The sequence below is a fragment of the Gopherus evgoodei genome, chromosome 5 (assembly GCF_007399415.2).
Source record: "Gopherus evgoodei ecotype Sinaloan lineage chromosome 5, rGopEvg1_v1.p, whole genome shotgun sequence".
Lineage (NCBI taxonomy): Eukaryota > Metazoa > Chordata > Testudines > Testudinidae > Gopherus > Gopherus evgoodei.
Window position 1 is genome coordinate 116,457,475 of NC_044326.1, and position 1,153,433 is coordinate 117,610,907.

Consider the following 1,153,433-nt stretch of genomic DNA (forward strand, 5'->3'; position numbering starts at 1 on the left):
TAAGAATGCAAAACAAATTCCTCATCTTTAATTACATATAAACTAAAGGATTGGCGACAAATCCACATATTCAGTGGAAAATAACCTTCTATTAGTGGGAGGGGGTAAGATCTGTGTTGCTCCTGGTTTTTAGCTGCGAACTGGCTATGTATGTTCAGATTTACCCAGGAACATAAATTGGTTGAATTTACAGTCCTTAAATTTTATTGTCTAGCCTCCTGCGCTTAATTTTGCAGCTTGATCAGTTCCTGGATGGAGTGAGGGTGGGGAACAGCTGATCAACAGCTCTAGCCATTCATGCACTAAAGCCCCACTTTCTCTTTGCTTCCAGACACTTGTGTAAGGGGGAGGAGGGTGGAATCTTTGTTTAAATTACACAGCCGAATTATGGCTGTGTCAGGAACACTCTTTTTAGTTATGACGAGATGTTGCAAGATTTATGCCTTACGTGAAAGAAAGCAAACGCAAGCCCTGGGGGTTACGCTTTTGTCACACTGGCACTGCTTTGGCTTCTCGTCGCTATTCTGATGCCAAGGAGAGCAATAAACCCCCATGAGAGTCATAGAACTGCCCGCTGAGCCCTGACGGTGCAGAGAAGCTTTTATGCCCAAAGACAATACACACAGGGATCATAAACTCGTTGTAAAGGGAAGATGACCTCTCTGGCAGGAGGAATTACGTTTTTATGGCAAGGTGCTGCTATGGAAACCAGCTCCTATTTTTCCCCACTTATTTGGAACGGGCAGGGTTCCATTTTACAGCCCACTCCCAGCACACATTGACTCTATTGGTGATAGGCTAATGGCCTGATTTCCTTCCTTCCTCCCCGCCCTTGGGAAATGCTCAGCACCCACCTGAAGTCAGTAGGGAGTGGGAGCGCTCAGCACCTGTAAACGTCCATTCTCGGGGGATAGACAAATAGTCCCCACTTTGTCCTCTTTGAAGTATTTGCAGGAAACGCTAAAATAGACTGGATAGTACTTGTGGTTTTGCCTCCTCTAGCCCAACAGGGGGAGCCTTTCTATGTTTTAATAAGCAAAAATGTTAACAAAAATCACCTAAGATCTTAGAGGGAAATGTTTGAAATCTGCCCCTGCCTTGTGCTATCAGTTATAGGTATCAGTACAGTATCTGCCTTCAGCCACGTGGTGTCTGTTTCAGTGGCGAGGTATTGTGCTTAACCTGCTTACACCCCACTAACTGTAAAAGGGGGCAGCTCAGGGTTATTTTAAAATTGTGCATTTCAGAAATTAGAGCCGTGGTAGCATGAAGGCCCGTGTTCCTCCCATAGGCAGAGGCTGCTTCAGCTGTAGCTACAAAGACATGAACTGCTGTCAGGCACATGCCCTACTGGGTGGGAGAGGGTCTCTTATTTGCAAGCAACAGAGGCTGACAGAGCAGAGTGGTGATCCTCCCTCCCGCCCCCTCTGTATTCGGGCAGAGCGGCTCACATTGGGTTTACAGACAGTAAATGATAAAAACAGACCTTTCCTTTCACGCACTGAACGGCTGGATGAGTGGGGAATGCAAGTGAAACCAGCAGGTCTCAATGAGGGACAGGAATTGTAATGTACACGAGTAGGATCCGTTCACATCCCCTTCTTCCCAAGTCTTCAATGCCATAGCTGTGGAGGAATTATTAGCTTTTCTAGTACACACTCTGCTCGCTTCCCTGAGACACATTATAGCTCAGTTTAATGGAACATTGTATCTCTCTCAACTCAGGAGATTCCTATTCATCCCCAGAAACCATAAAACGAGCTTTCCCCTACAGCCATGTAAAAGAAACCTCGAAGACTATGTGGGCTACATTGTACCCCCTGAGGTGAGGTTCAATGGGACTCATCTCGGCTAGAGTTCTTTATATTGTCTGAATCCAAAACACAGCTGCACCCACCACGTTCTTGCCTGGATTTGGGTGGAAACCATGGAGTTGACTGAGGCATAGAATCCTAGGACTGGAAGGGACCTCAAGAGGTCATCTAGTCCAGTCCCTTGCACTCATGGCAGGACTAAGTATTAGACCATCCCTGACAGATGTTTGTCTAACCTGCCCTTTAAAATCTGCAGTGATGGAGATTCCACAACCTCCCTCCTCAATTTATTCCAGTGCTTAACAACCCTGACAGTTGGGAAGTTCTTCCTAATGTCCAACCTAAATGGGCTGCAATCAAAGCCCATTGCTTCTTGTCCTATTCTCAGAGGTTAAGAACAATTTTTCTCCCCCTCCCCTTGTAATAACCTTTTTATGTTCTTGAAAACTGTTATCATGTCCCCTCTCTTAGCTTTTCCAGACTAAACAACCCCCTCTTTTTTTTCAATCTTCCCTCATAGCTCATGTTTGCTAGATCTTTAATCATTTTTGTTGCTCTTCATTGGACTTTCTCCAATTTGTCCCCATCCTTCCTGAAATGTGTCTTCGAGAACTGGACACAGCTGATGGTGGTTTCCACTCAAATCCATATGTATGTTCACCTTTGATCTGATCTGACTTATTGCCAGAGTGAACGTAGGTGAATCTGGAGCATTTTGAAGGTCCCTGAAAGACCCGCCTCAAGTTTCTGGTTCATAAGGACTCCCCCAAACCAGGCTTTGTAAAGTAATGATAGGTTGTGAAGGCTAGGACTATAACAGAGTTTAAAAGAGAACTGGATAAATTCATGGCGGTTAAGTCCATTAATGGCTATTAGACAGGATGGGTAAGGAATGGTGTCCCTAGCCTCTGTTTGTCAGAGGGTGGAGCTGGATGGCAGGAGAGAAATCACTTGATCATTACCTGTTCTGTTCACTCCCTCTGGGGCACCTGGCACTGGCCATTGTCGGTAGACAGGATACTGGGCTAGATGGACCTTTGGTCTGACCCAGTATGGCTGTTCTTATGTTATGTTAATGTTTTTCCATTCCCCTAAAACTCATAAATATTCCTCTCCATGGAAATCTTTAGTAAAAGACAAAAGATTTATATGATATGAAAAGAAACCAGAGTATAGCCCTACCACTAACCAGAGCGTGGCGTCTATTCCCACTACTCCTGTTAGGACAAGGTGCTCTCTCATCTAGCCCACGAACAAGGCCCTGGAGACTGGAAATAAACAGGGAGAAGAAATGTCCTGCTCCAAGTCCTGTGCTGCCTTGCTGAGAGCTGGAAGGAGTCCAGAAAAGAATAATGAAATGCTAATCACCTGGGCGCATTGCTCATCCCACCTGTGTGGTAGCCTTTAATAGGGAGAAAACTTTGCCTTTGGGGGGGATAGAAGCACGCGAGCCTTTTAAAAGTGCATGTGGGAGAGAGATTTGGTGGGACAATGGAGTCGGTGGGGCTTGGTTTGAAAAGAGAGAAAAGCACTATTCCCCTCTCTTTGCATTCCTAGAGTTTAGTTATTAAAGGGGATGGTTAAGAAGAAAAAGTGAAGCTGGTCTGACGCGCTGCCCCACACACTCAGTGGCCTGAGAGAGTGGGTCTTGTTTTGTGCCTCCAGGCCAATGGCAGATTTGGGGGGACCCAGCCTGAGATTGCTGGCCACATCAAAGCAGTGATTATGCAAATACACACTTTTTTTTAAAAAGAATTATTTATCCCACAATAACCCCCTGCCAGGATGGGAAACAATAGATCTGTCCGGATAGCAATTCTAGCCCAAGGCTGCCAGGGAGGGGTTGGGGGAGAGAACCCCGCAAGTTTTATTGGGCTAACCTAATTTCACTAATTCTCTTTTCACACATTTTTCTTTGGGGACTGCATTTTAAGGGCCTGGTTTCACACTCCCAGGATCTCGTGGCACTGGGCGAATTCATGGGCTGCACATTTTATTTAATTCATATGTCTATCCGTGCCAGTTCCTTGGTGGGGATTGGCGCTTTTGTAAAGAGTTCCAGGTGTTTGTCCCCAGAAGTCACCCAGTTCTCTAGGGTGGATGATGATGATGGGACCAATTGATTTTAATTAGTGACAGTGCTATAAATCTGGAGGTAACGCCACCGAGGTCAGGGGAGTTAGCAGGCTTTACTGAGTGCGAGCGGATCCCCTCCTGGGACGTTTAAAGAGGAGTGTGGGTAATTACTCAGCCTGTATCAGATCCCCCCTCTCTCTTGGTAATAGACTGGCTGCTGAGAGCTGTGCTGCTTAAGGCTGAAAGTGAACCAGAGCTATAGGCCCTACGACTACTTCTGGGCTTTGACCTATTGCCCAGCGGCTCCTCCGCCTATCTCAGGCCTGGTCTACACTACACTTTTAAACCGATTTTAGCAGCGTTAAACCGATTTAACGCTGCACCCATCCACACAACGAGGCCCTTTATATTGATATAAAGGCCTCTTTAAACCAGTTTCTGTACTCCTCCCTGACGAGAGGAGTAGCGCTGAAATCGGTATTACCATATCAGATTAGGGTTAGTGTGGCTGCAAATCGACGGTATTGGCCTCCAAGCAGTATCCCACAGTGCACCATTGTGACTGCTCTGGACAGCAATCCGAACTCGGATGCAGTGGCCAGGTAAACAGGAAAAGCCCCGCGAACTTTTGAATTTCATTTCCTGTTTGCCCAGCGTGGAGCTCTGATCAGCACTGGTGGCGATGCAGTCCCAAATCCAAAAAGAGCTCCAGCATCGGCCGTACGGGAGATACTGGATCTGATCACTGTATGGGGAGACAAATCTGTTCTATCAGAGCTCCATTACAGAAGATGAAATGAGAAAACATTTGAAAAAATCTCCAGGCCATGATACAGAGTCCACAGCACAGTGCTGTGTGACAAGCATAACGGAAAGCCAAAGAATCAAATGGACGCTCATGAAGGGGGGAAGGGTGTAGTGAGCAGGGCTGGCTTTAGGAAGTGCGGGGCCCAATTCGAACAGTTTCGACGGGCCCCTGGCAGGGATGGAAAAAAAAAAAAGTAACAAAACACATGGGTCTTGTACTCACCGGGCGGTGCTCCGAGTCTTCAGCGGCGCTTCAGCAGCGGATCCTTCACTTGCTCCAGGTCTTCGGCGGCACTGAAGGACCTGCTGCCGAAGTGCCACCGAAGACCCAGAGCAAGCGAAGGACCCACCTCCGAAATGCTGCTGAAGAGCCGGAGCGCCGCCAGGTGAGTAAAAACTAAAAAGGGGCCTCTAGCTAGGGAAGGAATTCACACTGGGCACGGGGCCCTCTTAGGCGCGGGGCCCGATTCAGGGGAATTAGTGGAATTGGCCTAAAGCCGGCCCTGGTACTGAGGACTCCAGCTATCCCACAGTCCCCGCAGTCTCCGAAAATCATTTGCATTCTTGGCTGAGCTCCCAGTGCCTGTAGCGTCAAACACATTGTCCGGGTGCTTCAGGGTATATCTCGTCAATTTACCCCCCTCCTTCCCCCCATGAAAGAAAAGGGGGAAAAAATCGTTTCTTGACTTTTTTCAATGTCACCCTATGTCTACTGCACACTGCTGGTAGATGCAGTGCTGTGGCAATGAATAGCAGCATCCTCTCCCCTCACCGGTGGCAGACAGTACAATATGACTGCTATCCATCATCATCATCAGCCCGTGAGTGCTCCTGGCGGACCTCAGGTGAGGTTGGCCAGGGGCGCCTGGGTAAAAATAGGAATGATTCCTGGTCATTCCTGGTAGATGGTACAGAACTGCTGGTAACCGTCCTCATCATAGCAACTGGGGGCTGAGTTCCATCAGCCTCCCCCCTTTCATGTATAAAGAAAAGATTCTATATTGCCTGGACTATCATAGCAGCTGGAGGCTGCCTCCCCTCATTTTATCTCAGTAACAAGTCAGTGTTTCTTATTCCTGCATTCTTTATTACTTCATCACACAAATGGGGGGACCCTGCAATGGTAGCCCAGGAGGATTGGGGGAGGAGGGAAGCAATGGGTGGGGTTGTTGCAGGAACACCCCCTAGAATGGCATGCAGCTCATCATTTCTGTGGGATCTGACATGGAGTGGCTGTGCTCTCTAGTACACTTGCCCCATATTCTAAGCAGGACTGACTCTATTTTTATATACAGCATAAAGGAGGAAATGACCCAGGGGGTCATTCCCATTTTTGTCTTTGCACCTCTGGCCAGCCTCAGCAAAGGTCAGCCAGGAGCACCCATGACAGCAGCAGACAGTACAGAATGACTGACAATCATCATCTCATCATCAATTTACAATGGCATAGTAGACAGTACAGAACAACTGGTAACCATCGCTGCTACCTTGCAATGGCAAATGAATGCTGCTGTGTAGCGCTGCAGTACCGCCTCTGTCAGCAGCATCCAATACACATACAGTGACAAAAGGCAAAACAGGCTCCATGGCTGCCATGCTATGGCATCTGCCAGGGCAATCCAGGGAAAAAGGGCACGAAATGATTGTCTGCCGTTGCTTTCACGGAGGAAGGAATGAGTGACGACATTTACCCAGAATCACCCCCAACACTGTTTTTGCACCATCATGCACTGGGATCTCAACCCAGAATTCCAATGGGTGGGGGAGACTGAAGGAACTATAGGATAGCTACGGGATAGCTACCCACAGTACAACGCTCCAAATATTGACGCTAGCCTCGGTACATGGACGCACACCACCGAATTATTGTGCTTTGTGTGGCCACCTGCACTCAACTTTATACAGTCTGTTTTACATAACCGGTTTATGTAAAATCGGAATAATCCTGTAGTGTAGGAGAAGTACCCCAGACGCTATATGCTGGCTGTCCCTAGCGACCTGGGCTGAGATCACCCAGGATGAATCGTTCCCATACAGCCCCGTGTAGATCCTGTTCCTTGGCTCGGCTCGGCGGCTCTGGGAGCAGACGCTTCACATGCAGAGGTGCCCCCGCTCTGCGGGACTCGTGTGCTCGGACAAGGGCTCAAGCTGCTGCTCTCCGCTCCCGCCCCCCTTCCAGGGCCGCTCAAAGTCGATAAAAGAAGAGCGAGCTCGGGTACCTGCCTCTGTCCACTTCTCCATCCTTCCCCTCCAGCTTTAGGTGGAGATCTGGGGGCTGGATTATTGCCGGTTTATGGGGCCCCAAGGCTTGTGTATCGTAAACCCTCTTCCTTATGAAAGGGGCCGCGTGATCTGCCCTCTCCACTTTGTTTCCTTTCGCGTCTAGAGAGTAATAACGAAGGACCGAAGCCGGGCACTACACGGCGGCAGTGAAGGGGGCAGAATCTGGGCCAAAGCCTCGCACTTAGTTTAGATCCCGCCCCCAGATTTCTGTCAGTTGCTTTCAGAGAAACAGACCCTTAACATGGCACGTCTTGGAAAAAATCCAGTCGACTTTCTAGTCATCTACGCACAACCAATTACTGCAAGCGCTCCCAAGTGAATAAAAAGCGCTGCCAGGGTGGCGATCAGCCTAAGACTCTGGCTTCATAAACTGATGCCACTGAGGATCTAGACATAGATTCTATTGTTGTTCCACCGCGAAGGAAAACAGCAATATAACGTCTCCCAAGACTGTACCTTTTTTTGTAAAGCAACTTCAGCAGTGAATAGAAACGAGGTCTATGCACGCAAAAAGACCAGAATGGCTATGCCATAATATTTATCACCTAGCTATATGTTCAGATGCGCATCTCTCAGGTCTACATTCTGGGTTCTCTCTCTCTCACACACACACGTGTACGTACTTACGTATCTGACTAAGAATAGCATCGGGGTGGCAGAACCTTCAGTTGTACAGCAAGCAAGGGGGTCGTGACGGCCTGCTGGGGACCTACTATTTCACACTATCCCTAGAATACTCTCCTTGTGGCTGAAATCCTGCTCAGTAGCACTGAAGACTATAGGTCCGTGTTGGTGTGTGTTTGAATAGTTTATTGTAGTGGGGACGGAATCATTTAATATTTAGCGATTTTAAACGGGTAGTTCCTTGCTGGGCCGTGTGCGCGCGTGTGCATTAAATAAGTGGACGTGATTAAATGAGGGATAAGTGATTGACGAGAACATACAGAACGATGGCGTTCTTAGAACAACGCAAGCAGCTGTTACTGTGTCTAAATGAAGAAAACTTCCTATGCGTGCCCAGCAGCAATTTCTAAAAAGCTGGAATAAATTGATTCTTTCCCCATTTTGTCCTTAAACTAAAACATATGAAGTGAACGAAAAAGTAGCTAATCTCTATCGATGTCACAGAACAGTCAGAAGTCATTCGATTATGCACACCTGATCACTTCAAAAAACAAACAGGATTTTGTTCTAAATTTTCTGTGTGTTTCCTGGGCTGAGATGATGTTGGTCTAGGATGCAGCCCGGAGAGAAGTTTTGTGTGTTGTGAGCGGGTTGCTAGCGCAGAGGCTTTGAGTAAATTAATAGCTGTGTGTAATGGGATCTATGGCTTCCTGATCATTGCCTGCGAGGCTCCGTTTGGTAAATTCGGTGTCCGTTGGAAACAATAGTTAGTGATGGTATAAAATCATAAACCTCTGAGGCACAGAGAAGGCATCGATTTCAAAGGAATACATTTACTCTTATGCCTTTCCATTTAAACCGAGGGAGTGATCGGATTAAACGGCTATTTCAACCAGTTTATTTCACTGGATTTGTACAGTTGAGAATCTGACACGTTACTCCCTTCTGTGTCAATCCACACGTAGAAAAACACTGCAAATAGCAGGGCAAAAATCTTCAGTGCACTTTCCCTGAATTTAAATTAACTGCAAGGTTTAGTAAAAGGGTTGTGTTCTCGCTTTCCTCAGCGTTGCATCATGAGTCAACTGACCAAACAGCCCCAACTTCACAGCAGCTATGGATTTCTACACAGTGCAGGCTAGTGGATTTATTTGTATGACCCAGAGCACGATAAAGCTGTGAAGATTTAACGTCATGAAGGTAAAGGCACTGTTTCTAGCTGTACCTTTCAAGTTCTCTTCAATCGTGAGTTAACAGTAACTTTGTAAAATCATGTAATTTCGACGGAAGTCTTAAACCAGTAGAATTAGTTCTAGAGTAAAATAACTTAATTTCACTGTTTTTATTTTGAAAATGTAAGTTATTTATTTAAAAGTAGCTTTTCGCTATTTATGGTCTGCTCTTCACATCTACACCTTGCCCTTCTTTCTAGGGAACTCTATACACGCTTCTTCTGGGTGTTGTCTCTAAGCACTGCAATCGCTTTGTCCTGTGTTATCTACATGGAAACAAGCAAATATACCTAGTCTTTGTATTAATAACACCTGATCCTATTCTACCTACTCTGAGCTCCTTTGCTGAATGGGCTTTTGGGGATGGGGGGGGTTAAGTCACTTAGCATCTCGTAGAAATGCCCCCTAAACTTTCTTCATTACAATAAATGACACTCGCCCCTTTTGCTGCCAGATGACACGTAAACATTCCAATCAGAAACGCTACACAAGTTATGAAAATTATATACTTTATTTATCTTAAGAACACTCCCTTTGCTCTTCAGCTGTAAATACATACTAGAATAAACTCTGTGAATATATACAAAAAATACATATCTTCCATGAAATCTTTCTTTTATAATAAATAGATGTGAACACGTGTGCGGCTGATCGCTGTAATGCTCCGTGTCTGTTTAGGTTTTCAGTCTGTTGATTTATTTTTAATCTCTTGAAAGAATGGGGGAGTGCCTCGTCCCCTAAAGGGTCGAGATAAATAATGCATGAGGTAATCCTCCCTCCTGATTTTCTCCCCCTTTTCCTCTACATTTTTTTCCTTTTGAGGGAGAGTTCAGCCTAAATTTCCACGCTTGCATTCACTCATTACAAAGCCTACAAATTATACAATGACTTCTAACCTGGGTCTCGAACAAAACAACTTTTCCCCCCTTATAAATCATAAGAGACAGATGGCAAAATAGGGGGAGGGAGCAGGAACGAGAAGGACGGGACAAAAAAGCATTGTGACAAAGCTGGGAAACTGAACAAAGTGCACATCAGAGAGGAAAAGTTTGGTTTGACAGGTGAAATTCCCACAGCCTTGAGGCAGCACTGGGAAGAAAGCAGATGCCAGGCATTGCAAATCTGTGGATAATATTGTTACTGGCCCTATAGTTCAGCTGCGCAACTACTTTTCCGTCATACATTAACATGTCAGTGAAGACTCCAAGGTGACCGGAGCACCTCACGCAGTGGCGCTTCCTTGGCAGATTCACAGGCCCCGCTGTCCCTCTGGGCGGCCGCCTTGTTTGCAGCCCTTTCCCTGCGCTCGGCCTCCTCGTGTGTCTCGGCCAGAGGTTCCTCTGCGGGGCGGGGGCTGTTCCTAACCCCAGCTTGGGTCAGATCCACTGTGACCTTCCCCCATCTCGCCTGGGAACTCCGCCAGCTCCCCAGCCCCCGCGCACCGTATTGCACCAGCGCTAAGCGAGCTGCCACCCCGCCAGCAGGGCCCGGGCTGGCCGCACCACCGGGGCGAGGGGGGCTGCTAGATAAAGTCCCTGGCCAGCGGGCGAGGCGGCGCGTAGCGGGGCTGGTCGGGCTGCCAGTAGTCCATGTCCGAGGCGGGGCTGGCAGGCGATAAAGTGCAGCTGTAGGAGGAGGAGGAGGCGGAGGACAGGGGGCTGTTGGTGCGGCTCCAGGAGGAGGCGGGCGAGGGGCTGCTGGCGGGCGCGCCGCCGGGGCTCAGCAGCACGGCCTCGGGGAAGAGGGCTCCCGGCAGGCCGGCGGCGCCGCAGTGGTCGGCCAGGCGCAGGGTCTCGGTCAGTGCCCAGATGTAGTTGTGCGCGAAGCGCAGCGTCTCGATCTTGGTGAGCTTGGCGTCCTCGGGGAAGGTGGGCAGCACCTCGCGCAGCGCGTCCAGCGCCGCGTTCAGGTTGTGCATGCGGTTCCGCTCCCGGTTGTTGGCCTTCAGCCGCCGGCTCTTCTTGATCCTCTGCACCGTCTCGGCTGTCTTGGTCCCCCGGGAGCCGGCCCGGGCCCGGCCGGAGCGCCGCTTGCACTCGTGTCGCCTCAGACTCAGCTGCAGCCGCGCCTGCTGCTCCTCCGCCGGGCGGGCAGGCGAGGGCGCCTGGAGTTCATCGTCCTCCTCTTCCTCTGAGCTGGAGGAGAGCGGGGTGAGCGAGGGGGAGCAGGGCGAGGCGGGGCGCAGCAGCAGCAGCTCTCCCTCCGCCTGCAGCTCCAGGCTCTCCGGCTTCACGAACATCCTGCAAAGAGAGCAGGAGAAGCCCCATCATCACGCCGTGTCCCGGCATCTCAGGGCTGCAGCCCGCCCGCCCCAGGACTGGGGCGCTCACCTGGCCTGGCAGCTCCGCGCCCCCCGGCTCCCTGCCCACCCTTGGCCGTGGAGCTGTCATGCGCCTATTGACACGCGCCGCAACCTGCCCCCCGCGCACACGTTGTCCCCGCGGTCTCTACGGCACTTCTCCTCCGCGCCCGCTCCGGCTCCAGCCCCGCCAGTAAACTCCGAGCAGCCAGCGCCGCCAAGGAAGGCAGGGATGCGTTCCCACCCCGGCTGCTCTCTGCTAGGAACCTGACATCTCCCCCTTTGAAACAGCTGGAGCGGGGCAGGCCCGCACGCAGGGAGAGAGAAGCGGCCGGATTTAGCAGCAAGGTATTTTGCTGTCAGCGACTGAGGATTTTTTTGAGCAAAGTTTGAAGCAGAGCCCCGGCGACTTACTTGGCTCCCCTTTACAATGTTTGTCTCTTTGCGGAGTGCTCTCTCCCTGCACTGGCCCTCACTGCAATCTTCAGAGACAGATTTCCGTGTGTCCCCCTCCCCCTTCTCCTGGAGAGGGTCCCACGGTTATAGGGGCGGGGGTCCAGCTGCCTTTATCAAAGAGGAGTTGAAGAAGGGCCGGTTGCCTGCTGCCTCTACCTGTGTTCTGTTGGTGGGATGTATGAGAGCGAGTCCTGGTGGGGCCAGCTGCTGGCACGCGCCCCGGCACTCCAGATAAAGTGAAGCTGCTTGAGGTTCAGTGGCTGTGTGTCTGGCACACGACTCTCCTTAAAACCCCTTATATACCCCCCAGAAAACAATCAAATCTACCCCTGGGGCCCCTTGAGCTTTCCCCTCCCCCTCCCAGGGTTTATTCTTTCTTTTCATTTCATTTATCATCACTCATCTCATTCTTTTTGTCCTCTCTCTCTTTTAAAGCCCCCTGCACCCTTTGCCTCCCTCCCCTGTCTTTCTTTTATCTGATCCCCATAAAGTGTGTGGTGCAACCCCGGCTGCTCTGCGGTGTGATTGGTGCCTCGCGCTCGGTTGGAGCGTGCCGCTAATTTATTAATGAATGGGGGTCGCGAGGCGCAGCTGGCCAATCAGGGAGTCCCGCTAGCCACGCGCACTGGAGCCTGCTCCTTTTCAGCAGCTCATTAGGCTGGAGGGCAGCGAAGGGGAGGGGGACTATAGTATCCAAAACTCAACCCCCCTCCAGCCCCCTCTCCCCGCAGACTCGGATGCACAGAGAGACGGACGTACCGGCCCGGGACACACAGACGCACCGCTAGAAAAGCTGAAGCCTGAGCTGATGTATCAGATTCCACTGAGAACAAGGGCAGCTCAGTGGCTGATACTCAATGACATTCTGTGCCGCAGTTTACACCCTACATCGACAACTGAAAGATACAATGGTGGGAAGTACGTCTGTCCGCATAGGTCTATCCAAATGATATTGTGGGCGTGGTGTAGTACTATCTTGAGCTGGGGGGGGGTGCGGAGTAGAACGACCTCTAATGTGTGGTACTGGATGGGGGTGGGGAGGAGGTGGTTTTTAGCTGTGCATGGTGGAGGTCATGAAGTAGGGTTATGTGTCCGTGTCTGAGGAGAGACTGCGCGCAAAGATGTGAAGAAGGAAGGTGTCCGTTGCTGGATAGGGGTTGCAAGCCTGGAGCAAGATTATCTACGCCTTTCTGGGGAGGGGCGTGTGTGTAAGGGTAGCAGGTGTGGAGCAGGGCAGTGGCTGTGTCAGAATAGAGGCGCGGGGCGTGGAAGCTCACGTGCAGTTATCTGGTACGTGGTGGGAGAACTCTTGTCTCCAAGGCATAACTCCCAGCTCTTCAGTGAATGAGCTGCATTCCGGCTCCTCATCCTGTGTGCTTGCCCAGTTTAGCTTGCTCAGTGCGTTTCGCTCGAGGTGTAGACCTGCCCCGAGGAAAGGAGCTGTCCAGAGTCCCCTCAGCTAGCCGGTTCCCCGTTTGCCTTCTTCCAATAGTTGCCTTCTGGCTTGCTTGCCTAAACAAATCCCACCCTCCTTTCCCTGTGCCTCGGAGGGCATTCGAATCCTGTAGCCAAAAAACACCGGTGAGAGGATGCGCGTGTGGTTGTTGGAAGAGGCAGGATTAAAGAGACTGTAGCCACGGGTTCAGGGGTACACTACGGGATCATTAGATAACGATCCTTCAACAGCAGAATTGCCAGGAGGACTGTAGGGGAGGATTCGCATCTGTAAATGTCCTGAAATGAAATTATGATGACACACTATAGCTCAGATGATAAATACAATTGAAAGTGATTTACCCAGGCTTGGAGAGGGGGAACTTTGAAAAGAATATACAGAATCCATTGCCAGAATAGCTACCATGTAAATGTTTTTTTTCTAAGGAAAGGAGACTAAAGCGTTCTTGCCATACAGAGGAGAAAAGTGCAGCTAATGTGGTCTGTTGAAATCGTTGGAAGGCCCATGTGCGGATTAGATATGTACCCCCTGTTCTGGAGGGATCTGAGCAAATGAAACCTTTCTTGGCAACCCATGACACACACGGGAAATAATAAATCCATGACAACTAGTTTGCACGAGATTCGTCTTTTTTTTTTTTTTTAATTTCTGTGCTAACGTATTTTCTCTGCGCCATGTCCATTCGTGTGATTTAAGGCTCTAAAATGCATAATAAAAATAAAATAAAAGGCGCGTTATGATTAGCATTGTTTGCGAACTCCGAAGAACTTTAGAATGAATATGAGAAAAAGCAAGGAAAGGCTTTTAAAAATTGTCTTAAACACGCTAAATTTAGAAATTAAGGCCAGTTTATGACGGGGAAGAGAGAGGAGAGATTAAGAAGGAATTTGCCTCATGTACATTTAGGCTGGATTTTGTGTTTGAAGACCAACCAAGAGAAATGAGGAACGAAAAGGGGGAACATTATTTGGGGAACAAAAAGTGCATTGGAGATGCCTAGTTTTTCTTACAACATACTGTAGTAAGATGTAAAAATACATATCTGAAGAAAATCTTAAATCTGCCTTTTTTGCCAGAGTTTCAACATGCTGAAAGAAATAAACAAATAAAGCAATACAACTGATTGAGAACAAGAGGGTTTTCTGCAGCTTGACAGAGATGTTTCAGATACACTCTTCATACCTGACAGATCAGATGACATATCTACTCTTGCCTTGTATTGCCCTCACCCTTGTAAAAGCAGGAAAATTCAGAGGAATGAACGGAAATGTAATTTTTGGCAACGTGTTGATTTTCTAATTTATAATGTGCCATTCGTTTAATCGAGTAACATGTTCACCAATTTCAAAACAATGTGAAATATAACACACTGACACAATTAAACAAAACAAAACAAACAAACAAACCCTGGTCAGTCCAGGACCAAAACTCAACCCCCCACCCTTTCTCCAGACCACCCTCTTAGGCAAAAGTCTTGAGTGAACACATAGGCCTTGCAACATGCCCTGGAGGTCAACAAATTTGGTCTCTGTTGGTCCAACACGGGAAATGAATTGTGCTAAAGACATATACAATCAAATGAAGCCCAGAGCATACTTTAGTGTGCAAAATCAATTTCTATGAATATTGTTGTAAATACGTTATTGCAACTTGGGAGGGAGGAAACCTCCCCCACATCTAAATACGCAAAGAGAAACCTACAACCTAGATGTTGATACCATTACACATATCACACACAGAGATACTGTACTTACTTAAAGCTCAATGCAGCTCAATTAACTTCATATTCAACAGATATAGTTCCAGATTCTACGTGATTTGGTCCTTCATAATGCGTGTGCCAGAATTTCTTTGTGAAGAATACTTGATCATTATTATTTTAGCTTTCATGTTTTAGTGCTGAAACCAAATCTGTGCGTTAATGTCACTTTGTAAAATGTTTTACATTTAAATTCAATTGAATATTACACGCATACAGTGTCATGTAAGAGTTGTATAGGTGAAAGACTTCCTATACAGTCCTTGTACATGCTCTCTTCAGATCAGTAAAATATTGACTGGTTTATTGCAAATCAGAAGTGTTACTAAACTTAGTGGACTGAATGGAAAGTGTCTGCGAATCTGGCATGTGATTTAAATGAAGATATTTGATATGGTTGCTCAGAAGTATGGAAAATCTACATGCTTTCTTAACCGTATGCAAGCGTAAAACAAAATGCAACTCCATGCAACAGCCCTTAATGTCCTCTCTACCTTATGAAAAAATCTTCAGTGTAGATTAGAGTCAGCTAGGCTATCAGTCGTTCCACATTTCTGGATCCACCCCTCCCCCCCATTTACAGAGATTTATTTAAATTTGTCACTGGTGTCAAAAGTGATAGACTGGACATGGACAGTCTTTGGGTTTTGTTAGAACAATTACAAATCAAAAGGCCCTTTTAAACTTTCCAAACTCAATCTTTCTCCATGGTGTCTAGTTGACAGAAAAAGATATTTAAGGGAGATGCTACAGTGAAAGAAAACTTCATAGCAAAACAATTCCAGTTGCTGTGATGTAAATGCGGGAACACAGATGTTTCAATGCTGCAATAAGAGTGACTGGAAAGTGCTTGACCGCATGTTTTCCAAACTAGTTGCGATTAACCCAGCCTCCTACTTGTTCAGCAACTTAGCCAGGTCGTGATGGTAAAAAACTATTTCAGTTCGGCCTCGAGTTCGAGCCCAACGTGACCCGAGACCAATGTACTAAGCTAGGCTTTCTCTCTTTCTTTTAACGTAGCTAAATTGAAGAGGCACTTGTGTGGTCTAAAAATTGGCCGAATGAAACGAAGCTGAACTGTTATGCAAAGAGTGTTGAATAGCACCAGGGGAGTGGAAAAGAAATGTCGCCTACTGTCCACTGCATGAACTGTCCCCAAAGGGTCAAACTGTTCAGCTTCAGCCCCTTTGCCAGGCTCAAGCCTACTTTGCAGGAACAAAAGCCCAAAGCAGGCAGTGATCAAGAAACAGGCGCACAATGATTTAAGCTCATCACACAGCCCAGAAATAAAGGGCACTGAGCTGGCGTGTGAGTGAGTGAGAGACCTTTAGAAAGGCTTTGTTCGCTGTAAGAAGCTTGAACTCGGAGGCGACCCAAAAGTCCTAAAAGTTTAGGGTAGGTGGTGCTGAGGGACCTTTGGCTCCAGCCCATCCACGCTTCGACCTCACAAGTTGCGAGCGAGCATGAAGAGCTGGCTGCTGCGCCAGGTGACCGGGGCCTGGCCCCTGAGCTGTGTGCTCACGGGAGGGAGAACGAGGGTGTGTGTGGATGTTGCTGTACTCTCGCTAAAGCCTAGGGCACGTGCTGCGGCTTGCAGGAAGGGGCTGGCCTGGCACCTAGCTGCGGTTCTCGGCCCCTCGCCGCCTGTGGTGGGGGGCAGTGGTGGGAGGCGAGGGCAGACACTCAGGGCCTGTTGGCATTGCGGGTGTTGAGAGAGTCAGCTCGGGGCACCCCGCGCCCTTCAGTATGTTACAGTGCCAGAGCATCCAAATACACCCCAACCCCCGCAAATCCCAAAGACTCACTTTCCCCCTTTCGTGTCTGTGGCAATGAAGCAGCGGGCCAGATTAATGCATCGGCTGGGTTTCACCCAGAGCCCTCCTTGCCCCTGTGGCTTCAAGGCGTCTTTTCCCTCTAGCACAGAGCCCCCCGGTGGGGCTGTGCCCCCGTTTTAGGCCGATTGTTCCCTTCTAGATTTGCATGGCAGGTGCAGGCCTGCGGAGTGATTTTTTTAGCCCCATGCGCCCCCCCGGACTCCCCCAAAGGGTGTCTGCGTGCCTGTGAAAAAGGCCACCGGTCCCCTCCTTGCCCATGAAGAAGAGAAGACGTCGGAGCCCGCGTGAACATGCTTCAGTTTTCTTATTATTTTCTATAGATCTGGGCAAAAGAACAGCCGATTGTGTGAAAAACCCGGTGCCTGCAAAAGGGACATTGGCCATCCAGGCGAAGGTGCGAGAGCGAGCGAGCACTAATCGCTGAACCAGGAGACAAATACGATTACCAGCTTCGAGCCTTGAGTCAGAAAGTCTCATAGACTTTAAGATGTTAATCCCCAACATAATCCTTCCTTTGGCGTGTAGGAATAGTGCAGCCACAAGAGTTGTTTTGTTATTTATATTGGCGTTTAATAAAACTCAGCCAGTGGTGAATGGGCTGCCCACTCTCCAATGGTAATTAATTCCCTATTTCAGTGACCCAATTGTGCTGGGATAGAGCAGTGGGACAGGCCCACTGCCCCAGCCTGCCTTTGTGCAGCTACACAGCTCTCGTGCTTCAACAGCTATGGAAACTCATTCTTTTGATGTCATTCAAGGAGTTTTCCTTGGGCATCTTCTAAACTTCAAGGACCCTTTTCTTTTTCAAACGCATGAAAAGCAGGGCTAGCTTGACCACCTCTGTAGAATTTAATGATTTGGTGAAAGAGCCTTTTGGGGGTTTGTGTAAGGAGAGAGAGAAAGAAAATTTGGCAGGGGGCTATCCAAACTTGAGCGCACCAACCTCATTCAGCTCCTAATATATACAGCTCTTAAAAGCCATCCTTCCTTATTACACATACTTCTGGGCGTCTCTTGCCCAAGCCATTTTTTTCAAAAAGGCTCTGCTGGGAAAAGTGTATTATTTTACACTCTTGCCACACATTCAAATAGGAGCATGTTGGCATTGTGCACTCTCAGCCCTGGGGGAAAAAAACAAAAAACACCTAAGACGGTATTTTCAGCCATTAAAAGGGAAAGCTAAGCTGGGTGGAATCGGTTGGGGTAGTGTTCTAACCAAGAATGTGCTATTTACTTTTATATGTTGGGCCGTAGGCAGAGTCGAGGAAAAAGTAAAAGGAATTAGATGGCTGCAGAAGGAAGGTGTGAAATAAACCTGTGAAGAACATGCAGTGGCGCTGCAAAGTAGTCCCAGCACAAGCAGCTCGTTCTATGTCTTTATACACACTTAAAAACACACCCACCTTCGCAAGTCACAGAAACAATTCTGAATTCAACTTAGAAAATACAGAGTGAACCATATGGCCAGGGTGGCTCGAGTTGGCTGCATTTTCCCCCAGACAAAGAAGGGATTGAGAGTTGAAGGAAAGGAGAAAAAAAACCAACTTTCCGGCTGATGAAGCTGTTGTCTGGAGGCAATGATCCCAAATCTCAAGGCTTTATTCCAGGCTCCGACTGAGACGTGATATGTCATATGATTAGCATCTTTCATATTTACAAGAGTAGTATAGGCTGCCAGTCTTTAGAGAGAGGCGAGCGAAAGAAGGGGCATATGCTGAAATGGATTTAGCATTTGAAAGAGTGAAAAGAGATTGGATAAATACACTTAAACGAGGATTTAGTTTTACTCCTGTTGAGTTCTAATGGATTGTTGATTGAGATTTTAGGGAGCTGTAACAGAGGTGTCAGCAGTAATTTAAAGGAGCTATTCAGACATCTACTGTTTCTTCTTCTTCCACACTTCACTTATTAATGTCTTCAATCACTACTTGGGCCAGAAACACATATCAAATATGATAGTGAGAAGTGCTCTGTCTCTCTCTAAAATTTAAGAACATGGATAGCTGCAAAGTTTAGGCTGTATAATGCAGTTCTGTTTCTTCACACAGAAAAAATAGCACTTCAGCTTCTGCTGGCAGAAGACTTGCATCAGATTTAAGTCATTACCTGCACTGATGTCGTGTGATTATTTAAATGTTCTTTTTTCACTACCTTTCTTCATTAAAGCTTTGATAGTTCAAAAGGATAGTTATTCAGATTGGTCTAGCGGAAAGAGAGTGCACTGGCACCACCTAGTGGACAATCTTTATTTTAATCACAAAATCATTTTTAGGTTCTGGAAGAACGTACAAGTAAAATGAACAACACATGCATATTATATAAAATCACATTGCAAAACCAAGCTCTCTACATTATATACAAGAAATACTAGTTACTGGTTTCAAGTTGTTTCAGAAACTAGGAAGGATGGCTTCAATATCTTAACTAAGCAAATTTTCCAAACTTCTAACACTTTCAAAACAAAACATTCTTGGACCTGGGGCATAGACATATTCTTTGACAAAATATATTTTCAATAAGTTACAAGAGGCTTCTCTGGTTGTTTTTTTGGTCATTTTATAAGAGGCTGTTCTGGTTAGTTTCCAGACTTCATGTCTAATGTACAGGTTTCCTCTTTTACATCCATCTCTGTCATGGATTACCATGCTATGAAGTTGTATTCATGTCATTCAGGTGGGCAGCAGCACTGAAGAGAGAGAATAAGTATTTGTGGGTGGCTAAAGACACATTCCTTTTAAATTCTCACCAGAGATTTTATTTTTAACGGGAGTCATGGAGTGTTTCATTTACTCATGAAGGAAAAAAAATAAAAAAAATCTTAAGTGTTTTATATCAATGGATTTGCAAGTAAGTCAAATAAGAACTCTTCTAAGATAGGCTCTGCTAAATGATGATGTAATTCTAAAGATCAATTAAATACTTTTCAAAGGTTATTTTTGAAAAGTAAAGGGGGGAAAAAAACATTTTTTTCCTTATTAAAGCTTAGCCAAAATGTAGAATTGGCTGAAAGAACCCATATTCTCAGAGAGTGAAAACATTTTAGTTTTTACTGTTTGAAATACTGGGTGTAAAATGTTTATCCACACACCAAAACCACATTAGGTTACGTTCTTGTATCCTCAGTCACAATGATTAACACTTCACTTCACAAGTGGCCCCACTGGAAACAAAGGTGAAATTTAATGTGAGTAAGGGTATCATAATCTGGCCCATAAAGAAGGTGAGATAATCAGGTTATGAAACAACCACTTATTAAATCATAGCGAAAATCCCTTTGAAGTCACTGGAAGCAAGAGTTGGCCCAAAGTAAAGAAGCACTCCATCCTATGTTGTTATTCATGATTGGCTGTCAGCACATGTAATAGATTCAGGTGGCGGTTATGGTTTGTTTCCTGGTATTTAGAGCCTGGAATGATGGCAGTAATATCTTAAATTTTCCAGCATGGCTACAGGAAAAATGCTTTTATCACACCAGCTCCTGATAGTCAAGGTCACATTTGGATGCATATAACTGTAGGTAATTAAAATAAGGGCAACAGGAGAGGAGAAGACACTGCATTAATGTATGGTCTGTGAATATACCATCTTAATTTTTAACTTAAAAAAGTCCGTTTTCAGCAAGTATTTAACATCTCAACTACAGAATTGGGTAAGGCTGGAAAGCACTTCTTGGATCTGCAGAACCTATTTTATACTACACCCATCACTGTTATTTGAGCACCCAGTCCAACCTGTGTGGGGCAAGTAGCATAAAACACATCATATGTGAGATAGATGGATGTTTTCTTTTTCTCCATTAACTATATAGCCATGAGGTATTGCTGGAGATATTGGGGCACAGCATATTTTCTCTCCACTAGGTACATTTTCCCCTCGGTTAGTTCTACACAATGGCTCAGGTCACCAATAACTTGAGTTCTATTTTCAGTGTGTATTTCATTTTGCCCTCTTGCTCTTAGCACTGTGATTACTTTGAGTGCTAGATGAAATTACCTGGAATGTATTTAAAACTAGGAAAACATACTTTAAAACTTCTATTAATTGCTATGACGACTATAAGAGAATATAATAATAATAATGACATAATTTGAATCGCTGCTTCACACTAAAAATCCTGTGTGCTGCCAAACCAGCCGGAGATTTTTCAGAGTGCATGGCTTCTTTCCTAGATACGAGTGGCAATAATTAAGCCTGGAGGTCTCTCTCTCTCACACTCACTCTCTCTTAGATCTGTGGTGGATAGGATAGGAGATTGACTGTAGTTTGCTGACCTGGCTATTTGAGCATTCCACAGCAATAACTCGTTCCCCGTGGAGGTAGTTATAGACTGTAATCAAGTCACCCCCTTAATCTTCTCTTGATAAGCTAAATATATGTCACTCCACAAGGTCTATGGTAAAAGAGCCTACGCTTCCACTGAGTCTGTAGAACAGCAACATGGTCCTCTATTAATGACTTTATTAGACACTACAATAACTCCTCACTTAACATTGTAGTTATATTCCTGGAAAAATGCGACTTTAAGAGAAACGAATGTTAAACGAATCCAATTTCCCCATAAGAATTAATGTACATGAGGGGATTAGGTTTCAGGGAAATTTTTTTCACCAGACAAAACACTATATTTTATACACATACAGTATAAGTTTTATACAAATGATATAATACTGGTACACAGTGATGATGATTGTGAAGCTTGGTTGAGGTGGAGGAGTCATAGTGTGGGATATTTCCCTTACTGCTAAATGATGAACTAGCAATTGGCTGAGCCCTCAGGGGTTAACTCTCTCACTCTGCAAGGCAGCAGGAATGAGGGAGATATGCGCATTTCCCCTTTAAGTATGCAGCTGCTGCAAGCTCCCTCCATCCTGAGCCCTGGTGTGTCCCCCTGCTCTATGGAAGATGGAGTAAGCGGGGTGCAGGAGCAGGGAGTAGGGGGACACCCTGACATTAGCCCCTCTCTTCCTTCCTTCCTTCCCCTCCCCCTCCACACAGCAAGCAGGAGTCTCGGGGAGAAGCGCCAAGGCAAAGGGCAGAAGTAGCACATGGCAGTGGGGGGCAGGACAGCTGCAATTTTTAGCCTGCTGGGCAGCTGCAGCACGGGGAACTTAGCTGATAAGGGGAGTTGATGGGGGGCTGCCAGTCCACCCTGGTTCCAAGCCCCCACCAGCTAGCTGCAACAGGCTGCTCTTCCTGCAAGCAGTAGACAAAACAGGCAGCTGCCAAATGACGTTGGAAGGGAGCATTACACAACCGAGCATGTTCCCTAATTGATCAGCAACATAACAACGAAACAACGTTAACTGGGATGACTTTAAGTGAGGAGTTACTGTATAAGGTGGAATTTCTACCTTCCACAGAGGCTTCCTCCATAGCCTTAATATTTCCCATAACTTTCTCTGAGCCAGGGCTTTGGAGCGGAGCCTGGAGCTGGAGCACGGGGCAGCTCCGGAGCAGTGGAGCTGCAGGCTCTTGCCTGGAGCTGTAGCAGAGCCGGAGCACAGCTCCAAAGCCCTGCTCTGAGACCTTTATAATTCTGCGATATGTTGTTTGAGATGGGATGGCCAGTACTGCACATAGTATTCCAGAGGAAGCAGCATCTCTACTTCACATAATGTCATTATATTTTCCATCTTATTCTTCATTCCATTCCTTATGCATCCTAACATCTTATTTGTTTTTTATTTTGAGTGCAGCTGCACATTGAGTAAAGGTCTTCATTGAGCTGTCCACAATTATGCTCATGTCCCTTTCCTGAGCTAATACACCACACAGGTTCTAAATTAACTGTATGAGTAATTCCAATTTCCTCTTCCAATGTGCATTACTTTTCAATTATCAACACTGAATTTCATCTGCCATTGTGTTGCCCATTCACCTACCTATAGTAGGTCACTATGTAGTTCTTCCTTGGACTTGACTAGCACATAACATTTTGTGTGGTCTGTAAATTTTGCTACCTCACTGCTTCAACTCTCCCTTTCTTGATTGTTGTTAAATACATTAAACAACACTGGACCTAGTACAGAATCTTGAAGCACCCTTGTATGAATCTTTTGCAATTATTAATAGATTTAGTAGTTTTTGTTTCCTGCCTCTATTTTTCTTTTAAAACTACTTAGTTTTTGAGTAGTCTCTAAAAATCTGAGAGATTGTCACAGGTCTTTTGAAAGTCTAAAGTAAGTGTCAATTTCTCTCTTCTGTCCACTACTCACTGACATATTCAAAGAATTCTAATAGATTACCAAGACAAATTTTTCTTTGCAGAAACTATGCTGCTTAAACCATATCTGATGTTCCAGGTGTTTTATTATTTTGTTTGTAATTATTGTTTCAACCAATTTGCAGGTATAGATATAAGGCTTACTACTGGCCTGTAATTCCCAGGATCACTCCCAGAGCATTTAAAAATTAGATCTATCATCTAAACCAGGGAGTTATGAGAGAGACACAATGCAAGTTACAGTGCTCTTAAGTTTAAGGACTTCAGTTATCAAGCAATTAGATGTAATTATTTTAGTGGTGCACATATGGAGTAAATACAGAGATATCCAGGCACTGGGATATAACAAAATTATGTGTTACAAGTGCCTATTTATTATATTATACTATCTATTTTAAAATATTCTTTGGCGTTACATAGGAAAGCATATAATTTCTATACCTTTTCCTGATGTGAAAGAGATTTTTTGATTTCTTTCTTTTGCTTATTCTTTTCTTCTTTCTCTTTCTCCAAGTAATATTTAAGAATGTTGTTCAGTTGTTGCTCATACTGGCTTACATGTTGCAATCCATTCTCTCTTCCTAAAGCAGTCATACAGGACAGTTACATCTTTATTTTGCAACATCCCATCATATAATCATATTGTCATGATGAAAATATCTAATTCCCAAAACACACCATAAGGAAATGTTTCTCTAACCTTGAAACCCCTGGATTTCTGCGAAGAGACTAACCATTATAAATCAATGAGGCTCTTCCTCTAATGTCAACAGGCAGTTAACTAATTTAGTGAGTAGAGCTTTGATATCCAACTCTTCTCTTGTAGCAGCTCCTACCTTTTTTCACCAGCTCAGAATGGCTGTAGCACCACCTAACATGCTAACTCATTGTTTCTCAAGGTGTGCAGTGTGCCCCACATATGGATGTACAAAAGCCTAGCTGAGGGTGTCAGTTGTACTTTAGAGTCTCAGTTTTCATTTTAAAAAGTCTCTGGCTGTTATGGTTCCAAGGAGAACTTTAAAGACATGATGATGGGAATACGGCCTGGTCTGTGGTGCTCAGGGGTATGAAAAATCCACATTGGAGTGCTGTAGCTATGCCCCTGGAGGACACACAATAAAGTCAATGGAAGAATGTTTCAGTTGACCTAGTTACCATCATCTAGGAGGTGGTATTCCTGCAGAGACAGCAAAAACCCTTTCCATTGCTGTAGACTGCATCTGCACTACAGAGGTTATGCTGGCATAGCTATCGAGTTGTAGTTATGCCACTATAGTTCCCATAGTGTAAACCTGGCCTATAACTGATTCAGTAATGTCTGCCTGAGTTTGCAGAGAGCCTGAAACAATAGCTTTGAGGTGTGAACTGCCTCCTTTATTTTATTGGGACTAATTCAGATGCCAATGATATTTCAGAGGTCAACTTAGAATCACAGAACTGGAAGGGACCTTGAGAAGTCATCTAGTCCAGTCCCCTGCACTCAAGGCAGGACAAACTATTATCTAGACCATCCCTGACAGGTGTTTGTCCAACCTGCTCTTAAAAATCCTCAATGATGGAGGTTCCACAATCTCCCTAGGAAATTTATTCCAGTGCCTAACCACTCTGACGGTTAGGAAGTTTTTCCTAACGTCCAGCCTAAACTGCCTTTGCTGCAGTTTAAGCCTACTGCTTCTGGTCCTATCCTCAGAGGTTAAGAACAATAATTTTTCTCCCTCCTCCTTGTAACAACTTTTTAGGTACTTGAAAACAGTTATGTCCCCTCTCAGTTCTCTCTTCTCCAGACTAAGCAAACCCAATTTTTTCAATCTTCCCTCATAGGTCATGTTTTCTAGATCTTTAATAATTTTTGTTGCTCTTCTCTGGACTTTCTCCAATTTGTCCACATCTTTCCTGAAATGTGGTGCCCAGAACTGGACACAATACTCTAGCTGAGGCCTAATCCGCGTGGAGTAGAGCGGAAGAATTACTTTTTGTGTCTTGCTTACAATACTCCTGCTAATACATTCCAGAATGATGTTTGCTTTTTTTGCAACCGCGTTACACTGTTGACTCATATTTAGTTTGTGCTCCACTATGACCCCCAGATCCCTTTCCACAGTACTCCTTCCTAGGCAGTCACTTCCCATTTTGTATATGTGCAACTGATTGTTTCTTCCTAAGTGGAGTACTTTGCATTTGTCCTTATTGAATTTCATACTATTTACTTCAGACCATTTCTCCAGTTTGTCCAGACCATTTTGAATTTTAATCCTATCCTCCAAAGCACTTGCAACCCCTCCCAGCTTGGTATTGTCCACAAACTTTATAAGTGTACTCCCTATGTCATTATCTAAATGATTGATGAAGATGTTGAACAGAACTGAACTCAGAATCGATCCCTGCAGGACCCCACTCGTTATGCCTCTCCAGCATGACTGTGAACCACTAATAACTACTCTTGGGTTAGAAAATCGTTCCCAGTTATGCACCCACCTTTATAGTAGCTCCACCTAGGTTGTACTTCCCTAGTTTGTTTATGAGAATGTCATGCGAGACAGTATCAAAAGCCTTTCTAAAGTCAAGATATACCACATCTACCACTTCTCCCTATCCACAAAGCTTGCTACCCTGTCAAAGAAAGCTGTCAGGTTGGTTTGATACAATTTGTTCTCGACAAATCCATGCTGACTGTTATTTATCACCTTATTATCTTCTAGGTGTTTGCAAATTGATTGTTTAATTATTTGCTCCATTATCTTTCCAGGTACAGAAGTTAAGATGACTGATCTGTAATTCCCTGGGTTGTCCTTATTTCCCTTTTTATAGATTGGAAAAGGGCAAATATAGTGCCTGTCTTCTGGATTGTCTCCTGTCTTCCATGACTTTTCAAAGATTATTGCTAATGGCTCAGCTATCTCCTCAGTCAGCTCCTTGAGTATTCTAGGATGCATTTCATCAGGTCCTGGTGATTTGAAGATATCTAACTTGTCTAAGTAATTTTTGACTTGTTCTTTCCCTATTTTAGACTCTGATCCTACCTCATTTTCACTGGCATTCACTACTTTAGACATCCAATCATCACCAACCTTCTGGGGGAAAAATGAAACAAAGAAGACATTAAGTACCTCTACCATTTCCACACTTTCTGTTATTGTCTTTCCCCCCTCATTGAGTAATGGGCCTACCCTGTCCTTGTTCGTCTTCTTGCTTCTAATGTATTCGTAGAATATTTTTTCATTTCCTTTTATGTCCTTGGCTAGTTTGATCTCGTCTTGTGCCTTGGCTTTTCTAATTTTGTCCCTTGTGTTGTTTGTTTATATTCATCCTTTGTAATTTGACCGAGTTTCCACTTTTTGTAGGACTCAATCTTTTGAGTTCTAGATCATTGAAGATCTCCTGGTTAAGTCAGGATGGTCTCTTGCCATACTTCCTATCTTTCCTATGCAGTGGGATAGTTTGCTCTTGTGCCCTTAATAAAGTCTCTTTGAAAAACTGCCAATGGGTCTTCATTTATCTTTAAATACTTCACAGCTCAAAACATGTAAGAAAGGAGGGGAAATATAATAAAGACCCACAACAGTGTTTCCCAAAGTGTATATATTGTAGGAAGGAGGGAACTGTGAAGGATTAGCCAATAGGATGTAGAAGATGTATTCATTAAGATATGTAGCCACTTAACAACAAAAGTGAGTTGCAGAGGGAAGGCGTGACCCAGGGAGCCCTTGATGCTAATTGGCAGAGGGCACACGGGGTGCCAAGGGCTTTATAAGAATCCCCTGAGTCCAATAGCTGCATAATTGTTCACCAAAGGGTGGCATGTGTGGTCTCCACTGGTCATCATAATCACTGTGAAATGTATGTACAGTTAATATTTAAGGTGTTGTGTGTCTACACAGAAAATTATGTTCTTAAAGTCTTGAAGTTAAGGCAGCTCACCAGGAGATGACAAACTTCAGAAATGTTCCATTCAGGTAGGATACCTATCTCCCTGGCTGGCCATTTGTGTACTGTCTGCCTCACACTGCATGCCTGTTTGGATACTGAGCCAGGTTCAAACTGAAAGACATCAAAATGTACAAGAAAGGAAATCTACAGGAATAAACAGGAGGGGGGTGTCCTGTTTATGAATATAGACAAAGAATTGGTCTGGTACATCTCGGAGGGCAAAGAGATACACTTGATCCTTCAGCTAGGTGGCAAACAAAGTGTTTGTGCCTGATGAAAAGAGAGTTACAGCCAGTCTGGTTGTGAAGTGCTGCAAGGATTTTGGGTGAGTAATACTCTTATATCTTGAGAGCATTTGTCAATTAAGTGTAGGTTCTAGAATGCATGTTACTATTTTATATGTAACCACTTTCCCCCCCAATACGTCTACTTGTTACTCTATGCCTTGTTAAATAAACAAACTAAATTTCACTGTAATGCTGGCAGGCAGCCGAAGACTATCCCTGACAAAGTGGGGGAATGCACTGCTGGCACAGAGCTGGAAAAGTCAGTTCTGCAGCATCTGCTCATCATCCCATGTTGCAGGGTGAGGTGAAACACACCGTATTCCACTTGCTCCTCAGATGGTGTTGAATGGTCCCAATTACACTGAAGGGCATCCATCCAGTCCAAAATTTGGAAGCAGTGGAACATCACTGAGCTGGCAAGAAATATTCTCACCAAGCAGTTGAGGGTTTCCCCAAAAACTATCCATTAGCTTCCAGAAACAAGGATCATTTAGGGAAGTGGAACCCTTAGCCACCAAGGTGGCTTTGTGACTCAGGTGAATATTCACTAGAATTCCAGATATTTTTGGGATAGCCACTAGATTACTTTAGGGATTGAAATTTTGGCATTTGACTTCTCCCAGAATTCCTTTGATTTATTCCATATATTCCCAGAGAGGGGAAACGCTCTCCAGATTTTTTCCTCTGGATGTAATCACTTCCTGGGTACCTGGTCCACTGTGTCTTTCATAGAGAGAGCCAGGCCAGAAAAAAATGCTTCATTCTACCAGAACTTCTGATTCCTCTGTGACTGTCTTACAGTCTCCATGTCCACAGGAGGGTGGGGCTCTTTCTTCATGACCCCCTTCCTCTCTACTCCAGTTCCTTGTGGGGGGGGTGGAGAGAGGTGCAGACTCTGGGGTAGGAAGCTCCCTTTTCATGACTAATTTCCTGACTGTAGATTTTGAAAAAAAGTTTAGAGGGAAGACGGGGAATATAACCAAAGAGGAAAGTTGCAAGTTCTAGCTCTAATTATGCTGCTTGTTGTGTTGGAGGGGAGAAGAGCTTTAGTTGCCAAAAGGAAAGATTTCAGTGAGTAAGGGGGAGAAGATGGACAAGAGGAAATCCCTGTATTGATAAGGGAGAGCTGAGACGAGGGACTGATGTCTGAAAGGTCAAATTCAAGAGATGGACAGGGCTGAGATTTGAACTGCAGGGTCTGTAAGGACTTCAGGCCCCTACCTATATTATACCTTGTGCTGGTTTCAGCTGTGCATCCATAGGCTATGAGGGTTGCCTGGTGCTGGGCTGTTTGGTGGACCTCACTACTTCACGATTTCACTTCCTGTTTTCACCTGACTTGACTGAGTGATCTGATTGTTATGGGGTAAAGAAGACCAATGAGAAGATGGGAACTGCCTCATTAGAGGAGCTAGTTCTTAATACTCTGTTGGGTACCTGATATCAGGAAAAGAAAGAGCAGCCTCATACTCGCACACTGATTACAGGCTGCTAAGCACAAGTAACCATTTGCAGATAAGCTGCAGACATTTAAATAAGATGCAATATAGTTTTATTACAGCCAGAAAAAAACTATTCCAAATAAGAGGTGGTTTTAAAATAAAAAATATTAATTTTTACCTTCACAGTGGTGAATTACGCATCCCCATAGTTTGTTCTTACTCAAACAGGCCAGATTTCCCACAATCAACAAATGCCTCTTTCCTCTTGTCAGAGCTACATTCATTCTCTTTTCTGAGTCTATGAACCCAACTTGTCTTGTTCTCACACATGACAAAACAATTATTTCCTTTTCTGCTCCTTGGAATGCATCTACAGTTGACACTTGGACAGCTTTAATCTCAAGACCATCCGAGTGGACAGCACTAAGTAAATTATAAATCTGTAGAGAAATGAAGATGGTGGAGAGTCATTGGTTTCTAAATATACCAGTTACAGTGTCACACTCACTCATGTCTCCAGTAAAAATACATTAAACAGACTAGCTACTCTATATTACAGGAGTACCTCCATCAAGTGTAAACACAAAATTTTGCACTGAGTCTATCCCTGACACAACATCCATACATCTAATGAGTGACAGCATTCCTTCCTGGCAACCAGAGAGCCCTGTGTAAGACTTTGTGAGGACATACTGACAGGTACATATGACATACAAATCCTCATTTGCTAAATAGAGAGCATCATGTTAGACACAGTTATTCCATTCCTGGCATACACATCAATTCACAATGGGCTTCCCATCCATTAATTAAAATTAGAGAGGTTCTGATGTATTATCAGTCAGTTTTCTATAACCCTGATTACACTGGAGAGAGGGAATGAACAAAACTTCTGAGACAGTGAATCTCAGCTGTACGAATTAACACAATCTTTCTGATTTGTCTATTAGCAAAGTTATGCAAATTGCTGTAAATGTGTTTAACAGCAAAGTAAATGCAAACTTTGGTCTATCTATGATCAAATGTTATTTAGCGATCCTTCTTCACTTTTGAGTCCACCAGGAAAAAATCCAGATTGCTCAGTTCAAAGAAAGACTGATTTGTTCTTTTGGAAGAAACAAAACTATATACACATTACCATTTTAAATAAAGAATAGAAACTTAAATTATGAAGAAAAATGCTTTATTGCCACTTCTTAAGGACAGCCATACAGGGTCAGTATCCTGTCCTCTGAGAGTGGCCAGTGCAAGCTGCTTTAGACGGAATGAACAGAACAGGGAAATTTCAGTTGTCAGTCCCAGCTTCTGGCAGGTGAAGATTTAGGAACACTCAGAGCATGCGGTTGGGTACCTGACCATCTTAGCTAATAGCCACTGATGGATCTATCCTCCATGAACTTTTCTAATTCTTTTTTGAACCCAGTTACACTTGTGGCCATCACAACATCCCCAGCAATAAAGTTCCACAGGCTGACTGTGCAAAGAAGTATTTTCCTTTTGTTTTAAACCTACTGTTTATTACTTTAATCAAGTGATCCCTAGCTGTAGTGTTATGTGAAGGGGTAAATAACACTTTCCTGTAACTTTCTCCACACCATTCATGATTTTATGGACCTCTATCACTTCCTCCCTTTGTCATCTCTCTTTTCTAAGTTGAACAGTCACAGTCTTTTTAATCTCTCTTCATAAGAAAGCTGTTCCATACCCTTAATCACTTTTGTTGCCCTTTTCTGTACTTCTTCCAATTTAATGTCTCTTTTTTTAATGAGACAAGGTGACCAGAACTGTACACTGTATTCAAGGTGTGGGCGTACAATGGATTTATATATTGGTATCATGATATTTTCTGTTTTATTACCTATCCTTTTCCTAATGGTTTCTAGCATTGTTAGCTTTTTTGACTGTTGCTATAAACTAAACAGATGTTTTCAGAGAATTATCCACAATGACTCCAAGATCTCTTTCTTGAGCTAATTTAGACCCCATCATTTTGTATGCGTAGTTGGATTATTTTTTCCATTGTAAATTACTTCACACTTATCAACATTAATTCCATCTGCCATTTTGTTGCCCAGTCACTCAGTGTTGTGAGATCCCTTTGTAACTCTTTGCAGTCTTTTTGATAGTTTTTAGTAGTTTTGTATTGTCTGCAAATTTTGCCACCTCACTGTTCATCACTTTTTCCAGCTCATTTATTAATATGTTGAATAGCACAGGTCCCAGTAGAGATTCTTGGGGGAACCCTTCTATTTACCTCCCTTTACTGTGAAAACTGACCATTTATTCTTCCCCTTTGTTTCCTATCTTTTAACCAGTTATTGATCTCTTACAGGACCTTCCCTCTTATCCCATGACTGCTTAGTTTGCTTAAGAGCCTTTGGTGAGGGGCCTTGACAAAGGTTTTCTGTATATTATATCAACTGGATCACCATTGTCCACATGCTTGTTGACATACTAAAATAATTCTAATAGACTAAGGCATAATTTCCCTTTTAGAAAAGCAGTGTTAACTTTTTCCCAACATACTGTGGTCACCTGTGTGTCTGATAATTCTGTTCTTTACTATAGTTTTAACCACATTTGCCTGGTACTGAAATTAGGTTTACCAGCCTGTCATGCTTACCAGCCTCTGAAGCCAGTTTTAAACATCACCATTATATTAGTCATTCTGCAATTTCATATTTGAGTTCCTTCAGAACTCTTGGGTGAATACCATCTGTTTCTGGTGATTTATTACTGTTGAATTTATCAATTTGTCCAAAACCACCTCCATTCACTCCTCAATCTGGGACAGTTCCTCAGATTTGTCACCTAAAAAGAATGGTTCTGGTGTGTGGATCTCCCCCACATCCTCTGCAGTGAAGACACATGCAAAGAATTTAGTTAGCGTCTCCACAAGTTTTCCTTGAGTGCTCCCTTAGCATCTTAATCATCTAGTGGCTCTCACTGACTGTTTAGCAGGTTTCCAATGTACTTTAGGACTAAATCAAAAATTGCCTCTTCCCTTGTGGCCTTCAGGACAAGCTGTTCTAAGATGCATTCATTTATGTTGTCTAGAAATTCTGTCTCTGCATCCATGCCTGAGATAACATACCCAGTCAATATGAGAATAGTTGAAAATCCTAATTATTCCTGAGTTTTCTGCCGTTGTAGCCTCTCTAATCTCCCTCAGCATTTCACCATCCTGGCCAGGTGCTATCTTCCTACTGTTATACTCTTATTGCTTAAACATGGAATTCCTATCCATAGAGAGTCTATGGTGTAGTTTGATTTGTTAAGGATTTTTATTATATTTGAATTAATGCTTTCTTTCACTTATAGTCAGGGCTGGCTCTACCATTTTTGCCACCCCAAGCACAATAAAAAAAAAAAAAGGCACTCGGACTGTGCCTCCCCAAGAATGGACATATTGCCTCCCCAGGCACGTGTTTCCTCCACTGGTGCCTGGAGCCAGCCCTGCTTATAGTGCAACTCCCTTACGTGCGAAACCTACTCTGTCATTCCTATATATTTTGTCCCATGCTATTATTGTGTGCCAATGATTCTCCTCATTCCACCAAGTTTCTGTGATGCCTATTATATTAACATTCTCATTTATTGCCAGGCACTCTAGGCCATCGATCTTAGTATTTAAACTTCTAGCATTTGTATATAAGCACTTGTACATTTTGCCAATATTCAGTAGCTTGCCTCCATGTATTACATTTAAATGGGACTCATTTATGGTTGACTGGTCATCACTTCTTGTGAAAAGTATAGTACATACCTTATACATCTGTGACTTGTATAGTGTAATCACCCCAATCATGGATCCCTCTATTCCACTTGCAGTCAGGGACTGGATAAGCTTGATTATAAAATAAACTTCTGCCATATTATAAAAGCTATTATCTCTTTCAATCTGGAGGTGGGAAAGAGATTTCAAATTATGGCCTGCTGAAAGACGATTTAAAACAAACATTTAGCATCCAATGATGATGCAAAAACTCTTAACAAGTAAAATCTCAAACCAAGTTATCTATTGACTGTTATAGAAGTTATTTAAAAACCTACCTGCTCTGTCCCATTAACATTAAAGAAACATAGTGTTGGAAGCCAATCCAACAGAGGACTTCTGTCCATCTCTGAAATGCCATCCAACAGATTTCCTTCATAGAACAGGTCATTGACTACAGCACTAATAGCAGGGTGACAGCGATACTGTGTTCTAAGAAAGACTGCATCGTGTCCCTATAGAAATGCAACACGAAAAAAGTGAAGAAAATGTAAATAGTTGCTAATCACTTTGCAATACATTGCTGGGAAATTGCTTAATAATTTATATAAATCAAGCAACTAAACAGAAAAGATTTATTTAGATCAGTGATCCCCAAACTTTTTTGTTGGTTTCCCCTCCACCTCCCCCGACACTTACTTATCTGGTCTGTGCCCCCACAGAAGCCAGAGCTGGGAGTCGGGGCCAGAGCTGAGGTCAGGGCAGAACTGTGATGGGGAGCCTGGGCCTGGAGTAGGACCACATCTGCGGTGGGAGCTGGGGGCAGAGGAGAGCTGGGTGGCGAATTAAGGGGTTCAATTTCTGATAAGCAATACTTATAGAAAAAAATATGGACAAAACAGCTTAAAAAAAATCACTCTCCTAAAATAATATTTATACTAAGATGCATTTAGATTAACTGCCTCAGAGAACAAAGGAGTGAAATCCTGGCACTACTAAATTCAGCGGGGCCTGGATTTCATCCCATATCTTTTTAAAAGATGTGTTTAGCAGCACATACCATCAAGCAAAGACGGTCAAAGAGAGTCTGCTCCAATCCATTATCATGAGAACCTTCAGACCCTTGAATAGTTGGTGGAAGCTGCTTAGGGTCTCCAACTAGAATCAGCTTTTCACACTCAAACCTGCAATCAGTATTCCAATGAAAATCCAAAACACAAATTCTAATTGTTGTAAGTGCTGTAATTAATTCATTTTACAATGTGGTTCTCGTTATAATTAGCAGTTTGCTCTGTACTGGGTTCTTCTTCTATTAACACCTTGTGACAGAATGAACTGTCTAATGTGGGGAGAAAAAAAGCAAAAAAACCCCACCCCAACCCCACAAGCAGGTGATGCCAATTAACCTCTTAGGGGTTGCTAAGAGTAGGAGGAGTTTGGGCCTATATAAGTCAGACCTAGCACCTTCCAAGGGAAGTGAGAAGGAGAGGCAACATCCAAGAAAACTGGGACACTGAAGGAGTGCCAAGGTGGCAAAACAGTGCCAGAAAGGGGAAGGAGAAGAAAACAAAATCTCAGTTCTCAGTTTAGGAAAAGTTGGGCCCAGGCTGGGGCTTGCCTCCCTAGGAAACCTTGGACCTGCCTGAGAGGTAAGATAATTTATAGGAAGTGGGGCTAAAGACTTTGGTTGTAGGTGATGGTAAACTCAGTAGTGATACACCCCTTTTAAAGGTACTCCAACATTCTCTTTAGTATCCTTTTTCTTCCCTCACCTCTTCTGTAATGGTGAGTTCATCCTGGCCCCCCAGGCAATGGGTTGGCAACATGTGGAATTTGGGGCTTAGCTGAAGGGCCAAGTAGTATTCATGATGAACTCCCTGGAGCTTTTAAGAATCCACCAATTCATATCCCTCCTTTGTCAACTGAATTAAATGTGTCCACTAATGCATACTAGTCCAGAATTTGTCTGTTTTCTTTATGAGAGTAAATTAATTATGTTCTTAAAATACTAAAGTGTGACTGTTATTTAAAGTTGTCACTATTTGCTAAAGGTCACAGCTAAACAGAAATGTAAACCATTGATTTGTACCTTGCAATGGGAAGGAGAGAAACAGGTTCTGTCATCTGACTGCACTCATCCAGCACAACCACAGGAAACTTAAGGTTATTCATGGAAGGGAATGGGCAGGCAGCACAGGTTGCTCCAACCACTCTCACCTTTGTGATGTGGGGTGTGGGGGAGGAAAGAGATTTAATAACCTACACAAATACATTGCTATCATGGAAGTGGTAGCATAAGTTACATAATTAAATTTCTATCTATCTAAGCATTTCTACTGCACTCATCACTGTGGTATACAGATACCAAAGACTGAATTTCAACTTCTACTCTAACATCTCCTGGTGCATGCACTTCTTCTTCAAAGCTGTGTTAACAGTTTTGCCCCCTCCCACACAAGTAAATGTCTTATTACATTTAAGGTTCCAGAGGACACCTCTTATCTTGTGATTCCTTTTCTTCAATACATTTAAAGTAGAACTCAGTCATAGAAGCTTCATTTACTAAAGTATATTGGAAAAAAAATTGTCAGGGTCTAGGGTATATCTCATTCTATACCAGTATAAGGCTTTGACAGCATCAGACATCAGAGGGGACTGCCAGTTTATATATGCTTGGCCTCTCAAGTAAAGATTTCTAAAATGTTTATTCTCTCTTCTTTCGATCACTGTTTAGTACCTGTTGCAGAATAGCTTTATTGGTTCCCAGCTTATGCTGTTCAATACTCTTCCTCACATATATTTTTTCTGCCGGAGTTAAATTTTTTTTCATCAAGGCAAGCAGTTCTTTTAATTGTTCATTTTCACTGCCAGAGCCAGCATGTAAGCTTTAAAAATATTGTGAAACGAGTTATGAATAATGAATATAACTACTTTTGGCACTCAAATACAGGAAGTATATAAAAATAGTCCTATTCACTACTTCAGTATGATTGATTTAGTTAATGTTTGTAATATCCATGTGACATAAGTAAGATTCTCTCCATTGTATAATGGAAGACACAAACGTAAGTCATGAGTGCCCAAAGCAACATACCAAGTCAGCTAGTCTGGATTAGAACTGAGGAGCTCATTTTTCATTCTTATGCAGGCATGTTTATAAATGATAACTGTGTGACACTCAGCTGGCGATTCTGAGTAACTGAACAGTTTTCCAAGCTCTTTTCAGTTCATGCTATACTTTAACCTAAATTGCACAGAAAATGCTATCTAGATCACTTCTGCTTAAATCATACCAACTTTTAAACAGATGTCTAAAACCTAAACCATTTTAGATTAATACCACCATATAAGACTGTCTGATTACAGACTATAAGCCATTACAACTATTACATTTTCTGTAAAATCAACTGCTCTGCAAGAGATTGAAAGACACATTAAAAATCATATTTCCATAGCTTTCACAGCCATCACCTTACACTACCACTTACTGCTATCAATTGTGTGATCTATTGAGTCCTCTGAGGATCTTAAGCATTTTACCTGTAAGGAAGAACTGGCTTGGCAATTTTTCTAACACTTCCAACTCTGATAAAGTCCTCAAATCCAAGATCTAGTAGACTTTGAAAAAAGATGCAAGACATTTATTGTAGAAATGAAACAAAATGCAAAACTTGCATGGAAAATGACCGCTCTTAAGAGTGGCAGATAATCAAAACACTGATTAACACACACTTTTTTACAGCAAATTTATTATGTGAAGTAATGCCATGAACTACAAAACATGCATTGTTCATTTATTTTGACGAGTAGATTAATTTTAATTATTTCTCACAGTGCTTGATATTTCTATAATAGTCCTCCCAAAAGCACTACTCACCTGCATCCTGTTACCTTCTCCTTATCCCTCCTTTCATCCCCATCACTTGCTCCCACAAGCTGCACCAAACCTTAATCTCTCCAATTTCCTTCCCATCTTGGCTCCTCTTGTTGATTTCTCAATCCTACTCTCATGCTCACTTCCTTCTAATACTCATCACTGCTGCTGGTGTCTCTCTTTAACCCTGTCCCCTTTTATTTCTACTTGTTCTTCTCTTGTCTTCACACCTACCACTTAACTTCATTCATTATATTCTCCCTCTTCCTCCCAACTCCTCTACTCCCCTTGCTCCACTTAGCAACAGCACTAACTTGGTAGATAAATTCTTAACATTCTGCTACCTATGTATGTTTGTCATCACAAAACTTGGCTATTTTCCTTTGTCCATATCTGCCCCCTCCTGCAGTGACTTTGCCTTCTCACACGCTTTATGTGCTAGATGCTGCTGCTCTCTTCTTTCTATACTTTCTAGCCCCACTCACTCACACTGTCGCTTCCTTTGAAGTGTGTTGTCTAACTTCCCCACCTTACTTTGTGTTGCAGTCAATCATTCTTCTAAGGTACTTTCTCCTTTGACTTTGGCTGGTTTTCCCTTTCCTCAGTCCTCTTGTCTTATTATTAGTGACTTTTATACTCGTACTGACTTCCCCCTTATCTGAAAGCCTCTTGCTGCTCCCACTGCTTGCTGATTTGGTCACTCATTTGACCTGGTGTTCACCATGAATTGTTTACACTCTAGCTTTTCCCATCTCCAAATCACCCCTCTCATCTTTCAGCATCACTCCCTCTGTCTCGAGATTCCCAACCCTTTAGCCACTCTGGGCCAATAATAAAGGCATAGTGCTTCCTGAAGCTCCCTGAGCACAGGGGAGCATCAGGTATGGTGGCTGTGCCACACCTGAAGAGACTGAAATGTGCTTCTCCTCGTGACTGACCAAGTCTGCTGGAGGTTAGTTTAAACTTAGCTTTGCACAGTTAACACTGCTGGACTTACGAAGTCCTTGAGCTCAGGTGAGCTGCTCTAGGTAGAGAATGGGAGGAGCAAGAGCCGTTACAAGAGAAGAGAAGGACATAATCTAGCCCAAAGGGTTTATACTGGAAAAAGTAACACAATTAAGTCTAATAGGGCAAACGTGCCACTATAATACACACATACAAACAAACATACATACATACACACATAAAAAGAAATGTCATTTGCTACTTATGTAGCAAAAAGTCTAGAATCCTTTTAATTCAATGTTACCTACCCAAGAAGTACCCTGTCAACAGCAACATTAGTGGAAGATGCAATCAGAAGTTTCCATGGAGTTGGTCTTGAGCCTTCAGCTGCTTCACTGCTTTCAAATAACTGTACCAGGAACAAGACCACAACAGACAGCAAATAGCTCTTTCCAGCTCCAAAAACACCTAGTATTTTGGAAGAAAATCAAAGGTTACAAATGAATTATTTCAAGGAAACATAATTTAATTTTTTTTAGTGAAATTAGTTCTTCAAATATTATGGCTTGATCTTTCTCTCAGTGCTTCCTGGGGAAGCAGACAGCTACATGAGCAACCAATAGGTGTGGGGAATCTCGTAGGCCAACATCTTGCATTAATTATCTGAAATGTTTAGAAAGAGAGAATGCTTGACAGTTGCTAAGGCAGGAATACTCTCAAAAGCAAATGCAAAGTCCACAAGGTGTGTATTATGCCCTGAAGGGACAGTAGGCAGATATTTAGAAAGGAGAAGAGAACTGGGACCTGAGTTACTCTACATATGGAATAAATTATAAACAGATGCATGTGTTGACAGCATAACACAAATTTAAAAAAATAGGCAGCTTGATCCAAAGTACTACTGATAACATTATTATAAATGTTGTTTATTTTAATAGGCCCCAAGACTAAGATATGTGCCTCCCAATACAGATTTAAAAATAAGATATCTGAACTAAGGAGTTTACAAACTATGTTTGGATACAATGCAGCAAGATGGCAAAAAGACAGTAGGGAAGAGTAGAAGATCAAGGACAAAGCTATTGGCAAGCAGATTCTGTGATTATTTAGCAGTGTACAGCACAATGGAGCAAAAAGCCCTTTTTATATTAGATAAATTGAGAGAATGAATAAGCAAAAGAAACGAAGCCTGACTCTGCTAACATGGAACCCAGAGTTCATGCACAGTCCTACGGAACTTAGTGGGATGCTGCCAGGGCACAGGCGACCGTGCTGCTGATCCTGAAGTGGAATCAAAGCCTTAATCAGCATGTTTTCTGTAGGCCTCATGGAAGAAGTGGATCTTCAAGAAAGATTTGCAAAAGGAGAGGGCAGTAGTTTTATGAACCAGCTAAGACATGCTATGTATAGGGGATTCCATTAACTTCCATTTGGTTTAGTTTGAAATTAACCAGCATTAAACTGGGCATGAAGATATCCTTCACTATAGGGTATTCCAAATGGAGTGGAACCTATGATAGCTGTACAATCTATGTCAGCATTTAAAGAATTTAGAGATGAATATTCCACTAACAATAGCATCACATCAACTTGTATTCTTATACAGATCAAGTCATCTAGCATCTCTTTGGCTGCTAGCGTGTACAGTAAAAGGACTCAAAGGATCAGTCAGTAAAAATAAGGGTTATTTTTTTATTTGCTTTTTACCATGTATGATTGTGATAGGGAAGGCCTGCTGTTTTTCCATTTGTACATCATTGTCATGTGATGCCATCATCTGAGCTATTTGAATCAGTGCTGAAGCTTGATCTGGGTTCAGCTGGAATGTCTGGATCATCTTTCTGGCCAATCCTAGTGTTACTTCTGGACTGAGAAGTCCACACATCATTGTGCTCTTGGTATTTAAAGCTGGCGGAATAAATTTTCTTTTGTTGACGACTCTGTTAGCATGTTCGGCTCTGAAAGGCCTAAGAAAAACACAAGAGTTGACAGATCAGTAAATTCAGACCATTTTCAACAAAATGCATCTATACATAACTTACAATCACATGATTTTAGGTGTGCATGCATACATGTAAAATTACTTTGATTCCCTCCCCTTAAAACAGCAAGTCAAAACTAAAGTACACTTTCAACAGATCTTCAAGTAAAAAAGAAGGAAATATTTTCACTTTCATTGTTGTATATTTAAATTATATCCCAAATTCATGCATTATTTTTCTTAACTTTCTTCTTTCTTGAAATATAGCAAATCTTTATATGGCTGCCAAATATTTTCCTATTCTGTTACAAATATTCTAAATATCAAACTGATTTTAAAAACCCACTGTCATTTTTTTTTTTTTAAATAAATCTTACCCTCACTGCTTATTTTGGCCAAAGATTTTCTGTTTGCTAAACATAATCTCACAAAGTTTTAAAAGTTACTGGTATGCTTATCAATTCAAGCCACCTCACGAGTCTTAGGGTTATGGCTGTTAGATTGGCTCTCTTCTTCCCCTTCCTCTTTTTTCCCACCAGGGAAAATAAATATATATTTTTTTAAATCCAATCTTCCTGTGATTTCTTAGTCCTGCATGTTTTTCTGACACTTCTCTTGAGTGAAGGATAGAGTTATCTGAAGTTTGAGGCATACAAGTTTGCATATCTATGCATTTGTACTGTACACATGGTTTATAAGTTTTATCAGTGGTCTATATTTCCATATGGTCAAACAAGTCATTATACATGTGAATGATAACTTTAATGAGATCATTGCAATTGTCTTATACACTGAACAAACTACCTTGTGACTACTCGGAACATTTTTTACCCTTGGCATGAATTTGTTCCTGTGTTACAAATGTAGGGAGGAAATACTGGAAGATTAATTAATGGAATATAAAGGCTGTTTCCATTAAATTAGAATGGTTACTGACTTTGACATTAAACTTGTATTATAAAGTTTCATAATCCAGTGATCATTAAGAAGTCTACTATTAATCTCCAAGTTATAAGGGGTGGGGGCCCAGGTGTATGTAAATCTAAACAAATACTTCAAATCCTTGAACGAAATTTAAGCAAGGAATTACTTGCATCATAAATTAATGAAAACTGAAGTGTGACATTAGGTGCAACTATACATGATTTATAGTGCCATATTTTCCAGCTTTTTTTCACACCTACTTTTTGTCCAGTAAACACAAATTAAAGCTTGTTTGTTCCTTTTGCATCTTTTCACTTATAAAACACACACGAGACAGTGTGCATGCACAGTGGTTACTTATACTTGCATTTTTAGTAGGTACTTCATTAGTGGTACAGTAGCTGGATTGAAGTACTCCAGCATATTTCTTAAAGTTGTGAGCTCAGTGCTAGCATTACAAACCAGCAAGGCATGAACAATCACTGGAAAGATTACAAAGGAGGTTACAAAGTGTAATCAGCCACAGAAAACAGTCTAATTCATTTCTAATGCTGCATAAATAACTTTCCCTGCTGAAATATAAGCCAAACTGAATACTTTACAATGTCTAACCTATGATTCTAGAGCAAAAGATCAATAAATTTCCTTTAAGCCCATTATTTTGAGGGATATCTAGCTCTGGCATGAAAATCCATCAAGGATGGAAACCTAGATTCAAAATTTCAGCATTTCCCCTAATATTTTAAGGAAACTATTTCATTGGCTATGGCGTTTAGGAGATGAATTTTTAAAAAGTTCATTATTCAACAATAGACCAGCTTCATTTCCATTTTGTAAAAATCTCTTATAGGTGGAGTTCTTTTTCATAGCATGAATTACAATGTGTAGACAGCAATCTTTGATCAGCTAAATAGCTCATTCCTTTTAGCATGTGGTGGCAGTGTTTGTGCAGAATAATTAAACTCAAGGTATGTCTATACCACAACTAGACATCTGCAGCTGGTCTGTGCCAGATGAGTCATGCTCATGGGGCTCAGACTAAGTGGCTGTCCAATTGCGGTGTAGATGTTTGGGCTCAGACTGGAACCCAGGCTTTAGGCCCCTGCTAGGTGGGAGGTTCCCGGCCAAGTCTGAATCTCTACACTGCAGTTAAACAGCCCCTTAGCTCAAGTCAACTGGCACGAGCCAGCTATGGTGTCTAACTGCAGTTTAGACATATCCTTAGTCTGCAGATTATTTTTAGTGCATAGTTTACTAGTATAGACTCTCACTCTGAGATATATTTTACAAACTACACAATAAAAAACTTTACCCAACGAAAACTACAATAAAAAGATGAGAAAATAAACAAAAGTTCACATTTAAGCATCTTCCAACAATAGCCCACACAAGTCCTGAAAGTTCTATTTTTCTGCAGTATGAATGTTGCAATTGAAGTCATAACACCTATTTTACCTTTAGTCTTTCTGCAGTCTTAAAAAATGATGGAAAAACATTTGTGCTTGGTTTCAGCTCAAAAGTATTTAAGAACTAGCAAATTCCATTACGCTTTTCTGAATTAACTAAATGGGGAGGAACTACATTTTATTATGGGGAAAATGTAAACGTTGTGGCATATGGATAATACAAAAATAGCTGCACCTTAAAATTTCAAGTTTATGTAGTTAGACCTCAATGAAGAAAATTTGTTTTTTAAATCTAGTGTCTTACAATAACATTATAAGCTATTTAAAAGTCTATTTAGAGATGTTTAGTTTAACATCTCCATTCAGGTTTTCAGCTTTGTAATTGATCAAAGTGGTATGAAATAGCGCTACTTCAATGCCACAGATGGTTTTTTTTTTTTCCCCCTTCATTTTAAAATCTAAAAGGAAAACGAATAAATGTGAAACCTGATATAAAACATTAAAATTGCAAAGCTAGACACACTAGTCATAGACTGGAAGAGTTAAGGGCCCAGTCTGGTGATTCTCACACAAGGCAAAACTCCCACTGAATTTTGGGCACCTGGCTAGGATAGAAATGTTAGCTTGGCCACATTGCACATATATACAGTGATAGTTCTTACTCATTTAATAGACTGAAGATTAATAACTTGGTATATAAAGCATGTGCAGTGTACCTGGGTTAACAAAGCTATTGAAAACATAACTCTTGAATTCCGTATTTGTGTACACTCTTAAAGTTGTATAAGAACAGTGTCAACAGGTGTAGGCTTCTGTCCTGCTCCATAAAGAACATACTGAATATTGACATATTTAAGAACCTGAAGAAAAGAGAACACTGAACCAACGGCTGCGTCAGCATTTCAACTCAAAAACCAATGTTAAATGTTTTCATTTTTGAAAATATATTAATTCTGATGGGGGCTTACAAAAAGGGCTCCCATAGAGTATTTTAATAACAAAAATATACCAGCTCATTGCTCAACCAGTAAGGAATTGTTTAAATGACTGACCTGATTGCACAGTTGGCTAATCAAAAAATAATTCATAATAAAGTTTGAGAAATAGTCATCCCATTCCTCATCCCATCTCAGATACTTCTTATAAGTATTGGTCTATTAATGCATTTAAAAATTCTTCGGGATAAAACTTACCATTTGAGCACCAATTTGAGGGATAATAGCCTTTCAGAGGCAATAATTCAACTTCATTGCTAGATGACGGTCCAAAGAAAGCACTACATGCAATGAAAGTGTCCAGGGATTCAAAGAATAGAGTCTTTGAAACAACCCAAAGGTCATCTGTCAAAACAATAGATCAATTTATTTCACTTAAGTTTCTGCTATTGCAGGCTTTAAAAAATACTCAACATTCATTATTTTGCAAATTAAGCCATTAATACTCTTTAAAATAAAGAGGGGAAAGGCTTAAAATTCAAAAGATTTGTTGGTACAGTCATTTGAAAGGAAGTAATCAGATAATTCACAAGCTTCTCAATATCTTCTTTACTTACCATGAACTACAGTAAGCACACAACAAATGTACTAAAGGTTTTTCCCTATGGTAACTAGTATCAACTGACTTCTGACTAATCTAAAGGGTTTTTTTAATGATTTTCACATTATTTGGATTTCAGACAACTTGTTAAAAGAAACAGTAATCACTGCCAACTGCTAAACCAGACTACAATTATACTTAGCAGCTATTTTGCTAAAGAACAGTAAAATACTAAACACAAAAATCCTCTTAACGCGAGATTCTGATATCTTGGGCTATGTCTACGCTGTGCACTTTACAATGGTGCAGCTGCACTGTTGTAAGGTGCACTGTGTAGCCACGCTTTATCTGAGGGAAAAAGTTTTCAACTTCCTTGACCTCGTGAAAAGTTCTTTAAGGACCACAGTGGTCAAGACCCTTGAGATAATATATATATGTCTACATTGAAAGGCAGTTCCTCTAGCAGAACACTAATCCCTAACATGGCAATGGATCACTAGGTCTGAACCAGTTCACAAAGAAGAGTGACACCTATTGAATAACCTACACTAATTTCTATGACCTGAGCTTTTCTTAAAGGCTCCCCATTCAAATACTGACTATTCCTGACTATGGTTTTCAAAGTTTTTGCTTTTGTAATCATGAACAAACTTAACAATACACTTAGCTACCTTTCTAAAATCTGAACTAAGCTTCATTGCTTGTCAAGGCTGATGGATTTGAGGTTTTTCTCTGCTGTGATAAATGCTCTAGAAGACCACTTTAGAGACAAAACAGGAACCTGTATTAGACCTGATACTGAGATACTCAGATTCACTTACCTTTGCTGTATACAGAGGAGTATTCCTTTCTGCTCAATTTAAGATATAACTTGCTTTTAGAATCCCCATCAAATTTGGCATTTGCAATCATCAATTTCTTTAGCTTACTACAATGTTTTCTTTGAACATCAAAGGCTCTTCTGTTTTTTAAAAAAAAAATATTACTTCAAGAGTCGGTATGTAATCTAAGTGAAAATCTGGCAGATTTCTGATTCACCACAAGAAACAAATCAGTCTTGTCAAATAACAGCAAAAATATTAAAATATATTAATGACTTTTGCAGTTTTTTCTCTCCTTTGAAGAGTTTATGAAACATTTATATCTATTAAGAGATACTACTTCGATATTTCTTACCTTTCCACCTACTTAACCAGGCAAGAAATGGGAATGTAACATTTTCCCCTTTGCTATTAGTTGCGTAGCTGAATATGAAAGCATTAACTTTGAGAACACTAACATTTAGTGTTAAATTTGTTTTCCTTTGCTATATGACTTCAGTAGCAAGGCACATATGACATATTAAGCCTAATTTTTCGAGCTGTTTGGAAAACTTTATAAACAATTTGCAATTTCTACAAAAACGAAAAATATTTTTCGCTTAAAATGGTTTGTTTCAAGACTATCCTTAATTTTCTATCCATTATCAAACCTATACAATTTTACCTATAGAGTAATTATGAACTTCTTGGGCAGCTGCCTCTACTGCTGCCCATAAATTTCAGCAGCAGCATGAAACTTTGACAATTGCCTGCAGGGTTTCAAATGGATTGCTGTGAAAGCACTAGTGTTGGTTGTCTGCTGACTCAGAAAACAACATGCAGTCATTTCAAACTTCCCAATGTTAACTGAAGGTAATCTCCAAAGCCAGGAGGACTAGATTTAGGTTGGTTTTTGTTTATTTTTAAAATTGACAGCTTGAGGTCTACATAAATTGATGGCTTAGACCCCCACAACTTGTTAGGGAACGTTTCACATTCACCATTGGCAAAAGCCCAGGTGAAGTTTCAAATGGTAATGACTTTTAGTTACTACCAAACTGGGCCACAATGAACCTGTTGTTCTGAAAATGAAAAGCTCAATATACCACAATTAGTCACCCAGTCAACACTGGGAATTCTTATCTGGTGAAGAGGCTGCAGCAATTTGCTGGCTAGTGAAATATCCCATTTTAATCACTTTAATGGAGAGAGCACTTGTAGAAGAGCTGTTTAATATAAAATGCAATAAACTGAGGTGGAATTTTACTTCCCCCATCATAATCCCACTGCTAGGGCCAAGATCTGGGATTCACGCAAATCACACCTTTATTGCCACACTTTGTTGTAAATTCATGTTCACATTCAGAAGTTTTTCTTTGCTACCTCTCTACTTCTACTCAAGCTCCCTTTTTTACGCATCCTTGAAGCAGCTCTTCTGGCTACAGCATCACACTGGGAGTTCTGTTCAACTGATTATTCACGACAGCCCCCAATGATGCAAGCTTAAATCCTGGAGAAACTGACTGGCAAAGATGCTTACCAAAGAACATTTCCAATTCGGCTTTACTGAGTGGATTTTGTTAAATCTGCCCAAACAGAATGTATTTATGGGAAAAGTTACACAAATGGTAACAAACAACAATCAGAAGGGGCTTAAATGATTTATCAAATTGCTGGTACCCAATAATGTTTTCACAAGCCTGATGAAGAACGCAAAGTCCTGAAATGCAACTGCTGTATTTCTTTCTCAGTCTGAACTTCTTAAAATTTCCCCACAGAATCATTATCTCTTTAGAAAAGATGGTGAACGTGGGCCAGATTCTCTGCTGGTATAATTCCACTGAGGTTAATGGAATTACAGCAGCAGAACATTTATACGTGGGTTTTTACAAATGTTAACTCTTATAGTGCCATGTGAAGTATATTTTGTATTCCACTATACCTCTCCAAAAGCTGGCAGTCCTCATAGATAGAAATCTTTTGACATCTGAGGTAAGCTCCAATACTTTTTATATCATGAAGCACTAGACTGTGTCTGGATTTTAGCTGTCCTGGGTTCACTTCTTCTATCCACTTGAAAAATTTACACTGGTCAGTTTTTGGGGCATCACAGGTATAAAAAAGGCGACCCTAGAATAAAGAAACCATCAACATTTTATTTTGAAAATGCAAATCAATCTGTAAATTTGCTGGCCCATATTGGATGCTATTCAAATAAGAGAACAAATCTGCTTTTTCAGCAAGCTCCATAAACCTGCTGGAAAACCAAGTAGCTTCCCAGACTCACTCATTTCTGTAATTCTTCACACAGCACACAGTCAACCTGTGGAACTCCTTGCCTGAAGGTTGTGAAAGCTAGGACTATAACAGGGTTTAAAAGAGAACTAGATAAATTCATAAATTAAGTCCATTAATGGCTATTAGCCAGGATGGGTAAGGAGTGGTGTTCCTACCTCTGTTTGTCAGAGGGGGAGATAGATGGCAGGAGAGAGATCACTTGATCATTACCTGTTAAGTTCACTCCCTCTGGGACACTTGGCACTGGTCACTGTCAGTAGACAGGATACTGGGCTGAATGGACCTTTGGTCTGATCCAGTATGGCCATTCTTATGTTATGTCATTGTGTACTAACTGCCTTTCATCACTATCCACAGAATTCAATTTGCTAAATATCAAATTTATAGATTTAGAAACTCAAGTCTCAAGTTAACTATATATAAATAATTGAAGTGTAAATAAAATGTTTATAGATGATGTATTAATAATCAAATTGACACTAACACTGATCTTCACAATATAATCATTTTAATTTGTTAATAGAATATAATCTAAGTACCATAAAAAAGAAACAAACAGCACCTTATTTTGACCTTCTTTTTTCACCATAACAAGCTTTGCTGGATGCTTGTGATTGCAGAGTGGAATACAGTTTTCCTTACTTTCTTCTTGCCCATCTTTCACTGACTTGCAAAACGATGTGTTCACTTTGGAAAGAGCCTTGTGTAGCCTTTGTGACAGCTCAAAAAGCAGTATGTTTAATTGCTCTTTATATTAAAAAAAAGAGAGGGGGGAATTAAGATACCTTCAAATAATACTTGTGTACATAATAGTTAAGTAAACAAATGCATCTGAATTTATTACTATCAACCTCAAATCTAGAAGGCCAATTTTTCAAAGATGTAAACCTGACCTCTAAATATGACACCACCTTCTGAGTGTGAAAAATTCAGAAATTTAGTTCCAACTACCTTATTTCCACAAGTCCCATTTAGGTGTGTAAACTGAAGGATTTGCATATTAAAATGATTGCACTTGAAAAAAGTTAGGCACAAATTTTGATGTGGGACTTAAGTGGTAATGTGGGCCTTGGGATACACAACAGCACAGAGGTGAATTTCGCCCTCAGTCTGTTTTTGAAAAATTGGATTAAAAATAGCAATCAGTTTGAACCCACTGTTGTCAGAGTAACTAAGATAGTCAAATCAGATAGAAGTTACTGTTCCCCAACATGAAAATGCAATACTTTGAGCAAAGCTACATATATCACCACATGGCACATGACATTTTTTAAATAAATGATTAAGGAGTGAATAGGCAGAGAAGCCTAATATTCTCAACCATAACAAAGTATATGTCAGAATTAAGGTGTGTGGGCAGGAGAGCCAGTTAGGTGTCAAAACAGATACAAATCTAATATTAACATAACATGGATACCACTTCTTCACTTTGTGAAACTTGAGAAATTAATAGGTTGTGATTTTTTTTATTTATTATAGTTTCCAACAGATGTCAGACATACCTGTCAAAGCAGCTGTAAAGATCTGTTTGTAATGAACATAAGATTGAAACACAGTAGGTATATACGTCTGCCTTTTAGGAAGATTAGTACATTTCACTTTATCCCCACTGGGAAAAGACAGCTCAGAGATAGCTATGTCCTGCAAAGTAACAAAAGAAGGCATTAAAAAGCCTTGCCAAACCCTGATCCCCCTTATTCTTTTTATAAAATAAGTAATCCCAAATGGGAGAAATTTTGATTCATAACTGATATGCAAAAGAAAAGCAGTCTGATTCACTTCAGTGGGACTACCCACATGTGTAAAAATAAGCACATGCAAGTTTTCAGTACTGAGGCTTTGGACAGCGCTTTATACAGTAGTACCATATTCACTTCCAAAGTGAAGTTCTAAACAAAGTGAAATTCACCCCGTACTGAGAGCCTGCACAAAGTCTATGCACAATCTAAGTGCTATTTTGAGAGCTTTAGTGGAAGTGAGGTATAGGCATGGTGCAGTTCTTAGCACACAGATGAATTCCCCACAATCCATGATTAGTACCATATCTGCACTGCAAAAAACTAGTTTCACTTCTACAGTTCAGAAGACTTGTCGGCATTTTATTGTGTATATATCTTTATTATCTGGGGGCTAACATATGGCCTGCCAGGTTTGTGCCTGGAAACGAATATTTTCACCAAATCTCAAAACTATTTTCTTGATTAGTAAACTGTAGAACTTTTGGTTTTGGTCCCCCTCCTCCCCAATTCAATCCACTTTTCACTTGTTTTGGACACTGCTTTGTGTTCTGAACTAAACATCTCTATTTGTATTTCTCAAGTCAAGAAGCTCTTAGTTTATTATACATACGGCTCCTAATTGGTTTGCTTTTAATGCTAAAATGGATGAGAACTTAGAAAATTAACTACTGCATTTTGAAATAACACTTTTCAAGCCTTAATATTCTATTTTGTGTGAGCAATCTATATGAATAACCATAACCCTCAAGCTATAAATACAAAATATTGACTTAAAGGAATACTGTTAACTTTAAATGACAAAAAAAAATTGATTTTTATCTTTCACATTTTCCTATTTTCCCCAATGTTCCTCCCTCCCTCTGCCACTGCTGTGTCAAAGGCAGGAAGAAAATGACTAACTATACAGGGGAACTATGAAACTTACTGTGCATTTGACAATATTATGTAGATAAAGTACATAGACATTGTTTTAAACAGATGGAATCTTACATTTATAGTGACCTTAGCTGTCACTTACTAAAGTTGTAGGTAAAATGTGACTTTTAAAGTTGATTGGCACTTAAGATTGCAAAAGCATGAAATCAGCCATTATAGTCTATCAAGTTAATTCTCCTCCCTCAAAACATTAACTTCTTTAACCAACAAACTAAAAATGGCTCTCTTATCTGAAGAAAACATGAATTTACATATAAATTTGAAGGGAAACAAAACCTAGAAAATTTGGAGGCAATTTTCATAAAGACCACGTGAAATGCAGCTATAAGTCTTCTCTGTGAAAAAGTTGTATGTTGAGGCACAGCTAAATATCATTTGCCTATAGAATTATCTGTTTCCACCTGATGTGTGTGTGTGTGTGTGTAGCAAATATGTTTTTCAATCAGAATAATCAAGTTTTGAAAGTGGCCTTGCAAATTCTGGACAAGACCATAACACCACAAATGGCTTCTTGTCATCTCCCTGGCATCGAAATTCAGAACGTACAAGTCTATATCTGGCAGTGGATGAGCCAGGAGTTAATCATTAAACAGTGAGCAGAATAAAAATGTTTGTACCATAAACTGTCTTTGTGCAGCAGCTAAAGATAGAGGAAATAGTTCAATATTTAGCTGTAGTATCTCAAAGGAGATCAGACAAATGCAGTTAGAAAAACATTTTACTGAGCATTCTATCAACAATGAATATATGACACCATTCAGCCTCGCAAATTTTTACATGCCAGGACTTTTTTTAAACATAAGTAACATGTCATTGATCTTTTCTTCCACAAAAATGTGGATAAGTAGGTGGGTTTGTGTGTGCGCACGCCTGGAATGGTGAATTTTCATGACTATATTTTGCAAGGATGTTTTTGACAACACCAGCTCCGGATAGTACAGCCAGACATGCATTGCCGGTGGTGCAAACATGTAGTAAGTGTACACAGTCTGCTTGAACAGTTACGCACCTGGGTGCCTCCTATTACACCACGGTGAGTCAGCTGACCTAACACCTTTTGTGCTTCTTCAGCAATAGGAATCTGGTTTAAGTGCAGAGAAATTATCTTCCCTTCTGAAACAGAATCTTGGCTGCTAAAATTTCTGCCGTGTTTACCAAGTATGCCTTTTATCATCTCCAGATGCACAGAGTCTGGAAGGCTTTTATTCATGTCATCACTCTGACTCTCCCTAGTGTCAGCATGTGGCATTCCAAAGACATTCTCAGCACAGAAGTAATCAGTCAATTTCACATCACCTCTGTTTTGAGTTATCACGTCACATTGAGCCATGTTTTGATATTTCAGCCACTTGCTTTGTCTGTTTTGTGAAGTCGCTTTAGAAAACACTGGCTGTATAAACTCCCTTTCTCTTTCTTCCAAGCACTCTACAGCCACAGAGGTTTCATACTTCCTGTCCTCAGGCGCAAAAGCACAGACAGGAAATTCTCCTGACTTGTCATAGAAGTTGACTGTCGGAGAGCCAAAGGATTGCTGGACTTCCTCACAGTCAATTACACCTGAATAATAAACTTCTGAGTCAGGAATCTCCTCAGTGGCAGGAACAGTGATAAGTGGCATTCTTGTTCTAAGTGTGGACGGGAGTCTTGAGAGGTTGCCGTCTCCTGAACAGGAGGACTCTTCTATTCCTATAAGGCAAACACGTCTTTAGCAACCTGCTGCACCAATCCTTCAGATAGTATATTAATTTTAAAGACACACAGAATAAGCGAAATATTCCAACTTCCTCATTCATCTTGATTTTTATCATGTTTGTCCTCCCAGGTAGCAAGTCCTTCATGCTGGTGTATCCTGAAGAGTACCAAACTAAATGCCAGCACTTAAATAGTCATTTCAAATGTGATATCATTTAAATTCCTATTTTCAAATAAAAATTTAGAGTTGCACTTAAGACCTATATTCTCTAAAAACTGTTTCAGTACTCTAGCAGTATAGCCTCTACTATTGCAGTTACTAACAAATATTTGGAACTAAGGGCTAGCTCAGCAGCATGCTTTCAAAAACATTATAGATTTCAGCTTTAACAGTTGCAAGAAATAAAACAATACCACAAAGTTACTATTGTCCCATGTAAAAAACAAAGTTCTGGAATTACAAGAATCCTTTTCCCAAATTCAATATCAGAAGAATAGCCCAGATGTTAATACAGTCACTAAAAGTAGGTTCGATGGAAGAAAATTTCAAAGCAGGCAAATAAAAAAAATACTGTACTAAGGGTGAAAGCTTGGCTTTGAGCTTTTTTAATGCCTTATTATAAAAGGCATTTGATTTGTTGCAAAGTTTCTTACTGGTGGAAATACTATTTCAGAAATAAACAGAGTACAACATGGCTATAATTAACTTATATTTTAGCTAATTGCTATTTACAACTTTACACAAACACATATGAGACCTGAAACAAATGAGAGTTGAAGGAGCTTGGCATTTGCCAGGAAGCACTCACAACATTTCAGGATCTAGACATCAGTGTACAGTAGCAGGTTTATGCAATGGAACTTATTCAGTGTCACAGAACTTCAAAGCTCTGCAGGCCAAAGTAGCATAACCTGTAACTATAAAGAATATTTTTCTCACTGAAAAAATATGCTGAATTATCTTTATCACTTGGTAAACATCTGGATGTCAGGAACTTCTGTTCTTGTATGTCTGTCCTATTTTCTTCACTCCTTGGAGTTGGGGACATAGAATCAGAATTCAAAGAAGGAACCTGCTGCACTGATAACACCTACATGCAAGGAAGCAATTTGAAAAGCTAAGTTAGGAAGAGAAACAAACGTGAGATAGTAAAAAACAATTAGTACTCAAAACATTGTTTACAACTACCTGAAACACTTCCTTCAAAGCTTTGAGGAGAGGCATCTAACAAAATATAATATGGATATCAGATACTACTGTTATGACCATTATAGGAAAATAGACCTAAAATAAACAGCGTATTCACACCTTGTCGGGCTCCCAGGAAGTCCACTGTGTCAGTCCCAAATTAAAATCTGAATGAGAAGATGTAAAATTCAACATCACTGCTGGGGGAAAAGGAAAGACAACATTCAGACAGAATAATCATTCTGGGGGTGAGTCATTATTACTTCACATTTACTTACGAGATGCACTGGGGACTGAGTCTTCAATAAAGTCACATTTCTTTTGAAAATTATCTTCTGTAATAAAGTTCCGATCATCTTCTCTAAGACTTCTTGAGCCTGGGGACTTCAGAAAAAACCAATTTTATAAAGCTGATAAAATATTATTCATCTTTCAAAATTTTCATTTTAAATGGGAAGACCTCATTTCCAATCAAAAACTTTCAATCAAACAAAATATTTTGCCCTAGCAATGTTGCAGGTCTGGAAATAAGACATATAAGTGGCTTTTCTCTAGTTTCTTCAGTACTGTAAGGGACACTGTTCTGGAGAAAAGGATGGCACAATATTCCAGGAATCTGAGACCAGATATCTAAATCAGGACAATATGATCCAGACAGATTTTTTTTCCTCTCCTTGATTCAGGACTCTGAAGTACATCATACTGTAACAGGACTGGGCAGTTACAGATGCCACTGTCAAGAACAGATCAGAATAGAACGTTACACTCCTGATGCCCCCAAATGCGTAAACTGTAAAAGGCCTTGTTTGCATTCCTCTGGGAGGATGGTATTCAATTTAATACCCCATGTACAAATGTGTGTGTTTCACTGAACAGAGACACTGATTAAAATTAGAAATTCAGTCTTATAAACTCTTACTCATATGAACAAGGCCTCCAGCAAAGATTTCTAGGATCATTACTCATTAATTATCACTCTTTAGCAAACTTTGTGAACACAAACTAACTTTTTTAGTTCTTAGTGATTTTTAGATATTTATGGTGGCTTTAATAGCTAATTCTCCTCCTAAATGTTATTTTCACATGATGTTTTCTTGGATTAGACTAAGGAAAGGCAACTAGAACAAACCTCATTTTACCTGTATTAAGCCAGTCACGACAGAACTGCTTGATAACTGGGGTGACAATAAACAATTGTCTGTTGTGAGGCTTTCGTGCTCAACCGTTTCTGGGTATTGATTCCATTCTAGCTGTGAGTAGGGTAGTCTCATCCCTAACTCACTAGTGGCTGATCCTTGTACCTGGTGCCCTTGAAATTCAGCAGGCTAGACAACATATTGTGAATATTAATGCAAAAACTGTTTAGCAACAATCTATAATCTGAAACAGATTATCTGTAAATATAAAGGAAAAAACACAATTGGTTTGCTCTTACAATACTGTATAGGGCAAGCATTAACTCATATCTCTGCAACTAAGCACAAACTATTTTCCACATATTTAATTCAACAGAAAATTGTGACACTCTTCTTCCATTTACTGAACTATGAATTTGCAATCCATAATAAACTGCATACAGAAAGATACATATTAAAATGCAAACAAATCGGGAGGCCTAAGATGAATGTTTAACTATTTTTGATTGGAACTTTACTCAGCATTCTGTTGAAAATGGTGAATCATTATCTTAAATTTTAAAGACATATGGCATTGTTAGCTCTTGAATTCCTTAGACTGTACCTTTGATTGGTGGTCAAAGGTTCCCTGGCCTGGTACTAGAGCTCGGAAAGCAGCAACAGATTTCTCTACTTCATTGTTCATGGAAGATTGCTGGATACAAAACACCAAGAGCAAATTGGTCAGATAGTGCGATTGGTTATTCTGTACAGTCACTTTTGCAGAGGAGGACCTATTTTGGCTTGAAGTCAAAACTTGCTTCATGGAAAAAGTCCTGAATTCAACAATTAACCCGTATATAGAGCTCAAGATTTTTCTGGCAGCTAATATGTCTATACACTGTATACCATGCCCACTGTTTGGAAGCAGAAAACTTGTGGCCCCACTGTTGGCTAACTGTAGTACACAACTGCTATGGGAAGAAACAGAAGAATGTGCTTAGAAAGATGCCTATTTCTGACAGTTGGAAGAATATGATAAATTTTAATTCTTGAGGGTTAAAGCAAAGGGCTAGTAACAGTACTAGAGAACATCAACATAATGCAGGCAGGCACTGAGCAAATGTCATCACACTGTCTAACATGAATCTCAATCCAAGCAAGCACTAGGGCTCTTAGTAAAGTATCCTAGAAAGCAGTAAGAGAAATCTTACATAGTGAAAGTTTAAAAAAAAAAACACACCCTGGGGAAATAGCAACAACAAAAAGATATCAGTGATAATACTGGGGGAGGATAAGATAGCAGCATACCATGGCAGTGGGAATAGGCAGTAAGTATTTTGGAATAGGAGATACTTAATCCCAGATTCTGCTCCACAAGAGATCCTTTAACCATTTTAAGAAGATATGGCACTTTTTTTCTTCAAACAGCAGTGGGACCACTGAGGGCAACCGTTACCCATCTTTTTGGGCTGGCCCTATTTCATCATGCAATAGTATCCCATTAAAGATTCTGGCTATGGAATTATTAGCAACAAAAAATCACTGAGACTGCTTTGCCCAGATGGGAATAGTCCATTGCAAGAGAATGGCTGATGGATAAGAATGTAGGAAATAGGGCAGTGTATGAAGAATCTTAAAGAAATACTTATCAGAATAATTGCAGCAAGCAATGTTATGACTGTCATTATTTTTAAAATTTAATAGCATTCTATAACATTTTGCTTTTGCAGCTTCCCCATTGTAATTTCCAAACACAGAAAATATTCACTTGTAGGCCCAATCCTGCACTCCTTACTGGGTAAAACTCCCATTAACTTCTTACTAAGGTGGACAGGAACTTTATCAGAGGAGTGTGGGTAACTATCATTTGTTTTACAGCACTCAGAAGGGTGCCAGGCACCTCCTAGTACAGATAGACAAAATAAATGTGCTGCTGTGCTTAACACCTTACAATCTAGTTTCATCTGTAAAAGCAGCAAAGAATCCTGTGGCACCTTATAGACTAACAGACGTTTTGGAGCATGAGCTTTCGTGGGTGAATACCCACTTCCTCAGATACAATCTAGTTTCAGGCAAGACAGAACAAGGCAGGCAACCGAACAGTAGAATGAGGAGGATTACATGAACAAGATCACATGGTTAGCCACCAAAGGCATGTGAGTAGAATGATGGAACAATTGTTCTTTAAGTAGTCCTTGTGTCTCATTCAACTCCAATTTTTGAGATATAAGATCTATGTGTGTATACACGTCATTTCAGAGCAGAAGCATTCAGTACATCATGTTAAAAGATCATAATATAAATGAAATGACTTTTTAAATATTGAAAGAATTTTGGAATTTGTGTGTAGAATATTTCATTGTTTGGGACTGAAACAAGAAGTGTGGCCCTACAGGGTCAAAGAACAAACTGGTAAATTAATAATATTCTCTCCCTTTTACCATCTCACCCTACAAAAAATTAAACTTTAACATTATTCTGCCATCACTGATTTATTTGGTTTGTTTAAGGCAATAATTATTCAAGAGAGGAATTTTTACTAATACTATCATAGCTCATTCAAACTAAGGCCCCAATCCTACACACAGACTCAAAACGTGTAGCGTTAAGTATGTGAGTATTCCAACTGACTTCAATATAAATATTTAAGTGCTTGATTTTAAACCCAAGCATTAGTATTCTCAGGTTTGAGCATAATATACTTACCAAGGAAAAAACACATTTATTTTTAAAGACAATCAACCTGTAAAGGTTTAAATGTTTCATCCACTGTAGATAAAATGTCATGCTGATTTCCTTGCAGAAGCAATGGCATATGTGCAAGTAAAAATGGTGATTATCTTTTGTGTTTATTTAATCTTTCTATATGAGATTTCAGTGGTTTTTCAGGTGTCTAATTTTCACTGCAGTTAAACTGAACAAAATATAGTTCAGTTTAAAAAAAATCAAATGATATTTTCACCTATTTTGTAGACTGTGTATACAGGAAAAAATTGAAGCAGTTTTTCCTAAAATACCTTAGATTAACTGTGATAGGAAGAGCAGAAGTTCTGACTATATTTACATGAAAACTTGAAGTTATTAGTTCCCCATTTAAAAATTAAACTCAGTAGGAACCTAAGAATCACCATACTGGATGGGATAAGTGATCTATCTAGTCCTGTGTCCTTCCCCCAGAAGTGGTCAGATGCTCCAGAAGCTGTTAAGAAACAGTTACAGAATAACCTACACAAAAGAGAAGTTTCTTTCTAATCCTAGGCATACTGTGGTCGGCTTATCCCTTGAAGATGTATCACCATTTATGGTATTGAATACAACTCTGAATATTTTATATAAATGTCCTGATAAGCTCTTAACCTCAATAATATAGTTCAAAATGCAAGATCAAGCACTTAAGGTCTAATTATGAGCATACAGTTTTATATCAGAAATTCTTATCAGTTGCAAGCAACAGAAAAGAGACTTGGGTCTGTAGGTTGATCCCAAGATGACTACAAGCCACCCATGCAGCTGTGAAAAATGCAAATGCAGTCTCAGGACGTATTGAGGCATTTCCAGCAGAAAGAGAGAAGTCTCAATGCCATTATACAAGACACTGTTAAGACCTCATTTGAAATACTGTGTATAATTCTGCTGATCCATATTCTAGAACAGTAGTTTTCAACTTTTTCATTTGTGGACCAATAAATTTCAAATGGAGATACGGACCCCTTTGGAAATCTTAGAGAGAGTCTGTGGAACCCCAGATGTCCACAGACCATAGGTTGAAAACCACTGTTCTAGAAAGATGAATTTAAACAAACAGGTGCAAACAACAGCTGCTAGGATGATCAGGAAAATGGAAGACATATGAGAGACTGGAAGAGTTTGGCTTATATAGTCTAGCAAAAAGAAGACTGAGAGGGAATACGATTACTCTTTATAAATACATCAAAGGAGTTGAAGAGCTATTTAAGCTAAAGAGTAATGTTGACAGAACAACAAATGGATATAAACTGGCCATGAACAAATTCAGGCTGGAAATTAGGTTTCTAACCATCAAATGTGTGAACTTCTGGAACATACACATAATAGGTATTGTATGGGCAAACAACTTCATTAGTTGTGAGAGAGAGATGGACAAACAGGGTTGCTTGTGATGGTACAAGACAGAGGTCACAATCCCTGGGGCTCATGTCCGGTTTGTCTTATGTTCCTTAAAGCTCATTTTTCATGGCTTCAGTCAGCTACCAGGTGTCGGTAAGGCTTTTTCCCTTCTGTGTACTCTGGGAGGTGTGGTGGTTTTTTTTGGTTTTTTTTGGTCTTCTTCCCTTGAAGCATCAAGGATTGCCACGACTGGAAATAGGACATTGGACAGGAAGGCTCAGGGATCTGAATTGACACCAAGCATTCTCTCTTTCTGATACTTGGGCTGGCTGGTTCTTCATATGCCCAGGGTCTAAGTGATTGCTATACATGGGTTCAGGAAGGAATCTTCCTCCAGGTCTGATTGGCAGTGACTGTGGGGCAGATTTCGCTTTCCTGTGCAGTGAGTGAGGGTGGGTCACTTGCTAGGATTATCTGGGTATATCTTTCAATCATTTCCTTGTCATTGTGAAGATCTTGGGCACAGCACAGGTGTATCTCAGTTCCTCATATTCTCAGCTAGTGACACATAAGTCTAGTCTTCTGTGCCTGTAATTCTATAGTCTAATTTTGGATGTTGGGTTTAGCATGTGGGTGGTGTTGGTAGCCTGATATACGGGTGGCAGGACTAGATGGTCTGGTGGTCCCTTATGGCCTTAAACCTTATGCATAATATATTCTGGCAATGAGAACCACAGGTTAACAATGTGTTGAATTAAAAGTATGTAGGTATATTACATTATTTGTTTATATTCCATCCTTCAGCTCAACCATTGTGGTGTCTCAAAGCATCAAGTGGATTTAAGGAGCAGCATGGAAGCTGATTTTATTTTGTACAGGAATATGTACATGAAATTAATTACCACCACTTCAGGAGGGCCAAAGTACAAATAAGAGGTCTGCATATCTTCTGAATAAGACACTTCAGCTAACTGTTGCCTAGCTACAAAAGAAGGAAAAACATAGTAAGTCTTAGTTACAATTTCAATTCAATCAGAAAAAATTTGAACACTTACAGTCTGCTCCTGCAACCCTTACTCATGTAAGTAGTTATCCCCTGAAGTCATTGGCACTACTCATGGAAATAAGATATTCAGGTTTGGGACACGTTTAAGAATGTTGCTACCAAGTACCAAAAACTGCATAAAGTATTTTATCACACATACTAATTGCACACATTTATGTCACTGTTGTATATAAAATAGTCAGACAGTACCACTCCAAAAGAGGCTGATACACTATTGATACACATTAAAATCCGCAAATTACTGCAAGAGGTCCTCTGGAGCTGTTACTATTTCATGGCAAGAGCACCAATTTTTTTTCAAAGCCAGTTCCTAGGCTATTCATTGGTCATATATAAGGGAAAAAAAAAAATCCAGAATAATACCCTATCCCTGAAGACATTGGCAACTGCTCATAGAAGTAAAATTAAGCCTATGTCTAAGTCTTTGAAGGATGAGGACCTTACTAATTAATATTTTTCTTCATTTAGTTTTGATATCAAAACAAGTGTATGAAAGTTTCACATAGGAAGAGTCAAAAAAAATTGATAGACAAAAGATCCTAACATCTTTGGAACTAATCCTGTGTCAAAACACTCAGCTTCCTTTAAAAAACAAAAAAACAAAAAACCCAATTCTTTTAAGGTAGAACTCTGCAAAAGGAATTTAAAAGGACATCTACATTAACTGAAAACTGCCAAACTAACATTTTCAAATATCTAAGGAGCTATTGCAAAAAAAGAAAAAGCTTAGAGCCTACTTAAACAATATTTAGCAATATCCTTTTTAAATAACTTAAAACAAATTTAAAATTAATCAAGGCCAACAATTACAGTTGTTGGCACTAGAGGCTTGATAGTTGCTAAAGTAGTTAGCATAAATTCTTTTTTTGGCTGGTTATACCCTATGTCTGTTGTTGTTTTTTTAATTATTTTTCAGATTGTTATACCACACTTTTCAAATTAGCATCTCTAATTCACCACTGAGTAATCATGTTATCAGGGCCCACTGCTAGAATGGGAAATCTGAAATAAAATTGCAATATACAACAGATATGTATTTTCCTACCTGGTTATACATTTTCCAGGAATTACATCTGTTCACGCAGTTGTAAGAGTTGCCTAGTTTCCTCAACTCCCACTAAGTTCAGAATTGATCCCCTTTACGTGTTTTCAATTACATATGCAGGGTCTGATTTTTATCATTTTAAATCTTTGTTTTATATACAAATGACAACAGCTTGAGGAAAACTCTTGTTTATTTTAAATCTCAAAATGGGAGGAAGCCATCTTCAAAAAAATCTTACTTCTAGAGGTTGTTCTCCCTTCACATGTTGTACTGTTCACTCTAAAAACATATTGGACAGTATTTAGCCCTAATTAGTTTAAATTGCAATGCACAAATAACTGCAGACAGAATTTGGCTCATTATCAGATTATTTTCAATTTTCTTTCAATGATTTTAACATTCTACTTTGATAAAAATTGTCAAATTTCAGTGCTTACGAATTAACATGTTGAGAAATCAAATCCTTACCACAGACTCAAATGTTAGAGGGGCCCGCTCCCAAATCCACTGAAGTCCGTGTAAAGACTTGAATGAGCTTTACATCAGGCCTAAGAGCCTATTTACTCTAGCCAATAACTGTGGTGTTAACTAATTATCAATAAAAAATGTTACTCTATTTGTCTTCTGCCGTTCTGAGTAACAAATCATCCATCTTCAATCCTTTTATATTCTAGCTGTTTCAGCATTCTCTGGCTTGGGGTGGGGGAGTCGACCTCCAACTTTCATGCAATAATGAAGCATAACATTCTACTTAGTTACTATTACTGTAATCATTTTTCCTACAGACTCTGTTAAATGAATTGTCACCACCAAACTAATTCATTTTATATTCCTTAAAGGGCCCAATCCTATATCCACTGGAGTCAATAGCAAAATCACATTGTCTTCAGTGATGCAGGACCAGATTCTACTTTTTTTTTTTTTACAGTTAATTTCAACTGTGAATTTTAATATTAGTGAAAGTTACAACTAGCAGTTCTGGAAACTGAAGCATTCTATTTAACTACAGAGCAGGTACAGTACAAGGTGATTGTGCAAGCTTCTCCCACAGTACGTTTCAACATGACCTAAAATGATGACTTCCACGGTTGAAAGGCAGTTCAGTCTCCATGCCCATTCAATCCTTGTCTCCTCTGAGACTAGATAAAAATAAGTTTTTGTTTTATTATCTATGCCACGATACTCATGGAGAGTATAAGATATCATCTGTAGAACATATATTTCAGTTTTCTAACTGGAAACACCTTTTTTCAATAGAATGAAATCTTTATGGGAAAATAAAGCAGCCAGGTCAAACACTAATATAAAAATCAAATATTTAAAAATTAGTCATAATCCAATGTCAAATGGAATTTGACCTAACCTTCCAATTCTTCAGCTGGTTCACTTTTCTCTTTAGTAGTCTCTCGTTGATAAAGCAAACCATTATTGTCCTCCATCATTTGTAAACTTTCTAATGCTGTCGTATGTTCAGTCAAAGATCTTAAAAGAGTAATGCCATTTGCCAACTGAGGAAGCCCTGATGAATTACCAATTTGAGCCAAGTGTTTCAAGCAATCAGTTCCCATTCGTTCACCTTCCCTGGCTTCATGGATGGAAGGCATGATGCTTGATCCATTTTCAGACTCAGTTTCACCTATTCCAGCTTCCTTTGAAGTTGAATACCTTTTTGTTAAAGGGTAAGTGGCAGTTCTGGAAACCGGAGTATGTTCTTTATCTAATGTATCAAATGCAGTACAATATTTACCAGTAATATACTGGCATAGGTCATCAGAATTGCAAGCCTTTAGTGATAAGGCCTGTAAAGGACTAATTGGTTTCATGTCATCATCACTAGCACCTAAGTAATTTTCTAAAGTACTATCCTGGGAATTTGTGCCTCCAAGATGTAGAACATCTTTTTCAGGATTTTTGTCCATGACAGAAGTCTGTAAAGTAGCAGGAACATATGAAATAATTTCAGTTTTCTCAAACTTGTTGTTCCTAGTATCACATTCATAGTTACTGACTCCACTGTGCACAAAATCATTAGAGCACTTTTTATTCACTATTAAGTCACTAACGGTACACACTGGAGATAAATCAAGGCCTTTCTTACTGCTAGTGGTTTCAGTATTTAATGTACTTGCATTCATCCCTTCTACAATGTTTTCAGCCCCTGACTGTCCCAGTTCAATCAAAGGAGTTAAAGCATCTTTCACACTCTTGTCACAACCTTCACAGGTTTCATCACCAAGTTTTAATGGCAGAGTCTCTCTGATCTCATTATCGTCTCTCTCTCCCAGCACTGTTGAATATTTGACAACTCCTTCCTTATTACTATGCAGCATTACTTCACAGTTCCTATGAACCCTCCTCTCACCATTTTGTGCCATAGCTCCCTTTGTCAAGCATGCTGAACCCTGTGAAAACATGTTACTTTCACATACTACTTTATCTTCTGTGTCACTAAAATCAAAAGCATCCAACAGATTGAAGTTAATCTCCATGAACTGTTCAGCTTGATCACTAACATCTTCACATACAGTTAATTCCTCATTTATAGCTCCAGAACCAGCCCACGTTATATGACCAGAAATCCTAGACTCATTAACTACACTTGCTGAATTTATTCTTGGCAGAGGTTCACTTTGTGACTGAGCAGAAGAAACTTTTGAATCTTTAAGACTCTCAGTTACTACATTTTCATTGGATTTGGGGAGATTTGTTTCAAAGGTAATGGACCCATTTGTGCTTCTAGAATAAACATCTTCTGAAGATGAGACAAATTGAATGTTACTCTCTTTATTTATGTTTGATTCAGATAATACACAAGTATTTGGCTGGTCTTTGCCTAAACTTTCATTAATAGTTGACAGTTGAGTTGCCCAGTCAGTTCTACTGGATGCAGATGCTTGAGAAACTGTTTTACAATCCCAGCTGTATTGCCTCTCATGATCTGTTAGTTCCATGCGACTGTAATTTAGCTCTTTTTCAACAGGCTGCACAAAGGCTGTCATGAACCATGAAGCCTTTGGGTTGTAAGGGTCTTGTAAATCCAAACCTAAATTACTTGTTTTGTCATGTTTCCTTACTGTAACTTCTTCATCACAAGATAGTTCAGCCGAATTTGGCAGCATATATACATCCCAATGATTATTAGTTATAGTTTTCTCAGTAGTATACTGGTGCTGTATATTCTTGGTGCTTTCTCTGTCAGAGTTATCCATATGTCCTGATAGAGTTTCACTCTTTCGTTTAAATAAAATGCTTGTGTTTTCTGATGGCTGACATCCAGAAAAACACTCTGTGATTTCAGAAGGTTTTTGCTCTTTGCACAGTTGTGTTGGCTTGGATTTCAGAAGTGCTATAATCTGTGCTTTGCTCCTGAGGTTCTGTGAGACTGCCACACCACTGATTGTCTGACAATTTGATTCCATCTGTCCAGAAATGGAGACACTTTGGTTTCTATTATGTATCATTTCTTTGGGAATGCCAATATAAGAAGTGGAAACCAGTGAGGAGACAGACATACCGTCTCTATCGCTACTTGTGCAAGCATCATTAGAGTGTGATGGTAAATTAGTTTCTGCATCCTTCTTGCAAGTAGTAGAAAATAAAGGAGAGGTGATATGCAACTGAGAAGGAAAGGAAGACTGAGACCACTTGGATGTAGGGGATATTATTGCTGCATCATCTTCCATTGGCATCATTTTCTTTTCAACTTGACGTGGCCCTTGGAAGCCCTAAGAGAGAAGTTTTTTATTTTAATCTTATTCATAAATCAGCTTTTGAAATTGGAACATAAACAGTAGAAAGCAACAAGGCATCTATTATGCTGCATGTTATCATCAAACAATTAAACACATTCATTGAACAACCCAAAATTATGGTTCTTTTGTATTGCACCCTTAACAGCAGCAATGCTGCTAAACGTAACAAAACCAGGGAAAAATAACTCTTGATAATATTAAGAGTTTGCCTTACAGTCCCCAAAAAGCACAAAGAAACGTATCGGTACATTTAATACTAAACTCTGGCATTAATCCACTCTGTTCTCATGCACTGCAACATATTGCATTATTGTGCAAACCATGTAATGTTTTGAGCCCCTCTAGAAAAAGGTGTTAAGAGAAAAATTGATAGACATTTAAGAATAATGGTATGAACAGAGACTGCTGAAATATACATGCATAAGAATTCACAGAATATGTATCAAAACAATAGACAGGCTTACATGGGCTGAGCAAGGTAGTTTTGTTCATCTGCGGGATTCATTACATATATTTTCTTTCCCATACACCTTACCTATTTTATTTGTACTACCCAAATACGTACTAATGCATCCATTGGAAGTTAAATAGTCTTCATTAATATTTTAATGTTAATGTCCTGTAACTAAACAAAATCTAATATGCTGGAAAGCTGGCTACGATGATGACATTTAGTGTGAATTTAACATGTCACAGATCTAAACAATATACTTATATTAATGTAAAAGCACCAAAGAGTCCTGTGGCACCCACGAAAGCTCATGCTCCAATATGTCTGTTAGTCTATAAAGGTGCCACATGACTCTTTGCTGCTTTTACAGATCCAGACTAACATGGTTACCCCTTTGATACTTATATTAATGTAGTTTGCTGCCGAGAATTATACTCATACATTTTATTATCATCTCCTTATCTACACACACCTCATTTGATTTCACTCCAATGGAGCTCCCCACTTACATCCCCAAAACACAGACTTATTCCTTGGATAAGCAGAAAACACTAAGGAAGACACTAAGCTGGATGCAGTTGCAGGGAATATACAACCAGGAGGAGAGAAACAACTCAGTAATTTGAAATATGTTTTCCCTGACACTAGTGCAAATTAAGAGATTCCATTAATGTTTTAAATTGTGTATGAATGTCAAATATACATAAGAAACAAAAACAGACAGTGTGTTTCCTTTTCAAGCCAACAGGTAGATGTGGCAGAGATAGACCAGTAGGCTTCAAACGATTTCTGTTCAATATAGGAGCTTCTGTTTTCTTTGGCAGCTCACTACGACAGTTTTCAGTAACCTTTGCTGCTTCAATTGTGATTAAATATCGATCACTTTCTAAGTCATCTCCAGGTTTCACCTAGACGAGACAAAGAACAAAAGGGGCTTTGTGTAATGGCCAGTGAAAAAAAGACCATTTATCCTAAATGTTGCAAAACGTATGCATACCAAAAGAATTTTTGTTTACAATATCGTCAGAAATGAAACTATAACGCACAACATTCACTCTATCCTAGACAACAGGAGCAGACTAGCTATGAAAACAAACATTAGCCCTTGGTTTCAAATTATTGTATAGGTTCTAATACAAAAACTCCAATTTGCTCAGATTATTGAATACTGCAATTTAAAAGAATTAAGCTTTTAAACATCTAGCTCCTTGGATCATAATTATTTATATAGGTCTATCAGTGTTTGGCTGTACAATAACTCAGTAGTACCAAACAAACAAGCAGCTCTCCACCTCAAGAGCTTGCAACATAAAAAGGTACTATACAGATCAAAATCAAACATGTAATGGTGAGAGTACATTGCAGTTGTAATGCTTTTTAGACTAGGTAGGTCTATGAATGGTGGGTTTTTTGTTTTTTTTTAAAGAAATGGTGTGAAAGAATTACATACTTTAGTAGGAGGATATTCCAAGAATAGTGGGTTGCACAACCCCATGCAGTGAAAACTTACTGTATATTAATATTCTTTATCCACCATTGGCACATTTGTCAGTTATCCACTGTACTCAAAATCTGCTATGTACTGCTTTACATATAGTGACATACAAACAACCTGTCCAGATGATTGTTTTCTAATGTAAAAATTTAACAGCTGCAAGAATCAGAACATTAGCAATCACAAGCTAGACAAAACTGTAGAGTATGGAATTGTGGATCATGTGAAGATAAAAGATGCTGCCTCAAATTACTTATCCAAACAAGGATGAAAGCTTTTAAATGATAATAAAAAGATACCTGAGATTTAACAAATACACTCTCCAAACATTGTCCTCTGTCATCAAATAAGGTTGCCTGTATTAAAATAGGATAATTTTAAACAACAATTGTGTTTCAAAAAGCAAATAGTGATACAAATAAAGCTGCAAGAGTAGTACCATATAAGAAACTCTAATACAGTCTGACACTGTATTAAACCTGAATTCTTCACCTTATTTCCTCCAATACTGGTCTTCAAAACTCCATCTTGCCATATTTTTGATTTCTTAGTCTTCTGATGAGTGTACAAGACCTTATTTTAAAAAATGTAAACAAATTATTTACAGTGATCATAGACACATATTTGAATTTTATGTACAATTTTAAATATAAGACTCACAGTAAACTCCTGACAAGCCATTGCTTAGGTGAAACAAAGCAATCCAAAGGCTTACTGCAGGTATTCAGAGCTTCACACTACCCAAAAGAGAGAAGGGCATATTTAGAATTCAACTCAGCTGCAATGCAAGTGTGTCAGACAAAAAAGATACACATCCAGTTCTTTCCCTATAAGGGAGTGGGAAGTAAGACATGGCAAAATCTTGGGGGGTGGTGCTAGTGAAGGAATTTTGGCATTCTAAAGACTCATACGGTGAAAATAAGCTAACAAAAATTATTAGCAAAAGTTGCATTTTTAGTACATATGAAGAAGAGGTCTAATTTTCAGAGGTGCTGAGCATCTTTAACTCCTATTTATTTTAATGGAAGCTCTGGCTGATTGATTTATCAGAGATGTGCCAATATCAATCAATATTTACACACTATGAAAATTAGGCTAATAATTTTCAAACAGAAAACATATCTATTACTAACAAATTAACAAAGATTTTTCAAGTCCCTAGTGATTTGGTGGGGCTTCATTTTTGGATACCTAATTTTAAACACAACAAAAGGGCCTGATCTTCTCAATGTGCTGAGTACATACTGCAAAATCAAGCCTCTTTTCAGGTGTCTCAAGTTGGGCACCTAAAATCACTAGTCACCTATGAAAATCTTGACCTAAGGCAGTCACCAGTAATCAAAGCTTTATATAAACATTACCTCATATTCAAACATTTTGACACACCAAGAGAGTAGAAAAGTAACTGTTAAACATCATAACTTGTATTTAAGTGTAAAGACTCGCACTTACATTGGGATCTTCATCATCATTAATTGCTGACACTTCAATTAAAACACAACCCCAGGAACACAGCTAACACTGGCAATTGCTCTAACTTCTTGAAATCGCTGGCTGGCTCTGTAGACAGCAACACAAGCGTATGGCAGGACATAAAACATGGGAAAGCTGTAGAGATTATAGAAAAAGATGACTAGACTATTAAAAATAGCTGAAGGGATAATGAAAATATTCAGTATATTTTAACATTTGGAGCAGTAGAGACAAGTTGAAAAATCTCATAGGATAGTTTTCTAGTTGGTCCGAAAAAGGTATTTTTGAAAAATCATAATATGCTGATTATGATGTTAGCAGATAAACAGATATTAAATTAGGATATATTTTCTTTCTACATAAATGTCTTTACAACTGAATAAAAAACATGTATTAGAAGATAAAATATATTCATGCTTTTTCTCATGACAATGTCTCCCAAGCTGTACTGCCTTTTTCATTATGAATTCCAGTTTTAAAGTGTCTTGTCTTTCAGCTTCTTAAATTCTACACACTCACCACAAGGTGTCTCAGAACCTTTACTATAACTTTATTCTTCTCAGTCTTGGTAGTTTAGAGAGGTGTATGGAAAATCCTGTTCCCAACTATGCAATTCTGTGGCCCGTCACCATTTGTGGAACAATACAATACCAGAAGAGAAGTCTGCACTTTCCCCTTACTTGAGCTAATAACAGTGCTAGATCAAGCTATTTACACAAAGATGGTTACTTAAGAGCAGAATGGGAATTTTCAGATAGTCTTCACCTCATCCCTAGTTACAAAATGGAAAAAGAATAAGAATGGAAATTATAGAATCTGTCAGTCAACAGGTGGACATCATGAATCAGCATTTATGTTGCACTCCCCATCAGCATGCGACCCAGGGGAAACTAATGATTAGAGCCTTGTACAGTTACAAAATGTATATCTGCATCGGATCTGCAAACATGATCTGTGGATATAAAGCAGATAACTGCAGATTTGCAAGGCTCTACTAATGATCCAACAACAGAATCAAATTCAGTGATGAATCCTGATCACATGTGCTAAGAAGATCAATGGATACAATATTTTAAGGTAGACTGAATAATAGGGCCACTAATACAGACTTCATGTTGCTTGGTTTATTGCTTCCTGAAAGAATATAACTACAGCTGTTGAAAGCCTTAATGACCTAGAATAAATAAGCAATTTTGACAATGCTTAATGTTAAAAATAATACCATACTGCATGTCTTTCATAGAAACTACCTCAAAATGTTTTCAAGTTACAAATTTAACAGCAGCAAAGGAAGAGAGAAATTAAAAGGAAGAAAAATAATCAACTTTTCTTTCTGATCCAGCACTAATTCCTAGAAAGTATTATGGCCCTGAAAGGATTTGTACCAGACAAACTGTACTCATATATTCATGGTAGGGCATGAAATATTATTTTGCTCTCACAACACTCCCTTCATATTAAAGGTGATTAACAGTCACTCTCTCAAACCATTTAGAAGGGAATTTTCAAAAGCATTCCATGTTAGCCGAACACTGCTCTTACTGAAGTCAATGGGACTTTTACCACTGATTTCAATGACAGCAGAGTTAAGCCAATACTGAGTGCTTTTAAAAATCCCAACGTGAAAGACTAATGGTTTTTACCCTTGAAAGTTGGGTTACTAGTGTAACTGAAGTTCTTAACATTTCAAAGTTAGATATTATTTATTTTTCTGTCTGAGAGCAAGACATTAGGCTCTATAATTTTTTAGTGGTTTCTTTGGTCTCGCAGAGCTTAAAAAAAAAAAAGTGAACCAGGACTGACTATAGCAAATCCTGGCTCTGGAGCAAACTGATGAAATGAACTAAGGGTGACCTGCCCTGGAAAAAAGTTGGGCTTCTGCTCTTTTCCTTTAGAGGCCCGACCGCTTCACAAACATCTACCACAGGCAGCCCCCGCTCTGGAGAGCATGCATGGAGGCCTATTTTAAAGTGCTTAAAAAAGCCCAAACCCATCAGCCATTCTTACGCTAGCTAGGCTGGAGGACGCTGGTGCCAGAAGGCCTAGACAGGAGGCGAGAGCAGAAATGCTGCCACGGAGAGGAGAGGGGGGTACTTCCCGACTGCCTGCGGCTCTGGCTGTCGTTACCAGACGTTTCGTGTCACTGACTGGCCGCTTCTGTGGAGGCGGACGAGCCCCCTCCCGAGCCCACAGGACGCTGCACTGCTGCTATTCCTGGAGCAATAAACAAGCAGCCCGAGGCGGCCTCCCCCGCCCCGGCCTTTCTCAACCTCCCCGGCCGAGCCTCTCGGGGCACCGTTAAAGCCGGGGGGGTGGGGCGGAGCTGACGGGTGATCGCTGTGCTGACCCCGGCGCGTCCGGGGGGGGGGGGTCAGACCGCAGGGAGCCGCCCGGAGCCGCCCCTCCCCCTCTCTTCCCGCACCTCTCGGGGGCTCGGCCTTTCTCCCACGTTTGAAGGTTTCCCGCGCCGCCAGCTGTCGATGACGTTAGTTTTCAGCGCGACAGCGTGGAAAGCCCCTGCCCCCGCCCCCGCCTGGCGGCGGCGGAAGAGCCGGTAGCGGGGAGGTGCGGTGCCTGTGGCACGGGCTGGGAGTGTCCTTCGCAGAGAGCTGACACTGGGACCTGGCGGAAGGGCAGGCGGGGGCCTTTCTCCCCGGGGCGGAGCGCCGCGCGCTGGTATCGATGCTGTGACTGCCGCTGCGCCGGGGAGGGGGAGGCGGGTGTGGGGTCTCTGGCCGCGGGTCTCTGCGTCACGGCTCCAGAAGCCCGTAGGAGTTGGCGGCGGCAGGTCAGAGCCCGGCTCTCCGGACGGGGTGGGGGGAAGAGCCATGTGAATTGTGGCAGTGTGTGCACCCTGCCGCCCCGCAGCCAGGGGGCGCTGCCAGATGCTTTCTCCGCGCGTGCGGAAAGGCGCTTCCGCGTGCCTCGCGCCATGGGGCAGAGGCGTTAGTGGCGCAGGGGGCGTTGGGCGCGTTGGGGGGGCTGGTGGGGGTGCAGCTCATCACTTCATCATCGCTCTTGTCAGTTAGGGCTTGAGGGGGTGACTCCGAAGTGCTGTTACTGCCCCCCGTGTAACTCCCGCCCAGCACTCCGGAGTGAGGCCGTTGACACGGGGAGGGGCAGTCCCTTTGGGGTCACTGCAGTGGTGTAGCTAGGGGGTTGCCTTCTGCCCTGCTGTGGTCAGCGTGGTCATCTCCGGTCATGTCTACTCTGCATTGTAAACCCGACTCACGCTTGTGCATTGGGTTGAGCGGCCACGCAGTATTGTAAACCTGGGCTCGCAGTTGTTGGAGCTGGGCTTGTCCAGTATGTGCTACACAGACCTTCTGACTTGGGTCTGTGGCTTGAGCTGCATCCACACTACAAAACGATAGGGCTTGGACCCAAGTCTCGCAGAGAATCAGGCTCTCTCCTCCCCCCCTCCCCCCCCCAGGAGCTGGGTCCTGAGTGCTTGCTGGTCAGTAGATAGACTTGTGAGTGGATGATAAGAGGTGTGGGTTCAAACCTGAGTCTGCGCTCAAGTTTCCAGTGCAGTTTAGAACATGCTCTAAATGACTGCAATCCAAATTCAGCTCTGCGGCCCCCAATTCAGTTTGTTAACCCTACCATAGTGCATTTATGCTTGCTCAACATTGTAACAAAGCTGCCAGTGCTTTTTATATGCAGCACCTTGCACATGTGAGAGTAGAATAGAATCTGGCATTGTAAGCATTAAACATGTGTCTCGGTACCACTGTGACTCCTGAACCTCTGACCCATTTCTGTTGGTTAAAAGGTGTTTTTTCTGACAAACCACAGTTGCTTTACAGTTGCTTACATCCTGTAATTCTTATAAATGCCTAACTTTCACTGAAGTCAACAAAAACTTGTCTGACTAAGTATAGCATTGTTTGGCCCATAGCTTTTACTGATAAGTTTTGTTGTTTTTTGTCCTTTCTGTGCTTTGACTCTTTGTGCATAATGTGCTGCTCCATTTAAAATCTTTTCTATTTAAATTACTTGAGCAGCTGGTGTGCATGCCAGTTGGAAATTGAGGAATAATTAGAAAATACTGTAGGCAATAGATGTTAACTGTGGAAACGCATTGATGCTGGTTTTAATATAGTTATGTAAAGTAGTTCTGACCATTTTTACTGTGCTAGAACAGGATATTGCTATAGCTACTTGGAGTAAGAAAATAGAAAAAAATGGAATGTACTTTGGTGAGTGTCCCATTCGTAAGACAATGACCGGGAGTGCAAGCATTTATGATTTTGGGGCATTTTCTGTGACTTCAGTATGGTTGAAACCTAAGAGGCTTTTTTGTACAATCCTTTGTTTTTAAAATACAAATCCAATGAATGTCAATTGTTTGACTTGATGCTGAGGCCAATTAACATAAACCTCAGTGGTGAATGACTTAAAGGGAATAATATGAGTTTCTTCTTCCACAAATAATGTTAGTTTTCCTCAGTTTTACAATACAGTGCCAGGTTGCGACTCAGCTAATTCAAAGCAGTTTCTTGTGCTGGCTACCAGAATCATGACTAGCAGTGAAAAAATGAGGACGTCCTCTGTTGTAGGGGTGTCAATTATTTTTTGTCAAGGTCTAAATTTCTTGGTCAAGATATAGTCAAGGTCCAGATTCCAGAGAAGATAATAATAAAAAATGATTATAATAAGTAAATAAATCTGTGATCCATTCAAAAGCAGCTGGTGGTTCGAATTTGGACATATTGACTACCCTTGCTCTGTGGGATCACTTCTCCTCGTACCAGAGCTGTGGCTCTCCGCCACCTCCCCACATGTACATCAGCCAGTGCAACTAAGCTGGCATGTTGAAGAAAGGTCTCTTTGCCAGGTAATAGAACATTCATCTTCATTTCTCATCCCCCTTCTCTTGAGCATCTTATTGTGACTCTTGAGACCTGGGACAGTGCATCTTCAAGCTAGCCTTGCTCAGGACTTCTGGCAAAGCCACAACTTGGGACCTGGTTAATGCTCCCAGCACAATATAGAATTTGCTTAAACTAAAATTTGGTTTTGTGCAGTGTCCTTAATACTTGAAGCTTCCTAAATAATTTACAGATTAGTTGGATACTGGTATTTAAGTGATGGTGTAGACAAGACAAGCACAGCTGCCATTATATGATGAGCAGTAGTTTTCAGAGACTTGGATATTAGGTGGGTTTTTTGTTGTTGTTTGTTTTTCAGAGAGGGGATGTTGTCTGGAATACATCTATAATGCCTGAATATTTTATTTAGAGAATTGGCTTGCAGTCTTTAACTTGTAGCTGGACAGTCATCAGAGGCATCCTCTATCTGAAAAAAGTACCTCTAATTAATAGTACAATTTTTCTTTTAGCCTCCTACCAAATACTGTATTGCATTGCTGACATTTGTCTTGCAGTGTGACTTGAACTCGCGTTGAACTTCTGGCTCAGTGGTCAGAGTATGACCTCACTTATCCTTTCGAACTAATTGACAGCTTATTGAACTTAATCATCTTGAATGGTCAGCTCACAGCAGGGAGATAAACTGGAATCTTGCTTAGGGGAGCCTGATTTACACAATAATCTGAAAACCATTTCCACTTTTATGCCATCTTGTTATATAGATGAGCTTCCTCTGTGATGTTTCTCCTACAAGCACCACTTCCTGGTATATTGTATTGCAATACCAGCCATTCGCCAAGCAATGGGAATACTTAAGTAGCTATCACACGTAAAATACTTCGACTTGTGATAGCTTCATTTTTAGGCACCTTCCCACTTTTGCCAAGCTGTGCCTGTTTTTATTTTATACATACAGAATAAAGTGGTCTGAAAGACTGGTCATTCTTAAGGTTGAAGAGTGACACTAGGGTAAAAATAAATTAGAGTTTAAATAACACATACTTCTATTGATGCACAAAATCAAGTTTGATATTTTCTCTCTAATTATATAAATCCATATAACTTGTTATCTTTGCTCAAGTTACATTCTGTTTTCTACAAGCTTAATTTTGTTAGTTGCCAAGAGCTCTCAATTTGCCAGTAAGGTCAGTGGGAATTGAGGATGCTCAGCACCTCATAAGATCAGACCCTAAATAACTAACAAAAAGAAAAACTTTATTTTTAAATACAGCACATCCAAATTATAATGTAGACTTGCAAAAAAACAGTATTTATCAATGAGCCGTAAAATGGGGTGCTCTAAATCTTTGACACAACATTAAAAATGTAATGAAAATGCATTGTACTGTACTCAGAAGATGTTGATTGAAAAAAAATGGTTCTCCACATCCTTTCCTGGTATAACTACTGACAGAGGTGTGTTTTAGCTTTTTGATAATCTGTCAAGGACTATTTTCTTAGGTGCATCCCATTGCCACCACAAGTCCATTTGTGCTGAATACTATCACCAAGTGTTAAAATGCATTTTGGTATTGCAGTTCTCTGCAAGAAAGCAGACTTCTTAAATTTGGGGTTGAGACCAGAAACTAATGCTGCCAGATCCTTAGCTGGTGATAACCAGCATAAGCTTCTGGAAAGGCAAGGTGGGTAAAGTAATAATCTCTTATTGAACCAACTTCTGTTGGTGAAAAAGACATGGGTTTTGTGCTTATGCAGCTCTTCTTCCTGCGACCAACATGGCTACAAACTGCACTGCAAACATAAAGCTCTTGGAAGTTATTGGATGGGAAGTGCTGTAGATGAGCAAAGCAATATTACCTACTATTGGTAGGAAAAACTTCTGTTTTTACAAAGTTATGTTTAATTTTCAGATGACAGAATGACTGGCATAGAGAATGAAACTGTAAGAGGCAAAGCTATGGAGGAGGAAAGCACCCAACAGAAAAAGGAACGAGAGAAAAAGAAAAGGTCAAGGGTTAAACAGGTGCTGTCAGATATAGCAAAACAAGTGGATTTCTGGTTTGGAGATGTCAACCTTCACAAAGACAAATTCCTCCGAGAACAAATAGAGAAGTCTAGAGATGGATGTAAGTTTGCTCTAAAATAATTGAGAAAGTGGTAAACAAATTTCTGTTTTGAGTTGTAATTTCATTTGCAGTGGTGACTTTCTAAATTATTGCATATATAAATTATGGAGGCATTCTGCATGTTTAGCTGCTGTGGAGGGGAAAAAAAGCCCATGCAAGCAACTGGAGCAATGACAGTCCACTCATAAGAGAGAGATGGGTACTGGGCTTATGAGGAATCTTATTTGAAAAAAGATGAAAGCATTATCTCGCTATTAATATTTGGTTTATAGTGTAGCTGGTGTGGACTCATGAGAGCTCTCACCTTTTTTGTTTTGCTTTTGGTTTTGTTCTAGCTTTTTTTTTTTTTTAATTTTGTGTTTTATATATGTTTGGATGGGTGAATGGTTGTTCCTTTGCATGGCAAGGAAGGCTAGTGACAGTTCTGTTCTCTGTCTTTTTTGATTTTTGTTTGTGTGGTTTGTTTGACTTTTACCTTGCAGAGGAAAAAACTACAGGCGTCACAAATTTTTACTTAGGTTTCTTAAAGAACCACAGAACACCTGTCATTTGAGATGGAAAAGGTTCTTTCAGCTGTATTGTGCTATGTGATGTGATTTTGTGATCTTAGTACAGGCTCAAAGGTCCTTCGATTTTTGATAAGGTATTGTGGATATCGTCCTATGTGGGACTGTATGGTAAATGAATGTACTAGAGTTACTTTATATCAAATGCTATGCAATCTAAAATGATGTTAAAGCCCTCTTCCAAATGGCTATATATTAACCTTTTTTCTGCATGTTAATCTTAAACTTGGTAAAAATTTTACCAGTATAAATATTGCAACAGTTTGTCAAGCTTTTAGCAACATAACTCATTACTACTCAATAGAGGGAGTGAAGGGATCTTTTGTAATAGGAGCATTGGGTTGAATCTGAACACTTTAAGTGAGTGCTTGGAGAAAAGTTACATCTTTAGTGAAAGATTTTTGCATCATAAAACCACAATAGAAAGGGTTTTTTCTTTGTTTATTTCCAAAGGGCTTGTCTACATCAGAAAGTTGCAGCGCTGGTGAGGGAGTTACAGCGCTGCAACTTTGAGAGTGTCCACATCTGCAGGGCATCACCAGCGCTGCAACTCCCTGTTTGCAGCGCTGGCCGTACTCCCGTTTTGTCTCGGGTGTAGAGGATCCAGCGCTGGTGATCCAGCGCTGGTAATCCAATGTAGACAGTTACCAGCGCTTTTCTTGACCTCCGTGGAAGGAGGAAGCCTCTGGTAATCAAGCTGGTTTCCTTTCCCGGTTTGCTCTCTCGGTCCCGGAGCCACCCAGCAAACCGCAGGGAAGGAGACCTGCTTGCTCGGGGTTCCGGGACCGAGAGAGCAAACCGGGAAAGGAGACTAGCTTCGCCGCGGTTTGCTCTCGCGTTCCCGGAGCCAGCCAGCAAACCGCAGGGAAGGAGACCTGCTTGCTCGGGGTTCCGGGACCGAGAGAGCAAACCGGGAAAGGAAACCAGCTTCGCCGCGGTTTGCTCTCTCGGTCCCGGAACCCCGAGCAAGCAGGTCTCCTTCCCTGCGGTTTGCTGGCTGGCTCCGGGACCGAGAGAGCAAACCGCGGCGTTCCCGGTTTGCTCTCTCGGTCCCGGAACCCCGAGCAAGCAGGTCTCCTTCCCTGCGGTTTGCTGGCTGGCTCCGGGACCGAGAGAGCAAACCGCGGCGTTCCCGGTTTGCTCTCTCGGTCCCGGAACCCCGAGCAAGCAGGTCTCCTTCCCTGCGGTTTGCTGGCTGGCTCCGGGACCGAGAGAGCAAACCGCGGCGTTCCCGGTTTGCTCTCTCGGTCCCGGAACCCCGAGCAAGCAGGTCTCTTTCCCTGCGGTTTGCTGGCTGGCTCCGGGACCGAGAGAGCAAACCGCGGCGTTCCCGGTTTGCTCTCTCGGTCCCGGAAACCCGAGCAAGCAGGTCTCCTTCCCTGCGGTTTGCTGGCTGGCTCCGGGACCGAGAGAGCAAACCGCGGGGAAGCTGGTTTCCTTTCCCGGTTTGCTCTCTCGTCCCGGAACCCCCCTTGAAGCCGCCCAACAGCGCTGCAGTGTGGCCACATCTAACACCACTTGCAGCGCTGGTTGCTGTAAGTGTGGCCACTCTGCAGCGCTGGCCCTATACAGCTGTACTAATACAGCTGTAACAACCAGCGCTGCAAAATTTTAGATGTAGACATGGCCAAAGAGAATAGTTACCAGTGGGAGTTGACAGAATAGATCAAAATTCCTTTGGAAAAAGGTTAATGGGGAAGAGAAATAAAATCTAAGATTAGGAAAGCCTAAATTACAGACAGTTAAAAATCCACTTTTATGTAAAATCTTGTCAATAATCAACATAGTTACAAACCAGAGGTATGCTCTTGCAGCCCTCTTACATGGAAATAGTCCCAGTGGCTTCTATGATGCTTTAGAACACATAGATAATACTGATATGCTGCTAATGTGAATGAGGTGTAAATATGTTTTCCTTTTTAACTTGCACTATTTTCACCACTTGCTTTTTTTCCCCCCAGATGTTGACATATCACTTCTTGTATCGTTCAACAAAATGAAAAAATTGACGACTGATGGGAAATTGATAGCCCGAGCAGTTAAAAGCTCATCTGTTGTAGAAGTGTGTATTTTTTTCATTCTTTTTTAGCTGCTGTTACTGTAGTTGGAGTGGCAGACAGTACGGTAGAAAATGCTGTCCTAATTTGTCTTTGTTGCTCTTAGCTGGATTTAGAGGGAACTAGAATCAGAAGACGTCAGCCACTGGGTGAGCAACCAAAAGATGTGGATAGTCGTACTGTATATGTGGTAAGATTGCATCCATTACATGTCTCATGTCTTGAAGGTTTATGGACTATTCTGTTGTTTATGAGGGTTAATTTAAAACTTATTCTTACTGAATTTTAGACTGTAAATTCCACAGCACCTGTTTTGTTTCTGTCTTGTAAAGTGCTGCACCATGAAAATGAGTGAAGGATTAGAAGGCATGCCTTATAAATAGAGAATCCAGCAGCTTAGTCTATTTATCTTAACAAAGAGAAAGTTAAGAGGTGACTTGATTACAGTTTACAAAAGGGGTTGGCACCCTGCGGCACGCATGCCAAAGGCAGCACCCTAGTTGATTTTTAGTGGGACTCTGCTGCCAGCTGGGGTCCTGGCCCCTGAATGGACGGAACCCCAGGCCAGCAGCGGGCTGAGGTGGGGCTGGCGGATGGGACCCCGGCTGGCAGGGGCCGGTGGACGGAACCCCAGACCGGCAGCAGGCTAAGAAGCTCAGCCCGCTGCCGGTCTGGGATTCCATTTGCCACACCCGCTGCCGGTCTGGGGTTCCATCCACCGGCCCGTGCCAGCCAGGATCCCAGCTGCTGGCCCCGCTCAGCCCTCTGCCAGTTTGGGGTTCTGTCCACCTGCTCCTGTAAATATAAAAAATGTATTACTGGCACTTGAAACCTTAAATTACAGTAAGAAAATGAAGACTTGGCATACCAGTTTTCAAAGCTTGCCAACCTCTGGTCTACAAGCATCTACATGAGGGAACAAATCTTTAATAACAGACTCTTCGATCTAATAGTGAAAGGTACAACATGATCCAATGGCTGGAAGTTGAAGCTAAACAAGTTCAGACTGGAAATAAGGCATACATTTTTTCATAGTGAGAGTAACTAACCCCTGGAACAATTACCAAGGGATGCATGGGTTCTCTGTTACTGATAATTTTAAAATCAAGTTTAGGGACATTCTATGGCCTGTGTTATACAGGAGGTCAGACTAGATGCTCACAATGGACCGTTCTGGCCTTGGAATTATGAATCTGTGAACCAGTTAGGATAATGAACAACAAATTATGAATACTAGCTGGCACTTGAGACAGGTTGTTAATGGAATTAGAAGCCTGGAGAACAATGCAACTTTGGAGTAATGATATACTTCATAACATGAGAATATTCTAATGTCACTTTTACTATTGCTTTTCTTTTGCTGTTAAATCAAGATGCAGCATATACAGTGAATGAGTGAACTCAAATTAACTAATCTTAGCAAGATAAGCAAGATCTGATTTAACACATGAGGGGTATTGGAGAAATTTTTGTGTATTTTCTTGCACTATTGCTTCCACAGTTTGTAACATGAGAGGAGCTGCACTGATACAGACAAGCACTTATATATATTCTCTTAGAGTAAACAAAGCCTTAGGATGATGATAAAAAATACCTGGTCAGAGAAGACGAGTTTGACAGATAATCTAGAACTATTTTATAGGTCATTTGTAGAGCCTACATTACAACACTAGTTATTAGTTTTAGAAGTACCAACATGTTTGTTGCAAATCTGGTTTGTCCTGTAGTATTGTTGGTCTTTTGATAGCAGAAAGCTCCTAAATTGATTGGTTTCAGTGTTTTATTTCTGGAAAACCCTTCCAGTATCTCTGCACTGTGTCTATATTAAGATTTTCCTGAAAATCTCTCTGGAATGCTGGTGCTGCAGCAATACAATAGTGCTAGCAATGGCAGTAAAAAGTGCAGCTGGCTGATGTAAGCTAGTGCTCCTGCTGAGGAGCTGTATTCTTAGAAGATTTTCAGAAGGAGCTCTGGGTAGCCAGTTCCAACTTCACTGGGGTGTTTATCTAGGAGTCCCCTGGACTTCAGAGAGCTTTTATGGCTCGTATCAAAGTATAGTAACTCCTCATATAATGTTGTAGTTATGCTCCTGAAAAATGCGACTTTAAGTGAAATGATGTTTAGCGAATCCAATTTCCCCATAAGAATTAATGTAAATGGGGGGGGGGGGTTAGCTTCCAGGGAAATTTTTTTCACCAGACAAAAGACATATATATATACTCTCTCTCAGACTCTATAAGTTTTAAACAAACAATTGAATACTTTACACAGCAATGATGATTGTGGAGCTTGGTCGAGATGGTGAAGTCAGAGGGTGAGATATTTCCAAGGGAATGCCTTACTGCTAAATAATGAACTAGCACTTGGCTGAGAACTCAAGGGTTAACATGTTGTTAATGTAGCTTCACACTCTACAAGGCAGCACAAATGGAGGGAGGGGAGACAATATGACAGACAGAAACAGAGAGACACACTGTGTGTAAGAGAGAGATGCGCATTGCCCCTTAAGAACGCTGATCCCACCCTAAGTACATTGCCTTTTTAAGTAGATCAGCAAGTTGAGAAAGCAGCTGCTGCCAGCATGTTCCTTCTGTCCTGAGCCCTGTCGTGTGTCGTCCTGTCTCCCCCACATCCCCCCACTCTATAGAGGTTGACACCCTGACGTTAGGCTCCCCACCACCACCACCTCCCCGCCGCACAGCAAGCAGGAGGCTCCTGGGAGAAGCTCCAAGGTGGAGGGCAGGAGCAGCACACAGCAGTGTTGGGGAGGGACAGCTGAACTGCCGACAACTGATAGCCTGCTGGCTGGCTGCCGCAGGGGGAACTTAGGGGAGTGGGGAGCTGACGGGGGATGCCAGTCCACCCCGGTTCCAAGCCCTCACCAGCTAGCTGCAACAGGCTGCTGTTTCTTAAAGCAGTGGACAAAGCAGGCGGCTGCCAAACAACGTTATAAGGGAGCATTACGCAACTTTAAACGAGCCTGTTCTCTAACTGATCAGCAGTGAAACAATGTTAACCGGGAAGACTTTAAGTGAGGAGTTCCTGTAGGTATGTAGCAGGAGCCATTTGGGGAAATGAGTTTTCATTGGGCTAGCATTTTTTTGATTTGTGTACCAAACTTTTTGTGATGGCATGTATTCAGTAACCACCACAGCTATACAGGTCAGTAAATAACTTGGGTTGCTCTGGTCGTTCTAGAGAATAAAGTATACAGCAGCTCCTTTCGTTTAACAACAAATAGTGATGTCTGGGCTTTTGTTAAGTGTGGTGTAATAGTGCTAATAGAATTCCCTAAAGCAGTTGTAAGCTCTACTTATTCCAAAGCTCTTCAAATATTTTGAAACTTTTCTGTCAATATCATTTGAAGTAAGGTGTTCCTATGTTAACGAGCTGTTTAGTTAGGCTTTGATTTGAAATTGTTGTAAAGAGAATCACTAGTGTATATTTTGTAGATCACCAAATTCCCAAAGCTCTTATATGGAGAGTAATTTGCAATATATATCTGATCCTTCTTACCACCTACAGATTTTTTAAAAAGAGACCAATGTGTTTTTTGTACAGTGATATAAATTTCACACCATAGTAAATCACTTCTTTTGATGTGCAACCATGGGGTGGTATAGTTGTATTAGGGTATGTCTACACTAGAGGTTCTCAACCTTTTTCTTTTTTGAGGCCTCCTCCCCCGCAACATACTATTAAAAAAACTCTACAGCCCACCTGTGCCACAACAGCTGGTCTTCTGCATATCCAGTAAATTAAAAGCCAGAGCCGGTGTTAAGGGATAGCAAACAGGGCAATTGCCCGGGGCCCCACAAAGCTAAGTTGCTTGGGCTTTGGTTTCAGCCTCTGGCTTTGACTTGTGGGGTTCGGGCTTCAGTTTTCTGTCCTGAGCCCTAGCGAGTCTAACGGTGGCCCTGGTCTCTGATTTATTTTGGTGACCCCCTCAAACTTGCAGCCCCTGGGGGCCCTGAACACTGATTGAGAACTGCTGGTCTACACAACAATTAAACATCTGCAACTGGCTTGAGCTTGCGTGGCTCAGGCTTCAGGGCTGTACAATTTGTGGTGTAGGTGTTTGAGCTCAGACTGGGCCCTGAGCCTGGGCTCCAGTCCAAGCCCAAACATCTGCACCACAGTTTTACAGTCCTGCAGCCCAACCTCTACAAGCCCAACTCAGCTGACCCTAGCCAGCTGCAGCTTTAAATATGCTTCTACTCCGATATAACGCTGTCCTCGGGTGCCAAAAAATCTTACCGCGTTATAGGTGAAACCACGTTATATTGAATTTCTTTTGATCTGCTGGAGCGCGCAGCGCCCTCCCCCCTAGAGCGCTGCTTTACCGTGTTATATCGGGGTAGAGGGGTACTGTGTAGGTATTCCCTAGGGCTATGTCTATACTGCAGTTAGACACCTCCGACTGGCCTGTGATTAGGGTTTTGGGCTAAAGAGATGTTTAATTGCAATGTAGAAATTGCAGAGTGGGAGAGTTCCAGAGCAGAGTCCTAGAGCCCAGGCTGATGCCTGAGCCCGAATGTCTACATTGCAGTTAAACAGCCCCTTAGCCCAAGCCAACTGACACAGGCCAGTTGAAGGTTTTTAATTGCAATGTAGACATACCCTTAGAGTCCGTGATAGGTTCGGCTTCCATCCTGGAGAGGGGAAGAGAGAGGTTTTTGTGCAGGATCAACACAAAGACCGCTTTTGTAGTCTCGGATGAATAGGAACACATCCTTCGCATATGTCAAAATTTGTGGCATAAAATTGCCAATTCATATGTGAATATTGCCCAGGTAACTGGCTGAAAACCCCACATTGGTCGTTACTACAGATGATCAGTTAGCATACTAGTGCTCATCATAAAGTTTAAAAATTAAAGAACTACCAGGTTTAATTTACCAGTTCTTTTCACTAGTGCTTGTTTGTTGTTGCATATGAACACCTATTTCTCTGAAGTGTGAGTTACCCAAAGTCAAAAAACCATTGTGTTGCGAATTGATGGTTTCAGACCAATGAGACTGCAGTGGCTCAAGGGTCCTCGTGCATGGATGTGATTGCAGAATTGAGGTTTTGGTATAGGAAATGAGAAAATAACATATATCAAATCTACGTTGTTGTTTGTACCAAGGGTACAAACTAAAGCAGTGGTGGGCAACCTGTATCCTGTCAGGGTAATCCACTGGTGGGCTGTGAGATAGTTCGTTTATATTGACCATCTGCAGGCACGGCCGCCTGCAGCTCCCACTGGCCAGGAATGGCGAACTGTGGCCACTGGGAGCTATAGGTGGCCTTGGCTGCGGATGGTCAATGTAAACTGTCTTGTGGCCTGCCAGCAGATTACCCTGGTGAGCCTCAGGTTGCCCACCACTGCTTTCAAGTGACATTTCCAGATGAATGCTAAAACCTGCTGTTACCCCTACTGATTAATTTACTACTATTTATCTACCTATTTCATTCTATAAGCATAGTTGTCTAGAAATATCAAAATATTTCCTAAATTTTTCTTAGATATTTCATTGAAAACTTTTAAATAGCTAGCAGTACTATGCTACATTGAGCCTCTGATACTATGGTAACTGACTATACAGGAATGTGTATATTATATTGCTAAAAGAGAAATAAAATGTTTCAATTTTTTTTAGGAGCTACTTCCCAAAAATGTCAACCACAGTTGGATTGAGCGGGTATTTGGGAAATGTGGTAATGTAGTTTATATCAGTATCCCACGTTATAAGTCCACTGGAGACCCAAAGGGATTTGCATTTGTTGAATTTGAAACAAGAGAGCAAGCAGACAAAGCTATTGAGGTAGGCCCAGCTTTAACACTTCTTTCCATGTCATAATTAAGGCTACGATTTAGTCATGGGTATTTTTAGTAAAAGTCATGGATAGGTCACGGGCAATAAACAGAAAGTCACAGCCAGCAACCTGTCCATGACTTTTACTAAAAATACCCGTAATTAAATCTTAAATGCTTGGGGAGAGGCGCTCCAGCAGACGCTGCTGATCTGGGGGAGGGTGCTCTGGTTGTTGCTGCTGATCTGGGGGCGTGGCCCCACTACTGTCACTGCTGCTGAGGGGGTGGCCAAGAGGGCCTGGATATCACCTTGATTTTTTGGGGGATTTTTTTTTTAAACGTGCAAATAGCTTCACAAACTGTAAAGTTTTCTAATTCAGTTAAATTAAGTGGAGCAAATAGGAGAAAAACACACTGATATTTTCTCCTGTAATTTCATTGGGCTATTTTTTTAGCTCCTTTTGAACCCAGAATAAAAATCTGTTTATGACAGCAGCAAAATGGGAATGAAATGGCCTTGCACAGCTCACTGGAAGAGGATCATGAAGGTATTAATAGTAATTTTTATCATAGCTTTGCGGTGTGGTCTTGAGGTTTTAGAAATTACTTTTATTTTTGTTGTGCTATGGAATGATAAAACTGTTGTACTGGCCTAAGGAGCTAGTAACACTAATGTCTTGAAGACTAATAAACTTTTAAGCAGTGCTCGTGGACCAATTATCAAAAAGAAAGTACCCCCTTTGTTGGATTCTTCAGAAACCACATCTTTCTGAATGGGTGTAGAGGCAGTATATATTTTTAGTAATTTATTTCTTTGGGGGGGGGGGGAAGGTATTCTGCTGCGAATAAATTTAATTTTTAAACAATATTTTGTTGATCTTAAATACTTTCTATTTTTTTAAATTTAAGTTTTTGAACAATCCGCCAGAAGAAGCACCAAGAAAACCTGGGATGTTCCCCAGAACAGTAAAAAATAAGCCTGTTCCTGCACTGAATACAAGTGACTGCAGTGTAGTGGGTAGGTATTAGTGGTGGGGGAGGGGGATATTTTGGGCATAATATTTTAATTCAGACATCTTAAACTCATTTTGCTTGTGTTTAATCTATTAATTTAAAACTTTATTGAAACGGAAATTTGTAACTTTTTTTTTGTTTTTTCTTGGCAAATATGGGTTTAGGAAGCAAAACTGGAATACAGAGATGACGTAGTGAATTTCTGCCTCTTTTCTGTCTCGAATAAGGATGAAAATTTCCTTTCTTGTTAACCAAGAAGCAACATTGTTTGCTTTCATACTAGCAGACTATGCTCTACTATTTATTATTCATTATTTAAACAATCACCATGAGTCCCAATCAGATTTGTCACACTTGCATAAAAACATTAAGCATTGAAGAGAAGGATATAAATTATAATAGCAAAATTACATTTAAAGATTAAGGCTGCTAAAACAAAAATGTTTTAGGTCTAGCAGGTCTTGGATGGCAACTGTCTGGCATTTTTCTTTCTGCTCAGCTTCTTAGCTGTATTTCTGTAGAACCAGAGAAATTTACCAGAATTTTACTGTCTGAATATCTCACTGAGGATCCTTCAGTCTTCATAACTCCAGTGCCTTTGGGCAGGGACTTCTAAATGTCAGTAGAATTTTTGCCCACAGAAACATGGGGAAAATTGCAAAGGGAAAGCCCTTCAGTATGCTTGAGCAGTGGTGCTGTAAGTGATCTGTAAATTAATTTTGATAGCATAATTCTTCAAGGAGCATGATTATAGTTTCAGTTGACTTGCACAGCTCATTCTTACCTTGTTTTTGATGAAGGAGCTCACTTTGTCTCATGTGGGGTCTTGAGGCTCCTTCCATTCACACAGTGAGTTTCCCCATCACATCCATCATTTTTCTGGTCAGTGACTGTCTACTCCTTTATTAACAACAAGGCTTTGTTCCTTAATCATTTTTAGCGATGATCGGTGTGAGTCAAAAGGTGAAGGTGCCGCTTCTACTTCAGCATCTGACTGTGCTTCTCAGTAGTGTTCCCAGCCCATGCCAGTCTGGAAGCAAATAACCAGTACTGGGTATCAGACCTAATTTTCCCACTTTACAATACAGATAATCTCCCTATTAAGTAATTTGGCAGGCATGAAGTTCTTGGTATATACAAATTGTGATAGATTCAGTGAGTTCATAAAAGCAATTCTGGCATTTTTCCAGTATCTACCAAATGTTGTGTCCTCCAATAAATCTCATAATTTAAATCGGCCGCCTTTCCTATTTACTTGTCCATTCTGACTCAATAAGGACCCTTTTCTTTCCTGCCCACCTCCAAAAGCAGCCAGTTCCAGGGAATGTTGTAATCACACACAAATCATGAGGAAGAACAGGACTTTACCCTGAACCCTTTCAGGCACACTTGATTCTCTCTAACTCAGTAGGAAGCATTCTAGGAAACCTCTTCTCAACCTTCACTTACAAGACCATGGCCCCACTCTATACTGGGAGATTCTAGCGAAACCCCCTCTATAGTTTTATCTTGTCTCCCTAAAATAACCAGTAAAGCCCTCTGGGACCATCTCTTGCCTCTTTCCAGTAATTGCAAAGAAGTCTTATGGGATGATCCCCATCTCAACTTTCCCAGGAGCTGAAAACTAAACTTAAGGCCCAAACTCTAATCCTTTCACTTGAGGGCATGTTGTGCTACCTCTATGCAGCTAGGCTCACTGATCTAGCATTTAATCAGGAATGCTAATTGATAATGTTTTAAATGTGTTGTTTTGCTTTATGCAGAAGAGAAGAAGAAGAAAAAGAAGAAAAAATCCAAAATGAAGAAAGAGAGCAGCTTACAGTCTGCTGCAGAAATGAAAGAATCAAACATGGACACTACTGGAGATCAAATAAGCAAGTCAAAGAGACACAGGACAACATCTGAGTGCTTGGAAATGGAAGTATCTGGAGTCCATAGGCAACCTTCTAAGAAAGAGAGAAAAAAATGGGATAGAACAGAAAGCCCAGAGTTAACTGAGGAAAGTAGGCTAGGGAAGAGAAAAAGAAGCAACTCTGGAGATGTAGAGACATTAGGTGCAAAAGTCAAGAAAACTGCTCAAAAAGATGATGTTCATTCTGTAAAAGAAGAAACAACAGAAGCTCAAAAGGATTCCAAAGGTAAAAATATTATTGAATTTTGTACCGTTTGTATTTTCTTTTAGCTGCATAGAAGCAAAATTAACTAAAGATGGATTTTCACCATCTTCCAGAGATAATGAAAGGTGAGTTTGCAGAAGAGGAAGAAGTGGGAGTGGGGGAAGAGATTTGGGAGCCAAAATAGAATTTCCTTCTCAGTGTTAGAAATCTTGTTGTTAGGGTGTAAGTTAAGGCAAATCAGTTCCTGAAAACCCACTTCCTTATAGAAAGATGGAATTTTGGGCGAGTTAGTACTTGGTGGCAGACAAGTGAAGGAGTAGGGGGCCCAGGAGTCAAGGCTAGAGAAGAGCAGGGTTTCATGAAAGGAGGAGGGAGTGAAGGAGCTGGGCGTGCACACTCCTGGCTTCGGGAGGGATGGTCTCAGGGGTTACTAGGCCTAGTACTTGGACTAGTGTGTACTGGGTAAATTTATGTGCTAAAGAGACTGATAATGGATTCAGACATTGGACATCAATTACTTTTTATCAAAAGGACTTTAGTCTTTTGAAGCATTCATTAGTATTTGGGCAATAGGTGGCAAATACATGAAGGTTCAGAGAATGAGTTGAGGAATATGTAGAGTTGGATGTCATTGCTCATAGAGATGCTGTTAAGGTTAAATCTAGTACTGAGACATTCCAGAGAGATGAACTTGATGGAGAATAGCAGAGACACTAGGTAAGATTTGACACTCTCATTAGAAATAAATATGGTTTACAGGGAAGGCTCAATCAGACCTGGTATGGGCAGCTGGAACACCACTGAAATTAGGTGTAGATTTAAAAATGCAAGACTATGGTGACAGGCCCCATATAAAAACCTAGATGAGTAGGATTAAAATAAGAAAAGGAATGTGCTGGAGACACTTTTTTTTTCTTTTTCTTTTCTACTGGAAATAAGAAAGATACAGCAACCCAAGATATCAAAGGCTATGTCAAAATTACATGTGAAGATAAGGATCCATGGTTAGAAGCTAAAAGTAAAATAGCAAATCACCTGGGAGTACAGCAATCTTAGTATGTGGAAAAGGTTGATATCCACAGATCCAAAAGTTTGTGTTGAGAAAACAACTTTTTTCAGAACAAAAATGATAAAATCTTAGAAATGTAGGGCTGGCAGGGACCTTTTGAGGTCATTGAGTCTGCATACTGAAGCAGCCAAGTCTATATAAAATGGGAGAGGGGAAAGGATTGTGGTTCGCAGGTGAGAACTAGTAAGCTGAAGGTTTCAGCAGAAGGAGAGTGATAAGATCACTTTTGATCAGGGTAGTCGATTTATTTTTTGTCAAGGTCCAAATTTCTTGGCCAATGTGTAGTCGAGGTCCAGACTCCAGAAAAAATAATGATAATAATTAAGTATTTTGGGGTCCATTCAACAGCATCTGGCAGTCCAGATTTGGCCTGGAGTCTGCCTATTGACTACCTCTGCTTTTGATTTTGACAGGGAACAATTTATGGGAAATAGAATAGTGCGGCAGTTCTCAAACTGTGGGTTGGAACCCCAAAGTGGGTTGCGACCTCATTTTAATGGGGTCACCAGGGCTGGCTTAGACTTGCTGTGGCCCAAGGCCAGAGCCAAAGCCAAAGCCTGAGGCCCACTGCCCCAGGATCAAAGCTGAAGCCCAAGCCCCCTACCTGGGGCAGAAGCCTGAGGGCTTCAGCACGGTGGTGCTCAAGTTAGAGTTAGGCTCAGATTTGTCTTTGGCCGCCCACCCTGTGGTGATGGGGATTGGGCTTTGGTTCAGGTTTCAGTCCCCTCCTCTTGGGGTTATGTGGTAATTTTTGTTAGAAGCAGCTCACGGTGCAATGGACTTTGAGAACCCCTGGAATATTGGCTCATGCTACTGATGAGGGGAGAAAAGTAGGGAGACAGCAACTATTGTTGGAAATCCATTCATGAGTTTCTCTTACTCACATAGCTGGAGATGGTTTTGATGTGAACTAGAAGGGGTGTGAAGAGGAGAAGAATACTGGATTATAGATGGCTTAAAGGAGAATTAGGAATCTAAGATGAAGAAAGCAATAGAGTACAATAGCTTTTCAGCTTTGTAAAGGATAAACCTTCAGTGCTCAGTGGAAAAAGGAGGGAAGGGTTCGGAATGAAACAAAGTAGAGAGTGAATAATAGTCTAAAACAGGCACCATTGCGTTCTGCATTGGTTTTTCATGTTGTTTGACAGTTTGTACTAGTCTGTACTTTTTTTAAATATACTGTGGAAAGAAAGTAGAAGAGACCTCCCTACATTTCACTGTGATATTAGCAGGAAAAATTCAAACTGAAAAAGATGATCATAAATGTTGTCACAGCAGTGCTGCTTATAGCAATGTAAATGAAGGAACATGCCATTTCAATTATGTGTTTATCACTTTAAATATGATCTGTCCAAGTCATGTCCAATTATCTTTCTTTTGGGGTTTTTCATTTAGAAGTTACTACAGAAGAGGAGAAAGACGGTGATAAGAAAGACACATCTCTTTCAAAATCAAAAAGAAAGCATAAGAAAAAGCACAAAGAAAGGCACAAGATGGGAGAGGAGGTCATTCCATTGAGAGTACTCTCAAAGTATGTTATGAAACCAACTAATATGTTTATAGCATTCAGAGTAGTGTTTTTTTTTGTGCTGATTGAATATACCATACCATTCAAAAAGAGAGCAATGGCATTAACCCGCTTGCACTGTAGGACAGTAATGGTTTTTTTCCCCATCTTATCAGTTAGCTGCTATAAATCTCTCAGTCAGCATTAGTTCAAATTAATGTCACTGCATTAATATATCAGATGGTTTTCTTTTTTGGGAACTTGTCAAAATTTGTCTTAAGACTGCTGTTTTAGGAGTAGTAATGGGGAAAATAGTTTCCACCATATGGTGGCATGTTAGCTATCCCTGCTGTCTTTGTTATTTTAAGTGCAAAAGTAAAATGTTAAGTTCACAGCATATGTTGATCACCAGTTGAACCTAATTGTGGGGAACTGAAGGAGCATTATGAAAGCTTCTAAAACCTAATTAAGAATCTCTCATTGACCACTCTATTGGATACTGAAATAAATGAAACTGGTCTGTACTTTGATGGCATTATAGAGTTTGCATAAGGCACAGGTCTTTTTCTTCATATAAATTCAGGACTAAATTACACCAGCATTACACCCTTCAGCTTGGTGGTGTTTGAATTTACAACAATGTAGGATTGGAATATGGACCATGTTTTTTTTTTCCTTTCTATTAAAGGAATTGAAGTGCCTGAGATAGGTTGAAAGCATTGTATTTGAATGCTTTCCTGTTCAGGACTGAACTTCAGATTTTCAAGTTGAAAAAGGGGAAATGTTTTTTGCACCTTTTTCCCAATTAATGAAAACTTAGCTTCAGTTATGATTTTACTATCCATGCAGACTGTGGTGTCAGTCATGGCACAAAATCTGCTGTTAAAACGTCTCTTTTCTCCTATGTAATCCCATGATGTGTGTAGGTAAAATATTTTAAGTGTTTGTTTGGAAACCATATTATTATTTTGTAACTAGCAATAAGTTGAGTCTTGTGTGGGAAGAAGTATTTATGGGATAAAAGTGTTAGTTCCCATTTTAAATGCTGCTTTTTAGCCAAGCTGTGTTGCCAGGTCCTTTGAATTTAATGGGATTCCTTCAAAAAGGATACTTTTAAAGAGTTGTGGATAACTATGTTGTACTTTCTTAGATCCTTCCAAGATCAAAATTTGAATTGTTCATGATTGTTGATTAGTATATTCTACAAGTGAACAGACCAAATTAATCCCCAGAAACAGAAGATAAGAATCTTTTACATCTGTTTAAACTGTATATATAGTAACCCAAATAAATTTAAGTGCTTTCATGTTTTGACATAATGGTATACGTGAATGTGCGTGCTTCTTTACACCAACATGCCGCTGTTAACTCTGACATTCACAAATAAAATATAAAAAATATAACTGTTCAATAAAATCACAGGTTTCTAAAGTGTTGCATATTTTATTAAATATTGCCAAACTGAAATTACATATTTATCTGAGAGCATCTAATATGTCCAGTATTACATTGCCATTTCCTGTAATATCTATTTGTATGTCTTACAGTCCATCACCATTGCTAAAGTGCAATTCCAGCTTTTACACAACAGAGTTGCATATTAGCAACAGTACTGGCCTGCAGTTAAGATATATAACAACAAAGTTTAAACATTTTACAAGAGATATTTACAGCAAACTTTAGATAACAAAACAGATTCAAATTAAAATAAACTGCCCTATTTATTTTATTTACATTCCTTCTAATACATCATTGGATTTAAACAACAGCTATCTGTTCCTCTGTGTTGTATGCTACCTAGAAAATACAAAAATCGGTATAAAGCCAAAAATATAGTACTATCGAATACAAACAACAAACTATCAAACACAAACAATATTCCAATTTGGGGCCCTCCAGATAATCACAGTGTACTTTTAACCAGTGTATTTAAAATAGCATTTTCTGCTGTGTAACTGATCTGTAAATGAGCAATTAGGATTCACCACAACTAAAACATGGAAGCACTTACTTTTTCAAGCATCCAGCAAGTACTTCCATGTTAAAGTAGAGGGGGTCCTTTAAAACAAAGACTAACTATGAAAAGAGAGAAACTAACCCTGGATATAGAGATGCATTAGTGCTGGAGAAAAACAGAGTATTGACTGCCCCCTGCCCCAGAGAATTTCATAATTATGTCATGATGCCAATCTAAGCCATGGATTCTGTCTCAATGCTACTTACCTCATATGGGCAGGATTTCTCCCTTAGAGTGTGTGTTTTAAATTACTATGGTAGGATATTTGCTACAGAATTGTAACTAGTCGTCTAGGTTTCCATATCAACTGTTTTCTGTGGAAATGGGAATTTTTTCATTGTAGATGTTCTGCAGTTGAAAAATCAGGTTTCACCATCACTAAAACATGGAAGCACTTACTTTATCAGGAGTAAAGCAAGTACTTCCACATTAAAGTAGTGGGGATCCTTTAAGCTGAGACTGCAAACGTCTGTTATGCCTCTTTTCTGTAAAATATAACTACATATAAGAATTTGTTAAAATATGTATAGCATGCACATTCAGAGTAATTTCTAATAGAGTAATATATATAATATAAAATGTAATCTTTAGGCATTTTTGTTGTGAAAAATCTGAAGTTTGAAGTACAACAATAATAGGAGTTGATATTTTAAAGGACAGACTCGCTAGCATTTGTTACTTTTTGCACATTTTAGTTTGCTTTCTGAGCGGTGATCAGTCTTATTTTCTAAAAGTGTCATAAATTCAAGACGTTAGGAGCCACCACCACTGAAACGTGGAAGCACTTACTTTTTCTAGGCAGCAGGTACCCCCCATGTTAAAACAAAGGGAGTCCTTTAAAAGTTGTCATAAATACCTCACTTGTCATAATCAATATTAATTAGAATAACATACTCACTTAAATAAGTTGACCAGCAAAATCATACTAATTTTTTAAAAAATAAATGTAATTTAGTTACCTGACCCATATACTGGTGTTGTCTGAACACCAACTATTCTAGAATAGAGATTTTACACAATAGGTAAACATGATTTTTATTTTTCCTCTTGTTGTGTTTATTTCCTTTTATGGGTCAACAAATCCTGACACAAGAGCAGAGGAGGCAAGGTTCCTGTTTTTCCATGTGGATATTCCAGGACTGAGATCAGGATTCACCTCTACTAAAACATGGAAGCACTTACTTTTTATAGTCACAGAAAGCACCTCCATGTTAAAGTAGAAGGGGTCCACATAAACCAGTACTTTGCAGTGTCTGCTATCCTTTTCCACCACTTCAGTACACCTGCTGCATGAAATACAACACAAGAATATTACATTTCTATTCATTACTGCATAGTAGAAATGCTTCAGAAGAACATTATAAACATTGAATTACTTGCCTGGCTCATTCCCCTTGGTGTTCTCTTCCTTTCCAGTCTAGTTAACAGGGAGTGCCTCCTCAGGTTCTTATTTATACCATACCTTACTACAGAGTGGTTGTTGCCTTTTTATCTCAAAGAATCATTACAAGGCTCTTTTGTTATTTTAATGTCTTTGCTCTGTGAGAACCTGTGATCCTGGGTGAGCTAGATGCTTTTTTGAAGTATACAGTTGTCAATGTTAACAGCTAAAACCATTACCACAAGATATCCTCCTCTTTAAAAATCCCCTATCAGCTTGTTTGATAGCACAGATTAGGGTAACAATGAGTCATTCTCACAGTGGCGCTATAGGCATTGTGTTTCTATGGAGCAAAGCTCTAGCTGTTTGCAGAAACATCTCCATGTTAAATATATGTAAATATATAAATTGCTTCCATGCAGTGTGGATTTTTTTTAAACTCTAATGCATTTGAATAGTAAAGAATGTTCTTATCTCTATAAGGTTTTTTTTTGTGAGTTTAACCAGTTGTTGGTTTTTAATCAGTGAATTTTCTAGAGAAAAATGACTAATTTGTAATGTAGTAAAACTAATCAGTCCTGAATTAACGTCCGCACTCTTGTAATTCCAGTTCCAAATAGTAATGTCTGATTTACCAAAGCATTCATAATACTTTCTGAAGAAGATGTAATACACTTGGCAATCTCTCTTAATTTGTTAGTAGTTTTGTTCTCCTGTTAGTATTTATTTAGGCCATTTAGTAGATAAAATGAAGTGGTAATTTAGTCAGATAACCATCAGACCCTAGACAGCTATATAAAAAGATGGGGAGGCCATTAAGCACAACAGGAGAGAGCCTCAGCTGGCGTATATTGCCATAGCTCCAATTTACGCCAACTGAGCATCTGCCCCCTGATGTCAGCTATGGTTTGTGTATTTTATTTGCAAGTCATTTTGACCATGTCACCCTATCCCCACTCTCATTTGCTATCAAGATGTTGACTGTCACCTCTAATCAGTCCATGATGCTACCCTCCCTTTGCCCATTTGTTAATTTTTCAAACAAGCACTCTTGTGCTTTTTCCATACTGTGCTTTGCACTTAGGCAGAACTCCCCACAAACGTCTTCAAAGCTACCTCATTATCCTCCTTCAAAACCCTCCTCAATACTTGTCTTTCTCATGATGCCTACAAAAATTTGATAACAGGCTCTTAGTGTACTGAGATCACTGCCTATCATGCTGACCAATATTGTCTTGTTCTACCTCATCTGTATCTATCTGTTGTCTCTTGTCTTATACTTTGATTACATTTTGGGGGGCAGGGACTGTCTTTTTGTTCTGTTTGTACAGCACCTAGCACAATGGGGTTCTGGTCCATGACTACAGCTCCCAGATTCTGCAGTAATACAAATAATAGTATCATAATTTTGTCTTTATGTTGGTAATGGCTTTTTTAAGTCTAATTATTTTTGCACAAGTATTGACATTTTTATTCCTAAATCTTTGTCTTATGTAGGAGTGAATGGATGGATCTGAAGCAGGAATATTTGGCCCTTCAAAAAGCCAGCATGGCTTCCTTAAAGAAAACAATGTCCCAAATCAAATCTGAGTGTCTGGAGAAGATGGAAACAGATAGTGGTGTACAAAAGCGTCCTCAAACAAAAAATGTTAAATGTGAAGGTTGTTCTGATGATCTTTATGTTGTATACTTTATGATTTTTTTTTAATGCAGTTGGTGTTTGTTAGAGTTTGATATTCTAATAGAACTGGAAAATAGATCTATATCAAAATAGTTCCAGTGTGTACTAACTTCTCTGAATGGAAAAGGCAGAGTGAAATAAAGCTTTTACAACACTTCATATTAAAGGAGCCATGTTATGTAAAATAAATTGTATTTATACAGATTATGGTTTATTGAATTATCTGAATTAATGAATAATCAAATTACTTAGAAAATAATCCAAGATTACAAAATGATCTTTGGTTTTGAGACGTTTAGTTTAATTTAATGATGATAATTCATAGTAAACCAACTACCAAGTATTGTGGTAGTTTCCATTCCGGGCCTGTCTACACAAACGATGCATCCGTGTTAGTCAGAACCATGTTTCAACTCAGTTCTTGCCTTACTCTGTTACTAGGTTGCACCGGATCCTCTGAACTTCTGTCCACAAACTTCTAGCTTAGGAGCGCTGAATCTTTTTCAGCACTCACCAAGATCATTCCAGAATTTGGGGTGCAAAGATCTTTTTACAACTAAGAGGGTGTTAATTTAAGTGTTCTTACCATACATTGTGTTTAAAACTGCAAAAGGACTTGTATAAGGCCTTTTGTTTAGGAGGGATTTCTAATTGATTAATTCATTATGCCATCTCCTGGTATTGTCACTTTGGTTTTATCTTTTGAAATACTAGTTTCTGCCATCAGTAGCCATATATATAAATTGTTCCCAACTAACAAGAAAATATTTATTCATTGCAGCAGTTTGGTATCTGTTTCATTCACTGTGTGAACGCCACCACAAGATTTATTGCATTGTTTGTGTGATTTTTGTGATTATCTCGTGTTTGTCAGGGTAATATGTGTGAAGCTTCATTATGCTCTTTTCCTCTTTAAATTAACAGCCACCAATGAAGATTCTGGCCCCCCTGAGAAAGCTAACACAATGGGACCACAGTTTGTGAGTGGAGTAATTTTGAAGATCATTAGCACCGAACCCCTACCAGGCAGGAAACACATCAAGGTAATGCCTTTGTAACCTCAGGGCAGCTGTTATCCTTTCCCCTTATACCATCCTGAAAATGATTCAATACCATTTAAACTAGTCATATTGAATTTTTATCTGGCAACTAGCTGTATACGTATTTCTGAATAGTACCGATTAATGGAAGATTTCATTAAAGCAGAACCAGGTTGAGAGAACCTATTTCAAAACCAACAGTAATAAAAGCTTTGAGCAGATGAAAAGAGTTCTTCCAGAGAAGTCAAGTTTACCATAAAAATAAGTTTTATAAAACAAATTTACTTTTTACTGGGGATGAGTCGTTTTCTCCCTCTATCACCAGCCCTGACTGCTCCACCCTTGCAAACATCAGTTGAATTCTGTATTGTTAAGAAAACAAAAAACTATTTGTTACTGATAAACTGTTTTTACTTCATATAAAGGCAAAATGGATGATATTTACTTAATGTAGACTAATCTCTCTCAAAATAATATTTTACTTAATAAGGTTTGTTCATCTAATAGGAACTTGAGGCCAATAAAGTGCTCTCTGAATGAGAGTCATAAAATATTTCCCTAAGTGACTTAGAATTATTCCCAAAATACCATTTATGTTACATGTGGTTATATGTAATTTGATAAATGAAATAACATGTAACTGTTACTTATTTTTGTGCTTGTCAAATTGATTTTTTGGCCTTAGTTTACACGAAACTTAATATAAATTTGCAGCGCTGTGAGGTGATAGAAGACCAACTTTTTTTTTTTATTTGCAACTTGCAGCTTCTTATGTATTTTTGGTTCAGATAAGAAAGACTAAATAGAGACATGAACTTGTGCCTGTTTGAGGAAACGCAGAAACTGATTTTCTATGGTCATTTTCATCACTTGCCCCTAATTTAAGTACGAAACATCCATTTCAGAAGCCCCGGACACAGTAATATGTGAAGTATTAGTGTATGCTGGTTCTTTTGCATAGATGGGACTCTGAATCTTTTATGACACTTAAATCAGAAGGTTTAATACTTGAATGCTTTTCAAACAGTAAACATTATATTGGCAATATTGGAATGAATACTCTGTAGATCATTTAAGGCAATGAGAGAACTATTTCAGACCTAGTCTTGTAAAGACTTATGCAGTTGCTTAAGTTTACAATCCTGTGAATAATACAATTGAAGTCAGGGTGGCTAATCATAAGTATGTAAACTTCAGCATGTGCGTAAATTTTTGGAAGATCAGGGCCATATCTCTCCTACTGAAAACAAATTGGTGATATGCTTGCAACTGAATCAGTCTTATCTATTTAGGTATTTATAAGCAGCTAGCTAAGAGCCAAGAGACATTAATGAGAGAATGTCTGACCTCCTCCCTTTCCCTCACTCATCACTTGTAATATCTAAGTGCTATTCAGCGTTTGTCTGCACTCACATGTTTTATTATGTCAGGGGTTTGTGTTACAACATGATGTAATATAGTCAAGGGGGTAACAAAGTTTTGATCTTATTTGTGGAGATGAAATCAAACTGTGTTAGACTCTGGTATTTTCATATATGTAAATCAAATTACAAGACTGATTTGCATCAGTCTTAAAAAATAAATGATCTGACCTTGACTAAGCATGAAAATTCTCAGGAGAAAAGAAAGGACTGTGATAATATGAATTATAATAGAAAATCACTCCCCATCTTAACTATGGAGTCACAACCATGACTAGAGAATAAACAGGGCAGACATAACATTTTACAAAATGTTACACAAAAATATTATGATGTTTTGGCCTACTGTAGGAAATTATGGAAATATTCTGTACCTGGTCTAGGTTTCATAGTACATTCTTGACAGGTATATGCAAAATACATTTGAAATATATGCAATAAGCCAGCAAAAGGTAACATTATTGCTTAAACATTTCAATTCTGATTACCAACATGTTATTTCATGCTACTGAGTGGAGGCACTTTTCAGAGATCAGTCAATAAGTAAATATTCCTGTAAAATTAATTTTGGTAGTCTGCATAATTTTCTGTGGAAATGTTATGTGGGAATACTAAACTTAGGAGTGAAAAGTTTTTGTTTGGACCACACATGGTCTTGTCAGCCTAGGTGCTGGGGGGGGGGGTTTCAGATTTAGCCTTGCAGCTGGAGGGTTAAAAGTAGTGCCTAATTCTTGCATAGAAACATTTTTTACTTGCAGTACCTGCTGTGAATGAAATTGACTAGGAATGCGTGATCCCAGTTAATTTCCCTCACAGCAAGTTTCACAGGTAAAGTATTTGATTGAAAGAGTGTGTGTGACTCTTCCTTCTTCAGCTGCTGGTGTCAGTTTTCAGGCAGAGATCATTTGGTATAGGAGAAAAGGAACTCCAGTATCCACTGTAGTGTGCCATGTACTGATTTCCTAACTTCTTCACTGTTCTTGAGGTTTTTCTTTTCATTCTCCACAGTCATAACCTTAAATAAAATATTTAGGCGTGGAAGTAAATATATTTTTGTTGGACTAACGTGAGATGAAAATACTATTGCATTACATAATTCTTCTGCTGCTGTCATCCCTCCTAATGACTGTAAAGGACATCAACAAGGGTTAGCTTTTGAGTGCATTCGTAATAGATACGGCCTGGGCTTGGGTTCTTGGGACACATGCAACTCTGAGGTAAATTATATCGTTCTCAATCTAGTAAACATTGACTATTCAGAGATTTTCTTCTGAAAACTCAATAAATATTAGCCAGAAATTATTTGACATAAGATTTGTTTATTAATGTAATAAAGTTCCACTTTCACTTCCTTGTAACTGACTTTAGAGAATATTTCCCAAGCCATTGCTCCTTTGTATGCACCTTGGATTTTCAAAGGACAGTATTTGAAAATACTGCAGTTTATTTTTGTTCTGGCTAACTTGTCTGAGTTCTCTTTTGTGCCACAGGATGCTCTGGCTATGATAGCTGATGTTGCTTATGTTGATGTGCTGGAAGGAGACACAGAGTGTCATGTTCGATTTAAAACTCCTGAAGATGCACAGATTGTAATGAAAGCACATAAAGAAATTCAGATTAAAAACAACTGGAAACTTGAGGTCCTAACTGGTAAGATGTTTATTAAAATATATGCATGAGAGACAGCTCCTAGGAGCTAAGAGCAGGACTGTTGCTGCATTTTAACTTTATTGCTGATATTCAGTTAAGATACTTTTCTGCATCATGTATAAATTATAGAATCACTATTTTGGTATTATATCATTTTCTTATCGCTATTCTCCTTTTTCTACAAAAAATAAAGCGTCAAAACCTCGAACATACAATGTCACTTTTTCTTTGTCAAAATGTGTTGGTGTTTTAAATTGGTTGCCTTAACCACACCACAATACTTTATTCTTACAAGAGTGGTCTTTTGACTTCAACTAGCAGATCACTTTTTGGTTTCAGTGACAATGGACAGTTGTCACTGCAGTGAATCATATTCCTATTCCACTCTTCAGGCTCGTAATTACAATGTAATGGTGAAAGGCAAGTGTGTCTCTCTAGAACATTTGGAATAATGAATTTTATGGAAAATTGTGACTAGACTAGCTGACTATACAGTAATAGCTAAAGTGATAAAACTGTCTTAGTTTGGATGCAGTTATACTGATATAAAGACATAATATACTTTACCTTAGATCCCTTTCTGGGTTTGTAGTGCTCGCCAAGTCATTGTTTAGGATTTTTTTTTTTAAATCAGCTTGTTGAAATGAAAATAAGTAACTTTTAACCATCAAAAAATTTCCCAGACTTGACCTCAAAACAAAGATGATTTTGGGGGAGCAAATTTCCTCTCTGCTTTTTTCCTCTGCCCCTTCCTCCCCCACATAAAAAATATTCTTTCAGATTAACACAAAGTCAGTGATTGAAGATTTATATGTATGCCTAATGTTGTATTTAAAACTACCTTTATTGAAATGAGCTTCCATTTTGAAATGAGGTTTTCCCCTTCTCATAATGAAAAGGGATTAACCTGTTCTTACACAGAAGTTCCTTCTTTGCTGAGAACTGAAGGTTTCATCCACAAATATTGTTCACATGGTTATACATATTAAAATAAGTAGAGCTGGCCATGACAGATAAAATGCTGCATTCTTTATACTGGATAACCTTGTTAATGCACTATCACTTCCTGTGTATGTCAAGGTGATCACGAACAGCGGTACTGGCAGAAAATTTTGGTGGACAGACAAGCTAAACTTAACCAACCTAGAGAAAAGAGGCGAGGCACAGAAAAGGTAAAATAAGTTTGAATAGTGGATTGTCCGGATTTATATTTATATTTTGTGGAACAGTGATTGAAATGTGATTTCTGTGATCAAAAGCATGGGTGAAAGGGAAATATCTGTATTTTTCCTCAACTTTGTGATCTTCCGCTCCACTTTCGTCTCTCATCTTATCCTGATGACTTGGCAGTAGATTTTACAGTCAAATGCTGCAGCAAAGTAGGGAGCACTTGGTTACTGCAGGGCCCAGTTGCTATATGTAGAAAATAAAAATGAATCATTTGCCCACCTAGACTCTGGTGTTCTGAAGCAGTCACTGCTAATGAGTTTTATGTTTGCATGTAGTTAAAGAATTCTGATTTCTGGTTCTAAGAGGTAAGACAGCTTTACATTTAATGGAATAAACCGATTGGTCTGAATAGTATTTTAAAGCTGCAAAACAATGCATTTCAGATGGAATTTAAAAGAATTTATGTGCTGTTCCATGATAAAGTTAAGGGGACTGATTATACTAGTGTTGCCAACTCCTCTGATTTTTATCACAAGTCTTTTCAATATTTGGTGTTTTTCTTAAACCTCTAGCTCATGGTGTCAGGCAATTACATGAGAATCTCGGCTTTTATTTAAAAGCAAGTAAGCTCACAGTGGAGAAAAGCTTGTAAACATGAACCCTTCAAGTCTCAAAAAAACAGATGGTAAAAATCAAAAATTTTATTTTTTTAAAGTATTATTATTATTATTATTATTAGGAGCATGACTCATGATTTTTAAGATTGAACCATTTGGATTGCATACACAGTGTTGGAGACCAGAGCATGAGGAACATTCCCTGCTACATCTCTTTTCTTGTATGTGCACAAACTTACACATTTACTGTCTGTGGATGAGATTCTGTGCTACACCAGAACTTGCAGCCCAAGAGGGTGTTGGGAGAGGGGGAAGGTGTTCAGAACCCTAACAATTCTAGACTGCTGAGGGCCAGAATGGTCCCAGTGGAACCTAGGATTTGCCCATAATCGCTATTCTTGCATAGCCTCCTAGTGTAGACACAGCCTCTGCTGACAGGAGGACTTCTATCAGCATAGTAATAGTACCATCTTCCTGAACGATATTAGCTATGCTTACAGAAGCCCTCTTCTGTTGTCGTAGCTGCGTCTATGTTGGCGGTTTGGCCAGCACAGCTATATAGCCCAGGGCTGTCTAAGGCCAGGTCTACTCTACAAACTTCTGCCGCCATACAGTATTGCCAACCCCAAATGCTGAAAAATTATGAGTCAGGCTCACCAAAAATAATGAGATTATGTAAAAATAATAGATTTGGTCTTTTTATTTCTCTTCTGCTTTTTGAGCCTTTAGGGTGCAGTGGGGTCACATTTTGAAACTTTCTCCACCACCAGGAGGGCTAGAAACTTACTTTTTCTTTAAGAATAAAGGCTGAAATCATCATCATATCCACTTGACTCCAGGAGCTGGGCTTTTAAGGAAAACAGTGATAATTCACTCCTTGTCAAGTATTGAGAATAGGCCTCTTCCACCTTAATTGAATTGGCTTGTTAGCACTATGACTCCCCCCTTAGTAAGGCAACTCCCATCTTTTCATGTGCTATAGATTCATAGAGTCTAGGGTCAGAAGGGACCAATGTGATCATCTAGTCCGACCCCCTGCACAAAGCAGGCCACAGAACCCTACCCATCCACTTCTATAACAAACCCCTAACCTATGCCTGAGTTATTGAAGTCTTCAAATTGTGGTTTGAAGACCTCAAGCTGCAGAGAATCCACCAGCAAGTGACCCATGCCCCACGCTGCAGGGGAAGGCGAAAAACCTCCAGGGCCTCGTCAATCTGCCCTGGAGGAAAATTCCCTCCTGACCCCAAATATGTCGATCAGTTAAACCCTAAGCATGTGGGCAAGACTCACTAGCCAGCACTCAGAAAAAAAATTTCTGCAGTAACTCAGATCCCATCCCATCCAACATTCCATCACCAACCACTGGGCATACTTATCTGGCGATAATCAAAGATCAATTGCCAAAATTTGGTTATTCTGCTTACTGTATTTTTCACTCCATGCACCTGATGAAGTGGGGTTTGGCCCACAAAAGCTTATGCACAAATAAACTTGTTAGTCTCTAAGGTGCCACAAGAACTCCTCATTCTGATTTTTTTAGTGATTATCATGAGAGTTGGCAACACTGTGATCTAGCAGAGGTGAGAAGAATTGTGATCCTCGAGTAACATAGCTGTGCTGACAGAAGCCCTTACTGTAGACACAGTTAGGCTGACCGGATAGCAAGTGTCAAAAATCAGGATAGGAGGTGGGGTAATAGGTGCCTATGTGAGAAAAAGGCCCCAAAATTGGGACTCTGTCTATAAAATCGGGACATCTGGTTACCCTAGGCACAGTTATACTGGCAAAATTGTAATATTGGTGGTATAGTTTATTTCGCTTGCGGAAGCCAGCATAAGTTGTACCGGCAAAAGTTGAATCCATAGTAGGAGTGCTTTGCTGCTATGGTATAATAGTATAATTATACCAGAGAAGCACTCCTAGTGTAAACCTGGGCTAAGTTGCTGCCCAGCATCTTAGTAGAACTGTGCGCCTAAAATTCTCCTCCCACCTTGTTGCACCCCTTAAGCCACTGTTTAAGGGATTCTTGGAAAACAGCATGTAGCTGTCATCTTCAGTTCCTGCCCTGGGGAATTTCTCCTTTGCCTAGATCTGGGGCTTTTAGAGTCCCTTTACACCATTCTGTCCCCTTTACCTTTTGTACAGGGGCTGGAGAAGGGGTGAGTCTCACCTTACATCTCTTATTGCCTTGATCACTATATATCCACTGCAAGTAAGGTCTTCTGTTTGAATTTTAAAATAACCCTTTTGTTTTCACTTGTTAAATTGGAAAATCATCTTGTTTTCTTGACCAGTCTTAGTTTCCCAGTTGCATATATAGATGAAAAGGAAAAAATCTTGTATGGCTGCATTGCTGCTTCCTTCTTCAGGTAAAAATGCTATTAGAAGCAGTATTTTTTGCAGATAATATTATAATTCATATAATTACTAAATGTTCTCTGAGCTCTCACATAGGTAAAGCCACCATACAGGGATATGTTGTTGCCATTTTTTATTAAATTATGGATTTTTTTTTTTAATTAAGGGTTTGATTTCCCCCCCAACCTCCCAAAGATCCTGAGCTTCCATTGACTTCAGCTGGGGTTGTGGAAACTCAGCACCCAAGTTTCTAGAGCTTCTTGTTGTGAAGATAGTACAGTATTTGCTGTGCAAATTGATGTAAGGTAGCCTGTAATGTGTAACTCAACTAGGCTTGCAAAAATAAACTCTCAGTTCTGCCTAACAATAGCAGCAGCAAAAGGTGCAGACTCTCACTCCTCCCCCTTTCCCATCACCTTTCAACCCAGAGAGGTGTTAGCTTCAAAGCCTAGTCAGGTCTATTTAAATGCTAACATTGGTAAGTAAGGCTTTTTGAGAGGAATGATTAACGGAAGTCAAATAACTTTTTAACTCTTTCACTCCTCTTTGATAGTCTGTGTTCCAACTGCAATTTTCAACAACTATCTGTTTTTTGCCCTGCTCATCAGCGTTCATTTATAACTGTCAAAACTTTGTTAAAGATCCTTCAGAATTAGTTGTTTTTTTCTTTAAAGTCACAATTTAGGAAAGCAAGAAAATTATTGTAATAAAAACTTTCATAATTAAGGCTGTACAGTTCATGAAGACATTACAGCTAAGAACCAATATTGGGAATGGGCAACAGGGGATGGATCACTCAATTACCTGCTCTGTTTGTTCCATCTGGGTGCCTGGCATTGGCTACTGCCGGAAAACAGGATACTGGGCTAGATGGACTTTTGATCTGACCCAGTATGGCTGTTAATATGTTCTTAGCATTAAAGTGATTTAAAATCCAATTTCTTTTGTAATTTACAAGTACAAAATTAGTCTTTTTGTTTGTAAAGTAATTTACAGATAAGTGTTGAACATGAATCTTGTACAAAAATACATGCACTTTATATAGTCTGAATAGGATCAGAATTCTAGTTAGAAACTCATCTATCATAATTTAAAAAGATCTTCCAATTATATGAATGAATACTGAAGGTTACGATATATTGAAAAGAGTATTTGTCAGACTTACCTGGTACTTGGCTCTTCTCTAAAGAATTAGGCATCAGTTTTGTTCACTCCAGCTTAGGCTCTGCCTACATTAAATAAATTTGCACCAGTGTAATGTTTGAGCACCAATGTAAAGTGGGGCTTACAAAGCACTACCATCAATTCAGAACAGGGCTGTGTGCTCATGTGGTTTCTAGTGCGGTGCAAGCACAATAGTGTGAGCACGCACAATTGGTTTAGTTTAACAATTTTATATTCATATAAGCAAGATAGGTGCAACTTTAATTATAGGTAAGGCTTTACAGTGGTGCCCAAAGTTAGCTATACCGGTGTAAACCCTGCTGTGTAACTGCATCAATGTAGTTAAAGTGGTGCAAGTTTCCCTAGTATAGGCTGGGCTTTATTCACAAGAACATCTGTCTTCCTACACACTTTCTACCTAGACTTGAAAGAAATTGAGGTACTTTTGTCTGTTCCTTGTTTCTTTGCATTTTCTCTGCTTCCTTTACTATATTTCCTCACATGACGTCTGGCTTGTGTTCTGGAGGATAGAGTCTATACTTCTGCTATTGCGGTACACAGGGCCTATCTACATGCAGACTTGCACAGGTTTAGTTAAATCAATGCATACCCCAGTATGGATACTAAATGGCATATATCAATTTTGACTCAATATCCTCCAGAACACAAGCAAGATGTCCACACACACATGACAAGACCACAGTTTTTTAAAGTTGATGATTTAAGATAATTGACAAGATTCTGTGTCTTTAAGTGAATCTCAGCAGAACTTGTCATCTGTTTTTGCCGATGTATTAAGGCCCTAAAGGTGTACAGTGTGTATATATGTAAGATTACTTTTTAAAAGTAAGTTTCTTGAAAGAAAAAAAAAAGGTTGCGTAGATGTGAGTCACCGTGGATCCCAGTGATGGCAGAAATTTCCTGAAATTCTCACTTTTGTTTAAAATTGACTTTTGTGGTGTCCCATTTAATTTCTTCAGATTGGAGACAAAAAAGCTGAATTGGCAAGTTGTTAACTAGTAGTGCAGTTTGCTTCCCACAAAGGGTGACATATGAACATTTTTGCATTTCGTATTACTTTGGACTGAGAGCTTTTCCCAGCTATTGTTCTTGATCTCCAAGGAATGAGGGGAGGTTTGCTGTTGCCATGTGAGTTTTATGTGGTGTGTGCTGTGATAAGAGAGAGGGGTTGAAAGTATGAGTGGAAATGGAAGAAAAGTTGCAGCTCACATGTTAGTTGTGGTTTGAAAAACTAAGGACCTCTCTTGGACTTGCCTAATATTTTGAGCCAGTGTTGAAGAAGAAAAAGGGTCCTCTGGTCAGTGACTGGAAAGTGGACGACAGAATTATTTTCGTAGTGGGAGAGTTCCCTGGGGCAAAACAATATCCATTTTTTAATCTTTTTTTCTTTTTTTAAGATTCCAAGTTGTCCCAATGTCTTTATGGTGAGTTCTGTGTGCTGCTGTGGAAGAGACTAGGGGCTTGTCTACATCAGAAAGTTGCAGCGCTGGTGAGGGAGTTACAGCGCTGCAACTTTGAAGGTGTACACATCTGCAGGGCATCACCAGCGCTGCAACTCCCTGTTTGCAGCGCTGGCCGTACTCCCGTTTTGTCTCGGGTGTAGAGGATCCAGCACTGGTGATCCAGCGCTGGTAATCCAATGTAAACACTTACCAGCGCTTTTCTTGACCTCCGTGGAAGGAGGAAGCCTCTGGTAATCAAGCTGGTCTCCTTCCCCAGCTTGCTCTCGCGTTCCCGGAACCCCGAGCAAGCAGGTCTCCTTCCCTGCGGTTTGCAGGGGGGTTCGGGAACGCGAGAGCAAACCGGGAAAGGAGACCAGCTTCGCCACGGTTTGCTCTCCCGTTCCCCGAGCAAGCAGGTCTCCTTCCCTGCGGTTTGCAGGGGGTTCGGGAACGCGAGAGCAAACCGCGGCGAAGCTGGTCTCCTTTCCCGGTTTGCTCTCTCGTTCCCAGAACCCCGAACAAGCAGGTCTCCTTCCCTGCGGTTTGCAGGGGGGTTCGGGAACGCGAGAGCAAACCGGGAAAGGAGACCAGCTTCGCCGCGGTTTGCTCTCCCGTTCCCCGAGCAAGCAGGTCTCCTTCCCTGCGGTTTGCAGGGGGTTCGGGAACGCGAGAGCAAACCGCGGCGAAGCTGGTCTCCTTTCCCGGTTTGCTCTCTCGTTCCCAGAACCCCGAACAAGCAGGTCTCCTTCCCTGCGGTTTGCAGGGGGGTTCGGGAACGCGAGAGCAAACCGCGGCGAAGCTGGTCTCCTTTCCCGGTTTGTTCTCTCGTTCCCCGAACCCTGAGCAAGCTGGTCTCCTTCCCTGCAGTTTGCAGAGGGGTTCGGGGAACGCGAGAGCAAACCGCGGCGAAGCTGGTCTCCTTTCCCGGTTTGCTCTCGCGTTCCCCGAACCCCCCCTTGAAGCCGCCCAACAGCGCTGCAGTGTGGCCACATCTAACACCACTTGCAGCGCTGGTTGCTGTAAGTGTGGCCACTTGCAGCGCTGGCCCTATACAGCCCTATACAGCTGCAAAATTTTAGATGTAGACATTAGGTGTTGATTTCCTGGCTAGGCTATCCAGGGCTGGGAGTGCAGAGGATATAGTATGCTTGATCTGTAGGAGAGCCACAGCCTCCCGTTCATTAGTCTGCACCAACTCTTGTGGCTCAGCTACAAATGAATGTAGAGTTCCAGCAATGGCTCTGTCTATCCTCCCTCTGCAAAGGTGGTAAAATAAGTTTGCCGTGACAGAGCCTCAAGGGCAGTAGAACAGGGTTAGGGGAAAGGTGCAATGCCCTCTGGTCAACAATGCAAATAGTTGTTAATGCCAGTAAAAATGGGACTCCTTCCCTTGGAATGTTCATTTTTATTATTATACTATATATAATGTAATATCCTTCTTAAAGCTATACATGCAGCCTTGGATTTTGAGATTTGTTTGATTCACAGTTTTTAAAAGCTATAAATGCTTATTTCTAAAATGTACAATCAAGTCAAATTGAAGGGTTGAGTGAAATTGTTAGTAATACCACAATTTAACATTTATAATTTCATACACCTTACAAATATTAACTAACCCTCAATACCCTGATAAGATGGGGACTATCTCAATTTTACAGATAAGGCAACTGAAACACAGAGAGGTCATCGATAGAACTGGCGTTTGAATTCAGGATTCCTAGGCCCAAGCTCATTCCTGTGGGCAATACTGTTTACGTTCAGATGAGTAGTCATTTGATTTGCAATACATAATGCATTGTTTTCCCAATCTATAGGATGGGCCTCCTTCTGGATTTCAGTCTTTTCTCTCTCCAGAAATTGACTCTAGAAGATGACATAGCATTTCTGAAACAATTATTTCTTTAAGGTTTGATCCTGCTATAGTTAAGTAAGAGCTTGAAGCCTCAAAGAACTAGTCTATTTAAAAAAGGTTGTGTTTGAGGTCTTTGGATTGTGTGTGTTTAACTATCAGTTCCTTTCCTCCCTCCCTCTCTTCCCCCACGTTGGATGGGACACTGGGATGGAATGTTAAAGACACATCTGTCCAGAGGTTAAGGAAAAACTTTGTGCTATTTGTGTACTTTGTGATGGTTCCTATATGCTACTGATCAAAATGATATCAGGAACCTCTTCATTTTTGGTATCAAGAGAACTATGCTCTGTACAGATTGGTTCAGTTGTTCAAAGTTTAGTTATCTTCTGTGAGACCTGCTAGCCTGAATATGACTTTGATATAAACCTGTAATCTGAATGCAGTTTTTCTTTCACTTCTACTTTAATTTTATGTTTTGTTTTTGTTTTTTTGTAGCTGATTGCCAAAGCTGAAAGAATGAGACTTGCAAAGACACAAGAGACAAGTAAACATATCCGCTTCTCTGAAGATGACTGACCTAAAATTGATTTTTTTCTATAAAAGAATATTTAAAATAGTCACTGGATGTTTTAATGAAACCATAAACTGTTCTTATGAAGAAGTCAAAAACCAGTCCATTTGCTTCAAAATTCTTCAGTGTGCAATTTTATTCTAAATTCCATTTTTAAATATGCTGAGTGTTTGCTGCTCCTGAGACTGTAGGTAAAGCTTTCTGGGGAAACGTATCAAACAAGGTCTTGCTTTGTTTTACATTTAGTTTTACTTCTAATGAATTTTTGTATATTGCAGTTTTATAAACTGAATTGCGGAAAAGAACAAATAAAATGTTTTAGAAATTGACAATATTAATTTGACTTTTATTTTAAAAAGATCAGCAAAGAGTAATGTGAATAATAAAGCTAATTTATGTTAAATAATTTGAGGTCTCTGCTTCCTCCATCAAACTGTGGAGGAAAAATGTAGAAAGATTGAAATTATAGTAAAAACTGGATAGATAATTTATCTAAAATCATATTTAAGCACTTTAGGGTTGTCAGAATATTGGAGTATCACAGAGGCTGTGCGCAGGCTGAAAAGAAACCTACTAAATATGCCAAAAATTAACTTAACACCTCATTCTGTATTATCTAATGTCACCTCCTTTTCTAGTATTTTCCCCATGCTTTTCTTTTATCTGCTTCCCTCTTCTCCATGACTGTGTAACACTGGCTATCAATAATGGCTGAATTGTGTGGCTTAATGTTGCATCATGAATTATCATCACTACATACAGTAGAAATATACTGATATCACCAGCACAGTGTGCGTGGCTAGTACAAACATCTACACTGCTCCTGTAATTTGTCAGCAACACATTCTATGGGCACAGAAAATCGATGCATTTCACTGACTTAGGTTATTTAAATAGATATGGGGCTGGCAACCTTTCAGAAGTGGTGTGCCGAGTCTTCATTTAGTCACTCTAATTTAAGGTTTTGCGTGCCAGTAATACATTTTAACATTTTTAGAAGATCTCTTTCTATAAGTCTATAATATATAACTAAACTATTGTTGTATGTAAAATAAATAAGGTTTTTAAAATGTTTAAGAAGCTTCATTTAAAATTAAATTAAAATGCAGAGCCCCCTCCCGACTGGTGGCCAGGACCTGGGCAGTGTGAGTGCCACTGAAAATTAGCTTGCGTGCTGCCTTTGGCACGCGTGCCATAAGTTGCCTACCCCTGAAATAGATTATGCTGATATTTTAGGAGTGTACCTCTATTTTTAAAACAAATTGTTCACCCTTCTGATTGCAACTAGCAGTGTTCACATTTTATAGATCAACGAGTTAGTGTCTTATTTGCTCTGCAATCAGACACAAACAATAAAGCACAAACAAAGGTGTGAACTTCTCTTTACATTAATGGAGAGATCAAAGACTAGGGCTGATCATTCATACATTTAACCATTATTCTGTCCAAAACTGAAACCCACAGTTCAGGCTGTAGAAATAAAATTATGCTATAAAATATTTCATACTGTCAACCTACAATGCAATGTGAAATATTTATGTGCACTAAATTGTATCTTAGCGCATAAATTGCACAATATATACACTTTAAGCTATAAATAGGAGTTATTTATGGAACTAGAATTCTCAAACAATAAATGTAAATGTTTTCTTATTTACCTTCCTCACAGGCTTGCAAAATTTGTTCCAAAGGAGATCTTTTAAGGAATTTACCAATCTGGGGTGGGATCAGACTGGTTCAGAGAGGAATGAAGCAGAGCAATAGAAATAAGGAAAGTTTTTCCTGAACATAGAATTCCACAATTTGCTTTCTCATTGTATGCTTGTTCCTTTGGCGTCCCCTACTGTGTGTACTTGCTCCAGGAACAGTGCTGGTCTGGTAGGCAACTGTTCATTGGCACAAGCTTCTGTCCTTTGCTCCCCCACACCATTCAGCTCAGCCACAAGAATGAGTACGTGCCTAAAAGCCAGCAGCGCATGTGACCACACCCCAAGCAGTATTTAGATGTAGCTGTCAATGGAATGAAGGAGAATAAGTGGGGAGAGGGAGCATAAATTAGGAGAACAAAATGGATTTAAAATAATGACAAAAAATATGCAGGAAAAAATACATAAGTGAAAAATTAAGACTAGAAAAAGAAAATGGACAGAAAGAAGAGAGCATGACTAGTGGTTTGAGGCTATTGCACAAGGGGATATAAGGAGATGTGCTAAGAGATGTGCTGTGTTTTAAATCCTCCTCAAACAAAATCAAATCAGCCTCTGAGTTTCACCAATATTCGGAAGTTCTCTTATTTGCAGCTTTTAGGCTATTAAAAATCCTAAGAAATATATAAAATGTTTAATTTTCTGCCTGGTAAAACATTTCATTATAAAGCAGGGATATTCTTTCCTTTCACTGAACCTTCCATGTTTTGCACAGGGCTGAGATAGCAATGGTCTGTAAAATAAATTATGTATCCATCTTTAGTGCCACGGATTGATTTATTTTACAAGTGGAACCTTCCCTACCCCTTCCTCTCCATGTTTACATTAACCTAAGCGCTTAAACAAGGAGTAGTGTTTTTCCATTTTCTTTATTTAAAGTCCTGCTTAGATATATCATATGCCCTTGTTGAGCTCCTGACCCAATTGAAATCAGTGTCAAAACTCCCATTGACATTGACTTCAGTTGGAGGTGGGGAGGGTGGTAGGATTCCATCACATACTCTTTCTGAAGAAATCAGGAATTTTGCCACTGACTACAAATGGACCAGGGCTCATAAGCACAGACCAAGTATGAGCCATCTGCTCTTCCATGGGAAGAATAGATGTAAGTTTGTCAGAATGGCTTACATATATTTTTAAGGTTAAATTTTATAATAGTTGCTCCGTTCTTGTGCCTTGCCACTGCAATAAGAGGATTCTGTCTGTTGGAGATGTACTTAGCAAGACTATCCCAAAACAGAGATGTAGCCCTCCTTTCACCTTTTTGTCTTTCCAATGGAGTGTACTGTCTAACTCCTACCTGGAATCTCTAATCAAGGTGGTTTTGGTTTTTTGGTGGAGAATATTACCATCTGGAACTTCCATGTTCTTGCACAATGCTTTTTATTATTTAGAATAATCTGTTCATGGCTCAGCCACAAATGGGGCAACTCTGAATTGTGGGGTCAGGTGTTTTCATTTGGAGTTTTTGGAGGTAAAAAACACTGCCAATCCATTTTTCAAAAATAATACAACTTGACTCAGAAAAAGAGATGTCACTGATGCCTCATGCTGCAAAGTAATCCTTGATCTTTGGTTATTTCACATATTTTGTTGAGTCACCCATCTCCTAGAGTATCTACTTTTTATAAGAACACAGTTATTCCATGTTGTGCCTGGAGCAAAGTCTTTAATTGAAGCAGCTCTTAGTTCATGACTTCAGTAGGCTTAGGAACTTGAAACGTGTTCAGTACCAGCAGCATGTTTTTAATGTGGTTACATTTTTTACCTCTCTCTCCTTTTGTGTGTCCTTTACAAGGCAGAAATAGGACAGTAAGTATGAGTTAACTGAGGCCAATGGGCATTATCAAAATATAAATGTTGTTAATCTCTTGGTTCTTTACTCAGAAAGAATTAAAGGATGGTAAAAATATGAGTTATCCAACTATGAAACAATTGGATAGTCAGTCTTGAATTAAGAACTTGGATCTTGGAGTCTCTGATGCCTTATGGAGGATTTCTTACAAGCCATCTTCTCTAGATACCAATCCCTTTCAGACAGTTCAGACTCAACAGACTTGAGCATGGAGGTGGGTTTTCCAGCTACACTACTTGTGCCTGGGGAGTATACTTTTTCAGAAGGCTTCCCTGTCTCCGGAGCTATTCAAGCCTCCCACGTCAGGACTCCTAGGCACTGTCTGGGGATGCTTTGGGGGCATAGTGGAAAAGGGCCTGCACACAAAGCAAGTCTTTGCTGAGTAGCCTTCTCCCTAACAAAGATGATTAATCATGTTTATTAAAGTAGTGCCTAGAGATCAACCAAGATTAGGGCCCTGTTGTGCTGAACTCCGCACAAACACAGAGCAATAGGCAGTCCCTGCCTCAAAGAGCTCACATTCTAAATAGACAAGATAGACAAAGTATAGGGAAAGGGATAGAACAGGCAGAGCAGAGCAATCACTGTGATGGCAAAAAATAGCATGTTCATTTTGCAATTTCTTTGTGGGATGGCAGAGGTATGTGGAGTTACGCTGAGGTTGAGACTGGAAGGGGGCATTAGAACAAACAGGTAATCAGCAGAGGGGAAAGTCCAGTCAAAACTGTAGAAAATACTATCCACGTCTGTTGGTCTCTGCATAAGCTGCTTCTGCAGCTGCACTGCTGGCCTCAGTCTCTGGTTGGGGCCTTTCAGCAGTTTCTTTCCTCTTTGGACACATGGCAGGGTGAGGGGAAGCACTGCATGCATCCTAGTGGCCCCTAGAGGTGTGGGGTGTACTCAAGCCTATCTGAGGCAGGAAATTTGGGATAGGAAGCACATCTTCTTTGTCAAATCTGCCATTACCGTTCAGATTTGAAAAACCCTATGAGCTGTATAAGTTTTTCAAAAATGCACTCCTGACTTATGCTAAGTAAACCTAATATTTGCTCTTGAGGATTAAGGTCAGGGCTCTGAAGGAAAGCATTCTCATCATATTTAATATTTCAGACACCTATTGATTTCTTCAAATTCCTCCTCTTACACTGATATTTTAATTCATTATCCTCTTGAATTCATGATGAAGTATGGTTTTCCAGAAGAATTGCATATTACACAAGTAAGCTACTCAGCTACAGCTTCTTGAGTTTGCCCAATATTGTTTCCAAAAACACAGCCCCAAAACATTAGTGGATCTCTCCTGTACTTCATAGCTGGTAACTGCCATTCGCTTATTCATGCCTGCTGTTCTTGAACAGACTGCATACGTATACATTCACAGTGAATGTTTCACAATCTGGTCCTTATCAGACAGAAACGTGTGCCAGTTTCCAGCCTCTATTTTAAGTGAGTTTAATAAATACTCATGTTTAACTTTTATGTAGTGGTTTAAAGAAACCATTGAACAGATCTTTCTCCTAAATAGAAATTCGTATCATACTGGCTTGTGTGTTGTTTTTAATTTGTAAGCAAAGAGCCTTGATGAGGCAGAGCTGAAGCAGTAGGACCTGCATGTTCTCTAGTAGGCAGCAGAACCTCTTCATGTGCACACTTCATGTCTTTTGTGGGATTTTCTGTCTCACTTTGTTCCTATTCTTAACGGTGTTCCTATTCTTCAATTTTTTCTACCTTACTAATGTTCATTTTATAGTTTGTTTTGATCTTGTTCTTTATTACTGTATGTACTTTCTGGAGCAATCATGGAGTCTTAAAATTCCACCTGTTCTGTATGGGATTTCCATTGAATAACACTGAGTTCCTGTAAAAAGACTTTATTGTGTGGAAAATGTGAACTTCGCAGTGAAAGAACACTCTAAATCATTAGTTGTTTCCTGAGTGTGGATTCAGCATCCCCAAAGACTATTTCACTGTCTTTATTATCTCCATTTAGTTCTTTTGCTTTTACTATCTTAATGTTGTTTTTCCCATGAATGCCAACTATTGTGCCACGGTGTTTTATCTTGCACAACTAACATCTGTGTTTGAGTTGTGGTTACAAATTGCATCAGTTACACTAATTTTTGAGAACACACTATGTAGCTGAAATTGGAATTTAAACTGGTTCTTGAAGGTTGCCAAATAAACTAATCACATTCTCACAGACAGGCTGTCTCCTAAAGCAAATTAAAATATTATCACTATGACTGAAGTCCAGGGGAGTTTGCCCACATAGGAACTGGAGGATTTAGGCCTATATTCTAATCAGTTATTTGTATTACACTAGTGTCCTGTGGCCCCAACCAGGATTGGAATCCATTGTGATGCATCCAGTGCGCAAACACAGTTAAATCTCTTCCCCAAAGAACTGACAATGAGTTTAATTTAACTTTCCTGTGAATGCCCCCCACACCCTCACTTCTCCATACAACACATCAATAACATTATTTTCTCTAATGTTACAAATGTTCCTAAAGTTCTATGAAGCATCTCCCTTGCTACAAACTGTGATGTCTAGCATAACAAAATCTGACCTTATTTAAACTGATCAAGATTTCATGGTGGGCTTATCAATTGATTTACTTGACAGCCCTCAGAAACTAATCAAAATTCCAATGTGTCAGGCCATACGTAATATCTTTAAACATTAATATAAATGATGCAATGTATTAATGATGGCCTAAAACTGTTGTTCTGTGTCTGTAGAGAAGTCAGGATTGGAGCCCAAGTCATTTGTTATATCTTTGGATTCAATTCCTTGCTCTGTTATAGCTAAGTGTTCAGTTGGTCCTACTTGTTCTCTGTCCTGCTATTTGTCATCTGGAGGTACTACCCAACTATGTTGGCCTCCGTCATTGCTGTAGCTGAATGTCTCACCAATGTTTATCCTCGCAGTACCCCTGTGAGTTAGGGAAATAGTAATATCCCATCTACAGATAGGAAATTGGGGCACAGAGCATTTCAGTGAACAGCTGTGGCAGTACCAGAAAGAGGACCAGATCTCCGAAGTCCCAGTCCCGTTCACCAATCACAAGACCATCCTTCCTCTGTATTAATACATATCCACATATAGAATGTAAAATTACAGCAGTTGAATAAAGACAGGGATTTTCTTTCGGCCATGCATAATCTGGTCATTCTCTGTGATAAAATGCAATAAATAATGAACCCATTAATCACATATAATCAAACTATCATCAGCACAAAACAGTTGGACTATGCCGCATTAAAAATGTATATTTAATTTTAATACTGTTCTACAGAACTTTGAATAATTTGGTAAATTATCTGAATTGTTACGAATACTTTGATATGTTCACAATTTGCCAATATAATGTAGCTAGAGGCGCAACATTTAAATATCTGCGAAACTGGTGATGTACGGTGGTAAAGCAACTAGCAAAAATGGTTAGTCAAATATCACAAACTTCTTTTCTCAGAGTTATATTTTAGTCACAGAAATCAGTTAAAAATCTCAAAATGTAACACAATATTTCCCAGTTTGAGGGCTCTTAACTCAGACCTATAGCTCTGGATTCAGAAGGCCAAACAGTTACTGACTTCCTCTTTTTCATGCAGCTGCTTCTATGGCCGCTTCCTGGCGCACCTGTGTGAGCCTGAGTTCCTTTTAATGCCTCATTTGCCTGATGCAGTGCAGGGATTCTACACCATACCACAGACCTGGAATCAGGAACCCCAGAGCTTTAATCTCAGCTCTAAGGAAAAAATGCCTCTTTGGGCAAGTCATTTAGGGCTTAATCTCGCTGCCACCCCTATTGACTTCAATAGGAGCAGGATCAAACCCTTAAGCTCTTGATTTCTCCATCTGTACAATAGGGATGATATTGCACAGGTTGTTGTGAGGATCAATCAGATGGTGTTTGCTTGGTTCATTTGGAAAAAGGATCACTAATCAAATAAGGGAGTTAAAAATCTGCAAGTAAAATCAGCACAGAAAGTGATTTTTTTAAAGGTCCTATTGATTGTATCTAAAGTTCTCTATAAGCAATAGATTATTGTACATGCCAGCAAAGCCATTTGATTTGTAACAATTGTCAACATATAAGAGTGCTGCTTTGTTACTTCTCGCTAAGATTGTTCTGGATTTGTATTACGTTCCTAACAATCCTATTACATCAAGATACTCGTTTTTTGGACATTTGGTTTTGGCATGTATTGGAGAATGTCTTAAATGCAAACACACACACAGTTCTTATTTCTATATCATAAATATACTGGCATATACTTTAGGAATGCATAGAGGACAAATTGGTGGGAGAACTTAAAATATTTCTCCCTGTGCTCTGTGAAATGAATCATGTCACTACATCCTTTGTGTTACATTCTGAGTAACAGAATGATGTACTCAGGAAAGCTCATGCTGAAATAAATTTGTTAGTGTCTAAGGTGCCGCAGGTACTCCTGTTCTTTTTGCGGATACAGACTAATACGGCTGCTACTCTGAAACATGTAAATTATGTGTATTATCATTCATTAACCAGGAAACTACAAACACACTAAAATATTTATTACTTTGGTTTTGCATAAAGTAGCAGTAACTAATCATGGCCAATTGCACAGCGCAAATTGTTGATGTAGTTCAGATACTGCTTGAACATATAATAAAAGTAATAATGTAAATCTTTTAAGTGAATCCTAATCCTCAAAGGGGCTCTGTTTAATGGAGCTGTAAGTGGAACAGAATTACAAAGTTGCAGATGTCTGAACTTCATCTCAGAATGCAGTGACTGCTGCTATAAGTAGGGCTACAGTACTGTACTGTAGATTGTGCAATGGTACATGGACGCTTCGAATTTAACAAGGCTCTGTTGCCAAAGTCCCTGTCTGTTCTTTGGGGGTGTTTGGGTACTCATAGATTTTTGTAAGTTTACAAGCAGAACCAACCCAACGTTCTTATTCATTCAGCTTCTGTCTACTGGAATAAATATTGATTTGAATACTTAGTATGCATATCTATTATCCAAACAACTAAGAAAATGAGAGAAAATGAAGGCAGCATAATATTAGAGAGCTTTGCTGTTACTAAGGTAACCGGTTCCTGGTATACACATGTTCAGTCACATCTACAGTTTTATTGCAGCTGTGGCTTTTTGAGAAGCAAAGTGTGAAGGAGGTGGGAGAAGGGTAAAGGAAAGAGGGAGAAAAACAACCCAAACACTTGAAAATGAATGACAATTCTGTGAGCACTAGAGCTTCACTTATCAATTAAATGGAATACTTGTTCGAGATTTGGGTCACAGTGCCCTGATGTGTGTGCTGGTCAGTTGTAGAGGGTTGCCAGAAATGCAATTGAATTGTTAGAGAAGATTTTTAAGTGGATAATTTTCTCATGCTCGGTGATACTGATTTTGTGCAAAGGAAGAGAGTTGGAATGATAGGGGGGTTACATTTGTTTGGCATCTGTTGAGTCCTTTCAGCTTGGGGTGATTTTATTCATGCCCATTTAACTTCCTTTATTTCTACCTACCCTTCTGCATAGATGGGCCAGATATTAGTGCTAGGGGTAGGAGGGGGGCGGGGTCTGTGGCTTGTTCATTGGGCCCTATTTCTGACACTTAAGCGTTGGTAGAGTTTTATGTACAGCATCTATTTGGTGATGGGCACATCATGTTTATTTATATGAGCCAGGATTTTCAAAAGTAACTGATAATTTCAGATGATCAGCTAGAGACATCTTAAAGGGATCTGATTTTCAGAGGGCAGCATTTTCTGAAAATCAAGTTCAGACACCTTTAAAGGGTCCCGAACACTCCAAATTGAGGCATCCCAAATCACTAGTCATTTTGGAAACACTGGCCATAAATACATCACTTGCATAAAGTTGTCTACAACCTTCCATTAATGATTTAGTTCTGTAGGGGCTTTCTGCACTTTCACATGCTGTAAGGTTTGGGAGTGGGGCAGAGGTGATTCAGAAAGAAGAAAGGTCATGGCCAGGAATCAACTGCTATATAGATCCACTCAGCATTGCAGAGGTGCAGAAACTTCTGCTAAAACCCTGAGGCTGTATAATGGCTGTGGAGCAGATAAAGGATCTCCAATAGATGTCTTTGGCCAGTAGATGGCAAAACCACTATATAATTCTCCTGAAAAGGTGACATGCAAAGTTAAATTTTGAGGTAGGTGCTGGTTTCTGTGTTTAATGCCCTACCTAACCAGGCTAGACAGGCCATTCTATACATAACTTAAAACAAAAACCATCTGTGAAAATCCACTGCCCGTCTAGTCATTTTAGAGACACTCCAAATACATTGTCAGGAATCCTAGATACAAGAAGGCTACAACTGCTGACTCATCTGGTGACTGTGATCTGCCAGAATGATGTATTCTGGGGCTTCTGTAGTGAATACAGGAGAACAAATTTTTGCAAAGAGAAAAAATACATTGTATAAACATTAATCAAAACTTATTTTTTGTGCTGAAAGCCCTCATGATCAGGAGAGAAACCTAGGCTTAACTCAGTACTGAATTCTTGACTGTAGTTGACCTTCATTCAGCTCTGAACACCCAAACACACAAGCAGCTGCAGTGTAGTGCATACTTGGTGTAGCTAGTGGACGTGTGCAAAGCTGCAACATGGTCAACACTAAGGGATGCTTTTCTATACAAACAGGACACTGGTTTCAGGAGTTTCACCTTATTGAAACATTAAATTGAGGGTCATCCTATCTGAAAGCATCAGGTCTACCATTTGGGGGGAAAAAGATGAAGGGCACTAGTAGTAACACATACAGTGATATATAGGATGTATATTTTGTACATTTTTCACTTTTATTCTCCTACTATGAGAGGGCAAAGCTATTACAAAAGCATGGAGTTCTCTGAATCCCTGCCTCTGCTGGGCGAGTGTATTGTTATTTCCCTCTTTCCATCAGTAGTATGTGTCTTTCCTCTATATAATACATAAGATCAACAAGGTGCCTACTCATTTGCCTGACTAGTTGCTATGATTTGCTGTTTGTTCACCTTGGCAGACATTCCTGTTTGTTTCTCTTTTCCTTTCCTGCTGCACTCTGACGTGTTTACAGTAAGAAGAGTGAGTGTGTAAAAACATCACTCTCTTACTAAGTATGTCTCAAGGATACAGAAGGAGCAGATATATCCGGTTACTTATCTGCTTGTCTTACAAAAGGAGTTAGTAACTCCAGCAGGATGTCTTGTAGGGGTTTGCCCTGAAATAAGACCTTACTGTTGTTGGAAGCACTGAGGTGGTACAGCTCTGGAAGAATAAACTTGATTGTAGTCCTCTTTATGTACCATCAAGAAAATGGAAGTTATGTTGCTACCCAGAATCATTTAATTTGCTTCTGAGGCTTTTTCATCAGACCCCCAATTGTATTTTTTCCAGGTTGACTGGTACAGCCCAAGTGTTCCAGTATTTCCCTAGTGGGAGAGTTTCTTTTGGGTGTCATCTCAAGTGGAATACGGCATATAGCAGGTGTTTTTATCTCAGTATAATTTAAGGTCTGATCCTATGAAGTGCTGAGGACTCTAAACTCCTTGCAGGGATGGACTCATAGGCCCAGTCCTGACAGGCAAAGGGGATGTGTATTTCAATCATGTTAACTGAGCTAGCATAACACAGCTGGAAATCTCTAATCAGATGCAGACTAACGCATTGAAAGCCATATTAGTTGCTGTGTTATAAGTTACGTCTACACTGCATACCACTGGTGTCAGTATGTAAGGTATGTGTAGCTACATATTGCAGTGAAAGGCTCTGGCAGAGGGAAAGCAGAGGGGAAAGGCTCTGGCAGCTCCTCCCTACTCAACTTTCCCTCCCTACCAGAGTCTTTACCTGCATCAAAGAAAGGCTCTAGCAGTAGAGAGCTGCCAGAGCCTTTTCCTGCTGCTGGAACCTTTCTCTGTGGTGAGGGACACTCTGGTAGAGGGGAGGTAATGGGACACTACATCACTACAGCTGGCCTTGTAAATGGGGAAGCACGGGTTAGGTGTGTGGAGAGCTGTGTAGGATACAGACCTTAAGTGTTCAGGTTGTTTTTACTTGCCTCAGCAGTGCCTCACTGTCTACACTGCTATTTATACCCAGGCTGGGGTGTGTGCAGTGTGTGTACTCTACACGCCACCATGAGGCATATGCACCTTTAATCTAGGCTAGAATATGGCTTCAGATGTGCTACCCTACATCTTGATGGGGCTTTTCATTCCCGTTAAACTAACTTGATTCATTTAGCAGAGTGGGTAAGGCTTAAATCCAATTAACTCCAATCTGTACAATATGTCAAATTATGAATATTACAAATCAGGATCGAATGTTCTTAAAATTATGACTGACAATGCAAAATGCATACTTTACTTTTGAAATTGTTTTTAAAAGCTTCCCTTTTAATCCCCAAATTCTCTATTGTTCGAGCAGTATGCCCTCTAATGAAACAGCAAATGGTATGTTTGATCATTTAGTCCCATTTATCCTCCAATATCTATACATCTAGCCAACACTTCTGAAATTTCTTCTCTTGTAGAGGGGTTTCACCTCTAGTTGGTAATGTCAGATACAGAAGAACTAAATCATCTCTAGGGCCTGGAACAGTAAACACTATATACAAACTAGTCAAATTTTACGGATTTTCCAATTGATTATTGAGTGCTTTGATCGTATAGGGGCCAGGGGCTTGTCATCACATGGAAGGCATGTAATTTATTGGCAAAGTGTGTTGTACATCCCCCTCTAGTGGCTGATCCATCTTACTACTACCAAGTAATGGAGTTCTTCCTTTAGCTCAAGCAGCAGAGGTCTGTGCTACAGCTCCCGGGTCTAAATTCTGCTGATGACTTGTGGGGGCTTTGTCACAGATGCAGGAAACATCCATGGTTGAATTTAAAGGGGAGACCTGCTGTTATAATGCAAGTGGCAATAGCAGATATGGAGAAATGGCAGTGGCCTATTGAAATGTATGAACATATAGAAAATAAAATACTTTCCTGCTAGCCCATATTTTCTTTTGCTTACTTTTCCCTTCCCTTCTTCAGTTCTGCTTTCCCCTTTTTACTTTCCTTGCTTTGGTTACTGTTTTCTTCCTTTCTGCTTCCTGATAGCTGTTTCCCCCTCCTTATCTTTCCTGTGTCCTCATCTCTTAGCACTTTTCTTCTACCCTTCCCTTCTAATCTACCACTTCTAGTTTTGATTAGTTCTTTTCCCCCCTGCATATGAAGGTTAGGGACAGGTTCCTTTCCCCCAAAAAACTCCTGCTGCCACTTCCTTGTGCTTGAAGTTCTAGGTCTTGATTCTTTACCCCATTACACCAATTTTACCTTGCTGTATAACTATAGTTTGGCTCTTGGTTCCTGATTCTGATTTTTAAAGTTATGTAGGCACCTAAACCTTCAGAGAGGCAATCCCACTATCATCATCATCCATCATCATGTCTAGGCACCAAACATCTTTATCCCCGAATCACCAGTGAGAGAGGATGTGACTGCTGTGGCAGGATGGAAATGGTGATTAATTTACATGCACAACTTTTAGTGGAGAAAAATATATTCAGCAATTTTACAGCTATGAAGTAGGTGTTTGTCACTTTTTTTTTTACTTGGGCCTGTGCTGCATTTGATAAGGGCCCAAAATCAGACATCATTATTCTGGTTTGGAGTCAAGCCTCAGAATGCGGCCCAAGTTCTTAACCAATATTTTGGTGGTTGAAGAGACACTTCCTCTATTTCATTTTCTTCTTAATTATGATATTCACCTTTTTAATCTGTGACACTTTAAGCTCAGAACACTTTGAGCTATTTATGACCTCAGCAATTTGTGTTCAAGGTTCCTATGTCAGAATGACTAATAATTCATACTTCCTGAAAAATGAATGCCGGATAGCTAACTAGTCCATAGTAGGCTTACTGAAAATATTCACTGGGGACTTGATGTCTGAACTTCACATACAACTTCCGGAAATATTTCCACATTAGCTGATGCTGGAAGCAGACAGATAAAAACACATTTAAATTATGATGATTTGGCCATCAAAAGAAAGGCAACGGTATTTTTGGGAAGTGGATTAACTGGTGTAGAAGCTGGTGGTAGATTTCTAGAACACTGTTAATGTTGAAAAAAAATATTTTGTTTTTCTCTCTTCCTATGTTCAAGCTCCATAGTATAGAAACCAGCATGGCAGCTGACAAATTGATGCCAAGCAATGAGAGCATAATACAAGCATCCTGCTATACTATAAAAGGCATCTTTTCTGGTGCCAATTATTCCCCTCTGCCAGCACTGGTTACACACAGCCCACTTTATGATAAAGCACATTTGTTCAGATATAACGGAGATGCAAGAACAAGTCTAACACTGATTCTGTCTAAGCAATTTTACTTCACTTATTCTGCTAATGAGAATCTTCCCAAGATAACAATTGTTTTTCCATCACTCATCTTTCACATTTGTTAAAGAAACACTGATAGATTCCAAGACTCACATACATTCAGTGCAGCATGCTGAAAAGTAGATGAAAATGCTCCAGTCTTATCAACCTAAGTATCTAGGTTTTTACCCCACACTCTCCACCATGGTATCTTCAGTCGTGGCTCTCTTGGGAAGATACAGACAGGGCCGGCACTTGCATTTAGGTGGCTTAGGCAATCGCCTAGGGCGCCATCATTATTAGGGGGCGGGCATTATTAGGCAGGCAGGACTGCAGAGCCGGGGGACCAGCGTGCGGGGCAGCAAAATGGCTGTGCACCTAGACCCTCGCGCCGGTTCTGGATACAGAAAAGAGTTCTTGAAACAGGCAGATCAGTGCCATGATCTCAAGAATTCCTTTAGAGATGCCTGCCCCTTTCAGTTGAGTCCCAGTTTCTCAGGAATGAATTCCCTAGACCGAAGCTTTCACTTGCCTCCTCAGTGTAAACTCCTCAGCGATCGGTGAGGATAGCCAGAATCCGAAGATGAAACTCCCAGATCTTTGCACTTTTTCTCCACTGGCACACTGCAGCCTCCTCTTTAATTGTCTGCTCAGACCAATACAATAGTTATTCCTCCTCCTTGCAGGAGATGAGGGATTTCAGCCCTTCATTATTCCCTATGCCCTCTTTGCTGGAAGGCTAATATTGTATAGCAAGTATTCTTGAAGTAGCTGGAAAGAAATACTGTGTACACAAAAAAAAATAGTACACTGCGTAAAGAGGGTCTGAAAGTGGGAGTAAATTCTGTTTATACATCCACTTTAAGTTTCTGTAGTGATGTAAAGGAGCCTTCGTATTACTGAGAATCAGGCTTTAGTCTTTAAGATCCCAGTTCAGCAAGGTACTTAAGCACATTACTAACTCCTTACGCACGTGAGGCATTCAACTGAAGCAAATGCTTAAAGTTAGGCACATACTTGAGTATCTTGCTGAATCAGAACCTTAATGTCCACGTATTGCATTTCACCACAAGATTCCAGGTGACGCTGATGATACAAGAGTGAATACCAAGAGGGACTCTACAGATTCTTTGACACTCTTCTGACGTCAAGGGTGAAACGGGAAGGACTGTTAGTGGTAACTGATGATTTCTGACCCGATGGTGCAGGAGGGATCTCCTCTCTCTAGGTACAATCTTAACTTGTGTGGTGAAAAATTATACCTGCTGTATAGAAGCCTCATGTTCCAGAGACTGTAAATTATAATAATCCCGATAGGAAGAGCGACATGACCACAGACACGTGGCTGGCCAATCCATAGTAAGGGGCAGGTCAAGGGCTGGTGTTGGAGAGTTGATTGGTGCAGAGATTTTATTCTGAAGAATCATTCTGATGGAATTTTGTATTTTTTTGTTGACTCAGAAAGACACACGAACCTTGAACATCTGGCCAGCACACTTGGGATTCTATTGTCTGACAAAACAATTTATTATACACCTGCTCTTAGTGTTTTGTTTCTTATATGTGAGTCTGTGTAGTAGAGGAGGGGGGATGTATACATGGATATGTGCATATATATATTTATATGAATACAAAAGTTCTTGTTGTTCCCCATTATAGATTGATAGGTTTGTATTTTGTACAGGCTATATCTTGTTTGTGTTAAACAATGTTTTATAATACAGTAGGTGTGTAAATATAAGATTTTGTTAGCACAATTATTTATTATTTTATCATAGCAGCATGTAGAGGTTACAACTGATTGGGGACTCCCATTGTGCTAGGCCCTGAACAAACATCATAGTCCTATCTGACCCAAAGTCCCTGCCTCGAAGAGCTGGGGTCTGGGTGAGAGCTGGGGATAGAACCCAGATATCCTGAGTCCAGGTGCACTTCTCTCCTTTTTTTGCATATTAAAAGATACTCTGGTAAATAACAGTGGTATCATTATGTTCTCTCCAGTAAAGCTATACCACTGATGAATTTAGCTCATCATGTAAAATTTAAAATGTTGCTCCAAATTAATAAATACACATACAATAAGAGTTATAAGAATAAAAATCTCAGTGATGGCCTTCAAAGCAGCTGTGTATTTTAAAAGTTAAATATGAATTTAGCAAAATAGATAAGCAAATATATATTTATATCAGACTGGAATTACTTGGTAAATTATTACCCTAATACATAGTCAGTCGCCTCAGAGATAAATATGCTTTTACTATGGCTTCAGAGCTATGATATTCTCTGCCGTGCAGTAAAATAATATATAGTTTCCCTTTAAAATTTATTTTTTGTACGGGACAAAACAATAGGCACAGTCCTGCTCCCATCTTTCTGTATATCTTCATTGGGTTCAACAGGATGAACCTCTACAACTGTCTAAATTAAAGGCTGCTTCTCCATTCCTAAATCACAGCCTTGCGGTGTTTTTGCAAGCTCAGCAATGATTTTTTAGATTCTGCAAGTAAAAGTCACCTTCAGCAAGAATTTTGTAAATGCATATGAATGCACAGGTGCCTGTCATTTGCATCTTTATTTGGTTTAAAATCCAGGATCCCCTACATATGACATTGCTATTTCTGGCTTTGCCAGCCTCTTTTTTCATTCTGAGGACAGAGCTACCAAATGAGTCAGATCTTGAGCATTTCCAATGATAGGGATGACCACCAGCAAACAGAGGAAATCCCTCCAGTCCTCACAGGTGTCTATCTCTGCTGAAGAATCAAGAGTAGAATGAGAGTCTGCAGCTGCAGAGCACACAACAATAATACTAGCTCTTTTGGTGTGTTTTTCCATTATAGCTCCCAAAACTCTTAACAAGGAGGTGTCAGTATCCTGACTTTACATATAGGGAAACTGAGGCAAGGAGTGAAGTGAATTATAGGCCAGTGACTCTGCCAACAATCCAGGTATCCTGAGTCCCAGTTCTGTACCCCATTCACTAGATCTCACTGCCTGCTAAAATCTCTATTGACTTTATTCTTTTAATGGGTTTTGGATCAGGTCTTTAGTGTTGATTCTGAGGCCAGCATCAATACTAACTGTTCAAAAGTACAACTCCTCTTACTCTGCAGCAATAGTGAGGCATGTGTAAATTTGCATAACTGTAAAGCTGTAGGTGAGAGCAACATTACTTTTTGAACAGTTAGCACTGAGCTATCAGCATGCAGCCCTGGCTACCCATCACAAGTTGTCAGCTTCAGAAGTCAGATAGACAAGGACATTCAGAGGTTCTGGGGGACCCAGAGCAAAATCTCCCTCCTCACAGTGAAACTTAAGTGTCAGGGAGGGAGGGGGATGGAGAGTGAGCACTCCCTGCAGTCACCCTACAGCGGCAGCTTCTGTTCCATGAGGCTGCGGCCAGTTTCCCACTCCAGGTGTTGCGACCTGGTGCATGGGGTTGCAGCACCGCTCAAGCCTGGCCCAGCGGATCCTTTGTCATGATGGGCAGCACTAGGCCAAATTCGAGTGAGTGGCATTGTGACCTGTTCATGGTAGTGCCACTCAGCGCCTCAGCAACTGGGCCAAACCAGAGTGGCATTGTGATCTTGTGCACCAGAACATACCACCATTCACTCAAATTTCATTGGCTTGAGGGCTTTCTCAAATGAGGGACCCAGAGCAAATTGACCCCTTTGCCACCCCGGAGGAGCCCCGTAGATATATAGATGATTGCTTTGTGTTAAGATTATAACACATTGTCTCTGACTCCTGAAATTGCCAATTTGTGTTAAGATTTCAAGCCACAGATGTGTGTGTATGGTGGTGCCATGTGTGTACGAGTCCTGTCTCCTCTGGAAAGTATCAGGGGATGTGCTGTAAAGTTTGCAGGTATTAGTGGGATCAGGAAAGGGAGGAAACTTGTTGGTTACTGCAAATTAGGAAAGGTTGAGGCAATTTAAATAAGATAAGAACCTACGTAATGCACCATCCAAAACTATGGTTGAACCCTGGTTCAAAACAGTTAATTTTGAAAACAGTTTTTTTGCATGATGTCTCTGCATATTCTGGCTTTAGCAATGATGCAAATTGGAAGTGACAAAATATTCCTGTTGTGGCATTTATAGCATGACCAGAAATTGGGAGTACTAGAAACCTCATGAGAAAAGCTGTTTTTGTAAACTACTTGAATCTATTTTGCAACCAAGAAGTGTTGGTAACTCAGTTCAGATAAGCATCCCAACATTTGGAAGCTTATCTGAAGGACATTTCCAAGCCTGTTGAGGTTCATGGATACTTATTTACTGCAAATGCCTACAGCCATCTAGCAGGATGGACAGAATGGACGGTGGAAGAGCTGGTCAGAAAGCACCCATCCCTGGGCAAACCTAGGGCTGCTTTAAGCCTCCCAACTTCATCTCCCTCTCAGGAACAGCCCAGATCAGCGGGAAAGAGTAGGAATCCAGCAGCACGCCTGCCCTGCCCCAGCAGCCTCACTCCTGACTTCTGATATCAACAGAGACTTCCTGCTGGAGCAACATATTAGTGCAGAAAAGGCCCATTTGCACCATAGAAGAAGAAAATGAAGGAAGAACCATGTCAGGTCAGGAGAAGGGGTTGTCAGGGAGGGTGGAAATTATGTGTAGGAGACAGTATGACTTGGGATGGGCATTTAGAAGGTTTAATGATAAAAACTAAACAATTGTTGAGAATGGTTATGATGGTGTTTTTTTTTTTTTTTAAAAAGCAAGAATAATGATCTTGAAATCTCTCTTTTTGTTTCTTGATTTATTTTTTTAAGGTGAAGATTTAATTCAAAACAATGTGAAAAAGTTTCCTAGCATCATACCCTCCCTCTCTGTACTCAGATACCGTGGTGATAGGTACCTGTAAAAGACTCTACTACCTAATATCTAGCTACATGTTCATGTTGTTGAGGTACCTACAGTTCTGTGTACTGTATCTCTTTGCTATATATTTGTCACAACGGGAACATGAATGCACTTTGTTACTATCACAGAGTGAGAGTGAAGTGACCTGGGGCTCAGTCCTGCAGAGTGCTGAGCAACTGCTGGAAGTGTTGAGCTCTCCAAACTCCCAACACAAGACAAGATTGTGGCCTTTGTGAATGACTGAATGTGCTGTAGCAGGTCATGCAGAAACTGAATAATATTCTTGGCCACAGAAGGCTGACTTATTTGTGTGACTACAGTCTCTTTGGAAATATCCCATGTCTGTTGAGGAAAAGGCAAAGAATAATTTTTCCAGGATGAAAGGGCATTCATTTTCAGTGGCTCACTTCTTCCCTCTAGATGCTCGGAGAGTAGCTTAGTAGAGGTCCCCAATCCAATGGAAAGTTTGGATGTGCTGCTCTGATTAAATACAAGACTACATTTCTAAAGCAACTAACACATAGTTATAGAAAGACCATACACATTAATAGCAAAATTAAAAGCATGCACAATAAAAATCTGGCAAAAGCAGATAGTTGCATCAGCTTTTAGTCTTTTAGCTACCTGCTTTTAAATAAAGGGCTAAAAGCTCTTCTGAGTGAGAACAAGTAAGACTCATTGCTAGGGAATTTTGCTTGTGCTAGTGTTCTCATACTTTCTGTGCAAACAACAAGCACTGAATTGCCATATGTAACTTGGGGTAGGGAATAAATAAAAGCAATGTTGTTCAGTTTATTTAAAAGAAAAACAAGTTTAGCCAATTTGAAGCATCATGTTAAAATTAAATTTAGAAGCATGAAGACAGCTAAAATTGCACACACATGGCTCCAATATATTTTGAGTGAAAATAACCAGGTTTGCTAGCTACAGTTTCCTAACTGAAAGAGATGTTGCATATCAGCTCCCAGCTGATGCAAACTGATTCTGTAGTCCACCTCTATAACCATTATAATCCTTCTCAGTGTTAGCTAAAAAGATAAGAGGCCAGATTCTGAGCTGTTGTAAACCGGTGTAGATCCAGAGAGCTATGCAAGATTACACCAGCCAAGGATCTGGCCCAACATGCATAATAAGAGAGAACAAATGAATTCCCTCTTCTGTCTCCTACTTCATTATCACCTTCAATAAACTCTCTTTTGATGATAATATAATATTTACAGAAGAAAGCATAGTCTTGCTCTACCCTATATGCTGGACCTATCTTCACACATCAGGGATAATGAAAGCAATCTTTTGCAGAATCAATATTTGTCAAGTCTGATTTTTACTTTGCATCCCATATCAAAGAGCAGCAAAGATTAGGGCTAAAATCTTGGTCCCCTTGAAGTCAGTGGGAGTTTGGCATGATTTCAGTCAGGCCAGGATTCTTCTTATGTGAATGGACTCAGTTAAAGTTATTTTCTTTCAGTATATTGCCCATTTCTCAGGTTAGCTGCACCGCTTGTGCCTTATCCTGTCTTACTGTGAGCTCTTTGTTCTTGAGCGATTTCCTTAGGGCCATTGCCTTGCCTGCAAAGAGTCTCTCCAGGCTGTACTCTCATGTAACACAATATACAGCAGGATTTTACAGTTTTGTCTTGTAAATCCATTATATTACATTGCTAAGTTGTGAAGCTGCAGTACAACAGTCAAGAGTTCCTGTGAACATCTTGTTATTTTTTCTAATAGGACCAAGATCCTCAGCTGGGATAAATTGCTATTGTTGCATTTAAGTTAATGGAGTTTTGTAGATTTACACCATCTGAGGATTTACTCCAGCCTTTAGCTCATTGACTTTGGCATATTAAACAACAGGTGTAATCATATCTAAGGGGATTTGTGATGGCAATGTAGCTTTGTTGTAAAGAGAATAGGAGAGATAACAAAAGTGATGTCTCATGTTGCATGAGGCAGGCCACCCTACTAATCCCATCTTTGTTTGACATCTTTAGTGAGATGAAACTAGAATACCTTAGTGAGCACAGTATCCTCCTCCTCCCATAAAAGCATGCAGAGAGGACATCTATCTCATTTTTCATGCTATAGTATTTATTCTTTGCTTATCAGGGTGTCTCTGAGCACTCAGAGCCTGCATTGCCATCAATAGGTGCTTGTTGAGGACAGGATTCTTGGTGATATGACTGTCCTGAGCTTCTGAACAAGGTCAAAAGGGTGAAGAAATCAGTGCAGCCCACTTTTGTACATGAGAAGCCCAGATAATAACTCTGCATGACAGAATCCTTGAGTGTTGAGGTCACATAGATTGTTTAAGAGGAACATGTAGATTAAGAGAAGGAACATTATTCTGATTATAAAAATCTGTTGTTTCATGCAAGAAGAGATGTGGAAGTAACTGGTAGTGATGTAGAGTTATTATGGCCTGATAATTTAAAATTTTCAGAGAGTAAACTAGCTATATGAATGTTATTGGCCACTTACCCAAAAAGAACTACTGGAGTGTGAAATCACTGCTCAAATAAAAAAGCAGGCAAAAGGGCAGAGTTGTATTAATGGGAGATTTTAACTCCTGGGCACAGAGAGAAGAGTACATTAAATGGAGGAAATAAGGCTGGAGGTATGTTAGTAGTGAGAGTATAGAAGTGCAATTTAATCCAAAATGTGCAACAACCAATGAGAAGTGGGACAATATTGGAGTTGGCATGAAAAGATAGACAAGATATAATTGAGGACAGAAAGGTAAGGGGGAAATGTGAGATCATTGCAAAGCTCCTTAGGTTTTATTAAAGCTTTCCTAATTAAAGGGAAATCTGAATTGTGTATTTTAGGGATGGAATAACCCCCTCCCCAAAGGTAGCCACGCAAGTGACTTGTAGATGGTGACAGATATTTTCAAAGCTGCTTAGGGGATTTGAATGCCCAATTAAAATTAATGGGAACTGGGTATCCAAATCTCTTAGGCTTCTCTGAAAATCTCAGCCATTGTCTACCCTATAGCTATTTTTTTCTTAAACTTTTTCTCTCTACCTAACATCCACAGCTGCTTTTTCCACAGGCTCTTGTAGATGGAATATGGGCCCAATAAATGTTAGAGTTCAGGCTCAAATGTCAAACCCATGATGTTCAAGTGGTCTTGAATAGAGGCAAAAAGAGTCCACCCATCCCTATGGATGGATAAGCAATGTTAAGTAGTATCTGCAGAGATCTAACATTAGCGAATATATCTGAACGGGAAATGCCAAATCATCAGCTGGTGAAAATGGACCAAGCTCCACTGAAGGCAATGCTCCGCTCCCATTCATACCAGTTGAGGATTTGACCTATAATATTTACCTCCATTTGTGATACCATTTTCAAGGCTACTGTTAAAATCACAAATTACATACAACCCTGCAATGTATGCATCTGACCAGTGCATGTTGCAACCTTCCAGTTGCAAGGCTTTCAAGTCCACTAAGGCCACTTTGTGCCATGTAAGCAGAGCAAAATGGCCTTATAATGGCTGGAGATAACCAATGCTGTACTTCTCCTGTGCAGGAGAACTCTGCTGGCAAAAGTGTGACACCACCCTCTGTGCTACCTACCTCACTGTCCCCATTGTAAGGGCACATTGAGGGCATTCTGTTGGGCATGGCATCTAGGTGACAGGGAAGAAGTGTGGTGAAGTGAAGCTCAGTTATGCCTGATCCTTCACTTATGTAAGATCCCTCAGGAACCTTATGGCGATGGCATAAATTAGTTGCTCTTGTGTATCTCTCAGTTGCGCTGAGGTTGGGCAGCTCTGAATCAGGGAACTGCAACCAGCCCAATGTGACACTCCACCCACATCCTTCCCCTTCCACTTCATTCATGTGGAGTATGAATGATTAGAAGATCAAACTCATGGCATTATCGGAATATCACAGAAAAAAAAATCTCGGTCTGACATTGAGAAGAAATCCAACCTTCCATTACACTTTGTATATTTCTACAATATCTGGCATTCCTTGACATCTTTCTTCAACACACTGGAATAATTTTTCCAAAACTAAGCAGATTAAGAGGATCTTCTACCTTCAAAATATTTTTTTGGGAAAAAAGTTCAAAATTAAAATTCTAAAACACAGTAGAGGATAAAACAGGAGGGGAATGAAAACGTGTCCTGAATATGATCAGTATCCTTGGAACACCAGATCATTAACTCTTGGAATCACCTTCCAATAACACCATTAAACGCTGGAGAAACAAAAGGGGAAATTACTCAGATGTTATCTCCCAAAACCGAGTTGCTGCTTTGAATAATTACTTTCTCCGAGATACCCCTCTCTCCCTCTCTAGCATTGCCTCTACCTTTCCACCTGAATTACCCCTCCCCTCCCCAGCCAATCTTCTGCCATGTATACTTGCTTCCCAGCCTAAGTCTCCTTCTGTCCCAAAATCCTATCCATAGTCTTAGAGTTCCTGAGCCTCTTAGTTCTTTGCCTGCTTGCAACAACCCTTAGACCCTTAAAGTCAGTGAGTGCTCCAACTGTAATTATCAGGAAGAAAACCATCTGATGTGCATTCCATACTTTGGTGAAGGGCACCATAAAAAACTCTGAGACGGAGAGGTGCTGCTCCATGAGGAATGGTGGTATATGGGTTCATCAGTTCTAGGGATGTTAATGGTGCTGGAGGCTGTGAGGGTGGCAATGGAAGATAAATACAGGTAAGTAGGATGAAAAGAGACATATTTGTGTGCATTTAAAATTTGCATCAGTGCAAGGTGGCAGCAGTTGCCCCACAGACTTCATGCCTTGTAATGAAGGGAAAGGTCTATCATGAGCTGTCTTTTTAGTGGTGATATGTGAATAGACTGTGGCATGGGGGCTGATTCAGATCTCCCACTGTTTTACATTAGTCAAACGGCATGGAATTCAATGGAGTTACTCCTAATTTACACCAGACTCAGACCATCTTTGTTTCCTTCTCTCACTTTTCACTTTACACCTTCTTTCGTGTCACTCCTACACTTAGAGCAGCTGCCTTCTTTCATGCCAAACAACCCTTAATCTTCTTTCAAATCCCCCCCTGAAAACCCAAGTCTTTAATGAAGCCTTCCAACTTTGATCACCATGCCAAGGCTAGCCATTCTTCCTCTTCCTTTTGAGTTATTAGCCTACATTTGTCTGGATTAGATTGCAGACTCCTCTGAGCAAGAATCTTCTTTTGTAGGTGTCTGTAAAATGTGATGTACCACTTGCGGTGTTCCATAAATAATAAATAACTCATCTCAGTCAACATACCAATGTGTTACATGGCTTTCCCTTCTTTGCTAAGAGACATTGCTCACAGGTCACCAGAGACTGTAGTCCCCTCTCATAGATTATAAGAGCAGTTTCCAGTCTGTGCTTTCACACATGCTGTTCTGAAATATAATGAAGAATATTTCAATCTTCTATTCAGTAATAATGTGTATTGAATTGTTTTTGAGTGAATTAAATGAAGATTATTACCAAGACCATACTCTGTCAGTTAAAAAGAATGCATATGAATGAGTGTAATTCATTCATTGATTGATGGAGTGAGTATTTCCAAGCATGTCACAAATCTACATTCCTGAGGGCTGGATCTCAGAGTTAGCTGAAAGATGTGTACAAGGACATGTAGTTCAGAGAGTTCCTTGCTCTACAGGCATTCCTGGACATTTTTCCTCACTAGCCACTTACAATATATTACACTGAGGAAATTTGCTTTGTTGTTAGTTTCAGGCACAAGAATGTGAAGAACAGGTGTGTGGGGTTAGAATGTTCCCATGTCAATAAATTTGTGACAGGAAAACTCCCAAAAAGTTGCTCAGGATTTTTCCCAAAATTTCTAAACCTGGGAAGACCTCAGCAGGTCCCATGGACTTCCTTCTCCATGCACTCACTTTCTGAATTGCCATCTTAGCCAATCCTTTACACACAACTGTATGCTTCCCTCTAAAAGTTCCTGATTCCCTAACCTGCTGTGTTTATCTACTTGTGGTACGGTTCAGCAGCCCATTTACACCTTTTGTGGATCTCATTCCCCCTCAAGGAGAGAACTGGGGCATGCTACCCTATCTGTAGTATAATGTTTTCCTAATTAGGGTGTGACTAGGTGTCCCCCAAATCTTCCCTGGTTTATCTTCTCCTACTTCCCCAACTTCAGTCAAGTCATCTCAACTGGATGTGGCCCATTGCCTGTGCATCTAGTAATCTCTTCACTGGGTCCATTAATAATTCACACAGTATGTAGTGAGGTAGAGGTGCTGGGAAATTCAGAGCCTGCAAGACCACTCCCATGAGAGCTGCTAACTTTGTTCCTGAATCAGACTTTTCTGAATCTGCACAAGCAAAAGACCTGACAGTTCTTCTCCAACTCTAATTTCCGCAATCTGTCCTAATATAGCATCCTGGAACAGCAAGAGTTGAGCGGAGACCTCTCAAAATTAGACACAGTGGCCATGCTGACATAAGGAATAAAGCTGAAATGCTAAAACATGTTAAAATTCTAGCGAAGACAAAGTTATTTTAACATGTTAGCTGGTAGAGATAATTTTAATGGTAGTTAATGCATATTAGTTAACACATTAAAAAGCATACTTTTTCCCACTGGTAAAAACATGGTCAGTATGTAGCACCAAAAATGCACAAGTCTGAGCTCATGCATAAGTCTACAGAGAGTATAACCTAACCCAACTAAAGAATAGTACTTAGGAAAAGACTTGAGAGACTGTATTACAGTTATGTGCATAATGTTTTTGACAGCAGTATAACAAAATAGTGTAGGGAAAAGATTTCTGGTAGTAGAAAGCTCTTTAATCTGGCAGACATAGGAATAACAAGATCCAATGGGTGGAAACTGGAGCTGGACAAATTCAGATTAAAAATAACACAGTTTTAAATATGTGAGGGTAATTAACCATTGAAACAACTTATCTAGGGATGTAATGGATCTCTGTTACTTGAGACCTTTAAATCAGGATTGATTCTCTTTCTAAAATTTATGTTCTAGCTGAAGCAGGAGTTATGTGCTTGATGCAGAAATCACTGAGTGAAATTCTATTCCATAACAATTCCTGTGTTATGCAAGAAGTCAGGCTAGATGATTATAATGATCCTCTCTGGCCTTAAAATCTATGATTCTGGGGGGCAGGGTATGTCTTTTATTTTATGTTTATACAGTGAGGGCTCCTGACAATACAAATAAATAATAGTGAAACCAGGTTCTAATATGCATACACATGTTCTATGATAAAGATATACCTAAAAGACTTGGATATACCATAAGGATAAAGGTCAAAACCACTGATGTTCAGCAAATGAGAAATATAGGCATTCCTGGGCAATCAGACTGTATGTGAATATAGTAAACACATGAAAATATGAACTTTTTTTGCATCTTAAAGGAAATAATTTTATTTAGAGCCTACTTGGAAAGTAAAATGTATCCTTTAGTATTTAAAAATAATACATTTAAAATAGAAAATAAAATCTCTTCCCTGTCATCTTTGGTTTCCTATTGATATCCAGCTTGAGATGAAGCTTCAGAAGTTACAAAGACTCAGTGAACACACAGCTGAAATAAAACATCTGGTATACAACCTGTGTATCAGAAGCTTTAGAGTCCTGTGGCCTCCAGAATTATTTTTTCTGAAGAAACTAGAGAAGGAAAATTGCAGAGAAAAATAAAGCTTGAAGATCACTCTCATTGATAGCAAGGCAGTTATATATATGGAGTGGAAAACATTTATATCCCAATTTACTCAACACTACAGTAATGGCTATTGATCTCCAGGAACAGGATAAGAGATATTTAAAATTATCTTGATTCAAGTGGTTCTGGGAATCTCCTTTTCTTTGCTGACCTAAGCACAGTCTGATACCACATCCCCAGTTGCCTGCCTTTCTTTCGCTCTCTCTCTCTCCCTGACTCTCTTTTTTATTTTACATTTGACTTTATTCTCTCTCCTTCGCTTCTTCTCCATCTCCACTTTGCCATGTCTTCCTCCTCCACTTCCTTTTCTATCTGTGTGATAGATATGGTACATAGACAAGGTACATGTAAAAACAGACAGAATTCATGGACTGTAGCATACAGTGCATTCTTGTGCCTACTTTAAGGACTGAGACATACAATAGCTTTGCAGTCTGACTGGCAGATAAATTCTACTTTCAAAGTAATAAAAGCATGAGTCACCTGTCTCTGGCTGAAATCTATTAGCCTCTAGAGCACTCAGAATTCTAATGTGGAATCTCTTTTGAAGGTTAAAAAATGGTCACCCATTAATGAGTGCTCTAGGAGGGACTGAAAAGACAAGCTTGCCAAGGATGATATGCATTCATTCTTTATTACTTTTACCAAATTAGTGAAATTCTGTTAATCCTTCAGTGAGGTAACATGTCAGAAGGTAAAGTTTTGGTCTATTATAAGGATACTCAGGGGTTTACAAACAAATATTATAAACACAAAAATATTTGTTTGCAAAGTCTTAAGTATCATTATTATATTTCATATTGTCTTGATCAATGTAAAGTTTTCAGGTGGCTGGCCTACTCCCTGCAATGCATACTGTAGCATCACACATTAAACGACAGTTCCTTAAAAGTCTTCTAGGCACAGAATTGTATAAATGTGTACCTGTGCAGGATTCCCCCGGTTGTTTTTAATTACAAACATGCTCTGGGTAGCCCTGGCCTTATCATTAATGCATTTGTACTGATTATGCTCATTTCCTAGCACAATTTCCCCACGGCTTAGAGACAGAAAGCACAGTAAGTGTATGCAAACATCTGCTACTCCACCCAAACACACTCTTCTTTCAGTCCAGTCACCAGAAACTTCACTAAGCAGATTTATGTAACTTTGCACTGAAGTACCAATACCGTGATGAAGCTCCCAGGGTTCAGTTGGCACCGTCAAGTAAAAGAAAGATCAACGTCGCTTTTATCTCTCCCAAGGCTCACACTCCCCCCCCCCCCAAAAAAAAAGCAGGGGAAGGCCCCATGCACTTTTCCCATTGCCCACCAGCAAGACACCTGCATCCTGCGCCTGTTGCCCAAGGGCTAAAAGGGAAGCAAGTCAGGTAGCAGCTCCTAACTGGCTGGGCTAATTCCTGATGCGGGGCTGGGTGCTGGTAATGGGGGTGTGTGTAAGGGGGCGGGGGGGAACTCCCACTTTACCTCCCTCCCACCCTCGCCTCCAGCCAGGAGTGGTGCATCGAGACGTTATTTCCAGGAGCTGTCCATGAGCTCATCAGCGGCCCAGCCTCCTCGCTCCTCTCCCTGAGCGCGGCTAGAATAATCCCAGCGCTAGCGCCGCTCCCCGCCCCCTCGCTAGCTCGCACACACGGGCTGGAGGAGACTGGAAGCAGAAGGGCTGGTGCGCGCCTGCAGCAGAAGCCGCCCCGCCGCGGAGCCCGGGCGGAGGCACAGCCGCACCGCCGCTGACTTCTACCGGCAAGGTCATGCACTGACCGGCTCCCAGCCCTTCCCACCCACCGCGGCAGTGCGCGCAGGGGGCCTGGCTGGCCGGGACGGCGCGGTGCTCTGCAGGGGCCGCCCCGGGCGGGAAAGGGAGAAGCGGGGCTCTGGGATGAGCAGAGCTCCCTCCTCCTGCCCTTGGCGCTGTCAGAGGAGAGGCCGGGCGGCGGCCGCAGGCAGACACCGGGCAGCGGGGCTGGGGAGAGCAAAGTGACAGCGAGAAAGAGCCCAGGAGCAGGAAGATGGCTTCCCCCACCTCCCCCGGGCCGGGAGGCGGGTCCTCTCCCCCCGCCGGCCAGGCACGCATTCGCCAGGTGGGTGCACCCTGGAGAGGGCACATAGCTTGGGCCTGACACACAGTGCCTCACGGCACCCACTGCATGGCACTGACACAAGGTGCCTCACAACGCACTGCATGGCGCTGACACAAAGTGCCTCACAGCACCCACTGCATGGCACTGACACACACCACCTCACAACGCACTGCCTTGCACTGACAGAGGGTGCTTCACAACGCATTGCATGGTACTGACACACACAGTGCCTCCCAGCACCCACTGCATGGCACTGACACACACCACCTCACAATGCACTGCATGGTGCTTGCACACACCATCTCACAACACACTGCGTGGTACTGACACACAGTGTCTCACAGCACTGCATGGCACTCACATATACTGCCTCACAATACGCTGCATGGTATTGGCACAACCACACATTGTGATAACATCCTGGCACACATTGACTTGATTCCGCACACTACACACATTACAAGGCACTGGCACACAACACAGTCTGCATGGAATGCATAACGCAGAGTAACGTACGCTCCTCATACACCACAAACACTTCACACTGACACCATGTGTCACACATAGCAGACACATGTCTGACACAGAGAGCACTGAAACAAATATGGCAGATTACACAAACACTATGTGTGTTGAAACATCACAGACACACACAAAGCCTGATTCATTCATCTCACACACAAAACACTGCACGTGAGAAACACCACAAAACCTGGAACAGCCAAATACCAGGCCACTGTACCACAGATAAACACCACTTGTCTCTCTCTGTCTGTCTCTCACACACACAGACACACTGTTTCTTATTGTGTTCTAGAGGAATGCGGGTTTCTATTTGTACTGTGCCATATAAGAGGGGCTGAAGCCATCTGGGTGTCTTAAGAGCTGTGTGGTGTATGCTTGTGATCTGCAGAAGCACTGATGACAGGAAAGGTGGCACAGAGGCAGTATGTCAATATGTGTAGGCGTGAGTGTGACCTTTCTTGCCTGTGTTATTATTATCATGCTCTGATGGGACACAGGGATGGCAATGGTGGCTCTGACACAGGAGGAAGCAGGCTGAGGACGGAGTTTGGAGTTTTCCTTAGTTACCGGCTCAGCTAGGATTGGGCTTCAGGAAATGAAGTGGGGATATGTGAGGAGAGGAGAGGGCAGGTTTTTTTCTCTGTTAGTGGTCAGAGTTGCAGTTGTTGGGAAGGGAGAAATTCAATGCCAACATGGAATAGTCAAGATAACATCTAGAAATGCTCTCAAGTGTTATGCTCACCTTCCATTTACATTGCTTTCCACATCAGGACCTCCAAGGGTTCATGGTCTGACTCATGTAAGTGGTAGTATTGTAAGGACTCTCTCATTTCTTTCCCCTTCATTCCACTTGTTTGGCAACACAGTGAAAAATTAAGGAGTTATTGCTCTATCTGTCTGTAACCTAATTAAGTTCTGGTGACAATGCTGTACTGGGTCTTTCTTTTGACTGCCGTCTTGCTGCCTCTGTCTCTTCCCGATAAGATATCTGTACTGTTGAAATCTAATAAATATGCTATCCAGTGACATGCTCTAAATTGTCTAAAATGAATTCAGTTGTAGAAAGCAAGACCCTATGTTGTGATGGTGCTCACTCTGCAATGTGGTACCGCCCTGTTAGAGAGAGCGCTGATGACAATATTCCTATATGTCTCTTTAAACAGAACTCACTGTTGCAATGATTGTGTATTTCTGATATTTACATGACAAGGATTTGGAAACCCGTTAATACTTCCTAAATAAATACCTAGAAGCAGGACCCTAGTTGCTATGGAATTACATTAGAATTATGACAAAAAACACATGGGCTTTTCCCATCACTGTGTATCAGTAATGTAGAACCCCTCCCAACGCAGTGAGCTAGATGATGTCATTTTATGAACATTGATGATGAGGGATCCAAAAACCGAAGTATCACTGAGTTTTAAACAAAGGCAGAAGGACTGAAAGGTAAAGCACCGAAAGAAAACAGTTAATTATTAATCTATTGACTTATCTCTCCTCTCTTCACATTCTAATATAAATATATAAACAAAACTATTTCAGAGTGTGCATGTGTATACATGCATGTATGTTAATTATAATACTCGTGTATATACAACCTTGTGTATGCACACACATTGAATTATATCAGGATGCCAAGAGATTAATATAAAGTTACATTAAAACAATGTCAATAACAGTAGCTATGTATTGACAAATATTTTAGGGTGTGTTACTATAGTGGCTGAGACGTGTTTATTGAAGCACGTGAATACAATTCTTAATATAATTCAGCAATTTCCAGGCTAATGTTCCATTTCCTGTTTTTTTGGTAACACTTGCACCTCTTTGCAAAAAAGAACTGTAAATTGTGGTGATTGGTGCATTAATGTACATTTTGAATTTTGAAATTGGTTTTTAGAGTTATTTGTCATTCTCCACCTGGCCTGGTCTTCATCCACTCAAGTAGAACAGAAATACTGCCAACTTCTGACTGCAGGAAATCGCAGTGATACTGTTCTGCAAGTGTTTTTGAACATACTAGAAATAGAATAGTTAATAATATGTGTGTCCTGCTAAGGTCTGAAATGTTTAGTTTTGCTTTTTATATTAGGATTTCAAAAGTAGCATGATTAAGATGGTAAAATTAGTACATTAAAAACTGTTCAAAAAAGGATTCTTGGTAAGTAATCAGATTAGTGTGCAGCATATGTATTCTTCTTTATATCGTCTGTTGACAAAGTAGCCATAGTGTTTATGGGGGAATATCAGGTTTTGGAGTTCAGATAACCCTTCAGAAGTTTGGATGATTATCTGAACTAGTCAAATCTATTATGTATTGAAAGGGCAGGCTGGAAATCTCGGGTAACAAGGCTTGTGTGTGAAATTTCAAGACACATTTGCTTCTGGCCCCAGCTGGAAATACCACAAGAACAGTCTTTTTTTCAAGTATTTTGGCACTTCCTGTTCCTTCCCAGCTGGAAACTGAACGTGAGGAAGAAAGTATCTGGGCTTTAATAGTTCAGTCTGAGTTTGATTCTAGAAGTGAGCAAAATGAATAAGGGACTTTCCTGAATTCATTTGACTTTCTCTACGCAGTGAAATCAGTAAAGACTTGAAGTATTAGGACAAAATGAAGTTACAGTAAAGAGACAGCAAAGACCTGACCTTGAAGAAATCAGGTCCCAGACCTAAACACTTGGAATCTTTAAGAAATCAGGCCATAGAGAAGCTTGTAGCTTTGTTTGCTTATAATTTATTCAGTATGGTTATTCAGTATCCTTGTAGTGAATGAGAGCTGCTATGGTGACTCACCTCAATAGAAATCTGACTTGATCTTCCTGCACGTTTCAAGCTTTTGGTGCATTTCTTAGATCTATGGTCAGCATCGAAGTCATGAATATTACTTCAATATTATGTTTCCAGTCATTTATTTTTAATAGCAAACAGTTGGGGGTTGCTGTTGCCCCAAGCCATGTAAGGAAGGGAAAAATAGAATCCATTCTAGAACCAGTGAGTTGTTCTCTACATGGTAATATTAAACACAGAGACAATATTGCATTCCATCCAAAAGATAAGTGAGATGTTACATACCGGGGAAGTGAGACAAATGCCATAGGCTTCACTGGGCTATTATGTGCGCTCAAGTGGCTAGTGGAGTATTCCATGTGTGTAGGAGGATCTTCTAGTAGAATGTAAATTCCAGTACTATAACCCCTTCCTGACCATTGTCAAAAGGGCATATCTACAGTGAAAGGAGTATCGTTGGGGCATCACTACACCCTGGCTGTCCTTGGTTACCAGAATGGCTCTTTGGTCAGAAGCAAGCAAAGGAAAAGGAAAGCAGTCTTCAGACTGTAGGAGAATTAACTACTAAGTAGTCAGATATATGTTTAATGGCATTGAAAATATTATTTTTCTGTGCATATCTTTATTTTACTATTTTAGAAGGAATTATTACCATGATTTACAATGTTACCTTGCAGTCAGTTTGTTAGCTGCCATAGTTACATGTATCTTCATTAGGGTTCTGCTGGATTAGTTTTACTTTCAAATCAAGTACTTTTTAGCATTCTGTATTAGTTTTTCATTACGGTATTTATTCTGCAATGAACATGAGACAGTGACACAACATTCTGATTAATATGTAGGGATGAATAATGAAAGAAGTGTTTGATGGCTACAAATACCTTCCATGCTTAATATGCATTTTGTCTACTGTATGTTTAGAATGATTTTTAATTACACTTAGAAAGGAACCACTTGGCAGTCATGTTTCTGATCCTTGGATATGAGTTTTCTATTTGTTATTTGGACGTTTACTATGCTGCAGTGAAATAGCATCCATGCAATGCAGTGGATGCCCTTCACAAACATTTAATAGTACATATACAGAAATATAAGCCCCAAGATGAAATCAAATAACCCAAATACAGCTAAAATTATTGACTCTCCTTATTCAACCACTACTAGAGTCCCACACAATCACAGCCCTCGCACAGCTCCTTATGAGGGAGGGAGAAGAGAGGCCTTGCAGCATGCCAATAAATACAGGATGTTACAAACCAAATGAGTACATTAACTAGAAGCCATTATGTTGATTACATTTTGATGTACTTATCACAATAACACTTATAGTTATTGGGCCACATCCTGAAACCACTCTACATGCAAACCTCCTACTGACTTGGGGCACTGAACTCTATGAGAGTCTTTCAGTTGGTATTAATGGGCTTTGGATCAGGCTCCTGAACTGGAGTTATATTTCTGAAATGCTTGCTGGATTGAGTGTATTATTTGCATTTGCTGGCTATGACCCTGATTCAGCAAGGCATGTGCTTTTTCCTTAAGCATGTGAGTCATGCCATATTGTTTAAAGGCCCTGCATGTTAATGTCTGTGGTATTTATATAAAGCTTAAGAAATTACTAAATGTTAAACAAAGCTCTTTCAAATGACACCGTTTCAGAATGCAGTGTTTTGGAACATACTGGGTGTTGTCACTTACACTTAGGGTTTTGCAAGCTGGTTTCAAAATTTTTTCTTCTGATTTTCAGTGCTTATTTTAGGGGCTATCTGCTCAGGAGAAAAAACCCTATAAAATCTATGTAAATATAAAATTTGTCATGCAGATTTTAATTGTATTTTCACACTTATCTTCAGCACACCGGACACTTGGTGAAAACAGCAATGTGAAAATAACACTGTAAGTACTTCATTATCAAGATGTTGAACACGTCCTGTGGTATATCCACATTTAGAAGGCCCCTTCTACAGATCTCCTACTAGCTTCACAGAGGATGGGTCAGCTACCTCCTTGTCCCAGATCCTATGGAAGCCTTCCCTGGCTCTGGACTCCACACAGGTGACAGAACAGGCACACTATCTGCATTGTCCCCAGTAGCAACCTGAGCCCCCACATTGTAAAACCACCCTTTTAAAGTCCTGATCTAGCTAAGTACTTGGCATGTGCATACCTTTAATCACAGAGTAGTCCCATGACTTCAGTGGGACTTATGTGCTTAAAGTTTGCTGGATCAGAGCCCAAGTGATGGGTTCTGAAACAGAAGTTGTTTACACAAGCAGGAAGTCAGAGGAATTATCCAGAAGTACTAAGGAGGGCCACAGGTCATATTAAGATTCAATTAAGGCTGGGAAGATTGAGGAGGAGAGTCCTCTGTGATTTTTGGATTAAAATTTTTTGAATGAAAAGAAAAAAATAGGAAACAGCTCTTCCTTACTATCTTCCAGGATCTGTTCATAATCCATAAGAAGTGTGGACTGCCTAGTACATTTGCAGGAAAAGACATATGATTTGAAGTCCAAAATGAATTTAAAGGAGAAAAGTGGAGTGCTCAGATTTGAGCTGTCTATAAGTTTAAAGAGAAACTAACTAGCAATACCAGAGCATGAAAATACAATCAGACATCCCTTTTGAATGGAAGTTGAACAGTGCCATTGAGAGACCGAAGAATAATCTTGGGTAAAATTGGTGGAACATCCTCATTCTCTTATCAGTGTTGCTGATTCTCTGGAGCACTGAAATTATAGCGAGTGACTTTTGCTGCATTCCAGAGGTGAAAGTGAAAACAAAACTGAAGCAAGAAGCAAAGGTGTCAGGATGTATTATATAGTGTGAGAAATTCAGCATGCAAGTGAGGGAGAGATGATATCATGATCAGCAATAGCAATGGAGTCAGTATTAGGAGGAAGTAGTTTTCCTATTCAATGAAAATGTTCAAGATTTCAAAGATTTTTCCATTCCATATCAGGGTTAACCTTTGAAAATATTTCATAAAAACAGAGAGAAAGAGACCTCCGAGTACTCATGTAGAATGTGGGAGGTCTAGATTCAAGTTGCTGCCCCAAATCAGGCAGACCAGGGGTTTGTACATCTCAGCTGAATGCCCTAACTTTTGGGGTGGGTTTCTGTCTCATTTTGACCAGAAATCCTATATTGGACATGAGAAACCTTCCTGACAAAAGTGTCTTCTAAACTGATCAGTTCCTATGAAAAGTTTTGGTTTTGACAAAAATAGGGTTTTGGTCAAAAAATTGCAATTAGCTCTTGTCAGTACACACACAGAGTAAACACACCACCTAGGAATGTGGGAATCAGTCATCAGTCAGAGAATCAGGTTAGCAGCAGTGACTGAGTACTCTGAAATCCTTCTGATCAGAAAACCTCTCTCCTTCTTTTTCAGTTGTCTTCATTTTGGTATCTGTAGGGTTTTTTAATATATATGTATTTTTAAATTTACTGCTCTTAGAGGGTGCCAGATGGATAGCCCTGGAGGATGGCATTCTCTCTCTACAGAACAAGTGCAGCCAGGCAGTAGCTGTGAAAGCTTCCTTACACTGCCATGCCACTTTGCTTCATCCCTGGAGGGGCTCAATTCTGAGAGTGAGGGAGTAGATGAGAGTTCATGGTAACTCTTCTGGGACAGCCAGCAAGGGTGCAAAAGAGTATTAGTGACTTTTGTGATGTGTTAACTGGCCTGAAATTACCAGACACATTTCCCATAGGGAACATACAGTAATCATATGGTAACAGTGCTTGTTCACTACTGAACTAGGCTGGATTTAAACCTGTGATCCAAAGGTGGAAAATTCTTTAGTCCATTAACAGTCTCCAAATACCCTCTTATCTACATTTTTATGGTGCAAGTATTTTACTGTATTAAGGAAAAGAACGGTCTCTATTTATTAGAAATTGGTGTAGGTGCAAAATTTGGATCCAGGTCTAGCTTCCCTCCCCTGTCCTCTCCACCCAAGTTTGAGAATGTTTGCTTGTTTTTTAGGGATCCAACTGGGCCCAGCTCAGCCTTTGCTCTAACTTTAGATACAGACGTGGAATTTTGGACTTGTTAAAATATATTAGAATTGTGCAGAGCCCTATTATGATGTACATGCAAGGGATCAAACTCAGCCCAGACTCTGTGCTGGCTACTACTGGCATAGACCTTTACTGCGGCCTGCTGTAGCCAAAGATCCACTGAGAGGAGGTTGTACTGATATAAAGTGGTCACAACCTCTTCTTTGCTCAAGGCTCTACAGGTTGCCAGTGTAGTTGCATAAGACATCCCAGGAAACGTTATTATGTGCAGAAGCAAATCATCCCCTAGCAGTCTGGGTGAGTGTTTGGCTCCAGTCACAGATTAAAGCAGCCTACTTCAGGTGAAACATCCTGGGGGAAGGTGGCGGTGGCTGCAGCAGTGGTAACACCTGTGGCCTCCCAGGGGTGAACCTTATCTGGTGCCTGGGGATCAGCTGGTGGAGGGAGTTGTAATTTGTGCCTACTTGTTCCAGTTTACATGAATTCTGACCAAGGGAGACAGAATTAAGGTGAAGGTTGTGTGGCTGTAATCTCCACTTTAATGATATGTTAACTGTTGTTGTTTGTATATGATAAAATACTATCCACAGACATACTTGAATATATTCATATTGAGAATAATACTGAAAAGTTGAAGATGATAAATAATCCAGTTGAATGAAGCCTCTTTCAAAAAGTCAGGGAAAGGTGCAAAGGCAATCACTAGAATATTTATATTAAGTGATATAATATGATTTACCATGTGATCTTTATAAATAAACCCTTTTAATGTTTTGTTTAATCATGAACAGAGATGGACCCAAACAAAGTTTCCAGTTCTGAATGCTTTATCAGCATCCAGAGTTTTGGTTCAATCTTATCATTAATTTTGACCTTTTAAAACTATTAAAAAAGTAAAAGTAGTGTCATATGAGCTTAAGCAGCACAACGTTAAACAAAGAGAACATCTTCAGAAATGAACAAAATATGTGTCTGTGATTTCAGTAAACCATATGTGACTTACTGGGAAAAATGCATGCTAATACAGAATCTCTAGTCAGCATTTTAAAATGATCATACGTAATAGGTAGTGAAACTTGTAGAATAGGTGTAAGGTATAATAGGAAAAGGTAATTATAGTTAATGCATAAATAAATTAGTGTAAATAACTACATTAACAATATTATTCAAGTTGCAAAGTTAAACACTGAAAAATTAGAAGATACAATGTTTAAGGTTGCCCATGCAATCTTAATTCTAACCCTTTGTGTCTCTTCCGTGCACTGAATGAGGCAGGACTCCTATGGGAAAATAGTATATGATCATGTAATTAATGACTATTCTCCTATACAGTAACACTTTAGAATGTTCATGTTCAGTGTTACTGTTTTGGAATGCTGCCAATATTTTTAAGGCAACGGTGATTTTCAAAAGTTTATGATTCAACCAGACCTAAACAGAATTTCATAGGACAAATAAAAGGCATGCCCCTAACCCAAGGGCTTTGTCTCTGCCAAGTTTCAAAGTCCTGCAGCAAATGAGATGTTAAAGCTTCTAGAGAAAAAGGTTGCAAAGATTCTTTACAATGGAAGGTGATAGGCAACCTAACTATGGAGGGCACTATCAGCTCCTCTTATATTGTATGTAAAAATACAGGGCATATTGTATAGACACTAATGTGTACACTATGTACTATCAGAAAACAATTTTTTCTTGGATGAAGGCCCAGATCTTCAAAGGGATTTAGGTGCCTAACCCCCATTGATTAAAAAAGAAAATGAGCATTATGATGTTGTGATATTAGTATTAGAATTTATATCACTTAAATTGGAAGTATTAATAATGAGTTGATATTGATAAATAAAAACTGTTTGTAAACAAACAAACTTCCTATTGAAGTTGCTTAGATCTCTTACTATATGTATATATAGTAGCCAGCGTAATGGGGCTATCAGTCACCTTGGGCTTACAGGCAATACTGTAGTACAAGTAATAATAAATAAAAGCCTGACTAGGAAGGTGGGAACATCCATTGCTAAGTTGCATTATAATTTTATCTGGAAAAAGCAAACTAAAATGCAATAGGATTGTAAATTACACTCCACACTAATACAACTACAGTGTTTTCTGGAGTGGCATTCACAATCCTAGTGATATCCTTTGAAGAAGATTAGCTATGTTAAGCCAGACTCTGGGATGGCGCTTTTTGAGTTAAATTGCAGCTGAGGTTTTCAGAGTCCCAGCTGGGAATGCCTGCCTGAGCTGAGCTTAATTAGGTGCAGAGTTTTAAAAAGAGTTTGGACTAGAGCACTTTGTGTGTAAAAGCCAGAATACAGAGCTCAAGAGAAAGAAGACTCATGGTTAGGACTGTTTAGAGCTGGTTTTGGTGTTTAACGCATAGGGAGGCAATGTAGCTAGAGATAGGGAGGGGAGAGAACTGAATGAGCGAGGAATCCTGTCAAAATAAACCTGAAATCCTAGAGAAATGATTTTTGCTCTAAGTTTTCTGTGAAATTTCTTTCTAGCTGAATAGTTCCCTGATCTTGCCACACTAATATAGTAGATACGACAAAACCAGATGAGAAGGGATGTTTGTAAAATAGGGTTAATATAGTTACTCACACAAACCCTCTGTAAAACAATAGGTGAAACATACCATGACAACAGCTTATAAATGGTGTCAGACTTAGGTGTGTCTCCCTCTAATGCTAACTGAAGACCAGTTTCTGTATTCTGCAGGACCCATAATCCTTCAGTTAGCTAATACCCTGATGCTATAACCATCTCTAGCTGAAGATGTAGTTATAAAAAAAAATGTGAAGCGCTTGAAGTGGAAAAGAGACCATTATTAATTGCATGGAGACATTGCTATTGCTAACAATACTGCTGTGACAATTGCTAAAAATAAGTGTGCACACAGTGATCACCTTCCTTATCCTTTGATACAAAAGCCCGAAGACAAATGCAAGTGAGGAGATCTGGATTTGGTGAGTTTTGATTCTGCTCATGATATTCCTTAGTCTTTATAATGTTCCTTGTCAGGAAAGTCAGAGACTTTGGGATAGACCTATTTTTCCATAGCATTGCATTAACTTCCAAAGAATTTATGTCTGTGCATTGAAAAGAGGCTATACTATGTTGATGGCTAGACTACAGGGCTATACCCTTCAAATGCTGTTGGAGGCAGCGGATGGGATTGTTAGGTGTAGGTTGTTTCTCTTCCTGGTTTGCATATGTTAGCAGGATGCTGCAATGATGGGTTTTAAATCCCATTGGACAACTTCTATAAAGATAAATCATTTCCCTTACAATAATATAAAATTTATGGAAACATTTATTTTGATAAACTTTGTAGGTGCTTGGTTTTCTGAAACATCATTTTGGGGTCTCAACTGATCTGATGGTATCCTGTTAAGTATGTGAGTGCACTGAGAAGGAGAATAAACCCCAGGGTTATTAAAGTAAGTAAACTGTGCTGATGATCTATTAAACTGGATGTTTTGTCTCCCAGTGGAAAATTTTTAAAAAACTTTTTAAAAATAGCAACTCATAAATGGACTTCAGAAGTTGCCCAGTAAACTGCCAACTTAGAGTGAGAATTGACTTAAACTGAGAAACAAAAAGGCTTTCACAAAATGTGGAACCCTTAGCTATATACAATGCTATGAAATAGACTCTTCCTTACATTGTTCTTGTTTTCAGCTATAGCTATAGCCTTTCCTTGCTCACGCAAATCTCCCCTTGTCCTAGGGTGACCAAATGTCCCGAATTTATAGGGACAGTCCCAATTTTGGGGGCTTTAGGCACCTGTTACCCGCCACCCCCCTGTCCCGATTTTTCACACTTGCCCCCTGGTCACCCTACCTTGTCTTTAGTGGGCATTTTGAGTGAGTAAGGAATGCAGGATTAAATCCTATGATTTTAAAATAGAAATTCTGTGTGATGTAGCAGCTGTCTGTATAATGCCCCTTATACACAGGCTTCAATAAACGATAAATATTTAAAGAAAAAGGAAGGGAAAAACCAGCAGCCTTCGTTCATTTTCCTACAGAATCCTGTAATCCCAGGAAAGGTGCAAGATACTTTCATAATCCATTGTTGACACCCGAAGAATCCTGAAACAAAGTAAATGAATATGTGGATTAAATCATATGAAAAAAACTTGTCTGAGAGCTCACCACTAGTTTAAGTAAATTTTGCCCTCTTTCAAAGTATTAGGAATAATATTGAAGGGCAATTAGAGATGAGACAAGAGAAGGATTAGTGTGAGAAAAAGAGCTACTAAAACAAATGTTGCAGATTAGCTGTTTGCAGAACTAAAAACTCATTGTTAAAGGAGGCTTCCCTTAAATTTAAAATGAAATATTTTCTCCATTTTGAATCATAGTTTTAAATGAGGCACCATCCAAATAAAATTAAGTATTGTGAATGAATGACCTGCTGTATCTGAAGGCTATGTCAACTGATAAGAAATATTGCTAGTTATCAACTGTATATGGAATATATAATGAGTGGTTGCTAAATCAGTGTGATAGCTATGCTATGCAATTACAAGTGGAAGTGTCAGAATTGGACTTCCTCTGCCAACCTCAAAATACAACTCTCAGATCTGAAGGGTTTGTCGAAGTCATCTGGGGAGTAATGTTTAAAAATGTGCTTCTAGTAAATTGTCTGATAATGCCGTGGAATAATATTTGTATCTATTTTTCCTTCATCTGTGACACACACTGCTGGTCCCAGTTATGTGCAACTGCTCTACATTTTTGGATGTAATTAATTCAAAGTCTTAGTCGAGTCATACATCATAGCTGTGATGCCAATATGAAGAAAAACCTGTCCGCTGATACTGTGTGGTAACAGAGCTTTAAAAAGTATCTTTCTCTGCATCCAGTTGTGCAGCTCATTTTTAAGTCTGTGTGGTTGGCAAGTATTTGAGATTATCTGTGGGACTTACTCTATGGGAGCAATTATCAAGAGTACAGTATATAATGGAGCAGTGACTTGAAACTTCCTATAGTAAAGGAATCTTTGTTTATGCAACAAAGATTCATTCATCAAAAATTCCTGCAAAACATTTTGGAAGAGTGTTTGCTTTGTTAATCCATTGGATCCAGTTTTGCTTCTGTGTCTGACGTGTGGCCTACAGCAGATTAGGCTGCTGACCTTCCTATACGTCAAGAGTTCTCAATCAGGGATTTGTGGCCCATGCAGTCTGTGGAAAGCTGGCTGGTCACATGGTGGTGTCTCCTCATTCCTGGCTGCTAAAAGCTATTATGATATCTTAAAAATGCCTTCCTTTCCTAACGTATTACTTGCCCATTCAGGAAATAGTTTTAGTCACAGGAGAGGCGCCTGGGTATGTGGAGGGTATAGCCAGAGTGAGCCTCTGGTCTCATGAGAGATCTGTACCCTCCTTTGCCCACCACTTTCTTCGTTTAAGGTTACAGGGTGCTTGCCTTGGGCATGCAGAAAGTCTGAGTCCAGAATCCTGTTGAAATAACTCAATTGTGTCATCATTCTTCATTGCCTTAATACTGTATCTTCTGTAGGAATCCATCGTTATCATCATCAGTACTGCCAACCCCAGAGATTTTAATAAAAGATTGAATCATGTGGATTTGTCTTTTCGCTCTGCCTTGTGATTATTTCTTTTTTTTAACTCTCCTTCCATCCAACAGAAATTTGCATGTAGAAGTGTGTTGCCAAACATATCGTGAGTAACACAATTTTGACCCCTGCTACTGGAATGTTTGCTAGAGGACCCTACTAAGGCTAGGTCTTACACTGGGGGCAGCGGAGGGCGGGTCGACCTAAGATACGCAACTTCAGATCCATGAATAGCGTAGCTGAAGTCGGCGTATCTTAGGTTGATTTACCTGGCTGTGAGGACAGGGGCGAGTCGACCACTGCCACTCCCCTGTCGACTCTGCTTCCGCCTCTCACCGCGGTGGAGTTCCGGAGTTGACGGCAGAGCGATCGGGGATCGATTTTATCGCGTCTACATTAGACACGATAAATTGATCCCCGATAGATCGATCACTCCCTGCCGATTTGGCCTCATTGAGCTGGGCACAAACACATAGTGAAGAGACAGTCCCTGCCCCAAATAACTTGCATTGTAGTGCAAAGCATGTCTGAGAGTTTGTAATGAGAACTAGAATTGTGGCTCGCCTAACTCTTCTCATGAAGGTACTACAAACATCCATTAGATGAGAACAACTTTCAATCTCTGCCAAACTAGGCTGGATTCAGACTGATGATCTAAGGGGTGGAGGGTCTCATTCTCTATAAAGTAATCAGACAGCTCTTTACATCTGTTTTTTCATTAATATATGTACTGTCTTATGTTAATTTATAGGAATCTGCCTGTAAGGATTTGGCTCTTCCTTTCCTGCAAATCTCACTTATGTCCTAAAAATTGTATAACTTTTTTGGACACTAAGTAGTCTGTTTCCCCCCTTAAATTAAGTAACATTATCTCAGTTAAATACAACTCCCTCTACCTCTCAAGAAAGCAACAAAGGCCTGATCCAACTCTGAATGATATCCATGGCAAAACTGCCCATATAGTGTAGGAGTAGGTTGAGCCCCTGAGTATGTATAATGTTTTTCAAGGACAAACTGTCAGCTTGGACCAAGAAATCCCTTTCAGCTAAATTCTGATCTCTCCATGTTGAGGATTAGTTCACAAAATGCATCTCATTGTTTGTTGTTTGATCTCATGACTAGGATACTTCTGAGCTACCCTTTTATATACTGAGTGTAGCTACATGAATCCTCTGAGGCTATTTTTGTTTACCTTCTTTGCTTCTTAACACTTTAAAACCTAGTTTTCCCTTCCCACTCTGGTATAGAAAGAGCGTAGAAAGCCTGCCAACACGTGGTAGTCTGTGACCCTCAACTGCTGCTCTGTTTGGGAAGGCATGCTTGGCTCTAGTAGCAAGGGAAGGCTGAGATTGTAATTCCCTGTGTGTGTGGGTTGCAGGGAGAGAAATGTTTTGTGTGTCATGAATAGGAAAGGTCTCATGTCAGTGCACGAAAGCTCTAGAAACTTTCTTCTATATCTTTGGGTATGGCTACACTTACAGCTGTACAGCGCTGGGAGTTACAGCTGTCTTCATACAGCTGCGTAGGGAAAGCGCTGCAGTGTGGCCACACTGACAGCTACCAGCGCTGCAGTGTGGCCACATTTGCAGTATTTGCAGCTCTGTGGGGAGTGGTGCATTGTGGGCAGCTATCCCAGCATTCAAGTGGCTGCAACGTGCTTTTCAAAAGAGGGGGGTGAGGGGGAACGTGGGGGAGAGAGAGAGAGTGGATTTTTGGATCTGTCAGCTCCCTGCCTTGCAAGTTCTAAGGACTGGAACATACACATCACCAACCTGCAATCAATTTAAAAGTTTTGAGCCCTTCTCCTACCCCTCTCTTATTCACTAAAAGCAGATTATGCACTCCCAAATAGCCTTCAGACCACATAAGCAGCTGCTCAACACGGACTCACCCCTCCCCCTCTGCCGTGTGACTTCTCTCTTCAGGCAAACAGCTGTGAACCTTCCAAAGCAATTCCCCTGCCTGCCTCCACTCGCTCGCTCCAGCAGACAGGAGCTGTGTTTGTTTTTCAGATAAGCAGCTCGAGGGAGCTCGGAGTTCAGCCATTCTTCCGGTTTGTTGTGAGCAGGCATTCTAGGATACCTCCTAATACCCTGGAGGCCAATAACAGCACTTTTGGTGGCCACACTTGATGAGCAGCGCTGCATCACCAGCGCTGCAATCGTTACACCCCAAGCAGACCAGGTGTACAGCCAGCACTGCAGCCAGGGAGTTGCAGCGCTGGATGTGCCTTGCAGGTGTGGACAGTTACTAAGTTGCAGCGCTGTAAACCCACCACCAGCGCTGCAACTCTCCAGTGTAGCCAAGCCCTTTGTGTATCTATCTTTGATTCAAGGTACTGTAACTCTCTCAGGGAACAGATGATCAGTGCACAGAAGCAAGAAGCCAGTCTGTTCACTTGGGATATCACACCAGACTATCGACTGCTTAGATATATGCCGGCCTTAACCGTTTTTTATTATTATTATTATTATTATATTTTTAATGTCAAGTTTTAGATCTAGATCTTCTCTTATTGTTTGGTCTCTGAATCACCATGGGTACTCTCTTGTCATTGTGGTGCTGCTCATTATCTGGAGCATCTCTGAAAACTTTTTTTAGTGGTGATAACATTGAAACTCTGTAAACTCTAACTTTTTCTTGGCTTATTCCTGGGATATTGTTTTGTGCTGGTGCACTTTCTTAATTAATCTGTTTGGTAGACTGGGATTTATTAGGCAGAAGTTCCTCATCAGTTTTAGAGTGTGGGGAAAATAAGCTTGTCTGATGTCAGAGGTAGGCTTAGGGAACGCAAGAGGTTAGGACCTACTGTGCTTGCATGGAAGAGCAAAACTCCCACTGATTCCCATGGAAGCAGGATTGGGCCCTTACTGAGGTCTTTTCCGCATTCTATCTTTGCAAGAAGCTAAGAGGCTTGAATCCAGCAAGGCAGAAATGGAGGGCCAAAGTTTGAAAAGAGAAAAAAAAAAAAAGCGCTCAGATTTAGGGCTTGTCTACATCACAAAGTTGCAGCGCTGGTGAGGGGGTTACAGCGCTGCAACTTAGGAGGTGTACACATCTGCAGGGCATCACCAGCGCTGCAACTCCCTGTTTGCAGCGCTGGCCGTACTCCCGTTTTGTCTCGGGTGTAGAGGATCCAGCGCTGGTGATCCAGCGCTGGTAATCAAGTGTAGACACTTACCAGCGCTTTTCTTGACCTCCGTGGAATAAGCAGGTATCCCAGCATACCTGAGGAAGCCTCTCCTTCAAGCAGGTCTCTTTCCCTGCGGTTTGCAGGGGGGTCCGGGGAACGCGAGAGCAAACAGCTGGGAAGCTGGTCTCCTTCCCCGGTTTGCTCTCGCGTTCCCCGAACCCCTAGTGCAAGCAGGTCTCCTTCCCTGCGGTTTGCTCTCGCGTTCCCCGAACCCCCGAGCAAGCAGGTCTCCTTCCCTGCGGTTTGCAGGGGGGTTCGGGAAACGCGAGAGCAAACCGCTGGGAAGCTGGTCTCCTTCCCCGGTTTGCTCTCGCGTTCCCCGAACCCCCGTGCAAGCAGGTCTCCTTCCCTGCGGTTTGCTCTCGCGTTCCCCGAACCCCCGAGCAAGCAGATCTCCTTCCCTGCGGTTTGCAGGGGGATTCGGGGAACGCGAGAGCAAACCGCTGGGAAGCTGGTCTCCTTCCCCGGTTTGCTCTCGCGTTCCCCGAACCCCCAGTGCAAGCAGGTCTCCTTCCCTGCGGTTTGCTCTCGCGTTCCCCGAACCTCCGTGCAAGCAGGTCTCCTTCCCTGCGGTTTGCAGGGGGTTCGGGGAACGCGAGAGCAAACCGCGGGGAAGCTGGTCTCCTTTCCCGGTTTGCTCTCGCGTTCCCCGAACCCCCCTTGAAGCCGCCCAACAGTGCTGCAGTGTGGCCACATCTAACACCACTTGCAGCGCTGGTTGCTGTAAGTGTGGCCACTCTGCAGCGCTGGCCCTATACAGCTGTACTAATACAGCTGTAACAACCAGCGCTGCAAAATTGTAGATGTAGACATACCCATAGTGGCCAGTCACATTTGTATATGTATCTGTAACAACTCCCTACTATGCATCATGTGAACCCAAGACCTTTAGCCCTGAAGCAGTAGATCTCTATCACTTGAGCTAAAGTAGCACCATTAGCAGACAGTAGTCGTAAGCTATCACCTATGTGGACTGGCAGTTAAAGTAGAACACAATGAACACTTTGCACATGTATGACATAGACATAAGCAAATCTTGACATTTGCGCATCCAGATAAAACCATCAAAGGGGCCTGATTGGTTGTGTTCGATGGGATTTCAAAGCATTCAGCGCAATGTAGAATCAACCTCTTTGGTTATATGTTTCCTCAACAAGGATCATAGCTTACTGTATACATTTATGGTGCTGTATAAATGATTTGAAAATATAGCCAAAATTTTGTTGGCCAGCTTGGAAATTTGGTGCAAGGGATTTAAAGAAATCAAGGGACAAAAAGTCTAAACTGCCATTGATTTATGTATAACGACACTTTTTTTGCATTACTCTCAGAAGCTAGATAACTGTCCAGCAGAAGGGTGGTAAATGAGCTAAAATCCTATTCCTAGAGTTGTTGTGTTTGCACTGATGTTAATGAAAACCAAGTGGTAAACAAGTGGTTTAGAGGAAATCAATGTTTATTTGTGGAAAAGGGCAAAAACAGCAAAGGGAAGAATGTTTGAGTTTCTAAGCAGACTTTAAAAACAAAAAGGAAAATTAAAAAACAACAACAACATTGCTGCATTTCTTTAACAATGGCAGTGGAATAGTCAGAGTGAATAGAGTAAATAGACCTCTCCTGCAAAACTCCCTTCGGCTCCAGTGGAAACAGGTTCATCCTCAATATATTCTGTTCAAACGAAGTGAACAAACATATTGGAATTTATTTTGTGTAAATTTACCTCACTGAAGTTTTTTGTCTGACAAGAAATGCTTCATTGAGAGGTTTTGAAAGACTTTAGAAGTTTAAATACAGGGATCACTGGAAATCAATAAATGTTCTATTTTTGTAATATGAAGTTGCATATTCAGCTTTTGCCAGTGGATAATGGCAACTTAGCCCAAGGCTAATGATGATGATTAGTTAAAAGTGTACTGGGAACTGTTTTAACTCATTTCCTGCTGGTCACATTGGGAGCTAAACTGAGTAGGAAGGAAATGGTTGGGGACTGACAGAGGGAACGCAGTGGAAGTTCTTGGAGTAGAGAAAGTAGCAGCAGGAGGAAGGGAGTGAGGCAGGAGAGGACACACTATAGAACAGAGAGGATAGGCGGAAGTGGAGGCCAGAGGTTGGAGGAGAGAAAGTTTGGGCCCCTAATCCTGTAGTGCAGGGGTCCCCAACACGGTGCCTGCGGTGTCATGGCACCCGCAGGAGCATCTAAGTGTGCCCACATAATGGCCGGTGGACAAGCATCCGCTGAAGTGCCACCGACAAGCTATGTCATCCAGAGGCGTTGCCGCTGAAATACCACTGATTTTTGGCAGTATTTCGGCAGCGACACCTCTGGATGATGCTGCTTGTTGGCGGCCTTTCGGTGACAACGCCTATTGACATTGCTGCTTGTTGGTGGATTTTCGGCGGATGCTCATCCACCACCATGGGCCTCTGTAGCTTGTCATCTGGTGCCCACCAGATGAAAAAGGTCGGGGACCACTGCTGTAGTGTTAAGGCAGAATAACTTGCCAAATGCAAGGTTTGTGTGACAGTCAAATGTGTTGATTTGTTGATATAAAAACATATGAGGTCACTGCTAAGGTTTTGTTCTCGAGTACCAAGTTTGCTGAAGCAGGGGTATGTATTACTTTTTGGAGTCTTACTGAGATGGAAGTGAAAATCTTGTGGAGTATTGAAGCATGTTATCAATAGCATTGCAAGCTAGAGTGAGTGGAGCAGCAAATGGGATTTTGCAAGGGAGCTCTCCAGGTAGAGAAGCAGTATGGCATCCTTGCCTGGGTTAGTTTATCTGTTGTGCTTGCTTGCCATGTGCCAGCTTGATTTAAGTTTATAGTGTGGTCATTTTGGGCGGCTGTGCGCTAAGTCACGTACCCTACTAGGCTATCCTTTGATCTCTAACTCATTTAGGATCCCATGGCAAGGGGATGCAGTTAATTCAGGGAGAACAGAGATTTGAAAAAAACAACAGTTTATAAGTGACCAGAGGAGCTAGCAAACAGGAGCAGCAAAGAGGGAAGTTTTGTGATGGAGTTTAGAGGGGGAGCATGAAAGACAAATACACCTAATAAACATTCTCTAAACTTAGGCTAATAACCACCTCCCCTGCAAACCTCCTGCCTCCCACACCCAAGAAACGAGTGAACAAACCAACCCCTGCAAGAGTAAAAATAATTAACGCAGAAGTCCAGCAGCACAGTGACAGTGGGGGCTATCCAGGCTGTTGCAGTCAATGCAACATGTATGATTACCTGCTTTGTGGGCAGGTGGTGTGTGTGCTCTCCATGCAAACAGCTCATGGCCCTCAGAAACTGAGCTCTTGAGATCAGAGTGGCTAAACTGGAGGCACCAAGGGAGACAGAGGTACATACAGGAGACCTTCTAGGACACAGCAGAGCAGTCCCGCACCCAGTCTGACAACCTCTGTGCTGTTGAGGAGGATGAAAGTCTCAAGGAAGGAGAACATTAAGCTGGAGCAGAGGGAAATGATCCCATAGTTGGGATCCTTCTTCCAGATAATTCCATAATATCCTCTCTCACGGAGGATACCTCTATGTAGGGATTGGATCCCTGTTGTTATGAAAAAACAACAAGGAATCCTTTTGGCATCTTAGAGACTACCAAATTTATTTGGGCATAAGCTTTTGTGGGCTAAAACCCACTTCATCAAATGCATGGAGTGAAAAATACAGTAAGCAGTATATATAGATAGTACATGCCCCAACTTGGTAAGGCAACTCCCATCTTTTTATATGCTGTTTTAGCTCACAAAATCTTACGGGTTTTAGCCCACAAAAGCTTATGCCTAAATAAATTTGGTAGTCTCTAAGGTAAGGTAAGGACTCCTTGTTGTTTTTGCTGATACAGACTAACACTACCACTAACGCTACCACTCTGAAACCTGTTGTTATGAAGAGAAAGATAATAGTAATGGGGAATTTGATCATTAGAAATGTAGATAGTTGGGTTTGCGATGACTGGGAGAACTGTGTGGAGAATTGTCTGCCAAGTGCAATGGTTGCAGATCTCACAAGACATCTACACTTATGTGTAGTGCTGGGGAGGAGCCAGTGGTTATAGTGCATATAGGTACCAATGGCTTAAGGCAGGAGTGGGGAACCTTTTTTCTATTAGTGGCAATTGAGCCACAGAAAAAATCAGTTGTGGACCCCATACACCCAGCCCCGTGGGAGGGGTGGTAGGGAGGGGCAGAGGCTTGGGGCTTCCCCTAGGTTCCAGGGTGGGACCAGAAATGAGGGGTTCAGGGTGTGGGAGGGGACTTGAGGGCAGGGGGTTGGGGTGTGGAAGGGGGGTGCGGGCTCCAGCTGGGGGTGCAGGCTCTGGGATGGGGCTGAGGGGTTTGGGGTGCAGGAGGGGCTCTGGGCTGGGGCCAGGGGTTTGGAGTGCAGGAGTGGGCTCAGGGCTATGGCAGGGCATTCGGGTGTGGGAGGCGGTTTGGGGTGCAGGCTCCAGGAGAGAATTTGGGTGCGGGAGGAGGCTCAGGGATGGGGCAGGGTGTTGGGATGTAGATGGGTTGCTGGCTCTGAGAGGAAGTTAGGGTGAGGGAGGGGATTCTGACCTGGGGCAGGGGGTTCAGGGTGTGGGCTCCAGCTTGGTGGCTCTTACCTCAAGTGGCTCCCGCTTGGTGGCACAGCAGGGCTAAGGCAAGGTCCCTGCCTGCCCTGGTTCTGCGCTGCTTTTGGAAGCGGCCAGCATGTCTGCCCCCTAGGCAGAGGGGAACTGGCCAATGGGAGCTGTGGAGCCGGCACTGGGAATGGGGGCAGTGCATGGAGTTTCCCTGATCGCCCCTGCTCCTAAGGGCACAGGGACATGCCGGTCACTTCCTGGAGCTGACCAGACTTTTAATCGCCTAGCGACCAGCGAGGTGAGTCGGCGCTTGTGTCTCCAGCCCAGTGTGTGTGTGGGGGCACTGAGGCTTGGGGCTTCTGGCTGCAGAGCGGAGCCTTGCCACAGGCTGGATGAAATGAAGCAGCGGGCCGAATCCTGCCCACAGGCTCTAAGTTTCCTACCCCTGACATTGGGAAAGGTAGGGAAGGAGGTCCTGGAGGTCAAATTTAGCCTGCTATGTAGGAGATTGTAGACCAGGATGTCCATTGTCTGAAATGCTTCCAATTCCATACACAGGGCCAGTTACACAGAACTGCAGGGTCTCAATGTGTGGATGGGATGATGGTATTCACAGGAGGGATTTAGGATTATTAGGAGCCGGGGAACCTTTTGGTAAAGGAGAAGCCTCTACAGGAAGGATGGGCTACACCTAAACCAAAATAGAACCGGATTTCTGACGTAAAATTCAAAAGGCTGTAGAGAAGTTTTTGAACTAAGGGTTAGGGGAAAGCCAATGGGTATGGAGGAGCATATGGTTCAGACAGACTCATGCTGTAGGGGAGGATTTATTAAAGGAAATACTCTATATCCTAATAAAGAGGGACAGGATAGAAGTTGATAAAGTACAGATAGGAACTTTAGTACTAAAGTACAGTCAGATGAAAGAGTCCCATTCAATTAGATCATTTGAAGGCAGACAACTAAATATTGACATGTTATTAGAGTTTGTATACAGATGCAAGAAGTATAAATACTAAGATGGATGAACTTGAGTGCCTGGTATTAAATGATGATTCTGATATAACAGGCATCACAGAAACTTGGTAGAATGATAATCAATGGGTGTGATAAAAGAAGAGGGGGTAGCTCCCTTTTATGGACACCCACCCAACCAGTTAACTGTAAAATCCCTCTTGGTAGCTGTTCTCTGCTTGCTTTACCAGTAAAGGGTTAGAAAACCTCTCTGAATAGGTACCCCCCCTCCCCCAAAAAAAGGGAGTGGGCACCTGACCAAAAGAGCCAATGGGAGGGCTAGAACTTCTTAAAATTGAGGGAAAAAACTTCCCTTTGTTGTCTGTTGTTCTCCCTGGGCTGCAGGGACATGGAATAGCAATGCTATAAGCAGGAATACTGTGTAAGGTTTGAACTAGATATGAAAAATTATCTTCCATACCTAGAAGGAATCATTGGGACAGGGAATGTTTAGGTAGACACAATCAAGTTTATTTCTTTATTTTGGCTTGTGGATCTCCTCTGTGCTAACCCCAAATGATTTTGTTTGCTTGTAATCTTTAAGCTGAACCCCCAAGAAAGGTATTTTGGATGCTTAATTTTTGGAATTGGTTTTAAAATCTAGCAAAGGGCTAAGTTCCAGATGTATTTTTTTCCTTTTTGTTTTTAATAAAATTTGTCTTTTTTAAGCACAAGATTGAATTGTTGGTGTCCTAAGAGGTTTGTGCATATGTTGTTTAACTAGTGGCAGCAGCTAATTTCCTTTGTTTTCTTTCTCCGCTCTTCCCTGGAGGGATGTGAAAGGGCTTGAGGGAGGAATTCCCAAGTGTTCTTCCTGGGTTCAAGGGGATTTTTGCATTTGGATGGTGGCAGTGTTTACCAAGCCAAGATCAGAGAAAAGCTGTAACCTTGGGAGTGTAATGCAAGCCTGGAGTGGCAAGTATTAATTTTTAAAATCCCTGTGGGCCCCCACCTTCTGCACTTGAAATGCCAGAGTGGGGCCTTGACAATGGGACATGGCAATACCAGGGTACAAAATATATAGGCATGACAGAGTAGGTCATACTGGTGGGGGCGTGGCACTATATGAAAGAAAGCATAGTCAAATATAGTAAAAATTTTAAATGAATCAAACAATGCCATAGAAACTCAGTGGATATTGTGTACTTGGGCTTTCAGAAAGCCTTTGACAAGGTCCCTCACCAAAGATTCTTAAGCAAAGTAGGCAATCATGGGATAAGAGGGAAGGTCCAGTCATGGATCAATAACTGGTTAAAAGATAAGAAACAAGGCAGGAATAAATGGTCAATTTTCACAGTGGAGAGAGGTAAATAGCGGGGTCCTCCAATGATCTGTACTGGGACCAGTGCTGTTCAACATATTCATAAATGATCTGGAGAAAAGTGTAAACAATGATGTTGGAAAGTTTGAAGATGATACAAAATTACTCAAGATAGTTAATTCCAAAGCTGACTCTGAAGAGTCGCAAAGGGATCTCTCAAAACTGGGTGACTGGGCAACAAAATGGCAGATGAAATTCAATGTTGATAAATGCAAAGTAATGCACGTTGGAAAACATAATCTCAACTATACATACAAGATTACTGGGTCTAAATTAGCTATTACCACTCAAGAAAGAGATCTTGGAGTCATTGTGGATAGTTCTCTGAAAATATCGGTTCAGTGTGCAGCAGCAGTCAAAAAAGATAACAATGTTAGGAACCACTAGGAAAGGGATAGAAAATAAACAGAAAAATCATAATGCCATTATATAAATCTATGATACGACCATACCTTGAATATTGCATGCAGTTCTGGTCACTCTCTATTTCAAAAAAGATATATTGGAATTGGAAAAAGTACAGAAATGGGCAACAAAAATGCTTCAGGGTATGGAACAGCTTCCAAATGAGGAGACATGAAAATGACTGGGACTGTTCATCTTATAAAAGAGATGACTAAGGGAGCATATGATAGAGGGCTCTAAAATCATGAATGGTGTGGAGACAGTGAATAAGGAAGTGTTGTTTACTCTTTCACATAACAGAAGAACCAGGTGTCACCCAATGAAATTAATAGTCAGCAGGTTTAAAACAAACATAAGGAAGTACTTCTTCACACAATGTAAGTCAACCTGTGGAACTTGTTACTGGGGATGTTGTGAAGGCCAAAAGTATAACTGGGTTAAAAAAAGAATTAGATAAATTTCTGGAGGATAGGTTCATCAGTGGCTATAAGCAAAAATAGTCAGGAACCCAACCCCATGCTCCATTCTCTGAATATCCCTAAACCTCTGACTGCGAGAAGGTGAGACTGGACGACAGGGGATGGATCACTGGATAAATTGCTCTGTTCTGTTCACTCTCTCTGAAACATCTCTCACCGGCCACTGTCAGAAGATAGGATACATTGGTTCTGACCGAGGCTGGCCATTCTTATGATCTTAACACAGAGGGGGGAAGAAATGTACTAGTCATTCCCCTTAGCTTCTTATTTCTGTGCTTTTCAGGCTAGGGTGCATGGAATGATTTCCTGCTGCAATCTTAACTGTCATTAACCACAAGGTTTTTTTTTGTAGTCGTCATCATAGGTATTTGAGACTTTGTTATTGTGCCCATTTCTGAAAAGTGTGTGCCAATATGGACTTTTGTCTCCTTGAGTCAACCACTAATACATAAGTGGCCAATCCTCAGCTGGTGGAAATTGTCATAGCTCCATTTAAGTCAATAAGTCATTCGGAAGTCATGGAGAGTTCACCCACCCATTCCTCCTACTGTGCCATTTACCCTAACTTGAAAAGAAACGGGCTCCTTCCCAGTGTTTGTCTGAGGCAGTTCTATACTCCAAAATTTTGATCAACATAACTGTGGTGATCAGAGGTATGAAAAAAACACATTCCTGACCAACTTAGCTAGGCTAATATAACCCCCTCTGTACATGCTGCAATGTCAACAGAAGAGGGTTTCCATTGACCTCGCTAACTTTCTTGGGGTAGTAGTGTTCCTGCACCAAAAGAAAAATGACCTCTCAGTGTAGGTTGCATCTACATTACTGGCATAGCTATGCCAGGATAGCCCTGTAAAGTCTCCAAAGCGTAGACGTACCCTGCAAATTGTAGTGGCTCTGTTGCCATTAAATAAGAATATCTTCTTACTCATCTGAAATCTGGCATGAAAACTCCCATTGACTTCAGTAGGGCTAGGATTTCACCTTGTGTCTCCAAGACAGATTTGCTTACTAAATTGCCCTAAACAAATTTTACTATTGCTGGCGCAGTCAATATAGCTATAGAACAACAGTTAGATTCTTAAGGCAGTAGGATTCTACTTTTGCCTCATGAACTCTTTTTGGTAAAAATTATCAGCTAGGTTCTAATAGCAGAATCATCACTGGTGATGGTTATTTAGAAATATGCAGACCCCAGGCTGAGTTTACATTGCAGCACTGACAGGTGGAAAAGTATTTGAGTTATATATGGTGCAAACATAGTAGTTGTTGAGAGAGTTAAAATGCTATCACAAAGCTCTATTCTGAATATAACAGCATTTCAAATGGAATTGCTAATGCAGTTTTTCTGTACTAGTAATTCATTCAACATGACCAGAAGAACTCATTAATTTATCTCAATATGAGGGTAGGGGAGAGATTCACTGCCTTACTCTGTGTATTCTCTCTTCCTGTCTACCCCGGGGAGAAATTACTATATGTATGCACACAAGTAACATTCTGGACGTGAGAATTTACTCTCTAGCTGAAGCCTTTTTACATTCTGTTAAACAGGGACATCTGTCATCTTCAACACGGTATTTTCATTTTTAAGTTGCAAGATGAACAATTCACACATGGTGTCTATTTCCTCTTAAACAAAAATTAGTAAAACCCCAAATCTAAAATGAAATTTACCTATTAAGGTATTCGTGATCAACGGAGTGATTAAAATAATCCCTATAGGCTTCTCTCTTTCTTTCTTTCTTTCTTTCTTTCTTTCTTATTTTGAGAAGAAGTGGATTGGTGACAAGTAATGACATATCTACCTGAAAGTGAAAGTTGAAGAATGTTTGGATAAAAATACATCTTAAGCTAAACACTTTCATATAATTCCAGACTGTAAAAGACTGGAATGTAGGGATTGGAGAAGATGCTCCAAAAAACCCCAAACAAACAAATCAAGCAAACTTATGTAAATTACTATGAAATTACAAAAGATAAAAGGGTAAGATGCAGAATACAGTCATCAGAGTGGCTAGTTCATTGAACAGTATTTTAGTGTTCACACTGTTTTGTAACAGGGATGATTAGAGTAAGAGTTGTGATTAGTCTTTTGAATGTCTGACCCCAAACTGTTGCCTTGTTTGAAATACCAAATGTAATCAATTGATAATTAAAACAATAATATAATCCATGCTTAAATAAAATTACAAAGGTAGACATGCATTCAGGGAATTATTTCCTCTTTAGAGAGGAAATTAAAATTTATGGTTTCGGACTTATGCGGAAAGATGAACATGTGTATGGCCTACAATACCATAGGGTAGTTTATTGTGGCAGAGACATTTTATACATTTTGTATAACTTTTTTTTTTTTCAGGTTCCAAAGATAGCCAGGGTATAATTAAGAACTGGAGAAGCTGTTATGCACTCAAGCCATGTTCTGTCATAACCACATGCACCACTCAAGGGTGCCCATTTTATGTGTAATTAAGATAATCAGTTTTATGCAATTTAAAAGTCATATTTAGAAGAGCATAAATATGCATATAGAAATCAGCAAGTGTAAAGAGAAATGCTTCTGTCTAAACATACAAGTACTGAAAAATAAGGTTTAGGTCCTTATGGGTGAAATTCTACCTTCAGATGTGTGCATATCTCATATTGAAGTCAATGAAAATCCCACACAAATGCATCTGAGAATACAGTGTGGCCCTTGGGTCATATCCATTAAGCAACTATTGAATTGTATTCTCCCATGACCAGAAATGAGCAATGATCAGATACCGTCATACTTATATACTTGTTATTAGAGCTGGGCAGTTTTTTTGACAAATAGCAGAAAAAAGTAGTTCTGGATTGACTGAAACTATTCACAAATTTGGGTCAAATTCAGAGAATACTTTTGACTGGGGGAAAACAAAGTCAAAATGTTATGTTTTAACATTTTCTAAATAAAACGTTTTGACTTTTCATTTCAAAATGAGTTCATTTAGAAATTAAGATTTATTTAAAAAAACAAAGGATAAACACGCAAAAACAAAACAAAAAAAATGAAAAAATGTTTCATTTGACATAGCCTATGGGGTGTGGGTTTTTATTTTTATTTTTCCAGTTTGTTTTTTGTTTTGGTGTGAAAAGCTAAAAAAATTCTGTGTTTAGTTGATCCCAAACAATTTTTTTTTCTCCATATTGTTTGATTTGACCACTGACCTGAAAAATCAGTCATACCCTCAGCTCTAGATATTATACCGGGGTCAGCAACCTTTCAGAAGTTGTGTGCCGAGTCTTCATTTATTCACTCTAATTTAAGGTTTTGTGTGCCAATAATACATTTTAACGTTTTAGAAGTCTCTTTCTATAAGTCTATAATATGTAACTAAACTATTGTATGTAAAGTAAATAAGGTTTTTAAAATGTTTAAAGCTTCATTTAAAATTAAATTAAAATGCAGAGCCCCCTGGACTGGTGGCCAGGACCTGGGATGTGTGGGTGCCACTGAAAATCAGCTTGTGTGCTGCCTTTGATATGCGTGCCATAGGTTGCCTGCCCCTGTGTTATACATATTTGAAATAAGGGGAAAGAACAGTTAAATTGTGGGGTGAGAAAAATAATAGTGGAAATTCAGTTTCAGTGATTTCAGAACTATTAGTGTAGGGACAAGGGAAAAGGGGCATCAGTTTCCTCCCTTTTGTGTGATCACATGGCCAGGTCTCCAAAGGTTTAGGAGAGGATGGCCAGATGGACGGGGTGTGACTTGCTTTGTTTTCACTATTCAGCTTTTAGCGACACAGCTGTGTTGCTACAGCCATGCCCACAAGTGCCAACTTTCTAATGTGCTGGAGAATGCTCGACCCTGGCTCTGCCCCAGGCCCCACCCCCACTCCACCCCTTCCTCCATGGCCCTGCCCCACCTGTTCCCACCCCTGCCTGGCCTCTTCCCTCCTCATTCTACCATTCTACCCCCTCCTGCAGTGTGCCGCACGCTCGCTTGTCTCTTCTCTCCCCAGCCTCCTGCATGCCATGAAACAGCTACCGCGGACAGGAGGCTTGGGGAGGGAGGTGCTGATCGGCAGGGTCTGCTGGTGGGCAGCAAAGACTATGGGGCAGGGGAGGGAGTAGATGAGGGGGCTGCCGGTGGATGCTCAGCACCCACCAAGGGGAGAAGTAGATGAGGGGGCTGCCGGTGGATGCTCACCACCCACCATTTTTTCCCCATAGCTGCCCCAGCCCTGGAGCACCCCTGGAGTTGGCGCCTATGGCCATGCCGCTAAAAGGTGCACAGTGTAGCCCGCTGTTTGTCGGCAGGAGAGGGCTTTTCTACCAACAAAAAACTTCCACCCCCGATGAGTGGCATTAGTGTTTGTCTGCAGGAGAATGCTCCTGTTGACAAAGTGCTGTTCGCACTACTTTTGTCTTTTGGGTGTGTGTGTGAGATTTTTTTTAACATCTCTGAATGACAAAAGTTTTGTCTTTCACTTGCCAGTGTAGACAAAACCTAAGAGACAGCTGTGGTATTATCCTGGGATATGTATGGGAATGTTCCTATGGGCGTTAGTGACAATGGGCTTGCTTCTGCCATCCCCTTCTCATATTAAATAGGTTTCAGAATAGTAGCCGTGTTAGTCTGTATCAGCAAAGAAAACTAGGAGTACTTGTAGCACCTTAGAGACTAACAAATTCAAATTCTGCAGTTTCTCATTGAAGACTATTTTTGACATTTCTTGGAGAAGTGCGACTTTTAGGTCTGTAATTCGGTGACCAGCGAGGTTGAAGTGTTCTTTGACTGGTTTTTGAATGTTATAATTTTTCACGTCTGATTTGTGTGTATTTATTCCTTTGCGTAGAGACTGTCTGGTTTGGCCAATGTACATGGCAGAGGGGCATTGCTAGTTGTTTAGTATAGGGTAAAAGCATGCAAAAGACAAGATTTCAGAAAGGGAAAACAGATTTCATGGTCTGTGATGCTTTTTTAATGCCTGTGAATTTGGTAGGGACCTACTTATGGGCATATTCTCGCCTATTGATGACCCTGTGCACCACATCTCCTCCCATAACACTAGTGACAGTGTCAGCAATTGCTTCCATGGCATGGTAATATTAGGAAAGTATTTGTGTTTAGCTGTCTTTAGAGCTTTGTTCTTTTTAAACAAAAGTTATTTACACAGTCTCCTTTTGATATTACCAGCCAACTCTCCAGTCCAACAAAGGTCCACTGACCAGGGCCGACTCCAGGCACCAGCTAAGGAAGCAGGTGCTTGGGACGGCCAATACAAAGGGGCGGCACTCCGTCTGGTATTGGAGCAGCATGTCCGGGTCTTCAGTGGGAATTTGGCAGCGGGTCCCTTAGTCGCTGTCTTCTTCTTTGAGCTGCCACTGAAGTGCCACTGAAGAGGAAGAGAGGGAGTGAAGAACCCGCCGCTGAAGAATCAAGCAGTGCAATTTGAGCTGCCGCCGATTGGGGTTTTTTTTTTTTTTTTTTTGCCGCTTCTGGCAGCAGAAAAGCTAGAGCCGGCCCTACCACTGACCATAGTCTTGAGAACCCTGGTGCCTTAGCTTAGTATAAGAGCTCTTTCTAGTGGTGGTGATGTTATTGTGTCTGTGTAAATTTAATGCTGCATATTAAAGTGACTGCAAATAGCTTCCTGGGTTCACCAACTCTTACTAGCCTGGCCACATACACACATACTCTGTCCCACAATGTGTGTAGGGACTTCTATTGAATTGGATGGAAAATAATATATATTGTCTCAGCTAATACTTTACTGCCCCCAAAACTACAGAAATTTGGCCAAAGGAGCAGTTTTTCTGATTTTGGTTCTTGTCAGCAAGCACAGAGGATGGTAGTGCCCTAGGAAATGATCAGATTAAAAAATACATTAAACATTTTTATACAGAGAAGGGATCTTTCGTCCCTGATGCATATTTGATTTCTAGCCTGACAATCAAAGATTCTGACTTGGAAACATTTCAGAGTGTGAGCAAAGAAAAACAGCATGATATTAAGAATGCTTTTCACCTTGTTAAAACACACTATTTAGTTTTATTTTTATATTCCTCCATCAATGTTTTTGGAATGAAGAGAAAAGAATTTCTCTACAATATGTTACTTACTGAGTTAAAAATAAATGTGATCTGATAAGATTTTTTGATAGCCTAGTTAGAATGGATTTAGGAGCAGAATGGTAAGGAATATAGATGCAGCTGATGGGGAAAAATCAGTATAATTTATTAAACATTTTTATTTGAAATGAACATTTATCATTTGATTTTATTTTTTGCATGATTTTGGCAGGGATTGATTAAAAGTTTTGTTGAGATAAGAAAATAAACACTTTCTATCACTGTTTCACTTTTTTCCTCTGGAAAAAGCAAGCCAGTGAGGGTGGAGAGAATACAAATGTGAAAGAAGTATCCCCCCTCCCCATTAAAATGAAATAAAATTGCTTACTGAAAAAAAAAATCAAAATGTTTCATTCCAAAATTTTTCACCTAAAGATAAAAATTTTCTACTGAAATTTTTGATAGACGTTTTCATTTTGATCAAAAAGGCATTTTCTGCTGCAGGAAAAAGTTGTAAGTACATTTTCAATCATCTCTAAATATAGATCCATTTCTGAAGTCCATCCTCAGGCCAAACTATCTTCTTTACTAAGGGCCAGTACCACACTTAGTACCACTTTTCTCCTCAAATAGTCCTCTTCAGCACAAGCAAGGACATCACAATCTGGTCCTGGCGTTTAGCCTGAGCAATGACTTCACAAATGGGCCTTATGCTGCAGAAAGAAAACAAATTCTTTCCCAAAATATGAATTAATCTTTGAATTTGGTTAACTTTTCTACTTACTCATAAATTATCAAGCAACTCTGCACTTCCAGGTTTCAGATGAGGTCAACATTTTATGTATTAAATTGCTCAGAAAGGTAATTTTTGTGGGATTTTTTTTATCTTGGGAAAACCACAGAGTACTAGAAATTTTCTTTGCCTCATCATCCCAGAGGAGTGCAGATACTCTTTGAATACATGTTTGAAGTTTTGTATGGTTATCTGAATCAAACCGATGAAACTTTTCGAGGTTCACAAATTACTTAAAACAAATATAAAAACTTCACCATTGTCCTCCCTTCCATTATAGCTTTTAAGATTATTAATTGAGGCGTTCGGTGTATTTTATCATTTACACTAAATTTTGCCTATTATGATCTATGATTTCCTAAATTACTCACTAGAACCGTATTGATTCCTCTTCGGACAATACATATTTAAATATTGAACATAATTTATATCACCACTCTGCTCCTTGTAATGATTGCCAGTGATAGCCTTGTGTGACCTCATAGTCCTTATTTTAGGAAAGAGTATTCTTAAATGCATACTGGCCAATAGGGGAAGGATCAAAGTGAGGTTGAAAAAAATATCGGTAAGAGCTTTTTGTAAATCTTCCCCTCCCCCCACTTGAATTATTTCAGATCAGAATGGCAATCAGGAACTCTGTACCAGTCCCTTTGCTGTCAGATAGTGAGGATTAACTTTTAAGTGCCTTTCTTTTAGGCCCTTGACTACCCTGGACAGCCCTTTTCCTAGCTATCTTCATTGTTTCCACAATAAAATAATAAACCAGAGGTGGTGTAATTAAAGTAATGTTGAGAAGCCATTCTAGCAAACAGTAAATGGGGACTTATATTGTTTAATTCTAAACATGTGGGCCTATTGAGAAAAAAATCTGTAGAAACAGTCAAGATCACACCTCAACTTCAGATTAAGTGGAAAGGCTTGTTGGCACCTGTGGAATGTATTAGAAGAGTCACTGCCAATTTTTAAGTTATTAAAAGGCTATATAAACTTGCACACTAATTAGCTGGAAAAAAATAAAATAAGTTTTGTTGATGACAGGAGAGACAGACTGGACAAAATAATTGTAATCCCCACTAGCAAAATTGGGTCTTGATTTGCCCTTAATGACTGGTGTATATGAGGATATCAGTCTACTTCCAGATCACAGCTAAAGGAGTTACATCTCTTTTACCTCAAGCAACAGAGGTTCGTGCTCTTTAGCACTGAAGATATTGGTTTGGAAAACCACAGATGACCTAAGTGAGGAGAGGAGGAGTGGGATAATGATGATAAATGGTTCTGGCATGATTCATATTCTTATGGTTCCTTTCCATTGTTTTGAGGGAAGAAGTGGAAGATTTTGTGAATAGGTAAATGGTGAGTCCTGACAAGACATGAGTGTAAAGTACAGAACCATCAAGAGCAAAGAAGAAAAAAAGAGATTTAAAGAGGAAACTGTTAAGTGCATTCTGATGTACTTTAAAATGGAGTGAATGTTTTCTGGATTTGAAATACTTATTGGTTGTTGGGTTTTCTTTTGGAAATCCACCATTCCCAGGAATAGGGGGGCAGAGTGTTGCTGTGCGAGGCTTTGAGCCTGGGAGATAGGTGTTCAGATTAAGATTAGCTCACTAGTGACGGAGCCAGGACTTTAGAGGGAGTTTTTCAAAAGCACTGAAGAGAGACAAATGCATAAATCCTACTGGAATGTCAGTAGAGCTTGTGCTCCTACATTTCTTAGGAGCTTTTGAATATCTTCCTCTTAAAACATATTAAAAGGAATCTGGTCCAAAGTGATGGGATCAGAACTAACAACGGCAGTGAATAGAACCTGCAGGTGCAGGCCATTAGCAGAGAGGGACCTGCCACTCTAGATCACAGATGAAGTTAGCTTTGCCTTAGTTAATCCTTAGTATTTTCCAACTGGAAAAATAATGCAAGATAAAATGGTGAGAGAACTATTTTCACTTTGAAGCTTCTTAAAGTGTACTACAAATGGTAGGGAATGCAAAAAGTAGAATCTATTTTTAAAGATACTGGTGGATATTGGTGGAGTAGTAGCTGTTTAAAAAAAAAAGCGAATAACAGTTTGCTTCTAGATTTGATATGAAGTGTCATCTGTCATGATTTTCTATCAGGCAGAAGGACTAACCTGTGAAATAAGGGATGCACAGTAATGCTCTGTTGTACCTGACAGCCACTATGCTCAGCTGCTCTCGATCCTCTGTGCCAAACAGAAGTTTGAACATACTACTGAGTGTCAAAATCAGCTCTGGTAAGTGAAGAAAGAGCAGCAGGTCTGTCAGCTGCTAACTGAAATGCAAGCTCCAGATAGGACATTTCTAATTAAGGATGCAACAATGGAAGCTTGGTTCTTTAAAGCTTTGAATACAGAAGAACATAGAAGGTTAATGGCTGATTGTTTTTCATCATTAAAAAAATCAGTTTTAAAAAGTCACTTCTCATAGACCCTGCTTGTCTACATTGTCAGAACATTGTTAAGGGCATGATGACAATCCATGCATGCAGCGTGAGACGGAACTCTTGGATTGTCATCCCAAGATTACCTCATTTGAATTATTGGCTGCCTCATGAGTCATTTGAACACTGCAGCAGAGGTCTGATCAAGTGCTTCTATCAGACGCATGAACATAGAGAAGAAGTCATATAATTCAGCTAGGTCAAACCTAGCAATGTATATACTTACATAAGGCAGTTTTTAATCTAAATTTCAGCCATGCAATGTACACATATACTAATTCATAATAGATTCTATGTTCCATGACATCGCCAAATCTTTTCATACACAAAGGAATGGTCTATTGTTAGATAAGCAGCTCTATTGCTTGAGGAACCCTCTGGCATATGGATAAGATTAGGTTTGTCCATGCAGTGAGGAAGTCCCTGAAGAGTATAGCTTTTCAGAAGGAAAAAGTACGTTCTGCTTCTGAGCTGCAGAATTTGTGCATCTGGCCTAAATGCTTTTAAATCTGATTTACTTACAATTAATACACACTTTTGTATTTAGTGCACTGATATGGGAGTCCATTTGAAACCATCTAAACATATTATAAGCAGACCACTCTGAAAATGATCCTGAGATATTAAAACAGTGTCACAGCTATTAGCTGGGTTGCTAACTTTCTAATCGCAGAAAATCGAACACTCTTTCCCCGAGGCCCCACCCCTTCTCCATCTCCCTCCCTCCGTTGATCACTCACTGGGCTGGGGCGGGGGGGGGTTTGGGTGTGGGAGGGATGAGGGGCTTGGGATGCAGGAGAAAATTCTGGGTTAGGGGCTGGAGCCAAGGGGTTCGAAGTCTGAGAGGGGGCTCTGGGCTGAGGCAGGGGGTTGGGGAATGGGGAAGAGTATGGGCTCTGGGTTGGGGCATGGGAGGGGGTATGGGCTCTGGGCTGGGGATGTGGGCTCTAGGGTGGGGCCAGAAATGAGGGGTTCAGGATGCAGGAGGGGACTCTAGACTGGGGCAGAGGGTTGGGCTGTGGGAGGGGGTGAAGGCTTTGGCTGGTGATGCAGGCTCGGGGGTGGGGCTGGGGCCAAGGGGTTTGGAGTTCAGGAGGGGGGTCAGGGCAAGGGCTTGGGGTGCAAGAGGGGGTGAGGGGTGCAGGCTCTGGACGGCGTTGACCTCAAGCAGCTTCTGGGAAGCAGCAGCATCTCTCTCTGGTGCCTAGTTTTTCTACAGGGAACCTGACTCTAAGAATTATCTGATCTAATCAGAAGACAGAAATATAGCATGTGACCTGTGGGGTCTAATAACCCCTCCCCCCAAACTTTAGACTTCCAGTCCAGAATATTGATGAAAAACTATTAATAAAAGACTACAGACCTAGAATTATTTGTGGAACTAATGATCAAATAGTAATTGTGATCACTGACAGACAATTTGTGAACAGAAAAAGAGGTGTAATTAATTGAAAAAATTGTTAATTAATTATACACCCACTTGTACCCCAGATAATGCACCCAATTGCCATAATCACACCCTAACTTTTTATTTCAGTTAGCACTTAATAAAATGGAATGAGACGCATTATATAGTAAGAGCTATTATGAACCTTTCAACAATAAATAAAGAACTCTCACTGGAGTGGTGGGAAAGGTTCCATATTATTGGGCCCTATCCCGCAGCCCTTATGGGTGTCTAACTGCACTGAGGTCAGCTGGAGTTTTACGTGCCTAAACGCTGCAGGATTGAGTGCAGTATAGTTTTGGACCTGCACTTAACTTTGTGTTTTTTCATTACTTTCATTTAAATAGGCCGTTTGTTACCCTTGCCTTCCACTCCTCCCCAAAGCGCTGAGCTCTGAAGAACTTTCATTCAGTAAATATTAACTGCTTTATCTCCGTGTTCATGCAGCAGACAACTAAGCAATGGATTTCAGTTAGACAGGAACACAGAGAGGGTGCCTCCAGATGTGAATCATGTTGTCATTCAAATTATGGAAGCAATTCTACTTTAAATGATTTGTTTGAGGTGAAACTAATTTTTTTTTAAATTTCCTCCTGTTTCTGATAACCCTTTAAGTGCTTAAAATGATAAGTGAGTTTCTCCCAGGTTACAGCCTCATGGGACATAATTGTCTGTGACAGGGCACCATCTTGCCTGTGGCAATTGAACTTTTTTGATCTGAGAAGTGTATGTAAATTAAATGAATTAAACAAAACCTCTGAACGTCTATGAGCACCCATCATGGGAGCCCAAACTGGAAGATTTGAGATTCAGAAGGGGTTAGCATGCCACAGTTCTGTGGAGGGAAGCACTGGCCATTTGCAAAGGAGCATTACTGGAGCCCAAATCTTTAGAGGGTAGGGAGATGGTTTTGGAATGCTTTCACTAGGCCTGACTTGTGCATTATGACGTAACTACTACATTTCGTCTTGCTTTCCGTACTCAATCTTGGCCCTGCATATTGCACCAGCAGCAGACCATCTGACTGTGATTGCTCAGCATCACACACAATTTTGGATGGATAGGTGTAATTGTTGGCCTTAGGGGGACCTAGGACTTCCAGCAGTACCGTGAACAGTATTGCTAACCCTGTGCATTCAAAAATCATTAGATTTTGAAAATACTGTTGTTGTAATTATTTGTCTTCTCTTTTCTGACTTTTATAGCTTCTTGTTTTCATGCTTTTCTCCTCAGTCTTGAGGGCTAGAAACTTGCTTTTTTAATGAAAGCTGAGATTCTCGGGTAATGTGATTCCAGCAGCTCAGGCTTTGAGACAAGCACTCATGATATTCATGATAAAATCACAGGAGCTGGCGACACTGAATAGCTCTCTCTGTTACAAGCCTGTAGCTGCGCAGCCAGCCAGCAGCAAGGTCAGTACAAAACTGATTGCTGTGGTCTAAAAGAACTGAGGTGGGGGTGGGGAGTGGAGGCAGGGGTAGGTGGTGGGGGTTGCAATTTGAACATGTCCAGGCCAAGCCTGTGGAATCATCATTACTGGTGATGAGGTGTGAATAGAAAAGAACCGAGACTCACTGAGCTCAGGATGAATTTGCAGGATTGGCATCTTTGTAAAACATCAGATTATCACTCAGTACAAAAATCACTGAAATAAAATAAACATGGAATCCCATGACACCATGTTTTCTGGAGTTACTTTTCAGTGTAGAACTGCACTTTAAGAACTGAGAAGTTCCACATTCATTGTTACTAGTCTATACTCTTGAGCACTCCGAGGTGTAGTGCACGGTGGGCCTTGCAAATCCTGGATGCAACCTGGGCAGCACATTACTGCAAAATCTAGGGGCCCTGTTCAGTGCAGCGTTCAGATCCATAGCACCCCTTAGTAAGTCTGCTACCTCCATATGGACAGGGCATGTGGGGATATGGGGACAGAATTGTTCGGATTAACTGCAAGCTTCTAGTGCTTTATTTAAATTATGTGACTGATCTGTTCTCCCACATTGCTTTTTCTTTTTCTTTTTCTTTTTTCTTTCTTGAAACACAAATTCTTCATATTAAATTTAAAAACTAGACATGACAAGCATATTTGCTGATGCAGAGACCACTTCCACAGTGCACAGACGTGTGCAGTGATCGTTCTGCTCAGCTGCTCTGTCCTCCACCCTAAGCTCATGCCCTGCCCCCATTGTGAACTGTACCTGGTGTGGAGGGCATCCATGCCAGCAAGAATTTCATCCCAGTGATTTGTTTGTGAGTGTTTATGTATGAATCATCCGCAGTCTCCACGCTTAGAGACACACTAAATAGATCAGTAAGAGCTGCGTGAGTGAGTTTGCTTTTCCAGTTCACTGTGTGTGCTCCCTCTTTATTTTAGTTCAGTCCCTTGAACAATCACAGTCCAGTAGTATGTGTAGTGGAAAGGGGAAAACCTAAGATTTATTGCGTAGCTCAAGTTTCTGTTTTCACAGAAAAGGAGCTTTCTTTTAATTGCATTCAGCATGTTCCCTTTCTCACAGGAACCATGCCAGAAGATGGCATTGCTGTGCACTACGCACCCATCTCCATTGCAACAAGTCTTTAAGAGCAAATGGAAAAACTGCAGTTTGATAGCCCATTAGTGTGAGTCAGGCTGACAGGAAATAAATGTCTTATCATCTTCCATCAAGGACAATCTCATTAAAGGATCCAGAACACACGATGTTCTGGAAAGCGATATTTGTTTTTTTATTAGTACACTAATAAGAAGCTCATATTACAAAATACAGTTTAGCTCTTAATAAGCTGAGCAGAGTGCTTTAAAAACTATAGGAAATGGAGAACAATCACAAGCTGCAGATGCTATAACCTTTCCCTCCATCTTTACTGCATGGCTTCAGTGTCTGCTGATTCCTGTCCCAGAAAACTCCCCCTCCCTCCCTCATCACCACTAGCTCGAGGAAAAGTAAAATTCTAGTTTTTATGAAGATCTTTATAGGCAGTGGCACTTGAAACCTTCAGAAAATATGGAGTTCTTAAAATCCAGAACTTCCCTCCAATGAGACGTGTGTAGGAGTGAAGATTCAGTGTAATCCTAAGAGATTTGAATCAACTTTTGGTAACTGGAGTTCTGGGAAAAAGCAGGACTGCAATGAACTGGTATAAAATGTCCTTTTTCTATTTCTTATCACTTTGTAGGGTAACAGAACATGATAGCTCAGGGCTGGGGGCTGGATCTCGCCCATCAGGGCTTTGGATCTGGCCCACATGATTGCCACCCCCATGGCACCGCAGGCCCTGTACCGCCGCTAGAAGCGGCTGGCACCACGTCCTGAAGCCCCTGGGGGAGGGGAGCAGAGAGCTCTGTGCGCTGTCCTTGCCTCCAGGCACCGCCCTCTGCAGCTCCTGTTGGCTGGGAACGGAGAACCACGGCCAATGGGAGCTTTGGGGGAAGGTACCCGCAGGGATGTGGTGCCGTCCACTTTCAGGAGCGGCGCGGGGCCAGGGCAGGCAGGCAGCCTGTTTTAGCCCTGCTGCATGTCACTGCCACCCTGGAGCTGCTCCAGGTAAGTGGCACCAGGCTGGAGCCTGCACCCTGAACCCCTCCAGCACCCTGCACCCCAACCCCCTACCCTGGGCCCCTTCCTGCACACTGCACCACATCCTGCCCTCCCTCTCACACCCAATCCCTTGCCCCAGCCCTACATTCATGACCCTGCATGCAGTTTCCCCATGGCCCTCGGGCCACAAAGTTTTCCCACCCATGATAGCTCCCACTTCCAAATTGCATCAGAACATCTTAGCAATAATTAAAACAGAAGAACAAATATTGACCCCAAATCAGTCAATCTCTTTAACTTTTGCTTGATTCAGTAAGGCAAAGAAACCATACACTGAATCAGTCTGTCCTGTATGGAGCTATGTACTTTGTAATCAGAATTTTATTGGTCTGCTGCTTTTCTGAAATTGATTAAAGCTACTTGCTATGTTTGGAGATCCTCATTGGATTCCTTAGAAGGCTTCTGGTTACTGTCTTGATTCTTGGAAAACTCTCGGCTAGAATGTTCTTGACTCATGCTGATGGCTGAACTCTATGGAGCACATTTCCTAATTATGTCCAAAATACAAAGTAGAGCTGCACAGAACTGCAATTTAAAAAAAAATACACAGTGCCGGAAATTAACAAATACCAGAGAACTTCATTCTGTCTGTGCTGAAAAGGTTACATTCTTTAATCAATTTTATAAATAGAGACATATGGCAACGATACTGTTCAGAAATACTGGATCACTTAGTGATCACTTAGTTATCACTTTAACCAGCAAAGACATTGCTTGGTAACTCTCTCTCTTTATAGTGGTCCAGACGCTTGTCCTGTGAGCCTTAACCTAGAATCCCATGTAGAAAGGAAGAGGTTCAACTTGGTTGCACCATTTCCTCCCTCCTCCCAAGACCTTGTGTATGGCGTTTGTATCTATTGGAGGGAAAAAAGGGTGCATGCTTGGTTTGGGGGAGTTGGTAGCCCTCTACTAGTTGGTCAGGATGGACTGGCACACACTGAATGAATGGACAGACATATCCTTCTCCTCCTAATCCCATGGAAGCTTCTTCCGGAACATAATGCAGTCTGGGAATCTATCATCTTTCATAAGGAGTCCCCTTCCATGGCTTGGAATACCCTTTAAGAGGGACCTTGGAGGCAGCTATGCGTAGGGGAAGTGGGAGAACATAGAATATCAGGGTTGGAAGGGACCTCAGGAGGTCATCTAGTCCAACCCCCTGCTCAAAGCAGGACCAATCCCCAGACAGATTTTTACTCCAGTTCCCTAAATGGCCCCCTCCAGGATTGAACTCCCAATCCTGGGTTTAGCAGGCCAACGCTTAAACCACTGAGAGAGGCATTTATTTCCCTTGGTAACACGCTCTAAGGGACAGAGGCATGAGGGCTATCAAAGGCACAGAGCCATTATGGAGGCACAGGGCCAAATTAATGTTTGGCGTCCTGCTGTGGCTCATTCTGCAGAATAGGAACAAATCTTCCCTTATGTAACAATATGAGAGTCACTCCACAAGGAACTCTGGTAGAGTTGTCCTCTCCTTGAGCTCCCTCGGCAGGTGTTATTGTGGGGAAAAAGCATTCTGGCCTGAGGTTTTGTTTGCTGCTTAGAAAAACAAATCTCTAGTTTGATGGCAAAATCCCCATAGTACTATTCTCATCTGAAGAAGCAGATTGTCTCTCTTCTGTCGATTTCCTAATATTGATTTTTCCCCTTTTTTTGCCTTTCACTCATTAAGAAATCTTTAAACAGACTTAACAATGAAAAACTATTCTAAGTTCAGCAAATACAAATATCCTTTTTGAAATCAGTTATGTTTGGATAAAATTCTGATTTTTCATCCCTGATGCTGACCTGAATCTTACTGTATGATTTTTTAAAATACATAGGACCCAACTCGTTGCTGCATTACTTTAGTTTCATACTTGTGTAGCTCCACTGATTTCAGTGAAACTACACACCCATAGACAAACTGGATTAATCTAATGATGAGTCTGCAACTACCTCTGAAACCCTAACCCTAACCTAATGATGAGTCTGCAACTCTCTCTGAAACAAGTCTGGAGGAACCACTCTAATAATACAAGCATAATGGCTTGCTTTCTCTTTGTAAGTAAAAAAAGAGAAAATAGTAGCTTGCTCAACACTTTCACATAAAATATGCTTTGCCAACCTGCAGATTCCTTGGGAACTGTTACAATATCACCACCTACACCTAACTCCAATGTGGTACTATTGCATTATAATATTGCCATTTTGAGCATGATCCAGCATTTCTTTGGCACTCGCTGAACTCAGTGGGAACTTTGGCTGTGCAAGGAAGTTGGATCAGGATCAACTTTGTTTTTACTCTACATAGCTAAAAGCATTATTGATTTCATTCACAATGAATGGAAAAAGTGATTTTTAGATGCATCAGAAAAAATGGGAGCAGGAATGGGGAGAAACCAAAAAAGAGGTTCCATTATAGACATTATCTAGGTTTCCTTACTTTAACTTTTCCTTCTTGTGCATGTTTTGCATAGCAAGATCCCAAATACTCATGCTTTCCCAGGCTTCATAAACAGTACTGGAGTCTATAATATATTCTGAAGTGGTTTTTAATCCATGATGGGGAATATCAGTCATGTTAAGTCATGTGCAAACCATGTTCACTTATCTGTCTACTCCCACAGGCCTTCAAGTTTTCATTCAAGAAGAGGTCTGTACAACAACTCTGCACAGCCAGGAGCCATAACTATTTATTTTTGTTGTTGTTTTTTATTTAATTGGGTTGATATTTAGAATGATCACTAGAGCTGTGTCAGAATGAAAACTCCCTATATCCAAATACCTCTTGACTAGCGATTGAAAGCATGAGCTGATGTGCAGTGTCACACTATAATCTCCTTATATCCTTTAATATATTTCTGCATACTAATTATTGTCCTTTTCCTTCTAATAATATGTTGTTATAGCCCATCTTCTGTCAGTTTCTCAATTTTCAGGGTAATACTTCCCCACTAAAACCTCCAAATTCAGTATGGTTATAACAATTAAGGGCCCAGTATGCACTGTGCAAGGACTATAGGATTGGGTCCTCTATGTAGAAATGCTTTTCTGGTCTTCATTCTAAATTTATACTTAAAGAAAACATTGAGGTCATTTCACTTTTAGATGCTGTTACAATGAAGAACACTATAATCATGACAGTATTACTACTCTAATGCTCATGCTGCACTGACATGTCTATTATTACGTAGAAGTGCTATTGGCATTTTCTCTGAACCACAACACAGCGCTGTTTTCCTAGGCATCTATAAAGAATATTGTCTATGCTTTGCTGACTTCAATTTTTTTATTTACAAGTTGTTATTCTTTAGCCAATATCCTACGGTGGTTTGCTTTGGATTCTGCTTTGATGTTCCCTTATTTCTGAGAAATGAGAGAGGAAAGAAGCTATCTGCACATATACTGTAATGGGTTGAATAGTGTAGTAGGTCTAACTGAGAAAGCCACTGATTTCAGTAGGTGTACCACATGTGGATTTAAGGTCCTGGCCTTAACACCTATAGAAATCAATGGAAAGACACGCTTACTTTGAATAAGGCCCCAAGACAGAACTTGCCCAGAATGTGGTCTCCAAATAATCCATCCAGACACTCAAATTAGTTTCTGCCTTTATTAAACTTGGTCCTCTAATCCTTTATAAGCTCAGTTCTCACTAAAGCTTATTGGAGGAATGCGAACTTGCAGCAAGGCATTACAAAATTTCCATTGCAAAGAGTTACCAACATTGAAAGAACTCCATTCAAAGCCTCTTTATAAGATTAACCTTCCTTGTAGACTGCAGATGACATCTGAACTTCCTATGCTAAAAAAGTGAGAGGAGGGTTTAAACTAGTTTATTCTTAAGTATCTACTATACTTGCTTTGTGATAATCTAGGCAAATTACAGTATGTATTTTCACAGTGCATATATATTTTAAAAATATATTAAACCACAGATTACAATTACATTTTAACATATATTTTATAAATAGTTCCAAAGGTACTTTCTAGTGGTATCAATGATTTTGTAGGGGAATCTCATCAGAAATGCTATCCAGATTTACTTCAGAATATCTACTTCAATAATATTTTGTAGTTTGGTCAGCCTGCAGTATTTGAATTTCACCATGCAAACCAGTGCCTACCTTAGAGGGCTGAATTTGTATTTCAAACAGTAGCAAGTCTTCACCTTGTACATATTTTTGCTGTTCATACGATGTTATTCATAATTTGTATTTTCTACTTGGAATTAATGCTATCCTAATCCGTCCACGCACATGCTAAAGCTTGGAGCAATAAGATCATCTGGAACATATTTCTCAAACATATTACTCAGCTCCTTCTGAAATCAATGGCAAAACTCCCATTGGCCTTTTAGATGGATGATTTTAAGGGTAACAGAACCAAGCTTTCCTCTTTAAAGTGTGTGGGTTTATTTGTTTTTGTCTTTTACATATTGCTCCATCCATAGTAATGAAATACCAGACACTCTCCTGCTTTTTCATTAGGGTTTACGCATTTAATTTAGGACAAAAAAAGTCAACAGAAAAAGAACTTTCAATTTACCTGAGGTGCCTTGGTTACTATGATATTCTTGTGTACGGTTTCCATGGCCACAGCCATCAAATGAATCTCTTTTAGTGTTTGCCAGACTGTGCTGTGTTGTGCACACATCCTGTCTTGTCCTACGGCAAGAGTGTCCGATCGCAGACGGACCCCAGCAAACATACCCATACTCTGAGACTATGCTGGGACGCCATTGAAATCTTAGAGCTTACTACTCTGTGTGTGGGAAAAATCCTGGATGTTATTGTTCAGTAAATCTCAAGTCAACTTTACATCTTGTACCTGAAAGAAATCAAATAGGCCCAAGGAGATCTGGCAAGGCAATGCGGTCAAAGAAGCATAATCTAGTCCAGGAGTAGGCAACCTATAGCACAGGTGCTGAAGGCGGCACACAAACTGGTTTTCAGTGGCACTCACATTGTCCAAGTCCTGGCCACCAGTCCAGGGGTTCTACATTTTAATTTAATTTTAAATGAAGCTTCTTAAACATTTTAAAAACCTTATTTACTTTACGTACAACAATAGTTTAGTTATATATATTATAGACTTATAGAAAGAGACCTTCTAAAGATGTTAAAATGTATTACTGGCACACAAAACCTTAAATGAGAGTGAATAAATGAAGACTCGGCACACCACTTCTGAAAGGTTGCTGACCCCTGATCTAGTCACATATTTTGTTTCATCAGCAATACTAGCTTTGACCCTTTGTTTATTTCCTTCTACCACTGTTGCTGTGGATTTTTCCATTCTGCTCCCTCCCTAGGCCATGTTGTCAAGCTGCCACTCTCTTTATTCAAGTCTCATTCAAAAAAGCCTATTCTCCTCCTATAGTGCCCACCAGAAACAAGTTTATATATAATGGACCTGATTCACCACTTCGTTATTCCAGTTTTACGCTATTTTATGCCAGTGCAACGCCACTTCTCAGCTGGCCACTTAGACTAGCAGTTTCCCTCGTGATTCTGAAGCAACTGCTTTCCTCCAGAGACTCCTTTTTGCAGCAAAAACATTCCCACTGTAATTTTGTTTCTGTTTTTCTTTAAGGATGGTGATGGTGGTGATTTTGGACTGGAAGTTGTTTGCATATGAAACTACATGTACATTCCTGAAATCATCACCTTGTGTCTACTTTACACTTCAATCAGGAAGGAGAAGCTCCAGGTGCTCCTGTACACATTGTGGTGGTGGTTATTTGTATGACACTGGCATCCAGAGTGCTAAGTGTTTGACAGTAAAAGGCGGTCCCAGTCCCAAGGAGCTTACATTTTACACAGAGAAGGCTGGCAAAGGGAAGGGGAGTAACATGCAAGTAGAGTGATGGTTGTCACATGTCATGAAAATCTATGCTCCCTGGGGAGGCTTCAGCCTCAAGAACTTCTTCCCTCAGTTCATGTGGCTGGGGGGAGTGGTAGTGTTTCATTTGGGAATTGCCACCTATTGGGTCCAGGTCCAGTGCTGTGAGGGCGAAGGGCTTCACACATTCCCTGCTACTGCTGTTGGTCCCCTGGTCTCCTGCTAGAATGGTAAATTCCTGTCCTTAAAGCAGTGGTTCTTAACCTGGGGTGCACGCACCCCCTGGGGGTGCGAGATGCCCTTTCTGGGGTTGAGAGACATGCCAGATTTTTTAAAAAGATAAATCACTGAAAACACAAATTAAGCACGGGCATATAAGTACAACTACTTTGTTTCATCCAACCTATGTATTTATTAACATTATACATTTTTTAATGATTAATATACAAACAAAAATATATCTAGGTTTAAAGAACTGACCTACTTTAATGATTTTTGATAAGGGATGCGAGAACATATATTGATTTTTGTTAAGGAATGTGAACATATTTTGAGAACCAAAGGGGTGCAGGCTGCAGTAAAGGGTAAGAACCACTGTATTAAAGGAACCAGAGAGTCATGCTGCTTATTCGCCTCCCAAGGGGGAGCAGCAGTCTCTGGAAGAATCTGTAGAAACTCATTCAGAGCACATTACCTACCAGCTGTGATGCTCAGGAATCTAAGTGCAACTGAGGAGAGCTAGTTCTTGTGGGCGGATTGCTTGGAGCATTCAGGAGGTAGGGTTGGATGTATCCCTGGAGTTTTCATCACATGATATAATCTTTAATTCCTGGAGACTCCAGGGCAATCCTGGAGGTTGGCAACTCTACTGGGAGGCTCTAATGTCATAGTGATCATGTGGTGCTGTGTGGGCTGCAGGCACTGGCTAGCAGCAAACACATGAATTACAGTAAGGAGGCTGTAATCGGAAAGTCTGTTCGAGCTAGAAGAGACATCAGTTTGCAGGAAAGCTTGGAGGCTCACTGACTTGTCCCCTGTGCAGGGAGGAGTCACAGCGCAGAGAGGGCGAGAGCCTGGTGTTGGTTGTGAGTGGCTGTATTGTATCGTTCTGCTACTTGAGATGCTGTAGGGGGTTGAGGCTCCTTAGCTGAATTCCTTCCGTGACTTGCAGCAGGGAAGTGCTGTTTGTTACCAGTGGATTTGCAAACTGCAGGAATTGATGCAGACAGATCCTCATCCTTATCACTGATCTTTGTAACATCCATGTACCACAGGCTCATGGCTGCTTTGCTCTGCACTTGCTGTTGTAGTTGGATGCAGAATTATGACTGCTGTTGATTTAGTTAAGATTTCCAAATTAGTCTTTGAGTAGACTTAATGATTCTCTTTCCTTTGGAGGTTTCCTTGCAAAAAAGCAGTTTTGTCTCTTGCAAGAAACAGTGATAGGATATTTGGATTTGTGTCTTAGAGGTTGTGGTGAAATGAATGGTAGTTTTCTTGTTGGGTGGAAGGGGGGTAAGAGTCTCTAAAATGTGTTACTGACAAAGAAAAATGTATGTGTATGTGTTGCGCAGACCCTTCCTCTGTCCAGAACCGTTGTAGGGTTGTCAGTAGAAACCCTAGAGTTTGTGTTATATTGTGTGAAAACTATTGAAATGCAGAGCTGCAGAGAAGGGTAGGAGGACTGTAACCAGTATTCTTCAAAGAGAACAGGAAATCTGCCTTCTGGGAAAAGATATCTAAAATGAAAGATTTCCCCTATTGTTTGGGGGCATCAGAAAGTAAATTCCCATTTTTATTTGAAGGCAATGGTTTGAAAGTGAGTTTTGCTCCAAGCTGCAACCACCTTTTTACTGAAGTACTTATAAAAGGATAATAAGAATGAGCTTTTGAGAAGGCACGCTGAGAGATTTATTAATAAAATCCTGCATGATTTCTAAAAGGTCCCCAACCCAAAGGATTATTTTCTACAGGTTATTAGGGAGTTTTATTTCTTCCTCCCCATATAAACAGGTATTTTGGGTTAGAAAGAAGCTCCTGTCCATAAGATTTTTTTCAAGCAGTGCAGAGCAATAGACTATTGTGAAGTGAGGTGACTCCACCCTGATTCTACTTTCTTATCAAGACAATGAAGAGCAGTTAGTAACTGACCTTTTTTAGTAGTTAGCTATTGAATTAAGGTAACCTTTTTGTTAGAAATTATTAGTCAGAGAATCACAGATGTTGAATTTCGTCTGAGTAAAGTATGAGTAAGGAGTATTGAATAGTGTCTTTGGGTGTTTACAAATCTAGGTTGTCTTTACCTTGCTTTGGCTCTGATTTCATGCTTTTCACAGGAAAAAGGAAATCACCAATATTACTTATTTATGTCCCCTAAAACAGTCTCAGTTGTGCTAAGGTATCTGACGTGTTTTTAGTTGCTTATTCTGTGAGGGAAAATATTTCAGAGGAAAAAAGCCCACCAAAGTACATATTAAACTCAAATTATTACAAGTAATTTTATTATGTAGCGGTGTTAGTCTGGATCTGTAAAGGCAGCAAAGAGTCCTGTGGCACCTTATAGACTAACAGATGTTTTGGAGCATGAGCTTTCGTGGGTGAATACCCACTTCGTCGGATGTTCAGGTGGCTTTTGTGTTGCATTTTTTTAATCACGTTCAGTCATGTTTACTTCTCTTTATCCCCATATTTTCTTAACCGTTCAGACAAGTGAACGGAATTGCAGTGTGTGGTAGTAAATGTAATGTGATTTCCAAAGATAACCTGGTATTAGTCTGCTCAGCAGTGGTAACAGAGGGCCTGATCAAAAGCCTATTAAGATAAATGGAAAGACTCCCTTTGACTTCAGTTGGCTTTGGATCAGGCTCCTAATGTCCATCTGTTATAATTGTTGAATCTGGACTTTGGCTCCTCAGCAGGATTCGGGAATTTGCTTTCAATTTCATTTCAACTAGAGATAAAAATCACATCTTCTTGTTTTTCATCTGTATTGTTGGTCGCTAAAATATTTCATGGGACGTGGTTTTGTAATAAATATTGCTTATGCTATTGCTGGATTATTTTATTAATCTGCAGCAATCAGCTTACCCTAACAAACTGTAGGTAATTATGCCGACTGTGTACAATCCTTGACCTGTCTTTTCAATCTAGGCATTAAGCTGCATTGATATAGTACAATAAATTATCACTTGTCAACAGTGCTTGAGTTTTCGAAGTATAATTTAAGAGCTGTTCTAGGATTACCAGACTTGTAGCTTTGAATAAATAAATAAAAGCCTCTTGCTCTAACTACTTCATGTCTCTCTCTCTCTCTCGATTTATTCAAATAAATATATTGCCATACTCGAGGTAAGCGCTGCCCAGAGCCTGCATCAGTGACCCCCTCCCACGCCCAGAACTCCTTCCCCAGCCCTGATTTCCCCCTCCCGCCCTCTGAACCCCTCGATCCCAGCCCAGAGTACCCTCCTGTACCCCAAACCCCTCATCCCCAGCCCTACCTCACCCTAGCATCTGGTGCAGTTGAAAGTGAGTCCCAAAACTTCCATTGGCCCTGATTCTGCTTTCTTCATCAGTTATCTCAGGAGTATCTCCACTGAAATCAATAGTCACACCAGTGTGAGCCCAGAAGTAGGTTAATCGATTTCTTTATCAGCAGGTCTGTACCCAGTTTCTTAAGTTTTCTGAATTTTTTTAAGGTCATTGATGTTGAGCATAATGACTCGTGGTTTTGAAAACAAATACATGATTTATAATATGCTGCTTTTGAAGCATAAATGTAAATTAATGCTCGCTTGGTTTTGTCTACAGTGGATAGCTTTTGTCACATACTGTATATTGCTGTGTACAATGTTTGGGTCTCTTTAACTGATACCATTTAGTCATAAAACACAAGCAGATATCTCATGTAGTAAACAAAGCAGCAGATTTAAGTTAGTGCTAATGTGTTCCCAGTCAGAGCCAAAAGCATTTCAGGGTTGTTGTAACACACTGGGCACACATTCCATCCATCTAAATGTCTGGAGGAAACTAAAGATATAGATTTCCCTGTTGTACAAATCAGCTCACATGAGAGCCAGATGCTACTGTTTCTGTCAATAAGTTAGCTGAGTGGAGTATGGGAGTGGAAGGATGATCCTGTGGTTAGAGTGGAAGCCTGGGACTCGGGAGTAGGACAGAGTGAATAATTGATATATATATTTTTTGTTTGCTGGCCATTTGTGTGTTTTTTGTGTTTTTTTTAAACTGGTTTGGGTTGAACTGAATGGAGGAGGAGGAAGTGGATGCCTTCCTTATAAGCTTATCTCGCCTGGGACGTGAGAGACCTGCATTCAATCCCCTTCCCCTGCCTGAGGAGCGGCCAGGAAGCTCTGCACACTATCCCGTCTGCAAGTGCCGCCTCCTCAGCTCCCATTGGTCGTGGTTCCTGGCCAATGGGAGCTGTGGAGCTGGCATTTGAGGTGGGGCAGTGCATGTAGCTTCCTGCCTGCTCCTATGCCTAGGAGCTGTAGTGGGGACATGCCAGTGCTTCTGCGAGCTGTGCAGGACCACAGCAGGCAGGGAGCCCTGCTGTGCAGTCGACTGGATTTCTAACAGTCAGCGGTGCTGCCAGAGTCCCTTTTCAACCAGGCGCTATGGTTGAAAACTGGACACCTGGCACCCTTAGGCAGATGGGGGAAACTGATCCCTGTAAGTGCCTATAGTGCCTTGCCTATGGGGGAGCATGGGGTTAAACTTGAGCTACTAACCTGAGTTCGTTGCCATGCCTTCACTACTATTTTAACCCAAAATTGCCAATGCAGATTAGCTAATCCAAGTTAAGAACACACCTTTTTGCAATGTAGACACACTCCGTGTCTCTCTAAAATGAGGATAATAGTACTTCCCAACCTCACGGGGTTTTGGTGAAGATAAATATATGAAAGACACTGCAGTTTTCAGAGATTATTTTAATGGGGACCAAATAGGTACTGTAATAGAATATGAAATTAATATTTCGAGGTTGGTTTTAGATATATTTTACTGGTAATATGTTATGTCCAATGTCTGTCAATAATTCTTAAATATTGATTTGGGCCAAAAGTATGGTCTTGAGCCTTCAGCAAATACTTACTTATTAATGTGAGCAGTCCCATTGTAATCCAGTATTGTTCAGGTGCATACATGTTTGCAGGATTGGCCCCTGAATGCCAGTGGTCCCCTTGAATGAGACTACTCAAGTGAGTTAGGGCCATTGGTACATAACAGTTTATCATGAACTAGAATAAATAATAATCTGGAATTTGGTGTCATGTTTAGGCTGCTAAGTACAATCAGTATTGAAGTTTATTACAATGTAAGAAATTGAAGTGATATCTGTCTGCTCAGAAGCTACATGTAAATACATGGCTCTGTTTTCCTAGCACTACCTTAATGAGGTAATCAATACTTGGTTAAAAATTTAACAAAAACTAAAATCTTTCTTGAAAACAGTACTTTGCATTTAAATAAAAGTAGACATGGATATGCTTATAATGCACAGCAATTAGACATAACTTTTAAAATGAATTCTTCAAGAAGGTTTTTTTTTTCCTTTTATTTTTAAAGACTTGGTTCTTGAAATATAGATTTCTGCATTAATGTGATACAGTAGTAACATCACCATGGTGCTAATGCTACAACTTTCAGGAAATCAAAGCAGAGCAGGTCTGTATTCTATCAGTGCTGCAACATCTGCTTTCAAATCTATAGCAATTCTTCATACAGCAACATCTCTAGGTTCCATTATGTGAGTAAAATATATTTATAATAAATCAACTATGTGTTGAACTTCATTGGGGAGAACATAGTTAAGTTTCTAGAAAGATGTTAGAAAACATACACATAAATATTGATATATATTTAAAATTACTTTGCACACCCCCATAAATTTACTTTTAATTGGATGTTGAATACTGTGAGTATTCATAATGTATGTTTGCAAAGTTATAGACTGTAAGCTGCAGTCTCTGTTACCCTGCATTTCATGTATTTATTTAGGCAAGAACCAAATGGGTATAAAGTGGTACCAAATCAGAATGATAGTCTTTTATTCTCACCCGGCACTCCTGACAATAACTACACGTGATGCAGAACAATGGCAAATCAGGCTCTCATTACATTCTATTTTTGCCTGTACTCTTAACTGTATTTTTTCAAAATGTTCAGGCAATTAGAAAAATATTATTTAGAAATTATGCAGCCAGATACCAGTTTCTTAAAGGGTATGCTGAATGTGATACGCTTTGTAAAAGACAAAATGGCCACTCGTTAGTTGTAAAACCTCTAGAAATAATTATGATGGTAATAAAAATGATATTTCCTATGAAGTCTCATATCCTTTATGTGCTTGCCCACCCACATAGGGATTTACAAAAACAAATAAACTATTCTATTGACAAGTCTGAAGCGAATCAAAGTAATTAGAAATTGAACAAGAAATTGAAGTTCCAAATCATCTGTTACTTAATATTCACAATAAAAATAACTTCTCAGACAGAGTTCAGAACCAGTACTCCATCGTCATCATCTGAAAGCTGCCTTTGACGCTCTCCTTGAAATCTTGCCCTCCGTTGTCTTCTGTGACTCTATCCTCTCTTAATTCTTTTGTTGCCTCTTTAATTGCTCCTTCAGTGTGTCCTTCTGAGGATCCTTCTCATTCCTGTTCCAGCTTTCTGTGGGGAATTTCACAGGGCTCTGTCCTTGGTCCTTTTGTCCCTCTACACCAAATCTCTAGGTAATCTTATCAGAAAACACAAACTCAACTGTCATGCTCTGTTGATGTGTTTTGTTCTGTTCAAACTAAAATTTTTGTCCTGTGTCTCTGACATAGATGTGCAGTCATCAACTCAAGCTCAGCATGACTAAAACAGAGCTTTTAATCCCCCCACCTACCCCAAGCCCTCTTCACTATCTCCTTCCTCCATCACTGTGGACAACACCGCCATTCTGCCTGTTACTTGGGGTGGTAATATGGATGTCATCTTTAACTTAGACCTCAGTCTAGGTTTTCACATCAAGGCTATGTCTAAATCTTGTCAATTTATTCTGCCTAACATCTGTAAAACACGGCCTTTCCTAGCTATTCCCACAGTTAAATCTCATGTCCAGGGTGTCATAATCTCAAATCTTGATTACTGTAACATTCTTCTCTCTGGCTCAGTGGTGGAGCCAAGATTTGCAATGGAGGAGGAGGCGGCCGCGATGGGTCATTGATAATGCCACCTGTAATTATACCTGTTGGCTTGCTGATTTCATGTTACCATGCCTGCTACACTCTCTTCCCAGGCACCGCAACCCTAATCCTGGCCCAGTGTGGAGGGGAGGCCCCAGCCAGGGTGAGGTGCAGGAGCCGGAGAGCGAGCCTGCACTCACCCAGCAGTAGTAACTCTTCTCCCACAATGATGGGCCCAGCACCCCACTCTGGATGTTGCGACCTGGCATATGCGGTTGTAGTGCCATTCAGGTTTGGCTTGGCTGCCCCTCCATCAGGATAGAGGAGTTGCTGGGCCAAATTTGAGTGAGTGGTGTTGCAATATGGTGCACAGGCGGTTTAGGGCCAGGTGACTCTGTGCACCCAGGTGCAACACCTGGATCTGGGAGCTGTGCACAGCCCTATGGAACAGGAGCTACCACTGCTGAGTGAGCACAAGGCAGGCTCATTCTCCATATCCGTGTGAACATTTGTGTCATGCACCTCCTTTTGTCAATTGCATACTATATTTGAAAAGGTGCTGTGCATGCACCTAAAGGCCACTGAGGGTGAGGAGATGATCGTCCTCCCATCTCCATTTGCCTATTAGCTTCACCCCTGCTCTGGCCTTGACAAATGCAATCTTATGCTGTTCATATCATTTCAGAATGATGCTGCAAAGATCATGTTTCTAGCCCGTCACTTTGACCATGTCATTCATCTTGTTTTTGCATCCCTCTACTGCCTCCCCCTTCTGTATTGCATCAGATAAAAGCTACTTGTTCTTCATGTTCAAGGCCTTCCACAGCCTATCCATACTCTGCCTATCATCTCTCATTAAATTTTCCAACAAGCACCTTCATCCTTTTTCCAATGCTGCCTGTCATTTGAGAGGAGCACCATGTAAATAGCTGCAAAATTAACACATTATCTTCCAAATCCTCCTTAAAACTCTCCTTTATATGATATCTACAAAAAACTTGACAACAATTAGGCCTTTGGTGTGCTGAGACCACTGCCTATCATGCTGACTAACGTTGTTTCCTTGTACTATCTGTCTTTTTTATACTTGGATTGTAAGCTCTTTGGAGCATGGATTGTCTTTTTGTTCTATGTTTTGTGCAGCACCTATCACAGTGGGGTCTTGGCCTGTAACTGGGGCTTCTCGGCACAACTTGAATACAAATAATAAATAATATCTCATCCAGCGTAGCCTTTTATCGCATATTTAACAACAATTAGCACAACTGGATGAATAGTATTAATGGAGTGTACATGGTTTATATTACACCCTCTTAAGATTATAGCTGATCAGTAGGCCTGAAAGCAATGAGAGCTTTGCCTGAGTCAGAACTGGGGATGGGAACAAAGGAGGCTGTTTTCTGAAGCCACAAAATATACACTGCTTCTACGAAAATGATTCTGTTGCGTTTGTATTCCCATTTTTGTAATGATGGTCAGAAATGCAACCAAGTGCTTGGTTACTCTGCAGAGATGTTTTCTCTCAGCTTGAGTTAATGTTAACACGTGCTGGGCATTTTGAATAGCAGGTGAAATGAATACCACTACTGTTTTGGGGGATTTTTTTTTGAGTGGCTGTCATATGCTATTGAAGTATGATTCAATTCAAATGAATGCAACAGTGTGCTAAAGGGGGGTATGTGGTATCTTTCCAGGCTTCTCCGGAACTGTGTTCTCTCTCTCCAATATATTGCACACTATGCAAGCGTAGAAAATCACTGGAAATATGAAGATTATTTTATCTTTTGGAATTAAGTTTGTTATGACTGTACAGAGCTATGTCAATTTTCTGCTTGGGTATTTGAGAAAATACTGGTAAATTTTGTGATGAGAAATTTGTAGCTTAACATTTTAAAATACTGATTGTACAGTATGTGAGTCTAGTTATTAAACCTGGCCATAGGACTTCAATGGAGCATCTGCCTTCACTTTTGCTGCTGCATTTTTTGTTCTCTCCTATTCCATCCTCTCACCCCACTGCCGATTTTCACTTGTAGCCTTGAAAGCAGAAATTGAAAATTCTTGTCTGCCTGTCTTCCTGTGTTTTTTCATAGTTCCTCCATCTGGAAGCACAGGCCAGAGATCTCAAGCATCTGTAGGGCTAGACAAAAATTAGACTTGAGTTTTCACAAATTTTTGAAAGAAATGGGACTTTTTTGTTCATTTTTTTTTCAGGAATCTTTTTGTGTTTTTGATGGAAAAAATAGAAAAGAAGTAGTGTTTTTATTTTAATTTAAAAATAAAAGGTGCAGAAAGGCAGTTGAATCTGCTTTTAGCAGTTGAAAGGGAAACTGGTGGTGTTTACTCATTAGATTAGATTTCAGAGACAAAAATATCCCAGTGGTTAGAGCTGTTATGTCCTGCATAATCTGTGATGCAAAAGGGGAAATGTTGCTGCCGGGGCAGAGGTAGAGCAGCTGTCTGATTAGTTTGAACGGCCAGATACAAGAGTCACTACAAGAACTCAGCTCAAAGCTATGCGGCTGAGGTGGGATTTGAAAGACCACTTCAACTGTCAGCCATAGTAATGCGATGCTGTGAACTGTGCTCTACCTAGCTCTGAAGTTTTGGGGGTTATTAGGATCAGGGCCGGCTTTAGGCCAATTCCCCTGAATTGGGCCCCGCGCCTAAGAGGGGCCCGCACCCAGTGAGAATCCTTTCCCTGGCTAGAGGCGCCTTTTAAATTTGTACTCACCTGGCAGCGCTTCGGGTCTCCAGCTGCACTTCGGTGGCGGGTCCTTCGCTTGCTCTGGGTCTTCTGCGGCACTTCGGTGGCGGGTCCTTCGGTGCCGCCAAAGACCTGGAGCGAATGAAGGACCCGCCGCCGAAGACTCAGAGCAACGCCCGGTGAATACAAGCCCCACGTGTTTTTCTACAGGTGTTGTTTGTTTGTTGTTGGTTTGGTTTTTTTTTAGTCATCCCTGCCAGGGCCCTGTCGAAACTGTTCGGATTGGGCCCCGCACTTCCTAAAGCCAGCCCTGATTAGGAAATGTGAGGTGCTGCTTGTAAGTTTGTGAATATCACACATGCCAAACACATTGGAGAATGGCGTAGGAAAGTGTCCTTCTGGGAAGGGAGAAATAAGGCAACCATCCCTAGAAACCGTCAGGAGAAGATTGCAGAGTACTTCCTTGAAACTTTCATTGAGATCCCTCAGGAGGATGCAAGGGATATCTCTATGTACAAACAGATTGCTCCATGTCTCCCTACCCTCTTCACTGCCTAGTCCTACATGTGGTTGAAAAGCAGACAACTCTACCTTTTTTCATATGAGCAAAACAATGACAAGTAGACACTATGTCCTGCTAAGTTGGGGTTGGGCCGTGCACCATCTTCACGTTTGAACACATTAAGGGAGAATGCCACACACACTTACCCAAGGTTTCTTCCCTTGGATCAGACTCATCCGTACTTGGCTGTTGTGACTGACTAGAGTGCGGTGGAGTCTCATACAGATCCTGGTTTGCAGCATAGCTGAACCTCTTCCCACCCCATTGTTGCATATCTCTCTTCCACCTTGATGTTCACAACAGGGGGCTCTCTTTCAGGCTTTGCTGAGCTATCCATGGTGGTCTGCGGAGTGCTGATGGAAACACCACCAAGTGTGGCATGCAGTTTGTTGTAAATGGTAGTTCTGCAGCTCAGCACCAGATTGACTGACTGTTCACCTCCCTGGCTTTGCGATATGCCTGCAGCAGGTCCTTCGCTGTCACACAGTACTGCTGCTGATCCCTGTCATACCACTTTGATTGCATCCCCTATGCAACCTTTCCATAGATGTCCACCTTTCTATGACTGGTTTGTAGCTGTGCCTACACAACCTCTTTTCCCCCACAGGCTCAGGAGATCGAATATCTCCTGTCTACTTCAGTCAGGAGCATGTCTAGTTCATTGAGTTGGAATGGTTGGTTGAGCGGTAGCAACTGTCCATTGTTGTGCAAGGTGTGCTCACCAAGCTGGGAAATCAGGAAACGCATTTCAAAAATATGTGGTGGTTTTAAAGGGAGGGATGATTTCCAGTCTCAATGACTCTTGGGCAGGCGAGTTCACAATTGTGACCAGAGCAGTCACTACTGGAGATTGTGGGACAGCTGCTGGAGGACTGTTAAGGTCGATGTAGGCCATGCAGGTTCTGCACTTGCACTGCATTGCCATAACGGGGCGCTTACATCGGTGGGAGACACATTTGAGTGTTTATACATGCACAAATAAGTTGATGCAAGGTAAGCCAGGCCATAGTCTCTCCACTAGATGTGTAGTCCAATCTTCAGTGGAGGTTGCAATACAGACTGGAGCCCCTGAATAGAAAATGGGGTTCACGCTTGGAAGTTTTCTACTCTTGACTGTACCTGTCTCCTTGGTGTAAGAAAATCTGCATGTGTTAATGTTTAGGACATACTGCAATGTCATCTCTTCTCTCTAGCTTTTCTGAGGCAGTGGTTTGATGGATATGGAGTGGTTAGAGGGTGACTCTGTGCCATTATGGTTTTATATTTTTTTGGTAAATATATTGCGTATGGATCAGGGTAGACTATTACGATGTATCATGATTTGTACTTTTTTGCATTGTACTTTTTAATGGTGTAAGATAGTTTAGAGCTTGGGATAGGTGCTGTAAAATATTAAAGAAATAAAATATTTTTTATGTATAGCTTTGGGAGTCGAGGCAGAGATGGAGGCCCTGATTCTGGTACCTTTACTGGCAACAAGGAGCACCTTACTCCACAAATTGTCCCATTTGCTTACATAGGGTGATTTGCTCAGTAAGGTACTGCCTGTTATATTGGGTACTGTGCTTTTGAGGGTTGAGCTTCCCAGACAGTCTGGGTGGACGTGCTGTGCAGCTGTTTCTGCTATGCACTGCTAGTTGGAAATGGATACTGAATAAAGCAGAGCTTTTGGAAGTACTTTAAACACTGAGTGATCATTGAACACCGCACTACCCAGCATGAGTAGGTGGGTAGTGCGGTGTTCTTTTGTGATTTACCAAAGACAACATGGGAGGCTTGTGAACAGGTGGGGCTAGAATAGTAATCTCCTGACTCCTTACTTTCTCCCTTAGCTGCAAGATCCTCTTTTGCCTGTGTTTTTAAAATCAATTGAAATATTTCCCTCCATAATGCCTGCATCATTTCCCCCTCGTTCCCCTGCCAGGGAAGCTAAGAGATTTAGAGTTGGTGATATATGTTTTAAATGGAGTGCTGCGCTCATTTTAAGGAGCTGGGGGATAGGAGACTTCAGTTTAGGTCCAGTTCTTCAAGGAACTGAGAATTTCTTGTGGCAATGGAAGCTAGGAAGGCAGAGCATATTGTAAGATCAGGCCCTGAATAAGGTGCTCTGTAAGGCCGCGAGCCTGAGCATCGACATCTCTGCACCCACAAGGAGCCCCAAAAAGGGCTCATTTGCAGGTTTGGAGCCCAAATTAATAGCATGCTTAAAGGTAAAAGCAGGGTTTCTCAAACGGGTCGCTGCTTGTGTAGGGAAAGCCCCTGGTGGGCCGGGCCAGTGTGTTTACCTGCCCCATCCGCAGGTCTGCTGCTCTCATAGACTCTAGGACTGGAAGGGACCTCGAGAGGTCATCGAGTCCAGTCCCCTGCCCTCATGGCAGGACCAAATACTGTCTAGACCATCCCTAATAGACATTTATCTAACCTACTCTTAAATATCTCCAGAGATGGAGATTCCACAACTTCCCTAAGCAATCTATTCCAGTGTTTAACTACCCTGACAGTTAGGAACTTTTTCCTAATGTCCAACCTAAATCTCCCTTGCTGCAGTTTAAGCCCATTGCTGCTTGTTCTATCATTGGAGGCTAAGGTGGACAAGTTTTCTCCCTCCTCCTGATGACACCCTTTTAGATACCTGAAAACTGCTATCATGTCCCCTCTCAGTCTTCTCTTTTCCAAACTAAACAAACCCAATTCCTTCAGCCTTCCTTCATAGGTCATATTCTCAAGACCTTTAATCATTCTTGTTGCTCTTCTCTGGACCCTCTCCAATTTCTCCACATCTTTCTTGAAATGCGGTGCCCAGAACTGGACACAATACTCCAGTTGAGGCCTAACCAGCGCAGAGTAAAGCAGAAGAATGACTTCTCGTGTCTTGTTTACAACACACCTGTTAATGCATCCCAGAATCACATTTGCTTTTTTTGCAACAGTATCACACTGTTGTCTCATATTAAGCTTGTGGTCTACTATGACCCATAGATCTCTTTCTGCCATACTCCTTCCTAGACAGTCTCTTCCCATTCTGTATGTGTGAAACTGATTGTTCCTTCCTAAGTGGAGCACTTTCCATTTATCTTTATTGAACTTCATCCTGTTTACCTCAGACCATTTCTCCAATTTGTCCAGATCATTTTGAATTTTGACCCTGTCCTCCAAAGCAGTTGCAATCCCTCCCAGTTTGGTATTGTCCGCAAACTTAACAAGCGTACTTTCTGTGCCAACATCTAAATCGTTGATGAAGATATTGAACAGAGCCGGTCCCAAAACAGACCCCTGCGGAACCCCACTTGTTATACCTTTCCAGCATGATTGGGAGCCATTAATAACTACTGTCTGAGTACGGTTATCCAGCCAGTTATGCACCCACCTTATAGTAGCACCATCTAAATTGTACTTTCCTAGTTTATCTATAAGAATATCATGCGAGACCATATCAAATGCCTTACTAAAGTCTAGGTATATCACATCCACCGCTTCTCCCTTATCCACAAGGCTCGTTATCCTATCAAAGAAAGCTATCAGATTAGTTTGACACGATTTGTTCTTTACAAATCCATGCTGGCTATTCCCTATCACCTTACCACCTTCCAAGTGTTTGCAGATGATTTCTTTAATTACCTGCTCCATTATCTTCCCTGGCACAGAAGTTAAACTAACTGGTCTGTAGTTTCCTGGGTTGTTTTTATTTCCCTTTTTATAGATGGGCACTATATTTGCCCCCTTCCAGTCTTCTGAAATCTCCCCCGTCTCCCATGATTTCCCAAAGATAATAGCTAGAGGCTCAGATACCTTCTCTATTAACTACTTGAGTATTCTAGGATGCATTTCATCAGGCCCTAGGACTTGCAGGCATCTGACTTTTCTAAGTGTTTTTTTACTTGCTCTTTTTTTATTTTATCTTCTAAACCTACCCTCTTCCCATAAGCATTCACTATATTAGACATTCCTTCAGACTTCTCAGTGAAGACCGAAACAAAGGGGCCACTGGGAGCTGCTGGAAGCGGCACAGGCCAAGGGACTTACTGACCGCCACTTCCAGCAGCTCCCACCTGTGGCCACTGGGAGCCGCAATTGGCCGGACCTGTGGACTGGGCAGGTAAACACAGTGGCCTGGCCCACCAGGGGCTTTCCCTACACAAGCGGTGATCCTTGTTTGAGAAACCTGGGTAAAAGGGACTTGGATATTATTGTGATGGATGCCAATATGAGAACCTACACAGAGAAAGAGTTTACATATAAAAGGCAGCATTTCCTTCACAACTGTTTCTTTGACCGATGTTTGTCTTGTGGTGGCATTTTAGAACAAGGTTTATTTTTTCAGTGTTTGTTGTTTTTAAACTTTTTTTAATTTTTTGAACATTCAGTTCAGTTTTCAGCCCATCATATTTATCTTAAAAGAAAATCATTGATATTTATGGGCATACCAACTTTCCAACTCTAGTCTTCCTGTAGCCTGGTTTTTTTAATAGCCAGATGCTCCCTCCCCCCTTTCTTTTTAACATTTTTAAAAAAACAGTAATGTGTGGGGTAGAATTTTTTTTTCCAGAGATGGGGGGATGGGAAAATCCTTTTCATGTAACATAAAAATAGCTTGAGAATTAACTGAAGTTTAAAAATAATGTCACTGTCTGACATACACTAGTCAATGGAAAATGGGGAGCTATCTGATAAAAGTATGGAGAGACACAATTGTGATAGCACTTTTTTTGTTTTATGTACTGTGGTTACCATTAAAAAGTCAACCACACACATTACATCTGTGATACTGTAGTTATTCCATGTACTTGCAATAGGAAATAACTGTTATCTCAGATATTTGGTGTGATAACTGAGGTATATTTTGACTTTTCACATAATAATGTGGCTAACATGACAAATACTGCAGTATTAATGTATACGCTGTGAGATACATGCATATGTGTAGTATAGTTTACTAGAAGGAAGATAAAGTTACACACACAGGTATGGATTTTCACACTACTTTGATAGAGCTCCATAAACTTGTTGCAGACTGATCTGCTCTTGTACCTTTTAGTTATGAGGTTCTCAGGTTACAAAAGCATAGATCCCTAAGCTTAGAGGAAAACACAAATGCATGTAGCCTCAACCCATTGAGGATGAGATTTCCAAAAGCACTCAGCATTGGCCTCTATGCCTATTAGAGTCAATAGTAAAACTCATGGGATCAGAATTAGGCCAGTGCTCAGCGCTTTTGAAAATCCCTGTGAGATTTTTCTCTCTTTTTCACGCCTCGGCATAAAAGAGAAAGTGCATTAGTGTCTTTATCTCCAGTAGACATTAATATTATTGTGAGAGTCCATTGTAATTATTTTCTTGAGATTAATTGAGAAATATAAAAGAACTGTCTGAGAAGAGACCTGAACAATCATTTGTGTTACTTTCTCTGAGTGAAGGCAGGATTTGATTATTTGTATAGTTTTCCTTGCCAGTACAGATTAGAGCTTTAGTTTCTGGAACATTAACAAAAGCAGCTGTACTCATAGAGTCCCAATTATTTTCAAGTTGTCAAAACATGTATAAGCTAAAATTGTGAACATGTTTTTGAGGGACACCAACAAAATCTCTCTTTCAAGTTTTAGAAAATAATCTATTTTGAAACTAAATGTGTACATACCATTAGATTTTGTGTGTAGTGCTAATGCTAGGGTGAGAAGGTGTATCTTAAATTTATTCTGCATATTGAATCCAAACATTTTTAAAGCATGAAATAAATGTTTCTCTTCTAGATAAAAATGGAAGTTCAAATATTTACTTAAGAAAGTGTGGAGTGTTCCCAGCCTTGCTTATAAATGAAGTCCCAATTCTTTTCTCACACCAGTTTGGTGAAACTATATGGACTTGAGTGGAGATACTCCTGACTTACATCACTAGAAATAAGATCAGAATTGGCCCATTGTGGTTAAAGATAAAATTTTGCCAACTCTTGCTCTTCCTCGGCTACTTTTCTGAGCTTGTTTTTTTTTTTTTTTTTTCATATTCTCTCTCCTGCCTTTGTTGCTCCACCAATAATGCCATCCTAGATCTCTTTGTCTGCTTCCTGCATTGCCGCCTTCTAGGTTTTCTTCCACATTGCCCCTTATGCTTGGGATACCCTTCCTGAGCTGGTCTCTACTCTTTGAAATTCTTTTTCTAAATCCATTTCTTCTGTGAAACCTACAAGAAATTAGCCAGTGCAGCCTCTTATGTATTTTATTCCACTAATACAGGCAAAATAAAAATTTCTCCATGCTGTGCAGTAGCACTCATCTTACTGATGTTACTTCTGCTCTTACTAACCCAACCGCTTTTCGACTGTCTCATGTCATGTTTAATGTTGGCTCGTAAGGTGTTTGGGGAGGGAACATGTCCTTTATTATGTTTAGAGATGTGCATTGTAAAATTATTGTGATGATTAATCATATATTTTTAGTGGTGGAATAAAGCATGAGGAAGAGGTTCAGCTTTCAGTCATCATTTTCTTTGTTTTTCTTCACAGCAGGTCAGATTCTGATACTAACAATGAGTAGTACCTTACTCCATGCTAAGCTGCATTGATGTCAGAGGCTTCTTGCCGGGTATTACACATCATGAGTAAAAGTATCCGGTCTCTCACTGTAATTCACATTTTTGTTTGCACAGAACAACAGAATAGGGATTTATCATGGACTTCTTCGCCCCATTGTCTCTTTGGAAAAAGCAATTTTTTTTTAAAGCACAAAGATTGATAATCATTGGGTTAAGAACCTTAGAGATTTTTATCTAATTGAAAAGGGAATCCTCGGAAGCTGGCATCTGAACAGCTGTTTAGAATGTATCAACTAGTGAATCTCCAGTATAAGTAATATTCCAAACTATAAACCCAGATGCCTGACCAGTTCAAATTATGTATTTTGGTATTGCATAATTTACTTCTATATACTAGTTATGCTCATTCTAGGGACCATTTCACACTGTACTTGCTAACTCCTCTAATTTTCTGCACTTTTATATTAAAATGACGCTGCTGCTTATCTATAGAACATGCAAAACCCTCTACACTACATTTTTTAAAGTTCCCTTTCAAATATCAACACAGAATTGTAACTTTTGGGCATAAAATTGCTACTGTTTTAGTGATATCATATTAGCTTATTTAAATAAGAAATGGGGCTGGAATATTACTCTAGAGGCATCTAAATAGCTTGATTAATATAACCTAGTGAATGATGTAAAAACACTGTGTAGAGCACTTTGATCCTTATAACTAGACAATTCTTAAATAAAACAATATGACCATGAAACCTACTGGGAATTTTGTATATTTATAGAGAGCAGTAAGTTTACTAAATGATGGTAAAAGATAAAGTTATTCCAGATCGCAACAAAGTCAATGGAAAGAGCTCTGTTAATTTAAGCGGTGATTAGCTCAAGTTCTCAGTCCTATATTGCTGATCCTTCGGGGTTTTCTGTTATGCTGTCATCATGCAACTCAGATCAAAGAACCACCTGGTATTGTACATTCAGAAGCACAGCACGTGTATGGGTCCTGGATGTATATAAAACATTTGGCTCTAGGCAGTTAAGATCTAACCCAGGAAGAAATACATCTGGTTTCCACATTGTGCAAGTCAGTTGTAAAAGTTAATTTTTAGGTGGCTTCCTGGATGTTCAGGCCAGATATATTTTTGGATAAATGGGTCTTTAAGCAGTTATGAAGCAGTTTTGCCATTTCTCCGAGGGCCTTATTCGCCCTTCATTTACACAGATGTAAATCAGGAGTAACTCCAGTGACATCCCTGAGCCTGCTCTAAGATATGTCTGGTGCCAAAATAGACCCCAGTTGGCCCCAGAATTATGGGTGTGTGCCATGCAAAGCTTCAGGGGACCTAAAAATTGGTGTTTGTGGTTCAGAGACTGAATTGTACAACTCTCCTTCAAAGAGCTATTGTTTTAAAAATCTCAGGTATTTAACTGTGTTCTGTACTGACTGAGTACACTTAAATTAGATTTCCTTGTGTGTAAAACGTATGCCAATTTTTTCAAATCTACTTGCTTATGTTAAGGACTTAAGCCCATGTTTAGGTACCTAAATAAGTGGTCTAACTTTCAGATGTATGGAACACACACCAGCTCCTCTAACTCTAGCCTGGATGTAGGTGTTTAACTTGGGCACTCAAGTTGGAAAATGTTGGCCATTTTTATATAACTTTATTAAAGTTTTAATGTATGTACGGTCCAATCCTGAAAGATGCTGAGTGCCAATTGAGGGGTTCTAAACAGCCCTCAATTCTCACTGACTTCAGTAGGAGCTGAGGGCACTCAGCACATTTCTAGAGGCTGCTTTTTGTGAGATCAGGCCCATAATTGGCAGAAATAAACAAATCAGAAATTCCTTGAGCAAAGTTGGAAAGAATGTCAAAACATCTCACGCAGTGCTGAACTCTCATTCATTAGTGCACTGCAGGCAGCCCTTCATACAGCAATGCTATAAATTGGCTGTTACGTGTGCCAAATAACCTACTATTCAGGCACATTCTCTGTGTTACACAATCTAGGCCCCTCCCATTTGGCCAATGATAAATAATTAACGAATCAGACCTTATATATATTGAAACATCAGAGTGATGAATATGAATGTCACTAATACAGCACTGCCACAGTGGTCACTGCTTCCCAAGATAGTGTCTCCCATCCTGTAAATATGATCTTCATTCTTTGTTCTTGGAGGTATACATTTACATTTAGCCATATTAAGATACATATTGTTTGCTTGTGCCCAGTTTACCAAGTGATGCTATGTTTTCTTCCAGCTCATTGATTAAAATGAGCATCAGCCACTTCCCTAGAGAAGTTGTTCCCATGGTTAATTGCCCTCTATTAAAATTTGAACCTTTATTTCTATTCCAAATTAGTCTAACTTTAGATACAAATGTAATTATTAACATTACAGTAGCACCCAAAATGTACTAGGTCTGTGGAAACACATTGGAAGACAGAGTCACTGCCCTGAATTGCTTTCAATCTAAAAAGGCAAAAAACTGACCAAGGGCTGGGGAAAGGGAAAATCGGGCAATGACTGGCATATACCTCGTTAGACACACAGTTTTTTGTTTGTCTGTATAAACTATCCTCAGTTGCTCCAGTACCTAACTTCTACTTACTATTTTCATGAAGTAATTTTTTATAGTCACTGTACATTGTTGACTTTAAAGATTCATAGAGACTAGTTTACTCTGGTCCCTGTTTTTCTGACTTTTGCATTTTTTAATGCAATATGACTAAGGCTGCGAATTTGTCACGGATTCCGTGACTTTCTGTGACTTCTGCAGCAGCTGGTGACCTGGCTCAGAGACAGCTCAGGCAGCCCCTGCGCCAGGCACATTGGCTGCTGCTGGGGCAGTCTCGGGCCACTGTTTCCCCTCCCCAGCCCCAAGCAGCAGCAGAATTTGGGTGTGGGAGGGGGCAGTAGATTGGGGCCTGGGAAGGGTGAGGCAGGCTCTGGGTGGCGCTTACCTGGGGGGCTCCCTGGAAGCAGCGACATCCCCCTCACTCAGCTGCTAGGTGGAGGTGTGGCCAGGCAGCTCTGTGTGCTGCCTGTGTCGAGGCCACCGCCTCTGCAGCTCTCATTGGCCAGGTAGGGAGCCAGATGGTCCTGCCAACCGCCCCCCACACCAGCAGGGGTCCCGGGCCCCGTGCTGTTGCCCGTGCCCTCCCAGCACCTGTGGGGTCCTGGAAATCCCTCTCCACCCCCTAACAAGTTTTAGTCACAGATATTTTTAGTAAAGTCATGGACAGGTCACGGGCTGTGAATTTTTTTGTTTACTGTCCTTGACTTTTACTAAAAACACTTGTGACTAAAACGTAGCCTTAAATATGAATATTCAGCCAAATCTTCAGCTGATGTAAATCAGTGTGACTTCAATGGATCTGTGCTGATTTTCACCAGGGGATGATATGCCCGTTGGTCTGTATATGAACTTTGAATTACTAATTCCGTTTGCACAGGTGAACTCATTTTCTTTCACTGAAATTAAACGTGTCCTAAAGAACTTTCCCTGTGAACTGACAGTATCCAGAAGGAGGAAAGGAAGGCATGGGAGAATGAAAGGCCCCACATTTTCAATTACCAGTCCAGGTAAAGGGATGAAAGCATCTTGTTTTTCAGTCTTTGTTTAAACTCTTTGACCTGTTATACCTCTCTTGGCACTTCTCACTAGCCCTTGATAGCTGTTCAGTGAAAAATATCATTGAAGAGCTCAGCCAGCACTGCTGGATTTCCAAGGAATTTGGAGCCCTAAAACATATCCCATAGTTTGGTCTCCATAGACAAGAGACCTCAGTGTTCTGCTGCAGCTTTATTGCTGCACATGATCATGCATTAGAAGATGATTATTCTAGAAGTTTAATTAGACTCAAAGAGCTCAATCTATTTAGCTTAACAAAAGAGAAGGTTAATTACCATCTATAAGTATGTACATGGGGAACAAATATTTAATTGTCTCTAGTCTAGCAGAGAAAGGTATAATGGGCTTATAAAGGTATAATTCTAATGGATGGAAGTTGAAGCTAGACACGTTCAGACTGGAAATAAAGGGTAAATTGTTAATGGTGAGAGTAATTAACCATTGGAACAATTTACCAAGGGTCATGGTGGATTTTCCATCACTGACCATTTTTTAATCAAGATTAGGTGTTTCTCTAAAAGATATACTCAAGGAGTTATTATGAGGAAGTTGTATGGCCTGTGTTATACAGGAAGTCAGAGTAGATGATCACAATGGTTCCTTCTGGCCTTGGAATCAATGAATTAGGTAATAGTTTTAATTTAACATTCTCAATTGCTCATCTTACCACTACTTAGAATGGTTTACACCTCTATTTTGCTGATGCTGGGGCAACGTCTGCAAATCATGGGATGGGATGGGATGGGATGGGATGGGAGAGAGTCAACAGAGGTACCTGACCTTCCCATCCTGAGCAGAAGGTGGAAGATTCTTATGCAGAGAGGACCCATTCTATGTGGATCATGGAACAAGGGGAATATTTCCTCCCAGGAATCTTAGTAAAAATTTGTTAAGAAAATTATGGTTTCCTATTACTTCAGCACTTCATGTTTTCAAAATTCAGACACTTACATTCTGCGCTGGAGCATTGCCTTGCCAATCACTAGCGCCCAGTATTTTTCTAACTTAAGAAAAGTGCAATTAACCCACCTAGCATCTAAATACTTCCCCATCCCTCCCCTCTCCTGATTCCTTCTCTTGAGTGCTCCCAGAGATATACTGTCTCTAGTCCTGCCAAGCTCCCAGCTTTTGTGCTACCAGATTCTTTCAGTTTGGCACTGACAACACCAGTGGCCCAGTCGGATTAAGCCTAATCCAATGCTATGCACCATAACAAATGCTTTTTGAGTCAGGTTAAATGGTGAAGCTTTGGCAAACAGGAAAATCAGTTGTCAGCTATCTTTGTTGTGGCACCAAACAGGTGTCATGTCAGGACAATCAGACAAAGAAGGCCATGAGGCATATAGCATATAAAACAGCGAGCTAACTTTAGATACATCCAGATCCATTAAGACTTGAGTGCATTTTTATGATGACTTGTTCAACAAACAGTGGCCAACATAAGAAGGGAGAGAATCTGTCATCTATTCATAATAGGGAGAATATGATCTCTTGGTCTATGGAGAAGCCTGTAAACTGCAAAATTACTCTGAAGAAGTATGATTTTATGGTAGTGTAAGATTTGCAACCAGATCTAATTTTTAGTGCCTTTGATTAAACACAGGTGTGACTTCTACTTAACAGGAAGGATACTTAAATTTCTTGAGAATAGCTGAAGTGGCTGAATTGATGAGCTTTGAGGAAAGACCCCCTCTGTTCCTCTCAGCAAGAAAGGCGGTGGCTCCGATGAGAGGGGGGGTGAAACAGGATCTTTGGGAGTCATAGCATTTCAGGTTACTGGGGGTGTTTTCAATGCACTCATTTACTTTAAGATCATGTGCTTTAACTGAGCATGTGCATCTCACCTGGCAATGCATAGGGTCCAGTCATGCAGTGTGTGTGTCTTCTTGCAATGTGCTAAGCACACTCAGCTCTCACTGAGGCCAGCACCTCATACAGTACTATCTCAAATTCCTAAAATCCTGTCCCAGCGTGCACTGGGATCACTGTTAAATTCAGCATCTTTAGAAACAAATTCTTATTTGGTTATTCTAAAAACTTGGGCCAGAATCTGGAAGAGGCCAGAATCTTTTACGCTGCCCTTCCCCTGAGAGAAGTGAGAAAGGAGGGGAGTTGGAGTAGGTTTGTTTTAGAGTTGGATTCCCAACCCCGTATTGGGTGTCAAAGTTTTTATTGTTTAGGCCTTAATCATAATCTGCAGATTCTCAGTCAGCTGTGTTATTTATTAAAAGCTGATCAGGAAAAGAGAACAAGAAGCAAATTTTAGTTGTTTTTTCCTTAGGTTAAAAAAAATGACAGGTGATTTTGTCCTTATATTCGACTAGTGCTTTTTTTCCTATCTTTTTGAAAAAGTAGAATATTGTGGGCCAGATTCAGTACTGTGCCAAGCTTATGCTCAACACAGAGAGGTGGCGATTAGGGAGCTGGTTATAGCTGGCCCTGGTGCAAGGTAGAACAGCTGAGAAGCCGGCAGTGGCCCCCAAGAGACCAACCAACTGCCGAGCATAGCAAGAGTGCAGCTTCTGCCCCTCCCCTGACGTGTCTTTGTAAAACAGATGGTCTAGTTGAATCACAAGTTGTTGGGCTTGATGCTGAAATCACTGGGTGAAATTCTATGGCCTGCCTTGTGCACAGAGTCAAACTGGATGATCATAATGGTCTGTGCTGGCCTTAAAGTCTGGGGGTGAAATCCTGGCCCTTTTGCAGTTAATGGGAATTTTGACATTGACTTCAGCAGGGCCAGGAATTCACCCTATGAATCTACAGAGCTGACCGAAGGATGACAATTTCATTTTGTGTCAACTTCGTAGGTTTCAAAATTGTTTTAATTATGCACTGGAATAAAACAAACTCTTTTTTGAACATTTTTGTAAAAACAGGATTATGTCAAAATATGTGTTTGCAGATCTAAATCTCAACTTTTTAATTCTGGAGGGAAGAGGAGATGTGTACCTCTGTCCATGTCCATTCGACTAGGGCACTAGTCTGGGATGTGAGACCCCCAGGCTCTAGTTGCTGCTCTGCCTGATACAGAACAGAATTTTTCATCCCAAATCATTTTGGTCTAGGCAGATGAGGGACTTGAGCCTGGGTCTACCACATCCCAGGTTTATGCCCTAACCAAATGGGCATGGACACGGGTGCACGTTTCCTCTGTCTTCTGGAAAGAAATGATGAGTGCCCTAACCACTAGGCTGTAAAGTGAGAGAAAGCTAGTGCGTGGTTTCTCAAATCTTCCTGATGAAAACTTTGTTGAAATAGTCTCCACTAAACAATATTCTGACCAGCTCTAGAACCCATGGCATGGCCCCTATACTGAGGATACAGGGAGAGTAGCATGAAGCTGGCTGCATTGGTTCTCGCCTACTGGGAACTCCTCCATGCCAGTGAAATCCCCAGCAGAGGAGTTCGGAACAGGTTTCATCCTCATTGTTGTACAGAAGCCTCACAAAGGACACAGAGGAGGGGACAGAAAATCTGTATATTTTGTGGGTCTGATTCTCTGTACCACAGTATACAAGTAACTCCCACAGCATCAAGCCCAACAACTGAAGTCAGTAGGAGTTACTTGTGTCCTTTCGAGGAGATGTGTGCCAGGTATGTGTGTTCTTTCTCTTTTCAAATATAACAAAAACAATGAAAATAAAATGTTGGATGCCAAACAAATGAGGTAATGCTTGAAAAGGGCAGTAATGGCTCTAGACAGCTGGATTTCTCTGCCTCATAAGAAACCTCCCCTGACAAATAAAAGCTTCTTTAGGCGTATCATATTGAACAAGTAAATGTGCAGAAGAAAGGTCACAGGTGGCTTGAGCCCTCCAATTGCATTTTCTAGAGCTGCCTTTGTGATTTTAATTTCATAATGTGTTAACGGCTGTCGGGTTCTACTCTGCTGGTCAGTGAATGGATGAGAAATTTAATGTGCCTCAGATAGGAAAGCACTGAAATGATCCTTAACATAGCACACCACAGTCACTGCATGCTTTTAATTACGAATGTCCTTTCCTAAGCTAGAAATGGCTGTGTGACTTTCCATTCTGCATCTCAGCTGTCAGGGAACTGCTGCAGCTACAAAGCTTTTGGGAATTATGTAATTGACATAATTTCCCCCCTTCTCTGCACCGCTAATATTTTGGAAGGCTATCTCAAAATATTTGCTGGCAGGGTTCTGTAGAGGGGGCCTGTCATAAACAGATAGCTAAGGGTTAATGTCTCTTTCACCTGAAAAAAAAAGTAACCTGAAGCACCTGACCAGAGGACCAATCAGGAAACAGGATTTTTTTCAACTCTGGGTGGAGGGAAGTTTGTGTCTGAGTTCTTTGTCTTCTGCCTGAATCTCTCTCAGCTAGAGAAGGATTTTTCTATTTCCTGCTTTTCTAATCTTCTGTTTCCCAGTTGTAAGTACAAAGAGATCAAATAGTGAGTTATATGGTTTTTTTTCTTTTGTATTTACATGTCTATAGTTGCTGGAGTGCTTTGAATTGTATTCTTTTTGAATAAGGCTGTTTATTCAATATTCTTTTAAGCAAATGACCCTGTATTTGTCACCTTAATACAGAAAGACCATTTTTATGTATTTTTTTCTTTCTTTTTATATAAAGCTTTCTTTTTAAGACCTGTTGGAGTTTTTCTTTAGTGGGGAACTTCAGGGAAATTGAGTCTGTACTCACCAGGGAATTGGTGGGAGGAAGAAGTCAGGGGGGAAATCTGGGTGTGTTAGATTTACTAGCCTGACTTTGCATTCCCTCTGGGTGAAGAGGGAAGTGCTTTTTGTTCCAGGACTGGAATTAGAGAGGGTGGACTCCCTCTGCTTAGATTCACGGAGGTTGCTTCTGTGTATCTCTCCAGGAGCACCTGGAGGGGTGGGGGAAGGGAAAAGGATTATTTCCCTTTATTGTGAGACTCAAGGGATTTGGGTCTTGGGGTCCCCAGGGAAGGTTTTTGTGGGGACCAGAGTGCCCCAAAACACTCTAATTTTTTGGGTGGTGGCAGCAGTACCAGGTCCAAGCTGGTAACTAAGCTTGGAGGTTTTCATGCTAACCCCCATATTTTGGACGCTAAGGTCCAAATCTGGGACTAGGTTATTGACAGGGCTGTATTTTCCAGACCGTGTTTATATTTGGATTCTTTTTTTCTTTTTCTTTGTTTTTAATTGGATCAAAAATTAAAAAATTGTGAGAGGAAGAGGAGGAGGAAAATGGTTTCATAAATAGGTAGCAAAACTTGTTAGAAGGAGGCCAAGCAGAAACTGTTGAGCTAGATTTTCCAAAGTGCTCAGCATCCACAGTGTTGAAAAATGCTCACCTCCAGTTTAGCTTTCTGAATGAAATGGTCAGATTTTCAAAACTATTCAACAGGTCCTACTGAGAACAGTGGGATGTGTTGCGTGCTGAGTGTAAGGGCATGTCTACACTTTGAACTGGGAGTGCGATTCTGGTCGAGCTAGTGTGCTAAAAGCAGAAGAGTAACTGTGTGAGCAGCAGGAGGGGCTAGCTGGGGATCATTTAGCTAGCTCAAACATCAACATCCCTTTCATAATGGAAGCTTGTACTGAGATGAGTATGCATAACTGCTATCACATGGTATTTGTGTCAAAACACAAGCAGCATTGAAAAGGCATATTCTCATAAGGCCACGGTCAGTGGATGACATCAGTACAGTATTTAGAGAAACCTTGATATCATTTGCCATAAGGTTATTTCCACCTAGTCTGTGGTTATCATTGAACAAACTTACATTTAGGTAAAATAATGATTCTAAGCAGAGGCAGAACTCTCACCTGGATTTTTCATATATTTAGTAAAAATTATGACTATCTTGACTGGTAACTTCACAGAGAGCTGTTTTGTAAAGAAGAATGCAGTGGGTTTCTCTTTTTATCAGAGAAGCAGAAATATTCTCTCTATTTCTACAGGGAATTAAATAGATTACTGCACCATCAATGCTCGGGTTTATTGCCTTTGAGACAGATATTATAGACTTTGGCACTTCAATGCTTTTGAGAACATTGATGTAATCACAGCAAATGAAAATATTGCATTATAACTTATAAACAATCAGATTGTACAAGGCTGTATCAGCTTGCCACTTGGAAATTCTGATTTAAAACTCAGAAAAATCAAGATTTCTTATTCACTGCTAACAAATTTAGAGTCTGATCCTGCATGGTACTGTGCACCCTTAACACATTGCAGAATTGACCCCTTAGGAAGGTTTTTTGCATATCTTTTTTTGGTGATGAGGGTGAGAGAAAGAGAAGAGACCCTGAGCCCAATCCTGCAAATTCTTACATGGTGAGTGCCAATGATTTCAAAGGCTTTACAGGATCAGGCCCTATGAGATATTAGTTTAAGCATTTATTACGGTCCTACTAAATAGCAGATCAAGAGTGATTTTTTGTGTTGTACTTCTGTAATGAAAGCCTTTCAGAAGACTTTTTGACTCCAAGAACATGTGTCAAAGTGAAAGAGTTCATGCTGTCAGTGCTTTAATATTGGACATATTGTGTAATGTACACTGTCTCTAATTGTATTAGACTTATGAGTCAAACTCTCACTGTGTTCCAAAAAACCTGTACAAAGGCAGCATTTGTTCTCCTTCTTTGTGACCCTTGCTGATTCAGTTTCAGCATACTGGCCTGGAACTGAATGAATCTGACAGAAAAAAGGAGCTAGCTTTAAAATAGTTTGAAGGGGAATATCCAGTGCCAGATGGCCTGCAAGACTTTAAGCAAAGAAATAGGTATAGAAAGGCTCTCCCTTTAATTTAGGATCCTAATTCCTTAAATACTTCAGTTGGGTACTGCATTATTGTGTTACAGCTACAATCTGCGATTTGTATTCAGTGGTTGTTGCTCCATGTGTGGTTAGTGCTGTATCAATATTTTATTCCATATATTTGAAATGGGCAGCAGGTGAGAATGCTGAGTGCAGTGGGCTTGTGGAGAGAGGTGAGCAAAACTATGATAGATAGAATCTCACTTGTCTTTAAAAAAAAATGTGAAGTCAAAGCAAAATGTTTTGATGGGCAATCTACCCTGTGTCTCATATATAAATATGGGAAATACTTGTTTCAGCACAGGCCCAAACTCAAGAGAGTCTCTCCAGGAGTCATCCAACCAATCCCAGAATCCTACATGTAACCAGAGGAGTGTGTTTCTTCTTAGAGGGTTATCATCCATGTTGGTGGCTACTGACCTAGCTCTCTTGTTTTAGACACTGATCTTGCTACAAATGTACCAACCCTTTGGAGTTCAGAGGAAGAACCTTTCAGGTTTTAAAGCAACCTGTCTGAGCAAGCCCCACTACTCCTATGCCCACTACAGGGATATACCCAAGATCAGTAGAAATAAAGAAGTTGTGTGCTTCCATTTACCCCCAGAGGGAGGCATATAAGTAGGCGTGGCAGAATTCTGTTGTTTTTTTTAAATAATTTTGCTCCTGTATAAGAATACCTGTCAACAATGTTTAGCAAAAAAGTACAGATCCGGACAAGTCACTGGCTTTGTCGCTTATCCGGATCTGGGCATCCAAGAGATACTCTTCCAAATGATTCACTTTGATTATCAAATCTTAGAGGGATAGCCCCCTGCTCTATAAGTTTAGGACTCTTTTCAGTGGGGTGTCTTCCTTCACTGAGTCTGTGGTATGAGTCACATAGTCACATGAAATACGGTCACACAGCAATTCAGCCAGGTTTGGAAGTAACTGAAGATGTCACCTATACCTGTACTGAAAACCTCGATCCATCTCAATCATATAGGATCTCAGTATGTAGACAATTTCTGGTGTTTCCAATATTTCCCCTCATCCAGTTTTACTGGGACTGGGTCTCCTGATTTAAATTTGGTTAAGCTTGAGGTTGCATTCTGACCGTGAATGAACGATACCCAAGACATCTTAGATATGGCATCTCTCAGCTAGGAGCGGCCCTAGCCATTTGGCCAGAAAACATTTTTGGTACCACATCCCTTCTTCCTTCTCACAGCTGCTGAGACAATCTTCCCCTGCTACCCAACCCACAACCACTCAATCTCCCACTGGCCTATAGAACAGGTCCTACGTGCTGTCAGCTTCCCAACCTTAAGCAGGGCCATTTAGCACCAAGATTTTATTCTACCTGTAAAATTGGTAGCATTCTGATCTGTTGACTTATAAGAAGCTGAGCTGGACTTACTGAGGTGACTTGCCTTATAGCTTGCAGGCTTACTTTTGGGTTGCTGTGTAGTACAGCAGAGGTGATAGTTGGGTCTTTTTGTTGTAGAATTATCTTAGCCATCTGCACTACTATCTTTGCCAGTGCATTCCCTTGTGGATGGTCAGGGCTTGAAATCTCACTTTATCCCAAAAGCTTGGAATTCAGAACTGGCAATCTGTGTCAGTGGCTGTTTCTTTTGGAATGCTGAAATGGGAAAAAATGCCTTTTAACTTTTCTGTGACCTTTTCTAAAACAGTTGGCTTGTTAGTTTAGTGAGAAACAGAATTTCGGACTCAAATTTGCTGATGGTCCATACAAATTTAGTATCCTTTTGATGCTGCTGTTGTAAATAGTTCACATGAGAAACACAAATACTTGAAACTGAGGTTATATAATATGTTCAAATAAGCTGGCCATATCACAGTGGTATCTAAAATTTGATAGGGTTTATGATAAAGAAATTAATCCCATGTTTTCCAGTGCTTTGTCACTTGTTTTATGTTAAAACATTTGGGGGCAGGGTCTATTCTTTGTATTGTACATGTGTGCACAGAGCCTCACACAATGGGTCCCTATTCTGATTTAGGGCCTTTTGGTGCAGCTGTAATATAAAATTAATTTTCTTTAGACCCTTATTTTGGGTGACTTTTCTTATTGTAGATCCAAGTCTTTGGAATTTAGCAGGTTAATCGCACAATGTATGTAGCTGTTAGTGTTGATGTGCCTTAGTTCCATTTCCGCTTCACTTTTTTCCCTTCATAGTGATCTGAAATTGGTTCAGAAAATATGAGCTTTATAAACAGTTAGTCAAATTTATTCCTGGTGGTTTGAGCATTGGCCTGCTAAACCGAGGGTTGTGAACCTTAAGGGGGTCACTTAGGGATCTGGGGCAAAATCAGTACTTGGTCCTGCTAGTGAAGGCAGGGGGCTGGACTCGATGACCTTTCAGGTCCCTTCCAGCTCTATGAGATAGATATATCTTCATATAATACAAAAAAACCCAACAACCCTCAGTTGGCTTAGTGTGCTTAGACCAGGTCTGAATGAGCCCATTATTATTCTATTAAAACAAATTGCTTTTCTCTTATACTTTAAAGAGACAGAGAATTCAAGTTCAAACTGCAAACTGTGACCAATTTAATTGTTGTAAACTTTTGGAAAGATGTCCCTTCTTTTTCCTTTTAACTTATTGTTCTTTGCTGGAAAAAAAGCTAGTATTTTATAGGCCTGTCCCACCGTTCAATATGAGTTGAAATGGAACATAAGCGAGAACACTCAAATATGTTATACTAGCTCCTTCAACTACCCTGCAATATGGTGATCAAGTACAGTTGAGTTAATATCCACTTCCTCAGAAGTGTGCAGGAAACTGCAGACCTTAGTGCTGTGCTGGCTGTGTTCCTACATGGCAGTACTTGCACAGGGTGGTGCACTCGACAGCTTTCCAGAATTTTGGCCTCCAATTCAAGCACTTCTTTCAGTGCTTTCCTCAACAAAGAAGAATTTAACATGCTTAAGTCCTATATAATCATGTGCTTGAATGTTTTCCTGTAAAAGGATGCTTTCCTCACCTGAGGCCTTTAAAACCATGTCATTGTCCTTGCTAATAGAAGATGTGACACTGACAATACCTGACATATGCATAAGGGTCTGAGGAGCAATAATGTAAAATGGGTCTGTCTGCCTTCTCTGCAGGTGTGCTGCTAGAAACAGTGCTTCAGGATGATTTTGGCTTTGTGCTGTATGAGAGGGAGAGGCCAGAGGAAATTGTCTCACTGAATGCAGCCCAAAGGGGGGTGAAGATTACATCTTTTGCAGCCCTAACCAGTTTGAATCATGTGCAAAGCCATGCATCTCAAATTGCCTAGACCCAATGTGGAAAGTTTTGGGTCTTTGTCACACAACATGAAGGACTCCAAAAATTCTACATGTAGGAAATGCTGTAGGATTCGTTCCATTAGTGTGAATCACCTTGTCTGCATCCTCAAGTTCATGATTCTTTGTTTCCCATGTACATAAATGTCTATGATAAAATGTGTAAACAGACCAAATTTGTATAGAACATTTTAACTTGAGACTAAAGTAGGTGGTATCACTCAAAATGAGGTATGGATGAGAGAGAGATGCATTCCTGCTGACAATGATTTCTGTTTGTGCACCATGAAAGGCAACTGTGTTGGTTTCAGCTTCATTAGAAGATGTTCGGGGTGAAGAATCCGCATACCGTTTGCCAAATGGCAAAAGACAAAATTCTTGAACTGAATTGTATTTTCTGAAGCCATGCTTTCTTGAAGATAGAAGGCCTTTGTACCAGTGCTTTTTGGTTTGAGGTGATCTCTAATTTTTCAAGCTTCCCAGAAGGTATTGAAAACAATGGAGGGGAAAACCAAATAGGTGCAGGTCATTGCATTGCTGTTCTCATCATCTCTGCACTGGGTAGGTATTTATTAAAGTTCGGGAAAGAAGTTGTGGAAGGAGTTTGCTCTGCGGGGCATCTGTGCCATACATTTTCATGTGGTAGACAGAAAGAAGTTTAGTTCTGCCTCTCTGCTAACCTTGAGGCACACACTCCTTGAAAAGCGGGGGAGGAGGGAGGAAGGAGAAGAAAATTAAAAAGTGGTTCCTTTCATCACCAGATAGTTGTTCTCAGACAGATGCCAGGAGAATATTGAATTGTCAGTCTGAAGACTGAGTACAAAGAAGTACACTTTAAATCCAGCTAAGTACATTGCACAGTTAAGATACAATAGCGTTATAAAATTTGAAACCGATCCAGGCACTGGAGAGGTCTGTGAACTGTATCTGGCAGTTGCAGTTCTCTTGGAGAAGACTAAACGTGCATGAGGACCAAAGGACTAAAGCTTTCTTTTTCAAAAGTGAATAATACAAGTTCCCCTGGCAGATCTGAGCTTATTCAGAGGCAGAACAGAGCAGCCCAACAGGAGATGGAAGCAACAGAATTTGTGCAATAGATGGTGTGATTTTTGGCAGAGATGTGAAATCCGGATTAACTTAAAATCAGATGAATGCAGGCAGTTTTACAATTCAACTTCTAAACTCTTCTCAGAGTGCAGTGAAGAACAATTGATTTCTGTATTTCTTACACCACATTGTGTTCAAATCCATTTCCAACTCTGCAGAAATCTTAGAAAAAGGCAAATCTGGAAAACACAAGGCATTGGTCCTGGAAACAACCCTTCTCTAAGATCATAAACTCATTAGCGTCGGGGCTGTATCTTCAATACATTCTATAACATGTCTATATCATTTTAGCCACTATAGGAACACACAATAATAGAAGTATTCACGTAGGCACACAGGTTCCAAGAGAAAAATGCTATGCATTGAATCATCAGCACCACTTTCTGCAAAATGCTGGGTTTTTCTTGGAGCTCTCCTCATCCACCTGACGTAGGAAGATGGAACATCACAAACTCAGAATGAAAGAAATGCAGGCCAAAAAACACCCTGCTAAACAGCTTCTTTGTTCAACACAAAAATGCACTTGAATTTCTTAGGGCTTGTCTACACTACAGAGTTGCAGCGCTGGTGAGGGGGTTACAGCGCTGCAACTTAGGATGTGTACACACCTGCACGGCACTACCAGCGCTGCAACTCCCTGTTTGCAGCGCTGGCCGTACACCCGGTCGAGCCTCGGGTGTAGAGGATCCAGCGCTGGATCACCAGCGCTGGTCATCAGGTGTAGACACTCACCAGCATTTTTGTTGACCTCCGTGGCATAAGCAGGTATCCCAGCATACCTGAAGAAGCCTCTCTGGTAATCAAGCAAACTCCAATGCCATGTGCTCACCTGACCCCTCCTTTAAATGCCCCGGGAAATTTAAAAATCCCCTTCCTGTTTGCTCAGCCAGGTGTGGAGTGCAATTAATCTAATAATCACTCAGCGACCATGCCTCCACGCACCAAACGAGCCCCAGCATGGACCAATGCAGAGCTGCAGGACCTCATTAGTGTTTGGGGAGAGGAGGCTGTGCAAACACAGCTGCGCTCCAGAAGGAGAAATTATGATATGTATGGGCAGATATCGCAGTCCTTGATGAGAAGGGGCCATGAACGGGATGCCTTGCAGTGCAGGGTAAAAATTAAAGAGCTGAGGAGTGCTTACTGCAAAGCCCGTGAGGGAAATCGCCACTCAGGAGCTGCCCCCACAACCTGCCAGTTTTACAAGGAGCTGGATGCCATACTTGGGTGTGACCCCACTGCCAATCCTAGGAGCACGATGGAGAGTTCAGAGCAGGGAGAAGTGGGGGATGTTGTAGAGGACGGAGACAGTGAGGCTACTGGCATGGAGGGAGACACCCCGGAGTCCCAGGACACATGCAGCCAGGAGCTCTTCTCAAGCCCGGAGGAGGCTAGCCAGTCGCAGCAGCTGGAAGCTGATGTTGAGGAGGAAGCTGAGGATCGTGCTTGTGGTAAGTAGATTTCAATGTTTTGGGAGAGGAGGATTTGGGTTATGGCTGCCTGCATGCATGCCTAAACGTGGAATAGCCCATTGATTTGCTCTATCACGTCTCTGTAGTCTGCCTCGGTAATCTCTTGAAATGTTGCTGCAAGAGCGTTTGCAATTTGCTTTCTCAAATTGATCGGGAGAGCCACCGTGGTCCCTGTCCTGGTCAGGCTAACTCGTCCGATCCACTGTGCAGCGAGGGGTGAGGGGACCATGGCTGCACACAGGCAAGCTGCATAGGGGCCAGGGCGGTATCCACATTCCTGTAGAAGACCCTCCCTCTCTTCCCAGGTAACACGCAGCAGTGATATATCTGGCAGTAGGAAACCCTGTTGAGAGTTTAGGGATAATTGAGTGCAGGGCGCCAGATTCGCGGTTCCCCAGCCCATGGCGCTCTGTTCCCCCCCCCCCCCTTCCCAGCACGTAGGCAGCCCCGCGGTGTGCTCCGGTGTTCCCCGACCCCTCCCTCCAAGCAGGCATCCAGCCCCGCGGTGTGCTCCGGTGTTCCCCGACCCCCCCTCCAAGCAGGCATCCAGCCCCGCGGTGTGCTCCGGTGTTCCCCGACCCCCCCTCCAAGCAGGCATCCTTCCCCGCGGTGTGCTCCCGTGCTTACCAACCCCCCTCCCAGCATGTAGGCAGCCACGCGGTGTGTTCTGGTGTTCCCCACCCCCCCTCCGAGCAGGCATCCAGCACCGCGTTCCCCCCCCCCCACACACACACCGTCAGGACGACGTGAACGCGGACCAAAGAAACCCCCCCCCCCCCGCAAGCAGCTAGCTCACCACCTTCCTGTTCACTACTGTCCCTTCTTCAGGACACCAGCTACCCCCTGTACCCATTGTTGATAAACCCCAGTGACCCAGTGGTCAGTTCCCCCTGCCAAGGGGAAATTGGGGCAAAACCACTCACCCCATTGCGCGCCATGACTTAGCTTGCCTGCCCTCTCTATGTTATGTGAGGTATGTGAGAAGGATGCTACCAAAAGTCTCAAAAGTCCTTCAAACTGTGATGATAAACAGTGATGCCTCTGTGTATTACATGGTTCTATCTCTGTTTTCTAGGGACCTTGACTACTGCAGCCGTATCACCGGCCTCACGTAGGTTGCAGAACTTGAGACGGAATCCTAGGAAATCAAAAGAGGAATTGATCAAGTCTGTTATGAGCCACTACAACAGAGAAAGTAGGAATACAGAGGAATGGAGAGAGAAGACGTATGAATGGAGAAGCAGTGTACAGGATTGGAGAAAGAGTTTACATGAATGGAGGCAAACAGAAAGCAGGAGAAAGGAATTGTCTGCCAAAAAAACCACAAAGCAGATGATAAGCCTCCTGTCTCGCCAAACTGAGTCTTTCGAGTCTCTTGTAGCCATGCAGACAAATATGTACCGTGGTAACCCACAGCCCTCCCAAAGCCCTCTTCCTTGTTCCCCAATATTTCCACAAAACAACTTTCTCCAGCAGCCAGTTCCATATTATCCTCAGCTGCCCCCAACACCTATAAGATCACCTACCAGCTCTGATAACTATAATTCTTACCCTGTTCACTCCACCCCCATTATTCTGCAGCATAGTAATGCTGAAGTGCAGCAGACAGTGAATATTGATCAAAATAGGACATATTAAAACCTGTAAATGTACAGTCCACCACCCCTACTCCCTTGCCTGTTGTGTACTGTATGTTGAATAAAGTTTTTTTTCTATTTCTTTCGCTACGTTTTATTGTTGCTGGAAGTGGTAAATATTACACAGCAAGGTAAAGCAAAGCACATCAAATGCATCAAACATTACTGTTGGCTCTCAGCATCAAATTGCTCCCTTAAAGCATCCCTAATCCTTGAAGCCCTTTCCTGGGCCTCCCTATTAGCCCTGCTCTCTGGCTGAGCAAACTCATCCTCCAGGCGTCGAACCTCGGAGGTCCATTCCTCACTGAATCTTTCACCCTTCCCTTCACTAATATTATGGAGGGTGCAGCACGCGGATATAACAGCGGTGATGCTGCTTTCCATCAAATCTAGCTTCCCATAAAGACAGCGCCAACGAGCTTTCAAATGGCCAAAAGCACACTCCACAGTCATTCTGCACCGGCTCAGCCTGTAGTTGAACCGGTCCTTGCTCCTGTCAAGCTTCCCTGTATATGGTTTCATGAGCCATGGCATTAAGGGGTAAGTGGGGTCTCCAAGGATCACAGTGGGCATTTCGACATCCCCTACCGTGATCTTGCGGTCTGGGAAAAAAAGTCCCGGCCCTCAGCCTCCTGGACAGGGCACTGTTCCGAAATATGCGTGCATCGTGCACCTTTCCAGGCCATCCTGAGTAAATGTCAGTGAAACGCCCACGGTGATCCACAAGCGCTTGCAGAACCACGGAGAAATACCCCTTGCGATTAACATACTCTGATGCCAGGTGGGGTGGTGACAGAATAGGAATATGCGTTCCCATCTATTGCCCCTCCACAGTTAGGAAACCCCATTTCTGCAAAGCCATCTACAATGTCCTGCACGTTCCCAAGAGTCACGGTTCTTCTTAGCAGGGTGCGATTAATGGCCCTGCACACTTGCATCAGCACCATTCCAACGGTAGACTTTCCCACTCCAAACTGGTTCGCCACCGATCTGAAGCAGTCTGGAGTTGCCAGCTTCCAGATTGCAATAGCCACCTGCTTCTCCACAGGCAGGGCAGCTCTAAATCTCGTGTCCCTGCGCCGCAGGGTAGGGGCGAGCTCAGCACAAAGTCCCATGAAAGTGGCTTTTCTCATCCGAAAGTTCTGCAGCCACTGCTTGTCATCCCAGGATTGCAGGACGATTTGATCCCACCACTGAGTGCTGGTTTCCCGAGCCCAAACGCGCCGGTCCACGGAGCTGAGCACGTCTGTTACTGCCACAAGCAATTTACTGTCTTCACAGTGAGGCGATTCAATATCATCGTCTGACTCCTCACTCTCACTGTCGCTCTCACTCTCATTTTGCAGCTGAAGGAATAGCTCCACTGCCAAGCGCGATGTGCTGGCAACATTCATCAATAAGGTCGTCAGCTGCTCAGGATCCATTTTTAAAAAAAAACGCAGAAAAAGCGCTGTACAATCACAATGCTGCCACACTGCTCCGAATGTGTACCAAAGCACCATGGGGCGTTGGAACAGGAACAGGAAGCGGAAAGACAATCACACTTCCTTCCCCTTCCCACAAGCCACAGCGACGAAATGGGACGAGGTGCTCTGTGGGATAGCCGCCCACAATGCACCACTCCTAACAGCGCTGCAGTGTGGCCACATTTAACACCACTTGCAGCGCTGGTTGCTGTAAGTGTGGCCACTCTGCAGCGCTGGCCCTATACAGCTGTACTAATACAGCTGTAACAACCAGCGCTGCAAAATTGTAGATGTAGACATACCCTAAGTATAGGCAAGAAATAGCAGACAGACTGTAAAAGAGCAGGTGAATGAGAGGGCCAGGATTATATCAACATGATTGTCTGTTTCAGTTATTATTTTGTTTGGGATGATGCTGTCTAAGATTGTTTTTGTTTGTGTGGTTTTTTGTTTCTTTTTTATATTTGGTGAGCATGTAGGGTGAGAGAGGTGAGATGTTGGGGAAAGTGGCGAGTCTATAAGAGGAAAAGAAAAGGAAAGGAAGAGGAGGAGAATGGAGGCAGAAGGAAGAGGAGAGGGAGTAGTGGATAAAGGGCATGGCTAAGAAGGAGGTAGGTAAGGTAAGCAGAGAAGTCATGTGGTAATTGGAATGGATGCTTTTATCCAAAATGTATAGACCAAAAATGTTCGTTGTCTTGGTTCTGAAGCTGCAGGTACTGGTTGATTGGAAGTCCATTATAGGCTGCTTTATAAGCCCTTCTGGTCTGGGTCCTGCTCTGTATGGATAGCCAGCCATTGGGGTCTGGGGCCGTACCACCACTACTCTTGAGTCTGATGTGGGAGTCAGAGAAGTGTTGAGAGATTTTCTACTCACCCTTGGTTATTCCTCATGGCACTTTTGGGTGACTAGCTGGTTTAGAGAGGCTTCCATGAGCAAGGGTTCTGGGGCATAGAGTTGTTCCCCATGGTGCTGCTCCTGCAGTCTGGCTGCATGCCTTAGAAGTAGTTGGCGATGCACTTGTTGCCTGTTGCTGTTATTGGCTGAGTGGTCTTTTCTCTCCAGTATCAGTGTTGGCGGGCCTAAAAACTCTGTGTTACTGAAAACACATCCTCAAGATGAGACCAAAAGGTCAGTCTTGCCAACTATCATGATTTTATCATGGCTCTTCTGATATTTGTTGCCTTTCTGAAAGCTCCAGCTCCTGGAGTCATGTGGTTATGTGAGACTCTCAGGTTTCAATTAAAATGAAAAGTAAGTTTCTAGCTGTTATGGTTACAGAAAAAAACTTGAAAATGTTAACCTTAAAGGCTCAAAATCCAGAAGGCAAATACAAAGAATCCAAAGCTTATTTTTTAAAAAAACTCATAATTTTTGCAGCATGAATTATAGATTTTTTTAGTGCTTGGGTTGAGGTCTTTGCAATATTCCAGTTTGGGAAATTAGTTACTTCCAACATATCATTTCATAGATTGCATTGCATAGGTTGTGATATTCTTCACTTTTTGATCTGAATGGTTTTGTACTGTTGCTAAGCACTTTTAAACAGTGTCTGTCAGTATTCCACCACAAAAGTGGTTACGCTTCAGTTTTGATATAATTCCTAAAAATAGTATATAAGGTGCTTTTGGCTCCATCTTTTCCTGATAATCTGTGAGAGTCTGGTGTACATACATGTATAGGGGATGGTAACGGAGTTGAGGAACAGGTTATTTTGTTTTATCATCTAAACAAAAAGGGTGTATAATTATGATTTGTGAAAAGTACATCTCAGTTGTTTTTGTCCCTGTGTAAATTTGGCCATAGCTGAATGTTGTCAAAATTATCAATAATGAATGTGAAGTTTGAGTGAGTACAGGTAATTCATCATTAAACAATACATTCTTTTAAGCACTAAACTAAATTTAACATAGATGTAGGAGTGTAGCAGCTATTTTAGATATTCTTTTGTTGGGTTGGGAAATAAAGGAGAAGGAACAACATAGCAGAGAGGGGAGAGAAAAAGATATTCACCTCTTTCTATGTTTTGTGCTAAATAATATAATGATCAGCAACAGAAAACATTTTCTCCTCCTAATTTCTCATCAGCAACCTATCAGCCACAAATTCTAGCCTACATTTAAATACTTAGCTCTCATTTAGCATGTTTTATCCAAAGAGCTCCAACCACCTCAGGGAAGTTAGATATTATTATCCCAGTTTTATAGATAATGAAACAGAGGAGGGAAGTGACTTCACCAATATCACACTGGAGGCTGGGTTCAGAGGATGGAACCAGTGGGTGAAACCCTGGCACTATTGAAGTCAATGACAAAACTTCCATGGACTTCCATAGGACTTGGATTTCACCTCAAGTCTCCTGATCCCTGGTTCAGTGTCCTGTCCACTGGCCCTTATTGACTCTAATAGATTTTTCTGAGGTATCTATTAAGAACTTGAACAGACACAGAGATAGTGTTTTGTAGTGTTCCTTTTATTAAGGAAGACTTATTGAAGGGGAAATCAGATTTGTGTTCATGTTAAATGTATTGATGGTGAAAGGCATATTTAAGGGTATTGGAAAATTCTGATTTTTTTTCCTTTTCTTTTCTAGGTAAGTAACTGAACAGGGACATGAAGAATTGACATTTCAAATGACCACCATGTTGCAAAAGGTACTTTGGTATTTCACTTTAGTCAAAAGGGCTGTGTCTGAAGAATTCAGTTGTATGCGTATTATGGTTAATTTTTTTTATTTTTTAAATACACCTTTATATCCGAATTCTTGTTATATTGGGTCACTTATATTGGGGTAATGTGGTAAAACGGCACTCCAGGGGGGTGGGGCTGCGCACTCTGGTGGATCAAAGCAAGTTTGATATAACGCGGTTTCACCTAGAACGCGGTAAGATTTTTTTGGCTCCCGAGGATAGCGTTATATCGAGGTAGAGGTGTGCTAATTTCTTTTGAGGAAATGAATTAGCACAGATCAAAAAGCCATTTTATGGTTTTCTTAGTTTAAATGCTATTCTTAAATTAATTTTAATAATTAAGGGAGCCTAGTCTTTTCTTAATGCATATATATAACTCATATTAATGGACCAAATTTTATCCTTTGTTAGTTCTTTCCAGACCTGTTGATTTCAGTACATTAGTAAACCCTGAGATCAGTGCACAAGTAAAATTTGACCCACTATTGAAAGCTGTGCGATTAACGCAATGGTGTATCACTAGAAGGAGTCAGGTGGTTTTAAGGAAGAGCAGACTGCATCGTTAATGAGAATCAGTTGTGGATGGGGAGCCCATTAGTGCACTCAGTTCCCCACCCCTACTTATGGACCTCTGTAAGCTTCAGTGTGCTTACCCTTTCTGACTCTAAACTGAGATCCAAACTGACTGTTATTGAGGCAGGAGGTCCTGCTTTCGGTTGTCACACTATGGAGAGGAGAATACACTTTTTTAGTATTTTTCTTTACTCTTTAGCCAGTATGTTGAAATGGGTTAATTTGTGGTAGGTTGAAAAGCTAATGGGAAAATGGGAGTGGTGGTATGAAAAGTGGACTGTTTTTTGTTTGACTTCTTTTCTGTCTTTTAAGATTTTCTTTTATTTGGAATGAGATCATGCTGTATTGCTTCTTTGCTGTTACTCATTTGAAAATCTGTCTTGGATGCTGATTGTAAAATTGATAGACATGTCATGTCTGACTCTCTGAGATGACATCACTGAGTAGTCTTGAAAAAGCCAAATGACTCCTTGTTCTCTAGACAGTTCTGTGCCAGCCAGATGGTTATTTAAGTGTGTAAGTGCTTACCAAGTGATAGAAGGAGGTATCTGGAGAGATGCTGTTAACAAAATGATGAGATTTATTCGTATAACTGCCCTCCACAGGTTTGGAAGCCTATTCTGCTATAGTTTGTTTGCAGCATTTGTCCTGCTGGTTATTTTTGAAATAATTCAAAGCAACTGACTACTTGCATAGAATGTTTGTTGTCAAAAGTGACAGTCTGTGGAATCCTTCAGACATGAGAGCCTGGATGCTGAGGAAACAACTGTCACTCAAAATAAATCAAGTTGTTATCCTTTAAGAATGCTAATGTTTGTTTAATTGGCAAACTTTTTAGGCATACAAATGCTGGCTGCAATTAACCTCTTTACTTAGCTGCACTTTTCCATTAAGCCCCATTTTTCTTCTGTTTTCCCCTATTGGGCCTTCATTGGGATGGTCATCTTATACAGACGTGGGACCCTGTGTGGCCTCTTCTGAAACTGATGTCATGGCTACCTGGAGTTGCTTTGAGGAGTAGTTCAGCTTGCATTTTACCACGGATTTTCCTTAGCTGGAAATTAATGGCCTTATTTTCCAAAGTGCTGAAGAACCCCTGTTGCTGATGATACCAGTGGATGATAGAGGTGCACAGCACCTCTGAAAACTAGGACATACAATTAGATTTCTACAACATGAGCTGAGAAAGGATTATTCAAATTTGTTCCACCCAGACTTGCTCTTTCTTAGTAACACCAAGAACCTTTAGAACAAATGTGTATATGTGCAAAAGTGGTAAGGGTGGCAATACGTATTTCCCAGTGAACAAATGCTCAGCTTCCCCTTCTCTATGTACTGGTGCTCAACTCCACTGTTGTATACTAAAGTATGAAAATGGAGTATGAATCAAAGGTGCAGGGTTTCCCCCCATTGATGACAAAGTATGCAGATAAGACTCATTTTTGTTCAATTATGCTCTGTATTGAAGTGTGTAATATTTTCTGATTAATGTATATTTCAGTAATGGTAGAAAACAAATCAGAGAAAGTAGAGATGACACACATAGCTGGACCTTTTAATGAAAGTAAACCTGTATTCAGACAAAGTAATTCCTTCTGCTATATACGGACACATAATTTCTTCTGGTTTGCGCATGGGGTAGGAATTCAGGATGTGGGTTAAAATGTTCAAAAGTGCCTAAATGATTTATAAGTGCATCCCCCTAAATAACACTGTACTGACTGGAGCATTGATTATATGTATGGGCATCAGATGATGTTAGAAGAAAGGAAATATAACAGTTCTGACAAAACGTGTGTACCCCTCCTCCAGCAAGAAGAGAAAGAAGTTAATAAACTCGCTTGTAGGGAAGGAAAGTATGTATCGTATCATCCTTCGGGGTATAAGATATCATTGCTAGAGGGTGAAGAGCTCACAACTGGGCCTGTAAAAGGAAGGGTTTTGGCCATGCAAGAGCTCTTTGGCCAAGATTTTCAGAAGGACCAGTGGTTCAGGGATCCTCAGTTTGAGAAACTTTAAGAAGAGTTGGGATGATATTTTGGCCCCATTGAAGTAAATGGCAAAACTTGATTGACTTCAGTGGAGGAGGATTTCACCCTTTATTTTAAATGGTGGGTTCTCAGTGTAACCTTTGGATGGGCTAGTGTTTCCTTTACTGCTCCTCTCCTAGTGCTTCAACACAACTCGTATAGAAAGGGACATGGAAACCCAGAATTCAGACATTGAGGATTTTCAGCAATGATTGCACAAGGTCAGCCTCCCCACAATCATGTAAAAAAAGAACAAGAGGGATTAACTTAAGTACCAACTTTATAAAATTTTATAATAAAAACCTAAATAATAGCTTAATTTCTACTAAATAACTAGGCTACTTCATAATCCACTTACATTCACTTCAAAGTGATATGTAAATATAAACAAAAGACAAATTAAATCTAAACAGATCAGTTCCCACAGAAACACAGTGAGAAGTAAGAGTTCCATTAACTTTTGAGTGAGTTCATTAGAGTCTCTGTTCTCAACTCTGTACAGTCTTCCGAGTCAAAAGGCATTGCAAGGATATCTTTCCTCCTCTTGCTTGCAGAAGTATCGAAATGGAACCCACACACAGACTTTCCCCTCCTCTGCTGGAGTGTGGAATCACTTAATTAGCTAGTCAGCTAACTTAATAACCAACCTATAGGTATTAACTGTATAAATGAATAATCCTGCTGCAAAATGCTTCAGGGTTAGAAGAAAACAGCCTCTTTCTGCTCCTATGGCTGAGCTTCTCCCGACCCATCACACAGGTTATGTGTGTCTTTGTAAAGCAGCTGCCCTGACTACTTTTCCTCAATTAATTCTTGTTAGTCTATAAGGAGCCTACTGAGCATGCCAAAAACTACCAAAAGCAGTTCCAGGAACTTTTGGGCATGGAACAGAGCAACAGACACAGCTCATTCCTCCTCTGTCCCTTCTCTATAGATCTCTTAAAGAGAGATCTCCCTGTTAGGTATATGAGTTACATCAGCACTTTCTGAAAATCAGACCTCTTTAAGATGTCTCAGGTGAGCATCCAAAATCCACTGCCCACTTTTGGAAATCTTGTCTCTTGCCTGACTCAGGGAGGAACGCACTCTGCATGAACTCAGACTTGGAGGGCTCTGCTTGTGGACAGTGGGACACTGGCAACATTGTTGTGAGTTGACCTTTTCAAACGGCTGAAATAAAATCCTATTTAAGACTAAAAATGATGATTTGCCTTTGAACCCTAAATTCAGTAGAACTCATGGTGGCCCAGTACAAAAGAAATGACTTTGGGAGGACCACAGTATAAAACCTCACATTACTGTGCTTGTCTTAAGTGTGTATTTGGGAATTATAACATCTGTGCAATGTCAATGATTATTATTTATTCTTTAGTTTTATAAACAGAAGAAAAATATTAGGACAACTGGTACAGCGTTTGCATGTTGAATATCCCTTGCAATTGATAAGTGTAAAATTAATAAAAGTTTATCCTGGATAAGGTTTGTGTCTCATGGGTTAAATTAGGATCTACTGCAGGGAAACAAATGTAATGATATATAAAAAATGAAATTATAGCGATTTGTTTCAGACAATGTAATCTATTACATCTGACATTATCAGAGCGCTGAAATCTAACTACAAGCTTCCTGTTGGAAATGTATCTTGTCCTGTCTCTCTGTGCTCCACAATGATGATCTGCAGTGTATTATCACTACCTCACTGCAGCTGTGTACATTCTACTGGAAACCAATGCAGACTGTCTGCTGATGAAGAAAACAAAATTCTTTTAATTTTTGTGAAACAAACTATCCAGAGTTTTATCGTTTTATCTTTAGAACTAGTGCTCAGTATACCTCTTGTTGTTCCAATGGGGAACTGTGTCATAGTATCATGCAACCTGGGATATTAATACTTGATATATTAAAAGCATTGTTTCCTTCCATAGCTGTTCTGTGACACTAAATTCTGTCCATCAAGCCATATACACTAGATTATAAAGGTTACATTTTAAACAACATACCAAGGATATATACTACATTCTGGTTGGGAAACCTCAAAGGACATCCTGTAGCTCAGTGGTTCTCAACCTGTGAGTTACAACCCACTGGGGAGTCGTGAACAGGTTTCAGGGCAGTCGAGATGCTCTTATCTTCCTTTCTTACACTTGAATTTAAAAAAAAAGTGTTTCTAGCCCATATAATTGCAGAGAGAACTCCAAAAATACGACCCGAGTATAAACTGATCTTGTGATGCCTGCTTAAAACAACAACACTAAGAGGTGTATCTTGCCCCATTTATCGTAGTCATCCTCCCATAGAGGTTGCAATTCTGCAGCCGTGGAATCTGGCAGCTTTTATTATGTCATAGACTGGAACATTTTAATTATTTGGCATTTTGCTGCAGTCAGCCAGCTAACATTTTCAGTTGACTCCTTGCCCTGCTGGGACCTGTCCGCAGATGCCTCTTGCTCTCCAGTTTCCCCCTCAAAGGGAAGTTAATTGGATTTTATAGTGCATTCTCCCTGCACTGTTTCAAGGAGCCAAGCAGCGAAGCCCTGATTCCCCTCCTCTTCTCCTCAGTGTTATCTGCTGCTTTGCTGCCTGACTTTCCTCTCTGGTGGACTCCAGCCAAAACACGTACGAAAACGTTTAACTTCTGCAGTATTTCAACATGGTGCATTAGGATTCTGAATACAGCCATTAGAGGAAGGGCCAGTTGAAGGCCAAGCATCCATCTTTACAAAGAAACTTACTGAATTCTTGAAGCAAAGTTCATAGTTTTTCAGAATTGTTTTATTAACTAGCCATGCTGTAAACATAAAAACACTCCCAAGTATCACAGTTGATGTCACTGCGAATAGTAAAAACTGCTAAACCTTTTAACTGGGGAACACTGATTGTGCCTTACACTTTAGGTATCATTGTACAGTAGTTATACTGGGCTCTGATGTAGCCAGTCAACTCAAAGCAACTGTTGCCTCCAATGATGCAGTTGCTTCATTTACCTAAAACGTTTACTGTTAATAGAAATTATCTTTAGCATATTCTTTGTGACATCTTTACAAGTTTAAATGGATGTTAAAGCTGTCTAGATGAAGAATTATATCTTGTTTATAATATGGGTAGCCAACTAGTAAACTGCTATCGTTACATCATAATTGAATAGAAATATTAGGAAATGCTGATAGTTAAGAAAAAATATATAATTTAAAAAATACTTAAAGGGATAGTAAATTTTACTAGAGTGACTAGTCGCTCTCTGCCAACACCATGGCTTATTCTCCAGATGCCAAGGATTCCAAAAAGAGGTACTTGTAGAGTCCAGAGAGAATGAGTTCTTCAAGGGACAGAGACTGTTCTGTTGCATGTCTGAGACTAACATCGTAAAAGAAGTAGTAGGTGTGCCAATGGGCAGAAACTCTGAAACAGTGCAGAAAGAAAATATACATTTCTATGTAACCCTGTGGTTTGCCTTTTGGCACTGACCTAATCCCTGAAGAGCACTGCACTGTAACTGGCTGACTTGACAGGTGTACTTAAAATCACATATCTGAGTAGTAACAATAGAACAAGGCAGGAGATTTACTGCATAAGAACACATTATAATTCCGTTAACTGTTTCAAATGAAAATTTACTGCTGTGAAGCTTCAAAGGCAAACTTTGGAAAATCTAGCTATTGTGTCTAGTTAAAACTAACTCTGTCCTTTCCTTCATTTCTCTCCCTTCCATTTACACTTCCACATTCGTTTAATGCCCGTAACCAATGAGACTGACAACACATAGCAATGAAGATAGTGACATGCTCTCTGATGTAAAGCAAGCATAATGCATGTTGAGATGTTTAATTTGGATTGTCTTTCTGGCATTTGCCTAAAGCTAAAAGGTATTTCTTTGTATACCAGTTGTATAGACTACACATCAGCATGGAACTCCTGTACAATCGGTTAATTCAGTCAGTGCACTATAATACATGTGTGAGATGGAGATCCTACTCACAATTCCTTTTTTCCACTGGGAGAAATGGTGTTAAAGGCAAGACAGATTATTGATAGCCTAGAAGATATGTTCTCTGGGTAATCTGATATTGGGAAGGATTGATGTATGTATATATTTTAATCGATGGCAGTAATGGAAAATTAGAGCAGAGCATCCAGACAATAGGATTAAAAGGCTAAGTGCTTATACTAGTTTCTAAAAGTCATTTAAAAGTTACAGCTGTGTTTTGTTTTGTGTGTTCAACTAACACATACATGCTGTAGAGTTTCAAAATCATGCACGTTTCATTTTTAAAAAGGATAAAGCACTCCTTACAGGCATGTGTGTGGTGGAGACAACTTGTGATTGTTTCCTGTTCAATTTGAAGGATTCTAAAGACTCAATTCTAATAAAGCAGCTCTGGTATAGTGGAGTTTGGTCCATGTGATGCCAGACAAAAAGGAAATGGGCCTGACAGATTCAGCTCCTGTGGAGCCAGCAGAGTGGCTCTGCATGCCAAGAGGACGACAGCTCTGGAACCTGTTGCACTTGAGTAAGCTTGAGCCAAGAGGAAAAATATCACTTATTTCCCATTCTGTTCCAGACATAGTCAATCCCCTAAGCAATTTCTTCTTTTGAAGAAAGAGAGAGGGGAGCAAGGAGTCTTAATGCATGTAGCTAGCCACCACGACTGGATTATTGTCTGGTGTGGGTAATGAGGACTGAGAGAGCCCTGCAGGATCTAGTTCAGAGACCCAGAACCAGACTGAATCCCTCAGTTTGATTCAGAGGGTTTAGAACTGACCCAGTCTCTGCAGACTCACTTGGAGTTCATGTTTGATGAATGATAATCTCCATGAAGAGCCCTCCACAAACTGCTGTGCCTACCAGTATCTATCCTAGGTTTTGATGTACTCACTTGTCAGGGTGCTGTACTTAACACTTTTCTCTCTCTATCCCAACAAGCTCTGGACATTCTCTCCCTCCTCCTCACCCAGCTGCTTAGCTTCAGGGGTGAGATTGATGGGAATGGTGAGGTAAGGAAGCTGGCAGGTTGACTAGGGATAGGAACGGGAAAACATCCTGGTTTCTCAACTGCATGAACAACCTTAATCTATTTGCCAAACAGTCTGGGTTGAACACTAATTCAGGCTGATGCAAAATATTTTTACAGTTTGCCTTGAATATATCACACTGCTCTGTAGGTAGTGTTCTGCAATAGATAAACTAGCTCTCGCACTAGTGACAAAGATTATAAGTGGAGGGCCTGTATGTTTCTGTTAGAAATGATTTAGTACAATCGGCAACTAAACTTCCTGAGTTGACAGAATGATCTCATGTCTGCACTTTTTATCTTTATCATTCTATAATTAGATTTTCCTCCTTCTTGAAGAGTGCAAATAGCACTTCTGTTTTTTTTCCCCATTTGTTTACATTAAAACTTAACATAACTTCAGTTGGTAGTTATGAGGGTTTTACTTTGATATCCCTGTCGTCATCTCTTGCTCTTTTCATTGTAAGGATTGGTGGCTCATAGTTCTGTTACTCGCCAGTTTCCATTTATTGTATTGCCATAGTTCCTTTTTCTGGGTAACTTGCATTGGATCTTAAGAAGAAGAAGATCACAAAGAGAAGTTTTTTAACATGACGAAATGACCACAAACTAGAATAACAAAATGAAGAAAGCATGTGTGTTTGTTTTTTTCTGGCCTAGAGATTTTTCTTGGGTAGGGAGTTGGTAGCTTATATTCACCAAAAATGTGATTACAAGTACTAGGTACATCATGGCATGAAGTTATCATCATATGCTAGCTGTTACAATCATTTTATTTAATTTTCCAATGGAGGGGTGTCCAAATCTGAATAGCATTTTATATTAATTGGCATTCTGCCTGGCAATTTCGGAAGACCGGAAGGTCTGACTGGGCATGGAGAATGAATTACCCTTTGAACCATAAAGATAGTCAGGGGTGAAACAGGATGGGGAAGTTTGCTCATGCTGGTCTTTATTTACTGGCTATATAAAGGACTTCATTCTGCAGGGCTCCAGCATGATCACTGTATTTGCATTACAAATTCTAAAGAAAAATTTAAAATAAATATATATTCACTTTAACTAAAATGAGCAAGTGGAAAAACCATAGGGTGGTATACTACCTTTGACCCCAAGCATCATTTTGACCCCAGAAAAAGAGATGTGCCCCTGACTCCATGAAGTCTATTAAGGACTTAACTATTGCTGTTGATTTATGTGGAAGGCTGCCAGAAACTGTGGTGATGGATAGCAGTAAAAAGCCCTAAGATAAATATACATACAAAGGGTCTGATTCTTTGAGGTGCTGGGGCCAGTGGAGCTTGAAGGCACCTTTCAGAAATGCTCATCACCTTGTCTGATTAGACCTACAATGCCCTTGATATGAGTGGGAGTTGTGTATTACTTGCCCAGTGAGTGGATATTTAGACCTTTTAAGATACTTCCATAGTTATGTCGAAATAGCTGTCAGCTTAGAGAATGAATGAGACAAAAACTGGGTGTGGTGATCATTCTGTTCAAAGCAATGGCTGTTGAAAGAACACATTGTGCATGGTTTTTCCAGACCGTTCTTCTTTGAGAAATTGTTTTCAGTAATAAGAATCAAAAGGGAGAAGAAGCCATTCATGATGGGCTGAAAGCTACCAAAATTTCTTCCTTTCTCCTGTATAAAGAGGTCTATAAATCTTAAGGAAAAAGCTGATACGGTCTTAAAACTGTCCATGGCTCTTTCCAGTTTCCAAGTGAAATTCCACATGTGAACTATTGGCTGCAATGAGCAACGTGCTGCCAAATTCTCTTTTTTTTTTTTCTCCTGCCTTAAACATACTGCCAGAAATGCTGGGTTTTGTTGTTGTCTTCTGCATTAACCTTATTGCCAAAACCCCTGTTTTTCTTTTATTGCAAGTATGGCAGTCCAAAGGGCATTATCATCATTTGTCTCAAGCATGAGGATGGGTAATTCTTACCAGCCGAACACATTTTATAAGGTATCTGTAAGGAATTCTGGAAATTTATGTTTGAGAGTGAACCATTTTCCTTAAGGCAATGTTTGCAATTTTTCTTTATTACATCAGCGGGGATGAAAAAACTGTTCTGACCCTCTCTTCAAATCCTCTTTTAAAGATGTTCTCCTTGTATTGATATTCCTCTTAATTACAGTCTTTCATCTTTTTCCACACTTGATTTCTGAAGCTTCCCACATATGGCTGCTCCAATAAAGGACCCTTCCCAAAGCAAAAGAGCATTTTTGTAATAGGCTTTATACTGACTTGGGAACTAATTAGGGACAGGAAAATAATGTTCTTTAAGCTACCTAGATAATAGTAGAAATTTGGTATTCTTTATTTCTTTAGGTTTAAGCACTAAAAAGTAGCCTGTCAGTCTCTCAACATCATCATAACCACCCATAGCATTAAAAAAAAATCTTACATGGATAACACACAAACTCACCCCACTTGGGGCATTGGGTGTGAATGCTCTTCCAGTTACCTGGAGGAGTGCAATGATCAGGCATGTGTGCATGGTTGCAGTGGGAAGCAGTATAAGGACATGGCAAGAAGACCAGGGGCATGAAACAATCATAATTGTTTACTAATCAACACAGACAGGCAGTAAATCAAAGCAAGAATGAAATCTTTTTCCACCACTCCCATTACCTTCAGGAGTTCTCCAGATCCCTGTCAAATAAATGGCTTTTCTAGCATGGCTAGAAGGTCATGATGTTTGAGCTATTTTGGATTAAGGGAGGGAACAGTTTCCAGAATTCCAGGAGTCCTAGCGTGGCCAATTTTCTAATTTGTAAAAACCAATCACTAAGCGCCAGAAGTTTGTCCGCCCCCTGCTCCACCTCTTCCCCCTAAGGCCCCACCCCTGCTCTGCCTTGTCCCTCAAGGTCCCACCCCCACTCCTCTTTTCCCCCCCCCAATCACTTGCTGCTCTCTCCACCTCCCTGCCCCACCAGCTGAGCACGGCTCTAGGTATGGAGTGGTGACTAGGGCAGGATGTTCGAGGAAGAGCTGCGGTGGGGGTGGGGGGACTGGGGCAGGACGGGGCAGCACAACAGGGACTGGGCAGAAAGGAGCCTGAGAAGGGGGCCCAGGCAGTGACCCCAGCCACCGGCCCCACTCATCAATTGCTATGCGCTTCAGGATCCCTTCTGCAGGCGCCAGCTACTGGTACCTCTTTCTGCTGGAACCAGGCAGTTCCTGAGTGCTCCTCCAGCTCCAGCAGCAGCTGCTCTTCCTGCCCTCCCAGCAACAGAACAGATGGTTACTCAGGTAATTGGACTTTTGGTATCAGGTCAGTAGCACCGACCGGAGACTATCAGGTCCCCGTTTCGACCAGCCTTTCCAGTCCAATACTGGACTCCTGGCAACACTATACAAGACTCTCACCAAAAATGCCCTTCTCTTTTATAATGAGAGGATTCATTTTTATCTCCTTTTCCTTTGTGCTATACTCATGGACAATAAGACTAGTAACAGCTGAAAATAATCATGATTAGTAAAGCCAGTGGAAAAAAAATTGAACATTTTCCTGTCAGAAAATGGGGTTTTGTCAAAATTGAAATTATCAGCAGGAAAAGATTTCAAGTTGACATTAATCTCTGCCTCTGCCTGAGCTGCCCCAGTGTCTCATGGGAGTTGCAGGTCTGGGTCCTTAGCACCGCCATTCTCCCTAGCTATATTACATCTCCCATAATGCATTGCAGTCTCTCTGTATCTATGCCAGTGGTTGGTAACCACTATTTTAACATATCAAGAGTCTAAGGATGGATTGGCTGCTCTGTCTGTGGTACAGGTGCAAATTCAAGATGGTCTAAAGCTGTGAAATTGGGATCTGGATTTCAGACACCACCAGAGAGTTTGGGATGTTCAGAATCAGCATGTTGTTTTATTTGAACTGCATCCTACTGGTGCTCATTACTCTTTAAGTGCTACGCATAAATGTGTATCTCTGTTTTGCCAATTCCTTTAAGTGCTTCACCAGTGTACTCTGTATCTCGAGAGATAGTGGTTTCACTGGCAGTATTTCAAGAACCAACGTGGAATCAATTTCAAGGGAGATTTGTGTTCTAGCTGGTAGGCTGAGCAGTTTATATTGGACATAAATGCTAATGGCGGAAAGCTTTTGACTGACCTATTTGTGGCTACACTAGTTCACTCTGGTCACCCTAATCTACCCAGTACAGTGATTGTATTTTTTTCCCCAAAAAATACCGGTTGTATTCAGTTATCTTGATATAAACCCTGGCTTCTCCAGGCTACTGCTTTGGGCAGCCACCAGGTGTGAAATCAAATGATTGTTAAATTCCCCAATATTATACCGAATTACTTTTCTCCTGTAGAAACTGAACATCAGTGAAAGCTGTAGAAAATTATCCTGTTTTCTTTTTAAATTAGGCATGCGGAGTTTTCATGAACTGCCACATAAAGGATCTGTGCTCTCCATTATAGGATCAACTCTGCAAATTCCCTGGCTTCTGTTGAATTTAGATAAAAACTTTTTACATTTTTTAAACATAGTCATTTAGATGGTATTGATTTAATTTTTGTCTTTTCTATTGGTTAATTCTATTGTGATTTAGTGTAAGGTTGTAAAACATGGCAATTTCATGTTTCCAAAGAAAATAGTGCAATTAAGAACAATTGTATAATATTTTTTGTAATCACAGCAATTTTTTTTTAACTTCCTGAGAGGCAAATGCTGTCATCTGTCCCCCAGTCCTTTACCCCCAATGCTTCCAGTGGTCAAGTAAATGGTCTTTGCACAGGGGAACTCACTTGAGATTGGAGGGGATATGGAGAAACCCTCTCCCCACCTCGAGCATCAAACTCATTGTCACATTGTAGTGGCTGTGCAGCTGCTATGGGGTTAGTACTGTAGCCCACAGCTGTAGTAAGTGGGGAATCTTTTCACGTGGGTGCGCATCGCTGCAGATATTCTAGTCAGTCCTCTCTCAGAAACACCCTGCACTACAATGGAGAGACAAGGATGCAGACTTCCTGTGTCACAAATGATGATTCAGCATTTCTTCTTAAGGAAGACTTTGCAAAGAATATTATGTAAATAAACTCATACAACATGCATGCATGGTTGTTTGAGGCCAATTTCCTTATGAAATTCCTAGTGTTCTTTTCCATGCCCAGAGTCATTTTGCCTAGCTAAAAGCTGGGCCTCCTCATCTTCATTTGTTTGCTTAGACCAGAATGTCACCGTAATTTGTCTGTGAACAAACTTCGCCATGAGAATGAATTATAATCTACTGATCAGACAATAATAACTTTATTCATTCAAAAGGTTGTAAAAGATGATAGTGGAGGAAGTTCTTGTTTTTTCCCTAATATACTATAATGAGCATATTTTCAGAAAAGATTTAGTAAAAAATAATCAAATGATGTCTAGTTAATTTAAAGGAGAATGAAGAATATGTTTGAAATTAACAAATTCCCATTCCAAATAAAGAATTAGACTTGGGTACAAACTGGCATGGCTTTCATAAAGGAAAGTTGTGACACTGCTATTGTAGTAGAATTCTCTGAGGGAGTCAACAAAACAAGGGAAAGAACAAAGATGGTTGATATTGTTAATGTGAACTTCAAAAAATCTTTGACAGTGTCAAAGTTAGACTCAGGACTCACAGTTTGTCAGACCACTCTGTTTTATTAGCACAGCGCTCTGCTAATAACATCTAGATAATGTGAGCACCATGCAAGACACAAACTATCTTATTTACACAGATAAAAGAGCGGGAATTAGACAAAGGGACAAAGAAAGCAAAACAGTAAAATTCAGCTGGGGCACAGCATGCATATCCTACTTCCTTACTAACTCTTATCAATCTAAGGCTAATACTTCACCAATTGCCCTTAAACGGTGCAATTGTTCTATGTTAATGTCTGTATTCCTGGCACCTGGATTGCAGCATTCCAACAATTTTGCTTAAAGGTACAGACAGCATTTCTTTAATCCTTTCTGTTTTCACAATATAATTCATTCTACTTTCACAACAGTCTTTCACAAGAGGCTGTTAAGGAAACTGTAATCCCTGTAAGCAAATGTTAAAATGTCTGTCATTGGTTAGGGCTGAGAGAGTTTAAAAAAATAAAAGGAATAAATGGTAATTTTTTTAAATGTAAGGATCCATTCCCAATCCAACCTAGAACTGGTGTTTAACTTAATGATTTGAATAAGGAGGTAAACAGTGAAGTAGTAACATTCACAGATAACAAAACTCTTCATGGTAGTGAATGCTGTGAGGAACCTCAGAAGACCTGTTGAGTATATCTGAGTACTATGGCAGAAGAAATGAATTGTATGTGAGTGCAAGGTGATGCATGTTAAAACGAAAGATTTGAGCTACTTACACACATTCATGGGTGTAATTTGGGTAACTGCATGCATCTGACGAAGTGGGTATTCACTCACGAAAGCGCATGCTCCAATACATCTGTTAGTCTATAAGATGCCACAGGACTCTTTGCTGCTTTTACAGATCCAGACTAACACGGCTACCCCTCTGATACTTGTTAAGGAAAAAAAGATGTCAATGTCACTGTGCACAGCTCAGTGAAAACATCTGCTCAATGTGCAATAGCAGCCAAAAAAGCAAACAGGATGTTAAGTTATATTAAGAATGAGACAGCTGATACTCAACATATTATAAAATTATATAAAATTTATATAAATCCTGAACATGAATAATGTGTTTTAATTCCAGACACCTGTTTTAAATAAAATAAATAATTAATAGAGATAGAAATGGTCCAAAACTGATTAGAGGCATAGAAAGGCTTCCTCAGGAGGAAAGATTAAAGGGGTTAACCATACAGTTTAGAGAGGAACATAAGGGAATGTGCTAGAGGTAAGTAAGGTAATGAATAGTGTAAAGAAGGTCAAGCAGGAGTTACTAGTTACCTCTGCTCATACTCATAGAACGGGTTTCTCCATCAGGATGGTCACAAACAGGTTTCAAAGTATTACAATCGCCTGTTCACATCTTTTCATTAAAAAAATAAATGCTTCTGGCCCTTATGATTGTGGTGGTAACTTCTAAAATGTGAACGAAGCATAAACCATTGCAGTGCTGCCTGCCTGAATCTGCAGACAGCCTGAAACAATAGCTGTAAAATAGGGGTTCTTAAACCGTGGGGTTGCCTCGTTCTCTACTGAGTATAGGCAAGCTGTTGTTTTTTTTTTTGAAGGCTAGTGCCTTGGCTAAATTTGCATAGGGAAGGCAAAAAATACATCCCTGCGACTAGGGTGGGTGACCTCCTGTGCCAAATTCCAAGTCTCTATTCCAAAGCATAGAGGTGCTAGAGCAGGGGTGGGCAAACGTTTTGGCCTGAGGGCCAAATCTGGGTATAGAAATTGTATAACTGGCCATGAATGCTCATGAAATTGGGGTTGGGGTGTGGGAGGAGGTGAGGGCTCTGGCTGAGGGTGCAGGCTCCTAGGTGGGTCCAGAAATGAGGAGTTCGGGGTGTGTGAGGGGGCTTTGAGGTACACAGGGGGGTCAGGGCTCCGGCTTGGGATGCGGACTCTGGGGTGGGTCTGGGGATGAGGAGTTTGGGGTGCAGGAGGGTGCTCCTGGCTGGGACCAAGGGGTTTGGAGAGCAGGAGGGGGTTTGGGATTGGGGCACAGGAGGAGGCTCAAGGGAGCATGCTCCGGGCGGCGTTTACCTAAAGCAGCTCCTAGAAGCAATGGCATGTTCCCTCTCTGGCTCCTACAGGAAGGCATGGCCAGGCGGCTCTGCTGCATGCTGCTCCCTCCGCAGGCACCGCCCCCACAGCTGCCATTGGCTGCGGTTCCTGGCCAATGGAAACTATGGGGGCAGTGCTTGGGGCAGGGGCAGCGTGCAGAGTGGAGCCTCCTGGATGCCCCTTTGTGCAGAAGCCGGACGGAGGCTATGCTGCTTCTTCCGGGAGCCTTGTGGAGCAGCCCCCGACCCTGCTCTCTGGCTGTAATGGGGCAAGTCCCAGACCTCACTTCCCAGCAGGAGCTCAAGGGCTGGATTAAAATGGTTGGCAGGCTGAATCCGGCCCAGAGGCCATACTTTGCCCTCCCATGTGCATTTAATTCTTAAGTAAATGGATATAAGAATATTATTTAACATGGGCAAAACAATGTCTTTTCCCGTAATCTTGTTCTTGGAAATTAAAATTCCCTTCCCCTCCCTCCTCACCACCCCCCCCCCCAAAAAAAAAAAATCAGCCTCAGGCAGACACCCAGCATGGAAAATTTGATGTGATGGGGTGTTGAAGCCACACACTGGCTACCCATGGTTTAACAGGCCCCTGAGCCCATTAGGCCCTGGCTGGTACTTAATTATTTTAGCCATAATTAGTGATGACACCCAGCTGTGAAGGAGCTGGGTCTTCATAAAGGAAGGGGCTTAGGGCAGTGGGGGAAAAAGGCCAGCAAGAGAGAAATCTACATTTCCTCTCTCTGTCTAAAGGCAGAGAGAAGCCTGGAGGCAGAACCACAGGGTTCTAAGTCAGGTGGGAGGCTGGAGGCAGTGAAGCCTGGGATCAGAGGCCGGTTGTCCTGAGTCAGGGGGAAGCTGGAAGCAGTGAAGCCCAAGAACTAGTGACAGTAGGGGCATTTGGACTGAAGTTTGAGGCGCTACAATGACTCTCTTGATGCTAAGGTAGTAGAGACTGGCGGGGAACAGGAAGGCTCCTGCAGGGCTAGGAAGCCTGTGCAGAGTAGGGGCACAAGAAACGAAGACACAGGATTGGATCAAGCTGCTGTGGCTGACTCTGAAAAAGGGCTGGAACTAAACTCGGGAGAAACCTGAGAAGGTGTTGCTCATTGCAAAAGGGAAGGGGCTGTGGAAAAGGCCAGATGAAAGGCAGATGGTGGGGAGGAGTCCAGGGAGCCAGCGGCAAGATGTCTGATGAAGCAGAACTTGGTTGCTTTTCCTACGGTCCCTGGACTGGAACCCAGTGTAGTAGGGAGAGCCTGGGCTCCTCTACCAGACACTGAGGAAGGTGGTAATTTGAGGTTTTTGAGAAGGGAATAAAAATGAATGAAGATCCTGAGAAAAGAATATGAGGACTACAGGGCCCAGAGTCAGGGTCAAAGATTTGTTTGAGAGGATGGTGGACTTGTTTGGAAGAGCTGCTGTCCTGCATGCAGCCACAAGTGGGTGCAGCAGCAGTGAGTTTACTTTTCTACTAGCATCTTATAATGTAAGTTTTTTAAGGTTGTCCAAACTTTGTGGTGTTACTTGCGCCACCTATAATGTGTGTGTGCGAGACCTTTAAAGGACATTGTGTTTATAGATTTATATCAGACTTCATGCATTCTAATGCTGATCAAGAGGCTCAACTAATTTCTGCTACAGAGATGTTTATATAACACAGTATGTGTTTTGCACAAAATGCAGAGCATATTACAAGGTTGCAGTGATCTCGTATGACATACCTATAGAAAATAAAATTATAAAAGTATCTTCCCAAAAATACATGAAAAATATTATGAACTTGTGGAAACTGCTAGCCTTATATGTAATTCCAGTCCATGATAACAGGAGAGGGGAAATTTGGAGGTAACCATCAAGGGAGTTTGCACAGCAGGTAAAACGTGGTGGTGTTTTGATCCTCAACTAGTGACACCTGAGAAATATTCCAGAGAGTTAGGGTATGTCTACATCTACAATTTTGCAGCGCTGGTTGTTACAGCTGTATTAGTACAGCTGTATAGGGCCAGCGCTGCAGAGTGGCCACACTTACAGCAACCAGCGCTGCAAGTGGTGTTAGATGTGGCCACACTGCAGCGCTGTTGGGCGGCTTCAAGGGGGGTTCGGGGAACGTGAGAGCAAACCGCGGAAGGAGACCAGCTTCGCCGCGGTTTGCTCTCGCGTTCCCCGAACCCCCCTGCAAACCGCAGGGAAGGAGACCTGCTTGCTCGGGGATTCGGGGAACGTGAGAGCAAACCGCAGGGAAGGAGACCTGCTTGCACGGGGGTTCGGGGAACACGAGAGCAAACCGGGGAAGGAGATCTGCTTGCTCGGGGGTTCGGGGAACGTGAGAGCAAACCGGGGAAGCAGACCTGCTTGATTACCAGAGGCTTCCTCAGGTATGCTGGGATACCTGCTTATTCCACGGAGGTCAAGAAAAGCGCTGGTAAGTGTCCACTTGATTACCAGCGCTGGATCCTCTACACCTGAGACAAAACAGGAGTACGGCCAGCGCTGCAAACAGGGAGTTGCAGCGCTGGTGATGCCCTGCAGATGTGTACACCTCCTAAGTTGCAGCGCTGTAACCCCCTCACCAGCGCTGCAACTTTGTGATGTAGACAAGCCCTTAGAGTTTTCTGTGGGATTTGTTATTTTAATATAGATAGCATTTCTTGTTGCCAAGAAACTGTAATGACAGGCAATGCCATTGTTTGTCTCCTTCCTTTTCTCTAAGATCACAGTTTTGTGTAAGAACTTACCACAAACAGTCTGCAAATAGCCTCAAACAACAGCTTTGAGAAAAGTATGAACTGCCTTGATTCCTCTCAATGAGGTGTGAATTCTGAATCCCACCTCTGACAAGTCAAATCTCCACATTAACTATTGCATTGATAATCACTTTAGCAGAAACATGAAGCCACTGTGCTTTACCCTTCATTGTTGGAATTAGCAGGAAGGGGCAGGTCGGGGGCTCTTGCCCCCCTCCTGAGTTTTGTACAGGTCTTTCTTGTGGCACACATCATAGCCCTGAGGCGGAACTCTGAACTGCAGCGCAATCTGAGTGTGGAATGTGAGTTCTGCTGCGGAGAGGTGCTGCTCCCAGCTTTTGCCTGTGGGAGAGGGAGTCAGTATTTTGTTTACAAACAGAGGCAGGTTGATCAAAATAAAACAGGGTTGGTAATTAAATTAAGGATCTGAAAGTCATTATATTAGCCTGTAAAATAGGAATCCCTCTGCGGAAAAATACAGCTAATCCCTCTTAGCCAAGGTTACATTCAGAAAAGAAGGAGATATGAGGGGGATAGGTGAAAAGAAGGGGCCAACACTAAGGGAAGGGATAACAGTGATATAGAGCCATTCCTACTCTACCTGTGGTATTTATGTGGCCCCCTCACCATAGTATCTGAGTGCCTCACAATGTCTAACCTATTTCTCCTCACAGCCCCTTGGTGAGGTAGAGCAGTGCTGTTATCCTCATTGTACAGATGGGGTACTGAGACACAGACTGACTAAAGGCCAGATTTTCAAAGGTATTTAGGCACGTAGTGGGATTTTCCAAAGCACCTAGCCATGTCCATTCCACTTTGAACTTTAGTGTCCAGAAAGTGGGGACCTGCATGTACTCCTCTAAACTTAATTCCTAGCTTAGATCTTATAGCGCTGCTACCAACCAGAGATTTCAGTGTCTGGTGCACTCCTTGTCCCCCCAAAACCTTCCCTGGGGAGACCAAGACCCAAACCCCTTGGGTCTTAAAACAAGGGGAAATAAACCATTCCTCTACCTTTCCCCTTCCAGACTTTCCCCTCCCTGGATTACCCTGAGAGATTACTGTGATTCAAACTCCTTGAATCTTAAAACAGAGAGAAATTCACCTTCCCCCCTTTTCTTTTCCCCCCACCAATCCCTGTTGAGTTCAGACCCACTCCCCTTGGGTCTCACACAAGAATAAAAAAAAAATCAGTCAGGTTCTTGAAAAGAAAAGCTTTTAATTAAAGAAAGAAAAAGTAAAAATTATTTCTGTAAAATCAAGATGGAAAAATGTTTACAGGGTATCAGCTTTCCATAGACCAGAGAGACTCCCTCCCTCCTAGCCCAAGTATAAGTTACAGCAAACAGAGGTAAAATATCCTTCCAACAAAATACACATTTGCAAATCAAGGAAACAAATATAAAGACTAATTTGCCTCCTATCTAGTACTTACTATTTAGAACATGATAGACTGTTTCAGAAAGATTGGAGAAACCTGGTTGCATGTTTGGCTCCTCTTAATCCCAAGAGAGAACAAAGAACAACCCAAAAAGCACAAAACAAAGACTTCCCTCCACCAAGATTTGAAAGTATCTTGCCCCCGATTGGTCCTCTGGTCAGGTGTCAGCCAGGTTCACTGAGCTTGTTAACCGTTTACACATAAAAGAGACATTAACCCTTCACTATCTGTTTATGACAGGCACGTAGTGGGATTTTCAAAAGCACCTAGAAGGTTAGATGTTTTGTAAACACCACTAGATGCTTGGTTGCATCTTTTGGTGCCTAAAAGTCTTTGAAACTCTGTCCCTAAGGCACTAGCCAGAGGTCATATATGAAATCCATGGGCAGAATAGAATCCAGGTCTTACAGGGTTCGGCTGATCCAGTGGATAGGGAGCTATCTTTCTGCTGTATGTTGGAGGAAAAAGAGGACTCTGATAAATGGGAGCAAAACCAAGAAGGTCAGTTCTGTGAGACTCTAGGAAGTGGTCCCAGGCGATTGGGAAGGATGTCATGGTTGAGAAGCATGAAAAACAGCACAGGAGGCAGAAAGGATGAATAAAGAGAACAAGTGTTAGATGAAAGAAGATCACTTAACCTCCAGCAGGTGGCAGGTTCTGCCCAGTGCTGGGCGGTAGTGCAATAGCTGCTGTGAAATTTTACATTTTAACTGAAAACCTTTTTGTTTTGTCATTTTTTCTTTTGAATTTGAGAATAGGAAGGAATGAGAAAGTGTCGTATGAGTATCAGATGTGTTTATTCCTCAAATTCTTAGGGTTTCAGCTATATTCAGGCCAATTCCAGAACAAAGAACAGAAATTGCATCCACAGTGTCCATAAAGTTGACTATTATTGTCATGATTTGTATTATTCTCTGGGCACATCTGTGTGCTCAGCACTCTTCAGAATATGCCAGAAAATATAGCCTCTGAGCCAAGGCATATACAATATGTAGCCCTGGGTAAGACTGCTCAGATATTTAAGTATGAAGTGTATAGTTATATAGCACATGTTAATATCTATGAGTGGAAGTGGTGATGGCAATAGAAGTTTTGCCGGATTAAGGACTGGAAGATTTGACCCTCCAAGTTTTTTTTGAGCTGCCCAGAGCTCCTGTGCCTGTTTTGGTTTCCTTTCCTGCTTGTAGTGGCCTTGATATACTTCAGAAGACTCATTTTTTCCCCTCAACTTTAAAATGTGTAATTTTCTTGGTATTTGGGTTTAAATATTCTCTTGTGAGAACTGTAACTCAGTCACTGTGTTCAAGAGCCTTCTGGAAAGTAACTAGCCTTTAAACAAAGGTGAAAGCAGTGTTGCCAACTCGTCATGATTTTGTGATGAGTCTCTTGATAATTATTGTTTTCCTTAAGGCCCAGCTCCAAGAATCAAGTCGAGATGTGATGATTTCAGCCTTCATTCTTAAAGAAAAAGTAACTTTCTAGCCCTTGTGGCTGTGAAGAAAGCTTCAAAATGTGACCTCAGTGCACCCCAAAGTCTCAAAAAGAACATCAAATCTACTATTTTTACATAAACTCATGATTTTAAGCCAGTCTTGTAATGTTTGGTGAGCCTGACTCATGATTTTGAACATTTGGGGTTGGCAATACTGTGAAAGTGACTTGAAAGTTTAATTCCTATTTAAAGTCAGTTTCTAGTCTATCATTTATAATATGGTAACACTCCTAGAGCCCCAAGCAGGTGCAGTATAAATTTACAGGGCCTTGCCCTAGTAGGATGTTTCCAAAAGCTAAATGATCTATTCCTTGATGAACTGTAAAAAGTAAGTATCCTAAATGATGGAAAGTAATCTAGATTTTTCTTCAGTTGTTTCAGTTGTTGTATTCAAGAGTCAGTGACAAAGAATATACATTAAAATTTTAAACCTAACCAGTGTCCCCTAAATGACTTGACAAAAGATGTCAGAACATGCTAGTATTAGAGCTGAGGGGGTCTAATATTTATTTGTCTTTCTTTATATAGGATTTGGATACAGTGCTCTTGTCAGCTAATTTCTAAGTTATCTGCAAAAAACCTAGAGTTTCCAGGATCCTGATTAGCCTCTGGAATCATGGTTAAAGTCCCTCCTCCCCCTTACCAAAATCTGAAATGGTGCCCCTGGGATTTAGTAATAGATTTTGTAGTGAAATGCAGCAGGTCAGGGTGTTGGAGAAGGTGGAATTCAAACCTCTCTTCCTACAAATTTAAAGTTATCTCCATCCTTGTGCAGAAGGGGAAAAGGAAGAGGAGATTCATTCTCTCTCTGGTATGAGAGTCTTCATTGCTTGGTAACCAAATTCGCCTACCATGCCTACCCTAACGCCAAAATCCCTAACAGTCCCCTATTCTACTGTCAAACCTCCAACTTCTCTTTTCTTTTCCACAGCAACTTCTACAATGCACACACTCACTTTCAATTTAAAATAGAATGTCTGGGCAGTATAAAATCTCTTACATTTGATACAAAAAGATCAAACTGAAGAATATTGTACTGATTTGGATGTGTGTTGGCGGGCACAGTGAAGAGTTATTGTCCTATATAGCATAGAAAACATGGACCATGACCCAGGATTGTAAGAAGTGACTAGTGATTTTGCACAATCCAATTTTTGGGTTCCCAGCTTGAATCACCATGAAGGGGTCTCATTTTCCAAGTCTTTATGCTCAGCACTTACTGAAAATCAGGCCTCTTCATGATGACTCAAGCTGGGCATCCAGAAAAACCTAAGCGTCCAAAATCTTGCACTTGCTTATAGTCTGTGTGGCTGGATCACTTCAATGTAGAGTTATGGCTGAATGAAATAAATTGATACTCATGAGAGATGGGAGATGTATGTGGAGTAATAACTTCCACCCATGACGTGAGTATGTTTATGTACATTCATTTTCTCTGCCTCTCTATGTGTATCTAAGTTGACTGACGTTTATAGTTAATGTTGCTCACTGAAGTGTGAAAAGGACAACACGGAATTAATTTCTATTAGAGGTCATTCTTTCACCTCAAGCATAGCTGCCAAGTTTCATGTAATATAATGTGTGACATTTCCAACTTGTACGAACAAGCTCCTGATTTCCTCCTCAGAGTCCCTTGAGCAGTGGAAACAGGTGTGCGTGTGAATGGACCAGTCAAGAGCTTGTCTCCTGCACCTCTTGTTGATGGAGAAAGTTTGGAAGAGAATGGCAGCTGTAAAGAGCCACGGTGTTTGGGGGAGTGGTAGGGGACAGGGATAGGATTGATCAAGAAACCTAGGACAGACCAAGGTTGGGTTTGTTGGAGGTGGGGTAGGAATCGATGGGGATAGTTTGGGAGGGGTTAGGAGAGCCTGGAGCAGCCTGGTTGTGGATTGCCCCATCCCATGAACATACAGCCAGGAAAGCAATGAGAGTGGAAGAAAAAAGTCAGCATAGCCGCCTGCAATTTCTGCACCATGTACTCCGGAGGGAATTCTGTGCCAAAAAATAAAAATTATGTGCACAGTATTTTAAAAGTCTGCAAAACTCTGCAAATGTTATTTGTCAATAAATATGGCTCCAGCATGGCAGTGGGGAGGACAGGCCACTGGCTGTGTTGAGGTGGGAGATGACCCTGAAGCCTCCATGTACTTTAGTACAGGGACTCGGCAGTGAGACTGCATCCAACCCTGACACAGTGCAAGGGCAGGGCTTGCCCCACAAACACCCTGGGGCTCTGCCCCTTTGCACAAGGCACACCAGGTGTGGGTGGGCAGGCTCAGACCAGCAGGATCCAAGTTTGGAGGTGCTTAGTGTCAGGGGATCTGGGTGTGGGGCACTATGGGTGCAGGCAGCTCAGTGGGAGATCTGGATGCACAGGGGCTCATTCGGGAGTTACGGGTGCAGGGGCAATGGGACTGTTCAGGGGATCCAGGTGACAGTGATTGAGGCTTAGGCACGGGGTCCGGGTGTGGGGAGACGGGGGGGGGGAGGTCTGAGTGCTGGGGGAGTGGGACTTAAAGGGGTGGGGGACCAGGTGCAGGTGGTTGCGGCTCAGTGGGGTGGGGGTCTGAATGTGAGGGGACTCATCTAGGGAGTTCAGATATAAGGGGCCCTGTGGATGGAAGGAATGAACTTCATGGGAATATCCATTGTCTTCCTGCTTGCATGAGAATTCAGCAGGGGTAATGATAGATGCAACATGGCTCTGAAACGTGTGATTATCAGGCAGATGCATGAAAACAAGTGAGGGTTGGAATGAATTCAAGTCTAGTCTTGGTTTATTTTTTTAAAATGTAGATCATATTTGACTCTCTTTAACTCTTCTCTTTTCTCCAGTTGTAAGAAAAAGTCCACATACTCCAAATAACTCAACTGACTAGGAAAAGTGAATTTTGTTACCATCAAGCAACTCACAATGCCTTTTATGCAAAGTGGATATGCTATTTCAGGTCACATGATCTGATTTCCGGTCCTATCTGAGATGTAAAGTAGCTAGCTTTTTAAGGGAGAAGACCTGACAGAGAGCAACATATCTGTGCCAACAGGGTTGCCACTAATAGTGAGGTTACTCTCTTTCAGTGGCTTTTAACAATTATTGTAAAAACAGTTTTCCTTTGATAGAGGATTGTTATTTCCAGTGGGGAAGATGGGTACAATGCTCCACAGAACATGTTTATAAATAGTATCAGCTGTATCAATTCTGTTTTCCAGAGAAGACTGACCAGTGTCACTAAAGATTTTACTATTATCTATGTCACCTGATAAGCAGGTCACTCAAAAATTTTACATCAGGTATTGAAAATAATACCTTGGCTTTGTTCTTAGATGATTTCCAGATCTTCATGATAACTATTTCCAGATCCGCAGTACAATGCTACATAAAATTAATCACATACCTGTTTAGTTACCATGTGAATGACATATGCTTGGAAAGATGCATGCTGTGGCTGATGTTTTGCTGAGGGACAAGTGCAGCATCATTCCATTGCCCAAATTGTTTTTTACTGTTTTAAATTCATAACTGCACAGCTGTTGCTCCAGTTTGTGCAATGACACTGTTTGATGACTATGTAGTAGTACAATGCAGAAGCAGTTTAAATATGCTAGTGTTATCTAAAAAGGTGATCTGAGGTCTTGGTAGTCCATCGCATCGATCTGTTGATGACAGATCTGTGCAGATCATATATTGTTGGTCTCATGGTGTGCCCTCTGATGACTGTACAAGCCAATTCTAGAGGTGCACATTTTGCTGCAGATGGTGCATGGGAAGTTCGCGGTCAGTGTATTGTGCGCTGCTGATGCTCTGTGATGTTGTTCGTGTGCCTCTTGTAGATGCCGACAGCGGTCTTCCTCAAAGGTGATGCAGGTATTTCTAACTGTTGCACGCCACTGTGTTCTGTCGTTGGCAGCATCCTCAAGGTCCCTAGGTTTGATACTGCTGTACTGCAGATTGGCTTTGATGGTGTCCTTGTAACGTTTCCGTGGACGACCTATGTGCTGGATGCCCTGGGAAAGCTCACCATAGAGAAGCTGGCGGGGGATTCTGTTGGCATCCGTGCAGCTGACATGACCAGTCCAACATAGCTGTGACTTCATGATCACCATTTCGATGCTTGTCATCTGGGCTCTCTTGAGGACCTCGAGATTGGGCACTTTGTCTTGCCAGTGGATCTTCATGATGTTGCGGAGGCAGCGCATGTGGAATGCTTCGAGCTGCTTGATGTGACACCTATACAGTGTCATGTTTCGCACCCGTACAAAAGAAATGAGAACAAAAGCTCTGTACACAAGCAGTTTTGTTGACATCCGGATGTTGTGGTGGTTTAAAACTTTGACACGCAGACAGCCAAGTGCCTGGCTTGCTTTGGATATTCGGGCGTTGATCTCATTATGCAGTGATCCATCACTGAATATGACACTACCCAGGTATTTAAAGTTCTCCACTACTTTAAGCTGAGTGCTGTCAATGGAGAAACTCAGGACAGAAGCATTTGATCCAGGTGCAGGTTGATGAAGAACTTTTGTCTTTCCGAGGCTGATAGTTATTCCGAAGAGTTGCGAGGCCTCAGCAAACTTGTTGACAATGTGCTGAAGATCATTTTCAGTGTGAGCCATGAGGGCACAGTCTTCGGCAAAGAGTGCTTCAAGAAGGAGTTTCTGCACTGTCTTAGTCTTTGCATTCAGGCGACAGAGGTCAAAAAGTGAACCATCGTGCCAGTATTTCAAGTATATACCTTGGTCCAGATCTTTCATTGCATGGTTAAGGACGCATGCAAAGAACAGGTTAAATAGGGCAGGAGTGAGAACACATCCTTGTTTCATGCCATTGGCGAAGTTGAAGAGGGCTGATGTGGCTCCATCAGACAATACTTTGCCTGTCATCTGTCATGAAAAAGGAGTATAATCTGGACAAATTTTCTTGGGCAGCCAAGTCGTGTTAGAATGGTCCAAAGGGCTTCCCTGTTGATGATATCAAACACCTTTGTCAGATCTATAAAGAAAGCATACAGGTGCATATTCTGTTCAATGCACTTCTCTTGTATTTGTCTGACAGCAAACACCATGTCGACTGTGCTCTGGCCAGGTCAGAAACCACATTGACTTTCAGGTAGATTTGCCTCGGAAATACCGGCTATTAGGCGGTTCAAGATGATGCGGGCGATGATCTTCCCACCAACGGAGAGGAGGGATATGCCTCTATAGTTTCCACGTTCTGCTTTTCTGCCTTTGTTCTTGAAAAGAGAGACAATAGTAGTGTTGCGGAGGTCCTGTGGTATGTTTTCATCCTCCCAGATGCTGATGATCATGCTGTGGAACGCTGCTAGTGCTGCTGGACCTGCTGCTTTGTATATCTCTGCTGGTATCCCATCTTTTCCAGGAGCTTTTCCTGAACTCATCTGGCTAACAGCTTTCTTAATCTCATCTATAGTGGGTGGAAAGTCAAGATCTGTCAGCAGGTTGTTGTGGAATTTCATTGAGGACGTTATTATTCACGGTTGATGGTCTATTGAGAAGGTCGCTAAACTGTTCTCGCCATCTTTCGTTGATGCCTTCTTTATCTTTAATCAGCGTTGTGTTTGATGAGAGCAATGGGGTGGTCCTTGGTTTAGAAGGTCCATAGGCAGTCTTAATAGCACTGAAGAACATCTTTGAGTTGTGAGTCTCAGTGTACTGCTCAATTCCTTTGGCTTTGCTCTCCCACCAGTTGTCTTGTATCTGATGAAGGTCTTTCTGTGTTTTGCTCTGAAGATACTTGAAATGGTCCCGTTTAGAGACTGAGGAGGGGTCATTCTGCCATTCGATAAAGGCTTTTCTCTTTACTTCCAGTGCTGAGCATATTTCTTCTTGGTTCTCACTAATCCTGATGTGTTCTTTTCTGTGGTCCAAGAGATGTTTTTGCTGTGTCAGTCACTATCTGCTTGAATTGGTCCCACTTTTTGGTTACAGAACCGATCAATTGTCCGTGGTATGTCACTTTGTCATCAAGACTCCTCTGGAAATTGTTGAGAACACTGAGCATCCTTCAGTTTGGCTATGTTGAAAGCAGGTCGCACATGCTTAGGGCGTTTGTGCCGAAAGGGAGCGATGTGAAGTTGAAGAGACATCCTGACTAAACTGTGATCTGTCCAGCACTCTGCGCCTCGCATTACTCTGGTGATCATTATGTCTCAGATGTCTCGCCTTCTGACAGTGGCATAATCTATCAGATACCACTGTTTGGACCTAGGGTGCATCCACGTCGTTTTGTATTTATCCGCTTGTCGGAACAGAGTGTTGGTAATGGTCAGGTCATTTTCAGAACAAAGGCTCAAAAGGAGTAGTCCATTGCTGTTCATTTTGCCTATACCATGTGGCCTGGTTACTCCTTTCCAATTCTCACTGTCAGCCCTGACTCAGGCATTGAAATCTCCAAGTAGGAGTAGTTTGTCTGTTACAGGTGTAGCCTTGACCAGTCTGTCGAGTTCTTCATAGAATTGTTCCTTTGAGTTGTCAGAGCATGTTAGAGTGGGTGCATATGCACTGATGATGGTGGTATGACGTTTGGCATTTGGTGGGAAGCGTAGTTTCAGCAATCTTTCATTGATACCCACTGGAAGGTCTGGGAGTTGATGCATCAATGAGGTTTTTATTGCCAGACCAACTCCATGTATTTTGTCCTCTGTCTCAGTCTTACCCTTTCAGAAGAAGGTGTAACCACTTCCTGGTTCGCTCAAGGAACCTTCCCCAGGCAATCTGGTTTCACTTAATGCTGCTATATTGATGTTGTAGTGGCTAGTTCTCGAGCAATGAGAGCTGTCCTTCTCTCAGGTCTTGCAACAGCTTCTCGATCCACGAGGGTACGAACATTCCATACACCAATGGTAAGTTTCCTCAAATTTTTCTTCTGGTTTTGGCCGCAGGTTGGGTTAAACTGCCAGCCGCGGCTTGCTGGCTAGCTGTTGTAGGGCAGGCAATTTTAAGGCCACCTTTTCTAGGCCCCTCCCTTACTAGGGTGAGCAGTGCTGTCCTAAAGAGGGCTGCTCAGACGCCTGGGATGCTGCCGGGCAACTCTGCTGCCCCAAGTACAGAGCTCGACGACCACCTATCCACAGGCCGCCTGCGTGCAGGATTGGGACTACGACTACCAGTGGTAACCTCCACCTGTCGCGTTGCCCCCCCCCCCGTCGCCACAGGACTTGGGTGGTATGATGATGATGTTTGATGATTTGCACAGGACCTGTGCGTGAAAGCTTTTTAAGTGGTAGAGCCGTTGCATGGGAGCAATCCCACTCTCTCGACCTTAGAAGCCAGACACCAATGGTACAAAAAATCATCACGACTGGTAACTTCTTTGGTTGTAGTGGATGGCCTCATCAAGCCCTTCGCTGTCCACAAAGCGTTGCAGAACCACCGCCTTGGCCATTGGATCTTAGTGATCTCTTTCGCCCAGTCCGCCGGAGCTGACATCGCATGCGGGTAGGCATATCCCTAATTCACTGAGGGTTTGAGTCCCATCAGTTACAGTCACCTGGTTTAGCCGGCCTATCGAAGCCGTTGCCCGGGGCGTGGCCGCTGCGCATGCTGCAGCTACTTGGAGCCACAAGTGAGAGCTGAGTGACAGATGGGGACCAAAGTGGATGGACCACCCTCGAAGGGGTACGACAAGTCCCCCCATCAGAGGTACTACCCCTCCCTGGGCACCCCATACACCCCTAAGGTACATGCTGGTTATAAACATGGATAAACAATAACAGACAAAAAATGATGGTCATACTGGAAGTGGACTTACATTTCACTCATAGCATATAACAAATAAAATAAACCGGTTGTACCAAACTTTTAGCCTGTCCTGGTCTCATGTATTCTGGTGTAAATCAGGAGAAATATCACTGAAGTCATTGGAGTTACAGTGGTACAAAACTGATATAAATGAATGGACAATTAGATCAACTAAGGGTGACTAAATCAAAGCTCAAAATAAGATAAGTGTGGTTTTTTTTGCTTAATACAAATATAATCTCGTGCAGCACAGTTCATGACTTCAGATACCATATTGAGGCATTGGGATACATTGGTATATAAATCCGTATGGATGACCTGTCTAATTCACACCTGATTCAGTAAGGGTTTGGTTACACTTGCGAGTTACAGCACAATAAAGGAGCCCCGGGTGCCCTAGCTCACTACCCATCCACACTGGCAAGGCATGTAGAGCGCTCTGACTCTGCGGCTACAGCATTGCTGGTACTCCACCTCGGCGAGTGGAATAATGTTTGCTGCGCCCGTGCTGGAGCGCCGCAGCGCCACTGTGGATGAGGTGTTGCATTACTGCGCTCTGATCAGCTTCCGGAAATGTCCCATAATCCCCTTAAGTCAAGTGACATGCATCTGACGAAGTGGGTATTCACCCACGAAAGCTTGTGCTCCAATACATCTATTAGTCTTTAAGGTACCACAGGACTTGTTACTTTTTACAGATCCAGACTAACACAGCTACCCCTGTGATACTTAAGTGGCCACTCTTGTCATTGTTTTGAATCACTGTAAGAATGCAGATATCCCGTTTGAAAGCTCAGTTTCTGATAGCCGGGAATGGTGTGTGTGTGTGAGAGAGAGAGAGAGGGGGGGGCCGAGGGGAATGGGGAGGGCTGCTGCTATCTGAACTTACAAGACAGCATGCTGACATGCTCTCAGCCCCTCCAAAACCCACTCTTTCTCCCAGCGCCGCCCAGAGGATTCAGGAGGCCTGGGGTCTTTGGTGGCAGGGGGCCCCCGCTTTGGTGGTATTTGGCGGCAGGGGGTCCTTCCGCTCCAGGACCCGCCACTGAAGTGCCTCGAAGACCCACAGTGGGGGCCTTCCGCTGCAAAATTGCTGCTGAATTGCCGCCGAAGACCTGTCACTTTGGTGGTGGGTCCTGTTTTGGCAGTAATTCGGTGGCGGGGGGACCCTGCCGTGGGTCTTCGGAGCACTTTGGCGGTGGGTCCCATAGTGGAAGGTCCCCCCGCCACCAAATTACTGCTGAAGACCCAGAGTGGAAGAAGCTCCGGGGATCCGGGCCCCGCAAGAGTTTTCCGGGGCCCCTGGAGCAAGTGAAGGACCCCGCTCCAGGGGCCCCAAAAAACTCTCGTGGAGGCCCTGCGGGGCCCGGGGCAAATTACCCCACTTGCCCCCCCCCCCGGGTGGCCCTGCTCTCTCCCCCCATATACACACAACACACTCCCTGTCGCATTCCACCCCACTCCCCATTTGAAAAGCATGTTGCAGTCATTTGCATGCTGGGATAGCTGCCCATAATGCACTGTTCCCAATGCCGCTGCAAGTGCTGCAAATGTGGCCACATCAGTGCGCAAGCAGCTGTCAGTGTGGACAGACTGCAGCACTTTCCCTACTGTGCTCTCCGAAGGCGGGATTAACTCACAGCGCTCTACATCTGCAAGTGTAGCCATGCCCTAAGATACTTAAGCATGTGCCAGTGCTACTTATAAGCTTAAAATTAGGAACATGCTTAAGTATCTTGCTGAATTAGGGCCTAGCAGTTAGATCTTGCTATAGAAAAAAGCTCTAAATCGAGCTTGTGGAAGGCACCCCAGAGAATAAAAGGTTGCTGAAATTAAAATGTTTGTCAGTGTACTAAGCAAGAGTCAGTATCCAGAAAACTTCTCTTGAACCACTATATTAGTTGTGTTTCTAATATAAAATATGAATTCTTCACTAAGATATTGTCAGTGTTGTCCTTTAAAAAAATAAATAAATAAAAACTATGCCCACAAAAATCTCCACTTACGAATCAAGAGCACAGCCCTAAGACAAAAGGACAGTCATCTGAACATAAGCAATGTAGAGAGAAGATTTGTGAACATCTGTTGAATTCCATATCTCACTGTACTCAGCTGTAAGTCATTTAATGTGCTTTAATGTCTTTGAGGAAAGCTGGCAGCACAGAGGGAAAGATCCCTTGATGTGCAGTAAGCGGATAAGTTTAAAAGCTAATGCGCCCTGTGCATCCCCACCTCCCTCATCCTTTTAAAGATGTTTTGGAACTCTTTCAGTCATCACCAGACAGCTCTCCTTTAGCTGAACAGTGTTTTAGAAACAAATCTGGTGCTCTTTCAGCCCTAAGTAGGATGTGAAACCAACGATTTTATTAACAAAATAATGCAATAAAATAGAACCTAATTTTATAATCAGTCTTTTATCCACTGGATTCTTTTTAACTCTGGTAAACAAAGGAAGTACAAAGACTCAGTACAGTATGCACAAAGGGTCACATTTTGCTTTCAGTTAAATAGCTTCAACGTTACTTGAAGTTAATGCGGTGGTACCTGTGTAATTGAAAGCAGAATATGGCACAGTCTGTATATGTTACTGGGAAAACTTTCTCTTCTGTACTTCTCTAGTACTCAGTTCATTTCTGCCTCATATCAACCATCTGTGTTAGACCTGCACAGTCTAGATGCACTCAGCCCCTTTTCCCAGCAACATGCATTTCCCCTCTCAAGTTGACTACCAGTATCATTAATGCTGTTGACCATGAATTAAGCTTTGACACATCTGCCAAGAAGGTTGGCTTCCACGGAGTATATAAATTAATGATTTTGTAAGTAATACCTTAAAATGAAAGGTTATTCTACAGTTTGTCTTAAACACTTGTCAGTAAGTCGTTTTGTTTGTTTGTCATTTCTATATTGTTGTTGTTATTACCACAAGCCTGGACCAAAGATTGTCTATTCTCAAACCTCTGGACAAAGGAAGAGCTCTTACTCATTGACTAAAGGTTATTTTTATTACTAAAATAATGTGATGTGTTATGACTTCCCTTTGCAAGTTTTTAAGTTAGTTCTTTGAGCTATTTAGCATGTAACAGTTTGGAAACTAAAGGATACATTTTAAATTTACAACTCCAGAAAACAGCTTCGCCAGCTGGATGGAAGAACAGAGTCTCTAATGGGCCTTTGTAAAAAAGGAAGGGGAATAATTGAATTTGCAAAGTGTAAGAAAACAGCAGAAACTCCCTTAATGACAGTGTCCTCTAGTCCTTCAATTTGAATTGATAGTCATATGGGGTAAAACTTCCAAAAGTGCCACAAAAGATGTTTTCACTGCAGAGTTAACTTAGGTGATTGGCACCCAGATTAGCATAGCCTGGGTATGAGCTGCTACATCTCAAAGCTATATCCGAATTGCTGGCCTTCCTGGTGCCGCACTCAGCTGTGTGTGTTGATAGGACTTCTGGGGGCATATCCCATAGTTCTTTGTGCTCCAGTAAGCTGAGACACTTTTTGATTCTTTCCCTGGGAATTTTGGGTGAACTCCCGTCCTCTAGTGTGCAGGGGGAATGGTGGGAAGGCACTGAAGGACTATCAGCACTTAAGTGGTTTAGCGTGTGTTCACACTGCAAAGGGAACGAGTTACCGGTCTGAGTGAAAGCCTGGACCCCCAGATGATCCAGATAACCTGGCTTGAAAGCACCACCAAACTCAGGTGAGAGGGCTAGTGCAGTAGCCAGTTAAGAGCCAGCGTTAACTCTGCTATGAAGACATACCTTCAGGGTATGTCTACACTGCAGTCAGACACCTGCAGCTGGCCTGACTCAGGGCTTGTCTACATCAGAAAGTTGCAGCGCTGGTGAGGGAATTAGGAGGTGTACACATCCGCAGGGCACCACCAGCGCTGCAACTCCCTGTTTGCAGCGCTGGCCGTACTCCCGTTTTGTCTCGGGTGTAGAGGATCCAGCGCTGGTGATCAAGTATAGACACTTACCAGCGCTTTTCTTGACCTCCGTGGAAAAAGCAGGTATCCCAGCATACCTGAGGAAGCCTCTGGTAATAAAACTGGTCTCCTTCCCCAGCTTGCTCTCGCTTTCCCCGAACCCCGAGCAAGCAGGTCTCCTTCCCTGAGGTTTGCTGGGTGGTTCGGGGAACGCGAGAGCAAACCGCGGCGAAGCTGGTCTCCTTTCCCGGTTTGCTATCGCGTTCCCCGAGCAAGCAGGTCTCCTTCCCTGAGGTTTGCTGGGTGGTTCGGGGAACGCGAGAGCAAACCGCGGCGAAGCTGGTCTCCTTCCCCAGCTTGCTCTCTTGTTCCCCGAACCCCCGAGCAAGCAGGTCTCCTTCCCTGCGGTTTGCAAGGTGGTTCGGGGAACGCGAGAGCAAACCGGGAAAGGAGACCAGCTTCGCCGCGGTTTGCTCTCGCGTTCCCCGAACCACCCTGCAAACCGCAGGGAAGGAGACCTGCTTGTTCGGGGAACGCGAGAGCAAACCGCGGCGAAGCTGGTCTCCTTTCCCGGTTTGCTCTCGCGTTCCCCGAACCCCCCTTGAAGCCGCCCAACAGCGCTGCAGTGTGGCCACATCTAACACCACTTGCAGCGCTGGTTGCTGTAAGTGTGGCCTCTCTGCAGCGCTGGCCCTATACAGCTGTACTAATACAGCTGTAACAACCAGCGCTGCAAAATTTTAGATGTAGACATGGCCTCAGGCTCACAGGCTTGGGCTAAGGGACTGTGTAATTGCAGTGTTGTTATTCGGGCTCAGAGACCCTCCCACCTTGCAGGGTCCTAGAGTCCAGGCTGCAGCCTGAGCCTGAACATCTACATTGCAGTTAAACAGACCATTAGCCGGAGCCCTGAGAGCTCTAGCCAGCAGGCAAAAGGCAGCCACAGGTTTTTAATTGCAGGATAGACATACCCTCTGTGACATAGGTACGTCAGTCCCATTTTCAAAGATGACCTTCCGCTTTACTCTGCACTGGTTAGGCCTCAACTGGAGTATTGTGTCCAGTTCTGGGCACCGCATTTCAAGAAAGATGTGGAGAAATTGGAGAGGGTCCAGAGAAGAGCAACAAGAATGATTAAAGGTCTTGAGAACATGACCTATGAAGGAAGGCTGAAGGAATTGGGTTTGTTTAGTTTGGAAAAGAGAAGACTGAGAGGGGACCTGATAGCAGTTTTCAGGTATCTAAAAGAGTGTCATCAGGAGGAGGGAGAAAACTTGTTCACCTTAGCCTCCAATGATAGAACAAGAAGCAATGGGCTTAAACTGCAGCAAGGGAGATTTAGGTTGGACATTAGGAAAAAGTTCCTAACTGTCAGGGTAGTTAAACACTGGAATAGATTGCCTAGGGAAGTTGTGGAATCTCCATCGCTGGAGATATTTAAGAGTAGGTTAGATAAATGTCTATCAGGGACGGTCTAGGCAGTATTTGGTCCTGCCATGAGGGCAGGGGACTGGACTCGATGACCTCTCGAGGTCCCTTCCAGTCCTAGAGTCTATGAGTCTATGACCTGGGGCTGTCAGTGAACCTCCCCCTGCAGATTGGATGTAATGGCTGCCTTCAAACGGGAAGAATAAGCATACACGGTATACATTGTGTCATAGAAATAAATTAAAATAGACTTAAAATCATACTTCTGTATGAAAAATTTGGATTTTTTTCTTTATATGACAGCACTTAGTGTATAATCCATTTCACTGCTTCCACGGTCTTGTCAGTCACTTTTACTCTAGCTAAGAAGAAACTTATAAATACCCAATAGGGAAGCAGAAAAATCCTTGATAAAGTTTTTTGGTGTTTTTGAAAGGAAGTTTCTATAAAAAATGGTGGTCCTACTATTTAGAGGTGCCCAATCAGAATGTAGATTTAAAAAAAAGTCGTGTCCCTTTAATATGATTCTGATCTTCAAAATGATTGGATCACCTGAATATATGCCTTTCAAGGCATCGCCTCAAGGGTGACCAAGGAACTTATGTAGATTCAAGAGCAACTCTTCTGTCTGTCAAAAGCCCATATCCTGGGATGAAGGCTGAACAGGAATTGATTATCCCCTGTCAATCTGCCTGTCATGGAAACAGATCTCTCGAACTCTGTCACTAATCCAGGCAACAAGCAAGGGCAAGGAATAGTTTCTGAATAGTCTCTCATCTGTGAACTAGTTGGTAAGCTGCAGCCATGATATACCACTGAGGTAAAGTTATTTAAAAACTAGTGTTAATTAGATCAGCAAGTGTTGGTTGTGGAAAGCACATCCCTCCAATCTGTGTAGCTGACCTTTAGGTGTAATATTAAAACACATCTTCTCTAGTGAACAGTTTCTCCTTACTTTTTAAATCTTGTCGTCATTGTTGTGTGTCTCCAGATAATGATAGAAAATTACTGACATTTGAAATGAGTCAGAGTATGCTTTGTTCTGAAAGTATCTGTTAATATTTTTTTCCTTCATAGCCCTTAGGGTTTTTAGATGGTTCTTCTGTTGTATGTAGTTTTTAGCTCATCAGGCCAATGGAAAAGAAATCTCTCTCTGTCTGGAAGGAATTTTAAGGTGAGTGATAACAGTGTGATCTTGAAATATCTTTCTCCAGCATTAATAAAGATATTGGTCTGAATGATTTTGTCATCTTTTTCTGATGCATGTTGTTCTGATTTATCTGAAGTCTGAAAAAAAATACAAAATATTCTATGGATTTGAAAGCATTAGATTTAAAGTAAAACATTTAAGAATGTGAAACTGAGAGAGCAGCACAAATTTAGTGGAAAATAATCCAATATACATGCTTTGGATTAAATCCACAAAACTGCAGATTTATAGCAGTTGAGGATTTGGCCTTTTAATTCCAGAATACATGTACACTAATGCAGTGAGAATCTGTAACATGTTTATGAAAGAAGCAGCTCGAGTTATTTGCAATCCGATACAAGTGACTGATTGAAGTCAGTGGGAGTTGCTGTGGTGGAAGAATAGGGCTCTGCACAAATGAGTTTTCATTTTCAGAAGTGCACAGCACCCATGATTTCAGCTGAAGTCAGTGGAAGCTGCAGGTGCTCAATTAGGGTTGCCACCTGTCCAGGTTTTCCTGGGATTGCCCCTTGTTTGAGGTAGCTTTCCTGGGAAATCTGTAAGAGTGCTCAGTATGCTCTGCCAGCTGTCCAGTTTTATAGGCTCAGGATCATCCCAGGTGTCCTCCCTCCTTTTTTTATGCTTGAAAGGAGCAACCCTGTGTTCAGTCCGTACCCGTGAAAATCAGGATCAGAATGCACATCAGATATCTAACATAACTGCACTTCTGACTGTGTTCCATTTAAGCTTATATATACATTTTGTTACATTAGTTTAAAAGTTTTGTTCTAAAGTGCAATTACTAATAGAAATATCTTACATAAAAAAGAACCATAAGCATATTACAAAAGAATATCTATTTGAAATGTTTAGATCTATTACTTTCTCTTCCCACAGTTGCTTTATGAGCATTTACCTGGATTTTATTTTTATATAAAAAGGTAATAATTGGAGATATACTAATTTCCTAGAACTGGAAGGGACCTCAAAAGGTCATCGAGTCCAGCCCCCTGCCTTCACTAACAGGACCAATTTTTGCCCCAGATTCCTAAGGGGCCCCCTCAAGGATTGAACTCACAACTCTAGGTTTAGCAGGCCAATGCTCAAACCACTGAACTATCCCTCCCCCCTGTATAGAATAATTGCATATTTAGTACATTCATTTGTTAATCAAATGATTTTTTTATAAATGCTAAATTTAATAACTGTAATCAGTCCATATGTTTGTGTTTGAAATGTAATATATACCATAGCTATACAAAGGAGAATCAGCATTCAGCATTCACAAATACACTTAATTGTAAGAGCTTTCTTGGTTGCTTTCTGGTATATATCATGGTCTGTTATTATTTAACCTCAGCTGTTAATGTGAGTCTGAGTACACGATAATTTTTTTTATTTTAAATCCATTTGAACTGGGGATTTTGTGGCTGGAAGAAAAACTTTAGACATCAAACAAACATTTAAAGAAATCCCTAGCAATCTGCAACCAGTTTGCTCTATATTAACAAGCACACAGTGCCACCCTGTGGACCATAAAGTAAAAGAAATCAGAGCTGGTGTAAATGATGGCTTTGAGGTTCACCACATTGATGTCTTGGCTACACTCATACTTTACAGCGCTGCAACTGGGGTGTGAAAAAACACCCCCCTGAGCGCTGCAAGATACAGCGCTGTAAAGCGTCAGTGTAATCAGGGCAGCAGCGCTGGAAGCCGCGCGCTACACCCGTAAGGGATGTGGTTTACATGCAGCGCTGGGAGAGCTCTCTCCCAGCGCTGCCGCTCTGACTACACTCACACTTCAAAGTGCTGCCACGGCAGCACTCCCGCAGTGCTGCCGGGGCAGCGCTTTGAAATTCCAAATGTAGCCATACCCTAAGGGATTTTTTGTTTATTTGCGGTTCTGTGTTATATTAATGGCAAATTATGCATTTCTGATGCTTATTTCAGCCCAGTAAGTTTATACAATGCTCCAGCTTTCAAAATGTTTTTGATTAACTTTTTAAATTGTATTTTCTAAATGTTAAAGTGAAATGCTAAAAAGTTGGTTAAAATCCTTTCTTTGCCTTGCAGATGTGACACCTCACACGGTGAAAACATTACAACTGAAAGAACCTTAAAAAACCCAATTTACTTTTATTCTGATTGTTTTACTGTTGTGCATTTTACCCCGCAGAAGACTTGAAGGTGGCTGGAAGAGCCAGGGCATAATAAGGGTTAATTAAAGAGGAAGCTCCGCTGGACAGGAACAGGAGGGGCCTGTATAATGGCCAGTAGCTGAGAGTAGAAGGGGGTGGCAGAGAGATTGCATTCACTCTGAGGTGGAGAGAAGATATGGAAGGTAGGAAGTAGCTGAGGGTTACAGCAGTAAGATTCAAGACTATGCAGACCTTCACTGCTTGTTGTAGGGTCCCTGGGCTGGAACCCAGTGTAGTGAGTGGGCCTGGCTGCCCCTACCCTACCATCCACTGGGCAGTAGTGCTGTTAAGGAGCAGTGAGAGGAAGGCATGTCTGGGATAATGGGTCCTGAGAGACTGATACCCTGGAATGGGAGTACTACAGTGAGCTGGCAGGAGGGCCAAACCATGAAGGGGAGCAGTCGAGTCCGAAGCGAGCAAGACCAGGAGAATGACAGAGTGAGCCACCACAGGAGGGACGTCAGCCTGGAAGAGCTAATCCCCAGAGAAACCAGGAGGCAAGTGCCTTCCTGTGGTGAGTAGAGTACCCTGTGGCACCATATCAGAACTGTAAACAGACCATCAGTTTGTTTTTTATTCATAGACAGTTCAGGCTCTTATTATATTGCCATAATACTGTGTTGTTTCAGTTTTCAGCTCTACAGGGGGATGTTTGAATAATTTAAAAAAACCCACCACCCCTGTGTTCTTTGACATTTAAAAACAGTTCATGAAAGCTTTTTGATTTATTTTGGGCCTAAACTAAGTCAACAGTGTCTCTTTAAGACGTGCTCTCTGGAGAAAGTTCAGTTCATACTAAAGAGCCAGGCTTTTCAAAACTGAGTGCCTAAGGCTGGGCTTTAAGGGTGAGATTTTCTAAAGTGCCTTATAGTTTGATGTCTACCTCCTTTTGACACTTAGCGGGAGTTAAGCACCTAATTCAATTAGGCACATTTGAAAATTCTACTCTATGAATTTTGACACAATTAAAAAAAATGGTCTGTTTCTCAGAAGTGTTGAGGACCTTTTGAAAATTAGGCCACTTATCAGGTCCTAATTATGGACTTAAAACTAACTTTAGATACTGTGATGGGGCAAGGCCAGATGGCTACATTAAAGTGCTGAAGAACAGGTATGTTAGCCTCAGGCTAAACAAATCCCTAGTACTGTGGTAACCAAATGGCAGTTGCTCCAGGTTAATCAAGGCACCTGGGGCCAATTAAGATCTTTCTAGAAGGCAGTGGAGTTAGCTACATTGATTAGAACACCTGCATCCAATCAAGGCAGGCTAATCAGGGCACCTGGGTTGAAAAAGGAGCTCACTCCAGTCAGGCAGGGAGGAGCCAGAGGAGAAGGAGTGTGTGTGAGGAGCTGGGAGCAAGAAGCACAAGGAGCTGAGACTGAGAGGCTGTGCTGCTGGAGGATTGAGGAAATTATCAGACAATCAAGCATTATCAGACACCAGGAGGAAGGTCCTGTGGTGAGGATAAAGAAGGTGTTTGGAGGAGGCTATGGGGAAGTAGCCCAGGGAGTTGTAGCTGTCATGCAGCTGTTACAGGAGGCACTATAGACGGCTGCAATCCACAGGGCCCTGGGCTGGAACCTGGAGTAGAGGGCAGGCCCGGGTTCCCCCCAAATCTCGCAACTCCTGATCAGACACAGGAGGAGTTGACCCAGACTGTGGTTTCCACCAGAGGGGAAGATCACTGGGGTGAGCAAATCCGCCAATAAGCGCAGGACCCACCAAGGTAGAGGAGGAACTTTGTCACAACTGGTGTCAGGGATGGGATTTTTGGTGTGCACAGCGCGGTGGAAGGAGGAAGGTGATTTAAAAAAAAAAAAGGGTAGAGGGTTTATTTTTTTGTCACCACAATGGATGACGTAGTACGGGCATTGATACAAGCCAAGGCGGCGCAGCAGGAGGCTACCCGTGTCCAGGCAGCTGCCCAACAGGAGGCAGTGCAGCTGCAACAAGAGACTAATTGCCTGCGGTTGGACCAGGCTTCTCAAGACCAAGCTATGTTGCTGGAACTGGTAAGCCAGGTAAAGACCCTTACAGAACTGAACTGCGGCCATGATGGGATGCAGATCATATGGGCCAGCCATTGGCTGCGGAAAATGGCGCGGGAGGATGATGTAGAGGCATACCTTCTGGCCTTTGAGAGGACAGCCCTATGGGAGGCCTGGCCTCGAGATCAGTGGTCTGGCATCCTTGCCCTATTCCTGTGTGGGGAGGCCCAGAAGGCCTACCATGATCTGCCTGAAGAGGCTGCAGCAGACTACTCCCAGCTGAAGGCAGAGATCCTGGCCAGATCTGGGGTAATGACCACAGTGCGGGCCCAGTGGTATCATGAGTGGAGGTACCAGGAAGACAAAACCCCGCGGTACCAATTGTATGACCTCATCCATCTCGTACGAAAGTGGTTGCAAACAGAGTCCTGGAGTCCGGAAGAGATACTAGAGGTTCTGGTCATCGACCAGTACATGAGGGCACTGCCACCAGATCTTCGCAAATGAGTAGGCCAGAACGATACGTTCCCCTATAACGAAATGATCATGCTGGTAGAAAGACACATGACAGCCAGGGAATTGACCCAACTACCCAAGGAAAGCCCCTTTCGTAGCAAACACCCAACCCCAACCTTGGAAGGTCGGACAGCCAAACCCCTGGGGAGTCCTAAGTGGAGGAAGAGGGGGGCAGAAAATCAGCAGAGACTCCAGAAGGAAGGGATTGGCCTGAGTGGGGGAAACCCTGGGACTAAACCCCCTAGCCCACATGATAGGAGAATTGATTAGAAACAATTATAGATGTTATGCATGTGGGGAGTGAGGACACATAGTAACACAGTGTCCCAGCAGCGAGAAGCCTATGCAATGCAACTTGGGGGATTGGGAGGTCCCATGCTCCCTTATCCACCTTGCAGGCATCGCATTAGCCCCGCATAACTACACCAGGCCGGTGAAGATAAATGGAGCAGAGACTACAGCACTTGTGGACTCGGGGAGTGCTATCACCTTTATATCGGGTAAGCTGGTAAAAAGTAGCTAGCTGCTGCAAGCCAAACGCGTAGCAGTGATGTGTGTGCATGGGGCCATGAGCCATTACCCCACCATCCCAGTGGAGACAGAGGTTCAGAGTAACCCAATAAGGTGACAGTGGGTGTAGTTCCTAAACTCCCATATCCTGTAGTTATTGGGAGGGACTATCCAGGGTTTGATAATTTACTCCCCCCGGAGAGGCTGGAGGGAGGTGGAGACCCTGTTGGCAGCGACTCATTACTGGGGGAATGTCAACCCCCAATGTTTTCTGAGTTTTCTCAGGATCTATTGTCAGCCCCCCAAAAGGCCCGGAAGACAAAAAAAGAAAGGAAGGTCACTAAGGCTTTGGGAACCTGGATTCTGACCCAGGGCCAGAAGACTATGCTAGTAGGCAGATGGACATGAGCAGCCATCAGAGAAACTACCAACATGGAAGGTGAGCCAGAGGCTGGCCCCAGCTGTGATGGCAACGAGCCGTTTGGAAGAAGCAGAAACCAGCCCCTGGGAGCTCAGGCAGGTTAGTCCTGGGAGAGAGACTTTCGGACGGGACCAGGCAGAGGACCCTAGATATGATAACATCAGGAAAGAGGTGGCTGAGATAGATGGGATGCCAGTGGAGGGGAAGGTCCGGGGACCAGGACTGTACTTTATAGCGAAGAAAGATCTCTTGTACCGTGTGGTACAAATGCAGGAGCAGGAGATACATCAACTTCTGGTGCCCCGAAAACATCAAAAAGCCATATTGAACCTGTTTGGAGGACACTTAGGGGTAGAGAAAACCCAGGCCAGGATCCTGTGGAAGTTCTTCTGGCCAGGAGTACGTGAAGATGGCGATACTGCACCTCTTGGCCAGAATGTCAGCTGCATAGCCCTCGCCCACACTTACGGGCCCCTTTGATACCTCTTCAAATAATAGAGGTACCATTTGAACTCATAGCCATGGATCTGATTGGGCCCCTAGAGAAGACAGTTCGGGGCCACCAACATGTGCTGGTTGTACTAGACTTTGCAACCCGATACCCAGAAGCCATCCCCCTACGCAACACAGCTTCCAAGACAATAGCTAAGGAGCTAGAACAGATCTTTTCCAGGGTTGAGCTACCCAAGGAGATAGTTACTGATCAAGGGACACCTTTCGTTTCCAAATTGATGAAAGATCTCTGATTATTGCTCCATGTATAACCCCTACAGACCTCTGTATACCACCCACAAACAGATGGTCTTGTAGAAAGGTTCAATAGGACCCTCAAGGCCATGATCAGAAAGTGGTGAGCCGGGATGGAAAAGACTGGGATACTCTATTGCCTTACCTCACCTCATGTTCACCATCTGAGAAGTTCCACAAGCCTCCACAGGTTTCTCTCCGTTCAAACTACTATATGGGCACCAGCCCCGAGGCATATTGGATATAGCTAGAGAAGCCTGGGAAGAGGAGCCAAATCCCGGAAGGAACATAGTCGAGGATGTAGTACAGATGAGGGATCGGGGAGCCTGAGTTACATCCATTGTACGGGAAGACTTGGAGAAAGCACAAGAGACCCAACGGACCCATTATAACCATCAATGGTCCTGGTGTCCACAGCAGAAAGCAAGCTGTTGGCCCAGTGGCAGGGACCCTATGAAGTGATTGAAGCCGTGGGAGAGGTAAACTATAAGGTGTGGCAGCCAGGCCGCAGGAAACCGGAGCAAATTTACCACATCAATCTTCTAAAACCTTCGCATGATCGAGAGGCATGCTTAGTCACCCAGGAGACCCTTCCCCAGGAGGATAACTTACATGAGCAAGTGAAGATATCACCTGACTTGACGCCAGTCCAAAAGATCGAGGCAGCCAACATGATTAATTGCAACTGAGATGTGTTTTCTACAAAACCAGGGCGGATGACTGAGACCTATCACCAGATCCGCACAATCCCCGGAACCAAGGTAACACTGAGACCCTACTGAATCCCAGCAGCCAAAAGAGAAGAAATCAAGGCCGAAGTAAAGAAAATGTTAGAATTAGGCATTATGGAAGAATCCTACAGTCAGTGGTGCAGTCCAATCGTTCTAGTGCCCAAACCTGATGGTACCACGAGATTCTGTAATGACTTTCGCCGACTGAATGGAATATCCCAATTTGATGCATACCCCATACCACGCATCGACGAACTGGTTGACCGACTGGGTAGTGCCCGATTCTTGACTATACTGGATCTGACAAAAGGGTATTGGCAGATTCCCCTGACCAAAGAAGCTAAAGAAAAGACAGCGTTCTCCACCCCGGACGGACTATTCCAGTACACTGTCCTCCCTTTTGGGTTACATGGGGCCCCAGCCACATTCCAGCACCTCATGGATAAGCTGCTGCACCCCCATACTAGTTGTGCAGCTGCATACCTAGATGATGTCATTATCCATACACCAGACTGGGGAACCCACTTGGAGAAAGTTGAGGCAGTACTACGCACATTAAGGCAGGCTGGCCTCACCGCTAATCCTGCTAAATGTGCCATAGGACTAGCAGAGGCTAGGTACCTGGGATATATTGTAGGAAGGGGTATAGTGAAGCCCCAAACTAATAAGCTAGAGGTGATTCAAAACTGGCCCCGGCCGACCCGAAAGAAGCAGGTCCATGCGTTCCTAGGCGTGGTAGGCTACTAACGGACCTTGTGAAGGCCCGAGGTCCAGACATGGTGAAGTGGACTGATGCAGCGGAGGGGGTATTTTTAGATCTTCGGACAGCTCTCTGTAGTGACCCCATACTCATAGCCCTGGACTTTACCAAGGAATTTATTTTACAGACAGATGCTTCTGAGGTGGGGTTGGGGGCGGTTCTGTCACAAATGATTGGAGAAGAAGAACACCCGATCCTCTATCTAAGCAGAAAGCTGCTCCCAAGAGAACAGAAGTATGCAGTAGTCGAGAGAGAATGCCTTGCTGTCAAATGGGCCATGGAGACACTGCGTTATTACCTGTTAGGCTGGCGATTTACTCTTGTGATGGACCATGCACCCCTCCAGTAGATGCAGAGAAATAAGGAAAAGAATGCAAGGATCACCAGGTGGTTCTTATCCCTCCAACCATTCCAATTCTGCATACGGCACAGGGCTGGGTGCCAGCACAGCAATGCTGATGGTCTTTCACGAGCACACTGCCTGGTGTCCCAAGTTGCCCAACCCTATGGTGTTGAGCAGACAGGAAGGATATGTGATGGGGCAAGCCCAGATGGCTACATTAAAGTACTGAGGAACAGATATGTTAGCCCCAGGCTAAATACATCCCTAGTACTGTGGTAACCAAATTGCAGTTGCTCCAGGTTAATCAAGGCACCTGGGGCCAATTAAGATCTTTCTAGAAGGCAGTGGAGATAGCTACTTTGATTAGAACACCTGCAGCCAATCAAGGCAGGCTAATCAGGGCACCTGGGTTGAAAAAGGAGCTCACTCCAGTCAGACAGGGAGGAGCCAGAGGAGAAGGAGTGTGTGTGAGGAGCTGGGAGCAAGAAGCACGAGGAGCTGGGAGCAAGAAGCACAAGGAGCTGAAACTGAGAGGGTGTGCTGCTGGAGGATTGAGGAAATTATCAGACAATCAAGCATTATCAGACACCAGGAGGAAGGTCCTGTGGTGAGGATAAAGAAGGTGTTTGGAGGAGGCCATGGGGAAGTAGCCCAGGGAGTTGTAGCTGTCATGCAGCTGTTACAGGAGGCGCTATAGACGGCTGCAATCCACAGGGCCCTGGGCTGGAACCTGGAGTAGAGGGCAGGCCCGGGTTCCCCTCAAACCTCGCAACTCCTGATCAGACACAGGAGGAGTTGACCCAGACTGTGGTTTCCACCAGAGGGGAAGATCACTGAGGTGAGCAAATCCGCCAATAAGCGCAGGACCCACCAAGGTAGAGGAGGAACTTTGTCACAATACCCATTACTGAATTTTTTTGGCGCATATGTTTATATATGGTGCATGCATGAGCTATCTTTGCATATATATTTAGACAACTTATGTGGTGGTGATATTCTTGTAATAAATTGAATTTCCCATGCAGCTTTGACCACCTCACCTGTATTCAGCCTACTAATCCACCTCAGCTGGGACTATTTTGAAAATGCCACACTTCTAAACACCTTTAAAGAGCTAACATTTAAAACAAACAAACAATTGTTTCACACAGATGTGGAATCCTTCTTCCCAAAACACCACTGGTCTGAGTTGCAGAAAGGACAATATATTTAGTCCTGAAATAACGATAGGTTATGAGATATAAGACTTTAAACCTATCAGGACTAGTCATAGTGGCTTTAACTATTAGAGAATTGAGAATTCATCCTTTCCGGTGGGTATAAAATACTTTCCCGAGCCTTGGTCAGAGGTACTGAATCACAATATTATTTTAATAAAAGAGTTATTTAAGATCATTTTTAGATATTTACAAACAGTGCACTTGGTACAATACATAAAAATAAAGACAGACTGTAAGGTAGGTAAACAAACAGAAGGTGAGACAAACCAAGAAATCTAGAAGCATGGAAAAATTAAAATTTTGTTTTCCAAACTATAGCAGACTCATTTCTTACAGGCATTGGAGAGGAAGTGAGCTTTTCAGAAGGGACTTGACTGAGAAGAGGTTGATCTTAGATCAAATATATTAATTACAATTCCCCTTTCCCCTGATTAGACCTCTGGAGTTGGATTTATGCTACTCAGGCAGTCTAACTTGACAAGTAAAGGGATACAGAAATTGTAATTGTTGTTTATTGGTAAACTCTTTAAAACGCCTTTACAATAGCTTTTCTGTAAAATACTGGCATACAGAGAACTAACATTCTCTAACATACAGAGAATTCAAAAAATGTCTGATTATCATTTGCATGGTGGATGACCTGCATACTTGACTTTTTCACTTGGCTGTCACGAGCAATGTGTCATACCAAATTCATCCCAATAAAACTGTTAGACCAAACTATATAGTATTTTGTTTGTACGGATCTGACATCTGCATTTTCATGCTTCCCTGCTTTTTTTGTGGTGATGACTAATATTTAATTTCCAACAGAATCTGGTACATATGTTGATTTGGTATTCCATGTGTTCATGACACATTTTAATATTACATTTTACCATAGAAATTGTAGTAATGGTACCAGTTGTTTGTGCAATGATTAAACTCGCAGTGTCAGCTGAAGAGAAAACAATGTCGATTTCTCCTGTGAGTTCTCTTTGAAAAATACACAGAGAAGTTGAAATATAAGGAAGATTCAGGGCACATTTTTTTTAAGACTGAGATTTAAGCGCTCTCTCCTATGCGGAGTGACCTTGGTGTGACTTCAGTTAGTTGAAAAGTCCCTGAATCAGTAAATTACAAATGCAACTAAATGCTCAGTATTTGTGTATCTCATCAAGAAGCATAGGGTTTATGTAACTACTCTACTTTAAACCTTTGAACATTTTTATAGGGAATAGCAGCAATTTCAATTCTGACTAGTTGAAGTGTATTGACTTGTCCTGAAGGTTTCCAGTTGGTGGTCCCTGGGAAAGCATGCCAATAAATATTTAGTATGCCAACATTCATAATTTATTTATTACCCACGACACTGCCTTGAATGCTTGCAGTTCCATTAGGAACTCAATATCTGTTGGAGGTAGAGTGTAACAGATACTGTAAACTACTTTGCAAGAGTACAGAGAAAAATCTTGCTTTTAAAAAGACTAGAATTTTATATTGCACAATGAAATTGTACTAGAAGAATTAAGGGGCATATTATACAACCCTGTAGTAAAAGTTGTGTGGGAATAGGAACAGAAAGAATCCTTGCAGTGTTCCTGACAAATGTGCTCATTGGTGGGACAGGTCTCAAGGGGACTATGGTGTAGGAAGGAGAGGGGCTTCTGAACTTCACATATCCAGAGATCTGCAAGAAAAGGGATCTCCTATCCCCTTGTGTGACAGTCTCCTCAGTTGCCTCAGAGTTGAAATAGAAACCTATAATTATTGGTATTATTTAATTGGCTTGCACATGTTTTTTTTGGGGGGGGGGGGCGGAAGTACTAGTGTAGTTAAAAAAAAAAAAAAAAAAAAAGCCATGATAACATCTATATTAAAAGTTTAGAAAAGAAGGGGCAAGAATAACTTGAGGGGGTAGAGAAAAGAGGATTTCTTTCTTGGCTGCTATAATATAGTAAGAAGTGTTCTGCATACTTAAAAAAGCCAGCCAGCTGCTGAGCTCAGATATATTAATGAGTTTCTACAGTAACTCAGAAGAAATGTAGTGTGAAGCACATGGGCTTTGTCCATGTCACCAAATATTTGCAGATAGTTTTCCACATAGTTCCTCATAATGATTGCCATGTTAAAGGATCATCAAGTTTTAAAATAAACTGTGGACAAAAGATGAAGGGCAGTGCCTCCTTACAATTAAAGAGTGATAACAGAATTTGGACTAAAGCAAACTTAATTGTTTGTATTAAAATATTCTTATTGAAAAGTTGGAGCCTGATTATATGCGGGGTTTAGTGCCCTCAACTCTCATTGAATTTGCATCCTTTCAAAGGGACTCTTCTCTCTCACAGTCAAGATCACATGGTGTTTTTTAGTTTAAATCTGACATCTGCTTTTTAAATTCTGTCTTCTGACAAATAACCTAGGAAAACAAAGGGAAATAATACAAAATCTGAGGCATAACTGAAGTATATGCTTGAGTTTCTATCTAGACAGAAGCTGGACTGAGCATTGACATCAATGGGACTCGCTCACTTTTTATCCCTTAAACTTGAGGTCAATTAAACTTTTTACATACTTAAGTGCTCTGTTGGATTAGGATCTCAATCACTTCTCTCTAATCCAGATTTTACACAAACTTGCACCAGTTTAACTAAAATATGAGTTTTTTAAATAGGCCTAGTTAAATTGGGGCAAACAGATTTAAATATGGTTTATATTAAATTATCTTAATTCTGTTATTAATGGACTTAAGATCAATTGACATAAGCCATTTTAAAACTACTTTAAAACCAGGACAAGGCTGAAGCATTTCAGCAGGGGTCTCACACTTCTGCTGTACATGTTCTATCTGTTTTGTGGATAAGTGTCCACACAAATCTTTACCTAAGTTTAGCTTCAATAGATTTTAAAGTGTGTGTAGACAAGGCCCCTAACCACTGTTCATGACAACAGTGGAAAACTAGGCTTCTAGAATAAACTCCATCCTGTAATTGGTGTGCATATGTTTGTACCAAATAATGCTGAAGAGACTGTACAGTAACTTCCTCTTGCTTTGATCAAACATTGCCTTTCATAGATTCTAATACCAGAAAGGACTACTTTGATACTCTAATCTGCCCTCCTGAATGACACAGGCCATAGAACTTCCCAAAATAATTATTATGTGAACTGGATTATACCTTTCAGAAAAATGTCCAATCTTCATTTAAAAATTGCCGTAAATCAGGTTTGTGCCCTTTAGGAGGGACAGTTTCTCTGAGAGAATTTCTTTCCATGGCAATACTCTGAATTTAAAAAAAAAAAATTGCAAAAGCAAAAGTAATGTTGGTAAGGAATAGATCAGGCCTTGTGTATCTATGCTCATGCATGGATGTTAATGTCTGCTTGGGGGATGCAGAGCTCTCCTCATGCTGCAATCCTTTGATTGCGCAAAGTCTGATGATTAATCCATCCAGGTATTTTATATTACCCCCTTGTCATGGGCCTCTCCTTATCCTCCCACCCCATTAACTCGTATGCAACTTCTACCCAGCCAGTCAGCACTCAGCATGAGATCCTATTTGTGACAGTTGGTGATAGTTCCTGCTGCTGTTAGCTGGGTTCCATCTTGTCCCCATCTGGCCGTGTTCTCCAGTGCTGCTTTTGTTTCCCCTAGCCCAGTGCCAGCCAACTTGTCTCTCTTACTTTTCAACTCCCAATCATCTACCTCTTCTGCCATTACCTGGCTTCCACCATCCACCTCCTGCTCCTTGTCTCCATTCCTATCCACCTCTTGTCTATTATCCACTTCCCTCATCCTATCTCCCAAAGGCCCTTCAAACCTCTTCTAGTGCTTCTTCTATCTACCTACCTCTCCCTTCCACTTTGGTTTTTCAATTCCCTTCACCTTCCTCCTATCTGAATCCCACCTTAGGAGCTCCACAGCCCAATCTCTGCCCTGTTCCCTTGAACATGCAAAAGGGAGTGAACAGGTTAATTCATTCATGTTTTCCTTAACTAGTAGGTACATAGACTGGAAGCAGCCAGACTGAAAGAGTACATATTATAAATAGTAAGTGTTGTGGTGAACTACTTGTCATAGGTGATGGTCTTGGGACTGAAATTTGAATAAATCGATATGCAAATTTATTCCTGGGAAAGGAATGCTGGGATTTACCTTAGACTGTTAAAATAATTAGTTATATAATGTTACCAAAGCTTCACTTTTGAAGCTGTTTAGGATTCCAGGAGGGTTTACAAGATGTTACACAGGAGAACCGGAAAATAGGTCAGCGTGCAAGACAGGCTGTTAAGTGAGGAAACTGGGCTCCTAAAAATACATGAGAGTTTTAGGTATTTGTGCATGTGTCTTATTTGGGTTCTGAGAGACTCGAGGCTTTTATAAAGAAACTCAGTGGCCTTTTGAGTTTACTTGAATTATTATTTGGCTTATAATGTGCAGTGAAACTGAGAGAAGTATTTTTATAAATATGCCCAGACAAAGAAATATATTACTCATCAAAATCTATTGCACTTTGTCCTTGTCAGTTTCATCTCCCATCCTTTCACATACAGCCTTGCATTTGCAACAGCCCAGAGACTTGAATTATTGCCCAATAAAAAGGGGAAAACCAGAGTCTGTCTTTTGCACCCTGCACAGTGTTATGCTTGGAATTCTGATACTTTTTTAAATCGCTCATTAATTAGGAAAAATGTTTATTATTATTAAGATGTGCAGCATTTCAAATGGACAGTGTCCATCAGAAGCCTGAGCTAACGCCAAATGAAGCCAATAGGAGTATTTGAATGCGAATTGGATCAGGTCCTTAGGTTGTTTGTTTACTGAGATGCCACCACCTGATGGTGCTGCAGTTCTAAAATGTAAATAACTTCACTCTTCTTGTGACCACTATGTTTGTTTATATGTATCTGTGTGTATGTATGTGTGTGTATGTATATATACGTGCTTATCTGTGAAGTTTGTAGGTCTTCATGTCTTCTCTTCCTTGGGGGAATCATCTGGTTAAGGGGGACTGTCTCTTTGTATGCACCCAGTGTTGTTGTTGTAGTTTAGGTCCCAAGATATTAGAAAGACCAGGTGGGTGAGGGTAATGTCTTTTATTGGACCAACTTCTGTTGATGAGAGAAACAAATTTTTGAGTTTACACAGGGCTCTTCTTTGGGTCTGGGAAATGTACTTGGAGTGTCACAGCTAAAAACAAGATGGAACAGATTGTTTAGCATAAATAGTTAACATGTATATCAAGGGACCATTCAAGGTGAAGTGGCCAATTAACACCTTTCCAGTCTCCACCTAGAGGGGAAAGGAGGAAACAAAGAAGCTAGGGGGATGTTAGTGGGTTATAGATAGTTGTAATAAGCTATAAATCCAGTATGTTTATTCAATCCATGATTTTTGGTGTCGAGCAAAGTTATGAATTTAAGCTCCCAGGCTTATCTTTTGGAGGTGTTTATGCAGGTTTCCTTTGACGATGAGCACTGAGAGGTCAGATGTAGTGTGATTGCTTTGTAAAAAGTGTTCATACACAGATGATAGGGTGTTTTTGTCTTTTATAATTTTTCTATCATTCAAGGATGGAGTGATTGTCTTGTTTCACTCAGACTGCACTGGATGAAGTACACCACATGTTGTGATAGTCATATATAGGTCCTATGGAGCTTGAAAGGTATGTGGTGGAGAGTGTTGATCATCATAGCAGTGGACAAGTGTCTACAGGTTTGACATCTGTTGTTATGGCAGGGTCTGGTGCTGTTTTGAATTGGTGTATCCAGGAGCTTACGTCTGATGATGAGCTTGGAGAGGTTGGGGAGTTGTTTGAAGGCTAGAAGAGGAGGTTCTGGAAAGATTTCTTTTAGGATATGGTCTTCATCAAGTATGGGTTCCAATTGTTTGATACCGTGTATGGATTCAAGTGGGGGGTGGTAGGTGACAACTAGGGGTGTGTGATCAAAGGGATGTTTATTTCCACATTGAAGCAGGTTCTCTTGGAGTATGTGGGTGGTCTGTTCCATGATACAGTTTATTTCTCTGGCAGAGTGTCCTCATTTGATGAAGGTGGTTTTAAGTGTGTTAACATGTATCTCCCAGACTTTCTCCTTGGAGCATATTCTGTGGTCACTGAGTGGCTGGCTGTAGATAACAGAGTGTTTGGTGTGTTTGGGGCGGTTACTGGATCTGTAACGGTTGATGTGGTGATCTATGGGTTTCTTGAATATAGTTGTTCAAGGGTTCCATTGTTGAAGCTGACAGTGATGTCCAGGAAGTTGGTGGGAGTGTTCTAGAGAGAGTTCAATAGATGGATGGTAGTTGTTGAAGTTATGGTGGAGATCTATTTAGGTCATTTGTCCAGAGAAGGAAAATATCATTGATGTGTATCAGATATATCGTTGATTTTGTGTGTCCAGCAATTCTTCCTCAGGGTGGCCCATGAACAGGTTGGCATATTGGGGTTCCATCCTGGTACCCCTGGCTGTTTATTATTGAATGTAAAATTGTTATGAGTGAGGATGAAACGGATGATTTTGGCAATGTCTTTGGGGCAGATATCTGAGTGTTGTCCATTGTCTTGTAGATATTTGAGGCAGAGAGTGCTGTCATTGTGAGAGATGCTGGTGTATAGGGAGGTGACATCCATGGTGGCAAGAATGACACATACAAAGAACACCTACTCAGAACACCAGATATGATTCTGGTACTGTGAAAGAGCCACAGTGCAATGGAATGGGTGAGAGAGAAGTGTTTCATCCAGAAGGGGTAGTAAAGAGTAACCAAAGCAATGCTAGAACAAGCAAGGTAAAAAGGCAGTCAAAATGTGAAGGAAAACAGTGTGATCTCTGCAGGGCTAGCAGGGAGCTTAGGCACTCTGAAAATAGCTGCAACCAGGAGGTGGAAGACTGTCAGGCTGAAAGCATAAGACACAACATAATGGCTCCTCTGAATAGCTGTTATTTGATGAGGAAGTGATTGAGGCAGCAACGTCTCAAAAGAGTCATAAAATTCAAGGCCAGAAGGGACCACTAGAGTGACTAGATCACCTAGTCTGACCTCCTGTATATCACAGGCCACCAGCACCACTAAACCGAAAAACAAAAGTGAGAGTAAAGTAAATGAGACCCTCAGAAGACTAGACTATTATGTGCCACAGTCAGCGAATAGAAGGGACTGAAGTTCATCAGAGCTTGATGCCCTCACCCCCCAGTGGTAGGAAAATGATTAGATGAGAGAGACCCAGATAATTCTAGCCAGTGACACACACTCATATGTTGCAGAGGAAGGCAAAAAGGCCCTCAGGTCACTGCCAATGTGACCTGGGGGAAAATTCCTTCCCAACCCCCTATATTGTGAGCAGTTAGACCATGAACATGTGAGCAAGAACAAGCCAGCCAAGCACTTGAGAGAGAAAATGCTTGGTGCCACCTCAGAGTCCTGTCCCACCCTGTTAACGTCCTCGGTGCTTCAGACCAGTAGACAGGTTCCTCTTCTTTCTATAGTAACTGTAAAGCTATTGCAGCAATGGCAAACAATAAGTGCCCTACCTCAGTATCAGAGTGCTGCCGAGTACCATGGGTGCAGGTAGGGAGTGATGTGCTCCCTCAAATGAAGTGGAATGTTCCTAGCTCCAGTCTTTGGCATTTGCTGTCACATTCTTCCAGTTATATTAGATTATTGAAGTTCTACAGTAGAGTAGAATAATGAACTAGGAGGAACCAGGGAGATGAAAAGAAGAATGGGATGTGGGACCAGCCCTACTAATGGTGGGAAAGAGAGAGCATGCAGTAACTGGAAGTAGGGCTACAGAAATTAAGTTAGCTCCAGAGTATTGTGCAAAGATGGGCTGTTTAGAAGCTAGGATGACATCCGTGTGGAGGATTTTAAATTTCTCCAAGCCACAATGGTTGAATTGTATTTGCCCCCTGTCCTGTACAGATCTGCCAGAGACCCAGAGGGGAAAAGCAATATTCTGCTCTACCAGATGTATATCCCTAGAGTGTACTGCTTTTGCACCGTTCCAGAACACTGTTCTTATAACACTAAATTACCAGCCAGACATACTTAAGTACAGTTCAAAGTTACACACTTTGTGTAGTATTCAGCATGAAGCTTTGTTAGTCAAAGAATCCTTTGACAGAAGGGGCTTATTTTGTGTATGTATTACTTTAAAGTCCCAGGGTCTTTAAAATTTCATTAGATTCACAGGGTATTTCTTTCCCTGAAGGGTGAATTCCCTTGAATAACATTGTGATTCATATAAAAATAAAAAAGATCCTTCCTTCCTTCCTGTGGGACAGGTGGGATTTTATGGTTCCAGAAATGCAGTAGTTAAGGAAGTGTGTGTGTGTGTGTGTGTGTGTGTGTATTGCCTCTTGAGCAGTTACAGTCTGAGCTCCTGCAAACAACCCCATTAGCATCCACCAAACCTTACCTGAGGGGAGCACTTCCAGGTCTGACAGAATAGCTCCATTTCCCTGCCTCCATACTCAAATCAGTATGAAACCATTAAATATGTAGGCTGCAGAACAGCCTGTCAAATGGTAACACGAAGAGCAGTGATTTACATTTTCTTCTTCCTTTTCTGATTTCCCCACTCTTCCTATTGCATCTTCTCAGCAAATAATCCTTTCTTGGGTGAGGAAGTTAACGAAACATCATTATTATACAAATAATACTTAAGCCCTCAAAAGGTTTTGAGATTATCTTCCATTGCTCACTCGTGAGAATTGTGAGTGCCTTAGTTATTTGTTTGGTGAGAAGGGATTACAGATGTTTTGTTTATATTAATTATGGAGGTATGTCATTAGTGTTTCTCATATGGGACTTCTTTTTTGAATGATATTAATTTCCTGCTAGAGAAATTAAACTTTTGGTGCTCTCTAGAGAGACATCTAATTGATTTTGTCTGCCTCCATAGTCCACTAGACAGTAGCCTCTTAATCTGCCTATCAGTGAATGTTTTTAAGTAAATATTACGTTGAGTCACTGTTCTTGGCATTTAAACCTCACAATTTAGTTCAACTTGAGTTTGTCGCAAACAGTAAAATGACATGGGGATCACAGAGAGAAATGTTGGTACATGCACCCCCTTTGGCAATATCTGAGGTCTCAGAGGACTAGCCAGGGATGTGGGTTTCATTCACAAAATGGATGATGGTATTTTTTTTCTATTCTAATTTTGAGGTAGCATCACCAAATATATTTCAGTTATTGATTGGCTGTCACTTCCTTGGTTTTTATATGTTATTCTGCCCTAGAACTTAACCTGTGACAGTTTAATGGAGGGATGACATTTAGTCACGGTTTGGCATTTTCCCACCTGTAGAAGTTAAACCATCATTTGTGAAGGTGCATTTCATTGTATCACAGAGTCTGTTAGAGGGTCAGTTTCATTTTCAGTAGAACTGACTGACTTTTGGTCAATGTAATTACATCAGGGTCGAACTGATCTCATCATGGGGTTGAAAGATATCACAAGCACTTTTACTGGGTGACTGGAACCCCAAAATGGCATTTTGCTTTTGGTTTTCACACTTTCAATCTTTTATCACCAAAGTAGAACTCTGTGCAAGAGTCCTTATTGATCCTCCTCTAGCAAAAAAGAGGAAGCATTTTTGTCATGACATGTACCTAATATTCCGATCATTGCTGTAAAAATACAAAGAGCATTGTCTGGCATTTAAATTATTTGGCACATCTCCTTTTCTTTATCTAAAACCCAAATAGTGTTGTGATCTAAAGGGCCCAATCTATCAGAAAATATCTGCAATGGACTGATGAAGGTGAGCTCTGGAGGAGTCCCAAACTATAACAACCCAGCACGTGATGGAATTGTGTTCCTCAGTTCCTGTATCTCACATGTACATAGTATGGACATATTCATCACCTGGGGCTACACGTGGTCCCAAGACAGAGAACAGTCCACAGCTTTGAATGTCATTAAAAAAAAAAAAGCCTTATTTAGTTAAAAATCAAAACAGAAACATGTGCAAGTCCCTCAGACTCCCAAGGAAGGCTGGGGAGTGGAACTCTCAAAGAAGGATATCCCTGTATTATTGAGGGCTATCTGTAATCATTCAAGGGAAACCCTTCCTCCTTATCACTAATTGATTTGTGTAGTGTGTGAATCTTCAGTCCAGTGGGGTTCTTTCTGTTCTCTGGTTGAATGGTACTAACAGACGGTGTGCCAAATTATAGTCTGGTTTCATTTGAAATGGCCAAAATAATGTTGGGAAATGGCCTCTGTAATGGAAACATGAGATTTTAACTGTAGTAACACTATCAGATACCTCAGTAAAAATAATTTATGTAAACAACTTGGGCTGGAGGAAGTGAAACCAAAATGTTCACAAAGGTGATACAGTACTGGAGCATTTTCCTATATTGTATACATGGGTCAGGGTATGTATTATTCTAATGAATTAAAGAGGGAAAATAAAGAACTCTGAGAATATACTTACTACTGGGAGAATTCTGCACTAAAAAATTTAAAGTTCTGTGCACAATATGTTAAAATTATGCACAATTCTGCTTATATTCTTTCTCAAGATATCACTATATAATCATTGTAGTTTCAATTATTTTGGTAATTTATTTCAAAATATCTGTCAGCAACTATGTCTGTAACAATACAGACAACAACAACACAAATTCCCCCAGGAGTTGAGAAACCCCTGTGAAAACCCAGGTCCTGTTTCTCTATATCCTCCCCCCACCCACAGCCCAGCCCTCCCCACTATCAGAGCCCAACCATGGGACACCCCCTCATCCCAGACTCTTGGACCCTCTTCCTCCTCCAGAGGCCAGGGAACCAGAGGGAGAAACAGTCTGATGCTGGGTGCGGGCTTGTATGGAGTTTCCTGCACGTCATCTCCTTCCTTCAGGGCATGCTGGGAACTGAAGCTACATGGAACCCTCCAGCTCCCCTCACCCCCACAGTGTCCTGTATTTTCGAATTGGGGAGCTGGGCTCTGCTGGGTCCAGTGGCTCCTAGTGGTGGCCAGGAGCTCTGCAGCTTAAATTCTGCAGGGAAAAAGGAAATTCTGCACAGAACATAAATTCTACACAAATTCTGCAATATGCAGTGGTACAGAATTCTTCCAGGAGCAACATGCTGTAGATCCGTGCTGTGGGCACGGTCTCTGTGAGCTTATAATGCAGAATTCACCAATGGCTATATGAAAACATTATTTTGGGGCACAGTAGCAGGGGTCTGATGGTCATAGCTAGCATTTAGGCAGATCTTCAGTAAATGAAGTACTAGTAGCTTATGCTGGCTCTTAGTGCATTTCCATAGCACTCAAAAGAGCACGACAGAAATGGAGAGGTAAATTTACAGCCGTTTCTCTTCTTACATAACCATTGGGTGTGAGATTGATTGATTTATTTTAAATTATTTCAGTGAGGTGAAGAATACTCATACAATAAAAGTTGTTAAATAAAATATAATTTAAATAATGACTTCAGGGCTAAATAACCGAGGATTGGTAATGTGATGTGCTTCTGTATTACTGGTTGGAACCTGTAAACTTCAGTAATAAATAAAACTACTTAATATCTCATGACTGTTTAATGGCTGAGTTTGCTGGTCTCTGGTCTCAGTTCAGTTCCTAATAGCCAGGTGTCTATATTATAAAAACTGACATCACAGCAAAATAGAGATTACTATTTTTTCTGTTATAAAGGAGTGTTCTGAGGCTTATGTTTAAGTGCTTGGAAATCATTTTTTTTTTAAAAACAAAGAGAATTTAAACTCTAAATACTATGTTAATGTCACGTAAGAGTTAAGAATTCAATCTCCCCAAAATGTAATTTATCCACATTGCACATATGTGTAAGGCTAGGGTTCTCACCATTCAGTTGTAACAGCAAAACAAAACAAAACAAACCTACACCAATGCACCCTACAGTATTATCAGATAAATGCTGGAAACTCACACTGGCTGTATCAGCAAATATGCCAAATTGCAGCCAAGTTCTAGCAGAGCCAGTGGATGCAGTGGAGATCAAATACAACTGATGAATAAACTCTTAAGAACAAAGAATTGTATGTAAGCACCATACAATTGTTACATTTTACATTTTGAAAAGTAATTCTGCCAATAGTTATTGGAAAGATGTGCAGCCAAAATTGTTCTCTAAGTGTTTTATCTAAAATTTGCATTACTTTATGGGAGTTGGTACAGAAGCATTAAACTGGCCTTTAAAGATGTATCTTGTTGATGTGACTTGATTCAAATATAAAAGAGAAGATGAGAGAGAGCAAACACATTCAATCCAGAGTCCGTTTAAAATAGGTTGATGGTCCCATTGAAAGTGTGTCCTGATTGCCAACACACATCCCAGACTGAGCCAAATGTGTGAAAAATGCCTGAGATTTATTACACAGATGTCAGTTGCATTTTTTATTTAATTCAGACCACAGAGATATTTTTTACAATAGATGAAATACCTGAGGCACAAGGGGATCTTTTTACTTTTGCAGACAAAATATATAGAGGTACACCAGCATGGGTAAGCTGGGAGTCAACTGCAGCGTTGCTACAAAAAAAATAAGACAACTATGCTAACAACGGGGAAGATGTAGCTTGCTGAACTGCTGGGGAGGCAAATGACATGGGGAAATTCCCTGAGGACCTAAATAATGCAAACCTGCATCCTGAAAAGGACTTTATATGCATGACCTGTCCCACTTGCTTCTTTGTGGTCCTTAAGTCTGCATTGAAACTATCTCAAGCTTTTAGTTTGATCTTATCACATGGTCTGAGTTAAAGTGCAAAATGCTTTGTGTGTCTATATATATTTCTGGTTTATGATGGTCCAATTCTTATCTGGAAAGCAAAGAGAGTATCAGAGGGAGTTGTGAGATTTGAGGTTGACTTCAGGAATCAGTCAGTGCACTTGGCTTACAAAGAGTGGAACATAAATATTAATTGTGCTGTCCCAAGATACTGGGTACTATATCATATGTGCTGCACAAATACTAGAATCAAATTATTCTTATCTTGCACCCACAAAGACATGGGCAAAGATTTCATTTCACTGGATCCCAATGAATACATGCCCTTTTTCCTCTTATCCCAGTGGGGATTCACAGTCACAGAGAGAAACATTTTGTATTTGGAAAATCAAAGTTAGTCAGTCTCCTGTTTTACTTTTCAGTTTATTATCTTCTGACTGTAGGAGTTATTAAGATCTGATAAAATGCACTATACTATTGCATTTTATTATTATGCATCACAAATAGAACCCCGGGTATGTCTTAAAACACTTTACGCAAGCATTTAATTTAGCTAGAACAAAATCTATTAACACAATATATTTCCTTCATTTGGGCCTGGATTTACCAACGTGCTTAAGCACTGATCTAACTTTGAGTACATGAAGAAGTCTACTGAAAGCAATGAAACTACTCATACTTAAACATGTTTATTTACTTTGCTGAATTTGGGCCTAGGTAAAGTCTCCTCCTGGCTTCAGCAGCTGGCCAACAACCTTGAACAATACTAGGTCCCAGTTTCAAACACAATAAAAACTAGTCAAACATAAAAGAAATGGGTGCTAAAGAGTCATAAGAGAGTTATTTTTTGGGTGTTAATGGGATAAGTAAATGGTTAACAGTGCTCACGTGAAGGGTATCAGACTGGCAGCACCAGAAACTGAAACCATCCATTTATCCACTGATCTTCGCAGCAAAGGTAGTCGCAGTGCCGGCTTCTCCAAACCATGTTTCCACTGTACCCCAACCTTTTCTTTATGCTGAGACTGACAGCTAAGGAACAAATTAGTGTTAATTAAATTAATGTTCCTAGTCACAACTCTGGCTCTTATTCCAGTAGACTGTGCCTACTTTGGAACCCACAAAACCAAGGTTGTGAAGGCATGATGTGGCTGCTGTTTTCTGTGATAGATCTAGTGTCAAAAAGCCATGAAGCACAGCAAGGTGCTAAATGCGAGGCAGAGAATAATCAGGCATTTGAAAAAGTTCAAGACTTTCCTATTCCATACTAAATAGATAAAAGTCCAATAGCAAGTAGGCTTATAATGGACATTAAGAAGTAGTGAATAAAAATAGCTAAGGCAAGCTATAACCAATACATTCAATGTATCTTTCTCAGTTTTGATGGGCAAAAGCCTTGGTTTCAAATGCATATTTTCCATCAACGTAACTTGCTTATGGTCTTATAGTTCAGAAGCCTCCAGCTTTAGGCTGCTTCTGCAATGTTCAAGAATATTTTTCAAAATACATTTAAAAACCCCATTGAATATTAAAATACTTTCTAGACAAGGATTTGCTTCCTCTCTAAATTCAGGTTCATAGTTATTCTGAACCCTGATTCTCATTCACTCCTATAATATTGCTAGACTGGATGAGCATTAAGAGCATATATTGAAAGCAGATATTTTTCCAGTGTGAGCTGGATATATATATTCTTGTTAAAGAGAGAGGGCTCTCTTAAGGCACGCCCTATGATGGGCTGTGTGGAGCCACCCTGCCCCAAGTGGAGCTCACTGGTGTATAGGGGAATGCACATGCTGCTACAACCCTGCAAGGAGTGCAGCATGCTTCCCTTTGCATGCCAAACCTGTTCCGTGTGGAAGGGTTGAGGGCTGCTGCTCTCTTTCCTACCTTATCTCTTTTTGGGCACTTGGAGCCTGAGGGGAGTGCAGAGGGAGCAGTTTCTTTACTCCCTATGTTGATTTGCCCTAACTGGGCCAGAATATTTGTATGCAACATCACTTGTCATTTATCACACACTGAATAAAAATACCCTTTGCTCTCCAAGAGCCTCATCTTCTCAAATTGCAAATGACCATTACCAGTATCAATTGCTGGACGAAACCCACAAAAATTGTCCCTAAATTTGCTGTTTATAATAGCCTGAGGTTCATCCTATCATGTAAAACATTTGGAGTTAAATCCTGGCCCCATTAAAGTCAATGGCAAAGTTCAGTGGGGTCAGGATTTCACCCCGGGATTGAAAGGTGTCTTCTGTTTCTAGCTGTTTCAGATAGAACTTACGTTTCTATTTAAAAACTTCACAATGTGAAGAACAGTATTTCCTTCCTCTTGCTGTTTACTATGTGCAACAATTATTTCTAGCATTCTTTCTTCTGCGGTACAGGAGTGCTAGTCACTTCTTCACCTCTGTGACACCCCCCCACTCCTTTTTGGGTCAGGACCCCTACAATTATAATACCATGACATTTCAGATTTAAAGAGCTGAAATCATTAAATTTACGATTTTTAAAATGCTGTGACTTTGAAATTGACCAAAATGGACTGTGAATTTGGCAGTGCCCTACTGATAGAGGCTATTGGCAGGCCAAGATGTAAACTGCCACTTCCTTGAAAATCCCTCCGTGGCCATCCCTAATACAGCAACAAACAGGAGCAGCTCAGTGGCACCCCAGCTCAAGCTTTTGTCTCTGCTCTCACCACACAGCTCTGCTGCAGCAGGTCAGTGGACACCTGCCCCTGGGCTGCATGTAGCTTTGGATGAGTGAGGAGGAAGAGGCACAGGGAAGAAAATAGCAGAAATCAGTAGATATGGAAAGAAAACACAAGAAGGGGGGAAAAAGCAGAAACAAAAGGAAGAGGAGAGAAAAAAGTAGATAAGGGACAGTTGTGCTTTGGCATCATGCAAGAGAATACAATGGGGTGGGAGCCTACACACCAGTGCATCACAGGATAGGCCTCCAGCAGAAATAAAACTGGGAGCCATTGGATTAGATTTATGACCAGGCTTGAGAGCAAAAAGAAAATATTTTAACTCCAAGATTCTCAAACTGTGGTCCGTGGACCACCAGTGGCCTGTGATCTCCATTCAGGTGGTCCGTAGATAGTTTCCTCTGGGTGGCCGCACACAGAATGACGGGCCATTCACCTAATTAGTGGAGCTGGGGAGAGATGGATCTCCTTCCCAGCCTCAGCTCTGAAGCTGCTGTGGCGGGGGAGAGAGGGAGAGGACTCCCCACCTCCTTCCCAGCCCCAGATTAGGGGCTGCTGTGGTGGGGGAGAGTGAACACCATCCATCGCACTAGACAGGTAAGACTACTGATATTAAAATATAAGTTGTGTGTTTTATTGTTAAGGCTTTTTTATATAGTGCTTTTATCCAAAGCACTTTACAATAGTTAGCTAACAGTACAAACAACATTTGGAACGATCATTAAGTGGTCCGCCAAGATCCTCAGTAATTTTCAAGTGGTCCATGGAAAAAAAAAAGTTTGAGAACCACTATTTTAACTTGTATCTTAGTATTACAGTTTTTAGATGCAATTTATAAACCTACATAAATTGAAGTATTTTTCTAAACTTTATCACTGTGATGCTTTAGTGGATTTTGGGCAAAGAGTCCCAACTTAAAGTGAATCATCATTACAGTGATAGATACTGTGCTGGCAATCTGATGTAAGCCTTGGAGAAATTTATACCAAACAGAATGAATAAAATGAGGTCCTTGGAAAACTGACCACAGCGAAATATAGCTGCTGTCAGCTGTTAGAGTGCAAATTTATTCTATTACAGCTATGAACAAGCCCTTTTCTTTGTCCTCTGTGTGAGCTCAGGTCAAGCAAATCACTCCATTTCGATAGATGTGATTCCCAACTTGACTGTCAAGATTGAAAATCAACCTCTATACTCTCCTGGGCAATTACAATCATTTGCGTTAAGAGGCTTTATTTGCAGTCATGTTTGCTGAAACCATGTGCTGCTTGGTGAATTCTCCAGTTTTTAAAAGCAGTATGGACAAACAGTCATCCGAGGTTTTTACCAGTGAAGCTTGTTTTTTTTACCCATTAAGAGTCAAACACTGCATGTAGTTAGCAATAAATTCTGGCCTCTGTTCTTAATCTGTGTTGTTTGATATTGTTGAGATTTAAAATATTTTTTCAGCAACATGGATGGGATTTTTTGGTACAATGTTTTAATCTGTAGGTGGATTTACATATTGCACTGCAGCTGTCTATAGCTAGCTACAGTAATGAGTCTGCAGTTAAGAGGAGCTGCAGAAGGCAGACAGCAGGAGAAGAAAGGAGTGGCATTATTTCATTATACTTGGGAGTGACAGAGACCAAATGCCTTATAACCCTCACTTTCCACTGATTTGAATGGATCAACTGATAATGCCCCTGAGGGGCTTGGTTAGCACCAGTTAGAACCTGGCATACAGTTGAACACAGTCCCAGTGCAGCACAATTCCAGCCTATTCCTTCTTTGCAATTTCAGCACAAACTGCCACTTTAACTGGATATACCATTTTTGTGCCTAATTGTATGGTTGACAGCATTTTTTCTTCTGCAAAGCTGAACCCAATTCCTTATTCACAATCTTAAGTGTCTGAAGAATACTTGATTCCTCATTCCACAAGCTGAATTTTTAATGATTCTGGGATTGTTTCTCACATTACAGCTTGTGTTTTGTAAGCCAAGAACATTCTTTTCTGGGAAGTCAGTTGGCTCCATATTCCTCTTAGCCCTTTACAGCTGCCAGCAATCAGATTATTGTAAGTGAGATTGTAGGTTTTACTGTCAGGTGGAATAATTTTTGCAAACAGGATGGGGTTAGCTTCAGTTGAAGTTAGTAGCAAAACACCCATTGACTCTATAGAAACAATACTGTGCTGTCATTTAGTTTTTCCTGCTTTGATTAATAAAAATCAAATATTTGTACTGTGTCCAAACTAAGATCTACAAATATGCATTCCTAACATTTTATATTTCCCACCTCTTGTACTTGGATGTCTTTTTGCATTCTTATGATCTAACTGTCCAGGGTTACTTAAAAATATTTTTTCCTTACTACTGGGCAACATTCAATTGTCATAACATTGACTTGAAACACTAAAATAAGCTAGTTACTTTGACTTATTGGTAGCTATATTTAGAAAGAATGCTTATTCCTAATGAGCTCAATCATGCACCAGTGTACATGCCTACACAAGGGAGTTAGCGCGTGTAAAGTACCTTCTAAGAGTTTGATCCTGTGGCCATTAAAAGTCAATAGTAAAGCTCCCATTTACTTTAATGGTGCAGGATCAACTCTTATTCCCCAGCACAGGCAACCTACATTGCAGATCGCAGTGTTCTGAGAACAGCAGCTGTCACTGGACCATTAGTTCCCTTCTTGTGTAGACAATGGGAACTGGGTGCAACTGAACTGGTGTGGAAGGAGCAGTAAACTAAGTGTTGACATAGCTTAATCTCTCCAGGGAACAGCTTCTTGCTATCCCTCACCCAAGGCAGATTGAAGAGGGCCAATCTTGGCCTTTGTATTTTTCCAAAGCTGATAATTTTATTTATCTATTTTCATATGAGGGTATCATTGCAAGTGGAAAAACACCTTAATGTCATCAAAGGACACTTAATCTTCCACTTCTGATTTTATTAAAATCAGAGCCTAGACAGACAACACTGTTAGATTTGAACAGTATTCCTCTGTGATTACATTTAATTTTGGCTGAAGGTACTTGATATTTTTTTTTTTTGCCAGTGTCAAGGTCTCCTTCCCACTTTGATCTTTAGCGTCCAGAAAGTGGGGACCTGCATGTACCCCTCTAAACTTAATTCCTAGCTTAGATCTGATAATGCTGCCAGCAACCAAAATATAGTGTTTGGTACACTTTCTGTCCCCCAAAAACCTTCCCTGGGGAAACCTGAGATATACACTGATCCAAACTCCTTGGATCTTAAAACAGAGAGGAACTAACCTTTTCCCTCCTTCTCGCCTCCTCCCAGACTTTCCCTGAGAGAAGCACTGATCCAAACTCCTTGGATCCTAAAACAGAGAGGAATTAACCTGTCCCTTCCCCTTCTCTTCCCCCACCACGCCCTGGTGAGTTCAGATCCAGTCCCCTTGGGTCTTACACAAGTACAAAATCAATCAGGTCCTTAAAAAGAAAAGCTTTTAATTACAGAAAGAAAAAGTAAAAATTATTTCTGTAAAATCAAGATGGAAAAATGTTTACAGGGTATCAGCTTTACATAGACCAGAGAGACTCCCTCCCTCCTAGCCTAAGTATAAGTTACAGCAAACAGAGGTAAAATATCCTTCCAGCAAAATACAAATTGGTAAATCAAGGAAACAAATATAAAGACTAATTTGCCTCCTATCTAGTACTTACTATTTAGAACATGATAGACTGTTTCAGAAAGATTGGAGAAACCTGGTTGCATGTTTGGCTCCTCTTAATCCTAAGAGAGAACAAAGAACAACCCAAAAAGCACAAAACAAAGACTTCCCTCCGCCAAGATTTGAAAGTATCTTGTCCTCCAATTGGTCCTCTGGTCAGGTGTCGGCCAGGTTCACTGAGCTTGTTAACCCTTTACACGTAAAAGAGACTAAACCCTTAACTATCTGTTTATGACAGCCAGTGCATTACAAAAATAGTTAATTTGTTAATAAATTAGTTAATTTGGAATCAAGATTTAAGATTCTGAAATGCTTCTGTTAAAAAAATATCGATGCCTTTGTAAAGTTTATTTTAGTTAAGTTTTTTATTAATCTTTTATGAACATATGTGAGAGACTTAATAGCCAGAAGCTCAAAAGGGGAAAGAGCTCTCTACTGCCACCACTGATGGAAGGTGCTGCCAGGGAGAGCTTCATCTGCCTAGTCTACAGTCCTACAGTTTCTCTAGTGACATTTGGAGGGTCACTGTAGTACTTAGTTGAATTTTGGGGATAGTAGACTCCTAGAAACTCTTGGATAGGTGAAAGAGCTCTCTCACCTTTATTTCCATATATATTCAGTTGCTGGATTTTCCCAAGTTTTATGACTATGTTCCCTTTCTCCTAATAAAGATTTCCTTGTCTGTATGCAGTCTTGGAGTGCTCGCAACTGGGAAAGTCTCTCTTGTAAGGGCACCCAGGGGCAGTGAGTTTAGTTTTCCCCAGGTTTCTGGGTGGGGGCTCAAGTCAATTTAGTTTAGTCAGTACCCTAGATATATTGAACCTAGCACTTTTTGCTGCCACTAACCACCTGGCAGAAGGGTTACATGTGTCACATAACTAGAATTGATAGCCACCTTAGTGTGCCATAAATATGTGTAGCACTTGACTTCACTACCTATCTAGTAAACAAATAATTTACTAATGTTTTGTGATATGGAAGGTCTAAACATACTTGACAAATATGTTATTTAGCCTCATTACAGTCTCTGTGAGCTAGGTGCATAATATCTCCAATCGACAGGAAACTGGATGTGGAGCAGTACCCTGTCCAATGAGGCAAAGAACTTGGGTCTCCTACCTTCTGGTTTTGTGCGCCTGCCACAAGGCCATCCACCACCCACTTAATTTTGTGACAATGGTAAAATGTTTAAATTCCACAAATAAATAGTACATGTCACTTGTAAAATGCAGGTATAGATGCTGGACCAGAATCTCATCCTGTTGACATGTGTACACCCAGAACTATTCCACTGAGATATTTAGTGAAGTTACCTCGGATTTATGTGGTATAACTGAGATCAGAACCTGGACCTCTGGGAACAAAATGAACAAAGAAGGGTCCCAATTCCAGATATCATTTTCAACTTGGATGAACAGCACCAGTAATAGCAGGGTACACTTCAGAGGATCCTCTGAAAGGAAGCATTAGACAAAATGCTGGGTTTCATTGGGCCCATTCATCATTTTCAGGATACACTTAGCTGCTTTGAGAGTTGTTTGAGGATGAAGGCTACACAGAAGTGGCTTGAAATTTTCAGATACTGTCAGCATAACCCATCCAAGTATATCAGTTTGCTTCTGTTGTATTCAATCTACACCAGGGGCTGGGAGAAAAAACAGATGCTTGTTTCTGTAGCATCTGGGCTAAAGTCACTGCTGGAGCTCTTGTTTAGACATTTGATAAATGGGCTATTCAGAAAGGGGGATATTTGATGAAGTCTTCATTGTCTAATTATCCTGCTTTTTCTGATATCTATAATATAAAGTTTATTCTTGATAGGAAAAAATACTGCTGTAAAAATGCTAAATGAACAGTCATGTAAAAAAATTACTGTTCAGAAAAGTCCAGCATATTCATGGTATTATAGAATATTTATTTTTGTTTAATAATTAAGAGCTTTATTCTTGTTTCTTTCAATACACTTCAAACAGTTCTGAGTGCAAGAGACATACTGTGGAAGGTGGTAACAGAAAGACATATTTGATGCTAATTTTAACCTCTAGCTATTGTCTCTCCTAGGATGAACTATGTAGCCAGAAAAGCTTGTGGGCAGTTAGGGAACAAGTGTTCTTCACCAAGAAAACTTGACTGGTTGGAATACATAAATCCATCATTCTAATATGGACATTTGTGTTTGGATCCACACTGTATGTTACTTCTCATAGAATCACAGAGTTAGAAGGGACTGCAAGGGTCATCTAATCTAATTCCCTGCCAAGATGAAGGATCTGTTGTGTCTAAGCCATCCAAGACAGATGGCTCTCCAGCCTCCTTTTGAAAGCCTCCAGTGAAGAAGCTTCTACATCCTCCCAAAGCAGTCTGTTCCTTTGTCCTACTGTTCTTACAGTTAGGAATTTTTTCCTGAGATTTAATCTAAATCTGCTATGCTGAAGTTTGAACCCCTTGCCTCTTGTTCTGCCCTCTTTGGCAAGAGAGAACAACTTTTCTCCACCTTTATGATGGCAGCTTTTCAAGTATCTGAAGATCACTATCATACCCCCCTTAATCTCCTCTTTTCCAAACTAAACATACCCAGTTCCTTCAGCCTTTGCTCATATGGCTTGAATTCCATCCCTTTGATCATCTTTGTCGCTTGCCTCTGGATCCTTTCCAGTTCCTCTACATCTTTTTGATGCATTGGTGACCAAAATTGGACACAGAACTCTAGCTGAGACCTAACAAGCGCTGAGTAGAGCGGTACTATAATTTCCCATGACTTGCACATTATGCCTCTGTTAATGCAAACTAAATTTGCATTTGCTTTTTTGCAACAGCACTTCTGACTCATGTTAGGTTGTGATCCACCACAACTCCCTGATTCTTCTCAGCAGTGCTGCTGAATAGTGCCTTACTCTGTGAGTAGTGCCATTGAAATAAGATATGACTTAGTGTGAGCAAGGGTGATAACTGAGCCTTTAATCTGCATAGTTTTACCAGGGATTATAAGCTCCGACTTACCAAGTTGCCGGGGGTTGCTTGACCCAGACTCTGCCTCAAGCCCCGCCCCCACTTCACTCCTTCCTCCAAGCCCCTACCCTGCCCTGCCTCCCCCAACTCCCTCCAGCCGCCCTTACCACTCAGCAGGCACCTGAAGATGAAGCTGCCTGGGGCACACAGGCTGAGGGGTTCACCCATCAGGCAGAGGGGGGGCACCTCCAGGGCTTGAGCTCTGCTCGCCCCTCCCAATCCCATCTTGGTGTCCAGCTGCATCTCTCTCCTGCTGGTGCCACACATTGCTGCCCTGGTCTCCAGCCCCAGCTTTAGCACTGCCCAGACCTGCCCCCATGAGGCACACTCCAGGTACGGGGCTGGAGACCAGGGCCAGCAGCATGCGGTGCCGTCAGGAGAGGGATGCGGGTGGGCAGATGGAAACAAAGCCAGGGTCAGGAGTCCCAGCCTGCGGATTTGGGGAGCTCTGACCCTGAATTGGGTGGGCCTGCTTGGATTCTAAGTGGGTGGGCTGTGGCCCACCAATAGCTGTGCCTCCCTGGGCCCCTGCCTCTTTCCACCCCGTCCTCCACTTCTCCTCCACCAGCACCATGTATCAGCTGATCACCGGCAGGCGGGAGGTGCTGAGGGGGGAGCAGGAGGCGCTGATCAGTGGGGCCACCGGTGGATGAGGAGGCGCTAGGGGGAGGGAGAGGCGCTGACCCATGGGGCTGCCAGTGGGTGCTGAGCACCCACTGTTTTTTTTCCCCCATGCGTACTTTGGGGCTAGAGCACCCACGACGTTGATACCTATGCCAGAGGTTCTCAACCTTATTCTTGCTGAAGCCCCCTTCAACATGCTATAAAAATGCCAGGGCCTGGTGGTGGTGGAGGGGGGTGGGAGGGGGGAAGACACGTGCAGGGCCCCAGGCCTGGGGAGGATGACACTTGGGCATAGGCATAGTTTTACTTCTGTTTGGGGAGGGCAAGGGCTGGTGGGGCTCGAGCCAGCTCTGCACAGTGGGATCCAGGGAGGGAGTGCCACCTCCACCCCCGACTCACTCAGGAGGCCACCCAGCCTTTCTGGGCAGTGGGGAGGACACAACCAAAAAATATAACTCAAAGTGGGGAATCAGTGTGCAGGCAGGGGATAGCTAGGGGCTGTGTTTGGGTGGGGAGGGGCTCCCAGTGAGGCTCAGAGCTTCAGCAGGATGTGTGTGTGGGGGGGGTGCTGGGGCTCCCGGCTTGAGTCCCCTGCTGGTCCTGACTTGGTGGGGGAGGTTTGCTGGCTTCAGCCCCACGTCGCTCCCGTCTTTGGGGGATGTGGGGGGCCCACCAGCTTCAGCCCCGCACCACTTCTGGCTTCAGCACTGGGGCTTGGGCACTGGGTTTCAGCCACAGGGCTCCAGAGCCCCCCTGAAAGTGCTTGAGACCACCAGGGGGCCGCAGAGCCCGGGTTGAGAACCATACAGTTTATACCATACAGTGACAAACAGATACTGAATTCAGTCAGAGGAACTATATATTCCAGGTGTTAATTGCTTTCTTTCTAATACTGAATTTCATTTGTTAAAGAGAATCTATGAGTTTTATTATTGATTCCATGGATACTGTTCCTACATTAAATTTACATTTTGGGGGAAACGGATAATTTAGAGAATTTCTGTTGAGCTAAACAATAGAGCCTTTTCCCACTAGGTTACCTTTACCAATATCCTGGTTAGTAATTATTAGAGCTGGGGCAACCATTTTCAATGAACAATTTACTGGATGAATTAGTTCTTCTTGATTTCAAATTGTCTGCAAATTAAACACACTTTTTTGCCATTTGTAATCCTTTTTTGCATACTAATTTCATTCTACAGACTGCTTATTCATTACTGGTTGCATGAAAATCACTTACTAAAAAAAAATAAATTAATTTACTACTACTACTACTTACTCTTAACCCACATCTGAGGTCAGTTCGTCATGCAAGCATCTTCATCTGAGGCAGCTCTGAGGTACACCAGTTTACCATCTTCTTTGATGCAATCCACCCACTGTTTCCTACCACCCTTAACTGATGCTGAAAGTTAATTTGATTTTGTTGCAAACTTTTATATAAACAAGCCAGGCATGAAAAACAAATAAAAAGGGGATGGAAACATAGCTGAAGCACAATTATATTTAGAAGTCACCAGAATGTTTGCGTGTCATTTTCCACACTGTGACCTGCTGTGACAGTGAGGGAAAGTTAATGTTATCAGATAGCTGTTCAGTGGCCTGCATAAAATGAGTCTGGTGGTCTTAGGTGAGTTTCCGAGGGGACAGGTACCCATCACCAAAATCATCACCCCAGTGTATGGTAATTGACAACCTTGTTACTTGCTGAGGAGAGGGCAAGTAATGAAACGGCATGGAAAATCTCATCAGTTTCACCTTAGATGTGGTTCCCTTCAGGACTAAGATGGGGCACAGTGGAGGTTCAGTATGGGAAAGCTTGTACTACTATACTTCCTGCTAAACCAGGTATGTGCTAGTGCAACAGTCTTTGGGGATATCAGTATGAAACTTTTCACGATCAGTTCAACTGGTGTGCACACACAAGAATTCTATTTTCAATATAGGGATCGTTCTTGCAGTATACTCTAGATGAAACTGCATTACAAAGACTTTTTAATGCTTGTGATTGGTGCTAGAAGACTCCTATGATTCCACTATTTATCTGCGGAATAGATAGCAGTGATACAAACAGCCCACAAGGTCTTGACTTGGCAGGATTACCACATAGGTCAGAGGGTAGTTCATTTTTTAGGTGATCTCCCTGCTAAGCCTGCCACAAGGGCACTAATTGTAATGACAGTTTTTATGATATGGTTACTCTGCTAGTAGTAATTGGACTGAGATCATCAACTCATCAGAGGGCAATGAGTGTCACTATGTTCATGGAGCAGCTTTGACCGAGTCACCTGGAAGTGGAAGGCTCTATATCTAATTACTAATTCACTGACGTATCCAGTCTCTCACAGGTTTTCTTTTTTTAATCACTGTTCTCATGTATGAGGTGTCAGCGAGTCAGGAATGACTAAAAGTATATTAGGAAGTGTATGACTTGTTATAGTCCCTGGATCTTGCTAGATTCGCATTTTGTGTTGTATTGATAGAGAACCAAAACTGTGAACTGAAAAGAGGCCAGGAGACCCATCTGCTAAAAAGAGAGTTGTCTGTTTCTAATTACAGTCTAGTGAGCAGAGCCTGGAGATAATGACACACGGTTCTTCTTATGAATATTTTCATGATCTTTGCCTGTCTCTGGAGACTCCTGCAGCACTCTGCTAAATTGGGTCATTTGTGTGTATCCAAAGGAGTGGACGCAAGATGGGGTATATGGTCCAGTATTACCTTAAAACTGTAATTATTTTAGAAGAAAAGGTACCTTGCTCCACCCAGGAGTAAAATAGATGCTAGAGCAAAAGACCTTCTGTATTTTGCTTTTTTTATACTTGTTTGTTTTTTTAATGTAGTATAGAGCAAATTGGACTGGAGATTGGGAGTTGTTTTTTTTTTTTTTTAAATAAAGGAGCTTTCTTGCTTAACGCTCATCTTATTAGTCCATTTAGTGCAGACACAGTCATTTTAAAATGTCTTATTAAAGTACAGTATTAAAACATTCTCGCTGAAATGGCCATTACTACATATTTCTCTCTGTCTATCCATATCTGATTCATCCAACTCAGTACTATCTACATCTCATGCTGTTTTAATTCTAGCTTCAGGCAAATTTGCAATTTGCAGGACACTTGCATTTGAGCAGTATAATGTAACTGTTCAATACTGATACGACAGAAAAAACAAGAAAGAGATTTGGAGTGCATTTATAAAGGTCTCTTCCAAACAAATATTCTGTAGGAATGTCTTTTGTCTTCAGAATGAAACAAATTCACTAGTTGTAATCTGACTAAATACAGTCCTAATTAAAAAAAATTCTAGCACTTTTATGCTTAATGACTTCTTAATTTTTTAGTAATTCCCACCACTCATAAATATTCTACTACAGGCGGAGCATCAACAAAGCTCCCTCGCAGGCTTTCACACAATGCCTGAGTTTTGCATGAACATACAACATTTCTTCTAATGATAAAAACAAAATAAAGTAGCTATGAAGCATTATCTTTTGAGTGAAGTAGCCAGTTACCTTGTCTTGTAACAGGATTAGTGAGTGGGTCAATTAAAGAGCCCTGGAAGCTAATTATTATTAACATCAATGCTTCCTCCTAGGATGCAGGTGCACTTGGTGCTGATCAGTCAGGGTATGGTTTTAGCTGATCCTGGTGTTACTTAAAAGGAGTCACAGCTGCAGTAAAGCAGTTTCCAATCTTCCTGTGTTAATGGATCAAATACTTAGATCATATGATGAGAATAGCTAATCTGCCATCCCAGTTCATGCTCTCGATTCTTGCTTTATTTCTGGCCACCTCCTGCTCATGTCTGCTCCTGCAAGAATACTCCCACAGCAGCAGTTTGGAGGATTTTTACTAGTTTCTTCTCCACCCAGATTCAAAGTGTTAAGATTTTCTTGTTGCACACAATGAGAGGGATACACTTTTTGTATTTTGCAGATGCCTTTATAATACTGATTAAAAGAAGGGAGTGATTAGGAATACCCATTGAAATCTGTCCTAATCTCTTTACCAGCTAAGTAGTGATTGATGGTTTAGTCTGTTTTCATTTTAGCTGTATTGGTCATATGATTATAATATTTTATTGTTCAACTTTTGGTCGTCTGTAAAATCTAATTCTGCAAGTTCCTGCTAATCTTATAATAAATGTTAGCCTTTGGAATTATAATTTAAAGTATAAACATAGTTTCTATATGAGTTTTATACCTTTCCAGACATTTTCCTTCTATTTTTATTTAATGGTAACTTAAGATTCAACAGACATTTGGAAAAGGAAAGGTCTGTGTATCAGAAAGGGAAGTTTTTTATTGTTTTAAAGTTATTTATAAATCATTTGCATCTTGAGGACAGACAAAAGAAGGGAAAGCAGAATACATGGAAATTCCATAGTTTTACTTAAAAGCATCATGATTGTATATAGTTAACACATTTCTAATTAACAAAATGAGTTATTTGACTGGTGAAAGTAAAATGAAGAGAACAGACAATAGCTTTGAGTAGTATAAACAGATTTCCCTAATGTATGGCCAGCATTTGGGATTCCCACATCCCAGGAGAGTACCTTGACGGCTCAGCAGTAGTTTCTCTCTTTCTTTCTAAAACTTGCCCAACAAAAGTTTTATCAAAATCATATAGACTTGATGAAACAGCATAGTTTGACAAAAATGTTCCGACCAGCTCTGTTGTATTATGATGTCCCTATTACTGAGGGTCTGATACTGCACAGCTTACTCACACTGAATAGTACTTAAGCAGATAGTCCCTTTGTCTTCAGTAAGTAACATGCAGCATATGTAAAGTTGCAGCATTGAGCTCCTAAGCCCTGATTCTACAGCTAGCTTTATCCAGATGGATCCCTGTTCCCATGCAGAGCCAGCAGCAGGATTGGGCCTATGTTAAGTGAATCTGTTTACCCTCCTTTAGTCTATCATCTGTTTTCTTCATTTTCCTCTCATCAGTCACATCCTATGCTAAGTCTAGAAGACTTTTTGAGGACAGTCATCTCCATTTTCCACAAATTAATTGCTGTTTTGAGTGCTTGTAAAATTGCTGATATAGCCACAGGTTAAGGAAGTTTGGGTACACCGGCCAAAGATGGTGATGCTGCTCCATACTTAATTCTGCTTTATGGAAAGCTTGCTGGAAAAGGAAATCTAGAATTCTGGGCATCAGAACCCTTTCTTTTGAGCACTATCTCTGATGCAGACATATTTCAGAAGTAGGAGTGTGCACCATGGTAACCAGTGCATCAGTCTCTCTATTATTTCACAGAAAACCATCTGAAACGTAGCAGTACTATTCAGTATACAGTAATGCCAATTACAGCAGTGGCGTACCTGACCTAGTGTGTCTAGAGTGTCTATTTATTCCAGTTTCTGAGTGCTAAAAATTATATTTTGCAGTTTTATAGGGATTTTATGTTCATAATAATTAGCATTAATGTAGCACCTCTCAAACACCTTAATGAAGAATCACATACCCTTCTCTGAGGTAGGTAAATGATATTACTCCCATTGTATTACTGCTTGGAAAACTGAGACAAAACAGCTTGCCTGATGCCACAGCCAGGAGTAAAATACAGAATTCCTGCATTACAGTCTTGTGTTTAAACCACTGGCCCATGCCTCTGTGTCCCACCAGATGACACCTCTCCCTGTAGCAAAGAACAATCATGCACTCCTGCCCTACTTTTTGAAAACCTGATTTTAGGGGGTTTTGAATGGCTCCTTAACCCTTCAGAAACATGCTTGTTCTGTATTGCAAGAAGTTAGCTGTTCTTTCCAGTTTTTTGTATTTTGTTAGTATTTTAAAAGTAAACTAACTTTCAGCCACAGAAAATCTACAAATGTTCAACTAAAGCACCATGTTTCCTAGACTGAAAGCTGATGGGGAGAAGGTGGTGTGGGTGCAAGTTCAATGACTTGGATATGACAGGTCTTTTCAGTGTCTGCCCCTCTCTCTCTCTCTCTCTCTCTCTCTCTCTCTCTCTTTTTAAGGTGGTAGTGGGGGCTAATTAGTTCTTTCTGGGTTAATGAGCAAGGTTCAACAGACTGTAAACATTCAATCGGTCTTTGTTACAGAGAACAGGTCTGATGTTTGTACACATCTTTTTGTTCAGATGAACTTCATGTCTCAATGCTCTGCTTAATCTGGCAACATTTTAAAAAATATGAATCAGGGAAAAAACTAGAATAATAATAATTAAACTCCACTAATTAAAAAAATTAAACCTTTTGAGTATCAATATGAAAAGACAGAAACCCTGAGTCTCTCCCTAGTCTGATAGGGTGGAGAATGGGGGGAATGTGCAGGGCTCTGCGAGCCACATTTTAACTGTAAAAGAGCCACAGCTTGGTCACCCCTGTACTAGTTAATGTACTGAAGTCTATTGTGAATAAGTAAAACTGAACTTTCAATGAGATTTCAATACACTATCTGGCTGCTGGGAAGCGGGTAGACAGCTTTTTTATTAACAAATGATAGAGGTAACTAATAGAAAATGCAGGGTAATGAGGTTCTACTGTATTGGGTTCTAAATAGGGCATTTTGAGGATAGGTTGCTAAGCCTGAGCTCCCATCAACAGCCATGAAAGAATGTGGCTCCGACCATGGGTTAAGTTAACTCCAGGGTCTGAAAAACTTAATAAGTGGATGTGGGGGTTGAGGAGGACGGGGGGTTAAGAATTTTACTGTATCAACTCATCACCCATGAGAAGGACCCCATTGTCAGAAAACCCATTGGCTCCATAAGTTTGTGAAGCTTGGCCAGTCTTCCTTTATTATTTTCTTAAGGGACTTCCACAGGCTGGTGAATTTTTGAAGGAATCAGCGACGCCATTTCTATAATCACGCAGCAAAGTGGAGTACATATCAATTACTTAAAAGAAAAACTGCAGCTGCAAATCTGAAGAAAAGAAATTCTATAGGCACATGTTTATGAAATAATGACCTAAGAGATATGAGAGACCCTGAAGATGGCACTGAGCTGGAAAAGCCTCTCAAATTTCCTCTCTTTAGTTTTGTACACATAAGTAAAGTTGTTTATGGAAATAGAAAGAATAAGCAATTGTCTGTATAGGAGAGGCTAAAAAAATGGACTTTATTGTTCCTATTTTAAAGCACATCACTTTAGCTTTTGAAGTGTTAAAAAAAACAACAGTACAACAGTCTTGCAGGTCTGTTAGGGAATCTCTCAATCTCGTGTAATGACAAAAATTCAGTCAAGGGAAAGAGGCCTGGCTTACTTCTGTGAGATTTTAATAGGACATTTCTTTCCACTGTGCATTTAGCCCTGCCATGAGGGAATTGGAAGAAATGCAATAATAGGTCAGAGGACTTTGGCATTTTGTTCTAATTGAGAAAAGTCACACAAGTCCAAATTCGACAGCCAAAGGAAAAAACTTTGAAAAAGTAACATGGTCTCTGTGGATGTACTAAACTTTGAGCACCCCAGAACATAGCATGCTGAGGGCTGAATGTTTTTGAAGTTAATGTATAACATAAGGATTTAGAAGGTGATAAAATATTAATATTTAAGGCAGGGAGAGTAAAACAGAACAAATTAGCATTCTACCTTTAACTTATTAGACAAATATTTTTTTAAAATATAACATGTGGATTTATACTGTTTTTTTAATCCCACAATATTTTAAAGCACCTCACATTGGCATTAGGGCCAGCTTTTCAAAGGTAGTTAGGCATCTATGGTCCCTAAATACATATGAAAATCTGGCCTTAATGAGTAGAGGAATGACTTTGTAGATTAATGCAGCAGCTCTTATGTGACTCAAAATGATGCACAGCCTTAGACATTGCTAACTGATTATATGAAACCACGATTATCCAAAAATGATAGAATTTAATAATTTTGAATTCAAATTGTATAATATAATTAAATATTGTTTAATGCATATTAATTAAAATATTGCTTGGTAGCCAATAAGCTTAAGGCTGTAAGTATTAAAATGCTTTGTCTTAAATCTCAAAGCTTGTCTCAATTAATTTTGAGATGGCATCTCAATACCCAGGAAGTTTTTGCATCTCAGCACGGGTCTCTTTTCTTTATAGGAAAACAGGTTCCTTTGTTATCCAGAAAGTCCCTTTTTTTCAATCTGGTATCTAAGGAGCCCATTTATACATTTTTGTCATCTTCCCAAATCAGTTTAGGTCAGCCTAATCCTTTATCCCAGCCCCCAACAGTTACAGACAATAACACAATCTTCCATGCATAGCCATTATTCTTAATGACTTTTCAGTAACATATTTGTGTCCCTACAGAGCACTCCCAGTGTGTCACTGGAGATGTATGTCTGCATACATTAGCTAGGAAAGTCTCTGTGAACAGCTTGCCCCAACCTACCAGTGAGAAATGTCCAAACAGAAATAACACAGATGTGCAGAATAATGCAACATGCTAACCTAGATATCCTGCACTGCATCACAGCCTCAAATAAATTAATTTGTCATGCAGTGAATGAGAAATTTAAGGCCAGATTGGCTTCTTGCACTGGTTGCTGAATAATGAATTCTTCTTAGAAAGTGAACATGTTATGATTTGTTCCTTAAAGCAAAAAGAAAAACAGCTGAGTTTTCCCCTTATTATCTTCCCAGAATCTGATGTAGTTATGAAGAGTTCATTGATTAGTACCATTGGTATATAACATCTTTCATTTACTCTACAAGGTTTCACTATACCTTTCAATGTAATCAGGATACACTGCTATTGTGAGCCATCGTAAAGGATCAGGGGATTTCTTGGAAAATTGTGAGAAATTGCAGATGGGTGTTAAAAGGTGAAATACAGTGGTTTCATGCCCTGTTACCAAGCTTCTAGTGAAGTTTCTAGTGTTCTGTTTATAGTCTCTGTCCAGGTCTGCACTAGAAAATGTCACCGGTATGGTAACAGTGATTAGGGGTGTGATTTTGTTTTGGGGTTTTGTTTTTTTACATTTATTTTCTCAGCAAAAGCCCTAGATGGAAGTTATGCTGGCAAAAAGGGCATCGGTCTGTTTTAGAGTGAACTTTGCTGGCATGTAAAAAATGCATTGGTTGTTTGGGCATCCAGATGGCAGTTCTTGGCCTGGGTCTGACTTGGAAAGAATCAGACCAGATTCAAAGTTTAATCTTCCTTCTGGCAGCTGCTCTTTCTATTGGGCCCAATGTAAAAGGGCAGACAAGGTGACACTGAGGTTTCTCTAATTTAGGGAAGTCATAGGTCAAGCTGTGCATAGGTCAAACAGCAGCAACAAGGTCTCAGCTATTTAGAATCTAGTGGCTGTGTCAGGACTCCAATTCCAGCAATTAAAAATGTGATACTTTACAGCACTGAAAATCTCCTGACTTTACTCTTAAACCCAATTGAAAATGCAGTAGAAGTTCCCAAGAAGCAAATGCAATTCTAGACAAACCCGGAGCAGAAGATAACACAGCCTTGGTGTAAATTACAGTGCCTTACATCACACAGCTGCAGCTGATACAGGTAGCCCAAGATGAATGTTTATCATAATAAGAAATCAGATTTAAGTATTCTGAACTACGGTTACAAAGGCAAATAACTGTGCAGCTAGAAATGTGCGGTTCTCAGCTTAATTAAAGTATTCACCCTTTATAGTGATTTGATCTCCTAATATTAACTTGTGTGCAGGCAAACCACTCCCACAGACGATGGTCATATTTCTTAACTCAGTCTTTCTTCAACTGGGCATGTGAATTCTGTGTGGAAGCACCAGAGAGAGTCTGTTTCTAGTAGAGATGGACTCAAATCAGGATTTCTGATCCAGACCACACTAAACTTTGGGGATATTCAGATCCAGAATGGATCCAGTCAGGGGTGGCTCTAGGTATTTTGACACCCCAAGCACGGCAGGCAGGCTGCCTTCGGCGGCTTGCCTGTGGGAGGTACCCGGTCCTGCGGATTCGGTGGCACGCCTGTGGGACTGGCAGAGTGCCCCCCATGGCTTGCCGCCCCAGCACGTGCTTGGCGTGCTGGTGCCTGGAGCCGCCCTTGGATCCAATCCACAAAAGGCTAATTTCTGCTTCTGTGTTTCAAAGCAGAAATTGGGCAGCCTCCTTGCCCTTGCAAAAGCACAGCTTGAACCAGTAGCAATGTGCGTGGGACTTGGACGGAGGAGCATAGATTGCAGGAGGGAAGAGTTTGGAGGCAGTACCAGGAAACTGGTCTGTGTGCACATTGCTGAAATGTTAGTTGCAATTGCAGCATCTCTGTAAATAGTTTTCTTAAAAAAGAGCCAGTTTAGTTTTAGAAGTATACCGTCCTGTCATGTTATCACACAGCATATGGTACATAGGGTTGTCAATTTTGGTTGGACATATTCCTGGAGGTTTCATCACACAACATCTTTAATTTCTGGAGACTCTAGGACAATTCTGGAGGACTGGCAACTGTATAAACAGAGCCCGCCTCTTCCGTGCCTCAATAACCATGATTTACATCTGAAAGAGGGCTCTATTCCTACTCACACTCTTTTAGGGCTACCAGCTTGTCTCTTCTCCTACTGCCCCTTTATGGTGGCTGGCACATCAGGCTGCTTGCAACTCTGAAGAGTCCAGAATGATGGTGGAAACCTGTGGACTCTCTTTCTAGAAGATAGAAAAGGTGAATGAAAACCTGGGGTAGTGGGGAAATGGGATGTAGAGAAGATGGAAATGACAGCCATTCTCAAGAGATTTCTACCATTTTGGTTCAAATGCCAGATCTGATTTCAGACCTTGACGGATTAAAAACTGGAACATGAAATTTGATTCTAGTCTTGTATCTGTTGAGATGAGTAGTCTTGCCTTTGTCCCTATCAGTTCACCTACCGCTTGCAAACATACCTACAGATATAGTGTGTTGCTGCACTCCCCTACCTCTCATCTGATCACTTGCAATCTGAGCTTGCCAGAGGTAACCAGAAGACAGCAGCCTGCAAGTGCAGGTGTGCCACCTCACTTGGGATCATATGGTAAGGCTGTAGAGCAGACTCATTTTTTCTCTCTCTTTAAGTGGTCTTGGTGCCATTAGATGGGACAGAAACCCACACCCAGAAGGTGCGTAGATTATATAAGCAGTCAAAAAAAAGATACCTGTGCATTAAGTTAGGGAAGACTCACGTCAACAGACATAGAAATGGGGGTAGTATCTGCCTCTTTTTGGGCAGTGAGGTCGTTGAACATTCAAAACACACACAGAATGTAAGCAAGCAAACAAGATGTCACTATTATGTGCAAACCGCATTGTTCTTTGTATATTTAGGGTCTTTTGCTTCCAACCTTGAAGATCTGATTTTGTAAACAGGGGACACTGCCCTTTCGAAGGGCTCAAGCAAAGAAATTGGCAATGATTTCAATAATATATTAAAGCTTGCAGTAATGATGATTAATACTGGATGATGTGTAATAGCTTCTGACGTTAAATGAGAAAATATATCCCGTTGTTGGGTTAATACTTGCTTATTGGGAGATGAAATATTGTCATTCTGCTTATTTATTTATCATCACTTTATTCTTTATTACTTGTCTTTGTTTTATTTATTCCTGTTTTTTGGATTTATCTGTGCTGTAAGCCAGAGCCTATTTTTCTTCTCTTCTCCATTTTTTATTTTATGATCCATGCAGGGGATCGCTCTCTGTGGTTAAGTCAATTAAATGAACACCACCAGCTCACTTTAATGTGCTTTGCATGTGAACTGCATTTCTATATTTGGATTAAATATTCTCTTACAGTTTTATTGGAATGGTTTTTTCTCATTAATTAATAAAAGAATAAATTATTTTTGTGATGGTCATTTTATTTTTTCACTTGGTAGAGTTTTGATTTTGGTGTTCTAAAACTTTAATAAGCAAAATGTCATGAGGAGAATTCTGGACCCCTTGAACTGTGGTGTGATTTGGGAAATGGCCTAGAGGTTTCGTTCCATCTTTCCAGTACAGAACTACATGCACCATTGGGAACAATCCTGCCAGCTGACTGAGAGACGGAGTAGATGAGCTAAATGGCATTCTCCATTTTTAATTACTCTGATTTTGTGGATTAATAAATTGTTTTCTTTCTGTGGACTTCATAAGACCATCTTCTCCTCAGTACTCTATTTCCTCCTTACTGCTTAGTTCACAAAATTCTTCATTCTGCGGACCACCACTAAGAGCTCTACAAACCACTGTAGGTACAAAGACCATAGTCTGAGAACCACTGCCCAAGGGCCTGGTCCTGAAATCAAATCCATATGGGGAAAGCCTTACACCTGCATAAAAGCATACCGGCTTCAGTAGGATTCTGTGGGTGCAGGGTCCACCTGGATGGATATAACTGCAGGATTAGTGCCTTGAATTTAACAGCAGCAGTTCTGTTAAAATTGATGGACCAGTGGGTTGATCTGGTATGGCAAAGCCTAAGCTTCTAATTGACTGTCAAGTTCTGGTATGTGTGAACACTGTCATGTCAGCTCACATGCAGCGAGTTCTTCTCTCCCGAAAGAAGCCAAGAGAAAGCTTGTACTGTACCCCATGAATGGTCCCATTGGTTTAAATGAGGTTACTTGAATTGTACAGTGCTCCTAATAATGGTGGTAGAATCTCTCACAGGGTATGACCCTACTCAGTTGAAATCAATAGGGATTTTGCTGTTGACTTCAGTGGGGCAGGATCATGGCCACTGAACAAGTGGTAGCAGTGGGATAGGAAATCAGTTTCTGACTACCAATTTTGTATGCTTTTAGATCCATGGAGCCGGTGGCAGATATAACGTAGAGCATGAAGGATGTTGTAAGTTACATAGGGAACCCATCCTAGAATGCAGCTGATGTAGGGACCAATTCTGTGTGCCTCTGGCCGTAGCGGAGCATCTTGGCATTAGAAAGTGTGAATGTACTTTAATACACCTTTAAAAGACTGGTATGGTTTAAACAATGTAAGTGATATTGGGAGTAACATGTTCTATAAAGAGTTTTACAGAATGATTTACAGTATTCTTGTCAGCGAATACTATAATTTGCTGGTATGTGAATTACAGCCTTGACCCATACAAATTAAAACTTAGCTTGTTTCTTACATATAGTACATGGAGATAAAGAATACTTTTAAATTTTAGTTTATCCAAGTTTTATGCACCAGTCTATGAATCCATTAATTTCTTAATTAGGACAACTACTGCTGGAGTTGAATTTCACTTTAGTAACACATAACAAAAGAACTTGGCCATCTACTTATGACATCTTAAATTCTTGAGGCCAAATGCTGTCATACAAGTGTAAATCAGAGTAACTCTGCTTACTTCAATGCAATTATGCCATATTTACTGGATTATGAGAGCAGAATTTGACCCTCACCCTGGTTACTAATTGTTTTCTGCAGCACCTTTTCTTACAGCCATTGACTGGCAAGAACACTCAGAAAGTGAAAAGAACCACCTTGATGTGAGTCTGTCAGTTTAGAAATATCAGAAAATACCCATTATTATGCAGCGCTAGACCTTGAAGGGAATGAAAGGTAGTTTAATCTACAGCAGAAATGTTTGACCCAAAGTCAAATCTCTTGAGAATCAAATTGTGTTGCCATTTAACCACATCTACTACAAGCCTTTTGGGTGTTCTGTGATATTTCAGTGGCTAAATATGGGAGTGAGGAAGCATGGATCACATTTAAAGAACAAAGGATGTCTTTGGAAAAGTATCAATGTTGTTTCTTTTTCATAGCTGTCCCCCTCGTAAGAAAGTCTTGATTGTTAATCTAGACAAAATGGGTTTGTTGATATGGAGCCAGACTGACACCCTGACTTGCACTAGTACTTACACCATAAATAGTCTCACTGTGGAGTAAGATAATTCTCAATGTAAGGATATTACAGCCTGTTCAGTGGATATGATTAGTGGACCAGATCCTCCATTCGTATAGCTCCACTTAGGTCATTGGAGCTATGGCAATGTACATCAGTCGAGGATCTGGCTCAATATCTCCACATAAGTCCAGTGAGGAAGTATTGGGATGCTCAAGGAGAACCCAATTCCACTGATCTAATCATCTCTCTCTCTCTCTCTCTCTCTCTCTCTCTCTCTCTCTCTCTCTCTCTCCCCTTGTGGGTTGGAGGAATCTGCTACTCTGATGCAGCAGTTCAATCCCTCAGACTATTTTGCTATTTTGCTCTTGCCTCTGTCTCTGTGTAATATTGCAGAGCAGTGGCAGTACAGCAGGATGTGCCTGCAGGGCATCAAGCTAAAGGAATCACAGATGTTAAAACAACATCAACATTAATTGACTTCAAGACTGATTTATTATTCTTGTATTTCCGTAGAACAGCAAGTGAGCATCGTATCACTGTTATATCCACAGTGTTCACATCCTTATCTATATAACTTGTTTAAAATATCAAATGAAAGGAAAATATATTTCAAATACTAACCAATAAATAACAAAAGCAAACAACATTCTAGCACAGTGGTTTTCAACATTCTCATTTGCAGACCCCTAAAAAATTTCAGATGAAGGTGCGGGTCCCTTTGGAAATCTTAGACATAGTTTGCAGGTCCACAGGTTGAAAACCACTGTTTTAACATAAAGAATCACCATGATATAACTTAAGGAATCCCATCATGAAGTTCTCATTACCATTGCATTTTAGGTTATTGCAGTCCTTTGGTAGAATAGTATCCCTGTATGACATTTATTGGTTCTCATATTAATTTTATTACAAAATATTTATATAGGACTGTACATTTACTTGGTGTATTACACATATTGCCTGCTCTGAAAATTTACAATCTGAAGAAGGCTAAAGGAAAGACCTAGGACCACAACTTGGGAAGGGAGGGGGAAAGGATTAGTAATACTGATAAGACAGGAGAAAAGATTGCTTAAGAGAGAATTTATGCTGGTTTATGTATTATTCTTAATAGTGGTGCCACAGATAACCCACAAAATAGAATCTGTTATTCTTATTGCATAACAAGATGTGGTGACTAAACTCTGTTCTCTTCAGTATTTTTTATAATAATCATTTTTCTTTTATAATCATTTTATTCCTCTATATTATTTTATTTTTTATATTATAATTTGGGGGGTTCTTTCTGTTAATTCTTTCCCACCTTATATACCATATCTTCCCCTTGCCTCCCTCTCTCCACACCTTTCCCCCCACCCATCGCAATCCTGACTTAATGTGGTGGCCCCAGACAATGCTTCAGACCTATCCTGCTACATCCTGTCTGCCCCTCTTTCTTTTCCACATAAGGATTCTGATCCTTCTTCCATGGACTTTAATGGCAGAATGCCTATCTGACTTAAATGGGAACAAGACAAAGAACCCAGAATGTGTCATTGGAGAATTGAGAGCGAAATGGCAGAGCAAGACATCTCTGCAGGGTGGCAGATCACATACCGCAGTGGTCTCTGCTGCTTAGGGACCTGATCCTGCAAACAGTTATGGATGCTAGCATATTTACTCATTGTGGAGTGTCATAGAGCTCAGTGGCATTCTGTACAAAAGTGAGTATACTTGCAGGTATAACTGTTTGCAGGCTGCAGAGGTACTGAGGCTTACACTATATTTAAGGACTTTGTTGTGTAGATTATCACAAATTAATGACAATTTGCTTCATGTTTATCAAGGAAGAGTTAAGTTAGAACAAGAGAACTAAATATACCTTGGTTTTTTTTCGGTGTGATAGGGCATATCCCAATTGGCTATTATAAAAATCCTTCCACGCATTTAAAAAAAAAAAAAGAAAAAAAGAAAAAAAGTATGAGGCATAGTAATTACTGCTAAATTGGGAGACTGAAAAATAAAAAGATAAAGTTAGATATCAAAAACCTGCTGGAACCTTCATCTTCTCATTTTGGCTCTTTGTTCCAAAATATGTCTATTCTGAGAATTAAAAAAAAAAGCTGAAGAATCCCAAAGGAAAATCAGTCTGCTCAGCTGCTATGGTTGCTGTGGGCACCATTTTACTCTAATTGTCTGTATCTATTTTGTATTCAACCAGAGAGAGGCCAGTAAATAATTTACATTTTTTCCCTAAAAGCTCTAATGTGTCTGTCAGAGGAAGGTTTCTGTCCTGTTTTAAAATATGATTCAAAGTGTATATGGTTATACTGAAATCCACATAAAATTGATGGCTACTATTTGACTTTAGTTTACCATTTTGTAATTAGGAAACCTGAATGCTTTTCTTTACACACAGCAGTAGTTAGATGGTGTCTATGAAGCAACATTTGCAAACTTCACCCCAAAGCTATATAAAAGTGTACCCATGCTGCACAGCTTTCACTCATTTTACTAGTCTTTACTTTTGTGAGTAAAGAGTTGCAGGCTCACTCCTCAGTATACTTTCCGAAGTTTAACAAACAGCAATTTTCATGTGCAATATCAAATTATGAATGCAGATTCTATATTCATTATTTGCATGTAACACTAATACATTTTAAAGGCAAGAATGGAAAATATGTTTGCATGCATGATTTTAGGGTCAAAGGCTGTTATGACTTACAATTTGTGAAACCAATTGAGTTCAATGAGATTGCATGGGCAGGATTTGGGTCCGGATATGGATCCCACTTGCACTGGTGTAATCTGTGAAGGAAGTGGAGTTACACTATATTTACACCAACCCGACGTAAGAATCTGCCCTTAGTTTTAGGCAAGTTTGATTTAGTTATCACGTTAATTGTCTGTAATTGAAATATTCATTTAATTCATAGATAGTCAAAGCTTTGAGGCCTGAAGAAACCATTATGATCAACCAGCCTGACCTTCTGCATAACTAGGGCCCTACCAAATTCATAGTCCATTTTCATGATCATAGGATTTAAAAAATCATAAATGTCATAATTTCAGCTATCTAAATCTGAAATTTCAGGGTGTTGAAATTTCAGGGTGGCGGGAGAGAGGTGGCTGCTGGAGAGTGGTGGCTGCTAGCCGGGATCCCAGCTCTGAAGGCAGAGCTGTCACCAGCACCAGCGCAGAAGTGAGGATAGCATGGTATGGTGTTGCATCAGCACAGAAGTAAGGGTGGCAATGCCATAATTTGCCATCCTTACTTCTGCGCTTATGTTGGCAGGGCGCTGCCTTCAGAGATGGGTCCTGGCCAACAGCCGCTGCTCTCTGGCTACCCAGCTCTGAAGGCAGCACAGAAGTAAGGGTGGCAATGCTGCAACCCCCCTAAAATAACCTTCTGACCCCCCTGCAACTCCTTTTTCGGTCAGGACCCCCAATTTGAGAAACACTGGTTTCCCCCAGTAAATCTGTATAGTACAAGGTAAAAGCACACAAAAGACCAGATTTCATGGGGGAAGATCAGATTTCACAGTCCATGATGCATTTTTCATGGTCCGTGAATTTGGTAGGGCCCTACGCATAACACAGGGCATGGTGAAATTCCCTAAGTGGTTTTCACATTGAGACCAATAATTATTTTTTAACTAGAGCATATGCTTTAGAAAAACATCCAATCCTGATTTAAAGACTTCAAGTGACAGAGAATTTACTACTTTCCTTGGTGCGTTGTTCCATTGGTTATTACTCGTATGGCTAAACATTGTTTCCAGTTTGAATTTTTTTTACCAATAATTCTATGGTCTGTTCACACACAGTCTATAATTAACATTGGATAGAGGGATCAGTGCTTGCTGAATTATAACTCAAAATTTAGCAAATAGCTTTCAAAAGGAAAGTGTTGTGAGTGGATGATCTGTGGTGTTGGTGTGGTGTACTTATTCATGTGAGTACTATTATATTTATGTGCATAAAGGTTCCTTTCAAAAAGCAGACCTTTATGACTTTACTCAGGCAATACTCCCTGGGAAGTCAGTGGAAGAACTGCCTGTGTAAAGGGTTAATCTTGCAAACCTCGCTCAGGGGAGTAGTTCTTTATCACCGGAGAAAGGGTTTCCAGGATTGGGCTTTATCCCTTTTAATTAAAATTTCATTTAATATTTTATACTTTTAAAATTTAAAATATTGAAACATTTGCAAGTTGCTTGTACTTTAAATGCCTGTTTAAAGTGTTTGGCATTAGGGTTGATTCACCAGTACATTACTTCAGTTTTATGGCTGTTAAATGGTAGTTAATGGCATTATAGTGGCATAAAATTGGAATCATGCAGTGGTGTGTCTGGCAGTTTGTCTTTAAATACTAACATATTAAATGCTAGACAATGATTTTTTACATGATCTATTCTTCAACTCCCTCCCTCCCCCCAATTTGGGTCAAAATGCTGTTCTAGAATTATTGTAGTCTTTCCATCCCATATTGTTACTCCTGTGGGCATTCTGTGTAAAAAAATTAAAAATGTTGTACCCAAAAAATATAAAAATTCTTTACGCTATTTCAAAATTCTGCAAAATTCTGCACGTTTTATTTGTCAAAAAATGTGGACACTCCAGCATGGCCTTGGGGAGCACAGGCCGCTGACTGCACAGAGGTGGGAGATCACTGTGCAACTCTGCCCGAGACACGAACTCAGCGGTGAGGCTGGACCCAACCGTGACACAGTGCAAGGACCGGGCCTGCCCCCAAAACACCTCAGAGCCCTGCCTCTGCGTGCCAGGTGCACCAAGAGTGGGCAGGCAGGCTCAGCAAGGCAGGATCCAAGTATGGACGGTATAGTGTTGGGAGTGGGGGGTCCAGGTGTGGGTTAGAGTCATAGAATCATAGACTTTAAGGTCAGAAGGGACCATTATGATCCTCTAACTTCCTGCACAATACAGGCCACAGAATCTCACCCACCTACTCCTGTAATAAACCCCTAATCTATGTCTGAGCTATTGAAGTCCTCAAATCATGGTTTAAAGACTTGAAGTTGCAGAGAATCCTCCAGCAATGACCTGTGCCCCACACTGCAGAGGAAGGCGAAAACCCCCCAGGGCCTCTGCCAATCTGCCCTGGAGGAAGATTCCTTCCTGACCCCAAATGTGGCGATCAGCTAACCCCTGAGCATGTGGGCAAGACTCACCAGCCAGACAGCCAGGAAAGAATTCTCTGCAGTAACTCAGATCCCCACCCCCTCTAACATCCCATCATAGGCCACTGTGCATATTTACAGCTAATAGTCAAAGATTACCAAATTAATTGCCAAAATTTGGCTATCCCATCATACCATCCCCTCCATAAACTTATCAAGCTTAGTCTCAAAGACAGATATGTCTTTTGCCCCCACTGCTCCCCTTAGATGGCTGTTTCAGAACTTCACTGCTCTGATGGTTAGAAAACTTCATCTAATTTCAAGTCTAAACTTCCTGATGGCCAGTTTATATCCATTTGTTCTTGTGTCCACATTGGTACTGAGCTTAAATAATTCCTCCTCTTCTCTGGTATTTATCCCTCTGATATATTTATAGAGAGCAATCATATCTCCCCTCAGCCTTCTTTTGGTTAGGCTAAACAAGCCAAACTCTTTGAGTCTCCTTTCATAAGACAGGTTTTCCATTCCTCGGATCATCCTAGTAGCCCTTCTCTGAACCTGTTACAGTTTGAATTCATCCTTCTTAAACATTGGAGACCAGAACTGCACACAGTATTCCAGATGAGGTCTCACCAGTGCCTTGTATAACGGTACTAACACCTTCTTATCTCTACTGGAAATACCTCGCCTGATGTATCCCAAGACTGCATAAGCTTTTTTAACGGCCATATCACATTGGCAGCTCATAGTCATCCTGTGATCAACCAATACTCCAAGGTTCTTTCTCCTCCTCTGTTATTTCCAACTGATGAGTCCCTAGTTTATAACAAAAATTCTTGTTATTAATCCCTAAATGCATGACCTTGCACATTTCACTATTAAATTTCATCCTATTACTATTACTCCAGTTTACAGGGTCATCCAGATCTTCCTGTATGATATCCGGGTCCTTCTCTGTATTCGCAATACCCTCCAGCTTTGTGTCATCCGCAGACTTTATTAGCATGCTCCAACTTTTTGTATCAAGGTCAGTAATAAAAAGATTGGTCCCAAAATCGATCCCTGAGGAACTCCACTAGTAACCTCCCTCCAGGCTGACAGTTCACCTGTCAGTATGACCCGTTGTTGTCTCCCCTTTAACCAGTTCCTTATCCACCTTTCAATTTTCATATTGATCCCCATCTTTTCCAATTTAACTAATAGTTCTTCATGTGGAATCATATCAAATGCCTTAATGAAATCGAGGTAAATTAGATCCACTGCATTTCCTTTGTCTAGAAAATCTGTTACCTTCTCAAATAAGGAGATCAGGTTAGTTTGGCACGATCTACCATTTGTAAAACCATGTTGTATTTTGTCCCAATTACCATTGACCTCAATGTCCTTAACTACTTTCTCCTTAAAAATTTTTTCTAAGACCTTGCATACTACAGGTGTCAAACTAACAGGTCTGTAGTTACCCTGGTCACTTTGTTTCCTTTTCTTAAAAATAGGAACTATGTTAGCAATTCTCCAATCATACAGTACAACTCTTGAGTTCACAGATTCATTAAAAATTCTTGCTAATTGGCTTGCAATTTCATATGCCAGTTCCTTTAATGTTCTTGGATGTAGATTATCTGAGCCCCCCAATTTAGTCCCATTAAACTGTTCGAGTTTGACTTCTACCTTGGATGTGGTAATATCTACCTCCATATCCTCATTCCCATTTGTCATCCTGCCATTATCCCTAAGCTCCTCATTAGCTTAATTAAAGATTGAGGCAATATATTTGTTTAGATATTGGGCCATGCCTAGATTATCCTTAACCTCTACTCCATCCTCAGTGTTCAGTGGTCCCACTTCCTTCTTTGTTTTCTTCTTATTTATATGGCTATAGAACCCTTTACTATTAGTTTTAATTCCGTTTGCAAGGTCCAACTCTACATGGCTTTTGGCCTTTCTCACTTTATCCTACATGTTCTGACCTCAATAAGGTAGATTTTCTTGCTGATCCTCCCATCTTCCACTCCTTGTAGGCTTTCTGCTTTTTCTTAATTACCTCTCTGAGATGGTTGCTCATCCTACCCCACAGTGATTTCACTCTTTGCCTGCTTCCTTGGGTACCTGAAACATACTACTGGAGAGGGTTGAATGACCGCTTGTGTGGTTTCCCTTTGCTTCCCCGTAAGAAAGTCATTTTTCTGTGGGGGGACACACATTCTGCGCATGCACAGTGGCACAGAATTTCCCCAGGAGTAAGATTTGTTTAAGCATAATTCCCCATTTAAATCAGTGAGGAGTTCTATTTAAAGTCGATTAGCATGATTTGTCCACTTGTTAGAAAGTATATCTAATTGTGATTTTAAAAAACTCTTCTCAGCACTTACTGTTAGTGGCAAACTACACTTCTGTGCAGCATGGCTCCCTTACATCTCTCCTTGTGAGTCATTTCTAGCAGGACGGAATGCACACTAATTAGCTGTTCATACTTTTCTCTCTATTTTTGGTATTTTGCCATCTGTTTCATGGGTTGTTTTTTTTTTTGCCACTTGTACAGTTGAAATTTGTCAAACATTCAAGTTAATTTCAGAAAAATGAAAAAAAAAAAGTAAGAATGCTAATTTTTTTCCAGATGGATTACTTTAAAATGTTGCTCAGAATAATAGGGGCAACCTGAATGTGAATATGGATTTATTTCCAAAAGCTCTGTTTTTAAACCAGGACAAATTTGGTTATCAATTTATTTTGTAATTTTTATTATTTTAACAGGTCCATTTTGTTTGCTCATTATTGATTTAGGGTCAGTTTCTTTTGCCTTTTACATAGGTTAAATGTTTTATCCTGGGGTATTGAAGTAGATGGGAGTTTGGCAATTGATTTTAATGATGTAGAACCTGGCCCTAAATTTGGAATTACTCCAGATTTACACTGGTGGAACTGAGAGCAGAATCTGAGCCATTGAGATAATTCATTGTAGTATAGTATATCTTTGTCCTGGTGTACAAATTATATAATTTGTACAGGTGTTTTCCTTTTAGCAGAATTTATTTTAAGTGGCCTCTAGTATTCAAATGTTTGCAGGTGTTCTAGCTTAGAGTCACTGCACACAGGCTACATATGAGCTGCAATGCTTGACACAGAGATAATTCTCCCCTCCCATGTTAATGATGTGTGGAATCAATCATTGGACTTTTTTGAGAAAGCACTTTATAGTTGCTTGTGTGCAGCTAGCAGTGGGAAATACACTATTGAGGTCCAAATTTGAGTTGCTTGAACTAAATCTCTTGGAACCTCATGTATGATATTTCTGTAGTTGTTTCTTCTGAAAATAAGGGCTCAGATTTAATTGACAAATATCACATTGACTTATAGGCCAGGTTCTGCCCTCCTTCAAAATGGTGTACCCTTGCTGTTGTTGGTGACATTGCATGTGTGTGATTGAGTCCAGACTTAATATAATTGTTAAAGTATAGACAATGTGCTCAGTACTATGCAAGACAAAAATACAGACAGTTTCTGCCTCAAAAAGTGTATTATGTAAGGGCACAGTTATCACATGACTGGGGGCCCACACAGAAAAAGTAAGAGAGGGCATAAGAAGTCCCTTTAAATGTCTGCATACTGGAGCCGCATCACCAGACTCTGCATGGGAGCGGGCGAGCAGCTGCTGCTAGGCTCTTTCTCCGCCTCTCATGCAGGTGCATGGAAGTGATAGGGCAGGAGTGAGAAATGGGAGGGGCCTTGGTATTGCCCACCCCAATATATTGGCCAGATCAGATGTCTCTCACTTGAACTAGATTTTTAAAGGTAGGGATATGTGTGTGTGTGTGTATGTATAGACAAGCACATCGAGAGAGAGAGAACTGGATACAGTAGGAAGCTCGCAGAAAGAATGACTGTGATTTTTTGTTAAGCTTATTATACATGAGACTGATACCTTCCCATTATAACACCCTGTTTCCAATTGCTTCCATGCCAGTTGTCGGCCTCAGGCTTACATCTTTTTGGCAAGTTTCAGCCAAAATGGTTCAGCTGTTTCTGAGAATAAGGCTAAGGAAAAATACATTGTTTTTCAATGTTAAAAATATTCTGGCAACCTTTCCTTTGAACAGGTCTATGGAGCGGGAAGTTGAAATGTGGCAGAGGATGGGCCTTTGTGTCAGGGATGTGCCTTTTGCTGTTTCTGTGAAAATCTTCACAATTTTGGACAAGTTACAAGCCTTTGACAAACTGCAGTTTGCACATGCTCAGAGACTTTTTAGGGTTTAACAGCGAAAATCCTTGAAGATTCTGTAGTCACTGAGCATGCTCCAGTGCTTCACAGCGCCTATGTGTGACCAAACTATGCATGCATCATCACCACATAGTGAGGAACGGTGTTCCACCCCCTCACATTCCTCCGTGTGACCAGACTCTGTACATCCTATCCCCACAGAGCAACTGAGCATCCCTCAGCCGAGAGATACAGGGCAAGGCTGCTTCGGCTCCCAGCTGCTCCAGGCTAGAGTGGAGCTGAGCACTGGAAGTGAGAACAGAGAGCTTGTCTCTCCTGTGCTCTCAAAGACTCATCTCTTGGTAGCCTGGCAGAGTGGAGGAGGAAGCCACCTGACTTAAATGAGTTTGAGACAAGAGCCAGTCTGGGGAGGGAAAGCAGTAGATTGGGACAAACAGCCTAGTGAGACAAGGACTTAAAGAGAGAAAGTGAAGCTGTGATTGGGAGTGGGAAGACAGGGACTGAAGGCTGGGGGTAGGTTGGAGGGGAGGCTGAGACTGCTTGGGCAAGGAAATTGTGACCAGGAGCTAGTAAAAGAAATGGAGCAGAAGTGGATTGGAAGCCAGCTGGCAATTGAGGGTTGACACTGAGACTGGATGAAGAGCTGGGGGTAGAGGGCAAGCAATGAGATTGGGAACCAGTGGGACAGAATGGAAACTGAGAGAGACATCTGATGAGGAACCAAGTTGTAGGGGAAGAACTAGGACTGCAAAAAGAGACTGAGATAAGAACCAGGAAGGGGGAGACTGGACCAATGAGTGGGGAGAGAAGACAGATTGGATTAGGAATCCTTTGAATGAGGCAGAGGTCTTGTGGAAAAGTAGTATGAGAAGTGTAGTTACAGACTGTATCATAATGCACATATAAAAGGAGGCTGAATTAAGGTTGTAAAGGCAATCTTAATCCAGGCATTTCTTAACTTTTGAGGTCTTGACTTTGCAACCTCAATAATAATCTTTTAATGCAGTATTTTATGTGTAATACTATTTTATATATGTCTGTATCTGGTGTAAGTAAATATATGTAAATTTAACATAAGTAGTTAGATGAGGTCATCAACATTGTTTTATCACTTTCATAGCTGTTACCTATTGGTTCATAAACTGATTCCTGCAATGAAAACATATTCCATTTTTATAGTAACAGGGTTTACTCAAGAAGGAAAATTATCTATGTTCAGTCAGAATTTTAATTACTTAGTACATAGGAAATCTGAAGAATAACTGATTTTACTTACTCAGAGACATAAATGACCTGAATAAATTAGATCAGAACTCTCATGATGACACTTCTGGCACACCAGCAGCATCAAAGAGATATCCGCTGTTAAAGCCTTCATTGATTGGCATGTCTTTGGTGCAAAATCTAAATGAGGGGCTTCATGTTCATAAACCTGATACTGCAACACATACAGAGTTGTCTTTGATTCTAGGTTTGAAATAATTTTTTTTTAAAATGACATGGTTGGAATTCCTACTGATTTGATTTATTTCTGATTTACATTAAAAATAATAACCTGAAGCACTAACATTCCTAGCGCCATGCCCTTTGTCAACCATATTTTTTAGTTTCTGTGTTGCTAAACAATGCACAAAAATGTGCAGTCAGACCACCTGCACCACAGGACTAGACTGTTTTTTCTTTTCTGTGGAAGGGATGTGATCGAGTGCTCATAGGCAGCTGCTGGAAAGAAATCTGTATCTGCTGTGATTTTCTCTTTATAGGCTGCAGAGAAAAATAATCTGTTATATTTAACCCATTTAAAAGAAATCACAAATTCTATCCAAATAAGCATAAATACAGCTAGATTTTTCATAGCATCATGCCTTGTATCCTCACAGTATCCACCTTTGTGATAGACACATGCATGCACCAAAATACCGAACTAGCTTGCACTCATTGAGTCATCAGTGTCAGTAGCTAAGTATCTAGGAGAATTTTACTTGAGATCTTGATGCCTGTAGTGCTTGATAGAGGCTAGCTAAGCAGAGATATTGGGCCTAATTCTCATTTCACTCACACTGAGTTTACATTGGTGTTTCTCTAGGGTCCTCACTGGAATGGCTCTTTATTTGTAAGGGTGTGAGCTCAGAATCAGATATATTGCCTTTCTTTGTGCGTCTCTCTCCTGTGTTACATTACTGTCAGGTCCTGACTCATTTCATCATGTTAGATCAGAGGGGTTTATTAGATGGGATGAGGGAACTTTTTGGAAGTTTTGTTTTGGAAAAACAACCAAGAACATATCTAAATCTTCCTTGCTGGGATACAGTCAGAATTGCTCCTTGGGCGCAGGGATTGTCTTTTAGTATGTTTTTGTGCAACACATACACATTGAGGCCTCTAGTAGTATAAATAACAATAATACCAGAATAGAAACATGCTTTTGTCGGAGTTGCATGGCTTCTGCTATTAGCAGGGCCAGTGCAAGGAAATTTTGTGCCCTAGGCGAAACTTCCACCTTGTGCCCCTCCCTCCCCCCTGCAGCCCTGCGGCAGCTCCCCGCACCCTCTCTCCGGCCTGAGGCTATCCCCCCCCCGCTCTAATTCTCCTACCCTCCCAGGCTTGCAGCATCAATCAGCTGTTTGGCACCGCAAGCCTGGGAGGTGGGAGAATTAGAGTGGGGTGGCGTGCTCAGGGAGGATGTGGAGCAGAAGTGAGCTGGGGTGGGGAGCTCTGTGGCAGCTCCCCACCCACCCCGGCCCAGGGAGCTGTGTGGCACCTCCCCACCCCAGCTCACCTCTGCTCCGCATCCTCCCCGAGCATGCCGCCCCCGCTCTAATTCTCCTCCCAGGCTTGCGGCGCCAAACAGCTGATTGTCGCGGCAAGCCTGGGGGGCGGGAGAAGTGGAGCGGCGACCGCGCACTCGTGGAGGAACTGCTGTAAAAAAAAAAAAAATTAAGGGCACTGCTTTATAGCGCCCCCAAATCTTGGCACCCTAGGCAACCGCCTAGTTTGCCTTAATGGTAGTACTAGTCCTGGCTATTAGAAATAATGGCATAAGAACCTCCTTACTGGTATTTCCTCCCAGTTCCATTCCTTTATTCCAGAGCTGTAAGGAATTAATATTTTGTTTATATATTGCAAACTCTTTGTGTACCTCACAAAAGTTTCTCTTTGAGGGCCTCATTTCACAACCATTACAGAGCAGCAATGTACTCACTTTGAGTTGTCCCTCTGATGTCACTGCAGATATAAATTTTTTCTGAGTGTTTTCTGTGAGTGCTAGTTAATGATTCCTTCTCTGGACAAGATCAGGCACAGGTTCAGTGGTACAGGTGGTCTGTCAGTGGTGCTAGTGGGACTACTTGCAGAATAAGGTGGTGTGAATGAGGGTGGCAGAATCTGACTCCGGGTTTTGCTTCTGAGCAGGAATTTTGAATATTTTCAACCAGTTCTTGTTTTATCTTAACTGGTTTGCCCACCCTTTCTTACAATTCTGGACCTTATTCTGCATGCTATCCCTTTCCCAAGCAAAATCCCAATTGAATTTAGTGAAACTTCACTCTTTATTCTACCTGAGTAAGGAGTGCTAAATCAACATAACACAGCAGACTATTGCTTTGGGGTTGGGCATCTAGGCCACTCTACTTGTAATGAGTAGCTCCTTATGCCACAAAGAGCCCCAGATATGACTAAGGGTGGCAGAATCTGGCCCCAAATAGGCACTTGGGATTAAAGTAAACAAGGGAGAGGTAACTGGAGTAAAGTAGATATTGTCAGCGATGCTTTTGTATTGTCAGTTACTGCAGTTTGCCTCATTTCCTGTTTATTTTTCACTTGTTCAGTGTGTCCTTGCCTTGTAAGCGTGTGTTAATGGTATTAGCATAGCTCATCACATTCTGATCATTCTTATCAAGATATCTATATTCTGGAAATCAGATGGTCTGGTTTAGATTTCTTGGAATAAATGCAGGAACTCTGGGGGTGGAGAGTTGTGGCTGGTTACTAAGAATATCTGATCGGATTGCATTACTATAGCAACAGTGTTGCCAAGGCTGAAAAGTTTCACTGCAATCACTAGGAATTCACTAACAGAAAGAGGTCCAGTAAAAGATATTACCGTACCTATCTTGTCTCTTTAAAGTAATGGTGGGCAACCTGTGGGCCGCATGCGGCCCATCAGGGTAAGCTGATTGCGGGCTGCGAGACATTTTGCTGACGTTGACCATCTGCAGGCATGGCCCCCCCCTCACAGCTCCCAGTGGCTGCGGTTCGCCATTTATGGCCAATGGGAGCTGCAGGAAGTGGCAGCCAGCCTGTCCATGCAGCCCACTGCTTCCCACAGCTCCCATTGTCCGGGAACCACAAACCATGGCCACTGGGAGCTGTGGGATGCTGTGCCTGCAGATGATCAATGTCAGCAAAATGTCTTGCCTGCGATTAGCTTACCCTGATGGTCTGCATGCGGCCCACAGAGTGCCCACCATTGCTTTAATGGGACACTGTCAGATTAAAAATCCTGTGATATACATAAAAATATTAAAAATTATACCTTAGATTTTTAAAATTGTTTCCAATTTAAAAATCAAATTTACTATCCTCTGTTTAACCTGTTTACTTTTTGCAATTTTTTTTTCACTTTTGATGTTGAAACTAGTCAAATTAACCTTTGTTTCCAGCCCATTTCACTTTCAGGTTCTCGTACATTAAATTCGGAAACATTTGGAATATAGGCACTGCAGGAGATCATTGAGTATTTTAAAAAACCTGTTTCTGTTTGAACGTTTAATGACTTTTTAAAAAATACCAAAATTTCAATTCATCCCAGGTTTTGTAAAATTTTTTCTAAGCAAACTTAAATTTTGGGGCAAATTGGACTGGACAATGTCAAACACCTTATTTCCTAAGGAATGACTGATTTCACAGGCTCTCATTTTCCATCTTGTCTCAAAGGTCAGTCACAGTTAATTCTACTAATATCCTAAAATTAAACTCTTATGTAATCAGTACAACTTTTGTCATCTTCTAAACAGTACAGCACCTTTTAATGCAATTGAGTTTAGTCTAATAACTGGCACTTTATTTTAAAAGTGTGTGAACACTGACTAATTCTCAGAGTGGGCTTAATTCTGGGGGCAAGGAAAAGTACTTTAAAGCAGTGGCTCTCAACCTTTCCAGACTACTGTACCCCTTTCAGGAGTCATAGATCAAGACAATACAACAACTAATGGAAAATTATTCACTTAGGTAAAGACTGTGCTGAAATTAGGGCCTTTTCCAGGTGACAGATAATCATTGTTATCCTAATGCTCTCTAAGGAATCTGAGCAGCAATGAGGATAAATTTGCTCCCTTGTTATAGTTGCTTGCCACTTTAAACACAAGGAGGAGCTGGTCTGTTTTGGTCAATTGGTATTGCTCTGATTTTACAGTGGTAAAAATTGAAACGATCCATAGTGGCAGTAGATCCAGTCTTCCTTAAACTGATCAGTGGTTCACAAAATGCCAGTGGTTGCTCAGCAAATACTGCCGCTTATCAAAGACCTTATTGATTCCAAGCTTCTCTATTGTACATTTAAAGATGTTACAGTGAATAACTATGAAACAAAATTCATGCATTACAGTTTGAGTTCATAAATTGTGTAGCAACCTGCTGAAAATGGGACATCCATCACCTGTTAAGGACTAGGGGCAAAATTGCAAATGCCTTAAGAGTGTATGGGTTTGTCTACACTTAAAACACTACAGCTGCATGGCTGTAGTGCTTCAGTGTAGACACTAGCTACGCTGACGGGAGGGGTTCTCCTACTGGCGTAGCTAATCCACCTCCCTGAGAAATAGTAGATTGGTTTAACTACACCACTGAGGACTGTGGATTTTTCAAACCCCTGAGTGACATAATTATGCTGACCTAATTTTCTAGTGTAGATCATGTAGAATGAGATTTTTAAAAAGTATTTAGGTGCCTAAAGATCCAGATAGATGCCAAATGGCATTTTCAAAAGTGCCTATGCATTTAATTCCCATTGAAATCAATACACAGGATGAAACCAATGGGAGATAGGCACCTAGGTGCTTTTGAAAATCCCGCTTGGTGCCTATCTGCGTCTTTCAATACCTAAATATCTTTAAAAATTTGTCCCCTATTCTTAGTATTGTTGAAAGTCAATGGAATTGTGGAAAGTCAATGGAATGTCTCCGAAGTCATTTTTGAAAATGCGACTGATACTACTAAGTCAGTTAGGCACTTTTGAAAATTTTACCATGGATCTAGAAATCTTGGCCCCACTAAAATCAGTTTTACCTTTGACTTTGGTGGAGCCAGAATTTCACTCCAGGAGTTCATCATCTGAAAAATAACCACTTATTGGTATAAGATTAGAGGGAAATCACAAGTATTTTACTTAATTTGGAACTCCATTATAAATATTACAGTACGATAATTGGTTGGTAGAACGCCTCATGTTTATCTTAGTCTATGTTGTTGGAAATAATTTATTAAAATGTAAATATTTAATGTAATTATTATAATATTAGACAAAATGACCCAAGAAAAACCTTATTCTCTCTTCTGTGGTGACTTACCCAGGGTTAATATATAAGTTGTACAAAAGATATGAGATTTATTTTATTTTAGATACTTAGGGCCAAATCCTCTGCTCTTATAACTCAGAGCATCTGCATTGCCCTTACATTTTAAGAAGGTGGTGTTTCTTACAAATTATTGAGAATTATTGTAACTTTTTATTTGAGTTGTGTTAATACACAAGTTGCAGAATATTACATTGGGTATATTGCACTTGTCCTTAACCTTTTTGAATAACTTTGAAATGAAAATGATTTTGCTTCCTTTTTTAAATGTCTCTCAGAAACAGAGTAATTCTAGTTCTCTGAGACTCAAATCGGATCCTACTGTAGCTAAGGGTGTCAATCCAAATTAGGTGAGGATTCAAGAGCTAAATTATTGTTTGCCCTATCTGAGTAATGACTACCAAAATCTGATATCAGGTGTAGATGTATCAAAGAGCTCCTTGCTAAAGCTGTGTGAATAACTGATATTTTCCATTCACTGACAGTTCGAAAAAATTGATTACATGAAAAATGTTTTGGGTTGAATGAATCATTTGACCCAAAACAAAATGTTTTGTTTCAATTTTGAACTTTTAAACATTGTTTAACATAAAATTGAAGGAAATTTCTAAAGGGAAAGTCATTTATAATACAAAATGTTAAAATGAAAGTTTTTGAGATTTTGAAAAAAATATTAACCCGGACAATTCAATGAAAAGGTATTAATTCATGAAATGTTTCTGTCAACCTGAACCTGCATTATTACCAAAAAAAAAAAAAAAGTTTTGGCTGAAAATTTTTGCCCAGCTGTGCTCAGACATTGTCTAGTTCTAGTCCTGGTCCTGTTGTTAGCTAGGAATACCAGAACTCCAGTTTTTATTGGTGTGTTAAGTCTGTAGGGGCCTTTGGGGGGTATACCAATGGGTCTTAATGCCTACAGATTTCCTAAAAATGGCAGTTTGTAGAAAGGAAAACTCACTGAAGGAAGTTTGACTTAAATTCTACTGAGTAAGTTTGCTGCGTCTTTTTATTTTATTTTTTAAAGTCAGTGCATCCTCGTACTGGGGGTAGCAAAGATATTTTTGTAATTATTATATATGTATGTATTGCTATTTTTAGGGTTTAACGGTAGGGCGATGACATAGTGTGTACTTTAATAAAATACAACAGTTTCAAGAGACTGATGTATAAATTTGTAATAAGATTTTAGGTGCCTCAAGCTTTCTCTGACTCTCATTAGGTACTTTTGGTGATAAGGACACATGCTGCTCTCCTCACTCAAGCAGGTGGTTCTGCTAGGCCAACCAGGATTTGGCTGTGTACAGATTCCATTTCTTAATATCAGTTTGCTAAAAAAAAAAAAAAGTGCTCATCTGAAGCAGTGAGTCCAACTACGACAGCCCATGAGCCAAACATATAATTTCAGAAAGGCTTAGAGGGGTCACTATCGATGCTTTGTGGCAAATTTTCTGTCCTGTTTTGCGTCACTGATGTCTTCTGTTGGAGGTTCCACCACCATAGTGGGAGTTCCCGAAGAGTGGAGAGTCACTGCAATTATGCAAATTGTTGTGTTGAATGTGAGGTGGGTAGTGGCCAGGAAGCTTTACACTTCAGCTGCCTCTAGCTGGCATATGGTCCTTTGGGAATCACTGGCTGCTTTTGCAAGTTAGAGCAGAGATCCTAGGTTCAGGCAAAGCCAGCTGAACTGCTATCCTGCTTCTGTCTCTTCCCCCTTTTCCCCTGCCAGGCTTCCACAGCCAGCAAACAATGGAGCAATCAGAGGTACTGTCTCCTCCCTCATCTGGATTATGCAGCAGGAGGCCAGAAGTTGAGCTGCAGAGCATTTGCAGCAGGGAAGAGACAGCATTTGTTCAGAGCACTTCTGGCTCTCAGCAGACTTTTGTGGATGGGGCAGCAAGAGAGATAGTGAGAAGTGGCTGGGGAGAGGGCGATGATCCCTATTGCTGTAGTGTGTCTGGTGAAGCCATGCTATGTTGACAGGAGAGCACTCTCTTTTTGGCATAATTACTGTACCTCAAAGAGAGGCGGAAGCTATGTCAGCGGCACAGTGTGGACATTGCTTTAAGTCAATGTAACTCATGTCGCTCGGGGGGGGGGGTAGTGGTAGTTAGACATAGCCTCAGGGATGATGTTTCAGTTCTTAATAAAATACAGATAGTCTTAATACATGTGCCTTATTCATTGGCCAAAAGTAGCCACAAGTTGGACACCACTGATTTATAGATTTATAGATTGTTGATTGTTTTCCTACTAAAATTTACTTTCTTGATCTTTGTTCATGATGGGCTGAAAGGTGCTGAGCACTCTGCCACCACTCCTGTAGAGAGCACTTAAATCTGGGTTAAATTATATAGGGACTTAACTTCAGTGGTATTACTCTGCTAAACAGATGCTTAATTGCTTTGCTGGGTTGGTATCTGAGTGCTCAGCATCTTCCAGAAATTAGGATTGAAACATTTTAGGAAAAAGCTTGATATATTGTTCTTTTGCTCTTGTTCCCATTTTTTTTTTTGGTGCAAGTATGTGTGTGTATTGCATAAGAAAGCAAGAAACATAGTTGTGAAGAGAGACAGGTTTGGGGCAGGCAGGCACTGTACAAAGCAAACTTCCCCTATCACCTCTGCCAATGCACTTCTATCCTGACTTGCAAAATCTTCCTCCTGTTCAAATGCTGGGCCTCTACTGAGCACAAACTTCATATTATGCTGTGATTCAGGGATATGAACAAACCTCCATTGTGGGAAAGAAAGCGACCACTAAATTTATTGCTACTTGTAAGGAAGAAGGATTTGAACCCATGCTTACATGGAGGACAGGTTAGTACACTAATCTCCTGAATCACAGTCCACCCTCAATTTTATAACTGGGCAAATGTACCGAATCATTAACTTTGTCAGCATCATTAGCCTGCATTAGTGACTGATAGAAAATAACAGTAGTAACACCTACACAATGTCAGACCCGACTTAGTCCTGAAATAAGAGGTTGAAACTTCTTGATGGTTTAATTTATGGAGTGAGCAGTGGTGGCAAGAATAAGCTATACAGCTTGGATGCACAGAGGACACGTTGAGCTTCTCAGAAATTAGAAATCCCAGGTAATTGGGTCAGCTTTTCAAATTTGTGTCTCTTGAATGGACAAGCAGATTGTGTTTCCTTGGATTTATGAGCGATTCTGAGATTTATACTGTGCTTACTGGTCTTGTCTCTGCTTTTTAGTTTGATTTTTAAAACATGTTTCCTGAAGTTTTTCTTATGATGCAGTTTTGCCCTAATATACAGAGGCACTATTAATGGGCTTTCCTTTGGAAGCTCTTTGGCACCAGTTTAAAAAAAAAAAAAGGGGGCGAGAGGAATAGAGAGAAGAGAGAAATACAGTCAGCTCATTTGGTGGAGGGTTGCCCAAGATCATGGTAACGTTCAAACTGAAAAAAGGGAAAAGGTTTTTATATTTTCATCAAATGACCCATTATGAGAACGTACCATAACTTCAGTTAATGAAGAGTTGAGTGCACATAAAATACTCCTAGGAATTCCTACTTCACAGCCATTTACCCAGGCTAACAGAGTGCTTGTTTTCTGTGAGGTCCTGAAATTGAAGGAGCAATGATGTAAACCCTTCAAAGACTAGAGAATGAAAGGAGATTTTTTCCATCTCCTAATGAAAAGAAGCTTTTGTAGTGAAGAGAGAATTCAGAATGTTTTAGTATCCAAGAACATATCATTCTTTCCACTTACTGTCATTGTCTTCATTACACCAGTACTCGGATTTCAATTTTTATCAATTTGCAGCAGTGGCTCAGTTCTCCTTCTGCATCTGCATGTATAATTGTCAATAATATTAATGGGTTGTGTGCATGGTCTCTGAGAAAAGATGCTCATATGGTCACTAAATACGTTGGAGTGAAATGTTTTTCTTGTCAGTGTTTTGGATGGTTGACTGTGGTAGTGGGATAGCCAGAATCAATTTAAGCTACTCAGAACAACTCCCGGCTTTTCACATGATGAGGACTCGTTGATCTTTAACTTGCGACATTTTAGTTTCAAACTATTTTTATTTTCTCTATACAACTGGACATTCTAGTTAGTTCTTTATGTAGAATAAAAATATCATTGGTAGGTTCTGTTAAGTTTCCTTTGATCGCTCGCTAATCACACTGTTAAACAATAATAGAATAGAATACCATTTATTTAAATATCTTTGGATGTTTTCAACATTTTCAAATATATTGATTTCATTTACAACACAATACAAAGTGTACAGTGATCACTTTATATTTATTTTGATTACAAATATTTGCACTGTAAAAACAAAAGAAATAATATTTTTCAATTCACCTGATACAAGTACTGTAGTGCAATCTTTTTATCATGGAAGTTGAAATTACAAATGTAGAATTATGTACAAAAAATAACTGCATTCAAAAATAAAACAATGTAAAACTTCAGTGCCTACAAGTCCACTCTGTCCTACTTCTTGTATAGCTGATCTCTCAAACAAGTTTGTCTACATTTGCAGGAGATAATTGTGCCTGCTTCTTGTTTACAATGTCACCTGAAAGTGAGAACAGATGTTCACACAGCACTGTTGTAGCCGTCATCACAAGATATTTGCATGCCAAATACACTAAAGATTCATATGTCCCTTTATGCTTCAACCACCATTCCAGAGGACATGCGTCCATGCTGATGAGGGTGCTGCTTGATAATGATCCAAAGCACTGCAGACCGACGCATGTTCACTTTCATCACCTGAGTCAGATGCCACCTGCAGAAGGTTGATTTTCTCGTTTTTTGGTTGTTTCCACATTGGAGTGTTGCTCTTTCTAAACTTCTGAAAGCATGCTCCACACCTTGTCCCTCTCAGATTTTGGAAGGCACTTCAGATTCTTAAACCTTGGTTCATGTGCTGTAGCTATCGTTAGAAATCTCACATTGGTACCTTATTTGCATTTTGTCAAATCTGCATGAAAGCGTTCCTAAAATGAACATCGTCATCCAAGAGTGCTATAACTTTAAATAAATGTCAGAATGATGGTAAAAACAGAGCAGGAGACATACCATTCTCCCTCAAGGAGTTCAGTCAAAAATGTATTTAATGCATTTTTTTAACCAGCATCATCGGCATGGAAGCATGTCCTCTGGAATGGTGGATGAAGCATGAAGGGGGCATACGAATGTTTACTGTATCTGGTACGTAAATACCTTGCAATACCAACTACAAAAGTGCCATGCAAACATCTGTTCTCACTTTCTGGTGACATTGTAAATAAAAAGCGGGCAGCTTGTCTCCTGTAAATGTAAACAAACTTGTTTGTCTTAGCAATTGGCTGAACAAGAAGTAGGACTAAGTGGATTTGTAGGCTATAAAGTTTTATATTGTTTTGTTTTTGAGTGCAGTTATGTAACAAAAAAAATCTACATTTGTAAATTGCACTTTCACAATAAAGAGATTACACGATGAGGTGAATTGATAAATACTATTTATTTTGTTTATATTTTTATTACAAATATTATCACTGTAAAAAGTTAGCACTATACACTTTGTATTCTGTGTTGTAATTGAAATCAATATATTTGAAAATGTAGAAAAAAACTCATATTTAATACATTTCAATTGGTATTCTATTGCTTAACAATGCGATTAAAACTGCAATTAATTGCAATTAATTTTTTAAAGCACATTTTTTTTGTTAATCGTGTGAGTTAACTGTGATTAATTGAATTGATTAAGAATTTATTGAAGAGGTTAAAAAACTGATTAAAAATGCAAACATTTAAAGTGCCTCAGGAGTAACAGAGATTGGGACCTCATTGTACTAGGCACTGTACCAGCACAGAATAATAGACAGTCCCTGCCCCAAAGAATTTACAGTCTAAATAGATGAGTCAGGGGAAAGGGATAGGACATATAAACAAAGTGATGGTTGGCAAACAACTTGTTAGTGCCACAGTATTTTTTAATTCTTTGTGTGGGATTTAGCTAGAAAGGGAGTAGTTAAATGGAAAGACAGAGGAAAGGAGGGGGAAGGGGGAATAGAACAGGGGATAAGAGAGAGGGGAAAGGATGGAGGGGAGCATATAGGGCAGCAAGAGTGAGGGTAAGGTGAAGAGACTGTGAAATGGAACATGGGGCGGGGCGGGGCGGGGCAGGGCGGGGTGGGGGCAAAGTTAGGGGATCCTGAAGCAAAAAGCCAATCAACACAAGAGAATGTCTAGACTGCATTCTGCACTTTTGACTGAGAACATCATCCATATCCACGGGTTCCTGCTGGTGATACTTCAGATGCTGACTAGAGAGTTTCTTTGGCTTGTTCATCCCTGGATTTTTTTCTTTCCACAGCCAACATGGCTCAAGGAAAGGGGGTGCCACACAGGTCCCAGTGTTGCTGGAGGGCAGGGATTCACTCATACATAGTGATAGATCTGGGTGGGGGGTGGGGGAGAGGCGTGGCCCCACCCTTCCCCCTAATACTGCTTGAGACTATCCATACTTTCAAAGGGTCACATCCTGAATCCACATCTCAGACTAATAAAACTCTTCAGGAGCAGAGTGAAGTAGCATACTACTAAACCCCCAGTCTGTTGCAGTTTGTCTCTCTTCCCATAAATGTCTATCTATCAGATCTGCATGGCCACTGCATCTGTGGGTACAGGGATCCTCATAAAAACCCCAGGTGCCTGGTTTGTGTCCCAAAGCTTTTAGCATAATAGAATCTGAAAAAGGCAAAGGATGGTGTTGTGGAGAAAGCACTGGACTGAACTCAGGAGATCTGGAATCATTTGCCAGTTCTGACACAGACTTCCTGTGTAAACTTGGGAAAGTCACTAAATCTCTGATCTTGGTTGCAAGCAGGGCCGGCTCCAGGCACCAGCTTAGCAAGCAGGTGCTTGGGGCGGCCACTCCGGAGGGGAGCGGCACATCCAGGTATTCGGTGGCAATTCGACGGAGGGTCCCTCGCTCCCGCTCGGAGCGCAGGATCTCCTGCTGAATTGCCGCAGATCATGATTGCGGCTTTTTTTTTTTTTTTTTTTGGCTGCTTGGGGCGGCAAAACCCCTGGAGCCAGCCCTGGTTGCCAGTGCCACCCTAATACAAATAAAAAATAAATAAATATCACCTCATGAGTTTAATATTCCAGCTTCTGAGGTATAAAAGGATAATTAAATGTGCAGGCAAAAGGGAGATGTGTGGTATGACAGTGTGTGAACTCTGCTGCAGACAGGAAGGGGTTAAAGAACAAGACATAGGCTCAGTTATCCCCCCCCCCACCTTACACCTGCACTGATGAGTGGACTTAATGAGAGGAAAGCCCTGCTGGTGGGGTCTGATGAGGAAGGAGAGCAGACAGGCTCTGAGTCAGGGCCAGGAGTTATCTGAAGACTGCAGCCTGCCCAAACCTGTTGGCAGTAGCAGGGGCCTGGACCAGATTGTTGGTTTGACTGGAACCCAGTAACCAGTTGCTGAGTGTTAAGGCAGGCCTTTGCAGCTGGAGGCAGGACTGCAAGGAGAGGGGTTTAAGATTTTTTGTTCAAAAATAATGTTGGATTTGAACGAAAGGACCCTATTACCCTGAAAAGAGTTGAACTCCCTGAAGCAACTTGGCAGGAGGATTAAGCTACAGCTAAAGTGGGCTGAAGACCAGGTGGGGAAACTGAGGCAGAGCTGCTGCATGGCTATGCCACTCCATGTGAGGAAGCGCTGATAGGTCATCTCTGTTACATTGTGAGAGTTAAAGTTTTTGCATCTTGCAATTATATTAGAGAAGGCACTGCAAAGTCTAGCCCCTGGGGCATTGTGTATATTTGGGAAACTTCCTGGAAGGACTTTGGACTTGATTTGCCACTCAGTTCCACTAGTACTCCACTGTGTTACTCCAGTTGTATGCTGAAAACAATGGAGTGAGACCGGCAAAAAAGCTGGAGTGCCATAGTAACAGGCTCCTACTTTGTTTTTCACTGTTTGTGCTCTTCGTTTCGTTCAGCCATTTTATTCAGCTTGCATAATACAAAACTGAGTAGTCACATAACACTTTCTGGATCTCAGACGTTATCATAATGCTGCAGAGTTTTCTGTTGCAGCATTGCTGGGAAATGTTTAAATAAAAAACAACAAACTGAATAATTGAATTAAAATTAATGAATGCATTTCTGCTAATAGAATTGTGTTAACAAAGATAGCTTTAAAATGCAAACGCTGCACTTTGGGCCTAAGCTTAACTTGATAAATCTCTTTCTAGTATTTCTTGTAAAACTGAATATGTATGTAGGATCTTAAAATAATGTTAATTAGTAGCTTTATACTTAATAAATCTGGCCCTCCTTCTCTTGTTTGGAATAAAGGCCCCATCTGATTACTATCAAGGATTCCAGAAGCATAGGCACCTGGAAAAGATATTTAACTATATTGAGATCTGATTCTGATCTCACATAAACCAGCAGTAACTCAACTGAAGTCAGTTCTGTAAAATGAGTGCAAGGTTAGAATTTCTTCTGTTGGAATTAAAAACACCAATTCTGCAGATGTTGAAACTGACATCCCATAGGAGGCAAAGCCAGAAAATAAACCCTCTCACAAATGAAAGGAATCATGTTTTTATTGGGCATAGCAACTGGTGGGTAAAGTTAGTACAGCTTTGAGGCAATGGGAGGCTGCCACATGATAGATCTTTTTGTCCATGCTGTGGTGTTTGTTTCATAGTTTGATGGGAAACTGTGCATTAAAGTACATTTTAGGCCCTTCAAATAAGGTGAATTTCTGAAATATTTATTAGCATTTGAGACTGTTCCAAGAAGAGGTACTGTTATGCTTTCTTATTATGAAAAGCTTATCAGAAAGGAAATGTAAAAAGTATGGCTGTTACTACCCATATTAATATGCCAGATAACTGTATACCTGACTATTTCTCCTCTTCCACTAGTTTCCAGTCAATATATTTGTTTATTGGTCTTGTTTGTTTTGCATCTAAAATTTTACGTTACATCATAGTGAAAACTTTTTGAAAACCAGGTTTAATACGATTAGCAGTAATCTCTCTTACTATTGTAGGACCTCAAAACCTCAAGTGAGATCCTGGCCCCATCCTACTAAGTGCTGTGTTACAGTTAGTGGGAGACCTGAAGAGTTTACCGTATAAATAGACAAGACAGAAGAGAAGAATTATCATCCTCATTTTACAGATGGGGAGCTGAGGCTCAGCAAGGTTAAGTATTTTCCCCAAGGAAGTAGGTGGCTAAACTGGGAATTGAACACAGGTTTTCTGAGTCCAATTTAGTACCTTAATCACAAAACAGACAGTTTTCTCTTAATTCATCCCTGCTGTTGCTCTAGTGAAGTCCATAGACTATTGTGTAGTACAGCAAATGAAGGAGTTTTGCCGTTCCACACCAATCCCTCTTTAACTAGCAGATGCTTTTGGTTCCACTTAGAGCAGGAGTGGGAAAACTACAGGCCGGGGGCCACATCTGGCCTGCCAGATGTTTTAATCCAGCCTCGAGCTCCTGCCGGAGGCTTGCCCCGCTCCGTGTGGTTTCCAGAAGCGGTGGCATGTCCCTCCTCCAGCTCCTCCGTGTAAGAGCAGCCAGGGCCAGCGCTTCCATTAGACGTCCCTAGGCGGTCGCCTAGGGCGCCAGGATTCAGGGGGCAACATTTTGTGCACTCCCCATGGGGCGCATGGGAGCTTCCGGTTCCGCTCCCGTCGCGCTGCCGAAGATGGCCCCCCCGCCGATGTGCCCCGGAAAATAGCGACAGGCAATTGAGCAGCTCAGTGACTGCCGCTGTTGCCTGTGGCATTTCGGCGGAGGGTCCTCCTTCGGCGGCGTGACGGGAGCGGAACCGGAAGCTCCCGTGCACCCCATGGGGAGTGCACAAAATGCCGCCTCCTGAATTCTGCCTAGGGTGCCAGAAACCCTGGCGCCGGTCCTGGGAGCAGCCAAGGGGCTCCTCAAACTACTCCTGCAGCTCCCATTGGCTGGAAACTGCTTCCAGGGGGAGCTGCAGGGGCAGCACCTGCAGATGGCGCAGCATGCAGAGCAGCCTGGCTGCACTGCCACATAGAAGCTGAAGGGGGGACATGCCACTGCTTCTGGGAGCTGCTTGAGATAAGCACCACCTGGAGCCTGCACCCCTGGGTCCCTCCTGCACCCCAACCCCCTGACCCAGCCAACATTCCCCCTTCTGACCTCCAAACCCCTTGGTCCCAGCCTGGAGCAACCTCCTGCACCCTCAATCCCTCATCCCCACCCCAGAGCCCGGATCATTAGATGCAGCCCCTGCAATTTTGTGAGTATTCATGGCCTGTCATACAATTTCCATACCCAGATGTGGCCCTCAGGCCAAAAAGTTTGCCCACCCCTGACTTGGCAGGGGAACTCTTTTGGCAAATTTCCTCATTGAATTTACACATAGCCCACATTTTAAGAGCCTTTTTTCACAAATAGTTCTCTCTCTGAGTGTCGAATACATTTTTTAATGCACTACCAGTATCATCCCCCAAATTAAGCAAAAATGTACCTAACTAGAGGGAAGAGGAGAAAACCACCACAAATAAAGAAAGGGTAATAAGTCTAAATAGAAGTTAGTTACAATCAGAGTCCAGATGGTGCTCAGTAAGATATTTCTGGTAGGGGAAATAAATTTGATTAAAGCTCTTTGAATTTTCTCCTTGGAATTGTTGACCAGTGTTGCAAGTGGGAGATTGCCTCTGAAGATTTCATATCGCTTCAGAATGTGTTCTGCTTTCCGTGAGAGTGTGTGTGTATGTTTGGTGTTCAGATGGGGAAAATGGCCTAGTAATAAAGGCACTAGATTGGAATCACAGACTTATGGCCAGTTTTTCAAAAGCATTAGTGGGAGTTACTGGGTGCTGAGCACTTAAAAAATCTTTATGCTTTCTGTTGCTCATCTTTAAGATGGAGGTAATACTTCCTTTGTATTGTCTATTTAGGGTGGGATATTCAAAACTGCTTAGCACTGGTTTAACTCTAGGTAGCCGTTCCACCTCAGGCTGCCCTATGAGCTTTAGCTCAGGACGCTAACCCAAGTTAAAAGGTAAGATGCCCTCTCTCCACTGCTGTTTTAACCAGGGATAGCTAATCTAAGTGAAGAGACAGCTTTGTTTTGCAATGTAGACAGCCCTTATATTATAAACTAGAGTTGGGGCAGGGACCATCTCTTACTATAAGTATGTGCAGGCTCTAGCACAGTGAGGGCCTGACTTCCACTGGGGAATATAAGCATAATGTAATACACCTAACTAATGTGAATAACAAGTGATGTAATTTAAAAGACCAAGCTTGACTCACCAAGGGAAGTTGGTCCATTAAAAGATATTATCTCACACACCTTGTGTCTCTAATATCCTGGGACCAACACAGCTGCAATGCCCATGGATATTTTAAAAAAATCCTGTAGAGATAAAAGCCTTGATTATGTTGGCAGTGTAATGAGAATCAGCAGACCATTTCATGGAGCTCTCTGAAGATTATACTGTTTTTAGTTGGCATGGAGTCTGATCTTCAAACGCTTGCACTTATGAGTAACTGCTTTCACAAGTGAAGTTACTTACCTGCACAAGTCTTTGAGAGAGGCTGGCCTCAGTTTATAGTTTTCTTATCAAAAAAATTCTCTGCAGAGGGATTCTGATTTAAGAATTTACCTATTTTAAAAGTAGGAACATAGACAAGTTCTAGTTCGTGTATATTTTAACAGTGAAATTGTATGCATTTAAAAATTACAAATACTAATCTTCTAACACTTACACAAATTCTGATGTTTCAAATTGGGGAAAAAGCAGTTTTGCAAACAAACCTATTGTAGCTGATCTTCCAGGAATAAAAAAAAACAAAAAACCTGATATATATTAAATGCTCAGTATTGTCGTTGAAAACTCTGACTTTATTTCCAGTATAGGAAGATTTCCTTATTAATAAATCTCTGTATGTCACAGAGCTGCTGTAAAACAAATACTAATCCTCTGTTGCATGTTGTTATTCATGGATGTAACTTTTCATCAGGCACATAGCAATTGTGGCATCTTTTAGTGATTCCCAAATGTAGCAGACCTTACATGTTCTCAGCTAAAATTGTGCTTGCTACTGATTTGAAAATGATTATCATATTTAAATCCTGTGGTTTTTTTTAAAAAAAAAAGTCATTTCTTATAGTTTCCTTTTCCATCACCCCATCCTATTGATTTCAGTGTGTTGTTTGGGCATATTTGAGGGTAGACTTGTGCTTCTGGTATTTAGATTTGTTTAGATTTCCTTCTTTTTTTTTTTTTTTTTCCTACTTAGCTTGCTCTCTGAGCATTAGTGGCTGATTCCTGACTGTGGTGAGCCTGGCACCAATATCCTTGACACACTTAACCTTGAGGGAAGAGTATCAGAAACTCAAGTGGTTGCATCAGAACCATACCTATATATAGTAGGGGCAGAGTGACTGTCTCATCAGATTGCCTTGCTGTGGCCCAATGCTTAGATTTCACAGCATTAACTCTAGTCTTCCCAGTTCCCCAAATGGGGCTTTTAGTAATGAAGTACTGCCAAGTTTCCACTGGAAGAAAACGAATCAGTTAACATTCCAAAATTACATAAAATCAGCATCTCTTTAGATGTAGGAGTTTTGATCTACAGAACATACTAGTGGTGGTGGATAGTAACAAATCATGTCACGGTGAGATTAAGAATTGTGGAGGGAGTAAAAGAAGCATTGTGGGTGCTGTTAATATTACTGCATCAGTTCAGCCCTATTTTTTGGATGCTTACTTTTCTAAAAATGAGATTTAAGCAGGTTATGGTGCTCAGATACTGGTTATGACGACTGTAAAAGTACCTAGATATATGGAGTATGATGACCTCATGGGCACGTGCTGGTTAGAATACTGCACCAGTATATTCCTATCTTTAAAAAAAGGAACAAGGAAGACCTAAGGAATTATAGACCAATAAGCCTAACTTAAATGCCTGGAAAGATACTGGAGCAAATTATTAAACAATAAGTTTGTAAGCACTTGAAGGATAATAGGGTTATAAGTATAGTCAGCATTGATTTGTCAAGAACAAATCATGGCAAGCCAACGTAATTTTCTTCTTTGATAGGATTACTGACTTAGTGGATGTGGGCGGGCGGGAGGAGCAGTAGATGTGATATACATTGATTTTAGTAAGGCTTTTGAGACAGTGCTTCTTGACATTCTCATAAGTAAACTAGGGAAATGTTGTCTAGATTAAATTACTATAAAGTGGGTGCACAGCTGGTTCAAAGACCATACTCAAAGAGTAGTTATCAGTGGTTTGTCATCAAACTGGGAGGGCGTATCTAGTGCGGTCTTGCGTGGTCAGTCCTGGGTCTTCTACTATTCAATATCTTCATTACTGACTTGGATAATGGGGTAGAGAGTATGCTTATAAAATTTGTAGATGACACCAACCTGGGGTAGGGGGTTGCAAGCACTTTGGAGGACATGTTTAAAATTCAAAATTACTTTGACAAATTGGAGAATTGGTGTGAATTCAACAGGATGAAATTCAATAAAGACAAGTGCAATGCATTTTACCGAGGAAGGAAAAATCAAATGCACAGCTACAAAATGGGGAATAACGCTAGTGGTAGTACTCCTGAAAAAGATCTAGGGGTTATAGTGGACCACAAACTGAATATGAGTTGTCAATGTGATGCAGCTGCAAAAAAGGCTAATTTGATTCTGGGGTGTTAACTGGAGCATTGTATGTAAGGCACTGGAGGTAATTTTCCTGCTTTACTCAATGACGGTGATGCCCCAGTTGGAATACTATGTCCAGTTCTGGGCACTACAATTTAGGAAGGATGTGGACAAATTGGAAAGAGTCCAGAGGAGAACAAGAAAATGATAAAACGTTTAGAAACCTGACCTATGAGGAAAGGTTGAAAAAACTAGGCATGTTTAGTCTTGAGAAAAGAAGACTAGGGGGGACCTGATAATAGTCTTTCACTATGTTAAGGGCTGTTATAAAGAGGATGATGATCAATTATTCTCCATATCCACTGTAGATAGGACAAAAAGTAATGGGCTTAATCTTCAACAAGGGAGATGTAGATTAGATATTCGGAAAAATTTGCCAACTATAAGGGTAGTCAAGTTCTGGAACAGGCTTCCAAGGGAGGTTATGGACTTCCCATCACTGAAGGTTTTAAAAAATAAGTTGGACAAACAGCTGTCAGGATGGTTTAGGTTTACTCGGTCCTCGCACAGCACAGCACAGCCACCTGGACTCAATGACTTCTTGAGGTCCTTTCCAGCCTCATGTTTCGATGATTTTATGTATTAGTTAAAAGACAGTGAGTGACACTTGCACTAATGAGCACCTCCATTAGATGAACCCGTGTCCTCTTTAACAAACACACACAAGTGCCTTTCATGACTTTTTTCAACATTCAGTTAAAAGGCCAGTTCATTGCTAAACAACCAACTTTGGCTAATCCCCATATGTGGTCATATAGCAGATGTATCCAGTCACATTGGTTGATACAGGTGAAACCTGTAACTTTGACACACCAGCAATTTTCTGTGATACTAGACAAACTCAAAATGGAACTCTGCATCCCAGTCCCCTCAGACACTAAATTCTGATCTGCATTCAAACTCTGTGCCCACCTCTTTTCTGATCGGGTTCATTCCATTATTGGAGATTTGCTGAAGGGCTGTCAATTAATGCCTGTGAAGTTCATTCAGATCCTTTTATGATGTAGCAGCAGGGTGGGAGGCTATGAATGTGCAAAGCCGTTCCAGTGAGAACATAAACTGTTGACAAATAGTTGTGAGAACTTCTCCATTTGAACCAGGGTAAAATATTCCTCCTTTGACCAGTACATACAGAGGATTGATGAAACATTCGGAAAATTGTATAGTTTCTCCCAGAAATGTTTATTTTGTCATAAGGAGGTATCACCTCACATGCTTTTACATGAACCAAATGGCAGAATGTTACCTGCTGAAACTGCTTCATTTGGCTTTGCAGAAACCAGAAAAAATTCTTTACTGAAAGATGTCAAACAGTTCATTGTTGGGGAGGGTGATTTTTTCATAGCTCTAACTGTTGTTAAACATTGAGATATATTTCAGTGTAGTCAGGATCAGGGTCTCATTGCACTGGGCATTGTGGAAACAAAGTGAATATGAATACACAGCCTCTGCCCTACTTTTAACAATCTAATTTTAACTTTAAAAAAATGTTTGGTTTTGTTTGGCTGTAACCCTGTGTACAGATGGCAGTGCTCTGTTTGATCCAAACATGCAGGTGAGTGAAAGATGGAAACCGAAATGGATTTAAACAGCTGCCCTCAAGTACTTAGTGCTCCTCCCTGTTGTTATCTGTCTCTCCCCTCTGACATACCAAGCATTTAATTGGTCCAGTGAGGGGTTACATGGCATCCATCATATAACCAGTAACTCAGGGCAGACCCTCCTCAGCCTAACGTGTAGGACTTAGTTCACTGCTCAATCCTCTCACTGTGCTGCTTGGTGCTCCCTCCTTGTGAAGAGGGGTAGAAGGTACCAATGAGAACCCCAGTCTGTGAAGACTTTGGGTCTCCCCTTTGTTTTACAGGCCAAATGTCCAACGAACTTATTCTGGGTCTCTCTTGCCTCTGGGAGCTGCCTTTTTTAGCCTTTCTCCACACTGGACACTGCATTCGTACAATCCTTCTAGCACTGCATACCTATTCTGACAATTTTTAACCTAAACTGGACCTCTACAATGCTGCAAGGAAGGTAAAAAACACTCTGCGCTCCTTTCAGTTTAACACAACAGGGAGAAAAAAAATCTTTCCTGGTCAAAAGCAGGCAATCACAGGGAATGCAGCTCAGTATAAGGCAGGGCAGACCGGGGTGTGTGAGAGAGCCAGTCAGCCTCCCTAGTCCTCCCCTCATTGGCCAATGGGAGGCAGAGAAGCCTTTTCTTGTATCCAAGATAGTACCCATTTGCACCTTAAGATACACCGAGGGGCTGGCATCCAGTAGTATGGGTTGGCACAAGCTCTCAGGAATTAGATCCCCCTACTGATCCAACCAAACTCTCTTCCCCACCCCACAGAGGTGTTGAGGGGCTTTCTAAAAGGTTTCATTCATTTCTCTGCATGCTTTAGGCTGATATACTCTAAACAGAATTTATTCGTGTAGCTGGTGTATTTGGACTATAATACTCACCATACAGCATATGAGAGGAGGCCCTATTTTAATCAGGGAGAATGTACGGTATGGCCATTTCCCCTGAACATTTGTTGCTGTTGCTAGAGTGATTCACCGTTTTTACACTCTGTGGGAGTGTTAATCTCTATGTTATATCAGAGGTGCTACTTCTTCAAAAGGTAATTAGAGAATATGTGACTGTGATATACTTTAAACCGGGAATAACTTCGGAAGAGGTGTTAGTTATAAATATTGATGGCTGGTTTGGTTTTTGAAACAGAGCTTTATATTGAGAAATGCATTCTACTGTTTATGCTTATTACTTAAAATTAGAAATCAATTATGTTACTGACAAATCCTATACATCCAACACAGAGTAGAAAGGTTAGAACCATTTATATGTTATAAATGGCAACGTTGTACAGCAGATAATGATACACCAACATACATCCTCTTTGGGCTTCCCTATCCATTGTCTTCATTTTGTCAAATCACATTTAATCACAGGCCTGAGTTTTCCCAATGATAATTTGCAAAGCTTTAAAAACTCTTATTGACTTAGTTGAACTATAGGCTGCTTGCAGACAGGTTTGGTCAGTAAAACACACTCAACTCAACAGAACACTGAAAGGCAGTTTCAAGGAGCCCTGCTAAAGTATTAGAAACTTGCTACAATACTGGGAATGAATGGCATCAGTGCCTAATTCTAGTGAGTTCTGATTTCTAAATTAAAAAAAAAAAAAGATGTGGGGGCAAATCAGTGTTTAGGTCAGATTTTTCCACTCTCTGCTTAAGTTTGATGTGCAGCATAGGTGAGCCCACCAGTAATACTGTACATGCTGAAGTGGGGCCTTCATGAGTTTAAACTTCAGCATGAGTTTAAGACCAGCCCTATTAAGCATGTGCTTAAATGCTTCACTGAATTGGAGGCTAGGGACTGAATCCTCAGCAGTACCATAGTAAAGACTGGACTCTTCTGAGGCGGAGGATGCAAAGCAACCATCTGTAGCTCCAGAGTCTGATCCCACTCCCCATCATAGTTTAGAGCAGCCTCAGGGACCATACAGTCTGTTAGCAAGTCCAGTGATCCACGGAGCGCCATGTGCTCTGGCTAAATCCACTTGCTGGAACAACCTCTTCCTGGAGTGGCACAAAGGGAGCTTAGCATGAACCAGGATTGGTCCTAAACTCACATTTGTGAGTATGATTAGGGACTTGCACATGAAAAGGCCTGTTTATGCACAGAAACTAATCTGTGTGGATGTCTACAATTTATGCACTGTATTTTGCTAATGTAGTTCTGTAATTGTGTACTGTAAAAGCAGTTCTCATCAAAATTAGAACGTGTTTCTTACTTGGCAACAGCCAAGGTGAAAACTGGCAACATTATTTATTTTTGTTTATTGTTTCAAATGTGTATTTTGATACAATTTTAAAGGACATGTTTTCTGAAATGATTGATATCCTGTGGCTGTACAGTCATATAAGGCTCACCCTGAAAGAGCATATTCAGCTTCCATTGAAACATGGAGGAGCTGTATGTCTGTCTAGAGATCAGAAATTGGCCCAGGGATTTGAGTATAAAAAGAATTTTTGAAAACAGAGCAATAACACATTAAAGGAGTGAAGATATTCATCCGTTCAGACATCTATAAACCTGAGCGGTGGAGAATGGGACTATCTAGGTGAGGAGAATAGGACTGGGACAAGGAGATAGGTGGGCAAGAGACAGCATAATGGACATGTTCTGGGGAAAAATCAGAGTTGTGTAGCTGTTTGTAGGACACTTGCTTCATTTGTTGCAGAAATTGGAAAGAGTGTAGTGAATGAGGCAGGAGATTGCAGGAAGACAAAGGATGGCCTTATTGATGAAGACAGTTGAATGCTACCCTGCAATCTGGATTCTATACCTGCCTCTACCACAGAGCTTCTGTGTGATGCTGGGCAAGTCACTTAAACCGAATTTTTCACAGGTGGTCACTAATTATATGTTCCTCTTTTTCTGGGTGTCTGACTTGAGATCGTGGCATTTGATTAGCAGAAGTGTTAAGCATTCATAGTTGCAACTGAAGTCAATGGGAATTGTGCTTGAATATATAGAGTGCTATGTAATGATACACTGAAAAATCAGATGCTAGTATTTCAAATTGGGCCCCCAGAATCAGTGGTTATTTGACCCTTAATCTCTTTGTCAAATGGAGGTAATACTATGCCCTCACCTCACAAGGGCATTGTGAAACTAAACTAATGTTTATGAAGCACTCGGTTACTGTAGTGGTGAGCACCAGAGAAAAGCCCATGAGGAAATAAATTCTCTCTTCAGAGCAAAGTTTTTTATAATATGCAATAAATAAGACATGGGACCACACACTGAAAGCTGAAGAGAAAACAAAGTATTGAATAGTGAGCACCCTCCATTTTGAGGCAATGGTTGGGTGGGAAAATAGTATGTGATCGTGTAGTGAAAGACTAATAATACATATGCACAAAGAGGCCAAATTAAAGTTGGACAAGTAACTTTCTAACTTTTGAGTGCTTAGCAATGCAGTCGTAATAGTGTTTTTAACATAGTTGCTTGTGTGTAATATCTTAGCTTTACAAAATAAACCAAACTGAAAAAACAGAAATTCCAATATGTGGCATTATATTGACACCCATGTGGGCCATCAGCAGGGTTGGAATATTTACGTCCTCCACGCAGATCTCTGCTGCTTGAGTGAATGGAGCAAGTGAGAGCAATAGTAGGCTGCCATCTCCTTTGTGGACCAGCACTAGAAGGGCATGGGACAGTTCACCAGTGGATTTCAGATAGTTGCTGACTGCAGAGGAATGGCGAGACTCTGGAATTGAGGGCTCCATTACAGGCTCTGGAGGGGAGTGACCTCTAGTGGGCATAGACTCTACTGCCCATTTCCCCCCAAGAATTCCTCTTCAACTTGCCTATCTCCTTCAACCTGTCCTTGTCTCAGTCCTCTCTCTTCCCTACCCAGGCTCCTTATCCCAGTTCTATTCTCTTCATCTAGTCAGATTCCATTGCTCGATCCATTCTCAGTCTCTCCTTGTCCAGCATGTCCTTGTCTCACCCCTCCAGACAGTGTCAGTCTCTCTGGACAGCCATTCCCAGCCCCCTCCCCCTTTCTGGCTCCTCCCCCTCAGTCCTTCCCTCCCCTCACTCATGTTTTGCATCCCCAGTGTCACCCAGTCCCAACCTCACCATCCTCCCTCCCAGACTCCTCTTCCAAATCCGTGTCCTTTGTCCTCTCTTAAATTTCCCAGTCTCTAGTCAAACTAGTCCCAGTTCTCCCCCAAAGCCCCAGCTTCTTGTCAGTTTTTCTCCTCCCCTCCATCACCCAGTTTGGAGTGGCTCACATGACTGCCAACTTTGGGGCAGACTGTCAAGATTCAGGGTAGACATCCCAAACTGGTGATATGTTCTATAATTAGATCTCCCCAACCCAGTAACGAGTGTGAACTCCTAAGCAGTATACCAGTCTTACCATGGAGTCACAGACAGTGCCCTTCATCATTCCAGTCTATCTTGCCACTCAGGTAAGCTGGGCTTAGTAATAATAGATGTTGCTATACCCTAAAGGTCACAACATATTCAGGTTAGTCTCAGTCTCAAATGACAAGTCCCAGGTCTATACGTACCTTAGATCTCAACTAAAGACAATGCTTTGTTGCCAATCCTGTATAGTAAACTATCTCAGGATTTATTACTAAGAAAATAAATGTGTTATTACAAGGTTAAAGCAGGCAAATATATATACATAAATGAGTTAGTCTGTGGTTTCAAGAGGTTACAGAACTGTAGTAATTTGTCAGCTTTGAATGTCTTTTAAGGCTACCCCGGGGATCTCTGCTTCTGTTTCATAGCTCAGGCCCTGAGAAAGTCCAAACAATGAAAGATGAAAAATTTTCTTGTCAGCTTGTCTTACAGTGGCCTGTTTAGTTTTGATAGGGCAAGAGATGATCCCTACTGACTGTTTTCATAATTTGAGCAAACATTTTTTTCAGTTACAAAGCAAAAACTATATCACATGCTATCAGGTAATATTTAAGATATTATAACTGAGATTAATGCATGCAGCAACTTAACAAGCATTTCATAAAGTCTAAGCACGTTGTTATAAATCCAGTACCTATCTTGACCACACCAGGTGAAACAGACTGGTTTTTAGCAATGAATTTGTCAGTGCTCAGCTGAAGCCTAAAGCCTTGGCAAGAACTGGCACCTGGTCTGCTAGTGTCACACCCTCTCTCCTCTTTCCCTTCCATTTTACTGGTTTTGACTCCCAGTCTCCCAGCTAGTCCCAGTTTTGCCTCAGCCCAGCTGCTCCCAATCCCAGATTTACTCTCCCCATCAGCCTCTAGTCCCACTTGCCACCGCTTCCCCAAGCTTCTTGTTCCAGTCTATTCCCCCATTCCCCTTGAGGTCCAGCTCTTGTCCCCTCTGTATTCAAACCATTCTGCCTCTTCCTTTAAGCTGCCTGGGCCTAACATGTGGGTCACGGAGTGCATGGGAGAGATAAACTCCCCGTTCTCTGTTCAGGTGATCAGGCCCAGACCTGGCATGGTCCACAGCAGTCCAGACCTGCATGGAAAGTCCTGTTTAGCGCCAGACTGGAGCAGTGTGGATGGAACTTTCTGGGAATTTAGCTGCTAAAATCGAAGACATCTTCTGAGCATTAGCCAATGGCAATTTTTTCAAAGGGAAGCAAAAGGCCAACTTTATAGCACATTTCAAATCCCTGCTCAAAAGCAGTGGGTGAGATAGAGGTTTTCAAAGAAAAAGTTTCCAGAATTTTTGAACACGGGAAAAACAACGTATTTTTCTTAGCCGTGTTCTTGGTCACAGCTGAACTGTTTCAGCGGAAACTTCCCCCCAAAATTAGCCTGAGACAAACACTTGGTATGAAAAATTTCATCCCAAATGGTTAAAGTTTGATAAAATTATAAGCAACTGAGAACAATCTGGCAATCAATAATACGGGGTGTTACCTGCCCTGCCTATAATATTTATATTTTCTTCTGATGGTCTTATTATAATTCATGGCAAGGAGACAGAGCTTAATATAAACATTGTTCATTATTTTGTTATGGTCCTTCCAAGAAATTATTATGATAATACACACTTTTCTCATAGTTAATGTAAATCAAATGAACTGAGATCCTGTGACATAAATGATCTTTTCTCCTCATTGTCTTTTGCACGAAAACTTCTAAATTCACTTCTGGTAATCTTTGCCTCCCCAGACAAACACAATCAGTTCTTCTTGTTCACCCTGAAATAAAACATAAACAAATTAACTAACTGAAAAACCGAAACCAAAAATCCAAAGCACTTGAGGGAATGCTAGTCAGAAAGTATCCACACCAGGTGTCTGGTAACCATAGCAATCGCCGGATGGCATGTGACCAACATGATGATTTTAAGGTGCTTGAGAGCCCATTCTTTTGCCTTTCTAAAAAGAGAGGACTGTAGGTTTGTCTGCTAAACAGTGGTGTCATGTGTGGTCATGTAAATTCAACTACAACAAGTTACAGAGTATAAGCAGGAATATTTTGGGGACCCCCACACAACACACACAGTGCAAATAAGGGGGCTCTCTTGAGCTGCCCGGGGCCCTAAGCAATTGCTTAGCTTACTTATGCCTAGCTCTGGCTCTCCTGAAAAAGTGTTTATGAATGGATGGATGCCTGATGCAAATGGTTGATTTGCAGCTCTCCCTGCACAGAAAATGGTGCATTCAATTGATAGGTTGTAATTTATTTGAAGTACAGAATATTACAAGTCATGAAAGAATTTCCTTTGCACTTTTATGCATTCCAACATGCTTATTGTTTTTGTCTCAGTTTTGACTGGCAGTTTAGTTGTGTGGGAATCTCTGTTATGTACATGTTTTGGGGAGTTCTGCAATATATTCACAAACAAATGTTCTTCTGAACAACTTGGCAGGCAGTGGGAATGCAGCTAGCTCTAAAGCAAGATCTGATCTGTGTAAAACAAACGAGTAATTAATATTATACTGCAAAGTGACTGGGGCCTTTGTAAAACAAACAAATCACATTTTAAAGTTAATTTCAGAATTACTTGAGCTGATCTAGTGAATCAGGTGACTTGGGTACTCTAAATTACACTCATTTCTAACACAGAAGGGACCCAGGTTCTACAGTATATGTCTGCATTATCTGAAAATGGATAAACTTTTATGAATGTTTTATTAAAATTATTTCAATTTATAGCTTTGTTGAATTGGGCATTCATTAAGTTATTTATACATGCTGAGAAGAATTCTACAGAAAATCATAGTCCTGGGTAGAAAATGTTTCTTTAGAAATGTTCCTTGCCATTTCTGTAGAGCAGTATGTATTGTATAATTAAAACCTACATGCATCAATCCTTAGCAATTCCAAAATAAAAGTAAAATGTGTTTTTTCGTGAAACAACTGAAAAGTCGGTGCCAGTGACAAACTCACAAGTGAAATTCTGGTACAGAAGTGGTTTTACTTTGTCTTAGTTAATGACCTCCACTCCTGCACCCCTCCCCCAATAGTGCAAGCATAATTGTAATGAAGATCAGTGTGAAGGAGGGAGTGTGGGCTGGTGGTAAGAACAGTGGTCTGGCAGAGAGGACTCCTGGGTTCTCGAAATGGACTGGGATAGAGGACTGCTGGATTTTGTTCCTAGCCCTTGCCAACGACTCACTGTTTGTCACTCATTGTTTCTCCAAGATGGAAACCAAACCTGTGGGTTTCTCCCAACTGTTGCTTATTAAATGCCTGTGTTTGCATAATAGCTTTGGAACAACTCTTTCTCCATGCAATTTTTGTTTTGTATAATTCACTCTATTTCTATTTGGCTAATGGATACAGAAAACAAGCATACTGTAAAGGGTTAACAACATACACAAAGAACAAAGGGCTAGATGTCTTTGTGTTGAGGTCCCCTGACAACAGCAGATACACAGCTGGGGAGATGAGTCACCCAAGTGAATTTGTCACTGAAGATGTTTCCTGGCTTTCTAGCACATTGATAAATGAAGTGTTTGACTCCTCTGCTGCATGATGCATCATCGTGTAATTTTTTTGTGTATCTGAAGGAAACAAAGGGTGAACTGGTTACATTTAAAAATGTACAGGGAAACAGGTTTATTCTGTGCTGCTGTCCATTGCTTTTGGTGCTGACACGAAGAAAGGAAAAAATGCAGAACTGACCAACATTATTTAACCTGGCTTACTTTAAAAATAGGTGCAATGTATATCTAGACAACTTTAATTGTATCTCTTTAGAGAGTGAGGATTGCTGTAAAATGGGGTATGATTTATTGTCCTGAGTTGGATGCACCAGAAGGTCATTCATATTGATATGGTATAAATCCAGAAGGAAAATTATTTCATACCAAACCTTTCCAAGTGCAAGTTTAGTTCTTAAATGGAATGCAATAGTGTTATTTTTATGGGAAAATTGTGTCTTAATCAAAGTGAAAACATTCTCCATCAAAGGAAGGAATCTTTCTACTGGGACATGCATTCCAAACTGATAGTGACATACACAGAAAAGGCCAAATTCTTGACTGTTGTAAAGGGGTACAATTCCATTAACTTGAGTGAAGCTGTGTCGATTTTCACTAGGTGAGGATCTGGGCCAAAACTAGATTTTTGTTGTACATTTGAAAGGCGCAAGAGTGATTGAGTGACTTATTATTTGTTGCCTCGCTTTCAATCACAAAGTTTAGGAGTGACTGGTGTATCTTAAACTATTTGTGTTTGATAAATTCCAACATCCCTGTCCTGATAACTTTAAAGACCTGATCCCACATCAACTGCCAGCACTCTGTCATTGGCTGCAGCATTGTGAGCATTAGGTTTTCTTTATCAGGGAAGAATTTATTGATGTGGAAACACCTCTAAAATTAAATATAACAAAATTAATCTCTAGTTACAGGTAATATGCAACAGTTGCTCTGTCTCTTATGTTGCTGAAGTGGTGTAAAGGAACTTTAAATGTGACAAAACCAGCCCCTCTAGGATAACCCAGCTTCTCTGGTTAGCATAGGATGGCAGTGGCTCTACATTAGCATCCTTTTTTTTCCCTCACCATAGAGGACATGTTGAAGGCATGGCTGAAACACTGCACTCCAGCTATTCTTTGCTGGTGTTATGGTCCACTACAATAAGGCGCAGTTTAGAGCAGTCCTTAGGTTGCTTTAAATTATGCTGATAGCTGGCCTCAGAATTTGCAAGTTCCAAAGGGGCCTGAATTTTCCCACTTGACCCATCCTTTTCTGTGCTAGGCATAGGAAAACAGCAACATGGGATCTGTCTTTTGTGTCTATATATGGTGATTGACATGTACCTTTTGATTGCTTTATAATACCTATTTAATTATGGTTGTTTTTAATGACTATTTTGCATACCTACTCCTGTATCTCTTCTTTACCTATAGTCTACTTTAGTTCTTTCTGTTTTCCGTCTCCTTTTTATTCTATCGTTTTTATTTTTGACTAAATTAATCCACTCCAGAGCCACTGACTTGATCTGCTTTTCTTCCTGTCTTTTTGTGGGTCTGCTATTGTTTTTTTCTGTGCTTCACTTATTGTGGAGAGAATGATTATTGCTTAGAGGACTCTTTCATAACCATGTAGAAGTCCTGATTTATTGGGTATTATGTATAGTTTAACTTCAGCATTCCTCTTGAGGGATAGAAATAATTTAAAATGCCATTTGTCCAGTACTGAAGATATAATTAAAAATAAATGTCTTACCGTTTCCCCTTCTCCCCTACCTCTGATTTTGGCTTGGTTTGATGATTTTAGTGATAAATCATAGTTTTGGTCTGGTCTCCTCTCCTCCCCTCTCTCCCCCACCCCCAGTGATTTACTCTGTTGTTCTTTCCTTATCATGGTCGGACAGATGCAGCCCTCAGGGTTCAGATCACGGTAACCAGTAGAAACCAGAAACCTCTCAAGGCAGACTCAAGAAAACCCCAGAGGATCATTCCATACAGGCCATTTAATAAGTGCAGAACAATTAATGAATATGATTAGTGATTCTTCCCAATATTAAATACAGACACTATTAACAAAATACGACTATCTGCCTTTTGAGAAAGAAAACATTTGCATTTATTCAAGTGGAACACACAAGTGCTTTAGTGATAGCAACCATTAAATGCATTTTTATACTTTAAATGAAAGGTTCGATTCTGGATTCAGTGAAAGATTGATCAGTGGTCTAATATGTTCAGTGTGTTAGGGATTACCTCCCCCACCCAGAAGTGGCATAAACATGGATGAAATAGACCAGTGTTGCAGAGGAAAGTCCTAACTTGAATATGAGATATCTTTCTAATGTTTCTCCATTTCGCTGTTTTTCTTTGTAATGGCTGAATGCCTGTCCTGTGGGATTTGTCCCTGCCTGCAGGTATATGGAATCTTGGGGAGCAATTACCACACAGGTGGGGTGCCAATTAATTTCTTTATTAAAGGAAAAAGGAAGTGCTGGGAATTTAACAATGAAATACGATGGGATGGGGTGTATAGGGTGTTTACAATAGACAATGATGGGGGGGTTCTTAATGAACAGTGTAGGGAGTTCTAACAGTGGGGTACAGTAAGTGGGGTTCAGCACAGTGGGGTACAGTACAGTCAATAAGCTTATCAAAAAGAAATGCAAAATAAAATGGTAGCTTCTATATAAAATGGTCAACAATCTTAGATAGAATGTATTAAGTGGTTGGTGGCCTTATACACAATGTAACACAATGGTATCAATGCAAATACAAAGTATATTAGAAAAGTGGAAGCAACCAATGGGGTGTTATAATTACAAGTAAAATGTGAATATAAGTGAATTTATGCAATGTAACGGTATAAAAGAAAAGTAATGACTTAATTTGTGAGGCTAGGATAGCATATAATCTGTCAAGGAACAGGAGGGGGGAGGGGAGTGAATGATTAGTGGCAACTGATGAGAGGAGAGTGTGGCTGGAAGCAGCGAGGGACTCTGAAGCCCTGCAAGGTAAGGACAACGGAGCAGTGTGATGGTGATCTTCGGTAGGGGAGGGGCAGCGGAGAAGGGTAAAGAAGGGTTAGAGAGAGATTAAGCAACAAGCGGACACCAAAAACAAAGGAAAAAAAACGGCAAAGGGTTTGCGAAGTTTCACAGGGGGAGAAGCAGCAAGGGGTTTGGGAGGTTTGGAGCGTGATGCAGACGCAGGGGTTCGGACAGCAAGGAGTTATAACAGGGAGACACGGAGAAGCACACAGAGGGGGAGATTGGAGCGGGGGAAAAGCGGACACGAATTCAAGCGGCAAAAACCTTGTCTATAGACACGGAGGAGCACACGGGGGGATTGGAGCGGGGGGAAAAACAGACATGGGAAAGTTCAGGGAGAGATCGGGACAGCGGGAAGACGAATTTGAAGCAGCAAAAAACCTTATCTATCTTAACCAACGACTAGGCAAAACAACAAATATCACAATTCTAAGCAAAGCTATAACAAGGAACTATACGGAGCAACAGAACAGTAAACTATAACAAGGCAGGTGAACTTACAAGCTCTACAATCTTAACAAGCTATGACTTATTAAACTAAAAAAACAAGACCTATGGTGCACCTTATGCTATGGGGAAGTCACAGAGGGCAGAGTGGTATGTGCCCAGGATACAGCTCCCAAGGAAGCCAAGGGATGGTGGCTCAGCTCCCAAGGAAGCCAAGGGATGGTGGCTGAAGCCAAGGGATATAACTGAAAGCGGGGAACCTCAAGGCAAAGCCCACAGGAGCAGAGCTTAGCAGTAGCACAAACTTATTTTTTAGCAGCAAAGCGGAGTTTAAGAGAGGTTTTAAGACAGAGACCAAGGTTTAGCTTGAGTCTGTGTGCTGGTGAAATAGAGCCAGCAGCTAAAGTAATAAAATAAAAGTATAGAAAGTTTTACAGAGGAATTCTTACCAGTCCCCAAGGCAGCGGCAAAGGCAGAAGCAGCAGCAACATCAGAAGAGGCAAGGAGGGCTCGGTACAGTCTCAGTAATCAGGATATCTCTCAGGTAGCAATTCGTTCTTCATGGGGGGGTTCAAAAAATGGGGGTACGCTCAAAAAATAAAACAAGAGCTGAGAAAGGACCCCCCTAGAACCCCTGGCTGATCAGACCAGGCAGCAATGCAGGAACCTTTCTGATGTTGGTTTCAAAAATGTCTGTTTTTAAAGGCAAACTCAGGCAGTTTCCCGCCAGTAATCCTGATAGGCTCCCTCTGTCACAGGGGAGGAGGCACAGGGAAAAACCAGGCAGGTGAGCATGGAAACATGTCTGGGCAGAGTCCTGTGCAATAGGTGACTCAAAAGCACATGAGGCCTATGACTCATGCCCAGGATCTTAAAAACATAATAGGTCTTGCAGCTCTGGACATTGCCTGCCCTACACCAAGCCCAGGTTCAACGAGGTGATAACAGGACTAACCCTTTGAACAGGGCAGTGGTCCCATTTAGCATGCAGCACAAGTGGCCATCCCTTTGAGAAGGGCAATGGCTCTTGTTAAACAACTTAAGGGGCCCTCCCTTTGAGAAGGGCAGTGGCCCTGGTAACCAACTTAACAGCCAGGGAAGGGCGGCCACAGGAGGAGAACAAAAACAAAATGGAGTATGGGGAAATAGGGGGATAGCTGTAACAGACAGGATTAAATTAAATGGGTGTGTTGCTGTTGACTTCAATGAGAGTGGATTTCATTTTACGGAGTGATTGATTATTTGTATTGTAGTAGTGCCCAATTATAGATGAGTAACCCACCATGCTTATGTGTAGTATAAACAAATAACAGGTAGAGAAAGAGAGTCCCTGGCTTTCCTAGGGATCAGGAAAGGCTAGGTGAAAAAGCTGTTGGTGTTGTAGTTTAAGCAATAAAACCAACAATATGGATGCAAATACATCTCTTTAATCTAATTTGCTTTGGAAAAGGGGAGCATCAATTAGTTGATTAATCCTTTGTCTGAATAACTGAGCTAATAAAAGCTCAGCAAATTATTGTGGGCCTTTATCAAACTACAAAACTCACTTCTTTTTCACATCCTCTGTATCAATGATTTTCATTGTAAAGGAAATCAACATTTATTTGATATTGAAAGATATAGTGGAAATCAAATTAAAGGCCAAATGGGAATGTCAGTTAACTAAATCGTTTGATCTTTCTTAACCTCATACATATGGGGTCCATCCTGTTCTTGCTCATGTAAAACTTGATGTCACTTCCTATGTTTTTTCCCATGGTTAGAGTAAGTGTGGGGAAGGCAACTTGATCCATTAAAGAAACAAAAGTACCATTGCTACCAGTTTGCCAATAGCTAAAATATATATTATTTGAAGTTCTTCTAGTTTGGAGATATATATAGCAGGTTCGTTATTCTTTTTGTTATTGCAAAAGAAAAGTGTAGGTGGGGGATGGGGAGTGGAAAAGCTTGAGGAAAACCAGAGGAAATAGTTTGGGATTGTTTCTGTCCCTGCCTGCAGGTATATGGGATCTTGGGGAGCAATTACCACACAGGTGGGGTGCCAATTAATTTCTTTAATAAAGGGAAAAGGAAGTGGTGGGAATTTAACAATGAAATGCAATGGGATGGGGTGTATAAGGTGTTTACAATAGACAGTGATGGGGGGGTTCTTCTTATTGAACAGTGTAGGGAGTTTTAACAGTGGGGTACAGTAAGTGGGGTTCAGCACAATGGGATACAGTACAGTCAATAAGCAACTTAAATTTATATAGGAACAACTCTAGATACAATGTGGAATGCAAAATGTACCCAAAAGAAAATGCAAAATAAAATGGTAGCTTCTGTATAAAAATGGTATACAAAGTATATTAGAAAAATGGAGGCAACTAATGGGGTGTTATAATCACAAGTAAAATGTGAGTCACAGTGCAATAATACAATATGGGTGATCAGTGAAATTATGCAATGTAGAAAATTACTGACTTAATTTGTGAGGCTGTGATAGCAAGAGTGTACCTAAAAGCTGGGTCAAGAAACAGGAGGGGGTAGGGGAGTGGGTGATTAGTGGTATCTGACGAGAGGAGAGTGCAGCTGCAAGCAGCAAGAGACTCTGAAGCCCAGAGCAGCAGTCTTCAGGAGCCTGTGGGCTGGAGGTACGGGAGACGAGAGCAGCTGGAGCACACTTAAGGGGAGTCTAGGAGCAGCAAGAGGGGAGGGCGCTGAACGTGTAAGCGATGGGAAGGCACGTGGAGAATGGGGGAGATGGCTGATGGAAGAAGCAGGTTGCAGCAGCGGAGAGCACTTCAGGGAAGTTGCGGAGCAGTGGGGTGAAGACAAATGGAGCAGTGTGATGGTGATCTTCGGTAGGGGAGGGGCAGCGGAGGAGTGGGGGCACGAACACAGGGGATACACGGAGAGGCAGCAGAGAAGTGTAAAGAAGGGCTAGAGGGACACCCAAAAAAAAAAGGAAAGAAGCGGCAAAGGGTTTGGGAACTTACACGGGGCGGGGGGCGGGTGGGAAGCAGCAAGGGCAAACTCAGGCAGTTTCCCACCAGTAATCCTGATAGGCTTCCTCTGTCACAGGGGAGGAGGCACAGGGAAAAACCAGGCAGGTGAGCATAGAGACATGCCTGGGCAGAGTCCTGTGCAATAGGTGACTCAAAAGCACATGAGGCCTATGACTCATGCCCAGGATCTTAAAAACACAATAGATCTTGCAGCTCTGGACATTGCCTGCCCTACACTGAGCCCAGGTTCAACGAGGTGATAACAGGACTAATCCTTTGAACAGGGCAGTGGTCCCACTTAGCACAGAGCACAAGTGGCCATCCCTTTGAGAAGGGCAATGGCTCTTGTCAACCAACTTAACAGCCAGGGAGGGGCGGCCACAGGAGGAGAACAAAAACAAAATGGAGTATGGGGACAGCTGTAAGAAACAAAATGGAATAGGGGGATAGCTGTAACACAGTTTCTACCTTGATCGCACTATGATCTCTGCTGTTTGTTGTAGAATCGGCTGTGGAATCTGATTTTTACCTGAGTTCTGTAGTAACTAACACTTGGGATATTATTTGTCTTATCTATTCTGATCCCCAAAGAAGTTCTTAATGTTTGCCCATAATGTCCAGGGCTGTGAGAGCTATTGTTTAGTGCATTAATGATTATCCTGTTTGCCTACACAGTTTCATTATAATATCGGTTCCTAAATTATGTCATACTTTAAAACACATTGAGGTACACTCTGAAGCAATTGAAAGGAAAAGCTGGTATAAAGTACATTCAGGAATCAGAAGAGTACAGTGGTGCTCCCTTCTTAGATCCCTGATTCAAAGACAACATGCCAGCTTTCTCCTGTGGGTGGCTGACCTAGTACTCTACTTAACAGACTGTCATGGATAAGGTTGTCAGCTGCATGCTAAAGATTATTAGTGTGGAAGAAAAGATTCTTTAGCAGGTGAGTAGAACAACACGTGAAAAGAACTTCCTGACAAATACTAACTCTCTCACCTTCAAGAACTATCAAAATGCTTTTCAGCCATTATTACTATTTTCATAAATTCTTCTCATGCATCACATTTGTCTATAATCTTAGGCAAGTCATCAGATGACTGGCTCCCAAATTTGGTTGGATTAAAATGGAAAAACAAGATATATCTGAGAAACCTGATTTCACAGTAAACAAGGGGGATGCACCGTCAGCTAATGGAAAGCATCCAGTTTGCTAGTAGATTCAGAAGAGACTAAAGTCATGCCTAGCAGTAGCCTTCCCTTTGTATCTTGGGCCAAATCCTCAACTGGTGTAAATCACTGCAGCTTCCTTGACGCCAATTGGACACTTTGTCTACTTATTCTTAACTACTTATTTTAAGTGCCTATGGAAACTGGTCACTGGCTGAATGATTTATCATTCTGCCACTGACGTGTTTCAGATGGGGCCCAGTAACTGGTTCTCAGTGGCCTTCTGTTCACTAAACACCTGACTGAGACCACTCATTTAAAAAGGTAACGGAACACTGATCAGATATCTATGACTTGATTCAGAGGTGAAAGTTTACATATTCTTGTGCCAGTCCCCTGAAATCATCCAGTCCCTTTTTTTACCTCCTATGACTCCATCAATGGTGAATATCATCTGTTGATAGGAAGTCTTTTGTTTAGTCCAGTTTGATAACAGAAGATTGAGAGGATAGACTTTTGTCTTGCCCTGTTTAATGGTAGTGGGTTTTTTCTTTGGGTGCTACTGTTGTCATCCATGCCTCAGCTGAATTAAGTTCCCTTCCTTACTGCATAGAAAGTAAAGTATACTTTTAGTTTTTACTCTCCCTGACCTTATTTTCCCAAACTAAGCATTTTTGCCTTCAAATCCCATGATAGAAAGGACTTCTAAATCAAAACTTGTTTTGTAGCAATAAGGTTTCCTTGGGCATACAGTTGGGTTAGTAAATTGCTCTGAAATGTGTGGCTAATATTTTCAAACCTGGGTGTCTGAATTTAGGTTCATAAAATCATACATAGACAACTAAATAGCAATGGCCTGATTTTCAAAGGTGCTGAACCATATGCAGCTCATGTTGACTTCACTTGGAGGTGGGGTTGCTTGGTGCCTCTGAAAATTAGGCCACTTCATATTTAGGCACCTCATTTTAGGCACCTAGCTATGAAAATTTGCCCACAATCACAGTTCTGAGAGTGTTGGTGAAGTGTACTATGCCTCTTAAAAGTAGAGATGAAATGGGACTTGCCATATATGGATGGGTTGATATGTTGGACAGCATTTGTGCTGTATCAGGACTACTGTTCTTGACAGCTCTTGAAAATTCTCCCTCAGCTCAAGTGGCAAAGCAAATGTTTTTGGGCATGAAGTTCCTAGGATTGTAAACAAAACAAGCAATTCAGTAAGAAAGCATTTCTCACAAACTAAGAGAGCATTTATCAGATTACAGGGATTGATTTAATTCTGCTGCAAGAGGATTCTTGAACACTTTCATGGGGACTAGCTGGCATGTTGTTAAGGAACTTTCAAAGAACTGCTCCATAATTTGCTTGATGTTGAACGTTTTTAGGGACTTCTGGATGAGTAATCCTTTGGCAGCTTTGTGAACAAAATTGAAACCAGGATTTATTCAGCCCCATTAAAGTCGTTTGAAGGGGTATGATTTTATACTGCTCTCTCTCCATGGAATACTATTTCCTTTAGTTTTTCATAGATAATTCTAGACTGCATAGGGACTACAGCTAGCTATAAGAAACCAACTAGCTAAATTCTCCATTGTCATAATTACTGGTTTGGGTCCATCTCATATTAAATATATTTAAAGACTAGTTACAAGGGGATATGCCTGGGAGAGTTTCCTTTCACTGTTCCATCTGAACACCTAAACTCTCATTCATGGGATCCTGGTGATCGTATGTCACCAACCACTGATCTCATAATTGCTTTGCGGTCAGACTTCCTCTTGGAAGCTGATGGGTGTTTATCATGTATGTGATTGAAGCATTCCACTGTTAGTGAGTTAACTACTCAAACCTTGTACCATATAATTTCAAGGGCCTCCTATGTTAAAAGACTGACAGCTTGTATAGCATTTTGCCAGCTAATGCATTGTGCTCTGGGAAGTGGACCCCATAAGATATAAACAGGGGACTAGCAAATCTCTTTCACCTGGGGCTTCTTCCAGCCATCTGTTATCTAGGAGTATATTAGACATGCTTGAAGAATCTGAGGAATAAGTGGGACATCCAGCATCCTTTCTCTTTGGCTTGAAGTTATCTGAGCCAAGTGAGGCAATATTAGTTCACATAAAATACATTCAGTGATAAACAGTAAGATGGTTGACACCCTATCTACTAAGTTTCATATTGTATTTCTGTGGTAAAAGGATATAAGAAATTTTAACATGTCACAGTCTGTGAACATTATTTTCCATGACTGCATGTAAGATCCTGTTGCCAAAAATGAATTCCCAGACATAGAGAAAACAGGCAAACAGCAGTTAAGGTTAATGAGGCTCTCATCCTTCAGCAAGTTTGGGCCCTTCTAGCATTGTTTGTCCCATTAATAGGTATTTGATATGCTTGTCACAATAAACTTTTTCAATTTATTCCTTTTGGAATATTGTCACAGTACCGTGATTTCCCATAAGAGTGATGCTGCACTGCTGCCATTATAAACTAACAGAACAGGGAAAACATCTGAGAAGAAATGCACACTGTCACTAGCAAAATACCTATGCTTAATTTATAACAATCCTACTTTGTTTGCAATCAGGTCTTCTAGCTTTTTAGGTTTTCAAAAGCTTATGTGAAGGTGGAGCTGTGAGAACTTTTGAAAGCCTACCTAATCAAAGTGAAAATCTCAGAAACCTGCTTCACACATACCCGATCTCAAAAGCTCTCACTGATGCCTGGCCACAATGCAGTGGCACTAGCCTTGTTTTTTCCCTAGTCTTTCTCTTTTATCTGGCTTAAACCTTCACCATAAATAACTCTTGGGACTTCCTGCCTGTTACCCTGGTTGTCACAGAGTTCTCTGGTAGCTGTGTTTTCCTCTTCCTTTTTCAGCTGGAAGATGACAGTAGATGTAGAATGTAGAGTGAAGTTTGGGATAGCAGCATCTGTATTCTCGGGGTCGGAGGCAAGCCTCAGAGTTGGAGAGAGGTCTTTCTAAGTCAAACTGCATCACTGCAATGTTTTTTTCAGTGATGCAGTGTGTGGTTTTTTTCCAATGTCAATATTTTTTATCTGTCTGGGATTTTCATAGTTTAAAAATCCATGTTTTTAAATTTATCCAGTTTTTGTGAGGTTTGCAAGAGAAAGTCATACAGTAACAAAACCAACACCAAGTATCTCATCTCAAGGCATATCAAGGGCACATCTTACCCTAAGGAGCAGTTTTGTAGTTGGGATATAGATGTAAACAGAAAGTTTTAAAAGTTTAGATCTACAGGGGAAAAGGCCCGAAAAGGAAAACAGCTGAGCTTTTAAGATAGAGCATTTAAAAATAACTCTAGCATACAAGGGTATTTTGCTTATGAGTTAAAAGTATGTCCATGTCTTTCTAGGTTTCACAAATGATTTCCATGAATGTCTGACACTAATAACAAATGACTACTCCATGATTTTCCCAAACATTTACCATAACAAATTACAGCTCTAATTATGGCATAACGGATGCTAAGTAATATCATGTCTGCCTCATTCGAGTCATCCCTCTCCTTACTTCAGCATGAAGATTCCTACTTCTACTAAGAGAAGTCACCTAAAAGTAGCTCTAAATAAAGAGTTGCAGACTGCTGTTACATATTGAACATATTGTTATGACGCAAATATTCATTGTGTTAGCAGCTGATTTAATTGTGAAACTGCACATTCATGCCTCATTGGTTCCTTTCCTCTTTTTCACCCCTCCTCCTCCTCCACGGAGTAAGCAGTTAAAGTGACTTCTTTCTTTTGTTTCCCTCACCCTAGCACTGTTAAGGAAGGAGGGAAAATTTCTCTGTTTTGTTGTTCAGTAGTAAGTGGAACAGTATTTTTATTAGCATATTCACTGGAAGAAATAAAGAACTTTCTTTGCTATTCCTACATGCATTTACTTCTGAATGTTTCTATCTAGTCCTTTCAAAACAAACAAGATGGGAGTGATTTCGTTTAGAACATGAACTATTTGCTCACACTGTGGAAACCACTTTAGTAGTATTTGGACTTAATCTCAACAATTCCACATGTAGTTTTCTTAGTCTATTGATGTTACAGCAGTGACTGCGCTAATGTGCATGGGATTCAGGACAAGGGTATGTGTGTTTCTACTGTGCCTAGTACAACATGGAACCTATCTTGACTGGGGCCTCTGTCTGCTACTGTAATTTAAGTAATAAATAAATCTTAATCCATGAATTAGAGAGGTGGGATAGAATACTGGTGTCTACGCAGGGCTCTTGTCCTAACACAGGCAGAAAACTGTTGTTGAAGTATTATGGCACCTGGAAATGGGGAATTTTGCCCACTTAAGAATTGGATCCAACAAAATGTATTCATAAATTTGATTTATATTCTTTGATTAGAATAAAACAAATCAAGAGTCTGTGACAGCAGGCGTATGGGGTAAGAGAAGGTCTAGCTTCTAACATTCATTTCTTCCTTCAGTGGAAAGAAAAGTTGATAGAGTGAAAGTATTAGTTAAATGTAACTTCCATCTTTGTGGGTTTCTTTTCAAGTGGAACCGAATAAGTGTAATCAGAATTTAATGTTCCAAAATTGGAATGCTCTCAGTAACCATGCCGCAAATCCAGAGTAACTCCATGGAGAATTAGATTTGGGTTTACACCAGTGCGCAACTGAAAGCAGAATTTTGCCAAATGCATCCTGCCTTTGCATAAAATGTAATGTACCCCCTTGGGTTTAGGAAGCACTGCAAAGTTGCTACAATGATCTTATATGCCTTGTATCAGCTCTGCGTTGTAGTGCAATCACATACAGAGATTGTTGTTCAGCCTTTTTCTCACATCTCATCAAAAAGGAGATTGTATCAAGCATCAACCAGTCACCATGCTGATCCTCGCACCCTGTGCTAGACCGTGGCATTCTCAGTTCAAGGCTTTTCATTGTAAAGCATCCAGATTCTGTTGGTAATTGGTTGAATCAGATTTAACAATGCAGTCAGATAAACAGTTGTGGCAGCTGCTGCCATGGCAACACCATCATGCTTACCCTCCCAGTGCGCCCTCTTCCCTCCCCCACCGACACACACACACACACAAACGCGCACATATACACCCCTCCTCCTCTCCAGCAAGTGACACGCTCACTAATGGTCTGTACAGTCAGGAGGGTTTAATGGCAGAGATCTTTGCTTTCAAAACTGTTCAAAATGATGAACGGAGAAGCAGCCCAGAAAAGCGATGGTGGGGAGAAGTACAATGGCAGTAATCAGAGGAGGAAAAGACCCAAGAAGGTAATGTGAACGGAGACAGCAAAAATTTTGTGTGAGGAAACAGAGCAATACTGTAGGAGTGGCTTGGAGACTAGGGATGCTGGAGCATCCAGCTTCTTTAGCTGAAGCGCAGAGATATGTCTATAACTCTTATTCCATAGATGAGGGAAAGGCAGGCAGCATTGACATTGTTTGTTTGTTTGTTTGTTGATAACATTGTAGTTTAATATAGAGCTCATAATGTGTCAGCTGGCTGAGATACTGTGGTGTGTACACAGTTAAGGTGTGCAATGTATGTGAAGCTTAGAAAGGGATTTTGTTGCTGCCAGTGGTGGATGGCTCCGTAGCTAACCTGGTGAGAGAGAAAATCCTAGAGTTTATGATCTGTCTTGAAAGGTGAACTAATAATGTTGTGTTAACCAATTTGGGCAGTGAAGTGAAAGGCTTTTTTGACAAGCAGTTGCCTTTTTTTGTTGCATTCGTAATGACTTCATTAGACAGCAAATGTCTTTCAGCTCTGGATTCAGTATGTCCCTTTTTGGATAGAGGCAATTAGTTGTGACAGAAGAAATTTTACACCTGGGCATGTCGTCTCTGACTTAACTTTTATTTTTTTTATTTTTTTGAATGACTGCAAATTTGCCTGCAAATGGATTTACCTACCTTTCATTTAATTTGCCAAGAAAGTTCTGTACCTCTTATGTTGGTTTAAGAAAATGGCTAAACAGAAGGTATAAAATAAATTTAAAAAATACAGTTCAGTATTTTGTATAGATCCCTGTAGCACTTCAGTGGTGAAAACCAATAAGGTAAAACTCTACAGCCACACCCAGTTTCCAAGACACTCTTTTTCTACACTCTGTCTCTAGTGAGACTGATTTATTTTTTACAGCTTCCAGTCCCCAACCGTTGAAACCCTGACTTGAAGTAATGTCCTGTTACAATTAAGACCATTGATTAAATAAACGAATTGCTCTTGATTATTTTTCTTTTCTCTTTCTTTTAATGGGAAAGAGTGTAGATGATCCTGCAAAATGTAAAATGGCAGGTAAGGCAAAGACTTATCTCAGCCACCCACCCATGTTTTATTTATTAAGGGCTAGACTCTGCCTCCCATTGAGTAACATCTTATCCTCCAAGTAGTCTGATTTAAATTGGACAACCCATCTGGTAAGATATTGCTCAAAGTGAGGCAGAATCTAGCCCTTAAAAACAGCTTGCACTGAATATTCACTAATATATTTTGCAATTGCCTTTTTGAAACTTGTATAGACTTTGTACTGTTATAACGTTGTGTTCTGGGGAAATAAACCACTGTATTTTTTTGAAATCTGGTCATATATGATGGGTATAACAGAGACTAATTAATGCAGGACTTTAGAAGAAGGAGTTTGAACTGGTAAAGGAAGTGTCCTTATAGATGATAAATATGATATGTACCTTTATATCTCACAAAGAAGCCTGTGTTTGAATAACTGCAAGTATGTGACATGATCCAGCCAAAGCAAGAAAATGGAGAGAAGGCTGAAACGTCCCCACCCCATTCCACTGTGCCTGGAATATTGTCTGAGTCTCCACACAGTGAGGAATTTTATATAGCATGTTGGGTTTTAGCTTTTTTGCCTCATCTTAACTCTAAATTTTAGGGCCAGATTTTCAAAGGACCTTTATCTATGCGTATGTGTATAAAGCTTCTATGGGTATGTACATGTAGAAACCAGGTAATCAAGTGCAATTATATTAGACATTATTATTAGAGGAACTGGGATCAGCCTTGCATTGGTGAAGAGCTGGGCTAGAAGATCTAATAATATAGTTAGGTCTTTTCCATCTCTAATTTTTATGAGTTACACATCTTTTAGGTTGTTTTTAAATCTAATTGTGTCAGACACTTCTTGTCCCTAGAATGCTAATATATTCCAGTTTGCTGCTAGCCAAATGAATGCATCAAAATGTGTGTATTTATTTAAAAAAAAATCCAGAGTCTCCCAAGGGCTAATATATTTACATCTTTCAGAAATATAGTAAGTGGTCACAAAGCTCTTTAAAATCTTTTAATAATTTTAAAAGAACAATTGAAGCTATTTCAGTTCAAGTACAACAAAATCTTTAAGCCTCATCTTCTTGGTAACTTTCCTTGTACATATTATAACAATGACTTGCGTGCATTAGACATTGAGGCTTCAAGCCTGCAAAGGGGCCTGCCTGCATCCTGGACGCTTCCTTCCATGTGAAGTCTACATGTGGCAGTATGGCTCAGCACATGAAGATTCCTTTGTAGACTCTGGGGATACATTGCTAGGACTCCGGAATCCAGTCAGATCCATGCAGGTGGATCTTCATGGCTGCCTGGAGTCTTGCTAAAGTCCCTGGGCCTCCTCATAAACTCAGGAATCCAACTGCATGGCTTAGTCTGCAGGATTAAGGCCTAAATTTCTAGGTGAATTAAAAAAAAATATTTTACACATTCAAAGTGACTAAATAGATTTTTGATTTTTTTTACTCTGCCTAGAAGAAAATATTAACGCTAAGAATTAGCTGAAGACAAAAGCTTATATCAGAGAAAGATGGGATGTATTAGAATGGTGGCATAGGGGCAGCATGAACTGTATAGCTGCTGTTCAGCACAGTGGGATGATTCTTAATGTAAAGCCAGCACTTTGGAGCAACATACGTGGAGCAGCACCTGTTGTCATTGGACATGCACACCTGGTGCCTGTTGCAGCACCCAACCTTTACGGTGCCATAGCGCTGATTAATTCCTGTAATTGCTCTAGTAGCTCCTGGGGTGTCATCCTGTGGCATTGTGAGCACTTTCTGGAAGGTACTGAGGGCTATGGTGAGCACTTTCTGGAGGTCTCAAACTCCCACTTGCTTCATTGGAGTATGCCTGGCATGGGCCATGAGTTGTAGAATGCTATGAAGTTAATTTCTTAATATAGTACATTATTGTCTTGGGAAATGAGTTTTTTTTTCTTTTTTCTTTTTTTAATTGTAACACTTCTCTGTTGGGAAAAGCCTGTGGTGGTCTTTGTGGCAAGTTAACTTGTTCCTGTTTCCAGTAATACAATCGCAGATGGCAAGAGGGTTTCTAAAACCCACAGATTTTTATTAAACTGGTGATCATAAAACATATAAAATGTGTCATTGATGGATGAAGAAATGGTCTGTCTCACTTTAGTAAAGACTCCCACTCTGAACAGTTGCATCACTTGTTCTTCAAGAGTGATTTAACTTTAGGGACTGCTTCTTGTAGTTGTCAGGCACAATGAAGACCCAATCTCAGCTGCAGCATCTAGGCTCCACTATAGCATAAATTAAAAAAAATATTAATTGTTGGTATGTGGGTTTTTTTAAAGTAGGTGTAGTGTAGGATAGGGAATTAATTACTTTGCAGATTGGCTTTATATTACTTAAAAGGACAAATCAATAGTGATGACACAAAGTCTGGCATTTGCATGGCAGATCTACATGCAAGGCTCTGGGAGTTCTGAGAGAATGGCTTTTGCAGTTTGTTACATCAAAAATTGGTTATTTGTTTATTTGAAGCTAGCCTGATGTGATCAGTGTGTTTGTTTTTCTAAACCTGAATCTTTCACCCTATTTTAATCTTAGCCAATAGTTTCGCATTTGCCCTTTTTCATATTAAATATCTCCTGCAGGTCTGTGCTTGCAAACATTCTAGACTAGTTTGCAGAGGTTGAATTATACTTACAGGCTGTTCAGTGTTAATGACTATAAATGTGCTGTTTAAACACTTACCTGTATTAGTTTTGTAAATTACTTTATTTATCCCTCTGCCAAATTCAGAGGAAAATTCTGTTGTGAGTGCCATCAGAAGTAAATTTTTAACCAGTGGGCAGTCTTTTTGTAAAATCAATATGGAGATTTCTAAAATAATAGTTCCCATCTGCTGCCATTTGTTTGTTCTAAGTTTGTAGCTTTTATTTTGCTTAGCTCTGCCCATCCAGCCTTCTTCAGTTAATTCTATCTCCCAATCTCTGCCATTGTTCTTGGAAATGGACAGGGTCAACACTACTCTTTGCACCCAGGGCCGGCTTTAGGCTGATTCAGCCAATTACCGGGAATCGGGCCCCGCGCCTTAGGTGCCTTTTAAATTTTTTTTACTTACACCCGCTGAGGTCTGCTCCGGGGTCTTCCATGGCCCCGCTCCCCTGACCAAAGCGCCGTCGGGAGCGCGGCTGCCCCACAGCCTCGCTCTCCTGGCTGGAGCCCCAGCCAGAGCGCGGCAAGCTGCCCCGCAGCCCCACTCTCCTGGCTGGAGCCGTGGCCGGAGCGCGGCAAGCTGCCCCGCAGCCCCGCTCTCCCGGCCCTTTAAATAGCCCCCAAAGCCTTGGGATAGCGGGGGGCTCCGAGGGCTGTTTAAAGGGCTGGGGCTTCAGCTGCCTCTGCCACCCCATCCTTTAAACAGCCGCCAGAGCCCCGCCACCCCCATGTATTCTCCTGGGCTCCCGCGGCTATTTAAAAGGTCCGGGGCGGGGTAGAAACAGGGGAGCCCTGGGCCTTTTAAATAACCCCCAGAGCCCTGGGATAGCGGGAGGCTTGGGGGCTATTTAAAGGGCCAGGGCTCCAGCTGCCTCTGCTGCACCCGCTGCCCTGCCCTGCCCTCACCAGCCCTGCCCCCCCTGCCCGCAACCAGCTCTGCACCCCGTGCCCACAGCCAGCCCCTGTCAAAACCTCTGTCCTGTCTCCAGCCAATCCCTGCCACACAGCCCTGTGGCCCTGCCCAAAGCCAGCCAGCCCCCCACCACAGCCCTGCCCGCACCAGCCCTGCACACCCTGCCCACACCCAGCCTCAACCCCCCTGCCCTGTCTCCAGTCAACCCCACTGCACTCCCCTGCCTGAAGCAGCCAGTTCCACACTCCTCTATCTCCAGCCCTCCCAACCCCTGCTGCATCCCCCTGCGCCCTGCCTGAAGCCAGCCCACCCCATACCCCCCTGTCTCCCCAGCCCCGCGCACCTTGCCCTGCCTGCAGCTAGCCCCTACCTCCAGTCAGCCCCTGCCCTGCCTCCAACCAGCCCCATGTCCACTGCTGCCTGCAGTGCCCCGGGCAGTAACCCTGCACACCTGCTTCAATGCGGGGGGCAGGGAGCAGCTGGGACCCACACATGTGCACACCCTCAAGGAGTGGCAGGGACCCACACATGTGAAATGGCGGTCATTAATAAGCAATCAACAGCATATATGATGCAATGTACATAATATATAATTGTATTATTTATATAGTTATGGAAAGTAAATAATACATGGAAGAAATTAAAGGCTTTTTTTTACACTTTTTTTTTTTTAGCCATCCCTGCCAGGGCCCCGCCGAAAATGTTCGAATTGGGCCCCGCAATTCCTAAAGCCGGCCCTGTTTGCACCAACAGATAGGCTCTTGCCTGGATAGTTTAATCCTACCCGCATCTCACCATCCTAGGAGAGAGTAACCTCTGCTAATCTCAATGGAATGCAGGATTTTACTGCAAATGTAAAAGTGCAGAAGAAGCTCGTGAAGAACAATTATGTTAAATAAATCATTTATTTTTCTCATCCACATTAGAGTGGCTAAAATCGCTTATACTAAAACCAAGCCAAATCTAGTAGCTCTAATTGTAAGACAACTCACCAGTCTAGTGTGTTCACGAACAATTCTGGTAATAAAAGTGCATTCTTGTACTCAGTGGGTCGATTTATCCTCTCATACCAGTTTCTCAGACCTGTACTTCCATTGGCTTCAATGGCTCCCACTTTTCATAGATGTAAGCAAAAGGAGAATTGAGTTCCGTGTTTACAGTGCTGTTACTAAGATTGGAATCTGGCTTCAGTCTTGTGTCCTCCGACAAGCTTTACAGTATATTAGATTCTTAGTATGAAATTAACTGCGTGGTCACAATTTCATTTCGGTCATATTTTTTTTCCAGGTTTAATTGCTGTTTTTAGCAGATAGAAACAAAATATGAGGAGTGTGTTATGTTTATCTCAGTAGGCACTAAGGACATTCACCCATTACAACAGTGAAATTGATGATCATAAAGGCCTCTATTAATTACTACATACTGTGGGTAGTTTAATAATGGAAATCAACAAAAATAGAAATTGTAGTCAAGTCTGGTACATTCCTGGCAGGTAGGTATGTACACGAAGGGGTTAAAAGTGAACTATATTTTAATTTTAATTTAGTATTTAATGTAGCATCTGAAAGCTATTATTAGCTTTTGATTTTCAGTCTAGGGATGTTATGCTTAGGACAGAGTAAAATTCTCCTGTCTGTTCCACAGAGCAGTTGAGCTCAACTGTGGTATCCTATTCTCACTGCTTGATCCAGTTGGAATTCTGTGCATGAAAGGAGAGCAGAATATTGGCTGAGATCATCTGCCATGTGGACCTGAGAGGAGAAAATAGTTTAAGTAAAATCAAACAGTGACAGAGTTCAATGAATGTTTACATAAGCTTAAGTGGTGGCTTGCATTCAATGATCTCCAAGTTCTTTACAGTCAATCCTCCAACACTCTGTTAACCTTGTTTTAAAGAAGGAGAAGCTGAGGCACATTTAGGTAAAAAGATTTTTCCACAGGTCATGTGTGAGGCTCTGGCAGAGCTGGTAATAAAACTGAGGAGCCCTGATCTCTAGTCTCTTGATTTCACTGCTAGATCACAAAGCTGATGAAGAGCTTATGGTAGGGAACACTTTCCCTTTTGTGACTTTATTAAGAACATCTTACATTACCTTACGTTAATTACAAACCCACTCCTCTACAGTTATTGCTAGAGATGAACTGAAAACAAAACCAAAATACTCCTGGGCTGTTTGATCAAGATTTGGACTTCGCACATCAGGCTCACCTCTAGTTATAGTACACCTCATTTTAGGTACCTATTGCAAATCTTTGTATAAAAATATAAATCCCTGTATACAGTGGGCTTGGTTCTCATTTATACCAAGGCCCATTAATACCACTGCAGCATTGTGAAGTGGCCTTAAAATAGATGTAAATGTGGCCAGCTAACATGAGTATAAAAAAATAGTGTAGCGAGTGAGACATGGCTTTCCTTGCTGCCTCTCTATTGCCGGAATCTTTCACTACCATGTGTAGCTACACACCACAATGACGTGTGGATGCAACATGCCTTTCACTGTGGCATGTAGCAATGTGGCTGGTGCCTGTACTCTTACCTGCCACCATAAGTGTAGACTTAGCCTTAGACAATCCACCCACCTAGATAGCCCCAAATACTTGTACCTATTTTGCTCCCCAGACAGCCCCCACTCAGCATCCAGTTACCTATACACCCTAGTCTCACCCTACCAACCTCTACATACTCTCCAGTACCCCCATCAAGCTGCCAAGTTTTGTGCAGCTCTGTGACCTGCCCCACCCCCCAATCGCTACTTGGGGAGGGTGTGCTGACCATAAGGTGAAGTTTGTGGCTATATGTAAACTTGCCAGTGCATGAATTGACATATGACATGTATAGTTAGGGTGACCAGACAGCAACTGTGAAAAAACGGGACGGGGGTGAGGGATAATAGGTGCCTATATAAGAAAAAGTCCCCAAAAACGGGACTGTCCCTTTAAAAATGGGACATCTGGTCACTATGTATAGTAGACAAATGTTTAAGGTAAAAATAAGGAACCCCGGACCTTACAGGGTGAGAGGAGCAGAGGGAAGCTTGGGACAAGGAGGAGTGAGAGCTATTACCTTCAGGTTAAACTGCTGCAATTAGATATTTTCCTGTCTTTGCAAACTAAAAATGTTTCTGGTCTTGGTGAACAGAGGTTGTTTAGATCTAGATTTGAAGTCATTGTGACTGCTTCTGAACTGTGTGTGTTGTTTCAAGTGCAATTGAAACGTCCTACTGTTTACTGCTTGAATGCATGTTATAGACCATAGGGCACTCTGTCACTGTTCACAAACATCAGAATGCTGCCAGAAACGACCTCCACACAATAGACCAATTTTTCAGGTATATACCAGCTCCTGAACTGCATGGACAACACTTAAGTTTATTGACATAGCCCACACTGTCACATACAAATCTTAGAGTTAGAAACGCAAATACCCAGTTCGCATGTCCATTTTCCCCTTTGCCCATACAACTTGAGAGTGTGAAAATGTAGTTCTGTTTATGTATTTATTAAAAAATATGGCATTGCCGACTTGTATTTTAAGCCAGTTGCCTGAACATTGTCCAGAAAATGATAGATGCCGCCTCATAAACTTCTGGAAATACAAAAACAGTCCTTCAGAACAACGATAAAGTAATTTGGTCAGGCTGATTTAAACCATAATGGATGCTTGTATGAATTCTCTCACCTTTTGTATTGCTGCATCCAGCTGGCTAGCCACTATACTTACATACAGGTAAGTAATCTGTGTTTGTTATATTTGCTCTGCAATTTAGCTGATGTGCACATGTGAGCATACACAAACATTTAAACATTCAGTCTCAGTGTGAAGTGCTCTCTAGAGAGAGGGTCTATGTTTGCAATTTAGGCTCTGGGGGAAACAGCTGAATAAATTGCCGTAATTGTGGTTTGAAATGATTTGTCTCGATTAAACACCATATAGGTTCTACCACATGGTAAGTTGCTCAAAGTATCCTTTGAGCAATGAATAGCATAAATAGTCTTGCATGACATATTCTTATATACGGTGCTGTAATTGTTGGATCTGAATAAACCTCCTGTGTGAATTTTGTACTGTATTGCTCTGAATCTACAGAATCATGTAAACTTGTGTTTTTTGTGTTAAATACAGTCTGTTCACTGTGATAACCTGAAAGATGTGGTGGAACAATGTTCAAAATATAGTTAACCCATATCAACACTGTACTTTACTGCCTCAAATCATTCTTAAATACATAAGTGTAAGAGAAGGCTAGAAAAATATAGTGAATTTATATTCTTTTCTACAGAAATGATTCTGGTCTTTTTGGTGATTGCCTATTATATTTAAAAAATTGCTCTCATGTCGTTAAGTTGTATTCAAAAGGATCTGTTATTCCCTTTACAGTTACGTGCTGCAAATACTACTAGCCTCTGTCAAAGGAAGAACAGACCCCAGAATATGGATTAAAGTATCATGAGTTTATAGCAGGGGTGGCCAAATTTACTGACGCTCTGAGTCACATACGATAATCTTCAGAATTTCGAGAGCTGCAAGACACAAACATCCTTTACACATGCATTTTTAAAAAATAATATCCTACTTATTGTATTACAGCTAATTACTGCTAGAGCTAGAGGCTTTGTGGGTCTCCATCCTGGTCGTAAGTCTTTGGAAATCTGGTTGATATGTTGTTGAGGCAGTACAGGGGAGCTTGGTCTGATGCTGATTTGTAAGGCCTGCATGATGTTTTGATTTTACAAACTTCATCATGGAGTATGGCAATTCACAGCAGTATATTGGGCCAAAAATTGAAATGAGTTGCACGCTAGTCTTTTTGAGTTGAGAATACTTCATTCCTGGCACTTGCTTCCAGAACTCGATTGAAGACTGTGATTTATGCAACGTCTTTAAAGCCTGGTCTTTGTGGAGTTCCAATAGTTCCATTTCTACAGCAGATGTTTCTGTAATGCTGGAGAATTCTTTTAGATCGTTTTGCATATTGCTTGCAACATCAGCACTGATCTGGGAGATCCCTCTCTCCCTAGTGTGGTGCAAAATTAGAATTTGCTGTATTAGTTGTTGAAATTTTGTGTTAGTTGGATCTAAAATTGCAACCACTTCTGAAATATTCTTCGTTACAAATTCTCCATCAGAATACGAACGTGTTGCATGAGTGATATTCCATGCCATAACAAAACTAGTTTCAGTCGTTGATAGGTTCCTTAATGAATGCCAAAAGTAGTGTCTGTTGACTGTTGAGGTGTAATTTTAATGTTGTTAGCTTGTTTTTCCTTAATTCTGATAGGAGAGTATTTAGCGGAAAAGTTGTCATTGTGATTCGTTTTGTAGTGACATTTCAAGTTGCTCGTTTTGTAGTGAGAGAGCAATGCATTGCAGATAAGGCACAGGGGTTTGCCATCTTTGCTAGTGAATGCAAAATCTTCCTCCCATTCTGGCTGAAAACTTTTTGGTTTTCTTCTTCATACTTGCACTTTTACAGTTTGAAGATATCATTGTTCTCCACAAAATTAACATAGGGTTAACACTTCAATCTAAAACTATTCAGCTGCGACTTATGAACAGTAAACACAGCTTGTAGTGTGCCGCAAATGCAAGGACATCATAGCACGAGAGGTCTGCACTGCACTACAATGTCACAATTTCCTGTTATACTAAGCATGTGCTGCTGAAGCTGGAGCCTAGGCACAACTTGCAGGGCTGAAGCCCCAGCACCAGGTTGCCTCCTCCTGTGGGGCTGAAGCCCCCAGCAGCTCCCCTCAGCCTGCAGGGCTGGAGCCATGAGCACTAGGTTGCTGTCTCCTGCAGGGCTGAAGCACCAGCTCACACCCATAGGGCAGAAGTCCTGAGCTTCGACTTGCCCTCCAATGGGGATGAAGCCCTGAGCCGTGGCCCCCCATCGAGGGTGAAGCCACAAGCGCCGGCAAAACCTGCTGCAGGGTGAAGCCCTGAGCCTTGCTGCCCCACCATGGGGCTGGAGCCGCAATTGCTCGCTCTTCCCTCCTCTCCCCCAGTGTCGTCCCTCCCCTTCCCACCCCTAGCAGAGTGAAGCCTCAAGCTCTGCGAGCCCTGGTTTGGCCACACCTGGTTTAGTATTATAGTACTTTATCATGGAAACTATTATTAAGATTGGACTGATTGCCCTGTTACTTATACTGATATGAATCAAAGGAGTTACGTTAATGTAAAAATAGTGTAAATGAGGAAAATCAAGTGCGCTCTCTCTGTGTAGGTATATATGTAGTTATAATATACTTCTATCTGCGTATCTGTCCATGTATTTTTTTTGTCTAGGCAACTATCTAACTAACCAACCAGCCAACCACAAAGGACTAAATCTTCAGCTGGGTAAATCATTGTAACTGCATTAGAGTCAGTGGGGACTTTGCCAATTTACACCAACAGGGGATCTGGTCCCATTTTGATACATACGTATATATTATAAAATATTAAAATTGAACATGTTAAAGATTGGGAATCGGAAACGCTGGAATGCATAGATCATCTCCAATCCAGATGTGATTCATACTCAGTAGCTTTGAAACACTGATGAAAGAGGCTTTATGAGCTGGCTTTTCCATCAGAGCTTTAACTGTTTTACTCAAATTGATGACACTCCAATGACTACAGCCTTCTCAAAATAAGCAAGAGAGTAAGCAAAGATTGGAAATACATTCTGTTCCTACTCTAAAGGTCACTGCTTTGTCAAAAAGCTTAATGCCCCAGTTACAGAAAACAGGCCTCCCATTCAGTTGATGGGAATATCTGCAACAGGTTACTGTATGGGAAATGTAACTTCCATTCATACAGTGTAGGACTGAATGGGGCTTGGCCTTTGCTTGGGTACAGGCCTTTGGGTACAGGCCTTTGCTTGGGGAGGGCTGGCACAATACTTCGCCTCTGGCCTTGGACTCCCTGTGCAAAGTGCTGGTACTATTATTATTTTGATATGTATTAATTGTTTCTGGTAGCTCCCACAATGCACTAGGCACTTCTATAGAGGTTTCAGTGCTAAGGAGCTCTCAGTACCAGTCCCTATGCTCCAGGGAAGATAGAGACTATTTCATGGAAGTGCCCCACAAGGTGAAAGCCCTTGCTGCAGAAAGAGCATGCTGCACCATCCTACTAGGGAGTACAGCAGATTCACTCCCTGGAGTTCTTGAGATGTAGCTCCTCCTGGAGCTCATTGCTGGGGGGAGTGGATGCTCTGTGTCAAACCAAACACAGCTCTGAGGAGAAATTATAAAGTTTGGATTGTAGTATTGTCAAGGGAAACCCCCTCCCACAAAACTACTGCTGAAAATGAAAACCTCTTCTGAATAATGTGGCTATATCCAAACGAACACCAGACAAGGCCAATTTAAAAAGTCATTAAAGGAAAGTAGTAAAAGTAATTAGTGAAAGCTGATCTTTTCTTGTAATTAAAGTGACTGAGATACACAATGTGTATAACAGTATAAACAAGTCAACATTCTTAAGAGTCAATGAAGCGTCATCTGTTTGGGTTTGATCCTATATAGCACAAGGTGAATGGACTATGCACGTAGGTAAGCATTCTAGGACTGGGAACTTTGCTTAGATTCTTCCATCCGTTCTTTTCTGGGGATTAATGAAATGATGCAATACATAAATAAAATTTTAAAAAAACTTTCTTTATAGGAGGAGGAAAACACGTGAAATGTTATGCTGATGTTTTTACAAAAAATTTTTTTTAACCTCCCAGACAAAATTTATGTACCATTTAATGAAGGAGCACGAGGAAATGAAACACTGCAGAGTGAGATAAATTTCTAGATAACATCTGGTTTCAGATCCAAGAGTTTTGAAATTAACTTCTGAATGAAAATGAAAGAGATCAGGTCCAGTGTTAGATTTTTTTGGTGTCCGGGAAGGGAAATTCTACTTCATATTATCCATCAGGAAGAACATATGAAGCGCATTTAATATTACAATAATTTGAAAATACATATGTAATTGTTTCTTTTTTTCTGTCTAAGAATATGATCTGTAACATTATTCATTTATTTATTTATACACACTACAGAAGTGCATAGTAATCCCAACTGAGACTGGAATTTCATTGTGCTGGATGCTGTACCAATGTCTAAAATACTCTTGAATAGCACTTTTCATCAGTAGATTTCAAAGCACTTTACAAAGGATGTCCATATCATTCTCCCCATTTTACAGACAGTGAAACTGAGGCACAGAGATTAAGTGACTTGTGCAAAGTCACTCAGCAGACTATTAGTAGAGCTGGGAATAGGTCTCAGTCTAGTCTTCTATCCATTAGGCAACACTGCCTCCCCATATAGTAAGAGACAGTCTGCCCCAAAAATTTAACACTCTAAATATGTAAGATGTAGGGTCTGAGAAAGGAAGGATTATTAATATTTATTACAGCAGAATACAATTCTGTTACTAAATGAAATATAGCTTACCCTCTTCCACCTTTACAGCTAAATGCATAGTAGGTCTCCCTCCTTGATGATCATCCTCACAGCGTTCATCTATGTTAGTCCCAGGGGCCTTGCAGATTCTTGAAAGATATTGTGTTCACAGCACTATCACTTTGTGCTGTTTCTCATATGTGTACACTTATAAAAGCAGAAAATGAAGGGACTGGATAGCTGAGACTGATCATTGGATATGGAGCTGTTTATCACCAGTTCAAATGTGGTTGAGGTTAATGGTGTTACTGCTTTGGCGAGTGGTAGCAGGTTTTGGGGTGCTGCACTGGGCTTGTTTCCCACTAGGACAGGAATTCATTACATAGATTCAGGGCATTTTTAGTGTCACTTATTTTCAAAATGTTCACAAATTCTGTTAACTTTGAACAGAAGTGGCCAGAAGTGCACACGGCAGTTCCACACACACAGATCCCAGGTAATGCACCACTGAGTCATTTCCATTGCCAAGAAACAGCTCCCTTGGCCTTTGTCCCTTTTGCTTTCAGTACCCTGCTTATTCTCTCTTGCCTGTGCTCTGTATTTTTCCCTTGGAAAACCTCTTAACCCAAAGTCACTAACCTTTGGCAATGTCATTCCCAGGGATAGTTGAGGTAGACTGGGGGCATTAGCCCAACCTTTCTGTGGCTGGTCTGCACAAGGAAACTATATCCAGTGTCCACTGGAGCGGAGTACTTAACCCACAAATTCCCCTTATGGCATGAGCCAAAAAGCATGGAAGCAAATGGAAGACACTTACTGACTTCAGTGGTTTTCGGATTCTATCTTTCATGGCTTTGGGATTCAGTCCAAGGAGAAGTTCAACCTGTGCAAATTGCATCTTTTCTTGTCTACTGTTAAGGTTTGCATGACTGCAGCTACGTTGATTGCTGAACTGGGGCTAAATATCAGTATAGATAAGGCTAAGGTCTCGGTTTGAGGTCTTTAGCTATCCATTTCTTGGGCCAGACCATCTGTTTAACCCTTCAACAGGCAATTTTCATATGGAAAACTTGTACTGGTAATTGATATATCAGGTATTTCATTAATGCCTTTTAACACAACAGTAATTACCACTTGATTGGCTATTCATGGTCGTTGGTGAATTGAGCTAATGTCAGTCCAGGGGCCATAAACCAACTGTCATCAAAACCACAGATACCTGCAGAAACATACCAGTACATATTATTGAAGCATGTCAGGTAACCTTTAGAATAGTATGATTGCAGCACTGAAGACACATCCCAGTCTGAAGGGTAGAGTTTACCTTGTGAAGTCTGGAGGCGCAACATACTGGTGAATTATTTATGCCAAAGAGCATTAAGAAAAGATCTTCTGGGAAGGGCTGATTTTTTTTCATTGATTTCTGTAGACTAATAAATTATTTCAGACAGCTCCCTTCACTTTTAGCTGCCTAGCTATCTTCAAAGATTTGTTTTGTATTTGATTTTATGCCATTGCCAAGACTTGGGGATCTGTTTCCCCTCTATGGTCCATGATAAAGCATGCCTGCAGGACTCTCTCGTGTGAGGGTGAAAGAGAACTTTCCTCTTTGAAGGCATTACTAATCTGTGTGACCTGGCAGCAACACAATTTTAAATTGCACATTGTGAATGTTGTTTGAACGTAAACAGTTAGAAGAAAGCTGGGGTTAGATATGGCCGAGTGTGTTGATCAACAGAGGAATCAGCTTACCAGAAATGGTTCTTTTATGGCCCAAGGCAATAATACATATAGGCCAATACTTATACCCCTAAGTATATGGCCTGGTTTTCAGGGGTGAGGTGCACCTCCTGACCTCCACTGAAGTCGGGAAGAGCTGTGACTGTGTAGCACCACTTACAATCAGGTAACTTAATTAGGTGTCTAAATGTGGATTTAGGTGTCTAATTTTATTCACCCACATTTGAAAATTATGACACTAGCGTAAACAGGACCTCAACCTGGGAGCAATTCAGCATTATTGAGCTACAGTAGCTGTTGTACCGTACAATAAAACTGAACCTAAATTACGCTGAATTTAGGTTGCATTTTGCACTGCTGAAAATCTTCATTAGAGATTTTTGGTAGTCTAGTCATGGAGATGAGCATAGTATAAAAACTTAGATTTGGTGTTTCAAGGACATTTGGAGGACATAATAACTGCAAGAAGTGTTTGAAAAGCTTCATTTGTCATAGCGATTCCCTTTCAAAAAGCAGATAGTGCGCTCCGTTTAGTGCATGAGTAATTACAAGCAATGTGTCTAGTTTTCTGATGCTTGTGCTAATAGAAAAGTAGTGTAGATCATAAAAATTACAGTGATCAGTTGCCAGGGACAGGGCATACTAATGTTGGATGAAGACAAACCTAAAAAATCTCATTGCAGCTTAGTGTGGAACAGGACTGTCAGGCTCCAGGAGTCATCTAGTCTTGTCGTCTTAAGTCAGAAGGCTGGCATCTGTAAAGTAGGGCCTGGACTCAGAGGAATGGTGGGGAAATATTCAAAAGCTCATTGATGGCAAAACTGGTTGGTTTTGGGGTGAGGGGTGCGAGGAGGGAGGCTGTGTGTGTGGGGGGGTGTTTGAAAAAAACAAATATTTTAATTCTTGTCCAATATATTTTGAAAAATGAATAACACTTTTAGGCAGATGACTCTGATAGCAATTTTTTGCAGGAAAATTTGGTGGCAAACTTCCTCTTGAAGTAAACTCACCACCACATTCACTGTCCTGACTTTTACCATGATTCAAAGGGAGGCTAAAAAGCCAAACTCCTACCCGCCTATTCTCCGCCTCATATTTAATTTACAAATAACAAAAAAATGCCCTTTGTCATTGATCCTGCTAATGTGCTTATTCTCTGAACATGAAAAATACCCCGATAGAATTGCTGAATATTATTTATTAGGGCTGTCAATTGCAGTTAACTCATGCAATTAACTAAAAAAAAAATCACGATTAATCGCGGTTTTAATTGCACTATTAAACAGTAATTGAAATTTATTAAATATTTTAGATATTTTTCTACATTTTTAAATATATTGATTTAAATTACAACACAGAATACAAAATGTACTGCACACTTTACATTATTTTTATTACAAATATTTGTGCTGTAAAAATGATAAATAGTATTTTTCAATTCACCTCATACAAGTACTGTAGTGCGATCTCTTTATCATGAAAATTCAACTTACAAATGTAGATTGTTACATAACTGAACTCAAAAACAACACACTGTAACATTTTAGAGCCTATAAGTCCACTTAGTCCTACTTCTTGTTCAGCCAATCGCTAAGAGAAACAAGTTTGTTTACTTTACAGTGTCACCTGAAAGTGACAACAGGCATTTGCATGGCACTTTTGTAGCCAACGTTGCGTGGTATTTACGTTCCCAGTATGCTAAACATTTTATGCCCCTTCATGCTTTGGCCGCCATTCCAGAGGACATGCCTGCATGCTGATGATGCTCGTTAAAAAAAAGTGATAAGTTCTTAGTGACTGAACTCCTTGGGCAAGAACTGTATGTCTCCTGCTCTGTTTCACCCACATTCTACCATATATTTCATGTTACAGCAGTCTCGAATGATGATCCAACACATGTTGTTCGTTTTAAGAACATTTTCACTATAGATTTGACAAAATGCAAAGAAGGTACCAATGTGAGATTTCTAAAGATAGCTACAGCACTGAAACCTAGGTTTAAGAATCTGAAGTGCCTTCCAAAATCGGAGAGGGATGAGGTGTGGAGCATGCTTTCAATAGTGTTAAAAGAGCAACACTCTGATACAGAAACTATAGAATCTGAACCACCAAAAAAGAAAATCAACCTTCTGCAGGGAGCATCTTACTCAGATGATGAAAATGAACATGCATCAGTCCTCAGTGCTTTGGATCGTTATCAAGCAGAACCCATCATCAGCATGGATGCATGTCCTCTGGAATGGTGGTTGAAGCATAAAGGTATGTATGAATGTTTAGTGCACCTGGCATGTAAAGATCTTGTGATGCCGGCAATAGCAATGCCATGCAAATGCCTGTTCTCACTGTCAGGTGACATTGTAAACAAGAAGCTGGCAGTATTATCTCCTGCAAATGTAAACAAACTTGTTTAAGCGATTGGTTAAACAAGAAGTAGGACTGAGTGGACTTGTAGGCTCTAAAGTTTTACATTTGTTTTATTTTTGAATGCAGTTTTTTTGTACATAATTCTACATTTGTAAATTCAACTTTCATTATAAAGAGATTGCATTATTGTACTTGTATTAGGTGAATTGTAAAATACTATTCATTTTATTTTTTTACAGTGCAACTATTTGTAATAAAAATAAATATAAAGTGAGCCCTGTATACTTTGTATTCGGCATTGTAATTGAAATCAATATATTTGAAAATGTAGAAAACATCCAAAAATATTTGAATGGTATTCTATTATTGTTTAACAGTATGATTAATCACAATTAATTTTTTAAATTGCTTGACAGTCCTATTATTTACATTAAAATTTTCCTCTTGCAAAATCTTTGAAAGAACAAAGGAAGAGCCATTTTTTTTTATTGATTTAGGGTCTGAATAAGTGTTTGTTGCAGTCAGTGTAAAGATTCCATTTGGATCACAGTCCCAAATGGATACTCACAATTTTTTGATACCTTTGTCCAGTGCATACAAAACTGTGTATCAGTCCTCTCAATACTCAGTAAATTGTTTCTATACATTGTTAAATGTGTCCGTGTAACTAACTGCCTGAATAAAGAAACCATTGTTTAGCTGCCCTCTGTGCAGAAATGTCACAGAAACCACTGGGAGTTCAATAGCTGTAAAGTTTCAGAATTGTGTCCTTTGGCCCAGATTTTTAAAGATATTTAAGTGTTGTGCCACTCAGTATTGCAACACTTAACAGACGTAGGAGCCTAAGTCTAACTTTCAGAAGTGACTTAGGCACATAGCCTCGTAAGTCTCATTGCAAGTCAATAGTACTTAGGGTTCTAGAGTCCAGATCCTCAACGATATTTAGATGCCTAACTCCTACTGAAATCAGGGTTTTGGATTAAGGGTCTGGGCCCAAGTGCCTAAGTCACTTGAAAATGAAACCTTGGCTCCTAAGTCTGTTCGGTGTTGCAACCCTGAGTGGAGCCCCACCTAAAAATATCTTGTAAAAATCTGAGCCACCATGCCTTGTTTCTGTATATCTTGGAATAGCTTCTTAGGGTAAATAACCTGAAATCAAGAAGGGAAAAAACAAATCTTGGCACAGTTACATTTTATTTACAAACAATAACTTAATTATCAGCAACACTGTTGTTTCCTCTTTGTTCTTTAGATGTGATTTTGAAAATAAGATTCCCTTTACTTCATCTCTTGCCCTGACTCATCTTAAGAAATCTGCCTAAAATCTCCCTCCTGACAGATCAGGCTGCTATGAAAGTATTTTGTGCAGATTTTATCATGGGCTTTCACTCTTCCATCAATCATCTTCCCCTTATGCAGGTGCAGTGCATCCTCAGATGCACACAACAGCAGGTGGTGATGGGCAGGACTCTGATAAGCCCTGCTCTCAGGATTAATGAGTAGCGGCTCAACCATCTGACAGTGGCATCCCAAGAACCTTTTGTTTTTTCTGTGACACAGCTTCCCCTTCCCCAATCTTACATCAACTCTTTTCTGCTGAGATCTTTATAGACGTAAAGATCTGTGCAGCAATCTGTGTATTATATATTTATATTTATGCACACCTATTTATATGTTAATTAGATAATTACTTACCATTTATATGAAATACATTGGGTGTAATAGTGTAGGCTTAATCACTGGTATAATAGAACTTGGCATAATGTTCACATATTGCTTATTGTTGCTTTTCTTGTTTAATGTTTATGGTAGTTTGAAAAAAGAGAGAGCAATAAGCATTAGCAGCATTAAGCCATTCCATTTGTATTACGATAATATCTGTTGCAACTCCATAGTTAAGGCTGCACTGAGATGTCTACTTAAAGCAGGATTTAAATCCCTTTGTTTTATACTTTAATGATCAGTACTTCACCCATATTACTATGAAGAAGTATAGCAGCATGAGAGGTGTTGCTACTTAAAAGAGTTTTATTCCTCTTAATTTACAAAATAAGAGACTGACCTTGTTTTGTGCTGAGCACCTACGACTCCCATTGACTTCAGTGGTAGTGGTCAGTGTTCAACATTTCTCAGGAGTGGGACCTAATTATCCAGGTCATTATTGGTAGTGTACATGAGCTGTTTCTGAAATGGAGTGAGTTTCCAGAAGAGTGTGAAAAAGTTTTTGCATTCCAGGCACAAGACTGAATACAGTATCAGAAATGTGTGTATGGGTTCATCGTATTTTCAATTTGTCAGCAATGACAATTCGTGGCGCTCTTACGATTGTTAGGGCAATGCTTTCAGATATATATATTTTAAAGAAAAGCCCTTTATTATTCTAATCACTATGCACAGTTGGGAGGACTATGAGAGCTGTCAATGCCAAATGTACCCATCCTTACCATTTAGACACTTCTGTTGTCTCAGAGAGAGCCCAGGATACTCTTTTAGTCTGCAGCACTCCTTGAAGCCCAATATATTATGTATTTGTAAATACAGGGCTAGCTAGGATTTGTCTACACAGCTGGGTATGTGTCATTGTCCCCATCTTGCAGATGGAGGAACTGAATCTGAGAGAAATTAAATGCCCTGCTCAAGGATACACAGCAAATGTGTGGCAGGGATAGGAATATAAACCAGTTCCCCTGACTTGCTGTTCAGTGTCCTGATTGCTGGATCATTTCACCTCAAATATGATGGAGAATCAGAAGGAGTTTTATGGTTTTTAGTGGGGGAGGAATATAAACTCAGGTTTTAAGTCCTCGTGACTTGGGGGCTGATACTCTTATTTTGTGATAAATATTTATTTTATGAAGTGAAAAGTCAGAAGTCCTCTGGGAACACACAGACGTAGCAGACTGAAGCACCCTATTAAGGTTTACACTTACGGAGTAGAAGACCTGTAGGCCGGTAATGACACTCTTCATTCTTCTTACAACAGTCTATGAGCAGCTGTGTGAGGTAATGTTTACTTACACAGGCCAACGGGGAGGCCTAACTCATTAATATGTAAAACTCTTATCTTCAAAGGGGAGGATCTTTGTTCTATGTTGGATCCACTACAGTAATTCCTCACTTAAAGTCATCCTGGTTAACGTTGTTTTGTTATGTTGCTGATCAATTAAGTTGTGCAGTGCTCCCTTCTAACGTTGTTTGGCAGCCGCCTGCTTTGTCCACTGCTTGCAGGAAGAGCAGCCCATTGCAGCTAGCTGGTGGGGGCTTGGAACCAGGGTGGATTGGCAGCCCCCATATCAGCTCCCCGTTCCCCTAAGTTCCCTGTGCAGCAGCTGCCTGCAGTTCAGCTGTCTCTCTCCCCCACTGCCATGTGCCTCTCCTGCCCTCTGCCTTGGAACTGCTCCCTGAGACTGCTGCTTGCTGTGTGAGGGGAATGGGAGGAAGAGGGTGGCTAATGTCAGGGTGTCCCCGCCCTTGCACCCCACTTACCCATTGTCCATAGAGCAGGGGGGACACACAACAGAGCTTTACTGGCAGCAGCTGCAGTCTCAGCAAGCTGATCTAATTAACAAGGCAGTATACTTAAAGGGGAATACACATATCTCCCTCCATTCCTGGTACCTTCGAGAGTGAGAGCGTTAACCCTTGAGGGCTCAGCCAATGGTAGTTCATTATTTAGCAGTAAGGGAAATATCCACCTTGTGACTCTTCCACCTCAACCAAGCTTCACAATCATCATCACTGTGTACCAGTATTAAATTGTTTGTTTAAAACCAGTCATTTCCCAAATGCTCACTCCCAACTGCCATTGATGCCCTGAAGTGTTGTTCCTTCTCTTTTCTTCACAGAAGTTATCCAAAAGCTTTTAATAAAACAGTTATATCAACTGTCTCACTCCTCCCCAACCCCAAAACAATAACAACACTGTCTCACAGGCCTGATGTGGCCCGTTGAGGTACTTCTTGGGCCCCCATAACAGATTTTGCAGTATTCAAACTTTTTTGAGCAAAAAATGTAACTTTTAGTTGCTGTAGTTTTGGAAAACATTTTCGAAATGTTTCTAAACTGATACAAACTTACTTGATAATTCTGAGTGTTACTTCTGAATGTCTGGCTTTGGATTTATAATATCAAGATTAACGTTCAGGTGATGCAAACCCAGGCAGGTCAAAACAGAAAAAGGAAATTAAACCAGTGAGCAATGAATTTTGCCATCCCTTATATTTGGATCTAAGATTAATGTAATTCCTTGTAGTGAGAGGCTGTTCATGAATATATTGGTAGCTTATTGTGCTGGGTTTTTTCCTTTGCTCGTCCTCTCTGATAGCCAATCAGTTCACCCTACAAATCTGGAAGGAAGGAAAATTCTTCTTCCAGTATCTATAACCCATACTTTGATAGAAAATGGTTACAGATGCTGATTACTTGTGTGTATATTGTCAAATAACACTACAGAGATGTAGTGTCCAATGTTGACCAGATGGAGCCCAAATGCTCTATTCAGATACAGTACCTCTGCACCACACAGGAGGCACAAAGAGGCTAATAACTGTCTGCAGATAGCCAACAGAGAATTCATCTCCTGGCCTGGCTCTGAGCCCTGAACCTCTGTTCCTCGCCATTCCTCTTGGCATAGGGACAAAGAGAGGGCATGGCAGAGAGTGAATCTGGGTGTGACACTGTGACTATCCTCCACTGTAGTAGGGTCCATTAGAACATAAGAATGGCTGTACTGGGTCAGACCAAAGGCCCCTCAAGCCCATTATCCTGTCCTCTGACAGTGGCCAATGGCAAGTGCCCCAAAGGGAATGAACAGCCAGGTTATCAAGTTATCCATGCCCTGTCACCCAATCCCAGCTTCTGGCAAACAGACTAGGGACACCATTCCTGCTCATCCTGGCTAATAGGTTAATATCGTCCGTGAATCTATCTAGTTCCCTTTTGAACCCCTCTAGCTCCTTTTTGAACCTCATTAGAAGATCCTAAAGCAAGGGTGAATCTATCAGGCGAGGTCTGATGGTCCAGTGAAATGGATGTGACCCTGGGCCCTAAAAGACATCAATCTTCCTCAGCTAAGGGACTCTATCCTGGTCACATTGAAGTCAACAGGAATTTTGCCATTTGCTTCCATAGGAGAAGGATTATAAAGCAATAAATGTTGCCTTTTGGGGTTGGTTTTTTTTATATAAAAAGTTCTCTTATACAATACGTTTCTTCTCATATTTTCTTTTTAAAACGATTTTCCACCTTTTCCCCAATACTGTTTCTTTCAGAGATTAAATTTCTTTGTCTCTGGAGATGTCTCCAAGTAGGAATCCATCTGTCCTAGTCCCCCTGTCTCCTACTCACTCAAACATATTTGTATTCCTAACCCACCCACTCAGCCCAGGCTCTGTACCTTCCAGATTTGTTCTTTCTGTAGTCTTGCCTGACACTTGTCCTATTTTTCCAGGTCAGAGGTTAAGTGCCTATCTTCAAGGCAGGTTTAGATATGTTGCAGTGAACGATCAGTGGCATTCCAAAAGTCCACCCCCATGATAATCTTCATGAAAGAAGAAGATCATTCTTTATATTGGTGTCCAAGTGCCAAAAACAGCCAGAGGAATCTCGCTTGGGGGAAGCAAATAGGAGGTGTATAATTTTGTATCTATCAGCTCACATATTTCCATGTTTGGCATCAGACTGTGATTTGGGCCCATTGTATTAATGAGTAGGACTGATTAATTTTTCTCTAATTAACTGAGTTCTCTCTCCATTGATAAGAAGCTGTGTCTGGGCAGTTTGTAAACTCAAATCTCACTATATAGATGATGAACAAGATAATTTCTTGTGATTAATTAGATCATATGGTGTTTTATTGGGTGATATCTGAATTAGTTTTGATTACCACTTTAAAACAGAAGACGCGGGTAGAAGGAGTGAGTTGCTCTCTTTTGATATTTAGGGAGAAATTGGGTTCATATAAGGCCAAGTCTCTTAAGGATTGCTGGCTTTCCACATTTCTCTGTTGTAGCAAATTAGAGAGCATTATACACAGTAGCTTGGGCATGACTTTTTCAAGTGTCCATTATCTAGCCCTAGGATTGTATTGTGTATTAATTTGAAACACTGTATACATGTAATTACCTGATTTATATCAATTTAGTTTAATCTGGCTAGAAATGAATTTAGCTTAATCAATATAAGACAGATTTAAATAGATCTAGATGGAAATGGTAGAATTATCAATAATAATGCAAAAAAGGCAGAAGTGTTCAATAAATATTTTTGTTCTGTATTTGGGGAAAAACAGATGATACAATCTCTTTCGATTCCCTTAGTACCTCCTGAAGGATGTTAAATAGACGCTACTAAAGGTAGACATTTTTAAATCAGCAGGGCCAGATAACTTGCATCTAAGAGTTTGAAAAGTGTTGGCTCAGGAGCTTGCTGAACTGGAGCATAGAGAAAGTTCCAGAGATTGGAAGAAAGCTAATACTGTACTAGTATTTAAAAAGGATAAACGGGGTGGCCTGGGTAATTATAGGCCAGTTAATTTGACATTGTTCCTGGTACTCAATTAATAAAGAATTTAATGGGGGGAGGGTAATTAATGCAAATCAACATGGGTTTATGGAAAATAAATCATGTCAAACTAACTCTCTTTTTTTAATGAGAATACAAGTATGGTTGGTTGATTAAGTAATAGTGTTGACGTGATGTATTTAGACTTCTTTAAGACTTTTGACTTGGTACCACACTCTATTTTAATTAAAAAACTAGAACAATATAAAATTAACATGGCACACATTAAATGGATTAAAAACTTCCTAACTAATAGTTCTTAGTGTACACCTCTACCCCGATATAACACGACCCGATATAACATGAATTCAGGTATAATGTGGTAAAGCAGCGCTCCAGGGGGCGGGGCTGCGTGCTCCGGCGGTTTAAAGCAAGTTCAATATAAAGCGGTTTCACCTATAACGTGGTAAGATTTTTTGGCTCCTGAGGACAGCGTTATATCGAGGTAGAGGTGTAGTTGTAAACAGGGAATTGTTGTTGAATGGGTTTGCTTCCAGTGGGGTCCTCCAGGGATCAGTTCTTGCCCCTAAGCTATTCAACATCTTTATCAGTACCTGGGAGAAAACATAAAATCACCACTGATAAAGCTTGCAGATGACACACAAATTTGGGGACTGGTAAATAGTGAAGAGGACAGGACACTGTTCAGAGTGATCTAGATCATTTGGTAAACTGGACGCAAGCAAACAATAATAGTTTGTAATATAGCTAAATGTAAATGTATACATAGGAACAAAGAATATAGGCCATCTTTGCAGTATGGTGGACTCTATCTTGGGAAGCAGTGACTCTGAAAAAAATTTGGAGGTTGTGGTGGATAATCAGCTGAACATGAGCTCAGCATGACACTGTTGCCATAAGGACTAATGCGATTCCGGGATGGATAAGCAGGAATCTCGAGTAGGAGTGAAGAGGTTATTTTACCTCTATATTTGGCACTGATGTGATCACTGTTGGAATACTGTGTCCCATTCTGATGCCCACAATACAAGAAGCATATTGATAGACTGGAGAGGGTTCAGAGAAGACACACAAGGATGACTGAAGAATTAGAACATATGCCATATAGCATCAGTTCTCAAACGTTAGCAACCCAAGGATAACATTTTTTTTGTGGACCCCCAAGCCGCCTCCTCAGCCCCCCCCTTCCCGCCTCCACATAATGTTCGAAGGGATAGATATTTAGCATAAAAATCTCTGTGACCTCCCACTCATGAAAATGGTAGTACATAACTTCAAGTTTCTTACGGCCCACTCCTACAGCCCTTACTCAAGCAAATTTCCATTGAACTCAGCAGTAGTTTTGCCTGAAGAAAGAATAGAGGATCAGGCTCTTGGTGTCTGTGCATTAGCCTGAATTATACATTTCAAAACAGAAGCTGAAATTTTTGTTAAGTAATAAATCATGGAATACTGAGCCTTGGAGAGCTGCTATATGGCAGAATGGGCTTCCTTCTCCATCTCTAGTTTCAACTGTCATATGATTAGAAACCTAAACTTCCTGGAGTGTCTGTGCTTGTTTAACCAAAAAACTCAGAAATGTGGGGAGAAAAGGGCAAAATTTCTAAAAGAGCATTTTAAAATGTTACCTCTGCAAGCTAGTAAATATTTCACTAAAATTATCTAGACTATTATTCTCTGAATATTTATTGTGCCAAGTGTGAACATTCAAGATTATCAGATCCTATTGATGTCAGTGCAGCTCTGCCAGTTTACACTGATGAAGATCTGGCCCTAAAATTCTATAATGAAGTGTGAAATGGAAGGACATGAGTCTTGCTTCAAGTACAAGTTAGAACCTTGTCTTGACAATAGAGTTTTACTGACACCTTCATAAAATTATGTCTAGCTATTATCATAACAATAGGAACAGTAGTGTATAATCACACGATCTCCCTGTTGTGTATTGGTGTACAGTCAAGTATTTTTGTAGAGGGGAGATCAAAACACAAAAAGTACATGAAAGTAGGGGCCTGACATTTGGATCAGCAGTCCCTCCATAACTTGTCCCATTGTATCTAGATATTACAGAAGTCTAGCAAGAGCCACCTTTTAGTAAGGAGCAGTTTTTAAACACCTGAGTTACCCCACTACCCAAATATATATTTATGTGTGTGTATAGGTGGGTATGTGAGTAGTATGTGTGTAGGTATGGGTATGTATGTAGTAATTTGACCCTTAACTTGAGCAGTTCAATTGATGTCTTGGATATGTCTTCAATATTCTGTAGGCACAGATCTAGGGCAAATAATTAGCTGTCAGATTTGTTGCTGTAAAAAGACGTATTCATTTCTACATAAAACAAATATAGATTTCAAATGATATTTTGAAATGCAGCAAACGAGCTATGTGATTGGAATGGGCATCAGTGATTTTCAAAGTGTAGAAACCCCTTTTATGGCAACATGGAAAAACACCATATGGAACAAGTACAGCATCAAATAAAAAATGTTAAATTGCTTTTCAATGGGATGAATAGAGAAAGCAATACAGGTAAGTTGTCATCTCATACACAATTAATATTTGGTATTTAGTGCTTATAATTATGAACAAGAATAGTAATGTAGAAGAAATACATTTCCAGACTGTTAAATGAAGAGACATTGGGCAAGTAAAAGTAAAAAATTCAGAGGTCATTCTAACTCTAGAGAGTGGCTAAATTGGTGTAACATATACCTTTTCGCCTCACTGTGAGTGCAAGGCCATGTCTACACTTACCGGGGATTGATGCCACTGCAATCAATGCAGTGGCGGGGTCGATTTATCATGTCTACTGAAGACCTGCTACATCGAATGCAGAGTGCTCTCTGGTCGACTCCGGTACGCTACTGGAATGAGAGGAGTAAGGGAAGTCGACGGGAGAGCATCTCCTGTCGATGCCATGTGGTGTAGACACCGCAGTAAGTTGACCTAAGCTATGTCAACTCCAGTTATATTACTCATGTAGCTGGAGTAACGTAACTTAGGTCGACTTACCCCGGTAGTGTGACAAGGCCAAAGATTCACAGTACATTCCTCTAGGTTTGCTTAGACTCCCTCTCCCCGCATACATATCCTTTCTAAATTTGGTGTATGGAGTCCCAGTTGGGGTAGTATACAATCTAAGGTCAAGAGAAAAAATAGCAAGAAATCCAATGAACAGGAGTTTATAAGAACATATATTGTGTAGGCTGCTTCACATTTTACCCTACAGTTTCTTACACCTTCTTCTAGTTCACAGTATGTAAGCTGCACCAATTGAGACTCACTTATGCATTGGTAAATGGGTGTAAGTGGGCTAAAGGGGTCTGAGGGTTAACTTATAAACCATTTCTCAATTTGGCCTATGGTCTCCACTTCCCTTCCTTTAATCATATAGTGTAAAAAGAAAAATAAGGAAGGCATCTGTTGTAACATTAGAAAAAACACTATATTTCCCTTATTTCAGATTTGTCCTACCGGCTAATTTTTCATTCCAAACATTCACATCGCTCTAGCAGTATCTAGTGCCCATGCACCGTCTAGTACCCCTCCAAAATAAGTCCCACATTAATACTGTGGTATGCTTTCTAGTACCAAGCTAAAATTAAATATGGCACATTATCAGTGGTTGATTTTATTTTAATAAAACTTGCCATATGTTGAGATTTAGCACATCCAGTGAGTTGTCTGTTTTAACCATGTATCCAAAGCTGTCTGTATAAATAAATACAAGACATTTAATTTATTTTCAGAGACTTTCATGAATGTTTTTGAAGAGATTTTATTGTTGAAAACTGAGTTTTCCTAAACAATTTGTAGGAACAAAAAAAATATTCCATCGTTCTCATTTAAAATGGACACACTTAATCAGGAAAGACAGTTGGATCAGCTGTCTAAATTTTTTTTAAATGTAAATTAACATTTTATTGTTAATTTAAGATACATAAAAGATTAAAATACTATGCAAAAGGCACACATACAAAGAATATACAAACAATACTACAACATATGGCCATCGACTGCATTAAGTCTGATACATTATAGCCCTCATTCTGCAACCAATGCTAATATTAGAGTAGTAGTTATATAAGTAGTCCCAGTGAATATAGTGGGATGAAATTAAACTCATTGACACTATTTGTATAAGGTGCTATTCAACATAAGTAAGGTTTGTGGAATTGGACTCATTCAGACCCAATCCTATCCCACTGAAGTCTAAGGGAGATTTTTTCGGTTGAGATAATCAAGATCAGGACTGGATCATAAGTTACTACTCTCTGCTACAGTAGCAAACATTTTTAAGGTACCTCTTTTCCTAACACTGCTTCTGCAGTGGGTCTTACACTGAGTTCAACACACTTTAGTTTGCTGTGATGTTTTCTTTCTTATAGAGAAGTTTGTTTTTTAAACATCAGCTGTAGAAAGATTTGTATTGTTCTGATGCATTCTTAAGAGTGGATCAGTTTTTCATTCTGAGTAGTAAATATTTAGTATGATGTTCAAGGAAAATTGGCAAGGCAACTCTAATAAGGTTATTTTTCTGGTGCTCCAAGAAGTGACTGATGAATAGCCCTGACTGGAAACAGACATGATATGGCTAAGTACTGTGTATGTACATAATTTTCTAAATTCACTGCAGTTTTGGTGCACCGCACTCAGACAGTTTTAGTCCTGCAAATGGATTATATAACTATAAGCTGTATAGTGCTATTGTTCCAGTCACACAACTCCTATTGAAGTCAGTAGGACTTCTCTGCATTAAAATCAATAGCAGAATATGACTTACTGTGCCAAATAAAGAGACAGAAATGAAAACCCAAAGCAAAAACAAATCCTCTTCATACCAATCACAGCAATACTGGCACTAGAAAACTAATGACTGCAGCATGGGAATTTTAGTTTTTTGTCTCTTCATCTTTAGAGGAGAGAGGCACTTGTGAAGAGGTGGATGGACTAGGAAGTTTGAACTCATAGCTGTTTGATAGATTAAGGGTGAATCTTGCTAATATGGTGAAAGGGAACTGGTTTCATGATGCTTTTCATTAATAAAATGAAGTTAACAACACCTTGGATTAATGCATAATTACTATATATTAGAGTTAGAAGAATATGCAAAAACTGTTCTGTGGGTGAGTGCTAATTTTGGGACATGTTCTGATTTCACTCATACTGGTGTAAAACCAAAGTAACACCACTGAGGTCAATAGAATTATTGTTGATTTACCCAAAGTGAGATGAAAATCCAGGTGTGTGTGTGTGTGTGTGTGTGTGTGTGTGTGTGTGTGTGTGTGTGTGTGTGTGTGTGTGTGTGTTAAAGAAACAATTGTTCTCTAGTCTTGCCAGCTTTTTATGCTTGATGCCTTAACTCCCAATAGAGAAGTAAATAAGATGCACTTAAAAGTTCTTGAGTAAAACATTATTTCATAATTTGACACTCAAGTTCATGGAAGAGTGATTTGTGGAGTGAACATCAGAAGATTGTCCCCTCTCTCTCCTTTTTTTTTTTAAAGTGCAAAGCATTCCTCCTACATCTTAGTTTCAGAACTTTTGTGCTTTGTGTAAACTCATGCTCCTCTCCTTTACTGAAGTTTCCTCTTCAATCTTTTTCACTGATCCCCAGTACAGCCTTCTTACTTATTGTCACTCCTCAGAAGGAATCAGTATCCAGAATTACCAGATCATATTCCAAATGAAGGCATGGCACACTAGGTGCTTTCTGAACATTATCTTCCATGGCAGTAATTGTTATTCACACTGCTTTGAAATCCCTTCTCTGCAAAGTAGTGCAATTTGAGGAGTGTATGTTTGTGCCCAGACAAATACTTTATTGCAAACCTAATAAGGATATTCAGGTTCTCTGTGAAGAAGAAAACTATTAGGCAAGCAGCAGAAAGCTCTCAAGCATTCAAGGACCTAATTCATCATCAATATTAACACCGTTGGCAAACTAAACATACTCTAATCTTATTCCCAGTGTGTTATACATTGGATCATAAGAGCTAAGGTTCAGTTCTAGTTGTAAATAGAAAAAAACTTTTTATGGAGCTATTCTTTCAAAATATTTTTTAACTTGAGGATCTGCTCTTATATGCAATGTAAATAAGTAACTTGTTTTAGAAAATGAGTTCTACTGGTCAGGTTAATTCACTAAATTAATAACTTTTTGCAGATCTGTGTGCTAAAGCACATTTTCCCTATGTATGGCTTGAATGGAGAATATTAATGCCTCGGGACTTTGATAATCAGATCTATCATTGTAAATGTGCAACTTACAAATATAGAATTATTTTTTAACATAACTGCACTCAGAACAAAACAATGTAAAACTTTAGACTCTACAAGTCCACTCGTTTCTACTTCATGTTCAGCCAATCATAAACAAATGTGTTTACATTTATGGGAGATAATGCTGCCCGCATCTTATTTACAGTGTCACCTGACAGTGAGACCAGGTGTTTGCATGGCACCTTGTAGCCAGGGTTGCAAGGTATTTTTGTGCCAGATATGCTAAATATTCTTATGCCCCTTCAGGCTTCAACTCATAGGCTCAGACGTTTTACATAATTTTGTTTTCAAGTGCAGTTATGTAAAAAAAAATTCAACATGTGTAACTTGCACTTTTATGATAAAGAGATTTAATAGGCAGCAGATTTAAAACAAATAAAAGGAAACATTTCTTCAGACAACGCACAGTCAACCTGTGGAACTCTTTGCCAGGGGATGTGGTGAAGGCAAGACCATACCAGGGTTCAAAAAAGAACTAGTTAAATTCATGAAGGATAGGTCCATCAATGGCTATTAGCCAGGATGGGCAGGAATGGTGTCCCTAGCCTCTGTTTGCCAGAAGCTGAGAATGAGCGACAAGGGATAGATCACTTGATAATTCCCTGTTCTGTTCATTCCCTCTGGGGGACCTGACACTGGCCACTGTTGGAAGAAAGGATACTGGGCTAGATGGACCTTTGATCTGACCCAGTAGGGCCATTCTTATGTTCTTAAGAGATTGCACTGCAATACTTGTATGGGGTGAATTGAAAAATACTATTTTTTCTTTTTTACAGTGCAAATATTTGCAATAAAATAATATAAAGTGATCACTGTACATTTTGTATTCTGTGTTGTAATTAAAATCAATATATTTTAAAATGTAGAAAAACATCCAAAATATTTATAATAAATTTACATTTTATTGTTTCAATGTGATTAAAACGGCAATTAATCACAACTATTTTTTAAATCTCATGATTAATTGTGATTTTTTAAAATCTTTTGATGGCCCTCCATATTATCTTTACATACTTTATAAAGTTAAGGACAAAATTGAAGTATTTCATGAGATTTGGGAAGAGTAAAGTGGGTTAGCATTCTGGGGATACCCTTATTTTTTGTTTGTTGATAATATTTGTTGCTTATTGTCCATAGTTTTTCTTGTGTATCATTTTGTAGCATTTTTTGTAAATCAGGAGAAATTTATTTAAAAGAAATCTCCAATGCAGTCATGGTATCTGTGTGAGAAGCTGCAGAACTGTGTGTGATAAATGAAGAAACTTAGTAAAACTTAAAAAAAAAAATAATAGTTTTCACTATCTTTTGTATGGTTTTTTTTTTGCATCAAGAATCATAGAACAATAGGGTTACAAGGCACTGCAAGGGTCATCTAGTCTAACCCCCTGCCAAGATGCAGGATTTATTGTGTATAACCCATCTAAGACAGATGGCTATCCTGCTTCCTTTTGAAAATCTCCAGTGAAGGTGCAACCATGACCTCTCAAGGCAGTCTGTTCCATTGTCCTACTGTTCTTACAGATAGGAAGTTTTTCCTGAGGTTTAATATAAATCTGCTATGCTGTCGTTTGAAGAAACTACTGGTCTATTGTTTGCATTCCTCTCCTATTAAACACAAAAGCTAGAAGGCAGGGACTGATGGGCGATGTTGACTGAACTACTCTTTCATCTCCCTCTACTGAAGTATAACTGAAAATTTCAAACACCTCCAATGGTTGTGGATGTTTAAGGTCAGAACCAGACTTCACAGCTTGGTCCATAACTAGTTCCTTATAGGTCAGGATTGAGGCATATTGATAAGATGGCAGAAGGAAGCATGGACTGCCACTGCCTATACTCTACCTTGTGTATTTTTAAACAATGAACTTAACTCTGCAGGGCTATCAGAGGTGGCACCTTTCACCAGCACTAAATTCAAATGTGTAGATACTCAAAGTCAAATAAAATATTTGTTTCCTTTAGAAAGTGCAGGGCTAAAATCTGAAGTGTTGGGCTTGTGGTTCTTTTTAAGGATCTGATAGCTGCTGTAGAGAAGATTTTCTGCATTCAGGCTAGTGCTGATTCTGGAAGTGCTTTGTTAATTCCGACATGCCTGATACTGGATTTAGATGTGTACAGGTTAAAACTCTCAGATTAGAGCTTCATATGTTTTGTTAATGCAAAAATCAACCACATAATTTTTTTGTAGCTTTTGAAATATAAATATCTTTATGCATCTCTGTGTCACTAAATTATTTGTTGGATTTCTCATGAAGACTACTAAAAACATCCTGTGTTCTTATTAAAATGCAAATTTGAGATAAAAGTCAATCTTCCCCTTTTTACTACAGCCAAACTGTAATTGGAAGTATCTAGCTGTACTATGAAAAATAAACCAAAAGAAACAAATATCATACAGTAGTTGCTCTTCCTGGGCAGGCCTGACTTAGCAGTGCAGAGAGACTGTACCCTGAAGCTTGCTGTCAGTCCAACACTAGTTCTCATCTCTAGAAACTCTTGACACATTACCAACACTGCAGAAGATTATAGTGATTAGCCCAATTTCCAAATAAAACTATTCAACCTAGTACAACTTAAGCAAGTTGTATAGGGTGACCAGGCATCCTGATTTTATAAGACGGTCCTGATATTTGGGGCTTTTTCTTATATGGGCTCCTATTACTCTCTACCCCGTCCCAATTTTTCACACTTGCTATCTGGTCACCCTAAAATTGTAGGATTAATGATGGTGCCACTCTGACATAGAGGTAAATCACAAAGACAGTGTATCTCCAATAAGTTTATAAGCAACCAAATGTAACTAAAGCAGAAGTAGAATTGTATATTTTGTAGAAAGGTGCTGTTTTAGTAATTCTGCCCTTTTTACTTCATAGAATCACATCTAAGTGGCAGATCTTCATCTGGTATAAATCAACATAACTCCGGTGATTTCAATGGAGCTATGCCAATTTACACCAACTGAGGATCTGGCCCGAGGTGAGTTTTTGATGCAATATGATTTAAGGATAAAACAAATACACATTCAACTCCATATGTCTCAGTGCAGATTGTAATGTTACAAATGCTTTGGTATCTTGGAGCTGCATCTTCATCTGTGAACACTTCACTTGTCTCCCGTAAGGAACTGTGGACTGGAGTGGCTTCCCAGCAAATTACTGCTAAAATGAAAATCAGGAAAGAACTTTTTCTTCATATTACTAAACATTTCAGAACTGCTAGCAGTGATTACACACTACTGAATTTTAATCATATTTATAATTGTAGTAAAAGACACCCCATGTGCTGTAGTGAAATAAAGCACCCCAATGTGTGCCATGTTAGGCTTGAACAGTTTTAATATTCTTATTTGAGGAGTGAGAAGTAAAAAGCAAATGAAAACGGTTTTTATCTGTAACACACTACTGAAAGTTTCCATCTGATGGGCCATTTTGGAGATAATGTAAGCACCCCAAAAACTTTAGACCCATGGGACGACATGCGTAATTTCAGGATTACACAATTTTTTTGTGTGTGGCAAAGTTAGGTGGAAAGTTCGAAGACTGAGCTTCTAATGAGCTAGCTTTAGCTTTAGCTGTGGGGTGACTACTGCTGTCCCAAAATAATTGCTCATGCATAATACTTGGGGGTAAATGCAGAAACATGGGGACTAGGTTTGCCACATTCCTGTCATGGGGATCAGGACAGGCTTCAGTGTGCTCTATCTTACATCTCCAAGGCAAAAAAGCTTGTGTATTAGAGTTGCTAGTTATGAGTTAATGACCTGTTGCTGCTTTCTCACTTCTATGAAATGCCCTTTCCTTTTGACCAGCATCTCTTTTATATGGCTAAAGACTCCTCCTTGTACTCTTCCATTTCAGTTCATTTCTTCAGGGGCCTGGTCCAAAACCCACTGAAATCAGTGGAAAGACTCCTAGTGACATCAGTGGACTTTGGATCTTGCCCTAGTAGGGAATGTTTTTTGTCATTTTGCTTCTGTGCCACTTTTTGGGGTGGCTTGGCCCTGTAGGGGCGTACTTATATAGAAAAAGATATACCAGGTCCTGGACTACTGTATGAATGGCTGTGGGTACAGTTACCAGGCTGTACAGGGCATTTTAATACTCAATAGTACATTAAAACTTCCCCCTGAAGATAAGCCCTAAGAATAAGGGTGGAAAGAGGTGATTTTTGTTTAATAATAATTTGATAAATCCTTTAAAACTTGATTAGTGGGAGTATTCAATCTATATTACCGTTCTGTTAATTCTGTTTGCAAGTTACTTTTCTGAATCTATATTCAAATGATAAGACATTTGGAAAGAGAGCAGATGAATTACCAGAAGCTATGCTAAATGATGGCACTATGACACTGTAGCCTTAGCTGTAAGGCACTTACCACAACTGGAATGTTAATGATAAGGCAATGTAAAGTAAATTGAAATAGGAAGGGGAGCTCTTACCTCACCACAGTGCTCTGAGAAACCCTGCTTCCCAAAGGTAAGGGAGCAGAGAGCTCTTCCTCTGATCTTAGTGGTGACAGTAGAGTTCCATTTTTCCCTGCAGCCTTTCATTTTAACCCTTGTAATAAGATGCAGACAGCAAGAAAGAGAAGAGGAAGTGGAATGGTTAATATCTACTGTATGTGAACAGTAGTTACAAAATCAGTGTTATCCTTTGATAAGGAAGAGGGTCGTGATAATTATAATAAGCCATTAGTGCTAAAGAAATGAGAAATAAAAATGAAACTGCAGTGGGTGTAGACTACAGATAAGGGAAAGACAAAATGAAAAGTAGACTAATTCAGAGGAGTTTAAACCACAGGATATTGTGTGCTCTGTACTGTTTTCAATCCCAGATATCTATTGTGACACATGCAGCTAAACATGGTGCCATTAGAGATTTGTAATGTATGCAGAAATCAACAATGTTATGTAGTTGTACCACCTTGAGGTGTGATCTTTGTTAAATCTCGTAAGCTAATCAGGGTTTGTCCTGATTAGTATGTGGATGTGAAGGAACACTTCAGGTTATCAAGAAATAGTATTAGGCCCTCAGTAGGTTGTGCTCACCCTATTAAGAAACATGGTGCTAAGGAACACTGATATTGGCAATAAAATCATACAGTTGAGATGTACAAAAGAGGTCCCGACTGCTTATAGTCATTTGAAATTCTTAAGGCACTTTCACAAGAGTAGGATTGTGCTGGCCAGGTTCCAAATGGATAATTACATTATGTGGATCTGAAATTCCCCTTCGGTTTCAGCTGGTGAAGGTATTCTTTTACTTTTTGTTGCTTTGTGGTGTAGCCATATTATGTCCCTTGAGTCAATCGAAGTTAACTATACACTATCCTTGTTTGAAAATAGAGTGTAGGGGAAAATCATGCATTGGCAGAGTATAGACAGGAAGACTTAAACAGTAGCTTTGTGCTTCTAAATTCAATGATAAAAGTAAGCATATGAAGCTACAAAAATACAATTTGAAAGACAAATTCAAACACTCTTCTTAAAACAAAACAGAAGCTTTTATGTGCCACACAGAGAAATAGTAGGTTGATAGTTATATATACAAGATGTGCATGATATCTGCATAATCAACTGTAATTCAAAAATGAATGTAAAAGCATAAACATAACAGACCTTATATCTCGGAAGGCCTTGGCATGTTTATTGGTTTCTCAGTAGCCTGTCTGGTTTTCAGACAGGTTTTCAATTATTTCTAGTGAACAGGGAGTACAGCACTGCACCATTGATTCCTTTTCTCTGCCTGGTATCCCAAATGTCTTGGCAATTATTAATGTAACACTGTAACATTATTAATGTAACACTGACTGTGTGAGTCATTTTTCGTCAACATAATTTGGTTGAACTACCTATACATACAACTTCATTCAAATGAACACTGAACCTACTCATGCTAGATGAATCCTTAATCATTCTAACATGGAATGAACCAACAAACCTGCTCCTCTTCTTCCCCCCAGGAAGAAAATATGCATCCAGAAGTCATCTGGTCTTTATCACACTCGTAGGTGGCTTTATTGCTTATCTAATGTATCATTTCACAATTAAGTCCAATGACTGATCTCCTGGATTGCGAATTCTTGCAATCGGGACTTTAGTAATGTAGAGGATAATAGAACACTGAGGAGCATTTTTAATGAAGTGATGCAGGTGGAAGATGAGCATAGAAATCTGATTACCAAGTGGAATATGTTTCGCCTTCAGTGCATGGTGTTGGTTAATTTATAAAATACATTCAGGGAGTGGTCTGGAGCTTGAAGTTTTACTTTTGGATAGAACTTGTTTAGGGTGACTTCCTTGTGAGCTACATGTAAGATTTTTGAGAAGGATTCCATTAAAATGTATACATTTTCCAACCAACTCTAGCCAGGGATCTTAGTGCTGCAATATATATATCAGTTTATGAAGTTATCCTTTTCCTCTAGTAATTACTTCCTCTCTATTGCTGTTGTATTACTCCCAGAGGCGGAGTGGGCAGGGAAAGCTGGTTCTAGACCTGAGCCCTTCTGTGGAACTTCAGGGATCTGCTTGGATTTCCAGGAATCAGATAGTTTGAGTATGTTCTCAACAGCTAATTCCAGCAAACCCAACCCCCACTTTCTAGTGGAACAATTAGGGAGGACTTGAGTTGGGGAGTCTTGTGGAGATTGCTTCCGCATCCAGGTTTTTTTTTTTTTCATGGAGTGGATGATTTGGGTAATGGCCATTATCAGTAAAGCTGATTTACTCTGAAAACATTCTAGAGATCATACCTTTTCGCTTTAGCCCTATAATGACTTTTCACAATTCTTTCAATCCTTCTCTGTATTGGAATAGAATGGGTTTGGAAAAAGGCATGTAAGCTTCTCTTCCCCAGTGTTAAGGAAATATTGTTAAACACAAGCTTTATTTTTGTCAGTGGGACAAAGTACATTGTTCAGTCACTTGGTTGCCACATTGATTCTTTAATTCTTTTCATTTTTAATCTCTTCACACTCAGGTCTTCTAAAGGGTAAATCAGAATGCACTAATTAAAACCCAGCTTTTAAAGCATACACTCTTCGTTAGAGAACTGAATGGCATAGGAGATCAGTAATGGAATATAGAGCTTTTAACCTCTATGCCATTTGTTCAGTTTCAGTATGGATCAATAATGCTAGCGCTCATGGGGAAATGGGTTTTTCTATGCATAACATTTTGACAATAATAATTGTCAACATTTTTCTTCGCAGTTTGGAGTTTTTAGTCTATAAACCAAACATCCTTTGGCATTTTTTCCAGTGAAACCCCAACTTCTTTCCCTTTTTTGACAAAAATGGACATTTCTCATAAATTGTTTTGGCAAACAAACTGTTTTTTCATCAAAATGTGTTTCAGTGGAATAGTTTTGGCCAGCTCTAGTAATGACAAAAGACCATTGCGATTTAACAGTCTGTGTGAAATGAGCTGGTGGTCTCAGACCACCTTCTCGTAGATAAGCCTCTGCCATCACAATGAACCACCATCTTACCAGAGCCACCATCTTATTCCTTTCCGTACTCTCCCCAAACTCCACAACATGAGCTTTCCAAGTCAGAACTGAGGTATGTTGGCAAAGTAGAATAGGGAAGGTTTTTATTTCTGTCTCCCTAGTTGTAACTATACTTTCACTTTGGTTTATAGGGCTGTCAGTCTGGTTCGCAAGCAATGAAAAATTCTCAATATAAAAAATATTAATTTTGCATACCTACTTTACATTACAAGTGTGACTGTGACACAAAATCTGTGTTACAGTGGAATCCTAAATGTTATAGTAAGATAAATGATCACAGTAAACTGGGTCATAGTGTTCATTGAGCTCTCTGGTAGTCGCAACTAATTTGCACCACTAAAAACACCTATTGTTTTCATCTTTTCCAATTGCAGTATCCAAGACATTTCCAAAGCACATACATTTTATGCAATTATGTATACATGATTGTAGCTTACATAGTTATGAATGGATTTCTGATGAAGAAAGAGATTGTTCTTTAGGAATTTGGACTATTGACTGTATTTTCCCATCAGGAAGTGGAACATTTGCAGGATGTTTGACAGCCAGTGGGCACTCTAAAAACATAGGCTCTTTAACAGCAAATTAATGTCAGATGTCATGTGCCAATCATAAAGAATGCCAGAAAGTCACTTTCTTTAACATTGAACTAAGAACTCTCATACAATAAAGAAATCAAGTACTCTCTTTCCAATTTACTGTAGAATTTCTTCCTAGATTCTTCCCCAGCTCCTCCTTGGCTTCCTCTTGCAGATGTAAATAAACAGTACACAAAACCTTGCAGAATGGGTGACCTGACCAAAAGTTCCATTAAAAAGCAGCAGATTATTTATTATAAATTTATGATGTTATTTATTCAGATCCCTATTACTAGGAATTTGTTTGTACAATGTGTCAGTATTTGCTAAAAGTGGAAAATGTTTTGAGAATAATACCTCATAGCAAAAGTCAAATGGTCCATGATGCAAAATTTTGATCTGGGTTTGAGTCACAATACCTCCCCCCTTTCAAAGTGTGTAGGGTATTCCTATTTGGGGTTCTAATGCTGCCAATTATAAAGGGAAGCCTGAATCTCAAAATCCACTTCAAACAGAACTATAATTAAAGTATTCTTATAAACTAATGTGATTTTATGAATTAATAGAATTTCTGTCTATTAACATTGCTGTCATAGCCATATCACACAAATTGCACACGCTTCTCAGACTATTGCTTTTGTGTTTTATGTAGAGCCTTAGAAAAGGCTAGAATATTTCCAAGAATATTCTAAACCCCAAATAACATACATTTTAAGGTCCACATACTCCAAAGGCAAGGGGGGAGGGAGGGAGAGGAGCTCATTTAGAGTGTGGATGCATGCATTTTTAAATCAGTTAAATATTTAATATACCCAACATCTTACATGTGTATCTAAGACCATTTCTTTGTCGTGAACATTGACTTAATAACAGAATCTAAATACATAAAAGGGTTTACATACAGTGTTGCAGGGCAGAAGTAGATTTAAAACTAGAATAAACAACATTCAAAATCTATGATATATTTATATAGTGCCACTGAAAATTTGATCTATAGCATCACCGTAGAGGCCTTTATAAAGGACCATTTTTGCTTTCATTCAAGTCATTGGAAGTTTGTTCTCTGAGAGCAATCATATTCATATTCTCCCCCTGACATGACGTGACATCTCTCTCTCTCTCTCACACACACACACACAACACACACACACAACACACACACACACACACACACACACACACACACACACACACACACACTAATCATAATTGCGAATTGTAGGCCTGATTCGAAGCTCAAGTTATCATTTACAAATACCTTTTTGAATCTCAATACAGTGTCTTTCTATATAACTACAGGTACAGACTGATAGTGCTAACTAAACTATAAAGATTCCTAGTCTCCATTTTGAGCATTGAGTCAATTTGCAGTTGACAAATAATACCTTGCTGGCTTGATATATCTGATTTCTTCAGTTGAAGTCTGCTGATCGTCAGATCAGTTTAAATACTAAATACATTTTAATAGGTGAAGAAGTGAGTTTTTGCAGAACTGGGAATCTTGGTCTTCTGCTGAGCGCACCATATCAGATTAAAATAGTGTATGTCTCAGCTTCCCAATGCAAACAGTTGTCCAAGAGAAATTGAACTGATTAAAACAAGCGAAGTTTGCCTCCTGAGCTTTGCAGTGTCCGGCTGCCTCTGCCATATTGGTGGTGACTGTTTAGCAGAAATGTTGTGGGGTTGCTGAAGGTTGTTCTGGGAGGTATCAGGAAATGAACTGTACATTCATGTTCCCACTTTAATTTTGGAATGAAGAAGAGGCTATGTGTTAGGGGTCATTAATGTAAAACCCAAGAAAACATCAATAAGTGCCATATACTTCAGTGGGAGGTAGGGGAAGTAGTTCATTTCCCTGGCAGTTGGCAAGCCTTTAATTTTTAATTCTATTAAATATTTAATATTCCTCATTTAGTATTCCACCATCTAACATGCAAACTAAGTTTATTTAAAAATGCATGTCTTTGTACATGCTTATGTTAAGCATGTGAGCAGTTCCATTGCAGATAAGCATCGGTTTAAGCGTTTTGCTGGCCCTAGACCTTAGGGCCAGAGCCAAAGCCCATTGAATCTCTTTGCTCTCCACTGACTACAGTGGCCTTTGGCTCAAGCTTCTGGAGTCTCCTTTATACAAATAATAAGTACTACAGCACTGTACAGTCTAATATTATAGTATTTTGGGACATTACAGTAGAATTCTCTGTTTGTTTTAATAAGAGCCTTATTGGGCAGGTGTTTGGTGATACTGGCAACATGCACTTCAATGAGGCCAGCAGCTGGCTGGCAATGTTTTTGTAAATACATTGCCCTGTTAGTGACTGATGATCCTGCTGGAAAACCATGTGTTTTGCTGGCTGACCGTTGCACATGGCTCTTACTCCACCTGGAGATCAGAGATTTGGGAGTGACTCACTAAAGAGCAAGAACTAGGATTTGGGAGATTAGTGCTCCTAGAGGGCAACTAACCTTGTTTAGAAGGCTTGGGCTGGATTATGTGTTTCATTTTGATTTTCTTTGTGAGTGAAAGCAAATTTCAGACACATGGTTTTGACCCACTACAACTTGGTAAAGCCACTCACAGGACCTTCCTTATCCCTCCTGACATTATCTGTAAACGAACATCACCACCAGTGCATTCAGTAACTTCCATGTACGTTGTGTCTCCCCTTCCCCATCTCATTTCTAGGTGATTTAGCATGTTTCAATCTGTTGGACTGTTGGGGGGAGGGATAGCTCAGTGGTTTGAGCATTGGCCTGCTAAACCCAGGGTTGTGAGTTCAATCCTTGAGGGGGCCATTTAGGGAAGTGGGGATTGGTCCTGCTTTGAGCAGGGGGTTGGACTAGATGGTCTCCTGAGGTCCCTTCCAACCCTAATAATCTGTGATTCTGTGATCATATTTAATTGTATAACCACACCAGACTGTTTTAATGATGGCAAACAGCACTTGCCAGATTAGTTGCACGTTTTTATCTGCACCCTACTTTAGGTCATACAGATGTCAAAATCTCTGATTTGTTGGATCATTGCTTATATTAATCCTTACCCACATTAAAAAGCCACCTGAAGTCAAGAATCCATGGGCTTTTGAAGGGTCAGTGGAAAATGTGACCATTAAAGTATATTTAGTGAAGATATGTGGAATTGTTTTTTAATGTCACAGAGGTGGTGTTGGTTCTCTTAATACTTCTAATGTAATAACAATTTGCAAGAGAGAGGAGACAGAATAAGAAGGGAGGAGATTCATCATGGAGAAAGACAACTTAGGCAAGCAATGTTGGAGGAAAATTTTTCAAAATGGTTTGTTTTGTTTTGGCTTCTGGGTTTGCTTTATGAGCTCATGCTTCTAGTTTTTCCTACAACTTCATACTTTTATATATTAAATTGATTTTAATTAAAACACCAAGTAAAGAATTTGGATGTAGATTTTAAATGTCATAATAATAGTTCCCTGAGGAGTTGTTATATAGAGCTGCTACTCAGTGTGACATTTGATTTTTGAATTATAGTCAATGAAGTTAGTGGAATGTTAAGATCTAGGAGACAGATAGCAAAAGCTAAGACTCTTATTCAAAAATCATGGACTACATTTCACTCACAAACCATACTTTTTTTTTTTTTTCAAATTCCACTGCCTTTTTGACATGATCAGCATAAACTTGATGGTGATAATCTGGCTTGGTTTGATTGGAGTCCATATTACCCAATGCATGAAAGAGATTTTTGGCTAAAGCAGAGGAGCATTCTTTAATCTGGTGTTACGATTTCCCTCCCCTGAAAATGCATGAAGTAGTTTCAAATAGCTCAGCTACAGTACGTGTACTCTTCCCACATATAACCTGCAGAATAATGAAATCTCAGGAGATATGCCTGTTTACACCAGATTAAAGTGCTTACTTCTCTTTCTTTGTAATCTTTGATATTCTATCGTTCATGAATACCCTTCATAAGAACTGCCATACTGGGTCAGACCAATGCAGGGTTGCCAATGTATTTCAAAAATAAGAGACTGTTTTCCTAGCACCCCCAACATACCCTTTCTACCAGTATTAATGTTTTTCATTATTATTATGAATAAATAATAAATAACGAGTACTCACCTACGTTCGCCACGGGTGGTACTTGTTGCTTTTTGCAGCACTCAGCAACTCTCGATGTTGTACAGAGATGAAGAATAAGGGATGTCCCTTGTAATATGGGACTATTGGCAACTCTAGGCCAATGGTCCATCTAGCCCATTATACTGTCTCCAACAGGGGCCAGTAGAGCTTTAGAGCAGTGTATAGAACAGGGCAATTGGGAGTGCTCCACTGCTGTCTTCCACTCCTGGCTTCTGGCAGTCAGAGGTTTAGGGTTGTCCTGAGCATGGAGTTGCATTCCTAACCATCTCAGCTAATAGCCATTGATGGACCTATCCTCCACGAGCTTATCTAGTTCTTTTTTGAACCCAGTTATATTTTTGGCCTTCACAACATCACCTGGCAATGGGCTTCGCAGGTTAATTCTGTGTTGTGTGAAAAAATACTTTTTTTGGTTTGTATTAAACCTGCTACCTATTAATTTCATTGTGTGACCCCTTGCTTTTGTAGTATGGGAAAGAGTAAACTTTTTTACACACCATTCATGATTTAATAGACCTCTATAATTTCTCCCCTTAGTTGTCTCTTTTTTAGAAAAGCCATAATCTTCTTAGTCTCGCCTCTTATGGAAGTAATTCCATACCATTGATCATCTTTGTTGCCCTTCTCTGAACATTTTCCAGTTTCATTATATCCTTTTTGAGATGGGGCAGCCAGAACTCGACACAATATTTAAGGTGTGGGTACACCATGGATGTACACCTCTACCCCTATGTAATGTGACCTGATATAACACGAATTCGGATATAATGTGGTAAAGCAGCGCTCCGGGGGTGTGGGGTAACAGCTAATTCAGAACCCATCATTATATTTGTGTAGTTGGACTATTTTTTCCATTGTGCAAGACTTTGCACTTAATGATGAATTTAATCTGATAATTTGTTGCCCAGTCATCCAGTTTTGTGAGATCCCAATGTAACTCTTCATAGTCAGCTTGTGACTTAATTTGCATATCTGAAGTTAGATTTACTGGCCTGTAATTGTCAGGGGATTGCCTCTGGTACAGAGGCTTGTTTCAGCATTTGGTTACATACTGAAGTTAGTAGATCTCCAGTTTGAATTAATTCTGAACTCTTGGGTGGATCACATTTGTTCATGGTGACTTCTTATTAAATTTATCAGGTTGTTCTAAACTCTCTTCTGTTGACACATCATTGTGCAGTACTTCACGTTTGTCACCCAGCAAGAACAGCTCTGGTGTGGGTTTTTCTCCCACATCTTCCGCAGTGAAGACTGAGTCAAAGAATTCATTTAGCTTCTTTGCAATATCCTTGTCTTCCCTGAACGCTCCTTTTACATCTTGGTTATATAGTGGCCCCTCTGTCAGTTTGGTAGGCTTCCTTCTAATGTACTTTAAAAAATAGTTACTGCTAGTTTTTGGATCTTTAGCAATTTCCTTCTCAAATTCTTTCTTAACCTGCCTTATTATTCTTTTACACTTAACCTGCCAGAGTTGTGCACTTTCCTATTATGCTCTGGGGGGGTGGGGGAGGAGAGGGCCACCCAGGGGGGGCAAGTGGGGCAATTTGCCCCAGGTCCCGGGCCCTGCAGGGGCCCCACGAGAGTTTTTTGGGGCCTCTGGAGCGGGGTCCTTCACTCGCTCTGGGGGCCCTGGAAAACTCTGGGGGGCTGGGGCCCCCAGAGCTTCTTCCGCTCTGGGTCTTCAGTGGCAGGGGGGTCCTTCCGCTCCAGAGCGGAAGGACTCCCCTGCCGCCGAATTACCGTCAAAGCGGGGGCCCCCTGCCACCGAAGACTTCAGGCCCCCTGAATCCTCTGGCGGGCCTGTTATGCTCATCAGATTGGACTTCCAAATTTTATAGGATGCTTTTCTGCCTCCAAAGGCCTCCATTACTCTGCTGTTTAGCCAGGGTGGTATTCTTTTGGTCCTCTCACTGTCTTTTCTGATTTTCGTTATACATTTAGGCTGAGCCTCTATTACAGTATTTTTTAAATAGTCTCCAAACTGCTTGCAGGTGTTTAACACTTGTGACTGTTCCTTTTCATTTCTAACAAGCATCCTCATTCTTATGTAGTTCTCACTTTTAAAGTTAAGTATTATGTGGCTTTTTTTCCCCCTAATCAAGAATTTTCTCTCCTTCTTGCAGTTTCCAGGAGTAGCTGCTCCATGAAGCAATTATTTATGGTGTTTAGAAATGTTCTCTCTTTGTCTGTTCTTCAGGTGACATTTACCCCATCAGTTTGAGGGTGCTCTTCTTTGAGTGCTTGCTCATATCAATTCCATTCTAGGTGTGCACATGCCCATGTGCACAGTCGTCGGAGATTTCTGCTTTAGCAGTATCCGTAGGATCAGTTGTAGCTCCCCCTTGAGTATCACACTCATGTGCTGGTACATGAGGCGCTGCCGACCGTATGCCCTCGGTTCCTTCTTACTGCCCATGACAGTTAGTCGGAGTCCTTGTCTTGCATTGCATTGCAAGAGCATTAGTAGTTCTTCACAGCCATTGTCTGTCTTCGTGTATAGTTTGTAGATACTTAGATAGCCATTAAGTTAAGAGTTAGATTAGTTTGGTAGTTGGAGTCCCGTCTGGGATGGAGTCCCGGAGCGGGGCATGCCCTACTCTCCCAGCTTCAAACCATGGCCGTCATGCAACAGGCTGATGCCTATTAGCGACCCCTACGACAGTTGTTTCAAGTGCTTGGGGAGTCCCATAGAAAGGACAAGTACAGAATCTGTAAGAACTTTCGCCTAGAACCCAAAAGGAGCGGGATATCTGCTTGAGGGCCCTCCTCATGGAGGCTGCCCTTCATCCTGCATCATCCCCCTCCTGCTCGGATCCACACTGAGCCACCTTGGCCTCGGTGTAGAGCACACCAGCGGCACTGGGCTCTGGCCAGCATCGTTCCCCCTTGCTGGTGCCAAAGAAGCGGCAAAAGAGGAAGAGTCCCCTGGCACTGGAAGGGAAAGAGGTCTCAGGCAAAGGACCTAAGTCAGGCCATATGGGGCTTCATGGGGGTACTGCTGAGGTCAGATCCCCTGGCCTGGCCAGGGATCTGCCTCTGACTCCCAGGAGTTGCAGGGGATCCCGGTTTCTCCCATGGCCCTCGTTGCCTCAAGCGACCCCAATAGCTAAAGAACAAGCAGGTCAACCAGCACTGCAGGCACTTTGCCATTCGCCAGACTCGGCTAAAGCCCCAACACCTAAGGGCAAGCAGGTCATGGGACCACCTCATAGGGCAGTGGAACACCCTCAGTCCCTGGACTGCAGGTGCAGATCCCCATCTCTGTGGCCTGAGACCCCGACACTGCATCCCCGGTCTCCAGTTAGAAGACCCAGGTCCCCGACACCGCACTCTCCCCCTATGAGGCATGGGACACCAGAGTCCAGGCACTGGTCTTCCCACCAAAGATCACCACGGTGCAGGTCACCCTCTCCCAGACGTTGGTTCCCACTGGGGCAGGACCACTCCCTGTTGTGACACTGGTCTCCATGCCCCAAGTACCGCTCATCAGGCAGGCATTGATCCTCACCTCACTGGTAACTAGCCAGGGTCAGCTGGCAGACTCGAGTCTTGACAGCTCTGCCCTGGTTGCCGGAAGGGCAATGTTTGGAGTCAGACTGGGAGTTCAGCCCTCACCAAGGAGGGGTGATTCACCACCGTCCCACGAAACCAGGGCATCACTTTCAGTGATGCCGTGGCAGCAGGGACTGTGGTTCGCTCAGTGGGGCGTGCCAGTAATGTCAGTCCCATATTCCTACCAGTCCTCCCTGGCCGCTTTGGACAAACCGCCATTGGCACCAGAGTCAGAACATGGTACCAAATCCGATGTGGGGGCAGCACATCGGACTCCAGCACCTAAGGAGCCATACCGGAGAAGGAAAGGGAACCTTCCTCTCCCCAGGCGGTGCAGTTGTCTTCATTGTCTCTGGACAAAGCGGTGGCAGGTCCCTCCCAAATTGACAGCCTCCCACCCCCCAACGACTTCAAGGAACACCAGGCCCTCCTTAGAGGTTGGCTATCAACCTGAACTTAAAAACTAAGGCAATTGCAGAGAAGTCCAACAACCTCTTTATCATTATATCCTCCTCCACCCCAGCCCAGATTGCACCCCATACACCCAGGGCTCTCTAAGATTGCCAAATCACGGTGACAGACCCCCTCTTCTTTCTGCCTACTTCCAAGAAGATGGAAAAGAAGTATTTTTGTCCCTGCAAAAGTGTTTGAATATCTGTGTACACACCCTCCAGCAGCATCATTGGTGGTGTCCGCTGTTCATGAAAAGGATAAGATAGGGTCAAGTCAGTGTCATGCCGAAAAACAAAGATGCCAGGAGACTGGACTTATTTTGAAAGATTTATTCTCTGGCAAGCCTGCAATTTCAGGTGTCTAAGCACCTAACCTTGTTAGGCAGGTACAATTTCAGCCTGTGGGACTCCCTAAACAAATTGAAGGAGGCCCTCCCACAGGATCGAGCCCAGGAGTTTGCCACTTTTTAGTGGACGAGGGCACAGCAGTGGCAAGGGGGGCCCTTCAAATGGCCTGGGATGCTACTGACTCAACGGCTAGAGTGGTCACCTCCGTGGTGGCCATGAGGCACAGCTCCTGGTTCCAGTCCTCCAGGTTATCCCAGGTGATGCAGGCCGCTATACAAGACCTCCAGTTTGAGCGGGAGAGGCTCTGCTCCGAGCTCATAGACTTGAGAATCCACGGCCTTAAACATGTCCCATGCCACCCTCTGCTCCTTGGGCCACCATACTCCTCAGCAGGCCAGGAAGCCGTTCCTCCCTCCACCTCCACAGTGCAGATCCTGGGGGCTCCCCGACTGAGCACCTACAGGAGAAAGGATGGGGTCTAAGTGGTGACAACCGTCGTCTTCCCATTCGTCTGCTCAGCCTGGCCCGTCTAGGAACCAAGGAGGCCAGAAACAGCCTTTTTGAGGGTGCGTTTGAGGATGATGCCCCAGTCACTTCCCAGGATCCATCCTCCCACACTTTCCTCGACTGCCTCCTCCCTTTCCGGTCAGCCTGGTTTCGGCTGACTTTGGATCATTGGGTGCTCAAAGTAATATCCTCAGTTTACACCATGCAGTTCGTGATCAACCCTCCCTCCTACCCCTCTTCTCCATCCCTCTTCAGGGACCCTTCTCATGAATAACTCCTCATCCAGCAGGTTGAGAACCTCCAGCACCTGGAGGGAACATAAGAACGGCCGTACCGGGTCAGATGAAAGGTCCATTTAGCCCAGTATCTGTCTACCGACTGTGGCCAATGCCAGGTGCCCCAGAGGGAGTGAACCTAACAGGCAATGATCAAGTGACCTCTCTCCTGCCATCCATCTCCATCCTCTGATGAACAGAGGCTAGAGACACCATTCTTTACCCTTTCTGGCTAATAGCCATTTATGGACTTAGCCACCATGAATTTATCCAGTTCCCTTTTAAACATTGTTATAGTCCCAGCCTTCACAACCTCCTCAGGTAAGGCGTTCCACAAATTGACTGTACACTGTGTGAAGAAGAACTTCCTTTTATTTGTTTTAAACCTGCTACCTATTAATTTCATTTGGTGATCCCTCGTTCTTGTATTATGGGAATAAGAAAATAACTTTTCCTTATCCACTTTTTCCACATCACTCATGATTTTATATACCTCTATCATATCCCCCCTTAGTCTTCTCTTTTCCAAGCTGAAGAGGCCTAGCCTCTTTAACCTTTCCTGATATGGGACCCTCTCCAACCCCCTAATCATTTTAGTTGCCCTTTTCTGAACCTTTTCTAGTGCTAGAATATTTTTTTTGAGGTGAGGAGACCACATCTGTACATAGTATTCGAGATGTGGGCGTACCATGGATTTATATGAGGGTAATAATATATTCTCAGTCTTATTCTCTATCCCCTTTTTAATGATTCCTAACATCCTGTTTGCTTTTTTGACCACCTTTGCGTGCTATGTGGACATCTTCAGAGAACTATCCACGATGACGCCGAGATCTTTTTCCTGACTCGTTGTAGCTAAATTAGCCTCCATCATATTGTATGTATAGTTGGGGTTATTTTTTCTAATGTTCATTACTTTACATTTATCCACATCAAATTTCATTTGCCATTTTGTTGCCCAATCACTTAGTTTTGTGAGATCTTTCTGAAGTTCTTCACAATCTGCTTTGGTCTTAACTATCTTGACCAGTTTAGAGGTGGATGAGGTCCCTTGAGACATGAAAGGAAGGGGGTTCTACTCTCACTACATCCTAATCCTGAATGTAAAGGGGGCCTAAGACCCATTTTTGACCTGCATCTTCTCAACAAGCTGAAGTTTCGCATGGTCTCCCGGGCCTCCATCATCTCTTCCCTAGATTCAAGAGACTGATATGCTGCCCTCGACTTGAAAGATGCTCGATTCGGGGGATTGGATGCTTTTCTGCTCCCATGGTCCGGGGCTCTGTTGTACACCTTCCCTCCAGAGCCATTGATTCATAGAGACCTCATGAAAATCAAGCAGGACGGGGCAAAGGTGATCCTCATATAGCGCCAGCTTGGCCGCGCCAGCACTGGTTTGGCACACTGCTGGACCTCTCTCTAATCCTCCTTTTCCCCTGATACATTTGTAATACCTCTCTCTCTCCCTCCTCAAACTGCTCTAGATCTTCGTTTTGGCTGAATTAATTGAAAACTCATCTTTTGGTGGCCTTTATTTTTTCCATGCACAAATCTTCACTGACAATGCCTTCCTTTTCATATTTCTCACACCTAACATTCCCAGCTATCATATTTTACCTATCCTTTATTCATCACCATGGTATGTGAGCACCTCAGCTCTTCAAGATTTTAATGTAGATTATAATGTTGTTGGGGCAGGGACTGTGGCTGTGGCTTCTATGTTTGGATAGTATCAAACATATTGTCAATATTCAATAAGTAATAAAAGATGTTTCAGTGGGCCCTAGTAAATTTATGTTTAGTTGAAAAAAGTTTGTTTACATGCACACTCATATTTAGACTGTTTATGAAATATATTCTCTCCAGTTCAGTATCTCATCATGAGCACACCAAAGTGAACTGGTTTACAGAAAGTATTTAAAAAAATCAGTCTTTGATTAAAGCAGACCTGTAATTTTATTTTTCTTAGATTTATAGACTCTGATCCAGTAAAGCACTTAAGCAATAGCAGTGGCGCATTAGCCACTGGGTCACAATGCCTGTGCCCAGGGACCTCGGCCAATTGGTGAGCCTCTGGAAAAATGCCCCCACCCGTTCCACTTGCCCACCTGGTGTTTCTTCCATGCCCCGATCTTGCTCCCTGGCAGGAGCACCAGGGGTGTGGGAGGGGACTGCAGGTGGGGAGGGGCCCTCATTTGCTTTGGCCTAGGGCCCCACCAAATCCTAATCTGTTTGAGCAATATCTTAAATTAAACATTTGAGTAGTTCCGTCAATGTCAATGTGTGTTAAGTATGTGCTTAAACTGCTGTGCTGGACTGGTGCTTTAGTTAGCTTTTCTGTCACTGACTTCTGCTCTCTCCCTTTGTTGATACGTTTGCAAAACCTAGCAGCTGTAGCAGCTTCTGTGCTGGTCCCAAAGTGCTTTGATGGGAAATCTTGTATGTTCTCATACACAATGCTCTGTGGGGCATTGCTACCAGGGAAAGCATCAAACCACATGGTATCTGAATTCAGAGATTCTAGTTTGGAACAGGAAGTTTGACCCAGCTACTGGCTGTGTTTTCAGAGCAGGGCTTGAACAGTCTGCAGTTAATAAGACATGGGTACCACACATTGAATAATGAGGTGAAATCAAATTATTGAGTAGCTGCGCATTAAGTGAGTACTGCACATTCTGTGCACTATACGAAGCAAGGGTGCTAGGGAAAAATACGTGATCATGAACTGAAGACTCTAATAATTCATACACACAAGGGGGCCAGATAAAGGTTGCAGAGGCAATGCCTTTTGACTGACTTCGCAACTTTAATGGTGTGTGTGTGTGTGTGTGTGTGTGTGTGTGTGTGTACATGGAGGGAAAATGAGTAGAATGCCACAGGAATTGCCTTTAACATATTCACAAATTCAATACAGAATTTCATATGCTGTGGCACTAATAGTTGTATGAGTTTATGAAATCCAAACAAGAGGAATAAAGAGCAGAAGAAATTACTATTAATGACTGGCACTTCTGACAACACTCATGACAGTAGCAAGGCACAAAAGGAATTTGGACTTGCAATAAATCATCATGTTTGTTCTGCTGTTGGCTCTTTGCGTTTGCAAAAAAGCTTTTAAGAAAGCTGCCAGGAACATCTGTTGGAGCCTTGTCATGATGCTTCATTGCTCTAATTTTTCACTTAGAGCATTCCAATATTTTGCTCCCAGCCAGCTGGGGGTATTATCCAATAGGAAATTGTATTGATGCAAAGTTGTCTGAGATCACCGAAGAAAAATAGCTCACGACCCACCTCTTTTATGCCCCTTACAACAAAGAGGTTTTTATACAGTTCCCCACATGACATTTTTATCACAGTTTCACTCCTTTCCTGCCCTACTGTGACACCCCACCCCCCCAAATACTCATTTTCTTCTGGTAACACTTTTTAGCCTTTGGTGCAACTGTGGTGATTTGTAAAATACACATTTTACAGTTAAATTATCCTGTAGGAGGCAGGAATATGCACAGTATTGCTAATTGATCATTATGCTTCTGTCACACTCTTCTGCTTTTTCCAGCACACTAACTGGTTAAAAATAAAAACAAACGAAGACAGACAAAAACAGAGTTGAAGGACAAAGTAAGGTTAAGAAGATCACTTGCATGTCCTTACATCTAGTTAGTTGTGTAACCTATGTAGAGCTCAATCTGTGCATGTAATCTTAGTATGTTAAACATGCACGTTAGTAGTGCAGTTGTATGGTTTTTTTGCCTGTACGGTTGTGTACTTGAGGAATTGAATATTATACCTTTAATACATAAATGCACAGTAGCACCAAAACTGGTCAGAATGGCCCTGATCCAATGCCTGTTGAAGTAAGTGGGAGTCTTTCCAGAGACTTCAGTGGCTGTTGGATCAAGCTTATAGATTCTTCTCTCTAATGGGCAAACAATGTTTTCCTTGTCTGTAAAAGAATTGGTTAGATAATTGAAAACCAACCATTTGTTTAGGCACCTGTGGTTATGGTTTATAACAATAATAGTACTTGGTGTTTTTTCTGAATGAAAGTCCTGTTCTCCTTGCATGGTAATAGAGACACTGAAAACAAAACACGTGATCCCTGAGAATGATAGGCAAGCACCTGGTTGTTCTTATTAATCTGGGAGCTTTCTCCTGAATTAATAATGCACAAGGCACTCACTGGGGTATGGGAGGCTCAGGTTCTAATCCTTGCTCTGAATTAGGAAGAGCAGGACATTGAACCGGTATCTCCCGTATACTAGTGGAGTGGCCTGACCACATGGCTCCGTGGGGTGGCTTTTGCTATTGACTCTGGTTTTCACCAGAAATTCCATCCTGGACCTGAGAAACCTTTTGAGACAAAAGTTTAATCAAAACTAACCCTTAATCATGAACAGTTTTTTCGTTTCAACAGATTGGCATTTTCCTATAAAAACCCATTTGGTTGAAAAATCCCCAACCAGCTCTAGTGAAAAGTCCTTAGAAATTTAACGCAGCTGCTTTCTGATCCACAGCTTCTACCTTCTTGTGGGGAGACAGACCAATGACAGACCTGCCACCTGCTGTGCTGCCAGGGCCCTATGTCTGTGGGAGGCCAAAACATCATACGGTGAGGCATCTAGATGCCTTGAGATCTGCAGAGTTGATGATTGGATTTCACACAGTCTCTGTGTTTTAAAAGGCTGTGCCCTCGTGCCAACACTAATCCCTCTACCAAGGGGATAATATGTCATCTTCTTTGTGTTTTGAAACTCAGAGGTTTTTCATTCCGCACACTTTTGCGTGGGAGAAAGATGGAGACTGTGTGCGCATACCTCTGATAAGTTGTATTTGGAGAATTACAGGAACGTAGTATCAGAGGGTAGCCGTGTTAGTCTGGATCTGTAAAAGCAGCAAAGAATCCTGTGGCACCTTATAGACTAACAGACGTTTTGGAGCATGAGCTTTCGTGGGTGAATACCCACTTCCTCAGATGCAACAGGAACATAGGAATTGCCATTTCAGATCATATTAGTGGCCCATCTAGTCCAGTATTGTATTTCTGGCTATGGCCAATACCAGACACTTCAGGGGAAGGCTTCCCCAGAGAAAGTTTAAAATGAATTAAAAACAGTTAATTTTCATACCGTTATAGACAGTGAAACCTGCTTAGGTTAGCAAAAATCAGTTGCTCAGTGGAGATAGTCTTCTAATATAGTTGGAGCAAAATTGTACTTCTAACTTCTGGGACTGAGATGTTGTCTTACAACAGGTTGCCTAATAAAGGTGGTCTTTAGTTCAGGTTTCACCATATTCAGAGCAAGTCACGTTACATTATAGGTCCCATTTACAGCCCATCGGACCAAAATAGGTGTCACAGTTAAATAAAAGGTGGAACAAATTGTTTAGCATAAATAGTTAACACGCATTCTAAGAGACCATTTGAGGTGAAGTAGCTTGTTAACTCCCTTGCAGTCATAGGACAAAATAAGGGGTGGGGGTCAGTGGCTTACAGATTGTTGTAATAAGCCATAAATCCAGTGCTTTTATTGAGGCCACAATTTTAATGTTTAGCAAAGTTATTAATTTAAGCACCCAGGCTCATCTTTTGAAGCTGTTGTGCAGGTTTCCTTTTGGGGATGAGGACAGAGAGGTCAGGTATTGAGCGATCATTTTGTGAAAGGTGTTTGCCCGTGGGTGATATGGAGTTTTTGTGTGTCATAATTTTCTCAAATGAGCACATATTGGTTGGTCCAATAAAAGCTATTATCTCACTTACCTTTTCTCTCTAATATCCTGGGACCAACACAGACGGCTACAGCAACAACAATACTATTGTTGACTTATATAGAGGTTGAACATTTGGAGAAAATGCGTCTAAAAAGCTCAGTTCTAGCTGAGGCCATTACATTAGTTTTCCGTAATATGTTCATGTAACAATTGGTGGTTTGTTTTCGGAAGTATTACAAGATATACTTCCTCCCTGAACTGAACCAGCCAAGTTTTTTAGTTGAGGTGTGGTAGTAGTCATATCTGTATCAGGAGTGCCCTCTCGTGGTAGCTGAGAAGAACAGCATTATTAGAGAATAGTAACTTATTTCAGAGTGGTAGCCGTGTTAGTCTTTATCAGCAAAAAACAAAGCCAACCAAACAAACAAAAAGAGGAGTCTTTGTGGTACCTTAGAGACTAACAAATTTGTTTGGGCATAAGCTTTCGTGGGCTAGAGCCCACTTATGCGCAAATGAATTTGTTAGTCTCTAAAGTGCCACAAGGACTCTTGGTTGTTTTTACTAATAGTAACTTAGTTCATCACTACATGATGGTGCTTGGAAATTATAGTCTGGCAATTATTGGGCAAGTTAAAAAAATGTGCGCTGAATAAAACACTAAAGAAATTTACTTTTTAAATAGAATAAGATAAATATTCTGAAGCTTTACAGTGTAGTCCTGAAATTAGATTGTTACTTATAGTAGTCATGGACCATAGAATGTTCACTGTTAAAATTTCTGACATTTGAGTAATAACCAATAGGCTGGTGATTAAAAGGATTACTGGGGATGTGGGAGAACCAGGTTCAAGTCCCTGGGCACTTGTACCTTGGTCTTCCACATCACAGGTGAATGCCTTAATCACTGGGCTATTCTGAGATTGGTTTTTTTTTCTCATGTTGACCGGACATTTTATCCTGAACCTGAGGAAAAATTCCAGACGAAAAATTTGTTGAAATTATGTTCCCAGGAAAAGTTTCACCATATCAGTATTTTTCAATGAAAAAGTGTTTTGCCAAAAATTCCTAATCAGCTCTAGTAAGAAATTCCCCATAATTGTTCTTTCAGGATGAATGCAAACAGTAGTAGATACATTTTAACTACTATAAGTGGCAACTTGGCACTATGGAAATGGACACCCTAAAATGCCTTAGGTAGATTAGTTTAAAATGGATAAAAAGTAGAACTGATTCAATGTTGCAAATATGCATTGTGAATATTCACTTGAATTCCTTTACTGTGCTGTGCCCCTTCAGAATGTGGTTTTGGGAAATGACTGCCTAGGAAGGGGTACTGCAAAAAGGGATCGGGGGGAGGTATGTCGGGGGGGGGTCATAGTGGATCACAAGCTAAATATGAGTCAACGGTGTAACACTTTGCAAAAAAGGCAAACCTCGTTCTATGTATTAGCAAGAGTGTTGTAAGCAAGACATAAGACGTAATTTTTCTGCTCTACTCTATGCTGATTAGGTCTCAACTGGAGTACTGTGTCCAGTTCTGGGTGCCGCATTTCAGGAAAGATGTGGTCAAATTGGAGAAACTCAAGAGAAGAGCAACAAAAATGATTAAAGGTGTAGAAAACATGACCTATGAGGGAAGATTGAAAAAACTGGGTTTGTTTAGTCTGGAGAAGAAAAGACTGAGAAGGGGATATAACAGTTTTAAAGTACATAAAAGGTTGCTACAAGGAGGGGAAAAATTGTTCTGCTTAACTTTTGAGGATATGGCAAGAAGCAATGGGCTTAAATTGCAGCAAGGGGAGGTTAGGATGGACATTAGGAGAATCTTCTTAACTGACAGGGTAGTTAAGCACTGGAATAAATTCCCCGGGGAAGTTGTGGAATCTGCATCACTGGAAATTAAGAGCAAGTTAGACAAACACCTCTCAGGGACGGTCTAGAACAGGGGTTGGCAACCTATGACACGGGTGCCAAAGACAGCACATGAGCCAATTTTTAATGGCATGCTGCTTCCTGCTGGGACTCCAGAGTGCCATTAAAAATCCTGTCCAGCCTGACCCGCTCTCCTCTACCCTCCGCTCCCCCCTGCGGGGGCAGGGAGCAGAAACATAGGCATGCGCACGGGGTGGGCAAATGGCCCCACTCTCCTGGTGCGGCAAGCCATGGGGTCTGCTCTCCCATGCTGGAGTGCCCAGCCATGCTCAGCAAGCCGGCGGCCCCTCCCTCGCCTTCCCTCCTCCCCTGGAGTTGTCTCACCACGCGTGCAGCGCTCTGGGGGCTGGGGTGCGCGCTCCCGAGGGGCAGCATATCTGGCTCTGCTTGGAGCTTCATGGTAAGGGTTCTGGGGCTGGGGGCGATTGGATAAGAGAGGAGGGCAGTCAGAGGACAGAGGGCAGGGTGGGTTGGATGGGAGTGGGATCCAGGGCGGGATGGTTAGGGGTGGGGGGGTCTCTGGAGGGAGCAGTCGGGGGGGTGGATGGGGCATGGGAGTCCCAGGGTCTGTCAGGGGGCGGGGGGTGGAGAGGGGTCAGGGCAGTCAGGAGACAGGGAGCAAGGAGGGTCCTGGGGGGGCAGGTCAGGGGACAAGGAGTTGGGGGGGTTGGATGAGTTGGGAGTTCTGGGGGGCGGCCTGTCAACCCTCTGCCCTGGGCCCTGATACATACATACACACACACCCCTCTTCCCTGAGCCCAGCACACACCCCCAAGGCCCCTGCCCTGAGCCCTGTACCTCCCTCATACACACCCAGCCTTCTGCTTGACTCCTTAACTCCCTCCCCCACCACCCGAGCCCTGACGCTGGCACCCCCACACATACCCAGCCCCAACACCTGCACCCCCCTCACATGCCCCCATCCCTCTGCTCTGACTCTTGCACCTCCCACATCCCCACCCCCCACCCTGAGCACCAAACAGGAGCTCCTGCACCCCTCCCCCCCAGTCCCACCTGCACTCCTCACATCAAATGGGAGCTGCCCAGGTAAGTGCCCCCACACCCAAACCTCCTGCCCCAACCCTGAGCCCCCTCCCTCATTCTAGCTTCTGGCCAGACCCTTCATCCCCAGCTCTGTGTTCAGCGCACTCCCACCCTCAGCTCAGTGCAGAGAGAGGAAGAGGATGGGCCAGAACCAGGGAGAAGGTAGGTACCCACTGTATGTGGGCAGGACCGGGACCCCAGACCGGCAGCAGGCTGAGTGGGTCCAGCAGCTGGGATCCCGGCTGGCAGGAGCCAGCGGATGGAACCCCTGAGCGGCAATGGGCTTAGCCACTCAGCCCACAGCCGGTCTGGGGTCCTGGCCACTGGCCCTGCACAGCCCACTGCCAGTCTGGGTTCTGGCTGCTGGATCCTTGCCAGCTGGGGGCCTGGCCGCAGGCCCTGCTCAGCCCACTGCCCCTGCTCAGACCGTTGCTGGCCTAGATGAACAGAACCCCAGACCAGCAGTGGGCTGAGTGGGCCAGTGGCATAAGATCAACATTTTAATTTAATTTTAAATGAAACTTCTTAAACATTTTGAAAACCTTGTTTATTTTACAATACAATACTAATTAAGTTATATTATATATAGACTTATAGAGAGAGACCTTCTAAAAAACATTAAAATGTATTACCAGCACGTGAAACCTTAAATTAGAGTGAATAAATGAAGACTTGGCACACCACTTCTGAAAGATTGCCGACCCCTTGTCTAGAATAATACTTAGTCTTTCCGTGAGTGCAGGGGACTGGACTACATGACCTTTCAAGGTCCCTTCCAGTTCTAGGATTCTATGATTATTACACACAGTGCTGCTCTCTTATACCCCCAAAATCCCCATGCATGACTCCTATTGACAGTAATGATAGTTTTGCACAGGGACACAGTGATGTGTGTGCAATGGTGATATTTATAGCACTTTTCATTTTTAAACCGTACTTAGATTGTAAACTTGATGGGGCAGGAACCACTTTTGTATTATATATGTATACTTGGCCTATCACAGTGAGGCCCCAGTCTCTGACTGAGGCCTATGCATACTACTGCTGTTCAAGTAGTAATAGACACATGTTGTACACACACATTATTCCTCACAAGGCCACCATGTGGGGCAGTAAAAGTAGTATTGCTCTCGTTTTACAGATGGAGAAACTCATACTGAGAGGTTAAGTGCTTTGTCAAGGAGCACTGAGGAAGTCAGTGTTAATACCAGTAGAGATCCAGGGTGGGTCTGAGACTAGAACTTTGTCTATTCTGAAAAGTTCACACAGCTAATTGTTGCTTGTTTTGTATGGTAAAAAGTCATACTCTTACCCACTTGGCCTTTTGTGTTGATGTAAATCTACTGACATCAAGAGTCAAAGCTGGACTTGTTTTTTCATCTAGCTCAGAATATGCATGTATTGGATCTGTCAAGCCGCATCACAACAGTGCCTTTGTTAAATTCTTAGCAATGCTGCTTTTATTGTGTGATACTTTTTGAAGCTCCAAGGAGCTGTTTCTATTAACATTACACAAACGTAGCATTATATCATAAAATCAAAATGCAACATAAATGTTATCCAGTGAATACTATTAGTTTGAATTTAATAGAATTTTAACCAGTAATGAAGTTCACTCTCAGTTAGTGAGATAAAGACTGACTCTTGCAACAATAGTACTTGCAGTCTATCGTCTGGGAGTCTGAAGGGGAGAGGGAACAGATTAGCAAATCCTTTCAGGGAAGAGGTGGAACTAAATTCTAAAGTATTTTATTATTTTACTTGATCATTTTGAAAAGTGCAAGTAGTTCTGCTTAAATACCTAATGGTTGTCCAATTCCTAACAAAATAGAGTTTATCCAGATCTCTGTTGCCTTTAAAACCTAACTCCCAAACAACAGAAAAATCAATCTTCAGGCAACTGAAAGTATGAGCCGCTACTGAGGGAGATGGTGACTAAACTACGTTGCTTGTTTTGAAATAAAGCCTCTGATAAGGAGGAGAAGATTTGATTTTAAGAGTGTTTACTGCCAAGAAGTAGATTTATTCCCTTTTCTGCTGCAAGCAGTCCCATAGGAATAAAACACCAATAATCTGAAAAGAAAATACCATAAGATAAGTATAGTCTTCAGGTCAGACTTCAGCATGAATCATCATAGGCGCTGACTCCGTGGGTGCCCCAGGGCTGGAGTACCAACAGGGAAAAATTAGTTGGTGCTCTGAACCCATGGGCAGCCAAGCTCCCCTCCCTCCCGCCTCGCCCCGCCTCGCCCCGCCCCAACCATGCCGTGTCCCTGTTCCTCCACCTACCTCCCAGCGCTTCCCCCTGACAACTGTTTGACCATGGTGAGGGGAGGAGGCATGGGAATGTGGCAGGCTTGGGGAGGAGGCGGGGGGGAGGGCAGGGATTTGGGGAAGGGGTTGGAATGGGGCAGGGAAGGGGTGGGGACTTTGGAGAAGGTATTGAAATTGGAGTGGGGCAGGTGTGGGAAGATGTGGGGCAGAGGCGAGGCCGCATGCAGGGAGTGGAGTGGGGGCAGGGCCAGGGGCGAGGGGGGGGTCGAGCACCCAGGGGAAAGCAGGGAAGTCGACACCTATGCGAATCATAGATGATTAGGGTTGGAAGAGATCTCAGAAGGTCATCTAGTCCAACCCCCTGCTCAAAGCAGGACCAACCTCAACTAACTCATCCCAGCCAGGTCTTTGTCAAACCAGGCCTTAAAAACCTCTAAGGAAGGAGATTCCACCACCTCCCTAGGTAACCCATTCCAGTGCTTCACCACCCTCCTAATATCCAACCTAGAATCCCCCCCACTGCAACTTGAGACCGTTGCTCCTTGTTCTGTCAGTCCTTTGGAATGAAGCTCAAAAACATTATTACTAGCAGGAGTTATAGGATTAACTCCCCTGACCTCACATTTGGTGCCATGCTGAAAATGTGCAACCTAAACTTTTAAATATTTTGCGATCTACATGACTAGCTGCTCCACTCCTTTGCTACAGGTTACAGATACATGAACTTGAGAATAGCTCATTTCATATGACCTGGTATGGAAGAACAAGGGAACTAATTTTCTTGACAGTGATTTCCCTGAGAATAGAAACCATGAGCATAGATTTGACAGTACAGATTTAAAATCATAATCAGTTTGGGCGTCTTCTTAAGATGAATATAGTGAAACATATCCAAGCACATTTCTAAAATGGTGTGTGTGTGTGTGTGTGTGTGTGTGTGTGTGTGAGAGAGAGAGAGAGAGAGAAGCTGTGTTTTAAGCAGTTTATATTGGAATAGAGTGTGATTACAATACCATCTTAATAAAGAGCAAAATAGAGATGGAAATTCAGTCTGATTCTGAAAATGTAACATCCTTCTCCTGATTTCTGAATAATAAACTGGCTATTTTTATTTTTAGGTTACTGAAAAACTCATGAGTGAATATTGAGTCATAGATTTTAAGGGTAGGGGCCATTATTATAATCTAGTTGGACTTCCTGCATAACACAGGTCAGAGAACCTCATTCATTAACTTGTGGATCAAACCCATAACTTCTCTTTGAGTTCCAACATATCTTTTAGAAAGATAGCTAGTCTTAATTTAAAGACTACAAATGCTTGATAATCCACCACATCCCCATGTAATATACCATGCTCCTTGGTCTATTGTTGCATGGCACAGGTACGTGCTCTGTGCGTCGGCTGAGATTTTCGAACAATCAGCCCAATGCTTGTTGAAATTCAACTAGCTTTGGTCACATGACTCTCTAGGCTCCCTTGAAAATACCTGTTGCTGGGTCAGAAGTACCTGACCACTCTAGGCCAAGTCTCGCCAGCTACAGCTGAGAGGAAATGGGACTTTAATATAAAAAGCAATCCAACTAGATTCACCTTCAAAGCAAATACGTATGATATTGGCAGATGGCGGGGTGATACGGCACTTGAAAATATACCCAGTGTATGTATGTTCTATTATCTAAATGATGTGAAGATCAGGCTACTTCAGTCAAAATTGACCTAATTTAGAATTATTATTTGTTCAAAAAATAGGATTGGTACTCTATTGTGCTAAGCAATGGACAGTTACATAGGAAGACAACTGCTCTGATCTGAAGAGCTTTCTTGGGTACTCATCACTGGAAGAGATGTGTAACATAATTAAGCTCCAGGATATTATATAGATACAAGTACATCTTTAGGAGTAGGAAGCTAGTGACTAAGGCTGTTGCTAATACCCTTATTTGGGGGTAAAAGTTCAGATGAGAATATGTATAACTCAGAACTGCACAAGGCATTGGTCTACTAGGTAATATGCTTTTGGAGAATATATTTTAGTGTTAAGATTACCATAAAGAGCCTGAAAAATCCCACACTCTAGGTTTTATGCCATAAGTCCCCTTGGGTGCCTTGTATCCTAGTAGTAAGAGATTGTGTCTTTTTCATCCCTTGTACTTTCCTACCTTGTTTGTGTACAGTCCTTCCATGTTTATTACCTGGATGGTTCCAGTGGCTGCATGAAATGTAGTTGACTAGCATGACTTCAACTGGAGCAGCTTTTGATCACACCCAACTTTCTTTACCTACTGAGGAGCGTTGAGGACTATACATAGGTGATTGCCATACATATGTGTGATATTTCTCCAAGATAATTGTATTTTGATCCTGGCATGGTAACTATCACAATAAAAAGCAAAGTAAATGTACAGTGTAGAAGTCTAACTTCTTTCTTTACGCACTGTGAAATGGTAGCTTTTCTTATGGTAAAATATGAAAATTTTAAAGAACTACAAGTTGTAGATTAGACAGGAAGTTTTCATATTTCAACAATTCTTAGCTTTTAATGGCAAAATTATTCTATAAATCAACATAGACTTAGTATAACTAAATGCATAATTTTATTTCATTCCTGGTTGATTGAACAGAAAAAGTAATTCATGTAGGGAACATGTATTGAAATATATATTTGATAGCCATTTTGTTTTACATTTGTTTTGACTGACTCACCTCAAGCCCATAACGTGCAAATCAGCCTACAGAGTAGGACCCGTAAGGACAAGAGGAGTCTAGCGATTTCAGTGGAACTTCATGTCAGCATAAAAATGGACCTGTGCGCCCTTTGTAGGATTGAAGCTGTCAGTTGTGATCATTTTAGGCAATGGTATGTGTCCTAGTCTGTATTTGTAATGTGCTGTGAAATATACATCATATCTATAATATTAGTTTTTTAAAATAACTCGTATTTTAACTAAATAATTCTGATACCGCTGAGTTCACCATGAGTTTGAGCCGTACCAGTGATTGAAACATAGTTGATCCAGCATGATGGAAGACAGTGCAAATGAACATACAACTCCAGAATTATAGATTATGCTTTCTGGTATAAGGGGAAGTCAAAATGACTGCTGACTTTTCCATAGCAAGGGGCAAGTTCTCCCCTTGATACACATGCTCTACTATTTATATCATCAGAAGAAGAAAGACACTATCTATTTTCAATCTGGTGTCTCAGTGGATAGGAAGGATAATAGTTTCCATTCAGCTGTCCAGCCAGTGGTGCCATTGCAGGGGTCTCTGAGTCACGGGTGCCCCACCCTTGCAGGACCTAATTGAGATGCTGCTCCTGTTCCATTGCCACATGTTGTGGAGTATGAGCTCACTTTGTTCTGATGGAGAGCTGTGGTGTGATGATGATTTGAGTTCTCTGAGAAATGGGGAACTGTATCCTTATCATAGTACTTGAGTACTTCACAATTTATAATCGCCGCCTCGTTAACAGGACACCGCCGTTCACCATTTCCCTATTTCTCCCCACAAACACACACTGAAGTTTGAGACACATTCCCTAAAGTCACTTCCACCCATGGGAGTAAATCTGCCCATCTCCTCACCCATCCCCATGCTGGCATAGCTAGAACTGACTGAGGAAACACAAGTGGGGCGGGAGGAATAAAATCACGAGCCTGGCAGCTGGGCCGGGGTGGGGGTGGGGGGCAGATTCACTTAATTCTGCCATTGAGTTATTTCAGTGTTTTGTAGTGTTGGGTCACTTGTAAGAAATATGGTTCAGGTATAAACATAAAATCATGTCTTGTCTGCTCTGCGTTTGTTTAGAATTAAAGGGAATTCCATTTCCACAGTTGGGGGATAACAGACTGTAGACTTCCATGGTTCGTGTGGTTCACTTCCATGGGCACATGTGTTTAGAGCTTCTGGAAAAGGAGCAGCAGCTTGCTCTGTCATTCAGAAGAGAGGTGGGGAGGAGGGAGAGTGTTAGTGTACTTTTGGTTGATCATTTTTAACACTAATGACTTGATGAAATGTGAAATCTCTGAACATATAGTGACAGTCAAGGGGGAACATTTGGAGAACTCAGCTGAATTGCAATAAGGTTTCCAATTATTTCAGACTTGTGAAATGGAGTATCCTTTTGAAAAGCTACATTTCTCTTGTAGTGATCTCTGCAATGCACTTTCAAATCTCCATAATAAGAGGTTGCTTCAGAGAGTGGTTCAGATGGTGCCACTTTTTGTTGTTGTTGCAAGATTTGTTATTTCCCAGGCTGTCTTTCTCAAATTATTCCCCTCAATAAATCCCTATTCTTTAGCTAAAGATGGTAATTAGTGAAGCCTTACTAGTATTTTCATTTTAGCAATGAATTAGGGCCCAGCTCTGCTTGATGCCTGCCAGGACCTATTGAGTACTGTCAGCTCCCTGAAGTTAATGAAATCTGAGAGTGCTCATCTCCTTTTCGGGATCAAGACCATGGTGATTTATATGTATTTGGATATGTCAGGCACTCTTCTTGGTGCTGGGGAGCGCACTTTGCTGCTGATGGTGATTTGAATGTGTAATTTAGTGGTTCTCAAACTTCATTGCACCACGACCCCTTTCTAACAACAAAAATTACTACGTGACCCCAAGGTGGGGAACTGAAGCCTGAGCCTTCCAAGCCCCAGGTGAGGGGCCAAAGCAGAAGCCCAAGGAATTCAGCCCCAGGCAGGGGGCCTGTAACTGAGCCCCATTGCCTGGAGCTGAAGCCGAAGCCCGAGACCCATTGCCCAGGGCTGAAGCCCTTGAGCTTCAGCTACATGCCCCAGCATGTCTAATGCCAGCCCTGGCGACCCCATTAAAATGGAGTCACCACCCACGTTGGAGACCTGACCCACAGTTTTGAGAACTGCTGGTGTAGTGTATATGCATGCATGCTCTATTGCTTCCTATAGCAGAGCCAAAGTGAGCAGGACAGGTTCCATCTTAACAGAGAATACTGTGCCTCTCCATTACACTCCCTCTTCCCTAACACCTCTTTATCTTTCTTATTACATCAAATGCAGTAGCCTCAGATCTAGAAGGCATTTTACAATATGTTTGTCTTAAGTAGAGACCCAAAATAAGACCAATCACTCCAGTTTGATGTAAACACAGTATTTGACCAGCATGCTGATGCAGGAGCCCATTGCCATTGCCCAAGTCATTTTGATCTGTCTCTATACAAAAATAATGTACTCAGGACTGCAGTCCTGCTTCAGATGTAGTGCTTTGGAATTGATCAAAAAAGTCCCTTTGACAAGAAGCCAAGCTATTTCTTGACAAAGATCATTCAAAATAATCTAAAATTAACTTCTTAAAACCAAAAATGATCTCTTAAATCACTGAATGTTGTAAAACTGCTGAGATAATTAAGAATTCTACTCATCAGCAGGCGGCAGAATCCAGATAAAAATAATAATCCAAAGTCTTTGAAATCCACACATGTATTGGAAATTCATTAGTGTGTGTACCAGCAGTGTGCCCATTTGCCTTTTAATTGTATGTGAGCAATCTTTTATTGTAAAATCCAATATACAAGGAATTGGAACTCAGCTGTTTTAAAAAATTGCTGTGGTCTGGAATTCAGCAAACTCTAGGCCAAAGACAGAACCTCAATGCACTTTATATATAAAGGAATGCAATAAATCATACCTTCTGTGGTTTCTGATGTATTTGTTCCTTTATGTGACTCAAAAGTGACTTTGTCTTAAAACCAATATTTCACAGACTAGTTTATAAAGGTTACTGAAGGCTTGAAAATATGACCAGGCATCTACTTAACCAGAGGTTCTAGCCTGCTAGCCAAAGACTGTGTTTTGTTTTGTTTTTTTGTTTTGTTTTTTAAGTGAGTCCCCTCTAGCAAAGTACAAGAACAACACTGCCCAAGGCCTACTCTTAGACACCCCTGTTCTAGGGAGCTGTCCATACATCCAGCTTAGGTGGAGTTATTTCTTCCTGGTAGGTTTCTGATCAGTTTGAAAGCTCCTCCTCACGTCTGGGTGCCTGGAAAGGGGAAGGAATTTTCTCTATTTCCACCACCCCAGGTACCTCTGAGTGCTACAGGGCAGTTTCTCCAGTTGTCCATGCCACTCTAAGCTTTCTGGCTTGTGACAGGATGTTGGTGGTATTCCCATTACTTAAACTCATCCCAAGCCTCCTGACTGCTAGCAGAGATGGTCTCTGTCAGAACTAGATAATTCATGAAATGAATGCTGGGATAGGTTAATATCCACCTGCCCCAACTAGAGAATAGCTCCAGTATAGTCTCTCCTGTTCTCAAAAGGATAATAGCTAAAACACCAGTGCACACAATTTTAGCCTTGATATTGTAGGTCATTTAAATGTAATTCTTCATGTGGGCAGGGCACTCAGATTGTATTTGCAAATGTTCCATGAAATAACTGTACAATCAAGTCAACATATGCAATTGCTTTTATCCAAAGCCATATCTCTTTAACAACAATGTAATGGATATGTTCGAAAATTTGTGCACACCAAAGCTGTATAATCATTTGTGAGAGTAACTTTATCTTGTGTTCAGGCAGTTCGTCTACCTAGGATTATGTCAATACTCATAGTTTTAGTTGTGTTTTAGCTAATGAAGGTGTAAAAGCTAGTGTAGACAATACACAAACATTTGTGTATTATCCTCACTAGAAGTTACTATCCTATTAATTAACAAACCATACTGCTGGTAAGCTCTCTGACCTCTTTTAAAGTTTTTCATGTGGGTTGTGACTAGGTGTGTAAATCTACCAATGGGATCCTGGTTGGAACAAACCCTTTCACACACTTGGGCTACTGATTACAGAACGTCCATCAAAAATTACACTATACTTTTAGCCTTGTTATAATCTGCCCCTAAAGATCATACTTAAAGTAGCTGTATAACCCGGAACTGAAAAAGCCTGTACTACCACCAGTGTACTCCTCAGAAATTATTCCCTTTACTGATTTAACAGGGCTTGCCCAGCAGGGGGCTATCATTCTCCAATCATTTCCATGGACACATATCAGAGAAAATACACTGTGTTTGCCCAGTTTATCCGAAATCACATTTCCAGTGGAGATGGGCACATGCCACAATATTCGGATATAGATTCTAAACAATTAAATTTTCAGGAGGTTTGGATTTGGGATTTCAGTTCAAGTTCATCTTTAATTTCCATATTCCAATATTAATTTCTATTGATTAAAATCCCAGAGACTATTCTTCTTCTCCTTGCTCTTTGCCATTCACACAGTGTTTGAGCAGTGAACGATATGGATGGTCAGATTTCCAGTGTTCTTTGGGTAGAACAGCATTGTGTGCCATTCCTTATTATTGCAGGTTCCGCTATAGCAGGGCCAAATTCTTCGCTGATAAATGCAGTCTGCTGAGTTCACACAAAGTCAGCTGAAGTCAGAATTTTATCCCCCTAAAGGGTCAGTTATGCTTAAGTTCAACTTTCTGATGCATTTTTCATTTTTCTGTCCATGATGTTTAACTGATTATATATAATATTACTGTAGCGCTTAGGGGCCCCAATCACAGACCAGGACCCCATTATGGTAGATGTTGTACAAACACAGAACAAAAAGACAGTCTCTGTCCCAAAGCATTTGCAATCTAAGGCTTGGTCTACACTGGGGCAAGGGGATCGACCTAAGATGCGCAACTTCAGCTACGAGAATAGAGTAGCTGAAGTCGACGTATCTTAGGTTAACTTACCTCGCGTCCTCATGGTGTGGGGTTGACTGCCGCTGCTCCCCCGTCGTCTCTGCTTCTGCCTCTCGCTGCGGTGGAGTACAGGAGTCGATGGCAGAGCGATCGGGAATCAATCACTTCCCGCTGATCCAGCGGGTAGTGTAGACGTACCCCCAGGGCTGGCACTTCCATTAGGCGACCCTAAGCGGTCACCTAGGGCGCCAGGATTCAGGGGGCAGCATTTTGTGTGCTCCTCACAGGGTGCATGGGAGCTTCCAGTTCCGCTCCCGTTGCGCCGCCGAAGAAGGACCTTCTGCTGACATGCTGTGGAAAACAGTGGCAGGCAATTGAGCAGCTCAATACTGCGGAGGGTCCTTCTTCGGCGGCGCGATGGGAGTGGAATCGGAAGCTCCCACGCGCCCCGTGGGGAGTGCACAAAATACTACTCCCTGAATTATGCCTAGGACGCCAGAAACTCTTGTCACCGCTCCTGTGTACCCCAAGACGAGAAACAACAGAGGGACACGGGGAACCAGGGAGTACAAGGAAACAGTGAGATAATGTTGGTCAGCATGATATGTAGTAGTCTCAGCACACCAACAACTTTTCATACATTTTTATTTGATTGGATTGTATTTTATGAGCTCAATTGTGGTTGGCCCTTTGCGGTTGCACAAAGTAGAAGGAAGGGTTTCCCAGGACCTTCTCTCGCTTTCTGTCCACTCCACATAGGAGCCACTGGTCTGTCAGTGGTGCTAGTCTCCCTATGGAATAGGCCAGGATGGGGCCAAGCCTACGCAGCAGAGCTTGATTATTACAATATCATGTGCTTCACCATTTCAAAGGGTGTCTGAGCTGCAGCTCTAGTGTGAACTTCATGAGAACCCCAGGAACACAGTTCTCCTGAGTCAGACCTATGTCAACCTAGGATTCCCTGTAACAAGGCCACTCCATCCACCTACTGTTGTCCCCAGTAAAATGATGTTCATTGAAGGCACGGTCCAGCTATCTATGTTTAGTGTAAGGGATTGCAAATGAATTCTATGTATTAGATCTAGTCTATCTATAGGCAGATTCAGTCTTTGGGCCCTATGAAGCCCATGACCACAGGTCCTTGTGATTTGGGGGAAATAAAGATGTTAAGCAATCTGAGCTTTCTTCTTTTTTAAAGTAAGTTTCTAGTCCCATTTCATTATGAAAACTTAAGCTGATACATGCAAATACATCTGTTTGGATGAAACAAGCAGCTGGATACTTCTACCTACCTACTCACCGATCAACCCACATAGTTTATATGTGTGACAATGTGATTAAGTTTGGGGCACGTCTCAGAGAATCGTCTTGATAACTCTCCTGAGAATCCTTAGTTCAGTCCTTTCTCCTAAGACCTATATGAACAGGAATCGGATATAGCTGGGGTTGTGGTGAGCAATGGCAAAAACTTGCTTTGAAAGCAATCCCAAAAATGCTAAGGCAGGCTTTGGCTATAGATATCCTGTAAAGTATTGCAGTGCAGCATTTAATCTCTGTTTCATACAGCTTTGCTTGCACTAAACAGAAAGAAAAGATTTAGATGTGCTGTTGGCTTTAGATCAGGCTGTTCTAGCCATCCTGGACTTGTAAGAAGCTTCTGATACAACAGATTGTAAATGTGGCTGTTGAAGGCACGGAGTTGCTGGTGTATTTGGAACTGCTCTCAGTAGTTTGAGTAATACATACAAGATAAGAGTTAGTGAGAGCTGATGGACAATTGTGTGTACTCTCTGAGGGTGACATCCAGACCAACTACAGAAAGCTCAAATACTCAAGACTCTATACGACTGGACTGTGGAGCAGTTGGGAAGAGAAAATCCACCCCATCATAATCTCCAGCGTTATCTAGATTACTGTGACTAATGTTACAGTTAACATATGTATAGAGATCACAGTTTAAATAAAAGATTCCTCATATATTTGCACTCTGCATTTTTACACATTGTAAACTATAGAAAATTACTAGTTATTTTGTGTCGTTATTCCGTTATTTGGGAAATAATCACATTAGTGTGCATTATGTTTAGGACTAGATTTTAAAAAGTGTCTGCATGAGTTGTGTGCACACAAATCCTGATTTGCATACATATGTACCAATAAACATTTAATTCGGGGTTTGAATGGGCTCACCTGAATGACGTGAGTAGGTCATGCATGTTTTTATATGCACAACCAGGGATTCTTGAGTAATGCTGCCTATTTGAATTCTTCCAAGTTCAAACTGAAAGGATTTCAAAAATCTTTTTATGAGATCTGAGTCACGTGGACTCCCAGCTTCGGAAGTTTGACTTGGTTCCCATTTGAATGAATCCAGTTTTCCCCTGATGTGATCTTGCTGTAAAGGCATAGTTCAGTTTCAGGTTTGTGACCATTTGTGTGAATTTCCTGGTTTGTCTGACTCTGCAGGGCTCAGCTATGAGGTAACAGAGCTCTGGCTTCAGAAAGATAAATATTTCATTCTAAATTGGGTTATGCTATACTAACTCTAGTCTGAGCCAAAATACTATAGCTGGAGGAATTTCTGAAGGTACTTGAGTGCTGGGCCACACTAATCCAGGTTAGTCAGACAAACACAGGGGTTAGGAAAAAAATTTATTCTGACTTTGCCAGCTGGATCAGACAGTTCAGTTGAAATGCCCCCTCCTTTCTCTGGGAAATCAAATAAAATGGTTTCTTTTTAATCACAAGAGATTGGTTGAGTCAGTCAGGGAAGCAGGTGAAATACATAGAAATGACTTTCAGTTTCACTTGCCTCTTTTGATCTTCTCCAATCAGTTATACTTGAAATTGAAATACACTGTTTCAGTAGGCCTAACAAAGTTAATGGGGTATCCAACTAGGATGCAAAAATTCACAACCAATTTTTGCAGAGACAAGATGGGTGAGGTTTTATCTTTCACTGAACCAACTTCTGTTGGTGAGAAAGAGAAGCTTTCGAGCTACACAGAGCTCTTCTTCAGGAGCTCTAATATTCTGGGACTAACACGGCTACAACCATGCAGAATACAACTTGTGCAGATAGTTTATAGACACAGACAGCATTTACATAGCCACCCGAACCCTCAAATACTTCTCATTATTTGGGCAGGAAAATTGAAAATACTCCTCCCCACTAGACTCATGCTCTTGGTTTGCTGTCTAGCCAGTCCCTGGGAGATAACCAATGTGACTGGCTCCTGCTTCCTATGACTTAAAAGCAGTAGCAGTGAGTGTGGTTGCAAGGACCTGCGTAAAACAGGCATGCACAAAGAGGATGAGAAGGCACATTTAAGTTTTGAACTAAGTGGCAGTGGTCCTGATCCAAAGCCCATTGAAAGCAATAGAAAGACTCCCATTGAATTTGGATGAGGTCTTAGTTCAGGGGTCGGTAACCTTTCAGAAGTGCTGTGCCGAGTCTTCATTTATTCACTCTAAGGTTTCATGTGCCAGTAATACATATTAATGTTTTTAGAGGGTCTCTTTCTGTAAGTCTATAATATATAACTAAACTATTGTTGTATGTAAAGTAAATAAGGTTTTTAAAATGTTTAAGAAGCTTAATTTTAAATTAAACTAAAATGCAGAGGCCCTGGACCTGTAGCCAGGACCCGGGCAGTGTGAGTCCACTGAAAATTAGCTCGCGTGCCGCCTTCGGAACCTGTGCCATAGGTTGCCTACCCCTGTCTTAGTTGATTAAGTTAAAATATAATTCAGTATTGTCATTTATATGAAAACAAAGAAAAAGCCTAGTTAAAGCTACGTTTCTAGGCAATGCAACTTTATTGCAGTAAGAAAATTGCAAAAGGTGTACTATTGTCAGTAGTATAAATCTACAGTTGTGTGTGTACCTGGAGAGAAATGATTAGTATATTGTCCCGTTGCTATACATTCCAAGGTCTTTACTCCACATTTGGGGTGGGATTTTCAAATGCACTTAAGTGACTTATGAATGCAGGCCTTGAACTTGTGCTTCTAAGTCACTGATCTGCTTTTGTAAGGCCTAGTATACACTTAAATGTTAAGTTGACTTAGCTGTGTTGGTCAGGGATGTGAAAAATCCACATTTATGACCGACATAGCTAGGCCAACCTAATCCCTAGTGCGGATGCAGCTATATTGTCAGAAGAATGTTTCTATCAGCCTATGAGCCTAGCTAACGTCACTGAGGGAGGTGATGTTCCTACACCAACGGAAAAACCCTTTTCGTTGGTGTAGGCTGCATCTATGCTATGGGGTTATACTGCCATAATTATGGTGCTGAAGGTATACCAGTATAGTCCCCGTATTGTAGACATACCCTAACGCTCACTCTTGGTGCTTAGATTGTAGGACAGGTATGGAAATAATTTCTCTGTCAGGGACACAGTTTGAATGCTAAGCAGGGTTCATTTTGAGCTTGTCTATGATTTGAGTCTAACTACCATCTCGTCCCTCTCTCTATTCCTGAATTATATAACTCTGCTGGTGACACTCATGCTATCATTGGCTGGGGGGAAATCATGAAATCACTATCTCAGTTGTGCCATCTATGAAAATAGAAGTAATTGGGAGGACTAATTAATTAATATTTGTTTGTGAGATGATTATGAAGTGTTTTTTGGTTTTTTTTGCAATTATTACTGTTAAAATGACTGTGCTCTGGTGTACAAGAGATATATCTGTGACTGATATTAAAGTGAACATTCACCAAGGCACGACACACTTACAGCACTGTACAAAGGGAACTTGTGGAGTTTCAGATACCACTGTGACCTTTTAGTGCTGACTACTGAAGGTTAGTGCCATGAATTGTAGCCCTGGTTGTATCTCAGAGAAGGAGGAAGAGAAGGTAGGACAACCTAATTTCTGTTAAAGATTGTGACATATAGTTTTCCCTTAGGCAATGAGTTTTTCCATTTCATGTTCTCTATTATTTCTGTTCAATTAATAACATGGATTTGATTAAAATACTGAAAAAATGCTGGAATATAGTTTCACATTTAATCTTTTCAGTCCGTGTTCAGTGATTGTGATTCACAGCCTAGAGCTTTCAGGAACATTTGATATATTCGTATGTTCAGTAATGTGACAGTGAAAGAGTGAGCCTTGGTTTCTACTTTTAAATTTTGCTCTTCCATAAAACATCAAACAACAAAATGAAGTGTTTACAGGACAATATGCTTGCTAATTCTCTCGCAGAGTTATTGTACTTTTAAAAGATGGCACAATTGGTGTGTAACTAACATGTACATTTATTTATTAGTTTTGTAAGAGTTTGGGTTAAACAGTGGGAGGGGAAGATGGAAAGGAAGCAGTAAACAAATATAGCATGATGGGCTTGAGATTCCAAATTTAGACGCATTTTTATACTTTTCATTAGAATTAGTTTGATTTTGTCTGTGAAAGCTAGCAGCCATTTGAGTTACTAAATGTATTGATGTATACAGTTAATCAGAATTGCTTTAAATAGCTGAGTTAAATACACTGTCAGTATCTAGGAGCCTTCCGTTTCATTAAAGTGCTGTGCACTGGTTATGCTGGATTTTTTATTTAACACTTCTCCCTCCCCTACCATCAAATGTATTTGGTTCTCTCTTGATTGTACCTGTGCACATTCATCTCCAAAAAGGCAGAGTCCACAGAAGTACCAGATAAGTGTTTCTTGATCAAAAGCGGGAATAATGTCTATCTGACACTTAGCCCTGCTAGGATAATAGCACAGTTGGGTGTCTACACCAAAGGGAAAATTTAATCTAAGCTATGCAATTTGAGTTACGTGACTAGCGTAACTCAAGTCAACATAGCTTAGATCTACTTACCACGAGTTCCATGCTACATGACGTTGATGAGAGATGCTCTCCCCTTACTCTTCTTGATCAGGTGGAGTACAGGAGTCGACAGGAGAGTGATTGGTGGTCGATTTAGTGGATCTTGACTGGACCCGCTCAATTGACCACCGATGCATTGATCACTGCAGCGTCAATTCTCTGGTAAGTGTAGATGAGCCCTTAGTTAACTGTATGTGTAAGATGTATACTGCACTGTATTTGAGAGCAACTCTAAATTTCATGCAGAATTACATTTTACCTTTTTTCTAAAAGTCCGTTTTAAAGCCACACCCCTGCCAGTTATTAGTTGTTTTCACCCAAACCTGCTTTTTGTCTCTCTCTCTCTCTCTCTCTCTCTCTCTCTCTCTCTCTCTCTCTCTCTCTCTCTCTCTTCCTGGATGCTAGGAGGTCACTGGGTTGGGGGCACTATCCCCATCCTAGTTGGTAGTTGGAGTCAGAAGCTGTTCCCACCATCGTCCCCCCGCCATGTCCCTCACACAACCATTAGAACATTTTTCAGCCACACTTTGTCTTCCCCGTGAGTCCTACTTGGCCTCTATATCATTCCTCACACCCATCTCCATGATTGTTGGGGAGGCAGAGGAATCTTTGATGGCTCCAAAATCTTCCCCCAGCTAATATGTCTGGTGCTGTACCAATGTTGATAATCAGGGAATCAAGCCAGGAGGCTAATTATTGGTCCTTGAGTTCTAAACCAGGCAAGGGGGAACTCTAGCTATAATTACGTACCCAGACAACCAGTGGATCCCATGATACATCTAGGAGCTCTAAAACACACTGTGCATGCAAAAAATACACAGAACATTGTACAATGTGAACTCTTGGAGCCAAATCATCAAATCTTGGAGCCAGGTGAAAACCTATTGAAGCCAATTAAATTTATCCCAGAGATGCATCTGGCTCCTGAGTTATGGAGTTAATGTTGACAAATATGTTTCAGAAAAGACACATTTTTCTCTGGTGTTCTGTTCCTTTTGTCTTATTGTGCATCTGCCTACTCTCCCACTCCCCTCCTACAAACCATTTGTGGCAGAGTTGCGGTATATGCTGTTGTCCTTGTGCAGCAGCCTCACAGTGCATGCCTCCTATGAAGAAATATTTTTAGGAAAATCACACTATGTAGGAGGTAACCAAAGTTTTATTGAAAAGAATCTGTAATATCTAATCTTTTGATTGATGTCTGCAGAGGGGTTTCTTCTTTTAAGATCTATGAAATGCTGCATACGGAAGGCACTAACTGATCATTTTCTGCTATAGTTAGGGAACTCTCCCAACAGTAAAACAAAATGTTTCCTCTCTTTAGCAGAGCCAGGTCGTGTACTTTGTGTTCCTTCCTTCAAAATTGAATACCACCATTCCTTGGTTGCAGTCACGATACTCTGTTGAAGGACAAATTTTTGGCATGAGACAAATACAAACTCTGACCTCTGCTTGAATTAGGAGAACTGTTTTTGTGGGGCATGTAAATAATTTAAGTAGCAGTGAACTCACAGGGCTAGTCTTAAGCCCTGCTTGCTCAAAGGTCAGCTGGGGAATGTGTGCTATCCACTTGTGTCTCACCTCGCATCAAAAATTCTAAACATTAGAGCAGGAAAAGACCTAAATCCTCTACCCAGGGTGCTGAAACCTTTTGGAGTGTGCACCACATTCTCTTGCATAGATTGGATCACAGCCCATCTCCCTCCCATTCACAACCTCTTGACAGCCTGGTACTGTAATATCTGGTAGTAATCAGTGCCATGTGCTCTAAAAATACATAGGAAGAGACAGTCGGTGCCCTGAAGAGTTTACAATCTAAAATGTCAAAAATAAACTAAGGATAGGGGTAGGAAAGGCCACAACATACATATCTGGGGGTTTATTATTTATTTTTTTAAATTTAACCCTCACAGCTTTTTCTCTACCTAATTGTTTTTATCTACGTAATCTTTGCCTTTACTATCTTTGTTCATTTATTGACAACTCCACCTTTTATTAAGATGTCTATACAAGTAAATTGACCCTTATTTATCCACCTCCCCCCCCCAAAAAAACAAAAAAAAAACAAACAAAAAACCAACCTCTAGTTAACTACTGTGAGGAAGGTTAAGGAGCTATCTCCAGTGCTCATTTGCAAAAAGCCAGTGCTGAGAGTTGTTCCTGGTGAACTGCAGGCTGTCAGCAGTCTTGTTCTGCAAAGTGTGATCCATCTGCTCTCTGCTGCCTCTGCCTTCCCTTGTTGTAGACCATCCCTGGATGTGGAAACTCTTGTCCAGCGTTGTTTGGAGTCTCAGGGCATGTCTACACTATGAAATTAGGTCAATTTTATATAAGTTGATTTTTTAGAATTGATTTTATACAGTCTATTGAGTATGTCCACACCAAGCACATTAAGTTGGTGGAGTGCCTCCTCACTACCGCAGCTAGCATCGTCTTATAGAGTGGTGCACTGTGGGTAGCTATCCCACAGTTCCCGCAGTCTCCGCTGCCCACTGGAATTCTGGGTTAAGCTACCAATGCCTGATGGGGCAAAAACTTTGTTGTAGGTGGTTTTGGGTACATGTCGTCAGGCCCCCCTCCCTCCCTCCTTCCATGAAAGCAATGGCAGACAATCATTTTGAGCCTTTTTTTCCGGCATCCCATCCACCGGACTCGCTCAGCCTGCTGCCTGCTTGGATGATCGGAACCCCAGACAGACAGTGGGAGGAGCCCCAGACCAGCAGCGGGGGCTCTGTCCGTCGGCTCCTGCTCAGCCCTGCTCAGCTAGCAGACCTCGGTGAGGTCGATCGGGGGTGCCTGGACAGACATGGCTATCGTCCTCTTAGAGCACCAGGTGGGAGTGACCCCAGGTCATTCTCTTCTTTATGTTTTGTCTCGTGGAGATTCAGTCCTGCCTGGAATATCATGCGAGTTGGAGGCTTCTGCCTCAGGCTGCTCTCCCAGCCGGCAGCACCGTGTGGTTGCACCTACCTCAGCCTGCTCCTTGCTCCCATGGCTCATGAAGCCTGGACAGTAGTAAGGAGCAGTTGAACTTGTGGAATGACAAATCCAGAATGAAGGATTGCACTCTATGGGCCACGTTAAGATTATTTCAGAGTCCTAGATAGCATTTAGTCCCTATAAAAGGCTTCATGAAAAATTTCCCCTGCCCCTAACAAAAATGTTAATTTATGAGAGCAGCTGAAAGGGTAAGGAACCCGGGACTATAACTTAGAAAGAGCATCCATGTTATTTAACTCATAATTGATATAATTCAAAGTAAAATTTCACAGTGCGGTCTGTTCTAAGACTAAAAATGCAGGAGGGGAGTCAGAAAAAGGAACAGTGACCTGTTTCCACCCAGTTTCGAATCAGGGATGTTTCATGTGTTAGGAGAATGTGATCACCACTACACTAAGGGGCTTTCGCATGTTAGGTGAATGTGATAACCACTAGACTACGGGGCTTCTCTATTTTTGCTACAGATTTTGCTGAATGCACAGGAATATTTTCTCTAGCTACAGAAGCTACCTAATGCAATGTCTATATCTTTGGCCTTCCTGCTCACAAAGCGGTCATGCCCCTGCCCAAGGCTGACACAGCGTGGAGTGCATGTGAGACAGCGACCTGGCTCGGGCAGGATTACTAGCAAGGCATGATACTTTTGCCATTAAGCAAACACAGAAATTCTTCCCTGGTCTCTGCCGCTGACTGCCTCCATGCATTACTCTGTGCCCTATCGGTGTGGACGAACTGCAGGAGCTCGGAAAACATGTCATCACAAGTGCGTTTTTTTTCACCTTCTAATCTGCGACAACCTCAGGGACGGAGATGATAGGGGGACTGTAGAAACATTCTAGGGGGACTGCATGGTCACTTGTGCTGCTGAGTTTGCCACGTTGGCCAAACAGGAAATGAAATTCAAAAGTTCCTGGGGCTTCTCCTGTGTACCTGGCTAGTGCATCTGAGTTCAAAATGCTGTCCAGAGCGCGGTCACAATGGAGTACTCTGGGATAGCTCCTGGAGGCCAATACTGTCAAATTGCATCCACATTACCCCAAATTTGACCCGGCAATGTTGATTTCAGCGCTAATCCCCTCGTTGGGGAGGAGTACAGAAATCGATTTTAAGAGCCCTTTAAATCGACAAAAAAGGCTTCGTCGTGTGGACAGGTGCAGGGTTAAATTGATCTAATGCTGCTAAATTCAACCTAAACTCATAGTGTAAACCAGGGCTCAGAATCTTGAGGCTGGGGGTAGATAAGGGAACCTGCTTAGGATGTGTCTGTGCCCTCACTGCTTCCTATCACTCTCCAGCCACCTTCCCAGTAGAGCAGTTTCCTTTCTATAGGCCATTTCTGAAAAGGTGGAGATAGGGCTTCATCCATTTCCCTTCAGAGATTATTTCCACAGTCTCATAGACCTCACTTTTCTTGATCAATTAGTGTCTGTTTTTCCAGGTTTCCTGCAAACAGGCAAGAGAGGGTTATCACCAGAATGAAAGCATATTAAAGGTTTTCTGGGGGAAAAAGTCTGGTAACTGGATTGATTAGTATCCACAGCACCTTTCATCCAAAGGAACCCAAGGTACTTTGCAAACTTTAAGCCTGTAAACACGCCCATCGAGCAATATCACTCGGTATGCCCAGAGCTTAAACCATATGCCAAGATTTTCAAAAGTGGCTAGTAATTTGAGATGCCTCTGTTTTCAAGTTTCCCATTCAAGACACCTTGGGAAGGCCTGGTTTTCAGAGGATGGTGCTCAACACTTTCTGAAAGCCAGACCCTCTTTTAGGTGCTGTCAGTTGAGCACCCAGCGATTAAAGCAGACAAAATCACTAGCTGGTGTTACCAGTCTTGGCCAGGATGTGTCCTGATAGGTTTCTGTATGCTTCCTCATTTATGCATTCTCCTGATATGTTAATTGTTTTACCCATTCTCCTTGATTGCCACTTAATTTACAATGTTTATTATGTTTGACGGGTTGATGGCTTCAAATTTATTAATCCAATTGCTCGAATTGTAGTAAGGGGATTGCTCTGTCCTTGCAACAGGAAAGACAACTTCTGGAAAACCAATAGCTCCTGTCTTGCTTTATAAGTAAGGCTGTGATTTAGTTACGGAGGTTACAGCAGTCATGGATTCTGTGACTTCTAGGGCTTCAGGAGGAGGAGGAGGCGGGACTGTGGGCCCTGATCTGCAACTGGAACCAGGACCCGGCAGCCCCAGCCCCGCGGCTTGTGCCGGGCCCTGCAGGCGGGGCTGCACACACCCCAGCCCCACGGCTTGCGCCGGGCCCTGCAGGCGGGGCCGCAAAACCCCAGCCCCGCGGCTTGCAAGGCTTGGCTGGGGCTGCAGCCAGGACTGCATGCCTCAGCCCCACGGGTCCCGGGCTTGGCGGGAGCTGGAGCCGGGGCTGCATGTCCCAGCCTTGCGGCTTTTACCAGGGGCTGCGGCTGGGGCTGTGTGCCCCTGCCCAACAGCTGCACCGGAGGCCATGTGATCCCCGTGGCTGTGCCCCCCCCCCCATTCTGGCCACTGGAGCTGGGGTTGAGCTCAGCTTGACAGTCCCCACCCCTATGGGACTACATTCCTCTTCCCTACCTAGCCCTGCCTTCCCTCCCCCCTCCAGGTTATTTTTAGTAAAGAACCGGACGGGTCACAGGCTCCGTGAATTTTTATTTATGGCCTGTGACCTGTTCGTGACTTTTACTAAAAATAACTGTGATAGAATTTTAGCCTTATTTATAAGCAGTGCACTGTTGATGATATCTGTGGTTCATAAATGTCAAAAAGGACGTCTAGACTCTTTGCAACCTATTCTCTCCTTTCTTTTGCCTCGTTAACTGCCTCAGTGTTTCTCATGCTGGTGGTGGCTGCCATTGCTACCTCTTATGTTCCAGTTGTGAAGCTACACAAAGCACTTCCTGTGAGCCAGTATTATGGACAAGGAACAGGACAGTGGGAAGAACCCAGGAGGGAGTCAGAACATAAGGACGTGTGGGCCTTGGTTACATTGCATTGTCATTAAACACATGTTTATTTTGCACTTTTTGTCTGGGCTTTAAAGTAGAAACTGGGAATTCACTATAGAAGAGGGAAGCTGAAGAACCTAGGTTTTGCATCATAGTGATGGAATATATTTTTTGACTTTGGGTTATTTTGGAAACATTTATGTTAATAAATTAACTCACAGTAAGGACATAATTGAACTGAAGCACAAAGATGGAGTCTGAGGAACCTAATGATGAGGAAACAGGATGGGATGCTTGTGGGGTGACCTTGAGCCATGAGAGGGTGCTCCAGGAAGGCCTGCTCTGTTACACTGACAGAGAGGGGATTAGTCACATGTAAGTTCCCACCGCCTGCAGGCAACTCTTGTTGTGCACAAGAAGGAGATGCAGTGGGGCCAAGCTGCAGCCACACTGAATTCTGTGTGGTTTCAGGGATCGAACACGTGCTTGTAAGAGCTCTGCTTTAATCTCAGTCCAGTTCCAGCTGGCTGTACCTAGCAATAAGAGCATCACAGCACCTTGCCCAGACTCTTCCTCTGGGAAGTGCAGCTTTTTTAAAGGCACAACCTCCAATTCTAGAAAGGGAAGTTGTATAGCAGCTGCAGCCTATCTTTATTCCCACCTGGCTATCCAGGTACAGCCTGAAGTTGGAAGAGTTGGTATTGTGAGGGACCATGGATCCTCATTTCCTTCCCAACCTCCTACAATAGACAGGGGAGAGCCACTCCCTCATCCATCCACCTGCACAACAGTTAGGAGAAACTGCCAGCAGTTAGGGGAGACCTGTCTATCTCAAGAGCCAGAGGGTATCCCAAGACACTCCTCATAGCCGGAAGGCACTTGATCACTCTGCTGCCCACACTGTTTCCAGCAGAGGATGAAGGATTACCTGCCATCGCCGTTGCTGTGAGGAACAGCTGGAGTTTCCCTGCAGGACCTCCATAAGAGAGGGAAATGTGGTGCTCTGAGAGCAGTGCATGAATATTTTTTTGGGAGGAGGTGTCAGAATGTTTCCCTCCCACCCTCCGAGAAATGTCAGGTGTCAGTGGACCTTAGATACTCTTGTGGGGAACAACTTACAGAAATGTTGACAGCACACTGCTGATTTTATGGATGGAAACCCAAACCTTTGCATCTTATGGGTCAAATACTTAGTTGGCTTCAGCTCTGCATCTAATTTGTATTCATAAGTTTTGGATGCAGTGATCGTATTTGCATACATACATTGCATATTTAGGCATCCAGCTATTTGACTGGCACGCACAAATCGGTGCCTGTTTTATATATCCATGCATGATAATTACATATGGAAAATATAAAACAACTTTTTGAAAATTTGACCCTTAATATTTGTGGGATCATCAAAGTTAAATGTGGCATCTTAGTTCTCTGGTAATACTACATAATAATAATAATACACGGTAATAATACTCAACAAACACAACTGAGTTAGAGGGGTATAAACCTAGTGCGAGATATGGATTAGGTCCAAGATTTGAGCCACTGTCATATGTCACAGATCACAAGACATCTGTTAATGTTTTGGTCATGCCGTTTTATCATTAATTCATAGTGTCTAGTTTTAGTAGTTGTTGAGCCAATTTCATCCTTGCTGAACACCCACTCAAGTTAAAGGAGATAGACCAGGGATTGATTTGGGCCATCTTGTAAAGAATATTTGGTGGATTGTTTTCCTTTTCCGTCTTTAATTTGGTGAGTTTTAGTGCTGATGTGAGTGAGTTGCAATGTCCCTTGCATAGCTGGCATGGTCTGAGCAGATGCTATGCAAAGATCTTTACTGCACCTCAATGCAGCATCCCTGCTCTTCCAACCCAGCCCTGGGGGCCTATCTGGCGCTACCAGTTCTGTGGTTGGTTTGGAATGTGGTCAGATGTCCACAAGAGGTTGGCTGCTCTTTTTAACTACACATGTCTGGAAGTTTTAGCATCTCCTGTTTCAATAAGTGATTGCTTAAGGTATTTGCAGCAGCAATCTATACACCGGAAGATGGGACTGGTATTGTGAGATGGTGCTTTAGCTTGGTGATAAGCAGCCAGGGGATGACAGCCCCATCTTGCCCTGATGTTAAAGCTATACATTACTGTCTGTGATGTTTGGGGAGGGGATGATTATTTTTGTAAATAACAGGATGTTCTTTCTATCTGTTTCTTCTTGTCTCTCTCTTTTAGTCCACAACAGTAATCATCCCTGTTTATTCCCAACACAGTGCTTTGTAAGTCATCTTAGCAAATGGCTGAAAATAGCCTCTGGCAGTGAATAATAATGACCAATATACTCTCTATTATTATTATTATTTTTCCTCTGTAGAGTTCAGCTGGCTAGGGCAGGCCGAGCTGTATGCTCTCCTTGCTAACGTTCCCCTCAGAGCAGCATTTGGTTTGCTGCTTAATGCTGCTCTCCTAATGCAGTCTCACGTGGATCCATAAACGACACAATGAGGACTTGAATATTCCCAGCCTTTTTCAGGCTCAGTCACCCGTGCTTTAGTACAGAAGTCGCTACCTGCAGGGGAGCAGGCTGCAGCTGGTCTCCTCTGAACCCAGCAGCTTTTGCTTCTGTTTTTATTTTAATTTCAATTTAAAGCAAGGGAAGAAGGAAAGGAAGAGAAGGGGGGAAAGACATATCATGTGCTCTAGCACAGGCAGTCGCAGCAAGAGCAGCAAGTCATTAAGTCAGACTGCACCATTTTATTCTCACCCTGCATAGAGGTGATGCTGGAAACTGGAAGGAGCTGTCCACCCTTTTCTCCACTTGATGGTTACACAGAGGTGGCTTCTTCCTGGCTCTAGTCAGAAGAGACAGTCTGTCTGGAGGAGTCCCAAAACACCTTCCTAATTTGGTGATGTGTGTCTAAAGGATGGATTTTTTTCAGCTGATCTGAAGCTTGTCTTCACTGATGACCACAGCAAATGTGAAGTGGTTTCAGGCTCGTATTAGATCACCTGACTGCTATCTACATGTGAGTGTATGTGTAGATGTGTGTGTGGCTTTGATTTAGAACATGTTTATGTTGTGCTGACTTATGAATGCAGCAGAGGCTGGAGCAGAGCTGTGACCTATCACAAGATGCTGAAGGAGGAAGAGTGGATTATACTGTGAAGTTTTGGCTCACCGGCAGGGTCACTGCGAAACCACCCCCCCACAAATTGTCTGGATATCCGTCTGGTGGATATTGATGCCTTGGAGCTGGTGTTTCCCTTTCCAAAATGGCTCATGCTGCTGCGTCTATTAAAAAAGTTCGGGAGGCCGAACTCGATGAGAGGGAGAGAAATCTCGAGAAGGAGAGGAAAAAGCAGCGGAAAATCCCTAGGGAGCGGGTAGATCGGAAACGCAAGGTATGAGGAATAATTCCCACCCACACCCTTCCCTCTCTATGCAGGGCATGGACACAGGTGTCCGCAGCAGCACTTGTAATACTCTCTCCTTCGCCTTTCTCCTTTTTTGGTATCTTATTCCTCATTTGCCTCCTTCCCCATTATTTCTGCACACAGACTGCACCTAGGCTAGCTGCAATGAGATGAAAGTGCTACCAGACATGGCAGCCCATAGCCACATAGATACATGCAGTAAAGATGGCCAGGGGTGCAAATATTGCCTTCCTTCCTCAATCCCCCAAAGACCTGGAGCTCTGTTTCATTATTCAGGGACTAGGTGTTTCATGTGTCCAGCTGACCTGAAGCAGTTGTGAGGGAGGGGGCGGGTGCTGATTTGGTGCTTTGCAGTATTAAGGTGCATTTTGTGCTTGGTGATATCCCTTCCCCCCTTTTCCTTCCTATTTTCAATCCACGCCTCTTGAATTATTAGCATATAGCCTTTCCCATCAAAGCTGAATGCTACATACAAACTCTGTTCCAGTGCTGGATCTATAGGCTGGGTTGTTATTCAGTCACGTATCAGTAACTAGTACTGTGTTTCAAGCTGTAATTCAGTATATTTATGCTGTATACTGCAGGTGAATTTTTTTAGCTTTGGTTTAAAACACAAGTCTGCAGTCTGTCATTTTCTCTTCTGCTGCTTATGAACATTCTTGAGTCTCTGTGGGAAATAGCTTTGGCTACTTTTATTTCTGATTTTAGAAGGTTTCTATCAATTCCTAATTAGATACTGCTGTTCTTAAAAATGTTATTAGAAATGAGGAGCTAGTCTTAATTGATTACATCCCCCCTCCCGCCCCCCCAGCTAGCAACCCAGAATAAAAGATACAGGTACATGATTTATTTGCCAGATCATTTTATATTTTCCAACAAAGATGCAACATTTTACCAGTGTGAGGAAAAAATAGCAAGAATTGAGATTTATGTACCTTAACGAGCTATTGTTAAAGATGCCTTTAGGACTAAATTGCACTGAGGATGCACCTGCTGTCAGTCTTTTCTTGACCATTATTCTTATCCTGCCATATCAGAAATCTCTAGCTTATTGTTGTGTGCATTTTAACACATTTCTGACATTGCCTTTTGATCCATTCCTAAATAAATTGCTTACTGCATAGTACCCAAGATGGATAATTTTCTCCCTTTCTTTTTGTATTGCATTTCATGTATATTTTCCTGAGACCCACAGGTTTGTCAGTAAAAGGCAAAAAAATAGGATCTTGAAGTACTGCATTTTGATTTACAGCTCCTTTTAGCAACCCTTTGCAGTTCAAAACCCATCTATTCCAGTGGCCTACCTGAGAACTTCAGAATTCATCTTATTTCCATATCATTAAGTAGTGGGATGATTTTTTTCCGACTGCCTGCATTAAAATAAATAAATAAAATTAGTAGGCTGCTTGATACCTTATGGGAACACTGATATGTTCTATCTAGATTTTAAAAGGCTTTGTTTAAAGAGTTCATTAAGTTACATTAAAATGCTTTTTCTCAGAGCAGGAATGTCATTTCCAATATATGTAGTGTTTGGATGCCTGGAACAGAGCTGCTTGGGGCAGACTGTGATTACTTTACTAATCCCCTAAATGGGACATTCAGCATAAGGTATTTTTTATGATTACATTTTTGATTGTGGAAATTCCCGAAAAATAGCATTCTTTCTCTGCTGGGGTGTGTGTGTGTGTTTGTCCTTGTTGGAGGGCCTTCACACGTATACCCATTGCTCACACGCACTCACGCACATACATGGCCAGAACATCAGTCATTTTCACTGATTTGCCTTTCCAAAAGCTTTCCCTGATCTGTACATTTGTTTGTTTCAGACATGGTTACTATGACCTTAATTAAAGCTGGACAGAATTAAAGCTGACCTTCGTGGCATATCCTTTCCCAGAGTGCTGCATAACCCTGATTGGAACCAGGCAGGCGCAGGCTGTCTGTGTGTTTGTAACACGGTAATAGAGTTGGTTGATCAGATTTTCATTTCTCAGAAGCAGCGGTAGGTCATTGCTTGGGAAATACCAAGCTGCTGTTTGCTTTTGTTCCTTGTTAATATTCATCCACTGACCTCACTTCTGTCTCCCTTTTACTGCAGCTGCAAACTCGCTGTTACATAAGTAGCTGCTTAGGATGCACAACAAACTTGTGTTCAAATGGAGTGGGTGTGACTTAGATTAACAAATATCTTTTTCTTTTTGTGTGAGATTCATAATGGTGGAAGCATGATGTGCTATGCTGTGTGTATATGATGTATGCTATATAATAGATATGTATGCATTTAAATTGATGAAGGAATACAAATCCCTCTACTGCAAAATGGTGAGCATGTCCTGCCATGTGATGAGCCCCTTCAGTTCCCTTCACTGGGAGATGAAAGCCATCAGCATATTGCAGGTCAGGCCAATAATGGCTACAAATAAACGAGTGGTGCTTGATTACTCTCTAGCATCTGGTGCTCTAGTAAGGCAGGGGATACTGTTCTAGCTTCACTATCTATTTAAATTCCATTTTGTCGGGTTGGCTGGATTTTGAGTACAACGGGGTCCATTTTATTTGTGGAATCAGTAGTGGGAGGGAGAATATGATGATAATGAGGTGTTGGGAACTCTGTCTCAAATAATTCCTTTAAAGATCTGTTGTATACTGTGTATGTGGGCAGCACTCTATTGGCCCAAAAGGGAATTTCTCTTACTTTCTCACTGGCTCTGAAGCTTCCTAATTTTGCCAGAGGAGCAGGATAAGGTTGACTAATTTAGCCTTCCCCTGCTACCAGGGCATGGGTTCTTCACTTCTTTACTGTACTTCCCATATCTTCCACGATACTGCAAGGTATGTGGTGTTTGCTGCTTTACTCTGTCCATAGCCTTTTTATTTTTGGTGGGGGTGGGGAGGAACGGAGGTGTGTTGCATCCTGCTCCTCCTCTTCTCATGAATAGTAGTTGTGCCTGCTACTGCTTATAAGTTTCCCTAGTACCAACTGTGTAAAATATCATTCTTCTCAGTTTCACCAGTGTTTACAGGGTTATGAATAGCAGCAGTGAAACCAACCAGAATCATCTTAACTTCACTGTTGCTATAGCTTGACATAGATGTGAACAATAGCAGAGGCTCTGGAATTATCTGCCTGCAGAGTCAGGAAGATGATATTGCATCAGTGTTCACACTTCCTCTAGTGCAGTTCTTGTTTGAAGGCTTTCTTCACAACCGTTGAGCTAGAATGTTAATTTTGAAGAAACAGAAGCTTTTAAATCTTTAGAAATTGATGGGCTAGCCCCCATCTCCACTCATTGGAAGAAACCTCCCATTTACCACTCTCAAACAAGTGAAAAGATTCCCTCTCGCCCCGCCCCGAATCTACATCTGTGCATTCTGCTTATCAGTTCTGGGCCTGATTCTCTTCTCAGTTATACCAATTTTACCCTGGTTTAGATGCAGTGACTCTCAGATTTACTCTCGCTTTACAGTAATGTAACTGAGAGAATCAAATTTCTCAGGGTCTGTCTCTATATAAAAAGAGTAGATCCCAATTCTGTTCTCCTTGTAGTCATATGGAAGCTTTTCAGTTTTATATATACAATGCTTATGTATAATATAATCACAGATATTGGTATATGCAAATACAGTATAAAATATACATAGGCAAACATGAAAAAGACAACACACAATAGAGTATGTGGTTATATTGGATACCTAAATGTCTCAGGTGCATTAAAAGCTCAAAGCCATAACAGGTAATATCTGTTATTGGACCAACTTCTCATGGTGAGAGAGACAAGCTTTTGACACAGCTACAATGTCTAAATCCTATTTTTAGAGGTGTCTTAGTCCCTTAACATCCTAAGTCCCATTCACTTTCAATAAGACTTAGGGCTAGTCTACACTGGCAGTGCCAAAGCGCTTGTGTAGTCACAGCAGATAGCTGGGAAACAGCTCTTCCAGTGCTCTAAAAAACCACCTCCATGAGAGGTGTAGCTCCGAGCGCTGGGAGCACGGGCAGTGCTGTAAAGCACCAGTGTAGACAGTGCACAGCGCTGAAACTTGCTGTGCTCAGGGAGGTGTTTTTTCATACCTCTGAGCGAGAAAGTTGCTGCGCTGTAAAGTGCCAATGTAGGCAAGCCTTTATTTGAAGTGTTTCCAGTATTGTGCCTTTCATCCAAAGTTCTCAAAGAATCTGCAATCATTAAGGCTGTGTCTACACTGCTCTACCATTTGGACTATAGGGGTGTGAATAGCCGTGTGCTCCGAATTCCTATACTGCATCTCCACTGTCTGGGCACTGCGGGCGTGAACTAAAAGGTTCCCAGTTTGCATTAATGCTGTTCTGTTTGAAAAGGATTACAGTCATGTGAACTAGGAATCTTTTAGTTTGCACCTGGAGTGTCCATCCTAGGGAGTTCCAATGCAGCACTTTGTACTAACTGCTGCTCACACTCCTGTAGTTTAAATTGCACAGCAGTATGTGTAGACAAGCCCGAAGCCTCACAGTGCTTTTGCAAGATAGGTGAATCTGATCCCCATTTTTATAGAAGGCAGCCTGTCCCTAGCATTAACCGCTACACAATGCTCAGCCATCTGTCTCGTTCACATTTCCCTGCCCATTTATAATGCATTTGAAGGCATTCAGAACCTCCTGCTTTCTCACATTCCAAGCAGTTCTATTTTTCCATAAGTGTTGTCTGAGGTAACTTTCCTTGTGCCAAACTTTTGGAGGCGGAAATGAAACAGAAGTGTCTCAATGGTCCTGTCTGCTACCTCCTTCAGTACCCTAAGGGATGTAAAAACTCGCATTCCACTGCTGCTAGTCAATACACACAGAAGGACAAAGACAGCGGTAGAATCAAAGTTCTGCTGCTGTCAGCTAACTTCAGAAGATGTGTGCGTGCAGCAGAATTTAGCACCAGGTAGGTAGTCATAGTCTCCTGAATATTTGCTGAAGACAGTGGCCTTGAATTTCCTAGCATTCGCTGCTTTCCCTCAATATCAAGGAGTAAAGAACATGCTTTCCCATCACTAAACTCCTGGCATGGTGCAGTTTTCGAAACTGTAGAGAGAAATCATGTTTCATGAAAAGAATGTGACCGGAGGTTTTGGAAGGTAATGCACTTATCAAACGCTATGCTTAGAAAATCATGGTGGTTCTTCGAGAGATGGTCCCTATTGAATTCTATTGAGAGTTATGCGCATGCTCCTGAAGCCAGAGCTTTTCAAAGTAGTAGAATCTGTTGGTCCTTGCATGTGCCTTTGCCTTTGTGGTTTCGCCTGAGACGGTAAAGGGTGGGGCGGAGTGACCATGTCTTCAGTTCTTTCTCTCACTGCTCCATGGTCTGAGTCAGAGCTGCTTGTTGTTTTCGTCCGAGGTGACACACTTTCCAAACTTCCCAGACGAACTTTTTATTTTTATATGTAATTGGGATTTTACTGATTTGTGTAGGGTTAAGGATTTTGCAACACCACTTCGGCGATTTTTCGCCAATATACTATCCCCTCCCCCCGCACCTGTGTCTGGGTCTGGATTATGCCGAAGATGCTGGGATTCAAAGTCTGCCTTGCATGCCCTTAATATTATTTTGAGGTTTAGGAACTCGCTGGGCTAGGAAAATGGTAACTTGTCATGTGGTGTATAGGCTTCATCCTCGGAATGGTCAGGATATAGTTCAGTCTCTCTGGAAAGGGCCTGCATTGCCTGCCTTTACTGTAAGGGTGCGCATGGCAGTGGGATAGTGCTCAATTAATGAATTCCCCAGCATTCTCGGAAAGGGAAGAGAGATTCAGAATGAGATGGCAGCCTGGGGGAGAAATATACTTCAGGGAGCGATCTGGGGGTAGGGCTTTCCTCCTTGTTTCTCAGGGTCTTGGCTCATGTAAGAAAGATGTTTATTGCCTTTCACACAGTGCGGTAAGCTGCCTTGTTGTTTAGGACTTGTGTTTAGCTCTGGAAAGGGAAGTGACTTTTCATCATTTTCAGCAAAACACAGTTCCCACATGTCTGAACCTTTCTCCAGCACCAGGGTCCTCGTTGGACTAACCCTGTTTGGACTGGTCTGTTGTGGCATTTACTATGTGTATTTTTCCTCCAGATCAGTGACTGTATCTTCTATGTGTCAGTGTTCAGTTGATGACCACAACAAACTTACTTTCTATTCCATAGGATTCCAAGGGGTTCATATGCTTTTTCATCAGCAGGAAAAAGCTTTTGGTGTTTAATACTTGGTCAAAAAAATAGTAATACCTTTTTTTTAGATGGCACCATGCCTTAAGGCCTTTGAGCTCATAACTATTTAGTATATAATACTTGTTACTGACTTAGTATCTACAATGTATATGGCATATTATTGCCATATAGGACAGCAACAAAATTAGGCTGACCAAACATGAATAGCTAAGTTTCAGGTAAGAGAAAGGGAGGAGACAGTGTCAGACAGGAATCTAAGTTGAAAAACTAAGTGAAAAACATCAGCATCATCCTGAAAAAAGGAAACATGGCCCAATATACTATAGAAATGGCATAAAATCAGGTTGGGAGAATCAGATTGACCTTTTCTGTACCCTCCAAACCATATAAAATAAAATAAAATAAAAAAACAATGAAGTATTGGGCTTTGTCTGAGAGGATGCTGTGTGTATATAATAGAAAATTAAGGAACACACAGTGGCTATCTATGTTTAAATGTACAATAAAGTCCAGTAGTATTATTGCTTTATACTAGTTTTTTCCATGAGAATTTCATGTTGTCTTTAACAGTTAAACTAGGAACAATACACACAACGTCAAGAAATAATAAAAGCCAAGGAATGTCGTTAAGGCTGACGATTACTAATTCCCTTGACTATGAAGGAAAAGGAAGCAATTTCCACTTCCATTTGGAATTTCCTGGCCTTTTTATTAGCTTTTTATTGGTTTACAGTCCAACCATAACAATATTTATATGCAGTTTTAAATTTTAATTTCCTTGGCTATTTTTAAAGGTAAGTTTCATTCTATTGTGACAGAAACAAATATACGTAGACAGTTTTTTCAAGATACATATCTATCCAAGTGAACTACTGGTCTCTTGGATAAATATGCATTTATGCATCTTTTAAAATTAAATTACTACATATTCAGCCTCCTTCAGAAAGTTTTGTGGCAGTGTAAAAGTTTGCAATAGACTGGACACCCTATTCACTAATGATACCAGGGCCCTGCTATTGAACCCAGGCCTGTCAGGTTCTTAGGCGAAAACCTTAACCACTATGCCAGGGCAGTGCACTGAACTGGAGCTCCTGACCAACAGCCTTAGAGCTAAAAGCCTACATGCCCACAGCAGCCACATCCCAGCCCCTGATTGGAGGGACAGGCAGCACTGTCATTGGTACCTGAACTATATAAAGATCCCAGCAGAAAGAGGAAGCTGTCTGAGCAACAGGCCAGTACTGCTAGTTGCTCCTCAGATGGCTATGCCTTCCTTTTGGGGCTACTTATGACCCTCCCTTGTTGCATTGCTGCCTTGTCTGACCCTGCCTTGCACCTCATCTGACCTTGCCTCCCCAGCTCACTGACCCAGCCTATTGGATTGGATATTTTGGCTATTGAAACCTTGGTAGAACTCAGACCCCTGCCCTGGACTGCCTCCGATGTGGACAGAACTGCCTGCTACCCGCGCACATGAGAGTACTGCTCTAGATTGTCCCCTAGCCTGCCTCGGTCACCAGTTATTACAAATGTCTAGATTGTACCTTTGCCTTACTTCCAGAAATGGTTCTAGAGCCAGGCGAGCAGGGTGATAGCCCTGTGCATAAACTTCCAAGGGGTGGTGAACAGCTGCGCAGCTCAGCTTTTCCAATTCTCTCTATTGTTGATTGGCTGTCCTTTTCGGGGGCGGGGCGGGGTTGTTCTCTGCTAGCATGCTTATTTGGCTGAATATGGGAGCGAGGCCTCATGCCACATCTTATCTTGGCTGAGTAAGACATACTTGGGCTTTAGGCCAGGTAAGGTGTGGAGTACAACCTCTGATCTCTGATACTTTGTTCAATATTGAGTGGTGGGGAAGAGCCAGGAGTAGCCAGATCCTTGTCCTCCCCCTCCACAACCCCTCCCACTCCTTTCTTACTACTATGGGAAGGCTTAGAGGAAAAGTAAGCTGTACCCTTTCACAAGGGTTGCAATGACTTCCCTCATCACTATTCTAAAAGCAAGAGGGGAGCAAGGGAAGGTGTCTGAGTCATGAAGTCTCCCAGAGCTCAAGCACCACTCCTTTCTTATAGCTGGATCTAAAGTCATAAATTAGCCATTAAGGTGTAAAATGGTACAAATATCTAGAAATGGCTCTATATTTCATCATTTTACTGCCATGGCACCCGGGGCACTCAGGCTCACGGCTTCATTGTGCTAGGCACTGTACAGAGGAAAAACTGTCCTTCCCCTGAGGAGCTGACTCTATCATTTTTTGCAATGATGATATCCAATTGAATAATATGCCTTCAAATTTTGTTGCAGGATTGTTCCATAGTGTTAATTTCTTCCTAGAGAAATATTAACTAGGAAAGAGTTGAGTAATGGAGTCCAAATTTTCCACTCCTGTTAATTTATTTTCAGTAAAGGGAACTTTTGCTATAATGTTACTTTATAAAAAAAGAGCCATCAAAAGAGAAAAAACAGGCAATGCATTTCTTGTCCCAATCCATTAAGGGGCCTCTTTGCAATAGTTTTACAAATACGGATTTCATTTCAGTAGCTATAAGGTAGTCAAGAATTGAAGAGAAGAAATTTTAAACCTATACAAGAGGCATTCCTTGTAACCTTTTTGGTTCTGTTTTTAAAGTACCTTAACCGAAGTCTTGTAGTGGTAGCATTGTAAGCCAGCCTCTTCATTGCCAGAGAGAAGCATCATTGGAAGAAGGTTTATTTCATGCAATTTTTGATCAGACATTTTGAAACCATATTAAGAATGAAGTGTCTCCACCTCATAGCTAACCAGTCAAATAGTAAATAATATTCTGCGGTATTAATTGAATAATATGAATCCATGTAGTTGTTAATGTTCTATGGACCTTGAGAGATTACAAGGTCCTGGTACACATCTGCCAATAAAGAGGGCTTCCAGAGCTTGGAATCTATCAGTTGTGTGTTTGAACTCAATATGTAGGAAGGCCATTTTGTTCATAAAAAAGTGGTGATTTGGAGTCTGAAAAACGTGGTGGCTTTTTAATACATATTTTATGTTGATAGCACCCTTCACTAAGTAAATACTTTAACATATCTTCTCTATTACTCACTGAATGCAGGCATATTGAAAACAGTACTATTTATATACCAAGTGAGGAGTTGTCACATAGCTAAATCATTTACTGTGACTTTTTAAAACAGTCTGGCAATATTTTATTACTATTGCACATTGGAACAAAACCATTTTAGTGTAAATGCAATAATTGAATGCGTTATTCTGCATAGCATATGTCAATGAGATCTACACGGTCATCCCCACCAGCCTCCAGTCATATCCCAATACCCAAATGCAAGTTTAGATACGAATGTCCATTAGAGCACACAAAATAACACTCAAAATAGCTTAGAGAATAGGACTGCACTGGGCATATATCTGCTATCAATAATTAAGTGTTCTACTTTCTAATGTAATTGAAACCTTTCATCTTGAAATATATTTCTTTACTCCTTTCCAATGATCATTTAGGACTTGCTTCTAAATAGACACCTCAGCTTGCAGTCTTTGCCTAAGGAAGTTTCTGTGACATCAGTGGGAGTTGTCTGTGATGGGGATTGGAAGATCATCCCTGTAAATTTCTTACCACTGATGTCATGAATTAAGTGATTTTCCTTTTTTTTTGTTTTATTGATTGTGAAGATATTTTACTGTACCTTACTTTTTTCTTCTACCTAACAGCTAACATCTCTAATTCCTGAAATAATTAAATATTTTATCAGTTTTTTTTAAAGTTAGCTGTTTACAATTTTATTTTAACACAACTCTAGAGCTAAATGACTGATTTAAAGTCAATTACTTACTTGACTCATTTAGCCCCTTTGCTCACAAATTATCTGAGCAGCTTACAATTTATTAACTAATTACTTGTTGCTTGAAGCTATTTTCAATAATTCTTGGTCTGTACATGGTTCATGAGGAGTTCTCTTTTGGACTATTGTCATTCTAAATTCAATCTGTGTTGGTTAGTTTTGTTGAATGTGTGATATGGCTGGATAAATGTAACTCCTGGAATCTGGTGTCTTATGAGGGTATGTACTATTTACAAGTTCAGATATCCCTTTCTGAAAATATATTTTAATATGCACTGTGACAAAGTTCCTCCTCTACCTTGGTGGGTCCTGCGCTTATTGGCAGATTTGCTCACCTCAGTGATCTTCCCCACAGTCTGGGTCAACTCCTCCTGTGTCTGATCAGTTGGGAGGTTTGGCGGAAACCTGGGCCCACCCTCTACTCCAGGTTCCAGCCCAGGGCCCTGTGGATTGCAGCTGTCTATAGTGCCTCCTGTAACAGCTGCATGACAAGCTACAACTCACTGGGCTACTTTCCCATGGCCTCCTCCAAACACCTTCTTTATCCTCACCACAGGACCTTCCTCCTGGTGTCTGATAACGCTTGTACTCCTTAGTCCTCCACCAGCACATCCTCTCACTCTCAGCTCCTTGCGCCTCTTGCTCCCAGCTCTTCACACACACTTCCTCTCCTCTGAGCTCCTTTTTAAACCCAGGTGCCCTGATTAGCCTGCCTTGATTGGCTGCAGGTGTGCTAATCAGCCTGTCTGCTTGAATTGGTTCTAGCAGGTTCCTGATTACTCTAGTGCAGCCCCTGCTCTGGTCCCTCAGGGAGCAGAAGCCTGCTTCTCCTGGGGCCAATAGTAGCTCTCCCTTCGACTGCTCTGCTGTAGAGGAAGGAGGGAGAGGGCTGCTGCTGCTGCTGCTGCTGCTGTTGCTGGGCACTGGGCCCTCACTGCTGCTGCTGCTGTTCCTGCTCCTGCTGCTCCCCTGGCTGGGCTAGACACCTCCACAGGCCCCTCTCTCTGCTGTCTGTTTGCTGGCTGGCTAGTGGTTCCCCCCCACCTCAGTTACTGCTGTTGCTCCACCTACAGCCCCTTGGGGGGGAGGGGCTGCTGGCCCCCCCCACCTGCTGTTGCTCCTCCGACCGCCGCTTCCGCCAATATCTACAGTGGCCGGGGCCCCTTTCCCACTTTGACCAGGAAGCACGGCGTCCGTTGCCTCCTGGTGCCCGCCTCGCCCCACGTGGAGACCTACGTGCGGGCGTTGGCGAGGGTGGTGGGGCCCACGGCCATCGTGGCGGCCTCCAAAATGTACGGGAAGGTGGTCTTCTTCCTGGCATCGGAGGCCGCTGCCCAGGAAGCGGTAGAGACAGGCCTGGCGGTGGGGAGCGTGTTCGTCCCCCTGGAGCCATTGGAAGACCTGGGGGTCTGCTTAATCTTGACCTCCGTCCCTCCCTTCCTCCCCAATGCCGCCCTGCTGCCCGCCCTTTCTGCCCTGGGACGCCCCATCTCCGTCATCAGCCCTCTCCCCTTGGGCTGCAAGGACCCCGCCCTCCGTCATGTTCTCTCGTTCCGCCGGCAAGTGCAGCTTCAACTGCCGCCGGCGGCGCGTGGTGAGGAGGCGCTCAAGGGGTCCTTCCTGGTCCCTTACCAGGGAGCCCACTACCGGGTGCATTACTCAACGGGGGAGGCCTGGTGCTACTTCTGCCGGGCGATGGGGCACGTCCGGAGGGACTGTCCCTTGGCCCAGCATGGAGGAGCGTCCGGGACCCCCGAGCCCCAGCAAGGCGCCGGCTCTGTCATCGTCGGTCCCCCTGGCTGCCCGGCACCCGAAGCTGCCCCTCCTCCTCCTCCTCGGTCCACCTCTGTGGAGGAGGGTGCGGCGGGGCTATCGCCGGATGTGGGAGAGGGCTCGTCCCAGGGGGAATCCTCCCCGGTTTCTGCTGTCCCACCACTGCCTCCCCGAGTCCCTGAGCCATTGCCCTTGCCCACTGAGCCGATCCCTGTTAGCCAGCCCCCGGATGATGCCATAGAGGGCTGGTCCTTAGTGCAGGGGAAGCGGGGCAAGCGGAAGGCTCGAGTTTCCTTACATCTTTCGGATTCGGAGGCCCCCCGGAAGAGCAGGAAGGGGGGCGCCGATGTCGAGTCTTCTGCCTTGTCCCCTGATGACTCCCAGTTTGTGGTGCCGGCTGGGGATGTCGTAGCAGCACCGGAAGGTGACACCGCCCCTCCTCCGGGGTCCCTTCCCGTGGGAGCCCCCGAGGGAGCCTCTCTCGCCCCCTTACCACTTGACGCCTCTGCAAGCACCACGGTGGGTATCGGTCCGGGTGCTGGCGGGGAGGGCCCTGGGGTGGTTGACGGTGATCTCCCTCCCATCTACACAGAAATCGAGGCCCTGGGTTTGACCCCGGTCACGCAGGAGGAGGACGACCCTCTGCCGGTGGGCCTCGATCTGGGTGACCTCACTACATCCCCCCTGTCCCCGGGTTCCCTTCCCCTAACCACTGCTTCTGCTCCCACCTCTGAGGGTCCCCTGGAATCTTCCATCGACCTGGCTGCGGGTGGCACTCTGTTGACGGCCGCCGAGCCCCTTGGGGGGACGGCCAATGCCCCGCTGCTGAGACCCGCTTCCCAGGGGGTGTCCCTCTTGGGTGTGGAGGACCCGCCCTCCTTCCTCAGCGGGGACCCCATTGACTAACATCTATCTCTGGATGCCGAGGCTGCCGCACGTGCCACAGTGGCTGAACCCGGCATCGTTAGGGGTCCCCTGCCCACTTGCCAGATCCTTGAGCCTGGCCAGGAGGAGCCACCTTCCGGCGTCTCAACTATGGAGGCTCCGGATCCTGCCTCTATCTCCTTCCCGGATTCTCTCCCTGATCCCCGCCCTACTCCCGTTAGCCCTGTCCTTGTCCCCCCCACACCTCCTGTGCTGCCAGTGCTGCCCCTGGGAATACACCCCAGAGAGCGGCTTCACTAGTTTCTTCCTGTCCTGACCCCCCAGGGGCTGCTGTTCTCCTTCCACCGCCCCTTCTTGAATCTGGGAGTGGGGTGGGTCGTGTGGCGTCGGCTCATCTGCTGCCACGTCGGGGGTCTGCTCCCTGCCTGCCTGCCTCGGTGGGCCACGAGGCTGTGACGGGGGCCCCACTGGGGGAGTCATCGATCAGTGACCTCGCTCCCCCATGCGCTGAGGGAGGAGCTGCGGGAGCTCCTTGAGGACGTCTGTGGCTCCCGGAACAAAGTCCATCTTGCGCTCCAGCGGTGAGGGGATTTCCATCAGGTCCTCCGGGCCGTGAGGGCCCTCCTGGGGGAGGGTAAGACGACTGGGAAGCAGGCCGCCGCGGCCTACCATCGGGTCCATGTCTTCCGTGACTCTTTACTCACTTACAGAGTGGGTCACGGATTGCTGCGCGGCCTGCCGGAGGCCGTGGGCGTGTCTGCCGGCGAGGATCCCCCCCCAGCCCTCCTCATGGCACCGATCGTCCTTGCCACCTTAAACACCCGGGGCTGTAGGATGGGTCTCTGCAGGAGCAAGGTGCTCTCCTTCCTCTGGGAGGGGGGGGTACTCTGTGATTTTCCTGCAGGAGACCCATACGGATCCGGCCGCTGAAGCTAGCTGGCGGCTGGAGTGGGGGGACGGGGCCTACTTTAGCCACTTCTCGGTCTGCGCGGCTGGAGTGGCGACCCTGTTCTCCCCTGACCTACGGCCCGAGGTGCTGGGGGTCACTGAGGCTGTGCCAGGTCGCCTGCTGCACCTCCGGGTCCGCATGGAGGGGCTTGTGGTTAATCTCGTCAACGTTTACGCCCCGACATCGGGCCCGGAGAGTTTGCGTTTTTTTCAGCAGGTGTCTGCCATCCTCGGCTCCCTGGATCCTCGTGAGTGCCTGGTCCTGGGAGGGGACTTTAATACCACCCTCGAGGAACGGGACTGCTCGGGGACCGAGCAGTGCCCGGCCGCCTTGGACATCCTCTGGGAGATCGTTGAACGCCACTCCCTGGTGGACGTCTGGCGTGACCACCACCCGAACGACGTCTCAACATTCACTTTTGTCCGGGTGGAGGCCCATCGGTCGCGCCACTCTCAGCTGGACCGTATTTACTTGTCACGTTTCCACCTTTCACGGGCCCACTCCTCCAGCATTCGGCCGGCCCCCTTTTCGGATCACGACCTTGCCACCCTGACGGCCTCTCCCTGCGCGGAGAGGCCTGGGCCGGCTTATTGGCACTTTAATAATAGTTTGCTGGAGGATGCAGGCTTTGTGGCATCCTTCCAGGAGTTCTGGCTGGCTTGGCGAGGGCAGAGGCGCGCCTTTTCCTCAGTGCGGCGGTGGTGGGATGTGGGGAAGGTGCGTGCCCGGCTCTTCTGCCATGACTACACCCGGGGCGCCAGCCGACGGAGGGATGTGGCGATAGGGCAGTTGGAGCGGGAGGTCTTGGAGCTGGAGAGGTGTCTGGCCGCCAGCCCCGAGGATCCATCCCTCTGTGGAGCGTGCCGGGAGAAGCGGGAGGAGCTCCGGGCCCTCGAAGACCATCAGGCCCGGGGTGCTTTTGTTCGACCCCGCATCCACCTCCTTCGGGAGATGGATCGCGGCTCCCGCTTCTTCTACGCCCTGGAGAAAAGGAGGGGGGCCAAGAAACACGTCACCTGCCTCCTGGCGGAAGATGGCACCCCCGTCACGGATCCGGCGGAGATGTGCGAGAGGGCCAGGGCCTTCTACGCCATTCTTTTCTCCCCGGATCTGACCGATCCTCACGCTTGTAGAGTGCTCTGGGATGGTCTTCCGACAATCAGCACGGGCGACTGGGACCGGCTAGAGCTGCCTCTCACTCTGGCCGAGTTCTCAGAAGCCCTCCATTGCATGCCCACCAATAAATCCCCGGGCTTGGACGGGCTGACTGTGGAGTTCTACTGCGTGTTCTGGGACGTCCTCGCCCCAGACCTGGTCACCGTCTGGGCCGAGTCTTTTCAGGGTGGGGTCCTCCCTCTCTCGTGCAGTCGAGCCGTGCTCGCCTTATTGCCGATGAGGGGGGACCACCGCGACTTATGGAATTGGCGTCCCGTCTCGCTCCTCAGCACGGACTACAAAATTGTTGCGAAGGCCATTTCGATGCAGCTAGGGTCCGTGCTGGCGGACGTGGTCCATCCAGACCAGACCTACACCGTCCCGGGCCGCACCATCTTTGATAACTTGTATCTGGTCCGGGACCTTCTGGAATTAGGGTGTAGGGATGGTCTGTCGTTCGCCCTCTTGTCCCTGGATCAGGAGAAGGCGTTCGACAGGGTGGATCACAGGTATCTCCTGAGCACTCTGCGAGCGTTCGGCTTCGGACCCCAGTTTGTGGGTTTTCTCCGGGTGCTGTACGCTTCTGCGGAGTGTCTGGTCAGGCTCAACTGGACCCTGACCGAGCCGGTCAGCTTCGGGCGGGGAGTGCGGCAGGGGTGCCCCCTCTCGGGTCAGCTGTACGCTCTGGCGATCGAGCCCTTCCTCTGTCTCCTCTGCAGGAAATTGACGGGGTTGGTGCTTCGGGAGCTGGAGCTGCGGCTGGTCCTGTCGGCATACGCTGATGATGTGCTCCTCGTGGTCCAGGACCTGGGCGACTTGGCGCAGGTGGAGGCTTGCCAGGCTATGTACTCGGCGGCCTCCTCCGCCCGGGTCAACTGGGTCAAGAGCTCTGGCCTGGTGGTCGGGGACGGGTGGCAGGCTCCCTCCCACCCACGCTTCAGGCCATCTGGTGGAACGTGAGTCCGCTGCTCTATCTCAGCATTTACCTTTCTGCCACGCATCCGTCTCTGCTGGAGAACTGGCAAGGTTTGCAGGGCAGGGTGACGGAGTGGCTCCAGAAGTGGACAGGACTACTCCGGTGCCTCTCCCTTCGGGGAAGTGCACTGGTGCTTAATCAACTGGTCCTGTCCATGCTCTGGTACTGGCTCAACACCCTGGTCCCAGCCCTGGATTTCCTGGCCAACCTCCGGACGGCTATTCTGGAGTTCTTTTGGCCAGGGATGCACTGGGTCTCTGCAGGGGTCCTCCACCTTCCCGTGGGGGAGTGGGGGCAGGGCCTGAAGTGCTTACGCACTCAGGTCCATGTCTTCCGCCTCCAGGCCCTGCAGAGGCTCCTGTATGGTGCAGGTAGTCCGGCGTGGAGTGTATTGGTGCACGCCTTCCTCCGCCGCTTCTGAGGGCTCCGATACGACCGGCAGCTCTTTTACCTCCATCCAAGAGGTCTTCTGCGAGACCTCTCCAGGCTGCCAGTCTTCTACCAAGACCTCCTCCGGACCTGGAAGCTCTTTTCAATGACCAGGTCCGTGGCGGCCACCATGGGGGCCGACCTCCTCGCGGAGCCCCTACTACACAATCTCCAGTTTCGTGTGGAGCTGGCGGAGTCCCCCACGGTGTGCCAGAGGCTGGTCTCGGCGGGAGTCACCAAGGTCGGACACCTCCTGGGCTACGACCGGGGAGACTGGCTGGATCCCCTGATGCTCGCTCAGCGCATGGGGCTCTCCAGACCTCGTACTCCCCAGCACGTACTTCAGGAGGTGAAGGCCGCTTTACTGCCTGCTGCTCGGGCTTACCTCGACCGGGTCCTGCGAGAGGGCACACCCCGGCCACCCTCCACCCCAGACCCGTGGACATTTTTATCGGGCCCCTGCCCTGTGGATCCAGTCGGCCCCCTCACCCTTTCACTTGCAGCCGGCTGCACGTTCTGCAGCCGGTTCTGTTCCAGACCGTGCCATGGAAACATCTGTACACGCTCGTGCTCCACACCCTTCACTACCTCACCCTCGCATCCCGCCCTGATACCAAATAGCGGGACCTCCTGCCACCTCTCGAGGGTGAGAAGCCCCAGTTGGCCAGCTTGTACTCTGCCCTGGTTCCGAGGCCCGCTGGGGATGTCAGGTGGCAGCTCCTTCACGGGGCCGTTAGCACGGGCGTATACTTGGCGCGGTTCACCCCTGTCCCTAGCACCTGCCCTTTCTGTGGCGAGGAGACCTTGGCGCACATTTATTTGGAGTGCGCCAGGTTGCAGCCCCTGTTCCGGCTCCTCTTGAATATTTTCTTGCGTTTTTGGTTGCACTTTTCCCGTCACCTTTTTATCTACACGCTCCCCATCCGTGGCCCTACAAAGTCGCGGGATCTCCTTCTCAACCTTCTCTTGGCCCTGGCCAAACTGGCCATCTACAATACCAGGGAGAGGAGGTTGGCCGATGGGATTTCCTGCGACTGTAGGGCCTATTTCCGTTCCTCCGTCTGTTCACGCATCCGGGCAGAGTTCCTCTGGGCGGCGTCCACTGGTTCCCTTGACGCCTTCGAGGAGCAGTGGGCATTGTCCGGGGTTCTCTGCTCGGTGTCCCCATCAGGTTCCCTTCGTTTAGCCCTATGACCTCACTCCCGATCCTGTTTTTTCATTAGTTGTCCCACGTAATTACTTGGTGTCCCAGACCTGTGGGTCCTCCCCTTAGGCTGGGGGGAGGTCCTTTAGAAGTGGGCGGGCTTTGCCCGCCCACCCCCACTGGATGCCAATATGACCAGATTCCTGTACCCCACTGGCCTGGGTCTGTCACAGCACTTAAAGACTTAGGGCCTAACCCAACTCTCATTGTCATCAACGGAAAGACTCTGCTTCCATGGGAGCTGGATAGGGCCCTCTGTGAACATTCCTGTCAGTAAACTCATTTAGCAGACTATTTACAAAATGGAATCAGACACAGATAAAGCCAATTATTTTTTTGTTTGAGTAAATATTTGCATATGCTTTTCTGAGGTGCTTGTCCATCTCTGTACTATCCAGAAAGAGTGGAAACTAAACTGTAAAAACATGGAATGCCAAATTTTGGTCTCACTTACTAAATTCAATGGGATTGTGCATGTGCTAAGGAGAACAAAATTTGCCAATGTGTGTCCAGTTTAAAAATGGAGATCACACAGATAGAAGTGGAAAGGAACAAGAATAACAACTAGACCCTTCCTTTGTGACACAATATACAAGTTGTCTGTGCACTTCTATTTCAGGGATTGAGAAATCAAGAAATAGAACTGTGAAGATGGGATGATACAGTTAAGGTCAGTCCTCATCTTCAAAGGAAACCTCGATAATACCTTCAAAACTTGAGCCTGGGAGTTTAATTCATAACTTTGTTACACGCTAAAAATCATTTTCTTATGACACTGGATTTATGGCTTATCACAACAATCTGTAACTAACTGACCCCCTCTCCCCGCCTTTTTTTAAATTTTGTCCTGTGACTTGAAGGGTGTCAACAGACCACTTCACCTTGAATTGTCCCAAAGCATATGTATTAACTATTTATGCTAAACAATTTGTTTAACAGCGGCGACACTCTTAAATACTTTTTCCAGACCAGAAAAAGAGCTCTGTGTAGCTCGAAAGCTTGTCTCTTTCACCTACAGAAGCTGGTCCAATAAAAGATGTTACCTCACCCACCTTGTCTCTCTCATAAAATATTAGCATATGACGTTTAATATATAGTGCAAACCCGTACTCACCTGAAAGGTCCCATTTCACTTGAATTAGGCCTGCATGCATGAGTAACTGTTCACAGATACTTAGCAGCGATAGTTATATGGATTTTCCAGCAAGGTATGCTCATCCTTAATGGTGAGGTTAAGGCATGAAAAAATACAGGGGGACATAATTTTGCATATTATCACTTTATAGATAGTTTCACTGTAACAAAAATGTGCTCCACACTGCTGTACGCAGCAGTGTTCAAGTTCTTGTATGGTGAGTAGCTCAGAGTGCATTTAGTTAGAACCAATAAAGGTTAAACCACTGCAATAGCATTGAGGCAGCATAATGACAAACCCCCCTGTGCTATCCTAGATTTAGTAATGCAGGCTTAGTGTTAATTATTTACTGTTTCTTGCTCATGCTTTGCCAGGATGTCTAATAAAGACATGTCACTGTTTAAAACCACTGAAGCTGACAATGTAATAGAAGACTTGAATGGATAAAAGGGCAGTTAACCCTGCTGCTCTTTTCAGGCCAAAGTTTAAACAGGAATGGATCAGCTTTGTTCAGCGTGCTTGCTAGGGTTTGCTGTGGCCACTAAAGCAGCGGAGCTGAGGTCTAGGTGGGGGGTGGGAGGGGAAGATGGGGAGAGTGAAGAGAAGGGTCAGAAAGAAATTGCAGTATGTTGATATTACTGCAATCAACCTGCATCAAAGAGAGTAACTGCAAGTTACCGAACACCAGAGCCTGCTGTTCCGATGAGCTGATTGAGAATATGATTTGCTCAATAAGCATTTTCCATCTGCTACTGAAGAATGTGGGATTAGCCACGGTTAGAAACAGAATACTGAACTTGATAGACCAGTGGTCTGCCCCAGAGTGAGCGTTATACTCTGCAATAAACTAAAAAGAATTGTGATTAGCATGTAAAATATATGCTGATGTTTAAGCTCTGGCAGAAGGAAAAATATCCCACTTTCAAATGATGTCTATGTAAATTTCTGTTTATACATTGCTGCTTAAAACATGTGGTTTGATACATTCTAGACATTTGTGTGCAGGGAGGACATAGTGTGGTATGAGACATTTAAAGGTGCTTTTATTTAGATTGGTTGTGAAATTACTAGGAACCAATGTTAGAGGAGCATCAATAATGCAAGTAAATTCAAAGAACTGATTTGAGCTTGAGCACTTTGAAATAATTGACAAGCCAGGCTGTTAAAGCCAGTGCATCTGCACTGTTCTCAATGGTTGTGGTAGTCAGGGTCCAGACACCCCAAGGGGAAAACAAGGGGTCTGAACCCCAAAGAATAAACAGTTGTATCAACTGGTTGTATACAATGTTGTTGTGTATAAATATGCATCAGGTAAGGGCTTCTATGACAGCTTGTAAGGTTTTGAACTTGATGGTCATTAGGAGATATGTTTACAGGTTATGGCTGTGAATGTATGCATATATATATGTGTAGAACATCGTAATTGTAACTAGGGAGCTACTACTGCATCAGCTAGTAGCAGTGTTAGGAAGCAATCAGGCAGGGAGTGGCAGCTCTCAGGTTAGTTGCGTACATAAACTAACGCCAAACACCTAGCATTGTACAACCCAAGAAAAGACAATGGTTGACCATTAAAGGTAATAGAGAGACTTTGAAACTGAAAAGAAAACCCTGGTCTTGGAAAACTAAGGAAGGAGGACAGGTCCATCAATGGCTTTTAGCCAAGATAGTCAAGGATGCAGCCCCATCTTCTGGGTGTCCCTAGCCTCTGACTGCCATAAGCTAGGAGTAGACAACAGGGGATGGATCACTCAATAATTGCCTGTTCCGTTAATTCTTTCTGAAGCATCTGGCACTGGCCACTACCAGAGACAAGATACTGGGCTACATGGACCATCGGTCTGAACTAGTATGGCTGTTCTTAGGGAGCTTCCGCTGCTCTGTGTAACCGTGAATTACCATAGTCTGAGAGAAGTAGGGTGAGGGGGAATGCCCGCAAACCATGTTAAAAGGGAAGATGGTGAAGTGAAGGCCAGCATCTAAGCAGGATGCTGTCTGTGAAACACTGGATACCTTCTGGGACAGAGGGCATTCTGGAAGACTATTAAGAGATAATAGTTGTTTGCAGTGATGTTGCAACTGTGTTGGTCCTGGGATTTTCGAGAGACAGGGTGGGGAAAGTAATATTTTTTATTGGGAGAATTTTAGTTGGTGAGAGATGCAAACTTTCAAGCTTACACAGAGTTCTTCATCAGCTCTTTGTAAGTTTGAAAGCTTGCTTCTTTCACCAGTAGCAATTGGTCCACTAATATATTATCTCACTCACATTGTCTCTCTCAGAGGCCTGGTCTACACTTGGGGCGGGGTGGGGGGAGGATCGATTTAAGTTACCCAACTTTGGCCATGTGAATAATGTAGCCGAAGTTGATGTACTTAGATCTACTTACCACGATGTCTTCACTGCAGTAGGTCGACTGCTGGCGCTCCCCCGTCAACTCCACCTATGCTTCTCTCTCTGGTGGAGTACCGGAGTCGACGGGAGAGCGCTTGGCAGTCAATTTATTGTGTCTTCGCTAAATGTGCTAAATTGACCCGCAGTGGATTGATCGCTCCAGAGGTAAGTGTGGACATATACTAAGAGGCAATATTTCACTTGTTAGATAAGGGAATTTAGCTAATATAGAAGTGTAAAGCCTGAGGTTGTCTCTTTGGTTAGTTTCTGTGTAACTTGTGCGTGTTTTGCTTTTCCTTGCTATTTCATCTTTTAATCTATAATTTTTCTATTAAATAGCCTGCTTATTTTTACTCCAAGCAGATCTTTGTTGTGTAAACTGTGTGGATTGTGAGTGTCAAAGTGAACTGTTAATTGGGGGCAGGTTTCACTCCTTCAGGAGTGATGAACCAGATGGGAAAAGTCTCAGTGTCACGTAGTTAAGAACTCAGAGGACAGATTTTGGGAGATTTGGGATTGGAAGGGCTATTGCAGCCACGTTGCAAGGAGTAACTAGGCCGGAGGAAGCCTAGGTGAAACGTTATGCTTGTAGGCTGGCTGCTGGTATCAGAGCTCTGAGCCATAACATTAAGGCGCCCACAGTTATCAGGCAGGTGGTGATCCCCAAAACTTCACAGTGGTTACAGAAACGTTTGTAAATGGGCTGTTTGAGACTAAAAGTGAACTATATTTGCAAAACAATCAGGTTACCCAATGTTTCCACTAGCAATGGCATATGGTATGTAAATGACTTAGAGTTTTGCCTGAATAATGCGTGCAGGCTCCATAGCAACTAGATGAAATGAATGACACAGCCTCATTATAACTACAGTGATCTCTCTTGAAAAGCCAGCATTTTACCAGCAGCTATCATACCATGACACCTATTCTAAGTATACTAAAGCCCTTCAGATACCTTAGTGTGATAACTCTTGGTAAATGATTACTTTAAATGGTGATCACATGCCAGAATTGTTTTTAAGAATGCAAAAAGGAATAAAAAACATTCAAAGACTTACCTTTGATTGTCACAGATGGCAAGCAATGGAAAAGAGTCTGTAGCATGGTCCAAAAAGTGCAGAAACCCGTTCATACATTTCTTTCCTTGTAGTAATTTCCTACCTAGCTCTTTTTACCTGAGAGACACTAATAAAGTCTAGTCTAGGTAAGACTTATTCCCCTGAAATGGTACCTGATGGTAGGCCTGTTCAGCTGTGAAAACTCAAGAAAGAATCCTCAAACAAATGGAGTCTGAAACACTTTATTCCAATGCACAGCACTGAACAGTACATGGTAGCGATGGTGAATAGCCTCAAAGAATCCTTATCCATAACTGTCTTTCCAGTATTAATTTTGAAACCTGAACTGTTACCATAATCTGTCTGGAAATCAGTTAGTGCCTGTCTCCCCCTAGTGGAGCATTACATATTTTATTACTGTCCAGCCGTGCTGGTGGATGTGATTTTAATTTGGCTGCAACATCATTCACTTAAAATATCTGGGAGTACCTGGCAACAAATGGTACAGTGCAGGTTACCATCCTTTCCTTGATCATTTCACGTAAACTCCAGCCTCCCTTCCTTTGCCTCATCCCAGTAAAAGAGGGCCTCATTGCGGTTACATGGGGTATAAATACCTCTTCTGGTCAGTACCAAGGGCAGTGCAGTGACCCTTCCTGTCCATACCTATAAACTTCCCCCTTTTTTTTCTGTGGCATGGCAGTCCTTAAACGGCAATGCCCTTGTTCCTCCAGCTAGCTGGGCAAAATCCCTTCCATGAAGGGTTCAGTTGGGCACATTCTACTTGTTTTTGCCAATTTTTGTACATAAAAGTTTTCCAAAATGGAATATCTCTCTGGAGGGAAAAAAAACAACAGTTGAACATCTGAGGATCTACTCTACCAATTTACACCAGCAGAAGGTCTGTCCCAGTAAGTTTTGTTTTTAACCATGAGTGCAGAGTTCTAGGGGAGAATTTAATGCTTGTTCTTGGCAGTGGATATGTGGAATAACTGCAATGAAATGGAAGAGAAAAGCTTTGAGGCAATCTAAGGGAAGCAATTTATTGCTTGTTCTTGAATTTTACATAGTAAGAAGGGCAAATTAGCCTCTATCTATTTAGGCTTAATTTAACCATATTTGTAAGTTATTTGTGGTGTACTGAGCAATAAAATGTTCTTTTTGTTCTAGCAATACTTGATATTTTCAGCAATGAGCCCTGGTGCAGTCTAAATCACTGGTGTGTTCTAGTAATCATCATCAATCCAGAATATAGGAAGAGGTCATTGATCACTCACTTTAAACTGTCTCTGACTAAACTAATTGTAATATGCAAACATGATGCTACAAGATCAAAACTGTTGAGAAGCAATTTTATTTTTAGACTTGATCTTGGAGAGAATGACATTTAAGATTATAGCAAGAAAAATTAGCTATTTAAACAATTGTCAAGATAGAACACACTTAATTAGATAAATAGAAACATAAGGGTGAAATGCTGTCCCTATGGGAGTTTTGCCAGTGATTTAAAAAGGGATAGGATTTTATCCAGAGTGATTAAAAAGCTGTAGATAATTAACCTCAAGTTTTGTAAAAACTTCACGCTATAAGAACACTTTGCACTTTACAGCTTCAAATTGCTTTACGCTATTAGCTTACGCCTTATCACACCTCTATGCAGTAGGTAGGTAAGAATTATTAACTCCACTTTATGGAAAAACTTGCCCAAGACTGCAAAAGGGAATCGGTGTGAGAAACTGATCTCTTGAATTACTGCATGTAGTTTTATTGGAACTGTTCTGCTACACAGGAGTAATAATAGCATAACAAGTTTTATGGTGAGAAATACAAGACAATAAATACAACTTTAGGGCCAGGTCCGGCAAAACTTTTTTCAGGCAAAACCTTATTCAGGAAAACTTATACAAATAGTGCCTCTGAAGTCATTGGTACTCTTAAAAAAGTACTTTTGGTCTGTGTTAAATTATAACTGTGAAATATGGACCTTAAAACAATTGATAATAAAGAAATTACAATCTTTCTAATTATGGATTTATAGAAAAATTCTGAAAATATCATGGAAGTATTGGAGATAACTGGAACTCAGCAAACACTAGTCAGAGATGTTATGAAAAGAAAGATTCAGTTTGAAAGGCACATTATAATCGGTTCAACAGGTAGTGAATGTTTACAGGCACCAGAACATAAGAACAGCAATACTGGGTCAGACCAAAGGTCTACCTAGCCCAGTATCCTGTCTTTTGATAGTGGCCATTGCCAAGTGCTTCAGAAGGAATGACCAGAACAGGTAATCATCAAGTGATCCATTCCCTGTTGCCCATTCCCAGCTTCTGGCAAACAGAGACTAGGGACACCATTGATGGACCTATCCTCCATGAACTTATCTAGTTCTTTTCTGAACCCTGTTAAGGGAAAGTTGATGGCAGAAGAAATAATAAAGTGAGATGTGCAGTAATTTTTAAGATGTGGGATGTGAAATCCTGTCCCCTTGACTTCAATGGGACCAGGATTTCACAAGTAGTATGTATATAATTTATAATGGCACTAGTGCTTTGTAGTGAAGAGTTCACTGACTAACAGGGTTTAATCAGTATACAGTGTTGAAGTTATGAGTAGTCTGCATCGATATACATAGTCTTTTAGTAATATATATAGTCATAATTCTGTATTTCTGTGCTGAGTTGTTTCTGCCTCCTCAGTTCTGATGTTAGGCCTTGTGTTCTGCTAACATATTATACATGTGAGTTGTTGTGTTGGACTGTCTATTATAAATGGTAAAGAAAGGGATATTTTATGAGAAATCTTCTTAGACAAAGATTGTTGAAATTAAGTTTTTGCCATTAACGTGTTTTGTTTTGTTTTACTTGTAACCATATCGGTCTATTCTGTTTGTACTTATTATCACTTAAATATCTATTCTTTGTTGTTAATCTTGTTTTATTACAAAACCATCTCAGTATTGAGTATTAAAATGAAGGATCAAGTCCTCATCTAAACAGGCTGGTGTGTATTCTGCCTCTTTGGAGGCACTGATCTTAACTTCAGGGGCTGAACACTACCGGGGAGATGATTTTGGGACTGGAAGGGCTGTTTGTGTCACCCTGAAAGAAGTAACTATGCTAGTGGAAACCACGGTGAAGCCATTGTAGTGAGCGTGCTGCTGGTATTAGGGCTCTGAGCCAAAGCTGCACAGCACAGAAGCACAGAGGGTTACAGGGCAGGTGGTTACAGATCCCCCTACTGGTCTTGGTGAACCCTGGAAGCAACACAACTTGTTCTTTGGTGTTTTTTTGATCTGATAGCTTATTTGCCACTGTTTTCTTATTCTTTTTCACAATAAAATATTATGGGAGTATGAGTGTGAAAGCATTTTTGCACTACATAAAGGTAATTTTCTTATAATTTAGCTTGAGCAGTAAAAGTGTGAAGCCATATTGTGCCGTTATAATTCATGGAATGAATGTGCAAAGAGAAGAGATTAAACATACGCTGTACATTGAGTGCAGTTCTGCCATTTAGAAAATCCACTCATAATTTAATTTTGGTTCCAGTTCACCAAGGTGCTGAGCAGTTCTTTTGAGATGCTGATTGCCCTAAGCTTCCGTTTGCGATAGAGGACACTTGCCACCACATTAGAATAAGGCCCTAAGCTAGCAAATCTCTGCATAGGAGGTGGACAACAGAATCTATACTGGATTCTGCCACTTTGGTTTCTGCTCTTCCTAGTCCTATAGGTTGCTACTTAACTCTGAAGTTATGTCTACACAGCAAAGAAAAACCTGTGGCTGACCTGTGACGGCCAACTCTGGCTTGTGGGGCTTGGGCTGCAGGGCTGTTTCATTGATGTGTAGATTTCGGAGTCTGGGCTCAAGGACCTGGGGGGCCAGAGGGTCCCAGAGCTCAGACTCCAGCCTGAGCCCAGAAGTCTATCCTGCAATGAAACAGCCCCATGAGCCTGAGTCAGCTGGCAAAGGCCAACTACGGGTTTTCTTCACTGTTTAGACATATCCTGAGTGGTCAAGGGAGTCTTATCTCTTCTAGGGCCCAGCCTGTTCCAACTGAAGTCCAACTGCAAAAATTCTGTTTGTGACTTTAGTGGGAGCAGGACTAGGCTCATAGAGAACATATATGAACAGCCAAATATTTATCTAAGCAGACAGCTACTTTCCAGCTATACAGTGGCCACTATCCTCCTTTTAACGAGTCATTCCTCTGCAGTAATAAAAAAAACAAACACAAAACTTCTTTTGTCACTTTAATTGCAATAAGGCAATAGGCCTTTATAAAAGTTTCACACATCATCTATTTTCTTGTACTTAACATTTCATTTCATTCACCTAACTTCAGTTCTTCAAACTATTTATTATATAATGTTCCTTTTTTAGAATAACTTTCATTACATAATATGCATTGTCCTTCATTCTACTTGTCTGGTTTTTTAGCTACAGTTTATGGGGTTGTATAAATGTTAATTTTCTGGCACTTCTACTCTATCTAAAATATAAAATGGAGAAATTTGTACAGGAACTGGGGTCCAGTGGATAGGGCATTGGACCAGGAGTCAAGATTCTGGCGTCTGCCACTGAGCGGTTGCATGACATTAAATTGTCCTCTACATATGCCAGTGTCCTCCACTGTAAAATGGGAATAATTATAATTACCTTCCTTTGTAATGTGCATTAAAATCCATGGACAAAAAGTACAATCTATACAAAACCCAAGTAGTAGTAGTATGTTAACATTTATAAACTATTATTAGTATTTATCACTATTATTATTTTTCACAGTGTAGTTTAAGATAAACCAGTTTTACATTTTTTAAAAGTTTGACATGCTGAAATTTTTCAGAATGTGTAAAATGAAGACCATTCTCATAGATTAATCCCTGTTGCCATAAACTATTACACTGATAATTACTGGGTTTTTTTAATGTATTTGTAGAAAATTGGCAAATGTGGTTCTATCACTTTAAAACACTGGCAGATTTGAGGTTCTGTAGGTACTCATCTCATGGAGATTGTGATGTCTAGCACATGCATTCCATACATCTTAGACTTCCTTCTTAAAAGGTGGTAAACTGGGTAGTTTTTAATTTATGATGTATCCCAGCTAGTGGTAAACATTCAGTATGGACCAAAATGCTAATTTAAAGTTTTAACTCGAATAGTGTCTGTTAAGAACCCAATTCTGCAGTCCTGTTCAGTCTGATTAACACTTATTCAAGTAATCCCATTGACCACTTCAGTCGTGCTACTCGCTGAGTGTGCATCTACACTGCATATTCCTTATGGCAGTGTGTAGAGTATATACATGGGTATAAATAGCAGTGTAGACAGTAAGGCACTACTTAGGTGAGTAGAGTAAAGACACGTGAACCCTAGGGTATATACCCTACATGGCTCTCTACATGCCCAGGCAGTTTCTCTGCTACCTACACTGCTATTGTGTCCTGCTGGTGGAATGTTTTCCCCGCTGCCTATCCCTTGCCAGAACCAGTCACTGATGCATGTAGCTACAGACTGCAGTGTGGACACAGCGTGCTTTCCACTGCAGTGTTGGTGCCAGCGATGTTCAGTGAAGATGTGCCTTGAAAGTAAGGATCGTAGACTCGATCCCCACTCCCACCTCCAAATTAAACATAGCTCTAATTCTGCCCAGTAATAATGACTTCCATCTAGATGGAACCTTATTCATTTTCCAGTATCTGAAATGGAAATTTTGTGACTCCCACTGGGCAGAAGTTCACATCTCAGTGGATGCCACTATAAACGTACTGAAGTCACAAGTGCAGTGTTAAAGAGGAATGGCTTGTAGAACTCTGCAGCCTGTTTTCTACATTGCAATTCCCATAGGCCGAATTTTGGTCCCCTGCCATAAAGTCTGAATAAATCATCTGTAAGATTGGTAAGTTTGCGCCCTTACAGATCCAAATAAAACCTTAACTCCCCAAAATGGAACATTGCTATAAATTATGAGCTATGAACATCATCGTCTTAAGCAAGTTATCCTACCTAACCCCCACCTTTTCCCACCTGCACATCGGAGTCATGCTCCTTTGGAAAGAAATATGTTCAATAACCTTTGCGGGGTGGAGGAAAGAAATGTCATTGCTAAGAATTTCAAGATTGTATTTCAGCTTTCTTCACTTTTGGGAAACTTCAGGATTAATAGAGTAAAAATTTAGTGTCATATTTGGTAATGATCCATTATTATGTAGAGCTTAGAGTAGGGGTGGGCAAACGTTTTGGCCCAATGGCCACATCTGGGTGTGGAAATTGTATAACGGGCCATGAATGCTCATGAAATTAGGGGTTGGGTGCGGGCTCAGGCTGGGGGTGCAGGCTCTGGGATGTGGCTAGAAATGAGGACTTCAGGGTGTGGGAGGGGGCTCCAGGCTGGGGCAGGGAGTTGGCACGAGAGGGGAGGGAGAGGATGAGGGCTCCGGCTGGAGGTTGGGGGTGCAGGAGGGTGCTCCGGGCTGCGACCAAGGGGTTCGGAGGGTAGGAGGGGGATCAGGGTAGGTGGCGCTTATCTCAATCAGCTCCCAGAAGCAGAGGCATGTCCCCCCTCTGACTCTACATGGAGGCATGGCTAGGCAGCTCTGCGCGCTGCCCTGTCCACAGGCACTGCCCCTGTGGCTCCCATTGGCCCTGGTTCCTGGCCAATGGGATCTGTGGGGGTGGTGCTTGGGGTGGGGGCAGTGTGCAGAGCCCCCTGGCTGCCCCTACATGTAGGGGCCGGATGGGGGACATGTTGCTGCTTCCAGGAGCCACATGGAGTGAGGCAAGCCCCTGAACCCGCTCCCTGGCTGGAGCACCAGAGCAGGGCAAGCCCCAGACACTGCTCCCCAGAGCTTGAGTGCCGGATTAAAATGTCTGGAGGGCTGGATGTGGCTCCCAGGCTGTAGTTTGCCCACCCCTGGCTTAGAGTTTAAAATATTACTATCTCTGTCCTTTCCATAGGAAGTTAACATTTAAAATTGGAGAGGGTAAAACACATGATTTGAAGGTCATTTATGAAAGGCTTCCTGCTGTATATACAGCAAGCCCCTAACTCTCCTTAGCAAATGACTCTTAACATAATTGGGTCCCATTCAGTTTTATTTATTTATTTTGACCTTCCATTAATGGAAAGATTGATTTGCAAATAGGTTTGGGTTTTTTAACTGATCAAACTATAAAGCTGCTCTTGACTTCTCAGCCTCTGCTTTATGAGATAGTGGAGCTATGTGTTAAACTTTGTGCAAAGTATGCAGACCAATCTGATGAAAGAAAAATGTCAGTAAAGCTAAAAAAAAATTGACTGGTAACAAAGAGTTCTGTTTTGCCTCTTATAAGGAACTCCCACTCAAGTAAATGAGTATCTCTTATGGATTCAGAGGGCAGAATTTGACTTTGGCTCATTTAAACTCTGTTTTCTGTGTGTGAGTTATCATGGATCATTTAAGTTGCAATGATTAGTCTTGTTCTGAGAGTGAAGCAGGCCACAGAGAAAAAAATAATCTGTCATGAGGTACTATCAAACAAGAAATCCACAATGTGGTTGCAAGACATGGAATGTTCCATTTAATTAATCATAATAGTATTGCTGGCAGATCTGGAAAATATTATTTGGTCTTTAAAGCTGTATTACATGTAGGTGCTTGATTTACTCTTAAATTCATACAGCACAATCGCAGTTAATTCCATTTAATAAATTTATCTAGGAAATTATAGTCATTAACGTTTGCCTACAAATGGTTTGGTAGCTTAGTGTATATCTTTCCTGCACTGGGAAAGGCTGGCCACACTCAAGTTGTTCCTGCTTTATTATGCTGGAAATTTCTGTGGTCCTTCTTTTCTTTACTATCATGAACTGTTTGTTTATGTATTTATTTATAAATCTCATGCATTGCTTTCGGATCTGGGAATGGTTCACAGTTATTTAAATTGATAAAATTTAGATGTGTGAAATATGCATTCAACATCAAAAGTATTTTTTGTGTTATTTGAAAAAAATGTAAAAAAGAGGGATCATCCTAAAATTCCTAATTCGCTATGTTCTTAACCTTAGCATGTATCTTGTTCCTCTATCCTAGACACAGTACTCAATCCAGTGTGTAGATTACCAGTGCGAAACTGACAAGTTTTCCTCTGAAACAGGGAGTGAAGCAGAGCTTAGAAAACGTTGTATAGGGATTGAACCAATACATACCAGATCATTACAATACTGGATACTACATAGACATAGCAGTCTCTTTGGTTGAAGATATAAAAGAGATTAAGAACAAGAGTTTTACTAGATCAACACAGAAACTCTTTGATATAGACTGAGACTGTTCCGATGACATCAGTCTTTGGAAAAGAATGGGGTTACTGCTACAGGATGCCTGCAGATACTGTAGGACCCCAAAACAACAAACTTGCCCTTAAGTGATGTAGGGTGTTACGCAGGGGGAGTAAAGAAGTGGTGTTGGTCATTTTGCAACACTGCCTCAGGGCAGGATGGCTTAAGGTGAGTAAGCAGAAGAGGATCTGTAGTCAAGGATCCAAAATGTGGGACTGAGAGCCTGACAAATCCTCTTGGAGAGATGATGTGTTGGTGAATGTGGTCCTCCTAAAAGTACTCTCTTTGGAAGTCAGTCAGAATCCTGCTCTGGAGCTATGCAGGTGCATTAAAGGGAAAAAGGCTTCATGTTTCCTCTACGTTGGCTTGTGCCACCATACAACCCCGAGACCCTTTGCCCCTTATCCAGCTCCTTGGCCCTGGCCCAGCACCTTTAACACATCGCTCAGAGCAGTGTGTCAGAGCCATCTCTAGGGGGGTGCAGGGCCCGGGACAAATCAACCTCCATGCTAGTCTCCTCACCATCCGCCCAGCGCTTCTGCCTGCCCACCCGCCACTCGCGTCCTCAACCCACCTACCTGCTCGTTGCTCACCTCCCCATTCGCCTCTTCACCCCGGTTGCCCACCTGCGTGAGCAGTGTGTCGAAGCCTGATGCGCTGATCTGCTGGAGCGTGCAGCGCCGCCTACCCAGAGCGCTGCTTTACCATGCTGTATGTGAACTCTTGTTATATCAAATCGCGTTGTATCAGAGTAGAGGTGTATTTGAACATGTAAGCTTAACATTTGTTTTCCAAGAATATTACATTGCCAACATTTGAGTATTCAAAGGTTTGCAGAATGAGGACACGTAAGGGCTGTAATGTGCACCACTCAGATTTCATTTTAGTTCAAATGAATATTCATGGTTAAGGTTCTAATTTGAGGTGAGGGATTCCATTACTTCTGTGCACCCCATTAAAATGCTTAGTGTTTACAGAGTGCTTCTGGAAGATTGTCATCTTTTATTTATCACCCATCACAAATGATTTCAGTCTGGGGCAAATGCGTTAACTAGAAGCAATATAAAAACAAACTTCCTAATTAATGTATGCAGGTATATGAGAGGCCTGGCAAGTTTCATTTCATAATTCATTAATTTTTTTCTAAGACTGAGATGATGAGCCCATTAGAGTTCACCTCCTAAGAAGATAACTTTGCATAAGAGTAGAAGCGTGGTCTACTGGTTAAAGCTAAGGGCTGGGAAGCAGTTGATCTAGGTTCTATTTTGGTTCTAATAGGAACTTGCTGTGTGGGATTAAGTAAGTTCCCAAACATGCTTGTGCCCATCCCTGTGCTAGGGGTAATCGTACTTAACTACCCTACCTGTCTGTTCTGAATATTAATTCATTAAAGTTAATAAATTCCTTTGAGCTCTTGGGATGGAATGTAATATAGAAGTGCAGATATATTATACATCATGTAATGATTCTTGTGCTATGTTATTGTATGGTATGTTAATATATGGTAAAAATACTAGCTGGAATCCTATTTAATATAGCATTAAAATGTAGTGATATTTTTTACTGGTTGTAGTTCAACTAAAGTGTCATTCCATGTTCTAATCTGTTTACTCTCAAAACGGATATATATGTATTCAATTTATAGGCATTTGTTCATTAATTCATATAACTATGTTTTGGTGTGTGAATGTGTATGCAAGAATGTGAAACCTTTTTGCACACTGAAAGGCATGTGCTTATGCAGTCTTCTTTGAGATAGAGACAGGTTTTGCAGGAAAATATGAAAACTATATCTGTGAAAAGCATAGAAAATTTGCTAGAAGTCAAAATTCACCCTTCCTATACCTCAAACAAGAATAAGTTATTCAGGAAAATCATCCATATGACATAAATGTAATAGAAAAAACTAACATACGGGGAGCCTGCATTTTGTTTTTGTTTTTTCTAAAATAATGGCAGCAACCATACAGATTTTTGGGGAGAGAAGGTAGTGATGGAGGATTACAGCAGTTAGTACTGGGACCATTTTCTTCACTTTAATGGTTTAGGCTGGGAGTTTCAAAGGGAGTCCAGCACCCAGCTCCTATTGACTTGTAATGCAAGTTGGATGCCTAACTTCCTTATTCCCCTTTGAAAATTTCTTCCTTAAGCGGTTCATTGTAGAGAAATATGAGGCAGAAGAGAACCTAGGAATGAATCATGAAGAAGTCTTACTTGTGCATAATATAGGAACCCATGTTAGTCATCCTAGACTTTCTTCTGAATATCTTTGGAGAAGAGGATTGAAGGTTCCTTACTGAGGTATGCCAAATTCTGGATGACGTAGTTTGAAGAAATAATACAAAACTTTTTAGACAGTATCACAGTTATATCATGGAGCAAAAACTGCAGCTAATGAAGGGCTAGGGTTTTGAGGAATTTACCAGGCATTGCATTTAATAGTGAGCAGCTGATTGCTTTATGTGAAGTGAATTGCCACCAAAAGCAATAGAAGCAGCAAGTTTCCAATAAAATTATAGTATTTGATGAACAAATTATTGTGTGTGAAGGGGATGAGAAATGATGTTACATTTATAACTCTGTGGGCATGATAGGTCTGAATGGGATTCCTGACTTTCCCATTGAAATTTCCCTGAATTTCAGTGCAGTGAAACCTTTGCTGCAGCCATGTTCTTACATTACTGCTCCTAATAAGATCCAGCAGTGTTAATCAAAGTGAAGTAGGGCACAATTAAACAGAGCTAAACACTTGTATGTGTTTCATACATACAGTAAATCTATTTGATACCGCTAGCTTCCATCATTGCTTATAAATAGCTTATGTATGATAAAAATATACATACATCTTCTAATTACTTGTTTAGTTATCAGCTCTACTTCAGTCCAACCACAACCCATTCTCTGTATACACAGCAAACAGAAATATTGTTACATGCTTTTAGGTGGATACCTTTCACACTAGAAAACAAACACGATGAAGACTCGAGCCCACAAAAACAAGGACGTTCAGAATGAAAGCTGACATTTTAGCCACATACTCCACCCTTAGCTCACATTGTTTTGCTTAGGATTGTGGCATTGTTCTGACAGTGTAACATATTTCAGTGCATTTGCTTAAGATTTTTGCAATATGTGAACATGGCACAATGAATTAAAGAAAATTAAGGTCAGTCAATTAAGTTCTTCTTCGAGTGCTGTCCCTGTGGGTGCTCCACTCTAGGTGACGGTGCGTCCCGGCACTGTCGATCGGAGATTTTCGGTAGCAGTGCCTGTTGGGGCGCACGCACCCAGATGGTAGCTCCTGTCTAGTTGGAATCTTCCTGAGTGTGCCCCACACCCTCCTCAGTTCCTTCTCAACCGTCCTCGGCTGAAGACGGGACTCAGGGCAGTGCTACCTTCTCTTCCCTGATCTCTATAAGAAACAGTAACAAAGAACATAGAAATAATTATTAATTACTTCCCAGTTGTTTCCCTTCCTTTAGTATAGTTACATAGTTAGTTACTTAGTTTACAAAAAATAAAATAAAATAAAAACCAACCCTCAGGCTTGTCTCCCATTGAGACACTCTCCTCGGCCATCTCTAACTCATAATGCCAGGAGCTTCAGGTTTCAAAAGATGCATCTCCTGTCAGGACTCCATGCCATGGTCAGATGGCCACTCTCATTGTGTCAAGTGCCTCGAGGTCACCCATATCCCCGCAAAGTGCCTCTATTGTGCGAGCCTCAACTCAAGAGCTCGTCGTGACAGGGATCTGTGCCTCAAGATCATTATGATGGAAAAATCCCTGCAGCCACTGTCGGAGATGGGAAAGGGTAGAACCCGCTCCCCAGCCAGATCAGAACCGGTGGGGAGCGTTGCTCACCCTCCCTGGAGTGGAGGCAAGAAGCTTAGCAGTCTCACAAATGAGACTCTAACAGGGGTAGGGGGTCTCCGGCGAGATCCCTACCTCCTGTGCTGATAGCACAAAAGACAGCTGCGTCAGCCTCTTCTAACGCCTCAGCAACCACTCTGACAGAGCTTAGAGGCAGGGACCAGACCTCCTGCGGGGGGAAGGCACCTGTTGACTCGATCCCCTCAGCGCCGCAAATGACTGCGGTGCAGACAACTCACTCCTCTTCGGCACTGAGAGGGGCTTCAACACCAGCACCACTTTCCTGCTCGGGACCGGCAATGACCGCGGTACTGGCAGCGCGTTTGGCACCGACACCCAAAACGGCCGCGATACTCACAGCCTAGTCAGTTTCAGCACCAAAAGCGGCCACAATCCCGCCAGCTCGCTCTGCCTCAGCAACAAAAATAGCTGCGGTGCCGACAGCACGATCAGCTTTGGCACCGAGAAGAGCGTCGGCACCCAGCCACCCTGCTGCCCACGCACCAGCAGTAGACCCCCTGCAGGGCACCTCTAGGCTCAATACAGCAGGACACTCTCTGTCACTCTCTCCTATTAAAGAGCTGGAGCAGAGAGCAGGCTTAGCTCAACCTAGGGAGCAGGAACAACAGCTTCTCACTCAAAGTGACCTTTTAGTGCCACCTGAGCCTCACTCTCGGCTCCTAGATACAGAGGACTCCTTTCTTGACCTGCCACGTTCTCCACCTGAACTGGCTTTCACCGACGGTGACCTTGAGCTACAGCAGCAAGCGGAGTTCTCCCCTCCTGCTTCTCCTCCACAGGCACCTTTACCGCCTCAGGTTACGGCTCAAGCTCAGCAGCCTCAGTTTCCCTATATTGCCCCCCCGTAGGCAATGCCTGGGTTCTCCTACCCCATGCCTTGGCCTCAGTGGTACCCGTGGCAGAACCCTCCTACCAATCATCTTCCTTCGGTGCCTCAATCTCCTGCTCCATCCGCTTCCAGGGTGCCTGAGCCCCCTCCTCAGCGTGGGAGCTATGCACCATTTCCTGACTCGCCTAACCCTAACTCTCCATTAGCCTCAGATAAAGCAATCCTCCCTCCATCTCCACAGACTGTGGATGACTGCAAACAATTTCAAGAACTTTTTAGGATGATAAAAATATACATACATCTTCTAATTACTTGTTTAGTTATCAGCTCTACTTCAGTCAGGATATCCCCTTAGAAGAGGTTCAGGAGACTCAGCACAAACTCCTCAAAATCCTTCAACCGTCTGTGCCCTCGAAAATCGCGCTCCCTATAAATGAAGCACTCATGGAGCCAGCTGACACTCTCTGGCAAACCCCAGCTTCTCTAGTACCAACTTGTAAGAAGATCGAACGTAAATACTAGCAGGATGCAGACTTCCTATTTTCTCATCCACCAGCGAACTCTCTTGTCATTGATGCAGTTGCACAGCGGACCAAACAGTCACAGTATCGACCTACCCCGCAAGACAAGGACCTTAGATGCCTTGATGTCCTGGGCCGCAAGGTTTATACATCCTCGACACTACAATTCAGGATTGCAAACTATTCTGCTCTCCTCGCCAGCTACGATTTTGATAATTACAGTAAGCTTTTCTAATTTGCCTCATACATCCCAGAGGACAGAAGAGCAGACTTCAAATCCATACTGTCTGAGGGACAACTGATCTCCAGAACGGCCCTACAGGCATCCTTAGACATGGCGGACACAGCAGCCCATACCACTGCAACTGCTGTGGTTATGCGCAGATCCTCATGGCTCTCTGCATCAGGCATTCCTAAAGAGCTCCAGACCAAAGTAGAGGATCTCCCCTTTGATAAGGACAAACTCTTTTCGAAAAAAACTGATGAACTCCTCCACACCATGAAAGATTCGAGAGCGATACTGCGCACTCTGGGCATTCACCCATCTCTTCCCAGGAGACAACGATACCAACCCTACCAAAGACCACGCACACATCAGTACTATGCCCTCAATCCAGACCATACGACACAACTAGGAATCATACTAGACCTCCCAAACGCAGACAAAATCAAAATCAAGCCACCACCTTCCATCCACCAGGCAATAAACAACAGTTTTGAAGTTTTGGTTGAGGGTCTGCACGACCACCCCTTGATTCCACCACTTACTTGTCCATTTGGCCACCACCTCCAGTATTTCCATCATGCTTGGCAGCGGATTACACAGGACCGCTGGGTCCTCGAAATAGTTCAGACTGGTTACTCCATCCCGTTCATATCCTACCCTCCTACCCTTTCCCCTTCCCTGTCCCTCTTCAGGAACCCCTCTCACGAGCAGTTACTTCGCACAGAAGTGACACACCTTCTGCAACTAGGCGCAGTGGAACCTGTGCCGATGCAACATCAAGGGACAGGGTTCTACTCCTATTACTTTCTAACGCAGAAGAAAACCGGGGAGATGGAGGCCTATACTAGACGTACGCTGACTGAACAAATTTGTGAGGACACAAAGATTCAAGATGGTCACACTGGGCACAATAATACCTGCATTGGATCAAGGGTACTGGTGCACAGCCCTCGACCTACAAAATGCTTACTTCCATATATCAATACATCCAGCTCACAGACGCTTCCTCCGATTCACAATCAGTCAGGATCATTTCCAATACAGAGTTCTTCCTTTCGGACTCTCCACAGCTCCAAGAGTTTTTTCCAAGACCCTAGCCGTGGTTGTGGCTCACCTCTGCAAACACGGGGTCACACTTTTCCCCTGCCTGGACGATTGCCTTATCAGGGGCGACTCCTATGGCAAGACACTTCAAGCCACACGCTTCACCATCTCCCTTTTTCACAGCCTAGGCCTCCAAATAAATATCCAAAAATCTACCCTGATACCCACGCAACAGATTGAATTCATTGGAGCTCATCTTGACTCAACACAGAGCAGGGCCTCGCTCCCATACAACAGATTCCTCGGTATCACGCAGCTCATATGTACACTCTCTATTCGTCCCAGGACGCAAGCAAGAATCTGCCTACAGCTCCTTGGTCACATGGCTGCTACCACCTTCGTGGTTCAACACGCCAGGCTACATGTGAGATGCCTCCAGGGCTGGCTCTACTCCAGTTTCAAACCCAGCAGACATCCCTTAGGGATGCTGCTAACTCTTCCACCCCATGTTGTATCTTTCCTGCAATGGTGGACAAGTCCAGAAAACCTCTGCACAGGGGTTTCCTTCCAGCAACGATTCCCAACGCCCATGCTCACCACGGACGCCTCCCTGATTGGTTGGGGAGCACATCTAGGGGAACACAGGGCACAAGGCCGGTGGTCTGCATCAGAGACACATCTACACATAAATCTCTTAGAGCTGAGAGCAGTGAGGAGAGCATGCCTTCACTTTCTTCCCCTCATAAAGAACAAATACCTGCGAGTCTTAACAGACAACAAAGCATGTATGTATTACATAAACAGACAAGGGGGAGCCCGATCACATTCCCTCTGCATGGAAGCCATTCGACTATGGAATTGGTGCATACGACATCAAATACAGATCATCGCTTCCTACCTAACCAGGCTGTCACAACACTGCTGCGGACGCACTCAGCAGACACTTCTCGACAGAACACGAATGGGAACTGCACCCCGCAGTACTCCAACAGCTTTTCTCCCACTGGGGCATGCTAAGAAAATGCCCCCTGTTTTGCTCCAGGGCAGGACTCGGTACTGCATCCTTAGGGGATGCATTCCTCATCCCATGGAACAACTACCTCCAGTACGCCTTCCCACCTATCCCTCTACTACACAGGGTTCTTCGGAAGATCACGGACGACAAGGCCCAGGTCATCCTTATTGCCCCGGCTTGGCCAAGACAGACGTGGTACCCCTACCTTCTTCGCATGTCCTCCCGTCACCCATGGGCTCTCCCCAACAGACCAGACCTCCTTTACCAGGACAACGGACGAGTCCTTCACCCCCAGCTCCAAAAGCTCCACCTCACAGCCTGGTTCCTTCATGGTTCCAAACCCATGAACTAGCCTGTTCCGAGCAGGTCCAATATGTCCTCTTGCACAGTAGGAGAGACTCCACTCGTAAAACCTACCTTCAGAAGTGGAGACGTTTCGCTCTTTGGTGCTCACATAAACAATGTGACCCTCCCTAACATTCTAGACTACCTCCTGAAACTAAAACACGACGGACTCTCGCTCAGCTCCATAAAAGTGCACCTGGCGGCGCTTACTAACTTCCATGACCTATTGGCTGGGTACTCACTCTTTACACACCCCACCATTAAACGCTTTCTCTCTGGCCTGCAAAATCTTTACCCTGAAATTCATCCAACAGTGGCTACATGGAATCTTCACCTCGTTCTTCATGCCCTCATGAAACCTCCATTTGAGCCGTTGGCTACCTCCTCTCACCTCCATATGCCCATGAAGGTGGCTTTCCTAGTCGCCATAACATCAGCTAGGAGAACTGGTGAAATGAGTGCCCTCATGGCCCACCCTCCCTACACAATCTTCTCTAAAGATAAAGTCACTTTGAGACCACATCCTAACTTTCTTCCTAAGGTGGTGTTGACCTTCCACCTCAACCAACCTATATACCTACCCACTTTCTATCCCAAACCTCACAAATCTCCACAGGACGCAGCCCTGCATACTCTCGACATGAGGAGAGCAATTGCCTTTTATTTAGAATGGACTAAACCATTTCGCAAGTCTCCACGACTCTTTATTTCCATTGCCGAAAGATCAAAGGACATGGCTATCTCTAAACAATGTCTATCCAAGTGGATCTCTGACTGCATCAGATCCTGTTACCATGCGAAAAATCTTCAACCGCCCGACAACATTAGAACTCATTCCACTAGAGCCATGTTGGCATCCATTGCCTTCTTACACAACATTCCCATTCCTGATATCTGCAAGGCGGCTACATGGTCATCTGAACACACGTTTGCAAAACACTATGCTCTCATGCAAGACACCACAGCAGACGCAATAGTAGGCCATACAGTACTATCTTCAGTACTCCCTGCCATATCTCCAAAGTCCACCAACCATAGTGGGTACTGCTACACATTCACCTAGAGTGGAGCACTCACAGGGACAGCACTCGAAGAAGAAGAGAAAGTTACTCACCTTGCAGTAACTGAGGTTCTTCGAGAAGTGTGTCCCTGTGGGTGCTCCACTCCCCACCCTCCTCCCCTCTACTTTGGAGTACAGAGATGACTCTCCGCGGTAGAGAAGGAACTGAGGAGGGTGTGGGGCGCACGCACTCAGGAAGATTCCAACTAGACGGGAGATACCATCTGGGTGCGTGTGCCCCAACCAGGCACTACTACCAAAAATCTCTGATTGACAGCGCCGGGACACACCGTCACCTAGAGTGGAGCACCCACAGGGACACACATCTCGAAGAACCTGTTACTGCAAGGTGAGTAACTTTCTCTTACATCAGTCTAATTTTTCCCAATGGTTCAGCCTGGAGTTTGTCTTAACTGTGATTTTTGCTTGTTTTGTGGTTTATAAGTCAGACTGTTTATGATGGTAGTTTCTCTTATGGTTTAATCACTGTCTCAGTCTGGACTTAACAAGAATGTTTAAAGATTCAGTGAGCCAGGGAAGAAAGAAGAAGAAAAATAATCTATTGTCAGTGTTATAATAAACTATATCAAATAAAACTTACAATATGGTTGCAATGTATGGAATGTCCTACCAAACTAATCATAATAGTGTATATGACAGGCAGTCTAGGAAAATATTTGCACTCTGTAACACCTTTCACTCAAAAAGCTCAATATTTTTTACAAATATTAGATAAGCCTTACATCTGTCCTGCAAAGTATATATGTGTTAGTTCCATTTTAAACATGGGTGAAGAGAAGCAAAAGCAGAGCTGGGTAAATAAAATAGGGGTTCACACTTCCATTATAAAATTAGCTCATAATGAAAGATTTTTGGGTAGATTTTCAGTAAATTTACTCTACAGTTTCTTGATGTGTCTTGGAATTCTTCAAATAGCAAAATATATTTTTTAAGATGGTAATTTGCTCTTACAGAAGCACAAATGTGGAGCAACATACATATTTTTGAACTGCATGAGAAAAATAATACATCCGTTTTAGTTAATATTGTATATTTGTAGAGTGTATGTCCATGTGCTGTACATTACTAGTTTCATTTGATGCAGCAATATTTATTAGACATCAAAAGATGCAGCAGGCCAGTAAACTATACCTTTTGACTTGATTGAGCTCAAATGTAATCATCGTCACTTGGATATTTTCTTTTGTCTCTGAAGTGTTCTGTGAAACAGTGGATACTCCATGCCTCTTCCCCAGGGAGGCTCAGTTGCCCTCATATTTGGAAGGGGGCTCCTGGCAACTCATGCTGGACCTTTGAGATTGTACATTTGTATTGGGTTAGGCTTTTAAAGAAGTTATTTTACTGAATGGGAAATGATCTTTCTCTCACTTACTCTCCTTCAGTACTACAGTATCTGTAGATGCAGTGAGTAAAGAAGCAGGTTATCTGTTTTCATATTCTTATTAATGGTTTAGAAACATATGGTGCCTCCTGGATTAAAAGATCTGTCAAGGTCTAGAGAGGATTATTATGCTTAATATATTGAGTGATTCAGTGTATGGAAAATAGTGGCATGATCCTTCCTTTTCCAAATGGCTCAGAAAAGACCTTTGTAATTGATTCGCTAATGAACTTGGAAGTGTTAAGAACATAAGAACGACCATACTGGATCAGACCAAAGGTCCATCTAGCCCAGTATGTGTCTACTGACAGTGGCCAATGCCAGGTTCCCCAGAGGGAGTGAAGCTAACAGGCAATGTTCAAGTGATCTCTCTCCTGCTATCCATCTCCATCCTCTGATGAACAGAGGCTAGGGACACCATTCTTTACCCTGCCTGGCTAATAGCCATTTATGGACTTAGCCAGCATGAATTTATCCAGTTCCCTTTTAAACATTGTTATAGTCCCAGCCTTCACAACCTCCTCAGGTAAGGAGTTCCACAAGTTGACTGTGCGCTGTGTGAAGAAAAATAAAAAGTGTTGTGGTTGTGGTCATTTGATGATCATCTGTTTATAAAAGTAATTGAATCTTCAGGGGATTTGTTGTTTTTAATGTGTGTGATCAAATACTACCAGGCACCAGAAGAAATATGCAGCTACATCTTTGGGGAGGACAATGATCACATCAGGATCATGATTATAAAACATAAAGGGCCAGTTCTTCTTCGAGTGATTGCTCACATCCATTCCAGTTAGGTGTGCGCGCCGTGCGTGCACGTTCGTCGGAAACTTTTTACCCTAGCAACTCCAGTGGGCCGGCAGGTCGCCCCCTGGAGTGGCGCCGCCATGGCGCCCAATATATATCCCTGCCGGCCCGCCCGCTCCTCAGTTCCTTCTTACCGCCGTGTCGGTCGTTGGAACTGTGGAGCGCGGCATAGCTGTCCTCCACGTCCCTAGCTCTCCTAGTTTCTATCGCTTGTTTATCGCTTATCTCTAGTTCTATAGATAGTTGTTAATTAGTATTGTTAAGTAGATAGTTTAGTAAATAGCTGTTAAGTAGTTCCTGGCCGGGGGGCTTAGCCCTTCCCGGCACCGGGCGCCAGGCTCATGCCTGTTTCGCCAGGCTTCAAGCAGTGTGCGGCCTGCAAGAAGCCCATGCCTACCAGCGATCCCCACGAAGCGTGCCTGAAGTGCCTCGGGGAATCGCACAGATCTGACAAGTGCCGCATCTGTAAGGCTTTTAAGCCGAGGACAAAAAAGGAGAGGGATCAGAGGCTCCGAACTCTCCTAATGGAGGCGGCACTTGACCCGTCGTCGCAGACCGTGGTTTCGGCACCGGCACCGGATCGCTCCGGCACCGAGAAGACTCCTCGGCACCGACCTTCTCCGGCACCGGAATCAGTGCCTAGGCCGTCGAAGTCTAATACTCCGGCCAGGCAGACCCGGCTTGAACGCCCGGCCTCGACATCGGCCGCGGCGCCGCCGGCACCGTCAGCACCGTTGACTCCGGGCCCGGCGGGTCTGTTGAGTCCGGTGCCGCCGAGCTCCCCCATGAGATCTGGGGTTGAGATAATGGTCCCATCCACACCGGAGACCTTCGCCTCGGCTCGGGACCTTATTGCCCTGACGGAGCCTACTCGGCTGCCACCCCCGGTTCCTCCGGTGCGGGTCACGTCCAGAGGCAAGCCCATGATGTCGGCACCGCCCACGGACAGTCGTTCGCCATCCAGGCCCCGACGTCTTGGGCGCTCCAGATCCCGACGCCGCTCGCAGTCCCGGCACCGCTCCCCTCAGCGGTACCGGTCGCACTCGCGGCACCGGTCGGCATCGAGACGGTCGCGGTCAGGCTCCAGTCGACACCGGCACCGCGACTCCAGGAGCAGGTCCCGACGCTACTCGCCGCACCGGTCGACCTCCCGGCACCGAGCTGGTGGCAGGTCCCGGTCCCGATCTCGCTCGACCTCCCGGCACCGAGCTGGTGGCAGGTCCCGGTCCCGGTTGATCTCCCGGCACCGAGCTGGTAGTAGGTCCCGGCACCGAAGCGGCGCCCGGCACCGTGACAGATCCCAGTCCCGAAGCAGCGCCCGGCACCGTGACAGATCCCGGTCCCGGCACCGTTATGACTCCCGGCACCGGTCCCCGGCACCGAGACGATCCTCCGTGCCGGCCCGCGCAGACCCGTACCATCCAGGGTCGGCCCCGCCGTGGCCCTCCAGGCAGCCGTCCGTGTCCTCCCAGACGGACAGCGGCTATGCGCTGGGCACCGACCGGCAGGCGGCGCTGTTTGCTGATCCGCCGCTGCAGGACCAAGGCCCCCCACAGTGGGGGTTCTGGACACCCTGGGCGTACAATCAGGCCCAGGGCCCCCAGCAGCTCCCTGCTAGGCCGGCGACTGCGGAGCGTAGGGCCCCTGAAGCCTCTTTGTCTCGCCCCCCTCCCTCCCCGGAAGGGGACGAAGGGTCCAAACAGCAGGACTCCGCTGCGGCTCCGGAGACAGAGGCGAGGGCTGAGGAAGACCCTCAGTTGGACACTATTGTGCCTGGGGTCTCATCATCCTCCTCCCCTGATGAGGCGGTGGCGGGTACCTCCTCCAACAGTCCCCCCCCGCTGGATCTCAGGGCCCACCAGGACCTCCTCAGGCGATTGGCTCAAAACCTGAGTCTGCAGGCAGAGGAGGTCTCGGAGATAGAGGACCCAATTGTTACCATCCTCTCTTCCGATGCTCCCACCAGGGTCGCCCTGCCGTTTATACGGACCATTCAGGCCAATGCCAATACTATCTGGCAGTCCCCGGCCTCCATCCCTCCGACAGCGAAAGGAGTCGAGAGGAAGTACATGGCCCCTTCTAAGGGGTACGAATATTTACATGTTCACCCGACTCCCGGTTCACTGGTAGTGCAATCGGTGAACGATAGGGAGCGTCACGGCCAGGAGGCTCCGGCCCCCAAATCCAGAGAAGCCAGGCGGATGGACCTCCTTGGCCGTAAGGTGTATTCGGCTGGGGCGCTGCAGCTCAGGGTCTCTAACCAACAGGCCCTGCTGAGCAGATACGCCTTTAACTCCTGGGTGGCAGTGGACAAATTTAAGGAGCTGCTGCCACAGGATGCTCGCCAAGAGTTCACGGCCATCTTGGACGAAGGCAAGAAGGTCGCGCGCACGGCCTTGCAAGCCTCCTTGGACGCTGCGGACTCGGCTGCCCGTACCCTCGCGTCAGGAGTTACGATGCGTCGCATCTCCTGGCTGCAGGTTTCCGGCCTTCCGCCAGAGCTCCAGCACACGATACAGGACCTTCCTTTCGAAGGCCAGGGCCTGTTTTCCGATAAGACAGACCCCAGACTTAAGAGTTTAAAGGACAACCGGGTCATTGCGCGGTCCCTCGGGATGCACACCCCCGTGACACAGCGTAGACCCTTTAGGCCGCAGCAACAGCAGCACCGTCGGCCGTTTTCCCAGTTCCGCCAGCGGCAGGACCCTTACAGGCGCCGCGGCAGGAACGGGAGGCGCAGGCAGTCGGGGAACCAAGGGGGGCAGAACCAAGGCTCCTCAAAACCCCCGCCTGGTCCTAAGCCTTCATTTTGAAGGTGCGCTCGAGGGCGCAGTAACAGTTTCCCCTACGGATCCTTCCCCTCCGTTTTCCAACCGCCTTTCGTTTTTCCTCCCGGCGTGGTCCCAAATAACATCGGACCGCTGGGTCTTGAGCGTGGTGCAGACGGGGTACCGCCTGCAGTTTGTTTCGTTCCCTCCTTCCCGCCCTCCTTCCTCGTCCCTCTTCAGGGACCCCTCTCACGAGCAATTCCTTCGGCAGGAGGTGCGGACGCTCCTCAGCAAAGGAGCTATAGAGGCGGTTCCCGAAAACGAGAAAGGCAAGGGGTTTTATTCCCGCTATTTTCTGATCCCCAAGGCCAAGGGGGGCCTCAGGCCTATCCTCGACCTGCGAGAACTCAACAAATACCTCGTGAAGTTGAAGTTCCGCATGGTATCCCTGGGGACCATCATTCCATCCCTGGATCCGGGAGACTGGTACGCCGCCCTCGACATGCAGGACGCGTATTTCCACGTTGCCATTTGGCCACGCCACAGACGCTTCCTCCGCTTCGTTGTGGGGGCTCGTCATTATCAATTTGCGGTCCTCCCGTTTGGCCTGTCCACGGCCCCGAGGGTGTTTACAAAATGCATGGCAGTTGTCGTGGCGCATCTTCGGCGCAACCGTGTCCACGTGTTCCCTTATCTGGACGATTGGTTGATTCGGGGCACGTCGGAACAGCAGGTGTACAGCCATGTCCACGTGATCACCGGCATGTTTGCGAGTCTGGGCCTCTTGATAAACACAGACAAGTCCACCCTGAGGCCCACTCAGAAGGTGGAATTTATCGGGGCCGTCCTGGACGCCACTGTGGGCAGGGCCTCGCTGCCTCGGCAGCGGTTCCAGACCATGGCGGCGATCGTTCAACGCTTGCGGTCAGCCCCGTTGACGTCAGTGAGGACATGTCTAACCCTGTTAGGCCACATGGCGGCGTGCACTTTTGTGACCGACTACGCTCGGCTCCGCATGAGGCCTCTCCAGCTGTGGCTTATCAGTCATTACAGACCAAGGCAACCGCTAGACATGTTAATCACAGTCCCCCAGAAGGTCTTAGATTCCCTCGGCTGGTGGGTGGACCAGTCCGTATTGTGTGCGGGTCTTCCCTTTCACCCGTCTCAGCCCTCGGTATCCCTGACAACGGATGCCTCAGATCTAGGCTGGGGGGCCCACCTAGGGACCCTGCGGACGCAGGGCCTATGGTCCCAGGAGGAGGTGGGGCTACATATCAACATGAGGGAGTTGAGAGCGGTCCGCCTTGCTTGCCAAACGTTTTGTCATCAGCTTCAGGGTCGTTGTGTAGCCGTGTTCACGGACAACACGACGACCATGTATTATATCAACAAGCAGGGCGGCACCAGGTCCTCCTCCCTGTGCCTCGAGGCGATACGACTCTGGGACTTTTGCGTAGCCCACTCCATTCACCTCAGGGCTTCCTTCCTTCCCGGAGTACGGAACACGCTGGCGGATCGATTGAGCAGATCCTTCCTGTCACACGAGTGGTCCCTTCGACCGGACGTCGCTCTCTCCATTTTCCGGAGGTGGGGTTATCCCCGGGTGGACCTCTTTGCGTCCAAGGGGAACAGGAAGTGCCAAGCGTTCTGCTCCTTTCAGGGCAGGGAGCCGGGGTCGATAGCGGATGCCTTCCTCATCCAGTGGTCGACCCACCTGTACTATGCGTTTCCTCCGTTCCCTCTGGTTCACAAGGTCCTCCTGAAGGTGCGCAGAGACAGGGCTCGTGTGATCATGGTGGCCCCGGCATGGCCCAGACAGCACTGGTACACCATGCTGCTAGACTTGGCCGTAGCCGACCCAGTTCCCCTGCCCCTTCATCCGGACCTGATTACCCAGGACCACGGGTCCCTCTGTCACCCAGACCTGCAGTCGCTGCACCTAGCGGCGTGGCTCCTGCGTGGCTAACTGGTTCCGAGCTGCGCTGCTCCACGCCTGTGAGAGAGGTGCTCTTGAGCAGCAGGAAACCATCCACAAGAGCCACATATTCGGCAAAATGGAAACGCTTCTCCTGTTGGTGCGTAGAGAGAAATCTCCGCCCTATGGAAGTTTCGGTATCCGAAATCTTAGATTATGTTTGGTCCCTCAAAGAACATGGTCTGGCCTTATCGTCGTTGCGAGTCCATCTGGCAGCTATCTCCACCTTTCACCCGGGTGCGGACGGTCGCTCCGTTTTTTCTCACCCGACGGTGTCGAGATTCCTTAAGGGGCTGGAACGGTTATTCCCTAACGTCCGTCCCCCTGCTCCAACCTGGGATCTTAACCTGGTGTTGTCCCGGCTCATGGGGCCCCCCTTTGAGCCGTTAGCTACTTGCTCCCTGCTTTACCTCTCTTGGAAGGCTACCTTTCTAGTAGCTATCACCTCAGCTAGACGGGTGTCGGAACTCCGAGCCCTTGTGGTGGACCCCCCATACACGGTCTTCCACAAAGACAAGGTGCAGCTTAGACCACACCCTGCCTTTCTACCCAAGGTGGTCTCAGCCTTCCACGTCAACCAAGAGATTTTCCTCCCGGTTTTTTTCCCAAAACCTCACTCCTCAGGCAGGGAGCAGCAGCTCCACTCGCTGGACGTCCGTAGAGCTCTCGCGTTCTACATAGAGAGGACCAAACCCTTCCGCAAATCCCCCCAGCTTTTCGTGGCGGTAGCGGACCGTATGAAAGGGCTTCCTATCTCCTCCCAGAGGTTATCCTCGTGGGTTACGTCCTGTATCAGGACATGTTATGACTTGGCCCATGTCCCTACGGGCCGTGTGACTGCGCATTCTACCAGGGCGCAGGCGTCGTCGCTGGCTTTCCTGGCCCGTGTGCCCATCCAGGAAATCTGTCGGGCAGCGACCTGGTCATCGGTCCACACCTTTGCTTCCCACTACGCCCTGGTCCAGCAGTCGAGAGAGGATGCGGCCTTCGGAACTGCAGTGCTCCATGCCGCGACTTCTCACTCCGACCCCACCGCCTAGGTATGGCTTGGGAGTCACCTAACTGGAATGGATGTGAGCAATCACTCGAAGAAGAAAAGACGGTTACTCACCTTTGTAACTGTTGTTCTTCGAGATGTGTTGCTCACATCCATTCCACACCCGCCCTCCTTCCCCACTGTCGGAGTCGCCGGCAAGAAGGAACAGAGGAGCGGGCGGGCCGGCAGGGATATATATTGGGCGCCATGGCGGCGCCACTCCAGGGGGCGACCTGCCGGCCCACTGGAGTTGCTAGGGTAAAAAGTTTCCGACGAACGTGCACGCGCGGCGCGCACACCTAACTGGAATGGATGTGAGCAACACATCTCGAAGAACAACAGTTACAAAGGTGAGTAACCGTCTTATCTTCAACTGATACAAATCTTCATAGCTTCATGATTATTTACTCTAACAGAAGATCTGACCCAATATGATCTCCAAAAGCTCACGAGCCATAGTGTACCGGATCTTTCTACAGAAGAATCCAGAGGAGTGGAGGACTTTGAAAGGTCCAGTAAACTCTGCATGTTCATCTTCTGTAGATTCCAACAAATCCTCCTCTCATTGTTGACTCAGGAGACTATGCAGTAGGCAAAGGATATGTGGCCTTTCCATGGATCCTAGAAATTCATGAGGAAGGAAAACACCAATGAAATGGAGCTCTTCACTTTCCTCATTTCTGACTGGCTTACTTGGCTATGAGAAGATAAACGGGAGTTTGCCAAATAAGGAAGATACTTCAAAAATAAGTGCCAAGGAATTGTATTGATAAGTATAATACTTATATTATACTTATAATTATTATTATTCTTATAATAAGAATTAGTATTGACCGTATTCTGCTGCTACCTTTCTTTCCCTTTCTGTATCTCTATTTATCTCCTTTTCTCTGTCTATCTTTATGTAAATCAGCAATATATATTTATATACATACATTCCTGTTAAATTAGCCTTCTGTGTCAAACATGTCTTGAACATGTCTTGAAATATCCTCAGTTGGTTTGACCAACCTGTGGCTCCGGAGCCGCATCCAGTTCTTCAGAGGTCAATATGTGGCTCCTTCCATAGGTGCTGACTCGGGGGTTGGAGCTACAGATGCCAACTTTCCAATGTACGGGGTGGTGCTCGCTGCTACGCCCCAGGCCCTGCTGACTGGTGTGGCTGCTTGCGGGCAGGAGGCACTGGGGGCTGGAGCTGATGGGGGGCTGCAGACATATTGCTCTGGCTCTTTGGCAATGTACATTGTTAAATTCTGACTCCTTCTCAGGCTTAGGTTGGCCCCCTCTGTCCTCAATAGTACAGGCAATTAACCTGTAACAAGTATAGTAGGAAAGATTTCTTCATAGCGGTACAGGGCAGCTTGATTATTCTGGTGCTGTACAGATAAGTGTTATGGTCTCAAATGCTGTTTGAGTTTAGCAGACAGAGAGCTTTGCCTTTCTGGGGCTGACTAACAGTATCCTGGGAAAGTAAATCTCTATCTGGAGATTAGATTGTGGGCTTGATTTCACTGTTTCTCCCATATAAGTCTTTGAGTTGCAAGTGTAGAGCTTAAAAGTATCCTCAAATCACTGGTTTCATATGCTGTCTGGGGACTGGAGAGTCAGTGTGAACGGAGATGCCACTGTTCACTCAGAAGGTCTTTGGAAAAGTGAAAACAGAAATCGGTTTCAGTAAAAATACTGGAATTAAAAGAGTAAGTGTTTGTTATTGGCAATAATACATTTTATGTACATTTTTTTCTTGTTCACATTGTATAATGAAGAATAAACATGAATCTAACATGGTGAAGTACAGTAATATATGTGTATGTAAAAAAAAATTTCCTTTGCCTAGTCAGCTTTTTAGCCTAAAGAGAGAGCTTCTCAAGCACCAAGACATTCTGTTTTATTTTTATCTTTTACGGTTGCTTTATAGACTCTTAGGAAATATCTTCTGTCTTTATTGATGTTACTTTTTATTCTCATTCTTGGAACAATAAACATAGACCCTTTCATGTTATACACTGTTTATGCCTGGATTACATTAAATGAAGTGAGTGAGGACTAACATTTCAAATTATGCAAATAGTGAAAAAATTGATCATGGTAATATAAGGAAGGCAATAAAGATTGTTATGATGGTTTTAGCCAGGCAGGATCCTTGAAAAAATATTGGAAAATGTTTGTGACTTAATTCTTTAGAACAGGGTGTAATCAGTTCATTTCATACATAGAAGATGATTACATGTTCAATGTGTTATAAATATACATATTAACTAGTGAGTCATTTGCCAATGGAGAGTAAGTGGTTGAAAATAACTATTAATAAATATTCATAATAAATGTAAAGAATGTTGGCCCTCAGTCCCCTTAGTGTTCTAGTTGCCTTAAAAAAGGTTAAACTATTTTCAAATGTAGGCAATGTGATTCTGTCCTTTTTGTCTTTGATTTTAATGGGAGTAGGATCAGCTATAGACATTAGATTCACTGACTATACTCTGTAAAATACATGTTTTAAAATTAAAACCATTACTGAAACCAAAAACTGAGGATTTTTAAATGAAATATTTGCAGAAAAATGTTTGCAAAGGAATTTAATGTAGCTAATTTGAGAAAGCAAACAAGCCAGCCCTGCCTGCCTTGGATTGCTAATATTTCCATCAGCGTTAAAGTTTGAGGTACACAAGGAATTAAAAATACAAAATATTTACCAGTCTACTCTGAAGTCTCAAAATTTTGCTTTGGGTTCAGTCTTTTCAGATTTGTTTTTAAATTTTAATAATCCAAACCTATTCATGTATCCCTAATATATATAAAGCATATATTAAGTGACTACAATTATATTATACGAGACCCATTGTGATTAATATGGGCAAGGAAAAGATAATGTTCATGTTTTATATTTTTGTACTGACGTATACAGCACTGCACATGTTCTGCTGCTGGATACATTTAGTAATATAGGATCTAGTGATGTAGTAGGTGATTTAAATAAACCAAACCATAATAAAATCATAGATTCTGTTGAATGCTGTTGGCTAACTTGATTAGCTGCTGCTTTTCCAGAAGCTGTGAAACATGAACAATTGAGGTAAACAAGAATGGTAGAAGAAATTTCTAACAGGACTAAATCAGGTTAATTCTTGCTGTAGCTATTTCTCATATAAACACCATGATTTGGGGAAAAAACCTGTTTTTATGTATTGTGATTTTTGTGAATTTAGTGGCTGACACATTGCTATTCTTGAGCCACTAAATATTGTGAGATAAAATTCCCAAATAGACACTGCGCAGGATTTTGCCCATTGTTTGTGTTCTGGTTTTGTGTTTAAAAGCAATATTAATATAATTGCCCAAGGCTTAAGGTGAATTCCAGACAGAAATAGTCTGTTTAGCAAATCCTGTAGCATGATACAGGTTAAAATAGAATGAATATATTAATACTAGTCTTGGTGCATTTTCATATTCTTCTCTTTTACCTGAGAGCCACTTAGGTTAGCAAGACTCTATCCTGGCTTTTTGAACTCTCTGGCCCAGATTCTCTGGTGCGATTTGTTCACTTTGCACTACTCAGTGAGGGTGCAAACAGGATGGAAGGGAATTCCCTGTTGGCATACAGCTGTTGAAATCACTAGAATCATCTCCTGCACTATCCCTGTGTAGGAGACGTGCCACAGGTGGAGGAATGTGCTAAAATTGGAGTGGAGCAGAGCTTCACTATCCTAATTGTCCATTGACATACGTTAGAGTAGTCCCAGGGATGTTTTAAATAATGCTGGACTGGTTTTAAATCAGGGAGGTACCAGTTCCTTGATTTCTCCCACCTTTGTCCTGGACCAAGCAGAATTCAGACATGTTGGAATACTGAGTCCCTCTGAGTCTTCTTCCAAGAGTAACACTGCTGTTCTATGGTCTGAGCACATGGACAAGTTTATGTGAAGGGCATGGAGTGAGGAGGAGTGTGCAACATACACTGAAATAAGATTCCTGTTCTAACTAACTACCTGCTTTTTCAGAGCATCACATTCATAAGCCCCTCGATGATTCATCCTGACTCACTCCCCAAATGGACAGAACAGACCTTGCAATATGCGTGAATATTAGATTCTGGTAAACCAAAGGGAGAAGTGACTGTCAGCAGATTAAATTGAAAGAGCTCCTGTTTGAGCAACAAAACCTGGCTTTCAACTGGAGCTATCATACTGGAAGAGAGATGGCCTCTTAGGTAACCTATTACAGAACAATATAGAGTTTTGAAGGTCAAGACGAACACCTTGAATCCATCCACAGGTTGCCAGTGCTGCTCATGGAGTATAGACTCTATATGCCCTCAAAATTTTATTCTCTTTAATATGTTGGCCTCTACAGGCTGCACCTGTTTCAGTTTCCAAGTAGCCTCTGGTGTAAACCATGGATAGGTGTAGCAAAGTCTGTATGTAAAATAGTCTTTGTACCAAGAACAGGTGGAAAAAAGTGCTTTTAACCACAGTTACAACTTTGACATCCAACAGCAGTTTCATGTCCAGAAGAACCCTTATACTGCATACCTGAGTCACAAATTCTGTACTTTTATGAATGATGGTGATATAGTCTTTGCTAATTCTTCTGGTATCTTCTCCCATTTTATCATCATCATCTTAGGTCAAATCTTAGCCAACTGCTTTCCATCTCAGCCCTAATCAGCAGAATATAATATAATGGCTTATATTTATATGTGGCCTGGTGTCCTCCCAGTGGGAATGTCAAACACATTCCACTGCTTCATTGGCCTTCTGCTGAAAGACAGAGACCTCTTCCACTTAGTAAGCTGAGTCTTTTTTTCCCCCATGTTATGAATTGACATACGTGTATGTGGCCACATAAACAGAGATTGTAATAACAGGGCTCTGTGAATGACCTAACACGTTTTCAAACTTCGTGATTTCATTAAAAAAAACAAAGAAAACCAATCTTTACAGAGGATGTAGTGTTAGGTAATAAAGCAAGTCCTCACTCACCTCTCCAACACCCGAGGTTGCTGCGGAGTTGGAATATGGGCCCACAATTCTGTCAGAGACCAGACACAAATGCGTTGATCAACGGGCACACACTACCCCAAAAGCTTTAGAATAAGTGTGGCCCCTTTATTAGGGGTGGGCATCAATATTTATACACAGAAGTAAACAAAGTGATTAACAAAAGATAATGGTCATGCATAATCAATCAAGATTTTACAGGAAGAGCAAGTTTAAGAAGTAAATGCATAGAGATAAAAGGCTAATGGCTACTTGAGGAAGGGGGTGTCATGAGTAGTTTGCAGGTCAGTGCTTTGTTCAAAAAAGGTTCAGAAAGGATTATGCAGAGACGGCCAGTCTGGGTGTTTTTTGGCTCCAAAGTTCACCAAAAGTTTAGACCCAACATTCCTCCATTTGTAGCTTTGAGATAACTATTAATCAAAAAGCTACACCCTATTTCAAGATCTCAAGGGCCGCTTGGCAATTTCAGCCTGGGCCAATTCGAAGAGAGTAAGGCTTTTAGCTGAAGTGGGAAAAGAATAAACTGACTTACATGAGTTTATGAGGGAGGGGACACACTGAATACAGCAACACAGTATTATAAGGACTACCATGGCCCCAACAACACCCACCAAGAGGTTTTTAACCCACCCAAATCCGGGCAGCCAATTCCATAAGGCTCCCCACCAATCATAAGGTGGCTGGCCAGAGGAGTAGTTTTTAGCCATTTCCCTTAGGTGTTTGGTACGTTGAAAAGTGTCAGAGTAGGTGTCATTTACAAAAACACAGCATTCTTCATTTATGAGGGCGCAAGTTCCTCCCTGGGCTGCTAACATCATATCTAAAGCCATTCTGTTTTGCAAAGCCAACTGGCGCAGCTGGGACATTTCCCCGGCCTGGTTCTCAAATAGGGTTGCAGTTTCATTGGTCAAAGATTCTAATAGTCCCTGTAGACGGATGATAGCACCCTTCAAGCTAGTGTGACCAGCCCACCGCTGCCAGGACAAACCATCACGGAGATTAATATCTCTGTCAGTTTCACGGATGTTACGAACGTGGGGAAAATGAGGGGGGGTGAGGGAGATCCGAGAAGGCGGTGCTAGCCATGCCAAATAACATGACCCTGCCCAATCAGGGGAGAGGAAATAATAAGCCTTGGGCCCGCACACCCAGTATGTTCCATATAATGCGTTTTGGGTATTCCATTTCTCAAAGTAGGAGGTAACCCACCGCCCGTTGTACCACTGTTCCCCTGGTAACGCAGAGGGGTCGTTGTGTGAACTGCAGAGGCACAATTTGGTAGTGTTGTCCTCAAAGGGCAGTGTAGTACTGCTTGAGCAGTTGTAGAAGGCAATTGTGTATCCTTTAACAATTAGTTGGACACCCTCGAGCTCTGAGCAGGGCTTTTTAAAAACTGACTCTGAAAACCTGCCCCTCCATGAAAAAGTTGAAAAGGTTGGATCGGGGTGAGGGATCCACATATGGGATAAGTGGGATGCGCAAGGCTTGAAGCCAAGATTTTTACTAAAGGCGGTGCCATTAAAATATATGTTGCATTTACTTGTTCCCACAAAAGTTGACCCTTTTTCTTTAACAAAACACAGTGATCCTGTTTGATTGGTTACCCTGAGATATTTGTTAATTGGCACTTCTGTTTTGTCCCATGTAAGATTGGGTTGGACTGGATCTTTTATTCTAGTCGGTGGCATCCAAGTCATATTAGCAGTGGTTAGGGGAATGGGTGTGAAGGGGAGTCCTTGTGCTGCATTTACTGGAAATTGAGTACATACCCAGCAATCACTTCTATTTCCTAAAATACGAGTTTTAACCTCATGGGAATATCTAATAAAAGCATTATCTTCATAAGCAGAAAATAAACTGAAAAAGCATAAAAAACATACAGTTGTCAGAATAAAGGGTCCTCTCATTTTTTTCGAGTTAATTTAAGTCTAATGTCTGAGAGAGGTAAGCTGGTCCACTGGTCGAAGGCAGTGTCCTCAGTGGTGACAAGAGCTGCTGGTCCGTCACTGTGGTCCACTACGGCTGGCTTGACGTGGGAGTGGTGGATCCAAGATTTGCGTCCTTCCAGGAACACTGCAGTCTGGGTTGTCAAAAGAACCTGGTGGGGTCCAGTAAACCTTGGCTGGAGGGTGTCGTCACGAACGAACTTTTTGGCCCAGACGAAGTCCCCTGGTTGGAACGGATGGATTTGTTCCTCCAGCGGCACGGTCTGGGAAAACTGCGAGGCTTTCCAAAGGGTACGGAGGCGAGCCTGTAGGGAGAGAAACTGACACGCAGTCATATGATCCCCTCCCAATAGTGAAACATCAGCACGTGGTAGCGCCCCGCCTTTGAAAGGGGGGTGTCCATAGAGCAGTTCAAAGGGGGATAATCCCAATGCGCGGGTTGGGCGAGTACGAAGGTGAAACAGGACCAAGGGAAGTACCTGAGGCCACTTTAATCCTGTTTCCTGACAGTATTTAGCCAATGTAAACTTAAGTTCCCTATTCATACGCTCAACTTTCCCGCTAGACTGGGGGTGGTAGGGTGTATGAAAGGAGTGTGAAATGCCCAGTCCTTGTTCTAAACGGCCAAGGACATGACCAGTAAAGTGAGGTCCGCGATCTGAGTCGAGCACAAGAGGGATGCCAAAACGGGGTACAATATCTCTAAGGAGAATCTTCGCCACTGTGGCAGCAGTACAATTAGCAGTAGGAAAAGCTTCGACCCAGGAAGTCAGAGGGCAAACCAAAACAAGGAGGTGCTTTTTTCCAAAAGCCTTTGGCATATCTGCAAAATCAATTTGAAGATGTTGAAATGGAGCAGCAGGCGGAGGTCTTCCACCCTTAATTTTGTTAAGAGGTGGAGCAGGTCCATTACGCTGACATGTGCTGCATGCTTTCACTATTGATAGGCAATAGGGTTGAATGCCTGGAGCATACCAAAAGCGAGCGATAGTGTCCACGAGGGCGTGCGTGCCGTAGTGACCCCCTTTATCATGGTGCCAGCGAACTGCCACAGGGTATGTGGAGCGAGGGAGGCAGGCTCGGCCATCTGGCATAAGCCAGGTCCCTTTGACCAGAGTGGCCCCGAGGCTTTCCCATGATTTTAGTTCAGCAGCGGGTACTGGTACGGGGTGCGGTGGAGTAAAGGAGGAGGTTGCAATAGCCAATGTGGGCATGGCTAAAGGTAAGGTGGCAGCCTTCTTGGCGGAGGCGTCAGCCAGGGCATTCCCACGGGTAACGGGGCTGCTATCTTTAGTATGGGCCCGGCAGTGAACTACAGCCAGGACGGAGGGTTTTTGGAGGGCGTCCAAAAGCTTGTGGATGAGGGGGAGGTGCTGAATGGGTTTACCGGCAGCTGTCTGGAAACCTCGAAACTTCCAGAGGTGGATATGACAATGCACAACTCCAAAAGCATATTTGCTATCAGTAAAAATGGTAACGGTCTTACCAGCGGCCAACTGGCAAGCTCGGGCCAGGGCATAGAGTTCAGCGGCTTGGGCTCCCCAGTTGCCTGGCAGTGAGGCGGCCTCTTGAATGTCCCATTCAGAGGTGACAGCATAACCAGTGAAACGCTTGCCATCAACATAGAAGGAGCTTCCGTCCGAGAAGAGGATGCAATCGGGGTTGTCTAGTGGCACGTCAAACAGGTTGTCTCTTATCTGTAAGATGCTGGAAACTACTTCCACACAGTCGTGCTGGTCCTGGGGGACTGGCAGGTCAGGAAGCAAGGTAGCTGGATTAAGGGGTCCACACCTTTCAAAAATTAGGTTAGTGTCTTCTAAGAGTTCGGCCTCTAGCTGTTGCTGACGATGGGCCGAAAAGACTTGGGTTGTGCCCCTACGCAGAAGGGCTGACAAGGCATGAGAGGTCCAAACCGTGGTAAAATGACCCAGGGTTAGGCTCTTTGCCTTTGTGATCAGCAGGGCAGCTGCTGCCAGAGTCCGGGTGCAGGATGGGGTTCCCTGAGCGACAGGGTCGATTTGCTGAGAGTAAAAAGCAAGCGGGAAATGGTGGGGCCCGCTCAGCTGGGTAAGGACACCACTAGCAATTCCGCCCCTCTCGTGGACAAAAAGGTGAAAGGGTTTGCTGTAATTGGGGGGGCGGAGAGACATGGAGGAGGCCACACTGTCCTTGAGTAACTGAAAGGCTTGAATAGTGTCCGGGGACCACTGCAAAGGGTCAGGAGCAAGGTTAGCAGTGAGTCGGTGGAGCGGTTTGCTTAACTCCCCGCAGGACGGCAACCAGGGGCGACAGAAGCCAATTAATCCTAAGAAACCTCGAAGTTGTTTCTTGGTGTTCGGTAGAGGGCAGTTTTGAATAGTCTTTATGCGGGCTGGGTCCATCTGTCTTCCTTCTGGGGTTAACAGGAAGCCCAGATATCGGACCTTCTGTGAGACCCACTGAATCTTTTTAGGGTCTACCTTGTGGCCTCTGGTGTGTAGGTATAATAAAAGTGCCTTACCATCGATGCGGAGGGCAGCTTCTTCGCGATTACCTAATAGGATGTCATCTACGTATAGGACCAATGTGGATCCCTGCGGACTGGTGAAACCTTCCAAGTCGTGGCGGAGGCACTGGCTGAAAATCGTGGGGCTGTCTCTGTAGCCTTGAGGAAGTCGTTGCCAGACATAACTTTGTCCCTCCCAGGTGAAACCAAAGAGATACTGAGAGTCTGGGTGCACAGGAATGCTGAAAAAAGCTGATTTTAAGTCAATAACAGTGAACCACTCAGCATCCCAGGGGATTTGGCTGATGATAGTAGCTGGGTCAGGAACTACTGCATGAAGAGGGACCACATACTGATTAATAACTCGTAGATCCTGTACAAAGCGCCAACGAACAGGGTCTCCGTCCTTTTTAGGAGGCTTTTTGACAGGCAGTATAGGGGTGTTACAGGGAGTGCGCTGAGGGCGGACTAGCTTTTGTGCAATGAATCCCTCAATAATGGGGCGGATGCCCTCCCGGGCTTCCAGCGACAGGGGGTATTGAGGGACTGACGGGGGGGTTAAGGAAGGCTTTACCTGAATCCTTACGGGCTCTGCCGAAAGGAGCAGGCCAACATCAGTGTCAGAAATTCCCCAGAGGGTTGAAGGCAAGTCAGTGAGGTCAGGGGAGAGAGAGGGGGGTGTTTCCCAATTACCCTGAGTAGGGGCCGAATCTCCTAACACTGTCATCAATAATCCTACCCCTTCAGGAGTGCAGGTTAAAGTAGCCTCAAGCTTACAGAGTAAATCCCGGCCCATCAAAGGGATCGGACAAGCTGGGGAAAAAAGAAAACGGTGAGAAAAACATTTATCAGCATAAATAACATTCAAAGGCAAAGTGAGTCCCAGAGACTGTGGGTTGCCCTCCACCCCAGTCGCAGTTTTAACCTCAGAGGATAGCCAGGGAGAGGGGGCATGATTTAAAAGAGAGAAAGTAGCCCCAGTATCAATGAGGAAAGAGACAGGCAGTCCCTGGACTGAAAGGGATAAACGAGGCTCTTCGCTGGGAGGAGAGAAAGTGAGAAAGGAGCCGGCTAAAGACATTAAGGAAATAAGACCATCACATTGTTTGCCTTCGCCCCCGGGGTACCGTCATTGAGGAGGCTGAGTTTGCTGCGGCTGCTGCTGTTTTCCATAGTTGATCCAGGCCTGGGGGATGGGCTGAGCTGGTGGTGCAGGGGTGTATTCCTCACTTGTGTAAGCATCTGCGGATGCAGCCAGACCTTCTGGGCGTCCCCAGGGGCATTCACGTTTAAAGTGACCAGGCTGTCCGCACTGAAAACAATTTCCTGATGGCTGGGGTCGCCAGGACCCTCTTCCCCGGGCACCCTGGAATCCCCTGCCACGGCCACGGCCTTTGCCTCGAACACCACCGTGAAAAGCTAAAGCCATCAGCTTATATTCTTCCTTTTTCTCTTTCTTTTTACTATTTTCCCTTTCTTTCTCCCAGGCAAAATCAGCTACTTCCAACACTGAAGTGACTGACTCACCTCCCCAACCAGGGCGAAACTTTAAGAAGTAATCCCTTACAGGGGGCACCGACTGATTCACAAAAAATGAAATAAGAGTAGGGTGGTCTGCTTCTCTCTCAGGATCCATCTGAGTGAACATTCGGGCCCCCTCCAATAGCCTCGACCAGAACTTTCTGGGCGGCTCATCAGATTCCTGCCGAATCTGCATGAACTTAGCCTGATTAGGCGAGCGGCGAGCCATTTCCTTGAGTCTCTCTAACAATCGCTCTCTATCTGTTCGCAGCTGAGTCAGCCTTAGCTGAGTCCAGTCTAGGGGATTCCAGCCAGCGGCCAGATCCCGCCTATCCATCCAAGTAACATTAGCTGCATTGCTATCTCCCCATGTCCTTTCTGCCATCCACAATCTACTACGTTCTTCTCCAGTCAAAACTCTACTTAACAACTGATCCACATCCGTATAAGTAGGATTATAACTTAAAAACAATCTTTCTAGAAGTTCTATGATCTTTCGGGGATTTTCCCCAAAAGACCCTGACAACTGTCCCCACTCTTTCAAATCCCATTCTAGCCATCCTTTATATTCCACAATACTAGCATGTTGCAATTGTCCATCATTGCTCATATAAGGTTGATCGTGCACCTGTAAAGGCATCTCTATAACCATACTTTTATTATTCGCAAGAGATTTGACAGAGACATCCTCTAGGCTATCCTCAGGGGGGGGGGCATGCACCCTGCTGTACCTGCTTGGACCTAAGCCTAGTAACTACTCCTCCCGAGGTTGGCCCCTCCAATTCCTCCTCATCCTTCTGCACAAATTCCAATCTGGGATCCTGCAGATTCCCCTCTGCTACAAGGAGAGAGTTCCCCTGCGGAGGAGGAATAGGGGCAGGTGCAGAGGGGACCAGCTGACGAGTCAAAACACGCCGTGGTCTACACCCTTCATCGAAATAACCTGGAGGGGGTTCACTCTCGGGAGAGTACCTGACTGCCATAATTTTAAAGATTTCCACAGCTCTGCTGCTGTGTCCCAACAAAACCAGTAACATAACTGTCCCGGATGGTCTTTTTCGATCTGGCTCTTTACTCCTCTTAAGGCAGCCTGCTCGAAAGAGCCATACGAAGGCCACCTCATCTCCGAGTCGGCCAATACCGCGGTATACCCAGTCCAATTCCTTACACATAGTGTGTACAACTTCTTCCTAGACATTCCTGTCTGTACTGGGAGTTTCCCTTCATTCCATAACTTATTTACAATCCCCAACGGACTCTCAAGAGGCACGCTAGTCCCTTGACCCATGGTGTCTGACAGGAGCCCTCCAACTGGCGTTTACCCTGCTGTCCAATACACGACCCCTCAATATTGAATTGGCTAGGAGAAATCTCCTGTGGCGCCTTGCCAATTCATATATGAGTGGTCTGACCACTGGACAGAGGTACCGCACCAGAAGGAATCCCGGACGAGCCCCCAAATTGTTAGGTAATAAAGCAAGTCCTCACTCACCTCTCCAACACCCGAGGTTGCTGCGGAGTTGGAATATGGGCCCACAATTCTGTCAGAGACCAGACACAAATGCGTTGATCAACGGGCACACACTACCCCAAAAGCTTTAGAATAAGTGTGGCCCCTTTATTAGGGGTGGGCATCAATATTTATACACAGAAGTAAACAAAGTGATTAACAAAAGATAATGGTCATGCATAATCAATCAAGATTTTACAGGAAGAGCAAGTTTAAGAAGTAAATGCATAGAGATAAAAGGCTAATGGCTACTTGAGGAAGGGGGTGTCATGAGTAGTTTGCAGGTCAGTGCTTTGTTCAAAAAAGGTTCAGAAAGGATTATGCAGAGACGGCCAGTCTGGGTGTTTTTTGGCTCCAAAGTTCACCAAAAGTTTAGACCCAACATTAGGGCTCTGTGAATGACCTAACACGTTTTCAAACTTCGTGATTTCATTAAAAAAAACAAAGAAAACCAATCTTTACAGAGGATGTAGTGTGAATGTTTAAACTGGTTATGCATGTGTTATGCTAGCTACAGAGATTGAATCAGGTTCTGTTTTCATCTAACAAGGTATAAATCTGGAGTAACTTCACTGGTTTCAGACAAGTTACTCTTGATTTACTCTGGTGTAATTCAGAACAGAATCTAGTTTATTATTTATAAACAGGGACTAAGATACTTTAATGTCTACACTAAAGCATCATAATTGAAAACCAGGCCTTTGTTTTTGGTTCGTTAGATGATAGATTTGAAAAACAATAGTGCAGCCCAGATAACAACAATTACAAAAAGAGCATGGGAACTTACAAGATATTGCAATTATGTCCCTCCATGAGGACTTTGAATCCTACATCCCAAGATACATCCTTTGTTTGAATATCATGCCCTAACTAAGTTTGGCAAAACATGAAAATGTTTGCTTTCTGAGTAATTTGCCCTAATGACTTTGAACCATTTTGACAAACAACAGTGATATTGTTAAAAGGACTCTGGCAGAAAGCTTATCCCTTGCTCTGTCAGATGTCTACACAGATTGTAACTGTCTACAAGCGTTACTTCTAAGGAATGCATGCTGCTCAGTGTTGACCGTCATTTTCCCCTCCAGCTGATGCACTGGTCTTTCTTTCCTTTTTTTTATAAGCTCATCTCGTATTAATTGACCACTTTATGTTAGGAACTAGTGGAACAGAAAAGCTACCATGGCAGGGGCTGCATTAAGCACTGACAAGGATGTCTGACAGGAAAAGTGCTAGTTGGTCAAATAGATCCTCTCGTGTTTGGGCTTTTAATATGGGAAACGAAGCAATTTAATCTGGAAAAAATGTCTAACCAGCTGCCCAGTGAATAGATTGGTCATTTATGTGAAGCTGTTCCTTGGAAATCCATTGTTTTTACAGCTGTAAAATTTATTTCTGAGGTTGTTTATTCAAATCTGTTTGGGCAGAAATCACCAGCAGTAGAAAGCATAATGGATTTAAGCCTTCACATTTCTCCATTTCCAGCCCTCTTCAAAAATCTGTGATGTGCTATGACATTTCATCACAAGTAGATCTTTTAAATCAATACTTAGTGCCTAGATCCTCTTGGGGACCCTTGGTTTTGCAGATGTTCTTTACTCAGTGAAATGATCGGCACATGCAAAAGGGTCACCTCCTCACACAGCAAAGTCCCAGTGTGTGCATGAAGCTAGAGAGGAACAATTTTGGTGCTCATTTTAGAACCATTTCCTTTCTCTGTAAGTGTTGTTGTCTTTCATACATTAATGACCGTTTTTCTTAGAATTACCAAATCCATGCAGTTAGGAAATGAGACAGTATTTGGTCCTGCCATGAGGGCAGGGGACTGGACTCGATGACCTCTCGAGGTCCCTTCCAGTCCTAGAGTCTATGAGTCTATGAGACCTATCAAAAAGAAGGAACAAGGGTCTGCACCAGCTGAGGCGGCCAGCTGATGGAAGAAGGTCTGAAGAAACTAAAGCTCTGAATAAAACTGGTGACTTGTGACAGTACATAGCACAGTAATGATTTTAAAACAAGATGCCGTTGCCCCTGTACTCTGCTCTCATTGACCTTGATCAGTGGTCTAAAATGTGGAGTAGAGCTGATTGAGGCAAATGGCTTGTTAGCACATCAGCAAGTTGTGCTATTGCCTGAGAATGTTTTCCCCACCATTATAATTAACAGCTAAGGGTAATCTGAAAGGCATTAAAGAGACAATAATATGTTTCTCTGGGTTTTTTTTTTAAATGTTGCTTGATTTGTGCATTTGGCAGAGCTTCACAGGCTTCCCCTGTTTGTATAGGTCTTCCACACAGCGGTAGGGTAAGAAAAGTTATGTCTAAAAAGAGAGGCATGTTTGTGCAACTAACTCAAGGTGACTCATGAGAAGGTGTAATCCCTGAAACTACCTCTAACTCCTTTGACAGTGTCCCTTTAAGATGAAGAGATGCTGTCTTTTCTCCTTCAAGTCTCAGTCTAGCAAAGCACATAAATACCTTCTTAACTTTAAATAAGCATGTGTTTGTGTTTTACTGGATCAAGACCTCCGGGCACATGGCTTTGTTGCACATATTTATGAATGAGACTCTGTAGAGGTAATTCAGTGAAGGAGAAAATGAATTTATTTACCAACAACTGGAGTACTTAAAATATCCCAATATAGAGCAGATAATGTAACCATTAGGGATTTAACCTCAATTCCTGACAACATGATCTTTGTGTGAAGAAATGGTTTGGTGTCGCAAATGAGGGAGCATGACCTATTAATTTGGTATGACTGGATAGGAGGGGGCAGTTCATTGCAGTAAAGAACCTCTTTGGCACACTAGTTATATAGATACCAGAATATATACCACACGTGGTGGTGATATTCAAGTGATAAATTGGAGATCCATGGGATAAATGAATTTTTCATATAGCTTAACTGTTCCACTTGCCCTCTACCTATTCAATCTGTCACCCAAGGACTTATGTGAACTTTACCTGAACAATTTCAACTAACTACAAGTTCTGTTTTAAAGCTATGTGACATAACAGTATTTCCTCTTTCTTCCCCTAATTGTGGGGCAGCTTTTATGTATCTGAAAGTTAGACCAAAATAAAGCCTGTAACTGTCACATCATAACAACGGGAACCCCAGGAGCACGTGTTGTACCTGAGATTACTTTTTATTCAATTTTTTTTTTGGTTGGCCTGATTTCATATTGACAATGTCCTTGTTAAAAAAACAAAAACAAACCAAAAAAAACCAGGTAGGTGGGTGTCAGCGTGTGGGGTTTTTTTTACACGTACAAGCCTTGGTTATATGAACTTTGTCTGAGTCAAGTATTTGGCATTTTCTGTTTTTTGCTATTTTTTTAATAATAGATGTAACAGGAGCTGGGAATTACCATTGTCTGAACCACAACAGTTTATAAATCAGGGCAGGGCTATGAGAAAATCAAGGAGAACACGAAGAGAATGAAGCTGAGGCAATGAGGAGCAGATTACCCTTTTACATTTATTAAAAGTCTTTTAACACCATGGATGACAATTACCATATGTTGTGGGAAATAAATTATGCAATTTTATAACTGGGCTGTACTCATGCAGTTACTGAAGTGTCAGAGGTCACTGTAATACTTAATGGAGCTTGAACTACCATGAAGCAGCTTTGAGTACTAGCGTGTGATGTGTGCGTATAAATATTACATTATATTATTACAATCTAAATGAGCTGAAAGCTTTTTTATTAATACATTTTTATACTTTAAGTTCAGGTTGTTTGGATATGGAGTTAAGAATGAAATCATTTAAACTATTTTCCTATTGGGCTTAAATGGCTGGCAGAAATGTTATTGGGGACATTTTGTGAATCAGATTTTATCTACCTCTTTATAGGTATAAATATAGCTAGGTAAAGTATATACCCGAATGCAGTAATATACTGTTAGTTCTTTTGTACATATGTTATCCCACAAGGTGCATTAGTTTATAAATAATACGGCCCAAGGTTTGGCAAGGGAACTGAACCAATCCCATATTGAAAGTCTTATCAATCAGGAAAAAAGTAGAGTTATAAATCAACCTGACATAATGAATCCTATATATGGGTCAATAATCCGAAAGGGGAAAATATCTGCTTATAACTCTCACAGATATGAAGGATAACTGGGTACAAATCAATAGGACACCATGGTGTCTGCTGTATATTTTAATACTGCAATACTTTGAAACTTGAAAGAGAAAAATGTTGGGTTAATGCTTCTGAGGAACATCATTCAGTTTCTGAGGAATTTCAGACCAAGTTCATGCTACATATACACATTTCCACTTACAGATTGAATGCATATACCTTAAGATGATATTTTAGCAAAGATACAGCATTCTCTACTACAAGCCAATATTTACTGATACACTGGCTTTAGAGATGCATTTGCTATCTGCTATATTTATTTCCTTGTTAGTTTTGCTTGTTTTAAGCTCTGCAGGGGAGGCTCTTAAAGTTAAGGAATAGTGGGCTAGTTCCAAAAGAGGATGCTCAATAAGCTGCTGTTCTACCTGATACAACCCTGAAGGTCAATACAAAGGCAGAGGGAAAACCTTTATACTCTGATTTAAAAAAATAATAATGAAAACATGGTCTAGACAAGATTTAACATAAACAAAAGGGTCAGAAATTTTTGCTTAAATTACAACTGAATATCTATAAAACCATAGCCCACATACAAATCAATCCAAAATGAGCTCATCATGATTAATAATGAGTGAACTTTAAATGACAAAAGAATGATTAATATAAATGATAATGAAAAATGTGCTCAAACGTTTTGATTGTCTTTTGTTTTGTTAAAAACCAAATAGATGCCATTTGAATTAATTAGGGTTTTCTTCTGTTGGAAATTTGCAAGACATTAGCAACATTCTGAAATTCAGTGCTTTGTATAAACACAGTCAGACAGAGAGCAGTAGGAGAAAAATCAAAACAGTCAAAGGCATGCAACTGGGTAATTCAATAACCCTCACATGTAGAGTCATTTCACACAGTAGGACTTCAACTCTGTGTGCTATGCAGGCTGACTGTATGCTGGAAAGCAGCTCCCCCCTCAACTCCATTTACATGCATAGCTGGCCTAGTAGGTGTAAAAATAGACAGACAGTGCCTGAATTGGAAATGGTCACTGAACGCTGTCTGCAGTTGCTGGGGTTTCGAGTTCTCTTTGACACAGGCCAGCTAGAGAGGCAGGGAGGGAAGGAAGGTATTCAAGGGAGCACAGCATAGAACTGAATGATCATCTTTCTGCATTGTCTAAGTCAGCTGCCCTTTGGGAACACTGGGCACAGTCCATAGTGAAGGATAAACCCACTTGCAGGAATTGATAGAACTGACATGGGAAATGCACCAGTTTGCCAGTCGTGTCACACAGGCAAGAGTATAAGAGCACAAGGGAACATAGAGGATTTGGATAAAATTCCTGATTACTATGGATGCAACAATGAAGAAAGCAAAGATCCCGAGGCTCAGGTAAGTCTTAACTGGCGAAACAGATGAAAGACACGGGGAAAGGTTAAGGTCCTAGAACTATAGATCTTAGACTTGAAAGGGACCTCTTTGCTCAACCCTTTTGAGGCTGCTGGATAGTAGTCTCCCCAGTTCAGCAGTGTGGTAGAAGAATGAGAGAGAGAGAGAGAGAGAGAGAGTGTATGTGTGTTTAAGCTGTTGCTTTTGCTATTGTGGCACTAAGAGTAATGAAAAAGACAGCTGGCACTATGCTGAGCAGTAGCTTGAATATATTTTCAGGTACCAAGTAGTCTAGGAATGTAGGCAGCAGAGGACTTCATGTGATCTTAAATGCTATGAAAGCATGGATATAATATCCTATTTTAATCTATTTTACTGCCATAAATCATCCTACATTGATAGATTAGTCACTATCTATCACTGGTTTCACTGTTCTCTAGAAATCTAGCAACATTATTTCTGGTTTTGTGGCTCTATAGTAGGGACCCTTGCCTCCAAACCCTTAATCCCATGAATAGTCCCATTCAAATCAATGGGACTACTCAGGTACATAAGGACAATGCAGATGAGTGTTTGCAGGAGCTAGATTTAGGTATACTTATTTCTTGCATGTATGACTGTCAGATTAAAACATATGAGTAACTTTCCTGCATCTAAGAGGAAAAACGCAATGTGAATTGAATTTCTGTATGTGTTAAGCAGCAAGGGAAGTGCCCTTTTCCTTTGTTGCTCTTATTCCCCAGGTTCAGTATGAATAGTAAACTACAATCAGGGCCAGATCCTGGCACCCTTGCTCTGACTATCCAAGTAATCCCATTGAAACAATGAGACCAAAAGCGTACTGCTTACTGAGTGTGATGCAGACTTTGCACTTGAGCTAACTGAGTTACTTTTGCAGCTAATGCTGTGGTCACCAAAGCTAATTGCCTTGGGGGACTTAATATATGCAGATATTGACTCTGATATTCACTGATTTTTGTCATGACAACTATGGAATTATCTCATGGCTTTTGGGTCGACTCATTCACGAATACGTATTCTGGATATGTTCCTTGGTGAATATACCTCTCTCATTGTCTGCTCATGTTGTCATGGTGAACAAATGACCTACAGTGGATGAAGTAGGAGAGGGGAGAGAGCATCACTGGCAGAAGATCTGACTCTGATCATATGAATCACAGAGAGGTTTAGCTCTCCTGTTCCATGGATGTGATAGAACTCTCAGTTCCAATCTCATCATCTGCACAATCTCCTACAGCAGAACTGTTCTAGGGTTTGGGCTATCATTCAGCTGCACCGGCTTCATGAGATTTCAGACAAATGTTTCTCAGTGCAAGGAGTTGTCAGTATAAATCAATGTATTTGGCAAAATAGAAGCAGTGGCAAAGTCCAAGGAGCAAACTTACCTTTCCCTAATGTACAGCCATTTTCACAATCCGAGGTTCTGGCTTCACTAGGAGTGTATAGCCAGCCACCTTTGAGATGGATTCATGCCACTTGTGATCGGTGAAAATTAATGAGGAATTCCAGAACCCTTTATAGAGAGAGCAAGGTGCCTGAAACCTTTAAAAACCTTTAGCCTGCGATTTAAAAAGAAATCCTTTTTTGCAGACTCTGACCTTTTTCTACATAAGGTGAGGTCATTGAAAAGGTGGTAGTAGGCCAAATGCAGCAAAATTATTTTGGATTCTTTTCAATCAGGTTTCAGAGCTGCCTGAGGCATAGAGGCAGCACTACTTTCATTGGCTCTTCAGGGCAATGGACAGAGATTAAACATCCAGGATGACACTGTCTGTAACACTATTAATCATGAGGTTCTTTTGAGTCCTATGTGGCACTGGCAGGGATGGAGGGAGTCACTTGAGGGCAAGTTTCTCATTCCACTTGTAAAGGACCCAGAAAATTACAAAGGGCAATTTCCTTTCTTGCATTGGCTTATGGAGTCTCATTGCATTCACTGTTGTCAATTCCTCATACAAGATAAAAAGATAGCTCTGTAAAAGAAACTGTCATCCAAGTTTTGTGGTGACGTGGGAAATCCAGTGACTGTATCATCTCTTCTGAAATACAAGTATGGTATCTGACACAGTACCTTGTTGTCTTTTTATGCTATTATCTGCTACTTAACCGGGACCTTGTTTTACTGTCCTACTTTCAGCAAGACAGACTGTGGGTCTTAGTGACCAAAGGAAAATATTAGCATCAGGCTGAGGATGGTGACTCAGTGAAAACTTGCAGCAGATGCAACATCCAAAGTTTAATTCAGTTGGTGTACAGCTATCTTGAACAGCTAAATTGTTTTTATTAATCTGATCCCTTCTAAATTGAAATGAAAAACAGCTTTCTCTGCTGCTTCAGGCCCCACTCACTAAAGAAATCTTTCCGTGTGTTGGAAACAGTACTTTCACTCAGCTTTCCAGAATTGTCTGTATTGTGCAAAATAACTTTTTCAGGTGAGATGTCAAACTGCTGGATATGGTGGGTTTTTTTTGTTTGTTTTAAGCAAGCAGGGCTCATTTTTAAAAGGCTATTTTAAAAAAAATCAAGTAAGTCTGTTGCTAAAGATTTTAAGAAAATAAACTACTCTAGAATGATTTATATTTTTATTACTAAGAGATGGGTCTCAAATTTCAGAAAGCCAGAGTTTGACAGACTCTCAGTAATTTTTCTCCCTTCCTTTCATACCCTCCTTGCCTAATCTTGCTGCTACTCTAATAGAAGTGTGGTCTGATCACACATGTGAGTGTTTGAGACTGAGTAGAGTAGACTGCATTCTGACCTTTTCGGTGCATGACTTCCACTATGTCATTCTAAGGAGGAGTGATTCCTTCCTGTGGTCAGTGTATTGGACTTGGTGGAACATAGCCTTTCCTTAGATCATACATGAAGGCAGAAAATGCACCTGGGTAGGTTTATACTCAAACACACAACTAAAACCTTGTGTGACAACTAAATCGAATTTAAATGAAAGTGAAACCAACCTTCATAATATGTTAATAGGCTAATACAAAGCCATGGATAAAAACATTCCCAAAATGGGGGGTTAAAAATGAAGGTCCAAATCAGAGCCTGCTCACATTTTTGACTCTTCAGAATTCGTCCATTATAGAGAGACTGGATGATTTGGATCTGACGTTTTTTGGTTTGTGGTCATCCAGCTTATCTGAATATTTTATGTAGCTGAAGGAAAATGTTATTCAGTCCTGGGTATGATACTTGAGATTTGGGTACCATTATGTGCTCGGATAAGACATTTATAATAATTTCAGATACAGATTATTTGGAGACTAAGGACCAAATTCCCTGTATTTGGCTCTAAAGTGTGTGTGTGGGGGGGTTATGGTTTAAATTCAACTGGGAATTAAGGAGAGAGAATAATTTACTGATATTATTAAAGTGAAGTATAAAAACATACAAAAAGCAGATGTGGCAATTAATGAAGAACAGAAATGAGGATTTCATCAACCCAGAATACCATCTAAATGTAAATTCCAGTCAAGGGGATGGTGGTGGTGCTCTTAATATGAGCAGGCAAAAGGAGATTATCCAGAGGGCAGCTGGTTACTTGACTGGTTGCATGAATCCTATGGAAGCCTATGAAACCAAGTTTGGTCTCTCTAGCCACAGTGGGCGTAAATGAAAACTCCACTTTCACCACTCCAGTAATCGTGATATCTTCCTGTACGGTTTTTAGTTTGATATCCCTTTAACCAGAGTTGCAATGAAGGAACAGGTGTTGAGTTTTCAGTAGTACCCACTCTGTGTATCTCCTGTAGTCTATCTCACCAGAAGAAGAAATGTGAGGTTTTTTTCTTTTTATAAGAGCAGCAAAGAGTCCTGTGATACCTCATAGATTAACAGACGTATTGGAACATGAGCTTTTTTAGGATTATCCAACCGTGATCAAGGCTTTTATTCTTTATACCCAACTTCCTTGGTTTTTAATACATAAACCCTTCCAATGTTCTGCTTTCTAAAGTAAATGTGACCAATACAATCTGGACTTGGATCCACTGATTTGAGTTTCCTTACCTGGGACCTTACATAAAATGTTTAATTTTAAGCACATGGGACTACTCACGTGCTTAAAGTTAAGCTTGTTCTGCTGAAGCAGACTGTATTGATGATGAAACCTAACTATATATTTTAAAACCATATTTGGAAATCTGACACAGCACAGTGTAGCAGCCTCAGCTTGGGTCATGCAGCAAGTCAAAATACTGATACAAAATTTTCACAGGACTGTCATAGGGTGCCACTGATTGGAATGCCTTCCTGTTGCAGGCTATGGCATGACTGGCAAGCCTGCCTAAGTTTCCCCTCTGATTCCATGCACACTTATTCTCTAGTCGATCAACAGTATTTACCACCAGAACATAGTTTATAAGAGTCTATAATACAAGTTTCAGACATGGAGTTCATTTCTCACCCCTCTGCAAACAGTCATTAAAGATCACCTGATGTCTTATCCCACGACACCCCACATATCACACACCAGCACCTTCCACCATGCATGGACACTCTATCAGTCCTCTCCTGTCCTTGTACCAGGACAGCTATCCCAGCCCTTCCAACTGGAGTGAAACCCTGCTCCTTCCCATGGGAATTGCTCTCTAGGGGAGCATCCTGGCTAGGGGAGCATACTTCATTTCCCCTGGCGCTCTCATAGTTCCTTCTGCATCTGCTCTCCATTCCTGGAGATGTCAGCAGGTTAGCTTCTCCACCATTCCCCTGCCATCAGTCCTCTTTGACCCCTGGCTCCAGATCTCCAGCTTAGAGCCAGCAGAAAACTCCCTCTGCTGCTGCTGCTCTTGCCTTCAGCCCTCAGCCTGGGGAAGCCAGCCACCAAACCCCCTCTTGCTCCTCTCTTGCCTTCTGCCAGGAACCACAATCAATTTCTGGCCATTTTTATCTCCTTACATTCCTGACTGAACCAGTCTGCTCAAACTCACTGGGAGTCTCCCTAACCATTTTTTTTGTAGCCTCCAGGTGCTGCCCAGCCTTCTTAATTAGCCAAGTGGGAAGGAGCAGGTACTCTGGCATGGAGGAGCTGGATCTGTTTCACTTAAAGAGGTCAGCCACCCCATGACAAGTGCTGTATCCAAATTTTTCTTTGCTCTCACAAGTCTTTCATTGACTTAGGAAAAGGCAGCTGGCAGTGAGTCCACTATACCAGACTAATGAATATGGTGGGAGGACTCGTACAAATGTCTGTGACAGCTAAAGAGCTAAGTACTACAAAGGTTTTATAGAAGACTTTTGCAGCTTGGATTCAAACCAAGGTTGATTTTGATACTGAACAAGGTTTTGCATCACTGTTGTCTGCTGCTATTGATGACGATATTGGCCCAGATTCAGCAAAGTAATTAAGCATATGTTTTAAGTCCATCTCTGTTCACCAAAGAATATAAGCACTTAGTATAAGGAACATGTTTTAATTGAAGTCAATAAGTCTTAAGCCGATGCTGAAAATTAAGCACACACTTAAGAGCTTTGCTGAACTGGGGTCCTTATTGGTTTTGGAAACATGATTGGGTTAGCATCTTTACATATCAGTAGGAAGACAATCTCAAGTCACCTGGAAAGAGGAACTACTGATGGCTAAGAAAAACATAAAAGTTGTATGGTTCTGGAGTCCTGAAGGAGCAAAAAAAGTCAAGGGTTTGGAACAATGCCATATATCATTATTGCTTTGAGAAACAGTAACGGGGTACAAGGAAACTTAAACATTAATAGTGAACAAATGGGATTTTTCATGTTAGAACCACAAACCATAGCAATTGAAAAGTAATTTTTCCCTAAAATATCCCATTGGAAAGCTATTCAGAGCTCCAGAATCCTGAAAAAATCTCCATGCTGAATGCATTATCTCTACTTTGTATACATTTGTAATGCTCCAGGAACTGTTAGCAAGACTTTAATTTCCTCATTAGTTATATGTTTGTTGAATAAAAATATACGTGCTGGAAGTTAGAGGAAGCTCAGTGTGTCGAATACAACTTGCTGCAGATCCCTTTATCTCTTAAAAACACAAATCTCTTATGAGACCTAGTATGACTTGCTCTGAAAGTGTCACTTACACATATTAAAACTACTGCATTAATTAATTTATCACCCAAAAGATGTTTGAGATAACAGCGTACGTGAACGTTGGACCTTGTTTTATTTTCTTAGCCCCTTTTCTGCAATACCTTGCTAAGCCTATTCTGTCATAGCTGGTAATATTTTTTTCATAGTGACACACTAAATCTTAAATATAATTACACACTTTATTTCTTTGTGGCTGCAACTTCTTCCTCTAGTAGAAGAGAGCTATAAGCACCTCATATACCAAATAAATACAAACTATATTAATTCTTCCCATCTACATAGGCGAAACATAACTTTTGACTCCTAGCTATTCCTTTATAGGACTTCCTATGATACTTAGATTATCTAAATGTATGCAAGCTAATATTAATTTGTTACAAATGAATGTAATTTTAATGATTACAGAAGTCCAACAAGAAACTGCTTCTAAAAGAGCACACAACACAAATGCAAATATTTTTTTCTTGTATCTCTTTTCCGTGCATGCTTTTATTATAACAAACAGTGTTTTTGTAATAAGTAGCAATAGGCCTGGTACCAGAGTTTGGACTCATATTCCAATCTCTGTGATGGCCATGGTGTTCAGATGCAGGATTGTGATTTAGACCCAGATCAGTTGCTATATTGCAAAACTGTCTCCACTGAAAGTTTTTTGTCAACTTTTTAGTCTACTTCACAACATTCCAAGGTGAACTGATCTAATGGCTGCAAATGCCTAAAATACATGTGAGAACTATTCATATATGCTGTATGTATCCAAAGGAATAGAATTCTTTTTACCAAAAGTTTTTCTGACAACTGTCACCTCCAGCCTCCATAGAGGGCTAGTAAGTATAATGGGTCAAAGCCAATGAGATTAAAACAATAGTTAAATTGTTCTCCAAAGAGAGATCAATCAGTTGCATGTTGATAAAGAGTCCTTGGCTTGTACATGGACTCCCATACAGGAAAAGTTGCCTTTCCATTTTGGTCGTCTTTTCAGTAATTCATATGATTAAGTTCGCTTGCTGGAAATTAGGTTTGAGAAGATGAGATGACTGCAAAGTTTTGTTGTGCCCCTACCTTATACATGAATGCTATTTAAATAATTTTTAATAATGTACCTATTTGTTTATTCAGATTGCTGTTTTAGTTTTAAAATTTTTTAGCTCTGAATTAACTAATTCTCTGCCTTTTATAAGAAAAAGGCATATTCCAAGATGAGTAATAAGAAGATACCTGTGCAACTTGCATGTATGGAGAAATTTGCACAATTGGTTCGAGCACAGAAACAGTAATAAAATTACTGAGTTATTTGAAATTGCCACCTTACATGATAATTGAGCAAGTCACTTAACTACTTTGTAAAATCTATCTCAAAGGAGAGTGTGTTGGAAATGAAAAATGCTACTCCATATATAGTTAGTTTGCGTATGAAATCTGCATGCTCTTAATAAAGCTTGGGAAATGACTCTTCATTGCTGATATCATTACTTCTCTTTATTCAGCCTTTTAGGGCTGGTCCACACTGGGGGGGGGGGGAAATCGATCTTAGATACGCAACTTCAGCTATGTGAATAACATAGCTGAAGTCGAATATCTAAGATCGGATTACTCACCCGTCCACACCACGCGGGATCGATGTTCGCGGCTCTCCGTGTTGATTCCGGAACTCCGTTGGGGTTGATGGAGTTCCGGAATCGATATAAGCGCGCTCGGGGATCGATATATCGCGTCTAGATTAGACGCGATATATCGATCCCCGAGCAATCGATTTTAACCCGCCGATACGGCGGGTAGTCTGGACGTGGCCTTACAGACCTACCAGGGTCAGATCACTGAGCCTATTTTACTGCAAGTGAAAGACTTAGCTTTGCCAGTAGCCTGCATATCTGAGAGTTTGATAATGTGCTGTGATACTCTTCTCAAAAAATGCCTTGGCATTCTGACTCGTAGCGCCATCTTAAGCTTGCTATTCATAAACCATGTCACTGATCAATAGTGATGCCCTCTGGAGAGCACCAGCACTTTGAGATCAGTATAGAAGATTGTTCTGAACATAGAAGATAAGATGCAAATGCCTAAGAAATCGTAGCTCTCAAGGCTTTGCAGCAAAGGTTTCTACATAAAAATATCGTCTTTTCGAGTCTCATTCATTTGAATATGGTGAGATAAAACAATTACTTACTATGTTGGCAAAAACCCTTCATATAAAATATGCAGTGTAAGGATGCAGCTTCTGTGCAGTTTTATAGAGTTACACCCAATTGCATGCTGTCTGGTTTTAAACAGATGGTCTCTGAAACCAGAGATTAATCAGATCAATTGGGACAAAAATGTAATGGTTGCCCCAAGGATATGATGGTAAATTTAACACTATAGGAAGTCTGGCATAATACAAAACTAGAGAGAAATATATTCACACACACACACACACACACACACACACACACACACACACACACACACACACACACACACACACACACACACACACACACACACACACACACACACACACTCTCTCTCTCTCTCTCTCTCTCTCTCTCTCTCTCTCTCTCTCTCTCTCTCTCTCTCTCAATATCTTGTAGCTGCTTGAAAACATGAGAAAAAGACAAAAACCAGATCGTAGACCATGGTTTTATTATTGTGGATGGCGGAACCACATATACTGTGTTTTCCAGACATTACTTTAATATTTTAATGTGATGAACAGCCAAAGAATGAAGGGATTTTTTAATGGACTGAATTCCACATTAACAAAGTTAACAAGCCATCAGCATTGCACTATGAAAGCAGCTGGTTTACAAACACTTTGCCATTGTAAATATTGGGAGTGGTTGTAACACTGTCAAATAAAACCAGAAGCTCTTCACAATGGCAGTTTCTAGGTTCCTGGACAGAAATGGTATATATCATAATGATAATTCAAGGCCCAATTTCATTTGAACATTTTTAGAATGGGTAATTGATTGAATCTGTTGGCATATAATAGAGACAAGTTAATAAGCATATTTTGTTGCTCACCCATCCATCTGGATCAGAGTTCTTTATCCTTCAAGGTCATATCCAACTAAGTGGATTCCATAAGATCGGATCTGTGTGTTTTAGAGTGAACACTTTAAAGGTGAACTTAAAAAGAAAAAAAAAAGAGAAGTTCTTTGAGATCTAAGATCATTAGTAGAATACATATTTAGACATAAAAGTTACTATATAAAATACATTATTTGCTTAACTGCCCAGTACTTCAGTTTTGAATTTCATGCTTTCCTCCTTCAGTTAACAGACTGTGTTTAAGGCACAGGAGTAGGTCAACAGGCTGTTCCTTCATCGATTTTCTTTGTGATTTTGGACAAGACAGTTATTCTCCCTCGTTATTTCTCATTTTCCTTATTTGAAGCATAGGCCCTAATTTGCAGGAAAATGGTGACATTAAATTCCTTAATGTTTGCAGAGTGGTCTTGAGGGTGCCCTATTAACTGTAAAAGATTGTGAATATTATTTTTGAAGCAGTGCATGGAATGCAGTTCCCTGTGCTATTTTATCTGTTAGTGATGCCATTAGCTGTTGCAGTACACTGTAATAGCAGGTAAAAAGCTATTAACTTTTGTAAATATTTTGTATATAGAAGTTGATCATAAAATCTAACTTGGTCCCTGTAATAATACATTTTGTTTTGCAACAAAAATGGCTTAACATGGTAGACTGGATGGCTTTGCTAATTGAATAGGAAGCCTGTCACCTTGTAACTGAAAAGTGAATCCACAAAATCAACAGGATTCAGACATAAAGCTGAATTTTCATTCTCAACTCACCTGATCATGTCCAGCATTCCACTGAGTTCTAAACACAGGGTGGTCCCTCACAATATATGCTGCAATAGATAAATACAGGAAGGTAGATTGAGTAGAGAGTTTCACTTTTAACTGTGACCTTCCTGGCTATAACATTTTTAGAACGTCATTTTGATAAGAAGAAGCATTAATAGAAAGCCAAAGAAGAAAATAGGAATCTGAACAGAGCATGTGAGACCCAAAAGGAAGACTTCTAACTATTAAAATACAGGATTACTTACAACAGTAGTGTATAGCTCAGTTACTAGGAGCCCCTAAATTATATGTGGTTTAACAAGTGTTACATGCAGGCAAAAATTCTGGCATTGGTACTAGTCTTGAATCAAGAGGCTGAAACCACAGCCAGTGTCAGCCATTCTTTAGCAAATATTATTTCTCTAAATTGTTTTCCTCTTTGCCTTCCTGTGTCTAATATCTTAAGAATTATGGTAGATACTAATAAAAGTAAATTTGTATTTAACCAGTCATATTGGTTGCCACTATTGTAGATAAGATTAGGTCAGGTGTTTCATAATACATTTATATATGTTCAGTGCTTTCGGAAAATGTCTTCATTCTGGCTGAAATTCTTCAAGTTCAGTCACAAGTAAAAAGTGACTTTAAAATAACCTAATTTTTGTTATATAGAAAGACTTGAGCAAAATCACATCAACTGTTTTTGCACTATTCAACACTGGGTGAAAAACACTTCCCACTTCAAGTAAATTTTAAGATTTTTTTTTTAACTCATACATAACTCAAAACCAACTCAACATTGCAATATGACCCTCTTTTTGTCTGAGTAAATAACAAAAGCAAAACTCTGAGCATTTTAGAAGTTGGTTTTGCACATTATGGCAGTAACTTGTTAGCATCAGAGCTAACATCATCAGATACATGTTATGTTAATTGGGATGTCATACATCATACACCATACATCACTGGGACATGTCTATGGAGAAAGTTTTCAACATGAAAACATTCCTTTGCAGACAGTTTTCAATACAGAAAAGGATTTTGAACTAAAATTTTTATGATCCTGCATAGCTTATAAATTTTCCAAGAATGAATTTTTTTTCTATAAGGGCAGAAAACATCATGAAATATTATTGGGTATTGTTTGAGAAATAGTATGTGTTCATGAAATTACTGCTCTGTAGTTCATATATATGGGGGCAGAGGTAAAGTTATGTTTTACATTTCTAAACTTCTGAACATGACCATTTCTGAAGCACACAGGGCACAAAATGAGATAGTTTGTGCTCTAAAGAGCTTGCAGTCTAAAAAGAGAAACAGAAGTTGGAATACAAAGGGGAAAACAAGAAATCAGGAAAGAAATGTGTCTTTAGTAGAGACTTGATTGAGGATAGAAAAATGGCTTGGAAAATTGGTGTGGAAGAGATTTAACAGAAGAAACAAGGTCAATGGACATTCAAAACTGGCATTGTTAAATGATTTACCTTATTGTTATATTAAAGATTTTTTTTGTATTTTAATGAAATAATAAAGTAGACGTCACCAAATGATAGGAAACAGATTTATTCAAAAGGCGTACAAGGAGTGTTGCAGTTTACAGAATACACTATAACCAAAGCATTATGCACAAAACTGAAATATCTGTTAGCATTGCATTGCAAGTAAAGAGAATTAAACAAAACTATCTCAATTTCCCAGCATTCTAGCACCACAATCTTATTAGAAGGTTTTTTGTAGTGTCACTCTGATTTGTGATGAGCACTTGGGAAATGTACTGCAGAATTGTATGGTAAACAATACTGGTTCTATCACAGTTGCTGTAAAAAATGCACATTTCTTCCAGGGGCCAATCAAACATTACAGTAACTATCTGTGATAGGGTGCATTCCCCACACTGGCCCTAAAAGGGTAAATTAGGACAGGAAGGCTACAAGGAGGCCACTAATTAGAAGCAGGATCAGCTGGACAGGAACAGGAAGGGCCTGTATAAAGCCCAGGAGCGGAGAGCAGATGGGAAGGAGTCCACAGTCACTTCTTGAGAGGAGGGGAGAGTAGGTTGGCAAACCCAAAGAGGGAAGAGAGCCAGTTATATAGGAAGAAGCTGAGGGAAACAGCAGCAAGGGCTGAGACAGTACAGGCCTTGGCTGCGTGTTATAGGGTCCCTGCACTGGAACCCAGTGTAGAGGGTGGGCCTGGGTTCTCCTACCAGCCACTGGATAGTGACCCAAGTGTCACAGGGCATTTGAGATGTCAGCCAAACAGCTGGTCTGGGAGGACTGCAATTTCCCTCAAAGAGGAGGAACTTAGTGACCTGGCCAGAGGGCCACGTCACAGATCAGAAGCTGCAGCTCGGAGAGCGAGAGAGGCTGCACACTGAGAGAAGACAATGGGTAGAAAGACTGCTGAGAAGGGTGCAGCACCTGGTAGAGCTAATTCCCGGAAGTCCAGGAGGAGGTACTATGAGCAGTGAGGGAACCCTATCACACTGCAACTGTATTTTTCACCTCAGCAGAGACCTCTCAAAATAATACGTTAGAAGAAAAACACGTTGATGCGCCAAGATTGGCAGTTTATTACTTTCTACTATAAAATATCAGTTGAGTATTCTTAAACGGTTAAGTGCTACACAAGAAATGCAGTGCAGCATCATTCATTTTCATAACATGGGATGACATATAGTTCCCATGGTCTTATATGTTTCATTTTAATGGCTATAACTATGCCTGATTCTTAATAGCCAAAATCTCTGATTTGCATGTGCAAATACAATTTGAGTGTGTGCAAATTAAAGTTCGAGGGTACCTAAAATTGGGTGTCCATAAATACAAGCTGCTAATATTAGGAACTCTAGATTTTGCTTATGGTGCTAGTTTTTCTCTTTTCTAGAGATGGCTTTGATTTTTGTTGGTGGTACATTTTCTTCTGGAGAGAGTGGAAACTTGACTGTGGTCTGTGAATCTCTACCATCTCTTAGAGAGCTCAGAAGGATGTGCATAGGAAGGGAAAGTGCATTTGGTAAAAGTACAATGAATTCTGTGTGTTTTTATCTTCATTTTTTCCCCCAAAACAAGTCGCAGTGACAGATGGTAACATCATGTAGTCAACCAAAAAGTTGAAGAATCAGCTGGCCTAATATTCTCAACTGCTGTGCCATTGAGAGGTGTAATGAATTCAAATGAATATCTGCCTATAGGGAAACAAAATACTTCCCAAGGATTTTTCAAGTGATGGAGAAAGTCTGCAATAACTAGAAACCATAGTTTCACAGCACCTCAAACTACAGAAAACCCTTCGATTGATGAGTAGTAATAAGATTTTGAGAGAGTTGATCTGAATTTATGAGAATACCGGTTGATAAATTATATAGATGACAGTATTGGTAAAAACGTGCTTCCTTAGACTTTGACAGTTAGAAGGAGGAATAAAAAGATCTTGTCTTAAAAAACTGCAGAGTTGCAGAGCAAACTGGCACAGTAAATTTCACACATTAGTACTTTGCCTTCAGCGCAACCTCCTACATTGTCCAGGCTTTGAAATGTAGTACTGCACCTTTGAAAAGCTCATGAAAGTGGAATATTTCATTGGTTTTGTGAGTCTATAATTAAGAAATATGTAACAATATTCTCCATGTTCTGTATGACTATGGTGTCTAATATCAGTGTAATGGGGTGGCTCACCCCGTAAGGGCTGGAGGGCCAGGCAAGCCTGATTACAGAATGAGCCACACCTGGTGAGAGACCAGGTGACTGCAGGGAATTGTGTTCCATTATTTCAGGGGAGGCAGTAGTGATATTATTTGCTAATTTTACAAAGAAAAACAGGTTTTTTTTTAAAAATTGCTACAAAATTAGTCAAAGGTTAATGTCAATAAAGACAATTTTCTATATAGACTAGGGAAAGGAAGTTCAGTTTTATGTAAGAAAAATGAAAACAGAAAAACGTACAAAACAAAATAAAAGAAGATAAACTGTGCCTGTGACTAACAGACATGTCTTTCAGTGGCCTGAGCAGTTTGTTCCTGGCCCTGCAGTCAGACCTCCATGGCAAAAGGGTCTGCCTGTGTGGATTCGCTTTGTCTTGTGTAGACTAAACCAGGTCTGCTTCCGGTAATTAACTTGTCTTTGGGTATTCTGGACCAAATTCATCCATAATGTAACTCCACTGAAGTCCACAAGATGAAGTTGACCCATTATTTCAAAGTTTTGGTTGGGAATTATATTTTTATTGATATACTGGAAAACTCTTATTAAAAGCGGAAACTAATTTTGATTCTGATGGGATTCTAGAAAATCTGTCATGTATCAGAGGGGTAGCCGTGTTAGTCTGGATCTGTAAAAGCAGCAAAGAATCCTGTGGCACCTTATAGACTAACAAACGTTTTGGAGCATGAGCTTTCGTGGGTGAATACCCACTTCTTCAGATCCATGTGGTGGAAATATCCAGGGGCAGGTATATATATGCTAGCAAGCAAGCTAGAGATAACGAGGTCAGTTCAATTAGGGAGGATGAGGCCCTGTTCTAGCAGTTGAGGTGTGAAAACGAAGAGAGGAGAAACTGGTTCTGTAGTTGGCAAGCCATTCATACATACATACACAGATACAAACCTAAACATTAGTGCTTTTGAAATTTAGATTTGTAACAGACAAACCCAACACACCTATTCCAACATCTGGGCAGCTTTGACAGTTGTTTAAAATCACAACTAAGCATAAATCAAACTTTTTACTAAAAAGAAAAAATAGAAGAAAAAAACCTCACCCTTTCTAAGAAATTGCTCCTCAACCAACCTCCAGCTCCTCAGAATCTCCCCTACAAAACTCAAGCCTGTAGTTGTAGTGTGACTTGAATGTCAACACATCAAGGATATTTGAGACCAAGTGGATGGGGAGCAAATTCCAAAGCCAAGTGATACTGACTGGACCTTCTCAATGGGCATCTTTTTAACTTTTACACTAGGGGAGCTTTGCTTCAGCATAAATAAAGCTTTGCTTCAGCATGAGCACCTCTCCTGCTTTTAACTGCAGCAGTCTGACATGGAGAGCTTGTCATCCAAGGAGGCAGGTACCGCACCAGTTAGGGCAGGGGTCCCCAACGCGGTGCCCGCGGGCGTCTAAGTGTGCCCACATACTGTCTGGCGGATGAGCATCCACTGAAATGCCACTGACAAGCTGCGTCATCCAGAGGCGTCGCCATCGAGATGCCACCGATTTTCAGCGGTATTTTGGCAGACACACCTCTGGATGACACTGCTTGTCGGCAGCATTTCGGCTGTGACACCTATTGACATTGCTGCTTGTTGGCGGAATTTTGGCGGATGCTTGTCCACCACCACGGTCCTCCGTGGCTCATCATCTGGCACCCGCCAGACGGAAAAGGTTGGAGAGCACTGAGTTAGGGTTTTATATGTTTAAATTGATACTTTAAACTCCACCCAGGAACCCCCGGCAGACTCATCAGTGCAGATCCCAGAGCACTAGTCTAATATACTTATGGGATACCTTTCTTAGCAAGGGAACTGTTCTCCACCAGGGTGGTATCTGAATGACCTAAAATAGATCACTAAGTAGAATGCATTGCAGTAGTCTAGACTTGAAGAGGCAAAGGTATGAATCAAGGTAGTGAGATTCATATATGACAATAAAGCTTTTCACCCTTCTAGCCAGAAACAAATGTAAAATATCACCCTGCCTGTGGCTGAAAGCTGATTTTCCAAAAATAATTGGGAGTCTAACATTAACTTTTAATATAGTTGTCTGGCTGGAAGAAAAGCAAATAAATGTTGGATTTCCATGTCCTTAATAAAAGAGCATTGATTGCATTGTGTGTCATTACTCATGTCTTTACCACTTACACATTTTTGAAACTATGAAAGCAACTGACTGTAGCCTTGGGACTGTTAATTCCTGTAGACATGTAAAAAGTGTCAACAAACAAAAATTGACATAACCATAGTGAGTGAATTACTTTCTCAAATCTCCCACTGACTTCATTAGGGCCAGTATTTCACCAAAAATGCTTTAATTTCTGGCTTTTTCAGTGCTTCTACTTCAAGACAGTTGATTTTTTTCAAGGTCATTAAAATTACAGTGTGTGTGTGCACACGTGTAATATAGGAGATGGCTGCATTGCTCAATATCTCCTTTTATTTAGACCAATGGTTGTCAAACTTTTTTCATTTGTGGACCCCTAAAAAATTTCAAATGAAGGTGTAGACCCATTTGGAAATCTTAGACATAGTCTACAGACCTCCAGAGGTCCCCAGACCACAGGCTGAAGATCACTGTTCTTTGGTAACAACAACCTTTTGCAGACCCCTTACACATAGTCTGCTGATCCCTAGGATTCTGCTGACAATAGGTCGGAAACTACTGATACAGATGGTATCTTTCAAGCATGTGGCAGAGACCACTGCTATGTCATGCTTTATGCAATGCCTGATTGGCTTATGCCTCAGGCTGTAATGTGACTCTGTGAATCCAAATTCCTATGCTACCTTTCTTCTCCACCCTGCTGTGTGTAAGAAAGATCGTCTTCTTTCTTAACACTATAAAAGACAATGAAAGAAATTTGCTGAAAGGAATTTAGAAGGAAATCTTTTTGTCTTGGCATGAAATACAGTAGTAAAAAGAATAGGTCTGATGATATCCATCTGTTGCAGGTTAAAATAGGTGGGAACCAGTTATGTAAATTGAGCTCCTATGGAGTGATGGAGAGCAATGGTGGTGGAAATAAATGGATCAATGTGATTAGTATTATTAAGCTGCATAAAAGCTGCCTTCAGGAGAATGGGCTTCACAGTCTTGATCCTAGAACGGCGATGGGAGTACATGGAAAATGTGTTTAATGTAAGTCTGAGATATTACAGCAAAACTTTAAGTAGCAGAGCATTCTTATGCCTATTCTTCTGCATCACTATGATCACAATAATTTCCTCCTGTGCTGGAAAATGTTACCAGTCAAAAACATACTAGTAGATTTTTTTTTATTTAGTCTTTCCCTTCAAATTGCACTTTCTGTTCTGCCTGCAGAAAGTATAAAATAGCAAGAATTACTTTCTCTTTCTTTAGGTCCCCAAATCTTCATACATGACCATAATCATACTGATTTAACCCTGCTGCTATAGCACTCCATTCTTCTCTCTCTGCTGACCGCTGTATTAATTGGCAATTGACTTAACTGCAGGTGCACACTGGTGCATCATTGTGTTTGTATCTGTTGACCAATTTGAATTCTGTGCTCTAATTAAAGACAAAGGGAGCAGGGCTAAAAGCATTTCATACTCCCTTGGGTTACTGTTGGACTTTAAATGTGAATATGTGAGCAAAAGCAGCGTAGGAGGGGAATGATGATGGTTGCAACATTATCTTGGATATAGATACTTCATCCCCTTTGGGTCCGTGGCCCAAGGTTAAGCATACCTGCAGCACTGGTTTCATGGAAAACATGTTAGGGCTGTCTGCAGTGCCACATTTACACACGCTGTTAATCATTGCACTCTACTCGTGTGTTCAAGCTGTTTTATTCATGCTCATCTCAGCTGATTACGGATATTTGATGGGGCCTTCTCTCTTCCAAATATTTTACAGGTTGTTTTGTGTGTGTGAGAGAGTCAGCCAGGCACATTCAAATAAGAGCCCAAATTCTAGTGAGATTTCTCTCTCAAAATGGAAACAACAGCAGAAGAGATGATTGGTTGCTTATGACCCAGGTGAAATGTTAGTAAACTACCTTAGAACCATCAGAGGTTCCTGGTGAAATGTTAGTAAACTATCTGATGTGGGTACATATGCAGAAAGAGGGATTCGGTGACTGGCAAATTGGTTGTACTTAGCTAGACTCTGTTCCTTTACCTACTATTATTAATTTTAACTAGCAGGATTTTTACTCTCTTCCTTCAAGCTAACCAATTTTTTACCTTTGGCAACTGTTGCAGTATTTTGCTCAGTCTGAGAAGTCTATTAGTCCTTTGTGCCAATTTTGTACTGTTCAGGATGTATATGAATCAATGAAGGTAAAATGTATGAACAATTTTCTTTGCACCATATTGTTACAGCTTCAGCATACAATGTGGATACCTTTGATTATATCAGTGCTGTATTCTCTTTAAAGCAGTAATTTGAGTTTTGTTTTTTTCCTCCTCTTTTCACAGTCTGACAGCAATGCAAGCTTTCTTCGAGCTGCCAGAGCTGGCAATCTGGACAAAGTAGTGGAATATCTGAAGGGTGGAATAGACATTAATACATGTAATCAGGTAAGAGAGACTGCATGGGCATGTGTTTGCTGTACTCAAGTATTGTATGTAACAGATAAGGACCCTGCAGATAGGAAAACCTTAAATGGTTTTATGGTTTAGATCACTTTAAGATCTTCACAGTCGAGTTCTGAGTCAGTTTGGGCTACATTTTCAGCTCTGGCCTTTGACTTGGAGCATCCACTTTTGCACAGCTGACTATGCCCACACACATATTTAACAGAACATCTCTATTTTAAGCAAACAAGCCTTTCTGAGCCCCTTATTCCTGGCAGTACCACAATTCAATCCACACTAAAAAAGTGCTTTCTGGCTAAATAAATTGGCTTTGTGTGTGGAGAAAAAAAAGTCATAATTAAATGTAAACCTTGGATTCCCAGTCATACTAGCTGGGAAGGGTTTGTTCCTGGGCAGTTCTTTCTCTTGGATGAGTGCTTTGCAGCTGGCTTATTACGTTTTTCTTCCAGCTCCTCCTCTCCTGGCCTATCTATTGTGGTAATAGAGTGTAATGAGGTTCAGTTTCCAAGCTTTAACAGTCCCCTATGCAAGCTACCACCACACTGCTATTTGTCCACTAGTTATCCCAATCCTCCTCCTCACACTTACTCATGCACTCACTCTTTTTCAGACAAATAAAAGGAACTGCTATTTTTCATGTTATATGCAGTGGTGTTTAAGGCATGTCTGTCCTAGGATATTACAGACATAAGGTCTTCAGGACCTGGAGAATCAAAAAAGAGCTCTCCAACCTGGAGACTCTCATTAATAACCAAACTCCCATACAAACGGACTTCACTAAAATAAGACAGAAGATCTACATTACTCACTTCACCTCTCTACAAAGGAAAAAAGACTGTAAGCTGTCTAAACTCCTACCTGCCTCATGGGGCCACAACCGTGGTATCCCCAACCCACCCAGCAATATCGTCAATCTATCCAACTACACACTCAGCCCAGAAGAAAAGTCTGTCCTATCTCGGGGACTCTCTTTCTGCCCTGCCACCCCCACCAACATGATACAGTTCTGCGGCGATCTGGAAGCCTGCTTTCGCCGTCTCCAACTCAAAGAATACTTCCAGGACAACACTGAACAGCACACTGATACACAGGTACCCTCCCACCAACAGCACAAGAAGAAGAACTCCACATGGACTCCTCCTGAGGGCCGAAATGACAGTCTGGACCTATACATTGAATGCTTCCGCCGACGTGCACAGGCAGAAATTGTGGAAAAACAACATCACTTGCCTCATAACCTAAGTCGTGCAGAACGCAATGCCATCCATGGCCTCAGAATACACCCTGACATTATCATCAAAGAGGCTGATAAAGGAGGTGCTGTTGTCATCATGAACAGGTCTGACTACCAAAAGGAGGCTGCCAGACAACTCTCCAACACCAAATTCTACAGGCCACTTCCCTCAGATCCCACTGAGGAATACACTAAGAAACTGCAACATCTACTCAGGACACTCCCTACACTAACACCGGAACAAATCAACATACCCTTAGAGCCCCGACCAGGGTTATTCTATCTACTACCCAAGATCCACAAACCCGGAAATCCTGGACACCCCATCATCTCGGGCATTGGCACTCTCACTGAAGGACTGTCTGGATATGTGGACTCTCTACTCAGACCCTATGCCATCAGCACTCCCAGCTATCTCTGTGACACCACTGATTTCCTGAGGAAACTACAGTGCATTGGTGACCTTCCAGAAAACACCATCCTAGCCACCATGGATGTAGAGGCTCTCTACACTAACATCCCACACACAGATGGAATACAAGCTGTCAGGAACAGTATCCCTGATGATGCCACAGCACAACTGGCTTCTGAGCTCTGTGCCTTTATCCTCACACACAACTATTTAAAATTTGATGACAATATATATCTCCAGTTCAGTGGTACCGCTATGGGCACCTGCATGGCCCCACAATATGCCAATATTTTTATGGCCGATCTGGAACAACGCTTTCTCAGCTCTCGTCCATTCATGCCCCTTCTCTACCTACGCCACATTAATGACATCTTCATCATCTGGACCGATGGGAAGGAGACTCTGGAAAAATTCCTCCATGATTTCAACAGCTTCCACCCCACCATCAGCCTCAGCCTGGACCAATCTACACGGGAGGTCCACTTCCTAGACACTACGGTGCAAATAAGTGATGGTCACATTACCACCACCCTATATCGAAAACCTACCGACCGCTATGCCTACCTTCATGCCTCCAGCTTCCATCCCGGGCACATCACACGATCCATTGTCTACAGCCAAGCACTGAGGTGTACAATCGCATCTGCTCTAACCCCTCAGACAGAGACCAACACCTACAAAATCTCCACCAAGCATTCTCAAAACTACAATACCCACATGAGGAAATAAGGAAACAGATCAACAGAGCCAGACATGTACCCAGAAGCCTCCTACTGCAAGACAAACCCAAGAAAGAAACCAACAGGACTCCACTGGCCATCACATACAGTCCCCAGCTAAAACCCCTCCAACGCATCATCAGGGATCTACAACCCATCCTGGACAACGATCTCACACTTTCACAGGCCTTGGGTGGCAGGCCAGTCCTCGCCCACAGGCAACCTGCCAACCTGAAACATATTCTCACCAGTAACTGCAGACCGCACCATAGTAACTCTAGCTCAGGAACCAATCCATGCAACAAACCTCGATGCCAACTCTGCCCACATATCTACACCAGCGACACCATCACAGGACCTAACCAGATCAGCCATGCCATCACCGGTTCATTCACCTGCACGTCCACCAATGTAATATATGCCAGCAATGCCCCTCTGCTATGTACATCGGCTAAACTGGACAGTCGCTATGGAAAAGGATAAACGGACACAAATCAGATATTAGGAATGGCAATATACAAAAACCTGTAGGAGAACACTTCAACCTCCCTGGCCACACTATAGCAGACCTTAAGGTGGCCATCCTGCAGCATTAAAACTTCAGGACCAGACTTCAAAGAGAAACTGCTGAGTTTCAGTTCATCTGCAAACTTGACACCATCAGCTCAGGATTAAACAAAGACTGTGAATGGCTTGCCAGCTACAAAACTAGTTTCTCCTCCCTTGGTTTTCACACCTCAACTGCTAGAACAGGGCCTCATCCTCCCTGATTGAACTAACCTCATTATCTCTAGCTTGCCTGCATATATATACCTGCCCCTGGAAATTTCCACTACATGCATCTGACGAAGTGGGTATTCACCCACGAAAGTTCATGCTCCAAAACGTCTGTTAGTCTATAAGGTGCCACAGGATTCTTTGCTGCTTTTACAGATCCAGACTAACACGGCTACCCCTCTGATATTTTATAATACAGTTATATTGTATACAATCTGTTGCTTATCACTTGAGGTTCAACCCCTCTGTTTTTATAGACCATTAAATGTTTAAAAGGGATTCTTCTGAGGGTTACTCCTCAAAGTAAAGTTTCTTCAGGTTTTGAGGAAGGTGACATGGAGTCTGGTGATGAAGGACGCTTCATGCTCTTCTCCCACTTGTTAGATTTTATCTTTATTTACCTAATATGTAAAAATGGACCTTCATTGTCTTTGCCTGAAGATGAGGCTGGTCATGGAATTAAATATACATTCTGCAGACCTGTTTACCAACTACCCCTGACATGCCTGATTTAATCATAATTCCAGTATGTCCATAACTCTTAACACACATTGTGTACATAACTCACCAAAGAATATTAATGATCAGTGATGATGTTAGTTTTCAAATGAGACTTCACAAGGTATATTTTATAAAGATTATTACAATGGTTTGTAGGATGTGAATACAGGGGTGCTTCTAGAAGGGTGGTTCTTTTCATCTATACTGGGTTTCTAATGCATCTTTAACTTCAATGGTTGTCATGTACTGGCGATGACCTCCTTGGTTGCTAGAGAGAGGGAAGCTCCTTTGAACATTTAATTCTCAAACTCTAACCTAACATCTAAAAAATTTCAGAAAGCATTTCTTTTGTAATTTTTGTAGTCAGTGCTTGACCCTCAAATAGTTTTATGTGGGTTCCAAAGCACTTCGTAATTTCAGGGCAGTTTTAAATAGATTCAAATGACGTAATGGGAGGGTTTACAACTATTGGTGCCACTTCTCCTTTGGGAACAATTGCTGGAAATGTGGACATGATTGTCCCACTATAAGAAAGATAAAACTCCAGTTAGAAAGTGTACATGCTCACAGTGGTAAACATTCTAGAGGTTCCATGCAATATATATACCTCTACCCTGATATAACGTGACCCAATATAACATGAATTCAGATATAATGTGGTAAAGCAGCACTCAGGCGGGGGTATGCACTCTGGCGGATCAGAGCAAGTTGGATATAATGCGGTTTCACCTATAACACGGTAAGATTTTTTGGTTCCCGAGAACAGCTTTATATGGGGGTAGAGGTGTAGTCTACACCGTGTAGATATTAGATATTCCTTTTTACTGTAGGAAAGCAGTATGATCAGCCACCTCCTTCTTCCTGGCCATCAAATATATCATCCCCCACAAAGCATCTGATTGCCATTGACCCAGAGTGCAGAAGTCTGAGGTTTCCCTGGCTGCTTCTGTGTGGTATCCGGCTGTAAGCAAACACTCAGTGGATTATTTTTAGCTGAAAGGCTTAAGTGTGTCCAAGCAGATTAAAATCTAGTAGCTCACAATCACCAACAATAAACAACGTCACTAGTGCCGAATGCCAATTAGTACTGTTGCTGTTATTAGAGACTCAAATGACTGGAAAGGGGCCAAATTTTTTGGATCTTCTTTGTTTTTGTTCACAAAATCTACAAAGGGTTGTAAATATGGAGTATATGAGAGTGGCCCATTTATCAAGTTTTAGTTTGTTTTTCCATCAGTGGTTGGTTTTCTTTACAAACTAAAACACTTGTACAATAAAATTAGCATAACGAATGTTGAGAGCTCGTTTTTCTCCTTGGGTTACTACTCATCTTGGAAATGCTGTTACTGCTGCAAAGGGTGCCACTGGTATGCACAGCATCCAGCCTGTGCTTTCCTACTATCACACACTGAAAGCCATTCTCTTAGACCAGTGGTCTCCAATCTTTTTGTGCCTAAGATCACTTTTTGATTCTTAAGGGCAACCCAGGATCTGGGCTCCCTCCTATTCACTCCATTCCCTCCCCCCGTCGCTCACTCTCCCCCCACCCTCATTCACTTTCACCGAGCTGGGGAAAGGGCTTGGGGTTCGGGAGGGGCAAGGGATGCAAGCTGTAGGAGGGAGTTTGGGTGCAGGAGGGGGCTCCGGGTTGGTGCAGAGTGGGGGGTTCAGGGTGGAGCTTGGGGTGCAGGGTGGGGGTATGGGGTGCTGGCTGTGGGAGGGGGCTCAGGGCTGGGGATTGGGGTGCGGCCTCCCACTGGGCAGCACTTACCTCCATCAGCACCCAATCGGCAATGGGCAGAGCGAGGCTAAGGCAGAGTCCTTGCCTACCCCAGCCCCACACCACTCCCTGAAGGGGCCAACGTGCTCCTGAGGCAGAGGGAGCATGTGGCTCTGTGCTCTGACCCTCTCTGCGAGCACCACCCCCGCAGCTCTCCTGGCCAATTGGAGCTGCGGGGGCAGTGCTCACAGGCAGATGCAGTGTGCAAAGAGAGACCCCTGCCCCCTACTCCCTCAGCCTGAGGGGCCACGCTGGCTGCTTCTGGGAGCAGCGTGGGGCCGGGGTAGGGAGTCTGCCTTGCCAGAGATCACGATCAACTGGGAGATCCTCTAGGATCGACCACTTGATTGCGACTGACCGGTTGGTGACCACTGTCTTAGACTTTGGGTTGGGTTTTTCATCAATAAGCCTGTTCCATGAACCCAGTTTGCATCAAAGAGTGACAGAAGACCTGATCTTGCTAACACCTACACACATGCTTAACTTTTTGCAGTTGAGAAGAGCAGTTTAATTTAGTGAGACTACTCATGCATATGGTTAAGCATGCATATAAATTGCAGGATCAATGCTCTTTTGGGACCAATACTGCAAGTCTAGCACCCGTGGATCTCCCACTGAAGTCAGTGACAGTTCCATGTACCAAGAACTTGCAAGATCCAGTCATGTATGTCTAACTTGCTGAGAACTTCTAATGAAATTTGGTAAATGTGACCCCTAAATTTGTACTGTGTCTGAGAGTTTTCAGGAAGGAAGTAAAATGCTTATGCTTCAACAGAAATTTCATCCAGCTCTGTTTAGGGACTAAAATCCTACAAGGTGAACTAAAATTCGGTGCACAGACTCCAACACAGGCTAAAAAAAAGAATAAAATAAAATAAAATCTACTTTTAGAATGATCAAAAGCAGCTGTCACATATTGGCCATAGCACTGGGTTCAACGTACTGCTGGCAGAACTCACACTGTGGTGGGTTCCCAGTGTCAGCAAATCTGCACAAAGCGGGAGTGCAGCCTTGCATATTGATGGGGCAGGCTAGGAAAGAGTCAGAGCCAGGTCACTGCTGAGATATTGTGATCCTCTCATCTCCCAGTAACCTTCTAATATCTCCTAAACAGCCTCACTAAAATCTCTTGTTCCCTAGTTGCTCTTATGCCAACATTCCGCCCAGAAAAAAAGTTGTTGTGATATACCATGGTTTTTGTAGAAAGCTCAGATAATTAAGGTTTTTAAGGAAAAAATTGTCAAAAGTCTAACTAAAATTTCACAGATGAGGCCATTATTTTGTTAGAATGGTTTTAAGAATGAGAACCAAAATAATCACATAGCTCTTTTAACTGCTTCAGAAAAGAATCTTGTCTGCCTAAGTAAAATAGCAGATGATTAAGTAGTCAAATGTCACATCAAAGTTTGAATAAAAAAGTGTGTGTGGAGGGGAGATCCTTCTGCACTTCAGAATATAATGTTGTGCACTCTGTGTTATTGAGAGCATAAAGAGAATTACTGAGTTCTTTTAAAAGTATTGTTTGAGGAGTTTCTAATTATTATTTTTTTAAAGAAACAGCTTGTTCCAGAGAATTGTCTGTATAAAGGTGGAACTGGGTGAATGCTGAAAAAAAATCTGCAATACTTTTAAAAATATTTTGGCTATGTCCTATCCCTTTAGTTACTTTTGAGAGGATTTATGAGAAGCAAATTCTAAATTCAAATATGTGCATCAGAAACCTGCTTCTCAGATTTACACTTATCCAATTGGAGAACTTTTGTTCTTTCAGATTCTTCCCATTTTAAGAGGAGCCATGTGTCTGTTTTGTAATGAATTATAATTAAGGAACTGAGATTCTGTGTAGAGACAACAAATAGACTGTACCGCCTAGGTCTGTGGTTCCTCATGAGAAGACATAAAGTACCACAAACATTAAGAAGTGGAATAATTGCTACTCAAATCTAATAGAGCATTTGGGAAAGATGGAAACACTTTTCGAAAGACCATGATAGTAGCACTGCAACTACATCAAGATGAGAGTGCAATATTTTATGATTTTTGACAATGGTTAGACAAAACTCTTTTATAAAAGAATGTTAATGATATTAGGTGAAGCATTGGATCCATTAATCGTTGACAGTGGAAAAAGCAGGTACAGTGTGACCTGTACATGTAAAATAGAGAAGTCAAAATAAACACTGCATAATTTCACAGTTGTTTGAAATAGATTTATGACTCCTGTGCAATACATTGTGATGACACCAACTTTCAGCATCAGTGGCTTGGGACTGGTGTCAGGGTCTAAACTAGGTTTATACCCACACATGCCATAAAACAGCAATGGTCAATTATTGTGCAAAGTGTTACATGTATTAACATGGTCTGATTCAGTAAGTCAGTTGAAAAATCGTTCCCAGAGAGTAGTTATCAGTAGTTCCCAATCATGCTGGAAGGGCACAATGAGTGGGGTCCCGCAGGGACTGGTTCTGGGTCTGGTTCTGTTCAGTATCTTCATCAATGATTTAGATAATGGCATAGAGAGTACATTTATAAAGTTTGTGGACGATACCAAGCTGGGAGGGGTTGCAAGTGCTTTGGAGGATAGGATTAAATTTAAAATGATCTGGACAAACTGGACAAATGGTCTGAAGTAAATAGGATGAAATTCAGTAAAAACAAATGCAAAGTACTCCTCTTAAGAAGGAACGATCAGTTGCACGCATACAAAATGCGAAATGACTGCCTAGGAAGGAGTACTGCAGAAAGGGATCTGGGAGTCATAGTGGATCACAAGCTAAATATGAGTCAACAGTGTAACACTGTTGCAAAAAAAGCAAATATTCTGGGATGTATTAGCAGGAGTGTTGTAAGATTGGAGATTTTTAGGAGCAGGTTGGACAAACACCTGTCAGGGATGGTCTAGATAATACTTTGTCCTGCCTTGACTGCAGGGGAATGGACTAGATGACCTCTTGAGGTCCCTTCCAGTTCTATGATTCTATGAAGTCATTTTTCTGATATTGGCAGGAAATAGTTTAGGAATTTTCTATAAAATGTCAAGTATCTTAAGTGCTTGGAAGGCAATTAGTAAAGATTAAGACAGCAGGCTTATAGGCCTATTATTAAATTGAATGTATTTGATTAGCATATTGTTTGGATTCTCATAGTTGCCAAAAGCTATGGAACTGTTTCTCCATGCACTGGGTAATTTGTATCCTCAAGATAGTCTGTCATGTGGCTTTGAGCCTTTCAACTACAAAGAATTAACTGTGACAGGCTTCCTGTGTGATCAGGAGTAAAGATTATCATTTCCCACTTTTAGCTTCTTGGCCATGGTCATCTGACAATGTGTGTTCCCTCTTCTGTCCACAGAGATTTCCACTGTGAGCATGAGTGGTAGTTTATCTTCTTTAAACCAATCGTCTGGTCTATGTTCTTCTAGTTCTGGTTTTGAAACAAAATTGCTTGTTTCCATCCTAATTCACCCTGGAATGGATTTGTACATCATTTACTAGGGATAGAAGAACCAGCCTGAACCACATCCATCTTCCTGAATGGACTAGGCCTAGACAAATTTTAATATTTGGGAGTTGGTTCAAATAAATTTATTACTACTTTGATAATCCTTCTGGTGGTAGCTCATGGCACTCTATTATGTGAGGCACTGTACAAACAGCACAGAAGACATTTCTGACCAGAAGAACGTACCATCTTACTAGACACGACAGACGGACATAGACAAATAGTAAAGAGGTAAATTGCCTAAAGTTAGCACGATCCACTCTCAAAACAACCACATCTCCTACCCACCTCTCAGTCCAGTGAGGAATCAAACTCTTTACAGCTCTTATTCACCTCACATCTTCCTTGCACCCTACTTTGCTCCCACAGAAAAACATTCAGGTGAAACTTTGGTTCTGTTGAAGTCAGTGGCCAGTATCACCCTCAGCCTCACCCTGGTTGAAGGGCTTGAAGAAGAAAAATCCACAAGTGTCTGAATAAGGGGCATGACCTGGGTCTTCTTGGATGCTCCCAGGCAATTTCTTCCTGTCCCCTTCATATGTTTGAAAGTGGCATTTGGCAGTGTGCCAACCCCAAGCATTCAAACATTATGAGTTAGGTCCCAAAACTCATAAGATTGGCTTTAAAATCATGACATTTGAAAAAACCTTTGTATTTGCTTTGAGGTATTTTGAACCTTTGGGAGTCACATTTTTTAAGTTTTCCTCTGCAACCAGGAGGGCTAGAAAATCACTTTTCTTTTTAAAATGAGATCTGAGATTCCTGAGTAATTGCATGACTTTTGAGAAGCTGGGCTTCAAGAAAAACACCAAATATTGTGAGACTAGCAATAAAATTGCAGAAGTTGGCAACATTGTGCAGTGGACTCATTCCCAGTGAAATCCCCTTCTCGTGAGATGGTTTCATCATTCTCCCTCGTTCTCTCTTGCTCTATTCAGGGGAAATATTGTATTCTGGCAAATTGAATCTCTCTGAAGAGCTCTCTCATTTTAAGTCTCATGTAGTACTGGAGCTTGAATTTTTGACATAAGCTTCTTTCATTGTATCAGGACCTCCAGAATAGTCCTGAAAGGAGAACTCTTCACATGAATCTTTCCCTCTGTGGATCTCTGCTTTCCTGTTCCATTTAATTAAAGAAGGTGCTTTTTGGATGCCAGCCAGCCTCTCTTCTGAGTATGTTGGACTTTACCAGCTGACCTTTTGCTGTTTCCACTGCTCATTCATTTTATACTGACTTGCACAGTATGCAGTCAGATGTAAAGAAGACCAACAGTTACATTAAATGGGCAGAGTAAGTGGGGAGAGACATGGTCAACTGGTCTAAGCACAGGATTGATCCACTCACTTCTGTGTTCTGATCTGAGCTCTGACACTTACCCATTTACAGTAGTCCTCTTGATTGAAACAACAGGTTGGAGCGCTATAGATTTACTCCCAAGCTTGCTGCACCAAGTCTCTCTGTAGACATGCCCTCATTCTCTCTCTCTCTGTTCATAAGACTCTGAAAAACTCACCATTTGCAACATGATGATGGGCTGGTGTTAAAGCCATTAACTAGATTCTTGAGGTTAAGAAAGACAAGGAATAAATGCTAGAATTGTGCTATTGCCTAGGTTACAAGGCAAGTTCTGGTAGACCACAACTTCTAAATTTGTATCTTTTAATTATTCTGTTTGATTTCTAATTGAAGCCATTTGATTGTAAATGGTCAGATTCTGCCATCCTTGCCCAATGGTGAGTAGTAGCTTTTGAGGCAAGTAATCCTAAATTTGACAGAACTAGACTCAAAGGGAATAAGCAGCTGTGGCCTAACATGTGGCAGACTTGTAATGTGGGGGGAGACAATACACTGTTTACCATATTTGCTGCATAATAGGAATGGATAGGACCACTGCTACTTTCAATTAACTCACTGTTGTTCAGTGGTGTCATTTCCTAGCATCACCATGCTCTTGTCAGTCATCCTACTCTCTCAGGTGCTTTTCTTAAATTATCTGTTTGCTCTCTTCAGTCATACCAAGAATAAAACGTTTCCTGTGAGTCTCTTCAATGACGGAAGTCATTCTTAGCTAGTGAAACAATCCTCTGAGGGGCCAATTCCTGGGCCTTGCACACAGCTAAAATGAAAGAAATGTGCTTAGTGGATTTCTTTAGGGTCAGAAGGGATAGAATCCTGCTCTTTCAGACTAGGGAACAGTACGGGAGTCATTCTGCAGCTGCTACTGCAGCCTTGCTGGTTCAGCAGCTGTTTAGCTGTCACTCTGCATGCAGTTCAGATGGTGTATTTATATAGTCATGGATCTATGTGCTATATGCAAGCCCCCAACCTACTTGGGAAAAGGGTGTGCCCCCTTGTGCACATTGGACAAGAAGGTGTACATTTGACTTTAGGGAGAAAAGTCTGTGTACTGCTTTGAAAATATAGTGTCACGTCAAATGCACTGGAGCTCCACATTTGCCTTTTCCTTCCTTTAGAATGGTATGCTTTTTTCTTGGACTAAGAAATAATTCTTATATGTCTATGCCCACTATCTTTTTGCACTGCCAACATATATACCACATTTAGGATGATGGCTTTTAAAGATGAACCGTTCATTTTCTATTCTCTATGAAAAAATAGCAGTCTACAGTATATCCATAACCTGCTAATAAGCTACATATACTTTTTTGTTCACATTTATTATCGTGTTTAGTTTGCATGTAATATATTCACATACTGTCAATCTATTTTCCGTTGTGCCCATTATTAAAAGTAAAATATGTTTTCAGTAGGATGGATTCCTAATAAATATTATCTGCTATTTGAGTGCATTTAGAGCACAATTTGGTAGCACAAGCCTTGCTCAGTTATGTGCAATAAACTGGAGCATAATAGTCGCTTTGCTAACTTCAAAGTGTCCTATTACTCTAATGGAGCCTGAAGGAAATTCTTTCTGTGTCTGGAGTGTCTTGTACTGCTTGGGGAATGCTGGCACTGTTTATATAGGGAGGACTCTGATGGAGAGCAAGAGGTATCTCTGTCTCCAGATCATCCAGGAGGAAATGCAGGAAAGGTGGGGTGGCTTGTTTGAGGTTTTTTTGAGTGTAGATCTCAGAGTTGAGCAGATCTCTTGTAACTATAAGGTCTGCTGTGCAGGGAGAGGTTGGGTAAACTGAAGCATGGGAAACATACCCAGCATGATCAACTCTCTGTTTTAACTCCAGTAATGTGATTTTTTGGCCAGTGCTGTAGCCAGTTTTGCAATGAGACAACAAGCTCTAGCCCTCATGATGTCCAGCTGGGTCCAGGGGAAAATCCCCTCTGATTGTCCACCTTCCCCTTCTCCTGGGGAAGAGCAACCAATCAGAACTGCTCCAGGAGGTGAGTAGAGCTCTTCCCCCTCCCCTCAGAATACAAGATGCCGTTTTGGGTAGGGGAGGTGGGAGGAACTGACATCATTCTTAAAGAGGGGAGGGGGGACAGAAGAGCAGAAACAGTCCAGCTGCTAAATGGGCATGTCCCCACCTTTGACCTTTCCTATAAACAGTGGTTCAGTCTGTTGTCTACTTCCCCCCCGCTGCTCTTCACCCCTTTCTAGCCTGAATAACCCCTGGACCTGCCCTGTCCAGGCCTGGGAAGGGGGAAAAGGGGACCTCATCGCAGCTTCCCACACCGGGGCTGGGATGGTGGGTGAAGAGCCCTTGAGCTGCAGAAGGGGCAAGCATGCATTGATGCTAGTGACAGGTGGGGGACTGGAGGGACAGAGCTGATGTGCGTAAATAATTACTGTGCTGGGAGATGGGCAAATGTGGGAATGGAGTGACACAATTAATTCAATTAGAATAGTAGAGCTTGGAGAGAAACTAGCAGCTCCATATCCCGTAGTTCAGTCGATGAGAGCTCTTGCAGGGAGGCCAAAACCAATACTCTCTGCATTTGGGAGAACGGACAATAGTTTAATTATCACATGCATTGGGAGTGAGCAGCAGAAGTTTAAAAAAACAAACAAACCTGAAAGACAGACCAAAAAACACAAGATAATCTTAGAAAAAAATCCAACCTCATGACTTTTGGGCCATTCTCATGACTTTTTGGGGTTCAGATTCATGAGAGAAGGATTTGATAATTATGATTTTGGTATCATGCTTTTGTCGCTAGTATATGAAGTTAGAAAATAAATGTTTTGATTTATAAATATCCAGCCTTGACATTTCTCGGAAAATTGCAGGGGTGAACGGCAAAGCATGAGGGATGAATGGTGATGGGTTAGTCCAGGCGTAGGCAACTTATAGCACGTGTGCCAAAGGTGGCACGTGAGCTGATTTTCAGTGGCACTCACACTGCCTGGGTCCTGGCCACGGGTCTGAGGGGTTCTGCATTTTAATTTAATTTTAAATGAAGCTTCTTAAACATTTTAAAAACCTTATTTACTTTACATACAACAGTTCAGTTATATATTATAGACTTATGGAAAGAGATCTTCTAAAAACGTTAAAATGTATTACTGGCCCGTGAAACCTTAAATTAGAATGACTAAATGAAGACTCAGCACACCACTTCTGAAAGGTTTCCGACCCCTGTGTTAGTCTAGGGATGCAGTCACATTACTAATGACACTATGTACTACTGATCATCACTGTTGTGATAGAGTGAAGTTCTATATGGAACAGTGAAAATAATTGATACATTTTTCAGTTCACTGGCCACCCCAGAAAGTAAAATAAGTTCATTTTGGATCTATCCAATGCTAAACTTTTTCAGTTTTCGCAGCTAAACAAAACAAAATAAAATAGAGAATAAATAGTTTTGATTTTGGAGCATTCTTAACTGTTGTTTGGTTAAAAGCAAATTTGGAAATGCCATTCATGGAGGAGGTGGTGTCCCCTTATAACCTATAGCCCAATGCAGCAAAGAATCCTGTGGCACCTTATAGACTAACAGACGTTTTGGAGCATGAGCTTTCGTGGGTGAATACCCACTTCCTCAGATGCATGATGACATGCATCTGAGGAAGTGGGTATTCACCCACGAAAGCTCATGCTCCAAAACGTCTGTTAGTCTATAAGGTGCCACAGGATTCTTTGCTGCTTTTACAGATCCAGACTAACACGGCTACCCTCTGATACTATAGCCCAATGGTTAGAGCACTCACTTGAGATATGTGAGAGCTGGGTTCAAGTTCCCATTCTGCTAGATTGGGAGCAGGGATCTGAACTTGGGTGTCTCATTCTGCAGGTGAGGCACCCCTCACACTGGTCTAGAGTGTATTCTGGTGTGGTCTCTCTTTTGTTCTTGTTGAAGATGTTCTACTTTGTATATGCTTAAATATTCATTTGAGCAGGGAATTGAACCCAGTTGTCCTCTTTCCCAGGTGGGTGCCCTAACTGCAACGCTATCCTTATTCTCACCCTCTCTCTCTGGTCTATGAATATTAAAATTTATAAATTAAAGAGGCAACCACCACTGGGTTGGTGAATGGCCTCTAAGTCTCCTTGTGAATCTAGTGTCAAAAAATGGTTTTGGATTAAACTGTTTGGTGAATGAATGTTGAATCAATGAATATTTTCAGTCAACCCAAAACTGCATTTTTCAGCAAATAAACTATTTGTCTAAAAAATGTCACTCTACTTTAGTTACACAGCCATGTGAAGAACCTGAGTTCCTACTTTGAGACTAGCACATGGGCATTGACTTAGTGTCCAAAACTCAGTCTCCCTTCAGAGGATTTTTTTTTCACTCTTAATTTAAGGTCCACAGACAGACCTCAGCCTAAGCTTTCTGCTGAGTTTTACTGTTCTCTGCAGGACCTCTCTGTCCTCACTTTTCTTCTAGTTCTTGCTGGGTCACACAACGTGTAGCCTGATTTAGGATTTACTAATAAAATTAATTAATCAATTTAATTATTATTTAATTTAATTAACCAAATTGCTAATTAATCATTAATGTTAATTAGTGTGGGTCTTAGGCGCTCCAATTTGTTTGATCAGAAGATAAAAGTTCTTGTCCTGAATCAGTCTCAACAGAATTTACAAAGGACCCTCAGGGATATGACAGGAAGCTCACACTGAGACAGTTATAGCCTTAAAGACTTTTTATTTAAAATCAATAATAGTAAGTAAATGGAAAATACCCAGAGTTACAAAGTTACAACTGTATTACTGCTATTTGAAAGATACATATGATAATATAGTATTATGTGCAACAAAGCTTTGGTCAATATACTCACAGCCTTCCTTGATAAACTGGTGGTAAGAAACACAGGACCAGCCTTGCAGTTGAGGTTTTTAAATTTTTGAGTGAGGGATGCAGTGCTTAGAGGGAATTAATGCTAAGAGTTATTAAAACTAAATTAGGGTTTACTTGACTAACTTAAACTTTAAAATAAAAACCTAATAAACAAACTAAATATAAAACTTAGGGAAACCAAGCTTAGCCTAGTTTGCTTGAAACTTAAAATTTAAGAACAAGTACAGCCTACTAATGGTAGAAGTTATCATAAATAGAATAGATAGAGATAGAGTAGAAATAGAAAGTAAGTGAGAATATTCTAGCTAGGTGGGTCACCTCTTTTAAAGGGCACACGAGCTGGAAATCCTTCCTCCTATGCCCAAATTTCATTTCTCACCCACAAAATGTTAGGTCATGCTTACCCCATAGGCTAGTATGTTTGTGCGTATTGATGACATGTACATATGCACATAAGTTCCCTTGTGGTGTACCTGTTAAGTCTGTTGGTACAACATTGAAAACCTCCCTATGTCATTCTCCATTGTCTATTGGTCTAGATAAAAGATGATAGACTAGGCGTGGGTGCTTACCTATTTAGGTAACAAGGTATAGGTCAACTTTACTTTCTGAGTAAAAGGTCTTAATATAGATATGCTAACTTAGCCCTAGCTTAACATACAGGATATGGCCTGTAGGTTTCTTGCATTACAGCCAAACTTCCTTTAATATAAATTTATAAACCTATTTTTCTTGGTAGTCCATCGATCCAATGATGACAAATCTGTGCAGATGATCTATTGTTGGTCTCATGGTGTGCCCTCTGATGACTGTACAAGCCAATTCTAGAGGTGCACATTTTGCTGCAGATGGTGCATGGGAAGTTCGCGGTCAGTGGATTGTGCGCTGCTGATGCTCTGTGATGTCGTTCGTGTGCCTCTTGTAGACGCCAGCAGCGGTCTTCCTCAAAGGCGATGCAGGTGTTTCTAACTGTTGCACGCCACTGTGTTCTGTCGCTGGTGGTGTCCTCAAGGTCCCTAGGTTTGATACTGCTGTACTGCAGATTGTCTTTGATGGTGTCCTTGTAACGTTTCCGTGGATGACCTATATGCTGAATGCCCTGGGAGAGCTCACCATACAGAAGCTGGCAGGGGATTCTGTTGGCATCCATGCGGCTGACATGACTGGTCCAACGTAGCTGTGATTTCATGATCATCATTTCAATGCTTGTCATCTGGGATCTCTTGAGGACCTCGAGATTGGGCACTTTGTCTTGCCAGCAGATCTTCATGATGTTGCGGAGGCAGCGCATGTGGAATGCTTCAAGCTGCTTGATGTGACACCTATATAGTGTCCATGTTTCACACCCGTACAAAAGAGATGAGAGAACAACAGCTCTGTACACAAGCAGTTTTGTTGACATCCGGATGTTGTGGTGATTTAAAACTTTGACACGCAGACAGCCGAGTGCCTGGCTTGCTTTGGATATTCGGGCGTTGATCTCATTATGCAGTGATCCATCACTGGATATGACACTACCGAGGTATTTAAAGTTCTCCACTACTTTAAGCTGAGTGCTGTCAATGGAGATACTCGGGACAGAAGCATTTGATCCAGGTGCAGGTTGATGAAGAACTTCTGTCTTTCCGAGGCTGATAGTTATTCCGAAGAGTTACGAGGCCTCAGCAAACTTGTTGACAATGTGCTGAAGATCATTTTCAGTGTGAGCCGTGAGAGCACAGTCATCGGCAAAGAGTGCCTCAAGAAGGAGTTTCTGCACTGTTTTAGTCTTTGCATTCAGGAGACAGAGGTCAAAAAGTGAACCATCATGCTGGTATTTCAAGTATATACCTCGATCCAGATCTTTCATTGCATGGTTAAGGACGCATGCAAAGAGCAGGTTAAATAGGACTGGTGTGAGAAAACATCCTTGTTTCATGCCACTGGTGAAGGGGGCTGATGTGGCTCCATCAGACAATACTTTGCCTGTCATGCTGTCATGAAAAAGGCGATTAATCTGGACAAATTTTCTTGAGCAGCCAAGTCGTGTTAAAATGGTCCAAAGGGCTTCCCTGTTGATGGTATCAAAAACCTTTGTCAGATCTATGAAGACAGCATACAGGTGCATATTCTGTTCAATGCACTTCTCTTGTATTTGTCTGACAGCAAACACCATATCGACTGTGTTCCGGCCAAGTTGGAAACCACATTGACTTTCAGGTAGATTTGCCTCGGAATAAACCTATTACAATAAACCAAATACTTAAACCAAAAGAAAAAATATCTATATATAGATATATAGATATGCAAGCAAGCAGGTTAGTCCTATAGGCTACAAAAGGCTCAGAAAACTTCCATAATTCTGAGTTGAAGTTAATATAACCAACTTGATCTGACCATGATGGTGAGTCAAAAGAAGAACTTTCGTTCTCTGTCTAGCATCCTAGCATAAGATGACATCACATCCTCTCAATGGCAACTTTGAATTGTTACTATTTTGAATTTGTGTATGGTTCAGTTTATAGATAACTATTTCCCCATACACATTAATAATACATTTTAAAACATTTTTATAAATTCTTTAACAATGAACTCTATAGGATTCCAAGACTATCTCAGTCTTAACTAGAGTCACACTTGGTTTATACAGATGCCTTGCATTTGAGATATATGAATGAATGTTAAAAATACTGAATAGCAAAAAGAATTATTTATAGATGGGACTGTAATTTTACAACGTAAGTTTGAATGGCACATCAGTTATCTTGACATAGGACAATTCTATCAAAAGACAAAAACTGTACAATCTGTAGGTGCTGAGGGTGTATCAGTTGCTTGACATTCTTTAAAAGAGATGATAATTCAAGATGGAATATATAAGAATAATACCTGGTTTTAGCCTGAGCAGTTAGCCAATATTCGAGACCTTGCAGGTTGATGCCATTAGAAGAAATTTATGATAGTCAGATCCTTCTTGCATGCGATCCTGTTTATTTTTAAAGAATGCACACAAAGTCCTGATTCCCTGAACATAATTGGAATCAAAGGAGACAGTTCCTTTGCTCACAGTTTTGTCTTTTCCTGGCCAGTACTCAGTCCAAAAAGCAGGGCTGGCTCCAGCATTTTTGCCGCCCTAAGTGGCGCGGGGGAAAAAAAAAGCTGTGATTGGCAGCACTTTTGCGGCAGCTCTACTGCTGCCACTTTGTTCTTTGGCGGCGGGTCCTTCCATCTGAGAGGAACTGAGGGACCTACCGCTCAAGAGCCGGATGTGCTGTCCCTTTCCCTTGGCCGCCCCAAGCACCTGCTTGGTGTGTTGGTGCCTGGAGCCGGCCCTGCCAAAAAGCTTTTTCTCTCAAGGCCATGTTACCAGTGCAGGTCTTGTTGTCTGCTTGTCCTGCTGCCATCTCTGGCTGCTTCTGACTCTCACAGCTGCACAAAACAATAACCTGCCCCTGCCTTTGCATTCAGACCCAGAGAAAACCCCTTTAAACCATATGGTTCAATTCCTACACCTGCCTTGCCACGCAGGTCAGTGATTTGTGTGGTGGCTTATGTTGTTTCAGCTATTACTAAGCAAAGAGACATTTAATTGCTCCCTCATTTATTCTTAATTGAAGGGAACTTTCAAACCCACCAGCACAGCCCATATATCAAACACACACTTACTGAGAGCCACCCACCCTCCAGCATAACAATAGTGGTGATAGTGGTAGTGTTGTGTGTGAGTGGTAAGTCAGTAAGTTCACATAGCTTCATGAATTCACAGGCTGCGAAAGGAGTAGAAGGGAGATGTCTGCACTTTCACAGCCTCACACAACCCCCCCCCCCATTTTTTTTAGAATTTCTCCTTTATTTCTTTAAGATATTTTTTGGGGAGAATCCAGGGGACTCTTGCGGTTGGGAAGTCATGTGCTCCTGTCTATGCTGTGCCTCTGCCTGAGCCCTTCCCCTAAAAGGAGAACTTCAGCACACTTCATGCTATTTTCACTTCCCTAACTCCATGTGGCTTTGTTCATGGGTGGAAATGCATTTGTAGTCTATTCAGTTTTGTCCCAGAATGCAAGGTTTTTCATGAAGTCACCAGGTGTATTTGTGAGCAAGCTGATGTTTCTGTCTATCATCGTTAGAGATCAAACTCATTAACTTTAATAATGTGATGGGGCAAGACCAGATGTCTACAGTAAAGTAGTGAGGAAGAGGTATGTTAGCCCCAGGCTAAACAAATCCCTGGTACCATGGTAACCAAATGGCAGTTGCTCCAGGTTAATCAAGACATCAAGGCCAATTAAGATCCTTCTAGAAGGCAGTGGAGATAGCTATGTTGATTGGGACACCTGAAGCCAATCAAGGGCTGGCTGGAACTAGTTAAAAGCCTCCCAGTTAGTTAGTGATGTATGGGTGTCAGGAGCTGTAGGAGGGAGCTGTGCTGTTGGAGGAATAAAGCAGTATGACGCCATATCAGGTGTAAGGAAAGAGGCCCTGAGGTAATGGTGAAGGAGATATTGAGTGGGGGCTGCTGTGGGGAAGTGGCCCAGGGAATTGTACACATCCTATTTCCAAAATGTCAGTTACCATAGCTGCTAATTTTAGGGTCCTGGAGTAGAGGGCGGGCCAGGACTCCCCCCTCCCCTCCCTGATTAATCACTGAGACTGGGAGACAACAGAGACTGTTTGAGGGAGGGGGGTTGTTGTTGGCTTATGATGAAAATGGCTCAGTAAGCTGTGACCCTTACCTCTAGAGAGAGAAGGGCTACATGGAGGGTCACAGTGAGTCTCTGAGGCTAGCAAAAATCTGCCAGGAAACTCAGGACCCACAGAGTCAAGGACAGAACTTTGTTACAATAAGAATTATGCTGTGGCTAGTTAGCCATAGGTGGTGAGATGCAGTGACACTCTTCACTCAGCCACAGCATTGAATGGAGTGCGGCATCCGCATGCAGGATGAGCCACAACAGGCTCTTATTTTCCACTGTGTTTACAACTTCTTTAGAATTGCCCTCATAGTACACAGTCACGTATGCACATGGCTTCAAGCTTCAGTGTATGGGTCAAATTCTCCACCGACTTACACCCCATTGGACCTAGCTAACTACAACAGGATGGAAGTCAGTGACAAATTGGGCCTGATTCTTCACTTTGTCATTCTAGTTTTATATCGGCATAACTTCATAGATTGCAATAGAATTGCAATGAAATAAACAGGAGTAACACATAGTGTTGAATTAGGCATACGTCTTGCATTCTCTTTTGCCATCCCAGGCTGAAGCTTGAATTGTAACAGAGCAAGACATTGACTTTTAATTTTCACACTTTTTTTTTCCACAAAAGGACAGTTTGTCTGGGGTGGAAGCAAGATCCATCCAGCCAAAATCCCTCTGGTTCATAAGTGACCAAGCCAAAACAACGCTCATCAGTGTCTTTTGTGCACATGAATAATAATACTGTGACTTTCTTTAACAATTTTATTCTGAGGATCTCGAGTATTTATAAATTAAATAAGCAAGATTCCCAAACACCTTATGGCATATTATTCTCTATATTTTACAGATGGGGTAACTGAGGTACAGAAAAATTAAGAGACTTGTCATAGGTCACAGAATATCAGTGGTTAGAGCTGGAAATGCAAAAAACCAAAAACAAACTCCCAGCTCTGTGCTCTGACAACTAAATATTTTTGCCTCTGCTGAAAATCTTACGAAGTTTCTTTCTGTTTGGAAAATATAAAGGAATTTTCATATGGACTAAGTTCACCAGGTGATTTGTCCTGCTCTGTTCTATTGGAACCAACAGAACTACAGTAGTACTAAAACCCTATTAATATCATACCCCAGCAAAGGCAACCAGAATGAACTGCATTACATTTAAAGTTAAATTAGAACATCTTAAATGATCAAAATGTTTTGGTTTTGAAAATAGATTATAGGTTCATTGTTGTTTGGAGTGTTTTTATAGCTGTGTTGGTCCCAGGGTGATATTAGAGAGACATGGTGGGTGAGGAATTTTTTTTTTTTTATTGGCCCAACTTCTCTCTCTTTCACCAACCTTGTCTCTTTCTTTGACTTCACTGAGGGCTCGGCTACACTGGAGAGTTGCAGCGCTGGTGGTGGGTTTACAGCGCTGCAACATAGTAACTGTCCACACCTGCAAGGCACATCCAGTGCTGCAACTCCCTGGCTGCAGCGCTGGCTGTACACCTGGTCTGCTTGGGGTGTAACGATTGCAGCGCTGGTGAGGCAGCACTGCCTGTCAAGTGTGGCCACCAAAAGTGCTGTTATTGGCCTCCAGGGTATTAGGAGGTATCCCAGAATGCCTACTCACAACAAACCGGAAGAATGGCTGAACTCCGAGCTCCCCCGCGCTGCTTATCTAAAAACCAAACACAGCTCCTGTTTGCTCGAGCCAGCGGAGGCAGGCAGGGGAATTGCTTTGGAAGGTTCACAGCTGTTCGCTTGAAGAGAGAAGTTGCAGGGCAGAGGGGGAGGGGGGAGTCCGTGTTGAGCAGCTGCTTATGTGGTCTGAAGGCTATTTAGGAATACATAATTTGCATTTAGTGAATAAGAGAGGGGTGAGGGAAGGGCTCGAAACTTTTAAATTGATTGCAGTTTGGTGATGTGTATGTTCCAGTTCTTAGAACTTGCCAGGCAGGGAGCTGATAGATCCAAAAATCCACTCTCTCTCTCTCTCCCACGTTCCGCCTCACCCCCCTCTTTTGAAAAGCACGTTGCAGCCACTTGAACGCTGAGATAGCTGCCCACAATGCACCACTCCCAACAGCGCTGCAAATGCTGCAAATGTGGCCACACTGCAGCGCTGGTAGCTGTCAGTGTGGCCACACTGCAGTGCTTTCCCTACACAGCTGTACGAAGACAGCTGTAACTCCCAGCGCTGCACAACTGTAAGTGTAGCCATAACCTGAGGCTTTTTCCACAAATCCTTTCAGCCTTTGACTGATTCTGACTTTGAAGAGTTTGTCTACCAAGAGACTTAGTGTGTGGCACGCTAGCTGGCTACATGGACCCTGTTACCACACACTAACAATTTCATAGGTGCTGTTTGAGATAGGAGTATGCCCAAGTGTATTACAGAATTTTAGTGCACAGTAGCAGGTCTACACAGCAATGCAGTGCTTAGCAAGTAAGTGTGCTGTAGAATCACACCCTGGCTGACCACAGACTGTGTCCATGCAGACAAGCACTGAGTGTCCTGGGGCAGCATTAGGCAGTAATAGGAGCCCGAAAGAGCCTGAGCATCACCGACAAAGGGCTGAACACTCACTGCTTCCACTAAAGTTAATGGGAGTTGCAAGTGTTCATTTTGTAGCATGTCCGGAAGTGAAAGGGGTAAGTCTATTGAGCTACACTTCTGTTTTCTAATGTCATGAAAGACCTAAAGCGAAATGTGTACTTTCAGTCTGAAATGAGCACAAAAAAGTTATTATTCCTTAGCAGACATTTGCCTAAATTGTATATGCAAATAATCCTAAATGTAAGGATGTTTTCTACACTTCATTCAAACTTTTTGAATCACAGAATGTAAGTTTTGATTTTGGTTACACCTGTCAGTAAACCATCTTCATCAGAAGAAGAACCGGACCTTCTAGACTTATCAAGCAACCCTTCACAGTTGCTCTGAGACATGATTGTTTTATTAGTAAAGAATGATGCCAAATGGAGGTTAAGTTGAACAGGGAACTTTATTAAATCCTGTGCACTGCTGTGCCCATGTGGCTAAGTTGCTTCCAACCTAACCATCCATTCCCAAGTCTTGTCCATAACAATCCCTCCAGGGAACATGAGCCCTCTGACTCCAGTTCCACTGATCATGATACAGTGGTAGTTAAACTACTTGTCCCTCATCTACACCAGTGCTTCTAGTTTGCTAATGCAGTTGGAGTTGTACTGGCCCTAGACCATCAGTGCGTGAAGTGCTAGTTCAGATGAAGCCTAAGACCAGCTATGAAGAAAGCTTGCATCAACAATCCTTTAATCTGAAGGGTAAAACATATTATACTGCTGTTGACTTTAGTGGGGACTATTTCCAGCCAAAAGTTGAGACTTCAGAGCCAATCTTATTAAAAAACAAAACAAAACAGCACTGATGTGACGCAGTAGGAAGTGGGGTGGATTGACCTGGGAATGTCGTTTAGTTTTACTGGGACTGTCTGAATAGGGGGAAGGGAGAGCAGGGGATGACTCTAGGTGAGGGACGGTACCTGAACCTGTAAACTGAGTCAGGAAGGGGGTGGGGTGAGGTGAGGCAACACCTTTCCCGGGAAACTGGACAAAGGGAGAGGAGGAGAGAAGGAGGGGGAGAGAGCCTGCTGTAGGGGTTTTGGTTTCAGTTTTGGGATGGCTGGGAAGAGGCAGGGAACCCCAAGTTTGGAGTCTGAGATTCTTGCCCCCCAGAAGCACCTACCTGAGGGGTCCTGGTTGTACCTACAAACCCTGCTTGCAACTGTGTTCCTGTTGTTTTACTGGCTGGCTGAGATTCACAGTGTATCGCAGGAAGGAGGGGGTTGCAGGACCGTGACTCCCCCACACTCCGTGACATCTTGGCTAAGTGTTGGAACAGGTTGCCAATTTCTAGGCCTTTCATAGAAATGCATGGGCTCCTTTGTGGATGTAGAGAAATTATGTAAGTAATCACTGCTGAGTAGTACTCTCGCAAACTCAGCAGGAGGTAAGGGATTGAAACCTCTTTCTATAGAGAAACTAGAATCTAGGAGAGAGGGGATCTCTGCAGGGAAACCCTTGTACAGGCAAGCTTGAAGAATGCTTAGGGTTATGTTCTTTAATTATTGTGAGAGTTAGCAATGAAGCCAAACCCCAGGAAAGAGGTAATTATGCTGTGTGCTTACTTTCAGGATTAAGACAGAACTCCTTCTGCTTTCACATGTTGTTTAGCATATGACTAGTTTAGTTTAAACAAAATCCCATCCACTTTTTTTTTTTGGCAGTTTCATAAAACATTGTTGCTCCAGCATGCTGGAATTCAGCTGACAGGAGCAGGTGAGCCACTTGGATTTACAGACGTTCCATCATAAGAAATAGCAGGAGTAAGTCCTGTGGGCAGGAGAATAATTACAACATTGACTCTGGATGGGGAGGAACAAAGCTCAGTTTAAAAGTGTACAATTGTACAGGTCCTACTACAAAGGATGCAGTGCTTTCTTCTGATATTGTAGTTAAAAAAAAAAAAGAACAGAAACAATCGAGCTATTCAGATTTGTACAGCAGATACTGCATAGTCTTTCTTTAATCTTTTCACTGGCCCTTAATAAAGCATTTTTTATTGCAAACATTTTAAATGAATATTATGCAAAATCCTATACATTTCAATTAGATTTCACAGAGTAAGCTATTAATTGTATTGGGGCTGAAGTACCTCATATGATATCATTAGGCGTGTATCATAAGGTATACATTAAAATATTTTAATGTAGAATGGAGTAGCTTTTTGTGTGGTGAAGCTGCTGTCCTACTCTGCAGAATATTAAAATATAGGATACCTTGTTCCTTGCTATTTGCAGTCACAGGCACGTGTGGATGTATGTCACAAGCATTCGCATCACATTTCTTTTGTCCTACCCTACTACTTCACTCTTTTTTTCACTATGTAAGGATTCTAGTGTGTTAGTCTTTTTCCATATACTAAATCATTCTTTGTGATAAAACAGTACACAACGGTAAGGGACAAAAATCTCACTTTCCATGCCTGCATATAGAGTCCTATTGATTCTGAGTCTGTGGGATCATACCCAAGTATAATTATCTGACCTAAAATAATTAGAAGAACACTATACCTGCCTACTTACAGAATATGATTTTCAAAACTTTACATCACTGTAGGAAATAACATGGTCACATGATACCCAGTAGTGTTAGAAAGAATATAATCAACTTTGTGACAAAAGCTCATCACAGTTTAATAAGCAGGCATGGTACCTGCTGCTGAATGTGGGTGAAATAAACACGTCTATAAGTCTGAAGATCAATTTAGTGTAGCTCCTTCTGATTTTCAGTGCAGGACAGTATATTTCAGTGTGCTAAAAGAATTAATGAGACTCATACAAAGCCAGCAAGCATCACAAATGTACTGGGTAAATTTCCAAAGTTTAAAATCAGTACAATGGGCCAGATTCATTCCTGCTGTAACTCCACTGAATATAATCTCAAAATCTGCTCTCCTTACTCACCTGAACACAACATCTAGTGGTGTTACTTCAGAAATGAATCTAGCTCTTTCTCCTTTATAGCCACTAAGCCTAATGCCATTAAGTGTCTCCTCTCAGGAGCTGAGTGCTGTCAGATTCCACTGGGAATTGCAGACTTGAGCTATCTGTGATGATGAACGAATAAAGACCAGAAAGCTGCTTGTTCGTTCATTCCAAGCCTTTAGCGCCTCCAACCTGCTTAGAAACAAGACGTGTGACGAATATTATATAACTCTCAACTGGCTGCAGACTGAGTGTCATTTATGATGCTTGCAATATGGCAAAAACAGCAGAGTGCTTGAGGAAAGTGGCAGTATTTATATCTGTCACTTGGCTGATATACTGAAGATCATCACAGGACTGTGAAAAATAGGTTTGCAATTTAAGGGGAAGGTTTGGGAGGGAGATGTGGGGTTTGGGAGGCTGTTTTATGGGGGGGGGCATTTATTTGGGGCTTGAGCCACGGGTGGGTTTATTTGGGGAGAAGGGGGTTGGGATGGTGGGGAGATGAGTAGGGGTCTATGGCAGGAGGAGGTTTTGTGGGGTTTGGTTTTACTTATGGCTTGGGGGCTATGGGGTGTTTATTTGGGGACAGGGTTGCAGGGAGTTGGAGGGGTTTAAGCAGAGGTGGGAGAGTTGGACGGGCACTGTGGGAGGAACAGATTGGAGGGATATGGCAGGGGCAGATTGAGTGGGGAGCTGTGAGAGGAAGGATATTTGGGGGAAGAGGGCAGTATGTGTGTGTATATGAACGCAGATTGCTGTGTGGCGATGTGGGTGGCCACAGCTGGCTGTGGTTGTCTTTGGCTCCCTCCCTCCTCCTCCTCAGCCCCTTCCCTCTTCTCCTCCCTCCATCTTGCTTGCTCCCTCCCTTGCAGGCACCAGCCCCAGCTCTGCTCGTTGGCATTGGGAAGGGATGGACTTGCCACACCCACACCAGGGCATTAAAGAATGAGATGACTCAGACAGTATGGTAATAAGGGCCATAGAAGTATCCAACTTAGTGAATAAAGAGTTCGCAAAGAGGAGGTTTTCCTGCTCCAAAATGTGGTTTGTAATTATGTCCTTGTTGCCGTGAGAGAAGTGTTGTTACTGGAGGAGCTTTGTCACAGAGTACTTGAGCTCAGCTAGTGGAATAAGAAATATTGGGCTTATGCAGACAAATAACTAAAAGGTGAATCAATATTCTGGACATTAATCTTCATCTTTTACTTGGAGAAAGTGTGCACGTGTATCTTTACAAATGTGGTATTTATGACTGGTATGCCCTTTTGCTTACAGAATGGACTCAATGCCCTACACCTGGCTGCCAAAGAAGGCCATGTGGGACTGGTACAGGAGTTACTGGAAAGAGGGTCAGCAGTGGATTCAGCTACTAAGGTAATATGTGCATGTTTATATAGTTTATTTACAGAGCAAAGAGATGAAAGAACTAGAAGTAAATATTTCCCCTTGTTATCCAATGGGCAGTGTAAATACTCAGGAAATTTGCAAAAAACTGCAATATAAGAATACAATATTAAGATAAATACCTCTTTGGTAAAGTATAAACCTAAACCACCAGGACAAGATCTTCCACGGGTGCAAATCAGTTTACTTCATTGACTTCAATTTATGAGTTTAATACAGAAATTATAAGGTTGAAATTATGTGGCCTGTGTTATACAGGAGATCAGGCTAGGTGATCACAGTGGTCTCTTCTGGGCATTTAAATCTGTGAATCTATGAATCAGCTGAGGCTTCTAGGTTCTAGGTTGTAAATGAAGATGGGGACTGAGAAGTATGGCATAGTGGGAGCCCTTACAGTTTCACTGTTATGAAAAAGTTTATCCTTTTTAGTGGCATTTTTCATTAGAGAGACAAAGAAAATAACTGACCAATTGTAGACTATTTCAGAATAGTGAAAATGTGTAACATATACGGGTCCCTATGTATGCTGCATTACAGTGGAACCACATTCTGCAGCAATAATTTCTATAGTATAATTCATCAATGATTATTCTCAGTAATGACTAAGGAAGGGTTTTCAGCTGTGCTCTGTAGATAGCCGAGCTGTATGGCCTTCAGCACACATTGCTGTTTAGGTGGTCTGGAGTAGAATCTCTTTTCCCTGCCCAGTGCATGCCACAGAATGGGGGACATTGCAGTCAGCTTCAGCAGTTCATTTTCTCAGTTCTCAAGAGCTGCTCTATTCTCTAAGCATCGTAACTGACCTGCTTGCACATCTGATTACACCTGCTCCTTTTCTGCAAGCTGAACTCTAGCCCTGGCTCCCTAACCCCTGTCCTACCTGGTTCTGTAGAACAGTGAGGGAAACATACAGTGTAATCCCAGTAACTCCCCTGCAAGCAGGTCCTAGCGGGACAAAGAAAAGGTAAACAGTGCTGAGCACCTGACTGCAGAACCATAATCCATTCTGCAGTAATAATGGTGAATTCTGGGGATTCTTGGAAAAATGGCCATTTCCACAACTGTACAATAACAGAGTTGATGGGGCCCTGAGTGAAATAATGGGGAAGATCCCTCCTCTCAGAGCTGTTGTTTCGGGCTCTTTGCAGACTCAGGGCATGATTATGCTCGGTTCATATTTCCATGGTTATCTTTGCAACTGTTAGGGCTAGAAATTTAATTTAAGAAAAACAAAAGCTGAAATTCTGGAGCATTGTTCTGCAGCAAAAAGTGAATTCTCTGGCACTGCAAATTATGGAGATAAGTGAATAACCATATTACGATATATATTGGCTGTTGAGTTCTGACATACAGGGTAATGTTTCTAGAATCTTCATCAATGTAAGTCTAGGCCCTCACTCCAACTGCTTCTCCCCACCCCTCTGGTCATCTCATTGATGGAGGCCTAAGAATTCCCTCATTTTACCTTTTCTTAACCCTCCCCTCTGACCATGAGCCTTAAATTGAACCATGCTTTTTCTAGCATAGATGGGACTCTTTTAAGAGTACATTAGCACATAACTGTTCAGTGAAATGTTTGTTAGATGTGGGATACTGCCTCCCCCAGGAACACCTTGGCTCACAGTGGGGCTGGGAATGAAATTCAAATCTCCAGCAACGCTCTACTGCTTTAGCCATTTATGTTCCATTGGAGAGAAATGAGTTCTCCAGGAAGTCCCCTTTGCACCCCCCCCCCCAACCACATAACAGCAACCCTGCCTTCAGCTGAGAAGGGCTCTCTCCAGTGCCATTAATGCCAGTAGGAGTCCCTTGAGGACAATATGAAATGCTTCCTCCCTACTTTGCCTGCTGCCTCCACCCATCTGCCATCCCTGTTATAGTCAAGTAATCACTTTCTTTCCTATGCACTCTTTACTATATGCCAACAAGTAGAAAATAAAGTGAATTCTCTTCTCATTATTTTCATGTTTAGGTGGTTTTTGTCTCTGGTAACCTAGTTCTTTCAGCAAAGTACTCAGTATTCAGACTGTTCAGTACAAGGAGATCTCACTTTATTGGGTCATGTGGGATGATTTAGAAAGCTCCTAAATCTCTGCTTTCCCTTTTGGAGAGCACATCCACTGAGCTGAAGGAAAAACCTATCTACTCTAGTTCTTTGTCAAACATGAAATAAACCAGCAATTTGTTCCATGCACCAGCCAATCCCTTTTCCAGAACTCCACCCAAAAGTCTATAAGAATATATCCTGGGGAATTAACATGACAAAATCCTTTTGAAATGCCCGTTGGTGGCATATCCCAGCTCTCTCCCATGCAATGTCCACAATGCTGTGTATCCTATAAGGTAGAACAGTGTCTTATGAAGTAATGCATGGAAGTAGTATTGTGTTTTGAATGTCATAATGATTGTTAATAAGGGATCATTTCTTTTACATAACAGAAAGGGAATACAGCCCTGCACATTGCTTCCTTGGCCGGACAGGCTGAAGTTGTCAAAATTCTGGTTAAGGAAGGAGCCAATATTAATGCACAATCTCAGGTATGGTGATGTTTTCCCTCTATTGTAAGTATAATTTGAAGTTCTGTAAAACAAACTTAAGGCAATAGGCAGGCACAGTACATGCTTCCCCTGCACCTAATCCTGGCAAATCAAACCAGCCTTGACCTGTGTCATAGATAGTATTCCTTAATATTTGACTGTGACTATAAGTACCCAACTGCATAGAATGAAATTGTGTGTTGGTTATGTGATGCATAAACTTGGATTGTTGTTGACTGAGATCACCAAGGAGAATTTTTACTGTGTGTTCTAGCAAATCAGGAGCCTCAAATAATCCCACTATGCTAAGATGTTTTAAAATAATATATTTGTCTTAAATTCTCACCCTGTCAAGCTGCCTGGAATGGCTCACGAGCAAGAGTACCCACCTCAGGGCAGACTGTGAAGAAGCAAGGCACAAACCCCAAACTGGTTGTGGGTTCTATACTTAGATTCACCAACCAAGAATCAAGTGTGAACCCCTCAAGCACTATAATAGCCTTAACATGTACCCTCAGACAGTCCCCTGGGGTACCCCAATCTATCTTGCCACTCACGTTAGCTTGCCTTTGTGATAGATGGTCCCTTACACCAAAAATCACAACAGTGTTCAAGCTAGTCCCAGTCCCAAAGGACCAGTCACTTACCCCAGATAAATTGCACCTTAGATCCTACACTAAAGACAATGCTTTTAGCCAATCCTATAATAAATTAAATAAAGGTTTATTAACTAAGAAAAAGAAGTGAGTTATGTATAAGGTTAAAGCAGGCAAACATACACACACAAATGGGTTACAGTCTTAGATTCCAAAAGTTAATAGAAACTGCTATAATATGAAAGCTCTGTGTGTCTTCTAGGGCTAAAGCAGACTAAGCAGCCAGGGATCCTTTGCTTATGCTTAGAAATTTTTGCCCCTCAGAGTCCAGGTAGCATAAAGAAACCTAGTTCCTTCTTATCCAGGATTTTTATTCTCTTTCCCCAGAGTTCAAGCTGATGGGATGGGCCCACCTGCACATCTCCTCTTCGTGGGTGGGTGGGTGGGGGCAATCAGCAAAGGCTGTTGTCCTCTGGTGTTCCACAGTGGCTTATCTGGGCCTTCTTTTGTTGGGCAGGAGATGACATCTCTTGTGGAAAACTAGTATTTCACATGTGGTAATGCTTTTCTCATGATTATGGGTTTCATAGCAAATGCTTAAATATTATCTTGTAACATGGGATACAGATATTATAATGAGATTAATGTATGCAGCAACTCACAAGCATTTCATAAAATCTGAACGCAGTCCTCTAACTCTAATATATATATTAACAATACTAACACACAGGTGAGCCAGACTGGTTTCCAGCTATGCATTTGTCAGTGTTTTCTGAAGCCTAGGGACCTTGGCATGAGTTATCATCTGTTCTGCCAGCATCACAATTCCAACACCTACTTTTCAGTCACAAGGACTAAAAGCAACGCTTTTCATTGTTAACTATTGGTTAAAAAAGTTTGTAGATGGATTAGTTTCCATTATGATAAGTCTCGATATTCATTCTTCACACAGTAGGCATTAAATCAAAGATTTGGCATGCACATTTGATCTGGGGAAATGCAGCTTATTTTGGAATGCAATCCAACTGTTATAAAAAAAGACCTATTAATCTCTATGGCGTGAAGGTTGGCTACTCTTTCAAAATGTACCAAAGAGCATAATGATTTTATTACAGAAACTGACCAATGGTGAAATGCTTGAAGGTAAACTTCTCTCCACCTTTGTGCAAAGCTGTAGTAGCAAGAGCTGTCTCATTACTGCTGTTTCAGACTTGTAAACAACATGTGTTAGGTTCTCAGTTGAAAAGAACAGACCACAAGCCATATAGATGGTTTGTTTTCAGAGCTAAGAACCTCCACCCTGACAAACAGATACACTTAATGGTTCTCATTGTTTTTAGCAATTTGCCAAGTTATCACATCACAGTATTTCAGATACTGCAATTGTTTGGAATCCTAAACACAGGGAAATAATGAATATCTTAGACAGCATTGTTTGATATGTATTGGTAAATGCTACTCTTTAACGAAGGCCGTTGAGCATAAACATGCATAATTGAGGGGGGGTGGTTGGAAAGTGATCTGTTGTATGTTAAAGAATCTGGCATCTTTATGCATCAGATCGTTATGCAATGTATAGTGAGCCAGTGGCATTCTCTGAAGGAGGTCATCAAGCTAAATCCTACTGTTGGATTTAAAATATGGCTGGATCATTTGATGCCCACTGGTAATGTTTGTACAGTAGCTTTGCAAGCTAAGACCAAGAGAAAAATTAGTCATACTTCAGAAGGTTAAATTAAAGCCATGTTAAATTCTGCCTTGCTCTGAGTGAACATGGGCTAGATAATGGCCCTCACCTGCATTCGTGTTGCACAAGGTGAGGGGGATGGGGACAAAGATGTCAGAGAGTTGCCTTAACAAAGCAGATGGGGATTACCAGGTGAGTATCCCAGGAAGCATAAAACTGGCACAGTTGCCTCTATGCGACATGCTTCCCCTCGCTCCAGCACAGGATATGTTTGTGGGCAGGGAGGTACATAGGTAGAGTCAGAGGTGTCAGTGGGTGTGGCCATGTAAATATTAGGGGTCTGTCATAGCTAGTGTTAATTAGAGCAGCTCTAAATTATGCCAGGGTCCAACCAGTCCTTGATTTGCTCCAGGATCTTCCTCTGACTGTCCAAGTCCTGCACTGAACACAGCTTGATCACACCTGGCGATCTGGCATTTCAGTGTGTGTAATATCCTGTCTAATGCAGGAGATTGGAAGCATGCAATGACCAGTGATGCAAGCAGAATGCAATAGACTAACCAATGTATTTATAAAATGGATAGCTCTGTCCCTACCTTCACAACACTTGCATAAAGATCAGGTATTTGTTTCTGTTGTTTTCTTCCCAAAAGCTTCTTTGCTAAGGAGCTCTCATGACAACTGACTGTCAGCTACACCTCATACTTCAATTTCATTTAACTGAATGCTGAGAAATGCTATAATGTTATTCCTCCAATTCAAGAAATGAACTAGTTGCTTTCACAGAGTCTTAATTGGATAATTATCACACACTTTCATAAACTGTAGGTTCTAAAATTAGGACTTCAGCAATGCTAAGAGATCAGCATGAAAATATAATTGTTTTAATAATCAGGAACACTTTTTAATATGAAAAAAATAAATGTGTTTTCTGCCAAATTGGGTAAACATTTTCACAGTAAGCTTAGAACAGCCATTGCATTTTTATTGTTAGCACTGAATGTTCCAGATACTGTATCCAGTCGGGCCAACAAGCATTTGCTCCTTGAATTCTGATCCAAATGGAATTGACTTAGATGATTATGACAGGCAATCAGACATACTCTCATCTCTTGCCCACTGAAACCGTTCTGTATATGACAGTAGTTTCAACATTCATAATAATGGTAAGAGGGGCTGTTTTACCAAGATATCTGCTGGAAAATCTATCCAATAAGACGTTTACCACTGAAGTCAGTCTTCAACTTTGTGAAGGATAGCTCTTAGAGTAAAAGTGAGAGCAGCACCAAAGGGATAATGCAACCCTAGACCAGACAAAACTAAGAAAGAGGAAAAGGTAATAAGCAGAGGAGGAATTCACGGGCTAGTGATCATGAATAAGGCTACGTTTTAGTCATAGGTTTTTTTAGTAAAATTCATGAACAGGTCACAGGCAATAAACAAAAATTCATAGCCCATGAACTGTCCATGACTTGTACTATTTACCCATAACTAAAACTTGGGCCAGTGCCCCTGGTGTTCAGAGCGGGGAGGTCTGGGTGCACCTAGGGTGCTGGGGGGGTTGTCCGGTACCCCTGCTGGTGGGGTGTGGGAGGGGAGAAAGGAGATTTGGCAGGGCTAGTAGGCTCCCTACCCGGCTTTACATGTCTCTGCAGCTCCTAGGGGAAGGGAAGGCCAGGGGGCACTTAGCACGGGTCTGCAGCTCCCATTGGCCAGGAACCGCAGCCAATGGGAGCTGCAGGGGTAGTGCCTGCAAGCAAGGACTGTGCCCAGAGCCCGCATCCCCTCCTCCTAGGTCAGGAATTGCAGGGTCATGCAGGCTGCTTCTGGTGAGCCCCTCCACCTTCCAGGTAAGTGCCGCTCTGCACCCCAACCCCCTGCCTCAGCCTTGAGCCCACTCCCATACTCAAACTGCTGCTGGCCCAGGGACTGCCCGAGTGTTCGGAAAACCCCTCAGCCAGCCTCACCTGCTGCTGCCAAAGTCACGGAGATCACGTAAAGTCGCGGAATCCGTGACCTCTGTGACAGAAACACAGCCTTAATCATGAACTAATTTGGAGGCTAGTTATCATGAACCAATCAAATCTTCATAGAAAGAAAGTTAATGGCATTAAAAGATTAAGGGCCATACCTTCCTCTTCTCTTTTCTATAGGTTCTTATACTACACTGATCACTGTTGTATCTGAGTGCCTTACAGAGTCAATACTTGGCACTGGTGAGACCTGAGAGGGAGTAGTGTGTCTAGTTTTGGGCACCACACTTTAAAATAGTTAGGGACACACTAGAGGGGATCCGGAGGAGAGCAACAAAAATTAGAGCTTTAGACGCATGAGACAACATGACCTTTGAGAACAGGATGAAAGTATTGGGCATGCTTAGTCTACAGAAGAGGAGGAGGACCTGATAAGTCTTTAAATATGCAATAGGTTGTTATAAAGAGGATGATCAGTTGTTGACCCATGGCCCCCAAGAGTAGGACTAGAAGTAATAGGCTTATTTTGCAGCAAAGGAGATTTAGGTGAAATATTAGGGAAAACTTTGTTAACTATTAGGATAGTTACCAAGCGAGACTGTGGAATCCCCATCATTGAAGGTTTTTAAGAACAGAATGGCCAAGTTGTATTTAGTGCTGCTGAGTATGGGGAGATGGAATAGATGATATCTTGAGGTCCCTTCCAGTTTTACTTTTCTGTGGTTCTATGAAAGCATGAATAACTCAGGCCAGTTCATTGTCTGCCAAGATGAGATGGTGTCTCCTAGCCAACCAGAGATGATAGAAAATATTACTCATGGATGCTGCTTTGTGAGAGCTCAACATCAGCAAGCAATCCAAGAGTATTCCTAAACTATGAACTAAATTGACCAATTCTGGGTGTATACCTTCAGCCAAAGGAGATTACACCATGGCAGCAAGCTCTGCCCACTAGCATCACCTCTTTCCTGCTCACATTTGGTTTCAGCCACCTGTTCCATATCCATGAGCATATTTCATCCAAGCACAGGGCCATCTTAGTGGTGATCGAATGTGGTGAAGGAGAGGTACAGCTGCTTATCATCTGCTTGTTGCTAACACTTGAAGCCATGTCATCCGACCAGTTCACCAAGTGGCTTAATGGAGATGTTGAAAAGGACTGGAGAGAACCACAAGTAAGGGATCTAGTGAAAGAGTTTCCCATCACTGTTTATTGGGGGTTCCCCTCCAGGAAGAACTGAAACCATTTTAGTGCATCACCTTATGCCCCTGCCATCTCCCCTTACATTAACAGGCATCCCACTGGTTTGAATTAGAGGTTGACTGTCTCATGTGTGCACATCATTTCCTTGATTATCTACAAACAGACTAGACAATGCTGAGAATTACACAGTAGGAAAGTAAGAACAAAATGGGGTAGATGATGTAATTGATCTTTCCCGTGGCTAGCAAATTCTTATTGCGTGTGTGTGTGTATATACCTCAAGCAGTTAGTGTAAAATAGACTTAAGTATCACCTGGAAAGTGGGTAAAAAGGATGGATGGTCTTTTGGTTAAGCACTGAACTAGAACTCAAAAGATTTGGGTTCTCTTCCCAGCTTTGTCATAGACTTCCTGTGAGACTTTGGACAAATCACTTAATTGTCCTGTGCTTCCGTTCCCCATTAATAAAATGAGGATATTAACACTGCTCTTTTCCTCAACATTGCTGTGAGGTTCTCAAAAACACACCGACACATAAATAAAACAGAAGAAGCTAAACAGTTAATAAAAGACCTAAATCTCTCTGGCTAAAAGTGTAAGTTTTGTGTGTGGCGGGGTGGGGAAATAAGATAGTTCATCTAGAGAATGGAAAAGCAGGTGTTGGAGAGAATAGTACCAAGAGTATGCCAAATGATATGTATCTAAACTTCCCAATAGGAAATACAGACAGAAAAAGGAGGGGGCTAAAAGGACAATGGAACAATTTGTCACTAGAAAAGTGTTTTTAATAGACATATTCAGAAAAAGACAAATTAAGAAATAAATGGGGTGAGTACAGTGAGTAAAGAGAGCCAGGTTATGAGGCCTCTGTAGTGGCTGACATTCTGGGTCTCTCATTCTTAGACTTCTCCTGGACTTCATTTTTAAAAATAGACCCCACGTTAGTAACATTTTAGTCTTCAGGAACAGTTGCTGTTATTAAGGATGCATTACATGTCCTTCTCAGCATTTCTGCTATTTCACACTTTATTTCTTTCAAACCACTGGTGAATACGATCCAGGTGTAGTGATTTAATGTCATTGAGTTACTCAAGTTGTTCCATAACTTCCTCTTTAGAGACTTCAATATCTGTCAAAGTCACACTCCTATACCATAAAAATTGCCTTAGCAATAAAAATTTCCCACTGGCGTCTATATAGACTGATGGAGAAAGAGAAAGGAACTTCTCAACTCTCTTTTGTACTTTTTTCCTTTGATTTATAGAGAGGCTGCCATCAAAATAAGTTACACTTGCCAGAATTGATATCTGAAATACTGTAGTTATTTCCTTAAACTTAGAATAAGGCACTAATGAGCATATCTCAGGAAAATGTGGATTTTTGTTTAAATACTGACCATGGAAGGCACAGACACAATCTATTGTCCCCCATCTGGTAGGGGGGAAAGGGATTCTGAGTCTGAGTCTGTGAATCTAAAGTTTTTATTCTGCTTTGCCCTTCAGCCTTACAGGACTCTTCCCCCCTCCCCATGAATTTTTATGCAGAACTTCCAATTTTAAAATCTGCTACTTTAAAGTTAATAATCATCGCTGTTAATTTTAGGGAAGTACTCCTCTATTCTGATAAAAAGCCTAATTGTGAAGTGATTTATTAATGGAATGTTTACAGTCTGACCCATGCATATTACTTGAAGAGTAATAGATACTGTCCTGTATATACAAAAATGAGTGGCTGTAAAATACAATCATTTAAGATACAAAAATTACTAATCCAAACTATGCCCAGTTTGTGCCATCCAGTCAGTATAGTGTGCAAGGGTATGATACATTTGCTCTTAATCATAAAAATGTACTTTTTTCCTCCTGGCTATGATCTTGATTTGTGATCATATTGCCCCTGCAGTCAGTTTGATGTCATCTTGCTGACGTTCACATGTGTCACATGTGCCTACTCTCTGCTTGATATGCTATGGGATGGTGTGATCTTTAGTAATGCATGTTCCTTTCTTTGGTGAGCTCAGTGATACTTGCCTACTGCTCTTCCTTGTAAGCATAAAGACTGGCAATAGTTCATCACTTAATGGCACAAAATTACTTAGTAACCATCCTTCCAACTTCCCCTCAGTTCATGAGGTGACTGCACAGGGAGGGAAGTTAATGACTTCTGATCCACAATCTATTCAATCCAGTAGAAAGACTCCCGTTGGCTTGGATCATGTCCTTTGTCTGCATTCTAAAACTTAACAATGTGTTTTGACTTTGCATTGATTCTCAGACTGGTGTTGGAGGCAGTGGTTGGTTATAACAAGGTGCATCTTCCTGTTTTATTGTCACAAATAATTTGCATCCAGTGCCAGTAAAGAATGAAACTCTGGTGAGATCAGATATGTAGCTGAATTCATCTGAACTAAAAAGAGAGTTTGCATAACGTAGGGAATGTAAGAGTTTATACCAGAAATTTGTACATAGCGATACAATAATTGCAGACGTAGACAAGTGCATTTTTCATTGGCCAGCACATAAGGGGCAGTTTGAAGAGCTACAAAGCCAATCTCTAGTTCAAGGTTTATCAAATTGAATTCTGTTCTAAATTCAGAGAAGGTGCCCTGGCTTATGGCTGAATCAGGATCCTTCTTGGTTCAGAGCCATGTAAACATCATGGGCCACCTATTTCACAGAATCGTCCACACTGCCCACCAATTTGCTTCTTTCACAGTTGCAGCACTTCCTCACTCTGCTTCCTCATCTTCAGTTGTTCTTGTGCTTTGGGTCATTACTGAACACAATAATTGTTTGTCTCTCTCTTTCTATCTGCAAGCGTCTGATTTTGAGACCTATGAGAAGGGCCCTACCAAAACCACTTTCCATTTTGATCAATTTCATGGCCGGAGGATTTTAAAATTGGTCAATTTCAAATTTTCATATGTTTAAATCTGAAATTTCACAGTGTTGTTACTTTGGGGGTCCCAACCCGAAAGGTGCCCGGAGGTGGGTCTGATCCCCACCCACCACCCCCCAGAGCGGCCATGCAGGGGATTGACAAGTCCTGTTCCTCCACAGCCAAGCAGGGACTCGCAGCTAGGAGCCCCCTGGCTGGGCACTTACGGCAGCAGGGGGAGATTGGACCCGCCTCCACAAGCTGCCTCCAACTACAGGAACCTCCAGGGCTCCTGCCCAGCCCCAGAGCTTCCTGCAGCAGGGTAAGCCACTTAGAGGTGGGTCTGATCTCTCCCCAAGAGAGACTGTGCAGGGGATGGACAAGTCCTGTTCCTCCCCAGACTGCCCGGGACGTGCAGTTGGAGCCTCCCTGGCTGGGGCACTCCCAGCAGTACAGCAAGATCAGTTTTCATAGGGAAGGGCTTATTTCATGGACCATGACATATTTTTCACAACTGTGAAATTGGTAGGGCCCTACCTATGAGAAAGTGTTAGCAGCATTTCTTGGTCTTTGTTCAGGTGGCACAGCAGATAACCCATGAAAAGTGCCAGCTGTCTGAGTCAGTTGTGCTTCTGATCGGTAAACTATTGTAAGCCTCCCACTACATTCTCTTAAGTCATGTCATGTCACGTGACCTCAGAGGGTCAGACAGCGGATACACATCCACATCTCCCTGTCCTAAGTTAGTCCTCACCCTTCTCCATATACACCCTGCTCCATACAAGAGGCCTCCTCAGAGGCAGGACCTGGATGCCAGTGCACTGGGGAACTGGCTTTAAATTTCTACATCTGAAGTTTACATAATGGAAACATTTTTTAAAAAATATGAACTGCTGGGCAAAGGGCTTTTATTGGGGATAATGTTGTGCATTAGTCATGTGGAAAAGTGCAGCTGATTCTAAAATGGCTACAATTGTCGGCACGTATTGTTCCCCACGTGGGCTGAATTAGAGAGATTTGAATTTTAGGTATCCAGTCTTTTAAATATCAAGGAACACATTTTCAGCAGGTGTTACTTATATGTATAAAATTTTCTGATTGTCACTTATGTAATAATACCAATTTGAACTAATGGGCATTCCTTCTACAAGTGACAAAAGGGTAGATGGACCTATCTAACAATGGACTCTTTTCTTGATAAAACAATGCCCTCTAGGCTTGACAGGGGACCACCCAAGCTCTGTTCTGCTGTATGGAGTCACAAATATATAAAGGGAAACATCTCTGTCCTTTCTTCATTTGTGGATGATTTCTGGCTCCAGTGTGATGCAAAGTATGCTTGACAATCACCCACATTAGCAGCCATTATGGATTAAGTAGCACCTTACCCCACCAAAGAGCCTGGCAGGTCAGTGGAATGATTAACTTGCTATTGCAATATTCTAGTATCTGGTCCTATTGGTCTATCAAGACCAGAGTTCTGACTACAGCAGAATCTACAGTGCACCTACTGGTTCTCTCTCAATCTGATATTAACAAAATGCTTTCTTCTTAGGAGGGAAAAAAGAAGTTCTTGACGGTGACCATTGCCTTCCTGGGCCTCATATCTTCTAGGTCTCTTGGTATCCTGCAGAAAGATAGTCCTGTAGACTCACATCTATGAGAAAAGTCTTCAGGCATAGCTCCTCTGTCAGGGTGCTCATATTTTATTCAGGGTCTGCTGTGAGGGGCCAGTAGTCCACTAACTGTGACAATATCCCTACTGCAGTAGTCCTGATAGATAAATTTGCTGGAGAAAACTCCCCTGAAGCAACAACCACAGATGTCAGTCTCCTGGACTGGGGAGCTCATCTTGATCATCATATACTTCAAAGGGGAAAACAGTTTGTCTCAAAATGATGAAATTCAACATCATTATAAAAGCAGCAAAGAGTCCTGTGGCACTTTATAGACTAACAGACGTATTGGAGCATGAGCTTTCGTGGGTGAATACCCACTTCGTCGGATGCATGATGTTAAGTAATGATACTTAACATCATTATACAGAATCAAAATGAAGAGTTTAGACTTGTGTCTGATATGAATAGATAAGAAAAAGCCAGGAGTGGAAATAGTGTGTAGTAGCTACAAAGGAATTGTCATATTTCGGAGCCCTTCATCTGATAGAAAAAAGCATCACCTCAAATTTTAAAATTTCTTTAGGAGAATGTAAAGGAAAAAATCAGACAAGTAGTATACTTTAAATTCGTAGAATCTTAGAAATGTGGGCTTGAAAGGGTCCTCGGGAAGTTACTGAGCCCGGCCCCCTTCACTGAGGCAGGACCAAGTAAACCTAGACCTTCCCTGATAGGTGTTTTTCTAACCCATTCCTAAAAATCTCTCATGATGAGAATTCCACAACTTCCTATGGGACTTTATTTCAGAGCTTAACTACCCTTATAATTAGACAGTTTTTCCTAATAGCCAACCTAAATCTCCCTTGCTGCGGAGTAAGCCCATTACTTCTTGCCCTAACTTCAGTGTACACAGAGAACAAATGATCCCAGCTCTTAATATATGTATTATCAGGACCCCCCTCAGTCTTCTTCTTTTCTCAAGACTAAACGTGCCCAGTTTTTTAAAACCTTTTCTCATAGGCCAGGTTTTCTAAACCTTTTATAATTTTTGTTGCTCTCTCCTGGATTTTCTCCAATTAGTCCCCATTTTTCCTAAAGTGTGGCTCCCAGCACTGGGCAATCTGCAGATGAAGTGTCGAGTACAGCGGGACAGTTACCTCCCATATCTTACATATGACATTCCTGTTAGTGCACCCCGGAATGATATTGTGTTGGGGCCAATGGTTCACTCAGGGGTCCTTTTAAAGGCAGAAGCCTGCCCTCTAATCGCTAGATTATTTAGAGTGACTTAGATCCTGAAACTGAGGATTAAGGAAATTGTTTCTCTCCAGAGCTTAATCCTGTTGTTGAAAGGCCTCCAGTCTCTGCCCCTCCCCAGTTTCCTTTGAACTCAGATCAGCTATTACTCTAGACATATTCTCATCTAAGTTTGCTACCTTTATGGTGATACTTCCAATGAAAAGCATTGGAGGCATGACTGCCCTGGTCTCTGAATCCTTTAGCTTTATAAGGACAAGGGAACCCTTATGAGAGTACAAAATGTCCAACCTAAGATGATATCCCAGAGATATGCTGGAGGCCCATATTAAATTCTGTCATCAAACTGAAGACATGGTTTAGATGATTCTCCTGCCTGTGATGGAATCACTTCTCTCAGGATACTCCTGAATCTTCTCTTTGAGAGGTTATTTCCCCCCCTGACTTTATAAACATACTCTTGAAGCAATTATTTTATCTTTGGAATGAACCATTTTGCACCACGTGTTGGCAAATCCTGGTCACTCCACAAGATGTTAACCCTTCTCCCCCTTTTCTGATTGCACAAGTTGAACAATGTGCTTTACTATCAGTAAACTCAGCGGGTCCACTTCTCAGATAGTGTAAATCAAGATAGATCCTTTGATTTCAATTTAGCAAAACCAGTTGACACCAGCTGAGGACCTGGCCCATTGTCTTTCAGTTTATTTTTCCAGCTAAAGGAGAAACTGGGAAAGTCCCACTGACAAACCTGAGGATGCTTTTACAGTAGGTAAAAGTTCAAGCATCTTACTGTTTCATTTGCTTGTCTGGCATGTGTAGAAGATGGGTACATTTATCTAAGTTATTGTACCTACTGATTATAAACCCAATTTACCACCAAAAGGTTTCTATTTTAAGAGATTTAAACAAAGACAATTAACAGTGACAATAGGAGAGATTTCCTCATTCATCCTTTTTTCGATTTAGTCCAGGTTCCAACTGCCTTGTCTTCCTTGCAACACTTATTGGGTTATACAGAACAATGAGTATTCTTGATCACAAAGGTATGATCTCAGCAAGTGAGGAGGAGGGGTTCATTCATTAGAATGCCTGTGAGTAAGAGATACCATGAATATAGGAAATGATGGAGAAAGTACAGATGCTGCAGGCTACAGCAGTATATAGCAGTGGTAAGATAGTGACTGTTAAGTAGTGTTAGAGTATTTACACAGGGAGACTGTGAGCCTAATACAATTCTGCAAATAGCAAATAGCTAAGATATTCAGAAAGCAGCATAACTACCATGCTGATCTGAAATGTGGGATCGGTTGGCTCTATCTCAATTGAACATGAAGATCTTAAGGAATAATAGGGGGCACTCAGACAGTTTTAGTGTGTCTCCCTGGGGTCTCCGCTGCGGCCTCAGCAGGATTAAAACTGCTGCTGTGGTTGGATTTACAGTTCAAAATAAACCATGGGCAAGTGCTAAGTTATTGCATACAGGATCAATAGAAATCCATAGAGAAGCATCGTGTAACCATCCCTGATGCTTCCTCATTGAGTCCTGTGACATTTTTTTAAAAACTGAATTCAACAAGTCTTCAGATATACAGTAGCATAGTATTTAACCTGCTGCATGAAAAAATGCCTGTGAAAAGATGCTGGTTTGTAGTTACACCTTTACCTATGTATTATTAGTTACAAGGTTCATTTTTTACAGGGACAGATTAAGGCAGTTTGGGTCCCTTGACACCATATTATAGATGTCCTGTAGCCTGGCACTGCACTTGGACTGGCAGTGGAAGGGGCTTCCGTCCCTTCCCCTGGAGACAAGGAGAATGATATGAGGCCTCTTCCTTCAACCCAGGAGTAGCAGGACTCACCACTTCCCAGAAACATCTGGGTTAGCAGCAGAGGGTCTAAGACAGTGCTTCTCAACTTATTTCTCATGCGGCTCACAATGTGTTACCTGGGCTGCAGGGGTCAGGTGATGGGGCAGTGGTAACCCGAACCCAGACCCCTGACCTCGCGGGGCTGGCCAGGAGCCCCTGACCTCTTGCGGCATACTAGCAGCCTGGACCCTGACCCGGCCACGCTGGGCAGCGGCGCAGCTTGGACCCCACCGTGCCGGGCAGCCGGGAACCCGGACCTCATCATGCAGGCTGGCCTTTAGCATACAGCTGAACTGGGCCGCAGCTGTGTGCTAATTGGGCTGCATGCAGGCCATGAGTTGAGAACCATTGGTCTAAGATACAACACCTAGAGTTGGTGCTGAAAATGTCAATTCATTGAAACTAAAACTCTTTACAAAAACATATTTTGTTTTTATTACATTTTTGTCAGGAAGGTTTTTCAGGTTCAGAATGGAATTTCTGGTTGTGACTGTGAGAGAGAGATTCTAGAATAGCGAACAGATCAGTGGTTGGGGTACTCATCAGGGGTGTGGAAGACTCAGCTTCAAGTCCTTGCTCCATATCAGGCAGGACATGGATCTTTCATCTCTGAGGAGTGCCCTAGGCACTAAGCTATAAAGTCAGTCTGTCTCTTTTACCCAATGAATATTTAACTATTTATACAAAGTGGAGCAGCTCCAGCAGGAGAGACAGACTCACTGAAGACCCAAGTTCAATTTGTTGCTCCAAATAAGGCATAGCAGAGACTTGAACATAGGTCTCCCACATCCCAGGTGTATGCCTAATGATTGGGCTATTGGCTATTCTGCGATGTCTCTCTCTCTTTCATAGTGAAAATTTTCTAAAGATCAAAATTGCCTAAGTTTCACTCCTCATTGAAACAGAAACAAATTATGAAACCTTAAAATTTTTCACCAAATGGAATTTTTGCCTTTTTAGCCAGTCCTGATAACACACCATTCAAATTTATGATGCAATTCACTACTCTCAGAGCAATCATTTCAGGCCACCTGCACACTCAGGCAGACGTTACTATGTCAGTCAAAAGGACTAGTAATTAACTTTTGTTGCCTTTGGTTTGAATGAAAGCTTAGATTCTTATGTAATCACATGACTTCCAGAGCTGGGGTACTAGACATATCCCTAGAGTGCTTGCATATTAATCTGCCACGATTCTTAATTGTGTTTAAAACATCCTATGGAAACACATGAGACGTATATCCTGGTATTGTGCCTGCAAAATATGCACCTGCTCTGACCATCGTAAAATAAAAGCCTGCTCAGACCATGCTTGAGTAAAATTTCAGGTTTAATTCTCTATTACACGTGAATATATGTATTAGTTTGCAGAGGTAAGTGTACGGTTATATGTTCATTCATTTATTTTGCAAGAGGAATGTAGCTACCCAAGTTGTCTTTTTCAATAATATTTTTACTGTTCATAAACACTGTATTGTAGTGTAATGTAAAATGTTTATCAGGCTCAAATTATTATAATAATTACTATTTAGCATGTATATTACTATGTAATATTTATATTACTGCAGCACCCAGTGGTCCAAATCAGGATTAGGTTTCCATTGTACTGGTCATTCTCAGCACACAAAAGACATAGTCCCTGACCCAAAGAGGACAAGTGATTTATGACTGTCTCCCTTTTCCACTACCAAATATAATAAGCATGTTATACATTTGCAATTTTTCAATATACATGTGATATGTCTGCAATTTGGAGGGGAGTGTTATAATTAAAAATGAGTGCTATCTGTCCCTCAGTATAGCCAAAATTAATTGGCTGAATGGTCTATGACAAGCAAAAAGTTAAGTTATAGATCTGATCCTGTTTTGGTCCCTTATATCACCTCTGATAACTTAAGTATTGTAAGAGGGTGGAAAGTCTGTGGAAAGTCTTCCATTAACTTCAGTGGGTTTTGGTTAGGTCCAGAATTATGTTAATTTCAAAGTAGGCACATCTTATACATAGATTTAGTAGGTTGTAGATCTCTTCAGTGGTCATGTGGCCTAAAGATAGATAACACATTGCAGTTTTTGTTTATTTTTCTTCCACTTCATTATTTTGCTGTCACTGCTCTTACTTTGCACAGATTTCAAGCACCTGGATAAAACATATGGCCCCAATAGGGTTTTTCACAGACCAAAATGCTGTGCTTCATCGTGGGGTAATGTCTATAAATCAAAGGAATAAAAGATCTAAAATCAAAATACAGTGTGTTAGCATAAGTTTACGATAATATGCAAGTGGATGAGTTAAAGCAAACTAAGACAGTCAGCAAAGAACTTGCTGAACAGTAGTGAAATAAATCAGAACCAAATAGTATAAAAGTGTGTATGTTTACATTTTAATCTTATCTTTGTTGCCTCTAACCGCCATTATCTAAACATAAAATAAATTGATGTTTCTAAAATGCTTTCACTGCAGATCTGAATTAAAACCAAGGATAAAGGGCAAATACTTAGCGATATTAATTCTGGATGCTGTCCAGCCTGAAAATCCTGCTCCTGCCAACTTCTTTGGGCCTCTGAGTTGGAAAGGGAAAAAGCCAATACTCAGGTCCTGCTTCTTTGTGCATGACTAATCCATTCTCTTCCCAGTACCCACCCCTATCAACTGAATTTCTGCTAAAAGGTTCAATGTAGTAAAAATGACATGTTTTCAAGGAGAGGAATATCTTGATTTCTGGTTGGCTCTGTTTTAGTCTCTCTTGTTAATCTGCTATTCTGGGGGAAGTTGAGGGGGATGCAGTTGTGATATTGGAAGCTGCTAAAATTGATGCTTGCACATTTCAAACTGTTCTTATAAGCCAGAAAGCTCTGATACTGTTGAACACTTTAAAAAGCGATCAGTTTCCTGGAGAAGGGTTCTTATAACCAAAGAGTAGCAGCTGTCTTCTAAGTAGTGCTGCTTGTACCACTTTTAAGGTTCCCTATAAGCCATGAGGTGTGAAGTCAGTGAATATATCATAAACCTAAATAATATAGTTTATCTCTAGACTTTTATATTTATTACTATGATATAAAAATGGAATGTAAAGTGCACAGGATGCTCATTTTATCAGTAAATTTGTGAGACAGCTGAAGAGTGATATTTTCTATATAACCTTTTCTGCCACGACATATTTAATTTATTACAGTATAACATTATTTACATGATCTGTCTTAAAAAAGATCAATATTCCTTTTATTATTCTTTTCTTTTAATAACACAACAACATTAAGCTCTAGTGATTTAGAAACTCTTCCCTTACTAAATCTTCTGTAATTCTATCCCTTGTCCTACATCTGATACATTTTCATGACCTGTAAGGCCGAATCGTTAGAGTCAATGGAGCTCCATACAGTTAGAGCATTGCATCTGGGTGCAGTGAATTAGAGGATTGGAGACTAAATTCTTAATGAATAGCAGTATCCTGTAGCGCTCCAGGATTTAAGAATCCTTTCATTCATAGTATTTAATGAAACTGGAGGTTGATGGAGAAAAGAGATCATTCTGCAGTTACGTTTTTGAGAAATAATTTTTGATCAAAGATTAAACTAAAATTGCCTCTATATGAAGATTTAAGTAGAAGCTTCCACTTACATAATTTTATCAGGTGGATGGTGCCAGGTCTTTCATGTGTTGTAAGGATAAGCAACTTGATTGACAATATTACCTAATGAATGCATTTGGAATACTGGACTGTTCATTCAGAATAACCAAGGTGAAGGCCTTGGTGTGTCAGTACTGTTGTGCCTCAGTTTAGAGGATTACACCGCACAAAAAATAAACTGGCAGCGCATTGTTATGTATATATATTTAAATTCTATTTAAATTCCTGCAATTGCAAGTATTTCACATTTGCTTCTAAAGGTTGGAACTGAATCTGTGTGTAATGGCAGAGTCTTCCAACTTCCACAATTGGCTTTCCAACAATCACATTTTCCTCTAATCAACTGATGGCCAGTATGATACCATACGGTACCATACTTCACCTTCCGTTGGACTGTGCTACTACTTGGGGAATTCTGCACCAAAAAATTCTGCATTTTGTATTTGTCAAATAAGGCTGTAGAATCACACCAGTTTCAATTGTTTTGGTAATTTATTTAAACTTCAACACAGGAAAAAAGTCACAGTAACTATTCAGCATTTCCTAAACACGTGAAAGTTAAGTTACAAACACTTGATAACTAACACCCCACATTCCAGTTATAATCCTGGATTTTCATTTAAGTTACTTTACAGAACACTAAATAGTAATTGAAAATTGCTCAGACTTGCACACATGAAAGTCAGACAGTTTTGCTAATGATTGTCCTGAACTAGGCTGGGTACTTTGGGAAGCGCTTGGTTCTGATTGTCCTGACATTTTATTGACTGCTTGGTAAATGTTTTATTTACTCTCAGTCTTTTCCTTTTTAATGGCTAAGTAAAATAAATCCTGAGCTGTAATCTAACCACACAGGAAAGAAGTGAGAAAGCACATAGATCTTCCTAGCTGAATCCCTTATTGTCATTTCTAAGGCTTTACATCACTCTGGGAATGTAGAGGCCTTAAAACTTTTACAGGTTTTATGCCCCTGGGGGAATTGACTGAGAATGGGAACAATTAACTAAGAATAGGAATATTAACAATGTTACTAGGCAGGCAGGCTGCTACATTTCTGTCTCACAGACAGAGTCTACCTATTGCATAATAAAAAAGCCCTACCCCTCCACACAAGTAACAAGTGAGAGGGACAGAGTGTGTCTTGGTTGTTGGCACTTACACACCCAGCTCTGCGCCCCAATGGTGATCAGTGTCTCCCATGCAGGCACACATGCCCAACCCCTCTCCCTCTGCAGTGATTTGCATCTCTGAGCCTGCTCCAGGCGCACTGGAACAGACTTGCTGGAGGGGAAGAGATGTGTGTCCCCCTGAAGATTTCATTTGCATTTTTCTGCATTGGTGGGCCCCACAAAAATATGCAGACCATAAGAATTCTGTCAGCAGTACTATGTGAATGAGTAGCGTATTACTCTTTGTGAGTGTTGTTATGAAAATCTAGTCTTGAATTTATGAAGACTCACACTCAGAACATAAATCACGGAATAACAGTAAGCAATACTTCAGCGCTAGCTGCTTAGGGTGGACGCTATGGAAAAGATTCCCATACTCTTACGCTGAGTGGTACCTTAGTCCTCAAGTAATTGTTTGAAATCAGTGGGACTCCTTAAGGTTTTAGGTATTACTCAACATGAATAAGGATATGAGAATTTGTTACCTAATTTTTAAGTATAATTTGTCCTTGTCATAGTATAATTCCCAAATCTGGACCTTAGCGTCCAGGATATGGGCACTAGCATAAAGTCCTCTAAGCTTAATTACCAGCGTAGATTCTGTAGCACTGCCACCAATCAGGAATTTTTAGGGCCTGATACCCTCTGGTCCCCCCAAAACCTTCCCAGGGGACCCCAAGACCCAGATTCCTTGAGTCTCACAACAAAGGGAAATAAACCATTCCCTCCCACCTCTTTACCTCCTCCCAGATCTTTCCTGCCTGGGTACACTAGGAGATACCGTGAATCAATTCCTTGAAACACAACACAGAGAGATCAAGTTTCTCTCTCCCCCTCTCCCAGAGGCAATACAGATTCAAGCTGCCTGAATCTAACACAAAGAGGAAATTTACCTTTCCCTCCTTGCTTCCCACCAATTCTCTGGTATATACAGACTCAATTTCTTTGAGCCTTAATTAGGAGAGAAAAATCAACAGGTCTTAAAAGCAAAACTTTTAATAAAAAAGAAAGAAAAAAGTAAAAGGTTTATCTCTGCACTTTAGATGGTAAACAGTTACAGGGTCTTTCAACTTATAAACAATAGAAAGAAACTTTCTCCAGCAGAAACACAATTTAAGCTACTTCCAGCAAGTACACATATGCAAATGAAAAAAAACAAATTAAAAGACTATGACCGCCTTTTCTTACTTACAATTCTGAATAGATAAGAGACTGTATCAGGGAGATTGGCAGAAACCTGGTTGCACCTCTAGCCCCATCCAGGACCCAGAGAGAACAAAGCCAAAGCCAAACCCAAAACCCACAAACAAAGGCTTCCCTCCACGAGATTTGAAAGTATCTTGTCTCCTGATTGGTCCTCTGCTCAGGTGTTTGCAGGTCACTGTTTGTTAACCCTTTATAGGTGAAAGAGACATTAACCCTTAGCTATCTGTTTATGACAGTCCTTTATCTGAAGTGTTGCATCAGAGGATATTTAAAATTCAGAGCTCATTTTAAATCTTCTGGCTGTTCAGTATAGAGGGCAAAACTGCACCATTCTTAGGGCCAGATTATGACTTCAAGTATGCTCCCACATGGGGGGAGAAAAATGTGTAAAAAGCTCACGTACGTTCCTATTTGGGCTCTCCGTCCCACAGTAGAGGTGCGAGAGAGAGAGAGGAGCCTTTGTGCATCTGCTAGTTCCACTCCTGTACAGATGGGTGTTAAAGGTAAAGGAATGAACTCCATATGCAGACCAATTATAGACTGATGCATATTACTTCAGCTGGAGCAGGGTTAGAACCATGAATCAGATTGTGCCTCTCAAAGTCACAGTTCTGATTCCTGATCTGTTCCTGGGGCAGCTCAGCTACACACAACCCATTACTCAGGTCTTGCGGCAGTGAGAAATCCGTACAGACAATGCCCACAAGATATAAAGTAGGTCATTAGATCAAAAATCACACAGAACTTTGAGCAGCAGCAATTTCAGGTCATTGTACCCATATAGGGTCTTAAAATAAAGGATTAAAAGTTAAAATCGGACAATATGAGTACTTATTCCAAGGAGCAAATTATTCCATTAGTTTTGGTGTGTAAGACCAGAAGTCTGTCTCTATAGTCAATTTTGGCCATGGTTAGTTTGTAATTAATAGATGTTGAAATGAACTTAAAAGAAAACACAGTTGTATGTTTCCATATGATGCTTTTTAAAAGTCACAACAACAATATAAGTGAATGTGAAATATTTTTTATCCAAATCTGATCAACTTTGAAATTTTTGTGAATCTTCCACATGCTCTTTAATTTTTTTAAATTCATGACTGTCACTAATTTTTTAATTAGTCACTGAGAGTGCATGCACTGATTCTTGTAATTAACTTGCCTCATGTCCCTTCTAAAATTCAAAATACATATTTGATTTCTCACTTTTTATTTCCCTAATGCCAGCCTATAGCTTATCAATGTTAATTTAACTTGTGGAGTATGATAGCCTAAGGAAATAAAATTATACATGTTTAGAGCGGAAAAACTCGAGGAAGAATGAGAAGTGCTGTTTATTCCAGCATCAGTATGACCTCCTGTCATTTCTGGACTGTGATTTAATCATGTCTTGTAAACTAAACAGGATCAGACCTGGTCAGTACTTGAATTGAGGCGGGGGCTTCTGAAATAAAACCAAGTGTGCTGCAGGAAATGCTGGCAGAAGTGATTCAGTATGTACACTCTTTTTTCTGGCCTAGTACTGAAGCAATGACCCAACATGCTGTTTAGTGAGCTTAATGCTGCTAAAACGAGTCTTTCAGATGAGTTTTAATACTGAGGTCCAGACCTTTTCTCATCATTAAAGATCCACCAGTGCATTTCACAGGCATAGTCATGCTAGCCCAGGTGTTATGCGCAAATTCCAACACCTCTCTGTTGTTCCAGTCAGATATAGTATTCTGGTTTGCTTCAGTCATGTCTTTAAAAAAATTGTGTTAGGTTACTCTGTTAACCATCTGTTCCATTGTACACAATGACATAGAAGTCTGTGGAATGCTTTGTGGCCCTCTTGGTGAAAGGAGTTAGCTATATAAATGTATAGGGTGACCAGATGTCCTGTTTTTAAAGGGATAGTCTCATATTTAAGCCTTCCTGTGGGTGTCCCAATTTTTTCTTAAAAAATGGGCAAATTGTCCCATATTTTGTGTCTTTCCCCTCCTCCACCCAGAATACTGGCAGGTCCTGCTGCTGGCCAGATCCCTACTCCCCGGCCTCCCGCCCACGAGCAGTGAGCGGGAGGGTCCAGAGGCCGATGATGGGGTTCGGTATGCAAGGCTGGTGGCAGGGCGAAGATGCAGCATGCGGGGCAGGCTGCTCGCCCCCGCTGGTCTGTCCATGCTACCCTCACTGCGTGCCAGCTCTAGGCCAGCAGGGCCCTGTCCCAATTTCAGACAGCATTGGCTTTGCACTGTGGATGGCTGGTGGGTGTGGGCAGGCACCAGGTGGGGGACAGTTACATGGCACCTCTTCTGCCACATATCAGCCTTTTACGTGTCTTCTCCCTACTTCGACCCCCCTCAGGCCTGCTGCTCCTCCATATCCCCACTGGTGGGGCTCATCCCAGTCCCAGCGCTGTGCAGACAACCAGCCTCTGGTCGGAGTGTTCAGCTCACCAATAGCCTGGCGAGCAGGCTCCTTCCTCTCTGGCCCAGAGCACTGGCCAGGAGGAGCTGAGCCCTGCATGTGCCAAAGACCTGCACAGCGCTGGCATGGGAAGCATCTCTGCCTCTCAGCTAAGCTCTGGAGAGGCGGGGGGGGGGGGGGAGAGCTATTTCCACCCTGTTCGTAGGGGGCCCAGCCAGGCATGATGGGGGGAGAGCACAGGCAGGGAGGGTGAGATCGGTCGGTCACCCCTCTCCATGCGAAAATGTACAGTTGTGTGTGTCACCTCTCGTGTGTGGGAGGGAGGGGTGTGTGTGTCACCCCTCCATGTGTGAACCCTAAAGCCTTACAGATAAGAAGGTAAATAAAAAAATCAACTACGTAGTATTTCTTTTTAATGGGGGCTCAGTCAGCTTGATGATAATTTGAATGTTTGTACTGCATAGTTCTGATTGATTGCCGTTGAACTCACTTGAATATGAGTAATTTTACCAGGTGTCCTGTATTCAGCATAGGGAAATATGGTCAACCTGTAAATGTAAGATGTTATGATCTAAACATGTTTTTTGTTTGTATGTCCTTCATTCTTTTTACCTGGCATAGTAACAGAATGTATAAGAAAACATCTTTTCCACATCTCATCTCTTGCTTTATCATAGCAGATGATTTGCATTCCTTGAGGTTGAGAGAAACTGACTAAGGGCTTGTCTGTACTGGCAAGTTTCTGCGCAGTAAAGCAGGTTTTTGTGCTCAGACTGCAGACGTGTACACACTGTTATGCCACTTTGTGCGCAGAAACTCCTCAGTTGCAGCGCTGCAAAAAAAACACCTCAATGTGAGTCGTAAGGCTATTTGCACAGAAACTCCAGCACTCGGTTGCCAGTGTAGACACTTGATTGCTTTCTGCACTGTAATTGGCCTCTGGAGCTGTCCCATAATGCCTCAAGTGACCGCTCTGCTCATTGTTTTGAACTCAGCTGCCCCGGAGACATGCGCCCCTCCCCTTTCAAAGCTCCGTTTCTGACAGCCATTGCATGCTAGGCTGGTCTGCTCTGGGACACAAAGCAGACCATTAATGTGGAATGCTCGTGCTGTTGAACACAGAGGCAGAGGTGTGTGTGTGTGTGTGTGTGTGTGTGTGTGTGAGAGAGAGAGAGAGAGAGAGAGAGAGAGAGAGAGAGAGAGTGCTGTGCAGAGAGCCCAAGGAGAGAGGCAGAGGCTGATGTCAGGGTTTCCCCCTCCTCTTGCCTCAGGACTGGTTGCTTCTTGCTGCTGTCTGAACTTACAAGACAGCATGCTGACACGTTCTCTGTCCCCCAAAACACACAGTCTCTCTCTTTCCCCACCTCCATACACACACACTCCCTCCCTCCCACTTCAGTTGAAAAGCAACTGGCAATGTAGTAGGATGCCCATGGAACAATGGAATTGGGAAACCTGCATCATGTGACTCTGTGCCTGCCCCCTGAGGCATTGAAACCTCTTCCCAAAGTACCATGAGGCCAGTTGCACAGTGGGATAGCTACCACAATGCACTGCTGTCTGCTATTGCAAGAGCTGATGATTGTGGATGCACTCCACCATCATAAGGAACCCAGTGTGGACACACAACAGTGGTTTAATTCCAGCGTTTTAATAAAAGTGGTATAACTCTGCTCTGAGCAATGGCATCCTACACAATTCTTAGGTGCAGTAACAGTGCTTTGTCTTGTGGTGTCATTTCCCTTGAAGATCAAGGTCCAAACATAGCAAAACGCATGCTTAATTTTAAGCATGTGAGCAGTCCCATCTCTATTCAGCAAAGCACTTGAGCGTATCCTTAACTTTAAGCAGAAGAGTAGTTCTGTTCACTTTATGGGTGAAATCCTGGCTCCACTGAAGTCAAATGGAATTTTCCCATTAGCTGCAGTGGGCCAGAATTTCAGTTAGCATAGTCAAGTGGTTTGCTAAATTGGGGCCCAGATGAACAGGGTGGTTAGACCTTTGCCCAAAAATTTTCAAACTCACAAAGGTAGGCACCTACTTCTGTGGCTCTGCAAATCAAGACACTTACTATCTGCATGTCCCATTAAAGTAAAAATGTATTTGTAGGTTAATGGGAGTTGCTGGTGCTCAGAACCCTGGAAAATCTACCCCCTCCCTTCACACTTATCTAAATGGATAAGTATGGATTTAGCTGCCTAATTTCAGGGACCCAAGACTGAAAAATAATCCCTTAATTTATATAATTTATTGTACTGTTAATCTGTGTGCAGAACTCTGACAGTAAATATGACTGGTGATCTTAAATGTATATTTATCCGTAGAAATAATGTGTATTCACAGATATTGGTTTGAATGTGAATTGAATGTTTGAAGAGATCATTCTCTTGAAAAATATGTAAGTAATATAATATTTTATGAAAAATGCCTTTTTAATTATGGAAAAAGCAAGGAAATAGAACATTAAAAACCCTGGTATATCAGATATTGACATAAACTAATAAAACCCAGGAAATTGACAGATAAAGTGCGTTATCTGTCCTTAATTCACCCTTTAAGAGAGAGAGAATCTGTCCTGTTGAGGTAAAATCCTCTTATGAGGAATTTATTTTTAGATTGGCTGAGAATAATACTCTTGAGTATAATGCAAAACAAAAGTTATCAGAATTCTGAGCATTTTGATTCTTTCATGGAGCCATCCACCACCAATCCCCTCAGTCTATTAAAGAACTGACTCTTCATTTGGCTTATAGTGACATAACATCTGTAAGACTTGTGTTTACAGGTCAAATCGTGCATTCATTATGTCTATCAGTGCTCCCATGGAGTTGAATGAATGCAGGATTTGCCCTACATCATTAGCATATAATCCCTTCATTGGGATGCTATACTCCCTCCCATGCAGATGGACAGGAAATGGGCAGGATGGCATTGAGAATTGGCTACATCTTGGCTCTGCCCCCTCCCTACGCACACGGACACCCGCCAGCCAGCACAGCTGAGCCAACACACAGTGTGGAAAGTGGCTGCCACTAGCATAAGACCAGAGCAGTTTTCTTAACCCTATAACTAGAGCTCTACCTAATTCACTGTCCATTTTAATAAATTTCACAGTCATAGGATTTTTAAAATCTTAAATTTCACAGGTTCAGATATTTAAATCTGAAATTTTACAGTGTTGTAACCATGGGACTCCTGACCCAAAAGGAGACTGTGTGTGTTAGGGGGGAGGCTTTTATAGGGGAGTCATGGTACTGGCACCCTTATTTCTGTGCTGCTGCTGGCAGTGGCACTGCCTTCAGAGATGGACAGAGTGGCAGCTGCTAGCTGGACACCCAGCTCTGAATGCAGCATCACTGCAGCAGCACTGCAGAAGTGAGGGTGGGATGGTGTGGTATTGCCACTCTTACTTTTGCACTGCCAGCGGAGGTGGATCTTAAAGGGGCCTTGGGCTGGGTGTGTGTGTGTGGGGGGGGTGGATAATCACAGCTCCCCTCGACCACAGTGCCCTGGGCAGTCGCCCACGTCACCCGCCAGTAAGTCCGTCCCTGACCACTGAAAAGTGACAACCCTCCATGCCACACTGACTTCTGTGCTGCTGCTGCTGGCGGTGGCTTTGCCTTCAGAGCTGGGTGCCTGGCCAGCAGCCACTGCTCTCTGGCTGCCCAGCTCTGAAGGCAATGCAACAATAAGGGTGGCAATACTGCAACCCCTCCTCTCCCCCCATAGCCAGATTTCGTGGGAGAGACCAGATTTTACAGTCCATGACACATTTTTCACAGCCATGAATTTGGTAGGGCCCTACCTATAACAGTGTACCAGGGAGAGAATTGTGACATATTGAAGAATGGTGCCAGTCAGGAAAGTAAACTTACTTTGTGAGGTGCAGCAAAACTGTGACAAAATTGTCACAGTAGCAGTTAGAGGTCCCAAACAAGGTCAGGGCTCTGTCAGGCTAGATACCATCTGAAACCCATACTGAGAGTCTCTATCCGGACATTATAATTTAGATAGATAAGACAAAGTGTAGGAAGGGAAATAGGCACGCAGAGGTGAAGTCATTTGCACAAAGTCACACATCAGGCCTGTGGAAAAAACAAGAGTAGAACTCAAGTCTCCTGACTCCTAGTGCAGACCATCAAAATACATCAGATATGCCTTTTCTATAGGCAATATATGAGGATTGCATCCTTCTTTGAAAAATGTTTTAAAATAGAGTTAAACAGATGTGGTAAAGGTTTTTCTCCAGAAAGGATATCATTCATTTTCATTTGAGAGCTTGTCTCAAAGACTTGTCATTAGTTTGATACTGAGCAAAGAGCTGAAAAAAGATATGCAGTAAATTGGAGAGGCAGAGAACAGGAATAAGCCAAAACATGGTACACTGAGATCACTGCAGGAATCCTGTTCCGTTTGTTTGAATTGCAGCTAGTCTGTAAAGGGCAATCTGATGATCGCATTGACCTGCAAATGGGTAATTACTTTTTGAGCATTAATTGAAGAGAAGAGCATTCATTGTAGGCAAACAACTGCATTAGACAACAGTCATTTCCCACTCCCCCAGTGATGCCATTGATCTGCTGTCACCATTTCATACAGAGTCTGTAGGCTTTTAAAGTATGTTGGATACATTCATTAGTACCAGTAGCACTGGACATTTCATTATGAGAAATGCTATTAACTCTGATATAATATCTCATTTTAAAGGAAACGTCAGAATTAGGATAGAAGAGACAGACTCCCCCCCATATATTATCACATGTATAGTTATTATAATGAGGTGGTAACTCCTCTATAATTACAATTGAGACAAGCTTTCTGTTTAACAGACAATTTTCCTAAGTGCTCTAAAATCCACGTTCACTCAGATTGCTTGAACATTGGTGTTCTTCATCAAAGGCCTGAGGCTGGTTTAATGGTGCAGTATTTGGAGGCATAAATATAAAGCCTCAGTAATTTCCATGAGTGACTTAGAGAGCTATAGGGAACTACTTATTTTCCCAAATGAGCAAGCAAATGAGCAAATATTGTGGGGGGGAACCCTCCAAGGATAATGTATAACAAAATGTACTCCATTTATGGAGTTTTAATTCTTCATCATAACTTCATATTATTCTAGTAAATGTCCTATTTTTACTGTCTTTGTAATGATAATGTCAAAGCAATATGAGACCTCATTACATGTATTCTGAGAAGTGGAGGGATACCATTAATTTTTTTACTGGAATTATAGGGTATGCTGCAGATCAGCAGGATTCTGTTATGTTTGTGTGTGTGTGTGTCATAGACCTTTCTAAGTATCTCATTATCTTAGGGTCTAGACACCACACCCCTACCGGCTACTGCATGTAACACATTGCCAAATGACTGGCCCACATAGAGAAGGTGGCCTGAATCCTGGTCCCATTGAAATCAAGGGCAAAACTCCCATTGACTTCATTGGTGCAGGATCCAGCCCTCAGAGAATGCAATACAAACCTAGGTGAGGTTCAAGGGGCACTGCCTTGTGCTTTTGGTGCAGGAGGATCAGGGATCTGTCCCTGTTGACTGTTGTAGTTTTGCTACATATGCATCTATTAATGTTGTATAAAATTTAGTATCATATTTTATTGTCCTGTTTGAGAATTAGTATGTGGCCTTGTGCTATATGACAAAGGGAAGCAGTTAAGTTTGTGCATGCTACTTTTACCGTGGCATTTCCTGACTTTTAACTGGAAAACCCCTACATTAAGATTTAAAGCTTCATGGATAAATACTAAAACATCCAGATATACCAGAATTAAAGTGAAACCTTAGCTCTGTTGCCTTATGCATAGGCATTGTGATTCAGTATTTGATTTCAAGATCACAGACTGTTTTTTCAAATACCAAAACTACATTTACAAAACACAAAACCATATTTCAGGCCTTCACAAAGAAACAAAATGAAGTGCATTTTTCCCTTTTCCTGGTCATTTTAAAATACTGTTATCCAATTTGGGGGCCAAATCTTGATATAGATTATGCCAGATTAAGGGCCTCATAAACCAGAGACAAGTTTCTTAAAATATGGCTTTATTTCTAAGGCTTAATAAGACATTGTTCTTTTACGATCCACACACAGATCTCCCATGCCTCATGCAAAAATTGAGGTCCACAGCACCATCCTCTTCCCCCCACCCTCAACCTCCATGTATAACTCTTTGTGGATTGGGGGCTGGGGCAGACATATTTCACTACCCTTGCACCTATCTGAAACAGCATAGGAAAATGAATCCATCAAGGGACTATACCAACTTTCCTATAGAAGATCCATTCTTTCTGGGGAACTTCCTTACAGGGTAATCCCTTGCAGGGATACAACAGACCTGTGCTGCAAGTGATTTAGGGCAGAGGTGCAAGAGACTCAGACAATATAGAGGAACACAGCCACCCAGTGGAATGCCAAGATCCTCTGTGTCTCAGAGAGGGCAAATCACACCTTGCCTCTGTGTGATCTCAAAACAAGCTAGATTTTGAAGAAAATCAGTGCAGTAGTTTTAAAGTTTTGAATGTTTAAATGTGACGAACCAGTTTTCAAAAGTCAATGAGAGTTGTAGGTACTCAGCACCTCTGATGATCAAGCCCTGAAGTGCAAATCCTGATCTTAAGTGAGCTAAGGGTCCCCTACCAGAGTAAGGCAGCATTTGCACAGAGGGACACCCATATATAAATATATATAACTCTGTCTTGTATTTTACTTACTGCATATTATCTATGCAAGCTCAGATAATATCAGCTTTCAAAGCAAGTACTCCTTTTTACATATTGGAGCACTGGAGCATTTTTCATAAAGTCTTTACTGGCCAGTGTTTTTCCCAAGGGAATTTATAAAACTGTAAGATAAATACTTTATATTGTATAAAGGCACCATTGTATTCCACTGCCATGTCTATATGCGTAGAGAAGTGGCTAGAAATAATGACCACAGGAGTTAGCACTAAATGTTTCTCTAAGGGATTCTGCACTTTAATCATATTTATAGTATTGAGGATGAATGACACTAGGAATGTTGATTCATCTTAATTCAGTGGAAGCTTAAGGAAAAAATATTAACCAATAAGCATAATTTAATGTGTAAGTATTTCCTTCCCCACAACCCCTGTGGCTTTCGCCATGATTATGGCAAACTTACTGCTATAAATGATGAGTTTCCTCAGTGTGATAGAAACTCTGTAGGTCATCATCAGCACTATGTAGAGATGCATTATACACCTCCTGGTGCTAAACGACCGGGTCATGTATGGGATGACTATAGCCTCCTCTAATCGAGAGTTTTATTATCCTGGTCCTGCTCCAGAACTAGGAAACTTAGTTGGCAAAACTCTTCTGCTGAGCTTTTGGACAAATTGTTTCACTCTCGTTTGAAAATGCTTTATTTCCACACATTTCTAGGATGATGCTGGTGTACGTATTTCTTAGTATTCAATAACGTCAGGATTTTACAAATGGGATAAAATCCATGAAAATAAAAAGGAAAGACTATAATTGTACAGTGTGAGCTTTTAATAAATATTAGACACTGATCCTAGGGTGTGGTAAATTTCCATTAACTATACCTAGTATAAGTTGATGCTGTGCGCGCATCCAGGTCTACGGGGACAACCAAAATGCTTACACAGTATATTCTCCTGCTGCTTTCTTTTGCTGTTCTGCCAAATACAAGTTTTTAAATACTGCTTTAGTCCCTGTTACCTGCTCACTCCAGCTCTAATCAGGGCCCATTGTGCCATACTAAATGAATGCACCAATAGGTATGACTTCATTTGATTCTGGCAGGCTCTGTATGGTGGAACAGGATTGTAAAACAATAGAAGCCAGGAGCAGAAGAGGCTGCTGAGTTGGAGGGCATTGTCTATAGATTATTGTTTGAAATCCAGCAGTGATTTATTTATTGTCATAAGCACAAGGGATTTCATATCTTCATAGTTTGGCTTGACCTAATAAAGAATGACCATCTCCCCAACTCCACTAGTTGGTAGGCGAAAAGTATATATGTTTGTTATGGTGCACATGCCATGCACAGGCCAGGATGGACAGTTGCAAAAGAGCAGATGAAAAGATCAGCCAGGAAATACCGTAGGGTCTCTTCAAGTATCTTGTAAACTGTCCATTCAAAATTATTTATCTTTAGTCATTTGCCTTTGTTCAGCAAATAGAGAGATGTAGACTGTTTCTTGTTACTGGGCTGAATTCTGCCCTTCAATCCCCTGGAAACACCAGTTAAGTGAATGATGATGCATGGATGTAAGCGAGTGGAGAATTTGACCTAGAAGCACTTTCACAGTTGGCTGCTTGATCCTGAGCTTCTGATGCCAGGTGGGACTTAAAAGAAGAGTATGATATTCAATATCAGGATGTGTGTCCTTTATTTTTTGAATGAGTTTCTGTTAAATTACTAACCATGGAGAAAGGTGCAGCATAAGTGCAAGACAGTTAAGCAATATAGAGTTATAGTAAGGGTGGTTCTATACTAACGGGAGTGTGTACACTGTAGCATTTTAAGTGTAGACAAGCCCTGAGATATTTTAAAGTGGAGACAAGGCATATGTTTCTGGTATATCAGCCTATAATTATGTGGCCTTCTTAAAACAGTAGGCAATATAGAGTTATAGTAAGGGTGGTTCTATACTAACGGGAGTGTGTACACTGTAGCATTTTAAGTGTAGACAAGCCCTGAGATATTTTAAAGTGGAGACAAGGCATATGTTTCTGGTATATCAGCCTATAATTATGTGGCCTTCTTAGCTACCAACTGGAAAAAGCCATCAAAAAGACATGCTATTTTGCCAGCATGGTTTCTTCTGAGTACCTTAGGATATTTCTAGATGAGTTTATACTTAGACAGTCTTACTGTGTAGTCAATTGGAGCTCTGCAGTGTTGGGTTTTTTATGTTTGGTGGTTTGCATTATTTTATATATTGTGAAATTATATGTATTATTCTAAAACTCTGCCATCTCTGCTTGGTTTCTTTTGAGGCAGGTGTTTATGGTCTCTAGTGAGAAGTCTTTGGTTAAAAAATAAAGTAGTAAATAAAGGGAAATTCTTGCTTCCTTGTCAGCTTTCTTAAAACTTTATTGCTAATATTACATTCCTGTTCCATAAGAGGGGCAAAATAGTTGTAGTAGTATAATAATGAACATTCCCAATGTATACTGAGTTGTCCTAAGAGTATGGGGAAAATATTCCAAAGCATGCTAGCTGTGAAAGGATGTATAGAGTTTCCAAATCATTGCAAAGCAGCAGATACATTGACATTTTAAAATTGCTTCTTAATATTTGTTTTTTGCTGTCCTGAGAGTGAAGCTTTTTGACTTTTTAAGGAACATAGAAATGCATTCTGTGCCTTCAGTATATCTCATTAATACAGAAGTGCAACCTCGTTTCTTTTTATCAGTAGAGAAAAGTGCTGTTCTCAGAAGATATTTTTGCTATTTGGGGTCTTTAACATGTTTTATGTACAAAGCTTACTATATTGTTGCCTATTGTGCTTTTTCCTAGAATGGTTTCACTCCTTTATACATGGCAGCTCAAGAGAACCACATTGACGTGGTAAAATATCTGCTGGAAAATGGAGCCAACCAGAGCACTGCTACTGAGGTAAAACATATATTTCTTTTCTACAGACTCTCTCTTATTTTCCTTTCCCTCATGACCCAGTTGGTTTCAGACTGAGCATGATTTTCAAACCAAATATTTCCAAACTTTGGGCCAGATCATGCCACTGTGATCTGGGTGTGAATTTTTCTCTTTCCGTGTGTGTGTGAGAGATGGGGAAGGGGGAGAATCAGTTGTCTTCACAGTGCAGCTTCTTCCTCTCCATGCTTGGAACCATGAAAAACCCTCTTTGAGTTTAGGCATGAAATTATGGCCCAATTGAAGTCAATAGAAAAATTCCCTCTGACTTCCATGGGGCCTACGATCTCTGTATGGGTGATGCACTGTATTGTCCTTCCACCAGCCCCCTGGGGAATATACAGAAAAGTTAATTAGCCATTGAGGGGATGTTCCTACAGCAGCATCTAGGAGAGGAAGACGTGGCAGCTGGACTTCATTGGAGCTGCACTGCCAGAGTGCTAGTTTGAAGAGTGCAGAATGCAGAAGTACAGGGTTTTTGGTGAAACCTTGTGCCTCAGGCATATTCTGTGAGATGCTCACTGTCTTCACCTAGGCAAAAATGCCAGGTATGCATGCCCTACCCTAACAACTGCATGGTGTGATCTGAGGAAGAGTCAGCAAGGGGAACTTTGCAAAGTTTTCCTTCCACTGTCCCATGTAGTGAGTTTTTCAACGATCTGGAACCTTGATTCAGTCTCTTTCTGAGCTAGAGCAAAACATGTGGAACATTTTGTGTGTTCCATAACCAGGACTATGAGGAACATGTCAATATATATATATATTTAAAGCATAAGACACAGCAAGTCTTGTGTTGGCAAAGAATAGTATTGCACCTCAGCTGTCATATCCTGCCTCTCAGAGCCAGTCCTCTTTGTGTTAGGAGTCTCCTGAGTTCACATGTTCCCATCTTGGGTTTTTATGGGTTCTCACAAAATGAAACTAAGAAAAACAAACAAATATACAGAAAATAAACATTATGAGAGAGATTCTCTCCTGTGATTTAGTTCTGCTCAGTGAAGAATAGTGGGAATGGGCCTCAGTGAGCCGATCAGGGTTCTCTGATTCTGAGGTTTGTGCCTGGCTTGTTGAAATAGTAAATGTTTCCAGGTGTGATTTAATATAACTGGGAAACCAAATATACAATTCTAATGAGGATACAAACTCACCAAGTAGCGTGCTGCTTCACAGGCATAAGTACACAAAAGTTTGATACTCAAGGCCAGGTTCTGAGCTCAATGAAAGGGATGTAAATCTGGAGTAACTCCACTGACTTCAGTACAGTCACTGCAGATCAACACCAGTGTAACTGAGATCAGAATCTTGCGCTAAGAATATAGAAATTGGACCATGGGACCATTCACTTCTTTCCCCACAATTTTAGGCAATGAGCAAAACTCACATAAATCAAACTTTGTGTTCACCCTATTTCCCATTGTTTTCTTGCTACCAAATACTGCTTTCCTCTGTCTCAGAAAACTAAGTGGATAGCTGTTGTTCTGTAAAGCCTGTCAACTTTATTACTGTTCTCTTCATATATAACTATTGTGCAATGTGAAACAGTAAGAGGAACCTTCCTCTCCCCCCATTTTCATTCCTCTTCTCACCCATTCCTTCTTTTGTGTGCACTTGTTACTTTTCTTCCAGTCAGTATGGAAACTCACCCACTGTAGGTTACCTTGGCCAGTGAACTGATTTGGAATAATGTTGCTATAGCCGAACAGCTGCCTTACTATCCCTTCATTCAGTAGATACTGTATCACTTGATGATGGCTCCTAAAATTATCCTTTCTGTGACTTGCATTGATTGAGATCGTGTTACCATTGCAGCTTTTCTGAAATATGAAATACTGTGCAATTGCTAGGCAACTTGGCAGAAACAATGTTTCTAAATCTCAACAGGGTTTTGGGGCTCTCAAGATCTAAGCCTAGCTAAAAGTTCTTAATGACCAGCTTTCAGTCCTCCACAGACCTGCTTTGCATTTTTTGTGGTCAGTTTTGCTGTAAATTCATTACTTTAGGGGATCTGAAGGTCCGTACGCTTACAGTTAATCTACAGATGGGCCTGGTCTCAAGCGGTGGATTGAAATATCTCTGGAATTCATAGGTTTGGATTCAGGGTTCTATATCTGACTGTCTTCTGCATTCTAAACTTGGCAAAGGCCAATTTCATTTTCTGGGGTTTGGAAGGTGAAGTCATGCTCAGTTCAACCCCTGGAAGGGTTCCCAAGAAGGTGGTTCCAGCAGAGAAGGCTAGTCCACCCAGGGAGTGGACTGAGCTCCCTCTTGCTCCTACATGTGTCTTGATTCTTGCTGGTTAGCACCAATGGGAAAAAACTAGAGCTGTCAATTAATCACAGTTAACTCCCTCCATTAACTCAAAAATTAATCGTGATTAATCACACTGTTAAACAATAGAATACCAATTAAATTTTATCAAATATTTTTAGATTTTTTTTTACATTTTATAATATATTGATTTCTATTACAACACAGAATACGAAGTGTACAGTTCTCATTTTATATAATTATTTTTATTACAAATATATGCACTGTAAAAATGATAAAATAGTATTTTTCAATTCACCAAGTAGTGTAGTGCAATCTCTTTATCATGAAAGTGTAACTTACAAATGTACAGGGGTGGCAAGTTTGTAGAAATTTTGGTGGTGCTCAGAATCTGCCCCCCCCAAAACTCTGCCCCCACCTGCCTAAGGCTCTGGGAGAGAGTTTGGGTGGGGGAGGAGGTCTGGGGCATAGGCCCTGGTCTGGGGCTGGCAATTGGGATGCAGGAGGGGTGCAGGCTCTGGGACGGAGTTTGGGTGCAGAAGGGGTGAGAGGCTGGGCTCTGGGAGTGAGGTTGGGTAGGAGGAGGGGGTCTGGGGTGCAGGCTTTGGGATAGAGTTTGGGTGCTGGGTGCAGGCTTCAGGCAGGGGCAGGGGATGGTTGTGCGGGACGGGGTGCAGAGGGAGGGGTTGCAGGCTGTGGGAGGTAGTTTGGATGCAGGATGGGGTGAGGGCTGTGGGGTGTGGCTCAGGGTGAGAGTTTTGGGGTGTGGGAGGGGCTTAGGGCTGGGCAGAGGTTTGGGGTGTGGAGAGGTGAGCGCTCTGGCTAGGGGTGCAGGCTCTGGGGTGGGGCAGGCCTGGGGATGAATTTGGAATGCAGGCAGGCTGCCCTGGGACTGGGGTCAGGGAGGAGGACTCCCCCTAGCCCTCTCCCCACCGGCAGCAGTGAGCTCTGGGGGAGGGGCCACCCTCTCCCCCCTGGCAGCACACTCACCTTGCACCACTGTCACTGCGTGTGCTCCTAGGGCCCCTCTCAGGTCCAGGAAGCCCCCTCACCTCCCCTGTGGTGGGTGCTGGGGTGGGAGGCTGCCATCACGTGTGGTCTCCTCTCGTGTTGCTGTAGCCTCGCTGGGGGTTGGGGATGGGGCTGCCACTTGCCCAGCATGGGGCAGGAGCAGTGACTGTGGGCGGGGGGATCACCCTGTGCTGGTGGATGGTCCTGCCGGAAGAGGGAAAGGTCCAAAGTAGAAGGGCAGGGTAAGGGCAGCCTGCCCTGCCACTAGTGGATGGGGGAGACTAGGACTCTGTGGCAGCAGTTGATGTCAGGAGCCAGCAGAGCAGAATCAGAGCCAGCAGAGCAGGAGCATCGGGAGCAGCAAGTGGGGCCAGGGGACACTTAGGGGAGGCCGTGGGGGCTGCAGGTGGGACTGGGGGAGAAACCCAGCTCCAAACATTGGTGAAGCTGGATCCTGAATATTGTTGGAGCCCGGGCACCACGGGCCCATACAACTCGCTGCCCCTGCAAATGTAGATTTTTTTTTTGTTACATAACTGCACTCAAAACCAAAACAATGTAAAACTTTAGCGCATACATGTCCACTCAGTCCTACTTCTTGTTCAGCTAAGACCAAGAAGTTTGTTTACATTTACAGGAGATAGTGCTGCCTGCTTCTTGTTTAGCATATCTGGCACATAAATATCTTGCAATGCCAGCTACAGCAGTCCCATGCGAATGCCTGTTCTCACTTTCAGGTGACATTGTAAGCAAGAAATAGGCAGCATTATCTCCTGCAAATTTTAAAAAACTTGTTTGAACGTGAAGTAGGAGTGAGTGGACTTGTAGGCTCAAAGTTTTACATTGTTTTATTTTTGAATGCAGTTATTTTTTTATACATAATTCTACATTGTAAGTTCAATTTTCACGATAAAAAGAATGCACTACAGTACTTTTATTAGGTAAATTGAAAAATACTATTTCTTTTGTTTTTTATATTGCAAATATTTGTAATAAAAATTAATATAAAGTGAGCATCGTACACTTTGTATTCTGTGTTGTAATTGAAAACAATATATTTAAAAATGTAGAAAACATCCCAAAACTTGGAAGGGGGTAATGGCAGTCTGACCAGGCAGTCCCATTGAAATAGCACTTGGAAGCAATCAGCAACCGGTATTAACTAGAGTACTGCGGTGCTCTGTCTCAGAGGAGAGCATTACTGAATGAGGACCCCAAGACTGGGAGGATATTGTAAGAAGAAGCAACACAGAAGTGAAGTGCTAGGGAAGAGTCAGAGGCAGATGGGTGGATTGCCACAATTTTGTTTTGGGTTCAGGATCCAAATTTGAATCCAGGCCACAATGAGGTTTAATTAAATACTGTAATCCAGGATACTAACTTTGACACCATCCAGATCTAGATCAGCAAGTATGGTGTATATATATTTAAAGTGCCAAATTCTGTTGTTGGTTATAACCATGTAGCCCATTACCTTCCATTACTTAAAAGCCTAATGATTCAATAACGTTGCGTTTAGTCAACCCAGGACACGATTTGTCCCTAAAGCTTTAAATGTTTCAGTGAGGGAGCCACACAACTCAGAAATAAGTATTTTTAAAGATATGGGATCCAGTCCTCAGGACCAGCCAAACTGCTCAAATCAGGACCTGAAGGAGGAGTGAGGTAGCTGTTATAGCACCTTTGCTCTTCCCCAATCCTAAGGGTGACCTAAGGCTGGTTTGGCCCTGGGATTTTTTTAGCCACACGCATGTCATCACCTGCATTTTAGGCAGTTTCTGGCCTTTGTTTTGATCTGTAAGAGTGATGAAAATCCTATCTCACACAAGTATGTAGTCGCAAATGGCACAAGGATCTCCAGCGCTGTCTTTGCCAGTTGTGGAAACGGTGCTAGCTGAGCAACCAGAAATTCTCAAGCTTCACTATCTCAAATTCCATTTGGATTTAGCCATTGGCTTGTAATTCATTGAGATCATCTTTCATCAAATCACTGTAGTTGATGGAATCCAGGTTAAAAAGAAATTGATCCAGTATCCATTTCTTTGCCACATCAAGATCTCAAGTGGAAAAATATCCTTGGAAAGAGTCACTCAGCTGTTGCAAATGCTTTGTCACTACAGTTGCAATGGTCATTCCTTCATTTTCCAAAACAACTGTTTCTTCAAGAAAAGGAAAGTTAGTGAAATTTCTTGTCTCAACATGCTTTGTCCAAACTGGAAGTTTCCGAATAAAAGCAGATAATTTCTTTCTGGCCGTTACAGTGTTCATCCCAGTTCCTTGCACAGATATGTTGAGTTCATTTAGGTGTGTGTACACTAGGCAAAGGATAAACTCTCTATTTTCAAAGTCTTGTGGATAAGGGAGAAGTAGTGGATGTGGCATACCTAGATGTTAGTAAGGCATTTGATACGGTCTCACATTATATTCTTAATAAACTAGACAAATACAACTTAAATGGGTCCACTATAAGGTGGGTGCATAACTGGCTGGATAACCATACTCAGAGAGTAGTTATTAATGGTTCCCAATCCTGCTGGAAAGGTATAACAAGTGGAGTTCCGCAGGGGTCTGTTTTGGGACCGGCTCTGTACAATAGCTTCATCAATGACTTAGATATTGGCATAGAAAGTACGCTTATTAAGTTTACAGATGATACCAAACTGGGAGGGATTACAACTGCTTTAGAGGAAAGGGTCATAATTCAAAATGATCTGGACAAATTGGAGAAATAGTCTGAGGTAAACAGGATGAAGGTTAATAAAGACAAATGCAAAGTGCTCCATTTAGGAAGGAAAAAATCAGTTTCACGCATACAGAATGGGAAGAGACTGTCTAGGAAGGAGTACGGCAGAAAAGGATCTAGGGGTTATAATGGACCACAAGCTAAATATGAGTCAACAGTGTGATGCTGTTGCAGAAATAGCAAACATGATTCTGAGATGCATTAACAGGTGTGTTGTGAGTAAGACATGAGAAGTCATTCTCCTGCTCTACTCTGTGCTGGTTAGGCCTCAAATGGAATATTGTGTCCAGTTCTGGGCACTGGATTTCAAGAAAGATGTGGAGAAATTGGAGAGGGTCCAGAGAAGAGCCATAAGAATGATTAAAGGTCTAGAGAACATGACCTATGAAGGAAGTCTGAAATAATTGTGTTTGTTTAGTTTGGAAGAGAGAAGACTAAGTGGGGACATGATAGCAGTTTTCAGGTATCTAAAAGGGTATCATCAGGAGGAGGGAGAAAACTTGTTCACCTTAGCCTCTAAGGATAGTACAAGAAGCAATGGACTTAAACTGGGAGGTTTAGGTTGGACATTAGGAAAAAGTTCCTAACTGTCAGGGTGGTTAAACACTGGAATAAATGGTCTAGGGAGGTTGTAGAATCTCCATCTCTGGAGATATTTAAGAGTAGGTTAGATTAATGTCTATCAGCTTTGGTCTAGACAGTATTTGGTCCTGCCACGAGGGCAGGGGACTGGACTCGATGACCTGTCGAGGTCCGTTCCAGTCCTAGAATCTATGAAAAGTCATCAACTAAATTACTCCTTTGATTACAAAGAAACAGACTTATTTCTTCGTGCATTTCAAAAATACAAGTAAGCATTTGGCCACAGGAAAGCCACCTCACTTCTGTATGGAAAAGGACAGTGTACTTGGCACCAATTTCTTTGCAAATAGCATGGAAAATCTGGCATGTATCGCACCCCCAGAAAAGGCATCTTGCACCCCTAGGGGGTGCATGAACCCCAGGTTAAGAACTACTGATTTAGAGCAACCTCAGAATTGCTCCAATTTATGGTGCTTGGTAACAGCCCCTAAAGGGCTTTATTTTAGCTGGGAACTGCCAGAGCAGAGCAACGTCTTAGTCAGAGCCCTCCATCCCTCTGACGCATCCCCTATGTTGGTTCTATGTCACTTGGGGATTCAACTGTACCAAACGAGCTGTATCAGAGGATTGGTTCTGGCTGATGGAAAGGAAAATATATTTGTGATTGGCTGTATTTTTTATCCACCTGGGTTTTGAACGGTTATAAGAGAAGGGATTAGTACTTTGCTACTATAGAAAAATGCAAACAAATCTCTTTCTCTGATGACCTGCATGAAACTTCAGTTTAAAAAAAAAATGTCTGACTTTATATAACAGAATTGGGCATGTGCTCATTTCATAATTAAGGATATTCACCCCTTCTTCCAAACTTCCAGGAATTTCTACTTCTTGTCAGTTTTCAACTCTTCCTTTAGGCATTAATTTCTCTCTCTCTCTCTCTCTCTCTCTCTCTCCCCCCCCCCCCTCCGGTAGTTGCTCACTTTCTATCTATTTGATGTTAAACTTGGGTTAAAATAAAAAAATCCACTATCCTGAAATTTCTGTTCTTCCAGTCCAGAGGCTCACTTGAGTAGATACAGCAATATGTATGTATAAAATGTGCAGTGCTTTTGTGATATTTAGGAACAAGGATGAGACCACCAAACTCAGTTTCATATGCGTCCCCCCCTAATCCAGGATTTGCTCTCAAGTTTCCAGAGGGAGAAGGCTTCTGTGCAAAGCCATCTCACTACCTAATGTAGTCCCAGTCTTATTCTGGTTCAACTGTTTCTTCAGCTGTTCTCCTATTTTAATTCCCAGTACAGAATGTAGTCTCTTGAGAATAAGCAGCTATAACAGTGTAGCTGTTTCAAAGTCTACTCATAATTCTACACAAAAGGGAGTGAAAGGTATTAGATTAGTGGGGTGCATGCCTGGTTTGGTGAGTCTGGGCAACACCTCAAATATCTGAACAGGTTCAGGTCTTTACCGCCTCTGACGTCCGCCTTTCTCACTATTCCATCTTTCTTTTTTGCTGCTCCCAAGCCAACCAAATTCTTCTTTCCTGACCCCATTACTCTGTTTCTCCCAAATCTATCAGTCTGCTTCCTTCCCTCTTTCTGATTGTAAATACAGTAACTCCTCACTTAAAGTCATACCAGTTATCTTTGTTTCGTTGTTATGTTGCTGATCAGTTAGAGAACGTGCTCATTTAAAGTTGTGCTATGCTCCTTTATAACTTTGTTTGGCAGCCACCTGCTTTGTCCGCTGTTTGCAGAAAGAGCAGCCCATTGGAGCTAGCTGCTGGGGGCTTGGAACCAGGGTGAATCGGCAGCCCCCTAAGTTCTCTGTGCAGCAGCCACCCAGCAGGCTTTTAATTGCCAGGCAGTTCAGCTGTCCCTCTCCCACCATTGCCCTGTGCTGTTCCTCGCCTCTGCCTTGGAGCTGCTCCCGGGAGCCTCCTGCTTGCTGTGGAGGGAGAGGGGGAGGGGAGAGAGGTGCTAATGTCAGGGTGTCCCCCTCCCCCTGCCGCCATCTTCATAGAGCGGGGGGGGGATGGGGACATGCAGGACCGGCGCTAGTTTTTTAGCGCCCTGGGCACATGGCCATTTCGCCGCCCCGCGCGCTGGTCTGCGGCTCTGGTGGAGCTGCCGCAGGCATTCCTGCGGGAGGTCCACCGGAGCCCCGGGAGCAGCGGACCTTCCACAGGAATGCCTGCGGCAGCTCCACTGGAGCCCCGGGACCAGGGGACCCTCTGCAGGCACAACTGTGGAAGGTCCACCGGAGCCGTCTGCCGCCCCCTGCCGGCAAAATGCCGCCCCTCAATAATCCTGGTGCCCTAGGCAATTTCCTCGGCCGACTAAATGCAAGCGCTGGCCCTGGGGACATGACAGGGCTCAGGACAGAGGGAGCTTGCTGGCAGCAGTGGCTCTCTCAACTTGCTGATCTACTTAAAAGAGCAGTGTACTTAGAGAGGGCTCAGCATATTTAAAGGGGCAGTGTGCGTCTCTCTTGCAAGTATATCTCCGGAATCATTTGATGTACAATGCTTTTAAATATGGTGAGCATTAAAGGAGATACCATAGGAGTCAATGCAATGGCTTATATGGAATGTACTTGACACTGGAAAAGGACCAGTTTGAAGTGACTCAGTGCACGTCACAGGTGTTTGAAGACATGTTTGAGATACAGTTTGTGACTCATGTGCCATTGACAATTGCTGGCCATTATGTTGGGGGTCACAACGCACAGGCTGAAGTTGACTGCTGTATACATTTAACATTTGCCTATGTGTGTATAGTACTTATGGGATTGTTGATATGTGCCCTTCTCCTTATGGAGTATATTTTGTTTTCCACTCTATCAGGACGGCTTCACCCCGCTAGCTGTTGCACTGCAGCAGGGACACAATCAGGCAGTGGCCATACTCCTGGAGAATGACACTAAGGGGAAAGTGAGACTGCCAGCTTTGCACATCGCTGCCAGGAAAGATGATACAAAATCAGCAGCACTCCTGCTCCAAAATGACCACAATGCTGATGTTCAGTCCAAGGTAAAAAGGCTTTGTTTTGGAGGCCTGGGGAGTCACATGACTGGGTGCCTCTGGGAAAGGGACATTCATTCCATAATTTTCAAATAAGAATTAAAAGTAACTTCTGTGGTAAATAAGTTGCTAAAACCAGTATCACCAATAAAACATCTGCTTTTGCAGTGTATAGGTGCAGGACATAATAAATACGGGCTGTGTACTTTTTGACACATCATGTAAATCCTTTTGAAATCTGTTCTCTTTCATTATTTATGCTCAAGAAGAAACAAGAATGGAAGCAGAATTACTAAGTTATCTCAATTAAATAGGATACTGGTTTGTGGCCCATGTGTGCATGGATTGTATTTAATGTTTAATGTATGTTTGAGTGGCTTTTCCCTTAACAACAACATAACTCATTTCAACAAGCAACTTCGTTTTCCTTTTCCTGGATGATCTGTGATATTTTTCCTCTTTTTTTCCAAACCATGCTGCATCAGATGATGGTGAATAGAACAACTGAGGTACCGAGATCAACAATTTTTTTAATTAACTTTTTCTGCTAATTAGTGGTTACTGCTCTTCCTTATGCTACCATATTTCTTTTCTATATTATTTAGCACTAAAAGTGAAACTTAAGGAACTTTTTAAAATACCTGCCAGTGACAGTATCTGTAAAGCAGCAATTTTTTTTTTGTTCTGTCTTTGTCTTGTAATTTCCTCCAACTTGTGAGTGTCATTGTCTTGAGGTAAATTAGAGATGTCACATGTGGTCAAAAAGAGTTAAGGGCTAGAGATGGGTGTAGGTGGATGGATACATTTTTGAACTCAGTAAAATTAATTATGCAAAAGCATTCATTAGTCAAGACTAAATGAAAACTATTGGAGCATCAAGCTAATCCAAAATCCTGGCAAAAGTCAAATGCCAAGACAATAAAGATTCTGTCTTTGGTTATATGCATGCCACCCCATTAACTGTAGTGAGATTGCATAGGTGTAACTTGGCCCAAAGTATTTAGAATCTGTTTTAAAAAATCTAAACCCATTAAGAGGATAAATTCCTCATGCACCAAAAAGTGAAATACAATAGATAATTAACCTGTCACATGTATGCGTTTTCAGCATACCAAAGCCAAACATTTAATACATAAAATAGTGCCCTCCAAGAAGGGTATTTGTTCAAATCATATTTTTATTTGGAGTAAGCAGTAGAATGGGACAAATTGTTTTAACAGAATGTTCAGAAATCCATGCAGGGCAGGGTGTGGGTATATTCTTTCTCACAGCAGGCACCATCATGTTTTTCAAGTTAATTCTGGAAGTACCAACCCTGAAAGCAGTACTGTTGGGCATGATGTGTCTGCCACACCAACTGCCTATAACTCAGATATCAACCCTATAAATATCACCAACCTTGAGGGGAAGGGATTGTTTTCAAGATTCAAATAATTAAGTAATGTTTTCAAATGCCTTTGTTTAGTCAGTTGGGAGTTTTGCGAGGTGGAGGAGATGGATTTTGGATGCATGTGTGTGCAAAAGTGTCTTGAGTTGTTAGGTATTTTCTTGGTAGCCTAACTCTATCAACAAGGTCATGAATTAAATAGTGTTTGATTCTACTTAGACCCTTTTCAGAGTGATAGCCATGTTAGTCTGTATCAGCAAAAACAACAAGGAGTCTTTGTGGCACCTTAGAGACTAGCAAATTTTATGGGCTAAAACACACTTCATCAGATGCAAACCCTTTTAATCTTGGGGCTGACACTGAAGTAAATGGAATAAGATTAAAATAATAGGCAGAGTGCTTTTGGGAACAAAGTCTTTTGGAAAAAAAAGTTGTTTCAATATGTAATATCTGAATATGGTTTGCTAATGGACAAACAGTTTACTATGCTGATCCCAATCCTAAAAAAATGGAATCTGGTTTAGAATACAGTATGTTCAGAAATAGAAAACATTTCACTATTCCTTCCATAATCGACGCAGTGTTGTAATGACACAATATATGCAACATTAAGGCCTTTCAGAGGAGATCTTAAGAAAACAAGATTTGATCTGCTTCTCGTGAACATTAAGGATTCCCTCGAACTTTTTATAAAACCAGAAGTTTGTTCATTATCAGTATTTCAAATAAATTACCTCGTCTTACATTGTTGTGCAGCATTCTGTAGTCTGGCAGAAGTAGTAGTCACACTCTAGTCCACTACACTGTGGCTACACTTTAGTGGCGTTTTTGTTTTCCGGTCACTATACTGTTCGGGAAGTACTTTGGGATCCATCAAGACACAGAGTTTAATATACATATCGAATATTGTGGTCATTAAACTCTACTGTCTAATAAGTAAAGTATTTTGACACACCTTGAAGATACGTTCAATACAATATGAACATTTGTTGCTTTCCCATACAAAAAAAGGCATTTTCATGCTGAAATTTGCCATTCTAAGAGAAGATCAGCAAAGTAAGAGCCCAACAACAAAACAGGACAGTTTGAAAGCTCTGCTTCAGTGTTGTGGAAAGGAGGAGAAAAACACTTCTTTGAATGTTTTCTCTGACAGGGTCTGACCAGCTCTTTCTGGTTAGCAGCGTAGATTCACGAGGAATAGCAAATAACACAAATGATCAAGAACTGAATGGGAAAGAAGAGCTTTTTGTAATCCACAGTAGGGAAAAACTGCATTCATTCTCTGTTCAAGACCCTATGCTATATTGTAGGTGTGCGAGGTTAGAGTAACATAACACATTTGTTTGCCAAAAGCTGCTAAAATCAGAAGCTCTCTGGGGACGCTGATCATATAGCATTGAAGAAATGTGTTCCCTAACTAGGACTGTTTCCTTTTGTAGAGCGGCTTCACACCTTTGCACATAGCTGCCCACTATGGAAATGTCAATGTGGCGACACTTCTGCTCAACCGAGGAGCTGCAGTGGACTTCACAGCCAGGGTATGGATGAATCCTTTTTTCTTCTTCGATGGGACAGTCAGTAGACGTGGGAGCATATCTTTGCTTAAAATTCCTAATTGAAAGCAGAGTGGAAAGCGAAGTGCTGAGGAAATTTCAGAATGTACCTAAAGATTTTTTTTGCATAAATGTCTAAAGAGTGCTTGTTGAATTGCTTTATGAGGAATGTTTTTCAGAAGGATTTCATGTTCATGCTGACACTATTATCCTCACTAATGTACACTCTTATTTTCTCTGAGAGTTTTCCACCTGATTTGCCGCCAAGGGCATCCTTGCTGAAAATGAAATATTAAACACCATCTTCCTGCCTAATTAGGGCCTGTTTTTTGACAGTGACTTCTGTTATTCTAATGAGCTTCCTTTGTATCTGAACCACCGTGCTGTGTATGTTGTGTGTATGTTGCAGTGATTTAAATACATAAGTGTGCTGTGAATATTAACTGATTTGGGTTCTGATATATGTTTTGTCTTACTGTGTGATTGTGATGTTTGGTGTTTTGGCGAATGTGCTTCTTTGTTACTTAAGAGTAAATCAAGATACATGTCTATAAGAAAACCCAAACACCAAAAGATCAGTATCTCAAATGACATGTGCACCTAGCTCTGATGCTCAAAAACATGCTTGTTTATCTTCTATACTGTATTGATATTCCTCTTTTTGTGATCCAAACGCAAAGGCATCACCATTATACACTTTCAAGTCCATCATGCTCTTTGTTCTTTTCATGGTGTAGAATGGAATCACCCCACTGCATGTGGCTTCCAAAAGGGGAAACACAAACATGGTGAAGCTTTTGTTGGATCGTGGAGGGCAGATCGATGCCAAAACCAGGGTGAGTGTTTCTATCCCTGAATATCATGTTATCACTTCTTGGGTTTTTTTAGCTGGAGGCTTGGAATGTCAACATTCATAGATAGGAAAACTCAGCTTCAGAGATTGCCTCTTTCCCTTCTGAAAGAGAGACTTTAGATGCAGCTATTACATATCACATGAGAGAAAATGCTCAGCTGAACACAATCCCAAAATAGTGAACATTCTTCCCTCACAAATAATCCTGAGCCATTTTTGATACTATGGGTCAGGTTTTCAAAGGCAACTCCATAAAACTATTCCATGCAGCTATTTGCACATGTAGAATCTTACATCTGTGTTTATAGGGAGACAAGATAGGTGAGGTCATATTTCTTATTGGACCAGTTTCTTTTGGTGAGGGGGTTCAAGCCTTCAAATAACTCTCCAAGCTTATCAGAAGCAAGTTCCCCACAGACCAACTCAGAGTGGCACCAGACCCTGCGAAAACAACAGATGCAAAACCTGCAGACATCTCTCCACTGCTACAGTGATCAACACCCGCAACACACCTTTCAAGATCCAGAGGCCCTACACATACCTATCACAATATGTGGTGTACTTCATCCAGTGCACTAAATGCCCCAATAGCAACTATTTGGGTGAAACTAGACAAGCACTTCCCTCGCGAATGAGCTCACAATGAAAAATGATAAGACGTGGGTGAACACTTTTCACAAAGCAGTCACTTTATATCTGACCTATCAGTCCTCATCCTCAAAGGAAACCTGCACAACACTTTCAAAAGAAGAGCCTGGGAACTTAAATTCATAGAGATATACACTAAAAATCACAGATTGAACAGGGACACTGGATTTATGGATTATTACGACAATTTATAACTATTAACAACCCCTGCCCTCAGCTGCGTCAGAAAATAGCCGTTGTGGGACCACTACACTTCTCTTTCTGTTCGGGTGGGCAAGGGGTAGGTGGGCAAGGCTGAGAAATGGTTTGAAATATTGGCTCAGCTCGCAACATGCTAGCCTGCAGAGCTGAGTCACTGCTGGAGAAGCAAATAATTTATTGTTGGTCTGTACCAGGAACAGGTTGCTTCCCCACAGAGTATGGAGGAATCACAGAGATAAATGTCATTCTAAATCACAATTTCCTTCCTGATCCACTCCTATGGCTTAACTCTGCCCCTTTGTTGATTGGAGTTACCTATTTTGAGATCTAACATATGTACCAGCTTCTGAGTGTATGATGGGATTTTTTTTTAATTGAATTTTTGAAATGACCTCTGAAAATGTTCCTCCTTGTGCTAACTGATCACTTTCCCACACAAGTCGCTCCTTGAAAAATTGACCTGTTCTTAAAGAGCTGTTCATTTTTAAGCCTTGATCCACTTAGTTATTAATGTCAGCCATGCCCACAATTAAAAACTGGTTCAAGCTGCAATGTTAATACATGCTTCTAGGTTTTGAAACAACAGCTGTTAAGGTGTTTGAATTTGGGTTTTTGGTTTGGGCTGTTATAAATATAGGGGATATTTGCATTCAGTTTCAGGGTTGGATTTCCAATACTATTTGAAAGTTTAGAGGATGTTTGGAGACTGGTATTTGATTTGGGTCTATCTCACCAATAGTGTGATAGCATTGGAAGGTCTGAGAAAGTGGCAGTGACAGTACATTTCAAAACCTGTATAGTCCTAATCATCTTTCTTGCTTTTTAGCATGTAGTGCACAAAATAAACAGCTCTTGAGATTGACTCAACCCTTCTGCTTCACTCTGGCTATCAATTAATTAAATCAGCTTTTTATTGCTGCATATGCTACAAAGGCTGTAGAGATGATCTCTTAACTGAATTAATTGTATGATTGTATGATTAGTATTTGATTTGTGATTCTGTAGGGAAGAGAAAATCATCTCTGTTTTTTTTACTACACCTCATATGGGAAAATGCTGCCTTTCACAGAGGGCCAGATTCTCCAAAAGTAGTGGCTAAAATATATGCGTACAATATACAAACGAAGGCACAACAGCTAACTGTGCACCATACACAAGATATTCATGTACATGCACAAGTTGGGCAATTGCGTGCAGATGGCCCATTTCCTGCATGCAATTATAGTTTTGAATTAAAGGTACAGACCCCTGGACATTTTGTGTTCAAAATTTAAGCATCTGTTTTGGAAAAGTTGGCCCAAAATAGATGTAAAAAGAAACTTATGATTCTCTTTGAGAGTTATATCTCATATTTTGTGGACTCAAAGTACAGTTCCACCAGCCGGATCAAAGCATAGTTCTAAACCAATGGCTGTCAAACTTTTGTACTGATGACCCCTTTCACATAGCAAGCCTCTGAGTGCGACCTCCCCCCCATACATTAAAAACACTTGTTTATATATTTAACACCATTATAAATGCTGGAGGCAAAGTGGGGCTTGGGGTGAATGCTGACAGCTTGCAACCGCCCATGTAATAACCTCGCAACCACCTGAGGGGTCCTGACCCTCAGTTTGAGAACCTCTGTTCTAAACCAAACTAGAGGAACAGGACCACATACTGTTTGTATCAAAAGATCTAATTTTAGGAGACCACCCATTGTCTCCGTTTATCACGCCTCATCAGGTGGTATATTAGCTCAAAGCTGCCAGCTGTCAGAGATAAGGATGGAATCTGAGAAATATCACCAAGTACACACATTCTGACCTGCGCAGACTCAGCAGCTTCTTCTTGCTTTAATAGTCTGCATTCTCTCTGCTAAAAGACTGTGTGCACTTGACAGTGTGGGAGATTCCAGAGCTTTGATTTTGTCTGTTGATGTCTCGCTGTGATGATGTCCTCATGCCAGCATTATATATAGTCTTGGTGTCTTTTTCTTTTTCCTTTGCTTTGTCCGCATGCCTTGTGCTTTGCTATGGCTGTGAGTGTGTAGGGTAATGAAGAGGTAGGTTGTGTGTCGCATGCCATGCATACATGTGTTTTGCATTTTAAAGGAAAGACTTCTACCTCCTACTTGGTACTAACACACTTGTCTATCCATACTTTCCTTTCTATTTCCCCTGTGGAAAGCTTATCTTTCTCCAGCAATGCAGGGTAAAAATGGGAAGCAACAGAATGAAATACATTAGGATGTTTGTTCTGTGTTCTGGAAGCTCTGACCTTTATACTTGAGTTCTTTGTTACATTAGAACCAGCACTTTGGCCCAGGAAGTATTCACTGATGTCATTCTTTTTATTTTTGACCCTCTTCACTTTGTGGCATTTCGTGATGCATACATCAGGACAATGAAGGTTTAATTTAATGTATTTTAAATGAGTCTCAAGAACTCTATACACTGCGCAACAGACACATTATAATTGTCTCATTAGAGCTTTTTATGTTTGGAAATGTTTTCTAGGATTCATCCCTCTGGGAGTTTTTTCACCTTCAGTCTTAAATAAATGGACAAACCCTAGTTCTCAAAAAAATAGTAAATTATGGTTGCATACTCACAGCTCTATAGTTAAAGGTGCACTGGCATTTCTATTTAAAGCCAAGATTAAATCTCTTAGTTTTGTATGGCTAGAATGACCAGACAGCAAGTGTGAAAAATTGGGATGGGGTGGGGAATAGGTGCCTGTATAAGACAAAGCCCCAAATATCGTGACTGTTCCTATAAAATCAGGACATCTGGTCACCCTATGTATAGCTAATATAATGTGTCATATCCAAGCTTAAAGCACTTATTCCTAGAGTTCAGAACCATCTGAGAATTTGCAAGTAAATCTTCTGATTACGTGGATGAGTTATAATTAAGATTAAGATTTTGGCATGGGGGTGGAGGCGTTATTAAAAATCATAGGCAGGACATGGGCAATAAACCGTAAATCATGGAAGCTGGAGCCCTGCCATGTGAGGCTGGCAGCTGGAGCCCGCCAGCTGGGGCTGAAGCAGAAGTCTCAGAGGACTATTAAAGTCACGGATTCTGTAACCTCTGTGACCAAATTGCATCCTTAGTTATACTCATTTAAGAACAATCCCTTTTTGAAATTTATAGTGACTCTTGCCATTTTTCAGACCTCTTTAGCAAATAAATTCTTTAAAAAATGTGATTTGGATACTTAACCCGCTTACAGATAATTCCAAAATCTAAAATATAGCCTACTTGCAAAGCTTACTAACAGGAATATTTTTGTTAATTAACATCATTAGTTAGAAACAGTTCTCTTTAGATCATGTTGTCATGAGATTTGTTATCTAAAGTTTTAGACGATAAAACTTATTATCATAAAAATTGTATGACTAGAACGTTACAAGGCAGAATATATTTTCTAAAACCTTAAATGAATATTAGGTGCAATGACATCAAATTATCACCTAACATTTTAGATGACAAAGTTTTAAATAACAAAACTTATGACTTCTAAAATATATAATGAAAAGATCTAATGATATATGAATATTGGTTTCAGAAATGATTGTACAGATGGTGGGTTATCTTGGTTCTGATGCGCACATGATGATTGTCTAAAAGTCCATGGCAATTCAAATTTATGATTAAAAGGGGGTTATGTGATCTGGGAGGGTAAGAGAAGAATCAGGTGGCCACTCTTAATTCCAATTTTGTTATAAAAAGACTTTGTAACCTTTCCCTCAATGACTGTTTACAGAGGAAATAATCATAGCCTTAAAAAGGGGCAATACTTGGCATATCAGAAAAGAGATTTCTATTAAAATGCATTTCTCTGATATAAAAGAATAGTGACATTGGAGATATGCAAATGATATATTTACTACAGTGACGTGACTGTACTGTTAGTAAAGAGACTGGTAAGACTGGTTAGAGCTGAGTGGGAAATGCCTGCCCTATACTGAATAGTTTTAAGAGTTCAGCATTTTTTCCTATCCCAACCTGTGATGAAAAGTCAAAATCTTAAAAATTTTCATGAATCTAAAAAACAATTTATTTTCAATTTAGGTCACCAAAACATTTTTTTTTGATAGTTTTGAAATGGTTCATTTTGATTTTGACCTTTTAAAAAACTTTTAAAAGTCTAATTATCCTAAATGTCTAAATTAAGTCATTTCAAATAGGAAAACAATTTTTTTTAAATGTTGATACAAAACATTTCAACAATTTCTAAACTTTTTGTTCCTCAGCTTTTTTTTCCAAATCAGGAAATTTGTGAAACCCAACTCTGGTTCATGAAAGGCTCTACTGGTGATATTTTTTGGAGAATGGGTGTTTGTATAGTTTTCACTGTTATTTCAGTGTTCTTTAATGAAAATGTGGGGTGGGGAAGGAACACCAGGAACATGGGGTTTTGTTGGCCTTTTGTTTCTCTCTCTGTACTTTATTTACCTTTTCATACAATGTTATTCACACATCTTTGACATCCTAATGGTGTTCCCTTATTCATGCTACATGATATCAGTATTCTCATGAAGATAGATGAGCAAAATCTCCCGTAATAACTCTGATCAAATGTTAGCTCAGTTACTTTAGCTTCAGTTGCAGGCTCATTTGGGTAGGGACAGTATTCTCCTGTGTGAATAAACAGTACCTAGCACAGTGTGGACACAACCGGAATACAAATATATAGTAATAATCCCACTTCATCTGGACTGAATCCAAACCCTTCAATATTGGATTAGTCTCATTAAACAAATTCATCCCAACAAAGGCTCTCTGTCCTTGAGACTGAAGGTGTGGCGCTCATCAACAGTGACCAGGGCCAGCGTTCTAAGCATGAGCTTGGGGCGGCACTTTTCAAGGGGCAGAACTCCGGCCTTTTTTTTTTTTTGCCTTGGGGCGGCAAAAAACCTGGAGCCAGCCCTGACAGTGACAGTCTTTTTACTGAGCCATGCCACCTTCTTCGTTTACATTTTCCGTGCTCCGGAGAGTCACCTTTGTGTAACAGAGAGGCTAGCCCAGCTTCTGGGACTTGCAACTTAGTATCAAAGATCGAAGGGATTGGAAGCCTGTTATGATGGAGAATAAGAATGATACCACAGGATTCCATATCTAGATATGGGGGCGGAAGGTAGAAATGATGCCAGTAGTAGACTGAGAGCAATTTAAATGAGGGGAAAAAATGGCTGTAACCCGTCTGAGGTGGAGGGAAAGGAAAAGAGTCTGAGACGGAGCTGGGAAAATTGACAGGCTGGTCACAGAGAGCAATGAGACTGCGAAGAGAGGAGGAGTAAGGAAGGATCCACAAGCTGAAGAAAACATCATGAAAGGAATAACATTTTCTTTCATAAGTATAGAGCAGGGGTAGGCAACCTATGGCATGTGTGCCGAAGGCGGCACATGAGCTGATTTTCAGTGGCACTCGCACTGCTCGGGTCCTGGCCGCCAAGCCGGGGGGCTCTGCATTTTAATTTAATTTTAAATTAAGTTTCTTAAAACTTTAAAAAACCTTATTTACATTACATACAACAATAGTTTAGTTATATATTATAGACTTATAGAAAGATCTTCTAAAAATGTTAAAATGTATTACTGGCACACGAAACCTTAAATTAGAGTAAATAAATGAAGACTCGGCATACCAATCTGAAAGGTTGCTGACTCCTGGCATAGAGCATCCTGATAGATCAGAAAAGGGTTTCCAACATAGCAAGATTATAATGGGTTTCCTATCATAAAACTATTGTGATGGGATCTCCCAATATAATCTCAGGAAACAGTAATAACTCAGAAAACAGTAACAGCACGAACTCATTGAGTGGCTGCTGCCATTTTAAAAACAGTGACAAATGATGTCTGTCTGTCTTTCTTTTTCTCCAAAAACCTTCTTAGTGTATCTAAATAATTTTTTGAAAAAAGAAAAGAAAAAATATATGTAGGCTGACATAGCTAGTGACTACATATAACATAAATAATATTTTGATATAATGCTACAATTATTTAAGTATAATCTATTGTGTCATATTGGTTGGGCAAACTCAGTTAAGATTTTTTTCTTGATCTTTTAGGTTTGTGTTTTGAAGAGCATACATGGTCGATTACATTAGAGTGTATTTAATTACAAGAGGATGAAGGCTTAAAGCTAGAGGCTGAAGTTACACTGATTGTTTTTAATGAGATGAGGACTGGCAAAATAAGTGGTTTGCAGCCAGAAAAGATAAAGTTTAAGGAAATTAAGATGTCCCACACAAAGGGGACATAAATGACAATGAAAAATATGTAATAAAACTTTCAAACAACAGAGTAATCTGTTTAATGCAAAGTACATTTAGGAGAAATTTGAATTATTTATTTCACAGTGCTGAGTTAAATCTGTTGCAGAATTAATAATAAATGAAAATATGGTGTCTGGTGTCTTATAAATAGCTGCACCTAATATTTACTCTACAAATCTGGATTAGCACTTAATTGTAATACTGCCAGAGATGGGCTGATAAATAAAAGAGGAGCTATACAAATGTACTAAAGTGGAACTCTTGAGACTCAGTGCTCTTGATGCATAGGACATTTTTGCTATTGTTTGTTAGATTGTATTTTAGCATAGAATCTGTATAATGGGCCTAATCCTGTGAGGTGCAGAGTGTATTGAACTCTCATTGGATTAAAAAAAAAAAGAGAGTGCTTAGCAATTTGCAATATTGAGCTTACTATGCATCTTCATAAATACTAATAGTTTAGTTGATTTCCAAAATTATTTAAATTGGTAAGATGTTTTGGAATACCCTTAATATGGTGGTTTTTTTTTTAAATTACTGTGTTCAAATGTATTGCTTTCCCTTATCTGACAAGGAAAATGCATAAAGAGTTTCTGATGCTTTACATACAATTATATATATATAAAAAATCTGGGTCAGATCTTTAGCTAATGTAAATCAGTGTAGTTCACTGAACCAGCTTGACTTACGGCTGCAGAAAGCATAACCCTTTGTTGTCATATAAGTTTCCTTATCCACCACAGCTTTTTGGTATTTTCCTTCCCTCTTTTTTTACTATTGTAGATATTTGTGTGAGAGCCTGATCTTTCTGTTAGGAGGAGTTCATCTATCCTTCCTGCTTCTGTCTCATTCGGAGTATGATTGGAAAGATACTGAGCGTCTCCTAGAATGCTGAGATCTTAGAAGCTGAAGGCATTTAACACCTAGCAAGATTGTGCCCTTCAAGTCACAGACCTGAATTTTCAAAGAGATCTTCTAAATTTTGCCAAATTTCCATATGCAAACCTTTTGTTTCAGGCAAAAAATTGACATTGAATGTAAGTGCCTACCATATGCAACATGCAAATATGAGTTCACCCAGGTGCTAATGAGAGTTTTGCAGGTGCAATTTAGAAGACTCTTGTGATAATTTGACCTGTAATGTTCACATAATATCATCAACACTTCATATATAAATGTGCTCTACCTCTTTTAACAAAATGGTCCTCCCCTCCATGATTCCCTACTTGAATGCTTTGTAGCGACAATTTCTTATTTCCAGTCTTGCTGTTGCAATGTAGTAGAGTATTTTAATAACTATGGTATGACAGAATAATTTGTCATAGCGAGCCTGCAGTGAAGAGCTAATGCAAATGATTCATAATTCATTTACAGGTTAAAGAATTTGCAGTAATATCAGTGAGAGGGGGCGGGTGCTCTCTGAAGTTCATTTTCAGTTTAGACAGCCAATTTAAAGGGAATGGAGAAGTTCTGAATTTTTGTAGCTTTTATACTGATGTGATTGATCTTGATGTCATTTCTGAAAGTGAACTGTCCTTTTCATTTGGTTACAAAAGGTTCACAGATAGAATATGGGACTGATAGAACAAATAGCTCATGGATGTTAAAACATTTATGTATGTTACTCAGTTACTCTCATGAGAACAATATATACAGTAGGCCTTAAATTCATCATAACATACATTACTGGGTGATGAGATGAGTATGGATCCTTTAATAGAGACAGATGCATTGTATTTCTTCACTTCTGTTAACCATTTTATGGAAGCTTTTGTGCTGCTGGAGTACCCGCTGGCTTTGTTTGAAAGCCATGATGTTTCAGCCAAGACACAGTGTGTCAAAATTACATGCTTAGTCTTTGGGGCAGCACCTGCCTGTATTTTCCCAATGTACCAGGTACACTATATAGTGGTAGAATGATTAAGAAAGATATAACACGTAAACTCCCACAGTACATTTTAGAGCAGGGGTTGGCAGCCTTTCAGGAGTGGTGTGTCAAGTCTTCATTTATTCACTCTAATTTAAGGTTTCGCATGCCAGTAATATATTTTAATGTTTTTAGAAGGTCTCTTTCTATAAGTCTATAGTATATAACTAAACTATTGTTGTATGTAAAGTAAATAATGTTTTTAAAATGTTTAAGAAGCTTCATTTAAAATTAAATTAAAATGCAGAGCCCCTCGGACCGATGTCTAGGACCCAGGCAGTGTGAGTGCCACTGAAAATCAACTCATGTGCTGCCTTTGGCACACATGCCATAGGTTGCCTGCTCCTGTTTTAGAGTGTTCAGAGCCACTGTAACTTGCTACATGATGCTAGAGCATATTTTTATGTTATAGACTATTGTGTCTATTTTAATTACAATCTTCTTCTTGGTTAGAAGTTCCTGAAATAAACAAGACAGTTCAATTGCACTGTGGTTGTGTTGGTTTGTCCTAATTGCACTATATAGTAGTTCCTCTAGTGCAATGTGCTTTTCCTAGTTCAGTTCTCCTCACTTTTGAACAAAACATAAATAAAAATATAGTTTTTTTTAATAATAAAATATCAATTTAAAAAATCCACATGCAGTTTTCCCTCTGCGAGAGGAAGAAAGAACTGAGGAAAAAGCAACAGAGGATGGATTCTAGTTACATTGCTTAATGCATATGGGAGGCACTCAAATACTACAGTAATGAGAGCAGTATAAGAAACAGAACAGGATAGGCTAGAGATACAAAGCTTTTCTTTGTAATTTTTTTCCCATGGGGTTAGATCCTGGATAAAAGACACAAAGGGATTTTTTTTAACGCTCAGATTAGTTCCTATTTTTCTTTTCACTAAAACTGAATCTTTTTAGCTATGGAATTGAGCATCATTTTGTGAGCATATCTACAAATTATTCATCTCTTTGGTTTGAGTTGCTCTCCATTTCTTCACTCTGGGGATTTGTCTTGTTTTCTTGAAGGCTTCACACCAATCATTACCTTTGTTTTGCTATTTTTCAAACTAGAACAATATCGAAAACAGTAAGCAAGCAACCACCCATTCTGATTAAGAGCACAAAAAGACAGACCTGGGAGAGCAATAACAAATAAACACCTTTCTCCTAAATCCCTCAGGGATTTATTTTCACTTCAGTACTGCTAATGGGAGTTAGATGTGTAAATCCCCTTGGCGCTGAGATAAGGATATATCTCAGTATATGCAGCTGCAAAATTGATTTAGGATACACTAGAAAGAGCAATATAAACCCAGCTAACCCAGTTATGCTGCATTCCTTTGTAAGGATACAATTTTGTGAGATGGTAAGCACCCACAAAATCCATTTAAGGATTTATCCTGCACCTATTGAAATTAATGGCAAAGCTTCCATTGACTTTAATGGTGCAGGATCAGTACCTTAACTGGTGGGAGTTGAGGCACACTTAGCACTTCATGGTATCTGGAAAAATCTCGGGAAGCTAGCAGCTAGGTATTAGAGCAAGATTTCAGCTCCTGACTCCAGCTAAACTCTACAAGTCACTCTTTCAAAAAAACTGTTCTGTCTTCTGTGATGTTTAAAATTGAGGGCTGGGAGAAACAAAATAATTTTAAAGTATATTCCAGAATCCACCACTACCCCCATCAGGTTATAACTGGAATAATAAGGTGCAATGGTTTACCATACATTTACTCCTGGGGGAATTCTGCGGGGCTGCATGCCCACAGAAAATGCCCTTCCTCCACAGAATTCCTGTGTTTTCCTGAAGAAAATGGCAGGGAAGCAAAAGGAAGCTGTGTGGGGGTACAGGTGGGGGATGAGGATGGGTGCAGTTGAGGGGGATTGCCCCCTAACAGAGGTGAGGCATGAGGGACACATAGGGTTACGTGCCATTGCCCTCCCCCATTTCTGCAAGCACAGAGCTGTCCAGCTGAAGGAGGCTGCATCTCAGGCCACTTCCACACTACAGAGTAAAATTGAAATTAATAAAATCGATTTTATAAAACAGATTTTATAAAATCGATTTTACGCATCCACACTAGGGCACATTACTTCGGTGGTGTGCGTCCATGGTCACAGGCTACCATCGATTTCCGGAGCGGTGCACTCTGGGTAAAACAGTAAAAGAATGGGACCAATAACTTCGATTTCCGTCCACACTAACCCTAAATCGATATAGTAATATCGATTTTAGTGTTACTCCTCTCGTTGAGCAGGAGTACAGAAATCGATTTTAAGACCCCTTAAAATCGATTTTAAGTGCCTTGTAGTGTGGATGGGTACAGCGTTAAATCGATTTAACGCTGTTTAAATCGATTTAACACTGTAGTGTGGACCAGGCCTCAGCTCCACTGACTCTGCAGTTGAACACTGTCTCCTGGGTCCTAGTGCCAGTCGTGTTCCCCTTCTGTGTACTGGGAGCATTCCAGTTTTCTGTGCAACAGTGAGTGCCTGCAGTGGGGCTGTGTAAGAAATGAGGGGGAAATGAGGGAAGGGAGAGTGGGGGAAGGAGGCAGTGGAGAAGGAAGGGGGGTGGTAGAAGAATGTGGGAGGACGGGGGGAGGGGGCTGGGGAAGAAAAGGGGCTGGGGAAGTGAGAGCCTGGTACGTGATGTTCCCTCAGCAGCAGCTGGGGCACCCCTATTAAGGAAGCCCATTGAACCCTCACACTGACAAGCCCTACCCCCCACACCTAGACCCTCTCAGCGAGTTCCCCACACCCAAACCCCCACTCCACTGAGACCTAGCAAGCTGTACCTGGAATCCTAGCCCATCAAGCCCCACTCCCCCAGCACCTGGACCCCTCACATCCAATCTCCCTGCTGATCCCCATCTCCCCCACCCCCTCTGCTGAGTTCCAACCACCTTCAACTGCATCTCCTGGAGAGTCCCATTGCCCCTGCACCTGGAACCCCCCAACAAGCCTCTGTGCATCCAGATCTCCCACTGAGCCACCCACACCCAGATTGTCCCACACAGAAACCTCTAACTCCACACCTCTACACTTGGCTGAGCCTGCCCACCCAAACCTGTTGTGCCTGGCACAGAGGGCAGGGAAGGGCCCCTGGGTGTTTCTGGGGCAGGCCCGGTCCTTACACCAGGGTCGGGTGCAGCCTCACTGCCGAGTCCCTGTATCGAGGGAGGTTTGGGCATCAGGATGCTCTCCAACCTCAGTGCAGCCAGTGGGCTTCCATGCAGGAGCCACATTTATTTGACAAATAAAATTTGCAGAATTTTAAAATATTGTGTGAAGAATTTTTGATATTTTGGCACAGAAGTAAATATATCAAACAAGTCAATAGGTGTCACAATGGTGTTTTCTATTACTTTAAATTCAAAGAAAACATCTCAGTTAAACAACTGTACTGAACAGGCATTGAGTGCTCATCTGAGTGCATGTATGGTAATACAGCATTGCAGTTTGTTAAGGTTAAAATTCTCTATATTTGGGTTTCTTTTTATATCTTATGTGATTTTCTTTTTTCTGTCATTCAGCACTGATATTTTATTCTTTTTTTATCATTCCTCCCTTGCATTTGCTATCTCTTTCGCTATAAAGGAAGGACCAGACAGTAGCAGCATTATCTAGAATGCACTTTCCTTTCTAAGTGTTTCATTGACCCATCTTTCTCTAACTGCTTTGTTCAGTGACTGAGCAGCGTGAGCACGTGTTTTGGGACAGGATGGTCTTCTGCAATGGAGAGAAAATTTCAGAGACGGTGCTGTCACAGCAAGTTTAGCAAAAGATTATTAGATCTTGCTTGTCATTGAGCCTTGAAAGGAAGAGTCTTTTCTCTGTTGGTTTCTCTCCTCCACTCAAAGTCTCTCCTCTCCTCCTGCTTGTTAGAAATTTTCTGGCATAATCTCCTGGCATGGACATTTACTATTTCATCTCTGTATCAAAAGCAATTGAAGCACTGTGGTTGATTAGCTGAGTATCCTTCGGTCATCAGACAGTATTCAGAGAGAGAAAGCACAATTCAAAGCCATGAGGAGAGTGAGGGAGGGAAGGAGATGCATGCATGCAGTCTTTTCTTTGATAATGGGTTTGCACACATAATGTGTTTCCTCTCCACCATTCTCAAAGTGTAACCTCAGAATGTCCTTCACTGATGCAAGGGTGAGCTGGAGGTAAAGCTTAATTCTACTAAGTCAGTTTCATTTAGATATTAATAAAAGGGACAGCTTTTGCTGGAGGTTTGCAAGATTTGCAGGTGCTTAGCACTCAATCAGTATCAGGAACTTGTGGGCTAGATTTCTGAATGTTTGTTCCATGGAGAGCAGTAAGATGGGCAGTCTGGATATATGCTTAACACTTTCCTTTTGCTTAAAGGATGGACTGACTCCACTCCACTGTGCCGCACGAAGTGGGCATGACCAGGTTGTAGAGCTCCTCTTGGAACGGGGTGCTCCACTGCTTGCAAGGACCAAGGTGAGTATTTCATTCACAGAACAAATGAATATCAGTGACAACCGTTCAAAGCAATTACTAGATACGCTGGAAGGGTGAGAAGGAGTATAGGGACATGTCAGTAACCCCACAGGAAATGCTTTAGACGGAATAAATATTTTGGATAGAGTAATCCAAAAGTAAGGATTTTCTCTTGAAAATAGACTTGAACCTTCCACATAAGGAGAATTGGCATCCATGAACAAAATCACTCCATTTTCTCTTAGGAGACAGGTTACATGTGTGATATAGACAGTACTTTTTCAGGGCAAGTGGCCTGTTCTTATCCCATACAACAGGAATTAACTAACGTGTTTTCATGGAATCATAGAAGTTAGAGATGGGAAAGATGGGTTATGTATCCCATCTCTTTGGTCAGTGTAAGATCATTCCCTCTATATTTTCTGATCTTTTATCTACTTTTGTTATATCCCATGGAGCTGTTCTCACTTTCTTTAGAAGACTAAACAATTCCAGAATATTCCCATTAATGAATAAATATATAGCCACCATTTTAAAAAAAAATTGTGTAATTAAGGTAAAGCCATTCAATATAAAAGCTTTCTTTGTTTTTCCCTTTAATCACATTCTCTCTGCCAATCAGTGGATACATTTCTCATCCTACATACTGCATCAAAGGCAGATGAAAACAGGTGCTGGGCAACCATATTTATTAAATGATGTGAAGTATCTGAATAGAAATGGAGAATGTCACTTTGTCTTTGTGTTCTTAAGAGATTGATATGGTCATAATAGATTGCATCCTAAATATGCTAAGCACTTTGCCGACATAGAGCTAAACAGAGTCTCCTCACCAAAGAGTTGTCTAAAATTAAAGTATTAAAATTAGTTACCATTAATGTTCCTTAGTTGCAGTTCAGTTAACTACTAACTAATACTAACAGTAATTGAACACTAATTGAATTAGTAACTTAAAGTAGTTACTAGTACAATTAGTATTCAATTACTGTTAGAAAAATTTTGACCAGCTCTAATCACCACCTTTGAAAAGCAGGTCATTTCTTTTAGGTGCCTACATGTGGATTTAGGAGACTAATTGTAGACACCTAAGTTTGAAGATATCAGTCTTGTGATCTGTTTTAAATCGATAAGAGTCTTGACTATTTTACATTAAAAATAGCTTACTTCTTTCATTGCTCTCAGTCTGTAGGCTGTGCCATGGACATATTCGCACTGTGTAACTTTGTATCCCTGTGAGCATCCCATGTGGGCAGGTTATATAACGGGTGTCTATATAGAAGCTGGGAGGGGGTGTGCAAAGGAATCCTTATGGCTGCACTGGTTCCTTTCTAGGGCCAGGTCCAGCGTTTTTGCTGCCCCAAGTGGTGGAGGAAAAAAAAAAGCTGCAATCTGCGGCACTTCGGCGGCAGCTTTACCGCTGCCGCTTTATTCTTCGATGGCGGGTCCTTCCCTCTGCGAGGGACTGAGGGACCCACCACCAAATTGCCACCGAAGAGCTGGACGTGCCGCCCCTTTCCCTTGGCCACCCCAAGCACCTGTTTGGTGCTCTGGTGCCTGGAGCCGGCCCTGTTCCTTTGGCTGGTGTGCTCTTCGTCTGCTAGAAAGAATGGCTGGGGATACATGCAGTGCTAATAAAATAGTAAATATACATAAATATTAAATAATAAGTGTCTTTGAGACTCCACTGCACCTCTCCCAAAATCTGCCTTGCACTGAGGAGCAGGGGACCCCCAATGGAGCCAATGCCTGTGGCACAAAAGAAGTCCACACTTTGATTGCTGGAATCCCAAATTTTGGACATATATGTTCCACTGAGTCAGGGCCCCCCATTATGATGAGGGATTGGCAGGAGCTGATCCAGAGTCTTCTACAGATCACTCAGCCTATTGGTCTGAAGCGTAGCCACAGGTGTGGCATGAAAGATCTGTACAGTGAATGGATCCTACATGTTAAATACTTCAGTGATGATCAGAGGGCTCCATTCTCCCATCATCAATATGCAATTCCCTTCACCCTTTTGGTACTGACGGGGATTGGGACTCTCTTCAGGAAAAGTAGAGGGCAAAGAAGCAACCAATTCAAGAAGATATTTTGTAACCTTTCAATTATATTTTAATTAAATAGCAACTTTGAACCATCTGAATTGAGACATTCTCTTCTTCCCCACTGCCAAATCGTACCTGACCTGTAAAATGAAACCTGTGTTAAAGATAGCTTCCCTTCTAGTCATCGGGCCCCATTGGAGCTGTTCCAGATTGGAGACAGACAGATGAATGAAAAATAGAAATAAGTCACTTTGTTTCAATTCCTTCCCACAAACTTCAATATTTTATAACATTTTCTCTTATTTTAAAATGACATATATAATGCCGAGAGTGGTACAGCAGCCTGCCTGGCAATGCTCTACTGAGACCCCATTGTGTACATTTGTCAAGAGACAGGTCAAAATCCCCAGCAGCTGATCAAGCTGGAGCTTTCATCTGAACCACTTGATAATCATTTCCTAAAACTAAGCACATCAAAGTATTTGCCATATTCAGATACTAGAGCCTGATTCAGTAGACACTAGCAAATGTAGCAGGAGTGTTCTCAGGATCAGCCCAACATTTGTAAGCTCTTTCGTAAGTACCATTTGCCCTGGTTTCCAGAGGTTCGAGGCACATTCAGCTGTATTGACTTTAGTGGGAATTGTGGGTGGTCAGCACCTCTGAAAATCAGCCCACATGTCTTTTATGTGTGTGGTAACTTGCTGCGTATAGTACCATTTACAATGTTATGGCAGGGTTTATTAATAATACTAAACTAGCCTTTTTTCTGTAAACTATGCAGGAAAGCATGACTCATTTGTGTTTAATTCCTAAAAGGCCTATAGAAGGTTTGTAATTGAGTTCCTTACTATTCTGAATAATAGTGTACTTTATGCATTTCTTTTAACCAGGAACATAAATATGATTACAACTGTGTTGTATAATTCCTTGTTGACAGTGGTAACACAGGGTCCATGACATCTTCCCACCTTAGGCTGTGAGAGTATCTGGTCTCAAACTCAAAAGGGTCAGGGTTGGTCAGTATTTGTTGTTGGAGACCTTGAGGAAAAATAACATGTTCCTCAGTACGTGTGTTGGTGACTAAGTAGATGCTTTTCCTTCCGAATGAATACAGACCCTATTGCCTAGCATAGGTTTGTCATAGCCTAGGGAAGCATAGTCCTGACATTAAAGATACCATGAGACTTTTCTCAAGACAATGCACTATAGCTAATTTCCATATTTGGATAACTGTATTCTGCCTGCCTACATTTTCCACACATTTGCCATGGGTTTATGGCATTCTTTTCCACTCCCTTTTACAACTGTCTGTGATGTTGCTGTGAACTGTTAGTGTTTCATCCCACAGGTGGCTGCATTTCAGTGCTGGATGAAGTTATTCCTATACATTTCGTAAAGCACATTGGGATTCTTCTGAATAAATGGCAGTATATAATCATAAGTTATTTTTACTGGAAGTTTGATACACTTGTATTTTCTGCTGGCACAGAATGGACTCTCTCCGCTTCACATGGCTGCTCAGGGTGACCACGTGGAATGTGTCAAACATCTACTGCAGCACAAAGCTCCTGTTGATGATGTCACACTGGATTACCTGACTGCCCTACATGTTGCTGCACACTGTGGCCATTATCGTGTCACCAAGCTTCTGCTGGACAAGAGAGCAAATCCCAACGCTCGAGCCCTGGTAAACTTGCCTCACCCCTCTAATGCAACAGTGCTGCAGATTGTAGATGGCCCCATCCTGCAAACGCTACTGAGCATAGTGCTTACTTCTTTTACTAGTCATATGTCAATAGGATGTAGTGCTTACTGTTGTAAATGGCAGTTACTGTTGGATGTAGGAGTTCCACTTCAATGGGTCTACTCCTGATAGTAAACACTATGTTCACTAGCAAGTATTTGCGTGATCAATTCGTGAGGCTATGCAACCGTTCTTGGAATCACAGTCACTGCTAGCTAACACTATCACACGTTCCAGTGTTTTAATGCATTTGCCATTTTGGCCTTTCACACTTTACCGCATGGCGGTGCAGTTCATATTTATTACCACTGTAAAAGGCTGATTGGTGTGGACATAATACTACATCCCAAAGTAGACATTTTCAAAATAAATTGTCTAATATTTTTGCTAGATGGCAGAAATTTAGTCTTTTACACTTATTCAACTTCCATTTATCAAATATAATTAATCATAGCATGTCCATTTTTTTACTTTTCTGAGGCATAAATAAAAATATTATATTATAAATAATTCCTTGTGCTCAGGGACCTGCCCATCATCCCCTAAACAGGAAGGAAAAAAACATATTTGACTTTATGAATTTCTAAGGCCTTTAAGACTTAACAAGGAGCCTGTCATGAACACTTTATGACCTCAGCAAGGTCAATAAGATGAAGTAAAATGAACTAAATGCAATAAAATTAACAATGGAAAGTTCTGAAACACTACAGCTTCCCAGAAAATGTATCCAGCGATATGACACAGTATGTGAAATTTCAAGGGTATTGATTTCTTTTTGGGGAAGTTGGGAGGGTGAATTGTTGGGCTTATAATGGGAAGCTACTATCACCCTTAACTATGGAGTGGCTGTTGTTCCTCCATAATATTCATCACAATAAACATTGGTTATCATAATTGATTTCTTTTGTAAAGCTCCCCCATCCTTTAAGAAGAACAGGAGAAAAGCAACTAACCAGAGCCTGGTTAAATGAAATACTATAGAATTCTAAGTTAGAGATGCCCGTTTGCAAGAGTGATGATGTTGATGAAGACAGAGATAACCGTTAGGGTGTTGTAGGCAAGTTGTAAGTGTACATTTAACAGGGAGACATAATTTTATAACTCAGATTTTTCAACAATCAGACTAGAAGGCAACTCTAGGACATCTGAGCAGTGACAGCTAGAAGCATGGACAAAGCTTGTGTTGAGCTATAGCTAAACCTAGCTATTCCAGGCTAACATGTAAAGCTACCTGGACTAGTTAATTTACTATTCTACATTGTATCTCTAGCAAGTAAAGTGATGCAATAAGCTTTATGAATCATTCATTTTGAGATGGATATTCTTGAAGTACTTAATTAGTTAATGTTTGTACAGCGCTTTGAAGATATAAAGCCTTACATGTGTTCTCAGTTGTTTTAATTATTGTGTTTTAAAACATATTAATGCCAACCTATAAGTAACATTTATTTTAACAGAGACTAGCCATGGAGTAAGCTGTCACTCTAGCAGCTGCTCTCCTCTCTCTCACTGATTAACTAGCTATACTTCTAGTTGAGCACTAGCAATTCTGACCTTTTTCATTAGAAAAACCAGTGATTATCTAACACATTCTTGCTTTGCATTAAAAAAAAAAACTATTTGTATTTTTCAGCAAGTGTCTACTTAAAAAAGTAAACACTGTGGTCCTGATCTTTCAAGGCTTTGTTGTCCAGCCTAGGTTCCAATTCAGCATCCATCACTACTCAGCAAAGAACATAAGCATTTGCTTAATGTTAGGCATATGCTTATGCCGCATAGACTTTAAAGGGACTTAAACATGAAGTTAAGGATATGCTTAAGTCAAATAGGGATGTGCTCAAGCACATGCACAAATGCTTTGTTAGACTAGGGTCCTAGATCCTATTACCAGGAGAATTTCCATGGAAGCAAATAGATTTCTTAATGATAGTAAGGATTATGCTCAGTAGAAAGCTTTAGTACAAGCTACCTCTTAGTCAATGCATGTATTCACCTGCATATAAAATATACAGTAGATATACTGCATAAATATAGACATACATAGATATAGGTCAGAGAGTCTTTTTAAAGGAGGCTAGAAGAATGAGATGTGATCTAGGAGAAAGGTGAGCAGTTAAGTATCCTGCCCCCTATTTTTTAAATGACAGTAGATAATTTTGAAAGCATCTGTTGATTTTTATCACCATCATCTTTTAATATATGATTTTTTTTCACGTGAGGCAGGCTCCGCAATATATGTAAACTATTCCCAAATGGATGGTTTTATATTAGCTTTCTAGTATATTCTTGACTTTCAAAAGGAGAATATCGGTGTTTTGTTAGTTTATATGTTTTTCTCCAATATGTGGGCAGAAAGCCTTGGAGGCTGTTGTGTATTAAGGAAATAGCAGCCCATTAAGATGACTTGGGGGTTTTTTTCTATATCTCAGAGCCTACTATGACTGAGGAACAATGGCGTCTGATATTCTAACACTACTGCTTGCAGTTTGCCAGCCAGGAGCTGTGTGGGAACTGTAGCTGCATGTTTTTAGCTAACAGAATTGTTTTTTGCACAGAATGGTTTTACTCCACTGCACATTGCCTGCAAGAAAAACCGCATCAAAGTCATGGAACTCCTGGTGAAATATGGGGCTTCAATCCAGGCTATAACAGAGGTAGAACAGTGTTTCAACTCCTAAAAAAAATATCCTTCTCTTCTCCCTTTTCTTCTTCTCCCTCTCTCCGTATCTTTTTAGTCATGTTTTATTTAAATGAAGAAGCCCCTCAGCCCCTGTGCAGAGGAGTAAAACTGCTGTTGCTTTATTTCACAGTCTGGCCTCACACCTATACATGTGGCTGCATTTATGGGCCACTTGAATATAGTCCTCCTCCTGCTGCAGAATGGAGCCTCTCCAGATGTCACTAACATTGTGAGTATGCCTTGGATTAGAATAATCACTGCATCAGCTCATGCACCAGTGAACTGCCATGTAGCCCAGCCAAAGGTCACATTTTAATGATTATTTATTACTGACTGAACTTCTCTGAAAAATAACCTCATATATTTCTCAAACAGCCATAAAAGGGGGAAGTTGCTATAAAACAGGCACTTTAACCCTTTTGTGGTCCAATAGTTTTAGTGTGTTTCTCAGCAGCACTGGGATTCTGAATAGTTTCCTTACCAGGTTTATCAGCGGCACACTGAAGGGAAGATTTTGTGTTTCAGTTTTCAATACTGCAGTTTAAATCCAAAAGGATAAACATTTTGCTGGGGTCAATGGGCACAGCTCCATTGACTTCAATGGAGCAGCGCCATATAAACTGGCGGGGAAGTTTTAAAAAATTTAACCTATCAGTTTAAACTAAAACCTAGAAGTTTTAAACTAAAGCCGTTCCTTTACCAGACCATGGATGTATTTCCCATTTAGAAGTAATGGATTTAGAATTCTAGAGAACATCACTTTTATTTTTAAAGTCCTTAAAATACGACCTTTGAGAGGTAACACCAAATGCAGGACCTGACTTGCCATGGAAATGAGTGTTTGTGTACCAAACATCCCTCTATTCTAAAATAAATGAGACCAGGGACCCATGTCCTGGGGTTACATTACATATGTTTCTTATTGTTTGAGTTCTTAATATAACAAACTCAAACGATAGTTACTTGTGAGTGTCTGTTTTTTAAAGCAGAATTTTTTAAAATGAAATTTTAAAATGATAAATAGAGGTTCTGAGCTAAATTAGTTAGTAATCCATGTACTCTGGATAGACCATCTTTTCTCTACTAGAAGGGTAAACAAATCCATGAGGGGGTTCCAATAAGTATGCATGTTATACTGTATTTCTTTTCTTATTTGTTTAATACGACAAATTATTCATGACAAAAATGGTCACTGCTTTTATACTTTTTATATGGAAGCAATATTTATCTAACTACTTTATTAATTGTAAAAACGCTAACAAGAAATTTTGGGAAAGAAACTAAGTCAAAAAAGGATCAGAACTGATAACATATATTAATAAATGTTTGGATACAAAGTTTAACATTTTACAATTGTTTGTGCTTGGCAGGTGTCTTCGCTTTTACTTAGCAAAGCTCACTAATTGTTTTCAAAAGTTAAATTGCTTCACTAATGCAAGTATAGAATGATCTTTATAGAAATCTAAACCTGATAATTTGCAAAATGAAAGGCTTATTCACAAACAGAATGAAAACATTTTTTAACTGTGCATCCTTCAAATGATAAGATTTTTATATGGTCAAATCTTACAATCAAATCTTTAGGTAAAACTCCCATTAGAACTGAAAGAATTTACCCATTGTCTGTTTACTAAACATAGCTGTTGACCGTATGTAGATTTCAAAATTTCTATAAACTGATAGGTTTATATAAATAAATGAACTCCCAGCAAGGAGGGTTTAATTACATTATAAACTCATCACTGTGAGTAGATTAGGGTTACTTTTTAACTATCTCAGTAAACAACAACAAAACTTGGTCCTTTTCTGGGCTTGCTACATGGACTCAGCTCCTAGATGAGAGGAGAGAAAGCCAGTGCTATAGCAATTACAGATTAATTAGACAGAGTGTCAACAGTAAGAGCCTTCAACGGGTATGTATGGTCCATCCATGGTAAAAAGATGAGGCTCTTCTCTTTATACAAGTAGGTGGCAAATCAAATGATACTCTGTCATCAGCAAGAGTTCACGTGTATGTAGGACGAAAAATGCTAGACAGCGATTTATCCTGCTGCGCTGTCATAACAGAGAATACACAACAAGTCTCTCTATTGCTGCACTATGCCAATGCCTGGTATGTCCTAGACTAGCCACATAGAGACTCTCTTGGGATAAATTGCAGTACTCTCCATAAAGAAGATGGAATAGTGCAAGATTAAGCCAACGTCTCCAACAGCAAAGATTATTTGTTAATTTCTAATGTTGCTTCGCAAACATAGGGAAAGCAAAGGAACATCCAGAGCTTTTCATATTCACTTTCATACCCAGCTCTTTAGACTCTAAAACACTTGGACTTCCTGAAATTCATGTATCCATCTCAAATTCTGTGGGCTATAAAAGGACTGAGAGGGTCTAGCTAGCATTCATTGCACACCCAGTGCCAGTGACCACAGTTTTTAGAACACTATCCAGGGCCTTTGCAATGCCCTCTAAAGCTGTCAGCTCCACACAGTGCAAAGGAAGAGACCATCTGGAAAAATGTCCTCTTCCATTTTGAAGCTCAGGTGCTCAGCAATCCCTTGAGAATCCTCGGCTCAATATGTTCTTATCCCCTGGCTATTTTGAAGTACAAGCAGAAGCACCATTATGTAGAAAGCCAGGGAATACCGATGATCAGGAGGGAATAATATGTGGGATGCCATTTAAAATAATTGTTTGGTGAATATTCCCAGGCACCACTGGTGGGTTGTGATTTATTTAACATATTGTAAGACTGAGTGTCAACTCTTGATTCCATTGAAGTCAATGGCAAAACTCCCATTGACGACAATGGGGCTAGAATTTCACCCTGACCCTCAATGATGCAGTTACCATTGTCTGTGGCCACTGAGGTGCCAAGTGAAATACAGCCTGCAGTCCCTTCCCCCACCCCAAAGACGTGTATATACACACACTTCTGAATTTGTTAAGGTCAGACCCTCAGCTGGTGTAAATGAACCTCACTCTATTGACATCATCAGTGTTTACACAAGCTGCAAATTGCTTATTTCTCATGACTTGGGGCTCTAAAATCTCTGCTTTTCTGTAGCGTGGGGAGACTGCCCTACACATGGCGGCACGTGCTGGGCAGGTGGAAGTGGTCCGCTGCCTCTTGAGGAATGGTGCCCTTGTTGATGCCCGAGCCAGGGTAAGTGTTTCATTGCAGCGTCCATACCTTCTGTTTTACTTGTAAGCACAATAAAAACAATGGGTTTTCTAAGGAAGGATGTGTTTTTCTTCAGTAGACAATAAAAAGTCACACGTTGTGTATTTATCTGGTTTTTTTGGGCTTCACTCTAACCAGTTCTTAATACAGTCCTGTAAAATGTAACTTGTATTACTACTTTCTTCTAAATAGAGCAGATCTCACTTAGAATTGGAGTGCCCAGGTTCTAACTCAATAGCAGATTCCAGAGCTGCGTGCGGTAGATTTACAGCCTGCTGCCATGAGGCAGTTCAATTACAGACGGGGTCTTTGGCTATGTCTGCACTGGAGCTGAAGGTGTAATTTCCAGCTCGGGTAGACATACCTGTTCTAACTCTGATCAAGCTAGCGCACGAAAGATAGCAGAATAGCCATGGCAATGTGAGTGGCAGGATGGCCTAGCTGCCCCAAGTACAATCCCATCTGAAACCCCAGGTATGTACTCAGGGCGGCTAGTCTGTCTTGCCACTCTGACTGCAGTGGATACACTTCAATGTTTAGCATTCCTGCTCAATCAGAGTTAGCATGGGTATGTCTGCCAGAGATGTAAATTACACCTCCAGCTCCAGGGCAGACACACCCTACATCATTTCAGGGTGCCTCATGACCTATTTCTGCATCCTTATTGGATTCTGCAGCACCGCATGTTATTTTCAGTTACAGTTTACCTAGTAAAGGGACTACCTGTAACTCCATGTAGCAATATTTGCTTTTGAATAGTAAATGTGCAAGATAATTACTGGAGCTAGCTTATATTATCTGAAGTTGAAAGAAAGAGTAGATTGAAAATATGCTGGTTGTCAATGGAATGATTCTGGCACACTGGGCAGAATTTCTGTATTGTCTGCTGTTTCTTTAGCTCTGTAACCTCACACTGTTCTTTCTCCCCAGCTCCCTTCAGGGCTCAAGTTCTAAAAGACATTTGAACTCTTAAGTTTAAAAGAGTACGATAATATAAATGCTGAAACAAAGCATCAGAGCATTCTGACTAATCTAACAGCTAAACTTCCACCATTGTTAGATATCAAGTGCAATTCTCCCACTGTACACTAAAATCAGTCACGTGGCCCTGATTTGTATACCTGTGATGTGGTTTTAAACATTTAATCCTGATAATGCATTATAAAATATAGATGGAAGCAGTTAACACACAAAAGGCCAAGCTGTCTAAACACTGGCACGTAAAAGAATTATGAGCCAGATGCTCCTTATGTAATCACTTACAAGATTTTGTGACTATTTTTTCATTGACTTTAATGGAAGTTGCATAGGTGTGCAAGATGGGTGCAAAGTGAGTGTAAACCACTTGCAACCAGGATAAGTAAGTGGAGAATTCTGTTTTAGTAGCATTATACACCCAGTTTGCACAGTATAAATGACTATACTGAGAGGAAGAATGGTTCAGTGGTTAGGGCACTGGCCTAAGACTTGGGAGATCTAAGTTCCATTCCCTGCTCTGCCACAGACTTCCTGTGTGATCTTGGGCAAGTTAATTAACCTCTCTGTGCCTCATTCCCCATCTGTAAAATGGGACTAATCGCTCTGCTTTGCCTCACAGGGGTGTTGTAATGATAAATACATTAAAGATTTGTGAGACACTCAGATACTATAAGGATGGGGGCTATATAAGTACTTGATGTAGGTAGAGAGATGTTCAAGGCAGTGGAAAATGTATCTGAATATATGTGATCACGCCTTAAGAACATTGTCTGTGGTTATTGGGGAATTGTGTTCTGTTTCCACGTATTTGGAAAACTGCAAGCAGACAACTACAATACTGTACGTATACTGGTTATTCATTAGCCCTACCAACATTAGTCATGTATTCTTTCACAGACAGGTCTTTCAAAAGAGCTCATCTTAATATTTTGAAAATCTGGCCACTTCATTTAGATGCCAGAATGGGAGCTGATCATTGTAAAAATCTAGCCCTAATTATCAGCACCTAAACACTTAGGAAAATCTGTCCCTCAGTGTTTAAAAGAGCATCTATTTTTAGCCTAGATGTTCTTACAAAAATTAAAATTCCTACCACAGAAACACATCGAAGCAGTTGCTGTGGCCACAATCAACCCAGGTCCCAGGAACATCTTTTTGTCTGATTTCTGTATTCTATGATGCATATTTTTGACAATATTGAAAAATCAACTGTAGTTGGCCATGTGCAATATGCATGGTATATATCAGGTGAAGATATTAAGCCTGGGTTGTACTTTAAATGATGGGGGCAGGGGATTCCTGGGGTTAAGATTCCTACTCTGACATTAATCCCTTCATGCGAAATCAGAAATATCTTTGGATGGTTTAGGGCACTCAAACATTGTGATTTTTTTTGTGTATCATTAGTGCACATTTAACCTCAGTCTATGCAAAATCTATCATTTGGAAATCAAACTGAAAGAATATTATACAATAAAAGCAAAATATAATGTCTCTGAGAGCCAAACTCATACAAATGTGAAACATCTGCTTTTCACTAGGCCAGTTTTGTGCATATTTTTCATGCCAGTAAAAGGCAAATTTTCCATGAAGAATGGAATTTTTCACTATGCATTTGTGAAATAACTCTGGGCTGCAGAAAAATAAAGTCAGGAAACTGAGGTAAAAACAACAGCAAATGTTTCTGAGTCGTTTCATTGGAAACTGTTCGTACAGCATAATCCTCAAATTTGGCACAGCTCCTCTGAAGAATTTGGCTGTTATAGGGAAGGCTTCAGTTACCAGATTGAGGACTTTTTATGTTTCCTCTGCTCACATGTTGGACCCAGATCTGTGGATGGACAGCATGTGAGTGCATCACTGCAGTGCCTCTGGGATTATTAACTACCCAAGGACTTCATTTTATGACAATAAATGATTGAAGAGTCACATGTAGTCAGTTTATATTTAAATATACACCTTGAAAACAGCAAGAACAGGAATAGAGAGTATCTAGAAATTGTTTCCATAGGGCCAGATTCTGAAGCTACTTGTGGAGTAAGGTGCTACCGAACGTGAGTAAGGGTTTCATAAAGTTGCAATACAAAGAAATACAAGTAGGACTATGGTGCAAGTGATCTACATTCATATTTAAAGAAGAAAAGAAAAACAATGTTCCTCCCTACATTTTCCCTCCCTTTGATCTAATAGCACATTGTTTAATCTCCACACTGGTACTGAGCATTCCCCTGTGTCCTTTATTGTTTTATATGTGGTGAATGTGTAGAGTCTTCAACTGGAATCCATTAGGATGTGGTATTCAGGTTGCTTCTACTGGCATTAACTGTTCACCTGATTTGAGTTGTAGGAGGAACAGACTCCACTGCACATTGCCTCTCGGTTGGGTAAAACAGAGATTGTCCAACTGCTGTTACAACACATGGCTCACCCTGACGCTGCAACCACTAACGGGTACACCCCACTGCACATCTCTGCCAGAGAGGGGCAAGTTGATGTAGCATCAGTTCTCTTGGAGGCAGGTGCTGCACACTCTTTGGCCACCAAGGTAAGATGAGATGCATTGTGCTAGTCTCCCAATAGGAGAGATAAGACTGTGATGTGGTTAGCAAGCAGGGAGGCAGCTGTATAGTGAGGGAAACATTTTCACTGAGAAACTGACCTGGTTTTATTATAAACAATAGTCAAACAGATTAAAGCAATATACATGGAATTCATCAGATTTTGACACATATTTGTCTTTCTCTGAAGTCTCAGGTTTTGGTTTAAGCTGGAGACAAAATGCTAGACTTGATAAATAACAAATGATCTTAACAAGTTTAGAAAGTACTAGGTTTCTATGACAAAGGAACCTCTCTTGCCTACAAGGTGCCTTCTATGTATCCAAATAAACACCTAAAATCATCATCCCTAGCATTCTCTAAACAAACAAACCTCCTTAAAGGCTTATTTATTTTAATTATTTAAATTAATGAAAGAACTCTTGTATCTAACAGCTGAAAAGAAATTCTCAAAATATAAACTGCATAATAAATCAGAGTATTCTATAACCAGATTGACATTCAGCATCTTATTAAATTACTAAGGTATTGTACCACATGTCATGGCATAGTTGATTATTTCAAAGATTGTCCTAAAAATATTCTACAGTACTAGATTTGTTTGCCTGCCTATTAAAGTGTTAACAGGTAGATTCTTAATAGAAGTAATATAAAGGAAAATGGATATGGGGGATAGAGCGATGAATCAAGAGGTCTTCTCCAAACCCATCATCTGATTATGCAATTGCAAATATGGTGTCAGGTGGAAAGAAGAGCTCCTTATTTTATAGTTGAAGCTTAAACCTTATATCTTCCAGGATTAGAAAATTCTAAACCAATGGTTCTCAAATGAGAAGTCACGGATTACTGGGGGTGCTGGCTGTTTCCAGATGCTAAATCACATTAAAACACAGTTAAAACTGTAGATACTTTCCTAATTTTCCAAATAAGCAATTGCTGTAATTGCTACTGGAATGTTGTGTAATCATAGCTAAGAGGAGAGGTAGTCTGTAAGGCCATCCTTCTTTGTTAACATGTGATCCATGCTACGGAAAACTTTGGGAACTCCTGATCTAAACCCTATGCAGGTAGAGTAACATAACTTGATGGCAACTAGAATAAACACCACACATTGTCAAAATGTCTGGCAAATATGCTATGGTGCTCCCTGGTGATGTTTCCAGGACAACAGTTGCAAATCATCTGCAAATCATCTGTCCTTATCCCTTAACTTTTCTTATCAACCTGATTTTTAAAAAGAAATTACTGGGGAAATAATTTGTTAGACATTTTGTGAAAGGGCTAGTGAATCCATATTAACACTTAATAGAAAAGACGTTTTTAAGAAGACAACTTTTCACCCTTAAATGTATGTGTTTAAAAAAATTAACGTGCTACAGCCTTCCTGTTAGACAATATCTATTTCAGTAGAGCTGCAGAAGCTGTATCCAAATGTATTGGCTATATAGTGTGTCTATATAAATGTGTGTCTTAATATATAGTATCATTCTTCTGCGGAGCTGCTGCAATGGTAACACCAAGTTCAGAGCTGTTCTCATAGGATTTAGTTTCTTGCAGATTGTTTGGCCTATCAGTTGCTTCCAGGCACAAATCAGTGTAGTGGATAAATAATTAAAAACTCTGTCACCATAAAACTAAATAAAAAATTGAGCTACTGAAAAGCTAAGTTTTGGATAAAATTTGAATTGGAGCCTCACTACCCGTACAATGGATATTGCTTGGTAAACTTTTTATGTGGTAAAATGTCATACTGTGGCCATATGGAAGACTGAAAGAGAGGATATTTTCTTGTATGACACACTCATATCAAAATACTTCACACTGATTGGTACCATTACTAGTTGTTAAGTCTTATTAGTTATTAATGAATAAAAATTGCAGGTGGCTTTAATTTGAATCGTAACCTGCTAAAACATTCAAAGGTTAGAAGAAAGAAAAAATGATCGTTAAATGAAAGATCCCAGAGACTTACACTAAAATTTTTGTCTCCTAAAAATTATTCAGAAGGGATTCACACCACTGCATGTGGCAGCCAAGTATGGAAGCTTGGATGTGGCAAAACTACTTTTGCAGCGTCGTGCTTCTCCTGATTCAGCTGGCAAGGTACAGTCCTCCACTACAGGGAATCACTGGGGGATTGAAAAGCAACAAGCAATTATGCTCAGTAATTTGGTGAAAAAATAATGTAAAGGAAAGAAGTTGTATTCACTGTCCAACTTAACTGTATTAAAAATAACAGTCTCTCTAGAATGATTTTTACATACACATGCATATGAGGCTACCTCATAGTGAGTTTAATATTTTACTTTTATTACAGCAGAGCATGTTGGTGCATAATTATAAAGACTGATATGTTACTGTGGATCAAGAAGTGCCCATTCTGTTAAATTATTCAGGTCATAAAAATCACAATTCAGAAATAATGGAGCAAGACCAGAACTATTACTTTTTCCCATGTTGCGAAGGTTGCTCATAATGATGTTTCTCTGACTTGGAGATTTCAGAACTTGGTTTGTGATGAATAATAAATAGTGGCCAAATCAAATTCATCCTCAGTTGCTTGCCCTGTTTTAAGCAAAGTACATCATACTAACTGTTGGCTTACTATCATTTTCAGTTTCAGCAAAGTTTCTAAAATGAAAATAATTCAGACTGAGTTAAATGTCATTTTGTTTATCTATTTATTGGCTAATCAATTAATATATTTGTTTAACATATATTGATTTGCGGTTTAATGGTTGCTTATGCCCAGCTAACAACTTAATTCGATAACACGCCCTTTACAGAATGGTCTCACCCCACTCCATGTAGCTGCTCACTATGACAACCAGAAGGTGGCTCTGCTGTTGCTGGAGAAAGGTGCCTCTCCCCATGCTACTGCCAAGGTGAGATTTTACAGCCATGCACTGGCAATGTTACACTCTTGAGAACCAGGGAAATAATTTTAAAACAACAAACTAACCAGTGAAGGAGCTGAGTCAGCTGAAGGCTGGAGTCACAGTTGCAAACTCCTGACACTAGGGTGACCAGACAGCAAGTGTGAAAAATCAGGACAGAGGGTGAGGGATAATAGGAGCCTATATAAGAAAAAGCCCCCAAAATCGGGACTGTCCCTATAAAATTGGGACATCTGGTCACCCTACCTGAAACCCCAGAAGGTGGAGATAGAGGCCTCTGCTGGTCAGAGGCTACAGTTGCAGCTGACTCATGCTTGTTCTTGAGCCTCTCAGATTAACAGTTAATGGATGAACAGCAGGGAAAAGGGAGAAAGAATGCTTGGAAGTTGCTGCACAAAGAAATCTCATACTTTTTCTTCTCCCTCCTCTGCTGCCTCTTCTTCTTGCCCTTCACAGCCAGACACAGTTTTGAGGGAAAGGAGTTCTCCTCCCCAGAGAAAAGCTGGAGGAGAGATGCCCCTCCTTTTGCTTATAATTGTCCCCATCATTAGAATACTCTTAAAAATATTTTACAGCCTTATAACTACGGTAGTTTTGTATCTATAGTTTTCAGGATTTTTGAAGCTATGCAAGAACTCTGAATAGCACTTCTGAGACTATGCTCAAGCCTATTAATCGTATCTTCTATGCTCATTCTTAAAAATAGAGCTGGTTTTTTTTCAATAGAGACTGTAAGGTTTGTTTTTTAAAGTCACTCTAGAGCCTTTTAGAAACATACTTTCTTTATAGCATAGCCAGTTATAGTCAAACCTTGTTACTGAAACATAAGGACTGCTGATTATCCAATGCATTGATAAATATGAGGAAATTCAGTCCATGCGAACACCAGATCAGGATGTCCTTGTGTGATTGAGTTTCTGAGTAGACTTTCTGGATCACTTGTCTATTGTCCCTAAAAGAGACCCTATTCTGGTCTTACTGAAGCTACCCTGTTGTCTGTTCCAGTTCTTGATCAGACACAAAAAGACTGATTTTCCTCTTGCAGGTATCAGTCAAGAGTAACTCCATTAAAGTCAGTGAAATTACACCAGTGTAAAATCAATGTGTAAGAAAAATCTGGCTGAAGAGTACACAGCCAATTAGAGTGGCAACTCCATCTGAAAGCTAGACTCAGTGTGTCCAATATATTATTGCAGACTCAAAGTAGACCCAATACATCAGGAGTCAGCAACCCCTCAGCAGAAGTGGTGTTCTGAGTCTTCATTTATTCACTCTAATTTAAGGTTTTGTGTGCCAGTAATACATTTTAACGTTTTAGAAGGTCTCTTTCTATAAGTTTGTAATATATAACTAAACTATTGTTGTATGTAAAGTAAAGAAGATTTATTTAAAATTAAATTGAAACGCAGAGCCCCCCCGACTGGTGGCCAGGACCCAGGCAGTGAGTGCACCACTTAAAATCAGCTTTCGTGCCATCTTTGGCATGCGTGCCATCTTTGGCATACATGCCATAGGTTGCGTACCCCTGCCATACAGTATAAATGCTATGGCTTTACCAGGTAAACCCATAACGACATTCCTTGTGACTGAGTAGTAGGAGCTGTGCTAAGCTTGTCTGTCATTCTTTGAATATATTGCATATATGACTGTCCGAGTCCAACTTAATTTTAATGAAAAAGAAGCATGATTTGGAGCTTACTTTAGTACTGCATAATGTTCGAAACCTGTCCTTGAACCTGTGTGTGTAGAGAGTTTTGTCTGTGTGGCAGGATCAGGGCTTGTATCGTTCTCTGATATGTTATGGGAGACTAAAAAAGGAAAACACCCACACAGAACCCTATCTCTGCAAGTTTTCATTGATTTAAAATTTTCTGGATCCTACACTCTGCTCAAACTGTCCTTCAAGAAGTGGCCCTTCTTTTCATTGATGTACAGGAGCCACTGCTTTTGCTGGTGTGGATGGGAATTCAGCAGAAGCATTGCTGCAGTAAGAAATTTTACCAACCCTCCCCCTCCACACAGATACTACAAATGTAACAAGGATTCTGTTTGTCCTAACTCCTTAGTATGTCTTTGGAAATGCAGTAGAGGGAATTAAGTGGAACACCATCCTCTTCTTTCCAAATAAGGCAGTGTGTCAATGCACTGAGACTGTACTTTAGAGTTAATAGCTCCCTGTGACTGTATTCAGCCAATTGCATAACTGACACAACTATCAAAATTGCAGGTGCAAACATACATCCTCTTCTATACTTTTACATCCAAAGAGCTGAGTGCAGTGCAGAGCATGCACGCATCAAGCACCAAAAAGTTGTCACTCATCAGTCAGAAGTAGGGTATTTACTCATTTATGGGGGGAAAAATTGAGTGAAATAGAGCCAGTGACAGGACAATTCTAACGTGTGAAGGCTAGGGCATAGTTAAATTCCAGCTTGGGTGGAAGAGAAGGTGGATGGAGACAAAGCAGTTGCAGAGCAGGTCCTAGTAGGTTCCAAAATATAATTAATCGGTGAGAGTATAAAATAATATTGTTTCCAGGCACCTTATTTTACAGTGTACTGACTTTTCCTAGTTTTTATGAAACTTCTCTTTCTGTTCTCTTTCCACCCACATTCTAGGATTAGATCCTTAGCTGATGTAAATCTGAATAGTTCAGTGTCAATTTGTATTAGCTGGCGATCTGGATCTAAGTTTTATTGACATCTGCTGACTGCAGTATTCTTGTCAACGTCCATATGGGTCAGCCAGTACATGCATGCATTTCCAAATCAGTGCATTTCTGTCTGTATCTGTCTTCCTTGGGACATCTTATTCTTATATGTTCTTCTATATATTACACTACCCAAGATTTCCAAAATGTAGAATTCATTGCAGTCTCTCAGTCTTCATTTATTAACCACCTACCACTTTGGTATGTGAAGGAAAAGATGCACTTTTTTTGCATGATTACAGTGTCACAAAGTGAAAAAAATGTTTTTGGATTTAGAGAACTAAAAGCAAAAATAAACTCATTGTAATATATGCCTTGCAATTAAACATTAGAATGGCTGGAAATGGAATTTCCCTCATGAGAAAATTTTGATTTTTTTTGGAATGACTTTTCAACCAAAATTTCAAACTTTTTCACAGGAGGAAAATTTCTGAAAAATTCCATTTTAGTATAACCAAAACAGTTAACTTTCCAGGCAGCTGCCTCCAAGGGATGCCCAACTTTTCAGGCAGCCAACTCCCTTGGGGAATCAGGTACTACAGGGAGGCAGCTGACCAGGGAAACCCAGGCTCTCAGGAAACCTGGCAGGCAAGCACTCTGTCCTGCTTTCTTGGTTTCTGTTGAAAGTTTCCATGGAATTGACACATCCCGCTGAACCTTTAGATTCTGTCAGTTCAGCATTTTCTGACAGAAAAATGTTCTGTCTGAAAATTTTTGACAAGGTCTACTAAACATAGATTTTAACGTATTGCTTTTCCAATTGCAAACTGCACATTATAAAGTTAAAATGGCACTCATTCCCACCAGATAGCATTGAGGCTAGGAGCCCAGAGGTTTAGAAAAAGGACTAGATATTTATGTGGATTTTAAAAACAGCCACAATACACCAGATAGCATGAGGGTTATATCCTTTTTATGCTAGTTTAGGGCATAAGATAACTACTAAATGGCAGGGTTTAGGAAAAGATTTCCAAATGCATAGGCTATTCCATAATTGTCCACCTTCCTTTGAAGTATCTGGTATTGGCCACTGTTGGAGGCAGGATTCCAATCTAAATGGACAGTTGGTCTCATCTGATACAGGAATCTTATGTAAATAATTCTTAAGATACAGAAATGTCTCAATAGTTGGCTTTTAGTTGTTTTTCTTTTCATCATTCCTTCATATTTCTCTATGCCACCATAATCTGAAAATTGGATATTTTCTATTCCTCCATTATTGTTTCCACTGGAAATGGACTGTAGGATTGTCAAGAATGGGAAAAATAATGCTAGAGGCAGATTGTTCCAGATATTTCTATGAAATGAAATGGTGCACTATTTTCTGTGTGATGGATTTGTGAACATCAGAAAAGGCTATTAACATGTGGAGCCTGGTTTTAGAATGGATACACCCCTCTGCACATTGCTGCCAAGAAGAATCAGATGCAGATAGCTACCACGCTGCTGAGCTACGGAGCTGAGACCAACATTCTGACCAAACAGGGAGTGACCCCGCTGCACCTGGCCTCTCAAGAAGGTCATGCTGACATGGTTACCTTGCTTCTGGACAAAGGATCTAATATCCATGTGGCAACTAAGGTAATGCCCTCTCACCACTGAGGATAAGCTATCACAGGGAGGGCATCCAATAACCTGCAAAGTGCAATACAAGAATAGAGCCAGCTGCTCAGAAATAGAGTCCAAACTACACACCCCTGTACACATGCAAAAGCTCAAGATCTGGGAAGTGTAAGGAAGCAAGGCAGGTGTGTGAACAGCAGCAGTGAGGGTAGCTAGGGCTAGCAGAGAAAGTGACCCTGATCAGAGGCTGTCTTAAAAGCATATCATTAGCAGCTACGTTGGGTAACCTATGGAGGATCTGCAGTGGTGTGCCATGTTCAGTGGAAAATGATGTGCCTGCAAGCTCTGACAGAAAGGTGGGCGTGGAGAAGCAGGCATGCCAAGGGAAGTTGCTGCAGAACCAACCGTAGAGAAACGGTTGTAGTGTTTCCACTGTCCTGCAGTCTTGTAATCTCTGAGCTGTTTCCAACATAATACCAATGCTGTACATCCTGTCTAAAGGATTAAGAAATAATAGAAGGGAGGTTGCAAAAAGCTCTAGGTCAAGAGCCCCCAACGTGGTGCCCGTGGGCACCATGGCACCTGTGTCCTGGCCGGCAGTCGAGCATCCACTGAAAGGCTGCTGAAATTTAGCAGCATTTTGGTGGCAATGCCCAGGGCCGGCTCCAGGCCCCAACATGCTAAGCACGTGCTTGGGGCCGCTTGCCACGGGGAGATCAGCAGGTGGCTCCGGTAGACCTCCCGCAGGCGTCCCTGTGGAGGGTCCGCTGGTCCCGCGGCTCCGGTGGACCTCCCACAGGTGTCCCTGTGGAGGGTCCGTTGGTCCCGCAGCTCCGGTGGAGCATCCGCAGGCACGCCTGCGGGAGGTCCACCGGAGCCACGGGACTGGCGAGTGGCAGAGCGCTCCCCGCGGCGTGCTGCTGTGCTTGGGGCGGCGAAATGGCTAGAGCCGGCCCTGGCGATGCTCTCGATGATGCCACTTGCCGCTGACAAGTGACGTCATCGAGAGGTGTTGCTGCCGATATGCCACAGTAATTTGGCGGCATTTTGGCGGATGCTCGACCACTGCCACGGTCCTTCGTCTGGCGCCTGCCAGACGAAAAGGTTGGAGACCACTGCTCTAGGTCCTGTGAGTCATTGGGTTGATCCAGCCCTATGTGACACATGTCAGAGAACAATAGCTTGAGGGCTGAACTAATGGAGTGCTTGTGGCACTTATCCCAATATATTGTGCCATCCAGCTTCCTTGCTGGGATGGAAGAAACTAGTAATGTTTGGCAAAGAATAATGCAGCTTTACTAGTTGAGAAAATAATAAAATAATCCTAATGAAAACCATTCTGATCCATCAGGTTTTCTATTGGAATGTGTGCCAAATCCTTCCTAGAAGTACCTTGATTCCCTCCCAAAAAACATTACATAAGACTTTCTGTGATGCAGTTTTATCCAGCCAAAAGATGCTGAACAAAATTTACTCTCACAGGCCCTGGTTCTGCAGCCTTTGCTCAGGAGTAAAAGCTGCATGATGAGGCTCTTGATGTGTGAGACTATTGTAACGTGCCATTCTAAGAAATGGGAAGCAAACTGCTTTTCCATTCTCATACTCAATGTGTCTATTTATATAAGCTCTTACCCATTTCCTGTCCATAGGCTATCAATGTACGTTTTTTTAAAGATTTGCTTCGATTCTCTTTTTGGGCCTCAATTCTCTTTTACTGTTTCCTTTATTCTGACTCCCACCTATAATTGTTAAGGCCCATTCCTACCAGCTGAGGAAGGCTACATATGCTTCCCAGAGTTGCAGAAGGGGTCATCCTACCTCATTAGTTGGCACTTTGACGTTATTGTGTAAAGTCCAGGTATGGTAATCACTAGCCAAAAGCACCAATCTATAGTTACAATGACAGTTCGCTGTGATGAGCTGTTCGCTAGTCTTCCATGGATAGAGACCAACTCCCATTTCTGCTTAAAAATCTTTATTTTTGAAATTACAGACAGGATCTTGCTATATTTAAAAATGATACAATTTGCAAGTCCTGTTTCTTTCCTTTTGGTAACATTATACTTCTCTTTCCATTTCATTTGTAGAGTGGATTGACATCCTTGCACCTTGCAGCTCAGGAGGATAAAGTGAACGTAGCTGATATACTGACAAAGCATGGTGCAAACCAAGATGCCCAGACAAAGGTAAACCACATAATGCTACTGCTTCCCAGGTGAACAAGGATGTTATTGTTATAATGTCAAGTATCAGAGGGGTAGCTGTGTTAGTCTGGATTTGTAAAAGCAGCAAAGAGTCCTGTGGCACCTTATAGACTAACAGACGTATTGGAACATGAACTTTCATGGGGGAATAGCCACTTCGTCGGATGCATGTCATGTCACAGAAAGTCATGCATCCGACGAAGTGGGTATTCACCCACGATAGTTCATGCTCCAATACGTCTGTTGGTCTGTAAGATGCCACAGGACTCTTTGCTCTTGTTATAATGGAATGTCCCATTGACTGCAGAGGTTTACTTTTTTGTGTTATTTTATTGTAGCTGGGCTACACTCCTTTAATTGTGGCTTGTCACTATGGAAACATCAAGATGGTGAATTTCCTCCTGAAACAGGGAGCCAACGTCAATGCTAAAACAAAGGTAAAGAATTTGTCATCTTCTGGTTTTTTCCTTCAGTGACCATATGATACTAATTCATACTGCATATGGACAGCTATAGGATTGTTTTCCTAGTAGATCTTTTTACAAATTACGTATGCACACTAGGTGTCAATATCTGCTGATTTGTGGCTGTGGTGGAATGAGTTCCCTCTGTTCTGCTTCAGGGTGCATTATTCACTAAGCTGAAGTTGGGTGCATTAACTCTGTGTGTGCGTGTGTGAGAAGGAAGATCTGTTCTCTTGAGTTTTTCCTTTATTTTATTTGTACTTGTAACATGTATGAGCCTGATTCTGCTCACATTAGTGTAATTCCATTGACTTCAGAGTTACTTCTGAGTTACACCAGAATAAAACCCTCCAAGGTGTGCTATGTGGAGACAACTCTGCCTCTCTCAACCAGTGGTTTCTGGATCTGCCGAATATATGCTTACACTGAGGGATCTGTGACCACAAAGCTATGTTATATCACAGATATCATCACATCACCTGCACCAGAAGAAGGAGAAGGCAGCCCACAAGGGCCCAGCACTTCCTGGCTCCAATTCAAACTGGCTTCCTGTTGGTAGCCTATAGTCTCACCGTTCACCTGGTTTCCTTGGTGTTTTGGTGTCAATGCAAACAGCTAAGCTCCATTGATGGCTCCAACAACACATCTGATGTCCTTGATAACTGATCAGAATCACACAAACTTGTAATTCACTGATCATTCTTGCTGACTCTTTGTCTCCAGCTGCTTACTTGTATGGTCGATCCACTCCTCAAAATGGGACGGCATCATGAAAATGAGCCCAACTAAACAGCGCTAACTCCAATGCACAAAAAAACACAGTGGCAGGGGTAGAGTCAAGACATTTCCAGAGCAGTCATAGCCCAGACTCAGTAGGTTAAAACCATAGGTAAGATTGTTCAAAAAGCTAGTAGGTATAACAAGAAAAAAGCTGAAACCTATAGTAAAAGCAGACAGCTAGAAACTGTGTGCTACCAAGTGGCAGCTGGCAGCAGGTCCAGCTGAACTACTTGGAGGCAATTGAAAGGAATATCGTAATTGCCCCTTAACTGTTAGGTGTCACTCTGTATCTAAATGTGTGTTGAACTCATTGGGTCAGGTTCTGACTTGAGTTTCACTGGTTATTCTAGTTATCTGAAATAATTCTATTAAAGTTAGTTTAGAGTAACACCAGAGTAACTGAAACCAGTATCTGGCTCACTGGCTCTTCAAAAATATCATAAATCTTGGCAGACTAACAGATAACCAGCATTGTGGATTCACTTAGTTTAAAGAGCAAGTCCCTCCTGGCCTGATTTATAGCTGACAAAAGCCGAGCGACATGCTATTGGGGTTCTTTCTATAGAGAGAACCTTCAAGATATTGTGTGCCATGTCCAGCGGAAAGATAGTGTGTCTGAACTCGATCCCAAGGGACAGCACTGATATTAAAGTAATAGAAATAATGTGCTTGTCAGTATAAAACACCACAACCTACAGTAAACCCCTGCTTTGTATCCTACCTGGTAGATGAATGCGTAGCCTAAATGTTACAAGGGCAACTAGAGTACCAAACACGTTCTCACCCATCTGTCCATATGAAAGACGCATGTCATAGTCATAGTTTAAGGCACACACACAAGTCCAAGAGATCAGTCTGAGTCCCTTAGGCTCTCTTATACATACATATATGGTACAGTGAAATCAAATTACTATTTCTCCCACCCCCAGTTTTATTCTCTGCCTGCTTTCAAAGTCAAGTGCAGATAATTTGTAAATTAACTGCCTGACTAGATTCATACAATTCCCCCTCAGATCAGCTAGCTGAAGTGCAGTCTGACTATGCTTTTGTATTGTAGAACATCATGAATGGATCATTGGAGTAGATAAATATACAGAATTTAAAAATGTTTGTTGGTATGCCAAACATGCAAACATTTTTCACTATATCTGTGGCACAGTTGGGACCTTTTGCAGACCAACAGAAAATGAACTGCACTGACATTCATAATCAGTGAGACTTATAGTCAAACAGCTGCTTCATTTAAAATGGACTCAGTCAGTGCTGTTAGAATTTACATGGCTTTATAAATTAGTCCAAGTATTTTTAAAGGCAGACTCCTTGGGTACCCATTAAAAACAGAGGGCTGGGAGTCAGAAGACCTGGGTCTGTCCCCCTCTCCCCCATTTGCTCTGTGACCTTGGGCATGAGCATTATGTTCTCTATGCTTCATTGTTCCCATCTGTGAAATGGGGACAGTAATGTTTGCTCACCTTTATAAAGACCATTAATATTGTCATATGAAAAATGCTCCGCAAGTCTAATATTATCATGATTTATTATTTCAGTAATCCCTAGAGGGTTTAGAGAAGGTGCTGAGAATTATTGTATGTGTGAGTGAAATGCTGGCATAGATGTGGTTTTAAATAAATTAAATGTCTTGACTAGAGGAAATAAATTGAAATGTATTTTCTAATCACTGTATTTTTCTCTCCTTAAAAATATGGTGGTTACCACTAATAACAGAATGGCTACACCCCTCTGCACCAAGCTGCTCAACAGGGTCACACTCATATCATCAATGTCCTACTCCAGCATGGGGCCAAGCCCAATGCTATCACTGCTGTAAGTCTGGAAACTGTCTGTGTTACTACTGCAATCTATCACCTGCCTGCAGCTTTTCCCCCGATGGCTCTTTCCTGAGTCTGATTGACTCATCTGATTCCTCTCCTCTCTAGCTTTTTGCTTTGGTGAATGTGCTTCTCATACAGCTGGTCATCAGATGTGTGAGTGTGACTTCCTCTCTTCTTTCTAGGCCCTTAAGGTAGCTCTGCTTAGTTGCAAAGATCTTTCCAGATGGAGAGTTAGTTTGAATAGTGATCTGAGCATGGGATTTGGAAACAGTAATTCCTGAATTATAATTCCAGGTTGGCCACTGACTGGTTGTGTCACAGGCACTCTGCATCTCAGTTTCTCCATGTCTAAAACAAGAATAGCAATAAAGATGGTAGTCTTATTATTCCCCCAGTGCCTGGCCAACATGAGGATCTGGGTGAAGGCAAACTGACTGCAACCCTACTATATATAAGATGAAAGGGATACTTACTACCCAGGATGAAGCACTTAGTCCAGACCTAATTTACCCTATCCCTCTATCTATTTGTTTGTCACCTCCTGGATTGAGTTCACTGCTACTCCTGGATTCTGAGAGAGCAGTTATAGCCTGTAGCATAGCTTCTATCCTTTACAGACAGCCAGGGGTCTGCAATTGTTGTAATAGCCATCTATACCACTGACAACTCCACGTGAGCACTGTGTACCCAGAGGTTACAAATAGTTTAAAAAAAAAAAAAAAAAGAGAAAGAAAGAAAGAAAAACAGGCCTCAGCCTAGCTCCTGAGTGGATCAGACTGCCATGAGTGCATAATACCCCTGCTTAAATCTGCACTGGCTTCTCACTCGCTCCTTGGAACAATACTCTGAGTTATCCAAGAATCCATGTCATAGTTTATATCCTACATCGTTAGCTGGGAGGCTTTCGTGGTCAGTTCCTGGGGCTGAACACCCCATCAGGGCTTACTTATTTTAAGAGTATGTTCATTTGATTTCCAATGACCTTGTAGCACTGTCACAGCCTGGGTCCCTCATACCTCAAAGCACAATCACTGCAGAGGTAGCCTGGGCTCTTACTCTGGTGTTACCATCCACACAAAAATATCTCATCCAAGTTAAGTGGCATTTTCAAGTGGGGCTAGCTGGTACAGCTTGTTGAGGGGTCAGATCAGTCTGGGTTAGAGCCCCAGTCCAGCTTTCATTTGGGACTTGCCTTAGTTGCAGTGTTAGCTAGAGGTATATGTAATTCAAGTATTACCCCAGCTTGATTCCTGTCTACACGCACAAATCTCTCACTTGAGGTAAGTGGTGCTTTAAACTTGAGCTAGCTGGACCATCAGGCGATGTAGGTTGAAGCTGAAGTGCTTCTGATGCTTGAGTATATAATGCAGTAAGGCTATTCTGTGCTTCTAATCCAAACACAGTGCAGGCTGAGTGTCATTTTGCAGTGTAGCTGCTCTCAGTCAAGAGAGCCTAACTCAAAAGGAGTTAATTTGAGTGTAAATAGCTGAACTAACCCTGAAGTGAAGCCAAGGCTTTGGGCTGGAAAGCCACCCACTTTGCAGTGGCTAAAACACTCGAGTGCTTATAGTCCTTCCCTGTCTTCCCACAAGTCTCACCATGTGCCCAGAAGGACAGACAAGTTCTCCCATTATTCACTGGGAAAGAATAAAAGAACTGCTCAGCTTACTGCTGTACAAAGAACCATGGGAGATGCCCTCAGAAGTTCTAGTGATACACACAGGTGAATACAGTAGCAATAAGGACACAGGAACTTGGATAGAGCTTTGCAGTGTGGTGGCTCGTACCCTGGGGCTGATCACCCAGGTTAACTCTGCAGTGAAGACATACCCTCAGACATTCTTACCTGATGTAGCTTGTGTCTGATATTTTTTTTCTGCTCCTCCTGACAAAAAGGCACTGATTTTTGGCTACTCATTGTGGATGGATTTACGCTGTGCTGCTGGGCACTTCTGAAATAAATAAATACAGACCAGATTTTGATACTCTCTCATTCCCATTGAGTAGCTCCATTGACTTCAGTGGCACAGCTCCTGATGTAAGATATAACGCTGTCCTCGGGAGCTGAAAAATCTTACTGCGTTACAGGTGAAACCGCGTTATATCGAACTTGATTTGATCCGCTGGAGTGTGCAGCCCTGCCCCTCCCAGAGCACTGCTTTACCGCGTTATATCCAAATTTGTTATATCGGGTTGCGTTGTATCAGGGTGGAGGTGTACTGTTCAGTGTGAATGAGAATATAACAGTCTAGCCCTATATAAATAAATTAATACCTATCCACATCACAAGGGTGTTCTGGGGTTCAACTAGCTAATTAGTTTTTTATTTGAAGATTAAAGGGGCAATTTAAATACTAGTTATTTTTGATGGCTTAGATAGGCATTTAAATGTAAAAGAATTCTCCCCCTGTCCTAAACTCAAACCTTGTTTTGTTTTGTTGCCTGTTACAAACTTTTGCATAAGTTATATATTCCCAGAGAAAGCACTGTACCTGCTGCAGATGTGAACTGTTTCTATGAGACATTGGACCCTAAAACTTTTTAATAGTTTTTAGAATAACTTCCCAAATAACAGAGTTTTTGGAAAACAAAGCAGTCAAGGCACATAACGTGTAGTGAAATTTGACAACTTTAGGGTTAAAGCATGCAGCATGCTTTTTATGATGAATTGCAGGCAGATGTAAGTGTGTTGTGTTACCATGGTAATCAGGACTGTAGTCTTAAAGAAGTTACAAAGACAGATTCAGATGTAATGGTAAAACTCAGTGATTTTCCTAAGCTGTGCCTTGTTTTGGATGGAAATGCTGGCTCATGCAGTGCTGGGAGTGATCTCACTGGTTCAAATCACAGTCCTCCCTCTGATTTCTCTCTCTCTCTCTTCAGAATGGTAACACTGCCTTAGCGATTGCAAGGCGCTTGGGATATATCTCAGTGGTTGATACTCTGAAGGTGGTAACAGAGGAGGTTACCACCACCACAACTGTGAGTACTAGATGTGTTTTAATGCTTCCATTCTCTATTCATAATGCTGTCTCTGCTGTACTGCTTCAGACTCCTTCTGCCTCCCTCTTCTCTTTTTAGTTTAAGTTTTTAAGACCTGCCTTTGCTTGGTTGTTGCAAATGTACTGATGTGCATATAGATGTGCATACAGTACACAGAATTAATATAAATAGCTCTATAAATCTGAGTTTACACAGATGAAATAACAGGTACTCAAACCAGAATATAAGTTTTTAGAGAAGGGCCTGAGCAGCAAATCTAAACTTCCCTGAAGTTTGGGAGTGTTTTTATAGGTTCTGGCCCATTTCTCTATTTTTCTTTTCCATTATTCTAGTTCCTTCTTTTCAGTCTCTCCTTATACTTGTATACTTTTCTCTGTGGCACCTGCTTGTTGCAGAACCACCACAGCAGGCTTCTTAGCAATCAGGCTATGCCAGTCCATGGATGGGTGCCAGACTTAGTGGTGCTCAATTAGCAGCTCTGAAGCACATAAATCCTCATTTTGCTCAAATCACTTCCAAAACAAATGGATCCAGTTTTATCATAGGGTAAAAAATCAGTGCTCACTTCCTCAGCTCTCAAACTGACTGGAATCAGGATTTTGATTCTCAGGGTTCATGAATGATATATGCCAAACGTCCTGAGTTGAGCCATGTTGATGCCTGTGGAGTAGTTTTATTTTTCAAAACTCTGTTTACTCCTTTTAAAAAAAATTAATTTTAGACAGGACAGTGCTAACCAGCCACTTGGTTACATGGTCAGAACAGATGCAAACTGTTGCTTTTAACCAGAAAGACTAGCTATATTCTGATGCCATGACACAAGTGAGGGGAGGAGAAAGAGTCTCTCTCACTGGTCACATATCGCTACAGTCTGCCACTATTTTAGTAACTCAGAAAAGAGGCCCTCAAAAAGCTGTGTATCACTGAACACAGTAATACTACCATTTTTTGCATGAATTTGCCTTATTGTCTTTTACCATGAAAACTTATAAGGACAATGCTTATTTTTTAAAGCGTAAAACATTATAAAAATAGAAAGGCTATAGCATTAGGTTCCCCATAATAATAAATCCAAATATTTGTGAAAAGATGCTACCATATGTTCTTAACCAAGAACATGCACCACAATGGAGATGGGGGTGGGATGGGGTGAGGAATGAGAGAGACGAAAATAATTTTGCTTTTACGTTGCATGCTGACAGCAAGTCCCTGTTGAAATGAACAGAGTAAGATGGAAACAAAATTGGCTTGACATGATGTTATAAACAGAGTGAGCTATGTTTTATTAATGAACTGTGAGAAATAGGCTTAGTTTTCTTCTCCAAATTTGAGTCAATCTCCAGAAAAATCTTAGTAAATATGGAGTATTTGCTTTTGCTGATATTTATTTATTTACTCTTATAACATACGTACGTGCGTGCGTGTGTGTGTGTGTGTGTGTGTGAGAGAGAGAGAGAGTGTATTCTCCCTCTCTCCGGGTAACATCAAAAGTAATTAAGTCCATTTTCAAAACCGACTTAGGTAGCCTATGTAACCACCCCTTCTCTTCTTTGTTTTCCTAATCTTCCTTCTCTTATTTCCCTTTCACATCTTTTACACCCACTTGTTGACTCTTCCATTGTATTTGTACAACACCTAGCAACACCCTGCTATCAGTGGTTGTCCAGGTACCACAACAATATAAATATTAAATAATAATAATAATATGAATTGCAGTATTAAAAAGGAAATTTATAAACACATTTAAAATACATAACTTTGATTTAGTTATTTAGGATCAAAGATTTTTTTTTAAACTCTATACTATATATGTGGGCAATGAACCTTTCCTCCAGACATGGCAGATGCTTGAGGAGGGTTTTATCTTTGGGCTAAATCAAACATTTGTTGAACCTAAAGGTTTCTGTACAAGAAATCCTATTGTATACCCTATATGCAAATTCAAACAAGAGAGAAACAATCTTGTGGGCAAATTCATCCCTGGTGAACTATGCCTGATATAGATAGAGTTTGCCAGAGATGAATTTGACTCCGTCCTCAAATGCCCCTTTGGTGCATGTAGGTAATGAGGTCTCTGCATCATCTTAAAGAGATAATTTGAGTGGTTAAAGAGCTTTTGGAACTATTGCCAAAAAGGAAAGATAAATTGCAGGTACTCCCTGCAATAGGGTTTTCCAGATGATGAGGTTGATATTGCTAGTACAATATAACATTTAACACTGAAAAAGATACATTGCCAGTATATGTTTCAGAGTAGCAGCCATGTTAGTCTGTATCCGCAAAAAGAACAGGAGTACTTGTGGCACCTTAGAGACTAATTAATTTGTTATACTCAAATAAATTTGTTAGTCTCTAAGGTGCCACAAGTACTCCTGTTCTTATTGCCAGTACAGCCAGGGTAGCTATTTCATTCTTCAAGGCCTTGACTAAGATCAGTGATATAACTGAGTGCTGCACAGAGAATGTTAGACAATCCAATGCTCTATTAATATGCAAGTCACTGATATTCTCGAAGATGAGGAATTTCCAGTGCTGGTTTATATATGGAACAATTGCTTCCAAAGGCCCTTGGCCTACTGTAAATGTGCAGAGTCTCATTTCATAGATTCATAGACTCTAGGACTGGAAGGGACCTCGAGAGGTCATCAAGTCCAGTCCCCTGCCCTCATGGCAGGATCAAATACTGTCTAGACCATCCCTGATAGACATTTATCTAACCTACTCTTAAATATCTCCAGAGATGGAGATTCCATAACCTCTCTAGGCAATTTATTCCAGTGTTTAACTACCCTGACAGTTAGGAACTTTTTCCTAATGTCCAATCTAAATCTCCCTTGCTGCAGTTTAAGCCCATTGCTTCTTGTTCTATCATTACAGGCTAAGGTGAACAAGTTTTCTCCCTCCTCCTGATGACACCCTTTTAGATACCTGAAAACTGCTATCTTGTCCCCTCTCAGTCTTCTCTTTTCCAAACTAAACAAACCCAATTATTTCAGTCTTCCTTTATAGGTCATATTCTCAAGACCTTTAATCATTCTTGTTGCTCTTCTCTGGACCCTCTCCAGTTTCTCCACATCTTTCTTGAAATGTGGTGCCCAGAACTGGACACAATACTCCAGTTGAGGCCTAACCAGCGCAGAATAGAGCGGAAGAATGACTTCTCGTGTCTTGTTTACAACACACCTGTTAATGCATCCCAGAATCACGTTTGCTTTTTTCTCCAATTATTGTTAACACTACTGAAGTGCTGAGGTCCAGAAGCTGTGGGCCAGAGAATTCTAACTCTCGCCTCTGTGTTGTTCTCCTGTGCATGGCTCTTGTTCCTGAGCTCAGTATGAGAACTGGGATTTGGGCCTTAATGAATGAATGATCTGTTGCATTTATTGTCGACAGAGATGAACTTCTTAAGAGCTTTCATATCTGACTCTTACTGTATATATTCATTCATTAGCCTGTTCATTTATAAGCCGAGCCCCCAAAATGGATTCGTGGAAATAGCAAAAACTGTGTGACCCCCTCATAAGCCAACCCTATATTTCGGGGATTGGAAAACTTTAGCTCCCAGCTCATCAGGGTAAGCTGCTGGTGGATCGGGATGTTTTGTTTACTTGGAGCATCTGCAGGCATGGAGCCCCTCAGCTCCCTGTGGCCACAGTTCACCATTCCCAGCCAATGGGAACTGCGGGAAGTGGTGCATCCCCATTAGCTTGGACCGGCAAACTGGGGCCAGTGGGAGCCGCGGTCGGCCGAACCTGTGAACACGGCAGGTAATCAAACCAGCCCGGTCTGCTAGAGTGCTTACCCTGGTGGGCTGCGTGCCACAGGTTGCCGATCCCTGTGTTAGATATTCAATTAAATGATTCCTTAGAGTTTTAAATCACCAGATTTTGGTGTAGACCATTTATAAGCCGACCCCCACTCTTTGATGTGTCACTTTTTTACCAAAAATATTCGGTTTATGAATGAGTATATTCGGTAATTTTTTTCTAGGCAATTCCATTTTTCCTCTTTTCCTCAGAGACCCCCTCTCTGTTTGTTTGCTGAGTTCTTGGCTATTTTATTCAGTGCTCATACTCAGGAACAGTACAGCATTTGGGTTACTTTCTCATCTTTTTAACAACTGATGTACACACACAGTGCTTTGCCCATCACTTGAAGAACGTACTGTCCTCCTTCTCACCTTATTCCACTTGTAGAGTGTCAGCCTTTTTGTGTATTTAGAATTTATTTCTTAATTCATTGCTTTTATTGCTACAGAGAAGGAAGTTGAGGTCACCTGCACTGCCGTGTGTGTTCAGTCTGCTTCAGCTGGCTCAGACTCCCTACTGCTGCCTGACCTTTCTAGGGGAGTGATAAAAAGAGTCAAAGAATTGGCTGAGGAATGTAATGAGTACAAAAGAGCTTGGAACACGTAACACATGCATTGAAAACCATACTTGTTAATTCCTTGAACCACGGTTAAGATCTAATTAAAGATGAATAACTGAGATTGCAGGCAACCAGTTTTGCCCACCCTCCGTCCTGCCCACATACAAACTATAGGAAGGTAAATTGAAACATATTATCTGCAGTTAATGCATTTCAGACAGTTAAACTTACAAATTACCAGTGTTCACACATTCAGCAATCATGAGAGATGTGTAGATATGTATAGAAAAGCATCATAATGATGAATCGTGCTATCTTCCTCACTGGCTTGCCAGAAGTATAGAAATACAGCATCAGATCTGGAAGTCCTCACTCAGTTTTTACACAGGCAAAATTGCTGTTGACCTCAGTGGGTGTTTTGCCTGAGTACGAATAGAGTAGGGGCTTCAAGGTTCATCCCTCAATAAATATCACAAGAGCTATATGTATTTTGCTACTTCCACGTTTGGGATTAATTTATGCTTTATAGGTTCTGGCCAGAATTGAGAGTGGAGCAATGGTGATCTATTCCTGTGGAAGCTTCAACAGACATACTGTCTCCTGACACTCCCCTTTGTACAATGAGGTTACATCCACTGCCACACACCTTAAGGAGTGAAGCATAAACTCTCCTTCATGGATATCCAGTTCTACTGGCTGATTACAGAGTGTGTTGTGGCCATGGAGTGGTTGTGTATTGGTTAGGGCTGTTCTGACCATGGAATTCCTCTTGAATTCATTGACTTGTCATCTCCTATTATATCACATGCAACATTCTTCAGGCTCTTATATAATCTTGTCTCCATCTATAGAACATATCTGCTCTCATTTCTCCACAGAATCCTTTCATGCCCTACACTCCTCACAATGCTCTCTTCTTATCATGGGAGGCAAGTTTGTAGAAATTTTGGTGGTGCCCAGAACCTGCCCCCCCCAACTCCGCCCCCTCAAACTCCGCCTCCACCTGCCTAAGGCTCTGGGCGGGGTTTCACGGGAGAGGTCTGCGGTGCAAGTCCTGGGCTGGGGATTAGGGTGCAGGAGGGGTGCAGGCTTTTGGAAGGAGTTTGGGTGCTGGGTGCAGGCTCCGGGCTGAGGCAGGGGGTGGGTGTGCAGGAGGGGGTGAGGGGTGCAGGCTTTGGGATGGAGTTTGGGTGCAGGCTCTAGGCTGGTGGTGAGGGTGTAGGAAGGGGTGAGGGGTGCAGGCTCTGGGCTGGTGGTGGGGGTGTAGGAAGGGGTGAGGGGTGCAGGTTCTGGGAAGGAGTTTGGGTGCTGGGTGCAGGCTCTGGGCTGGGGCAGGGGGTGGGTGTGCAGGAGGGGGTGAGGGGTGCAGGCTTTAGGACGGAGTTTTGGTGCAGGCTTGGCTGGGGGTGGGGGTGTAGGAAGGGGGAGGTGGTGCACGCTGGGGCAGAGGCTCAGGGTTCAGGGAAATGAGGGTTGGGGCTGAGGATGAGGGGTTCGTGCTGTGGGGGGGGCTCAGGGCTGGGGCAGAGGATTAGGGTGCAGGGCGATGAGGGCTCTGGCTGGGGCAGAGGATTAGGATGCAGGGGGATGAGGGCTCTGGCTGGGGCTGAGGATTCGGGTGCAGGGGGATGAGGGGTTCATGATGTGGAGGGATGAGGGCTCTGGCTGGGGACAAGGATTCGGGTGCAGGGGGATGAGGGCTCTGGCTGGGGAAGATGCAGAGGGATGAGGGCTCTGGCTGGGAATGAGGGGTTTGGGGCATTGGAGAGGCTCAGGGCTAGGGCAGAAGAGGGGCAGCCTGCCTTTCCATTAGCGGATGGCAGGCGCTAGGACCTTGGGGCAGCAGACAGCAGTTCTGCCGGAAGCCGTTCTCTGGCAGCACGAGCAGGCAAGGATGCAGCGGAGGGGACACGCAGGGGGAGGGGTGGAAGGCGGAGGCCAGGACCTGCTCCAGGCAGGGACGCGACGGGGCGGAGCAGTGGGGGGAGACCTGCAGGGGCCAGGGCCGGGACCCGATCCAGGCAGGGCCAGGGGAAAGACCCAGCTCCAAATATTGCTGGAGCAGGGCCCGCAGCCCTGAATATTCCTGGAGCCTGGGCACCTTGAGCCCATATAACCTGCCGCCTATGCTTCTTATTGCCTTCTTCATGTCCTTGACCCACACATGACCTCGTGCTAAGATGATGCTCCCTTTGTTGAATCAGTCTCCCTCCCTCTCCCAGTCTCACTCCATGGCCAAGCACGCTCTGTCTTCCTCTTCAAATCCTTCATGCAAAGTCACTGATTCTAAAAATCTATTTTCTAATAACCCCCATGTTCACCCTTACCTGAACTATTGTCTCATGTATTGTCTCTGGTGTTTTTGCCTTGTATAACTAATCCTGTAAGCTATTTGGTGCAGGTGATATGTCTGAATTTGTGTGTGTGTAAACCACCATGTACATTTACTCCAAGACGTAGGGTGATTTGTAATAATTATGAAAAGAGTAACATTAATACACATTGTGGTCACTGAGCTGCTATTTCAAGTAAGAAATGCATCATATGGTCTTTCTAAATATTCTTCATCTTTTTCAGTTTAAATATTTCACATCATTCATAGCTTCATTTCCAAATGCTTGGCAATTTTAATAATTTCCATATGTCCAGTATAACTTTCTATGGCTGTTCTGTAGATGTTACCTAATTCAATTTAGAACCATCCTAGAAGCATTATCTGTTACTCTACATGCATCATTTATCTATAGATGTTTTTATATGTTTTTTCCAGAATAAATGATCCTTTGCTGTAGCACAAAGAGAAAGCAAGAGTAACTATGGTAAAGATTACACCCTGAAAAATAAAACCAGAGGGAAGAGAAAACATTGTAAAATGTCTGAACAGATTGAACTGCAGCTGTTGTAGAAAATAGCCTGATAAATGCCTGCTATTTTTCTTGATGCTTAACTTGAGAGATGATTATTCTGTCTCTGCAGACTGTGACTGAGAAACACAAGCTGAATGTACCTGAGACGATGACTGAGGTCCTGGATGTTTCAGATGAGGAAGGTGAGCAACTTAAATTCCCTTATTTAGTGTCTTTTACGCCATTACAGTATAGAATTAAGCTGCTTCAATTCTTGAAATAGTGTGCTGTTTAAAGGCATTGATTTAATGCCTTTTTGGTTACAAGATTTGAATAGAAGCATTAAAGATGACCCCAATCCAGAAACCCTGGACCCAAACTCCAGTATCAGATCCAAACTTCTTTGTATGTTTGTAATGGTCTGAACTAAATAGAAATCTAAACACTTCCAAATGTGGGAGTTAAAAATTCATATATAAAGCTTTTCCAAAGGTGCGCTTGCCCACTATAAAGAGAGGTTTGAGGCTCTGAACATTTTGGATCAGATCCACCTGTATCCAGATATGCATATCACAGAAATAGATAGGGATCTTTGTTTAATTGGAAACATTTAGGTAAAGATGCATATATCTGAAGGAGATGAAGCTGTTACCTTGAAGGCCTTTTGGCACTTTCTGAACATAGATTCATAGGCCATGACATAAAATAACTACACAGTGATACCACTGGCACCCTTCCAGATTTAACCCCACGTGCTGACTCGAGGTGTATGTTACATCACTTAAATTTCACAGATTTTTTTTTAGGATTAAGCTATCTGGGATTATTACCTTTGGGCAGTTTATACTGAATAGAAATAAGCAAAATAGCTTTGGAGGATACATTTTTAATAGTTTATGAAAGAATAGTTGACAAATTTCAAATACTGTGACTTCTCAACTAATGATGCATCTACTTACAGGTTATCTTCCTTTTTCTATCTGAAATGCTGAATAATTCTATAGCAATAATATTTTACGCATGGCATATCTGCTGGTTCTTATTATTTGATGGGGATTGTCCTGGTGGTGAATGTCTAAGGGATTTAGGAACCTAAATTACAATTTTAAAAGTGACTTAGGTCCTTGAAAGATTAAGACTCATAGAAAATCAATAGGATTGGGGCTCCTAAGTGCCTAGATCCCCTTTTGAGATGGGTCATAGGCTGTTGAATCACTTAGGCAATTTTTAAAATTTATCCTGTCTCTTGATTTCTTTTGTTAATTTGCCCATGTTTAACAAAACAGCAGGCCAGAAATCAACAAGCATTCAAATCTATATGCAGTCAAGTATATGTTGGACTTTTCTGCAATGTAATCAATGCAGTTATATCTCTAGGGCCTGACTCTGCCAACTTTATTCCCTTTGAGCAGCACTTTACTCCTTGAACAATCTGAATGGGACTACTCATGGGTGACAAAATAAGATCTTTAATAATTACAGCATTATATTTATATTTTTCTATCCCCTTTGTTCATGTAAACTACCATTTAATCCTCTTTTAATCTGCATAGCACAGCATGGCTTTCCACTGCTGTATCTGGAGGAGCTAACTACTGGGTATCTCATTTTCTCAAGCTAACTTGTATGTTGTGCAGCCTTTAAACACTCTGATGATGAACGCCTCAGTGATGGGGAAGCATATAGTGGCACAGGTGCTGTTAGAAGGAGTTCTTGGAGTAAGACATACAAAACTTTTCTGTTTCTGTTTAATTTGGTTGTATATATTTATTTTTGTGCTGAATGTGCATAATCTGGATGCCTAACACTGATCCATGTTGTTACTTTTGAGAGCATGTCTGTGTGTATTTTTCTGTATGGAGAAGCCAAAAAACCCAAAGGCAATTTTACCTGTACCATTAATTATTTGACAGCACTTATTGTGGCCTTTTGGCATGACTACTTCTCTCCAGATTATTCTTTTAATCTGAGTTTTCTTGTCACCAGCTGACAAATAGAGTTTATCAAAAAGCTAGCAGACTGGAAATCAACCCTCCTCTACATCTCCTTGCAGGACATAGGCGCTGTACTAAGCATTTATGCCAATACTGCTGATTGCTGAGCAGAATGGTCACAAGGATTGCACTTCATGCCACCCTGCTTATAAAATCCATTCTTGGGGGCAAAATCGTATTGGGTGGTATGGAAGTTTGTTGTTATGGGTGGTGACTATAAGAGGAAATTAAAGTATCAGGAGGCCAGAATACAGAGACCTTGTATTAGAGAGACCGAGCCTTTTCATAATTGTGGACTGTCTGTAAGAGACTATAGCAGTAAGATTCCTGCAAATCTTGCCCTTAGGTGTATTACAGTGACAAGATATATTTCTGAATAAATAAATGTGACACACTAAACATTAGAACTTTAATCATATAGTTAAAAAGTTGAATATGACAGGAATACTTGAGCAAGTTAATATTTTAGAGCCCCACTGTGGAGCCTATTCATTGGAGGAGTTAGTTATTTGGTATTTTCCCTGTGAAGCAGTGGTTTTGTTTATAACTAATACTACATTAACAATATAATATTCATATATGAATAATAATTCAAATGCAATATCCGGTGCCAATGATGTAAAATCAAAAGAGCTATCTCATCCATTTACCTCCCAGAATTGTTTCCTGGAAAACGTTTGCTATTTTTCAGGTTTTAAATGTCTCAGTGATGGGGCGAGGCTTCCGCTGTATGTGTGTCCATTGGCTTCCAACTTGATCTTTGGTAATTTTCACCCAGTAGTTTGCACATTTAGCAGGAAGAGTCCTACTGGGGATCTTTTACTATTGAGAATATCTTCAAGAGTTTGGTGCTGAGGGCAACATTGTTATTCACATAGACGCAGTAGGATTGGTATTTTGTGTTTGTATGTTAAATTGGTTTCTGTTCATTGTTAAATGAACATTGTTTGTATTATGTATTATTAAGCACCAGAAATATGTGGTTGATGTTGTATAAAACAGAGAGAAAGATGGAAATGCAGACACGTGTGATGTGATGACACTCAGATGAATCACCGTCAATAGATTTGGCAGGAAGAGTGAATGTTAGGCAAGATTTGAATGAAGAAAAGTAGTCACCTTTTGCATCAGAAGGCCAGGGAGTTCCAAAGTCAGGCTACCATGGCAGAAAATATGAAGTCATGAGTGGAAGATAGAAAGTGGAATGGACAGAAAGAGAGTGGTGAGCGGGAAGCACTGAAGATGCAAAGAGAGTGACAGATGGAAACTTTTGAAGATGATGAGAACACTGTTCCATCAAATAACAAATCCCACTACATTACCATGAAGGGCCCGGTTACATAGACCTGTACAGGCAAAATATCCATTGGCATCAGTGAGTGTTTACCTGCCTCACAAGCTTGATATCAGGGCCTAAGACATTTTGTCACAACCCAGATTGAAATCAAGTATGTTACATAATAGAATTGTAATCTAAAATAAGGACTGCTTAAAGATTAATATTAGTTGCTCCATATTTATCATCACCATTATTTATTTAGCACCGACAATATGATCGGTGCTGTATATTTATACTCAAAACTCTCTCGGGAAAGAGAGATTTTAACATTTGTCATTCCCATTGTATAGATAGGGGAACTGAGACTGAGAAGTAAAAGAACATACCCAAGGAACTGCAGTGAGTTTGTGTCCAAGAAAACAACTTCTAATTCTCAATTCTGTTTCCATTGGAATAGATCATGGCATCATTTTGTATTTTGACATTGATTAAATAAAGTTAATTTTTGTTTGAGGAATGGGAATAAGAAAATGTAAAAGGCTGGGGTATGGGGTTTTTTTTTTATGTGTAGAAGAAATAGTCCCAGAAATCAGCCTTAGAATAACAACTCCCAAAGGGGAATAATCATTATAAAATAAACCCCAAGTGTTTACTGTCTAACAAATTACAAAAGATCCTATCCCATCTTTGCTTTAGAAATAAAGTTGTGTTGTCACTGTGTCATTTTTTTAAACACCAACAAATACTAGTCATCTAAAGAAGAGGATCATTAGGATAATGAATTTGCTAAAGTATTGCTGAAAACAGAAATAGCTTAATCATATAGGCTGAAAGTAACATATGTCCTCTACATCTATATGTACCATAATATGCATTAAATTGCTACATGTTTTAATCACTAAAGGCCAGATTGTTCCATCTGTACTCACACAGAGTAGTAGTCCCTTACTCTCAAGTAGTCCTATGGATTTCATACTTACTCAAAGTAGTAATAACCATGTGAGAGTGGGGTTTCATATCCCTTCATGAACATGGATTAGTGATAAAGTGTTTTCATGTATCTGTAGAAGTAACTCATCATTGAAACACAAGAAAAATGTTACTTTAGATTTCATAAAACAGCTCAGAGTTAATCCATAACCTGTTCCGTCAGATTCCTGATTAAAAGAAGAGTGGCTTACTAGGAATTTATAAACTGAAAATCCTATTTCACATAAGAGAAAGGCACCAATAAAAAAGGTTTCTTCGTTTGTTTTTGTAGCATGTAGTAAACTTGAGAATGTGAAATATTCAAACCATTTAATGAACATGGCTCAAATATTGCTATAGGCAAGAACAGTTGACAAGAGCTAATGAAATATTACTATTTTGTTTAGGCACTGAAGTGAGAGTCAGTAAATCTGGGTCTTACTCCAGGATCTTCCACTGACCTCTTTGTGTGACTTTGGGGAAGTCACTTCACTTTCTTGTGCTTCAGTTTCCCCATCTGTAAATTGGGAATAATGATACATTCGTTTGTATGGCACTTATGGACCTATGGATTTAAATTTCTATGTAAGAGCAATATTATTCATAGATTCATATATTTCAAGGCCAGAAGGGACCATTGTGATCACCTAATCTGACCTCCTGTATAACACAGGCCATAGAACTTCCCAAAAATAATTCCTTTCGAAATAAAGCATATTATTTAAAAGTTGCCACTGATAGAGAATCCACCACAACCCTTGGTAGATTGGTCAAATGGTTGATTGTACTCAGTGTTAAAATTTTTCATTGTATTTCCAGTTTGAATTTGTCTAGCTTCAACTTCCAGCAATTGGATTTTGTTATACATTGGTCTGCTAGGTTGAAGAGACCTTTACCAAATATTTGTCACCCATTTACAAACTGTGATCTGGTCACCCCTAAACTTTCTCTTTGTTAAACTAAATAGATTGAGTTCCTGAAGTCTATTACTAAAAGGCATAGTTTCTAATCCTTTAATCATTCTTGTAGCCCTTCTCTGAGCTCTCTCCAATTTATCAACATCGTTCTTGAATTGTGGACACCAGAACTGGATGCAGTATTCCAGTAGTAGTCATACCAGTGCCAGATATGGTGGTGAAATAACTTCTCTGCCCTTGCTCAAGATTGCCCTATTTATGCCTCCAGGGATTGCATTAGCCAATTTGTCTACAGTGTTGCACTGGGAACTCATATTGAGCTGATTATCCACCATGACATCCAAATCTTTTTCAGAGTCACTGCTTCCCAGGATAGAGTCCCTCATCTTGCAAGTACAGCCTACACTCTCTGTTCCTAGGTGTATACATTTACATTTAGCCATATTAAAACACAGTGTTTACTTTAGCCCACCTTACCAAGTGATCCAGATAGTTCTGTATCAATGATGTATACTCCTCATTACTTACCAGTCCTCCAATCGTTGTGTCACTTGCAAACTTTATCAGTGATGATTTATGTACTCTTGCAGGTCATTGCTAAAAATGTTAAATGGCGTAGGATCAAGAACTGATTCCTGTGGGAACCCACTAGAAGCACTCTCACTCAGTGATGATTCCCTGTACAATTACATTTTGAGACCTATTAGTTATCCAATTTTTAACCCAATTAATGTATTCCATGTTAATTTTGTGCTCTAGTTTTTTAATCAAAACGTCATGTGGTACCCAAGTCAAATACCTTGGAGAAATCTAAGTATATTACATCAACGCAATTACCTTATTCACATCAAAAATTGAAATAATCAAATGTTAGTTTAATTATGACATGATTATAATAATTATATAATAAAATGCTGTAGGTACAGAGGAATATTCTTTGTTCAAAATGCATTATGGCTGCACCTGCCTAGAATTGCATTGAGATAAACATATTGAAAGGTTGCCTACTACTTTCTATAACCTTTTGGGTAAGCAATGCGAAAATGCTGCTTTGTAGCTTCTTATCAAGAATGTTCATCAGTGAATCACATCAGATGTTCAAGTTCCTTCTATAGCTGCCTTAAAGTAGTGGGAGTATTATTTGGTTATGTGTAGGCTTGACAGAATTTGATTTTTACTTTTTTATCATATCAGTGTTTTTTTCTATTATTGACTTAATTTTCAGAGTTTTGGGAAATTGTGGAGTGGGTCAGACATTGGGGAGAGTCCGACAAAAAATACTTAATGACAGTAGATAATGAGATTCAAATAGGTAAAGCTTTATATCCATTAAAACACAACTTTTCAACATCTCACATCAGAATATACAAAATATATATCCTTAAACTCTGATAAGTTCTCAAGTAGTATTTTTCTTAATTTGCCTATCTGTAAATTTTGATTATCATTAATGGAAATATTTTTTCAAAGGTTTTTGTGTGTGTGGAGAAACTGATGTACTAATAAAAATCTAATCTTTCCAAGCCTAGTTAATGTGTGTGAGAAAGAAGTTGGGCAAACTAGTCTGGGCTAAATTCACTGCTGACATAAGGGCACACAACTCCATTGAAGTTGTGGATTAAGTAGTGGAAAATATAGGGCCTTCCAAAATTATCTAATAGCAGAACTGGAGGATGTAGAACCTTGGTTAGACTGAAGAAACACAATTTATAAATACTTTAAAGCCACATGGCCAAATTCTGCTGTTGCATTATACTGCGGTAAATCCAGAAAACTCGCACTGAAATGAATGCACTTACCCTGGATTTACTGTTTTATAACTGAGAACAAGATTTGGCCAAATGTATGTAGCCAAGTATGGATGACTTACAGAAGCAGATCAAAAGCTATATGTCAAAAGCCCAATGAAAGACAGAGAGAGAGAGAAATGTACATTCATAGGAAGTATTTGGTAGGCATATTAAAGCTAATTCCTAAAATCTTATTGACAGGAAGGGAACAATAATACAATAATACCTTTCTTCTGTGCATGCTGTGATAGGCATGGGAAACCAGCAGAGAAATTTAGCCAGTATCTCCCTCTTGTTTCAAAATGATCTCCACACTCTAGATTTCACTCTGGCTATGAAAGAAAAAAATGGTTAGCTATTAAATGATCTCTTGCTTGGCCCCATTGAGACAGAGCTATTTGTGTTAAAGTGCAGTACTCTGTATAAATGGCTTTGTTGGGTTCCATGTTTATAGTCTCTTAATGATTTCCATGTCCAATGATTGTTTTTTTTCTAAGTGCCAGACGTACAAACTCAGTTGTCAATTTGAAAGTCAGGATGGATTCTTTCTTTCTTTCTGCCATCAGAATTTTTTTGACATGTGAAGCAGATGATCTATCTCTCTTCCATAGTTGCATTTGCTCTGCATTGCTAAGACAAGCCAAAAATAATAACTAGATGTGGTTGAAAAATTTTCGTTGAAACTTGTTTTCTGACAGAAAATGGCTTTTTGACAAAATAGAAATTTGTGTGAACATTTTTCAGGTTTTCATCAAAAAACTTGAAGCTGGATTTTTTTTAACAGAAGTCTTTTTACTAGCTTTAGGTATTTCTTGTTAATAATGGATATTTGGGGATTTTGAAAAAAATTAGATTGTTTGGCTTTTTTCTCACACACCCTGCACCCCCTGCTCAAAAAAAAAAAAAATCTTGACAGAAACTAATACTTTTCATTTTCTTCAAAAAATTTCTCAGAAAAATAGAAACCTTCCCTGACCATCTTTAGTAATAACAATATAAGTTGGCCAGTAAAATCAGCAGGCGTGACTGAAAACACAAGAAGCACATTTATTGGTCCTGCTTTGAGCAGGGGTTGGACTAGATGACCTCCTGAGGTCCCATCCAACCCTAATATTCTATGATTCTATGATTCTATTGCATAAGAAAGTGTTAGTTTTCCGTAGGTGTTTTGCAGAGCAAAAACTCACTTTAAAGTCAAAAATGAATACTCTGCTCTTTTGCAAATGGTCTTACTGAATCTTCATTTAGTGGAAAAGGTAGCAATGAGAAAAGGCTGGAGAATGATTAGGAGGCACTTATGACATACTGTATACCTTTAAAATCGTTGTAACAGATGTCCTTACCAGCAATTCTGGAAATGGAATTATTTTTTCCACAGGATCTAGCAGGACCTGATTATGTATTAACATAACTGTTTGTTGAAGCAACCTGCTAGTTCTTTTTCTTTCTAAACCAAGATCAGAACATTTCAGGAAGGGGCATGATTTCTGTTGAGTCTTACCCATCTGAAAAACATCTTTGAAATCCATCTTTAAAGAACAGTAACGGTCAGAAATTATTTCCACTCTCCACAAGCTTTAGAATGTACTTTTTTATCTTTCCTGCATGGGTATTCACAAATTGTTTTTACATTGACATTAATAATCTTAATGGCAGGGTCTCTGGATGCTGACAGTGCCATAAGTCATTAACAGTTAATGTAAATCCCACAAGTCATTAGAACATGATCACTGTGTTTAAATAGAGTATTATGGATGTTTTTTCTTTACTCTCCTGTGAATGATGATTTCAGAGCATTTTAGCATGTAACATTTTATTATTTTTTTTATTAAGGCAGAGTTGCAATACGACATTAATATACTACATCATACATGACTTATTCAGGATCAGGTTCATATTCAAAGAACCTGGCTAAAGATATTGGCTTGCTGGCTGGGGAGCTGTTTTCCTTTGAGTACAGTAAAAAGGATGACTACATTTCTAAATACCTATCCCCTTTTTGGTGCTTCTCTTTTGTAGTATTAAAGAAAGGTGTTGAGTGAAAGACAGACATGCATTTATCTATCCTATTGAACTTAGAAGGACAACTAATACAATACTTTGTACCACTGAGCTCAAGGCAAAGAACCATTTCTTTCCTTCCACCCTAGTACCCACAATATTGTTGTCAGTGAATGTATTTAGGTTATAGATGGCCCAATTAATCCAAGCTGTCTCCACTCCGGGCTGGCATGAGTTCCGTATGTTATGATAAAATTTCTTGTTTTGTGGATACAATCGATGAGATTTGGAGTGAGCTGTTTCCATCCATTTGGGCAGAGCAGTATTCTGGTGGGACGCATCTTCTCTCAGTGACCCTTTCTCCACATGAGTTTCTTTTTAAGACATTCCTTGCCCAAAATCTATTTTTAGGATCTGTTCTCTCACTCTGCTTGGAGTCATGCAAAGCAGTTACTAACACCTGAGGCTTCTACTGACTGAATGGCCCAGGGGGAGGAGAAACATGGAACGGACATGTAGTAGAACAGGAACTTTTGGTGCTTGGGAGCAACTTTACATGCGCTCTCTACTATTGACAGCCCCCTGCTGTAGCACTTTATTCCCCTTTTGGCATCGTACAGTAGATCTACTTTGGATTTGTCAGCCTGCCATTCAGTCAGCATCCATTACTTATCAAGGCTTCTATGGCATGGAGGGTTGTGAATATTTTATTTCTGGTTCACATCCTAAAGAGACAGTGTTTATTCTCTGTCAGGTGACAACTTGACCACCTGCCAAATACTAGAATTCACTTTACAGTGCTCTAATTCAGGATGAGACACATTTCAGTCATCCTCCCCTTCCCAGAATCCCAGGAGGGCAGATTAGTGCCAGTGCAGTGGGGACACGTGCAGACTTTCCATTTCATTTGCTTTATTTCCTGTCTTTCTATCAGTGCTTCTCTGAGCGACATATAGCTGACGTGATGTGATGTGCATCCATGATCAAGTAGCTATAGAATATTTGGGATTTCAACTGGCTGAAGATGCAAAAATCTACAGCTATGTTATGGCAATTATATTCATTCGCTAAATCCATTGTAGTGCAGGTAATTATTTAATGGATGTAATACACTGAGTGGAGCATTGACTCTGGGGAATCAAAGGTTTCCAAGCAGATTCTCGGGGTGATCTTTAATATACTGGCCATTAAAGATACTTCAGAGTTGAATAAAAAATTCATACTTGCCTTAGCTGCCTCTTCTCCAGCTGTTACTTCTAAGATGCAGAGCCCACATAGGGAGCTGTACAGCATCCTGTGGACCTTACTAACATATAGCAAGGGAAGACAATGTTTTTGGCAAACTAACATAAGTGTATTTCGCTTTAAGAACTTACATTAAAAACAGTTTTTGGCAGCTTTTTGCACAGTCCTCTTTCTCTTTTTTAATTTATCCCTTTGGCTTTCTTTGATGAAAATACTGTGGGAAAATGACTGGAAAAACAGTTCTTCAGCAATTGTCTTCCACAGTAGAGTTATGTTGCTGTGATGAGTTTGAGCTGTCCTACTGCATTAAAAGCAATACCATATCCCCCCAAATGAGCTGATTTATAGAGTGAATTTCCTGGATAGCATGGAGAAAATTACACAGAGCCCCACTCCTGGCTGAAGATGTGGGCATAATGACCAGAGCACCCTAATGAAAATACATTCGTAGCTGATCTGTCTTGTTTTAAAAGGCTTAATTAAATGTTTCTCCCAGAACCATAATTCCCAAACTAAGAACTGTATGTGGCTTCCCAAATTCTGCTCTCCATATAATGCACTTACAGTTTCTTTCATTTAAGGATCTCAAAGTGCTTTTTCGATGGTTAACTGATTTAAGCCACATTTCAAGGTAGGAAAGTATCCACCTCCGTTTTGGAGTTATATATAAGGAGGTTCAGTGTAATTGGGTAGTTTGCCCTGTCACTCATTAGAAGTGTTTGGAATTAGAATATAGGATTCTTCCCATTCCCAGTCTCCTACTCTAACTGCTAGACAGTATTGCCTCCATGTTCAGCAGGGCTTGCCAGGGGAGGCCAGAGAACTATGATCTCTACACATGACCAGCCTCTCTTACCAGTCTATTCACTGATAGTCACATAATACTGGTGTCTGAACATGTGAAATCACTAGTATAAAGATTATTTTTGTTTTAATAAGACCCACAAGTGATTAGCAAACATTTTACTTTTTATTCTAGACCAACCAATGACCAAATATAGTCCCAAAGCACTGTCAAGATGTTTCCCCTACGGCTTATAGAAGCTCCCTTAGCAACTTGAAATTGAAATCTGTTGCCTTATTTTTTAAAAAGAGTTGTGATATAGCCGGTTTACAGGGACATGATGCTGGCTGCTTCTGGGAGTGGCACAGGGCCAGGGCAGGCAGGGAGCCTGCCATGCCACAGGACTGGGCTGTAGTTTGCCTCCCCTGGGCTATAACAATGATTGGCAATGGGATTTCCCTTCATTCCTCCACCTCTGAACAGACAAAAATCTCCTAGTAACTGCATTTTGAGAGCTGACCTTTGCATCTAATGTGACCTGCCACTTTACCACCATGATGTCAACTCCTCAACACGTTTAATATTACAAAGGACACCAGCACAAGTATCTACTGCTGGCTACTCTTCCTAGGTTAAGCCAGCTACCCTCCTGCTCCTCCACTGTGGTAGTGTGTCTCTCTGCAAGTCCTGGGGAGTTCATCAGACTGCTAGTATTATTATAATTATGTATTATTTTATTAATTTGTAATTAAATAGTGTTCAGAGGCCTCAGTCAGAATGAGGGTCTTACTGAATTAGTCATGAACAAGTGCATCTGCAGTATTGATCTCACGTGAGGAGAGAGAATCTCTCAATTAATCAGGGCCACAATTTAGGGCTTTAGCTGTGAAAGCTAACCCACTGAACTCCTCCTACAAGTTAGTAGGCAGCCAGCGCAGATCATGAAGCTTCAGGGTCAACTGGTCTGTGCATCATGATTTGCTTATTAAGCCGTGTAAATTAAATGTTGTTAATTTGACAGGTAATGTGATGACACAACTTAATAGAAAACACTAGTAGGTCAGATTAATTATTTCTAACTTGATAAAAGAGGGCAGGTTTTTATATTGCTACAAAACTACCATCTGAGGTGATTTTTCTGTGTAAATGCACTCATGATCACCTGAACGTCAAGCTCTCCCGAGTCTGTCTTTTTGTATGTTTTTGTGTATCACAATTGGACATCAGTCCTGATTGTGGCCCACGGGTGTTACTATATATATTAATAATACTGACGTGTAAGATGGAATGTCTGTTTGTTACATACAATTAAGCAACTCTCTCCGCATGCCTGTAATCCTCCTGCAATGAATTAACACATTCAGGTAACCGTAACTGTATGAGAAGTTGCTTTAAGTTAATATATAGACTGTAGTTAGATTTGATAAATTAAATAATATGTATTTGCTTGTACTCTAGGCCACAGTATTCTTTCATTGCTATTAAGGACATGTTTACAGTGTCCCGCAGTTCCAAAAGCTAGACTTTGGGGTGTGTGAATAGCATTACGCACTAAAATGCTGTGCAGTAGCTCCCCCGTGTGGTGCTGCGGGCATAAACGAAAAGGTTCCTACTTCACCTTAATGTAATCGTGTTTGTAGAGGACTACTCTAATGCGAATTAGGGACCTTTTATTTCATGCCCGCAGCATCCACGCAGGGGAATTACAGCGCAGAACTTTGGTTCCTACTGTTATTCACACCCCCACAGTCTAGCTGTTGGAACAGTGGAATAGAGTAGACCTGTCTTCAGTGTTGTGATAAAAGAATGGGATGACTCAAGGCATTGGTAATGGTGCCTTTCCCAGCACTGCTTCAAGGATAGGCTAAGCCAACAGTGTTATAACTGTCCATTTGTCATTGTGAAATGTGTTAATGGTCTCATTACAGTTCACAGTGTACAGATGTCCACATCACCCTAAACAATTAGTACTAATTGGTACCACTATTGGCAGTTGCAGCTCAGACACCAAAGTTTGAATGGGTCATTTTTTGAAAGGGATGCTAGTGGGATGAAAGCTGGTAAGGTTTTGCCTTTGTTTCCACTATAGATGGAATGCTTGGCATGATTGTAAGTTTTCATTTTATATGAAAAATCATTTGAAATTCCTTTTAAACAGTTTTCCCTTGATATCTTCCAAGGTTTAAATAAGTCCTGTGGTTTATATTGTCACGTTCTCAGGAAGCATTGTTTGACAAAAGACAGGAAATATGCAACAATTAAATGCATTCTCTTGTTTTCTGTGAAACAATGCCCAGTCTCATTTTCTTGCAGTATTACAGATGTAATTTTAAAAGGCTTTGTAGTTACCCTTTAAAGATTTAGATGTGTATATAGATTAGATAGAGCTAGACAGATTATTAAAAAAGCTGATTTTATTTGTTTTTGGATGTCAGATTTTCAGATGTTTTTACTTAACAGCTGGAAATAATGCTTGACCAAGCTAGAAAAGTTCAACTGAAATCAAATGTTAATCTCTTTATGAAAACAAATACCAGCATTTCTGTATTTACAATTAAACAGTATTCATTTAGCCTGCTGTCCTAGTTAAATTGAGCAGAAAAAATGACACATTATCCTGAGTATAGATGTTAACAATAATACATTGTCAGTATAATTTCCTCTCTTGTTTGCCTTTGCTAAACTAATCAGATTTGCATATTTGGACTGCATATCATAGAGGCATCCAAACGAAGGCCCCCTGGCAACTTCACTAGAACTCAAAGAAAATTTGCAGAACTCAGAGCACGTAAGAGTGCTGTCTCCTTTGATACAAAGTAGTTTCTGGAATGCTGCAGTGTTGCTTCTCGAGCTGGGCAAATCAAGGTGGAGCATCACAGCTAGGACTCATAATTTTTGCAGGTCCTATCTCAGCATCAGAGTTGCCGTCTGCTTCATTTGATGCTGGTGCAGCTCTGAAATGAGAAAACCTGGAAACTTCTGTGATTAGTGGACTGGAATTACTGGTGAGGGCCACATGGTAGATCTCTGTGGTCTGCATTTAACACATAGGGACACACTGTAGTTATGGAATGCCACACTAAGGAGTTGGGAAAGAGGATGGGAAGACATCAGGTTAAATGAATATTCTCACTGGGGCCAGGATAAACCATTCTCTCCAATATGGATATGGTTCACACTAGAAATGTATAAAGAAATGGGAGGAAACTTCCACGTGTCACGTAGAGATGTAAGTTCAAAGATGATGATTCTCCTGAGAAAAACAAGTTATTACTTCATTCATGCATTCTGTGTGAGGGACCCTACTTTCCCCACCTCAGTTGGTCCCAAAAGCACAAATTTATTCACCTTCAGAACATGTTGTAAGGTCCATCTGTTTACCTAGCCTTTGGGAGAGAAATGGGCATGATAATGGCCGATACTTGAGGTAATAGGGGCTAATTTAGGTTTTGATTTTACCTTTGGTGAATTATTTTCTTGTTCATAGTGGTTCATTTTTCCACCATCAGTGTGATTGTATTTCCAATTTATGGCAAATGGGCATGGAGCTTCTGAGTATCAGTTGCCATGTTTTAAAAATTAGACTCTTACGGGTAACCATGCAAGGATGTTTGTTGTCAGGAGTGACACAATGTCCTTTGGAGTACAGTTTGAATGTCTGAGAATTCAAATGAGGACTGACTTGTACCTGTCAGTCACAGTGACAAAAAAATGTACCTTTCTGAGTTGAAACCAACAGTTTGCAATCAAAAAAGAAATTTTCTCAGCATCCACTGTCAGTCCAAGCATCTAATGTAGCTGTGGATAAAAGAACTGTCACACTCTCTGGAGTGGCTCACGACACTGAGTGCCTATTTCAGGGCAGACTGTCAGAAGCAGGGTCAACAACCCGCACCCGTGATATGTTCTATAATTAGATTTCACCAAACCAGTAACCAATGTTACTACAGTAGTCTTAAAATGGAGTCACAGACAGTCTCCTTAATCACGTCAGTCTATCTGAGCACCCAGAAGCTGGACTATGTGACAAATGATCACTTAAACCAAAAATCACAAAATATTCTGGTTTCACCCTGTCCCAAGAGAACAGTCACTCACCCAGGTAGATTTACATCCTAGACCTCACTCCAAAGATGATGCTGGTAACCCATTCAATAGTAAACTAACCAAACATTAGATAAGAATAAGGAATGAGAGTTATTGAGAGGTTAAAGCAGGCAAAAATATATGTACAGGTAAATCATAGTCTATAACAGTAGTCCCCAAACTGTGGGGCATTCCCCTGTGAGGGACACAGAGGAATGTTCAGGAGGGCAGACAACAGGGCCAGAGCCAGCCTCTATGGGGGCGGGCTGGCAGAAGGGAGCATCACACTTCCAGCCCTGCTCTGCCCCCAGATAAGCTATGCCCCTAGCCTCGCTCCTCCCCCAACCCTGGTCAGTCCCCAGTCCTGTTCCAACTCCAGGTCCAGCTCCTCCCTCCCTCTTCCTCCCAGCCCCAGCTCTCCACTCTTCCCCCAGCCCAGCTCTGCCCTCTTTTCCTCTTTGCCCCACGACCAGCTCTGCCTGTAATCCCAGCTCCTCCCCCAGTTCCACCCCCAGCTCTGTCTTCAGCCCAAGCTCCTCTGCTGAGGAAGCCTTGGCTGTACCATAATGGGGGGCGGGGGAAGGTCATGGATGGATTCCATTACTGGTAAGGGAGGGTGCAAAAGTTTGAGCACTATTGGTCTATGATTTCAAAAGGTCTCAGAGATGTAGTAGTCTCCCAGTTTCCCATAAGTCTGTTAGGGCTACTCAAAGGAATTCTGGGATATCTGTCTGCTCATTCAGGTATTCTGCCCTGCTAGAATCCAAACAGTTCAGAGATGAATTTTTTTCCTTTGTCCATACTTAAAGTTTCTTCTCGTAGAAAAACAAGTTGACAGTTCTAACCAAGTCCGCTCTTTCTTTGATGATGGAGAGAAGGTAATGCATTTAGGGTCTTTGGTCATGATACGCAATGACCATTTGCTTTGCAAAGCACAATAATTAGCAGCTTCCTGTTACTGTCCTTCATTTGCTTTACATGGCTTCTTTCTTTTTGGTGAGTCACTTAGATATAGGGTATATACAATGTCAATGTGTGCTACTACATTCTAACAGTATTCAGATAAGTGATAACTATGCATGCAACATCCCATTAGTTTTCATGCAGTTTAAACACCAACCACATTCGAATCTATTTAACAACCACTTTGATCTATAGCAATACACAAGTGAATTGGCCTGGCTTCCAGCTGTGAGTTTGTCAGGTTTTTAGCTCACACCTAGGTAGCTGGCTGGCACCAGCATTACAGGAACCAAACTAAAAGATAATCTACAGAATGATAGAGAAATTAGTCCTTCAAAAAATCCATGCAGTGGCAAAAAATGGAGGACAAAAATTGATTGCTTACTCACCTTGATTTTGATTTGATTTTTATCCTGCTTGATGTGCCAGTTTTGTTAGTGTATTTAATTGTTCGTAATTTGCAGTGCTGTGTGTGTGGGAATTACCCATTTGTGCCATCCCGCTGACATGCTACCCCAATCTGTAAATAATGTGGGACTTGTGAGTTTACTGATCCCTGTGGATTATGTTTGTGTTTTGTTTCAAGGTGATGACACAATGACTGGAGATGGGGGAGAATACCTCAGGCCAGAGGACTTGAAAGAACTAGGTGATGACTCTTTGCCCAGCAGCCAGTTCCTAGATGGTATGAACTATCTGAGGTACAGCTTGGAGGGAGGCCGGTCTGACAGGTATTTTACCTGAAATGATATGTTTGTATGATGAGTTAGAGCATAATTTTGTTGAATAGTTAAGCTCTCTGCACAGACCTCCTCAATGTCTTTAATTCAAAATAGCTATGTGATATACCTGTTCCTTCTCATTTCAATAATTATTGTCACTTCTTAGAAGAAAAGTGTAGTCAAAAGAAAGTCATGGGAAGAAAACTATCAGGAACCAAATACATTTGGTATGGGGGGGAAAAGAGTTTACAACTGAGGGTGACCTAATTCTCTTGTATACTAATACTGTACATGGTCCTAACATCCCAAAGGGCTTAAGGAAAAGTCTGTCCATGATTCACGGTAGAGCGTTAATCAAGGGCATGGTTTAAGAATAAGAGCAATGTTGTTGTAGTCACACGAAGGAGGAGTGATATTGGCTATGTGGTAGGGTCACTTAGTTTTCCTAACCTCCAGTTGGCACAGAGCAGATGGCTCAGAATCAGGGGATGGTTGGCCGAGATATTTTAGTGCTTCAGAAGCATGCTCCTTTCTAGCATGTTTTACCAACCACAGCACAGAAGCTATCTTGGGGCTATCTTGCACAGATGGGTGTTGTTGCTAGGGTGTGCTACTGCTTAGAGAAGTGCACCATCATATTGTAAAGCCAAAATCAAAAAGAGTAATAGCCCTTTACACTTCAAAAAGGTTTATTGTAATTCACACCAAGTCAGTGTCATCTACATTACAATACAGGGTACAGTTTTCAAACTTTGGCATTTAACTAGTGAGCATAAATGCATAATCAGGTCCCCAAACTGCCAGATAGACATCTACATTTCTAAGTCAGAGTCAAGTGCCCAAAGAGGGAAATGAGTGTCCAAGATTAGGCATCCAGGTTTGAAAATTGCAATGTCTAGTATAAATTACTCATGTCATTTCCAGATCTAGTGCGTTCAGAGGTGGTATTTCTTTAAAAAAATGTTTGTCAAGATTTTAGCCACACAATTTGCAACCCAGGCCACTGTCCAATGTAGTATGTTATTCCAGCACCAAACAGGATCCGATCCAAAGCCCAGTGAAATCAGTGGAGTTGTTTCAGTTGACTTCAATGGGCTTCGGATCACTCTCGGAACAAAAGAAGCCAGAAAATTACTCAGATTGTATCACAAGATATCTAAACCCCTAAGCATTTAGGCCTTCCAAACTTGGAGCCTTTGCTGCTCCAGTAAATCCAATGAATCCTACAGCACAATGGTTAAAAAAAATCAAAAAGCGTTAACAGTAATCTGCTGGTGGTGGTGATACTGATTTTTTTTTTCTTTTTGATTTTCAACGAGTTGTGTAAGAAGGCTCACATAGATTAATGCTGGGCTAGATTCAGTTCTCATTTATGGCAGTGTAAATCTTGAGCACATGCGTAGATTTCAGGGGATTTACACTAGAATATTTGAGACAAAAATCTGGTCCACAGTTTGCAATATAAAAATTATTTTGCTGTCTTGTATCGGATCTGTTTAAACTGAAATGCAGCAAAAAGACATCCAGAAAGAAGAATCAAACAAAAATGTGCATTTTCCCAGGTCCATCTTTCTGCTTTTCTTTCACTAATATGGTAGGGTCATATTCATGGGAATTACCACCAAAACTGCCTAAATAAAGTTGCTTTGCTTCAGTATCTGAATCAGAGACAATGCAATGCAATAGAGATTTCATTTTTTCTGCTGTAACAAATGCAGCACAGCAAATCATGTAAGCAGCCCATTTTCATGTATTATTATGCATTTAAAATTATATTTTAAAAGCTTATATTTTTCTTTTGTAACCATATTCTCTGTTTATTATTTCTCTCTCCCCATCATTCTTTTTAATATGCTTTCATTAGCACTATGCCCAGGTAGGTATTACACAGCATGTAAACAATGTAGTCCCCAGTACACTCGTGCAACACCAATCACTATTCATCCATTTTGCAGGCCTGCTGATGGATCTAGGAGACTTACTTACTGGAGTTGTTGTTTTCACAGGGCCAAATGAATGGCATTGCTATTGGAGTTAGTTATATTCTCAGACAAGAGAAATGACCTGGCCTATAGTAGCATATAATGATCTCTCAGCTAACCTAGGTTCAGGAAAGGCCCAGGTTTGTGATTCAGCATATGACCTCCACTCCTCAACTTAACTCAAATGTATCTGCCATGTCAGATGGGAAAGATTTTCTATCCGTAAGTGGTGCCCTGTTAGGGAATGTTTCCAAGACTAGTTTATATAAAGTTGCAGGGGGCTCAAGGAATTTTCACAGAGTGCTCAGGCAACAGAAAACATTTTGTATTTCCCACACCAGGTGTCACCTGTGGTAAATGCTACATTTATCCTCTTAACTGGTCACTAATGGGGTGAATAGAGTCCCAGTGATCCAGTGCATCCTGCAGTGGTGAATTTGGCAACATTATCTGAACCAACCATACAGAGAGTCTATGTTTTTGTAGATTTCCTAGAGTATGTTGCCTCTTATTTAATGTAACTTTATGTGACAATATTCTAAAAGCCTAAAAAAATAATTAGTGTACGTGTCTCTTAATCAGCTCTGTTCAACACCACTACTCGTTAATAGTGAGGTCCTGGTTGCCATAAGCACCCTTGCTTCTAGTTTTACACCACTTAGTGTATCTCAGCACCAGATGCTTTAGCAAATGGTTGTTCCTTATGTATGCAACTGATATAATCCATAGAACATGAGCAATGCCATCTCAGTATTTATCTTAAACAAAATTTTAATGGAAATGTTATACTCCTAATTCATCACAGACCTCAGTCACATTTGTGTAACTATCACGTCTCTTGATAATATCCATACCTTCAATGTACTGGGCCTGTATTTATGAACATATACCATTCACTGGGCATGTTCTGGGCAAATTGTAATAGTAATGCCTCCTGACCATAGGAGAATGAGGACCAAATCACTGCAGGATGTCTATATTACAGCTAGGAGCCTCCCAACACAGGTAGACAAACTCATGCTAGTGGGCCTTGGACAAATGCTCTACAAATAACAGCATGGATATTGCGGCTCCAGTGGAGACTCGGGCTAGTCACCCAAGCTCAGACTCAGGGGTCGTCAGGGCTTGAGAGCTCAAGCTGCCAGCTGAGCGGCAACATCAAAGTTATTTTTAGTACGCTACTTTGAGCCCCACTAGTAGAAGTTGGTCTACCCAGGCTGGGAGGTGTAGACATACCCTTAGAGACCAGCAGTAGAGCCTAGTACATGTTTCTTTTCACTCAGTAGTGGGCTGATGAAACCTTACGTTAGCTGAACAGCAGGACCTATGATTTGGATGGCAAACCCCTTGCAAGCATTGCATGGCACTGTAAATCAGCAGTGAATGTTTCAAGCATTAAAGCAAGTAAAGGATAGTGGAGAAAAATGGGGTGTCTGCTACTGATGTTTAATTTCTGATATAAGAATGACTATTTACTGAAGTAATGTTATTATTGAAAACAAGGTGTAGCACTACAAAATATCTGCCAAGGTAACATATGTGTATTCAAAATGGCCTACAACCAAGGCTTCAAACAATACATTTTATTTAAAACAAGTTATACATGGACTAAAATGCATGAGATGAAATCCTAGCCCCACTGAAGTCAATGGGTGTTTTGCCATTGCCACTGCCTTCAGTGGAGTCAGAATTTCATCCAGGGAATGTACAATATCCACAAAATTTCATATATCATCCTTGCTCAATTCTGTTTGCCCACTCATCAGGGTAAGTAATATTTGATGACGTGCAAGCGAAATATCATTAGTTTTTTAACCATCATTATCCTGGTCAGAGTGGGTGAGAAGGTATTCTGCACTAATTTTCATGGCAGTTTTCCAAGGCTGATATTCATGTAATATTTTCATCATCTTTGTACAATCCACTTAATATGGCAGGCATGCAATGGAAGGGCATTGGTAGCTCTTTTAATTTTATGTATCTCTAATGTAAATATGCCATGCTATTTATTGGTAAAATACAGATACTGCAAGAACCTATTGGATGAATGTAATTATATACACTGTCATTGAACAGGATCTGTTGCTGCAATATTTTTGTCTGACTTCCAATAGGTTTACATTTAATAGTACTTATTTCAATCTAATGTATACTTAATATTTAAAATGATACTTGAAAATAAATTATCCCATTTTAAACCTACAAATATATTGAATTCTTATGGTATGTGGAGAACAAGGACACCCACTGTTAATTAGAGTAAGCTCTGATTGAGAGAGAGATGTAAATTAACCACTAACCAACCGGGAGTAGAAGACAGCTTCCCATATGGGCATGTTCTTTCAAAACTGTCCGTTATGGGGTTTCTTCCCTCTTCCTCTGAAGCATCTGGTACTAGCCATTGTCAGAACGTTTATTGGGCTAAGTGGCCCACTGGTCTGATCCAGTTCGGCAGTTCCAGTGTTCTAATGTTTGTACATTATCATGGACAGTACCCACACAAGTGCACAAGTGCAATCCATGAGAACATAGCTAGTTTCTAACCTTAAATGTAATGTGTCCTTAGCTACATAGAATAGTAACAAGGAATACACTTACATGAATATAAAGTGATACCTGCAAAATCTGATGGGGTGTGAGTTGTTGATTTTTCGCCAAAAAAAAAAAAGGCACAAACATCCTGTATATACTGTTGTTTTTAATATTTAAAGGGCAAAAGTAATACTTCTGTGTGGCAGAAACCCCATATTAGCTTGATATGTCTTTGTGTGCTGGGATATCTTTGTTTTGTTTTGCTTTTTTGGATTTTGCTTTGAGCGAGCAGATATTGCAGTTAAGTTCCGAGCTGGGTGCTTGGAAGCAGCTTATAATTGCCTCACATCTCTCATTGCTGCAGCAACCCATGTTTTGTAGGGCTGTGTGTACATACAAAGGAACCCGTGCTCACATTTTGGATTGCTGTTTTAGAGATGCTGCAGGCATGCAGGAGGCTCTTTGTTTTACACAAGAAGCATGTGACTGGCCACAGTTCGCCTTGCTGTGTACCTTCCAGGGGACAAAAATGAACCTTACTCATTTATAATTTGAGTCAGAGAATGAAGCCTCTCGTCAAATATTTGCATCTTTTTTTTCTTAGACAATTCACTTGTATTATGGAGCAGGAGAGAGAACTTCTTCAAAGAGCCTCAGCAGGAGTTCCTCTTTTGTATAAGGGAAGCAATTAAGCTACATAGCTAATTTAAAGCATTGGTGGTTAGAAAATAAAACAGATTGTGATCTAGCTTAATCTCTTGGGTTCTCCTTTGAATTAAATGAGGAGTCAGTCAAAAGACTGGTTCAGCGCTCAGTCAGAGATCCACAAGACACTATTTATACTCCCCCTGGAAGTTGCATTATATTTGCTAACAGCACGCTTTTTTCACTCTTCCGCTTGGTCCATCATCCCATTTTCACAATACCTTCTCAACTGCTGATATATTGCCATGGCATCCTGCCAACCTACCAGCCTGCGGTCCTTCAGTTCAGACAGGTCCCACACGTTGAGCCATGCCTCCTACCTGAGAGACAGTGCCATGATTGATGATACAGTCATAATCCCCAGCCACCAGGTAAGACCTTTCTCTTTATCTCACTGATAACTTGCACAATGTGCATTTATTTTAAATATTCAATTTTGGAAATACACCTCTACCCCGATATAACACTGTCCTTGGGCGCCAAAAGATCTTACCATGTTATAGGTGAAACCGCATTATATCGAACCAGAGTGCGCAGCCCCACCCCGCCAGAGTACTGCTTTACTGCGTTACATCCTAATTTGTGTTATATCGGGTCATGTTATATTGGGGTAGAGGTGTGTGAAAAAGAATCCCTGTTTGGATTCTGTAAACTGTATGATGTAATGTATGCTGTAGTATTAATTGCACCATAAACTTGTCTAATTTCGAACTGTTATTAAATGAACTAGCTTATTGTATAATGCTGAAGTATATTCTGTATTAACCAGAAATGTGTAAATGCATTTACAGTACGTCTTTATAGTGCTTTCCATTGCATCTGATTTTTGAGCAATGTTAATAGGCATGGGGTCAAATGTTCAATTGCTGTAAATGAAATCAAAGGAGCTTTGCTGATTTACACCAGCTGAGAATCTAGTCCACTATTCAGAGAGAAGATTTTTGAAGACACAATCAAGTCATTTAAAGAGGGGTCAATCTGGTCACTCCCAGTATTCCTGGCTCACTGGGGCCAGTAACATTTGTGATTGCTTTGAAAAAGCACAAGATGTTACAATAAGGTGCTTGTAGTACTTTGATGTCATTATTGCTCATTTTTAATTGTTGCCTCTTTTAAAGTGTTAATCATTTTCCTCCCTGCTGTACAAAAATAACTCTTACTTATGATGTATTTGGCTCATTGCTTTTAAATATGGAAACACAAATTAATAAGAGTTCTTTCACATGCTCAGGTATCAACTCTGGCCAAGGAAGCTGAAAGGAATTCGTATCGCTTAAGCTGGGGCACTGAAAACTTGGACAATGTGGCGCTTTCTTCAAGCCCTATTCATTCAGGGTGAGTAACCCAATCCACTGATATGTACGAAGAGAGTGAGAGAAACAGAGTGAGAATAACTGAGGTCCCAGCTGCTTGAGCTAATGCTTAACTTGGAGTTGAATAATACTTTATTACAATCTAGTATTTAAAATAAATTGTTATAACCATTCAGATTCATCCAGACAGAAGAATATGATTATGGGCCTGATCCATTGACCATTGAAGTCATTGAGAATCTTTCCATTGACTTCAGCAAGCATTGCATCAGGCTTTACATGAGGGATTTTGACTGATTACTACTTAAGAATGGCCACACTGTGTCAGACTAAAGGTCCATCTAGCCCAGTATCCTGTCTGCCGACAGTGGCCAATGCCAGGTGCCCCAGAGAGAATACATAATCATCAAGTGATCCATCCCCTGTCACCATTCCCAGCCTTTGGCAAACTTTTAATACCCACCCCCCAAAAATGCTTGGTTTTTATGAAGAGAAAAAGCACATCAGGCCTTTTTTCCTTTCACTGATAATGGAGAGCAAGGGCTTGATCTTGCCACGTGACGATCACCTCTTGTGAGATCATTTGACATCAGTGAAAGTTAGGGAGCTGAGCAACTTTGAGCCCTCAGCACCTTCCTATATCAGGCCTTCACAAAATGAAATTGCAAAGAAGTGAGAGAAGGGAGGCTAAGTGAACTGTGCAAGTGTTTTTGGCAAGTATAGTAAACTATGCTCCAGAAGAGCAGTATGTAATGAAAGTTGTGAAAAAATTCTGAAAATCACCAGTGCTACAATCAGAATCTTGAGGGACTGTCTCTTCTAATGAAGATTATCTTTCTAATAAATAAAGTGAATAGTGGTTGTTTGTGTGATGCAAAAATCCAGCACAGTAAGTTATGTTTATTGCTAATCAATTAATGTCCTCCAAGTAACATTCAAGTAGCCTTATGAATGTTTTGGTTTACACGTTCCTGACCAGTTGCCTTCAGCTATCCCCACCACTGATTAGTTTTTTGTCATCATTTTTATTAGAACCAGTCTGGTGAAAGGTGAACAAGACAGAAACTAAATAAACCACACCTGGCCAAATCAGTGTTTATAAATGTTATCCTGTATAGGCAAGAAAAATTGTGGGCTTGTTTGCTTATTTGTAATTTTGGATCAAAAATAAGTTACCCTGAACATTTATATCTAGAGAGTGAGTGTGTCAAGATTTAGATTTTAAATTATTTTGGCAGATAATTCTAGCAATTGGTGCCAAATAAATAAAGGTCTTTTTTCCAGAGGATGTATATTACTTTTCACTACACTACACTTTTACGGTCCAATGATTGCGGGTGATAAATTATTTAGTTTTTATAACAGTGATTTCATATTCTCTGGGACTTGATCATTTCACACTTTCATTCAAAAATTAATCAGTGATTCCTTAGATCTTTTGTATGACCAAGTCTGAGTCAGACAATTAAATGTAATAGAAGCAACTGCCTCTGTAAAGCCATGGGGAAAATAATTATATTTAATAAAAGACAGAGGCAATCTTTGGTATTACTATTCTGTTTTTGATTTATACTGTTAATATGCCAATAAGTTACAATACTAAAGGAGCCTTCAAGAACCAAAATCCAGCCCTTGAAAAATGCCCCATGAAAGTGTATTCTTACCTTCCACTGACTTATCAAAAGAATTAACTTCTCTTTTGTATGTTAAAGGGACACATTGGAGTAAATCATAGTGTTTAGAAAACACTTGTGCTTAACTGAGTTCTAGTATTAACATCTTATTTTAAAACAGAAGCAAATTTAAAACTCTACTTAACTTTTCTCTCTTAATGCTGTTTGTTTAATTATTGCATTTCACTTGGAACAATGAAAACAAATTTGACATTTACATTATTTTCCCACTACCTGAAGTCATTATTAGGTTTTCTTACGCTGGCTGATTGCTGTACTATATGGCTTGCAAACACCACAGGGAAATGTTTAAATCACCAAAGAAAACTTTTTGTTTGCAATTGGGAAACAAGTGTTATGGAAGCATTGATTTTAGGTTGTTTAAAGCATGGGGCTTTGTCCCAAGACCCCACAAAAAGAAAGACAAGGCACCAGGAATGTGGTTTAACTTGGCTATAACTTTGTTAAATAACACCCTAGAATTGATCAGGCAATAACTTGTCCCATGCAGGTTATTCCTTCTTGGTAATCTGTTACATGTGAGGGAGGACTGCTGTCAGCCCTCTACTCCCCCATACACATACACACACTGTTAATGTAGTCTCATGTGCTGGGACTCCACCACCTTCCTCTCATATGAGGACTAAGGAGGTGTGGAGAGGTGTTCTGTCCTTGCTGTCCTGGACATTAGGAGCCCCAGCATCATTCGCACATTCTCCTATTCTGCTTTTAATCGTGGTTTATCAGGAAACCAGACTTCTATTAACAAGCGCCTATACTGGCTACCCATCAAATTGTGACAATGTGAATTTTACAACTTAGCCTACCCACCAGATCACTGGGCTGCAGTGAGGAAGGCAAAAAACCCGTCACATTGCCCAGACCAATTTGGAAATGAGGGAAAGATTCCTTCTGAACTCCAAAAAGATGACTGGCATGCTGCCCACATAGGCCCCAAAACCCCCAACCCCAGGGAGGGAGAGCTGTCGTTGAGCTTTGGCAAGAGGAAGGGCTTATGGCCCTACTTTGGGTGCATAGGAGCCAATAGGTTTATACCGCACCCTTCTGTCTAGCCAGTCAGCCAAAGAGCCCTCCTCCTCAAGATGAGAGACTGAATGCTCACAACAAGGAGAGGAAAAGGGGGTGTGGGGCATCCCTTAAATAGCAAAAAAAAATTCCCTCCTGGCCCTGATAAAGCATCTCATGACTTAGGGTATGTCCACGCTACCCGCTGGATCGATGGGTAGCGATCAGTCTATCAGGGATCAATTTATCATGTCTTGTCTAGACACGATAAATCAATCTCCGAACGCGCTCCCAATATTAACCCTACATGTGGGAGCTGCCCCCCCTAATAATGTGCAATGATTTAGTGTAGAACATTTCCCAATTATTTTGCAGAGTTAGTATTCTCTTTATAACTTAATAAACCAGCTTAAAGGGGAAAAATTCTGCCACATTATGATTTTCCAGCAGGAGGACATCTAACCTCCATTTGAGACAATCAGAGTGTCCTTCTCATTAGGAGACATGCATGAGATGACATGCTTAGCAAAGTCAAGATTGTTTCAGTGTTAGAGACTCTTGGATGCTGTAACCGGTGAGAAGGCAAAGACCTATCACTTTGCTGGAAATGCCAGAGAATATAGTCTCTTCATTTTTTTTAACTTCCTGTCTATATGGAGACAAAGATTTTGGCCATGTTTATACAGGTCTCTTTAAATAGTTTTTTAGTCACACAGTTTACAGTGAGTATGTAATCTCATTGTGAAAGGAGCATAATGTTTTCATTAGGTTGGAAAGTAAAACACTGAATTTGAAGATCTCTTTCCATTTGCAGTTTTTAGATATTGCTTGACAAAAGCACATTTTTGTATCTTTTCCATCTATCTATGTGGTTTGTAGTATTGAATGCAACTGGTACAGTTTTAAGGCACAGTACATATGCAAAATTGTTACATGGTACTTGTTTGTTGGGTTTTGGTGACATGCAAGCAACTCCATCTTTACTCTTCTGAATTATATGATTGCCAGAAATCTTCAAGACAAATGTATATTTAACAGTTAGCTGTTCAGTTTAGTTAAATTTATATTGTAAACAGAGAGGCAATGTGATCAATTGGTTAGAGCATGAGACTGTAGCCAAGAGACCTAGATTCTATTTCCCACTCTGTTATTAACTTGCCCCTGTGATCTAGGGCAAATTGTCACTTAGGGCTTTTCTATCCAGTGATTTAATGCACTGCAAGCCAGGATGTGAATCTACAGCACAAAAGCTGACCATGTGGACCTGCTACAGTGCACTAAAAATTCCCTAGTGCACTTCTGTCTATTCCCATTTCAAATAGCAGTATGGCAAAGCACATTATAGAACTTTCAGGATGCGGTATCAAGCTTTACGTAACCAGATAGTATATGGCAAGTTAGTGCACAGTAAATTCACACCCAGGCTTGCCACACATTGAATGACTGTGCAGACAAGCCCTTAACCCCTTTGTGTTTCAGTTTCCACTCCTGTTAAAATGGAGATGATAATGCTTACATTTTATATATTAAAAAAGGAGATCCTCAGATGAAATGCATTGCATACTTAAGTCCTATGTATTATTTTTATTATTACATATACACATACATTTATTAAATAGACATTATGGAAATAGAAGTCTGATTGGTTAATAGACAGTCCAAATGGATGTGTATCTAGCAAAGCTAAACAGTTGGGGTTGTGTTAGTGAGTTTACCCTCCTGGAAATCATTACTTCCATCAGTGGGTCTAGAAAACAGTAGAGAATCAGCAGCTGAAATTGACAAATAATTAAGAGTTATCATTCTTAGCTGCCTGTCTGCAAAAAAGGAGATTGGATCATTGCTAACAAGGTAAACAAAATAAATTTAAAGTGTTGTATTTTGGATCCCTTACATTATTTTCCCTAGTGTGACATTTGCTTCCTGGAAATAGTTGTGAAAACAAGACCTGGCAGGTAGCAGCTGAGAGTCTTTTTCAAATGTACAAAATTAAATCATATCAGAATACACTGATGCCTTTAACAGGTTATTTAAAACAAAACTCACATGTGTTTCATTATGGGCAAAGGTCTGCTGATGTCAAAAGAAGTAAATGACACTGGAGACATTCATAATAAGAAAGTGATGTCAGAAAAGTACATAATTGACCATATAATGTATTATTGGGAACATAAATGGTTAGAAGAAGAGTAAAAAGTTTAAACTGTATCACTCTGGAGAGGGAATGAAAGGAGGACCGGAAACATTCTAAACTGGGGTAAGCTGGAGGTTAGAAGATTCTTGATAGGAGACTTGAGAAGAGAGTGTTGAGATGGAATCTTAGCTCTTATGGAATTTGATGTCACCAAAATCTCTTGATGAAATTATTTGAGACATGTAGATACAGAGTTACTCGACTTATGCTGTGAACCCAGTTTTCAAATTTGAACACCTGAACTAGGGAGCACAGTCCCTTATTTGAGTTTCAGATAAGTATTCAGGATTCCAAATGCCCAGTGTAGGTATATGAGTGCCAACCTGAGCACTCCAATTCAGAATTGGGATTAAGACACACATGTAGAGAGGATCTGATGACATCCTAAATCATTCTAATTTTGCCATTGTAGTAACCTATGATGTTTGTTTGTGCTTATATCCCACGCTCACTTTTATCCTCTCATATATACTGTGTGTGTGTGTGTGTGTATGTATGTATATGTGTGTGTGTGTATATCTATACACACACACACAAAGTTACATATTTAAGTGAAAAACCTCTTCTGTTTTCTTCTTATATTTCACTTAATCCGTCCTTTTTTTTCATGCTAAGTGATCTATTCTGTTGCAGCCGCTCCTCTCCATGCCTTGATCATGACAACAGCAGGTGAACGTCTGCATTATTCTGTTAATATGTGGCTCCCTCCTCCCTTTTCATCCTTCTCCTTATTTACCTCACTTCAGGATGCTTTAGTATGTTTATCCACCCACCCGCAGGATGGCAGTTAAACAGAGCCCTATTTTTCAATGTGTCCCTTTTCTCGCAACGGTGTTACTCCCCTTCATCAGAAAAACACTTAATACGAAAAGGGTAAAATTGGTCCTATGTTCATAATTCTGTTTGATTTTATTGATTTCACTTTAATCCTTTATGTAGGTGCCAAGTGCTGCACTATGTGACTATGATTATTTTTTTGCTGAGCCACTGATGTGCTCAGTGCTGCACAGAGCACAGCAAATGATGCAATCTCAACCTGAAGGAGATTGTAATCCATTAACAAACTGAGGTCTGATGCATTCACTGGAGATATGTTCCCTTCGTTTTTTAAAAACATCACTGTTATGGCAGTTGAAAGATACTTTTAAATTCTCAGATGAATAAAATTATTAGGAAAGTAATGAGTCCCAACGTCATTTTTAAAGACTGCACACCAACAGTCCTGCTCTTCATTTAGCATAATACAAGTATTCTCATCAGTGAGGGGTACATTACTGTAGGCAAATTACAATTGTTTCCAGATGCCTTACAGCTAAAGTCATGTTTTTTGTCCTCCCAGAATGTATTTCCCCCCCCCCCATACTACATATAGCTCCGTTTTGACCTAATTCAGCACTCACTGAAGAAACTGAAAAGTCTCCCATTAACTTCGGCGGGCACTGGGGATCAAGGCCTTGATTCTTAATATCTTTGAATGCAAACTTTGGATCAGTTTTCCTCTCCAGCTGTAAACTTGAGAATTGCTGAAGCAGCCTGATAAAACTATTTGTTTCTACTTTTTTCACACTCTGACTAACTCTGAATGCTGCTATCTCCTTGTTTCCTTGTTTCTTATATTAATTAAGCTGACTTAAGATTTCTTAAGTGTATCTATGGTGGATATAGTTCAGTGATGACTGTTATCATTGTTTCCTGCTATATGATGAGACGCATGTGCCTTACTAACTCAATTTAATAATCATTTCTGAACTGACAGTATAATAACGGTGTATTGCTTTTGCATTTTCCGTTTTTATGTTCATTTTAACATTAAGCACAGCCTGTTTTAGAAAGACTCTTCATGGAGCTGTGTTTGCATGGGTGTTCAAATGGTTCTACAGACGGAGATGTGCAGCAGAGTCCCAACAAGCTGGTATTCATTGCTATCTGAAGAGACTAACTCTTAGCAACGCAGTTTACAAAACAATGACACTTAGCAAAGCCCCCAAATAATGTCTTCTTTTCCCCTAACTAGGCCTATCCATTCTGTATTTCCTTATTTATTTCTCTGCTGTATTTTAAGTGAGCACAGAAATAGTTAGCTTACATGTTATTGTCATACCAAGAAAATCAGACCAGGAAATAACTTAGGGGTTGTTTACATGCTGTGACACTAAGGGCTTATCTATAGGAACATTTAGTTTGCAGCAAGCCGGGCTGTCAATCTACCCTACACTAGTCTGCCATGCAGACCGTGCTGATGCACACTAATGGTTCCTTAGTGTGTTTTGTCCTACCCTGCTTTGAAATTGTTAGTGCATGTTAGCAGGGTCCACATGGATAGTTCTTGTGCAGCAGGCTAGTGCAGGGCAGATTCACCCCCGAGCTTGCTGCAAACTAAATGTTCCTGTAGATAAGCCCTTAGCGTCACCGCAGAAAGTTCGCAATACAAAGATTTCTTGGAACTGCATGTCAGCTCTTCATGTTCCCAAGGTAGATAAGTTGAACACCATGCATTTTATATGATTCTTGCAAATGAGACCATATATATTGAAAAAAAAGAAACTCACAAAAGTTTTTGTTCTGTTTTGTGTGGAAAGCTTTGGAGATATCTTGTAAGAGTAATGGGCTTAACCAAAATGACTGCTCTCCCTGTGCTTCCTTCCACCCCAGATATAGTTGAATTTCAGTGGGGTGATATGTATATGATTGTGAATTGCTGAAAGATCCTTTGAAATGAGCGGCCTTATATAATTGGTAACTCTTCCTCATACCATGTTTAACATTTACATCAATATGTAGACATTTGATTATAAAATTTTGGCCTTCATTTATACTCACATAATTTTATATGCATAGACAATTATTTGTGTATTTTTTAGGCAAAGGACAGAATTTACATGCAGAAATCCTCTTAGTCCCAGAGAGTTTTGTGTATGTAAATTCTGTCACATTTGAACGAGTGACAGTGTTTGAAAATAGTGCGTGCAAAGTTGCATGCACAAAGTTGGAAGTCGCACTGAGGCAGCTTTAGGGAATATGGCCCGTAAAGCTTGAATGCTATATTTACACATACTATGACCTACCTCCATGAAGTACATAAAATTACCCTTATGACTTTCATGCACCTCACATATCAACTCCTCACAAATATAGTACAGTCAGTTAGGACCTACATATTGGACAAAATTTAGCAGTTAAACCCCCCATGTAAGTGAGGGCAACTTCACTGATGTCAGTGGGCTGAATTTGATCCATTAAGTAGAGTGAACATTGGTTGGTCTCACCTGTAACCGTTCTTGCCAGAACAGTATGTCTTAGCCTCCTCCCATGGATTACCCAACCTACATCGTATTTCCTGAAATGTATTTGCTTTTCTTCCTTTTAATTGCTTTTCATCTTCCAATACCTACTGCAACTCCCCCTAAAAAGGAGAATTTCACTATCTTGCCCTGAAATTTCCTTTTCACTCTGATTTGGGCCATAATAAGCACTTGACATTTGCTTGCAAGCATGACTAACCCTAAACTCTAGGAAGCACAGCATAGTAACTGCGCTGGTTGATTCAGTCCTGCAAGACTATATTAACTTTAGAATCATATCCTACCTTTGCTAAGCTTCGTTTCCAGCTTTTTTCTTTAAAACTTTGCCAGAAAATGAAACATATTCAAAAGTTGTCCATCCCTACCTCCAGGAGTTTACCTTTATGCTACTGCAGTCACCCTTAACACATGTATATTTTGACTTCATTGCTTTAACTCCTGAATTGCTGTCATCTTGAATCAGGACCCAATTAAAGTTTAAATAGAACATTGTTCTAATAAACCAAATACATCTACTCACACTTAAGAAGTACATTTCTCTGAGATGCATTTATTAAAGGAGGGACCTTTAAATCATGGTGTGTGACAGAATTTTTCAGATATACATAAAGATGTAAAACTAGAAAAGATTCATCTAGCCCATTGTTGTTTTGATACAGGTATGTGTTTTGTGTACTCTAGTTTTAATGGCTCAAAAGAAGGCATTCCCATTACTCACTGGAGAGAGATCTTTCTGAAAGAGTCTTCATGGTTAGACGTTTCTCTTATATTTGTATTAACTTGACACCATTCAGTTTCATCCCATTGTCCCAACTATACCCCCCAATTCCATCCTAATACCTCTCCTTTACTGTTTTTACACACTTAAAATGACTATAGATGTCTATCATATCTCCCATATTCATCAGTTTCTGTAAATTAGTTTAGTTCTTTTGACCTTTCCCCATAAATCAGTCTCTCCAGATATTATCCAACTTCCCTTTTACAACATATCTGTGATAGTGAATAGACCTGGGCCCCAGCCATGAAATTCAGGTTGGGATATGAATTTTGATCTAACTCCTTTCAAGTTTTGTAAGCTTGGAGTCGGGGTGCCATTGTGCAAAGAGAGAGAGAGTGATTACAAAATGTGGATCTTATGTTTGATCCAGATTTTGATAGCACTGCCCACTTCAAAACTTAGGACTCTAGCCCATGTGTAGTACTAGGTGTCCAGAACTGTGCATAATATTTTAGGTATTATCTCACTGGAATCATACAGAAAGGAACTATAAACTCTCTAGATTGTGAAATGATGCATTCATATGTCTAAAATTGCAAAGGCTTTTTATTTTGCTGCTATAACAAATAGCAAAGTCATACCTAATTAGCTGTTCTCTATTACTCATAGTTCTCATTTGATGTACAGTATTCCAGGTTCTTCCTTGCCACTCAATATCAGTTTCAGATTACTTTTCCATAGATACATTGATCATTAGCTTGCATTTATCTAATGTTGTTATTTCCTGCTCATAATCTTAACCCTTATTTCATTCTTATGTCTTCACTGATGTTTGAATCACCTCCCAATCTAGAATAATCTGTGAATGTAAATAATATGCTGTTTTCTCATCCTCGAGATCATTAATAAAATATTAAATTAAGCGCCATCCCTGCAGCATCCTCCTCTAACTCAATACATTGCTGCTGATCATTAACTTTTGTTCACAGTCCCTCAGAAAATGTTTAGTCAGTATGACACCGCTTGACTTTTTATGTAAAAGTTTCTGAATCAGAACATTGAACACAGTAAAATCTGTTACTTTACAGTTTCATCCACTAGTTTGTAATTAGATTTTTAAAAGCAATTAATTTTCTGTCATGATTTGTTTTTATTCAACCCCCTTGCCTTTGTTTTTACGAAAACCCATAATTGCTTTTGACTATTATACTCTAGGAAGTTACTGGGTTTTCTTCCTCTTAATATTTTTTTTCCATTATTATACTCAGGATAGAGGTTAGCATTATTGGATGTAATAATCAGGGTTGCTTATTTTATTCCCATTTTTAGAAGACCGATATGGCAATTGATTTTTAATATATATCTGCTGCCTCCTTGATTGTCCAGGATTTTTTTTTTCAAAATTATTTACCAGTGATTGAATAATTTCATGGTTTCATAACTTTAAAACTTTTAAGCCATATAGGGTGAAATCCTGGTCCTATTGATTAAGCATTTTTTTAATGTATTAACAAAATCATCTTTACTTCTGAATTGTCAGTGTCCCTAGTCTGCTGGTCCTTCTGTACTCTCCTTATCTTTATATCCTCTCTCAAATGTGCTTTTCTTGGCCTGTTTTTTCTGTTTTTGAGGGTAATCATAGACTCGTAGACTTTAGGGTCAGAAGGGACCAATATGATCATCTAGTCTGACCTCCTGCACAAAGCAGGCCACAGAACTCTACCCATCCACTTCTATAACAAACCCCTAACCTATGTCTGAGTTATTGAAGTCTTCAAATTGTGGTTTGAAGACCTCAAGCTGCAGAGAATCCACCAGTAAGTGACCCATGCCCCACGCTGCAGAGGAAGGCGAAAAAGCTCCAGGGCCTCTGCCAATCTGCCCCAGAGGAAAATTCCTTCCCGACCCCAAATATGGCGATCAGCTAAACCCTGGCAAGACACACCAGCCAGCACTCAGGAAAGAATTCTCTGCAGTAACTCAGATCCCATCCCATCTAACATCCGATCACAGACCACTGGGCATACTTACCTGCTGATAATCAAAGATCAGTTGCCAAAATTAAGCTATCCCATCATACCATCCCTTCCATAAACTTATCAAGCTTAGTCTTAAAGCCAGATATGTCTTTTGCCCCCACTACTCCCCTTGGAAGGCTATTCCAGAACTTCACTCCTCTAATGGTTAGAAACCTTCGTCTAATTTCAAGTCTAAACTTCCTAGTGTCCAGTTTATACCCATTTTTTCTTGTGTCTACATTGGTACTAAGCTTAAATACTTCCTCTCCCTCCCTAATATTAATCCCTCTGATATATTTATAAAGAGCAAGCATATCCCCCCTTAACCTTCTTTTGGTTAGGCTAAACAAGCCAAGCTCTTTGAGTCTCCTTTCATAAGACTTTTTTTCCATTCCTCGGATCATCCTAGTAGCCCATCTCTGAACCTGTTCCAGTTTGAATTCATCCTTCTTAAACATGGGAGACCAGAACTGCACACAGTATTCCAGGTGGGGTCTCACTGCATCCTAAAACAGCATTAGCTTTTTTAACGACCATATCACATTGGCGGCTCATAGTCATCCTGTGATCAACCAATACTCCAAGATCCTTCTCCTCCTCTGTTGCTTCCAACTGATGTGTCCCCAATTTATAACTAAAATTCTTATTATTAATCCCTAAATGCATGACCTTGCACTTTTCACTATTAAATTTCATCCTATTAGCATTACTCCACTTTGCAAGGTCATCCAGATCTTCCTGTATGATATCCCGGTCCTTCTCTGTGTTAGCAATACCTCCCAGCTTTTTGTCATCCGCAAACTTTATTAGCACATTCCTGCTTTTTGTGCCAAGGTCAGTAATAAAAAGGTTAAATAAGATTGGTCCCAAAACTGATCCTTGAGGAATTCCACTAGTAACCTCCTTCCAGCCTGACAGTTCACCCTTCAGTACGATCTGTTGGAGTCTCCCCTTTAACCAGTTCCTTATCCACCTTTCAATTTTCATATTGATCCCCATCTTTTCCAATTTAACTAATAATTCCCCATGTGGAACGATGTCAAATGCCTTACTGAAATCGAGGTAAATGAGATCTACTGCATTTCCTTTGTCTAAATAATCTGTCACCCTCTCAAAGAAGGAGATCAGGTTGGTTTGGCACGATCTACCTTTAATAAAACCATGTTGTAATTTGTCCCAATTACCATTGACCTCAATGTCCTTAACTACTTTCTCCTTCAAAATTTTTTCCAAGACCTTACATACTACAGATGTCAAACTAACAGGCCTATAGTTACTCAGATCACTCTTTTCTCCTTTCTTAAAGATAGGAACTATGTTAGCAGTTCTCCAGTCGTATGGTACAACCCCCGAGTTTACCGATTCATTAAAAACTCTTGCTAATGGGCTTGCAATTTCATGTGCCAGTTCCTTTAATATTCTTGGATGAAGATTATCTGGGCCTTCCAATTTTGTCCCATTAAGCTGTTCAGGTTTGGCTTCTACCTCAGATGTGGTAATATCCATCTCCATATCCTTATTCGCTTTTGTCATCCTTCCATTATCCCTAAGCTCCTCATTAGCCTTATTAAAGACTGAGGCAAAGTATTTATCCTTAACCTCCATTCCATCCTCAGTGTGTAGCGGTCCCGCTTCTTCTTTCTTTGTTTTCTTCTTATTTATATGGCCATAGAACCTTTTACTATTGGTTTTAATTCCCTTGCAAGGTCCAACTCTACATGGCTTTTAGCCTTTCTCACTTTATCCCTACATGTTCTGACCTCACTAAGGAAGCTTTCCTTGCTAATCCCACCCATCTTCCACTCCTTGTAGGCTTTCTGCTTATTCTTAATCACCTCTCTGAGATGCTTGCTCATCCAGCTTGGTCTACAACTCCTACCTATGGTTTTTTCCCCCTTTCTTGGGATGCTTCGACTTAAAGTAATTCCAGGCCTCCTCCGCATTTAGATCCACAAGTTCTTCAGTCCAATCCACTTCCCTAACTAATTTCCTTAATTCTTTAAAGTTAGCCCTTTTGAAATAAAAAACCCTAGTCCCAGATCTATTTTTGTTTATCCTTCCATCTAGTTTGAACTGAATTAGCCCATGATCACTCGAACCAAGGTTGTCCCCTACAATCATTTATTCTATGAGGTCCTCACTACTCGCCAAAACCAAATCTAAAATGGCATCCCCTCTTGTTGGTTCTTCAACTACTTGGTGAAGAAATCCATCAGCTATCACATCCAGAAAAATCTGAGCCCTATTATTCTTACTAGCACTTGTCCTCCAGTCTATATCTGGGAAGTTAAAGTCTCCCATGATCACACAATTCCCATTAGTGTTTACTTCATTAAAAACATTAAAGAGGTCTCTATCCATATCCAAATCAGATCCTGGCAGTCTGTAGCACACCCCAAGCACTGTCTCAGGGGAGGCTCTAGTAGCTTTCTTTCTCAGTGTGATTTTTGCCCAGATAGACTCTGTCTTATCCAGTAATCGCTGGCCTTACAAAAAATGTTTGGGATCTTCCTCTTGCTTATTCCAGCTGCTATATACCTTAAATAAACTGAAGGCTGACAAGTTAGTTTGCTTCATGCCTTAGTGTCTTTGGCTGAGAAGGGCTGAAGTTAAATAGCTAGCACTTTGTACCTGTGACGCTCATTAGAGACACAGACCATACTAGAATTGTAAGTTGACCTGCAGTAGATCTTGGATGTTCCAGTGAGTGGAACACAGGGGCTGCTACTATCTTACTTGTGAACATGCTGCAAAATTCCAGTATAAATAAGAATGCTCAAAAACAGAGATATTTGTCCTATTTCTAACCTCACTTTTACATTACTGATTTGATGTCTAAACAGATATCCTCTTCCAGGGCTACTTCATAGGTATACAGGCTGTCTGTTTCATGGGAAAGCATCATCGTTTCAGTTCACTTCCCATTTTTTAGCTTATCTGAAAACGTTCACTCCTTAGAAAGCTTCACTTAAAAAGAAAGTACCAGCTATGAAAATAGAGTTCAGTATTGCTATTGTAGAAGGGATTCCTTGACTGGGTCCTATGCCATACTCACTATTAGGGATGGTTGAATTACTATTTATGGATATTATCTGTTTATTTGTATTTCAGTAGCAGCCCCAGTGTGGTCAGCAATGTTGACACACAATGTGAGATGAATTGCTTAGTTTCTAAGGAAAATACTTTCATTGAGAATAAAATATTCCCTGAATGAAATGGAAAAAATTGTTGACTCTGTTATGGTTTAGTATTACAATCATAGATTATTAGGGTTGGAAGGGACCTCAGGAGATCATCCAGTCCAGTCCCCTGCTCAAAGCAGGACCAATCCCCAAATGGCCCCCTCAAGGACTGAACTCACAACCCTGGGTTTAGCAGGCCAATGCTCAAACCACTGAGCTATCCCTCCCACTGAGCAATTGTTGAATAGTGAACAAAATTGTATTAATGATTAGTTTGCTTGAAGAAAAATGCCAAAATTCATTCAGTAAATTATTTGCACCAAATAATTCAGCCAGCTCTAATAACGGTGATTGCAGTTTCTGCAGTTGTTCAGAATATTAATACCAGACTGTGAACTGCTTATGCCATCCCAGAACTTAGACTGTTGTTAAATGCATTTCTGAAGCATTCTTCATCATTGAATGTTATGCTGATTCTCAGAGACAAGAGTCACAAACAGTTTCATCCATTTATTACAAAGTTGACACAAAACCTACATCCAGATAAGGGCTTTGTTTAAACTTGGAAATGCAGTCACATAGCATTATTGTAGAACCTGAGCAATTAGAATCCTTGATTTCCTCTTTCATCCCTATTCATAAATATGTATATGACTCTAAACTATATCTAGAATGGATTAAGATAGGTAGAGTCCTTACTTCGAACCCTAAGGAATTAAAGCTGTAAACACTTGTTCATTTTTGTTTGTTTTTTATTAAAACTACAGAAACATCAGCCCCCTGAGGAATGAGATAATGGTTGTACTCCATAGGGTATTACACTAAACAAAATCTAGAGGTATATGAATGGTGGTAGAATAGGAGACTGCATGTGTGGGAAGGAGTGGGAAGTCTCTTCATATGGTATCCATGGTGCATGGCGTGCTTTAGATTGGCAGCTTGTGACTCCTTCCTCTCGTTCATTTTTATGATGTGACTTGCACGGAGTGTTGGGTGTTCTGTTTTAATAGCATGTGGAATGAATTGTAAAAGTTTTGATAATGAATGGATTCAAATATGTGTAATACCAAGTGACCCAAGAGAATGAAAAATATCTGTACTTGTCTCTCATGTGGTAAGATTTTTTTATTGCAGGTCTCTCAGTGCAGATGTTAGCATTTGTGTGAATCCCTGTGTGGTGACTAGTGTAGTCCTAAAAGTAGGTCTGGTATTATCCTCCCTCAGGTTCTTTCCCCTATTCTCACTGCAGCAAGCCAACCTCTCCATCCCCAGGGCAGTGGTGATCAGAAGTCATTAAACTGAACAATATAAAATTTAAAATAGCCATTTTTTGAGGGTTTTGTACATTTCACAGAAATGGCCTAATTAAGCTGTGTCCCAGATCACAGCAAAACTATCAAAATCAGAACGTTGTCTAGTCATAACTGAACAAAGTGGGCTATAGGTAGGAGAAAGGAAAAAAGTAAAGGCAGTTTATCTTGAGCCATGAGGGAGCTCCCTGTCACAGATGTCTTCCTGCCACAGTAAGGCATCCCACAGGGACATATTAACATTTTGTATAGTAAGAGAGAAAAAGCAGAAATTTATAAATAAACCCACTACAGAATGGTTACCACCTGCTCAGATCTCCACATCTTTCTGCAGTTGTCTTATCCTTCTATAACAGAGGCATGTTGGGACAGTATCTTAATTGACAACAAGCCCATCTCACGTTCGATTATTTGCCATTCTCTCTGTATAAGGATATAATTTTAATAGAAGAATCCCACTTTATTTGCCTCTTTCCTATCCTTATTTTCTCCTGTCCTGTTTTGTCTTTGGAAAGGGTAAGAAGAAAAGTGAGCACCTTAAATGTAGTAAGAAGTAGAGTTTATCTTGTTAAAAGTCAATATAGTCACTTTTTAAAAAAAGTTAATTGAAATCTTGAAGATTATTTTTCTTTTCTCTAGTCAGTTTGTCATGATATCATACAGTAATAAGATTTTAAGAAATGTTAAATGTTAAAGAGAGGGAGACATTCATATTTGATATAAAGAAGTTCAACTTCCACTGGCTTTAAGAGAAGTTGTAACTGCTTACTCCAGAACAAAATTTGGCTCATAAACTGTGAATTACATAATTTTAGGCGTTTTGGTTACATCAGACTACTAAAAGAATTATATTGACCTTTCAAAAAATCAGAATTACCTTTATATTATTGCATTAGTAAGCCATTTTCCTTTAATAATATATATTAAAATTGTATACTGTACGTTGTGTATCATGCCCATCTTAGTTTGAAATGACACTAGTGGTAGAAATACACCAGATAGCATTGGGGAAAATATATATATATGAAAGTATGTGTGTGTATGTGTATATATATGCATAAAATAGAGGCACTTGGTCATGACCCTATATTTTATATATGGTATATTTCTACCATCAGTTGCATTGCAAAATAAGATTGTTGCTATGGAAAGCTCTTAAGATAAATATTTCTAGTACAAGCCATCAGGGATGTTAACATGAATTATTTCCAAATATAGGAAAGGGGGCTGTTTTTTTTAACTGTCTGTATTAAGAAAGTGCCATAGATATATAATTTGTTACATTTTGGAAGAAACCCATTTGGAACATAACTGAAGTGATTTTGCTTTGGCTAATACACTTTCCAAACATATCTAATATAAATGTATTGTTTTCAGCTTCCTGGTTAGCTTCATGGTGGATGCCCGTGGTGGTGCCATGCGAGGTTGCAGACACAACGGGTTAAGGATCATAATTCCGCCTCGGAAATGCACTGCCCCAACACGAGTAACCTGCCGGTTGGTCAAACGCCATAGACTGGCCACCATGCCGCCGATGGTGGAAGGAGAAGGTCTGGCCAGCCGCCTGATTGAAGTTGGACCTTCTGGTGCTCAGTTTCTTGGGTAAGACTTGCTGTTTGACCTAAATGAAAATGATAGATATATCTCCATTTGTTTGCAAATTGCACTAGGGTAGCCCCTGCTTCAAGATTTAAATGGAGAAGGTCTATTTAGCATTCTGTTCCATATCAATCATAAAGTTATAGACCCCCTCGTGCAAATCAGCGATTAGTTCGTCAGCAATTCACTTAGCTTGTATGCCTTTTTATTTGAAAACACTGATGTTTTTTAACCACTAACACTAAGGTTTGGTGTGCTTCCTCAAATAAGTTTATTAATCAGTGCCGTGCTAGTCAAATGGAAATCGCATTGTTATCAGTGTCAGGCAATTCATACTCTATTTAAATTGTCCACAGTTAAGGCATAAATAACAAATAGCACAGCACTGATCTAAAACCAAATTTAATGCCTGCTACAGATACAGCACAAGTTAAAGCTCCTTATAGTAGAAACTTGTGTTTTGTCTATAGCCTGCTGTCAATAATTTGGACTATCTGGGAAGCACAAGCCTTTGATTTTTCTGGGGTTAAAATTGCAAGTTAAAACAATAGGACAATTCAGGAATTCTCCAGCAGTTTATTTTGTCCTATATTGCAATACCCAATAGAAAGATCAGAACTGCAACTACTGCTGTGCTTGTTTTAGCAATTTTCAGCTGAAACCAGCAGTTCCCCACACTTTTGTTTGTTTTATCAGCTACTCTCCTTATCAACTGTGGCATCCAAAAATGGATGATTGACGGAACCCCTCCAATAGAGTGAATGGCTTCAGTTGGAAACTGATGAATGAAGTTATGAAAGGCAACAGTTGAAATCCATTTTGAAACAATTCAATTGTATTTAAGTCCTGTCATGTAAAGGTAGTCAGAAGAGCCACACGATGAAGTTATATCTGGAGGAATGAGCTTGAGAAAGAGTGGGCAGTGGTTTGATGTTTTTTAAAAACACATAGAATGGAGTATTAGAGGGGAAAGTATCCCTGCTTGTTCCCACTATTTTATTGATGCTGTTCTTTAATAGTGGATTAGGAAGAGTTATGAAACACTGGGAACATAAAACTAGAGGCCAGTCCTCTTCTTTGACAAATGGGGTGCTGCTAGGTTTCAGATGCATCAGCAGAAAAGCTGCCTAACAAAATACCAATTTGACATTCTCTTCAAATCTAGGTCAGTTCTTATCAAAGCCCAAATTTAAAATACCAGCAGAATACCTCTGCTGTCACATACATTAGTTCTCTAATCTTCTGTCCTTCTTCCCCACATTCACACTAACACGCAGTACCATTTTTTTTTAAATGGTCCCTCCATCCAATGAGGAATCTCAGTAAAAACTCATCTGAATAACACACATGGATACGTTAATCAGAGTTTTTGTGTCACTTCTCATAGGTTTATTTTTCTGGGTGGCATCCTGGCAGTGAAATCAGGTATTGTGCACTGTACCTGCCAACACAAATATTACTGTACTACACTGATATATCCATTCTAAGAGCTGGATTCTGCTCCCATTAAGTTCGGTGACAAAACTTTCACTGACATTAATAGAAGCATTTCATTAATTTCTGTCAGCAGTGGGGCATGACTAGGGCAGAACCTTATTCAGTGTTTGACCTAATTCTACTCTGTTGACCAGACAGTGGCACTGGGGTTCTGAAAAAAAAACCATACATAAAGCTTATTTATGTTCTTTCTTTCACTGCTGCTTGGATGTACTCAGTAAACTTCATCTGCCTACGGCTCCTCCCCCACTTAATGAGGGAGAAAGCTTGGTCAGCCGAATCCTTCAACTGGGGCCTCCTGGAACCAAATTCCTTGGGTAGGAGAGACTTAAAACAAATTGATGGATGCTGGCCTCCTCATTCTTCTCCTCCTCCTGCAATATGATTAATTTTTTTATGTCATTGTGCCCATGACATTGTCCCTTTCTATGATTTGAAATTTTGTATATCTAACCTTTAGTGGACTGTTTTCCAATCCTTGTGGTATGTGGTTTTTGTTTTGGTGGTATGTTTGTATCTTTTTCTTAAAATTCTGTGACCTTCATTTTTGTTTTAGCATGAGATCTTCCTAGCTGTAAAATGTGCCAGCTGTTATGTGCTTGATGTCTGTAGCAAAGTAACCTGGATTGGAACTAAAAATAATCTTCTGTGCATGTGTCTATTTTGCACCCATTGCTACCAAACCAATAGTCATATGTTATATGTTGTATATAATATAACATAGTATGAAATAGTATGACACTTATCAGGTACCTGATGGCCCATATCATTATGCACTCATGAGGTTTATGTGTACGTGTATATTTATATTTTCTTCTAGAGTGTAGAAGAAACCAGAGTTATGAGAATATGTGTGCATATACATGTATACACACACACGCACACACACTCTAACGTGTTCATAATGAAACAAATTCTTATCTCCTCCACACCAGTAGAAATCCGGATTAATGTTGGTGTAAAATCAGCATTAGTGAGAGATAAATCAAGCCCATTGACTTCAGTGATATTATTCTGATTTTGCTAGTATACCAGATCAGAATTTGTCCCTCTTTCTGTGCAATGGAGTCTCTTTGAATGAGATTGCACAGGTTAACACGCGTGGTGGTGACAGCTAAAATGAGCATGAGTTTTAGTAATTTTATCAGATTGCAACAACACTCTAAAATCTCTGTTCAAAGTACTGCTTCCTTACTGAGTGCTGTCCCCAGTGTGCAAAGAGATGTATGCACATCTAAACTGTCCTATGATGCATCCTGGGTCCTTATAAAAAGCGGAGATGCTCTAGTGACCCATTGATATGCTGTTTAGGATTGCACCCAACTGTGCTGGAGAAGTGGGTAGAATTCCAGGTTACTTTGTAACAGACTGAATGGATTGCTATTACTTCTATTTCTTCCTCTCTCACCCATATACATTTAATGTGCTGTGTTGCTGTGTCAGGCCTGTGATCGTGGAGATCCCCCATTTTGCAGCTCTGCGTGGGAAAGAGAGAGAGCTGGTAATCCTGCGCAGTGAGAATGGGGACAGCTGGAAGGAGCATTTCTGTGAATATACCGAGGATGAACTGAATGAAATCCTCAATGGAATGGATGAAGGTACTCAGTGCTGGGACGAGGCTGGGGTGAGGGTTGATGAGGATAACAGAGAAATTAAAACGATCCTTTGTCCTGTATTATTTCTATATCTGGGGAAGACCTAGTTTATCTCCTCTCCGATTGACTGCCTCGCTACTGACCCCCTCTCCAGAGGTCGTGTTGCCACATTCTGCTGATGTTCCACAGAAATCACAGTGGAACATCATAACATGCTTACTATACATGGTAGTGCTGGGAGTACATGTTTGCTGACATCCTAGCATATTTAGAAGTAGCAAAGGGGCAAAAAATATCTGGTATTATCTGGTAAAGAGCAGTTCTTCAAGTGCTTGTCCTTAAGTATATTCCATACATGGGTATGCATGTGTGCCATGCGCTTGAGTCCAGAAATTCTTTCCTGCATTGTCTATTGAACCACATATGTGCAGTAGGTCTCCTCATGCTACTGACCAAAGGTATAAGAGACAGTGTGGGCCGATGCCTCTTCATTCCCTCTTTCTCAGTTCATGCTTTTGCTGTGGATGCAACAATGGTATCTGCAGTACAGCAAGCATCTTTGCCTCTGGCTTCCTCACTCCCAGCTCCAGTCTGAGCACTGCTTGCTAATAACCCACATGTGGAATGCACATAGGAATCAGCACTCAAAGAAGAAATGGAGGTTCCTTACTGTAACTGTAGGTTCTTTGCGATGTGTGGTCTCTCTCTGGATTCCACTTCCCACCCTCTGTCCCCCTGCTTCGGATCCTGTTGGATTTGTGGCAAGAAGAGGGACTGGAGAGATTTCAGCCTGCGCTGGCTCTTATACCTTCAGTCATGAGCACGAGGAGACAGCTATTGCATATGCGCTGACCAATGGACACTGCTCTTAAGAATTTCCGGATTTGGGTGTATGGTGTGTATTAATACCCACATGTGGAATACACACAGGGACCACACATCTCAAAGAACTTCCAGTGACAGTAAGTAACCTCCATATATAAAACTTCTCAGTGTTTAACTCCCCTTTCATACATGAATTCCCATGCCTTTTTCACAATACTAAACTAAGAGCTTCCTTCACAAATATCTCACTGTGCTGTATTTTATTACCTTTTATGGATGGCTGCATGTCTGGAGGGGCTGAGCAATCACAGATACTATTGTAATAACTCCATAGTGGCACTGACAGTGATCTACGGCAGGGAGAGGGGATTTGTGTTGGAGTCGAGGACATACCTGAAGGATGAATTTTAGTTTTTAGAAAGCTTGCTTAGATCTTGATTCAATATGACAGTTGAACGTGTACCTAACTTTAAGCATGTTAGTAATACTGTAGAACTGAATGGGACTGCCTATGTGCTTAAAGTCAGGCACATACTTAAGTAACAAACTGATTGGAGCTCTGCGCTGTTGATGTTCTCCTTGGCCTGCAAGTAGGTACATAGTATAAAGATCAGCTCAAACCAAAGTTCTTGATTTATATGTCCCCCGCATTCTGAATTAGGTGTTTTGAGCTATCTCTAATCCCCTCCCCCCTCAAATTCTGGCTTTTACTGCTTTTTTAAATTTCAAAGGTCTTTAAAGCTTTTGACCTTTAATTGCTAAGTATGTATAGCTTTCCTTGTCTGGAAATTGCTGTGTTGTCTCTATGAAATTCTTGTTGTGTGAACGTGGCTTGTTTTTCACTCAGTACTTGACACTCCGGAGGAGCTTGAGAAGAAGCGTATCTGTCGTATCATCACCAGGGATTTCCCACAGTATTTTGCAGTGGTGTCCCGGATCAAACAGGACAGCAACCTCATTGGACCTGAGGGAGGTGTGCTTAGCAGCACTGTGGTACCACAAGTACAGGCAGTCTTTCCAGAGGGAGCGCTAACCAAGCGAATTCGTGTTGGCCTCCAGGTACAGAGAAGCAGTGACGAGGCTTATTACACCTTCCTCATTGGCTTTTCATTTGAGCTATGACCCTGGTAAAACAATACATTTTCTATATTGCATAATCAGCAGACAGCTGAACAATTACAGCAGCTCACCATTTGCCCACTGCCTCTAAAATGCTCCTACGGCAAAATAAAAATTGTGGGAGAGAGAGTCGGGTCTAGAAGCTAGAGCAAGGGAGTCAGAGTCAGATTTCTTGCGTTTTATTAATGACTCTGTCACTGACTGACTGTAGGATATTGGGCAAGTCACTTAACCTCTCTGTGCCATGATGGTAATACTAACATAGCTCACACAGGAGTTGTGGAATTTAATTATGACTTGCTATGTAACATTGGCAGGGATCAGATACATTCATTTACATCTTCATTAAACTACATTTCCATATTGTTTATTCATTTTTGTCTTGTTACTTCGGAAAGGCCCAACCTATGCACAACGAACTTATAAGGAAGATTTTAGGCAACAAGGCAACCTTCAGCCCTATAGTCACCCTGGAGCCAAGAAGGAGGAAATTTCATAAGCCAATCACAATGACTATTCCTGTCCCCAAAGCCTCCAGTGATGGGATGATGAATGGTTATGGGGGAGAAACACCCACTTTAAGATTACTATGCAGCATAACAGGTAGGCTTAGTACTCCAGAGTTTTGTGTGTGATGCAGAATCTTGAGACCACAAAGTGTTGTTGCTCAAATGTATTAAAAAGATTACATTGACATAAATCTCTGTAAAATCTTTGCTGGGGGCTGTGTATGAGAAATAAACTGCATTCATTCCACTGGAGTGGAACTGATATTTCACCATTGGGAGAACAACATCAGTATTGTATATTTTTCTCCATGCTGTATAGCCTCATGCTTTTCACTTCTTAGCATTTTCTTCGCTGGTTCTGTTTATGGAGCACCATGTTCTGATCAATGATGTCTAAACATTCATGACACATAAGGAAACACAATCAATGTCCCAAAGAGTTCGGGGCCAAACTTGGAACCCCTGATTCTCTTTGGTAAGCTAGTCCCATTGAAATCAGTTATGAGTAACTGTTCATTAATATGAGTGAGGGATTCACAATCTGGCATTTACAATATAATACAAACAGAGTTTTTCTATAATTGTGCAAAATATTCTTCTGCAGAATTAATTCTGCTGAAATAAATAGCAAAACTTGAACTTGAGTCTAATCAGAATAATTGGGAAAGGAAGTTCTATATATTAGAAATCACAAATTTATTATTATAATTTCTTCCTCCCAAGTACAACTTCAGCAGAGTTGTTACTGGGATAATTTCCCTCTATATGGGTAAAGAATCTGGAATGGGCAGAAGTTATGTTTGGTCTCCTTCTTAGCATATGCGAGACATGCCTCAGGTGGCACGGGATCAGGATTCATTACCGAATTTGGTCTGCTGGTTAGATCATTAGCTTTCCCAGTTTGGGCCAGGTACTGACACGAAGTGTGACGTGAATGCTGATTCATGCCCCCATTACATTTAATTATGACATACAGAAAATTTTAGCCTCATCTTTTTGCTTTTCTGTGTCAGAAGTTTGCATTTAGCTGTAAGTCCCAAAGCATTTCAGATGCAGTTTGAAAAGATTGTTTCCAGAGCTGTGCTTCAGCACTCATCGTTTGAGAAAATGCTTATTGGTTTATTTGGGCAAAGTCTCTCCTTGGCTAAATCCAGGCGATCCTGTTAACATCAGCGAAGTAACATCAGGTGTAACTGAAGGCAAAACTGGGCCTATTGTTTACAACAATATGAAACATGCTACAAATTTCCTACAAAAAAGAGGGCTGGGATTTTGCTTGTTTTTAAATTATTATTATTTTTATTTATTTGTTCTTTCAGGTGGAACTACCCCTGCTCAATGGGAAGATATTACAGGAACAACACCATTAACGTTTGTCAATGAATGTGTTTCCTTCACAACAAACGTATCTGCCAGGTACACACACAGCAAAACATCTCTGTTAAAATGAACCCTTTAAATCTGGTCCTTTTTTCTTCCATGCATTTCTCACTTATATCTAACCTCTTTTTGGAAGGGGTTTAGTTTAGTTTAGTTTAACCATTATCTTCTATATAGTAGAATAAGTTGATTATTTTAAACTGTTTAGTGGCATACAATAGCCACAGTTCAGCAAGGTACTTAAGCACATGTGTAACTTTAGGCATGTGAGTATTCCCATTGAAGTCAGTAAGACAACTCAAATGTTTGAATGTATGGACGCTCTTAAGAACATTGCTATAGCATGAATGATTAGACCCAGAGTGCATCCATCCAACTGGGATGTGAGAGGAGATTTTGTAATTGACCTAACTGCATTCCTTTTATGCCTGAAGGTGTTTTTTACAGACATACAGTGGGATTTTCAGTGTTGACTTTACTTTGCACTTACCGAATTAAATGGGAATTTTATTGTCGATTTCAGTGGGTGCAGAGTTTCAGTATCAATGAGCCCCTTTGAAAACCCCACCATGGCTTTGCCTGGTAGGTCCTTCTCTACCGAGCAGCCAAAAGTCCTTTGTTTAAACAGTTAATTGAAGAGTCATCCAGGGAAAACCCACCGGGGAAAGAGGTTGCTTCTGTACTTGGTTTACAATTTATAAAAGATTATGTTACTTCCAGTAATCTCCAAAGAATCAGAAATCGGAGAGGGAGAACTGGTATAATGACCTGGAAGTGGTCCTGCATGTAAATCACAACAAACTGAGTTTAACTCTACAAAACAGTTTAACTCTACAAACTGAGTTAAGCGTACATGAAAACGAACAGCAGTAACACGTCCTTCCATTTGCAAACAAAGCAATTGCACACCAAGTCATTCTAAATTAATTCAGCTAAAGTATCTGCCTATCTTCAGATTTTGCTGCATTGCAGATACAACAGAGACATGATTTTAGCAGCTGTTCAGTGTCACTGAAGTGAAATACTTTCCTGATCAGATTCAGCTACTGTCCTTCTGAATAACTATGAACAGAATCTTCAAAAGAATCTATATTAGATTTGATTGGCTTTTTTATTAACATATGGTGTTTATTATTATCTGTTATTTATATTACAGTGGCACTGACTCAAAATCTGGTAGGCCCAGCAGTGGAACATTTTTAATAGTGGGGGTGTTGAAAGCCAGCCCCCTTACCCCTGTCTACCACTTCCTCCTCCCCCCCATCCCCTGAGTTGAGGCCAGCAGCTGGGACCTGGGCATGAGGCCGGCAGCCAGGAGCCCAGGGCTGCTGCAGCACACCGCCTGCATCCCTAGTTCCCATGCCTATGAGGCCCAGACACACATCTGGGAAGATACAGTCCCTGCTCTGAAGAGTTTTTAATCTGTGGGCCCAGTCCTTCAAATTCTTGCACATGTGAGTAACTTCACTCATGCAACTTGTCCCATCAGGTTCAATAGAAATATTTGTATGAATGGAGCTACTTGTGTGTGTATATCATTGCAGGATCAGAAGCTATTAAAATGAAGTGTCAGGTTCTCACCCCTGCTCAGGGTACTTTGCACCACTCCAGCAGTGCAAAGCAGTTCTAGGCCGAATCAACAGGCTTCCTGGGGATTCTCTTGGTGTGGCAAAATTACCAAGTGAGATAGGGTCGGCATAACCAGTTCTATGCCACCCTTGTTTGCATTCCCCAGCATAAAGGCATATATAGGACATGGCAACGGAAAGGGAGCCACAAAATGTCTGCTTTTCACCAGCCGGGGGCCACTGAGAACTCTCAGGATCTAACACCCTTTCTGCTGAAGCAGTGTTAAAATTGGTGGATGATATAGACAAACGTTTTGTAGCCAGACAAAATACTCCTACTATTTTAATTAAATGAACCTACTGACAAGCAAGTCTAATCAAAGCAGTGGTTAAATTGGGTCAGGCTTCTGGAGCCGTGTGACAAGGGCTCTGTCGGTAGAACTAGTGAGACATTTCCCCAGTGTAGACAGAGCTCCATTTGCAGTAAATGCCAGCAGTGAAGCTTTAAAAAGATATGCTCAGTCTCAAACAAATGGGGAATAAACACTTTTCACTAGAGACCACAAGAGAGACCTCTTCAGCTGTATGTTGTGTCTCAACAGTTGTATGCAGCATTAGTTATGCTAAAGACTTACATTAAAGACTTCATTCAATAGTCAGCATTGCAGATTAGACACTGTATTTGAGAGATCCAAGTCTAGAGCTGCATGAGGGTTATGGCATCAACAGCAAGCCCAGATGTGGAAGTTGTTAGCGTGTGAACAATGAGTCACGATTGTTTGACCTATAGGCCTTCTACAACAGGGGTTTTCGAACTTTTTTTCTGGTGACCCAGCTGAAGAAAATTGTTGATGCCCAACAGAGCTGGGGCTGAGGGATTTGGTGTGAGTGTGGGGGGGGCACAGGGCTGGGGTAGAGAGTTGGGGTGCGAAGGTGAGGGCTGCTGGGTGAGACTGGGAATGAGGGGTTCAGGATATGGGAGGGGGCTCTGGGCTGGGGCAGGGGGTTGGGGTGCAAGAGGGGGTCAGGGTTCTGGGCTGGGGGTGCGGGCTCTGGGGTGGGTTGGGGATGAGGGGTTTGGGGTACAGGAGGGAGCTCGGATTTTGGGGGGGCTCAGGCAGAGGGTTAGGGTGTGGGAGAGGTCAGGGCTGTGGGCAGAGAGTGCAGGCTTTGGGGTGGGACTGGGGATGAGGGGTTTGGAGTGCAGGAAGGGGCTACGGGTTTTTCAGGGCTCAGGGCTGGGACAGGAGTGTGGGACGAGGTCAGGGCTCTGGGCAGGGGGTGCAGCCTCTGGGGTAGGGCTGAGAATGAGGGGTTTGGGGTGCAGGAAGGGGCTCTGGATTTGGGGGGGCTCAGAACTGGGGCAGGATATTGGAGTGCAGGGTTGGGGTGCAGGCTTACCTCAGGCAGCTCCCGGTCAGCAGGGGTCCTGCCACTGCAGACCGTGCTGTGCCCCGAAAGCAGCCAGCAGCAGGTCTGGCTCCTAGGCACAGGCGCACAAGTGGCTCTGCACAGCTCTTGCCCGCAAGCACAGCCCCCTCACAGTTTGAAACCCACTGTTCTATAAGATCCACCTGCTCCCTTTTCACTCAGCAGGATATTTAAACCTGTGCCCAAAGTAAAGCACATGAAGTCAGTGAGCAGGACTGCATGTGCTTTAAAGTCAGCCACAGGCATATGTACCTTTCTGAATTGAGGCCTTAAAGTGGTTTTACAAGAATCACACTCCCATTCACAGGATTAAGTCCTTCCAGACAGTGTTTGGGAAATTGGTACATTTATCTAGAATACTGAAGAAGTTGATTGCAATCTTGACCAATTTCCATTCCATCAGACACAAATTTAGTCTCAGCTGTACTTTTTGTCTGCTGTATATGGAATCAAATTTTAAAATGTTCCTCTGTTTGAGCACTGTGGAGGCTTCTCAAGGTAGGATTTGCCTCCCTGATTGGAGTCAGATACAGTACAATCTTTCCCCACTTCTGTAAATTAAGGACCTGGAGTATCAGATTTGCTTCCTCGTGTTCAGATGTCATCAATTTCCACTGTTTAATCAATGAACATGTTCAGTGTTGTAAAGAAAGGCACAGAATTAACATCCATTATTGTTCATCCTAAATTGAATAAGACCAGAGTAATCACGTTTCAAATTGCATGGTTTGTGGGATGTTGTGCCATGTGATCTACAGTAAGTAATAAGCTCCCTGTAGATTGTATCAACTCTGAGTCTTTGACCCTTCGTAAATTCCTCTTCCTTACTACAGGTGTCAAACTCAACCATGTTTTCCACCCACTCATTAAATTTTATTTAAATGAAATGCCATCAGCTCCAGGGATAAACCAGATGAAAATAACAGCTTTTATTCCTGTCATTTGAAAATATATAACAGGGCATTTATGCTGCTTCAGCTCAGAACTGTACAAGATAGGTTGTTTTTTTTGTCAGTGCCTTTATTACACAAAGAGCACTCTGTTTGTCTCAACTAAGTGTCTGGCAGTTGTAATAAAAAATGGTAATGTTTCATGTTCTTGCATTTTGAGAGGGGGTAATGTTGCTGTCTAGTGACTAGCCAGAAGAGGTGGGGTAAGGTAGTTGCTACCACTATGAGTACGGGGAGTTTTCCTTCTGCTCAACTGGTAGAGGCCTGTTTCTGGAGCTGTAGTTCTAGTCCTGGTTTCTGAGGTGTGTATGCAATTTATATAGTGATCTATGTCTATTGTCTGTGATACTTGGGTCTGTTGCAACATTACATGAATGACAGTTGCTTTGTGAGAAATAGCGAGGAATGTTTTCAATGAACTCTGCTGGAGGAAAGTGTTAGAAGCTGGTATTCTCTTGTAAGCAGTTTACAGTAAGTGGTTGTTAAATAAGTGAAGCCAGATAAACAATGACCTCTCATTGATTTAATCGGTTTATGGGCAGGCATATTATCCAAGAGACTATGTCCGGCAGTATGGGCCTGTATCATTGTATAAAATCCAGATTATACCTGAGGTTCCATACTTTCGTTTCTTGCTCGGGTAAGACTGCCTGGCCACAGTGCCGGAGTTGGTTAGTATTGGGGGATGTTCACTAGGAAAGCATTTCCTTTTATGTCCTATCAGCAGCTACTAGGTTCTGTTCACTGCTGTATAATGCAATTTCCCATATCTAGATGACATGGAGATTAGTAGGGCATGTTTTGGTTTACAGCTAAGCCTTAATGACAACAGGTTAAGTGACCAGGTCTTTAATTCAGCAGGTTACTGTTAAAGCTCCTGACCCCGCAAAGACTTCCACATATACTTCACTCAAACTTTAAATCGTTGCTGGATTAGGATCTATATCATTCTTTAAAATTTCCTTTTACTAAGAAAAAATGCATTATGGGTTACCTGACACTCATCTCCCCAAATTGAGTTTTAAATTTCTATTTTTTTTCTGATTTTTTCATGAATAACTGTGGCTGTGTTACTTGATGTCAGAGGGCAATGGTACCAGGACAGTGTCTACACTACCAGTATGGAGATTTGCATTGCTTACATCTTGCTAGACGGCCAATTCCAATAACTGCTCTTCATGTTCCTTCACAGGTTTTGGCTGGTAGACTGTCGGCAGATACAGGAATCTGTTACTTTTGCCTCCCAAGTTTACAGAGAGATTATCTGTGTGCCTTACATGGCCAAATTTGTTGTGTTTGCCAAATCACATGATCCCATAGAAGCTCGATTAAGGTGCTTCTGCATGACAGATGACAAGGTGGATAAAACGCTAGAACAACAAGAAAACTTTGCAGAAGTTGCCAGAAGCAGGGATGTAGAGGTACAATACAAGATAATATAGTATCATTTTCTTTGTCTTCATTCACAATGTCTTGCCCCATCTATTTCTAAAATCACAAATTCTGCCTCCGATATCAGACAATATGCAGAAAATAGTAATGGAAGTATGTATACATTTAAGAAATGTTTTGTAATTGGATTAAAAATCAAGCTTATATTCTCCAAACCAAAGAATGTAGTGGTCTATTTTTGTGTGTGGAAATGTATACTGGCCTTTTGTATCTGCTTTTCTGTTCATAAAAACAGCAATTGCAGAAAACTCTTTTTATACCTTCAAGTTGTATGCATAGTTTACATAGCAAGTTGGTTATGTTTTGTAAGCAGAATACTGTGATCTCAGAGCAAGGTATAAGATAATTCAAAACAAGCACCGAGTTTCAGGCCAGCTCTGACTTCATATGAAACTCTCATTTCATATCAATGGGAGCTAAGATAGGCCATCAGTGAGTACTATGGAAAATCCCAGCTGTAAGGTTTAGATTAAAAGAAAGGATTGAGACTGTGATGGAATGAGTGGCCTGCAGATGCTTCATTCTGGAGGCTCAGAGTTCCCAGCTCTAGGGTAAACATCTAAGTGACTTTGGGAGCTTAGATTCCATAAGTCTTATTGACATTCAATGAGACTCAGGCTCCTAAGTCTCTCTTGAAGCATTTTTGAAAAATGTATCTCTAAACTCATTCCGTTACTCTCCAGCCCAGTAGGGTTAGAGAGTATTATATAGGTGGCATTCTCTATCAAATCCAGGGGAGGGGAGTCTTCAGGATACTGTGATGATCACTCTTATTGTCTAATTTCACTGCAAAACAGCAATATGGAAGGGTAATGGTTCCTATCTTCATCAAGGAACTATGCTGTGGTGTACAAACAATGCTGAGGGGAACAGGAATTCTGCTGAAAGGCTGGCTTTGTTTCTTGTCAAGCAGGAGTAATTGTCAAGCTAGTTTTGGGGGGAGGAGGAAAGATTATAGTGAGAGGGCCATTTCCTGTGGCCCTTAATGAGGCAAAACTGTCACTGAAGTTGGCAGGAATGTTGGCTGATTAAGGACCTCAGAATTTGGTACACAAAAACAGAGAAATTAGGACACTGGGCGGCTACAATGGAGGGAGATCACCCCAAGGGAGGGTATAGCAGTATTGCTGCCACACTAATTCACACACCTTACAGTTTTGTCAGAGGAAGGAGCAGTTTTAAACCCACCTACGCTCTGTAGGAACCCTCTCTGTGGAATCTACCTGAAAGATGTTATAAATCAATGCATCTACCAGCCTGCCTCACCCACTTCCAGCCCAGGGCTGCTCACTTTGTAGCCTGTGTTTTCTGACTCCAAGACCCTCAGTGGAATGGCAGTGGACATGGGGGCTGCAAGCTTTGTTCAACACTAAGAAAAGCGCACAGTGACCATTTCTATTGTGGTCACAGGAGAGTGATTTAATTTTAATTAGCTTTGTGATGTAACCTGTCAAGACAAAATCTTAAATTCCTTGTTGTTCAGATAATCTCCCACTGACTCCTTTAGAAGTTTGCCTGAGGAAGGAACTTGAAAAAGCCAAGTAACCACCTCAGGATTTATCCTTTTGCACTTATTAGTCATATTTTTGATGTTTAAATGATTTAAGCTTTGTAAGGCACATCGAATGTCATAGAGTATGGACTCTGGAGATTTTCAAAGGCTCTAAGATCAGTTAGGTACCCACCTGCCACTTTCCACCAAATACCTATTAATAATCGAAAAATCGTCAACACCTTGACAGAGTAGTTGGAATTGGTCAGCTTGTTTGCTGTAGACATCAGTGAGAAAAGCCGTGCTTGTCCACCAGGAGCAAGAAGATAAATTAGCAGGTTTGATAAATATTCATGTTTGATATTGAACATAGAAAAGCCTTTCTGTGTGGGTATTAGCGCTGTTTGTTAAATGCTTTCCTGGCTGAGTCAGCTCCTTTAAAATTAATGACAAGCGGGAAATGGATAAAGCACAGCGCATTCTGCCTCCTGACAAATACTTTTATTCTGCTCTAATTCCCACCATGCGTATATGATTTCTGAGGTTCTGTGTCTGGTGCTAAAGGCTGTGATAGGCAATCTTTTGCAGAGAAGATAGATAAAATAGGTGCTTATTACATTGGCAAAACTAAATTACTGGGAGGTAGAGGTAAGAAGAGCCCTTTGAACGTGCTGTTAGCTTGTGTGGGGTGACTCCAAAAGCTGTGATGAAGTGAGTTCCCAGGTCTGAGGAAGGGTCATATAAATAGCTACCAGGAAATATAAGCAGTATCATAGAGGCATCCCAGACATTCACTTGAGGCCTGGTTTTCAGAAGTATTAAATGCTCACAACTTCAGTGGGAGCCAAAGGGATCTGCAAGTGCACAACCCCTCTGAAAATTGGGCCTATGGAGCCCAGGGCAAAAGCCTCATCTCTAAGACTGTTCCAAGTAGATTGGACCCTTATGGTCACCCTGCTGCAGAATAAAGAAACTATGCAATTATTTGAATTGACCAAGAAGGTAAAACATGTAACCTCACGATACTCACAGCCAGATTTGCTACATTCCAGCTCCAAATTGGGATCCTGAGTTTGCTTCAACTGTAATGGTGAACACAGAGTGACTGACCCCTTTAAGAGGGAGCAGGGTCCAGTGCACCTGTGACTTTGTCAGCTGCCACCCAGGTGTGGTTAAGAGAATGAAACAGTGATAGAGTTAGCCAGAAAGGGGCAAGTGAGAGCTGAAAAGAAAACGGGTTAGATGCACTTGTCGTGCTGTGGCATGATGCTAGAGGGTGCCCTGGGTGAGGGCCAGCATATGGTAAGCAGTTTAGTACAGTATGCTGAAAAATGCACACATTCTTGTAAATGGAAAATCTGCGCAGGTTCATAGAACACAAAGCATTGTTCTCATTTGTAAGCACTTCTCACTACTCTTAGCAGGTGAAACTAGTATGATATTCAAAATTAGAATTGAGATAAATAATCTGAAATGTGTCTTCACACATTCGGGATAATACTAAATGGCAACACTAATGCTGAGGGTGGAGATCACTGTATACTGAAAATTTTAAGATTGGTTCAACTCAGTGCAGAATTATGCTTACATAAGGATAAATCAAAATCTTGTAAAAATGAATATTGAATATGGCTATTGATATGATTTGGGGGGGGGGGATTCTTTTTTTTAACTCCACATAGGTATTAGAAGGAAAGCCTATCTACGTTGACTGCTTTGGCAATCTGGTGCCACTAACAAAAAGTGGGCAACATCATATATTCAGTTTTTATGCCTTCAAAGAAAATAGACTTCCGCTGTTCGTCAAGGTAATGGAATAACTTCAGTTGTGGGCTGTGGTTTTATTCAGGGCTGGCTCTGGGTTTTCAATACACTTGTCAGTCTGGAAAATGTCCATCACACAGTTTCCCCACCTTCTCATATAAGAAATACTGAAATAAGTATTTTGTTGCTATGAGCAACCACTGCCTTCTGTTGTCTGGTAGGGCAAACCAGACTTTATCAAATACAGTAGTCCCAAATCTGGGTAAAAATGCACTGTATGTGTACTAATCTGTGGCTATATCACTCTCATCAGTGCATGGCATACTCACAGTGATGCATTTCAGACTTCAGTGTTGTGTCTTTTGGAATACTGTTCTCTACCTAATGAGATGAAGGAACAGCTCCATTAGTCCTTATGTTTTATTTTTCCGTGATTTGCAAGTGCAGTCCTCTGTTTTACAGAAATAAGTGTTTCCTTCTGTCACAATGTATGCAAGGCAGCAAGTGCATTTACATAACTGGGAAAATCCTCTTAATACTCCTGTATTCCAACTTTGCTATTTGCGGTAGTAGGTAAGCATTAGATCCCTGATACTAAGTGGTTTGACTGTGGTTCATGAGAAAGCTGCAAATACTGGTCTGCATCACAGACAGGTCAGCTAAATTGTACTGGTGCTGGCCTTACTACTTATCACACCAAAATCATATAAATACAGCTGTAGTTCTTCAAGTGTTCTATAGGTATTCTTCAACTCTATGCCCAGTCTTACTCCCACTGAAGGCAATGCAAAATGCCCTTTGACTTCAGTGTGAGCAGGAATGAGTGCTTTATTTATATTTCAAATTATGCTGCTCATCCACTGCCTTCATAGAGTCTCAAGTGGAGGAGCAAGCTGATTGTGATAACAGCTGTAGTGATGCTCTCGCTAAAAATCCATGTTACTAGCATGGAGACCTATTGGCATGGATCTGCTATGCTTAAAGTTACCTCTGACAAATGCACTTCTCTCCTTTCAGAGGGACAGGTTCAGAGGGCTTCAGTTGTAGTTTTATTTTTGAAAATTGTCATGTCAGTAGCACTAGAAACTGGAGAACGCAGCCCAGAGAAAAGCACTTCTATAGGCAATGCAGAGCACAATTCCCTGGCAATGAGTTTCAAAGCCATCCCTAGGTGATTGTGCCCGGAGTATTGGGGTAATTCTGTATCACCAACAATGGTGCCAGGGATTACTGGGCTGAGATTGCTAAACCAGTCATTATAGGTTCTTGTTTAAATTAAAAATGTTTAATAATCTCTGTGATATAAAATTAATTTAGCTAGTCAGATGTGCAGATGGGGATTAATTGAGAAAGTAAACTTTTGGAAAGCATCTACAATTCTAGATAGGTTAGTCATAACCAAGGAACACCCTCTTGTGTCATCTCCCCGCCACCCAGCTCATTATTGTATGAATGTCTGACTTATATAGAACTGAATCAGCTGTGTTTATGTCACATACTGCTGGCTTCACATGGTTTGTCTCATCCTGAATTTTCTAATACAGTCCTGAAAGTATGTCATGTGGCTCTGCATCCTGTATTTTCAGGTTAATAGAAGTATGTAATCACATGGCTATATTTAAGACTAATTTTTATCATTTGGCCTTGGTGATGAAATCTGTAATGAGGTATAATTCTTTTATTTGTATGTACTTCCCTAGACTGTTTACGGAACCTAAAACCCCTTCATATTTGAAGTCCTAAATGTTGCATGTCTAGTTCTGCCTTACAGATGTGATACATGGGGATCTTCCAAGGTTTACTTCAAAGTGTCAGAACACATCATGCTCTCATATAATTTTGTTTTGTTTCATGAATTATACAGTGGTCACACTTAAAAAACTTGCAGCTTTTTCAGAGATATCCCAGCAGTAGTCTCAATTTTAAGTGCACTGAATTTTAATTGCTAAGGTATTTTGAAGTAGAAGAAAACTTAAGTGTGACCTGTGTCACACTCTCCCTATAACAACAGCTAAATGATCAGTTGCTGTCTTTTGTTACTAATGAAGTCAAAGAAGCAGCAGTTGATGATGATGTACCAAGGAAAATATAAGTGCATGTACAGATTATGGTAGTGATATGTGTGAATTTTGAAGGTTTTTATTTTATAGATTAATTAAAAAATGCCCTAACATCAGTATGTCAGTGAAAAACAGAGTTAGTGCAGGTTATCATGAAAGTGTAGTCACAGTGCAATTACTGTCTCAAACTGCATTGTGTGAATAAGCCATTATTACTGACTTCAAAGTGTCTAAATTATTTTGCTGATCTCTCCTGTTTTTCACATATATACACATACTTAAATATATAACAATCCAGAACAACACCATAAATGTACCTCTATACATGAAGGATCTTTTTTCCAGATCTAATGTCTACCTGTAACTAGTTTTGACACTGCATATGGAATACAGAGGGCAGCTGAAGTACAGATTAAACTTTTATATCTTTGCTGCGTTAGGTACGAGACTCCACTCAAGAACCTTGTGGGCGGCTATCATTTATGAAGGAGCCAAAATCTACTAGAGGGCTAGTCCATCAAGCCATCTGCAACTTAAATATCACATTGCCACTTTACACAAAGGTAATGTCAACTGTACTGTATCAGAGCTTTATAGAAGTTTTTTGTCTAGGATCATCAGTGTCACAGCACAACCAGGAAATTGGCAGGAGGGCAAAAGATTGTTAAAAATCCATAATTTAGGGCATGTTTTCTATAAATTCAAGTCAGTCTATGTTAGGCTGACATACAGCTGCAGTGGTTCATGTCCACACTGCTCTTCTTCTGTCACTAGTGCACATCCTCACTAGGAGCACTTTCACCAATTTAAGAGGGGCAGTGTGGGGGACTGAAAGCCAGAGTTTTCAGCTCAATGTGCGGCTCACTGCTCCTAACCAGGAGCCTGGCTGTCCCCCTCCTGGCTCCCTACTCCCCATCAGGAATGGGACAGCTGCACCGGGTTTCTCGACTCCCCGCTCCCCACTGGGAGCATGGCAGATGACCGGACTCCAGGAGCAGAGCACCCTGCCAGGCACAACTATGTTCCCCAGGGGGAGCAGGGACTTAAGAGCTCGGGGAGGGCAGCCAGGCTCCTGGCAGGGAGATCTGTGCCTGGTGTCCAGTCGACTGCCCCATTCCCAGCAGGGAGTGGGGAGCCAAGAAGCTCGGTGTGGCTGCCCTGTTCCTGGTGGGGAAATTAGAAGCCCAGGGGGGCAGCTGTGCTTCCAGCGCGGGATCTGCACCCAGAGTCCGGTCAGCTGCCATGCTCCCAGCAAGGAGTGGGAAGCTGAGAGCCCAGGCAGCAACACAGAGCCAGGAGGTTGGGCAATAGCCTGACTTGGAGTGTGGAGCCAGGACCCTGAGAGGCAGCACGGCTCCCTGCGGGGAATGGGGAGCCTGGGCAGCAGCCTGAGTCAGGAGCCTGGGTGGCAGCCCAGCTTGTAGCAGAGATTGAGCAGCAGCCTGGCTGGGGAGCCCAGGAGCTGGCTTCTTGTCAGTTTCATGGCTCCAGTGAACAGAATGACAGCCAATAGATATAAGTAACGCAGTGTTTACAGGAAAACTGCGTCACCCTAACTATACAGACATAAGCCCTATGCCTCTCGTGGAGGTGGAGTTACTATGTTGGTGTAGTAGGACACTTAGGCTATGTCTACACTACTGCGGTAAGTCAACCTACGCTATGCAACTCTGGCTATGTGAATAACGTAATGAAGTCGACGTACCTTAGGTCAAGTTACTGCGGGGTCTTCACTAGACCCACTAAATCGACTGCCAGTGAATCGATCTCAGAGCATTAATCCTGGCTATAGTGTAGACCTCCTCTTACATTGGTGGGAGCAAGGCGATAGTGTGTACACTGACATAATTAGGTCGATGTAAGCTGCCTTAGTTGACCTAATGCTGTAGTGTAGACCAGGCCTAAGGATTTTAGTATTAGCAAGGGGAAAATAAATAGTATTTAAAATTTATCAGTGTATTTGAATATTGGCACAACCACTCTTGAAAATGCACAGTGCATATTTGACGTATCACTTTGGGTGGGGGAAATATATCAGATTTTGGACCATATGTCTTTCTGACTGAATTTCAAATAAATTATTTCCATTCTTTAAGTTTTTAAACATATCCTACATTCTGGTGATGGAATAGTCCAAAAAACAAAATCTGGGACACATATGCCAAGTCTGATGTGAAGCTCATGGAAGTTAGTGGAACGACTACCACAGACTTCAGTTGTTTTTGGAATGGGCCTAGGCTCAGCTTGGTCTCCGTGCAGAAATTATATTGAAACTAATGACAATTCTGTCCCGTGATAAAACACAGAACTGGAAATCAGTGAGGAGGACTAGGTGCCATTCCCAACTTTACCAAAGACTTCCTATGTGATATCGGGTAAATTGCTTAACCACTCTGTGCCCTACTGCCTTCTCTATAGAAATGGAGTTCCTATTCAAGCCCGCCTCTCACTGGGTTATATAAGAATAAATATATTAATATCTGTAATGCATATTGCAGTAACTCCTCACTTAGTTATGTTCCTGAAAAATGCAACTTTAAGTGAAATGATGTTAAGTGAATCCAATTTCCCCATAAGAATTAATGTGTGTTTAGGGGGAGGGACTAGGTTCCAGGGAATTTTTTTTTCTCTCTCTCTCTCACACACAGTATAAGTTTTGAACACTTTGATACTGTACACAGCAATGATGATTGTGAAGCTTGGTTGAGATGGTGAAGTCAGAAGGTGGAAGAGGGTGGGATATTTCCAAGGGAATGCCTTACAGCTAAATGATGAACAAGCACTAGGCTGAGCCCTCAAGGAGTAACACGTTTTTAATGTAGCCTCACACTCTACAAGGCTGCACAAATGGAGGGAGGTAAGACAGCATGGCAGACGGAGACACACACTGTTTGTGTGAGAGAGAGATGTGCATTGCCCCTTTAAGTACGCCGACTGCACTCTTAAGTACATTGCCTTTTTAAGTAGATCAGCAAATCGAGACAGCAGCCGCTGCTAGCAAGCTCTGTCTGTCCTGAGCCCTGTCGTGTCCCGCCCCTGCTCTGTGGAGATGGGGTAAGCGGGGTCAGGAGCAGGCGGGAAGGGGACACCCTGATATTAGTCCCCCACTTCCCCCCCTCTCTCTGCATAGCAAGCAGGAGGCTCCTGGGAGCAGCTCCAAGGCAGAGGTTAGGAGCAGCATATGGCAGTCGGGGGAAGGACAGCTGAACTACAGGCAATTGATAGCTTGCTGGGTGGCTGCTGAATGGGGAACTTAGGCAAGTGGGGAGCTGATGAGGGGCTGCCAGTCCACCCTGGTTCCAAGCCCCCACCAGCTAACTCCAATGGGCTGCTCTTTCTGCAACCAGTGGACAAAACAGGCAGCTGCTAAACAATGTTAATATGGGAGCATTGCGCAAGTTGAAACGAGCATGTTCTCTAATTGATCAGCAATGTAACAACAAAACAACGTTAACCAGGATGACTTTAAGTGAGGAGTGACTGTACATTCCTCATATATAAAGTGCCAAAAAGTTCCAAATATAGTTTTATTATTTTATTACCTGGCCATAAGAGACTTGGAAATCGAGGTATCTTGCAATGGCATTTCCATATCATTGATGGAACTATTTCATTGTTCATTCATGTTGTTGGACAGAAGTGAAGTTGCAATAGTTATAATACACTCTAGAAATTACAGTAGTTATAACAGCATCAAAGCTATTTCCTAAATAGGATTCTAATATAGCAGTAACATTTTTTGCCATCTGTTCAAAGCTGTCAAAAATCTGGCGCAGTATGCTTAAAAATATCATACTTTGCAACTGCTCTCTATCCAGAACCTCCTTAAAGGGCATATTGATATACCTGGTGAAGGAAAGCAGCTAATAGCAAAGGCAAATAGGAAAAAGTTATTGAAAGTCAGTATTTGCTGATATTTATAAATAGTATATTTGAGCCCAGTTGAGGTCCCACTGAAGTCCATGAGTCTTCTCATTCATCTCAATGAGAGCTGGACCAAGCACTAAGAGGAATTCACCTGTTCAGAGGGCCAGCACAATTCTATTCTATCCTCCTTGTACCTCTCTAATAACCATAGTACCTGAGTGCCTTCCAGTAGTGCATTAAGTCAGACTAGCGTCTGTCTTGTGTAGTTCATTCTTTCTTACCAGATGGTCAGCCCTCTGCCCAGGGGTGCATTTCACCCTTGAAGATTAAACATGATTAGAAGAAATATGTTACATTATTGTGAGATGTGTTAGCCTGCTGTAGAAGGTGCCTTGTAGTAGTCAACTGGAGCACCATATTTTTATGTATATGCTGTATGTCTCTATCATATGCCTTAACACATCTCATAACACTTTAGTTTTGAAAGGGTTTCTCTATTAATTCTTACTAAGTATTTTAAAATATTTACCCATGCTCCCTTAATATACGCTGTATGTAGGAGTTCTATGATGTATACATACATTTCATAACAGGATTTAGGACATACTAGAAGCCTAAGACCCGACAAGCAGCTTTTCTGTTTGTAATTTGCTTGATGTTGCCACCTTTTATATTTAAACTGACCCTCTGCCATTTTTGACTTGTGAGAACTGACTTGCAAAAATTATGCTTTTTACCTACTCTTGCCTGTTGAATTTTGTCAGAAACAATACTTTTCCTATCCTTTTCTTCTCAATATTCTGTATTTTTCCTCCTCTCTTTTTTCCTCTCTTGTTGCATGGCATTTTGGGGCTGAAAGGAATCGGAATCAGACCAAGAGCAGGAAGAAGAGGTAATTTTACTATAATGCCACTTCATCATGGCTCTGCTATTGCTTATTTCTACTAACAAGTGAGAACTAGCATACGTCTTGGGAGACTGAATGTTTTGTCCTTTTGAACATATAATATTGTCCACTGACCTAGTGCTAGTGAGATGTTCTAATGTGGTTCAGTTAGGAGCACCATTCCTTATAGGTTAATCCTTAGGAAGCTCAATGAAATTCATGGTTGCTTGCAAAATGGATGGGTATAAGCATGCAAAGATTTGTTTTGCTTTTTTACCTAGGGAAAAATGGTATTTTGTCCAACAATAACTACAAAGGACCTTTTTTTTTTTTTTTTTTTGTATTGCAAAGATTTCAATAGGTGTTTGTAGTTTCAAAGCAGTGGTGCTGGAACAGTTTGTATAGTGGGGGTGCTGAGAGCCATTGAATCAAACTGTAAACTTTGCATATGATGGAAACCACTTCAAGCTAGGGGATGCTGCTGCTGCACCCCCCAGCACTTCTAGTTCCAGCACCTATGTCTCAAAAACTTATGGCCTGATTCTCTCTTGTCCCAGAGCAGTGCAGTGCAGAAGATAGAGGGTGGAGTCTAGGTGCTAGTTACAGCTCTTTGATTCTCATTCAGTTTAGAATTGCTACCAGGCAACTCTACAGGACCCCAAGGGCTGTAACCCACTTGAGAATCTGGATCTTTTATGACGAAGTCCATGTATTTCTGAATTGGTTACTAAAGTCGAGCATACATTTATTAACCCACAATATTATTTAAGGAGTTCTCAAACTTTTCATCCTAATAGAGAGATTTTCTGATGGGTTAGCTCCTCTTATATTTGCAATCACATTATATCCTTCTGGCAATTACAGATATTTCTAAGGCCCTGATCCTTACATGGGGAAGTAACGCTAGGAAAGTATGTATTTTTAGTTGGCTTGTATTGACGGTTACCAGCTGGAAACAGGGAGAGAGCTAGAATCATATGACCCACCCGCACCCTATGGACTATTAACATATTCTCCACGAATCACAGAACAGAGTTTGGAAACCACTATTGCAAGAATTTTAGATAACACAATTATTCAGGTTACCATTTAAAAAACTAAATATTAGGGATTGGAATGATTATAATGGAATGCACTTTAGACCAGATATTCCTCTCCCATTTAAATAATTTGGCCATATTTTCAGAAGTGCTCAGCACCTGGCAGGTAACAAGTGAAAGTATGGCCATATTTTTAAAGAGGTTAAAATGTGATTGAGCTCTTTTGGAAATCTGGCCCAATTGTGGGTGTGAGTCATTTTTGAAAATCTATCTCCATTTAGCTATCTAATCTGATATCCTGCTTCTGTCAACTGCTGATACACGTAGTAGTTACAGCTCCCTTCCCAACACCCAACAATGTTAGACCCTGAACCATGAAGCTAATTGTTTCAGTTTTTTAAAATGACCTGCTTGGGCCAATATCCCAATGTAGAATTAAAGTAATAGTTTTCACTGATTTTCTATTACTAAAATTAATTGATATGGACATAGAACACCACTTGGGGAAATACTGTGAGATTAATTGTCCAAAAATTAGACCAATTTTAGAGAGTCTGTACTTCCCTCTGTACATCTATCGGTTTTCCGCTAGCAGTGCAGTAATTACACAAAGACATTGACATTTAAATAGTTGCTTATATTAATCTATAGTTGTTCACCTAAGGTTTACCAATAGTAATGTGACCTACCAGTGATCATAAGGCAGGTCTGTATCACAATTTGTAATAATGTATTTCTGTTCTGATCACTCCCTTGAAAATCAAGAGATAGCAGATAAAGATAATATTTTGGGGCAACAACTTGCATTTATCCACATACAGAACTCTTATTGGCTGAAATGGGAATTCACACTTAACGAAGACAAACTGTGGGTTATATGCAGAATGTTTTTAGCATTACCCAATTCCATTCCTTCCATTCATTCTACCAACAGAGTTGAGTCTCAGGGTTAAATGTTCAGAGTGTAGCCTCTAATTTTTCCTCACACCGTTTTGGATGTGTAAATTCCATTTACATGTGAGATTTTTATTTGTGCACAAATAACAATGCTGGCAGAATTCCACAGACAAAACTGTGAAGATAAAGCCAAAGGCCAACTTTGAACATTTGCCCCTATATGTCCTTATATATACTGTACTCATATATATACACACACCAGTGTGATATTGTAACCATTTCACTTTATCTGTGTTCTCTTTCAGGTTGACATGACCTCAGAAAAAAGTAAGATTTAAAAAAATTATAACAACTGTTTGTATGAAAGCTGGTTAAGAATAAAGAAAAGCATGAAAGAGACTGCAAGCTCTCACTGACATTATTAATAATTATAATAGTTTAAAAATGTAATAGTAAGCAATATAATAGGAATGCAGCTATTCAATTAAATCCATTTTTTAACTTATAAATTTATAAGTAATACCATATTAAGACAATTCATCTAAGCATTCATTTTCCTTCAACATCCCTAGAAATCCTGCTATTGCTGTTATGCTTGTATAAATACCCATCCCTTCATTTTTATTTTTTTGTATGTTCATTGGCATAGTATTGTCACGTCATTTTTATCAGAGAAAGGACAGTATCACTTTTTAATAAAAGTATCACTAAACTCCCCAATATACATCATTAAGTTGATTACAAGAAACACAGGCATGTGTAAAAGTGATACTGTCCAAAGTAATCAGGCTGTGTAATCCCCATTACTGTGGTGAAATATGATTGGATATATGAATACCCCTATTATGTAGTGGAGCCTGACAGTTATTAGTTGGAGTGATAGGGATTAATGGTAGACTAATGAGAATAGACTGGCTTGGTCCTAACCTATACCAAACAAGTGTTCTACTAAATGTCTCCCTTTAATGAAGATTCAAACCCAGACAAATTTATCTGCTCAATTTAAACAATCCTGTGATGAGAGCTGAGAGCTTTCATATGCAGCAATTTTTCTTACTAACTGCATTTTGGGGGAAAAAATGACACGACTTGTTTCAGGGTTGTGGCCATCTTTAAAAGTGAATACAATTTCACACAGAGGAAAAAGTTCATTTCTAGCTGTTGTCTTTGGAAGTTTTGCTAGTCATCCATGTGGCACTATATACCAAATTAGAACTAGTTATTTTTAGCACCAGATTCCTGAGATAGTAATCTTTCCCATTTCCTCTTTTTTGTTTAATTTATTTATTTAGCACACAGTATCCATTGTGCAATAAAGTCCTTCCTAGTGTGTGAATTTTACAGGATTTAATGGTGATTATTTGCACAGTGCCAAACCAATCATTTCTCTTTTGGGGTTCATAGCTGAGGCGCTGACGCTGCCAGAAGATCAGACTCCTGTGCCCCTGTGGGGTTCCATGCAGACACAGTGCACTGCAAATTTAGTTTTTATTTACTGGATTAAAAGATTACTAGAAAGAAATGAAGCATTTGGAAATCCTAACTTAAAAGATTTCAAAAACAAAAAACAAGAAAAAACCCATCCCTGATGTACCAACCCTCTTCTTTTGTTGCGGAAACTGAGTGATTTTCATTAGAACACACTGGCTTTTCAAAGAGCCTGAATGCTTAAAATCCCAGTAAAATTCCATACCAGTCAGAAGCAGCTAACTAGACCTCCAAATCTTTATCAGTACCCACTAATCTGGATCCCTGGGCCTATATGGAAATCCATGAGAATTATGGCTGCTCCACACTACCTATTCACATTGGACAGTTGGGGGCTTAATGCCAATATTTCCCATGAACTGAGAATTTGACAAATATTATGAGGCATGCAAGATGTTGAATTTGTCTCAAATGTCTCCAAGCAGTGCTGGAGATTTCACAAGCTTTCCTTTATTTTTCATCAAACCTTAGTTGCTCTGTTAGCCTTCTCGTTTACCATAATGGGCATTTGCTAATACTATAAAACAACACAGAGATGACCTGTTAGTCTGTGAAACATAAACATCCAGTTTTACTGTGCTTGCTTCCCCAGTGGAAGAATACTCGGAATTCATGAAATACAAAAAAAGTATTGCAACAGAGTGAATATTTTTTTAAACAAATGCCGATATTTGATTGCACAGAATCTTTCAGATAGTTTACTCCATCTTCAATTAATACCTTACGATACAGAAAAATATTGCTGTTAGTATATTGTAATTTTTTTAAAAAAACAGGAAACATTCATTACATTACAAATAAATAACAGTGGTGCTCTGGACACAACTGACATTAATCCTGTACTATTTTATTCAATCAGATGCAGATTTCTTAATAATCCTTGTTTGAATTGGGCCCTGACACAAAATATTCTCCACAAGCAACTATGCCATATTCTGAGCTGCCTACAATCCTATACTTTGTATATTGGTTGTGGAGAATAGCTAATACTTCACCACAGTATGTTGTGTTTTATTTTCATGTATTATTTTAATTCATAACCATTCTCCACCTACTGCTTTTAAGTAAGGCTACATACCCAACACCTTTGCTTTGCATGGAAATAACTTGGCTTGCATAAACTGTATGTGTGTCCAGTGTGAATGTCTGATTTTTGGTTGCCATACATTACATTTTTGAACCTTTAAATTCGCATTTAAGTTGATTCACAGTTATTTTTATTTTCCCTTCTTTTTTTTTCCTTCTTTTTTTATCCTCTATCTATATGTTATTTGTCAATGAGGATGTTCCAAGGAAAGGACCATACCTCTTGAAGCAGAAGAATGTTTGTTTCATTGTTTAGGTGTGAGATCCCCTTAGATGAAATGCCGGTTTGCAGCTGATTCAGATCTCTATATATTTGATCAGACTTTAGATTATTGTAGAATTAAATACACATAAATACAGATATTTTATTTTTCATTAAGAAAAACAAATGCATACTTCTACCTAAAAAATATTTTGACAGTTTGCTACCACTGGCTTTCACTTAGAGGAAATCGACTTTCAACCAATTTTAATGGGTTTTTTCTTTGCTTGCTTGCCTTTTTTCTTTTCTTTTTTTTTTTTGCTTTTTTCTGTTTTTTTTTTAATTTGAACATTGATCTATAACATCCAAACAATCTTGAGATGTCTATCTGTGTAATTTCACTGTGTTCCCGCATTGTTTTTTATTTTTAATTTTTGTTATTGTTGTAATTTTTATGTTGTCCTGATAATTTGGTTTGTTAAGCTTTGGTGGTGGTGTATGTGTGGATGTGCAATAGTGGGAAAATTAAGCAAGTTATTTCCTGCCCATTTTCCTTTTCAGTTTTTTTTCCTGTTAGCTTTGCTTTGCTCTTGTATCCTCAGATCTTGTGGATCCACCATGCCCAGCCCATTTTGTTGACCTTCCTACCAATGCAACCAAAGACTGTCATTTTCAGTCCTGATTACATTTTTCAATCTCTATTTTTGATTTCCATTTTACTTTCAATGTTTTTCATTCACATCAAAGATGATGACGAGACAGAATCTACAGAAACATCTATCCTGAAAAGCCACCTGGTTAATGAAGTCCCAGTACTAGCCAGTCCAGACTTGCTATCTGAAGTTTCTGAGATGAAACAAGATTTGATCAAAATGACTGCCATCTTGACAACTGACCCTTCTGATCAGTCAGGTTCCATTAAGGTGAAAGATCTTGGGAAAGCCACTGAAGAAGAGCCAGGAGAGCCTTTTGAAATTGTGGAAAGAGTGAAAGAGGACTTAGAGAAAGTAAATGAAATTCTCAGACATGGAACCTACGCAAGAGAAGACCATATACTGCTGAGGTCCCATTCTGGACGAGAGTTAGTGGAAGAGGAATGGGTTATTGTCAGTGATGAAGAAATTGAAGAGGCCAGACAAAATGCTCCTTTAGAAGCCATTGAACCTGCCTGTATAGAATTTAGGATAGGAGAAGGAACAACAGAGATAAGAAAGAAAGACATGACAGGAATGGTAGACTATCTTACTGAGGATTTAAAAACCTATGTATCTCTTCATGAGGTGCAGCCACAAATATTCCAAGAAGATTTAGTAGGAGAGAGATTTGAAGCTGTTGTTATAAGCAGGGGTTCTGAAAAAGGAGGACAGGGCTCTCCAACAGCTGAAACTCAAGGTACACAGGAACAACGCAAACCAGCCCTGGAAATTAAAAAACCAATTAGGAGGAAATTAAAAGATAAACAAAGGCAAAAGGAAGGAGAGGGAGAGACACAAAGCAGTGAAGAACCATCAGGACTAACAAAGTTCAGTTCTGAGGAGTCATTAGATGATGAGCCAGGTTTAACACCTGCAGCTGTTCCTAATGTTAGCGCTGTATCCCCTGTAATAGAAGAAACGCCTATTGGCTCCATAAAAGACAAAGTAAAAGCTCTTCAGAAGCGAGTGGAAGATGAACAGAAAGTACGTTCAAAACTGCCTGTCAGAATCCAGCCAAAAGAAATCACTACTGAGAGGCCTGTTACAAGGCCAGTGCAAGCTAAAAAAATAGTGCACAAAGCACAGCCACCTGTTTCACCCTCAGCTAAAACAGAAAGACTTGAAGAGACTATGTCAGTCCGGGAGCTGATGAAAGCCTTCCAGTCAGGGCAAGATCCATCCAAGAATAAATCTGGACTGTTTGAGCACAAAGCTATCAAACAAAAGCAGCAGCTCTCTGACAAAGAACCAACTCAGAGAGAAGCAGTTTATTTAGAACGTGAAACAGAAGAGGTACCACCACCTAGGAGAACAAACAAAAAAGGTAGCCCACCAGCCAAACAAACCAGAGTCCTTAAGATAGATAAAGATTCCCCATCAAAAAAAGGACCAAAAGCTTCTTTTGATTACACTAAAGAGGAACCTGTAGATAGAGACCAGGTAAAAGAACAGAGCTATAAAAGAACTGAACCTTTCTCTCCAGTATTTGATGAAGAAAGTTCCAAGGAGGCAGCAATTGTGAAGGAAAGTACAGCTGAAGATGACCAAGGAGACACTGACTTCCAGATCAGCCCGGACAGAAAAACCTCAACTGACTTTTCTGATGTCATTAAAGAAGAGCTTGAGAATAATGACAAGTACCAGCAGTTCCGACATCTTTCAATCACTGAGGAGGGAGAACTTCACTTAGAGCAAGTACTGACCAGTCCTTTCAGTGTTACCTTCCCATCAGAGTATGTGAAAGATGGCTTCCTACCTGCTCTTTCCTTGCAAAGTGGTGCTTTTGATGGTAGCTCAGAAAGCCTTAAACATGAAGGTGTAGCAGATTCTCCTGGTAGCCTACTTGAGGGAACCCCTCAGATCAGCTCCGAGGAAAGTTATAAGCATGAGGGTCTGGCAGAGACTCCAGAAACAAGCCCTGAAAGTCTGTCTTTCTCACCAAAGAAAACTGATGAGGAAATTGGAGAAACAAAAGAATCCACTACGGTGCATAGAGCAGCAGAGACATGTTCGCCAAAGGAACTCTCGCCAGTGAAAGGTGAAAGAGGTATTGCTGCAGAACAGCTAACTGCAGATACTGAAGCTATCAAATCTCATTCTGATCATTTATCAGAACAGGTATCTTCAGCCCCTGAGAAAGGGGCAGGCAAACTTACAGATAGTAGCTCAGCTTCCATTATGAAAGATGTTAGCAGTGCAAAAGAATCCAAAAGCACTGAACACACACATGTAACTAAATCTTCTGAAATGTATGACAGCTGTTTAGAGAAAGATATGACAGGTGAACATCATGTTGTTAGAAGTCCCCAAGGGTTGGAACTTTCCCTTCCTAGTCATCACAGTGAAAGCTTTAGTCCAGTGGCAGATGAATCCCTGGCTATAAGTCATAAAGACTCATTGGAAGCAAGCCCAGTGCTGGAAGATAACTCATCACACAAAACACCCGATTCCCTGGAGCCTAGCCCTATGAAAGAGTCGCCATGCCGTGATTCGCTTGAAAGCAGCCCTGTAGAACAAAAAACAAAGGCTAGCATTCTTACAGGACAGGTTCCCCTTCAGTCTTTCCCCACCAGAGCAGAAATGTTCCCAGAGCTGGCATCTATGCGTTCCAGAATTCTCCGCGACCCTGATGGAAGTGCTGAAGATGACAGTTTAGAACAAACATCCCTCATGGAGAGTTCTGGGAAAAGTCCTCTTTCACCTGACACTCCAAGCTCGGAAGAAATTAGCTATGAAATTACACCCAAAACTGCAGACTCCCAGGCACTGTCAAATATATCTAAGTCAGTCACAATCCCTGAAGTCAGTGAAGAACCAGAGGATGATTCCGAAAGCGAACCAAAGAAGAGGCTCACTCCGGAAGAGGAGATGTTTAAAATGGTGACCAAAATCAAAATGTTTGATGAATTGGAACAAGAAGCAAAACAGAAAAGAGAGTACATAAAGGATAAAAAGCAAGAGGAATCTTCAATTCCTGATTCAGGTGTTACATGTGAAAATGAAGTACCAGAGCCAACACCCATTGAAGAAAAACATATACCTACAGTAGTGATGTCTTCTGCGGACACTAGAAAAAGTTCTTCCTCTTCTGAAAGTGAGCCAGAATTGACTCAGTTGAAAAAAGAAGCTGACTCAGGTCTTTTAATGGAGCCTGTAATTCGAGTGCAACCTCCTTCACCACATCTATCTGTTGTAGACTCCAGTTCCAGCCCTGAAGAAGCAGGATTTCAACCTATTGACCCCAAACAACATGTTTTCAGGATGGAGTATAAATCAGAATCAGATAAGCCAACAAAGGGAGACAAAGAGGAACCGTCTGAGTTTGGTGATAGCTATAAAGCTTCTGCTGAAGAATCAAACATTTTTCACTCTGATGCTGGTTTTATAGCAGAAACTGATGAATCAAAGTGTTGTTACAGTACAGATGAAAGTGAAACAATTAGCCCTAATGGCCCAGTGACCCGACTTGATGATGGTTTCTATCATGCAGTTGGTGACGATGCTCAAAAAGAAGTTTGGGTTCATCAGCTGTCCCCAGCACTGGAGCAACACCATGCTTCTCAGAAACAGACTGATGCAGCAGGAAAGTTAACACATGAAGACCTCAGTGCTTCAGGGGATGCATCTGGGAAAGTATATGGTCCCTTTGCACATGATACTTCTCATAGTTCTGCATCACAAGATGATGCATTGGCTGAAGATGTTTCCCCTACATGCTCTACTTTGGGAAGTAGTTTGACAAAATCGGACAAAGAGTTTGAGACATGCCAAAGTGTTTCTCATAGTGAGGATCCTTCCACAGAATATTCATCCCTTGCCACTAAAAAGGATGAATTTGAAGGCTATCCAGCAGATACTGATGAAAGTGGTGCTCCACGTATAACAAGCCCATATGAAAATGTCCCTTCTGAACATTTTTTCACTATCTGTGAAAGTAGGATAGAAAGGGATACAAGGCAGATGACAAGTGCATCATCCAGCGATGCTCATTCTGTTGAAGTAGAAACAATGATTGAGGAAACATTAGTGGCAGGTTCCCTTAGCAGACATGCTCCTTCAGGTGAAGATCAAACTTCAGAAGAGGTGTCTATGGAAATAGAATCAAAACAGAAAATATCAACTTCAGTGCCTTCAACAGCAGACCCCACAGCATTAGATCAAACCGCCCTTCAGTATATAAAAGATGAAGCTGAAAAACTGATCAGCCAAGTGGTCATTACCAAAACAGATGTGGATTCTGACAGGTGGAGTGAAATACGTGAAGACGATGAAGCTTTTGAGGCTCGGGTGAAAGAGGAGGAGCAAAAGATTTTTGGTTTAATGGTGGACAGGCGGTCACAGGGTACAACGCCTGATACCACACCAGCCAGGACACCCACAGAAGAAGGGACACCCACTAGTGAACAAAACCCTTTTCTCTTCCAGGAAGGAAAGTTGTTTGAAATGACTCGAAGTGGAGCCATTGACATGACCAAAAGGAACTATGCAGATGAAAGCTTTCACTTTTTCCAAGTGGGGCAGCAGTCTCAAGAAGATGTTTCTTTATCTGAAGAAATGAAAGTGGCCGCAGAGATGGAATCTCTTAAACTAGAGGGATCACCAGCTCCATTTGCACCTTCAGAATCAGATGAAACTGATATACAGGGAAAAGATGCACTTACAATAGCATCACCAGTATCTGAGCCTCCTGATAAATCAGAGGAAATGACTAGCACAGGTGTCAGTGTGGGCACTACAAAAGCTGAACTTAAATCTAGAATTCCCATTAAAATGGGTATTTCAGTTTCTTCAAAATCACCAAAGAAAGAGACTGCTGCCTCTGAAGCTTCTGAAGTAGATCCCTTCTCCAAGGTGGAAACTGATGATGCATTTGACAGCAGTCAGGTGCCTTGCCCTATCTCTCCAGAGCAGTCTGTGATAGATGTACAGTTAGAGTTTTCCACAGTCACTCGGTCTGTGTATTCTGAACAGGATGATGAGTCCCCAGACTCTTCACCAGAGGAACAGAGATCCGTGATTGAAATCCCTACTGCTGTCCTTGAGAGCAGTGTGCCTTCTTCTGAAAGCAAATCCAAAATTCCTGTCAGAACAACTCCTGCTGCACTGCAGTCATTGCAACAATCAGAATATGAGATCCTGCCCTCAGATGGCTTTCTGGACAGCTTGCAAGATGAAATAAAGGATGACCAAACAAAACCAAAGTCTAAAATTCCGGTCAAAGCAGCTTTCCAAAGAGCCGAGCAACAGTGTGCATATACAGAAACATCTGTCCAGAAGCCACAGTCAACCAAAGCTCTTGACATGACATGCAAACTATCTATGAAACAAGATAATCGAAGCAAATCTGAATCCGATGCAAGTATTCCTATGAATCTAAAGACTAGGCATTCAATAAAAGCTAGGAGTTATGCTGAGGTTGAAGCAGAGACCAGAGAGAGGGTGGATGAGATGAAGCTTGAGCTAGAATCAGATGATGTGACAACAGCAAGATCAAAGATATTTTCATCAAGACTGCCAGTTAAAAGCAGAAGCACCACAGCTTCCCACAGTACTGTTAGTCCCACAAAAGAACATAAGGACTACTTTTTTGACCTTTACAAAAACTCCATAGAGTTCTTTGAAGAGATTAGTGATGAAGCTTCCAAGTTAGTGGATAGACTTACCCAGTCAGAAAGAGAACAAGAATTAATTTCAGATGATGAAAGTAGTAGCGCCCTAGAAGTTTCTGTTATTGAAAATGTGCCATCCACTGAGATTCAGCATTCAATTCCTGAAGACATCTTTGACACCAGGCCCATTTGGGATGAGTCCATTGAGACTCAGATTGAGCGTATTCCTGATGAAAATGCCCATGACCGTGCTGAAGGTATTTGCCAGCCACTGGGATTCCTAGTGTTACGCATGTCATGAATTTTATAATTCTTTTGTGTGTGTGTGTCTGTGTGTGTGTACGCGCATGAGTGTGTGTGATTTGTGCATCATTTTCTTTGAGCTTTCTGTGATTGTTAGTGCGTTTGTGTAAGCTGTGTTTGTTATTGTATTGTGTCTATATTTTCTTTTCTGGGAAACAGTCTCAAGATTGCACACTGCGAATGCTTATGGAAAGTGTTAACACAATAAGCAGAAAATCCTTTGGTAAAAATGTGATATTATTTTGCTTTTAACTCAACTGATTCTTCAGGCCATGCTAGTTTTGACTTTTGGTTTTCCTTGGTCCTAGATTGACCTCGTATTTTTACTAGTGATAAAATATTTCGGCAAATAAACGCGTTGTTGAAACTGAGATAGGTGCATTTTTTTTCTTTTGCAGTTTGAGGCCTCAATACTGTTTCACATTTTAAAAATCATTAAACTTTGTTTTTTGACAGCCAATTTCTCAAGAATGCTCCACATTTCACCAGTAACTTAATATAGTGCATAGTGATTGGTGGCGTTTTTTTCCCCCAATAAATGTTAACTTTTTTATAATATCATTGAGTAGCCTCCCAATAGCCAAAACTTATAAACAGATACATACATCTGTATTCCTGTAACTAACTATTGAGATTGTAATATCATGAAATCCATGGGAAAACCAAAACTTCAACTCTACTGGTCTCAAACTGGATGTGGGGATGCGTCCTTATGCTTTTATCACTGAAATATATAAAAAATGACAAGTGGAATCTTGTCTTTCCCAGGCTTTCTTTGTAAATATCCTGGGTTATTCTTTGAATACAGTTGTAATAATCTTTAATGAAATAATCCAATAAAATATATTGCTAAATACCAAATACAAATTGTAATTTGAAATTCCTTGTGATTGAATAACATTTTCTTTAAAATAATAATAGATCAAAATGAACAAATTGCAGTACATTTTTGACTTCTCTTCTCTTTTGACTAAAGAGAGCATGGAAAAAACACAGTTTTTGTCCCAGTAACAGTTGGCCCTCTCCTCTTTTGTTCTAGATATAAGGGGGCTTATTGTTAAGTAGAAACCTAAGAATAACTTTTTTGGCCGAAATGGGTACAGTAGACATTTACATCCTATTTTTGCATCTACATGAGTAGTCTGATTTTCAAAAATGATGTCCAGCTAAAAGCTGCAATTTGAAAATCAGGCCATTTTTGGCACCTAAATAGGGCTGTAAAAGCCTAATATTAGGTATCCATTTTTAAACACTTAGGCACAGTTTATGGCGCTCCAGAGCAGTTAGAAGAAGAATGCTTTCCTTTCTTGAGATACATCAGTTTTGTAGCTTCTCCTTGACTTGTTCTTAGACAACTTGTGGCTGTTCTGTTTGACCTTATGTAGATCAACAGGATGATCAAGGAAGAACAGAGGAAAGACTGGCACACATTGCTGATCATCTTGGATTCAGCTGGACAGGTAAACTGCAAGTAATCTCTTTCAGATAAAGTATGTTTATTCAGAATTGGGCTTTTCTTCCATTTCTGTGCTTCTGCCAAATGTCGTCTTTATTTATTAATGAAAGACAGTTCTCCAATAGCTTATAGAAACTAGAGTATTCTCAGGATATTGATGATATTTCGACCTTGCAGTAAAGAAAAGGAAGAGTATGGGCCAGATTCTAGACTCTATGGCACCTCACTCTATGGCCAACATAAGAATGGCACAGAACCAATGTACATAAAACAATATCACTCCTCCTTGCATCCCCCCCAGGACTCTGGTTAGAGGCCATATCAGGGCAGGTGGGTGTGTGGCCAGAGCAGCTTGTGCATTGGCAATTCTGGACTGTAGAGCAACCACAGACAGCTAAGTAAGTCTTCCATAAATGAGAGCAGGCCTTTTTTTTTTTTTGAGAACTGATGGCAGAGTTTGGGGAGATGAAAGGGGCCATATTTGCAACAGTGATTTTATCTGCAGAAACCCACTCCAGGGTGAGATAGATACATCATTGGTGGATAGGCCAAATTGGAACTGAGTGAAATTAGTAATTCTGCTGCTGGAAATCAGCTGACAACAAGAGAAATTTAAAGAGAATGAGCTGTGCATAGTTCTCTGTCCTGATCATGGTTCAGTGCCATTTACTGCATTGTCGTAATAGGGATCTTACATTGGCCAGAGACAAATCTGAGTGTAGGAGCTTGCAACTTTATAGAGTAGACCAGACCCCGTGTTCTGCACATTCGTTGCCCTCCTGCTGCACAGAGAGGAAGAGAGTCACTTCGTATCCCAGCGTGGTATTGTAAGGCCAGCTTACCATCTTGCCTTTAATTTGGTCTTTTTTCATCACAAACTTTGTTTTGGCCATACACAGCAGTGACAAACCTGAATCCTGAGTGGTTAGAATAGTCTAGTGATGGCAGCTGAGCAGAATGCCTGCCTGAAGCCTGGAGGTACACACACAGATAGTGGCAAAGGTTCTTCTTCTTCCCTATTTTACTTTGAGGGTACAATGAAATTGTTTTTAGGAAAAGTCCTGTATGACTCACAGATCTAAGTCTAATTTGTAGCCAGAATGCATGTGCGAAATTTGTTTTTCCATATGTATTCTAGCTGGTTACATTTTGTTTCAAAATTCCAAAAGGGCATGGATTTACAAAATGGGTTTACTCAGGGCTAGATTATGCAATCTGGGGCCTTTGGTACATCACTTCATGGGACCCGCTATGGCCTTGCCATTCAGAGTGGCTGTGGCAGGGGATCCCCCCTTCTCTCCCAGAGAGAAAGGCAGCAGGGGTTTCCCAGTATTTACCCCAGCTGCTGAGTTATATAAGCTTGGATGAGTTGGCCCAAACCCATGCTCTCTTCTGCTACACACTCTCTTATGTTGAAGAGTTATCGTCAGGAGCCTCCCACTAATTCCGAGTGTAGTTCCCTCTCTCAGAATTATAATTTGAGGCTATCTGCCAACACAAGCAGACATGGCTATACTGATTACTCTCAGTTCACATGTTCAAACTTTTCTCCCAAACCATAAATCCTAGAAACATTAGGTTTTTTTTAATCAGAATGCTAAGATTCTGACCATCACATGTCCATAGAGGCCTCTAGCATTTATGCCTTAATCCAGCCCCGGACTCAGTGCCTGCAAAATGTGTCATCATTTAAAATTAACCAGTTCTTTAACTAGATTCAAAAAGCTTCAGATACTAAATGGAAATTGGGAATGATGGATTCTGGAGGATTTGGTGATCTCTACATAAAAATGTCTCACCCTAATGTCTGTTGGTATGGCACATAAAATGGAGAGAAGTTTGGTGTCAGGGAAAGTAATCTCTGTGGCTGCATCTGCCAGCCCCAAAAGGGGCCCAAGCTAACAACAAATGTGAAAGGCTTTACAAAAAATGGCCTCTTGTTCACAGAATTAGCAAGAGAACTGGATTTCACAGAAGAGCAAATTCACCAGATCCGAATTGAAAATCCAAATTCACTGCAGGACCAGAGCCATGCACTTCTGAAATACTGGCTTGAAAGAGATGGGAAACATGCTACAGGTACATTTTCAGTTGTTGCACGAACTGTACTTTCCCAGACTAGCAGGGCTAGACATGTGCTCACCCACAGTCACACAAAGTGAATATAGATAAAGCTTAGAAGAGTACGAAGGCAACTGACCAAAGAATGTACTTTCATAGCACAAGATTTTGTGTTAAAGTAAGTTATTTATCACAGCACATTGGGAAGGTAAAAGCATAAAATCTCACAAAAGGCAGAAATGAGTTATCCCACTTTGTAAGTACCTTAGGGCCTAGATTTGCAAAGATATTTATGCACCTGCCATTGATTCCAATGGGAGATAGGCCCCTAAATATCTCTGACCATCTAAGCCTTAAGTCCTACATTACCCAGCCAAGCAGAAAAATGTGCATTAGCTGAGGAAGCTTTCTAACCGATAATGTTAGAATAATTCATGCATGCAACCCTTCCAACATATCAGGTTTTCAATAATAACATTAATACAATTTTTTCATTCTATCCCTGGGTTCTTTTCACATATGAGGTATCTGCATTGTATGTATGAGAATGCTATTTGAATATCTTACGTATTTCTGTGATCTGGGGCATTGGTGGCCCAGGAGTGTATGTGAGACAGACCTCTCAGCTCAACTAAATGGTGTCTTTCTAACATCACAGATACAAGTCTTACCCAGTGTCTAACAAAAATCAACCGAATGGATATTGTTCATCTAATGGAGACCAGCCACATGGACTCTGTGCAGGGCCATGGCGCTCGTACCTATGCAGAAATAGAACAAACAATAGGACTGGATCATAGTGAAGGTAGATGTTTCCTGATGTTAACCCTTTACCTTTTCCAGCAAGTTACACACTGACAAAGTGATCTCATCTGCGCACCAGATTCTGTTCTCAAATGGGTAGTTAGGAGACTCACCTAACTCTTCCATTGTACTTGTGTAGTAGTAGCATCTAACTTTGAAATCAGGACAATTTAATAATGAAGAATGTAGTTGAAATAATATGTTTAATCAAACACCTACCATAACCAGTTCTTATAACGGAAGTAAATGAACCTTTGCAGAAATTATTGTACACTCTGGCGCAATCTGCTCACCGTTATACAGTACAGGTGATTTCATGGAAATCAATGAGATTGTGCCCATTTAAATCAGAGAAAAGTTTATCCCACATTTAAAAATACTTTATGCAGAATATTAGAACAATATTGGTTTCATAGCTTGGAAGGCCTCTGAATATAAGTGTCCATGGTATAAACTGCATTTGGTGCTGTGATTTCGTTGAATTTCATAAAGAATGGCAGTCGTTAGATGGAAAGACATTTAAGAAACACCAAGATGTTAAACAAAGTGGTATTCTCTCACCATGCTTTGTATAAAATATGAATATAAGGTCCTTATTTAAAGATCCTATTCATTAGAGTAAGAATGTTAACTACAATGTCTTGATCAAATTCCAATTCAGATAATTACATTCTTCTCACCTAAATTCCTTCTGCACTTTTAGTTGGCTACAGTATTCTTCAGTCTTCAAAACATTGTTACTGAGCACTTTAGGACTTTGTGAGTGAAGCAATAATCTACATATCCCTGATGTACTTCAAAGGGCTAGTGTGGGTCTGAATTAATATTTCTGGAGTGCTTTCAGCTCGTTCAATGGCTGTTATTTTAGATAGTGAGCTCATTTGTTTTGCAGGTTACTGTAAAGCAAGCAGTGTGGCAATCCTCGTGATAAGTCCAACGTTTCTCCAACTACCTTAATCAGTTTCTTCATTTTCCCCCAAACTGTGCACTTATAAACCATCCAAAGCCCATGATATATTGAGGCTTTGAGAAAATGTGTTTCTTCTGCCTATTGAACCTCTGACTTACAGTGGCAAGATCATCACACTTCCCAGGGAGCATTCTAATTGTGGTTCTTTTTTAACTCATTCCTAGGATTTTCTGCACTGCAGGAAGAACTGTACAGTCCAAGACACAAGAAGGAAGAGGAGCATTATAAAGAGAGTGAGCCGTTTGATCACCCTCCCATTGTCTCCGAGGAAGACACTTCTGTCAGTTACTCTTCCTTTCAGGAGGGCACTCCCAGGACTGAGACAGACATATCGGTTTCAGAGCTCCTGCGACAAGCACACAAAGAGCGAGTGCAAGCTGAGTTCTCTGGGAAACCACAGGATCTGCCAGAAGATTCATCAGCTGCACAACAGGAGTACTTGTAAGCATCAAAAGATGGCTAGTCAAATCCATAACCGATCACATGATGAACAGAAATGTACTTTTATTTATTTTGTATAGCTTTAAGGATATGCGTCAGGGTTTAAGTTAATCTCTCATTATTTGAGATCAGAATTAAATCTATGTGGAGTTCTTTATACAGGAGAGGAAACTCAACGGGGTCAGGAGAGAAAACTCAGTGATGGATTGGCTCATTATTAGTAATAGGGAATAATTTTGTCTCTGTAATTACAAAAGAAAAGAAGATGTAGGCATGAATGGGTGGAATTATTTTGGAGGGCTGTTTTATTGATTGGGGTGCCAGCAATTTTTAAATGACAGCTTTGCAGCAATTAATACAGTTGAGTTATATTTTAGATGTTAAAACTAATAGTAGTAATTCCCTTAATAGAAAGGATCAATGGCAGAGGGATGGCATTGGTTATTCGCACATTGTATCTTTTACTTTCAGACAGGACTTTTAATTCAGAACACTAACTGCTCTTCCACCATAATCTTTATGTGCTAAACTCAGAACTATATGAATAACAAGAACTGTATGTGAAAGGTGAACTTCAGTCAAAGAAAAAGGGTGTTTCAGGACTGCTTAAAGTAACAATACACTTTAAAATTATAGGTCCAGAGGGAGCGCACAGCACAGCTTAGGGTTGTTGGTTGTGTGTAAAGGTAGCCTTGACCCACGTTTACACTCATTTAATCTTGGTCTGGCTCTGTGCTGGGAGTGCTGCTCTAACGTATGCTGAGAAGGACCAAAAAAAAGGACTTGGATTTGCTTAGAGATAGTAGACTGGAAACACTTGCAGAAGACAATATACTGAAGTACAAATACTTACAGTATACAAAATACTAAGTATGAAATATAGATTTGTTGAAGTTATTTTGGTGCTGTTTAAGATAATTTTAAATATTGTGTTCAGTGACAGTCGTCATATTTTGAAGAGGATAGTATTGAGATTGAATAGATGTAGCAATGGCCAGGGAGAAATTATTCCAGCCTTTGATGTACAGCATGAATTTGGAAAAAAGATTGGCCAGACTTGACCTAAACAGGGTATGAAAAAATAAGAGAGCCAGGGGGAGAGGAATCCTATAATGCTACAAATGGTATTGAAAGAAAAAAAAACTACTTTGAATTAACTGTAATAATCTTTCATTTATATTGAGACAATATTTTGTTAAAGTATAGACATTTGGAGCAAAATAGTGTAACCTTTACCAAGACTCGTAAATGTTTACTCATACAAATAGTCCCATTGACTTCACTCAGACTGTTCGTATAAGTAACTACTCACAATGGTGAGTAGGGAGTTTACAATCTGGGACTTAATTTGTAAATTTTCATAATCTTATTTTTCCAAATCCAGAAAGGATTAAGTTTTAAGGAGAAAAGTTACAAATTAAAGTTGTCTATGGGTGTTGGCTCCAGAACATCTTAGAAGCCAAGAGTTGGATTCTGCTCTCACCTTTTCTCCCCTGTGTAACTCCACTGACACTGACGGAGTTGTTCTTGATTCATATGGATGCAAATGAGGAGAGTCAACCTCAAAGTAACATTCCAGCAAATGAAGTGCCTGATCCTGCTCTCCCAGTAGTGTAAATCAGGAATGAGTCCCATAGATGTGTGGAGTAAAATTGGGGGGAATGGGAGGAGACTCAGACTTAAACTGTTTCCATAATGTTTCATGATAAATATTCACTAGGTGATCAGCAGAACTAAACCTCCGAAGGCACCATTATTCCCAAGCATATGATAGCACAATTTGCATGTATGTAGGTTTCAGTTTTATTGTTAACTCTTTTTAGTTCTTTTGTTTTAAATGGTTTATACTAGCAACTAAACAACAGCAGTGTTCACTTGTGAAAATAACTTTGCAAAGAAATTACTTCATGGAGTATGTAACCTCACTTAAAAAGAGCACAAATGTCATATTTACGGGGTTCATCATAGAACGCTTTGTAGTTATCTCCTTGAATCTGTAATCCACAGTGTCACAACTCCAGAAACAGAAGAATCCATAGCACCAAAGGCTGAAAAATCAGCAGGCTTTGCAAAGGAAAAATCTAAAGGCTTCACCACAGCTTCTGAAGAGCATGCAAGGCCATATCTTCAGACTTCGTCGTCCAGTGAGCGAGGTAACTCTCCCATTGCACAAGAACTTGAGGACCTCCAGCTCTCCCAAGAAGAACTTTCCCCAAGGAGAACTAGTCTGGTTATAGTGGAGTCAACTGATAAACAGCCAGCAAAGTTTGAAAGACATTATGATGATGAATCTTTTGAAAAGGTAAATACCAACCTCCCTCCCGCCCCGTCGTCATAAAATATTTGTTAAGAAAGAGCAAATTTCCTTTGTCTGGAGTCTTTGGGTTATTTTATCTTTGTTGTATTTTGTCTTAAGCAGATGCTGACAAAATCAGCTCTCATAGGTATCTTTAAGCATGATGTGACACATTTAGCGCTGACGTAAGCATGAACAACTTGCATTGATGACAATAGGAGCTGTGCCCACTGACATCAGGATTGAATACGATCTTTAGAATGAGACACATTGTCCGAGGGCAGGCTTGTGAGATAGGCACGCCTGTGTTCTAACTCCAGCTCTGCTGTGACTCCCTCTGTAGCCTTGGGAAAGTCACTTAATTGTTTTGACTCAGTTTTCCCATGAGTAAATGGTCCTTTCACATGGTTGTTACAAGGATTAAGTATTAATCTATATGGAGGTTTTGAAGCACTATGATCTGATTCTGCAACACTTATTCTTGTTTAGCACTTATGCAAGTGGTGCCACTGAAGTCAATAGGACTGCTCACATGAGTGAGAACTACTTTGTCTCAATAAGGGTTGCAGAAATAGGCCCTGCATAGGGGGAGAGCTGAAAAAAAGAAGACAGTCATGAAAGCCAAAGGAAAGAATGACTGACAGTGTCAAAAGCAGTAAAGAGATGAAAGGGCCATAGTGGCTCTGAAATTTGACCAAGAAAAGGTTGTTAGGCAGATGAGAGTAGGTTTAGGATGGATTGGAGAGAATCTCAGGGCAGTGATGGTAGGTGGTGTGTTCAGTGAGGTTAGGGGTATGGGGGAGAAGTGAAAGTTGGTGGGTATCAGAGGTGGATGGCTCATTGGTGAGTTTTTGTTCATTTGTTAAGATAAGGAAGCCCCTCCACCCCAGCATGTATTGTCAGAAGCATGAGGAAGAATGAGAGTGAGACAGGGTGAGGGACATGGTGAGGGTGGGAGGAGAGCTGTCAGTAGAGATTGGAGGCATTGAGACAAGAAGGTTAGAGGTGAGAAAGCCATCAAAATCAGAGGAGAAGGAGAAAAGAATGATAATGGAGCAGAGGACAGATCTCATCAGTAAAGTTAAAGGACAGAAATACAGTTTTGGATTTGTCGTCTTAAACTGATAATGTATTTTGCATTTTCACATCCAGCTAGGGCTGGGAAGTGTCAGAGTCAAGATAGCATTAAGTCGGGTAGCAGTAAGAGGGCTTGGCATAAGGGAAAGTGGGTTCCGGATCTCCCCTGCCACTATACCGAGAGAAGGAGGAATAGCTTTCCTGGCTCTCCTCAAAGACAGTCTTGCATTGGAAAAAAATTAGTGAGTGTTCATAAGATCAGATTTACCAAACCTTTTCTGAACATCCTAAAAAGGTACACGTCATCGACAATTCAAAGATTTGGCGCTATGCTTATTCGGCTTGTAGTAGTACATCCAGCACTACTAAATGCATTACCAATGTGTCAAAAGGCATCCCAAAAGCAAGTTAGAGAACACTTGGATGGGTGTATAGCTAACTTGAGGTGCAAAATTAATTAGTTCCAGACCATTTTGGTGCATCCTGTACTGAATTCCATTTTTGCAATTTGAAAAAACTGAACACACAGGGTCAGAACAGCTGGTATAGATTTGCTTGATGCCAGTTACGTCAATGGAGCTACACCAGCATCTGGCTTAGTGAGCCAAATTCTGCCCTCGTTTTCAGCTCCTGCAACTATGTTAACTTCTGGGGTGTTGAGTGAAGGTGTCAGTGACAGTCTTGCCTACTACACCTCTTCCCCCATTAAAGACTATGGAGGAGAAAAAAAGAATGCTGTGCCAATTAGGTTACAGAATGAGGAAGTAACATATGGGTGCCACAAGTAAAAGGAATGATGAACAATGTGTTAAGTGGCCTGGAGCTTTTTCCAAGTGAGGATGCCTTTGGAATTAATAGCCCCACACATTTCTGTGGGAATTTTTAGTGAGCATTAGGTTCTGGTGTCATATGTTGTATATCATGTATCAATTTGTCTACATAGTTGTTCCTGGGTTTATTGCAGATGCCCCTAGGTAGAGTGTCTGAGCTTGGCATTTCAGTTCTAGTCCATATCAATTTTAACTGATCCATTTGTCATCAGAGACATTTCTGACTTCATGAAAAGGCCTTTGTTCTCTTTATGCTTGGTTTATTCAAGATCAAATTAGGATTTCTTAATAAATGGATGTCTTTACCTATAAATCATTAAAATATTCTAACATACTTGCTAAACACTAAAGGAAATTAAAATCTGCTTTCCATCATTCCTATTGTTCTTTAATCTTTTCTTTTTTACCATAGTATTGTTTCCATATGCACTGATATATTCGATGATTGGTAGGACTATGGGAGACTGCCACAATTTCCTAGCAGATCTTCTAGTACACCATACACTTGTACTCTCTCTGCATTTAGAAGTGCTTCATTTCCCTTTTGAATTCTCTCTTATGCAGGAGAGAAAAACCTCAAGACAGGCCACTAAATGTTGTTTTTGACATTCCCAAATCTAGGTGACAGTGCTAGGAATTAAAAAGATTGTTTTCCCCCTAGCTAAATGCGCTAGTTCCGGTATATGTATGCAGTGCTGTGCTATGCAGCGCAGCTGTCAGAGGATAGGAAACTCATTCTTATAATATTGGTTTTGTAATGCATCATACAAAAAAGATCTGAATTCAGTACTGATATGAATGGTACCTTATGTCCTAGATTTAGCAGTTTTATATAGTAACACAGCTGCTGGCCAGGTTATCACAACCTCCAGTAAAAGCATCTTTTAGAATTGGTTAAATATGTTCACCTAAGATTTGTCATCCACTGTAACCAAACAATGAATTTTATTAAGATAAAAAGAGAGACAGCAAAAGGAAGATGGTGAAATGCTGTTCATAGTCCACATATATGTTTCTCAAAGAGGAAATATAATAGTCAAAATCAAAACTTTCAGAATAGATTATAACTACGGTGGAAAAGTCATAAATACAACATCAGTATGATAAATAGAGCAATGCTTCCATGCTTCTACTAGGAGCTAGCAGAGGAATTAGGTGAGCTAGAGACCAGCTCAGATGAAGAAGAAATGGTAACTACCAGGGTCATTCGCCGCCGGGTGATTATTCAGGTACTGAATGTTGAACTACTGTATGTGCCACTGATTACATCTGTAGGAAACGCTCAGAAGGTCTGCTGCTAAGGCAACCACTTATGAAGTTGCTAAGCTCCTGAATAATGCATGGCCATTAAATAACTTCGATAATATTATTCTAATACATTTTAGTGCGGAAGAGAATTACAGTGGGACTGTCAGCTATAGCATATATTGTGGAGATGCCTCAGTAAGGGAACAAGGACTTTGTTTTGCTTTTTTTTCAGTCCCACACATGGCCAGATGAACTAATTTTTATTTGGCTGTTGGTTGTGGTATAACTTTCCTATGCATGCCTTTTAATATTCATTTGCTGAATGTTTTATGGAGTTAAACAACTCAGCATTGATGCATCTTGACCGCTTTTTCAATTCTTACTTTAACCAACTAATCATTTTTAGGGTGTTTATTTAAAGCATCCACTTATATTAAGGCATCGCTTAATGCAGTTTTGTTCTCTTGTCATGCAGGCCGATGATATGCCAGAAATACCACCGGAAACGATAACAGAGGAGCAGTACACAGATGAACATGGCCACATTGTGGTGAAGAAGGTATTGTCAGTCATACGCTCTGGTGCACTCTTACTGTCCTTAGGTAACATGTTCAAAACTGCCTAAGGTACTTAGGAGCTGAAGTTCCATTTTCAAAAGTAACTTCAGCTGTGCAGGAACTAGAATTTCTGTTTTGCAGAAAATTCCACTACTTCAAAGTTTGTTGTCATTCCAAAAGCACAGCTGTAGTTAATTGATTGTATCTTTGTTTTCTTTGGGGTTGAGGGGTTTTTTGTTTGTTTGTTTGTTTGTTTGTTTTTCTGTAATTTCCTGAAAATTGCTGATTGTAATAAAATGTCAATGAATCTTCATTTTCCAAAGGAAAAATGTTCTGTTGGAAAATGTTCAATCAGCTCTATGGAAGAGCATAAAGCCAATTCAGTTTCCATGAGACTTAGGCTCCTAACTATCTAAGACTTTTGAAAATGGGACTTAGGCTCTTAAATCACTTTAGGTGCTTTTGAAAAAATTTACTTGTCTTAGTGGAGAAAGCACCATCATGTGGTTAGTTTTGTACAGAACTTTCCATCACCTAAGTGTCATTAATTACTGTGGGCTAGATATAGATACCTTTTACTCACAATGAGTAGCACCAATGGTAGCGTGATACTATTCAGTGTCAATAAGGGTGTCAGAATCTGTCCCCATGATAACTGGGCAATCAAAATGCTTGGAGTGATAGATTGGGGTTAACCATTTTTTAGCAATTAGATACTACTAGCATAGGCACTTTAGAAATAGATGATAAGAGTGTATGCGCCAAAGGCAAAACTTGTTTAGTTCAATGAGGCCAGGATTTCATCCTCAGCTTATTAATGTTTGCTGAGTGCTTCAAGATCCTTGAATGGGAACGTACTACACACAGAAGTTTTAAGGTCTGGTTTTTATTGTTAAGAGTGCTGTACCTAAATAGTGAAGTGAACTGAAGATAAAAGTAAGTTTATCCCCTTAGGTCACCAGAAAGATTATCAGGCGACATATTTCACCAGATGGCTCAGAAAAAGAGGAAGTCCTAATGCACGGAGCACCACAAGAACCTGTTATGGTTGAAGAAGGAGATGGATATTCCAAAGTCGTAAAGCGAGTTGTGCTGAAGAGTGACATTGAACAGTCTGAGGTGATACTTTCTAAGATTCCTTTTCATGGAAGGAAGAGAGCTGTAGAATAACAGTTCCCTTATCCCTCCCCGTACAACTTATTCTGTGTCACCGCAGTCTACAATTGAAAGTGCTTGAATAGGTGTTTATCTTTGGCTTTCAGTGTACTGTTTTTTAAAAAGTACTTTAAAGGGGAATCAGTAGGAACCAAAGGTAGACTTTCAGTCTTGTGATATAAATGAGGATTAATTTTTTCTGGCTTGAGGCCCACAATGAATTCAATAAAGCAACTTTTTATAGGTGGAGCTTCTGTAAAATAATCTCTATCAATCCATGCTTTCTATATTTTGTTTTTAAATAAAGTAAATACAGCACTTTCCTGGAGAAGGAATTCTTGTGTTTATCCACAGACCAAACACACTGTGGGTAGTGACAAATATGTTTCCATGCCCTTGCAATCCTTGATTGCTAACAAAGATGTCTGTCAGTCATGTAGAATCCTGGAAAAGACGTACTCATTTCACTTATGAATTGATGAATTCATTGATGAATTGATTTTCAGTCTCCTTTTACGAATGCCCTGAGTGATCCAACACACCACACTCCTATACTCTCCTGGGTGTGGGACATGTTGCTTAAAAATTCTCTTGTCATTAGCTCTTTGACATGAGTTATCAGTATTTCTAAGAACAGCAGTTTTCTGTAGATGTCAGCAGCAAACTATCAGTTCAGAATGTTACATCAGAAATTGGGATGGAAATAGAACAAAATCTTTGCATGTAGCAACGAGCCATGCACAATTTATATTATGGAACATTATTTTCAAGTGAATTATCAAGTGAAAACAAAGAGAATTTTAAATTACTGGGCTATAGCTCCTCTGAAGGTGGGGTTGGCTTTATAGCCATGGAACTGAAGCATATTCAGGAGTTAATATTATTTTAAAATGTCCTTCTGATGTGATATAACAATACTTCGTGCAATCCAACAAAAACTTAGTGGTGATTACTGCCTAGCCTAGTCCCTAGCAGTCACCCTTCTTAGTATTTCTGTGTGTACACATACACAGTTCTCTCAGAGAGAGAGACTTATTATATTTAATTAATCTGTCTAAGTAGAAAGTGATTAAATAATAGTATGTGGATTTTTCCAGGCTGAAATGATGATCTGTATGGTCTGCAATCTATATCTTCTTCTTACCAGGTGACATTCTCTGAACCCGGTGTTCTGACGGGTGCCTCAGAATTTCAGGCTGAACCAGTGGAAGGCCGGAAGGTCAGTAAAGTTGTAAAGACCACAGTGGTACAAGGAGAGAGAATGGAGAAGCACATGGGTGATGCTAGTTTAGCCACTGATCTTCCATCAGCCAAAGAAGACTTTGAAGAGGTAAAATGCCTTCATTTGAAATTCACAGAAAAATACATTCAAATGTGGCACTGTGGCAGAGCATATACAGACAATCTATCCCCATTGCAGTCAACAAACTAACACCTGACAGTATTGAGCCCACCCTGTAAGGAATTTGCTGCTAAACACTTGAAAACAGCTACCAACCCCTAGGGATAACTACTGCCACTTGGGGATAGCTATGGGGCTATAGTTACCTATTCCTAATAGCTAACCATGGATATCAAGCTATACCTGCCTACCAACACCAGTTGCTACAGCTAGATAGGTTTAGCTGTCGATATCCATCTGTAGCAGGGGTGAGCAAACTTTTTGGCCCAAGGGCCACATCTGGGTGCGGAAATTGTATGCAGGGCCATGAACGTAGGGCTGGGGGCAGGAGGGAGTGCAGGGTGTGGGAGGATGCGGGGCGCTAACAGTGCGAAGGCAGGCTCCCTGCCTGCCCTGGCCCCACGCCACTCCCAGAAGTGGCTAGCACCACAGCCTGGGGGGGCAGAGGGTTCCATGCGCTGACCTTGCCTGCAGGTACTGGCCGTGGTTCCCTGCAGGCAAGGGCAATGCACGGAGCCCTCTGCCCCACCCCAGGGGCTGCAGGGACGCAGCAGGCAGGGAGCCTGCCGGTCATAAACAGATAGTTAAGGGTTAATGCCTCTTTTACCTGTAAAGGGTTAAGAAGTTCACTCAGCCTAGCAGACACCTGACCAGAGGAACCAATGGGGGAACAAGATGTTTCAAAAGGAAGGAGGGAAGTTTTCCTTTGTTTACAATCTCAGGCCTGGTCTACAGAGCCTCAGCCCCGTTCATTGGACAAGGAGAGTTATGCACCTTCAACTGCAATCCACAAAGCCAGCACATTAGGCAGGAAGCCGCCCATCAGTGTGGCACACTCTGCAGGGCCTGAAACAAAACAGGCACAGGGCATACTACCTCCCTTATAACCAACCACAGTATGGGAGACCCCTAGTGCAAGTTCCCCTTTTTTCCTGAGGGGGGAGTTTACCAGTGATCTCCCTGCATTAGGTGGGTGTTTTAGAATGATGCTACGCCTAATGAGTAAGTCTTAATTATTCTTTTCTTTATTCAGAGTGGAACAGCTGCAGGAGGAGAAATGGTGGGAGTCCCCCACCCCAGAATATTCCTTAGCCTTGTAGCTAGGACTCCTACTTGAGAGTTGACCAATACCATTTCAAAGTTAAAAAGGAAATACTGTGCCATATGTCTGTAATGATGGACTACTTTCATTTTTTAACTAGAGAGATTTTTAAGGGCACAAACAGCCCCTCTCTCCCACTCAAAGTCAACAGCCATGTGGCACTTCAATGTTTGTCATGCCCTGCCTCTCATAGCCCTTACAAAGCCTTACAAAAACAACCTAATGCAGAAGTTTTAAAGTGTGCAGTAAAATTAATTACCTAAGGTTGTGTTATGTGTTTCACTTTAGGCTTTGAGTTTTACACGTAACCAAATGAAAGTCCAACTCCCAACTTTAGTAGAGAAAGAGATCGTGAAAGACGATGGATCAATTATTAAAAGGTTTGAGTTGGCATGGCAGTGAACTTTTAACAAACTAACACTGAAAAAAGTGGATGGGAGATTAAAATGTCTAGCGCAGGAACCTTGGATGGCAGTGTCTAAAGCAGGGGTAGTCAGTAGGTTAACCACGGGCCAAATCCAGACACTTTTGAACAGACCCCGGCCTAAAGTTTACCTGACATACTAAATGATGTGAGCTAATATTCAGAGTACAGTGAAGAAGAAGAAAAAATCAGGCATTGGAAAACTCCCCTCTTAGATAACTGGCATCAGCAATCAGACTGACAATGTATAGCTGATTTTACAGAAGATGAGGAATAATGGATTGTAATTAGTCATTTTGAAATTAATTTAATTTACACTAAATCTGAAAACTCAGATTCCATATTTCTTCCTTTTTAACCATTTAGTTTGATGAGTATTTTTAAACATTTTAGTGAGCAAGAATGAGCTGGTTTCTGAGTATGATTAGAATTACTACTCTACTATGTAAATCAGGTACAGAGATGAGCTGTTCAGAAGTATTTTCTTAATTGAGGGGTTACAGTATCTGGTTCTGAATTTCCAGCTAGATGTCATCTCTAGAAAGTATCATATGGAGGTTTTTACTGCATAAGACAGTCTTTATATATACCAGTCTCCTTGTGACTATTTTAAATGTTCTTGTAACTGGGGAAGGCAGAATATCAGTCACAATATTAACCTAAGAGAAATAGGATTATTTTCTATAACTGGAGATTCTATTATATATTTTTGAAAAGTGTATTAAGAGCAAAATTTATTGTGTTTTTAAAAGCATTTTGTACAGCATATTCAAACGTTTAGAGAAGACAAGTCATAATGAATTGACTTGCTCTGTGACACTTCCCCTATCCCCCTAGAGACATTATGCCCACTGTTACATCCAGAGGTCTAATTTCACTAGATGACTTCAGTGATGTTTTTGTTTATTAATGCTAGCAGTGAATTTGGCCCTCAAAGTCCAATCACCATGCATAGGGTGGCAAGAATGTCAGATGAAAATATTACTCATCTAGTGGCTAGCAAATGTGTGTCCAGTGATAGTAATTCCACTTAGGGTTTAACAAGAAGGTTTGGAGTTACTTAAAATTACACAGAACATGTGTATGAGAGGGAGGAAGTAGGCTGACTGGGCTTAGAGGAATAGATGATAGTGTCACTTGTTTGGGCCAGTCCCGTTACTACTAAGTCTGAAATATTTACCAGGCAATCACAAAAGCAGACTGATACTGAAGAGAGGGTGTGGGGAAGGAAGAACCACCACAGGAGCATGAACTTCAAATGCCAGCTTAATAAGTCTGACAGGCTCCTGTAGGCTGATTTACTTGTACTGTAAATGAATGCATTTCTCTCTCCTCTTTGCAAAGCACACTGTCTCTGGAAATATTCTGTGGCCACTCTTAACAGAAGCAAAGTATGAATGCAGTTTATGCAAAAAGTGTCTCCCAAATGTTTGTTTACTTTTGAATAGGTTGGGACATTAATGGACATGATATAGCCTAGGGCAAATCATTGTCCTTTTGGAGATTGCTGATAAATACACATACATCTCGCAAGCAGCTAACTTGGCTAGAAGATGCCGGCATTCTGAATTAAATTCCTTTTCCTTATGGAACAAAGGGCAGAGGGACCATCAGGTCTACAACAGCACCTGCTCACTGAGCCCAACAACTGAGATGATAAAATATTATAATGGTCTTTTACAATCTTTTTGTGGCAGGCAGGTCGTTTGTTTAGTAGTGAGTGCCTGTCTGAAGTAGTCAGTGAAAGATGGAACAGTTGTGAGGAGGATAGTGTATAAGAGAAACAAAACTGATAGCGGGCTTAACTGCAGCATACAGAGCTAAGTAGGAAAGTCCTGCATGGATTTCAAAAGCTGTTGCATGCTGGTGCATTAGAGCTTATATTTTTCCAGGCATTTGTTATAAAATCGCATGATGTAATTCTTGTGAAAAAAAATCCAACAACTGTTTTTTTCACAACACAAAACTATACAAGATTAAAATATAAAAGACAATCTGGTTTTGGTTTCTCAACTATTTAAGCTTCTAGTCACTGTTTAGAATATCTGAGCTTGGTATTTGGGGTCGTCAACTACAGTTCTTCTCATATGATTTACCAGCTTGCTGCCTTAAATTTCCACCAGTCCTGGATGGAAGAATGTCTTTTACAGAAATTCAATGCTATGTAATGTAATTAATTCTGCAGGAAAGGAGGAATTTTAGCACTTCAGAAGGAATGCTTTTGGGGGGAAAAATGCCACATTCATTTACTTACTCTCTCATCTTTAGGACAACGATGAATAAATCCAGCTCACAGAAGAGGACTGTGGTGACGGACCAGTATGGAAAACATGTTCTTGTGGAACAGCTGGAGAATAGACCAGAAGCACAGGATGACCTCCAGCATGACCTCCAGCAACTTCTTAGACATTTTTGCAAAGAGGACTGGAAACAAGAGGCCAAATGAGAAGCTACTACATCTCACTACCCCTACCACCTATCCAATATGCAGCATTCACTCTCGTCTGTAGATATAAACTTCATAATTTACGTAATCTCTGGAAGTCACTGACATTTCTTCTTCAGGCACCTACAATGAATTCAATTTTCCTTTCTTTTCTTTTTGTACCTGTAAGCTAATTTGTGACCAAAGATAGCATCCTTCATTCAGGATGGTTTATCCACTAAGTCATCACCTTTGTGCTGTACTGGGAACTTGTGAACTTTGCCACGTTGCTGTTCCATTGCTTCTGCACTAGCTCCAATCTCATCCACAGGCCTCTTATGTACATGCATCATAAAAAAAGGCTATTAACATGTAAACTGTACATAGCGAAAGTGCTTGGACTTAAAGACCTCAAAAAAAGAAAAAAAACCTGCCCATTATGACTACTTTTAGCATCGTGGATTACAAGGTCTATTGAAACTGCTGAACAGCAAGTAACAACAAATATTGCTAACATAAGATACTCTGGGGAGGAAGCACTGCATACCTTTTGCATCCTTAGGACTTCCAGTTTAGTGATCTCTTAGGAAAAGGCTCTACGAGTCAGTCTGATAACCTTGAAACACAACTATTCCCATGACATTACAGCTGACTGTGGCTATCAATACTACTAAGATTCTTGGACAGCCACTTAAAGAAGCAAATAATACCCAATTAGGTAATCAACTTGCTAGCAGCTATATCTATGGCATATTTGCATCTGGTATTAAAATCTTTTAGATCTGGACAGGTGGCAGGGTGTATTAAACAGCTATAACTACAGTAGTTTTCTGTTTTCATCACTGCTTTAGCAAACCACATTGTCTTATTGGTGGTACTTCCTGCTGGCCACTGCACTGTAGATAATTCTATGGGAGAAAAAAGACTTACCTACTATAAAAAAAAAAAAAAAAAGCTTAGACTCATTCACCATGTTTTATCAAGATTGCCTCTTATCTGATACATGCATGTGGCATTTAAAAATCAAATCCTCTTATAATCATGTCAGAGGCTTGTTAACCCTCTTAGCACTGAGCGAGCAGTTTTTATCTTCCAATTAACTTTTTCTTTAAAAAAACAAAGAGAATCACTGACTAGGGCATAAAAATGCTTGAAACCTTCAATTTTGTTAATATTTGATTTCTATTTCTAAACTGACCGTCTCAGAATTATAACAGCATCCCTGCACTTTTATTTTGAAAGAAGGGAATATAAAAATCTGAAATATTTTTTGTCCTATACTTTATTCTACTAGTGGTCGGATCGCTGTAGCATTTTAACATATATAATATATATACACACACACATAAATGTACATTTTGAATCAGTTATTTGATAAAGAAAAAGTATATTCAGAGAAGATGAAAATGAGTCAAGTCCACCTTGGGTTGATATTTTTTCAAACGTATCTGGCCTTTTACTCTTGTAGAAAAATGAATCACTCAGTGCTCAGAACATTTTAAAAAAAATACTACCCACCCATCAAACAATGGTACTTCCTCATTAGAGAGAAAACATCTTGGGAGATTTGGCTTCCTGCAAGCAAAGCAACCCAAGGCACCGTACTAATGTGTTTTTTTTTTGGCAGTCAGATGGGAAACAAGAATTGTTGGTAGCCAAAATAAAAGAAACCAAGGATGAAACATTTCAAGACACACCATGGCTTTCTAATTGTCAAGGACAGCACTGGGTGACCTTCAAGAACAGGGCTGTAAAGAAATGCATTTCTGTTGTGTTATTTGCGGTGCAAATGATGTTCTGTGTAACAACATAATGGTTATTCACCTTTTGATTTTTTTGCCGTGTTATCAAAGAACTTGAATACTGTGAGAAGAAGTGATTTTTAAGTTAATGAATCAGCATCTTGTTCCCATGGTGATAACACTAATTGAATATATCTATGAGGGCATGTATTAGTTAAATAAACCTACAACACTAACAATACATAGCTGCAATGTGTACAATGGCTGATTTAATTAAATAAAATGTACAAGTGTTAAATGTAGCTATAATGGCTTGTTCTTTTTTACTACTGATTTGACATTCTGTATCTTGATTTTTCGGGCTTCACCACCACAGGTATTTCATGAAGACTGAACTAGTCTCACATTCAACCTGAAGAGTATTTTTCCCCTTTTAAGTTAATTTATTTTATAAAACTGTATGCTTTCAGCCCTTAGTGGTGAGCCTGTTACCATAATATGCAATGCAATTGTCACTGTTTCCTAGAATAAGTACAGGAAATGATGGTAAATATTGGCTTTAAGAGTGACCATTTTACTGTATTAACTTCATTGAACATCTGAGGGCACAATTTGCCCTTAAACTGTGCAACATTTAGCTTTAATATGTGGGCCAAATTATGCCCTTGAGTCCCACTGACATTACATATGGAATTGTAGAATGTATTGGCCCAAGTGACTTACCCTTAAAAGATTCTGTCCCATATTATTCCACTACCACCCACAGAAAATATGGGGTGTGGCTGAGTTGGTGCAGAATTTGGCCTGTAATGACATGGACACAGCGTCCAAGTGCGCCAAGGAATACGTCTGGAGTAATTGTATTGACGTTAGACCAGTGTAATAGATCAGACCTGGGCCTGAATCTTCAGCCCTCACATGTACTCAAGCCTGACTGATGCCATAGAGAATTGGTTTCCATAAGGAATGCAGGACTGACCATTGGCCAATGCAGCTCAGGTAATTACATCCCTAACTACTTTGTTAAACATACAATTTTCTGATGCATGCAAAGGCATTTTGTTAATAATGGAAAAAACTGACAAGTGATCTCAAAACAAGTTCTGTCAGCACAGCTTATGCACAATTTCTGCAAATTCCCTTGCTGAAGATAAAAAAGTCTGCTACCAGGTGTTACGTTTCTTAAAGGATCCAGTTTAAATAATTTTTAACTCCTAAACTAATTAGTGAGTTCCAAGCAAATCTGCTCAATGCTCTTTGAGAGAAGAGAATATGTGCTGTTGTTTTAGGGAGGAATAGATTTTTTTTTTAAATACAGACTGTGACTGAGATTAATGTAGCCTTTTACTCATATGTTTAGAGCCACTTGTACTGAAGATAGAGGACACCTTGTAAACAATTCCAAAACAAGAAGTCAGTGTAAGTTACCTAGAAGTGGATGAAGCAGGCCCATAGTTAAGCAAAATGCAGATTCTTATTGGCATGAGTACTTTGTATTGTTATAGCATCATTGGTTATAAGAAGGCTGTTGGGGGAGGTCTAACATGGGTGCTAGAAATAACATTAGCATGTGGTTATATTTTATAAATTATAAAATCCTGACCTTACTAGATCTCATCAAATACAGAAAAAAGTAGGTCTATTGTGACTAAAGCTTTTAAGTGTTCACAATCCTTTTATAACTATAACTCTGAACAAGCACAAAATGTTCATTGGAAGTGGAAACATTTGCTAGAGCAACCTGTTGCTTGTACCCTTTAAATAGTCAGAGACAGAGCAAGCAAGAACACAGAAGTAATCTTTTGGAAGGAACACAGAGTGCAGACAGATTCCTAAATTCTCCTCTTCACCTCCCTATGCCTTGCTCTAAAGTCTAAATACCATTGATGTATGCAGCCTGACTGGTTTATAGACTCTCGAGAGCTGATTATAGGTTATGCTATATCCTGAAATTCTTCCTGGAAGCCGCATGACACACATTACATACATTAGAGAGAGAGAGAGAGTTCTGATGACAGCAACTGATTATACCAGCACTAGTTGAAAGCAATTAACCCAGGTCACCAGTACTTGTGCCTGTGAATCCTTGCCCCTCACATTTATGAGCTTGCACTTCTTACTGAAAGCATAGACTTGTAAGTTTACTTCATGCACCCACCCAGTGAGCAAACATTTAACAGAACACACCAGTTCCCCAGACCTTCACCGAAGTAGAGTATGTATTGTTGGACATCTAGCAGCTTTCCAATCACCCTGGTTAATTTTAAGAAATTAAATGAACCAGAAAAGAATGTGGGTAGGACTTGCATCTATGGGTATATCCATCCTGCAATCCACAGTTAGCAGAACTTGAGTTAGCAGACCTTGGGTTTGTTAACCTGGGGCTCGAACGTCTGCACTGCATTCTGTGGGCCTGAGTCCAACCACCCATGTCCAAGACTTCCTAGCATCCTCCCAAAACATGATTGCTCTAGCGCTTTGTTCGCATGTGGAGAAACTTGAATGACCACCAAATGTTACACTCCAGAAAACAGTCAGCCCATGGGATACTTTTGGTAGACTCTTAGAGCATGAATTCAATGGGGTTGTGTGCACAATAGCAATACAGCATGAAGTCTGGGTCCCAGTTTGACTTAAGCGCAGATCCTCCACCCACCTGGGTTAGCACAATTTGCATGTAGACAGAAGGAGGATTAGGCTTGAGCCTGAGTTCAAAGCCTGGGCTTCCATTGCAGTGTAGTATGACCACTACACATGCTTGGCATGAGAGAAAATTGACTGCAAACTATTATACACTGTAGCTACCTAATCTGTTTTATGAGTCTCTCAATCAGGGATGAATCCAGCTATTGAAAAGTTTGGGCTCCACTTACAGGTACAAATATAACATTCTTTTTTGTGCCAAATAAGGCTTGGGGAATCATTTCCTTTCTTTGTTTTCTTTCCTCCTTAAATTGCTTACTATTCATCCCCCCATGAGACTCAAAGCCCACTCATTTTTTCAGGTGCTTAGTACAGGTTGTTTATAAAACATAGGTCATCCAATCAGAGAGCAGAAACAATATCATGATTGAGGAAGTCAATCATAGTGTAAATTGTAAATCATGAATACTCATAGCAGAAAGTTTACTCACAATCGATTGAAATTTACAGAAAATAAATTAATGAGCTGTTCATGCATAACAAAAAGGGCCTAAATCCACTGAACAAATTATTCATTCCCAATTGGTCAGGCAGACCTAAAAATCAGCAACAGTAACAAAATTCATTTTCTCTGATTCTGACACCTATATGCTCTTAGCTGTGACATGACTCTTAATAGAATGGCTTATCCAGGACTTACTGGGTTCTGAAGAGCAAGAAAACATGACTTCTGGTTCTCAGTTTGCTCTGCTGCAAGGACTCTCCCTCCATCAGACTTATTTGCTAGTCATTGGTGTGATGGAGTATATTTGAGAAACATTTTAGCACGTATATAAGCAAAGCTATCATAGATTTGATTCTGCACATTTGTGGGCCAGTATTCAAGGAAGCTGTTCTAAGATGGATGAGGAATTCAAGTCTGTCTTTCCTGGGACAATTTACACACTGGCTGATGAAACTGTCTTTGATGCCACTTCCAGTTCCTACTAAATCAGCCCAACGCACTCCTCCTTCCCACTACTACAGCACAAACCTTGCTGTTATCAGGCTGCTAGTTAAATAAAAATGCATTCTGCAATCTACCTCTAAGTGAGGAGAGATGGGTTACAGGGCAGGGGCAGTGGCTTGTTCATCCCCTCCTTCCCTCGAGCAACATAAGTTATACCACTATAAGAAGTAGTGTGTAGAAGCCCTTAGTCTGGTTATCAGCACCATGCTCATACTGTCAAGGACTAGGGAGCTACCAGGACGGCAGACATCACTGCAAAGCGATCAGGAAATGAGAAGTGATTTTAAAAACAAAAAGAAGCGTTCCCCCCCCCCAAAAAAAACAACCAAGAAACCCCACCCATCCCTTTTCTTCTCCTTTTCCAGTGAGTTCCTGATCAAAACCTTCCTTTCCTCTTTATAATGTTACATTTTCAGGTTCAGGAATGAGAGCCATGCCCAGACTAGACTGGGTTCCTCAGATAGATGTGTTCGGTGTATAAATATGGAGCCAGGATACAGAACTTAGTAGTGCTGAAATTAAAACACACATTCGACAGCTGCTACCCTGTGAAGTGCAGAACATAAAGGTACTGAGCATCTACAGTTCCCATTAATCTCAGCTGGAGTCAAACAATCTGCATTTTTGACAAATCTGGCCTTAAGGGCATCAAGCAGAGTAGACAGGGCATACAAGATGGCACCTGAGAGCTACAACACAAACCCCTTTGTGTGTTTCAGCAACAACTTAAACAAACTGAGCTCAACAAGTGAACAGCAAAGTGAAACCTATTAGCATGCACTCCCTTCCAGCCATCCTTGTATGTTATCAGACTGAGTTATCTGGCTAGCATCCACTTTGTAAGAAGGCAGTCCTCACACAGACAGCTTGATTCACATTTGCACTAAGGCCCCCTAACCATCGTCACTCTGGATAAAAGAAAATCAGGTCCCTCCTTTCCTTGCTTCTCCAAATGTTTTACACTGTAGATCCCTGGGCGAGCATTTGCAGATCACTAGTGAACAGTGGACTACGTAAAGCCATGGTTTCACATAGCGTTAGTAGGGCTGCTGTCATTGGCAGGGTGGGCTTAAAGGGTAGTAGTATCCTTTCCTGGGTCATGGCTTAGCACAGAGACCCAAAATTTCCACACTTGAGCACTTTAAAAAATGGTGTTTGTGTAACCCATATACCTCCTGAGTGTGGTGTTCTGTCCCATCTAGTGGCACCAAGACCACCTAGAGATAAAATGAGTCTGCTCTACAGCCCTAGCTAACAGCAAGTTGGCTTTTAGCTCAGGCGGTAGAGGCTCATGCATTAAGCTCCAGAGATCCCTGGTTCGATCCTGCCAGCTGATGACCAGGGTCTGTTATTGTAACACTTGTACCCAACTACAAGTAGCAACTCCCGAAAGTGCCTTTTCCTACTCCACTGTCCAGAACATGAGGGAATACAAGAGAGGTACATCCTCAGATTATCAGGAATCCTAAAAGATTTCTCATTCAAATAAATGAGGAAAAACTGTGCCCAGGAGAAAGCCACAGAGACAGCTCTGTGCTGCATAAGAACCTGCCACGAGATCAGGAATGGACAGTCATGATGACAAGTGGATGCAGAAATCAACCCCCTGATCCAACATCCTTCACCTGAGCAGATCGTACCTTCTTTTGATGCAGCTGGGGGAGGGCTATCATTTTGTTCCACTTTGGCAACACTAGTTGTATCAAACTGAACTGAAAATTGTCTCCCTCCCACCCCTATTTCAGGCTGCCAGAGGATCATCTTGGGACAGTGAAAGAGTTTGGAGGAGGGTGCAGCACTGAGCATACTAGGAACCTTGCTGAACATTCCCCTCCATGGGTGGGAAGAGCAGAATGGGGATTTCAATTCTCCTCCCAGCTTGCTAAGATGGGGAAAAGAAAACATCTAAGGTGAAATCTTGATTCCATTGAGGTCATCCGTGGAGTTAATATTGACACCAGAGCGGCCAGGATTTCAGTTCCTGTTAAGAACTAGAGAGAAATCATCTACTGCTCTAAATTTCCTGACAGCAGGGACACACAAGGATCCCCAGATCACTGGGAAAGCTGACCACGTCTTTCAGTCTAGGGAGGACAAAACATAGAGCCTTGAGGTGAGACATTCGATGGAAGAGAGGCAGTGAAACACACACACAAGAAATGCAGGCAGAGGAATCTTTGAGTGGTTTGGGGGAGCCTTTAGTTTTTGGACTGAGGAAACATCAAAAATTCTACAATGAGAAGGTGGTCAGTCCCAGCCCACTTCCTACTGGCCAGCTGCTTGCGTCGTACAAAACCATCATCTCAGCTGGCAATAGTCTGAACCCTGCTGGAAGTCTCATGAAAAACAAAATGCATAGACCAAGGACTTGAAGAGGCAGGAAGAATTACTGTAATCCCTTCTATACAGGGCTGAGGCTGTACCAACACTAGATTCTGGTCTCCACTGCTGTCAATCCACAACTTTCAGAAGTTCCAAAGTCACTTGAAAATACCAAACACAAACGTAGGCAGATCGCAGTTGTACCCAGACTACTAGCATCTAACCTATTGTGACCACCATTATTAAAGGAAAAGAGCTAAAATTGTTACTCTTACAGATCACTGATTGTACCGTAGGAAACAGATCTACAGAATTGAAAAAGCAAGTAATGTTATTTTACAAAAAAACAGAACAAAAAACACCCATAAATTAAGCCATTCTGGGGACAAAAAGTAAGCCTTAAATTGGAGCCTGGCCAGGATTCTGTGAAACCTTCAGTTTTACTAGGTAGCCACTAGAGGGGAGCAGTTCACAAACTTTAAACAGAACAGCTGAATTGCTGTGTAGATCAGATTACCGTTCTGGAGGAGCTAAATGTTCCAGTATTATCAATACAAACCAATATCAAATATGAAAGAAATTAATCCTAGGTATATAGGTCTGGAAAGGACCTCAAGAGGTTATCTAGGGGCTGGTCTACACTACAGGGGGAAATCGATCTTAGATACGCAACTTCAGCTACGTGAATAACATAGCTGAAGTCGAATATCTAAGATCGGATTACTCACCCGTCCTCACCATGCGGGATCGATGTCCACGGCTCCCCCTGTCGATTCCGCAACTCCGTTGGGGTTGGTGGAGTTCTGGAATCGATATAAGCGCGCTCAGGGATTGATATATCACGTCTAGATGAGACGCGATATATCTATCCCCGAGCAATCGATTTTAACCCGCCGATACGGTGGGTAGTCTAGATGTAGCCTAGGTTCTAACTCAGTGCAGGATGAAGGACAAGTATACCTAGGCCATCCTTGACAGATGCTTTTCCTAACCTGTTCTAAAATGCTCCTATGACAGGGATTCCACAACCCTGTAAGTACAGTATACGCCTGATTATCCAAATAGCATAGGGGACATAGAGTTTATTCAGCTAATTGGCAGGGCAGGAGTCATTCAGCAGCAGGGTAGCTGATTCACCTCTGCCAGGGGCTTCTGCCTCGTGGTCCACAGGTCCGATGACTCCCAATCCCTGGGAGGACGGGAAGGAGAGGCTGCAGTCCAGGTGGGGCAGAGAACACAGATCAGGATTCTGCTCTGTCCCACCAGGACTGCAACCTTCCCTGCACCTCGTTTCTGCAGGGAGCCCTCTTCAGCTCCACTGTCATGACACCACTGTAGGGCCAGAAGGAACCATCATGATCATCTAGTGCAGTGGCTCTCAACCCTTCCAGACTACTGTACCCCTTTCAGCAGTTTGATTTGTCTTTCATAGCACCTTCACTTCACTTAAAAACTACTTGCTTACAAAATCAGACAAAATACAAGTGTCACAGCACACTGGTATGGAAAAGAGCTTACATTCTCTTTTTTAACCATATCATTATAAATCATGTGGAATATAAATATTGTAGTTACATTACAGTGTACACTATATAGAGCAGTGTAAACAAGTCTGTCTGTATCACATTTTAGTTTGTACTGACTTTGCTAGTGCTTTTTATGTAGCCTGTTGTAAAACTAGGCAAATAGCTAGATGAGTTGATGGAAGACCTCTAGTTGAGAACCACTGATTTATTCTGATCTCCTGGACATTGCAGACCAGAGAACCTCACCCACCCACTCCTCTAATAGAGCCCTAACCTCTCGCTGAGTTTCTGAAGTCCTCATGTCATGGCTAAGGACTTCCAGTTACAGAGAATCCATCATTTACACTTGTTCAAACCTGCAAATGACCAGTGTCACACACTGTGGAGGGAGGTGAAAAATCTCCAGGTTTTCTGGCAATCTGACCTCAGGGGAAAATTCCTTCTAGGCCCCAAATGTGGCAACCCTGAGCGTGTGGGCAAGACCCACCAGTCAGACACCTGGCAAAGAATTCTCTGTAGTAACTCAGAGCCCTCCCTGTCTAATGGCCCATCACTGGCCATTGGAAATATTTGCTGCTAGCAGTTGTAGATTAACTTCAGTAGCATGTAGCCAATCTCATCATACCATCCCCTCCGTAAACTTATCAAGTTCAGTTTTGAAGCCAGTTAGGTTTTTTTGCCCCCAATGCTCCCCTTGGAAGGCTGTTCCAGAACTCCACTTATTTGGTGGGTCATCTAGTTTCAACCCTAAACTTGTTGATGTTATATCCATTTGTTCTTGTGTCCACACTGGCACTCCTCCCCCTCCCTGGTGTTTATTGAGAACAATCATATCTCTCCTCAGCCTTCCTTGGGTTAGGCAAAACAAGCCAAGCTCTTTGAGTCATGCTCCTTCCCTGCCATGCCAGCGGGGCTACCAAGGCCTCCCTACACTGCCATAGGAGCCATTCAGCAGCCGAGTGGCCTTCGCTGCGTCCAGGGAGTCATTGTCCACAGAAGTGCCATTTCAGATTTTGATGAGGTGAGGCAACTTTATCCGTGATTCCAGGGGCTAATTAGGCACCTGAAAACTCTAGTTTTTGGACAGATAACTTAGCTATTAGTTGACAGGAGCTCTGTATCTAATTCCTATATAAAAGAAAGCAACTAAATATTAGACCCACTCAGCTCTAACACTAACATGCCCTGACATCTTGTGGCAAGTCACTTAAGGGACACTGGCTAGATTTAAAGATTTTAATGTATATTCTTCCTTTAGTACTAACTCTGCAGAGAAAGACAGACCCCATCAGGACTCTAGGGTTCTGAGCTCTAGGATGGGAGTGGGGTCTAGTGGGTTACTGCAGGGGGGTAGATATGTCTGGGTTCTATACAAGAACAGCAGAATGGCCATACTAGGTAAGACCAATAGTCTATCTAGCTCAGTACCCTGGCTTCCAATTGTGGCCAATACCAGATTCTTCAGAAGGAATGAAAAGAACAGGTGATCATCAAGTGATCGATTCCCCATCACCTACTCCCAGCTTCTATCAAACAGAGGCTAGTGACACGCAGAACATGGAGTTGCATACTTGCCCATCCTGGGCAGATGTTTTCAGAGAACTATCCACAATGACTCCAAGATCTCTTTCTTGATGGGTAACAGCTAATTCAAACACCATGTCATACGTATAGTTGGGATTATATTGTGCCCAGTGCATTACTTTGCATTTATCAACACTAAATTTCATCTGCCATTTGGTTGCCTAGTCATTGAGTTTTGTGAGATCCCTTTGTAACTCTTTGCAGTCAGCTTTGGACTTAACTATCTTGAGTAGTTGTGTATCATCAGTAATTTTTGCCACCTCACTCTTTATCCCTCCTTCCAAATCATTTATGAATTTGTTGAACACCACTGGTCCAAGTACAGACCCTTTGGGGACAACACTATTTACCTCTCTCCATTCTGAAAACTGACTACTTATTCCTACCCTTTGTTTCCCATTTTTTAACTGGCCTGACTGGCAATGCTTTCAGGATCATCTAACTATCCTGATGTAAGTAGAGTCAGAATGAGCTCTACCCTGACATCTGGTGGTGAGCAGTGGAAAAGGACTTCAGAGGCTGATCTTGTTTGCATGGGCACTCAAGGACAGTAGAACTGTTTTATGAGGGAGGACTCACCCTCAGAGAAGCAGCACTCACTAGGCAAGGGATATGGGTTCCAAAAGCCAGTGACTTTCCAAAAGCCAGAGAGAGGGTGGGGGCAAGTAGGTGCACCTAGTAGTGTGGGCCCCAAATACCACTCTTGCCCTTACTCTCTCCACTGTGCAACAACAGAACTAATTTTGACTCCATTAGGAGTCTTGTTACATACTACAGAGCTGAAATCACTGATATGTGGGTCTAAGCATTTGACCTACTTTGGGCTAGTGGTACACCAGCACTGAAGCTCCCCTACTATCAGCTAAAATCACTGAGAGCTGAGATCACTGGGAGCTGTGGTAAGAGGGGGGCCTGAGGACAAGTTGACAAGCAGAGCTGTGGCTGGCAGAGCAGATCAGCTGGTGATGAAGACTGCAGCAGAACCCCATGGAGAGAAGTGGAAATCAGCTATCAACCTGAGCAGCAGAGCATGTAAGATGCCTCCCCCACTTCTACAGAGGCAGGGGGAGGTAAACTCTGCAGATGAACTTCTGAAGTCTGGGGGGCTGCACTGACCAAGGACAGAAACTGTGGGAGGAGTGTCAGTTGGGTTGCTGGACTTGAGAACTGAGGGGAAAAGGACACGGCCAAACTTACTTGGGAGTATCAGAGGGGTAGTTGTGGTAGTCTGAATCTGTAAAAAGTGACAACACGTCCTGGGGCACCTTATAGACTAACAGATGTATTAGAGCATAAGCTTTCGTGGCTTTATTCACCCACAAAAGCTTATGCTCCAATACATCTGTTAGTCTATAAGGTGCCACAGGACTCTTTATTGCTTTTCACTTGGGAGTGGGTCTTATGCTCATAGTTTGTGTTATGAATCCTGTTTGTGGATTTTCCCCAACATAATGCCACATTGTTTCTCTCCTTTATTAGAAGGCTTTTGCTACACTCAGACTCTGTGCTTGTGAGAGGGGAAGTAGTGCCTCTTAGATGCGCCCAGGGAGGTAGTATGTAATTGTCCCAGGTCACTGCATGGGGGCTAGAATGTTCTTGCATACCTTGCTGAGTCACAAGGTGCATCTGCCTTCTTTCAATGGGTCAGTTGTATAGCTGATGGTCCTTAATGGGCCATCAAGCAGACTAGGCAGTGTTGATGCCAAATTGTCTGGGGTGTCAGCCACAAGCATAGCATAAGTTTGAAATACAGACAGTATAGAGCCATTATTCATAACTTTAAATACAAAAATGATATAAGCATCCAGATAGCATACTCATAACCAGCACATCACAACCTTGTCTTAGACACCTTACCTGACCCCCTTTATACAAGAATTGGTGCCACTACAGGACCTTGGTTGCAACAATGGTCCCATATGTCCCAGTTCATGTCAATAACATCACACAAGCCCACCCAGGATGTTGCCCAACTTCCAGTGTTCCAGAATGAGAATGCCAAGGTGGCAACCCTAGAGATCCTTCAAGAGATCTTCAACATCTTTAGCAGAAATGTCACCCAAAGTGCCTGGGATGAGACTTCCATAGTCAGGTTCCAAAATGGACTTTACCAGAAAATTCAGTGGCTGGAGGCATGTTTGAGAGCACAGATGGAGAAGGAATTAACCAGCCCAGAAATGGAAGCTTAGTAACTAAGGTACAGTATAAATTTTTTCCTTGGAGTAAATGAATTAATATTAGTGTCAATTATTCAACTGAACAGAGATAGCAGATATTTTATAACACTGCTTATACAGGGCCTGATCCTTCTTCTACAGGGTCATTGGCCAAATAGCAATTGATTTCCATGGCAGCAGCTTCAGGCTCTTCCCATCCTCTGCTGAAAATAGATTTGCAATTACATGGATTTATTTTTCTGTGTTTCTACTGTTATTTAGGTTTGCAATTCTTCATGATTACCCACATAACAGGTGCTGTTACATAACTGGCAGTCCATGCAACAAAGTACATATATTTGGAATCCTTAAGCACCTCACCAGTACCTTGGTCATCAAATAATACTTTCCCTCCACCCCTAAAGTACTCTGACTTCTACATATGTAGTGTTTTTATTATGATCATGGTTGCTATTTATTAATCTGTCCTCATGAGAACTATTTCTAGTATTCCAAGGTTTGAGAAGCTTCTTAAAGATTTTTTAAAAAAATATGGACATACTAAATGACTTGTGAGCTTATGTGTGGAAAAGATATTTTCATTTAATTTATTGAGATCAATTCAATGAAAATTATATTTTTTCCCTTTGTGTTTCAACTATTTCCTATTTCATTTCAGCTCTGGATGCTGCAACTACTGAGGTTAAAACAGAAAGATGCAGTGGAATCCCTCCTCTCTGCTGATTCTTTCCACAGTAATTTCTAACACTCCATAATACTTGATGTATTATGCAATACATTCACTCTGTCCTCATCATATACCACAGCTTGAGAAGTTTCTTAGAGACATTTATAAAATATGTGAAATGAGCAAAAGACTTGTAAGATTATGAGGTGTAGAAATATATTTTCATGTAATGTATTGACATTAATACATTTCTTTTTCCCTTTATGTTTCAACCAAATCTCATTTCATTCCAGCTGAGGATGCAGTGACTACAGAGGTTACAACAGTTGGATGAAATTGTAATATGCAGTGGATTCCCTCCTCTCTACTGATTCTTCCCACGGTGACTTCTAAGACTCCATAATGCTTGACCTTGTATTATGCCATACATTCACTCCATAATGAAATTCCAACTGCCCATACTACAATTTACGTGATAATACTCAGTTTAAATTGCTAAATGAAGGATATTGATGCAAAAAAAGTTACAAAAAAATTAAGAAAGGGTTAGACCTTAAACAGTGTTGACGGTATGTGTTTGCTATATCGTTCTGATCAAATCTCATATCTGAAGTGTAACAGGCAGCTTAACCACAGTATTACAGCATAACAAATATGAACTGGAAAAACTTTCAAAGAAAAAAGATGTGCATAATTTTCCTCTAATGTCAGAATGAAGATCGAGATTTCAGGTGGCCCCAAGGGGTTTTCAAGCCTTGAGTGTCCCTGAAGGGGAATGGCATGATGGCAGTCCAGGAAATCTTCCAGCATATTTCCTGCTGCTTTGCAAATATGTCTCCGAAACTACCTGAGGTGACAGTTCCATTTAGATATTCCAACACAGACTCATCAGGAAGTTGGGCATCTGGAGACATGTTTGGTTGCAGTGATGGAAAATGGGACTCTCTGACCAGGAGCTAAGGACCTACAGTGTCCCAGGATGAAAGTGAAGCCATACCCATTATTTCATAAAAGACAAGCAGTTCAGCCTCAGTGCTAGCAGGAGAATCCACGTGGAATTATGGGGTTTTCAAATATAGGACAAACTCACAAAGAAGTTTAGAAATTTAAATACCAACATTTTTAGAAGTACTAACCAAAATCAAGTAATATTTTATACATGATTTAAAATGAGATGCAGTGGAGTTTTAAAAGCTGTTACTATTTATTCTCTCTGTGCACTGTGAAAATATTTTCAGATCATTTTACAATATTTGTAACAGGATATTTATGTCAGTCTATTATTTATTTATTGTTCCTCTTTTTGTATTTATCATAGATATCTTACCTATCAATAATTATTTTATATAAAATGGCAACCTATAGCAATAATGGTTTGAATTAAATACCTATTGAACCAAAAAGAAAAAAGGAGAATAAAAAAAGCCCTTAAATCCCCAGTTCCAGAGAGTAATTATGCACATGACTAACAAAGTATTTTAGCCATCCCACTGCTGTTAGTTCTCCAATTAGGAACATGCTTAAATACATTGGTGAATCAGTGTCCCAGTTCACAGTAATTCCATATTAAAAATAATAGTTACTAATGATAATTAGCCTTTCCATTCAAACAGACCACACACCACACCTGAACTCCGTCACCTTTTCCCATTCTACTTTTCACCAGGTTACTTTTCCCCCCAAAACCTTGCCAATTTGGATGCTTCCTGTAGTAGATGGTTGTGTTGGAAGAGACTATATTGGTGCCCTTTCCCCCACTAAGCAAGATTGCATCCGTCCCTTAATATACATCAATTGTTAGCTTGTAATTAGTCTGCCCATACCCCATCAATTAGGTTTATGTGCATTCACATGCCCTTTCCCCCCACCAAAATCAAATCAGGTTTGTATGTATCCAGCAACTATCCATAATATATTTATTGGCACTGCCCCCAATGTTAAGGAACACAGCACTATATCTAGGATGTTGTATGATATTCCAAAACTCCTCACTATGCCTGAAGAAGACGTACACCAGCAATGCAGGGCACTAGAGACAGCGTTGACACATGATGACATGTGCGATATTGAGATGGTTGCAAGGCCGACCAGCCTCTCCTGTGTCATTGTGGAGCGTAGATTTGTTTTTATTAACTTCAGCTTGGAGAAGGTGCATTCTCCACTGGCAACGGTTACAGGAAGTATTAGAAATATACGCAGAGCAACAAAAGGATTTGGAAAGAGGGTGGTCATCTTATTTGTGCACAGATATTCCAGAACAGGCTTTGGAATTGATCCTGCTGAAATATATCTTGAAAGAGCTTTCAATTCATCACCTAAATCACTCCCATGAATATTGCGCATGTCACCATGTGTCAACACTGTCTCTAGTGCCCTGCATTGCTGGTGTACGTCTTCAGGATAGTGAGAAGTTTTGGAATATCATACAGCATCCTAAATATAGTGCTGTGTTCCTTGAGTGGCATGAAACATTCTTCAACTGACTGTATTGCACACTGGGTGACCAGACAGCAAGTGTGAAAAATCGGGATGGGGCTGGGGTGTAACAGAAGCCTATATAAGAAAGAAAGACCCAAAAATCGGGACTGTCCCTATAAAATCGGGACATTTGGTCACCCTAATTGCACAATCTAGCACCTGATTAAAGAATTCAACTTTGAATTGTTGTTTGGGGTCTCATGGGATTATCCCATGCCTTGTAATCAAAATTTCTTCCTCTTCGGTGACTCTTGTATTCTTCGATAGGGGCGGAAACAGCTTCAGTGTGAAGTGCCTCTGTGCACTCTTCAGAACGTTTTGAATCACTCATCTGACCGGTAAGACTTAGATATACTGACAGTGCAATGTGTTGATAGCTCTTTTATGTGTTGGAAGTAGCGGAAAGTCCAAGTTCGAATATCCTGAGGGAAAAAATGCTAGTTTTACAACAAATGCCTTCCAGGCTTCATAAGGATCCAGAATCGTTTTCCCTGCACCCTGGAGACAGAGATTGAGTTCGTTTAGGTGAGCAGTGATGTCAGTTAGAAATATGAGCTTACACAGCCATTTGTCATCATCCAATTTGGGATAGTTTTGTCCTTTTTCTGACAAAAAGGCCTGGATTGCATCAAAACAGTTTACAAAGCATACCAAAACCTTGCTACGACTTAGCCACCAAATGTTGCTGTGAAGTGGAATGTCGTTATAAGCACTGTCCATCTCTTCTGGCAGTACTTGAATCTCTCTGTGAGTCAAAGCAGATTGAGCAACAAGGAAATACACAATTCACACCACTGTATTCATCACATTAAGCTTTGAATTAGAAATTTTAGCACACAGGTTTTCTAGATGGATGATACAGTGAAATTTGACTCTCGGGTAGCCAATTTGATCTTCAAACTTACAAATCCCATCTGTTTTCCAACCATGGCAGGAGTACCATCTGTTGTCACACAAAATATTTTTCTGATGTCAACTCCTCGTTCTTCAAAATGGTTTACAAAACTTTCCACTGTATCTTCCCCCTTTGTTGTGCAATACAGGGGTTTTAGGCAAAGTTCCTCTTGAATTTCATTGGAACACAATATCTTGCAACAGCTGCCAAACGTGGAACATTTTTTATATCCACGCTTTCATCAGCTGCAACACTTAACACTGCTATTTCTTTTAATGCCATCATCTGCTTTTCATTAATGTTTTCTGCCATTTTGCTTATGCGTCTTTCAACTGTTCTGGCAGAGACAGGCAGTTTTTATTCTAGATACGATTGTATCCAGGGCCGGCCCACAACATTTTGGCACCTGAGGTGGGGAACTCAAATGGCGCCCCCATGCCTCCTCACTTGAATCCAAAACTTTGAAAGGTCTCAGTTCTGCCTTCTTCCTGTTCTACTGCTCTCATGGTACTGCTCTGCTACCTACCCCAATATAGGAGAAATAACAACTTCAAATGCCTTGTTCAAAAATTTTAAGTAACATTTAACTTTCAAATGCCTGAACAGCACATGTAACTCTTCTTGTTTGCATAGTAAACACTGGCATTTTTATCTGTTTGATTATTCGAAGTGATGCTTTCCGTGCTCTGCCTGGAATTGCTCCCTTGATGCTGGAGACATTAGTTCCTTGTTGGGTTGTGGACTTGGGCTTGATCCCACTGGAATCAATGCAGATGATGTGGGTGTCTCCGTTGACTGTGAACTGCTCTCCGCTGGTGCACGAGGTGGTATTTCAGGCTCTGCTTGAGCCTCTTGCGTGGGTTTAGCTACTGCTGCTGCAGGTGCAGGCTCTGTGGTGCTCCTTGGTGCTGGCTCCCCTGACTTTGGTGAGGTTGTAAGCGTGGGCTCTGGTGCTGACTGCTCCGCCTGTTCTGATCCTTGGACTGGTTCTGGCTGGGTCCCAGAAACTGGATCTAAAACCACTGTCATAGACTCTGGTCTGGGATCCGGTTCCACCACCTCTGGCTGGGTCCCCAGGCCTGTAGTATCTGGGGACACCGACTGGGCCCTTGTAGGAAGATCACGAATGGAGTTAGGTGTGGAGGCCTGTTTAGCCTGGCTATGGGTGACCATCCCTACCCTTTCTGTTAGCCTCACATGGTTGGCTAAGTCTTCTCCCAGCAGCATGGGAACAGGATAATCATCATAGACTGCAAAAGTCCATATTCCTGACCAGCCCTTGTACTGGACAAGCAGCTTGGCTGTAGGCAAGTTAAAAGAGTTGGCCTTAAAGGGTTGCACCATCACTTGAGCCTCTGGGTCAATGAATTTGGGGCCCACGAAGGATTGGTGGATAGCTGACACCTGTGCTCCAGTGTCTCGACATACAGTAATCTTCCTCCCACCCACACTCAGTTTCCCTTCGCGCTGGGGCTATTTGTGGGGCATCTGGCCTGAAGGCTCCCGGTGAGCCTTGGTGATGAGTTGCAGTCGGCTGGTGTCCTTGGGGCAGTTGGCCTTCACATGCTCCAGCTCATTACATGTAAAGCATCACCCAGCTGACGTTGGCTGGGGCAAAGTGGGAGGTTGGAGAGTAGGGTGGTGGGACAAGAGGGCATCTGGGGGTCTCCCTGGCTGTGTGGAGGCTCCTCCTTGCAAGGTGGGGCCTTGGGCTGACCCCGATGGTGGGGTGTCATCCCGGGTTGCCCCTTCTGGTATCCCCACTGACTGCTACTAGCTTTCTTCTTCTCCGTCACCTCCACCAATTTGGCTCTGATCTCCCCTGCCTTGATTACAGTTTTGGGCTTCCCATCTAGGATGTACCTGAGATGGGTTGGGAACTGCCAACTGATGTGCTGAGCCTATCTCTGAGCCCATTTTCCCTGGCAGCTTGAGACTTCAGTGCCCTGCCTGGTTCGAGCCAGCCACGCTAACCTGCTACAAACCCAGACCCAGGTCTGAACTACATCCCATAAATTGCAGGCTTACCTGAAAACAGCTTAAGAAGTGTTTCTGTCTCTAACACACAGATACTCAGCTACCAATGGGGTCCAAACCCCAAATAAATTTGTCTACCCTGTACAAAGCTTATAAGGATAAAATCATAAATTGTTCGCCCTCTGTAACACTGATAGAGAGGTATGAACACCTATTTACCCCCCCCCCCCAGTATTAATATGTACTCTGAGTTAATTAGTAAAATAAATACTAAGTAAAAAGTTATTTTATTAAATACAAAAAGTAGGATTTAAGTGGTTCCAAGTAATAACAGACGGAACAAAGTGAATTACCAAGCAAAATAAAATAAAACATGCAAGTCTAAGCCTAGTACAGTAAGAAAACTGAATACAGATAAAACCTCACCCTCAGATATTTCAATAGACTTCTATCATAGACTGGATGCCTTCCTAGTCTGGGCACAATCCTTTCTCCTGGTACAGTCCTTGTTCCAGCTCAGGCTGTAGCTAGGGGATGTCTCATGATTGCAGCCCCCTTTGTTCTGTTCCACATCCTTATATGTTTCTCTGGGTCCTCTGTGGTGGGATAGGGGAGCACTGTGGGACAAGCTCTGGGAAAGAGGGGGAGTGCTAGGGGACAGGCTCTGGGGGTGGAAAAGTGAGCGCTGCCTGTGGGGCAGGTTGCAAGGGGAGGCTGTAGTGGCGGAGAGGCGAGTGCTGCGGGGCGGGTGCCCTAGGGCAGGAACAGGCTCTGTGGGGAGAGGGGAGCGCTGCGGGATGGTTTGGAAGGGGAGGCTGTAGTGGCGGAGAGGAGAGCGCTGCGGGGCGGGTGCCCTAGGGCAGGAACAGGCTCTGTGGGGAGAGGGGAGCGCTGCGGGATGGTTTGCAAGGGGAGGCTGTAGTGGTGGAGAAGAGAGCGCTGCGGGGCGGGTGCCCTAGGGCAGGAACAGGCTCTGTGGGGAGAGGGCAGCGCTGCGGGGTGGTTTGCAAGAGGAGGCTGTAGTGGTGGAGAGGAGAGCGCTGTGGGGCGGGTTGCAGGGGGAAGGGCAGGCGGTAGGGGCGGAGAGGAGAGCGCTGCGGGGCAGGTTGCAGGGGAGGCGGTAGGGGCGGAGAGGAGAGCGCTGCGGGGCAGGTTGCAGGGGAGGCGGTAGGGGCGGAGAGGAGAGCGCTGCGGGGCAGGTTGCAGGGGAGGCGGTGGGGCGGAGAGGAGAGCGCTGCGGGGCAGGTTGCAGGGGGAAGGGCAGGCGGTAGGGGCGGAGAGGAGAGCGGTGCGGGGCAGGTTGCAGGGGAGGCGGTAGGGGCGGAGAGGAGAGCGCTGCGGGGCGGGTTGCAGGGGGAAGGGCAGGCGGTAGGGGCGGAGAGGAGAGCGCTGCGGGGCAGGTTGCAAGCGAGGCGGTAGGGGCGGAGAGGAGAGCGCTGCGGGGCAGGTTGCAAGCGAGGCGGTAGGGGCGGAGAGGAGAGCGCTGCGGGGCAGGTTGCAGGGGAGGCGGTAGGGGCGGAGAGGAGAGCGCTGCGGGGCGGGTTGCAGGGGGAAGGGCAGGCGGTAGGGGCGGAGAGGAGAGCGCTGCGGGGCAGGTTGCAAGCGAGGCGGTAGGGGTGGAGAGGAGAGCGGTGCGGGGCAGGTTGCAGGGGAGGCGGTAGGGGCGGAGAGGAGAGCGCTGCGGGGCGGGTTGCAGGGGGAAGGGCAGGCGGTAGGGGCAGAGAGGAGAGCGGTGCGGGGCAGGTTTCAGGGGAGGCGGTAGGGGCGGAGAGGAGAGCGCTGCGGGGCAGGTTGCAGGGGAGGCGGTAGGGGCGGAGAGGAGAGCGCTGCGGGGCGGGTTGCAGGGGAGGCGATGGGGCGGAGAGGAGAGCGCTGCGGGGCGGGTTGCAGGGGGAAGGGCAGGCGGTAGGGGCGGAGAGGAGAGCGCTGCGGGGCAGGTTGCAGGGGAGGCGGTAGGGGTGGAGAGGAGAGCGCTGCGGGGCGGGTTGCAGGGGGAAGGGCAGGCGGTAGGGGCGGAGAGGAGAGCGCTGCGGGGCAGGTTGCAGGGGAGGCGGTAGGGGTGGAGAGGAGAGCGCTGCGGGGCGGGTTGCAGGGGGAAGGGCAGGCGGTAGGGGCGGAGAGGAGAGCGCTGCGGGGCGGGTTGCAGGGGAGGCGGTAGGGGCGGAGAGGAGAGCGCTGCGGGGCGGGTTGCAGGGGGAAGGGCAGGCGGTAGGGGCGGAGAGGAGAGCGCTGCGGGGCGGGTTGCAGGGGAGGCGGTAGGGGCGGAGAGGAGAGCGCTGCGGGGCGGGTTGCAGGGGGAAGGGCAGGCGGTAGGGGTGGAGAGGAGAGCGCTGCGGGGCGGGTTTCAGGGGAGGCGGTAGGGGCGGAGAGGAGAGCGCTGCGGGGCGGGTTGCAGGGGAGGCGGTAGGGGCGGAGAGAAGAGGGCGGGCAGGCTGGTTGGCTGTGGAAGGGCGGGGCCGGTTCCTCGGGCCGGCCTGGCGTGTTGGGCCCAGCGGTGTCCATGGTGACTGCAGCCGCCAGCCAGCGCTGGGTCTCGAAGTGCGGGGCCGGCCGGCATGTACGACCGGGCTCCGCGGGCGCTCACTCAGCCCGCGGCCGGCACCGAGGCGCATGTGGGGCCCGGCTCCTACCAGCTGCAGCCCGGGAAACAGCAGAAAGCAGGTAACGGGCGGGCAGCGCCTAGATTCACCTCCGGGCTGCCCCTGGCCGCCCCCCTGAGGCCCTCAAGACAAACCCTGCACTGGCCCCGCCTCCTGTGCAGGGATCCGCCGTCGCACCCACTGTCCCGTGTCTGCTGCTGCTGCTAGAGCTCGGGGGCAATCAAACAGCTCCTGAAACCACGTCGGGGCTGCTTGGAAGTGATGAAAACCTGAGGAAGGGTTACGTAGGACGGTGCCAGTCACAAGGCTGGGTTGCGGGCCCCTGGAACTAGGCAGCGAGCATATAATGGGTAGCCCGGCTGGTGCAGCTGAACTGACATTCACTTAATCTGGTTCAGGTGCCTGGGAAGAGAGCCCAAGCCTGAGCTGTTCCCGTTTTCTGAAAGGTTTGACCCAGAGAAAAGTCAGAGCACCGAGTATAGGGGACTTCCTGGGTAAGCTGCAAAAAGGTACACACCAAGAGAGCTATCTCCTTGTGAAAGGGGGAGTGGAAACAAGGAATATGTAGTTTTTACTTCAGTATAGCTAATGGAGATCAATATACTGTATACCCTTCTTCCCACCCAGCGTTTACATTGTGCCATGTCTCTGCTAGGATTTTACATCATGATAGCTGGTTGAGTTGGTTCTCAAAATGGAGATAATGTGATTCCTTTCTTTAACTTGAACTCTCTCTTCCTTCCATATATTTAAAAATGGTGAACCAGATTCATATCTCACACAAGTTTTACCCTCTTGCGGTACTGACTTAAGCAGCATTATTCCTGATTTGTTCCTGTGTGAGAGGAAAATTAGGCCCAGGCCCTTTTTCCCAATGTCTTACGCTCTCCCCTAAAAGAATCTGTATATGGTGTTTTTGAATTCTGTTGGAGATGCAGCCAATCATCTTCAGAGCCCGTGTGAGAGGAAAAATCTTGGAAATCCTGCAATGCAAGGTTCTAGGTACAAAGTCCAGTAGTCTGCCACACTGTTAAAATGATGGCTTTGTATTCAGAAATAGCTTTCTAATTCTCTTGTTGAAAAGCCTTATCTAATTCTCTATCCCACTTTGACATAAATGTGAGTTCTCAGTAGGGTTCAGTGTGTAGCTGGGCTTTAATATATTTTACCAGAAGTATTTTTACTTCCTTTGTACTGAATAAAAGAAATTGTGTCTCCTTGGGTGGCTTTGAATTTCCATTTATGTTCTTTTCAACCAGAGCAAGGCTCTGCAACTGAAGATATAAACATTTGGGATATCTGACAAGTTATTTTTTCCCCTATTTAAAGTAGGAATGACTTGAGAATAGCTGTTTGTAGTATTGGAATCCCACTTCTTTCAGCCTAATTAGTGATATTTTAGAAGCAGATATATAGAATTTAGTCTCAGATACAAATTGAAGTTAAAGGAGCTATGAGTAACAGTTTCTTCCCAATCAGCAGTCAAAAGTCCAGATGGATATAGGGTTAAGTTAAAGTGTTCTTTTGTAGCAGTTAAATATGGATTAATTGTAAGGCCATGCCAGAAATACAGACTTCATTAGGTTGTCCCCTAGTGGCACTCATCAGAGGTACAGCCTCTGAAAACACCAAAAAACCCTAAATTGAGATGCAATAATATTTTACCTAATTTTAATTATCTTAATTCTATCTGTAAAATGGTAAATTAAATGCAGAGTTTATCCCTTTTAAGCCTATAACTGGTCTCAGCCCTTGAAGGCCATTTTGTGGATCTTACTGAGGAAAGTATTAGGAATAGAAGCAAGGAGCATTAAAAATAAACAAATGTAACATTTCTTCTTTTATTTGCTCTTCTTTCTTTACCTTCCCTCTTGCTGTCAACATTACCTTATCCCAGAAGTAATATGAAAAATCCACTGGAAACTTCTCTAATGAACCTGAAGTAGGAGACTGCATTGCATTTAAATACAACTAAAATAAATCCCAGTTGAACATAAATACAATTGTAATTAAGCATTACTTAATTTCCAGGGAAATTAACTCATTTTTAAACACTTTTCTATAATTTTATGTACATCTATCCAACCTTACTACATAATACTTGCAGCATGCTGGATGTCAGACTAGGTGATCATAATGGTTATTTGTGTGTTTAAAATACAGGAAATTTATGAATAACTTTTTATAACATCTTTTATACAAACTATCTCAACTACTTTATGAAATTAAATAACATGACAGAGTTAAATAACAGCAGAGAGGGAGTCAGAAATTAGGAGAGGTTGGTAAAGGAGAAAGGGCATGTTTTTACTCAAGATTTTAAATGAAATGGAGGATCAATGAGAGAGAGAGATGTAGAAGGCTGTGAGAATTGGCTGCAGCTGCCAACAAGGCAGCCGCCTTACCAACAGTGGTCAGATTATGTGTGAAGGGATTGAGAGGAGCCTAGTGTAATCTATATAGAGAGGGAATGGAGCAAGTTCATGGAGCATTTTAAAATCAGAAAAGGGAATTTTGAACTGGATCCTGAAATGAATGGGCAGCCACTGTAATTGTTTGAATAGGGAGGTAGTGAATTTGCACATCTCTGTACATGTGAGAAGGAGGTCAGTAGCCTTCCATGGATTGATTCTCCATTGCTTAATAGTCTTTCAGTCAAAACTGGATGTCTTTCTAGGTCAACCAAATCAATGGAATTGGTGCAGGAAGCATTTGGTGAAATTCTATGGCTTATGTTATGCAAGAGGTCAGACTAGAGGATCATAATGGGCCTCCTTGGGCTTAAAATCTGTTAATTTCTTCTGTGCAAACAGGAACCTGAAGAAGTAGGGTTTGGGGAAGCTATAGAGAATGGGCTATGGGACTCTGTTAGCTACTTCAGGTCTAAAATGTATTTAAAGTGATAGCTTTATGCCTTATAAAATAGCTTTGTAGTTTTTCAACCACACTTTATATATTTCCCATCTTTTCAATGGAGCAGAAAAATTAGATGAACCAAATATTTTCATTACTAAAAAATAATTTTGATGCATATATGGGTTGTTTACTTTCTCAAACTTTTGTAAATGTGTATGTTTTACTGGGTTTTTTTAATGCCCCCTCACTTGCAGATGGCTATGCTCCATTTCTTTCTTTGACAACTCGAGACTCTGCATTTACTATTCCAAATGCTGAGATTGATGTTCCAGGACCAGGACACTATGATATTTCCAAAGTGCAGGTAAAATTATAAAAGTTGCATTAAACAAGTTGAGAGGAAATTTGCAACCTGACTTTTAAAACAGTAATAACAAGTGATGTTCATAACAAATTTCAGTGAAATAAGTCAATAAACACCCTCCTCCTAAAATTAAAGTGGCCAGGGGTGAAAGAGACAGCATGGTGGGAAGTGATGATTTGGACAAGGACTTTTATTTATATACAATCCTTTCCTCCTCCTTGTTCTGCCTCTTCATGCATCCCCCCTTCTCCACGTCTTTCCCCAATGGAAAACTGACAAAAGAATCCTTGATGCCCCCAAACAATGATGTTGCTGGATGCTTGGTGACAGATAAAAATTCAGTTTGTTTCCCAGTGCTTTTAAGTAGCTGTCCAACTCACTTGGCATTCTGTTGTTTTCAAGCAGTTCACTTCCAGTAGTAGTGGGTACTTTGTGTATGGTATAGGTCAAGATTTCTTGATGCCCCAATGTACTAACAGATAATATCATTTTAAAAGAGTGAAGACACATGAACTTTGAGTAATGAATGCTATATTGATTTTGATAAATGAAACTATGTAGTAATGGTTCCAGTAAGAATAAAGAGTTCAGGCTAATGCTGGATGAATTATTTGAGAGCAAAGGCTTGCTTGATAGGTTTTTGTATACTCTATTACAGTGGTGCGCAAACTTTTCCAGTCATGCCCCACTTACCATTCACGGAATTTGTTGCCCCCTCCCTCCATTACTTATAATCTGAAACTGTTTGGGATTTTTTGCCAGGGCTGTATCCTGTTGTGGGACTGGGATCCCTCTTCCATAATAGTGGGGGCAGGATAAAAATTCAACAATATGGGAGTGGATATTGCAGGGTGTTATGGGAGCGGAATTTAAAAAAAATAGTCGTCCTGTACTCAGGGCCGGTGCAAGGATATTTTGCGCCCTAGGCGAAAATTCCATCTTGCCTCCCCCCCAATGCCAGCTTAGAGGGGCTGAGCTCAGACCTGGGGGTCAGGGCTGTTGGGGGGATGGGGTCAGGGGGTTTCCAGCTCAGAGGGACTGGGCTCGGAGCTGGGGGTCAGGGCTGTGGGGGGGGATGGGGTCGAGGGGGTTTCCAGTTCAGAGGGACTGGGCTCGGAGCTAGGGGTAAGGGCTGTGGGGGGGATGGGGTCAGGGGGGTGCCTGGGGGCACTGGGGCAGCTCAGCTCTGCAGGCTCTGTTCTCTCCAGCTGTCCAGGTACAAGGGGAGCAGGAGCAGGGACCAGCTAAGGACCAAGGGGGCAGGAGCACAGGCACCTGAGGCTGACCCATGGGGAGGCACTTGCTTACCTTGCCCAATGAATGAGCGCTAGGGTCCTCTTTCTTCCTCCGCTCCACCAGACCACTGCTGAGGCTTTTTTCTTCTCCGTGCCCCTCGCTGGGGCTGACGTGGAGGCTGAGCCAGGGGGCAGCCGGCTTTCCTCCAAAATCGAAGCCCTGGTGTTGCGCCCCTGTTGCAGGGCCCCTGCCACGTGCCCTAAGCAGAGCTGCGCAGCTCTGCCCAGCCGCCGGAGCCCCCGCAGGGCAACAAGAAAAATTGCATAGGCTGGAGCCCCTGCTCTGGGAGGGAGATGGAGGGATTCTGAGCCTCTGCCTGCAGCTCAGGGATTCCCCTGGGTCAACGCAGCCACCGTCAGCTCAAACCTCTGGGCTGCCGTGGGAGTGCGCTGACCCCAGGTGTGCCCTGGGCTGCTAGGCTGCCGCAGCGGCTCCCTAACCCGGGGGGCGCCCCGGGCTGCCGGGCTGCCAGTGGCTCCCTGACCCCGGGGGCGCCCTGGGCTGTTGCGGCTGCGTCCTGACCCCGGGGGTGCCCCGGGCTGCTGGGCTGCCGCGCGGCGGCGCGCTGATCCCGGGGGCGCCTTGGGCTGTCGCGGCTGCGTCCTGACCCCGGGGGCGCTCTGGGCTGCCGGGCTGCCGCGCCGGCGCCCTGACCCCAGAGGGCACCCTGGGCTGCCGCGGCTGCATCCTGACCCGGGGGGCGCCCCGGGCTGCCGAGGCTGCATCCTGACCCGGGGGGCGCCCCGGGCTGCCAGGCTGCCGCGGCGGCGCGCTGGTCCCGGGGGCGCCTTGGGCTGCCGTGGCGGCGCGCTGGTCCCAGGGGCGCCCTGGGCTGCCGAGGCGGCTCCCTGACCCCGGGGGCGCCCTGGGCTGCCCACTGTAGGCAGCTGCTGCCACGGGCAGCTCAGACTGCCTCTCCAGCAGCACCGGCTGCAACCATTTAAAAATTTTTTTGAGGGCGCCGCTTTTTGGCGCCCTCAAATCTTGGCGCCCTAGGCAACCACCTAGTTCGCCTAAATGGTTGCACCGGCCCTGCCTGTACTGCAAACAACATGAATGCCGCAGATAGCAGCTACCATTTTCTGGCTGCCCAGCTCTGAATGTTGCGCTGCCACCAGCAGCATTGCAGAAGTAAGGCCACTTTTACTTCTGTGCTGCTGCTGGTGGCAGTGCCACCTTCCAATAGTGCTGGCTTCCTCCGGGCCCCAGGGTGTGCAAATTCCCACTCCACCCCAGGCCCTGCCCCCACCAGACTGCTTCCCCCAAGCCCTCACCCCTGCCTCGCCTCTTCCTGCCCCTGCTCGGCCTCAGGGCCCACTGATTGTGGCGGGAGGGGGGCACTGGAAGGGAAGGGGAGGAGTTGATTGGCGGGGCCACTGGCAGACGGGAGGTGCTGTGGGAGGAGGGAGGGAGCTGGCTGAGCACCCACTAATTTTTTTCCATGGGTGCTCCAGCCCTGGAGCACACACAGAGTCGGCACCTATGCAACCTGGAGAGCAGCAGCTGCTGGCCGGGGCATTCATGTTGTTTGGGAGGACTGTGGTTTTTTTTAAATCCCATTCCCGTCCCACCCTGCAATATCCACTCTATTTTTATCCCCCTCCTGCTATTATGGCAGCGGGTCCTGCAGAACCTATAGTATCCCACAGGATCTCAGTTTCTTGGTGCCGCCTCAGAGAACCTCTTGCACCCCCGCCTTAAGGGGGAACCCCCATTTGTGCACCACTGCTCTATTGTATGTATGCTTTTAGGATTTCAGTAATAACATTAGCATTAAAGAGAAGCTGGAATTTTATTTAATTCCTTCATTCTTCATTTTCTGAAAACATTGTTTACTTGTTAGATATATTTATTAGATTTAAATTTAACTATCTGAAATCACATGTAAGGCTGTAGAAATGAAATGTTTTAATGATTATATAGATCAAGATCGTATCTGTTGTAAGGGTGGAAAGGGTACCAGAAGCCTCCCTTCCACCCCCATATTTGTGCACAATGATTGGCCACAATTGCAGTCCCTGAGCTCTTTTGAGTACAGAGATTTGATTCCTCCTAGCATTCTTCTGCATATTGAAGACACTCAGAAGTGGATGGAGTGATGGTGGGGCTCCTGGTCGCCCTTCCTGTATCTGCAGCCAAAGCTGGCCAGGTGTGTGGGGAGAGTATCCTGCTCCTCTGTATGCCAGAGGCTGAGGAAGGATTCTGCTTTTCTGGGGCAGTGCTGGGGCAGCAAAGTGAGCTAGTGCCTATAACACACAGTTGAAGTTGTTGTAACTATGTATTAGAATTAAGTCTGCAAGGCAACAATCTCAATGTAAATACATATTTTAAATTTAATTAATATGAAGTATTAAACACTTGGGTTTTACAGTTCACTTTTGGAATTAAAAGAAAACATGACTTTCATACTGTCTGTTACCAATTATGAAGTAAGTAAAAACAATGCAGTTAGTGTAAGCATTAAACAATTTCTAAAGAGTGCTTCTATTTTACAGTGGAAAATTCATTGTTATGGCTTTGTCATTGTAATGTAATATACTTGTTTTTTGATCTTCTCCATTGCAGACTCCTGTAAGAGTTTTTGACTACAGTTTACACCCTCCAGTGGGAAAAGGCAGTAATACAATCAGTTTCATACTAGCACGCTATAACAGCAATCATAGTTAAAAGTATCAGAAGGTTTCTTCAGTGCTCTTCCTCACGTTTTGTCTTCTTGCTGAATCTTGCTTTTGTTTTAATTTGTAGTGTGAAAAATTAAATAATCCCTTAAGTAGCATTTTTATGTACTAATCTTTACTTTGTTTGTAGACAAAGTAATTGTGTTTTAGCTGTGTAGGCAAAAGGTACTTAGGGCTTTGGCAGCATTTAGGCCTTGTCTACACTACGGAGGGAGATGGATCTATGTTACACAACTTCAGCTATGTGAATAACATAGCTGAAGTCAATGTGCTTAGATCTACTTACCACGGGGTCCACACTATGCCATGTTGACTGGAGATGCTCTTCCATCGACTCCTCTTGCACTTCTCGTTCAGTTGGAGTATAGGAGTTGACTGGAGAGTGATTGGCGGTCGATTTAGCCGGTCTAGACCACCAATGCATCTATCACCGTGCATCGAACCCCCAGTAAGTGTAGACAAGCCTTTAAAGTTGATTATCAGTCATCCAGTGTGGAATTTGTAGACAATCATTTTCTTTTATGGCAAGGTAGCAGTGGGGGGAAATACTATAAACAGTGCACAAGTAAACCCGTATTAGAAAGACATTTTATTCCTTTCTTCCCTGATACATCATAATATGTTATGGTACTTTGTTTAGTTAATGTCACACTAATACTGCATTCTATGAAATCTGACATAATGTAGCTTACATGATGGAATGTGATATGACGTAAAACAACACAGGTGAAATGAAGTAAACCAAGCAATTTCTGACATTTTATATTTCTGTAAAATTTGCATTTGTAGAGAAGTTATAAAAATGCATTTCTGTAACTTCTGGTTTACTAATTGGCTATGGATAAGTTGTGCTGTTATTGTCAATGATTGACAGATACAGTAGCAGCACTAATGCTGAAATAATGTATTTGGTGCTCTTTTGAGGTTCTATTCCCATAATATGTCTTAGTTCCCTTTAAATTGAGACATCAGGAGTACTTCATTTCTGTTTCTTCTACTGTGTTCTGAAGAAAAAGGCAAAACCTAGTCATATTATGAGCCAGTCCTAACCCCTACAATAGCTGCATGAGTTGTAATTCTGTAAGTACTGTCTCAAGGTGTTGGGCATTGGTAGCTCCTCCCATCCCTTTGGACTTCCTCCTCACACCCCTTCACATTTTTAAAGGCCTATCATAGGCCTCAGCCCCCACAAAGGGACAGTGACAGCCACTCATTAGAAACTAAAGATCACATAGCTGATGGTTATAAAGCTGTCATCGTCTGGATTCTTATACTGGAACTTGTTTACTGCTGGTGCTGCTACTACTTCTCAACCATTGAAAAGAAGAACACAACCTATTGATTCTGGACCCAGTGTATTGAAAATGCAGAAGCTTTTGTATGTACAATTCAACTCAAATTTATTTAAACCTATTGATATTTATATAGAAGGAGCCAGTGCTCTAACTTTTGGCGGCCCAGCATTAGATTGTAAGTTCTCTGGGGCAGAGACCATCTTTTTGTTCTGTTTGACAGTATCTATCTTGGGCTCCTGGTCCATGTTTGGGGCTCTCTTAGGTGCTACTGCAATATGAACAAATAGATGATTATAATAATTGATATAGTGTTTTTCTTTTACTAGAAAAAGAAGAAACAACAACTGATATCTTACTGTATTAGAAATGACAGGGATACTTGTAATTCACTGAGGAGTATTGCTGTAAGAAATTTTAAAATAGTATTTCATTGAAAACTGCAGAGTGAAACAAACATTTTCAGCCTCTTTATCTGAATAGTTGCATTTCCTGTTTTAAATCAAGTAAAACAATACTGGGAAAAGAAAACTGATCTGCATCTAGAGTATTTTAAAAGAAATTAGTGCAGACTTAGCCAGTCCTTTAAACTGAAGAGCTGACTATCAACTGCTTTTTATTTTGTGAAGTTCTTGTCAAGTTCATAATTAATTTTACTTGACAATTTCATAAATATTCATTTTTCCATATTTTTAGAATAATATAAAAGGTGGTAAGAGTCCACAGAACAAAGAAAAACGTTTCAAGGAGATCAGTACAGACACTCCAGGACCTGGAAGCTATAACCAACCTCCTGCAGTGGGGTTAGAGATTAATAACAGGAAGCAGAAAGAGCCTAAAGAACATAGTCAACTGGTATGTTAGTAAAAAAGATGCTGCTATATTAATTCTTTTTCTTAAAATTTGATATTGAATCACAAATGTTAACATAAAATGTATAAAAACGCTAGTAAACATATTACTGAACTTAATCTTTTCAAAACCATCCTGAAGTGATACAATTGCATACCTACAGTGGTGCTCACAATTATCGCAAGACAGATCAGTTAATGGGAGGAGATTGAATTAATGTGGGGAAAATAAATTAAAGCAAACAATAACCTATAGAACTACTATGAAACCATTTCAAATAAGAATAAATCTTTTAAAAGACTAATCTTCCAGTATACACTAAAAGTACAATCTTCTCTCCGCCTAATTCACAGGAGGGATGTACATCCACTTCTCCTACCTCCCAGATGAGTGCCTCAGTCACCATGCTATAGAGTAATTCTCACTTGTTCTCTTTGGTCCAAGAGATATTTACATATTTATGCAAAGTGGAATGGTGTCAACAGGCGAGGTTGAGGAAAATAGCATGTTTCCTGGTGGTTAGGGCGCTCACCTGGCAGGGAAGAGAACCAAGTTCAGGGCCCTTCTCTGAGGAATACTTAAGTGTCTATACAAAGTAGAAAGCTTCAACAGGAGAGATCAAGAGCAGCACAACCCAGAAAAATCTGTAGCCTGGTGGTTCTGATGCGCACCTGGGAATGGGGACATAAGACTTCAAAGCTAGCTCTGGTATGCCTAGCTGTGCTGCAGTTACACCTCCCAACTGCTGTTAGACACCCTTAGGGAGCAGTCAGCAGGTTACTTGGTGCTTCTCCATTGGCTACAGTGCATGGGATTACCTGTACTGGCCCTTTCCCTGGCAGAGCAGTAGAATTTCATTGGTTTGTGCTTGAGCAGCGTGCAGACTCAAAAATCCATGTTTAGCACAGATTTGGAGGTCTGACACTAACTGAAATAGGATATAACACTTTAATTTATATAGGTTAAATTTACGGTTACCAGAAAGTTTTTTAAGAGCTTCTGTAGTTAACTTCAAATAGAGTAGAACTCCTTAGATGTGTTTTGCATCATTGCTTTATTGTATCATTCTTTATGTCCCAGCTTCCCTCATGTGACTTTTATTTGTAATTTATCAGCATGGCAGCTGAATTACCATTAGGTCATAAATGACAAAAGTTTATTGCTCATTTGGCAGCAATAGATCACTGAAAGAAATGAGATTACAGTCAATTATATAGGAAGGTTCTAATGTAATCATAAAGATTACAGTGTAAATTTTATTTTACCAAACTGTTAGTAGAATTTATAACCACACAAATAAACAGATCAGAAATTTGATGGTAACTGAAAAGGGATAATATCAAATTGGGGAAGTCTACACAGAAAAATAAAGTTAAGTTTTCACTCTGCCAATAAGACTATATGAACGCAAAGTGCTGTATTGTTGTTATCCTTCTACATATGTGACATTATAAGGTTCAGTTGTTGCTTAATGATTCACTAGTACACTGACATCTATTAAAAGTACATGTGCTTCAAAACATAAAAGTGAAAATTTAATATTCTAGACCACCTTTTTAATAAAGTGTAGGGCTGTATCTTTCTTTTTCTTTGGGTGCATTCACCTTTAGTTTATGCAACATGGATGGAATGTGTTTGTGATCTAATTTAAGGCACAATCTAATTGTGTTTTACAGAGGACTGCTGGCAGTATAAAAGTATACCGAAAAGTGGATGGTCCCTCTATCCCTTCTCCGGGCCAAGCATTTGGGTATGAAGAAGCTGAGGATGGTACTCTTATTAAACAATACCCACCTCAAAGAGATGGGACATTAGGCCCAGCGTACTATCAACCAGTAATTGTAAGTAATTTTAGAACAATTTCATAAGACTGGCTACAGGATTACGAAATAGTTAAAGATTTATCGTTAGCTATAAAATGTTGTCATGACATGTTTTCTCTTAAGAGTGAAAGTTAATGGTATTGGTACTATTATGTATTTTGGGCTGGCTACAGAGCCAATTTCATTTTCAATTTATATGGGTACAACTCCATTGAAATAAGTGGGACCTACTTGACTATTGTTGAATTTGGCACAAAGAATAGAAAACAATATAGATTTAAAAGGTCTTTGCTACTGCCTCTTCTAGTTCCACCTGGCTGGAAAGGGAACACAAAAGTAGCCACTAGTTTAGCAAGCAACGCTGTAAAGAGTACAAGAGCTGAATTAAGAAGGTATGTGCTTGTGGGCTTGACCAACTGTCCTCTTCTGGTCTCACCAGTTTCTGCAGAATTCAAGATTTATTTTTTAAATAAATTCAGTTTCTAGCTCTTTTGGTGGCAAAGATATCCTTCTGAATACCAAGTTGAGGCAGTTGTCTTAATGTGTCAACAGACAGGCTGAAACAGTAGCTTTCAGGGATACAAACTGCCTCAGATAAAAGGCCCTACCAATTTCATGGTCCATTTTGGTCAATTTCACGATCATGGGATTTTGAAAATTATAAATCTAATGATTTCAGCTATTTATATCTGAAATTTCATGGTGTTGTAATTGTAGGAGTCCTGACCCAAAAAGGAGTTGGTGGGTGGGGTTGCAAGATAAAATGTAGGCGGGGTTGCAGGACTGCTACCCTTACTTCTGCACTGCTCCTGGTGGTGGTGCTGCCTTCAGAGCTGGATAGCTGGAGAGTGGTAGCTGCTGGCTGAGAGTCCCACTCTGAAGGTAGCGCCAGCACCAGCACCATCACAGAAGTAAGCATGGTGCAGGAGTAAGGATGGCATGGTACGGTATTGCCACCCTTACTTCTGCACTGCTGCCTGCAGAGCTGGGCCCTCAGTCAGCGGCCCCCCACTCTCTGGCTGCTCAGCTCTGAAGGCAGCAGTGCAGAAGTGAGGGTGGCAATACCACAACCCTCCTAAAATAACCTTGCAACCCCCCCCCATGCAAGTCTCTTTTGGGTCAGGACCCGCAATTTGAGAAACACTGGTCTCCCCACATGGAATCTGTGTAGTATAGGGTAAAAACACACAAAAGAACAGATTTCACGTCAGGAGACCAGATTTCACGGTCTGTGATGCATTTTTCATGGCCGTGAATTTGGTAGGGCACTGCTTATGTATCTAAACAGGCTGTTTATGCTGAAGCCAGTTAGATGTTTTGACAAACTATTTCGATGTTGATAATTTTAGCAAAAATATTCATTTCCTGTGGGATTGCAGCCAGAGCTAGAGTAGAATACTACCATTCTTCCCCTTCACTCCAGTCTCTTCCCTGAATGAGTGGCAGATGAAATAAAACTAATAGCAAGTAAACAATAGTCAAACTCTTATCTGTGGTTTGTTTTGTAGTTTTATGGTGCATAGAGTAATTAATAATCTCATTATTTGCCATTTATCACAAAGATTGACATGGGCTGCTGGGGCAGCTGAGAGCAGGGAAGACTGTCTCTTTTGCACTCTCAGTACATCTCCTGCTACTGCCAGGGCAGAGTGGAGGAAAAGGAGGAAGTGGCCACACTTGAATATAGATAGATGAGGAAGAGGGGAGAGTGGGGAGAGAGACAGAGCAAGCTGGGGTGAGGAAGACAGGAACAGGAGAAGAGGGAGATAGGGACATAAGGGCACAGGCTGGAGTAGGACATTCTAAAGCAGGAGTGGCCAACCCAGGGCCGGCGCTTCCATTAGGCGATTGGTGCCAGGATTCGGGGGGGGGCGGCATTTTGTGCACTCCCCACGGGGTGGATGGGAGCTTCCGGTTCCGCTCCCATTGCGCCATCGCTGAAGGACCTTCTGCTGACGTGCCGTGTAAAACAGCGGCAGGCAATTGAGCAACTCAGTGACTACCGCTGTCGCCTGCAGCATTTCGGCGGAGGATCCTTCTTCGGCGGCGCGACAGGAGTGGAACCGGAAGCTCCCGTGTGCCCCATGGGGAGCTCACAAAATGCCGCCCCCTGAATTCTGCCTAGGGTGCCAGAAAGTCTGGCGCCGCTCCTGGGCCAACTTGAGGCTGAGAAGGATCCAGAATTTACCAATGTGCATTGCCAAAGAGCCACAGTAATACGTCAGGAGCCCCCCCGTTAGCCCCCCACCCTGCTCTCAGTGCCTCTAACCCACCGGGCGCCCCACCAATCAGCGCCTCCTCCCATCCCTGCACGTCCCGATCAGCTATTTTGTGGCATGTAGGAGGATCGACAGGGAACTAAGGTACGGCAGGCTCAGGGGAAGGGGTGGAGTGGGGGCAGGGCCTGTGGCAGAGCCAGGGGTTGAGCAGTGAGCACCCCCCGGGACATTTGAAAGTTGGCTTCTGTAGCTCCAGCCCCGGAGTCAGTGCCCATAGAAGGAGCCACATATTAATTTCTGAAGAGCCGTATGTGGCTCCAGAGCCATAGGTTGGCCACCCCTGTTCTAAAGTGTGGTAGCAGGATGGGAAGGTGATGCAGAAGGGTCTATAGCCATCAGAGCACAGTCCCATTCAGAACCTGGAATACTTGTGTAACATTTTCATCATCTTATTTTAAAGCAGTATGATTTTGACTTAAGTTTTGTAGTTTCTCTGCAAGGGCTTGATCTTGCAATGTGCTGAGCATTTGGCCCAAATCCAGCAAAGCACTTAAGTGAATGTATTACTAAAAGTATATGAGTAGTCCCAATGACTTTAATGAAATTTCTTATGTACTTAAAGTTATGAATGTACTTAACACCTATGCTTTATCTGGGACAGACTGCTTAGACCTCTGTATGATTGTGTCTCAAAGTTGAAAGTTTATTCTGAAGTTTAGAGACAGCAGTGCACATGCCTCTAATTTGAGGTTAATTATTTTGTAAGGTGATTTAATAATGAGTAACACTGTCTGAAGAGACATCCTAAGGAAGTCTTGTTCACTTGTAATTCAACCCCGGTTGATTACAATTACTTATGTGCTGGAGATTGGGAAATGGCTGTAGAGAAACACTGTCTTCATAGAATCATAGAATATGAGGGTTTGAAAGGACTTCAGGAGGTCATCTAGTCCAACTCCCTCCTCAAAGCAGGACCAATCCCCAAATAAATCATCCCAACCAGGGCTTTGTCAAGCCTGACCTTAAAAACCTGTAAGGAAGGAGATTCCACCACCTCCTAGGTAACCCATTCCAGTGCTTCACTGCCCTCCTAGTGAAAAAGTTTTTCCTAATATCCAATCTAAACCTCCCCTACTGCAACTTGAGACCATTACTCCTTGTTCTGTCATCTGGTACCACTGAGAACAGTCTAGATCCATCCTCTTTGGAACCCCCTTCAGGTTGTTGGTAGCAGCTATCAAATCCCCTCTCATTCTTCCCTTCTGCAGACTATACAATCCCAGTTCCCCAAGTCTTTCCTCATAAGTCATGTGCTCCAGCCCCCTAATAATTTTTGTTGCCTTCCGCTGGACTCTTTCCAATTTTTCCACATCCTTCTTGTGGGCCCAAACTGGATGCAAAACTCCAGATGAGGCCTCACCAATGTCGAATAGAGGGGAATGATCACATCCCTTGATCTGCTGGCAATGCTCCTACTTATGCAGCCCCAGATGCCATTAGCCTTCTTGGCAACACAGGCACACAGTTGACTTGTATATCTAGCTTCTCATCCACTGTAACCTCTAGGTCCCTTTCTGCAGAACTGCTGTCTAGCCACTCGGTCCCTAGTCTGTAGCAGTGCATGGGATTCTTCCATCCTAAGTGCAGGACTCTGCACTTGTCCTTGTTGAACCTCATCAGATTTCCTTTGGTCCAATCCTCTGATTTGTCTAGATCCCTCTGTATCCTATCCCGACTCATCAGCGTATCTACCACTCCTCTCAGTTTAGTGTCATCTGCAAGCTTGCTGAGGGTGCAGTCCACGCTATCCTGCAGATCATTAATGAAGATATTGAACAAAACCATCCGAAGGACCGACCCTTGGGGTACTTGATACCAGCTGCCAACTAGACATAGAGCCATTGATCACTACCCATTGAGCCTGACGATCTAGCCAGCTTTCTATCCACCTTATAGTCCATTCATCCAGCCCATACTTCTTTAACTTTCTGGCAAGAATACTGTGAGAGACCGTATCAAAAGCTTTGCTAAAGTCAAGGAATAACACGTCCACTGCTTTCCCCTTATCCACAGAGTCCGTTATCTCGTCATATAAGGCAATTAGGTTAGTCAGGCATGACTTGCCCTTAGTGAATCCATGCTGACTGTTCCTGATCACTTTCCTCTCCTCTAAGTGCTTCAGAATTGATTCCTTGAGAACCTGCTCCATAATTTTTCCAGGGACTGAGGTGAGGCTGACTGGCCTGTAGTTCCTTGGATCCTCCTCCTTCCGTTTTTTAAAGATGGACACTACATTAGCCTTTTTCCAGTCATCCGGGACCTCCCCCGATCGCCATGAGTTTTCAAAGATAATGGCCAATGTTTCTCTCTGCAATCACATCAGCCAACTCCTTTAGCACCCTGGGATGCAACACATCTGTCCCCATGGACTTGTGCTCGTCCAGCTTTTCTAAATAGTTCCGAACCACTTCTTTCTCCACAGAGAGATGGTCACCTGCTCCTCATGCTGTGCTGCCCAGTGCAGTAGTCTGGGCGTTGACGTTGTTCCTGAAGACAGTGGCAAAAAAAGCATTGCGTACATTAGCTTTTTCCACATTCTCTGTCACTAGGTTGTCTCCCTCATTCGGCAAGGGGCCCACACTTTCCTTGACTTCCTTCTTTTTGCTAACATACCTGAAGAAACCCTTCTTGTTACTCTTAACATCTCTTGCTAGCCGCAATTCCAAGTGTGATTTGACCTTCCTAATTTCACTCCTGCGTGCCTGAGCAATATTTTTGTACTCGTCCCTGGTCATTTGTCTTATCTTCTACTTCTTGTAAGCTTCTTTTTTGTGTTGAAGATCAGCAAGGATTTCACTGTTAAGCCAAACTGGTCGCCTGCGATATTTACTATTCTTTCTGCACATCGAAATGGTTTGTTTCTGCAACCTCAATAAGGATTCTTTAAAATATAGCCAGCTCTCCTGGACTCCTTTCCCCCTCATATTATTCTCCCAGGGGATCCTGCCAGTCAGTTCCCTGAGGGAGTCAAAGTCTGCTTCTCTGAAATCCAAGGTCTGTATTCTGCTGCTCTCCTTTCTTCCTTGTGTCAGGATCCTGAATTCAACCATCTCATGGTCACTGCCTCCCAGGTTCCCATCCACTTTTGCTTCCCCTACTAATTCTTCCCTGTTTGTGAGCAACAGGTCAAGAAGAGCTCTGCCCCTAGTTGGTTCCTCCAGCATTTGCACCAGGAAATTGTCCCCTACACTTTCCAAAAACTTCCTGGATTGTCTGTGCACCGCTGTATTGCTCTCCCAGCAGATATCAGGGTGATTGAAGTCTCCCATGAGAACCAGGGCCTGAGATCTAGTAATTTCTGTTAATTGCCTGAAGAAAGCTTTGTTCATCTCATCCCCGCTGGTCTGGTGGTCTAATGCAGACTCCTACCACGACATCGCCCTTGTTGCTTACATTTCTAAATTTAATCTAGAGACTCTCAGGTTTTTCTGTAGTTTCACACTGGATCTCTGAGCAGTCATACTGCTCTCTTACATACAGTGCAACTCCCCCATCTTTTCTGCCCTGCCTGTCCTTCCTGAACATTTTATATTCATCCATGACAGTTCTCCAGTAATGTGAGTTATCCCATCAAGTCTCTGTTATTCCAATCACATCATAATTCCTTGACTGTGCCAGGACTTCCAGTTCTCCCTGCTTGTTTCCCAGGCTTCTTGCATTTCGGTGTAGGGACTTAAGATAACTTGCTGATCGTCTTGCTCTCTCAGTATGAGGCAGGAGTCCTCCCCTCTTGGCATCCCACTCCTGCACTTATCTCAGCGCTTTGGTCTCTTTCCCCTGGTGAACCTAGTTTAAAGCCCTCTTCATTAGGCTAGGCAGCCTGCTTGCAAAGATGCAACGAAAAGAGGGAAGAGCAGTCCTACTCACTGAAACTTTTATGGCTGTTTTATGTTTTCAGGATCTTAATTTGCTTTGGCACCATCGTTTATTTTTTAAAGAGTAAACCATTACTGTAAAAAACCAAACAAACACAATCCCCCTAGTATGTTCTTCAGTAAAATCTGGAAACTTTAATGAAAAAAAGACATTAGTCCAAAATAAAGAAGGATCCAGCAAAGAAGTCTGTACAACTCACTACTACAGAAATGGCATCTCTGTTAGACTTTTGGGCACAATCTTTCCTGTTTTAATCATAATGCTTACCTGCCCATCAGAGACTCTACTCGCCCCACCCAGTAGAATGTCAACATAAATCAGGATATTGAAATGGTATGAGTTAAAGTTTTTCACAGATTTCTTGGGAATTTACCTGTCTGACTTCCATTAACATTTATGAGAATTAAACATCCAAATCACAGTTGATTTGCAATGAATGTTTATTCCAAAGGGCATTGGGACCAAGTCTTTATTTTTTAAGCATTTTGTGAAGTCTTGTAGTCCAATCTTTGGTGGTTTTAGTTTGATCCCAAATGACTGACTACCCAAAACATTAGTTACTGTTTTCAAGGGTTTTCAGACAGATAAATCCCCTCTATAGCTGAAAGCCTCTAAAGCTGATGCTATGTCTTTGCTGCCAACAAAGTATTCTCTTTACTATGGAATAACTAACATGCATTAGCTGTCCTGCTGTGAAATCCTAGTGAAGACACGGCACTGTAGTTTTTACCACAAGGTTAATAAGAGAAGTTGACCATGGATGGGGAGTATAGGATTCACCTTGCCTAGCTCACCTTGTGATTAAAAACGGCAGTGCCATGTCTCCACTAGGATTTTGCAGTGGGATAGCTAATCTGTGTTAGTTATTGCACAGTAAAAACACAACATTTTTGGCAGTGAAGACAAAGCTTTAGACTACTATAAACCCAACATGGAAAGTAGACCAGTGAAATGTTGACCACTAGGTAAGTGAGAGAAAGGAAAATAAAGTTACTAATATGCTGTTGTCAGCAACAGCTGCTCTCCTATCTTAAAGGGCTAGACTGTTAATTAAATTCCCTTATACTTTTATTAGACTATAACTAGACCCATTAGAAGGCCCAGTTTTTTGAGAAGTCCATTGGATTAGGTCGGTACTTTTTGGATATTAGAAGGGCAAAAAAGAATGGAGCCATGGATATGGTTGGGAGGTTTGAAGCTGAGATCTGGAATAAAAATGCCTGGAGATAGCTCCTTCCTCCATAGTCAGAACTCGCCTATTCTTGCTGAGCTGGATGTCCTGCACCCCCAACAGGGAAACTGCTTGATCAAAACTCAAAGGCAGTCTCACCTTAGCTACTGATATTTCCCTGATCCTTCAGGGAACTAATGACCATTCTGGTCCTTCAGGCAGGGAAAGGATCTGTTGTTATTTAGCAATGTGATGCTAACTTTCTTTTTTATTTTCTCTGGGTGGTGTGTTATTTGTTGGTTCTCTCACATCAGGCTTATATAGTGTCTTTTAAAGCAGAAATCTTGTAAGTTAACAAGGATTTTCTCTTTATGGATTTCTGGTGGGATGACTTTGTTTTTGGTGATCAGCTGGAATGGATTTGACCAAATGTCTGGATCTCTCAGAGTTAAGGAATCACACATTTGTAGCTTATGAAAATTAAACTGAACTTAAAAACAACCAAGGCAATATGTTACACTGAAAATTTTTTCTGCAAAAAGAAAACAAAAACAGTACAAATGTATATGTCACTAGTTATTTAATGTACCTCATCTGCAAAATGCATGTGATGCAAAAGTGTTTAGATTCTGTGCTCTTGTTCTGTAAGAGGTTTCTTGAAGCTTTTCCTCTTTCTTTTGTCTTGTCTAAATTTTTGCCCATTTCTGTTTGTTGTCTGTGACAGGGTGCTATCAACAGCACCCTAATCACTGACATTGCTACAGACTGGAGAAGGCTGCAGGCCCAGCTGAGGGCAATTATACACTTTCTGTTGAGGGACTGTGAGCACCTGGATGACAATCACTGAGGTAACAATGTAATTGGGGAAAATATAAGGGGAGGAAATAGAAGGAGGCTCAGAGGTTGAGCTTGTGCAGAGGAGTGAAGGCTGTATGGAAGCCTACTGTTGCTGTAAGCCTGCATTGTACAATATTTTTGTGTAAGAGGAATGAATACATATCTTGATTAAAGATAAGCAGCCCAGTGTGTGTTTGTGACTGTGAAACTACCTAAACTAGCCAGGCAGTGCAATTCACTGGGTAGTGATGAAGGTGTCCTGTGAGTGTCCCAGTCAGTGGCATTTGTCTTGAACAAGATGCAGTACGAAGTTCTGTATTTTAGCAGAATGGCATATAATCACTGTTCTTTATTACAGTTACATTGTGGTTTTGAGTCATTTACATATAGCCCTTTTTACTCAAAACTTCACCTTATTCACAGTAGTGGGAGACCGTAATTTTTAGTTTGTAATTGTTGCCGACACAGAGGGTGCCCGAGGCAAGCAACAGTGGTTCGTTGCCCAGAGTGCATAGCGCCAGTGAACACACATCAGGGTGGAGAAGCAAGCAAAGTTTATTTGAGATCTCAAAGCGGTGCAAGGAAATGAACGCCTCAAATCATGCACACCTACACAAGCGGCTTTTCCCTTTTTCTAAGTTTTTTTTTTTTCTCTTTCTTCTTTCTCTCTCCCTCTTCCTCCCCCTGTAGCAGTTACGTAAGCGCAGGTGCATTAAGTAATCTTGGCCGCGGCAGCTCGTTAGTAAGTTTTCCTTCTGCAAGTTATCTTGTCCTTCTGCTGAAGGTGCACAGGCCTTATCACTACTGCTTTAGACCGGTTTTAGCTGTGCTGCAACTGATAACTTACTGTTAAACATTTAATTTCACAGCTGCTAGCTTTCTAGATCAAGTAGAGTTCAATGTGGAGGAGCTTTGATTCACTGAGGCCTAGATTTATTCCTAGTGACACCAATAACTCCCTCCTTTGAGAATACTCAACAAACTTTTGGCTGTTTTCTCATACTTTGAGGACAAAAAGCGATTAAGCTCTGGGGAGCTGGGGTCTTTAATGAGGGAGTATAGCGGGATTTCCTGGGGAATGGGAGGTACAAATTCTATGTAGGAGTGCTTTACAGCAAGCAAACAAAAGGAGAGTAACGATACACAACACCACACCAGTGAGCAGGAGGCGAACAATGCCTCCCTCTAGTTCCCCCAGGTTGGGTAACCAGTCCCAGAGGGAATCAGAAATAGTGGATTCCCCTTTTTAGGCCTTCCACTGTTCAAAAGCCTGTTTGGCTGACAGGATGTGCTTGTTAATATCCTGTGCGTTTTCTGGGACATAAGTACAGCATTCATCCCCTATAAGGGCACACACCCCGCCCGGGGAAGCCACGCTTCCACCCAGGAAGTGTCCATGTATGTCTCCATGATCACAGATCAGAAGGTATTTCTGATGCGTCTGTAAGGGCAGTGGGCCAAGTCTGGTACTCAAGATCACTCCGAATGGCCATCAGCTGGTCATTCAGGAAATCCTGAATTCCTACACATACTAGATCCCACTGCAGTGCCTTCCCAGCCTCAATGATATTCAATACCATCTTTCCTTGGTGTAGTACTATAATACACCTGTTATTTAACTATTCTCAGGTACTTTCAAAAGGCATCAACATTAATAGCATAGGAGAGGGGGTTACATTATTAGTCACTCTCCAGGACACAGGGCGCAGCCTGCAGAATAAACCCCAAGCTCCAATCAATACCACATTCCTAAGCACGGATCCCACAAATGTCCTCCCACCAGTGTATAATTCTTTGTTTCTTCACCAAGGTCAGTTCTTAATGTCCTTTCTAGTCAGGAATTCCTGGACTTTGGCAATTTCTGAGTGTTCCTTCTTCTTTCCCGAAACAGTCGTGGTTCAGCATCCTACAGGGGAGAGGTTACCAGCACATCACCCTGTAATGGTTTTGATTCTTCTAGAAAAATTCAAAGGTACAGTAGATCTGTCAGTGGACAAGAGAGAGGTTACTAGCACTTCACCTTGTACTTTTTCCCTACTGTCCAGAAGGCACAGTGGAGCTAGAAGGAGAAATAGGCTAAGCATCAATAGGAGAATTCTCCCGAGGTGGAGGGGTCCTTTTGCAGCGAGAATCATGGGTCCAAGCAGTCAGCCTTTGGCATTTCACAGCAGTGTTGGTAGTCAGCAGGGCTTAACCAGGGCCTTTTCAGCATGGAGCCAAAGCAGTCTTTCGTTGGTGGACCTTTACTCAATCCAGTTTCCTGGTTCCAAGGAGTGGCAGGGCTGCTAGGGTCTTCAGGTAGCGCTTCCTTACCTGTGAGAAAAGAAACCTAACACATTTCATTAGTGGCTGGCAGTGTTTTGCAAACTTCATAGCTGCGTGGGCAAATTCAAGCCCTCCTTTTCCTGGTTATTAGCCAAGTCTTAACTGTGAGCAGTGTCCTTGAATGGAGTCAGTGTCTTATCTATAGCCTGAGCTTGCTAGCTAATTATCTTTTTTTCCTTTAATTCATTCTGTTCTTTGTCCTTTTTCCCTTCTTGGCTTCTTTTAACCTGCAAAGGAAACTTCCACTTTTCACTTATACACCTTTTTCCCAACAATGAACACATAAACATTGTCATTATACAGTACATTTGTCTTATTATTCAATATATGCCACACATACCCTTTTACTAAAATAACCTTATTACAGAACTTTGGAGCAACAAGCTAGAAGAAGCACACCCACTTTGAGGAGTTCATTCAATTCAACCTCTAATCCAGTAGCTTTCCACCATCCCCAGCCCCCTGGCTAGAAATCTGAGGTAGCCAGAAAGATCCCATGTACAATATGGGGAGTGGGTTAACTTTTCATGTCTTTGCTTCCAAAGACTATTGGTATGCAAATTTTAACAACAATTTTTGCAATTAACAATTTGGCCAATGAAGTTTCTTTTTCTTACTTAAGGAAATGCATTAGACTTTAGTATATCACATTCTCCTGATTTAGCCAAACACTTTGTATTCCAAGTTGAACAAGACAAGTATCTGCATTTTAATTTAACCTTTTTGTTTGGTTTTAAACTAGACTATTTTATAAAAATATTAAACACAACAATTCCGGCCACAAGACAAACACCACAAGACAGAACATAGAACACAAAACATAATTCCTATTGTGCCAGTAAATGCATGGTACGTTGAATGCTGTTCAGCTGGCATCAGTTTTCTCTGGTTATCTGAAAGACAAAAAAAAAAAAACAACCAGAGGTCTACCCCTTCTGGGCAGACAATCATCGCTTAAAATATACAAACACCCTTGTTGACTTCAGGCAAAACAGAGGCATTACCCCATATTTTCTTGTATTTGTTTCACAGGCAGCTCAGGTTTTCAATTACATAACACTGTATACATTCTTCAACTAATTTAACTAAATTGTTCATAGCCAAACCAAATGATTGCAATCCAATAATTTCTTTGCCAGAATTTATTTACAAACATTTCACAGATACCAAGAACTTTTCTTCTTTAACATTTTACAAAGTTCAACTGCTGTTCCCTCCAGCAACTACAGAGTTAACTTCTCACTCTCCCTTAAATCACTTGCTTGTCTCCCAACAGCCACTTTTATCAACTTAACTCACCATTCCAAGTAAGTCCTGGGTATTTGAAATCCCATGCTTACACTTACTGACTCCTTCCTTCCACTACACCCTCAAAGTTTTTCCATTCTGTTTTCCAATCTCTCTGTCTGTTGCCTGCCTGCCTGGGCCCTATCCTGCCTTTCTTGCTGAACCGTCCCTTCCATGGGCACCAACTTGTTCCATTACCAGTTTAGCTAGGAGGGTGGGCTTCTCTACTAGACCCCACCCCTCCTGGTCTCTTCCCTTAAACATTCTTACTCACAAGACTACCCGAGTCCTCCCTCGTGAGGCTTGTCACCTGGACAAAAACACATGGCCCATTGGGCAAAGGCCATTTACTTAACATATAATCCAACCCCCTTTAGAGGGTCTACCCAGAGACCCATCCATCTGTCTGCTGACACTTAAACAGAAAAGAGAATTACACAGAGCAGAGGAACTTACAGTCTAAGCCAGGCTTTCCCACTTCTATACACTGACCGCTACAGGGGACGGGACAGAAGGATCTCAATTCGACTTCAGAGCTTCCTCGCATGCATGGCTTCCACTCCGAGGAATTACGAACGAGAGGTTCAGTTCCGCCCACACTCCTAACGCCCAAATGAACAGAGCAGAAAAACAACAGTAACTGGTTAAACAGAATAGAACCAGAACCAGAGAGGGTTTCCTTATCCTATTAGGGCTCACTTTTAATCATGCAGTTTTCAACATATAACACCAACAGTACCAAGCAAAGCAAACATAAAATAACAAGGGTAAAACAAATAGATGGTGTAAATTCTGCAGGGCTCCCCCCTTCTTAATTGCTCACCAAACTGTGAAAAATTTCTGTTACCAATCTATCCCTCATATCAGGTGATCAGACTGACACTACAGGATCGTTGGGAGAAGATAAAGAAAACACACCATATAACTGAATTTTAAAGCTTCATAAAAATAATAGAACAACGGAGAGTGTTGGGAATGCTCCTACATCACTCAGGAAAAACATTAATGTCCCAAACCCTAAGCCCCTTTCATACTCACACACGTATGTCCAGATTGGCCACTTCTGTGTGTAATGTTCAGAGAAGGGGGAGAGGTAGACAGGAGATTATCCTGTATACAGCTTGTCCAGAATTTCCAACATGCTTCTGCTCTTGGGAGGGCTGTTCTCTTACACCCTGGAATCTCCTGCGGCATCTCTTTCAGAGATTCTAGTCCAGGTCAGCTGCCTGTGGCTTCTTTGGTGTCACCAAGCTACACCAGCTCCGGGGTCACAAAGGCACACTGTTGGATCTTACTGGACAGTTAAGCTTTGCAAATGTAATCTCAGTTCTGTAACTTATATTGCCTTTGGTTCGCCTCTGTCAATTTTCCTTTTTCCACAGCCAGCTGGGGCCGAAAGCAGTTTTTCTTTGTACTTAGCATAGTCTGCGTTGATTCTTGACCTTGAACGCAGAGCAACTTTCTTTTTATCCCTGGGCCAAGCTGAATTTCAAATTAACCCATTCCTTTCCTCAATAGACAAATTTGCTCACGCTGTGTCAGGGCTTTTTGGTGATTAAACGCTCCTCTTAGATGTATGATCTTATCTAGATTGAAGTACCTTCTAGTGGGCATTGTTTAGATGGATTTTCACGCGTGTAAATATTCCAATTCTCTAAATACCTGCACGTTGATGAACCATATTGTACGTACATGTAATATGCGGGGGTACCCTTAGGGGGTGAGGTGGAATGTTTAGACTGTCCCCCCACCCATTTTCCACTTACACACACAGGGAGGGTGCCCTGTCCTCGCTAGTGGCTCATAAACTAAGGATTTTTCCCCACAGGGTACTCACACGGGAGAGGCTAACGAGGATGGGCACGGCCCTCCTACACCTCCCTTCAGCAAAGAGCGTCGGCTAGTCTCTGGGAGACGGCGCTGCTTACTCTGATTGCATCCAGTGAGATGATCAGACAGTAGCCCACACAGAAAGGAAAGGGGAAGGGAAGATGGGTACACACACTCCTAGACCCAGGTAGCTTCCTCACCGGATGATGCCAGGCCGAGTCAGCCCACCATGGGTCGGACCTCCTAAAGATCCACTAGTTACCGGGCTTGTGTTAGAGTAGTCCTGGTCACAAGCTTTTGCTTCACAGGGTACTCTGGGTGTCTTCCGGTAACAGTCACTCACACTGGCCCCCAGTACCATTCTGCATCTGATCTTACTTTTTAGCTACAACAGGGAGAGTGTGCACTAGGACATAGGGTTTCCCCTTTCTAGACAGGTCCCTCCTTTGTCCCTGAACTATCCCTAACCTGCTTTTGAATCCTTGCACTCCGCCAGACAGGGGGAAGAACAGGAGCTATGGTGGGGGATTTTTTACAAGAGCTCTCCATACAGACAGCTTCAGAAGCTACCCGTTCGCTAACAAAACAGGAGTAATTGGAGGATCGTGTTATAATTAAGTGATCCTTCTGGGGGCCACCTTTTCTGGTCCTCTAGTTGATATTGAGGCCAGTCTACTATACAGTGCTTTTTCAGTTTATACTTAGTCATTGGATCCGAACCAAACACCTTCCAATTCACTAGAATGCATTCTAGGGGTGTGCACCATGCCCTCCTCACTTTACTGTGTCCCTGCCCCATGCCGCAGGAAGACACTGGGCGTCCCCAGGTCCTAACAGACAAAGTCCAGACAACTGTACTGTTCCTACCTTATCCAAGGGACCGGTTCCTCACCATCGCCCACAACTGCTTCTCCACTACTCGAGCGCGTTGCACCATTGTGCCCTGCGAGATCAGTCGAACTGCGTCTCCGCCGAGGCCCCCGGTGAAGTCACCGGTGTGCACTGGGCATCGGTCGTCGCTGCAATCCGTTGACCACCAGGAGGGATCCGGGCAAGGCTAATTTTAGCCTTGAGCCCACCCAGGGACGCCAAGAACTGTTGCCGACACAGAGGGTGCCCGAGGCAAGCAACAGTGGTTCGTTGCCCAGAGTGCGTAGCGCCAATGAACACACACCAGGGTGGAGAAGCAAGCAAAGTTTATTTGAGATCTCAAAGCAGTGCAAGGAGACGAAAGCCTCAAATCATGCATGCCTACACAAGCGGCTTTTCCCTTTTTTATAAGTTTTTTTTTTCTCTTTCTTCCTCCCCTCCTCTTCCTCCTTCCTCCCCCTGTAGCAGTTACGTAAGCGCAGGTGCATTAAGTAATCTTGGCCGCGGCAGCTCATTAGTAAGTTTTCCTTCTGCAAGTTATCTTGTCCTTCTGCTGAAGGTGCACAGGCCTTTTCACTACTGCTTTAGACCGGTTTTAGCTATGCTGCAACTGATAACTTACTGTTACACATTTAATTTCACAGCTACTAGCTTTCTAGATCAAGTAGAGTTCAACATGGAGGAGCTTTGATTCACTGAGGCCTAGATTTATGCCTAGTGACACCAACATAATTAACAAAAATAAATATGGGAATAATTCAGCACTTCTTTGTAGTTAGTGTTTATTCCCTGAAACTGGTTTTTCCAGCAAGTGCATTAGGGGGCAGCAGAGTCATTAAGTTGACTCTGTTCCTAATGATTTCCAAGTGTTATATGCTAACATTGAACAGGAGTTGAAGTTGTTAGCTTTTCCATTTGAAATCCCATCTTCTATGAGTGTATTAGGCTGCTACTACAGCAGAGTCTTCATGTAGTACTTCACATTTTCAAAGCACTATGCAAACATAAATAACCTCACAAAATACCTGAATGAGAAACGTAAATTTTATTTCAGATTACTGAAAGGTTTAAATGACATTCAAAGCCGCACAGTAAAATTAGTGTTTTAGCTTGGATCAGACTTAAGAATTCCTCGCTCTCAGACCTCAGATGTTTCACTGGAGCATTCTACCGTACTGTATGTTGGTTGTTTAAAAGGGGGTAGGGGGAGCACTCTGGCAAAACCTTGCTATACAAGGTTTTATTCAAAATTCACATTTCTGTATAACTTTAAAAAAATCATATTTATTTAGACATTTTACATTCTAAATATAAAAGAATAAATTAAAGTATTCTGGTTTCCAAAGAACTTTAAATGGTTTTGATTTAAAAAAAAATTGTTAGTAATTTAGTAAGTGATAAATCTGAATAATTTTTTAACGTTTTGATTCATACTGAGATTAATAGATGCAATAGAGTTTCTGAAATTTTCAATAGAGAATTCTGTACAAGTTGCTTTATAAATGCTAAGTGGTGTTGTAAATAATATTTTTAAAATAATACTGTGGCTATGATGGAGTTGAAGAAAGTTTTCTTCACCGCGAACATAGTTTTGTCAAAGTCCTAACTACTAGATCTCTATACTGTATATATATTTGGGGTGTCTTCATCCTGACATTATCCAGTGTTTTGCACTGTGAGACTTTTCTATCTATTTTGTGGACAAGTCTGATTGTATTCATAGAGGGTTGACTGCTTCCGAGGTAACTGTTCTGTGGTGAGAAGAGACAAGAAATGTTGAGAGGTTCTGTCAGAACTTTGGATTTCAGTCTACAAACTGGGTCCGTATCCTTGATTGGTTGAAGAAGGGCGGGGGGGAACAATTTGCCTTGCAAGGGAATACAGAAGAATATCAATTCTCTTATTGATGGGGATTATCAACACCTCTCTACACAGGGTGCTTAAGTGTTTTTCTAAATAAGAACCTGAGTGTAGATAATCTTGCCAGTTATTCCTCTCTCTAACTTGCTTTCTTTAGGAATAGGTAATAAGTTAACAGTGTGGCAGCTCTGCATTTTTGTGTGTCTGTGCGTGTGCTTGTGGGTGTTTTTTTTTTTTGAGTCCTCTGATTTCCTCAATCATTTTAGCTTGGATTTTAGATCTGGATACCATTTTTGGGAATGGGCAAAGACATGGGGTGAGAGTGTGGCTGTGCTGAAGGTAACGATAAAACTCCTACTGACTTGGTTTACAGCCTTGTTTGGGATAGAAGTAATCATGTTTAAGTATTTTCATTCTTCTGTGTCTCACTGGGCTCAAAGGGTCAAACTGGGCAACTGCTCATTTGTCTTGAGGGCTCTCTAACGCAGAGATACTATGAGGCTGTGATTCGAAACTTTTGTTTCGATATAGAAACAGTTTGTTATATATTACAGATGATAATCTTTCTAACCACAATAAGTAGTTTCTGTAGGATTTGTTAATATCTTGATTTTGAAAATACTGCTTGTGGGACTACATAAGCAATAACAATCCCAATCTGTTTTCATCAGTGAACATACACGGCAGACATACACTAGTATTTCAGAACTGGAGAGTTCTATTGTACTAATAAATGAGTTCCTTTTTATTATAATAATTTCTCTGAAAATTTGATTTTTAGAACACTTATATATTTACAAAAGTTGTATCCATTTAAATTATATTTTTGACTTATTGTTTCCCTTCATTCAATAAGAGGCTTAGTTAACAAAGCAATATAAAACAATATTAGAAAAGAAAGAAATTATTAAAAGCCCAAACAAAGTTGACAATATATGTAAAATATTTTTCAGGTATTCTTTTCTTTCAGTATGTATATGCAGTGCCAGTGGTAGTCTATTTTTCTATTTGCTTTCTCTTTTTCCTAGATCACTGAGTTTCTTTGTGCATAGAGATATGTTATTGGAGAACTGTGTAGCTTTTTCATTATATTAATGTTGCACGACTTTAGTCTAGACCTTCCCTTGTGATCCTTCTTTCCCTCATCTGCTACTGTTCTCATGTCACTCCCCTGGGTTGGCCTAGTCTTTTCCCATGGGTACTATTTTGGATAGCAATTGAATTCCCAAAGCACTATGAGTTTCAACATGATCTAAGGCCTCAATCCAGCAAAGCACTTAAGCAAGTGTATAACTATAAGCATGTGAGTAGCCCTGGTGACTATTACTCACATGCTTTAAGATAAACATATTTAGGTACTTTGGTGGATTGGGGTTGCTTGTATGCAGTACTAATAAAGATCTGTTACTCCTCCTTCTAATACTGGGCCAGATCCTTTGCTACTGATGGAACTCTGCAGAGACTTTCATGAAAATAACCATTTTTATAATACAAATACTTAAGTTGTTTAAACTGGTGTGTCAGTGCTCTAAGAGTTAGTTTTAAAAAAGTAGTGGTTTGTTTTCTGTGTTTCTTCCAGGGAGCCATGTGAAGAGTTGACATGTTGGCAGCTGCTGTAGAGATGTACTGGTGGGAGTCTCAGGCTGGGACTTAGGGAACTCTTTGGAAATCGGGCTGTTTGCCCATAAAATACAGGTTGGAGGGAAATGTACAGGTACAATGTGATGAGGACAGACTGGATAAATAAAGCAGCAAATGGAGAGGTCTGACCTGAGAGCTGCTCTCTATGCTAAAGTAACAGGATCTGCAAAAGGCTTACTCCCATTATGAAGATGGTGGCATTAGCAGCACAAGTTAGGAAATGGGAAGAAAATAGCAAAATGAGGTGCATGCTTTTTTAAAAAGATTTCTTTAAATATAATTTAAAATACATTTATACAAAATTATAGTTTATTTCACAAATTACATATTTCACAAAGTAGTGTAGTGAGCTGGCTATAAAGGCTCCGTAAGCCCAGTGTGTGTGTATGTGTATGCAGTTAGTTTGTCCACATCTTTAGGCAATTAGGTCACAGTTTTAATCAAAGCCGTTTTATGACTACAGATATATAAATTTTTAGGTAACATTTTAGAATATGAAACATATATTTTGCTTCTATTTAAAACTGCATGTGGAATCATCCCAAATCTGCTTTTCAAAGCTGGGTTTTCAAGCTAAGAATATGGCTGGAGTCTGACACGGACATATTAGCTAACGTTGGAATCATGCTGGGAACTACCTGCGTGCTTCAACACTGGAAGGCAGTCCATTAGTGCCTGAAATTAATGCACTCTGGGACTTTTTTAATTCTTTACAGAATCTATTTCCATATTTAATTACGGGAAAGTCACAGAAAAAAGTTACAAAGCACCTTCTTCATCTATTTCATTGTCAACTGGAGTGGCGATTAGTAATTCTTCTTCAAGTTATACTGCAATGTTCACTTAAAATAATGCAGCTCCTTGCTGAGTTTGCTTCAATTAAGCCATATTTTATTTGCTAATGACTTACCAAGTTGACAATGACCTTGAAGTTGGTATTGTCAACACTTCTTGGCATAAAGAGCTTGGTGATTTAGAGTTATTAAGAGTGCATCAATTTATTCTTCAGTCTATGACAGTATTTCTAAAAGGCTTTTTAATTCCATTACAGATGGGATATTTTACCTGAGTAATGCACAGGGTAGTGAGTTAAGTAGTAGTCAATTTATATTATTTTTAATGCAGAGTTTTAATCTGCGTATGTAAGACAATGATTTTTTAAAAGTGTTCTGAGTTTGAAAATGAATAAGCAGTTACTGGATCTACCTTTAAAATTGCTTTCATTGTGGAACTGCTTGAATCACTAAAAATACTCTTTCTTGATGTCAAATGTTTGTGGCCTCCAAGATTCTTGCATATTTCTAAACATATAAGTATTAGATTTCAGTAGAATGAAAAAAGCATACTGTATGACACTCCATCAGGAAAAAAAATCTCAACAATTAAAAAAATATATGCGTAAATGATTTAATCTTTGTCAAAGCCATTGGTGACAGTAAAATTGAGCTTAGTAATTAATGAACAATTAATTCTGTATGAAGTTTGTTCAATAACCTTAAATACAAGAGATTCAGTAATTCATTTACATTTATATTGGTTTATAACTTTGTATAGTTTTGTCAGATAATCATAACATAATAGTAAAACTAAAGGTCTGCATAATTATGAAGTAAGCTATAGTGGCTGAGTAGAAAGTTTTAGGTCATTAAAATAACATATAGGACAAATCACTGTGATAATGAACTTTAGAGTGTCTGTCATTAAAACTACTTCTGTATTTCTCAATACATGTTTTTTCCACACTCCCCCTTTCGGAAGGTGATGGTGCATGTCTTTTTAATCCAAATACACAATGCATACATAATTAAACTGCCAACTCATGCAGGTTTGCCTTTGGGGATTTTATCATTACTTAGTTTCTATTTCCTGAAATTTTATATATTAGTTAGTGTCTGTCTTCAAGTGAAGAAAGGCCTGGCCTTGCATAGCGAGCTCAGAAGACAAGCAGCTGGTAATGCTACATACTTTTTTTTAAAGTAAAAATATAATTTCATTAAAATGTAATTTTCCTGATTGATGCATTTTAATTCCTTTATTTTTGTGTTTCCTTACTTGATTTGATTTTGGCTCTATATGCTGAATATACATTATTTTTAATTGTTTTTCATTGAGCAACCATTTTCCTCATCCATATCTCTAAAAATTGATCTTTTTTATATTGTCTTACAAAATGAGTAATTTATTGTAAAAATTACTCATACCATAACTGAAAAAATCAGATAACCCTTTTCCTTCCTCATGTTATCCCTTTACTCTCACAGGGTCACATTTAAAATTATATATAAGGTCTTTGGAATAGGGACTGTACCATTATATCTGTTCTATAAAGTGCCTAACACACTTCTGAGTGCTGAATAAATGATATATAATAAATGAAAATACATCTGTTCCTTACATACTCGATTTCCAGTAATTAGCAAACTAAGGCCCAATTCAAGATGGCACTTAAGCATGTGTGTAAAGTACAAATATGAATATTATTTTGAGCTTCTATAAACTAAAGCAATTCTAAAATTTCTCACTGATCGAATCATATGTCTTAAACATTTTACTGTATAAAGCATTACTAAAGGCATTTATAGCAATATTTTGAAGTTGGGGTAACATATTTATTAAGTACTGAGCACAGGTTGCTTAAGACATTTTTTTGATTAATACATATCTGATTAGTTTTCTTTCCTACCACTATTAGTTCTTTACGTAATATATGCTAAAAATAAATTAGTAAGGGAGCAAAACAAATAATTTTCCCATTAATCATGCAGTGTGTTTGAATTTAAAAAATGCATAGAAAATATTTTTAATTTAGTGTCCTTTTCAATTTTTCATGGAAGATAATTTTTAAATATAGGGTGAAATCCTGCCTTATTTAAATCAATGGCAAAGCTCTCATTGACTGCAGTGGAATAAGCCAGAGGTTTTTAAAGCAAGCTTTGTATGAAGTAGGAGAATCCCTGCTGTAACTTTTTAATGTTTCTTAATTTTTTATTTTTTATATGATTTCCAATACCACTATCATTAAACATACCATCCATTTTATTTATAGGATAATAAAAGGACTTTGTATATACTTCAGAGACATTCAGGATATAACAATTTCAATACATATGTGTCCTTAATATATACTTCTGAATAGAATTTAAATATAGGCCAGATACTCTTGCACTGTGTGAAGTTATTTGCTTGCCAGATATTGCTTCTCTTGAGAGAAAAGCAAAAACATATGAATGAAATGATGTCCTAGTAACATGACAGTCTACTTGTGTCAATTCTCCTTCCTAATGGGCCATGATATCCTTGCTATAGCTCTGAGTATTCTTAACAATGTTCGTTGTTCATACCCCACAACCTTGCTATTTTCACAGCACCTGTTCTTCTGAACAGGATTCCATTTGAAGGACATTTATACTTCACCCATTAAGTGGTCAAAAAAATTAAGACTGACTGGCGTGAGGCCATTCTCACCCAGTGTCTCCATACAGCATGGACAATATGTTGGAGTTTAGGGCTATCAAACATTGGGGGTCCTCTGACACCTAGCCAGAATGGTTCAAATGGACTGGACTTTTCCTGCTGTGGGAAGGTTCTGCTCCATGCACAGATCCCCACAGGATGATCTGGCCCTAATCTTTTCCAATTAAATGAAGTCCGCTCTAGCCAGATCTGAACAATGGCATTATTTACAGTTGTGGCAGTATATTAGAACAATAGTAAATGGTGCCTGACAGAAGCCACCTGATGGTGCTAAAGCCCTGTTAACTGCAAAAATTAGATGTAGTGCTCACCAATAATCTATTTTATATAATGATTCTATATATATAATAGTGGCATCTTATACCAGTCATAGGCAGTGAAAGTGAGGTAGAGGTGTACAAGAAAGGAAAATATTTTGGTTTCTAGTTTTGTAATAGTTGACAAAATTTTATGTAAAATTTATAAGCATTTGAATTTTAATCTATAGTGGGCATCCCTGAAAATGGGTAGAATTGGTCCAGGAATTATACATTTTTGACAAAGGAGTCAAAACTACTTTTGACATTTTATCCCTATGTTTTCAGATCTGTGAAGTCATGTGCATATTGAGAAAAGATGACAGGGAAGACGATCATCCTTCTGAACAAGAACTTTTGCTAATCAAACTTTGTTCATACTAAACAGTATATGTGCTTGGACTAACATTTCACCAAGGATATCCTAGACGCAGAGTCCATTAATCGTGGCAAAGAGAATAATTTTTAAGATATTGGAAAGACAGGGCTCCTGCAACAGATGTTGAATGGACGGTTAGCCTTACTCAGATTGCATCTCTTGGGATAATGATTTTTTTCATATGCAAGGAAGGGAGATCTATTTGAAAACATGTGGAAACCATTTATGGATTATACTGATGAGTGTGCAAAAAGAACAGAAGTAATTGGGGCACCTTAGAGACTAACACATTTGAGCGTAAGATATCGTGGGCTACAGCCCACTTCATCGGATTCATGCAGTGGAAAATACAGTAGGAAGATATATATGTATACATACACACACAGAACATGTCTGGATTATCTAGTAGTTTCAGATAGCCAAGCATACAGGTCTGGAATATTCATTCTCAAATGCAGTGTCACTTAAACAGATGGGACTTGGAGCCATATTGGAGTCAGGGTTCTAGTCCCAGAGATGCTAGACGTGTTCTTGAACAAGCTGTTAAATGAGAATATTTGCCTAACTTTTAAGTCTGAGGCCTTGCTTAATAGTAAGTTTACATAATTATGAACACCAGTCACTGAAAGGTGCTTGGCTGATTTACAGGTCTGAATTAATGTGTGAAAATGTATGCTGCACTGTATTTGTTAGGCAGGGTGAAAGTAACTTAAAGGACTTGCCGGTACTCTGGAATCCTGAGGAGGGGCGTGGCCTCCACTGAAGAGCAGAGCCTTTAAATCCCCAGGCCCTTTAAATCAGGATTTAAAGGGCCCAGGGCTAGGGCTGTGGTAGCAGCAGCTGGGAGCCTCAAGCCCTTTAAACCACCTCCTGAGCTCCCAGCTGCAGAGGTGGCTGGGAGCCCTGGGGTTCAGGAGCAATTTAAATGGGGGATTTAAAGGGCCCGGGGCTCTAGCTGCTGCTACCGCAGCAGAGCCACAGGCCCTTTTAATTGCCGATGGAACCCCAGGGCCCCAGCAGTAGGGCCCGGGGCTCCAGCTGCCGCAACCCTCCAGTTCCTTTTAAATTGTCTCCGGAGCCCTGCTGCCAGAGCCCTGGGGTAGCGGCAGGCCTCCGGTGACTATTTAAAGGGCCCAGGGCGCTTGAGGCAGCGGGAGCCCCAAACACTTTCAATAGCCACCAGAGCCCTGCCGCCGCTACCCCAGGACTCCGGCAGGCTCTGGGGCCTATTTAAAGGGCCCTGGCCCTTTAAATTGTCCCCGGAGCGCCAGGATAGCGGCAGTGGGGCTCCAGCAGTGATTTAAAGGACCTGGGGCAGTTGCGGCGGCAGGAGCCCTGGGCCCTTTAAATCGGTGTGGGGGGGACTCAGAGCTGAGGCAGAGAGTTAGGGTGCAGGGGTATGAGGGCTTCTGGCTGGGGCTGGAGATGAAGGGTTTAGGGTGCTGGAGAGGCTCAGGGCTAGGACAGAGGGTTGAAGTATGGGGGGATGAGGGCTGTGGCTGGGGGTGTGGGCTTTGGGGTGGGGCAGGGCTGGGGATGAGTTTGGGGTGCAGGCAGGCTCCCCTGGGACCGGAGCCAGAGAGGAGGACTCCCCCCAGCCCTCTCCCTGCGGGCAGCAGCGAGCTCTGGGGTAGGGATTCCCTTCTCTTCCCTCCCCCCCCAGCAGCACACTCACTCCCCCACTGTCACTGCACGTGCTCCTAGGGCCCCTCTCAGGTCCAGGAATCCCCCTCTCCTCCCCTGTGGTGAGTGCCATGCTGGAAGTGAGGGGGGAAGTCTGCCATCTCCCCGCTGCTGCCTCTCACTGTAGCCTCACTGGGGCTGCCCCTTGCCCAGTGTGGGGCAAGAGGAGTGACTGTGGGCAGGGTAGCTGCCGTACTGGTGGAGGGTACCATTGGAAAATGAAAGGGTCCTGGGGGAAAGGCAGCCTGCCCTGGCAGTAGTGGAGGGGGGCACTAGGACTCTGTGACAGCAGTTAATGCAGGCAGGCAGCATGGAGCTGCAGGGGACGGGGAGAGACAAACACTCTGCTCCGGGACCCAGGGAGGTGCATGGGAGCAGCAAAGGGGGGCCGTGGCACACTCAGGAAAGGTGTGGGGGGCAGCAGGAGGGAGACCCAACCCTGAATATTTGTGGAGCCGGGCTCCTGGACCCTCAATTTTGCTGGTGCCTGGAGGTGGAGTCAGAGAGGGAGAGAGTGCTCCATTTTCTTGCAGGTAGCTGCTGCACTTTTTCTTACCGGTCCTCTGTACCTGCCCGTACCCGCTTACTTTCACCTCTGTTGTTAGGTGAATTACTATATTGGGAAGATGAAACCTTTTAAATATGCATTCCACCATCAAGTGTTCTGCTACTTGTTTTGGTTATTTAGCAAAGTTTTGTTTTATTATCTGGGCAAGTGGTGGTAGGAGTGTGCATGTTTTCAGGTAGATGAGAGTAACAGTAATCTCCAATGGTGTTGTAAGCATATGCATTATGTGTCTTGCCCAGCATCACATGGGATGTCTATGACAGACTGAGTAATAGAGCCCAGCTGTTCTAGGTCATAGTTCAGTGCCTGAAACAATACTTCTTGCAACCCTCTGCCTCATTCACTCTTCACCCTTTGAACTGGATAAGGCAGAGGTCATGTAGAAAAGAATGTGGTCCTGTAACTAAACACTGTGTCATAATGCATACACTCAGAGGGTTGCAAGGACGACCCTAATTCTGCTAACTTTTTTGAAGATGTGACTTTACAAATGTAATCTTCTTTTTCATGTCATTGTTAAATGTCATTTAGTATATTTTTTTGAAAAGAAAGCTGGAAAAAAACTCTTTGCATCATGGAATAATAATGACTTACTCATGGGTCATCAGCAAGGTTTGAATTCAGGATCTCAAGATTCACAGGACAGATCACTAACACTTATATTATGAGAGTAACTGATAGCAGTAATAGGCTGTTATCCTCTATGTAGACCAGTCATTAGAGGGAGGTTCAGCACATTTTGTCTGTGACTTACACATCTATTTTCTAGACATCAGAACGTTGGGAATCAAGATTCCTTGGTTAGATTCCTGGTTTTGGAAGGGAGTGTGATCTAGTAGTTTCAGATAGCCAAGCATACAGATTTGTAATATTCGTTCTCAAATGCAGTGTCACTTAAATGGATGGGACTTGAAGCCATATTGGAGTCAGGGTTCTAGTCCCAGGGATGCTAGTCGTGTTCTTGTACAAGCTGTTATGTCCCTTTTCTGTAAAATGAGAATATTTGCTTACCTTCTAAGTCTGAGGCCTTGCTTAATAGTAAGTTTACATAATTATGAACACCAGTCACTGGAAGGTGCTTGGCGGAAGTATAGAAAAGACTCCTTCCCGTACGCCAGAGGGAAAAGGATGCTGTTGTGCATGTGTCCCATCTGAAGTTCCAGCTCTGTGCCTACTACAAAGAAACCCACGTGGGGCATGGGAGCATACTTGGGGCATGAGCATGTAGGTATTCTGTGGGGCTGGGGCATGCTTAGTGCAGATAGAATGTCTGAAAATTCTAGCAGCAAACCTCTAAAAACACTTACTCATAAGTGAAGATGATGATTTTTAGAGGTTTACAAGTCAAGAAGTTCTGGGTGGATTTTCTTGGGGAGAGCAAAAGGCACCTCCCTGACTCCAGGACTGACTTCCTCTTGATGTTCAACTCCCTGTTCCAAACCGTGGAAGAATTAGAGTTCTTCAAAGAAACAATGAATTTTCAATATTGGGAGAGCTACCTATTTCTCTAACTTGGTTCTTAAAAAATGCTGAACTGTTGTCATGGTATAATTCCCCACTCTGAACCTTAGTATCCAAAGATGGGGTACCAGCATGAATTCCTCTAAGCTCAATTACCAGCTTACTACTTGTAGCGCTGCCACCAACCAGGAATTCCAGTGCCTGGTACACTCTGGTCCCCACAAAACCTTGCCTGGAGACCCCCCAAGACCCAGACCCTCTGGATCTTAACACAAGGAAAGTAAACCCTTTCCCTCACCATTGCCTCTCCCAGGCTTCCCCGCCCTGGGTTACCCTGGAAGATCACTGTGATTCAAACTCCTTGAATCTTTAAACAGAGAGGAAAATTCATCTTCCCCACTCCTTCTCTTTCCTCTTCCCAGACTCTTCCTGAGAGAGAAAGTAATCCTAACACAGAAAATTAACCTTTCTCTCCTCCTTCCCTCCTTTCTCCCCACCAATTCCCTGGTGGATCCAGACCCCGTCCCCTGGGATCTGACACCAAAATAAAAAAACAATCAGGTTTTTAAACAAGAAAAGCTTTTAATTAAAGAAAGAAAAACAGTAAAAATTATCTTTGTAAATTTAAGATGGAATATGTTACAGGATCTTTCAGCTATAGACACTGGGAATACCCTCCCAGCCTAAGTATACAAGTACAAATTAAAATCCCTTCAGCAAAATACAAATTTGAACTCCTTCCAGCCAAATACACATTTGCAAATAAAGAAATCAAACATAAGCCTAACTTGCTTTATCTACCTAGTACTTACTATTCTGGACATATAAAAGACTGTATCAGAGAGGTTGGAGAGAAACCTGGTTGCACGTCTGGTCACTCTCAGAACCCAGAGAGAACAACCACCAAACACTAACAGCACACACAAAAACTTCCCTCCCTCAAGATTTGAAAGTATCCTGTCCTCTGATTGGTCCTCTGGTCAGGTGACAGCCAGGCTCACTTATCTTGTTAACCCTTTCCAGGCAAAAGAGATATGAAGTACTTCTGTTCTATTAACTCTTACTTATCAGTTTATGACAACTGTTTTTGCCAAAAGTTTTAAAAAACTCAGAGACCAGGCATGGGAAATTTCAGCCTGAATGGTTGTTTAGCACTATTATGTCATTCTGGTTCCGGTTTTAAGTTTCTGGAATTGTTGTAAAAAACTTTATATTTTTTGTTTGGGATTTTCAAAGGTACTTTAGGGTCAGGTGTCCAGCTCCTATTGAATTTCATACCGACTTTCTCAAACCCCTTTATAAATTGCAGCCTCTGTTCCTAGTTATTCCTTAATGTTTGTCCTTTTAAATGTTTGACATGAAATTGGGTGAATTTCAGGGGCCTTGACTGAGCTTTACTTCAAATATTTGAGTACATCTGAATACAGAACTCAGGTGTTAACAACCAAACCAAATACAAAGTTTGCACAAACACCCTGTGAACCAAAGTTGGTGAGTTTTTCACAGCTGTACATATTTTCTCCAGCAATTTGAGGCTCATGACCCATGCGTAAATTATTTATGTAACCAATGACCTAGGCACAAATTTGAAATAGGAGCATAACATGAATGGATAGTGGGGCAGAACGATGTGACATGAAGATGAAATTTAAATTGTTTGACATGCCTTTCATTAAGGGACCTGTCTCTTCTGGTCTACCTTATCTGAAGTCCACTGAATGTTATATGAGAGGACATGCATTTGATTGTTAGAGTGATGAGTGTGTGGCTGCATTTACATGGTATAATTGGACAGAAAATGGATGAGTGGCATTGAGGGCTAAAGCTTATTACTTGATACAGAATGCTGCATCTAAGTTTTGGCATATTTGTCCTTTTTGTATTTTGTGTTGCATGGGGTTATTAGTCCATATATTTTGGAGGGGAACTGCTAATGGACGCCTGCTATTTCACATTAATTATGGATGTGTCTCTGAGAAAGCTACAGACTGTTTACCTGATGTGTCAAGGTCTGACTAGGGATCTATTCTGTATGTGAAAGCTAAAATTAGGGCACTAGAGTAAATACAGAAATAAATATGGTCGTTTTAGGAGATATGTGAATTTAGAAATACTACTTGCAGATTTATCTATGTGCACTAGAGCTGGCGGGGAAACTGAATTTTGGTTCCTCAGAAATATTTTCTCCCAGTTTGGCATGAAAAGCTGAAATTTCAAACATGTTCATGGTACTGAGATTCACAATATTCCACCAAAACATGGTGTTTCCAAAATGAACTGTGCTCCCTGGGATTTCCGGCTGCCCCCCAAATGAGAGTCTGATCAGTTTCACACCAGCTACTAAGAAGTGAAACTCATAGGAATTATGTCAAATTCAGTCCTCACTTCCATAGTCTCCAGCTCCATGGAAGTCAGCCTGGTAGGCTGCTGGGGAGCCTGGGAAGCCTTGGGTCCTTAGTAGCCCACCTGATGAGCTGAAGGGGAGCTGGTGATTCCAAGCTCTGAGGCTTCTGGCTTAGCAGGGTGCCAAGGAGCCAGGTGGGCAAGCAGGCAGGAAACATCCTTTGGGGCCATCAGAAGTTTTGTTGTAATGGAACTGTTTTCACAAAATGTTTGTTTTCGAAAAATTGGCAGATTTAGACAAAAACAAGTTTTTCTGGAATTTTTATGATCAGCTCAGAGGTACACAAACCAAGATGCAGTATAACAACATTTGAATCACACTTGGGAAACATCTGTCTATATTTTTAAGTTTATGTGTGTTAGAGATCAGGAGTAGAAAATTTGGCCCACAAACTATAAAATGTCTTTGTCTTTATTTTTCAGAATGGTACGTATTCTGCCATGAAGTATAAAGGAGTACATTTTGGTAATTTAACAGGAAAACGTAGTGAATTTAAGGCTCAAGCAGGGCCTGGGCCTGGAGAGTATGACATAATTCAGTAAGTAACAATATGCCATTTTTTGCCTTGTCTATTAATTCCAAAAAGAGAGAGTTTTCAAATTCATTTCAATTACATAATTATTTAATTTGACTTGTATTATACAAAAGAATTGGTTATCCATCCCAAGCCAGTAATTATTTAAAAATTGAGAGGCACAGCTTAAAGTATGGAAATACATGGTTAAGATTGCCAAACAATGCCACCTACCCAGACAATTCCACTTATTTAATTGGGAAATTCACATTAAGAATTGTCTATGTTGCTTATTGCCCAGGAGCAATGAAAATAAAATTTAAAAGGTTGGTTTTAGTGACAAGCAGGATAGTCAATGATTGCAAAAGTATAAACTTCCTTCAGAATCTCTTGTGTGCTATGACTAAAATTTGAGTTCTAAACGATAGGAAACCTGCACACCACAGGACAATGGATGAGAAATATAGTGATGCTCGTGCCTGGCTAGTGTAATATGTCAGCAGCCATGTTCAGAGCAGGGTAAAGAGTCTTTCAGTCTTACTCCACTTATTAGGCTGTCACTAACTGTCTATTCTGCTATATAGAAAATGAATTTGTGCCTGCTCCTTTACTGTGTTATGACTGAGCAACTGCTTAAGTCCTTTATCTCCTGGCATATGAAAAAGAAGGGTTTGTATATTAGCCCTTAATTTAAAAATGACTTTCAATGGTATTTAGGTGCCTAACTTGCATAGGCACTTTGGTGCCTATATGCATCTTTAGATATCAAAATACTTTTGTAAATCTGGCCTTAAGTGCCTAAATCAGTTTTGAAAATGAGACTAAGTATATGTCTGTACTACAGTGGCACAGCTACGGTGTTGCAGCGCTACCACAGTACCACTCTAGAGTAGACACTTCATAGATTAATGGAAGGGACTTGCCATCAATGTAGTTAATCCTCTTCTCTGAGGGGCTGTAATTAGGGCACTGGAAGAATTCATCCTCTGATGTAGTTATGTCTACACTGGAAATTAAGTCGACCAAAGTATGTTGCACAGAGTGTGAAATTTTTTACAGCCCTGAGCAAGGTAGCTAGGTTGATCTAGTTTTGAAGTGTAGACCATTCTATAGGCTCTTAAGTCTCTTAGACACTTGAATTCTTTTTTTACCCTCTGTCTGGTACTTATAGGGCCAGAAACTAACCCAAGATATTCAGTTCACATTGATGGCAGTCAGTATTTGTGGAGGGGCTTTGAGGGCAGAATTTGTCTGAGTGGTCTAATGTTTAGCATTCTCTGCAGGTAGGCTTACATTTTAATTCTATAAAGAGTGAACTTTAATGCTTGATGGACTTAAGCATGTACTTCATTGTTTTCTTGAATTGTGGCCTGTGTTTTTAGAATTTTAGAATGTACTTAAAATTAAACCTGTACTTAAATAATAAATAAATAAACCTGAATAAGGGCCTGGTAATGATATCTGCCATAGAATTTTAAATTTTAAAACTGATGCTTGAAGAAATGGTGAGTTGATTAGGAAGTGGTAGAGATAAATATTTACAGCTAATTTTAACATTCCTTAGCTACAGGTTGTTTGGTATTAATCTGCTAGTCAAGTATCTGTCATGATTTAATTGTTTTCCAGCCTTCTGTAGGTCTCTTGGAATGCTAGGCAAGAGAATGACATTTTAAGTAACAAATAAAATTTTTTTTATCTTTTTAAAGAGCCTCTCCTTGAAATCTGTTCCTCTCTATATTTAAATTATAAAGGAGTTCTCTTCTGAGCATTGCCACTATAAAATTCAAAAGTCTCTCAGTATTTTAAATGTTTGTGCTATAAATAGGCAGATAAATAGGGTATAAATACATTACAGTATTAGTTACAGTATTAAATCTACAGTTAAAGTAAGAACCTTATAAGTCATTTGAGGCTTTGCTTTTCAATGCACATACATCTAATAGGACAGAAATCCTAAGTTGTCTGGCTTTGATTTTTAGCTTTTTCTCCTTTGCATTGTTGAGAGACTTAACCTGTGATAATGACTACATAGTTTTGAATATGAAAAAGTAACAAACCAAAATTAATGAAACATGATTTGTGTGGCTTCTGTAGGTTTATAGTGTAATTGTACAAAATGTTTATACCCTCCCATTAATGAGTAATCCTGGCTTTCATTAAATATTACAAACAGCAGCTGTTTGTTAAATAGTCAAAGGACAAAAGGCTTTCACTAGATGTATTTACATGTTCAGGCATTTAAAACTGGAGACTCATAAATCTCTCTTTAAACTTTCTAAAGGGAAAGTGCACTGCATTATTGGAATGTCAACATCAAAAAGGAAGACAAGAAAAAATATGAACCCTATGTCCCACGGTATCATGAAGTAATAGTATTACAGGAAGAAAAGAAGGTAATGCCAATTCAGCTATTTACTAGTACATAAAAAATAATTTATTGTGAGATTGAAACACTGGAATTTGAAGATTGTATAGACAGAATGAACAAACAGATTGCAATTTATATTGAAATATGAAAGAAGACTTTCTTGATAAAAAAAACTGTAGCCTGTTCATTGAGCTTTTAGCTCTCTCATTTGATTTCTTCCTTCTGCCTTTTCTTAAAAGTTGCCTTACAGCAGGAAAAATATTTTATTCGAAGGGGCACAAACTTTTTTTTCTTATTGCTAGAAATAATGAAAGGGAAAATATGTTTAAACTGATCGTTTTGGAATAGCATGAAAAACCTTACATTAGATTATTACTAATCATTACTCATCTTAGAAGTCAGCAAGATCCACTAAATATACTTGTACTTTAAAATCTATTTAGAAGGTTAATTAGAAAAATACCTTTTGTTATACATTTGGCTTTCTTTGAAATGTTTTTGAAATAAAAGATTTACAAAATTCTATGTATTCATTTTGCATTGCAGAATATTTGAGCCCGTAGAGATTCATGTGGAAAGAAAAAAGGAAAGTTGAACTGAAAACAGTTATACATTTTTTACTGTTTTATTCTTAGAACTGGAAGGGGCCTCGAGAGGTCAACTAGTTCAGTCCCCTGCACTCAAGGCAGGACTAAATATTATCTAGACCATCCCTGACAAGTGTTTGTCCAACCTGCTCTTAAAAATCTCCAATGATGGAGATTCCACAACCTCCATAGGCAATTTTTTCCAGTGCTTAACCACTCTGACAGGAAATTTTTCCTAATGACCAACCTAAACTGCCCTTGCCGCAATTTAAGCCAATTGCTTTTTGTCCTATCCTCAGAGGTTAAGAAGAATAATTTTTCTCCTTCCTCCTTCTAACAACCTTTTATGTACTTGAAAACTTTTTTACCATGTCCCCTCTCAATCCTCTCTTTTCCAGACTAAACAATCTTCCCTCACAGGTCATGTTTTCTATACCTTTGATCACTTTTGTTGCTCTTCACTGGTCTTTCTCCAATTTGTCCACGTCTTTCCTGAAATGTGGCACCCAGAACTGGACACAATACTCCAGTTGAAGTCTAATCAGCACAGAGTAGAGCAGTCAGGGTTCCCTCTCCAGTCTGAAGTCTGGGGTACAGATGTGGGGACCTGCATGAAAGACCCCTTAAGCTTATATTTCACTAGCTTAGGTTAAAAACTTCCCCAAGGCACAAATTCCTTGTCCTTGGTAACTACTCTCTGGGAATGATTTTCCAACCAGTTATGCACCCACCTTATAGTAGCTCCATATAGGTTGTATTTCCCTAGTTTGTTTGAGAAGTTTGTGCGAGAAAGTATCAAAAGGTTTACTAAAGTCCAGATTTACCACGTCTACCGCTCCCACCCTTTACATTCTTGTTACCCAGTCAAAGAAAGCTATTAGGTTGGTTAAACACTTACTGGTATGGGGCAGCGGCCACCTCAGGTGGAAGGGAACGGGCTAGGAGTCAGCATTCCCTGGCCAGCCCTTCCAGGCCACCTGGTCCACGCTGCCGGGGTTCCTGTGGTGATTTAAAAGGTCCCAGTGCTCTGGACGCTGCTGCTGCAATAGCGGCATCCGGAGCCCCGGGACTTTTTAAATTGCCAGCCCCAGGGCAGCTGCTCCCTACCCCTCACCGCTGCCCTTTGGTGTCTGAGGTAGAGGCAAAGGAACGAGGACCTTAAAGTGCTGCAGGGTCCTTTGCTGTGGCAGTGCTTTAACATTGCTGCCCCCCCACCCGTCGACAGTAAAGACGCACAACACGTTTCCGCCCCACACTTCCCGTCAATTTCTGTGTCAGTGAGTTAGTGAGCAAATCTGTAGCGCTACACGGCAAGTTCCTGTAGCATGTGTTAACGAGTCTTGTGTGTTAAATAGGTAGCACTGGGAGGCCCTGGGAAGCATGGCGCTACCACGCGTTAAGCGGATTCGCACATAAACAGGTCTTTACTGTAGTACGGGAAGCAAAAGTGGATGGGAACCTGGGAGTGGTCTAGTTCAGGATTCTCACACGAGGAAGAAACGAGAGCAGCAGAATATTGACCCTGGACTTCAGAAAAGCAGACTTTGACTCTCTCAGGAACTGAAGGGCAGGATCCCCTGGGAGAATAACATGAGGGGGCAAGGAGTCCAGAAGAGCTGGCTGTATTTTAAAGAATCATTGTTGAAGTTGCAGAAACAAGCCATCCTGATGTGTAGAAAGAATAGTAAATATGGCAGGCGACCATCTTGGCTTAACAGTGAAATCCTTGCTCATCTTCAACACAAAAAAGAAGCTTACGAGAAGTGGAAGATTGAACAGATGACCAGGGAGGAGTATAAAAATATTGCTCAGGCATGCAGGAGTGAAATCAGGAAGGCCAAATCACACTTGGAGTTCCAGCTATCAGATGATAAAAAGTAACAAGAGGGGTTTCTCCAGGTACGTTTGCAACAAGAAGAAAGTCAAAGAAAGTGTGGGCCCCTTGCTGAATGAGGGAGACAACCTAATGATAGAGATAAAGCTAATTTACTCAATGCTTTTTTTGCCTCTGTCTTCACGAACAAGATCAGCTCCAGACTACCGCACTGGGCAGCACATCATGAGGAGGAGGTGATGATTCCTCTGTGGAGAAAGAAGTGGTTGGGGACTATTTAGAAAAACTGGATGAGCACAAGTCCATGGGGCCGGATGTGCTGCACACGAGGGTGCTAAAGGAGTTGGCTGATGTGATTGCAGAGCCGTTGGCCATTATCTTTGAAAACTCATGGCGATTGCGAGATGACTGGAAAAAGGCTAATGTAGTACTCATCTTTAAAAAAGGGAAGGAGGAGGATCCAGGGAACTACAGGCCAGTCAGCCTGACCTCAGTCCCTGAAAAAATCATGGAGCAGGTTCTCAAGGAATCAATTCTGAAGCACTTAGAGGAGAGGAATGTGATCAGGAACAGTCAGCATGGATTCACTAAGGACAAGTCATGCCTGACTAACCTAATTGCTTTCTCTGATGAGATAACTGGCTCTGTGGATGAGGGGAAAGCAGTGGATATGTTATTCCTTGACTTTAGCAAAGCTTTTGATACGGTCTTCCACAGTATTCTTGCCGGCAAGTTAAAGACGTATGGGCTGGATGAAGTGACTATACAGTGGGTAGAAAGCTGGCTAGATAATTGAGCTCAACGGGTAGTGATCAAAGACTCCATGTCTAGTTGTCAGCTGGTGTCAAGCGCAGTACCCCAAAGATCGGTCCTGGCAGGGGCGGCTCCAGGCATCAGCACGCCAAGTGCGTGCTTGGGGCGGCAAGCCACTGGGTGCGTTCTGCCGGTCGCTGCGAGGGTGGCAGGCAGGCTGCCTGCCGTGCTTGGGGTGGCAAAATGCCTAGAGCCACCCCTGGGTCCTGGGGCTGGTTTTGTTCAATATCTTTATTAATGATCTAGAGCGTGGCGTAGATTGCACCCTCAGGAATTTTACAGATGACACTAAATTGGGAGGAGTGGTAGATACGTTGGAGGATACGGATAGGATACAGAGAGACCTAGACAAATTAGAGGATTGGGCAAAAAGAAATCTGATGAGGTTCAACAAGGACAAGTGCAGAGTCCTTCACTTAGGATGGAAGAATCCAATGCACTGCTAGAGGCTAACAACCAAGTGGCTAGGCAGAAGTTCTGCAGAAAAGGATCTGGGGGTTACAGTGGACGAGAAGCTGGATATGAGTCAACATTGTGCCGTTGTTGCCAAGAAGACTAACGACATTTTGGGCTGTTTAAATAGGAGCATTGCCAGCAGATTGAGGAATTGATGAGTCCTCATTTGGAGTACTGTTGAGTAAGTTTTGGGCCCCACACTACAAGAAGGATGTGGAAACATTGGAAAGAGTCCAGCAGAGGGCAACAAAAATGATTAGGGGGCTGGAGCACATGGCTTTTGAGGAGATGCTGAGGGAACTGGGATTGTTTAGTCTGCAAAAGAGAAGAATTGGGGGATGGGGGGTGGATTTGATAGCTGCTTTCAAGTGCCTGAAAGGGGGTTCCAAAGAGGATGGATCTAGACTGTTCTCAGTGGTACCAGATGGCAGAATAAGCAGTAATGATCTGAAGTTGCAGTGGGGGAGGTTTAGGTTGGATATTAGGAAAAACTGTCTCACTAGGAGGGTGGTGAAGCACTGGGTTACCTAGGGAGATGGTGGAATCTCTTCCCTTAGAGATTTTTAAAGTCAGGCTTGACAAAGCCCTGTCTGAAATAATTTAGTTGGGTATTGGTCCTGCTTTGAACAGGGGGTTGAGGTCCCTTCCAACCCTGATATTCTATTATTATTATCTTATAGGTGTTTGCAAATTGATTGCTTAAATATATGCACCATTATCTTTGTGGGTACAGAAGTTAAGGTGACTGGTCTGTAATTCCTTGGGTTGTCCTTACTTCCCTTTTTATAGTTGGGCATTATATTTGCCCTTTTCCAGTCTTCTGGAATGTCTCCCATTTTCCATAACTTTTCAAAGATAATTGCTAATGGCTCAGATATGTCCTCAGTCAGTTCCTTAAGTATCTAGGATGCATTTCATCAGGCCCTGGTGATTTGAAGACATCTAACTTTTCTAAGGAATTTTTGACTTGTTCTTTCCCTATTTTGATCCTACCTTAATAAAAGTTATTTGCTTTATTTCTAAATTTGCTTACATTGTGTGTTTATACTTAGAGTTTATTTTGAAAATTATAAATGCATTTTAGCATTGCACTGATTTTTGAGTAGCTGCATACTTATTAAGCAGACTTGCATATATTCTATGTGCACCTAAATATTTTCTCCTGTTTTTCAAATATTCTACTGGCTTGAGAAAGATTTCCTGTACAGATATAATAGAAAATAGCACTAGAACCAGTAAAAGTTTTCAAATGGTAAAAAATTAAGTTGCTGCCTATAAGTCTACTGATATAACCTAGTTTGTATAGTTAGCCTAAGTTTGAGATTAGATTTATCATATATAAGGATAACACATATATACTGTCATAAACAGATAAGAAAAGTTAATAGCACAGAAGTACTTTATATCTCTTTGACTGTAAAGGGTTAACAAGTTCAGTAAGCCTGGCTGTCACCTGACCAGAGGACCAATCAGAGGACAGGATACTTTCAGATCTTGAGGGAGGGAAGTTTTTGTGCTGTGCTGTTAGTTTTGGTGGTTGTTCACTCTGGGGGCTCAGAGGGATCAGACGTGCAACCAGGTTTCTCTCCAATCTCTCCAATACAGGCTCTTATAAGTTCAGACTAGTGAGTACTAGGTAGATAAAGCGAGTTAGGCTTTTGGTTGTTTTCTTTATTTGCAAATGTATTTGGTTGGAAGAAGTTCAAATGTGTATTTGGCTGAAAGGAGTTCAAATTGGTATTTTGCTGAAAAGATTTTAATTTGTACTTGTATACTTAGGCTGGGAGGGTGTTTCCAGTGTCTATACCTGAAAGACCCTGTACCTATTCCATTTTTTTAAAATTTACAAAGATAATTTTTACTGTTTTTTCTTTCTTTAATTAAAAGCTTTTCCTGTTTAAGGACCTAATTTTTTTTTATTCTGGTGAGACCCCAGGGGACTGGGTCTGGATTCACCAGGGAATTGGTGGGGAGAAAGGAGGGAAGAGGGGGAGAGAGGCTGATTTCTCTCTGTGCCAGGATTACTTTCTCTCAGGAAGAGTCTGGGAGGAGGAAAGAGAAGGAGGGAGGAAGGTGAATTGTCCTCTGTTTTGTGATTCGAGGAGTTTGAATCACACAGTGATCTTCCAGGGTAACCCAGGGAAGGGAAGGCTGGGAGAGGCAATGGTGAAGGAAAGGGTTTACTTTCCTTGTGTTAAAATCCAGAGGGACTGGGTCTTGGGGTTCCCCGGGCAAGGTTTTGTGGGGACCAGAGTGTACCAGGCACTGGAATTCCTGGTTGGTGGCAGCGCTACAGGTCCTAAGCTGGTAATTGAGCTTAGAGGAATTCATGCTGGTACCCCATCTTTTGGACGCTAAGGTTCAGAATGGGGAATTATACCATGACATATACCATGAAGTAATTTTTTCCAGAGCTTTGGAAGAAGCTAGGATAGTTGGTCTTATTGTAATCAATTATAACTATCCAGAACTGCGTTCTTTAATGAAGGAAATCTCCCAGCAGACCTGCCAAATCTGTTTTTACTCCTTAAACTGTCAGTTTTCACTATCTTTGCATATCATTGGGAAAACCCTTAGTCTTCAGGGAAATCTCCATCTGACTATCCTTTCTTATTCTCCCACCTTTGGGGAAAAGACAGCCGATCAAAGCTGCTGAATGTGCTGCATTATAAAGAGCTCTGAAATAAATCCAGTAGGTTCTGCAAACATATTTGAGGTAGGATGCAATATAGGAACAATAGGGTTCATGTTAGGAAGGTTTGGGCACTAGAAGCATATGAGTGGATTTTTATCGGAGAACACTTATTAGATGAAATAAAGTATCGATGATTAACAGAAGCAGTTGGTTTTAAAAAAAGAATTAAACCAATTATGCTTTTATTCACATGAAATAGTGGATGGAGTGAGGTTTTGCTAGTTTTTTTGTTAATGTCCAAGTAACATAAAAATTATGTAGGGCGTCATAAGTTTGAAAATGTTTATATTTAGTTACAGTGCTGAGATAGAAACAGTATTTTTAACCAGAGGCCTCTTGTGATCAAGATTGCTTCATAATCCTGTCCGATTTTTACCCAGATAGTCTGGTTTTTGGTTTCAGTTTTCAGGGACCTGGCCACCCTAAATGGCACCTGAACCAAAAGTCCAGTTACCGCAAGGCTGGGGAGACACTGGGTCATTAACCCATGCCAGGCCCTGCTCAGCTGGGACTGCCTTCTACCTGCAGACAGGCTCCTTGAGACGATCCAGGAAGCGACGGAGGGAGATGGGGTGGGGCAATTGGGGCTGGGCCTTGTGGGAAGAGGCAGAGCAGAAGCGGGGCTTTGGGGGAAGAGACAGAGCAAGAGTGAGGGGAAGAGGCGGAGCCGGAGTGGGGTATTGGAGGTCCAGTTACCAGCAATTAGAAAGGTAGCAACCCTAATTGCACAGGATACCTTTGAGGTGTTAGTATAGGCATAAATCTACAAAAGCTGTTTGATATAGCATCTTGAAGTAATGAGATCATGTTGCAAAGATCTGACTTACTGCAGGCCACAGTTTCTCATGTAGGATTGTCTCATGCTGTATCTGAAGGGGAAGTTAATAGCTTTGATCCTTATCCTGCAAACACTTATTCAAGTGTGTAACGTTAAGCACATACTTAAGTGTAGAATGTGAGCCTTAGTCCCAGTTCAGTGATACTTCATACAGGAGTAAGAGTATGCCTGGGCCTTGAGTGGGACAGAGTCCTTAGAAATGATGGATGGCTTTAATGATTTAGCAACTGCAAAGAGCTTAAGAAAACAAATCCATGAAAGCTAAACTGAATCTCATGGAATGTTAGCTATGGGGAAAAAAATATTCTAAAAGTGGGCCCCTTAGTGAAAGTGAGAACTGCATATTGCTAAAGCACTTCTGTTCAAATGACTGCTGTCATTGCTCTGTAGTGTCTGAGATGCCAGTGGTAAACCATAGCCTCTTGCCTATGTGTTTTGTTTGTTTGTTTTTTTAAAAAGGCAGTTCTGAGGTAAGGGGAATGGATAAAAGGAGCATAGGTGCTATAAGTGAATAGTCTTTACTTGTGTATTTCAGCCTGGGAAATTTTAGTGACTATATTCCAAACAGGGCCGGCGCTACTGTTTTCGCCGCCCCAAGCAGCACACTGAATTGCCGCCGTGGACGGCGGGTGCAGTCTGTGTGCCCTTAGGGCGGCAGGTGTGTTCCCAAGGCCGCAGCAATTCGGTGGCAACTTCTATGTTTAGCTGAAGCCACCGCGGACAGCTAAACATAGAAGCTGCTGCCAAATTGCTGCCGCCGTGGAAATGCACGTGCCACCCTAAGGGCGCACGGACTGCCCCTGCCGTCCGCGGCAGCAATTCAGTGCGTTGCTTGGGGGCAAAACAACAAGGACTGCTGCCCCTTGCAGATTGCCGCCCCAAGCACCAGCTTGGAATGCTGGTGCCTGGAGCCGGCCCTGATTCCAAAATGCCAAACTGAATTTATTAACATATTGTGAGTATACAGAGGCATTAGTAGTACAAAAATCTAGAAATACAAATTTTACCCATACAAACTGTATCCTAAAATACTCTCTAATATTTGAAAACATCAGATTATGGACAATATATATTTTAAATGACAGAAAATGGTGCTGTAAAAATATTGCATGATGAAAAGAGATAAATATTTTTTCCAAATGTCAAGATTTGCAAAGAGGGCAGTTGTTATACCAAAGAGGACACTTTTTTTTTTTTGCATGTGGATTGACAGAGAGTTAAGATTAAAATTTAGTCCTCTAAAGTCTGACTTAGAGTTGCTGGACTTCCTCCACATATAAAGCGATGGTCTTCACTACTGGTTGTTTTCATTTTGAAGCAAAATAGAAATGTTGTCCTTAAAAATATGTATGAATTTTAGTGAGGATGTGGTTCTTGATATATGCCCTGAACCATCTGGAAGGAAGCAATGCACAGTTAGCATAAAATGGCAGCTAAGCTGAAATATTTTGAAAGCATGGTTACAAAGTATAACTGGGACCATGATTGAAGGATGAAACTACTGGAGAATCAACTTAGAGAACTAAATTTTTAGATTTTGGGTTTACCTAGTGGGGAAAAAAGGCTGAACTAATTGAATTAGTAGAAATAATATATCTTTTATTCAATAGTAAACCATAGAGTCCATTGTGATACTGTAAGTTGAATGAATTAAGGGGGATGCACTATAATTATCGCTCTATCTGAATTGCATGTTTAAAAAACAACTCCTCCTCTTTGACGATGTGATCCAGGGAGGCAAGTAGAGGATGGGAAACAAACTATGAAGTCAGCAAAGAGACCAATCTTGTGAATTTATTTGAAAGGAGATTTTAATCAACAGCCTCTACTGACATATAAACCTTCAGTCATGAAAAATAATGGCAACCAATGACTATTTTAAATATTTATTTTCATAAGCTATATCATATATTCTCAACATAGAAATCAGGAGTGAGGGTGATACTAAGAGGCGAGCGTGTATGTACACCATATATGTACAGGGGAATGTATGAGGTGGGAAAGGGAAGATGGGGTGCATATGTACAAGAGAATGCAGGAAGAAGAGGAAGTTGGAGTGTTTGTGTTCAGGGGAATGTGGGCGAAAAAGGTGTGTATGGGCAGGGAAATCTAGGAAGTTGCAAAAAGCAGGAGAAATTTGGAGGACAGGAGGTAGAGGGAAACTGGAGTATGCACTCCAGCTGCCTTGATTTGCTATTCTAAAACTAAGCAGCTGTAAACCCAGCTTAACTTTCAGCTATGCTCTGACTGCTTGATGGCACCTGAGTTTGGCAAAAAGCAGCAACAACCCTATTTAAACTTGTGATCAAAGTAAAAATAAAAAGATATAAGGCTGCTACTTCATATCTTCAAATAATTAGTAATATCACGTGGTATCATTCTTTTTGGGTTTCTTGTTTACATGATTCATGAATGAAGTTTTCAATTTAAAAAACAAAATAAGACAATTCCCAGACAAAAACTATGTTAAGATGAAAGTGCTTATCAGTAATTTAGGGCAAAGTTCATTGCAGGAGTGCTGTAGTTATCCCCAAGTTATCCCCAATTATCTCTAATTTCCTAGCATTTTAAACTCAGGAAATTCAGAGTTAAGGTTAAATTAAAAAGAAATCCAAACATTTTATGCACAGTTAAGCACCCAATCAACTTTAATTCTGAACTACAGTGAGGAGGGAAAGGAAATTTCTAATCTCTTCAAAAATCTGTGTGTTCTAATCTAGGGCTATAAATACTGAATGCTTTGTTCACAGTCATAGGGTTATTTCATGCTGTCCTATAGGGAAGATTGAAATTTGTTTGTGTGTTCTAAGGGCTTGTTTACACTACAAAGTAGGGCTGTCCATGAATTGCTTTAACTCACATGATTAACTCAAAAAAATTAACTGCAATAAAAAAATTATTACAGTTAATCGCACTGTTAAACAATAGATTACTAACTGAAATTTATTAAATATTTTTGGATGTTTTTCTGCATTTTCAAATACATTGATTTCTATTACAACACAGAATACAAAGTGTACTGTGCTCACTTTACATTATTTTGATTACAAATACTTGCACTGTAAAAATTATAAAAGAAATTGTATTTTTCAATTCACCTCAGACGAGTACGGTAGTGCAATCTCTTTATCATGAAATGTAACTTACAAATGTAGTGCTTTTTGTAACATAACTGCACTGAAAAATAAAACAATGTAAAACTATAAAGCTTAAAAGTTCACTCAGTCCTACTTCTTGTTCAGCGAATCACTAAGACAAACATGTATCAGAGGGGTAGCCGTGTTAGTCTGGATCTGCAAAAGCAGCAGAGAGTCCTATTGCATCTGATGCATCCGACGAAGTGGGTATTCACCCACGAAAGCTCATGCTCCAATACTTCTGTTAGTCTATAAGGTGCCACAGGTCTCTTTGTTGCTAAGACAAACATGTTTGTTTACATTTACAGAAGATACTGCTGACTCTCTTATTTACAATGTGACCTGAAAGTGAGAACAGGCGTTCACATGGCATTTTTGTAGCCAATGTTACAAGGTATTTACGTGCCACATATGCTAAACATTCATATGCCCCTTCATACTTTGGCTTCAATTCCAGAGAACATGCTTCTATGCTGATAATGCTCATAAAAAAAATAATGCGTTAATTACATTTGTGACTGAATTCCTTGGGGGAGAATTGTATGTCTCCTGTTCTGTTTTACCCACATTCTGTCAACACTTTCACAGCAGATTTGACAAAATGTGGCATTCAGGTTGAGAATATCTCAAATGTCAGGAAATTTAGAGTTCTAATTCTCATACTAACATTAATTTTGCTTCTTTGTGTATCCATTATAAATTGACAACACAGCATTATCCAACATTGCATATTATTAGACAATAATGTAGCAGAATACAATATAAAAGAACTGTATTTACTACAAGGTAGATGAACAAATCCAGCAAATTAGACTGCATTCCGCTCCAGTGCTTGGATTGAGTTGCCATATAATGGAGTTTTTTTAGTTGCTTACTTTTTTGCCAAACTTTAGTTATTAAGGCTGAAATTTTGCAGGTTTCTTCTCTGCTTCAGAATGAATTTCTTTTATGTGTGAAAGTTTAAATGAAAACAGTTCAGCCATTTCTGAGACTGAAGCCACTGAAAAATAGGTAGTTTGCTAATGTTAAAGCCAACCAACCCACCCTTCTTTTGAAGAGCTCAAACACCTTCATGATTTGAAACAGACATTTGGAATTTCGCAAAGCAAAGTTCTTGGATTAATAGAGGGTAGTTCCCTTTGCTTTTCCCATTAAAATCCACCCAGATTTGGCAGCGTTATAAGACTATGAAAACTGTCATTTTAAAAGCTTGTTAGTTAGTAGCTTGCTGCTAAAATCTTTAAACATGTATAATCACACAGAGCCTATGGAACTGAGATGCTCCCAGTCGCCATAGAGCATCCTACATGATAAGTAGAGAGCTAGAGCTCTAGACAAAGGGAAAAGGCAGCACTAGTACCAGCTGCCATCCCAGAATTTGGTGTATATAATAATGGCTATACTGGGTCAGACCAATAGTCCATCTAGCCCCGTGTCCTGTCTTCTGACAGTAGCCAGTGCCAGGTGCTTCAGAAGGGAATGAACAGAACAGGCAATCGTAGAGTGATCCATCCCCTGTCATTCACTCCCAGCTTTGGCCATCAGAGGCTTAGGGACACCCAAGCACGAGGTTGCATCCCTGACCATCTTGGCTAATAACCATTACTGGACCTATCCTCCAGGACTTATCTAATTCCTTTTTGAACCCTGTTATAGTTTTGGTCTTCACAATATCCAGTCGCAATGAGTTCTGCAGGTTGACTGTGTATTGTGTGAAGTCGTTCCTTTTGTTTGTTTTAAACCTGCTGCTTTTTAATTTCATTGGGTGATCCCTGCTTCTTGCAAAGGGGTAAATAACACTTCCTTATAGACTATCTCCACCCCATGCACGATTTTATATACCTCTGTCACATCCACCCTTAGTTGTCTCTTTTCCAATCTGAAAAGTCAGTCTTTTTATCTCTCCTCATATGAAAGCTTTCATACCATTAATCATTTTTGTTGCCCTTCTCTGCAGCTTTTCCAATTCTAATGTTTCCTTTTTGAGATGGGGTGATCAGAACTGCGCGGATCATTCAAGGTGTGAGATCACCATGGATTTATGTAGTAGTAGTAGTGTGATATTTTATATCGTATTATCTATCCCTTTCCTAGTGTTGCTAACATTCTGTTAGCTTGTTTGACTTTTGCTGCACATTGAATAGATGTTTTCAGAGAACTATTGATGATGACTTCAAGATCTTTCTCGAGTGGTAACAGCTAATTTAGAGCCCATTATTTTTTATATGTAGTTGGGATTATGTTTTCCAATGTGCATTACTTTGCATGTATCACCACTGAATTTCATCTACCATTTTGTTGTCCACCTCACCATTTACCCCATTTTTCTAGATCCTCTGTGAATATGTTGAACAGCACTGGTCCCAGTACAAATCCCTGGAGGACACCACTGTTTACCTCTCTCCAGTCTGAAAATTCACCATTTACCCCTACACTTTGTTTCCTGTCTTTCAGTTATTGGGAGGACCTTCCCTCTTATCCCGTGACTGCTTACTTTGCTTAAGAGCCTTTGGTGAGGGGCCTTGTCAAAGGCTTTCTGAAAGTCCAAGTGCACTGTATCACTGAATCACCCTTGTCCACATGTTTGTTGATCCTCCCAAAGAATTCTAGTACATTGGTGAGGCATGATTTCCCTTTATAAAAGTCATGTTGATGTTCTTCCCCAACAAATCATAGAATCATAGAATATCGGGGTTGGAAGGGACCTCAGGAGGTCATCTAGTCCAACCACCTGCTCAAAGCAGGACCAATTCCCAACTAAATCATCCCAGCCAGGGCTTCGTCAAGCCTGACTTTAAAAACCTGTAAGGAAGGAGATTCCACCACCTCCCTAGGTACCCATTCCAGTACTTCACCACCCTCCTAATGAAAAAGTTTTTCCTAATATCGAGCCTAAACCTCCCCCACTGCAACTTGAGACGATTACTCCTTGTTCTGTCATCTGGTACCACTGAGAACAGTCTAGATCCATCCTCTTTGGAACCCCCTTTCAGGTTGTTGAAAGTAGCTATCAAATCCCTCCTCATTCCTCTCTTCTGCAGACTAAGCAATCCCAGTTCTCTCAGCCTCTCCTCATAATTCATGTGTATTCCAGCTCCCTAATAATTTTTGTTGCCCTCTGCAGGACTCTTTCCAATTTTTCCTCATCCTTCTTGTGGTGTGGGGCCCAAAACTAGACACAGTACTCCAGATGAGGCCCCACCAATGTTGAATAGAGGGGAATGATCATGTCCCTTGATCTGCAGGCAATACCCCTACTTACACAGCCCAAAATGCCATGAGCCTTTTTGGCAACAAGGGCCCACTGACTCAAATCTAGCTTCTCGTCCACTGTAACCCCTAGTCCTTTTCTGCTGGACTGCTGCCTAGCCACTCGGTCCCTAGTCTGTAACAGTGCATGGGATTCTTCCATCCTAAGTGCAGGACTCTGCACTTGTCCTTGTTGAACTCATCAGATTTCCTTTGGCCCAATCCTCTAATTGGTCTAGGTCTCTCTGTATCCTGTCCCTATCCTCCAGCGTATCTACCACTCCTCCCAATTTAGTGTCATCTGCAAACTTGCTGAGGGTGCAGTCCACGCCATCCTCCAGATCATTAATGAAGATATTGAACAAAACCGTCCCCAGGACCGACCTTTGGGGCACTCCACTTAATACTGGCTGCCAACTAGACATGGTGCCATTGATCTCTACCCGTTGAGCCCGACGATCTAGCCAGCTTTCTATCCATCTGATAGTCCATTCATCGAGCCCATACGTCTTTAACTTGCCGGCAAGAATACTGTAGGAGACCATATTAAAAGCTTTGCTAAAGTCAAAGAATAAAATGTCCACTGCTTTCCCCTCATCCACAGAGCCAGTTATCTCCTCATAGAAGGCAATTAGGTTAGTCAGGCATGACTTGCCCTTAGTGAATCCATGCTGACTGTTTCTGATCACTTTCTTCTCCTCTAAGTGCATCAGAATTGATTCCTTGAGGACCTGCTCCATGATTGTTCTGTGAGGCTGAGTGGCCTGTAGTTCCCTGGATCCTTCTCCTTCCTTTTTTCAAAGATGGGTACTACATTAGCCTTTTTCCAGTCATCCGGGACCTCCACCGATTACCAGGAGTTTTCAAATATAGTGATAATATTCGTCTTCATCTATGTATCTGATAATTCTTTTCTTTACTATAGTTTCAATCAATTTGCCTGATACCAATTGCCAGGAATGCCTCTGGAGCCTTTTTAAGAAATTGATGTCATATTTCCTATCCTCCAGTCATTGATACAGAAGCTGATTTAAGCAATAGGGTGTATACCATCGTTAATAGTCCTGCAGTTTAAAATTTGAGTTTCCTCAGAACTCTTGGGTAGATACCCTCTGGTCCTGGTGACTTATTACCATTTAATTTATTAACTATTAATTTATCCAAAATCTCTTCTATTGACACCTCAATCTGATATAGTTCCTCAGATTTGTCACCTAAAAAGAATGGCTGAGGTGTGGGAATCTCCCTCACATCCTCTGCAGTGAGGAAATGTGCATTAGATTGAGCTGGCTTCTATCCCTGGCTCTGCCACAGATTTCCAGTAATGTTGGGGAAGAATAACATAATGCACAAGGGGATCACGTTAAGGTTAAATTCTGGCATTTCCTAATAGAGTACTTTAATTTGCAACCTGTTTTTTAACATAGTTTTTTGTACATAATAAAGAATATGCATAAGTTTTTACTAGAATAGTGCAGTGTACTTTGTCATATATCCTTAAATTACTTTCTAAATAGACTTAGTTTGGTTGTACTAACATTCGTAGGCATTCAAGCTTATTGTATCGGTAAACATAGAAATGACAAACATTGTTTAAAAAAAGATTAAATATTTGTTAACCAGGAATTTTACATCCAAAGGCACCTACAGATATTTAGTTTGTTTTATGAACACTTCCTCATTTGGCTATGAAAGGTATGTTATGATACTTCTCTTCAGTGTACAGCATGAGATTTTAACTTCCTTATGGTAACTTGCTTTTGAACCAGAGCTGCATAACATTTCTTTTAAATCAGTATAGATATTGGCAAGCTTTCACTAGATGGCGCCAATAGTTTGGAGTTACTTGAAGGTCATCAGTAATGAAAAAGAGCTTCTTTTTTGCGTTATTGTTTGTTTCTTAGGTATTTGTATATGGAGCTAATCTGAAATTAAACTGTGCACATCCCGTGGTTTGATTTAATGTAAAATAAAATACCTTTTCTACCTAGAATTTATTAAAACTTTGCTATATGTAATGAAGGAAGTAAAAAGAGGGCAATATGTTAATCTAAGGCCTTGGCTACACTTACACGTTATAGCGCAGTAAAGCCGCTAGGAGCACTCTACCTCACTACCCGTCCACACTGGCAAGGCATGTAGAGCGCTCTGACTCTGTGGCTGGAGCACTTCTGGTACTCCACTTCCCTGCTAGGAATAACATTTGTTGCGCTCTCGCTGGAGCGCTGCGTCAGCAGTGTGGACACCTAATGCGCTTTGATTGGCTCTGATTGGCCTCTGGAAGTGTCCTACAATGCCTGTTCTAGACACTCTGGTCATCACTTTTGAACTCTGCTGCCCTGTCCTCAGGTGACCAAGCATCAGACCCACCCTTTAAATTCCTTGGGAATTTTGAAAATCCCCTTCTTGTTTGCTCAGCCATACGTGGAGTACTCTCAGCGCATCTTTCCAGGTGGCCATGCCTCCACACGCCAGGTAATCCCCAGTATGGAGCAATGGCGAGGTGCTGGACCTCATCAGTGTTTGGGGGAAGGAAGCTGTGCAGTCCCAGCTGCATTCCAGCCGTAGGAATGACGATACCTTAGGGCACATATCAAGGGCCATGATGGACAGGGGCCATGGCTGGGATGCGGTGCAGTGTTGGGTTAAAGTAAAGGAGCTGTGGAATGCCTACTGCAAAGTCCACGAGGCAAACGGCCGCTCCAGTGCTGTCCCTGCGACCTGAACATTCTACAAAGAGCTGGACATGATACTTGGGGGTGATCCCACCTCCACTGCAATGACCACCATAGATACTTACGAGCGCAGCACAGCAGGGGGGGGAGGAGGAGGAGGAAAGCATGAGCAATGGTGCTGAGGCTGGGGGAGACACCCCAGAATCCCTAGATGCATGTAGCCAGGAGCTCTTCTCGAGCCAGGAGGAAGGCAGCCGGTTGCAGTGTCGGGTGCTTGGGGAAGGACAAACAACAGAGGAGGTTCCTGGTAAGCAGCTTTCTTTTTGGGAAGGAAGTTTTTAGGTACTGGCTCTTTGGGCGAGGAGGGAGGACCATTGCTGCACACAGACAAGCTGCGAATGGGCCAGGGCGGAAGCCGCATTGTAGGAGAAGACCCTCCCTTGCTTCCCTGGTCACCCTCAGCAGTGAGATATCTTCTAGGACGAACTCCTGTGGAGAATGTTGGGACAGTGTTCAGTGTAAGTGCCCCCTGCTGTTGTTGGCTCTCCCTAAGACACAGATACCCAGAGGACAGTACAGCCATGAAACAATTAGTCCCCATGGACCCTGTGGTTACTCACCATTTCTGGGGCTCCTGTTGGTTATGTGCGCTCGATTTGGGACAGGCAAAGTATGTTTTTTGTGAATGCCCTCATTAAGTGCAGGGGAATCATTGCTCTGTCTAGTGTGTACAATACTGGCTTTAAGTGTTGCATTTTTCCTGGGTAGGTGCAACCTTGAGATCTCAGCCATCATTCTTATCACCGGCCAACAGACTGAGAAGACTCAGGAAGAGGCTATGTAAAAGCAAAGAAAACATGCTGCATGAAGAGAGCACCAGCGACCCTTCAAACGGTCAAAAGCACACTCCGCAGTCATTTGGCACCGGCTCAGCCTGTAGTTGAACCATTCCTGGCTGATGTCCAGGCTCCCTATGTAGGGTTTCATGAGCCATGGCATTAAAGGGTAAGCAGGGTCTCCAAGGATCACAAAAGGCATTTTGACTTCCCTGGTGATCCTCTGGTCTGGGAAAAAGTCCCGGCTTGCAGTTTCTTTAATAGGCCACTGTTCCGAAAGATGCGCGTGTCATGTACCCTTCCAGGCCAGCCTGTGTTAATGAAATGACCACAGTGATCCACAAGCGCCTGGAGAACCATGGAGAAATACCCCTTTCGGTTAACATACTTGGAGGCTAGGTGGGTTGGTGACAGAATAGGAATATGTGTCCCATCTATTGCCCCTCCACATTTAGGGAAATCCATTTGTTCAAAGCCAGCCACAATGTCATGCATGTTACCCAGAGTCATGGTTCTTTTGAGCAGGATGTGATTAATGGCCCTGCAAACTTGCATCAACACAATTCCAGCCATCGGCTTTTCCATCCCAAACTGGTTAGCGACTGATTGGTAGCTGTGTGCAGTTGCCAGCTTCCAGATTGTAATAGCCATTCACTTCTCCACCAGCAGGGCAGCTCTCAATCTCGTGTCCTTGCACCTCAGGGTGGGGGCGAGGTCAGTACACAGTCCCATGAAAGTGGCTTTTCTCATCCGAGAGTTCTGCAGCCACCGCTCATCATCCCAGACTTGCAGGATGATGTGATCCCACCACTCAGTGCTTGTTTCCTGAGCCCAAAAGCAGTGTTCCACGGTGGAGAGCATGTCCGTGAATGAGACAAGCAATTTTGTGTCGTATGCATTATGCGACTTGATAACATCGTCAGACTTCTCACTATCACTTTGGATCTTAAGCAGTAACTTGACTGCCAAACGAGACATGCTTGCAAGACTCATCAGCATGTTCTGCAGCAGTTCGGGCTCCATTCTTGCAGACCAAAAGGGAAGACAAAGTGTGCTCTGCACAGAAACCGTTGAGAGTTGGCACCAAATGTGGATGGAAACACAGGGATTGCTGGGATGTGAAGTGATGCATCATGGGGCATTGGGACAGGATCCAGAATGCCCTGCACCACATGCCCTCTTACCACAAGACACAGCGCCAGAATGGGAAGAGGTGCTCTGTGGGATAGCTGCCCACAATGCACCACTCCAAATACCGCTTCAAGTGCCGTGGATGTGGCCATGCCAGCACGCTTGTAGCTGTCAGTGTGGGCAGACTGGAGCGCTTTCCCTGGTGCGCACTCCGAAGGCTGGTTTAACCCAAAGCGCTCTACATCTACAAGTGTAGCCATGACCTAAAACAAAGTTGCATAAATGTTTTCCTTTGTAGAAGGCCATTTTCAGGTGCTGAAAAAGTGTCAAGCTTTTGTCTTGTGGGCTGAAATATAGCCTGGTGGTCCTCAGCTGGGAGAAGATATTTCTGTAATGGTTGAGTAAAAATAGTTCAGCCATTTTTAAGGGCAAAAAGAGTGGGAGAAAAATATACTTTGTCATTTAAAAAAAAATTGCATTCTTTTCTTTGACCATGTCTAGTGCCTTAGCAATAGGTGATATGAATTTGAAATTTGGCATTATATGGATCCCCCCCACCCCAATTCAATAAAGTACATAAGTGTGTGTGAAATGTTAAGCACACAAGTAGTCCCATTCATTGCAATATTCATATACTAAAGTTACACCAAAGTTTAAGTGCTTTCTGAATCAGAGCATAGTGTCTTGATTGAAGAGTTGACCTTTGGTGGTGTGGTGGTGATCTGCTTGGATTTGGCTGAACTATAAGGGTTTAAAAATACACACATTTGTGCATTTGTACTGGTTTTCATGAGATAAATGATCTGCTAATGTTTCATTGGCACATGTTTTATTGCATGGGTGCATATTTAAGGAAGGCGTGTAGGGAGTGAGGCGAGGCTGTGTTCCATATGATCTGAAATGGTGCCTAGAGGAATGAGGCAGGGGTCTGAAGGAGCCCTGCCTTCTCTTATGTTATATTTGGTGGTGCATACAGATGAAAGTAGTATTTGCTTCTTTGGAAGCACTACTTGTGAACATGTATATCAAATAGCTGCACATCATAGAAATTGCTTTTGTCATTTTTATTTCTTTAAAAAACCTAGGAAATACTCCCGTGTGTGTGTGTGTGTGTGTGTGTATGTATAAAATAGATCTAAAATGAGAGAAGGTTGCAAAATGAAGCACTCAAAATCTGGAAATGCTAAAGACAAGGTTGCCTATACAACCTTAATCTTATTGCTTGTGTAATATTGATGATGTATTAACTAGAGAATTGTGTATTGTTCTCTCAGATCCTGAATGAATCTCAGCAATGTGCAACAAAAGAGAGAGCATGTGGAATGAATTAAAGACTAAAGTTAAGGCAAAGACATATGGCCAGAGTTAAGATATTATAGAAAGTCTAATTTTGGCATTTTTAGTCTTTTGAGTGCTTCCATTTTCAGCTTTCATATTATTTGAATATAGCTTTTATATGAATATCTGAGGACCGAGGTTCTAGGTGGTCAACTTAGTGGCTGGCGCTGGGAGCCAGGAAGTAGACATGGGTCAGAGGCGGAGATGGCATCAGGAGTCAAGCCAAGAGTTGAAACCAGAGTTGGAGTCAAAGGTGTAGAGTGGAGAAGTAAGGACCTGGACAGGAAAACGGGAGCCAGGAGTGGAGAAGGATCTGGGATAAGGAGGGCAAGAACCAGGAACTGACAGGGAGAACAGGACTCAGGAGTCAGGCAAGTAGGCAGGGTCCAATGTGGCAGCCAGTCAGAGTTTCACCTAGTTGCTCAGACAAATTCCTGTACATCATTCAGGCTTAAGTAGTGCATCCAAGCCAATCAATGGAGCTGGACATCCCTCCTCAGTTAGGAGCTTTTTGGATGGAGTCCTTGGTGAGCTAGCGCTCTGTCAGCCCCCTTCTCCATGGGTACAGTGAGCTGCCAGATGACAGCCATGACTACTGTCTGTGGTTCCGGGCATGGGTTCAAGATCTGAAATCCCTCACAGATATAACGTTTGCATTGTATATTCAATTAATATACCATTTTATAAACTGTACTATACTTTTGCAATAGCAATTAGAGATAGGAGGGTGTCATTATGGATAATTTTAGCATATTTATTAGTGCCTGAAGACCAAATTTGATTTGAGTGATTAATGAGAAATATTGAATTTAAAAAGGGGGGATTATCTAAATGGAAAACAGTATAGTCCTCATTAGAATGGCTTATGTATATATTATTGTAATAGTATGAACACTCATCTTAGTTTCTTTTGAAAGAGTATATTCTCAGCTTGTTGTATGGGCATTTAGCTACATATCATGTTGAGGACATTTTCATAAACACACAAAATAAATTCATTTAATCCTTTTCTTTTCTCAACTTTGCTACACTGTTAGATGTCCCTGTAGTATCAGTCAATAAATGCTTTTGTTATAAATCGATCAACCTTGTACAATAAGTTTCATTTTCGGAGTAATGTCAGTGGTTTTCTGCAGAAGTGAATACTCAAACTTATATAGATTGAATTCATTGGATCTTGAAGAGCTTATGCTGCCTCAGGCTAAAAAACTGAGGCTTCTTAGTCATTGCAGTGCTGGGAACAACAGTAAATCATTTGTGAATTTAAATCTGTTTGAAAAGGTAATTTAAATTGCAGTCCTCATGGATATATATTAGGGAAAACCATCAGTATTTATCATCAAAGAGTCGACATACATTTCCTTCCATTTACGAAAAACTGCAAAAAAAAAAAAACAAAAACCCACTGTCTACGTCAAGATAGGTCTGAAAGGATCACTGACTGTTTAGTTTTATATGGATTCTTAAATATGTGAACAAAAAGTTAGTGTAAAATACACAAGATGAATGAGTACTGTTGAAAGAATAGTATTATACTGTGGTAAATAATGTTCAGACTTTAAAGGTAATATAGTGCTCTCTTTCATCCTATCAAAAGGCTTGGGGTAAGTGTTAGTTCTATTGAAATTCTGATAAGACCACCAGCTAGCTTGAATCAAGCCAAAAATTCTCTTATTCATGTGTGCTAAGTGAGAAGCATGTAACTTTCAGGTAATACTTTGCACTTCTCTAATAACTTTCATCCTAGGTTGTCGAAGTGCCCTACAGCTATAAACGAATTAAGCCTCACAAAACGACTATGATGTAGGTAATTATCTCCATTTTACAGATCAGAAGAAGTGCAGCATAAAGGGGTTAAATGGCTTCCCCAGGGTCACATAGAAAACCCAGTGGCAGAACCAGGAATAAAACCCATGTTTCCAGTCTCCTAATAATCTTTTGCTATTAGCTTTTTAAGAATAAGTATTAAATCAACTGATTGTTAGCTTAGTTTATTACAAATACAATGCTTAATATTATGAAATAGCTGGGATTCAGTATTTCCCAGTGAGTGATTTACAATACTTTGTGTCCAAACTATCACTGGATTGAATTTATACCTCCACTGAATTCACTGAAAATGCACCAGAAATCAGATTGGCTAGTTATGTTATAATGTTTTGAAAATGAATAAACTCATTCAGAATAAAAACTTGTAATATAGTAACTCCTCACTTAAAGTCATTCCAGTTAACGTTGTTTTGTTGACCTTGCTGATCAGTTAGGGAACATGCTTGTTTAAAGGTGTGTAATGCTCCCTTCTAACGTTTGGCAGCCACCTGCTTTGTCTACTGCTTGCAGGAAGAGCAACCTATTGCAGCTAGCAGGTGGGGGCTTGGAATCAGGGTGGACCGGCAGCCCCTCTATCAGCTCCCTGCTCCCCTAAGTTCCCTGTGCTGCAGCTGCTCAGCAGGCTAGCAGTTGCAGCTGTCCCTTCCCCCACTGTCACATGCTGCTCCTGCCCTCTGCTTTGGAGCTGCTCCCCTAGACTCCTGCCTGCTTTTCCAGGAATGATGGGGAGGAGGAGAAGAGGGAGGACTAATGTTAGGGTGTCCGCCTCCCCCACTGCTCCTGCATGTTGCTTACCCCATCTTCCAAAGAGCAGGGGGGACACACCAGGACTCAGGACAGAGAGAGCTCGCCGCAGCTATGGTCTCAGCAAACTGATCTAATGAACAAGGCAGTGTACTTAAAGGGGAAATACGCATATCTCCCTCATTCTTGCTGCCTTGTAGAATGAGAGAGTTAACCCTTGAGGGCTCAGCTATTTGCTAGTTCATCATTTAGCAGGAAGGGAAATATCCCACCCTCTGATTCTTCCACCTCAGCGAAACTTCACAATCATCATCATTGTGTACCAGTATTAAATTGTTTGTTTAAAACTTAGACTCTGTGTGTGTGTGTGTGTGTGTGTGTGTGTGTGTGTGTGTGTGTGTGTATATATATATATATAGTATTTTGTCTGGTGAAAAAAATTTCCTTGGAACCTAACCCTCTCATTTACATTAATTCTTATGGGGAAATTGGATTCGCTTAACATTGTTTCGCTTAAAGTCGTATTTTTCAGGAACATAACTACAATGTTAAATGAGGAGTTACTGTATAAATATATATGATATTTGGTAGATTTACTAACATTACATACTATTTTTCTTACTTCTTCCCTTCACTTTCAGGTACAACTATGACTTTTCTTTGTTGTCACACATTAATAAGATTCAGGTGAATAGATAATAGCAGAAGATAAAATTGTCTTCAGGTTTCACCACAGAATAAACTCAAAAAGGTTTGCAATATTTCCTTTATTTCTAGGGAGAAATTTCCATCTGCAGAATTTCCTCATCTCAACATACACCTCATATGTAGGTTTTTAAAAATCAACATTTTTTGTCTTAGTTTACTACTGAAATAAATAAATGATCCATGATTTTCAAGCATGTGTCACGTAACCAAAAAGCACACCTGATAATGTTCTTTGTTTATTGTACCAGTAGGATGAAAATATCCCATGTACATGTCTTGTTTTGTGGTTCAATTGCTTGCTTTTTTCATTTCACATCTGGCTCTAACTGGAGACAAGTTGTCATTCTGCATGACAAAGCCATTCTTCAAGGAATTGTTGAATTTTTAAGGTACTTTTGTGTGTAAAAAATCAAGCCAGGAAGCTTAGGTTAAGACTGAAACATTTCTAAAGCATACAAGAATGGGAAATGAGCACACAATAGGAAGCCTAAAAATAGTTTAGGCATGATATATCATGGTTCTTGATGACCTTTGTACATGGGGTTAGATAACAAGGACACAGTGGGAGAGTTCTATTCTAAGAAAAACTTGCTGTTTAAATTGCAGAAGGGAACTTAAGTTTTTACAAATCATTTTATACAGACTATCATTTATAAAAATATTTATTGGATTTGCATCACATACAGTGTTCATAAGCCACAGATTGTGTTGTGGTGCCATTGGCTTTTTGTGGGGTTGGGAGAGTGAATTCCATCTCCACTAACTCCCACAAAGATTGTTGCACAAAGCCCAGTTACTCTACTTGGTCTTGGTGTTTGAAGTTAACTTTAAAAAATAAGTTGTCATACTGTAGGTATGCTATCAAAATAGACTTGAATAAAACTATTAATAAACATACTTGAAGAGTTTTAGACTTAACTGGCAAATATGTATTTTTTAATTGTTAGGTTCGGTTTTACTGGTCAGATGTGAGGAAAGATTTCATAAAATATAGTATGAAAATATGTTTTTAAGTTTACTATAGCTAGTTGGAATATTTATTTCATTGGGCAATGAACTTCAAGCAGAAATAATTTTTCACAAGGTCTTGCAGGGTTATTTCAGATACCTGAAAAAAAATAATAGAAGCATTTTTCAGAAATGGGAAAAGACAATAGTGAAGAATGAGTGTCTTATACTGATAGAGATGTCTTGGTAAGACTAATGATTACCTGAAATACTCATCTTTGCTTTTCATGCTTAACCATTTTACTCATCAATCAGTCAAAAGTGGCAGGTAGTGACCATTAGGTGGATTCATTAACACCCTGCAGCCTGCTTGTACAGGTGACCCACATCTGTCTTCATTAGAAGTTTGTTAGTTGCCAGTGGTGAACAGATGGGTCATTATTGCCTACCTTGCCCTCTGGGTGCACCTGGAGGATTGGCAAAGTCATTCTATACAGGACACACATACACAGTTACCTCACAGAGTGAAGACAATATTTTGAATAACACTAATATACTAGGCTTTGTTTTCTTGAACTAGCCAGCCTGTCCTTGTGGGTTTCCTTTTTCTTTCCAGTTTTTCTGAAACTAGCTTTATGAAAATGAATCTACGGCTAATACAAATATTTGAATTTGTTTAAATTTGGCAAAAATTTTGCCGTGTGACACACAATGGTTTTGAACTTTTACACACATTTGCAGTTGAATTCTAGGTATTGATTTCACCTTCTCTTTTTCTCTGATAGAACCAAAGTATTTTATGTATATTGCAAACAAGGATTTTGAAAGAATTCCACAGTGCTTAAGAACTGCATTGCATTCATAGTTCTGTTTACCAACTTAAAAAGTTTAAAATAGATACACGTAGGTGAAGGCAAAAGCTGTGTTTCCTTATAACAGTAGAATTGCTGTTAAATTTAATGAGAATAAATCCTCTTCTACCACCATGGTTGATTTTAAAAAAATCAAATATTTATATTAATTTTCCCTCTACTGATCACTTGTTAACATTATTTTAAAATCTGTGGACAGTTAGTGTATTTTGTAGATTCAGCAACACAGAATTCCACTTTGGTGTTTTTAGAATATTTACCAGTTGCAAGGAGTTTAATATAGTGACGTCTTAAAACCTATGGTGGATCTAGCAGTTCCACAACAAATGAGACACCAGTTGAAAGGCCTGATTTTGTAACTCAAGTTTTTTCCCTTGCTCCTGAAAGCAAGGAGAGGAGCACCTTATGTCACTGAATAGAGCCTCTTTCCCAATTTAAGGTGTTGAGCTCCAGAAGGACATCCCGCTTTTCTTTGCTACAACAGTGGCCGTGTCAGTGGAAACCCTTGAGTATATTGAAGTAAAATAAGAGAGAAATATTTGCCAATATCTGAGTGTTCTGTTTTACAGGTTTTCTTGAGCTGCTAAGCAGTGTTGCATAAGAAACTAAAGTTTATTTCATATAAATGCACTTATTTTTAATAATATTTTAAAAGAACATAAAATAGCCAGAGAGGAATTTATTTCAGTACTCAATGAAGTTATGTAGTTGAATGTAACAATAGTTTTTCTAAATGTACCTATTAAAGTTATGGTGACATTTAGTGCTGTTGCTGGCATTTGCAACTTTTATACCAAATGCCGTCTAGTGTTATTCTGTCAGCTGAGAACATGAGGATTGAATAGTTTGAAATGGCACTATAGGAGAAAACATATAAACTATGAAATACTCTTAACTGCCTGTAATGTCAAAAGCAGACATGAGCAATCTGAATTTATCTCAGTAGCTGCTTCCGAAGGCTTGCTTAGCTAAATTCCAACCATGTTCTTTGTTTTAATAATTCCTGCGACTTTACATTTCTATTAATATTAGGATAAGTTGATCTTCAATGGCGTAGCATTTCTGGGTGAAATTTTAAAGTTTTTATCAAGACAATAATTTTCCAGTATTGATCTGAATGGAACATCAGAAGTACTGAGGAAGTAATGTTAGCACAGCTGACTAACAGAATAATTATTTCCGTTTTCTACAGTTCTGCTTTAGCCTGTGGTTGATACAGCTTCTCTCCGTTGTTGCCTGATGCTTTTTTTTTCTTTAAGCTTTTTCTTCTGAGAGACTTGATTGCCAGTAGGCTCCAGAGTTTTAAACCTTCATTATTAGCTCTCTAAAAAAAATTAAGTTCTTTGAGTGACAGTGTGGCTCCAACTATAGTTGTGCATATATCCCATGAGTCTGAAATAATTGTATTTTTTTAATAGCAATGTCCAGGGCTGGATGTGCTCCCTGAGCCTCTTTGTGGTCCTGTACTAAGGCATAAAGGGTGGAGCAGCTGCAGCCCTCCCTCAGTTCCCTCTTATTGCCTGGTAGTGAGACAGAACCCTGCTGAGCGTCTGTCCCACTATTTTCCTCTGAGCTTCAATTGTATCTTCTTGACTAGTTTTGCCTTATCTTTGCCATCATCTTCATTATTTCTATAATTTGGAATAGGGTGACCAGATGTCCCTATTTTATAGGGACAGCCCCGATATTTGGGGCTTTTTCTTCTATAGGTGCCTATTACCCCTCATCCCCTGTCCTGATTTTTCACACTTGCTGTCTGGTCACCCTAATTTGAACACTTCTGAATCTTCATATCATTCTTTTTTATTTCAGAAGGTGGAGACAGCTACCGGGGAGAGATTTGATTTTGACAAATAGGGAGGAACTGGTTGAGAATTTGAAAGTGGAAGGCAGCTTAAGTGAAAATGATCATGAAAGGATAAGAGTTCATGATTCTAAGGAATGGTCGGAGGGAGAACAGCAAAATAAAGACAATGGATAATTGCAGACTTTAGCAAACTCACAGAGTTGATAGGTAAGATCCGAAAGGAAGCAAGTCTAAGGGAAAAAACAATAGAAGACTGTTGGCAGTTTTTCAAAGAGACATTAGTAAAGGGCACAAGAGGAAACTATTCCACTGCATAGGAAAGATAGGAAGTATGGCAAGAGACCACCAGGAGATCTTCAATGATCTAAAAATAAAAAAGAGAGTCCTACAAAGGAAAGTGGAAACTAGGTCAAATTACAAAGGATAAATATAAACAAACAACACAAGTATGTAGGGACAAAATTAGAAAGGCCAAGACACAAAACGAGATCAAATTAGCCAGAGACATAAAGGCCCATTACTCAGTGATGGGGGAAAGACAGGAACAGAAAATGTGGAAATGGCAGAGGTGCTTAATGACTTCTTTGTTTCAGTTTTCACGAAGAAGGTTGGTGGTGATTGGACATCTAATGTAATGAATGCCAGTGAAAATGAGGTTGGATCAGAAGAGGCTAAAATAGTGAAAGAACAAGTTAAAAATTACTTGTACAAATTAGATGTCTTCAAGTCACCAAGGCCTGATGAACTGCATCCTAATACTCAAGGAACTGACTGAGGAGATATCTGAGCCATTAGCGATTATCTTTGAGAAGTCATGGAAGATGGGAGAGATTCCAGAAGACTGGAAAAGGGAAAATATTGTGCACATCTATAAAAAGGGAAATAAGGACAACCCAGGAAATTACAAACCAGTCGGCTTAACTTCTGTACCTGGAAAGATAATGGAGCAAATCAATTTGCAAACATCTAGAAGATAATAAGGTGATAAGTAATAGCATGGATTTGTCAAGAATAAATAGTGTCAAACCAACCTGATAGCTTTTTTGGACAGGGTAACAAGCCTTGTGGATGGGGGAAGTGGTATATCTTGACTTCAGTAAACCTTTTGATACTGTCTTGCATGACCTTCTCATAAACAAACTAGGGAAATTCAACCTAGATGGAGCTACTATAAGGTAGGTGCAAAACTGGTTGGAAAACTGATTCCAGAGAGTAGTTATCTGGTTCACAGTCATACTGGAAGGGCATAATGAGTGGGGTCCCGCAGGGATCAGTTCTGGGGTCGGTTCTGTTCAATATCTTCATCAATGATTTAGATAATGGCATACAGAGTACGTGTATAAAGTTTGCAGATGATAACCAAGCTGGGAGGGGTTGCAAGTGCTTTGGAAAAAAAGGCCTCAGAGTATCCTAGTGAGAGAAGGCCCATAAACAGATGGACTGTGATTTTGATGCTTTGTTTTTATACCCTGTAACTACCTAAGTGATAAAATACACCTAAGTTCTTAAAATATAAGCCTTTACAGGCAGGCCTGAACATCTAAATTCTAACAACAGGAACTGTTGTTTACATTGTTGGCCACTACCCACTCATATGTAAATACAAAAAACCACAAACCTTATCTCTCAATATGCCTTTTTACGGGTTGAATTTGAATAATTTATTTTACAAGATGTTTAACTCTTTCTGGCCATGCATCACATCCCCAGCGTGAGATTGGTTTGGAAGTGAGAAATTAAAGCTCCTGGATGCACCTTAAGGACCTTCCAACATTGATATGAGCTGTGTTTACATTGAATTCTTAGTAAGGCCAAATTATTGATGCAGCTTTGACCCAAGTTAAAAATTAGTCCATACTTTGTGAAACATTTTAGTGATTCCAGGGTTTGGTCTATGTGTTGACTTAACATAGCAATTAATATTGTTTAGAGAGCACTCACTCTGGCATTCAGCCATGAAAACTGTGAAGTGTTGTACCTCAGTTTCCCCATTTGCACAACAGTTCAAGCTTGTAATGGTTTTTCTGCTGTGGAAAGTTTTAGGAATGTGCATAGGCATTGACTGTGAAACCTTAACACTATAAGGCCTTTTAATACAAAGTGTGTTCTTGTTGAACCAAACGGCATAAGGGTTTCTATTATGTATCACTCTTAAAATGTTTAAGGGCTTTTCCAAAAGACCATGCACATTGTACATTTTTACAGTCTTTGATATTATCAACAAGTTAGTTACAATCATTAGCAATAACATCAGTTCTATCACAAGTGTATATTTATGATAATTTTTGTTATTCCAATCCTTTTTGTTTAGACAAATCATTCTTTAGGTCAGCTTGTTCAATATCCCTTTTGAACTTTTGTAGCTTTTTTTTTTTTACTTTAGGGTTTTTCTTAACTTAGGATTTCAGTTGAACCACTTTCTTGGGATTTTGGTATTTTAGAGATGAGGCAGGCAAGTTTGTAAGGGCATTTTGCTTTTTAAGAGTTAGCGTGCCTCTTTTTTTTCTTGTCAGCTAGGCAGTTTGCATGGACATCACGCTTTAAAGAGGCACAACCATTTTCTATAGTTATATCTGAACCTCAGTTCCCCTGCTTTTCACCTACCAGTTTCTGCATCCACAAGACATCAGATGCACTACAGCAGGGGTCTCAAAAATGAGGCCCGTGGGGCTATTTCCTGTGGCCACCAAGCGGCCCGCGCCTGCCCCTGAAGTAGCTGGGCAAACTACACCTGCAGGTGGGCAAACTACACCTGGGGGATTGCCCCTCTCGAGCCCCACGCCACTCGCTGAAGTGGCTGGAATCATGTCCCTGCGGCCGGAGTGGGGGGATGGACGGAGAAGCAGAAGGCTCCATCCATGTGTTGCCCTGGCTTCTAGACACTGCCCCCTGAAGGTCCCACTGGCTGTGAACGGGGAACCGCGGCCAATGGGAGCTGTAGGGGAGGTACCTCGAGGCAGAGCCTAGAGCCTCAGGGACATGGTTCCAGCTACTTCCCGGAGCGGAGTGGGGCTGGGGCTGGGGTCGGGGCCGGCAGCCTGCCCTGGTCCCGGGTGTGCACCACTGCCACCCTGGAGTCCGAAGCCCTCCTGCACCCTGCGCTGAGCCCCCTACTGTACCCCACACCCTTTCTGCACCCCAATCCCTTGCCCTGAGCCCCCTGCCTGCACCTCAACCCCCTGCCCTGAGCTCCCTATTGCACCCCACATCCCTTCTGCACCCCAATCCCCTGCCTGCATCCCAACCCTCTGCTGCACCCCAGGTCCCTGCCCTGAGCCCCCTGCCTGCACCTCAACCTGTTGCACCCCAACCCCATGCCCTGAGCCCCCTGCTGCATCCCATGTCCCTTTTGCACCCCAATTCCCTGCTCTGAGCCCCTTACCTGAACCTCACCCCCTGCTGCACCCCAACCCCCTCCCTTGAGCCCCCTGTCTGAATCTCAACCCCTTACTTCACCCCAACTCCATGCCCTGAGCCCCCTGATGCACCCCACACCCCAACCCCCTGCCCTGAGCCCCCTGCCTGAATCTTAACCCCCTACTTCACCCCAGCTCCCTGCCCTGAGCCCCCTGAGGCACCCCACACCCCAACCCCCTGCCCTGAGCCCCCTTCTGCATCCCACACCCCTTCTGCACCCTGAGCCCCCTGGCTGCACCCCAACCTCCTGCTGCACGTCAACTCCCTGCCCTGTAAGGGATCTGGGGCAAAATCAGTATTTGGTCCTGCTAGTGAAGGCAGGAGGCTGGACTCGATGACCTTTAAGGGTCCCTTCCAGTTCTATGAGGTATATATGTTGTGAGAGACCCAGGCCAGTGGGGTACAGGAGTCTGGTAGAGGGCAAATATACTGGTAACTGGGTGAGTAGTTTTCTGTTCCCTGAGTGACCAGAGCAGGGGCTGCACTAGAGTAGTCAGGAACTTGCTAGAACCAATTAAGGCAGACAGGCTGATTAGAACACCTGCAGCCAATCAAGGCAGGCTAATCAGGGCACCTGGGTTTTAAAAGGAGCTCTCTCCAGTCAGATGGGGAGGAGCCAGAGAAGAGGAAGTGCGTGTAAGGAGCTGGGAGCAAGAGACACAAGGAGCTGAGAGTGAGGGTGTGCTGCTGGAGGACTAAGGAGTACAAGCGTTATCAGACACCAGGAGGAAGGTCCTGTGGTGAGGATAAAGAAGGTGTTTGGAGGAGGCCTTGGGGAAGTAGCCCAGGGAGGTGTAGCGGTCACACAGCTGTTACAAGAGGCACTATAGACGGCTGCAAATCCATAGGGCCCTGGGCTGGAACCCGGAGTAGAGGGTGGGCCTGGGTTCCCCCTAAACCTCCCAACTCCTGATCAGACTGTCATAAACAGATAGTTAAGGGTTAACAAACAGGAAACCAAACACATGACCAGGGGACCAATCAGGAGACAAGATACTTTCAAATCTCGGTGGAGGGAAGCCTTTGTGTTTTTTGGGTTTTGCTTTGTTCTCTCTGGGCTCTAAGAGTGACCACACGTACCTACAGGCTCTCTAATCTTCTATTCCAATTTAGTAAGTACAAAAGGTAGAAAGGCCGTTTAGTCTTTTTGATTATTTTTGCTTTATTTGCAAATGTGTATCTGGCTGGTAGGGGTCTAATGTGTATTTGGCTAAAAGTATTTTAAATTGTATTTCTGCTGGAGGAGGCTTTTTTCTCCAGTTTCTATAAGCTGACAGACCCTGTAATATTCCATCTTGAATTTACAGTGATTTTCTTTATTCTTTTTTTCTTTTATTAAAAGTTTTGCTTTTAAGACCTGTCTGATTTTTCCCCTTGTTGAGGCTCAAGGGAATTGAGTCTGTACTTAACAGGGAAGGAGAAGGGAGGGGGAGAGAAGGGGGGGGGAACCCACCTGATTTCTCTGTGTTGTGACTCAAGGAGTTTGAATCGCGGTGATCTCCCAGTGTACCCAGGGCGGGAAAGATCTGGGAGGAAGAAAGGAGAAGGGGGAATCCCTTTGTTTAGATTCACGGAGCTTGAATCTGTATATCTCTCCATGAGCCCATGGAGGGAACACCTGGAGGGGAGGAGGGGGAAGGGAAATGGTTTATTCCCCTTTGTAGTGAGACTCAAGGAATTTGGGTCGTGGGAGTCCCCAGGGAAGGTTTTGGGGGAGACCAGAGTTTATCAGGCACTCTTCTCTAAGTCCTGGTTGGTGGCAGCACTACAGGATCTAAGCTGGTAATTAAGCTTAGGGGGATTCATGCTACTACCCGTATTTTGGACACTAAGTTCAGAATTGGGAATTACACTATGACACAGACACAGGAGGAGTTGATCCAGACTGTGAGGGAGTTCACCGAAGTGAGCAAATCTGCCAATAAGCGCAGGACCCACTAAGATAGAGGAAGAACTTTGTCACACTCTCTATATTATTATTATTTATTATTTATGACAGTTGCTGTTGTTCCTTTATTCTCTTGATTTGGAGCTGAAGTTTTTCCACTTTTACCTGAACTTCTATTTTCTGCAATCGAATATATACCATTCTTTGTTCATGTTCAAAACACAGGTGTTCTCTTTCAGCAGCTTCTCTTTCCATATCAGCTATTTTTTGCTTTTGTTCAAGTTGCCGCTGGTTTCTCACTGCAAGCTTTTTCGCTGGTTCTGCTTCCTTGTCACTGGCAATTAACAGATTTTTTTTAGTTCCTGCTCTGAGGCTTTTTCTTAAGACAACCCCCTCTGTGAGCACAATTCTTCAAGACTTTTTCTGTCAAGATTGTTATATGATCATTGGGTCACTCACTGTAACTGATTTTAACCCTTAAACTCTCCAATATCAATCTTAATTGTTGAGAAGCATGTGGTTCTGATGCAAAAACCCAATTAATTTGTGGTAATGTTTATCCTACCACGACTATGCCACTGTGACCAGGATCCCAGTGGGGAGCCAGCCGAGGTCACTCAATTAGGGTGATCTGCAAAGAATGGGGCAGACAAACCCCAAAGCTGGTGGATAGTTCTATACTAGATTTACCAAGCCAGCACTAAACAGTTTCTGTTATACCTTACTGGTTATTCAGAAGTCCAAACAACACAGTTCCCTTGCAGTAACCCAACCTCAGGCCTCCGTCCAGGTACCCAAGTCAAAATATGATGAAGATATCTGAAAATCTTATTTCATCATACAAAAAAAAGGTTCTACCCATCCCAAATGATTGGACACATTACCTCCCAGGTTATTGAATATTCCAGATCTTACCCAAATACATGTATACAGCCAGTTCTTATTATCCAAACTAAAATTTATTAAAAAACAAGAGAGAGAGAGAGTCTGGTTAAACGATCAGTATACATACAGACAAAACTTCAATTCTTTAGTTTCAGATTCATAGCAGAGAGGGTGAGTTTTGTAGTTGCAAAGAGTTCTTTCCGCAGTAGTCCATACGTTATAGTCCAATGTTTACATTTCAGGTTGGTCCTGTCAGAACTTGAATCTCAGTCCTTTTGGCTTAGGCTTCTCCTACATGAAATCTCAAGCAGATCTGAGATAAAAAAGTATCAGGTCCCAAGGATCTTTTATATAATTTCAGATCTTCTTTCACAAGTTGGAATTCCTCAGGGGACACTAGTCTCTTTTATTTCCTAAACATCTTGGTTAATTATTCACACAGATTCACAATAGGCAATTTATCCATCAGGCAGTCTACCACCAGTACTTAGCTATACAAATTAACATAAGACAATTGCCTGTTCCTTCACCATTCACCGATGATTTGCGATACATTTCAAAGAGAGATGAATACAGAGATATCCCATGTTTACACTTCATTTAAATGCTAGGATGTTGTTTTAATCTTTGAATGATCAGAATACAGCATAGACAGGGACTGTTGATTACATTGTTGACCACTACCCATACATATGTAAATATTCAAAAACATAAATATTATCTCCTCTCAAGTCTTTAAGGGTTGAATTTGAGTCATTTATTTTGCAGGATGTTTAACCCGTTCTGGTCATGCGTCACAGTTATATTATAGACTGACTTCTTACATTCATGGTTAATATACTGTACCATGTTTAAGAATAGAACATGATTAGAAATAAGCACTAGTTTGAGTAACAAGTCTTGATTCAGTGAAATCCGTCATTTTGGTCTTATTTTCAGATCATTTTCAAGTTTTTAAAGAAACCAACTATGAAATCAATGAGACTATGAAAGACCTTGATGAGTTGTTTTTAATAGATAAAATTTATTTATTTAGTCTCAGATGATGGGCCAGATCCTTAGCCTGGCTCCATCTGGGTAGTGCTGCATTAGCAGAAAAAAAAGCAACTTGAAAGTAGTCTTAAAGAGCCACATGAGAATTTCAGTTGGTGTAGCTGGCTCTTCTCAATCCACATAGGGTTCACATTGGAGTAGGAAGAGTGTGTTAGGATGGAGTGCCTGGCACTGCACATCATCCTTGGGCTCTACGATGGATCTTGTGACCTAAGTGTGGTTCTGAACCTCTCCCTACATAACTGCGAAATGAATTTTTCCTTCTATTTGGAGACATTCATTTTAATTAAGGAAACAACTCCATGCAAGCATGTCTTCTCATTCCCATCTTCTGGCCCCAAGACTCTTCTCTCTTTCATCACTGGGCACATGCATCTTAGGTAAGAATTAAATATCACTGTTTAAGAGATAAATACAATTCTTAGATAATGTTTTCACCTCTCTACTGTTGAGTATTATCTGCAATCCATCACTCTACACTTTTGTTCAGCCACAACCCCAAAAGTGTTTTCAAAGACTTGTCATGCTGGTGGCTTCCCTTCATCTGAAAGGAACTTTTTACTGCTTAGATCGCCTTTTAATCAAAGCGTCCTTTTACCATCAAGCTGTGTGATTAACAGAGACTTGCTTGTCTTAAATGAGCGCAAATGCATTAGCAACTTTCAGAAGATTGCTTTTACTCCTACACAAAACTTGTTGCATCTGAGGGTGTGTTTACACTGCAATGTATAATCAGCACAACTGAGTCTTAGAGCTTGGGTCAATTAACTGAGACCCATGGGACCCAGGCCACGGAGCTAAAAATAGCAGCGTAGAGATTTGGACTTGAGCTGGGTCCCAGGCTCTCAGACCCTGTAAGGCCTGAACTTCTACAATTATATTTTTAGCCTCATACTCTGAGCCCTGTGAGCCTGAGTCCCTTGACCCAGGTTCTGAGAGACAGTGCTATGGGTCTTTTATTATAGTGTAGATATACCTTGAGAGCTCTCTTTCAGGCCCAAAATGACTTGAATCTCTCTCTTATGTGCACCCCTTCCACCTCCCTTCCCCCCCCCCAATTCTTAAAAGGACAGATTCTCCCAGTTCAGACACCTTATTTTGGATTTATAGGACTCCTAGGCTGTCTATTTGACTGGGCCTTCGCCTTCTAGGCTTGATGGTATCATGTTTAGATACAGTTGACTGGTCTCTAACGCCATATATAAACTTCCTTCAATCCTTTCTACTGTCCTAGCAGGACCATCACTTACAGTTAATGTTCTGGTTTGTGACCTTGTCCAGATTCATACTACTGTTTTTTTCCTGTTGGATTCATAAAACCAATTATTTCTCAGGCAGTCCTCGTAATGGTTTCCTGTGACCTGAATTTTTACTGATAATCTTTCAGGTTGGAAAGCCAGATGGTGAACAGATACTCTCAAGGGAAATGGACTTTGCATGAGTCTATCCTCATTTTCCTTCTCTTGGAGTTCAGGGTAATTGGCCCGGCAGTTAGTTAATTCCTTCCTCTCATCTCTACCAATTCCATTTTGTTGGGATGTAACATTAGCACCACAGTTTCTTATAGAAATCACCATGGGGGACAAAAAGCTTGTGATTCTTTTCTATTCAGAGACCTCTATTCAGAGGCTTTATTTTCTCTGCAAGATATTTCAGGAGCAACAAGAACATTCAGGCAGACTGGCTTAGCCATCAAACTAATCACTCACTTTTATTACAATAATAGTGCATACTTACTGCACAGGATAATTGTGAGAATTAGTTATGTTTGTACAGAGCTTTGAAGATGAATATCTATATATAGTTAAATCTATTGATATTATTTATTAATAATACATTTATCTATAATTTTCTTAACCCCACTATTATTGAATGAGGACAAACATGTGCCAATGTAAATATCTGTTTAGGTTTAGCAAATTTGTTGTTTTGCTGAGTAATTTTGAAAATCAGTCAAATATGGTTTCTTGACCTCTTTCCACTGAACTCTTCAAATGGTAGTGAGACATTTTAAGACGTATGTTTATTTACACGCTTTGGCTTTGTATTCATTTTCTCACTGATGTGAATGTGGGATTCGGGCATTGACCCATACGGATATATAAGAATTTGTAATGAGCATATGCTGGTGCCAAACTATGAACATGTTTAGTTTTCTGGGATTTTTGAGCTTTGCAGAGTACAGCATCTGTATGATTTTAAAATATTTCAATTAATAAAAATGTTGGGAGTGGAAAAGTAAGCTTATTTCTAATGTAGTGGCAGGGTCATACACTTCTGTGTTGTATCTAGATTCCCAAGAGGTCTCTGCTTGATGGAAAAAAATGGAGGTTTCTCAAGTTCTGTTATGATGTCAAGGGGGGCAGCAAGGGAAGAAACAGTGCTGGGAGGTTGTTATTAGTCATAATCCTTCATTATGTGAATACACAGATCGCTTAGGTAAGTATCAAATATTTATCCGAGGAAAGAATTTTCATTAGGTAAAGTTTCATAGAATGAGTTTTATTTCAATACTAATGCCTTTTCACACTGAATATTTATAATTTTAGAATGAAACTGACTAATTTGGCTATCATTTTTGTACAGACTGCAGCACTTTAGCATTATAAAATAAATTCAGAAGTTGCATTAGTAGTATAATTATAACGTGTATTGATTCAACGTGCTGGAGATTAAATTCATTGGACTGAAGTAATACTTATGTGGGTATAATATCCGTATATATTATTTCTCTAGAGATTATTGAGCTCATAATATAATATTTTACTCATAGTAGCTTTTGATATGTGTAACTATATTATGATGGTTATTAAGGCATCTCATTAATAAATCAAAAACCCAGTAGACCAAATAAATCCCTCTCAATGAAAATCCTGTGGGAGTAGAAAAGTTATTGTGAACACTTTGGGATTGACTTTTGAGTCTGTTCTATCTGCTTTGCACCAGTCTGGCTGAATACTGCTGGAAACCTGGAGGATCCTCTCTGGCTGCGTCTTTAGCTGTACCATATTTGATGGGGGAATCTCTGTGATGACTTCTCAGAGTGCCCAGGACTGATGGTCACCTTGTTACCTCCCTGCCTCAGCAAAATAAATACTTTACTTTTGCTTAACTGAATGTCAGCTCCTGGACACCACCAGTCTATTAGCCACCCAAAAAATTTCCTCAGGGCTCTGCAAGTCTTTACTTTGCCTTGAAGGTAACAGTAGGTATACCCCAGCCCCTGATCCCCTTTGGCAGAGTCCTCCTGAAGTATCCATCCCTTGTCACTGGATGCTCACAGAAATTAACAGGTCCCCAAGGAAACGTATACATACAGCTTGACTGGTACAACTCAGCATCAGGTTCTCTCTAACATCACAGAACTGAGATATAGTTATAGTGAAAACAATCATAAATTTGTTGTTAAAGGTAAAGATTTAAGATACTGAATAAGGATAATGGAAATAGAAATGGTTACATATAAAACAAAAAGTATTACATGTTTCTTGTAGTCTAAATGTGACTTTAGCAGGCTAAAATCCTTGTCTAAAGTAGTTTCTCACCTCAGGCATTCTCCCAGCCTTAGCAGCCAAAATGGCTGGGTTCACCTTTAATGAATGCAAAAAGCACTGTCATTGTTTTGTCCCCAGAGTTAGGCTAACCTCTGTGGTTCTTTTCTTGATCTGCTAGCTACAAGTTGTCTTCATGTACTTGTGTTAACTCCATATGAAAACAGACTTCCATCGTGTTGCCTTACAATGCTTAATCTACATAAGGTTTTATTAGACACCTCACATGATCCTTCCTGGATAAATATTATGAAAGTGATGTGCTAGGAATAGTGAGTTTATCAGGCTTGATGGGAGTTGTGATTACAGAACAGTGAATCCTTTGCTAGTTGGTACTGAGAAATTGTTAAGGTCACACTCTTTCTCAAGACCGACAGTTTTAATGCCTTTGGAGATTTCAAAGTAACTAGATGAAGCACAGGATTCCTCAGCAATGAAGGAGTCCTTGACGTCTTCCCTTGTTTTTAGAATACAGTAACTCCAGAGCCTGAGTAACATTTATTGCAAGCGTTTCCTATTTTTCTACCATCTAAATCACCTCATTATGAAGGATCAGAGATACTTGTAATGAAGGTTTCTCTTCATCAGCATAACAATAGGGGTCAGAATAGAAGCCTACTTGAGTTTTAAAATCTCCTTTGGCTATTCCATCAGCAGAAATATTTGCATGTTCTGGCTTTAATTCCCTTCAGCTCCAGCAAGGGGAATCCACCTAAGAACAGAGCAAGTCAGAAAAAGAGAAGAATAATAGAAAAAGCAACACAAATGAGGCTTCTGAATTTAAAAGTTTAAATCCTAATTACTCTCCTAGGTATCCTCTGAGTTGGGCGAGTGTCTCACCCCTATGGTCCTCTACCTTGACTATGTTGGTCCCTATGGCAATGGTGTCTGCAAGTTCCCCCACAAGTTTGGAACAAGTTATCCCACAATACACAGGGCATATGTGTGTGATGAATTTGGACTATGTCTGCACAATTTATGAATTCTGTGAGAGATTATAAACCTCATGTGTCTTTGTGAGGTTGAAAACTCCATTCTGAATGTGCAGCATTTTGCCTTCTCTATGGTCTGTTTGCCTCCATGTTAGGTTGAAAATTCCAATGGCTAGTGGCAGAAGAATAACAGAATCATAGGATTGGAAGGGACCTCGAGAGATCATCTAATCCAGTCCCCTGCCCTCGTGGCAGGACTCAGTATTATCTAGACCAACCCTGACAGGTGTTTGTCTAACCCGCTCTAAAAATCTCCTATGATGGAGATTCCACAACCTCCTTAGGCAATTTCTTCTAGTGCTTAACCACCCTGACAGTGTAGAACTGATAAATGAAATTGTTTTATTAATGTAACTTCTGTTCACCATTCACTACACTTGGCTATACTGTAACTTCTGTTCCGTATTGTAATTCAAACCCCATTTTAAAACACTCACTCCATTTTGTAAAAGCTTCCTCCAACCTTCATTTTTGCAAACCCTGCTGTAATCTTATTAGTTTAGTTTAGATGTGTGAATGAGGTATGTATGAATGATGGAATCAACCTCCAGCCCCAGCCTGTCCTGATGAGATAAAGTTCAAATACCAACGGCTGAAGACCTAGACAACAGCCCTAAACAAAGTAAGAAGCATCCACCCTAAAAAGAAAAGGACAACAGAACAACAGAAGGAAGATCAAAGCCAGGTCCAAGGCTGAAAGTCACGCCTGCAATTGATGGGTGATCAATCTAAACCCAGAGGCAGCGTGACACAGCAAGACCTATAGACTTTGAATCCAAACTAAAAGCGTATAAAAAAGAAGGGTGAGATGAGAGACTCTGGGTAACATTCTGCTGCCAACATGGAAGGACATCAGTACCTGCCCAACAGAGATCCAGCTCAGCCTTGTGCCCAGCTCTCCTGGCCAGTTAGCTGCCACAAGCTACGAACCCAAGCTGCAAAATCAAGCCATGAACTTAAGCTATCTTCAGGACTGGTAACTATGCAGCAGCTGCAAAACACCTGAGGTGTGTGTGTGTGTGTGTGTGTGTGTGTGTGTGTGTGTGTGTGTGTGTGAATGTGTGTATGTGTGTGTGTATAGGTATTAGGTATTATAATGTGAGTGTGTGTGTGTATAGGTAATAGGTATAATGTGTGTGTATAAGAATTAAGATATTAGTTATTAGTCATAAATTGTTATCATAATAAATGTGGTATCTTTGCCTTGTTCCCTTTAATAAGATCCTGCTGGTTTTTACTGGTCTAATATAATTGGTACAACAACAGGAACTTTTTCCTAATGTCCAACCGAAATCACCCTTGCTACAATTTAAGCCCATTGCTTCTTGTCCTATCCTCAGATGGTTAAGGAGAACAATTATTTTTCCTCTTCCTTCTAGCAACCTTTTATGTACTTGAAAACTGTTATGTCTCATTCTTCTCTTCTCTAGACTAAACAAACCCAGTTTTTTCAATCTTCCCTCATAGGTCATGTTTTTTGGTCTTTAATATTTTTTTTGCTCTTCTCTGGGCTTTATCCAATTTGTCCACATCTTTCCTGAAATGTGGCACCCAGAACTGGACACAATACTCCAGTTGAGGCCTAATCAGTGCAGATAGAGTGGAAGAATTACTTCTCGTGTCTTGCTTACAGTGCTCCTGCTAATATATCCCAGAATGATATTTTCTTTTTTTTCAACAGTGTTACACTGTTGACTTCTACTTAGCTTGTGATCCACGATGATCCCCAGATCCCTTTCTGCAGTACTCATTCCTAGGCAGTCATGTCCCATTTTGTATGTGTGCTGCTGATTGTTCCTTCTTAAGTGGAGTACTTTGCATTTGTCCTTATTGAATTTCATCCTATTTACTTCAGACCATTTCTCCAGTTTGTCCAGATCATTTTGAATTTTAATCTTATCCTCCAAAGAACTTGCAACCTCTCCCAGCTTGGTATCGTCTGCAGACTTTATAAGTGTACTCTGTGCTATTGTTTAAATAATTGATGAAGATATTGAACAGAACAGAACTCAGAACTAATCCCTGTGGGACCCCACTCGTTATGCCCTTCCAACATGATTGTAAACCATTGATAACTATTCTCTGGGAACGATTTTCCAACCAGTTATGCACCCATCTTATAGTAGCTCCATCTAAGTTGTATTTCCCTAGTTTGTTTATGAGAAGGTCATGTGAAATAGTATCAAAAGTCTTACTTAAAGTTAAGATATACCACTTCCACCGCTTCCCTCCCGTTTGCACAGCTTGTTACCCTGTTAAACTGACTGGTTTGTAATTCCCTGGGTTGTTCTTATTTCCCTTTTTATAGATGGGTACTATATTTGTCCTTTTCCAATCCTCTGGAATAGTGGATAGTTGACTCTTAACTACCCAGTCATTGGACATTTCTTTACTCTAGGCAAAAGACTGGTCCCACCCCAGAAGAACTGTTTTAATGGAAGGAAGTTGCCATGGCAAAAAAGTCACTTGGTGGGTGCTGATGTGGGGAAACTGGAAAGAGTGTCACCTGACATAGCATACTAAAGGTTTTAAAAGGTGGAGTCTGGTCTGTTGGGTGGCCATTTTCTCCAGCCAAGGAGGGAGAGGTCATCCTGCATGAAGTACTTTTGGGGCTCCAGCCCACTTTCCTGTAGCCAGATGGTCCCAGGGACTCAGACTCCAGCTTAAAAAAATCTTGGAGTGGTGAGGAACCTGAGGCAGGACCATGTGTTTAGTGTTTGTTTTGTGTGATCTGTACTCATCTGTGCTTTATGTGAATATATATAAAAGAGCATAAAGATGTTAGACTGGGAAAAGTGTGTGTATGTTGATTGCTTCAAAACTAATGCATGCCTCTGAGAGAGTTAAACTGTAAGCAAGAAGCTTCACACCTTTAGGTGGAGTTCTGGGAAAGGGGTGCATTCAAGTACTGGTGAGTCTAAAGGGTCAATGCCGTGCAGAGGGGCCAGGCAGCTTAACAGTGGTGCCAGATGGCAGATCTGTGTCTGGAGAGTGTGCTTACAGACCCTGAGCTTGAGACAGTAGTTAAACTCTGTGCAGGTTCCAGGAGCTTGAAACACCATGAGGATCCAGAGCACAAAATCTTGGATTCCCCTCTCAGAGCAGTCCTGATGGGTGTCCAGGAAGCAGTGCTTGCTTGGATCTGTGACAACATGTACGTCATTTAATTCAAGGTCTCGTGTGTTGCATCATTCTTCTACTCAAATGATGGCATCAGTAGAACAACAGAATTATAGTGATGAGGAGGGGTTCATCCACCAGAAAGCTTCCTTTGGTCCTCCACATTCTTCTTCATATGACAAAACTATCTTATACACGGTGCCTGCAACAATAGATGATTTAAAAACCTTTCCAGAATTATTGAGGCATGTAGCAGAAACATTGGAAGTCCCGCTAGAAATCGTACAGGAAAAGTCATACAAATTATTTGATATTTTACAACTAGTATCTCAAAATATAATTTCCCTCCCTGTAAATGAAGGAAACTTAGGCAAAAAATCTTTGGGCTACCACTGCCTCAGTTTGAATGACTTCAGAATGTGCTGGTCACAGATATCAAGTACTGTCCAAAGGTTATGAGTATCTTTATACTCATCCTCTAACTTCATGGGTCATTAGTGCTGCAAATGGAAAGTCAAAAAGTTGGGCAAGTCAACTACCAAAAAAAAAAAGAACCAAAGAGTCTAGACACTTTTTTGGAAAAAAAAAAGTTTATCCATCAGCTTACTTATAGGTTAGGATATCTATCAACCTGTACTATCTAAATATTATTTACGATGAGACTGACTGTCTGACTTTAGGGATAAGTTATCTATGAGTTCAGAACACTTTTGTGTGGTTGGTTTTGAGGATGTAGATTCCTTTCAGAAGTATTTATTCCTTTGCTTTCATTCTCTTCCATGCCCCATCCTATAATATGATACAATATCACTTGCCCACGTGATGTCAACATGAATGACAACATATAACTATAAGGACTGATAAGCTTCCCCATCTGTTTTAACCATTAGAAGGGTTAGAGCTTCTTCAGAAGTGAAAGGTGGAAGAAGGCATTTTGTCACTGACCTAACCATTTAAACTAAGGACCTGAAGACTTCACACCGCATTGATGAGCAGTGGGTGTTCAGTGGATTGAGAGAATGATGTCTCAGCTATTTCTTGAAAACTTTTCTGACCAGCATTGTTTCAGTCTTGCCCAGGTTGAGTTTAAGCCAGTTGTCCTTCACCTAGGAGATAAATGCAAAATTAAGACACTGTGACATCTCGTATTGGTTTCAGCTGTGGAAAAGAAGATATATAAGTCGGTATAATGAAAGTATTATTGACAGCATGATGAACTGCAGGACACACTAGATGCTGCAATTCTGCCATGAACCTGATGATCAGTGTTCCCTCTAATTTTTTGTACCCAAGTGTAGAATGAATTTTTTTATGTGCACCAATATGGAGGTGATGTGTGACACACAACCTTCATATCTGTGCACATAACAAAATTCAGGTGGTGGGGGTGGGGCTGAGGGGTTCAGAGTGTGGGAGGGGACTCAGGGCTGGGGTAGAGAGTTGGGGTGCAGGCTGGGGGTGGGGCCATGGATGAGTTTCAATTATGCCCGCCACTGAAACTGGCCAGACTTATTAACTCCAGTGTATATGCGTCACTAATACTACTTACAGTAGATAAAGTGTGTGTATTTAGGTCTTCTGGAAACTGGCACAAGCTACAAGAAACTTAACTGAATATGTACATATACATGAGTTTGCTGTTTGTTTTAAAAGTGTCCTGTCTTGTTACACCTCTGTATATGTTTCTTACACATTCATCTCAGAAATGGAAAATATTCTGATGAAACCTGTATAAAATATTAAGTACTCCATTTCAAGACAAATGATTCTACGAGACAGATCATATTGTAATAATATCACTTCAGTGACTGGGTAAAAGTAAGAGAATGGTAACTAAAATCTGTCAAGCTTTTTAAATAATAATTCTAGATTTTTTTTTAGCAAACTACTCAGAACAAAATAAATTCCTGCCTACTGCAATGAATGTTGTACTTACTACATATTTATTTTTATTTAAAAAAATATATTAAATTAAATTAAATTCATTTTGTAGCATAAACAAACTTTGCTAGCCAGATATTAGGGAAAATTCATAATACAGAAATATGTCATTGTTTATTAAAATATAGAAAAATGTGATTCATTTATCACAATACTCAGTTGTATGTACAAACATCACTTTATCCATTTGTAGTATTTTACAATAGCATCCTGTCATGAGATTTCTTATTAGCTGCTGAAAGTTCTGTCTTTCTACCCAATCCTGTACCACTTAGTCAGGCAAAATATCCAATGATTTAAATTGATGCTTTCCTGAGTAAGTTTGAATCACATCTAGGTATTAGATACAACTGCATAGTTTGATGGCTCATTGTCCAATTTACCCTCCCTCAAACAGCTATGAAATTACAAAAAAATAAGTAATAGTTCTCTGGTGCTACTATAATTGCATAAGATAATTTTCTCATGGCAGAGGTTGGCTGCATATTTGTGCTTATGTTCCCATAGAGAGTTATCTTTTGTTAGGGAGGGGAGTGCTGCCTTTTCCTTTTTGCAAACTGTTGTAACACAGAATCAGCATGATGTGCTGGCTATCTCCTCAGCAGTAGTGTTGCTGCAGCTGCTGCTTGGGAATATTCTCTGTAAATGCAGTACATTTTTCTGATTTTTTTTTAAAAAGATAAATATAGCAAAAATTCCCGTGGCACCTTATAGACGAGTAAATGTATTGGAGCATGAGCTTTCGTGGGTGAATACCCACTTTGTTGGATTTTTCCTGAACCTTTATAAGTTTACATTAAAAGCAATGCTCTTTTCCCCAGCATCTCGTTTGCTAACATATGTTAGAGCAACTGGTGCAACATTTTTCTAATAAAGTGTTTATTGTCACTGTTTAATTTTCTGCTTTGAATCATTTATAATCCAAAGCACAATGTCCTTTTCATTACTGTAATTGATCAATTTCAGAGTTATTTTTCTATCTTCTTTAGCCATGTAATATTTTTGTACCATGTTTAGTTGATTTAAAGCTTCTTACATTTAATTAGTTCTTGTTTGTCCCTGTAAAGCGGTCCTGCTTCCTTTTATTAGAAATTCAGAATGTATTGTGACTCTTGAGTTAACTGAAATTTATGTTGTAATTATGTAAATAAGTATTGCAGATGCAAAATGTTTTTTATATTGTAAAATGGAAGATGCACATAGAGCTAGACAATGAATCATTAGTAATTGGTCACTAAAAGGACTACCTATATCTAGCATACACTCTTTAAGTACATGCAGTCTTGTGCAAAAAGAGCAATATTTTCTTTTCAACAGATTATTTTGTCTCAAATAGTTAAATTAAATAATTAAATGGGAAAAAAAACTTTACAAAGAAAACTTTGATTCATAAATATGCCAGAAAAATCCCTCTAAATGGAAAAAGAATAAAATCACAAAATATTAAATATTTTATATTTTCTAAATTATTTAAATATGCTGTGTACTGCTTGTGGATGAAGTACTGAACTCTGTCAGTAGAGGGCAGCAACGTTGCAGGGGATTTTTTTTTTGAGATCTTGGAAACGCAAGATTTTTGCTTGTTTTCTTTATTAGCTGTTTAACAGTTGCTTTAGGTTTGTCTTTTAATTAAGTGTTCATAATTTCATAGTGAGTGGTCACTTTTAACTCAGTGAGTTCGGTTCAGATATTTAACTAGTTGTCTCCTGGCCTGAAGTGTACTTGTCGGCACTTCTCTAATGGGTGTTAAGTGTTTCTCTTTTTGTGTTCTTCAGGGTGTTCCAGGACCTGGACAATATGAAATAAAAAGTCAGTTTCAGAAGGTGGAGAATATAACACAGAATGGAAATGAAGTTCCACGTGCTCCTTTTCTTTCACAGTCCAAAGTAAGTGGCAGTAGTGTATTTTTCTTTCTGTACTTTCTTGGTCATAGTTGCCTGAAAAAATAATTAGCTGCATAATCCGCAAGAGATTATAATTGTACTGTGAGCCATGATTAGTAAATGATTTTTTCTTTCTCTGTGTTGTATTTTGATCTGTGCGCGCGTGTATATGTATGTATAGAAAGATATGTAGAATTGTATGTGTGTGAGTATACATATCTGTGCTATAGACAGATATGCATATATATTTAGGGATGTGTATGAGTGTATAATGTATGCATATATATAAAAATAAACACATGTATACATGAACCCACTTCATTTTGTACACATTTCCAAATAAAATATGGATGAGGCTCCACCTGCACTTTCACAGACAGTAAATACCTTTCAAATTACACCCGTTATTCAGATTTGTCCTATGTGAATATAACACTGGGATGTGGTGAATGAAAATTTCTTGTGGCTGTGTAAAATCAGTGCACATGTACAAACATTGTTTTAAAAATTCTTCTAACTGCCAAATTCAAATGTGTTTTCACAGAACTATTGAAAGGTACATGTATAATCTGATATATTTGTGCCAAATCTGAAGTTTCCATCCCTTTCTTTGAGATGTTAAAAATAGTTGCAGATTTATTTTATAATGGTAAATATTTTCAATCTCTTCATTCTCTAAAATAACTGAAGAATTCTTGCTTAGACTTTCCACAATATTTATTTTTGAGGAGAAACAAAACCTGGACATTTTCAGTACCAGAAATGGAACTTCGAAAAAGTTTTTAAAAACTGGAAAAGGCCTTGTAGAGTAGAAATCCTAAGGCAGCCACAGGCTATGAGCACCACCTGCAATACAAAATAACAAACAGCCAATTTATGAAACAAGGATCTGATGCCATCTCAGTGTTCTAACAACTATACAGACTATGTGATGTTTGTTTCCATACTTTATATCATCAAAATCCCTTGATGGAGTTACAATAATCCTTCTATTCACAGCTGCCTCTTTAATCTATGTATAAAGAATATATGTGAAATAATTTAATATAACCGTAATCCCACTGCTAATTAAGAATTCGCACCTACTAGCATGTCAGGGGCTATATTTCATGACTATGTGGTCATCTACAAAATTACAGATCTTTGGAATATGACTGTTAAAATTTAAGGAAAAACTCAGAGCTAATACAAAACGTATAGTATGCATAAGACCTCTGCTGAATAACTGACTGAGTTAGCTCTTAAATCACAATCTACCACCCATCCCACAAACCCTCAGCTGTCAATTGCTGAGGAAAAGAGAGATTATTACACTGTACTGAGAATAAATGAGGTAGCTATGAATTATGACACTCTGTTTTCATTGAGAGGTTCTGGTGACATCATAAATTGTAAGAGTGAAACTTTGATATGGAGTTACACTTTGAATTTGCAGACTATATCTTCTGATGATTTTTTATCATATTTAAAGTCTGGTCATGTTTTTTCTTTAATTTCCTTTCCTTCTCTCTTTTCCTGTCATCCCTTTCATTCACTATCTTCTCCTTCCATTCATATTTATTTACTTCCTTCCTCAAACAACATCTTACGCAAGCCACAGTTGGTCTATTCCATGCATGGGCATACATCTAATTTTTATTTTTACTCACCAAAAATGTTATCAGGTGCCCCAAAAGACAGAGGAATCTAAATAAATTCTCCATCCATTTAGTTTAAACAACTTCATGGAAATTCTCTTAGGAAGGCTGCTAGAGTGACTTAATTCAGCAGGCTGTCAGAGTGGCTTTTCCTTTTCTGAAAATTCATATATATTAAGGATTTTTCTACATAGGGTTTACTATATTTATTGTAATCTGTAAAATATAAAGTTATGCAAATGCATCAAGAATTTACTTAAAAATCATTGCTAAATGAGAGCAAAGATTCAAGGGGTATGTGTCTTCAGAACCTTTATAAGTAGGTATAACTTTATTCAGTTTTCCTGTTTCATTTTTTGTGTTCCATCAAATATATGAACTAGAAAGTACATTTATTAAAATCATGTAGAAAATAATCTTGTATAGTTCTGCATGTTTATTTTTTGAAGATTGTTAAACATTTGCCATTACAAGAGGAACATTTTATAATATTTTGTATATTTTAGCGAGAATTTTTCAGTGGTGTGCTTATACTAAAATTTGCCATCTTGGATGCCTATAAATTTAGGTGCCAAACCATAGGCACCTAAAGAGACTGCCTGATTTTCAGAGGTGTTGAGCACGATTAGCTCCTGAATAATCAGTGGTTTACAACTGTGAAACGAGCTCTGAAAAGTAGGTCATTTTTTTAATTTAGATGACAAAATATGGATTTGGGTGCCTAACTTTAGGAACCCATGGTTGAACATTTGTTGTTCTTCATGTAGTGTCCCTATGGGTACTCCACTGTTGGTGTGATAGTGACTTCTGTGCCTGGGAGATCTTCAATAGCAGTGCCTGTTGGGCCGCACATGCGCTTCTCCCTATCTTGTGCCATGAGTGGCATCTATGTAGTGCTGTGGGCCAAATGTCTTCACTTCCTTCTTAACCACCTTTGATCTGGGATAGAATCCTGAGCAGAGCCCTTCAACCATCCCATGTCTTTAGTAATAGCAATAATAGTAGTTTTTCCATTATAGTTAATTGTAGATACCAGCTGTTTCCTTTAATTTTCTTCCCCCTAAAAAACAGAAACCCTGTTGCCCTTTTCTCCCTATTATTCTTTATCTTAGAGTACATTTCCTTTTTTCTATGCTCTTCCTGATTGGGAAGCTCTCCCTACTCGAGTTATGCCTGGATCTCCTGGATTTAAGAGATGCCTCTTTTGCCATGAGGCCATCCCCATGACCGATGGTCACTCACGGTGCATATGCTGCCTCAGTGAGGGACATGTCTCTCAGAAGTGTACCCAGTTCCTCAACTTGAAACCTGGTACAGAAAGAACTGTGAACTGAGGCTAAAATTTCTGTTCATGGAGAGCTCTGTGCGGCCGGCCTGACTTTGGCCCCGATATCTCTCCTATGTGGCGCTTGCCATTGGTGCAGTCATCAGCCAACCCAACAGGACTCTACTTCCAAACTGAGGACGTTCTTGAGTGAGGAGGAAGAGGAGGAAGAAGAGGAGTACTCCACTGCACGCAGTCCTCCATCATATCAAGAGCAGACACACACACAGAACCATCCTCTCATCTCCGATACCCAATGGTCAGAACTGAACTAGATCCCTGATATGGACCCCCATGGATGCAAGCCCATATGCCAGTTCTTCCACACTGGCCCTATTGGGAACCAGGGGCTGCATATAGGGCAAACTTTTCCAAATCGCCCATGGAGCTGAAGCAGACACAAAGACGATCTCTGTCTTCTTCAGTCTTTAGATCACCTGTCATTGAACAATAAATCCGCTCCAAGATAGAAGGTCATTCCATATTTACCCACCCATCACAAAAAGATTCTTCAAGGACCTTCAGAACCTTCACCTTCAAATATGTGACCCCCACCCTGGGGTACCAACCTAGTTCTGTACTGTCTCACAGGCCCTCCAGTTGAGTTCATGGCAGCGTGCTCCTACACCCACCTATCCATGAAGACAGCATTTCTCATCACCATCACATTCGCCAGAGAGAGACGTGCTCTCATGGCACACCCTCTGTTCACAGTCTTTCACAAAGACAAGATCATGTTATGACCACACCCAAAATTCTTACCCAAGATGCCATCCTCTTTTCACCTAGACTAACCTTTCCACCTTCCTTCTTTCTTCACAAAGCCACATGGCAACCAACATGAAGCTATACTGCACACATTGGATGTCAGATGAGCATTAACCTTTCACACTGACAGAACCAAGTATTTCAGACAATCGGCACACTTATTCCTTTTCGTTGTAGAGAAATCAAAGATCATATCCAAATAATGTCTCTCTAAATGGATCTTGGAGTTCCTCTGCCTTTACTACCATTGACACAAACTGCAACCCCCACCTGGAACTTGAACACATTCTGCTTGCTCGCTGTCCATCTTGATTGCTTTTCTGAGCAACATGCCAGTTACTGACATTTGCCAAGCAGCCTCCGGGGCATTTACAGACTTTTTTTTTTAGCCAACACTACGCAATTACCCATGTCACTGCGAGCCCTGGCCTTCCATTTATGGGCACTCATCTACAGTCATCTATAATGGAGCACCCATAGGGACACTGCTTGAAGAAAAAAAGATGTGTGTTCTTATGCGTGCTCCACTACCCACCTTCCTCCTCTTTGCTTTGGAGTTTAAAGATAGACTCTGTGGTAGAGAAGGAACTGAGGGCAGTTGGACTGCACAGTGCTATACGGACACCGCTCATGGTGTGAGATGGGGAGGAGCCCATGTGCAGCCCAATGGGCACTGCTACAGAAGATCTCTGATCCCAGGTGCAGGAGGTGTTACCACATGTACAGGGGAGCACCCATAAGGGGACACGTCTCGAAGAACCTCCGTTACTGCATAGGGTAAATAATCTTCTGTTCCTTATGATTTTAATTACAATAGTTAGAATTGTGGTTAGGATTTTCAAAAACTCGTAAGTGACTTAGGAGCACATTGACTTTCAGTGGGACTTGTGCATCTAAGGGCACTTCATGCTTTTCACTGAACTGTAGCAGTGTCCACCAGTATCATTGCTTCAGGGCAAGTTGGAGTGCTGTAGATTCACATCCTGACTTGCAGCATAGTAATTTGTCATGCGGACAAGTCCTCAGTCACTTAGGCCCTTTTGAAAATTCCTCCCTGCATGTCTAAATTCCTGCACACTGAAGTTTATTTCACACTTCATTTCAAGTCAGTTGTGAATTAGCTGATGGGGGGTTTTTTGGGAGGGAGCATAGAGAAAAATGGGGTAATCCCTTGGCTCAGTCATCAAATTTGATTTAATCTCTCCAAGATAAATCAATTGACCACCACTATTTGTAGATGTTTTGGATGAGAACATAAAAGCAATCCCCTATATCTTCTTTGTGGACAGTTAATATCTCCTCATATAGGATTATGAGACTATTATGATGTACTTGACCAGAAATTTGGCCTCTTCTTCCCCATTATGTTTGTGTTGTGTATTTACTGGCTACTAGTATGGCTGTACTTATGTGCGTGAGTGTATGAAGTAATTCAAATTAGATCGATCTATCTATCTAATCTATCCTCATGTGCGTGTATGAAGTAATTCAAATTAGTTGCATATCTATCTATAACTAATTTGAATTACTACACACACACACACACACACACACACACACACACACACACACACACACTCTCTCTCTCTCTCATTCATATGGCTGTGTGTGTATGTATATATGTATTGTACAGACAATGATAATAGAAGTTGTATATGAGGAGTCTGATTTTCCCCGAAGTTGGGCATATGTTATTACCTGGACCTATAACATTTGTGCATCTGCAGACTGAGTACATATCTGTGCAAACTGTCAGATATATAAGTGACTGTGGCTATACAGAAGCTGAATATTGGTAAACATACAAGTGACATTTGCACTTGTTCCCTTCTTTGAAAATCAGGTCCTATATGTCCAGATAGATTCAAGATATTAGTTACTACATATAAATTATCTTCACTTCATTGAGAAAGAAATGAAACCCTATATGTTGCTATACCGATGTAAGCACTTTCTGTCCATATAGTTTCTAAATGTGTTGCAGTTTGTCATTGGCATATTTTTTCCTGTGCTTCTCTAGAGGTTTGTACATGTGAAACCAATCACCCCAGCTCCTGGTACATATAATGAACCACGCTCAGCTCTTGAATCCTTGAATAAAACATCAGGAATGAAAAAGATCCCATTTGGTCAAACTACAGTTCGGTTCAGTCAAGACTCCAGGCTAGAAAAAACACCAGGTTTGCAATTAATCCAAGTACTGTCGGCATTCAGTTTACATGACCCGATATTAGGCAGATTGATATTCAAGGAAGTTAGCAATTAATCTTAAAAAATATTATTAAAATACAGTAGGCATTTGGGCAAAATACACATATCAAACAGCAGTCTTATTTATACTGAAATCTGGAAGGAGCCCAAAGGGAAATAAATGTAGTCTTCCATTCAAAATTTTGTTAGCTTGGTGTTTCCAGGTAATTTTATACTATTAGTTCAAAGTGATAAATGTAGTCAATATTATTTTCACCTGTTGGATTTACTGATCTTATAGAAATCCTAGCTAAAATAAACAGAATATGAATTGCATTTGTGGGAAGTGTTGTTTTTTTTTTGTGTGCTGTTATTTAATAAGGATTCTCTGTGTGAAGTGTAGACTCTGTAGATTTTTCATAGCAGCAGAATACCCAACATGCACTATCTTAACATGGAGAGTGTGGTTCTGCCTGATGTTATATAGTATATAGTAATTTAACAACTGCCAGTGAGGTTTTTGTTCCTAACTTCCTGCCTGGTAAGGACATAGCCAGGTAAAACTATTTGTCCCGGTGATGCACTCCTCACTGCAAGGCCCTAGAAGAAGAAATGCTTTAATTAGAGTATCACAAAGTCCATATTCAGGGCAAATGTTATCTACTGATGATAGATGCTTTAGGGGTCTGTCTTTTGTTTATAGCCCTCATCCCCAACACTTTGGTGAATCCTTCTGTGTGCATCCAGATGGATTTTAGATGATTTTCTTTTTAGAAGGGTGAGAGAGAGAAAAAAAAGGGAAAATAACTTAAAGTTCACCATTACGGACATAACACTCTTCAATGTCTCTTAAACCCCTTATTGTGTTGAAAAAGCATCCCTTGAAAATATTACTTTCCAATATACGGTTCGCCTCCCCATTCTCTCCCTCTTCTATCCCTCTGACTGTGGAATATTTTGGGAGGTGAGTGATTACTACGCTGAATGTGTGATAGTCATATGTGCTGTCTGTTGATACAGGTCACTGTAAATGTTTTTTGCAAAACTGAGTGCAAATCTGATGAAGTTATGATATATATTAATTTTGGACTCTGTTGGAGATGGAAGTAAAACCTTATGGAGCATTAGAGTGCATTATCAATAGCATTGTAGTCAGTATGAAGATGGAAAGGAATGCACATGTAATTCCCCTTAACTTATTTCCATGTTTTTAAGGTTTTGGGTGGATGTGGTGTGTTCTGCTGCAGCTTTAACTGTCACTAAACATATTTTTTGTTTTCTAATATCTAATGACATTCCTGTATGTGTCACATTTCCTAGGTGTTTACTGAGGGTAGAGCCCTCTCTTTTGCAATGTTCTATTTTGAGGACTTAAGTGGTGTATAGGCCTTGTCTAGGCCCTTTGCCCATGGATGAGTTTCACCCCATGTTCTGTTCTGCCACCCTTACTCATGTTGAGTAGTCCATTTTTCTTTCAGTAGTCCCACTTATTAAACTGCTGTCCTATTCTTCACTAAATCAACAATTCTGCAATACCAGTGCTCCCTGTCCTGGGTAACTGCTGTCATGGCCAGTGGGCTACTTGCAGAGTAAGATACTACTCAGTCTGTGTAAGGGTGGTTGAACAGGACTTTAACACTACTAGTATTGAGGTAGTTATTTAGTTATCCAAGGCAAAATAGGAAAGGCTTTAAGAGTAATTACTGTATATATAACTGAAATATAATTAGTCATTTTGCAAATCAAAATCCCTCAGACCACAGGGTCCATACGTTTGTATAACTGGCAGATAACTTCACAGATGTGGGTCAGTAAATGTATGGCATCCCTGTGCTTTTATTGGTTGAGACAATTTCATTACAGTATGAAAACACAACAATTTTTAAATGAATATTAAAAGATAATGTATTTTTAAATGACTATGATAAAAAAAATCAAAACTATGATGGTGGCTCATAACTCTACTGTGACCTTTTCAGGTCCAGCTTTCTATAATATTCTTAACTATAGTATTGAAAGAGAGAATTTTAAAAAAGCTTACTTGGAGAGTACAAAGAAAGGAGCATTTGGATCTTCAGCACCTCGACCTTTATATGTTTTTAAGAGGGGAGCTTTCTGTACTCCTGGACCAGCTGATTATCAGGTAACTTGAAGCTATTAACTTTTTAAAATCAGTAAAGAGAGGTTCTTGGGGACTTGGTCTGTCAGTATTTTGGAAATGTTTCATGAATATTTTTTAGAAATAAAATGTATATTCTTAAAAATGTTATCCCTTCTGGTCTTCGACTCTATGACCAGGACATCTAGTGTGATCTCTTGTATGTTGTAGGCCATTGACACCACCAAGCGCCTGCACGCAAACCCAATGGAACTGAGGCCAAAGTAAATGAGGGACACAGGAGATTAGATTTATTATGTACCACGGGTAGTGAATAGGAGACACCAAGATGCACCAGTGCTTGAGGTCCCTGCAATTAGGGAAATGATTAAATAAGATATACCCAGTTGTGCGGTAAGTGTCCTGCACCACACATTGCATAGGAAGGCAATCCACCCCGTGCTCCAAGGTCACTGCCAATTTGACCTAGGGAAAAATTCCTTACCCTCAGAACCCTGACCTATCCTGACCAGTATCCCAATTTGCAGTGCAATACACATTGTGAAGAAGAGAACTAAATAATAAACACCCCTGTATGTACAGTATAGATCCATAAATGCATGTTTCAACTTTTCAATATTTGCCCAGAACTTGGACTCCAACTCTACTGGAATAACTGTGAGCTAGGGGGGAAAAAAACAATAAAAAACAATCAAACAAACAAAAATCATTTCAGACATTTTGACATGCATCTCAGAACACCAAGATCCCACTTTGTTTCTAAAAACGCTGTGTGGGTATGTTACTGAAATGCTTAACTTTATCAACTGAGTCAAAATTTTCTCAGTTCAGGATAAGTAGCATAGACATATTTTTATATTCTGCCATATATTCACCATGATGTGGCAGTTTGCCCTGATGCTAATTAATCTGGATATATAGTCTGTCTAATGCACTCAGAATCAAATTCTGCCCTCACGTATAGGCACACAATTGTTAAAATGAGAGAGGACTACTAGCAAATTCCCAATTAGAACCAAGCTGGGCACCAGATAATTAACAAAGCTAAAATAATAAATATTCATAAAGTAGAACAGGAAAGCTTGGTGATATTTTTAAAGGGTGGAGGTGGCATGAAGGATATCATCCCTTCACCTAACACAGATTTGCCCAGATGATTTCCGTTTGGGCATGCAATAACACAGACAATCAGATATTGAAATAATTTAACAATTCTATGTTTCTCTCTCACTAGGATTTATTATTTGGAAATATAGCACATATCTAATAATTGTTAACAATATTCCTACTCAGCATTTGTACAATAGACTTAAATTTTTGTTCTTTCAAAGATGATTCAAATATTAATAAGACTTGAACAAATAGTAATGCAAAATAAGATTTCTGCAAGCAATTGTTTCCACGAGAGTCATATGCTGTTTAGGAATATATATGTTCATGCTGTTTTGTGTAAGAGACTTTTGAATAATTGATTACAAACAAGCAGTGCACATAGATCAACTGTTAACTTTCCCACAGGTGCTCTAGTCACACAACCTTTATGCAAAAGATTAGATATCTAGATATACCATTTTTTACTTTAGGATTTATGTACAGGTAAAACTTGTTTTTATAAATTATCACTGTTATTGTATTACCCTTAATTACTGCAATGATAATCACATGGGGCATCACTATCATTTAAACTAAAATCTCTTTACCTCACTCTGGCAAGAAAGAAGCCTTTGATAAAATAAATTTACACTTCGTATAGTAGAGTAAAGGGGCCTTAACTTAAATGGGGATCAGTTCCCAGGGTCTTCCAATTTATGACTTATGTTACTTCCACATTAAAAGTTATAAAGGTAAATATTTCATGGAAACTCAAAATTTCAGTAGAACAATAAGTAGATTACTTTTCTCTCTTCTACTCCATGTCATTGTAAATCACAAGATACCCTGGAGGGGTAGCTTAGTTCATCCAGTCAAGAACACTTTGTATTTAGGCAAACTTTACTTTTCATCTGCTTGCTGATGGGTGAGTTGCTCCCAGTCATTATCTGTCCACTACAACTTCTTTATTTTATTTTGGAGATCTTCTTTGACATCCCTGCATGGGGTATTGACAGAGGGATTGAAACCTGGACCTATAGATTTAAAATCTGAGCCTTTGATGCCTCAGCTGAAAAACCCTCACTTGATAGCTCAAAGGCTGAACAGATACATTAAATTTTGTTTGGTCTAGACACTAGAGAAGAACGGAGAGCTATGCTGAGTAAGCATGGCTCACAAATAGTTCTGTGCTCAAGCTTGCTTGTGAATAAAACTTCATATGAGAGGTCTGCGTGCTCCTTACACTTCTGTTGCAATCCATCCTTGTACCTTTCTTTGATCTGTTCTTGTTTTATCATGTTCCCACAAAGATATTTCACGAGTGTCTAGTTCTCTGCTCCACAACAGGGTCTCTTTTCAGCCCTTTCCCCTGCTTCCACACTTACTTCTCAATTCTTATTTACATAACATGCACCAGCACTGGTTAGATTTCTATAAAATTAAATTAAATTTTTGTCAAGGCTAAAGAATGTTCTGCCTTCTTCACAGGTTCACTGTAATAATTCATAGGTTTTTTGATTAACTTACAGTAACGCTTTCTGCAAAGTTCAAATATGGTTTTCTCAGGTGGCGCAACCAGAGGGCAAGAAGGGCTAGTGCCCTCACAGTGGAAGTATTATGGGGACTCCATGTCTACATACATTCATGAAAGCCCCTGGGGGGGGGGGGGCACACAGGATCCAGAGGGGCTGGAGCAGTTTTTGTGGTTCCTGAAGTCAGGCTGGAGAACAGGGAGTGAAGCCTCGAAGGGCTGTAATGATCCCAGGAGCAGATAGGAACCAGGGGCAGCTCAAGGTATTTTGCTGCCCCAAGCATGGCAGGCAGGCTACCTTCGGCAGCTTGCCTGCGGGAGGTCCCTAGTCCCACGGATTTGGTGGCACACCTGCGGGAGGTCCGCCGAAGCTATGGGACCAGTGGACCCTCTGCAGGCATGCCACCGAAGGCAATCTGCCTGCTGCCTTCACTGCGGCCGGCAGAGTGCCCCCCTGGCTTGCTGCCCCAGGCACACGCTTGGTGTGCTGGTGCCTGGAGCCACCCCTGATAGGAACTCTCAGGGTCCTACTTTCTAGTCTGGAGCTGGCTGCCTCCGAGTCTCAGTATCCCCTTGCCCTACCATTCACAGGAGCTTCTGCCCCTTCTGCACCCCTATTGGGGTTGTATTATTGGTTAGGCTGCTGCCAGGCCTCTTCTATATCAGAGTAATTTTTAGGCTAAGTTTTCTAACAGTGCTTGAGAGTTGGTTAACATTAACCATTGTTTCACAGACCTCAGTTAGTAATATTTTCATTATTTATCCTCTTCTTCTTTGTAAAATTCTTGGTCAGGATCAAAATAATTTAGACCTAAAACATAGTTTTTCTCAATAGAGCTCCCAGCTCTCATACAGTTCTCCATGGTTTGGTTCTCTGTGATCTTTCACAGACATATACTGTATGCCCAGTTAAAGCGATGAGGACTCTAGCCTCTTTAGAAAACATCCAGTAGGATTACAGTGCTTTCAGCTAGATTAACCAATCATGAAGCAGTGTAACAATTCATATGGTTTAGTTGTTGACAAATTTCTGTTAGCTTTGTGGAATTACAGAGTACTCAGCATTACTTTCTGACAATAAATAATCAGTACGGCATTCAAAGATAAAATTAGGCTGAGACAAGTAAACAAAAGATGAACTACAGTAATTTTCTAATCTTGTTCTACAATGAAGAGTGCAATAAGTGTTTGTTTTTTCTTAATTTTTGTTCTAAAATAGTTTTTTTTAATAAATGGAAAAGTACAGTAGATTTCAACATTCAAGTAAAGATATAAAAATCTTAAAAATCAAACTAAACATAAACAACAAAATAAGTGCTTCTCATGCAGGATCAAGTAATTAACATATTTCACTCATGGAGTGACTCTGTCTCAAGTTCTGTGTTATCAAATATATCAAGTACAATTACCTAAGGCAGGGGTTCTCAAACTGGGGGTCGGGACCCCTCGGGGGGCCATGAAATTATTTCATGGGGGGGTCACGAACTGTCAGCCTCCACCCCAAAACGTGCTTTCCCTCCAGCATTTATAATAGTGTTAAATATGTAAACAAGTGTTTTTTAATTTATAAGGGTTTTTTTTTTAATTTATGAGGGGAGGGGTTGCACACAGAGGCTTGATGTGTGAGGTCACCAGTACAAAAGTTTGAGAATCACTGACCTAAGGACACCATTATTGCTCTCTGACAGCTTCCTTTAACAGAATTGTTATCATATGGGAAGGAAGAGAATATATATTGCTAAATATGTTAGATGTAGGACAGTGTTTTCCAGTATTTATCAAATGCAAATAACTTAGTTCCCCTAGGTCTTAATCAAGCAAGCTGAACAGTTCACATACATTATCATTAGAACTCAATATATAACAATTTAGATCTAACAGGCTCTTCATAGAGGTGGGGGTTAGGGTGACCAGGCAGCAAGTGTGAAAAATCGAGATGGGGTGGGGAGTAATAGGAGCCTATATAAAAAATCAGGACTGTCCCTATAAAATCGAGACCTCTGATCACCCTAATGGGGGTAGCATACTAAGGTTTCTTGGGAATATAGCCAGGCCTGTACACCAAAATCAATGGTTAGCTGTGTTTCATTAAGTTTTAAAAGTGGCTACTAAAACCTAATGGAACACAAAATGTAACTCCCCCCCTCAATTACTACACCTTTAACAAAAGACATTCTCAAAAATAGCTAGCATTTTCCACATTCCTATACTGATTAAGAGAGATGAATAACAAAATATTGATACTTTTATCTATGTAAACTCCTATATAAAAATATACTTAAAAACTCACTGCATTAAATAATAAATGAAATATGGTGACTGAGAGAACAAAAATTGCAGTTAACAGTTCAAAATGTTACATTGGTTCTCAAGGCCACAGCTTTCAGTGTTGGCCACAAGTTGTTACAGTAGTCAAAAAAAATATTATTCTACTTGGAGTAATGTAGCTTTTGATTGTTTCCTCTGTTCCTGTTCTTCCATTTCCTGCATTTAATTTTTTGTGCATAAAGCTTTTAAATACACCAAGTTGGCAGCACATAAAGGTTTCCACTGAGTAAGAAGTGCAGAGCTTATATAGTGTCACAAAACCAGTGGGGAGTATAATTTATATAATAGATTGCCAACCTGGGGTGAGTGGGCTTTGTGTGTGTATGGGTCACTGAACTAGAGGAGAGAGAATTGAATATAGGGTAGAGAGTAGAAGAGTGCAGGTGAGGAAACTGCGTGGTCCTGAACCCGTCCCCACTTTCTTCACAACAAATGTAAGACTGTAGCTGTGAGTAAAGATGCTGTCAGTATCTTGAAAAGTACCCTTTATCCTTTTAGGCTCCCATTGCAATCCCTACAATAGTAGCCCTGGGTACATTTTATAAGTACACATTTGCAGGTTCAGGAAACAGTCTATTTGCTCAATCTTTTCTTTCCTGCTCCTGTGATGGTGCTACTTTTCTGCTGTAACTCTTGTGATGTTTATAAGTACCCATGCATGCCATAGTTATAAGTGTTACATGTTACAAAACACGTTCTTGTGGAAATGGACATTACAAACTATACAAGTGTTATCATAATGTAGGCTTTTTTAGTTCTGTAATTAGAACTGCCAAGGTGCATGCATTAAGGCCCTGCTTAAGCATGTGTTTAAGTCCTATTGATGTCACCATTAAGCTGGTGTACGTATGGAGCCTCACATTACAATAATACATGTGGCATTTGAAGCCAGTGGGACTTAAGCATGTGCCTGTGTGCTTCCCTGAATCAGGTCCTAACGGCTTAATACATAGCAATGTGAAATCTGACATATTTTTGATGTTAGGTTAATTTAGGTTATTATTATTCATGTAAATATTTTAAAATATTTTTTGTGTATGTGCATAAAGATTGGTGATAGACCACAACGTGAGTTGAAATAAATAAATAAAGGTTCTTTGAACCCTTAAGGCCCCCTTTTAACTTTTTTTTTTTTTCCTTTTAGGAAAACCAAATAAATTACTCTTTATAGTGTTAATATAACAATAATTTTATAAACTTAAACATTCAAAACCCAGGAACTTTCAAGTTAAAGTGCTCATAGTAAAAATTTAGTTTTGCTGCATTACACTATTTTCTATTCCTGTTTCTCTTTTTTAGATGATTACTTCTATATTTTGATGTTTATATTGTTAAGTATTTGCTATAAAAGATAAAGTATGAGCAGTAGGGCCAGGCTGTCATCATCTTAGCTTTACGTTTGCTGAGTTTGGAGCACTGAACATCAAAGTCTTAACAGAACCTTAATATGTATTTGTTTAGGTTTCAAGAGGTTTATCCTGGGGAACCTGGCTGGGAGGAGACAATGTGTATTTGTAAACACTGAATGAATTGATTCTAATGCCAACATAACTGATGTCAATTAAAACTACAAAGGAATTTTCAAATTCTGAAATGGAGTTTTTTAAAGATTAACTCTTCTGTGTACTTTGGAATTCTCAGGGCAAAAGGAGCACCGAAGAATCACATAAACAACATAAGCAGTTACCTGTTTTCTTGTCATCAACAGAAAGAGCTCCAGTAGTTGCCATGGTAAGATAACTCTCCAGATTATTTAGGTTGTCTTTTTATATTACTGTATTCCCTCTAATATTTAAACTAATGAATACAAATAAGATTTGTGGGGTCAAATTCTTTGCAAGCTAAGATCCATTGAAATCAATGGAATTATGCTTGCAGAGAATCTGGCGTGTATTTTCTGTGGGGTTTGTAAATTTACAGCAATGAGAATGACATCTTTCAGAATGGTGGTATAATATTTTCAATATTATTTTATTTCTGGTTCTTTGTGTCCTAACGTGATTTTTGTTTTTCTTACTGCTGCTGTACATTGAGCAGACGGTTTTTATTGAGCTGTGATGTTCAGGCCTTCTTTCTAAGATGTTAAAGTTAATTTAGAAGGCAGCAATGTGTACGAGCAGTTCGACTTGTTCTTACAGTATGTATTTTGAATTTGTGTACAAAGAATATCATCTCCCATTGTGTTACCCTTTCACCTGGATTTATGAGGCCCCTGCAAAGTTCATCACAGTCTTGTGAGGTCTTGACTATCCTAAATTTTTGTATCAGAGGGGTAGCGGTGTTAGTCTGGATCTGTAAAAGCAGCAAAGAATCCTGTGGCACCTTATAGACTAACAGACGTTTTGGAGCATGAGCTTTCGTGGGTGAATACCCACTTCATCAGATGCATATAGTGGAAATGTCCAGGGGCAGGTATATATACGCAGGCAAGCTAGAGATAATGAGGTAGTTCAATCAGGGAGGATGAGGCCCTGTTCTAGCAGTTGAGATGTGAAAACCAAGGGAGGAGAAACTAGTTCTGTAGCTGGCAAGCCATTCACAGTCTTTGTTTAATCCTGAGCTGATGGTGTCAAGTTTGTATATGAACTGAAGCTCAGCAGTTTCTCTTTGAAGTCTGGTCCTGAAGTTTTTTTGCTGCAGGATGGCCACCTTAAGGTCTGCTATAGTGCGGCCAGGGAGTTTGAAGTGTTCTCCTACAGGTTTTTGTATATTGCCATTCCTAATATCTGATTTGTGTCCATTTATTCTTTTCTGTAGCGACTGTCCAGTTTGGCCGATGTACATAGCAGAGAGGCATTGCTGGCATATGATGGCATATATTACATTGGTGGGCGTGCAGGTGCATGAACCGGTGATGGTATGGCTGATCTGGTTAGGTGTCAACCAGACGCCAACTCTGTCCACATATCTACACCAGCGACACCATTACAGGACCTAACCAGATCAGCCATACCATCACCGGTTCATTCACCTGGACGTCCACCAATGTAATATATGCCATCATATGTAATATATGCCATCCATCTGGCCTGTGGGAAGTACTTGAGGTTCACAGTGGGGTCCAACCATTATCAATACAAAATGGATTCTCCACTGAGAGTTTTCATGAAATGCCTGGCAATAGTACCTGTACACCTCAGAAGGAAGAACGCTGATGTCTATCCTTACCTGGATGATTGACTGATAAAGTGCACATTTCAGCAGGAGACAAGAGCAAGTCTTCCTCCTCTAAATGGTAGGCCACATGATGGTCTATGAAAAAGATCATCTGTTATGCCATCACTGATGATAGAGTTCATAGAAGCTCTGATTGGGAAGCTATACTTTCTCCGAGCTGGAGTCAGTGAAGATTTCTGTTGATGCAATTGCTAGTGCTCGGGATAGAATAAAAGTTGACTATGGTGGTATTGCCATGTCTAGGGCTGCTTGGCCATATGTTTGCTTGCATATATATGGCAGTACTTGCCAGACTTCACCTGCGACATCTTCACCTCTGCCTCAAGTCAGTCGATTCCCCAGGGAAACATCAGATGAACAAGAAGGCTTTGGTCTCACCTCACGTTGTTGCAGAACTAAGATGGCAGAAGAAACTCAGAAACATGCATGGAGGGGTACCATTCTTGGAACTCTCATTGACACAAACTTTATGGAACTATCTGGCACAGGTTGAGAAGTCCATTGGGACCATCCATAAATGCAAGAGACCTAGGCCCTAGAAGTTATGAGGTTCCACATCAAATTCCTGGTGCTCAGAGCCACTAAAATAGCCTGCAGAGCCTTCCTCCATATTCTTCAAAACTCCACTGTGCAAATACTGACAGAGAACCCATCTTCAATGAAATACATAAGCAAACAAGGGGGCACATATTCATCTTCCCTTTGTCTGGAAGCTGTGCCAGAACTTTTGTTCCAGGGGGGCCATGAACCTGGTGTTTCTAAAATGCTTTCCTTCTGTAGTGGTCTCAAGGCATACTATATACTTTTTCACCAATCTCCTTGTTCCTCAGAGTAATTTCCAAGATGAGAAGAGACAAAGGCATGATCTTATGGTGGCTCTATATGGGCCTACACAGTTTTGGTTGACAGACCTGCTGAACATTTCTATTCAGTTCCAGTCTAGCTCCCAGACTGCCTGGACCCCATAGACAAATATTCCATCCAGACTTGAAGTTGCTGCACCTGATGGCATGGCTCTTATCTGGCTAAGTACTACGGACAGAGGCTGCTCCCTTCAGGTCCAGGAAATCCTGTTACAAGGCAGGAAAATGTCAGCCAGAAGAACCCATTCATCTGAAGGGGAGAGCTTCTCTCTATGGGCAGTCCAGCATGGTCTTCACCTTGTCCCGGCCTTGATACTTATTGGACTTACAATAGGTCTGAGGGAACTGAGGGAGGGACATGGCTGCCTTGTACTTCATGGCAGCACACGGAGGCACATGGCACGTGTATGGCCCTGATTTTAATTAAAAAATAATTAAATCTTGTGCACATGAGGTGCATGCACCCCTACAGTTGGATTCCCACTGACTATAACATCTTGCAGAGCTGCAGTTACTGTAGGCTTCTTTCCTTTTTTCCAAATTTGTTGCTGAGTTTTCAGAGAAATGTTAAATGGCATTTCACTTTTAAATCTGCAAACTCATTATAATTTCCTGTCCTTCCCTCAGGAGCAGTTATTCAACACTAAGAATTCCACATCTTGCATATATATTGTAAGTGGCATAGATCTTAATGTTTTAAAGCACTTTTCAACAATAAAATAAATGTTTACTTTCTCTATCAGACAAGTCATGTGTCAACTAAATAGCAGTGCAGAGCATATAAAAATGGTAAATCACTTTGTGCAGTACATTGTTTTAACTGAAGGAACATATCCTTATTTTGGAAGTATTTAGAAATACAGTAGCCACCTCAAAAGATAATGTTTTTCTTTAGTAGATAAATAAAATCAGAACCACATTCATATGTAGCATATTTCAAAAACTGTCTATTTTCCAAATGATTTTGAATGTAAGAATACTGGACCTACTTGGAGAAATTAATAATCAATTATCTTTTGTATATGTTTTATATATTAATGGGACTTGCAGGTAGCAGCAAAGGCCATCAGAATATCTGGGCCCATATCTTGCTCTTATAGATATTAGATTTAGAAATCTGATTCATTACAATGGCATCAGGATTGGGTCCCGAATGTGGAACTAAAATGTGGCACTCCCTTTAAAATTGAAATTAAAATGAAAGCTAATATTATCATACATCTTAATAGATACAGAAGGAAAAATGTGTCAGCTTTTGGATCTTCTGGTCAAGATTTATATCTAGGAAAGAGATTCCTCTTAATTTCATCGTTAACAATCCAGAATCATAAGGATCTGTAGCCAAAGCAACCATAAAAAAGGAGATTTTGATTAACAATGGTATAATAAGTTTGTTTTGGCTTTGTTGCAAGGCCAGTCCTCGCTTACAGACAGCCCTCCAACCTGAAGCAAATACTCACCAGCAACTGCACACTACACAACAAAAACACCAACTCAGGAACCAAACCCTGCAAAAAAACCCGGTGCCAACTCTGTCTACCTATCTATTCAAGGGACAGCATCATAGGACATAATCACATCAGCCACGCCGTCAGGGGCTCGTTCACTTGCATATCTACCAACGTGATATATGCCATCATGTACCAGCAATGCCCCTCTGCCATATACATTGGCCAAACTGGACAATCTCTGTGCAAAAGAACAAATGAACACAAATCTGACATCAGGAATCATAACATTCAAAAACCAGTGGGAGAACACTTCAGCCTCTCTAACCACTCAGTGACAGATTTGAAGGTGGCAATTTTGCAACAAAAAAACTTCAAAAACAGACTCCAAAGAGAAACTGCTGAACTTGAATTAATATGCAAATTAGATACTTAGGTTTAAACAGAGACTGGGAATGGTTGGGCTATTACACTAATTGAATCTATTTTCCCATGTTAAGTTCTCCTCACACCTTCTATGGGTCATCTCGATTATCACTTCATAGGGTTTTTTTTTCTCCTGCTGATGATAGCTCATCTCAGTTGATTGGCCTCTTACAGTTGGCATGGCTACTTCCACCTTTTCATGTTCTCTGTATGTATAAATATCTTATTTCTGTGTGTTCTAGTCTATGCATCTGAAGAAGTGGGCTGTAGCCCACAAACGCTTATGCTCAAATAAATTTGTTAGTCTCTAAGGTGCCACAAGTACTCCTGTTCTTTTTAAGAACATGTGTAATTTTAAACTTATTGATAGTCCCACTGAAGTAAATTGGGTTACTCAAGTAGTTAAAGTTAAGCACACACTTAAGTACTTTGCTTAATGGGGGCCCAAGAGATCAAGTCCATTCTGGTTTTCTTCCACTCTCCTGTAATTTTGTTTAGTCAGTTGCACATTTTTGGTGTTGACCTGTGAGGCTGATGCCCTTAAGTCACAATCTCCCTTCTGGGATTTTTCAGAGGTAGGAAAGATTTATATATTAACAAGCAAGCCCATAACTAGTTTTTGATTAAATATTTTTTGTTAGAAAATGCTGATTCATCAAAACTGAAATTTTTAGTGGAAACTTACTGGTTTCAATGAAAATGTCTCCTAGGGTAGCCAGCCCAGAATAGTCAAGAGCTCAGTGGTTTTGGCTCTAATCTAGGACATGGGAGAAGGGTTCCAGACCCTGCTGTGGCTAATTCTGAGCAGGGACTTGAACCTGAGTTTCCCATCTCTCAGGTGAATACCTTAACCATGGACTATAGAGTCAGCCTCTCTCTGTAACCCAATGAATGTTTGTTTATACAAAATGGGATAGAGAATCAGAGAGGCTGACTCTGTAGACTGGTAGTTAGGGCACTCATTTGGGGTGTGGGAGACCCTGGTCCAACTCAGGCAGAACAGAGACTTGAACCCACATCCCTAGTATTCTGGGGTGGAATGCTCTCTCATGTTTTTTATGAATAATTTCAAAAGTTGTAGTTCTGATATGGAAAAAAACGATGTAAAAACCTCAGTTTTTTCCCTGAAATGGAATTCTTGTCTTCAGGCCAGTTCTAATGTTAACTGCTTGCCTTGTTATGAATCGCATGCAGTCTAGTATTTTCTCCTCACTGAAAAACTGACTTTTAGTATTTTTTTTTATACCAGAATGTTAATTTTACCTATGTATTCAGCTTCCACCTCTCACAAAGGTGGAGTAATTGTGCCAATGGGAGAGTGCTCTCCTGTCGGCATAGAGCGTTTTTACCAGATGTGCAACAGTGGTGCAGCTGCGTTGGTGCACTTCTAGCGTAGACCTGCCCTAAGAGGTTAAACATGAAAAATTTCTTAAAATGCCAGAAAAGAATAGCAAAAATTATCTTGTAGGTGGTTGATACAACTTATATATGTAGATAAAGACAATTTAACGTTTCTGTTCAATAAGTTACTTTTAATATGTTGTTTTCCTCTTTTTACAAAATGTGTAACTCTGTTTGTTTTACTGTGTATATAGGTGTCTCCTTTCTGTAAAGACCAGAGGTAAAATATTGTTTTTAACGTGTTTCTTAGCATGATTTTGACACCTGTCCACACAGTGCAGACCAAGTTCTAACATAACGTGGTTGATGTCCAGCATTGTTTATCAATTGTTTAAACACTGTCAATTTAGTGGTGTGGTGGAGAGGAAGACCTATGATTTAATCACTCTCCAAGTTTTAATCTCTTGTTGTATCTGAATTCGTCAAAACCTCTAGCAAAAGGAAGGAAATTAAACCTGATATTCCTGGTATTTCTAATGAAAAAACAGGCAGATTATTTACAAGAGTAAAAGACAATTTGTTTAGTTTGTAAACTCTTCAGGGAAGGGGCTACTCAGGTTTGTACAGTGGCCCCGGACATGGGCATTCTCAGTTGGTCCCTAGGCCACTAGCATGATACAGATAATAAATAATAATTATAATGATTGAGGTATACTGAGAGAGCACCCTTAGGGTCATAGTATAAGATGGGGAGTCAGGTATTCTGAGTTCTCTTCTTCTTCCCTCCATCAGTCACTGTAGGCTTGATTCTGCCATCCTTACTCATGCTGAGTAGTACTTATGAGAGTATTGCCTCTCAGGTAAATGCTACTCAGCACAACAAAGGGTAATAGAATCAGGCTGTGTGTGCTCTTGATCAAGTCTTAAACTTCTCAATGCTTCAATTTCCCTATCTGTGAAAAGGGGATGACAGTACTTGCCTACCTCACAATAGTGGTATGAAAATTAATATTTTATAGTGATTTGAGCTGTTTAGTTAAAAGATACTATAATTGCAAAATAAATAAAATGTTTTATTAATAAAAACACTGTAGTATTGTAAATGTATACAGTGCTCTACAAAGATCAAGTAAGACATATATTTCCAAACCCAAGTCACAGGTTGACCATTCTGGGAAAGAAGGAAAACAAAGAGAGATTATTGGTGAGGAAAGATTCCTGAGAGAAGTGAGTTTTGGAGGAGAAGGAGAGAGAAGGGGCTTGGTGGTGAGGAAGTGGGATAATGCCCCAAGCATTTGGGGGCAGCATAATGGAAAACACGAAGTTAGAAGAATGAAAAAAAAAGAAAAAGAAATGAGGAGGATTTAGGATAATAAGGAATGAGAGGGGAGTGGGAGAAAAGACAGGAGATAAAGGTAGGAGCAGCATCATGTAGGTCCTTGAAGTGTCAGAAGGAGGAGCTTGGCTTTGATATGATAAGGGACAGGAAACCAGTGGATGAAGGAGGAGTGACATGTTCAGAGCAGTGGGAAAGGACATGATTATATGAGCAGTATTTTGGGTGTGGTTGGTAGGGAAGTGGTGTAGGCCAGAAAGTAGAATATTACAGTAGTCAAGGCACGAGGTGGCTATGGCATGAGCAATGGCAATGAAGGGGGACACAACTAGTGACAGAACTCATTGAGAGGCTACGTATGTGGGAAAGGGGAGCAAAGTGTTGAAGATGACATTACACTACAAGCCTGGGAGAAAAGAAGGATATTGGTGGTGTTAATGAAGGGATCAGGTAAGATTTTTGCCATTTGGGGAACTCATGCTTTCCCGGTCAATGGGAATTAGGTGCCTAAGAGACTTTTGAAAATGGGATTTAGGCACCTAAGTCACTTAGGTGCTTTTGAAAATTTTTGCTCTGATCAAGTATAGGAACACCTTAATCATTCTCTGTGTGACTGTGTGTATAAAAGGGGAGGGGTGGTGGTGAAGAAAGATACAGGAGAGAATTAAGTCTTTCTAATACTGTTACTATTTATTATTTTCACAAACTACTAGAGAACTAGCTTTATCCAGATAAGTGTGTAACTAGTGAAACTTGGACTGATTCTTCAGACATATGAATAAATGTAGAAAATAAAAGCATTTAAAAAAAGGAAACAGAAAAAGAAAATCCATAGTGTTTGAATGATTTAGTAACTATATTGCTTCTAGCCCTGCTCTCTGTGCTAGCATATGTTGTGTAAGTAGTTAAGTGGCTTCTATTTAATGGCTAAATCATTTTTAGTATATTGTCACAATTATTGCTTTCATGCTGAATTGTTAATAGAATCACTTTGGTAGCATATTAAAAGTACTGCATACCATAGTGCTCATTTACTTCAAGAGCTAGGGTTTCCTTGAAATCATATTGTGCTGCATAATTATAGTTTGCAGACTAAAAGTTTTATCTTACAGATTGTAAATCTGCATTTTTGTGGTGATATGCATTACAGGGGTTTCATGTCTAGGTATTTGTTAAGAAATTTATATCTTTCAATAGGCTATGCCTGATTTCACAGCTTAAAAAGTAGGCTATATTATGTGAAAATAATAAACCTATCACAGTCGGCAATGGCAACAGCATTCTAACTGCTGCGATTTTAGTATGTAACAAAAGCATTATTTTTTCCTTGAACATTTAGATTCTTATATACAGTACTTAAAAAAAACTTTTGCAATATGTTATTTGACAGCAGAATATATTTAAAGAATCCAATTCATGATTATAAAAAGTGGAAGAAATAGAGTATATAGTGTAAAATATGTAATGATTACTATACATTTTATATTTGCACAAAATTCAGTGAAGAAAAATAAATGCTAATTATTTGTATTTCTTTTCTTTATTGTGTGCCTGCTTACTGAAAGAGTGGTATGCATGTGGGTTCACAATGCTTAGCAACAGTTTTTTCTTAGTAGTAGGCAGCTTGAAGACTGCTATCTGAAAGATGATTGCCCAGAGGCAAGTGGGCAGAGTCACTTAGAAGAAAAAATTTCTACAAGACGGGTAGGTCTTAGCTCCTTTAAGGGCTTTAAAAATGAAAACCATGAATCTTAAATTGGATCTGGAAACAAACAGTTTATATTGTGTATGGAGCACTGCTGGTATTGTGTGCTTTCCTGTCTTTAATGTCTAAGAAGCAGGCTGCTGCATTTTGTACCAGCTGAAGCTTTTCATTTGGCCATTATTTTGGTCTGCAAGTAGATTCTGTTGCAGCGATCTAACCTAGGGGTAATGAATGCAGGAATCATCATAGCTGACTGAGAAGAATGGGCTTAATATCTTAGTCATTTGAATATAAAAGAGGCATTCCCCTCCACCATTGTTGTCTGTTTCTCCAATAGTAGGCAGAGTGCTGTCTTGTTGATGGATTGGTTGTATCTGCTGAAAATGAGACATAAGTTAGGATGTTTTTTGAGTAGTGGTATGTATGAAATGTATATGCCCTTCAGTTTAGAAATAAATCTCATGGGTTATTTTGGTTTGTCTTCGGATTTTTTAAACAAATTGTTGATTTAGGCAGTACTGACACTTCCCACTTGGGGAGAAAGCCCCATGCCAGATTGCTGTGTTACTACTCTGGCACTCTGCCCTGGTGCCCTGTGCATGGGTTCCTAAGTTGCAGGTCTCCACAGTTTCATTTCATTTACCCAATCTAAGTCTGCTGTCTTCTTTTAAAATATATTTCTGCTCCTTCAGACAAAGGAATTGCATTCAAATTTAATTTAAGCAAGCTGCTGAAGTCCTAAAATTTTGTTAGTGCCATCTGGAATTTCATTAGATCCTTTCTGCTTACTAAGGTATTTAGCTGTTGAAAATTTTTGAATGATTTCACATATGAGAATTTAAAATTTACTCCATTAACTTTACAATAGGTAGCTAATATGTAATACTCATCTTAAGCTGTGATACCATATAGCAGTGGAGATCTGTGATCCTTGAAACATTTAAAATTTTTTTCTTTCTTTTAGTAAATTATATTTCTGGGAAGCTAAAAGCTTTATGTATGCAGTATCTTAGTATTGAAATATTTTGGACTTTTTCCACATTTGGGACCAGATGTTGGAAATGGGGTGCCTTAATTGTTCCTGAAAAATGTAGTTTTTGTTGTTTTCCTCTGGACTCTTTGTCCAGTTTATCCACATCTTTCCTAAAGTGTGGCAACCTGAACTGGACATAGTACTCCAGTGGAATCCTCCCCAGTGCTCAGTTGAGTGGAATAGTTACCTACCAACCCCCGTTTGAGGCCTCAACCAAAATCAGGGCTCCACTGTTCAGGATTCTAAGGCCAGAAGGGGTGACTGTGATCTTCTAGTCTGACTTCCTGTATAACACAGGCTATAGGTTTTCCCTGAAATAATTTGTTTTGAGTAGAATATATCTTTTCAGTAAAATATCCAGTCTTGATTTAAAAATGGTCAGTGATGGAGAATCAACCACAGCCCTTGGTAAATTGTTCTAATAATTAATGACCCTGACTTGTTAAAAATTTACATCTTATTTCCAGTTTGAATTTGTCTAACATCAATTTCCAGCCACTGGATCTTTTTATACCTTTGTCTGCTACATGAAGAGCCCATTATTAACTATTTGTTCCCCTTGTAGGTACTTACACACTGTGATCAAATAAACTCTTAATCTTCTGTTTGTTAAACTAAATAGATTGAGCTCCTTAAATCTGCCACATAAGGCATGTTTTCAAATCCGTTAATCATTCTTGTGGCTCTTCTCTGAACCCTCCCCAATTTATTATCAACCTTCCTGAATTGTGGACACCAGAGCTGGACAGAGTATTCCAGCAGTAGTCACAGAAGTACCAATACAGAGGTAATATAACCTGCCTACTCCTACTTGAGATTCCTGTCTTCAAAGGATCACATTAGCTCTTTTGGCTACAGTATCCTACTAAAACAACAAGGAGTCCAGTGGCACCTTAAAGGCTAACAGATTTATTTATTTATTTATTTATCTACAATCCATCCTGGACAATGATCCCACACTTTCACAGGCCTTGGGTGGCAGGCCAGTCCTTGCCCACAGACAACCTGCCAACCTGAAGCATATTCTCACCAGTAACTGCACACTGCACCATAGTAAATCTAACTCAGGAACCAATCCATGCAACAAACCTCGATGCCATCTCTGCCTACGTAACTACACCAGCGACACCATCACAGGACCTCACCAGATCAGCCACATCATCACCGGTTCATTCACTTGCACATCCACCAATGTAATATACGCCATCATATGCCACAATGCCCCTCTGCTATGTACATCGGCCAAACTGGACAGTACCTACGGAAAAGGATAAATGGACACAAATCAGATATTAGGAATGGCAATATACAAAAACCTGTAGGAGAACACGTCAATCTCCCTGGACACACAATAGCAGATCTAAAGGTAGCCATCCTGCAGCAAAAAAACTTCAGGACCAGACTTCAAACAGAAACTGCTGAGCTTCAGTTCATCTGCAAATTTGACACCATCAGCTCAGGATTAAACAAAGGCTGTGAATGGCTTGCCAACTACAAAACTAGTTTCTCCTCCCTTGGTTTTCACACCTCAACTGCTAGAAGAGGGCCTTGTCCTCCCTGAGTGAACTAACCTCATTATATCTAGCCTGCTTCTTGCTCACATATCTATACCTGCCCCTGGAAATTTCCACTACATGCATCCGACAAAGTGGGTATTCACCCACGAAAGCTCATGCTCCAAAACGTCTCTTAGTCTATAAGGTGCCACAGGACTCTTTGCTGCTTGTACAGATTTATTTGGGCATAAGCTTTCATGGGTAAAAAACCCACTTCTTCAGATGCTACCTCCTGATATTAGTATCATACTTGGAGCTTATATTCAGCTGATTATCTATCAGGAAACCCCCCTCCCCTGTCTTTTTCAGAGTCACTGCTTCTCAGGATAGAGTTCTAAAAGTATGGTCTGCAGTCTTTATTACAAGATTATACATATATATTTGGCTGTATTAAGATACATACGGTTTGCTTTCACCCATCTTCCCAAGCAATCCAGATCAGACTAAATCAATGGCCTGTCCTCTTCATTATTTACCACTCCTTCAATCTTTGTATTATCCACAAATTTAATCAGTGATGATTTTATGGTATCTTCTGGGTAAAACATATAGGTAAAACAGATAAAAACATTAAATAACGTAGGGCCGTGAACTGTTCCATGCTGGACTCCACTGTTAACAAAGACTTGATAATTCTTTGTTTTAAACATATATTTTGAGACCTAGCTATTCTTTAATACATTTAATGCCATTTTAAGTTTGTATCGTTCTAGTTTCTTAATCAAAATACTGTGCAGTACCAAGTCAAGTGCCTTATTAAATATTAATACTAAATATTAACACTAATAACATCTTATTAGCATATGATATATTACGTCATACATATTAACATCAACAATTTTACCTTTATCTACCAAACTTGTAATCGCATTTAAAAAAAAGAGACCAAGTTAGTTTGGCAGGAGTGTTTTCCATAAATCTGAGTTTATTATCATTAATTATATTACCATCCTTTAGGCCTTTATTGAGTCCTTTATAAGCTGTTCCATTATTTTGCCTAGGGATCAAGATCAGGCTGAAAGGCCTATAATTATCCCAGTCATTTCATTTGCTCTTTTAAAACTTTGGCACATTTGCTTTCTTCTAGTCTTCTGGAACTTCTTATGTATTCTGAAAGTTACTGAAAATCAACATTAACAGTATTAACATTTATTAGAGTTCTAGTCATTGACCAATATGTAATAAGAGACAGTCCTTGCTACAAGAGCGTACAGTCTAAACAGAAAAGACAGAGTGTGGGAGGAAGACAGTATTATCATCATCCAAATATTACCAGACATGGAATTGAGGCACAGAGGGATTAAGTGATTTATCAAAGGGCACACGGAATCTTTAATATAAATGGGAACTGAACCCAGATTTCTTGAGTCTTGGGCTAGTGCTTTAATCGCAAGACCATCTCCTCCTTCTAAAGACTAATTTCATCCATGTTCTTATGATGATAATTTCAGACAATCATGAACAAGCTAAACTGTGTCTGAGCCCCTTATTTATCAAGTTCAATGCATGGCTTGACATACGTGAATCCTCTCATTGTCTGGCTATGCTGAAAGGACAGGAAACATTTGACATGGGTTTAATCAGGCGACAACTTTATTATTATATGTCTGGGACTACCCAGCAGATAACGGTGTACAGTGAAGATAGCTCCATGTTTACCATTCCCGGGGGATGAGTCAGCGACCACATGCTGACTCCTTCTGCAGCAGTTTTCTTCTTCACCATGTCCTCCCCCACCAGCCATAAAACTCTGTTCCTGTTACTTGGCCAGCCAGCCAAAGACTCCCCTGCTTAAAGATGAAGGGCCGTCATTACAAAGGCCCTTGCATCCTGGGAAGTAATGTTGTCCTGACAAACTTTATGACAGTTCATTTAAAGGCACTCAGTACTTGTAAGCTCAAGTTTCTTGCATAAGGTTATTTTTGGGGGGTCAGTGATTTCAGCTTACAGAGTGAACGAGTTAAGTTTTATTTACATAGGAGGTTTCTTTCTTGGAGTCAGTGATTTCAACTCAGCGTGAGTAAACTACCAGATAATCCACTTTAAATCAAATTTATAAGGATAAGGAGATACTATGGACTCATCCTAGATTGTTTGTTTTTGAAAGTGGTGAAAGATTTTTAGTTTTATTTGCAAGTGTTTCTCTATGCCTATATATCTATTTTGGTTAAGTCCTTCTTCACAACCTTGATGATTAAAGGTCTATCTTCTGGGCTCAATGCTATCTCTATTGTGACCATATCAAATGGCTCTCTCACTACTGTGTTCTGGTAGGCATGTACCCGGAAGAGTCTCTCATGGCTCATGCTATCCACAGCAGGGCAAATTTGGTTGTCATATGCAATAACGTTTCTATCTAGAATATGTGCAAAACAGCCAGAGTCTTCCATATATATAAATTAAAAATAACCTGTTGCTTAGAGTTAGTTTCTATTGAGGAATCCCATATTAATCTCTAGGTTATGAATAAGCTGTTTTTGAAATAAGGGAGCCCAAATTCTGCCTGTCCCCCAAATTTAGATTAGTTTAGGAAGTCTCTTACATGAGCTGGTCAATTTGTGAAAGATTTTGCTTTTATTAAGACACACATTTGAGGCTTTCTGTGTCCATGCCTCTTATAATCCTTTGGAGATACTATATCCCTTCTTTAATTAAAAAAAGGTTTTTAATGTTGGTCAATTATTTTTATTTTGAGTCATCCTAAAGCTAATTACTCTCCCAAAATGAGAATCCTGGGCAGATAGAATCTTTAAAGAAAAAAACTTTCTTGCTTATGATTCTGCATAAGATATAACTGCTCAAGATTCTCATTCAGCCATCCATCCAGCAGGTCAGTCACTTGGAGAGGGAGGAGGACTGGCTGCCTTGGACAGAGCAATGCTGGGCAGGCTCAGGGGAGTGAGAGTGAGCTCCCGGCTGATGGCTGGCATGCTGAGGCCCTGAGACAAGGACAGAGAAGGTGCTGGGGCTGCAGGGAAGTGGCCCAGGGAAGTAGACTGAGAAGTTTGAGGGGACACAGCATGTGGCTGCCATCTACAGGGTCCCTGTGCCAGGACCTAGAGTAGTGGGCAGGTCTGGGTCCCCCTTTGTAGCCCCCAATCACCGCTGAGAAGTGGCTGGACAGTGGACTGCTATTCCCCTGGAAGGGAGATACAGCCAGAGGGCTGGGTGATATAAGTGTGTGTGATACAGCCAAGTGTGATAGTGCCAGAGGGCTGTGTCCTGAAGAGGACGCCGTGGTACTTGAGGCAACACGGATTGGGGAGTGGAGGTGATGTTGTGTGACTGAGCAGTTTTATGTGTAGGTATCTCACAGGCTAACAGTAATTACTACTATCACAGAGGACCAGAAAGCTTTTGAACTGGGGAGTTTCATCCTGTCTTGCTGATAGCTTAGGTCTCTTACCTTTATAAAAGTAAGTGTGTGTGTGTAAGATTTACAATTAAAATATTTTTTAAAAATACAAATGAACTGAGTGCTTGAGAAGTAATTGGGTGTATGTGGTTATAATCTTTAACTTGAATATTATTCTTATTTTTTTATTTGAAAAGAAATTCCTAGACATAAGTTGTCATAGTATAATTCCCAATTCTGAACCTTAGCGTCCAAAATATGGGTACTAGCATGAATTCCCCTAAGCTTAATTACCAGCTTACATCCTGTAGTGCTGCCACCAATCAGGAATTCCCGTGCCTGATACACTCTGGTCCCCCAAAACCTTCCCTGGGGACCCCCAAGACCCAGACCCCCTGGATCTTAACACAAGGAAAGTAAACCCCTTTTCTCACCGTTGCCTTTCCCAGCCTTCTCCTCCAGGTGTTCCCTCCCTGGGCTCCTGGAGAGAGATACAGATTCAAGCTCCGTGAATCTAAACAAAGGGATTCCCCCTTCTCCTTTCTTCCTCCCAGATCTTTCCTGCCCTGGGTATACTAGGAGATCACCGTGATTCAAACTTCTTGAATCACAACATAGAGAAATCAGGTGGGTTCCCCCACCTTCTCTCCCACTCCCTGTTAAGTACAGACTCAATTCCCTTGAGCCTCAACAAGGGGAAAAATCAGACAGGTCTTAAAAAACAAAACTTTTAATAAAAGAATAAAGAAAATTACTGTAAATTTAAGATGGAATATTACAGGGTCTGTCAGCTTCTAGAGACTGGAGAAAAAGCCCCCTCCAACAGAAATACAATTTAAAATACTTTCAGCAAACTACACATTTGCACATAAAGGAAAACAAATTAAAAAGACTATACTGCCTTTCTACATTTGTACTTACAAAATTGGAATAGAAGATTAGAGAGCCTGTAGGTACATGTGGTCACTCTCAGAACCCAGAGAGAACAAAGCAAAACACAAACAAAGGCTTCCTTCCACCGTGATTTGAAAGTATCTTGTCTCCTGATTGGTCCCCTGGTCATGTGTTTGGTTCCCTGTTTGTTAACCCTTTACAGGTAAAAGAGACGTTAACCCTTAACTATCTGTTTATGACATAAGTACAATACTGAATAACTGAATGTTATTAATATTTTGACAGGAAAATCCAATCTTTCTTTTGCATCAGACTTATGGTCAGGTGAAATGCAGTACAGTTCTTAGAAGTTTTGGGGTTGATTAGCTGAAATCCTGTTTTTAAATATGATATAACTACATAAGAGAATTTTTTTCTAGGTAGTATACATCAGAAAATCAAAGCAGGGAAGGAAAATGAAATGTTTAATCCTACTTAATGCTTCAAAGGGTAGGCTGCATAATAGGTAAAGCTTAAGTATATTTTTAGGTGATTGGATTCCAATTACTATATATGTAAAATTAAAATAACCTCTCACACTGGTGATTATTGCAATGATAGAGACCTTATAAATTAACATATATTTGATGTTCATTATGAAACAGCATACTCTTCTGCTCTTAGGACTACATCCTTCTCTTCTACACTAAATCTTTGGGCATGTGGGTTCCAGGTGACTCTGGGGAAGGAATCCTCCTACCCAGGACACCATTCAGATACTCCATAGCTAGATCAGTATAGTAGCAGATCCACAGGTTCTGCTCCCATTCCTTTGGGAAAGCTGGTTCCATGGCATCTGGACTTTTTGTTGTTGTTGTTGTCCTTGGGGTAGGATGCAGGATGTCCTTTGTGAACCCTTTCTTGGATGATTGATCTGAGGAGCACCTTCTTAGCAAGAAGTAGTTGTGATATAATTTCAGCTGTGACAGAAGCCAGGCAAATAAGTGATAACGAATTACATGGTGAAAATTTTATGTACCTGCTATACTGAAATCTTTATTGTTCTTTCCTTTTCTCCAGCATTACTGAAGTGGTCAGGGTCAGAGGAAGAAACAATTAGCTGATCTCTGGGCCCTTTGCCTAAATATAAAAAGAAATTTAAAAACAAAAAAAATTACAGCTTGGCAAATGGGATTTTTAAAATGAAAATGGATAAAATATATTAACCTATAAAGTAATTTTTTCCATTTGTTTCCATGTTTTCCAAAATCTTCCTTTGTCAAATTCATTTTCATGATTTTTCATTTCTGGCTGATGCTTTCTTTTCTTGGTAGCTAGGTATGACATTGCTCCCTATCTCCATTTAAAAAAAAGAAGAGGGGGGTGTATCTTTGATCTGAATGTCAGTATGCAAATAGAAAGTGAAAAATAATAATATGTTTCTGTATTTAAACAAATGCCAGTCTTTATGCAAAAATCTGTTGAAACATTTATAGCATTGAAAATTTGGCATGTGATTCTAGCATCCAGCTGCTTAAGCTCCTCACATCTTGCTGTTTAGAAAGTCAATTTATTTTTTACAGAACTTATGTTCTTATACAGATAAATTTGAGACTATCACAAAATGAGACACAGTAATCAATATAAACTCAGCAGTTGTCTGCTATTAATTGCCATTTAGACACATTTAAATGCAACACTTGTGATGGTTCTGATTCATAAAATGTTAAAAGACATTTGTAATGGACAAAAAGTCCTGAACTCCACATTTGGGAACTTTTTTTATTTTTCAGGTAAGCACCTTATCTTTTTATTAAGTACCTCTCCTCCTATCCCAAGCTCCCGCCATCCCTCACATACTATTATACCTATGGAAGTCAAAGAAAAAAGGTATGTATGCTCTAGCAGAGAGTACATAATATTAATATTTATTAAATTAAGAAGATTGGATAGTAAATTGCAATAAGTAGGGGCATTAATTTGAATGTCTAGAGGGATTGCAACATGGTATTTAATGTATATAGATTTTGTTCATTGCTATTTGACAGTAGATAAGTAAAGATTTAAAGCAAATTCAAGCATTGATATCAAAAGATAGAAGCATAAAAATGTAGAGCTGGAAGGGACCTTGAGAAGACATCAAGTCCAGCTGTCTCTGTTGAGGCAGGACCAAGTAAACCTAAGTAATCCGTGACAGGTTTTTGGACAGCTAGTTCTTAAAATTTTCTAGTGATGGCAATACCACAATCTCCTTTGGAAACGTATTCCAGAACATAACTACTCTTATAGTTAGATATTGTAATATCTAATTTAAATCTCCCTTGCTGCAGTTTAAGCCATTACTACTTGTCCTACCTGCACTGGACAAGGAAAACAATGTATCATTGTCCTCTTTTTAACAGCCTTTAATATACTTGAAGACTATCAGATCTCCTCTCAGTCTTCTTTTCTCAAGATTAAGTATGCTCAAGTTCTTTAACCTTTCCTTGGACGGGTCAGGTTTTCTAAATATTTTATCATTTTTGTTGCTCTCCTTTGTACTCTCTCCAGTTTGTCCACATCATGCCTAAAGTCTGGCATCCAGGATTGGATGCTTTACTCTAATTGAGGCCTCACCAGTGTTGAGTAGATTGGGAAAATTACCTTCTGTGTCTTACATACAACACTCCTATTAATACACCTGATGCATCACATTTTTGACTCATATTTAATTTGTGATCCACTGTAACCCCAGTCTCTTTCAGTCATACCACCACTAACCAGTTATTCTCCATTTTGTAGTTGTGCATTTGATTTTTCCTTCTTAAGTGAAATACTTTGCACTTGTGTTTATTGAATTTCATCTTGCTGATTTCAGACCAGTTCTCCAATTTGGACAGGTTGTTTTGAATTCTACTCCGGTCCTCCAAAATGCTTACAATCCTTCCCAGCTTGGTGTCATCCGCAGATTTTTTAAGCATCCTCTCCACTCCATTATCCAAGTCATTAATGAAAATATTGAATAATGTGGATCCAGGACTGACTCCTGTGGAACCCCATTGGATACGCTCTCCCATTTTAACAGCAAACCATTGATAACTACTCTTTGAGTATGGTCTTTCAGCTAAATGTGCACTCACTTTATAGTAATTTCATCTAGACCATGTGTCTCTGGTTTGCTTTTGAGAATGCTGTGTGGAACTGTTTCAAAATCCTTACTAAAATTAAGATATATCACACCTACAGCATCTCTCTAGCCACTAAGCCAATAACTATGTCAAGGAAGGAAATTAGGTTGGTTTAGCATGATATGCTCTTGACAAATCCATGATGGCTATTCCTTATAACCCTATTTTCCTCTAGGTGCTTACAAATTGACTGTTTAATAATTTATTCCAGTATCTTTCCAGGTATTGAAGTTAGGCTGACTAGGTCCCCTTTATTCTCCTTTTTATACAGGTACTATGTTTGCGCTTCTTCAGCTATCATCCTCCATGAGTTCTCAAAGATAATTGCTAATGGTTCAGAGATAGCTTCAGCTAGTTCCTTAAGTATCCTAGGATAAATTGAGTCAGGCCCTGCTGACTTGAATATATCTAACTTATCTAAATATTCTTTAAATTATTCTTTCCCTATTTTGGCTTGGATTTATTTCCCCTTGTTGTTAACATTAATTGTGTTGAGTATCTGGTCACCATTAGCCTTTTTACTGAAGAGTGAAGCAAAATAGGTATTAAAAACCTGATCTGCCTTGATGACATCTTGTATGAGATCTCCTTCTCTTAGCTTTGTATTTCTCTTGCTCCTACTATACCTAAAGAACCTCTTCTTATTGCCTTTTATGCTCCTTGCTAAGTGTAACTCATTTTGTGCCTTAGCCTTTTTGCTTTTGTCCCTACACTATAGGTGTCTAATTTATGTTAGGTGAAACCATTTAGTTTATTTTTAAGGGAACTTAACACACATTCTTGCATTTTCACATTTCAATAAAAAGTCTAAAAGCATCTTTGCAAGCAAAACTTTTTTGTTTTAGCAAACTGTTCTCTTCTTTTAAGCATGTAAAACTGTTGAATCCTTTGTTCTGATCTAGGAACTCCTCTTGAGTGCCAACCTTTGGGTTTCTAATTGTAGATGAGGCTGCTAGTGAAACCTACCTTTTGTTTAAAGACTTCGGTGAAGGCACAAAGTGTACTGTAATGGTTGAGAACCAAAGCCAGTGCTGTCATGACTAGCCAATATGTAACTCCTGACTTGATTTATGTATGGCTTGAATAAGAGTAATCTCTGCTACCATTTATTTCATTAAAATGAGGGCAACAGTTTATGATCCTTAGTTATGCCTTCTGCCTCCCAACTCAGACAGTTATTTTTATACACACATTAAGAACGTTTGTGTTTTAAAGATTCTCCTCATGTCTTGTGTTACATGCTGTATCTCTGTGTATTGTATTAATATATTATAGAGTGTTCCTTTTGGCAAGCTTTACTTTCTTGTGTTCCAGCTTCATATGTATAGGATACTGTACATCAGAATAACTTGTGCACTGAATTTGACTGGTTTTTTTTTTTGACATGTAAGTCCTGACATTGTGATACACACTGCTATCTGGTCTTGCTCTTACATAGCAATTTTCTCTGGGATACTGTGCTGAGCTTGTTTCATAGAAATGTACCCAAGTACTAATTTGCTTACTATACATGTTAAGTAAGTTGTTACCAGGGCTGCCTGGGGGGGGGAGGGGCAAGTGGGGCAATTTGCCCCAGGCCTCGCAGGGGCCCCCATGAGAATACAGTATTCTATAGTATTTCAACTCTTTTTATGGAAGGGGCCCCCGAAATTGCTTTACCCCAGGCCCCCTGAATCCTCTGGGCAGCCCTGGTTGTTACATACCCTATGTTCTGTTTAAGGACGTTATAAATATACTTAGACTGTTTTTAAGATGCAGTTGGTCATGTCCTCAGCTGGTGTAAATTGGTGTAACTCCATCTGTTTCAGTGGAACTACACTAATTTATATTAGTTGAGAATCTGGCTTGCTATCTTTTAATGGCATCCTGAAATTCCTAAGTTACACTCACCGGTTTGACATCGAGCATCTTGAGGAAAATATTTAATCCATTAGTGCCCCAGTTAAGCAAGTTTAAAAGTATTTGCAGGACTGCAGTCTAGGTGGGTCCACATCCTTCAATCTTTTCACACTCAAAGTTTCTAGCAACGTATCTTTTAAAATTTTCCACTAAAATATTCTTGTTAAAGTTTCTTCAAATGACACCTATTGTTTCACTTGCTTTTCACTGTTAACTTGCAAATTTTTAACTTGACTCTAGAATGCTGTAGATATTATTTATATTACGGCAGCACTTTGAGGTCCCAGTCAGGATCAGTAGTTATGTGAGGGACTGTTCACATGAATTAAGTTATAGAAATGCGCATGTGTGCCTAAATTAAAAGAAGTTGGAGTATCAAAAAATTATATATACAATCAACTTCTGCTCTTGGATACATGTGTGCATCTCTGAAAGTAAAATCTGACCTGTGAGTGAAGAGGGGGAAGGAGGATGTGAAGATTAGCTACCACATGTGTACAGTTTAATGGGTTTGATACAGAAATTACTAGGTGGAGTTCAGTGGCCTGTGTTATGCCGGAGGTTAGACTAGAAGATAAAATGGACCCTCCTGACATTGACTCTATGAACGGTTCCAACTCATTTAAAGTTTTTATTTTTTAATGATTAGATATCAGCAAAATGTTCAAACAAAGTTGAATTCCGATATTGAAATCTTCCCATGAGAACTGTGAAAGAAATGGTGATTTATACATGTTCCAAATGGAAACAGTCATTTTTGAACTCTTTCATGTTCCAAACAAGGATTCGCACCTGTCTATCCTCAAGACCACCTCTCTCCTGATGTCAGATGCCCACAGTTGTGATCAGTTAGAGGCTCTTCAGCTTACTGTCCCTTATACAAAGAAGTGGACTGCTGGTAGATTTTTTTTTTCCTGTAAGGGCCCATTTCCTTTGGAATGCTCTGCTTCTCAAGATTTGAAGGAGTCCAAATGTGTTGATCTTCTGGGTATGCCGCCACACCCATTTGTTTGAGCAACCAGAGCAAAGGGCTTAAGTATTTGAGGGAAGGGGATTTGTGTACTGGGAAAATGTGGTGGTGGTTTTAAACTGTATTGATCACAGAATTGGTGATCAAATGATTCATGTTAGGGTAGGAAAGGAAGTGTTGTTGCCTGATTGATTTTTTACTTTGTAGCTTCTGTTTTCTCATGATTTTAAATGTATGCCAAGGGTGCCTGGAGTTGTGGATGTGCTCCCCTTGGTATGGAGTTGTATAAATGAAAAATCTCAATAAATAAATATATAGTATGAAGCTGATATAAGGTCAAATTCTGCCCTGGGCTGCAGATGTGTGAAACTCCTACTGAAGTAAACAGGAGCAGTGTATGCACATCTGAGGGTAAAATGTGGCCTAGGATTGGTACCATATAACTCATATATTTATGAGCCACAGGTAATTTTAAAATATTGGCTACATCTATATTCACACTGCAGATGCTATGACACTAGAGCATTAAGAATGTATATAGTTCTGTGATGCTATTTCATGTCATCAATGTTTAGAGTCACTCAAACCTTTCAGATACACTAAGGTGCCACAGTGGCACTTACTAATCTTCTTTTCTTCAGATAGTGCTGTTATCGCAGACAATCTCCATCTCACTCAGATATAGGTGAGCTGAATTTGTTATGATAACGACTTGAGCAAAAATAGACACTTCCATGTTTATGACTTAGCTATTTATAAATATATTTTAAAAATCCCAGAAGATTCTAGCATATTATGAAGCCTACCAGCCTGTAAATTTGCATTTTAAAAAGCACATTCATATCTCAGTTATTGAAATACAAAAAGCAATTTGAAAACAGTGAGGGCTGATGTCAGTTTTGGATGTGCAAGGAATACAGGAAAGTAACCTTTACTGTGCTTTCTTTAGTTTTGTTTTCTTAAAACATTTTCTGAATATTATTATTGTGCAATTCCAGCCAAAAGAAAGTTTATCACAGAGACAGAAGACTGTGAGAAACATGAATTATAGAAGAGAGGCCGACAGAACCTTAACTATAGCAGCACTAGCAGGTGTCACTATAAAAATAATAAAGATTGAGTATGGTGGCTATAAATAGATGAGCCATTTTAGTCATTTGCCATTGAAGTAGTTTAATAATTCCATGCTGAGTCCCCTTTCAACAAATTTAATGAAAATCAGCATGATGTTGTGGCAGCTACTATTGGATTCCTCTACCATCTTCTTGTGCTTCATGGTGTGAGAGATTAAAATAGCATCTAATAAACTAGTATTAACTGTTCTACATCCCTCATGTGAGGCACAAACTGACAAAGGTCTTTATAGATGATTCTCCCTCCTCCAGAGGGTGCCCCTGTTTTTCCTGTTCACAGTTGTAGTGCCTAAGGAGCTAGGAATTGCTAAACAGCAATTTTGGGGGTCTTATTCCCTATTCATTATAAGCGTCGGTATGGAGCTACTCTAAGGCATTCTGAGCAGGAAGTAATGATTTGATTTGCAGCCTACTGTGAATATTTATTAATCTGAAGGGACCCTTCTGAAATCCTACTTGATGAGCATAAGAATAACATATGCTTGTATCAATGCCATTATTCAATGATCTCCATGGATATAAATGAGACAGAGTGACATTTTAAGCCTAGAAAATATTTCATCCAAAATATAAAATGAATTGTTTTAAAAATGTTATACTTTGCTTTCCCTTTTTGAGTGTCTTGATTGTGTTTTAGGATCAATAATCAAATATATTTGTATTATAGTGCTTGAGGTACTAAGAACCTCCAAGGGAGTTATATACAAGATTCAACTGTCAAGTACTTTTTATAACTTAATTATTTTTACACTTCATGGTTTCTAATCTCTTCCTAGAGCATGGAATAGCAAAGCACAGAAATTGTGACAGTGGCTCTTTTGGTGCCTTCTGGGAGATGCTGTCTATTTCCGCCAATTAATTGTCAGTGCCACCACTGGGTCAACTGGAGGGGTGCTATCTCCCCCTGGATCCAAGTGCACTACCTCCACAGTATTCCCAGTCCTTTCTGCTCTGAGAAACCACTAGTGGCTTTGTTTTAAAAAAAATGTTTAGCCATAATGTGGTGTGAGATTTTTATTTAAATATGAATATGTAGAATCAGATGTACATTCTCCAGCAGATTATGCCAATTTCAAAATAATTCATATTGGTAAAACTTGGCCAGTTGGTCTCTAAGTAAAGTACTAACTTTGAAGTGCATAAGGAAGAAAGTTTCAGTGAAGGAAACAGTAGGGGTTTTAAGAGATGCTGATGGGTGCTGTAGTTTATTGGATTTATTTTCCCCCTCACTTGTCGACAAAACAATGTAGGGAATCACAGCTAGAAATACACTGTGTCTGTTCCACTGAAAAGCATAACATATTTGTGACCAACCTATAGGTTTGTTTCTCTGTTCTTGGAGTGAGACTTTCAAATGGGTTACAAAGTGATGCTTGCAGGGTCTCCGTGACTGAGAATTAAAATTTGGCAGAATCCAGCAATCGCCACAGCCCAGTGCAGCTAGGGGAGAGGAATAAAGAGACAATAGGTTTCCCTCTGCTCCTGCTATTCCACCTCCTGCCACTAACCATCACTGTGAAGCTCTTGTCCTTCCTTCCCTTTCCTATGTCCACATGATGTTATACTCTAGGGCTACTAGAGACTGTGGAACTGGCATAAGGAAAACCCACAAGCCTCCACCAATCTTCCCAGCATCCGAAAACCTCCCATTGTTTTGTAGGATTAATTTTAGGCAATTTTGTGGATCACAGACTATTGCCATGTGGTATTCTGGTGTACTGCAGTACCTGTCAAATACTCAGAAGGAGCAAATTCCACTAGTCCTTTAAAGCATTTTAAAGCCTTAGATTTAAAGTAAAATGCATACATTCAAATACATATTTTTAACTGGCATTGTTTTACAAACATTTAAAATAGCCACAAAGACTCAAATCTTTCCAATTCAAATTCAAAATGGCAGCCATAATTTAGTGAGATGAGTCCCTGAGTGCAAGAATGTTGGGATGCAGACATGCAAGTGTATGTCTCAGGCAATTAAAGTAACAATACTTTAAATTTGGACTGGATAAATATGTCTTGCCACATTTCACTGAATTCTCTTTAGTTTGAAATTGAGCTGAGTGGCCTCACTTTGCATTCTAGAAATTAGTCTTTCCTGATGCCTGACAAATCAGGAACTTTGTTCTTGGATGAAATTCTTTACTTTCTGGGTCCTTTTGGGATGGCAGAAAATGTGACAACTTCTTTCTCAGCTTCTGCCCATTAAAACTAGTTGCTGTATATCTGGGAAATGTTGTTGTGTTGGGGACAGTTGGAGAAAGGAGTAAAAAAAAAAACAAACAACCTTTGGAAATGAACACAGGCTATATGAAAGGAGCAGGGAATGAAAAAAATCAAAACAGTTACAAGGGTTGTGGCTAAAATCTCTTCCTTGTTAAAGAATATAAAATTTGTTCCAATATGAAGAATTGTAGGTTCTTCTTCGAGGATTATCTCTGTGGGTGCTCAGCTTTAAGTGATTGCATGCCCCTGTGCTTGGAATTGGAGATTTGTAATAGCAGTGCCTGGTTGGGCCGCACATTTGCTCTCTGCATCTTGTGCTGCCTCAGGTGGTTACAGTGCCATGCAACCAACCCCCCCCCTGCATTTCCTTCTCTACCGCCCTTGGTTTGAGACGGAGCACTTAGCAGTGCCTCTGTACCTTAGAATATTTCCTCTAGTTATTTAGTTAATAGTTAGTTGTTAGCTAGTTTTATAATTATTTATCCTTCACTGTTTATTTTCTTCTTACCTTAAAAAAAAACTTTTTTTCTCTTATATTAGGAAATTAAATTCTAGTTGTTAAATCCCCTTTAGAATAGCTCAGTTACCCTTCCTTATGGGAGAGAACTCTTCTTTGAGGGACATGTCTGGCTCCCTGGTTTTTAAACACTGTCTTTTGTGCAGACTCTCTATCTCAATTTCTGATGGGCATTTGCACTGTGTCCACTGCCTTGGAGAGAGACACATACCTCAGAAGTGCTCACATTGCCATAATTTGAAAGCCTGTACCAGGAAGGCGAGAGACCTGCAACTGAAACTTATGATGGAGAAATGTCTATGCCAGGCATCTGATCCTGGATCACGGACTCCCCCTGGACACCAGTTTCCCACACCGGTCTCTGACAGACATTCCCCTCCACATACTCAGGCAAAAGAGCACTCAAGAGGGTGACTAAAAAGCGGGATCCAACTTCCCTTCCTCAGAACCAGGAAGCGGTGTTCCCCAACTTGGCAGACCCCATCGGTACCCACCGCACCAGGACCTTCCACCTCTGAGGTAGTGGGACTATCTAGTGACATGAATACTGCATGAGCAAAGGACCCTAAGCTGGCTGTCTTGGACAAAGGCAGCAGAGGGAAACTCAAGCCCTCCACCTTGGTACCATCCACCATCGGAGCCAATGAGGCATATGGTGCTGAGCAGTTTGGCACAGCTTCAGGCTGTGGTGCCACCTTCTGCCTTCACAGCACATAGTGTGTGATCCTTGGCAATCAGTACCATCGACAACACCTTCCTCAGTACTGATGCTGTTGATACTGCAGCAATTTCTCTGCCACAAGGATCTCCTCATCTTCCTGATGCCGGAATCTCCTTTTCTCGATACTGACCTCACCCTGGCACTCTCGGTATCGTGTCAATTTACCACACCTCTCAGATCAGCTCCTCCCTTATTGAGTGACGAGGATGATGAGGATGAAGGAGAAATTTCCTCCTCCCATCACTCCTCAGTTTTCCATACATATACTAGATCAGGTCCATCACAATAATGGGATTATCACCCAGGACCCGAAACTCAGAGCTGGTATGGACTCCCATGGATGCCACCACTCATGCCTTCTCCATCACAGTGGCCTTACTGGGACCCATAGACAGCATACTACGCACAATACCACAAGCCTCCCAACCCACCCAAGGTGAAGTCAAGACATTCCTCTTTATCCTCTGTAGCCGGACCCTCTGAACCCCCAGAAGAGGCAGTTGAGGAACTGGAGGAGGCTTCAGACCAGGAAGCTGCACCAGCAACCAACTTCTCATCCTCTTCTTTGGATGAAGCCATCATGCCACCACCTCCTACTACGAGGGACGATTCCAAACAGTTCTTGGAATTCATTAGAGGGTGGAAGCTTCCCTAGACATACCATTACAGGAAATGGCCGAGTGCCTGCACAAGTTGCTGGACACATTACAGATGTCAACTTGCTCCAGAATCTCCCTACCAATCAATGATGCTCTGATGGACCTCACCAAAATCATCTTGCAGACCCCAACAACAGTCCCACCCACTTGCAAAAGGGCAGATAAAAATATTATGTTCTTTTTGAGGGAATGGAATTTTTTTCACACCCCACACCAAACTCCCTTGTGGTGGTGGCTCTGAATGAAAGGGGGAGACAGCATCATTCAGTATGGCAGGGACTGGAAGAGACTTGACCTTTTTAGTTGCAAGGCCTACTCACTGGCGACCCTACAGTTTAGGCAAAGCATTAATGGCCAATGTAATTATACCAACTACCAGAAGATTTTGGAATTTACTGAGTTTCTGCCTGAAGACTAAAAGGAGCAATTCAAAGTAATCATCTTGAAGGGCCGTCTTCTCACTCGAACAGCTTTGAGAGCCTCACTGTACTCAGAAGACATGGCCGCACATTCCATTACCACAGCTGTAATCATGTGATCTGCTTTCTGGCTCCATCTCTCCAGATTTCCAAAGAGGTACAATCAACAATTGACGATCTACTGTTTGAAGGCCTGAAGCTGTTCACATCTGAAATGGATGAGTCCTTCCACACACTGAAGGACTCCAGAGAGATTCTGAAATCCTTGTGCATATATACAGCTACAAATAAGGAAAAAAAAAACCAGGGCAAGTGTTACGCAGTGCAAAGGTTCCAGTCTGTGCCTTATATACAACCCCAGAGACAAAATGACGACAAGATATAAGTAGAGACCCGCAAGATGACAACAACTCTAGTCCCAGCCTTTGATGTTCCCGCAACTTCCTTCAGGACAACAATTTGGTTGAGGGCCCAAGATACCCACATTTTCCAGTGGTGGAAACATCCACTACCTCCCATCCTTTCCGAGACCATCTGACCCCATTCTACCCAGCCTGGCAGACCATCACATCAGCCAAATGGGTATTAGAGATCATCAAGGTTGGCTATTCCATCCCATTTACCTCCATTTCCTCTACCCACCCTTCCTGTCCCTCTTCAGGGACCCCTCTCACAAACATGTACTGTGACAGAAGGTAAACTATCTCATATGCCTAGGTGCAGTAGAAGGAGGGAGGGGTTTCTACTCACATTATTTTCTAACATGGAAAAAAACTGGAGGATAGAGACCTATTCTCAATTTAAGAAGCCTCAACAATTTTGTGAAGACCCAACGCTTCAGTATGGTCATGTTAGCAACCATAATTCCAGAACTGGAAAGAGGGGACTGTCTCTCAGCCCTCAACCTCTAGGACACATTATTTTCTTACAACAATACATCCCTCATGCAGGAGGTTCAGTACAAAGTACTGCACTTTGGACTGTCCACTGCCCCAAGGGTATTTTTGAAAGTTCTTGCAGTGGTAGTGGTTCACCTCTGCAGACAAGAGGTCGTAATTTTCCCTATTTGGATGATTGCTTACTCAAAGCTTTGACTCAACAAGGGGCACTATAAGCTGCTCAAAACATAGTAGTTCTTTTCACACATTTAGGCCTACAAATAAATGCACAGAAATCAACATGCATACCTGTGCAGAGACTGAAGTTCATCGGTGCTACCTTCACCTTCTGGAGGCTACAGCCTCGCTGCCCTGACACTGATTTATGACTTTACTAAATGTAATCTCCACAACACTGGACAGTCCCCAAACATTGGCCAGGACCTGCCTTCAACTGTTGGGCCACATGTTCACAATGATATTTGTTGTCAAATGTGTCAGTCTCCACATGTGATACCTGCAAGCCTGGCTCTGAACATTGTATGTTCCACACAGACACAGCATAAACAAATGTCTCACGATGCCAACCAAAGTAAAAAAACAAAACAACAAAAAAAACCCTCTCTACATTGGTGGACACAACCAAACAATCTCGGCACAGAAGTTCCTTTTGTATAGAGCCTTCCAACGATGATAATGACTATGGATGCTTCCCTACTAGGTTGTGGAGCTCACTTGTGCAATCACGCACTTCAAGGCTGCTGGTCCCTATTGGAAACCATTCTACATACAAACCTGCTGGAGCTACGGGCAGTTCGCAATGCATACTTCAATTTCCTGCCTATGATCAAAGACAGAACAATAAAGATCCTCACAGACAACATTGCTTGCATGTTTTATATAAACTGACAATGAGGAGAATGGTCACACTCTTTATGCATGGAAACCATACTACTGTGGAATTGGTGCATCAATCACAATGTTGACATCTCAGACTCCTACCTAGAGGTTGCCAAAAAATCACTGCAGAAGCACTAAGCAGAAAGCTTTTCCAGGACTATGGGTGGGAAATGAACCCCAGTTCATTATATATATGGAATATATTCAAACAGTGGGGGATTCCCAACAATAGGCCTTTTTCCGATGACCCAAACCGCCAAGTGCACGCAATTCTGTTCTAGATTGGATCTGGTGCCCTATTCCCTTAGCAATGTTTTTCTTATCAAATGGGATGCATCCCTGCTATACACCTTTCTTTCGACCCCTTTTCTAGAGTCATATGTAAGATCAGAACAGACAACTCCAGAATAATCTTGATAACCCCCATGTGACCCAGACAAATGTGGTTTCCTTACCTCCTAAAGATGACCATGTGCTCACCATGCACTCTTCCTCTTCTACTTCATCTCATCTCTCAGGATGTGGTCCACCACCTGAATCTGGCAAAACTCCACCTCAAGGTGTGGCTACTCCCCTGCTCTGAGAAATTGAAATGACCTATTCAGAGGAAGTAAGGAACATTCTTTTGAACAGTTGTAGACCAACTACATGACATACATACCCAAACAAATGAGGGATGATTCAATACATTGTGCCAAAATAGAGAAATCATGGCAGTTTCCTCTTTTCTACCACTGATACTAGACTACATATTTGAACTTAAGAAATTGGGCCTTTCCATGAGCTTGATCAGAGTACACCTCACAACTATCTCAGTATTCCACCACAAAGTGGATGAGTTCTCGATCGTCGCTCACCCAACCAGCAAGTATTTTCACAAGAACCTTTGTAACATTTACCTGAAAATATGAGCCCCTACTCTATCATGGGACTGCTGTTACGGAGCCTTACTGTACCACATTTGAACCACTAGTGACCTGTTCGCTACTCCACCTTTCGAAGAAGGTGGCCTTTCTTGCCTCCATCATGTCTACCAGATGGGTAGAGGAACTAGGAGCTTCATGGTGCATCCCCATATACAATATTTTTCAAGAACAAAGTTACCTTAAGCCCACATCCCAAGTTCTTACATAAGGTTGTGTCTTCAGTCTATCTGAATCGGCCAATTCATCTCCCATTGTTATTTCCAAACCTCCATGAGAATAAACAAAAAGCAGCACTCCATACCCTGGATGTCCGAAGGGCACTAGCCTTTTACATTGAGAGAACAAAGACTTTTAGAAAATCACAACAATTATTTCTTTCCATCATGGAATGGGCTAAAGGGTCCACCATATCTAAACAGAGGCTATCAAAATGGATCTCCAGTTGCTCTGACTTTTGTTACCACCACCAACAGGTACAACTACCACCGAGGACCCGTACACCAGAGTACTGTCTGCTTCAATAGCCTTCCTCAACCATGTCCCCACTATGGATATCCAAAGAACAGCAACCTGGGTGGCAGCCAATACATTCACATATTATGCCATAGAGCAGCAGCATTTATTATCAGATTCTCTATTGAGACTTGCAGTTTTCTCATTCACCACGACTGCAACTCCGAAGCCCTTCTCTTCTACTGAGGGGCACGGCTCTACTGTCACCTAAAGTGGAGCACCCACAGGACACTCCTCCAAAGAAGAGAAGGTTACTCACTCTGTGCAGTAACTGAGGTTTAGTATCAGAGGGGTAGCCATGTTAGTCTGGATCTGTAAAAGCAGCAAAGAGTCCTGTGGCACCTTATAGACTAACAGACAAAGTGGGTATTCACCCATGAAAGCTCATGCTCCAAAATGTCCGTTAGTCTATAAGGTGCCACAGGACTCTTTGCTGCTTTTACTGAGGTTCTTTGAGGTGGTTATTCCTGTGGCTGCTCCACTACCTTCCCTTCTACTTTGGAATTTTCATGCTAGAGACTCTGCGGTGGAGAAGGAACTGAGGTGGGGTTGGTTAGTGGCATGGTGCTATGTAACTACTTGAGGTGGCATGAGATAGGGACAGCACATGTGCGATCCAGCCAGGCACTGCTGCTACAAATCTCTGATAACAAGCGCAGGGGCATGCAGTCTCCTTAAGTGAAGCACCCAAAGGGATAACCATCTCAAAGAAACTCAGTTACTGCACAGGGTGAGTAACCTCCTCGTGTGTGGGGAAAAAAAGCAGGGATGGACCACGCTAGAGAATTAAAAAAAGCTATTTGAAGATAAATACAGCACAGCATAGGGACTCATTTTTGTACCCTAATGTTTGATAGATATAGGAATATGTGTCCTTTTCATTTCTCCCTAAATCTTTTAGACTTTTGTGCTACCAGTACCTTATTTTATGATAGCATAGAAGCAATATTGTTTTTCCTCTGTAAGTACCATCTTGGGTTATTTATTATCTAGTGTGAGAGAAAGCTTTGACAGTGTTTAGTATGCAGCAGTACTTTGTGTTTTCATAGTGTTATTGAAGGGGCCGAGGATGTTCCAAACAGCTAAAGTAATTTTAGTGGCAATACAGTTGAAGCCTAACAATAGAAAAAACGGTGAGGGAGAGGAGAGAGGTTTTTTTTAATTTTCCATTTTTCAGCAACAGTTCAGCTGCAACAGTGCTACCACTGGAGTATACTCCAGTGTACACTGAGTACAGGAGTTTTTATTGCCAAGTTGTCACAGTGGTAAAGACAGCTGCACACATTCTACATTAGAGTTGGAGTCATTGCAGCTCCATCTTGCTGAAAAATGGGATAGTTTTTTTGTAAAACAGATGCTTAAAGTGGGACAAAGAGAGGTAGAGTAATACTTCTCTTGACCCTTCCTTTCTCTTTTATCAGAGCCTTGAATTTGATGCAGCCTGTGAGTCTTGAATCAAAAATCAAATATGCTTTCCCGATTTAAAAAAAACACAACACAACTGGCACCTTCATTAGGACTTTAACACATAAAAGGCTTGCTTCTTCTCACTTACACTGGTATAAATCAGGAGTAACTCCAATGAAGTCTGTGGAATTACACTGGTATGAGTGTGTGAGATCAGATAAGACCTGAGCTTTAAATCAAATGGAAAATAAGCCAGAGATCATCCTCTGAATACTCTTGACTGAAGAGCCATACTGAGTTAGACCACGTCCTGTATTATTTAAGTTTTCAGAAATATTTGCTTCTGTTGTGTGCAGAAATGCTTGTCTGCAGTTTGCTATTGTGTAATTGAGTGTTGTGTACAACTATTTGCAGTAGTTGCTTTTGTATATGTGTGTATGTGTAAGCAGAGTCAGGATGAGCCCTACCCTGACATCTGGCGGTGAATTATGGGGAGTGTGGAAAGGAATTTTAGGTATTTGCATTGGCACACCCACCTCACCTAGCATAGCCCATGGCAGCCTGGGATGGTTATTTTGACAGCTCTGGGATCCCCAATTTCTTTGTTAATGGGGAAGGAGGAATAAAGTGTTGTCACCCTGATTATGTGAATGAGGAACTACGAGACTGCTTTATGACAGAGATGTCTCAATATCAATTAAGTGACACTTGCTAGACAAGGGACATGGGTTCCAAAACCCAGTGAATTGAGAGAGGCTGGGGACAGGTATCTGTGCCTGGTGGTGTAGACACCTTGTGTGAGCCAGAAGCACCAATTCCACCGGCTCCTCTCTCCACTGTGGAATATCAGAGTTGATTTTTTTTATTCCCTTAAGAATCTAGATACAGATTACTGAGCTGAACTCACTTTGGGCTAATGGTGCACTAGCACTGGGGCTCCCCTACTATGAGCTGAAATCACTAAAGAGCTGGAATTACTGACCTGAGAGCACCGAGTACTGTGCTAACTAGTGGGGGAGCCTGAAGCTATACTGCGGAACAGAGCAGCTGGCAGAGTGGAGTGGAGCAGTTTGTGGGAACGGATGGAGCGGATCACGGGACAGCTGGTGCAGCAGAGCAGCTGGCAGAGCAGAGCAGCTGTGGGACGGATTGAGCAGCCCACGGAGCGAGGGAGCCAAGCAGTTTGCGGGGACAGCTGGTGGAGCAGAGCGGCTGGCAGAGTGGAGCAGAGCAGTTTGTGAGGACGGCTGGAGGAGCAGAGTGGAGTGGCTGGTAGAGCGGAGCAGTTTGTGGAGAAGACAGAAGCAGAACCCTACGGAGAGGCAGAACAGTTGGCCCCGGACCACGTAAGGTGCCCCTTTCTACCTAGGCTGGCGGGGGGAACCTCTGCAGATAGACTCTCGAACTCTGGGGTTGCACTGACCCAGGACAGAGACTTTTGGACTGTGGGACTTTTGGGACTGTGGGTGATCTGGGAGTTGCTGGACTCAAGAGCCCAGGGAAAAGGACACGGCCCAATTTCCTGGGGTGGGTCTTTGCTCACGGTTTGATCTATGAACTCTAGTTGAGGTGTTTTCCCAATTTAATGTTTGTTGTTTATCTCATGTAATTAAACCTTTTCTGCTACACCGAGACTCTGTGCTTGCGAGAGGGGAAGTATTGCCTCTTTGAGGCACCCAGGGGTGTGTGTAAGATTTTCCCAGGTCACTGGGTGGGGGCTCGAGCTGGTTTTGCATTACGTTGTAGGGAAGGGACCCCTATGTATTGAACCTGGCCCTTGCTGCTATCACTTCGGCCTGGCAGAAGGGTTACATATGTAAAGTGCTGATTGTGTGTGTGTTCTTTGAAAATTCAGCCATGTATGCCCCCCCAAAAAAAAAAATTACAGAAAGCAGTAATAAAAGGAGGCTTAAGCAAAGGAGAAAATCAAACCAAATGGAATTCTGATGATCTCTGAAAAGATACAGATCAGCTGTTCCTAATGACAGGAACAGCAGTTGAGAAAGCTCCTGTACTAGCAACAACATGTTTGTGTGAAAAGAAATAAAGCTGCTAGGACCTGGGAGCTGATTAGGGAGAGAAGGTCTGTGAAGTAGTCTGAAGAAATCATTCTAATTTTGAAAACTAGGATTTGAAATCCTGGCCTCATTTAAGTCAATGCAAAACTCCTATTGACTTCAGTGAGGCCAGAATTTCACCCAGAAAGGCACATTTTTTTATTTTTTTTTTTTTTGTAGAGGATCTGACTTGAAAATAGGATTAGAGTTGCAACATTTTTGTAAGTGTAAGAAGGCATGGAGCAGCTTTCTGCTCATGCTGAAGTCCAGAGAGTCCTGGAATTACAAGTTCCAGTCTAGGCAGGCATGCCTCAGTTTATCATTCTCTAGGTAGATAAATTGAATTCTTTACGCTTTACTGTCTGAATAAATCAATACAAGATCTTAAAAATTGAAGGTCTCTGTAGATCTGATTTAGTGCGTATTGAAGTCTTTCCCATTGTTATGGAGTTAGAGGGCTTTCATCTTCAATTCTGCATTTATAGACTTTTTAATTTCTCGGTTTTGTAACATTAACATTACATCTTCACTGAGGTTTTTTTTGGAATGCTACATATTTCAGGTCATTCATAGCACTTCTGTTACTATAATTACACTATAGTAATGCTGTGTTGTAGATAAAGCTAACTGAAATAAAGAAATATCAAGCATATTCTTGTTTATAGATGTAAATGTCTTGTACAAGTCAGTTAGACGTTACCTGTTTTCATTTGTTATTTTTATTTAGCAGAAGATTTATTACAGCTTGAGGGAATTGGACCTCAGTTGTCACTTCTTTGGGTGCAATATATTCTGTGTTATCCATTAGTAAGCAATTGATTTTGAAGTTAATTGTTCATGTTGATGGATGTGCTGCTCTGATTTCTTGGTCTGATTTAAGGTGTACTGGCTGTCATCAAAAGAAACTTTGTTTCACTCCAGACTGGAGGCAACATAAATCAAGCCAGACGAATGTCATTAAAGCCCCATAACACAAGCAACTATGAACATATTGTTTGAGTCTACAGAGATTATTGCAATGTACAATGAAGAGGTTGTCACCTGACACTTTTTGCATCACAAAGAATTTGAAAAATAGCTTTAATCAAAAATTTTGGTGTGCATATCAGTGTGACAGAAAAGTAAACATTTAATATGTTATGGCTCTGTTATTTATCATGAAGCACATTATTAATCATACAGTAATCAATGGATTAAAATAAGAGTCTTTTTATGTATAAATTTATACCTTGTTCCAGGATTATTTCTCTTTATATTATAAGTATGTTGGGCTTCAGGACTTCAAAGCACAATTGAGTGATTCAATCCCTATATTCAAGCAGTAAATGACAGCTAAATATTGAAATAACCTCAAAACGCCATAGAAATAAATGTACTCTAAAATGAGATGTTTTAAAGCACAATTTCAGGTTACCATTAAATACAATTCCCCCTAACTATCCCATTTTTTGGTGTGTGTATATCCCATTTTGTTTAATTCCATGCTCAGAGCATTCTCTATTTCCATATGTACCTACAAAGTTCCTGGATGTAGATGTGTGGGACTTCATCAGATACAAATTTGCATCAGATTCAGGTAGTTTAATATTTCATAATGTTCATTGGACAATAGCGAAAATAACACAATTAAAACATTTCTTCTCTGCTTGGCTTTACCCTGAAAGCAATGTCACTTGTTTAGGCCTCCATTCTGTTACTGTCTAGGACTTGCAATAGCTCTACTACTGTTAGACTTTTACATTTCTCACCTTAGTTATTCTTGTATACACTAATTTTACATTTCAGTTTTCAGTTCTTCCAGTACCTGCATTGTAATAGTAGATGGATATCTAGTAGTGGGGAGGAGGATGTACTTATTATGCTTGATTTTGTCTAATGAGCCTTATGGAGGTAAAGCCCCCAAGGAGAAGCTAAACAGTTTTCTTACTCTGTGGAACAACCTAATTCAAATAGTTACCACCATTAAACTTATAAAATATTTTATTTAATTTTACAAATTACTGAGGATAAGTGTGTACTCTATTTTATAAAAATGTCTTTTGTATCTGTATTGTTTAATAATAGAAGAACCCTTAATAGAGAAGTAATTCAAGAGAGAATCGGAACCTGGAAATAGTTATTGTTCTCCGGCTTAAGGGTCTGATTTAAAACCCATTGAAGTCAATGGGAGTCATTTCTTTGACTTAGTCAGATTAGTATCAGGTCCTGTGACATTTACTTATGATTGGCTGCATAGCCAATCTTTTACGTATTATTTTTTAAATGTTTGACAATGATACACCAAATGCTGGGTGCTGGATTTGTATTGCAGCCTGGCAACTGTTTTCTCCTGTTTACGTATTCCATATTGCAGGGCAGACTCTAGGTGCATATACAGAGCAGTTTATATTTTTTTTAAATATTGTTGTGTAATAGGTGTAAACAGAACCATGATGTTCACATCAGTCCCCTTTTAACATTTTACAATAGTTGAAACTTTCATTCACAGTCTGAAATTAAGGCCTAATGTTTCTAGTATTAAAGTTCAGATATGTTTTACTATAAATACTTCTGTGATCTAAAGTTCAAATTTCTCCTCCACCCCAAAACCCAGGGTTTTTCACAACCTGACTTCTCTTCAGCTAACTTGCATCAAAGCTCTGATTTTGCCTGATAACCTGCACTGTTCTATCTGATGGGGGAGTATCTTCACTACGTACGGAAGATACCTAATTCCATAATATACTTCCTATCTCTCCTTACATCCTCATATAAATGTTGAACAGGAAAGAAGGAATATAGCCCTGTGATACACTGCAACATGAGAAAACCCTCTAAGTAGATCAGAAATTGCCTGGTCCTACCCTTTGGTTCACTTTAGAGAGAGAAATGGAACCACTTAAGAGTAACTGTCTATCCCTTCTATGAACAAAAAAACCAAACTATTATGTAACATAAAGTAAACCATTTTTTTCGTATTTGAATAACTCAGTTTTTTTTTTTTAAATCACAGTTTGGTTGGGCATAGTCTTTATAAGTTTGAATCCCAAGGTGTAATTTTTCAAGGAAGTTAGAAGCACCTGAACATACTAGCATAGAATGAAAATGCTTATACAGCTGACACTATGGTATAAGGCTGCTACAGTGGGGCCATAAAACAACAAATAATAAAATAAACTGCTCATTATTTACTTGAGAAAAAAGACTGTGTCCTTCAGTGTTTTTAGTTTTTGCTTTCATGTCTCCACTTCATAAGTCATGACTGGAAGAAAATACTCTTAAATGTCTTCCAGTTGAGATAAAAATTTTCACATCCACTTCCTCAGTTTTTTTAAACCAGGAGCGGTAATGATTTTGTAAAAATAAAAACAAAGTTTGTCTCCCTTTGTACCATTTCATAAGGAGTGTTCAGTTGTGATTTTAGTGCATTTTTCTCTGTATGTTAGGGATATCAGTGTCTGATTTCTCGAGAAAGCGGAAAAGGCCAGATATAAGAGTAGAATCTGGGTCTTCCTCTCATGTCTAGGATAAATGAAAAAGAGGAAAATTATATTTTTAATGATCTTAAGAAAAGGCTACAATTCAGCACACAATAGATATGTAGTCAGTATAATGAAATCTTATAATCAGGAATAGAATAGTTTAAAAAAGAGTTAAAGTTGTAAGTGTGATTCAATGGAATTCAGCTAATACCCAGAAAACATTATTATATTTTATTTACAAAATTTGCACACCTTTTAAAACCCCCAACCTTAGAAAGTCTGGACATGAGCAGATAAGAGTCTGTTCAATTCTCCGTTGGCAAATAATCCTTAATTACTCAGCATTCTCCAACCCAAACTTAATGTTGTCTCAGACAAATTGCAACATATACAAAAGTCAAAATAGCAAATTTTAAGAGATTATTGAAAATTGATCTTTAGTGTGAAATATCAGATTTTCCAGATGCACATTTTCTAGTTTTTGGTATCACTTTGAGCTAGGATTGATATCAGACAGGTAGAGCAACAACAAAATTATATGTATGTGCATCTCTGGTTTAGACATAAAAAGTAGTCATTCTTCTTATAGAATCGTATTATTGTACGGTTTGAAGGGACCTCAAGAGTGATCATGTCGAGCCCCAGTGCAGCTACAAAATCTTTATTAGACAATGTCTGGGGACTTTGACTGGGCCTTTCTGATGATGTCACAGCTATGCATCAGTTTCCAAAAGTGCACAGTTGGAAATCCATCATTTAAATACACTCAATTTTCCCCCCTCCTATGTCTGTTTTGTATATTAAAATTGCAAGAGTTGGGGAGGAAATGTGTTTTCAGTTAGTTCATCATTGGTCAGTTCTAATGCCACTCAATATATTACCCTTTTTTTGTTTCAGTCAAATACTTTGGTAGCTGGAAACTTATTTTAACTTTCCTCAGCATTTTAATTTTTAGCAGTGTATCAACTTGCTCAGTGCTTTTACATTCTACTGAAATATCCCCATCTCACAGCCTCATGGCTCTTACTATATCCTCTATGCTTCTTTTTAACCCAATTAGCTACTTTCACAGGGTTAACATCACCAATCTTCTTTCTTTGTCTAGGGATCTTATAATTATGACATTTTGGTTTGTTTCCTTCCTCAGTGCTGCTATTTTGATGATCTCATCGTCATCTGATTCTGATTCTACTTTTCTCTCTTTATTTTCTACTTTGTATCCATTCTCTATCACTAAGAGATATTTCTTCAGTTTCCAGAATGGTTTCATTTGGGGTCAGAAAATCTTCCATCTCTTGGCAACCCAGCCAGCCTCCAGCCGAACTGCCAGACTTCCCCCGTTTTAAGACCAAACCCAGGACAGGTGCAGTGAGTGTGGCTATGAGAATCCAAGTATGGTCTTTAGCAGTCTCTTGCTCTGGACAGGATATCACCCCATCTCTCTCACACACATTAAACGAATTAAGAAATGGCTAACTAACATCTTAAAAAAAGTAGTTGTTAATAGAGAATCCATTGAATGATTTTTTTGAGACCATGGCATTGCACTTAATGTGAAGAAGCTCTCATTTGGAGCTCATTATGGCAGATAAATATGAATTAATCACTGGACTGGAAGTGATTAGGGTGTTTGTAGTGGGGTTCCACTTGGACTGGTACTTGGTCTGGTGCTATTCAATATATGCTGATAAAATTTATGGATAACAACAATTCATCATCATAATCATGGCAAAACCCAAGGGATGTATCCCCTTGCCCATCAAGTGCTACCCAAATCAATCTCTAGTTAGGTCTTTAAGATGATCTGGCTGGATAGTCAGCTTATGTCCAGCATTGGGACCTTACTGGACCACTGAAACTTTTGGTGACCACTTGATTGCTGGTTATGTAGGTGCATCCCTTAATAAACACACTTTGTAATTCATTGGTCTTCCATCCTAATAACATGTCTATACCAAGTCAGCCACCAAAACTGAACCAGTGCTGATGGAGGCAATTGCTGGATTTGGTTATGAATATCCTCATTTCTGATCTTATCCTGCCAGTTATCTTGCTGTCAAAGATGATGAGAATTGAAAACATCAGTCCACCACTCTGCGCCCATGTTTCGCTGCTCTACCATATAATTAGTATAACTGTGGTTCTATAGAGTTGCCTCTTTGAAGCAAGTATGTCATCATGTCCCCACAAGGGCATGAAATTTAGCAGCATCTCTTGATATAGTAGTGTCCATATAGCAGAGTGTAGCAGGGCTCCCCTTGCTCCTGCTTCTGCTGAGTTCACAAACCACTCAGAGACCCTTGGAGCTCAGCAGTCACCTGTGTAGTTTGTTTACAGCGTATGCTTCCACCACCTTCTCACCATATACAGCTTGGGTTTTCAGACTTAAGGATTTCTCAGCTTCTGCACCCAGAAGGGAAGAGCTACTGCTCTCCTTTCACTCTATGGCTCCCCTCCTGGCTTCCTTCCTTGGGGTCCAGGCTAATTAGGCTGGTAGCTGTTTCCCATTCACTAATCAGGTGCAGGTTTCTCTAGGCAGCTCCAATTTATCTCCCTTAATTGGAGCTGGCATGACAGAGGGCTGGCTCAGTTGCCACCTGCTGGACAGGTTAATACTGAGCTTGTTGTAATCTGAATTTGGAGGCTGCTTGATAGTAATGGCCAGGAAATTCATTTTAGCAGATTAATAACCAGATCAATGCCTACTACTTCATGGATGTGTTGTTGTTTTTTTTTCAAATATAGGTTCTAGTTTAAAGGGAATTATTGTGTTCTTGCAATGCATGAATCTATGCCTGACTAGATCAGCCATTAGCTGCAGCAGTTCACCAAACAGACCTGGCCAGACAATGTCCTGAGAATATTGAAGATCCAAAAGCAAAATGATATTTAGCTCAACACCACCAATATCTCAGGCTTACCTACTAACCAATCAGTGCTGATACTGAACAACAATGGCGACAAAACAGAGCCTAGCCAAATTCCTTGGGAATTTATTATGTGTGTGCCATTGAGTTGAATACACCTTTCCATTCTACTGTAGAGCTCTTCTGTCAATTACACTGTATTCTCAGGGACCTAGAGTTGCCACATCAGATCCCAGAAACTTAGTCAGTGCACTGAACCAAAGGCCTCATGGAAGTCTATAAAAGAATGCTGCACATATTTATTAAATTCAGCCATCTTTTCAAAAAGTTGTTTGAAGGTAAAGATTTGGTTGACAGTGAAATCATAGATATGTAGGGCTGAAAGAGACCTGCAGGAGTCATCAAGTCCAGCCCTCTGTGCTGTGGTATGACCAAGTAAACTTAGATAATCTATGATAGGTGTTTGCCAACTTGTACTTAAAAGCCTTCAATGATGGGGATTCCACAACCTCCCTTGAGAGCCTATTCCTGGGCTTAACTACACTGATAGTTAGTTAGTTTTTGCCTAATATTTAAGATAAATCTCCTTTGTTCCAGATAAAGCCCATAACTTCTTGTCCTATCTTCAGTGGATATGGAGAACAATTGATCCTGGTCCTCTTTATAACTGCCTTTAACAAGACAGTCCTGAAAAAACAATGGAACAAACTATTAAACACTCAGTTTGTAACCATCTCAAGGATAATATTGTTATAAGGTATAGCCATCATGGATTCATCAAGAACATATTCTGACTTAATTTCCTTCTCTAGCATGGTTACCAGTCTAGTGGATGGGGGAAGCAATAAATGTGATATATTTTAACTTTAGTAAAGTTTGTGACACAGTCCCACACAACATTCTCATAGGCAAAGGAGGGAAATGTGGTTTAGATTAAATTATTATATGTTGGGTACAGAACTGGGTTAAAGATTGTACTCGGAGAGTAGTTATCAATGGTTTACTGTCAAACTGAGAGAGTGTATCTCATGGGGTTCCACATGGGTCAGTCCTGGGTCCAGTACTATTCAATATTTTCATTAATGACTTGGATAATGGAGTGGACAGTATGCCTCAAAATTTGTAGGTGACACCAAGTCGAAAGGAGTTGCAAGCATTTTGGAGGACAGGATTAGAATTTCAAACAACTGGGACAAATTGGAGAAATGGTCTTAAACCAATAAGATGAAATTAAATAAAGACAAGTGCAAAGTACTTCACTTAGGAAGGAAAAATCAAATGCACAACTACAAAATGGGGAATAACTAGCTAGGTAATAGTATGATTGATCACAACTTAATTATGAGTCAACAATGTGATACAATTGTGGAAAAATGCTAACATTATTATAGTGTATATTAACAGGAGTGTTCTGCGTAAAACATGGGAAATAATTGTCCAGTTTTACGTGGCACTGAAGTACTGTGTCCAGTTTTGGGTGTCCTCCTTTAGGAAAGACGTGGACAAATTGGAGAGCGTCCAAAGGAAAGCAACAAAAATTATAAAACGTTTAGAAAACCTGATATAAGAGCAAAGGGTTTTAAAAAAAAAGGACGTGTTTCCCTGGATCCTCATTGTTCCCCTCTTTAAAGATAAGTGCTGTTTTTGCCCTTCTTCAGTCTTCTGAGACCTCGTCTGTCCTCTTGAAGATATTTGCTGACAGTTTGGAGATTGCATCAGCTAGTTCCTTAAGTACTCTAGGTGAATTTCATCGTGCCCTGCTGACTTGAATACATTTAACTTATTGAAATATTCTTTAAACTATTCTTTCCCTATTTTGGCTTGTGTTCCTTCTCCCCTATTGTTAATATTAATTGTGTTGAGTATCATTAACCTTTTTAGTGAAGAGTGAAGCAAAATAGGCATTAAAAATTCATCCTTCTTGATATCACCTGTTATTGGCTCTTCTTCCCTGCTAACTAGAAGACCTATATTTTCTGTCATCTTTTTCTTGCTCCTAACATAGGTAAAGAACCTCTTCTTACTGCCTTTTATGTCCCTTGCTAGGTGTAATTCATTTTGTGTCTTAGCTTTTCTGATCTTGTCCCTACATGCTTTTGCTATTCTTTTATACTCCTCCTTAGCATTTCTGCCATGTTTCCACTTTTTGTAGTATTCCTTTTTTATTTTTCAGGTAATTATAGAGCTCTTGATGAAGCCATATTGGTGTTTTACTATTCTTCCTGTTCTTCTTTTCTTTGAGAATACTAGGTCTAAAGCCACCCTAAGTTTCCTGGCCTTTGCCATAAAGTGCATAATTGGTCTGAAACATTAACATGGAAGTAAAGAAATTCCCTGGGACTGAAAACAGTGCAGTATCTCAGCGCTGGGTGAAATGTAAATAATGTTGAGAACAAGGCAGCCAAACAGAATGATCTGGATTGCATGGTAATCTGAGCCCATTCAAGGAAAATGTATTTTAAAATAGTCAAATGCACAGTTATACATCTAGGGAGAAGGAGTACAGGCCATACCTACAGAATGGGGGGCTATATCCTGAAAAATAGTGATCCTGAAAAAGTTCTAGGGGTCATAGTGAATAAGCAGCTGACCATGAGTTCTTAGTGTGGTGCTGCGGCAAAAAGGGCTAATGTAATCCTTAATTGTATAAACAGGGAAGTAGTGTGTATGAGTAGGGAGATGAATTTACCACTGTATATGGTATTGGTGAGGCTGATACTAGAAGACTGTGTACAGTTTTGGTGTCTATATTTAAAAAAAAATAATTGAGAAGCTGGAGAGGGTGCAGAAAAGAGCCAGAAAAGTAATTTGAGAGTTGGAGAAAATGCTTTACAATGAGACACTTCAACAGGTCAGTCTGTTTAGCTTATCAACAAGAAGATTTAGAGCCAACTTGATTACAGAGTGTGAGTACTTTCACAGGAAAAGAAAATACCAGGTAGCAAGGGGCTCTTAATCTAGTGGAGAAAGGCATAACAAGAACTGTTACCTGAGGTTCCAGTGAACCCAAAGCTCTTGGTACCTGGGTTACAGTGAACCTGAAGCTCTTGGTAACTTTACTTTTTGCGAGTCGCTATCAGGACAAACCAAGGGAGATGTAGCACTTCTATCTGCTATGTGGCTGAGACAAACAAATCAAAACCACGTGCGTTCACTTAAAGCCAGTACTTTTTAATTCCCTGCACTCCCAACAGAATGCCTCTACTTAGTCACTGCTTTATCTAGTCTCAAGCACGCACAAATACAATAGGTTATAGAGCACCCCAAACTGCAAAATACCCTTTAGGCTTTCCCCTCAGGAGCTTGGAGTGGTCTTTGGGTGATTTCAGCCATAGCGTTTCAGTGGCCAGCTGTCCATCTGTGGCTGGAGATCTTGATGTGTCCACAAAGTCCCAATTCCCTTTTATAACCCCCAAATTACAAAAACGTGTCAATCAAAAGTATCACATAGCTGATCAAATGGAGCAAAAGCAAAGGTTGCAAGGGTTGCCAAAAATAGGATGTGGTGTTGTGGTTTCAGGTCATTAGTCTGCCAGGTGTACATATTTCCAGACTGCCTGTTTTTCACAGACTTTCACTCCTGCACTCCAAGAAAAGAGCACAGAGGGTGTTTCCATTTGTAATTAGAAAGCTCAAGTAATTCTAACACGCACGCGCACACACACACACACACACACTCTGAGCTAAATTCTGCATTTACTTATGAGGTGTTCACAGATGAATTCAGTGGTAATGAAGCTTCTGCAACTGAGAGTAGAATTGGGTCCTCTATCTTTAAGGTATGACATTTTTTTGCAGGATACAAAGGTATTTGCTTTTCAAAATATTAAAAAATATCACAGCTATACTAAGTAGCCATTGTTGGATGGAATCTGCAGATTTGATGGAATTAACAATATTCTTAGGCTGGAATACTGTATCCAGAAATTTTATATTTTCCTCTGATATATTAAGCTGTAGATTCACAATGACTATGATAGAGACATTTAAAAATTAGGCAATAAATAATGCAAAATACAATTTAGTTTAATCCTATAAAATACATGAAGAAAGTTAGAAATAACTTTTAGCATGACAGTTCCTCAATAGTATTAATGAATGATAGAGTCCTTTATAAGACACCTCATCTTTTTATGTCTAATATAGATATTAGTAAAATTACATTATATTCTGAATAAAATTGAGTTACAATTACATGTCAGTTCCTATGTATTTGGATATTTGAAACTGACTTTGAAAATAACAAAGACTATGATTAGATTTTTAAAGTTCTTGCCCTGAAGAATCTTTTTCCTTTAATAGAAACTGCATATCATGAGAAAGGTAGTTTATCTAGAAATTAGAGGTTGGCTTGAAATATGCAAGTTGCTTAACTACCATCAAAATAGCTGAGACATGATCAGATACTCACTTTGCCAAGGATATAGAATAATTAAATGTAAGGTGCTTGGTACACAAAGAAATTATTAAAAGAAAAAACAGAAAACATGGCCTGCAATTGGACTTGTCGGGTGTGAGCAGCACTACATATTTAGCATAAATAAGAATAAAACAGAGAAACATGGACATGAGATCAAAAGAGAACAGTGAAAAGAGAGAGAGGTCTTTTTAACTTATGTACTTGGATGATTTTTTTTCTTAACCCTGTGTCATGTGGCGTGTTTGCAGATGGTTCAGAAGCAGCATACATACGGTTAGGGGGATAGGGATTAGGGATGTTTCATCTTGTCATGCTGAAGTTTGTTAAATCAGCTGTATTTATTATGCTAATAGAAGTGAATGAGGAATGTTCTATGTCCATTGTCACAAAGTATTACAGTCAGCTCAGTTCTGGTGCCGGAACCAAATAATAAACTTTTCACTTGTATAATACCTTTTATATAGGGATATTAAAAGACTTAAAATACTAATTTTGGCACTTGTCATCCAGGTTGGAATTAAGTTGTGTGACTAGAATTATTGTTCTGCCAACTCTTTCCCACTTTTTGCAAGGTTTGGCTGTTGCCATCTGATATATTAATAGCGGACTTGCATCCTGTTTGGGGCTTCCTTTTGTTGGAGCTGGAAAATAGACTAGGTGAAATCCTAGTTCTATTGAAGTCATTGAAGGAAGGCCAGAATTTCACCTTCTATGTCTTAATGTTGGATTTTAAGCATGTCTTGAAAGTCTGGCCTTAATATATTATTAATATTAGTATTAATGTTTATTTGGGTTGGTGTCCATTACCTACTGTGCCATTTCCACATACTTAGGGACAGTCCTGCTCCAGGGAACTTACAATCAAAGGGGACAAACAGTTTCTAAATAAAACAAAATGTTAAATTTAATGTAGAGTTTTCACAGTACTTGTATGTAAGAACTGGTGACGTGTGAAATATTATTATAGAGATGACTGGTAATACCATCTATTATTAAGGTTACTTGAAACTTCTATTATAAGACCCTCTTCTTAGTTACTTATAACTTTGCCAAACTTAGCAGTTTGGGCTGAGTGTCTGCCTCAGAATGATATTTTTTGGAAATTTTTGGCCAAAATAGTTCAGCCACTTCTAAGAATGAGGGTAGAGAAACATATGTTGTTTTGTAATGTTAAAGTTCTGTTGACCTTTTCTTTGAGTACTCTACCACCTGCTTGCTTTGTTCAAGGACTCAAAATATGGCCCATGTGACCTTTGTGTCATTGATTTGCCTTTTATTGTTTGTATGTAAATTTGCCCAAATTTGGACTAGTTATAAGCCTTTGAAAAGTTGAAACATGCTCAGAAAACACTCCTGAGATTTTTAGCAGATAAAATCTCCCAAGTTTCTGTCCTCGTTGAGCATGCATAACCCCCTCACAGGCCCTTGTGCTGACCAGACTGCACATGCTCCATCCATACACAGTGACTAAGAATGCTCCAATTCCCTCACAGTTCCTGTGTCTGCCAGGACTGCATATATGCCATCCCTAAAGAGTGAATGAGCATGCTCTAGCTGGCCTAAGGCTATCGAGGCAAAGGTGAACTTTCTGTGAATATGCTGCTGTGTGCCAGAAAGAGGTAAGCCACCAGAACTGAAAGCAGAGAGCCTGCCTCTCTTGTGCTTTCAGAAATAGCCCTGCAGGTGTCCAGGCAGTATGGAAGTAGAAACTGACTGATTAACATGCAGAGAGGACAATTGCCAGATTAGGGGGAGGAAAAAGTGTTGATTGGGATAAGGAGTCTGATGAGACTGGGACTGAGGGGAGGGGAAGAGAGAAATTTTTTTACTGAGTGTTGAGGAGTAGAAAACTAGGGTTGGTTGGGCAAAGAGACTTGGACTGGCAGCTGATGAGTGAAATGGGGGATGGGGGAAAATGGGAGCCAGTTGGCCAATGAAGAACACTGAGATTGGACAAGGAGATGGGGAGAGGGGAACTGGGAATGGCTGGACAAGGAAACTAGGACTAGGAACCAATGGGTGGGAGGAAGGGGAGACAGCTCTCACAAGAGCTGAGGTTTGTGGGGAGAACTGGGTCTGTACATATGCTTGTGCAGCCTTAATTCAGCTCCCTTGTGTATATGTATTATGACACAGTCTTTAATTATCTGATCATGTTCTATTTTTACTATTTTAATGGTTAATGTTATTTCAGTTTGAAAAAAGGAAAATAAAATCTTAATTCTATCCCCTTGTTCATATGGACTGTGGCACGGGGTAAATTTGTTAAAAATAGCTAAGTGATGTAGGAGACTACATCCCATTTTAAAAGTGATCTATGCATAGAGTGATCATATTTCCCAAAGATAAAATGGGACACCGTGCAGGGTTTGCCTGGGCCACCTGGCATCACTGCTCGCCCAAGGCCCAAAGGACTTAAAGCTAGTCTTGGAGTGCCCACATCCTTATTCTTCTTGCTTTTCTAATGCATCCTTTATGAGGACCATTTATCCTCACTTTTGCAGGGCTGGCAAGTCATTTCTTGAGACCACTGAGCCTTGGAGCTCATCAACAGGGGTACTTGCTCCATTTCAAAGCCATCCCAAAACTCATTGCCGAAGAGCCCCCTCATGAGAAACTGCTGCCAGAAGAAGTATTGGTACTGCAGATAATGGAGTCATAGAGCTGGTATCAGAGCTTAACAAGTGGAAAGAATTTTAGCCCTCACATTTACTCATTCCTACAGCTATGATCTATGCCCTGCTCTGGAACTGAAAATAGAAAACTGAAAATAAAATTCTGATGGTTTAACTGAAAAGTATAACTCATGCTTTAGAATCTCAGGAGTGTTTCAAAGCCCTGAACCTTTGAGATGATTATTTGCATATCTCCATAAGACAAAGCATAGTAAGTATCTCTGGCTCATGGTGGGTGACCACTAACAGTTTAAGCTATTGCTCTTTGGGCTAGTGGACAGTTCCTAAGATATTCATCAAAAACTTTGAAAGTGGATGCAGCTCATCTATATCATCAAGTCTTACAAGTGAACCTGTATCTTAATGACTGGCTCACATGAGCCAAATGTTACAGGGGTTGGTTAACATTCTCTGGGCTATTTATTCCCTCTGCAGATCTCTGTTTGAGGGTAAATTAAAACAAATCTTGGTCCCAATGTGTGTTCTACTAGTCACAGTGGGCATCTTAGATCCCACAAGAGCTTTGGCATCCCGACCAGAGCACTGGTTCTAAAATTTCATCCAAGCAATGGACATAGCAAGGGTGAGGGGAGGGGATATTTTATTCATGAGGCTTAGGCCTGATGTCAGCCAACATCTGTCATTTCATTTACAAAAACTACAGTGTGATTTTTGCATGGGCAATTGATTTTAGTATACAAACCGAATGTTTACAGCTTTAACTTAATGTTTCTATCTCAGAAGGCCAAAAACTCTAATTTGGTGGACACTGCCAGAGAATGTCTTGAAGAGATGGTCTTCTCTCATCCTGCTCCTCAGATAATGCTAGGTCTAAACACATCCAATATGTGCTAGCAAAAATCTTTGTCTATGAACTTTGGAAGCCCCAGGAGTGAAGATTCCATGTAAACTTGGTTAGAACTGAGCACCTTAAGAATGACTCTCATATCTTCTTTTATAAATCAGAGGGCAACTGATGCCGATTCTCCCAGAAATGTGCTTTGCACCTGGCAGGAAAGAAAAAGTGAGTCCAGAGCTGAGAAACAGAGTTGAAAAGTTGGTCACTCAGACTCTCTGTGGCTTGCCAGATATTTGCTGGCGTCAGGAGGTGTCATTTGAATAGGGATTTTTTTCTGCAGGTGTGAACAAGTAACATTTTGCTGAAAACTGGGTAGAGATCCACCATATCTATCAAATGCCTTTCTTATACACTGAAGAAGGGGCTCCTTCATGTCTTTCCTTGTTTTCTTTTCTTTCCCATAGTACTGAGGAAGATGTGGCAAGACTGACTGAGTATTTTTAGTTGCATCTGCAAGGTTATGGCAGGCTTGGATCTCAGAGCTTATAGTTCTGTCCAAAGAACATCCATTCACTCTCATCTGGAGAAAAGATCTCTTATATTAGCAAAGCGTCAGGGAAGCTTATCAAAATATCATACCCTTTAATCTGAGAACATAGCTACTGTGTAGTAGGAGTAGGAGAATTTAATACACACCTGAGGAGATCAAAGCAGAGTATTGTTGATGTCTAGAAAGCCTTATACCAGGAAATGTTACACTGTCAAATAGAACTATTTAAAAAAGTCTGTTCAAGGTAAGGTCTTGACTGGTTTGCTATTCAGCTCCAGTTATATTACATTTTTTTTTCTGTCCTGGTGTCTTCAAAGCTATCTCTGGTAACTTTGGTTTACTTAGTTTCCTAGCAAAATACTTTTAAAAATATCTTTTGAATCTGGATGCTAGTAGGGCTTTGGGATTTTGCTCTCAGTATTAGAGATCTTATTTTTTGTGGCCATCACCTTGGCAAGAGGGTCTTGGGTTGCAGACTTTGATGGCTAAGCCATTTTATATTATATTCCATAAAGGCAAGATGATACTGGGCCTTATCCCAAATTGCTGACAAAAATATTATTGGAGTTGAGCTTTATCAACCTCACTTGCACTCCATACTCCCCAAAGGCTAGCCTCATAATTGTTCTGGGGAAGTGAGTTTGCACACTGGATGTCAAAAAAGAAATTAGCTTACAACTTAAACTGAAATAAGAAATTCAGAAAGTTGAACAGAATATATGATATTGGAGAATATTCTGTGGTCAAACCATCTAGTCTCAAAGGCTGTCTTAAGTGTATAATACTATGAACCAATCTTTTTATGAACTGGTTAATGTTCATGCATCTGCAGAGCTGGATTGGCTTGCTGTCCTATGCCAACTTTAATGACCTACATCTGCAATGTGCCCATATCTGAAATATGTAGAGATGCTACGTGGAGTTTGTTATACACCTTGACAGTTCATGTTCTCTCCACATGGCATCAGGAGCTGATGCTGGTTTGGGGAGAGTAATGCCTCAGAGCTGTTGAGCTCACCTTCTCAAAGTGGTCACAGCTAAATAGTGTCCTACAGTGGAGCTCTCTGAAAGCAATATCAGGAAGGTGAAAATGAATTTCTTTGCTATTAGTAAATCTTAATCTCTGAATATATTGTTATTTAGTTAAAGGTCCTCAGTGTGGCAGAAAGGTTTGATTTTTAATAGTTTTAATCTATGTCAATTTTTGTTAATAACTTAAGAAAACTCAGTAACATTAAAGATTTGACATTTGGGGAATGTTGAGTGTTTTGGTCCATTTCCTTCCTTCCCACTTGCACCTTCTATCCCCATTGTTTTTTTCTGCCGTCGTCATGTTATATTGTAACTTCGATTGTAAACTCTTGGGGGCAGAGACAATAAATATGAATCTGATCTCAGTTATACTGGTTTTAGAGTGGCGTAAATCTACTGATTTGAGTGGAATTATATCTGATTTAAACTGATGCAAAAGATTCAGAACTATTGTCTTTGGTCTGTAAACTGTCAAGAACATGTACTGGAAAAATAATAATCTTTATTAGTATTGTTACTGCTAGAAAGCCAGTTTTCCATACCAGTGCCTGAATGCACAGCTACATTAAATGTACTTTCATTAGACAGATCTCTAGAAAGAGTGCCAAATTAAATCTCTATGTAATTCTCAATGAGACCAGGGATGAATTAGTTCCAGTTTTGGTCTCTGTTACTTTTATATTGTTATATTGATATTTCCTTCTGAAGGTTCTGTGTGTGTGTGTGTGTGAGAGAGAGACAGACAGACAGAGTGTGATAGTCATTGAAAATAATTTGGTCTTCAAAACTGTTTTAGGCTGTGTGGAGTTGCTGGAGGGGATGTCTTGGTATGTCATTCACAGTTATGATCTATCAAAGAACTTTTTTCAGAAGGAATTCTTTGCTTCCATCGAGGGCAGTTGCATTTGCTGGAATAGAAGGGTTATCCAGGCTATCTTTGCTCATATGCATTTTAGTTGACTAGAGGTCAAGTACATTTCCCTCCATCCTGCTTGAAAGAAGCAGGATTTAGCAAGACCCTTTGCTTCATTCACTGCACACATTGTGTCATATTCTGATATCCTTTTTCCTGTTGAGCAGCAGCTTACTTCAGAGGTAGCTTATTGAAATCAGTGGAATTACTCACAAAGATGCCATTCAACATATAAAGGTGGCAGAATCTGGTCTCACTGCAAGGTAAAATCTGCACAGCACCTAAGGTTCTCTTGAGAGGCTGTCTGTCTCTTTTCTTCCCCATTATCCCTACCCCTGGATACCGGGCTTGTGAGTTACCAGAAATGTGACTTAATTTACAGCTTTCTCCCACCCATAATGCTCTTATTTTTCCTTTGGTTTCTCCTGCTTTTAAACTCGCTTTTCTTTCTGCTTTCTATCTACTACCATGATCACCAGTGCCAAATTTGACTTCTGAACCCTTCTTTTGGTGTGCAATGATAGCTTCTTGAATAAGGATCTAATGACTAAACCGGAGTGACATTTTTCAGACAAAATGTTTATTTGCCAAAAAATTCAGCCTCAGTTGATCTGAAATTGTGAATTGACCAATTAATTTGGGCTGGGAAAAGATTTTTCAGGGCCAGCTCAAAAAACTTTGCATGTGTGCACCCCACCCACAATAACATTTAGCCCAGCGGTTAGGGCACTTGGCTGGGTGGCTCCCAGATTTGAATCCCCATTCTAAAGCAGGGGCTTGCACTCAGATCTCTCCCCATCCAGGTGATCATCTTCTGCACCAGACTGTAGGCTGTTCTCAGATGCATTGCTCTCAGTCTCTCCTGTTGAAGCTTTTCACTTCGTATAAATATCTAATTCGTCATTAGAGCAGAGTCTTGAACTCTGCTCTCTCTCCTGTCAGGTGGGTGCCCTGTCCACCAGGCTATTGGCTATTCTCCACTTAATCTCTTCTCTTGATACAGTTCCATTTTGTATTCCTTGGGCCACAGAGAGTAAGAACAAGAATGGCTGTTTTGCCTGGTGACTAACACGTTCAGGAGATGTGGATTCAAATCTTTTCTGTGCCTGATTCTGAAGAAGTAAGTGAAGTGGAAAATTCCTTGTGGAAGAGAAATGTTGACTCTCTGAAAAGAGACCATCAGGATTTACCTGGGTATCCAATCATTTGAGACAGTTTTTTGCTGGATGTGATTTTGCAAATGCTGTGGTGAAGAGAGAACTTTCTTCACCTCCACATTGCTACCATCACAGAACTGAATTAAAAAAAATATCAATTTGACTTGGCTGCACATGTTTGGTCAGTTGTAGATGATTTTGTATGCATGAATGATGACAGGTGATGACAAATAATAGGATGCATAGAAGGATTATTGATTAACAATCACACTAGCAATGGACTGGGTTGCTGTCTTCATGGTCTTCTCCCCTGGAGAAATCTGAAATCATTTGGATCCTGCGGTCTTCATGATTAAACTAATGAAATAAGTTCTCTATCTGGATGGAAACAAAGATGAAACTATACCTCAAACTCAATTTAGTGATGATCTGATCCTAATGAATATTTAAAAATTACACTCAATACCCAGTTCAACTTGAAATGAAAAACAGACGTGTGCCCAGGTATACATGAGGGCCAGGGATAAATTCATGGTTGTTATGGTGACCATGAGATCCAAAGGCAACCTAAAAGAGCCCTTGCCTACATGGACATTAAAGTCACCTAGAACAATAATCCTGGGTGACTGCAGTGGTAGATTGGACAAGAAATTGGTTTGTTTTAGTTGGAATTCTGTGGTGCTGCTGGGTGGCTTAGGACATCCTAGTTATTTCCACTTTTTCCCCATTCCATGATTTTAGCATGTGGTGAGTCCTCTCAAATGAGTATGAACTCAAGATGATAACTTCCAGCATGTAAGTAGCATGAGTGTATACTGCCTTTCTGTCTCTCTTGGTTGATGTTGCATAATTAATATTTTAAAGATATATCTTAAATTGGGGGCTTTCGTTGTTGTATGTCTGAATTAAGCTAAATGTTAAAATGTGTGCTCAGAACGTGTGGGTGACTGAGTGTACCTGCCCTATACAGTTTTGGATAGGCTAGTATTGTCCTCTTAAAGTTTTCCTAAAACTTACTTGAGGGACTGGTGATGTAGTTTGTGAGGCAGAAGAAATGGTCTTTTTGGGCTATGGAGAAACCCACTCTGCTAATGGTTTAGGGCCTATGAGCAGGGTGAATTTGATCTTCCCTCACCTCATAGCGGTAAGGAATTAAGCTGGTGCTGTGTGTTTCCAGACAGCCTCTCTCTCACTAGACCAGGAGAGCATGGCGGAGTGGGAGCTGTAGTTCCTATGGCAAACAGGATCATAGTCTCTGGCTCTAGCAAAGTCTGTTGGGAACAGGGGCTGGGTATTTAAAAAACTCCTCTCCCACAGAATGGGGAAAGAACTGGGGAAAGCTGTAAGAGTCATTGATCTCTCATAGAAGAACAGGCAAGTAACCCACTTGTTTGTGTGCTTTTTCTGTTATATGCAACTGTGTATAATTTAAGAAAGACTTAGTTTAGTCTGAGGAGGGGCCAAGCCAATTTAAGACAATGACTGGGAAAGAAAGCCAGTGTCCTGGGAAATTAGTTCTGTTACCAGAAACAACAACAAAAACGCAAAAAACCCCCACCAAGAGTGTGATCCTTTTTTTGTTTGGCCTGCCACATTGTGTTAGATATAATTATAGATAGAAGGTGACATTTGAGAACATTCACATAAAGCAAAGAAATTACCAGAGGCAAAAAAGATTGAATTCTTCGAAGTGCAATTTGCATAGTTAATTATTTCCAAGCAAAAGATGCACTGTCAGTCACTGTTCCTGATTTGTAAGATGTTGAAAATTACCCAGTAGATAAAAAACAAACTTAATTTTACGATATATACAATATATCTAATTTGCTAATTGTCTTTCAATGCCTTTTGACATATGATTGACTAATGCTTGTGTTTTTTAACTTCAGTACTGAGCCTAGAGTGTTTTGAGAGATGCAAATGGAAACAAACAAAAATAAATGATATATCTTGCATAATCACAATTTCAGTAGAAATAATGGAAGAATTCACATGCTTAAATATAGCAATCCTTGTTTTATAATACTTTTTGCTGTAATGTACTTCACATTCATGCATGTGTTTAAAAAAAAGAAACATGAAATCATCAAAGATACAAGTTTTGTGTTTTTTTGGAATTCCTAAAGAGTTGCTGATATATCAGTGAAATCTTAGAAAAACATTGTTTATCTATTTACAGGAAATTCTGCATCTGAATGATATATTTTTTCAGTTTCACTTTCATCTGAGCCTATTAAAAAGGTTCTTTTGGGGAAATGGAGATTTTTAACCTAATGCAGCAGCTTGTGCCTATAGCTTCCTCAGTGATATAAACTTCAGAGGTGAAGTCCTAACTCCATCAGAGTCAGTGGCAAACCTCCCACTCCTTTCAATGTGGCCAGGATTTCACCCCTGAAGCTTGTAGATGCAGGTACCATTGAACATAGATTACCAGTCTCTCCCATGTCAATCCTATTCAAGAGGAGGAGGAGCAGTCATATGAATGAGCACTCTGTTTCCCATATTACAGGATTTCCATATTGAATCCTTATGTTTGGTCTGTCTGTTTACTCTAGTTATGATCCAGGTTCAATTCTTTTAATTTGGGTCTCCCACATTTTAAGGGAGCATCCTAACCACTGGGCTATGGGATATCCTGGTGTAAGTGTCTCTGTCTCTCCTGTGGAAGCTGTCCCACTGTGTATAAAAAAAAGAAAATGAATAATTGGTGTAAGGACATAAACTTGTCTCCCACTACCTAGATGAGTGCCCTAACCACCAGGCTATAGCATCATTCTCAATAGCTGTCTCTGGCCCAGGGTGGAACAGCTTCAACAGGAGAAACTGAGATAGACACACTGCTGATTACTCTAGGGTATTCTTCTGCAATATGAGAGACTCAACTTCAAGTTCCTGATCCAATGACTATTTAATTAGTTACATACAATTTAATATTTGGTGGGAGAGAGGAATTCGCCCAGCTCTAGTTCTGAAAGGACATTGGCTATTCCTTTCCTGAGCTCAAAGTGCTGCACAGTTTTCTAGTAGACTCTGTAGTGGAATCTCAGTGTCTTAACATACTTCCAGGCATTTGGGAGAATTTAATAAATAATTGTAACAATCTTATGCCTGTTCTGTACTTGTGTGATTAATAAAGCTTTGGCTTTCCTCCCATAATAAATTATTCCTTTTATTAAACTAAAGGCCTAGTGTTGCAATAAAACTAGTATTATGATATTGAAATCTATCTGTAGCAGACATAAGATAAACAATGTTTGTTTGTTTTTTTAAATTAAGTATGTGGTGCTTTTCTGCAATTTGTGGTACAGAGGTGTTGTAATGGCTTACCACACTGACTGAATTCTTGGTTATTTCAGTTGACACTTTTCTTATTTTCTTTAATACTATAGGAAATTCCACCACCAGGCTCCTATGAGGTTCAAAAATCATTTGAGAAATCACATAATAAAAGCCACTATATGCCTCCCAGAACCACACTGGCTAAAAGAAAGCATACCTCTTTTCTCAGTGCCACACCTAGAAAAAATATATACAACACTGACAAAGATGTACCAGGTAAGTTTATTACTTTCTTTCCTAATAAAACTTTAACTTAAACAGCTAAAATATTATTCTCTTTCTTGAGAACCATTCCAAAATGTTAGTGTTAAGTCATTTGAGACAAGTGATTTTAGATTGGGATTTTCAAAGGAGCATAGGGAAGTTAAACATCCGTGTCCCATGGGATGCAAATCTGAGCCTTAATGCCAATCCTCCAATTTAGCGACCAGTAAGTAAAATAGAAAGCAAAGAATCAACACCTGTTAAAAATACTTTATTGAATTAAGCCACTTCTTCATCCCTGAGGGGATTAATCTGAGGCTATCTGATGACTAATTTTGCTGGTTAAATTGAAATTGTTTAAGGAATGAAATAACCAATATCACTGCATTTTAAGAAAAAATTGTTTGTGGTATTGCTGTAGCTATGATTTTTCCAAGATATGAGAGAGACAAGGTAAGTGAGGGAATATCTTTTATTGGACAAACTTCTGTTGGTGGAAGGTACAAGCTTTTGAGCTACACAGAGCTCTTCTTCAGGTTTGGGGAAGAAAGCAGAGTGTTACGTTTTAAGAAAGCCGATCAAATTGATAAGTGGGCAAACCATATGCCTACTTTATATTTCATTCTGCATGGTGACTTTGAACCTTGTTAATATAAAGACGTTTGTTCCCATTTAAAAATATAGACCTTGTTTACGGCATATGAGTCGGGTTTGATTTGCTTTTCAAACTGTTGACTTACTACTGATTGGGTATGAGAATGCTACATATTTGCTCATTAAGATAAAGTTACATAGGAAAATAGAAATATATTCTCATCTTCCAGTGAATAACTTGCAGTGAAAATTTTTTTTTGTAATTTAAGTCTCGGAAATCATTGCAAAAGTGCTTGTATATCCGTCTCTGCCTTATTATATAATAAATCGTAGATCAGGGGACACAAATTAATGAGGACAGACAGGGTTGGATTTTAAGCAGCAAGCTGCATCTTTTTTTAAAATTGGAGAGGGTCACTATCTGCCTGTCTTCACAAACCAGGCATTCACTTGAGTTCAGTGTGGGGTTTACTGGGTATCTCTCATATAGCCCATATCTCAGGGTAGCTCTCCACTGCCTAACCCAAGGGTTCAACTTGCTTGGCTAAATCCTCTTGCCTTACCCTGTGGCAAAGTCAGAAGGTACCGAAGAGGGACCCCAGTCTGCAAGGACTTCAGGACTTTTCCTATAGACCTAGGGTTTACCAGTGAAATCTCATGTCTCTTGTTTTCTGTTTGCTGGCTTTTTGGCATTATATTCACACTGAACCCCAGCTGCAAGTTGCGACAAACTAACATTCATACAAATTCCTAATATTAAATTCCTAAATACTATTCCTAGATCCTATCATAATTGTGTCTCCATGATTGGTGCAAGAGGCCTGAGAAACCCTTGGCTGGGCTTTAAATAAATGATTTGGGAGCAAGAGCTAATCATCTCACATCTCTCTGGTTGGGCAACAGGGCACTCAGGGGAAGGAGGGGCCTGTCCCTATGTACACTCTCCTTTTATCCTTGCAGATACAATCAGGTTTCCTAGCCATTAAGTTGATGTTTTGCAAATTGTCACACTGTTGCTAGCCATTGTATTCTGGTTGCCAGGTTTCTGTTTGACATGTGATACCTTACCTCACAAACTGTGAGAAAACAGAACTATAATTCAAAGAGTCTGTGGGTTTTAAGGAAGTTTGAGGTATCAAATACAATTTCAAAACATGAAAGAAAAGTAGAATAAATAGTAAGAAATTCTTTAAAGGTGTCCTAGAAATGTATTGTCAGTAAACAGCCAGAAAGTCTGTGTTTGTTCTGGAATCTCAGAATAATAACCTTGGGATAGAAATAGTTTATATTAAGGTTTATTAAAAAACAAAAACAGACAAATACAGGCTATCCAATAAACTACAAAACATAGAGGCAAAATTCAGTGAGGTCCCGGTCTTTCAAGAATGTTAGCCATAGTGCTGACATGAGGATCCACTTTATTTTGTCGCCTTCATTAGCTGTTATTTTGAAACCTCTTTCCGGAGTTTTTCAAGTTATTCTGACAAATTTTGAAATTAATGTTTCAATAACAATTCTAGTATTAAATCATAAATTTATAATGGTATTGATAATGAGTTTATAGAGACTTTCACGTTCGGGTTGCTTCTGCAAATCAAGCCCAGACTGGTAATAAATTGAAAGTTGTATTCATCTGTGTGAAATGAACTGACTGTCCGAGGCCAGACATTTCCCAGTGAGCAGGAATCCACATCACAAAACCATCACCAGAATTGTCAATAAACAGCACCTTTGGTGGTAGTCTCCACAGAGAGCGAAGGATTGCTGGGAGACAGAATTAATGAACCTGTTTGAGGCACTATGATGGGGCAATAAGAGAGAGCTTGCACTGACATTGTCCATGGTATATTTATTGGATGGCTATATAGAGGATTTTCAGTCTCTTAAGTTTCAATCTGCTAACCTTTTTCAAATGGAAGGGGTCAAAATAAACCGTAGAAAAAGTTGCTGCTTTCTCCCATAATACCATTATTTGGTTTGTGGATTAACAGTAATGATTTGTACTTGTGCTTTTTTCCTTAACAGGTAGCACTAGTAATTGCTGCATTTGGCTTAGCAAAAATAATTTGCTGTGTAGTTTTAGATATTCAGCTATAGCAGTTACTGGCAGTTTCTATATATAACAGTGTGAAAGTAAGTTCCAACAACTTTAAAATTACATGTAGTATGCGTCAATAATCAGGGTAAAATTAAAGTAGCTAGCCCACTTTCCTTTTTTTGCGGAGGAGAGGGGTAGATGAGGAAGAGAGGGTCAAAGAAACAGGAGAAAATATAGGAGCTTACAGGCAAACTCTTAAGCCTCTAGGAGAATTCAATCAGAGGTGGGTTTGATGTCACCAGTAGACTGAATGGTGGGCCCTCATGCCAACAGGAGCAACGGGGCTATGACAAATCTGGATGTCAACATTCCTGCAAAAGGGGGAAAGTAGTTCTGAATTACAAATTTACTTCATTGCCTTCTTATATTGTTTACTTGGGGCATTCAGTACATAATTCTAAAGCTTGTTTGACTAGTTGGTATGTTTGTAGGTCACCAACTGTATACAACAGAAGCAAACAGCCTGACCAAGGTATCACTGGCGCCTTTTACTGACATGAATACAAAGTTAGGGTAAATGAAGTTGATGATTGCTTTTGTCTTTTTATTGAAAAAAAAAAAAAGGTGAAGGTCATATCCTGAAAAAGGAAGTATTTTTTCAGAATGTAAAGAAACTGGAAAAGAAGGTAAAAAAAATGCTAGAACATGTAGTCAGGTAATTACTACCTTTTCAAGCTGATAAAGGAAATAAAAAGGCTGTAGAAAGATTTTTTTATAAAAGTACATTACTAAAGATGCAAAAATTGTATGTAACTTGTGTGTTTCCTGAGTTGATCATGAAACATTACTTACAGCACTTGTAAGCAACAACATTGCTAGGAAGGATATGAAACTCCAGTGGTCTTTGTACCTGCATTGATAATGAGGAGAAATGTTAACTAATATAGCTGACAAATGAGCCTCCATATTTTGTTGAGTTATTTAGAATCCAGGGATGGTGCTGACCAGGGACTTTGGAAGATATTAGGCCTTCCCAAATATTAGTTTCATGGTATGCTTCTGAATTTCTGCACAAGGAGAGACCTTGACTGAGTATGGGGCTCATTAGATGGTACTCTGTCATGAAACTGCTAAACATACTGAAACTCCTTTTGGGTTTCCTATTCCCTTCCACAGGCCATGTCTGTTCTAGGGAAAAAATGTTTTAATTAATGTGAAGCTACATTCAGAAAAGCAATTAAAATACTAGGATGCTCACTCACACACAAGAAAAGAGGGATGCCATTAAAAATTGATACTACTCCATCCTTCCCCAGACAACCATTGCCTCTCTCCTTTCTTCTGCATCTCTGAAGTACAGCATTCCCAGTATGATTTTATACCTTTCCCCACTCTCAAACCCAGACACACCTCTGGTATTTGCTTCCGTCTGATCCCAGACATGTATCCTATCTTCTTCTCCTGGCTAAGAAATGCTTTCCTAGTGCCTGTCACTCAGAGTCCAGAAACCTAAAACACTTCTCTTTCTGTAGCATGTCTCAGTATCGTAATACCCCCAGCTGCACACATGCACTGATTCACACGGAGGCTTGGCCAAGAATGGGATGGACATAGATCCCATTGGAGAGAGTGACCTTTGGAGCTGGCAAGATAATAGATCAGGAGACTAAGAGGGAAATAGATAACATGAAATGGATATGTGTAAGCAGGCTTTCAGAAAGTTCTGAATTTCTAATATTATTTATAGCTTAAAGGACTTGTCCCACATGTTTCCATAAATACTGCAGGTTGAACCCAGACCAGGTAATTAATTAGACAGGTTAGTACTCGCCTAGTTTGTTTCTAGGATTGATTTGAAGAAATATTATGAGCAAATATCTTTGACTGGTGGTGTCAGCCTTCAGTACCCTTCTAGGTTGTTTGAGATCCCTAAACTATCCTTTTGCACAATCAATGTAGGTACAACTTTCCAGGGAATGGTAAGCAAAGTGCTGGAGGGACTGAGTGAATTCACTTTTGCTTTAACTGCTGTTAAACCTGAGAAAACCAATCCTGAGATTACCACTGGTGCTGCCCTACTCCCAGAGCTTGGAAAGCCAAAATGGGGCAACCACTTATGATTCATAAAGGACACAATCAACATGAAGACCTGGCTGTAAAAGCTGAAAAATGCAAGTTAGGAACACCTAAGACTGCAAACTTAGGGCATACATGGGAGAATGGAATAATTAGACCAAGATGGAAACAATTTTTAATTGGTCCAAATATCGGTTGGTCTTTCTGATTCTGAAAAGGGAGTTTGGCTGTTCAACAGCATTTGTAAATGCAGATCGCAACAGATAACATCATAAACACCAGTGTGTTGAATTTTGGCTTATAGTACTGTTCAGTCAGGTTAACAATAAGGAGGAAAAGCATTCTGTCATGTTCAAAAGCAACCATTTTCTTCCTAGAAAAAGAGGTTATATTAGAGCTCTCTCAGAGCAATTAGAGAAGAAAGAAAGAGCAGCTGATAACTTAAAAAAATTACCATGGCAACTCCAAAGTGAACACTTGCTTGGATTTGGTTTACTAGGATCCAGAAATGATAGCTGATGAGAAACCACAGCATGTTTATAGACTTTTGCTTGAATCTCGGTCATACATAGTGCTGTTTCTAAGTGATTGTAGAACTAGTTCTTTTCTGTTTGGATATTGTTACCTTTTCAGTTTGAGATTTTTAGTAATTCTGTCTGGACTAAATTTAGACAGGGATAATGTGCATTTTATATTTATCTGCTGTTTTGAGGGGGATTTTGTTTCGTGTAGTCTTGTATAACAATTGATCAGAAGTAGAACTGAAGTGGTATTCACTGAATATATTTTGGTTGAAAAATGTGAACATTAATTGAGTACATTTTGACCAGCTCTAGTATTTTATTCTCTGTGTAGCATAATATATAAAATTTTAGGTTACATGGTGTCTGTGAAGCTGCTTGTAAAGGTTACTCCTGGCCTGTAATATTTGCTTTCAAAGCACGCTGATCAAAAATTAAATTGGTACATTACAAAGAAATGGAACTTCAAAAAGTAGCTCGTGGTAGCAGTGAGATGTAAAAACAATGCTGGAATCACTGGAGGGAAGGTGTGTGAAAATGTGCATTAAATGAGTGCTCTTTTTGTTAGCTTTCTTCTCATTTGTAATTGCATATTCCTGAAGCATATAAATGAGGAGGACCAGAGGAAAGTAGGTTTAATGTAGTACAATATGTGATGCAATAAAAGAATGCCGTGTGATTTCCCCCTCCCCCCCATGTTGAACTTAAAGGGACATGATGAAGATTGGCAACATTTTACTAACCTGGTAGTCTTTGTAAATAGATATCAGAAAACATTGTATGTCAGACTCTGTGTGATTAATCCCTCTTTTCTCTCATCCTGAGGAACATTCCAGACTACAAGCATTATAAAGCCATCTACCAGGGAAATAGAGGTGAAGAATAACAAAAGACCCCAAATGTAAGACGGACTCCTCCACTATCGCCTACTTTTTTCTTTGGCTGCAGTCCCAGATGCATGAAGTTAAGCTCTCTGCCCTTTGAATCCTGTTCTTTATTTCCCTCTAGTGACTTCTTAACAGGATTAAGGAATTAGAGCAGGAAGGAGGACAGGAAAAAGAAGGACAAGAATGGGAGGTTATTCCAGCTCCATAGGTTGGAGTAAGGCAGAGATGAAGGAAGTGTGCTGTCAGTTGGATGAGGTTTCCTGATTGTTGTTTTTTTTTTAATTTACCTAGGATTCTGAAAGAGCTTTTGTTCACTGGAGAATGCTACAGGAAAAGAGAGTCCTCTCTCATTCCAGATTGATAAATAGTATTGAGGGGGATCCCACCCCTCCCAATCACTGGAAAGTGATGTGCTCAGTCTCTTTTAACCCTTAAACAGAGAAGTGGTGACTAGAAGGGTTTTCAACTTTTTTGTCACGGTCCCTTTTAACCATAACTCCTTTTCAGTTGTATTCAGATAACTAATTTACAGAGCTGAAGCCAGGATGCGTAGGATCTGGAACAAGCAATAGAATCAGACCATTTAGTAGGTAGTGGTGCTGATGTCCTTAGAAGCAGTAGTACTCCTGATGGCATTCTGTGCCAAAAAATAAAAATGTCTGCACCAAAAACTTAAAAATTCTGTGTGAAATATTTTAAAATTCTTCAAATTTTATTTGTCAAATCAATATGGAGGCTCCAGTATGGCACTGGGGAGGCCACTGGCTGCACAGAGGTGGTAGATCACTGTGTAGTTCCTGTCCTGTGCCTGGGACATGGACTCAGCGGTGAGGCTGCACACAACCCTGACACAGTGCAAGGACTGGACCTGCCAGAAACACTCCAGAGCCCTGCCCTTCAGTGCCATATGCACCAGGTGTGGGCAGGCAGGCTCAGCAAGGCAGGATCCAAGTGTGGGGGGCTTAGTGTGTGGGGGGATCCAGGTATGGGTTGGGAGGGTTCTGTGTGGGGCATTTGAGACAGGATGGCTCAGTGGGGAATCTGCATGTGGGGGGAATATGGATGCACAGGGGCTTGTTGGGGGGTTCTGGGTGAAACGATAATGGGACTCTTTAGTGGGATCCAGGTGAAGATGTTTAAGACTCAGCAGGGGGAGGTCTGGGTGTGGGGGAATAGGGCTCGGCAGGGGAGCTCAGTGGGGAGGGGATCCGGGTGAGGGTGGCTGGTCAGGGTGGTCCAGGTTTATGGGGGGTGGGGCTTGTTGCAGGGGTTCTGAGTGCAGGAGAGTGAGGCTTGGCCAGATGGTCTGGGTATGAGGGGGTCTGGATGCATGGGCTTGGGCAGATGAGGGAGCAGCTCCCTGTACATGGATTCCTCCTCTTGCAGCTGAGGGGCAAGGGTGCAGGAAGCGAGGGTGCATGTGTGTGTTTGCAGAACATCCGACAGTGAGGGGATAAATTTAGGGATGGGTCTGCCACAGTCCCAGATGCCCTGCACAAGAAGAGGAAGTGGCAGTATGGAGCATCCATAGAAAGGCCTAGTCCTTGCTGATGGGCCATCCTCCCTGTCTGGCTTTTCCGTTGTTGTACCTGAAGTGTTAGCAGTGGGCATCACCGAAAGTAGCATAGTTGAAATACAGATACATAGTCAATATTCCTAACTTCAGATACAGAAATGATACAGGCATGCACATTGGATAATTACATTCAGTAAATTATAACCTTTCCAATGATATCTTACAAGACCCATTGTGCATAAAATATACCTGTTATATCATATTCATATCAAAAGCATATTTTAATAAAAAATATGGAATGAAACATCACATATGTAATACTATTGATTTGGTTCAGATAAATATTTAAAATATATATAATTAAACACAATTTGCTTGATGCAAAGTAATTTCCCCCTTTTTGGTTGCCAGAGGGAATCTATTACTATAGATATAAATGGCTCTTTGTGTACATGTTATACACTAGTGTTCAATTCTTTTGTGAAATAAAACATTTTAAACAGAAAATGATACTGTTTCTTGGAGATAGGTGATTAAAAAAGAATCATTTCAGAAGGTGACTTTGAGGTGTAGGTTTTTATATGTTCCCCCAGGAGATGTGGGAAATAAATTTTTGTGATGCATTTCTGTTCAGAAGATGAATCTCTTGTCACAAGAGAGAACATCTGCAGCTCTGTGTTTATTGCACTAAATATCAGAACTATTTTAAATGTAGTATATTTGTTTATACAGTGATTTAAATTATTGTTTTGCTGTACTGAAACCTGAGTCAATATCCAGATCCACAATGTTTATAATCTAGTTTTTAGCTAGATTTTTTTAAAAAGGTATAAAACAACCTCATTAAGCACAATTAAATTAGGAACATTGTGTCATAGTGACCATTCATCTGTATTCCATTAAAATTCTTGTAATCTAATATAAAAATGTATTTGAATTTATTTAATGAAAAAATTATCAAATGATGTGAATCACATTATAAAGCAATCTTCTTTTATATAACAAGTTTTCCTTTAAAGCTTTGTAAATGGCTTTATGAGGGAGCCTCACTTGAAATGAAATGCAGAAAAATTACTTAAACTTACAAAGGATCTACTGCAGGTTTACTCCATTGTTGAAGAGGGTAGAACTTGGCCATTTGTGTTTATTTGCTGTTAATAAAATTTAGAGATAGAAATATAGGCAAAAATTAAAATAAACCTGGAAAAATCATTGAGTTAAGACTTAGTAAGACTTAGTATTAGGCCTCAGTCTTTACCTGAAATATTTTGCAATTTGGTAGATATGTTTTGTACAGTGCCAAGTACATTGCAGATGCTTAATAAATAATCAACAATTATAACATGGAACAGTATGTTCCACTAAAAAGCATCTCCTTCATAGGGAAAATATTTGAATCGTCCCCAAAACCCTAGAATACTCAAGGAGCTAATAGAGAAGGTATCTGAGCCTCTAGCTATTATCTTTGGAAAATCATGGGAGATGGGAGAGAGATTCCAGAAGACTGGAGAAGGGCAGATATAGTGCCCATCTATAAAAAGGGAAATAAAAATAACCCAGGAAACTGCAGACCAGTTAGTTTAACTTCTGTGCCAGGGAAGATATTGGAGCAAGTAATTAAGGAAATCATCTGCAAACACTTGGAAGGTGGTAAGGTGATAGGGAATAGCCAGCATGGATTTGTAAAGAACAAATCATGTCAAACCAATCTGATAGCTTTCTTTGATAGGATAATGAGTCTTGTGGGTAAGGGAGAAGCGGTGGATGTGGTATACCTAGACTTTAGTAAGGCATCTGACACGGTCTCCCATGATATTCTTATCGATAAACTAGGCAAATACAATTTGGATGGGGCTACTATAAGGTGGGTGCATAACTGGCTGGATAACCGTACTCAGACAGTAGTTATTAATGGTTCCCAATCCTGCTTGAAAGGTATAACAAGTGGGGTTCTGCAGGGGTCTGTTTTGGGACCGGCTCTGTTTAATATCTTCATCAACGACTTAGATATTGGCATAGAAAGCATGCTTATTAAGTTTGCAGACGATACCAAACTGGGAGGGATTGCAACTGCTTTGGAGGACAGGGTCACAATTCAAAATGATCTGGACAAATTGAAGAAATGGTCTGAGGTAAACAGGATGAAGTTTAACAAAAACAAATGCAAAGTGCTCCACTTAGGAAGGAACAATCAGTTTCACAAATACAGAATGGGAAGAGACTGTCTAGGAAGGAGTACGGCAGAAAGGGATCTAGGGGTTATAGTGGACCACAAGCTAAATATGAGTCAACAATGTGATACTGTTGCAAAAAAAAATGCAAACGTGATTCTGGGATGCATTAACAGATGTGTTGTGAGCAAGACACGAGAAGTCATTCTTCTGCTCTACTCTGCGCTAGTTAGGCCTCAGCTGGAGAATTGTGTCCAGTTCTGTGCACCGCATTTCAAGAAAGATGTGAAGAAACTGGGGAAGGTCCAGAGAAGAGGAACAAGAATGATTAAAGGTCTAGAGATCATGACCTATGAAGGAAGGCTGAAAGAATTGGGTTTGTTTAGTTTGGAAAAGAGAAGACTGAGAGGGGACATGATAGCAGTTTTCAGGTATCTAAAAGGGTATCATAAGGAGAAGGGAGAAAACTTGTTCACCTTAGCCTCTAAGGATAGAACAAGAAACAATGAGCTTAAAGGAGGTTTAGGTTGGACATTAGGAAAAAGTTCCTAACTGTCAGGGTAGTTAAACACTGGAATAAATTACCTAGGGAGGTTGTAGAATCTCCATCTCTGGAGATATTTAAAAGTAGGTTAGATAAATATCTATCAGGGATGGTCTAGACAGTATTTGGTCCTGCCATGAGGGCAGGGGACTGGACTCGATGACCTCTCGTGGTCCCTTCCAGTCCAAAAATCTATGAATTGTGTTTCTAGGCACATTCCAACAGGAAATTACTTTAGGTAACAAATAGAATTTATCTTTAACATTAATTAAACATATCGCATGAAGGTAGCTTTGTCCATTTTTTAGTGACCAGAAGCAATACCTTTGATATAAAAGTCACTGTCGTGTGAAAACTAATTATTTCTTCTATTTGCTTGTTGGCTTGTAATATTATGTACTCGGAAATAGTATGAAGTTTCTAAAACACAGCTGAGCTTTCAGGTTATTGCGGTATGTCAGTAGCTCAGATCCTAAAACTTATATTGATCTTTTATTTATGGTAATTAGTACTTGCTTAAGCAACATTCCCATTAGAATAAAATATGGTCTTTGTTACTTTGCTTGGAATTACTCTGGATTTTTACTGGTGGAACAGGATTAGATGCAATGTCTTTTCTTCAATTAAAATATACTGCTTGAATATTGAAATGAACTGCAGATTAGCACAGTATATTTGTGAAAATAAATAGAATGGTTCTACTTGATCGCAGTACAAACAAAATCAGTCAGCGTCTACTGTAGGATTTGTTGGTTCTGTTTCTTTAAACTGGCAGGTAGTGTACACATGTTGTTGATTCCTATAGACCAGTGGTTCTCAAACTTTTTTCCACTTGAAAATTGCTGAGGGTCTCGGCAGACCACTTAACGATCTTTCTGAATGTTGTTTGTATTGTTAGCTAAGTATTGTACAGCGCTTTGGATAAAAGTGCTATATTAAAAAAACCCTTAATAATAATTAAAGTTTTTTGTTTCTACAAATAAAAGCACACAACTCGTATTTTAATATCAATAGTCTTACCTTTCGAATGCAATGGATGTGCCCTCTCTCTCCCATCACGGCAGCCCAGGAGCTGGGGAGGAGGGCCATCTCTCCCTGCCAGCCACAGCCTTGGAGCTGGAGAAAGTACCTCTTTCTCTGGCTGTCACGGCCCTGTATGCCCCAAATTCCCCCCACCCCCTCTTCTCACCCCACTTCCCTCTTCTACCTACCCCTTATTCCCCCCCAAAGCCACCACCTCACCTTACATGTGCATCTTCTCCAGGGTCCACACACCTAATTAATGGAGCCACACCTGCATGGCTTGACTAATTAGGTGAGTGGCCCTTCATTCTCTTGTGTGTGGCCACCCAGATGTGAACTTTAGAGGGAACTATCCATGGACCACCTGAATGGAGCATTCAGACCACTGGTGGTCTGCGGATCACAGTTTCAGAACCTCTGCATATAGACTATTGTCATCTATATTCTTTGCCCACTAGATAAAAGGGATCTTGATGGGAGTGATACTAATTTGGAGGGCAAATTTGTATATGTTACAGCTGTTAGGCCCTATTGAGGGTGAAAGTTGGGAAACTGAGAGTCACATTAAGCCTAAATTTTTGTCTTTATTTAATATAATTTCAGACAAAATTATTATACTTGTAGTATCTGTACATACATTGGCAGACAAATAATATTGGATGAGATGGAACTGGTAAATGGGCCTAAGTTACCATCTTCCATGATAATTGTTTCCCTTCCTGATCTCCTAGTTTGATCCTTCAATCCTGTCCTTCATTTTTGGGTCTGTGTTTCTCCAGTTTGGGCCCTTGTTATACAATTCTACATTACAGATTACTTAATCTTTATCCAGTTGACTTTTAACACATCAGCCCTTTCAATTTTGGGTAACCCATACATTTCACATGCACAGGCTTCTGTTACTCAACTTCTGTTTTTTCCTGCTGGCTTTACAGTTTCTGGGTCATGTCATTTTATGTTACCCTGCCCTGGGTCTTCCTAGAAAAAGGGGGCTTTTATTTATCATTCCATGTTTATGTATCACTACATCTTCCAATACAATTCATTAACTTTGTTCTGTCAGCAATATCATTTTAAGCAGATTAGCAATTCTATGTAAAAGAAGAATTGGCAAAACCACACTTATGCTGGCAAGGACTTGGCCTAAGTGTTACCTCTTCTGTACTCATTGACTATCCATAATTATAAATAATTAAAATATAGCTGTCAAAGCTTGCAATCTTGCCATTAACAATTTTTCATTTATATTTCAGTGTTTATAAATCAGTAGTTGTTATCTTGTGCTCCTTTTTTAATCTATTAGAAAAGGGAGGAGGAACTACGGAAAACATGATGATTCTTTAATGTCAGCATTTCTTATCTTCTCTAAGCATGGGGTTTTTCATTCAAAGTCCAGCTTTGTTTGTGAATCATTATAAAGAAACTTCATTAGAAATTTTCCTGTGAATGCATGTTGTGGAGTGTCTCAGTTTGGGGACTTTGATATTTAGTTGCTTTTAATAGTACCCAGGAGCCCTGATCTTGCAATTATAGAACTACTCACAATTTGTGAAGGTAGGCATGTGTAAGTCTTTGCAGGGTCAAGGGCAGAGTAGGTGTAACTTTGGGGAAAAATAAGCATTATTATAAATCTTTTAAAAAATAAAAAAATAAGCTTTAAAAAGCAGTTCTCATTACAACATATACTTTGGGGAAACTAGATTATATTAGAAGAATTCAACAGGAACAAGAATTCTTAGTATACACGGTGTACTTGTTTTGAATCTTTGACATGAAAGAAAAGTCTGGAAGCCAAATTAGTATCAACTGGTTTACTAATTCGCCAAGAACAAGAAGAGACTCTAACATTAAAGAATTACCTTTACTATTAATGCCACCTGTAAATCTTTGTATTATACTTCCTGAAGATTTTGATGGAATAAATGGTGCATATATTTATCAATATAACTTTCCCCCTATATAACCTGTTGAAGTAATTTGTGCATGTACTACCAAAATATGAAACTGAAGAAAATACATTGTGGGGAATGAAAAAAGAAAAGGAGGAGAATTATCCATATATTGAGTATAATCTAAGAATTGGTTGCGTTTAGAAAAGTTATATTTCACACTGGTTGCTTCAAATATCCTTTATTCACTGTTTTTAACATACAAAAATAATTAGTGATGATGAATCTCAACTCTTAGATTTCTCCCCCCTGAAGATGATGTGGAAAATACTTAGTTCAAAGTTTTGAATCTTTAAATAGTCTCAACAGGAAGTAGGCATAATGGTGGTTGGCAAGTGTGTTAAATGACAGTTTTCTTTCTGTGAAGATGAATGAGGAGCTCCTTTCAGTGGTGCTTCCTTTCTTATTTGTCTTTGAGAAAGGTCTTTCTAAGACCTATTCACTATTTTGTTTCCCTTCTCACCTGTTTGGATTTTTATTTTATAAATGTTGCTTGTGGCAAGGTCCATCAAGGTCTTAAAATCTCTAGAGCTTCTTTTTATTTTGTGCTGTGTTTTGTTGGTGGTTTCTCCTGTGTTGTTTTTCCTTCTGTTTCTCGTGCAAAACACAGGCGGCTTCAAAAGATCCCTAGATGTGATCACAGCATGATAATTGTTTGGTTTGCCTTGGAGCAGACCTCCTTCTCAAGGAAATTCTCAAGCCTTCTCAGACTTACTGAAAATCAACATTAACTATTCGGTACGCTCCTTACCTAGCTCTTTTAAAGCTCTTGATTGCAAGTTATCTGGACCTGCTGATTTAAAAATGTTTAATTTTAATAGCTGCTATTTAACATTCACCTAAGTTGCTATTGGAACAGAAAGTGTTTCATCATTATATGATCTGTGTAGAAATATTTATCAAACACTTCTGCCTCTTCTACATTACTGCTGATAATTCTAACATTTCCAAATGGACCAATACCATTATTTGGATTCTTTTTGTTCCTAATAAACTTTTAAACATTTCTTATCATCCTTAACTCTGCAGGCCACAAATTTTCCCTTGTATCTTTTTGCCTCACTTATCAATTTTCTACTTTTCCTAGCTTCTGATTTATGTTCATCCACTATCAACTTTCCCTTTCTTCTATTTGTTATTTGTTATTTTATTTTTTATAGATAGGTTGATTTTTCTAACTAATATGGACTTCTTTCTCAGTTGTGGGATCATGGTCATTTGGACATCTCGTAAAATGTTCATAAACTATTTCTAATTTTCATTCATATTTTTCTGTTTAAATTTCCTCCCAAAGCACCATATATCTATCTATCTATATTCTATCTATAGCTATCTATCTATATCAGTGGAGGGCAAACTTTTTGGCCTGAGGGCCACATTGGGGTTGCACAACTGTATGGAGAGCTGGGTACGTTGTGCCTCCTCAAATAACCTGGCCCCTGCACCCTATCTGCCCCGTCACTGCCCCCCTCAGAATCCCCAACCCATCCAACCCTCCTGCTCCTTGTCATCTGACCGCCCCTCCCATCCCCTGACTTCCTTCCTGATCCCTAACTACTTCCATGCCCCCTGATAGGCCCCCCGGGACTCCCACTACCAACTCTCTGTCCCCTATCCCTTGACCCCCACCCCCAGAATCTCCACCCCATCCAACTGCCTCGGCCTCCCTGCCCTGCTCCGCAGAACCCCCCTCTCCCTTACCCACCCCCCCCACTCCCTGCCCCCTTGCCAGGAGCTGGAGCTCGCAGCTGTGACACCCAGCCAGAGCCAGCTACACTCCCCATGCTGCCCAACGGGAGCGGCGGGCCAAAGCATGGCCCAGCTGCGGGGGAGGTGGAACAGTGGGGGAGGGGCCAGGGACCAGTGTCCCCGGCCGGGAGCTCAGGGGCCTGGCAGGATGATCCCGTGGGCTGGATATGGCCTGCGGACCGTAGTTTGCCCACGTCTGATCTAAATCTATATTTATTTATTTATTTATATTTTGCTGGTTTGGACTTTATACTGTTTTCTTATAAAAAGTGATCACATCATGACAACTTGTATCTAAGCTATCACTCATTTTTAGTTTTGTGATCAGCTCTATCTGTAGTATGAGGTCTAATATAGAATTCTCCCATGTTAGGAAAGTGTAATATATAATGTTTAGAAATTCTGACAATGTTTAATATGGGTAGTATGAGACCGCTAGCATATGTCATTTGGACTGACAAGTGATCAAGCAGCTTTCTTCCTCCATGTTATAGATAGGTACTTAAGGAGTTGGTCATCCTATTCCCTGATGAGATTTGGTGGTGTGTTGCAGACACCAGCTAAGACCCAATCTTGTGCTTATCTGTTAGGATATTATTTCATAGGCATTCAAGAGTATTTTCTTCTGAGTAGTCCATGACTCAGAAACTAGTATTACCACTTTTGTCACAGGACCACTCTTGCTCCCCTTTGCCTACTCAATCCTTACTCAATAGGTAATAATAATTGATTTTAATACTCTAATAATGCAAATCATTTTACCAGGCTTCAGAAAAACCAATTAGATCAAATTTATGCTCTTAAATGAGCAATTGCAATTCCTCTTGTTTGTTATCTAGGCTTCTTGCATTGGTGTATAAGTAATTAAAGAATTGCTGTTGTTTCTTGATTAATTTTGCTTTCAGCATTTTGATTTTGTGCTAAATGATTTACTTATGGTCTGTATGTGTGTTTTGTGCTTATTTGTTCCTCTTTTTGTGCTTTCATTTTGTTCTTAGTTTAACATCCTCCTGACAACTACAGAAATATTTTGACTAGGTCCTTGGACACTGATCCATCTGCTTTGGTAGTGCACTGCCATAAAGAAAGCCAATGGCCAATTGGGGACTCTTTCCAAAATAGCAGAGCCTCTGAGTGGCATAGAGTAATGCCAGTTCTTCCTCACCACCAATGTAGGGGACAAGGTGTTAGAAGGGGAGTGACCAGAGTGCTGATGTGCTCTAGTGATGTACAGTGGGCATATCAGCCCTTTGGGCCCATAACTAGTTGGCATAGTTGAGAGCAGTCCTGGGGCTAGTCTAAAGTACAAAAGGGACAGGTACAATCTAGAAATGATCTGCAGGCTCAGTGGATTTCAAATGGCTCTCTTTCCTCTGCTGGTCCCAGAACATGTAAGGCACTATTGAGAATTTATCTTTACCTGGTTATCATTAAGCAACTTTTTAATTTATTATTTCAGGCCATAATTTTCTCATACATGATGAAGAGTAAATTGCTTAATCATTCTGGTAAAAGCTCTCTTCTCCATCAACAGCTATAACAGTGTAATAGGGGAAATATTCCCCACACTGGTAATGAAAAAATGTGTCTCGCCCAGCTATGCCTGCAGCAAACCTCAGGTATGGAGAAGGGCATTTGAAGGAGGAGATCTAGCACAGTTCAAGGCTGACCAGAAAGGAAATCAGAGCTCTGATTCTTTTATTAGGAGAGAAACTGGGTCAAAGCCCATGTCTGAAGGAATGACTGCGGCCTGGGGGATCAGTAAAAGCTGGCTGTTTGGAGACAAGTCCTGAATCGAAGGATGCGATCCCACTGAAGGTTTGTCACATGACCCTGTTTTGACTTGGGTTTTTTTGTTCCTGATTTCCTTTGGACCTTAACACCCTGGAAATGGTAAGACTGACGTGCTTTGGCTGGAGGGCCAAAGCCCCACTACCTTGGACAGCAGTCAACCAGCACAACCTGACAGCTGGGTGAGTTGTGTTCTGACAGACCACAGGGGAACACTGCAGAGGCAACCGAGTCACACACTGAAATTCTAGCACCTAGAAAAGAAATTAAAAATAAACAAAAAACAAAATAGAAAAACTAAGAAAACAAGCCCCCTATTCATTTGGTTACAAGCAGGGTAAAAACACTTCTCTTCACTTTCATAATGTTGAGGTACATTACCTTTCTGCAGGTCAGCTTGCAAAATCCAATCTTTATGCAAAGTTCTGTGATTTCACTGATTCTCTCACACACAGTTTTGTGCAGAAGTACCATGGCAGCCATTTTGAAAAGTTTTTAGTTATGGAAAGGCAAAGAGGAATACAGCACAGCAGATACAGATTCACATTAGGTCAGAGATGGAGATATCCCTATACTGAGGTCTTAAATGGGACTTCTGAGTTGCATACAAAAGATGAATTTCCATAGGAAGTCATAGGCAAGACACAGATTTTTGTTAAAACAGTCGGAGCAGTGACATGGGAGTCTTTTTTTTAAACTAAAGGAAATAGTATTCCCTTTGAATAAAGCTCAGGACAGAGTCCAATCCTGTAAAGAACATTTTCTATAGGAAGGTTATTAAACAATAAAATTGTGTTAAAATTAAATTATAGGAGAACATTTGGAATATATAAAAATAGCTCATTTTTGTTAGTGAAAATAAAAATTCACTCAGATTTGAGGACAATGTAAGTGATATAAGAGTTAGATAAAAGTATCAGATATGTGTTTTAAACATAATTAAACAGCTAATTAACAAAATACAGATAATTCTTATATGAAGTTTATTTCATGCAAATTGCAATACTTAATGCAAGTGCATTTTAAATTTAAAACATCACTATTTCCTGCTTTTGTTTCTTATTGAAACATTTTGAGTCTCATTAGTGTGTCAGTGACTTGGCATAACTGTCTATGGTTGACTTAAAGTAATAAAAATTGATTTCCAGAGTATGCTAAGTGATGTCAGTGGAGGTTATCTGAATACATTATGTGTGTATCTAACTCTGTAGCATCCGTTTTCCACATGCTCTGCAGAAATGACTGGAGATTAGAGACACTGAAGTCTGAACTTTTACTTGCTGAAGCTTTTACATTTTAAATCTAGTTGAGGATCTGGAGATCCTAGTTTGACTAGGGGGAGGAAATGAAATATGTAGTCAGAAAATCAATCCAAAACTATTTTAATGACAGAAGAAAGATGATGAGTTTCTGGCACACAGTCTGCAACTGCTGCATCAAGCTCCTCTCCTTTCCAACCCTTTGTTCCCATCCAATCTTTCTCTCTCTACTCCACTGAAACTGCGCTTACTAAAAATCTTCAGGACTTCTTAATTACATATCAGTGCCCCTATTCTGTCCTTATCCTCTGTGATTATTCAGCTGCTTTTAACAGTTTGAGTAGGCCATTCTTAACATCTTTTTTCTATCTTAATTTTCATGACACTGGTGTCTGAAATCAATTTGGGACTTTCCATTGATTTCACTAGGCTTTGGATTGGGCCCTAGATCCTGTCCACATTCTCCTGCCTCTCTGATCATTTCTTTATTGTTGCTGGTGATCAGTCCTCTTCTTCTTCAAGTAATTGCTCCTATCCATTCCAGTTAGGTGTGCGCGCCGTGCGTGCACGTCTGCTGGAAACTTTTTACCCTAGCAACTCCAATGGGCCAGCAGGTTGCCCCCTAGAGTGGCGCTGCCATGGCGCTTGATATATACCCCTGCCAGCCTTCCCGCTCCTCAGTTCCTTCTTACCGCCGTGTCGGTTGCTGGAACTGTGGAGTGCGGCTTGCTGTTCTCCACGTCCCTAGCTCTTCTTCGTTACTGTCAATAGTTATAGTTGTAAATAGTTTAAAAATACAGTTTAGAGTTGTATAGTAATTAGTAGTTATTGTATATAGTCTATAGAACTTATTAACGGGTTGGGCCGTTGCCCTTCCTGGCGCTCGGCACCGGGCCCATGCCTGGTTCACCGGGCTACAAGCATTGCTTGGCCTGCAAGAGGCCGATGCCATAGCGATCCCCATGACGCGTGCCTGAAGTGCCTCGGGGAATCGCATATCGCATCTGCAAGTGTCGCATCTGCAAGGCCTTTAAGCCTCGAACAAAGAAAGAGAGAGATCAAAGACTGCAGACTCTCTTGATGGAAGCGGCACTGAATCCGGTACCGTCAGCACAGCCGGCCACCTCTACACTGGCACCGGACCGTGCCGGCACCGGAAAGACACCCCGGCACCGCCCATCCCCGGCACCGGGATCCGATCAGAGACCCTCGACGTCTGCGACATCTCGGCAGGCTCGAGTGGAGCGCCCGGCACCTACCTCTGCCGCAGCACCGCCTGCAGGGTTGCCGTCGACTCCAGGCCTGGAAGGTCCGTCGAGTCCGGCACCTCCTAGCTCCCCCTTAAGATCTGGGGTTGAGCTGTTAGTCCCATCCACGCCGGAGACCTTCGCTTCGGCGCAGGACTTGATAGCTCTGACTGAGCCATCCCAGCCTCAACCCCCGGTACCCCCGGTGCGGGTCATCTCCAGAGGCAAGCCAACATTGAGAGTGCCATCTCTGGAATCCAGGCATCGATCGCCTTCGAGGCCCTGACAACGTGGACGCTCGCGCTCTCGGTGCCGCACGCAGTCCCGGCACCGCTCTCCTAGGTGGTACCAGTCGCACTCGCGGCACAGGTCAACGTCGGTACAGTCCCGGTCTGGCTCTTCTCCATACCGGCACCGGGACTCTAGGAGCCGTTCACGTCGGCAATCAACTCCCCGGTCGACCTCCCGGCACCGAGCCGGTGGCAGGTCCCGGTCGACCTCCCGGCACCGCGTCGGTGGCAGGTCCCAATCCCCAGCGCCATCCCGGCACCGCATTGGATGTAGATCACGGTTCCGATCCCGGCACTGAGCTGGAGGTAGGTCCCGGTCCGGATCCCGGCACTGAGTACCAGACCGATCCTGGTCCTGGTCCTGGCACCGGTATGGCTCCCGGTACCAATCCTCGGCACCGAGAGGTTCGTCGGCATCGGGACTGAGAGAGGCTTATCAGCCGAGTTTGGCACCTCCATGGCCTTCGAGGCAGTAATTGGTCTCCTCTCAGGCGGACAGCGTTTATACGCTGGGCCCAGACAGACACGCGGCCCTCTTTCAGGACCCTCCGCCTCAAGACCAAGGGCCACAGCAGTGGGGGTTTTGGACTCCCTGGGCGTACCATCAAGCCCAGGGTCTGCAACATACTTCTCCCCGGCCTGCGGCGGACCGAAGGCCACCAGAGTCAATGCTGTCTCGTCCCCCTCCCTCTCCAGAAGGCGAGAGCAGGTCCAGCCACCAGGACCCAGAGCTCCCTCCACAGCCGGAGGGCCGGATCCAGACGGAACTCCCTGTGGACGCTCTGCTGCCAGGGGTCTCCTCGTCATCTTCCCCTGACGAGGCAGTGGCAGGTACCTCGTCCTCCAGCCCTCCCCCTCTCGACCTCAGGGCACATCAGGACCTCCTCAGGCGCGTGGCGCAAAACTTGAATTTACAAGTGGAGGAGGTCGCTGAGATCGAGGATCCGGTGGTCAGCATCCTCTCCGCAGATGCTCCCACCAGGGTTGCCCTGCCTTTCATTAGGACCATTCAGGCCAACACCACCACTATCTGGCTGTCACCGGCCTCCATCCCTCCTACCGCACGAGGCGTGGAGAGAAAGTACTTGGCCCCCTCCAAGGTCTATGAATTCCTGCACATCCACCCGACACCGTGCTCCCTCGTGGTACAGTCGGTGAACGAGAGGGAGCGCCATGGACAAGAGGCCCCGGCGCCCAAATCTAAGGAGGCGAGGCGGATGGACCTCCTAGGCCGTAAAGTCTATTCAGCGGGGGCGCTACAGCTCAGGGTCTCCAACCAACAGGCCCTCCTTAGCCGCTACTCTTTTAACTCCTGGGTAGCGGCGGACGAGTTTAAGGAGCTGTTGCCGCAGGAGGCACGTCAAGAATTTGCGGCGATTCTTGACGAGGGCAAGAAAGTCGCAAGGACCTCGCTGCAGGCCTCATTGGATGCTGCAGGCCTCATTGGATGCTGCAGACTTGGCCGCTCGGATCCTTGCCTCAGGGCTTACGATGCACCGCATATCCTGGCTTCAGGTCTCTGGCCTTCCACCGGAGCTCCAGTATACCATCCAGGACCTCCCCTTCGAAGGCCAGGGCCTGTTTTCAGACAAGACAGACCTCAGGCTAAAGAACCTTAAAGACAATCGCGTCATCATGCGCTCTTTGGGGATGCACGCGCCCATGATGCAGCGCAGACCCTTCCAGCCGCAGAACCAACAGCAACCACGCCGGCCGTATCCTCAGTTCCGCCCACGACAGGACCTTAATAGGCGCCGGGGCAGGAACAGTAGGCGCAGACAGTCGGGTGGCCAAGGGGGGCAGAACCAAGGCTCCTCCAAGGCCCTACCCGGACCCAAGCCTTCATTTTGAAGGTGCGCCCGAGGGTGCAGTACCAGTTTCCCCTTCGGATCCTTCCCCACAGTTTTCCAACCATCTTTCGTTTTTCCTCCAGGCGTGGACCCGAATAACATCAGACCGCTGGGTCTTATGCACTGTACAGGCCGGTTGCCGCCTGCAGTTTTCATCGGCTCCCACCTCCCCGACCCTCGTCCCTCTTCAGGGACCCCTCTCACGAGCAATTCCTCCGTCAGGAGGTACAGACGCTCCTCAACAAGGGAGCCATAGAAGAGGTTCCAGAGAGCAAGAAGGGCAAGGGGTTTTATTCCCGATACTTTCTGATCCCCAAGGCCAAGGGAGGCCTCAGACCTATCCTCGACCTGTGAAAACTCAACAAGCATATGGTGAAGTTGAAGTTCCACGTGGTATCCCTGGGGACCATCATCCCATCGCTGGATCCTGGAAACTGGTACGCCGCCCTCGACATGCAGGACGCTTACTTTCATATCGCCATATTTCCACAGCACAGGCGTTTCCTTCGCTTCGTGGTCGACCGCCAGCATTATCAATTTGCGGTCCTCCCATTTGGCCTTTCTACGGCCCTGAGGGTATTCATGAAATGCATGGCAGTCATCGTCGCACATCTTCAGCGCAGCCGCATTCACGTGTTCCCCTACCTCGATGACTGATTGGTCCGAGGCACATCAGAGCTGCAGGTCTGCGACCACATCCGCAGGATCAGCAACCTCTTTGCTGCTCTAGACCTCATTGTCAATGTGGACAAGTCCACTCTGCTCCCCACGCAGAGGATAGAGTTCATCAGGGCCGTTCTGGATTTCACCTTGGCCAGGGCCTTGCTACCATTGCCCAGGTTCCAGTCGCTATCGGCCATCATTCTGCGCTTGCAGGCGGCCCCCCTGACCTCCATAAGAACATGTCTGACCCTCCTGGGCCATATGGCGGCCTGTACGTTCGTGACAGCGTATGCTCGACTCCGCATGAGGCCCCTCCAATCTTGGCTCATTGCGCAGTACCGACCGGCCAGACATTCGTTAGACACAGTTGTCACCATCCCCCAGGGAGTACTGGACTCCCTCCGGTGGTGGCTAGACCAGTCCGTCGTGTGTGCAGGGCTCCCATTCCATCCGCCCCGACCCTCGGCAACCCTGATGACGGACGCCTCAGATCTGGGCTGGGGGCGCACAGCGGAACCCTGAGGACTCAGGGCCTGTGGTCCCCCCAGGAACTGGACCTCCACATCAACATACAGGAGTTGAGAGCGGTCCGTCTTGCTTGTCAAGCATTCGTCCATCACCTTCAAGGTTGCTGTGTCGCGGTGTTCACCGACAACACGACGACCATGTACTATATCAACAAGAAGGGCGGCACCAGATCCTCTCCCCTGTGTCAGGAGGCGACACGGCTCTGGGAATTTTGTATAGCCCATGCATCTCACGGCGTGGCTCCTGCGTGGCTGACCAGATCCGAGTTACGCTGCTCTACCCCGGTTCGAGAGGTTCTCCTGGGCAGTAGGAAGCCTTCCACTAGAGCTACGTATTCAGCCAAGTGGAAGCGTTTTTCCTGTTGGTGCTCGGAGAAGGATTTTCTCCCTATGGAGGTTTCCATCGCCAATATTCTGGACTACATCTGGTCCCTCAAGGTCCAGGTTCTGGCGATATTGTCCCTTCGGTTCACCTAGTGGCCATCTCCACCTTTCATCCAGGAGGAGATGGCCGTTCTGTCTTCTCCCACCCTATGGTGGCGAGATTCCTGAAGGGGCTGGAACGTCTCTACCCACAGGTCTGTCCCCCTGCCCCTTCATGGGATCTCAACCCCGTTCTGGCTCGGCTCATGGGCCCTCCATTTGAGCCGTTAGCGACTTGCTCCTTGCTCTACCTCTCCTGGAAGACTGCCTTTCTAGTGGCCATCACCTCAGCTAGACGGGTGTCGGAACTTTGGGCCCTCACGGTAGACCCCCCGTATACGGTCTTCCATAAGGACAAAGTGCAGCTGAGACCGCATCCTGCCTTTCTCCCTAAGGTGGTCTCAGCCTTTCACATTAACCAGGAGATCTTTCTTCCCGTCTTTTTCCCGAAGCCCCATTCGTCCCGCAGGGAGCAACAACTCCACTCGCTGGATGTCCGTCGGGCACTAGCGTTTTATGTGGAGAGGACCAAACCGTTCTGCAAGTCCCCCCAGCTCTTCATGGCGATAGCAGACCGTGTCAAGGGCCTTCCTATTTCCTCGCAGAGGATATCCTCGTGTGTACCGTCCTGTATCAGGACCTGTTATGACTGGGCTCACATCCCTATGGGCCGTGTGACTGCGCACTCTACCAGGGCGCAGGCGTCATCGCTGGCTTTCCTTGCCCGAGTGCCAATCCAAGAGATCTGTAGGGCGGCGACCTGGTCATCGGTCCACACTTTCGCTTCCCATTACGCCCTGGTCCAGCAGTCCAGAGATGACGCGGCCTTCGGCTCAGCAGTGCTCCATGCCGCAACTTCTCACTCCGACCCCACCCCCTAGGTAAGGCTTGGGATTCACCTAACTGGAATGGATATGAGCAATCACTCGAAGAAGAAAAGACGATTACTCACCTTTGTAACTGTTGTTCTTCGAGATGTGTTGCTCATATCCATTCCACATCCGCCCTCCTTCCCCACTGTCGGAGTAGCCGGCAAGAAGGAACTGAGGAGCGGGCGGGCCGGCAGGTGTATATATCAAGCGCCATGGCGGTGCCACTCTAAGGGGCGACCTGCCGGCCCACTGGAGTTGCTATGGTAAAAAGTTTCCGGCAGATGTGCACGTGCAGCGCGCACACCTAACTGGAATGGATATGAGCAACACATCTCGAAGAACAACAGTTACAAAGGTGAGTAACCGTCTTTTTTCAAATGATACCTCACAAGGCATAATTTGTATGAAATGTATCATAATTAAGGCTGTGATTCTTTCCTGGAGATCACGGAAGTCACAGCAGGACTTCAGAAGTAGAGATTTAGTCAAGGGTATTTTTACCAAAAATATCTATGACTAAATCTTAGCCTTAATCATTATCCTGTGAAAGGGGTGAGCATAGGGATACAGACCATCACAGCATTATACTACTAAAAATAAAAATTATTTTTAAGAAGCTAGGCAAAATATGATAAAGAATAAACAACAGTAATTAATCAAAAAGAAATCATTCCACAGTACAATGGTCAGTATTAAAACGTTGACGTTTACTGCTTGCAATTAATGTTGTTGCATTATTCATGGTGTTCATTACTTGCAAGTACTGAGTGTCAGCATTTTAATTTTTTTTTTTATTAGACAACAAGCTTAGTAGCTAAAGGAAATGGTTGGCATATCTTGACATTACTAAGACGTGTAATACAGTTTATGAGAACATCATGTGGAACTAAAGAAATGTCCATTAGATATAGATACAAAAATTGCTAAAATAATAAGATGGAAATTACCACCATTGGTTCACTATCAAGTCAGGAAGTGATGAGTGGTGTCCTATAATAGTCTATTTTGATTCTAAAGCTGTTCAGTATAATAATGGATTGGAGGATTAGGTGAGGCCTGCATGTTTTCTCTACTTTCATGAATAAAATGAAATGTTAACAATAGTTCAATGCAAGGGAATCAGGAAGTGCAATCTCCATATCATGTCCCTCACTTCCTAGTCTTATATCAGCCCTCTAGAAATAAAGTATAAACTTGCTAAATTGGAGGAAAGGGCTAAAATCTATAAAATGAGTTTTAAAAACCCAAATGTATAATGGTTCCTTAAAGAAAATCAAATAAATGGAGAATACTAGGCAGATTAGGACGACAGAGAAAGAGATGGGAGTTGTTATGGAAGATTGAATATAAGTCAACAGGACAACACTCTAGCAACATAAGGCAAATGATATGTTCATTTGTATTAAGGGAATATTATGCTTAAAACATGCAAGGTAATTATTCTGCTCCACTTGGCAGTGATTAATTAAGTCTCTGTTGGAATACTGTTCAGTTTAGAGTATCACATTTATAGAAAGACAAAGTGAAATCGGAGAGAATTAAGAAGTTAGCATCTCATGAAAATTCAGAAGAAGAAAGCAAACATTCTGAAGAAAGCTTGAAGTTGTTAATCAGCACATATAAATGGAAATAAAAGTAAATTTGATTTAATAGTTATGCCTAAATATGCTAGGAAAAGGAGAGGGACTAATTCTTTTTAGCCAGTGAGGACAGGGTAAGTAGTTAAAGATGTTTCGCGTGGTGGTGTGCTGTGCAAGGAATCAAATCATCCCAGGTATCTCCAAGGCATCTTCTGTAATGCCTTCCTGTCCTGTGGAGATTTCATGTTAGCTACAGCTTCAACCTCACTGTCATTTGGCCTGATTCCTTTGATGAGAATATACATGCCATGGAGTCATTAATTTGTAATGAAAGAGGTTCCGGAGCTCAAACAATTAGATGCTTTTTTACTTTTTTACTTTTTTACATTCATAACGAATGAAGCAAGCCCAGAGGTGCCAGGGCAATGAACTGCTAAGCCTAGAGGTGCCAGGGCTCAGCCCTGGCAAGCTCTGCACAAATTAAGCATTTGATTTCTTTTACCATGAACCAAATTTTGTCTGTTTTAACCTTGATATTCTCAGTTTGAGCCCTTGCCATCATTTTATTCAGTATCCGATCATGTTCTGCCTGAGTTGAAGCCACTATTATAATGTCATCTGCTATTATATGGACACTTGCCATATCAGCAAATGTTTTATTTTTCTTTTGAAATACTTCGCCAAGAACATAAGAACAGCCATGCTGGATCAGATCAATGGTCAATCTAACCTGTCTTCAGACTGACCAGTGAGTGCCCAATGCTTCAGAGGAAATGAACAGGGCAATCTCAAGTGATCCATTGCATGTTGTCCACTCCTAGCTTATGGCATTTGAAGGTTTAGGGATACGCAAAGCATTTGGTTCTGTCTCTGACCATCTTGGCTAATAGCCATTGATGAACCTATCCTCCATGAACTTACCTAATTCTTCAGCTACGCTTTTGGTCTTCACAACATCACCTGACAACAGGTTCCACAAGTTGACTGTGCATTGTGTGAAGAAGTAGCTCATTTTGTTTTAAGCTTGCTGCCTATTAATTTCATGAGGTGACCCCTAGGTCTTGTGTTATTTGAAAGAGCAAATAAGACTTCTCTAGTCACTTTCTCCACACCATTCATAATATCCCCCTTTAATCATCTCTTTTCTAAATTGAACAGTCCCTGACTTTTTAAACAGTAGATGACTTTATTCTGAAAAGTAGACTGAGAAACATTTATCAGCCCCAGAGTGTACTGAAAGTGCGCAGCTTAAACAACTCCTTATGTAAGGTCACTTTTCAATATCCATCTTTCTCATGTAGAATAGTGAATTATGCTTTTACTAGCTAGTCAGCACTGAACACCTGCTGGTGTGAGGATGGAATAAAATGCTCCTTCAGAATAGCCTTATTAAGATCTCTGGAATCCAAACAAATCTTAATCTTACCTTTTGTCTTCCCAATTATGATCAACCTATTACTTCATGGAGTGGATGTATTCATTTTGGCTATAATCCTTTCCTCTTCTAACTGCTTGCTTCGAGTCTGTTGGTCATTGCAAAAGGCATATTTCTGCAACCGTGTATGGTAAGGGTGACTGATGGATTCCTATATATGCAGTACTTCCCATGGAATCTCCTAGTTCCTGAAAAAAAATGCTGCAGCTTGGTGTGCAGTATACCTTTTCTGTGTATTAGGTTTAGCTGTGTGCGAGCTTCTCTGCCTAACAGAGGTGTTGAAGATGACGTCATGATGGAGAACTTGACAGTTGCTGCTGTTAAGGTGACATCTCCTTCAGAGGCTATTCTGCATCTGCCTATACTATAAGACAAGCACATCAGACTGCTTTTGTCTGGATGGAACCTGCTATCTTTTTCAAAAGGTAAACTGGTAAAACATTAGCTTCAGCCCCAGTACCAAGCTTGACCTTCAAATAACACAAGACCTAGGGGTCACCTCATGAAATTAATAGGCAGCAAGCTTAAAACAAAATGAGCTACTTCTTCACACAATGCACAGTCAACTTGTGGAACCTGTTGTCAGGTGATGTTGTGAAGACCAAAAGCATAGCTGAAGAATTAGGTAAGTTCATGGAGGATAGGTTCATCAATGGCTATCAATGGCTTCAGCCCCAGGACCAAGCTTGACCTTTGTAGGAATATTCCTTATGTACTCTGTAGAACACCAATGTTCTCCTGAGTGCATTATAGGATTTCTATTACCCTACAATACTGTATCTACAAGAGATTGCTCACATTCTGGTTTAGCCAGAGATTTGTCACTTTGTATTTTGGGTAAGTTTGGAGAAGTTTGTCACTCTGCACATAGAAGAATAGTGATTTAATTTTCCACTTTGAGACATTTATCCAAAGGCTGGGAAGACTATGAGTGGGGTGTGTCTTATCACAGCATGTGCAATTTCTTTGTGTGAGCTGCTGGTGTGTCTACTTTGCTGTGACTCTCAGGTGTTTGGGCCCTGCTCATGTTGCTCTGAGTTCTCTTTTGTGCAAGATTTGTATGAACTTGTCAGTGTGTGGCCCAAACATGATCTCTATTTGTATCTTTGTAATTTGTGAGACTCTGCAAATGTCTATTTCTTTTTGCAAGCCTAAATCAGGGTCCTTCAGCAACCTTCCCTCTAGTCCTTTATCAGTAACAAGGAACACAGTTTTGTGAGCATGCCATCTTCACTGTTTCCAAACTTAAAATTTCTTTCTTTTTGCTTATGATGTACTTGTATATCTGTTCACCTAGGTGTGGGTGAGACCAGAATTGGTATCATTCACATGCCATATATTCTTAGGATTGCAATAGTTTCTCAGCATTGTTAAGACATCCAACTGGGAGCATTTTCAGTGAACTGCTGGGTCAATATGTTATAAATGTCCACAGACTCCTCTCCCACTTTGTACAGTGAAATCACTATTTTTATGTCCTCTTTGTTTTTATCTGCTCCTGAGGCTTTCATATAGTTGCAAAAGTGTTATTTCTTTCTACTCCAGTTCTCATACAGATTACTAGAAATATAAAGGTGTGGATGGCTTGCAGCATTCCATGTTTGGATTTTTTTAAAATACAATTTTCTAGTTTAACTGCTTCACTTTTGATTTCGCTTGTGTGTTCTCACTGTACCTCAAAACTCTGTACTTTCTGTTTGCAATTCACAGACCATCAAGAACCAGTATATTGACTGTGTGTAGTAGTTTGCACCATTTACTGATGCGCTGTGCTCCTGACAAAAACAGCCACTTCATGCAGAATGTGGTAACTTTTGACACCATGTCATGCTTTCTAGCACAGTCAGGTAGCCTAGTGTATCTTCTGCATGCTGTAGTCTCTGTACTTCAGGAACCAGAGTGGGCTACTTTTCCAAATTTCCAGAAGCTATTGTGTCTGCCAGACAAGTCAGCACATATTATTGCTAAACTGAGAGCTGTATTTGCAAGACATGGACTTGTTAAAGAGTTAGCGAGTGACTGTGTTCCATTTGCAGTCGGAGACATGGGTAACTTTATAAGATCTTGGGGAATGAAACTTACTCATTCCGGTCTTGGATACTCACTGTTTAATGGAATGGCTGAAAAAACCTTTCAGCCAATAAAATCAGTGTTTCACAAAACTGCTGAATCAAGTAGAGATCTCAGCTTAGTGCTTTTGAAGTTGCAAAACACATCACTGATGAGTATGGACAGTTGTTGGTGGAGAAGATGTTGAGAACAACTCTTCCATCCTTACATGTGCTGCTACCATCCAAAATGCCTTGGAGGGCTCACACCAGATTCAAATGGCTACAGAACTGACAGAAGAAATACAGACAGCTCAGCCACTATTTGTGTTCCATCCTCAATATCCAGTATACATGGAAAGAACACAAGTTTGATAACCAGCAAGGGTGGTAGCTACACATCCAGAGCCACAATCAAATTGCATCAAAACACTTACAGGAGAAAGGTACAGACTTAATAGAAAGCAACTAATACCTGACTATTCAATGCCAATAGCAGATACACAACAGATATCTAAATCAGAAGACTCCCAGGAGCAGCAAATAACACCTTTCCCAGAAAATCAGCAATCAGAATTGACACCAGCATCTTCTGAGACACTGGTTGGCTCAGTACAGTCAAAATAAATTCACAAGAAACAGACATCAGGTGCGCATACCAGCATGATACCAAAATTTGTCTGATAGTTTTTTACAGAACTACATGCAGAAGTTGACTGAGCCAATGATAAAGATTGAACTTCATCAGGTTAAGTGTTAACATCCTGGCTTTGGACTGAGTGTTATTTATAGTCTCACTTATATTCTGGTATTGCCCTTAGATGCTGGTGTTGTTCAAACAAATATGAGAAATCAGTCTCAAAGATCTTGCAATCTAAAAAGACAAAGAAGTGTGGGAGAAGGAGATGCAATATGTAAACAAGGCAGTCAGGATAATGAGTGGCACCTGTTTTATTAGTACAAAATGTTTTAGTAATAAAGATATTTTAACCTTTGGTTATTTTTTAGTGTGTATATTTGTACAGAGGGAGACAGTTACAACTATTTCATTTTTAAAAAATATTTAATTACCCTTGTCCATTCCATTTTCTCCTAAAGATCTCAGGAAGAACCTCCGCAGTTAGATGAAGACTGTTTAGGCATCATTAAGAAACATAGTTTATGAAAGTTTTGATGCTATGTTAGGCTCATTTGCTTTGAGCATTTGGTCAAGGTAAATGCTATAAACATGAGAAGATGTTAGACAATTTATTCTGAACAGTTGAAATGGATATGCAAACTTTTGTTAATCTAATATTTAAATTAAGAAGTACTCTGTTACAAGAGGATATTATATACCTTAAGTTGGTAGGTCCAACTAAATTTGATCTGATCCTATACTTCAGAGATATCTAAGGTACTTTTGCATGACATGTTGCGTACCCTTCAGAAGATTATGTACTAAATAATCTACCTAGAAAATTAAACCAATAAAAATGCCATGAGTAAAAGTTATAATGCTCTAAATGCTGAAGATATCTCATGATTCTATAATTACTGAACTGTGGAGAGAATAGATGTGATATCAATTCTCAAACTTGTATTGTAGTCCTCCTGTCTCTGGGAAAAGACTTGCTGCTTCCAAAATGGGTGGTGATTAGTGAATTTTTACTGTAGTAGAGTGGAACATAAACTTTTTGAATATGCTTCTCTGTTTATTTTATGTTGCTGCATAATAAAAGCTACTAACATATTTTGATATGTTGTACACACTGAGAAATTTCTAACTGACTAGCTAAAATAGTAATAAATCAGTGGAATTCACTCTTCTAACATTTTTCAAAATTTCAGCGAGAATGGTGGAAGCGAATAAGGACTCTGAAAAAGTGATGTGAACCATAATATTTCAAATCTGCAATCTTGCCATAACTTACATTTAAGTGTCATACATTCTACTGTTAAAACCATAGATACGTTAAAAGGTTCAGTAAAAATAAAAATGCATGGAAACATACGGATAGTAAGACAAATTAGTTTTCAAATGTTTGCATATCTTCATTAGATTGTAGGTGTGTGCGTGTCACATGCACCAGTGCTGGCAAGTTTTCTCTAGCAATATCCTTAGGGGCAGCCCTACATGTCCCCTGGCTTCCTTGAGCTCCAAACTGAGTATGTAAAGAGCAGAGCCATCCCACATGTCCTTCAAACAGTAAAAATAAACTGTGGTCAGTAGTGAGAGCATTTCTGTGCTTTACAGCTTCTTTCTTCTGTGAACAAGGTTGCTTATAGTTAAATAATTTTATCTATCAGTACTCATTGCTTTGTCCTTTTTTCTTTTTCTTTTTCTTTTAGTTTTCCAGATCCTGAGGGCCTCCAGGCCCTGCCTGGTACTGGGGGAGCCTGTGCCAAGGTCCCTTGGTTTTTAAATCCTGCTTAGGCTGTCATAAGCTGATGACTGTTAGTGACATTCTCTCTTGCTCTTCAAAGTACTTGAGTCTGGTTCATGTTAAAGACAGACATCCAGTCTGCCATTGCTTCAAATCCATAATGAAGACACAGAGAGAAGAGCATCTTAGATATATTTTGATGGATGCTGCTCTTCGCACATATCAGAATCCTTCAGTTGTCATAAGGGAGCTCATCAGCCACTCCTAGGAGTGCCACCCTGGTCTTGCCAACAGACAGAGATGTAAGAGATCCCCTTCACTGGGGTGCTCCTCCTCAAGGCATAAGAACTCAGACAACTCCCAGTATCTGAAGTGTAAGAAAAAGATGACATTGGCTTCTTCAAAGTCTTTCTTACAGGACTTCTCTGCAGCAGAAGACCAGTCTGGTACTGAAGGTAGAGCATGCCTTTTAGCTTGCCACTCCATGGTACCGAGTCACAGTGACTCTCACAGGGCTGAACCATTGACCCTGCTACCTATCCCAGGACTATTGAGACTGGCTACCTCGCTGGTGATGGAAGTAGATTCATCATTGGTGATTATGGCATGGCAACCATCCATTTAGATGTTTACAGCACCAGAGGCCTAAACAGCTGTGATGAACCTATTGTATGTTTCACTAATGCCATTGTCACTGATTCAGGGTAAAGGTCCTGTACTGGCATGGTTACGTGTGTCATGCTCATCAGCACCGATATTAGGGTCTGTTATGGCCCCATGTGTCTGAGAGCCAGTACTGCATTCATCAGCCTCCTCAGTGATGTCCAGCTTCACCTCACCTCATGGCACCAGTCTCCAGGAAGGCTTTGATGCTGCCTCCTGTACTACAGTCTTGACGCAAATTCCAGTCTTGGTCTCTGAGGACTCCTTCTGGTACTGCACCAAATTGGCTTTGCTGTATTTTTATTTCTTGTCAGTCTGAAGGGGGTTCTTGAGTCTCCTGTTCTTGCTGTCACAGAAGATGCTCTGTCAAAGCACATCCAGAGACTAGGAAGCCTGGTCTGGGCACAACTGGTTCCCCTCTGATACTGTACCAGCCTCATGCCTTTAGAGCTTTAGGGAACAGTTCCAGTCTGTCTTAATGGAAGATTGTCTAGTTTCTTGATCAGCTTTTCAGGCATAAGCAATATATTTCATAGAGCAGTAGTTACAAGAAGGTGAGGAACCATCTCTTAATGGCATATTCAACCTTGGAATCTGTGAATGGTAAAATTTTCAAAGATATCTATGCTATTTAGGCTCCTTAAATTCTACTGATTTTATAACTAACTTAGATAGCTTTGGAAAATGGGACATAGACACTTTTGAAAATTTTACCCAAAATTTTTTAGAGCCTGATCCAAAGCCCAGTGATGTTAATGGAAAAGCTCCCATAAACTTCAGTAGGCAATGGATCAGACCCTCAGATTGTCAATTTCTGATCGTTCACTCTTTGTGGTTAGAGTAGATAGATATTTACAATGGGAGATAGAAAAGCAAGCAGAATGGTATTTACTACTTCTATTACTTTTTTTTAAGTTATGAGTGAATTTAGTGTTTATGAAGGACTAGCAGCCTTAACCGGACGTAGTTCAGGTACATGCTGTGCAACTGAATGAGCTGGACATCTGAGGATACAGTTGACATGTGGATCCACAGTGGTACAGAGATAACATAATCCTTCTGGTTCCTGACATAGATGGTGTGGCCAGAATCCTATCAGAAAATCCTCAGATGCCACAAAGGCTGCTGTGGGGGGCTTTGGCAGCTAATATAGTTCAGGCAGCCGTAAGAGTCTGCTTCAAACCATGTCTGAGGCTGTTCCAGTCTGTGGCTGGCAGTAGGGTTGGGAACCCCCAAATGGCTCCTTTGTGCCTCCCTCCCACCTCAGCTGAGCTCTAGACACATCTGAGAATCTGACGCTTTGAATTTGCACCCCATTAAAATGAATGCCCCTAAAATGTTTCAGTGTTTGCACAACAAAAATGACAATAGTGTTTTGATTTACAGAATAAAGAATGTCTTTGGTACTAAGAGGACTATACAAATTTTTTTTTAAAGAACAAGCTTTTAGATTCTAAACAGTACAGTGAAATGTAAACAGAAACCTCATATTTCACATGTTTCCTGTGCTCATAGAGATCTATTTTTCTCTAAAATTACCATCTACTAGTGACATCTTGCACCATGTATTGTTTTCTGATTATGCTAGTTATAAAATATTAGTTTTAAATTTAGGGAAAAAGCTTTATTCCAGGACATAGAAATATTTGTTGCCCTTATTTTAAATTATTTATATATATGAAATTAAACTGCATGATGCATATCGTCATCTGAAAAATCATTGCAATGCAATAGGAATTTTACTAGATAATTGTGTGTGATAAATGGGAAAAAAAAGAAAGAAAGAAAGAAAGAAAAGTGGCCGGGGGAGCCCCTTTTAAGTGCAGAGCCAACCCTCAGAAGAGAAGAATTTTCCTCTGATTTTATAACATAAACCTAAGAGAAACCTGTCTTACAGGTGTCTATTGTCATCCTGGCCATTTTTCACGTATGGAATATTTCTTTTCCTCACCCTTCATCTGTCTGTCTTTATAGATAACATGTTCTTTCAGGTATAGATTGTATCTTCCTGTATGTTTGGAAATTTCTTTGAACATTTCGGGTGCTTCGATAAGATAAATGGTAATATCAGTTTCTCATACACAAAATGCAAACCCACACTTTCCATGTGAATTAATTTTATCTTAAACCAACAAAACAAAAAAGAATAAAAGAGAGAGCGAGCGAGCATGCACAGCATGTATCATAGATTGGCAGCTGATTCTGCAGACAACAGAGACCTAGAAAATTAATGGAGCAGTACATAGAAGCCAAAATCATAAATTACATATCTATATAGGCCTGAGCATGAGAGTTGTATATGTGTTTCCCTATGCTAGTATTATGTTCTATTTATTACAACAAAAATTAAATTAAATACCTAAACACAATAGAGAAGCAGTTGGACCTGAACATAAAAGGTGTGTATGGAGCTATGTAACTATTTAAAAATGAAACTCAAATGATATTTCATCATTTTTTTAGATGTTCAGTTTGCTTTGCCATTGTCTTTTATTTCATTTTGCTTTATAAAGATATACTTGAAGTTCTATCTGTTTGCTGGATTTGAACCCATTAACTTCAGCAGCTTGTAGGAGATGGTGGCAGATTTTTGCCTTTTGCCCTTAGAAGAAGAAGACCACAGAGTGACATTTTGAGTTTTGTTCCAGTGTAGCAGAACGAATCTTTCTCCAAAAAAATTATCTGGGCTTGAGAGCTTTTAATTAAGATTGTGATACCCTTCTCTCTACTCTGGCTTACCTGATAATGGCAGCTGTTTTGAGCTAGCCAAGCAGTTTTGCTGTTGGCTCTGCTATCAGGATGTTATCCCAGTAATGACCTTGAATAAGACAACCCTATCATCTCACACGAAAGCTCATGCTCCAAAACGTCTGTTAGTTGATAAGGTGCCACAGGATTCTTTGCAGCTTTTACGTATCAACTCCATAACTATCATTTCCTCTCTTACCCTTCCTGCTTTCAGATGACAGAAGGTAATGAGATGTTAAACTTGCTACCTTACATAGTGAGGAAAAGTAAGGAAGTAAATAAAAAGAGTAATATTCAAATATCCAAACTTACTCAATATCAGTTCACTATAGAAAGTGGATCTGTGCAATTAAAATACCCAGTAAAATGCTGGATGCTCATTGTGCTGCATCTTATTTCTGATGAAATCTGGTTATAATTTCATATTAGATTACATTTGGCACATATGGCTTCAGTAGTAGAAAAATCATTATAAAAAAGAAAACAATTATTTGTCCCAGCTGTTTGTTCTACTCTTATCCTGTGAGGCAGTATGATCTGCCTCCTTGAGGACTGGACTAGAACTGAGGAGACTCGAGTTCTATTTCCAGCTCTATTGCAAGCCTGGTGGGTAACCTTAGGCAGGTCACTTCATATATCTGTGACTCCTTTACCCCATCTCTGCAATGGCAATAATGATACCTCTTTTGTAAAGCACTTTGAGATATATGGATGAAGTGTGCTATAGAAGAGCTAAGTATTTTGAGACTGTTATTATTAAACATTTTAGAAATCCTTAAGATTTTTAGTTCTTATTTATATTTTTAATTCTGAAGAGATCACAGAGAGAGAGTGAATGGAGGAGCACAATTGAATTCCCACATTATAGGAATGTTAGGGGAACAACGTGACTGTGTGTGTTGCATCAGTTTGTAGTGCCAAGTAGCTAACCAAGGTTAGTTGATCCTTTGAACGTCTTTCCCCCGATTCGTTAAGCTGAGAAAGTGCTGTGTCTGAGAAATCTGATATACAAGCAGCCTACATAAACCTGAAATTATTCTCTGAGATATGACAAGCTGATTTCTTCATTGCACTTTGACTCCTTGGAAAATATAAGTATGTTGGATCTAGGGTTGTCATAAATCTGAATATAGAGGAATTTAGGGTCACACCAGTGCCATGCTCAGATATTCATCTAGTGCAATTCAAGGTCATTCAACCTGATTACAAGTTAGTAAAATAATCATGGATGCTTGGGTTCATCGTTGAAGGCTCCTGGATCAATTTCTTCTTGAAGAATCTGTGAGCAAATAAACCAACCATACAGCCATAAGGATGAGGAGCTATGATTACTGACTTGCCTTGGCTATCGACATTCTCTCGATCAAGAGACTCATCTTTTTGTTTCTGACATTCATGTTTTCCACCAAAAACAGAACTCTGGAATAACAGTGAAGGAGGCTGGAGTTTCCTTGAAGGGCTAGTCTTGAAGAGGACAGAAAACTCCACCAATCTTGGGTGCTGGCATACTCGAGCACTGTAGAGAGCAGATGAGAAATGATTTGTTTTGCTTGTCAAATTTGTTCATCCAAACCAGCTGTCTTCTGAAGGAGGCTGATCAATAGAGTGCTGTGAGCCACTAGGAAGAACACCTTCCTAAAAACAACTCCTGCCTCCTCTTCAGTTATTAGGGCCACCTTCTGTAGAGTTAGGCAGGAAAGCAATAAAAACATCTGCTATCCAGTTAATTTTGACAGTATTTACTCATGATGTATGGAGGGCCCTACATGAGGGCAGGTCCCTGACATGTGGACAAAGTTGATTGCCTGCCTGGGTTTATGAAAGTCAATGACGAAGTGGTCATTTATTAATCCTTTCCTGGGCAGATGAGAGAATGAGTGCCATACCAGCAGAATGATGCTTATGTTTAATTTCTGCTCAGGAAACCATTTCTTAACATTGAAGACTTAGCCAATTGGTGACCTGTCTCCAGTCTCCTTTTTTAGGGCAGCTGATTAAGAAGATTGTCTAAATTGCTGTAGGCCCTTTAGGCAACATGTGATTTTTTTTTGAGAGATTTTCTAGACTTGCTTACTTTCTGTACAGTTCTCAGACTCCTCAGGGAATGGGCTATTAAAGGTAACACATTAATTTATTACTTTATTATTAATTTGTTATTAATTATTTATTGATTTTTATTTAAAATTATTGTTTTGACTAAATGTTGACAGGTGTCATCTTTACTGAAAATAGGGTAAAGATGATGCTTTGATTATTGTATGTTAGCATTAGTCAACAGTGCAGCTTGCATTTATTACAGATTTTTATGCATGAAATAAGAGGTGACTTTCAGTAAAAGTTGGCAAATTCTTATTTATGTTCTCATTATTTGATGTTTTGTTTATTGTATATTTTTTGCTTGTTTACATTTTGCAGGTATTAAGCTGATATAGGGAAAAATCTGTTATATATATTAAATTACTACACAGTTACATTTTAGGAATGAGAGCTAATGCAGGAGCAGAAGTTTAACTTTAATTAATTTTGTCTATTACAAGAGCAGAGGCTTAACTATAACTATTTTACAGTAAACAAAACAGCTAAATTTCCCAGGTGACTAGGGCCTTGGGTCGGTCACTTTTTTATCATGAGACTATCTGGTACTTTCGTGAATGACAAGAAGATGGTCATTGGAGCATGCAATACATTTGGTAGATTTAAGCTTTTCTAGATGAAAATTATGAGCAAGTTCCAGAGCCAAGGAACTCTCAGTGAAAATATCCTGCTAGAAGCGCATCTGTTTTATTCTAACTACATGTGTAACAGTATGGCAAAGGGGGAGAGGCAGCCAGCCCAGGTAGGCAGGACCGAGGCCAATTAGGGTCAAAAGTAAAACCTTAAACTCAACCCAGACGCTAATAGACAACCAGTACAAATCCTGAACCACTGTTGTAGTGAACTCCTGGGAAGATTCACCCTAAAGAGGCATCTATATTTTGCACTGGCTTCAGCTCTTGAATGGGGTTAAAGTGTAGCCTGATGCAGGTGTCCGGTAATTCTGCTGAATTGTCTTGCCTTTCTTAAAGCGAATAAAGTACACACTGGAGACTTTGCAGTGTGCTCAGTGTATGTACATGGAAACTTCTGCCTCTTTCCACAATAATTCTCTTAGTGGGGTTTTCATATATTTTAGGTTTACCCTCTTCTGTCACATCTAGGGGTTCTTTCATTCTTACGTTGTTTCTTCTGCCCTGTTCTCCAAGGGCCAGTTTCTGCCTACTTCCAATGACTTCAATGGGTCTATTAATGGAGAAATGTTTTGCCCACTGTTAGTAAGGATTGCAGAATCTGGTCTTAATCATCTATTTTTAATTCCATCTCAAGGTTCTTGCTTTTAACCATATATATCAGTTAGCATATCTGAATATTCATTTAAGGTTGCCTTGATTTCAGTTACTCAGCATGTTTGTCTGGATCTTTTATTAATTCCTTGAAGGAGGTTTACATCCCAATTTTCGTTGATATTTATTTCAAGCAATACTTCTCTAATGTATGCCTTTGTGGCAGGCACAATCCAGTCTTTCACCATTGTATGTTGTTTGCAGTTGGATTATTGGCCTATAGGGACCTCTGCAATGAATCAAGCTGCTTCTCTTTAACATCTTGTAAAAAAATTCTTAATTACAGAATTGCATTTCTGTGCAGGCATCTGGGATTTGGGAATCTCCAGACATTTGTTAGTTGGGTTATCAAAGTCTCCTGGGTCTCTAAGTCATTTTAAACTGGCATATGTGTAGACTGTGGCAGTGGAGCTCCATTAAAGCTTGATCTGGCAAGGTATTGAACACTCTAGATCCAAAAATGCAAGTGAGTAGTTTCTTTAAAGACTCTTAAAGCGTGTGTTTAAGTGCCTTAATTGGGTCAGGGTTAGAGTGTTCAGCACCTTTCAGGGTCAAGCCCTTCGTGGATCGTCATCTTGCCAGATTGATTTCTCTCTCCTATGTGGAATTTAATAGATTAAAAAATCCACTGAGTAGAGACGGGGGAAAAAAAGACAAAATTAGGAGAAACACAGGCCCTATTCCAACATCTTCTGGGTTTTACAGCCCTTTTTGGTTTGTTTCCCAGGTTGGAAGGATCAGGGAGACCACTGTTCCTGCCACTTTTGGACTTCAGCAGCTCAGCTAATGGATTTTTACCAACAAATGTTACTTCTTAATAACTTCTTCTGTATGTCCACAAAGAAAAAAGTCAAACAAAGTTAGGCTATGTTCCGAATGCCCCTAAACAACAGGATAAAATAGGTATTCAGCACATAGTTTTCATTCAGTTGGAGATCTGTGAAATCCAGACCTGCTATGGATCACCAGTTCCCAGTTGATGGTGTTCCCCTACCATACTTTCTACTGTTAGTGTATCACTCTCACTGAATCACTTTAAATCTTGGCTCCTGTTTATAGGGGTAGATTAAATTTCGTTTATCTCATATAATAGTACATGATTTTCTAAAATCTGAAAAAAAAATTGTATTAATGTTTGACAAAACCAGGCAGTACTGCAAGCAAAACCAATTGATCATACTCTTATAAATTGGCTCCATGCTTCTTTTGTGGATATGATGTCATCAACAGAGTACAGGTTGTACATTACACCAAGTGGGATCTGGTCTTCAAGGAAAAAAAACAAAGATCTATTTTGAAATATAAATGACCTTCTTCATCTGGTTAGCTGAGGAACAGGATATTCAGCACATTAACAGTACACAATATATAGTGCTAGATTCTGTGTTGCAGCCAACAGTTAGTACAGGAGGTACAGGTGATAAGGAAAAGGAAATGTAGCTTTGAATTCCCTTACTGCAGCCCCCTCAATGGCTGCCACATCAGCGACTCCCAGCCCATAAAGGCTTTTGGCTGCTCCTCCTCCCACCTCTGGCATGCTCCCTACTCTGGGAGTAAAGAGAGGGGACAACATAAGGCCATATATGCTGCATAGGGCTAGTCCTGCATCTGGTGAATTCTCCTCTTGGCTGTTATGGCTACTTTACAGCCCCTGTGCGTTCCTTGGACAACACACAGGGGCCAGAATTTGGTCGATTTTTAAGGTTACTTTTGAAGAGAGTGCTAGAATCATAGGCTAGCTTTAATGGGAAGCAGTCCTAAAGTGAAGTCACCTATAGCAGTTGGCAACTCCAGTTATTATAAATCCTGATTAAAAGACTCAGAAATTCTGTAGTAGTTGTTGTTGTCTACAATGTGAAATCTTTGCTTACTTCATATAAGTAAAATGGGTGTGGGGGAGGGAGGAAGGAACCCAAACTACCGAAGAGTAACTTTTTAATATGATGTGAAATATTTGTCACGGAGATTATATGTATTTCAAGTCTATCTAAAACATTTTTGACAACTCTAAAATTGTATTCACTACAAGGGTAGAAAATGGTATTATACAAAATCGTAACATCATAGCAATGTATGTTAAGAGATTATAGTTGTACTGTGAGTCATTTTGTTTCATTGTAAATGAAATTCAGTATATAGTATAGCCTTCTGAACTGTATTTTCCAGTCAAGTTATTTTTAAGGATTAAATTAAATTCATTGCAGGGTACATGCATTCATAGATTGCAACAGTTCTTATCTGTTTGAAATACACTGTGAAAAAAGTCGTGGTATAAGAAAAAGTTCAAAAGACAGTTTTCTACCTCATTGCTCCTTTTCATAACAGTCCTTATACTTCAACTGCAAAATTTTACTTGAATACAAATTGAAGTGAACCTATGTCAGAAAGGAAATAACAAAATCATACAGGGGAACTATGCTGTGCTCTTTGCAAGTGGGGGTATATGTTGTACCATTATGATTACTTAGAGATCAGGCAGAAGGTTCTGGTGTGTGAGTAACAGGTACATTTAAAGTGCTATGAATGCATAGTGGTCTATTTCCATAAATCTTTTCCGGTATGAGAGCTTTATATGCTTTTTAAGTAGCAGCCTCAGAAACGACCATATAGCTCACCCTTCAGAGGACAATAGCAACAGATAAGGAGTCCTACTGGGTTCTGGGAAGGAGGGTGTGCACAAGCCTGCCCACGGGGAAAGGACCCTCCCCAGCCTATGGGGAGGATCCAAAGAGCCTTGAAACTCAAGTAATTCCAGGGGACAGTGGGGGAAAAAAATAACAAGGATGAGTGTGAAGTTCAAAGGGTCAAAAATAGGGAACCTGAAGGGGACACAGAGCAGAGAACCCTGGACACTCCCCACTGCTCCTCAAAGGTGTCAAGGGAGTAAGTGGACATCACCCAGAGGAACTTTGCCCAGATGCGTGAACAAAGGGAGGATTAGAAATAGGCTCCACAGTCGCAGAGAACCCCCTCTGCCAACATCCTCTCCCTGGTGTTCTAGACGGCCACTTTGGCCATTGCCATCTTTCAGTAGTACCCAGCCAACTAACATCCAAGCTGTCAGATGAAACAATAGTGGGTCTGGGTTCAAGAGCTGATCTGGGTTCTGTGATATTATGTCTATGCAGTACAGGTCTGGAAGGTAAATCCACAGGGAGTGCACAGTGGCCATTGAGTCTATTAATGAGTACAGAGCCATATCTGTCCACTCACTGAAAAACTTCATGCTCTTGAAGGGCAAGTCCTCAATCATGACCTGTACCTTCCTCAGGACTGCTGATACTTGGAGCCATGATGCTCTCCACATTGTCATCAGGGTGGCCACAGATCTTGCTGTGGTCTCGGGTTCATTGTTTGGTTTGTTGTGCCATCTGGGTGATATTCCTTTATGATGTCCCTTAACACCTCCCGCTGAGAGCAATGCCTTAAATAGGAACAGAGGTATGTCAATGCTGAGTGGTTTTGAAAATCTCACTCAGAGTGCTTCTATCCATATTATAACCTGCTGATCTCAATAGGACTACTTAAATTAGTAAGAACTATATTCAGTAGTGTTTGCAAGATTGAGTCCTAAATGTGTAACCATAGGGTCACAAGCAGTAGAAATCAAGTATAAAAGAAAGTGATTTATGCAGTAAGAGAATTCATTAGTTAAACAGAAAGGAGCTTCCTGCATAAGTCCTGATTGTGGGTTTGATTTAGAAGTCTGAACCAGATTTACTGGTGACACTTAGCTGATCTTATGAGTAGTTAGAAAAATCTCTTCCCTAATTTAACCTAGGTTAGAAAAGCCCACTCAATCCATTTTCAAAATAAGGCTTTTCTTTCCTTTCATTTTGATGAAAGATGAACAAAGCTGGTGAGAACAATTTGTTCATTTCTTCTTTATGTCAAGGTACTTATTAACTTTAACCTAAGGACCTATCCAATTAGGCTTCTAAAAGATAAGTATTTAACAATTTACCAGTCACACTTCTAACAGAACTCAGTATTCATAAGTGAAAAGTTTTTGGTCTCTCCAAATAAATAAGCCCCTTTTGTTTTGGCATTCCTAAAATATGCTACATGTACTGTATACTGCCTTATTTGCATATTTAAAAACTACAACCTACACATGAGATTACACTTTATTTTAGGCAGACAAGTCATTAGAATCATATTCGCAAAAAGTATGTGAACAACTTAATTCTGTTCAGATATTTTATCACTGACTGAAAGCCATTCTGTTTCGATAACGTACATTTTTTCAAAATTAAATATTGAATTTGTTTTTTTCTGGATGCTTGCAGCTGCATTTTACTATATACTTTAGAAAAGAACTGTAATTACTCAACTGATAGTGTATCTATCATAAATCTTAGTAAAGAAAAAGCCTAGAAACCATAGGATAGAGGAATTGTGCTTTTTATTCTGTCATTTCATGTAATCAGTTATAAGTATACTATCAAAGCAGCAAAAACAACCTTTGTGTGAGAGAGTAATCTTTCTTTTCTTATTGTTGTAAATAGCATTGCTAAACAACAAAAAGGAAAATGTATCAGAAGTTTTTCATGCATAACTTCTGTAAGTTTGAGAAAATTCTTGCTAATTTATTTTTTTATTCCCTACAGAAAGGATAATCTTCTGCAAAATACATTTTTATAAACATAAATCATGTCTTTCAAGAGCTCTGAATCTGTTCTGAGTTTCCTGATATTAGATTAAAAAAATGTTTTGTAGGAGAAATAAATGAGGATTACAAAGTTATAGCAATATGTAATAAATGTTTGCCTGGAAAACAATACAACACGTCTCTTTCCACTGAAAGAAAAAAATTAATGTGTTACAACATTTTGCTAGCTGTTCAAATAGATGAGTCATCAGACCTCAGGCGCGCGCGCGCGCACACACACACACACACACTTTCTAGAGTGATATGGAATTAAGGAAAATAAATAACCATTGGGCAAGAGGAAAGTCACCTCATGGATTTAAAAATGGAGTCTGTGATAGAAAACAAAGAGTAAGAGCATATGGCTGCGCCTCATAATAGAGATTAACAATGGGTTGCCCCAAGGCTGGTGCTGGAAACAGTGTTATATGACATACTAACGATTTTGAAGAAGTAAACTGATAATGAGATGGTATAACTTTGATGATGATACAAAACTGTTGTGGGTCACAAGAACTATATGGGATCATTAGACAATCAAGATGAATCATGAAAGGTGATGAAATTTATCTTTGGATAAGTAAGGTATTACATGGATAAACAACAGACAAAACTTCTCATATACAATGATGAGCTGGAAAATGCCTTTGAAATCATCATTAATATCTCAGTGAAGATATCTGCCCAGGTATTAGCAGCAGCTTTATAGAGCAACTGGTGTACTTTGATGCATTAAAAGCTTGATGCAAAATAATACAGAATATGTTATAGTGACATCAATTCAACAATAACTCATTGAAATGGCAAGATATGGTTAAGAGTTAAAATCTCCAAAGAAGTTACAACAAAGATTATTACAGATGTACTTGGATATGGCAAGACATTGCAAAATCTTGATTATTTAGTCTCAGAAGTAGCTTATTAACAGAAGGCTTGAATGGTAACTGACTCAATGGACCAATGATTTAATCTGAAACTGCAACTCTTTTGTTACTAACCTGTAGCTGAACCAGTCTGACATTCAACATTTTCTACTTGTGGAAGTATGGTTAATTTTCTAATGGGTTACTGCATAAAACATAATGAACCATATTTGTCCAAGGTGCACCTCCATCAATAGTCAATGGAGCTACATCAAAGATGAATTTGGCTCAATAGGCTGTTAGAAATATAAACAGCCAGGCATGGTTCTGCCTATGCTACACTCCTAGGCTCTCCCCCTTCCCACCCACACAGCAGGTCCAATACCCCTGTGCGGTGGCCCCAGCTCAAGCTGGGGCTGTGCCACCCACCCTCCCAGCGCTCTGGGGCTGGGGAGGCTGGGGCCAGGCTCACACATTTAAATTGGTAAAAAATCTTTCCCTTGTCGCAACCCTAAACCTATGCTCAAACATGTTGTCTGTATGGCCAATTGTTGGTCAAGGGGTCACATTGGTGCCGTGTGCAATACGGTGGTGCTGTGTGCTACCCTATGGTGCTGTGTGCAACATTATAGTGCCATGTGCCTATTCTCGAACCTTCTATCTGGTCAATAGTGGGTCAAGTTAGTGCCATGTACAAAAGAGTAGGGTGTCGTGTGCAAAAAGTAGTGTGCTGGGTGGAGATCCTGTTTACGTAGAGGGCACCAGCTCGGAACCTGGAAGGCGAAGGAGCTAGGGACCAATCAGACGCTGACACGTGTAAGAGTCTTCAAATAAAACTATGTCTTGTGCCAAAAACGGCAGGAGTATCTGCGAGTTAGCTGAAAGGCCTGATCACCCTTTCAGCTAGGGTCATTTTGGTTTTTGGATTATTTCCCATCAATTCGTCATGCTTTCGGTTTCTGTACTGCCTATGTGCATTTTAATTTCTGTAAACACTCTGTTTGCTTAGCCTCTTCCCTTTTTTCCCTTCCCTTACTTGGTGCAAAGTTGTGTATACAGTATATGAGAGCCAGCTTGTTGTATGTATTGCTATTGTGGTTGGTTGGTGTATTTTACGATATTCGGTTAATACGCGAACAGTTTACTTAGTTTTGTGTATCTGCTCTGGTTTTGAGTAGTTGATAATAAATCGTTTGGTTTTTTGTTATTGGGTGTAAATAGACTGTTTCAAGTTGTGTATGGTTTTATTCTGATAGTATTTCTAGTTGATAAAGTACCCTTTCCTGGCCCAAGTTGTAACTTATCCCCATTAATAAACAGCCACGTGGTTTGAAATTTCAGTCTGTCACGTTCTGATTTTCCTCTCTCAATCAAACACTTACTTGAACCTGCATTGGTCTCGGACATCCCTTTGTATGTTTTGTTGCTCTCCAGAGAGAGGAGACGCAGAGCAGGAAGCTTTAAGCCAGGTATGAAAAACCATCAGATCATACCTAGAGATTGCTTATCTGAAACCTCAGTTATATAAGTCAGTCAGGGAAGGTCTAGGAAGACGCATTTAGGGTTATTTCTTTTATTTCTTATTGGCTTGTGGACTCCTCTGTGCTAACCCCAGGTGCTTTTGTTTTGCTTGTAACGGTTAAGCTGAACCTCAGGATAGCTATCTTGAGGCGAAATTTTTGTAATTGATTTTTTTTTGATCTAGCAAAAAGCCTAAATTCCAGATGTATGTTCATTCGTTCTTTCTTTCTTATAAAATTAACCTTTTTTAAGAACAAGACTGGATTTTTGTGTCCCTAAGAGGTTTGTGCATATGTTGTTTAATTAGCTGGTGGTAACAGCTGATCTTCTTTGTTTTTCTTTTTCAGCTCTTCCCCGGAGAGTGTGTATGTGTCTGTGAAAGGGCTTGAGGGTACCCCACAGGAAGGAGTTCCCATGTGTGCGTTTCTGGGTTCTCAAAAGGGTATCTTTTGCATTTGGGTGGTGACAGCATCTACCCATCCAAGGTCGAGAGAAGCTGTAACCTTGGGAGTTCAATACAAGCCTGGAGTGGCCAGTATTAAGTTTTAGAATCCTTGCGGGCCCCACCTTCCGCACTCAACAAGCCGGGAATCAGCCTTGACAGTTACCTTCTTCAATCTGTCTCAAGCATGTTCACCCCATAAAACTCTCCAGATTGATATGCTTTTTTGCTTTCCCATTTGCTAACAACCTTCTGACTTCCCAAAAGAAAAACTGCTTGTATTTGATATCTACACCCTTTGCCCTGAGCTGTTTTTTCCTCACCAGAAAACACACTTTTGTCACGTAAGCTTCCCATAGTACATGGATGAACTATAGACCATTAAAAGCACAAGTTATCTTGAAAAATAATGAATGGCACATGTTCTGTCTCCATTCTCAGTGCATGAAGTCCTCAATGTTCTAAGGCTTTTTATCAACATTTTCTTCCTTTCTAACAGTGCTGGCAGTCTTTGCGTTTTTTTTCCCTCAGATCCACCTCCTTTATGATACTTAGCATTTTTCTCTTCAGAGTGAATTGAAACATTTAATTAATTATTTAGAAAATCACCTCCTTCCTTCACCTTCTTCTCAGCTCCTGGTTTTTATCCTCTCTAACATTCTCTCTTTCTGACTGTTGCCCCATGTCATTAGATTTAGTTTCTGACCCTCTGCCCTTTCCACTTCTAGCTTGATAATGCTAATTCTTGTTATTTACCGTATATACTCGTTCATAAGCCGAATATTTTTGGTAAAAATTCATGCATCAAAGAGCGGGGGTCAGCTTATAAACGGGTCTACATCAAAATTTGATGGTTTTAAACTCTATGGACTCATTGAATTGAATATCTAATACATTGTCATTCTGTTTACCTGGAATGTCTGCAGGCATGCAGCCCCTCAGCTCCCTGTGGCTGCGGTTCACTGTTCCCAGCCAATGGGAGTGCGGGAAGTGGCACCACTTCCCGCAGTTTCCATTGGCTGGGAACAGCGAACCACGGCCGCAGAGCTGAGAGACTCCATGTCTGCAGATGCTCCTGGTAAACAAAATGTCCCAACCCGCCAGCGGCTTACCCTGACAGGCCGGGAGCCAAAGTTTGCCAACCCATTTATTGATGTCAATACTGCAGCGTTTTAAAATTGCAAAGGCTTTGTTTAGTGGACTAGATTGGCTTGAAAGGAATACTAAAAGAGCAGTGCAGCAGATCTGCACAACATTTGACCCATGTATTTCACAAAATGCTATGCCTTACAAGCCAATCAGAAAAATACAGTAAACGATAGTACGATAGCACTGATGTCAGTCCACTACGGTGTAATTTGATCTCTTCATGCATTTCTACCAATGGACCTTATAAGTCTCGAGACAATATGAAAATATAATGTACAGAATTGATGGAATCTCTAATAAACTTGAAATAGCCTGTAATCCCCACAGATATGCCAATCTACAGGGCTGCTTTGAAATAAAAAAGAACAATAATAATTTGACAGTGATAAAGCAGGTGACATTCCTATATAAATTCCTACAAAATCTATAACTACAATAAATACTAGCATGATTATTATTAAAATGAACAATGATAAAATCAAAAGAAAAAGGTTTGCTTATCACTCAGCATTCAAACTTAAAGTTGCTGAATATGCAGAAGCAAACAATAATTGTGCCGCTGCTCATTAATTCTGTGTCAATGAGAAGCAAGTAAGAGAATGGCAAAAAAGTAAAACAGTGAAAGATATGCCAAGAAGCAAGAAAAATGTCCAATGAGGTGTGCATCGTGTCCTGAGCTGGAGAAAGATCTCAATAATTGGGTTGTTGAATGTCAACAAAATGGGTACATTGTCACTAGAACTGCAATTCGTCTGCGTGCTCTGCAAATGTCAAAAGACGGCAAATACACGTCAGTAAATCCATCAGTGTTTGTCGCATCAGCGGGTTGGTGTACTCGCTTCATGAACCATCATGGTCTCTGTCTTCATCAGCTTCCGAGAGATCTGGAAGAAAAAATTGAATCCCATTGTCTGGGAACAGGCAAACTGCAGCCACTGGGAATTGAGGGGCTTTGTGCCTGTGAATGCTCCAGGTAAACAAAATGTCCAGACCCGCTAGTGGCTTACTCTAACGGGCCAGGAGCCAAAGTTTGCCAACCGCTGAAATATAGGGTTGGCTTATGAAAGAGTCATACAGTTTTTTTTGCTGTTTTTACCTATCCATCTTGGGAGGGTCGGCTTGTAAATGAACTCTCATTTTTATGTTCATAATACTCAAATATATAAACTTTTGATATCTTAGTTTCCTCCTTCCTGTACATTTACTTTGCATTCCTTTACTAAGTAAACATATGGGGCCTCATTCTCCACTGTGTTACTGTAGTTTTATGTCATGGTGTCTCCATTGTCACTCCAGTGGCATTCCATCAGTGTAGAAATAGTGGAAAGCAGAGGCGAATCAGTCTCTCTTGGTTTTGTCTCAGTTAAATGTCTCAAAACCAGAAGTGATTCTCTTAGACAGAGAGATCACTCTCAAACACAGTTCTGCCTCTTCTGCCATCTCCCTCAGACCTTATATTAACTTCCTCTGTGCATAACCTTCATGTCATGTTTGACACTGAACTCTCCTCAAACGCTTTTTGTTTGGAAATCTGCGTATCATTACTTTTGTGATACTGCCCATGTAAAAAACTGCCTTGCCTCAACCCCCTTTGAAATCCTCTTTTGTACTTAATCTTTTAAAATTGCAACTCTTGACTCTGTAGGGCTTCCCCAAATCCTCACTTTCCAGACTCCAGCGTGTACTGAAAGCTAATGACTGAGTTTTTCACATGGATAAAGGAAGGCAACCACATCCTCCCCAGTATAAAAGAACTCCACCAGACATAATTTCATTTTAGGATCTTGTTCTTAATTGCCCTCCTTTTCCAGCCTGTTTCACTGACTTTGGACTTTATTCTTCTCTCATTTAAACATTTATAAATCCATGGGCATCAGTGGAGTTATACCAGTGTAAACTTTGTGAGATCAGAATCAGATCCCTTGTCTGTCTACTACCATGTGCACTGCTTCTGCATATCTTGAACTGGCTCTCTTCCCGTCACTCCATACAGCCTTGGTATGTGGCTGCCACTGCACTGCAGCCTGTGTAGCCTAGAATAGCCTTCCTGTCATAGCTTTGTGTCATCTGCAAATCTGATCAGTGTGCTCTTTATTCCTACATCCAGACGATTAATAAAGATATTAAATAAGACCAGACCCAGAACAGATCCCTGTCCACCTAATTCACTCTCCATCTCATTAAAAATTGCAGCTGAAAACATTGCTTTTCATCTTGTCCTATACCTCTTGTATTCTTTCTCTCTCTGCTATTATTGTTTAACTTTGCAGTTGCAACATTTAAAATAACTCTGAAAAGCTTTTTAAATAAAGAAACTGTACTAAAGAAAAGTATTGTATTTGTTTATAATATAATGTTTATTAATATATTATAGAATCTTTTGGCTTGAAAATTCTGTATTGCTACAGGTAGATAACGCTGTGTCTATGGGTAGTTGGGTTATACATGCTGTTACATATGCTTGCTTACATTAATGATGGAATCATTTCAAAGTCAGTGCTAGAAGTAACATCAAAATATGTTTGCATTGTTAGATCAAGTAAGGACATCGTTGAAAGTGCAGCTTTACTTCCCACAATCAAATGATTATTGCAGGGAGGTTCAATATTGTCTGTAGTCTGAGAAAACAAGATGGCATATTTTCTGAGAAGAATTTAAATGTGAGATCAAAGCTAGTGAAACAAAGAATACAAGGATGTATATAAGTGATTTTTACTTTTTTGATAGAAATAACATTGACGTTATGGAATATATTAAAAAGAAAAGTAATAGACCGAGTTATCAAAATATGCATTTATAATGTATTGAGAGTGTGCATAATCTTTCTGAAGGCAGAAGAAATAGTTCACTTTGTGAAAATTGGAAAAAGATGTATGTTGTATAGGCATTAGAGATAGAAGAACTCTAAGAAAATTTGATTTTGCAAAACTAAAAAACTTTAGACAAGTTCTTAAGATCTTGCAATAGTTTTTCAACTTTTTGATTTTTTTCATAAATATTTAATATTATGTGCCCTCTGATATCATGGATAGTTTCACGTTGGGTCTCTGCATCTATTGCCTTAAATTTGCAAAGGATATTTAGAATGCAATTACATATTTGATACACTTATTGGGATGTAATATGATGTAATTGGCTCATTGGGATTTGATAACTCTAAAGCTCCAATACAGTTACACATGGATACTGAAAAATTTATAGTACATTATCACTGTAAATGTATGTTATTGTGGTTATGTGAAATACGAAAAATCTGTGGAATAAGGGAGATTGCCAACTTTTAAAAGGACACTGTAGAGCAATTCTTTATTCTTTTTCCCTCTAAATTTACATGATTCATAGATTTGGAAGGCCAGAAGGGACCAACTGTGACTATCTCGTCTGCTCCCCTATATTAAACAGGCCCTAGGATTTCCCTGAACTAATTTCTGCTTCAGTTCCTAGAACTGGTTGAACTCTAGAGCATATTTTATAGAAAAACATGCAATGTTGATTTTAAAATTTCCAGTGATAGAGAATCCACCACAACCTTTGTAGATTGTTCTGGTGGTTAATTATCCCTCAAATTTTTAAAAAATGTACTGTATTACTAGTCTGAATTTGTCTAGCTTCAACTTTCAGCTTTTGGATCTTGTTATGCCTTTGTCTGGTAGATTAAAAAGCCCTTTATTATCAAATTTCTATTTTCTGTTTGGGTATTTATAGGTTGTAATCAAATCACTACTTAATCTTTTCTCTTTTATAAACTAAATAAATTGAGCTGTCTGCATCTTCCACTCCAAGGCATGTTTTCTAATCCTTCTATATTTCTTGTATCTCTTCTTTGAACCCTCCACAATTTTTCAACATTCTTTTTGAATTGTGGATACCAGAACTGGACACTGTATTCCATTAATGTCACACCAGTGTCAGATAAGAGAGGTAGTATATCTTTGCTAATCCTACTTCATATTCCCCTCTTTTTGCATTGAAGGGTCACATTAGTTCTTCTATCCACAGCATCGAGAGCTCATGTTCAGCTTATTGTCCACCATTCCCCGACCCCCAAGTCTTGCAGAATGACTGAGTCATACATTCTCTACATTCTTTGTTCTTAGATATATAATTATACATTTGACCCTATTAAAATATGGATTGTTTAACTGTGCTCAGCTTACTAAGCAATCCAGATCACTCTCTGTCAGTGACCTCTCCTCTTAATTATTTGCTGCTCCCACAATGTTTCTGTCATCTGCAAACTTTATCAGTAATTTTGTGTTTTCTTCTAGGTCATTGATAAAAGTTTTAAATAGTGTAGTATTGGAACTAATCCCTTGTGATACCGCACCAGCAACAGACCCACTTGAATGATGATTCCTTCTTTACAATTACACTTTGAGACCTGTCAGTTAGGCTGTTTTTAATCTGTATATGGTGAGCCATGTTGATTTTATATCATTTTCATTTTTTAATCAAAAAATTGTGCGGTACCAAATCAAATGGCTTACAGAAGTGTAAGTACAGCACAATGTCATTATTACCTTTATCAACCAAATCTGTAAGCTCTTCCTCTGACAAAAAGAAAAAAAAATCTAGTTAGTTTTACAGGCTCTATTTTCCATAAACCTCTGTTGATTGTCATTAAGTATTTTACATCCCTTAATGCTTTGTTAATAGAGTTCTATATTAGCTGCTATTGTGCCTGGGATTGAAGTCAGACCTATGATTATTTCTATCATCCTGTTTACCCTTTTTAAATATTGGCACAACATTAACTTCCTTTCCATCCTCTGGAACTTCCCCTGTTTTCCAAGACTTATTGAAAATCAACATTAATGGGCCAGCGAACTCATTGACTAACTCTTTTAAAACTTATATATTTTAAAAGAAGGAAATTAACCAGACCTGCTGATTAAGATGTCTGACTTTGGTTGTTGCTATGTAATATCCTCCTTAGTTACTGTTGGAAAGTATTTAAACTTCATCATCATACCGTGTGTATATATCATTTGGCTTTTCCCCCAAATACAGAACAGAAATATTTACTGAACACTTTTGCCTCTTGTATGTTGTTATTGACTGTTCGATCATTTCCATTTAGTAATGGACCAATTCAATTGTTTGGGTTCCTTCTGTTTCTGAGACTTAAAAAAATCCTTATTATTATCCTTAACTCTGCAGGCCATAGGTGTCTCGTTGTGTCTTTTCTAGCTTCTAGTTTTTATTCATTGTGTATATCTAGTTTATAATCATGTGTATACATACACACACACACGTTATGGCAAGGCACCTTCTCAGTCTCCCCAGCCTCCGCTGCTTTTAGCCGTGGTGAGACAGGCTTGGGTAATATGGTCCCCCTTAGGATACAGGGGAAGTCTGTTCCTTCTCTCCACTCATCCTTTTTAGCATATTTTTCTTCCTTGTGGGAGAGAATATTGCCTCTCCTCCTGGTGAGGGTCCCTGTCTTAGTTGGAATCAGCTGATTCTAATTAACCTCAGGAGCTCCCGCTCAGCTGATTCTAATTGATACTTTGGTAGCCCCTTCTCAGGTGAACCTGACTGATCCATAGTTATCCCTCAGTTGATAGGGAGGAGGGCCTTTTAACCCTCTGAGACTGATTTCTACACACACACACACACACACACACACACACACACACACACACACACACACACACACACACACACACACACACACACACACACACACACACACACACACACACAGAGACAGAGCCATATATTGCTGCTTTCACTTTCCCACTCAGGCAGGCTGTTGTTTTTTTTAAACCAGTAAAGACTTTTTTTTTCTTGATTTGTGTCTTTAAGGGCATCCACTTAAATATTCTTAATCATTTCCCAATTATTCACAATTTTCCTGTTTTAAACTCTTTCTGCCAGCTGATTTGGCTCATAATTGTTTTCAGCTTTGTAAAACTGGTCCTTTTAAAGCACCAAGTATATATATTACTAGTTGAGACTTCATTCTGTTTACCCATAACAAATGTAATGAAGTTATGATCACTTGCATGTAAGCAACCACTAATTTTTTATTTGGTGATGAGTTCCTTTTTATCTGTCAGGATGGTGTCCTAAGATACAATTCCTCAGTCTTAGATGCAACACTTTTTGAGCTATGAAATTGTCACTTATAATTTTTGGAAATTCCAAGGACATTTCAATATTGGAAGCATGTGACTTTAATGAGATGCTTCAAAAGTAGATGCTTGCTTGCTTAATTAGCTCCTAAAGTTTAGTGGAAGTAAAAAAAAAACAAAACACCCCTCCCCCCCAAAGTCTAAATACCATAAGAATGGAAATATACAAAATATAATACTGTTGTAGAGAGTGAAGCAACGTAATAAAATGTAAAGGTTAATTACTTTGCTGTGTTTTAAGATAAATGAAAGTTGTTAAGTGATAATCAGCAATGGCTATCACTTCAGTTACAAAGAGCCTCTTTGGTATTATTAATGACACAAACTACTCCAAAGCAATAATTCAGCATTATTGACGAGTACAGGTTAGAAGATCTCTTGACACAGTGTCCTGAAAAGAGTTATGCTTAAAAACAAAATTAAATGTAATCCTTAACTCTTTTTAAATCTGAATTGTCTTCATCGGTAAGGTCCCAATCCTGCAAAGACTTACTCACATGCTTAAATTTATGCACACCAACTAGTAGTAGAAATTAAAATGAAGGTACATCTAGTACAAATATTCTGCAGAAATAAGACTTCCCCCTCACTCGGCACTTTTAGTGTGGGTGACTTTCCATGACCCTCTACTTTGGTCAGTATCATGGAGGAGCATCAAAATGAACAAAATTAGGCATAAATGGGCCATAGATGTACAAACTATTTTTTTTCCTTTATAGCCAATGAGCTGGAACAGTTAGGAATGACATTCTCTTAGTATACAGCATTATTATGCATTGTAATAAACAGATTTCTATTGTGTGACATTGATACTGTAACTTATCATCTTGCTCTTTAAGCATAATAGCGAAAAATGCCTATGATGATTGGAAAAAAACTTTTAAGATCATTAACAGAATATATGTGTAGTTTGAAAATGACCAGAATGAAAATAGTACGCTGAAATGGCTTTTACCAGTCAAGATCCCAAACTGGGATTCTCTATTTCTCTTGTAAGGCTTGACACAGAGCAGGGAGCTACATTCTTTATGTTTCAGAGTGGTAGCCGTGTTAGTCTGTATCAGCAAAAAGAACGAGAAGTACTTGTGGCACCTTAAAGACAAACAAATTGCATTCCATGTTAGTTGTGTCATTAAAACCTGCAGGAGTAATCCTGCGGTGCAATCCTGGCTCCACTGAAGTCAATGGGAGTTTTGCCATTGACATAATAGGGTAGGATTTCACAGAAGTGAGGTCTGGTCTACACTGGGAGGATCGATCTCAGTTACGCGACTTCAGCTACATGAATAATGTAGCTGAAGTCAACGTACTTGGCTCTATTTAACACGGTGTCTTCGCTGAGGTAAGTCAACGGCTGATGCTCTCCTGTCAACTCTGCCTGTGCCTCTCGCCCTGGTGGAGTACCAGAGTCGATAGAGTGATCGGTGGTCAATTTATTGAGTCTAGACTAGACATGATAAATCAACCACCGCTGGATCGATCGCTGCCCTCAGGTCCTTGCAGATAAGTAAATGAGTGAATCAGGTTTAAATAAGTAAATGAGGGTGAATCGGGCCCCGCAAAGAGTATCTAAAGAGGACTGAAAGTCCGCTGACCAGCCAATAGGGGCGATTAATTTTATTTAATAAAGTCATCTTTAAAGACTGGGAAAATGGTTCTGGTTTTTCTTTTATCTCAGTTTGATTATTTTTATTCTCAGGGGTTTGGCCAAAATTTGCATCCTTGTTTTTGTTCTTTATTGATTTGATTTGTTTAAATGTATAAATAATATAGAAAAGTACCAATCCGGGGGACACAGGTGCCTTTGCCGTATACTAAAAATACAATGTATGTTTAATTCATTCTTGATGATCTATCTGGTTGGGAGCAGCCTGTCCTAAAGTTCACAGATGTTTTTTTCTTTTAATACAACTAAACTTAATAAACAAATGCATCCTATTAGCTTTCAAGAATGCTACAGAGCATATTATCCCTGATCTAATATTCTCTTGTAAAAGGAAGTAATAAAAAAGAAAGGATTACTTTGAATAAATATGTACCCAGAGATGCACTCATGATTCCACAGAGGCCAGCAGCAACACTAAGGGAGGTCTTCACTCATTAACTCCCTGTCCTGTTCTCCATTAGCAGCTGCAGATCCGAAGGCAGTTGCTCAAACAGATAAAACAATTAATTAATCTAAAAACTTTCTGATGCTACCTCAAAGTTTCCATTCAAAGAATTTTTTGCAGCAATTCAGAGATTGTAGTTGGAATTAAGAACTTTAGATTTTAAAATATACTTTTTAATACAATGTCCAAACTTGAAAGTAGGATGCACCTAGTTGACTAGAGAAAAATAAGAGATTGAATTAGAAACAAAAAGAGAATAGTACTAAAATGATTCAAAAGGAAAACATCCTTTCACTGAATGCTAGCCATTTTTGAGATTCATATTACAGTGCATAATAATCATGCTTTAGGTTTTCCTTTGTTAGCTAAATGAGAAGATTTTTGTTACCTTTGTGGATGTTTAAAATTCTTTCAATAATTTTGATCCTCTCTTATGGATATTAAAAAATACTTCAGATACCACCACATAAAGATGTCTGTGTCAGATCTGTTTGATATTCTCCCATTATTATTTTTTCCTTTATTGTGTCTAAAAATTAAGACACACTAATGAGTTAAGTGTTAAGAAAAAATATTAAGATTAGTTATAAAAACTAGTGAGTTCATCTATTTCTTGATCTATCCAAAGCTACTGAAAATAATAATTATTTTTGCAAGCTGAATTTCCTATTTAAGATTTCTCTTTCTTTCTTTCTTTCTCTTCCTTCCCCAATCTCCTTTAACATAACAACTTTACTGAGTTCAAAAATGTAGATATACTTTTATCATGATGATAGAAAGGTCCTTTTGGCTTCCCAGACTCTCACTGAATCTTACTTTTAAAATGGGGATAATATCATTGATCTGTCAATTGATTGGTTCCCAACTTTTGAAAAGAGTGTATGCATTGCACTTATTATGTTTTGTAAAACTATTTGTCTAGTTGCTGTTTGATGTAATATTGTTGCTTCATTATTTCTAGGTTCACATGCAGTCTTTTCTATTGATGCAAAAGGTCAGCTTTTGTCTGTTTGTGTGTTTCATATTTAAGGCACCAATTCTGTATTTATCAGGGCTATCAAGCAATTAAAAATAATTGTCATTAAAAAAATTAATTGTGCAGTTAATCACTCTGTTAATAATAATATACCGTTTATTTAAATATTTTTGTGTTTTCTACATTTTCAAATATATTGATTTAAATTACAACACAGAATACAAAGTGTACAGTGCTCACTTTATCTTTATTTTTATTACAAATATTTGCACTGTAAAAAAAATAAATAGTATTTTTCAATTCATCTAATACAAGTACTGTAGTGCAGTCTGTTTATCACGAAAGCTACAATTACAAATGTAGAATTATATACAAAAAAACCTGCATTCAAAAATAAAACAATGCAAAACTTTAGAGCCGAAAGTCCAATCAGTGCTACTTCTTGTTCAGCAAATTGCTTAGACAAACAAGTTTGTTTACATTTGGAGAAGAAAATGGTGCTGCTTCTTTTTTACAGTGTCACTGAAAGTGAGAACAGGCATTTGCATGGCACTGTTGTAGCCAGCATCCATTATCCATTATCTTTATTGTGCTTCTTTTCCCTCCTACTATTCCTTAGAATCACAAACTCTACCATTTCATGATCACTTTCACCTAAGATGCTTTCCAGTTTCAAATTCTCAACCAATTCCTCCTTATCTGTCAAAATCAAATCTAGAACAGCCTCTCCCCTAGTAGCTTTCACCATCTTCTGACCTTAAAAAAAAGTCTCCAATACATTCCAAGAACTTGTTGGATAATCTGTGCGCTGCTGTATTATTTTTCCCAACAGATGTCTGGATAGTTGATGTACCCCATCACCACCAAGTCCTGTGCTTTGGATGATTTTTGCTTCATGCTCTGTACCTTCTTTCTGATTTCACAAAAGAAATACTTCAAAGATAGCTCTTTCCCATTCCCACAAGCATGATATTTTGAACAATAGCTGCTTTTCATATTTCTGTTTTTTTTTAATTGCCACAGAATTTTGTGGAATTAGGGAGTTGCAAAATTATATCTGAGCTAGTAGCAGCAGGGTCGGTGCAACCTATTAGGTGACCTAGGCAGTTGCCTAGGGCACTAGGATTTGGGGGGCGGCATTTTCTTCGGCGGTGACTGCAGTGGTTGGATCTTTGGCCTCCCCGGTCGCCGCCGGCATTTAGGTGAAGGGAGCTCGGGCGGTGGGTGCAGGGAGGGCCACTTGCAGCAAGTAAGGGGGGGACAGCATGCAGGGGAACTCCTCACCCCTGCTCTGCCTCCTCCCCAGGCATGCCATTGCTGCTTCACTTCTCCTGCCTCCCAGGCTTGCAGTGCCAATCAGCTTAGGCGCCGCAAGCTTGGGAGGAGGTGAAGGATCTTGGAGTATTGGTTTATTACAAGGATGACTGAACCACCAGTGTGATATGGTTTTGAAAGAAGCTAATGCAGTCTTGGGATGCATCAGGTGAGGTATTTCCAGTAGAGACAAGGAGGTGTTAGTATCATTATACAAGGCACTGGTGAGACCTCATCTGAAATATTGTACGCAGTTCTGGTCTCCCATGTTTAAGGAGGATGAATTCAAACTGGAACAGGTACAGAGAAGGGCTACTAGGATGATCCGACGAATGGAAAACCTGTCTTATGAAAGGAGACTCAAAGAGCTTGGCTTGTTTAGCCTAACCAAAAGAAGGCTGAGGGGAGAGATGATTGCTCTTTATAAATATATCAGAGGGATAAATACCAGGGAGGAAGAGGAATTATTTAAACTCAGTACAAATGTGGACACAAGAACAAATGGATATAAACTGGCCATCAGGAAATTTAGACTTGAAATTAGACGAAGGTTTCTAGCCATCCGAGGAGTGAAGTTCTGGAACAGCTTTCCAAGGGGAGCAGTGGAGGCAAAAGATATATCTGGCTTCAAGACTAAGCTTGATAAGTTTATGGAAGGGATGGTATGATGGGATAGTCTAATTTTGGCAATTCATTGATCTTTGACTATTAGTGGTAAATATGCCCGTTGACCTGTGATAGGACAGTAAAGAGGATGTGATCTGAGTTATTACAGAGAATTCTTTCCTGGGTGTCTGACTGATGAGTCTTGCCTACATACTCAGGGTTTAGCTGATCGCTATATTTGGGGTCGGGAAGGAATTTTCCTCCAGGACAGTTTGGCAGAGGCCCTGGGGGGGTTTCGCCTTCCTCTGCAGCATGGACATGGGTTTCTTGCTAGAGGATTCTCTTGAAGTCTTTAAACCACAAGTTGAGGACTTCAATAGCTCAGACATAGGTCAGGGGTTTGTTAGAGGTGGGTAGGTGGGTGAGATTCTGTGGCCTGCATTGTGCAGGAGATCACACTAGAAGATCATAATGGTCCCGTCTGACATTAAAGTCTATAATAATTGAATTTTTTTCTAAAAAAATAAACTCTTATCATAATTTCTGAACCAAATTCAGGTCATAAAATAAGGCCAATGCAGATGTGGAGCTATTATCGTCAGGCCAAAGCAACATTTAGTTAAGCCTATAATTTAAATTATTATATTCTGGAAGACAAAATACAAGATTCCACCCTCATACAACATCTGCAGGAAGGCATTTTTTGTGAGCTGTGTATACTTAAAATTATTTTTAGTTAATATTGAGATGTGTTAAATTTAAAATATAACAATATGATATGAAGGACTGCATTGGTATCAGGTGGAGCCCCTGGATACATGTGGTTTTCCCCTCCTCCTTACTATAATAGCATTCACACTTCTTGAAATTTGTGGTTATTTAATGGGGTTCTGTGTTGGATGAAAGCTTCCAGGTAGGGCTTCAAGCCCTCCAACCATACTCCGTATACCCTCCTCTCCACTCTTTGGCTATGGGCTTTCTGGGTTACTCTGGCATATGGCTATGACTTGGATATACACAGAATGGTAAACAGTACTACATGTTGCTACACCAGTGTAGAAATTGATAGAAAATTGCATATGATATTGTATTATTCAAGTACTTTTATGTAATTGTGGTCGGGTAAATGAATCACAGTGGAACACGGTTAGGAAAAGGGGTGTGGCCGGAGTGCTGCTGTGCCCTGACTATTCCTGGCTGCCCAAATAGATCTTTGGAGACTTGTGCAGCTGGGGCGTGAGATGAAACAGTCCTGAGGATTCTCTCAATTGTTCTGGGGGCCGAACAATTCTGTCTTCAGCCTCAACAAGGGAGATTTAGCTAGCGTAAAGCCACCTTTCTCCTACTCTTGGGTCATGCCTTATCCACTAAGCTACTTTGCTGCTTAGAAAAATTATTTTATATGTCTCCTCATTATGTCACTCCACAGAAAGAAGCTATGCTGTCTTGCCCACTTTTGTTAACTGTTTTGACAGATGCAAAAGTGCAATGTAAGTGCATATGGGAAAGCTGAGACCCAGGAAGTTTGAATGACTTGTCCAGATAGCAATTTGTGATAATGGATTAGACTTCAGTCTCTGAACCAAAATACCTTGTTTTGACTCATGGGTCTCGCACTTATTTGCTGTGTGACTTGGGGCTAATAACTTAACTCTCAGTTTCCACACATGTCAAATTGAGATATTAATACAGTCTTTATTTACGTACTGCATAGAGGGACTGTGTGGATTGAAGATGAATGTTTGTATAGTTCTTGGAAAAGCACTACATAAGTAATTTATTTAGTATCATCTGGCCCCTTGAGCTAGAAGGGGCAGAAAACACTGCACTTGGAAGAAAAATCAACCCTGCTGCATTTCACAGAGTCCAGAGGGGAAATTCTTAGATTACACAGGAATAAAATAGAGGGAGAGGGCTGTGGCAGAAGGAATGTTTGGCTGAGTTATTATGTATAGAGAGAGAAGCTATTTTTAATAGAAAATGAGAAAAAGCCAAACTAAAAAAATTACATAATTGAAAAAAAAATATATTTAAAAATAGCAGTCTTTAGGATTGGGATAACGAGTAATGGAACGGATAGATAACAGATACAAATATCTTGAATTAATGTTAAAAAGTAAAAACTATGATACACTTGATGAAGATAAAAATATTGATGATCTGACCTATAGAAGCTATTTCTGTTTCTGTTGAGTTTTTTTTCTGTGACATTTTATTGAGCTAGTTATTTGCAAATCTGGAGTGAAATTAGCCTTTTGAGAAAAGCTCTTGAATAGTATTAGACACAGAAAACCACGCTTTCATTTTTAATACACTAACCTTTCTGTTCTTAAAGTGCAGTTCTCAGATAAGTATGCACATGAATACAATTTCATATTACCACTGTACAGTAATAAGTGACATAAGAATTATTTTAATAGTATTATGTCTCAATGTATATAATATATATTTAACATTTTTTATTTACTTCTACAATATAGTGATGCATGTCCATATGACTATATGTGCAGACACATATAGTAATGTCAAAAGGAACAGGAGTACTTGTGGCATCTTAGAGACTAACAAATTTATTTGAGCATAAGCTTTCGTGGGCTACAACCCACTTCATCAGATGCATAGACTGGAACATACAGCAATGTCAGTTATTTGAAAATTAACATGTGGATGTTTTTTTTAATCAAATGGATTTGGACTGAACTGAGTGCAAAGTCCTTTCTGCTTGAGTTTAGGTCATTGTTGCTCAACAAATGGTAGAAGATTTAGAAATATTTCATGCCACAACCTGTACTTTGGACCCAGGTCCTTCCTGGCTGATGAAGACCAGTGAGGAAGAATTGGGTCTGTTACTGATGGAGATTATCTATGCCTCTGTCACAGTAAGTTGTTAGTGTCATTAAAGGAAATTATTGTACACATATCACTTAAAATATCCCTTGACATCAGCTGTCTGCCTAATTATCAACATGTACCCAATTTTCCATTTCTGGTTAAAATTATTGAGAAGGTTAGACTGAAACAAATCTGAGTACCCTATATGGCTCAGATATTCCTGGCCTTGTTAATCTGGATAAAGGTCAGGATACAGCACAGAGGCTACACTGGTGGCTTTAGTGCCTCCTCCTGGCAATGAATGATCACATGTCCATAATAATATAATTGTATTATTCATCTTCCCTTAATATCATTGATCATGCTGTAATGCTGACCCTTTTCTGAACACTAGTAGAAGTTGATGGGACAGCTCTTCAGTGGTGTCATTCCTATTTCTCTGAGAAATTCCAGAAGGTAATTTGGGGCAATTGGTCTTCTCCCAAATGGAAGATGTGAAGTTGCACAGGGCTCTCCATCTTATCACCTCCTTGTTCAGTATGTATATTGGATCATTTAATAGGTTAGTGAGGAGGAAATAGACTATGGTGTTTATCAATAGCAGATGAGACTTCTCCCTATATCTGTGTCATCTGATAGAGCCAGTGTTTGCCTTGCCCAGGATTTGGTAAAGACCAGGGCAATAGACAGGGTTATCTGGCTGAAACTCAGTCCAGATGAGATGGGAATGAAATTGGTAGAGACAACTGGAAGATATGAGAAGGATTATATATGCCCCTTTGAGCATGTGCCAGCTACTTTTAGGATAGTTCACATTCTGGGGTATTGCTGGATCCCTGTATACTCTTAGATTACCATATAACAGCAGTGACCAGGATGTTTTTTTGCATCTCTTTCTACTCAGGAGATCGTGACTATTTTTTTCAGGTGTGGGCCTTTCCACTGTGATCTCTTTTCTACATCTAGATTAGATTAAACCAGTGTGCTCCAACAAGTCCTAAATATTAAACCAACTCAGACACTGTAGGTAGTGCAGGATTTGGTGGTTAAGTGCAGTTCTTTATCATAAGCCTTTGACACCACTGCTATGTGGTCTACACCAACTGTCTGTTTATAGGTCAAAACCAACTCCACAAAGCCCTAAATTGGTTGAGACCTGAATGACTGATAGACAACTTTTCTGTCTACGTAATATTGGCAGAGCTGTGGTTATCAGAGTTGCTTGAGCTGCAGCCCCCTTGGTATAAAAGAGAGGGAGTTGCTAGTAGCTTCTTGCAGTGTGGGACCTTGGACTTCAGAATTCTCTTCCCTCCCACTGGTCTGCAATAGCCCAAATTAATTGTCCAGGCACATTGCATATCTCACCTCTTTTCCCAAGATTTGGAGCAGAGGAAGGGTGTGTATGGGGCTGGTATTTTGAGACTGCAGTGGTTTTTGCTTTCTTTACTAACTTTGAGGAAGTTGTTGGGTTTACTTATATTTCTGTTAACATTTGTGTTTTTAATATGGGGCTATGGTGCCTACAGCCTTCAATGTCCACTAATTAGGCATAGAATCATAGAATATTAGGGTTGGAAGTCTGCCAACACTGAATCCTGTGGCACCTTATAGACTAACAGACGTTTTGGAGCATGAGCTTTCGTGGGATGAATACCCACTTCGTCAGATGCATGTAGTGTAAATTTCCAGGGGCAGGTATATATGTGCAGGAAAGCTAGAGATAATGAGGTTAGTTCAATCAGGGAGGATGAGGCCCTGTTCTAGCAGTTGAGGTGTGAAAACCAAGGGAGGAGAAACTGGTTTTGTAGTTGGCAAGCCATTCACAGTCTTCGTTTAATCCTGAGCTGATGGTGTCAAATTTGCAGATGAACTGAAGCTCAGCAGTTTCCCTTTGAAGTCTGGTCCTGAAGTTTTTTTTGCTGCAGGATGGCCACCTTAAGGTCTGCTATAGTGTTGCCAGGAAGCTTGAAGTGTTCTCCTACAGGTTTTTGTATATTGCCATTCCTAATATCTGATTTGTGTCCATTTATCCTTTTCCGTAGCGACTGTCCAGTTTGGCCGATGTACATAGCAGAGGAGCATTGCCGGCATATGATGGCGTATATTACATTGGTGGACGTGCAGGTGAATGAACCAGTGATGGTGTAGCTGATGTGGTTAGGTCCTGTGATGGTGTCGCTGGCGTAGATATGTGGGCAGAGTTGGCATCGAGGTTTGTTGCCTGGATTGGTTCCTGAGCTAGAGTTACTGTGGTGTGGTGTGCAGTTACTGGAGAGAATATGTTTCAAGTTGGCAGGTTGCCTGTGGGCGAGGACTGGCCTGCCACCCAAGGCCTGTGAAAGTGTGGGATCATTGTCCAGGATGGGTTGTAGATCCCTGATGATGCATTGGAGGGGTTTTAGCTGGGGACTGTATGTGATGGCCAGCGGAGTCCTGTTGGTTTCTTTCTTGGATTTGTCTTGCAGTAGGAGGCTTCTGGGTACACATCTGGTTCTGTTGATCTGTTTCCTTATTTCCTCGTGCGGGTATTGTAGTTTTGAGAATGCTTGGTGGAGATTTTGTAGGTGTTGGTCTCTGTCTGAGGGGTTAGAGCAGATGCGGTTGTACCTCAGTGCCTGGCTGTAGACAACGGATCGTGTGATGTGCTCGGGATGGAAGCTGGAGGCATGAAGGTAGGCATAACGGTCGGTAGGTTTTCAGTATAGGGTGGTGGTAATGTGACCATCACTTATTTACACCATGGTGTCTAGGAAGTGGACCTCTCGTGTAGATTAGTCCAGGCTGAGGTTGATGGTGGGGTGGAAGCTGTTGAAATCGTGGTGGAATTTTTCCAGAGTCTCCTTCCCATGGGTCCAGATGATGAAGATGTCATCAATGTAGCATAGGTAGAGAAGGGGCATGAGTGGGCGAGAACTGAGGAAGCATTGTTCCAGGACGGCCATAAAAATATTGGCATATTGTGGGGCCATGCGGGTGTCCATAGCGGTGCCACTGATCTGGAGATATATATTGTCATCAAATTTGAAATAGTTGTGTGTGAGGATAAAGGCACAGAGCTCAGCAGCCAGTTGTGCTGTGGCATCATCACCAGGGATACTGTTCCTGACAGCTTGTATTCCATCTGTGTGTGGGATGTTCGTGTAGAGAGCCTCTACATCCCTGGTGGCTAGGATGGTGTTTTCTGGAAGGTCACCAATGCATTGTAGTTTCCTCAGGAAATCAGTGGTGTCACGGAGATAGCTGGGAGTGCTGGTGGCATAGGGTCTGAGTAGAGAGTCCACATATCCAGACAGTCCTTCAGTGAGAGTGCCAATGCCTGAGATGATGGGGCGTTTGTGGATCTTGGGTAGTAGATAGAATAACCCTGGTCAGGGCTCTAAGGGTATGTTGATTTGTTCCAGTGTTAGTGTAGGGAGTGTCCTGAGTAGATGTTGCAGTTTCTTAGTGTATTCCTCAGTGGGATCTGAGGGAAGTGGCCTATAGAATTTGGTGTTGGAGAGTTGTCTGGCAGCCTCCTTTTGGTAGTCAGACCTGTTCATGATGACAACAGCATCTCCTTTATCAGCCTCTTTGATGATAATGTCTGGGTGGTTTCTGAGGCTGTGGATGGCATTGCGTTCTGCATGACTTAGGTTATGAGGCAAGCGATGTTGTTTTTCCACAATTTCTGCCTGTGCACGTCGGCGGAAGCATTCAATGTAGAGGTCCAGACTGTCATTTCGACCCTCAGGAGGAGTCTATGTGGAGTTCTTCTTCTTGTGCTGTTGGTGGGAGGGTACCTGTGTATCAGTACGCTGTTCAGTGTTGTCCTGAAAGAATTCTTTGAGTCGGAGACGGCAAAAATAGGCTTCCAGATCGCCGCAGAACTGTATCATGTTGGTGGGGGTGGCAGGGCAGAAAGAGAGTCCCCAAGGTAGGACAGACTTTTCTTCTGGGCTGAGTGTGTACATGGATAGATTGACGATATTTCTGGGTGGGTTGGGGGTACCACGCTTGTGGCCCCATGAGGCAGGTAGGAGTTTAGACAGCTTACAGTCCTTTTTCCATTGTAGAGAGGTGAAGTGAGTAATGTAGATCTCCTGTCTTATTTTAGTGAAGTCTGTTTGTATGGAAGTTTTGTTATTAATGAGAGTCTCCAGGTTGGAGACTGCTCTAACCCCTTAGACAGAGACCAACACCTACAAAATTTCCACCAAGCATTCTCAAAACTACAATACCTGCATGAGGAAATAAGGAAACAGATCAACAGAACCAGATGTGTACCCAGAAGCCTCCTACTGCAAGACAAATCCAAGAAAGAAACCAACAGGACTCCGCTGGCCATCACATACAGTCCCCAGCTAAAACCTCTCCAACGCATCATCAGGGATCTACAATCCATCCTGGACAATGATCCCACACTTTCACAGGCCTTGGGTGGCAGGCCAGTCCTCGCCCACAGGCAACCTGCCAACCTGAAACATATTCTCTCCAGTAACTGCACACCACACCATAGTCACTCTAGCTCAGGAACCAATCCAGGCAACAAACCTCGATGCCAACTCTGCCCACATATCTACGCCAGCGACACCATCACAAGACCTAACCAGATCAGCCACACCATCACCGGTTCATTCACCTGCACGTCCACCAATGTAATATACGCCATCATATGCCGGCAATGCTCCTCTGCTATGTACATCGGCCAAACTGGACAGTCGCTACGGAAAAGGATAAATGGACACAAATCAGATATTAGGAATGGCAATATACAAAAACCTGTAGGAGAACACTTCAAGCTCCCTGGCAACACTATAGCAGACCTTAAGGTGGCCATCCTGCAGCAGAAAAACTTCAGGACCAGACTTCAAAAGGAAACTGCTGAGCTTCAGTTCATCTGCAAATTTGACACCATCAGCTCAGGATTAAACGAAGACTGTGAATGGCTTGCCAACTACAAAACCAGTTTCTCCTCCCTTGGTTTTCACACCTCAACTGCTAGAACAGGGCCTCATCCTCCCTGATTGAACTAACCTCATTATCTCTAGCTTTCCTGCACATATATACCTGCTCCTGGAAATTTCCACTACATGCATCTGACGAAGTGGGTATTCACTCACGAAAGCTCATGCTCCAAAACGTCTGTTAGTCTATAAGGTGCCACAGGATTCTTTGCTGCTTTTACAGATCCAGACTAACACGGCTAGCCCTCTGATACTTGCCACCACTGAAAAAAGCTTAACTCCATCCTCTTTGGAAACCCCCTTCAGGTAGTTGAAGGCTACTATCAAATCCCTCACTCTTCTCTTCTTCAGATTAAATAACCCAAGTTCCCTCAGTCTTTCCTCGTACATCATGTGCCCTGGCCCCCTAATAATTTTCGTTGCCCTCTGCTGGACTCTCTTCCACTTGTCCACATCCCTTCTGTAGTGGGGGGACCAAAACTGGACACAATACTCCAGGTGTGGCCTCACAAATGTCGAATAGAGGGGAATAATCATTTCCCTCTATCTGCTGGCAATTCTCCTATTAATACAGCCCAATATGATGTTGGCCTTCTTGGCAACGAGGGCACACTGTTGACTCATATCCAGCTTCTCATCCACTGTAATCCCCAGGTCCTTTTCTGCAGAACCACTGCTTAGCCAGTCGGTCCCCATCCTGTAGCGGTGCATGGGATTCTTTCTTCCTAAGTGCAGAACTCTGCACTTATCCTTGTTGAACATCATCAGATTTCTTTTGACCAAATTCTCAAATTTGTCTAGGTCACTCTGGACACTATCCCTACCCTCCAGCATATCTATCTGGCCCCTCATCTTAATCCCATCATCCAGATCATAATTAAAGATGTTGAACAAAATTGGCCCCAGGACCGACCCCTGGGGCACTCCGCTTGATACCAGCTGCCAACTAGACATCAAGCCGTTGATCACTACTCATTGAGCCCGACAATCTAGCTAGCTTTCTATCTACCTTATAGTCCAGTCATCCAACCCATACTTTTTTAACTTGCTGGCAAGAATACTGTGGGAAACCGTATCCAAAGCTTTGCTAAAGTCAAGATATAACGCATTCACCACTTTCTCCGTATCCACAGAGCCAGTTATCTCATCACAGAAGGCAATCAGATTGGTCAGGCATGACTTGCCCTTGGTGAATCCATGTTGACTGTTCCTAATCATCTTCCTCTCCTCCACGTGCTTCAAAATGGATTCCTTGAGTACCTGCTCCATGATTTTGCCAGGGACTGATGTGAGGCTGACCGGCCTGTAGTTTCCCAGGTTCTCTTTCTTCCCTTTTTAAAATATGGGCACTATATTTGCTTTTTTCCCAATCATCTGAGACCTCCCCCGATCACCACGAATTTTCAAAGATAATGGCCAGTGGCTCTGCAGTCACATCAGCCAACTCCCTCAGCACCTTTGGACGCATTAAATCTGGACCCATGGACTTGTTCATGTCCAGCTTTTCTAAATAGTCCTTAACCTGTTCTTTCACTACTGAGGGCTGCTCACCTTCTCCCCATACTGTGTTGTTCAGTGCAGCAGTCTGGGAGCTGACCTTGTCTGTGAAGACCGAGGCAAAAAAAGCATTGAGTACTTCAGTTTTTCCACATCATCTGTCACTGTTGCCTCTCTCATTCAGTAATGGCCAACACTTTCCCTGACCTTTCCTTGAAGTCATGTTTCATTTGTTTATAACTATTTATTTCCCTAAAATGAAGCAATGGAATAAATAATAAGACAGAGATAGATAGATAGTAAGACAGAAAGTATCATACTACCTCTATATAAATCCACTATGTGCCCGCATCTTGAATACTGCATGCAGATGTAGTTGCCTCATCTCAAAACAGATATATTGGAAATGGAAAAGGTTCAGGAAAGGGCAACAAAAATGATTAGGAATAGGGAGCAGCTGCCATATGAGGAGAGATTAATAAAACTAGGCCATACTGGGTCAGACCAAAGGTCCATCTAGCCCAGTATCCTGTCTTCTGACAGTGGCCAGTGCCAGGTGCCCCAGAGGGAATGAACAGGTAATCATCAAATGATCCATTCCCTGTTGCTCTTTCCCAGCTTCTGGCAAACAGAGGATAGGGACACCATCCCTGCCCATTCTGGCTATTAGCCATTGATGGACCTATCCTCCATGAATTTATCTAGTTCTTTTTTGAACCCTGTTATAGTCTTGGCCTTCACAACATCCTCTGGCAAAGAGTTCCACAGGTTGACTGTACATTGTGTGAAGAAATACTTCCTTTCATTTATTTTAAACCTACTGCCTAACACTTCCTTATTTACCTTCTCCACACCAGCCATGATTTTTATAGACCTCAATCATATCCCACCTTAGTCATCCAAGGTACACCCACATCTTGAATACTGTGTGCAGATGTGGTCACCCAATCTCAAAAAACATATATTGGAATTGGAAAAGGTTCAGAAAAGGGCAACAAAAATTATTAGGGTTATAGAATGGCTTCCATATGAGGAAAGATTAATGAGACTCAGACTCTTCAGCTTGGAGAAGAGGCCACTAAGGAGGGGGAGATATGATTGAGATCTATAAAATCATGGCTGGTATGGGGAAAGTAAATAAGGAAGTGTTGTCTACTCCTTATCAGAACACAGGAACTAGGGGTCACCAAATGAAATTAATAGGCAGAAGGTTTAAAACAAAAAGTAGTATTTTTTTCACACAACACACAGTCAACCTGTGGAACTCCTTGCTAGAGAATGTTGTGAAAGTCAAGACTATAACAGTTCAAAAAAGAGCTAGATATGTTCATGGAGGATAGGGCCATCAATGGCTATTAGCCAAGATAGACGGAAAGATGTCCTTAGCTTTTGTTTGCCAGAAGCTGGAAATGGGTGATGGGGGATGGATCACTTGATGATTACCTGTTCTGTTCAAAACGAGCAATGCCAATATAGTAATTGGTTCACCACTTCATCAATGGAAAGTGGACATACATCAGCCTTTGCAAACTTGAGCAGATTTAAGAGGCAAACTCACTGCTAAAGATAGATAGTTAAATAAATGTATTGACTACAAAAAATAGATTTTAAGTGATTATAAGTTATAGGCAAAAAGTCAGAGTGGTTACCAAAATAAAATAAAAGATAAGCATGCAGTCTAAGCTCTTATCTCTTTTAGACTGGGAAACATCTAGATAAGCAGTTTTTCTCACTCCACTGGATATAGCAGTCTTTTATATAGAGGTTTGTCCCTTAAACCTGGGCCACTTCCCTCTGTTGGAGTCTTCAGAATTCTGTATGTCTTTGTTGTTTGCAGCATACGTGGGAGACGGAGAAAAGCCAAGCATGGGGCCCCTGTGTTCTGTTTTATACCCTTAGTCCATGTTCTTGGAGAACAAAAGTCCAGGCACATCTGGTGGGCATTGCTGGGTCCCCAGGCAAGGTTGAGCAATTCCCCTGGTGACGCCGAATGCTGGTGAGTCATTGAATTGTAGCTCCCTTGCTGGACAATGGCTGTTGATGGGTTGTTTGACACCTGTCTGGGCATTGGTTACTTTCCTTGACATTGTCTCTGTCTCTGTAGAGCTAGTATCTGGGCACTTCCCAAACCCACAGTATATTTTAGTGACAACCATACAGCACATTCTCATAACTTCGTATGCATTCATGATATACATATTTAGATGGAACAATGGGTTTCAGCAGATCATAACATTTCCAGTGATATCTCACATGGCATGCTTTATATGCAAATAAGGAATATGGGGGTTACAGGGTGCTCCCCCAAGGTACAGAATGTCACAATATCATAAAGATGTTCTAAAAGGAAAGATCACTTCAACCATATTTGTTGCGTTTATTTAAGTGCTTTTCTTTATTTTGAGAACAATTTATAACGCATTTTTCACAGTACATAGTAAGCTGAAATCTCATTTATATGTACAAAAAGAGCATGCAAGTAAGAAAATTTAGAGGACTAGATTCAGCAGAATCAGGTCCAGAATTTTCCATCAAAATGCAGATAAAAGATTGTTCTTAATCCAATCCAGTGGGCTAAATATAATTATTATAATGGACTCTCCCCAACTTATGCAAGCGTTCCGTTCCGGAACGCCTTGCGGAACTCGAATTTTGCATAAGTCAGAAATGTATACCCAGCCATTAGGCAAAAAACAAACAAATAAAATAAACCTTTCTAGCTTACAGAACTTTTTCCATCAGTGTGGATCGGCGTTTGTGTAACTCAGGGAGCATCTGTATCTAGGGATGTACTAACTTTTCTGCAGCTTTTATTGCAGTCTTCACTTGTTCTCAGTTACTGGCACATAGCACAGATTGTGCAGTGTCCTACTGGGTATCATGCTAGTTCCACATATGAATCCAACTCAAACAGTCTCTACTGACACCTCAGAGGCCAGGAAATTGCATCAATACTGCCAAAGAGGCCTCCCCTGAGTGAACCTTTCTCAGGTGTCCCCCAGTCACTTCCAGTTGTCTTCCTGCTTGTATCTTCACTGATACAAGGACTTAGCCCCTCAGGCTACTTACTTCTACCTTTGAGCTGGAATAAGTTGATCTTGACATTGGCAGGCCATTTCATGATGTGTTATCTGCCACTTTCCTAGGTAAATTTAAACCATTTGATGCATTGCCCAGTGGCACAAGATACTTTTGAATTTGACCTGGTCATTGTTCATATTTTAATTAACAATTCCTCTGACATCAGTGTAACTCGACTGAATTAACAGAGCTACTCCCTGTTTACATCAGTGTAAGTGAATGTAAAATCAGGCCCAGGTGAAGTCATTAAAAATTTCAGGATGACAACTTTATTATATCTTACATAACCTATTTCAGAAAATAAGGGTTACATAGTGTTTTTACTTTAGAAAATCTAACAAAATAGTAAAGCAGTACTTCTATACATATAAACAGAACAGTTTTGGACCCAAGTCCATATTTTAGCTAGGAGGCAGAGATAGTAGACTACATTTTGTGCTGGTATAAACTGATCCATTGCTGATTAAACAAAATCTGAAAGATCACTTTTGTACTATATTAGTTTACAATAAAACAGATGCCTGTGAAGATAACCATAGTAATCCAGCCACATAACTAGTGAGAGTCTCAAGAATTAACTTTGCTTATCTAGCAAATTAATGAATTCAAAATTGTGAACAGCATTATTTTTTTATCATATATCAAGAACTTAAATTAAGTTCTAACAAAATACTTGGTGTTGAACAGCATGTAGATTCTGGGAATCACCTGGTCTGGCATTTGTCCCAGAGGGGGAGAAAGAGATCTCATTTTTCTAAAAACCATGCACTTCTAGTGTAGGTGTAAATGGTTTTGTTGGCTGATTATAACAGAAAAAAATTAAATAGCTGTGCCCTATCTAATGGTGTTATTACAATCAAAGGGTTTTGAGGGAATATAGACTAATTTGATCAATGAAAAGGGCAAAGAAGAGGTGAGACCAAGAAAAATACCTGTAGGGGTTTTTTTTAATATCACTTGAGCTGAAATTAACACATAATATTATAGATTGACTTGGAGTGGTATGAAGTTAAATATGCTGTAATTGTTTTTTACTGATGTGCTTGTGATTTATTATACCCATTAAAGACACTTTTCTGTTCCCATTTTCATATTTTTGTACAATAGGCACTAGAAGTAGAAGTGTGGGTAACTCAAATTTTGACTGAAAGCAATGTTGGCAAGTGCCCCATTTTTGAAGTGCCAGTATGAATCCATAAATAACACAATCTGACAATTAAATCATATTTCTTCAACTCCTCCTTAACCTACAGTTACTACTGAGTTGCTTGTCCTTTGCTAGACGTAATCTGTAATTCCAGAAAAGACTGTTTCTGGAACTGCTAATTCATCATGATCATGGGGAAGTAGCTCTATGGCAATAATAGAAGTAAGTCTATTAAACATTCAATATTATTTAAAAAGGGGACAGACGAAAGGGAAAAGAGAGCTTATTGTTCTTTGTTCCTATGAACAATATAATGTTGTTCTTACATTTAAGTATATAAAAATATAGAAGGAAAAATGTTTAAATGACACAATAAAAGTGTCAGTGGTAGTTGGTTTTGGAATGAAGTGAAAGGAGATGTCTAGTTTGTGAAATTGTCTTGCCAAGTTATTTTACGTATTAAAAGTCCTTCCTTCCCTATTCTGCAGCAGTAACACTGGGATTTTCTTCTTCCAGGCCCACTGCAATGGTTATTTCACACTGCTCTAATGGCCAAGATTTCACCATAGTTGTATGCATTTAGGGAATTTCAGACTGAGAACTTTAATGGGTGAGGGCAGCTGGACTGGAAGAGGTGTCTTTGGATTCTGCTGAGTCAACTGCTAAAATAGTTAAGAAGGTCTTTTACAATGAGGGAATTTTCTTTTTGCCCAGTGTATTCAGGTATGGGCAGCAATACCATTTAACTACCCTTGAAAAATTAGGAGAAATAGGAAGCCTGTCACCTGTCCCTCTCCTCTGAAGATATCATGGTTGATTGTTAAAATTTGTTTGGTCCATGCCTACACCCCCCTAACATATTATTAGGTGAAAACCACTCCCTGGGAGAGAAAAATAATCCTGGTCTTGGAGGGGGGAGAGAACAGATGATAATTAGGCATCTGGATAACCTTCAGATATTTGGGCCCTTGAATGTGATTTTTGTCTGATTTTGAATATTTGCCTATTGCTGATATATGTAGAGTTGACTTGTTTCACCAGAAACCTATGTTTTTTTCTAGAGCTCAGTGGAAATTTCTTTGGATCAGATTCTTGTCTCAGTGACCACCTCTAACTTCAATGGAGTTATTCCAGATTTATCCCAATGTAACTGATATAAAAATGTAGCCATTTATGTGCAGATGGAAGGTTTATTTTTGTTTTATCAAATCTGCTTCTTAATATCTTGGTCTTATTTTTGTTTTTCTGTTAATTTGCCGAAAACTACATGCCTGCATCTCCTGCATTACTCATGTGCTCACATTTATACCATTATAAATCCAGAGTCACTTTATTGACTTTAATGGAGTTATTTTGGATTTACCATGCTGTAATTAAGAGCAAAGTTTGGCTTTAGAAGTGACCCTCACTTAGGTTTGTCAAACAGTGACATGAGCTCTGTGCTTCTTAGGTTTTATAAAAATGAATAGAAAAACATTTAAAAAAATGTTTTAAATATCAGATCATAAAAGGCATAATTCTGCAATGTACTAAGAATCTTTTGTGAGGTTCTGAGCCCTCTCATTTCCACTGGATGTTAGTGAGAATTGAGAGTTCTCAGCCCTTAAGGTACTCAGTACCACTCAGGATCAGGCTCTAATAGTAAATATGTAAGCTTAAAATGACAAATGTTTACATTTCTATCTGTGACCCAAAGTCCAAGATCTGTGTTTCTGCAATATCACAGACACCTAACCAGCAGGGAACTGCATCCTTGCACTTTACTGTTTGTAACACTAACAGCTGTCTTGTTTAATAAGTCATTTGTTCATCATAATTTTGTGTGTTGATTAACCATATTCATAGTATGTGTGTATATATACAAATATATCAGTTAAATGATGTTAACCTATTGGCCTAGTGGCCATTAAAGGACTCAAGCTACCTCTCCTTGAATCCCCAGAAAAACAGGCAACACATTGTGTTAATAGGTGAGCTTTGCAACATGCCCTTTTGTGGTGGTGGGTTCAGCTAACATGGCATGCCTACAAAAGAAAGACTTCAGACTATGGAATGCTTAACATCACTTAACCAAAGTCATGCTAAGAAGAACCTGATCCAGGGAGGAGCCCTGTTTTGAGAACTGAGACTGTTCAAGGTCAATAGGCCAGTGCTGTTTAGGCCCACGGTCAAGGTTCCTTACTGAAAATGTTCTGCACGAGATTCAGATACTTGGAATGTGAGTAGATTCATGGACAAATTGAATTCAGTCTGGGAATTTGTCCCTTTCTTATTTATTTTGAGCTGGTAGTAGTCATCTAACAATAATAATCATTCTTAAAAAGCACTTTCCAGCTTCAAAGCACTGTACAAACATCAACTAATCATCAGTACCCCGAAAGCTGTTATGAATCCCAATTTTATATGTAGAGAAATTGAGGCAGAGTCTCCTAGTGATTTAGCCTAGGGCTACAGAATTAGTCAGTGTCAGTCTGGGGTTTGGAACTCAGTAGTGCTTAGCCTACACCTCTCTCAGATGCTTGTTCCTTGGTTCATACAGGAATTGTCGATAATGTTGATTTGTTCTACATAAATTAGCAACAACATACGTTAACAAAAATAAAGTGCTTTAAAAAAAACAAGCACTGCCTGGTAATAATGTAAAAGGAGAACCATAGTCCATTGTAGTTTGAAAAGGCAGCCCTTCACAAGGAAACTGTGGATTTATAATTATCAGGTTTTTTCCTAAGGAAAGAATAAATGCATTTTATAAAACAAATTGGCATGGGAAATATTGTAGTATGAGATCTCATCTAAGTGCAGAACTCACCAATTCCTTTCTAGGCTTGAACAAATATTACATGAATGAGGGCTCTTGTAAAATGTTATGTTTTGAAGTAGATTTCATTAAGGGTTTCCAGTGATAATTTATTTCTCCCTTTATGCCTAAGTCTCTTCTCATACTAATAATGGATAGCTTATTTGCATATAAATAGATTTCAGTATTTGCTGAAGCAGAGACCTAATATGTTTCTCTTTTTTTCATGGACATTGTTAAATAAGAGGGGATAATGCAGCAATCAGCAGTTATGAATTGTAATAATTTTCTTGGTCAAAACTCTTTAGAGTGCATCAACAGTTTTTGACATTTTTATGAATACTTCAGATAATAAAAACATATTTTTCTTTTTCTGTAAAGATATTTTTAATACTGCTCTGGGTCAAAAATGCTTAATGTAAGCTATTGAAAATGTTGACTGTAGCCCTCTGGATATCTGTTCTTAATTTTGTGCAGCGATGTGGGGGTGGGGGTGGTGTTTTTGCTATTTCTTGTCTAGTTGTATGTTAGATTTAGCACAATGCTAACATCACAGTCTCAATACATATATTACTTAATTGAATAAATCTTTCATTTTTAGGACTGTATGTCTTGCATGTGATAGCTGTAAGTGCTTTCCTTTACATTAGATGTATACATTTTAATAAAGGCCTCGGTACTTTACAAGAGTCATCAGATAAGTTTGATGAAGATTTATTAAAGAAATCCAAAGTCAGAACTTTGGTCTTCGATTATTTTCTACTGATTACAATATAATAAGGATGAAATAACATTTGATTGGTTTAGGTTATAACCCCAAAAGACAAAGGAACTCACCAAATATAGAAAAGCCAAATTACAGAGGAATATACCATTCTGTAATTGGGAATTATCTTGTTTTTCATGTAACAAGGGCACGTTTAAAGTGAAGGACATTAGGAATAGCAAAGGAATAGCAAAAAGCCCCCCACAGATATTGAAATGATCATGGAGTTACCTATACTGTACACTTTTATCTACCAGGAAATCCTAGACATCTAATAATAAAGTTGCAGCCTGATTAAACCATATCAAGTGTCTCCTGTCCTCCTTTTCGTATAGCTGGACAATGTATATGTGTATGTGTTTTTCTTACCACCAGAGGTCACTCAGAGTAAAGTGAATGATTGCTTCAGCTTTTAAAGGAGACATTAAACATCACTGTGCTGTTTTTGAGCCATACTGAAACCCCTGACAGCCATGTACATGCTTTTTCTTGTTTTACTCTTGCAAATGTGCATCTCTTATTTTCCTTCATATCTATATTGCTAGATGAGTATATTGGCAGTAAAATGCCCCAAACACATCCCAAACTGGCTTCCTATCAGGAGCAGACCAGATATATATTTGGATTTAGCTTTCAAATACTCATTAGACTTACTTTTTTGGCTATATTATATAATAGAATGCTTGCCAAACATACACTTAACACAATACTTTGCCAGATAGAGGCTGCCTTCTCAAAAGGATAATATACAAAAATTGCTTAGATTCCTGGGGAAAAGCTTATAAAGCTGCATGATCATCAATTATTGCTAATTTTTGGAAAGGATCCGTAAAAATGAAGTTGCTTGGCATTATAGAGCGTTAAGGTACTCATCTGCTCTCTAAAGTGACTATGTATAAGTGATACCATCTTACTCAACAGATCTGTTCCTTGTGTATATTCAGAGTCCTATTAACTGTAGTGACAAAAATATGTTTTAACTGAAATGTATTCCTGTTAGCACTGAAGAATCAATGTAGCTGTACGCAAAGGAGCTGGAATATATTATGCATAATTTGAATTCAGTGGTTTGAGTTGATTTAATTAAGGGCATAATTTGACCTTCAAATGTTTTCTTTTATTTGATGCACAGGCAGAAAAGAACCCAGCTTGACTCTCAGATTCCAGGGTGAGCTAGCAGTTAGACAAACATATTTTTCTTGTCAACTGAACATGTTAAGATTGAAATCTTTGAGAGACAATAAACACAGAACTCAATAATGTCATTTTTACTGTCACTTTTTGTAAGTAGAATTGCCCATTAAAAGCATTGTCAAAAAACCCAAAACAAAATATGAATGTGGACTTTGATTTTGTAATTCATTAGTTTTCTGTACCACTAGATGTCTGTAGTTAACAAGGTGCTTATTTGTATTTTCTGTGTGCTGCGTGGAAAAGAGTTTTCATTGTGTGCCTACTTTAGGAGAATTCATGAGGTTTGATTATGTGTAATATAGTAGGAATGTAAAAAGCACATTTCTAGCAAGCTCTGCTAAGCATTTGCTATTGTGATTTTCTATGGCTTGTAACTTCATCAAACCTGAATGAATTCTCATGGCTACAGCAAAAAGCATGTCTCTGTTGCCAGGACTATCTCATTGCCAAATATCAAGTTCAAGTGTCAGGGAAAAAATGTAACTATGGTAAGACAACCTATTTTCCACTCTCTTTGCCCTGAATGAAGGCTAACCAGCTTTTACTCAGACTTTATGCTCATATAATTCAAGTTTGCCAAAGTGATTGAGATTTATAATGGAAAGTATTATGAATCCTCAGTGTAGGTCTCACTAATGTTGTACCTATAATGTTGATAATCTGATGTTCGAAGGTGCTGAGCCTATGCAGTTTCCATTCAATTCAGTGGAAAATGGTGGGTGTTCTGCCTGTTGAAAATCAAGACAATATAAATATATTTATTTATTGGACAGAACCAATGCTGTCTAAGCACTATAGAAAAAGTTTAAAAGGCAGAATCCCTCCACTGGGGGGTTACAATCTCTCTCTCTCTCTCTCTCTGTGTATTTATAAATATGCACATATTGTAATGTAGTCGCCATTAAACTTGCCTTTTACAAGTAGATAATGTTGCCATGATATTACCGTTTCCTCTATTCTTAGAATAGGAACAACTTGGAGAATTATGCAGTAACATTTATTGCTTACTAAGGCAATTGTAAAGATTTTATTGATGACCGTAGGTTCTATAGGTTTGCTAAGTTATAACATAGATCCCCTTTTTTTCAGCTGAGTTATAAACAGAAGAACTAGGGTTCTGTAATGAAAATGGTAATTCTACACTAACTGCAGCCACTGTAAATACTTTGTTGTTGATCAGAGTCCTTAAGAAGATGCCATTTTCATAAGATCGCCTCAGTAGGTGTAAAATGTCTCTAATCTTTTTTTATGGAGTTAGATGTATAGTGACTTACAGCTGAACATGATGACAGAGCAACTAACAGGAAAGCACTGCTTCAAGCTGAAGACTCAGCAGGTTAGATCTCAGCTTCCTGTTACAGATTGTCCTGAACCCTCCCACAGAGTCCTATTAACCTAAATATTTTACCTATCCAGCATTTATAGTGTACGATAGCGGAAACCAAGCTCTTAACTTTTCCATGTTGTTTTTACTGGCTAAATTAATGGCAACAGTAGATTCACAAACACCCTTTAACCTTTGGGAAAGACAGGCTTGACTGCCTTTCTGCATAATTTCAGAATGTGTTTAGAAGGATTATCATTTTAAAAGATTCTTATTTAGTACCAAAGGATAAATAGTCTGCATTAATAAATTATTGAATTCATCTTATTTCTTAGTATCACATCTTCATTATCTACAGTGTGAAGGTTAACCCCTCTCCCCAGAATATTAGCCATTGATAAACTAGAATATCTGCAATTTAGAAAACTTGAACTAATTTACATTAAGTACAAAAACTTGGGGCCGGAGAACAGAACCTAACAAGTTGAGGGGCAGCAACTCTTTTCTGAAGCTTTTGAAACTCTTTTCACTTATCTTTCACATTTGAGTGAATTGTTCAGCTTTTCAACTCAACAACCTGTGAGAGAACTGTTGCTACATATTCAATTTACATTTGAAAATGCAAAAAAAAATAATCAAAAATAAAGTAGAGAGAAGTGATTGATTTATTCCGCAAATGTCTTCCATCACAGACCCAGGGTCGGCCTTGAACCTCATGTCGTCATTTTCAGCTGTGCAGAGTGCTTGTAAAAATATTACCTAGCAGTTTACATCACTTTGCGTAGACGTAAATGACTACACAGGGTGCAGCCATGGAGAATCACACCCATTGTATTCTGAATTTCTTCTGAGTTCACACTCACTGTATCCTGCTTCAGATTGCCCTCCCTCTTCTCTTTTCCTCTCTCTATACCTTACCCCTTGCCCTCAAACAGATGAAACTAGAAAGGATGTTTCATTGAGTTCAGAAGCTCATCAGCTTATTTTGCTTAGAAAACTGGTACTGTCATTTAGTAGGGGCAGTCCTTTTGCCCTCCAGAATCTATTCAGTGTTGCCAAATTGTAGAGCGCAGAACAGTCAATCGCATACTGTGGTGGTGTGTACTGGTCATTTGTTGCCCATTTGGATGCCACCATGGGAATGTATTTATTTTATTCACTTTTTTCAAATAGGTGCCCATCAAGAGCTCTGGGTATTTATCCTGTACATTAAAAGTTACAACATAAACATAAAGGACTGTCCATAAATATATCACCTCCACAGCCTTAACAAAGGGGAAGGGGGGAGGATGAGCTTTGAAATGTGCCTGGATGATTTACAAATCTAGGGTGTCTCAGACCCAGGGAGAGAAAGGAAATTCCAAATACTGCTCACAGAGAATGGCTTCCCACCAGATTTTTCTTGTTTATGTTGAGGGTATAAACTTAGCTCAAGAGCCTTTGCTCAGTGTGGCAGTATATCACAGGGTGAGAGGAGATCTCTCAGCTAGCAAGGTTAGAATACCCTGAATTCTCTATGGTAGTCAGTGCAGATCATGGAGCTCTGCTTTTGTTTGTTCCCATGTGCAACTCTACTTAATAGTAGTTGTATTTTGCATTAGTTTCTTCTCCTGAATGATCCCAAGGTGTAGACCCATGTAGAACACATTACAACTGTGTAGTGGGGTGAACACCTGCTCCAGCCCTGGAGGGGTTGGAAAAGCCCCTGCAGAGGGCTGGGGCTGGGCAAGGTAAAACCCTGGCTGATTGGGAGAAGTGGCTGCAGCTGGGGCCACGCCCCAAACTGAGCAACAGGGCCTTATAAGAAGGCCAGAGAAGCCAGGAGCAAACAGTCTCTCTCTGTTTATAGAGGGAGATGGACTTGGCTGCAGGGACCTGAGCGGAGTACCTGGGTGAAGCAGGTCTGGGGACAGGCTGGGGAGCTCTAGCCTGGAAAGCCCCAGACTGTGGCCTAGCAGAAGGCCAAGGGATACTAGGGGTTGCAGAGGGCAGCCTAGAGATAGGCCAGGGCAGCAGGTCCAAACCCAACCTTGCCAGTGATGAGTAGGCTGATATTGCAGTCTGCCCCAGGGCATGGGGCTAGATGATGACTGACAGTAGCCATATACTGAGGCAAGGTGGGAATAATGGGTGAGGGTTCCCTGGGGAGAGGAGACCCTAAGACTGAGGGGTTACTGCCAGGGACAGCACCCTGGTAAAAGGGCACCGGGTCCAGGGAGGGACACGGGGGCCAAGAGGACAAGTGGATCACCGGCCTGCAGAGGGCGCTCTTGGCTGGAAAAGAGCTAATTCCCAGAAGTCACCAGCAGGAGGCGCTGCAAGGGTGAGTCCACTCCTCTACAAGGTGACAGAAACGGCGTAATTGTGGCAAGGACTGCATCAGAGAGAGAGAATGCTGCCTTCATTTTGCAAAGTGCAGATGGAAGAAATGCTTTTGTCTTCAACCACTTCCTGTGCATTCAGAAGCATCTGGGATCTAATATGCCTAAATTGTGCACCTGTTGGAGTCAGACAGTAATGCACCTCTACCCCCAATATAACACAAATTTGGATATAACGCAATAAAGCAGCACTTTAATGGGCTTGGGAGGGGAGGGTTGCATGCTCCGGCAGATCAAAGCAAGTTCAATATAACATGGTTTCACCTATAACGTGGTAAGATTTTTTGGCTCCTGAGGACAGCGTTATATCCGGGTAGAGGTGTATATGAGTCTTTTGTGGTGGAGTGAAGGTGATTGCATCCTAGCAGAGTTTCTGGAGTGCATTTTCTGAATTATATTGGGGAATGTCTTCTTGAGCTTAAGTATACAGCTGATTGTCGCCACAAGGAAAGAAGAAATTCTGGATTGACAGGTTTCTTTATGATATAGACTTCATTAAATGGGCAACACACCATAGACAGCTTAAGACAAACTCTTTTCAAAATTAAATTACATATAGTAGAAGTGATAGGCCACAAATAAACCCCTAAACAAGGATTTAAAGGCAGTAATTGGAGAGTCACCCCACACACATTCCTAACACCTGCTTTCCAATTAGCTTGCTGCTCCCCTGGGCGAGGTGAGGGGGGGGAGGTGTTACGAGGGACAGTGTGCTCAGAGTATTTTTGTTGTAGCTCACTAGTTACAAATCCTAAATCTTTTACCTGCACCTGAGTTAAGCAGGTAGCTGAGCCCAGTTGGGTTCAGAGCCTTAAAACACATGGTGATTTCTGTTTAGATACTGGGCCAAGAAACACTTTAGATTTGAGAGTGGCTCTGATTATCATGTCAAAGCTGTTCAGCTGAATGAAGGGAATATGGCCAGAGAACCTGCTATTCTGTTTTTATTTTGGTTTGACTAGGCAAATTTAAACTCCCAGGGAGGGTTTTTGCTGCTTAACCTAGGAGTCTGCTGAGTTTCTGTTCAGTTGCGCTGAACTTAACATTACTCCATGCACCCTCCAACATTTGAGAGAGAGAGATAAAGAGACCACTACTGTACATAAGTGGGTGACTCTTGACTCAGCTGTCAGGGGCACAAAGCCTGAAAGTTCATAATATTTTGTCTCCAAAACTAACTATCTCCATCATCTTGGTGTCCGGAATCCTACTACTGCTTCCAAACATGTTATCTGCTGCAGAACTGCTGCATTCACTAGAGTTATGATTCCAGGCTAATGGAAGGAATGCCTGTTACATGTTCTAGGTAGGATCTTTATTGCAAATGGCGTTGAAACAATGTTGAGGTCATTTACTACTGTAAACAGATTTTTTTCCATGTCATACAGGCACAGTACAGTCCAACTAGGTATATACTTATCTCATTATCAGTCCCTGTGCAGCACACTGTTGTTTTGTGTAGTGCAGTATTTTGTTTATTTTTTTATCAAAATGTAAGGGTGTTTTGGTAGCAACTTTTTAGAATTTCGTATCCTTGTGTATATGTCTATTTTGTTTTACAAATATGCCAGACTGAATGGCATGCGCAGCTTTATAAGCGTAATTGGAAGTGCAATTTAAATCAAAATGAATTTTAATAGTAGCAGATGAATATTAAGCATAACATTTTTGAGGCAGTGATATTTCCTTATGCACTAATCTGTTGTCTTTACTGTTACTTGATTTGAACAAAAATCAGAACATACATAATAAAAACACGTAACTTTAAAACACATTGTATAAAACAGCCCTTCCCATTTTCATTGTATTAGCATACCCTTTTATTCTTCAGAATTCATGCTTTCATTAACAGTGGATTTTTGTAAGCCCACATAAGATATTGTAACAGCAGTTCCCAGTAATGTAGAAGAGCAAGTGAGCAGTGTATGATTCATAATTCTCTACTTGTTACAAAGAAAATTCATGCTTCTCATCTGTTTGGATTTTAAAGTTCATATTTATAAAAACAATCATTTTCCAGTCCTTTTTTGATGTACTGGAACATTCTCATTGAGAGGCCAGAAACATAGATTTTCACTTTAAATTACCCATTCTTCCTGTTCTCTGCCATTTTTGCCCTGTAGCGTTGGTTGACATTTCATGGAGAGTGAGCCGACATAGGGCTGGAAAATATATAATTATAAGAATCATCTGCTCTTGATTTTCCCATTACATACCAATCATGATACAGGCAGATTTTTCATAGGTGTTTGACTTGGAATGAGAAGTTTTATTGTTCTTTGACCTGTGATTAAAATGTGGCATTTTGGTAAATTAATTTAAGATAGCTTCTGCGTAATTCAGCTCTGATCTGGTGCTGGGAAAGGCAGTGAAAGCCTTTGACCTGTATCACATAAGCAGCAGCATATGTAATGGGAAATATATTCTAAGATGATAAACTATGTAACATAATACACTTTTTTTTAATGTTAGATGTCTTAAAACAGGCATAATGCAGAAATGAAGCAAAATGACTGACATCAGGTGGCAAGATAAGTGAAGTCTTTTCACCATATACCCTGTGAAAGACTTCAATATAATAATAAGGTTAAAGCCACAGAGTAACTCATTTAACTGCTTTAGTAGCTATAGACACATATGTAAATGTATTAGCAATTATTGTAAAGAATGGTAAGACTAGAGAGCCTATTACAAAATTAAAAATCATTATTATGGTAACAGGCTAGAGACAAATCTGTTCTAAAATCAGTATTATTTTGAGCAAGAGTCTTGCATGTTGCATTAACCTGAGTAGGTCTTAGTGGTTCATTGGTACATATTCATGTACATGTTATCCATGGACTAGGCACACAATTCCTGATTACAATATGAGCCTGATCCTGTTCTCACAGACTTCAGTGTTAGTAGGATTGAGCCCTATGTGGGTACATTTTGTTGGTATTGAACAAAAAGATACTCCTTAATTATCCAGTTTTCCTTACAATATTCCCTGGACCACATACTTTCTAGCCACTTGATGTAGCTCACCCTCTATGCATATTATAATAAATAATAATAATAGGAGATATACCTATCTCCTAGAACTGGAAGGGGCCTTGAAAGATCATCGAGTCCAGCCCCCTGCCTTCACTAGCAGGACCAATTTTTGCCCTCAATCCCTAAGTGGCCCCCACAAGGATTGGGCTCTCAACCCTGGGTTTAGCAGGCCAATGCTCAAACCACTGAGCTATCCCTCCCCCCCATATGAATCATATTGCCTAATATTCATATGTATGATTAATATGTAATGATTCATATGTACTGTTTTTATACTGATGTTTTGGAAATAACAGACCTAACAATAATATTTAACACTTAGCATACTGCTGACATTAACATCTGAAGAAACCACAAATGTAGCATCATAATGAGATCAATAAACAATTAAGCAATTCTTGAAGATATTAAAATGATCTTCCAAAATGTGCAGTAAATCACTTATTATATGACCTTCCATACCAGAACAGAGCAAAAATATACATGGGCTAGTAAAAGTGTAATGCAGGTGCATGGTATCGGTATCTTTAAAACCTTGGCATAGTGTGTTTTAATTGTAAACTAAAGGGAGAAAATAAATATTGCCTGTTTTTAAAACAATGTTAAAATATTTGCCTTTGCCATTGGGAACACACATTCTGCAAGTGAATGTGAGAGTAAGATTAAAAAAAAACCCAAGTAAGTACATCTTTAGTCAGGATATCTGTGTATCAAACCTGTGAAGTAAAAATGGTAAAGGCTGATTTCTACTGATGCTTATTTAATATTCCCATTCTTTTATGTTTCAAATTAATTTCAATACAAAACTCCCACCCTCTGTTGACCAAAGTCTTAATATTCAGAAGATCATTTTGAAATGAATGAAGGTGGGGTCAGCTGAAAGTGTAGCATGATGTCCGAGAATTCTTAGCTTATAGGAGGCCAGCGTATCGTGCTTGAATAGAGAAACTGTATAATACTATATTATTTAATAAATATCCAATAAAATATCTCTACATAAAAAATTCTCTACAATTTCTCTCTACAAGAAATTTCTAATGAGAAAGAACTGGGGCAGGAAAGGAAGAGAGTTTTAAAATAAATTTGATGGGAAATATTTCCTGCAAGCAAGGCTAAACCATTTGGCTATAAATTATGTGGATGAACAAATAATCTATTTCTATCTGTTAGACACTGATGGAAGTATTATCAGCCTCATCTATAAATCATGACAATAATCTTTTTTCTTCAAAAATGGTTTACAGTCAAGTTTAACATTCTTTCTCTCTGGTCACTGATTCCTTTTTGGTAGTCCTGTGTCTGTGGGTTTCCTGAAAGCACTCAAAGTGATACGTTTTTACTGTTTACTTGTAAGTTCACATACTATTTTATGTACCCTTATTTCAGATGTTTAAAAAATCCATAAGGATAAAATTCTTTTAAATATCTGAGTATGTATGTGGAGTAACTCATTGAAGTTTTGTACAACTCTGCTCTGTGTCCCCAGAGTAGCCTCTTTCCGTCATGGCCCGCCCTGGAGACTTTAGCATACATATTTGTGTTCCTTTTTTTGGAACTTAGTTCTGCCATAACAGACTCATCTCCCCAATGTGCGATGAGATCCAGTATCTCCCATTCGAACCATGCTGGAGCTCGTCTGCGAATTCGGGACTGCGTGATCTCTTGTGATGGTGTACTCTGCATGATCGCCTGTGATGGTGGACTGTGCTGACAGTCACCTGTGCTGATGGTGACTTAATAGGAAATGAAATTCAAATGTTCTCAGGGCTTTTCCTGCCCACCTAGCTAGTGCATCAGAGTTGAGAGTGTTTACCAGAGTGGTCACAAGGGAGCATTCTGGGATAGCTCGCGGAGGCCAATAATGTTGATTTGCTTCCACAATACCTTTAACCCGGGATGTCGATTATGATTTAAGCGCTACTCCACTTGCCGAGGTGGAGTACAGAAATTGATTTAAAGAGCTCTTTAAATTGAAAAAGCCGGTTTGGTCATGTGGATGGAATCTTTTTTTTTTTTTTTTAATTAACTTGACTAATTCTGAAATAAGACTAGTGTAGACCAGGCCTATGTATACAGTAGGACTGAGATTTTCAAAGGAGACTAAGGGAGTTAGGTGTATAAAACTGCGATTGAGTGCCTAACTCCAGTAGTCTCCTTTGAAAACCCCAGTTTAGGCATTTAAGTAAGAGATTTTTTTTGCAGAATTTTGTTCTACATAAAAATCGAAACAAATCCAACCTAGTCCCCCTGCCCTCTGTTACTGGTAAGGTGTATGATATTCAGTTATTAGAATAACAAAAATGCTGATCTTTTTACACTTAGTGTTACGTCACTTGTAAGGAGATATTTATTACTAATTTTAAAGTCATTCATTATGTATTGGAGTGTATTCAGAGAGAGAGAGAGAAAAGTATTCAATTCACTATCATGGACACCTTTGCTCAAAACACCCTGCTGCTTTTTGTTACCATCAAAGGGCACCAGATGAGAGACTCAGTCTGTGGCCACACACATTTGCACACAATTTCATAGTTTTTTGAGGAGCTAAATTTGTTAGCAGTTAGATGTGTCAGTTTGGATAGTGGAACACCAATTGCTTTCATATGTTTCAGAGAAGAATTAAATCAACACCTTATTTTACTTTTAATGGAGGGCCAAATTCTTCTCTCTGTTATGCTGGTGTCCTGAGTAACTCCATTGAATTCAGAGCAGTGATTCAGAATTTACGCTGTTATAATAGATAGAGTTGGTCCCATTAATCATTTAAAAAAATAAAGATTTTATTAAATTAGCAACATATCCTAATTATCCTATGCTAAATATAGAGGCAATACAAAGACTGTAGAGAAATATGAAGAAGTAAGAGATGAAAGATAAATTCTTTGGCTCAGTGAAGCTGTGATTCTTTCTACACACATCTTATGCACACAGCCAACAAAAGATTATAATTGACACAAAATTCATGCTGGCAACAACTTTGATCTCATCCTCACATTCTTTGAGCTCTTCTCAACTTATTCACTGAGACCTTACAGGTACTAGCAAATTTTGTAGCTGTAATTCACCACCAGAGTACCTCGACTGTGGTACTAATATAGGACTCAGGCATTGTTACTATTTTGCTCTGAGTAAGGTAAGGTTAGATACATGGTGATAGAATGTCGAAGTCAAGACTGCAAGGATGTTTTGTAGTGTAGACACCAGAAAACAAACAAACAAACAAAACCCCCCATCACCAGCTCCCAACCAGATTCTACTAGATTCTCTTTTCTAACATACTGTCTAAAGTCACCTGATTCTATATATTGTGTAGTCATCACATTCTCCTCTCAAAAGTACAACAGTTACTACAACAGCTCACATTTCAGCAGAGAAGCCAAGGACTAAATAGTAGTCGAGTCTGGAGTACTGCTTTTCCACTGAAGGTCGTCCCTCAAAACACAGAGTTCAGCCACATTGATAGAATGGTGTGGATAAGTTTATACTGCTTCTCTTTGTGATGGAATTATTCTGAATGTTTCAGTCCACAATGCTATTTCTGGTGCCTTTCATGAACATTATATTTTAAAAGCAAAAACAAATGTTGTAGGACATCTGGCAGTAAGGTTGCAGGATATATAACTATATACTAGTCAAGCAACATTCTAAGGTTATTATTAACAGCTATTTAAAAGAACTCTCTTTACTTAATGAATTATTCTTTTTTCCCCCATAGGACCTGGGACGTACAATCCTGTAGTGAAGTCAGCTTCCAGTATTTCCCTATTTGTTTCCAGAGTGGAGCGTTTTAAGGATGTGAAAGAGTTTACTCCTGGTCCAGGAGCTTATGAGGTTTGTTGATGTGGCTGTGTTCTCGGTCACATACTGGGGCTGATTTTTCATCCTTGCCTTAGGATTGCTTTTGTTGTGCTTGTAGTTTTCCTGGCAGTATTTAGGCATTTAACATGATTTGTAGGGACAGTCTATATTTAGTTATCTAAATGACAATTCCCAAATTGTGGGAACAGCAATGGAGGCCAGGTTTTAAAAACGTGACCAGTAATAAGCAGAGTAAATGGCAATTTGTCGACATACCTCCTGTATGTGCTTTAACTAGATGCTGGAATAGAGGCTCACCTCAGACCAGTTATTCACTCTTGAATCAGATGGGAGTAAATGAATATTGCTTCTTTGATTCTCCTTCGCTCCCTCTGTTGCTCCGTGTAATGAAATATAGCACACTTTCAGTGCTTGAATCTTTTCTTTGTGTTATACTTATGTATTCCAACGTGAATTTAGCCATGAGCAAATTAAACATCTTTGACTGACGGCCTGCTGAGAGAGGGGGCCTAGCTCTGTGGAGCAGAAAACTCGATGAAAGAGCAATAGAAGGGCAGCCTTCACCATATAACTAATTGCTACAATTGCCCTGACACAGCTTTCTCATCTCTGGGTGGCAATTATGTGCCAAATGCACTGCTACTTGGGATTTGGTCTGAGGAAACTCAGCCACATTAGCTGGTCTTCCCAGGCAATGAAATAGGAGGCAAGAGACTGAAGTGAAGATGTGGAGTAAGAAGGGGAAGGAGAAAGTCCCCTGAAAGTCTCTGGTCCCCTGATCAACTACTCTTTCTAGAGCAACAGTATCTGTAGAAAGCCTCTTCCCTTCCCCCTCCAGTTCTGCTCCACTCTTGGACCCTGTTGGCTTTCTTCTCCATAAGGGAGGGGCTGAAAAAGAGACCAATTTATCTCATCATTGTTCCTCCGTCGTATGGGGGAATAGGTGCTGCCACAAGGAACCTTGCCTGATCCTTTCCTTACAACTTTTGGGGAGAAGGGAATGCAGTGTAATGATTGGGGGGGTGGGGAGGAAAGATGGTTTTGCAGTCAAGGAAGTGGACTGTGAATTAGGAGTTCTGAGTTCAGTTCCCGGTTGTGTGTGAACTTTGGGCAAGTCATCAAATCTCTCTGTGCTTCAGATCCTTGTCCTTAAAATGAGAATAATATTTTCATACCTTATGGTGATGTGGTGTTTGGATTCTCCATTGTGGCTATATATGTTCTGAGATAAATAGAGAACCCAGCATTTTGACAATGGCAGGAGTGGGATAGTACAAAGAAGAAGAGGGGTTGAGATGGCAATTGAGGGAACATAGAGAATGAAGTAATTGGAAAGATGAGAGATGGAAAGATTGGGAAGAGAGCACAAACATGGAAAACAGAGTAAGAGGGAAGAGAGACTTTATAGAAAAGGGAATGGCTTGACAAAGGGAAGAGATAAGAACAGTTGAGCAAATTTCTAAACAAGAAAGAAAAATCATTGAAGGGGACAATACAAGGTCAGGGAAGCAGAATACACATATACATACAAAATAAGCATACAGAAACTCTGTCAGTGTTTGCATCAGTCAGGAGTCAATGGGGACTCTGTATCAGAGGGAATGTTTGGGAGACCTCTCTGTGAATCGGATGTCAGCATGAGTCCAATTCTTCTAAACATAGCTGAGGGACTAATTGGATTCAGTAGTGGGAAAAGAAATTTATTGGATTTTTTTTAAATACATGCTGCTGCAATGATGGAGCTATATTTTTGAATGATTTTATCATTTCCAATACTAATGTAGTAGTTTTGGTTGCGTTCATCTGTTTTTGCCTGCATCTGATGGGGAAAATGAGCATGTGTTGTGTACTTTCGTTTCTGCTTGATTTTGTGTGTTGTTCATCCATAGTCTGAGGATGCAGAGGAATTGGAGCATTTTGGGGAAGTCAACTGGGCTTTGGTTAGTCTTAATCCTGGGTTTAGTTATGGACGGGAACTAGTGTATCATATGACTGTATATTAGAAATCATTTTAAATTAATTAATTCATAGTGGAAAAGCATAATGGTAGAGTTCCGTGCTTTAGTTTGATATACATAATTTTAGTAAGCTTTAACTTTTCAGTTTTTAACAGTAAAGGACTCCGCTGTGTCCTTTTTAATGTCTGTCCTCCCCTGTGTATGTTACAAACTATAAATGTTATACTATTGATTAACATATTGCTTTTACAGTGCAGCTGGTCAGACATGCAGTAAATATTTTGAGGATGACAATTTTAACAATCAGAATTTTGTAGTGATAAAAGTACATATCACTATTAGGGCCCTATGCATCTTGTGGCAAAATAGGACAAATTTCCATAGTAATATACACTTATTCTATTGCTATTTCATTCTCATCTCACTCACACACCCATCTGCTCCCACTGACACAACTGGCCCATAGCTGAATCTACTCCTTGACATAAAATTCATAAATGATTATTTTTAATAGTGATTTATTTCTGGGTGGATTTTTTTAGTGTACTCTTTGGGCAGCCCATTGCCTCCCACCCTTGCAGTGTTTTCCCAGTGACATGACTCAGAATCTTCTTCCTCCATATTGCAGGGAAGGAAAGAGCTCTAGCTCCTCAGCTCTCATGCTGTCATGCTTCATGGAACAGTGTGTGGAAAATATGCTATAATTAACACCTTGTAGTGGAGAGGTGCAAAGCAACAGGCTGTTGCAGTCAGGTCCCGGCAGGACAGGTGGTCGAAAAGAGCAGTGTTTAATGCCTGGCTGCAGAAAAATGGTAAATTCTTCAGCAGAAAACTGAATTCAGTGGCGTCTTTTAAAAGTGCTATATTTCGTGGCTGCATTAATGCAGCGTCCACTATGGTGAACCGGACAATCCAAACCTTTTAGATCTATTGTCTCAGACTCTCTGCAGAGTCCATCAGGTGACACCTCATTGGTTTACATTCCATTATCAATTGCAAGTTTATTTCCACAACCATACTGGCTAGAAACATGCTTTTTTTCAATGTAAGCTGGGATCCTGGAGCACAATTCCAAACAAAGGGGTGAATTTTTCAGTAAATTCTGTGGTCGTGGTATCACACTGTACACTGCTACAATACTCTGATCATGACGAGCATAGAGCTGTTACTGAAGTTCTATTTATATCTGAAGTAATGTTTATCTAATTTATTATACAGTAGACTTCTCAAGTTACACTGCTTTGTTTACTACAAGAAAGTTCTGTGTTTATATAAACTGAAATACACAAGTAATTATAACCATGATGCTTATATTGCATGACTCATCATAAGTCCCTATGGATCCTGTAATATAGAGTGCTGTTCATTTATCTTCACTGCCATAATTGTGAAGCAGAATAAGTAAAGAATTATTTTTGCCACTGGATTTCCTGTTAATCAGAAGTAGACTAAAATGAGCCTTCAGGGAGTTAGAAAAAATATATAGCACAATTCTAATTTTTTTTCTTAATATTTGATGGTGAACTGTTAGGGCCTAATTCTGAAGCCTGTACCCATGCGAGTATGAGCTGTGACATCGGACTCTTATGCTCTAGAATATGGAAACTGTTTCAAGAAAGGTTAACTGGAATAAAGGTTCTTAGTCTGAATACAACAAAAATTCTCTGCATACTGAAATAGTTTTATTTCAAACTGTACTTGGCGAGTAAGATTCTGTGCTATGGCTCTAAGTCTAGATGTAAAAAATAACTTGGAGCTCAGGGCAGGCATGCGATAAAGTAATGGTAAACCACCTTTGCATCCTGAGAATCCTGGGCTGTTCTGCAACATCCACCATCTTTTAGATAGCCCTGGGGTATGTGTCATCAGTTATGGCAGCCTAAGCCCTATAGGTCCGGCACTGGCCAGAATCTCCAGTGCCGCAGCCCTGTCTAGCTACTCTGTTAGAACTTTTAGAACTCTTATGCCACTCGATCCTTTTCACCTAGTTTAAAGTGTGAAGAGATGTGGGAGAAGCAAACCCAGAACATTTTGTACAACTTCCATAAGTGATGTAGTGCCATAATCATGACATTGCTTTTTAAACAGAACTCCCTTCTGATTTCACTGGTATATTCTATTTGAAAACTGGTGGCACAGTATGGCCTGTAGAAATGAAGGTCTCAAAACATAATGAGTTGTCTGGTTTTCAGAGGTGCTAAGCAGCTGCAAGTCCCATTGAAATACCGTAGAAAATCAAACCAGTGCCATACAGTATATTAAGAGATAATGCTTCTTTTGAAAAATTGTGCTAATGCACAGTTCTAGTTTTGCCTTTTTTTAAATTGGCAGATATTTTAATAAAAGTTATAACCCTCAAAAAGCTGTACAGTGAGTGCAAATTAATTACTTGTTTTTAACACTGTCAAATGTAGCAAAGTGTAAAATAAACATTTCTGTCATAATACTTGTCACCCCTTTACTTGACAGTGTGAAAGCAAGTATGTCAGTTCTTTTTGGTATGCCAGCTTATCTGTGTGACACCTTTTTATGATGTAATTAGCATGGAACATTTGATAGCCTTCTGTGGATATAATATTAATGTGATCTTTGGTCTAATGTATGGAGTAATTATAAAAACTGGTGAAATATAATTGAAGAGGAGGAAAGACACTTATGGAAATATTTTTGTTACTCTAAAGTGTTGCTTCACTACATAGAATTGAATAAGCACAATTATTATTATTTATGCAACACTATAGATGTGCATGATATCTTATGGACAAATACGGTCAAGACATTGGTCCTTGGGCTAAGAAGCTCACAATATAATTTTTCCAACACTGTTATAATTAGAGCCCTACCAAAGGGCCATGAAAAATGCATCTTGGACCGTGAAATATGGTCTTTTCCTTATACTATACAGATTTCATGGGAGAGACCAGCATTTCTCAAATTGGGGGTCCTGACCCAAAAGGGAGTTGCAGGGGAGGTTGCCACTTACTTCTACATTTCTTTCAGAGCTGTGCAGCTGCAGAGCAGCAGCTGTTGGCCAGGTGCCCAGCTCTGAAGGCGGTGCCCTGCCAGCAGCAATACAGAAGTAAGCGTGTCAATACCGTACTATGCCATCCTTACTTGTGCATTGCTTCCTTCATAGCTGGGTGGCCAGAGAGTGGCAGCTGCTGACTGACGGCCCAGCTGTGCAGGCTGCTGTGCAGAAGTAAGCGTGGTAATAGCATACCATCCTTACTTCTGCCCTGCTGCTGGCAACAGCCCTGCCTTCTAAGCTGGACTCCCGGCTAGCAGTGACTGCTCTTCAGGTGCCCAGCTCTGAAGGCAGTGCTGCCGCCCACAGCAGCGCAGAAGTAAGGGTAGCAGTACTGCAACCTCCTCTACAATAACCACTTGCAACCACTCCACAACTTCTTTTTGGGTCAGAATCCCTACAACTATAACACTGTGAAATTTCTGATTTAAATAGGTGAAATCATTAAAGTTACTGTTTTTAAACTCCTATGACTGTGAAATTGTCTAAAATTAATTGTGAATTTAGTAGGGCCCTAGTTATAATAGTAGCAGACATATATGAGCACAGTAATGCAGCATTTGACACTATTAAACACCAGAGTGACCCTTCAATTAGGCACATGTTCAGAGTGATTAGGAATTATTTATATAGTCAGTACTATATGTGCTAGAGGCTGCCTATTTCTTCCAGTGGGGATTTTAATGAAGGATAAATCAAATTATTAAAAGATAAGAACTAGCCTGACCTCTTGCTAGTGGGGAACTTTATCCTTTTCTCATGGTGTATTCTGGTGCAGAGCAATTAGTTCATTTCAATTAGTTTTAACTCAGGATTCTAACACTTCCCACTCATTTTCTCTAATCTTCTGGGTTATATGTGTTTATGCAATAGTTTTTTTTTCAAAGTAATTCATAAAAAGCCTCACACAATATATTTAATCTCCTGTCCACAAAGGACCTAAAATGTTGGGAATTACCTGTGCATAATGTGTACTTTTAAAATAGTTCCATTCATTTCTTACCTTTTAATTTTAATTTTTATTTACAAGTTATGTACTTCATACTTGTCAAATTTTAAAGATGCTTCAATTTTTCCCCATTTTTATTAAGGTTTTACAGCTATCAAAAGTGCCAAGATACCTTGGAGAATTTTTTCTCTGTTTTAGCTCTGTTGACTTCAAATGAGTTACTCCAATTTACACTAGCTGCAGATCTTGTTAATTATTGTTAACGTGAAAAAATAAGTTGTCATTTGAAACAAGTTTATAATTTTAAGAAGCTGAATGTTGGAACTGTGGTACTCTTTAGCTTTGTAATATAAATGATGCTTTTGAGTATAAAGTGCTGAAATTATACCCCAAATTCTCAAACAAGATAGTTATCTATTTCTCAGGTCCGCTAGATATGCTTGCAGCTAACTGAACTAATTAGATATTTTGTGTTGCCATGGAAAGCAACAAACTGCATGAAACTCAGGGCCATAATTATACAATTTATTATTTGTGTAGTATTAAGTCCCCCAACATGATGACCTGCCACTTTGTACACCTGCTTCTCCTTTCCTCATTAAGTGAATGGTGTTCTCCTTTAATTGTCTGAGTAAAACAAATAAAACATTGTTTTGTTTTGCATAGACCATATGTTGAGTAGTGTTTGTAGGTAAGATTATGTATGGAGTTCAGTACACTTCTCTGTTTTTACTTGCTTATCTGGAAAAAATAACTTTTGGGTTTGACACTTCTGCTGCTTGCTCTCAGCCAGATGGCGATTTATCTTCTTTCCATAAATATTCACTGCTGGTTATTCTAACTACAGATGCTACTATATTTGGTTTGGGTGCCTTGTTGAAAGACCAGATTGCTTTAGAGAAAAATTTCAGATCAGAGTACAAGATTTAGATCAATTTGCAAGAGTTGAGAATCCTCACTGACATACAAGAGCAAGGTACAGACAATGCAGCTGTCAGGTCAGACACGGTGATTGCAGTCTCAAACCTCAACAGCCAGAGAGCAGTAAGGCACAAGGCTACTCTTTGAAATACCTTCATTTATCTTCAGCATGAGAGAGATTAATTTGATGTTCCTGTAACCCAAATATTTCAGTTGAAAATTAAATCTTCCATGTAAACTTAGTTAATCCCAAATGTTCTGCGCAGACAATGGATAAACTGTGTTTACTCAGCATTATTAGATAATAAAACTGCCCAGTGTCTTCCATAGTTAAACAAAAAGGATCTCTTTTGCAGCACGGAAGAAAGGGGCAATTGACAGAATATCCTCTCCATATTAAGCCTTTTCTATTAGTCCCTCTGATTTCAAGAGTTTTACAACAATTGCACCATAATAAGGACAACATAACATGGGTTGCCCCTAACTTGATAAGAAAATTTCAGGTTCTTCTTGGATATGGATGTAATGCTTGTCTCCATATTTTTTACATTCAAACTCTTGAGCCTTTGCTGTGCTGGGAAAATTACCTGCAATAATAAGGGCTTGTCAACATGTGGAAGCTGCTGTGAAATAAGCTAGGATGTGAAATTAAAGTGCAATAGCTATTCTGCAGTAGCTCCTGTGTGGAGACACTTATTCTGCACTAAGGATGCCTTTTTGCACTTTAGATTAGCTTAATCCATTTTGAAAGTGTATTAAACTCCCCAAAGGCAGTCAGTGTGGAATAAGAGTGGAGCGATAGCAGAAGTTATTCCAGGCTATTTCACTGTGTAGAAAACCCTAACATATGTCAACCACAGATTGCCCTAAGTGTCCTTCCCTTGTGTCCAGGATTTAAAACTGTTTATTCTCTAGTGTAAAGAGGACCAAACCATTTTAACAATCCATTACAGAAAAATTGTGTAACAGGATACAAAAGCAGTACTGCCAGTCTCCTATATTCAAAAACAATAATTCAGGCTTAAAAATGATAGCATTTGAAACTTCGGTAAGACTCTCATATGATCACATGACTCTAGGAGCCGGGGACCTTAAGAAAAAACCCAAATAATGTGAGATTCATGATTAAATTGTAAGAGCTGGTAACGGGGGAAAAATTCTGTAATAACTGATTCCCAGAAACAAAAAAGTTAGGTCCAGATCCAAAAAAGGACACAGACACCTAAACCCCCTAATCCACAACCCCCGACTCAAACACTTATGTCACTTGAAAGGCCCTATTTAGAAGGCATGCTGTGAGCATGCCAAACTCACTGCAAAATAGTTGATGGTGGGGCAGAATGGTTTAGCCCAGTGGTTAGAATGCTCAGTTGGATGTGAGAATGCCCTGTTCAATTCACCTCTGCCTGCTGAGGAGAAAGGATTTGGACAGGGGCTCCTCACTTCTCGGGTGAGTGCCATTGGGCTATGGAATATTCTGGTGTGGGTCTCTCTTGTTGAAGCTGTTCCACTTCATATTAAATATTAATTGGACCAGAGAGAGAGACAGAATTGCTCTATAGTCTAGGCCTCAGGGGACAGGGAAAGGGGGTAGAAACCTCTTTGCAAATCCCTTCTTGTCAGGCAACAGGGGAATTGAATGTGGGTCTCCCACATCCCAGATGAGTGCAATAATCATTGGACTGAGGTTATAACGGTAGCCAGATCGTTCTATTCTACCATCCTCCCCAGCTTGCTCTGGATAAAAATCTATCTGTAAATCCCTTTATAGATCTGGGGCTTCGTTCTTTGCTCAAGCCTCCCACAAGCTGAGGAGGGATTGCAAGCACTTTGGAGGACAGGATTAGAATTCAAAGGGATTTTGACAAACTGGAGAAATGGTCTGAAATAAATAGGATGAAAATCAATAGGGACAAATGCAAAGTACTTCACTTAGGAAGGAATAATCATTTGCACAAATACAAAATGGGAAATGACTTCTTAGGAAGAAGTACTGGAGAAAAGGACTGGGGGGGTTATAGTGGATCACAAACTAAATATGAGTCAACAATATAATACCTTTGCAAAAAAAATGAACATCATTCTGGGATGTATTAGCAGGAATTGTGTAAGCAAGACTTCTACTCAGCACTGATAAGGCTTCAGCTGGAGTACTGTGTCCTGTTCTGGGCACTACACTTCAGGAAAGTCCAGAGGAGAGCGATACAAATAAAACATGACTTAGAAGGAAAGATTGAAAAAAAATGCGTGTTTAGTCTGGAGAAGATTGAAGGAAGACGTGGTAGTGTTCAAGTACGTAAAAGGTGGTTATAAAGAGGTGGGGGATAAATGAGGACAGGACAAGAAGTAATGGGCTTAAATTCCAGAAAGGAAGATTTACCTTAGACATTATAAAAAAACTTCCTTGCTGTAAGGTTAGTTAAGCAGGGAACACTTTATTTAGGGAGGTTATGGAATCTCTATCACTGGATGTTTTTAAGAACAGGTTAGACAAACATCTGTCAGGGATGGTCTAGAATAGATAATACTTCATCTGCCTCAGTGCAGGTGACTGGACTAAATGACCTCTCAAGGTCCTTTCCAGTTCTACATTTCTATGATTCTGTAAGGGGCTTGGGCCAGTGAATGAAGAAAGGTTGGGGAACTCAATAAGCAGTATAAGATCTCACCAGGGTGGAGTGCAAAACAGTGTATCATACCCAGGTTGGGGGTAGTTGTTACTGGTTTAGGGTTTTTTCTTGTTGTGGAAAACTATTTCTTTATTACTGTGACCTATGCAAGAATGAATGTTGAAGGGATAAATTGCTAATTGAATGACTGTTCTTTTATTAAGGAAGTGGATGACCCATTCAAATAGCTCTGGATATGCTAGATTCCTGGTAGAACAAATTTTTACATGTTTTGAGGTTTTTATGACTCAAAACCAAAAAAAGGTAGTTTTCAGGTACTCCTGTATCTTTTGCTAATAGGAAAAATAGTTTAATAAAATACAACTCTTTCCTCTAATTTTGACAATGAATACTGGTACCAGAAATACAGTTTGTTGGACAGTTTCTCAGCTGTTGTAAATTGGTGTAGCTCAGTTGAAGTCAATGTAGATTTACACTAGCTGAAAATATGACCTTGTATTTCTATTTTAAATCTTATTATCTAATACTTCTTTCCAAGATGTAACTAGCTATTCATTTGACATTATCTCTTTAGCTGAGTGATCCTCCTTTTTGCCATACCAGGAGAATTGTTAATAACAATGATACATATCACATACACCTTTTTTAATAAAAATCATATAGTAATTCTGATGCATAAGTAGTATTTCATTTCATAACTGTTTAATAGTTTAGCTTGTCTCCCACATCAGGACCAACATTACCTGATAATTGAAATTGATATGTTAATCTTAATTACCAAGCTTTTGGGGTTCAGAAAGTCCTTCTGATTGATTCATGTCAGTAAAATGTAGTAGTCATTCACTTGGAGGAAAGGTGATGGTATTCACTCTGTAAAGCAAAAGTAAATTTGTATTCTGTGCTTGTCATTTGTTCCAGATAGTAAACTCTGGTTTAGATACTATTGCTGCAGTAATTGCACTATTGATTAAAATATCCCCAGAGTGTAAAATCAATTTTAAGCTCTTTATATCCTTATTACAGAGTTGCCAGTCACAGCTCTATTGTTAAGGTGCAAGAGGCTTTCCACTCTAAGCTCTGTTTTGGTAGCCTACCTTCTCTAAAAGTTTCTTTTGGCCTAAAATGTTCTTAGTCGGTAGCCACAATAGGAAATTTTGGAAAGGGAGAATAAAATAGGCAAGAGCTGAAAAATAATATACAAGTTTACTGCATTCCAGTTGTTTCATTTTGTAAGCTGATACTTACAATCCAAAGCAACTTACATTTACAGTTTCAGACTGCTGATACACTAGAATATATACTGATTCTTTGTAAATACTTGTGAAGTACCCCAAATGCAACATGAATACTACTTTGGGGCTGAAGAGTTGGCTGTCCAGAGGCTACAGCAGGAGACTCTACCACAGAGGAGGAGAAGAGGGATATGTTCAACAGATAAGTTTTTTGCTGTAAGTAGTCTTTCCCGTTCAAGTAAAATGAGAGTATGTACGGCTAATGGACCTGCTCATCAATAGCTGTGCATACATGTGAATACATAGTTTGTCACCAGTGTCTCTCTGCCTTTTCCCTACCTTTTCTACCAGTTGATCTAGTTGACATATGTATTTACAAAAAAATGTTTATTTTGTTCCTCTTTCTCCAAACCTATTTGTCTGTCTTTACTTAGATTATGATCTGAGGGCAGGAATTGTGCCTTCTTGTCTATATAGAAAGTTTCTATTGCATTGTGCATGCCACCATACACAAATAATAATAATTAGTAATAATAAAACCTTCATCTATTCTCCAGTTCTGAGCTCAATACCGTTTCCCATCCTCTTATAATGGATTGGAAATTTTCCCCCATCCCTGTCCTGGCCATCCTCCACATATGTGCTAGATCTACCCCTTCCCAGTAAACCTTCTTGATTTCAGCTAAAGAGATACCTCTGTGGTATTAGTTGCGAAAGCTTACAGCAGCCAATCGGGGGTACAGAGCAAGAAGGTCAGAGCCTGGGTAAACAGGAAATATAGACAGTGTTGTATTCACCCCAACCATAGTGTGTTTACTGTAATCTTTACAGCATCCTTGCCCGATTTCCCTGCCCAGTTTCCTAATACAGACTGAGATGGGGGTCTATCATATATACTAGACCAGTGGTTCCCAAACTTGGTTCTTGGCTTGTTCAAGGTAAGCCTCTGGCGGGCCACGAGATGCTTTGTTTACCTGGAGTGTCTGCAGGTACGGCTGCTCGCAGCTCCGAGTGGCTGCAGTTCACCGTTCCCGGCCAATGGGAGCTGTGGGAAGCAGTGTGGGTCAGACCACTACTTCCCGCAGCTTCCATTGGCCGGGAATGGTGAACCGTGGCCGCACCTGCAGATGCTCCTGGTAAACAAAGCGTCTTGTGGCCCGCCAGGGGCTTACCCTGAACAAGCCGCAAATCAAGTTTGGGAACCCCTGCACTAGACTATCATATACTACCTGTATATTTCACTTTGGATGGATGGATGGATGTGACATTGCCCATGGTTATGTAAGGCCTTGTTGTATTAAATGTGAGCGAAAGGGCAGTGTTATATTGGGTGTGTTTCCTACTAGTATAAGGAGGCTAGGAGCACTCATGGAGAGGTGGTTAAAATAGTTCTCTTGGAACCTTAACTGACAATTTAATAATTCTTTTCTTGTTTAAATTCTCAAATCTTAGTTGTACTTTCCCCCCCCCCCCCCGGGGGAATACAGTAAAGAGTACATGACAACTGGGGTTTTAATATATCCATCTATTTATAAATAGTAGATTTTGCAATGACCTTTTCACAAATGAAGGGAGCAGTTTGATAAAGGAGATTAGTAAAGCAGAAGTTTCTTTAAAAAAAAAAAAAAAAAAAAAAAAAAAAAGTTCTGTTACTAGATGGAAATTTGGACTGTTTTTTTTCCTGACCTGAGGGAAGCATACAAGTTGCCTAATTATGTGCTGTACAAATTATTAACAGTCTTTGTGCAAATTAGATGACGTTTAACTTTTACAGCTACATTCATAACATTTACATAGCTAACCGCCAAAAGTAATTCAGTCAGTTTGTATGTGTTTTTTTTCTGAGAACAAAGGTTGCTTTCCTTTTATTTAGGAAAAAAATAAATGTGACCTTTTTTACTTTTAAGGATAGAATAAATAAGTAAATCTTCAAAGCACTAACCAGAATTTTCTGTTTTGTTTAACTTTTTTTTTCTTTTATGAGAGTTCCATTGTTAAAAATTTTCTCTTTTATTTAACAATGTATCCCAGACCTTCCTCATCTCTTTGTAAGAAATATATATTGTAAGAAACATAACTGTAAGTGTTTGTATCTTACCCCTAATTTATCAGGCCCTGTTCTCATCATAATACTTTTGAAGCCAGTTATTTAGGGATCTACATATGGTTTTAGTAATCTATATTTTGACACCAATTTTTGAAAATCTTGGCCCAAATACATTACATTTACTGCTTTTGCATTTGCAATTCTTTCATTCAGAGAAAGTAATCAAGTTTTTTTGACAATACCACTCTTTACAAAGCCATGTTATTGATTGCTTGTGGGATGAGCTTCCCTAACTGGTAGATGTTTAGGGATGCTACTAAATCATTTTTCTATGGGACTCATACAGATACTTCTGAAAAACTGTTTTTCCTTTGGATGCACTAAGTTGGAACAAATAACAAGTAATTTCCAGGAAACGTCATAGAGGTGAATCCACACAAGGGATTCCTGTCTTTATAATGCTCTTTGAGATCCGTAGGCAAGAAGTGCAATATAAGTGTAAAATATTCTTTGAAATGGAAATCAGCTCAGAGGACAATGGTAGTCAGGATGACAAGACAATTGGAGAAACTATTAGCAGCCTAACTATGTAATCAATTCATAGTGCACTCTCAGCACAATTTTTAATTAAAAACAAAACAAAACTATTCCTGGGACAAAATAAACCTTAAGTTAAATGACCATGTCAGAGCAACCATATATGATTTTTAAGAAGTTGGGACTATCTGAACAACTGAAATAATGAGTACTAGATTGTGGACAGAAAGAAAAGACCGGGTGTAAATGGTCATCTTACTGTTTATGAAGCTTGCCAATGCAATTAGTGGCTGCCTCATCAGCAAAGTGCAGATCCCTCCGACCACCATCAAATCTGGTCAGAAGGCAGTCATCAGTGATGTGGGACATTGTCTGCCTTTGGCCACAGCCACATGTGGGATCCTCTTGTTGGCCATAGGTATGAAAGCTGGCTGAACACTGACCCTGGCCCATTCAAAATCGATTCAGAAGGGCCTATAAGCATCCTGGAAAATCACGTGGTACACACATGGTCGGGTAAGTTATAAGAGACTAGTTTCTGACATGAGCTGCAGACCATTCTTCCTGGCACATCAATGTTGCAGAGAAATCTGGGCATGGCAAGTGGGCCCACAAGGGTGCCTTGATGATAACCTCGCTCTTGAGTGGCCGAAGAGGTCTGTGTATAGTGATAGGCGTGGGTTTGCCCTGATCTTTTCAACCATACTGACTGTAATCTTCACAATGGATATGGGGTAGAGTGATATGTTGATTAGGATGATGAGTTGACACCACACATTATGTCTGAAATATGATTTCAGGTCAGTATTTCTTTAACTGCTACACTGCTTTCTTAAATCTTGTTTATTATAACAATACTCACAGCACTTTTAGCTATTCAACTTAGTTTCCTTGGTAACTGGTCATTTTCAGTTCACCTGTAGGCTCCTGGTATTTAAAGAAGCTATATTTATTTTCAGCTTTATGTGTTACACAATGATGGAAAATCATGGTAGCGAGGGTACAAGCAAAAATGTAATAAATTGTTGAATTCTTACTCTTTAGAGAATGTAGCCTTTATATTATTAACACACTGGAGTTAACTTTTGTGCCATATGTCAAGGAAACACCAGTGAACAAAGCCTGACTATCATAAAAGATAAATAATTTACTCTTTTATGTAGCAAATCTGAAAGCATTTTAAATGCATTTAATGTATTAAGGGAAGGATAATTTATCATCTGTATCATTTTGCCCACCACTGAAATACAGCCCCTTCTTTTTAGGGAGGAATGTAGTAGCTGATAAACAGCAGATAGCAACATTAGACAACAGCTTGGAGCAAGAATGAAGAAGTGTGCTCTATCCAGTTGAAACAACAGGGGTAGTTTATATAAGAAGAATGTAATTGCTATAAGTGGAATTTGGATGGGACATCAGGGTTTATATCTGTACTCTTTTATGAAAAGTAATGTCTCATATGTAATCTCATAAAGATTTCTAAAAATATCACCCTAATATTTTAGATCTTGTATGACCACAAATGCGGAGCATCTTTAGTTTTACATTTCACTGGAATCATCACAATAAATCAGAATCACCATGCAAAATCATTCATGTCAACAGAATCACCAGCTGAATGTTTCCTCTTCACACCACACCAGGGCATTGGTACTGACTCAGAAGAGTCCTGTGTAATGAATCACAAACACCACTTCCTAGAATACCTACAATAGGTGTCCCAGCTAAACTCATCTTAGCTTCTGAGTTCTTACAGAATCACAGTGACAAGGAGAGTTCATTTTTCCTCCATATGGTCATTTTTTAAAGTTTTCTATTTACTGTCTTACAATATTAAAACTGTTAAAAATTGTGCAATTTTGAAAAATACAGAAAATGCCTTTCAATTATAGACAGCTTCCAATGTGGCTTAATTATGTATTTGCAGTCACCGGCAAAGTGAATGCTTAGGTGTCACATTGAGATGGAACTGATGATTATGGAGAACTTGCATTTGTGAACTTGAAAAAATGGCTTGCAAATTTTAGTGTTGTGCTTCAATGGTATTCAACACATACTCTTAACATTGTAAATAATAATAAAATAACATTTTCAGTCCATCATTATGTTTAATTGAATGCACAGGGGAAAGGTCTCTGCAACAGATAAACTTGATATCATGTTGACATCTTAGCTTCTGTATTGCTGAGAGATTAGATTGTTCCAGTGGACTGCTATGATTTGTCATTTTCACATAGGAAATGTACTGTAAACACTCTGGGTCAATATGTTTTGGCTTCAAATTAGTTGGAACAGCGGCCTTAAAAACAAAGCTGTAATTATATTGTGCCCTATCCAGGCTCAGAAGATGAATAAGTGGAGTGTTGCTAAAGCATAGAGAGAGGGTCCAGCTGAGAGGCCATGAATGCTGATTCTCAGCTGCCATCTGTTGCGCTATGCAGGAATGCATGGCACCTGAGCGTAATTCATTGCTGAAGGACAAATAAAAATATAGCCTTGTAATAGAATGGAGGTGGTCAGTGTTACCTTCGTGTAAGTCATGAGATTGTTCTCACAATTTATCAGCTGTACTATTGGCTGCAATTCCCAACATTCTATTTTAACCTTTCTTTATGTTTTGTGAAACTCTGAAGATAAATACATTAAAGACTGTGAGATGCTTAGATACTATGGTAATTGGGGACAAATAAGTAACAGATGTATAGATATGATAGTGGTAGTTGCGTTCAGCATGAATATGAGTGGACAGAGCTGTGTAAGTAGTACTATGAACATAATCTTTTGAATAAAGAATATAGCGGAACTAGACAAGGTTCAGAGAAAGGCAACAAAGGTGATCCAAGGTATGGAACAGCTTCCATATAAGGAAAAACTAAGAAGATTACAGCTGTTCAACTTAGAAAAAAGATGATTAAGGGGGATATGATTATCATGAATGTGTGCAAAAAATGAAGACAGAAGTGTTATTTACCTTTCCCCACAAAACAAAAACCAGGAGTCACCCAATGAAATTAATAAGCAACAGGTTTAATAGAAACCAGAAGTATTTTTTCACACAACGCAGTATTAATCTGTGGAACTCCATTGCCATGGGTTGTTGTGATCGCCAAAATTATAACTGGGTTCCAAACAGAAGTAGACAAGTTTATGGAGGATAGGTCCATCAATGGCTATAAGCCAAGATGATCAAGGATGCACCTTCGTGTTCACAGAGACCCTAAACCTCCAAAGCTGGGAGGAGATCACTGGGCTGGATGTCTCCGCCATTGCTCTGTTCTGTACGCTCCCCCTGAAGCTCTGGTACTGCCACTGTCAGAGACAGGATACTGGTCTAAATGGACCATTGATCTGACCCAGTGTGGCTGTTCTTTCATTCTCCCCACTGCTGTACTGACTTGCAGCATGGTACTTCATTTTTTTTCTCTCTCTCCCTCTCCTTCTTGGACAGAAGTTGAAGATTTGGCCTGTTAGAAATTAATACATATAAAATATCAATTTAAGATATTCCCCAGTAATCCTACAAAATAATACTACTAATAATTAATCAAACGCATTGATTTTCGCTCTGGTACAAAGGGTCCTCATGAGTCTCCTTATTCCACTTTAGGCCCTGTAGTATAGCTGGGCTGAGGGTGGTGCAGAGGGAGCATTGCATGGATGGGTGTCCACAAACCCTGTGTGCAGTGAGGTGCCTCTCCACTTTGGCCCCAAACAGGCCAGCATGTAAAGTGAAAGGTTAGGGTGAGCCTGTGTTGAGGCTATTGTATCCATGCTGATAGGGATCTAGTGGCCCAAACCATTAAGTCAGGCATGCAGAGTGGCTGCAGCCACTTTCCTAGCTATGGTGTTTCTATGTTGCCATTTTTTGGCCTTTCTGCGAATTCCCAGTCTTACAACCTCTTTGGAAAAAAATGTTTGCAAAATGTGATTTCTCTTGATGAGAAATCTAATGCTAAAAAATCTCCCCATACCTCCATAAAGAGTATGGGTAATCTGAGTATAAGCACTGCTTATGAGAAATGCCAGAGACATACACTATTAAAATTAAACTATATCTTAAAACAGAGAGAAAATTGACCATAGTACTATTATGATCCAGTCATCACTTGTTGTTTTTCATGATTAAATTGGTCTAATAGCTATAATTGGTTCTGCATCATCTGTTAAGAAAATGGTAGAGTTATTAAAAAAAACAGTAAATGCCTTGTCATTCTGTCCAGCAGTTTAGTGCATTTAACCATTTTTAGAGCTAATTGAAACCATTTTACTAGGAATTCACAATCTTCAATTTAAAAAAGCATTTGGTGGCTATCAACAGCTAGTGACTTATAGAATACATAGTACTTCAAAATTTAGTACATTCCTGTAGAAACACATGCAACTCTGTGGAAATTACAGATGGAAGGTGTTACAGAAGTCCAAAGTAGCATGATTTCTAGTGTAATTAGTTCATTAGCTGTAACAGTGAGATATGGAGTATTAGATCCCTCTTTGATGTTGTAAGTCTTTACTTATAAAGGTTCTATTTATTCAAAATTCTACTAATATGTATGCTATCTGCAAAGGTTACCAGATGCCTCTCTAGTAATTATGACTCTCTTCATTTTCAGTTTTTATTTTATTTTAAATGCCCAAGAATTTATTAGAGTTTATTTTAAAAATTAAATGGGTGAAAATCAATGCAAAATATTAACTTCACAGTTTTTTGTGTAAACATCAGAGTTAATATTGGGGGATGGGAGATCAAAAAAGCAACATATAGAGAAAAGTAGAGTATTGAAAGCAAAAGAATTTTTAAAACAACATTTTAATGCTGTGATTTATTTCATGAACTATATATTAACATTACATTTCTGGGAAAATGCACTATGCACCATACCTAGGGTACATGGATAATGTTTTCATTCTCTCAGATTTCAACAACCACCACCTGTCCCTCAAACTCTCTCTTGAACACTCTTACACCAGCATCAACTTCCTTGGTACTATGACCCGCATCAACCTTGGAACCCTACAAAAGACTAAATGCAAAATATCCATGGATCAGCACATCTATCTTCACTGATCCAGCAGCCACAACCATCTTAAGAAATCTGTTATCTACAGCCAGACACTCTGATACCACAGAATTTGCTCCAAAGAAAATCTGGGATATACATCTTAACAGATTTAAAACCACCCACAACACACCCTTCAAGATCCATGGGACCTACACATGACTATTACAACATGGGGTATACTTCATCTGGTGCACCAAGTGTCCCAATGACTGTGTAGGTGAAACCAGACAATCTCTACGCTCTCAGATTAACTGTCACAGAAAAATTATAGACAAAAACACCCGATCACCTCTGTGTGAACACTTCTCACAAAGCAATCACTCTGTCTGACTCCCCCCCCAGTCTTCATCCTCAAAGGAAACCTGCACAATATGTTTGAAAGATGAGCCTAGGAGCTTAAATTCATAACTCTGCTGGACACAAAAAATCATGGACTTAATAGAGACCCTGGTTTATAGCTCACAGTGACAATTTGAAACACACCCTGCTACCTGCTAACCCTTAATTGCGCACATCATTTTAAGTGGTTTCCTGCAGCATGTGTGAAAACGTTATGCTTAACAATCTGCCCCACCTTTAGCTCAGACACTCTGGTTATTTTCTTCAGACATGAGGCAGAGTTCTCTGAAGGTTGCAAGCGTATGCCCTCCACCAATACAAGATATTACATCACCTACCTTGCATCTCTTATTAACAGCACATACACTTATGCACATGCATGAGAATATATATGAAGTTTGCACTACGTTGCCTTACTTTAACAGATGGCCTTGTATTTACATTTAGACTAATTTATTGTTAACACAAACACTTCTCCCTAATGTAAAGTTTTGGATTTTCTTAATCAGTATTTTTATGTACGAGTGGTCCAAAATTCAGGTGAAGATCAGATGATTCCGTTGAGTGTTTGATTTTTGTTAGCAATTCAGCACCTTCATTTTTAAATTCTTTTAGTGGCCTTGAAAATATATACCGCCCAGTCCTGCAATGACTTTGTTATGCTGCAGTTTAGTGTGTTTATTTTGCCACCACTATTTAGACACTTCCGTTTCTGATAGTGCCTCCTGTTTGATCCAGTGGAAGAAGGCAACTAAATAAATAACTGTTCACAACTTAAAACTCCTACTTTAAAAAATGCAATTAGCTGCCATTAGAGCTTATATTTCAAGTAGTTTAATGTACAGTGCTATCTCCCATGCCTGCTTGGCTCTAACAGGATGTGAAGGCATACACAAATGAACAGAGAAATGAGAAGACATAATTGCTCTTCACTGAAGGTGACTTCAGTTACCTGAGGTCTGTTCCCCTAAGACTTGATCTGGCTCCCACTAAAATCAATAGCAAAATGCCATTAACTTAAAAAGGAGAAGCATACCCCTATTTCTATAGCAACTTGACCCATCCCTTGACTGGTAGGTGGCATGTCACAGAATTGGCAGCCACAGCCTTCAGCAGCTTTTATGGCTCAGAAGGCTGTAGATCTTTATTGCTCTATCACCATGCCCTGATAGTAAAGAATTCTTATAAAAGCTTTCATGCCTTTATCATTTTTGTTACAGCTTAAAATGACAATAATAAAAAAAAAACCTCCTCCAACACTCACTGTCCATGTTGGGTATTATTTTTATTATGTGAGTCCTCATCCTGAGTTGTTGAGTAGAATTTGGCAAATAACTGGTTTTTCTGTTTTGTTTGCCATTCTGAAAAACTAAAATAATAATAATAATAATTAATAATGGTTTGGGTGGAACCAAAGCTGAAACTTTGGGGAATTTACTGCAAATTGGAATGTATAAAATACTTGACTAGTCATTGGACGTGAGCGAGAGAATGACTGTATAGATATGTGCTCTGCTGCAGAATACCTAGGTGGTTAGAAGAGTGGAGAACTGGGTTCAGATCCCTGTTCTAGAGCTGAGATTTGAACCTGGGTCTCCCCAGATGAGTGCCCTAACCACTGGCTATAGACTACAAAAGGTGTACTAGCACTTCCTGTTCTTTTGTGAACCTGTCCCCCAAAATTTATTGTCCTGAACTATTTGGTGACTTTGGCATAAATTCACAAATTGTTTTAAGTTAACCAAAACTGCATTTTTCAGCAAATAAACTATTTGTCCAAAAAATGTAGCCAGCTCTAGTGTTGAATGCTTTCTGTGAGGCTTCCTTGAATCCTATTGACTTCAGTGGGAAATGGGAATGCTGAACTCTTTGAAAATCCTCAGCACCTGGTAGGACAGGTTCCTGACTGGCGTAGTTTCTAGATATCAATAATTTTAGTCTCATAAAAAGCTTATGATGCTTTTATAACTACAGGCAATTTCCTCTGTGATATTAGTAAAATAATAAATGAGTTATTGTACTGTACATTAATACAGAAATGAAATATTATTGAGAAATGGGGGGAGGACTATACAAAATGTTCATGTTATTTATAGGAATGCACAGAGGACCTGATCCTGTAGTTCTTACACAGGGTAAATTACTGTTTGATTTCAATAAGTGTTTGCCTAAGTAAAGACTCCAGGGTTGGACTTCGAGTTTGTAATTATGTAATCAAACTTAAAAAAAAATGAACAGATAGTAGCTATATCCTTAGCTAAAGAAAAAATGTCCAGCCGGGCAAAATTAAATACTTTAATCAAGGAACTAAAAGGCTGTGGATTCAATACAACTTCAACCTGTTAATCAAACAGTTATCAGCACTTGAACTGCTATATTAATTTTGAAGACACCTATTAGTATAATGTCAAAACACTTTGGCATTCATTTAGAAGTTCAACAGTTTACTTCACAAGAAAGAACAGCTTCTCCCACTTAGCTGAAAGTCCCTTACCTTTTGAGAAGTTGAATCTAGGGGTACGTCTACACTACAGGATTATTCCGATTTTACACAAACCGATTTTGTAAAACAGATTGTATAAAGTCGAGTGCACGCGGCCACACTAAGCACATTAATTCGGCGGTGTGCATCCATGTACCGAGGCTAGCCTCGATTTCCGGAGCGCTGCACTGTGGGTAGCTATCCCATAGCTATCCCATAGTTCCTGCAGTCTCCCCCGCCCCTTGGAATTCTGAGTTGAGATCCCAGTGCCTGATGGGGCAAAAAACATTGTCGAGAGTGGTTCTGGGTACAGCCTCACCTCTCCCTCCGTGAAAGCAGCAGACAACCGTTTTGCGCCTTTGTTCCTGGGTGAACTGTGCAAACGCCATAGCACAGCAAGCATGGACCCTGCTTAGATCAAGACCGCGATCGTGGATGTTGTAAACACCTTGCGCATTCTTGTGCAGTCTATGCTGAACCAGGAACTGCAAAGCCAGGTGAGGAGGAGGCGGCTACGGCAGCGCGGCGATGAGAGTGATGAGGACATGGACACAGAATTCTCTCAAACCGCGGGCCCCTGTGCTTTGGAGATCCTGCTGGTAATAGGGCAGGTTCTAGCCATTGAACGCTGATTTTGGGCCCAGGAAACAAGCACAGACTGGTGGGACCACATAGTTTTGCAGGTTTGGGACGATTTGCAGTGGCTGCGAAACTTTCGCATGCGTAAAGACACTTTCATGGAACTTTGTGACTTGCTTTTCCCTACCCTGAAACACCAGAATACCAAGATGAGAGCAGCCCTCACAGTTGAGAAGCGAGTGGCAATAGCCCTCTGGAAGCTTGCAACGCCAGACAGCTACCAGTCAGTCGGGAATCAATTTGGAGTGGGCAGATCTACTGTGGGGGCTGCTGTGATGCAAGTAGCCAAAGCAATCATTAAGCTGCTGCTATGAAAGATTGTGATTCTGGGAAATGTGCAGGTCATAGTGGATGGCTTTGCTGCAATGGGACTCCTTAACGGGGCGACTGATGGAACCCATATGCCTCTCTTGGCACCAGGGCACCCAGTACGTAAACCACGAGGGGTACTTTTCATTGGTGCTGCAAGCACTGGTGGATCACAAGGGACGTTTCACCAACATCCACATGGGATGGCCAGGAAGGGTTCATGACGCTCGCGTCTTCAGGAACACTACTCTGTTTAAACGGCTGCAGCAAAGGAATTACTTCCCAGACCAGAAAATAACAGTTGGGATGTTGAAATGCCTGTAATTATCCTGGGGGACCCAGCCTGCCCCTTGATGCCATGGCTCATGAAGCCATACACAGGCAGCCTGGACAGTAGTCAGGAGCTGTTCAACTACAGGCTGAGCAAGTGCAGAATGGTGGTAGAATGTGCATTTGTACATTTAAAGGCGCGCTGGCTCACATTACTGACTCGCTCAGACCTCAGCCAAACCAATGTCCCCATTGTTATTGCTACTTGCTATGTGCTCCACAATCTCTGTGAGAGTGAGGGGGAAGTGGAGAGTATGGCTGGGTGGATGGCTGAGGCAAATCACCTGGCAGCTGATTACACGCAGCCAGATACCAGGGCAATTAGAAGAGCACACCAGGAAGCAGTGCGCATCAGAGAAGCTTTGAAAACGAGTTTCATCGTGGGCCAGGGTATGGTGTGACTGCTGTGTTTGTTTCCCCTTGATGAACACCCCCTCCTTGATTGGCTCATTCCCTGTAAGCAACCCACCTCCCCCTTCGATTACAGCTTGCTTAAGCAAATAAATTCACTATCATTTAAAAATCATGTATTCTTTATTAAGTCATAATAAAAAAGAGGGAGAGAACTGACAAGGTATCCCGGGTATGGTTTGGGAGGAGGATAGGAGGGAAGGAAAAGGCCACTAAAAAAATTTCAAAGTAATGACAGCCTTTTGGTTAGGCTCTCCGCAGGGGTGGAGTGGGCGGGTGCATGGAGCCTACCCCCACGCATTCTTACACATCTGGGTGAGGAGGGTATGGAACATGGTGAGTGGTGAGAGTGGTTACACAGGGGCTGCAGCGGCACTCTGTGACCCTGCTGCTGTTCCTGAAGCTCCACCAGACGTCGGAGGATGTCAGTTTGATCACGCAGCAGCCCCAGCATTGCATCCCACCACTGCTGATCTTCCTGCCTACACCTCTGATCTTCCTGCCGCCACCTCTCATTTTGAGCGTGTCTCCTCTCCTCACGTTGGTCCCTCTTATCCTCACGTTGGTCCCTCCTGTCCTCACGTTCACTGTCATCTTTCCTGTAATTTGATACCACGTCCTTCCACTCATTCAGATGAGCTCTTTCATTGTGGGTCACTTCCATGATTTCCGGGAACATTTCGTCTCGCGTCTTTTTTCTGCCGCCTTATCTGAGATAGCCTTCGGGATGGAGTAGGGAGGCTTGAAAAATTTGCAGCTGCATGAGGGAGAGAAAAAAGGGAGAGAAGTATTTAAAAAGATACATTTTACGGAACAACGCTTATACTCTTTCATGGTGAACAACACTGCTCACCTTACATAGCACATGTGATTTCACTACAAGGTCGCATTTTGCATCTTAATATTGAGTGCCTGTGGCTCTGGTGTTAGAGATCTCACAGAAGCAGGTCCAGGCAGCAGAGTTCAGCTTGCATGCGTCCATGGTAAGCCATTGTCTTTCAGCTTCTGCCGCCTTCATATACACAGTGCCCTCCTTTCCCAAATACCAAGCAAATCCCGTTCTGTGCTGCTTCTTTCCTGTTAACATGCAGCAGCAAAAACCACCCCCCATCCAATTCTCTGGGATGATCGCTTTACCCCTCCCCCCACCACGTGGCAGGTATCATGGAAGATCACTGCTAAACACCCTTCTTTCCCCCCCACCGCGTGGCTGGTAGCAGAGAAGATCCCTGCTAGCCAAACGCGGAAAAGCTCAGCGCCATTCCCCCCCTTCACTTCCCCCTGCTTGGCTACCTGCAAGGAAGGATTTCTTTTAAGCAACAGGCAAACAGCCCAGTAGGAATGGCCATCTCTGTCCCCTTAATTAAATTACTGAATTTCCACCAGGTTACCGTGAACGATATCACTCTCCTGAAGATAACACAGCGAGATAAATAATGGATGTTACTTGAATGCCAGCAATCACCGGAACCACACGCAGCTAGGCTTTGTCATGCAATGATACCAGATTACTTGCTACATGCATGGCGTGGTCAAGTGTCCTACCATGGAGGACGGAATAAGGCTGCCCTGCCCAGAAACCTTCTGCAAAGGCTTTTGGAGTACCTCCAGGAGAGCTTCATGGAGATGTCCCTGGAGGATTTCTGCTCCATCACCAGACATGTTAACAGACTTTTACAGTAACTGTACTGGCCGCGAATGCATCCCAAGTCCTCAGGGCAAATTAATAATTAAAAAATGCTTGCTTTTAAACCATGTTTTATATTTACAAAGGTACCCTCACCAGAGGTCGCTTCCATGGCTTCATTGTCTGGGCTACTGGCTTGGGAGGGCTGGGAGGGTAATTCTGTCTGGGTGAGAAAAAGCTCCTGGCTGTTGGGGAGAATGGAGTGCTGTGTGCTCTCTGCAAGCTCGTCCTTCTCTTCCTCCTCCTCATCTTCCCTGTCCACAGAATCCTCAGCCATGGCTGAGATTACCACCCCCACCTCAGAATCCACGGACAGGGGTGGGGTAGTGGTGACGGACCCCCTTAGAATTGCATGCAGCTCAGCATAGAAGCGGCATGTTTTCGGCCATGCCCCGGACCTTCTGTTTGCTTCTTTGATTTTCTGGTAGCACAGAATCCTCTCCCCATATAGCGATCAGATCCAGTACCTCCCGTGCGGTCCATGCTGGAGATCTTTTTCGATTCTCAGGAGACTGCATTGTTACCTGTGCTGATGAGCTCTCCACACTGACCAAACAGGAAATGAAATTCAAAAGTTTGTGGGGCTTTTCCTGTCTACCTGGCCAGTGCATCCGAGTTCAGATTGCTTTCCAGAGTGGTCACAGTGGAATACCGCCTTGAGGCCAATACTGTCGATTTGCGGCCTCACTAACCCTAATCCGACATGGCAATACTGATTTCAGCGCTACTTCTCTCGTCAGGGAGGAGTACAGAAACCAGTTTTAAGAGCCCTTTATATTGATATAAAGGGCTCGTTATGTGGACGGGTGCAGGGTTAAATCGGTTTAAACGCGTAGTGTAGACTAGGCCTAGGGGATTTATTTACTAGACAGTTTGCTCTTAGTTGTTAAGAGAATTCCTGCAGGAAGAGATGAGTCTTGCAACTCAAGACTCAAGGCTGCAAAAGCTAACAGCTGTCTTATGTCATACATTTTTAAGCAGAAACCCTCTATTGATTTCAAAGAGGGGCTTCTGCTTAAAAAAATCAATGGCTCAAATGGTGCTAATGGAATCATTTCTACCATCTTCCTCAAAAATGTGGAATCACACAGTGCTGTTACTGTATCTACTCAGATTTTACCTTAGGTATTTAACTGTTGGCATCAAAAATAAGACCAAAACAGATAATAAAAAAGATACAAACATTGTAAGTGGTAAACAATAAACCATCAACCTGCCAGAAATATTTATCTGCACTGATCACATCAGGATGCAAAATTAAGTGCTTACAACCCAAGCTGCTTCCTATGTAATGTGGCTGTTGCAAATCTTATTCTCCCTTGTTTCATTTACATTTGTAAAGCCCCATGTGAATAGAAATCCCCAAGCTAAATTTCATTGTACTAAATAACTTATCAATAATGTTTTATAGGACTGCAACAACACAACAAAACATCTATCAAAAATGTTTCCACAAAGGGGAGGATTAAATTTTCCAGATAACGTACAAACATATCACATTTTCATTCAGTCGCTACAAAGGCTTCCCCCAGAATCATAAAAAACAAACAGATCAGGGAGTGAATTATTTTGAAAAGGAAAGTATCTAGAGGCAAATCCTCCCTTCTTGTGCAAAAGCTACTGACCAGATTCCCCATTGGAGTGTGACTGTTCACATCACACTACCTGTGTATACTGGCCCTAAAGCCAGTGTCACTAGTCCGGGGGGGAATCGTTCAAGAACACTGCTTCTCAAATTTTTTCTGTAGCATGATACCAAGTTGGAACTCCCTGCCCTGTTGCCTGTACACCAGAAAAAAGGGATAAGTGGAATCCCTCCTTGTCATATTGATTCCTGTCTGCATTTTTGGTGATGGGGGGGCTGTTTGCTGTAGGATGTGTCGGGCTGCTCAAACAGGGACCAGGAGGACCAGCTCTGCAAAGAGTAGCAACAAGATCAGAAGAGTGCAAAGGTGAGCTTTCAGCCACCTTCATATGTACACTTCACTTCTAGTCTGTGCAGATCAGTCAGACTCCAGGATTGGGCCCTAAGTGTATATTACCTCCTTGCATATTTGTAAATGCAGTACTATACCTTAATACTTATGAAAAATCCAGAGTTTTCTTTATGCCTATCATAACAGTTGTTTCCTGTTGTTTATATCGGCTACATATCATGCAATACTTACATAGCAAAAGTGTATTAAAGACATTGTTAGCCTTTGCTTTAGAATATGTTTATTAGATAATTTGCTACTATGTCAGCATCATAACAAAGAAACTGGACATAGGTAGAGGGGGGAAGGCTGTAGTTTACTCTTGTTACAGTCATTAGATGTATTCAAGGTGCCTTTCAGCAAGAAGGGATGACAGATAGATAGCTAACATTTTCACTATCAGATCCGCTGTCATGGAGCGCACTCATCAGGGGATAACAGGAGACAGAGTGCACTGAGATACAGGTGCGCCTTTTCCAGAGCAATAGTAAGATGAATGCACTTATTGTCACTGCTCCCCTGCTTTTCTTAGCCATTAGTGTGATGGTGTTATAACTGATGATATGACATGGGACCTGTTTTGAAATTTTTCTCGTCTTTTGAAGTTGCCCTTTAAACCATTAGTATATGGTTATCTAATGTGTCAATGCCTCTGTCTTCCTATCTCAAGCCACGCTATCCTGGTAATGACAGTAAATCACACACACTTGTAACACAAATGAAATGATATTTAGGTTTCATAGCTGTGTTAACAGCAATACTTGGCAGTGGTCTGTTATGTAATAATTAAGATCGGGAAGGTATTCATCAGGCAAGAAGAAATGTCAATATAATTTGACTCGTCAATCTACTGTAGCAACATACTTTGCATTCTAAAGCTCTTTATTTTACTTAAATGTTTCCCCCTGGATGCACTATCCAAATTGAAAAAGAAAGAGTTCACCAATTCTGCTTCAAACCATACTGCACAACATAGATCATCCATATGCATTAAACAAATTGAATGCGCTGGAGTCCAGAGCAATCCATAAAAGAATGTGCAGATGATGAAAAATCCGTTTTGCTTCCATTCTAATAATTGCCTGAAAAATATTGAGTCCTTCAGAAACTGTTGGGAAATATTTCTGAACTTAATTATGTTTTTAGGTTTGTAGACTCATCAGCTCATCAGTATAGAACATCTGGGAATTTATGGAGAGACTCACTATAATTATTAAAGCAATGCCCACAAAACATATTCATATTTTAATACAGAGCTTTATTCCTCCATAATGTATAATTCCACATTGACAGGTGGCTTCTGAAAACCTGAGGTATCAGTAGGTAGGCAGCTGCAAACGTTTATTGAATCATAGTCAAATTTTGATTTGGAAGTAATATTTGTTTATTACATTAAAAAACATAATTGATTTCTTGCTTTCTAATTTTCAGGCATGCAGGAAAAAGAAAATATTTTTGAGGTCATTAGCCTGTATTTGAACCACACCTTTTGTAGGGTTTAACACTTGAAATGTGAAATATCAGGCATATTTTCATACAGCCTTTGCATCAATTTCTAAATCAACCCCCATGTGTGGGAAATTTAAATTGATTGAAAAATGACTAATATCAATTTAGTTTAATTCTGTTTGCTACCAATTTAAGATAAACCAATATAAGGCAGCCATAAACTGATTGATGAGTGTCCACACATGGGGATTGCCCCAATTTAACCAAATCAATTTAGATTTGGTTCAGTTGATGTAATTTCTATTTGTAGGCCAGTCTTTAGAATCATTTAGGCCCCTATCCTGTGAGTACTTGTGGAACTCAGTGGGTCAACTGACATGCTAAAATTACTCATGGGCTTTTGTATCGTAGAACTGGGGCCTTAGCAGTTCTCACTGTTTTGGTTTTTTGCCCAGAAATAGGAGCGAGAAAAACACTATAAAAAGCAAAAATGGTGATTATAAACCTGCAGTAATTAGTGGGAGGAAATAGTGTAGCGCCTGGAAGAACTTTAAATTCATTATTTAAAATTGGCTAGATTCCAAGTTGACTATATTTCTTTAAATTACTGAGGTAATTTTATGACTTTAGAACTTGTTGATTCTACAGCAAATCAAATAGAAGCTTATGTCCAAGTTACTCATAATTGTATATATTGTAAAACATGATAGTTGATGAAAAATTTCAAAGGAACACTGAGTTCATAATTGAGCATGAAGGAGCTTAATAAAATTCTTAATGCTGACAAAGATGCTTTCTTTTATAAGGAGTCATCAGTAGCATTGGTATTTTTTCAGAGTTTTATCCATCCTGGTCTCAGATAGCTTTGATTTATGATGACAGCCATATTTACAGTGCTTGTTAGATACTCAGAATTGTTTGTTTTAGCAAACTGTTAGTGTCAAACTAGTATAATTTTATTGATGCAATTATTTCCTTCATTATGGCAGTGCCTGGAAGCACTGCTGTAGTTAGTTATATTAACATTCTGTTTTAAACCCCATATTTCAAGGATTTATAAATAAGTAGTAAAAATGTGCTCCAAGCTAAATCCTCGCATATAATGTGTGCAAATGGAGGTATGGTTTTGGGCAACTTTTCAAAGACTTGGTTTGGCTTCTTTCTTTGTCTTTCTTTCTACTGGAGCATTTTATAGGTATGAAGGGAGGATGTCAGATATTTATTAGTGTAAAATATTTTTTGGTGTGTGTGTAATTGAAAATTGGTTTTCCATTTTGAAAGCAAGGGACATCATTTTGGACTCTTATCCTCACCCAGAATCTTTAGGATTTGGTTTTAGTTAAGTATTAAAGAAATTTACCTTAGGCTCTGTATTTTACTAAAGATCATCTAATATTTTACTGTTCTTCAAAATGTTTGACCCTCCAGTGTTTGGGGCTCTGAGATACATGTGCTTACTCCCAGTTAAACTAACTTGTGCTGTGTGTGCATAACATTGACTTTTGCAATGGTAGTATTCCAGATAAGTGACTTACTAGCCAGAAAGTGTTGCACTTTTCAGTGACATAAAACTCGTGTCAAACACGGACTTCTTTCAGCTTTATTGTTGTGTCATGCCGCTGTCAGTTACCTGGTTTCTTTTTGAAGTGTGGATCTACTGTGAAAAGTGACTGACAAACAGCATTTTGAGGGTCTATGTTTATCGTCTCCCATTAATTTCTAGATCAAATGTGCTAAGCTTATAAGAAAAAAGCCCTGTAAATTGAGCCTGGTCTCTGAGAGTCTTACCATTTCGTACCAAGCTGAGTTCCTACCATTTCCAGTAATAAAGGTTCTGCAGGCCAGGTTACTAACTAAGCTACAGATTTTGCTAAACAACTTCATTTTAAACCTGACTCTCTAACCTTTACCTCATCCTTTGGGTGGAAGAGTCTCAGAGCAATAGGTGATGTTATGTATGGGACAATATGTACAATACACTAAGAAATATGGACAATTTAAGGATAGTGTCAGTCTTAATTTTGCTTTTAATATGCTCCAGTCCTTAAAACACTTATTATCAAGCATCACAGTAATTACCAGAATAGTCCTTTGGAAATGTTTGCATTGGTCAGGCCACAGTTTATATCACAATCTAACAGAACTCGCAAATCTATTTCTTGCCTGTAATATGATCAAAATTTTTACTAATTTTTAAAAGATTGCTGTACTACTCTGGGAGAACTGTTCAGAAATCCAGGTTGTATACTTGCCAGGTACAGAGTGGCATACCTAGCAGCTAGAAGAGTCCACCTGTAGAGGGTATTTTTTATGTGACATAGAGCAGGTACAGTGGCTGGCTCTTATGCCATCTCCCCTTCCTGAGACTAATTCAGAGGGCATGACTGGGAGAACAGTGGTGTCACTGGTGCATCCCTATGCCTTGGGGACCCCGGGTCCTAATGTGCTTAGGAGCCATAGGCAACCACAGTAAATTAGGGCAGCCATCTCGTCTCTTTAATTTATGTCAGAGATCAGCCCACTGCAGGGTAGCCCCATCATCAGGGGAATGCAAAAGTAGCTTAAATCTGCCTTTGCACATGCACACACTCACTCCTCAGCTTTGTTGAGTGCTCCTCTGCTACATCTGAGACTTGGGCCCAGAAAGTTTACATTGTATCTGCAGCTATTTACACTGAGAATTTTAATATGCACAGGATTATGGTTAAATGACTGCTTTTGTTACTAACTACAGACACTGTAGTAACTTCAGAGAAAGAAGACATGCAACTTTTGTTTTCTATTTTGTTATTGTTTGCTCTGCCTGCTGTTTGGAACATGTACAATTATTCTGACAAACTTGGTGTGTCCCTGAAACTAGCAGACTCACTAGTGGGAAGATTATTCTTATCCAGATGTAATAAAAAGCTTCTAGAAAAGTGTTTCTAAGGATGGACTGGTTTTCTGGCACTTACAGGGACTTCTGTTTATTCTAGTAGTGCCCACTTGCATCACTGTAGTTAAAGGCCTCTTACCATTTTTATTAGAAATTAATTTTTAGGACATGATAACTCAGCTGAAAAAATTTGCTTTGAGCCAAAGTGTACCATAGACCATCTCTGCAGAGACCAGTTATTATTTTCTTATACATTTTTGGACAGAGTATAGGCAAGGTGTCGGAGCTGTATAATTGGGGATTCCCCACATTAACAGTTAAGCGCCTCACCCTGCAAACTAGATAGCTTATACCCTGGATAGTCCCATTGATTTCAAGGGATCGATGGGAGATAGTAAAGTTAAGCAAAAGTGTGTTTGGCAGGATCAGGGACTAATGTTTCTGTGTTACAATACATAAAAAGTACCTTATTTTGTAAGCAGCAAAGATATGCAAAAAGATCAGATTCTTTAGTGTCTTTGGTCTCTTCCAACTTAAAAAACACAGTTATGGACTCCCTTAGCAATAATGATCTATGATGTATTTTTAATATGAGAGTATTCATAAATAATACCCACACTTTGGTTAGGAATTAGTGATTGGCTTCTTTGTTCTGTGCTTCTAATATGTTCAGTTTCAAGTCACCCAAGATAATGGAGCAGCTGCTAGGAGACTTGATAAATAAAGCATTAAAGGAGGGTAATATAATTAATGCCAATCAACATGAGTTTGTGGAAAATGGATCCTGTCAAACTAAGTTGATGAGATTTTTTGATGAGATTACAAGTTTGGTTGATATAGTATAAAATTAACACGGCAAACACTATTATATGGATTAAAAGGTGATAACTCATAGGTCTCAATGTAACTGTAAATGGGGAGTCACTATCGACAGGTATGTTTCCAGTGGGGTCCTGCAGGGATTGGTTCTTGGCCCTACCCTATTTAACATTTTAATCAATGGCCTGGAAGAAAACACAAAATTATCACTGATAAGTTTGCAGATGATGCAAAAATTGGGGCAATGGTAAATAATGAAGAGGACAAGTCACTTACAGAAAGTGATCTGGATTTCTTGGTATACTGGGCACAAGAAAACAATATATGTTTTTGTGTGGCCAAAGGTAAATGTATACATCTAGAACAAAGAATGTAGGCCATGCTTACAGGATAGAGGACTCTATATTAGGAAACAGTGACTTTCTGAAAAAGATTTGCAAGTTGTGGTTAATCAGCTGACCAGGAGTGCTCAGTGTGGAGCTGTGGCCAAAAGGGCTAATGTGATCCTGGGATGCATAAATGGAAATCTTGAGTAGAAGTAGAGAGGTTTTTTTACCTCTATGTGTGGCAGTGATGCTATCACTGCTGAACTACTGTGTCCAGTTCTGGTGTCCACAATTCAAGGATGTTGGTAAATTGGGGAGGTTTCGGGGAGGTTTCAGAGAAGAGGCACAAGAATGATTAAATTAATAGAAAACACACTTTATAATGAGAGATTCCAAGCACTCAATCTGTTTGGTTTAACTCGGAGAAAGTTAAGAGGTGACTTGCTAACAGTCTGTAAGTATTTACATATGGATATTTAATAATGGGGACTTCAGTCTAGCAGAGAAAAGTATAACATGATCCAATGGCTGGAAGTTGAAGCTAGACAAGTTCAGACAGAAAGTAGGGTGTAAATTGATAATGGTCCAAGCAATCAACCATTGGAACAATTTACTAATGGCCATGGTGGATTCTCCATCAGTGACAATTTTTAAATCAAGATTGGATGTTTTTATTAAAAAATGTGCTCTATGAATTATTTTCAGGAAGTTCTCTTGCCTGTGTTATACAGGAGGTCAGACTAGATGATCACAATGGTCCCTTCTGTCCCTGGAATCTATGAATCAATAAAATACATTTAATTTGTTTTTCTTCATGAAAATTTTGGATTAAATGCAGTTTATTAGGAATTAGAAACACATATTCCATTTTTGAAGTATATTAACTTAAGACATATATTTGTCTAAAATTATCAAAATCATTCTCTGGATATGGTTTATTATTAAAATCCATAGGCATTAATGCTGGTTTTTATTAAACATTAATACTCAGTGAAGTAAAACACTACAGTTGTATTCTGTTTGCTTGAAGCGCCCAATTTACTTTAATATACACAATCATTACACATCTTTTTACAGCATTTACACACAAAGTGTACAGAATAGCTGAAATTAAAATTAATAACATTCTCTAGTTTAAATTTTAAACAAATGGGAAATATGTTCATATGCAACTAGTTCAGTGAAAACACTTCTCTCCAGAATGCATGTTTAATAAAAGGACAGCGTCCACAAAAATAATGTTCAGATGTCCCAACAAAAATACCTGACCTAATGTTAATAAAAATAGAGCATGTAATAAATCAGGGACATACAATATATTTATGTCTCCAAGGTTTTGTCTAACTTACATTCTGGACATTCACAAGAGGATTTTTTTGAATATTTATTTCATTTTATGAACAGACAGATAATGGATTGCCCAAAGGCAGAGAGAGATTTCTTCATGTTCCAAAAAAAGGCTTGTGATCATGAGTGAAAGCTGGTCTCAGAATCATAAAAAAAACAATTTTAAAAGTTTGTTGCCATCTCATAGTTTTGATATGTCTAGCTAGGCACATAAAACAGACACCTTCCTGCTTAATTAGAATTCAATGTTAATTTGATCATTGGCAAGCTGATTTCATAATTGCCTTTTATTTATTAAAGGAGATTCTCTAAATACTTTTTAACAATTGCCAGCTTTTAAATAAGTACGGCAACAAATACATAGCATAAGGATGTGCTTGCATTTGAAGAAATGTGCATGTCATACACCAGTTCAGGGATCAGCAACCTTTCAGAAGTGGTGTGCCGAGTCTTGGTTTATTCAACCTGTTTTAAGGTTTTGCATGCTAGTAATACATTTTAGAAGGTCTCTTTCTATAAGTCTATGATATATAACTAAACTATTGTTGTATGTAAAGTAAATGAGGTTTTTAAAATGTTTAAGAAGCTTCATTTAAAATTTAAATTAAAATGCAGAGCCCCTCGGACCAGTGGCCAGGACCTGGGCAGTGTGAGTGCCACTGAAAATCAGCTCGTGTGCCGCAGATTGCCTACCCTGGCACCAGCTGCTTACAGTGGACCAAATAGTATCCTCCTTTATCAATGATGTGCAGAAGAGAAAAGTTACAATGTTTCCACATTTTTGATTGAGCAGAAATTCAATTTGTGTGATTCTCAATGGGATGGAGGAAGATATATGGTCCAACCTAGCTCCTATAAAGTCAGTGGAAAGATTCCCATTAACTTAAGTAGGAATTGAGTCGGGACCTAAGAGAAGAAACATAAACATGGACTTGTAATTGTTAGTGCAATAAGGATCCCTGGTTCCAATGCCGTGAATCTTATGCTAATCCTCATGCATTGTCTATTGCTCTGCCAGGGCTGGCTCCAGGTACCAGCTCAGCAAGCAGGTGCTTGGGGAGGCCAAGGGGAAGGGATGGTATGTCAGGTTCTTCGGTGGCAATTTGGCGGCGGGTCCCTCGGTCCCTCTCGGAGGGAAGGACCTGCCGCCGAAGAAGAAAGCGGTGCGATGAAGATACCGCCAACTTGCTCCCAATTGCGATTGCTGCTTTTTCTTTTTTTTTTTCCCACCGCTTGGGGTCGCAAGAACGCTGGAGCCGGCCCTGTCCTCTGCTCTTCTTCCAGTCCAGTAAGCCTTTGTCCATAATATGCTGGACAACAAGTACATTTGTGTTTATTGCAGTGATATTATATTAGAAATAAATTCAATATTAGTCATTAAAAAGCAACAACAACAAGAAGACCCACTAAGTTGTAAGGATGGTGTTTTGTTATGCATTTACATTGCTCTTCAATCCTTGAAAAAGACAGTTACATAACGAGGATTTTTAGTAAATATGTTTCCGTGTGCATTTACTGTATTAAGTTAGATTTATTTTATATGTGCTAATGAAAGTTGCAATAACATAAATGGCTCAAAACTTTAGTATTTAAGTAGTGCTTCCATGACAGCCTCTTAAATATTATCCATTAAAACCTTTTAACTAAAAAAAAAAATGGGGTCACATTGCCATTATTTAATCATGCTGAAAATATTTTTAAAGATAGACATGTGGTTTGAGACAAAAAATAAACAGAAAAGAATATAGGTATCAAAGGCATATTCATTAAAGCATTCTTATCTTTTGGACATTTTAAAACAAACTTGTCTCTGAATTTAGAAACTGGACAACAACTCTATGATTTCTACACACAAAACAAAACAAAGAATAGAACATTTTTTCTCCTCTCTCAAATTTTGAATCATACAGATAAAGCTAAATTGTCAATCTTTATGACAGTCCCCTTATACTCCAACCCTACAAAATGGAAATGTACTTCTGAAGGTGATTATGTCATGGTCATTATGTTCATAGCGTGTTTGAAATGCTGACATCACTATGTCATTGTTACTCCTGTTGTGTTATATTTGCAAATGGGAATTTTATTTCTATAATATTTGAAATAATACATTTAAGACTAGAATCTGGCTATCCCTTAGACAGATGTACTGTGGGGAATAAGAAGCTGGGTCTTTTGCACTCCTCCCATAACTCCAGGGAGCACTAGGACAGCTTATTAAGACTTTCCCTGGAAGCACACAGTGTCTTAAAGAGGTTGAGGAGAATGGACAATGAATGGAACTGCGATTCCCTTCACCCAAGCATTGGCCTTCAAGGAGTATAGATGTTTTCATGCTCCCCCAGACACCAGAGTACTCTAGGTATTATAGTTGTCCTGCCTACAATGCATATGCCCACGAATAACAATCTAGTGTCTCTTAATATATAGAGAGAGTCAACATAGATGGATAGATGTAAAGAGGCCAGAAGGGACCATTGTAACTGTCTAGTCTGACCTGCATAACACATGTAGAATTTTACCCAGTAATTCTTGCATCAAACCTGTAACTTCTGGTTGAGCTAGAGCTTATTTTTTAAGAAAGATATCCAATTTTGATTTAAGGATTTCTAATGACAGAAAATCCGCTAACATCCCTTGATAAGTTATCCCAATGGTTGATTATTCTCATTATTTTAAAATGTATGCCTCATTTCCAATCTCAGTTTCTTCAGATTCAATTTATAGCCATTGGATCTTGTTATGCCTTTGACTATTGCATTATAGCCCCTTTTTAGCGTCAGAAATCATCTCCCTACAGTAAGTATTTACAAACTGTGATCTAATCACATCATAATCTCTTTCTTAAATTAAATAGTCTGGGCTGCGTAAGTTTCTCATTGTAATATATTATGTGTTCTGTATAACTTTTAAAAAGATATGGAACAAGAACAATTTTGAAGTTTTAAAGTAAATTAAATATATTGGTTTGGAATGTAAGAAATACAGAAATTAAAGGATTTGTGATCTGAAGTATAATTTCTTTTACCTAGATGTGTTAATTACTTTTTTCTCTGTGGGGTTTGTGTGTGAGGAACTACAAAGACTAATAACACTTAATTTAAACAGCTGTTTAGTTCCCAAGTCTCCCAAAGTGGTTTACCTCTGAAATGCAACAATCCTCTAAACTGAAACGTAGCATTTGTTTCACTTCACACAACAACACTATACAATAACTTGAGGCAGAAAGTGAAACTCTTGAGTCATTAAAGTACACAGTAGAAGTGGCTGGAATACAAGAGTTTTGAAATTTATTTTCGTTCTACTTGGAAATGAGAATAAAACTTTTCAAATGTTTTTTGTGAAACTGATTTGCATCAAAACAGCTGTTTTTGGATTGAAAACATGAGCTCTTCCATTAGTCTGTCTCTAATTCTCACTTTGTTCAAAAGTGACCAGAGAGCCCTGGACCTAAGAAACCTTCCCGTCGAAAACATTACCAAAATCAACATGTCTTCACAAAAAGTTTTGTCTTTGATGAAATTACGTCTTGTCAAAAATGTTGTGACCCACTCTAGTTGACAGGATGTAAAAAGTCAGATGGGAAATTGGCCATTAATACTGGATCTAAAACTCTATTCTTGTGAAAAGTGCCATTGGGAAATTTATCAAACCAAACTTGATACAACCTTGTCTATGTCTTCTTCAGGGGCGACTCTAGGAATTTTGCCGCCCCAAGCATGGCAGGCAGGCTGCCTTCCACGGCTTGCCTGCGGGCAATCTGGTGGTCCCACGACGACGCCTGCAGGAGGTCTGCCGAAGCTGCGGGACCAGTGAACCCTCCGTAGACAAACCGCGGACGCAGGCTGCCTGCCGCCCTCACAGCACCGGCAGACCGCCCCCCGCGGCTTGCCGCCCCAAGCATGCACTTGGCGTGCTGGGTCCTGGAGCCGCCACTGGTCTTCTTACAGCTTCTTAAAGCTCTAGAACTGCATATGATTAAATAGAATGTATTCAGTTTGGTCAAGTTAAACTTTTGCTGTTTGGCTGCATACTGATTCATATGTTGTTAAAATATTTACAAGCATATCCTTTTTTAAAGGAGAATCAGAATGTTGTCTTCTTCATAACAAAGCAACAGCGTGTTTTTTTTCCCCCAAGTCTCCTGCTACTATATAAAATCATTTACATTTCAAATATGTTCAGACAGCTGTTTTCACATAACATCTTTGTCAGTTTTTAGAGCCACAGATGTGGCCCAGGGCTACTGTAACAGCTGTGTAGGTGTGTATGTTGTTTGAATTTGTTTTGTGTATCAGGATTTCACATTTTTGCTATTTTAGTGTCAGACATCTTTTGTAACTGAACTTTCAGGATTCTCTTTTACCTAGTACTCATGTATATACTGATTTCTATGTATATGCAAAAATACAAAGCACCTCTGAAATGTTATAGATGCTTTTGACAAATCGTTAAAAGCATAACGCAGATATCAAATCTAGCAGAATTTCACCCACAGAGACAACCACAAATGATGTTTAGTATGAATATTATTAGTATGTATTTGTTTCTTAGCATCCAAAATATATTTGAAGCTGTACAAACGAAGCATGATCCCAGCTCCAAAGCGCTTGCACTTTTAAAAACACAGCATAAACAGAGACCATATAAGGGGAAAGAGTTAAACTAAATGTTAGATACAGGCTGCTGTTTGCCCAGATTGACGTGTTAACTGACGATTTCATGAGCACAGATTATTTGAGGATATTCTTATGGGAAGCCAGCTCGCTGTCTTCCCTCAGTGAGTGATTGACCTTCTCCACCAGCAATGAGCCCACGTCTTCCCCACTGGCATTTACCAGTCAGAAAAATACAGGTCTAAAATACAGGTTGGTGCAACAAAGTGCTCCCAACATCTCTATTCCCTCGGCGAGCTTAATGCATGCAGAGAAGGCATAAAATCCTGCTCAGAAATTGAGGGTGATGCATCAGTGCTGGGTGTTTCCACCTTGATACTTGTACTGCCCAGTTTCCATCAATGAGTTTGCACAGTTTCACTGACAGTAACTTAGGGCTGTTCTACACAGAAAAGTTATGTCACTTAAGGGTGTAAAAAATCCACACCCCTGAGCAACATAGTTAAGCTGACCTTAACCCCAGTGTAGACAGTGTGAAGTGGATGGAATTTTTTTCCTTCAACCTATACCTCTTCTGAGGGAGGTGGATTGACTATGGCGATGGAAGAACCACTTGCATCACAGTAGTGAGCTCTCTCTCCAGCTGCTCCAATGCAACATTTTAAGTGTAGACTTGCTCTTAGCTTTGATGGCCTGCAGGGTTAACAGGGATAAAAGGCAATAGGAGTTTGTTTTGGCTTATATGAAACTAAATAACATAAAAAGTTAACAGATCTTTTGAGTTAAGTAGTTAACATTTTTACATTGTCCTTTTCAGAGTAGAACATGGGTTCAGCTGTGTTTCTCCATAATAACCAGCAAAAGAAGTCTACAAAGAAATGTGGTACGGTTGAAGAATTCCAATTTTTGCATCACCCCAATGACTATAAACTTTCGCCTGAAATGTGTCAGCCCCCCTTGAACTTGGAAAGGCTTTTTACTTTGGATCACTCATTCCAGCAGAATCTCAAAGAACTTAAAGTGCTTTCATAATTCTAAATTGACACCCTAATGGAATCTGAGAGCTGCTGTTTTTAAAAGGCAATGGCATTTAATAACCAAATTGATTACTTAATTGTTGCCCCAAATCATGTTCTCAGAGGGTCATACTGAAAGAATATTTTGTTTCCTCTATCCTATTACTTTGAAGTAATATTTTTTTTCAAGTTTCATTTTAGATTTGACTAGAAAACAAATCAATATGGGACCATTATTAGTTGAAATAAATTAATTCTCTTTGAACCTCTCCAGAATAATGTGTTGTTGTACTATATTATATGGTTATTCAGTATAGAACTCAATAATTCAGTTTACAGTATATTTAAATGAATCATGAAGAAACTTCTGAGAGTACGGAAATTTGGTTAATATAAGCATCAGTCAGTGACAAATATCTTTAGCACCTTATTTATCTCTTTACTTTATTAAAATCCACGTATTTCACAGTCTAAGTATATATAAAAACAATGCTTTATATAAAAATAAAGTAAAAATATTACTTTTCATTATACACCCGACCAGTAATTGTAATATACTTCCCCCACCAAATTTTACTTGGAACACTGCTATGTGGTGTGTAAGTATTATTATACCCATTTAACAAACAGTTATACTGAGAAAGAGAAGAAAAGTATTTTGTCCAAAGTCACATCATGAGCAGTGTAGAGTTAATCATAAAACCCAGTCCTCATTTCTGACTGCAGAGGATTTGTTTCCCTGTGTTTTCAGTATGAACATGTGCACTAGACTGAACTTCCTCAATCTCTTACATGATTAACATTTCTTTTTCATTACTTAAGAGTTAAATATTTGCACATGCACATTTGCATAAAGGACTGTATTTTTAATCATGTTCAACATTTATGTTTCTTTGTTTTTATAAGGTGTATTGATCCATATCTATCTTTATATAAATCTGCCTTTGCTGCTGATGAGACTTTTTGTGAATAGAGGCTATTATTTTTATTGTAATTAGTTCATCTTCTTAAACCAGAGGTACAGCATTAATAATGAATACTCTTTTACCAACTCTTCCACTTCCATTTATCACTGAATTGGAGTTCATTGCTTGTTTAAAAAAAAAAAAAAAAAAAAAAAAAAAAAAGCTTGGGCCTAATCAAACCTTTTGTTTACGTGAAAATTATTTGGGGACAATATAAACTTGGATTTACTGTTACACTAAAAATGTTCCAATGTCTTGCTGACATAAACATACATAGAAACTCTCCAAAATATACTCTAGCTCCAGTTACATAGTGTCCCCTGAAGCAATTGTCATCCCTAAGTGCCTCCATCTCAACCTAAGGAGTTATCCCAGCAGTAGCCAACATCCATTTGTACCCAAAACCATGAATGGTTGCATAGACCTCAAACAGTGGTCCAGGTTCCATAGAGAGGCCAATGCCTTAGACATCTACCCTGTCCATGAGAGACATCTTGCCAAAGTCAGTAAAGGTCTAGTCCTTACATGATCAACCACAGATGGAAAAGTCCATGTTTCGTGCTTTATTCTTGTCAGGTCTTTAGTTCTTAGTCTCCAAATGCTCCCATTAGTTTCACTGTTGCAAGTTAGGTAATTTTGATTCCCTTCATTTTCTTAAAATAAAAAAAGCAAGCTCAACAGCACTCCCAACCTGGGATGATGTCGATGCCTGCCTTTAACTTCCACATGCACCTCCTCTGTCTCATTGTTGCTTCATTTTCTTTGGGTAGGTGCAGAAGGGTGATTCTTCATATGCCCAAACCATCTGGGAGTTTTCATGTTCTGATAGCTTGATATTGGTGGAAGGATTGATGTCACATTTGGTGGCAGAAAGATTATTTCAGCGGCAGAAAGATGATTTCAGCGTCAGAAAAGTGGTTCAGAGAACTGGTCAATACTCATGAAAATCAGGATTCTACTGGATTACAAAGCATGTCCATTAATGAAGCATTTGAATCAACTACTGCCTGCTGTGTGAGATGGAGTGAAGCTGACTCATGACCAGCCTTAGAAGCTCACTGACTACATCCCATATTGAACAAAGCAGCTAGTCCCATCAGATAAAATGTCTAATAAAATGAATGGATTGCAGATCTAGGAATATAGTCCCTTTTATGGCTAGATCACCACATACTGAACACTCTACTCTTAACCTGACCACTCTCCAAGTCTGGCTTTTGCTGGGCTTGGGTTGCAGACTCTGATAAGGCTTATCATTCTCTATGTTAATATGACAAAGCTGTGGACAAGATTTTCAAAAATAGAAGCCTGAAGTTAGGTTTTTAGGTCAATATTTAGGCACTTAAAGAGATGACTTGATTTTCATAACTGCTGAGCTTACAGGCAACTCCCTTTGACTTGGAAGCTTTTATTTAATAAGCATGGAAAGCTGTGTGCCAAGGGACATACGGACTCACCAATGTGACAGCATATTTAGCCATTTTGTTGGAGAAAATGACTTATTTGTTAACTTGGTGTCCTATAGCTGCTGTGGAGGGCTGTTACTTCCTTTGCCTTTGGGATCTTCCACTAAGGAGTTGATAGGAATTGAAATAAATCACTGTTAAAAGTACCTGGGAGACTGGACAATGCCTGCCATCATGTTAAATGTATTTAATGAAAGCAGCTTGCCCTGGAGAAAACTATTACTAGGTAGAGTGTGACTTTCAGGGAAGTTACATTGGATGAGAAGCTGCTGTCAAAGAGCTAGAAAGATCAAAACTATGGAGACCACTTTTGAGCAAAGTGAGGTACACTTTCCAATCCAGGGGTTAAGCATGTTGCCTCTCCAGCTCTCCTAATACCCAGAATAGGTGGTAATATTTTGCCACAGCCATTAGCTGAGGATGATGCTGAACTGTACCACCCTGGGAGAGCCCTGAGAGGGATTGTGCCCTGGTTCATCTGGTATATTTTGCAGACAAATGCAAAGGTAGGCTGGACTTTTCTGAGTTCAGGGACTCTGATTGTTCCTGTGCATACCCCTTGTGCGGGCTATGCACAGATCTCATGGATTCTAGAGACAAAGACAAATTTGCCCATAGTGGACACACATAATTTTAATGCTTTCAGAACAGGAGCTACTTATACTGTATTAATTGTGATGCCTTTTGTTGGTAATGTAAAGAAATTCCAGGCCTCTAAAGGTTAATGTATCTTTGCAACAAAATTACTATTATGGGTAAGAATGATTTCAGCACCACACATACTCATTATAGGCTCAACATCCCACACGGTCAGGTTAGAACATTCCCCTTTACCATTCCTTTACCATCCTCAATTAGATGATGTCATGTTTTAAATATATGAGTGTACTTTGGAAATGTTACGCAATATTGAAGAGTGCTTTTCGGGGATCCTCAGGCAACCCCTGCTTGTCTGTTGCTCAGAATGTGCCATCATTCAGGCATTGCTCTCTGCAGCAGCAGCAGGAGCTCTGAAGGTGGGCTTAATAGCACCAATGATAAATGAAAAATCTACCCAACAAAATAAAAAAAAGTAAGTGGAAACATAGTTAAAAGGTCAGTAATTGTCTTGAAAAACTTGGAAAATGAGACTATGGATTATCTTAAGTCAGATTTCAGATGCTGTCATCTATTCTTTATTATTATTTTTTTGTGTATGATATCCTTACAAAAGCACACAATAGAAGAAGCCCCCAAATTAGTTTATTTCAATACAGTTTTGTGCAGCTCTACAGTGGATTGGAACACATAGACAAGTCACTTAAATAATTAATCATTTTCAAAATGCGAGAATGGAAAAATGCATGTGATTCATGCATGTGATTGGTTAGACCCTAACCAAGTTAGGAAAAAAAAATGAGTGTGGAAAGGAAAGGTGTATCATCCTGTGAACTCAAGATTTATTTTAAAGAGGATGAGCTTGTAACTTCTCTTGCCTATATCAGCTCCCCATGTACTGATGAAAGTGAACCATGAAATAAAGGGAGAGAGGTATTCAGTATGCATGGGTTGTTCCTTGGGAAACATCTTTTTTTCTGTTAAAAAATGGAAAAAAATATAAATCCGTTGGCAAATTGAAAGACTTCACAGAAATTTTCCTCTCTGACACAACACTGCATCATGTTTGCAAAGCATTCAAGAAAATAACTTTTGATTTTGTGTTTCATTTTAGTATGTTTTTCTGAAGGATATGCGATCTTTTTGGAAAGCTGATTTTAATCTATTGCAATAGTACTCTGCTGACTTTTTCCATGATCAGTTACATCCAAAAATACAAAAGGTCAAATAGTCAAAGGAATAATGAAGTGGAAAATTACAAGAATGCCTTAGTCTCTCTCTTAACAGGGAGCTGTAAACAGTCCATTGTTCAAGAAACATAATCATACAAGTAAAACTACTAGTGTAAACAATACAACTTAGATTATATATGCCTATTGAAGCAGTATGGTTTAGTTTAGCACATGAATGTTTGTGTGAGTTTGTGCTCAAGTTACAGATCTGTTACATGTCATGCAACACTTAGAAAGGCATTCTATTAAGAAATCGTTCTAGTCCCGTATAGTGTAATAGAATACATTTCAAAGGGCTTGTCTACAGGAGGATATGTACGAAAGTTAAGGTGAATCAACTGAAGGTATGAAGTCAATGCATATAAGTTAAAGTGCATTAACACATACATCCACACACACCACAGCTGTATGAATGCTTTCACTCAAGAGCAAAGTAGCTTTAGTTCGCTGTAACTTAATCCTCCTCTGAGGAGTTGTTATTACAAGGAGGATTAAGTTACACAGACATAAAACTACTTTACTCCCAAATTAGAGCATTCAGATGAAGCTTTAACGTGCTTTAACTTATGCTCACTGACTTCACACTTTTACATGATACACCTTAATTTTCTACGTGTCTCCATGCAGACAAGCCCAAAGTGTTCCATGAGATGTAGCAGCTCTTTACTTGAGTACACACCATGCAATCATTCCCAACCTAACAGTGCAATTTCTGCAATTGTTGTATTTCTCTTCATTCTTTATTACAAGACGTCTATGCATGAAAATACTACCATTGAGTCTCTGTCCCTGCTGCCTGCTCTCTTCCTGAAGTAACTCTCAGTTTATGATGATATAATGATTTCTGTAGCAATCAATTGTAATGTCTAAATAAAGGCTAGCTTCATTTAAGAAGGAAATGGGAGCAGATGAATTCCCAAAGGGACATTTTAAAGTTTGGACCTCTCTTCCCTGCCCACCCCCCAATTTTAAAAGATATTGTAATTTCCATGGAATCCCCCCCCCCCCCAAGAGCCACCAAAATGAGGTTGCAGTAATCTTAAAATCACAATGATTGGACCTAAAACTGCGCTTTTATGATTCCCATGTTCCCAGCACAGACCTTTGCCTGTACTTGCAGGACTACCCCTCACAGTCCCTGCAAGTGCAGGAAATCCAAAGTCCCAGGCCTGTTTTGTTTGTACTACATAACATGTGCGTTGAGATTTTTCTTTTTGCCTCATCCTGAAGGTGCTAAATGCCCTCAACTCCCTTTGACATCAAGCTTTATCTGTTTATCTGTGTATGAGTTTTCAAAGGTGCTTTAAAGCATGGTTCTTAGACACTTAAGAATATTGCCATTCTTGTTTCAGAGGACTCACAATGTTTTCATGATTAACAGGGGCATAGGCTGGATTTGGGGTCTGTCAACTGTGGCAGGATTCCTTGAAAAAATAAATTCCTGTTTTCACAGAAATATCAGTTGAAAATGGATAATACAATGTACCACAGAAATACAGCTAGGGCTGCAGAGAAAGTGTCACATTTGAGTAATAAGTTGTCACCCTTGTGATCTGACTGTAAGCTGAGATGTCTTCTACTCTTTTCTGCTGATTGTCCATGAAAAAAGCTAAATATCTCATGGTGCTTTGCACAAATATTTGGGGAAACTAGTTCATGGCCAGTATTTCCTCCTTAGATAAATTCACATGTAATATTCAAGGATATAAGAGCTGTTGCACTTAGCTTAATGATTGATTATGTGGTTTCTTGTATTATGAGTGTGTTGTTTTGGCCTGGTCTACACTACGTGGGGGGGATCGATCTAAGTTACGCAACTTCAGCTACGTGAATAACGTAGCTGAAGTTGACGTACTTAGATCTACTTACCACGGTGTCTTCACTGCAGTAGGTCTACTGCTGATGCTCCCTCATCAATTCCGTTTCTGCTTCTCACTCCAGTGGAGTACTGGAGTTGACGGGAGAGTGCTCGGCAGTCAATTTATCGCATCTAGACTAGATGCGATAAATCGACCCCCGCTGGATCGATCACTGTCAATTGATCCAGCGTGTAATGTAGACATGCCCTTATTGTATGCATGGTCCTATGAGATATCTTTAGTATGAAGGGAAATATATAAAATGAAATTGTTTGTTTGTTCTCTTTCCTTTACTGACAAACATTAAAACCTTTGCATAAGATTACAAATTATGGGTCAAATCATGGACCATTAGAGTCAATATGACTTCTTTATGAATAAGATGATGGAGATTTGACCCTACCATTGAAACACTATGTATTGTGTTGTAATTGTCCAAAATGGAAAATTTGTTTAATTTTAGTATATTTATAATGGGGTGAAATGATATTGAAATTGATGAGTATAGCAGCCACCCTTCCTTTGGGACAAATGTAAGAAACAATAGAGACCTCAAACCACAACAAAGGCAGATGGAATTAGAACTATGTGGACAAAGGTTTTTCACTGGGTATCATTTAGGGGCGGGGTATATTTTTGTGTGTGAGAGAGAGGGTGAGGAACACCACGGAAGCAGATAGAAGGTAACAAAGAAGCTCCAGATACTGCCTAAACAAGCATTGGGAGTGTGTCCCTGAGAAAAGCCTAGAGAGAAAGTTTTGGAGATGGAGGGCTGGCTGAAAGGAGTTTGGAGCTGTGAGCAAAGAAACTATCTCCTGTTGTTTCATTCTTCCTGTGCTCAGGGAAACAGGACTTGGTACATTCTTTGTGAATAAACAAGATTGGGTAAACTGTGACTCTGTCATCAGTTTCTCCTCAGGCAGAAACAAGTCACAGCACCCTGAACTTTGGCAAACTGCTTGTGTGAAAACAGGTAACAATATCATATATAATATTTATATTATATATAATAAAACATCTTAGAGAACAATGTATATTCCAGAGTATACTGCTTTTTCTTAAATTTGCAAAATGCTAAGGAGTCTCAAGAAAAAACAATGTAATTTTAAATTTGTTGTGATAAACAAGGGAAACTGATCTGCTGAAAGCAGTTCTTGAGGAGATTTCATACAGCCCTTAATATTTTGTGAGTATTCCACTTTTCTTGTGAATATAATGTGTATTGACGGAGCAAAATTAGGCCTTGTTTAATCTGTTCATCTGGGTTTGTATTGTAGATATATTGGTGGATTTGCACTTACAAGTGAAAAGAGGGTGTTACTGCATTCCCATTTATTGACTCATTAGCGAAATGTAATCTGATTTTAAATTGCTCTTATGCATCTTACAGCATTTCTGTGAAAAGTACTCTTGGAAAAGTTCTCTGTTCCGCATAAGAGTGTGTGTAAAAGCTCAAAATGCAAACCCTTTGTTTTCAATTTTTTGGGTTAAAAAAAAAGAATGGTATTCTAATACACTCTCATTCATCATTTTGCTGTTCTTTATGTGGTCTATTCTTTATAGTCAGGGTCATATAGTTCAGTTGCTGATAGACGAGACTACAGCAATATTCTCTCTCATTTGTCAGGGTCAGGTAAGATCCAATTTAATTTGAAAAGAGGTAACTCATCTTTGTGAATGTCACATAGTCTTTTCTTCAGCTGTTCCCCTGACAAGAATAGCAGCCTCATTTGTCTGGCTGGAATCAGCACAGGTGGTCTTTATCTCAAAGTGTAGTCAACAGGTAGTTTCTGGAATGTGATACCTTGCACATAGACCTCTGCTAGTCAGAAGAAGAGCAAATGCTGATAATTCTGCTCAAAGACAAGGAAAGGTATCCAGGCATTGACCTGGTACAAGTTTAAACAGGTTCTGTGTACCTTCCCTCTGTTTCCAAGGTGCTACATAAAGCAAAGCAAAAATACCCATCATATCTTGATGACTCTGATTTAAGCTCAATAATTTTGGTCACACCTCCTAGTGTTGTTGTAAAATCCTCCTTTTGCTTTACCAGGTTTTCAGAGTGCCACAGATTTTTTCAGTTCAGAAGTGACCCTTATCTAGGCTGATCTGCGTATCACAGCCCGTAGAATTTCACCAAATGATTCCTGCATCAAGTTCGTAACTTCTAATTGAACTCTGGCATATCTGTTTTAGAAAGATTTAAAGACTTCAAGTGATGGAGAATCTACCACAGCTCTCTGTAGGTTGTACCAGTGGTTAATTACCCACTGATAAAAATTTGCCCCTTATTTCTTCCAGCCAATGGATCTTGTTATGCCTTGGTCTGCTAAATTACTGAGCCCTTCACTGTCAGAAATATTTTTGCTGTGGTAAGTATTTATACGATATTATCAAGTCGCCTCTTAATCTCCTCTTACATACATTAAATAGATTGATCTTCTTAGTCTCTGACTGTAAGGCACATTTTCCAAACCTTTAATCATTCTTGTAACTCTTGTCTGAACCCTTTCCCATTTGTCAACATAATTTTTAAAGTGTGGGCACCAGAACTGGATACAATGAGACCATTACTGTAATAGTAATGCCATATACAGTGGTAATGAGACCTCGCTACTTCACTGGATATTCCTTCCTTATATATCCAAGGACTATATTTGATCTCAGTACTGCACTGGACTGGGCATATTCCCAGTTGCTTCTTCCAGAAAGAAGAGCACATTCTTTATCTAGAAATGGCTTTTTTTTCTACAGGAGTGTGGATCTTGCACTTTTGCCACCCTACAGTTAAGCAGGGAGGAGTTTGTCTGGCTTGCTGGGAGAAGAAGGCAATGTTTTTTGGCTTGGGGAGGAGGGTAGATGTAAAGCTGTTGGAAAGAGCAGTCAGCATGGTAAATGACTCACCACATAGGAATGTGGGGTTTAAAAAGGTCAGTTTGGCCTGACCCCTCCCTTTTTTATTCAGAACAGGCTGGGCAGCACCCACCCTCGCTCCCTAATTAGGTCACAAATATGCCGGGTGTTTAGCTATATCTGCTGTGGGCATTACGCTAGCCACCCCACTGAGGGGGGCTGGGAAGGAATTTTTCCCTTACCACCATATTGGCCAAGTGCAGTGTTGGGGGGATTTGCCTTCCTCGCAGCAGGTTCAGCTAGGCTTGGTTCAGGCATAGCATATGTTGCAACTCTTTATTTAGGTGTATAGTGGATGTTCAGTGTAGGTACTCCATAAATTAAGGCACAAAAGAACACAAAGATATGGCTTCGAAAAGGAATTAAGGAGAGGCGCTGGTGATTGAGCAAGCCGGGGACAGTTGGGGACTCCTATAACTGGTACAGCAGGGAACCAACCCCCCACATCATTATAGTCCACCTTAACACCCTCCTATGAGAGGGTGTGGTCGGTAAGGTTCCAGCAAGGGAATTGCTGGAGGGACCTGGACCCAGCAAGAAAATTGCTGGAGGGACCTGGACGAAAAGGGGGGTAGGAGAGCTGGTGCAAGGCCCCCGCCCCCATTCTCCCCCCGGAGAATGGCTGGAAGTGATAAGGTCCTGGCAAGGGAATTGCTGGAGGGACCCAGATAATTAGGGGGGAGCTGTGGAATCCACCACCCTCCACCTTCCCCACGGAATTGGCTGGAATTGGTAAGGTCCCAGCAGCGAATCTGATCGAGGGACATAAATTTTGCACCTGCACTGCACACATTTTATCCACTGGGTTAGTCCCAGACATCTGTTAACAATAAAGTTGCCGCCTGATTAAACCCATGGCTAATGTCATTTTTTCAGCATAGCCAGACAATTAGAGTGGGATGGCACTGCTCTGTATGGCGAAACATAGAGCAATCTCTTAGCATCTCCAAAGACCTATGTTGCAAAATGGAAATTTAGGGTGAGAGTAGGGATCACCCAGTCCTATTTTACAATCCTAATTAAAGAAATTAACTTCTTACTCCTATGAATTCCAAGTAGAGGGTAATATAGGTCAGTGAAGGAGAAATCTCCATTTATTTACTCACATTGGGAAAATCCATCTTGAAAAATCTTTTCATCTTTGTTACTCAACAAAGATCCCTGCTGAGTTTTGGGATCACTATCTGATCCTCTTTAAGTTTAAACTAGAGAGTTTCCACTATCTGCTTGAAGTGGGGATTTTTGTCACAATCACCATAATCACACAAGTGAGTGACATCACTATGTTCCATAAGCCTTTGTCCCATGACAGCACTGCCTAAATTCTTCCTAAGCGCATGTCTCCATTCCTGCTTCGGTAGTCCGTTGCTCAACCAGTTTTCTTTCCCTTCTATCCTTCAGCTCTTCTAAGATGGGTAATTCTCTACAAGTTGGAAGTGCAATGGCATGGATTTCTTATGCTGAGAAAATTGAGGATATTTGTAAATCTTCCTGACATTGTTGGGTATCGTTAAAAGGGCATGGTCCCAAAGGAGACAGTTCTAAGACTATCTAAGCAGCTACTAGAATTGATTGATTGATAAGAGTGCACGTTTCAGCACCCGAAAGTCTCCAGCCTTATTCCAAAAAAGCTATGGCAGCTTTGAAGACATATCACAACAAGGTTCCCAGCTCAGCTGATATCTATAAGGTAGCTATTTTGAGCTATATTCATATTTTCACAGTGGTACTATTTAGATGAAGAAGGTACCTCATAGGCTTATTTAGGGAAGACAGTTTTATCATGATATTTTACTTATATTTGCTTCTTAGCCCTTCCCCTGTGAACGTATTTATTGCTTGCTAGAGCGGGGATCTCTGGAGGTAGATTTATAAGGGGAAAAAACTCCCAGTAACGGGAATTCTTCAGATAAATTGCCTTCCCAGATCTAGATTCAATGCCATCCTTCATTTAAGCTTTTCTTCAGAATATCTTGTCTGGACAGATGTACAGGAAGTCAGAGGACGAGAGGCTGTTGCACTTCTGTGTACTTCTATATATAATTCTTAGCATAGCAGGTGCCATGGTGCATGTGCGTATGGTGGGCTTATAGGTTTAGTACTTTTAAAAACAATTCTAAAGTACTATAGTGCATGACTTCAGGTGGGAACCTGTAAAGACCGTATATTTGGTAAACTCTATTTACTAGTAACTTAGTTTTTTGTTTTCACATCATAAGTTTCTCTGTAGACATTTTACAGTCATCCTGACAGCACTATGTTGTCTCTAAAGATTTGCAGTAATAGCCTTTCACCTGATTTTGTTTTGACAGCATAATGCGCATCCAGATATTTGTTTTGACATCATTTTGTTTAATTTTGACATTGTAATCTTGTCTCCATAGAATTATATTAATAATGTATTGAGATTGTTATACCAGTGCTTATGCTTAATCCCAACAAGTGAAGAAGAATTTAGAGACTAACAAATATGTTTGAGCATAAGCTTTCATGGGCTAAAACTCACTTCATCAGATGCATGGAGTGAAAAATACAGTAAGCAGTGTATGTATATGTGTGTGTGTGTGTGTGTGTGTGTGTATATATTACAACACATGAAAAGATGAGAGTTGCCTTACCAAGTTGAGGGGTCAGTGCTAACGAGGCCAATGCAATCACCCATTTCCAACAGTTGACAAGAAGTTGTGAGTATCAGCAGAGGGAAAATTACTTTTTGTACTGTCCCATCCACTCCGAGTCTTTATTCAGGCCTAATTTGATGGTGTCCAGTTTGCAAATTAATTCGTTTTGCAGTTTCTCATTGAAGTCTGTTTTGAAGTTTTTTAGTTGAAGAGTTGCTACTTTTAAGTCTTTTATTGAGTGTTGAGGGAGATTGAAATGCTCTCCTACTGGTTTTTGAATGTTCCATTTCTTGATGTCTGATTTTGTGTCCATTTATTCTTTTGCGTAGAGACTGTCCGGTTTGGCCAATGTACATGACAGAGGTGGATTGCTGGCACGTGATGGTATGTATCACATTAAACCAGACAGTCTCTATGCAAAAGAATAAATGGACACAAATCAAACATCAAGAATTTGGGATTTATAAAGTGCAACGATTGTCATTGTTCTTCTATCTCTCTAGATATTTAAACTTAGCTTGACAAGAGTATAAATCAAATTGTCAGCACTGGAAGTTGTAATTTTTGTTCTTAAAATGTCCAGATTTATGATAGGTAAATTATCTACATTTACAGTGTTCTGTCTCTTGGCAGAATTTGTTTCATTTACTCTGTACAGTTTCATTTTTTATATCTAATTATAAAAAATCTCTCTGTATGCCTTATGGCTTCTCTTAACCAGTTTTGAGGTATTAGTGGTGGTGTTTTTTGTCTTTCATTAAACCATTCTATCTTATCTTAGTACCATTACAAACGGAGGGGAGGCAAGTTAAAAGAATAAATGTGCGACTTTTCTCACACTACATAGCCTTACACAGTCAAAAATGTCAGAGGTTAATGGCACAACTGAACTCCACTTATCTTATTCTGACAGCTCACCCAGACTAGCACAATCTAACAACAACATCCTCCTAGACCAGGTGACACTCCTAGCCTTTGTTCTCTTAATACGATGCTTCTAGGATCATTAACAATAATTTTACATAGGAGCCTTGTAATAAGTCTCTCTCTTACTATGTGTGATTATGATGGAGAAAATTTTAGTCTTTAATCCAAGTCCATAGAATTAATTCATGTAGTTTTGAAAGCTGAATTTCAGTTTAGTGTATCAGAAATTACAGTATTACTGTGACATCTGAGATTTTGTGAAAAATGACATTATGCATTTTTAATTTCCCGACCTTTCTATTACATTAGTGTAATTATTTATTACAGCTATAAAGGCCAATATGTGCTAGAGAATAACCTAATTTTATCTTGAAGAGTGATTTGGTTTCTAATCTGTCTAGGTCAACTGGTAAATGTATCCAAGATTTTGTGTTGGGATATTTCTTACATGAGCAGTGTAGATGGGAATCTGAACAGGTTGTCAAATATAAAAAATTTCTAAAGTAATGTAAGTTTAAAAGTTCCGAAGTAGTTTAAGTATCCAGTATTAAGTAAGATTTAGGTCTATTTCTAGGTAATGGTTATAGCAAAGCAGACCTTTAAAAATCTGCTACTTTTTCAAAATTGTTTGTGAATTAATTTAATATACTTTGATATATACAGTAGACAGGGGCAGCTCCAGGCACCAGCACGCCAAATGTGTGCCTGGGGCGGCAAGTCATGGGGGGTGCTCTGCCGGTCACCGCGAGGGCGGCAGGCAGGTTGCCTTCGGTGGCATGCCTGCGGAGAGTCTGCTGCTCCCGCGGCTTCGGTGGACCTCCCACAGGCGTGCCGCCGAAAGCAGCCTGCCTGCCGTGCTTGGGGCGACAAAATACCTAGAGCCACCCCTGCCAATAGAAATTAATTTCAGAAGACAAGAAATGGGGGTTATTTAAGTTTGATTCAGAAGAGCAAGAAACTTCTAATAGCTTGTTGTGCTCTCCACCATCTTTTCCATATCTTGAATAAACCAGGCACTTGATCTACAAAAATCTGGCTATTGTCATGTTTACTGTGGATATAATACAGTGTGCACTGAGCCCTGTGAAACTTTCTATTTTTTACTCTCTACATACATTCATAACAAATAATGGATGCTTTATATAGGATTTGAGAAAGGAATTCTCCTCAATCTATACTGTAGCAATCTTGCCAAATGTTAGGATATTTCCTTCCTACTCTTTCTTGCTCTTGTATTATATGGATTAAACTCACCATGTCATCTGCTGGGACACTTGGTTTCATCTGAAAGCCTTTATGGTCATATTTGATGTGATACTTCTTTAAGTTGTCATCTTAATGCACAATATTTATTTCATAGAAAGTTTAAAAATGGTGTCAGTTTCCCCATAACTTAAAGATTCAGACTGATGTTCCCATGAGAAGGTGTGAACAGAAACAGTAGTGATTTAAATGTAAGCATAAATAAAACCAATAGAGCTGCTTGGCTGGCGCTTATTTCCTATAATTAACAATGAAAAATGAGAGGAATATAATACTAGACTTCAAGGTGATGTCGGGTTTTCAATATATTTTAAAATAATTTATGTTGTTTTCTAAAAATTGAGCTGCTTTTTCTTCACTGAATTGTAGCTAATAGAGTTCTAACATAATGGAAATTTTATGACAATGGCTCAAGTAGCTTCAGGTGTAATGTTGCAGCAGATTGACATGTGGTGGTAATAACCACAATTATTTTATTTCAGCATTAATAGTAGCCCTAAGAGATTAATGCATCAAATTAAATAGGTCCTTCAGCTTGCTACATTTTCCACAAAGATAGATACTACGAAGTAGTAGTGTAGTAATATTAACATATTCTGTGGCAAAGTTATTACATGCTTATTCTGTATATGTTAACAACTCTTGCTCCACTATTTCTGCATTGATACATTGAATTAGTTTTTTACATCTAATGTTTATTCATTTGTACTAATTATAGACTCCCACCAACTAGTGCTTAAAATGGGCATAATTATGAATACAATTCACACTAACCAAACAAATGTCATCAAACTTTAAGAGTTTAAAATTGCTCAGATGGAATTGGAGGTAGACTAAAGTAATTATCCTGCTGTCTTCACTAGGTGAGGATTGCATCCTCGAGATAGTACTTATGAACTTTTCTAATTTTTTTTTCAGGCTAGTGAATTATTATTATTTTTCTTCTTGATAATAATACTAATATTGGAGGGATAGTTTTTCTTTAAAAGTTTTTGGGTTTAATTACTTCAGTGACAGGACCAAGCAAGTAGTAATCAAGCTGAATGAATAAACTGTAAAAATTTATTTGTATCAGCTTCAAACTACCCTTAGATTAATATATCATCTGTACTCAGGGACCATTTAAACATATCAGTATGCCCATATAACTAGCATCTCAAGCAGTACAAATATAATTGTCTATTTGAATGATGGATATTCAGTCAAAATTTGTGTTATATCACTGGAGGAGTAATATTTGAGGAAAATGTATTTGAAGACTGACCAGCAGAAGATGATGACAACTTTATAATTAAGTTTGTAAATACATTTTATGTGTTACAATTAAGATTATAATTAATTTCCATAGAATGATTACTGCAACTTTGGTTACTGGATTTTGTTACTCTGTAATTATAGTGGATGCTATATTTTTCCAGCTTGTATAGACAATTTTACGAAAACTAGCCATTAAAAAATTGACCTCCTATACAGAATAAGAACATACTCAGCCAGATTCTAATTTCAGATATACTCAAGTAAATCTGGACTAACATTATTGAAGAAAATGGAGTTAATCCAGGTTTACGCAAATATTACTGAGATTACACTCTGGTTTATTATACTTTTCAAGGTTAGAAAGTCTAATGATTTGAAGAGTGGATTCCAGATGCTGATTATGATGGTGTTTAATAATGAGTTATGTGTAATATAGCTATTTGAAAGTTGTATATACTATTTGGTAGGCTGTGTATGAAGCCATCTGTACCAACTGGCTATGATTTCATGATGCATGGCACAGCATTTAACTAGGTAGTGTGACAGACCCAGACCAGTGGGGTACAGGAGTCTGGTAGAGGGCAAATATACTGGTCACGGGATGAGTAGTTTTCTGTTCCCTGAGTGACCAGAGCAGGGGCTGCACTAGAGTAATCAAAAACCTGCTAGAACCAATTAAGGCAGACAGGCTGATAAGATCACCTGCAGCCAATCAAGGCAGGCTAATTAGGGCACCTGGGTTTAAAAAGGAGCTCACTCCAGTCAGGCGGGGAGGAGCCAGAGGAGAAGTGTATGTGAGGAGCTGGGAGCAAGAGGCACCAGGAGTTGAGAATGAGAGGCTGTGCTGCTGGAGGACTAAGGAGTACAAGCGTTATCAGACAGGAGGAAGGTCCTGTGGTGAGGATAAAGAAGGTGTTTGGAGGAGGCCATGGGGAAGTAGCCCAGGGAGTTGTAGCTGTCATGCAGCTGTTACAAGAGGCACTATAGACAACTGCAATCCACAGAGCCCTGGTCTGGAACCCGGAGTAGAGGGTGCCCGGGTTCCCCCCAAATCTCCCAACTCCTGATCAGACACAGGAGGAGTTGATCCAGACTGTGGGGAAGATCACTGAGGTGAGCAAATCTGCCAATAAGCACAGGACCCACCAAGGTAGAGGAGGAACTTTTTCACAGTGGAAAAGTTTGGAATAATCAGTTCACTAACTAACTATTTCTTTGATGGGTACCATATATTTATTGTTTACTCACCATTGTGTTTACAATATCTATAGAAATTTGGATTCTTAATTTGTTGATCCAAAAGCAGAAATGCATCCATTACACAACTTTGTATGAAACACACCAATAAGATATTAGTATAGTATGTGAATCTGTGTTCAAATGCTGTGTGTCTTGAACACTTGTACATTTTGGTATCAGATTTTTAGACAGTTTTAGTACGGTCTCTCTTTAATGTGTTCTTGTTCTATATGCAACAAAATCAAATGCCAAAAATAATAAAAACATACCTGATTTGTAGTATCTGAGAAAACAGTTGTAGTACGTAGTGTTGTTGTAGTCATGTCGGTCCCAGGATACGAGAGAGACAAGGCAGATAAGGTAATATATTTTATTGGGCAAGCCTGAGAGAGAACTCCTAAGGAATTCCTCAGCAGTGGCAGCCTTGAACCTATGCTACCTGTCCAATTGAATTAGGCCTCACTTATCCAGGATTCCCCTGGCAGCACAGCCATTAACACTCCTCTCCAAATCTTTTATCTATTTCTTCTCTCATCTCTCTTCCACTCCAAAGCAGGTTCACATATTCTCTTGCTCATTTCTTTTCTCATGTCTCATCTCAAGTGTTTTCTAATTCATAGATTTTTCACAGAAGGAAAAATAATGATGATATCTTGCTCTTATCCAGTGCTTTTTATCAGCAGATCTCAACGTGCTTTACAAAAGAGGTTGGTATCATTATCATCATTACAAATAGAGAAACTGAGGCACGGAGGTAAAGGTCACCAGGAAGGCCAGTGGCAGAAAGAGGACTAGAACCCTGGATCTATCCACTAGGCAATAGTGCCTCCCATAAGTATATGCCGCCTTAGGAAAAATATCGAAGGCTTGCTTTTCGACACCAAAACACTTTCTCTAGAATATTGAATTCTATAGCCTATAGAACTACTTTTAGCATTTATTTTATTCAGCAATAATGCAAGGAATAAATTTTGAAGTGTGAGTATTGGAATTGTGTACATTGAGGTTCCCAATTGAACAGTAATTTTAATAATATTGGGTCTGATCTTGAGACAAGAACCTGTTAAACCTCAGAGTAATTACAGGAAATTACTTTCACTTATCAACCTCCCATGGATTTTTATTTGGATGCTCTTGTGCCTGCCCATGATACAATTATAAAATATTTTTAAAAGAATCTATAAAAGACTGTAGTAAATGGAGAACTCAAGAGATTGTAATCCATAATACATGCTGGCAAAAAAATAATTCTCCTTTCATTTTGTTTTGCTCCACTATCCCCACGTCCCCTTGCTCCTTCTCTAAGTGTCTCTACTCTGTATAAACGAGATGATATGCTCTTCGGTTTAGCGTCAGATTTACGATGCTGTTCAAGTAGTAACAACGCTGTTGAAATTATGTGAAGGAACAGAGAAAAGGCCATTACTAGGTAAATAGGTGGTGGTGGTTGGTTGTGGTGGCAGTAGGGAAAAAAAGCAACAAAGTCTGTGAGACCTGCTGGAGTGAATTCAGTGAGGATTTTAAAAACAAGGAGGGAAACCATAAACTAGATTCTGAAATGCATTGGGAGGTGGCAGTATTAACAATTCAATTGATGTGTTGCTTGCTCTTCGTATATGTGAAGAGGTAGACTATGACTGTCAGCACATGCTGGATTCTGGTGAGCTGGGAATTGAAGAGTCCATAGAGAAGGGAGTTGCAAAAGTCAAGACAAGTTGAGTATGATAAAAACTCATCTAAAAGAGTAAAAATAAAAATATACGATAAAGTAACTTTATACGACAAAGTAACTTTGTTTTTTCATTTGAATAAGAACATGCATGTGTCAGTTTATTTAAATCAAACTATTTCCACTGAAAATAAGATCTGAACAATTCTTCAAGTGTATATACAGATTGCATTTTGACCCTTGGAATTTCAATATTCCTTTGAGGTTTTTGCCATTTCATTTACCACTTTAAATCCTACAGTGGTTCTAAATAGGAACTGACAACACTAGCTGTGGTTAGGAAGATCTGATGTTTAGTCTTATGGTAGAAACAACAAAGCACAAATTTCTACATATTTCTCTTTCATATTTGAGGCATTTCTTCTTTTTAATGTGTATCCGTACTTATGCAAGTGGAACTGTTTCTATTGGGCATACATATACTGCAAAGCTTCCTGTCTGCTGCGGGAGGTGGAGGGTCTCCACTCAGTACCCTCTCAGCTTGCTCACTACCCTATCCCTCCCTCAGATTTCCTGGGAGGTTAGAGGTCTCTGCTACTCTACTCCCACTCTAGCCCACATTTTTATAGTAGTTATCCTTTATGAATCCCTGCAGCAACAGTGACCAGGACCGGCGCCAGGGTTTCTGGCGCCTTAGGTGCCGGGCCATTTCGCTGCTCCGCACGCGGGTCTCGCGGCTCCGGTGGAGCTGCCGCAGTCATGCCTGCGGGAGGTCCACTGGAGCCGCGGGAGCAGCGGACCGTCCGCAGAAATGCCTGCAACAGCTCCACCAGAGCCGCAGGACAGCGGACCTTCCGCAGGCACGACTGCAGCAGGTCAACCGGAACCGCCTGCTGCCCCCCTGGCAAAATGCCACCCTCTCCATAATCCTGGCGCCCTAGGCGACTGCCTAAGTCACCTAAATGCAAGCGCTGGCCCTGACAGTGACTGTGACTCATAACTTTGTTGAACAGCAGCACCTTGAAATTGACATGAATCATGACACTTTCACTTTTGTCTAGGGAGCATCAGATCCTGAAAATGACCCATCTTGTTAATTTCACTGTGCTTTTGCTTGTCAGTTTGTGATGTTATCTGATTAAAATATGACCATATAGATTATTGTTGCAACCACTGTTATATATGTGAAACAAATCTTGTACAAAAATTGTCAAGTGAGGTGTCTATAAAAAGATTTGCTTGTTATGATTATGCTCTCTGTATCATGTATTTGTATTTGAAGTTATGAGTATTGGCTCTATACCTGTATTTCAAATGTTTGCTCCTGAGGTAATTAATGAAGTAGTTAGCCAGCACATCTTGAAGAGACTATTCAAATTAAGTGGCTCATCAAGAAACACTTAACTGACAATGGACCATGGGAGACGCCCATTTACACTGAATGGACTATCCTCAAATGTTCCATCTGAAGTATGGGAAATGGCTTCCTGCAATGACTAGGCAAAATGCATGGACATGTGACTTGCCCATGTGACTCCACCTACTATCTTGTTACCGTACTTTTCCACAGTAAGAACCATGAGATTCCTTCCACAGAGCAAAAGAGATAAAAGGCCCTGGAAACCCCTCCATTTTGCCTCTTTTCTTCTCCAGCCTCTTTCCTACTTAAACCTCTGGAATATGGACTTATACTAATGAGAGTATTCTATCCAAGGGACTGAGGATCTTCCAGTGATTTGGAAGCAACCAGAGACTTGACTTAAGCCAGCAGTTTATTTCATCACTGCTACAAGCCTGAACCAAGAACTTTGCAATAACTGTATGTATTTTGATTCCTTTAACCAATTTTAATTTCTTTCCTCCCTTCTTTCTTTGCTGCCTTCCTTCTTACCCTCCTGTCCTCCTTTCTTATAAATAAACCTTTAGATTTTAGATACTAAAGGATTGTCATCAGTGTGATTTTTGGGTAAGATCTAAGTTATATTTTGACCTGGGTGTGTGGCTGGTCCTTTGGGATCAGAAGAACACTTTATTTGAAGAGCTTGATTTTAAAGAACCACTCATCTCTAAGTCTGGTTGTTTTGGTGGTAATCTAAGGACTGGAATGCCTAAGGAAACTGCTTTCGTGTCGTCTTGTTAGCCAGTGTGGTGAAACAGAAGTTTCCTTTTGTTGATGGTTTGGTATATTTTATGGGGGATTAGCCACCAGTCTTGGGGTGTATCTGCCCTATTTCTCAGCAGGTTGTCATGAATTTGGCATTCTCACTGAGGAGGCATGGTTACACAGCTACAAACAGAAATGGAGCCATCTGTCTGCAGAGTCAGAAATTAAACATTGTCTTGGTTGCATCAAATTTGTGTGTGAGGCTATCTACACAACCATAAGCATTGTAAATATTACTGATTTTAAAAATAGAAGCTTGAATTCTACAGGAATTGATGATTTAGTTTTCCATGCTTATCAGGGAAAGTTTCCTCACTTGAAAATGATGCATGAACTAATGGATTTTTAAGTCCTAGAGTTGCATTCACAGATTTATTTCTTCAGCACAGGAGATTTACTCTCATATCATTATTTATATTGTGCTTCAATTTCAAGTTTGGCAAATAGGATTATTTTCATCCTCAAAGGACTAGATTCTTTGCTGTGCTAAGCAGAAATTCGATGCAGAAGAGGCTGGTGTGGATGGGGGCTCAGAGACAGTTACAGTTTTCTTATTAACCCTTACAAGCCTGGAAACTCCTCTAACCTGTAGCTAACGAGAACTGTTCATCAACTAAGGAGAGCCAGAGAGCCAAGTGTCCTATGCTGTCCATACACGTTCAGCATAGTTTGTGTCAGAATATAAATGTCAGCTGCTCAAATAGTTCTTTCAGTTGAGTCATTTACTACAAGAATGTGGATCTGAAGTGTAGCCATTTTGAAGCTACATAAGTTGAATAAACTTCAGCCTATTCCCATTTCTGAGGCATTCCTTGAGACATCTCAGAATTTAGCTTTTAATTGTTAAAATCTCTAACTTCAATTCACTAACCATATCTGTTCAACAAATGTATAGTTCAATAGAATAGATGCTGTAGTAAGGATATAGATACTTATCTCAAATGTATATGTTCTTGCATTGGATTAGTATAATATCCCTCCCAATACTGTGAAAAGGTGAGTATACCAAGTACAGATATATCAGCTATGTCAGTTTATGCATGGCTATCATGTTTCTAAAGTGTGGCTTTTGTCAGAGAAGAGGTGAGTCTATTTTTGGAGATGTCAGCTCAATGTGGCTTGCAAAGAGTACCTTTGCTCAATCCTTTTTTAAGAAAAGCAGGGAGTCAGGTGAATTAAGAGGAATTTTAGATTTTGAGTGTTTTAAATGCTTTCATTCACAGGAATATCTCCCTATCAATAGTTACTTTCATCACTAGGAAAGTTTTCTTATCTAAGGGTATGTCTACATCTACAATTTTGCAGCGCTGGTTGTTACAGCTGTATTAGTACAGCTGTATAGGGCCAGCGCTGCAGAGTGGCCACACTTACAGCAACCAGCGCTGCAAGTGGTGTTAGATGTGGCCACACTGCAGCGCTGTTGGGCGGCTTCAAGGGGGGTTCGGGGAACGCGAGAGCAAACCGGGGAAGGAGACCAGCTTCGCCACGGTTTGCTCTAGCGTTCCCCGAACCCCTCTGCAAACCGCAGGGAAGGAGACCTGCTTGCTCGGGGATTCGGGGAACGCGAGAGCAAACCGCAGGGAAGGAGAACTGCTTGCTCGGGGGTTCGGGGAATGCGAGAGCAAACCGGGGAAGGAGACCTGCTTGATTACCAGAGGCTTCCTCAGGTATGCTGGGATACCTGCTTATTCCACGGAGGTCAAGAAAAGCGCTGGTAAGTGTCTACACTTGATTACCAGCGCTGGATCACCAGTGCTGGATCCTCTACACCCGAGACAAAACAGGAGTACGGCCAGCGCTGCAAACAGGGAGTTGTAGCGCTGGTGATGCCCTGCAGATGTGTACACTTCCTAAGTTGCAGCGCTGTAACCCCCTCACCAGCGCTGCAACTTTGTGATGTAGACAAGCCCTAAATACAGCCCCCCTGTTAGAAAGTGGGGTGAAAGGATCTGGTAAGTTACTTATATGTTAACTTTTGTGGTTTCCTATTTCTAACAGGTTTAAAAATATCCAGCAAGTGTATTTTGATGTATTACCTTTACAATGATCACCATTAAAATCTTTGAATATACCTCTTGCCGAAGTGGTTATGCTATTTTGTGAGATTTCCAATTCTAAGTATGGGGAGTAGTAGAAACACTGTACTGTGGTAAAAGTCAAGATTTTAATGGTGTACAGTGTATCTTTTATTAAGGCTACTTTAAAACATGACATTAGCTTAAATCCAATAATCCAGTTTGGTTTCACATAAAAACAAAGCAAAAGTTACCTGAGAGCACAAATATATTTATATCTATATATAATGTATGTATGTATATGTGTGTGTGTCGCTACGTCTGTGCATGCATCAGGGGCCATGGACAATTTCACAAGTGGAAAATGTGGGACAGATTGGGGAAGTGACTTGCTCGAGGTCACACTGTAAGCCTGCAGCAGAGACCAAATTAGAATTCAGCCTCGTTCTTCTTCCTTTGAACTAAGTTGCCTTCCCAAGAACGCTTGTCTTTGGGAGGACTTTTCAGTTCTTTACATGCAGCCTACAAAAGGTTTAGTGTTCAATGGATAGATAACCTAATACCTGGGGCCTAGATTTACTCATTGAGGGAAATAGAATTCTAGGATGGAGGCTCGCCGACCTCATCAAGAGAGCTTTAAACTAGGAAGTTGGGGGAGATGGTTGGGAGATGTTCAGGAGATCTCCACGCCGGAATATAACCTGGAGAGGGAAGTAAACAAAGTGAGAGGGGATACCCTTGCGGACCAAAGAATTGATCCAAGGAGGAATAGTGGAGTAGAAACCAGAGTAACGGGTGATGCTGGTGGTAGAAGGTCTGTGCATGACGGGGGAAAGAATGTCACTGATGCCAAACGCCAAAAATTAAAATGTCTGTACACTAATGCGAGGAGCCTAGGTAACAAGATGGAGGAACTGGAGCTACTGGTGCAGGAAATGAAACCGGATATTATAGGGATAACCGAAACCTGGTGGAATAGTACTCATGACTGGAGTACAGATATTGAAGGCTATGTGCTGTTTAGAAAAGACAGGAAGAAAGGCAAAGGTGGTGGAGTAGCCTTGTATATTAATGAGGAGATTAACTGTAATGAAATAAGAAGCGATGGAATGGATAAGACAGAGTCTGTCTGGGCAAAAATCACACTGGGTAAAAAAGCAACTAGAGCTTCCCCTAAGATAGTGCTTGGGGTGTGCTATAGACCGCCGGGATCTGATTGGGATATGGATAGAGACCTCTTTAATGAAGTAAACATAAAGGGGAAATGTGTGATTATGGGAGACTTCAACTTCCCGGATATAGACTGGAGGACGAGTGCTTGCAAGAATAATAGGGGTCAGATTTTTCTGGATGTGATAGCGGATGGATTTCTTCATCAAGTAGTTGAAGTACCTACGAGAGGGGATGCCATTTTAGATTTGGTTTTGGTGAGCAGTGAGGACCTCATAGAAGACATGGTGGTAGGGGATAACCTTGGTTCGAGTGATCATGAGCTGATTCAGTTCAAACTAGATGGAAGGATAAACAAATGTAGATCTGGGATTAGGGTTTTCGACTTCTCAAGGGCTAATTTTAAAGAGTTAAGGAAATTAGTTAGAGAAGTGGATTGAACGCAGGAACTGGTGGATTTAAATGCAGAGGATGCCTGGAATTACTTTAAGTCGCAGCTGCGGAAATTGTCGGAAGCCTGCATCCCAAGAAAGGGGAAAAAAAACATGGGCAGGAGTTGTAGGCCAAGCTGGATGAGCAAGCAACTCAGAGAGGGGATTAGAAAAAAGCAGAAAGCTTACAGGGAGTGGAAGAAAGGCAGGATTAGCAAGGGAAGCTACCTTGGTGAGGTCAGAACATGTAGGGATAAAGTGAGGAAGGCTAAAAGCCGCATTGAACTGGACCTTGCAAAGGGAATCAAAACCAATAGTAAAAGATTCTACAGCCACATAAATAAGAAGAAAACAAAGAAAGAAGAAGTGGGGCCTCTATACACTGAGGATGGAATGGAGGTTAAGGATAACCTAGGCATGGCCCAATATCTAAATAAGTACTTTGCCTCAGTTTTTAATAAGACTAGTGAGGAGTTTAGTGATGATGGAGGAATGATAAACGGGAATATGGAGGTGGATATTACCGCAACTGAGGTAGAGGCCAAACTTGAACAGCTTAATGGGACAAAATCGAAGGGCCTGGACAATCTCCATCCGAGGATATTAAAGGAACTGGCGCGTGAAATTGCGAGCCCATTAGCGAGAATTTTTAAGCAATCGATAAACTCGGGGGTTGTGCCGTACGACTGGAGGATTGCTAACGTAGTTCCTATTTTTAAGAAAGGGAATAAAAGTGATCCAGATAATTATAGGCCTGTTAGCTTGACGTCTGTAGTATGTAAGGTCTTGGAAAAAAAATTTAAGGGAGAAAGTAGTTAAGGACATAGAGGTCAATGGTAATTGGGACGAATTGCAACATGTATTTACTAAAGGTAGATCGTGCCAAACCAATCTGATCTCCTTCTTTGAGAAGGTGACGGATTACTTAGATAAAGGAAATGCGGTAGATATAATTTACCTAGATTTCAGTAAGGCGTTTGACACGATTCCACATGGGGAACTGTTAGTTAAATTGGAAAAGATGGGGATGAATATGAAAGTTGTAAGGTGGATAAGGAACTGGTTAAAGGGGAGACTCCAGCGGGTCGTATTGAAGGGTGAACTGTCAGGCTGGAAGGAGGTTACTAGTGGAGTCCCTCAAGGATCGGTTTTGGGACCGATCTTATTTAACCTTTTTATTACTGACCTTGGCACAAAGAGCGGGAATGTGCTAATAAAGTTTGCGGATGACACGAAGTTGGGGGGTATTGCTAACACGGAGAAGGACAGGGATACTATTCAGGAAGATCTGGACCACCTTGTAAACTGGAGTAATAGTAATAGGATGAAATATAATAGTGAAAAGTGCAAGGTCATGCACTTAGGGATTAATAATAAGAATTTTAGATATATGTTGGGGACGCATCAGTTGGAAGCGACAGAGGAGGAGAAGGACCCTTGGGGTATTGGTTGATAACAGGATGACTATGAGCCGCCAATGTGATACGGCTGTTAAAAAAGCAAATGTGATTTTAGGATACATCAGGCAAGGTATCTCCAGCAAGGATAAGGAGGTGTTAGTACCGTTATATAAGGCGCTGGTGAGACCCCATCTGGAATATTGTGTGCAGTTCTGGTGTCCCATGTTCAAGAAGGATGAATTCAAACTGGAACAGGTCCTGAGACGGGCTACTAGGATGATCCGAGGAATGGAAAACCTGCCTTATGAAAGGAGACTCCAAGAGCTTGGCTTGTTTACCCTGGCCAAAAGAAGGCTGCGGGGGGATATGCTTGCTCTATATAAATATATCAGGGGGGTTAACGTTAGGGACGGAGAGGAATTATTTAAGTTTAGTACTAATGTAGGCACGAGGACGAATGGGTACAAACTGGATATAAGGAAGTTTAGACTTGAAATTAGACGAAGGTTTCTAACCATTAGGGGAGTGAAGTTCTGGAACAGCCTTCCGAGGTAAGTAGTGGGGGCAAAAGACTTTTCTGGCTTTAAGACTAAGCTTGATAAGTATATGGAGGGGATGTTATGATAGGATAGTTTAATTTGGGCAATTGGTCTTGGAATATCACCAGATAAGTCTGCTCAATGGTCTGCGGGGAGATGTTGGATGGGATGGGAACTGAGTTACTGCAGAGAATTCCTTCTTGGGTGCTGGCTGGTGAGTCTTGCCCACATGCTCAGGGTTTAGCTGATCACCATATTTGGGGTCAGGAAGGAATTTTTTTCTCCAGGGCGGATTGGCAAGGGCCCTGGAGGTTTTTCGCCTTCCCCTGCAGCGTGGGGCCTGGGTCGCTTGCTGGTGGATTCTCTGCAGCTTAAGGTCTTCAAACCAATTTTGAGGATTTCAATAACTCAGTCCTGGGTTAGGGGTTGTTATAAAAGTGGATGGGTAGGGTTCTGTGGCCTGCCTTGTGCAGGAGGTCAGACTAGATGATCATATTGGTTCCTTCTGACCTATGAGTCTATGAGACACAAGGTTCTGGCAATCATGTTCCCAACCAATCTAAATAAATGAGAATTATCATTCCACTTGACAAAAATATGTTAAGTAACTGTTCATGTGCACTCAAACATCATGCAGGGTCCTATTCTGCCCTTTTGGTAGATGTATAAGAAAGGCTGTTAGAGGAGATAGTGAGGCGTTTTAGGCTGTAGTGTCCACAGGACAGTGATCAGATCTAAATCTCATTTATGTCCAATCTGGGCATTGTAGTTTTCTGCTTTCCTTGTGTCTAGCTGAGATAAGCTCCTGGAAAAGAGTGGCCAATGCCTTGTTCTTTCCCATAACACTGCTGCATGCCTACCTGAACACTTGGGGGGTTGGACCCCATTTCTGTTACCACCCATAGCTGTGCTCCACTCTCTCCTCCTTGAATATACAGTTTCCTTTGCTGCCCCCATCCACTGTTGCTTTCCCATACTCTTTGATTCACTGTCCCATCCCCTTTTCTCCTGCTGCTGCCCAACCACATCATCTGGAAAAGGGATAGGAGTAAAACTCTTCTCCCCCACACTCCCCCTTCCTGTTACCCATCCTCTCCGAGATGTAATAGGTGTGTCACTGTGTTCCACACTAATATATTTACAGCAAGCCAATACTGTATTAGGTAAATTAGGTAGAAGCTGGAAAAACATTCATGAACAGAGGTTTTTTAATAAATATTAAAAGGACACAATCAATATTGCTAGTATTTTATATACAGGAACCTGACGTATCCAAGGCCACCAATAGATCTAATAAAATCATCAGGGGCATCAGATCATTGCCCATGGCAAGATGGAGCTCATCAGCCAAAGGTACTAATGAAGTCTCCATACTGCACCAAGGCCAAAAAGAAGATGGGTAGAGATTCAGGAAATTGGAGAAGCCCAGATGAGGCTGGAGTTGCTCTGCCTTGACTTTCTCAATAATTTTCCTTACTAACGGCAACTTCGTCACAAGGTGATAATTGTCTAGGTTGTTATGGTCAAAGGATGGCTGCATGAGCAAAGTCCTCTACTCTTCTGACCATGCCAACTACAGGAGTTCTAGAGAGTCTTATGAGCTGCAGAGATATTGACAGAAGTAAGGTTGCCAGGGGCCATTTAAAACCTACTTATCTGAATATTCTAGGACTGGAGATTATAAAAGGCCTGTCTACATGGTCAACTTTTGTCTTTTTTTCTCCCCACTTACTAAGTAATCAAGGAACCATCTCTTTCCCATAATCCTCCATGTTAGCTTTAAAACAGGAACAGTTTTAAAATAATATGCATCTTAAAACAGAAAAATGTCAATTGTGATCCATTGTTTGGGATACCTGAGGGGCTGACTCTCATGGTAAGTGGTGCTCATACTACACTGTTCTCATCCTTAGAGCTAAAAAGGGCTAGAATTAGTGATTGAATGACTGAACTCCAGCCTCTTGGCCACTGACATCAGGAGACTTAGCTGGTGAAAGACAAGGCACTGAAGCCTTTAATCATCTGTTGGCACTTAGAGAGACTGAAGATCCCGCTAATTTAAAGATTCTATAGTCAAGCTCATTTCCAAGAAAGGAGAAATCTGAGTCCTGTGCTCTGATGGGTCACTCATCTCTTCTATGAGTCCATGAGGCTGGTGCCATAAGCGCTGACTTTTGTTTTTGCCGGTGGGTGCTTTTGAAGAGATGTGTGTGTTTGGGGGAGGAGGGGGCACTCTGTCAGTTTTCAGGGGAAGCTATTTTCAGTATATTTATACACTTCTTTCATATTCTAGTTATTGAACATGTCTATCATTGGTGTCTTTACTATTTTAATAATGATTAAATTGTTATGAACTACATAATTACATTATCATAAATTACAGTATATTAAAATCATTCAATCACCTACAAACTGTCTTCACTAATGTCCCAGTTTAAAGTAATTGTGTCTCACTGTAGCTTTCTGGATGAAACTGTCAGCAATCTTATTTACATCTAGTTTCCTGGTATTGTCTTAATGCACGTTTAAAGACAGCTACGTTATTCAGTTGCATCTGTCCTGTTGATGGCGAGATAATTTTTAAGTCTTCTGAAGCTGGAAAATGAGTTCAGGATGACACAGGTGAGTAGTATAGAGCCACAGTCTGAGTTTGCACAGGCTAAAAGGCAGAGGTGAAAGTATGCCGGACCGGACCGGACTGGCGTACTGGCAAGAGACAGTTCACCATGCTGGACTGCAGCGGCTTCCGCGGCGGGAATTTAAAGAGCTCTGGGCTCCCCGCTGTAGCGGGGAGCCCATAGCCCCTTAAATCCCACCTGCAGCTCCGGCGGCCAGGCTGGGGCTGGACTTAAAGGGCTCTGGGCTGCCGTGGCTGGGCTCTGGGCTGCCTTGGCTGCTGTCAACCCAAAGCCCTTTAAATCCCGCCTGTGGCTCTGGCGGCCGGGCTGGGGCCGGGGCCATATATAAAGGGCTCAGAGCTCCCCCGGCTGTGGGAAGCCCAGAGCCCTTTGAATCCCACCTGCGGCTCCAGCAGCCGGAGCTGTGGTGGGGATTTAAAGGGTCCAGAGCTCCGCGGTAGCAGGAGCCCCTGGGGCTCCCAGCACCTCTGTAGCTGGGAGCCCTGGGTTGAATTAAAGGCCCTGGAGCTCCCAGTCACAGCCGGTGCCCCAGAGCCTTTAAATCTTGAGAGGCCATGCCTCTTCTGATTGAGGCCATGCCCCCCTCAGGACTCCGGCAGTACCGGTAAATCCTGTAAATTACTTTCACTCCTGCTAAAAGGTCTGTGGATTAGGGTGTGAGAAAATGTCCTCACTACAACTGAATATGGTAGGTCTTTGTCCAGACAGCACTAAGAAAAATTGTGGCCCCTTTAAGCATCTCTGCTGCCCTAGTTTACACAGGGAAGGTTCAGAGGGCAATATCAGAGAGGATCAAGGGGGAAGTGGAATCCCAGCTCAAGTGGGGGGCATTGACCTACAAGGTGGGAAGGATAAATATGCTGCATGTCCTCCAGATGAAATCCTCTTAACTGACTGAAAAATCCTCAATCCACTGACTGATAGCCTTTTCTGTTACTTATCTCCGTTCATATCACTCTTCCAGAATACCGGTAGCTTCTTATTCAAATCTGAAATCCAAAAACATTAACTGAAGTCAAAAATGCTGGCTTGTGGGAGTTGAGGTGGGACACATTGGTCGGGGTTTTGTTAGATTCTGATCTCCATCTCACCTCTGTATTACTTGGGTTCCTGAGTGCAAAGGATCGCGATAATTTGAAGTGTACATGTTATATCTTTGTTGCGTTCTTCAGGGAAGTTGAGCTGAGCTGGACAAAAAGCTGTTTCCACTAGAACTAAAATTCATGCACACCCTGGCAAAACAGTCACTTCATGCAAATCCTCAACTCCCTCATTCTGTTTCAGACCAAGGCTGCTTTTTAGTTTCAAAAGAGTCAGCTTTTGTGTAGGAAACGTCAGGAAAGAGCAAAAAGGTTTAGTTTCAGTAAATGGAAATTCCCGATTGGGTAGTCTTTTTTTAGAAACATTCATCTTACCTTGAGATTTTTCCTTCTGTATATTGGGGTGAAAGCATTTTTAACTGATCTGCAATGGAACTGTTCTCACTCTGGACCTGTTTAGATTAATCCTGGGCCAGTGCTAAAAATTAAGATCCTGGACCTATTCTAAAAGGTGCTTCCTGTCCCCTGGTGGCATTCATAAGATTGTCAGCTAAGGCAGCCTTTACAGAATGATCCTTAACTAACTTTGAAAATTCCGTGGCCTGTGTAGCTCACAAGAGCTGCTGGACATTCCAGTAATAAGTATATATTACTTGACATGAGATTATTCAGTTTGAAGTCTGAATACTTTACCAGTGGATTTTATAAGTATCTTGAACCATCACAGCCCTGCAGCAGTGCCACAGAAAAGGATAAACTACAATACCCCCACAAGGAAATAAGGAAACAGATCAACAGAGCCAGACGTGTACCCAGAAGCCTCCTACTGCAAGACAAACCCAAGAAAGAAACCAACAGGACTCCACTGGCCATCACATACAATTCCCAGCTAAAACCCCTCCACTGTGTCATCAGGGATCTAAAACCCATCTTGGACAATGATCCCACACTTTCACAAGCCTTGGGTGGCAGGCCAGTCCTTGCCCACAGACAACCTGCCAACCTGAAACACGTTCTCACCAGTAACTGCACACCGCACCATAGTAACTCTAGCTCAGGAACCAATCCATGCAACAAACCTCGATGCCAACTCTGCCCACATATCTACACCAGCGACACCATCACAGGACCTAACCAGATCAGCCACATCATCACCGGTTCATTCACCTGCACGTCCAGCAATGTAATATACGCCATCATATGCCAGCAATGCCCCTCTGCTATGTACATCGGCCAAACTGGACAATCTCTACGGAAAAGGATAAATGGACACAAATCAGATATTAGGAATGGCAATATACAAAAACCTGTAGGAGAACACTTCAACCTCCCTGGCCACACTATAGCAGACCTTAAGGTGGCCATCCTGCAGCAAAAAACTTCAGGACCAGACTTCAAAGAGAAACTGCTGAGCTTCAGTTCATCTGCAAATTTGACACCATCAGCTCAGGATTAAACAAAGACTGTGAATGGCTTGCCAACTACAAAACCAGTTTCTCCTCCCTTGGTTTTCACACCTCAACTTCTAGAACAAGGACTCATCCTCCCTGATTGAACTAACCTCGTTATCTCTAGCTTGCTTGCTTGCATATATATATCTGCCCCTGGAAATTTCCACTACATGCATCTGATGAAGTGGGTATTCACCCACGAAAGCTCATGCTCCAAAACGTCTGTTAGTCTATAAGGTGCCACAGGAGTCTTTGCTGCTTTTACAGAAAAGGAATTTACAGAAATTTCAAACTTGTTCTTAACGGAGGCATCCCTCATCCTTTAAAGTCCTGCTGGTTGCTTTGTTGCTAGAACCCCACTCATTCCCACACCTGCGCACTATATAAACTAATTTATACTAATGCTAGTTTTGCACTATGCAACTTATGCTGGCATTTAACCCCAGAATTTGGCCCTTAGTATTCTTAAAGCGCTTGAGATCTTCAGATGAAACATACTGTGCAAGAGGGAGGAATTATTTTTTATTAAAAGGATATAAACATAATTCCTCCTTTAGTTAGATTGTGAATCCTTTTTCTTTAACGTAGAACAAAACACGCTAAATGAATTTCAAAGAAAAAACAGGAAATATAGCAGTTTCTAAATATTCTAGGGAATTATATAAGAGAATTAAATTTATACATACTTGTTAAGCTTCTAAACCAGTAGGAAAAAATGGGAGAAATAATGATTAAAACCATCAGGAAAAAAGTATTCAAATGACTGTGTCTTGTTGAACAATTATCTAGTATATTTTTATTTTGAAGAACTTGGAATTTTTACCTCAAAACAATTTTTTATAAAGCTGCTTTCCTTGCTACTGTCTTGCAAAATGTTTTGCTCAGATAAAGTTTGTCCCTGCACAGTGCTGAAAATTAAATATTGTAATTTTATTTTAGCCTTTGACTATATATTTCAAAGCTTTTGGGGTTTGAAATTTTATTTTAGTCTCAAGCTGAATGTCATTTTTATAGGAGCTTTTGGATAAAGCTTGAATATCTTGTTTGCTGTACTATTTTCCCACTGTCATTAAAAGTTTAAGGTGGAGAGGAAACAGTATTTATTTACATTGGTTTTTATAGTAAGTGTGTACTATACTTGCCATTGATATTATTAAGTGAGAGCATGTTTTACCAATCTCTTTTCTTTTGCAGTGTCTATAAAAGAAACCTAAGCTAAAATTTATGTGCCATGTTTTGTCCAAAATGCTGTTTTGATTCTTTCAATTTCACATGCAACTGGCCAAATGGTTAAAATGAGGGCACGGCATGTCTCGGGATCTTAGCCTTTCCCTGCTAGATTACCTGTGTGACGCCTACCCAGGTCACTGAAGACTACAACTTTCACCTTCCAGTGACTGTCCACTGGCCTTTTTAAAGAGATGTGGTAACTTTTGATCAAGTTTCCAGTGGATATATCCACACCAAAATTAGTTCTAATTGATACCTTTGTTGGCGATTTGAGCAGAGAAGCTAGTGATCAATGGTACATACTTTAAAGGTGGGATCTACAAAAATGCTGGCCTAACTCTACTCTTATTAAAGTCAATGAAGATTTTACTACTGAGTATTTTTGAAGATCCCACCCTTAGTCCATACTATTCTATCATTGAAGTCAATGAAAGTTTTACTATTGACTTAAATGGAAGCAGAGCCAATCCAGAGTGGGGTGGAATTCTCAAAACCAAACTTCCCTTTCACTGTTACAGGTGAACTTCTCTCAGCTTCAAGCACATTGGTTAGGCAGTGTGAAGATGCATGCAGTGATACTGTCAAGGATGTACCTCTTCTGTAGAAAAATAGAAGGCTTTGTACAGAATATATTCCATCTTAAACTCCTAAATAGGTGAATGGAGACTCAGTACTGTAATAATCCTTGTATATTTTAAACATATTTCTAGCATACATTCATTGATCTATTGACTTGATTCTTACTGATGTATGAATTTGACTTTAATTTGCCTTTGATTTGACAAATCAACTTCAATTAATAGTGTTAAAAGTATTTTAGTTTAAGGATATGCTTGCTCTTGCTTGATTTTTTTTATTAACTGTAATCTGTATAGCGAATACAGAATTACATTTCTTACAGTTAGTAACATGGACTAGATCCTCAAGAACCTTAGGGAATTTCAGCCAGCTTAATTAGGACCCCTTGGCTGTTGGCTAAATTTACCCTATGGTTTTCACAGCTTGTTTTTGCTTTAAAAATTTCCTGTTAAATTACTTTTAGCATTACAGTACCGAATTTTGGATTTGGGGTTTATATCTGACAATGCAGTACTCTGCCAAAAAAATAGGAAAAATACACAAAGTAGGTAAAAGTGTTAAATTACAAAATAATTTTAGTATTTATAGAACAAATAATAGAGGAAAGCCAGTTAAAATTAGTATTTGTATATTTCTAAAGTGTTCTGAACATAGCTGTTCTGCTCCTTTGGGAATAGTAGCAATTAAATACTAAACTCTTTCTTGCCCTCAAGGAATGGAATATTATGTTTCATGGAAACGCTGTAAATTGGGTACTGTGACTTTTTTCAGTCTCATGTCAAAATATAGCTTGCATGCCTGCTGACTTTGCTACTTTTTGACCTTAAAGCCAGAGTTTGACTGCTTTGCTTTTTCTAATATATTAAAAACTGCTTAGTTAATATAAAAATATTGCAAGCTGGTTTTGTACCATTATTTGTCATTTACTTTATTAATTAAATGAGCATTTGTCTACAAAATTGATAGCTCTGTTCCTAAGATTTGTTTAGGGTAATCCTTTAAAACCTACATTTTAGAATGGACTTGTTTGCACAATTTGAATTTTCAATTTGCTGGTAATGAAACTGTATGCATTTCTGAAAAGTACACCTCTATCTCGATATAACGTGACCCAATATAACATGAATTCGGATATAACGTGGTAAAGCAGTGCTCGGGGGGGGGCTGCACACTCTGGTGGATCAAAGCAAATTCGATGTAACATGGTTTCACCTATAACGTGGTAAGATTTTTTTGGCTCCTGAGGACAGCATTATATCAAGGTAGAGGTGTATTCCAAATTACTCTGTAAAATGTAAATCTTAACTAAAAGAAATCTATTTTCCAAATTAAGTTAATAGGTTTCTTACTCATTTGACACTCATTTTTTTTCTGAGTCAGAACTCCCAATTATTAGATCCAGAGAGTCTTTGACCATGTACAAGTCCCATTTACTTCAGAGGGAGTAATGGGTCCTCACTACCTATTAGGATGTAGCCCATTCCTTTTCAAATGAGGTTTGCCTGAATAAGAACAGACTAAAAGAAGAGGTCTTTTGTGCAGAGTGAGGGTGTGAGGAATCCCTGTAAGGTTGAAATGTTCTCCTCCTGATCTCCCTCCCATTGAGTAGACCCCAGTAGGGAATGATCTGGCCATGAATTAGGAAAGACGTTGCAATTTTGGCCCGGTGTATGTAATAGTATCTTAGCAACATCTTTTCTTTATGTGATTATCCTCTTTTGGCTTAAACTCATTCGGGGTAGGTTGTACAAACAGCTCCACAGGTCACAAAAATGGTAATGAAATCTGAACATGTTATAGATATATTGACTTTACTTTAGCAGAGTCCTGTTATTTGGTAGCGTTGATTCAGCTGTTTGTTTTTTTTAATTGATGTTTATTTCTCCACTGCTGTGTTTTCCTATTCCCTCAGAAGGAAAGCATTCCAGAGTAAGGAGTGACTTCCTAGACACTCATGCCAGAATCTGAAAAGAGACCACAATCATATTGTTGCACTTGCAGATTCTAACTCGGCTAGTGGGCTAGGAATTTAATATATCTTTCTGCCTAATGCACAGAATCTTCAGGCTAGCTTTCTGCTTTATTAAGGCTTTTATACTTCTAAAGGAGAGGCATGATAATGCACAGATTGTGTGAATTCAGGTGTGCAGTGTTTTCAATAGCCTACAAATCATAAAATGCAATTTTCCCTTTTAGTGCCAAGTCCATGATACTAAATGGTTTAGAAAATTGTGTTAGGTAATTTTCTCTAGTGCATTTGATGTAAATTACACTAATATTGAAAAGTGCTTTTTTGTTTAACACATTCTGTGTAAGTTAGATAAATTAAAGTATCTGAAGGATGGAATTAGATGAAGCTGATTATGATGAAGAAGATGGGCTATTCATCTCAGATCACAATAAATATGGTTAATTCTCTGTACTACTGATGCCAACCTAAATAACTTTACCATTCATTCTAATGACTTTTTTTGTTTATCTATAAACAGAAGAAAATCTCTTCAGCTGTTTAAGAATCATGTGGTGCAGTGTTTTCTTTAACATTTAGAGGTTATTATCTTGCAAAATCGTAATAATCACTCAAATGGCTATTCTCCCAGGACTGTAATAATGGTCTCATACCCTTTGTAGTTTTGAAAAATGAAACTAAAACAAAAAGCAAGGCCATAATGGACGATGCATATGGGCTTTGTAACCTCTGAAGTAATGATAATTGCCCATGGCCTGTACGTTACAATGTTTGTTATAATACAGATGACTGCATCTCTCCTTTTTGCCAACTTCATAGGTAGAAAAAAATATTATTTTTCAATTAGCCAGTCCCCTTGAACAGAGAACTGAATTTTAAGTAATGAGTCTAGTTGCAGTAGCAACTTCAGCAGAACATGTGGCCTAAATAGGGTTCAATCCCCAGGTGTGCCAAGCTCATACACAGCAGGGGTGGCTCCAGACACAGGGCAGCAAGCACATGCCTGGGGCGGCAAGCCGCGGGGGCAGCGATAGGGTGACCAGATGTCCCGATTAAATAGGGACAGTCCTGATATTTGGGGCTTTCTCTTACATGGCTGCCTATTACCCCCCAACCTCTGTCCTAATTTTTCACACTTGCTGTCTGGTCATCCTAGGCAGTGACCTGGTCGCTGTGGGGATGGCAGCAGTCAGGCTGCCTTTGAAGGCAGATCACCCACAGAAACGCAGCCAAAGGGCACCTCACTGCCATGCTTGGGGCGGCAAAAAGCATAGAGCCGCCCCTGTACACAGCCCAGCTGGGGATAGAGTGGAGGAGCAACAAAATTGGCTCTAAGTGACCTTGAAACCCTGTCCCCACATCCTAGGGCTGGCTGGGGGCTGAACTGGACCTCCGCACAAATTAGAGCAGTCACAGCACTACTCTTAATTTATGCTGGCTAAAGCAATAGCACTTTTCTCTGGCAGCACAGAGGGACCTTAACAGCTCAGAGGATCTGGCCCACACTGAAAATTATAGACAATAGAGCCAAATAGTCATAGCAATAGCTTGTTCTTCGAAATAAATGAGTAGGTCTTGGTAGGGAAATCAGTTTAAAATATAAAGAACTACATAAAGTATTTTATATAAAAAGGGGCATCCTACTTTTAGAAAACCTTTGCATTTTTATTTATCATCTATTTAACAGTAGTTGTTTTGAAGGATTTTAAATTTAATTGTATTTTAATGCTCAAATAAGAAACCTCTAAAGCAGTGGTTTTCAACCTTTTTTCATTTATAGACCCCTACAAATATTTCAAATGGTGGTGTGAACCCCTTGGAAGTCTTAGACATAATTTGCGACCTGCCTGGGGCCCCTGGAGTACAGGTTGGAAAACACTGTTCTGTGGTAACAACCCTCTGCAGACCACTTAGACATAGTCTGTGGACCTCTAGATTCAAACCCTCTGCTCTAAAGACGAGGGGGACACACACTTAGAATCATAGAATATCAGGGTTGGAAGGGACCTCAGGAGATCATCTAGTCCAACCCCCTGCTCAAAGCAGGACCAATCCCCAACTAAATCATCCCAGCCAGGGCTTTATCAAGCCTGACCTTAAAAACCTCTAAAGAAAGAGATTCTACCACCTCTCTGGGTAATCCATTCCATGCTTCACCACCCTCCTAGTGAAAAAGTTTTTCGTAATATTCAACCTAAACCTCCCCCACTGCAACTTGAGACCATTACTCTGGTGCCACCGAGAACTGTCTAGATCCATCCTCTTTGGAACCCTCTTTCAGGTAGTTGAAAGCAGCTATCGAATCCCCCATATTCTTCTCTTCTGGAGACTAAATAATCCCAGTTTCCTTCACCGGTCTTCATATCCCTTCATGGGGGAGGATAGTTCAGTTGTTTGAGCATTGGCCTGCTAAACCCAGGGTTGTGAGTTCAGTCCTTGAGGGGGCCACTTAGGGATCTGGGGCAAAAATCTGTCTGGGGATTGGTCCTGCTTTGAGCAGGGGGTTGGACTAGATGGCCTCCTGAGGTCCCTTCAAACCCTGATTTTCTATTATTCTATTCTATAAGTCATGTGCTCCAGCCCCGTAATCTTTTTTGTTGCCCTCCACTGGACTGTTTCCAATTTTTCCACATCCTCCTTGTAGTATGGGGCGCAAAACTGGACACAGTACTCCAGATGAGGCCTCACCAATATTGAATAGAGAGGAATGATCAAGTCCCTCGATCTGCTGGCAGTGCCCCTACTTATACAGCCCAAAATGCCATTAGCCTTCTTGGCAACAAGGGCACACTGTTGACTCATATCCAGCTTCTCATCCACTGTAACCCCTAGGTTCTTTTCTGCAGAACTGCTGCCTAGCCACTTGGTCCCTAGTCTGTAACAGTGCAAGAGATTCTTCCATCCTAAGTGTAGGACTCTGCACTTGTCCTTGTTGAACATCATCAGATTTCTTTTGGCCCAATCCTCTAACTTGTCTAGGTCCCTCTGTATACTATCCCTACTCTCCAGCGTATCTACCACTCCTCCCAGTTTAGTGTCATCTGCAAACTTGCTGATAGTGCAGTCCACGCCATCCTCCAGATCATTAATGAAGATATTGAACAAAACCGGCCCCAGGACCGACCCTTGGGGCCCTCGGCTGGATCCCGGCTGCCAACTAGACATGGAGCCATTGATCACTATCCGTTGAGCTCAATGATCTAGCCAGCTTTCTACTTCCAGCTCATACTTCTTTAAATTGCTGGCAAGAATCAAAAGCTTTGCTAAAGTCAAGGAATAACACATTCACTGCTTTCCCCTTATCCACAGAGCTAGTTATCTCATCATAGAAGTCAGTTAGGTTAGTCAGGCATGACTTGCCTTCGGTGAATCCATGCTGACTGTTCCTGATCACTTTCCTTTCCTCTAAGAGCTTCAAAATTGATTCCTTGAGGACCTGCTCCATGACTTTTCCAGGGACTGAGGTGAGGCTGACTGGCCTGTAGTTTCCCGGATCCTCCTTCCCTTTTTTAAAGATGGGCACTACATTAGCCTTTTTCCAGTCATCCGGGACCTCCGTCGTTTGCCATGAGTTTTCATAGATAATGGCCAATGGCTATTCAATCACATCCGTCAACTTCTTTAGCACCCTTGGATGCAGTGCATCCAGCCCTATGGACTTGTGCTTGTCCAGCTTTTCTAAATAGTCCTGAACCACTTCTTTCTCCGCAGAGGGATGGTCTCCTCCTCCCCATGCTGTGCTGCCCAGTGCAGTAGTCTAGGAGCTAATCTTGTTTATGAACATGGAGGCAAAAAAAGCATTGAGTACATTAGCTTTTTCCACATCCCCTGTCACTAGTTTGCCTTCCCCATTCAGTAAGGGGTCCACACTTTCCTTGACTTTCTTTTTGTTGCTAACAAAGCTGAAGAACCCCTTCTTGTTACTCTTAACAGCCCTTGCTAGCTGCAACTCCAAGTGTAATTTGGCCTTCCTGATTTCACTCCTGCATGCCTGAGCAATATATTTATACTCCTCCTTGGTCATTTGTCCAATCTTCCACTTCTTGTAAGTTTCTTTTGTGTGTTGAAGATCAGCAAGGATTTCACTTCATAACTTATTTGGCCGGAGCTTATCACAGGGGCTCCTTGCATCCTCCATTACCCACAGAAACTATCTTTGTGCCACCCTCCCATGACCCTGTACTACAGTGACTTTCTGCAACTCCCCTGATGTCCCCCTTGCGAGGGAATCTGTCTCCCCATTTTCTCTCTCATGCCAACAACTGTGGCACCTTCATTCCCACTTTTCCCCAGGTCCTCTATTTCATACTTCCCTTACAATGGCAGGGGCTCTGTGTGGCCCCATTCCCACCTTATCCCCCACACCAGGGGCTCTCTGAGCCCACCTTCCCCCATACCAGCATCCCCCAATCTCCCTCCAGTGTTCTTTGTACCCAGGTCCACTATTCTCCCCACCACGCCAGGAGCTCTGTGTCTCTTTCTTTCCTCCAACCCAAAGCACCTTTGTTCCCCCCAGATTGGAAGGGAGGGGCTGATAGTTGATGCCCTCTTTCCCCAGTCTGGAGAGGGCAGATGTTAGGAAGGAGGACGGAAAGAAGGAAAACTTATCTCTCCTTTTCTTCTCTCCCTACTCCCTGAGGCCTGGTCTACACTACGATTTTAGGTCGAATTTAGCAGTGTTACCTCGATTTAAGCCTGTCCCAAGGCTCCCAGAAAGAAGAGCAGTTATTTCTCTTCTGTCATTCAGGATTTCAACAGTGTTCAATTCTATTGGGAGGATAAGCAGGACTATTTTTATGCAGCAAGATGTTAATGGGTACCATCAACAGATGACAGCAGCACCATGTGTCCTCGCATTTGCCCTCTTTCAATTTTCTGATTGTTCCCCAAATCAATATGGTACTGGCAATCAGTGCTTAGAATATTCCCTAAAATTTTGGAATTGATCAGATGCAATGTTCAAAAGTTATTGTACATACTGTAAAATAGACAGACATGCTGACAGACAAAGAGGAGAATGCTATTGAATTGTGTAAGGCCTCACTAGCTCAATATGGCTTCCAGCCAGGTGAACTGACTCTATTGACTAAATGTTATTTGCACTGTAGTAGTACCTCGGGTCACAATCATTGGTCAGGGCCCTATTATGCTAGATGCTATGCAAATACATAACAAAAAGACCTGAAGAACTGCCCCATAATGATTATAATTAAGGCTAAGATTTTGTTATGGTTATTTTTAGTAAAAGTCACGGCTAGATCACAGGCAATAAACAAACAATCATGGAAGCGCTGACCTGTCTGTGACTTTTGCTGCTGCAGCTCCATGGTTTCTCCCACCACCATGGTGGATGGAACTGTCGGGTTCCCCCTCCACGTGCAGCAGCTGGAAGCTGCTGGGGATGGGGGAGCTTAGCCCACAATGGCTCAGAGCTGCAGGGTGAGTATATTTCCCAAAGAGAAATCGAATACCCTTAGTCTGCCTGAGGTGTGCCCCTGTCCTGCTTGAGGATGTCACCCATTGCTGGAACCCTGAGGAGGGCCCCCTCAGGAGATGGTCACCTGTCTCTGGAACCTTGCAGGAGGCCACCTGTCACTGCTGTCGCCTGTCATTGGAACCCTGCCAGGGCCACACTGCCTGCCAGCTCCAGAGTCCCACAGCCCCTGGGGCTGAAGCAGAGAATGCCACAGAGGACTCTGGAAGTCATGGATTCCATGACTTCCATGACCTCCATGACATAAATGTAGCCTTATTTATAATATAGTACCAGTTGACAGCATGTGGTAACTTTGCATCTCCAGCAAGGAGGTGCCAGCCTGGTTGAAGAGTAAAATAGATATGTTTGGGGACAACTCTGACTCTTGTTCCAGAAAGGACACTACTCATATAGGACATCCCCTATCTCTCTTCCCCAGATGCCCAGGCAAGATCTTTTACTCATAGGCACATGGTGTAGATGCAAAGAGAGAGCTCTCAAGACATGTTTTTAGCATGGTCTACACTTAAACTTATACCAGCATAGCTATGTTGTTGAGAGTATGACCCCTTCCCCCCGCGCCCAGCAACATAGTTATGCTGACAAAAACCCCAATGTAGACGTAGCTCTGACATCAGAAGTGTGCTTCTGTTGATGTAGTAAAAGTTATCTTTTGGTGGTGGTGGTGTTCCTATCTCACCAGAAAATCCCCTGTCAGTATACGCTGCATCTGCAGTAGGGGCCATGCTGGCATAGCTGTGCCAAAAGTGTCTGTAGTATAGTCATAGCCTTCAGTCATTTATGGACAGTCAGATTCCCTTCATTAAAAGTCACTTTGAGTATTGTCTGTTCTGTCTTCCTGAAGGTAAAACAGGCAGCAGGAGAGCTGGAACAGTTTGAGACTCTCCTACTTACAGAAGAAACAAGTAATCCCAAATCCCTGAAGAAAGCTCAAGTGGAGTAGTTCTGAGTCCCCCTCCTTCTTCTTGTATGCAGACAAGAGCTTGATGTCCAGGTTCTATAGCCAGAGGATAGCTTCTGTATCAAGGGAGGCTAGGCATTGTAAACCAACTCCAGATGTCAAGTTGGGTGCTCTTCCACCACATGAGTTATTGTCTGCAATGCTGCCCCATAATTACAGTGTGGAGCGGAAATCAAGCCAGTTTGGTACATAATTGTGGCAAAACTAGATAAAGCAGCAAGCAATCTGTTGAGCCTGGTCCAGAGTCTATGGTCAAGTGGACAAGGAGGCGGGTGCAGTGATGGACTTCTGTATGTACTTAATGTCAGTTCCCACTGGTGTTTCCACTGTATAAGAACATAGTTTTCATTTTTCTAGTGGCGGTAATTGTTAGTGCATAGTGAAGAGTCAGTAGTGCTTATGCCCAGGAGTGCATGAGCTTCTGTAGCAAAAGGGTGTTGAGAGATCAACTGTGGTGTTACATGCTGGTCCACAGGTGTGGTATTCCTGCCCTGAATGTGAGTTGGTGCTGCATGTTGTTTCCTGTCTGAAAATGGGGCATCAGTCAACTGACAATGTAATAGGTGGTTTCATCTGTCACAGCTCACCAGGCAGGCTTAACAATAATCGCATCTCGTCAAAGGTTTGGTGGCGCTACATATGCTAGCACATACAACCTGGAGGTTGGTGTATAATTCAAGCAACCACTGATAATATGAGTGGCTGAATTCAGCTCTGTGTCAACAATCTGAGTGTGGCGATTGCATCCCCAAAGTGAAGAGCACTATTCAACTGGAGCAAATGGCAGGGCCCATACAGGAGTATGAAGGACTGAACAATCTCTTAACTGGAAGGATCCTGCTGGCTTTTGTGTCAAGACATTATAGGAAGAGATCTTCATTTTCAGGTGTTCCACATGAGGCTGGTATGTCAGGCTGTAGTCAAGATTTACTCCCAAATATGTGACAACTTGTTGGAATGGCAGTAACCATCCATATACATGGACCTAGATGAGGCAATTGACAAGACAATTGTTTAGATAAAAAGTAGTTTCTACTGTCTTGGTTTCACTCAGAATTGGTCTCCATTGCTAGAAGTAAGTGGTCAAAATGTCCATGACTTGGTTGAGATTCCTTTCAAACTATTTACTATAACCAAACTGTTTACTATGCTTTGGTTCCATCAGTTCTGTGGATTTTTCCTATAAGGGGCAATATCTGAAAGCATTATCATACAGTGAGACCCCCTACTAGGGCCAGCATTACAAACTTTAGTGTTGGGGTTGGCTCTCCAGGTGCCATACATCAATATTGAGGGAATTGTAGTGGCCAAGAGGGATATCCTCCTCCAAGTGCTGTAGAACATGAAGATATTGTCTTGTAGACATGTAGAACATTATCTTACTTCAGGAAACACACTCTACTATTGACACTTGGAACCTATGGAAATTGTTTCCATTGTCACAATACAGATGTCATCAGCATACACATACTTCTCAGCCTGCATTTCAGGAAGGTTCGAATGTGTCTATATTGAACAAAATCAGAGCCCAAACTTACCATTTGTTTAAGGCTATTGCAGAAATATTTGAGGTGACAGATTTTCTCCCTGACTCTCAGGATGAAATTTCATTTGTTAATCATTTCTCAGCCACACCACATCATTGGCTACAAGAAATAACTTGCAGCAGCTTGGCAGACATTCCAACATGCAACACAGTGTTGTAAGTAGCCATCGGGCCAGTGAGGACTAGACCACCTTTCTTTCCTGACTCAAATTGATTTTCTGTCTTGACTCAGACAAAATATCTGATCTTGGGTGCATTTCCACCTCCTGAATCCAGCCTTGAATGCAAGGTAGCTGAGAATCAACTACCTCATTAATCCACATCAAGATTAGTCTGTCCATCAGCATATAAGTAACACACAGCAGAGAAATGCATTGGTAGCTGTCTGAATCTGTCAATAGTTTCCCTGGCTTGGGAGCAGCTATGACCTTTGCTCTGAACAGACTCAGAAATTGAAGGAGCTAGCTTTTGGCAATTGGCCCAAAGTGAGAGAGTAACTTGTTATGGATATTGTCTGGACCAGGAGCCTTGTTAGGTTGTAACTGGTGTATAATCAGTTTGAGTTCTTGATCAGTAAAAGGAGCCATCAGTTCCTGTCCGCACGTGAAGTCTGCCATCTGTCAGCAACCGTTTTAATTGCATGTCTGAAAACTTTATTTTGATTGGGAGCTCTGCCATTGGCCACTGATTGAGATGTGATGGAGTTTTGTGTATTCCCTCTTGCCCAGACTAGAGTCTGAGCTCAGATTCTTAAAAGTTTGCCAAGCTTCACGACTAGAATTCGTGAATTTTGATTTGGAGATAGTTTCTTTCCATCGCTCTTGCCTGGCTTGATCTAGAAGGTAAAAAAGTCTCTAGTTTTCACAAAAATCTCCTATTCATTCTTGTTGGATTTAAATTCCTGATATCTGTTTGCACCATATGACCTTCCAGGAATGAATTGTTCAGAAAAATTCCTTAGGTATCGATTTATTTGAAGTGGCCAGAACTTCTATTACAGAAAACTTGATAGATTGCACTAATATAATTGTTCCTAATATTCGATATGAAGTTTTTACTCACAAGAGAGTCAAACTCAGATTGAAACAGATCTCACCTTGCCTTTCAGAAATTCCACTGGAGTTTCTGGAGGCCACATGTGTTTGGAATTTGTATGGATGTTGTGCACAGATGTGGCTGGTGCTGGGATTGAGGAAGAAAAACATTTTACACTGTGTGACCAACAGAGTGTGTTGCCCAGTTGTATAAAAGGTTATGGAAAGTGGGTTGCTGCTTAGGATCATACAGAAGCTGCAGGTTGTCCATAGACGTCTACTTCTTTAGCCTTACTCTATCTGCATAATTACTTGGATATCTCGTAGTGGGAATGCTGTGAATTAAAATTGCCATAGTAGACTAAAGGTCCTGAGAAAATGAATAAGGCATGAGTTGGCCAATTGTAGACACTGATAAGAAACAGGTCCTTCACTTTTATAGCCTGCCATTCGATAACATCATATGGACCTAATAATGAGACTGGAGTTGCTGGGATACCTTTCCTGATGCAGGATGCCATCCTGTATTGCCTGTGATAGAGGTAAGGCACAACCTCAAAGCCAGGAATTGATAGTTGAAACTGTCAGTAGTAGAGTGTGTTTCCTGAAGTAAGACAATATTCTGCATGGTAACAAGACAATATCTTCATGTTCTACAGCACTTGGAGGAGGATATCCCTCTTGGCCGCTACAATTCCCTTGATATTGATATATGGCACCTGGAGAGCCAACCCCAACACTAAAGTTTGTAATGCTGGCCCTAGTAGGGGGTCTCACTGGATGATGATGCTTCCAGACATTGCCCCTTATAGGAAAAATCCTTTCTTACAGGCAGAACACAACTGGCAGACCTCATGGTTCAAGACATCAGTTACCCTGCCCAGAATTGGAGGAAACTCAACTCAAACTCAACTGACATTGAAGTCAGTATGAGCCTCAGCAGTTCAGCAACCAATTTGACAATCAGGCCATTTCAGCCCCTTGACACTTTTTCAGTATCACTAGCAGCAAATGTTAAAAAATCATGATATTGGCTTAAAAATTATTATATATTTTGATAGCTCTTTTTATTGCTTTCAGCTTTTTGAGCCTGTAGGGTACACTGTGGTCACATTTTCATATTTTTCTCTTCAACCATAATGTCTAGAAATGTTTTTAAATTAACATTTTTTTTAATGAAAGCTCAGATTTTCAGATATTCATAGTACTCCAGCAAGTGAGTCTTTTATGAGAGCACCAATTATCATGACTCTTACGATAAAAATCAGCAGAGTTGGCAACCCTACTTTTGTTTGCCAGAGAGCACTTCTACTTGTGTCACGTTTCTGGACACAAAGATATTCCTGCTACTTCCCTTTGTGATGCAAAAAACTGAAACAATCTCCAAATATATGCCTATAATTTTTCACATGGAATCATCTATGAAAAAGGCTGAATTTGCCTGCCCATGTTAAGTGGCTACAAAGTTGTAGACCAGAGGGAGGTCACTTTGAATATTTGTCACTGTAAGTGGTTAATATGTGGTTAGGCAAAAATTAAGCTTCCAGGTAAGAGCTAGAATATATAGTAATAACCCTTGCTAACATCAATCATTTCTTGAATGTCTATAGACTTCTGTTTTATTCTTGGAATCACATACAAGAGATATGTGGAAACTTGAATTACAGTTAATTAATTTCCCTTTATAATGATCATGCAACAATTGTTTTCCCACTGAAACCAATGCAGTGCTTCATTTGCAAGAACGTCTGTTACTGTCCTTGTGTGATTCTTATAAGAAAGGATTGTTGAAATTTGATGAGACTATAGAAGGCAGCTGAACAAACCACAGCACATTATCTGCTGCACATGAGAACAGTTTGATACCCAGCACCACTTGTGAACTACTGCACAGTAATAAACAGTGAGTTTCTGAATTTTTTTTATATTCTATAATTCGAAGCTCTTGAGATGGCAAAAGAGGGAACAGGGAAATTAGAGCAGCTTTTTACAGTTCAACTGGAAAAGCTGATATAAAAAGCCTTTTCTAACAGGATTCTGTAGTGGGGCATTTGCAGTGACCCCAACCTCATTTTTATAAGTTGGTGTTTCAGTAATGACTTCAAAAATAGACTTTTATCATAAAAATGTGAACTGCAGTTTATGATTGGAGAAAAGAAAATTCTAAGGCATTTTTTTTTCTAGGACAAGAAATAGTCTGAATAGGGTGTCCTTTGCCAGATTTTGACTTTTTTTTTTCCATATCGAACTTACCATGACTTTTTCACAATTTTAAAAAATAATTCTTATGTCTTTGAATCTTAAATTGTAGCATTTTTCATCTTTATTTGAAGAGCTGCTAAATTCTGTTGAACACCTAGAGTCAGTAAAAGCCTTAACAGCACCATTCTGCGTGAGTTGCACTCTTTATGCTATGAGAGGATCTGTTCACGCATCCATAAAATAAGGAGTTACAACAATAAAGTCTAGAGGTGACAATGGTGTGAATTATAATTTTCATGTGTTTGAGAAAATAGCTGAAGAAACAGTGTCCTTGCAAGAGAAAATTACTTTGCAGTTCAAATAACTAATCATATGCCCTGACTTTTAACAACATGTGCAGAATTAATGTGGCTGCAATTAGATTGAAATGTAACTGAGGGGACATCTACACAGATATAATTCCGATCATAGGTAGACGTACCTGCACTAACTTTGCTTCAGCTCAGCATGCTAAAAATAGCAGTGTGGCCATGGCAGCACGGGTGGGGAGTCCTCCTAGCTGCCCGAGTACAGTCCTGCCCAATCCCTTGGGACCATAATCTGCTGCCCGTGCAGCCATGGCCACACTACTATTTTTAACATGCTAGCTCAAGTAGAGCTAGTGCTTGTATGTTTGCACAAACTGTGAACCACACTTTGCAGCTGCTGTATAGATATACTCAAAGAAAGGGATGGTATAATTAGAAGTAGGTTCAGCATTGTTAGAGAAATCCATCTTTCAGCAGAATTTACTATTCTTAGGTAATGTTTTAGATTCCTGATGAGGTTAGAACAGTTCAGATATGGAGGGAGCCATATGGGAAATCAATATAATAAACAGTACTGGAGCTCTGCAGTACAAAGTGCAACTGTCAGGTCTGAAGCAGCTTTTTTGGATTCTTTCCTTCATAGAAGCTTCTGCTGTTGAAGCATTTAAAATTTTGAGTTTAGTGTTGAGTTCCAAGTTCTATGTAATCTTCATTTTGAGCCTTTAAAAGAATTTACCTTCAAATGCCTAACCTGTAACGCCTGCTTTCTAATGTCAGTTGTCTGTGCTCTGAGGCCCAGATCCTCAGAGGTATTTAGGTTCCTAACACTCATTTATTTCAAATAATAGTCCCTGAAATTCAACCACCAGATAGTGATCAAGCCAGCAGAAAAAGGGGGAGCTATTGTCGTCCTTAATTGTGAGTATTACATTAATGAGGCCAATAGACAACTTTCTGGCATCACCTATTATAAAGACCTCGAAGAGGACCCCCACACCACAATTTACACAGGAATATAAAGATACCATGAAATCCTTTCCAAAACAACTCCAAGAAAAACTTTACAACTTTATCCCTCTAAAACCCACTCAGGGCTCTTCTATGTGCTTTCCAAGATACAAGGGAACACAGGCAGACCTATCATATCTGACCATGGCACTCTTATTGAAGGAATATCAGGACTCATGGAAACCATCCTCAAACTACTCACCACACAAGGGCCAGTTTCTTCCAAGACACTACCAACATCTTCCAGAAACTCCACAACATTAACAACCTCCTCCAGAATACAATCCTTACCACCAAAGATATCATCTTAATACATATCGACATCTTTCACCATAATGGCATTGCTGCCTGCCTCAAATACTGGCAAGATAATGAACAACACTCAGAAATCCACCCCAAACACATCACCGAACTCATGAAGGTCATCGTCATCTACAACAATTTTACATTTAACAACAAACACTTTGCCCAAACCATGGGAACAGCCATGGGTATGAGGATGGCTCCCCAATATGCCCTCTTCATGGTCCACCTCAAGGAAGAATTTCTGGAAAAATTCTGGACAGATGACCTAAATTCTCTGTTTTTCTCCACAACTTCGACAGCTGCCGCCACCACCCATGCATCAAACTCTCTCTAGAACACTCTCACAGCAGCATCAACTTTCTGGACACTGATTAGCTTCAACAATAGAGCCCTATAAACATCTTTATACAAAAATCCATGGATCACCATACTCGCATCCACAGATCCAGCAGCCACCCCAGACCCACCAAGAAATCTATTGTCTATAACCAGGCACTCAGATACCACAGAAATTTCTCCAAAGAAAAAGTCTGGGGTACACACCTAAACAGGCTTAAAACTGCCTTCACTAAAAAAGGACACTCCACCAGAAAAGTAGATCACGTCATGCAATGGGACACCCAAAAGAACCTGCTTCAATACAGAAAAGACAAAAAAAAAACCCACCCCAAACAGAACAACAAACAAAAACACTGACCACATGTAACCCACACCACCTGGGTGAGGTGTTCTGTCCTATCTTGTGGCACCAAGACCACTTAAAGAGAGAGAGAAAATGAGTCTGCTCTGCAGCCTTAGCTAACAGCCAGTTAGCTTTTGGCTCATGCACTAAACTCCAGAGGTCCCAGGTTCGATCCCACCCTCGTTCCCACTTGTAACGCCAACAGACCCCGGTTGTCACTGAGCAGGGTCAAACATAGGACCTCTGGAGCTTTGTGCATGAGCCTCTACTGCATGGGCTAAAAGCCAACTGGCTGTTAGCTAATGCTGTAGAGCAGACTCATTTTATCGCTCTCTCTAAGTGGTCTTGGTGCCACTAGATGGGATAGAGCACCACACCCAGGTGGTGTGTGGGTTACACATACACCATTGATTGTCATCTACTACCCCACACTAGAACCAATGTGGGGTATCAGCAAACATTTACATCCCATATTTGATGAGGACCACATCCTGAAAGAAATCTTTCCTGAACCCGCTCTTCTGGTCTTCTAACAACCCTCTAACAACCTCATCAAGCTCATCATCAGAAGCAAACTCACCACAGACTAGGACACACCAACTCAAAGTGGCACCAGACCCTGCCAGAACAGCGGATGCAAAACCTGCAAATATATTGCCACTGCTACAATGATCAGTACCCCCACAACACACCTTACAAGATCCATGGGTCCTATACAAGCCTATCACAACATGTGGTGTACCTCATCCAGTGTGCTAAATGCCCCAATAACAATTACATTGGGGAAGCCAGATAATCACTATGCTCTTGAGTGAACTCACACAGAAAAAATAAAATAATAACACCATATACCAAACACCTGTGGTGAACACTTTTCTCAATGTGATCACTCCAAATGTCACTGCAAAGGAAACCTGGAGAACACCTTAAAAAGGAGAGCCTAGGATTTTAAATTCATAATTCTGCTGGACACTAAAAACAATGGATTTAACAGAGACACTGGTTTTATGGCTCATGACAACAATATGTAACACACTGTCTGCCTGCTGACCCTTAATTGTCTATTTCATTTTAAGTGGTTTCCTACAGCATGTGTGATCACCTTATACTTAACAATCTGTCCCACCTTGGACACTCTGATTACCTTCTCCAAACCTGAAGAAGAGCTCTGTGAAACTCAGAAGCTTGTCCCTTCCACCAACAGAATTTGGTTCTATAAAAGATATTGCCTCACCTACCTTATCTCTTTCTCATTTAATTCAAAGTTAGGCACCTATATACTGATCAGGATCTGGGCTTGAGTGTCTGAGATAATAGCCCATTCTTACAGATCTTCTCCCACATCTCTTTGGTTTTCATAAATATAACTTTCCTTTTTTCTTCCTTTTTATTGATGTATCCAAAGGACATGTTCAATGCAACACCTCATCTTTAGATGTTGCTATGTTATAATGCTAGGTGCATAATTCATTATATTCGTTTTTACTGTGTTATTTCTGAAATATATCTCTAAAAACAGTTGTTGGTTTTATATTCTAATTGAACTTGTGCCTCAGTGAGATCCTTTTATTTGTCTGACCTATTCTCCTGCATCGAGTTTCACACTTACCAGCTTGTGTGTGTGTGTAAATATTACTATTATTGTAAGTGCTTTGCATTTGCAGCTGAGGAAGTAAATAGGATCCTGCGTTGGTGCTCAAAAATTCAGTAATGGCAACAAATATTTAATATGTTTAGTGTTTATGTAAAGCAATTGCTTCTTGTTAATCTATTAATATTACATGTTTTTCTTTCTCCAACTATACTATAAAATTTTCTTTAAAATATTTAAATCTGAAGTTGTAACATGAAAAACATATCTAAAATATTTGGAAGAAACTAGGAAAAGTTTTATTGTGGTGTTTCATCCTCCATTTTTTTCTTAATATAAAGATCTCTTCTGCCTGAGGGAGCTGAGTAATACTAAGCAAGCTGGGCAGTCTCTTAAAAGGTAACAAGATCATGTTTTTCTTTAAAAAAATAAAAATCTTATTTTGGTTTGGGTTACGCTGTCCTTTATCTCTTAAAGAGCCTTTTTACAATTTAAAGATAAGATCACATAATGAAGAATATCACATTTCTCTCCTGGCCCCTGACATAAGATGTGATCTTATCACTGTGTGATGACAAATTATACAATTGTTTCCACACAGGAAATGGATATGATTTGGACAGTAAAAATAATATGAAAGACGCTTTTTCTCCATCTAAGTTTACAATTTTTAAATAAGAGTTTCCTAACCAAGCATAAAACCAAAATACTTGTGGCCCAGTAGAGTAGATAAAGAACTTCCCAAAACCATAAAAGCTCAGATGAGAATAAAGAAAGAGCATTCCCTTAGCAGATGGCATTCCCTGCCTCCCAGAGGACCCAAGTAAGTTCTCAGTGTTAGAGCTCTGGGGAATGTGGGGTGCTAAGAGAGTTAGGTCAAGTGCTCTTTACCATCAGAGCTACTGGATTTCTTCATGGAGTCAAGTTAGGGATTATTAAAAGCTTATGATAAATCAGCACATCACCAAGATTCCCTGCATTCACCACCTCTCCACCAGCCAGCCCAGTCCACTTTCTGTCCTGGATAGGCTGACTCCAGATCCATCAACAAAATGAATGTATCAGCAAACTTGTGATACTTTGCTGTGAGTGACATTTTTGTCACCGAAGGCCTGCAGCCATGTTTCCAGTGGCCTTCCCCATAGAATACAGTAAGTGAGTCAGGCCCAGTGTGTTTGTGAAGTTTTACCAACCTTGCTACATTTAATCATTTTCCTCCAGATACTTTTTATTATGATTCACTTATACACCATATAGACAGTTCATAAATAATTCCCTCTTTATTTTATAAAATAGGGGTGTGAATGTTCAGAAGGGACCGCAATAAGCTAAAAGAAGGATAGTTTGTTTAGTAATGTGCAAGTAATATGGATGCATGAGAAAGTAGAAAATTATCGAACTCTTTTCTGAATATACAGTTCACGTGATGCTCTAGTAGTCCTAGGTCTGTAACTCACCGGTCTTTCATAATTACCACAAAGTCAAGATTTTTTTAAAATGGGCTTTGAAGTCTGGGCACCTCAAAGTTCAGGCACCTCAGTAGGTAGGTTGATCACCTAACAGTTCCCATACAAGTCATTCGAGTTACTGAGTCCTCAGCACCTTCAGAAATCAAGTTATTTGTTTAGGTACACAAATATGGAATTAGAAGCTTGATTTTAGGCACACAGGGAGATTTTCAAAGACAATTGACAGTTATTCACTTCTATCTTTTTGCTTTTTGAAATGAAAATTTGCTCCCCAGTTTTGAAAATCTTGACCTCAGTGTTTTTCAGATAATATGATACGGTGATGTAAGCAGAGTCAGAATGAGCTCTACCCTGACATCTGGTGGTGAGCTGTGGAAAAGGACTTCTGGGGCTGATCTCATTTCTCTGGGCACACCCACACTGCCTAGCATGATGAGACTGCTTGCCCAAATGGTCACTTTGGCTGCTGTGGAATCCCCAGTCTCTATTGTTGGGGCAGGAGTAATAAAGTGGTGTTATCCTGGTTATGTGAATCAAGGACAGTAGAACTGTACTTGGCAGTTTATGATGGAGGGACTTGCCCTCAACTAACTAGCATACGCTAGACAAGGGACATAGGTTCCAAAGCCCAGTGAATTGAGAGAGGCTGGGGATAGGTATTTGTACCTGGTAGTGTGGGCCCGAAACACCACTTTGACCCCTCCTCTCTCCACTGTGTAATAACAGACCTAATTTTTACTCCATTTGGAGTCTTGTTATGTGCTGCAGAGCTGAAATCACTGATTTCTAGGTCTAAGCATTAGACCTGCTTTGGACTAGTGGTTCTGAGTGCACCAGCACTGAGGCCCCCTTCTAACGGCTGAAATCACTGAGAGCTGTGTTAAGTAGTGGGGGGCCTGAGGACATGTTGGTGTGTGGCTAGCAGACTGGCTAGTGGAGAGGAGTGGCCAGCAGGACAGCAGGTGGAGAGGAGCTGACAGCTGGTGGAAAGGCATGGCTGGTGGTGAAGACTGCAGCAGAACCCCATGGAGAGGTGTGGCAATCGGCCGTTGACCTGAGCAGTGGAGCATGTAAGGTGCTCCCTAAAGCTCCCCCGTCCTTCCACCCAGGCTGGAGGTAAACTCTGCAGATGAACTTCTGAACTCTGGAAGCTACACTGACCAAGGACAAACTGTGGGTGGGGTGACTGTTGGGTTGCTGGACTTAAGACCCTCAGAGGAAAAGGACACTGCCATAATTTTTAGGGGTGGGTCTTTTGCTCATGGTTTGTGTTATGAATCCTGTTTGTGGTGTTTCCCCAACATAATGCCGCATTGTTTCCTTCCTTTATTAAAAGGCTCTGTGCTTGCGAGAGGGGAAGTAGTGCCTCTTAGAGGCTTCCAGGGGGTGGTATGTAATTGCCCCAGGTAACTGGGTGGGGGCTTGAGCCGATTTTGCAGAATGTTATTGAAAAGGAGCCCCTAGATACTGAATCCGGCCCTTGTTGCTGACAACTCTGATGGGCAGAAGGATTACAGTCAGAAATAAGTTTTTTCCAGATGATATTATACCAACCAAAGAAAAGGTAAAGGTAATAAGGGGGAAAGTAAGGCAATTAAAAAAAACAAATATAAGTTGTTTGTATTACAAAGAGTTTTTTTGCCAGTGGACTAAACCACTTTTATGCAGCATAGTTACATATCACTCATGATCAATATATTTCTTGTGCCAGGACCAGACCATAAGTGTATTTGTTTTCTAGTTATTTGCGATGTTGTTGTAGCCCTGTTAGTCCCAGGATATGAGAGAGACAAGTTAGGTGAGGTCTTATATTTTATTGGACCAGCTTCTGCTGGTGGAAAGTGCAAGCTTTCTAGGTTTCCAGGAAAACAGATTTTCCGAGCTAAATACAAGTTGGGATAGATTGTTATACATAAGGAGTTTGAAGTGGGCAATTAAGGGTACCAGGCAGGTTAACAGTCTAACCCTCAATTGCCCACTTCATTTCATTTGACTACCTACAACATGTATTTGCCCTTATGCTTAACAATCTGTCCAAACTTGGGTTTAGCTTAGACACTCTGATTTCCTTCCCCAGACCTGAAGAAGAGCATTGTGTAGCTCAAAAGCCTATACTTCCACCAACAGATGTTGGTCCAATAAAAGATCTCCTCTTGCATATGATGATATATTTCTATACTAGACATATATAGAAAACACATTTAAATCTTTCCTGTTCAAATAAGTATTTTTATGACTTTAAAATGTCTTTGAAATTGTTAATAACATAGGGAAATAGATTCCGGAACACATTCTAAATTGTTTAATCAGATACTGTTTGTTCTGCTTTCTCCTAACTTTTCATTCTCATCAATTAATCAAAGAAATCAACATTTGACTTTAGTTCATAATTAACACTGAAGTGTTCAGAAAGTGAATGCATCCAAACATTGATACGTCATTCTACAAAGCTTTAGATCTAGTCTCATTGCTTTGTATAACATGGGACTCTGACTGAACAAGCTTTTTCAGTTTTTAGATATTTTAAACACTGAACCAAATACAGTGCTCTGTAGTGTCTGTAGGGTTTGTGTAGAGCTTCCATCTGGGTTCTGCAGCAGAACCCAATATAATCTGGAGAGGAGAAGTAAGCACCTGTTTTCCCTTTCCCTTACTTTCTGTCCACCTACAATGTCCTTCTGTGGCTCGCATCATCGTAATACTGGGTTGCCTTTCATCTCTCTATCTGATATAAAACCATCACTTCAGAAAACAGAGACCCATCTATAGTGTTGCTGTGTTGGAACACTTTGGACAATACCTTTATTCATTCACTAGCCCTAAGAGTGGTACGTGAGTATTAGTATAGTTTCTTTGAGCAGCTGTAGCATGACAGCAGAATGGTAATATCTACATTTTAGGAATTTGTAAGAACTCTACATCTCTTTTTAAAATTTTCATATGATATTGTTTCTCCATCATTGTTTTGCAAACAAAAATTGATCTGGTGGTATTTATTCCTTCTCTTCTGAGAAGTATTTAGAATCTGTCCAAAGTCTTTTCACGTGTTGATAGGTGCTTTGCCTTGTAGATAAAATGCTATGATGTCCTCAATTATGCCTTGGCCATGCTCTGTTAGAACCTCGTTTCCTGATAGTAACCACCAGCTTTTTTTTTCTTGCATTCTTTCTGTCTTGCTTTCTTACAGTCCATGAAAATTTTCCGTTTCATGCCTCGGATCATTGTTGTTCTTTTAAAATAACCTTAAAAAGGAATTTAGCCGTGTGATATCTGAAATTTACTGATTGGCTTCACACTTTCAACCAATATTCTATGTATGGTTGGTTCATTTGCACTTTCCTATCAACTGTGTTTCTTTCGTTCTCTATTTTTAATTGCATGTCTTGCTTGAGAATAGCTTCTTTATCCATATCATTCCTCACTGTTTGTATGGACAGCAATTTATTATCCATTGGTCTATTAAATAATGTGTTAGCTACAGGCATCTTAGTTGTGCTAAATAGTTTAGTTCTGATCTTACTATTTTACATTTACTTACCTACTTTTGCTTTTGATTATAACAGAATGAAAATGTGGTTAAATTTTGAAAGGTGACTCTTTAAAAATGGCCCTTACAATTCCATATTTCCAGTTTTACAATGATTTTCATAACAAATCTAACCAATTTCAAAGTTGTATTTTTCTAACTACCAGCCATGCAAACTCAACCTGACATCCGAGTCAGTTTTTAAAAGCCTTTCAAATTGAGAAAACTTTGTTCACTATTTTTGTTTTGTTTCTGTGGGTCAAAGTATATGATATGATAGAATCACTGGTCACTGTATTTTATTAAAATGTTTTCAGGGCATTTTAATGTGTTTTTGTCCATTCTCATGTTTTATTTTAGTATTTTATTTTTTTAATGTTATTTTATATGAAGGCTAAGTAACAGCCATGTTGTGAATAACATGACGACCGTGGCAGGGGGTGAGGTATGAAGAAAGGAAGGAAGAGGGTCAGAAAGCTTTTTATCTTTGGAGTGTTTTGTTGTTCATAGGCATTTGTTTTATGCCTACAACTCTCAGGGGGTCATCAGACACTCCCTTTTTCTTAAAAAAGAGCTATAAAATTCAAATGCTAATTAATAATCACATTTTTCTCATGGAAAGCCAAATTGTTCTTTCTGTCTTTGAAAGATGGCATCCAATCTGGTGTCATTATTCTTGCATTTTTCTATGTTCTAGAATGTCATCACTGACATTCAATACTCCATTTAAACTTGACCATGTTCCTTTAATATCAATCTGAAAAATTTCTGCTGCAGATGGGATGCCAAAATTCAAATCAAGGTCCAGTGTGTGTTGAGAATGCTAATGTAGTGGTAGTCTTGATTAAATTTTAATTGATGGTGCACAGAGATTAAATCTAATTTTAAACATGCTTTGGTATCATTTAAGTAGGTAATAACATCATCTAAAGTGGTGTGAGATATATTTAATTCCTAATTTCTTTATTAGGCAGCAGTATATTGATGTATTTCACCAGGGTGTTTTAGTTTTGGCACTACTGGGATAGGGAATACCCATGGCATTGAACGATCAACTTTTGCAGGTGAAGTCCACCATCTAGCTGCTATAGCTCCCCTTTGGCCTTTTTATGAACATGAAAATTGGATAGTACATGTGATGTGTAATTTGACAGTTTTTTACATTTCCTGTTACCCTTAGAAATCTCTTTCTTTTTGCATGATCTGTAAAGCTTTGTCTTTCAGTACAGAGGTTAATTTCTTGGGTTTTGTTATGTTAAATTGAGATCAAAGCCATTCTGCTCCCTCCTAAAAGTTCTTGTACTATACCTGGTGTTTGAGCTTAGTGTCTGAAATGTCTTTCTTGCTTTTAATGACTTTGAAGATCCATATGGGTATATTTCATTTTTTGTTTTCTGAAGTGTTGAAGACTTGAAGTCATGTTCTGAGTATGGGGGCAGTTAACTTGGAGGAACTCAATCTGTTTCCCTCCCCCTCTCCCCCAGGCAATGAGGGGAATGAAGACTGGGGAGGGTGTGGTTTTCTATCCCTCCCTTCCCCTACTACAGCTGCTTCTGCAACTGCCAGGTGTTGGTATGGACCCTGCTTAGAATGTTTATGTTCAATTTTATTTTGGCATGCTGACAACATTTTTCTAAGGAAAAAAGGGAGTGAAGGGAGATGACAAATTTTAGAAGTCTGTTTCTCAGCCAAACCTAAGTAAATTTAGTGGGACAGGTTAAAGACACATCTCTAGGCTTGGTGCTTTGTCCCTGCCAGATTTCAAAGGCTTTCTGCAAACAATGGACCTCAAGAAAAGGTCATAAGAATCTTTTATGATCAAAAGTGTTAGGCATTCTATATATAAGTTTCACTACAAGTTCCCGCTACAATACTTTTGTAACACCAAACACTATCACTTTGTCCTTATGATGCTATTAAGTTTCAGAGTGGTAGCCATGTTAGTCTGTATTATCAAAAAGAACAAGGAGTACTTGTGGCACCTATATTGTAGCATAAGCTTTCATGGGCTAAAACTCACTTCATCAGATGCATGCAGTGGAAAATACACTAGGAATCTATATATACACAGAGAACATGAAAAAATGGGTGTTGCCATACCAACTGTAATGAGAATATTTAATTAAGGTGAGCTATTATCAGTAACAGAAAACAAACTTTTGTAGTGATAATCAGAATGGCCCGTTTCCAACAGTTGACAAGAAGGTGTGAGTAACAATAGGGGAGAAAAAATTAGCATGAGGAAACAGTTTTTACTTTGTATAATTACCCATCCATTCCCAGTTTTTATTCAAGCCTAATATAATGTCGTCTAGTTTGCAAATTAATTCCAATTCTGCAGTTTCTCGTTGGAGTCTGTTTTTGAAGTTTTTGTTGTTGGAGTATTGCAACGTTGAGATCTATAATTGAGTGACCAGGGAGGTTGAAGTGTTCTCCAACTGGTTTTTGAATGTTATAATTCTTGACGTCTGATTTGTGTCCATTTATTCTTTTGCATAGAGACTGTCCAGTTTGGCCAATGTACATGGCAGAGGGGCACTGCTGGCACATGATGGCATATGTCACATTGATAGATGTGCAGGTGAACGAGCCTCTGATAGTGTGGTTGATGGGATTGTAGTTTCTGTAAAAGAATTACTTTTGTTCTCTTCAGTGTGCCTTGTTTGTGTTTTTGACATTTTATGAACTCTTGAAATGTCAAGAATGTTTGTTAGGCTCATGTGAGAATTATGTAAAGTCTAACCTTTGTTTTCAGAAACAAACTCAGTACCCTATATCTCCTTCTGGAGCTAGAACACGTTTAAATAATAATTTAAATTTCTGTGACTAGCACAAAATGGAGGAGAGAGAGAGAGAGAGATAACATTGATTCACTGAACTGTAGTGTGAACTATGTTGAGGTTTCCACTGCTTTTTTGTATGTGTGTGTGTGTATATATATATAGAGAGAGAGAGAGAGAGAGAGAGAGAGAGAGAGAGAGAGAGAGAGTGTATATTTGCTTTTTTGGATGCATGGATGATGACGGGTCCAGTGACAGAACAGTCAATCTTATTTTCCTTGTAAAACTGCTTCCAGTCAAATACTAAAAGGAAATTCATACACACTTTCTAGGTCTAACTTCTTACCATATATATATATATATATAATATTCCTTCAAATCACAAAAATCCAAGTAAAGGAAAGTGATGTTTGAAAGACATACTGAAATATAATACAGATTAATTACAATCATTACAGCTAGGAGTGGAATGGAATGTGTACTAAAAGGGTTTTTTTGTTTTGTTTTGGTTTCACTAAAATGTGCCCCGCAGGGTCAACTTGGATAGAATATCTTTATGCTACTAAAGCAATTAATAGTGAGCTAAGTTAGGGCTTTCTAGAGAAGGAATGCTGAAAAATCTCCTGTGCAAGTAATAAAAGCATTATCTTCCTAATGTAGTTCACAAATGATCTAATAGTATGTAATTCTATGGGAGTATTTTCTTTTCCCAATATAGGGGAGTATCTTTTATTTGTAGTCTCAAACTATGAGTGATATTTTCATGTGCAAATTTATTTTGCTTTTGTGGCCTGAATTTCCCCCCTAAATTGATTAAAATATATACTTTTAATAAAAGTATCACTGCAAAGGTGGGAGTGGGAATTGTTTTCTAATCCATGGAATAAGGACAGAATAGAAGTTCCCTCATGTAAATCATATTTCAGGTTCATTATATGCATATAGGTTTTGTTGAACCCAGAAGTTTTTGTCACACTTAGAACTCTCGGGAATCACATTATATACTTTGCTCACATAGGACCAGATCTGCAGTCTTTACTCAAGCAAAATTCCCATTAAAGTCAATGGGATTTTTGCATAGTTAAAGACTATAAGATTTGGCCCATAGTGTTCAAGTCCCATAGATCTCCTCTGGCTTCTCTAAAAGAAATTATAGCAAATGTTTTGTTGAAAAGTGCAGAGTAATCTTTCATAGAAATACAGTAAAACTTTTCAAGTAGATGCAACAGCATAACTGAAATTATGAGAGTTCCAGAGGGACATTTCATTCTTCTTATATATTCAGGGCATGAAATAATAACTTTAATGTTACATTTTCTCTGGGGCAGTGGTAGAAGCCATCAACAATACCTAGCCCTTATAAAATACTAGCGAATAAAGAATTAGGATAGTTACGATTACACATCTTGCATATAAAAATAAAAGCAATTTTCTGTTTAGCATTTTCACAATTCCAAAACATTTCAAAGTGCACACTCATAGAAAAGATAATATCAACAAATTCATTTAGAGTGGGTGAAATTTATCCCTAGCCACAGGGCCAGCTCACAGTCTTTGTACCACTTAAGTCTCGCTTAAACCCTTTTATGAGGGATTAAGTGGAATGTAAGAGGTGCCTAGACCAGGGGTTGGCAACCTTTCAGAAGTGGTGTGCCGAGTCTTCATTTATTCACTCTAATGTAAGATTTCACATGCCAATAATACATTTTAACATTTTTAGAAGGTCTCTTTCTATAATTTTATAATATATAGCTAAATTATTGTTGTATGTAAAGTAAATAAGGTTTTTAAAATGTTTAAGAAGCTTCATTTAAAACTAAATTAAAATGCAGAGCCCCCTGGACCGGTAGCCAGAACCTGGGCAGTGTGAGTGCCACTGAAAATCAGCTTGCGTGCCACCTTCAGCACATGTGCCATAGGTTGCCTACCTCTGGCCTAGATCTTCTGTTGACCCTTTGCATAAGAGTGAATTTCACTCAGTAATATCAGTGCTTTTGTTCTTTGTGTAAAAAGAGAGTTTGCATAAAATAGAGAAACCTGCACAAATTCAAAATGTGATGCACATAATCAGTGATTGTGGACCCATGCAGAAAAAGTTTCTGCCTTGGTAAATACATTTTTGAATGATCCTGTAACAATTAGAGAGACAAGGTGAGTGAGGTAATATCTTTTTAACAGTGTAACAATTATCATTTTAACATTTGCTCAAAATTGCTCTTTAAACAAAAGGTATAAATGTAGTAACTCTTTCGGAAAATGCCGATGTTCTAGACTCATTTGGCCACTTAGGCTGTGTCTACACTGCAGCTGGAAGTGAACGTCTAAGCCCGGATAGACAGACAGACAGACTAGCTCACTGCAAATAGCAGTGTGGATGTTGTGGTTCAGTGTAGACTTGAGCTGAGACCCAAGGGGTTGGGTGGACTTGAAAGCCTGAGCTGCTGCCCAAGCTGCAGTGTCTCCACGGCTATTTCTAGCACGCTAGTTTGAGAAGAGTTAACACAAGTCTGTCTACTTGGGCTAGGAGGCTTACTCCCAGCTGCAGAGTAGGCATAGCCTCAGTGCCAACGCCGCTGAATTTAGCTGAGCGATTCCTGTTGACTTCCGTGGTAGCTGGGTCAGGCCCTTAATTATTTTTTATGCAGGTAAAATCAAATGATCATTCTCTTGAATTGTATGTCAAACAGATGATTGTAAATATAAATTCAGCAATATATTATGCAAGGCTAATACTACCAAATACATGGGGACTAATAAGACAGAAATGTTCTGCTTTTAAGTAGAGGGTGTATTTCTAGCAGCATATATTGTGTATGTTCAGTTTTCATGGAGGTTTTTTACAGAAAATTGAGCACCATACTTGTCACATGTTATTGACATTAAACTTATTCATAAACATTTAATTTATTTATTATGGTATACAGTGGGACACAAGTTCATGAACATCCCTTATTTCATGCATTTGATTCCCACAGATGCCATTGGGAATTGTGTGTGGATCATGGGTGTTACATTTATACTAAAGATCATAAGGGTATAATGGTGGCACAGATGAATAAAGAGAAGTGTGTCACAAAAGGAAATCTTTCCCCAAGGTCTATAATTGAGGGCTGGTCTACACTACTGCCGTAAATGGATCTAACTTGTGCAACTTCAGTTACATAATAATATAACTGAAGTCGACACAGTTAAATCCACTTACTGCGATGGCTCCACTGCACTGTATCAATGGGAGAGCATCTCCCGTCAACTTCTCTTATGCTTCTTGGGGAGCTGGAGTACAGAAATCAATGGGAGAGTGCTCTCCCATTGATTTAGCTTGTCTTCACCAGACCCGCTAAGTTGACTCTCACTGCATCGATTGCAGCAGTGCCAATCTACTGGTAAGTGTAGACATGCCCTGAGTATAATAGACATAGTTGCTCTTGGTAATTTTTAGTTAACATGACCAGAGAAGGTAACTCATGTTGATGCTGATTGTCGCTCAGTTCCAGGACTAGTATGTCTGCAAGATTGAATTATTTTTGAATTACTTTTCCAATTATATTAGGTGCAAACGTTATCTTTTAATCATCTTTCCTCTGGCACTGTGAAAAGTCTTTCTGGGGTGCCTCTCTAGCTGAGTTGAGGCCCTTTGCCATAGCCAGTTACCACCATGGGCTCAACCCAGTCCAGACCCTAGACTCTTAGTTCTTGCCGTGGATCCTGCCCTTGCAGGCCTGCTTACTTTGTGTGTGGGTAGTAGAAAAGTCAAAGCTCAGACTCTACAGAGAACAAACTCCTCCCAGACTCAACAAAAAGATCAAGGGTGCCTGGGTAGTGGTTGTACTGGAGTCCTTATGGCCAGATGGCTGAGTCAGTCTCTACCCTAAAGGACTTGCTCTGCTGTTCGCTGGACTCCTTGCAGAGCTGTCGTGGTCTCTAGCATGTGGGTTTCTCCTGCTGCTTCAGGGGTCACTCCTTTCTCAGGACTTCCCCCCTGCAGACTGGAGCGTCCTCCTTTTAAACTCCTCCTCCCTACCATGCTTGGTTGTCAGGGCCAGAGCGGTGGGACTAATTTAGTGCACAGAGCCTCTCTAGTCCCTTCCCTGTTAACATGGGGTTATACACCCATCACAGCACTACTTATGTGAGTAAGGGTTGCAGGGACACACTCTTTGATTGCAGTCCTTTTATTTGGTTGTATCTTTATGTACATGTAACTATAGTCCATATTCAAATGATGAAATCTGATTAGAACAAGAGCCTAGCACACTAGGATCATCAAATCTTTGTGTTTACTTAATGTATATTTACAGTGCTTACCTTTGTAGCAAGCATAATGTACTTATGTGATTCAAAATTGCATAGCAATTCAGAAATTAGCAGACTCCGTTTAAAAGTTAATATTCGGTTGTCAGTATGTATTCCAATAGCAAAGAAAACATTAATGCTGGTTTTCTGTCGTCGAACTCCAGAAGAACCCTAATTGGATGGACAGTTTGAATGATATTATCTTTATCTGATATTCAGGCTATCCTGCATCACCAACTCATGGAACATTTCAAATTTAGGGTTTCTCAAACTCACCCTTAAGTGATTTCACTCCAAATTCAGCCATTTCTAATCAAGTTTCTCATAAACCAAGATTAGTCATAATCAAATCTATTCTAACCCATGATAGCTCTTTTGGATACAGTGGAGGAAATTATGGCCCCATTGAAGTCATTGTGATCCTTTCCATTGATTTCATTAGGACCAGAATTTTGCTCAGGATATTTCGTAGTTAGAGAATCGTACCCCCTGGCTTGAAGTGGTTTCCATCATATATATGGTTGATAGTTTGGTTCAATGGCTCCCAGTACCCTCACTATACAAATTGTTCCAGCACCACTGAGTAAAAATATCTTTTGTCATAGCCTGATATACCAAATGGGCGTGGTAGTGGAGGAAAGGACTGTGATTAGATAATAAACAGAAAGTAGTGTGGTGAAATGGAAGAAAACAAACTTTGCTCAAAATGCCTCAAAATTTAAGATACTTGTGTACTGAAGATGCCCCTGAGATATGATGGCCTCCATTAAGCTGGGCTCATTTCATGAGGCTTCAAACTGAATAGGCCAAAATCAGTGGGCCTGCAGTGGATGCTGGTGAAAATTAGGTGTTGACCACATGCAGTATTTGTTCATTCTAACTACAGGAATATCATAGATAAGGACCATAGTTTGGTAATGATCCTTTTTTAAAAGTATAAAATGGCAAAGTCGGTGAAATTTGTAAGTTCCCTCATAAGCCTGTTGTGGTTTACTGCAAAGAACATAAGAGCTGGGCTATGGGAGCCAATGGAGATTAAAAAAAAATCTGAGCTTTCAGAAGTTTGGGGGGGTGTTGTTTTTAAATCAAAATAATTCCATGCAAAGAGCTAGTGCTATGTTAAGTTTGAGAAACCAACACTCAGAAGTCAGGTAATGCAGGGTTAAGCTTAAATGATCAACTTTTGAAGGGTAGGAGGTAGAGGTGCCAGGTAAGGGAAATGGGAGTTGCACACACATCAGGAGTAGGCAATGCGCTGTGATACACTTCTCCCTTCAGCAAGCAGAGCCTGTTTTGGCTTAGTGCAGCCAGAGGAACAGTTCTTAGCTCCTTTCAATAATTATTCATTTGAAGGTATGCATGATGTACTAGTGCTGGCATCACACTCTGGAGTTTTGTAAGTGTGTGTGTTTAATACGACCTAAATATCATACTTTTTATGAAGAGAAATGGTACATCAACACACTGGTTTGTGTTTCTGTTGTATCTTCAGGCCGCACAGGTGCTTTCAAAGAGATCTGATTTGTTTAAAGTTGAGTGAGGGCTTTGATATCTGAAACCTCACAGATGTTTCATGTTGATCTAAGTAGAATGACTCTTTTGAAAACATTTTGACTTTCCATGGTTTTGTTCAGCCACTTTTAAAAAATCATTTTGAGGCACATTTTCTGCTGTCCCCTGCAAGTGTTTAAGGTCCATCTCTTGTTTTTACATAAAAAAAAAATGTACCCACTACTGCTGTAATTTTCGTTATGCATGCAGAAATCGCATGGAATTGAATTCCCCTCTCGCGTTTGTAGCCATTTTTTTTTACCATTGACATGACATTTTTGAAGAGGATTTTATTTTTAAGTCTGAGTATTACAGCATTGGTCACAAGATTTCTAAAACATTCATGTTAGAGTCATTTCCTTTTATGCAGCAATATGTATAAAACCCTGGACCAATACTTCTGAAGAAGCAACTTCTGTTTTCAAAGAATAGAACAGTGCTACATGAAACAGAAATTTTTATTAGAATACTATCTTCACTTAAATATTATTTCTTGTTTGAGTAGTGTCCCTATGGGTGCTCCACTGTAGGCTTGTGTGCGTCCTTGTGCTGCTGATCGGAGAACTTCGATAACAGTGTCTGTTGGGCCCGCACATGCACTGTCTCTTCTCGTGCTGTGCCATAAGGCTAGCCAGTGCGCGCAGTTCTTTCTCAACCACCCCTGGCTAGAGATGGAACCATTAGCTGTCCATTAGTGGATCGTTAACTCTCTTTCATTTGGCATGGACACTGAATCTTTAGGGAGTATCTTAGGCAAACACCCTAAGATACTCTTGGTACACAAGTCATCATCAGTACTTCAAGCGATATTAGCCCACCTGGCACCTGAGAGACTGGTGCGGATGAGTTCTCCATCTCCCCCAGCACTGCCATGGATGCTGGGGCACTCGGTATCAGCAGAATTCCATCAGCTGGTGACCTAGGCATGTTGAAGGCACCTGACTCTCTGCCCCTCAGTACTGAGCTCATGGCACTGAGCCATTGCTAGGCACGGGATTTCTCCCCACAATCATGCTGTGCCACTCCACTGTTAAGTGAGGAGTTGGATAGTGAGCTGGAGGGAATTTTGCAGAACTCCTCTCAAGGTCCATATGGGACCCACCATCAACAATATCTGGGAATATATCAGCAAATGGTATCACCACTATCTTGGTAAGCCACCCCGGGCACCTCCACTAGGACCTATGCCAACACAGTGGCCATATTGGGACCCTCCTAGGTGGTGCACCAAGAGTCTGCCTCAAGGGTGTCAAGCATCACCCCACAATGCTGCAGGCATGTTCCCTTGGCTACGGCATTGAGGGCCTCAGAGCCTCAAGAAATGGAGAAGCAAGACGGGGACATGGAGGAAGAGGTAATGCCTAAGGCCATATCCTCCTCTTCCCTGGATGAAGCCTTCACCACCTTTCATGGCAAATGACTTCCACTTGTTTCATGATCTGGTGCAAAGAGTGGCAGACATACCACTGGAGGAGATCAAAGACATGCACCACCAGCGCATCGACATCCTTCACTCTTCCTCCTGTTTGCAAATCGTCCTCCCAATCAATGAGGCTCTCCTAGACCCAGCTGAGACAGTATGGCAAACCATCAGTAGCCTCCACATGCAAGGGGGAAGACAAAAAATATTATGTCCCCACAAAGGACTCATTCCACAAGATCAATCTCTTCATCTGTCACCTTCTTTAAGGATGCATCTCAGAGATCTGCAGAGTGGTGACGTGAACAACAGTCCACACCTTCGTGGAACATTATGCAATCACTGGGGACATCTTCAGCTCCACAGTACTATCATCTGAGCAATATTTAGCACAAAACTCAGAGGGAAAGGGGCAAAACAACCTGGGTGCACCCTGATCCTGATGTATGTGACACTCGGTGTAAATTAGAGCCTTGGAACTGCTCTAATTTGTTCTTATCTGCCTTTGATGCCAAGGGATCATTGCAGCAGGAAGGCATTACTAAGACCTAGGAACACCCTAGCCACATCCCATTTGTCTCAGCTATACCCACTCTCCATGGGACCAGGAAGGGAGTGTAGCCAGATGCCGCCCCCTCCCCACCCATTTGCTCTTTCGAGTGCACTTTGTATAGTTTCCTGTTATGCTGTTACAAAACCACAAGCAGCAGTGGAAAGTTCCTGATGATGTTAGATGCTTGCTTAAAGCTGTATTGCTCTATATCACCAACTGTATTCATGCTTATGAACATGTAATCAATTAATGTTAAGGAATGAGTGAGCTAGTGTGAGTGAGAGCCAATGGCAAAGCAAAGAAGCAAATATTGCCTTTTATGGAACCATGGTATTATCTTGGTGAAGGTATAAATCTCGAGACAGGCAGCCAGGTCAAGGTTACCAACAAGGAAATGTAACAGCACACTAAACTTGGGACCGGACCGGAAGCAGTAGAGCCCTTCTGCAGATCCGAAGGGACTCTGGGGACTCTCGTCATCCTGGGCTGATCTCTGGGCAGCTGTCACCTGGCCAGCCTCAGCCACTTGCGAAATGGAAACCAACATTCACACCTGCAGCCTGCCAGCATGAATATATTGTGTGTGAGAATAATTACGCAAATAAGGGAAGCAATAAATCAACCCTCAGTCCTGCTCTAGTTCATCTTTGTTTGTGGTTATTTCTTGGCTGGTTCCAAGAATGGGTAACAGGGAGTAGCACAGGAGCCACTGCAGTGGTTCTATACCACCTGGAGGTTTCCCTATGGTAGAAATCCAGCTTTGGTGGGATAATACCTCAGGGGACAGGATCTGTGGTCTTTACAGCTATTCTGTGCTGTCAGCAGTGCATATTAGCCAGAGCAGGGGCCACGATCTGGTCCTAAGTCTAGACTATTTAGCTATAATGAAGTTTTGTCATAGACTTCAATGAGAGCAACTTCATGCCCATCGTAAGAACTACAATAACTGTAAACTCTCCTCACTGTTGATTGCTCATATCAAATGAACTTACACTGGATAAACTTTTTTCCATTCTGTTCAATCTGTAATTTTATATAGAGAGAAATAGATATAGATAGTAGCATACTTAAGAAAAATACATTTAACATTATGAAAAAGAACAATTATACATAACAATTATCATATTTCTGCATAGAAGCCTTCCAAAGAGAGAATTGAGACCCATGCTATTTCAGTTTTTCTGTATTTATTTCATATTTTATTTCCTAATTTATCCAAAGAAGCTCCCCAAGTTACGCTCACATTCTGCTGAGATTTTTTTTTTCTTGGCAATTATTTCATTTGTTCTAGATTGTCTTGATCGTCTGCACTGTTGTGAGACTTACACCTCTCTGTGAAACAACCCATCCCCAGAAGCTGAAAAGCAACCACCTCAAGGCAATATATAAACACTATTTTTATTTCCATGACTTCAGTTTTAAATTAGTTCCTGATGATAGACATGTTTTGTATGTCAAAGGTTGATGTTCTATGATGTCAGAATATATAATTTACAAATTAAAGAGCATGTTTATTGGTGTGCAGTTCATGTGTCATAGTCTTCATGGAGTGAACTGCTTAGAACTTGACATACATTCTGTGTGCTACAAAGAATTATGATGCACTGCAGTAATGAAGAGGTTGATTATACAGCTTTTAATGCTGTACTACACAGAGAATTCCAGTGTGAAGAGGAAGTGATTTTAAAATACGTCTCAATGTTAATTTCAGCTATTATGTTGCTGTCAAGTTAGAATGCTATCTTTAGCTAAGGAAGACAGGATAAAACATATATGTATAAAATACACTTTGGCTCTACATTCTTGTTATGTGGTGTCTCTTCTTTGCAAAGTCTATTTTGAAATTTTCTGGTCTTTTATGTAAAGTCACTCCACATTCTTAGTTGTTTTTGTCAATGTATTTAACAAATCCACTATACAACAATATAGGCACTTGGGCCATCTGTTCACCAGCAGTCTTAGCTTGGTTCAACATCAGCAGGATGAATTAGCTGCATACATGTTTAATCTCTGCATGTGTACTTGTTTTTCCTTATTTGATGTCTGCTGGAATTACTTCATCTGTGTACTTCTAATCCAAGCGGTTAACCATCTTCTGTGGCTCTTCAGTTCTTTGACATATTTTGATTGCATTTACTTTTGAAGGTTTTCCTTGCACATTGGCTCCTCAACATTAAATAGTTCCATTGGTCTTTGATTTAACATACAAACCTTTGATACATTTTCTTGTTATTTATTACTTACGGGCATTAATCAACATTCTTTATTTAAAATAAAAACATATTAGCAAGATACTTTTTGGTCACAAGCTCCTAGCAATTGAACTTCCTCTTAAGATGAACTTTGTCGTCCAAGAGGTCTGTGTAAAACTCCTCCTTTCTGTGGAATTACATTGAATCTTTTAATCCTTTTCTTTATATATGTTTGATTTCCTATCCAAAGGGGGGCTGTTTCTAAAATCTCTCAATGGACCAATGTAACATAATCTGATAATTTTAAACATTCATTTCATTTTGTCTCTTAACAAGCAAAAATTATTTCATTTTTGTTAACACATGCTTGCAGCCTGCTTCTGTCTTGGCCACCGGTTTTTTATTCTTTCTGAAAATGCATCTTCTCAGAAACAGTTTCTGTTTGCTCTCAGGAATTTAGGCTTGCGTAGCCAATACTGACATACATAACATTTTTGTTGTTGTTTATTATTATTATTACTATTATGATTATTTTATTACTAAAGTTTATATTTTATGGTTGTGGTTGTCAGAGCATGCTGTGCCAGGATTGCCCCTGGCATATAGCAAAGAATTTTTGTGTTAGAAAAGAAAGTACTTTTTTTAATCTTTCTTTGGTCTCTAGTTTTTGGGGGCGTGGCAGGCATGCAGATATGATACATGTGATATTCTGATACTCAAACTCTTTTTAAAGCTTTGTTTGTTTATGGAATGGAGGACAGGCATGCAGTCTGTTCCTACGCAAAGTTTGTGTGCTTTAATTTCTAAAGAGGAGAGGTAAATACATTGTATTTTCTACCATGTATGTGGGCGTAGTACAACTGCTACAGAGGCATATTATTAAATACTGTATTGTCTCAATTTCTGTATTATCAGAGCACAGTGTATGCTGTGTGTACCTGAAAAGGGAATGTTTGAGAGAGGAAACCTATGCTGGTATTTCCTAATTCTGAAGTTCAATGATTCCTTACAGATGTTGCTTCCTGTTAACAAAATTATTGAAAAACAGTAGTTGGGAGAGAAGGGAGCAAATGGCTAGCTAGGAAAGTTTTACATGTGTATGTTGGAAAATTATGTTTCCATATTACATGTCTAATCACAAATTATCACTGTTATTTTGTATTGTTTAGTTAGTAAACTAGTAGTTTAATCCTGAACTGGATAACATTATCTGTGGGTGTCAGCGACTGAGTCTTGGACAATCTGGCCTAATGGCTGGAGCAAGTGTCCTGTTTAGAGCTGAATCCAGACATAGCAGTTCCAGGAGCAAAACCAAGGGTTATAGCCAGGAATCAGAGACCAAAGCCTGGGATGAAGGTACAGCTGAGGGTCTGAGCCAGGAGTCAGAGTTCAGGAAGGAGCTGGGCTGGAGCAGGGACAGATGCAGGCTAGGGCTAGGCTAGAAATAGTGGAGGTAGAGACAGGACTAGGAAAAAGTGCAGGCTAGGAATGCACGGAGCAGCTACTGGACTTTTTCTTTTTTCTCTCTTTTATGATGAAACAGACTTGACTGAATATTCTGTAGCTGCCACCAACAATAATTCCTCAATACTTACCAGCCTATATTCTCTCACTGGTGCCCTGTATCTTTCAGGTAATGTAACACAGCCTTTTTACCAATATTCCATTTCCCCGATATTTTTACTAAATAACGTAATGTAACTTCTGTTACCTTAAGACATCTGAATTCTTCAGAAATCTTCCCCTTTCTGTATTAAAGTCCTTTCATACCCATAAAAGGAGATCAATTGTTTCTTCCACAGCAGAGTCTATCGTTGTGTCTATTTATTGAAAACAAAATTTGTTTAAGCCACAGTGGCCATGTACTAGGGTCCTCAGTGGGTTAGGTGGCCTAGTGGTTAGCATACTTAGTGTCACCTCCCAGTGGGTGGGTATTGCAGTCCAGGTCCCCTTTCACTCACACGAGCAGCGAGGTGGACAGATGGCTTGGATCCCTCCCATTCAATAGAAGGTAAAAAGAAAAAGGCAACCAAACCATCAGTCCTAATCAGGCTCCTCGCACAGTCTTATTCCCACAGGGACACTTCTCCAGTGCCCTTATCAGGTGCCTTCACAGTAGGTTTGTCCTACCCCCTTCTGAGCTGGGTTGCTGCCTTTTCATCCCTCTATCCAGTTGGCGCATGTGCTGCGGGGCTGGGGTGGGGATATCTGCACCCAGTACTGCCCTTTAAACTCTTCTGGCCTTGTATGGGGTTTGTCCACCCCATCACAGGCCAGTTAGTATTGCTGTTGATAACTTGTTTTCCCGTCCTCGTTTACTAATTAGTCACTTATTTACTAATACTTTATCTTCTCCTCTGCTTTTAGTTAGCTCATCATTGTTCAGTTCTAACGGCGTTCCATATATTACATCCTTTTTTTCAGTCAAATACTTTCATAGCTGGCAATTTATTTTAACTTTCCCCAGCATTTTAGTTTTTAGCACTGTATCAGCTTGCCCATTGTTTTTACATTCAGCCAAAGATCCCCATCCCCATCTCGCAGCCTGCTATCACAGGGTTAACAATACCTCATTTTATTTCTTTGGCTAGGGATCCTACAATTATAACTTTCTGCTTCTACTGTTCTCTTTATTCCCTACATTGTATCCATTCTTCCTCTCTAATAGGCTCTTTCCAGAGTGACTTCATTTTGGGTCAGAAAATCCTCCAACTCCTGCCAGGCCAGCACTGCCATAGCACTGCTGCTGCTAGTGAACTTAAGTATGAGCTTGCTGATTTCTTCAGCCAGTCAGGTGGCACAGTCAATCGCACCGCTTTTATCAGGGCCAGCCAGGGGTGAAAGTGGGATGGTACAGTGTACTGGTAAGAAGCCGGTACTGGCCCATACATAGCCGACGTTAAAGTGCTGCCGGGGCAAAGGACCCTCCTTAAAGCACTGCTGTGGCAGCGCTTTAACGTCGCTGCCCCTTCCCCATTGGTGGCCCTGCCAGACTAGACCCTGCTTGCAGGGCCGCTGACGGGGGAGGCAAAAGAGACAATGATGTTAAAGCACTGTGGCTGTGCTTTAGCATCATTGCCTCTTCTCCCACCACCACCACCGGGGTCACTGACAGGGTGGTGGTGGGGAGCAAAAGGAGCAGCTGCCCTAGGTCCAGCAATTTAAAAGGGCCCAGGGCTCCCAGCTGTCGCTGCTGTGGCTGGAGCCTCGAGCCCTTCTAAATCACCCCTGGAGCCTTGGGTGGCACGGGTCAGGCAGTATGGCCCCCAGTCGTGCTCCTTCTGCCTGAGGCCTGACCGTTCCAGAGCCTGACTCCAGGCCCTCATGCTGGTAAGAATTTAATATTACTTTCACCCTTGGGACCAGCTGTGCTCATTGGGCTCTCAGGAGACTCGCTCTACTGTAGGCTGGACCCGTCAGTGAGACAAGAAGTTCACATTTTAACCTAAAGTTTGTAGGAGGTTTAAATATATAAGGAAAGAAAGCTTAGACCACCGATGATTGAAAAAGTGAAAAATAAAGTGAAAAATAAAGTGAAAAATAAAAAAAATTGTTAGATATAAAATAAATTTTATATCTAACAATACCACTTATTACAGCAACCTTTTCTTTCTCATTTGCTTTCCTTTTCTATCAAGATGTGCAAAGGCTGTGACCTGCTTTGTAGCTAATCTTACCAGTAGAATATTAGTATCAAGTTTGTTCTGTCCTTATGGCAAAGGTGAAAAACATGAGACGTAAAGAGACATATATCAAGCTGCCAAAGTGCAAGCTGGACTCTCTTAATAAAACAAGAGAAATACAGTTCTAGTATGTTTCAAAGATACATTACTACCTTTCATAGCATAAATCATACCAAGGCATTTTATAGGTTTAAAAAAGATTTTCTGGGGCCTGTTTTGAAATGTTTCTAAATAAAATGTTAACCGTGCTATTTTACTGAAAATAGGCTGCTGCAAAAATTTAATGTATATGAAAAAACTGATTCCAGAAAGCCATTATGATTGAATACTGACAGACTTAAAATATCTTTAGATCAGTTAAAATATTGTTCATCTTGTTAAACTACTTTTTTCATATACTATTAAAGGTAAACTGAAAAAGCTTTAAATATTGGTCTGTCTATGAATATAAAAAATGTTTATGATTTCAAAATCATTAAGGCCAAATCTTGAGGTTCTGGTTCAGTTTTTATTCTTGCTAAATTATCACTGAACTTTAGGATTTGGCTGTAAGAATGTATTGATTTAAATATTTCAACTATTGTTAAAAACAGTTAAAATAACTTCGCATACTGGTTACCTGTATTTCCCCAGCTAAAAATGATGATCATATAGACACTTAAGGAAGTTTAAGGGATGCAGTTCTTTGGTCTGATTTTGGAGTTAATGATGGCAAGAAATATTGTAGGGCCAACACAGAACCTTAAACTTAGGTCCTGGCAGTTTACCTTTCAACATAATAAAAAAAAAATCATGATTAGCATGGTCCATTGAAGTCAAGCAGAAAATTTGGCCTTTAAACTACCCACAAACATTTTAAAGTATATGTTTAAAATTTAATCAAAATAATCAATAAACTACCACAGTTATAGTGTAACTTTTGTGTGTATATCAAGAGTGAAAGAAGATACTACACAACCAGTCTGAAAACAAACTTAGGAGTGAGTTACATTATTTACCCATGTTGCAAAGTTCAAGTGTGTTGTGAGGTCATTGAAATCCTGAAATGTGTGTGTGTGGTATGGGTAGTCCCAACTCGGACGTTCTCCAGAATTTAGTGTGTGGCCAGAGGAAACACAGCATTGCAGTTGCAAAGAAATGGAGCTATAGAGCATAGCAGTTTCTAGAGTAGATAGCAATGAGATTGTTAAAGGCATATGAATCAAGGGCCTGATACTGAGGATACTTGGCCCCTTCCAGGATTGAGCCCTAATTTGGAGGCTTGAAGGAAAAGAATTGCTGCTGAGTAGCGGGGAATATGCAAAATATCATATTGAGGGACTCAGTTCATAGAACTGATTTACTGAGCCTTTAGCATGGCATGAGACTGATCTTTGTTGGACCTGTTGGAAGGAGAAGAGAGGGATAGAGTATTTAATTTCTATTCCATATGAACCTTAAAAAATAATCCAGGTTAAATTTAGTTAGAGGAAAATAAACTGACTAGGGATTGCTGAGATTTATTTTCCTAACTACTTCTTCCATTCTTATTAATTTACCATAATAGATAATTTTGGTATATTAAGAGGGAATTGAAATATCCATTTCATCCCAAGTTTAATGGTTCTAGACACAGACTCAAGATTGATACCATCTGATGTGTCTTAAATTGCCTCCTGAATTAATATTCATTTTATTAATAACTAATCAGAAATGGAACATTTTTCTTCAAAAGAACTAAACAGAACATAATACCTGACATTCTTTACCTTGTTATGACTTATAACCCTCTTTTACTGAAGCAAAAATAACTACTTGAGAGCACCAGTCATTGTTTTCAGATGATTGTCTCTTTGTTCCTGCTCCTTTTTTCTAAGGGGATTCTTAGCAGACAGTCTGTATCTCAGTGTTTTTGTAGTTTCTTAATTATGCACTGTCAACGTTGAATGGGTGATTAAGTGATGTCTGAGTATTTACATAGTCTTTTGTCACCTTTCTTAACTTTGCATATCTTGTTGAAGACTCCTAATAATTACTGTAATAGTACTTCAGAGAAGTTATGTCAGCCTCCACATACCATTAATGCATTAATGTGTCAAAGCAGCAGTGAATGACACAGCTCCTGGCAGTCTTAAAAGCTACTAATGGTAACCCATTTCCAAGGAATTGATTTGTAAGCAACGCTAAAGCTGTAAAACTTTCCTCCTGATATATGGCTTCACAAAGCCTTGTTCTGTTATCCACCTTATTTTTAGTAGATGAGTTACAGCTATTTGAATAAGGGAAAATCTATAAGGACAACATGCTTGATGTTAGCCTTGTTAGAAGATTACTGATAGCAAAGGTAACAAAGTGACAGAGTAATGAAAATAATTCAGTTGTTAACATTGCAGGACAAAGGGTCTCAGTCTGGCACAAAACTCTAACATCTGGGTTGTTTATGCTTAAAAAAAATTACTATATGACTAGAATGCTAAATAACTGGGGGTCAACAAGGTGAGGAAAAAAAGGAGAAGAAAATATAGTGGGAGGACAGCAGGATAGAAGAACAAAGATGGGGAGAGGAGGAAAAAGGCAGTCTGTAACAAAGCCTAGCATCTCTCAGGTTATTTAACTTTCCCATGCCTAGTGCCAATGTCCTTTTGGGCACTATTTGGGGAGCAGAATCACAAACACTTTTGCCCTCGAATCACTACCCCAACTCTAACTTATCCTTCTCAAAAATCCATTCTTTCACTGCATCATCTCTACAGTGATTATCCATCAATTGAGTCTTCAGATCTTATTCAGATAGTCTTAAAGCAAATTTATGGACAAATTATTGAACTAGAGATGAAATTACAAAATAAAATAGAAAGTACAAACCAGGCATTTGAGGAAAACAAAGATTTTTTTTTAAATATGCTGTTATCTTTCCACCTCTTTGTAACTGAGGCAGCAAGTCATCTATTTATATTACCTCCTAAAAATTAATTTGTTTGAGATCATGTGTCTCATCTTCCCCAACTTTGCATAATGTGTATGGCTACTAGGCCATTTTCTCCTTCCAGAATAGTATGAGTAGTTGAACTGTATGGGCTTGTTATCCAAGAATCCCTGGTATAATGTATTCATACAGAAATGATAAAAAGAGTCAGAAGTTTAAAACCAAACGTTAGATCTTCAGTAGGGCCAGGATTTTCACTCTTTATATTCACATATAGTTTATCTATCTGACAGAGTGAGGAGAGGAAAAAAAGATAAAATAGTCGAAGTAAAAGAGAAATAGAAAGAGGCACAGGAATGAGAAAGGAGGATAGTTAAATTGAATAAGAGATTGAGTCACAAGAAAATAGGAAGAGGAATAAGGCTGAGAAGAGGAAAATTAAAAGAAGAAGAAATAAGAAAGGAGAGGAAAGGAAAGGGATTTCTACAGACCACTGCTAAATGTAAAAAATTTAAAGGAATCTTCAGGCAAGATTGCAATGTTCTTTCCTTTCAATATGACATTGTTTCAGATGTCAGAGTAACAGTAAGTCACTCAGATGCAACAGTTAACTTTAAAATATGGTTCTTATCAATCAAAATCCACATAGAAAGCAGAAAAGAATTTAGACTGGAAGGAACCTTCCCCATATGCAACAATATCTGTATGTTCCCTTCCACAGCCTTCACCTTTGCCTCAGAATAGGGGAGAAACAGAAGTGGGGGGTTGGCAGTTACTGTGAAAAGGAGCAGCTGCTAAGTGAAGTCTGCAACAGCTTTTGCTGGTAGAGCGGAATTAGGGGAAAGAGCTAGTTCCCTATCCTGGAGGTTAAAATCTCCATCTTTTTTTCTCTTATTTGCCTCTTGAAAGGTATTCAGTGGTCTGAACAGCATCAGCATCTCTCTCCTCTCATAAAGTAATCCAAGGAATTCAGGACTTCCCATCTAAAAGCTTAAGGTCCCCATCCCCTTGTCTGTCTTAGATGGGGAAGCAAAGGAGGGGGGAAATGTTTCATCAACCCTAAGGAGAGTGTTCAAACTCTTTGGTCATTAGCTGTCTACCCACTAGGTTCTGCTCTGATCGTCTGTCACAAAAGCAGCACCATCTCAGCCTCTGCCTCAACAAGGGAGCAGAAATGGGGCTTGAGACTGATGAACCCTATGTCAGCGTATGCAACCACTGAAGTGGGACGGCGTCTCCCCAAGAGTTGGAGAGGACATGGCCAGCTGGGTGAGGTGCTGATTCAGTGTCTTTCCTTTTCAGTCAGCTTCCACCAGGGGAATTCCTTTAAAAAACAGTCAGGGCTCAAAGTTACATTTCCTTGGGTAAATCAATTTGCAACTCCTCTGTGCCCATGGGTATTTTTATCTAGACCATGGTGTCAAAACTCTAATGTCTCATGTAATAGAAACAGCGCTTCATTGCTCGTTAAAATTAAAGCTGACCAAAATTTGCTGGAAAAAAGATATTTTGCTCAAGGAAAACCATAAATACAAGATTTGAAACATTTATTGCATTTATGTAAATTTGCATCTGAACTCTCTTAAAGATTTTCTTGCAAGGTTAGAATTACTCACACAGCAAATTATTTTAAACTGCTTATAATTCATGTAAATGAACTACACTGATTGCCAGAAATTTATTCCTCTATTTTTCTCCTGGAAAATGTAATGTCAATTTTAATTCTTAAAACTTTGCACTGGTTAGATGCTGAATTATCAAACAATATTACAAAAAAGCAAAAATGGGTGTTAAAAATAAACATACTCTGAGGAGCCTGTAATATCTTTACTAAAGCTACTGTAGCGATCATACTTAATGGTTCTTAAATATTAGCACAAATTTTACAGTACCTCTGGGTTTTTGAGAAATATCCATTTGATTAAAAATACATTGAAAATAAACTTTGTAATGATTTTTTTCCCTCAACCCTTTTAATTCTTAAGGAAATGAATGGTAGATCATTATTATATAGATTTCTCTTTGAACATGCCATGGTTTAGGTGCAGGTGCCTGCTAATGAGCCTTAATGAAATACACACCCTGGTCACTAGCTTGAATTTCTTCTTGTAGCAAGTCACTCTTGTTGCATGTCACTCTAGGAAAGGGGAATATCTGTCTTGGTACAATTGTGACTTCTTGAGGAGTAGCGCTTTGAAATTTCAAGTGTAGCCATACCCTTACAAACTACACTGTAACTCAGGAAGGTGTAAGCAGTGAACACTTCTGTTAGACCAATAAAATGGAAATAATGCTATATTTCCATCACACCATGTCACTTGGTCCCAGTTCTGTTTCTTATTAATATTATAAAATGTTGGTATATTTGTTTCTGTCTTATATCTTTCTCCAGTCATCTGGAGTGATGATACCTTGTTTTACAGTTGAATCTTGAGTAGCAAGGGAGTTGTCTTGTTCAAAGCACCAGTGACAGAATTTCCACTCTGGGGACAGCTCTCATCCCATTTACTCAGCAGTCTTTCCGCAGCTGCTTATGTATCACTCAGAGGCCTTGGCTACACTTGACTACATAAGCTGGTGGTGGTTTTATAGTGCTGTAGCTCACTCCCCGTCCACACTGGCAAGGTACGTACAGCGCTGTATCTCCCTGGCTACCGCGCTGCTTGTACCCCACCTTGACGAGAGGAATAAAGAGAATAGCGCTGCTGCTGCAGCGCTGGGTGCCAGTGTAAACAGAGAATAATTTTAGTACGCTGTAACTGACCTCCGGAAGCTTCCCATAATCCTTTTAAGTAAAGATAACTCTTTGTTTTGTTGTGATGCCTCTCTTTGTTTTGTTGTGAACTCTGGGCTCCCGAAGCTGCTTATCAAAAAAACAAACACAGCTACTGTTTGCTGTGAATGGGCAGAGGCAGCGGGGCTCCTTTTGGAATGCCCACAGCTAATGTTTGCTTGAAGAGAGGGGAAGGGAGGGGGCTTGAAGAGAGAAATGGCACAGCGGGCGGGAGGGAGGGGGGAGTCCGTTTTGGGGAGGCTGCTTATCTGGTCTGTGAGGAAAAAAACAAACAGCTGTTGTTTGCTTTCAGTGAGTGAGAGAGGGGTGGGGGAGGGGGTCGGAACTTGCAAAGCAGCTGCTGACAGAGTGTCGGCTCCAAAAATCCACTCTCTCTCTCCCCCACGCTCCCTGTCACACTCCACCCCACTCCCGTCTTTTGAAAAGCACTTTGCAGCCTCTTGAACACTGGGATTGTTGCCCATAATGCACCGCTCCCAATGCCGCTGCAGATGTTGCAAATGTGGCTACGACAGTGCAGTGGCAGCTGTCAGTGTGGACAGACTGCAGCGCTTTCCCTAGTCAGCTGTACGAAGACAAGTTTAACTCCCAACACTGTACAGCTGCAAGTGTAGCCATACCCAAAGTGAGGAGCTCTGTCTGACATTTGTTTATTCTGCCTGAGACCCATGCAGATCTGCTTAGAGCTTTAGTCACATATGTCACTAGTGTGCATATATAAATGTTATCCAACTTCATATATAAATCATCGGCACCATTTATGACATGGAAGTTGTCTATTATACATATGAAAATCAAAGTTTATTCATTGTTTCAGTTTTTGATATGTTACAATTGTTATCATTAGTTTGTTTTCATCTTTTAACTTCCACAGTCTTTAATATATGTGTGGAGTGGGGAATTACGTTACAAATACCTCCTGTACACATTGTATAGGTGTAAAATTTTCAAATATATTATAGACTTTTTGAAGTACAGATGCACTGTAAATATGCATTCAGCTATCATCTATGTATAATATAGCTCAGAATATAGAAATATTGTAGTGTCAAAGCTGTAATATAATATGAACTGGTGTTGTCTACTTTAGTAATTTAGAAGTATTCTCTCTGCAGTGGAAAATAAGTGATCAGATAAATTGACATTTATCAAGGTTCTTTCACTCATCACCTGACATACTTTTTTATTTGTAATAATTTCTTAAGCACCGTCTGGAACAGTTCTGTTACCAACTTTTGTGTTTAATCATAGTTGCTGTAGAAAAGGATTTTCCTTGAGCACTGGTGAGCCTTTTCCCATGAGAACTATTAGAGAATCATGTAAGAAATGGTGCTCTCGAGAGACATACTATGCTTCGTCTAATCTGCAGTCTGATCCTTCTATTTTGTTCATTCTTTTCTTTCCCTTCTTTCAGTACTGAGGAATAGATCCTTTCTGACATTTTGTAAATGCTTCATTCCTATTGATTACTTTAGCATTTAACAGCTAGGTAGCTTTCTGGGATATACAAGTCCCGAAATACTATGTATGGGGGCCATGCACAGGGCTGACTAATCTGGATACAAAGAAATGTTCCTGCTATGAATGTGGTAATAGCTGAAGTGCTTCCCATTCCCAAACCATCCCTTTCCCCAGTCTAAGACCATCCTGGGTGCAACAGAAACCCCATTAGGTGGCTCCATGAGTGGGGTGGGCTATGGTCTCATTTCTAGAAAGGAGATTTCTGAAATATAAAAAATATACCAGGAATGGACTTCTTCCCATCTCCTCCTAGCGCATGAGACACATGGGGTCTCTTGAGTTGATTATTCACATATAGCCCCCAGCTAAAACCTATCAGTGATCTACAACCTATCCTGGAAAATGATCCCTCACTCTCAAAGACCTGGGGAGGCAGGCCAGTCCTTGCTTACAGACAACCCCCCAACCTGAAGCAAATACTCACCAGCAACTACACACCACACCACAGAAACAGCAACCCAGGAACCAATCCCTGTAGCAAACCTCATCGCCTACTCTGTTCCCATATCTACTCTAGCGACACCATCAGAGAACCCAACCACATCAGCCACACCATCAGGGGCTCATTCACCTTCACGTCTACTAATGTTATATATGCCATCATGTGCCAGCAATGCCCCTCTGCCATGTACATTGGCCAAACCAGACAGTCCCTATGTAAAAGAATAAATGGACACAAATCAGACATCATGAATGGTAACATACAAAAGCCGGTAGGTGAACACTTCAATCTCCCTGTACATTCTATAACAGATTTAAAAGTAACTATTCTTGAACAAAAAAACTTCAGCAATAGACTTCAAAGAGAAACAGAAGAACTAAAATTCATTTGCAAATTTAACACCATTAATTTGGGCTTGAATAGGGACTGGGAGTGGCTGGTTTATTACAAAAGCAGCTTTGCCTCTCCTGGAATTGACACCTCAATTATTGGGAGTGGACTATATTTACCCTGATCGATTTGGCCCTGTCAACACTGGTTCTCCACTTGTGAGGTAACTCCCTTCTCTTCATGTGTCAGTATAATAATGCCTGCATCTGTAACTTTCACTCCATGCATCTGAAGAAGTGAGGTTTTTTACCCATGAAAGCTTATGCCCAAATAAATCTGTTATTCTTTAAGGTGCCACTGGCCTCCTTGTTGTTTTTGTGGATACAGACTAACACATAGGGCCGGCGCTACCATTTAGGCAGCCTAGGCAATTGCCTAGGGCGCCAGAATAATTGGTGGGCGCCATTTTGCCGGAGGGGGCGGCAGGCGGCTCCGGTGGAGCTGCTGCAGTCGTGCCTGCGGATGGTCGGTTGCTTGCGCGGCTCCAGTGGACCACCCGCAGGCACCACTGCGGCAGCTCCACCGGAACCACGGAGCACCGGACCCTCCACAGGCACCACTGCAGCAGCTCCACCGGAGCCACGGAGCACCGGATCCTCCTCAGGCACCACTGTGGCAGCTCCACCAGAGCCGCAGGACCAGCACGCGGGGCCGCAAAATTGCTGTCCACCTAGGGCGCTCAAACCCCTAGCGCTGGTCCTGCTAACACAGCTATCCCCCGATACTTAAGTTGATTGTTACTGACCCATCATTCCACATATTACTGTTGTGGAGAGGGAAGTTTGACTAAATGGTTAGAGTTCCCCTTTCAGACTGCCATTGGGAGAGATCTACAGTCCAATGGGAGCTGTCACATCTCCCTGACCAAAATCAATTTTTGAACTGTCATCTCAAAAAACATCTTAACTTGTTCAAGTCTCTGTGCTCTGACTGACTGACTGATACAGCTATGTTGGAAAAGAAGGAATAATTTTTTGTGTGGAAAAACTGAAATGCATTTCTGGGGCTGTCTATGCGCTTTTTAAGCTGTTTATTCCTGGTGGAATTCATGGCTCTTATCCCTAATGATCTGGGGATTGTAACAGGAAAAAGAGCTTTACATTCTGAATACTTTCTGTACCCAGAGCCCTAAAGCTGTCAGTGAGGTTTAAAACAACTTCACTGTATTTTGTCTTAGCTTCTGTTTTGCCCAGTTCCATTACATTAGTCATTTCAAGCCTTTAAATTGGACAGCTAGAGAATAAAGGATAATAAGGAAAAAATTGTCAAACAGAGGCAAAGGGGTGAGAAAAAGATGTGGTAACTGCAGCTTACAATTGTTCTGAGGAAGAGCCTAAGCAATGTGAGATATGGAGGGAGAAGAATAAGTTCAGCTTTGGTATGAGCACAGGGAAGTGTCTGTGAGAATCTTACAGAAAGAATATTGAGGCTTTTTTTTTTTTAACAAAGCTTCTCTTGCTTGGCTCAGTGGTATAGTAAAACAGCACTGATATCTTCCTGTAGCTAAATGAACAAGTGTAAGCCCTTACTGAATGTATTATGAATACTTTCCATTTGATTATTTCTATGATACTTGGGAAAAGTGCTTATAAATTTTTATGTCATTTGCAAAAAGAAGCTTTTTTCATGCAAATAAACTGTATAAGATCATTTTAGTGTCTGAGACTATCAAACATTAGCATCCAGTTCCCAAACTTCTAGGCAGATACTTTACAAAGGTTCTTTGTTATTTCCAGTACTTTGAAAATATTTTCAAAACATCTATTGTTCTAGCAATCAGACACACTACTTTGCAATTTGTGTATTTGCTGCTTCTCAGCATTCAGACTTCATTGAAGTAGGTTGACTTAGGCCATGGCTACACTCACACTTTACAGCGCTGCAACTTTCGCGCTCAGGGGTGTGAAAAAACACTCCCCCGAGCGCTGCAAGATACAGTGCTTTAAAGCGTCAATGTAATCAGGGTGGCAGCTACACCCGTAAGGGATGTGGTTTACATGCAGCGCTGGGAGAGAGCTCTCTCCCAGCGCTGCCGCTCCGACTACACTCACACTTCAAAGCGCTGCTGCGGCAGCGCTCCAGCAGCGCTGCCAGGGCAGCGCTTTGAAATTCCAAATGTAGCCATACCCTCAGTGTCCTCAGGCCTTGGCTACACTGGAGAGTTGCAGCGCTGGTGGTGGGTTTACAGCTCTGCAACTTACCATCCACACTTGCAAGGCACATACAGCGCTACATCTCCCTGATTGCAGTGCTGGCTGTACTCCTGCTCTGCCTCGGGTATAAGGATTTCAGCGCTGATGATGCAGCACTGCTCCGCAAGTGTGGCCACCAAAAGTGCTGTAATTGGCCTACAAGGTATTCGGAGTTATCCCATAATGGCTGTTCAGTCACTCTGCTCATCAGTGCGCACTCTACTTCCCTGGCCTCAGGTGACCCGCCCTTTAAATGCCCCGGGAATTTTAAAAATCCCCTTCCTGTTTGCTCAGCCAGGTGTGCAGTGCAATCAGTGACTCTTTCCGGGTGACCATGCCTCCACACGCCAAACAAGCCCCAGCATGGAGCAATGGCAAGTTGCTGGACCTCATCAGTGTTTGGAGTGAGGAAGCTGTGCAGTCACAGCTGCATTCCAGCTGTAGGAATTATGATACCTATGGGCAGATCTCAAGGGCCATGCTGGAAAGGGGCCATGACCGGGACGCGGTGCAGTGCAGGGTTAAAGTAAAGGAGCTGCGGAGTGCCTATTGCAAAGCCCGCGAGGGAAACCGCCACTCAGGTGCTGCCCCCACGACCTGCCGTTTTTACAAGGAGCTGGACGCGAAACTTGGTGGTGACCCCACTGCCAATTCGACGACCACGATGGACACTTCAGAGCGAGGGGGGGGGAGGATGGGATAGAGGAGGGGGAAGGGCAGGGGGAGAGGGGAGGAAACCGAGAGCGAGGGTACTAGGGTGAGGGGAGACGCCCTGGAGTCCCAGGAGGCATGCAGCCAGGAGCGCTTCTCGAGCCAGGAGGAAGGTAGCCAGTCGCAGCAGCTGGAACTAGTTGGTGAAGGACAAGCAGAGGAGCGGGTTCCCGGTAAGCAGCTTTTATTTTCAGGATGGAAATGTTTTGGGAGAGGAGGGAGGGTTAGGGCTGCATGCATGCCTAGATGTGGAATAGCTCATTGATGTGGTCTGTCACGTCGTGGTAATCGGCCTCGGTAATCTCTTCAAAAGTTTCAGCCAGAGCGTGGGCAATGCGTTTGCGCAAGTTTATAGGAAGAGCCACTGTGGTCCTTGTCCCAGTCAGGCTAACACGTCTGCACCACTGTGCCGCGAGGGGTGGGGGGACCATTGCTGCACACAGGCAAGTTGCATAGGGGCCAGGTCGAAATCTGCATTGCTGTAGAAGACCCTCCTGCTCTTCCCAGGTGACCCGCAGCAGCGAGAGATCTTCCAGGATTAGCTCCTGTGTAAAATTTTGGGAGACTGTTCAGTGTAGATGCCCCCTGCAGTACTTTGCTTTCCCCAAGGCACAGAAACCCCTGCACATCCCTGAAGCAATCATTCCCCCTTACTCACCATTTCCTGGCTCCTGTGGGTTATGTGCGCTCTGTTTGGTAGGGGAAAAGTATGCTAAAGTGAAGACTGTAAACTCCTTCACTGTGTGGGAATAACTGTCTGGGTGAGATTATAAACAATGCAGCCTGTGTCCTGTTTTAACTGTTGCCATTTTTGTCTTTTGAACAGTGTCCTTGACTACTGGACTGCCCATATCATCCACTGGGCAGAGGCTACAAAACCTCAGGAAGAAGCCGCGAAAAAGCGAAGAAGACATGCTGAAAGCAGTTATGGATCACTCTGCCAGAGAGAGTAAAAAACTGCAGGACTGGAGACAAAGGGAAAGCAGGCTCCGCCAGAGAAATACAGCGGCTAAGAAGAAAAGCACAAAGCAGCTGATAAGCATCCTGGCGTGCCATACGGACTGTATCCAGTCACTCTTAGCCATGCAGGCAGAGCACTACCGTGCCGGCCCCCTCCTCCATCCCAAAGCTCTTTCCCTTGTGCCCCAATGTCAGCTCCAAACCCCCTTCCCCAGCACCCAGGTTCTTACCACCACCAGCTGCCCCCAACTCCTGTACGTTCACCAACCAGCCCTGAGAACTACAACCCTTACCCTTTGCACTCAACCCCCATCATCATGCAGTATAGGCATCCTGGAGTGCAGCAGTCATTGCACAGCACTTCAGACAGGACATATTCAAACCTGTGACTGTACAGTTCACCACCCCACCCCCCTGCCCTTTTAGGTTCCCAAAATGTTGTGTGTCTGTCAAGAAGTTATTTTCTTTTCAATAAATGAATTCTTGGCTTTGAAAACAGTCTTTATTATTGCAGAAAGTGAAAGATACCATAGCCCAGGAAAGAAACATGCACTGCAAATCATTTTAGGAAAAACAGATTCCTACTATTGTAACCACTGCACTGCACTCCCGTGCAAGGCACCAAACATTACTGTTGGTTTTCAGCCTCAAATTCCTCCCTCAAGGCATCTCTAATCCTTGTAGTCCTGTGCTGGGCCTCTGTAGTAGCCCTGCTCTGTGGCTGTGCAAATTCAGCCTCCAGGCATTGAACCTCGGAGGTCCATTCCTGACTGAATGTTTCACCCTTCCCTTCACAAATATTATGGATATCCCCTCGGATATAACCGCAGGGATGCTGCTTTTCCCCAAGTCTAGCTTCCCATACAGAGATCTCCAGCGCCCTTTTAAACAGCCAAAAGCACACTCCACAGTCATTATGCACCGGCTCAGCCTGTAGTTGAGCCGGTCCTTGCTCCTGTCAAGTTTCCCTGTATATGGTTTCATGAGCCAAGGCATTAATGGGTAAGCAGGTCTCCAACGATCACAATGGGCATTTCGTCGTCCCCTACTGTGATCTTCTGGTCTGGGAAAAAGGTCCCGGCCTGCATCTTCCTGAACAGGCTGTCATAAACAGATAGCTAAGGGTTAATGTTCTTTTACCTGTAAACGGTTAACAAAGGGAACCAAACACCTGACCAGAGGACCACTCAGAAAACAAGATTTTTCAAATGTCAAGGGAGGGAAGTTTTGGGGGTGGATGTTCTTTGTCTTGGTTCGGTGGCCCTCTCGGCTCTGAGAGTGATCTCTCTATCTCCAGGCTTTCTAATCTTCTGTTTCCAAGTTGTAAGTACAAGGATAGTAAGACAATAGGTTTATATATATTTTTTGTATTTACATGTGTGTAGTTGCTGGAATGTTTTAAATTGTATTCTTTTTGGATAAGGCTGTTTATTCATTTTTTTCTTTTAAGCAATTGACCCTGTATATTGTCACCTTGATGCAGAGACCATTTTTATGTCTTCTTCTTTCTTTTTATATAAAGCATTCTTTTTAAGACCTGTTTGAGTTTTTTCACTGGTTAAGGCTAAGAAACGAAGGGAGGGGGAAAATCTCTTTGTGTTAGATTTACTAAGCCTGACTTTGCATACCCTCTGGGTGAGGGGAGAGAGAGATTTGATCTCTCGGTACTTGTGTTTCAAGGACTTGAAGCAGGGAATATCCGAGAGTACTCAGGGCGGGGAAATCTGGGAGGAGGTAAAGAGGGGGAAGGGAAGTGGGTTATTTCCCTTGGTGGTGAGACTCAGGGCATCTGAGTCTTGGGGTCCCCCAGGGAAGGTTTTGGGGAGACCAGAGTGAGCCAGACACTGGAATTTTCTGGCTACTGGCAGCGATATCAGATCCAAGCTGGTAATTAAGTTTGGAGATTTCATGCTAGCTTCTCATGTTCTGAACTCTAAGGTTCAGATCTGAGTAGGAAAGTTATGACGCAGGCCACTGTTCCAAAAGATGCGTGCATCATGCACCTTTCCAGGCCAGCCTGTGTTAATGTCAGTGAAACGCCCATGGTGATCCACAAGCGCCTGGAGAGCCATAGAGAAATACCCCTTCCGATTAATGTACTCGAATGCCAGGTGGGGGTGGTGCCAGAATAGGAATATGCATCCCATCTATCCTGCCTCCACAGTTAGGGAAACCTATTTGTGCAAAGCCATCCAGAATGTCCTGCACGTTCCCTAGAGTCACGGTTCTTCTTAGCAGGACGTGATTAATGGCCCTACAAACTTGTATCAATACAATTCCACGGTCGACTTTCCCACTCCAAACTGGTTCACGACCGATCGGTAGCTGGAGTTGTCAGCTTCCAGAATGCAATAGCCACCTGCTTCTCCACCAGCAGGGCAGCTCTCAATCTCGTGTCCTTGCGCCACAGGGTGGGGACGAGCTCCTCACACAGTCCCATGAAAGTGGCTTTTCTCATCCGAAAGTTCTGCAGCCACCGCTCATCATCCCAGACTTCCATGATGATGTGATCCCACCACTCAGTGCTTGTTTCCCGAGCCCAAAAGTGGCGTTCCACGGTGCTGAGCATTTCCATGAATGCCACAAGCAATTTAGTGTCACACGCATCGGGCGACTTGATATCATCGTCGGACTCCTCACTGTCACTTTGGAGTTGAAGGAATAGCTCAACTGCCAAACGTGATGTGCTGGCGACACTCATCAGCAAAGTCCTCAGCAGCCCAGGCTCCGTTTCCCACAGAAATCGCACTGCAGAGAAACCGTTGGGAGACTCACAATGGCGCCAAACGTGGACAGAAAAACTGTGACTGCTGGGATGTGAACCGATGCACCACGGGGCGTTGCAACAGGAAGCGGAATGACCCACACCCTTCCGTCCCCTTCCCACAACCCATGGCGCCAAAATGGGACTAGGTGCTCTGTGGGATGGCTGCCCACAATGCACCATTCCCAACAGCGCTGCAAATGCTGCAAATGTGGCCACACTGCAGCGCTGGTAGCTGTCAGTGTGGCCACACTGCAGCGCTTTCCCTACACAGCTGTACGAAGACAGCTGTAACTCCCAGCGCTCTACAGCTGTAAGTGTAGCCATGGCCTCAGAGTTCGAGTGTAATGAAGTTGAGAGAATGAATTTTAAATTTATAGAGCTCTGCATATTTCTCTTTCTTCTGTCCGTGGAAATAGTATGCTTTGTAAATTTTTTGCTGAAAGTCTTTGGAACATCCTTTGGAAATATACAACAAAATGATGTGCAACATGGTACTTAATGAAAGACGTGAATTCAGATCTGTTGTATATGGGCTTGCTCCAATGTGCATTTGTACACTGAAGTCAATAGCAGGCTTTTCATTAACTTCAGTTGGCATTGGATCTGGTTCTATATGTCCATTCCATTACTTACTTAGGTATTTTCATCTTAAGATTTATCTCAAATTTATTTTCTAGATGTGGTATTCTTCCAAAAGGCGCACGAACATTTTCCCATATATTCCAAGTTAAAAGAAGCACACAAGTGATGCTTTATTTTAAAAGTGGGGAACTTTAAGACTCGGGACATGGGACTATTCATGTGTTGTACAAGTTTAGGTGTTTTGCTTGATCATGGCCATAGTCGAAGAAAAGCCTCTTTCAGTGTTGTGGCACATCAAATATATCAAAGAGAAATGTATTTATATAAATCCTCATCTCCCAAAAAAACCAAACACCAAATCCCTTTTATTTTTAACTGTTTTTATTTATTTTTCCTTAATGGTCAAACATTTTCTCTCAGAATTTGCTGTTATTTACAGTGGCGATCAATGGGTCAAGTTGTAACCAATCTTAGATCTCTTTGCTCAAGTAACATCAGAGCTTCAACATATGCAAGAGGCCACACTAAATTAGCCATGACATAGATGCCCATTGGAAAATGCTCCCTGGCTTGTTGATTTGGTGACAAAAGGAGAACAGACATATGGATGGATTTTAAGTGGCAGGCCACAACTTTTAACTTAAACACCCATACTCTCATATACCAGGAGTTTAAGTTGTTCCAGTGCAGGGGTTCCTGGGCTCCCACTACATAACTCATAACTTGGATAGGCTTTTCTCAGCCTAGCCCCCAGTATTCTGCTTGCTTGGAGTCCTACTAACCTCTCACCCACAAGGAGGACAGAGGTCACAGAAGGATGGGGAACACATCCAGAAAGGGCCACAGGGTATCAACCTATGCCATGAGCCCAAGGCCCATCAGCAAAATCCCAGGTCTTTTACCTCTGAGAATTGTTAATTTTATCCTTTAAAACTCACTGGAAGCCAATCAAAGGGGCACCAGTGACTAGCTTGTTCGCACACCCCACACACACCTACACCACTTGGTATTGCAATTCCTGCCCAACAGTTCCCTCACATTCCACAGCCATATGTCCATGCCTCCATCTGACAAATGTACACCATCATCCCTGAAACATTCTGGCCAATTCTAACAGACATCTCTATGCTGTACCTCCTGTCAAGCTGTTTGGAGTGGCTCATAAATGTGGGTGTCAACCTCAGGGCAGACTGTTACAAGCCAGGGCACAAACCCCAAACTGGTTGTATGTTCTATAATTAGATTTCACCAACCAAGTATCAAGTGTGAACTCCTCAAGCACTATTACAGCCTGAACATGGAGTCTCAGATGGTCGCCTTGGGCACTCCGGTCTGTCTTGCCACGATCTTGTGGTAGATGGTCCCATACACTAGAAACCACAGTAATATTCAGATTACTCTAAGTTCCAAAGGACCAGTCACTTACCCCAGATCAGTTGTGCCTTAGATCTCTCACCAAAGATGCTTGTAGACAATCCTGTAACTAAAGGTTTATTAACTAGGAAAGAGGAATATGAGAGTTATTTACAAGATTAAAGTAGATAAACATACACAAATGAGTTAAGGTCTTAGGTTTCTAAAGTAATAGAAGTTGTTGTAATGCAAAAGCTCTATATGTCCTGTAGGGCTAACCCAAGCTAAGCAGTTTGGGGATCCCTTGCTTATGCTTAGAAATATTGCCCTCTCCAAATTCCAAGCAGCATAATGATAACAATTTCTCCTTCACAGGGCTTTGTATTCCCTTCCCCTAGTGTTCAAGATGTGATGAGATGAGAGATTATGCACACAGTAGCTACTTAATGGATGTGGGAGGAAGCAGTCAACAAAGTCTTTTGTCCACTGATGTTCCACAATGTCTGATGTCTATGGGACTTCTTTTGTTGGGAACAAAAAGACACCTCTTGTGGTAAACCAGTATTTCACACTTGGTCATGCTTCTCACCTGACTGTGGAGTTTTACAGTCTTAGCAAATGTTTTTTTTAGTTACAGAGCCATCATCATGTATGAACAGCAGGCCTGACTGCTGATTCTGGATTTCTAGTATGGCTTTTACTGCCTTAATTGGGCACAGGCATTCAAGTGCACATTCCTTCAACACCACATAAGTCCCCCTTCCCTTCTGGTCCATTTTATGAGTACGTTAATGACAGGGACACTGCTTCTGTAAATAGCCATACATCAGTTACATTCAGTGCCTGCTGGGACCCGTCTGTGTCTGCCAAAGGCCCAGCCCCCTGACTCTAAAAGTGCTAAAGAAGGCAACAATGAATGCTGCCCTTAATAAAAATGGCCTCCCTGCCACAGCTGAATACCTGTGGTAGTGCCATTGATAACCTTGTCAGGGTTGGAACATGAGCTTTCGTGGGTGGAAATTTCCACTACATGCATCTCACGAAGTGGGTATTCACCCACGAAAGCTCATGCTCCAATACGTCTGTTAGTCTGTACATGCATCCAACGAAGTGGGTATTCACCCACGAAAGCTCATGCTCCAATACGTCTGTTAGTCTGTACGTGCATCCAACGAAGTGGGTATTCACCCACGAAAGCTCATGCTCCAATACGTCTGTTAGTCTGTACGTGCATCCAACGAAGTGGGTATTCACCCACGAAAGCTCATGCTCCAATACATCTGTTAGTCTATACGTGCATCCAACGATGTGGGTATTCACCCACTAAAGCTCATGCTCCAATACATCTGTTAGTCTATAAGGTGTGTGACAAAGTTCCTCCTCTACCTTGGTGGGTCCTGCGCTTATTGGCAGATTTGCTCACCTCAGTGATCTCCCCCACAGCCTGGATCAACTCCTCCTGTGTCTGATCAGGAGTTGGGAGGTTTGGGGGGAACCTGGGCCCGCCCTCTACTCCGGGTTCCAGCCCAGGTATGGATTTGCAGCTGTCTATAGTGCCTCTTGTAACAGCTGTGTGACCGCTACACTTCCCTGGGCTACTTCCCCAAGGCCTCCTCCAAACACCTTCTTTATCCTCACCACAGGACCTTCCTCCTGGTGTCTGATAACGCTTATACTCCTTAGTCCTCCAGCAGCACATCTTCTCACTCTCAGCTCCTTGCGCCTCTTGCTCCCAGCTCCTCACATGCACTTCCTCTCCTCTGGCTCCTCCCCATCTGACTGGAGAGAGCTCCTTTTAAAACCCAGGTGTCCTGATTAGCCTGCCTTGATTGGCTGCAGGTGTTCTAATCAGCCTGTCTGACTTAATTGGTTCTAGCAAGTTCCTGACTACTCTACTCTAGTGCAGACCCTGCTCCGGTCACTCAGGGAACAGAAAACTACTCACCCAGTTACCAGTATATTTGCCCTCTATCAGACTCCTGCACCCCACTGGCCTGGGTCTCTCACAGGTGCCACAGGACTCTTTGCTGCTTTTACAGATCCAGACTAACACGGCTACCCCTCTGATACTTGTCAGGGTTATGTGTCATCTTTTGTCCCTCCTGCACCTGCCCCTCCTGAACCCCCCTTGAAGAGCTTCTGTGCTATATGGGCCTGGAAACCCACCGACCTACACCAGTGGAACAGGCCTACTAGTTTTTGTTGGTTATATAGTGGAAGGAGCTAAGGACGTAGGCCATACTTACAGGATGGGGGACTCTATCCTGCGATACAGTGTCTGAAAAAAATTTGACAGTCAGTTTGAATAATCTACTGAGCATAAACTCTTGATGTGATGCTGTGGCCAAAAGAGCTCATGCGATCCTGGGATACATAAACAGAGGAATCTCAAATAGGAGTAGAAAAGTTACATTACCTCGATGTTTGTCACTGAGCAACCACTGCTGGAATACTATGTCCAGTTCTGCTGCCCACAATTCAAGAAGAATGTTGATGTTTTGGAGAGGGCTCAGAGAAGAGCCACGAGAATGATTAAAGAATCAGAAAACATGCCTTATAGTGATAGACTCAAGAAGCTCAATTTATGTAGTTTACCAAAGAGAAAAGGTTAAGGGGTGACTTGATTACTATAAGTCTTGAGTCTATAACTATATGCATGGCGAACAAATATTTAATAATGGGCTCTTCAATCTAGCAGAGAAAGATATAACAAGACCCAGTGGCTGGAAGATGAAGCTAGACAAATTCAGACTGGAAATAAGGCATGCATTTGTAATAGTAAGAGTAATTAACCACTGGAGCAATTTGCCAAGAGTCATGGTGGATTCTCCATCAATGACAATTTTTAAATCAAGCTGGGTTGTTTTTTTCTGAAAGATCTGCTTTATTAATTATTTTGGGGGAGTTCTCTGGCCTATGTTATCAAGGAGGTCAGACTAGATGATCACAATGGTCCCTTCTGGTCTGGGAATCTATGAAAACCCATGGTGGGACAAATCACCATGTATCGCACCATGTAGTATGTTGGTATGGATCACTTCTGCCAAAGATCATCCTATGCCCTAAATTCTGTAAGCCTGGCCTTGTAGGCCTCCAGAGTTCCCAGGGCAACCATGTCTTTGACTAGTCCCATAGCTGTCATGAGCCAAGGTTCCAAAGCATCACCTGTGGATGCCTGCTGGCAGCCGGCATTCCTAAAATCTGTCATCCTGAAATCGTGCTAGAACATCGGCAGCACCGTTATCCATTCCTGGGACATGCAGCGCATAAAAAAGCGTGTTAGATGCCAGGCAGTGTAAGATGAAGGCCCTCAGCTGCCTCATTAAACTGAGCAGTTGAAGATCTACCGGGGTGAAAGTAACTTACAGGACTTACCGGTACTGCCAGAGTCCTGGGGGTGTGTGGCCTCATCCAGAAAAGGTGTGGCCTCAACCAGAAGAGGCGGGGCCTCTTGAGATTTAAAGGCCCTGGGGCACCAGCTGTGACTGGGAGCCCCAGGGCCTTTAAATCATCCAGGGGCTCCCAGCTGCAGAGGTGGCTGGGAGCCCCTGGGGCTCAGGGGCAAATTAAAAGGCCCAGGGCTCAGTCGCTGCGAAGCTCCGAGCCCTTTAAATCCGGGCCCCAGCCCGGCAGCCGAGCTCAGGCATGGATTTAAAGGGCCCGGAGCTCCCACCACTGCAGGGAGCCCCGAGCCCTTTAAATCCCAGCCCCAGCCCCCGCCAAGCCGTGGGCGGGATTTAAAGGGCTCTGAGATTCCCGCTGCGGAAGCCGGTGTGGTCCGGCACGGCATATTGGCTCTTGCTGGTGTGCTGTACGGGGCCGTACCGGCTTACTTTCACCTCTGGGATCTACTCACAGTTGTTTGGTTTAAACTAGTCTATGCCATTTCTCTGTGTTGGAAGCACTGAAAATGTTATCAATATAAGGTTTTAATTTCATTAAGTATGTTTAATGTATGTTTTGAAAGGGAAGTTAAAAGATGCAGAATTCAATTCAGAAGTTCATAAGTTTTCAACCTTTACAAATTGCTTACTCGGTGCTTTGCCAACAAACTGGCACCCCTAAGCATTTCTCACACATCTTTGGAAAAGTTGTCAGAATGGCTTTGAGATGGTAAAGGAAATATAAACAGGCTTTACTAGATAGCATTATTATTTCACAAATGGTCAAACCACACAAAGTTCACTGCAGATAAAACAGGTCAGCATTATGATGTTTATGAGACATTCAGTTAAACTTTACAGATACATATATACGTAAATGCAAAAGGTTATGTATGTAAAATTCCAAATAGAGGGGTCATTTTTCTTCTAAAACCAAGTTTCATTTGGTTGCTCCCCTGAGGCTACCATACATTTTGCCTTGTAACCATGGCATTGTAATAATTCTTGAGTTGAACGTTTTCATGAAACACAGCTTAGATTTCACCAGCAGCAGGAAGTATATGACTGAAAGGCAAATCACAGTGTTTTGAGACAGGATGCATGCTGTGTTATTCTGAGTTCAAAATGGGTCTGAGGGATGTTTAATAAATTCTTTACCTAAGGCAGCTTTCTTTTGACTGTCTAGAGATACAATAGGTATTCTGTTCAACTGCTAAACTTTGTGGGGTTTTTTAATGTTCAGAGTACTTAATTGTTAAAATCAAATAAAAAATGGAAATATTTTTTCTACTTCTCTCCTGGAGCCTATGCTGATTTAAAAGTTTACATCTTTGTCATCAAAAAATAAGTCCTTGTTTGAACTTTTTAACTGGAATTTGAAGCCTGTAACAAAGTGAAATGCAAACAGAAAAATTATGGCATTAACGAGTGAAAAGTGAATGCTTTCTTTATACTTAACATATAAGCTGATAGCTAGCAGATCCATATCTCAGCAATTCATTCAACCTTTAAATTGCCTCTCATCGTGTAGGCATCACATATGTATGTTCAGTAAAAATGATAAAAGAATTACATGATGTTTGTGGATAGTATTTTTTCGGCAGTTTTGAATATATTAATTTTGCTTATTTGAAGTATATGTAACATAATGTTATTTTTATAGTATTTCAACTAGCCTAGTGCCAGACCATTGAAAGTCTGAACAAGCATACAGATAACCATTTGTGTACAAGAGGCAATTACGGATTATAAATTACATTTTTTTTTTTACTAAACTCGTTTCTATATTGTAAGTTACAAAATTATGTGGCTGTGAACTAGTCTTCCATGAAAATAACTCTTATGTAGAGAAAATTGCCTTAAAATCTTTTTCACTCATTCATTCCACTTTTCATTTAGGCCCACATTTTTAAAGCTATGTATGCATTGCTGTGCTCAGCATTGCAAGGCCTAACTGATTTAGGAGATTAAATCTCATTTTCAAAATGCCCATTTCGGCACTTAGGAGTCTAATTCTATCAACAGGTGATTGGATTTAGACTCCTGAATGTCTAAATCCTCTTTGAAAATGAGACTTAGGCTCCTAAATTAGTTAATCATTGCAACACTGAGCACAGCCATGCCTAAATAGCTTTTAAACTGCACTTAAGCACATGCTTTCCTAGTTCAGGAAAGCATTTGAATATAGACTTAAGGGTATTCCTGTTCAGGAAAACATTGTGATCCATTCCCAATTAATGGGACTTTTTAGCACATGCTTAAGCATCCTTCCTGAATAGGGATGCTCTCCTAAAGTGAGGCCTGAGTGCTTTGCTGAATAGAGACAGACTTAAGTATGTGCTTAAATCCTTTGCTGAATTGGGACCTTAGTCAATTATTCTGTCACTTAGTTTATTGTTTAGTGCCTGTTGACTCCTTTTATCTCAACTGGTCCAAGAGCTTCGTTTTATAAATCTCTTTAATTCTATATTTTCAGTGCAAATAGTTTGAATTTCCAGTAACAGATTGATTGTTGAATATTCAGTTTTAATCTCAGATAGGGAATAGGTCTAAGAGACTATAGTCAGAAGGTTAGGTAATAGAATTGACTGCTATTGCTGTGAGCCAGGGTTGAAAATGGAAGGGTTACATAAAGCTTGATTGGAAGGCAAGATCAGCTCTCCAAGGTTTTTACATTTGTACATAAGGTTCAGATAAGCAACCACATTTTGTTTTTTAAAAATTATTTTGTATTCCCTACAAAATGCGTGTTTAAAATGTATAGATTTGCAAAATGTATTATAATGATATTGATCAGAAAATGCTTAAAATAATCCCTTACACGCAGTAGTGCCTTTCTGTGCTAATAGTCTTCTCAGTGTCAATGTGAACATGGAACATGAGTGAAGCAAGGTACTACTTAGCATATAGTCTGGCCCTTTTTTTCTGGAATGTTTAGAAGTATGTGTTCAGAAGGAATGTTTAGAATAATACATTTGCTCTCCTCTTGCATTTTTAAGGTACGTTACAATATAATTACTTACAGAGCAACCACATTTTAGAAAATGTCACTGCATAATGTGAAAGATCTTACAGAGGGGCATGGAACAGCTTCTATGTGAAGAGAGATTAAAAAGACTGTGACTGTTCATCTTGGAAAAAAGATGATTGAGAGAGGAGATGGTAGAGGTCTATAAAACCATAAATGGTGGGGAGAAAGTGAATAAGTGTTATTTACCCCTTCAAATACCACACAAACTAGGGGTCATCCAATGAAATTAATAGGTAGTAGATTTAAAACAAATAGAAGGAAGTACTTCTTCACGCGACACACAGTCAATCTGTGAAATTCCTTGCCAAATGATGATGTGTAGGCCAAAAGTATTAAGCGGGTTCATAAGAGAATTAGGCAAGTTCATGGAAGATAGGTCCATCAGTGACTATTAACCAAGATGGTCGGGGGCACAACTCCATGCTTTGGGTGTCCCTAAACCTCTGACTGTTAGAAGGTGGGACACCAGGGGATGATGGATCACTTGATAAATTGCCCTGTTTTGTTCATTTGCTGTAACGCATCTGGCACCAGCCACTGTCAGAAGGCAGAATATTGGGCTAGATGGGCTTATGTAAGGAGAACATTCATTGGTCATCTTATTGGAACTGTGACTGCATAAATTATTTGTTATTTTCAACATGTAGCTCTGCATTTTCTTGTATGTCTCCATATTCTGTGAATTTATTATTTTGTAGTATTTCAGAAAGTAGTTTGAGACAAAATCTGATTTTTCCATGAAAATTAAAAATTGTTATTGCAATATATGTTTTATTTTAGAAGTGGTAAAAGTATTTTTTTGTATCCAGGATAACTCTTGTTATGTAAAAAATTGACTACATGACTTTTTTTCTGTTCTGGAGCTATTAAATACTCAAAGTATACCTATTAGAAGGATTAGGGTTATTTACTAAATTGTTACATGGAAAACTCTGGCCTTTAGTATTTTTACATGATAAAGTTATTTATTAGATTTTTTCTTTATGTAAATCCTTTTGCTAAGCTGCCTAATGAGCTAAGGCATTAAAATGAAACTAATTACATAGCTTGGCATCAGCTGGAAATATAGAAGGATTTTTGAAAATCTTGGAAGATTCTTATAATTTCTGATTGTAGTGAACAAAAGAAATTGTACAGTTTTGAGAGATTATAAGAAAAACATCTGGTGGAGAAGGAATCTCTCCTAGCTCTTTAGTATTAGTGATTGGTTGTGGCCATTACTGCATTAAGAAGTATACTGTGTGGCAAATCATAGATAAAGACAAGTTCTCGTCATCCCGTGTTGGATATTTTCCCAAATTCTATTATACTAGGGCATGCTGTTAAACTAAATGACTGTTCACCTGTACCCAGTTCCAAGAGCCTTAAATCTTTTCAGAGCTGGTATTACTTCTTCACCATATCCTGCCATCAGATGAGCTTTAGCCTTGTGGTGGCACGTTTCATTGTGCTTGTGGACTAGAGCTGTTAACCACAGTTTTCATTTTGGAGCTTTAGGTTCAGGCTGTTGAGCTGAAGATAATGACCTACACCTTGAACTTGACTTGGTATTCTATTGGAAGCCAGTGTAGTGAGGTGAGGACTGGTTTGAGATGCTCACAGTAGCTCATGTTGATGTGTTGCAGCATTCTGTGCTACTTGGAGTTTCCTAAGATCTCATGGTTTCATGGCCACATATATTTCTTTGCTCTAGTTTAGAGAGGAGGTGATAAAGACATATATAGCAAAGAGCAGATCATTGGCTGCTGAATAAGATGGAGTCTATTAGCCAACCAAAGATGGCAGAAAGCATTAGTTATGGATACTGCTGTGTGAAAGCTTAGCATCAGCGAAAAATCCAGGAGCACACCTAAATTAAGGACTGAATTGAATAACTGCAGGTGTGTCCCTTCAGCCAGAGGTTACTGTGCCATGGATGCAAGCCTTTCAAAGTGGTTTCTTCTGCTCCAACATAATCTTTGTCTTGCTCAGATTCAGATTCAGCCAGCTGTTTTTCTTCCAGGGGCTGATTTCATCCAATCACAGCGCTATCTTAGTGGTCAGATGAAGGGTAGTAGAGCTGTGTATCAACTGCTTATTGCTTGCACTTCAGTCTGTGTTGTCTGGCTAGTTCATCTAGTGCAGGGATCGGCAACATTTCAGAAGTGGTGTGCCGAGTTTCCTTTATTCACTCTAATTTCCTCCAGCTGAGTATCAGTATTGCTATCTATATTGCTTCACTAATAGGGTTGTGTATTGCTTGTTGTTTGTTGGTGACGGATCTTGCATTGATCAGCATCAATTTTAGTTCAGATAGGTGTGTGTGCTGCCTTCTTGTGGCCTGCACCTAGGTAATTGTCCTGTGCAGTGGACAGGTAGTAGAAGTTTGGTATCCAGTTTCTTATGTCTGCTCTGCTGTTTCCTTGGATAGTTCTTCTCAGTTTCAACTGGAATAGGTGAAATAGTGGATTGTGTACAGGCACACTCCGTGGGGAATGGCTGTCCAGTTTCCCAAGAGCTACAGGAAGGACTGGTCTGTTGGGCCCTTTTAGAACCCTGTCTGTTCCTGTGGATGTGATTCCTTGATTAGAAATCAGGTGCTCCTGGCGTCCATCACCGCACTCAATCTACTAGATACTTTTAGAACTGCGGAGAAGAGTCCTTTGTTTCATGAGTTTTGTTAATTTAACACAGCAGGGTTTTGGTCTCAGGATCTGTCACTGAATCAGCCACTGCTGCTTCACATGGAGATTAGGGTTTGTGTAAAACATGACTTGCTATGAAAAATCTCTGTCCCTTTAGCAAGCCCTCCCTGCGCACCACTGTATATCCACCTCACCTCACCCCAAAACTCTCCCCCACACACCTGAAACATTAGTTGTCTTCATGGGGACCAGCTTCCTCTCCACCAACATCCTGAGGTGGATTTTCAGGGGACGGTAGGTAGCTGCTCCTCAATCAGAGGACTTGGTAGGTAGAGGCACTGCTTTTCTTGATCTTGAGCAGGGTCATCGGGGAATCAGATGGTAGTCTGAGTCCCCAACAGAGCAGTGGGAGGCAGGAAACAATTCTGCTCCTGCTGTCAGGGCTGTGTGTTTTAGTAGGAGCAGGTAGCACCTTGTAATTCTTTGTATGGTTGATAGAAAACACCCTACAGTTCTCTAGCAACCATGCAAGGTCTTGTAGGGAACTCCTGGCTAGAAGTGGGTTAGTTTCCCATCATGTTACCTTGTTAGACTGGGTGGTCTCCTGTATCTTTCCAAGAACCATACTCTGGATTAGTGAATACAGTGACACTAGTTGGGGGCCTCCTGAAGAATCTAATCAGGTGGGAGCAACTATATTATAAGCCCTCTGGCACCCAGAAGAGTGGAAAGGGGACCACCTACTCCCAATACATTGATGAAATGGCAAGACTGGTGTCTGTTTTCTCTCCCCAGTGATACATTAGGGACTGTCTTGAGTTCTGTGAAGGAGAGGAAGTGAGTGCTTGAAGAATTGTGTGTGAAGGGGGTACACTACCGTGGAGAGATGGGAGCCATGTTCTGAAAGAAGCATCAGTCTAGGACTTAGGACCCAGTCTACCAGAAGGATAGCAGCATCGATAGCTTACCTTTGCAATGTACCAATAGCTGAACTCTGCAAGACTCATCAATGGGTTTCAATTTATATTTTTATAGAGCTAAATTTCTCTATGATAAATCCAGATAGGATGTTCATTCCAGGAGAGCAGTGCTTCTGTCTCTTTTTAATGGTGCACAGCAACCCCTCTTCCTGAGGGCTGTCTCCCTTGCTAGTCTCCTACAGGGGGACCTGCAGAGACAAAGGGAGAAGGTTATTTTTAAGCAACAACTTCTCTGAATGTATTGCTTCTACAGATTCACGCCTTTATTTGAGTTTTGATAATTTCTAGTGGTAGCAAGGAACTGGGGGATAATTAAGAAACAACATCTTTTATATTTTCTATTCCAGAAAGCTGGAACTGAGATAACTGTACAGCTTTCAATGATGTTGTGACTCATGTCTTGAGGTCAATGACTCTACTATGGTGTGATGAGGTCCCCAGAGTGCAACATGGACTATGGGACCCTGAGCCTTCCAAACCCACCAACCTGGGCTGCCTCTCACACTGTGATGCTGATGTCAAGCTACAAATGTCTAATAGGATTGCACTTATACAGATATCCACATGCTGGGACACACTTAACTGTGTTACATGAATGATCTCCTAGCCACACATGAACCGTCAATAGAGAGGCTCTAGCCAATTCCCCTCAGCTCCCCAGTCTTACACACCAGAATTGTACCATCTTGCACTGGTCAGAGGCTGGGCCAGTGCAAGCACATTACTTGGTTTGCCACTTCTTCATAAGAAAGTGCACATGCACCAGCCTTTGTAATATGAGTTCAGATTTCACAAGCATTTTAAACAAACTCACTGGTAAGGGTAAAACATTAAAATAAGATTAACAACTACATAAAGATTTTAAATGATTATAATAGGCATAAAGTTCAGAGATAGGTTAAGAAAATAAAAAAGTAAACATGCATTCTAAATCCTAAACTTTTGCAATTCTTCAGTACACAGACTGGACCCTTTTCCAGTGTTTGGCCAAACTTCCTCAATTCAAAGTCTTTGTCCTCCAGATGTTCTTCCAGCTGTTGAGTTGGAGAGGGGAGAGAAGCACAGTGATGATGTCACTGTCTCTCTTTTATACTTTCTTCCAGCTTGCTGGAAAGGTCTTTGCTGTGACGTTGGTAGATGTACATACCTTCTCAAGTCTCTGGGATAGTGAATTGTGTGTTGATGAATCATTAATGTCTTTTGGCTTTTGATGACTACTCCTTTGTTGTAACTGAAAGACTGGTTGTGGGTGTTCCCAACCTCACAACATATTTCAGTAACACTTATAGCAATACTTCATAACTTCACATACAATTATAGTACATATAATTCAACAAGATATTAATGTTCTGCAGATCAAGACTTTTAAAATGCTATATCACAAGGAATACTTTGAAAACATATAATGTCACAGTAGTGAATATGGGGGACCCATGGTACTACTTTGAGGTACAGAGTGCCACACATGGGAATATGCTGTGGCAATATATCTGGAGAACAACAATTGCTGTTAAATAACCTTCATATATAACCCTCATACTGTTATAAGACCATGAGAAAAAATTGCAGCATATGTGTTCAATTTGATCTGATATTTTATCTTCTAGGCAAAATACTGTCTCTGGAACAACATACCATAGGATATACTTCAAAAATAGTGGTGCATAGGAGAGGCATTTGTACCTTAAAGCAGTTCTCCTTGTGGAAGGAGACATGTATTGTAAAAAATAATCTAGTGTCATTTATTGATGTTGATTTATTGAGTATATGTGCGAAACAGTTAGAGGAAAATGATATCAGTCAAGTGTAAAAACTCTTTGGGCTAAACTCAACTTTCATTTGCATTCATGCAAGCATAGTAAACTTAGTGGTGCATGCACACACATCTACCTAAAGGCCGAATTCAGCACATTTTGGCTGCTGCAGAAGTTCAGGGTAATACATATGAAAACAGTGTTGCTTTTGCTCAAATTGTAAATAATATCCTCTGAAGATGTTTAATTTAAAATGCAGATATCAAAGCATTGTACTCTTTTTGCATCCACTAAAACTGCAAATTCCGGGGCTTAGTTTCAGAGATATTTCTGATTTTTTCATGGACTGCTTTTTGATTAGGCTCCTTTTAACAAAAGGTAGAATGCAAATTCAGAGGTCCAAAGGAATGGCCTTCTTGTAGATATATACTACAGAGACTGTTCTTAATATTAATTTCTTATCCAGCTGATGGGACTAACATCTATACTCAAATCAGGAGTTTAGTTGTATACAGCATATGCAGAGTTAAAATATGGTTTAAATTACTTCATCAGAAGATTGTCTTTTATGCTCAATAATCCTGAGTTGTAAGCAGCACTTTATGTCCTTCTAAAATTCAGTACCTTATACGGTATATCTGCATTTATTCAATTTATATGTCCAAATAACTTCAAAGCTGTAGACCTCATCCTTAGAGCCCAGAGTTTCCCATCGAACACACCGCTTGCATACCATACTGTGTGCTACGTGTGTCTGCTCAAGTTGGTGATGGCTGTGAAGCAGTTCTGGAAGCCTAGAACTTCATTAGCTAATGGAACAATGACAAATAAATAACAAATAAATAACTCATGCACAGAAGAAAGGCCTCTGTTTGTAAAATATATCATTCACTAGAAATAGTTCCCTAGCTCTAGTCCCATGTTTCTGACTTCATGACTCTGTAAATCTGGCTTTAGTTTGCTCCCAAGGTCAGAAATCTTGGATTTATTCATGATGAAAACTTTTTTTCACCAATCGTTCCCATTTCTGTGTTTCAGAACTTACTAGAAAGTTTCTAGAATGTTTAATTATTATGACCCTGCCTCTACTGAAATCTTCAGGCCCTAGTCTTATCTACAGGAAGGGCATTAAAACTGTTCTAATCATGTAAAGGGATATTAAAGTGGGTTTAAATATAATCTACTCCCACTTTAAGGACCCTGTACACGAACAGAGGAGAGTAAAGTGGCCTAGGTGTAAATGAGAATTAGGCCCTTCATTTCTATCACCCATTTCCCTTGCTGAATATTGCAGTTCCCTTTATTATAAACTTCCAAACTCCCTACTTTTTAAGCCACAGAAGGTTAAGAATGCTATTGCTTTTTTCCTGTTTCAGGGAGAAAGATCATCCCCATCCATTGCCACTTTAACTGACTTAGCAAATTCAAAATTGCCATGATGGTCTCCAGAATCCGCTCCCAGACATCTTTGAGAATATGGCCACCTATTCCTCACTGATCCCCTGATCTCTGCCTCAGAAGTTGGGGATCCACATGAGCATGTCCTGACACATCTATTTATAATCTCTGTCCTTCCTTCCCTCCAGGACAAAGAATTACTTCCTCCCTTGAAATTTCACCTTAAAGTGATCCTTTTCTCCTTAATTTATTGTAATCTTTATGCATAAAATATTTTGTGATATTGCGCATTAGTAATTACAAAAACGTAAAACACCTGAATAGTGGGATGCCCATATGCATTTGAATTAACTCAATTTTACCAAGCCTGATCCTGATCCTGCAAACCTTTATTGGTATAGGTGGTCCTGCAGTCACAGAATCATAGAACTGTAGAACTGGAAGGGACTTCAGAAGGTCATCTAGTTCAGTCCCTTGCACTCAAGACCAGACTGTGTAATAACTAGACCATTCCTGACAGGGGTCTGTCTACCTGTTCTTAAAAACCTCTAATGACAGAGATTCCACAACTCCGTAGGCAGTTCACTCAAGTTCTTAACTACTCTTTCAGTGACAAAGTTTTTCCCAATGTCCAACTTAAATCTCCCTTGCTGCAATTTAAGCCCATTGCCTCTTGTCCTATCCTTAGAGCTTAACAAAAACAAAATTTCATCCTCTTCCTTCTAACAACCTTTGATATACTTGAAAACTGTCATGTTCCCCCTTAGTTTTCTCTTCTCCAGATTAAACAAACTCAGTGTTTTCAATCTTTCATCATAGATTGCCCTTATATAAATCGATGGTACGCCCACATCTCAAATACTGCGTACAGATGTGGTCTCCTCATCTCAAAAAAGATATACTGGCACTAGAAAAGCTTCAAAAAAGGGCAACTAAAATGATTAGGGGTTTGAAACGGGTCCCATGTGAGGAGAGATTAAAGAGGTTAGGACTCTTCAGCTTGGAAAAGAGGAGACTAAGGGGGGATATGATAGAGGTATATAAAATCATGAGTGATGTGGAGAAAGTGAATAAGGAAAAATTATTTACTTATTCCCATAATACAATAACTAGAGGTCACCAAATGAAATTAATAGGCAGCAGGTTTAAAACAAATACAAGGAAGTTCTTCTGCACACAGTGCACAGTCAACTTGTGGAACTCCTTACCTGAGGAGGTTGTGAAAGCTAGGACTATAACAGCATTTAAAAGAGAACTGGATAAATTCATGGTGGTTAAGTCCATTAATTGCTATTAGCAAGGATGAGTAAGGAATGGTGTCCCTAGCCTCTGTTTGTCAGAGGATGGAGATGGATGGCAGGAGAGAAATCACTTGATTATTGCCTGTTAAGTTCACCCCCTCTGGGGCACCTGGCACTGGCCACTGTCGGTAGACAGGATACTGGGCTAGATGGACCTTTGGTCTGACCTTGTACAGCCGTTCTTATGTTCTTATAATGTTTTCTAGAGCTTTAATAATTTTTGTTGTTCTCCTCTGGATTTTCTCCAATTTGTCTACATCTTTCCTGAAATGTTATGCCCAGAACTGGACACATGACTCCAGATAAGGCCTTATCAGCATGAAGGAGAACAAGAAGAATTATTTCTCACGTCTTGCTAATATAGGCCAAAATGATGTTAACTGTTTTTGAAACAGTGTTACACTGTTGTGTCATATTTAGCTTGTGATCCACTGTAGTCCCTAGATCCCTTTCTGCAGTACTCCTTCCTAGGCAGTCATTTCCTATTTTGTATGTGTACAATTGGTTGTTCCATCCTAAGTGGAGTTCTTTGCATTTGTCCTTATTGAATTTCATCCTATATGCGTCAGACCATTTCTCCAGTTTGTCCAGATCATTTTGAATATTAATTGTATCCTCCAAAGCACTTGCAACCCCTCTCAGCTTTGTATCATTTGCAAACTTCGTAAGTATATTCCCCCTACCATTATCTAAATAATCGATGAAGATATTGAACAGAACCGGATCCAGGAATGATCCCTGCAGGACCCCACTTAATATGCCCTTCCAGACTGACTATGAACCACTGATAACTACTGGGACCGTTTTTCCATCCAGTTATGCACCCATCTTATAGTAGCTCCATCTAGGTTGTATTTCCCTAGTTTGTTTATGAGAATGTCATGCAAGACTTTATCAAAAGCCTTACTGAATTCAAGGTATACCACATCTACCATGTCCCTCATATTCACAAGTCTTGTTACCCTGTCAAAGAAACTGTTAGGTAGGTTTGACACAATTTGTTCTTGACAAATCCATGCTGACTGTTTGCTACCACTTTTATCTTCTAGGTGTTTGCAAACTGATTGCTTGATTATTTTCTCCATTATCTTTACAGGTACTGAAGTTAAGATGACTGGTTTGTAATTCACCAGGTTGTCCTTATTGCCCTTTTTATAGATTGGCACCATATTTGTCCTTTTCCAGTCCTCTGGAATCTCTCCCATCTTCCATGAGTTTTTGAAGATAATCACTAATGGCTCAGATATCTCCTCAGTCAGCTCCTTGAGTATTCTAGGATGTATTTTATCAGGCCCTGGTGGCTTGAAGACATAGTTCAAAAGGACCACCTACGTGATAAAGAATACTCGTATGAATTCTCTTGAGCTAAGTACTGAGTAGCTGTATCCTTAATCAAGTCATTAGCAAGTCTTCTTTTCATTTAATTTATATACTCCTTTTATGGTTTACAGTAAAGGAACAATCTGAGTGTCTGATGAAGATTGTGAATTATATAGCTGATACATACAGGATGGGAGATTATAATATAATGTTTACTTGGTTTTGATTGATTAATTAATTAGTCAGATTCACCTGGTCTTAGTTATTTTAGTGTTCTGGCTAATTAACTATGTTGCAGCCCAATAATCATTTCCTAAAGACATTATGACAGTGTCATATAATAAATATATGTCTTGGATGTTGGAAGTGATCAACTTCACAATGCATCTGAGATGTGTGTATTGTATGATTTTTAATTATGGCCTGAGAGTTAAAGCAAGATATCTTAAAAGTATCAAAGAAAGAGATAAGAGTTTTTTCTGTATTTCTATGGGAAATCTTCTAGGATTGAGAAATGCTAGCTTGTGATCTGTCACTTTTCCAACAAAAAATGATACTGTTCTTTGATCAGAGGCTGAAAAACAACATTAGCCAAATTTCTTCTTTTCATTCAGAGAGATGTTTGCCATCTTTTGTCTTTGGAGATTTAAAAATATAATCCATATTGTTTTTATTTATTTTTTTAGTTTTCGTTTTTAACTTAATGCAGACATTTTTTATGGAATAAAGAAAAAGCTCTTAATCTTTTTTTGCTTTTAACAGCTTTTGTGCCAACACTGAATTCTTTTAATACTTCACTTAGCAGTCAGTTGAGATTTCATATGAGAGTTGTTGCATGATAAATAAATCTGTGATCATTGAAGGCTTGTTTTATTATGCATATCCAGTGGTTAAGGCCCAGTAAAAAGTAGAGATTGGAACTGGCTATTTTTGGGAGTAGGAAGGATCAAAGGACTGGTAATGTGATCTAGGGCTTTTTACCTCTAGGCACCAGCTCCGAGCTGACTCAGGTTGATAGTGACTAAAAGTTATCATCTAATGGTTGTTCAGTGGCCTATGTAAAATGAGTTTCTGATCTTAGTCCCGGTTGCTAGTGGACAGGTGTTCACGTAGCAAAAACAACCATAATGGGCACCTTTATTGATACTCTCTGCAGCGGTGCTAATGACTGATTTGTCATGGAAATTAAAATATGTTGAAAAGTTCATACTTTATAAGTAGGGAAATTTCCATTTTAAAGTAAATAAAAATAAATGAATATAAACTACATCTTAAATAAACATATGTTTCTGTATTCTTTCGGAGACATCTGAATTCATCACAGATACTTTGATATCAGACTAAAATACAAGTGTATTCTCACTGCTGGTGGACCGTAATAAAACTCCTTGTGAAGTTGGCTGCCCGTGAGAAAGAAATATGGAGGGGGGGAAATCCTATCAAGCATGTTCTTCTCATCATTACTGAAAGTCAGAACTTCCAGGATCAAGACCTTAGCACTCACATACAGTTCCAGAGAGGAAAATTCTGGACTTTCTTATGTTTTTCTGCAAGCAGATCAAGTCTGAAAAGTGCTAAAAGGATAACAAACTTCTTTCCACCCTTGTCATGATATAACAGTTTGTTTCCTCTTTCTGGGTTGAGGAGGTTCTCCAGACACATTCTAATGAGTCTCTTTTTATTTGCTCTGTAAAGTTAGGGTTGGTTTCAGTAAAATCTCTCCTGTTTTCTGAAGGTCAGTGTCATAACTATAAAGGGAAGGGAACAGCCCTCCTGTATACAATACTATAAAATCCCTCCTGGCCAGACACCAAAATCCTTTTACCTCTAAAGGGTTAAGAAGCTCAGGTAACCTAGATTGCTGACACCTGACCCAAAGGACCAATAAAGGGACAAGATACTTTCAAATCTTGGTGGGGGGAAGGCTTTTGTTTGTGTGCTCTTTGTTTTGGGGTTGTTCACTCTTGGAACTAGGAGGGACCAGATATCAATCCAGGCTCTCCAAATCTTTCTGAACCAGTCTCTCATATTTCAAACTTGTAAGTAACAGCCAGGTAAGGCGTGTTAGTTTTATCTTTGTTTTCTCAACTTGTAAATGTTCCTTTTTGCTAAGAGGATTTACCTCTGTTTGCTATAACTTTGAACCTAAGGCTAAAGGGGGTTCCTCTGGACTGTATGAATCTGATTACCCTGTAAAGTTTCAGAGGGGTAGCCGTGTTAGTCTGGATCTGTAAAGATGCATCTGAAGAAGTGGGTATTCACCCACGAAAGCTCATGCTCCAAAACGTCTGTTAGTCTATAAGGTGCCACAGGATTCTTTGCTCCCTGTAAAGTTATTTTCCATCTTGATTTTACAAAGATGATTTTTACCTTTCTTTCTTTAATTAAAAGCCGCCTTTTTAAGAGTTCAGAGTGGGGAAGGAACTTTGACAGCTGCGCACATCTGCTTCCTTTGTTTGCTGACCTGGGGGGTGTGGGTTTGTACTGAGTGGAAATGTGAATCAGTTAAGGTCATTGGTCTTGAATGGGCCACCTCACAACCTAGATACTGCACAGCCTGCTGACATGAGTTCAGTTCACAAGATTATCTTGAGGTCTCATGACTGCTTGAGGCTTAAGAATGTCGAAAAGGATGGGGCTTAAAAATGTGGAGAAAGCACAGCAGACTCAGTGACTACAGGGGAAAGAGGACCTCAAACAGTATCACTTTCTAGCAGCCCTCTCTGATCAATGCATCGGGGGTTGTTGATGGACTGCGTTCAGCTGTAAACTTCCAAAGGGAGGATCATCATGAGAAGAGAGCCTTTCAAGATGGTGGGGATGTGATGTTCATAGGTCCAGTCCGTAGCTCAATTCTATATCATGCAAATAGCCAGGACATCCAGCTACTAAAAAGTAGTCAAGACTCCCTAAAGACCTGTGTGTCAGCAGTCTCCAGAATGGTTTTATTTTTGTATTTTAAGCCTAAGAAAGTGCATTTACTTTAAATTTGTTAATCTCTTTGCTGGCTTCTCTACTCTTACCCCTGTGACTGATCATGAAATAGCTAACAAATAAATACAATTAAAAAAAGAGTAAAAACTAAACAAAATCTGAGACACAAATGTAAATGATTGTTGTCTTGGACAATAATAATGTCCAAACACAGCATTCCTTTCCCTCTTGTTTTTTGTTCTTTCCTCCTTCCCTTCACTCATCCTACTAAGACTCCCATCACCATGCCCCATAATTTTTTTTTAAAAAGGTTCCTAAACTTATGGTTTTACATGCATATGTAGGCATCTAAATAACTTGCCTGATTTTCAGTGGTGCTGAGCACCTGCAGTTTTCAGCATTGTTTATAGCTCAATAATTCAAAATGTCACAGTGTAATAAGGTATTCTTAGCTGTAGTAGATAATGTTGAGTGCTTTTCCATACAAGAGCTTTGTATAACCTGTATCGGAGGAAGCAGTCTCTTCTGGCAAGTAGAATCTTTCTTTCCTAGGAAGTATATAAGCAAGATTATTGTAGAATTCTGCTCATGTATGTTTACTGTTGATCTGACTGAAATTCATGTATTTATGTCTCCACAGCTAAGCCCATTGTTTAAGGACACTGTCCTGAAGAGAACATTTAATGCTACCTTACAGAATCCTGTTGCAACTCAGATGGACAACACTGTTTGCAAATATGAGGCAGTGCACCCAGGCACACTTTGTGTGTCTATTTAGGAATTCTTCAATGGTGAATACGCTTACCTATATTACTAAAAGATTGAAGAGTTCATATTAGGTTGTTACATTTTCTAGTATAGTCTCAAAATTACAAAACATATTAATTTTAACTTTATTTAATATGGGAAATTACTGTCTCTTTATTCCACATAGTAAAGGAAATTGGTAATATATTTGCAAATTTTTCCCTCCATATTAATATTTGCACTCAAGAGGGCTGATAGATAGCAATTTTTGAATAAGTGTTACAGTGGCACGCTGTACTCATAGTTAAATCAAACTATAATTGTGCTAGGCATGGAAAGGAAAGTTTATTAGCTTTCTACTTCCCAAATAAATATTTCCCTTACTTCTTTAGAGAAAACCATAGAAACTCCACATAAATGAAATGTAGATGGCAGGCTTTTCCACAGTTCAAGTCCTTTATCAGCTGAAGCAATGAACTCCTAATACTAACACTGGATTGTACTCTGTTAATGTGATCACTTTGCAATAAAGGATTGTGGCTTTATTGCAAAGTCAGGCAGAAATAATTGAGCTCTGATGGGCAAGTTGCTAAATTAAAGGTGAACTTCAGTATAAAACAATATTAAAGTTCAGAAATCTGACTTAAAGATATCTGCAAATGTACAGTGATCACCACTGAAAAGTAAGCATTTACCCATGCTACCACATGACAGTACCTGAGACAAAGCAGCATTTTTTAATATTTAAAATAGACTTTTATTTTGTCTTTCAATATGTTAATGAACTATGACTTTGTTTCTTACCCTATTGTTAACAAGTTAGCCAATATTTTGTTAGCTCACTAAAAAGCACAACTTCTAAGGCAGAGGTTCTCAAACTGTGGTCCGTGGACCGCCAGTAGTCTGTGAGCTCCATTCAGGTGGTCCATGATAGTTCCCTCTAAGGTGCATGCCTGAGTGGCCGCAAACAAGAGAATGAAGGGCCACCCACCTAACTAGTGGAGCCGTGCAGGTGTGGCTCCATTAATTAGATGCCTGGGGTGTGTGTGTGTGGGGGGGGAATAGGGGATAGGTGGGAGGGGGCAGTGGGGTGAGAGAAGGAGTTGGGGAGAATTTGGGATGTGTAGGACTGCGGTGGCCAGAGAAAGAGGCAACTTTCTCCAGCTCCAGGGCTGAGGCTGCTAGGGAGAGATGGCCCTCCTTCCCAGCCTTGGCTCTGTGGTTGCTGTGGCGGGGGAGAGACCCCGCTCCTTCCCAGCCCCAGCTTGGGGGCTGCCACAGTAGGGGAGAAAGGGCACGCCCATCGCATTAGAAAGGTAAGACTACTGATATTAAAATATGAGTTGTGTGCTTTTATTTGTAGAACAAAAAAAGTTTTGTTTTTTTTTATATAGCGCTTTTATCCAATGCGCTTTACAACAGTTCGCTAACGGTACAAATACCAATGTCAGAGTGATTCAAACTGAAACAGGAATTCAAGTTTTGTTTCTGTGACTAGCCCACAAACGTTCAGTGAATATGGGGTGAAGTTAGCACAGCTGGCATGCTGGTGCACCTCCCTTCCCCCAAATTGATGTTTCTTGTTTTCTCTCGCTAACCAATCCCAGGGTCCCCTCACCCTCTGAAGATACCTTAGGAAAGAAAGTGAGGTCCTGGGGCTTGTTAGAAGAGACATCAGTGGTAGGTAAGGAAAGGGGCTACCCATGGGATTAACACCTTGACAGTTCAAGTTAATCAAAACCAAACATCCAAGCAAACCTGAATAACTTCCAATCTTTCAAACCAAACCATAAGATTTGGTTCATCATCCCCTTTGTGAACTAAACTTCCATGGTTCATTGAGCCTTAGTCTTCCTACACTGGATGCATGCCTACAAGATAGAACATGATGCAACAGTCATATTGTGTGGCAGCTAAGTTTTAAAGGGCAGCCTATGCACTGCACTAGTTTTGGACTGGATAGTCAACCATGACTAGACATTGCAAATGAAGAAGACATATACCCAAACAGCCCATGCTATGATTCATCAGTTGCCTAGTGTAGTGTGATGCGTCTCTTAAAGCAACATGACCCGATAGAATTTTATGTTTCTAATAAGTGGAGGATGTTTGAAAGGATTCCTTTAATTAAAGTTTAGAAGAGTCAGACTTAGTGAACCAGATTTTTCTTTTTTGTTTCACAGAGGCATAATCCAGCATTAGTGCCTATTAATGACCAAGTCAAGCTGAAAGTTCTCTTCCAAAGGAGTGCCTACATTTTTATGATGTCCTCCATCAGTGGCTCAAAGGAACATGATTGCTCTTATAACCTCCAGAGATAGTAAAGCTGGTCTTGCAAGAGATCTTATTTAATTTCCCCCCCTCTGTACTTTTTTCCTACTATCAGAATCTGTTCCAGTTCTTTAACTCATGAAGCGCTGACTGTCCTCTTTTAAAGTACAACTGCAAATAAAAATATGAGATGAAACATTTCTTTCCTTTTGTCTTTTTTCTCCCCACTCTCCTCTTTGCCAGATACCAGAGAAGGCACCAAACTAAAAAACACCAGGCCATGTGAAACAGAAATAAAGGTGATGATTGAGTTTTTGTTGCCTGTCCTCATCAGGATGAATTAACTGACAGCCTGATTGAGCCAATATGGCAGAAACCCCCACCACAAACATAGAAAGGGAGAAGGATAAATTGGTGAGGCTCCCTTCAAGGCTGTTTTTCTTCAGAATATTTAAGTGGGTGAAAGATTTGCCCCCTTCTTCCAACATAAGAAGTGAAGAGACTGGTCTCTGAACCTCAGAGAGCCCTCAAGATATGCACAGATCTCAGAGAATCCTATGAGATACAGAGACTTCCACATGAGACCCTGTACCTTCGCTGCTCCTCAGCTGCCACCTGTTCTCCTCTGGATTGACCTGTACTTACAAGGTTTCTCTTCTTAGCATCTGCCTCTGGACACGGAGGGGGCTGTTCAATCTCAGAATGCTTTACTGCTGATTGGATGTTCCATGTGGTTGAGAAGGGGAAAGGATGTATATTCTGCCCTGCCCTCTGTCCACAGGCATGTCCCTGAACCTGCAGAGGGGTCTCTGTTGGTGCAGGAACAGAGAGGATCGTGGTGTGGAAGAAGATGATTCCTATTCATGCCACTGCATGGCCTGGGACAAATCTACACATGGAGCTCTTCTCTGTGCATGGATGAAGGGGACATGACTGGACCTTTTGTTCATTTTTTAGTTACTCCTTCTTATCAGTTGTCAAGGACTGACTGCTTATTGCTCCTGAAAAAATGTATTCTGGTTTATGAAAGAGTTTATAAGCCTTGCAGATTATGACATAGCAGAGATTTACATCATGTCGTTCTAAGTAGCATCGTGTACTTTTCCCCACTTCAGTTCTGACATAGTTGTAGTAGCCTGTGATTTACTAAACTTATTAGTGCTTTGTACAATTTCAAAGTGAGGAGCCAAGCTTTAGATGGTATTAAAGCACAGGGTTTGCATTCCGGCAGTTCTCAGAATAGTGGCTGCTAAAATCATGTTGGAATTCAAATGAAAACCAAAAGTATTTTGCTAAGCAGAATGACATAGTTCAAGATATGATATCTCACAAAGTTCCAGAGTTGGAAAACCTTGCAATTATGTCATTGGCACAGCCTACAAAAGCTACCAAACATTTGTTTCTGATTCTGTCAGTTTGCAAGATATTAGACCTTTAAACTGCTATTGGTTCTTGAGTCTAACAATGTTTTATTGGCACCTTTGCAAATCCTAATGTTTCAAGTCCCAAACCTCAGATGTGAGGAATTTTCAATTCCTGATTCAGAGAATGCTAAAAACTACCATCTCAAACAACTATTATTATTATTTATATTGTGGTAGCAAGGAAGCGACGATATTAAATATTTAGTAAGAAAAAAGACACAATAACTCACACCCTGTGCAGTATTTTTCTCTTCCATATATAGCATCTGGAGAAAGCACTTGCAAATATACTTCATGGAATACACAGAGGGGATGACCTAGATAATGTAACTTAATAGGCTTTTTCCATCTCTGTTGTCTGTGATACTCCTCCTTAGGGGTTTTGAAAGCATATGGATGAGCAATTAGAAGTAAAAATTAAAAAGACTAACCATGAAAAAGACCCAAAGTCTCCTGAAATTAAACACACCCATAAACTGGTTGGTAATTGCTTAAACCTGATATTTAAATGGTCTCTCAGTAGCTACTGACATGGACACGTAACTGTGGGATAGAACTAGGAAAGGGATGAAAACCCTGTTCATTAAAGGGATCTTGAAAATGGAAAACACGTTCACCCCTTAATTCTAACTAGTACTGTAGACTGCAGCCTTAAAACTGATTTTATGTGGCTGCTATATGGATGTATACTGCTGGTCTTAGCAACACACTGGAAGCTAACAACCAATTAAAAAGCATTCTGCAATATATCATTGCTATATTCAGCAATAAAGTGCCTTAAATTCACTGTAACCATTGAGAACTCCTTTTTATCACAACTTAATCAAGACAGTACCTAGCTACTAGATTACATCCTATTATAGAGTCATTCTCAGCAATATTAGCAGAGCAAAATTCACAGAGCAGCATGATTCATGACCTCCTTCATTCAACCAGCCCTTTCGAAATGGAAACAAATATCTGCAGTCAAGGAAACATATTTTCAAAGTTGTACTTTAAAAATGAAGCATTAAAGAAATAAAAAGGTTTTTCTCTGGCTCTGAAGCAAACATGAAAAGCTTTATAAAGATGATATCTGTGTATATGAGATAATTGACCAAAATCCAGTAATGCACAGCCTTCCACCTCCTTTTAGCTACAGATATTATGGCCGAAATGTTTGACTGTGACTACTAGTTTGGGAGTGACTCACTTTTTGCGTGTCCAACTTGAGACACCCTGGGCTTGATGTTCAAAAGTGTTGAGCACACACAACTCCAGTTGTAATGATATCCATTATTCCAAACATATTATTCAAGAGATTTCTTCCATAAAAAAGTTTTAGGGCCACAACTGCCATTAACACGAATGGTGGAGTCTAGCTTCCTGATCATTTGAATGCGAAATATTGTCAAAAAATCCATAATAAGTGGGATTGTGACATCGCTCAGTGGGACTAAAGGGAATGGTGTTGACATCCCATTTATTTTAATAAGAGTTGGTCTTATCACACAAAATGTTGGGGGAAATTAACTACTATGCATAATTAGCAGCTAATTTTAAAACTTAAATATCTCAATTATTTACATTTGTCTTTTTAAATACCCAAAATGTATCTAAAATGGTAACACCCAGCTTGCACTACTGGTGTATTTCACCATGAGCATGAGCTGTGGCCAATAATGCTCCTCTTGACTGTAGTACAGTCACCTCTCTTGAGAGCTCAAAATGCAGCAATGCATAAAGAGACACGTTTCCAAAGGCTATCTTGAAAAATTAGTTCGTGCATGTAATTACACATCGGAAGTCACATTTTTCTTTTGCAGTCCAAGGGTTGCTGGGGAATGTGTAAATGTGTGTGTGTCTCTGTTAGGAGGGGAGCAGAAATAGAGTACACGAGTGTGAAGCCAGGAGGCATTCCACATGTGCATGGCAAATGCAGCCAAATTGTCTCCATGCTTGCCAATGTACTATTTTTCACTCTGATGTAGGATTTTCAAATAATTTAAGCATATATTTTCTCTTATGCATTCTCTTGGATTTGAGTTGTGTTGGCCTTATTGTTACTGTTGTTTTCATATGTTAATGCTACATTTCTTTAATTGGTTTTGTTCTCGGTTGATTGGATTTAGTTAATCTATAAGGTATATAGATCTAAATATTGTTATGGATTTTCAATGGGCCTGACTTTTAAATGTTGCCTTCATTTTTGTGGGTGTAAATGCTAACATTTGGGTATTGGACTATTCCATTCTGCCTGCAATTCAGTTTAGAGATCTAAATGTTAGCATTTGTGCTTTCAGTCGATTGGGTATTCTCACAAACAGAAGCAAGGTTTAAAAATCAGGCCCAAATGCGTCAAGAAATGCTACTGAGATGTTTAATACTGTAAAAAAATGTTTTAAAAAACTGCTAATAGGTTGTTCGCCTTCAAATTCACTTTTCAATATGGTTTATTTTTGTCTGATCCTTGGAACTTTGTTGCCACAACTGACATAAACAATCACCTGTGACTTTTGTAAATGAGCAAGTAAACATGTCTGTGGGTTTCTAAAATTATTTATCACAACATTTTGGGCAACTCTGGGGATCCTGAAAATGCCAGGTTGCTAGACCTCAAGAAACTAACTGTGGGGGGTGAGGAGGTGATTAGCTCAGGCTCCCAGACCATTCAGCCCTTGGGTTCTGCCCTGAGGCTGCCAAAGGCAGGGTCAATTGTATTGGGGGATCTTGTGTTATGGATTCTTGTCAACTGGATAGACATCACCCAATCATTTCACTAAGGCCACTGAACAGCTATCAAATAACAATATGCACTGCTGTTGTAGCAGTGTTGATCCCAGGATATTAGAGGGACGGAGCAACTTCTACTGATAAGAGACAAGCTTTAGAGATCAGAGCTGCTTCATCTTCTAATATCCTGAGACCAACATGGCTACCACTACTCTGCATGCATTTTAATCCATTTAATATGTGGCATGTTAATTTTATATCTTTCTAGTTTTTTAATCAAAATATCATGTGGTACCAAGTGAAATGCCTTACAGAAGTCTAAGTATATTATGTCAACACTATTAACTGTAGCAGCCAAACTTGTAATCTCATCAAAAAAGATATATCAAGTTAATTTGACAGGATCCATTTCCCATAAATCCATGTTTATTGGAATTACTTATATTACCCTCCTTTAATTCTTTAATTGAGTCTCATATCAGCTGTTCCACTATTTTGCCCAGGATCAATGTCAGACTGACAGGCAATAATTACCCAAGTCATCCTGTTTACTGTTTTTTAATTATCAGAGGGGTAGCCGTGTTAGTCTGGATCTGTAAAAAGCAACGAAGAGTCCTATGGCACCTTATAGACTAACAGACATATTGGAGCATAAGCTTTCGTGGGTAAATACTCACTTCATCAGACGTATGTGGTGGAAATTTCCAGAGGCAGGTATAAATATGCAGGCAAAAATCAGTTTAGAGATAATGAGGTTAAATCAGGGAGGCTGAGGCCCTGTTCTAGCAGTTGAGGTGTGAACACCAAGGGAGGAGAAAGTGCTTTTTTAGTTGGCTAGCCATCCACATTCTTTGTTTAATCCTGAGCTGATGGTGTCAAATTTACAAATGAACTGAAGTTCAGTAGTTTCTCTCTGGAGTCTGGTTCAGAACTTTTTTTGCTGCAGGATGGCTACCTTTAAATCTGCTATTGTGTGTCCAGGGAGGTTGAAGTGTTCTCCAACAGGTTTTTGTATGTTGCCATTCCTAATATCTGACTTGTGTCCATTTATCCTTTTACGCAGAGATTGTCCAGTTTGGCTGATTTACATAGCAGAGGGGCATTGCTGTCACATGATGGCATATATTCATTGATGGAAGTGCAAGTGAATGAACCAGTGATGATGTCGCTGATCTGGTTAGGTCCTGTGATGGTGTCACTAGTGTAAATATGTGGGCAGAGTTGGCACCAAGGTTTGTTGCATGGATTGGTTCCTGAGTTAGAGTTACTATGGTGCGGTGTGAGATTTTTGGTGAGAATATGCTTAAGGTTGGCGGGTTGTCTGTGGGCAAGTACTGGTCTGCCTCCCAAGGCCTGTGAAAGTGAGGGATCATTGTCCAGGATGAGTTGTAGATCACTGATGATGAGTTGGAGAGGTTTTAGCTGAGGGCTGTAGGTGATGGCCAGTGGAGTTCTGTTGGTATCTTTCTTGGGCTTGTCTTGCAGCAGGAAGCTTCTGGGTACACGTCTGGCTCTGATTTGTTTCCTTATTTCCTCCTGTGGGTATCATAGTTTTGAGAATGCTTGGTGAAGACTAGTGAAGATCTTGTAGGTGTTGGTTTCTGTCTGAGGGGTTGGAGCAAATGCGGTTATACCTCAGCGCTTGGCTGTAGATGATGGATTGTGTGGTGTGTCTGGGATGGAAGCTGGAGGTGCATTTTTAAACCAATACAGTATTTTCCCTTGATTGTGGCTTTTTGGGTGTCTAGTAAAGTATTCTTAAACATTTCCTGGTTATCATTCTCATTTTTCTGATTGAACTCTTTCTCCCAGCTGATATGGCTCATAATTGTTTTCAGCTTTGTAAAGTTGGTCCTTTTAAAGCACCAAGTATATATTCTGGAATATATTCTGTTTGCATATTATAAATTTGAACAAGTCATGATCACTTGTACCTAAGTTACCGTTAATTTTTAGTTCCTTAATCAGTACCTCTTTATCTGTCATGACAAGGTCTGATATAGAATTCCTCCATGTTGGCTGTAACCCTTTTTGCGTTAGGAAATGGTCATCTGTAATATTTAGAAATTCCAAGGATGTTTTGTTTTAGTACTGACAGCATGAAATCTCCAGCATATGTCTCTCATATTGAAGTCCATGATCTCACACATTTTTTCCCTACATATTATAGATAGGTGTGTAAGGAGCCAGTCATCCTGTTCCCTAGTGTGATCTGGTGGTCTGTAGCAGACACCAACTAATACTCCATCTTTTGCTTTATTTGTTAGGACATTGATCCATAGATATTCAAGATCATTTTCTTCTGAATGCATCAGTCACTCAAAAATAGGTCATTCTATTTTTTTAAAGAGAGTGCCACTCCCCCTTCGCTTTTGCCTGGTTGATCCTTCCTAAATAGGTTATAACCATTGTGGCAAACTCAGGACACTTAGCTACCAAGAGAGGGGTAGTAATTAGCCCCAGAAGGCTTAACCATGGAGGAATAAGGTTCAGCTGGAACAGGGGTTACCAGGGAGCTAATTAGTTTCAGCTGGCCCCAATGGCTGGAGACCTTTTTAAATCCTCCCTGGCAGGGAAGCAGGGGGGAGGAGAGAAGTAGAGTAGCTGCCAGCGAGTAGGGGCAGCTGAACTCTAAAACTTTTCTTGCAAGGCAGATTGCACTCTCCCCAGAAGGAGAGGACAACAGAACAAGGGCCTGACTGAGAAGGGATCAGCCAGACCCTGTGCGCGACTGTGAAGGGCTTTTGCTTTGCCCAAGCCTATGTCTCCAAGGCTGAGAAGGACTGAGCTAGCAGAGGAGAGACAGGTTCTTTGCCACACCGTTGATTTTAACATTTCAATCATAGACTCATAGACTTTAAGGTCAGAAGGGACCATTATGATCATCTAGTCTGACCTCCTGCACAATGCAGGCCACAGAATCTCACCCACTCACTCCTGTAACAACCCCCTAACATGTGTCTCAGCCATTGAAGTCTTCAAATCATGGTTTAAAGACTTTAAAGTGCAGTGAACCTTCCTGCAAGTGGCCTGTGCCCCATGCTGCAGGGGAAGGCAAACCCTCCCAGGGCTTCTGCCAATCTGCCCTGGAGGAAAGTTCCTTCCCGACCCCAAATATGGCAATCAGCTAAACCCTGAGCATGTGGGCAAGAGTCACCAGCCAGACACCCAGGAAAGAATTCTCCGTAGTAAGTCAGATCCCATCCCATCTAACATCCCATCACAAGCCATTGGGCATATTTACCGCTAGTAGTCAAAGACAAATTAATTTCCAAAATTAGGCTATCCCATCATACCATCCCTTCCATAAACTTATCAAACTTAGTCTTGAAGCCAGATATGTCCTTTGCCCCCACTTCTCCCCTTGGAAGGCTGTTCCAGAAATTCACTCCTCTAATGGTTAGAAACCTTCGTCTAATTTCAAGCCTAAACTTCCGGATAGCCAGTTTATATCCATTTGCTCTTGTGTCCACATTGGTACTGAGCTTAAATAATTCCTCTAACTCCCTGCTATTTATTCCTCTGATATATCTCCCCTCATCCTTCTTTTGGGCTAAACAAGACAAGCTCTTTGAGTCTTCTTTCATAAGACAGGTTTTCCATTCCTCGGATCATCCTAGTAGCCCTTCTCTGTACCTGTTCCAGTTTGAATTCATCCTTCTTAAACATGGGAGACCAGAACTGCACACAGTATTCCAGATGAGGTCTCACCAATGCCTTGTGTAATGATACTAACATCTCCTTATCTCTACTGATGGTGTGTAGGCAATTAAATAATTACTTTTCTTCATATCCTTGAAGCAGTTGCCCACAGCTCCAGTTTCCTAACTCCACTAGGCAAGCAGGATGGACTGGTCCTTCACCACTACTGCAGCCATGACCTCTTTGGGGCAAGAAGCACCAAAAAGTGCACTGGGAAGCTTAACAGCCTAGCATTTCCTTGGATGGTAAGTCTGGCTGTCTCCTATACAGGTGCAGTGCAGGACCGTGGAGTCTCCCTGTGCCTTCCCTCTCACCTGCACACTTGGATCAGGGAAACCACATTTTATATCTATGTGTATGCAGTGGGCACACACACAAACCTAACATTGTCCGTACAGATATATTTTCAAGAACAACTGAGGCTCCGTCTTGTGAAAATTGGACCCTGTGGTGCTACTACTAAAAAGAACTATCAGCTGCATCAATGGGTGTGGGTCCTTTGAATGACATTTCTAAGCAAATACATCCTGGCTGGTCATTAAAGATCCAAAGGTTCTCCACACTGGTGTGCAGTATTCTGTGCACTGGCTGAATACCATTTTCTGACCCCCCTGAGGCTGCATTTCAATGTTTGCTGCAAGCAAATACGTGGAGTGAAATGGTTCTGATTATAACTTTGTGCCTACCCCTTTAAGTTAGAACTGCTGCAGAATTTCTGTTTTTGCTTCCCAAATTTCAGCTAATTTTAGTTCAGAGTTTTGTTTTCTTTCATTCTC

At 41.1% G+C, this 1,153,433-nt stretch overlaps 5 protein-coding genes, 1 long non-coding RNA gene and 1 pseudogene across 49 annotated transcripts in view; 3 read left to right on the forward strand and 4 right to left on the reverse strand.

Annotated features, from left to right (window-relative positions):
- Positions 1-2,897: 2,897 nt before the first annotated feature.
- Positions 2,898-2,988, reverse strand: LOC115652980 (annotated as a pseudogene).
- Positions 2,989-10,358: 7,370 nt separating this feature from the next.
- Positions 10,359-11,075, reverse strand: NEUROG2 (neurogenin 2). Its single transcript, XM_030564796.1, has one exon. The coding sequence runs from the start codon at positions 11,073-11,075 to the stop codon at positions 10,359-10,361; it is 717 nt and encodes a 238-aa protein (XP_030420656.1).
- A 7,811-nt stretch (positions 11,076-18,886) lies between these two features.
- On the reverse strand, positions 18,887-68,551 carry ZGRF1 (zinc finger GRF-type containing 1). Of its 10 annotated transcripts, none has more exons than XM_030564723.1 (32): positions 68,464-68,551; positions 66,021-66,128; positions 65,229-65,305; positions 65,061-65,141; positions 64,868-64,924; positions 63,796-63,981; positions 60,234-62,595; positions 57,662-57,741; positions 53,296-53,385; positions 52,695-52,880; positions 51,834-51,939; positions 51,676-51,755; positions 51,556-51,591; positions 51,307-51,457; positions 49,684-50,360; positions 47,502-47,640; positions 46,562-46,746; positions 45,644-45,831; positions 43,723-43,862; positions 42,559-42,705; positions 40,327-40,441; positions 38,762-39,021; positions 37,363-37,522; positions 35,776-35,853; positions 34,973-35,120; positions 34,325-34,452; positions 33,296-33,419; positions 32,574-32,750; positions 32,287-32,421; positions 28,699-28,960; positions 23,306-23,445; positions 18,887-19,327 (listed from the first exon to the last, which is right to left on the reverse strand). In XM_030564723.1, exons 3-32 carry the CDS (start codon positions 65,247-65,249, stop codon positions 19,307-19,309), a joined length of 6,660 nt encoding a protein of 2,219 aa, XP_030420583.1. In that variant the 5' UTR covers positions 65,250-65,305; positions 66,021-66,128; positions 68,464-68,551; the 3' UTR covers positions 18,887-19,306. The 10 variants fall into 10 exon arrangements, with proteins under 10 accessions (XP_030420583.1, XP_030420580.1, XP_030420584.1 ...); XM_030564720.1 differs by lacking the exon at positions 68,464-68,551 and adding an exon at positions 68,049-68,453; XM_030564724.1 differs by lacking the exon at positions 68,464-68,551 and adding an exon at positions 68,049-68,453 and having other exon boundaries at positions 51,676-51,752; positions 66,021-66,176.
- Positions 68,552-68,604: 53 nt separating this feature from the next.
- Positions 68,605-105,851, forward strand: LARP7 (La ribonucleoprotein domain family member 7). 4 transcript variants are annotated; one of them, XM_030564732.1, is made up of 13 exons: positions 68,605-68,717; positions 72,787-73,002; positions 75,530-75,630; positions 75,732-75,815; positions 81,268-81,432; positions 82,332-82,440; positions 84,200-84,574; positions 87,018-87,153; positions 92,025-92,188; positions 93,133-93,251; positions 96,160-96,319; positions 97,400-97,491; positions 105,442-105,851. In XM_030564732.1, exons 2-13 carry the CDS (start codon positions 72,795-72,797, stop codon positions 105,520-105,522), a joined length of 1,794 nt encoding a protein of 597 aa, XP_030420592.1. In that variant the 5' UTR covers positions 68,605-68,717; positions 72,787-72,794; the 3' UTR covers positions 105,523-105,851. The 4 variants fall into 4 exon arrangements, with proteins under 4 accessions (XP_030420592.1, XP_030420594.1, XP_030420590.1 ...); XM_030564734.1 differs by having other exon boundaries at positions 68,710-68,752; XM_030564730.1 differs by lacking the exon at positions 68,605-68,717 and adding an exon at positions 68,733-68,829.
- A 27,779-nt stretch (positions 105,852-133,630) lies between these two features.
- ANK2 (ankyrin 2) lies at positions 133,631-732,449 on the forward strand. 23 transcript variants are annotated; one of them, XM_030564739.1, is made up of 52 exons: positions 179,199-179,278; positions 217,159-217,219; positions 514,789-514,890; positions 541,535-541,633; positions 544,103-544,201; positions 575,212-575,310; positions 584,796-584,981; positions 585,458-585,481; positions 587,799-587,897; positions 588,650-588,748; positions 602,178-602,276; positions 605,814-606,011; positions 608,624-608,722; positions 608,879-608,977; positions 611,816-611,914; positions 615,258-615,455; positions 617,473-617,571; positions 618,255-618,353; positions 622,459-622,656; positions 624,726-624,824; positions 625,181-625,279; positions 627,812-627,910; positions 630,802-630,900; positions 638,266-638,338; positions 654,750-654,894; positions 656,750-656,761; positions 660,373-660,475; positions 661,336-661,439; positions 665,926-665,967; positions 678,221-678,445; positions 680,158-680,256; positions 681,383-681,537; positions 683,207-683,418; positions 683,877-684,081; positions 685,307-685,403; positions 690,509-690,737; positions 693,943-694,068; positions 696,525-696,647; positions 700,811-700,843; positions 703,080-703,101; positions 706,298-712,111; positions 713,543-713,617; positions 715,561-715,692; positions 716,333-716,479; positions 717,613-717,889; positions 719,897-720,191; positions 723,229-723,321; positions 723,816-723,899; positions 724,852-725,016; positions 726,200-726,382; positions 727,845-727,936; positions 730,249-732,449. In XM_030564739.1, exons 2-52 carry the CDS (start codon positions 217,199-217,201, stop codon positions 730,424-730,426), a joined length of 11,952 nt encoding a protein of 3,983 aa, XP_030420599.1. In that variant the 5' UTR covers positions 179,199-179,278; positions 217,159-217,198; the 3' UTR covers positions 730,427-732,449. The 23 variants fall into 23 exon arrangements, with proteins under 23 accessions (XP_030420597.1, XP_030420599.1, XP_030420596.1 ...); XM_030564737.1 differs by lacking the exons at positions 179,199-179,278; positions 217,159-217,219 and adding an exon at positions 133,631-134,103; XM_030564736.1 differs by lacking the exons at positions 179,199-179,278; positions 217,159-217,219 and adding an exon at positions 350,297-350,489.
- LOC115652560 lies at positions 699,174-717,050 on the reverse strand. The gene is made up of 4 exons (XR_004000681.1): positions 717,040-717,050; positions 707,345-707,350; positions 706,381-706,383; positions 699,174-699,292 (listed from the first exon to the last, which is right to left on the reverse strand). It is a non-coding gene; the product is annotated as an uncharacterized LOC115652560 (long non-coding RNA).
- Positions 732,450-751,890: 19,441 nt separating the features above from the next.
- STPG2 (sperm tail PG-rich repeat containing 2) overlaps positions 751,891-1,153,433 on the forward strand; it is a 422,300-nt gene continuing 20,757 nt past the window's right edge. The window contains exons 1-14 of one of the 10 annotated variants that reach the window (XM_030564761.1): positions 751,891-752,086; positions 755,136-755,245; positions 761,208-761,366; positions 763,040-763,204; positions 791,850-791,965; positions 794,223-794,334; positions 839,430-839,540; positions 845,287-845,446; positions 847,436-847,599; positions 854,168-854,257; positions 909,292-909,457; positions 996,139-996,254; positions 1,142,442-1,142,592; positions 1,145,063-1,146,061. In XM_030564761.1, coding sequence (XP_030420621.1) covers positions 751,981-752,086; positions 755,136-755,245; positions 761,208-761,366; positions 763,040-763,204; positions 791,850-791,965; positions 794,223-794,334; positions 839,430-839,540; positions 845,287-845,446; positions 847,436-847,599; positions 854,168-854,257; positions 909,292-909,457; positions 996,139-996,254; positions 1,142,442-1,142,579 — 1,713 coding nt within the window. In that variant the 5' untranslated portion in view covers positions 751,891-751,980 and the 3' untranslated portion in view covers positions 1,142,580-1,142,592; positions 1,145,063-1,146,061. Of the gene's footprint in view, positions 752,087-755,135; positions 755,246-761,207; positions 761,367-763,039; positions 763,205-791,849; positions 791,966-794,222; positions 794,335-839,429; positions 839,541-845,286; positions 845,447-847,435; positions 847,600-854,167; positions 854,258-909,291; positions 909,458-926,218; positions 926,306-940,829; positions 940,911-996,138; positions 996,255-1,142,441; positions 1,142,593-1,144,155; positions 1,144,215-1,144,731; positions 1,145,043-1,145,062; positions 1,146,062-1,153,433 lie in introns of those variants that run through there. The other 9 variants (XM_030564760.1, XM_030564763.1, XM_030564764.1 and 6 more) reach the window with 9 other exon arrangements.

Coding starts and splice junctions, on each gene's coding strand:
- ANK2 (XM_030564735.1), top strand. CDS start 431,444: ATGGCTCATGCTGCTGCGTCTATTAAAAAAGTTCGGGAGGCCGAACTC. Junction 541,634..544,102: donor CAGTGGATTCAGCTACTAAG/GTAATATGTGCA, acceptor TTTACATAACAG/AAAGGGAATACAGCCCTGCA. Junction 627,911..630,801: donor AGCCCAATGCTATCACTGCT/GTAAGTCTGGAA, acceptor CTCTCTCTTCAG/AATGGTAACACTGCCTTAGC.
- NEUROG2 (XM_030564796.1), bottom strand. CDS start 11,075: ATGTTCGTGAAGCCGGAGAGCCTGGAGCTGCAGGCGGAGGGAGAGCTG.
- LARP7 (XM_030564732.1), top strand. CDS start 72,795: ATGACTGGCATAGAGAATGAAACTGTAAGAGGCAAAGCTATGGAGGAG. Junction 75,631..75,731: donor AAAGCTCATCTGTTGTAGAA/GTGTGTATTTTT, acceptor TGTTGCTCTTAG/CTGGATTTAGAGGGAACTAG. Junction 81,433..82,331: donor AAGCAGACAAAGCTATTGAG/GTAGGCCCAGCT, acceptor TTTAAATTTAAG/TTTTTGAACAATCCGCCAGA.
- ZGRF1 (XM_030564723.1), bottom strand. CDS start 65,249: ATGGCTTGTCAGGAGTTTACT. Junction 46,747..47,501: donor CTTTACAGCTGCTTTGACAG/GTATGTCTGACA, acceptor TTTAATATAAAG/AGCAATTAAACATACTGCTT. Junction 33,420..34,324: donor TCTCTCCTTCCCATTGCAAG/GTACAAATCAAT, acceptor TACTGATTGCAG/GTTTGAGTGTGAAAAGCTGA.